Source organism: Cavia porcellus, unplaced genomic scaffold, assembly GCF_034190915.1.
Source record: "Cavia porcellus strain 051 isolate PalLab524CR breed Dunkin Hartley unplaced genomic scaffold, mCavPor4.1 scaffold_27, whole genome shotgun sequence".
In the NCBI taxonomy this organism is placed as follows: Eukaryota; Metazoa; Chordata; class Mammalia; order Rodentia; family Caviidae; genus Cavia; species Cavia porcellus.
In genome coordinates, this window is record NW_026947510.1 from 3631009 (window position 1) to 4784441 (window position 1153433).

The 1153433-nt window shown below is 43.5% G+C and overlaps 11 protein-coding genes, 4 long non-coding RNA genes, 2 other non-coding genes and 3 pseudogenes across 44 annotated transcripts in view; 7 read left to right on the forward strand and 13 right to left on the reverse strand.

Annotated features, from left to right (window-relative positions):
- Positions 1 to 39726: 39726 nt before the first annotated feature.
- Positions 39727 to 384813, reverse strand: Ano2 (anoctamin 2). Of its 5 annotated transcripts, none has more exons than XM_063237730.1 (25): positions 384682 to 384813; positions 366794 to 366888; positions 365156 to 365482; positions 304525 to 304623; positions 289077 to 289228; positions 286632 to 286686; positions 284303 to 284354; positions 272962 to 273017; positions 271960 to 272001; positions 265559 to 265623; positions 214736 to 214870; positions 206506 to 206666; positions 201670 to 201752; positions 195393 to 195503; positions 111054 to 111131; positions 103765 to 103960; positions 86740 to 86851; positions 84457 to 84514; positions 84189 to 84289; positions 75286 to 75431; positions 55971 to 56123; positions 55557 to 55609; positions 53476 to 53657; positions 42998 to 43103; positions 39727 to 40710 (listed from the first exon to the last, which is right to left on the reverse strand). In XM_063237730.1, the coding sequence occupies exons 1-25, from the start codon at positions 384701 to 384703 to the stop codon at positions 40438 to 40440; spliced, it is 2913 nt and encodes a 970-aa protein (XP_063093800.1). In that variant the 5' UTR covers positions 384704 to 384813; the 3' UTR covers positions 39727 to 40437. The 5 variants fall into 5 exon arrangements, with proteins under 5 accessions (XP_063093800.1, XP_063093799.1, XP_063093801.1 ...); XM_063237729.1 differs by having other exon boundaries at positions 366704 to 366888; XM_063237731.1 differs by lacking the exons at positions 366794 to 366888; positions 384682 to 384813 and adding an exon at positions 366013 to 366331.
- A 3444-nt stretch (positions 384814 to 388257) lies between these two features.
- On the reverse strand, positions 388258 to 520894 carry Vwf (von Willebrand factor). Its single transcript, NM_001278774.1, has 52 exons — positions 520666 to 520894; positions 519927 to 519981; positions 517412 to 517576; positions 509881 to 509983; positions 509395 to 509603; positions 502729 to 502853; positions 489145 to 489361; positions 487853 to 487975; positions 486931 to 487042; positions 486259 to 486305; positions 481872 to 482008; positions 481143 to 481281; positions 479959 to 480059; positions 475754 to 475949; positions 475025 to 475240; positions 470668 to 470908; positions 467096 to 467187; positions 465187 to 465347; positions 458975 to 459078; positions 457859 to 457997; positions 455029 to 455163; positions 452610 to 452756; positions 451824 to 451964; positions 451509 to 451622; positions 450301 to 450457; positions 449605 to 449763; positions 448665 to 448800; positions 445205 to 446583; positions 443418 to 443534; positions 443196 to 443336; positions 442755 to 442898; positions 440896 to 441060; positions 439455 to 439498; positions 438951 to 439128; positions 423911 to 424131; positions 422540 to 422732; positions 422007 to 422348; positions 419220 to 419422; positions 411728 to 411830; positions 411271 to 411345; positions 409991 to 410095; positions 408211 to 408419; positions 406663 to 406812; positions 400870 to 400980; positions 398688 to 398868; positions 397957 to 397997; positions 397450 to 397566; positions 392104 to 392202; positions 391364 to 391492; positions 390829 to 390868; positions 388969 to 389066; positions 388258 to 388537 (listed from the first exon to the last, which is right to left on the reverse strand). Exons 2-52 carry the CDS (start codon positions 519979 to 519981, stop codon positions 388349 to 388351), a joined length of 8445 nt encoding a protein of 2814 aa, NP_001265703.1. The 5' UTR covers positions 520666 to 520894; the 3' UTR covers positions 388258 to 388348.
- Positions 520895 to 566196: 45302 nt separating this feature from the next.
- On the reverse strand, positions 566197 to 599097 carry LOC134473465 (uncharacterized). Its single transcript, XR_010043682.1, has 4 exons — positions 593073 to 599097; positions 584759 to 584908; positions 567593 to 567671; positions 566197 to 566854 (listed from the first exon to the last, which is right to left on the reverse strand). It is a non-coding gene; the product is annotated as an uncharacterized LOC134473465 (long non-coding RNA).
- A 140-nt stretch (positions 599098 to 599237) lies between these two features.
- Cd9 (CD9 molecule) lies at positions 599238 to 630333 on the forward strand. The gene is made up of 8 exons (XM_003463274.5): positions 599238 to 599448; positions 618915 to 619020; positions 625364 to 625461; positions 626131 to 626205; positions 627659 to 627757; positions 627882 to 627971; positions 628660 to 628743; positions 629815 to 630333. Exons 1-8 carry the CDS (start codon positions 599383 to 599385, stop codon positions 629878 to 629880), a joined length of 684 nt encoding a protein of 227 aa, XP_003463322.1. The 5' UTR covers positions 599238 to 599382; the 3' UTR covers positions 629881 to 630333.
- A 62349-nt stretch (positions 630334 to 692682) lies between these two features.
- Positions 692683 to 706604, reverse strand: LOC106026099 (uncharacterized). Of its 3 annotated transcripts, XR_010043684.1 has the most exons (5): positions 704669 to 706604; positions 703270 to 703531; positions 696908 to 700962; positions 694788 to 696047; positions 692683 to 693469 (listed from the first exon to the last, which is right to left on the reverse strand). It is a non-coding gene; the product is annotated as an uncharacterized LOC106026099 (long non-coding RNA). The 3 variants fall into 3 exon arrangements; XR_001199747.2 differs by lacking the exons at positions 703270 to 703531; positions 704669 to 706604 and having other exon boundaries at positions 692686 to 693469; positions 694788 to 695136; positions 695958 to 696047; positions 696908 to 701713; XR_010043683.1 differs by lacking the exons at positions 703270 to 703531; positions 704669 to 706604 and having other exon boundaries at positions 692684 to 693469; positions 696908 to 701713.
- Positions 706605 to 707913: 1309 nt separating this feature from the next.
- Positions 707914 to 714670, reverse strand: LOC101787680 (sperm motility kinase 2B-like). 2 transcript variants are annotated; one of them, XR_010043685.1, is made up of 3 exons: positions 711105 to 714670; positions 710751 to 710822; positions 707914 to 708473 (listed from the first exon to the last, which is right to left on the reverse strand). XR_010043685.1 is itself a non-coding variant. In XM_004999091.4 (2 exons), the coding sequence occupies exons 1-2, from the start codon at positions 712895 to 712897 to the stop codon at positions 710810 to 710812; spliced, it is 1806 nt and encodes a 601-aa protein (XP_004999148.3). In that variant the 5' UTR covers positions 712898 to 714670; the 3' UTR covers positions 710582 to 710809. The 2 variants fall into 2 exon arrangements, 1 of the variants encoding a protein (XP_004999148.3); XM_004999091.4 differs by lacking the exon at positions 707914 to 708473 and having other exon boundaries at positions 710582 to 710822.
- Positions 714671 to 766034: 51364 nt separating this feature from the next.
- On the forward strand, positions 766035 to 793420 carry LOC101788337 (sperm motility kinase 2B-like). 14 transcript variants are annotated; one of them, XR_001199753.3, is made up of 5 exons: positions 766035 to 766773; positions 769368 to 769529; positions 773077 to 773105; positions 775196 to 775498; positions 779614 to 780588. XR_001199753.3 is itself a non-coding variant. In XM_063237735.1 (2 exons), the coding sequence occupies exons 1-2, from the start codon at positions 787160 to 787162 to the stop codon at positions 789311 to 789313; spliced, it is 1872 nt and encodes a 623-aa protein (XP_063093805.1). In that variant the 5' UTR covers positions 785392 to 787159; the 3' UTR covers positions 789314 to 789708. The 14 variants fall into 14 exon arrangements, 1 of the variants encoding a protein (XP_063093805.1); XR_010043693.1 differs by having other exon boundaries at positions 775440 to 775498; positions 779614 to 780587; XR_010043689.1 differs by lacking the exons at positions 773077 to 773105; positions 779614 to 780588 and adding an exon at positions 792494 to 793420.
- A 2328-nt stretch (positions 793421 to 795748) lies between these two features.
- On the forward strand, positions 795749 to 808285 carry LOC106026065 (uncharacterized). Its single transcript, XR_010043697.1, has 5 exons — positions 795749 to 796294; positions 797432 to 804054; positions 804915 to 805004; positions 805826 to 806174; positions 807508 to 808285. It is a non-coding gene; the product is annotated as an uncharacterized LOC106026065 (long non-coding RNA).
- Positions 808286 to 813268: 4983 nt separating this feature from the next.
- LOC134473439 (voltage-dependent L-type calcium channel subunit beta-2-like) lies at positions 813269 to 815888 on the forward strand (annotated as a pseudogene).
- Positions 815889 to 820874: 4986 nt separating this feature from the next.
- LOC134470341 (tRNA (cytosine(72)-C(5))-methyltransferase NSUN6-like) lies at positions 820875 to 867891 on the reverse strand (annotated as a pseudogene).
- Positions 867892 to 906033: 38142 nt separating this feature from the next.
- On the reverse strand, positions 906034 to 911890 carry LOC134473466 (sperm motility kinase 2B-like). Its single transcript, XM_063237736.1, has 2 exons — positions 906804 to 911890; positions 906034 to 906517 (listed from the first exon to the last, which is right to left on the reverse strand). Exons 1-2 carry the CDS (start codon positions 908594 to 908596, stop codon positions 906505 to 906507), a joined length of 1806 nt encoding a protein of 601 aa, XP_063093806.1. The 5' UTR covers positions 908597 to 911890; the 3' UTR covers positions 906034 to 906504.
- Positions 911891 to 923416: 11526 nt separating this feature from the next.
- Positions 923417 to 939252, reverse strand: Itfg2 (integrin alpha FG-GAP repeat containing 2). Of its 6 annotated transcripts, none has more exons than XR_010043698.1 (13): positions 939035 to 939251; positions 930612 to 930707; positions 929900 to 929941; positions 929564 to 929735; positions 928590 to 928729; positions 928004 to 928152; positions 927506 to 927603; positions 927282 to 927335; positions 927094 to 927185; positions 926515 to 926632; positions 924985 to 925158; positions 923790 to 924910; positions 923417 to 923618 (listed from the first exon to the last, which is right to left on the reverse strand). XR_010043698.1 is itself a non-coding variant. In XM_013145023.3 (13 exons), exons 3-13 carry the CDS (start codon positions 930612 to 930614, stop codon positions 924807 to 924809), a joined length of 1146 nt encoding a protein of 381 aa, XP_013000477.1. In that variant the 5' UTR covers positions 930615 to 930707; positions 938563 to 938670; positions 939035 to 939207; the 3' UTR covers positions 923417 to 924806. The 6 variants fall into 6 exon arrangements, 5 of the variants coding, with proteins under 5 accessions (XP_013000477.1, XP_005000647.1, XP_003463227.1 ...); XM_013145023.3 differs by adding an exon at positions 938563 to 938670 and having other exon boundaries at positions 923417 to 924910; positions 939035 to 939207; XM_005000590.4 differs by having other exon boundaries at positions 923417 to 924910; positions 925017 to 925158; positions 939035 to 939252.
- An 18950-nt stretch (positions 939253 to 958202) lies between these two features.
- Positions 958203 to 967174, reverse strand: Fkbp4 (FKBP prolyl isomerase 4). Its single transcript, XM_003463183.5, has 10 exons — positions 966895 to 967174; positions 964891 to 965035; positions 964477 to 964619; positions 963635 to 963755; positions 963106 to 963262; positions 962099 to 962189; positions 961918 to 962001; positions 961525 to 961710; positions 960783 to 961022; positions 958203 to 958979 (listed from the first exon to the last, which is right to left on the reverse strand). The coding sequence occupies exons 1-10, from the start codon at positions 966997 to 966999 to the stop codon at positions 958872 to 958874; spliced, it is 1380 nt and encodes a 459-aa protein (XP_003463231.2). The 5' UTR covers positions 967000 to 967174; the 3' UTR covers positions 958203 to 958871.
- Positions 967175 to 984108: 16934 nt separating this feature from the next.
- Positions 984109 to 986437, reverse strand: LOC100713430 (transcription intermediary factor 1-beta-like; annotated as a pseudogene).
- Positions 986438 to 1000390: 13953 nt separating this feature from the next.
- Positions 1000391 to 1000528, forward strand: LOC111754952 (small nucleolar RNA SNORA2/SNORA34 family). Its single transcript, XR_002789622.1, has one exon. It is a non-coding gene; the product is annotated as a small nucleolar RNA SNORA2/SNORA34 family (small nucleolar RNA).
- A 20146-nt stretch (positions 1000529 to 1020674) lies between these two features.
- LOC100713712 (zinc finger protein 14-like) lies at positions 1020675 to 1037287 on the forward strand. Of its 3 annotated transcripts, none has more exons than XM_003463171.5 (4): positions 1020675 to 1020823; positions 1031878 to 1032004; positions 1032200 to 1032260; positions 1033759 to 1037287. In XM_003463171.5, exons 1-4 carry the CDS (start codon positions 1020821 to 1020823, stop codon positions 1035722 to 1035724), a joined length of 2157 nt encoding a protein of 718 aa, XP_003463219.3. In that variant the 5' UTR covers positions 1020675 to 1020820; the 3' UTR covers positions 1035725 to 1037287. The 3 variants fall into 3 exon arrangements, with proteins under 3 accessions (XP_003463219.3, XP_063093810.1, XP_063093809.1); XM_063237739.1 differs by lacking the exon at positions 1020675 to 1020823 and adding an exon at positions 1029503 to 1030375; XM_063237740.1 differs by lacking the exon at positions 1031878 to 1032004.
- A 29263-nt stretch (positions 1037288 to 1066550) lies between these two features.
- Positions 1066551 to 1066687, reverse strand: LOC111754950 (small nucleolar RNA SNORA2/SNORA34 family). Its single transcript, XR_002789620.1, has one exon. It is a non-coding gene; the product is annotated as a small nucleolar RNA SNORA2/SNORA34 family (small nucleolar RNA).
- A 13760-nt stretch (positions 1066688 to 1080447) lies between these two features.
- LOC100713989 (complex I assembly factor ACAD9, mitochondrial) lies at positions 1080448 to 1102186 on the reverse strand. Its single transcript, XM_005000591.4, has 18 exons — positions 1101958 to 1102186; positions 1098830 to 1098923; positions 1096937 to 1097038; positions 1094811 to 1094917; positions 1093776 to 1093876; positions 1092902 to 1092980; positions 1092637 to 1092811; positions 1090616 to 1090689; positions 1087716 to 1087791; positions 1086507 to 1086577; positions 1086134 to 1086253; positions 1085904 to 1086032; positions 1085311 to 1085390; positions 1084565 to 1084691; positions 1084273 to 1084350; positions 1083808 to 1083936; positions 1083147 to 1083219; positions 1080448 to 1082380 (listed from the first exon to the last, which is right to left on the reverse strand). Exons 1-18 carry the CDS (start codon positions 1102105 to 1102107, stop codon positions 1082280 to 1082282), a joined length of 1866 nt encoding a protein of 621 aa, XP_005000648.1. The 5' UTR covers positions 1102108 to 1102186; the 3' UTR covers positions 1080448 to 1082279.
- Positions 1102187 to 1102188: 2 nt separating this feature from the next.
- On the forward strand, positions 1102189 to 1110780 carry LOC134473467 (uncharacterized). The gene is made up of 2 exons (XR_010043699.1): positions 1102189 to 1102474; positions 1105550 to 1110780. It is a non-coding gene; the product is annotated as an uncharacterized LOC134473467 (long non-coding RNA).
- Positions 1110781 to 1152448: 41668 nt separating this feature from the next.
- Positions 1152449 to 1153433, reverse strand: part of Mkrn2os (MKRN2 opposite strand) — a 7829-nt gene continuing 6844 nt past the window's right edge. Inside the window, exon 4 of the mRNA XM_003463173.3 lies at positions 1152449 to 1153113. Within this exon, the coding sequence (XP_003463221.1) occupies positions 1152891 to 1153113 (223 nt within the window). The 3' untranslated portion in view covers positions 1152449 to 1152890. The remainder of the gene's footprint in view (positions 1153114 to 1153433) is intronic.

A 1153433-nucleotide genomic window follows, 5' to 3' on the forward strand; every position in this document is an offset into this window, starting at 1 on the left:
CTCCCAACTTTTCACTGGATTTCACAAGGAAAAAATTAAGTTAAGTGTGCAAAATGACAGCTCTCCAGTAGAGCGGCTGATGTTTGTCAAGCTGTCACTAGGCACTCTGCGCACAAGGAAGCTGCAGAGTTTGGTCTCTGAGGCATGAGAGCTTCGTGTGGCACTCAGCAGGATGTTGGGATGCCTGCACTTGTGTGAGGTTGTGCTGGGCAGGACCCCAGGGCTGAGTGGGCAGGCAGGAAGTGCTGATGGGCCACACCCATAGTTTTCCTCTCTGACCCTGAGAGGATTTTCCTGTCATTAAACAAGCAAGCAGACAGCTCCCCCAGGCAGCTGTATGCAGGGGGCCAAGCAGCTGAGCAGTGGGGTTCTCAGGAGGGCAAGGTGTCCAGAAGGTGCTTTTGGGAGGCCTGTGACATGAATGACCTCCTTATGCAGGGTCCTTCCAGGCACTGCATGTGCACGGCTTTGTCATCTACCAGCATATTCTGTGCAGTTGCACTGTAGTTCCCAAGACTTTGGGACAGGCTGTGGGACATGTGGGTGTCTGAGCCATCGAGCCTGGGAATTGGGGAGGGGGTGTCTGGGCTAGCAAGCCACCCACCCCAGTCATAAATGCCATGCTCCTAGGAACATGCAGGAGTATTTTATTGTTTCATTGAAAGCTGATTCCCTGGTGCAGCTGTTCTGCCCATGAATTCCAGGGGGCAGGGTTAGGCGAGTGGGGGAGGAGGAGAGCCAGAGGGAAGTGGGGAGCAAGCAGCACTGCTCATCCAGGCTGTGAGATCTTGTTACTAGGGTTTTGGGGAAATTGGATGCGGCTCCAGGGTTCAAGTCTTTCTTGCCCCACACACCAGGGCGCTGGCTCCACTAAAGGCCATTGAGACACAAGGGCCTGAATGTTTATTTCCCCAATAGCCGTGACAGTGTCTTCCAAGCTGACCCCAACAGAATCTATTTTCCAAAATGAAAAAAAGAATAAATGTTTCTTTAAAAAGTTTTATTTGGAGAGCAGGATCTGTGATGTGTTAGAACTGACAGGTTGGACCCTGCCTCTGCATCCCCATGGGCTTTGAGTGAGTTTTCCTGCCTGCTGGTCTCTCTGTCCAGTGGGATCTTTCTTTCAGGTAACATATAGGTCACCTGCTCTGGATCTTTCCTGACCAGCTGCATGAGTGATCAACCAGGCAGTCTGCCCTGTCTTTGGCCTGCTAACCTCTGTCTTAAGCTTCTCCTAGGACTCATTGGGATTATATTTTGCACACATAGCTACTAGGACCTAGAAATTTATTCAGCTCATATCACAAATGTATTTTATTATGTTGAGTAAATATCCCAGCTACATAGAAGGCTGAGGCAGGAGGACACAATTTCAAGGCCAAGCCTGGACAAATTAGAGACTTTGTTGATTACTTTTTCTCACTGCTGAGACAAAATACCTAATACCCAGCATTAAGGAAGGAAAAGTTTATTTAGCTTACAGTGTGTGGAGGTTTTAGTCTGTACTCAACTGGTTCCAAGGCAGGATGGTATGCTTAAGGGGCAGCCATGCATGGTGGCTGCAGCAGATACCAAAAGTAACAAGAACAAAAAGGCAAAGAAAGGAAACAAGTCTTTTTCCCTTCTATTGTACACAAGCTACCCATGCCAGGGCAGGTGCAGCACTTGACACCAATCCCAGCACTAGACAATGAACCAATCACAAACTTTAGATTCAGCTGCCTTGAATATTGTGCTATATTGTGAAGCAAAGGGAAAATTGAAGAGACGAATCTGAATCATCAAAAAAAAGTAATACAGCATTTTTTCCCTCAAGCATAGTTGTTCATGGATAACTAATAATATCTCATCAGGAGCCAGATCTGGTGACATGTGCCTGTAGTCCCAGCAACTAAGGAGGCTGGGAGGATGATTATTTGAGCCTACAAATTCAACACCAGCTTGGGCAACTCAGGGAGACCCAGTCTCAAGGGATTTAAGGGAAAAACCCCATTGTTTCTTCTGGGAATCTTGTAGACACTGCAACAGTCTTCCAACATCTTCAACTTCAGTGTTTTACTCTTTTGTAATTACATCCTTCCTCCATCCACTCCTGAAATCCCTTTATCATCTAAAATGTTTTCCTACAGCCTAATAAATGTGGCTTTCTGTTCTCTGGAAAAAGCTGGCAGTTTACACTGTAAAAGTAAAAAAGAAAACTGCTCTTGTCTCTTCCAAGAGTTCTAGAGTCTCCTGTAGCTGAGATTAAGTAGGTGATCTTGATGAGTCTTTTCTCTTATTTGGGCTTCAGCTTCCTGTAAAGGATAGAGATGATGCTGAGGAGTATCCATGCCCATGTCAGCTCTGGGATCTGTGAGTCTGAGATGCTCCACCAGGAGGAAATGCAATTTTAAAAGTGTAATATACGCTCTACAATCATATAGGTGGGCTACATCCCACCTCCTGTTCCAGTAATATGTTATCAGTTGAAGTGATGGGATACAGGAATGATCCTCTCATGGGATACAGGAATGATTCTATCATGGAATACAGGAATGATCCTATCATGGTTTGAAGAGAGCTTCTCTGCAGATATCAGCCTGGCAGGGAGCTCCAGTAGAAGTCTCCATGTGGTCACAGTAACCAAGCAGGCAACAAAAGCAAAATCCCTAGTCCATGTTCCACCCACACGCTTAGAGTTTTACTGAGGGCTAACCCCACTTGCTTGTGCAAGTCTTCCATTTCTCTCTAATAAATTAACATTCAGAAATCTGTCGTGAATCAGGCAGGCACTGGGGCACACACGATGATGATAAAGATGAATAGTAAGACCCTGCCCTTAAGGAACCTCCTATTTCATATGCTCACCGTGCAGAAAATCACTAAGAGAATAAGCAAATAAGCCATTTGATTCAGATTTAGTTATTTCTTCTAAAAGCATGAACTAAAAGCAGACTTATCAATGATCCACAATTAAAATATCTTTATGTTGACTTTGTAGTCATTACTCAAATTATATTTCTCTTTTAAATACTAGTAATACTCAAAGCTAAACTGTCGATTGCTAGCCCTCTCCTCCATCTTGTAATTTCACAGCTTTTACATATTTCTAGAAATGATACCTTCTGATGTAGTTTAAGCTAGTAATTTCCCCCAAGGGACTATGAATTTAAATAAAGGCTTGGTCTTCAGCTTGTGGTGCTTTAGGGAGCTGGTGAAACATTAAAGAGACAGGGCCTCACTGGAAGAAGTTAGGTCACTGCAGAATTCCCTTGAAAAGGATACAGGAATCACTACCCTTCCCTCTCTTAATTGCTTCCTGGTCACCAGGAGGTGAGTGGCCCTCTACTTTCCTGTGCTTTCCACCATGATATACTGGTAAATCACAGGCCCAAGGCAAAAGAACCAAGTTACTGTGGACTAGAACCTCTGAAGCCATGAGCCAAAATAGACTCTTCTTCCTTTTAATTTGATTATCTCAGATAATTTGTCATAGTATCAGAAAACTATTTAGCACACCTCCATTCACCTAGATTTACACCATATCTTACCAATTATAAATCTTGTAACTCTGCTCTCCTAATATACATGCCCCTACCCAAGTGCAAGACCTCAGCACCTCTGATTTGTTCTCTTGTGAAAGTGTGATGAATGAACTTCTTTCTTCCATTCTTTTTTCTCCTCTATATTCAGTTGTAACCAGCAGGCAGAAATGTCCTGTTCAAATATCCGTAAGATTATGTTAATCTTCAACTCAAAACTTTCCAGTGGCTTCCCATCACATTTAAAATAAAGTTCACATTTTTTTATTAGGTACTCCCAGGCCCAGATGACTTGGCCCCGTCTACCTCTCTCACCCTACTTGAGTCCTAGTAGTAGCGTGCCTTTCCCTTGAATTCAACAAACATTTCTACCATAGGGATTTTGCACTTCTTCTGCACTGCCTAGTTTATTTATTCCTTTACAACTTCCCTCCAGTAAGTTCATCCTCATGAGTAAAGGCACACAGATAATTGTGTACATGTCAGTTTATTATTCGGGTATAAGAATTAAAATAGCATCATGCAGGCCCAGCCTCTGCCTGTGACCTCCTCATTCAGATCGTCTCATGAATAATCCAGTCTCTGCTCAAATTCTATCTCTTTAGAAAGAACTTCCTTGACTTCCAGAGCTGAGATAGCCACCACCACTATTCCATCCTCGCCTTGTCCAATTTTCTCCTCCACAGGGTGTTTTACTCTCTAACCCTTTATCTAGTCCTCTTTCCTTCAATGTGCCCACCATTTGTTTATGCACTGATATGTAGCAGATTATGAGCTGCCAACGTGCAGAACTCTTGGCTGTTTTGTGGGAACCACACACCACGTATTCTGAATGATGTCTTGCTTTGAGCATCTGCATACTAAATATTTGTAGCACGAATGCCTATGTTTCTACTAATTCTCCTAATAAGTTTAAATATCTTACTTCATAAACTAGTCATTAGATAAATGGGCAAATCTATAGTACAGGTCCAATATCATTACTTGGGCTCAGAAAATGTAAATTAAATCCATTGCATCCTTAATAACAGTAAAACGAATTGACTTTGAGAAATCCACTTACCTTATTTTCATATTAGTTTTTCTTCTTCAAAATGGGTAAGACCATTTCTTTTTGTCTCTCAGTCTAAGAGGTAGGTCTGTAAGCCAATAAGAAAACCTAGGGCTAGAAAATGCAAATTAGCCAATTCTGTCTTACTGAGAATGTTACTCTCAAGTACGTCAATTCTGCCCAAGAATTACTGCCAAATATAGTTATTTTGCTGATGACTTTTGAAGCCAAGTCCCTACATTTGGTATATTCAGGTCCTGTAAGATAAGACAAGAGCCCCTTCTGTACTCTGTTCAGCACTCTCCAAGAAGTACAGCATAGGATTTATTTGTGGTGGAAACAAACTGAGCATGTATGTTTCTGGCTTCCAGCAAGAACTCCCAACTCACACTCCCCATAACCTTCTTGTCCGGCACAAATAAATGGGTGTTATTGTCTGGCTGGGTTGAAGTGTTTTGAGATCACCACAACAAGGACTTCAGCCAGGGTGTGGACACCTAAAGTCTCCAGGCTGACAGCTGTGTGGAGTCCTTTACAATTAGAAGATGACTTGGAAAAGAAAGAAAACCAAACCAACATCAAAGCCCATCTTGAAGACTGCTTGCCCAAAATCTGAGGACTCCCAGGAGGAATCAGTCCCTCTTCTGTTTGCAAGAAGAATAGCCAGCAGTGTGCCCATTCAGGAGTCAGCTCATACAGTCTTACTTGGGATCCAGAGCCACCTCTTGACCAATAGAGAAGAACAGACAGATGCCTCTAGCTGGCTCTCAGACAAGGTCATCATCAACAGGTTTGGTTTCAAAGATTTCTGACGCATATCAGCCTCTGGACAAGCCAGGTATATGGCTTTGGACAACCCCCTCACGCATCGTATTAGGACTCCATCAAAAAGAAGAGGCACAGTCAGATTAGGTGATTTGAAAAATGTATTTAGGTACACTCATCTGTGAAGGGTACAGTCCAAGACCCCCAAGAGGTGACTGAAATGGTAAATGAATCCTAATCCTAAATATGCTGTGCTTTTTCCTGTGTACACATACCTATGATAAAATATAACTTATAATTTATGCACTGTAAGAGATGCACAATAACTAATAATAAAATAGTAAAATTATAATAGTATACAGTAATAAAAATAATTTAAAACATAATTTCTGGAATTTTCCATTTATTATTTTTGGAACATGGCTGACCATGGCTGACCTGAAACTATGGAAAACAAGCCATGGATAGGAGGACTGATGTAATATTTTTAAAAAGAAAGCCAGAGGCAGTGCTATACCCCAGGACTAGAACACTAGGGTCCCATTATGGTAGCCTAAGACCTGGGAGGCAGTGAGTGACCACTCCTTCTGGGTGTAGGATTTAAAGGAATGCCAAACAACTCAACAGTTAGATGAATAATACCCTAATGCAATATATTTTTCAAATTAAAATTCATGTAAAAATCCATTTTGAACAATATATCAAAATGTTAAATAAAAGAAGGATCTAAAAAATGCTCTATCAGGGCCAGAGATTTCACTCAAAGGCACAAGTGCCTGTCTGACAAGTATAAGGTCATGAATTTGGTCCCTGGTACCAAAAAAACAAAAACAAAAAAATGTCATGCTGAATCATATTGGAAAATGAAGCAAAGGAAAAAAATACGTGCATGTATTTGTGCACATTTAATAGTTAATTTTCCTTCAGAACATTCAAGAGTTTTAGATGCATTAAAAAGTGAGTATATAAAACTTACTACATTATTTTACATTTAAATATCCTATTTATATCAAAACCAGAATGTATTATAATTCTACTTGCTTGGTTTAAAATGGAAGCAAACTAATTAAGACTATTTTCAGGCTCTACTTATTCAATTCATATTCAGTTAAAAGAATTGCTATGTTTGACAATTTTTCCTGACCAAATGACTATATTAAATAATTGTTAATTGACTGCAGCTCACCAAAGATTTTTGGCAGGATGATATTGTAACTGGCTCTGTTACAAAAATAATTTTCATAGCTACTTCCAAATTTGGAAAAGAATAAACAAATTTCATGAATTCATTTTCTTTCTTTCTTTCTTTCTTTCTTTCTTTCTTTCTTTCTTTCTTTCTTTCCTTCTTTGGCCTTTCTTTCTTTCTTTCTTTCTTTCTTTCTTTCTTTCTTTCTTTCTCTCTTCTTTCTTTTCTTCTTTCCTTCTTTCTTTTTTTTGGAGACCAGATCTCTGTGTAGTTCAAACTGGCCTTGGTCTCACAGGCTTTGAATTCTTGGTGATCCTGTGTTAGCCTTCATAGTGTTAGGATTATAGGGGCATGCACCACCACACCTGGCTCATGAATTTATTTTAGAAGATGAAAATACAATATTGAGTTTAAAAATATTGATACTGCATGCTAGTTGAAACCATTTCAGATAAAATTGCAATAGAATCTAAAAGGTCAGGCTATTTAAAAAGTGATAATTTTTTGTTTTTGTTTTGTTTTAAAACTACTATTAATTTCCTGCTATTTTTTGAAATTCTGTATTGGTTTAATATTAAAAACAAAAATAAAAAGGATAGAAACAATACAGAATTTCAAAAATAGCAGGAAATTAATAGTAGTTAATATATTGCACATTATATATTGTTATCTTAGAAGTAATTGTTCAGATTAAGGTTTAGGCATGAAAAAATGATCAAACAATCAAGCAATGAATCACGTGCCTTCATGGAAACTTTTCTGCAGTCAAACTTCAAAATTTTAGCATAATTTAATTTTCTTATCATTTAAATATTAAATTAAGATATTTTAAATCTTCATTTCTTTTTGGTATATACTGGTCTCATTGTAACTGAAACTCCTGGCTGTGATCTTTATATTTCCAGTTATCATAATTTTTCCTTTATCTATTTCCAAATTAAGAAAGCCTATTTAAATCTTTACAGTCATCAAACATATCTTTTTAAAGTTATATGCTTTCATTTATTGTAACTCAAAACTTCAATGGTACCTTGGTTCACAAACCTGATTTTCTAAAATTCTGGTCAGAAACTGGGCTGGATGGGAAACGATCAAATTCAACGATTGAGCCCAACATTTGACTTTCAAGGGAAATTTGATTCCACTCTCGTGCAATTCAGTTTGTGGTCAGAATCATGAGGAGAATTGAGCTTGTGAACTGAGGTACCACTTTAGTTGAAAAAAGTTAAAGAAGTAGATATTCACAGTATTGCTGATGAATTTGTTTCTATTAAAGTGAAAACTTTTATAATACATTGTTTGATGTATAATGAAATATCAACACTTCAAATGATGTGACTATTACTCTGCCTACTTTCCAGATCTGCAATGTCTTTTTAGTTACTGTTCTGTAGGGAAAACAACCTGTTGGGAGCCCCTGAAGCTGGAAATTGACCACATGTGCAGGAGTGCTGCATGGAGACATGACCATACCCAAAATAAAGAGTGCTGGGGTCAGCCAGAGTGAAGAAGTTGCTACAGTCCATAACAACACCAATCCCCTGGACTATCCAAAAAATGGGTTGCTAGGCAGCAGGGTTGAAATTGACATCATCCTTCCCAGTATAAAAATAAACATGCTACATTAGTTAAGTAGTACCTTTCCTCCCATGAGGAGGATAAGGACTCCACTTGACCCCAGCTTTGTGCTCTTTCTTTTCTTATCCTCTCACAGACCTTCACCCCAAGAACCTCAAGGGCCATGTGGATCATGGCAAGAACTGTCTTAGGAACAGGAATTGTAGGAGCATTTGGTGTTCTCTTTGCCATGCACTCCAGTATTGCTAGGCAAGACCCTTTAGCTCAAGGGGTAGAGAGGAGGAGCAGACTGGGAGGAAGCAGGGTGGCTGTATGGTTGACACAGGCATGGGACCCCAACAGGAAGGGAGGAGCTGAAGCTTATCTGACCCTCTTCCACTGTCCTTTACTTTCCTGCTGCTGCTTGTAGGCATGGATCTTGGTCCTGAGGTCTGGCTGGACCAGCACAGAGCAGGTGAAGAGTAGATCTGAGGAGCTGTACAGGACACTCTTGATCGCAGTGCATGCTCTTAAAATTGCAAAACACTAACTATATTTTTCAGTCTTCACATGAGAGAAATAGGAGAAAGAGTCTGGTATCTGTAAAACTGGAGCACATTACAGCTGAAATGGAAGGAAGTCACTCTTGTGGTGGTGAAGGGAAAGCAAAGGACTTCTGATTAGAGAGGGAGCAGGGATGAAACAGTCCTGCGACCACCTGAAACCAGCTGGGCAGTTCCTTTTACAAACACCTGTAAAAGAAGGAGTCTTTGCCTGCAGAGAAACAGAGTGGTGGGATGGAAGAAAATTGAACTCCCTGACCCTCAGTTTCCTCATCTGCAGAAAGAGTGTGATGGCCGCAGAACAGTGCCTATCTTATATATCATGAGTGCTCGGAGCGATAAAGCATGTGAAAGTATTTTGTAGACTATGAAACATGTTAATTTTGTACTTAGAGTAGGAGGGCTGGTGCTTGTTTCATCCTCAAAACAGAAAACCACATAAAAGCTATGGAGACATATTGTCTTCTTTACTATGAAATCAGATGCAGAAAATACTTCCCTTACTTTAGGATGCCATGTGGATTGTCCTAGTTTGACAGAATATTAAACATGCAGAAGTAAGGAATTAAGAAGTCCTAATACCAGCTCTATCCCTGTTCCCACTGAGATACTTTTCTTTGTCTCTCAAATTCTTTGGACTCAATATAAGGACTACAATACTCAATAGACTGCTTTCTGTCTTGGAAAAGATGAAAAATATCATCTTGGCAATTCAAGGTTTTGTTAGCCTGAGTGACCTGTCCCCAGGAGGAACATGTGGCCAATGGTAGAGAGTTCTTGAGAAATACAGAAGAATGCAGACACATCTAAAACATTTCAGAAACTGGAATGGCACATGGAATTATTTTCCAGAGCTTGTTCTCCTGGGGGTAAAATTAGTTGGGAAGATCTCATACTTGGAGTCCACTGGCAGAGCCCAGCACCAGGCCCCCCGGGTAGAACCAGAAGAAAACAGAAACTGCATGGCCACCCACAGTCTATACATGAAAGATGGAACTCACAGCTGCTGTGAGATTTTGAAGCCCCACCACCAATGGCCACAGGCACACCTGTGTGCAGAGATGGGCCAGTGTGCTGCAGGGCAATGGAGACAGGCACATGGGCATCAAGAAGTGGGGGAATCAGACCCAGTCCCCTGAACTTGAGTTTGACCCTGAGCCCATCAGCTCACTTCTTGGCCACCATAACTCACTTGGTTGATGGTTAGGGTAGGGGTACCCTAGACTAGGTGTTCAAGAGAATGACCTGAGAGTTTCAAAAATACTCAGTTTCCTGGGTTCATTTTCCCAAGATCTAGAGTCCATGGACTTAGAGCACAACCTGGGAATGTATGTTTCTTTTACAAGTACCTGTAATGATTATAGAGAATGACCAAGCTTGAGTGTATAGCTCAGGTAGTCTCCAAGGTCCTTCTGGCCCTGGCACTGCACCCTTTTATCCTGTGGGCAGGGACTCCTGTAGATAATGGAGCAGAAGTCTGATGGAAGGGTAGGAGAGAGACCGAGTTTCTAGGGCCAGTGTTCATTTGATCTTTTTAGCTTCTTCTCTGAGTCCTGAGAGTTTTTATTGCTAAGACTCTTCAGGGTTTATTACAGTGTCTTCACTCTTTCTGTGCTTCTGATATCATCATTTCTCACCCCTCCCCAGTAAAATCCAACCTTCATTGATTGTATCAACACTCAAAATCCCGTACACACCACCAGGGTATGTCAGAGCTAGAGTCTGAAAACAACTTATGACATCCTCATGTCAATCTGTCTAAGCTTTTTCACAAATGAATGGGGTCCCCAGAGGCTGTTGTTTACATAGGTAGTGGTCCAGTGAGGAGATTGCAAGACAGCTGGGGGGCATTGGGAGAAGACAGGATTGATAAAGCAGAACACAGGGAAGGTGACAGCATTGCAAGGGGCTGAAGATACCAGGAGTGGATTTGGATGCTGGCAGTGTCACTGGAAGATAAGGGTGGACTGAGGCTGCAGACAGGAGCCCTGCAGTGGCATTTGGATGAATTAAATACAATCCACACAGTCATCAGGCTCTGTCTTGGATTCAAGGGTAGGGGGAATCAGGGCTTCTAGGCAGCAGACAGCATGCAGTCCATGGCCATTAGGCACTGGGCCCCAGATCTGGGCAAAAGGATGGGTTTATCTTAGCCTCTGTGGCCTTCTGAGGAGACTGGGTAGGAAACTGGCATGAAGAGCTCCCCTTACCAGTCTAACCCTTTGCCAACCACTGTGCCATGCTCCTTTATCCTATATAGCAACACTCTGAAGTGACATGATCCCCATTTGATGGTGGATAAAACAGAAGTTTTGACAGAGTTTGTGTTTGAATCTAAGTCTATGTAACTATGATACCTATGCTCTTTTCTAGGAGGCTAATCAGAAGCTAGGGGGATGGGAACTGACCAGAGATCAGTACATGAGATGTACCTCTAAGACTAGAGTTGGTGATGTGAGGTGAGGACTAGGCATTGTTGGACACATAGAGAATGTGGTACTGGGTAGGGGCAGTTCACTATTCACTCTCTTGCAGAATGTGCTCAGTGTCATAGGGCTTTGTTGGTAGCCAGACAGGACTGGACAAAGTTGGGACAGTGAGAAGGAAAAAGGAACAGAAGTGTCTCCCCAGTCTACAGATAAAACTAAAGCCTAGGACTCACACAGGGATCCACTTGGCACCAGTCAGCAGTAACCCAGCATCTGCAGGGAAATTTCACATTGAAGACAAGTGCAGTCTGGTAGGAAGCAAGGAACAAGTCTGCTGGAAAAGGCTTGTTCCACTTTTGCTGGGATAATGATGCTGATGAGAGTTGATCAAGGTTTGAAGTGTGTAGAGGGACATCCTTGGCAGAGACAACGGGAGATGTTTTGGGTTGGGGCAAGAAAAGCACGTGGAATGTTTTGGGGACAGAGGCGAGGAAAGGGCTGGCCTGGAGCTGAGCCAGCTCAGTTCCACATCCCGAGCTGCTCCCCAGGTTGCTGGGTGACTACAGCCCCATCCATGATCTGTCTGAGGCTCTGTTTCTGTGCCTGTACAAACCACTCTGGGCTGTGGTTTTGAGCCATAAGATAGACTGTGTGTGAAGCATCTGGCATGGGGCTCTGCATGCTCTAGAGCTCAAGAAACAGAGCTCTTATTGAATAGTTGCTGATGGTAGTAAGTTTCGTGGTAGCCAAGAAAAGAGGAGCAGGGATGCTGAGGGAGAGTTGACAGGAGGTTGCTGCACAGTCCAGGGAGACCATAAACAGCGTCATAAAGGAGGGGCTGCCCCACACAGAGCAAGAGGGGAGCCTAGCACAAGGTTCACAGCCAACATGCAGAGGTGGGCTTCACACTCCAAGGGGACAGGGCTGACAGCACGGCCTGGGGCTGTGCTTCTTCCATGCCAGGCCAGGGCCTTGGGATATCCACCTGCCTGGGCTCCTTGGACAGTCTCCAGAATGCCAGGCAGCCAGACATGAGCTCACATATTTACTGTAAGAAGTCGTGCAGCTGGAATGGAGGGGAGGGGGCCCCAGGGCAAGAACTCAGCCCACTTCCCCCAGAGCAGTTCAGAGGGACTTGACTGGAGCCTCTAAAGGACAGTGTGCCAGGCCTTCGGAGAGGACCTTGCTCCTTCCATTGCCCTCTCTACTTCCTTTCTCTGGTCCAGACAAGCAGGACTCCCCAAGAAAGGGCCCCAGCATGGACAGGAGAATAAACACCCAACCCCAGACACAAACTCCAGGCCTGAGAAGAGACCAGGACCAGGGATCAACTGTGCTAAAGCATTGGGTATGAGGTGAAGTAAACCAAGTCACAGCTGGCAACTTTGAAGGGTTCAGAAGTCATTTAACCCAGGTGTTTCCTGTCACAAATGGGGAATGTGAGGACCAGAGAAAAGTAAGTTTCTCAAACAATGGGAGAAGTGAGTAGTTGTAGAAGGCTGAAAAGTGGTCTCCCAAAAAGATATCCATATCCTGATGCCTTGAGTCTGTCATTGTTACCTTAGTGTGTATGTGTGTGTCAGGGCATCTTTGCAGATGTGAACTAATAAAGGGTCTGGACATGGGGAGATGATTCAAAAGGGCACTGAGTGCAATCCACTGCAATCCACTAAATGCAACAACACGGAAGGAAGTGATATGAAGACATAGAGAAAATTGGAGCACATCATCACTCTCCATAGTTCAGCCAACCCCTTGACTTCATCCCCATGAAACTGGCTGCAGACTTCCGGCTGCACTGGGAGAGAATACATTCCTGCTATTTCAAGCTCCAAAGGTTGTAGTGATTTCCCACCTCATCCCAGGGGAAGCACATATAGCATCTGAGTAGGCTCAGGTGCTAGCTGGAGCAGTGATTTTTCTATCTTACCCACTGGGCTGCTAGGAGGGAGGGATGCAGTAGCCTGAAAGACAGTATCTCATTTTTTTTTGCCACAAGCTTTGCCAAGAATAATAGTAGACACTATCTAGGAGAATTGGAGCATCTGTGAGGGAGAAGCCACAGGAAATTAATAGGAAGCATGCAGTCTGTCCGGTATGGGCAAAGAGAGGGCCAGCATAGAGATAGAGCCCTTACGCCCACCTCCTGCTCTTCACTGTGTAACTGATGTCCAAGTACAATTTGGAGTTTTCACAGTTGGTATGACTGCTATGTAATGCATAGCATTTGGGGTGTGCCTTTTAGCATCTCTGCAGCCTCAGAGGAGCTCCTGGGACTAATCAGGATGACAGCACTGTGGGGAAACAGTTAGCTTTGTCTTCCTCCTGGCTGAGGTGCTGTGCAGGCAGCCGGCTTCTGTGGAGCTGGACAAGTCAAGACCTGGGTCAGAAGATCTGGTGAAGGAGCTCATAGCAGTGAGTCAGCCTCGCCGCAGCCTGGAGAGAATCAGAAGTGGGAAATCCTCCTGACTCTGCAGCTATGGGGTAAGATGCTTGGCTCCAGGAGGCTGTGACAGTTCAAAGGCAAAGTACACGAGATAGAGAGAAAGTACTCTGCAGCATCCCAGGTCAACTCCCATGTTAGCTGCACAGGTTTTCCAAACCACTTCCTGCTGCAGGCTGGTCCAGTCTGGGGAGTGAGAGGTGAGAGAGTCCTGACAGGAAGGTATGGCTGTCCCTGCATCAGTGTTGCTCATTGATGAAAAGATCAGCACAAACATTCTCCTAGGGCACACGTTTTACACACACACACACACACACACACACACACACACACACACACACACACCACTCATGGCCCAACGCAAACATATTTCCAAGGAATAGGGGGTGGGACAGCTCAGTCTCTGGAGAACTATCCATCTAGCCATGGACATAACTGTGTTCATAGGGAATGACCTTATTAGAAAGCAACACATTCAGAAGTGCCAAGTGACACAGGCCAGGCTGAACATGGGAAAGCTGGGGGCCCACACAGCTGGAGTGCAGGCACAGGGCAGAGACACCCTGCCAAAAAGCACTCCAGACTTTCCTGACTGCAAGGTCCAAAACTAGCCTGTGGGGACAGGAGCAGAGAGTGGTGTCTGGAAGATTTGTCACTCATCTTGATGAACACCAAGAGCAAGAAATGCATCTTCAAGGGGCAGAAAAAGAATGTGTCCACCAGGGAAAGTCAAGCAATTAGGGGTCTCCACTGAATTTAACCCTTCGTAGGTGGGTAGGCCCTTAGGGAAGAGGATCCTCATTCCCCTAGAGTTCTGCCCTAGGGCCACCAAGATCTACATCAGCTCCAGACTCCTTGGGTCAGAAGCTCAACCTCAGAACAGGTCTTGGCCATGACCAAGGACCCACATAGCACAGGGAAGCCCTGGCCTCACAAAAGTATGGCTTAGATGCAGCCACAGCAGCCAGCAAAGTACAACAGAACCAGCCTTCAATGGGAAGGTGGCCCCTGAAGCTTCCCTTGCTGTTCCAACAGTGGGGAGTTGAATATGAGGTATGGAAGTTATAGTTAATCATGCTCCTCAGATCCTGGCAAACTGAGCCCGTGGTAAAGCACTCATCAGATTTATTTTGTTAATCTGTGTCTATGGTATCCCTGACTCCAAGTTCTCTCCCCCTCTCTTAATATGTTTGATATAAATCTTTCAATAGGAAGGTATTTTCTAAAATACTTTGGGAGTAGGTGTGTATGTATGTGGCATGTATTCATATTTAACCTACACAAATGACATTGTATTGTAGGATTTGTTTCACTTTCTCTTCATCCTCCTCTCTCTCTTTCCCTTTCCTCTTTTTTCTGCCCTTTTCTTCTTCCTCTTCTCCTTTTCCTTTTCCTTCTTCTCCTCCTCCTTTTATTTGGGGTTATTTTGTATCACCCACCCATGATATCATATCTTTATAAGTCTTAGGTTTGTTTTTGCTTTTTTTTTTTTTTTTGTCAGTACTGGGGATCAAACTCATGACCACGCACTTGCAAGGCAGGCACTTATGCTGCTGAACTAAATCCCCAGCCCAATAGTTTTAGTTTTCACTACCTCTTCCTACCATTGCATGGGCCATCTGTCCCCTTGTCATTTATCCATGCCACCGGGGTACGCACACATCTAGTCTGCACCGAAGTCCTGCTCACTGATGACTGGGTTTTGAGTGATAGCTTCCAACACAGTTATACCAAATTCCCAGCTTCACCTCCAGAACATCTGCACCTGTGACACAGGCCAGGCTGAACATGGGAAAGCCGAGGGTCCACACAGGTCTACAAACCTGTCAGCTATGTACACAGCATTCTGCCTCCTGATCCTTACCAACATCCTTGATGGATTTAAAGGGTTGGGTTTTTATGGACATTACCAAGGTGAATTCACATCTCCATCACCTACCAGCTTAGTGACCAGAGATAAGCAGATAAATCACATATCTGTGACTCAGTTTTTGTCTCTAACTTATAGTAGTAATATACTTACCTTATGGTTAAATCAATAGATAAGAAATGTGGTGTACATTTAAGTGTGTAGTCATTACTAGTAGTTGTAGTAATGGTACCTACTGCTGCAACCACTTGTCCCTCCTCAGTTAGTGAGGGGCACTGTCTCCTTGGAGACTTGCTGCTCAGTTGGGTTTTGTCTATGGTGGATCCTTCAAGGCATGTTTTTTCCCATCATTCCACTGGATTTTCATGATTTTGTTGCTGATTTGTGTTTTTAATCATTCTAGATAAGAATCTCGTCCTTATTTTTTCTTACTGCAGTATCTTCTTGCAATCTGTTCCTTGTTTTTTAAATATTGACAATGGTATCTTCCATTGAACACAATTTCCAATTTCCTTGTGGCTAATGCTTCTGGAACATTATTTAATAAATGTTTTTTCAACACAAAGTTACAAATGTGTTAACTTTTTATTAATAGTATCGTTTGCTTTTCATATATAGATCATTAAGCTGTCAAGTTTCTGATTAATTTTGGTAGGACAGCCATGAAGCTTTATTTTTCTCAGCATAATTCTTTACTACATGATTTTGCAGTGATGCACACAGGCACATCTAGGGAAAGGAAATACAATACGACCATTAATTTTGTTTATTTAGTATTTAATTCTATTGCATTTGTATCTTTGTCTATCACAAGCTTTAATTACTATATGGTTTGAATATGGCTTAGATGTGCCCCTGTGTTGGCATGGTCCCAGAATGGTGCTGGAAGATGGTGCAGAATATGTAAAGATGAGACACAGTGAAGGGTCCTTCCCTCGCCAAGGGTCCTGCCCTGGGAGAGAAATTCTAATCCCTGTGTTCTCACAAAGTGAATGAGTCTGGTCTTGCCTCTCACCTACCCTTGTGATCCTTCCTCCCAAAGAGACCACCAGCAGCCATGAGATCCTTACCAAGGCCAGCTGACAGTGCTAATGTGCCGTTGAATCTCCAGAACTGTCAGCTAAGCAGACCTCTTGTTTTCGTAAGTAGCTTGCACAGGTATTTTGTTATAGTAACTAATAGATATTATGGGTTTGCAGCATTTTCATATTTTCTTAAGTTTTTTTCCTATTATATAGCTATATGTAGAGCTATATACTTTGATTCACATTTTGCAATATGTTTGTGATGTTTCTCAAAATATCTTTACAAGTTCTAAGTTGTGATTGTAAAGAATCTATAGATTACTAAGGGGAGAATGGACATCTTTGTAATACAGGGTTATCCATTCATGAACAAGATAACATTTTTGTTTATTTTAATTCTTTCTTAGTTTGAATTTTTAACAGAAGATCTTAACTCATCTTTAAAACAGCTAATGCTATTTTTACTGTGTTTGAATAGTGCCTTGTTTGTTGATATATTTTTAATTGGGCTTTTGGAGAAATAATTTTAGACAGATTTTTATAAGTTGACTTAATATGTACATGGGTAAGTGAACTCTCTTGTTAGTTTCAATAGTCTGACTTCTGGTTCTATTAGTTTCTCTATGTGCTGGGAGATGGTACAGAATGTGTAAAGATTCTACCATCTACCAATCATATAGTTTTTCTCTCATCTCTTTATATTGTTATTTTCACACAAAGTAAGTTTTCTTGCCTTAATGCATTGACCATTAATTGTGGTACAAGATGAGCATCCTAATTCTAAAATCCAAAATCTACAACATTCCCAAATTTTAAACTTTCTGAGTGCCAATATGATGGTACAAATTTAATGGTTCAATGTATGCAAATTTTTCATGGAAAATTATTTTAAATTTTATATAAGATTACTTTTACACTATATATGGCATATATGAAACATAACTAATTTTGTGTTTATACTAAGGTACATCACTCAAGATAGCTCATTATACATATGGAAATATTCCAAAATCTGAAACACTTTGGTCTTATGGATTTTAAATAAGAGATACTTATCCTGTAGAGATATTCCTCATTTAACAACCTACCTATTTAACCACTGTTCAGAGTTACTATGTGTATTTGAACATATGATGCAAGAATGCAATCTGCAGTGTGGCCTTATAGCGGCTTCTACAGTACTGTACTGTAATTTTCGCTAGTTATACTGTATAGTACAGTACTATGGTTTTATGGGCTGTTATACATTACAGTACTGCATGTAAGAGTTATGCAAATAAAATCAAAGTCATCAAGTTGGAGCTTCCTTTGACCATTTCTTTGTTCTGAATATAATATGTACTATACATGTCTTAGTCACCTTTCTTGTTGCTGAAAAAAAAAAACCTGACATTCAAAGTTAAAGGAGGAAAGGTTTATTTTGGCTCACAATTTGTAGAGGTTTTAGTCCATAGTCAGCTCTCTCTAAAGCAGGAAGGAACGGCAGATGTGCATTGCAGAGGAGAAACAGCCCATAACATGACAGGCAGAAGGCAGCAAGCAAGCCTGCTTTCTGTATGTCCCTTTATATTCCATCCAGGCTAAAGCCTATCGATTGTTGGCACTCACGTTGGAGCTTCCATTATTCACACCACCCTTAAATCTCAGCATTACACACTCTAATCCAGCATCTCACTGCCTAGATCTAGTCACTTCTCAAAAGTCACAACCATAAGCACATGTGGCTTTGAGGGGGTGGTGGCATCTAGACACAAGCCATAACAGCATACAATTCCTTATTTAGCAACCAGTTCATTTAATGACCCAATCTCAGAGACAGAACTCAGTTGTCAAACAAGGAATATCTATAGTATGTTGAAGAGTAGTGTGAATTATGAGCATGCATTGCATTGACCATTAAACAAAGAATATCTAAAGTGCCTCTTGAAAATAATGTTTGCTGTGTGATTTCAGTAAAATATTCTTAACTAAATAAAGAGCTTTCTATCATTAGTTTTGTGGGAAGCATCACTGTTTGCAAAATTCGTTGAGACTTTTAAGTGCCTTTTCTGTATCTATCAAGATAATTCTATTTTTCCCATTTGGTCCATAAATTTAATGAGTACTTTAAAAGTGTTTTTATATTGTTAGTCTTTCCTAGAATTACTCGCTCTGATGATATATTTTATTGGCTTGTTTGCCTGCTTACTTGGTTATTTACTTATGTTGGGGATTAAACCTAAGACTTCCTTCATACTAAACCTGCAGTACACCATAAGGATATAGCTCAATCATGATGTGTTTTTTAAATACATATTAAGATTCCTTAACAGATATTTTCTGTGGAAAGTCAGGGTAGGGATAATCATATATGTGTTCGGAAATGAAAGAAGTGTTGTAAGCTATAGTTTGCTCATTTCTGAATCATGGTTATCATAGCTGCATAAAAAGTGTGGAAGTTCACCCCAGAGACCTCAAGAGCCAGTTTGTAATAGCTAAATCTTGGACACAACCAAAACTCCCATGAGCAGAAGAATGGATAATAAAGATGTGGTATTTTTATACAATGGAATATTACTCAGCTAGAAAAATGATAATCTTAAGGCTTTTATAGGTAAGTGGAGACAACTTGACACTATACTCATAAGTGAAATAAATCAAACTCATTTATAAATATCATAGTCTCCTTAGTGTAATAATAATAAAACTGAAAGAGTAATAAGATCCAAGATGTACAATAGACATTGTAACAATGAAAAAGAAAATGCTCAAAAGGAAAAAAAGAACAAGCATAGGGGAAAGGAGAAAAAGAAGAAAGGAAAAGATTATATGTATGTAGGTATACATCTATAACTGTATGTATATGTGTGCAAGATAGATAGCTATCCTACTACCCTCTGTTAGTTCATCAAAAAGAGCAGTTTGTGCTGTCATTGTTTGATGGTTTGATCATTTTTTTATGCCTAAAACTTATAACCTGAGCAACTACTGCTAAGATAACAATATGCGATATATTAACTAGTGTTGATATCTTGCTGTTGTTTAAAATTCTATATTATTACTATCCTTTTTTTGTTTTACTTTTTAAAATAAAAAGATAAAAAAAAAACAAATACTTTCCCAAAAGTGTGGCAGTTTTCTCTGTGTTTTTTCCTGAAACACTTTGCATAAGATCAATTCTTTATATGTTGCTTGAAGTTCAATAGCACTCTTCTATAATGTTTTGTTTTGTTTTGTGCTTTGTTGGGATATGTGAATTTGGGAAAGAACTAATATTGTAATTCTTGAAATAATGGTTGCTGAATTTTTCTTCTACTAGTTTTGCTTTATCAGACTCTTGGTAATCATTTTCAAATATTTTCCTATTCTAGTCCTTGATAGTGATATTATTGTTAATATTAATATTGATATAATATTTTTTTAAAGCTCTGTTGTGTCTCTACTTTTTTTGCTTATTATACTTTCCTTTTTCATTGGCATCTGTCTTAGTTACTCTTTACTCGTTGCTGAGACAAAATACCTGATGCCCAAAGCTGGAAAGGAAAGGTTTATTTCTTACAGTTTTTAGAGGTTTCGGTCCATAGTCAGTTGGCTCCAAGGCAGGGTGGCAGGGTAGGCCGCAGTTCATGGATGCTGCAAACAGCAAGGCAAAAACCCACAAGAGACAGAGACACACCTTCTTCCTACCATTACATTGTATGCTGGCTCCACCCCTATGTGGGTGGAGCACTGACACCATCAATGCAAGCTAGACAATCACAAATGCACAATGCAAACGCATGCGCCCTGGGGCCACAGACATAAACCATGACAGCATCTTTTCTCCTTCCCCTAAAAGTTGAAGATTTTGCCAGTGATTTATCAAATACATAAATTTTTCACACAACTTTTAGTCTTGCTATTTTTTCTACACTTTTTTAATGATGATGTTTTTCTCCTCATTTCAATTGTATCTTTTCCTCTTAGTTCTCTGGGTTTATTCAACTGTGACTGCTCCTTTTCTAACTTTGTAAGGTCAGGCTTAGCTCATTTGTTTTTGTTCTTTCTTGCTTTTTGATAAATGTATATAAAGCAATAAATTTCTCTCAAATAAGTTAATTATGTCTCACAAATTTTGACTTATGGTGCTTGCATTTTGTTCATTTCTAAGTATTTCACACTTTTCCCTGTGATTGCCTCTTTAACCAAAATGTTACTCATTAACTTTTTTTTAGTTTCCAAGCATAAAAGGGACTTTTGAAAGCCATCCTTTTGTTATCAGCTCCTGCTTTTACAGCACTGTGGTCAGAGAGTGAACTCTGTGTGGTGATGTTGGTTCTTTGGAATTTAGTGAAGCTTCCTTTGTCACCCAAATTCGCTGTTGACTTTTGGGAATGTTCCATGTGTTCCTTTAAAGAATATACATTCTATATTTATTAGGTGTGAAATATGTGTGTTCAGGCTTATTAATTGTGTAATACAAATCTACCATATCTTTCCTTTTCTTTTTTGTTGCTTTAATTGATTAGTTTCATAGAGAAGTATGTTAAAATTACCAGTTACACAAATTGATTTATCTACTTATTCCAAGATTTGTGTTTCAGCTTTTTAATTTATAGATTTCCAGACTTTCTTATTAGGTGCATATATATTAGTAATCATTGTTCTGTCTGGCTAGTGTTCATTTTACTGCTATATAGTACGAATCTTTTCTTCTGCTGATGTTTACCTTAAAATCCATTTTCCGAGTGAAACTGACACACTTGCTATGTTCTTTGGTGTGTATTTTCTTCATAAATATTTTTTCTCACTGTTTATTTTTGTATCCTGAATATGCACAAGAGAATTTCTAACATAATGAGAAGGATGTTAAAAAATCAATCCAATATACAGAAAACAACCTCCACTTGGTTCGAACAGTAGGACCTCAAGTCCCTGTATGTTTCTGCCTGAACCTTCCGTAGGCTCCAAAGGTTGCCTGAATTTTTGTCCTACCTTTTATTTACTTTTGCTTATATTTCTTACATAGTCATATACCCCTAAGCAATCAACAATTCACTTTTGATACTATGTGTATCTCTCTGTGACTTGTTGGTTTTGATGTTCAATATTTTAATGACTCATTTCTATGTACAATAGTAATTCTTTAATTTTCCCTGTGGCTATTTTTCTACAATCACAATAAGATTCATGTGTACTATATACACAGTACAATATATTTATCTATGTTACTGCTTATTTCTAGCTTTTGCTGAATCACTATTTCTTTTTAGCTAATTTGCTGTTTAATCTACTCACTGAATTTATTTTTCATTACTATATCTTTCAATTTGTAGACATCTCATTTGATTCATTGGTAAAATCCAGTTGTCCTAGTATAGAATCTTTAGTCTTATTACTTTTTTCAAGTCTTGTTTTTTGTTTAAATATAGAAACTTTTCTTTATGCTCTATATATAATTATTCCAATATCTAATGCATTTTAAGGTATCAATGTTTTTTCTGCTGTGGCTGGAGATTAATAAAGACAAAAGAAGCAGATGGCTGCACAAGACTGTATCAATGAAATGGAATTATTTCTAGCATGAAATTGTAGCCATTGAGCTGGAGGGATAAGTGCCAGGAAATAGGCTTGAGAAGGACCTCAAAATCCAAGCCAGTGTTTTCTGCTCTCTTATTTTCTTCTCTGAGGTGTATAAGGAAAAGCACAAAGCGAGGATCTCATTTATGTCTCACCCTCTGAGAAACAATCACCCTCCTGAACCTGAAAATGCTCCCGAAGTTTTTAACATTGCTAAAGAACCCAGAAAGACGTGGGGCTTGTACCGCCTGAGTTTCTTCTCGTTTTTCTGTTTGCGGAGTCACACATGGAAGAGGCTTCCTATCTTTGTGCTGGCTTCATCTTGCAAGTGCTTGTGGAGTTGTAATAGAGGAACATCACATGCCTTCCACTGCTAAGGAGGTAGCAGAAAGACTCAGGCTGGAGAGAAGGGAGGATGCTTTAGAGGCAGCTAAGTAGGAATGGAAATTGTAAATAAATCTTGTTTATTACCTATCCAACAACATTCCTCCCTTTTCCTTCTTAAAAGGGCACTGACATTGTCCAGTTTTCCAATGTTTATTCAGGAGAGATCATGAGGGTTTCTTCATTCTTTACCAGAAAAGTGATACAAGAAAAAATTTAGCTCTGTCCTATCACTGGATACGATTGTGTCTGGAGGGGATGGCTGGAAATGCTGCAGCCAATGTGTGACCACGAGAGAAATAAGGTTGAAGAAGCCAACCCGTGGAAGGGAAGACAGAGTTCTGACATACCAAGCTGACTGCAGGCTATCATTTCTTGTGCCATAAAATATATCCTGTTACTTTTCAAAAATCTTTAGTTAGAGATACCTGTAAGTTGCAATCAAAACAACCTAAATGATTCAGAGGTAGAAGAAAAAACTTTAGAGTTAGAGAGCCACAGAATGGAAGACAGTTAAGAAGAATACATAAGATTTCCAGAATTTCCAGGTAAGAAAACTGAGTCTGGGATCATGACTTATTCCTCTTACTGTCACTGATGGCCATGTGACTATTTTGGCCAAGGTAAACCTATATATATATATATATATATATATATATATATATATTTCCCCATAAGCAGAACCTTGAAGAAATAATGCATGCATTTACAGATGATTTATTCCACAAGAGAAAGCTGCTTTCTCAATCTAGTCCAAAAAAAAAGACTGAAAATATACTAAAATAATTATTATCTTTTACAAAATGAAAACTGGTATAGCAAAACAGAACCTCTTTTTAGCTTATAAAAGGGTAGGAAATATGGCTGAGAAATACATTTTTGAAAATGCAAGAGACTGATCTGGAAAAGGGGCAATTCTTAATACAGATATGGTTTCAGCACTGTAAAGACTGATGCATACGTGAAATGTAATTAACAAATCATTGAGTTATTTATTCCTACAACTAGTTTAGGTTTCTACAACCTCTCTTACATTATCCTCTTTTCATTTGTTAATGTTTCACCTCCCTGTTCAGAAAGGAAGGATAAACATTCTGATTATTATTTATCGCAAGAGCCACGATTGGCGTGTGCTCACTCCATGTCTGTATGCTCATGACTGGATCTTGCCTCTATAGTCGAGCCACTCAGCAGGAAAGCAGAGGCTGTAGCTTCCCGGTCCTCAGTTGTTCCACATTAGTTCCACACTGGTCAATTCTGAAAACTCTATAGTGCCACGTTTGCATTTTCTTCCTACTGACCTGACCTATCCGATTAAAATAAATAAACAAAATTCATGTTTTCTCAAGTAATTTCGGATCAAAGAGTTCTGCCAATGTTACCAGAGATGTAAGAAAGACAACTTGCAGACAGATCTCAGCCAAACTTCCTGGACCTTTCTGAAACCACCAGCCTCTGTATAAGAGGACCTGACAATTTACTAATTGTCAGTTGAGAGTGCTGTGTTGTGTTTTTCCAAGAGAAGTAAAGTTTTGGAGCTGAGGAACCTCAAACCTTCTGTGAATAACAGATAGGGAAAGATGAGAAAGAGATGCATTATGACAGGGCTCAAGAGAGTCAGGCCCAGGAGGAAAGTCCATGTTGGCCCAAACAATCACCTGGGGCAAGAGCTGACCCGGTGACCGAATCATAGACTAGAAGCACCAGAGCACAGCAGGTAGCAGGGCCATACTCTAGGAATGCCAATTTCAGGCAAGCTTTGGAAGGAGGAAATATTAAAATTTGACCTTGGGAGAGTGTCCCTGAACTTACAGTGATGGTTTGTTTCTGTAGCTGGAACATAAATATGTATGTTCACATGCATATATACATGTGTGTTTGTTCACATACATGTACATATCATGGCTTATATTTCCTTTTTCAGGATTGTTCAGAGAAAAAAAGTTTAGCCAAAACCACTCTGGCTCTCTACTGAAGCCCATAACACCTTTCTCAGAAAAAATGATTTTAAAATACACAGAGGGTAGCGGATGTGGTTCAGTGGTAGAGCACTTTCCTAATGTGCAAAGCCCTGAATTTAACCTCCAGTGTCACAAAAATAGGGACACTAATTAATTTAAAAGAAATAAATGTGGGCTGGGGATTTAGCTCAGAGGCATAGGTGCCTGTCTTGCAAGCATGCAGTTGGAATCCCTGGTACTGATGAAAGGAAGGAAGGAAGGAAGGAAGGAAGGAAGGAAGGAAGGAAGGAAGGAAGGAAGAACGAAAGAAAGAAAGAAAGAAAGAAAGAAAGAAAGAAAGAAAGACAAAATGTAAAATATAATAAAAAACATGAGTATTGATATTGAACAATGATATTGAAGCCCAATTATTAAATATGACAAAATTCCTCTAGTAAAGCACTACACCCCATGATACTGCGTTAATTCTAAAACTAGCCATTATTTCAAGGGAAGAATGAGTATGAACAATATTTTGAGATATTAGCAATGACTGGACTGTGATCAAATAAACCATCTGTGAGTTCTAGTGGCAACAAAGTCACCTGAGTCAACAATCATAATGTGATTTGTTGCTTCTTTCCAAACTGGAAAGACAAGCTACAATTCAGTTAGAGGTTAATAAACATAAAGATGTATTTTCCTCCTTCCACATTCTACCCACTGGATTCTACCCTACGATGCATAAGGATACATTAATTTTTAGATAATGATTCTGGTTTTAGAGGTTATCCACCTGCACTCAAATGAAAATGCATCATATTTTTGTAGGTTCCTGGACTTCCATATAGACCCAGCCCAAGATGACCACGTTACTCAGAGTTTGGCTGAAGGAGGCAGGCTGGTACCTGCTTTGTTTTTCTGGCTGTTTTGCCAGGGAACCAGACCAGACTTTGAATATGCATGATCTGGGTTAGTACTTGTCACTGCTCCCAGAGCATCAGAGAAGGCCTGGTGGCACAGATGGGCCTGCTCCATGCCCTCCAACTCAACAGGCCCAGGAGTCGTCCCAGTAATGGTACCGACCTCTGTGCCCACTCTTCTCCTTTCAGTGCCTGCACCTTCCCTCGGTCCTTGGTGTCCATCACCAGACTTCTACAGAGATGAGAAAAGTACAGAGAGAGAACTCACAGAGAACTTCTGTGGCAGCCTTGAGCAGAGCTTGGGTGGCTCCTAAGGATTTCTGGCCACTCTGGTAGCGAAGTGGAGGATGCCAAAAAGAGACTGAGCAGAGGACTCGGTGAGCTGCTACTAATCCTGCAGAAAACCTGAGGCTTAGGAACAATGACACTGGTGAGAAGTGACTGGATTCTGGATCCAGTTGGAAAGTGAGGCTGAGAGTGTTTGCTGATGGCACAAATGTGGGACATAAGACAAAAATAAAAAGGAAAGATGATGCCAAAGTCTTTGATTGGAGCAACTGGAAGAAGGGGATCTCTAGCAGAGATGAGGAAAGCTATAGGCGGTCTTTCAGCCTTTGGTCAACTGGCATTTGGATGAAAGATGGCGCTAGAAGGTTGAGACAATAAAAGATTGTTCACCTAAGCAATTGTAAAACAGAGTTGCTGTTTACCATGGTGGGAATCCCACAGGGGGAATCTGGCTGGAACATACTACATTTGAGATAAAATTAGATATTCATAGACTGTTCAACAGGGAGTTGGACATTTAAGTCTGGAGTTTTTGCTTAAAATCCTGAGACTAGAAAACAAATAACAGAGGGAAAGTAGGGAGAGAAAAAAATCTAAGGAATAAGATCTGGGGCAGACTAGGGCAAGAAATAGAGTAGTAGCAGTCAGAGATAAAGGAGGAGAATCCAGAGAGGAGGCATCCTGTTAGCCAGGTGAAGAAAGGCTACTAACTTAGATGAAGACAACGAGTTGGTCACCACATGGAACAACTCAGAGATGCTTAGGTGAAGAAGTAAAAAATCCAGTGGGTGAGAGTCTAAGAGAACATGGCAGAACATTCTCCCCAGTGCAGCAGTACAGAAAATTTTTGAAGATTTTCTGAAAATTTTCAAAAGATTTGAAACTGTTTGGTGGCACTTCACTCTAAAGAATAAATAAATAGGGCAATACTTGGTGGGAGAAGGTTTTCATAAATGTATATTAAAATGAGATGGTATTCTTGCTTGTTCATATGCTTGTGGGAATGACTACAGGGAGAAGAAACTGGTGATGCAGGAGAAGAGGGGCCTGCTGTCTACCTAAGAAGCAGCAAGAGGGTCCCTTGGGTGTGAGGGAGTGGTCCAGATGGGGGATGTGGTAACCACACACACTCAGGGACCAGCGTGTTGAGGGTGGGGACCCAGAGAGAGAGGAGAGTAGCCTCCATGGCTCCTGCCTCTCAAGGAAAACGTTAGGCGGAGAGCTGAGGCCCTAAAGGAGGTGGGAACAAGAGACACCTTGATCTGGCTGCCTAGGAGTGTGAAAAGTGAAAGAATTAGGGAATCATTGTGTGAGCAGCACAGACACCTCTGCAGAGCCAGAACCCTGTGTCATTCACATTTCTGGGGAGCAGAATTTCGCATCTCCTCCTTCAGAGAGGCCAGTCTGTTTCCATATAGGAGAAATGGAAGGTACCTCAGAGAGTAACCTATGTGGATTCGAGTTGAGACAGCTGTCTTGTCCTGCCCTTAGACGTTGAAGTGCTCCTGGTTCTCCAGGTTTTTGTACTCAGACAGGACTGGCACCAAGGGCTGCCTGCCATTTGTATCAGTGTGGGGGGTTTTGTGCTCTTGGGTTTGCAGTCAGAATCTATGGTACTTCTCAGCTTTTACAGTGACATGGGCCAATTGCTCAGAATAAATAAACTTCTCTATGTCAAAATGTCCTTTTGGCTCTGTTTCCCTGTAAATGCCAACTCATACAGAAGCATTCACATGGCCACTTGGCCCAGGCTTTACCAGGGGAAGGAGCTGGATCTTCCTAGTCCCTGTCACCCACTTCTGGGATCCCCAGAAATCTTTTGGGATCTGATTGAGGGGAGAGGGAAGCTCCCTATTGTGGCTCTTAGGCTCCACCAATAGCTGCTCATGGAAGGGGCCAAAGAAAAGTGAAGATCGAGGAAAGAAAGGGAAAGGAAAATGGTAAAACCGTCAAGGACCAAGGAGAGGACTGCAGCATCTGGGAGCCAGCCCTGGGTCACCTGCTTATCACACAATTGGCAGAGGCTGTGGGATAATGGACAGAGGTCTACACAGTTGGAATTAGGACAGGCTGCACTGCTTAGAAGCTTGGACAAGACACTAGACAGACTTGATTTGGTCACCTGTGAAGTGGGAGCCATACAACTTGCCTGGTGGCATTGTTAAGGGAATGAAGTGAAAAGCTCTGGACGCCAGCTCAGAGGATAGGACGTCTTCACCCATCTGGGGCTTTAGGAACCCAGTCTGACACATTTCTGTCACACTTGGTGTGGCATTCAAGCCTTGCTGTTATCTGGACCCTCTTGGATTTCCACCTCCTGCTAGCACTTCATACCTTCAGCTTCAGGTTCAGCTTTTGTCTCCTTTATTTAAAGTCTAGGAGAAATGTGAGGTGGGAAGGGGTGAAGGCTGCTCATGGTCTCTGCAAACCCATCTTCCTTTCTCCACCACTAACTGAATTCTGGCTTTGTGGGGGATGAGGTGATGTAACCATCAAGGGACCTTCCTGAGCTCCCTTTCAGATGATTGACATGTCCCTCAATCTTGGGCAACAATATGTAATTGAAAATTATAGAATGGGGCTTCCAGAAAGTTCTAAGTAAAGGAGGCTAATTTAGCTTTAGTGTCTATCATTATTATTATTATTATTATTATTATTATTATTATTATTATTTTACTTTCCTGTGTCTCTTTTCCCTAGGATAAAGTGATGTCTCTCCCACTTGGCACCTGTGGTGTGGTCTGGGAAAGCCTACCCTCATTCTGCCTCTTGCTCCCTGGAGAATGATCCATGAGTTCTTCCCACCTGTCCCACCTTCCCACTGACCTGTCGCTCAGTCATACCTGCCCTCACAGTGAGATGATGATGATATAGCCTTTTCTAGACCACGTGGAATAAGCTCAAGACCCCAGAACCTTGACTATTAAACCCTATGCCCATTTCCAAGGCTATCTTTTCTTCTTCTGTGGTTGGACATGTCCCAAGGATGGGCATGTCTTTATTGTGAGTACCGCAAATACTCAATACTTCCTGGGGTGTACCCTAGGAAGATGGTCAGGGAAAGCAACACTGAAATAGAAAGTGTTGAGCAGACACTCAAGTGTGGGGAAAGAACAGGTTTCTTGTGACTGTCACACGCAGGACCTGTAGGCATGAGGCCTCCTATGGAAGACACTGGCATTTGAGGCTGTTGTGACATTGGCCTAACAGAGGTGGCACTGGCATTCTCAGCCTAGAGCCAACCCTCCTGATTCCTCTGCATGGTAATCCCGACCCTAGACCCAAGTGTTTCCATGGAGAAGCCAACCTGAAAGACATCCAGAGTTTTCCCATGTAGGATCTCACTTAGGTTCCACAATCAAGGCAAAGGTAGGCAGCAAGTCTGCTTATTTCCTTTGGAATGAATTCAAATAAATTTCTCCTGGTTTATTTATGTTGGCTGCCTACAATGACTTCAGAACCTGGAGGTGAGAGGAGCAGCTCTCCTATGATTCTAAATTTGTTGGAACAGAGTTTCTATATGAGATACAGTGGGGCAGAGGGCAAGTGGGAATCAATGGGACTTCTGTGATTAGATATCCAGGAACTGGAACACTTTTAGGCAACCTTTTTTAAAAAAATATTTTGCACTTGGTACTGGGTGGATGCCAACTGATAGCAGAGTCCCCAGGTCCTCTGCTGTGACAGGAGTTCCCTTCTTCACTTATTTTCAAGATCCTAGGAAGAACTATAGAACCTTGGGAGAGGAGTTGATATAGACCGTGGGTGACACTCGGAGAAACTGTGGTACTAAAGTTATTTATAATCTAGTACAATCTAGCATTTCAGTATTTTAGTCTCCAGGATGGCCTGGCTGGTGTATTGTCAGAAAAATGTCAGCTCTGACTCTGCTATGTGGCAAAGAAGAACAAGGCATTCAGGCCATGGACAAAGGAGAGCTGGTCACTGCTACTTCCTAAAGAAAGCTTTATCTCTGATCCACTTCTCAAACAACCCAGCCCGCATTTTTTCCTACCTTCCTGCCTCTGCTGCTGCCTTCTTCCCTGGGAGGAACCAATCTTTACTGAGAAGCAACTCCAGGCTATGTTCCAGGCTGAGCAACTGTGTGTCTCAGTTCCCTTCTTTAAGGGAAGTCATACAAGTCATTGAGTGGTGTGCATCTGTCCCAGGTGAGAGCTCTCATCTGAAGCCGTTCTGTGCCCAAGCATCACTGCAGAGGTTTGGTGAGACAAGAGTGAGATGCTGGGAATAAGATAGAGGATCTGGCTGAGTCTATGAAGTACAGGACTAAGGAGAGAGCCCTTTCCCTGGTGTGTGGAAACCAAAGGTCAAAGTAAAGCTGGGGGCTAGACTTCAGCAGCCAATCAGAAGAGGTCATTGCTGATGGACCCAAGACAAGAGAAGGAATAAGGGAGTGCAGAGGATAACAAACGATAGGTTCAGCCACAAAGGAGGGCTCATACCACTAAGGCACAGAAAACAGGGCAGGGCAGAAAAACCGATGCCAGGCTGGCCTCCGGGAAATAGGCTGGGCTATGAGACACACTGAGGCTTCACTTCTGGATTTTGAATGTGTTATCTACCTGCCCTTGAGTGCATTGCAGGACGTCTTAGAACTCATGTTTTTACCCCTAAATAAGGTTAATGTTTAAATTACGTGTTGTTGTAAGGATTACAAATAATATATATGTTGTGCTGGGTGTCAAACAAGTCTCCATGAATGACTGCAACATATGAACATCCATCTCTTACATATACATCCCTTCCAAGCCCAAACCCACAGATTTTATGTGCAATTATGCACTGTTTAACAAAAGGATGTGCTCTGAGGATTGCACATGTCTCTGTTACATGAACTGCATAATGAACTTCTACACATGTAGGTGGTCCAGCCTGCTTCACTACTAGGTTACCCGAAATGATCAGTCTATTGCTCCTAGGCTATAAACTTGCATAGTGTGTTATGTACTAAATACAGAAGGTAACTGTAACATTATGGTATTTGTGCATCTAAACATAGAAAATGTACAGTAAACATGGTGATAAGAGTAGGTACTGTAATAATGAAAGGGAAAGAAAGTGTTAAAAAGGAAAGAATAATTTGTAGGTATACACATATAATAATATGTGTGTTTAAGTGTGCAAGATAGATAACCATACTACTAAGTTTTTGACAGTCCATCAAACAGTTTGTGCTGTCATTGTTTGATTGTCTGTTCATTTTTTATGCTTTGTGTTTGTAACTTGAACAACTATTTCTAAGAATAGTGAAATGATGTGGGTGAAGAGAGAGGTGGGCCAGGGCTGGGTGTCACCCAGAGGCCTGGGCAGAGGGAAAGGCTGGGCAGCGTGGAGCCTCAGCCAGCCTGGAGCTGCGCTCCTCTTCCTCAGCAGTGAGCACATACTCAGTGGGTCTACTGAAATATTCAGTGAAGCCCTGTAGCCTCTGTGTCATTAGTGAGCTCCATAAACTGATAATCTCATTGTCACTTACCTGGAATATTCTATTTATAATCTCCGGTCTCACTCTCCCAATCTTGTTCATTAGAATAGTAACTTCAAATCCTTGTTAAAGTACATAGGATATAAAGAAAGCTTTGTTTTTAAAAAATGTAATTTAATGCTCTCTAATTCACATACTACTGCCCTTGTTTCCCACCAATGATGAACAGCAAAATGCCAATTATCTTTCCAAATGCAGAAGTTGGTGCCCCTCAGAGTGCCTCTGACTCTTCACTTTACACTCCTGGGAATAGATCTGAGGGATGACCCTTTGTCAGAAAAGCCAATCCCCTAAAAGTTCTTTGGTATTTTCTTACTTAGGGATCGTGGAATATAATTGTATCCATGTGGCGTCTCTAACAAGCGGTGTTATGCCTAAAGTCACCATCTTGGATTCTAGATATGCTGGGATGTTACAAAGGCAGCTTCCAAAGATCAAGAGAAAAGCCAGCTTTCTGCTGGGGGGATTTACATCTTGATGAAGAAAGATTTCAATCCAGAAGTCTACTCCCTCCTACAATAAACTTTCTTTTCTTTGGTTAATATGGGTAAGCAGCCACACAAGGAAACCACAAAACCATGAAAAATTAGTTTACATTAGTGCATTTTCTGAAAATCATGGCCTAGGACTGAAACTTATACTTGGCTATCACTTGATATATTTCTAATGAAGTCAGTACAATGCTTTTTTTAAAACCATGGCATATTATTCAGCATCAAGGCAAGACCTTTTTATTTTTGTAAAGCTAGGGCATGTTAACAGACCCAGGGGCAGGGAGTTGTTTCCTCAATGAGCCCAGGATTGCAGCATTACATTGGAGGTCTTCTTCGGTCCTTTCCAGCCCTTCAGTCCCAAATGGAGTTCAGCAAATGCAAACCCAGGCAGTGTTCCATTTTCCAGCAGAAAGGCCACCCTTGTAGAACAGCCCTGTGGGTTTACCACAACAGTCTCTATTCATGGATGTTAAACTAGATATAACTTACTTTAATCGTGGAGGATGTTCTTCTTTGTAATATTTATGTGGTAGTTATAATACTCATCATGGTACTGGTCGTCTAGTACTGTTGGGCTTTCCCAGGACAAGCATGTGGAGAAAACAGGGAAATAATCCAACTTCCAAAGGGGAAAAGTGACAGAGCTTGCCTCAGTGGGAGACAGAGACTAGAACCCACATCTGACTCTAAGACAGAGTGCACCTTCTACCAGAGTCAGCTCATCAGCACCATGTGATCAACTCTCCCCATCAAGGCTCTATAATGTGATTTCTTTCCTTTTCTCCAGCAAGTGTCCGGGAATATCAATTCCAGAGTGGCCCAGACTGCAGTTTGATGTCCAGCTCTGCCTCTTACTTAACGCTGGAAGTGGAAGCAGAAGCAGAGTTTCTGTGATCCTTAGTTCTCACTCATGTGTGCGGTGTTAGAATTCCCGTCCCCCACCACACAGAGCTTCTCTGCCTTCTCATATGAAAGGCTTTATGGAGGCTTTTACAGGCGGTATCTCTGTTTGTAAATTGAATAAACTCTGCCCTGGGTGATCCAGAGGGAAACTAGCCCTCAGATTCAACTTGGCTTAGAGGTTCTTTGCTGAGAAGAGAACAGGCTGATTGTTCTCTGCACTCTGAGCCCCAACTCCTAACCCCAAGTCAATCTTTATCAGAGAAGATCCCTTTCAGAAGGGCTATCTTAGCATGGAAGCAGTGTCCAGTCAGGCAAGCCCGATTTACCATGAAATGTGGGGAGTCTCAGAAAAAGGCTGAGTGTAGTCCAGGTGATGAGGTCATGAGCTCCCCAAAATCTGAGTCTCCCCCCACAATGGGGATGATGACTGTGTAACACAGGTGTGGGTCATGATCTCATTGTGAACAGCATTGTACGAGGCATTGAGATGGACAGGGCAAATGGCTCCCAGAGCTCCCTGCAGGGATCTGCCGATGAGGACTGAGAATGCTCCCAGAATCTCTCTAATGTCTCTAGAAGCCTCCCTCTGGAAGGAGCATGTAAGTCCTGGGAAAGTGGAGACATTTAATGCAGGAGACCGCTTGACTATGCTCTATTTAAAACTTCGGGTAAAGAAAGGAACTAATAAGAGAAAAGAAGGATTTGCCATCCAAAAGAGTGGATCATACTGGGAAAATGGGGAGTAAAACGCTTCCTAGAAGCTTGTGAAGATTGAACAAGCAGTGAATGAGTAACTGTTAGCCCGCAAGTGGGTCCAGTGAGTGCTTCAGGGTTGTGACTGTCACTGACATTTTTCCATGTCTGAGCGCATGGGGCAGGGAGTGTCAAATCCAAGGGAGGCAACATTTTCCCAAAAGACACAGGCTAGGACCTGAGCCCCAGAGTAGAAGCCCCTTAGCTGTGCGAAGTGGGCAAGTTACTTAGCCTCTGCAGTCTTCAGCTTAGTGACTGTGAGAACAACGTCAGGGACAGCAAATACAATGCCAAAAAGTGAGTACAGTTCAGCTTCCAGGACCTTCCCCAGCTTCCCAGTACTATGAGGCTTTGCAAAGCATGGAAGAGAAACAACTTTCAAAGTGGAAGGAAAATTCATTCAAATCTTAGAGGTTATATAGGGAAAATAAACTTGCTAGAGGTTTCCCCAATTTTGACTACACTCAAGCTTCATATAAAATGATTGAGCTGCAAGAAACTTTTCTACATTTATATTTCCTATCAAATAGAAAGGCCATTATATATCAATTTTCAATCAGCTTCTCTTCCCCCTATTGAAAATTTTGTTGAAAACGGCACCCAAAGAGCATGTGGCCAAATAACTGAAGGAAAGATTAAAATACTAAAAGCTGTGGCAGTCAACAAGTGAAAAATCAAGTTATTACTTGAGGGAATTGTGTTGCTTGTGATATTAGCCCAGATGTATATTTTCTTGTGGTTTTTATTTTCATACTAAATAAATATTCCCCTTTGCATGTATTTGTATTCCACAAAGCAGGTTTTTTTAAAAGGTCCTTAAAATTGTGGGAGCTTCCGTCCCCACAAAATCAGTAACTGCTCACATTATTAAGATGACTTGCTTTTGACTGTGTGTATGGAGAGGTGAGGTCCAAGGGCTGCCCATGGGCATGAAGGCACTTAGTAAGAGTCTCTGAGAGGAAACAGAGGCCATTGAGATGTCAGACCAAGGGAAAAAACCCTGGCATTGTGAAAAGACAGCAGGCAATAAATCCAGCAAGGAGAGAGGAATCAAAAGAGACAGGTGGATACAGTGAAGCTGGAGCTGGATGTTAAGGAAACCAAGTCTGAAGTCACCACTGGTGGGAATGAGGAACGTTTCCAAAGGTAGTAGAAGAAATAAAGGCCCTGGAAAGAAGCCTACTTTAGGGGCTTCTATTTCAAGCAGATGTGGTTCCTGATAGAAGTTGACACATGCTTTTTGCAGAATTTGATGCAGGCCAAGCAGAGTACATCATGCTGGGAGCAAAGCAGGAGCAGGTTAGGAAGTGGGGTCCGTGTCAGTGAGATGCTGCTTTCCCTTAGGGCCTGAGGCTTCATTCCCCTAATTGAGGAAGACATCCTGACTTGGAAACCTCCATCCTCCGCTCTTTCTGTGAGCCTGACAGGAAGCGAGAGGAAGGTGGAGTGATCAAGCAGAAGGTTCCTGAACTCATATGGAGAGCTGTCTGTTTGAATTCCCATTTGAGTTTGCTTGTACTACTTCCTTTCTGGAGATAAAGCTGCAGTAAACCACAGGGAGGTCAGAAGCATAAGCAGGTTCCATTGTATCTTCTAGCCTGGTTCCAAAGGGACATGTCCCTGAGGGCACTACCATTCACTGTTGTGGAGGAGAACAAGAAAGAAGGGGAGGGCAGGAGGGCCAGATGTGCAAACAGGGCTGCCTTCTGAGGAAACATCTGCACTGTTGTCAACCTGTGGCTAAGCCTGAAGGGTGGGTTCTGCTCTCTGGCGCCCTCTGCTGTAGCTGAGCAGATTAGATACCGTATTGCCATGGGCTGGGGCAAGAGTGGAAACTGGAGTGGAAATTGGAGTGGAAATTTCCCTGACTAACTGAGGTCTAGATATCTGATAGACAGATATCCACGACCTGTGCCACAAAAGATGAGCAGAATGGGAAGAACACTGAAGATAAGATTGAGTCATCGGCTAGTCTGTGTTCTAGCAAACCTAGGATTGTACCTGTCAGAACAGGATGAGAATTAATGCTTAGCCAGTCTAACTCCTTGGTTTACTGGCCAAGGAATCTGTTTTGGAAAACATACACAGTCAGGAAAGGTAAGAGCTTAGCTGGCACGGGGTGTGCAGGGGAGGAGAGCCACAGGTGGTTCGCAGAAATCATCCTGGCCTTTCACATTATCCATAAAGTTTGCACATAAGAGTTTAGGAGCTGCCTGGATAATATCTTGGAGAATATATGTGGATTATTTCAGGAGAAAGGAACAGAGAAAAGTGTGACATGGCATTCTGGGAAGAGCACACTCCTGAAGTATACAGCATACAGCAAAGCAGCTGTGCTGACAAAGAAGGTGGTAGGTATAAAATTGGGAAACTGGAGAGACACGCTTGGACTTCGGTGTTTTCCTGATGTCACCAAAACAGATGCAATGCATTCACTGGAGTCCATTCCCACAATGGGAGTCACTTTTCAGAGGAGTGACTATGTGAGTTGGAAGATGTTTACGTGTCAGGCACATTCAATAAAAGAAATGAGATACATCACAGAGAAATTTTCAGTGACAAGAATAAATTTTAAAATCTTGTTAGCGACCAAAGAGTAGAACAATTAAAACAACTTACAAAGGAATACCCATCAGCCTTCCTCCAGAGCTCTTCCTCTACAACCTGGAAGAGCGTGGATTAATTGCCATAGCCACAATGTTTTGAAGGAAAGGATGACGATCTGAGAATGATGACTCCAGCCAAGCCATCATTGCAACATGAAAGCAGTTTCCGAAATGCACAAGCTCAGAGAATATACATTCAAGGAGCCCGTGTGTGAGGTCAGCTGGAAAACCGCCTCAGGACAAGACCCGCATAGCTTCCTTATGGGAGGCTGGGGAGGGGGTGCCGCAGAGCAGCAGATGTGGGAAGGAGGAAGCACAGTGGGGCAGAGGGAGAAATCAAGCTGCGGTGAGCTGTCTGAGAGACCCCAGCCAATCACAGGGAGCTCTGCGATGGGTCAGGGTGTGGTGAAGGGTTTCGGAGTGAGCCTGAACAGAGGCAAGCTCGTCCCTTTCGCCTTTGCTCCCTGTTTTCCTCTGCACTAAGTCCCTGAATGCAGCAGGCCCAAGACAGCGTCATAACCTTAGTCTAGGAAGCTCGCTTACATTACAGGCAGTAGCTAGAAGAAAGCATCTGTGTCCCGAAAAGACTTTGATGGCCTCTTTAACTCCACTGCAGTTGTTTTTAAATGTGAAGGTGTACTTTGGTTAACAAAGGGATGAATGTGACAATATAAAAATACCAAAGAATTTTGTTAATTCATTCTTAACCCAAAATCCAGCTTAGTTATAATTTCAAAAAAGGCATGGTGCAAAACCATGGGTCCTTTCATTCTCTTTCCTTCTTGCTCCCAGACATGCTTTCCACCCAGTGGAACATACTATGGTTTACGACCATAGTGTTTGCAAACTATATGTTTGCTATTTTCTTTTTTATAACAGTGGCTGATTTATGTGCAAGGTCAGAAATTGGTGCTGGAAAGATCAGCAAAATAAGACCACTCTCTTACAGAACAGAAAAATTATATATATAGCAAATCATGACTAATGTGTTGGGCAGAAATTTAATGATTATTTTTTTCATTTTTAAGGGCTGAGGATGTAGCTCAGTGGTTGAGCACTTGACTAGCATTCATGAAGCCCTGCAATCTTCAGAACCAGAAAAAAGAAAAAGGAAAAAAAAAAAAGACTCACTGAAAACAGTGTGATTCCACTTTTATGAATAAGATTATTGTGGACAGTGCCAATCTGGAAAGTGACAAGGGAAAGCATAAAAGACTCTCACTTTGTATTTATTTTTTAAACACACCCATAAGATTACTTCAATCAACCATCAAGTTGATTTCATTCATTTCTGTCTTCATAAGGGAAGATTGGAGAACAATCCAGTTGTAGGTACTGCTTATCAAGAAGCCCTTGTTCATCATAACTTTACCCAGGGCATGTGGAACTTTCTCTGTTAAATAAGTAAAAAACTTAGTCTGTGTGAAGTAATCTCAATTGTATGTAAAAAGGAAAATAAAAAGTGAATTGAAAATTTTCTCTTGCAGGTGAAAATTTGAATGATTTAAACGTTTTAATTACATTTTATTTTTCCACATTTTCTAAGTCATCAATAAATATGTATCACTTTTAAAATTAAACAAAATAACTGCTATTTCTAATCAGTGTATGTGACTGCATGTACAATATAAGAACATAAACTTAAGATATTAACTATTATTGCTTCTGGAAAAAGGGCACAGGATAATAAGTGATTCCTTTTGCTTTTTCAGTTTTTGTCCACAATATTCTTTCATGTTAGAATAGAAAGTTTTATAACTTCCTTATACAACTCACACAACTTTTATTTGTAAGATTGTACCTACCATCTCTCCACTCAGATCAACAGGTGATTTAAAATGCTTTCTTTCTTAGCCTAAACCCCTACTCCTGCTGGGAGGAAGTAGGCACCTCTAGTGGTCTTGCTGGTAACATACATATACACCAATGCCATATACACCATCCAGGATCTGGAGCAAATCATAGGATTCTTAATGTGTTTTTCATGGGAGTGGGGGAGAAAATTGAGCCTTCTCAGTGTGGAAATCTGTCCATGGTCAGATTAAATCTCCCTTCTCTATGCCATGCACACCTGAGTTGGCTCCATCTGACCTAGTGCCCCTTGGGATCACAGGGTTATATTCCCAAATGGTTATCAGAATGGGATGAGGCAAGAAAAAATGATAGCAAAAAGGTTCACTTTTATAATAGAAATAATGTGTGGCCGCTGTCTCCACCTGTAATTCTTGCCTTGGTCCATGTAATTTTTTTTTACCCTAAATTCTTTTTTATTTACTTTCATCATTTATCTGTCTTTTATACACACATACACACACACACACACACACACAGAGAGAGAGAGAGAGAGAGAGAGAGAGAGAGAGAGAGAGAGGAAGAGAGAGAGAACATGAGCTCCATGACAGTAAGAATACTTATTTTGTTGGGCGATATATCCCAAGGGCCTGACACATAATAGTTCAGGACATACTTTGGACATATTTTGGAAGGAACAGATCCATATTTATTGGGATGTAAGGACTGATGAAATACATGAAGTGAAAAAAAGGTAACAAGATAGTCCATATAGACTAATTAAAACAATGCACCCATTAAAACAATAAAAGTTCATGACAGGGAATGAGATTCTGGGGGACACAGCAGTTGCCAATGTCGATTACAGATTTGGGGATGACAGGTCGTTCTGGCTTCAGTTCCTGTTTGCTTGTGTTTGTTTCAGACTATCTGAATCTTTCTTGGTATGGAAGTTTTGCCTTTATCATGTATAAAAATGTGATCAAAACAAAGTGAGGCCCTAACCAGCACAGGCATCCGTGCACACACGCAATGAGGGGTTCAGTGGGTGCCATAATGGAGGTAATGATTGACCACGGACCATCATTGCTTCCTGGGAAGATCAATTCTGGCCACGCTGGCAGGAGTACCAGGGGCATCCTCTTAGTATGGGCCCAGAATCCTCATGACATGATTATTTATTGAAGTAGAGTGTTCCTCCATTACCCACTCATTCTCAAAATGAACAAAATATGTTGTAAGATAATGCAACATTTTCATGCCACTGTAGCTCAAACCCATGGCAAATGAGTATTAAAATGTAATATGATTATGATTGATTACAGAAGTGCTTGGATATGATTAGAGTTGTATCTGTGCCTTGTCATCCCCATTAAGGGGATGACACTTTCCAGAGCCACTTTCCAGAGCAAGGACTGGGGCAAGTGCGATCCTGCACGCACCCAGGAGGAAACAAGAAACAATGGTGGCCAGCACTGAGGACAAGCCCACACGGGAGGTCTTTCTTCACTGGGTACCCGAATCATCAGAACAACAGCCTCATTTCTGCGAACTTGGTCCTCCATTCAGATATTACCTTGAACTCCAGTCAGATTGGCTGGCAAGGAACTGGAGACAGGTCTAGATGGAGTTACCATGAAGCTGGTTTCTGGAGATCAAGAGAGGGTAAGGTTGTTTTGAAAATCTTCTCATACAGAGTTCATCAGAGCTGCTACAACTGACTATGTTATTTAGCAGTATAAGATCTTCACCAGCTGGGCTTTTTCATTAAAATATATAGAAAATGGTAGAACCCTTCAATCCTTGTGTTCCCCTGCACACACACACACACACACACACACACACACACACACACACGTCTATTTTGTCCTTTCTAGTATTTTCCCTACTGCACTTATTGTGATTTACACACTTACGAACTTACAGTGGATCCCTCTCCAGAATGCAAGCTCCATGAGGCAGAGACTTCATTTCTTATTCTCCACTGTACTTTAATTCTTGTTCTCTGCTGTACCTCTAGCCTGAGAACAATGCCTGGTGCCTAATAGGAGCTCAATAGATATTTAGAGGATGGAAGGAAGGAGGAGAGAAAAGAGGGAAAAAGTAATGGAAGGAGGGAGAAAGGAAGAAAGAGAGAAGTTAGTGTAGGGGAGGAGCGGCAAGAAGAGACACAAGGCACCAAAGACAACGATGCATCTTTAAAAAGTATGTTTCCATTTATTTTGAATCTGCTGTGAAATGACAGGTGGTTGTACTGAAGCTCAGACATCCCTGTGACATGAACTGGAGACAAGCCCAGATGGACCTCAGGGCCTCACCACCGTGTCCAGTGACTGCACAGTCAGCTCTGAAACTTAGCATCCACCAAGACCTCTGGTGTCCCCAGCTGCCAGTGGCTCAGAGGAGGTGTCAGGGGGTGATATGGAAGGACATGGTAGTCACTTACAGTGGGGCAGGGATCTGCCTGTACTTCTCTCTTGCAGCCTATGGTCATCTGGAACCATGGTGAAGAGAAAGAACATGGGAAGAAGGCATCTGATGCCTGAGGACTCCGGGATGCAGAGACCCCAGAGAAGGTACCAATCTCCAGAAGAACACAACTCACAAGGGGCTAAAAGAATCTTAAGCTTGAGTTTTAGAGAAGCAACATCACTTCTCTTCTAGCACTCACTCTTGCTCTCTTTTCCTTTATTTTCACAGACAATTTCTTTCTGAGCCAGCCCCAAGCTGGATCCAAGTGGAGTGCACTTGGCTCGCAGTGATGGCAAACCTTTTAGAGCTGTCAGTGATAATAAACAGCCCGCTGTGTGCCATAGGTTCACCATCCGTGGTTGGGGATTTGCGACTTAGTGTGCGCAAGCGCTTAGCTACTGCAGCGCCCCCTCTGGCACAGGGCGGGACTGCTCACACGTTGGTGTGTTGGGAGCCTGAAGAGGCTCTGCTGCCTGCTGGGCTCAGGCTGGAAGGAGCTGAGCTGGCTGCCCGGCTCCTCCTGCTACGGTCCCCACCTCCCTGGCTCCTCTGGGCAGGCTCGTCAGCAAGCTTGAGCTTCTCATGCTCCTCTTTCAGGAAGAAGTCCACCAACAAGCTCTTCTCTTTCTTGATCTGGTCGCTGATGTCTGTGGGGATGTCTGGGATCATCCAATCCACAAGGACACTCAGGAACATCACGAGGTTCTGCAGAAAGCAAGGGAGAGGGGCTGAGTGGAAGGACCTGGGTGGTGCCATGGTGCGGTGAGACTTCGGTAGACATTAGCAGGCTACTGTGCACTCCTGCTCTGTCAGAATGACTGTTCCCACCATGGTGCAGGTGGTAGTGAGGAGCACAGAGTCATGGGTTCTATACTAATTCTGGTTCTGTGACTCACTGGCTGAGTGACCTCCACCAATGAAGATAACAGCATCTCAGCATCCTCAATAATAAATAGTGTCTTACTGAGAAAATGAGAATACTCCAACCAGCCCTAGTGTTATAAGGATTAGTGGGTTAATACAAGTCAGACATCTTCAAGGGTGCTTGGCACATGGTAAGGCTCCTCCAGTGACAGCTGTCATTCCGCCCTTCAGTGGGACATGTAGTTCTCCCCCACCCTCCTCCTCAGCATGTCCTCAGATGTTCTGTTCTTGCTGCTTGGCTGTGAAGCCTTTTGGCATTTCACGGTCCAGAGCCTCTTAGAAAGTGGCCTCTGGGGTCTGTGGCTGTGACAGTTACTCATCTCATTCTTCGACCAGCTCTCTGTCTTCTACAACAAAGACATGACTTTGCCATTTGCTCTGACCTCTGGTCTCAGTCAAACCTGACTACTATTCCCAGCTTCTTCTCCCTCTACTCATTAAAGCCATTCTCACCACATTGACAGTCTGGGACACCCTGCAAGTAGCTCCTTGAGCAGTTCTAAGTTTTTCTGCATGCTTGCACTGGGCTCCTTTCCTCTGGCTGCTGCACTATATTCCTCCCTGTGTATACAGAGGAAGGCAAAGATGTCCTTCTCCTAGGAACAGTTTCTGTTTGCACAAATGTGACAGTACCTGGCATGGACCAATACATGTTTACTCTGTTTATAATTTGATTCTTATTCATTTCCCTTTTAGAAACATCAACCCAGCACACTGCTCCAGTCATTCTCTGGATGTTGGTTACACATTTGTTTGTTCTCTGATGTCTGAGATACCATGCAGTGTTCAAGCCCTTGAACCTTACATGCTCCTGGAAGAAGATTCCTCAGCTGCTGCTTCCAGAGGCACCCAGGAACCTTAGGTGCTGGAGATCCACCTCATCATGTTTTTCCTCTACCCCCTACAGAGTGAGTGAGTGACTTGTGATATGTGACATATGGAAAAGTGAGGAGGTTCTTGCAGGTGGGGCCACCGGGGGATGTCTGAGTGAGTTTTCAAGTGTATCTCCCCATCTCTGCAGAGGAAGAATGGCTGTCTTCTTTAGGTGAAAGACTAGCCGATGGACTTCTCCACTTCCTGGGCTGGGGTCTGAGGGGCAGGATACTTTAGAGCCCCCCAGGGATCTGCCTTCAGGGAATACAAAAGCCTGAGGGAGATGAAGAGAAAAGGATCTGGGCTTGTGCTCTGTCCCTGCTCGAAGACTGGCAGGACCCCGAGTGGGAATTGAGGGCCCTGGACCTCAAAAAATCTCAGCGATGCAATTGGAGCTGTACCTATTGTCAAAGATAGGAATCACTGGGCTCGAGTTTACTATTCATTCCGAGATGGCTAGGTGGCTTGGAGGCCCTTCCCACCAGATGTCTCAGTGGCTGAACAACACTAACAAAGGAGGGTCCTGAGAGCTCAAGAAGAAAGGTTCAGAATTTGAGCCCCATCTCAGGCTGCAGAGATGAGATGGGCTGTTTATCTGCACAAGGGCTGAGACTCTGGTTTCAACTGCCCTTCCCATTTCCCTTTCTTCATCTTATATTTGAATAGAAAATTGTCTCTATCTTGCAACTTACTCCACATCTGTCCAGTAACCTTACTCTATGTTTTATTCTGTTTTGCTAAAGTCCATCCATTAAAAGAAGCCCTCTCCGGGGTTTTCCTGCTACATAAAGGGAATGAAACATGCACCTCGTGTCACAGAGTACAGTTGGCCCTCCATATCTGTAAGTTCCACATCCTCAGATTCAGCAATAAGTGGATCAAATATACTAGGAAACAAAGTGACATCTGTACTGAACATGTGCAGGCTTCTCTCTTGCTATTATTCCCTAATTAATATAGAATTTATACTCTATTGGATATTACCAGTAATCTAGATACATTATAAAGTATACAGGAAGATGTGCATAGATTATTTGCAAATACTACATCACTGAATATAAGAGATTTGCACATCCTTGGATTGTGGTATCTGAGGGACTTACAACTATTACTCTGGATACCAAGAGAAGAATGCACTATGAAAACCTACAGCAGCCCAGATCCTAACTAGTCACCCTTTGTCTGAACAACTTACCTGGAAGATTATGACAAAAGCCAGTCGGGCAGATAGAACAGACCAGTACTGTTTAGAAAACTCGTATGGGTTTGGTGCCCATGGTGGCTCTCGGTAATCCTTGAATCTGCCCCAAAAGAAATGTGATGTTAAGATCAGGTGGAGAAAGAGGAATCAGTGGAACTTCTCTGGATTTCTCAGCGGTTCAAACAGCAGGAAACCTCTTGGCTCTCGGACTCAAGAAGTAGGGGAAGAATGGAAATCTATGGCTCAACCAATAAATAGTCCACAGAATAAAATTATCAAAATCCAAAAACAGTAAGGTCTGCCTGGAAATGTCTCTTCCTTGTCTCTCTCCCTAACATCACCCCAAAACTTTCTCTGATGTCAGGAATCCAGAGATCATGAGAGTAACCCATTCCAGGAGGACCATCTTTGTTCTCTATTAGTCTGCAGACTCTCAAAGGGTAGGGAAAACCCCAACCTCCCATCTACTTCGATGCAGCAGCCTGTGAGTTCCATAAAGCTGTAGTCACTGAAAGTTATCTTGGGCTTCTCCAGAGCCAGATGCTTTGGGATTCCAGCCATTGGGTGCTGGCCTGGCTTCCTGGCTGCATCGCTGAACCTAAAGAATGACTGATCCAGACCAAGCCAAAGGCTGGGCAAATCGGGGATGAAAGCAGTATTCTGACTTATTAACCATCTTCATGATCGATCATGTGATTTAAAAAGCGAAGTGTCAGTGCCTCACATGAGCTTCTGCCTCCTCCAGATCCACACAGAAGCCTTGGGATTTTCCTCACACTGAGCAGCTTACTCCTCTTCTGGAATGATTCGTGTTAAAACTAGTTCCTTTTCTCAGACTCACATTTTTCTAAGCCTGGAAAACTGTGATAAGGGTTGGTATCAGAGCTATGCCTCTTCATAAAAATTATCTCCTCCATGGAGTTCAACAAATCTTTGATGCTCAATAAAAGCAAAACAAGCCCGAGGCTGGAGGAAGATCTAGGGTGACATGAGGCCATTAAAACATGTGTGTGCTTCTGTTGATGAAGGCAGGCAGGGACACAGTCCAGGCAGGGCCAGAGGAGGGAAACTACCATGCTGGAAACATGGACTATGTGGCCGATCCCCACCCCAAGGGCTGTTTTGGATATTTCTCCTTTTATTCTTCAGGGTCACACACTCAAGTAGGCACTGTTATCCCCACAAAACACAGGAAGAGCTGGAGGCTCAGATATCTAGGTTCTTGGCCACAGTCTCACGGCCCGAAAGAAGATTAGGCAAAGTAAGAAGCCACTCAGGTGGCTGAATTCACAAAGCACCTTGCCAACAGCAGTTTGGGAGCTTCTCTGCACTGAGTGAACCTGTTTCCCTAAAATTTTATATAAAAGTATGGCGGTTTCCACCTCCCCAAGGAGAGATGAGAGAAGAAGAAAAAATAAGAAAGAGTCACAATGATAGAAAATGGCACAGCAATAGACTGAGCAAGAGAAAGAGTCAAACTGAATGGTAGACACTCATCCTTCAACGAGCCCTTGGCAAGAAGCCAGGGTCTTCCTACTCTGGGCCCAACTCCCTCTCTTCCAACAGCTGATCACAGCTGTTGCAGGCTTGGTTTGACATCCGGGTGAAAAGCGAAGCTGACTGCAGCCCAGCAGAGCACCATGAGATTAATCATATCCATCCGTGGCTGGGGACAGAAACACCGCCAGCTCCAGATTATCTTCGCTGAGGGCGGGGGAAAGGGGCTGTGGCCAAATGAGTAAGGACATCCCTGGGTGGAAAAACACTCAGACTCACCTATTCTCTTGTTGTGTCTCCAGAAAGGATGCCGTGGCAAGAGATCATTGATTGCACTCCTTTGGAAACTTCCAGTCACACTCACACACACACACACACACACACACACACACACACACACACACACACTCCTCCTTACCACGGGGACATCCCTTCCCAGGTTTAGCCCAATCCCTCTGGCTGCAGTCAAAGTCCATTTCTCTCCTTCTCTAGCTCCATATATGAAGGAACAGCTGCTCACTGACCTTGCTATGAGAGCCATTGCTTATCCTGCTTTTTTCCAGTCTGAAAAGAATCCATAAATAATCTAATTCTGGTTCCACCTCTGCTACTCACTTACCACAGCTTTTGGAAATGTCACTTTGCCCTCCCTAAGTGTCCAAAACATGTTTTGAATCTAACAGGCACATCCATCTAATCAATGCTCTGGGGGAAGATTAACACAAAGGTCTGTCCAGGAAGTTCTCCTTGAAAATACCTCTATGCAGATAAGCCAGGGATGACTCTGATAGGTATAAAGGGAAAACTGTACTGCAGAAAAGAATAGTGAGCTATTTAATGAATTTTGCATCTGTTCACATTTTTCTTTCCAAAACTAGCTTTTAAAAAACTATGACATATAGTAAGAAATATATTTTGCTGTGCATGTATATTATTGAAATAAAAATTACACAAAACACTTATACTTGCTGCACTCAAGGCACTAATACTTCAGGCTATGCTGTCCTATCCTATCCTATCCCATCCCACCACTCCCCATCCTTATCTGTTGTTTGTGATCCATTAAAATGATTTCATAATCCACTAATGAACCATGATTCATCACTTGAAAGGCACCGATTCCAGTTAGCATTCACCAATCAAGTGAATATCTGGTTGTTTACATATCAACCAAAGTTCAGATTTCATTTTCAAAAATTTCATGTTAACAATAGGTTAATCAAATGTTTTAAGTAACTAGAAAACACTAAACAGAGATGATTAGCTTCAAGAATAGAAACATTTACAGAAGACAGGCAGCTAATGAACTTTACTGTTTCCCCTGCTTTGATAATGGTCTGTGTTGTCTGTTTTGTTTCTAAGCCTAGCATGTATGTGTGTCATTTTGAGTCAGTAGATAAAGGTATGCATGGTACTTCCAAGGCGTCAGTTGTGTGTTCTTGCTATAGGTGGCAGTTTGATTGACACCCAAGTATTAAAAGCCTGGTCCCCGGGGTGATGTTGTTAGGAGGTGATGCCTGGTTAGAAGTCTCTAGGTCCTGAGAGATGGGTCCTTGAAGGCGACCATAGAGCCCCAGTCTTTCCTTTCTCTTCTGTCTTGTCCCTGGCACTGAGTGAGCAGTTTTGCTGTATCACACCCTCCTGCCATGATGCACTGCCTCAACAAAGCTCTAAAACAGTGAGGCCAGGCAATCATGGACAAAATACATATTTTCTTTTCATCAGCTAATTATCTCAGGTATTTGCGGCAATGATAGAAAAAGGTAACACAGTCCTCTTTTAACTAATGTTCATCACACCCAATGTTCTTTTCTATAAAACGAGCCCAAACTTTCTAACTCAGAACTGTTATGAAACAGTGTCAGTGTAACAAATTCAGAACACTGTTGGGTACATCTGGAGAACTCAATCTATAAAGGCTGAATGTTTCATATCTGACATGAGCAGGACTAGAAGTATTTCAGATCTCTGATTTTTGGTATATATATATATATATATATATATATATATATATATATGAGATATCTTGGGGATGAAACAAAAGTTTAAACACAGCATTTATTCACACACATCTTATTCCTCATACAAATAGTATGAAGATAACTTTATGCCAATTGTTTAATAATTTTGAGTATAAAAAGGTTTCATGGTGTGGAATTTTCTATTTGTGACATCATGTCAGCACTAAAATAGAGTTCAGAGCATTTCAGATTTTGGATTAGGAATGCTAATCTGTAACAGCTATTCTCTCATTGTTTTACTAAAGATAACTCATGAGACACATTTTTGTTAAAAGAGGACAGACATATAGATCATCATTCCCAGTTCCCACTGGCTTCCCAGGAGAATTTCTGAGCACTCAAGCACTAGACATGCCCAGTGGATGTGGGTCCAGAGGACTCTGTCACCCACACAGCTGCCGAGGGCTTCTCTCAGAATACACCCTGGTAAATGGCAATACTGACACTGATGGAGGAGGCCCTGAGACCTGGGAAGCAGAACTTCTCTGTGGTTCATTCCAATCAGCAAGTTAAAGGCCCTCCAACGTCAGACTTGCTTGCCTGGCCGGGGTGCCTTGGACCTCACAAAGCCCCAGTGAATCCCCTCATCAGATCAGCTTCTTCTATTTCTGGCTATGACCCCAAAGCGACAGAGATTCAACCTTAGGAATATAATTTTGGGGATATTCCTGGATAATTACAGCCCTTTATTTTCTTTGAGCTTTAACATAATTCTGAGAGTTCTCCCTGTGGCTTCTACGAGAAACTTTCATTATGAGACTAGTAGAGGGTCTGAAGCCCAAGTGTAAACTAGAGTGGCTGTATGTCTTATTAATTGATAGACCCTGAGGAAGTAATTCCACATCTCAGACTCTTTACTTTCTAATCCATACAATGGAACCAACATAACAGACATCACAGTGCTTACGACATACAAGGTACATGACTGGGACCTCTCACCCTCATGAATAAAGAAACACATATGTGGTAGTGGGGGGCTGAATGATAAAGAAAAACACAGGGAGAATTTAATACATGCATGGGCCCTCTCACCCCCATGAAAAAGGAATATAAAGCAATCTGTATATGTGTGTGTGAGTGTGTTCACTGAATGTTAAAGGAAAATTATTTAATGAGGCAATATGTGTGAATGCGATTTCTGAAGTCTTTCATGGAAAATGATATGCTGATTTCTCCTGGAAGATAGCAACAGGGTGTGCATACAACAAAAATGGTCATAAATTTAAAAGATTAGCAACAATACTCAGTTGACCCAAAAAATTTTTGTACTGAGTTTCTAAGAGCAAAATTGTAGTGTTAACTAGGACAGACTCCCAGATAAGAAGCAAACCTGGTACAAAAACCAGTAGTATATTGTAGATTTAAAACGTTGTTAATAATATTTTAACTTTATTGATATGAAAAATCATATCAATTGAGTTGAATTTAGAGATTACCTAAGTAAATAAGGTTCCCGTTAATTCAAAGAACATTTCATCATTATAAAACAAGCCCAAAGGGCAGGCAGGAGATTTAGCTCAGCAGCATAAGCATCTGCTTGGCAAATGCAAGGTTGTGAGTTCGATCGCCAGTACCAAAAAAAGACAAGCCCAAGAAAAATACTTTAAAGACCCTACAAAGCTCATATTATGTTAATGCATGAAAACATTGGGGAAAACTTCACACATATGCATCACCCTAGTTACTACTGGGAAGATGCCTAGCTATGACCAGGGCTCAGTATGGAGGAAGGATAGCGTTAGAGTGGCTTCTTGTAATGTTTAGAATTGTTTTAGATAGACATTAATATATTACATGGCTTTTAAACATTTTTAAGTAGGAAAAAAATCTCTGGAGATTCATTATTTCAAAGTCCTTATTTGTACAGATGAGGAAACTGAGGTACAGAGAGAAACGAGAGACTCATACCGGAGATGCTCTTTCCTCTCCGAACACTCACCTGCAGTGTGATAAGGACTGTGACATCTGTCACAGTTCATTAAAATATAAAATCACCATGAGGAAGGAGGACACTATGCAACACTATGGAGCTGGTCAGTCAACCATCAGCACAGCTGGCCTTTTTAAATGATATAGTTGTATAATGAATCAGTTACTCCATTCTCAACTCCAAACAGTGGTGTGTAGGAAAGTTTTTAAATAGCCCCGAGTGAAATGAATGCCATATACATGCTAAATACAACAACGTACAATATTTTTACACCATTTGAGCTACTCTAAACTGCCTCTTGAAACTGACCTTCAGCAAAAGAAAACAGTGCAGGGAATTAGAAGCTAATGAGACCCACTTTGATTCAGTGGTTAGTAAAGGTGAGGAAAGTCAGCACCTAGAAAAGCTAACTTTTCTGGGGTCAATCTGGAACAGGTGGGAAGAAGCTGTGGGCTGGAAGAGAAGTGGCCTCTTCAAAGCCTTTTCACATCATCCTGGGGCAGGGAAGAACTTAGGCTCTCTGGAAAATCTGGTAGGAACCAACGGGATGCTCAACTCCTCCAAACAGCTTGACTATGACCATGCATGCTCCTGGAGCTAGCTCTGGGACCAGCCCTGCACTGGTGAGCTCTCTGGTTGCTTCCTGCTAAGCCAAGAGGCCAGCCACTATCTGTCCTCCAGGAAGTGGTGGCTTTTTGACCCTGCCTAATGGTCACTAACCATGCCCATACTTGACGTCATGAGACTGCTGCTGAAGTAGTTCTGCTAGAGCAGTCTGATAGCTGAGACAAATATTGTTCCAAAAATGCTGAAAATGCAACTCAAAATCTCAAGTTGGCAGCTGGAGACTTGCTCTAACTTTCTATTTTTAAGATACCTCTATCCTGGCAAGGCTTGGGTTGGAGCACGAGACCTCAGTTTTATTTGGCTGCATTCATCTCCAAAGGTCACTAAGAGCTAAGAGTAAGAAGGGTCATTGAGTTCCCAACACTATTTGCCAGAAAATCAGGAGAAATTTCATTTCCCACCATGGAAGCAATTATAAAAAACACTGGCTCTGAGGCTAGCTATGGGGTTGTCACTGATTCTCATAGTATTGCTCTGTTACAGTTCACTTTCCATTTCTTCTCCCTCTCCCTCTCCTTCTCTTGTCAGTAGGAACCACATGAGATAGAGCTTTCTACCAACAAATCTTATTGATCAAGAAATGCCTCAAAATGCCCACATCTATTTGATATATTATCTCTGGATTATATGCCAATCACATCCTTCAGACATCTAATTCAACTTTAAGAGTAATGCATCTCCCTAATTTCAGTGTAAGCTAATAGTCTTTACATGCTAGTCACATGAAAAGCATGCATGATTTCATCACTGTTTTCTTAAATCTTCTCATTGGGAGCTCATTCTCCAAGAGACTCTATGCACCTCAAATGTGAACAACACATTCTCTTTGATCCGACTTCCATTCTTCCCTCCTAAGGCAGTGCTCTCTCCCTGGACCTCATTTGCCACCAAACACCCTTTATCCCCCTCATCCACCATCCCTACTCCCAGCCAGTCATCCATATGACTTGGCCATATAGATGCAGGTCCAACAAGAGGACCCCTGTGGTTATTTGTCAACTCTTTTTTTTTTTTTTTTTTTTTTTTTTGTATCAGGAACTGAACTCGTGACCTTGTTTTTGCCAGGCAGGAGCTTAGGCTGCTGAACTATATCCTCAAGTCCTCATTCTTCAAGGTTTTGCCCCTTGAATTTCCCCTGAATACATACATCTGAGGTTTGTACAATGGCCTCCTGCTCCAGATCTTCATAGCTTTCTGATGATATCCAATTGCCAATTATTAAAGCCATATTTTAACTTCCTGTTCACCTATTCATCTCCTTCCTATAGATTTTTGGAGGAGGGAATTTATCTTGTTCACTATGATATAACCAATGCTGAACCTACAGTGGGGTCTCAACAACATTTGCGTAATGAACCTGTAATTCTGACCAGTAATAAGAGTCAAGGAAATGATGAATGCTCCAAAAATAGCTTTAGTCTGATCATAGAGTGTTTTAAATTCTGCTGATAATATTCTCAGCAAAAACCTAAAATTAAAGTACATTTCCTATCTATATACCCACTGATAATGTGGCATTCAATACAGATTTTTTTATGAGTAGTAGACAAACCATAATCCCATGCATGGAAACAATGGAGATAAGATTATCAGAACTTCACAGGTAGCTGGAAAGTCCAGTGGGAGAAGCAAGAAAACTCAACCTCATCCATATTTATTAATACTCTCTGGAGTTCTGGGCATTTGTTTTAGCTAGGTAGCATTCACATACCTTTGATTCTCACCATAACTGGTAGTTGTCATAATAAGCTTGAAAATGCAATCAATATGGAATGAGTGACAATTGGATAATAGAGAAAGATTGGATTTGGATGGACCAAGTTAACTGAATAAATCTTTGCCTAAAACTACACCTACACTCAACAGGCCACTGAAGTTCCATTCTGTCCAACCCAATTTAACCCACTGATCTGGTAAACATACTTAGAAGTGCTACTGGGAGATCTGATGGCCAGGGGCAAGGTGAGAGACTAGTGCTATCTACAACAGACATGTGCTTCTAGACCAATTAAAGAAACCACTAGAGTCAGCCCTGCTTCTGTGCACAAGCCATGCTGGCATTGTGTCTGCTACTCATGGGAGTAGAAGCCTTGTTCTTGGAGAGATGTGAAACTTCTGTAATCTTAAAGAACTCTCCAGCTTTCTAAGCCTCAGCTTATTTGCTTGTTTCTTTTTTTAGAATAAGGAGTAGCAACATGATGATTTCTATGATCATTTCTGCTTATAAAAATGTCTTATTAGGAAATAAGGGGGAAAGGGAGTAAGAAAAGGTCCTGGGGAGGATGGATATAAGCAAGATAATTATACAGACTGAAACTCTCCAAAATATGAAACTGGGAGGGCCCAGGGAGTGAAGGAGGTGGTGGTGAAAATGGTCAAACTACGTTAAATGCATATATTAATCTGCTAAAATAAAATTCATGAATAAAAAAAGAAAAATGTAACTCATCTTTCAAGATGTTGTTGTTAAGAAAAAATCTATTTAGTAGCCTCATGGTCCCCACTGGAGCAGACCCAGGCACTCTTGGGAAGGCAGAGCACTGGCACAGACCCTTTGTGCTATGGGCCGATGCCTTTGGATCTCCAGATCCAAATCAGCACCATGGCCAATCAGACAGGAGGGCTCCCCAGCAGTTCACAGTCTACCTACAATAGGACTGGATGTCAAAAAAAATCTGAAACATCTAGATTGCTATAAATTGCTGGATAAATTTATTCACCTATTTTTGTTCTGGTCCCTGAGTTTTTATCTTCTTTTGGTCATCTAGAGTCAAACCCTGAAGTTACTACTCTTAAGACCACGATATCCTCCTAGCTTTGGACACTCATAAATTTGCACATCATGGATTGGTGACACCTGGGTTGCCAAGACAACATCATTTTCTCTTGCTCACAGCCTCAGGTTATTGAATCTGAGCCTAGATCAGTGCCTTATAGTAGGTGACCTGGGTACCAAGCTGATCCAGGTGCAAATGCATGACAGATGAACACACCAGGTTATCAATGCTATAAACCCAAAGAAAATCCCACTTCTCTGATGGCAGCACTGACAGATTTTACATAAGATACTATCAGGGATGGTCTGAGAAAATCTTATATTGTTCCTGTGTTTTTTTTTATTATTATGGTTATACTTTTTTTCAATACAGAGCATAAGACCTTTGACCAAGGCCCTTAGGGACTATCACTTAACCATTGTACAAAAGAGTTAAATAAGCCCCAATCCCCATCTTTATTAATAATTAAAAGTTTTCTGTTTCTTGGTTTCAGAGATCCTCATGTGATCATATTGCCTACCTCTCCCTACATTTACAGTTTAGCATATCTAGGAGTTAGAGTGTCTCTTAGATTTTTCTGCTATTACTTTAATGCAATGTGATTTAAATCAAATTCATCATCCATCATATGTTACATACGATTAGATTCTCTTAGCATCCCCATCATCCCTCTAAATGAAACTACAATTTCCCAGTTGTCAACTTCAACCCAGATTCTAGAGTTTCCCTTCTCTCACAGCCTCTGGACTGTATCTCCTGTCTCCAACTTTGCATTATGTTATATTACCTATCTCATTCCTCTCTTTCTCTTAATTCTTCCCATTACCCTGGTCTGTGCCCAGAACTGTTCATGTCTTATACAACAGCTCAGCTTCTTTCCTTGTGTTCTTCCAACTCCAGTCCACCTTCCTCTCTGAGATCAGAGATCAGACCAGTTTTCCTATAGCACCCTTTATCCTTCCATTCTCTGATGCTAAAAGGGCCAATATCTTACTACTGCAACACAGTGAAATTCCTATCAAATTTTGAAGCTTCTCATTCTGTACTGCATCCTAACCAAAGTCAACAACATGTAGCCCTATACTATTCTAGGATTTTGTACATATATTCTGTTTCCTATATTCTTCTCCATTATTAACTCTAAGCATCCTCTGCACTAGCCACATGGCCATAGGTTTTGGGCTCTACATGTTTATCTAACACCTCAAATCCCTCCTCAGTCTCATATCTTGGCCCATGCTGGATTGTTCTTCCTTTCTGTCCTGCAAGTCCTGGCAGCCCCTCCAGGAAGCATCCCCTTTCCATTTTCAGCCCCAGTAATCATCCCCTTCACTGAACATCCGCAGTGCTCATATGCATATTACATAAGGTTTCACGTGCTTGCTACTAACCTGATATTTCTTACTCTTTTTAATGAGGGCAAAGCTACATAGTTCATGGTCTGTTCCATAGGGTCCACCATAAGGCACTCAATAAATATTTGTTGACTCAAAATTATTTGTAACAACTGATGGAGAGGAGCAGGAGAAGGAGGGAAAGGAGAATGACATAATTCCCAGTCATCTACATAATTATTCTATTCTACTGCTCCTGGTCCTCTACTGCTCCAGATTACTTTACCTGCAGAACTGGACCTCCTGGTCAAACTGTGAGTTTTCTGGCTGCGTCCCCTCCTTCAACTGGCTGACATTGAAGAAGGAGAGGGTGTGGTTCACAAAGCCATGCAGAGTCCCGTTGTGGCTATAGGAGTACTGGTACACCAGGCGGGGGATAAAGTCAGAGGTGACAGCAATGACGAAAGCCTAAAGGATAGAATCACAAGCACTGAGGAGGAACAGTCAAGATGGACCGGACCACTGACTGGTGGTCTGCCCACTCTTGGGCTTTCTAGCAAGAGGTGCTGCTGTGGTTCACAGAAGCAGATGCAGCACAGCTGCCTGGCCTTTCCACCGGTGGTCTGTGTGAATAAATCCACCAGATGGTGCCTGCCAAAATAAGGAATTGCAACGAGTACAGCAAGGGATGCTAATCCAACTTGGGCCACTAGGTACTGGAAGGACCACTCTACCTTTAAGCTTTTTGAATGGACACTGAGGTTGGTCAAATCAAATCAGAGTGCAAGGTATTCTGGGAGAATCACCTGTTGTGATAATGTCATACAGTGCAGCAGGCAAGGAAATTAAACAACTATGATGTACATTTGCCCTGAGGGACACCAGAAGGCCAGGAGTATGAGTTCATAGTTCCCTCAACTTGATCGTTATTTCTCAACACATTATAGCACGTCACATAATGGAAGTTGTTCTTTTATCCATTTTACTTAGGAAAAGTGAGACCCAAAGGACAAAGGAAGAAATCCTGCTAGATGGAGCCATACATATTCCATACAGCATCTGGCATACCTAAGTGCTCTATAAATGTCTATGGAGCAAACAAAACAGCCAGTGAGTGATTGCATGTTTGAATGTGAAGGTGCTTTCTACAAAGAAAATCTTAAATCTTTTTGGCAGGTGTTTATACTGTAGTCTGCACCAACAATTAAAGACCCTTAAAAATGTAGCTTAGATATTGTTTTCTAAATGTATACATGAGTGTGGCTAGCCATGACCATATTTGAGAATGAATAACATATGTATAATAATCGTGGCTACAACTTGCTGAGCACTTGTTTATGTCCTTTACATCCCTTTTAATTTCCAGAATGATTCTGTTTGCTGGGTTCTATTCTTATGTCCCATTTTACAGATAAGTAAACAAATTTCAAAGGACCGTGTCATTCTCTACTCTAGATAGAAAGTAGCTAGTATAGAGGGCCTCTTGTCTAATGAACATGAATGAGAGTAATAATCAATATGTGTGCCAAATTTCACTTTCTTTCCATGCTTAAGATGTGTGCTTCCTATGCCAAAACCTTCCAAACACAGTGGACTGATTTTCTCTGCTTCTCCTCAGACCTCTCCAATCAGTTTCTGTGTTCTTATCAAGGAACCAGGCCAGATCAATGCTTTTCCTTGCAAAGGAACCCGGGCTACGACTTTCTTGATGTCCACCAAGCTGACTGACATTTTCTTGAGAGGTAGGACAGGAGGCCTTGGCTGGCCACCTTCTGTCCAGAGTACAAAAACAAAAGGGCTGTTGGCTGGGGCCCAGTAGATTTCCTCTGAAATGCAGCCATGTCTGGCAGGCAAGTAAAGTCACACAAGGTGAGACAGCTATCCTTTCATGTCCTGTCCTAACGTACACCATGCCACACACCATGGGGATAATTAAGACTTTGCATTGACAACTGGAGGAACAGTAATTAGGAACTGCAGCCTGGGCAATTTTCCAGGTATTATTTAACTCAGGAGTAGAGAAAGAAAGGAAAGAGATGGACAGATATGTAGCATTCCTTCCTCATTATTCTTGGCTCTGAAGAAAGATCTGATTTTGACTATTAAGACTAAGGTATGCATTCTGATGAATAATTACTTTCTTTCACTTAATGCTTAGTGAAATTAAAAATACAATTTGCAGAGCCCCAGAGACCACATGATGAGTTACAAGGCAGGCTTGCACCATTAACCAGGGGAAGATCTTGAATAAAGTTGCAAATGGAAAAGGCTAAGAGGTAACAAGGGCTGGTTTCCTGCTTTGAAGAGCTCAACTCCAAGGAAAGCACCTCCCACAGAGCCAGAGTTTCCCCGAATGGAAGCACTTACATTGATAATAACAGAGAACTTGCCGATTCCGGAGAGAATGTCAAACCAAATTCCTGTAAGACAGAAAAAAAAGAATGTCTGGCTCACTCCTGCCCTTGGGCCAGGGATGACAAGGCTGTAGCTTGGGGTGACATACTGCAGACAAATTACCAGGGCAGGTTGCCTGGGCCCCCCAGAAGTGGGTTTGTCTGGGAAAGCTTTGTTCCCCTGTGTCTGCAAATTAGGGGCACAACTGGGAATCGATAAGGTGGCCTCCAAAGATTCCAGCATCGGAGGATGTGAGGATGAAAAACTCTAAGGAGCAAAGAGATCAGGGCTTTCCAAGCCCTCTGGACTCCTGACCAGGTCAAGGATGGTGGGAGGACCACCTATAGGGTAGGTTGTGGGCTGGTGGCCTCCAGAGGGGTGACCTACCAATATCTTTGGTTCTCACAGCATCTGGACGTCTCAGCTCCGTGACAAACTTTTTAGCATCTAGTCGCACTTCGATGACATTGTTGAGGAGGGCAAACACAGGTGCCAGAGGAAAGGAGGCCACAAAGAGAGTGACAAAACCGAACTGAATGACTAGGAGAAAAAACAACAGAAGACGTGTCCAGGGGGAAGCAGGTGTTCAGTTCAGTCTGCCTTGTGCAGTGGCCCTCAGTCTCTCTTACCCGGGTCCCATCTCCCTCCTGCACCACATTCATAGGCTTTTCCTTCTCATTACCGTTGGCCATCAGCCCAGGCTGTCACTTGGGAGCAAAGCTCTAGATTGGGCACAGTAAGGATCCATGTGAGAAGGATAGATCTTGACTCTTTCCTTTCCAGCATCCTTTATTTCTAGTCATTAATACTATTCATTTACTAAGAGATCGACAGACTTACTCAGCAAAGGGCCAGTGTATGGGTGTTCTAGGATTTGTGGACTGCAGACAATCGCAACGACTCACTTCTGCCATGGTAGAGGAAAAGCAACCCGAGACAACATATAAACAGGTGGGCTTGGCTGTGTTCCAATAAAACTTTATTTACAAAAGCAATAAACAAAGCAGGCAGGATTTGACCCTCAGGCCACAGTCTGCCAAGTCTTGATGAAACTTTAAAAAAAAAAACACCTCACAAACTTGGACTCTTCTTTCCATAACCATAGTCACTGCCTTTGTTTAGAAAGTGTATTCATTCATCACAAATTTATTGGGCATTCACTAAATGGCAGGCAGTGTGCCAAGTATTTAAAGAGGCAAAGGTCTGATCCTGTCTTCCAGGAGCTGGTTTAGAGGAGACAGATAAATATGCACAGAGATGTACAAATGGATTTTCTCTTTTTTCTTTTAAAAGTGTTCTGAGAGACAGAAAATGTGCCAGACACAGAGAATCAATGCCTCCTTTTGGGGACTGAGGAAAGCTTTGGGAGTTACCTAAGTACTGTCTGCAAAGACTGGCCTGTGGCATCCAGGAAGACTGAACTTCGGACAGCACGCCAGGTTGCAGAAGCAATATGAGCCAAGGTATGTACAGCCTGAGGTGGTCAGATGGCTGGAAGAGACAAGCTCCTCTCTCAATCCAGGCCATTACCACAATGTCCCTGTGACCAGTTTTCCTAGGCGTCCAGCAAGCAGCCCCAGCTATCTCACTGTGCTACCCATCTACTATTCAAGGTTGGGCTGGCCAAAAGGGATGGAAGCGGCAAAGAAGTCTTCAAAAACAAGATCTGGGAGCCAGTTCCAAATGCAGAGTTTACTACATCTTTTAAATGATGCTTTGCGGAGGAATTCACTTTGGAGACTGGGGTAGGGATAAGGGCAGAGTGGATGGAGGGGGATAGAATAAACAAAGAAAACAAAACAGATGTTGGATCAGTTTTGTAAAACCTATCAAATGCATGTCTGTATTTAAGTACATATATGGGTGTACTGTTATTTATGGAGTTCAAAGTTGGTTTTCTTGATGCTAATAAGCTCAACAGAGCAGATGTTCATATCATAGGTGGCTTCCTCCACCACAACTGTGTAAGCACCGTAGAGCACCAGGAAGGGCTTGGCGAGGAGGTTGGAGGGGAGGGAAAGGGGCAGTTACTTCTGAGTGGTCACAAATGCACACAGCATGCCCTTGCCACATTCGCGCACATGGCACTCCATCCTCCATGGATTATAGTGGAAATGGGATTTCCACTCTCTCTTCTTTCTTTCATACAGAGGCAGAGAGGAAACACAGCCCTGTAGGGGTGATCTCACTGTTTGCTTTTTTACCTTCACAAACTCTCCATACACTTCTCTATCTCTCTTTTATCAAGAAGTCATCTTCTGGTGATGGCTTGATGCTCTCTAAATAGTGCCCATCAATTGTTCCAATCCTATAACCAAAGGTTAAATCTCTTTTCCTTGCCATTGAGTCCATACAGTCAGCACTGGACAACTTTGGAGAAGTGGATACAGCCAAAGCATGTGACGCCAGGCCTCCAGTGACAGACACTCCTGTCCCCTCATCTGCTGTTCTTTCAGGGCATCCTGGCTTGAGAAAAGCTACTGTCTGCGGACCTTGCTATAAGGTATCCTAAGTATTCACAGGGCTTAGTTCAAAGAAGCAGAAACAAATAGCAAGCTTTGTTTTAATCTAGGGGAGGAAAAAGTATGCATAAAACCAGAACCCTCTAGCATACAAATGCCAAATCCAAGACTTGTTCTTTCTAATCAAAGGTCTGAAATGCTGTATGTCAGATGTGAGACCCTCTGGGGTCACTGCCGAGGACACAGTGATACTGGCCTTCACCAACACTCAGGTTTGTTTCTAAAAACAGCAAACCTCCCTTAGGATAAGAGCAAAACCGGAAATCCTTAGTGCGCTGCCTAATGGAAGCCAGCTTGGCCTGACCAAGAATAGATTAAACCTGGTCAAGCCAATTAGGGAGGAATCCATAAGTTGATTTTCAACTAAATCTTTACAAAGCCTCTATAAAGTACTCCAGAAATGCTGAGTTGGAAGCACAAATCCTGGAAATAATTCTGGGCAAGCACTCCATTGATTTTTCTCTCCTCACATGCTAGCAGCCAAGGGTCTTCTTAAAAAATCACTGGTCCTACACTTCCTGGAGACAGCCAAAATCATGAGTGACTACCTGGGTTTAGGTTAAAATAACAAGGAGGAGTGGGATAAACAAAACAAGAGAGCATGCAGCGAGGACATTCCAGGACAATCTGCTCCAAAAAGTAAAACAGTGGAGCAGACAGAACAGAGTGGGCGGTCCAGGACTGGCAGAAAAGAGCTCAGTGGAACAAATCTCTGACTTTCTACTCATTTATTTAGAATTCGTCAGTGAAAATACCCACTCTCTTGTTACACACACACACACACACACACACACACACACACACACACAATCTCAAAGCCCCTAGGCCTGGCGTTTGAAGCCCTTTATGATATGACCATAACTTACTTCCCGAGACCCACTTCCGGCCTCTATTCTGTGCATGCTCAGGGCTAATGTTTAGCTGGAATGCTGAAGGCCAACTCTGCCTGTTTCCCAGCTTCACATTTCAAACCATCTTCACATTCCTAAGCCTTTGGACTCACCACTATTCTCTGTAACCTTCTATATGTGTTCTGCTAAGTGAATTGTTACTCATCTTTTAGGTTCAAGCCAAATGTAACCTTCCCTGTGAGACTCACCTCTACCCCCCCCCCCAGCTCACTCAGGTGGAATTGGGGGCAGTAGGCAGCTTCCTTTCCTTATCTTCCTTCCCATGATGCCTTGCACACATCACTCTTTATTTGACCCAGTGGTGTATCTAGAGAGTAAATCCCTTGATATCAGGAAACATTCTTGACTCTTATTCTGATCTTCTGTGACACCGGGCACATCACAGTTTGCTTATGATATAATATTGTTTACTATGAACTTATTTTCACCAGCTGTGAAACACATAGATATACAGAGAGAAAAGGGGAAAGAGAGACAGAGAGAGAGAGAGAGAGAGAGAGAGAGAGAGAGAGAGAGAGAGAGAAATAGAATAAGTTAACTGAACACATTGTACCTAGTCCAGGTGCAGAGGGATAGAGACGCAGAGTTTACCACCTGCACACAATGGTTTTCATTCCTGTGACCTCTACAGAACACTTGACAGAAATTTGAAGCAAAAACATTCCATTTCTAATGCAAATGCTTATAGTACAGCTTTTAAAAAAAATTCTACTGTTTAGTAAGAACAACACAGTCTCCTGACAGGTATTGAAAGCTAGGAATTCAGAACCCTCTCTTCTGTGAGTCACCCATGAGCAAGGCCAGGGAATCACCAGGCCCCACACTAGTCATTCAAGGATAGTTCTGAAGGAATCTGCTAAGAGCAGCCCACTTATAGAAACCTAATGGAGGGTCAAGCGCTGTCAGCTTCATCAGCCCATACTTCAGAGCCATGCCCTGTGATCCTCTTCTTCCGGGGGAGAGGAAAGGCAGCTGTGCTCTGTTCTGAGAGCATCTGGTGTCAAAAGAAGTGCAATTCTGAAGGACCATGTAGGCAGGGATAGTGAAAAGGCCAGCCTGTGCTCCTTAGGAAAACAGCAGAAGGTTTAACAAAAATACGAGTTCTCAATATCCACCACCCACTACTGATTCGTTCATTTATTCATCATCATTCAGCAAGCATCGAGCCCATCCTGCACAACGATGAGTGGTGCTCTGTTTGAATCTGTCCCTCGGAGTTCATGTGCTGGAACCATAACTCCTTGGGCAACAGTGTCGAGGGACCTGTAAGAGGTCCCTGGGTCTGGAGGACCTCTCCCTCCTGAATGAGATAACGCTCTGGTCACAGAGCAGCTTAGCTGCTGTGAGACAGCACTGGTTGGAAATGCAAGTTTGGCCCCTTCCTCCTGCACTTTCTTGCTGCTGCACCTTCCACCATGGATGACGCAGCACAAACTCCCAGAGCCAAATAAACTTTCATTGTTTATAAATTACCCAATCTCAGGTACTCTGTTATAGCAACATAAAACAGACTAAGACAAATAGACTCCTGTGTTACCCTTCCAAGAGGATGGAGTGTGCACTGGGGCAGACAGACATGTAAACAAACCCTGACATTATCCTGCTTGCAGTCAGAACAACAGTGGCAGCACTAACGGGATGCTACAGAGTGCTGGGCAGGAAGGACCTGCTCTTACAACAGATGCCTGGAGACTCTGCAGGATTCATAATCACTCACTGGTCTTGACATGAAGAACACATAAAGGAGATACATGAGCATGTGCTGTGTGGTTGGTAGTTAAGATCCCTCCTGCAGCACTAATTCAAATTCACAAACTACTTAACAAATAAGATCAGCAAGGAGAATTCTTTGTTACTGGTCCTGGAGTTACCTGGTGCTTATACATTGGGATGGGCTCCATTTAGAAATCCTGAGAACTCAGCTTCAGAGTGAAGTGTGTACAGTATAAAAATTAAATCAATCCCAGAACCCATCAGCAAGGTGCATTTAGCTCTGACCCTTCTGTATTTCTTTGTAAGTAAAGGAGACACAGGCGTCACTTCTTCTCCAGCCCTACAGTGAAGCCAGGGAGCACTGAGTGGGTAAGAAGCACTATTTACTGCCCTTCCTACAGACATCCTGGTGAGATTCCACCAGTGTTTATTGTATGAACAAGGAATGAACTGCTGTTCTCACTTTGCTTACTTTGTCCACTTGCAGGACACCATTGGAAGGTCAACTGAGCATTCACCCTTCTTAATACCTACACAGCCCCTGGGGGACTGTGGGAAGCAACCATCGAGGCAGAAGGGTGGTGAAACCCAACATGACTGGGAGGGAGGCTTCCCTGCAACAAAACACCTCTAGGGACTTTCTTCTGCTCTGTGCTCCCCATCCCCACCTCTCCATAAAAGGCTATGAAAAAAGTCAACAAAATAAAAATCTAAGCAGGCTTATCAAGTTTTATCTAAATAAAAAATAGCAAAGACAAGAAAGCAAAACATGCGCAAACTCTGGAGATCTACTTTGGAGCTATAGTGGAGGGACAAAGTTTACTCTAAGCTTCCTGGTGGTTACAGCAAGAAGAGACATGGAAAAGGGGTACAGTTCTCTCTAAGTTTTAAACTGAAGATGTTCATTCCTCCATCTGCTCATTGCTCCAGCACTGAGAGGCACCTTTTTCTGTACATCAGGAGCCTTCCCTAGTATTCCAAGGTCGGTAGTATCCAGAGACAGTGAGTGCCTTGCTCTTAGGTATGAATGCGCAGAGGGATCTGAGCACAGATCGTGCTGTGAAATGAGACAAGGACTCACCCTACTTCCTGGAGTGTTTGCCCATTGTGAGAAGGTGAACCTAATTACTAGGGAAAGGGGGACACAGATAGGGACTACACAATGGCTCAGAGAGAATAAACAAGGGTGACTCTGGGAAAGGCATTTCCTCCTTCTCTGAGTCACACACTAGAGTTCTGCGAGGACTTCAAAGCTAGCGGCTTGTAGATGTTCTAGATTGTCTCATCACTTCCATTCAGCTTCTGTGGGAAATCTGGAAATCACCTAGCATAGTCTCCTCCACTCTTGGCCAAGGAATAGCAGAGTGGAAAGGAACTTGAGCGCCACCTCAGGAACAATAGTCCCTTCTGATTTTTTTTCTTTTGTTTGTTTGTGTGAGGGTTTTTTTGTGATACTGGGGATTGAACCCAGAACCTTTGCACTGGGCTACATTCCCAGCCCTTTTTACTTGGAGACAAGATCTTGCTAAATTGCAATGTAATCCTGGCAGCACTTAGACTTGTAATTTTCCTGCCTTTGTCTCCCAGACTGCTGGGATTGTATTCTGCTCCTTCTTAACAAGTGGCCACTTTCAACTGCTCATTTCCAGGGGAGAATGTGGGGGATCATCTGTACAACTCTCCTTGAATAAAGAGCAATTATTTCTATTTTGGCTAAAACTGGCCCTAGCTGCATGAACTAATATGAACAGAGCTGGCTAAGCCATTTCTTTATCCCTTCAATTGGCTTTAAGCAATGTAAATAGAGTCGGCTGAGGGGCTGATGTGTCATCTGTGAAGCAAGTCAACAGTCAGTGTTTCCCTGACCCGTGACTCCCAAAAGACATGGTTGAGCTGGGCGGGATAAAAAGCCACTGCTCCACACTGTCAACTGTGATCCAGCTGTGAAATAAGAGGCTATGATTTCCTAGGGCAGAAGAGTTTACACATCAGAACTGAAGCACTACCCCAAACACCAGATGCTATCTCAATAGTGTTATACAGATCACTCTTTATGCATATCCTTCCCTCTGCGCATTGTAGAGGTGACCTCAGGCCACCTAACCAGCCCAGCTCATAGCACTCACATACTTCCCACCTTTCTCACAGTCACTCATCCTTGAGCCACTTCCTTTCTTATGAGTTAATAAAATCCAAGTTGGGCCCTGGGTCAGGGCCCTTGTTTTGATGAACCACTATCTTGGCTGGACTTAGAACCTCCTTGGCTCTCCATATCTATAAGTATGTCTTAGTATCTTTATTTTTGCTGTGGTTGCACTGGAAGTGGGTAGATTGGAATTAACTCACTAGAATCCCAGTAACTTTTCCATAGGATTACAACGTAAACATCTCAAACTGTGACAGAGACCAGGAAGAGCTCTCTATATTGGGGCACTAAGTCATCCCCCACTAGCTCTTTCATTGTCCTTTATTCTCTCTCTCTCTCATTTCTAAGTCACTGATACTTGGGATACTTGTTATAAAGCAGAAACTGTTGACTATTTCTTGAGATGTTTTACTTGAACCTCCTAGAAAGTTTCACAAGTTCTATTACCATAGGGCATTTGCTCTTAGCAGGAGAGTGTTTTCTGGTACTCAGACTCCAGAATAAGGAAGCCTTGCACATTGAGGGGTAGAGTAGCCTGTCCCAACTAGATTAGAACAGCAAGGGGATCAGGACAGCTTTGATGAAAGGTAACATTAGTGGAGTCTCCCTGTCATTCATTTTGCCCTCAAAATCACTTTTTCATTTTTTAAAAAAAGTCATCTTTCTCAGCTTTTTTCAGGTATAGTCAATATCATTGACGATTATACACATTTACCTTTTGATGAGTATGATGAGTTGGGAGAGGGTAAGGCAGGATCTCACTATGTAGCTCAGGGTGGACTTGAACTCACTATGTAACCCCGGCTGGCTTCAAAATTGAAGTGATCCTCCTGCCTCAGCCTTCCTTGTGTTGGTTTACAGGCCTGTACCACCATACCTGACAACATTTTGATGATTTTAAACAGCCATATATATTATGATACCCTCACTATGATCAAGACACTAAACTTCCCCTCTCTATAAATTTCTGAATGGACTTTGTGTTTTATTTTGATTTTATGGTGAGAATACTTAGCATGAAGCTTATACTTTAAACATATTTTAAAGTGCACAAGCCAGGGGTGGTGGAATATGCCTGTAATTCCAGAACTCAGGAACCTGAGGCACAAGGATCACCATGAGTTCAAGGACAGCCTGAACTACATAGAGATCCTGTCTCAAAACAAAACAAAACAAACTCAAAATAAAAAATAAGCTGCACAACCCTATATTGTTACCATAAGTACTATACTTCAGAACTCATTTTATGATTGAGATTCAATGAATATTTTTCTTTGATTTCTACTCTGGTTAAGATAGTTACTAATTTTTGTACATCAGTCTTGCTTTTCTATTTTATTCTTAGTATATGTTTGTAATATATAACTGTAGTCATCTCAGTGAATTAGTACATACAGTATCACATTTCTGTATGCCTTATCCTTCTTCAGCAAACATTTATGAAGTACTTATTGTATACCAGATCCTATGGCTAGATGTTGTGAAGAGAGATGTGAATCTTTTTTGGGGCATGGTTTCCTCTTAGTTTAGTGAATATTAAAAGCATAGGACAATTTCTCAACAAGTAGCTTGGAAGGCCATGTGAGGGTAGAGAGCTTAAGAAACAATCAAGGGAATTAGAGTTGCGTTAGTAGCTTAGAAACATCTCCTTAGGTAAATTCTCTTCCCTGCCCTTCCCTGCTTACCTGAAATTTCAAGACACAGAGGGGACAATTGGAAGACGCGTTTCCTGTGCATGGTGGTCTCTAAAACCCAAGGACATTTGGCAATCATAGATGGGCAGCACAAAGAAAATAGGCAACTCTATCACAGGGACAGCTCCGGTGAGTGGATTACCAGGAGTGGTGGATTATCACGACCAAGATATGTTCTTCAGGTATGAAAAACTGACAGTTGTATCACTTACTTATTTAGATAAAATGGTGATAAAATTATCAAGAGATTCACTTGACCTTATCTCTAAACTCGTCTTACAAGATTAAATTTGACCCTATATTTTTCTGCCAAATTCTTCTCTGAGAAAAGTGGAACTGCTACACTCTTGTAGCAGAGAGGTTAGTCCACAGCTCTTAAAGCAACTGAGGTGTCTCTTCTTTGAACTCTGAAGAAAATCCCACTACTGGGTGGCAAGGGGCCTGAGCATGGAGCTTTGAAGCGCCATTTTGGCTCGGAACAGTAATGACTGATGTGGAGCCTGCTCCTATGTTGGCTTCTTCCACAGCCTCAGAGTGGGGGGATGGTAGGCCTCCCTTGAAATTCTCCTCCAAAGCTCTTCAGGAAAAGGGTTTGATATTGAAGATTCCCTCGAAAGCTCTACTGCTCCCCTCACAGGTTTTTCTAGCCTAATCCCTCACTCTCAGGTTTCTCTTTGTCTGGAGCCAGCCACTGGGGCCCAGAGTGGCTGCTACCCTGGACCCCCTCAGCCTCCTTTCCAGCCTGCTACCCGAGGTTTCCTTCACCTCCTGCCCTCCCCCAGGCTGGCCTGAGCCTGGGCCCTGATTCCAGCTCAATTTAGAAAAATGTAAATACAATACATCTCGCCTGCTGCCTCCCTCTGCCGATGACCTGCCCACCACTAGGACTGACAGGCTCAGAATGGGCTCAGCACACTTCCTGCCTGCATGGGTGGTCCCCAGGATCAGGGGAAGGAAGCTGACAGCTGAGAGCAGGGCAGGGATCACCGTGTCAGGCACACCAGAGGGAGTGGGCAGTTTCAGTTTCACTCCTTTCATTTTTTGTTCAAATCTAAGACAAGGGCCCTGGGGAGCTGGAAAACCGGGGAGGCAGAACCCTCACTCCTCACGGTCCCTTCACCAGGCCCATGTTTGTAAGGTTCCGATCAAATTCTCTCCTGGAACAACGCAGATAGGGCCTCCAGCCTCCGTTCTGCTAGCTGACTTACTGGGAAGACCCTGCAGCCCATCTTAGCCCTAGGTCTTCAAGGTGTGTCATTTAGCTGCTGTGCATGAGCTAGGATGCCGTAAGAATCTTTGGGTTCCATGGCCCCCACAGGCTGACTTGTTATTTTTATCAATGCAGAATGATCATATGCACTTTGCACCAGGCTGTGCATTTGGGAGCCTCCTTTGCTCTGTCCCTCAGAAATCTAGGAACCTGGGAAAGCAAGGCAATACCGACTCTGTTTTAGGTCTTGGGGCACACCGCACAATCAGCTTTGCATGCAGACTAGGGAGGTTTCCTTAGTGTCAAGCAAGAGCCCAGTGAGAGGACCTGGCTGAGGCAGTGCTGCTAGCCAGATGCAGAGCTGATTGCCACTCAAGTTTCAGCTGACACTCTGAGAGCCTGGCCAGGAAAGACACTGTTCACTCTGCTCCACAAGTAGTCACGTGGAAAGATAGTGTCATGTGGAGCAACAGGTGCAGAAGAACGTTTACTTTAAGGACAAGAGAAATCAGAAGTAGTGGAAAAGTGACTATTGTCAAGACTTATCCACTACCCACAGGGAGAGCAGAAACTGTCACATCCCACGAGGTTATGACGTCTGAGTCTTCCTTCTCACAGAGCTGTTTCCCAGAGCTGCCATCTAGAAGCAGCATGGATGGGTTCATGTTACACCTTCTCTTATTTCCCTGGCTTACTGGGGGTGAGGGGCAGACAGGGAGGAGAGCAGAATGGCCTGATGTGGGGGAGGGGTGGGAGGAGGAAGGGAAGAAAGGAGGCATAGGAGAAGGAGGAGGAGGCAGAGGAAGAGAAATTAGGATAACCACCACTCTCTCGATGATCCACTCACTGGATTATCAGCCCATAAATAAGTGAGAAGCCATGCAGCATTGCTACAAAGAGAAATTCTTTCTGCCTAGATAAAAAAGGCCAGAGACAGATGAGCTGATGCCTCATTTACTCCACCAACCCTCCACAGCTTTATCTGGTATGCTCATGGTGTCCGTGCCACAGGACCACTGGGCAAGAGCATGCAATTCCGGGAACCTGGAATGCCAGGAGCCCTCAGGAATTAATTACCAATGGTACCCTGTTTCAGGAGGCAACTTGTTTGAAATTCTGTAGGGCAGGAGTTAAAACAATGCTTTCTGGAGCAGATGACACAAGAGCTTCCCTGTACATGAGCATAAAAAGGCACAGAGATTTCCAGGGCCAAGTGGACCCCACAGGTCAGGCATGGAAGGGGTGAGATGCAGGGTGAGTTGTGAGACAATAGAGCTGTATGACCAGTGGGACACCTCATGGGGAAAGAGAGACGGTGATGGCAAGTGGCTGGGTGGAGGATGTAGGAGAAAGAAGACCAGCGACCATAGAAAGGAAGGAAAGATGCTACCAAAGTTGCCCAGAGGGAAGATCATGGACTCTAAACCCACCAGACTGGAGGAGGGGCAGTGTAAAAAAGCAGTGATGTGAAGATTTCTCAGTGAAGGGGTCTAGAAGACAGGGTGGGGCTATTCGTGGGGTAAACAACCCAGGATACAGAGAGCAGAACTCAGTTTCCATGCAGAATAGCTTAGAAATGGTTCTGAGCCTTTATCTAAAGTCTCAAAACACACCTGAGATGCTAATCAGGAGACAAGCCGCCTGTGTTTGGTATTGTCTCTAAAACCCGGGGATGTTTGGTGAAGGCCGAAAGCAAGAAGAGAATGGGCAACTCCCCATAACACATTTTCACATGGTCATCTGGAAGCAAAGGAGCCCCAGCCCCTCAAAATGAAGCAAGAGGTCTACAAATCCCAAAACCTGACAGGCATGGGCCACATCTGGGTCCCTGTGTCCCTTGTGCCTGATACCACAGCCTTGACCTCAGGATCATGAGGAGAGGATGGTACAGAGGAAGGATGAGGAATGGGAATTGAGGTTTAGCTGAATCTTCAAAGTTAAGTCTTTAATTCAAGCCAAGTCAGCCTTAAAGTCACAGGATTCTACTCTGTCCACTTCCACAAAGGACTTGATGACTGAAAAGAAAGGGGTAAAACCATGGGTGGCTTTTCTTTAAAGGAAATCTTAAAAATACACATGGCTTGGGAGATGAAAATTACTACATGTATACAAATATTTGGATATGTCCGTGGTAAAGAGGGCAACAACTAAAAAGTAAATGTTATGGTTGTCACCTAAAGTGTCTTTCAAAGTGCATTGTGTGGAAGGGTTGCTTGCCAGCTAAAGAGCTTCTGAAATGATTGGATCATGAGGGCTTTAACCTCAGCAATGGATTAATCCACTGATAAGGTCATAATTTGATGGAAATAATAGGAGGAAGGGCCTAGTTGCAGGGAGTAGCAGATCATGAAGCATGACCTTAGGGGCTGGCTATATCTGGTGGTTAACCTTTCTTCTTTGGTTCTGTCCTTCTCTTCTGCTTCCTGGCTGCCAAGAGGTCAGCAGCTTTCCCACCATCCCCTTCCACCAGGATGTCTTGCTTCACTTCAGGCCCACAGCAATGGAGCCACCTGGCCATGGCCTGACTTCTCTGAAACTGTGACCCATGGAAACCTTCTCCCCTCTCTAAGATTTTTTCCCAGGTGTTTGGTCACAGTAATGAAAAGGTGACTAACAAAACAAAGTATGGTTTCCATTTCTCTGGCACTGAAGAAAGAAGTTTACAGGTATTTATTGAGGAAAAAGTTCACTGAATTTTCACTGTGTTCCAGAAACTGTACTGAGCACTGTGACTAAAGAGGACTAAGACACAGTCTCTGCCTCCAAAAGTGACCATATTTTCTAAAAGGCACAAGTACAGAAGAGAAGAGAGGAAATGAGAATTGAAGAATCAAAACATGCCTCCAAGAGCAGTTCTCAACAAGACTTATGGGCACATGGAACAAACAGGGACAGAAAATGCAAGTGTGATAGGAGAGCCACCCACACACACACACTTGTGGCCCTGTGAAGGGAATAAAACAAGCACCAACTTGTGGGTGCCCCTGTGTGCTGTGCCAGAGGAGGTGAACTTTGTCCTGAGAGAAGTCAGTCACACTGAATGACGAGATGTAGAAAAAGCCACATTCTCTGGTGTGCGTTTTGAAAAGCCATTCTAAAGGTTGAAACCACATGAAAGAGGGAGTGGAAAGGGAGCAGAGAGAGGAGTTACCGTGAATTTGCAATACTTCAAAGGAGAAAGGGTGAGGTTTCAAAGAGGAATTCGAAAGTATTGCTAAAGGCAAAGTTAGTGGTTGAAGGATCCCTCTGCTAGAGTCATGCCCAGTTGAAAGGATGTCCTAGAGAATTAAACGACTCGGATGTGGCTTCTAGCTTTTGATGCCCTGCTCTCCTCTGAGGTGGATGGGTCTACTCCATTTCCCCTCTGTGGGGTGATTCTTACCAGCCTTGGTAGACATTTCCAGAGAGCCAGAGAGACTCGGGCCCTTCCAAATTCAGTATTTGACTTTCATTTTAAATGAAGTGTAAATAATAAGCAATCAAGATGCACTTCCCTTTCTTTTAGAGCTTAACAATATTTAAGTGTACAGCTAAGAAAAATAAGATTTCCCTCAATGGCAGTGTGACTGACAGAAGGAATTCATCTCACTACCCAGAGAAATGGCCTAAGGGCCTCAACATTTTGGGTTGCATTTAAGAATCTGAGGTTGGTTTTAAGGAGGATAACTGAATTCCTGAGCTAGGAACGCAATAGCAATTATGCTTTGGATGACTGCAGGAGCAAAATCTTGTGGGTTTTAGATAAACAGATGACAAAAAGAGCCCATTGGAAACTCCAGACTTGTCATGTGTAACCCTAAGGGCTTAGAATTTTCTGAAAGAACAAAGTTCTCAGAGTGTTTGGGGCTCTGGCTTCTGATTCCCACAAGTGCATTAGAGTCCAGCACCCTAATTCTTTAAGCATTCCTTCACAATTCCAATGCTGATGGAACAGGAATAACCTGCAGTGCTCATTACATCCAGAGGCTTCAAATTATTTTTAGTCAAATGCTTGCTGGATTCCAGAGAAGCTGAACTCTTGATGGGGACAATGGTGGTGACTATTCCCTGAGAATCCATGGCTACAAGCACTGTTTAGCTGCTTTGTACTAGCTGTCTGATGCTCAGAACAGTCCTGTGAGGTAGGTGCTGTTATCATCAAAGCCATTGTGTAGATGGGAAAATTGAACTTGAATGACTTTAAGCAGCAAGCCCAGAGTCACAAGGCTACTCACATGCAGCAAGTAAGGTGTAGATCCCAGTAGGCTGACTCCATACCGTCCCCTAGTAACCCTGTACAACATGATGAATTTGATTGAGTCTGTTCATCCCAGGCTTTGATTGTGCATGAAAACACATACTCCACTGAAGGATGAAGAGGACTGTACAGGGATAAAAGTAAGGAGGGGGACCTAACCAGAAAATTCTGTCTTCATACTTACATAAAATGAAGTAGCAAATTCATACCAAAAAACCCTAAAGAATTTCTGTGAGTCTCAGAATGGAAAACTCATGTATGACCCAAGGTTTATTTTTCTTCTAGACAAGACTATATCAAGATCAATTGAATTGTTCACTAAATCAGTATCAGTGCAAACCTGAAGTGATGCCAGTGTTCTGGAATCCAAAATTGTTCTTTTTTCTAGGTGCTAATAAATATTTGATGAGTGAGTGAATGAATGAATGAGTCTGCCTATGCTTAGCCGTTCCTTCCTTGGTCATAGGACACTTTCTGCACTAGCAACTCAATTCCCCATGAGAAACAGAGAATTCAGGGTTTACAATTACTCCATCCTAGTGTTCCAGGAAACTGAGTTAGGTAGAAATACTATAGGCAGGGATAGGGCCCTAGAAGAACACAGTGCAGAAGACCAACTGCAGGGGAAACAGACACCTCCCACTGTGGGCCAGACCTCACTTCCTAAGCATAAGCAACAGAATTGATATTTTAAATAGGTCTTTATCACCCCGAGGAAGCCAGGAGTCACCATCCCAACCCTCTACAGGAAGAATCATTGCTCTTTAAGTATGCCGGCTTATAGTGTGACTTACTTCCCCATTTCATCCCCATTTAGTCAATTTTGCTTGAACAATTACACTTGTAACCTTACTGTTTGACCATAGTTCTGTCCCCTCTCGTGCTCATCTTGTGACCTCCATGTTTTCCCTACCTCAGACCTGCCTCATTTTGTGATTCTGCTCTATAAAAGTCTAGAAAATACAGAGTATTTGGCAACCCACTCAGGACACTTTCTGTTTGTCTCTCAGACAGAAGCTTTCTTTCTCTCAAAAAATATATTCTGCTCTTAATCTCCATTGTTTCTAAAATTCATTCTTCAATTTTAGAGAACAGAAACTAGTACTAGACATCTTCTAGGTTGGGAGTTTCATTCCCCTATATCACTAGCTTGAAATGGAAATTTGACTGATCTTTCTCATGTCTGCATCTGAACTTTCCCTATCCAAAAGCTACAATTTGCTTTTCATGGTCAACAGTGCCTTGTAGTCATGAGACATTGCACTTGCCAGTCCTCTTCCTTGGAATGATCTTCTTTACTCTTATCACTAATAAATAGATTCTTTGCACCAGAGAAGACCATAGGGTCATTAAGTCAACTTCCTACCTATACTGGAAACTTCAGAATATCTCAGATCTACTATGCACCAAGCCTTGGTTTGAAAATGATCCATTTGGCCAGGGATTTAGCTCAGCGGTGTAAGTGCCTGCCTGGCAAGCACGGGGTCGTGAGTTAGATCCCAGGAACAAAAAAAAAAAAAATCCATTTAACTCTTAAAATAATTATTACAAATTTATCTCCATTAGGAAATATTCTCCCCTAAGAAACTTTCATTCTCTCATACAGTAAGCTTTGTTTATTGGACATACTGCCCGTTTCATGTGCCAGGAAACGTGCTGGTTTCTGAAGGGTACAGAGATGAATAATCCATGGTACCTTTTCACTGCACTTTTGAACCTCATGGACTAGGCCTTTGAAGAAGAGATATGTGGCTAATAGTACCATAATTCAGTATGATCCTATCTGTTATGCATGAGATCAAAAGCGTCCCCCCAAAGTTGGTGTGTTCATAGGTGAAGAGTTTGGAATGTCATTAAATCATGTGATGCTAACCTCATTCATGGGCTAACTCACTGATAAATTCATAAGTGAATGTGATTTTAGCAAACAAAGGATTATAGAAACAAATCTCTGTTTTTGAAGGATGTAACTTATCTCCTTCCTCTCTAGCTCTCTTCCTGTTTACTGCTTCCTGTCTGCCATAATGTGAGTAGTTGTCATCTGTCAAGATATTTCTGCCTGAGTGTCAGCCAACCAAGGACTGAAACCTGAAATTGTGAGCCAAAACTACTTCTTCTTCTTTAAGCTATGTCTATTAGGTATTTCGTCCCATCAATAGAAAAGCGGCCAATATACAATGAATCAGTGTGTGCACCAAACACGATGCTAGGACACAAAGGCAAATAAAAATCATGATCCCACTCAGGAAGAAATGGGGCTTGACTTGAAAATTTTCACAGAGGAAGCACCATGGATAGCTACACTATAGATGAGCCTGAAAGGTCTAGATCACTGAGGAGGAAAGAAAAGTGAATAGGGGGCTGGGAATATCCAGCTTAATGTACACTGATAATTCTTCCAAATTACAAGACTTCAGGATGTGGAATAATTAAAGTTATGCACTGGAACTGCATTTTCACGCATTACCTGTGGCTAGGTGAGTTGGTCTAGTTTTTTTGTGTTTGAAGTGATTTAGAAAAATAAATCAAGCACCATGTAATGAACCCATGTTAGATTAATCATACTTGTGCAAATCCATGTTAATGAAATATTAATGTGAAATACTAAATACTACACAAAGATAATGTGTGTTGTGTTATAGGATTAAAACCTGGAAAATTGGAAAATGACCCTATATGCCCTTCACTGGAAGACAGGTACGGTGGTACCCCAGTTCACAAACTTAATTTTTTCCATGATTCAATTTGCAATTGTGGAACTAACTCTGCAATGAGAATCATGGAAATAATTAAATTAGTCAATTGAGATACTACTGAAAATATATTACACTATCATTTACTAAAGGAACTACAATGCAGTATAGGTTTTAATATTAGGTGAAAACTTGGGAACATTTATTATAATAGTAAGTGAAAAAATAAATTAATATAAATGATCACAACTTTATTTTTGAAATCTTATACATAACAAAAGAGATCTAAAATATGGCATTTTGAAAGGCATTTATCATCATCATCATCATCATTATTATTATTATTATTATGATTATTATTATTATTATTTGGTATTGGGGATCAAACCTACAACCTCACACTTGTCAGCAGGCACTTATGCCACTGAGCTAAACTCCTGGCCCCCCCCCTTTTTTTTTTACAATCAAAAATTTTTGCTACACATATGATTGCTGTTTTCACCTATACCCATGTAGTTTTGGTTTTTTGTTTGTTTGTTTGTGTTTGTGTTTTTAGTTTGTAGTAGAAAATTTATTCTCTAGAAACATTGGTATGAATTTCCTTCCAAAGTTATCAAGTCTTCCAGTTCTTTTCGTTCTTCCCTCTTCTCTTTGTAAGTACCCAGGTTTTAACACACAATAGTTTTATATTTAACCGCACAGCAGCTGACAAAATAGAGTATATTTCCCTCTTCTCTACTTTCCTAGGTCCTCAAGCCCTTTAATAGAAACAACTGTGACACTGTACATAGCTTTTAAGGTCTTCAAAGCTATTAATCAATAAATGGAGCCATCCATGAGGTAGATATTATTGTTGTTGTTATTGTCATTATCATTATTATTGCTAAACAAATTGAGGTACGTAAAGATTAACCACTTACCTAAAGTAATCCAGCTACTCCATCAGGGAGGTGGAATTTGAATCCAGGGACTATGGCTCTCAATCACTCAGAAAAAGTAAGCTACCAAATAGCTGGCTAATAGGGCAGACACGCAGGCAGGAATGGCAAATTGCACAGATAATGAGGGCGAGAAGAGACTGGGGCCGGGAGCTGGAGGTAGAGAGACAGAGCTCCTGGCCTAATGGAAGCCCTTCCCAGTGGGAGCCTCAATTGTTGGCAGTGGCATCTTTCTTTCTGGAAGAGGGGACAGGAAGTGTAGAGGGAAATCTGGAAGACGAGTAGTCACCTCTGTGTAAGTGTCTAGCCCACCACTGGTGAGGGGGAAAGGAAGCACTTAGCTAAACATAAAAAGTGTGAGGAACTCAGGAACTGTTTCCATAAACCAGGTCTTAATGTTTTTTTGCCAGGTGCCCATAAATCACACATCATGGTTGTTCCTTTTCTGGTGGGGTGATTTAGGTTACAAAAACAGCTCAGATTTTGACACAGATTTTAGATGCCTCAGGACTTTAACAGATCTTTCATGGCCATCAAATCGAGACCCTGCCATCCTTGAACCCTTAACATACATACACACATGCCTAAAACCAAACAGGACAAATATTCTCTAGAAATAAAGGACACAGAGAAGCATTTTTAGCCTCATATTAAAAGTATATAGTCAGAGGTGATATCAGGACCAATTGTAGGAATACAGTGGCAGATGCAGTATTGAATGAAATATTTGATTCTTTTGTTGGCTGATATTGATTTTTCTCCATAATTTCTTGATTGAGTAATGTTTGGATGCTATATATGAGTTACTTATTTATTTATTTATTTTTTTTTTTTTCGGTACTGGGGATCGAACTCACGACCTCACACTTGCCAGGCAGGTGCTTATGCCCCTGAGCTAAATCCCCAGCCCCCTGAGTTATTTATTTGGTATTTTATACTTTTTATTTGTTAGTTCTAAGACTCAAGGCTTTTCAAATACCCATCACAGGAGATCAGGGCCTAAAGGCAGCTGATGTAAACTGGAACACATCTGATAATGGAGAACTCTTGGCTTCTAAGCCACATCAGTAAAGCTTACTTTCCCTTATGGGCACTCTGCCCAAGCAAAACAACCAGAAGCTCTGCCACTGGGCACTGACCTGGGTACTCAGGGCAAAACTTAAACTTTTTGTTGAAAGTTTGTCATCTTGTCCTGTCTTTACCCGATCGGATTCAAAGAACTTCCTTTATCACTCATCAAAGGTTTCTTTGACAAGGGTCTATTTTACTCTTTCTTTATGGAACCTGAATTCTGAAATTCCAAATAGCACTGTTTCCCTTTCATCTTTGTCAATAATAGAAACCACAAGAATGGCCTCCAGAGACCAAATTTTTCACTTTATAGATGAGCAGAAAAGGTCTAGGAGGACGTGAACCTGGCAGCATCTGTCAAATTGGTGATAGAGCTGCTGCTGGCTCTCATTCCAGATTGCTTCTCAATTTTCACATGGCATTTATGGAGACCTGAGTGGCTGCATTGCTCAGGAAGGAGCAGAGGCTGCCACACCCACAACTACAGGCTCCTGAAGGGGCCCACACCCCTTGTGGGGCCCACTCATCTGAACCCGCCCCAGTGCAGGAAGGACCAGGGGTTCTTACTCATTTCCATGTACTCTGGAGTCAGCCCCGTGTATGGCTCTAGGCTATAGTCCAGGTCCCACTGCTCTGGATGCTTTGAATGCTGGGGGTCAGCTTCTCCGGGTTCTGTCTCATCTTTCAGCTTCCGAAACAGTTTCTTTAGTTTCCTGGGAAAGAAATAGAACAGTTATCAAAAGTCTCTTGAGAACAGGGTTATTTCTGTAGACAGAAAGGAGCAAACAACTAAATTGGAATGTTCAAGTCATCTCTTACCTAATGTTAGATAGACACTAAGTAGACAACTTCTCTCCTAAAGACAATCTTCTTTATAAAGATAATGAAAGACCCCCGCTCTTTGGGTTTCTTTAAACCCAAAGAAATGTTTAATTCCTCTTGCAACAAGAGTTGACCCTTCCTGTCAAATATAAAGCCTTTTCTGCTGACTAGCAGGAGATCTTCCACTCTTCATTCAGAACGGAGGGTCCAGAAAGTAAAAGAAAGATGCTTTTCTCAGAAAAGGCATTTTTAGGGTCTCAATAACAGCATCTCCCCTTTAAAGTCGAGCTACACATTTCCCACCACTAGTATGGGCTGAACTTTTGTCCTCTCTAAAATTCAGCTGTTGAAGCTCTATCCAATATGAGTGGTTTTGGAGACGGAGCATCCAGGAGGTGACTAACATTAAATGAGTTGATAAGAGCAGAATCTTAATATAGCAGGATTGGTGTATCAAGAAGAGGAAGAGAATTCTATCTCTTTGTCTCTGTCTCTCTCTCCTTTGTGTCAGAGTACGGACAGAAGGCAGCATCTGTAAGTCAGAAAGAGCCTTCTCTAGGAACACAACACTGCTTGGTCTTGGCTCTAGCACTATGAGAAAATATATGTCTGTTGATTAAATTACCTGATCTCTGGTATTTTATTATGGAAGCCTGAGCATTCAAAGACAACCATATTCAGGTTTGTTTTGGTCTCGATTGGTAACAAGATAATAAAGCTCCACCTTCTCAGTGTTGGCAAGAGAGCTGAATGAAATCATGTTTATGCAGTTCTCCAGACAATATTTGGGCATTGTAAACACTAATAGATGGTAAGTATTATTATTTTCAATATTAAATGCTGAAACATGCCTGAGAATATAGTTTTTCACATTTCTTATTGATGCACAATACTAGATAATAAAAACAGGGGAAGGAGTTAGGTACCAGTTCTGCTAATCAAAGAAGAGATTTCTAGGAGATAGAAGTAACAGCATAACAGTCAGAATCATAAGCTTGAAATCTAAAAGAATTGTATTGAGGTCCAAGCTTCCCCCAGTATAGAAGTCACACTTACCTAGCCTCCAACTTTTCTCATCCAAACCCTTATACATAATGCTTGGTCTGATTAGTCCCCTCATCCTGCTGTTACAAAGTGTTTCTGACAGTAAGTGGGAATTTAATAGTTCAAAATAATGCTCCAGTCGGGGTCTTATCTAATGTCATTTGCCACCAAATTAGTAAAAACTCTTAGATGCCAGAAAATAATTATGTATAAGTAAGATTCACAACTCACCCACTATATTTTCTTGGGAAATGTTACTCAAACTCTGTAAACTTTAGTTTTCTATCCTCAAAATGAAAAAAAATAGTAAACACTAATACTCCCCTGGGGTCAGTGAAGGAAGATAGTCCACATGACATGCTTAGATTGATGTGTGCAGTAAGTGTACCTTCTGTCATTGTCCCTAGCTTCATCTTCACCATGGCAACAGCAGCATGCCCATCACAGAAGAATGCAAAGAATGGCTTAAGATCTATTAGAAGCTGCAGTGGAAAGTTTTTTTCTAATAAAATAGGAAATTATAAATCTAAAATAATTAAGAAACCAAGAAAACTAGATGGAACATAATGATTCTGAAGCCACGTAGTGTAGCCTGGTTCAGACCCTATCTGTGAATCAGCATAGGAGTGGGCAAAGGAAAAACACAACAGAGAAAAAGAGAGAGTGGGAAGGAGGGAAGAAGAGAAGAAGAGGGTGAGGAGAGGGAGAGAGAGAGGAGGAGGAGAAGGAGGGATAGATGGAAGGAAGGAGGAGAGACCCGGAACCAGCCTCAAATTACAAATTTCCTTCCAGGTCCCAGTGATCAGAAAATTTGGCCAAATGTTTAGTAAAGAATAGTTAGTAGGTTTGATTACACATGGACAACTGAACAAAAGTGCATACTCCTTATCCACTTCAGAAAAGCCACTAAAATAATGAATGAGTAAAATATATAAGAGTATAGATTAATGAAAATAGTCATGGACACAGTAGCAAGGAAGAGACTGAATGACTCTCTTGGAAGATGGTTGGCAAAGCTGTGAGAGCTGAATGGCAAGTGTCTAGAGTGGAAGACGGCAAGAACATCAAGCTGACCCATCTGTAAAAGCTCAGAGAGGTGCAGAAACTGGGGACACCAGGTGTCCACAGGCAGGGGACAGTGACTGCACACAGCTCTGTCTACGAAACAGTGATCCAAATGTCTCTGCCCTCAGGTTGCCCAGGGGAATAGCACTTCCTAATACCACAAGAACAAGAAATGTTTGTGAAGAGAAAAGGAACTAGGGAGTGTGGATCCCAAGTGATTCCAATAGGATCAAGTAGAGGGACCCCGGAGACAACAAGTGGCAGATATTGATCAGTCCCCTGAGCACAGAGGACAGGAGTAGGTTGGAGATGGAGACCTGAGAATCACCACGGCAATGAACACAGGTTGTGGGTGGAACAGAGGATCTCAGGGAGGTCTGAGGAATATCAGCAGGTAAAGCTGACATGGGAGGGACAGGAGCCGTCCACACACAGAAAGGAGAAGTGGAGGCCAACTGTACATCTAGGTGGCCAAAGCAGCCAGGGAATAAAAGGAACGGGCCTCAGAGTCCTTTCAAGCATAGGCAGGTCTAAAAGGCGAAGGGAAACTCTGTCCACAAATAAGTCTATGAGCCTGTCATTCCCAGACGTTTCCCTCCTGGATAGCCCAGTAACCACTGAAACAAATAATCAGGAATGTCTCTACAGAGCAGGATTTAAGAGGAATCCCGTGACTCATATAGCATGCAGATGGGCCATTTGGAAAATTTCAGATTCTGATTCCGACTGTATGAGGCACCCACTTGTTAAAAGGACTCTTTTGAAGTTACCCCTTGTCCTTTTCAACTGCTGTTTCTTCTGTTCCTCTTTAATGACAAATCTTAGAAACTCCCTGGAAGACTCCAAGCTTTTCTTCTGCCTGTGCCCATGGGATTACACCCAGACCCTAGGATTGTAACCCCTTGAGCCTTCTTATTACAAAAATCTGGGCTCATGATCATGGATGCAGACCTGGTTTTGTGGGCCCTCGGCCTCACAGGATCTCTATGGCCAAAAGACAGAAAGCCATTCGCCACTGGCCTCCTCCTTTCCCAACACCCAGCGAGCTTCCAATATATCCTCTAAATACTGCCTCAAAGTCGGATTCTGCTGTATTTGAGAACATAGGCCTCTTGTAACATCTTTAAAGACAGACTGTTTCATTTCTTAAATTTTTATATGCGTCATATTTAGAAAACAATTACAAAATCATACTAGCTAGCTGTGTCCAGGAATCTAGCACAGCTCTCTACAGTTGCTAAGAATAGGGACAGAGAGACATTTTGCCAGCAGAAGTATGGATCTATCTGCTTGCCCTGTCCATCTCAAAGGTTAGCCATGAAAGAAGTGAGCACATGAAAAAGATAATGTTTACCCATTCACAAAAATTCCAGCTCTCTGGGTGATAAGAGGTTTATTTCTAGCTTTGCTTCACTGGGTACAGACGCTAAATTTGAGATAAAATTACAGCAAAGATGTGGTTCATGGCTTTGGGGAATTATTCAGTTTAGATTCAAAGTCTATTTGGCACAGATCCACATGGAAAAAGTGAGATTCAGGAGGTAGGGAGACTTCTATCTTTGGCTATAGGTAATAAACAGCACAAAACCAGAATGTCACACCACTCACCTTGGGGAGGTCATCTCAGAAAGAGCTGCCGGTGAGCATTATCCTGGGCCACTAATGATTAAAACTGTTCGGCTCCGCTCTGGAAAGCATCTGCCATGACGGTGTTAGGCACCAGGAGCCTGGCATTGCGTGAGTGAGGAGAGTCTGAGACCAGACCGTGCAACCAAGTTTTATCTATTATCATAATATTAGTCACAGAGCTGACTTTAAAGTTTTACTGCTTCCCTTTGAAGCATCTCATTTTTGCATCTCCAGTGTCTCTGAACCAGACATAGTGAAGAGATGGGGTCCTGCTGCCTGGTGGACATGGACACACGGTAGTCTGAGGGATCTGCCATATGTAGGGTAGAGTTCCTGGGACACCTTTGGAAAATTTGTACCTTGTACCTCATTTGAGTGCTTGGGGGGAAGGCACTTCCTTTTCTGCTCGCATTCAGCCTCTCTGATGAGAGGCAAGGGTGAGACTCCAGACTGCTACTGGCATATGTTTAACACCTCCCCAATGATGGGACAGCATCCTTTAGACACACAGAATGCATAGCTGAGCTTAAGAGGCTTGGTAGGAAACAATGCCATTGGTTGTTTAGTCACATTTTAGTTTTATTATTTTCTTTTTTCCTACTGTTACACCTTTATTTGCTGTTCATAGTAGTGGATAGTGTTGATTTTTCATCTTCAAAATGTTATAGATTAAAATGAAAGATATGTTGCTTTAGAAAAATCTAAAACACAAAAAGCTGTGTATGTAGATATGGGGGAAACTTTTCAAGTTGATTTACAAATGACTAAAGATTGGGAAACAGTATTCTTTTATTTTTTATTTTTTTTTATTTTTGGTACCAAAGATCAAACTCATGACATTGCACTTGCCAGGCAGGCACTTGTGCCACTGAGCTAAACCCCTGGCCCTAACTGTACAATTCCTAAGGCCGTAAAATTGTTATTTTGGCAACACAAACACTCACATATACCCAAACAGAGCCTGATGGGAATGTTGCAATCTCAAAGAGAGAGGTAATAATTGTAGGTGACTTCCTGGACAGTTTATAAAGGTCAATTAAATAGACTTAAATTTATCTTTAAGAATCTTAGAAAATTGACTTCAGAAGGAGATGTTGAACTAAAATGACTGATCTTATAACTATATCTTTATCATATTTTTGTGATCCCAGATATTCTTAATGAGCACAATCATCTGTTTAATTTCTCAGGCTTGCTTTGCTTCAATTCTTTTTTGAGGGGTATTTGTTTGCTGTTTTGTTTGTTTATTTTTCTCGTACTATGGATTGAACCAAGGGGCACTCTATCACTGAGCCACATCCTTAGCTCTTTGATTTTCTATTTTGATACAGGGGCTGAATAAATATTCCAGGGTGGCCTCAAATTTACCATCTTCTTGTCTCGCCTTCTCTAGTACCTGGATTACCACCCAGCCTGCTTCTATTTTTAAAAGTATAAATTTTAAAAAGTCAAATCTAACCCACCAGATTAATATTTATCTCCCTTCTACTCTGAAAAGACCCTAGAGTGGAATATTATGAATCAAAAGCCACTGGGTCCAGAACAAAAGCTAAAACAGTGTTCCTCAGTTGGGTCTTCACAGTCTCACTCTCTGAACTTGAAACATTCATGAAACAACTATAAATGTAAATGCTCCCAATGTACAGCAAATTGTTGGCTACTTGGAATATCTGTGAATAGTTCTTATTTTCTATATTTTTTGCATAGCTGAGCATTTTCCCCAGCCATTTTCTTTACATAATCGTGTTAAAGGCAAATCTTCCAAGAATAGATTTCTGATGTCACACAGTGAATATATTGCACAGGCTGGGTTTCAACTCTCGTCTGTTTGGTCACTAAACCTCTGTACTACAGATTTCTCTTAATGACCACTAGGTATAGTTTTTATGATATGCATGACTTCTTCCTCATTCGCACTTAGATTTTTACTTTTTTGCTTTGTCTCACAAAGACTCTTTTAAAATGATTACTTTGTGGCTTTTAACTCTGCCAAAAAGATATGAGCAGGTATTTCAATTCTGGATTGGAGGAGTCTAATTAAGAATGTACTCTGAGTCCATAGCAAAAGATGTAATAATCATAATCACAATGATTTCCCGTGACCAAGCTCAAAATGTAACATGCAGGTTTACAAAGAACTTGGACTCAGTTGTCTAGTCTTTGCTCCACTGTCCTTACGACGCTTGTGTTGATCTGAAATGAGGAAGCATTGGGAAACTGGGACTTGTACTAGGAGTCAGCAGAGACCACCCTCACTTAGCAAAGGAGAGATTCGTTGGGTGCTAGATCTATAAAGCACCTTAAAGATGCTTATGTTGCCACTCTGTTTATCAAAGATATGGATAGTAGACTTTGTGAAGTACTGTGCGACTGCCATGGATTAAAGTGTGGCACACTTTTAAAGACATATCAAGCATAAACAAGAAAATGTGGCCTTTCAGGCAAACCACTGTGTGTTATTTTCTTCTGCCATGGAGTGGATGGAGTATATGGATGGAGAACATGCCAACACACTGTCCAAATATGTCCGAGGTTTTGCTTCTCTTTCACTCTACAAAAGTCTTCTAGATCCAAAGAAAATGGGCAAAATGGTAAAGCAGATGTCTAGGGTTGCAAAAAGGAGTATCTTGTGCCCATAAACTATCTAAAATTCTATCCAGCAGAGAATAGCAATGCAATGAGAGGGAAGGTGACAACGTCAGCTGTTGGAAGGGGAATGAAGACTTTTGCAACAGTGGTGGAGGGGTTTTCTGCATAGCTTCAAAGGGGCCAGATGTGATTTTGGTACCATCTGTGTATTTTTTGGCTATTAGTCCATAAGAAATACTGTCTCTCCAAGATGCTAAGTTCCCAGAGAACAAGAATCATCTGTTTCACTAGCTTTGCTTGACTATCACTCAATGACTTTAGTCAAAAAGCAGGGAACAAGGAAAAGTTTCAAAAGCTGGAGCTTCTGGTTGATAACTAAAGACTGAGTAAGCAGGGAAATGGAATGATATTCACACCAGTCCACCTCAGTGTTACCTGGAGCAGTGCTCAGTAAGCACCATAAGGGTTCAACCTAATTAATGGAATATGATGGTGAGATCCCTCCCAGAGGGTTGGGATGACACAGGGTTATGAGAAAATTTTGAAGACTCTCATTTATTCAGGTAGAGCTCTCACATAAAAGAGTTTTCTTCACTGGTAAAGTAAAGTTTCTTGATTAGAATTTTATTTCTGTAAATGTTTTTCTGAAGAAGACCAAAGAATAGCTTCCTCAGGGTTCTATCTGAGAGTGAGACCCACCCCAAAGCAGGTGGCTCTGACAGAAGAGGTTGGGCCATAAACCTCTTCATGGCTCCTTTCTGCCCAAGGAATCTAGGACTCAGTGATCTTCAACAAAATTCTGGTTCTTTCTTTTGTCATGTCCCTGCCATGTTTCAAGACTTGGCAGAAAAATTCCATCTCTATGAGGCTCTCCTTCTCTGTTGTAGCATTCCTCAGTCATGAGGTTTTCGTGATGAGACTGGAGTCAGCCTGCTGTGTGTTTAGAAAAGGTATCCCATATCCAAGGAAATGGTTTCTCTAAAGAAAACAATGGCAGACCATCTTGTAACAGAGGATGGTGGCGGCTTGCTTTCGAGACACCCTGGAAGAAGCCCCTCTGCTTCTGAAGGCTTTGTGCACTGCCTCCAAATCTTGACCTTGACTTCCTCTGACTTTGAATGGAATTTGTGTTACATAGGGAGTGCTCAGGTATGTACCCACTCTTTTGTCTCCCGAACTAAAAATTCAGAGTCTGGGAAGACAAGGGCCATTTCATGTGATTCTTGTCCATGTCTGAGTCACATAGGCCAAGAGGAAAAGACAATGACCTTTCCTGCAAGGTCCTTCCAGTGTGGACTGTGCTATTTTAGGCCTTGTGGTTCTGAACCTGGTTCTCTGACTCCTAAAGAATATTCCAGTAGCCGTCTTTTGCTACTTAAATTAGCCAGAGTGAATTCCAATGACTTCAGGGGAAAAAAAAAAACCCTGAGTAATTACATGAGAAAATGTAGTTGGAAAGACAGGGATTAATCAAATTTCCTTACCGGGCGCCTTCTCAGAACCACTAGTATGGTATGCATAATAAATCTCTAGTGAGGAGATAGACTGTGTCCCAGAATCCTCAATTAACCCTAGGGGGACTGACTGACAGCTGCACCCCAGAACGGTCAGTTTTGTGAGTGGTTTGCAAGAGAACTGGCCCTGACTGTCTCTCTCATTCTTCATGGAAATATTAAAAAGGAAAAGCATAGGAGGTTACATTTTTCTTGGATCTGTAGGTAGATTTTAACTTATTTCATCATCTTTTCCTTTAGGATCTGTGATCGGTGTTTATTTTCCTGACTTTCTCAATGCAAAACCTGATTGAAAGAAGTCCTTCTGTAAAATGTGCATAAAACCATAGGAGAAGGAGAGAGAATCCACATGAAAACAACCCAGTCAGCCTTTCCCTCCTAACATGATGTATTCCATTCTGTCTTTTCAGACCTTTTCCTAAATGATGCCATTATATTTCTAATTTTCATATTCATTTTTCCACTGTATTGAATATTCTCCATTTACTTCCTAGGAGGAAAAATAGCATGAAAAATATTATGTACTTTGGTGTCTGAGATATTTAAATTCTACCTCTGCCACTTACTAGTCATATGTATTTAAGCAAGAGGTAAATTCTTCTGAACCACAAACATCCCAGATCAGATTGGCAGACAAGGTCAATGGGAGGGGAACTGCCTCATGGGGAAAGTTATTGCCCAGTAGACAGAAGAACAAGTAACCAAGTTATATGAAAAGAAGAGAAGCCTTGAAAAACTCGTTGAAACCCCTGGCACTCCTGGGTTAGCCCCAGGCAGCTAAAAGAGGTGAGAAGACTGATTACGTACGGGACTCCAATCTCAAAGATGTTGTTCTGGATCAACTGCTTTCCCAACATGATGATGCTGAGCTGAATGCAGAGCTCCATGAGGCAGCCCCCTGGAGCACACTGCAAGAGAGAGAGATAAAGAAAGTGCCAGTCAGACTGTGATGCTCATGGGAGCAGACATGAATAATGCCGTGATGGGACAAGGACAGGTGTGACACCAAGTGTGTAAAACTGCATCTATGCAATGCTCACCAGGCATGAGACACCCCCCCCCCAGCTATACTTGCCTCTTCCATGCGGTAGCCATCAAACACATAGACATAGCTTCCAGGCCTGCCCACAAACCTGGAATCAAAAAATGTGTGGAGAATTAGAGGAAAATGAAGTCTATCAGGGTTGACAGAGGACGTGCCTTCTGTGTACAGTGCCCTCTCCCAGTGTCCTCCCAAAGAGTACTGGTCACTCAGAGCCCCGTGTTCAGATCCTGTTACCAGATAGGCTATACTTATAACCCAGTCCCTGGGGACAGGAGCAGAGCTGGGCAGGGCTGAGGCTGATGGTACTGTGGGGTTGGGAGGAGTATGGTTGCAGGGGGAGGATTGGAGTGTGGTTTGTATCTCTATAGGAGGACTGGCTGGGCACTTTCTTCCTTCTGCTACTGTCAAGAACTGAATTTTCATGACAACTCCTTGGTGAGAGCTATGGTTTTCCAGGAAATTAAGCATGAGGTTGACTAAAATTGTAAGTAGAGATCCTTGTAGTCGTAAAAGAATTCTAACCTTTTATTGAAAATAGTCAAAGGAAAGGATGAAGCCTGCCCCATGCCCCTTTTAAATAAAGTTGATTTTATTGGGGTTAAGAAGATTGGGCAGCGGGGAAATTAGAGAGGTAAGAGTCATGGATTCAGACCGGTAAATAGAAGAGCTCTACTTCCCTGAATTGTCATCACCCCACCATCTGTTGAAATCCTCATTCATTTCAGGATGTGTCTAGATCTTTCCTTCTCTGAGGTCTTGTTGCTTCTGTTTCTAACTAAGCCTTCTCCCTGCACTACAAATGATTGTTTAACTGTGGTGCTGAGGTGTGAGCAAGAGCCTCACACATGCAAGCCAAGCAAGCGCTGTGCCACTGGGTGCTACCCCCAGTACCCCAACACTTTCTCTGTCCTGCATATTATGGCACATAGCATGGATTTCAGTGCTGCTATTGCCATGCTTAGCTCCTTCAACATAACACAGGTTTATCTAAGAGCCTACACTTGTTGCTCTGAAATATTATGTGTGCAATTTGTCATTGCTATTAAATTGATACGGAAAGTTTCAATGAAGTACATATTCCTTAATATGGATAGCTTTTCTGCTACTTAAATTTCATGATAGCCAAGGACAGTCATGGGATGTCCTGGGAAGAGGGCTATGTTTTGGGTCACAAACACATGTATAAGAAATTATGAAATCTATATACTGACAGTGTTTGGTTTGCATGTTTGATGATCTTTTAGCTCTAGGGAAGCTTGCTTGACACAACTCATTGACGTTTGATAGAAAATACCATTGTAGGTTTCCAACTGGCCTGATCACCAATTACTTATCAGGTGTGATTTCATATTCATACTTCCAACATAATAAAAATGATACTTGCTCTTGTCCTTGGTCCTCAGAAGGGCCCCTAAATCCTTGTAGTTTCCAGAGTGATAGCAGTGTCTTTGTTATTCATAGTGAACCCCTAGGACTATACCTAAATTTATGTTAATGAGATTACTCAGAATGAAGGCAAGGAATGCCAGACAGACCCATCATGCAGGTTGAGGCTTTGGGCCAAATGACAGCAGTCTGGCCTGGGAAGGGGAGGTGGATGCTACAGACTGAGGTAACTCACATGGTAAATGATTCAGTCAGTTATGTCTGGGTAATGAAATCCAGCAACCCTGGACATTAAAGCTCAGGTGAGCTTCCTGGTTCCTGATACACACAGATGTGCCAAGAGGATGATGAATCCTGAGGACAAGCAAGCTTCATGACTAAGACTCTCCTAGGTCGCACCTATGTATCTTATTTCTTTGATTGATTTCTATCTCTTTACCAAAATAAAACTGTAACTGTAAGTATGACATTTACACTTACAGTTGGAGTTTTTGAGTCAACCTAGTATATTACTGAACCTGAGGGGATAGTGGGAACCCTGAATTTGCATCAGTGGATAAGAACTGCAATTGTCCTGGGAACATCAGAGCTTGTGGCTGTCTGAACTAGGGACAGTCTTGAGAAGCACAGTGTTCTTACCCTGTGAAGCCTGTGGTAACTCCTGGTAGTTAGCACAAGAATCACATCGAAAACCCTAAAAACCATTGGCTAGCAAGGAAATTTCCTTTGTTTCATTCTCAAAATTGCCCTAATTATTAGAATCTGAAGAGAACAGCCAAGTAGATGGCATTTCATCCCAGACAGTAAGTGGAGAACAGGACTGAGGAAATGAGTTGACAGAAGGGATGGGCTGCCCTGTTGGTCCCAGTGGTAGAGGACCATCTTAGTGACAAATTAGTTTTCTATCTGTGCCATTGTTACACTCACCTCCCCTTGAAAAAGGCCACGTAGAAGATGGGAGAGTAGGCATTGACAAACTTTAGCAAGAAAGCTTTGAGTATCAAGCGCTCTTCAAAAGTCTGTTCTGTTTTTGGAACCTCTGCAAAACAAGAGCAAAGTTGGAGACAACGGTAATTCAGAGTCCTGACCTTAACATAAGCCATCACTTCTCAAGCTACTCCTTCAGAGAGAACCACCCTTCCTTCATCAAGCTTTCTTCATCAGATTTTATCTGTGCACTTTCCATTTCCATAAGATTTTACTGGTGCAACAATCTTTGACTAAAAAGACTTCTCAAACACAGAACCAGAGTTGTTTCTGGTTTTTTTCTCCACCATTCCTAATAGGAAAATACTCACCTGTCTGTCTTTGGGATAAGATGAGACATCTCACTCCAATGACAAAAGCTCATCAGGTAAGTGAGACAAACACAAGCTGAACCATATGTCTCTAGTTCTCAGGTCACAGCCCCAGTGTGCCACAGTCTCAAAGTGAGGTCAGCTGACCTTAAGAAGTACTAGGCAGAACTCTTAGAAGTGTCTTCAGAGGACTCACATCATCTGGGAAGCTACAGTGGACATGGGTGTGGGATATGTTACACAGGCCCCATGGACCGTGATAAATGGTGTTTAAAGATAAGAAGCTATAGGGAATTCTTAAACCATTTGGACTCAGATAGCAAAATTCCATAAAGTAAGTAGTTTATGGGAAGCATAAATCTATTTCTTACAGTTCTGGAAGCCTGGTAGTCAAGACTAAGGCAGATTCAGTGTCCAGCAAAGGCCACTCTCTGGTTCATAGCACTTCATTGCTCATGTGGTGGAAGAGCTAAGCATTTCTTTGTGGCCTTTTTACATAAAGTTTCTCTCTTCCTCCATGAAGTCTCTGCCCTCATGACCTGAGGTCACTTTTCAAATGTCAATGCTTAATACTATGACCTTGGAGATTAGGACTTCAACATACAAATTGAGTACAGAGCACAAACTTGAAGATATTCTAAAAGGCCACTTTCAGGGGCAGAGGAAAAATATTATGTTATACCTTGTGTACTGATTATTATAACCGGAATGCATGCTGCATACAGGGCCACAGTTCAGGGCCACCCACCCCAGGGAGTGTTGTGTCTAGTTGGTAGTAGAGTATAGGCCCACCTGGACTTTCCTGCCTACCTGATACACACACAGGTTACATAGAAATCCTTAAAGAAATAAATATAAGATCTTGTTCTGTCCCCTAGAATGCTCTCCCCTGACTCATGGTATCAGGGACAAATCTTTTACACTTTTAACATCCAAACTAAATGTTATCATAATCTTCTTCTGGAAGTTTTCTTAGATGCCATTAGCTGGTAGTAATATTCTCCTGTTTCCTTTTATAGTATCTGTACTATATAAGAGAACTCTCTGTATTAATTATTTACACCATATCCTTTGAAAATTAACATAATACAGCTATTGCTGATGGCCTATGTACATTGTTTGGATTCCTGTAAGTCAAAAATTTAGGAGTAGATAATTTATATGGGAAGTTTTCTTTGCAAAACTGATGTTATGGTTCACATCTAAAATGTCCCCACACCATCTCATATGTTTGGAAGTGCAGCTTTTAAAATGTGAGTAGATAATGAGGGTGTAATATTTATTAATGAATTAATCTAGTGATGAGTTTATGGCTGAAGTGCTGTTAGGCCCTGGTTGGAAGAGGTGCTTTCCGGAGGGCATGTATCTGAGGAGTCTCTCTGTCTATCTGTCTGTCTCTGTCTCTCTGTCTCTTTCTCTGTGTGTGTGTGTCTCTTTCTCTCTCTCTCTATCTCTTATCTATCTATCTATCTATCTATCTGTCCTTCCTTGTTGGCTGCCATGGGTTGAATAGCTTTCTCCTGCCACGCCCCTCTACTATGCTGTTTCTGCTTCTGAGTCAGATAACCATGAACTAAAACCTCCGAAACTGTGAGCTAAAATAAACCTCTCCTCCTTCAATCTGTAGGTGTCAGGTATTTTGACCCACTGACAGGAAAATGACTAATACACTTGGAGAAGAAATGAATAATGAGATAGAGAAGTGAGGGAGGAAACATATATGGTCACAAACAGCTTAATACTATACTTGAGGCAATAGGGGCTCAGTTCCACTAGCAACCTTGTACAGAACCAAGTGAAGCACACTGCAGAAGATTCCACTGATGCGTAAACAAGTGCAAGTCCCTCACTGGTTTAAGATCACTGTTGGAATCAATCCAAGCCTCTTGGGTGAGTCTGCGAGGCAGATGTTGCCCAGATGCATAGCAAACTCCTCCCCTCTCCTGGATACACACTGAGGGCTTTCTACATGAACTGTGGCCCAGAAGCTATGCATGGAAGTGAAGGTGGCCACTCCCAAGCTTGCTCTCAACGACTGTCCATAAAGTCGTCTACTCTCCCTGTCTTTCTTCCCTCACCTCCTAGGAAGATTCCAGCCACTGGACCAGAGCTACACCAGAACAAAGTGGAATTCTTGGTATGTGAATCACCAACACAGGGCTGCCCTCCAAACATCTGGGCAAACTGCAGCAGGAGCAAGGAATCACTCTTAACAGTTTATAGCGTTTCTACAACCTGTGCTTTGGCTGCTAGATATGCTCCAGTGCACCAGTGCATTAATGCAGGTGGAACCTTGGGAGACAAACCCTGAAACACTAGTTGCACATTACTGAACAAAGGGAAAGGCCCCTAGATAGTAGGGGTAGTGTTTCTGAGCAAGACAAGGGGTCACTGAGGTCAGCAGGGGCCTGAAGCCCAAGCCTGTGCACTGTGGAGTCTATGCATGGTACATGAGAAAAACTCTGAGAGATAAAGTGTGTGAATGTGACATTCATTGCCTTTAGCAGAAACCACTGGCAATTTATTCTAAAATCCTCTAAATAGCACATCATCCAAAACAGACACAAACTATCTTCTGGAGGCCTAAGAAAGAGTTTCAATAATAAACCATGGAGGAACCTTCTGAGCTGTATGTGCAATAGTAAAGCATAGTATTAGCAGAGGACAGTGACAAAGCAAGTGTAGGGTCTCTACCAAGAACTTGGTCGGCACAATGGTGGTCCAAACATAACCACAAGACCATAAAGGAGACTGCAGAACAGAGACCAGTCCTATGAGTTGGGAGGGGCTCTAAGAATGGGAAAGCATGGTGTCCCAGAGTGCTACTTTTGCAATAGCACTGCCTGTTCTGTATTCTAGGGACACCACTGCAATCCCATAGGGGCTACAGTAAATTGGAAAGGTCTACCGTCCTACCCCTCAACTGGCAGCATTGTGATTTTTCTCCTTCCTAACATGTGAGGAAGGACACAGTCCCACAGAGAAAAGATCTGAGCAATATCACACTATTTCACCAAATTTGAATAATGACTTTTACTATCTACAGTTAACGCAGCCATTTCTAATAGCCCTTCTTTGGTTCATGTGTGCTAACAACACTGCTAGACCTCTAATGTGTAAGACCTTCCTTCTCTCTGCTACTACCCTATCCCAACTAAGAGACCCATTCTCCCTGTTCGATTTACACACATCAGGTCTTCACAGAACCAAAGATTCTACATTCCTTTTTCAGGTTGACTTTTGAAGCCTTTGGCTGAAAGAAACAGTTCCAAAGCATGGGTTAAAACATGAGCCAGTGATCTCCACGGCCACTGTCAGTTTAAGATCCATAATCATAAACCTTCCTGTGGCTCTCAATCCTGTCACCTCCTCACACTCCTGCCCTGCTCCTGCCACACACAGCTTTAATTTTACCCTGAGTGAGATCAAAGAGACCCACCTGGGTGGACCACAGCTGTTGCCAGAAGCACTTACCAGGTACCTTTATTGAATGAATGAATGAATTAACGACAGGAAATATTACTTGGAAGAGTGAGAAAATATCTGTCACCTTCCTACAGTGTTGCCTGTCTTTGATGAATAAAATGACAGACGTAAAGATACATGAGACAAGCAGCAGAAAGAGAGAAACAGCCTGTGTGTGGTGAGAAAGGGGTGCTGGAGTTCAGTGCAGGCCTCGGAAGATACTAGCGACTGTGAGGTGGAACAGAAGGGCACAGAGGGACAGCACAGAAGAAATGGGCAGAGACACTCAGGGGAAATTTCGTTAACTTTTGCTGAATAGTTTGTAGTACAACAACAACTTGATTTGCTTCCTCAGTGAAGATTTATAAAAGAATCCTGACCCCGTTTCCTTGGGAGATGTGCTAAAGCTCTGAGTGCTATTTCACCACAAGGCACAGGGCTCCCACAAGCACTGGCATCTGCATCACCAATGAGAGAGACTGGAAGAGAGAGAGACAGAAATGATCATGGGTAGGTGAAGGAAGAAGAGGAGAAACAGGGAAGTGAAGGAAAAGGAAGAAAGGGATGGAGGGAAAAAAGAAAGGGTAGGAAGGAGGAGAAAAAAGACAGAAAGGAAAAACCTTTTACGAGTATATTTGTTTGCCTTATTCTCATAGGAATTTGAATGTCTGTTCAGTGTGCCTGAGGCATTCAATTCAAAAGTAATGTAACCGCAACTCATCTCTCTTAAAATATTTTTTGGGGAGTGAGAAAATTAAAACCTATGTCATCTAAAAATAAATAATCAGGTCTTAGGGTCTGAAAATTGGAAAAACTTATCTTGCAGATCTGTCCAGAAAGGGATTAGGATGAGGTATAGGGTGGCACGTGTCTTTAATTTCCTTTTATAATCCCCTTTGAACTGTCTGTACTCAGATCTCCCCATCCCTACAGGAATTTCCTCCACATCCTCTGAAGAGGGAATCTGCTGCTTTCAGACCTCTTTGCCGCAACTGGAACTGAGCAGCTCCCTTCCTCCATGCTGATAAATCATGGCCAGGCTATTATTTATTAGTTTTATTCCTAAAAGCAGCCTGTGCCTGTGCTTTCAGGGCCATGAGCTATCATAAATAACGAGCATTTCCAATAAACAATCTGAATCCACTTGATCAGCCACTAAATCACCCAGGTGCCCCACCTGGGTCAAAACTCCAAGGCCAGGGTGCGAGCCTCGCTGAGCCCCTGGGGAGGGAAAGCCTCAGAGGGTGCTACACCGCACGGAGAGAATAGAGTGCTGCGGACTAAGGCAACCCACAGTCAGAAGCGCTGGCTGGACTTGGGGGTCTCTTTCACAGCCAACACAGGGAACTTGGCCTGCCCATGACACAGGTGACAATCATTCGTAGGGTCACCGGCACTGGGATAATATCTATAGGCCACGAAGGGCTCTCTGTCACTGAGCAGGCTCCTGAAGCAGTCAGAATTCTAGGACAAAAATGATTTGTCACTGTGTTTCTTACAACTTCATATAAAATGTCTTTAGATTGCATTGCTGTAGGAATTTAAAGCAAGGCCCAGCCGTGACAGCATAAATAGGTAAGCAAGCAAGCCTTCCCCATCATTTAGGTTCTCCTGAAACCCAACCTCCCCAGCAAACCTCTACAGCTGATCAGAGGTCATCTGAGAGTCCCACCTGCTCTCAACCCATGGAAGCAGATCTCCAACAGGAGCCCACAGAGAGCCAGATAGGGTTCTCACACAGGGTCATTACTTACCCAGTCCCTTGAAGTATGAAACCTCTGTTGCATTGTGTCATGAAAAAATATGAGTGCAAATGACACAGCTGTAAGTGGCCTTGGAAAATAATTAGTGTGAAAGCCTAAGTTAGTCCCAGGGGAGCCAGCTTAGGAATCAAAGTCCCCAGTGCTCCCTCCTAATCATATGGAAACTGTACAATCAGCTAGAGGGTGCCAGCTGGAGAGTCTGACTCTTAGAAAAAACAACTCCTCCTTACTAGCTTCCCCAGCAGCCCAACTAGCAGATACATAATTATGACAACGAGACAAAACAGGGAGAGGTCTGAGGGTGTATATCAACTCTGCCAGCCCTGACACTGCTGGGGCCAAAGCAAGGAGAATCTGAGACTGTGTGGCTGAGCACGTAAGAAAGGTGCCTGCTCGTCAAACTTCCTTTCCCCTCAAGGTGATGTGCAAGCCACAAAGTTTTCTGATGCTCCAACCAGCTGGTCGGCCCCCTCTGTGTGTGTGTGTGTATGTGTGTGTGTGTGTGTGTGTGTGTGTGTGTGTGTGTGTACGGGCCACAGTATAGGATGCTGTTGCCTGGTTTGTGCTATGGGACTGGAATCAACCTAGGAGAAGCCAGTCAGCTGGGTAATTAGGCAGCCAGTAGGACACCTGAGGGAGCTGAGAGCAACTCAGACTGGAAAGTCCTTCCTGATGCTGTTCCTGAGATACTCCTGCCACCCTGGGGAGCTTCTTAGCGTGAATACTCCCCCTTTAGAGTCAGCAAGATGGTTTTTACCCTCAGAGAGATGAATGCAGACCTACTGTGCAGGCTAGTAACCTGGCCCTTGGTGATAGTGTCCTGGTGCATGCATCCCCTTTTAAGGAAAAGAAATAGAACTAAGAAGAAAACACTGGAGAGACAGAAAGTGACAGCAAGAGTGAAATACAGACACATGGAGGGAGAGAAGGAAAGAGGCAAGGAGGCAGAGGGAGAAGGAGGGAGACAAGTGCAGGGTCAGTCATGTGACCTACACACCCAGCACCCACCACGTTCCAGGTACTACCCAGGCATGCAGCATGGGTTCCCCACTTGAATATCACAACTGCCCTCTGAAGATTCCTTCCTGTTATAAGGATAGGGACAGGAAGAGGACAGGTGGTGTTATAGTCAGGACACTCCCAAGATACCGGTCATCTCACAAATGTACTGACCTGGAAACCAAGACCCCAGTGAAAAACAATGACCATTCTGACCCCGGTCAGTCTCTCCCTTCTTCCTAGGAATGATAGCCCTAAGAGAGTGCTTTCATCTTCTCATGATTGTCCTGTTTCCTTCAACAACTCTGTATTAAATGACAATTCTGTGGAGGCACCGGGCCCTGGAAGGACAGTGGTAAACAGACCAACGAGCTCCCTGTCTAGTAGAGTTAACACTCAAGGAAGATTTGTCACTGGCTGCCTTCTCTCTCCCCTGCCCTTTCCTGCCTGCCATAGGTTAAGTAGCTTTCTTGCATCATTTTACAGAGAAATATGCATTAAAGGAACTTGGAAGGAGATGAGAAGGAGAAGAAAAGGGAGACGTGAAAACTATTGTAGGTGGAGGAATCAAGAAGGGCCCCTGAGGAGGTGACCGGGAGCTGAGGCCTGATGCGCTGGCAGTACTCCAAGTAGTGATGACAGGAAGGACAAAGGCCTGGGCGAAAGGTTCAAGGCTGAACAGGAAGGGACAGGTTCCAGCGGCTGGTGTAATCTGGGGTGGAAGGAAGTGTTAAGGGTGAAACTGGAGAGGAAGGACAGTGAGTCCCTGCGGGCTTTGCAGAGTGCCCAGTGGGAAGTCACGTGAGGCTTCTGAGCATGCCAGGGACATGGTTGTTATGGTTCACATCTAAAATGTCCCCAAAAGTCTCATGTGTTCAGAGGTGTGGGTTTTGGAAGGTGAATGGTTTATGGGGTGCTATACTCATAGCTGTATGTGCTGTTAGGCGGTGGAGCCTGGGTGGAGGAGGTCACTGGGTATAACCTGAAGAGAATGTTCTGCATTTGTATATCTGCATCGTTTTCCCTCTTTTCCTCCACTTCCTGGCAGCCATGGGTAAGCTTTTTTACTATGTCCTTCCACCATGCCCTTTCTGCCATAGTTGGCAAATCATGGACTGAACAATCAGAAACCATGAGCCAAATAAACCTCTTATGACAAAGTTAAATTTAAAATAACACAGATGAGCTGTGATGGGAGATGGGAAGAAAGACAAAATCAGAAGCAGAGAGCAGAGTAGGATGGATTGATCAGTATTAGGGTGGAACTTGGGTAAGGTGATGAGACCTGGGATATGTTTGAAAATGGAATGGACAATATATACCATCAGAATGGATTTTGGGGATACAAAACAGGGAGAGATCCAGGGTGACACTTGAGTTTTAATAGGAGCATTTGAGTAGTTAATAGTGACACCTTTTGAGATGAAAACATTAAGTAAAAAGTGATGGGTTTGAAGGAAAACTTAAGAGCTCAAAATTGGACACATTGAGTCCCTCTGTTTTTGTTCCCCTTAATCACCACCCAAGGGTGTGAAATAGTATCTGAATGGAGACCTCTCCTTTGAAGTACTTGGCTATCTCTGAGGAGTGAGGGCTTCCATGGCTATGATGGAGAATAAAGAAGAGCAAAGGGGTGGACACCACGAGACCTTTCCACCAAGCATCTCTGATAAGTAAATTGATCTTCCCAAGCCTGGGCAGCCTGATCCCTGGAACAATCCCTTTCCCAAGTGAAATAAAGCTGAGAAGCACTTAACATAGCACAAGGCTCAGAAATTTGCTTCCACTTCTACACTGCAGGAAGATGATCCATGAGAGACACAGTGGAGCGGTGCCAGTGGACTACTGAGGGTCTCAGCAGAGCTCTCTTAGAAAGCTGGGCAGGCACTGTGGCATGGCTTTCCACAGGAGGGATGGCATGGTGCCTCACAGGACCGAGTTCATTTTGTGTGTGCTCCTTGGTCCTGGGTCTCCGTGTTGGAGTCTTCCCAGAGATGGGTAGAAGTGCATGTGTGTCCTGAAAACAGGAACAATGACAGAAGCAGCTCCTTGATGGAGCCCCAGAAGGAGATCATCTTTCCTTGAAAGCTCAGCAGCCTGTCCAGGATTGCAATAGGAACAGTCACCTAGCAGTAGTCCAGCCCTTTTTTCCTGGACAGGACAGACCAGTATGCAACAGCAGTATGCTACAGAATGTGATATAGAGGAACAAGGCTGGATACACACCTGGATACAAGGTGGCTTCTTGTTCATATGCAGATGTTGATCTGACCCTTCCATTACCCTATAGCAGCAAGATCCAGCTCAGAAGTGTCAAAGGGCATGATTCCATTGCAGTGAACAGAAAAGAGAGAAAACTGCACCACTGGATCCCAAGGAGGACTAGGAAAGAAAACTATAATGATGAGGGGATGCTATTCTGCCAGAAATGTTAGATACTCAGAGAAGCAAGAAGCAACACCATCTATTCCGAGTGAAGAAACATTTGAGGAGAAGAAGAAACAAAGATTGGTCACCATGACCCTTAAGTTTCTGAGTTCTTAGAAAAGGAGAGGAATATATAAGATTTCCTGCTGATAAGAGTGAGTATTTCAGTGATTGGGAAAATGAGAGCTGTGTTCAAGGTGACCGCTCATGTTTGGGAAGAATGTCTTGATGGTTGCACTAAACTACTGAGAGTAGCAGTGTGCCTTCTAATGCCTTCACACTGGTGGTATGAACAACTGCGCAAACTTGGGCTCAAACCATGATCGCACATTGTTTTTATTAATAGTATCAGTCCCCTCCCCAGACAACACTTACAACAGGGCATGCCAACCTCACTGAGGGGCTGGCAGGCAATGGCAGAATGCTTTCTGGCCACACCCTTCCAGGGCCTCCCCAGATGGGACAGACTGGGCTCCTCCTGCCCAGTCACCAGAGGCCACCCAGCAAGGCAGGAGCTCATAGCAAAAAAGGAAGGGAAGAGAATACAGCCCGTAAGCTGAATCAAAGGCCAGATTTCAAATTCCCAGGACACTGTGAAGCCCTCAGGAAAGCTAGGACCCCCCGCCCTCCAACAAACACGGACCCATACACATCCTTCCCCTGGGCACCTGCTCCTCAGGAGGCTCTCTGCAGACATGAGACCCCCCCCTCCCGGGACTCTGAATCCAATCAATACGGCACTTTCACCCTGTCCTCCAAGAGCGTACTTCCTCCACATGTGATGGAAAATTAGATCCATCCATACAAACCCAAGATGTTCTCTTTAAAGAGCTTTTGTTGCCCTGAAGGCATCTCTCTCTCTCTCTCTCTCTCTCTCTCTCTCTCTCTCTCTCTCTCTCTCATTAGTACTAATACATTACCTTTTGTTGAGGGCATCTTAGAATAGAAAGAAAACATTTAGACTGCTGGCATTTCAATTTTTAAAAGTTTCTTCCTCTTTTTAAAATTGAGTGTAGCATACAGGACGCCAGGCAAAGTCGGTGGCCCTCCACTACCTCGTCATATGCAGGGCTATGGGAAGGATGGATGGACTCAAATAGAGCAGGGTTCCCAAAGCAGGGCTCCCTGCATGAGGCACCTGGTCCACCTGTTTGTCCCTGTCTCAGAGCCTCCTGAACACTTGCCAGTCACATGCACAGATATACTGTATTTTATACCTTCTATAACTCATGTTGTGTTTTACTTTTCCAGAAATTTAAGCTATCCTGAGACACAATGGTAACATGTTTCAAGGTAATCAAGCATCACAGGGCCAGCCTGTGGGTGTATAGCCAGATGCACTACTAACTGTCTCTGTGAACCAGCACGTGTTACTTACCTTTCTCTGCCTCAGTCTTCTTACCTCTAAAATGGGGATGTTAAGAACACCTTTTCATTGTGCCTGTTTTGAAGATTAAGTATACAGATAGTGCCCAGTTTTATGATGGCTCAACTGATATTATTTCAGCCTCATGGCTGTGGGAAAGCAATACTCATCTAGGGGAAACTGATGAATTGTGATCTTTTCCAGGGCTAGGGCTATGCAGCAAGAAACTCCTGTGACACTGGGCAGCAACAGTGAGTCAGCCACAAAGATCCCAAGAGGAAGAGTGGGTGCACTGTGCAGTGTACTGTGTTGCTAAGTGACTATGCTCAGTAGATTAGCTAAAGTAAGTGTATTTGAGCATTGTCAAAACACGATGGGTTTATTAGGACACAAGCCCACCACATATCAAACTTGGAGACCATCTGTACTGATTTAGGGAAAGTGCTTAGAACAGTGCTGGGGTAGATAAGTTTCCTGTGAATGTTTGTCCGTGTGTGACTGTGAAAGCGATGTGGACAAAGTACCCACAATGCCTCCGAGTGTCTGGTACTCCAAGATGACATCCTATAACCCTCAATTCTTTGTCCTATCCCTCCTTTTCTTCCCATTCTTTTTCCAATTCTCAGCCAGAAACATCTAGGGCAGAGACACTCTGGAGTGGGCCACAGCAATGTTTAAACAACCCACAAACACAGTCATTTTCATGGGACTTGGAGACTTTGATTTGACTCAGTAATCTGTCCTTCAAGCACCTACAATAAACTCAGCCCTGTAACTTGAAGAGATCCACTGGAGGGGGAAGGATGAATTTCAGTATCGCTCATACCACCAGCACTTTGCAGGCCATTTTGAAACGAAGGTGGCAGAGGGAGGGAAGATGGGGCAGGAGAGGAGTGGGGAGCATGGAGGAAGTGGAAGAAGGGGAAGAGGAGGAAAAGTTCAAGCTAGAGAATGATATTGATAACAATGAGCCCATGGCACCTTGATTATTCAGCCTTAAAGCTGTCTCCTCTGTCTCCTCCACAATCCCTGCCCAGCAGAATTCCTAGCTAGAGTGAGCTCCAGACACCTCCTCCAGGCCAAGCCTGGCCCATGCTTGTTGATTCTAACAGACTACAGTTTTTGGGAGCCTGAGACATCACCTTCTAAAATGTGGGGGCTCAGCTGTTCCTTGCCTAAAAGACATGGGATGCCCTGGATCCTGACACAAGGAGGAAGCAAGCCTTGTGCTGGTGAGCTTGTTTTCCCTGATTTTCCTGCCTCATGCACTAGCTGCCCACCACACATACCTGAGTCCTATCCTGTTTGCCCCAGCTGGGGTCCTGACCTCCTGCCCAGCACTTGCTTACTTCCTCCCATAAGACCTGGGTCTTTTCTCTATGTCTGGCACCCATCACTGCTCCATTCGAGGAATGAAAAGATCACTGACAGATCCCCAGGTACTAAGACATGGATACCTCCTGCTGTTGAAATCTTTACCCCATTTGCCCACAAATTTCAGCCACTCACGCTTCCTGAACGTGCATGCTGAGAACTCCCAGCCATACTGGCCAGGTTCTCTCTCAGACAAAGATCCAATGCATTGTCTACTTCTGTAGACACCAAAGTTTCAGCTCAGGACCCAGTACTATGCTGTCTCCATATTATGGCCTTGTTTGTACCCAAGTCCACTGTCACTGTTACAGGGCAAGCCAGGAAGACCATTATAGTTTCTAACTACCACTGCTGAGTTGAGCACTTTCAAGGCACTTAATAAATTTTGTCATTTGTCCTAAATATTTTGGGCAATAATGCACCTCAAAAAGCCCTGATACAGGAACTTGTTGAGAAATGTGCCTAGAAAATTGGTCTCCCACCACCCAGCCTTGCAGGGAACACTTGGGAACTTGACGGGGCTGTGCCACCAGCTGTTTGCACCTGGCAAGCAATGCACCGAGTCACAGCCTCCTCAGCTATCAGGAGACCCAGGGCAGGAAGCCAGATGGGTATTAAACCCAGCGTGAGAATGGCAAAGCGAGCTCCTAAGCCTGGAAGACTTCTCCCTCCATTAGGTGGGTTTTATCCCCAGTCTTATGTCTCCAAGTGGGCCTGGAACTGTGTCTGTGCCTGCTAGTACTCTGGTCACCTGCTGTGTATGACCATCTTTTTAGGTGAGCATGCCTCACCATCAAGGAGACTTCCAGTCCTCTGACATCCTGGCTGCTTCCAGCAGCACAACCCACACTTGCCTTTTTGCCTCAGTGTTTCCTTGAATCATTGAGTAGACAGGCAGCATTGAAGGAATGGGTACACGACTGCTTCCAGCAGCCTCTGCTGAGGCCTACAGGACACTTAGCTGTGGGCATCATTCTAAAACTTTTGAATGTATGAAGACAGGAATGTGTTTTACCAATAATGGTCCCCAGAGACATATGAGGATCTCCCAGGAGTCTGGTACTGTGTAGGAGGGAAAGATAAATGAAAGGCAGGGTCACTGCTCTCAAGGGCTTGACAGTCTGGCTGCAGTAAGTGGGTAAAGCGGCCATGCATGCGTAAACCTGACCCCACACTTCAGGCCTGGGATGGTGCTCAGCAGTGAGCTGTGAGCAGGAAAGACAAGGAAACTCCCAGATGAAGCATCTGACAGCCTCTGTGGACCCTCCCGTTCTCGTTCCCTGATGTGGTGTCCTCAGAGTCCTTGAGAAACTACATCAGCACAGTGCTCTGCCCAGCTACACGGACATGCAGTGTGAACAAGCGACCTCTGCTATGCTATGCAGGCAAGGTGTGAGATGACTTCATTGCCCTAGCACAGCCCAGTCTATTCCAATGTAAACAGGTGCAGTACTGTAAGACAGTGTATGACCAACGCTCAAGGAGCAGTGTGGACAACACCTTCTAGGCAGCTTCCTACCTGCAGCCCTTGTCTTTGATGTTTCTCAGCCTGTGCCTTTCCCTTGTGTGTAAAGCTCCTTCCTGCCCTTCAGGTCTCACCCACAAGTTTACCAACTCAGTAGGCCCTTTCTCAACCACCTGGCCGGAAGTGATCCACCTCAAATCACTTTAGGAATCATTCTTGTTTGTGGTCTACCTTTCCCTTACATAACATGAGCATAACAGCCACAGGAAATGGAGTTTTATTTATTGCTGTGGTCCTAGAAATGTGCCTGACACAATCAGGGGTCGTAGTGCACACATGTGGTTCCTGAAGTCTGAGAGGTACAGGCAGGAGGATCATGTGTTCAAATTCAGCCCGGAAAGCTTAGTGACTTATTGAAATCCTGCCTCAAAATAAAAAATTAAAAAAGATCTGGTGATGTAGCTCAGAATGAAGGTGATAGGTTCAATCCACAGTACTGTAAAGACTTGTGCCAGGCACAAAATGGGCACCCTATAAACACCAGTAGAGGAGCAAATGAGTGAGGCATCTGTGCCAGGAGAGATCAGAGGTGCAGGAAGTCACTGAGCACTGGGTTTCAAGACCAGGGTTCACAGAGGAGCCAGTTTCAAGAAGCCTTTTGTAGTAGGGGCACTGATGGTCATCACAACAGCTTCTGCAGCAGGAGCCGACACTGGGGTGGGAACACCCGAGTTGGCCTGGATGGCCGACAGTTGAGTGAGTTGGCTGGGGAGAAGGAGTACAGTGGGAAGGAGGTTGAGAGCCTTATACATTGGTCTTTATCTGTCATAAGAGCAATGGGAAGCTCTCGAGAGAACTCTCTGAGGGACCTGAGTTGAGTGATGCCTGCAAATCTGCAGTTTGAGAAAGGGTAAGTTGGTTCCTAACTACACAGCAGTAGGGAACCTTCTGAGAGCATCCAGCCTGGGACCAATAAGAGCAACAGCCCAGGACAATGTCCCCAAGATCCCTGAGCAGAGACCACATCAATACAGCCAGTAACAAACTCACATCAAAGTAGCTTAACAGGTGTCTGTGTTTGAGAAGAAAATTCTGAGTTTCAAACTTAGTAAAACGATACTTGAATACTTTCTGTCCCAGCCACACGAAGCTTTTGTGAAGAAATGAGAAAAACTCTGGAGTTTAAGAACACTTTATAAGTACTGTAATCACAAAGAACAGAATGTAGACTTCTGTCTCCTTCTGGGAAACTTCCTATGAAGTACCTGACACTGGCTTCACAAGCTGGAGTTGCCTGAGCTTTCTGGGGAGGAGGGAGACTGAGGAATAGCCTGTAGAGCTTTAGTGTGGAAATTAGGGGTAAGATACACTTTGTTCCTGGCCTTAAAAGAGTTAGGATCCAGCTTTGCAGGTAGGAATTGCTCTCTAAGTATTTGTAAGTGAATTTTTGATTGCTGACCTTGTTGGCCACTCTATCTTCTACTCTTTACCGTCACCTGGAGTTGTGTAAGAAAAGCACAAGTAGACAACAAAAAGAAATCTCTACAGCATCCCTGACTTCCTGTTCTTCTTCTCCCTGCTTCCTGTCCCACAATCTTCTTTACACTAGATCCTCCTGCCCCTCCCTGATTGACTTTGCAAGAATATACCTCCAATATGTCACACACTTCCTCAGTGACGTTGGATCAGGACCAGGTGGTCAATGGAGACATCTTTTTCCCATTCTCCATGTCTCATCCAGAGGGAAGGGGCACAGTCAGTTGCAATGTCCTAGCTCAGCGGTGGCAAATCTATGGCATGTGTCCCACAGCAGGCTGTTTGCCATCACTGAAAGCTCTAAAAGGCTCACCTTCACTGTCTTTGTTTGTCTCCCTACACCTGCTCTTGGACAGTACAAGGAGAGCAGCCTGACTCATGGGTCACTCTGGAAAGTGACACGGCATTCCTCGACTCCTGCTGTCCCTACCCTTCTTTTAAGCGCAGAGGTCTTTCACGAAGCAGGTGTTCTGTGCCCTCGCATGACCTAATCCCTGCAGGACTGTACAGCTGCCACTGAGAGAGTAATCTGTGAGGCATTCAGTATTAAGAAGTTTGTTTGGCTTTTCCACTAATCTGCTCCCTCCGTTGTGACCTTTTTCAGTTGTAGGGCTTACATGTTGACTTTTGTCCATTTCTGTCACCTTATTTCTCTCCTGGTTCGGGGACAGGCCAGGAGGATGGCAAAGTTGACCAGATTCCCCTCTGAGCTGCAGCAACACCATTCAGTTATATATGAGAATAACCACAGGGTCCTTGGCCCGATTTTTAAAATCTTCCACCAAAATATAAAGGCAGCTATCTGTCAATTCCTGGGCCTGATTCCCATTGCACTGTGGCCTGGACACTCCATGGTCCCCACAACAGCCACCTCCCTGGTATCCTGTTCTTCCAGGACACACATCACAATTTCCTTCTCCCATATGTTGAGCTTGACTCTTTGTTCCACTGGTATTTACATCCAGAAAAAAGTAGGAAACAAACAAGTGGAAAACTCCCCAACAGGCCCAGTGGCCACGTGTCACTTCTCCCTTGGGGACACATTTCTTGGTTTGTTTCCTTTGCCAGGAAATTGCCGTCCCCCTGCCTGCTCCTCCCTCCTCCACACATGCCCACCATTTACTTCTGAGGTCCCAGTTAGGGGCCTCAGCCTCCAAACCTCCCTGAGTCCCCTGCAGTCAAATGCATTGCCTAGGGGCTCCCACAGCACCAAGTACACTGACTGAAACCTCTCTGATTGCTCTCAAGGACCTTAGGAAGGAACACAGCCAACCCTTATATGTGTTGAAGACATCAGAGTTGCTCTTCTGGTGACAATCTGCCTCAGTCACCAGGGAACTCAAAAGCAGGTGCCACTATGTGCAGTCTCAGAGAAGAGGCCGTACTGCAGAAAGGCATTGACCAAGCAGCACTGTGGAATGCTCCAGTCCTCCAGAAAAGGCTGCCCTGAGTAGGCTGGCACCCTACCAAGTCAGCTTCTAGCTGGTCAGTAAATTAAAGACATCACACCTTTAACTCAGCTTCCCTATGAAGTTAGAAGCTGCTGGGTCACATAGTTCTGCAGTCAAGAGGGAAATTCCTGAAATCAAAGAGGAAAAGGGTGAACCCTGGCCACCTAGAGTAAGAACAGTGAGGAAAGGGTCCTCCCTCTCAGCCTCCCCCATCTCCCCATCTCATGTGTGGAATGAGGAGCTCAGGCAACAGCCGACTGTGGCTCAGATGACACAGCGGAGTGCAGGGGCCACTGCAATTTCTCACTGGCTTGAAGCTGGGAAGTTTGATATGCTGCTTTGAAGTCTTCTCAGGGCCTGGGAAATGTGGGGATTTTCTGGGATAGATAAGACCCTCCTGGTCTCAAGTATCAAGAGGCTTTCCTCCACTTTGTAAATGCTGCTGGGAAAATAAGGAGAGCTCAAACTCAAGTCATTTTTAACAGGAAGTGTTGAATCTGCCTTGCTGGTAAGTGATGCTAAAATGAACAGATACCGTGGATTATCCTTAGGGGATAGTGAGCTCCCTGTCACATGAGGCACTCAACATGAACTGAAGGACAACTGACTGTTACACGGAAGATTCTTGCCTTTAGGGGAAGCCTTTAAGGTTCAAGTACAAAGGCCTTGTACTTTCTCATTTTTTCCACTATGATGCACTCTGCAAAGCACTCTATTCCCATGTATTTTTCACCTGGGATCATAGTTGCAAGCACCTTACATACAGTCAAGGAGCGCCAAGACAAAGACAGGGTTTGCGGCACAGTACCTATTTTGGTGAGCCACTTGGCCACGGCTCCATAGATCTCGTCCAGAATGAGGATGACTACGAGGTTGATGATGACCGCCGTGGCTGTTACTGTCACACGGACATTGGAGCGTGTGGCCTTGTTGAGAGACAGAGCAGCCGCAGTTGTGATCCGATACACAATGACCCCAAAAACGATCGAGAACGTCAAGGCAATCTGTTCAGGGTAAACAGCGAGAGGCACAGCTTAGCAGGAAGTAACTGAGCACTATTCTTCGCCCAGCCAAAAGCACTGCTTGCTTTGCCAGGTATTACTAAGCTGCAGCACCGAGGGAATCTCAATTCCCTGCCCCCCGGAATTCTCACACAGAATTCTGGAGTAGGTACATTTTCCAGGGGAGAGTAGCTTTAGTCTTTAACAGAATTCAAATGGCCTGGAACATGCATATACACACACATGCATGCACACACAAAGGATTAAAACTCTGAGCACTGTGGGGTATACAACACAACCTTTGATTTCTTTCCTTAGAGGGTTTTCCACCTATTATGGAGATAAGAGAACACCTTTAAATCACAGAAAAGGACACAGTATTAAGTACTGTCTTAATTAATGTGTTATCACTGAGACATAGTACCCTATACTCAAGGTAGAGGCTTCAGTCCATAGATGGCTGGCTCCATGGTAGGGTAGCATGGCAGAGCAGTATTGAGGGGAGAAACAGTCCATAGAAGAACAGGCAGGAAGCAGCAAGCAGCAAGCTTCCTTCTCTCTTTTATCTCATCTAGACTATAAACTTCACTGGTAATGCCACCCATACCTATGGTGGGCCTTCCCACACCCACACACAGAACTTGCTAAACCAATTAATGGCCTAATCGAACACCATAAACCCTTAATCTCACCATCACACCCTTAATCCACATTCACATACCCTAGATCCAGTCGTCTTTGAAAAGCCCCGCTTATGACCACATGATGGCATGAGGCGGGGGACATCTAGATGCAAATCATAACAATTACTAAATAAGGAAATTATCGGCTACAGGAACTCATAAAACAGGGAAGCAGACAGAGCTGATTGGTCCAATCACATGGAAGAAGTGGGACCATCCATGAGAAGAAAGGAGACACGAAGGGCTGAAAAGACATGAGGTACATCTTGGTGGGAGGGACTGTTAAGTAAGGTTGCTCAAAGGAGAAAAGGGAGAGGTAATTAAGGATGGTATTTTCAGACTGAGAGTAAACAAAAATTGCAGTAAAGTTTCTCTAGCATTGGCTCCAAATGGAGGGTGCAGAGTTCTCATTTGAAGTCCAAATCTCTTGGTGACACGTTCCTAAAGGAAATGTATCAGTCTACCCAACTCTTAAGTTCTCCCATTGCCTATTTCTAGGACCTTAGACTAAGAGGCTCTCCTAGACCTACACTGAACCAACAGCTCCACCCCTTTCCTCCATTTCCCCATCACAGCCAAGAGTAGACAACTTCCAGAAAGCACGGGGGGGGGGGGTTGGGGGGGAAAGCCCCAACTAAGCAACTGCTGGAGTGCACACCCTGCTCAGAGAAAATCTGAACTTGCTACAAGCAGGTGAAATCTTAAAAACAACAACAACAACAAAAAAAAAACCTTGTAGCACTCTCTTCAAATGAGACATGCAGGTCCTATTTCTCTAGAGGATAGAGGACAGGGGTGCTGGCTATGGAGGGTGAAATGGAAAATGTGAGGAAGGACAGGGAAGTAGGGGGTGCCACTGACAGAAGAAACTGTGCCAGATTTCATATTCTGGAGGGGAGGGACAGTACAGGGTAGAGGGGAATTGCAGGCAGTGTGACACTCCGGAGGGCTGGGAATGGGTTGCAGATGTGAGAAGACATAGATGTCTTTAGACTTCTGGGGATGCTGGGATGCTGACACATGGAGCACTGGTGGCAGACGCAGCTGCCTACTCTGATGTGCTTGACAAATGTTCCTCCTTGTCCTGTGTGTCATGATGTGAAGAAGAGTCTTAGTAAGAAAGGCAGGAAGGTAGTATTCTCCAGGTAAAGAATGTGCGTGCGTGTGTGTGTGTGTGTGTGTGTGTGTGTGTGTGAGAGAGAGAGAGAGAGAGAGAGAGAGAGAGAGAGAGAGAGAGAATGTGTCTGTATGCTGTGTGCAGAGGAGACAGATGGGAAAAACACTCTGTGGGAGGCCCCTCTTCGCCCGCGGACATGTGGAGGGATGACGGCCACATGAGCGAGAAACCTGGACATGACATCACCCACTCCAACAATGTACATTCACTTCCTGCTCCTCTGGGATTGTCACCACCAGACAGTAAGGGCCTGGAAAATGTGGTGTGAGATTCTTTCCCCACAAAATCACTTTTGCAGTGAAGACCAGTGATGGGAGTATTGATGTGGCAGAGGAAGCCAGGCAATGAGACAGACAGACAGACAGACAGAGACAAAGAGAGAAAGAGATAGAGAGAGAGAGTCTGTGTGTGTCTATATGTGAATTTGGGGTTGGAGTTTCAAGAAAGAAAACAATGGCAAAAACATTCTTTACTTTAGAGTCTTAGGGAGGGGTATGGGAGAAGAAGCTAAAGAGAGGAGATCTGTTCTACTGCTTCTCTAAGAGACCTGGCTACAAAGATAGGGAAGGATGAACACTTTTCCTTGCTACTTGAAGTGTGTAGCTCATGAACCTGACTCTGCACCAGCTACCTGACCCCTAGATACACATCCAAAAGAAACTAAGTCAACATTCAAAAGAGATCTCTGCATGCCCACATTTATCGTGGCACTATTCAAAAAAGCTGAGATAAGGAATCAGCCTAGGTTCCCATCAACAGACGGGATGAAAAAAAATATGATACATGTACACAGTGGAGTATTACTCAGCCATAATAAAGAATTGAATCCTATCATTTGCAGCAGAATGGATGGAACTACAGGACATGATGTTAAGTAAACTAAGATGCAGAAAGCCGAGGATCACATGCTCTCTCACATAAGTGGAGGCTAAAATAAACTGAACTGAAAGTAGAACAGTGATTTCAAAGAACCAGAAAGGGAGCCATCATGGAGTGAGAGAGGGGTGTAAGAACAGTGGTCAGATGTGATCAGTGCACGCTGTGCGGATGATGAAAATATCCCACGAAATCCCATCAATGTGTATTTAACATTTTTCATAAAAACAATTAATTGCCTTTGTAAAGGCAATTGATCTTCTAGTGGGGAAGGATTAAATTTAGACCTGCAAATAGATAACACAAACAGTATCTGATGGGACAGAATACTTGGGGACAAATGAGGCAAAACAGGGACATACGGACAGGTCAGGGAAGGCCAGATAGTGTTTTTTCAGCAAGGACCTAAAGGAGGGAAGGGAGGGAATAGACGGAAGGTGTCAGGCAGGCAACTGCTGCACAGTGAACAAGGAGAGAGTTGGGGCAGGAGGTGGGTGGGCACAGGGCACCAGGCTCAGCCCTGAGTGTTCATTTCTGCACCTCAGGAGGTGGGAAGACATTAAGCAGTCTGAGGCAGAGATGTGACATGATTTCACTGATCTTTTTTAAAAAGTCAGTGCACTGCTGAGGTGTATGGGACAAAGCTGGTGACAATCTGCAGGGAGCTGTGCAAAACCAGAGCGATCAGCCAAAGGCCACTGCAGTCACCAGGCCAGGGAGGAGGATTCCAAGGTGGGCTTCCAGTATTCAAGTGGTCAGTGCATGTACTCTGTGCGTGGAAGGAGAGTTCAGGTTCTGAGCACTAGAGGAAGAGACTAAGCCTCTGATGAAAGGAAAAAAATCAAAAAGAGTTAATGCTGAAAGAAAAAAAATAATAATAGCAAAACAAAATGAAAAAAAAAATAGTCCTTGGCACAACAGGATTGAAACAAAGAAAATTCATCTTTGTCACTGCTGGCTTCTAACAGGACAAATCAAGAGAACAACAAGGTACATTTCTCTACTCTCGTTGTCCCATGAAAATTGTGCCAGGTTGTCTGGCAGAGAGACATCACTAAGATGGTCTTGTAAGCTGTAGTCCTGACACTTCTTGCCAAGGATCAGCCACACAGAGTAGAGGACGAAGAGATGAGCATTTATTTGTTCTTGCAAGTCATGCCCCTACTTACCCTAATTTTATGACAAAAATTATTCTTTACTAACCACACATCCTCCTTCATCCTTAAGCAACATACAGCGTTCTCAGGTAACAGAAAATCCTTTTCTTTAGAGGACTAGATTTTCAAAAACATCAAGAATGAGGAAAATTTAGTATCACACAAGGACATCTTAGAAACCAACAGTTAAGGGACTGTGTAATTTATTGTCCAACCTGGAATCCTTCTGAGAGTAAAAAGAGGTTCTATTAAAATGACCCCAGGACAGGAAGTTTAGACCAGGACCAGGCTGGGGCTCTTGAGTTTAAAGGGCTTAGCATCCCAGGGAGCTCATCCCATGCCTCCTCCTACTGCATTCCTGCTCCTAGACTCCAGCCTCAGCACTTGCTGGTGCAGATGGGGGACCCCGGAGAGAGTGAGATTATCACCCAGTTTTTGGTTCTCATACAGACTTTGTGTTTATATCAAGATTTGGATTTAACTAGGTTGGAAAAAGGAAGAGCAAAATAGGATAATTTCTACACAACAATTCCCACCCTCCAGTCTAGTGTTATGAGTTCTCTAGGAACAAGGGAAGGAAGAAAGGAAGGAAGGAAGAAAGGAAGGAAGGAAGGAAGGAAGGAAGGAAGGGAGGGAGGGAGGGAGGGAGGAGGCAAAGGGGAAGGGGGGGAGGGGAAGGAGGAGAGAAAAGAGGGAGAAGAAGGGAGGGAGAGAGATGAATACAGTAGAACTTTGGCAGGATGATTCATTATTGACCTAGTTCCTACTATTCGTTAAATACCCACGTAACTGACCCCTTCACCTTCTCCAGAACCTTGCTAAAATCTTCCCACTGAGGACTTCTCTGCCCAGTGTATTAAATGCATAGATTTGATGTATTTTTAATTTCACTGTGAACATTCATTCCACAGAACCATTCATTTCACACCCAAGCACACACTCAGGTGAATGAGTGAAGCACTGTCTAGCACAACCCAGGCTCATGCGGGCAGCTCCTCTGCACATCCACCTATCGCACATCACCTCTCATCCAGCTCCTCCTTTAATGCAAAGCACAAGTCTGGAATCTATAACAGTCACTTCCTGTTTATGTTTATGGTGCTAAAACCTAGGTGTGCATCCTTAATACAGTTTAGGGTTGGTCTCTTCTGAACTTCGCATGAATAGAAACAAACCATATATATTTTTTGCCCTAGTTTTTCACCCACTATATTGTGAGTTGCTGTTATATCAGTTTGCTCATTTTCATGACTATGTAGTACTTAATTGCATAACTATATATCAGTTTATTTAGCCATTCTCTTGGAGGTAGGCATTTGGATTCTTTCCAATCTGAAGCTATGACAAATAGTGATTTTTTTACATGCATTTGCTGTGCATGCACATGAGTTTTTCTTGTTATTGACTTTTTTAAAAATTGGAGTGCCATTGGCACTCCATGGTGGTTTAAATTAGAATTTCACGATTGTTAATGAGATTGGATACTCTTTCACAGGTTTGTTGATCATTTGAATTTTTTCTTTCATCAAGTAACTACTCAGGTTTTCTCTATTATTTTGGTATTTTCTTTTTTCCATTGGTTTATAATTCTTTATATATTTTGAGGCTATTCCTTTGTAAGTATTTTATCTCACTCTGAGCCAGGCATAGGCCCTTATTTTTGTCCTCCTAGTTCCCACAACACCTGCAAAACCAAATTTGCCTACATGGAAAAATATCCCCAAGGTAAAAGTAGCATTAATGCTACAGTATTTGTTTCCTCGGCTTTTAGCTGTCTTTACATTTCCAACCTAGTATTATTACCATCCTGCCATCCTTTTAAAGCTTTAAGAAAATCAAAAAATATGTTTATCCAATTTTTAAATTAATTTCATCAAAATAGGCTGTTACAAATATCCTAATCCACCACTACTACAGATGGAAGTCTATTTAACTTGTGTATTTACTGATTTTTTGTCTGTAAACTCTTAAAGCAAAGGATTGTTTTGTTTTGTTTTGTTTTGGTTTGGTTTGCGCTCTACCCAGTGCCTAAGAATAGTAGTACCAAGCGCACAGTTCCACCCATTAACTATTTTTTGAATGAATGAATAAATTCTTTGACAACAATATACATATTGTGGGAGGCTTTGAAGTGCTAAATTAAACTTCATATCATTCCAGCTTAACCCACTACAACTCGCCACACATTCTTGAATAAATTCTACATGCCTCACACTTGTCAGGCAATGTGAAGAAAACAATTTAGACCGCTAAGCTTTGACAACTCTCACTTCATCTGCAGAATAAGTAGTTAAGTTAGACATTGTCTAAGTTTCTTTTACTTTTTAGGTTTCAGAGGCTGGGACATGGTTCGTGTCCTCAGTAGCCAACATGACATTAATACTGGCAATAATAACTTCATTCCAGGGTCAGAGTCACCCTCTGACTTGTAGGCCTAAAAATCACTCTGATTTTTGAGCCATAAATTTTGGAATAAACAATCCCTCTTCCACCCTGCTTAGAAATGCTGTGAGCTGTCTCTACACACTCTCCTTTGTAAAATTGAACATCTGCTCCTGAGTACAAACCTCCCAGTAAAGAAGGACTGGTGGGTGAGTGGCCTTAACTCAGTCCATTCATGTTCACTTTCCCTGACGTCTTCTAGTCTGCGTCACTGTTGTCTTACCCAGCCTGGCTCCCAAGAATGAGCTGCTACTACTGATCTGACTCAGTATGAATCACAGGCTCCTCCCTCTGCATCCTAACACAGCTGAAACCATCTGGGTTTTGCAAAAAAAAGCTCCACCAAACTGTATGGGAGAACACAGGGAAATAAACACAGCAACTACTGTACAGGAACACTACAGAATCAGACTTATAGCCCCAGCTGGTTATCCCCTGTGATATCCATTCCATAAACCATTGAAGAGAGCCACTCACAGCCCAAACAAGATGCCATAATTCTGCAGCCCTCTTTCCTGCGTTTCTCCTCCAGGTTCTAGGTTTGACAAGGTCAAGGGCACCATCTTCTTTGGAAGCTCCAACTTCAGACATGTGAGGCCCGTGGTCTCACTATTGAGTGCCTTCTTGCCTCTGAAGAACCATGATTCCACCTTTATTAGCCCCTCATTATTTCCATAGAACAAAGAATAAACACCCACACCACTTCCAAAATGAGATCTACAAGCACATGGTCACAAGCAGGAGGTCTCTTGAGAAATTACCATGAACAAGATGGAGGCAAAGTTCATCAAGTAACCTGGGCACCGATCTTTCCAGTTAAGTTTATCTTCATCATCATCCTGGGGGAGAAACAGAAGACCAGAGACAATCAGAAGTCAAAAAGAACAGAAACGAGTTTGCTGTCAATTTTGCATATATTTACATAGCATTAATCATTTGCCATTCTACATTCTTTCTTAGTTATTGATAACTTACCTTCCATATCAACACAGCACTTCTAATTCCATAGTTTCTAGGTGAGCTGTGATAGCTAAGAAAAACTATAGTGAAGAGGAGACATGGTTTGACTACTGCCCCACCCTGGGCTAAAGCTCTATTTCAACCACTTCTCAACTGTGCAACCCTGCCTCTTCATATTTTGCATCCTCTATTCCTCCATCTGTAAAGTGACCACAGTAGTGACATCTGGCCTGCCCACTTTATAGGGTTTATTTAGTTGTCAAAACCTACGAACATGGCAAAGTGATAGATGAGTGGCAGATAGGATGCAAATACAAGAAAAAAGCCTAAAAACAGACCATCATTGAATAACATTGACTACTGACCTTGGATCTTAATAACTACACAAACTACCACAAGTCTTACTCTCCAAAGAACCCACACATAGCATCATTTGTTTTCTCAAGAGTGACTATATTCACCTTCTTCAAAATGCAGAATTCTGAAGTGTGGATTAAGCTGGCCCATTCAGTCGAATGGACTGAGAGTTTCTCTTTTCCCCTCAGATGGGATACAGTGCACTCAGGCCATGCTCCTGGGAAAAACACACCACTGACCACAATCCGCTGTCAGCTCTGAAGACCTCCTCTTGTAGGAGAAAGCCAACAGGCATAAATGGTAAAAATCCCTGCAGTATATTTCCTATACAAATTTGCTTTGGGCACTTGAATGCTTTGAGTTACTATTTTATAAAGCTAGGATTGAGACAATTGTCCTGCCTACCACGTGAGATGCTTTGGCATACGTCCTGAAGCCACATTTGCAAAGGCTCTGAGCAAATGGCAAAGCACACTGTGCTGGTCAGGAAGGAGTCTGCTCACGGTGCCTGCAAAGAGTTTCAATCACTCCAGCAAAGGATGGTTACAGGCTCTTTCCTCTTTCCTCTCCCTCTTCAGGAAGGCAAAATGCACCTTATTTGAGTCTAGCAACAGTGCCATCTAGCCTTTGAAAGCTTGTACTGTAAGAGGAGGCCCTTTTTGGCCTAAGAGCTTTCTTTCTAAAATCTTTTGTCCAGCTACTATGTGTAGATTTTAGTGCCAGGCACAGAGTAAGAACACAAAAGAAAGTTTTCATGATCACTGCCCCTGCACGGTTCCCAGACTGATGACACAAATATGACAGCCATACACCAAAAGGCTGAAGAACCACTTATCAGCTTGGAAGTGAGGGTCATTTTGGGAGAGGACACTCCTACTGCACGTGCAGGACTGAGCACAGGGTTGAGCTCACTTGAGGGCTGAGGCTGAAGTCATGCAGTAATTAACACTTTCATGTGAACATGAGGTAAGCAAGTCATCTACTCAGGTTTTCACAGTTTAGTAATGAGATCAGACTTCTGGACTACTAGTCCAACAGACTTTTCATCACATGGTAAGAACAAGGTGACAATTGGAGGTTACCATTCTGAATAGATGGGAGCACACATATCTATTTCTCATGGGATTGGAACAAGACCTACGCATATTCTTCTATATTAGGTCATATACCAAAAAGGAGTGAAATTTTTCATTTTCCTTCTGTACTTCCAGTTTCACTCAACCACTAGTGTTTTCCTTTAAAGTATTATGAAAGTATTTGCATTCTGAATGTCAATAAGGAAGCTGGGGGGGCTGGGGGCATATACCTGGAATCTCAGCTACTGGTAAAGCTAAAGCAGGGGACAGTGGATTTGGGGACTTACTGAGACACTGTCAATAACAGGGGGTATAATCCAGTGGTAGAATGCTTCCTTAGTACAAGTAATATCCTGGTTCCATCCCCAGAATTGTAACAAAGACAAACAAGAAGAATGGGTGATGGGGTGGTAAAAAGCGACACTCAACAGCACCTCCAGAAAGAAATAGCAACCGTGCACACAGGGACCCTTTCTGAGGCCTCCCTAGTCACAGTTAAGGTCGAGATGAATGAGTCTGCATTCAGTTCTACTCAATAAACATCATCTGAGCACCAAGATCATGGCTGGAACAGGTTCTGGGCTAGATTCTGAGGACCTAGTGAGAAGGTCCAGTCTGCCTATGAGCTCAGAGATCATCAAAGTTATAAGAAAAAGAATTTCAAAGCTAACTCTGACTAGGAAGTGGGACTACTACTTTGCATGAAAAGGAGACATTAAAAAGCAATTAAATTGGATGGTCTCGCAGAGCTAGTCTCTTGGAAAAAACTCATTTCTATGTAAACATTCTAGTATTTGTTGAAAAATCTTTCTTATGTTTACAGTGATGAGCCTTTTTTTTCTGGGAGTCATAGCTTCCAACATACACAGTTTTCATGCATTCGGATACTATCCAAACATAAGAAGCCAAGAGAAACAGAGAGATTACACTGTGTATTCTAAGTTCCCAAAGTTTCATTAAAGATGACAATAAAGAAAGCAGGTTTTACTTACAAAAATCTGGATCTAATAGTGGAAGCGAGTTACAATTGTCCATTCATTAGTACATTAACAGTATGAAGAGTCACAGCAAAATACTATGAATTGAAGTGTAGACTTCCTACAAGTCCTGACATCACACCCCTGGTACCAAAGAAAGGAAAGTAGACTTGGAGCCAGAACATATTCTAAACTCTTGGTTCTGATATTTAATAGGCCAGTGACCTTGGGAGATACTCAGAACCTCTGTTTCATTTTCTATAAAATAATTATATTCTTTATTTGTAAAACTGTTGTATCTGTCTCACTAAATTACCATGACTTTTAGAAATAGCAAACCTATAAAGAGGGCTACAACAATGCAGGCATCTCCTCTTCCTTTTAAAGGGGCAAGGATGACATTTGTCTCTCACCTGAGTGGCACTGGGCGGATCACATGAGAATATATATGAGAAAGAGCTCTGTGAAGGTGCACATCAGAGTAGGAGTTAATCAGCTCTTGATTATATCAGAAACAGGTGGTTATGAAGCGCTTAGCTAACATCATCATTGTTTAGACATGAGCCAATCTGTGCTTAGTTCTTTGTCTCTGATGTCTGCATCTATTTCCCCAGACCATAACTCCCACGGATGAATCTCTACACAGCAAGTGGCATGGTAATATTCACAGGCAGTCACACAAGTGCCCTTCTTGCAAACTGAGCATTTGGAAATGAAGCAAGTACAAAGGAAATATATGACAATGCTATTTAAACAAATCTCTCAGAGAAAAGAGATTTTGAAAAGAGACAATCATCCCTGGGGGTTTCCCCCTTTATTTTTAAATAAAAATTATAATTTATACATATGAACTGAAGTACACCTTTGTCAATGTTCAGCCCTACAAGTTTCAATACATATTAGTCATGTAATCAAAACCATAATCAAGATACAGCACCATTCCATCACTTTCTAATATTCTTTTTTTTTTTTTTTTTTTTTTGTCTATCTCATGCTCCTAATCCCAGAAACTGGCAAGATCTGTTTTACGTAAGATCTGTTTTATGTCCATGTCATTTAAGTATGTCCACACAGTTCATAGTATTTTAGGATTTGACTTCTTTGACTTAGCCCAGTGTATCTGAGATGCTTCCATGCTGTTTTTTGTTCCCTTTTATTGAATAATATTTTACCATATTAGTGTGTCAAAGTTCATTTATTTCTAATTTATTCTCTAATTGAGAGATGACTGGGTTGTTTCCAATTTTTAATAATTGCGAGTAAACCTATACTAAGTATTCATGCACCAGTTTTGTTACAAAAACAGCTTTTCATTTTGCTTAGGCAAACTGTAACTAATGTAATGGCTAGATTGTACAGTAAGTATGTTTAACTTTATAAGAAACTGCTAGATTGCTTCACAAAGTGACTGTGCAATTTTGCATTTTTCACCAATAACATACGATAGCTCCTTACTCTACTTTCTTTCTTTAAATAAATTTCATTTTAGAATTGTCTCATATTTGCAGAAAAGCACCAGATAATACAGAGAGACTCTCTATACCCTGCACTCAATTTTCTTTTATGTATGCACATTTTCACAACCAATGAAACAATACTGTATATTATCATTAAATGAAGCTCATGCATCATTTATATTATGTAGAAACATTTATATAGTTTTTACCTAATGTCCATTTTCTGTCACAGGGCCTGTTGAAGACAGTACATTACATTTGTCATTCTGTCTCCTTAGGCTCCTCTAGACTATGAAAGTTTTTCAGATTTCCCCTGTTGCTGATGATTCTCTGTGGTGGTTACTTTATCCTTTCATTGCTGAGACAAAATACCCAACACTCAAAATTAAGGAAAGAAGGATTAATTTAGCTCACAGCTTGTGGAGGTTTCCGTCCATAATCAGCTCGATCCAAGGCAAGGTGGTGTGGCAGAGAGGCAACCAGTCATGGCAGTGGAAAACAGCCAAAGCAACAAGAGCAAAAAGGAAGAAGCATGCAGAGAAGACTCTTTCTGTCCTTAACATTGTAGGCTGCCTAGCCTAGGTTAGGTGTAGCACTCACGCCCATAATCCCAGCATTGAACCTTGAATCAGTCCCAAATTCTAGAAGCCTACCCGCATGACTGCATGAGGCTTTGAGGGAACATCTAAACACAAACCATAACACCATATCAGTTTTGAGGAGCACTGGTCAAGTATTCATTGAATGACTCTCTATTGGGGATATTGAAGTTTCTCAAAACTAAAGTTATAACTCTGAGGGAAAGAAATACAGAAGTTAGGGATCATTTTCATCACATCATATCATGGAGACAGCTACAGTATGACCCATCCCTGATGGTACCAACCTTGACATTCTGGAGAATGTAGGGTTTTTTGTATTTTCTGTATCTATCATAAAATTTATTTTTCTCCTTTATATACTTTTTAGAAGGAAGTCACTAGGTACCCACACTTAAACACTAGGGAATTATACTCCACCTCTTTGAGAGTAGTCACAGATACTTCTAGGCTGTTCATACAGACTTTTGTATCTTGAATGAACTTAAAGAGCTGTAGAGAAAAGGTGCTCAATCATTATAATGTGAACAGTACACATTTCTTTAAGCCCTAAAAAAAAGTAATGAAAATGATAAATATCGAAAGCATCATGCTTGGCAAGGAACAAGGTTTAGGATTCAAAGGAAACAGGTTGTAACCCTCCTTCTTCTGGACAGTGTGCAGAGGGCAGCGGTCCAAACATCATCACCATGCATCCCTCAGCATCTGCCTGAACAATTCCAGCTAAGTAAAAGAGGGCTGGGAATAAGGACTTATCAGTTTTTATTAGAATGTCATGTATCAAATCCATGTTCCTGCACCCATGTTCTGTCAGTGTCAAAGAGGAAAAAACAATAGCTTTAGAAATACAATACCTAAGCTTCATTCTTTGTCTCTACCTCCTCATAATCTGAGAAATCTTGGGATTCTTATTTCCCTGTGCCTTCACAGTTTCATCTCTAAGGGGACATCTGTTGAACATGTTCTCCTGATTGTTCGATGATTATCTCACATGTGAGTTTCTACAAAATGAAAAGTTCTATGTATAGAGACTCTGAATTGTATAACTTCTGGTTCTATACAGGAAGCATTCATTGGACAACCCACATGGGGTTATAAGCAGAGAAGCTCACACCCTTTGTCCTTAAAGAACACCCTAAATAGTAGAAGAAATGAGAAAGATGGATACAAATTATGGCATGGTATGACACATGCAAAATGTCAGAGTAACTGGCAGCCTAAGGCAGTATATAATTTCAGGATGAGGACATATTTTATTTCTGATTAAAGAATTATAAAAATTTTTAAAAATAGATGAGGGCCTTCCTGACAAAGTACTATATCATGTGCAGAAGCACTGAGATGTCATAATGCATAACAACATCAGATGATTCACTATAACAGGAGGGGAGGATGTGTAGACAGAAGCAGAGTTTCAGGTAGGTAAGGTTAACTCGTGCCCTAGTAACCTGGGAATACAGATCATGTTCACCAATATGTAAAGAAGCAAAATTCAAACAATTCTTTTAACAGAAGATAAAGGGTTGTCTGACACCAGGCTGGAAAGAATCTTACAGAACATACAATTTAATCCTTCATTCTTCAGATTGGTACACAGGTTTAAAGGGAGATAGCCAACGACTTAGTTCCAGAAAGAACTACAACATTAACCCTGGTCTTTCTGCTCAGCTATCAAGAAGGCTGTTACTAGATGATTCTTTCATAATGAAAGGCTGCTTCAAGATTTTTAATTCTAAATCATATTTAAAAGTCTTCAAATAGGAGTTATGTTTTAACATCACAATGGATTTTATTTCTGATGGTAGTAAGTATTGCTGAAAGAAGTTGCTTTTTACAGTGACTTCATGTGATGTCTGAAGAAAGGAATGGACATACTGTGTAACCTTTTACTCGTCTATAAAAATCTCCTCATTTAGGTGTTTGCTTTGCAGTCATTGAACCCCTGTTGTGATTATCATCTTCATTACATCTTTCCTGCCATAATTCTGATGCCATCACAGGCAACTTGGACACGGACACTTGAGAATCTACCTATAATGTCCTTAATGTGAGTCCTACTTCTCCTTGGCCAGCAGGTCCTGCACACTGGGCTAGGCAGGTGACATATTACCTGAAAGTCTTCTGTCCCTACTCTTTACCACCTTCAGGCTTCCACTTCCAGTCACTCAGCACACTGTTTTCACTGAAACAGTCAGCTTTTCTCCACTTGTTTCCTGCTCTCCTGAGTTACTCCAATCATGTATGTGCTTTGGTGCCTCATTCTTGCAAATGACCATGCACTAGTGCTTTGCATCACATCAGAACCTTCATCTCACTCTCTGAAAACAGATTTGGGATTAAAAGCACCACCGGAACAATTATACTGCATGGATTGGTGCTACCAAATTTTGTAACTGGAAGCATCAGCTACGCCACACTACTGCCTACCATTTTTATTTCTGTTTTCTTCCATGCCCCATCAGTTGTTTACAAATTGTGCCCTCTGCTATTTTCCCTTGTGGTCACTGTGTAGCCTCACCTTCTGTCTTAGTCACTTTCTTCACTTACTGGGACAAAATACCTGACACCCACAACTTAAAGATGGAGAGGTTTATTTTGGCTGGCTCCAAGGTCATGCAGATGGCAAAGGGCACAGCAAGGGAATAGCTGATCATGATAGGGTGGGTAGGAAGCAGAGAGGAAGGGTGCCCCTGAGGAGGAAGAATGGAGACATACCCTGCCAGACCACACCCCCAGAGACCTACCTCTTCCCCGTACACCCCAGGTCCTAAGCACAAGTCATCTGTAAGCCCCCATAATCTAATAACCTTTCAAAAGCCCTGTCAATGAGTGCATGAGGGCCTTGGGGGACATGTAGATAGAACCCATAATGCCTTCTTCACTGAGCAAGAACCAGGAGCATCATATGAGGACGTCACTTTCTCTCACTGACCTCAGTTTTTCTCCTGACCTTCCAGTCTCACTTGAAGAGATGCTTCTCTCCCCACAGGTTGCTGGTAATTCCAATCTTGGATTTGAATCCTATCCTTTCCTCTACCTTATCTTACACTATTGTTTTTAGATTGAGCATACATTTTTAAAAATACCTGCAACATGTGTTAAAATATACCTACATGTCCCATTCACCAAGAGTGTAACTCAGTGGCTCTGGAATGGGGTCTGAGAATGTGCATTATCATACATTTTCAAGTAGGGTTAGTGTTGGTAATGATGCTGCTGGTCAGGGAACCACATTTTGATGATCACTTTCCCAAACTATTTTCTTTCTGCTGGGTATTGCCATTTGTACTACAAATACATATTAGCTGCCACTTTTAAATTGCTCAGGACTTGACTGACTCTTGGCTGAATGCCTTAGACATAGCCCATTTAATTTTTTCCACATTCCTTGAAGTAGAAATTTTGATTCCCACACCATAGCTGGCAGAACTACTTACAAGATAGTAAGTTATGGCTCTGAATCTAATATGTCCAATTTTGGGGCCTCCAATTTCTTATTTCTCCTACATGATGATACCTCTGCAGTCCTAAAGAGAATACATCAACCAAGGAAACCTGAAGACAGGAGCACAACCAAGACCCAAGAAGGAAGGTTTGAGGAAGAAAACTAAAACTTTCTTGATGACAAGCTTAAGTTAGTTTAGAAACAGCAAAGCATTAGTTAGGGTTTGCCTATAAGTGCCCATCAATGGATGAACATATAAAGAAAAAAAATTATACACACACACACACACACACACACACACACACACACAATGGAATGATATTCAGTCATAAAAAAGAATCAAATCCTGTTGCTTCCAGAAACAAGGATGAATCTGGAAAATACCATGTTAGGGGAAATAATCCAGGCACAGAAAGATAAATACTACATGATCTCATATGTGGAATCTAAAAAAGCTGGTTTTATAGAAACAAAGAGCAAAGTAGTAGAGCCTGGGAAAGAAGGGGAGCAGAAGGCCCAGGGAGAGGTTGGTCAGTGGGTAGAATGCTACAGTTAGATAAATGGAATTAACTTAATTCTTCAGTCATATTAGTCACTAATAATACAGTGAATATCTTTTGAAAGTTAGAAAAAACTTTTATCATTCTCATCACAAAGAAACGGTGAATGTTTAAGTTATAGATTAGCCTGGCTTAATAATTATGCAATTTATTCTTGTATCAGAATAGCATATAATGCCCTACATATATCTATAATTATTACATGCCAATAAAAGAATCTTTTCAAAATTTCCATTAAGGTCATATGCAACCTATGTGAAGTTTCAAGGGAATGGTAGGAGTGACTGCAGTTGGTGAGGAAGCAGAAGGAAGAAGAAAGAGACGCTATTGCTTGCTTTCTTAAGAAGATGGATGAAACACGCTGTTAAAACCAAGTTTAGGAACTTCTGGGAGAACATGGCAGACAAATAACAGCAGCCACGGAGGCTCTCTGAGATTACCAGCTTAGAATCCAGGAGCGGTGCCGTGTGAGGAGTCCTAAGCGAGGGGAGATGTACTCTGCCAACCCAGAAATGAACTAAACTGAGAGAAACCAACTGGAAATGCAACCCTGATGCTATAACAGGAACAGATAAAATCTTAGCATGGAAGCTGGATCCCGCGCCATTGGAAGCCGAGATTTGAATTTCCTGCTGCCAATACTGCGTCCCAATCGGCACGGCAGGGAGAGAGACACGGGAAAGCTCTGAGAGCGGGAATCAGCCAACCAAACGGCGTTGAGAGCAGGACTGGCAGGGAGCCCTGCATCGACCTGCGGTGAGTGAGAGAAATGGGGACCCTTTCATAGACTAGGAGGCTCCAACAGAGGACATTCTGGGACTGGGCAGACTAGCCAGAACAGGGCCCTGCATATTATACTTTAGTAGCATATTCCCCTCTCAAGTGGGAGTGGTGAGGAGTGCTTGGCCTGGTGACGCCGCAGACTAAGATCCAGTAGGCTAGCCCAAATCAGGTCCCTGCACCTGGAGGTGCACCCTAGCAGTGAAGCACTCAGTAGGTTGACCTGGAGGGGCGGGCCCAGCAGAGGCTGCCCAGGTCTGTGTCTCCCTAGTACACTTCAGTGGGCGGGAACACCTAGCCAGCAGAGTCAAACAAACTGTAACAGATAAAGAGAAAAAAAAAAAAAACTCCTACATACGCTTGTATGGAAGGAACAAAAAGTATAGGAAAAGGGAGCAACAAGAAAGGGTCCTCAGTTCCCAATCCTGAGAACACTGATCCAGGAAAGGTAAATGCAAAAGAGAATGAAGACAGAAAACATGCAATATCAGACATGGCACCTATAGACATAAAGCAGTATCTCTGGATCCTCGTAGATGAGTTCAAAAATGAAGTATGAAATGAAATAAAGCAAGAAATAAGTTAGAGAAATGCTAAGCACCGCCCAAGAAAAAACAGATGGTGGAATGGAAGAACAGAAAAAAAGGGGAGAATTGTTTGATGGAGAAAATAGAGAAAGCATAGAATACGTGAAGCAGGTTCAAAGAGATTACCAGGAAACTAAAAACTCTATTGAAAGCTGGCATAACAGCTTGAAAGAAACTAAGGATAGATTATCAGAACTGGAGGACAGATTTGTAAGGTGGGAGCATGAAATGAAAGACTTCTTAAAAATAATAAGAAAACAAACAGCAATAATACAAAGACTAGAAGATGATAAGAGGATCTATAACTTAAGAATTAAGAACATAAAAGAAGAAGTAGGGACACAAACAAATAAACTACAAAAGCTATTCACAGAAATAATCCAGGAGAATTTCCCTAATTTAGCAAAAGGTAAAGATACTCAGATGTATGAGGCATACAGGACCCCAGCCACCTACAACCCAAACAGAGCTACACCTAGGCATATAATAATCAAAATTCCAGAAATCCAACATAAGAACAGAATATTAAAAGCCATCAAAGACAAGAAACAGATCACTTACAAGGGAACACCCATCAGAATTACTGCAGACTTCTCGGCACAAACCATCAAATCACGGGGGGAAATAATTCAAGCTTTGAAAGATAATAACCTCCAACCAAGATTGATATATCCTGCACAACTGTCCCTAGAAATTGATGGAAAAACAAGGTGCTTCCAGGATAAAGAGGAACTAGGGGAATTTGCAACCACCAATTCAACTCTACAGAGATTACTGCAGGATATTCTAAAAATGAAAAATACCAAGACTCCAGAAACAGTGGCAGAGAGGCCACAATGAATGGAGCAGAAAGCGAAATGAAGAGGACAAACTGATAACTAATGACACAAAAAGAGCTCAACAGAAATGAGGCAGAGAAGGTTGGATGGTAGAACAGCCATTTTGGAGAAAATAAGACATCACAATAGGTAGTGCTGATTTAATATCCTCTTGTTTTGAGGTCCCATCAAGCTTTTGTTCTTCTGTCTCCATCGGTTTTAACGTGTTGTATCTTATTGGATTTTATTATATGTGATAATATAAACAAAAACTTTTATAGATAAGGAGATTATACAGAGACCATTGTTCATTTTCTGTTAGTTGATTCTAAATACCCTGTAATACTGTCATTCTCTTGAATGGTTTTACATTGTCTTGATATGTTTGATGCTACAGTATACAAAGTTATATCCAAAGATTTTAAGGGAAGAGACACTATGGTAACTACTATTATGTCAAGATTATCTTGTGGTGAAACACTATTTTGCTTAAATGGCTATGTTTTGACCTGTGCTGTTTTGTTGTTATGCCCTCTTTTTAATCTCAATATCCTTTTTATTATCTAATTTTTCATTTTTATCCTTTTAATTAAGGGAAAAATAAATAAAAAATAGCAGGATATATTATAGTAACCCACTTTGATTTCCTATTAACTTGATTTGAAACCCTGTATTGCTCTCACCATCTTGTTTTGACTGATTTTCCTCTATTCTGTTATGCTTGATAGTACCAAATTTGAAAGTATAGGCAACGACTATGAAGACAATAAGATTCATTGTGATGCCCATTCTGGTTGACTATTATCTTCTTTTGAAGTCCTCTAATGTCGCCAATGTTTTGGTTTTATTGGTCTTATTCTTTACTGTTTTGTTCAATTTTATTATAACTGATGATATAGGCAATTCTTTTTAAGATAACAAGAGGCATTATGTTATCCATTGTTGATCACCTTGTATTTTGTTTTTACATTATGTATTATGTCCATCCTTTTGATTTGACTGACTCTGTCCTGGTATGTCACATTTGGTTTTACTTTCTTCAAAAAAAAAGTAATAAGAACTGTGGGAACAATAAAACCCAAAATGTGTAATTGTCATTATACAAAAGAAAAGAAAAGAAAGTTCTCTAAAATATATAACTGCATATATATTTAAGTGTGTAAGATAGACAACCATATTACTGAGTTTTGTTGGATCATTGAACAAAACTGTTTGCAGTCTCACTGTTTGAAAGTCCCCTCTATATGCTTTAATTTTGTAACTTTAACAACTGTTTCTAAGATGACAATATGTAATTAACTAGTGATTTCCTACTGTTTATTTTTTCTGAAATTCTGTATACTTGTACCCTTTTTCTGTATTTTTTTCTTTTTTCTCCTTAAATAAATTTTTTTAAAAAACCAAGTTTAACTCTAGTACTTCCTTTGCTATATATTCTTCCTGGATAAATTCAGTGTTTGATGGCTTTACCATAGATTGAGAATTTTCAAATTCTTATCATTCATCCATTTCTCTGAACCTTCAAATTCATGTGTTCAACCACATAGTAAATATCTTCAGTGGAATCTGCTAAGCTCAAATGTCCCAAAATTAATAAATTATCTTGTTCCTAATTCAATAAACTGAGCCTTTCCTTTGAGCAGGTAAATATGAAAACAGAGACACTTAGGTTATTTCCTCCCCAACACTCACCTACAATCAGCCCCAAGTCCCACAACTTCTACCTCTTTAAATGCTGTCTTGGCCTTCCCCTCCTCTCCAAGTAATTCATTACTCTCCATTACAAGACATAACTGCCTTAGTTAGGGTTTATAAGGTAAAAGATTTAATATAGGATACATAATTTTAGGATTATTTTATAATACTCACCCAGAGTCAAATACAAAAGTACAGAACTCTCCACATACTAGAGGCCCAAAGAATCCAGGTGAGAGCCTGCATTCCATTATAATGTCCTGCACAAGTCCATCTGAAGACCTGGAGCACATGGCAATGGTCTCCACAAGTCCAACTGGAGACCTAGAACCTGTGGCGATGTCTCATGCAAGTCTGTATCAAGGATCTGACCTGGGGAGCCCCAAAACTCAGCGATAGAAGCTAGAAAGTCTGTGATAGTGGGATGGAGGCTCTGCATTGGAGCCAGGAAGTGACACTCAAAGTAAGGACCACAGCTCCCTGAAAAATAACTGCAGCCATCCTCAGCTACAGTGAGGACCCAAGCTCCTCCAACAATGAGAATAGCTGAGTCCATATCAGGAAAATCAGTGTCACAAGCTTCTCCAGGAGAATCCATATCACACCATCTTCCCCTCCAGTTCTCTTTTTGTGCTGTTGGCAGCAATCCTCAGGTGGACCACCCATATTCAGCGCCATGCTGATTCAGTTCAGCAGGCTGTTACAAGTTGATCATTAGTTAATCCACCATACTAACAGTGGGTTTTCCTGTCCTTTTCCCTGGACTGTCAATTCCAGAGAGTACAGGGCCACATCTTACTCAACTTCTGTTATGAATGACATACATTGTCAGCTTTAGAAGTCTAGCACTTAACCACCAATTTTACATCCTAGCACGTAGAGGACATGGCCTTACCACACACACCTCCAGGAAGTTGTTCATTGTATCAACTTTAGAAGTTTAGCTAAGTGGCTCAGCATGGGGCTAGGGTCCTCACTTTGTAAACATCTCAGCCTGTGCAAGAGAAGGGTGCAGAGATGGTGTGCTACCCCTACCTGAGGATGGACAGTCTGCATACAGTATAAGGGAGGGAAAGAGGCTTACTCTCCCTTCCTTTTATCTCCTGTTACTTTTGCTGTCTTTTGTTCCCTAGAACTGTTTCCTTTCACCTCACCATGCCACCTTACCTTGGAGCCAGCTGACTATGGACTGAAACCTTCATAAACTATAAGCTAAATAAACCTTTTTTTCCTTAATTTCGGGCATTGGGTATTTTGTGTCAGCTATGGGAGAAAAGTAACCAACACACCATCATAACTTGGTGTCTAAACAGTGTCGGACACATCATAAACACAATAAATATCTGTTCAGTCAATGCATTTCCAGTCACATTAATGGATCTTGAATCTGAAAACAATCGTAGGGACAATTAACCAACTCGCCTATATCCCTTTTCATGCAAGAAGGCAAACAGGGTGTTGTCTAGGCACTATCAGAATTCACTGAGGATATTAGGTATATGACTGACAGTGCCTCAGCCTTATCTTCCAGGACACCTCCCTTCCTGATTTCCTAGGACAGGCCATCCAATCACTGCCACAGGAAGAGGTTTTCTATCAGCTGGAGGTAATTAATCCTTCACCCTCTGATCAGGGACAGCGTCATGGGGAACTGGGGATGGGAAGGACAAATAGCCTCTATGGGATTTCTGAGGGGATTCACTTGAGGGAGGTACTTGTCTCCAGGAATCACACTGGTGAATGAGGCAGGTTAAGGTGCATGACACATAAGAGGTGGTCTCAGACAAAAGGTCCCATGGGGGAGTGGAATTGGGAGACTAAGTGTAAATGAGTATCAGGTAGAAGATTAAATACTAGTCTTATCCTGGTTCAACTGGGTCAGAGAAAAGGTCAAGGAGTAGTCATTTGTTTCAAAGTCATTGTCAAGCATACAAGCTCCCAATGTTCACCAAGCACCTGTGGCTCCCCAGTGTATATCATGATTTTACAGCTCTAGGTCAGAAAAAACCTGAATACATGGGCCACTTGAAAGGAGGGAAGGTTGAGAAGGGGTGCTGTACTTGAAAGAGAGGGACAATGTGGAAAAGTACAAAATCCTTTTCCATTTGAAGCTTGGTGGGACTCTGTCAGAGAAGAAAGTGGTCCTGGGCCCTGGGAGCAAAAAGGGGTGACTGGTTTAATGTCTAATGAGGGGTGAAGGTCTCAGAGTTCAATGAGCTTTATATGCATCTTTATGAGCTGACTCATTGTGTGTATCAACTACCCATGGAATGGGGACACCACATACAGTAATTACAGATGGAAAAAATAATTCAGGCAACCAGCATCATAAATTCAGCCACTCACAAGATGGTACATGTCAGAGGGAAGAGATGAAATTTAGACTGCTTTCAGTAAATCAAGGAAAATCATAAACTGATCAGGACTATGCTGTGCACTCCTGGCCTCTGACTTCAAGCCACTTGCTCTCTCGTGCTCTCTCTCTCTCTCTCTCTCTCTCTCTCTATATATATATATATATATATATATATATATATATACACACACACACATAAACAAGGGATAAAATGAATCAGAGCTGAGGCTATGGACTGGTTGATACATTGTGCTAACTTGAGAAATTTAGAAGTTTAACTAAGTGACTCCATAGGGACCAGGGTCCTCCCTTTATAAACATCCTCAGCCTGTGCAAGACGAGGGAATGGAGGTGGTGTGAGTGATACACCTGTCCTGGGGGTGGTAGCCTGCATACTCTATAAGGGAGGAAAAGAGACTTGCTCTCCCTTCTTTTTGCTCTTGTTGCTTTGCTGTCTTCCGCAGCCTTGAACTGTTGCCCCTATGCCATGCCACCATGACTTGGAGCCAGCTCACTATGGGCTGAAACCTCCTCAAACTGTAAGCTAAATAAACCTTTCCTTCCTTCATTTTAGGTGTCAGGTATTTCGTCTCAGCAATGAGATAAAAATAAATAAAAGAAGCTAGAATCTGTGAAACTTGACCATAAAAATTACATTTGGGAAAAAAATGTTCTTTGATCATTTATCTTCCTTTCTCCTCCTTATCACTTTTCTCCTTCTCTTCTAGAGCTGGACATTTCATCAGCTTGTTCGGAAGGGCCAGTGATACCCTGGAAACACTGCAGAGTAGTCGAGCGTGGCAGAAGCTTATCTGGTTTCAATTTTTAGTTCGATACTTATGGACTGTGTGATCTCTGGTACACTACAAACTGCTCAGCACCTCCATTTTATTGTCTTGGAAACAGACTGAGAATGGTGCAAGACTGCTGCTGTGAAGATTAAATGAGCTAATGTGTGAAATATGTATGGAGCATGTGGAGCTGCACCTGCCACATACTATCTCAAACTCATTGTCTAATTTCCTCCTCCCCTGCATCACCATCACCATCACTTGTACTGTACCCAGGTCCTAACTGGGATGCTGTAGGTAACACTGAACCCCAAGTTGAGGGTGGTCAGTGCTTCCTATTGTGCAGACCCAGGGGCTACTTTTCTTGTTCCAAAGCCACACAACCATCCTGCATGACCTCATCCTGCTACCCAGTACTACTTTCCCTTGGACCCAGCTGCTCCATACTCTCTGTCTCTCCTAGATGAGCTTCAAGACCTTTGAGACTTATCATTACTATCACTGGCTCTAGCAGCAGAGGTCCTCATCAATGAGATCTGTCTCCTAAAATACCTCCTCCTCCAGGAAGCCATCATGGCCTGACCAGAAGAATAAGGCCAGCATTTAGCCACACATTCCCCATTCACTGAGCATGTACCTCTCATAGTTCCTGCAGCCATGACATCAGTCCACAGGTGAACTAATTCCTACAACTCAAGCATGCATTACCTCACTGGGGCTGAGCTTCCATATCCAGGCCCTCAGCCCATGGGCGTGGCCCAAACTGACCCTAAATGCCTTTTAGACATAGAGATATTCAGGGACAAAATCTTGGCAAAGGAATGGGAAATGGTCACATGGCCCACTTATCATGTGGTCCACTTAGTCACTTAGCACCTACGTCTCTAGGCATGCCTAAAGCCCAGGACAAAAGGCAGTAATTTGTGGCTAAGATGGAAAACATTGTTTATTCTGTCCACTGCTTGGTTTTCCCAGCAGCCACAGGAAAAAAACCCTCCGGCTCCTTGAAGTCCAGCTCATTTATCCTGCTCCCTTTTGCTCCCCAGAGAGCTACTGCTTCACAGCCTCTGCCTCCCACCTGGCTGCCCTGTCCTCCCTGAATTCCACCTCTGGGTTGATTTTCTCTCCCATCACCTCCTGCTTCCCACCTAGATTCAAAGTGGAGACTACCTCTTCCTACTTGGTCTCTCAAGGGGAGATGCTTGTACATTGTAAAAGTAGCAGCACCAGCCTTGACCTTGCCTGTAAAAGCAGGAACTTAGGCTGAGGGCTTCAGCACCTTCTAACACAATATCTCTGAATCTGTGACATATAACCTTATCTAAGACATCACACAAACACACTAGGTGTATTCTAGACTAGTCTCGACTAAGTCTAGAATACATCTACACTCCATGCTGTGACCCCCACAGTTTAATGTGATCTGGGCTCTGGATCCTTTGAAATTCCATCTCCTACCATGAAGTCCTTTGCTTAATTTGATGTATCCAGGCTGCTTCCTTGTGGTTCTTTGAACACACTGAGCTCCTTCCTATTTATCCAGCTGGGTCCTCTACATACCCTCCAAAGAGGATTTCCCTTATCCCTAATCTATCCTGGCCCTTATTCTTCACCTTGATGTTTATCATTAGCTAAAGTTACCTAGTTTAACTGTTTGTCTTCCATCTACCTCCTCTAGGGAAATAAAAAACTGTCAAAAACATAGGCTTCCAAGTGTAGTCACCCTGAATCGCCAGTATTTAGATCATGATGATTGGAATTCATTTGAATGAATGAATCATTGAGTGGATATAAGTTTGGAAGCAATAGTTTCGCTAACTTTGGTACTGCTCAATGCTTATAAGGTCGGGAGTAAGTATTCAATTGCTGTGTGGTTGTGTTAGCTTTCATCAGAGAAGATACCTGAGGAAAATCAGTGTAAAAGTGGAAAGATTTTTCTTTTAGTTGACAAGTTCAGAAATCTCAAAGCATGGTTAACTGCCTCTGTTGTTTCTGGGCTTGACTGTTATAGAATATCACTGCAGGAGGACATGGCAGGGAAGGCTGCTCGATCTCATGCTGTCCAGGAAGTGCAGAGAGAAAGAGACAGACAGAGACAGAGAGAAAGAGAGAGAGACAGAGACAGAGAGAGAGAGACAGAGAGAGAGAGAGACAGACAGACACAGAGAGAGAGAGAGAGAGAGAGAGAGAGAGAGAGAGAGAGAGAGAGAGAGAGAGAGAAACAGGTAACGCAGTCTGGCCCAGGGATAAGATACAGGGCTCAGAGTCACCCCTCCGTGTCTGCTTATCCGCATAAGTTTCAGCTTCTCTTTCCATCATGTTCCAGTAATGCCATCAAATTAAAAATCCATCAATAGATTAACTCATGGATGATACAATCACCTTTCAAAAACCCATCACCTGGCAAAAACTCCACCACCATACATGGCCTTGGGGGTACTTGCCAGATCCAAACCACAGCAGTGGATCAAATCTCTCACACGGAAAGAGCTCACAAAGTACTTTGTGCAACTGCTGCTGGGACATACAGTGCTAATCTTTCAGTTATGAGAAATGGAATGTAAAATAGTCTTGGAGATCTTTCAGCACTCTCAGAGAAATTGTCCACTGCGTGACCCACAGGCCAGGGCCACCACAGACAGTTTTTCTCAAGAGGAGTACAGCGAAGAGCTTCAGCTTTGAGTGTTACCTGGCTCTGCTCTGATTCACCCTCTGATCTCTAAGAAAGTAGACTATAAGCCATCCTGTGTTAACTGTGGCTATGGACTTAGACCTGCAACAGTGACCCTGCCACACAGTCAACCCCTCTTTCTACTGTTCCTTGTCACTTTAGCTTACACGGTATTCCTCAATCTAACCTTTTGCTCCATGTGGGTCCCTTTCCTTATCTCCTAGCCACCTAGCCCACAGGATGGAGAACTTACAAAAAGACCATTTATTCACAGACTTAAAATTCTTCATGAATCTCACTTATTTTTTTTTTCTTCATGCTCTACACTCCTACTTCTTATCATGAATTTTTCTACTATGTAAGTTTGGAAGAAAATCAGTGCCTTTGCATTTCTGGCTGCACCAATTTCCCTTTGTCCCATGCTGATTCTCTCAGGGCACATCCAGCACCCAACCAGGTTCCCAAGCCTGGAAAAGCAGATCATGAGCCTTGGAGAATGGAGAGAAGAGTATAAGAGGCTTTGTATCCAGTAGATCTTCAGGCAGCAGAGGCTAAGTGGCTACCATAGGAGACTAAGGTCAGACACCCAGGGCAATGTCACTGAATCCCCATCAACCTGTCATTAGAATCACTCAGAGGGCTTTCAAAAATATACCAACTCGTGGACAGGTCAAGCTCTACTATCTCAGAATTTAAGGGATGTAAGAATCTATTTGTGAAAATGCTTTACAAGCGATGCTAAAGTTTAGCCCACTTTGGGAAATCCTGTTCTTCGAGACATAACCCTGCCTTGCTGGTTTGGCTCTAGGGCCTATATTCCTGTGGCTTGTCCCTGTGTGAACATATCTCCAAGAGGAACTCAGAATGGAAACAAGTTTGGAGAGAATTCCCTCATGCACAGAGTGTCAACACGGAATCCGTCATGTCAGCTGCACCGCAGGCCCAGCTATCTTGCCAACTGGCTCACATCCACCCAAGGCCCCATTCCCTTCACTCCAGCTGATTCCACAGCTAGAGGACACTTATTAAGCTCAAGTCTAATAGTACATTACAGGCCCGCTTCACTACCGTGGTACTCACGGAGTAAGAAAAGCAAGAGCTACCTGGAAAGCCTGCATGGTCATCAGCCACGCTAAGAGGTACCAATAAAGTAGGGTTCCATTTTATATCCTTTTTTTACCCTTGTCTTTTTGTTGGTTTGGGTTGTTTGTTTGTTTGTTTGTTTTCTGAGACAAGATCTTAATGTGTAGCTCAGGCTGATTTTAAATTCACTATGTGATAGCACAGGCAGGGATCCTGCCACAGTCCTGGGATTACAGGCGTGTGTCACCCTGTCAATGGGCTCCACTTTCAAACCATTTGCTTCACATGCTGGAGAAGGCACAAACAATACCTAATGTGTTATTTAATCTACACAGCTACCTGTGTTCTATGAATGTAAGGATTGTAAGACACCCTCTCTGCACAGAGCATAATCACGAGCACCTTCAGATGCTATTTTTTATGTGATGATCACAGTCTTTCATTCAAAAGAGGATGGCAGGTTTCTCTGTGTGAAAAAAGTCATATTTTAAACAGTGTTGGTAATTTCTATATAAAGGTTGTGCCCTTTGAAATCAATTCCACATGCCAGTGAATAAATCATGAGTTCTCAGAACCATGTGTTCTGGTCAGAAGAGTAAGGAACATTGTTCATTGTTTTGCTAACACTATCAATCAGTTTAGCCTGAACCCACAGATAGAGTTGTCACTGTTAGGCCAGGGTGTAGACAGCAATCATCGAAAACAGTGTTTGTTTCTAACTGGAATTACACAAGAAACTGTTTTCAGCAATGTGCAACAATAGTGCACCAGCACAAGAGACACTACAATTAGCCTTCTTCATGGTATCTGCTAACAGTGAACCAGGGTGCAATGCTTCTTAACCCATTTGCTTTCAGACTCTGTTAACTTATACAGTGGGTAGCTATTTCTCTACACTAAAAACAAGGCCCAAAATAAATAAGATGAAACTCCAAGAAGGAAAGTAATAACAGAGAAACAGCTCTTAGATCTTCCCCAACCCTGGAAACACCAGTCAATAGAGAAGCCCTTCACTTTTTTCAGGAGAATGGAATAATTTTCCAAGCTGGACCTGACCATGCCTATAGACACTCTTAGAGCTACTGTAACATCTACCACTTAATAACCAATTCTGAAATTAATAAAGGCAATAATCCATAAAAGGTGTCCCTCCATTCTGAATGAACTGCAGGCAAGATAAGATCATTGCCCAGCTGTTCATGCCTTTTCTTTGGGTTTGGTGTGCTCTGTGACTAAGAGTCTTCTCCATCCTGCTGCACAGAGGGCATCCTGGCTATTGCTATGGGGCAGGGGCAAAGATCATGTCCTGGGCATAGGTTTCAATTCACCGAGTCCTCATACAAAGAGGATAGTGGAGCCAAAAGAAGAGAAATCCACAAAAGGGAAAAAATGGAGAAGGAGAGGATGGTTGCTGGGTAGATGGATGCACAGGTAGGGCCTCTGCTCAGCTTTCTCCTTGTTCACTGTCACACACAAGGCCCAGAATGAAGCAATGCATGCAGAGGACTACTGACCATCATAGCAGTGCAGGGTCCAGCATGGGAGCGTGGGTAGGCTGGGCTCCACTAATCCAACAGACATGCAGCAGCTTCTGGATGTGGCAACCAGCCTTGCATATGATGAGAAAGAGAAAGACCTGTTGCCCGAGCCCAGGGGTCAAAATTCCTAACCAGCATGGCTGATTAACCTGCAGTCCTAACCTACAGACTCTAGGGCACTGCAGTGATCTCTAGAACTCATTTGTCTCTTCTACACACCAGTCTCATCACCAGCTCCCTGCAGCTCACCTGGCAGTATGGAGTTCAAAGGAATTAGTTCAGATCAAGAAGAATTAGCACACATTGTTAGGGTGAGTGATCAGGCCTGGCCTTCTCACTGGTGCAGTAGCTCTACCTGCTCAGCTGATTGAGACAGGTGTTGACAAGTCAATTTACAGTGGTTTCATAACCATCTGCTATGTTTCAGGGACTGTGCATGGCCCTTGTGCCCAGAGGTTTATGTCATGAGAGGCAGATGTGCTATTAGACAGAATGCATATGAGCTGTTGCTATGACACAAATGTGGCCAGGATGTCATGGAAGCACATTGTAAGAGCTCCTAAATTTTATATCTTTGATAAAAAAAAGTGGTAAAATCTAAATGTGAGTCCTCGTGTGCAGTGTGTGTGTGTGTGTTTGTGTGTGTGTGTGTGTGTGTGTGTGTGTGTGTGTGTGTGTGTGTGTGGTGTATTCACACACAAACCCATGCTGGGTAGTCTGGGTATGGCCCAGAACAATGATCCTGCCTACCTAAGGCAGTGACCTGAGATTGCTTGTTCCATGATCCAGCCATTGCACCTATCCATGTATCCATCCATCATTTATTGCGTGCTTCCTGTGTTACAGGCACTCTTCAGAATTCCTTACGTATCTGATCTCATGTGTTTCTCACAACAACTTCATGAGTAAGAATCATTGGTCTCATATTATACATAAGGAAATTAAAATACAAGAAGCTTAGTCACTTGACCAGTATACCAGTGAACAATTGAGCTGAGATTTTAATCCAAATCTGTATAATTCTACTTCTATGTTCTTTTTAAATCTCCTTTGCATTTCTCATACTGTGTTCTACAGCAAAGTAAATTTTCCAGATACTACTAGATGTCCTTTACACATAATATCTTATAGGAAAGTGACACTCCAATTCAGATTAAAGGACCTATTTGTCCTGTAGTAGTCTCAGTTTCATTCAGCACTTTTTTTAACTATGGAATTTCCTTTGGTAGAAAATTATACATTTCCATGGCAGTATAAGAAAAGTTGCTTTGCCCTCTTACATGACGTAGGAGAAGAACCTAGCGGTTCTGCCCCTCAGAAAAATGTTTTTGTTTTTAGTCAGCAAAAAATGATTTGACCCTAAACCATCAACAATCCACCCCATCATCTCAGTGATGTTCCCTGCTGTTCTTTCTTTCCTGAGTGGCAGCAGATCTCTGAAGCACAGAAGGCACAGGGGTTGGCAGCGCTCTGAGAAGTTATGGGCTTGGTCCACAAGTTATCCTCAAAGAGGTGGTCTCTACCCTCCACTGGCACCATACACAGGCTTCCTCATCCTTTCTCAGCTCTGCGTATTAAACTATGATCGGCCCAGGGCAAGAAGCCATTGGTTGCAGTTACTCTGGTTTCATGCCATCCACCTCCCACTGTGTTTCTGGGCTACCAGATCAATGCCTCTGCTTTTTTTCCCCTTCTTTTTTTAAAATAAAGTCTCACTATGTTACCCCAGCTGATCTTAGGTCCTGGACTCAAGTGATCTTCCTGCCCCTACCTCCCAAGTAGCTGAGATTATGGTGCATATCAATGTGGCCACTGAAAGCTTTGCTTCCCATACTCTGTCTCTCTGTTCTCAGCTTCTACATCAGGGAGGATATCCCTCTGCATTTAGTTCTTTACTGTCTCCCTGTCATAATCTTCTTCCTGAAAAAAGATGGACTGGCAGAGACATGCACCTAGAACAAATTTACTTGCTGCCTTTGAAGGAGAAATGGGTCTCTGGCTCTCCCTACCTGCATCCAGGAGCCAACAGAGTGGCATGTTTGCCTGAAGGAACCCCTACACTCCTGCTATGCCCACCCCACTTCCTGTCCCACCACCCAGGCAGAATGCAAGCATCATCCCTTACACTCCAGCCTGACTCACTGCATTGCTGAGGAGTGATGACCAGGGAATCTGCAGCCTCAGCTGCTCCAACCAGGGCCACTGCTCTGTACCACAGAGTACACAGCAACCTCCCTGTGCCCCTGGCTGGGGGATTTTTTCCAGTGATCTCAAATTCATCACAAATATTCAACACCCAGGGAGCAGCACGGCATAGGGCAAGTCTTTGGTTGCTAAACAAATAGCATAGCTGAAGCTAAGCACTCACCTCTCCTCAGTCTGGTCAGCAGTTACTCACTGCTAGGGCCTGGGCACAGGGCAGCCAGGGCTCCCTGAGATGCTACACAAGCTGGACTTTAATTTATAGATAACAGTTACGCTTTGATCATCTTCAGATACAGAACAAAACAGAAATGATGAGGCTCAGCAGAAGGGACATTTATTTCACCAAAATAGTAGGCAATCAAACAGAAGTTCCTGGGGTAACAAATGCCCATTAGAAAGGAGGAAATGCCTTCTTCTCTTGCCTCTTTGTTCATCATGCAGTCAATACATATAAATGAGAGAGAGGAGGACAGACAGTTGAAAGAAAGAGCCTCAAGTACTGCTGTCTCTAAAGGGGCCCTCCCTGCTGTTTTCTCCCTTCACTCTTTGACTCAACTCAACTTCCAATCCTCCTGTCTCAGCTTCCCAAATGCTAGGATAACAGGTGTACACAGGCTGTGGAAGCACACTTAAATGAAGGGTTAGCCTAAGCTCTCCTATCCATTTGCTAGTATAGTATAGACATGGTGTAAGTGTGCTCCCCAGAGGTTCAGGTCTAGAAATTTCAACCTCACTGTGAGATATTAAAAGAATGGAAACTTAATCTAACTGTGATGGCTTGAAGTGAGCCCTTGGAGGGTAGCTAGATAAGTTCATCAAGGTAGAGCTGCCATGACTGACTACCAGTGACTTCAAAAGAAAAGAGAGAGATGACTTGAACACATGGCCCTTATATCCCACCATATGAATTTCTTCAGATCCCTGCCAGCAAGAAGCCTACCGCTAGACATGAGCTCTTTAACCTCCAGAACTGTGAGTTAATAATCTTCTTCACAAAGTTCTCTAGCTTCAGAATTCCATTATAGTCACACACACACACACACACACACACACACACACACACACACACACGTTAATAAACTTGCTGCGTGACTTCCAAGAGCCAGAAGGAAACAACTTGTTTAAACTCTTCATTTATAAATTTGACCTTGAAAGAGTAAAATGACTTTCAGAACTGTGCTCATTTAAATATCTCTCTCTTTCCTTTCCTGTGGTTGCTAAAAGCTAACCCCCACCTGCTTTCAAGTGACGACTGTTTAGTGGTCAGTTGGTGAAGAGTGGACATCAACCCCACAGAGACCTGGACTTTGCCTTAGTATTTCGAAGGGACCTTCAAGGCTCTTAAGTCAACTGAGTGATGGGGGTGTCTGTTTTCTTGAGAGCTTGGGGCATCAAAGAGCCTGGCCCAAGAGTTTATGACAGGGTTTCTGAGTCATAATGTATCATTTCTACCCCCAGAAGAGTAATGACTAGAACCCAACCCTCCAGGCAATATTGATCATCCTGCAGCAAAAACTGCAAGTGTAGGTGAATCTCCCTCCTGATGATACTGTCACATACTGATACTGGAAAGTAGCTCTGTCCCAGCTCCACAGGGATTAGAAAACAGGAAATCCACATTTGGTACTCTTTTAGACTCTTATCTCATGTACTTCTTCCTTCATAGGTTTCAACCTGCATCCCTTCCCTGCAAAAAACCACAAATGTGACCATAACAACTTTCAGCAAGCTCTATTAATTCTCTTAGCTGAATACCAGGACTCCAGGACTTGAAATTAGTGTCAGAAGTAAGGGAAGTCTTGAGTGGACCAAGAAAGGCCAGAAAACTTTAATGTTTAGCTAATTCTTCATGCTTGGCCTAAGTTTTTAATGTTTCATATTAATAGATTAGTAGGTAATACCTCCTCCATTGGTGTGGCCATTCCTAATCTAGGTATCTTTCTAAATTGATCTAATGAGGACTTTTAGTTTATAAAAAAGATTACAGATACCCTTAAGTCTGGTAAACAGTTTTGAGTTATAAGCTCAAGTTGCCACACTGTCCAGGTAGTTGTTTTGGGGGAGTAATCAACAGAGTAGCTAGAAGTTGCTCCTCCTCAACACACCTTCCTCCAGAACTTGGTTCCTGGTGTGAGCATTCCCTCTTCATTGTCCACACTGTAGTACTTGTGTTTCTCAGGTCCCTGAGAGCATCACCTGGATCCACACACACCCTGCCTTCTGACATTCAGGAGATAAAGGAACACATGAGTGTCTGATAAACTGAAATGGATTTGCTGATCCTTCTAAGACACATACACACAAAACTGTGTTCATGAATACATGATCATCACAGCTTTGTGAACATGGTTCTTTAAGCTGTGAACCTGCCTAAAGTTTTATAAGTCTCTGTTTCTCCAAAAAGAAAAAGCAACACAGATACAAAACTACATAAAGCCAAGAACACACATGGGAATTGAGAAATCCAGTTCTAGTAATGGCTCCATGTTATTCAGTGGCTGCATGATTTTAGGCAAATCACTTGAGCTGAGACTAGGTCTTCTCATCACAGGACGAAGAGAAATAAAGTGGCTCCATTCACTCCACACATGTGCCAGGAGGTAAACTTTATGTTATTACAAATATGGATTCCACCAAAATTTCCTAAGCATGTCCTGTAAGCACTGTGCATGAGATTACCACACCACTGATCATTCCATAGTCTTCAACATATTCCGGTGTTGGAGGATAAATGACAAGGAGGAGCCATGCGTGGGAATACAGATGATATAAAATTGACCATGATGTCATAATTACGAAAGTTGTGCGGGTTCAGTACAGAATTTTCCTTACTTCTGAGAATGTTTCAATGCTCCATAATAAAACTTGTATTTAAAACAATCATTGTGGCAACCTTGTAAAGCAAGTCTCACTGTTCCCATTTACCCATGGGAAATGAGACTGCTACAGAAACCAGCAGCTAGCCCAGGACATCAAAGGTAGAGTCAGATCTAGGATACAGAATTCCTATCCCCTTTTGATCTCCTTCACCTTGCAGTCCCCCAGCCCTGGAAAAATGGGTATCATCTTTGGCTGGCACATACCCACTCATACCCACATTTGCCTTCACCAAGAGGATATTTCAAGGTCTGCATTTGTGTCCACAAGTGATGGCTCACTGCAAGGAAATAAAGTAATGAGAGAAAACACTCACCACCTCCATTCCCTGGGCCAGGGACCCCTTTTTTTACCCTTTTCATTTAAAAAAAATATTCAGAGAATAGACAGGCTATTCAACTCACTATCATCATCTACAAACTTCTCCAGAGTCCCCAAGAGCAGGCAGCGCTACAGGATATGTAAGTATCTAAACCACACAGAGCTGCCCCTCAGGCAACTTCCTCAGTAATAATTCACTAGCAAACTTTACAGAGAGACAGTGAACTCAAAAAGAATTGTTCAACAGTGGAGGGAGAAGGGTTTGTACCCTTTCAAAGGATGTGTGTGTGTGCGTCTTGGGACAGAGTGGGGAGATCTAGCTGAGAAAAGAGAGGTTATATTTCTCCAAGGGCACACATGAACCCCAAGGGTTCCTGCAGCTTGTGTGTTTGGAAGTTCAACCTCAAGATGTATACAACTTTCTCCAAATAGCTCCTTGAAAGGAACAAATAACACAGTGCCAGTGACACCAGTAATATTCAAAAACCCAGATGTATATTCAACAATTTTCTTTATTATTATTATATTTTGCCAAAGCCCATTTCTTGGAAATCTCTGCCCATCCATTAAGGGAAAGTCAGCAAATGAACTGATTTCTCAACCTATGTGTTAATGTTTTCTTGAGGTTTTGCAGCAACATGTTGGTTAGCCCAAACAGAACACACCAGAGACCCTGGAAAACATTGCCTAGACACCTCTCCAATCCCAAAAGTATCACTATAGCCAGTGATGTGGCATGCCACATCTAGTCATCACTGTGCAAGGGGCTGTGAAGGTCTCATCCTGGCTGGGGCTGGGGACAAATCCCTAAAGGTTTTGTCCAAGATCCCCCTTTCTATTCTGTCCTGATCTCCAAGTCAATTAACTCTCCTCGCCATGCCTACGCTCCTCACCACAGCAAATTCCCCACAGCATTTTCAGGTTTTTCAGAGTCAAGAGCCAAGCAGCATAGCAAAAGCTAAACCCAAAACAATGCCTTCTGATCCGAGGAAACATTAAAATATATTAGCTTTAAGACACTGAGAAAAAAAAACTCAAAACAATTACATTCCATTTACAAGGCATATTACATTGGGGGTGGCAGGTTCAAGGTTGTTCATGTGTTCCCAGTAGGTAGGGGATAAGTCAATGGTGACAGAAGCCTTGTAATAGTCTACAGTCTGAACCCTTTTGAACACTCTGGATTTGAAAAGCAGGGTCCCTGGATTAAAGAACCATGTTCATAAATGTTTCCTCAGGTTCCTTGCCTTTCAATCAAATTTGGGCCCAGTGTGATTTATCCCTAAAAGTCCACTATATGTTTTAAGGGAGTTAGCGAATCTACATCTGGCAGAAGGCAAAGTGGAGACATGTACAAGTGTGTGTCCATTACACATGAACATAAACCCATTCAGGTGTTTTCAAAGGTGCTTTCTCAAGCACAGAGAAAGCCATGCGTGATGGTGCATGCTTATGCTTACAATCCCAACACTTTGGAGGCTGAGGCAGGAGAATTGCTGTGAGTTCAAGGACAGCCTGAGATATATAATGAGTTCAAGGCCAGTCCGAGCTACATAGAAAGACCCATTTCAAAAGAAAAAGAAAAAGACAGAGAGCAGAACAGAGCCAAAACACTGAAAATCTCTGCCCAATAATCAGCACTGAGGAATATTATCCCTCAGCCAAGAGTGTAGTCATGAACAAATTAAAAAAGAGTTTGGGTTGGGTATTCTGTGTTTTTGGCTATTATGAATTATGCTGCAATAAACATGGAGATGTGGTCTGGAGGACTGAATGTCTCTGCAAGCAGGGAGGGATCGCAGGTTCCTGAGACACCTCGGCCTGTGGTGAGTGCTCAGCACAGTCTGCCCAAATCTCAAACTGTTCCGGACCCCCCAGGCTTCCGGGTGCAGTGAAGTGGAGCAGTGGGTTAGAGGCCACTACATCCACCTCCCCATCCCGGCTACACTTGGAGGTCTGCTGAACTCCCAACGGGTGGGCGGGCCTACACTATCCCCCGAGCCCAGCCGCGCCTAGCCATCGGTGTGCAGAGGAGGAGCTGGGCGGATCTGGAGTGCCTGCAGAAGCCCCTTCCTTTGTCTGGAGGACTGAATATCTCTGCAAGCAGGGAGGGATCGCAGGTTCCTGAGGCACCTCGGCCTGTAGTGAGTGCTCAGCACACTCTGCCCAAATCTCAGACTGTTCCGGACCCCCCAGGCTTCCGGGTGCAGTGAAGTGGAGCAGTGGGTTAGAGGCCACTACATCCGCCTCCCCATCCCGGCTACACTTGAAGGTCTGCTGAGCTTCCGACGGGTGGGCGGGCCCACACTATCCCCCGAGCCCAGCCTGTTTTGCTGCCACGCCTTCCTTTGTCTGGAGGACTGTGGATATCTCTGCAAGCAGGGAGGGATCACAGGCTCCTGAGGCACCGCGGCCTGTGGTGAGTACCCTAACCCGGCTGCGATTGAAGAGCTATGGAGCTTCCAAGGGGCAGGTGGGCGCACAGTGTCCCTGAGGCCCAGCTTGTCTGCAACTGCGGAGTTCTGAACAAGCAGAGGAGGGCCATTGGTTCTGTAGGCCCAATGGCTTGGGGTAGCGTGGTGCCAGAGTCTCAGTAGCTGCAAACATAGAAGGGGATTTTCAACAGATCCTGAGGAAGCTTTCAAATAACACTTGAAACACAGAAATATAGGAAAATGACAAAACGAAAGACCAAATTACAACCTCAAACCTCCAGCCCATCTCAGGAAACCCTAGGAGGAATGTATTTAGAAGAAAATATATCCCATCCACCTCATATATCAGACACAATAGCTACTGAAATTAACAAGCAACTCCAGGAAGCTTTAAAGAAATTCAAACAAGAAATAATCTCCCAGATAAAAGAAGAAATGATAAAAGAAATGAAAGAGATTCTAAATATATCTAAAGAAAACACAGATAAAAAATTGGAGGAACTAAACAAAAAGATAGAATCCCTAGACGAGCAATATAAGAAACAAACAGAATACATAATGCAGATGCACAGAGATATACAGGAAATAAAAAACTTCACTGAAAGTTGTAAAAACCGCCTTAATGAAAGTGAAGATAGAATTTCAGACCTTGAAGACAGGATTGCAGCTAGTGAACAGGAAAGGAAAGATCTTTTAAAAATAACAAGGAATCAGGAAACAACAATTCAACAACTGAAAGACGATGCAAAGAAGAATAACATAAGAATGATAGGGATTAATGAAAAAGAAGGAGACAACATAAAGGATATCAAGAGGATATTTAGAGAAGTAATAGCTGAAAATTTCCCAAGCATGAGATCAGAAACTGACACCAGGATCAGTGAAGCATATAGAACTCCAAATAGTCATAACAAAATAAAACTACACCCAGACATATAATAATCACCATCCCAGAAATCCAACATAAGAATAGATTATTAAAAGCTGTCAGACAGAAAAGACAGATCACTTATAAAGTAAAACCTATCAGAATCACAGCAGACTTCTCATCACAAACAATAAAGTCAAGAAGAGCATGGAGTGAAGTATTCCAGATCCTAAAGCAAAATGATTTCCAACCTAGACTGATGTATCCTGCAAAACTATCATTCAAAATTGATGGTGAAATACGAAAATTCCATGACAAAGAACAGCTGAAGAACTTCATGAACACCAAACCAACCCTGCAAAAAAATATTGAAAGACAGTTTAGGTACACAAAGGAAAAAACCACTAAGCAAAGCAGATAAATAAACAGAACAGAAAGATAAAGATGCAACAGCAGAGAGATAACATGTCAACAATAAACCAGCATTTAACAGTAATAACCATTAATGTAAATGGTCTCAATGCACCAATCAAAAGAAACAGACTAGCAGAATGGATCAAAAAACAAAATCCAACCAATATGTTGTTTACAGGAAACCCATCTAACCCAAAAGGATACTCACAGACTGAAAGTCAAAGGATGGAAAACAATACTTCATGCAGCAGGAATCCAAAAAAAAAAGGCAGGAGTAGCCATTCTGTTTGCAGACAACGTGAACTTTAAACCAACAATGACCATAAAGGACAAAGAAGGTCACTACATACTCGTAAGGGGAAAACCCCAAGAGGAAGAGATAACTATCTTAAATATATATGCACCAAACTCCAGAGCACCCAGTTATATAAAACAACTATTAACAGAAATGAAAAACTCAAATTATCAGTAACACAATTGTAACAGGAGACATTTATAAGCCATTGACATCAAGGGACAGATCAACCAGACAGAAAATGAGCAAAGAAATAACAGAACTGAATCACACCTGCAAACAAATGGATTTGATAGACATATACAGAATGTTCCACCCAACAACATCAGAATACACATTCTTCTCAGCAGTACATGGATCATTCTCTAAAATAGACCATATATTAGCTCAAAGAACATATTTAAACAAATGCAAAAGAGTTGAAATTGTCCCATGCATGTTATCGGATCATAGCGCTCTGAAATTAGAAATTAATGATAAAAGATACTGCAAAAATCCCGCAAACACATGGAAACTGAATAACACACTCTTGAGTAATCAGTGGGTCACAGAAGAAATTAAAGAAGAAATTAAACAATACCTAAAAGAAAATGAAAATGCAGATACAACTTACCGGAATTTGTGGGATGCAATGAAAGCCGTCCTGAGAGGAAAATTTATTGCACTGAGTTCCCACATCAGGAAAACAGAACGAATACAAATAAATAACTTGATGCTACACCTCAAACAGCTAGAAAAAGAAGAGCAAGTCAAGCCCAAAGCCAAAAGAAGAGAGGAAATTATAAAAATCAGAGCAGAAATCAATGCAATAGAGACTAAGGAAACAATCCAAAGAATCAATGAATCAAAGAGTTGGCTCTTTGAAAGCATAAATAAAATCGATAAGCCCCTAGCCAACATTATTTAAAAAAGGGAAGAAAAAGCTCAAATTCATGCAATAAGAAATGAAAAAGGTGAAATCACTAGAGACCCAATAGAAATACAGAAGATCATCAACACCTATTTCGAAAACCTCTACTCTCAAAAGTTTGATAACACAGAAGAAATAGACAGATTTTTAGAAACATATGAAGTACCAAAGCTATATCAAGAGGATGTAAAACTGTTGAATAACCCAATCTCTGTTAATGAAATTCAAAATGTAATTAAGTCCTTACCTACAAAGAAGAGCCCAGGCCCAGGTGGATTCACTGCAGAATTCTACAAGAAATACAAAGAAGATCTAATGCCGACACTCCTCTAACTATTCAATGAAATTGAAAGGGAAGCAATCCTTCCTAAGTCATTCCTGGAAGCAAATATTACTCTAGTACCAAAACCTGAGAAAGACCCAACTAAAAAAGAGAACTATAGACCGATCTCCCTAATGAACACAGATGCAAAAATCCTCAATAAAATATTGGCAAATAGGAACCAGCAAATCATCAAGAAGATTATACACCATGACCAAGTGGGATTCATCCCAGGAATGCAAGGATGGTTCAACATACGCAAATCAATAAATGTAATCCACCATATCAATAAAGCCAAAAATAAGAATCACATGATCATTTCTATAGATGCAGAAAAAGCCTTCGATAAGGTCCAACATTTATTCATGATGAAAACTTTACAGAAAATTGGAATAGATGGTCTTTACCTCAATATAATAAAGGCCATTTATGACAAACCAACATCCAGCATCATACTAAATGGCCAAAAATTGAAAGCCTTTACTTTAAAATCAGGCACAAGACAAGGATGTACTTTATCACCACTCCTATTTAATATAGTACTGGAAGTACTAGCCAGAGCAATTAGGCAAGAAAGAGAAATAAAAGGGGTAAAGATAGGAAAAGAAGAAGTTAAGTTATCATTGTTTGCAGATGACATGATACTCTACCTAGAAGACCCCCTAAACTCCATTGAAAGACTCTTAGATACAATAAATAAATTCAGTAATGTGGCTGGATACAAAATCAATACTCAGAAATCAATAGCATTCCTATACACAAACAACAAAATCACAGAGAGGGAAATAAGAGAAACTGGACTGTTCACATTAGCAAGCAAAAAAATGAAATATTTAGGAATTACTCTCACAAAAGAAGTGAAAGACTTATACAGTGAAAACTATAATACACTGAAAAAGGAAATTGAAGATGATCTCAGAAAATGGAAAGACATCCCTTGCTCATGGATAGGAAGAACAAACATTGTGAAGATGGCCATTCTCCCAAAACTGTTATACAGATTCAATGCAATCCCAATAGAAATACCATCAACATACCTTATAGATCTAGAGAACTCACTCCTAAATTTCATCTGGAACCAGAAGAGACCTAGAATCGCAAAGGCAATTCTAAGCAGCAAAGACAAAGCAGGAGGCATCACAATCCCTGACTTGAAATTATACTACAAAGCAACAGTAGTAAAATCAACATGGTATTGGAATCAAAACAGAGCTGAAGATCAATGGAATAGATTAGAAGATACAACCACAACTACAAACACACTCAACCACCTTATCTTTGATAAAGGAGCCAAGCAGGTTCACTGGAAGAACGACAGTCTCTTTAATAAATGGTGCTGGAAAAACTGGCTCTCCATTTGCCGAAAACTAAAGCTAGACCCATGTCTATCACCATGTAATAAATTAAAATCTAAATGGGTCAAAGATCTGAATATTAAAACAGAAACACTAAATCTATTGGAAGACAAATTGGGTAGAAACCTTGGAGACATAGGAGTAGGTAGAGAATTCATGAACAGGACTCAAACCACACGGGAAATACTTCCCAGAATCAATAACTGGGACCACTTCTTATTAAAAAGTTTCTGCATGTCAAAAGAAATCTCCAGCATAGTGAAAAGAAAACCCACAAACTGGGAAAAGATTTTAGTGAACTCTCTCTCAGACAAGGGCCTCTTGTCTAAAACATATAAAGAATTAAAAAAACCTCAGACCTCCAAAATTTAAAGATCCAATCCAAAAATGGGCATCTGAGATGAATACGCAATTCTCAGATGAAGAAATGCAAATGGCAAATAAATACATGAAAAAATGCTCATCATCATTGGTCATTAGAGAGATGCAAATTAAAACCACACTGAGATACCATCTCACTCCTGAAAGAATGGCCAGGATCAAGCAAACCAACAACAAATGCTGGAGAGGCTGTGGAGAAAAAGGAACTCTCCTGCACTGTTGGTGGGAGTGTAGACTGGTACAGCCTTTGTGGAGGTCTGTCTGGAGATTTCTCAAAAAGTTGGGATTGGAAATCCCATTTATTCCAGCTATTCCACTTCTAGGCATATTCCCAGAAGAACTGAAAGCATCATACCACAGTGATATATGTGCACCTATGTTTATAGCAGCACAATTTGTAATTGCCAGATCTTGGAAACAACCCAAGTGTCCATCAACTGAGGAATGGATAAAAAAGTTGTGGTATTTCTTATACAATGGAGTATTATTCAGCTATAAAGAAGGATCACATTGAGATATTTATCAATAAATGGGCGCAGCTTGAGACCATACTCATTAGTGAAATAAATCAATCTCGCATGTGTGAATACCGAATAGTTTCCCTAATGTAAGTAATGATTCAAATATATAAAAATATGTGGTAATCATGATTCCCCATTATGTGGCCTTGAAGCCTTATAAAATTTTCACTTATTAATTAGAAAGGCTTTATTCTGGGCTTCTTGATATGGAAATATGTGAAGCTATAGTATATGAAGTTCTATCCAAATATTTCAAGGAAAAAGACAGACACTATGGTAACTACTATTAAATCGGGTTATTTGGTGATGAAGCACGAGGTTGCTGAAACAGTCATGCTTTGACCTCTATTGTTATATTGTTATGTCCTGTTTTAACTCAATCTCTCCCTTATTCTTTAAAAAAATTATTTAGTTATTTCTTATGTTTATTTTAATTAAGGGGAAAAATTTAAAAAATTAGGATATATAATAGTAACTCTTTTTGATTTCCTATTAACTTGTTTTGAAGTCCTGTAATACTCCCACGATCTTGTTTTGACTGATTAGACTCTGTTCCATTCTGTGCGATAGTATCAAGTTTGAGGGTATAGGCAACTACTTTGAAGGCAATACGATTCACTAAGATGCCCATTCTGGTTTGACTATTGTCTCCTTTGGAAGTCCTGTAATGTTTACAATGCCTCAGTTTTATTGGTCTTGTTCTCTACTGTTTTGTCCAACTTTATAATATCTAATGAGATAGACAAGTCTTTTTAAGGAAACAAGAGACAACGTTGATAACCATTGTTGATAACCTTGTACTCTGTTCTACATCATGTGCTATGTCTATCCTTGGTTTTGACTGACAGCTTTGTTTTGCCATATTTGACTTTATTATCTCCCCCCCAAAAAAGTAATAAGAACTAAGGAGTAATAAAATCCAAAATGTGTAAATTTTGTTGTAAAAAAGAGAGGGAGGAAAAAAAAAAGAGCTCTAACGGATATAACAGCAAGTATGTTTAGGGGTGTTAAATAGCTGACTATATTAATGTTTTTGGATCATTGAACACAGCTGTTTGCAGTCTCTCTGTTTGAATGTCCACTTTGTATTCTTTGATACTGTGATTTGAGCAACTATTTCCAAGATGATAATATGTAATCTATTAACAGGTAATTTCTTACTGTTATGTTTTTTTTTTTTTTTGTAGTTGTGTTTTATGTGTAATCTTACACTGCTTTGTTTTGTTTTGTGTTTTTCTCTTTTTCCTCTTAAATAAAATTTAAAAAAAACATGGAGATGTAAGTGGATGAATGAATTAAAAAATACACATATGTTCAATAGAATACTTGTCAGCCATAAAAAAAGAATAAAATCTTGTCTTTTGCAGCAACGTGGACAGAACCAAAGAATATGAACCAGACAGAAAAACAAACACCTACATGCCCCTACACATATATGGAAAATAGTAAGTCAACCTTACAGAAGTATAGAATGGAAAACTAGATGCTAGAAATGAGAAATGTAAAGAGGCGGATGGACAGAAAGAAATTAAGGGGCTCTTCAACGGATTGTGAAGGATGCTAGGCTGGAGCAAGGAGACTCCTGGGCAGAGAAAAGTGGGTAGATACTATTTATCAGTGTACAATGGATGTAGGTATGGAAATATCACATCAAATCCCAACTTGTATAATTAAAATGTGTTATAAAAATTTAAAAAGATAATTTCAGAGCACCTTGTAAGAGAAATCATGATCTGTCTATTCTTATGTTTATAATTGTTTATTTGTATTTTTAGATATGCATAATGGTCATATTAATCATAGGGATTTGTACCTGTATGTGATGTATCTTAGATCCTTTCCCCCCATTTCCCTCTCCTCTCTTCAACCCCACTTCCCATATTTACAGTTTTGCTTCCATTTCGTCCTTTGTTTTTTTTCTCATTTTTTTCTTTTCCCTTTCAGTCCCCATCTTCCTTGCTCTTTGAACTATTTCTTCCTATTTCACACAAACAGATCTTGAGCATATTCTTAAGAAAAACTGAAACAGAAATCAAGATCTGAAAGGACCAACACTAATATACGTCAACATAGATTTCCTTCTGTTTGGAGGTTCCACGTGTTATGGTGTCTGAATTTCAGGAAGCCTTTTTCATAAACTTAATTTTTAAATAAGCAATGTATGGTTAAAAAATAGTGATTCAAGGAGAAGACTCTTTCTCCCATCAGGCCCCATCTATTCAGTTCTCACCCTTTCCCCAGGTAGCCACTAGTACTAATTTCTTGAATAAGTTTACAGAAAGTCTTCATGAATGTAGAAACAAGTGCAAATGCGTGTGCACATTTATTCTTATTTTCTTCATTTTTGCACAAAACAGGGCAGGCTCTGAACCCTCATTGGCTTGTGCTATCCCTGCACATGAGTTGGCAAAATGCAGACTGGCGTTCACTTCAGTGATAGGACAAGGTTAAGTTCCGTGCCTGACCAGATATAAACCTGGTTCAGCTGGCTTTTGCCATGAGTCTTTCCTGCTGCATGGCCTCATCTCCTGGGTACCCGGATTGCTCTCATAGAAGGACTTTGGAAGCACTGGCAGGCTTCTGGAGAGCAGCTTGTTCTCTGAAGTAGTTTAAAACCTCTCCTGGCAATCTTGCACACACCACTCATCTGCTTAGCAAACCTTTCCCTCATAGATCACACAAAGGTAAACTGTGAGTCTTTCACTCTGTCAATGAATAATGGACCTTCTGACATAAAAGCCCTTGCCCAGTGCTTGGCTCATAGTAGCCACTTCATAAAATAAATACCAGTTGACTCCGAATGATCACTGAATTTCTGTTGAAGGTAATTGGTTGAAGAAATTTATGTCAAAGAGACAGAGAAATGGCACACTGAAGAGGCAGCCCGGTGATGGTTTACTTTAGTAGCATGAGCCTTTCTAAGCCAGTGGTTACTTCCTACTCTCCTGCCAGAGAAGCAAAAGTTATAGATTTCCTTGTACTTGACATTTAGCTTGTGGATCACAAGGGTCAGAATGATTACCTACTTGGCTAGAACCACTGATACAGCTGAGCAGCACCTGTTAGCTCAAGTTGACACTAAGGTTTGGGAAGGAGGGAGGAGTCTGCCTGTCCTTCCTACTTCCGCTTCTCCTGAGACAGCTTCCTCCCCCTTAAGCCCCAAGATGGAGGTGTCCTCATCAACGGAGCTCTTCTTGTCTGTGACAAGGGTCCAGGGGAGCCATACTCAAGGTTGCTCCAGTCACATGCAAAAGAAGGTGATTCCGTAGAGCAAAAATATTCCCCTAAATTCAAAATATGAAGAACTCCCTGGGAACTTGTTGTTGTAAATGTTGAACATTTCTACTCTCATCTCCGTAGTTATAGATCATTTTAAAGTTGCAGTAGCTTAATGAGTAAAGTACAAAAGAATAAAGCAAACTTGCATAGGATGATCATTTTCTAAATTAGTATGCAAGGTATACATCTTTTCCTGGCCCCCTGAGGTCTTGACTCAAGTCTTCAAACAGTAAACTGGGCTTTCATCCTGATCTTTTCTTAAGGAGCCAACACAGTCATTACCTCCACATAAACATGTCATCCCTCTCCACATACAACCCTGGGAAATCTCTACAGCCAGCCACAGTTGATGCAATTCAACAGCTCTGGCAAACACAGAAAACGCCTGGCAGCAGGCTCCCTCCCAGGTCACAGCCTTCAATTAGCACTGGGGACCACCTCTTCTTAAATGATGCTCCTCCTTGGAAAGGTGCAAGGCTCTGTAGGACATGGAGCATCCCCAACTTCCAGTTGCCAGCCATGCCCATCACACTTCAGATAGGCCACATATGAATGCTGGGTTTGAACTCTGATTCTATCATTTGATTCTGGGTCATTATTTCAATACTATATGCCTCAGTTGCCTTTCTCTATAAATCCCTGTCACCTGGCAGGGAAGTTATGAACAGTAAATTAAATTATCTGCAAAATGCTTAGCAGAGTCCCTAGTAGGTTCTTGGTGTTAGATAAATACAATTAGTCATATGAAGGTATGCTCAACTATTTCAAAAAAGGAAACATTATGGTAGCTACAGGTTGTCTTGAGGTGAAATACTGTGTTGCTCAAATTTTTCTGTTCTGGTCTGCTTTGTTTGCACTCTTTTGTCTTAATCTCTTTAAAATAAAAAACAAATAAATAAATACAATAAGTCCCTAATGCATGAATGAGTTCCATTCTGGAAGAATTGTTTGTTAAGTCAGATTTGTTCGTAAGCTGACTGTGTGTCTTGTATTATACATCTGTGAAAGTTTGCAACAATACTATATTGTGTCTCATCATCACTGTCACGGTTCTTTGGAACTCATAGCCTGTGATCAGTACTTGAAAATCAAAGGATAGATGACTGAGTTGCCCAAGTCCTCTCTTCAGTCTTACTATGAGAGCAAGGGCTTCTCTGTTGTATCTGTCATGTTCCTGTACCCAGAATATTTCCTGGCCCTCAATTAATTGAATATTAATTGAATAATTGGATGAGTGGATGGATGGATGGATGGATAGATGGATGGAGTTAAGAGGCTGGAATCAGAGCCCACAAATGGTGACCCCTTGGCCAATATTATATTCTTTCTGCTACCTTCACATATACAGTCAGCCCTCCATATTCCATTGGCTCTGTATGCATACACCATACCAATTATGGTTCAAAAATATTTGAAGAAACTCATCTGTATTATACATGTACAGACAGACTCTTCTTGTGTTGTTATTTTCAAGCACTGTACAGTATAAAGACTATTTACATGCAGTTTACATTTTGGTGGCTATTGTAAATAACCAGAGGTGATTTTGGTGGCTATTGTAAATAACTAGAGGTGATTTAAAGTATTCAAGAGGATGTGTATAGGTTATATGCAATTACCATGACATTTTATAGAAACAGACTCGAGCATCTGTAGGTTTTGATATTAGCAGGAAGTTCTGGTTCCAGTCCCAGGTCAAGGTATCATATCTACCTTTTTCCATTATGATTTCATAACTTGAAAAGTCTCTGCCACATGATATAGCAATTTATTAAGTATTAAATTCTTTTAAGGATAGGAACAACTTCTTAGCCACTGGAATTCTTAGTCTCAGTCTAAGATTAAATCAAGTACTTGAGAGATACTATTTAGGTGAGTGATTTCTTTTGGAAAAAGGGACAGTAGTTATTATCTCCAGGGTACCATATTCTTAGGCCTCAGAAAGTGGACTGAACTTTATTCTTGACATTCTCCAAGAAAGATCTCCACTTGCCTTTGACCCTCAGTGAGTAAACTTGCCCTAAGTTTGGACTGAAGAAATAATTCCATCCTGGGAATCAGTAGACGCAGTTCTAATGACAGTTCCAAGACCCAACCCTGTCATTACTTGCTATAAGAATGTTCCCATTCTGGGACTCAATTTTCCCATCTGTAAAATAAAGATCTTGGGGACCTCCACACTCTCATCAGCCTTAGCTATTTATATAGCTCATATGTGTAGCCCAATTCCAGGGCCTTGGAGAGCAGCCCACCTCTACTTGAAAATGAACTTTTCTTCTAAGGCTGGGACGTTTATCTACTTCTGCCTCCTCTTTTCCTTGATTACCTCATTAATTCTGATCAGACTTCTTCCCCTGAGTAGCAGCCACATCACTTCCTCCAGGACGGGACCTCTGTGTTCTGTTTTATTCCCCTTCCTGTCTATGTCTCTGCTGCTCACCAGGGATGAAACATGAAGATCTTTCTGGTCACAGGATCGAGGAGATGATCATAGGGAGACAGGACTGTAATCAAGGGTGACCATGATCTCGGCTGGATGATGAGGTGATCACTGAGCATCTAGACACCACAGTAAAGAACAATATGCTTTTGAGCTGCAGAAAGAAGAACTCATGGACATAAGGAAGGAACAGAAAAGAACACTCAATCATGGCTTAGCTAGGAGACAGTATGTGGGTTATCATCCGGGACTGACAGAGAGTAAATGTACAAGGACACTGCTCTGGTTTTAGAAACATCGTGCCAAGCAATGAGCTAAACATGGCTCTCTGCTGACAGTAATTCCTGGTGAAAAACTCAGGTCATAAACTGTACAGCACATCTCATTTTATTTGCACCCACAGTCACACAAATGCATGCAAATATTAGAAGAAACCATACTGAATTGTTAGCAGTACTCCAATTACTGATGGTTGTTCTTTGCCTTTTTTTCCCTAAAAAACTTATCTAGAGCTTCAAATTTTTCTAAGTGAAGGGTTCTGTTATAATGAGAAAAAATGTAGTAAATTGTTCTTAAATGCCCTTCATTGTAAGACTTTACAAGCAAACACTAAAAATAAAAGGTTTTCCCTTTAAATTTTTTCTACAAAGATGATACCAACAGAAGGGAAACCTATGAGTACTGGACACAGAAGAAGGGGTGGAGGGTCCTCAGGATTGAGGGGTGGTACGAAAGAGGAAAATGCTCCATGGGATAACAGGAGGAAGTGGGATAGCTCTGAAAGAGCCCTTGGCGCCCAGTGGTAAGGAAATGGCAAAGCACAAAGAAGAGACAAATGGGAAATGCAAATCAATATTCCATCTCCTCACTGTTTCAGATTTTGATCAAAGGAGCATCATTCTATCCCCAGGATCTGGGAACTCAAAAAGATAAGAGGTGTCACCCTGAAAAAGACAAAGGCTCGGAGCTTCTGTGATCCTTTTCTGTATTTCTTTTTCTCCTTCTACTTTATTTTTTCTTCCCCATACAGGAAACCACTGTTATGTCTTTCCAAAATCCAAAGATTGTACTGCACATTTCTCTCTTGTGAACTTGCAACATTTTTTGAGTACTCTCCACTTTGTTCTTGGGATTAGTTCCTGTGTTGGTCCACACGTGTTCTTATATGGTTTATTGCTGCACAAATAAAGACCTGGTGGCTGAGTCCCAAGACAAATTTCTAAAATCAAGGTGTAAAATGTCTTCACCAGACATATATATTTATATGTATGATAGGCAATTTTGTAGGAAACAAAATCTCTTGAATGTCACTGTTGTTCTAAAAATCTCAATGCCATGCCATATCTGCCACTTCTCCATAAATCTTTTAAATTCTGACAGAATGATGAAGTACTACTATTAAAGGTTTTAGTTCAGATAGTGAGATAAATATATTCTTGAGTATTAGCACTGATACATATAGAATGTTTCCTAATATTTCATTATTATTGCATTTCAAAACAGCTTGTAGAATATCATCCATTCTAAACAATTTCCAACACTGAATTACAGTGTTGGAATTCCGTCCAATAGGTTTCACCCCTAGAAAGTAACATTTTCTGACCTAATTCTAACATTGGGTTGTTCAGGTATGCATGACCACTTTGCAGCATTTTGACTAGTCAAATATTTGTTTACATTACAGTTTTCTTCCTCTTCTGAATCAAAGTCTTCATTCTGTATTCGTCTGTCTGTCATATCTGTCATTTAGTTCTACCTTCCTTGGCTTACATGATCCAAGTCATCATCTGTTGCCAAGTCACCTGCTGACTCACTTTCAACCTCCTCCTTAAATTGTAAAAGTCGGTTTTCATGAGACATTGCATTGCATTGGGGTAATTCTATAAGAAAAATCTAAACAAAACATTTAATTATAAATGCACAAAAATGGGTAGGACTCACCCATTTACACTTTGACATACATATGTGCACCCTGCCATTTGTTTGTCAATTGAGTGAACACAAAGATTGCTTCCTGCATTTCCCCAGTATACTACTGAGACACACAGCCAGCTACCATTATGCTTATGTGCATGCTTTCATTAGAAAAGTATGGTATGGACATCTGTGACCCAGTAAGAGGAACTGAGGGATTAACAAGCATGCCGCATGGCAGCAATATTCTTAGATGGCTGCTGAGCCTGACACCCAGAGAGTCTTGTGGAGGGGTGAGCAGGGTAGCAAGTAGAAGAGCCAATGATAGAAAATTTTCTTAGCATGCACAAGGTCCTGGATTCTAGTCCCAGCACCAAAAAGAAAAGTGAAAATGAAAAAAAAAAACAGAAAAGAAAGTAGAACACACAGGTTTCAGAAACTGCAAATACAGGACCATCAGGAGAGATCAGAGAAGGAAGGCAGAAAACTCTCCCCTCCTCTAAGCTACCAGTCCCTTTTGTCCTGAGGTGGGCCTGGGCTCTTTTTTGAGAAGCTCTACTTTTCAGTCTTGGTTCAAAGGTAGTGGTACCCAGATAATTGAAACTGGCAGATTTTGACAAGTAGTTTCCTGGGATGACCTTGAAGACATGCTGATGCCAATTTAGACAGACTCAGTTTCGAACATGGACTGCATAAATTGATCACTATAAATCCACCCTCCACCAGATGTGACAGGATCATTTATTTAGAAACTCAGATGGGCTGCCCAACCAGAGCTCTGGACTGGTGCCTGGAAGTTGGCTCCCAGCCTGCCCATGCTTCAGCTGGAATCCTCAGGGCACCAAATGGATTGCACCAAGTGGGGTTTGGGTTAGGAGACCAAATTATCAGCCCTCTCTCAGTCAGAGGAAAGAATGACACAAAAAGAACCATGATTTTTGTATAAAAAGATATATAAAGGCATATTTGGGACTGAGGTTTATGTTTTCCATATTTACCACAATACATTGCTAATGGTATTTACCACCTACAAGATGGGTATTTTCTGTGCTGTGTGGAATTAGACTTACAGTAACTAATATATCTTAGATTTATCTAAGAAGTATCAATTAATGAAATAATGAAGGAAGATTCTTAATAGAGTTCCAGTCTATTAAGACTGGTTCCTATTATCAATGATTCAATAATGATAATGCAAGCTTCTATTTACAGATATCACAAGTTGAGAGACAGAGAGAACATGTGAAACACTGATTGGCAGAATCCATGAAGATCTCAGGTGCCAGCTGAAATTGACATAACAGTCTGAACTGGACAACAGTGAGGGGAAGTTAGGTTTAGAAAAGCATGGAGAAAATAACAGAAAAAAGAAACATGTGGGGATGAGTAAACCCCATAACAATGATGGGCGTGTGAATAAGGTCTAAGGGTTCTTTTGGATTTGAGCTCAACATGAACCAAAACCACAGTATGGTCTCTAAAACTTAGCTAGAATTGGCAGGTGTGCGATAGTTGGAACAAATACAAAGAAAATTCACCTGTGATGACTTCTGGAGTTTTGATCTGAGACTTTCTTATTATGAAGCATTAAGATATATAGAAGAGGGTGGCCAGAATAGGAGGGGATTTAAAACATGGTCAGGGAAGGATTGTCTAAAATAGTGGAAATGCCTTGGTAGAAGTGCAAGTCACCCAGAGGAAGCATGACAGCTACCTTCAAACATCTGCCTACTAAAGATGGCTCTTCCTTCTGTGTGTGGGTGCAGAGAGCAGAGTTAGCATCGACTGGTAGAAATCACAATATTCCTTACAAAAGAGGGAAGCAGTGAAATCACCGTCCCTGACAGAGCACCTGTGAGAGATATGATACAACACTACCATCACCCCTAAATTGTCCCTTCCAACCTGGGACTCTCATGATGGAAGGAAAGATGCAAGAAATGATCAGAAGTAGATAGGAAGGAAGCAGAAACTGGTCACCTGCTGGAAATCTAGCCTGGTCATTGGTGGGTTGCAGGAAGATACTCACAGGTGGTCTTGGGAAGAACACAAGGTTAGAGTCTTCTGAGCATTAGCCTCTGAATGGTAGACATGCCTTGCAGGGAAAAGCAAAGAGCTCTTTGCCCCAGGCTCAAGTTCAGACATACTTAGAAAGGAGAGGGCATGCATCACTTGTATAAGACCCACTAGCCTCTTGTCCCTTACCAGTGGTACTTGCCATGGAATCAACACCCCAAGGTCTCGGCACTGACCAACTGCATCATATTCTATGTGAAAAAGTGACTACTATGCTGTAAAGATAAATCAGGAACAAAAGGCAGCAGCCTAACTAAAAGACATAGGATGGACTGAGATTGTCAGTCATCTGATGTCAAGGAGACCACTCTGTCCTATCCATCTCTTCTGCAAAAGGAAGGGAAGATTGGAAATACCTTAGTTTAGACCTTTCCAACTCCAACATTCTCTACCTACTTTGTGAATCTCAGGACATTTGTTTTAGTGACATCAAGGCCACTGGAGAGAACCTGAGGGAGGAAGAGAGCCTAATATATAGTCAATTTTCTACCCGGAGAAGGACACAGCATGCTATCTCTGTAGAAAATCTCCTTAAGGAGATTTTGCAGTTGAACTGGAACCCTGACCCCATTTGTTTTCCCATACATATTAATGGGACTAATGCTAAAAGAGTAAGTCCCAATAAGAGTTAATGAACGAATGTTCTGCTGCTCTCTGGTTTACTTCTGCCCAGGAAATCTACTCTCTTTTTTTTCCTGAACTTTGCCTTGCTTAGTCAGCTTCATATGCTCCCCTTCTCCCTGGGGCCCATTACTATCGTAGATCTGTATTTTTGCTTTTTTTGAGGGGGGAAGTCAGGTTCTTCTCTCTCTTATTAGCTCTTCTGCTCTTCCTTGATAACTATACTCTCCTCTCACTTTCCTGTTCAACCTACACAGTTATGGACTTCTCTTTGATTAAATCTCAGGAAAGTAAAAAGGTCTTCCCTGGAAGTTGTCTTCACAGATCCAAACAATAAGAGTAGACGATACTGAAAAATACACAAGTGGATGGCATAACCAGAAAATATTATGGAAAAAGAGATCTGTGCTTTCCTTAGTGGCTTATCTTTTAAGTGATGCCGATTCCTTCTCATTGATCAAGTTTCCTTTTAGCAAAGGAGGCAGTAGATACACAAAAATATATTTATAATCAGTTATTCCTGAATATTTTAAGATCTGTTCTAAGACAGTTTCTAAGACCTGTGCCTGTTATTCTAGGATTCTTATCCCATAGTTTGAGATACTAAACTTTTTCAACCCCTATATTCATAAAAACAAAGAGTGAGCTGGTGTTCTGATCAGTTGGGATTTTATGGGGTAAATGAATATTTCTAACTAGATGGGGCTACAGGGCTTTTAGTTATAGACTATGTTCTTCCCTTCCCTGCCCTGCCCTGCCCTGCCCTGCCCTGCCCTTTCCTGCCCTTTCATATCTTCCCTCCTCTTCCCCGTTCTCCTCTCCTCTCCTCTCCCCTCCCCTTTTCTCAGGGGGGATAAGGAAAGGGAGCAATGTGGCAGGGTAACAATGGTCTGAAGGTCTGGCACATGACCAGTCTGGAACAAAGAGAGCAAAAATAATGGCTGTCCCAGGCACAGGCAGGGCACAACCCTAAATGTTCCTACACTTTAGTCTGTTCAGTCCCAACGTCCTGAGAACTTTCTGTCTCCAGCTAGGGTCACGTCCTCCAAGCCAAGAAACATTATGAAAGGCACTGAAAGATCCCTGTGTTTATACAGGCAAGAGGAAGCATCGACAGGACCAGGAGAAGGAAAAGGACACAACCATGTCTTTCCCTATGGACTCAGAATTTATTGAATTTCTGCTGTATGTCTATGGACAAGTGAATTTAAACTGGGAAATTAAAGGATAAATTACAATTCTCCACCTCTGAGGAGCTTTCCAGCAGGTTGGTATCATCCTTGACTACTCAAGAAAGCTATTCATCTGAGTGGAATGGTGAAGTTTGGTTTTATTTGGAGACAGATAGGAAAACAAGAAGACACCAAATTGTTGTTTTCCACAGAGAGAAGCCGAAAGAGATGGAGATGTATAGGCACAAAGGCACTGAGAACTTCGATTATCGCTCAGAACAGAGCCATCTTGCCTCAGCTACAGCCTTGGACCTGGACTCTCCCTGTGCATTCTGAAGGGAATCTCTACTCTAGATTGTGAGATGTCCTGTTTCAGCTCTATGCTCTGTTATCACCAAAAGCCTTCTCATTTCCTTCTCTCTACTCAATCCCACAGTTAAAGATGGAAAACAAAGTTTGGGTAAGATCCTGAAATAATTTTTGGAGGAAAAAAATTCAAAACTTAGAGAAAAGATTCATTGTTTCTCACTCCCCATCAGCCTTATGAATAAAATGGTGCAGATCTTTCTGAGATTGAAAAATACAGAGTAAATGCAATGTATATGTTCCTTCCCCTCGAGGAACTTTAATGCTATTAATGATACAAGGCTTAGACAACTGAAGACTCTAAAAAGTTAATAAATCAAAAACTACAGACTTAACTAGACCAGTCAGATATCGGGGAGGGCACAGAGTCATTTCTGAGTTGGCCATAAATACTGGATTTTCCTGGATACTTTCAATTTTAACATTCAGTGTCCTTATCAGGTCATATGCCCTAATTCTCAGTTTAGAAAAACTGCCATACTTTTATGCCAAAGAGTCAAACAGAGGATATGCACAGAAGAACTTCAGAGAAGGAAGAAGGCAGGACTCAGGACAAAAAGGCCCCAGAGGGCTTTGTGGATGAGGCCAGGGCAGGGCATGGGGGATGGAGACAATGACCACACTAGCCTGACCAGCCTGTCTGGCTCTTCTGAGCTCAGACTCCACTGTTACTGTCATCTCTGTCACCTCTGCTCCACCGGGTTCCTCCTGCTGCCCGATGTGGCACAGTGTCCCAACATCTCTAATGCACCATGGCAGATGTGTGCCGGGACAGGAAGGAGACTGTAAATGCCTCCCTTCCCATCAACATCCCAGTCATCCCCAACACACAGGCAAGCCCAGCACTTACCCCAGGGCCTTCTGGACAGGTGTCCTTCCCACACCTCCATCAATCCTGGGGCTCCCTGGCCCACAATATGGTACAAGATCTGCAGCAAGCAGCCCCACCTGAAACACCAGCTGCTCTTTAGTTTTTAGCAGCATAGGTCACAGCCACAATAACAGGATTTCTATTCTCAGAGGGATCAGAACACAAACTCAACAAATATTTACTGGGTTCCTGCCCTAAGTTAGAGATCCAAGTAATCTGGTAATAAACCAGAGAAGGCCTTTGCCACAGGGTATATGATAATCCAGTAGAGGGTGCAGAGGAGTGACAGATAATCTATAAAGCCTAGCTGCCTCTTGGGGGCCATGAGAAAGCTGGTGGGCTTGAAGGTGAGCTATGTGCCCACCTGGAAATATCGCTCTGCCAGAACTTCTACCCAACAACTCTACTTGTCTTGAGTCAACCTTAAAAGTCTTTCTCATACATATCACTTACATCACCAGGAAGTCCACACCAACCAAGCACACTCCATGTCAAGCCTCGTTTCCTCTCTGAAAATGGGGGCTATTGCATGCCACCCCTATTCTCCTTTATATATGCCATATTGGCTCTCTTTCTGTCAACAGCTCACTGGGAATAAGGCCTATATTATTTGCTAATGTTCATTTTCCCTCTGCAGATCCCAGAAAGCCTGGTGCTGAGACAGTAGTTCAGAGCATGGGCTGTAGAGCCAAGGGTCCTGTGTGTAAATGTTGGCTCTACAACTTGTTAGCCTGGGAGATTCAGCAAAGACTACAATGGTAAGCTATCATTTCCCCTCTCTCCATGCATGTAATTAACATAGTACCAAAGATGATGCAGGGCAGAAAATGAGATAATATAGGTGAAAGTCCTTGCTTCAGTCAGGCACATAGTAGGTTCTTAAGCAGGGCCCTCTTGTTGCCTGCCCTAAAGAAGGGTCTGGTTCTTAGTGTGGGCAAACTCAGAGGGTTGCCTCTAAACATGGCCACTAAAGAGAGGACTAGAAAGAGTGACAGAAGAGCTGGGTCATAACATGACCTTTGGCCTGGACCCAAGAGTCTCCACGGATGTAGGGAAGGATGGAAAGAACAAGACTGGGATGACAGACTACTCTTCCCAGCTGATTCAGTCCTCTTCCTCCCTCCCAGATCCTCCGTCACCATGCCAACCCATTGGGCACACAGGAAAAAGAGGCCATAGGAAGAGCTCAGTGGCAATGACAGTTTATCTCACTGGCCTGGCTTCTGGCAACAGTTTCTCTGCCCATAGAAGAGTTGGCCAAGTCCTCGGTTGTTTGGCTGGAGCGGTGCTACCCTCAAGTGGCAGAAGAGATAACTTTGTTGAAACTGGCTTCTTCTTATCCAATGAAGGGACAGTTTCTGTCAGGCAGCAGAGACAGGCCACCCTCCAGACAAGGGGGGACGACTTCTATAGAGCAAGCAGGTATGTATGTCCTATAGGAGAGGTCCCAGAAAGCTCTCAGGAATGATGGGGCTCCACTTCCCCACTCCCTTCAGAGCTCATCACAGCCATCCCCTCTCTGTCTCCAAGAAATGACTAGCATACTTGTGCTTTCAGAGGCCATCAGAGGCTGACAGCCCCTACAGGACTATTAACTACATTATCTCAAAGAAACATCTTTCTTCAGCCCAGTTTTCTTGTAGTGCTAACTAGGAACCCTGGCAGAAATTCTTAGAGCTCCCCTTATATGATTTTCACACACACAGAATTCCTAATTTTCTGTTTGTTTTCTCAAACATGGTATGTAATGAATTAATAGAGACACAAAGACAAATTAGACATGGTTCCTTCCTTTAAAGAAAGAAAGCAAACTCATCCCTTTAAACAGTGCCACAAGTTATAGTCAATAGTCAGTAGTCATGAAATAGAAGCACATTTAAGCATCACAGAAGCTCAGAGAAGGGCAAACCAGAGACATTTTAATGGGAAGCTGAGGGCCTTTACATTAGTGTCTATTCATCCCTATCCTGGGCCCTGTGGGAAGTCAGCCTGGGCAACCAAAGCCAGGTGGCACAATCCATCTGATCTTTGAGCAAACAAGGTGGCTGTCAGTGGGGGGAGTGATGTTTGATGAGGATTTATATCACCGATTCCATAAAGACCTTTTGGCCCTCCCTTGTGCAAACAGTGGAAATATACTTCTACTTCGTTGCAACCATTACGTCTACTTTGTACTTCCCAAAACCTGGGAGTTTTGCAAAAATATTCTTGAGAGCAGAGGTGAAAGATCCAAATCCTAGCAGAGAAGGAATAAGAGACAATGTGCGTGCGTGCGTGTGTGTGTGTGTGTGTGTGTGTGTGTACTCTAATGTGGACAAAGCAATGAACCCACACTGCCTGGAACAGCCTTCAGAGAAAGATAATGGCCACCTAGAAAAATATACAAAACACGTTTACTAACCAAATGAAGCACTTAGCATGTCTTACACTGAGAATAGTTGAGAAAAATTATTTTAACCAACTTAGTTAATCCAGATAATCAAATGACTAGACAAGCACTGTCTCCACCTATTAACAAGAAGCATTTCCTGTCATGTGGCCTTTAATTAACTTCATTTTTCACTTAATCTTCAGCCTGTTTCCTGTTCTTCACAGTATTCTGTAGTTATGGAATATATGATCTTCAGTTCTTTTACCCCACTGAGTACAGAACAAAAGGAACGGAAAGTAGATCCCATACTAGGAAGACGGGTCTAAAGTGAGGATTTCTGAGACCTTCGACACACTTCCAGTGAAGCGTGTGCAATTTCCTTTCTTAAAAACTCTATGGATGGGGTTGGCATCTGGCAGTGTGCGCTGCTCAGGTGGGGTCCAACATGAGGGCCAGGGACATCCAGTCCCCCTGAGTTTTGTGGATGCTGTGGCCCCAGGCCAAATACTAGCAGCATGCAAGGTGTCCTTTGCATGAGGCCATTTCCCAGGAACTTGGAGTGCTGCTCAAATACCCAACAGCTGTGAATTTCCACAGCACCTTTCTCCAAGGAATTCCACACACTTGCAGACATGATCTCATTCATCCTCTCATTCCCTTGGAGGCAGGGAGGGGACCAGCATGATTACCTCTGTGAAACACATGGAGGAACAAGGCACAGAGATGGAGAAAGACTTTCTTAAGGATACCCAGCAAACACAGGACTTCGGAAAGGAAAGCAGAAGATCTGGCCCAGGGTCCCACCACAATTATTTCTCCTGGCTTGGCCTTGACATTCTATTGAAAGTTAAAAATACTAAAGAAAGGTACATATTATAAGAACCATTGTGATATCATGATAGCTAATGAAATTCAACAAGACTCATAAAAGATCTGTATTAATCATTACTACAAATGCTCTTCTTTTTCCAAGTTCCTGCTCCAATGATTAGGACTTTGTGAGTTAACAAAAATTAAGAATAAAATGAAATCCAGAAACAACAACGGAAGGGAAGATACAGTAGTCTACTTTTAATGATACGCTGAGCAATAGGGCTGGACCATTAATTTTCTTGGGGAGTGGGGATGGCTTTGGGAGGTGCAATGCCTTGGAAACTGGCTTGGATGGGAGCTGATGGTCAAAGATCAGTGCATTTGAGGATCAAGGACAACCTCACCAGGACAATATCGCCCTTCTCTGCTCTAATCAGAGCAGAGAATGCAAAGCTGTGGCTATGACCATCATGAGACATTTTCTCCCAGTCAATCCTAAACAACCCAGATGTCTCCAAACAACAACTTGACTCCCTTTCAAGTGAAGCTTAAAGTATTGATTAATCCAATTTGCTTCTATTCAAACCCTTGGAGACAAAGGCCTGAGTCCTCAAAGGTAAAAATCTCAACTGGGCATGCTGCTTTACCCTAACCTAAGCACAACTGATTCCAGATTTGCCCATTACACTGCAAACAGGTCAAAGTGAGATGCAGTTTGGCTAGCATCTAGTTATTCCAAGTCTGCCATGTCTCTCATTCACTCCCTTTTTCTTCACTAAGGAGACCCATGAGTAGTCCTCCATTGTTACAGATTTTCAAATAGCAAAGAAAATTTTGTGTCTCCCGCTCAGCACATTCCAGGACGATCCACACAACAATCTCTCAGGTCCTCTGTTCTATTCAAGTATAAATATCCCCTTGCCAAGGTCTTGGACAAGGCAATCTGGACTCTAGAGATGTGAGATGAAGATCTGAGGAAGAATAGGGATGAGAAAATGAGTTGCCAAACACTCCCTACAGAGATTAGCTCCAAAAGATTTGGGGAGGGGAACAAATTCCAAGGCTATCAAGGGGCAAATGAGAAGGAAGGAAGTCCAGTGGGTCATGTCAAGAAGAATGGTAGTAAAGAAAAACACTGGTACCAAAGGCAAGAAGATTCAAGGCAACTACATATCTAAAGGAGAGTTTTGTTAGCACAGTCTTTGACCAAATTATGGGGAGAGAATACGATATGAAGAGTCTACAAACACAAAAGAAAAGTGACTATTTTGGGTAAAAGCCCGTGAGTAAAAAGGACAGGTGAGACATGAGATGGACTTTTTTTTGTGGGAAGTAGTTGGTGCAACCAGGTACCTACTGTTCCACCCACAATGACCAAGGTCCTGCTTCTAAGCACTCACTACTCCTGCTGGCCCCCTTCCATGACTGGATCTTACTTTTCCTTCCAAAGTCATCTGGTGACCTGGAGGATCTGCTCCACTTTGATTCTGTGTAACACATAAGCAAGGAGATTTAGACTCCTGTAGTTCTATCCATGGCAAAGGGAAGACTGCAGGAGCCACACCCAACCTGCCATGTGGTCTTCTGTGTTCTTTATGTCTAGCTTATGATGTAACCTTTTAGTATCTCCAGATCGATGTCCAGTATACATAAAGCACTCAAATATTTGTCATTGAACTTAAGAGTATTTGGTATTATTTTTCCTATTTTCTAATGAAAAATAAGTTTTTCAAAATCAAGGCTACTAAAATGTTTCTTATGCAAGATGTTGGCCCAAAACATACTTCTATAGGGACAATGCATTACTGAGTTAAGCTGAGACACATAAGTCTCAGGCCTCTTACAGAAATTAGCTTGTTACAGACCCTGCACAACCAGATATAGCCAGGCAAAGCCAATATTAAAGTAAGTCAAGAAGGTTTGTGCTTAGAAGATCAATAGACTGACTGGACTTAAGGACAAAGTCACTTCTCAACACAAGCAATCTCAACAGAACTGAGGAGATTGGTGGAGACACCAACCTGCTGTAGGAAAAGCAATGGGGATCTCAAAAATCACTCTAAATCATTTCCTGAAGTCAGTATGAAAACTCATGACTCTGGGATTTCCCATCTCTCAACCTCAGTACTCATTCACTCCAGATATTCCTGACACAGCAGACTCATAATGAAACCAAGTCAAAAAAGACCAGGCATCCTTAATTGCTATGGGTTTTGGGTCTTTAGGAGGACAATGAGGTAGCCAAAGGTCTCAGTGAGTTTTGTGCTAACATACTGGGCCAACTCTGTAAATCCTAGAAAGTCTACTTCCTTAGCAGGATAAAACTTGCCTCTGCTCTGTACCTGACCCTGCTAGCATAGGCTGGAGCATCTGCTAAGTCACCCTGCAGTGTGAGTGTGTTTATCCAAGGTTCCCTCCTGTCACAGGGAGACTTTACAGATCCTGAGTGTCACCTGGCCTTATGGAGCTACTCCACAGGACAGGGAGTAAAGTGCACCCTAACACTCCTAGCTTTATTCTAGGTCTGGACTGACTGACAGGCTCAGGAAGAATCATCCCTTTTTACTTACTACAGTTGGAATACATCGTCCAGTGTTGGGCATAAAAATTAACACCAATGAAAATAAAAAACCTAATAAAGTCAGAAATAGATCTAAAATAATGTTCTAAGTTGCGATGCTGGTCATTCAACAGGCATTTATTGAACACCTACTAAATGCTATGTACTGCTCCAGACAGGGAGCACAGGGCAGTACCGACTCTGACAGCATTCCAATCTTACAGGGGCTTATATATTAGAGGACAGTCAGTAAGGAAGTAAGCAGACCAGAAAGACCATCCCGAGCCCTGGAGGTGTGGTGGGCAAACTGGACAAGCTACACTAAGAACATCCCTCCAAGGAAGGCTCAGCAGGACTTCCCGTGCTGACAGCATGCGGAGCTGAAAGCAGAGTGGGCAGCAGGCAGCCCAAAGGAACACTGGGAAAGAATGTGCCCAGAGAAGGGAAAGCAAACCCACACCCTGGCACTGATATGAACCAGTGCATCTGAGGGCCAGGAAGAAAAGTGACTGTGTCTCAAAAGTAGTGAGGAGAGAATACAGCAGGAGGGAAAGACAGCAGTTGATCATAGAAGACCCACTGAGTTCTGACAGGAGGAGCCTTTGGCTGTGTTAAGTGGATGAATGGTAGGATCTGGTTTGTGCTTCAGAAAGCTCATTGAGCCAATGTGTGAAACCCAGCTGCAAGGGAAAGAGGCTGCCAGACAGAGCAGGCAGCTGGTTCTTGCTGTAATCCATGTAAGAAGTGATGCAGATTTAGACTAGACTTACAAGAACAGTCTATCTGAAAGGTGTTCAGCCTTAGAGGCATATTTTAGAAGTGAGAAGTAGATTTACTATGGTTTTGGGAAATAAAAACAATCCATGATGATGATGCCTAGGTGTTCATCCTTATTTTCTTTGTGCAAGGGATTCAAGGAAGGTATATGTTTAAGCTAGAGATTTTAATACAAAGCAATAAACATGTGTTTTAAGCTATTAACTTGTTAGTTGATTGATGTCAGGTTGGCAGTAAGTGCTAAATTCAAGGATATGTAGAGATCTTGAAGTTTATGTTGCCACAAAGTCTTGATTTCAGTTGAGCATCTTTCTATTATATGGGATCAAAGTTTCCTCTTCCAAAACTGGGCTTGGGCCACATTCAAGCACAGATGATTGTAAGAATCCAAGTTCAGGGGCTGGAGGTTTAGCTCAGCCGCATAAGCGCCTGCCTTGCAAGCAGGCAGTCGTGAGTTCGATCCCCGGTACCGATAAAAAGGAAAAAGACAAAAAAAAAAAAGAATCCAAGTTCAGGTCCTGGAAGCAGGTCCAGTGTGAGGACCATGTTCCTATTGGTCAGTTTTGCTGTGAGTTTCCAGCATCAAGAGTTGGCACATGTTGTAATGGGAAGCCATAGCCTTGGAGGTCCGTGAGTGATGGAGGGAGGCAAGCCCTGTGCCCTGCTCCCAGGCCACAAAGTCAGAAACAGATTGTGAGGAAGCAACTCAGTCAAGCAAAAGAGAAGATAGAGAGAAGGAGCAGGACATTTGAAATTTCTGAGCATGAATCAGTGTGAAACCTTTGTCTGTCAGCAACAGAGGGAGCTGTTAATAAACATTTCCTGGGGTCTTTCCACATCTGACTCCTAGGAGCTCCATTTTTTCCTAATCATCTTCGTATCTCACTAGCCATTTCCCAATAACTTCAGTGAGCTCATTGTCTCTGCCTATAACTTGAGACAGATCCAGGCTTATTTGTGGGGAATTTATCTCTTCTACATTTATCCATTTGGTGATTTCAAAGAATCTGATGGTTGAGAAGTCATTAATGCCAGTGACTGCCCCGACCAGATATTCCCCAAGTGTCTACCTCTTATCTTCATGTGAATATGTAAAGAGGTCACAGATATTCATTTGATTTCTTCTTCCCTTTACTAACTTTTTTTTAACATTTAGAACAAAATCTTGAAGTCATGCTTGATTTTCTGTCATTCATATCTCATACTCACTCCATCAACAACTATTGAGGGATTTGTCTGTGAAATGTAATCTGAGCATTTCTTGCTGCCCCGATGGCTACTACCCTAGCTCAGGACACTGTCATCTCCCCTCAGACCACTGTAACTACTGCCTACTAGTGCCCACTCTGCTGTTGCTCTGCCATGATTGAATCTCCACTAAAGCAGGGCAAACATTCATGTGGGGTCTCAAAATGCCAACCTCTGCTCAGAGCTCCCGACATCTCACCTCCTGTGTATAGCCAGACTCTCCTCTGACCTCTCCAGCTTCCTTTTTTTTCTGTCTTTGACTCCAGTCACTTCTTCTCCCAGCTCTAGCCCAGCCACATTGGCCTCTATGTTATTCCCTCTCCAACAAGTTATCCCACATCAGGGCCTTTGAACTCACAGCTCCCTCCACCCACAGCCTTTTCTCCTTGCCACTGTCTGCCTTGCTCCTCCACTTGCATTCAGTTTCTGTTCAGAGAGCCACACTGATTCCCCTACCAGCTCCTCCATCGCTCCTCCTTTACTTGACCTTGTCTTCTGCATGGAAACATAAATCACTGGTGAATATAGTCTACCTGTATCAGTTTACCCATATGTGGTCTGCCTCCCTCCCAGACTGCAAACTCCTTAAGTGCAGGAATGAGATCTGCCCCTGGAGTAGAGCAGGAGCTCAGTCAGTGCGTGTTGTTGTTGCCATGTACTAAGCACCTTAGAAATATGCTTTCAGCTAATTCTCCTACTAATACCAAAAGGTAGGTATCATTAAGCATCTTTTATAAAAGATAAGAAAAATGGGAAGGAATAAGTTATAGCCTAAAATGACCAAGCAAGAAGACAGTAGATCCAACATTCTATTTAATTCTAAAACTTTCTTTATCACTTATAAATGGATGCCACCAGCCCACAACAATCCTGCAAAGCTTCCAGGATCCCACCTTTGATTCCTTAGATCATTTTCCAAGATAAACACTAAGACAGAAGTCACAGACACAAGGATAGAAGGAAAAGGTTAGAGAGAGGCAGAATGATTGATAGATACAGGATCTACAAAGACTATATCCGAGAACAGGTGAGCTGCTCAGATGCCAGCTTCCCAAGGCAATGCAAGGCTCTCTAGACTCCCTGGAGCTCCCATGCAGAGAGGACAGAGGCTACATTTCAGGGAAGCAGACTTTCCCTTCATATGCCATTAACTTTTCCCTTTCTGGCCTCAGTTTCCCAATTATAACATGACAAAGTACAACCTGATAGCTGTTCAAAAAGCTGGCTATATATCAGAAATGATATGCAATGTGTAAAGAATTCAGATTTTTAAAATGCTTCTGGAGAGGCTTTGATACTGAGAGGCTTCAGTAGGCTGAAGGAACATGTTTTTGGTTTTTTTGTTTGTTTGTTTGTTTTGTTTTTTTGTCTTTTTTCCTTTTTATCGGTACCGGGGATCAAACTCACGACTGCCTGCTTGCAAGGAAGGCGCTTATGCTGCTGAGCTAAATCCCCAGCCCCAGAACATGTATTTTTAACAGTAGTTAAGTCCCAAATGTAAGGCAGTATCGTAGAAGAGTTGAAAACTGGGCCCCGGGGTCAGAGACTGCCTGGATTCAACCCTAATTATTTGTGAGATTATGACCTCATCTATCTGTGGCCCAGTGTTCTCATCAGAGAATCGAAGATAGTTACTCTTTCAAGGACCAGTGTGAAGATTAAGTGAATTGGCATTTGCAAACACACAGAGAACAGTTCCCAGTACACATTTAAGTTCTACGTAAATATCTGCTGAATAACTGCTCAAACAGCGAAGTTGCTACTGGCCGTGGATGACTGTGAACAGATTATTATTTTTCTTTATTCCACAATTCTTGGCCCCACAGCTCTTCAGAGGAAAAAGGGAACGATCCTCGTTAAACTCTCTCGTTAGAGCAGAAAGCGTTCCAAACGCCACTCCTGACTGACTATTGAATCAGCTTCCATATGAATTAGACCCTTTTAACTACAACTTCAAACAACATGCCTGATCACGCAGGGTTATTTGACACTGAAATGGAACCACGGAATTGCCAAATTGAAAACAACTTAAGATCATTGGTCAGCATTCTTGTCAAGCACACATAGAACTTTTACACAAAAAGCAATGATAGCAACCACATTCTAGGTCACAAAGAAAAGCCCAAAAGCACCCCTTCAATCAGTATCAGACATGCCTCATTGTCTAAACAAAATGCAAGTAAATTAGAAATTGCCAAGAAACAAACATCCCTACCCCCACAGTAATGTCAATATAAAATAAACTTTTAAATAAGTCATGGAAGACAGAATTTATAATAAAAATGTTACAATACATGAGCATGTTTCTTTGATTGCTTTGCTCATCCAGAACAGTACCTGGCACCTGAATGTTACATTTAAGGGAGAAAACAGGCAAAAGAACAAAATAAATGAGAATATGTTTGCATACTCTGATTAGAAAAGAAATTAGGCTGGCAACTGATGAATTAAACATCTAAAAACAATGAACAACAGAAAGAAAGGAGAGAGAAGTAATAAACAGAAGAGATAGAATAAATGACATATAAGACAAACAATAGAAAGTATAAATAAAACCAAAGTCTGTGTTTTCTTTTGGAAACGACTAATATGATACATAAACATCTGAAATACTGATTAGATTTTGGGCAAGACAAAAAACACAATATTTGGAATCACAAAGCAATATCATTGCAACTGCACCAGGGATTAAAAACTTCAAAGGGAAATTCTATGAATAGTTTCATACCAATCAATTAAAGATACACACAGAATGAACAATTTCCTAGAAAATTTTAACTTAATAATATGGAATCAAAAGGAAAATAAAAACCCAAAGAGCACAAAACCACAAAAGTATCTGAAATTAAAAATCTACCCACAAAACCCAGAAGTTGGCTCAGATATTTTAAAAAATGAGTTTTATCAAACTCTTGAGAAACAATCGTGCCCTTCTATAATGTATTCCAGAGAACACAAAAAGAAAGAACATTTCAAACTCATTCCGTGCAGCTACAGCCTTGGCACCAAAACCAGACACACAGCACAAGAAAAGAAAACTCTAGGTCAACTTCACTAACAAAATGTAAACACAAAATCTTCCCCAAAATAGAGGCAAAATAAACACAGGGATGTACTAAAATAAGTACCTGAAGACAAGTTGAATTTTTTTGTCATGAAGACATATATAGTTCATTAGTGAAGTTCTTTCAGTACAATCACAGGTTAAAGGAGAAAAGCCACATGATTATTTGAATTGATGCAGAGAAAGCATTTGGCAACTTAATTTAAATTATCCTGACAAAATAGGAACAGATGGGAACTTCTTTTTATCTGATAAATGGCATTAACAAAGAAAACACAGCAAATATCCTATTTTTGGATAAAATATTCAAATCACTCCATTTAAAACCAGAAATAAAATAAGAATGTTTACTACCCACAATTCTATTCAGCACTGTACTGAAGACAGTGGCTATATAGTGGGAAAAAAAAGATAAATGCAAGAGTCATAAAGGAAAAAAAATCAAAATCACCATTGTTTACAAAGAAATGTCTACCTAGAAAATGTAAGAGGCACTTCCATTTCTGGCAGTACGGTAAACTAGGTGTAAACGGAACCTCTTGATAGCACAGAAAACATACTAATGCTTATAAAATGTATTAAACAATGCTTTGCTTAAGTATGTCTGAACTAGTTTTACAGTAAGGACAAAACCAATTCCAAATGAACATTCTTGACCCACTGCTTCTCGATGAATAATAATAATTAAAAATTGAACTACTGGAGAAACTGACAAATTCAATATTTGACTATAATCATAAAGTAAAAATTGTTCCCCATTTCTTACTTGAAACATGAGTTTTTGGAAGACTTTTCTTTCCATTTTTTTATTAGTATGTTTGTGACACAAAATGATTACTTTCATTGTGGATACTGGTATATGTCTGTATCATGTCTTAATTTTTTTACATCAATTTGAAGCACAGGCATACAAGAGTAGTTTTGTTAAAAAGTATTTCTACAATGATTGCTTCATGATCAGAAAATATGATTTTGGTAATACAAATTCAGTAAAATACATTCAGATAGGCCAATTGGTTTGGTATTTGATGATTTTAATAAATGCTTACTCATATGCAATATTTCAGTACAACACACTTGGTAATTGAGCATGCAGGTATGCAGAAGATTTGAGAATCACAGCTTAGCAGAGTTGATCCAATAAATTAACAAAGAACACTATTTAAATTGCTTGTACACATTGTACAAGTAAATTCTATCAAACAACCAAAACAATCAACACAATACCATTGACCACCATAATAATCACAGTAAAAAACAAACTACAGTCTGAAAGAAGGTATTTATAATGTATGTGACCAACAATAGATAGTATCCTTAATATAAAGAACTCTTATAAACCAACAGATAAAAATGCAACAGAAAAATGAGAAAATTGGAAGACAAACAATACATATAGCAAAAAGTAGGCAAAGATAACCATTCCCACTAAAAACTCAGAAAATGCAAAATAAAAACACCAATGAATATAGTAACCAATGAACACTGATTCTTACTGCATTCCTACCCAAGTGAATTCCATATAGTCCCAGAATCTACATGGAAAAGAAATCCTTTTATAGTTTTCAGGAAGAAAACAAAGAAGAAGAATATCTTTATGATCTCTTGAAACAGAGGGAGATTTCTTAAACAAGAAACAAAGATGCACAAATAAAAAAGTAAAGGTCTACATTTGACTATATTTAAACTAAAAAAATGATGAAATACCATTTCACATTTGTTGACTGGCAAATATTAAAATCTGTTGGCATTTTTCTGTGGAAAAATAGGAATTTTCATACATTGTTGGCAGAAGTACTAGCCCAATCACTTTAAAAAACAATCTGATTATACTTTACAAAGATGTATATACTTTGAGTTATTCCATTCTCAGGCAAATTCTTGAACACTCCCAAATACATATGCAAAAACTCATAGCTGTCTTGTTGGTAGTAGAAAACAAGGAAGAAAATTGATAAACAATGGCATGTTCATATAACAAATTTGGCAATTTAGCTGAAATGAATGCACCAGAGCTACATAGATCAAAATATATATATTTCAAAAGAAAACAAATTGCAAAATAACATGTAAAGGATTACACCATTTGGATAACTTGTAAACACCACATAGGATCTATGTGCACAAAAACGCCATGAAAACAGTAACCACAGATTCAGAACACTATCATCTTCAGAATGGGAAGGGGCAGCATGAGAAAGTAAGGACCACACAAATGCTCCAGCGATATATATATAATGATAAAAGTGATCTGATGTAGTTATGATAAACTATTCTTAATGCAAAGCTGTGCTCTGGTTACATGGGTATTCATCAGCTTACTCTTTAGACATTTTAGGGCATACAAAATACTGCCCACCTTTAGAACTTTTTGTCAGTTTTCTCTAACCATCCACCACAGAAATTTCTCACTTAATGTCTATGCAACAATTAGGGGTCTATTTCACCTCTTCCAGCTCTGAGCAGTTCCCTTCAGTGGAGGGTAACTTGTGTCAAATGCTCAAGATCTGACTTGAAAAGAGAGAATGCTATTTTGGGGGTTTTCTTACTCTTAAATTCCCAAAAGCAAAGAGAAGATGGGAAAGAAGGGGGAACTCTTTAGCATGTAATACATCTTCAGAATTGCAATTAAATATTTGAAAGAATTAACTACTTATCAAAGTATATAAATAGCTGAGACCCTCTCAACTCCTGCAATATCAAGACTGCCACTGTCATGGCTCACAATCTGTGCCTTCCCCATCCATGTGGCTTCTGGGACATCACCCAGTCATTCACAGCTCAGCAGGTCACACTTTTCCCCATGTGCAAGAGCAACTTGTTCTTTACTTTTTATAATAGCATGGTTTTGAAGTGGGCGGGCATCAAAGAATGCTTTTTTTTTTTTTTAGAACAATCCTGTCACTTGAAGCTTCTGGTATTTACAAAGTCCTAGAAAAAACCAACCTTTTACTGAACTTTATGATACAGCCAATTCTGTTGGTGGACAGATTTGACAGCAAAAAAAAAGTTCTTCCTCAAGGAATCTGAAATCTGTCATCCCTGAAATTTCCACTACTTGGCCCTGATTCTGCCCTTGGAACCCTACTGGATGAGTTTTTCTAGCAAGAGTAACTGAAGTGTGTGTGTGTGTGTGTGTGTGTGTGTGTGTGTGTGTGTGTGTGTTTGACATCTATTATCTCCAATGTGTACTTCCAATTGTGCCCTATATGTTCTATGCTTCTAGAGAAAAACCAATTTTTCAATCTGTCAAGATTCCAATAAGGAAGAACTGCAAATAAAGAAACTTTAAATTATAACAAGAATTATTTGAAAAAAAAATCACAGACCAAAAGGTGGTTATGTTTTTAAAACCTGTCTACTTCAAGTAATTAAAATCAGAACATCAATTGTCTGTGTCATGAGCAGATTGTTCATCATTATGGTTTTTCTACAGCTGGGAATCTAAAATCATTTCATTGAAATAAGTAGACATTTTATTTCCTTAAGAGATGATGATTTATGAAGACAGCTTAGTAGCCACATTAGATATATTGTATTAGGAATAGAGATTTTGTGATGATGTTTTTCTCAGAAAAGGTACTCTGGGTTTGTGATATGCGAGTAGTAATCTTATGGGCAATGATAAATCTAGTAGAGAGCACATCAAATGTTAGTTAATATCTTCATGATCACGGCAAGAGAGAAGAAAGGGGGAGAAAAAGTCAGAAGAAAAAAAAAGCAAGGATGAAGTTAGAGAAAAAGGAAGACAATGAACATGGCCCATTTTAGACTCTGCCCCAGGATTGCAGAGCAAGGAGCACAGAGCAATTCCGCTCTGTCCCCACTGGAATCGCTTGATGCTGTCCAGGCCCAGCTCTGGGTCAGAGGCAGTCACCTATGGGAGCTGGTATTCTAGAGAGCTTTGTGATCAAGGTCACGTCTAGGTACCCTGATCCATCCACTGTTAGCCTCATTCTAGATCTAACTTTATGTAAAGGACTCTGAATTTAAAATTCTAACTCTATTGTTCTTGGCCATACTACAGCTTCTTGACTAGGAATTGGTGGAGTTCTCCAAAACCTATTCAACTGTTGGTTTTTCCTCCCAGTTCCTGATAGTTTAGCTTCTCTACAGCAGCCCCAAGCAGAGACAGTCTGTGTCTAATTTATGATGATATCTACTGCCCAGGTTCAGACTATCTCACACTGTTCCAGCTGCCTTCTCTCCACAATCTGAGATCACAAGGTCCTGTGGCTCCTTCCAAAACACAAATGCTGCCAAGACCATGAGTTTCACCTTAGTCCTTGGGAAGGAAGGGATGTCTTCGACCTTGCTCAAGGGTCATTCTGCTTTCAGATTGACACCATAGCCTTTTGGGGAATATTCAGGATGCCTCTGCAACAAAAAGAGGGCGGTGTGGGGCTTAGGGCCAGTGTCTCCTATTCTGGCTTTCTGGTTACCTAGCCAATGAATGACACAACCCTTAACCTAACTTCCTGGTTCATAAGGCAATTTTATTTACATTGGCTCATTTGCTCCACACTCAAAACCCTACCCATGGAACAAACATAATCTCTCTCTATTTAAAACCCTGGAGAGTAAAATCCAAATTCATGGCTGTGGCTGATGACACCCTACAAGATCCTGTCTCCAACCGCCTCTCAGCCATCATCTGCTTCTCCCTTCTCTTTTTGGGTCTCTGCTCTTGTCCCTCAAATGCAAGATAACTATCACAGGGCCTTTGCATTTACTGTCCTCTCTTTTCCTATGCTTGTTCTCCAGATAGCTGTACCATTTGCTTTATCTTAGTTCATGAGGGTGTCTAGCAAATGTTGCCTTATCAGGGGGGGTCTTCCCTGATTCAGCCTGCTCTTCATGACACTTAGCACCCTCTGGTACATTAGGTATTTATTTGCTTGCCTCTCCACTCTCTATCCTCCTCCTACCAAGACATCAATCAAGTCTTTGAGAATAGATACTTGGCTTCATTCACTGCCATGATACCATGGCCTAGCACAGCAGCTACTCGAAGTAAACATCCAAGAAATATTTGGCATTTGATTAATGGTGTTCTCGCCTTAGTTATGAACAAGAACCTGATAGTTAAGTAATTACCAAGGAGCCAGCAATTCACAGGCATGCTCATTCTTTCACTGAAAGTTTTCTTTTCCTTTTTTTTATTTGTTTTCTTTTTCATTCGTTTTGTTGCTTGAGAAAGGGTCTTGCTATTAGCCCACACTGTCCTCCTGCCTCAGCCTCTTGAGTGCTTCAGATTATAGGCACACCCAGCTTACCTGAAGCTCTAACACCAGGGTCAATGCACCAAATTATGCAGCCAGATAACCTTGGAATAAGACTTGTCCGCTATGGATCTTGAATTTTATTTAACAATATAGCTTTCTGCCAGGCATGGTGGTACACACTTGTAATCCCAGCACTAGGGAGGTTGAGGCAGGAGAAAGGCCACAAGTTCAAGGCCAGGCTGGGTTACATAGTGAGTCAAAGGCCAGTCTGAACTGAACTAAATAATGAAACCCTGTCTCAAAAAAAAAAAAAAAAAAGCAAGAAAGAAATCAGTATTAAGTAATTAGGAAAATAAAAGTTACACACACACACATACAGCTTTTCCACCACTCTGTCAGTTGGCATGGGTACCAAGAGCATCTTTTATGGAGATAAGAAGTCACCTCAACTTGCTTAAGCAGCGGCAGCCACAGCCTCTGACCAAGTCCCTACTGAGCTCCGGAGTCCCCTGCAGATCTGTTTTTCTTCCCAGAGGACAGATGCTCCACCAACTTTCTAGAACATTAATCCAAATATCCAAGTGCCAGGTTTTAGAACATCAATCCAATTATTTAAATTTCAAATACCTACAGGACTTATCTTGGAAACATTTCCTAGCTCCCTACTGGTCTCTTCCTCTTCTGTACACATGGTCTTTGTAGAATTTACATCACTTTAGTTGATGCTCGTAAACTGCCTGATGTTTATTTTATTCTGAATGATGTATTCTAAATAATAAAATATTTGTTGAATGACAAGACATCCCTAATGTTGTCCACTCCTGTGTTTCAAGTACATCTAAATGCCAAATTTATACCTCTGGCCCAGACTTATGATCTTTGGGCCCAAATGCCTAAATGACTTTTCCATGTGGGTATTTTATAAACACCCCATTCAATATGTCTAAAGGTGAACTCGTGATCTTTCCCCCAAGCTGTTTCTTTTCCAGTTCTCCAGCTTTGTAAATAAAATCACCATCTACCAGCTGCTCAAGGAAGACACACATGGTTCTTTTCCCTTCCCATAGCCAGACCCAGGAAACACTATTGCTAAGCATTTTGCTACTTCTTTCTCCTAGAAGATGCCGTTATTATCTACTGAAGGGCTCCCTGTTAACATCATGGCATTACTCCCTTGACACCCTCCATGGAACATTTTAAATGACAACCTGATCACATGGTGTCCTGTTTTTTTCAGATCCTCTAGTAATTTCCATTGGTATTGAGAAAAGGTCAAATTCTTAGCCATGCCTGCAGAGCTCTGCAGGATCTGGTTCTGCACAGACCTTCAGGTACATCTAAAGCCACTCACCTAACCACACACTCTGCCACGGAAGCACCTGTTCACCTGCCTGCCCTGCCAAGCACACTCCCTACTTATGGTGTGACCTAGCAATGTGACTCAGGGGACAGACATGCCCAGAGTCAGACTGCTCAGGTGTCAAGCCAGGTTGACTGCCTAGGTGTCAATGTCCTGAAACTTTGAATAATATCACTTAATTTCCTTGTATGTAAGAAGGGATAGTAAAGGAGCCTACCTTGCCTGTCCCACGTTGGAAAAATTAAAAGTGATTCAAACAGGGCTCAAGCTCATCTCAGCCTCACTTTTTCACTTGGCCTCACTTGTACTCAGCCTTCAAGTCCTTGTTTAATGTCAACCCACCAGCAATGCCTTCCCCAACTAGAGGAGGCTCCTTTTTCCTGTTATGCCACCCGTGTCCCTGAACAAAATGATGATAAGATAATCATGTCCTCATTTGATGACTGCCTTTTCTCACAGATTGTAAGCTTCATGAAGGCAGAGTACAAAGTCATTTTATTCATTTATTAACTCATGCATCCTTGTAATATCTGGCACATATCAGATGCTCACAAAATATTCATTAAATAAATCATTCAATAAAATAGCACTTAGGACCATTTGCAAATCCCCTTCAGTTTGACTTTTCCGAAACTCTCCACTTAGGTACTATACTTAGTACATGATCAGCCAAATGAATTGCCCCTGCAAAGGCTTCTGGGTATCTATTACCTAATCTCATGGTTTTATAGATCCTGGTTTTACCTGGTTCCTTGTTGACTAGCATAAAAATTTTTCTCTCCAGTCTCTTTTTCTGTTAGAAGTAACCATTGCCTAAATTCTGACTTGTAGAACCTGAGTATAAGGTACATGTGCAAATTCTATCTCCTCAACGTATTTTTTCAAAATATTTTTAATTTCAACTCCTTCTAAGCACTTAACCACCCCACTATGACTACAACCAAAAGGGATCGAATACTGGCTCAGACTCAGGCTCCATTTGTTCCAGGGTCTGAAAACAAGCTAAAGGTCTTCCAGGTAAGTAAGTTGTAGAGGTCAAGAAGGTTCTCTCGGCTTCCTCACCCACTGGAAATATCCCTACTTTTTTATTTACTATACATTGCTCTGAATTTCTTCACAATCTGGCCAACCCTTTTGAGACTCCATTTAGATTTTCTGCAAGAACCACTTTAGGGGCAAATAAGCCAGTCCATTATCATCATCTTTACCTTCCTTTCTTATCATTCTCATGCTAACAGTGTGATCTGACAGTGAGAAATTCTGGAGCTTCCTAATCAGCTGTAGAGATGTGGAGGTATGTTTTATTGGGAGTCTGAACTCATGCTGCAGCCCAAATGTTCTATGAGAACAGATAACATCTTGGGCCAGAAGGTCATAGGACTATAAATGAAACTTCAAAAGAAAATGGATGGATCAGAGTATCAGGATCCAGGACAGTGGCAAAAGTGGAAAACATTGTAAGAACATGGTGAGACTGGAGGGAAAGTCTTTGTGTTGAGTTCTCTGAGGTCAGAAGCTGGATATAAAGAGACTCCTAGTGAGAGGGAAAATTATGAGCTTAAGGGAGCCAGAGCAATAGGAAACAGGTGACTTCCACAGAGAGAGTGAAAGGACATGCCTTACCTTCTGCATCTGAGACACGAATGATGTGGTTATCTTTCCAAAGAATGATGTAACTTCTACGGAATCTTTTTTGTCCATGACACATTGCAGAGACGATCAAGAACACTTAGGTCTTTCATAAATAGTTTACCCAGTATTAAGGATTAGTTTGCATCTACCCTTTTCCAAAAGAATAGTTTGCTATCCTACATTGTTCACATAAACAGAATTCCAGAGAGTGGAAGCAGTGGTTATACATAAGGTATGGGTCTCCTGCCTTTCCCATTTGCCTTCTGTGATCAAGGATAAAAGCTCTCTCCTAACAATGTAAGCTTTATAGTCTAACATACTGTGAGATCTTCAAAGGGCGGCTTTATTTACCCAGTTCTATGGAAAAGTACACATTGTTGGGTACCTTCATTTGTACACTGACTGATATATGGGAGTTCTGACTCCTGGGAAAAACTCCTACTTGTCTACAAGTAGACCAAGAAAATCAGAAAGTTGGGGTCATGTTCTTATCAATTATTTTTATAAGAAAAGTAATAAGCTAAGACCCAGAATGTAAGAATTACAGGCCTCATACCTACAGGACCCCATGATTTACTGACCAGTTCCCTCAACATAGTCTTCTGTTGAAAGTTGAACTCTTTTTGAAATAAGAGAAATCCAGGCGATGCCTGCCTTTATATGCAAAAAATATTAAACTGCCACTTTCAACCATTTGGTAACTTCTTTAAATGTGCATATAATTATCATACATTAGACAATAAACATTAGGCTGTAAATTGACTAGTTTGGGTTCTTACCTACAATTTGTAATATTTCAAGGTCTTTTTTGGGAGCTATTCCTTGAAATTAATTTTTTCTAAAGATTCATCTCTGAACCAATCAAAACAGCAGATGCAAGTTCTCTGACAGGATAGGATTTCTAGAGTCCCTACCATCCAAATCTTGCCTCTAAGCATGTCTGTATCAAACCACACTAAGGATAAAACCCTGACAACAGCTTTTAGGTTGTTGTTTAGTAAACTTAATGGAACTGTCATGTTGAGATGCAGCAAGACCATGTGCTAAAAACCAGAGGTAAAAACCAAACAAAACATCTGTCCTCAAAGAAATTTTTATCTTAAGGAAGAAACAAAAATATCAATTAATGCTTTAAATACCTATGGAAAATTTCCTCCTGGAAAGGAAAATACAAGTTGCTACAATATTGTGATGGGTTGAACTGTGGCTCCCAGATTGGTACATCCAACCCTTAACCCCAGGAATCCCTTAACCCCAGTAATGTTACTTGGGACAATAAAGTCTTTCCAGATGTAACTCAGTTCAAAATTTCAAGATAAGATCACTGTGGACTTATGGCAAGTCCTAAATCCAATGACAAGTGTCCAGATAACAGGCAAAGAAGAGAAAAGACAAATACGAGGGAGAAGCCCATTTGAATATGGAAACAGAGATGAGACTGCTGTGGGCACAAACCAGGGAATGCCTCGAACCAGGAGCTGGAAAATGCGAGGAAAGATTCTCTCCAAGAGCCTTCAGAAAGGGTGTGGCCCTGCCAAAACCTTTACTATGGACATCTGGGTGAGCCACCAAGTTTGTGATCATTCATTGCAACAGTTCTAAGAAATGCACGCAAAGGTCATGGCTCCATCTGAGGAATGACTCCAAGAGGAAATGTCAACCCAAAGTTTTATAGGATAGAAAGCAGAAAGCATCTTCCAACCAAAGAGGCCTACACATACAATAAAGCCACTGAGGTATGATAGCCAGATGCACTCAGAGCTGCAAGAAGTTCAGAAACGCTTGGCAGAGATGGCTCACAGTGGGGAGCGGACGGGGAAACTGGAGAGGTGGTCCTGTAGGCCCTGTCTCATAGGGCTGTGGTGTCTGAAAATATCCCCCAAATCTCTGAAGATATTAGAGAATTTTAATCAAGAGAACCAATCAGACTTGGCTTGGGGATTGATCTAACTCATTGTAAAGGATGAGTTGGTAGAGCCCTGCCACAGACTAGAGAAACCATTTAAGAGTCATGAAAGCAACCTAGACAAGAGAAAGGAATAAATACAGAAGATCTCAAGTAGACAGAGTCTAATAGGCATTGGACACATTAAGTATGGGGCACAGGGGGAAAGGAGCAATTCACAATGACCCCCCTCAAAGTTTCTGGCTTAGACAACAGACTCTCCGAGAGTTGCATCATCTAACAAGAGTGAAGCACATGCATGTCTTCTGGTTTACTTGTTACATATATTTTTAACCCAGGAATATGAGTAGGAGACAAATTTTCATGTTTTAAGATGTCTCTGCCTCTCAGTATTTTAAACATTTCTTCCTAGAAAGCCAAAGGTTGAAACATGGTTCCTATTTGGGGAAAATTCGGCAAGTGACTAGGGTGCATGCTAAATCTCTTCTTCCCTGTGTGCCAAAATTATCAGTATTGGGGCAACACATGAATTAAATGGCCAAGAGAGGTCAGGACAAAGAGGGAGGGTTTATGGATCTCTCTGGAAGAAAGAAGGAGAGATGGAGGGAGGTTAGAGAGAGGCCAGGGAAAGGGGATGAGAGAGGAATTAAGATGTGTTATGTACAAGTACCAACTCCACACAGGGAATGTAACTCATGCACTGTAAACAATAGTAATAAAACTCAACAAACAAATACTGCAAACATATGCTAATGAAACAAAAAATTAAAAATAAGAAAAGAAAAACTGCAAGATGACACACGGCAGGCTCTGAGGAATTGGGAACTCTCAGTTTGTTCACAGTATAGTTGCTTCCAAGTCCCTTTACGGAGTGTCTCAAACTGGCAACCAAACTAGATTCAAGTCACCAAACTTTTCTGCTAGATTGCAACAAGGAAAACTCAAGCTAAATCTCGAATCCTTCCACTATCCAAGACAATAGACTGAAAGAGACTAAGTAGGTGGGATGTTTCCAGCTCCACCCATCCCCTCTGGGCTCAGCTGGTCCAAAGACACTAATCTCATTTTCTTGGTGACCCATCTCTAGCACTCTCTCTATCTGCCAGTTCCCCAGTTCTGCCAGAGAAAGGAGACAGAAGGAGAGATTTTTAAATTAGAAGAAGCAAGAGCCAATGTCAGGATCTGGCATAGGGCCTGGGATTTGGAGTACCCACCCTGCTTCTCTTAGGCTTTCCTATATTGGCTTAATAGAGCCCTGCCCCAATTATTTAAAGATCTTGGTTCATTCTTCTTACTTTCTCACGAATAGATTTTCTGTCATTCTACCAGATCACTCTGGAGTCACCTTCCTTTGGCAAAGGACACAAAACTCTTTTAGCCAAATTCATATTAGTCCCTAATCTCTGTTTCTGTGTCTAAGTCTCTGAATCTAAAAGGAGTTCAGAAAGGAACCGGGGTTAATGATACATTCTCCCTTCTGTCCTCCAAACTTACACTGAATAGTAGAGAAAGCAGGGCCCTCGCTCCAGGACCTCTAACTGAAGCTAAGAACATGGTCGATTACACAGCAATCCTAATAAAGTTGAGCCAATTACCAAGGCTGACAAACATGGTACTATTGCCAACATTGTTCCCTGCCTGGATCGCCAGAAAGCTGGCTGATTCTGGAACACTCCACTATAGAGTAAAAGTTGAAAAAGATTAACACTTGATTTTAATACAGTGCTCATTATTATCCATTACCCATATTATTAAATATTATGCAGTTATTGAAATGATGATGTTTGTGAATGGAATTTCTTATGAGACAAAGTCAAATAATCACAATCCAAAATTAAGTATACATCATGAAAGGGGGTTCACGATAGTTTTAGGGAGAGATACAATAAGGACGATTTACTTTTCTTCTTTATACTTTATTTTGTAGATTTTTTACACTTAACACATCATTCCTTCTGCTCTTCTTACTCTTATTTTTCTTCCTCATTCTTCTTCTTCTCTTTCATCTTCCTTTAAAATGAAGTCTATTGTAGTTATTGGAGCTCTAATTAACAATTCACATTTTCAGAATTGCAGAGGTATTATGAATCACAGCATGAAATAGTTAAGAACCACTATCCTAAACTACATATGATTGAAAAAAGAAAGGAGGAGAAAAGTACAAAATGCATCTCAAAACCGAAGAACTCTTACATCAATTTAGTTTAATATTATATTTTCATGATTCATCAAGAGGATTGGAGGATACATCCAAGGTACTGTGGGAAGATAAGAGACTATCAATGATGAATTCACTGTCAAATAAAAAATTCTACCAAAGCAAAGATCATTTTAGAGCATTTACCAAGTGCTCTTCTGTGGATAATACTTTCCATAGGTCAACACTGCTTGTGTGCACATGTTGTGAAGATGAAAAATATCAAATCCCAACAAGAAGAAAACTTAGTTTTCTGGGAAGTCATAATGACCCTACTTGTCCTCTAAATTGTTTCCAGAAGTTAAAGTTATCAAAATGAGTTTTGTTTTTTTGGATGACCTTTTACCAATCAAGACATATTTCCTTGGAGCGAAAACCACAGCTCACGATTTGTCCCATTGATTCTTCTGCCAAAGCCTGGCCACAGTTCAACTGATGAAATATCTTCAATGGGAAAGCAGTCATGATCTATCCATTGCCCTCAAATCATTTTTCCACATTAGTGATGGGATCGGAAGATGTGGAAAGTTCCAGGATTTCATACAAGTGACCCACCCATTCCCAGGATGAGAGAAATGGTTCTCTGGCCAGAAATGGAACCCAATGCCTAAGACAATGACTGACCTAGGCTCTCTGACATAGAACATCTGCTTTCTCCAATATATGTACAAGCGGAACCAAGGATCCTCAGGATGAGCACCTGAGTCAGGGGACAAGTTCTAGGATGTGGATAAATTGATCCTATAGTTCACAACTGAATGACAGCAAATGACAGCTACCTTAGAGCTATCCCTAAATACTTGTCATATGACAAGGGTCATAGCTATTGCAGTTCCTTCACTCCAAGCCACAAAGCATAGGAAATCAGAAGCCTAATAACTACATAAAAGATTGAGCTCCCAGTAATCTATCCTACCAGCATAATCCTCCTGAGATAGCCAAAAATCCAGAAAAGAGATCCAACCACAAATATCTTCATCATATATTTAACTATATGGTAAGAGCTAAGAAAAATCTAGATTACCCATATTATTAAATATTATGCAGTTATTGAAATGATGATGTTTGTGAATGGAATTTCTTATGAGACAGAGTCAAATAATCACAATCCAAAATTAAGTATACATCATGAAAGGAGGTTCACGATAGTTTTAGGGAGAGATACAATAAGGATGATTTACTTTTCTTCTTTATACTTTATTTTGTAGATTTTTTACACTTAACACATACTACTTTTGTAACTAAAAATTAAATTATTTAATCCACTGAATTAAATACACTACTGGGCCAGGTGGCCAGCTCCCCAGAGTTATTGTGTTAATTGTTGATCCCATCCTGATGCTGGAGCACTGGAGTGGACTCCACCTCCATCCCTCCTGGAGTCCAGTCTATCTGATGGTGAGCACGCTCTGTGATGACTCACTATAGGCCCTAGACTGGTCACTTCCCTTAAAAGAATCCAGCTGGCAAAGAGCAAGCAGTAGTGTTAGGAGGATTAATTCATTCATGTTTATAGACAAGCTCACTGAGATTCTTGGATGGGAATCATTCCATGCTAAGGAGTGCAAGTATTCGGCTGAGTACATTTCCAGGGCAAACTTCCTGCACAAATTTTCTAAACTCAATACAGATGCCCAATTTCTGGATAAAATTTATGTAAGTTGGCAGGCAGACCATGCAACATTATAATAAAAATGAATTGGATGTCAAATCTCTACAGCAAACCTAGCACCACCATTGGACTTCCTGAGAAACCATGAGCTGGGTCCAACAGGCTTAGGGTGGACAAACTCCCGGCCACTGATGAGCAGGATTTCTTGGCCCTGGGTGGGTACTAACTTTTCCAAGGTTTTGTATATGTCCCACCACGATCATTTAAATGGCCCTAAGGTGCCATGAAAATCAATACAAGTCCGAGGCCCTAGACAAAGCATAAAAAAATCATACTACAGAGAACTATGGATATAGTAACAGATGAGGAACCAACTCTTAAAAATCTATGGATAAAGAAAACTGTCCCTTTGCAAAGTCCAGCACTTAGTTTAGCCAGTTTCTGACAGTAGTAAACAACAACCAGGAGGAATAAGTAGGGACTGTGTAGAGGCCTCAGGCACTGCTCAAAGCCGGAGATACTACACCTTCTCATTCCTGCCAGTTGGAGGACAAGCCAGTGCTCCTTTGTCAGAGAAAAGGGAACGTCTACATTATCCCAGAGGATATGTAATTACATTTCAAAGGGTCTCAGCTTAACCATACCTCAAGAATTTCAGCCAGAAGTCAAGATAACATAAATAAAAAAGACCCCAAGGAAGTTGGTTTTGGACACTGTCTTTTCAAAGTTTCAAAGAGATTACAGACACAGAAGCCTAGTTAAGTTATGAATGGCCTCCTTCCTCTACCACTGTGGTCCAGTCCCTAAAATTTAAAGACAGTAACATCCTCTGCTTATCTGCCCCTTAGGGACCTACTGCTTTCCTCTAGAGTTAGTACGCCTAGTCATCCATGTCAAATGCTGGTATTTGGGTTTATGGAAAAATGTGAAAGCCAACATACCTAAAGGAAAAAACTCAGAAACAGAAAGAACACGTGTGTGCTCCAGATTATAAAACATGTTCTTCCAAGTACAAGTATACCTACCTCACTCAAACAGAAAGATGATCAGCATATGTGTTTCTTTGTCTGAGGCTTTTTTATGGCTTGAGCCTTCTCTGCCCCCACATATGATCAAGGTAGACCAGAAATATAAAGAACACACACACACACACACACACACACACACACACACACACACAGAGAGAGAGAGAGAGAGAGAGAGAGAGAGAGAGAGAGAGCTGGGAGTTGCTTTAACAGTAACAGGAGCTGGCTGTATACATCAGTTCTCTCATTGCCATGGTTTGATTGTGTGGGTCCCTCCAAAATTCAAGCTGAAACTTCAACCTCTACAGATAGTAGCAAGAAATGAAGCCTTTGGAGAACTGATTAAGTCATAGAGGTTCTACCCTCAAGAAAGGATTATGGTTCTCATGAGGTTGAAGGAAACCCTCAAGTGCCCCTTTGCCCTTCTGTTTTGCACTAAGGAAACAAAGTGTAAGGCTTGAAATGGGAATGTTTTTCCCAGCTCCCAACCTGTTTGCCAGTAAAGGCATTGTTCTCAGCAGAACCGTACAGATAAGACTGGGCATGGAATCTTGCAGATCCCAAATGCCATAAGGAATATGCCCACTGAGAAGCAAGACAGCCAGAGAATTTTAATCACTGATGTTTATTAACATCTTCTCACCTAATGTTCCTTGCCTTCTCCCAATCCTTATTTTAAAAAAGGCCCACTTCTCTTTGCTCCCTGCAAACAGCCTTATCGCCCTCTGTCTGGCTGCACCCAAGCATTAAATCACTTGCCTTGTTGCTTTCACAAAAGCCTGTTGAGCTGTCTCTGCCTTTCCTGGTCCATTTGTTTGTTCATTTCTTACCGCACCTCTTAGAAGTGGAGAACAGTTTCTCAGTATTACCAAATCCAAAGTGCAACCCTGAGGCAATAAAGTCCCTACAGTACATGCTCCTTTTCTGCTCCCAGAATTATCAGTGAAACTAAGGTCTAGTTGCCAACAGTGGAGCACAGCACTCTTCCTATTCCCCTCACGCTGCCTCATCCCACTATTAAAGTTTTACCTTCCAAATAGATTTTGTACTTGAATCAGAGCCTTGGGATCTGCATCTAAAGAATTCTAAAGTAAAGATCTTTCTGTTGTTGTTGTTGTTTTAAACTTTTCTTCCTAGTTCTTTATTTTTCATAAAACCAAGTTAAATCTCAGCATGGGGCTGCAGTTACTTTGGTAATAACCACTTTCAACCACCTGTGCAGGGCTAATCAGGCCACAACAGTGGATAGAGAGGGACACCTACAACCTCTTCTAGCCTGGGACTTCATCTCAAGGCCCTGTTTCCTCATGGTTATTAGAAAATCATATTTTCAAGACCACTGCTTCCCCATCCACGAAATGGCCATCCCAGTAGTTTTCTTTGAAAGCTATTTTGACAATAAAATCAAAAGAAGTGTAGGTATTCCAAATACCTTTGAACTCCAAAGGACTTTTTTCCAGCTAGCTCTTCAGAGTTTGGAACAATAAAGGAGAGAGAAAGCTAAGGAACCTGAAGGCTTCTGTGTGCTTCCAACGAATTCTAGGGAAGTGGAATAACAATCTCAGCTCTGATAGCAAAAGAAAAATTTAATTTACATGCTTCAGGCCGTATATGGAAAAATCATTTAAAGTGCAACAAGAAAAGGCCAAACTACAAGTCAATCATGGCTAACATCACACATCCTGATGGTATGCGTTGGCCTCTATTAGCAACTATGCTCTTCCAACATTCCCCATCAGTGAGCATATTTGGGTCTCGCTTATTCCCAGAAGCTTGGTGATCTGATCTAAAATACCATTCTGCATGTGCCCAGCCTCAGATTTAGAGTTGAACTAGCTGCTTCTCTTTCCCCTCTGCATCTCTCTCTAGCTTCTCTTCAGTAACCCAAGCCTTAGAGCTCTCCTTATTTGTAACTTCTTAATTTAGCAATGTATACAGTGAGCAGAGGAGAAGCTCTTATTTTAGCCAGAACTTCTGATGCTAAGAATGGGCTGTCAGCTGAAGAGGGCCAGAGCCCCCATCTGATGGCCTGGGCCACCCTAGCAGTCTCCACTTGGAAGGAGTAGCTCACATACTCCACACAGGGAAATGTTTATGGTTATGCTTCTCTGGCATACTTCTCCAGGAAACGCAAGCCACTCTAGAGATCATGAGTAAACGAATGTCCCAAGGATTTAAAAAGGCCCAACACCAAAAACTGCCAGTGTCCTCCTATCGCATCACAATCACACATACATACACACACACTCACACACACACACACACACACACACACACATGCATATACACAAGAAGAGACGCAGTGAATTACAGAGATAGAGACAGAGAGAGACAGACAGACAGAGACACAGACAGAGAAACAGAGGGACATGTAAGTAAAAAGAAAAAAGAATGACTTTCGAGCATGAGACAAGTCAGAGAAAGCCCAAAGAGAAGCAGCCAGCCCATCCAGCACTTCTCATAAAGTGTTGCAACCCCCAAATCAATTTCTGCAACTTTAAAATTCACTATTTATTGCTGTCAGCATTCTGCTCCTGGAAGTATGCTTTTCTCTTAAATCTCTGTCAGCATAGGAAGTTATATAGTTATTCCTAAACTTTCTCATTGTACTGTGTTTTAATGTTTCAATAATTTTTACACAGTTCCCATAGGCTAAAAAAATACTGTTCCATTTATAAAGTAGTTAAGTATAAATAACTTAATAAGTATTTATGTCCTAACAACTTCATTGCCATTGGGGAAAATACACATAAAGGGAAATAAATTCTATTTTCTTCCTTTTTTATTCCCCCTTAGTAACAGGATGTGTGTCCCCACTGGACACTCCCAGGTTCTCCAATCATGCAGTCAGTTTGGAAATCACCCATGTTTCCTATTCCACAGTGATTTTGCTCAGGTCTTGTGCTGTAAGCGCCTAAATCCCAACTGCACTATGGTATGACAGCAGTGAGAGACAGGCAGCACTGTCTAACACTGGCACTGCTGAGGTGATTTTCCTCACAGATGCTTAAAAGTTAATAACACTTCTGTGAATTCTTTACGGAACCCTGTGATGCACCGGGACATAATCTGGAAGCTACAGTTTGACGACACCACTTGATTATCATTTTTTCCCATGTGTGTATGTGTAAATAACCAACCTAAAGCCAAAGCACCTATGAATTTACACATGATTCAAACATATTTTTTAAAGAACTTAAAGAACCTAATAAAGGATAGATGATAAGAAATAGGGAGATCTTTTCAAGTGGGAAAGGAAACATGACATAGGGGAGGGAAGGAAGGGGAAAAAGATAAGAAAAGAGAAAATCAAAGCAAAAATGGAAATAGAGCTTTTCAAATAGGAAAGGGTTCAAGAGTTGGAGGGAACAAGGAAGAACAGGAAGAAAAGGGGACAAAAAGAGATCTAAGATGTGCCACATACATGCACAAATTCCCCACAATAAACGCAATCATTAGGTCCTATAAACATGTACTAATAAAGACTACTTAAGAAAAATAAATAAATAAACATTTTAAAATTCTGGAAGGATCCAAACCAACCTATAACTGATTACTTTTAAGGAAACAGTTAACTTGGGAGGAGAAGAGGTCTAGGGAGGTTTTCAGTTACCTCTTTTGTCAAAATTTTTTTCAGGAAGAATGTTTTTTGTGCATTATTCGTGTAATTAATGTACGGGTAGCAGCCACACAAAACAATGTGATGTTGCCAAACACAGAAACTCTACCTACAAGGCCATGTGTGACAGTGCTGACTTTCACTCAGAGAAGCTCAGCCCCAGCTCTAGCAGAGGAGACATGTGCTGAAGTAGCTGGCAGGGCCCCTGTGGGGATCATCATGGATGAATGCTTCTCACTCACACGAAAATTCCTGACAGCATTTCCCTTTCAAGAACGTTCCTTCCTTTCTCATTTCCTACCATAGCAATTCTCAGGAGGTGGTGGTTGGTCATAATCACCAATAGCCTCTTCCAGAGTAAACTCTTCCCTCTGCCTCACAGATTCACACTGCTCACATTGTCTGGGGATCCTGCTTTCGGGCACGGCAGAGTGTCCCTTTGGTGGTTTGGGGCTGTTGTGTGAAGGCTGCTCGCTAAGGACTGTATCTCCTGCCTTCATTTTATCACGGTGGAACCACATACCTGGATCCTGCCAACGGGGATAAAGGACGCAGAATCCAATTCCAAATGCAAGTCTAACACTACTCTTACGAAGACATGTACACCCCACAATCAACAGGACTAAGAACCCCTCCCCACCCAGTCACCTGGCTTCATTCATTTCTCTTTCCCCAACACATCCATTTCTCTTGCTCAAATGCCTAAGTGGTGACTGACTACACATAGGTAAGGAAAGGAAGCCTTCCATGAGAGATGGATGTCAGAGAGAGAGTGAGAGTGAGAGAGGAGCTAGAAAAAGTAATCTTAAAATGAAAGAGCAATTTTAAAAATCAGTGTATAAAATTACTGGAGGGACAGCCTTCAGTAACAGTTCTACTTTGTGAGCTGTCTTTCCTCCTGCAGGCTAGTTTCTTATAGTAAGGACATTATAGTAATGTCCTTATTACTATACATGAGAAACTCAAGGGCTTAGAACCACGAGACTTCAGAGCTGAAATGCAAAGGCTTTCCGTATTAACAGACAGGCTCAAGAACTGGTCTGCAGCCCAAGGAAGCCAACTGTTTCCCCAGGGTCCTTGGCAATGGGCTAGACTCCAGGCCTCTCTCCAGCCAGTTATTCCTCAGCACTGTCATAATGTAAAAGGAAAAAAGGTCCAGAATGTCCCCAAAGATTTAGAACTCAGCCCTAAGTAAGGATGAGCCATGAAACACTAAGATCTGAAAGATGATTACAGATTTTAGGCACATGTACAGAGAGGAAGATTTCATAAATGGAGCCAGGATCAACTCTCACCTGCACTTCTCACTATGGGACTGGTTGGAGGATTGAGTTCCTTTCTGTGCCCTACTGTTTTCCTTTGCCAGTGAGAAACCTTCTTCACTCCTGAAAAGCATCTGAGAGAATTAGATTCTTTATCTTTTTTGACCCTCAAATAGTTCAGTCATCTCACTGCCTTCAAAACAGGGCCCACGGGAACACTGCTCGCAGAACATTCTGATAAACCACAGGAGGCCTTTGTGCCAAGCTTGGCCCAACTTGCCCTGGCCCAGGTGGGGAGCCTCTGACAGGACTCTCCACCCTGTGCCCTGGGCTCCCTTCTGCTGCACACACCCTGACAACCTCCCAGCTTCCGGATGTGTCACCCCAGCCTTGACAAAGGCCATATATTTATGCATAATTTATTCCACATGTTTGTTTGTTGCGCCTGCCAGAGGCATCTGTCGTAAATGTTTCAATGCCTTAACTTTAGATGAGTTTTCTTTTGAAGTAACTGTCCCTGAGGTGGTGCACTGAGCAGTAAATTAGCACCCGTCCATCCACAGGCCTCCTCTTGGCACAGGTCCCCTCGGCTCCAGCGCTCACCATAAAACATTCATTAACGGGAGCATCGCAAGCCGTGCCAGCCTTGGGTGGGAGGACCAGCGCCCGCATCCACACCGGGCACATACTTGGGTGACAAGTTCCATGAGGTAACTCCTGGGACTAGTTAAATAGGATTTTGTTTGAAGTCCTTTTAGTGTAATGTTTTGTAGGAAAAATCTTTTACGGATCCAAATTTTCCATTCCTGCAGCTTGCTCCATGCTTCTTGAATCTAAACACAAAAATACGATTTCTCTGTCTTTGAAGCTTTGCTGTTCCGTCTCACCTGTGCCATTCCAGTGTCTTCGCCTCCCCCTCTCCTCCCACACACTCTTCACAGCTCAACAGTTTAGAAATGGTCTGAACAAGTGATCATAGATGTGTTAAAAGATTATGTCAGTGCTGAGTGTTTTTATGCTTTTCCCCCACAGTTTATCTCTATTCCCCAAAAGGTTCTCATCTCTCCAACCAAGCACCCAGTTTATCTGAGATCTGTGGCTGTTAGGTTCTATAGTCAGACTGATGTATGGACTTTGGGGCAGTACTTGAAAACCCAGTTTTCTTGGGTCTCCTCTCCACCCTTCTTCCCCTCCTCTGTGTTGCAGAGTGTTGACTCCCAAAAGATACATTTCCCAGCTGCCTGTTGGTACATTTAACCATGAGAGGGCCTAATGGGTCCCTGGAGAGCAGGAGGGGGGAATTTAGCTTATCTCTCCTCATTTTCTAGCTGCTTCTGGTGGCATCTCCAGGAATAACATCTCCTCAAGAATTCCAAGCCCCAGAGGGAGGGGTCCTGACTCCCAGGTTCTGTCACTGCCACGTCCACTGTGGGGGAGTCCCTCAGGTTCTGTCCCTTGACAGGACCACTCTGTCCTTTCTTATCTTTCCAGTCCTAAAGGTGGTCTCCACTGTTGCTAATCTCTTTGTTGCCTCAATGCTCTTTCTTCTGACAGCTTTGTAGTTAGTACCTCGGATTATCTGCCTCTCTACTCCTCTACATAGAATAAGCTCTTTTCTTCTGGCTATACTTTAATTAATGCAAAGCTTATGGAAGAAACGGAGACATGGGCTGAAATCAGAAAGGACTGAGTGAAAGGTCAGAGTGATGCATGAATTTAGACCCCTTTACTAAGTCACACACAAAAATTAAATTGAAGCACAGCGCAGCTTCTCAGTCCTGCCAGCCCTAGCATCTTGCCTCATCTTAGTTCTGTGGTCTTATGCGAACAGCAAAAAAGTTTGACCTGGAAGGAAACTTTGAAATATCTCCAAATCGATCTAGGATAGAGTTCCCCAAGAAAGATTCCATCTGATCCAAGGCAGGAAAAAAAATAAGCCTGGCCTTTTATTAAAAGTTGCAGACTCTATATTCTTCCTGAAAACACAATATATATCCGTGTTTGTATGCCTGGATTCCCTCAGTCTCTGTTGACCCTCTAAGCTAATTCCACCTGCCAGTATCCTCAAGAGGAGCAGAGCATCACCCCACCAAAATTTACACAAAACCACTTGTGTAGGGGAGCAAGTTTGTCATTTACTCATCTTTCCAACAAATACCTTAGGGAAATACCTTTCTGGCCTTAGGGAAAAAGAATCAAACATGACTTTTTAGGGATAGGTGAGAATCTGTTTAAGAAACATTGGTAAGGAACTCAGGATTAAAAGCATTGCTTTTGAGTCAAACCTGTCTGCTGCTTACTCTGGCTGACTGTGCCACATATTTGATTAGCAAGTATAGTGGATCCTTAAAAGATTTTTCCTACAAAACATTACATTAAAACATTACACTTCTGACTCTAAACTTCAGCTCTCTTGTGTGAGATCTAGGAATAAAAATGATTTTGAAACGTAAATATCCGTGAATCCTTATCCACACTGAGCACTCTACAAATGTTATTTATGTTATCATCATAAATAATCTTCTGTAACCACACATTTGAAATTCAAAAGAACTGGCATAAAATTGGCACATTCTTCTTGCATATGACACATAAGTGACAAAGCAACACCATAAGTATTAAACTGATGACCAACATCATCTCTGCAAATCAGGAAGGAAAGTCACCAACTCTCAGCACTGCAGCGGGTATAAAACCCAGTCTCCCCATGTGACAGCAGAGACCCAGAAAAGGGTTTGGCTCCTGGCAAATGGGCTCTGTCTGCCAACTTGGGAGCCTTCTCACATTGCACCTCCCCAGTGGACATGTCACTGTTACCTCACCATCTCAGATCAGGATCATGCTGATCTTAGCAATAATAATTCTCGATGAATCTTGGCCTCAGGGAAACCTTATAGGAAGATTTTTAAAAAAGAATTAACTACTTCTAACATTATACTTACTTGTGAAACACTAAAAAATGTTTTTCTCCTAAGGTCATATCTGAATAATAGTAATTTGAACATAGTAATTTAGACATTTCACAAAAGTATAAGTAACAAAAGGACAACTAGATAAAAGGAACCATTTCAAAATATAAACTTTTTTGCAAAAATAAAGAAGTCTATTCTCACCATTTCTATTCAACAATGTACAAGATATTCTCATCAGAGGAATTAGGAGACAGACACTGAGAAAGAGAAATAAAATACTTGAAGAGATTGGGAAGAAAGAAATAAACGATCTCTATTCACAGATGTCATGAGCTTATAAACAGAAAATGCTAAATAATCCTTTAAAATGATTAGAGGTCATAAAGTAGTTTTAAAATTTATGGAATGAATACCAATATACAAAATAAATTTTATTTCTATATATTACCAATCCAAAAGTAAAATTTTGAAAATAATTACATTTGCAATAGCATCAAAGAGTAAAACAATTATCAGTAAGCTTTAAGAAACTGAAAACGACAAAACAAAATAAAGATCTAAATAAATGGGAAAATATATCATGTTAGTAGATAATAAAAAGGCAATATTGCTAAGATGGAAAGAAGCACAAAGTCGGATGACTCACATTTCCCAGTTTCAAAGTTTACTACACAGGTACAGTAGTCAGAGCAGTGTGGTATTGGCACAGAAATAAACTTGCATATATAAGTCAAGTGGCTTTTTATAAGGATATCAAGATAATTTAAAAGGAAAAGCAATCGATTCAATAAATAATGCTTGGATAACTATCTGAATATCAAAAAGAAGAAGCAAGAGGAGAAGGAGGAGAATTTGGATTCTTTCCCTACCTTACACACAAAAATTAATTCAAAATGGATCACAGACTGATCTATAAAATTATTGAAAGAAAAACCTAAGAGTATATCTCAAGAGCTTTGGGTTAGTGGATAATTTCTTAAACTTGAGACAGCACAAGGACAAATAAGTAGATTAGCAGAAATATTCCAAAATTTAAAACTTTTGTGCATTAAGCGATATCAATAAACTGCAGAATTAGAGAAAATATTTGTAGATTATATTGTATTATAAAGGCCTAGTATCCAGAATATATAAAAATACAGCAATTTGTAATTTTTAAAATAGGCAAAGGATTTGAATAAACATTTTCCCAGAAAAGATGTACAAATGACCAGTAAGCACGTGAACAGATGGTCAACATCGTTAGTCATTAAGGAAATGTAAATCATCACCACAGTAATTAAGATGAGTTTCACGTGATTAAGATGAATAAAATTCAAAAGAGAGGTAAGAAAAGTTCACGAGAATGTGAGCGTACTAGGATCCCCACTAGGATACATCCTTTTTTGCAATGTGAAACAATGCTGTCACTTTGGAAGGTAGTCTGACAGTTCTTCAAACTTATAAATATACACTTAACACATTATCCAGCAATTTATTCCTGCGGATATACCCAAGAGAAATTAAAATATATATCCAAACAAAAATCATATACAAATGCTCATACCATCATTATTTATGAGCCCAAAAAAAGCCTACTCAAATATTCATTGAGTAACAAATAAATAATTAAAATGAAAGAAATAAAAAATGGATTTTGACTTAGCAATAAAAAGAATGATGTACTGTACTGATGTGTATGATGACATGGATAAACCTTTAGAAACTTTCCTAAGTAAAAGAAGCCAAAGATCACATATCAAATGATTTTATCCACATGAAATCCCAAATAGGCAAATTTATAGAAGACACAAAGGAGTTTAATAACTTGATCAGGACTTGGCAACAACTGGGTACAAGATTTCTTTTTGGAGTAATAAAAAGATTTCAGATTTAGATTGTGAGGACAACTGCACAAATACCATGATTATACCAAAAACCCCTGAATTATGTACGTTAAATTGGTGAATTGTAGAGTATGAAAAGTAAAATCTCCATAAAAATGTTAAATAAATGGACTTAATATCTTAAAATTAAAAAAATAAAAGAAACAAGGCAATAGGCACAGCCAGGTTTCGTCACCACCTCCAACCCCAACTATGTGGTCTCTGGGAAGATTCAGCCTCACTCTGGGCCTGCACAGATGGAAGCTTACTATCATGCAACAAGAGGACACTGAGAGAGGAGGAAATGGGCAGCCTCAGGGGTACAAGGAAGGTGGAATCAAGGTGATACTGTAGGGGAAAAGAAGCACGACCCAGGACACCAGGCCACTGTAGCCAGACTGATTCTTAGTCCCTGTCTGCTTCCCAGGAGAGCCTTTCTTAAATAGCAGAGGCACCATTGTTCCTGGAGCCATGCTGTGAGTAGGTACTGACCAGGAGCAGCTTCAGCAGCAGGGGTCTCCCATCAAGGACTACATTTGCAGCAAAACAGAGCATTTAGAACATTCACAGAACCAAAAGAACATAAGAAGGACCGTACAATTAAATTCTAGGCTGTATTTTATCTTATGCTATTCATCGGGAGGGTCATTTCCTTCCCGTGCCTACCAGGCATTAGATGCTTTGAGCCTCGTTTTTTCAAGTGTGTAATGAAAATAGATGTTGAGCACTAAAACATAAACATATGTATCATTCATAATGCATTCAGATGTTTTTTAATTATTCATAGTTCCTGAAAGTTATTTGACCTATCATGCATATATATCCAAGCAATGTTTATATTAGAACCACAGCCTCAGTGTCCACAGTTCCAGCTCCTTGGCATTCCCGTCTACAGAATTAAAATTAAATGAGTCAGTGGTCAATAAAAGTTACATGTTATTTCCATAAAATTACCCATTGTACATTGCTAGGGATGGAAAAAGAAGGTTGTGTGAAGTTGTCAAAGCTCACAGACCACAGAGGGCTTGCTCTCTGATTAGGGTGCCTACCATAATTACCCTGTCCTCAATATAATTCACTATTTCCTTAAATAATTGGCGGTCTTGGGGTTGCTCCTCATCTAAGAAAAAATAACTGAGAGGGTCACCCTGTCTTCTGTTTAAGTTCTGTTTTCCTTTTTTCTTTCTTTTTTTTTTTTTTTTTAAAGGTAGTATTCTGGGCTCCAAAATACCACATTCTTATGTTTTGGTGTTTGCATAAATTTGCAAGTTAACATAAATGGTTCCAACTTAAAGAATGTGAAACAAAATAAAATTTGAATTCAAATCCAGAATGGAGAAGAGACACGTGCAGAAATAACAGATTTTTAATCTTGCTGATTTTTTTCAGAAATGAGATTTAGGAAAGTCATAACACACACTCTTTTGATTTCAAAGAAAAGTGACACTCAGAGACTGGTACAAAGAGGACCCCCTCCCCCTGACACACACACATTATGAGCATTTACGGATTACATCAAAATCTGAAGCTCAGAAATATGACTCAGGCTAAGGTAACCACCACGTTCCTACTTTTGGAAACCCATCCAGAAAAACAAAATGTAAAGAACATTATGTGAGTAGCTCAAGCAAATACAGGCACAGATTCACCTCTGCTGCTTGTAAAAACTCTTGCTTATTTATCTTTTCATTTCTACTTCATTTGGGCAGCAGTATGGCTTGATGGTTAGACCTCGTTTTGTATCCCTGATCCATTCACCATTTAGTTTTTGTGTGACCTCTGAAAAATGATTTAATCCAAAAGCACTTTTTTCATGATTTTTCCCTAATATAACAATAGCACCAGGCTTAGACTTATTGTGAGAATGAAATGAGATTATGTTGTTCACTTAGAATAGTTGTGGCCAGCATAAAGCAAGCATTCAGTAAGGGTTAGCTGTTGTGGGCTTGATGTGGTGGTATTAGTATTTAATACTTAGAATCTGGTAGCCAGAAGAACCAGGTCTGAGGCTGTTTCTTTTTCCTCCAGTCTATCCTCTGAGTCTGTCTAGATAGAAGAAGCACTCAGGAAAGAGATGGCTTAAGTCATGGTGACAGCTTGTTGCCAGGAGCTCTGGCTCAGGACACAGGAGATATGGCTCTTCATTGCACCCTGTCACACATCAGCTCCTCTCACAGCCCAATCTCCCTTTGCTAAGGTACTCCAATAGCATAACTATAAGACCTTAACACAAAATAAGCAACAGGCATAGCATCTTACCTCATCATCTTTTTCAGCTGCATTTATTTCCAATTTTTGGACCACCGACTTGTCATTCTCCTTTAACATTTTCTCTCGAACTTTGGTTTCATATTCAGGCCGGGAATGCTCCTAAACCAAAGAGTCAGGGAGCAGTTAGTAAACAGGAAGAAGAATGACCTGGACCTTTGGGTTATAATCAGACACCACAAGTACATTAAAGTCGGGGTTGGGACTGGATTCTATCAGACATGAACTGCCACACCATACAGGATACAAGTAGTCTAGACCAAGGACACAGCATAAAGGAGAGACGAGACAAACAACACGGGTTACCACACTGAAAGCCAAACCTGGGCACGTTCCTGAGGATGGCACCGGTGTTGAGAAAGGAGAGAGGAGATGTTAACTTTGCTGATGCAAAGAGAAGCAAGGTGCTCTTCAGAGCAGTTTGACAAAGGCAGAGCATAGAACTGGTCACACCAGTGGCCTTAGACCTCAACTCACTTTCAAGAAACCAAATCCCAGCTGAAGAAACAGATGTGCCCAACATCAGAAGTCAGGGCAACAGCAAAACTTCCCTGACTCATTGTTCTGCAAGCTAAAATGGCAACCAATAAACCTAAAGTTAACAGTGGCCATAGGGAATCTTAAAACGCACTTGCCTGAACCTGTTTCCAGCAGAGCATAGGTAAGCAACTCACTGACAAACATGCCAATGCTCCCAAGACATCGCTGGGCCATTCTGCCATACAAACCTGAACTGTGAGTCATAAGTTTCAAAAAAGAAGGCCTAACTGATCAAGCGGACCATGGTTATCAAGTCAGTGCAGATACCGGGACAGGAAGATGCAAGATTCGCTTCAAAGGGAGCTTAACAGTGCACCCCTGGGCTCACCAGCAGGTCTTCCTGCAGCTCCCAGCTCCAGTACAGATATCTACAGATGTGAGGAAAGCGTGTTTCTACATTGTTTACTGATATCACCCAGGCATGGATTCAAGTGCTAGTTCTGTGATTTAGAGAACACACATTTTCTTACCACTGCCCATGTATCAGAGATTCCACAGAGAGGCTCCTAATTTGTCTCTGGATTTCTCAAAAGAAGCCATGATATTGGAGAGACCACAGACATGACTAACAAGTTTAATACACAACAGCAGCTAACACGATTCTGGTGTTTATTAAGGTCTTCTATTGTCACTTCCAGGAATCTTATCTGTTAATCAGTCATACTTACTGGATGGGGCCCCTCCTCTCTGAGTTACTAGAGTTTGTTTGTTTGTTGTTTTAGCTTACACCACAACCATTGCTCTTGGTTGCTTAGTTTTCTGTTAGCTTATCTCCTAGCTGTTTTGCACAAGAGTCTTCTTCTCCTAACACAAGGATCAGCTCCCTGTTTGGCATTATTTTTTTTCTTGCAGTAACTGGCACCATGAATGAAGAACACACAGGAATATTGAAATACTGGTGAGGGGCTGGGGATTTAGCTCAGCGGCATAAGCGCCTGCCTTGCAAGCAGGCAGCCGTGAGTTCGATCCCTGGTACCGATAAAAACGAAAAAGACAAAAAAAAAAAAAAAAAAAAAAAAAAAGAAATACTGGTGAAGTTCACTCAATTTTGTCTCTCAACTTCCTCAACCTGCAACACAGCATTTCTTAAGGTGCGTGTGTTCCAAGAGAGTTTTAGCTAAAAAAGGATTCCAGGTTGTAAAAAAGTAAAAAACGCCACTCAATGCATCACCTTTCTGGAGTCACAATGAACATATTAAAAACTCTGGAAGGTACTACTGTAAAGACACCTGCTTAATTTCCATACGCTCCCAATTTCCCAAAGAACAGCTTTTGCCTATAGCAATTAACATTCTGCAGGAATACTCTGAAAAATGTGGTTTGAAGTTTTCTTCTATGGCCCCTGAAATTTGATTACACTTTTCTACATTGTTCCAATAGAAAAGTTTAATAAAAACCTGCAGCCTTGTCTTATGGCATTATAATATGGGTTCCGAACCTCTTCAGGCCAGAGTAGCTTCTGTCCTCTCATACCCTGCAGATTCTCTGCATGGCAGGTTGTTTCTGGCTGTCTATGACATCACACACGGGCATTTCCTTGCATACCCTAACTGTGGCTGTGACCCACCATATCCCACAGGACCTCAGTTCAAATACCTCCAGTTGGGATAAGCCAGCTTTTTTTGGCACATAAACGAGTGTCAGAAATTCAAAGCAGAAATAGCTTGCAGATTTGGTGAGGTTACAGAATCCCCCAAAGGCTGGACAAGGCAAGTTTGCTAATCCTAGGACTCTGGAAAACCAAAGCAGAAGGATTGCAACTTTGAGTTCAATCCTGGACAATTTAGAAACTTAACAACTGAAATTTAACCTGTTTCAATTTTTTTAAAAAGCCAGGACAAAGGAGCTCGAGGCCACAGCAGAATCGTCTCATGAAGGCTGCTCAACCCCAACCCTAGGCACAACAACCTGAAATTCCCCAAACAGAGCCTCCCTAGTTGCATAATCTGATGCCAAATTACTCCAAATACTCCTATCTGGAATACTCCTTGGGAGGAAGAACTCAAGCGAGGTGGGAACCAGGTGATCTAAAGAAGTCAAGTCAGAGATTCATCCAACAAAGTCATTCACTGAGGAGTTAGCAAACCTCTGCTACGCTCTGACCTCTCTTCTACAAACTGAAGATACAGCGCGGGTCCTACGGCAGGGCCCCTCCCCCACAGAGGAAGAGGAAGGTAACAGGAAGTCACCTGCGACACACATGAGAAACTAGCACATGAGGAGGAGGACAACAGAGGAACAAAGCAGACTGGGGTTTAGCGGAGGCTGATCAGAGGAGGCTCACATTTCACTAAGACCAAAAATGCAACCAAGGACAGATACAAGGAGACTGCAGGAAAAGGGTTCTAGCAGAAGAAACAGCCGGCGCAAAGCCTGGAATAAATTTGAGACAGAAGGAAGGCCTCCATGCCTAGAAGGTCTCAGCAAGGAGGACGACAGCAGAGCCAGGGGCAGGAAGCTGGCAGGGCCTTTAATTTCCTCTGAGAAGGGGAAGCTGTTGAGGATACCTGAAGCTTGATGTGCCAAGTGAGTGGTGGGAAAGATACTGACACGCTCAGCGGTGCCAGGGGCACCTGGGGCCTGCTGCCACAGAAACTAATCGGACAGTAGAGACTCACTGCACTGAGTACTCTACTTCAGAGCAGACTGGCTGGCCTTCCCACAACAGGGACACTCAGAGCCCAAAGGATGTCCCTTGACAGTGTCTACAAGGACACCCATTGGCAGGGGGCACACTGGTCCAGTGGTTTGGCTCTGGCATTTGACTGCTCACCTCATCCATCACAGCTCTGATCTTTTCTGTTACATCCCACATTTACAAACCAGATTTAAGCCACCCTACTTGTTCCATTCCTTGGGAGGCTACATGTTGGGGTACTTCAGCTGGGAGGAAGAGAGGGTGAATGGGCTTTGGTCTATGTCTGCAGTCACACCTCCTTCCCCCTAAGCAGCTGTCTCCTGGCAAAGAGCTCAGGGAAGCAATGTCTCCAAGTTACAGGCAGCTAGACTGGGGGACCTCTGATAATGAAGAAGGTGCCTGGTTAAAACAGAGAAGGCTGCCAATTATGGCCTCCCAGGACAACTGCATCCCTCTTCCCAACTCCCAGTAATATCTGCCTCCTTTGCAGGCCTCATTTGAGTGTAAGATGAACTTTTTTCAACACACACGGCAGTACCTCCTGTGCACCCTAGGGCTCCTGTTCAAGTCCCTCATGCCTTACTTGTCTTCCCTCCATGCTTTCTGTGTCCACGGAAATACATAATGAGCAATCAGTGCCCGCCCTGACCTTGCCATCAGACTAAGTTTTTTTCTCTATCCCTTTTGATCCTGCCTCTGTGTGCTGCAATCAACAAGACTTTCTGGGCATCTTGCTGTTTACCCCAAGCTTTCCCAGATACAGGCCTCTGCTTCCACTTTCTCCTTGTGCATGCCCTGTCTACCCTCAGCTGCCCATTAAAATCCAACTAGCTTTCAAAATACTGATATTTTCAAAAGAAAAAACTTTCCATACCCTATTCTGACCAAAAAGAATCTCTCTCACATCTGCCCCATCAACTCAACATATTTACAGACCAGACAGCATCCTGCTGAATGTAACCCTCGGGCAGTCAGGGGCTAGGCTTCAGGAAGGTCAACACTGCAAACCAAACCCCGGTGCATAACAGGTGCTGATGTGTATGTTCACAACTGAACTGAATTTAAGGATGTGTTTGAGAGTCTAGTTCAAAATAGAAATGCATTAAAGGAAAAGATGAGGCTGGGGTCCTTTGCTCTCACCCATGCTGGCCCTCAGATGTGGGGTGGAGGGTGGCACTATTGTGTCACAAAACCATCCATGCCTGCAGGAACCTCACACAGAGATCCCATCCGGAGCACTTCCTTCTGCCATGAGCAAACCCAGGCTTGGCCAGGCGCCTCTCAGCCTGCATGCAAGTTCCTCAATCGTGTACCTGCCAGGAATTTACCATGGCTCATTGGGTTAAACAAAGACGTAGGAAATCTGACTATAGAAAGGCAAATGGGCCATAATACCACTCCTGCCAGGGGCCTGTTACAGAGATGTCAAGGGCATCGAGTCATGACTGGTGCTGTTCTCTGTGTATGTTTATACTTCCTTTCTAACAGAAAGACTTACTGGCTTCCTCAGCAGTACTGAGCAGACACACTTAGCTTGGCTCTGGCCTCCACAGATAAAAATGTCAGAGTTTCTTTGCTTCTTTGAAGACATCCTAGCCTCTAGCATTACGACATTAAGAAGAAAGCAAGGACTGCTCCCATCCAACCACTGCAACCATGTTTATATTCATTCATTCTTTCTTTCATTCATTTGTTCATTTTCTTTCTCTTTCCCACCCCCAGATAGATAAATACATAGGTAGACAAATGTAGACGTATGCATATGTCTATAGCATATGTAAACAAACACATGCATTTGTATATATGATTACCCACAAGAAATGCAATTGTCTTTATTATTCTCTCTTATTTATCTTCCTTACTAGTTTATCTTCTATAAAGGCAGAATCCACACATGTGTTCTCTAACTTACCATCAAAACCATGATGGCATTAGTCTCGGGGTCTATGCTTCACCCATAGGACTGTGGCATTCAAAACTGACAGAATGGGGAAGGATGGGGTGGAATCCACTGATAACCTATTGTTTTGGGGAAAGCCTATTATTCTCCTACTTCTCCTCTTAGAATAGAAGTTTCAGTTGACACAACTTGACTGGTAGATTCTACTCCATTCCTTGCAATTCCTGCCATTTTTCATCTCATCTGCTTGAAGACACATTGACAACAGAGCATTAAACACAAGAAATGATAACACAATAGACCTGAGAACACACAGATTTAAAAATAAGACTAATATAGGAATTTCAATAATCTGTTCACAAAACATCAAAGGCACAAAGCCCAAGGTCGCTTTCCAATATTTCCATTTACTCTTCAGTTCACGATGGCATGTGAGTCAGCAGCTTTGAAAAGTTGTAATGGTCCACACACAGTGGAGTAAAAGAAGTGGCAATGTGGGGGTGACTGGGGCTGCACCATGAGGTGGGGAGATCACCGTGAAAATATAACTGTGAATAACCCCAACATCAGCCACTGATAACCCACCAGAATCAAAACAAGGACTCTAGTTCTCAAAAGAGAACTAGATTTAGTTCTTGAACTAAGAACTCTTGATTTAGTCACATATTTTAAATATCATCTTTCCAGAATACTATATTACAGAAGAATCTACCTTTTTTCCTCAGCTCACCCTCCAGATTCATATACAATGTACTGAACTGGACCATAAAGGCTTGTTTTTCCTTCCCCAGGCACTACAGTCAGCCTGCATCTGATCCCCATGCCTCTGCCATGAATTTCATAGTCAGAGGTGCTCTGGCATACCCTGCTATGGTGCACACGCCTCCTGCTATCCAGTGTACATCTTGCCTCTTATGCTATCTCTTTATCAGAGGAGGTACTGGGATGTCTTCTTACCCTTCAGCTCCACGTCTTACAGCTCAAAAGAAGAGGGAGCATATGAGTTCTTGGCCTCAGTGCACATCAACCATGGTTTTTCTCATGGAGTCAAGATGATACAAAAGCAGTCATTGTACCACCCACCCAGCGACTGGATGATAACCCAGAAAATGTGATTGCCTCTCTCCAGAGAGTCCATTTTCAGGGTCAAAGCAAAGCAAGGCCCCAGGGAAGTATGCAAGAGAACTCACTTCTTCCTCTTCAATACCAGTCAGGTCCCAGAAGTAGCCCAGTCGCATTTGTAGTCTTTTCCAGTTTTCCAAAAACATGGTAGCTAAAGGAGAAGAGAGGATTCACTTAGTTTTGAAGATTCCAAATAGCATTTGAGTGCAACAGTGAGGTGGAGGGTGCACTTTAGATTTCACCTTTAGGAGCTGTGTCTAAAGCATTTAGTCTCTGTCTCCTACTTCTAGCTGGAGCTGCTAGAAGTAGGAGACATATTCCCCATCCTTGGAAGCTAACAGACATGTGTCTCTTAACAGTGGGGCTCTGTCCTGAAAAATGTATCACTGTATGATTACAGAGTATACTTACACAAATCCCCTGCCATGTCACTGGATGATACAATTTTACTGGACTGTCACTGCATATGTGGCCCTTAGCTGACCAAAACATCGTTACACAGTGTATGAATATATTGAAGGGACACACAAACACACCTTAGCCTACTTCTAGGTTATGAGACCAAGACAGTCCCAAGAAAGAAAGGACATATGGATGAAGGAGAAAAAAATGGAGGAATCTCTAGTCATTTTGACAAGCCTCATCTTGCTTATGCATACATTCTTTCTCTGGCTCCTTGATCAACATGCTCATTTTTCCCTCGCCTGTTTCTTTCTGTCCTTAGCCCCACTTCCTTTTCCTAGCCATTGATCCTGTCACTCTGAGATTATGCAACTGTCTCCTAACAGTTCTATCTGACTCCAGACTCCCAGCTTTCCAACTTCTCCTGCATGTGGCTGGTAGAATAATCACTGTAAATAGAATTTATGTATCATTCTATTTCTCTAGAAAATTTTTGGAGGATTCCTACCATTCCTGCACACCAGTCAGTATGCCTTCCCTCTGATACTTCCTCAAAAAGCCAATGCAACGTGCTGTAGGAAAGACCTGACAGCCACTGTGGCCATGGCTTGTCACCCTGGGAAGTGACACCTGCTCCAGGCCTTGCTGATCAACCAATCAGACTCTCTCTTTGGAAAGCTGAACTAAGCTGCACAAGGAGAAGCAGCGAAGGGAAATACGTAGCACCTGGGGAAAGGAGAGAAGCCTGTGGTTTCTGATAGCTTCCTCAGCTCCCATCCCCAGAAGGCCTGGCTATATTTCATTTCCTACATCCAAGAGCTTGCCTTTTGCTTTCTTACAGTAAATCTCCTGCACTTTGAGTGAGCTGAGTGAATTTCTAATCCTGCAAAAATGAGAACCCCAATAAGGCATCTGCCCCAATAAGGCATCACAATGTTCTAGACATTGTGAGGAGGATTATACGAATCTGATGTGGCTTTCGCTCTCAGGTCATCAGCAGTCTATAAGCAAAGATTGTAAATAACTACAGTACAAGGTATCAACCGGCCCTAGCTGTAAGAACAACACAGATAACAAGCAGTGTGCACACAGAAGAGGAAGGCCGGCTGCCAGAGAAGACATCTGAGATGGGTTTCAACAAACAACAGGGTTCAAACAGTGAAAAAGAGGTGAGCACAGAGACAGCGCCCACACTCCCCTGTCTGGCTTTCAATGAGTTCTTATGGTGTAAATTCTGTCTGGATGCCAAGACCATACATGCATGGCCTGAGCCTTCTGTCTGAATCTCTTACACCACTCATCAACACACACCGCACAACTGTACTCAGCGCTGCTGGGTTCAGCTCCTCACTGTTCTTTCCCTCAACAGACTGCACATTCTCGGCCTTTCCTATGCTACCCTCCGGGTCCCTCCCTTATCCCCTGCTGACCCAGCCCAGGTGCTCTCTTCCTCTACACTCCTGCTGCTCTGAAGGTCACAGCACCCTGGAAAGGGAAGAGATGCCCCCCGAGGCTATTCCTCCAGCTGCACAGCTGGTAAGGGCCAAGGGCACCCCAGTGCATGCACACGTGACTACTGCTTGCTTTTGCCAGCCTGCAGGATTATGTCAGAGCTGCATCTGGACTCACAGCCGCCTATGTGTAACTTAAGACCAACATACAATTGAGCGGATCATAAGTACCTTGGCTGAATGTGCAGCTTCTTAAAGCTGAATTATGGGTGCACTAATACATACGGTGTCCCCCTTGGATTTAAAGGTTTCTTTATGAGTACATCCTGTCCTCCTGATGTCAACGGTGACAACTCATGGTACCTGAAGAGGCTGTGCATACAACAGAGCTCAGAGACTGACCAACCTGGGTCTTCCAGAAAGAAGAAAGCCACACTGTGACACAGACGAGAGAGCAAGGGAGCAACAAGAAGAGGTGTCACAAGGGCCAAGGAAGGTCCTTATGCAAGAAGAACAGCTCACAGCTCCTGGGTACACACAAAGGTAACTGTTCTGCACACAAACTTCATTCCCTTGTCTTGAGAGGACAATAGCATAGGCATAGGCATTAGGTCACCCAGCTCAAAGATTAGGCCAAGGATGCTCAAAGATGAAGTAACATGCCCACGGTAACAGGGCTCCAGGGTTGAGAGCACTGATGTCAGTGACACATAGCTGGTCAGCATTTACTTGCTATGGGTTTCACAGTTGTCAAGGAGCAGACCAGAGACATATATTGAGTACAATCTGACCCCAGCTCGTGTCCCTCACCTCTCATCAAAAAAGAGTTCAGAAACTCCATCTCTTTACTTCCCTTTTCAATAGAGCTTCCATCTCCCAAAGGTTCTTGGTGTAGCCAGAACTGCAATAAAGCTGGGCCTGAAGATTTCAGCCGACTCAGGTCCTGCTGACGAGTACCCTCATGACCCCCAGTGTCCCCATACAACCCTTTCTCACTGCTACCCAGAGCCCAAGTCGCTGCACAGAACCACTTCTTCACAGCCTTCTGGCAGGCCTAGGTCTTGGCCCAGGCCCACCAAGCACAACACCACTAATCATAATAATTATGGTAATGAGAGGCATTACTGTAATTTTTAATTGTAATTTGTAGGCAATCATGCCTAGGGCTCTTGGCTGCTGTAACCAAATACATAATCACATAAAACACAGCAAGGCTGTTAAAAAAAAAAAAAAAAGTCTACCCTACTCTAGTAAGCTCTGACACAATCCCATCCTTTTGTACTTTCGAGGGGTGGGGACAGTAAATTATTGAGGCTCTCAGAGGGAAGGAGAATCTGCTCATCACAGTTATTGCGGAAAGACAAGAGATAGTTGTTGGGGCTTGAAATTGCAAAGTACAAGTGAAAACCACATTTCTGTATAACAATTATGTACCCCCAGAAAAGTCTTTGAGGGATCATGGCCCAGCATCATTAAGATTTACTTACTCAGTGGTGGTGATGTACACTAGACAAGTTCACGGAAATTAAAGTCATAATATATCAAAAACCAAATGTGTATACCAGGTTCCAAATCAGCTCAAGTGGATTTCAGGGTAATTACAAGATACCCTCCTCGACGGGGAGACATGGAGATGCCCACACCTTACCACGCAATAAGCACTTCTGTTTGTCATATTGACCCTTCCTGCCCACATTCCAGACCTCTCAGGACCCGAATTTCATTTCTTCCTATTTGCTGCTCCCAGTTTAAATGGGCTGGGCTGGCTCCATAATGCTCTGAGGAGCAGCTGTTTTCCTTGAGACCTAGAGCGCCCCCTTCAGGTCTTCCTTGATTGCCTGTCAATACTACAGGAATTTTTCAGGCTAGTTCTACCTCTATCCAAGGAAAGTCCCCACAGGAAATGAGGAAGTGTGTGTTCCTGTTTCCCCAGACCTTCCCCTCTCCGCTCCTGTTCACACTCTCAGGGATGTGTGACTCAGGCCCCATCCTGTCGGATCCTGCAGGCCCCACAAAGGCAGTGACAGATCAAGCACACCCTTGTCCTGCTGGCCTGCAATCCAATGGGCATGCCAAGGGTGTGCACCCACCCCCCTAAAAAAGAGGTGGATGCTCCAATGGACTGAGACATGGTGACTTGGTCTCTTTTCAAATACACCTGGACATAATGCTTTAAAAATGTTAGCTACCACAGGATGGTTGTTCCAGGTTATTCCAGTTTTCTAAGAGCGCGAGCATGCATGCATGCTTTGGTGAGAAAACTGAAAACACCACCTTGGCGTGGTATCTCTACAGCAGCTGTGTCTAGCATTATGGATGACTTTTGTGGAACACAGTTTTTCTGTGAATCAGGGTGTAGGAGAGGGGGGTGGTTTCAGCATTAGATTCTCATGAGGAGTACATAATTTAGATCCGTCTACTGCCATCACTGATCTGACCAGAAGCAGAGCTCAGATAATGTGAGCAATGGAGGAGGGTCTGTGAACATAGGCTCAGCTTTACCTACTCACCTGCTGCTCACCTCCTGCTGTGCAAACAGGCTCCTCACAGGCTACAGACTGGGACAGGTATGTGGTCCAGGGCTTGGGGACCCTTGACCTATCATCTACACCCACCATGTCCTGAAACCAGCACTGAGCCTAGAGTCAGAAGGCCAGCTTTCAGCCCACAATGACCACCCATTTGCTCTCTGACCACAGTGGCCATGTTACCACTCTGTGTCTTAGAGTGCATGACATCCACGACTTTATACCACTAAGGGAGTGTGAACAGGGTGGCTTATGAGTATGCTGGGGATATTCAAAGCATGGATTGGTTTAAATTTTGAATAAACCATACATGAGCACAGCATGGAGTTCACATTATTGTATCTAAGAGATATTTCTATTCACATGTGACTAGAAGGGCAAGGTATTGCCCTAAAAAATACTTATTCTGAAACAAAGCAAACAGACCAAGGAAAGTCAAATGAAGATTATGAGCCTTAGAACCTGGTCCCGTGCTCACTTCAGGGTGGCCCCCACATAATCAAGGCTCATGATGACCACTTACCCCACAGAGCCATGAAGATGGAGAAGAAGACAGTGGCAGGGTTGTCAAACAAGTGGCTGGCCCGCGCGGTCCCACAGGCTGAGCTGAGATTCCAGTAGTCACAGGACTTGTCACAAAGGGGACACATGGTGAAGGCGTTCTGCTGGTCACACATCTCTTTGCTGAAGTACACAGAGGAAGCTAGGTTAGGGGGAGCTTGAGCAGGGCCCGCTCCAGAAAAATCACCCCCAACCAGCTCCTATTTCCAATTACATGGTTAGGTTTATCAACTCCATAAATAAGGAATGTCAGAGAGGTTGGGTTTGAATTCCACACTTTGAAACTATTAAAGATGAATGGACCTTGATCTGAGGTATAAAGCGTCCCCAAAAGTCCATCACCATGTACCAGACACTGTGCATAAAACATACCTTAGAAAGTTCCCTTGAAGTGTTTCATCTGTGAGACTGGTGAAAAGTACCAACAACTGTGAATAAATAACCAGCCATAGGATTCTATCATCTATTCTTCAACCACAACTGTCTTTTCAAACACTACTTACTGGCTGTGTCACAAATGCGTGACACTAGTCACAAGTAGAAACGAACATGAGTGCATGGCTGGATCAGCACACTAGCAGGAGAAGCTGTTGGAGGAGGGATGCAATAGTCTGGTTGTTTTTCTAAGAACATGAGTTGGATGGCCATTTGTTGAGTGGACATTAATAACTTCAATCTAATAAGAATTACCATGACCATGAAATGAGATTAGGGAGAATGGAAGAATAGGGTAAGTTTTTCCAAGGTCTAGATTTTCTGATGTTTGGACAGAGAACATGAGTCAAATAATTCCAATGGTTTATATTCTAACTGTCCCTTGTATATTTTATTTAATTGACTCATGGGTATATTTGAAATTCCATTCATTCATTAAATGATTTGCTTGGTCCAATAAATTCCAGCTTCTACAAACGCTTATATGGAAGACTTAAAGAATTATCAGCCCTGATTGGCTTCTCCTATTCTCCATATCATACACACAATGGTTGAAAACAGTGAATTCATCGCTCTGTGAACCTTTCCCCATGGAAGTAGGTGAAGGGTTGAGGGCTGGGGCGGAGAACTCAAGATTTCACGCAAACCAGGCACTGGTAGCTCTCACAGAGCAGCCGGAGGTTGCAGGCTGGAGAGAAAGGGCTTCTTGTGCCCAGAACAACAGGCGCGTTTCCTGCAGGGCTGGGCAGCAGAGGGCGCTGCAGAGCGTGGCGAAGAGTGGGAGGCCACTGTGGGTTAAGGGCGGCCCACCCTGAGCTGGAGACCCCGCAATACCTGCCCGCAGCGCCTGCATCTACTTCCGCCTCATTATGGAGCTGAAGAGTGGGAGACTTACTGAGGGCTGTCACTTTTTGTCAAGTCCCAGCTTCTAGACTTCTGTTTTTAATGAGCTATTAAGTCCCTGGCAGCGAGAGGCCTTCTGTGTGAGAGAATGGAAACTGTAGCTCTCGCAGGCTAGCTGCTTAGTTCCTCACTGACAGGCTGCTAAGCTCCCCTGGTAAATGTCAATAAAAATGACTCATTCCCATCGCAAATACTAACTGTGATAGCGTGGTTTACACTCAGCTGTGCAGTTTTACCTGGTCATGGTCTTGCTGCTAACTGGAGAGTGAGGCTTAGTTTAAATCTTCTGAGGCAGACAAGTGTCTGCTCCATGGGTAAGAGATTTCCTTGCATTCAGAGAGTGTCCTCCCAAAAAACAGATTTCACAGAAAACTGCTCGTGTAAATCCCACGAAAGAACCTTGCCTTTATACCACAGCTCAGAATACGTGAATTTCTCAGTGCTGCCCTTCAAGTAACTGTGTTGAGAGTTTTGTGTTGTTTTGTTTTGTTTTGTTTTGCTTTGTTTTTAAAAGCATAGACTGTGGGAAAGAAAGAATCCTAATTAATGAATTTAGTCAGTGCAAAAAAAGTCAGGCATGAAAAAAGTAATAGCGAATAACCTGACCTGATACAAAGCACTTTAAGAATTCATGCTGGGTAAATTGCTGAGATTTTTATGTTAGAACACAAGCATCTATCAATGATTTCCACCAAACAGCAGTCATGAGCATGGATTTTTCCTTCATTCTGTTTAATTTAAAGTCAATGCTTGCAATGTTTTGGAGAGTTTTGAGGTAAGCAATTTTAACAGCATTCTAGAGAAATTCTATCTCAGAATGGCATAAAATTAATCTTTGATTCTAGGAGAGGCCAACTCTGTGCAAGCTCAAAAACAGAGGAAGTTGACCTAGAACTGAAATCATGTTTCAATTGCTCACCAGATTTCTAGTTAGAAATAACTGTGGCTATAAACTGAATGATATAGTTTTCTTCAATTATCCCCTCTAGAAAGCATAAGAAGGTTGACAGTAATTTGACAATTAGTTGAGTCAAGATCCAAAATCAAGTAGAGTTCTTTTATTGCAGGACTGAGGATTGGGCCCAGCTCCATCTCTAATTCTTTGTTATGTTTTACTTTGAGGCAAGGTCTCACTAAATCTCTAAATTTCCCAGATTGGGTTCCAACTTGCAATCCTCCTGCCTCAGCCTCCCATTGTGCTGGCATTACAAGTGTGTGCCACCATGTTCAACACCAAGTAGAGTTCTTAAGATTAAACCACAGCTCATAAATTGAATGAGACAGAGCTAGGCGCGGCACAAAGGGGGAAGACACAGAGAGACAATTATTCAGGAAATTCAGACAAAACATCTGGTATTAAGGTCTCAGACTTACAACCAACTTTTTTTCCAGTATGGTTTAGATTAATCAGTGTTTTCTTAAAATGTTACATTGTTCCCTACCCACATGAGTAAGTGTTTCACACATGAAACCAATTCTTGATAACTAAAATTCTATAGGTGTGTCCTGCATGCAAAATTATTTATAAGCTTATGCATACATCTCTTATATCCAAGCTACTGGGGAAGAAATGATACCATTTAACATTTTGCATAACAAATGCAATTTTTCTGGTTTTGAAACTACTTATGGAAGATATAAGCACTAGAGAAGGGATACACAGAGTCCCTCTGCCCCTCTGTATTTTGCAACTTCTATGAATCTATCATTTTTCAAAATAAAAAAGTTTCAAACCTGCATGATGGTACACATTTATATAAACCCAGTACTCGGGAGACTGAGGCAGGAGGATCTCAGAGAGTTCAAGGCCAGCATGGGCTACAAAGTAAGTTCAAGGCCAGCCTGAATCCCATAGCCAAAACCTGTCTCAAAAAGGCCAAAAAAAGTTTTAAAAAGTGATCCATAGATTATAAATTCTGAGCTTAATGACAAAATTAGCAACCTCTAAAATAATTCCAAAAATAATGTAAGTTTTTAATCACATGTAAGAACAGAGAGGCAGAGACCCTTACAGAGTATGAATCTCTTTAGATTCAAGACTGAGATTTAAAGAAGAGTCCTCTGTTGATGAGAAGTGATATATTTTGTATTTCTTTAGGCCCCTAAAACTTGGACTTTTAATGGATATATTAAAGAGCAGTTTATTTTTTAAAAATTATCTACATAACATGTTTTATTTTTGCTATTACTTACTACCTGATTCACCAGACTGTAATACTCTGAAAACCAACAATAAAAATTTCAAATTTGTATCAATCAGTTTCAAATTTGTTTTACTAAGATTCACAATTCAAAATTTTTGTGTCAGTACCTCTTTAATAAACAGTGCTGGAAATACTGGATCTTTACATGATGAAGACTGAAACTAGACCCATATCTTTTACCATGCGCTAAACTAAAGTCAAAATGGATCGAAAATCAAAACATTAAAACAGAAACAATGAATCTGAAGAGAAAGTAGGTAGAAATCTTGAAGACATAGGTGTAGGCAGAGAGTTCATGAACAAAACCTAAACTTCATAGGAAATACTTCAAACAACCAACAACAGGGATCACATCTTATTTAAAAGCTTTTGAAAATCAAGAGAAATTACTAACAGAGTGAAAAGACAACCCACAGAGTAGGAGAAATTTTTAGCCAGTCTTACCTCAGACAAAGGACTTACATCTAGAACATACAAAGAACTGAAAGAACTCATATCTCAAAATTCAAAAACCCTCTCCAAAAATGGGCATCTGAGGTGAACACAACACAGTTCTCAGGTAAAGAAATACAAATGGCAAATAAATACATGAAAAAATGTTCAACATCACTGGTCATCAAGAGATGTAAATTAAAACAATACTGTGATTCCATCTCACTCCAGAAAGAATGCCTTTCATCAAGAAATCAACCAATAGGGCCGGCGATTTAGCTCAGCCAGTAAGCACCTGCCTGACAAGCACGAGGTCATGAGTTCGATCCCTGGTACAAAAAAAAAAAAAAAAAAAAAAAAAAAAAACAGAAGGAAAGAAAGGAAGGAAGGTAGAAAAGAAAAGAAAAGATATCAATCAATAACTAATGCTGGAGGGGCTGTAGGGAAAAAGGAACCCTTCTCCACTGTTGGTGGGAGTACAGACTGGTGCAAGCACTGCAGAAATCAGTATGGAGAATCCTCAAAAAGCTAGGACTGGAAGTTCATTCAATCCAGCTATTCCCCTCCTGGGTATCTTCGCAGAAGAATTGAAAACATCAAACCACAGCAATATATGTGTACCCATGTTAATAGCAACACAATTTGTAATAGCTAAATCTTGAAAGGAACCCAAATACCCATCAGCCAAAGCATAATAAGAAAGATATAGTACCTTTATATAATGAAATACTATTCCGCCATAAAAAAGGATATACTTGAGACTTTTATAACTAAATAAATGTAACTGGAGACCATAATCATAAGAGAAATAAATCAGACTCACATGTGTAAACATCATATTGTCTCCCTGATGTGAGAAATTTTCTGAAGGAATAAAATAAGGTCTAAAATGTACAACAGATTTTGTGAAGTGGGAAGCAATTGTTTAAAAGGAAAAAGGAACTAGGAGAGGAAAGGGGAAAGGAAATAAAGAAAAAGGGAGAAAAATACAAGGCAGCTATCAAATAGTGTCTCACGGTTCACTGAAAAGGAAGGTCTGTGCTAATACCGATTGGAGAATTTTTTATGGCCATTATCTTGCTCTCTGAGTAACTACTTTGAAGATGACAATGTGTAATGCATTAACTATTGTTATTCTCCTATTATTTTGTTATGAAATTCTGTTTTATCTTTTTTCCATAAAATTTGTAACAATTTTGCATCAGATTTCAGCTTGTGAATCCATAGATACCCTCACCTCACAAACATACCATAATACCTCCCATCAAACATTCCTCCTTCCTCCTTTTAATGATTTCTGATGTTTCATTTCCTCTACTATAACATACTCTAGTTCATCAAAAAAATTATTGAACTGATCCCCCAACCTGCCAGCGGGTTTTTTTCCATAGGTGGAGAATGCACCCTTCTCTAACACTGTGACATATCCGTGAGGGTGACAATTGCCCCTTCAGTCTGTGTATCCCTCCACACATCTGAGTGTGGGGAATGCGTGGTGTGCGTGCCTCTGTATAGACTGACACCTGGGCAGCATGTGCAAACCATGGCCATTTGCAGGCACAGCGGTTGCTGCCACATGTACCCCCACATTGACAGCAGTTCACAGTCCTCTTGATGTGGACTCGCACATGAACATCTCCATCCCAGGAGCTCTAGGAAGGAACTCAGGACCTCCACGCTTAGCTACACCCCCAAACTCCTTTTATTTGTTTTGAGACAAGGTTTCTCTAAATTGCACAAATTGGACTCAAACTTTTAATCCTCATGCCTCAGCCTCCTAGGACCCTAGGTGATGGTGTACACCACTCTGGCCAGCTGAGTTTTCCTGTTTTGATCAAGCTGAAGTCAGATTGCTAGGGATCACAACTAAGGAGGGAAAACACACGAGTCATGTTTCCTGAGAATGTACCCAGACAAGCCCAGGCCAAAGTACTAGATGGCCAGCAAGAATTTGTACATCTGAAAAACCTCATTGCCATTTGGAAAAGGCAAAGGCTTCAGAGCACGAGGCAGTAGAGCTCACTTACCTCTCAGCCCTAACAAATGTAAGCTATTGGACATGGTCACGAGTCCATGTCTAAGCGGAAATAATAATATTTATCCTATAGAGTTTACAATGTTGATCTCTTGTAAGATCAAAGAAACCAATACATAAAAGCCAGCTAGCACCATGCCTGGCTTAGGTAGGCATTTCCTAAGTAGTATTTCCTAAGTAACATTTCTTCTGCCCTCGTGCTAGATGGGCAGAAGGCAGAACCCTAGCACTGAATCCCCTGTGCCTAAACTCCAGAATTTCCAATCCAGAACAGATGATGAGATACATTGAAGTATCCATGCTCTTGTCTCTTACAGCAAGTTACTAAGCTTTATGCTACATATTAACAGGGTCATCTCCAGCTTATCTGCTTCACAAGACCATTTCTGTAAACTTGGCAAGATACACTACCTCCCTCCTGCTCACTGAAGGATACCTTTTCCTCAAAAAGTACAGCTCTTGGCCATTTCTTCAGGAGGGCCATTGCATCACCACTATACTCTTCCATCCATAGTGGACACACACCCTCTCACAACTATCCTCCTCTGTCCATAGTGGACACCCCCAGTCTCTCTGATATCCTCATCTACCTGGTCACTGAAGCACTAGCATGCTGTGACAGACTGATTGTGTCCCTCTGTCATCATTGTTCTAAGACATCGATCTATGCCATACTGAGCTAATGGGACACTTCTCTTTTGAGCTGAAAACTCTCGGACATCCCACGCACAAGCTATCAAGCACACTGTTTACATTCAAATGGAGAAGAGCTGAGACAAGAGACCAGAGGTTAAAGAAAAGCCCCTATTCTAGTGTTTACTAAGACAACCATGTGCCTGCACTGAGCATGCTGGGAAACTCTTCCAATGAATTCTTCTTCACTCCATCTAGTTAAAGTTACATTTCTATATCTTGTAACCAAAAGAGTATTAAAATACATTAAGCACCAATAGTTAGCAAGGACAGTTTGGAAGATAGCAAGAGATTTCAACTCTAAATTTTAGCCAAGCATCTTTTTGGCCCTTGTACTCTGTCCATATATTTTGATTCATGCAGAAATCATTTATTAATCCTCTGTTATATGCCAGATGCTGCCTCCTTTAATCCCCAGAACACCATGAGGTAGGCATTATGATTCCCACTTTGTAGCCAGGAAACTAAGACTCAGGGAGTGAACTGTCCAGTGCACAGCTAATGTGTAATGTCATCTGTACAAAAGGATACTATTTTTAAGAGTTTATTTTCTTTGCAGCCTCTCTCTTCCATAAAGGCTGGCCTTTGTTCTGTCTCTGGGCTTGCCAAGAACCCCACCAGGAGACCTACCACTTTCCACATTTTCTGATTTCTGCAGCCACAGACTGAACCCTTCTCAATTCAGAACCACCTGCTTCTCACAGCATCTAATTGTAACAGTGTTTGACCACCTAGACATTTGACTTCTACCTGAAGCCATTCTGTATACCATACCTTGGTTTTCATTTTTTTAAAAATTCATGAAATAAAGGAAAAAATCATTTGTCTGGCTTGATGTTTTTCTAACAGGTTTTACCTCCTGCCCCCATCAGACACTGGCTCTGAAAAAAGTCCAGCTAAGAAAGGAAGCAAACCACACCCAGTAGAGCTGTAAAGCCATTCCTAGAATCTGTAGTTCCCAGATCTATCTCTGGAGGGAAGTCATGCATTGCCCATCAACCGATGGTAGTGAAAACATGGTAGTTATGCACAATAGAGCACTACTCTTCCATAAACAAAGATAAACTTGAGCTATTTGTAGGAAAAATGGATGCACTTTGACACTGTAATATTTAGTGGAAGAAATGACACATGAGCTTTAATATCACAAGGTCTTTTTCATACAAGAAACCCAAAGTATGTCATTTTAATAGCCCAATAATAGATACATCATAGAAAACAAGGAGACAGAACTTTGCAAGTTGGAAGGAGACCAAGAGATGGGTAGGATGGAAGTAAAAACATTAAGATGTGTTGCGTGCATGTATCAATTCCCCAGTATCAGTGTGACTACTATGTACCATAACCATGTACTAAAAACATCTTTTTAAAAAAAGGAGGAGATAGAGCCAGGACTTTAGAAGGAGACATGTAAGATGGACTTGTAACTGGCACAAAACTCAAAACATGAGCATACAGGAACCTAGGCTTTTGCTTTAAAACTGACTTACCTGGGGATATCTTCTTCAATTGTTGCACAACCATACAGAAACACGATGACCCCAATTACAGAAGATGGGATGAGAAATGATGTATACAATCCCAGCCAGGCAAAGTAGAGTCCAATTTTTTCTCCAAAATACTTTCTGAAGAAGAAAAATCAAACATATATTAAGAACATTACATCTTGTCCTTACTTCTGATTGCCCCATGACTAAAAAGGGGTGAGGACCTTCATCCTTTCTTGAAGTTAGTACAAAGGATGGAAGTTTCGTGGGGGAGAAGGGCTCCACACAAAGAACCAACAAATGGTGTTTTCTTAAGTAAAGTGCATTGCACTGGAAGCACATATGCACACCTGTCTGGTGTTCATGTGAGACAGGAATACAGCCCTAAGAGCAAACTAAAAATATAACACAAGTGTTGGCATCTTTACCAAACATGAATAATGCATTACTATTTCATGGACACCACAGAACTCAACCTCCAGAAAAGTAAGCTGATTTACTGAGGTCGACTTACATATAAAATGCTGACCTTAGTTAGCTTCTAGGACTTGATGAGATTGGGAGAAATATAGACCCACAAGAACATCACCCCCAATCAGTCCAGAAACATATCCATTGCTTTCAAGTTTTCTTCTGCCCAGCTCCTTTTTAAAAAAAAAATTTTGTTTTGCATCTTAAGATCTGCCTTCTTGGCAATTTTAGTTATATAATACAGTACTGTTAGCTATAGGATCTATGTTGTGCAATAGAACTCTAGTTCTTGAACATTTAAACTTTACATTCTTAGACTGACAACTCCTCATTTCCCTCTCCTTGAAAGCCATGATAACCATGATTCTGCTCTCTGGCCCTATGTACTTGATAAATTTTAATTCCTCATAAAAGTAGTATCATGTTGGGTTTGTCCCCTGTGCCTGGCATATTTCACCTAGTGAAACACTACAAATGGCAAGACTTCCTTTTCTTGTAAGGCTGAATATTATCTCACTGTATGCAGGTACCATGTTTTGCTTATCTGTGTATCGTTTGGATGCTTGGGTTACTTCCAGACTTTTGCCAGTGTGAATAATGAGGCCATACACATGGGAGAGCACAGATCTCTTCAGTATTCTGACTTCATTTTCTCTATATATGTATCCAGAAGTGGGATTGTTGAATCAAAGAGCAATAATGCTTGTTTTCCTTTGGTTTTAGATAACAGCTCTTTCAACAAATGTGAAATGACATCTCACTGTGGTTTTGCTTGGTGTATTTCTGATGACTGGTGATGTTAAACACCTTTTCATAGACTTGTTGGCCTGTTGTACGTCTTCTTTGATGACACGTCTGATGAAGACCACTACACAGTGACTCTGAGCAGGATTCAAAATTAATCAATTGACTTTCTGTATTTACTTTTGGGTCTGTCGCAGGCCTAGGCAACTTGCTCAAAGCATGCAGTAAGTGCAACTCTCCATGCCAATTGTCACAGTAAACCCCTGTATTGGTCCATGACACTGTGACATCTCAGAGGGCAAGATAAACCCACATCTGAGGACACCGGCTCTCACTCCAATTTTTAAAATAAAACTGAAACTGCAGCCATTTGGGTCCTGCTGTAAATGTCAACCTGAGAAATAGGACAGTTCTCTAAACTGACAAACATTACTGCTGGGGGAAGTCTTTATCTAGACCTCTCAAGATTCTGCTTAAGTTTCCAACCTTATCTCAGCCATCCCTTTTCTTCATTTGAAAACCCAATAAGTATTGAAAGTATTTCTCTTAGTTCCTAAAGAGTTTTGACCTTCCTGGACTTCCCCTAAAACATATTACATTGACTTCTTTATTTAAGCCTTCACCATAACTCATTTTAGGAGATTAGGAATTAGGCTAGTCCTTGATTCATGTCTTTTCAGGTCCTTTGCCAATTTTCAATCAGGTAGATTGTGGGAGGTTTTGTTGTTCTTGTTGGTTTTACAATTGGGTTGCAGGAGTTTCTTCTATTTTTGAATATGAATCTTGTAGTCAGGAGTTTCAAGGAAAACAATTACATACATGGCACAGAATTTATAATATTATCTTATGATGGTCACCCAGAGTTGCATTTAAACAAAAGAGTATAGGAAATCTGTCCACAACACTAAAGATCTGGAAAACCCAGCTGAGGGCCTGGATCCCATAGCAGTGTCCTGCATGAGTCCAGCTGAAGACCTAGAGTCCGTGACAATGCCTCCCATGAGCCCAACTGGAGGCCTAGAGCTCACGACAATGACTCATGAAAGTCTGTTTCATAGATCTGTGCTGGGAAAGCCCAAAGGTCAGTGTGGTGGAAGCTATAAAGTCTGCGCCAGTGAGGTGAAGGATCTGTGCTAGCAGGCTGAGGGTTCTGTACTGGAGCCAAGAAGTGATACTCAAAATAAGAACCAGAGCTCCCCTGAAAAGTACCCCAGTGACAATGAGCTCCTGAGCTCCTCTGATGATGAGAACAGTTGAGTACATGTCAGGAAGCCAGCATAACAAGCTTTTCCTGGAGATTAAACAGCACACATCTTCCCCTCCAGATCCAGGAAGTGATATTCAACATAAGGACCAGCCCTCTCCCAAAGTAAACCACAGCCGTTCTCAACAACAAGGTCTCAGGCTCCTCCAATGATAATGGCTGAGTTCATATCTGGGAACCTAGCCATGACAAGCTTCTCCAGGAAAACCAGTGACTCCAAACAACAGCAACACTGAGGAGAACTCGCTACACCTCACTCTTCCTCTCCACATCACCTTTTATGCTGGCAACTTTCCTCAAGCAGGCCATCTACACTTAGCACCATGCCGATTTAGTTCAGGTAAGGTTAAGTTGACTACCAGTTTTTAATCCATAATAAATCTTTTGCTAGATACATGGTTTACATGTATTTTCTTTCATTTGTTAGGTTGCGTTTCATTTAGTTTTCTTTACTGTGTAGAATGTAGCTTTTCAGTATGATATAATCCCACTTGTCTATTTTTGCTTTTGTTCTCTATGCATATCACGTCACATCCAAGAAATCACTGCAGGCTGATAAGCCATGCAAGCCATGTGGCCTCCAGGAAGAGAAAAGTCAGCACCTCCCGTGGGCATAGGGGCTGAGAATCAAGCCTTGCCCACCCCCACGCCCCACACTTCCACCAAGCAACCAGTTGGTCCAAGGGCAGCAACTAAGGTACCTAAAGCAACAAACTGGATATATTGTTTGGTCGATTTTGCAGGCCTGGGGCCAGAAGTCTGAGCATCTCTTGGGAGGATAACAGTGTGCAGTATAGCAAATGTGGGGCATTTCCTTCTATCTTGTCTTTCAACATTGTTCTGTTTTGCTTTGTTCTGATTGTTTTGTTCTATTCAATATTCTGTTTTGATTGGTTTTATTCTGTTTTGCTTTTGCTTTGATTTTGCGACGTCTGATGGAATGGACAACTACTGTGAAGATAACAAAATATACTATGGTAGCTATTGTTATTTTCCTAGTGTCCTGCTGTGAAGTTCTGTACCAATTTTGCTGCTTTCTTTTGATGGACTTTGTTCTGTTTTGTTTTGATGGATTTTACTATCTTTAAAATAAAATAAAATGAATCACTATGGAATCCAATATCAGTTCAGTACATGTCAGGAAGCCAGCATGACAAGCTTTTCCTCTAAGTTTTATTCTAAGGATGCCATTCTCAATTTCATTTATTTCTTTCCTTCTCAGGTTTTACATTTAAGTCTTTAATCCACTTGGAAGTCATTTTTTTCTATGGTGTAAGATTAGGGTTCAATATTATTCCCAAGTTCTGGGACTATATGCATGCATCACTATATCTGTTAGAAATTTAATTAATTTATTTTTTTCCAATTTGGATGTATGCACTTTCCCATTATTACTTATGGAACAGTAAGTAGTACAGACATTTAAACAATATTAATTCTTCTAACCCATAAATACAAGATGTCCTCCCACTTATTTGGTCTATTTTCATTAAAATTTTACAGTTACCATGCATCTTTCACTTCTTTGGTTTAAGTTTATTTCTAGACACTTTATTCCTTTTGCTTTTATTACAAATGAGACTTTTAAAATTAATTTTATTTTCATATATGTCATTGTTGATACAAAAAGTACAACTAATTTTTTATTTTGATAACTTAAAACTACTAAAATTGCATAGTAGTTATAACGGGATTTCTTGGTGGAATACTAAGGATTTTCAATGCTTGAGATCATGTCATCTGAAAAAAATTTTTTTTTATCTTTTTGAGACAGGGCCCCACTATGCAATTCAGGCTGGCCTTAAACTCACTTTGTAGCCCAGGCTTACCTCGAACTCACAGTGATCCTCTTGCCTCAGCCTCCCAAGTTCTGGGACTATAGGCATGCATCACTATATCTGCTAGAAATTTAATTAATTTATTTTTTTCCAATTTGGATGCCAACTAATTCTTTTTTTCTAATTATACTAACTAGGATTTCTAGTGCAATGTTGATTAGGAGATGCAAAAGTGAATATATTTATCTTATTTTAGAACTTAGAAAATTTTTAGGTTTTCACTATTGAATGTGCTGCTGTCCTCTGAATTTCATGAATAGTTTTTATTGTGCTGTGATAAGTTCTTTCTATATCTAGTTTGTTGATTTTTTTTATCATGAAATAGTGTTAAAATTTGTTAGAAGTTTTTCTGCTTCTGTTGAGATGATAGTATATTTTTTATCTTTATTCTTTTAATGTGGTGCATCACATGGATTGATCCATATATGTTGAACTATCCTCATGATGTAGAATAAAATCCTACCTGATCATAGTGTACAATCACTTTAGTACTGTTTTGAACTTGGCGTATTTTGTTAAAGGCTTTTGCAACTATGTTCCCCAAGAACATTGTCCTTTATATTTCTTTCTTTAAGATATCTCGGTTGGACTTTGCTAACAGAACAATGCTGGCCTTCAGAAGAGTTTGAAAGTTTGCTCTTTTTCTATTTTTTAAAAGAGTTTTAAAAGGATTGATATTAATTCTTCTCTGAATGTTTGAAATAATTGATCCGTGAAACTATCTGCTGTGGGTTTTTCTTTCCTAGGAGATTTTTACTACTCCTTCAATCTCCTTCTTGTTATTGCTCTGCTCAGATTTCACATTTCTTCTTCATTCACTCTTTTGATATTGTATGTTTCTAGGCTATTGCCTATTTTTTCTAGATTTTCAATTTATTTGTGGGTATTTGTTCATTAGAGTAACTTACAGTCCTTTTGATTACTGTGACATCAGTTGTTTTGTTTATGACTTTGAATCTTCTTTTTTTATTAACTGATATAAAGATTTATTGTTATTCATCTTGAAAATAATCTCAATTTTTTGATACTTCATACTATTTTTCTAATGAATGATATCATTTATTTCTGCCCTAGTTTTTATCATGTCCCTTCTTCTGCTAAATTTGTAATTACTTCTCTTCTGCATCTAGTTCCTTGTGATGTTCAGGTATGTTGTCAACTTGAAATTTTTCTTTTCAAATGTAGGTGCTTATCATTATAAAGTTCTCTTCTAGCATGGTTTTTATTGTATCTTATAAATTTTAATATGTTGTGCTTTTACTTTCAATAGTCTTGAGATATTTCCAAATTTCCCTCTGATTTATTCTTTGAAGCAGAGAGAGTTATTATTGGTTGGTAGTTCTGTAATACTTCAAATATTCCATCCTGCCTTTTCCTGGATTCCAAGGAGAAAGCCACCTTGTAAGTGTTCCTTACACAGAGTCCATCAGTAAAATGCATACACACTTCTGGACAGAAAAACTTGCATAAGTATTTTAATATTAAATTTGAGACATCATGAGATTAATACAAGTTACTTCTGGCCTCTACAGGTACAAGAGGTCCTCAAGATGGGGGCCATTCACTTCCAGACATGTATTAGTATGGTGAACTGCTGTCTGGTGATCGAGATCACTACATATGCATTTTCAATTTCTTCTCCAAGGGCTGGCAGTATAGTGGGTTTTCCGTGATATATGACATCCTCTAGGATCCCCCATACGAAGATAAGACTACCCGTTGAAAAAACATCATGCTATTTTTCTTTTCCTGAAGTGCATATATATATGTTTTTTGGTGGACTCTATATGACAGAAAAGTCATACTTTTTCTGCTACTTTTGAAATTCTTTCCTTGATTTTAAAAAATTTAGTTGTAAGGTGACTTGGTGTTAACTTATTTGGGGTCAATTTCTTTGGGTCTCCTGGGGTTAATGAATCAAGATATACATGTCCCTCCTATAATTTTGGAATTTTTCAGCCATTATTTCTTTAAATAAGCCTATTTATTCTGCCTCTTCCTTCTAAAATTCTTATGATGCATACATTAGTGTACTTAGTGATGCTCCGTAAATCCCTTAGGCCACTCCCTACTCTTTTCTTCCTTCCATATTTCCTTTATGCTTGTTTTCTTTTTTAGTTTTTATTTTGTTTTGTATGTTTGTTTTTGTTCCTCTGACTAGGCAATTTCACATGACTTGTCTTTAAATTCATTAATTCTTCTGCTTGTCTGATCTAAAGCTCTCTATTGAATATTTTGTTAGCTCTATCAATATACTCCAAGACTTCAGTTTAGTTCTTTTTTATGACTTCTATTTCCCTGCTGAATTTCTCACTTTACCTGTTAGACTCCTGGTTTTGATTTCAATTTTAAATTATCCATCTGTGTTTCGTACTAAGCTCACAGAGACTCTTTAGGATTATTGTTTTTAATTATCTATAAGCAGATTGTGGATCTCAATTTCTTTAGAGTCAGTTACTGGTTCCTTTGGTAACATTATGTTTGTATGTTTCCTGCTAGCCTTGAGTTGCAGTCCACGCATATGAGGAAATGTCACTTCTTCCACTTCGTACTGACTAGTTACATCTGTTAAAGATCACCATAAGTAGGCCGGTAAGAGATTTGGGTTGGCTGCCACAGTCTCTAGATGAGCCAGGCAGCAGTCTATTGCCAGACATAAGACAGGGATCCAAAGATGAAGCTACTGTCCTGGACTGAGGGCAGGCCTAGAGTGAGAATTTATGGGCAGGTGGGCCTGCTGCCATGATCCTGGAGTGGATTGGGCTACTATTCTACGTATGAGCAGGCCTGATGTTGGGATCCCAGTGCAGGTGAGACTGCTTATGGGTTCTAAGAACAGATGGGATTGCTTGTAGGTCTGTAGGTCAGCAGTTGAAACTGTGATCAGATCCCCCAGTCTATGGCAATGGGTATTTCACCAGCACCGAAAGTGATGAGGCCCCTGTAGGGTAAATGCACACTTCCCGTAAGTAGGGCTACTCTGCATCTGTGAGTGGAAAGAAAACTATGCCTGAATCCATAGGTGTGTGAGGCTGCTTCTAGGCCCGATCGATCAGTCTTCTAACAGGGGCACAGACCTGTGAGTTACACTGAGGGACATGAGCCTGCCTTTCCAAGGCAAGGGGTTCAAACTTGGGTTCAAACTTTACCAACTTGCTGCAGCCTATTACCTGTACAAAGATACATTTTTGGTGGATGGTTATTATACCAGTGCTTTATGAAAAAGAGGGTATCTTTTACTCCGCCATCTTGTTGAGGTCACTTTGTGTATTTCTATCTACATTTTAAAATTCTTTATTTTGTTTATAAATTATAAGATAAAGGGATTTATTTTTAAAAGAAAATTTGCCTATATATATCTTTTCATCCTGTTTATAGTTAAAAAAATACATAAGTCCCTAAGAAACAATTTCCCTTTATATAATATTTATTATAGTTCTCTAATACATTTCATTTCTCAGGGGCCTGTAACAAAACTCGGTGAAAAATGGGAAGGAAGAAGTATACAATAAGAACAACAACAAACAGAATTTACTAACCCACTCTTGGGGCTTGGCTTCCACTCAAGACTTAGACAATTGCAAGAGAGTACAATTGCGTCACAACAAAAATCTAAATGACCTGAAATCATTACTTTTCTTGAGCCCATTAGCTGGAGTTGAAAGCAATGAGTTTTTTAAAAAGTACCACCTAGGCCAAGGGTTTGCTTAGTGGCACAAGCACCTGCCTGGCAAGCACAAGGTCATGAGTTTGATCCCCAGTACCAAAAAAAAAAACGAGTTAAAGAACATAACTACAACCTATTCAATAAAATATGAGACCTGTGAAGAGTTTTACATTTGAAAGAGCTTGAGAAAACACAACATAACCAGAACAGTTTTTTTTAAAGCCATTTAAAAAATTTAGAAAGAGGGAGCACAAATTAGCATGACCAAAGCAGTTCACACCCACCCACAAGACTACTATTGCGGTGCTCTTGAAGAAGGTAACAGGAGAACAGGGAGGAGACCAAAGAGAAAGTCCCCTTAGCTACATACAGCCTGGGAAACTCATCCACTTCCCAGGCAAGGCCATCTCTCCTTCAAATCAGAAGTTTTCAACAATTAAGGCAAGGGACTTGACCTTAGGATATAGGTAAACATTCACTGCTTCAAATCCCAGGGGTTGGGGTGAGAGGAGTGGTTGCATTGGAAGCCAATTGTCTTTATGAAAGGCAGGATTCTAAATTATCTTGGGCACTGGGTCCTGCACAATTACAAGTCATTTACCACTGAGGAGGAGCAAGAAACTCCCCCAGCAAGAATCCTCACAAATAAAAGACAGAGTTGAGTATGAGGGTTAAGAGGAGGACAGAAATGTACACAAAGTCTGCTGAGGACTGAGAACAGGCTAGCGAGCCAGGCCCCCATTATCCCACCAGTGTGTTCCCATGCAGAAGTTACCCCTGAATAATAAGAGGTAACAGCGTGTAGAGCTTCCTGAAAGAACTGCTGAAAACTGTGTGCATAAAGGGATCATGGAGACCAAATTGTCAGAATGCCAGAGCTCATACAAAGCACCAAGTAGTAGTAGCCATTACAGAAAGAGACTCTGCACAGTGATAGAATTCAAAACCAGCCACTCTCCACTAGATTGACTCACCTCTCCTTGCTAGTGGCCTGATGAAAGATACATGGTTATTTCCTGGTATAAATGCTATTTATCTCAGTTTCCATTGTAACTTCCCTTCATACACAATGTCTGGTATCCAGTAAAAGCACTAAATGACACATTTTTTAAAATCCCATTGTTAAGATGTAAGGTACCAACAAAACCAAAGTTCATTTGCATGTTAAAACGACCGGAAAAGGAATCTAAAATAGCTATAATCAATATGTTCAAGAAGAATGTACTACAAAGGATTGAATCTACTACAGAAGAGAACAGAGTGAAGAATGAAAATCTAGCGATCAAGCCTGTATCAAAACGTCTGTCACACATGCAGTTTGCCCCAGAAAGATAAATGAGAGAAGAAAGCAGGACTATTTGAATGTATTATGGCTAAGAATTTTCTAAAAATAATGAAGCATGAAGTAGTAGCTGTCCTCACTGAAGGTATACACAAATCAAAGACGTTCAGGGAATTCCAGGTATCATAAGTGCAAAAACAAAAATAAAAATCCATTTACCGACACACATTATAGTCAAATTTATGAAAACCAGAGATAGCAAAAGAAAAATACTTAAACAAGCTGAGTAAGGAGCATATTAAATACCAAGGAACACAGATTTTCTAGGTAATTCTTTGGCAGAAACTATACAAGCTGGATGCTAACAAAGTTACAACCTTAAAGCATGGAAAGAAGAAAACACTATTAATCTACAATGCTATCCATAAAGAAAATATATTTCAAAAATGAATTAAAAATAAATATTAATTCCATCAAGTGAAAGCTAAAAGAATCCATTATCAGGAAATCTGGACTATAAGAAATAGTAAAAAAAAAAAATTCCTTCAGTTGAAAGGCAGGTAGAGGAATAGGGGAAATAAATCAAGTTGTATAATGTACAGGCAAAAATTCCTTGTGATGAACGTGATCATTATGTATACCTAAAATATACCAATAAATTTAATTTAAAAAGTTCCTTGGGCAAAAAAATATGATCCCAGTAGAAAATCTCAATTTATACAACTAGAAAGTGCTAGAATGCTAAAAAATAACATAAAAAAGATTTTTAAAAATATCTTTAAAAGATAATTCAGAATATGAAACACAATTTCTCAGTTGGGGACATTTTTACCACTAAACGAGTTAAAATTGGCCCTTGGAAAGCCCAAAAAACTTGATTATTATAGCCTTCTAAAAGGTACAAAACAGATATACAGTATATCTACAGCATTTGAATTTCATAATAAAAAAGGGAATGTTAGGAAAAACGTCTATAAGTAGTGCTTGAGGGAAGCATGGATGCAAAATAATCTGAGAAATACTAGTTAAAGTAAATATAGAAACTTATTAAGGTATGTATAATATATGTAGAAATCAAACATGAAAATATAAAAAGAAGGGAGGAAATTAAACTCAGGGTGCTCATCTTATATATGAAATGATATAATATTTATAAGTACAATGTGAAATATTAAAGTCATATTTTGTAAAGCCTAGAGCAACAACTAAAATAACTTAAAACAATGTATAAATAGGTAAATATTAGCAATAAAGTGGAATAAAAATGTAATCTATCCAAAAGAAGAGCCAAAGTAAGAAAAACCTGACAATGGAAGAATTAGAAAACAAACAGAAACATGATAGATTCAAATACAAATATATTAATAATTATATTAAGTGTAAATGGTCTAACTATCCAATTAAAAAGCAGAGAATATGGCACTGAAAAAGAACCTAAAACTGAGCCAGATGTTTTTTACAAGAAACTCAGTTTAACTATGAAGACTTACTTAAAATATAAGTTAAAGACTGAAAAGTGATATACTGTGCGAACAATAATCAAAAGAAAGCTGGGGCAAAAAGAATAAAAGACATTACCAGGGATGTAGACGGACATTACATAATGATAAAGAGGACAATTCATTAAGAAGACCTAATAAGCATAAAGTATGTATGCATTTTCAAAATATATACAATCTAAGCTGGTAGAATGAGAAGGAAAACTAGACAAATCTTGAAGTACAAATAGTGGGTACTCCTTGATTATTACAGGTTCATATCCAAATAAATCCATCATAAATTGAAAATGTTATAAGTGAAAATGTATTCAAAATGCCTAGCCTACTGAATACCACAATTTTGCAACACATTGAACTGTAGAATATTCCTCCTGTACCCTGTGATTGTAGGTCTGCCTGGAGCTATGTTAGCCACAGTCTCGCATTGCAAGAGGTATATTAGTGCGTACCACAAGCCAGGGAGAAAAACAAAATTTAAAGTATGGTTTCTTTCTTTTTTTTTTTTTAAAGGAAAAAGAGAAAAAAACAAAACAAAGCAAAACAGTATAAGGGTACAAATAATACAGAACTACAAAAAAAAAAAAACAGTAAGAAATCCCCATTTAATAGATTACATGTTCAAGTCACAGGATTAAAGCATATAAAGTGGACATTCAAACAGTGAGACTGCAAACATTTGTGTTCAACGATCCAATCAAAAACATTAATATGGTCATCTCTTTAACACCCCTAAACACACTTGCAATTGTATCCTTTAGAGCACTTTCTTTCCCTCACTTTTTTTTTATTTAAAGAGAGAAAAAGAAAAAAAAGGACATAAAAAATGCAGTAAAAGGGTACAAATAATACAGTATTTCTAGAAAAAAATATATACAGTACGAAATCACCAGTTAACAGGCTACACATTATCTTCCTAGAAACAGTTGTCCATATCACTAAATTAAAGAATATAAAGTGAACATTCATACAGTGGAATTGGAGACAGTTCCGTTCAATGATCCAACAAGAGCTCAGTTATATGGTTTTCCGTCCTACACTCTCGAACATACCTGCGATTATATCCCTTAGTCCACCTTACTTTCCGTCCTACACTCTCGAACATACCTGCGATTATATCCCTTAGTCCACCTTACTTTCCTCTCTTTTTTACAGTAACAATTAGACTTTTAGGGTATGGTTTCTACAAGTCAAATGATTATAAATTGGGAACCACCAGTGGAGACATCAATATTCCTCTGTTAGTAAAAAACAAGCAGACATAGAATCAGCAAGCATATATAATGCACTACATATCATCTGAACCTAATCAATATTTACAGAGTACTCTTACCAAGCAACAAAAGAAAACATTCTTTTCAACACACATTCACCAGGATAAACCATATTCTGAGCTATAAAATCAACAAATTGTAAAGAATTAATAATGAACATTTTGTTTCCTGACCACAACTAAATTAAACTAAAAACTGAGAAAGACATCTGGAGAAAGTCCCCTAAATATTTGGAAATCAAGTAATACCTTACTTACCCATGGATCAAATAATAAATCACAAAGGAAATTAGAAAATAGTTTTGATTAAGTGAAAATTAAAACAACATTAAATTTGTGAGATGCTGCTGAAGTCATGCTCAGAGGGAAATTTATAGCAACACTTGTTTCAAAAGAACAAAGTTTTGAATTAGTAATCTAAGCTTGTATTTTTATTAGAAAACTAAAAGCAAATTCAACCAAAGCAAGAAGGGAGGAAGCAATAAATATGAAAGCATAAATCAATAATTTTTTAAAAGCGAGCAACTGATTCAATTGAAACAAAACTGTCCAAATCAAACAAAAGAAAACATGTGAGAATTAAGGACTGCTCTAGGATATCCATTGGTACCTTCTAGGGTGCAACAGAGACCACAGATCACAGGCCATGAAGCAGGAAGGAAATGAAGCTTGCCTTTCCTGTTCTCTAACTTGGAAAATTCTCCCAACTTCTCTAAGCATTATTTTTCCAACCTTGAGCTATGTTCGTGTGCAAATTAAGTGAGTCAATTGAGGACACAGTAAACAACCAATGAATGTTATAATATTATTCTGAAAATCCATTAACAGAAAGAACATCTGTTCATCAAATATCACCATACAAGTGAATGAAGAGGAAAGATAGTTGCCTACAGATGTTCAATAAAAGGATTGTGTACAGAATACATGAAGAATTTCTACCTATAAGAGATAGATAATCCAATAGAAAAGTGGGTAAAAGGCTTGAATACTTCATAAAAAAGAACATCCAGTGGACTTCTCTGGCAAGTCCAGACATGCACATGAAAGCTGACCCCCAACCACAGCACCTCAGGATCCAGACACTTTTCCCCTGCTCCCCAACCTGCCTCTGTTCCTTACCTTCTTGTTTTGACCTATCGATCAAGGACTGAACCTACCCTTGAGTTGTCATCTTGCATTGACAGTTTATTATGACCCCTTACAAAAGCTGATGGTGGGAAGCAGGCTGTCTCCCCGCCGGTAGGTACAGGCCCATAGACACAGTAGCCTCCTCTGCAGACCAACAACAGGAGGGCCAGGAGACAAGGCCTCTGCATTTTTGGTCTGCCATGGAGACTAGAAAGCCTCCTTCTCAAAGAACATCTTGCAGGTAGATCAGAAAGTACAGTGAGGTCAAAGCCTAGCTCTGGGTGGCTGGGCTATGAAAAACAGGCTCTGCTCAAGTCCCTGGCAGCAGGCGATATCAGCGATGCCAGCAGACAGGATGGCAACAGTTCAAAAGTTGCAGAGAGGGGAAAAAAACCATACGGGCCACCAGTTGACCGGCGCAGCTCCCCAATGAGACAGGAAACGCTTCAGGTGGGTAACAGGAACTGCCAACTTTATTGCTGTGGGTTCTGGCTTATATATCTGACTGTAGCCAATCAGGCTGCCACGAGGGCTGCCACGAGGAGGAAGGGCTGGAATGAGACGCGGGCTCTGGCTAATATACTCAGCTGTGGTGAATATGAAGTGAGTACAGGGTGACTAATTTGGAGAGGGACGTAGCGCATTGCGGAAGCTGGCGTGGTCCTTAGTCCCGGGTGGGATATGGTATGTTGAGCACCTGCGCCCAACAGCTCCCTCCAAACTAGACTACTCAACTTAAATATTTTTCTACTGCTATATAAAATCAAACCTCAAGACATCACATCACTCACACAGCTACAAAGTTCCACATCTGAGGCTCCTTCTTCAAAGCTATTCACAGGCAGTGAGAACCAGAGCTCCCTAACCATTTCTTCATTGCAACATGGGAGCATAGTACCTACCTCAGTCAGTTAAATGAAAAGGAAACACTGCCCTGTCCCTGTTGCCACCGACACTGTCCTACTGCTCTATCTCCTGTGGTTGTATATGGATACATTTCAGGCTCACTCGCCTCATGTTCAGATCTGTGGTTAAAATGCTTTGTACGGTACCATAAGAGATGTTCAGATCCTCAGAAATTTTCCTAATCGTCAATCGTTTGTTTAATCGAATCATTTCGCTTACTCTTTCAACGTTCTCTTGGGTTTTGGATGTTGAAGGACGTCCAGATCTCTCCTCGTCGTTAACAGATTCACAACCCTTGCGAAACCGCTCAAACCACTTGTTAACTGTCTTTCTGGTCACTGCGGCATCTCCATATACTAATTTTAACATTTCATGTGTTTCTTTAGCACTTTTTTGCAGTTTGAAACAAAACTTCATGTTAATGCGTTGTTCATGATCCATCATTTATGCTACTTTAAAAACACTGCTTCTCTCAACCAGTGCTCAGATTGATTGCCCCAAGCAAGTTGAAACTTGTTACATACTGTTACTAGGGCTGATGTGCTCTTCTATTGAAGATCCCTGCCTTTCTGTTGGATGGCCAAATGCCATCCAACATTCACTGTTTTCTTTTTTTTTTTTTTAACCACACCAGGTACACTTATGGGTATCTCACCTCATTAGAGGCACTTTCCTGTTGTACTATAATGACAATTAGTATTAGATGAAATAACAGGACAGCACCCCAGCTTCAACGGCTTGTATTGGCTGTGTTCAACCTGCACTTGGAATTCCAGGCTGCTGACCTCCATGTGTGCTGGAGACAAACTCCCGGGGCCAAGGTCGGCTCTGGCCTGGGTTCTTGCACCCGCTGGCAAGGCCCGCCCGTAACCCTCTAAAAGGTAGCAGCGGATCCTCTCGTCAACCTCCCGGGACAAAAAAGGGTCAGAGAGCCCTAAGTCTAATATGCCACTGTCCTGAGCCACTTCTTGCAACTGGTTCCCTTTTCCCAGCCAAACCTCTATTTTAAGATTCCCTAATAAAGAATGGAGCAAAGAACTGCAAAACTAAGGCAATGGGCTGCAGTGTCCAGGAGCCAGAATGCACCAGCCTGATGTGATTCGCCCCGCCCAGGCCTGACTGGGGCAGGAGTGTACAGAGATGCATACAGGACTGAAGACCAGGAGGCCTAGGGACCAGAGGAGCTAGATACAGAGTTCAAGGTCGACCAGAGAAGAAGGGACAGGCATGCATGTGTAGATAAGTGAAGCACACAGGCAGTCAGAGCTGGGGACATAAGTTAAACAAAGAAAAATAAGGCAGAAAAGAAACAGGTTCTCGGAAGTCAGAAAAATGGCAGAATGCTCATAAGCATGGAGAAGAAATGCTGGAGATGAGCCCTGATCATAGGTCTTTCTACCTACTGGGATAGGGCAAGTGCACTGCTATTAACAGTCGTGCACCCCAGTCAGAAAGAGAGGCAGGTATAAGATAAGATAGAATCAATAATATAAAATCTAGGTGCCCACTTCATTCTAGTACTCTGCTGAGTGATTCATATGCATTTTCTCTGGTGATCCTTGCAAGAAGACATAGGTGTTGACGCACAGGCTTGAAGAATCGAGTGTGGTCTGGATTTCAGCTGTTGTCTACCCTTCTCACCAAGTATGGGCGCAGAATAAAATTCTCAAGCCTGCATGGTAGCCCAATAGTAGCAATTATATCCCCACTTAGAAGGTGAGAGAATCGATACTTAAGGTCAAGTATCTTGCCCAAGCTTCTGAAGGACTTGGGTTGCAAAACCAGTATTCAGAGTCAATTCCTGAGGATCAAAAGATGTTCCTCTGCCCTACTATCCCACCGCATGGATGCAGACAGCAGTATCTTTCATGATGTTACAGGAACAACAGTAATGCTACAGATTCCCAATGACCTGAAATCATTGGGAAGCTTCATTTCCCAATTATGTGATTTGGTTCCCAAACCCTGTTCCTGGGAGGTAACTGATCAAAAGGCAAAGTAATTCATATTTTTTTCAGCTTCTTGATTTCCAGAATCACAATCCTGCCAGTCTACCTGACATTTCCCCATGGACAGCTGTTGGGGTCTCAATATTAACAAGACATAAGGTAACGCTTAGTTTTTCTGCCATCCTCCACACTTAATCTCCTTCCTCTCCATCTTCCATATTTTGATTTACAGAACTACAATCCAGTTTCTCAAGACAAAAACATGGAAGTAACAATCCTTGACCCTTACTATCAAATTCCACTTCCAATCCATCACCAAATGCTATAGACTAGACTTTGAAAAATACACCAAATCCCACCTCACCATCTCCATCCCAAGCCCCCAGACCAACTGTTGTCCTGTCTCTCCTGGCTCACTGCAAATGCTAGTGGTTCTTCTGGCTTCTACTCTTGCTCTAAAATCTTATCACCACCCAACAGCCAGAAGAATATTTTAAATTTTTGTCAAATTCATTATTCCTTTGCTCCAGATGATTTTCTGACTGTCACATAAGAATAAAATCTAAAATTGGTTTTGTGACCCATAGGGTCTTATTTTATCTAGTCCATATCTTTGACTCACCTTAGGCCCCTTCATTTTGCTCAAACACTATGTCTGCTCCCACCAGGAGTCTTTTGCCAGAACAAGGACCACACCCTGGCACACTCCACCTGAGACCTTATGCTGACTTCCCCACTTCCACCAGCTGCTCCAACCTCATCTCCGCAGAGCAGCCTGCTGTGATCACCCCACCTCTACTGTCGCAACTGACCTCTCACCCTGCCTCATTGTCATGACTTTGACCTAACACTGCCTTCTACATCTGTGCTTTGTCTATCTCTATGGTCATAACACAAGCCCATGAGAGCCAAGACTTTCCCAACCCTGTTCACTTTTGTGTTCTTGGTGCCTAGAAGGTGCCTGGCACATTGAAGCAGAATAATAACCATTTACTTAGGAGATGACTAAATCCTCACCAAGACACCCATACAAGAATGATCCCTGCTCCATGCCTTAGGTGAGTGCATCTCAGAGAAGATGAGAAGCCTGCACAAAGCCACACAAATCAACAGATAAATCCAGATAGCCTGGATAGCCTGATTTCTACCTGTATCTTACCCATGACATGCGTCTTTTAGATTGCAATGTAGATGACTGATAAAGTAGATTTGAGCCTCTGAGCTTAAAAATCATTATCATCTATTTTAATTTTCATAAAAATTTTAAAGGAACCCAAGGATCATTTGAAACAAAATTCTCCATGCAGTAATTAAGAAAAAACAGTGATAGTAACTGCTCCAAACTGTGTTTCTTAAAAAAAAAAAATCAATGTTCAGTGGTGTGAGCCAAAGGCCTGCACAGTGAACCCCATCCAGCCATGCAACCCTGGCACCTCGCCTAAAACCTGGTAAGGCCCCACCCAATGTCTCAAATCAGCCATGGACCATTGGGTAGGTCCTTCGGGGTCTGGTAAGGCCCCGCCCAACAACCAAGTGGTGGGGGAAATTGCCTGCACAGTGATCCCCATTCAGCCATGCAACCTCAACACATCACTTGGAACCTGGGAAGGCCCTGTGACCCCAAGCAGCTGTGGAGCTTTGGTACACTGTGTGGCATGAGCTGAAGGCCTGCATGGCATAATTCAAATAGCTGTTCATCCTTGGTATGTCACTCAGAACCTGGTAGAGTCCCACCCAGCAATACCAAGCAGCCAGGAAGCTTTACATAACATGGGGGGGTATGCTTAAGACCTTCCCAGCATACGCCCCACATTTGAGGGGACTTTGAGTGCCACTGGAGACCTGGTAAGGCCTGACTAATGACTTCCATTCAACTGGGGAAACTCGCTGCAGTACTGAAAGACATCCTCAACCTAGGAAGCAACTGAGACCTTGCATTAAGCTTCTCCAAGGGAATACAGGAAAATGACAAAATGAAAGAGCAAATGCAATCTTAAAACTTCAACCTATCCCAAACAAGCGTAGGAAACATGGATATAGAAGAAAATGTAAGCCATACATCTGAAATGATAGCAGTTGAAGTAAAGAAACAACTCTATAAAGCTGTAAAGGAACTCAGATCAGAAATAATCTCCCAGGTAAAAGAAGAAATGATAAACATAATAAATGAAATGCTGAACACATCTAAAGAAGACATAGTTAAAAAAAATTGAGGCGCACGGAAAAAAAAGATGGAAATCTTGAATGAACAATATAAGAAACAATGCATGAAACAGATTCAAAGAAATATCCAGGAAATCAAAAATTCCATCAAAAGCTGACAAAACTGTCTCAATGAAAGTGAAGAGAGACTTTCAGACCTTGAAGACAAGTTTGCAGCTAGTGAACAGGGAAGGAAAGATCTTTTTAAAATAACAAGGAGCCAGGAGATAACAATTCAACAGTTACAAGATGATGCAAAGTAAAACAATATAAGATTGATACTTATAAATAAAAAAGAAGGTGACAACACAAATGATATCAGAAGAGTATTTACAGAGGTAATAGCTGAAAATCTCCCAAACATGGGAAAGGAAACTGACATACAGATAAGTAAAGCCTATAGAACTCCAGTTAGCCATAACCAAAGTAAATATATGCCCAGATATAATAATCAACATCCCAGAAATTCAACACAAGAACAGAATATGAAAAGCTGTTAGAGAGAAGAAATAGATCACCTATAAAAAAAAGCCCATCAGGATTACAGCAGACTTCTCAACACAAACAATGAAGCCAAGAAGAGCATGGCATGAAATATTTTAAATCCTATAAGGATGACGACTTCCAACCCAGATTTATGTACCCTGCAAAACTGTCCTTCAAAATGGATGGAAAAATAAGATATTTCCATGACAAAGAACAGCTGAAGAACTTCATGACCACAAAACCAATTCTGCAAAGAATACTGAAAGATATTCTAGATAGACATAAAAACAACTACAACTTCAAGAACATCAATAGAAAAAAATCAGTAAGCAAGGAAAACAACTAAACAGAGGGTACAGGTAAAGAACCAATAGCAGAAAGATAACATGACAAAAATAAACCAAAATATGTCAGTTATAATCATTAATGTAAATGGCCTCAATTCACCAATTAAAAGAAACACACTGGCAGAATGGATCAAGAAACAACATCCAACCATATGCTGCACACAAGAAACCCATATAACCCAAAAAGAAATTCATAGACTGAAAGTCAAAAGGTGAAAAACAATACTTCATGCAACAGGAAACGCCCCCCCCAAAGGAGAGATAGCTATTCTGTTTGCAGACAATATGAACTTCAAACCAAGAATGATCCAAAGAGATAAAGAAGTATGTAGTGACATACTAGTTAGGGGAAAACTTCAAGAGAAAGGGTAAACGTCAATCTTAGATATATATGCATCAAATATGGGAGCGCCCAGCTATATAAAACACATATTAATAGAAATGAAAACTCAAATAAGCAATAACACAATTATAATGGGAAACCTTACCACCCCATTGACACAGAGTCAGATCAACCAGACAGAAAATCAGCAAAGAAATAACAGAAATGAATCAAATTTGTGAACAAATGGACTTAGTAGATGGGTACAGAATGTTCTACCCAACAACATCAGAATATATATTCTTCTCAACTGCACATGGGACATTCTCTAAAATAGACCATATACTAGCCCATAGAACATGCTTAAGTAAATGCAAAAAATTGAAATTATCCCATGTATATTATCTGATCATAGTGCCATGAAACTAGAAATTAATCACAAAAGAAACTGCAAAAACTCCATAAACCCATGGAAATTAAATAGTACACTCCTGAACAATCAATGGGTCACAGAGGAAATTAAAGAAAAAATTAAACAACATCTATGAGCAAATGAAAATACAAATACAATTTACCAGAACCCATAGGATGAAGGAAAGCAGTGCTCTGGGGGAAACTTATTGCAGTGAATTCCCACACCAGGAAAATAAAACAAAAACAAATGAACAACCTAATGCTACATCTCAAACATCTAGAAAAAGAAGAGCAAGTCAAGCTCAAAACCAAAACAAGAGAGGAAATTATCAAGATCAGAGTGGAAATCAACACAGTAGAGACTAAGAAAACAATGCAAAGAATTAACGAATGAAAGAGTTGGTTCTTTGAAAAAATAAATAAAATTGATAAGCCCCTAGCCAACCTTATTTTAAAAAGGAAATAAAAACTCAAATTCAAGCAATAAGGAATGAAAAGGCAAAAATCACAACAGATTCTGTGGAAATACAGAAGATCAGTAATACTTTCTTTGAAAATCTTTACTCTCATAGGTTTGATAACACAGAAGAAATGGACAGATTCCTAGGAATATATGAAATACCAAAGCTGCATCAAGAAGATACACAACTGCTGATTAACCCAAAGAAAAGCCTAGGTTCTAATGGAGTCACTGCTGAATTCTACAAGAAATTCAAGGAAGACCTAATTCCAACACTCCTTAAACTCCTCAGTGAAATTGAAAAGAAATCAAGTCTCCCTAACTCATTCCTGGAAGCAAGTATTACCCTTATACTAAAACCAAAGGTCCAACCAAAAAAGAGAACCATAGGCCAATCTCCCTAATGAACATAGATGCAAAAATTCTCAATAAAATACTGGCAAACAAAATGCAGCAAAATGTAATCCACCATATCAATAGAATCAAAGATAAGAATCACATGATCATTTCAATAGATGCAGAAAAAGCTTTTGATAAGGTCCAACACTTATTCATAAGAACGCTACAAAAAATTGGAATAAAAGGTCTTTACCTCAATCTGATAAAAACCATCTATGACAAACCAACATCCAGCATCATGTTAAATGGTCAAAAATTGAAAGCTTTACTCTAAAATTAGGAACAAGACAAAGATGACCATTACCACTAGTGCTATTCAATATAGTGTCGGAAATATTAGCCAGAGCAAGGAGACCAGAAAGAGAATAAGGATAAGAAAAGAAGAATTAAACTATCTTTATTTGCAGATGACATGATACTCTACATAGAAGACCCACAAATTCCACTAAGAGATTTCTTGGGTGTAATAAGCAAATTCAGTAATGTAGCTGGACACAAAGTCAACACTCAAAAATCAATAGCATTCCTCTACACAAACAACAAACCCACTGAGAGAGCAGTAAGAGAAACCACACCCTTCACAATAGCATCCAAAAGAATGAAATACTTAGGAACCAATCTAACAAAGGAAGTAAATCTATTCATTGAAAATTATAATATAATTGAAAAAAAAGAAGGAAATCTCAGAAAATGAGAAGACATTCCTTGTTCATGGATAGGAAGAATAAACATTGTGAAAATGGCCATTCCCCCAAAATTGTTATACAGATTTAATGGAATTGCAATAAAAATACCATTAGCATACCTCGCAGATCTAGAGAAATCACTCCTAAAATTCATCTGGAACCAGAATGACATAGAATAGCAAAGGCAGTTCTGGCCAACAAAGGCAAGGCAGGAGGCATCACAATCCCTGACTTGAAGTTATACTACAAAGCTACTGTGATAAAATCAGCATGATACTGGAATAAAAGCAGACCTGAAGATCAATGGAATAGATTAGAAGCTACAACCACGACTACAAACACACTCAGCCACCTTATCTTTGACACAGAGGCCAAACATGTTCACTGAAATAAAAATAATCTCTTTAATAAGTGATGATAGAAAAACTGGCTTTCCATATGCCAAAAACTAAAACTAGACCTATGCCTATCACCATGCATTAAACTCAAAATCAAAATGGACCAAAGATCTAAATATTTAAACAGAAACACTAAATCTGCTAGAATATCAAGTAGGTAGAAATCTTAAGGATATAGGGGTAGACAGACAATTCTTGAACAAAAATCAAACTGCATGGGAAATACTTCCCAGGATCAGCAATGGGGATCTCGTCTTATTAAAAAGTTTTTGCATGTCAAAAATATCTCCAACAGAATAAAAAGAAAACCCACAAATTGAGAAAAAATCTTAGTCGACTTCCCCTCAGGCAAAGAACTTCTATCTAGAATATAATAAAGAATTTTTAAAAATCAGACCCCCAAAATTCAAAGATGCAATCCAAAAATGGGCATCTGAGATGAATACACACTCCTCAGATGAAGAAATACAAATGAAAAATTAATACATGAAAAAATGTTCAGCATCACTGGTCATTAGAGAAATGTAAGTTAAAATAACATTGAGATTTCATCTCACTCCAGAAAGAATGGCCAGGATGAAGAAAACCACTGATAACAAATGCTGGAGAAACTGTGGAGGAAAAGGAACTCTCCTGCACTGTTGGTGGGAGTGTAGACTGGTGCAACCACCGTGGAGGTCAGTCTGAAGGTTCCTTAAAAATCTGGGATTGGAAGTCTCATTTGGCCAGCTATTCCACTTCTGGGTATATTCCCAGAAGAACTGAAAAATCATACCACAGTGATATATGTGCACCCATGTTTATAACAGAACAATTAGTAATAATCAAATCTTAGAAACAATCAAGTTAATCTAATATGTATCTTCTAATCTATGCCCATCATCTGAGGAATGAATAAAAAATAAATGGTATTTTTATACAATGGAGTAGTACTTGGCTATAAAGAAGGATCACATTAGGCTTCTATAGGTAAATGGCGACTTGAGACCATACTCATAAGTGAAATAAATCAAACTCACATTGTAAATATCATATTGTCTCCCTAGTATAAGAAACTGAAAGAATAAATAAGATACAAAATCTTCAATAAATATTGTGAAAGGGTAAGAAACTGTTCAAAGGGAAAAAATAACAGGAAAAGGAGAAAAGAAGGAAAGGAAAGGAAGAAAGTTATAAATTTGTACATACACATTTAAGATAGCTAAGATAATTGTGCTACTAATTCTATTAGTTGTTGAAACAAAAACAGTTAACATGCACAGGATTAGATCCAAGTTTGCATGTTTAGATCTGGTAATCTGAGTAACCCTTTTGAAGATAACTATGGAAAATAACAACCTTAGTGAGATTTCTATCACCCTGTTTTGAAAGCCAATATGGTTATTGTTTTGGGCTCATTGTTATTGTTGTTTATTTGACTCTTTTGTTTCTTGTTCTCCTTGTAATTTGTTAGTTTTGTTTTGTTCCCCCTCTAATACATAAAAGATAGATGTACATGTAGAGGTTTATACATGCTTAGAACTTCTCCTAAAGAGTTTATAAGAACTGATTTTATTACATGTGATGGTATGAACAGCTACTTTGAAGAAAATGAGCTATTGTAGTAGCCATTGCTGATTTCTTGTCACCTTGATGTGAAGTCCAGTAATGCTTTTATTCTCTGTTGTAGTTGGTTTTAATCTGTTTTGTATTATTTAATTTCAATATATGTGAAGGTATGGACAGTAATTTTGAAGAGAACAAGAGACATTATGGCAGCTATTGTTGATTTTCCTATTGTCTGGTTTTAAGGCCTGTAATGCTTTCACTCTTTTGCTTTGGACAGTTTTATACTATTTTTGTCTTGCTTGCATTTATTGTATATGAAGATATGGACAACTATTTTGAAAAAAACAAGAGAAATTATGGTAACCACTGTTGATTTCCTGTTCTTTCTTTGAAATTCTGTGTTGTTTACATTGTTTTGTTCTGATCTGCTTTTTTCTGTTTTGCTTTGTTCTCTTTAAAATAAATAAATTTTCTCCCATTGCTGGGACAAAATACCTGACACCCAAAATGAAGGATGGAAAGGTTTATTTATCTTGCAGTTTCTGGAGGTTTCAGTCCATAATCAGCTGGTTCCAAGTCGGGGTGGCATGACACTGGGGCAACACTTGAAGGCAGCAGCCAGAGCAAAAGGAAGAAAACAAAGACTCTTCTCCTCCCTTACAGTGGATGCAAGGCATCCCCCACCCTCCAAGGAAGATGTAGTGCTGTCAAAATCTGGCCCTCCTTTGCACAGAACAAAGATATTTACAAAGAACCCTGGCTCCCTTCCAGTCTCTTAGTTAAATTTCTAAACTCAAGTTGACACAATGTATAACTCATAACAATTAGTAAAAAGTAGGATTTTCCAAGTCTATGTCAAGTGGTGATCCTAGACACATGCGTCCTCATCTCACAATCACTTATGCCCTGGTGATTTGGGCCATTTTACATTGTTTTCATTCTCATTCTTCACTGTTGCTTACTTTCTATCCATCATGGATCTTTAAATAGAGACAGAAATGTAAGAAATACTTGTAGTGCAATATAGCATAATAATGCATATCCAAAATGATAAGAAAGCCACATATTTTTCTCTAGATTACATTCACACAGGTCATATTGTAATGCTACAGTTTGGATCCTTAGTGACTCCCAAAATCTGTATGCTAAAGCCTTGGTTTCCAGCCCATAGCATTGCATGGAGGTGGAGGAACTTCTTAAGAAATGTGTGCAGTGGGAGGACTCTGGGTCCTTGGTGGCAGCCCTTGAACAGGAGTGTGGATTCTGGTATCTTCCTTTTCTCCTTTTAAGCTAATTATCTCAAGTTTAATGGAAAGCTAGAACATGCATCTAAATGATCAAAACCATTATATGACATAAAAAGGTGCTCCCATTATCCAAAACCAGTGCTAAATGAGAAGGGAGATATTACATCAGCTGTATCCAGTTGGTTTTTCATTTATCAAGAGTTAAAGATTGATCTCAATTACCAAGTGTAATCTAGAGAGAATTCCTTGCAGTAGTCTAAAACGTTCTCTCTTAGCTCATCATTTGGAAATGAAATGTTAGGTATAAATCAGTTAAATGTTTAACTCAAAAGGCAAACATGGCAAATTCCAGGTTACAAAAGTGTGGGGTATTTTCTGTAATTGAAGTTGTAATAAGATGCTAAATTTTCATTTATATTTTACCTGCATTATTCACCAAACCAAGATGACTTACTCTGCTATTTTAAAATGTCTGTTTAGAACATTTTAGTTTTTCTCTTAAATAAGATAGCATGATAACACAAAAAGTATGTGCCACTACTTTGAGGACAAAGGCAAACTTGTCTTTATGTAGAATCATTATAAAAGATTGTATGTAGCTGAAATTTATAGCATAGTTACCTAAACATATAGATGTATACAAAATAGAATGTGTCTACTTAAAATCATGTCTTCATAATATCCACATATTAACTTAAACATGATTCATTTCAGGGAGCTTGGCAGGTTCAATTGCACAACTAGTCTGTGAAGAGCTGCAGATCCATTCTCTACCCTGACCCACCTACTCTGCGCCCCGGGGGCTGACCTCTGCAGATTGTGCATCAACCAGGCTCCTTGACTGTTCGGCTTCTGGATTGGCCAATAGGAGGCACAAGCAGAAACTGGAAGGTGTGAGGCACCGATTTCTCCATGTTTGTGGCTGCACGGCCCTGAGTTATAATGCTCCTTACATGATGTCATTGGCCACAGCTTTTCTAGGTCCCAGGTTCACACCTCCTTCCTGTCCCTGTACTAGCAAGTCCCCCACAGTTGCTAACATCTGGGGTGCTTCCCACCTTCTGTTGACTTCCACAGTCTCCAATTTACTCATAGGAATGTGACACTGCTTTCTTAATAGGGCCCTAATAACCCAAGGTCCAAAAGTTCAAAGCAGGGTGAGAAGGTCTAGAAGTTACTGGTTTATTCTGAGCTTCTCACTTTACGTATTAGGGAGCTGACACAAAGTGGAGTACAAGACTTTTCAAAACCACTGCTAGCAACAGGCAGAGCCTCATAAGAAAGCAGGTCTTTGATATACATTAAGTGCTCAGAATAGCCCTTGGCAGATGGTAAATAGCCAGAAATGCTAGCACTGTCATTATCACCACCACCATCACCATCGTCACCATCATATGATAATTTCTATTCTAGTTTTAAAAAACTGGGAAAAGCCTCCTTGTGTGCAAGAGGAGCCCGGTCGGCTAGGGAGGACCAGCAAGGAAGCCATCTCTGCCTCCACCCCATACACACACCTGTGAGCAACCGGACAAGACACAGGCTGAGATAAAAATAACTGAAGTAGGGAAACAATCTGACATTTACTTTGTTTGATTGACTTTACAAGCCAGGGTTGGTGGTCTGAACAACTATTTAGAGGATAATAATATGTAACTAGTAATGACTGGATTTTCCACTGTTCTATCACTGTTTTTATTTTTGTTTTGTTTTACTTTTCTGTTTTATTCCCTTTAAAATAAAAAAAGAAAAAGTGGGGAAAAATTAAGAATTCAGAATCCTTCTAGTCTAAGGTTTCAAACATTAATTTTATTTGATAGATGGTAAATGAAAGCCCAGAAGGATTGTGTCTAAGGCAGAGCCACAGCTCTCTATGTATGCTTGAGAAAGAGGCACCAAGGCTTACAACTCAGGGAGGCAGCGTAGATGAATTCCAGATCCCTCAGATCCCTTGCCAGGTGTCTTGCTCAGTGAGCAACCTGGACAACTGTCACACTGGCCCTAGTTCAGGGCCCCCAACAAATTGGTGTCACCATTAAATGAAAATGATTTTATCTTCTTGAATTGCTGTGACTGAGATACTGTATGAAAGTGCTTTATAAACTCTAAAGCAGAGGATTCCAGCATGAATTCACACGGCCTGCTCACTGCACATTCTTGCCAGGAGAAAAGCGGCCAAGGAGGACAGTAAGATGTTAAAGAACTGTTCTGACTTTGCTCTTAGTGTGTGGAATGGCAGAGGGGAGAAATAAACCTGCTCCCTCTTATGACAAAAGTCCTTCTTCTCCGTTCTCTATGGGAAAGCAAGCCCAATATGGTAATGTCTAACCATCGGGCCACAGAAAGAGATGCTCTTGCAGTTGAGAAACCATTAAGGAAGGGCCTTAGGTGAGAACACAGATTTTACCGAAAACTTGAGCCATGCTGGTAATGTTCTCAAAGAACCCTTGAGGTTAGTCTCGCTGGAACCTCTGGGTCTGAATAAGTACTTGCCCACCCAGGAGAGGGCCACCTTTTATCTAGACATGGGTTGTCCTCACCCTGCGCTCTGTGGGCTCGGTGCCTACCCCAGGGTTTGTCTATGTGAAATCTCAATTGAACTTTTTCTTTGGAATTTGAGGTACATGCCTCACTTCAAAATAACCCTGCCAGTTTTCTCTCTTGGCACCAAACTTGAGGATTTTCCTTTTCCCAAATTTGTTCCTCCCTGCTCCATCAAGCAAGAGAAAGAGAGTGCTTACCGATCACCTACCTCACTTCTTATATAGACAATTGGTTTAATTCCCACACTAGCTTTTCAAAGCTAAGCCCTCTGCCAAAGGTTACACATTCAGTCAGCTACACATCTGGATTTCAATCCAAGCCTATCTATTTTCAGAGTCTTTGATCGCTACCACCACCTGCTGTTCTGCCAATTCTAAACATGTTCTTTCCACTGGTAATTTTGCCTTCTTTCTCTACCACTGGAATATTGTTAATGGATAAGAGAATAGGAATAACTGTACACAGACATACACACACACACAGAAAAACAAACCCTACAAAACAGGAACAATCTTTGTTGTCTCAACCCAAAAGGTCACATATGCTCATATGAGTCATTTTAAAAATTATGGGAGAACAAAGATGAAATATTTCCAAACTATCTTTCCAAATACTAAGATGTACAATGCTGAGCACCATAAATCTTTTCTCTAAGAATGTTTCTAAATAGTTTTCTCCTTCTGATCCATTTATAATGGATTCATTTGCCTTTGAGAGTGTGTATCCCTTACTCAGAAACTTAGCCTATCCAATGTTCTCCCAGAACCTTCCACAATCTTTGGTGTGGTAAACAAAAACGATGAACACAACAACATGGATTCAACTCTTTGACATACAAGCGGCTTTAAAATCTGTCAAAAATGACACCTAATAACCCCAATCCTTGAATATCCTTACCTTGGCAAAAGACACTTAGCCACGCCAAGGCTCCAGAGGAGTCGCTGTAAACAATCCTTCCCCAAGCCGACCCCACAGCTCCAACCCAATCAGCCTTGCTCAGACGGCATGCCCATCATGGGTACTGTTAGTGAGCAAATATCCATCTTCCTACTGATCTGTCACATTCTGGAATCTACTTCCTCCACATTTTATATCCATTTACAAGGACTGGCGTGAAGCAAAGATGCACAGCACTTTACAATTATAAAATACCCTCATATACGTTAGCACACGCAAACTTCCCAACCTCTCTTTGGAAAAGAAAATGAAGGTTACAGGTATAGATGAAGGTGACCCTGAGTGACACAGGGTGGGCAACCAAACACTGGGGTTTGCACTTTGCCTTCTTGCAACCCTATCACTCTCTTTGTCATTTCACTGGTTATATCTCGTCTCACAGGCTGACTGCATCTACATCAAGGGCCTGTCTGTATTTTTTTTCCACTGGCGTTTCTGCTGAACACAGGAATAGGAAGACTTGGCAGACTCACACCTCAGGCACTTAGGAATAAAGTCTTTTGGGAGCAGCACCAGCTCTGTCACCAGGCTTCTGCCTCCATACGTGGAGGCCCTTTGATCTTAGACACAATCAAGGTCCCTCAGCCACTGCTACCTTGTCACAGGTAGAATTTCTTCAGTCTTTGAGGCTTAAGTCAAAGATCATGTGCTTTTGGATTTTCCACAAAGCTCCCAAGGGGCTGGCGAGCACCACACCTGGAGTTTCTGAGTTGGTAGAAGGCCCCATAGCTTGGCTTCCAGATCTTAGGGAAAGGCCATGAATTCTTCATTCCAGCTCCTTTCAGACCAGAGACACGTGACACAGATATGTGCACAGATATGAAGATGACATCTCCCTTTGAATGTATATGAAAAACTGAGGGAAAAGAAATGCAATGGACTTCAAAATGACCAAACACAGAAGATGGCATGAGCTTGGAAAAAAATGAAAATGCCAATGTTTCGACAGTTGAGGTGTTTCCAGAGGCCAATTAGCTGTTTCTTGGGACACCAGCACTAACCAAGAGCCCCTAGCATTGCAGAGGATAAAAACAATGGTCTTTAGATGAGGATGTGAGGTAACAGGGTAGCAATAATCAGCAATAGACTCACTGATACTCCAGAGGCAAGTGAGACCATAATCACTTATCTTTCACTTCATGTTGAGGAGAAGGAGGAGGAAACAAAGTTTTTGGAGACAAAGGCAGCAAGAAACTGGATAAAAGAGGACAGCAGTTGTCCCCACATGAATCAAATCCTGAAACCCTGTGGAGTGGCAGCACCAGTTGAGGAGATGAAGAGGCTGATCTGGGGTTTGTAAAAGTGGCTACAAAGACACCCAAAGGCTCCTTCCCAAAAAGGCCTTATTAGTTCAGGACAAATGCATCCCTAACACATGGATTTGATTCCACCTCCCCACCCACTTATGCCAGAAAAACACATACAGATTTCAAAATGAAAAGGAAAAAAACAAAAGAACAGCCAGGGACTAAAATATGTAGTTATGGTTTCAAGCAAACTTGGAACACTCTGGGAAAATAACTGTAGCTGGTCAATAAATTCGAATGGCAGGGGCACCCAGCCCTGTCATTAGAGTTCACAGCCAAAAACCAAAGCAATTAGGTGGCAGCAAGCATTTGGCTTGCTGAAGGGGACTGAAAAGAAATGGCCTCAAATGTCAAGTACTCCGAGGGGTCAGGTGACACATCAGGTCCCTACACTTTCAAGATGATTGTGTAAAAGTGACTTCACCCCTGTCCTTAGACTTTATCAAAGGATGGCATCCAGCTGTTCTCCATCTCCACTGGAAATGGAGCAATAGAGCTTCCAGTAGACCCAAGGGAACGCACGTCAGACCTTAAAAGGAATGCCCAGTTGTAATGTTCTCTTATTTAAAAAGCACTATCAATTGTGTTTCTATACACAAATTCACTAATATTTGTTGAATTCCTACTCAACCAAGATGGGCAGCGTGTACCAGATACTAAGCTAGATAATTTTCAAATATTACCCTAGTCTTTACAACAGCATGACAAGGTAGATATCGCCAACCACATCTTACAATTAGGATTCAGCAATAAAGAAGTTAAATGAGTTTCATAAAGTCAAGAAACAGTGGAACTAGCATTCAAACTCAAGCTCACAGCCAAGATATCCAATTCTAGCTTTTTAGTTTCCTTCAATTTCAGCTAAGTGCTAAGGGAGATATTTTATAGCTCCCCTATAATGATTATATTGATTTTCACTTAATAACTATTGAATGAATGAGTGAATGAATGAACTAACATAAATGAGAGATTTCTCTGCTGATATTCATATAGCCTTATACCATATTTCATCAATTTAAATGTGCACTTTTTCACATCTTTACATCTCTAAGATCTGAATGCTATTACAAAAAATGGACTGGCATAATGGAATTGGCAGATTGTCTTTTTAAATATTACATGAAATAAATGTGCATCTCACAGAGTTTATGAATATGCTCATATCAAACCAAGACCAATTCTGCATGAAAATGCAATGAATCACACAGGATAGTGGAAGTTAAATATGAAATAAGAGTCATAGAAGATCCACTAAGAGGAAAAATATTTAAATACCAGCAAAGTTCCAAAGTAGTGGGATCAATGTTAGATTTAAACGATGAAAATTTTTTGATGCAAGTGGGAGTGGTTATTTGAGGCACTGTTTTCAGAAAGTATAGCTTTATTAAAGGTAGGAACTGCATCTGATTTTTTCTCTTTGGCCCTAAATTTCCAGTTCTGTATCATTTGGCAAGGAATGGTAGTTCCTTCCCTTAGGGAGTATCAAAAGAAAAGTGCGAGTCATCTGACATTTCTAGTGATTCCTGTGTAAGAGTAAAGAACTGAATCAGATGGCCTCTGGAGAATCCTTTTAGGTCCAGGACTGTATCTGAAATTTGAACTCTGATTGGGTTCATCTCTGATCAACATGGAAACTTCCTATGCTTTGATAGTGTTAAATCAAGAGCTTCTTAGAAGATTTTTCTTGTTCCCTTCTCTCTAGTCAAGATCCTTTCACCTATTTTCACATTTTTAATTACTTCAACTCTCTCCATAGCACAAAAAACATGGTCACTTACAGATCAATTAATCTCTCTCCTCTATTTACAATCTAATTATCTAAAAAGTCTGCTTTTCCATGATTTGAGCATACAAGACTGTGATCAGCAGTTCCTCCAATCTCTCATCCTTCAAGATGCTACTCCAACAGGTACAGCAATCGAAAGAAAACTGTTTGTGCAAAAAGTAATGGGTGAAAATCTGAGAAGAAACAGGCTACTTATCATATAGTCTCAAAGACTCTCTTCAAAAATTACTTAATAATTTACAAGAAAAAGCAGTAATCTCACAGTAGAGGAAGCTGGCAGGTATCCGCATAATCCAGTGATCAGAAGTAACAGAGAAAAGGGACAGCCCAGGGACAAGATGGCCTCTTTTCATGGTCAGTGGGAAGGTACAGGTCACTTGTATGAGAAACCTGCTAAAAGTAGTTATTCAGGTACTTCTAAGGTAACTATGCAATCCAGTGTTGATTTCTTACTGGTTTTTTAAAATTCTGTATTATTTCTTTTTTCCGTTTTGCTTTTTAAAATTAAAAAATATTAAAAGATCAGATACACACACACAAAAAGAAACTTACTAAAAACAGGTAATCTAAACCCACTTATCAGACAAATCCAAATTAGAGGAAACATATGTAAAATGATTCTTGTTCTTCAAAAATGTTAGCATCGTGAAAAGCAAAGAAAGGATTCCAGATTTTAAAAAACTGAAGTGATAGACCAGCTAAATACAGTATGTGATCCAAGGTTGCATCTTGGATAACAAAAAAAGTAAATTTTAACACACAATTTTATTGGGGCAATTGAAATTTCAATATGGATTGTAGAATAATGATATTGAACCAATGTTAACTTTTCTGTGGGAAAAAATCCCAGTTTTCAGAAATTACACACAAGTATTTAGAGCTTGAAAGGCATGATGGCTGTTACATACTCCTAAATAGTACAATAATAATAATATGTCTGTGTTGGAAGCTGTTGAAGCTACAGATTGATCACATGTGTGGGACTCAAGCAAGACCCAAAAAAACAGAGAGACCAAAACATGTAAACAAGTTGTTCTAGCACCAAGAAGATAAGAGGCCCAGGCCTGCCAGGCAAACAAGTTGCTAGGCAGCCGGTTGGAATTGCCATTCCTCTTTGGAAGATGTAAATAAATGTGCCGCATTGGTTGAGCCGTGCTTTCCTCCCATCAGGAGATTAAGGGCTCCACCTGACCCCAGCTTTGTCTCTTCTTTATTCTTCTCATCCTCTCACAGTCCTTAACAACAAGAACCTCAGGAGTGCATAGGTCGTAGCATGTCTGTATTACTTGCCTATTATTATTCATATACATATATTTATGTCTTCTAATAGATTTCCATGTAATATGCATTTATTCGTAATGGCACATATGAAAACTGATGAATCTGAGAGCTGGCAGTAGGAGTTATTTTGAAATACCTCTGTGAGTTTGAAATTGTTGCAAAATGGAAAGTAAAAAATGGGAAGAACCACTCTGCAGAAGTCCTGTATCCAATGCCCTGGTCCCAAGTAGCAGTGTCTGAGTTCTTAGGCTCCAAAATCCATCACAGCACAAAAGAGAAATTTCCACCTACCTGGGCACGGCCTGAGCATGTTCCACCCACCTCTGATTTTGGTCAAGATTACAAATAAACCAAATGATAGTTGGAAATAGTTATCTGAGCATGAAATGATTAGTACAATAACCACAGAGAGAAAGTGAGCAGCCATGTCCATGGCTGCAGGACAATCCTGTGCTCATAAACACACAACTGGGAAACTGGGCCAAGCCCAGTCCGCGCCCTCAGGAATTGCAAGCCTTCAATCAAAGTTACAAGGGAAAGCAGGCAGCAGGCTCTGGACATTTTGAAGGAGGTTCTGCAAACAACAATAAATCTGTTCCTGGAAACAGTTCTGGAAGAGAATAAAAGGAAACCCTGATGACTGTGTGAGATACTGGAACAGGCTGCAAGGCAAGGCCAGCGGGCGCCCTTCCCTGGACATCTTTAAAAGAGGAGAACACCGTCTAGGAAAATGTTACAATGTGTAGAATTTCTTTTCAGATACTTCATCATATAAAACATGAGAGGATTGTCTCTCTTGACTGAGGCTATGGGTAGGGTGGAAATCAAGAAGGACCAGGGCCTAGGATTCTACTGGTTCTTATCCAGAAAGCCCATACTTTGCGGCTACTTCCACAAGACTGTCTTGCTGCTAACATGCACAAGACCTTCAAAAATAAACTAAATTTAAAAACTATTGAACCGTGATTCATCCACATGCTGAGTGGACTTTCATTGGCAAAAACATTCACTGGCCTGTTTACTAGCATAATGAATTCTAGCAAAGGGCTCTTGTTTGGTGATATTACTTTTTCAAATAATATATATCATCTAGCTACTCTCCACCCTTGCTTATAAACACCTGTGGAGCCTGAACCATTTGTCCTTGGGCATGATGCCTTAGATTAAACTCCTCAGTGGTCCTATACCACTGGTTCTGTTTTTCTGACATTAGTTATAAGAAAAACAAAATATTATCTCTAAATATTTTCCAGGAGAAACCCGTAAGAAGATAGTTGGAGAGCATAAAAGAACAGTAAGTTGGGATGTCCTGAGCAGGCTTACATGACCAATGTCTTCACAACTGCTAATAAATGTTTATTTAGTAACTGTCACTTATTTTAAAACTTCATCAAGAGCCTCTGTTATCTGTTACAAAAGAGTTGTGCATGACTGGGTTGACTTAGGCTCATTGCAACAGATGAGTGGAGTGATGTCCAGCACAAACGTAAGGACAGTAGACAAGATGACCTCTGGAGGTAAACCTTTTTATTAAGGAATTCTAGTTTAACTTCACTGCGGCCTAATGATACATGCTGCATGATCCCAGTTCTTTGAAATTACCAGAGCTTGTTCTATGGGCTATAATATAGTTGGCCTTGTTAAACCAAAATCCATTTGCAAATGAGATGAATGTGCTCACTACAGTTTACAGTTTCTATAAATACTGCTAAGTTCATCCACAATGTTGTTCAACTCACCCTTATCCTTATGGACTGTCTACTTTTTATATCAGTAAGAAAGCAGAAATCACTAAATATAAGTCAACAGTCTATTTCTCCTGCTTGGTCAACTTTTTCCCGATAAATTTTGACCATATGTTAAAACTGCAATGTCTCCTTCTTAAACAAACATTTTATCACTATTAACCTTATCTGTATATCTAATAATAGTCTTATCCTGAAACTTTCTTTGTTTGCTATCAGTATAACCACTATGGCTGTGTTTTAACTAGGATTTGCATATATAATTTTTATCCTTTGACTTTAACATTTCTGTGCCTTTATATTTAAGGCATTTTTCTAGTAGATAGCACATAATTGGATATTACATTTTTATTACATCTGATGCTTTTTACTCTTAATTTTTATACTTAGGCCATGTATATTTAATGTTAATTATCAACTTGGTTGTGTTTTTGTGGACTGTCTTGCTATTTTATTTTCTGATTGTCTAGAGATGTGTCTCCAGGACAAAATTTTTTTTTTAAAAACTTGTTCTTTCAAGATTACTTGCCTGTCTTCTAAGTCTGAAAGCAATTATGTATATTTTAAATTAGTTTCTAATTGTTTATGGCGGAAAAGCTGGTCATTAGCAGTTATTCATAGTAGCCAGATTTGAAAATGCAGTGTCTGTATTTTAAAGATTTTGACATGACCCTGGGTGCTGCTGGAGTTGCAAACCATTACTGTCACCCAAAGGTCACATGTTTAGGTGGAACAGTAGAAGTCTTGGTACAGGCAATAACAATGTTAGAAGCTATACAGGACCACAGAACCTGAGCGCCAACTGAAAATATTCAGATTTAATGTTTTTTAAATATATGCTGAACCAATTTTTTAAGAAAAAAAATCTATTCACTCGAATCCCTCCTTTTTCCAACATCTGTGAAAGTTCTCTATGTCAGCCCACAACCTAAACTACGGTACCAAGAACTGAGTACCATCTTTCATGGGAGACAACAATTCAACATAGCAACACCTTAACTAACTACAATCTGTTCCTTACATCCATGTCCTCACAACAGTCAGTTATGTTTAGCTGGCTATGCTCACAGCTGCCCACTTCATGTCTCTCACCTCATCACCCAACCTGTCCTCTCTGCCCTACGTGATATCAACGGACTTTACATCTGTCACTACCAAATTTCACCTGTGGTTTTTGCTCAGGATTTTGTCTTATCAAGAACATTTTGAATCTTGATTCTGTTATCTTTAACGGTAACCATTCTACCCAGATGTACACTGACTGAAAATTTGGTAAGTTTGCCTCCCATTTTCAAGGAGCCAGAGCTACTAAGAATACTCCATGACAATGATCAAGCAATTTTGTCTTTATTCTTTATAATCCCCTCCAGGGGACAGAGAATAAAAGGAGATTATTTTAAAAAAAAAGTAGCAAAGCCAGCTGGTGGAAAACATCATGGTCAAATATATGGTGGTAGGGACTTGTAGTATGTGGATTATGTGTATTCCTGTGAACACTCTTGCCACACATTTTCACAGGTAACAGGTAGTGTTGAAAATGGAGATTTCAGACTCTTGAACACTCTTGAATAAATCTCTGTTCAGCTTTTACTCAGATCTGACATTAATTCATTATGTGGCCTTGGACTACTGTGTTTTCTTCCATGAACCTCAGTTTCCTCATTGATTTGCACAGTTGGTTTATGTCACTGGAAGTACAGGCAAGAACCTCGATTACATGCAAGCAATATCCCATGGCAACAAACCAGAAAGGTTCTTCTAGTCAGTTCCCTCAAAACATTGTCCTCTCTCCCATAGGACTCCAGCCTGCACCATCCTCTACAAGGCCTCACTTTTGCACCAACAACCACATAGTTTGGAGAAAAATAGTTAGGAGGAAATCTTTCTAATTCGCTAATTCCTAAAGCTTATCTTTTTAGTTTCTTACTCAAAGTTCTCCCACACCACTTTAGCTCTGTGGCTAAGGCTGGCTTCCTAGTCTGATTCCTGTCTCACATTCCACCCACTCTCACACATGTGCTTCATTCCAGCCACACTCAACATCGTTAGTGAATGTGCTTTTCAACACCTTTATGCCTTAATTCATGTGCCTCCATCCCTGCCTGCAGTATTCATTCCTGTGATTGTTAATTATGATATGTCAACTTGATTTGAGTCAGAACTGCCTAGCAGATTAGCAAAGGTCTGTGGATCACTGACATGCAAGCCAGTCGACTGATGAAGAAGACCAACTCTGGACATAAACAGCACCAACCAATATGCTTTGAGCCTGAACAGAATGCATATGTTTTATGTTGTTGCTCCTCCTCCAGACAACCTTAGTTAAGATAAACTCTTTCTTCTATACTCAGCTTACATCAACTCATTAGCCAAATCTCAGCTAAGTCACTGCATCTTCCAGGAGGCTTCCTCTGACAGACTCAGAGGCCCCCGTTTGATTCCTCCTGGGGCTCACTGTACATGCTTAGTGAAACATTTACTATGCATCACATGGATTGGCTGTCTTGTCTTTTCTCTATGTGAGAAAAGACTTTTTCTTATAAGCTACATGAGATTATAAGCTCCATGAGAGTCAGGACTTTTCATTACCACTGTCTGGGCCAGTTCCTGTCACTGTACAGCTGCTAGGTCAACCAGTGAGTAGACTGAATGCCAAGGGAATCAATGAGTAAGGCAATCACACCACACAGGTGGCTGCCCACTCCCTCACCAGAGGGGCCAGGTCTGGCAAGCCTGTGCCCTCATCACAGCGTCCCGAACTTGGGCTCAGCCTTGTGCACTCTGCCTCAAAACAGAAACCTACACATCAGAGGCTTCCCTCACGGGACTTACTCAGCTCTGCACCCTCTCCCTAAATCTCTTCCCTAAGCAGGACAAATTAAATGGAAGAAAGAGAGCTCTTCCTTCTACTCTTCGCTCACCACCTCACAGCCAAGGAAGAGCCACATTCCCAGATGTGCTGCCCATGAGAGATACTGCACTCCCTGGAATCCAAGAAATCAGAAAAGCCTCCTGGAAAGACATCAATTGGAAAAGTCCATTGCTGGCCAACCCTTCACCCAGCCATCTCCCCTGCTGAGTTTGCTCATTCCTTGAAGTCTACAACCCACCAGCTGTTTATGTTCCTCATACCAAGTTCAGGGGCATCTGCGATTTAATTTGAGCCATGGGTAGAAAGAGCTATTCTCTGCTGGAGTTGTAAAATGTAAACAACCTTCAAGGCTGAACTCTGCTTGGCATCTCCCAGTCCCACCTCTACCACTTTCTAGGATAAAATCAGTGAGGCCCAGACAGTGGTGATTTGTCCCTAAGACTGGAAGATGTCGCTCAGAGTGAAAGGAAACAGTTTGAGATGGATTGATAAGGACAATATGGAGGTTTAAAAATAGGTTATTGGAGGAAAGAGGGACCAGGAAGAGACAAAGGAGGCTGTAGATAAATTCTGCAGGCACTGGAAACATTGGCAGGGCTGAGAGCCCCAGAGGTCTTGTAGAGCTCTGAAAAAACCATGCTGAGATCAGGGTTGAGTTGTGTGTCTGCCAGAGTTCACTTCTATCACTCTCCCACCCATGGAAAGAAGAAATAACAGAAATGATACAGCAAATGTCACCTCAGTATTGTAGTCACAGAACTTGTCTGTATGTATCACCCCCATCCTTCCTGCCAAACGCCTCGTCATCGTCTAGAACTCCTCAGACTCCATCCTATCCATCCCTGCAGATGAACAACAAAGGCTGAGAAGGGCAAAGTGACACACAACAAAGAGCACTCCTGTTAGAGAATGTCGGATTAACACTGTCCCAGCACATCCCCTGTGGAAAACCAACTCACTGCTGTTGGTCCTGGTGGCCACAGTGAAGATCATTGTCTCCTTCACAGAGTAATCATGCAATGTTTATCACCCACTGTCTACCTGTTGGTGACACATTGTTGGTTTCTATCACTGGATGTACAGATAGTAATGCTGGTTTCCATGAAGAGAAGTACGTCATGGCAACAAGGCAGAGGAGCCCCTCTAGTCAGTCCACTCTCACCTACATACATACAGCCACCACCACCACCACTACCCCCTGAACAGCTCAAAGCCATTTGGAGAAACAGTCTTCAGGCTGAGCCTTGAGCTTCCCAAAAAGTCAGCCAGCTGGCCCTCACACCAGATCCCTGCCATGCAGCAGCCACCTGTTCTCCAGGCCAGCAGCCCCTGAGATACCATGCAGACTTTTCCACTCGTCCAGAGTTTCTTAAGTGCCTCTGATATATACCATGTGTCCCAATAGGAAAACATACACTCATCAACTCCACAAAATGCTCCAGATGTGATCAAAGCCATAGAGGCTAAAGAAAACAGAGATGGGAGTGTTTGGGTAGGGAAGAGATTGGGGAGAAAAGAGAGAAATTCAGGGACCTGCGTGTAGGAGGGGCCTTGGGTGGGATGAGTCCAGTAGATTCCTATCCCTTTGTTATAGATTAAAAACTGGTGGCCAACCTAACATCAGCAAAATTAAATCAGCATGGTGCTGAGCATAGATGTTCCACCTGAGGAAAGTGGCCAGCATAAATAGAGACATGGAGAAGAAGAAGCTAGGCACTGAGGTGTTGTGGGTTCTCCTATGTGTTGCTGTTTGAACCATTGGTTCTCCTGAAGGAGCTCATCATGACCAGCTTCCCAGTGTGAGTTCAACCATTGTCATCAGAAGAGCTCAGGATATTGTTGGTAAGAGTGGCTGTGGTTCACTTTGGGGGAGCTCTGGTCCTTACATTGAGCATCGCTTCCTGGCTCCAGATGGGAATATGAGTGCCTTTTAGTCTCCAGGACAAACTCCTCATGCTGGCTTCCTGACATGTAATCCACTGTGCTTATCATTGGAGAAGGTCTGGACCTCCATGTCACTGAGGATGGCTGTGATACTTTTCAAGGCAGCCCTGGTCTTTGTTTTGACCACAGAACCCTCAACCTATCAGCATAGCTCCTTCACCCTGCTGGCATAGACTTTCTAGCTTTCACCATTGACCTTTGGGCCTTCCCAGTACAGATCCATAAAAGAGACTTGTTTCAGTCCTTCTCATGGGCTGTAGATCTCCAGCTGGACTTGTGGGAGGCATTGTCATGATCTCTGGGTCTTCATCTGGACTTATGTAGGACATTGCTGTGGGATTCAGGCCCTTGGCTGAATATTCCATGTCTTAGTGTTGTCTCTCAGCCACTGACTACAACATCCTTCCTACTTGGCCTTCCTGTGAGATGTTGGGCCTTGCTCCAAGATCAGTTTGAGGACTGAGTTTCTACTTTTCATCCTGCTATGGAAGGATAAGCCTAGTAGGGATCCTATAGAGTTCCTGGCCTACACTTATTTTTAAGATGAAGAAGGTAATATGCAAGTCTCTCTACCAGGAGCACCACCCACTACCTCTAATATCACACATCCTCTGCCTCCTGTGTCACCCTTGTCTGTATTAAGCTTGAGCAGACATAGGGCCACAAATGAAAGATTTCTCATTTGGAAGTAGCCTCAGGCATGACACCCCTATCCTCGTTCCTCCTTAGTTCTTATTAGAGGCCTTTTAGTTTCTCCTATACAAAGTAAGGGAGCTTTCAAAATTGCTCGCAGAGATAAGATTCCTAATCTCCATTATGTATGGAAACCAAATCTGTTTAGTTCTAAAAGCTCCTAGAATCCTTCACTGTCTCATCTGAAGGTCTGGCCACATTTGCCCCCACTCCCTACCAGCTGCCTCTGGGCCTCTCCTGGGCATTATCTGTGCATCTCTCCAGCACACTGTCCTCTGCGAAAGAATAGCAAAACAAGGAGACAATGGGCTCTGGTGCCACACTGCATGACTCTGGAGCAAGTGTCTCATCTACTCTGTGCTGCTGTATCCTCGTCTTTAAAACAAGGTCACTGACCATGCTGAGTCTCTAGGGTTACATGAGTCTCTAGGGTTGGATGCTGTATACAGTGGGATGGTGAAACTGACCCAGAGAGGCTGCAGAGTCAGCAATAAGACAGTGATGGTTATGGACATTCCCACTCACAAGCACCACTGGTGAACAGAGGACACAGTTCCCAGAACTGGATCACAACCAAGTAGAATCATCATTCCTTAGGATATGGAAGGGTGACAACGAGAAGAGAAAAGAAGCTCTGAGCTCAGAATCATAGTCTCCAGACTTTCTTCTCCCCAGATCTTGCACCACACCTCTCTATCCTGTTGCACTCACAAAAATACAATCCCAAACGTGAAAATTAAATCTTTTAAAAGTAAAGGCCAACTTGTTCATGATTATACACATGAACCCACACAAGCTGAACTCTTCAAGGGTATATTCTTTTCATTGGGGTAAAGTCTGAAACGGTTTTGATGTGGAATGTCCTCCAAAAGGCTCATGTGTTCAGAAGCCCAGCTTCTGGAAGGCGATTGGTTCTTGGGGGTGTTATAGATGACTTGTTGTGAAGAGGTGAGGCTGGGTGCAGACGGATCATTGTTGCTGTGAACTAGAAGGAAGTGTTCTCATCCCAGGCTCCACTGGTTTTTCTCTGCTTCCTGGCTGCCATGTGATAATCAGTGGTCCTCCATCCAGGCCCTTCCATCATTCCATTTCTGCCTTGAAGCCAGTCCATTATAAACTGAAAAACTTAAGCCAAAATAAATCTTTCCTCCTCTAAATTGTGGGTGCAGGGTATTTTGTCCCCAGCGACTAGGCCAAATGTATTGGATTCTTAGTATTATGCTTCAAAGAGAGTTTCTTTCCAGCTCCACAAATTCTGCTTAGAGGAGCACACCCCAGGTAACCATCGACCTAAGGAAAATGAGCAGGTTTTTAAAGAACTAAACACAATCTGGAGTCTGCCCCTCACCTAACTAACTCTCAACCTGCAGCGGAGCTTGCCCACTCAGTATGAATAAACAGGAATAGAAAGTAATAAATGACTGTCCTTTCAACTTGCTGGCATAGAGATGGTTTGTTATGCAGTATTAATGTGGCAACAGTTGACAGGTACGCTCAGGGTTGTTAATAACAGCCTCACTGGCACTCACAAAAAAACTGAGTCTTCTTTCAGCTGGGTCCTGTGAGATCTAAGTTGGAGCTCTGCCTTCTTTTCTTTCATAGTATTCCCCACAAAAATGCTCCTGTGCTTCAGGCTGGCTGCTGGATAATTCTAGAAATGACATCCTCCAAGGAGACTTAGTTTATCCAAAGCAAACGTGGGCTTGTGGTATCCACAAAAGGAGGAAGAAGATCCCAATAAGCTGAATACTCCACAGAAGACTGAGCAAAAGTAATAGAAACACACACACACACACACACACACACACACACACACACACACACACACGGTGAGAGACTTCTACCTGAGGCACCATGTAGAATTAAAAACAGAAAACTCCAGCATTTTTTGGGTCTGGAAGTCACAGACATCGAAAAGAAGAAGAAATCGAGACTTCCACCTGGGAGACTCCCGTCCTCTACTATCTTCCTGGAATTATCTCTAGGAGACTCAGGATCCCCAGAGAGGAGCAGAGACCCCTTTGGATATGACTGATTCATTTTTCCACAAGTCAACTTATCTTCCTACCCCAAGGCTGAGAATCAGCAGATTATAAACTTAAAAAATCACCACTATTTTGTTGAAATGTATGATAACTAGAAATTATGTCATTATTTTTGCCTTCCTCCAGATTAAAATGTTCAAATGAAAAGCTCAGAAGTCCAATTGTTCAGTCCTTTCCCCTGACTATTTTTAGCTCAATATGGGTCCCATGAAAAATCAATAAGGCCAAACCAATAACTCTGACTGTCTTCAAGGTTTTCTGAGTCTCTTCTTCCAGCTGAGGGACTAAGGCTGAGTTCCACAACCTTATGTCACCTGCACCAACCAGTGTGCCAAGGTCAGTCTGCTATCTCTAGCAGTCACTCAGCTGTCAACACCTTTGAGTTCCCTGAGATAATTCCAAGAAGATACTAGACAACAGGAGTCTCCCAGGCAAGAGTCTCAATTTCTTCTTCTTTTTGATGTCTGTGACTTCCAGACCCAAAAAATGTTGTGGTTTTCTGGTTTTAAAGCAGAGGCATGTGCCCATGCAGAAAGCCTGGGCATGCCAAGCTAATTAAATTTAGCTATCTTGTGGTTGTTGTTCTAATGTGTTTTATGCTGATATTATTCGATGTGTGAAGACATTTTCTGCTTATGTTAGTTACATATGCATGTGGTGTGGGTGGAGAACATCACTCCAAAGAATATCATTAACAGAAGTGAGGGGCCAGGGGTTCCACTTATACATGGAGAAATAGTAGTTCACAGGATCAAACAACTGGGCCATATTTATGGTAACACATCCTGGTGCCAACCCCACAGTCCTTCCAAAGAAAAGTCAGTTGCTCAGCTCTATCTGAGGTCCCTTGAATCCTGCAGATGAAACCGCACCTGCCAGAAGTTATGTAGGACGGGAGATACAATCCTAAGTCAGAGGAACTCAGGCCCACCAAAGACCTACCCTAGAGTCCCCCGGAGAGAGTGAATGGAGAACCAAATTTCAGTGGCCTGCCCTCTCTTACCTGGATGGCCAGAGGTACAATGCTCCCAAAATTATTCCAGGAGTCTTCTGCTCTGCTACCTGCCAAACTCCAGAGAAGCTCTTCAAAAGCCTGTCCCCTATTCCCCATCATTATGGTGTCTTTGTCCAACCTTCCTCCACCACAGTATCAAGTATCACCTCCTGCCACTTGGACTCAGGGCTTTGTCCTCAGCCCTTCTGCCTCTGCCTGCTTCTTCAACATCTCCTAGCCCAGTAATCTTTAAGTCTTTCAAATCTCCCAAGTGTATTTCTTCTCCTCTTCAAATCTCTGCTTTCTACTTAAAATTCACCTGTGTTATATTTCCTTAATCAGTCACACAAGAGTCAGCCACCATGCTCTTCAAACTTGTCACCCCTTGCCGCAGCACTACTGAGTACAGCTCTATCTATGCATCTCTGACCTGTGGAATGTGAATTTGCAGCTTTGTGACCAACAGAACATTGCACCTCATTATTATACCTCAATATCTTTGTTTTCCTTCTTCTTTGAGGCCTCAACACCCAGCACAAAACTCTACTTTCACAGACCCTTCATGCAAGGACTGCCATGTGCCTTGGTAGCAGATTCTGAGTGCTATTTTAATACAAATCTTTCACGAGCCTCCCAAACAAGCAAGGAGGGCAAGTAGAGCTTCACACAGCAAAGGCACTGCATGGTCCACATTTACTCTATCCTGTGGAAGCACATGACACTCTCACTGAGAGACAGAAGAAAATATTTCCAAGATAGAGGCAGATCCCACCCCCCAACTCCCATACTTAGCAGGAGCCAGCTCTGGCACATATGTGGCATCAGGGAACAGTTTTCTTTGTACACAGTGCTAAGTGCTTTGGCTGTCTTGTTACTAAAGCAGCGACCAAGACAAAGCATAAAATTAGGATGAAGAAGAGAAGCAATTGCTTTGAAAAGCAGGAAGTAAAAGCTAAACCTAAATCGTGGAATGGTGCAAAAAAATGGCCATAAAAGGTATAAATGAAACATCAAAAGCATGATACTATGTCTTAGCTACTTTTCTCTCATTACTGAGACAAAAGACACAATGCCCAAAATTAAGGAAGAAAAGGTTTGTTTAGCTCACTGTTTGTAGAGGTTTCGGTCCATACTCAGCTGGCTCCAAAGCAGGGTGGCACATGCCAGAATGCAATAATTCATGGTGTTGGAAGACAGCAAAAGACAAGAGCCAAAAGGGAGGAGCATGAGAGAAGACTCTTTCTGTCCCTTGCATGTAGGCTAGCCACCCAGGGTGAGTGAAGCACTTGCACCCATAATTGCAAAATTGGCCATAAATCAATCATGAACTCTAGAAGCCTGCCACTATGACTGCATGTGGCTTTGAGGGGACATCCAGACACAAACCATAACATCATGAGAGTGTCATGTTACTACTGCTATGCACAAACAGGAAGATAAGAAGAAAGCTCAGGACCAGTATGGTCAGCACTCTGTTAAGAAACACACCACACCATGATTCTCCCAAAGAGGCAGGGAACCAACAGAATTAACCTCAGATAGCTGGAAACCCACCAGCCTGCCATCAGCTGCATGGAGCCTGTAACAGCTTCCGCCACATGGTACTAAGGAACAAAGTAGTTCCTGGAGCCACAGAGACCTGGATTTGAATCTCAGATGAGCATTCTCTATGGCTCTGCCAAGTCTTTACCTCCTCAGCTGAGCATGCTCATTGACACAATGGACACAGCAATGCCTGTATCTCAGGCCTGCGGTGGGGCATGGGAATCATACACATAAATAATGCTAAAATATTTTGCTTGTTCTGAGAATCTTCTAATATCCCTCTTAGAAAACAAAAATAAATGTATTTAACCAGACCTACAGTCACCATCACAGTATTTGTGCAACATGCCATCTGACTCCTCACAGTAATACTGTAGGAGGCAGGACAGATGCTAGGGTCCTCATTTTACAGCTGATGAAACTGAGGCTCAAGAGAGAATGGCTCACTCAAATACTCCATCAACTGGAAACAAAGCAGGATCAAAGCTGAGTTCTTTTCATTCTACATATCGAGCCTGGTGTAAAGGAATATCCTCAGGCTCTCCATGGTTTGATGACACACATAGTCACTCTACCCAACTTCTAATTTAGGAAATGTCGGCTTCATGCTTTCCGTATGGATTCTTCTCTAAGTCTTTGGCCATATTACTTTTCCTCTGGTGAAGTGTATATAACTAGAAACCTGAAGATTTCCCTTTGAATTTAAAAACTCCTTAAGAGTAAGCCTATGCATGCTTAATTTCCAGCACAGTGTCTAATAGTATAGAACATGTGTTGGTTATACCACACTCGGGGAGAATGTACAGGGCTCTTCACCTGGGGTCCCCAAGCCACTAAGTACCAAGGGGAACAGAGAGGATACCAAGGCTGTTAGAGGGGTCAGTGTCACGTGAGGAAATGTGGAAAGGCTAGGGAAGTTTCAGGTGGAGGAAAGAAACCTTAAGTATATGAGAACTGTTAGGGACACAACAGCAAGTTTCAAATATTTAAAGAGTTGACCTACACAATAGGATTGATTTAGCCTTTTGTCACTGTGGTGAAATATCTAAGAAAGAAAACTGTATTTTAGTCCATAGTTTAGATATTTTAGTCCATAATTGCTTAACTCTGTTGCTTTTGGGCCAGAAGCAAGGCAGAACACCATGGCAGGAGAATATGGTAAATAGAACTACTTACCTCATGGCAAGCAGGAAACAAAGAGAGGAGAAAAGGCTCAGTAACCTCTTTAAGGAGACACACAAATGACCCAACTTCCTCCAACCAGGCCATAGCTCTTGAGGGATACACTACCTGCCTACAGTGCCATGGCAATGAACAGACTAAATACATTTTGCATTGTGAGGTTCACATGAGCCTTTGGAGGAGACAAGGACAGAATGCCACAGCTTGAATATCAAATGCCTCCCAACAGCCCATATGTGAGAAAGCTTGGTCACCAGGCTGTGGCAATATTGGGAGACAGTAGAACTCTTAAGATATAGGACTTAGCTCAAAGAAGATAAGTCTCTGGGGCCTGTGTCCTCAGATAGTATATGGAAACCCAATCCCTTCCTGTCTCTGCACTTTGGCTGCCACTAGGTGAAAGTAATTCCTCTGCCACATGTTCCTACCGTAACGTACAGGGCACCATGTGCCCACAGAAAGGGAGCCAAGGGACAATGGACTGAAACCTCTGAAACCCTGAGCCAAAATATAACTGACTTCCCTTTAAGTTAACTGCCTCAGATTTAAAGTGGACTGTCACAGAATAACTTTGTTTTATGCAGGTCCAGGAAGCAGAATGGAATCAAAGGGGTGGAGATCCACAGAGTTCTCATTCATGCTCCATGTCCTCCAAATGGCTGAGACATCCACTAGAGAAACAAGCTTTGCCTCAGATTACATGCTCCCTATCTAAAAACAAAAGAAAACAAAACAAAAGCAATCAAGCAAACACAGGGCATCTATTAGATAAACATGCAGTGAAAATAATTCTTCACTTCTTCATTCCAGAGCCAGTGTTTTAGTCACCTTCTTTGCCTGTGAGACACAATACCCAATATCCACAATGTAAACAAGGAGAAGTTTATTTTGGCTCATAGTGACAGTCTCTCATCAGCTGACTCCAAGCCAGAAGAGCATGGTGGAAGGGCCTAGAAGGAGGAAAGTTGTTCATGTCATGGTGATCAGGAAGCAGAGAGGAACTGGGGTGAGAGATATACCCTTCCAGGTCATGCCTATAGTGACCTGCCTCTTCTGACCAGATCCCACCTCCAGAAAGCATGTGAGCATTATTAACCCAGTGCTTCAATCACCTTCCAAAAGTCCTACCTCTGGGTACATGGGACCTTTGGGGACATTATTGGTCTAAACCATAACATCCAGGTACTAAGCTGTCTGAGCTTTAAACCTGCAATACCATGGTTTGTCCTCAAGGCCTCTGGATAATCAAGAGTTAGTTGCATACAAAATCCAGGAGGGGAAAAGATATAAATCATTATATTTTTTTCAGACTAACATCAGTTTTTCTCTCCCTAAAAAGCAGGACATGAAAAAGAAAGTCAAGCGGTGCGAGTGTTGGTAAGCCAGATATCTCCTTCTTACCCAGCTTTGCTCACAGAATTCTGAGAGGCTGTAGGAAATATACATAGCCTGTTGATGCCTTGGAACCCAACGTCTGTACCATACCGGTAATGCTACAGAAAGGCAGATTAAAAGTTTGATCTAAATCAGGAGCCACTCCCAGGGATGTGTGGCAATATTGAGATGGTCCTTCCATTGGTTTCACACTGAGATTATTGAGGAAGCTGTGCCATATGCCAGAGTTTCAAACTGAGCCATGTATAAGAGAACTCCAGAAATGTCACGGGGCAGGCTCTACGCCAGACCCTGATTTTCAGTGCATGGAGCCTCATTCAGGAATCAAGTATCCCAGAAGGGGAAACCACTTTCCTTTCTAGACTGTAATCTTGGCTAGGTACAGCAGTGCACCCCTTGCACCATTCCCCCAAGTCAACAGGATGCAGTTCCCTGAGATTAGCAGACTTCCAGAACCCTCTATTTCTCAGGCTGTCACAGGCCAGCAGCAGCAGATGCTTAAAAATTAAAAGAAAAAAAAACTTTATGCATTAGTTTCAGCAGAATATAGTCAGAAGCAAAATCAAACTGAGAAAAACAATAACTGTAGAAGTTATTGTTTTGAAACTGGGTGTGGTGGCACATACCCATGTCCCAGCAAGACAGGTTGAGGCAGGAGGATTGCTGAGAGGTTGAGGCCAGCCTGGGCTACATAGGGAGTTTAAGGTCAACCTGAACTATATAGCAAGACTCTATCTCAAAAAACCAAAACAAACAAACAAATAAATAAATAAATAATAGCCATTTTTGGCTCATCTGTGTGAAAACTTCTAAGTTAAGAACTCAAGCTGAGAAAAGACATTAATTTTAGTAAAGAGACAGATCATCATCCTGATTAGCATGGATCAGGCCTGTACCAACTCAAAATCCCTCAGATCTCCTGAGTCCCCCAGAAAATCAAGGCTTATTTCCTTCTTGGGTCCTTGAGGCCTTGACTAAGAGCCACCCAGTCAGAAACCTGCTCCTCTGGCTATGAAAATTTCTGTCAGTTCTCTGGGGAGGACAAGAGCCATTGACTCCATTTTGGGCTTCATTTCCCCATCATTCTGGGCCACAAACTGTGCCTCTGCCAGGCAACGGTGCTGCTGGCTGAAAATTCCCAGGGGCATCTTCTGGGGCTGGGTGGCACACTGACACCTGGGTTCCTGCTTGCTGGATCCTCCCTAAGAAACATGCTGTCTCTACCTCTCTATCTCTCCATCTTTCCCCCTCCCAAGGTTTCCAGAGGGAAGGTGGGATCCAGGGTACAGAGTCCTGTTAGGCTGGGCAGGAGCAATCAGCAGTCTCACAGTGCAGCCTGCTGGGCATGAATGATGGTGCGCTTGGGGGAATGTGGGCAGGAGTTGCAGAGAAGGCATTTGCCTCTGCACTTGGTTGACTTGCAGCTTCCAGGAAGTGAGCCCCAGGCCTCAAGACAAAAGATTAGAAGGGTAATAATCCTAGGCTTTGAATATGCAATCAAATCTCCCACCCACTGAGCTCTTAACTGCTCACACAAGTGTTTTCATACCAAACATGACAAGCAATTGTCACAGGGCAAGAGCAGTAGGGTTCCATAGGAGGGGCAAAACATTGGAACTAAAATGAGGAGTAGAATGACCCAGGAAATAGGCAGGAAATACTTTGGCCATGCATTGCATGAATCACCTCCTTCCATCCATCTTTCTAGACAGACCACAGGAGTGCAATGTCTGTGTGTGGTGTAGAGAGGTACAATGCACATTCTTATGCAGAGTGAACTGTCAGAGTGAGGAACCCAGGATGATTCCCAGAGAAGAGCCCCAGCCTGCACTGTGGGTCAGGTGGGTTCTCACAGGAGGAGGCAGGAAAGATGGAGGAGAAAAGGCAGGAAAGAGAAATGGTGCTAAGGAATCATTCACAGATGAGAAGAGAGAGAAAAACATCAGGATCCTGAGGCTCCACGGTTAGGTGACGATGAAAAGAAAGGAGAGGCCTTTCACAAAATCAAAACAAGCAAGCCAGGGCCACTTGGGAAGAGAATGCAAAATGTAAAAGTGAGTTCAGTGTGGAGCTTGTAGATTGCCGGGAGCTGTTTCCCACCTGTTGCACCCCACTTGTCTTTTATGAGCTTTCCATGCACCTATGCAGTGTCCCTATCTATCTCTCCTTGCTCACGTAGGTCCAGCACCCATTCTAGTGTCCTTACTTCTCTTTTCAGCAGGTCCTTATGCCACTGAATGGATGACAATCTACCCCACTCCCCGACATGCTCTCCAGGATCCAGCCCACCTCCCCTGCCCCTCTGAGCTCAGCCTTCTCTCTCTTTGCCAGCATACCACCACTGGCCTTGCCCAGGGTCTGTGGGAGCACCCTGAGCTGTGTGCCCTGGGAGGTGCTGTGGAAGACCTCCAGGTCCACTCCAGCTCCTGTGCTCTGCCTAGACAAATCTGAGCTCTCCACATCCACCAGGCCCCAGAATAGAGGTCTGCTCAAAAGCAATTCTCCTCCTGTAGGTTGGCGGCTCTGGTGACTAAAACCCACTGCATATTGGAGCCACTTCTCACTTAGCTGGCAGGCAAGTTACCTGAAGTCTTTGGGGAAAATACAGGAATCCTCTCTGGTAGGGAAGATCTTCATTTTTTATTCATGCTTTAGAAAAACAAATGGGCAGTTGGACAAAACAGGCGACAGAGGTGGGTGGCCACTTGAGATCCAGAGAGAGAGATCAAAGCCCACAAGAATGGAGGAAGCAGACTTGGTGTGATCTCAAGAACAGTGTTGGTGGCCCAAAATTGCAAAAAGGCAACCAGACAACAGAGCTCCTGGGTAAAGATTTTGGGTCACAGCCACCCCACACCCCTGCTCCCATGCCCAAGGTCCTCAGCTGGAACCAACACCTGCTTTTCACAGCTCCCTGGGAGGCCTGTCACATCTCAGCATAGGAGGTAAACCTGCCCAAACTCTGGCCAAATGCTGTGCTCTTTTTCCAAGAAGAAACTGGAACTCCTCCCTGTAGACTCAACCCTTTAAACAGCTACCCTCCTTCAGAATCCCAGCCCAGGAAAACCAGCCAGGAATACTCTCTGCATTTGTAGGCTGACTAACTGACTCAAGAAGGCCATCCTGTCAGTCATAGTCTCCACCACAGTTCCTCACCTTTTCCAAATGACCATGCTCTACCAAGTTATTGCATAGATTCCCAATGTATGACAATCAGGACCATGAAGGCCAAAGAACAAATGTAGCTGGCCCAAAGAATCAGTAGCGCTTAGTGCCCTGCTCTAGACTAGAACCCAGGTCTCCAGATTCTCAATCCAACATCTTCCTCCTTCTCAGTGTTCCCTACCAACAATCCAGGAAAGTAGTAGAACCCTAAAAGCATATTGGATTTCTAGAGCCTGACCCATTTTAAACTAACTAGACCTATTACATTCTTTTAAATTCCTTCAAAGGACTTTCATCCGTGAGAAGCTGAGGAAAGTTCTAAGGTACCAGCAACAGGATTCACTCTGGGTGCAGAAGCAAAGAAAATCCAGGACCCATTCTAACCTCCCTTCTAGAAAAACTACAAAAAAATTACTTCTCAGCCTTTTGACTAAGATCAAGTGTAGAAAGGCTATAAGGAGCCCACATTCCCCATCAGGCCAGACAGCTTACTCCTTACGCTATCTGCCAAAACTTCTTTCCACTCGGTCCACACTGTGGCCATCTGGATATCACTCTAGACAGGTTACGGAAAAGAATAAGAGGCAATTATCGCACTTTCAAAGCCCAGGCAAGGAAAGAGAGCCATGTTGTTGAGGACCTCTGGATGGAAGTCAAAGGATATCAGTTTCCCATCCCATCTCTCTGCTGCCTCATCACACACAAGACATAGAACGTGAGATCACACACCTGAGGCAAACAGATCCTTCTGCTAGGACAACAGGCAGCAGAAGCTGAGGGGGTTAGCAGTGTATCTTTCAGGATTTGACTTTGGAGCATCTCCCAAAACAGCACACCTATAGCTTACCTGATGAGGTCAATGGGTTGAAACTTATAAAACACTCCATAGCGTGCCCACTCTTGATACAGCAGCTAAGCAAGAAAAATAGGGAGACAGATGAAAGATGATGGTGAGTAACTGTTTATATTATTTTGTCCATTTTAGCAAGTCATAACTGTATCCCCAGCTTAGCCCAGCTTCTAAGAAAAGTTTCAGGAGGCATCTACAAAGGAGATGCTCAAAGCAAGAAGCTGGAGCAACTGCCTTCTCCTTCTCCCAAACAAAGGTAGTGTTTGTCACACTCAGAGGCCGTCCTACACCTAATAAGCTGAACTTTTCCTTTTTGATTCCCTTGTTTTGCCTATTCCTGGCATTATTATTCACTCATTTAACAAGCATTCATTGCACATCTTCTATCTGCAAATCATTGTCCCAACCCTGATTACAGCAGTAAACAAAGAAGAGTTCTTGCTGTCATGGAGCTTACACCTGGTATGGGAAACAAACATAAGCACATAAGATTTAAATAAATGTTATAAAAATAAATCAAGGTAAGGATGTAAGAGAGAGTAAGGTAAGAGAGAGTGGCATAGGGTGGTGTTTTAGATAGGATGGGCAGAAAGGTTCTGTCTGAGGAAGTGACACGACCTGAAACCAGAATGAAATGGGCAAATGCTTCAGAGAGAAAAATCTTCCTGTACAAAGGCCCTGGAGCCTATGGTATGTCCTAGGAAGATCAAAGAAAGTGTGTACCTGGGACAGAATGGCCATGGAAATAACAGTGGGAAGTAACAGCAGAAGGTACCAGTAGTGTGCATATCATCAGGGTTTTGAACTTTGAGGGAGATTCACAGCCTATAGGAGAAATGATCTTATTTAACCATAGAAGGTTCACTTTGCAAAAGACATTGTTGAAATGGTCCAGGTGAGAGTTAATGACTGTAACAATGATATGGTAAGAGACATAGTGGGAAGTAGCTGATACTACTTATTAATTTACTGTTGGACTGAATGCAAGAAAATAAGAACTCTGCCTCAGTAATGAGTAACAGTGACACCATCTACTGAAGTAAAGAAGACTATAGAAAGACCAAGTTGTGATATGCAGAACCAAGAACTCACTTTAAGGTGTACTAATTTGAGATGCTCTTTAGAAAACCAGTGGAGATACTAAGGGGTATCCAGAGTGGAGATGCGGATTTGGGGATTACTAGAAAAGAAATTATTTGTAAAGCCATTGTACTATGGATATAACCACCAAAGAAGAAATGGTAAGTAGAGAAAGGACCTAAAGCATTCTAATGAGCAGTGGATCCCAACCTTTTGGGCACCACAGATGGATTTTGTGGAAGGCTATTTTTCCCTGGAAAAACTGGGCAGGGGTTGAAGCATGATGATTCAGAAGGGCATGCAACCTAGGTCCCTGGTATGCACAGTTCACATTAGAGTTCACACTCCTATGAAAATCTAACGTCACCGCAGATCTCACAGAAGGCAGACCGCAGGCAGCAAACTGAGCAATAAAGAGTACAAAAGTGGTGATCAAGCAGAGAGGTGGAAGGAGCAGTCAGTGGTATAGGGAAAGAGCCAAAGTACATGGGGTTCCAAAGTCTAAAAGAAGAAAGAGTTTCCAAGAGGAGAAAATAAGCTGGGTCAAATACTACTGGTGGGTCAGGTCACATAGCAATGGAAAATTGCCGTTAAACTCAATAAGCTGAAAAATCACTGAGTTTGACAAAAGAGCATCTGGGAAAGGAAAAGGCAAAATCTGACTGCATCAAATTCAAGAGGCTGGGGGTAGACAGTATGATTCATTGTACCAAACACTTCACGCCATGTGATTTGTGAGAATTTTGTAGCAAATTTGGCAAAACTAACACATGAATGAAATCTGTACAGGTAGGCAAACCACACCCCCCAATATTTTAATGTCAAACCCCTGGACAGCAAGCTTCACAAATCATCCACCAGCAAACAAAGAAATTCGGCAATGGACCACTATTAGACCTCACCTAGAAATCCATGCTGCCCAGAAATCGGCGCTTACTCGAATAATATGCCTAGAATAGACAGATTTTCAATACAGCTGCTATTTTGCTATGCTCTTCATGCTCCTTACACATCACACCTTTTTTACATCACACACAACTCACAAGGAAATCCATCCAGGAAAACCTGCTCTACTGAGGTATTTGGGATATTAACTGAGCATGGGCCCTCAGGAAGTCATTGTGTTACAACAGTCTTGAAGACATGATACTAAAACTAAAATGAGAACTGCTTTTGCAAAGGAGAAAAAGTGAGATACAAGAGGAGGCTACACTGGGCATGATCTGAAATCATGAACATTGATTCTGTTCATTCCAAGGAGGAGCCTTGTAATATATTATTACTGTGCTCCCTCCTTTCCTCCATCTTAGGTTTTTCTGCTGCCCTTAGTTTTGATTTCTTTCTCCCAAGTTCAAACCTTGGGCTCTCTAGTACCTGGTTGTCACAGTGCCATCATTTGTGGCCCAAAGGGAGACCTGTTTGCGTCAAGAGATATAGGCAGGGCCCTCCTTGAGGACCATGGGACGTCACTGCCTGCTTCACAGGCAGGCTCTGACCTTGAAAGCAAATTCCTCCCTAGGTCACATGTTCAACTAAATCCTGAGCCTGAGAAGACCTGTTTGTCACTGCTCTAGAGGGGAAAAAATTAAAAATACTCCAAGCAAAGATGCTCCAATTAGCTACAACCCAAGCTAAAAGGCAACCTCAGAAGCCTTAATCCAGTTGAATTCTGGACTCTGAAAGACATGTTCAATCCCTATTTCAGTATGGAATCCTCTAAGTACAATGTTATATCTGCTGCTGTGAGTATAGGCAAGGATGGGCAAAGAAAGCTGCTTGAGCTTGATATAGAAGAGCTGTATGGGTACAGAGGACAGAATCACTAGGCAGCCACTGAGAAAGCAGTGGGAGCTATGAAGAACCACGCTGGGAAGGTGGGGCAGCATCCATGCAGTTGTTCACATGGATCTTACCAGGAAGCCCACACTCTGCTGTCATCTGCAGGCAGGAGGAAGTATAACAGACTCTTCCCCACCTCTAAGAATGTTCCATCACCCATGATCAAGAACAAGTGGGTCATGACAGACTCCAGGTCCCAGGTCCCAGAAGCAGCTAGCAGTCAGGGTGAAGGGAGGCACATGCAGGAATTTCTGCCCCAGGAGGAGCAGCACAGCACAGGTAAGGTACAGGGGCTTAGACATGAGAACACCTAAAAGTCTCTTCCAACTTGTAGAGTCTAGAATCTTCGACTGCAGCCCTTAGCAAATCCACTTTGTCCTTATGCCCTGTCTTCTCTTCATCAACTGGCCAGACCTGCAATTAAATGAGAGGTGGTGGCTCCTTCTAAATGGACAGCACCCCAAAACTCTACAATAGGAAACAATGCATAGGGTCTGCCCCATCAGACAGATCCAAGCATACAAGCAGCGAGGTCAGCTCCCTGGAGGACTACGCTTGACAGCAGATTACTGATTCAAGTTCTTTGTACAATTGTCAAGGAAGTCAGGTCCTAAAACCATAAGAACACTTTGCTTGCTATTCCAGGGGAAGGCAAGGTATGTGGGATCATGGTCCATTCTGAGGCCATAAGCTTTTGAGAGAGCAGTTTTAAAGTGCCAGTATATAGGCACCAGCAGAAGGCACCTCAGAGGCATTCATGGGTTGAGGGTTGGCCTGAATGGAAGAGATGGGTTCTACTCCTGGGTCCTGCAGTAGGATTAACTGGCAAGGTTTCAACTTCTCCACATAGTCATATTAAAGTCGGCAACCTGGCAAACTAATCCTCGAGAACTCCAAGTCACAATTTCCTCCCTTATCTGAAAAACAGGATCTTAAAATGCAGGACTAACTCACACACGTGTGAGGGAGTGGATCACTAGAGAAGATAGCCTCCAGCCAGGAGAAACCCATCTGCCCTCAGACCACCCCCTCTTCCTGCGCCCTGGCTTCTAGGAAAGCAAGAAACCCCTGTTCTCCAGAGAGAATAAACCTCTTCTTAATTGCCTCCAGGAGGGGAGAGGGAAACTTCCATCCCCTACCTGGACTAAGTCATCGAGTCTGTAGCACTGCTCTAGGCAAGCTAGAGGGGAAGCAGGTTGCCATCCTCTGAAGCCTGTGGGCTTGCTTGGTGTCTGCCTGAGCTAGCTGGAAACTTGGAGAGAGCAGAGGAACCACTATAAAATGCAAGGAAAGAATGAAAGGAAACATCCACAGAGAGGGTGGGCACCTGGGATGCCACTGAAGCCAGCCTTGTAAGTCCAAGGCTGCCCTGCAGTTCTCAAGACTTCTCCACACCCTCTAGCTCCAAATGCAGGAGTCCTCCCCTGTATCTAACTAAAACATTCCTGCAGCGAACAACTGACCATCACAGTATGTAATACAGATAAACTGGGCTGCACATATTCAGGGGATTTTCCTCCTTCTCGGTAAAGATACTATGTAGGTACCATCTACATTCACTGAAATGAATCAATCCCACAAAAAGGAACTCACCACCAAAGTACAAACGCCTCTTTCTGCAGACATTTGGATGTCAACATTTTAGTCCTGACTTCACATCATTTATTAACATCCCAACCTGTCCCCTGTCCCCTGTCCTGGGTGGGTTTCAGTTTTCCTGCCCAGTTGAGCAGAAAAAAGCTCTTACTCTCCCTCTTGGCTTCTTTCATCCCCTATCACGACAAAACACATCTCTCCACCCATCCCCCAGGCAGAGAAAAGTAAGGACCCAGAACTGGCCCAAGACCAAGCCACAAGAAGGGGTCCTGTTGTCTCCAAAAGACACTTGTTGACCTTCACTGAGCAACCAACCAACAGCAGCTCTCCCTGCCTCCCAGTTCCCACCTACTCTGCCAACTGGTCACTGACCAGTGCCATTCCACTGGCCTAAGCAAAAGGTTTCCTAGGAGAAAAACTTGTCATTAAAATGTATTATTGTCATTGCTAATAATAAGCATAATTTAATTCTAAAGACAAATACACGCATATTTTTGGAGTATTTACAGTTTTTCTGTCTACTAGTGCTTATAACACAGGGCAGTCTTGATTTCTCCCGTGAGTTACTGTGCATTCTGCAACATCGCTGGACAGGCTGGGTCACCACCACCCAGCAGGAGGTTCCTAGGGCAGGCCGAGGATGGTGATCAGCATTTAAAGGGGAGGAACACAAAATGAGAATGTAGGAGGACAGAAAATGGTTGTGTGAGAGAGGTGAGATGTGGGGAGAAACGCTTCCTCTTTTTCCTTTAAATCTGATGTGGGACTTTTCAGGAAATTAAACACCGAGACTATTAGATCAGATAGAAAACAGATGAGGTTAAGACATCGAAATGCTACAGCAGATTCCCTGAGCGGCCAGAGAGGGGACATGTGTAAGCAATCACAGCAGTATTTCTGGAAAAGACCTTTTATGTTTTTAATACTTAACACTTCATAACAGGGACTAATAGGCGGGATAAAAAGAAGCCTGCTCAAAAAGCAACTTGGGAGATGAATGGTTTTCCAGACAACAGAGTTGGGGGAAGGAAACTTCTTGAGCTTCAACCCCTCATCCCTCCCACCCTCACCCACCCTCATCTGTGTAGAGAGCTACTGATGACTGGTCAAGAAGGTGGACGATGATGGCATGAGGAGTTACAGCTGCATCCCACGAAAGAGGCTGGACCATGCTGTAGGAGCTGGGTCATGGCGGGGGATGAAAACACACCACAACCCCATTGTATCACAATCAAAATGAAGAGATGAAGGCAGAGGCCTGACAGAGCATTCTGCAGTCAGGACCCAAAGGACCCTGCCCCTTTCCTCTCTGTAAACTGATTGTAGCTTCTTGAAATACACAACATGACAGAGCATCCTTCTCCCTCAGCTTTCGTATCTGTAATTTGGAAGTGACAACATTCCACGTGCCTGCCTAGAGGACAGGAAAACATAACTTTAAAATGACTGTAAAAGAAGCCACAGTGGCATGGATAAGCGCGCATTTTTTGTAGGGACATTGGGATTGGGAGGCAAGGTCATTCTGAGCACCTATCCTTGTGTGATCCTGGGCAAGGTGCTCAGCTTTTCTGTCTTGGTTTCTACATCTGTACACTAAGGAATTTAGACCCTGCAAGTTTCTTAATTGAGACTCTCTGGCCGTGGAGGTGGGATGGGCACAGGAATGCTGGGTATGCTTCAGAATGGTTAGCATTGCTGGTCCCCTAGGTACTAACTGCCAGGAGCACTTCCACAGCACACACAGCCATGGTCAAGCCCACATTTCTGAATGTTGAGAGTAAGACGACTATAGAAAAACAATCACTGGAAACAGACAGAGATAAATACTTGTAGCCAGTTCCACACCCATCCATAGTGTTCCACACAGCACAAAGCAGGCTTACCTTTCTGTCATTCATGTCATCCCCTGGACTGTCATATTCACCCTGCAGAAGAAAAGGATGAGATGCCAGATAAGGCCAATGAAAGTATAAAAAGCTGATGGCACATGAGAGGAATTTTCTTTTTTTATTTTCTAGTTTCATGGTTTTTTTTAATTTCCATTTAAGGAAGGTCAAAAGCTTGGCATGGTAAGGGCCCATATTCCATTTTCTTAGTCATCACTGCTTGTGATGTTTACTGGGATAGCTTCTCACACGAAGATGTTCTCCCTCCAATGTTTTAGACAAAAGCCTGTGCCCACGCAAGGCAAACGCAAAGGCAAAGCCCGTGTGCAGACATACACTGGCACAGCACAGGAAATCATCCCATGCGATAGCATGATCACTCCCATTCACAACTGGCCCAGCTGGACCTTTCATATGCCACAACAGACATATCATGACAGGAGACTCCCACCTGAGCTATCCCTTTTGGACAGTCTCACATGGCACCACTGCATGACAGATGCTAAAGATGTGACCCATTCAATGAAGGGTGAAAACAGGAAGCACACAGTTCGAGAGCCAGCTAAGTGCTTCATGAATTATCTTGACAAATATCACTGCATTGCATCATGGGACGTTCATAACATTACTCCCAGACAAGGAATGCCTCCAATGCACTGTGCAATCCCTAAGACTCTGAGTTTCTTTCCATGGCCATTCACCAGCCTTCACCAATGTCTCTTCCCTCCTACATGCTATATCTTTATACTCATACTTTGACTAGGAACAAAGGCAGAGAGTAAAGGAAAGCTCAAACAAAATCCAGTTCCTTTTGCCAAGAGAGACAGTTTGAGATCACTGGCAAAATCAAATTGAGCATTATTGTCAGCACCAAGTAGGCCAAAGTCTGCCGAAGTATTTTAATGTCATGATTCCCTCTGCCTTGCCTTATATGGTGAGAACTGTGTTGTTCAACTTCTGGAAGACTCAAGCAAGTATGCTGATGACAACAGTACTTACGTCATGAAGCGGGTAGGCAGCCTCATAGATATTATTTGCTATCAGCGAGTTAATACCTACAGAGGAAAGGAAGGTGCAATTAATAACCCAAGGGGTGCTGAGGAGGGTTTTTTTAAAAATAAATGTTAAACTCTCACCCAACTCCTAGCTGGGAGTTACTGCACTCTCCACTATATCCTTCTGGTCTAGAATCTTTTCTCAAGCCTTAGTTCATAGTAGAACAGTAGCCCCCATTTCCCAAATACAAAGTCAAGCTTTCAACTCAAATATGCTCTCTCAAATTTCACATTCCTTGAAAGTTCAGATATCTCCAGTCCAAAAACTCTCTATCCCCACCAGATTGAAAGGCCACCTTCACAGGGAGGAGGCTCTGTATAATGACAGCACAGGCGTGGCTGCATGAACAACTGTGATTCTGATAATAAAAGCATGAATGAGAGACCTCACTGCCTCCACAGGAGCTCAGATTCCTGCTCTCTCCTGCTCCTTCCCATGGCAGTGCCTAGCCCACCCTCTGTACCCTAACTTCTATGAGGTCTGCAGCAGTGTAATAGCAGTTTTCAAAATATAGTCTGGGCGACCCTGGGAGTCTCTAGGACTTTTAGGGGCTCATGAAGTCAAAACTATTTTTATAATGGTACTGAGACATTTGCATTTTCATTCTTATACTCTCACAAGTACACAGTGGGGTTTTACTCTATGTAATAACACTATCCTCTGGTGGTTAATGGAAAGTGTATTTGTGGTTGGTTGATTGGTTGGTTGGTTGGCTGGCTGGCTTGTTTATTTGTTTACTTGAGACAAGATCTTGCTATGTAGCTCAAGCTGCCCTTGAAGTCACTATGCATCCCTGGCTGGCCTCAGATGCATAGCAATCTTCCTGCGTCAGCCTCCCAAGTGCTGGGATTACAGGTATATGCCACTAAGCCTGAATAGCTTGCATATTCTTGTGAGTTGGATGGACATGACAGCTGCACAATGCATGTATCTATGGAACTATCAGAGTGATTGATTCTCATCAATTGTGCAATCAATGTGTGTTAATAATTATAAAAAAAGGAATATTTTCAGCTGAGACATTTTCCTAGTTCCAAAAGAATAAATGCTGAGCAAGAGAACCCACTTAAAATTTTTCTGATAATTTTTAAAAAGGTAAAAGTACCCTGAAACAAAAAAAAAAAAAAGTTTGCAAACTATACATCAAAGAATTCATTTTGAAATACCTTACCCCATTTGCATATAACAGATCATACGGAATAAATGTTAAATGACCCAATGCTCCTGTCTCTAGCTTCAACATACAACAGAGAACTTCTGTTCATAAAATATTTGTTAGTTAATTGTCTCATTCTTGGATTTATTCAGAGGCTATAAGGCAGTCTTTATGTTCTGTCTGAGTCAGGACAGGCTCCTTGGCTCAATGGTTTATAGCTCACCAACACAGGACCAAGGATCTTGCCATAGAAGGATCCACATTTAATTGAAAAGAAAGGGAGATGGAGAAGAAAGTTTCAGGTACACAACAATTTCGGTCATCTTACATACACTTGTATGCCTGAACTATTCTTTCCAGAGGAGTTAGATAGTAGTGAGATAAGGAGATCCTGATTTAGGGGGAAAAATGTATAGTGTTCAAAAGCTAAGCAGTCTGTGTTTTCATATCTTTGCATAAACAATGAGGTTGGCTCACAAATTAGGCAACATTTCCCCTCTAAAGTTCATTGCTATCCATCTCCTGTTCCCACTCAATATCTCATACACAATTTCAGAGACTGGAAAAGACCTTAGACAGCCCTCTCTCCTCCATCAGTACTCTTTTCCTCAAATTATGCCCAATATCACCACAGTTCTTGGACGGAGGATGCCACAGAGACCATGCTGTGGGCCCGTTAGGAAGCAGAGGCTAGAGGGATGCTGCAGGGGTGGCAGTGGACAGCCACTCTTCCAATGAGCCGAGAGCTGAGTGTTTTAGGGTTGATACTTTACCAGAGCCAGAAATAATTTCCTGATTTTAAGTTTCCTCCTTGGCACGAACTAAAACGTGAGAGACAACTTTGGGGGAGTGAGAGGAACATGGGCGGGTAAAGGGGGTGCAGACAGGGGAGGGGTGCCTGGGAGGTCGAATGAGCTGCAGATTTGTTTTATTCACAAGACTACAGTTTCACTGAGAGCATCATTAATCAGTTCAAGATCCCTAACCACAGCCATGTGAAGCTACCCTACAATAATCAAAGGGAGGAGCCTCAAGCTGGGAGGGGGATTGAGGAAGGGCTAAGTTCAAAGCTACAAAACTTCTTTCGACATGGATAGAGGCTGCAGCACCACAGTCAAATAGAGCCCCAACCATACCATACCCCAGGAATTACCCCTCAGTCCTTGCCATGACATCCCATGCTTGCCATGCGATGTAAATACCCTAAAGATAGTCCCAAAACTGTACTGAAAAGACTAAACAAGTGTTTCACGTCTCTTAACCCTTTTGCTAATTCTTAACTTCTCTTAGCACAGTAGCTGAGCATCTAGAAGGATTGAGCTCACAGCCTGAACTCCTGGGTCCACCTGCCAGAGGCTCAAAGAGATCTTGGATAATGGAGGCATGAAACTGGGCAGCTTGCCTCCGCTCCATCTCAGAGCTACACATTAACCCTAACCCTAACCCTAGCCCTAACCCCAATCAGGTAGCCTATGTACTTTCCAGGACATTGTCGGCTTGATGTTTTGTGTATCCCAAAGGCCTGCAAGACAGCTGAGCCAGAAAGCACTCTTCTCTTTCACCTGTATCCCTCAACTCACTCAGTCTGAGCACACAGAGAGATAACAGTCATGAGAGTAACCAACCCAGTGGCTACAGTTACTCAGTATTTCTGCTTGTTTGTCATGGGCACCCGCCTTTCTCATATGTTTTTCTGGCACCACATACTGAGGAGGAAATTTTAGATTCTAGTTGATTATTCTGCTTTCTAAGACAGGAAGTCTAGGCTAATGCCTCTTTCCCTTCAGCAAGGATTCAGGTTCTGAAACCTGAGTTGTTCTAACCTCAGAAAAGCTAGGATCTGCCAATTATGTAACTGAATGTTTCTCAGTCACCCATGGCTGGGTACCTTCTGCGTGATACCATGATAGTATCACATGGATGATTCTCATCAGTGTCTGCAGGGGAAGAAAGGGAGAGAGCACAAAAAAAGGAAAGACAGGGGAGGGGAGCTGAAAGTTACTTGTCCACAACTTGATCCAAGACTAGGCATATGCTGGCCTCTTAGTTTATCCTCAGACTTCAGAATCCAAGATTCTATCCCCAAACTAGCATGGAAATTAGTTTGAAAGTGCAATAAAATAATCAAGCACTTTTTTGAAAAAAGTTTCTGCTTTGAAAATTGAAATTCTGATTTTTCCCTTTCTTTTCAGTAAAACTAGGCTAATTGGTTCCATCATATACCATCCATCTAGTAAAATAGTAAAGCTTTCTTTTTCAGGATCACATCTATAGTCTGTCTATACTGCTATAGACTTGGGTGGGAACCTCCAAACTTTTGTTCTATTACTTCCAGAGTAGGGACTGGGGACAAGAAAGCTCCAAAGATGTTTTCCTTTTCCTATATTCCCCCAAAGAGCAGCAATGTCTTCATTCAACCAAAGCGTAACCTCTTTGGGCTTCTCACTGATCAAATCTCCTCCAAATCGCCAGGCAATTCATATCTGTTGCTTAGAACTCTGAGCCCCAAAGGAAAAGTTTTACTTTCTCACCACTCACTCTATATCCTGGTCCAGCCTGCCCTGGCATTACTGCTCCTGCATGTCCAAAAGCACTAGAACCAAGAAACACAACTAGAACAGGCTCAGACCCTGGCACTGGTACCTGAAAACACACACTCATCATCCAAAACCTCACATTCAGCTCCAGAGACATCTGTTTCCTGGACACAAAGGCACAACCAAAGTGCAGAGTTTACAGTCTGCCTCCCAAAGAGAGGCTCATTAAATCTACAAATGCTTCTGGGTGACAGGGACCACACTCTACTCCCCGCAGGCCAAACTCAAAGGAAACTTTCATCCACTGGGACAGGTACTTGGAAGAATGGTGCCATACTCCTGAAAGCCCATTTGGTTTTGATTCCCCCCAGAACAAGGCCCAGTCGGCCCCGCATTCCGCTTTCATCCCTACGCTCCAGCCGGACATAAATCGAAACCAGAGCCCCCAGACGGTGCATTTAACAGAGACTATATTTACCCATCACCAAATTGTCTTGACGTGTGCTTAATTACTTAAATGCCTTTAATCCCAAGCCTTTTCTTCTAACAAAATATAAACCAGTTCAGCTGGATGAATGATAAACCAGATGTTTACAACACACAACATGCTCTGGCTTCAGTCAAAATAATTAAGACATCGTCTCCTGAGTAGGAGATGCCCAAAGCATACATTTGTTTAAATGCTCTGACACCAAAATGTCCAAGAAAATGGAGCTCCATCAATTTGTAACTCTCTGTCCTTGAAGAGGCCATAATGACTTCCATATGAAGGGGCAAAAAAGGTGTTTGTACTCCTCTGATAGGTCAAGGAGGTTTAGGTTTCCTTCTCTGGTAAAGCTTCCTTGAAAGTCAACCAGTGATGGAGTAGATTTCCAGGGCCCCTACTGCTGACCTCAGAAAACATGATATTGATTAAGGAGGCATCACAGGGCTGGACCAAGTTTACAGTCACTCACATGCTTCCACCACCAGACAGAACCTAAGTTGCAAGTATTTTTAGTCTCCAAACATTGTGTACATTAGCCCAGGGCCCCTCCCTTCCAGAACTGAATGTTAGGGAGAACTTGTGCAGTCCCTTTGGAGAGTTACAAAACAAACTGAGATGTTAACAGGTATATCATCACCAAATGGTAACCCACCCTGCTTCCTCAGGGTCAGCAATTTTTGCTTTGTCCTTTATATAAATTGTAGCACCTACACACCAAAGGTATGAAAGTAGGAAGGAAGGAAGGAGAGAAAGAAGAAAGGGAAGAGAGAAAGAAGGAAGTGTTTATGAGTCCTAGTTGGTAACTAAAACAAAAAAAAGGTGGGGGGGACTGAATACTGCATATTCACATAACACATTTCACAAAAATGACAACAAAAAACAGTAGTCCTTTTGCAGGACTGACATAGAAAACCAGTGGCTAAGTCTCCAAGGGCAGAGCACTTTGCCTTCCCAAAGGTAATTAGCTGAGGAAGCCTGCAGCATCCCACCCTATCTGCACTTTATCTTCATTTATTTTTCTTTTTGTGTTGTTTCTGTTTTATCCTTAGCTAACTTTAATGCCCCTATGGGCACCTGTGCGGATGGTTAAACATGCATACCTTGGTCCCTGCAGGTTCAGATTCAGCATGCCTATCATGAGATCTGGGCAGATAAGATCTAACCAGTGACCCAGGTGAGTGTTGCATCCCCTGAGGTCACCTGAACCTGAATAATGTCACATAGACCTATGACACAGGAAAAATGACAAAGGAGTCCAAACTACGCATCTGTCCATTCTCCACAGCTCATTAGAATCCTCTTGGCTCATCTTTCTTCTTTCATTCTAATTGTCTATCCTTCTCCCTGAGGTCCACAGAATCATGCATCCCAGGCACTGCCCATCTCTCTGCAGCTGCTCCCTATGATTTCTCATAGGGCTCTGGCCTCATGGACTCATATGTACAAGGAGGCCACATGGCTTCTTGGAATCTCAGAATCAAGAAAGGGTAAAACTTTCTAAGGGCTTCAAGAGCAAAATACCTGATGCCCAAAATTAGGGAAGGAAAGGTTTATTTATCTTATAATTCTTGGCGGTTTTGCTCCCAACAGCCTATTGCCCAAGCAGTCATCTGCAGAGCCTGCTCCTCTACCCACCTGTGTACAATCCAGGGACCTCTTGTTCCTCATGGATCTGAGGGAATTGAGAGCTCTGCCCCTATCACCATCAATGGGAGTACCCACTCCCAGCTTGGATCTGTGTAAATGGTCTCTCTACCCACCTCCCTTGAATCTTCCCAATTTGAATGTGCCATTAATTCCTATCATAGTCCTGACTCATCCTCTGGAACTACTATCATCCTGTCTTTTGTTTCACTTGCTCTCTTTGTATATATTTCTCTCCCAGAACAGTTGTGAGACTCAATCCCCTTCTCAAGCATTATCTCATCACCAAGGCCTTCCCTGACTGTCCCATCTGAAACCTCCTCCATTCCTGCTCCATTTCTACACCTTTCTTGCTTTATTTTCTTCCTTCTTACACAGATCCCTCATGACACACTATCTCACTAATATTGGTTTATTTTCAGTCTACCATCACTAAAATATATGCCCCATCAGAACAGGGATTGTGTTTAAATCTTTATTACTCAATTCTAATATGAACGACACTCGGTATTTGCTGAATGAATGAATGAATGTTACATTTCCACCTTTCCCCAGCAACTTGCACTTATCTTTTGATTGACTTAAGGAGCCCAGAAAAGGAGTCAAGAAACCTAGGTCTACATTTGGCTCTAAATCTCCCATTATGGCCTTGTTAACTAATCCCTCTGTTGTGCAATCAGTTGACATCTGTTATACCTAATTTGCATGGTGGTTTCAAAAGCTTAGATAATTAATATGAAAATGCTTTGAAATTCATAGAACTATACAGGTATGTTCTTTATTTGTAGAGCAGTTTCTCACCTAGCTATCTCAGCTCTCATCACAGAATACCCAAAACAAGCAAACAATATCTATAAACAGTTACTGTATATCTCATACAATCATTCTCCTTAATTATATGTATCTTATCCACAGAAGAATCCTCCCAGAAGACTCCCTTCAATTTCACTTTATGCAAATTAACAAGCTTGTTTTTCTTTCTCCCAAATTGCAAACCACACTCAAGTAGCCAAACTCAAGGAAGATGGTAGAATCCCAAAGTCAAGAAATCAGAGTACTGTGTAATAATCCTAATAATACTTTGTACTCCTTAAGAAACCATTCAAAATTACATTCTTAATGATGATCCTGAGTCATCCAGAAAACTTTACACATGAATTACACAGAGAACACATGTATATTTATTTGATATAAGAAAACAGAGATTTGGGTCATAGATTTTGGAAAGATTTCAATTTTTAAAAAAAGATGCTGGAGGCAAGAAAAGCTAGCATCCTTCGATATTTCTCTTTCTCCTTAGATCAGGGTTAAATTTTCAGCTCAACTGCAGAAACACAAGGGACTTCTGGTTTGAATATTGTATTCTATTTTTTTCCCTCCTTATTTTGACATTCTATTTTAATTTGTGTTTTTCCTGGTTCTTGTTTTATAATTTATTATTTATATTAGAGCCATTTTACTGTTTGCCTTATAAACTACCTCAGAAATTTTATGGAACATGACAGAAATATAAATAAATCACTACAACTTGCAATATACATTAGTGTGATGCAAAAGTAGGCATTTAGTAAAAATGTATTCTCCACAGAGAAAAAAGTGATGATATTAATCAGGAATATTGCTGAATTATTATTATCTTTCCCACTTTCTAATTTTTGGATAGGTGCAATGAAAAAGAAAATAAAGCTCTGTAAAAGAGCCACAAAAGTTAACCATATGAGAAGAAATTCCAAGGAAGAAGGATGAATGGAAAAACCAATATTTTCAAACACAGTCCTTTTTCCCTTTTTCTCCTCTTTTTGTAAAACAACTGTGCTCTAGAGCAACAGAAGCCAATTTAAGCTTCCCTTCTGTCTCTTCTAAAACCAGAGGAAAGGCTAACAAAATCAAAACTGACCCCCTGGCTCAAAGGCCCATATTACCAGGAAACCTCAGAGTGATATCACATTTTTTTCTGGTCCTCCACAGAAGACTGGTAAAGTTGCCAAAGAGGTCACAGGCAGAAATCAAACCACTTGAAAACTGGTCTTCAGGTTATATTCTGCTAAGGAGAAGAGTTTAATCACAAGTCCTTTGTTACAAAGCTAGTAAGTCATCACTGGTTACTCTGGAATTAACAGACTGTAAAGACTCCACTTAGTTCCATTCCTAGTTCATAGCATCCCAAACAACAACATAAGCCAATTAAGCTTCCCTTCTGGATTGGTGTAAGGACATCCAAGTTCTAGAACCACTACCACCAAATCCAACTCGATATATGACACCAGACAAGTGCGTGGTCCTCCTTGTGCCCATTTGTAAATGGAGATGATAATTTCTGACATGCCTATTTTCCCTAGGAGCTACAAGACTGACATTAGGTATTTTCTGTTAATAGTCAGAAGCACACACTGAAGCTAATTGCTTCCTGCTGTTTATTCCCATTAAGCTCTGGGAGTATTATAGCCATCACATTGTCTCATGATTATCTATTTGCATGTCTGTGTCCTTGGCTACACGTAGAGACCCTCAAGGGTAGAAAAGAGGTCAAATTCATCCTGACATCCCTCACCTTCCATCACATCATTTGACACATAGCAGGTGCTCAATAATACCTTTCCAATGTCAAAAAAAGAAAGACAACACCCAACCACAAAACCCTAATGATGACTTACTTTGAGACATCACAGAAATAAATCTCAGATCCTCAAATGAAAAACAAAATAAAAGTAAGTATCTAATGACTTTCCAACAATCTAGAACTTGTCCCCCAAAGTAAACTTCAGGTTTTGGTTGTTGTTTTAGTTTTGTGTGGGATTTTTTTGTTTCGATTTTGTTGTTGTTTATATTTTTGAGGGGTTTTTTGTTTTGTTTTGTTTTGTTTTTTGTTACTAGGGACTGAGCCAAGGACCTTCACACTGAGTTACATTTCCAGTTTATTTATTTACTATCATTTAGACAAGACGTTGCTAAACCACTGAGTTAAGCTCAAACTTTCAATTTTTCTGTTTCAGCATCCCAGAGTTCTGGAATTTCAGGCATATCACACCACATTTGACATAATCATTAGTTTTTAAGAACTTTCTGATTTAGAACACAAACTAACTAAACTGTTAGTTTGTAAAGATTGCCTATTCAGTCTTTACAAAACTCTGCAAGATAGACACATTGTTATCTCCACTTACGTAAAAGGAAATTGAGTTACAAAGAAGTTAATTCATTTGTCCATTACGACATATAAGAGCCAGGCAAGGTGACTCAGGCCTGTAACACCAGCACTCAGGAGGCTGAAACAAAGGATCATGAGTTGAAGGCCAGCCTGAACTACATAATAAGACCCTGTCTCAAAAAATCAAAGATAAAAAATTTAAAAACATTTTTAAAAAACCATTGAAATTTACCAGTAACTGCCATGGGACCAGGAGGCTTGGCACTTTTTAATTAATTCACTAATTCAAATCAGCTAAATAGAATATAGCAGGCAGCCAGGTTGGTGCACTGGGGCATAAAAGATGAATCAGACACACCTCCAGGGCTCACCGTCTTGAGAATCATAGCCAGGAGTGTAGATAACAAGCAAGAAAGAGACAGAGTCTGATAGGGGCTCCGAGGAGAGAACACTAAGGGAGAATCTGTGGGTCAGTGATTTGGTCTGGAGTGAGCATTGGTGAGATTGGGAGAAACACAGCTGGGACATTAGCACAAAGGGAACAACAAGAGAAATGTCAGGGAAGATAGAGATCATATAGACAAGAAGAAAAATTGGAGAGAGAGCAAATATGAGATAGAAATGCATATATAGTAAAGATCTGTGAGGAACTGTGCATTTAACAGTTGGATATGGAAGTGCTGGGCTGGAAGTGGTGAGAGAATCAGGAATAAAAATACTCTCAAGTGATCTGTATACAGGCATTCAGAGAGATGGAGACAGAAAGATGGAGAGAGAAAAGGAAAAAGAAGAAAGAAGATGATAGAGAGGAGAGGAAAGAAGGAAAGAGAGAGGGAGAAGGAATTTGGAGAAGACAACATCTAAAATGTAAGAGGAGTCAAATAAAGTCCTGGATGTCAGCTATCAGAAGATAGAAGTTCAAAGGAAACTTGGAAAAGATACGGGAGATGGAAGATGAAGATGAAGACTTCATGCCTTTTTTAGGACATAAAATGTGGGAAGTAGGGAGTCACTAATAATATCTGAAATACCTACTTGAGCCAGCCTGGGGAGGCTGTGAAGGATGAAAAGTCATGGAATTGACTGGGTTGGTAAGAAGTGAAGATAAACTCAAGAGATTTGAAAGGGGATCTGAGGAGATGGGAGATTTGTTTGGTCCTTGGGCAAAATGGAGACTCAGGACCGCGGTGTCTACTCACACTGTGGAACCATCACAGGTTGGAGCCGTCACCTCAGCACCTGCTCTTCTTTGCCTTATCAGCACTGTGTTCCAGTCAACTAATCTGACATGGAAACTCCATTTTTATTGGAGCACTGTTTGGAATTTTGTAGCTAGATGAAGACATCAAAGCAACACAAGCACACCCAATGGCCCCGCTGAGGTGTCATTTTTCTAAAATCCTCTCCTATAGGACACGTGTTCTATTCCTTCTTTAGTACTATTCTTTATCCTGAGGCAGCTTAGGAGCCCTCAGTAAGCTCTTGAGCCATGAGCCATGAGCCATCATTAATGCTCCTCAACTTGACATCCTCTTGCACTCACTAGATGTGATGCTAAGCAATTTTGTACTCTTTTCAACCAAGCATATTCAAAAGGTGGTTCTCACTAAGGATTCAGAAGCTGCTTTGAGATGGCAGCTTCCTAAGAACAAGAATTCAGCCTTCTGAAGCAGCCCCTGAGAATAGGACACTTATGTGTACAACTGCAGTGTTTGTTTCCAAAGAGTAGCCTTTAAGGGACCGTGGTCTAGGCTTTACCCTTGTCACCCCATCTGTCTTCTCCACAGTCTGTCAGAGGCCTTACACTGCCAAGGTCCCAAACACTAAGGGTCCTGCTGCAAAAATATTTCTTAAACATCCTCATATTTGCAAAACCACAAGGCAAAATGATTATGCTGTATACAGAGGAAAAGGCGCTTACAAGAGGCACATTCCAACCCTACCATCCTTCTTCCTGTGTGGCCTTGGACAAGTCACGCTCTGCCTCCCCTCGGTCTCTTTATACAGACAGGGAGCAGTTTAGGTAAACCGATCTCTGAGATGCTAATCATCCTCAAAATAAAAACTGGCTATGTTTGGGCAAACTATTAAAAACTATTAGAGCAAGGGTCTTTGAATGATGAGGCTAAAACAAAAGGTTTTGGAGGTACAGAGAAAAGAAAAAAGGCACAGAGACCAAAGATGCACTGGGAAAGATGTTCCCACAGCCTAGGGAGCAACTTCTGCCCCACTAAGAAATGGGGCACTCTGCTCATCCCGCGATGGTGCCCGGGGTGGGAGGGACAGTGCTGTGAACCATGGAGACTCCTTACCCATAGTGTTGTTAGCTCGAGAACAGACGGTGCGCTTCAGAATCTCATGCACCTAAAAGAGAATCACAGAGAGCAGTCAGCGTCATGGCCACCGTGTCACCTTACACTCAAGGATCCCCATCAACCCCGCTCACGCTGGAATGCTTAGCCCCACACACACCAAGAGAGATGAAACTGAGGCTCTGTCTCCTGCAGTTACAGGAAGTGAAGGACAAGGGAAGCACAGGGCCCCCTGGAGGGCTGGGGAGAAGACACCCAGGTCATGATCCACCTCCCTCTGTGAGGGCCCTGTCACAGCCTCCTGGGGAAAGCTGGGGGCCCCCAAGATGGGGAGTCCTTGCAGAGGGGCTCTGAGCTCATCCTCCCTTTAGAGCTTCCCAGGAAGAGCCCAGGAGACAGTGCATGTAGAAGTGTTTGCAGACTGTGAAAGGGCTGTGTATATAGTGGCCAGTGGTTTGCTCATTCTCCAGGCTGCTCTTGAGTCTCTGTCCTGCCTCCCCATCAGAGTATATCTATAGGCCCTCAGAGACCTGTCTTAAAGTTACCTCCTGCTCTGACACTGCCTGTGGAAGGCCTCTGCACGTATCAGTGTGCAGAACTCCCTGACTGTGCCTGATAGGAAACAGGACCTCTCTAGAGAGGGAAAGGATGCTCCCTGATGAGGAACCTGGGACAGAGGTCGGTAGGCCATGCCTGCAGGTCACTAGGGACTCCCAAGGACGCTGAGCCTGTGCTGAACTGAAGCAGGTGCCAGGCAAGGGTGTCTGCTCTGGAACAAACAACAGACCAGATCAGGGGGCAAGAAAGAGAGGGAACAGGAAGACATTTACATCTGCAGGTGACTCCTGCAGTCAAAATCCACAGTGGAAGAGATCTCAGTACAAAACTGAAAGCTCTTGTCATCTTCTTCGGTATGGAATAGACTGAGGAAAGGACAGAGAAGTAGGAAAAGGTTTCCAGAGAGATGCATAAGAGAAGATGTGTGTCCCATTATTATTCACACCCCTATACTCGGGCCACAGACTGAGAAGGAGTGGTAAATAAATCACTTCCAGCAGAAGGGGGCCCGACAGTGTTTGATTCTGCTTCTACTACGGTGCAGTAATTCAACAGCAATAATAATTAGGAACAGCATGTATATGCATTATATTATTTTACAAGCACTTTGTAATTATCGGGTAAGCTGCACGACACTCTGCAACTTCCCCCATAGTCGTGGTAGTCGTGGGACCCAAGCCACAGTGAGATTTAATTGCATTGTAATAATAGCATCAAAGAAAATGAGAAGTTCACACCTTTTTCCATAGAAAGAAAAAAGAAATCATATGTTCATCGTTAACCCTTCCTAAAACACACGGCTGAGGAGCCTGAAACATTTTCTAGCACAGCCTAAAAACTGTAGGTGTGATCATGTTTTTTTCTGTGCTTTGGAAATGCTCTCAGTAGATCCTCAGTCACCTGTTCCTTCTTATCCTTCTTGGCTTGGGCTATAACTCTTATTCTCCAGTGGAGATTTAAGATCTTTATCAGGGATCAGGGGAATAAAAGAGCAAAGGAAACTCTTTCCTGGAGGTCCATGTTTCCCATGTGAGTGTAAGGAAGTTCTAGCATTCCCTGCAGCCCTCTTCTCACCTCTGCATATAGGCTGACTCCAGGAGCGTAGAGAATGAACTGATCAGTATACAGAAATAGGACATGTGTCAGGATAAGTACAACCACATACTGGTTTTTATTAGAATAAAACCATCTCAAACAAAAACTTCATGTAAACAGCAGAAAGACTGGAAGAACTTTAAGCACAAATGTTATCTTTCTACTGATTTGGCTGGTGGGCACTTGACTGACTCTAGCATTTTTTAATGCAAATTTGCATAATTCCTTGATACAGAGATACAGAGAAAAAATGCACAGTGGCCCAGCAATCAAAAGGACTGCTTCTGCTCTTGGTTCTGATACTAACAACCTATTCAAACTTTTCAGCACATTGCTTCTCAGACTCTCAGTGTCTTCAACTATACACCAAAGGGTCACATATCTAACGGGTAGGCAGCCTGCATCATCCCTAGCATTTTGTTTTGTGATTCTAAGAAGGACTTCAGTGGAGAATCCATAGAACAGAGAGGTTCCTCTCAAACCTGGGTAAGGGAAGTTGGCTGCTATTCTTGATTGCTAGAGGCGTGAGGAAGCTCTTGGATACGCCTGTTAGTTGCTGGGCAACCTCATGCAAGTAGTGATGAAAGGTAGCAAGGAGGGCAAGAGAGTCCCCTGCCAACCAGCTGCTCAGCCTTTGCCAAACACCTTTCCTAACTCAGCACATCTATTTACTTACAATGCGGCTTCGGGTGGCGTTGTCAAAGAAGGTATCCTTCTCCTGGATGTTGTACCTGGAGACACCAAGAAAGCAAATAAGAGATAAACTCATGCCATTACCCCCGAGCCAGGCCCACTCCCATCCCCAGCCCAGGCAAATCCTTTAGAAAAAAACATGGAAACACATATAAAGTACACACACTCACACTCCACAGTGCTTACGCTTTTTTTGTTCTTTGTTTTTTTGTTTTGTTTTGTTTTGTTTTGGTGCTGGAGAACAAAGGCCTCGTGCATGCTAAGCACGTGAGCTACATTCCCAACCCTTTGTACTTTTTTCATCTTATAAAGCTGAAAAATTATAGGTCTATCATAAGTCTACCACCTCAAATGTACCTGATCTCATCTAAAAACTAATCATAGGAATTTTGTGATAAATAATAAACTGAACAGAGGAAAACTTTACATAAGAAATTCATTGTAATAGTATTTATCATACAAATTGTGGAGATAGGCAAATTCCCCCACTGATATCATATATTAACATTAGGTCCTTGATAATTACAATCAGGAACAATTTGTAACTAGAAAAATTTAGAGCACAATAGAAAAATATTACAATAAGTTTTCAAAATGCAGCTATGTAGGAAACACACGTGTGTATAGACAGAAAGAGTAAGAGTATAAAATACAAATCCGTCTAGTCAGGGTATTGAGATTATATCTCTTTCTGTTTTTCAAAATTTCTCGAATCAATTAGATCAGTGATGTTGAACCTTTTAGCGATGAGGGCCCAACTGTAACCTGAAACCCATTTACTTATCACAAAGTTCCCACACTGCAATTAAACCTGAATACTGAGATCTTAATTTAGAAAAAACAACTGTACGTGAACATTTCTTGTCTTCAAAGAAAAACAAATAACACACATGCCATAGGTTCATCACCACTAAATTAGATACTAAACTCCTGCTTGTTCAGTACTTTATATATTGAATTTATCACTCAAAAATTTATGCATGGAGGGTTCTTCATGCCTAAGGCATCATCCTAGAGGACACACAGGTCCTCTAGGTGAATGCAGTACTCCCAGCCCCCAGGAGCCACCAGCCACTGGGGTACACATCTACAAGTGATGTGAACTAGAATGTGGCATCTGAGAGTCCAGAGAATGGACTTCTGTTTGGGAAAAATAGAATTTCCCCAAAAAGAAGACGTTCATGACTGGCCTTTTAATGAAGCAGAAGGAAGAGAATTATATGTGTGGGAGGGAAGGCCAGGGAATAAGAAATGAGATATGGAAAAAGCCAGAATGCAAAAAGAATAGCAGGAGCCAGGGATGGCAGTGCATGGATATAATCCAGTACTTTGGGAGGCTGAAACAGGAGGATCACAAATTCAAGCCCATCCCAGATTACAATCCCAAAATAAATGAATAAATAAATAAAGGCTAGAAATGTGGTTCAGTGTGAAGGGCCTGGGTTCAAACCTCATGATCAGACACACACACACACACACACACACACACACACACACACACACACCCCAGAGCAGCAAGCAAGGTGTCACCATGTCAGTCATAGTTTAGTCACTTATGGCTGCATCACCGTGGACCAACGTTAGACCTCATTTTCCTGTCTATCATAGAGCAATGGTTATATCTGGTAAGTCACCTCATAAAAAAGGTGTGAGAACTTGCTGAGATGTAGCATATCCATGTGCACAGAATCACTGTCTTACACAGCCAAGACAGGCAGCAGATGCTGTCCCAGAACCCAGAAATACTGCTCTATGATTGCCACCTCCAGAGGAGGATGAATCCTCCCATTTTCTCCACCTTTCCAGAGCCCTCCTTGCCTCTCTTGCTCAGTTCCCTGGATATCCCTGATACCATGCCTTTCCCATTAGCTCCTGCAATAGAGTGCCTGGCCTCTGTACCTCTCACTTCCCAGCCATGGCCTCTGCTTCCATCTTGTTCCTGGGGTCAGTCCTGTACAGGGGTTTGATGCACTCTCCCTGGGTGGAAATGAGTGTGCTCTTTGGAGACAGCAAGTGCATGAATGTGTAGTGAGAGTACTAAAATCCAGAAACTTCAGCCCCCTTTGCTCCAGTTTATCTCATCATGTCCAAACCCCATTAAATTGGGAACTGGGCAAAGGAGTTTCCCCGCAGAAGGTGGACAGGGGTCTATCGCTGTCTTTCACAATGCTCTGCAGATCATAGCTAGCTCCACCTTTGTTCTCCATCCACATGCATGGTGGCCAAATGGCAGGTGTCCCTCTTGGACAAATGCTCAGGGCTGTTTGAGACAATCTCATATGGAAAGAGAGAGTCATAGGCACAGGAAGTATTTCACTGTAAGAGCACACACCCTCCCCTGGTTCCTAGACATCTGGGCACTCACTGTGTGGTTCCACTTCCTCCTCCCCACTCCCTCCCCACACCTGTCCCAGCAGCCCATACTCACAGGTACATTTTCTCCCTAGAGAATGGGTAGGAAAGGTTCTTCATCCTGTTGTTGCTGTGGTCTGGAACTCTGGGCTGCAGTGATGAGCTCAGCTTCTGCAGAACTGCGTTGAACTTCTTCGCAATACTGCCTCCTGCTTTGATCTCGTACATCTATGAAAAGCAAAGCCAGGGGTCTGAAAAGGGGGTCACAGACAACACTCAGTGGTGGGGATTGGACTTCACAACCAGAACTGCACAGTGCCCAAGCCATGGGAGGGATGGTGGATAAAGAAGTAGTCTGGGAAAACTAAGAAGCAAGACCTTTTCTTTGCTGTCAAAGGACACCCTGTGTTAAATGGGCGGCTGGAAGTGACAGAGCAGGAAACAACCAGAGTCTAGACCTTCTCAATGTGACCTGATATCATCACAAGAGAAACTGCAAGTCTACTAAGTGACAGCCATCATATCCTACTGGGCAGTATGAAATTATTGTACAAGCAACATCTGGTGCCTCACACAAAGTGGGCTCCAATGCTCATAGCAGCCCAGCAAGGTGAGTAATATGTCTGTACCATGCTAAGGAAATTAGGGCTGTGACAGGTGAGGCAGGTCAGCAAAGTTCACATGAGCCACAGAAGCTGCCAGAGCTTAGCTTGAACTCAAGTCAACCTAATCCAAATCTGTGCTGCAACTATGCCACATCCTGTGACCAACCAGAATCACTTTGTTTCTCTAGGAAACATCTGTTAACTAGTTAGATAAATTTGCTTTCAAAATATCAAACTCTTTCAATATATCAAATATGTAAAGGCATCATCCCTGAACAAGGCAGAGATGGACCACCTCAATTATTAATAACCATAGTACATACCATTTCTAAAACAATGCACAGAATGTTTCTACCTACATTATAGTTTTGCATCTTTCTAATTTGCAAATGTAGTTACTGAGCCACAGAAGTTATACTTCTGATAGGAAACCTATAATAAATTACTTATGCCCCCAAAATGCTCACATAGATTTTCCTTTTGGGCTTGGAGAACAATGCCAAAACCCCAAAGCTTCTGGTAGACTGAAGAGCCTCCCTTTCAGTCTCCTCTTGGCATCAAGGCACTCAGGAGCCTGAGGGGGGCTCCTGAGAGGGGTCCAGGAAGGCCTGCATTTAGCTGGTGCAAATTCATAGCTCACCAATGTCTCAGGGCCTATTCTGGGAGAAAATGCAGCTGAGAACTTCCAATCAGTTCCTGGGTCTTCTCTTGGCCTTAGAGGAACAGGCTGAAGAGCTTAGGCTTTCATGCTACAACATTCATATCACCAGGAGTGGGGTCTGCGTAAATTTTGAAGTTTTTGTAGTTTTTGTTTTGTTTTGTTTTGTTTTACTTTTGGCAGAACTTGGAATTAAACTCAGGGTCTCACATATCCTAGGCAAGCACTGTACCACTGAGATGCATCAGATATAGTAGGATCATTCTGCAAATTTTATTTTGAGACAGGGTCTCACTAAGTTACCCAGGTTGGCCTTAAACTTGTGATCTTTCTGTTAGCTGGGAGTAGGTATGCACACCATGCCTGGCTATTTTGACTGTTGATAGAGGATACTTCAAGCCTCTAAAAGTAATGCTATCATCTGCTGTCAGGAAAATGGTCAAAGGTGTGGAAGGACAAACTTTCACCAGAAACTTCAGAGTAACATCTATTCCACAGCCCTGAACAAGTCTCACAAATGCTCCCAGGGTGAAGCACCACAACAGACTTAGGGTGGACCAAGGTTTTTCGGGAACACTGTGGGGAATAGATCCAGAAACATATGAACAGCAGGCCACATGAGGTACACCATGCCACTGGCGTTGGGGACAAGGACCTCCATGCTTTGGTGTATGTTGTGACTATTCTTGAACTTTCTTGCTCCTTTTGTCTGGATAACTCCAACCTCTCCTTCAGCACCAAGATCCAAATGTCAACTTTCCCACTCACTTCCTCTCATGCTTCTCAACTTTTCTACTTCTCATGCTTCCTTGGCTCCCTATGAAGGATCATCAGTACTATAAAATTTACCATGGTTTGCTCTTCATTGTTTACTTATCTGTCTCCAGTTCTTGTTTACTTGTCTGTCTCCCCAACAGAATGTGGACTTCCAGAGAGCAGAGAGTCCTCTCCTTGTGCCTGGCACATAATGAGAACACAGTAATACTTCTTGATTCAATCACCTAGGTCCTAGTCCTTGCTGGCATCAGGTTCATAACCTGGAGTAAGGCATTCTTCCTCACTGTTCTGTCACCTCTAGGAAGAGCATCAGGAAACTTCTATTTCTCATTATGATACAGTACCAGAGGCCAGGTTTACTTTCCCACAAGAAAACCAAAAACATCCAAAGGAAGGACATAAGGTAATAGTTTCCAAGTTCCTGGACAACAGGTGAAAAGTGGCAGAGATCTTTGAGGGACCAGAAGTAGACAGGAGAAAGTGGAAGGGCAAACAGGAGGAGCCCAGAAAATCCCCACAGTTGAGATAGTTACAAGTCTGGGGAGACTCAGGAAACTAAAATTCACCATACAGAGCACCTGAGAGGACTGAGCACCCCAAGAACCCCAGAGGCATGCAGAAGGCCCTTCTTGCATCTTTAATAGTACAAATGTGAGGAAATTTCCCCAGACTAGAGAAAGAACTAACTGGAAACATCTATTACCACTTAGTAGAGGGGAAAATCCCATAATTCATGGGGAATTGAGTAATCTCAGATTTACTCACTAGTGGTGGATAATTAGCCTTAGACTGAGTGCTGCTTCAGACCCACTTAACAAATCATAAAAGAGGAAAATGCCTTTTAAAGCATTGCCCAAGTCTAATGTTCTATGACATTAAAGATGTAATGAAGGAGAGACACTCATTCATGCACAAATACTTTCAGGCACTTCCTGGAATTCAAGTCCTTAGCTTGGTGTTAGCCTGTTAGCCTGGAGAAGTTCAGGGTTCACAGTAAACTGCTACATGCAGAAGAATGCTTTCCAGGGTGTCCAGCACCTCCAAAGGCAGGATCTCACTGCCCTCTCTCTGGCAGGCTTGAGGCATGTCTGTCTTAGAGGTGACAGAGAACCCAGGAAGGGCAGAGGATTGCCACAGTCAATGGAAAAATCAGTCCTGGAATCCAGGTTTCTCAGCTTCCCCATCCAAGGGCTCTTCTCTGGCATCTAATGTCCTTTGGTCCTTTGCAGGTTCCTTTTCTGAGAAGGAAGCAGGCTGGAGCTCCCTTCTCAGCCCTATCAAAATCAGCAGCCCAGACTCTTCTTTTGCCTTCTGCAGAGTCCGAGAAAGACACCCCAAACCTCTCTAATATTATTAATACAATCAGCAGTGGCATCGTTATTACTGTTATTCTTGGACATCAGAGAATTATGAACATCCTCAGAAATGGCGAGACACATGTTAGCCAGCTGTTCCCCATTATGCCCTCCCTGGGTACATGATACGCCTTTCATGTGCTTAAAATCATAAATAATTTTTAAAGAATGTTGCTCTTATTTTTTATTCCTGGGCCCAAATGTGGTTCTCATAAAAGCTTGCTTTGGCCTCACTGTCACAGTCTAAAGAGTTTACCGAAATTTCTTTTTTTCTTTACTTCTTTCTTCCTTCTTGTCTCCCTCAGCCTTGCCCCTCCAGAGGAGTACAGCAGTGTGGTCTGAGGGCTGATTTGTTTCCTCTCTACATTAAACTCACGTTGCTTTCTTGGGATGCAGGAAACCAAGGCTGAAGTGATGTTTGATTTGGACAATGTACAAGTTACTATTCTCATTTTACAGTGAAAGAAATCAAGGTAGCACTGAAAGCTTCACCAATTTGCCAGTATCACACAAACATGAGGAAACCCAGTGACCCTGTAGACTCATCTTGGGAGACAAGGTCAATCTGAAAGCTGTCACACAGCCTTTTGCTTTGCTTCCATTTCAAAAGACTGAGACATCCAGAAGGCACCGCACAGGGCACCTGCTGGATAGTACAGGAGGCTCTGGAGCCAAAGAATGAAGAGCAAGAGCAGCCAGAATGCAGTAGAACTGGGTCTGCTACTCTCGTGCACAGGTGGTACCCAAAGGACACCCACACATGCACTTCGCTGCTCAGGGAGTTCCATGCTGCTGAACATATGCCCTCGCTCCTGCTCACAGTACAACTCCCCATGCAAGGGAGCGTTCAGCCATTCATCAGCCAAAACGGAAACAGTACCAGGAGCTGCCAAGAGCAGCTGGAACCTAGAGCCAAGAGGGAGCCTTTCTGAATTCACACCAAGAAAAGAGGCTAGCTAGGTCCCTCACTGATACCTGTTTGAACAGGTACGCTTCCCATACATTGCTGACTGTAGACAGGGGCTTCGTGGTAAAATGTGCATTCTCTGTTTTCTAATTCTGCATTCATTTATGGTTTTCATTTCTATTGTCAGCATGTCCTCTACACATGAATTAATGTTTACTGACTTTAAATTTGAGGATAAACTCTAAACTTTTCAAATTATATGACTGGCAAGGCCCCTTAGGAGCCCTGGTCCTACCTTCTTCCTCCACGTCAGCCCCTTCTGATGACCCCACACAGGCTCTTCTGTTCCAGGGTTTCCTTGCCTTGGAGCCCAAGGACATGCCATCCCCTCTCTGGGAAGATTTCATCTGCCATCACCACTTGCCAGACTCCCACCCAATTCTCGGGTCTCAGGTCTCAACTCCTGTGGTCTCTTCCCTCACCCATCCCCATCCCCATCTGAATGATTTTCTTCTGATTGGCTCTCTCAGCTTCTCCTTCTCTTGTTTTTCTGTGAGTTCCTCCTAATTCATAACTAGCCATATAATGTCTGCATTGCACCATACAGAAGTGACAAAGGGCCAAGGGACAGTCATAGTCACTATGGCAGCAGAGAGCACCTGGCACTTAGTGATAGCCAACAGAATGTTTATTTGGTGAGCTGATCCACCCCAAAGCAACCAAAGTCACCATGCATCCAAGACACCTGCATAGCCATGTTCACAGTGGCACTGTTCTCCACAGCTGAATCAGCCCAGGACCTAACAGCAGATGCGTGGGTAAAGAAGACATGGTACATATATACAGCTACTATTCAGCCATAAAGAAGAATGAAACCATGTCATTGGCAAGAAAATGGAACTGGAGATGATTATGTTAAGCAAAATAGTTCAAACTCATTAAGACAAGTATCACAGGTTTTCTCTCTGTAAGAAATCTAAGCAGGGAAGAGGGGGAGAAAAAGTAATATGAAAGCAGAAGGAAGATAGAGAAGAAGAGAAAGATCTGGTGAGGTAAAAAGGGAGAAAAGAGAAGGTCATGGAAGGAAGATACTGTCAAACTATGTTACACGAATGCAAGCATGAAAATGTCAGGGGAACCCATTGTTCTCTTTATTAATATGTGCAACTAAAAATAATTTATTGGATGGGAGGAGGATGATAAAGGATGGATTAGCAGAGGAAAAATGTAAATTTCCCAAGGGCTAAGACTTCTTAGATTCAACATGGCCCCATCCCAATTACAACTAGACTCCGCCTAAACGTTTACTGTAATAGAAGGTGCACTAATGCACAAGAATTACCATGTTGTGAGCTGGGCGTGGTGGGTCACGCCTGTAATCCCAGCACCTGGAGGCTGAGGCAGGAGGATCATTGCAAGTTTGAGACCAGCCTAGGCTACAAAGTGAGCTTAAGGCTAGCCTAAACTGCATAGCAAGACCCTGTCTCAAAAAAGATCAAAAAAAAAATGAAAAAGAATTACCATGTTGTGCCATATCGTACTCCTGGCAGACAGCCCTGAGGGGTCAGTCTTTTTTCCAACTGCCCTTGAATGGAATCTCACTACCAGTCTCAGAATTACACCCTTGAAAGCTGCCTCTCAAGATGCAATCTAATACCTTTGACTCGTGCTTCCATTACCAATATGTATTTAGTGCTCGCTTTTCCCAGTACTATTCTGGCAGTCACTGATACAACACAGCATAGTCCCTGCCCTCATGGAGTGCTCAGTACAGACACAGACCTTAAACAAGGTACCTGGTGATGCTGAGTCAGAGAAACAGTACAGGGAGGAGTGGAGAGATATGAAAGTCATTCAAGGTCCCTGTCGTAAATTTTGCAAACCCCAGCCCTTATCTAAGCAGTGACACCTTTATGCGTGGGGCAGCAGTGATATGATGATGTCAGCCCAGAGGCAAATGAAACTGTAGGTCCATCCTGACTGCACCCAGCCTCCACACTCAAGGCTCCCATTGATGGGTGCTGGTACCTGAACAGCCTCTTGGCGGTGAGGATACAGGTGCATGGGTCTTGCCGATGTGCAACAGTTGCTGATTTCTGTAGGGTAAACACTCCCACTCTAGCCAATTCCAACTGTGTTAATCAGCTTTCAAAATTCCTGACAGTTGAATAATTGGGTCTTGGAGCTGTTGTGAGCTAGTACTTTACTGTACAAGCTCTTACTGTGTAAAAAGTTCTGTCCAGGAGCCCAAATCCTTTGACAGCCCCTGCCTGCTCTTCTGTTCCGCCCTCTGCTAGCTCCTTCCCACAGAGCCACAGCAGCAGCCGTGGCCACCCTGGGCCACTGCTCTCACATCCCCCGTTGAAAGAGTGGCTGCATGGCCCAGTTTCTCAGCACAGTCCTAGTTTACTAGTGCACGCTAGTGAGATTATCATCAATGGCTCCTTCACCTTCAAACCTGCACCACTGACGATGAATGACTCAAAACTCAGCCTATCCATGCCCTCTACTCTCAGCCCACCAACCCCAACCCGGCGTTCCGGCTCCAGCCAGCCCCAGATACATGTGTTGCCCTAATTCAGACAGACACAGCCTCCGAGAAAAAAATCACCGACTTTTTTCCATATGAGTTTTTAAAATATCAAAGTTTAATTCACTTCCTCTGACTTTTTCATATTTTTAACTGCACTGTCCTGGAGTCCTGGGTCAGGCTTTGGGCTCACAGACCTGTGCTCCGTCTGCATGGCTACAACACAGCCATATGCCATCTCAGGTTCCACCCCAACCTCAGCACTTAGGTGCCACCGGCTTCTTTTCTCTGATTTTCAAAGATGAGAAGCATTATGGAAAACAATTAAGAAAAAAAAAGTCAAAGCATTCTGCAGTCTTTCCAGTCTGTTTAAGTGGTAATCAAAGAGCATGCACCAAAAGCACATAAAGATATGAAATGTAAACCCGACTCTTTGGGCTGTGCCTCTATTAAAAACAAATGTCTGAGAGCAGGCAATGACAAGAAGAGGAAGGCCCCCACCCACAGCTGGCCAGCCCTGTGTACACAGTCACAGTTCTAGTTCATTTCAAAACAATTGATGGCGACCATGAACAGAGGCATCCAGAAGGCTAAAGAAACAGTGATCTTGCTTCCCAAGACCAGGGATCTATGATCTCCACCATAATCAGTCTTATGGGGTTTCTTCTGATTTTTACTTTCTGCACTTACTGACGTGTAAAATAATTCTGGAGTAATTAAATCACTATGTGCCGAAGGAAGAAATCGATCAGGGTGAAAAGGTAACGTGGGTGAATTTTACACAGACTGTAGACAACTGCAAGCTGAAATGCCTGCTATTATGGTTAGGGACTCGACCAAGGACAATGAGCAAAACAGTCCTGGGCCAGAGGAGTAAGAGTTATTTATCACAATGGACCAATCAACCTAGCATTTACTGAACAACTATTATTTATGGAACTCCATACGAGAGTTTGTAAGGAATACCTAAGAAACACAAAATATACCTCTCTACTCCCTGGAAATTTATGATTCATTTGAAGACCCACAAGTAAGGCACCCAAAGCAGACAAAGGAAAACCAATGGGTAAGAGAACTCTTGGCTGTAATTGGAGTCAGAATCCAGAAATGGTGACATCAGCTCAGGCTGAAGGAATCAAAGACAGTCAGTGAAGGATATGAAAAGGTAAGCAGAGATGCAAAGAGTGAGGAGGGTTTGTTTCTCAGGGAGGCATAGGAGACCATCCTAGAATCAGGACAAACATCCAAAGTCCTTGGAAAAGAGCCATTCCATATAAAACAGAGAAAGTACTCTGCTCTTGCTAAAAGTCTACAGCAGACTCCACAGAAAGGCCTGGCTTGGAAGAGGGAATCCCAGAGCACGTAGGAGGTTCACAGAACTGCTAGCAACATTACCAGGAATATGGGGCAGCCAAGCCATGGAACTGGCAGCTGGAGCTAAGCACACTGCCTTACTCAGCACAGGTCAGACAGGTGGCAATGTGGACCATTTTCACACTTAGATATCTGCCCACAATCAGAATGTGAATGATCCCCAAGAAGTATCCATCCTCATGTGCCTCTGCTAACATTAGCAATGGGGAGAAGCAAACTCAAATTGTTGTATGGTTTGCACATGGGCTAGAATGTTTTGTCTACAGGTGAAAAGGCTATAACCCTGGAAGGATAAGTAAGTCACTGAGCTAGTCCTTAGCAAAAATTAGATGTGAGGTTGTCCCAGGCCTTGGCTAGTGAATCTCGGATGAGATTCCCCAGAGCATGCTCTGCACAACAGCACCTCCCCAGAATACCAATAGGTGCTCAGCAGGAAGAAGCAAAACAAAATGAACAAAACTGAGCCATGTTCCTTACTGTCAGGCTTCTCAGAGCCTTTCATAGATCTGGTAAAATTTCACACAGTAATTAGTGTTTCTGGAGTTTGTTAAACCATGGAAAACATGGGAGGGGGGTTCATTTGTTTTGGTTGATTTGTTTCTTTGTCTTGTGAAACCAAAGACTTGTGTTCTATAGAACACCTCGAAAAGTTTCATTCCAGGTGTTGACATTCAAGAAAGTGAGAGAGCAGGAGAGTGGCTTTGAAGATAAACAGACATGGTTTTGAGTTGCTTGAAGCTCTCAAAACCTTGCTGACCTTGGTAAGTTTCCTCATCGATGAAATGAAGCTAACATTTGCACCCACCTCTTACTATCATGAGAACAAAAACAAAATGATCCACATCCAAACACACAGGACACAATACCAGTATCTAAAGTTCAGTTAAATTTACACATTCATATATGGACTTATGGCTACACATTCTGATAATGTTATTATGTTCTGACTGGCCTAGTTTAGAGTGGTTTTATGAATCCTTCCCTCAAAGTCAAATGTGGAAATAATGAAATGTGAACAAAATGTAAAACACGCCAATACCTCATTAGCCTCTTATCAAATCAGAAGCTCATATGCAAGAAAACCAGTGTCTTTAGAAGTAAGAAATATAAAGGGAAAATAATCATTGCATATAAGAAGATATTGACAGTCCTACCATTCCTGCCAAGGTGAGCTCTCCCCGACCTTCCTGTCCCATCTAAACAGAACAAAACGGGAAAAAGTAGCCAAAGACATTGCAAGCTCAGGAATGAAGGCCCTGTGCAAAAATTCTTCTGCATGACCTCCAAACAATGAAACAAGGACAATCAGTGGAGAAGGCTGCTCCAAGCCATCTTAGAGTTGCCAAGTGAATTCCAGGGATGCAGAGCAAACCAACAAGCCTAGGACACCCACCAGGTCTTCAATTTTTTGCCTACTGTTTTCATTCCAGAGGAACAGTATTATTTGTGTCCTAGAGCTGTCGTAACAAATCGCCACAAATGGAGTGGCTTAAAACAACTGAAATTTATTCTCCCACAGCTCTGAAGGATGCAAGTCTAAAATGACAATGTCAGTGGCACTGCACCCCCAAGAAGGTTCTAGGGAAACATTCATCCTTGCCTCTTCCAGCCCCTATCTGTGTCATTCCTTGGCCCTGACTGCACTTCTCCAATCTCTGTCCCTTTCCTCCCACAGGCTTCTCCCATGTGTCTCAAATCTTTGCCTTTCTCTCTTAAACACATTGGTCATTGGATTTAGAGCCCAGCCTACAATCCAGGATGGCTTCATCTTGAGATCCTAAACTAATTACATCAACTAATTACTAATTACTACTAATTACAAAGGGTCATTTTTCCAAATAAGATCACATTCACTGGTTCCAAAGATTGAACATACACATGTCTTTTGAACATCAGTATTCATTCTATCAAAGAGGATCATTGGCTCTAAAAGTACAAGACTTAGGATGGCTCATTTTCTGTGATAACTGGACTGGGCCCTGATGAAACCACATAGTTAGTCAAACATTGTTCTAGGTGTAACTGTGATGAAGCAGGGGATGGGATAAAAATTTATTTTACTTTATTTATTTATTTTCAATGTTTGGTACCAGGACTCAAACTCACAACCTTGCTCTTGTGGGCCAGGTACCGTACCACTGAGCTATATCCCTGGCAAGATTAAAATCTGCATCAGCACACTGAATAAAGCAGTTTGCCCTTCTAAATATGGGGGGGGGGCTTGTCCTGTCAGGTGAAAGCCAGAATGAAACAAAAAAGGGTCCCCTACTTGAAGACCTTAAGCTGGTGTATTAATCTTTTCCTGCCTTTGAATTTGAATTAAAACATCTTAGGTCTTGAGGCTGCCAACTTTCAGAATGCAACTTATACTTCAGCTCTCCTGATTCTCGGGTCTTTGTAGTTGGACCAGAACTGTATCATCTGCTCTCTTGGCTCTCCAACTCACCAACTACAAGTCTCAGGCCTTCCTAGCCTACTGCCTAACACAGATACCAAATCTAGATAACTGAGAACCACAGGTGCTGTAGTCCTGGCTAAGCAGAGACTCTGAAGAAGGGTGAGTGCTGTAAACAGAGGGCCACCCTTTAGGACTTTTGGAAAAGCCGTGGCTACCAAACCAGTCCCTAGACAGCAGTAATAGGTATCTGAGAGCAATATCTAATCATTTATTTTCCTCCTACAGGGCCATTAAAGCTAATTAAATGTTGAGCTTCGTTGCTTTCCAGCCATAATTACTTCAATTCAGTGTGGAAACATCCATTTTTCTAATACTGATCAGAAATTGTTAATGCCTGTTATATATGTTCTCCATAAAGAAAAGGGAGAAGATGGAATATTCTTCAATAAATGTAGTTTCATAGATGTAAACATCTCCAAACATGAGCTCCATGGGGAAGAATTAAAATATCAATTTTATTTCTGCTCTAACCTTGATCTTTAAATCAAGATAGCTCATCAGAAATTTGCATACTTTACTTTGCAGTACAACCTGCTCTGAGCCACAGTTTAGTGTTACATCCTAGGATTTTATGTAGCTTCTAAGAAGTGACCATGCAAAGAACACTCCAGTTCTTCATATTGTTCATATCCATGATGGTTAATCGTGTCAACTTGATTGGACTGAGAAAGGCTGAGGAAATGAGGGATGCACATTTCTGGGAATGTATGTGAGGGTGTTACTAAAGATGACTGGGGTGTTGGACAGCCAACTAACCAATAGGTGGGAACCCTGATAGAACTAAAAATGAAACGAGGAACAATGAAACAAGGAAGAAGCCCATGGAGCCTCTCTCTCTCTCTCTCTCTCTCTCTCTCTCTCTCTCTCTCTGTCTCTCTGCTTCACCTCAGGCCTAAAAGCAACAGAACTTACTGACCATGGACTGAAACCTCTGCAACCATGAGCCAAAATAAACCTATCTTTCTTTAAGTTGTTACTGTCAGATATTTTTTTCACAGGGACAAAAAACTGGCTAATATAATGCCCTTTACATTAGAATTATACTTTATTAAGGTGTTCAGGTAAACACCTGTAGTGCCAGAAACGTGAGATGCTGAGGCAAGAGGATCACAGGTTTGAGCCAAGCCTGAACAACTTAGTGACTTAGTAAGACTCTGCATCAAAATACAAAATAAAAAAAGCCAGGGGTATACAGCTCAGTGCAAAGACTGTGGTTCCATCCCCAGTCTCAAAGAAAAAAGAAAAAAATCAGTTGTTTATTTCTGTAGATAGTATCAGCCAAGGTCCTTCATGCCCAGACTATCAAGAGGCTCAGAATGAAACCTTGTCTCCACTGTACCAAACACTGTTACATCAATTTCTATCATTTCCCAGCTCTTCCTGTTCCCCGTTATCTGATTCTTTTTTATCTTCCCTTTGTAAAAGTAATCCTTTGTATTCATTTTTTAATTGTAAATCCACCTCGTTTCGTTTTGAAAAATAGACTAAGGGGGTTGGGGATTTAGCTCAGCAGCATAAGCGCCTGACTTGAAAGCAGGCAGTTGTGAGTTCGATCCCTGGTACTGATAAAAAACAAAAAAGCTACAAAAAAAAGAAAAGAAAAATAGACTAAGATATAAAGCAAGTAAAGCCAGATTTATGAGGACAGAGACAATCATAGAACCCAAAGTCTCCACTAGCCAACTCAGGTGTCTTCCTGGACACAGGAACATTCAAGCTCTCCCTGTCATACATTGGACCAAGCACTCTGTCCACTGGCTTTCCCAGGGATTGTATTTCAGAACTCACACACAGGGCCCCAAGGACCTGCTCCTGAGGAAACAGAAATTCCCCAATACACACGCTAACAGCCACCTATGCCTGGCTCTCCACAGACTCTATGTCTGGGGTTGTGGCTACCTAGGAAAAGTAAAAGGACCAGGCCCATTTATCCCAGTGTGGCAGAAGGTAAAGAAAAGGGAAGAGTAAGAAGGAACAGTCAACCCCGTGCCGTCCATGCTGCCCTCTACACATTGCTAGGAACAGTAGTAGCAACAGTAATAACAGCAGTTAGCTGGCACTGTACCCACCTCTGCAGCAGGCATTCCACATGTACCACCACCACTGCCTACCACAGCCCCACAGTATCCATTCCTGTAATCTGGGAGGTTGGTAAGCTCAGAGCTAGCTTTCTTACAAAGACAGGATTTGCAGGAGGTTAAGAGCTCCTACTTAAACAAGCTGAATGAGCACAAGCTGAAGTCCTTACAGGCTCCCAGGGAAAGCAAACAAGACTTGCAGTATCACTCACTATTAATATTGGCTACAATGCTCTCCTAGACTGCACAAAAGTAATATTCACTCATCCAGGGCACATCACTTCTTCCAAATTTAATGGTCTCTGACTGGATTATCACGTTTTTGTTGACAAGAAAGTTTTCTTTAATAGCCTCAGATATCAGCCATTCCTGGCTCTGTCTCGTCTAAGGGATTGCGGAATGTGAAGGTTGGGTGGGGTGACCATTCACATACACAAATGCATGAGAAATGCATGGGACTGATCACCATCTAGAAGGGCCGTCTTGGGAACAAGCAGAGATGAGAAGGCATCTGCCCAACAGTACCCATTCCAAGCTTTCTGGGCTGCTCAGAGGCTTCCCAACCCCCACCCCCACCCCTTCAGCACGGATGTTGTGTGTTCTTCTCACACACTGGCTTTTCTGTTGTTGTTTTTGGAAAACAAATGCTTCCTTCCAAGATTCCTCTCCCAGTTAATATCTGTGCTCAGGACTCCACGTCCCTGGACGCATTACGATGGATTTGTCCAGATTTGAGATCTCGACTTCGTGACTTCCTCCCCATTTTCCCTGTCTCTCTGGACTCTACTGGGTTATGATCCAAGCCCACACTGGCCTGGAGGATGCTTACCTCATCTCGTGCCATGGCTCATTCTTCCTCCACATCCCCACCCCCCCTCGCCTGTAAACATGGCTTATTACCATTCAATGACTTCCCAACCCCATTAAAAAAAAGGATAAATGCCACTGGGCCCAACACTGGCCCTTCACAGTCTCATCCTCTTGCCTTACCCCTCTCGCAGTGTGAGACCAAGGGTTAACCCCCACGTCACCCATGGGATCAGACTCTCAGATTAATTTTAACAAACACATGCATCCAAACACAGCATAACAAGTAATATCCTCCTTGTCTGCTTATAACACCCCTGTGAGGTCAAGTACAAGCCACTGCATTCTGCAAATACAAAGAGGAGAGGGGCCATGTGGCTGAACCTAAGGACAGATGCCAGAATAGTCCACCTGTGTCAAATCTGGAACCCAGATTTCTGTTCTCTACTGCCTATAGGAGCACATGGCGCAGCCTCCCCTGGGCTCCCTAACCCACCACACTGAAAGGCAGGGATCAACGCAGGTGTCAACGCCTGCTCTGCAGCCTGGGTCTGTGCACTTTTCCTGTCGCCCTGTGACTTTCAACTCCCCAAGATACTGGGCTGCTCAGTAGCCCCCCATGTCTCTCAAAGACTGCACAGCAGGAGCTGTCAGTGCTGGCTGCCTCTGCAGTCAGGAAGGAAGTGGAGGGGAGGATTAGGAACTGCAAATACACATAATAATGCACAAGGAAACAGACACCATAACAAATGTCTCATTTCCACAGCAGTCGTTAGGAAGTAGATTCTAACAATCACCCTCTTTGAAAATACAGCAGGAATTAGTATGTCTAAGGAGGAAACTGAAGCTCTCAAATAGGAAACAGCATCCTCAAATCACAGTTAAACCATGCAGAACCAAGGCTAGAAGTCTATTCTAAGGCAGGAAACCCAGAGATGGGCACTTTGTAATATGACTTTGCCCAAGTCAATTGACTACAAATTCAAGATAAGTCCTGCCTATGCCACAGAAGGTAAATTACAAATGTCTAACATGTAGGGCCCCTGAGCCTTGCAGGCTCATTTGTCACTGATACAAAACTAAAATATGCTCTAAACGTCTGAGCTCATGAAAGGACAAAGCAGAGGCCAGAGGGACTAGAGTATAGAAAGTACCAGAATCAGAAGGTATCAGACAAACAAAAGGTGTGAAAGTCCAGTCGCATGTGCAAAGAACACAGAGGAAGCCTAGAGGAGGGAGGCACAAGGGAGAGAGAAAGCAAAAAGGAAAGAATTCACTGAAAATGGGTCATGTAGCCAGGAGCCTGGGAGACTGTCCATTGTTGAGGAGGAATAGAAGTCCAGAACAAAGATGGTGTCCACATTTGAGGGCAGTGGTATTAGAAATGAGAACCCTAAGACTAGGAGATGGAGAACATCACACTGCAACTGAAAGACAAAAGATTGGTGTGGTCCTTGTGGACACTTCTGGTGTGCAGCTCCCGCAAATTTATTGCTTTTTGTTAGCAACATGTTTGTGGCTAATATTCATATCTGGAAACACATTCATTTTGACCATCTTCATAAATCGATTAGAATAGAACCATCTCCCAATCATATTTGGTGCTGTTTTCTCTGTCCACTGCTGACCAAGTCAGCATGCTTGCTGTCAGTTCCTCTTGCTATATTCACTCTGATGTTGTTGGGACCCCAAGAAAAGTGGGAAAGAAAGTGTAACAGACAAATGGGAGGCTGGAACCTGGTAGTGTTTGGCTTTTCAGGAAGCCCATCACAGGCAAAGCTCTGAAGTGGAAGGCTCTCCTCCCACCCTGCTCCTCCCTGTCCCTCCCACCTCAGGGCCACATACTTTGGATCCCCTGGGAGGTGAATGTTATTATAATTCTGCAAAACCCACATCCCACTTGGCCCTATTCCCCAAAACTCTGCATCCGTCCCACCCTTGGGATGCCCAGAACCCAGGAGAAACATGGTCATACTTTCTTGGTGGGAACTTTGATCTTCAAAAATTCTGCCTCTCTGGCCAGCACCTGCCACGGGGCGTGTATCCGGACAAAGATGGATCCCTGGCTTTTACCCTGCAAGGTACAAAGAAAGAAGAAATTGAAACATTTGTAAGGACATCGTTTAAATTTCCAGTTCCCTGACTCTGAAAGCCCAGACTTGTTGCTTCAATTTCTGGCTCTTGTTCCCTTTCAGCTTCACTAAGAATCAGTTCCCACCCATACCCAATCTATTCGTTCCGTTCTAGAAGTTCTGTCATCTAAAACCATGATAAGTTAGTGCTCTCAAAATGTTTTCTCTGAAGTGGCTTCAGAAGAAAAAAATTTCATAGATTTGAAACTAAACAAATATAACGTTCATAAAATTTCATCATATTTTAGTAACCATTGGTCAGGTGAGCACTGCTACCACTGAGCAAAAAAATGTGTAACTTGTCATGTGTTTTTACTGCTCATTGTTCAAGTTTCTATTTTCATGCAACTGTCGTACTGTGTTGTAGTCCCAAATCACAACAGTGGCTTTTCTAAACCTGAGGAGTGATATAAATAATAATGCAAATAACACAACCCCAAATAACGTCAAAAACATAAATCATGACCAATGTCCAGTGTGAACACGGAACGTGAATCTTGTCCCAGGACAAGTGATTTTGCTGTATGTTGATGAAATGAAAAAATGAGAAAGGAAGGGAAGGGAAGGACATGCAGTAATAAGTAAATTACATTTTATTACTTTAGCACTCTATTTGGACTGAGTAGCGGGGTCTGTTATAAATATTTGGCAGATCACAATAGGGATTCATCCCCATTTTCAAGTAACACTTTGGTTAAACTCCCTAGAAAATTAATCACAACTACTGTGTTCAGTGAGAGGACAAAACTAGCTGATAATGTATTCTTTCACTGAGTGACACTTGGGAAGCACATAGAATCTGCACACTACAGCCTTTGGAGTAGGCTCGCACACTGGCCAAGTTGCCTTTGGCATTAAGATGAAGACACCAAGACAGAGTCCCACTTTGCTGCAGGTATTGTGCAGTACGAGAAACGAGGGGTCTCTGAACAGACGTGTGCTTTAAGTACAACGCATGGAGATTATTGCCAAAAAGGCATCGACTCTGTCTGCAGAATCAAGTGCTCCTTTTGAAAATCATTCCCTGGCTTCATTTATAGGCACCAACTTTTTTTCAGTCATCATAGTGCACTCTAGTTTTGGAGCAGTGTTGAAGGTGGCAGTGGAGACCATACTGAGCTCTGACTGTGCATTTCCAGGGTGCCTGGCAGAAAAACAGACAAGCAGGACTGTTTTCCCTCAAAGGACAAAGACTAGGCGTGGACCGACATTCCCATTATAGACTATTTCTCTTTTTAAGCGGTAGGTTCAAAATTGGTATTCAGTAATTTAAACATCTAGAATCTTGCCCCACTTCAGGGATGAAAGTTCATAATTAATAAAGTAGAATGAAGAAGAAGAAAGAAGTAATTCACAAAAAGGTCAAAATGTAGTAAGAAAGAGTCTATAATTTGCAAATTCCTAAAAATAATAATAGCTACCATGTCCTTCAGCAAGAAATCTCTTCACTTGCCATATACAGTTTTGTTTGGCATATTCAGTACTGATAGGCAAAGTCATCAGTCATGTGTCACTATTACTACACGTCATTTAAGCTTTTCTGATTTGGTTAAAATAAAGGATAAGAAAAGAAACCATCTATAAATCTGACCTGAAGCCCCAGCTCTCTACCACGGTCCCAGAAATGATGTTTTTGGTGAAAGATGGCAAGTGGTATCATCTCTCTCACTAAGATGAAATGAAGACATCATTAATTTTAATTTATTATGTTTGTCTTCATTTTTTAATCAGGACAAATGTCTTTTTAACTCTAGCTAGACTTGGTGGTTTGGGTGCATGCCAAATGTCTATTAAGTAGCTGCAGATGTTCCAAGTTTGAGGAAGGGATGGGATTGGGAAGGCAAGGGTCAAATTCCATGGCCTTGGTGGCAGGCTGCTAGCTGTCCTCTGATGGCTATTATGATTTTTTTATTTTAAATTCAGCACACAACCATTTAAAGTCAAGTGTTCATCTCCCTTGCAGTGATTTGGCCATGACAATAATTTCTGCCCAATGTGATGGCAACTAAGTGCCTTTTACCCTTCATCTCAGCCCCTGCCCAACCACCGTCTGGGACTTAGATACACACATTGTAGGCTTTGGGGTCAAAAAGACCCAACAGAGAAATGGGCAAGTGAAATGAATACATTCTTCACAGAAAAAGTAAAAATGCCAATAAATACATGAAGAATTGTTCAACATTTTTGGTCATCAGAGAAAACACGAATTAAAGCAACACTGACAATCTTAAACCAGAAAGAATGGCACCATCAAGAAATCAAATAATACAAATGCTGGCAAGGCTGCAGGGATAAAGGAATCCTTCTGTGTTGGTGGGAGTGTAAACTGTGGGAATCAATATGAACATTCCTCAAAAACCTTAAACTAGGACTGGGAATTTAGCCCAGTGGCACAAGCTCCTGCCTGACAAGTGTGAGGTTGTGAGTTCTATCTCTGGTACCAAAAGAAAAAAATTTTTTAAACTAGAAATTCTATTTGATCCACCCACTTTCCTTCTAGGTATCATCTCAAGAGAGTTAAAGACATCATATTATAGTGATCCACACATACCCATGTTTATAGCAGCACAACTCATAGTAACTGAATCTTGGGAGCAGCCTATATGCCTTTTAAAAGATGAATGGGTAGAAAATTGTAGTATTTAAACACCATGGTTTACTACTTTGCCATAAAGAAAGACAAACATAAGTCATTTGTAGGCAAATGAATGCATTTTGTGATCATAATGTTCAGTGAAACAAATCAGACACACAACTTTAAATATCACATGGTTTTTCTTATATGAGAAACCAAAGTTATAAGTAAAGAGCAAAATAAAAGATAGATAATAGGAACTAGGGCATAGATCTGCCTCAAATGGGAAAGAGATTAAGAGATGGGAGATAAAAGGAAGGGAATGGGATAAAAATGAATTAAGTTGTGTTATATACATGCATCAACTCCACACAAGGAATGCAAACATTATGTTCTGTAAATGGACAAATAAAAAAGACCTCAGATTTGAGATGGCAAAGTGTCAACAGGAAATCTGAGTTTGACTCCATGGAGCCCTGGGCTGCCTCCTTGTTATGTGCAAGATAACATTCTACCTTGTTTAGCCATTATGATTTTAGAGGCTATGTAAGTCTCACCTTACACTGAGGGATGTAAAATTGTTTCCTAATGTACAGATGTTGCTTTTCTCCAGCAAGACAAACTGCTTCTCCATTTTCCCCAAATAAAAAATAAAAGCTGGAATGCATTTTTGTGGAGCTAACATCTAGTCACCGTGTTCCTTTCATGTTGTGCAATATTGTTGCCTCTCATTTTAAAAAGGCATATGAGCTGATGTGAAATATTAGCTGGTGTAACTGACTACAACCCTTAAAGAAGAAAAGAGACACATGGAAGCCCTGAGAAGAACCATCATCAAATGGAGAGACTCCTTTTTCTAATCCAGAATTCTAAGATTAGAAGTTAATGTGTATTTGGTTAAAAAATATTTTTTCCTTCTTCTCTAAGCCCCAAGGATTTCCATTCTCCTGTGTTTCCAGATTTGGATTCTTTCAGGCATGGCAGGAAATGGAAAGACCTGGAGGCTTCCGATTCAGACAGATTAAGGTTTGAATCCTGGATTGCACAGCTGAGAATTTGAGCAAGTGACTTAACCCAAGGAGCCTCCATCTCTATACCTGAATAAGGACAAGGAGAAACATTACTAGACCATTATGGGGGTTAGAAATGCAGTGGGTAAAGGCATCTCTCGAGGCTGGGAATGTTCAATACACATCAGTCGTTACTAAGATGACTCTGCTTCTCAGCCACAGGGACAATATTTGGTTCTTTTTTTGTATCCCCAAGTGCTCAGCATAGGGCAACACCCACAGCAGATCTTCATTGTACAAAACCCATTCCCATTAAATTAAAACTGGTAATAAGTAATCCCAGTTCTTTTACTGCCTTGCATCTTTAAATTATCTACAAGATTTGCAAAATATCATTTGTGCGAGGAAGGAACTCAAGGGTTCAAAATGCTGTGCATCTCTAGAATTCAAGGGTGAGGTCAGAAAATATTATTTTCTGAAACCAGCATGAAATTTAACATAAATTGTCAGAGATTAGCCATCAGAGTAAACAATACATCCTTAAAGGAGATCTTATCAATAAATAATCGATTTGAGTGGAGGGCCTGCCAAATCTCATTAGGCAACAGAATTTTAGTCTGTGTAAAATGAGCTAAAAAATATAATGTTATTCTGTCCAGTATCAAAAGGATATCCTATGCACAGGTGTTTTTGGAGGAAAACCAAGCACATCTATGTGGGACATACAACTACTCAGGGGCAAGAATGTGATTTCCCAGGTTATGATATGTTATGAATTAAAAACTGATGGTCAACTTAACTCCAGCTGAATTAAATCAGCATGGTGCTGAGCTTAGATGTTCCACCTGAGGAAAGTCACCATCATAAATAGAGACATGGAGAAGGGGAAGCTAGGCATTGTGGGTTCTCCTATGTGTTGCTGTTTGAACCGTTGAAGGAGTTCATCATGACTAGTTTCACCAGTGTGAGTTCAACCATTGTCATCAGAGGATCTTGGGACCTTGTTGATGAGAGTGGCTGTGGTTCACTTTAGGGGAGCTCTGGTCCTTACATTGAGCATCACTTCCAGGCTCCGGAGGGAAGACATGTGCTATTTAATCTCCAAGAAAAGCTGACATGCTGGCTTTCTGGTATGTACTCAACTGTTCCTATCATTGGAGGAGCTTAGGGTCTCTGTGTCGCTGAAGATGGCTATGGTACTTTTCAGGACAGCCCTGGTGCTTGTTTTGAGCATGACTTCTCGGCTTCAGTGTAAGACCCTCAACCTATCAGCACAGCTCCTTCACCCTGCTGGCATAGATGTTCTAGCTTCCACTGCTGATCTTCAGACCTACCCAGCATGGATCCATAAAACAGACTGGTGCGAGTCCTTCGTGTGGGCTCCAGACCTCCAGTTGGACTCATGGGAGCCACTGTCATGGGCTCTAGGTTTTCATCTGGACTCATGCAGGACATTGCTGTGGGATTCAGGCCCTTGGTTGAATATTCTAGGTCTTTAGTGTCGCAGGCAGATTTCCTTCACTTTCTTGTGTTAAACTCTGGGTGACTATCATAAAACAATATTATAAATTCTGTGTCCTGATTCTAATTGTTCTCCTTGCAACCCTGACTACAACATGGTAGAACAGGAAAAAGTTTCAGCTCAATTCAAGAGTCCCACAGAACTATGCAACATCATTCACTGTGCTTCTGTTTTCAAACAGTTTACAAATTCTGTTTCTCCAGTTCTGGGTTTTGGGGAGAAGCACCTAAGAAGATTCTTGACAAAAGAAATGAATATTCCTCAGTCATAACCTGACTTTTGGGTTTATTGGTCTTTTTAAATTTATGTTGTTGTGTGGTCTCCTGAACCTATTTCCACTAAGCAAAATTAACAAATCAAGTTCACAGAATGACAAAGGCTGGTCCCCAGAATGAAGCTGGACTCTGGCCCACCAGCCAGTGTCTTATTCCAACCCACCTTCCCTTCATCTGTCACTGGCTCTCCAGCAAACCTGATGATACACACACTTTCTATGATGCCAGCACCTCTCCCTCCTCCCCAGACTCCAGCCAATTAGCTCTCCTCATGATGTCCAATTACTCTAACTAGATTCCCCACCTCAGAACCTCTTCACACTCTGTCTCTGCCATGGCAAAGGTCTCCCCTCCCCCAACAACTGCTGTGTGGATCTCAGTTTGAGCATTCCCTCCTTCCCTGACCCCAGATTACACTTAGTCTCCTGTCCTCGCCCCACAACTCCTTGCCTCCATCCTTCATCGAACACACTCATCACTCTCCTCACTGGCAAAGAACATGTCCTCAGTAGCCAGCACAGCACCTGGCAGGTAGTTAAATAGATAAATCTTAGTAAATATTCACTGTAACTTCAAGGCACGTATTCCTACTTGGTTCTGTTTGAGGGACCACTTTCTAAAACTTGGTAACCATAACCCAGAAAGTAATTGGTGGCCTTTGGGCCAAAAGAATTAAACTCAAATCAACTTTTAAGGAAATAATTTAATTATCCTCAAGTACTTTTCTGAACTTTTCTCCCACATTAACAACTAAAGTCATTAAAGTCTCTACTTGATTGTGAGCCTTATAAAGACCAAGGCACTCCTGTGGTAGCCCCAGGCCCTCCCTCCCTGGACAGAACCCTGCTCCTTATCCTGGAGGCATCGACACAAATCCAGTTGTCTTGTAAATACAGTCTGAACTAAACTGACACTGGATGTACCTAAAACACACTATCCTACAAGTTGCTAGGGGTACTGCAATAGTGAAGGAAAAGCCACGGAGGCATGCACCTGTAATCCCACCACTCTGGGAGGCTGAAGCAGGAGGTCAGCAACTTCAACAACAGCCTGAGAGGGGTCTGGGAAGACAGCAGAACAGTAAGCAGCAAACTAAAAAGTCTCTCTGAGAGAAACAGCCCAGATGCTGGAATACTGAAGCTGGTGGTGGGCAAGCCTGAAGGCCTTGGTGGGGAGATGTGAGGGCAGAAGAGATCAGTGAACCAGAGAACTACACTGGCTGGTGTGTCCAAACTCACGAAGCTGCAACTCAGCAAACTGAAGTGGTGGGTTCCCATCACTTTGACTTACCAGAGCCAGGGTCACACTGGGGTGCAGGTGCACTGAGGTCGGGGATTGGAGAGACCAATGGAGTGCAGAGCCAGTAGGGGACCTGCATTGATCTGCGGTGAGTGTTGGGAATAAAACCTTTCCACGGGAAAGGGGACAACATCGTGGAACTGGGCAGGACTGGCAGAAACAAGGTACTGCAGAGACTTCAGTCAGTTGTTCACTTCCCAGACAGGATTGGTCAGATGTGCTTGGCCTGGGGCACACCCCTGGCTGGGAACCAGTAGGGTGTCCAGACAAATTCCCTAAGTGCTGCTCACATTAAGGTGGGGTGAAGGCCTCCATGGGCTGGCTGACCCAGAGGGTCCAGCATACGCTGTCCCTATTTGCACCTCAATAGCACACTGGAGGAGGCAGGGTCACCCAGCCAGCATGCTTCAGAAGAACCAGAAACAACAACAAAAAAAAAATGGGCTGGGGCCTCCTTTATACACCTCTATGGAAGAAACAAAAATATGAGAAGAGCAAACAATAAGAAAAAGTCCCCAGCCCCAACCCTGAGAACATTGATCCAAGAAAGATAAATACAAAGAAGATTGAGGACAGCAAACTTGCAATATCAGACACGGCATCAGTGGACATAAAGAAATATCTTCAGGACATCATAGATGAGTTCAAAAGTGAAATATTTAACCAAGTAAAGCAAGATATAAATAGATTGATAAAATAAATGCTAAACACCTCTCAAGAAGACACAGATGGAAGAATGGAGGAACACAAATGAAGGAGAGAACCATTTGATGAAGAATATAAAGAAAATACAGGATACATGAAGCAGATTCAAAGAGATTACCAGGAAATTAAAAACCCCATTGAAATCTGGCAAAACTGCTTTAAAGAAACTAAGGATAGATTATCCAAACTGGAGGACAGGTCTGCAATGTGGGATTATGAAAGGAAAAACTTTTTTAAAATAACAAGGAAACAAGCAGTAACAATACAAAGGCTAGAAGATGACAAGAGAATCTATAACTTGAGAATAAAGAATGTGAATGAAGAAGCAGGGGTACAAACAAAGGAACTACAAAGACTATTCACAGAAATAATTAAGGAAAACTTCCCAAGCATTGGAAAAGGAAAAAGATGCTCAGATGTATGAGGCATGTGGAACTCCCACTAGCTACAACCAAAACAGAGCCACACCCAGGAATTAAATAATCAAGATCCCAGAAATTCAATATAAGAACATAATATTAAAAAGCTGTTAGAGATAAGAAACAAATCACCTATAAAGGAAGGCCCATCAGAGTAACAGCAGACTTCTCAACACAAACCATCAAGTCAAGAAGAGTCTGGAGTGAAATATTCCAAGCCCTGAAAGAAAATAACCTCCAGCCTAGATTGATATACCCTGACAAACTGTCTCTAGAAATTAATGGAGAAATAAGATCCTTCCAAGACAAAGAGGAACTGGGGAAATTCATGACCACCAATCCAACTCTACAGAGAATACTGCAGGGCATTCTAGAAAGAGAGAAAAGTACCAGGATTCCAGGAAAAGTGGCAGAGAGGCTTCAATGAATGGAGCAGAAAGGAGAATGAAGAAGACAAGCGAACAACTAATGGCAAACAGAGCATAACAGAAATGAGGCAGAGAAGGTTGGTTATAATCTCTAATATAGATGGCCTCGATACACTAAATTTAAAAAAAGAGAATCACAGGTAGAGTAGATCAGGAGGTAGGATCCACTGAGATGCTCTTTATAGGAAATATAATTAACCTGAAAAAGGGTATATGTACTGAAAATCAAATATGGGAAAATAATGCTCTATGGGACAGGGAGCCAGAGAGTAATAGGGGCAACTAGATCAGTATTTATGGATAGGTTGGAAAGACAGACTTTAATAGATAAAGGAATATAATTAGAGACCAGGTCTAGGAGGGAGAAGGTTTGGAACCACTTAGGTAAATATCAGCTTGTCTCCCCAAATTTAAAACCAAGGGTCTAAGTAAGACCCAAAAATACACAGTGCACCCTGGAGAAGCGAAAGGCAAGCAATTGTCTTTAAAAATACATCAGAAGATATTGTCAATAGTGTATCAAGAATTAAAACCCATATTACTCACACCACTCTGCTTAGATAGATTTTATTCTGTTCCAGTTTGTCTACTTGCATTAGATTTGAGGGCACAGACAGCTATCCCCAAAACACCAGGATATAGCACAATAATCATCTTTAATTTCCTGCTAACTTAATTTGGAGCCCTGTATGACTTATACTGCTTTATCATGGCTGATCTTAGCTAAATCTGGTTTGTTTGATTGCTGTTTGGTACCGACAGATTTTATTCAAAACTGATAATGATTGATAGTATCAAGTCTGAGCGTTTAGGCAATTACACTGAAGATGATAAGACTCACTGTGATACCCATTCTGGCTTGATTACTATCTGTTTTTGAAGTTTTATACTACATACAAAATTGTGTCTTTATTAATATTGTTATGTACTGATATATTCAATTATACTGTGTCTGATGATATAGCCAATTCTATTGAAGATAACAAGAGACAACACAGTAACCATGGTGAAACCCCTTGTACAGTGGTCTTACATGTCTTTTTTGTTTCATGTGTTTATAGGAGTATGTTTTGTTTTGTCTTGCTTTGTTTTGTTCCTCCCTTTAATATAGAAAGGATAGAAATACATGTTAAGACTCATGCATGTGTAGAACCTATAAACAGTTTATGAGAACTGATCTTATGACACATGATGAAATGAACAAATACTTTGAAGAAAAAGAGACACTAAAATACGCAGTGCTGATCCTGGAGTGTAATAATGTGAAACCCAGAAATACTATTATTCTTTGCTCAAAGTGATTTTTAGCCTGCTTGGGTTTGTTCAATCTCAACATAAATGAAGATATGGATAATTTCATGTATAAGTGTATAGTACTGATAACCATATTACTAAGTTTTTGTTGAAAAGAACTAATTGCAGTCTTGCTGTTTGAATCCCCACTTTATATCTTGAATAACTATTTGTAAGAGAACAATATGTAAGTATCAACTAGTGATTTCTTACTGTTTATTCTTTCTTTGAAAGTATGGATTATTTCTACCCATTTTCTATTTTGTTTAGTATTTCTTTAAATAAAAAATATTTTAAAGGCCAAAAAAAAAGAACCAGCCTGAGCAATATAACAATTTAGTAAGATCTTGTCTCAAAATAAAAATAAAAAAGGCTGGGATTATAACTCAATTTGAAGGTCTTGGATTCAATCCTCACTAGCATAAAAAAAATAAAACAAATGAACAAACAAAACAAAATATTAAGGGAAGGAAAGGGGCACTCTGGAAAATAAGAGAGACTCCCAGTACAAGGGTTTCTGGTGTCTACTTCTCAAGCATCAGAATGTCATGGTGCCATTCCATGTCACCTTACTGAAAACTCAAAGCTGAATGAGTTTATGGACACAAGGGAACTGCAAAGAACTGAATTGCTTTGGCCAAGGCCTCTTGAGTTGGAGAGACTGCCAAGGATACCTAATACTCCTTCAATAACAAATGAAGACCTAGACTTTACAGCTAAGCAGTAGCAGAGCCAAGGACAGAATCCAGGTCTCCTGGCACCCAGGAGGGCACCAGGGCCCATTCACACTACCCAAGGAGGAAGGCCCTCCCTTCTCCAGAGATTAGACAGCTGGAGGATGGAGCAGTGGGACAGGAAAGTAGGTAGGCCTGCACCCCTGGCCACCTCTCTCCAGAGCTCTGGCTGCTGTTCCAGGCTCCTGGTGAGACTGTGCTGATTGTTTATGTTTTGTTGTTGTTGTCCAAAGATTGCATATGGATGCACAAGACCACGTTCTCCCTCTAGAGAGACAAGAGTGAACAGGAGGCAGCCACAGCCAAACAAGGGAAACCGATACTCCACAAGCCTCCTTCCCACAGTCCTGCCAAGCCACCTCAATGTGACCCTAGAGGCCTCAGTGTACTCTGGTCCCTGGCCTTGCTGTACACTGAGAACATCAGCTTTAGCACATCGTGGCCCAAGCACAAGACTGTTGGAGGAAGGGTGGGAAGATGAATGCATAGGCGATGGAAAGACAGAGGAGAGACAGGCTTCTGTAGACTACTTTTACTTATCACATACTAGGTCACCTGAAATCAGGTGACCTAGCAAGCACAATGGCACATGATCCCACAGTGAGCATGAGACAGCCCCCAGGGAGCCTCAAACTCTGGAATTACCATGGTTGGTTGACTCACACACAATGGAGGAACTCTAGCAGGCAGCAATGAGTCTGGCTAGAGAGCCATCACCACAGACTAAGTCCCCTGGGGCCAGAGATGTCCAAACTGAGGGCAAGGACTCATCTGAGACCAGCCTCCAGCCGCTCCACTTGAGGAACACTGCCATCTATCAGTGCCATTGCCTTAACTTCCAAAGTCTCAATTTCATTGCAGCAATCAGGGCCTTTCAGCCTATGATTGGGGTCCTCTGATGGCCCATGGGCATTAAGCAGAGAGAACTCCCCATCAAAGGGACAAGAAATGACAAATTGCTCTCTTGGAGCTCCTTTGTGAGAGCAAAGGCACTGCCGCTCCAACCTCAGACTCTACAGGCCAAAGTGATGGTAGTCAATGATCAGTCCTGTCCCAGACCCATTCAAGATCAGCCACATGACCCTTCCTATGAAAAACACTTCACCTCGTCCCTAGCCAAAGACTGGGGACAGCCCAGCTAGGGTCCTTGGAAATGAAAAGCTAGCCACTCTTGCCATTTCTCTGTCACTATCCAAAGATAATAAGTGATATCTCGGTCTGTCACTATGGTGTCCACTCTGTTTATGGACTGTCCCTGCACTCCAGACAAGAGCAGCCAGGAATCACTGCTAGAAGTACAGCAGAAGATAAGAACTTGAGTGAAAGACCAGAGCAGGAATCAGACCGTCTACCATACCAAGGGCCAAGAGAACACTCTCCTCTATCCTTAAGCTACAGGGGCCCCAAGGGTTGCACAGCACCTCAAAAGGATGCACATGAACAGTCAACAATAGAGAGCAGCAAAGTGTCCCTGGGTTTCATTGTACTTTAGAAAGCCCACGGCTGGAAGAAATGGGAAACATTCTTCACCATTTAAGTCATGGAAAGGTCGTGAGTTCTAGGACCTGAAAACATGGACTTGGGGCTCAATTTGGTCACTTATCAGCTGTACTATTTTTGGTAAGCTGCCATAGCTCTCTAAAGTTAGGAAGCAGAATTAAAATAACTGAGTGATTGGTACTAACACCACTTGGAAGAGAGAAGAGTAGACTATTCAAAAATACATATGAAGATGTTAGGTACAGTCAATATGCTTATTATCTTAACTGCAGAGGTTTCACAGTTGTGTACATCTGTCAAAACACAACATGTTAGATATTTAAATATGTGCAGTTGTCTATACACTAATTCCACCTCAGTTAAGCTATTCAGGGGGAAAAGATGCACAAGAAATGTGAAATAATACCACAACTTCCACACTTCTTTTTGTTTCAAAATATATTGTGTTAAAACACATTGTGAATTTTAAATATATTTACTTTGACACCTCATATAAGTTTTAATAAATAATCAGAAATAAATATTGACTCTGTGGTACGTCAGAATCAGTTATGCACAAGGTATGGAGGAAAAAATACACTGAATGTTTAAATTAGTAAAAATTTGTAAAAGACATATTGCCATTAGTAGGACTTGAAATATTCCCCCCCACTTCAAACACACATCACATCCTTCTGGCTTTCTGAAGCAGTTCTGGAAGTGCTCTTCCATGAGCATCCTTGGTGGCGCTGTTGTGGGCTCTCTCCATGTCCTGAACCAATTCAACACATTTACCTTTCATGGTCATTTTGATTTGGGGGAAGAGCCAGAAGTCACATATTGCCAGACCCAGTGAATACAGCGGATGAGAACATACTGTCATGTTTTTACTTGACAGAAATTTTTTTATAAACTGTAAACTGCTTCAGAAAGTGGCAAAAACAATGCAATAAGTGTACAGATGCATGGAGGAGTGCTCTGAGGGAGAACAGTGGCAATTTGTCTTTTACTATAATAAATGTTATTGCACTGTATTTTTAATCACACATTTAAGTATTTTATAAACTATAAATACCATAACACCGAACGGTTAAGAGCACCACATCTCTTCCTTGGTATCCAAAGTGTGGAGCCACCCCAGGTTCCTCAGGCCACAGAACGCCTGCCGTCAACCTTGATGGGAATCCTACCAGGGGAAATCAGAGCTGAGCCTGTTGAGGCAAAAGTCCTCAGCATGGAACTGAGTAACACCAAGTGAGGTTGGAAATAAAAGAGAAAGTTTCTCGAGGGAGTTTCCAATGCTGAAATAATAGGCTGGTCAGGTCCAGTTGCCAAAAAAGAAGATGAGAGTCCATACATAGTCACTCGTGAGGCGGACAGGAAGATAGGGCTTCTCCCAGTAAAGACGGCCAGCTGGCTGACAACTGGGCTTCAGGCACACAAGGATGAGCCCCAAACAGAGAGAAGGTCATAGATAGACCATGAGGGAAAAACCATAGGAAACGTTGCCCTTTCCTATTCATCACAATGAAACTATTTTGGACACTTGACATCCTGCAAATGGAATCAGATGCTGCAGTCTCAGACGCTCAGGCCTATACACTCCTCCCATCGGCCCCACCAGGAGAGTGCTTCCCCGCCAGAGAATGGACAGCAGATGGGGAGTCTGGCTGTGCCCCTGCGCTGCTGGTTAAAAGAAACTCGGTCCTGGATGGAAAGGGGCAGTCCCAGTTTGTTTCTCTTGCTTATCATCCCCTCTAGATAACACATTAGCTTTCTCAAAAATGTCTCAGGTTGGAAAATAAAACATGGGGTCACCCTGTGTATCAAAAATGAGCACCAAAGTCAGCAGCCACCAATCCTAAGGGCAGGAAAGCCCAGGATCTCTTTCCCAATCTTCATTTCTTTGCCTGATATAAAAAATTCCCCCCTTAGAAAGAATCATTTCTGAGTTTTTAAAAACCCATCTTATTACCTCTGTAAGTACCCCTCCCTCTAATGTTCACGCCAATTCAAAATTTACATGATTCTTTGATGCTGTTGTTTTTCCTCTCCTTAGATTACTTCTATCAAACTTTCCTGTTATAAGTAACCAACTCACTCATGAAAATGTGTCCAGTCTCTTCTCAGCCAGGACTCGCCTCTTCCTTGAGGAATATCTTCACCATTTTCCTATGATTAATCACCCCAACAAATGTCAGTTCAGCATGTGTTATCAGGCAGTAACTGTGTGCTCAGAAATGGGCTAAGGGTTAAAGGTCTACAGAAGACACACAGGCCGCCACTCCATCGTACAGTCCTCAGTCTCTTTGAAACCAGATACATGATATTTAACATTTGAAGCAGAAAAATAACATCATGAGAGGGTTAGTTAATATCCAGAAAGAAAAAGACAGAATAACTAGTGATTGAGCATCCGTTTGTTATCTTCTGTTGTGCCTATCAATACTTGCCAGATTTTTCTCCAAGAGAGACATCCTCCTGGATCTCGGCCATACATTTTTTTAGTAGAACTGATCCACCACCACCAAAGTAGGCTCAATTCACTTGAAAAACCACCATGTCCATCCCCCTGACCACAGTGACTAGTTCTAGAGTATGCTAGTCTCAAAACCAATGAGACTCAAGGAAATTCTGGCCATTTTTTCTAGGGAAATTCAGCTTGCTTCTTCTGTCAGAGTCTGAGGAGAATAGTAACAATTCACTCCATAAAGGGAAGTGGCTCAACCAGTGGCTCACTGAGTACATAGCGGATGAAGTGGATCCTACAGAATTTGAGTAGAAAGATAGAGAAATAGGAATTCTTTGAAGGTCTCACTTGAGCTGCTGAATTAGGCTTCACCAGATCTGCTTCTGGGCTTCCTGATTTCATGAGCTTATAAATTCCTTTTGTTGTTTAAGCTAGTTTGAGTTGGTTTTTGGCCCACGCAACTAAGAAGTCTGGATAGCGGAGCCAGAGACAATGGCAGGGAAGAGAGGAAACTTTAGTTATACTCTGAATACTTGATGATGGGATTTGTAGATGCCAGCAGGTTGTGGGTAGCATCGAAGAGAAAAAATAGAATGAGTGCGAAGGCAGTGAGGAATGGGTACAGCAGCCTTCCTGAGGCAGAGGGGGCCGAGGGATCCCGAGGACTGACGTGACAGTCACAGCCCACTATGTCTCTGCTGCCTGAGAACCTCACAATAGTGATCTCGATGTGTCAATGCATGTTTTCACCCAGATGTAAAACACTGTCGACAAGATGCCGAACGATGAATCACCTATTCGAGAGGCCCTTGAGGAAACACCTTCCTCCAAGGGTCTCAAAGCAGAAACTGCTGCCGGCTACAATGAGACCCACACATGCACTAGTGGGCAGTGACGAGCTGGGCTGCATGCAAACAACAAAGGAAAGAACTTGCCACATTCTACAGAGTCAGGCTGTGTCTGTGTCCTGTGCAGAAGAGGCAGGCTTCTGAGGACAATGTCCTGGGCTTCCTGTTAAAACCCATTAATTCTCCATAACAGGGATCTTACACAAGGAGGCAGGATAGACTGCAAACGTCCACAAAGAAGTTATAAAACCTTCAGCAAAACTGGTTACAAGCTTTCTTCAACTGGATAACTCTCTCTCTCTCTTCAAACCAAAGTTTTCAAGAAGATTCCTGCTTGAGCTTTGGAGGGACAAGGTCCCTGCTGCCCAGTCCCCCTGGGACCCTGAGATGCTTCTGTGGCACTTTTCTACAAACCCTGGGAGCTGTACCACTCCCCTAAGAAATGGGTGGGGCCTGTAGATTGTCAGCACCCAGGAACAGCATTAACACTTAGCGAGTGAAAGAAGGGACTACAGACATGCTCTGAGCAAACATGCGTTGGTTTACTGAAAAGAACTGTGTAAGGAAAAATCATCCTCCCTAAATATATACTGTCTCACTGAGTCGTAGTGGTCCCAGACTCAGCGAGTGGATGTTGAAAAGCACAATGCTGCCCTGCAGGTCTATCAGACCTGACATAAATGCTGCTGTTCACAATCATCACAGCAGTCCACTGCCCGCATCCCACCAGACTCAGATGTGAGCAACATTACATAGCCTTTATGAATAAAGGCCATTGAAGACCTGGACTGCAGACCTGCTATTGATGAACTGAACAGGCACACTCAGAAAAAGACCTATCATTATGATAAAAATGCTAGCAGAATCACTTTATGGGCTTCCAAAAAAATATTCAGCTTAGTCCATCTTCCAACAGTGCTGTGAAAATAACCCATTAGCTCAGAGCATCTTGGACTCCAAAGGAGGCGAAGGTGGCATCTTGAAGAAGCAGGTGCAGTAAAGAAGAGCTCAGAGGGATCCTGCTGCAAATCCCATCCACCCTGTTACTTCCTCAGTGGTGCATAGAAAGGCAGCATAACTCTCCTGAACCTCAATTTCTCTTTTGGTAAAATACAGAGTTACTCACTCAGAAGTAGCAGCAACCTTGCAGAGTGTTTATAAAGATCAGCGGTAATATAAGAAAGTTACCTGGCACAGGATAGGTGCTAAAAGCGAATAACAATTAGATTCGGCAGATGCTGTCCTCTGGCCAGAGGAATTCGAATCAAGGGGGCTTGAGCAATCCAGTTCCCAGCATCCTCCCTTTTTTCCCAGAAAAACCTGGCTCCTGGGGCATTTTTCCCCTATATGAAGTGAAAGCCCAGTTTGGAACACATTCCATCTGCACAGCCAAGACAAGCTCTTCCACAGTAACGACACTGCTCACATGCACGCTGCAGCGCTGGCCCTGCCTGAGGCCACCTGTGCCTCCCTGAAGCCCCTGGTCTGGAAGAAAGAGGTGCATAACCGTGCTAATTAAATCTGCAGAAGATAACAGACTGGGAAGTCCTGCAAACAGCACCAGAGAGGATGAGGAAATAAATGAGAAGGGACCTGGGGAGTTTAGAAAATACGGGACAGGAAATAACAAAATGAGACTCAGTGTGGAAGAATGTAAGTCACTCCAACTGGGGGAAATAATCAGAAACATGGACCAGCGAGGGAGGCTGGGAAAAGGTTACAGAGCTGAGGGTGTGGAGGCAGTGAGTGGCAGACAGGTGGCATAGGAGACAAAAGTGACAGGTGAGCTGAAAGGGGAGCCCAGAAGGCTGCAGGTAAGGCAGCTAGAAGATGTTCAGGCCATGGCTGGGGCTCCTAGGTCACCCACAGCAGGGTCCATCAGTGTTCTCCAGGCCTCGATTCCCTCCCACAAGCCATGCTGCCTTCAGCCTGGAGCTCAGGTCACACCTGCGAGAAGCTTTTCTGCACGCTACAAGCTCTGCTGGTCTCCCTGTTGGCCAGCCACCACGGTGTTGGGTTTCTCTGTCTGTCTCTTCACTCTGCTTCACAGGACAGTAACCCAGTCCTGGAGTTGGGTCACTGCTAACATCCAACCCAATGCTAAACCCGTAACAGGTTTTCAATCAAAATGAGGGCTGGCAGCCTCTCAACTAACACATCCGGAAGAGTCTGTCTCTCCACCTCCTAGAAGACTTCCATCATGCTCTCTAGGCCCCAGATTCTGGCCTAGGCCACAATGTTTCATGTACAGTATTCCTCAATCAAAAGCATGCTGTGTGTTTAACCTAGACACAAAGCCAGAGGTCATTAGGGTCCAGGAAAAGAAGGACAAATAACAACCATGGCAAAAGGAGGGGACAGATGGTGGCCTCACCAGAGGGTCACTCTGCCAACCTGGCTGTGCTGCAGATGGTAGCTTCTCTTGGGCCACAATAGTTTCATCGAGGTGTCTGCCCTCCCTCAGCCAAAATCTGCAGGCTCAGTAATCATAAAAGACATAATCAGGAGGCTAAGGTGCAACCTGCATTCAGGAGATGTGGGTAGCAGCTCCCTGGCCCTGGAGAGACATCTATGTGCTATCTGGAGCCACTGTTACCTTGAGTTCCTAAGAAGACAGGTAGAAGAACCCCTTGCCCCGCAATATATATTCTGCAGTTCCCAGTAGTTGTGTGGGCTTTGAGGAATGAGGAAAGCAAATCCCAAAACATACTGCGAAGTTTCGCCTACGTTTTGGTACCAGGAACAAGAAGAAGTGAATGTAAGGAGCTAATAAATCTCAGAAAAGCCTGAGTGGTGGAGGGGGTTTTAGAGTGATTTTGCTGTAGGGCAGGATCATTTTGACCCAAGCCAACAGGACACTGGAAGAAGCCCACACCTTTCCTGCCTCTCTGAAGTCACACCATTTCAGCAATGCTGACCTCTTCAAAGAAGCGAGAAGATCAGAGGTAAGTTGGTAAGCCACAGACCAGCACTCGGGGAGGCTGAGGCAGGAAGATCTCAAGTTCAAGCCCAGCCTGAGAAACTTAATGATGTACATACAGAGATCCTACTTCTAAATGGAAAAGAAAATTTTAGTTCAAAAAAGGACTAGGAGTATCACTCAATGTGAAAGCCTTGGCTTAAATCCCAAGTACAAAGAAAGAGAAGGAGGAGGAAAGAGAGGAAGAGGAAGAGGAATAAAGACACTTCAAGTTCACAAGGACGTGAGTTTTCCCAGCACCTCAGCCTGAAAGTCTTGCTCTTCCATCATCTTGTTGTAAATACATAAGGGCTGGAAGCCTCCAGTCTCCTGGGAGGATCCAGGAGCAATCCAGCACACAGAGTCAGAGATTCCAGACCTAACTAAACTGGACTTCTTGCTATCTTTTCCTCACAATGATCCTTTGCCTACTCTCAGGTTCTAAAACTTGAAAAGATCTAAGATCCTACCAGGAGGCATCTCTCTGCTGAATGAAAAATGCATCAAATACCAGTATTTACTTGTTATTCTAACCAACATGGCCATGTCCAGTTATACAGGTCATGCACTGCACAAAAACATATATTCAAGGACACCACCTACAGAGAAGGTATATTTACTTAGTAGTATATTTACTAGGAGAACGCTCTGCAGATGATAGCAAAATACCTTGACTTAAAACAGGATCAACCTTTTAAGACAATTCTCCAAAAACGGATACAAAAGAAAGAAAGAAAGACTACAGAACCAAAAAAAATAGTAGCTTGGTAAAAGGAGTTCTTTTTATAAATGGCACAAAAATACCCTTTACCCTTTGAATCCTCTTGCCCCAGCCTTCCAAGTACAGATAAATAGCCCCATCTTGATCCTGAATGCTGACATACAAGCAGAGAGAAATGATAGGAGGATTTCGTGACTTTCTATGGCTCTAAAGAATCTTAAAAAGTGGCCTATCAGATTTTAAGCTCAAGAAGGCCAAAACTGAACTCTTCCTGGGAATATTTATGTGTCCGAAACAACCCAATAAAATAATAACTTCCTAAAGACTGAATGTTCATCTTGCTCATTGCTAAGTCTCCAGCACCTAGACACCCAGCATTGTGCCTAAAGCATAGTAAGCACTCTAAGAAGTTCACTGGAGCAGACAGAGTCAATGGAACAAGTACAGAAACAGACCCCTGGACAGCGGAAGAACCCAGGTCCTCTCCACCTTCCAGATGGAACCCTGCTGTGGCCCTGGCCAGAAGCCTCATCCTCCTCCTGAGTCTTTTGCGAGTCTCCCAGACAGCTGCAGAAATTTCTCTGAGACCAGAGAAGCTGGAATTGTACAATCTTCAGAGCTCTTTCAATTCAATCTACAATGAAGGAAATTAAAACACACACACACACACACACACACACACAAAACCCAGAAAGTACTAGGATGTCGGCCAGCTCTTACAGGTCTAGGTATAAGAGACAAGACAAAAAAGTTCTTATTACCCAGCTGCCCCCTCTCTTTGTACCCAGCTCCTTCCAGAGGTCTCCACTGGCATCTACCCATCCTCTAGCCAGGGTCTGTGTTCTGTGCCTTCTTTCTTCTGGCATGCCTGCCATTCAACCCACACCCTCACCAGGAAAGGAAGGTGTTGAATGGCCACAAGTAGCTCCCAGGGCAGCCCAGGTTTTTCTTCCCAGGAGCTACCAAATGACTGGTTTTTTTAGCGTGTGATTTTTAGCATGTGATGAGATTCATTGTTGCTACAGTATCTCACTGTGTAGCCTAAGCTGGCCTCAAATTTGAATCCTCTTGCCCCAGCCTCCCAAGTACAGATAAATGATACCATGCTCAGTTCAACCATACTGTGATAGGGCCTCCAAAGGCTCATCCCAAGTAATGACTCAAGGAAGACAGCAGGGTCCATTCAGAGATTGGCAGGAAAAGGACACAGGTCTAGGGGTTTCTCTGAAAAGACCCAAATTGCACTCCCATTGGGGGTTACACAACATTGTGAACACACCAACTTGGGTTGTATACTTCTGGAGGGAAGTTACTAGAATTAAAATACCCTGAGTTGATCATTATATGAGATCACTAAGAAGATTCAAGGTGCTGAGGTATGGGAAACACCATCCACAGGTCCCCAGAGGTATGCATGCAGCAGGCACATAGATATTTTAGTCTCCTTCAGAGACAGGACACTGTTTTCACTGAGGATTTGATTTTTCCAACATTTGGTGACCTGGGCTGGAGAGCACTCCATGCTTACATGCAAGCTGTTACCAATTACAGATGTCTATACTGCTGTCAAAATGATGAGATGCAAGAGATGCAAGAGAAGGGGTAAAAGGAGTTGGGAGACCATGCCAGCATCCAAATAGGGTTACTTTCACCTAAAAGTGACTAATGAAGCTTTTTTGCTTTCTCAATATACCTGGTGTGCCAGGCTCTTCAATTTTGGCTTCATGCAATTCTCTGGCTCTATTGCCAGGCCAATAGCAAGGGGCAACTGTTAGGCTGCTGCACAGACAATGAGTGAAGCCAAGACTCTGTGGGCAAAGAGCGTCCAACTCACTTTGCACTGTACATCCCTCTGCTTCCTTCGTCCCTGCCTTGCTGGAGAGATTTGGGCTGGAACCCATCCAGCATGTTGGGAGAAGCCAAGGAGAGTCTATGCAAAGCGTATAGGAGCCCAGGAGGAACACGTCCTGTAGATTAGGGATGGGCTGAGCTATGGAGTCTTCTCTGGCTGCTCTTCTAGACTTTCCATCAACACATCAGGACAAATGAGGTGTTTCTGTCAATCACCGAAGATGCATGGCATCCCAGCTGACTACTCCCTGCGCTAACAGGACTGCTTGGGAGACATCGTGCACATAAAGACACTCTTTGTTCAAGGCCCATGAAGAGTTTTGGAGGGAAGGCTCTGCAGGTGGCCATGAAGTATGTGACCTACTGCACAGCAAGCTGCAATGATGGTCCAGGGCTCATCAGCAGCCTCACAGTCCTACTGTAGGGCCTCTCTGTCCTAGTGACCACAGCCAGAGCTGTAGGGTAATAACATCTCCATACCCTGCTCCACCAAGAGAGGCTCACAGAAGGCCCCATCTTCCACTTGTGCTTAGCAGGATCCAGGCAAAGGCCTTCATGCTCTTACACACATCTGAGAAGCCCCCTGTGAACAAGGAGAAACTTAGAGAAAGGACCAGACACAGAGCCTTCCCCAGTAGCTTACAAACAGGGACCCACTAAAAGGCTAGGCAAAGGAAGACTAAAAGGCTGAAGAAAATGTAAAAGAAAGGGAATTGGAGAAATGTGCTTGCACTAAAGAGCTAGGGCACAGGTCAATGTCCAAGGAATCAATTCCCAACTGGAGAAAGAACCCTGGACCAGGTCAGGATGGGACTCAGGTCCAACGTGTCCAATTCCTAGTTGGTGAGCTATGTCCCTCCCTTCCCTCATTCCTCTTCACTTGTCCAATGAAGAAGTTGGATGTGAGGGTCTCAGAAGAACTTTCCAACTCCAGGTTGGATGCTTCTTTGATACTCCATGTTAAGCCATCTGCTATCACTGGTTTCCATCCTTTGCTTCACCCCCTACCCCAAGGTTTCATCATCCCAGCTCTTCAGTGCACTGGGAAGGTAACCTTCTCACAGCTTCCTCCACTCTCCTCATGCTTTGGGCCCGCTCACCATGCACTCTGATATTCCACTTCCTAGTTGGAAATCTCACACACATTTGCAACCTCTCCCTCACTGATTTATCTTCTTGAAGCTCTGTGTGTTAGGTGCACATACAGAAATCCAGACATCCCCTGAGGATAAGAACAGAGGGCTGGAGGAGCTCAGTGGCAGAGCTCTAGACACTGAGTTCAATCCCAGGACTGATCAAACAAAGGATAAGAATAGTCCCTATTTTTCACTTGGAACTCTCACTTGCTCTGCCATTATCTAAGACAGAGGTTTAAAGAAAACTCTCCTGTAAAAGTACAGACAATAATTTAGACTTTGCAGGCAACTTGAGTTTTTAGTGACTACTCAATTATGCCACTGAACCATGGAAGCAGTCATAAGCAAGTCATAAGTAAGTGATGGGGGCTGAGTTCCAATAAAAATTTATGAAAATAGGTGATAGCCTTAATTTAGCCTTCAGGCCATAATTTGCTACCGCTTAACCTAATACCAGCCACTTCTGACTGGCCCTTCCCCATTACTGTGGTTGTTTGTTGGTTTCTTTGTTACGCTAGACTATTCATCTCTGTGCCCACCAACTTTCAACCTGCTACATCTACTACTGAGTCTTATGTATAATACTGAAGGTGCCAAATAAATATTTGTCCTAGTAACAGTCTGCTCCGATGGTACATTTTGTACATTCCCTGACCTACCAAGGTCACCATTAAGACAGAAGAGAAACTATCAAGAGCCCCAGTGGGATGGTGGCCCAGGGACAAAACTCAGCCACATCAGTGTGGGCCACACCTGCCAGAGCACACGGGGGCAGGCAAGCCGGTCTGCTGGCCTCCACACTGTTCTTGGAGGGAGCGCTGTCTGCTACATCAAAGAGTGACTCTCCTGATCAAAAGTGTCTGAACCAGACACTCCACCTCCTGAACCCATTCCTATCCCCTCCCACGCCAGCAATCTCTGACTGATAGCTCTCCAGAGACTGGGACGAACCCAGGGAGACAGACATCTGCGGGAGCTTCCAGTCCCTTTAATCTGAAGCTATAACAGACACCTGAATATCTGCCTCTAACACATTCATAATGTTGGGCAGGTAACAGAGAACACATCGGGCTCCTTGACACCGGCTGTTCTTGAGATTAAGTGCAGTGACAGGCTGTGCCTGGCTCAAAATCCCTGCTCTGAACACCAAATGTGGCCACTAGTAAAAGCCAATGTGGTCCCCCGATATCTAAAATGACAGAGAGGAGCCCTCCTACATATACCTCATCCCTGCTGGTTCACTTCAAGAAATCCATAAAATAAAATCCTATTCATTCAGAGGTCAGAGATGAGGCAGGAGCAGAACTCAAAGCCACATCCTATGAGAAATGGACCAAAGATTTTGAGTTGCCTGCCTGATAAAGGAAAGTCCAGGGGTTGGGGGTCAAGATTGATAACATCTGGCTCTAACAACCTAGAGTATATACAGTGATTCAGGAAGGAGCAAGGCCAGCTGCAGAAGAAGTAAGTATCTCCTTGGTCCGCTATCATGACCATAGCCCAAACATGTTCTAAAATATGATTAAATTCTTAAAGCACTATTCCCACACTTGTTTATTTAGAATAAGTCAATAAAGAAATAATCCTTCAATTCCTACTTTAAAGTTAGTAGCAAATAGTGATTTTAGTTCACTGGATAACATACCCTCAAAAATTCATGTTGACTCAAAAATTCAAGATGAAATCTTAGTTGGAGAAGTCTCAGAAATATAATCAGTTGAGATGGAATTATGCAGCATTGGAGTGGCCCTAAATCAAATAACTGTCATCCTTTTCAGTAGAGGAGAGGACATAACACACAATAGAAAATGCCATGTGAAGGCAGAGGCAGAGACTAGAGTGATGTTGCCACAAGCCAAAGAATGCCAAAGATTGTCAGCAACCATCAGAAACTGAGAGAAAGTCATGGATAATTCAACATCTGAACCCCCAAAAAGTACCAACCTTGACTCTGGACTTCTGGCCGCAAGAACTGTGAAAAATGTTAGTAGTTTTAAACCAACACATCTATGATAATTTGTCATGAAGGACTTAGGAAACTAATGCAGTTTCCTAACAGAAATCTTATGAGACAGCACTTTATGAAGAGGCAGTGTAACATGGCAGTTAAGAAGACATAACATGAAGGACCACCACCTGGATTCAAAGCTGCAGCAAACCACTCACCCATTGTGTGACCTTAGACAAGTTATTTAACCTGTCTATGCTTAAGTTTCCCTCCTTATAAAATGAAAAAAGATCCAATTCCTAAGATTGTTTTTCAAAGCATTAACACATGTAAAACACTAAGACTAGGGAAGTCATCGCTATAAATTTTAGCTATTGCTATAAGTGAAATATCAGGGAAATCGTCACTATAAATTTTAGCTATTGCTATAAGCTGAAACAGACCAAAGAGTTTTGGCTCTGTACTGTGACAGTATTATGGCTTCTATTTATATGTCCCTCCACCAAGACTCATGCACTCATAAGGAAGACTTTTCAGAGATGGCTGAATGCTAGGGTGTGTGGATATGGATGAAGGAAGGGTGCAATAACTAAATGGGTTCATTACAGTTCTGGGTATAGAAAGTCTCACCTTGGGTGTGGGTGGCACCAACCAATAGGCTTTTAGCTTGGATGAAATATAAAGGAAAAGATGAAAGTCTCATTGCTGGCCATGGACTGGTTCTGTTCTTCCAATCCCCTCTGCCATACTATCCTGCCTTAGAGCCAGCTGACTAAGGAAAGAAACTTCTACAAACTGAGGTAAAACAAACCTTTCCCCCTTCAACTTGTGGATGTCAAGTACTTTGTCCCAGCAATGAGAAAAGTAACTAAAACACAGTAAATAATGCCTCTGTCTCTTTGTCCAGTAAATATGGGGTGGTATACCAACCTCTTGGATTTACAATAGTGTGAGAAAAATACAAATAATAAACTGAGAAATTTATTTTAATAAATTTCTTTTATTGCTTAATAAACTTAATAAACTCAGTACTTAATAAACTGAGAAATTAAAAAGAAATAAACTGAAAAGAGTAAAGAGGAGTAGAGCCAAAATTTGACTCAGATCTGTCTGACTTAACATCTTTCCATAACCTCACACTGACCCTTGAGTACAGATAGATCTTGTTCCTCAACATATTTCTAACTCTACTTCATTGCTCTGGTCAGTGAATCAATTAATGGGTTCACTAATTGTAATGGTAATATTATCATTACTGACTTTCTTATAAGCTGAACACAATGGTACAGAAATGGGAAACCAACATCAACAAGTGAGCCAGTGGATGAATGAAAGTATCTCTGTACTAACTTGCTGGAAACCAAACAAGCCAGGAAAAGAGCTCTGAGACTATCCCTTGAGCCACACTGTCCAGCAGCTTCATGAAGAGTTCAGTTTTCTACAGGAAATGCACCAGGGAGCAAAGGCATTCCTTCTACAATTGCATTGTGAAGCAGATTTCTAACCATATTCTGCTCAGGTTTAATGTTTGGTTGAAGAAAGGAAATCCTTCAAATGTCATCAGCAACATTTGAAGTGGAGTGACCAGTACGTGCACCAGTGCAAGAACTCTACAGCATTTCTCCATCCTGCTCCATTTAAAACATAAGATGAGGCCATGTTAACAATTATTTCTTCAAATAATCAAACAGTAGGTAAAGCTGCAGTCAGGTAAGTAAAAGTGGACTCTTCCCAAACACAAGAAGTTCAGAAGTTCTCTTGCTTTCTGTGAGTTTCTGACATGTGAAGATCAAAGAAAGGTCTAAATAGTCAGGGTGCTATGGCCCAAATATAACTCACAAGAGTTATAGTCCTAGGGGGATGCACAGTCAGAAACAGGTACCGAGCCTTCTCTAATACAAGACCTGTATGTATGAAGATAAAACACAGCCCCACCCTTAAAGATCTCATTGTTTAGTAAGTCAACAGACATGAAAACCAATTATTATACATTTCCAGGGTGCAATAAAGGCAGAGAAGAAGAAATCTAAGGCATCAGGGAAGACTTTATACAAAAGTCCATGCTGAAACTAGCACGTTAAGAGAGGAAAGAACAATCCAGGTGGAGAGCAGAGCACTGACCGGTAGGCAAGAGCTTAATTATGAGCACCTGGTACAACAGGTTCAAGGAATATGAATTTGCTTATAGGTGCTCAGAAGTCATTGGATGACTTTACATAAGGGCAACTTGCTCAGATTTACATTTAGGATGATCGCTCTGGTACAACATAAAGAGAGTTTGCAAGGGCAAATCAATGACCAGTTAAGAGATGTTGCAAGAATACAGGGGCAGAGAAGCAGTGCTGGGATCAGAAGCACAGCAGTAAGGGAAGTGAGGAGGAGACAGATAAGGGAAATGGACCTGACGTGATTTGGGGTGCAAATGGATTCTGGTGCACACACAGGGAGAACAGTCAGGACAGCCACAAAGACAAAGAGCAAAGAAGACACAGATGACACTGATGTTCAGTTTGAAATTTTCAGATCAACCAAGTGTACCCTACAGGGTAAGCTGACGTTGTGTTATAGCATTTTAAAACCAATAAATGTGGGTAGATAGTAACCTAAACCATAAAAGTGGGTGAAATTTCCTGGGAAAAAAAGTGGGTACAGAATAAAGGGAAGGGGAAGGCAGAGAAGAAAGCAGAACATAGAATTTTGAGAACTTATTGTAGATAAGGCGTGAAGAACACATGGAAGAGAATAAGAAGAGCACCCAAAGAGGCAGAGAAAATTCAGGGGAGAACCAAGGAGGAGAAAGAGGAAGAGAAAATAACAAGTTGGAAGGAGTCAGCTACAGTGGCTCCTCAGCTCACAAACTTAATTTGCTCTAAAATTTTGGAAAAAAGGGCCATGTTTGTGTTTGTGTGAAAATGATGCCTGCAGTCATGTTTGTCACTCAATGCAGAGTTTATGATCAAAAATAAAATTTTGCCAAATGCTTCTGTTTGTAAACCATATTGTGTGCAAACAAAAGTGTTCGTGAACTGAGGAGACACTGCATGCCATATACAATAGAAAGATTAAGTAAAGGAAAGATTGAAATTGTTATCTATTCTCAATGAAATGAAATGAAAAAATTAAGAGAGAGAAGATTAACACAGTTCCTAGAATTGAGTACTTGGTAATGATGGATGGATGGATGGATGGATGGATGGATGGATGGATGGATTTACACATCAACTGTCCCCAGTTGAACCCACTATCTGCATCATAAATCAGGTTTGTACGGTTCTACCCAGACCCAGAGATCTCAGAGCAACTCTTTCAGACTAAGTTATGTTGTATTCTACATCTATCTACAGAAAAAAAAAATACACAGTCCACAAAAACACAAGAAAAAAACCATAACTATTCTACCAAGAAGGATCTTCCAAAGGTCATTCCATCTATCCCCCGTCTCTGGCAGAATGTCAAGAGCAATTTTTAACATGTATCATCTAATCTAAAGAAACTCACGTACTCACACATCCAAATCAGACTTTCCAGAAGGAAGGGAGGAGTAAGTGTGTGTCTATGCTACCACCTCCTGCCTTCTGGCGGGGGGAATGGAAAAACTCATCGTGAGCAGAGCTGCTGCCCCTAGAGCCAATAGCACAGCACGGAGCCAAATCTCTGCAAAATGCATCATATCAAACTCAATGATCAATAATAAAATCAACAGTCCTCTCAAAGCCAAAGGAATTGAAATTCAGAAAGGGCAATCCTATAATTTCTCCCAGCATTGTATAGCACACTCATTTGGGGGACATTTACAGTCTTCACTATTCCCCTGTTTGCAGGCACAGTGTCACAGAAGTCAAACATGCTGACTAGTTAAGAGGTCAGGGTCATAGGAGTTATGATATAAAAATTAAAGGAATCTGTGAACCCCTACACCCCTAGCTCCATTCAACTCTAACAGAAGAAGCCCAAACCCCTTATGAGGATTAACCGATCAAACCAGAAATCCAACAGCCATACAGCTCAGCTGGAAGAATGTTCTTTCGTTAAACAAACAATGTGTCTGGAACACTTTTGTTCCTGTCATTCCTTCCCAGGCTGGAAACTAAAGCTATAGAAATAAATTAGCAATTTCAATAATGCTCATCCTGAACAGACACTACTGGCAGATAGAAACTTCCCAGCTGGGGTGGGAGAATTGAGTTAACTCTTCAGGCTCTGGATGGAGATGAGAGGTGAGGTAAGGAGCATAGCTACGGGAGGCAGAGAAAAAAACTCAAAATGTAAATAATTTAAAGAAACATGGGAAGGCTGGACAGCATTGAAAATGAATTGGAAATCTCCTTTTTCAGGATCTCTAAAAATGTGAGAGTGGAAGGGGCAAAACAATTAAGTTATTTGAGGTTTATCTGACCTACATCAGTGCAGTCACTGAGATCCATAATCTCCTGTGATCTGACAGAATAATGCCTCTCCCTTGTCAAGGCCCCAGGTAAGCCAAGCTGAGGTGGATCCAAGGAATTAGGTGTGTGCTCTCCATGCTACAAATGAGGAAGCCAAGTTAGAAGTGATTTCCTGGCATGAGTCTCCCTTCCTCTAGACTTGAGAAGCCTCTACTCTGATCTATTGTCTCCTTGCTTGAGAGCCATGGGCTTTAATGCTGCCTTCAAGCAGAAAGGCTGTGATCTGCATTTCTGCTCAGAAAGATGGAGTAAGGACAGTGCCAGTTTCAGGTCCTGACCTGCTAGTTGAACAGAGGGCATTCACAGTTTGGTCAGACATCAGAGGGACTAGTGGCTGATGGGCTATACTCATGTGACAATCCTTCTTTTCCAAAGTTTGGAGAAACCAACTTCAAAGAATGGAGAGGCATTAGCTGGGTGGTCTGAGAGAGCAATTAGGGAGGAGCAAAGGAAAGAGAAAAAGGACACAGCCGAGTCGCCCACATCTCAAAACAGGGCTGTCTTTGTTTTCCTGACCCTAAGTCCACACAGCAGTAGACTGAGGCCCTGAGAGAAAAGGCAGAGATCTTGGTCAAACTGGAGCCAGGAGGCATTGCCTGGGCCTCTCTGGAGTCTGCAGCACCACACAGGGCTGTCCAGGAGAAAAATATAGGGCAAGAGAAGACAAAAGAGAAATGCTACAGTGGGTAGGCAGATAGGAGAGTAGAGACATCTTCCTGTGACTTCCCTGTTGGGGCGCCACATGAGCCCCCTACCACTGAGCAGCAGTGGAAGAACAGGGATCCGCCACCAGCCCTGTTAGAAATTCCCTAATGCCATTAACACACATAGCTTGTGTCAGCCTAAAGCCTCATCCGGAGCAACTTTTTCCCTTTCCCATCTGAGGTCTGGACACCTGGGATACCAAAGTCTGAGATCAGTAAAATGTCTGAGTTTCAGAAACAGAGGTTTATACCCATTCTGTTGGAATTGAAGTTCACCAGGTAGAAGACATGCATTCCCTAGAGGCAGGTTCACTAACTATCATTAAACCAGACCCAGTGATGCCTTCTGCCCCAACATTTACTCAAATTTATAACCACTCTGTGTCAAGACATGTGGAAATATCACTTTGCTGTCTAATACGTAACATTCTCTTACTAAATCATTTATGCTATCAATTTGAAATAGCAGGAACACTTGGGTGGGTTTGTATGTGTCTATGTATTTGATATCTCCTTAACCGTCCAGGAGTCTGGATGTCTTACATGATTCTCCTTGGACAGACAGGCACCATGCTGACCAGTGTGTAGAAGGAGCCAGATATTGGGAATTCCAGTCTTCACTTCAAATCTCTGTTCTTCCACTGTGTGGAACCAAAGTTTGGCAAATGTCCCTCAAAGATCCACATGCTAACAGGTTGGTCCCCATGCTGCTGGTACAGGGAAATGCTGTGGATGTGTCGGAGGCAGGGCCTTACTAGAGGTCCTTAAGTCTCCAGAGGACATAGTCTCAAAAGGGATGATGGGACTCTGGCTCCTTCCTCTCTCTCTTTGCTTGTGGGTTTGTGAAGTGAGCACTTTTGTTCTGCCATACACTCCTGCTGTAATGTGCTGCCTCACACAGACCCACACCTAACAGGGCCACTTGATCACAGACTAGGAGCTACAAAACTATGAGCCAACACTAACCTTTTCTATATTAATTGTATCTGATATTTCATTAAAATAATGGGAAGCTGATAAATGCAACAAGACATATTGCCTTTCTAGGCTCTGATTTCTCTATGAAGTGAGGAGTCTAGATGAGATAACTCATCTCAGGTCATTTCTAATTCTGATATGTCCTAATTTTACTTAATCCACTTTAAACAAGGTCTTGTGTTAACAGTCAATCATTACGATGGCTAACACTGATGGACTGCATCCTGGGAGGCAGATACTTCTCCGGATTCTTTTCATGCATAATGTAACTGAATATTAACACAGCCTTGTTAAGCATATATTAAAATCCTCATTTTATAGACAAAGCCATCAAAGGCACAAAGAAGTTAAACATATGGCCTGAGGTCACACAGCAGTAAACAGTGGAGCTGGGAAGCCCAGATTGTCCACCTCCAGACTCTGTATGTTTCACTCTGACATGACACGGCCTCTCCAGCAGTAAATAAAGAGAAGGACATTGTGAATCTGGGCCTCTCACCAGTCGAGGATGAGAGAGTCCTAGATAACAGCCAATGTGGGCAGTGATTCTAGCTGCTGCCACAGAGATGTTGTAAAATTCATGAGAGAACAGGATGAAATTACAAGCCTCCATTGAGGGCACAAAGGCAGTTCAATTTCAGAGGTGTCACTCTCTCCATGTCCACCTGACCAGCCTCATATGCAGACTGATGTGAAGGCCAAGTATAAACCTGAAAGCTTGTCCCTTTGCCCTGTTTCCCACTACCTCTTCCTGCTGCTGCTGCTGCTGCTGCTGAAGGAAAGGTCAGGGTATGGAGTCAATGACTCATCTCTGTGCTGGCCCAGAGCAGCTGCACTTTCTGCACCGTTCTAGGGGTGGTAAGCAGGTAATGGCAACTCAAGCACCAGGAAGCAAGGAAAGGCTGGTACCCAGCATGCTTTAGTCTGCATAGTGTGCACTCGTAGGAAATAGTGCCTGCTTACGCCCTCTCCAAGCCGTGACCCAGGGCAACATGCCAGGCCTTCAGATGATTTTAGATCATCTGGACAAAAGGCAAAGGAAGCCAGCAGGCAGATCCACAGACCCGTTCTCTTCCCACAGCATGGTGAAGAGGGACAAGCAGAATGGGTCTGCAGATGTAGACCACAGGGTTCTAAGGTGCAAACACCACTTCCCATCCAGTCCCATCAGAGCCATGTTCAACAATCTGCTTCCGATTTACTACAGCCAACCATAGCCTGAGTCTACCAGAAAGCACTACATTCTTGCTCTAATATTTCATCTCCCTCTGGTCTAGCTTGCTTTGGCTTCATGTCAGATTAATATTTCTATTCCATGGGAGCCGGACGAAATTTCCTTTGGTGAGTTTGACCTCTCCAGTTGGCCCCCCTTTGTATGGAGGCATACAAAGCCAGGGGTGGCTACCACGCCTTCCCCACCCCTGGGGTCCGGAAGCGTAAACACTCAGGGTGGCCCTGACTCATATAGAAAGTTATTAGTAAGGAGTGAGGCTTTACAAAGTGTCAGAGCTTTCACCAAGCTTTTGAGATAGGAGCTGACCCCAGAGTTTTGCAGAAAGAGAGCAACTCAATGGAAAATGCAACAAAGACACCACTGAGGATACATCTAAGGTTCCTGCTTACTAATCACCGAGGCTTGGGCAAAGGGAGGTGCCTGTAAGGATAAAAGCTGGTGATAATAATAGCAGCTGATATTTAATGAGCAACTTACCATATGTTAGACCTTGTACTAAAAGTTTTTAAGGCATGATCCCATTTAATTCTTTCAGTGAACTCAGAAAGTACACACTATTCTTTTTCCCATTTTACATATGAAAAAGTAAACATAAGAAAGATTTGCTGACTATCCCAGAATATCAATCAGTAAGTAACAGAGCCAGAATCTGAACCTAGGCAGTCTTGACCCAGAGTCTAAGGCCTTAAACACTAAGGCCGCAACATCCATCAGCATGTCCTGAGTTCTGTAAAGGCCCCTTAGCATTGTAAAGTCCTTAATGAGCCACGGTGGGGATGGATTTGAGGATCATCCATAGCTAATTAGTAGTTCTGAGCTGGTATGCTCCATTCTTCCATCTGGATAGAGAGCCTGGCCATAAATCACACTGTTCAAGAAATGGTTCACCAAAGGTAACCACATTGAAAATCAAAGCCAACTTTCCCTCATCTATCTTTCTGAAGGTCTGTGCCCTGCTTTGTTTGAAGAGAAAATGACCACAACAAACCACAGATCCTATTATTATTGAAGGCCTGGAAGTTTCTAGAGTAAATCAAGGAGAATCTAAATACAGTTTTGATCCAAAACTGAGCACCTTGCAGTAGGAAGAGAGATGCTGGGCAGTTTCTCTCAAGCCCTGCCCAAGGGTCTAAGCTCCCTAACCTCTTAAGCCCACTTAAAAAACAGAGAATAAAAGTAGGCATGCAAACAGATATTTACACACACATGTTCACAATTGCGTTATTCACAATAGCCAAGAATATAATAGCAAAGCAAGTGTCCACGGATGAGTCAATGGATAAACAGAAAAAGGTGCAGTCATACAGTAGAATACTATCCAGCCTGAGAAAGGAATGAAACCCTGGTATTTGTGACATCAATAAGCCTACAAGACGTTATGCAAAGTAAAACAAGCCAATTGCAGAAAGATAAATGCTGCATGATTCACTGCATGAGGGATCTATAATAGTCAACCTCATAGAAGCAGAAAATACAAGAGTGGTGCCAATCCCTGGGGTTGGGGGAAGGATGGGGAGTTGGAACTTAATGGGTATGAGATTCCAATGGAAGAAGATGAGAACATTCTGGAAATGGGTGATAGTGATGGTTACACAATACTACAAATGCACTCAATGCCACTGAACTGTACATTTTTAAATAGCAAAAATGGAGTGGAACATGATGACAAACAACTGTGACCCCAGCAATCTGTGACCCAGGAGGATCACAAGTTCAGCCCAGTCTGGGCTACTTAATGACCTGGCAAGAACTTGTCTCAGAACAAAACTAGAAAGGATAAGGATGCAGCTCAGCATGAAGGCTCTGGGTGAAACCCCCACTACCTAAAATAAATAAATAGATGAATAAGATAAAAATGGAAAAATGATAAACTTATACCATGTCTCTTTAACTGTAATTTTTTTTAAAAAATCTTTACAGCAAGTGTTGTCTCTTGGATGTAAAAATAATTAAAAGTTATGCTTTGCTCTCTTTAAAATAAATCAAGAGACAAATAAAAATTAATAAAACTATAGACGGAAATGAGCTGCATTCAGTAGTCTCATACCTCAATGTGGTGTGATGACAGATTCACTGAAACATGGGGAAGTGAGTGTTAGATCTTCCAGTACTAAATTATTGAAGGAAGTAATTCTACCTGCTATGGCAGTGCCCTCAGTAAAAATGTATGACCAAGGTCACTCACAGAGGGCTTCTACCACAGGGAGTCCATCCCTGGGGCTGTCCCTCCCTGCCCCACAGCAGGGCTGAGCCAACCAGGCCAAGCACATGAGACCCACTGTCCCTGGCAGGCTCAACCTGCCATGTGTCTGGGTCATAGTTTGTTTCCTTTCTTCATTCTTTTTTTTAATCTACTGTGCCAGTGCTTTTCACATGAGTTGTTTTGAGCCCTGGAAATGAAAAAGGAGGAAGAGGAAGAATAGAGGCACTCAGTAAAGAGATAAAAGAGAGGCACAGTGAGTGCCATGCCAGACTCAGCACTAAGCTTCTTAAAAGTATAGCATTCACTTTTGCTCTGAGAGCCATATGCTATTGGTCTGCCTTTTTAAAAACAGAAATGTAGGCTGGGTGTGGTGGTGCACACCTGTAATCCCAGCCCTTGGGAGGCTGAGGCAGAAGGATGACTTTGAGTTGAAGGCAGTTTGGGCTACAAAGAGAGTTCAAGGCCAGCCTGAACTGCATAATGAAACCTTGTCTCAAAAAGATTTTTTAAAAATTTAAAAGAATAATAGAAATGCAAAGTCTCATGAGAGAGATCAGGAAGCTTTTGGTAGTTACACAGGAATTTGGATCATGATTGGAGGTAGGTCCTGGGGTCCTGACCTGGCCACCAAGCAGGAGTGCTCAGTCACAGTTCTACACACTGTCACACAGACGTGCAGAGACTGCACCTACATGATCCTGCCCTCAAGGAGCTTACAGGCTACTAAGCAACAGGGAGACAAATCAGTGAGACTGAGGAAAAATCTAAATAAACCCCCTAACTTGATTTGCTTTTTCTATTTACTTACTTTCACTACTAATTTTAAAAGTTGATTAGTTAAAGCAGAGTATCAGTCCAGGTGTGGTGGTGTGTGTCTCTAATCTCAGTCCTTGGGAGGCTGAGGCAGGAGGATGAGTTTGAGGCCAGCCTGGGCTACACAGATCATGCCAGAAAGAAGGAAGGAAGGAAGGAAGGAAGGAAGGAAGGAAGGAAGGAAGGAAGGAAGGAAGGAAGGAAGGAAGGAAGGAAAGAAGGAGAGAAAGGGAGATAAAGCAGGAGAAAACAAAGAAAGAACGAACAAAAGAAAGAAAGAAAGAAATCAGCCCCTTTCTAGCTTTGTCATAGCTAGTATCTCTAACACATGGCCACCACTGTTAAGTGTTGTTCCCATTTATCTTCAGGAATTTGGAGATAGCATGATCTAGATCAAACCATTTGAAGTTACTGACCCCTTCTCTTGAGTCTGCCACATGTCCAGTGGGTGGTTTTTTTATGTCGAGGGCCAAAACACCCACAAATTATATGAATGCCACCATTTTATGAACATGCATCCAGTGTGGAGGCAGGAAGCTTGATTCTGCAGACTGTAACTACTTCATTCCTTCTAATCATTCTCCTCATCCCAGGCTCTGCTCTTTCTTCATTCCATAAATGCCCCTGCCATGGTTTAGATCTAAAATGTTCCTCTCAATTCTCATGTACTGTACTAGGAGTTTAAAAAGGAAATACAGGGGGCTGGGGGTTTAGCTCAGCGGCGTAAGCACCTGCCTTGCAAGCAGGCAGTCGTGAGTTCAAACCCCGGTACCGATAAAAAGGAAAAAAGACCAAAAAAATAAAGGAAATACAATCAGAGAGAATGTGACTGTAGATAGGCAAAGGCAAGTACACAGGTGGAAAATAGCACTCATCAGATTGTCTCTGGTCTGTGACTCCTGGGACTTAAAATTCCACTTTTTTTCTTTACTCCCCAGACCGGCATCTTGGGGACACTAATTCTGCCCAGACATGATAATTCCCACCAGCACTGAATCCTTGTCAGTATGGAAAATTTCCCTCAGGAGACTGAGGATGGTGGCAAGGCCTCTTGTGGCCACGAAGCTCATTCCTTTACTATGACAGCCACTCTGAGATGCCAGCAGCCTTAATGCCAATCCAGCGACCAAAGCAGAGCATGCTTTCAAGCAGTCACACTGGGACAGCAGTGACTATGGAACAAGGCCCTTTGGGACTCATCTGAGAGGCCCTTCCACCCAGTGCTAGGGACAGATGTGTACACATACAAAAGATCAAGAAACTCCTTTGCCTTTACAAATATCCTACTCTGAAGTTGATTATTCTGAGACAGCCCTGTCTCCTAGAATTTTTCTAGAGTCAACATACCAAATGTGGAATATAAAGAAATCAACTCAACAATTACTTATCAAATTCTGTGTTAGGGGTCAGGGACTAGGGACCACTATTGAGAAAGCTGTCCAAAGTCTCAGGGTAGAGATGAACATGTGATTACTGTGCAATTAAGTGAAGCATGCAATAAATGTGTACAGAGGAAACAGAGGAGCCCCTCAGAAGGGTGATGATCCACAGAAACACAAGGCCTGAACTGGTCCACACTGACTGTTGGACAGGTGTCTTTCATGGCCTCACACACACAGCGGAACTCTCATCCCTTTACACCACTGACCATCTTCCTCTCCAGCATGAACCATCACTACTCACCCCCAGGTTTGGTCATTTGCTGCCTCCTTCACTATGTTCCCCAAGCTCATACAGAACTTGAGTATCCCAAATCCACTTTCTTGCACTTGCCTTTTGCTTTGCATTCAGACATCATCATATCCTTTCCATCTTTTGTGTGTCCCCGTTTAAAATCCTGATAAGCTGTGCAATGCTCATACGTTTTTCCCTAAATACCTTCTCTTTCCATGTCACCTAAGGATGCTTACCACTGAATGCCTATTTTTCTAGAATTCTAACTCTTATAAGACACATTCAGATAATATCTACCTTGTTCTGGATTTTTGAAAGTCTACACACAGTCTATTACATCTGTCTGACCTGATACCATGTTGTGTACTTAAAGCATTGCCAAGATGCTATAGAGAATGAGGGTTTTTCTTTTGCCAGCCAACTTTTCCTTGTTATTCAGAATTAAGACCAAGATGTAGTTCCCCTTACTGTCTCCTCTATAGCTATGAACATAGGGGTGATAATTCAAACAAAATGGTTCAGGAGTTACTATACATTCATATGGCAGAATATCTTGATCAGGGAAATCTCCCATGGTAACAATACCTTTCAGTTTTGAGTTCTGTATTAGTAAATTGTTAACCACAGTTTGTATTGACCTAGTAATCCATTTCTGCTCTACAATATCAGTTTCACTGAATCACATCTGGCCAACCAAAGGATTTATTTCTGCCCATTTTCCCTCAGCTTACTTTTAAGGAGCAGGTCATTGAACACTTAATGCTATTTAAATGAATGAACTTGACTTATATTTTACCTTTCATGGAAAGCTTTCCCATTTCCAAAAATAGGATAGACCAGTGGTTCTCAAATTATGGTTCTGTGACAAGAAGCATCAGCATCACTTGGGAGCTTGCTCAAATTAAAATTCTTAGTTCCAGCCTGAATCAGAAACTTTCTGGGTGGGGACTAGAAAGCTATGCTTTAACAAGCCCCCAGGTGTTCTAGTTCCAGATAAGAGATGTAAACACTTTTACTGTGTCCTTGATCTGAATGCAACTACAAAAACAGAACAGATAAGTCATATTAGGCAAATTAGAGAAGAAAATGGAAATCAAATTAACACTAAACTCACAATAAGCCTGGCACTCTTTTCCTCCAGTATCACCCATCTTGGACTCAAAGCAGTCCAAAACCCAGAAGCAGGAATCAGAACAGACAAGAGATAGCTGCAAGAGAAACCCTCTCACTCTGGCTTAAGAATTTAAAAAAGAGTGCTCAGACAAATAGAGTGTGGAAGAAAGCTTCTGTTTTGCTCTCCACTCCTTTTCACTGTTGTCTATTGACTCAATACTTCAGAGGAAGGGCAATCTTGCTCTGGGCTCCCAAAAGCAGGCAACAAACCCCTTTGCCTTTTTCTTGGTAGATCCTCCCCCATCTGGTTCTCAGACACAGGTGCAGATGTGAGAATTATGTGATAGAGGCAGGTAAGAAGATTCTAAGTTTCCTGACTAGAAGGCGACACAGGGTATTCAAGAAATTGGGAAGACCATGGAGACAGGAAAATCCATCAATGTAATCCCACAAGCTGTTCGTGAATTTCTGAGTATAATTCTAAACTCACACATGGCTCTAACCATAAATTATAAATTATTCTTTAAACTGAATAATAAGTAGTATCTGAAATGTACAGAAGATATTGTGAATCGGGAAGAAATTTTCAAAAGAAAAAAACTGTGATGGGAAAACAGGAAAGAAAAAAAGGGAAAAATGAAAAAAAATATGTATATACAAGATGGTTAAGACAAATGTACAGCTAGCTTCTCTTAGTTCCTTGAAAAGAAAGCTTTGTGCTAATATTGTTGGGACAAGTTAGCATGCCTATGTCTTGTACTCTGAATAACTACTATGAAGACAACAATACATAATGTATCAACTATTGTAACTGTCCTACTAACCTGTTTTGAAACTTGGTTTCACTATTATGTTTGTCTTTTTTTCTTTAAAATTTAAAAAAAAAAAAAACCGAGTGTGATATACTACTACTCAATTCCCAAACTGGTCACTTGGTAGCATCTGAAGGACAAATCAAAATAACATAAGACTTTTATGATGAAACTGATATTGAAGCCACAATGCACAGAAGCTTGGTCAGAATTTACAGCTTGAACCTAACTAGAGTAACTGTTAACACACAAACCGAATTTAAATAAAACCAAAAATTTCACAATATTAAAAATGAGAGGATACAATTTAAATCATTGAGCATACAAAGAACCAGGAAATGTTTTATAGGAAAAGATAATCAATAGATATCAATTCTAAAATGGCAAAAATATTAGAATTGCTTTATAATTGCTTTAAAGTGGCTGTTATAAGCCCCCCAAAGGAAAAACACTCTTAAAGTAAGTAGAAAGATATTTTCAGAAAGAAATGAAAGACATAACAATGAACCAAATGGAAATTTTAGAAGTGAAAAATACAATAACTGACATAAAAAGCTTATTAGATGGGCTCAAAAACAGAATGGAGATGACAGAAGAGCAAGTATAATTAAAGAAATCAATAGAAATTAACCGTTCTAAACAGCAGAGGGAGAAAAAGATTGAAAACAACAGAAACTCAGAGACTGTGAAACAATGCCAAAGTATGTAATGTTAATGCCACTGAAGTTGCAGAAGAATTAAAACTTTCCAAATTTAATGAAAAAATAAACTTACAGATTCAAGATGTTCAACAAACTCTAAAAAGCTAAATTAAAGAAACTCATTCCAGGACACATGACAACCAAATTATTGAAAACTAAAGACAAAAAATCAAATTTGAAACTAACTAGAGATAAATAATGTGCTATAAGGAAACAATTTTTTAAAGACTGCAGATTTCTCATCAACAACAATGGAGACCAAAAGACAGTGGAACAATACTTTGAAAAAACTAAAAGAATTGTCATTTCCAAATTATACATCTTCTGGAAATATTATTCATAAATGAAAGTGAAATATTTTTGAGGGTAAATAAAGGTAAGCTAATTACTATCGACAAGTTTATTATAAAAGAATTGCTAAAGGAAAATGTACCAAAAGGAAACCTAGAGCATCAGAAATAAAAGAATCAGAAAAGTGATAATTACCTTAGGAAATAAAATGTACTATTCTCTTTTCTATTTCTCTAAAAATATGTTTGGCAATTAAAATCAAAAAGTACAATAAATTCTAATAGTTTTCAATTTATATAACTATTATACATGAGATAACTACAATACAAAGTGGGAAGGTAAAAGGACTTATACGATGGTAAGGCTTCTACATCCTCCCTAAGTAGACTATGAACATAAACATCAATTTTGTACCCCTGGGGCAACAACTACAAAACCATACCCATATAGTCATAAAAAATTCTCTGGGTGATTCTGATAATGGTCAAAGTTGAGAGCCAATGAACTACAGGAATGTAAAGTCTTAAATCTAATTGCAATACTGATTTATATTCACTAGTGGCATTGAAACTCCAGCTTTAAAAGATATGAGAGATAATTTCAGCCTAAAAAAGGCCAAAATTGGTCATGATAAGGACCAGGGGAATCACAGGACCCAAACAATGAGCAAGTAAGCGGAACTGCCCCGCCTTCCCTGAACACATTCCACAGCTCCTTCATTCCCCTTTTCACAAGCCAGACAGCTAAGCAGAGCTGGAGAGTGGACATTTGCACCTCTGGATTTCTGGGGACCACCAAAGTTCTTGATAAAGGAACCTTGATAGAAAAATTAGGAGTTTATTGTCTACGCCTAAGCACCTGTCAGTGTGGGATGAATTCCTTTGGTATTTCTGTGCCTTTGTTTTGCCTTATTTTTAAGCCTCACCAGTCTAGTTGGTCAGAATAAGGATGAAAGAAGTAACACTAAAGATGACAGATGGTTAACAGGAATTTAATTAATATGGCAATTAACATTTCTGTGTGGATACTACCTGTCTCTAAAGACAATAAAGAAGTGTATAGCAATAACTCAGACAATTCCTTCAAATTCCTGTGAAGAAGAGAAATAATTTCCCATATTTATAGTATTTCCATATTTATAGTTTTTATAAATGAATCTAAATAAACTAAATTCTTTGTCTGTAGGCTCCAGGTACATAAAGGGAAAGGAAAGTTTAAAAATGTTTGTATAAAAAATAACTCAATTTCAGACCACTAAAGAAAAATTCTGACTAAGGTAATCATGGTTTAGAGCTCTGAATAAAATCTGCACCAGAAATATAAATGTGGGGTCTTTCGTAACATAAAGAGGGGCAACAGAGATATTGAAAATTAAAATCATTTCAAGAAAAACTACAAAGTAAGAAAATAAGAGTTTGAGAATAAGCTTTGAAGAAGTCCAACATTTAGAAGTGAGAGGAAAATGATCCAGAACAAATGATTAGGAGGACTCAGCCAAAGAACAGGAGGAATACAAAGGAAATATGTCATCAGAGAAGGCAGTGTTTCAAGGGAGAAGGAACGGCTGAAAAATGCTAAAACTTTCAGAGACAGAACTCAAAGTTTCTGTGTGGTTTAGAACCTACTAGAGGATCCCAGCCATCTGTGCAAGAACATCTGGGACAGAATGCGGAGAACAGAAGGCAAATTGGAAGAGGCTGAGTGAGAGGAGAAGAAACAGGAACAGTCAAAGTCTGTGAGACACGAATACAAAAGGTAGTAATTAACATAATGTGGTGTTGGCAAAAGGATAGTCAGACAGACCAATGGAATCGAGTCCAGAAGCAGACCCACATGTATGTAGACACCTGATTCATGACATAGGAAACAGCATTGGGAAACAGCAGAGCACTGGAGCAAAGTAATCCTCTCAATAAGTATTGTTGGGACAGTTAAATACCCCAGAAGGAAAAAAAGTAACACAGATTCATAGCTCATGCCACACCAGAACCCAAAACAATCAATTTTATGTGGATTGTAGAAAAATATAAAAGGTTAACCAATGGAGATTCTGGAAATAACATTAAATAATCTCTGTGTGACTTCGGTAGGTGATGATTCCTCAAACCACGTACACAAAGCACTAATCATAAAGCAAAAGATTAATAAATTGGACCAAAATAAAATTAAGAACCTCTGCCCACCAAAAGACAAACAAAAACACAAAGTAAACCACAGATTGGAAAGAAAATATTTACAAAAAAAATCGAATCACAAACATGGGGGAAACTTCTTCAAATCAATAAGGAAAAGGAGGGCAGCCCAGTTTTTTAAATGGTCAAAAATTCAAAACGTGCTTCAAAAAAAAAGACTCTAAATGGTAGAAAACACAAACACAGTTTTCACATCACTAGTCCTCAGAGATACTACTATACATGGGTCAGAATGGCTAAAATTAAAATAATTGACAACATTAAGTGTGTATGGGCTGTGGAAAAACCGGAACTCTCATACATTACTGCCAGGGAATGTAAACTGGTCTGAACACTCTGGAAACTGTTGAGCATTGTGCATTGAAGCTGAGCCAACTTGCTGTGTACCCAGAAATCTACTTCTATATATAACATTCAAAACTATGTCCACCCAAAGGCATGCAGAAGAATAGCTGTTGCAACATTACTCATAGTAGCCTAAAACAGGGAATAACTCTAATGTTCATCAGCAGTAAAATGGGTAAATCAAATGTGGTGCATTCAAGCAAAATACTATGTAAAAGTGAATAAACCACTACTACACTCAATGGTATAGATGAATGTCTCTTAATGTTGAGTGTATAAAAGCCAGATGCAAAATACACATTGTATATGCAAAGTTCGAAACAGGCAAAATTGATGGCAGGAGTTAGAGAGCCCTGAGTGGAAAGAGGCTCAGGCGGACCTCCTAGAAAACTACAAATGCTCAGTTCCTTCTTCAGCGTGGCAAACTCTCATGCATCCGCCTGGTGCTAAATCCCCAAGTTGTGTATCTGCAATTTGTACACTCTGCTGAAATACATCATACTTCAACAAAAAGTTTGAGTTTCTTTTCTTTTTTTGAGGCCTTTTTTTTTTGAGGCCTAGTGTAGCTATGAAAGAGAGGAAAGTAAGCAGGGCACAGCTAGAGAGAGGAAAAACGTTGGGAAGAGCGTTTCTAAAGAGAAGGTGTGTGTGTTAAACCAAGCTGCCGCCCGAGCGAGAGAGGCCTTGCCGTCTGCCCAGGCTGAAACTCTGCAATGAGACCAACACAGTGCCGTGCCTAGTAAGCAAAGTCATCCACCTCTGGGTACCGCTTCCCTTTTAGTGGGCTGGCAATTTGCTTTTCAACAGTCATCTCTGATCATAACCAGAAGGACTAGAGACCTCATTAAAAATTCTAACACCCAAATATCCAGTTTTCGTGACTTCCATTATCAGACTGAAAATAAAGCAAATAGAAACACTTGGCTGTTAGCAGCCTCCCCACCTGACTCACCCACACACACTCATCACATGGACCCTCAGAGACCACGGATCTCAGGTCTTAAATCAGGTAGGTCCACATACTGGGGGAATACGAAGGCAGCCCAGGGTTGTGAAAGTGCACGGCTCTGAAGTGGAGCCCCAGTTAAACTCCAAAATCCTCAATGTCTATAAAATGGGAATCATCATTGAATAGTAATTGCTACTTTCCAAAATTTTGTTAAGAAAATTTAAGTCTGGCATGTACTCAGGTGACCAACAAATGTTTATTCTCTTTTTCCTCCCACTTCCCTGGGGAAGGAAGTAGAAGGAGCCAGAAGCAGCTCTGTTTTTGCAAAGGAGAGACACACAGGTTCCTCAGATTCCAGACAAGTGTCGTGAAAACCACACACTCTCCTGGCGCAGTCCTTGCCAGCTTGCAGGACAGCTAATCCCTCTTCCTTTGTAAGCAGTGGTTCAGGTCATTCACATGGGCCTCTGCAGTGCTCCAAAGGCTGGGCGTATGCGCTCTTTCCCGCTCAGGGAGGGGGGCAGTGCAGGGGCCGGACAGAGCAACACCAGTGCCTGTGTCAGTGTTTCAGGCTGCAGCTGTTTATTTTCCCATATGAATTTGAAAATCACTGCAAATTAATCAGAATCTTCTGAAGAACCCTCTTAAGGAGCACCATGTTCAATACTGAGATGCTGTGGCAGGCAGGAAGAAGGAAAATTGCAAAGAGACACAGGATGGGTGATTTCAGTTTCTAAGGCGGGTCTCACTGCCACCCCGTTTTCTGATGTCTCTGGGGGAAGCACCCAGCTCTTTCCATGTCACAGTCTGGGTCTCAATGTACTCATGGTCAATCAAGAGCATTGAAGTCTGGAGCAGAACCATTGCAACAAGTTCACCTTCTCACTCTGAGTCAGGATCAAGATTGAGGAAAGACTGATAAGCTGATGATTCTTCCCACAAATACAGGATGGTCTGGCCCAGGACTCCTCTCTGGATCCCTCTTTCTCACAAGCGTATGTATTTTCTGGGTGTAAATACCCAGCACCCACCCAGAGAAATGATGTAAAATACTTTTGTGAACTTGAGCAAGTTACTCAACTTTAGCAGATTTCCATCTGCAAGGTGAGACATGGAGTAAAGATTCACAAAGGTCCTTTGCAACTCTGGCTTTCTGGGTCATTAAGGACTTACAGTAAAATAAAATGAAATTTAAAAGAACTAAAATAAATCTCCCTGCTGAAAGGAAACGAGGGAGGTATGGCCATGCCTCTACACTGGACTGGTGGCTCCCACCATCCTGGCACCGCCTTGCAGTCCCCTTCCCAGTGACAAGGCCTGGACAGGAAGTGGCCAAGAGCAGAACAGTCCCCACTCCCTCGTCTGGAGCTCGGTAACTTCATCTGCTGAGTATTTAATTAGAACTGGTGATGGCTGTTTGGAAGGATCCCAGGCCAAGAGGGCAGGAAGGCGTCTCCTTGTTCTCAGCTCAAGAGAGCCAGAGAAAGCCAAGCAGCTGGGACAGGTCTCTTCTAGGTCATTCCACTGCTGGAAGCACTTTGATGACTTTGTGCACTCATCAATTCAGATGTGCTCCTGGGGAAGGCCTGGACTTCACATGGGGTGGGGCTCTCTCAGCAGGGTAACAGGCTCTCCCCATCCAGCCCAATGTGGCTTGCTCTCTAAAGGCTGGAAATCCACATTTCCACGCCAAGAAGACTGAACCAGTGGTTGCAGAAAGGACCTGGAGATGTTAGCAAACCCAGGCAGGAAGTAACAATGAGCAGATTCAACCTGGAAAAATGTGGCCATTGCATCTGGGGATAAATAATCAGAAACACAAATACTCAGGTGGGAGGGAGATGCCTGGAACAGGAAGCAGCCAGACAGCATTTGGACAGGAGCTTGCAATGTGATCTAGTGACAAAGAAATTGCTGGGGGATTCATGAGCTGGATGCTTGGAGGTGATACCCCAGTGAGCACAGGGAAGGAACAGGGGCGGGGCCAAGCAGCTGTTCTGGGCCTCCCTGGAGACCAGGGTTATGTGGACCAAGCAGCTGAGATGGCAGCAGGAGAGACTCAGATCAGACTCCAGAAAGAGTAAGCGATATTATCTGAAGCAATGAGGAAGACATTTCAAGGACTGGCACCCAGGCAGCCTGTTTCAGAGGCGAAGCATAACAAGATGACTCTCAGACAAGTCACACCTTGTGCTGAACCGTGGAGCTGATCCTGGAGGAGACCAGAGGTGGAGAAACCCTCACCAGAAGAAAACACTGAAATTCAAGATGTGGAGAAAACTGCATGACTTGTCCTGACTCTGAGACAAAGCTGGGAAAAGAGTTCCAATGCACAGACAGCCAGACTTCCTTCCTCAGGCCCACAAGGACCATATTTTCCAATTCTCCCATTGCTCAACTGCCAGGGACATAGGCACGTCAAAATGAGGCTCCAGAGGCAAATCCCCAGGTCCATTGGACCCAGTGGGGCCAATCAACTGCATGAGACCTGACCAGCTTCTTCACCATCATACAGTTGCTCTGGAGGGATTTAAGTTAGACTTCCAGAAGAACTTCCTTCCTGAGTTTTGAAATGCTGCGTAAGCAAAAGAAGCAGTTTATTATTTCCCTTCCTAGAGGAGATACACAGTCCAAACTGTGCTTAGATTGCATAAAGAGGCACCTTCTTCATCCCATTTACAGGTGAAACTCACTTCAAACAAATTTGAGACTTGAAACTCCAAGTTGAAAAGACAGATAAATTAGGCTGACTGATCACTGAAAAAGAGTCCACTATAAAAAATTATATTAGTAAACTTAAATTTGGGTGTGAATTTTTAAGGAAGGCATTCAGTGAGGCAAGCTAAACTTCTAGCTCAAACCAGGAGAAAAAGCTAGATAACTTATTCACAAGCCCAGGGATACAATGTTCTCTGTGACATCAGGGGAAACTTCCTGAGGATCATCCAGACTCCGGGTGCTCAGGGGATTCTGGCTTGAGGTCATAGTCTTAGGAGAGCTTTCCAGAGACTCTAGAAAGCAGAAAGGAAAAAGCAGGTGTCTTGCTAAAGGGTGGCTCTGCACAACATCCCAACAGACAGGCCAGAGAGGAATGAGGAAGAATTAGAACAGGAGAGCACATCTAATGCACAGGTAGGACCTAATACGCAGGCAGGTCATCTCCAAAGCCCCAAAAGCCAAAGTATTTGAAAGATCTTTGGATCTCCAATTAAGGAACTAGAAGGGCACCTAACACCAACTTTCTCACATGTGCCAGGCACCACATAAGGCCCCTGGACAAACCTTAGCTCATCGCTTATTTCCTCGACAATGTGATGTGTCTGTTGGTCTTCCAAATAAGTCCTAAGAATGATGAGATACCATGTGACTTGTCCAAGATTAGATTGCACTCAGTTGCTGAGCCCCCGGCTCAGAGTCAAGCTGGCATATGTATTAGGCTTTCCACCAGAACTTTCTTTCTGCAAACCTCCCCGCCCACTACTCTTGGCTCTAGTCATGATAATGAAATTGTTAAGATGCGTGTAGACATAAATCTATATGCACAGACAGTGAGGGGAGTGCAGACAAGTTAGAATTACCCAAGATGGTCAAGACGGCAGTACAGATGCAGTCTGAGGGGAATCACTGTGCTGTGTGGGGGAGGGAGGCCCAGCATATCTGTGTAATTCCACCTGGCTTAGGCTCGGATTAATGACTGAATTAGCTTCCATTTCCTGAGCACCCTAGCAGCAGGAGGGAATGACCCAGAATGCAAGAGTCAGTGAACAGATTAAGTGCTCACCCTCTATAATTGGCTCTCACATGGCACCATCCTGCATGCTTACCTGGGTCATCTTGCATGACCTTGGGCAACTGTCTGCTTTCCTTTCCCTCATTAAACACCAACCTCCCCAAATATACCTGCCATGGGATCATCCTCCTTCATCTCGGGCCAGTGTAGGCTTCTGCTCCATCCCAAATGCTGCCTGGCAGAGACAGCATTAGGCTTTAATGTAAGCAGCTTATGAAAACCATAGTGGGGGGGGGCGCATTCTGTCTGTGGCCATGGCCCTTGAAAAAGGAGTGAGCTAATGCAGTGTGGCCCACAGGCTTTGCTCCACCTTCAGTGCCAGATACACCTGCCCTAGCCCAAAGCTGTGACCACTAGGAGGATACAGCTGCAACATGGCAGGGCCATGGCCTGCAGGATCTGATGGGAGATCAGGAATGCATGGGAAGGAGGAGGGGAACTACAGAGGAGCAAATATGTGCATGTGATGGACATACACACTTTCCAGTCCCACCATGGTCTCTTCTGATGCCCTCATGCAGGAGCAAGCAAGATACACACTTAAGGATCCTCTCAGCCTTGCTCCCCAGAGTGGCTGACATTCCACAACTCTGTCCCACTACTAGAGCCTCAAGGAGCTCCAGACCCTACAGAGTCCTGACACTCCTCAACACCCAGTGGTCTCTCCAGCTCTTGTCCCAGCCCCACACTCTGGGAACCTTTGTTGTCTCTCACCTATCTTGACGACTCCAGATTCAACCAACCATCTCAGGGTCATCCCCTGTGCAAACTGGGTTGCCCCACAAGTGTAGCCCATGGATAATCCGGAGGCATCTGCAGGAAACCAGTTGCCTTCAATCCCTCTAAGCTGATGTGGTGAGGTCAACATCAGCAGAACAGAGTGAACAGGGAACAAAGTAACAAACACTCCCAAGTTCAGAGCTTCTTTCCCCCACTCTAGAACTTTCTTAAGCAGCAGCCAGGACTTTCCTTCTCCATCCCAAGCTCAAATGCAGAAGCATCATCCCTGGACAAGCAGAGATTGAGAGTTCAGGCTGGGGACCCAGGTAGTCTACTGGTACTGGTTGTTTGATCTTGAACAAGTACCTGGTTTTCTTATCTAACAGTAGTGATAAATCTTGTATGAGGTTGTTATAAAGATTAAATGAGTTACTTGACATGCCTAGCACAGGCAATGTGCTGGTTATCATTGCTAATAGCTTTAAAACCAGCAGTAAGGTGATCAGGGAGGGAGGAATCCAAAAATCCTGAGATCCAACAGGCAGGTATCCCCAACAACAGGGAAAAGGACATTTGTAGAGACTGAATGAAAGTCACATCCCATTGACACAGCAGCCATAAGGACAAGTCATGGGTCATAGAGATCCATGGATTCGTGACCTAAGTCCATGGAAAGTAGTGTCTATGCTCTTTGCTGAAGGGTTTATTAGGTTGTGGAGACCAGGCATAAACACAGATGTGTTCAAGGCCATGACAACAGTAACCACCATGGCCATGGAATCTGCTCAACAGTATAGATCTGGAGGGTGCTGTGAGGAACAGAGGGAGGGAGACAGAGACAGAAAGACACTGAGAAAGAGAGACAGAGAGGATAAAAGAAAAAACTGCTAACAATAACAACACCTAGGGCTCAACTTCTGACCCCAGCAGGTCACCAAACCCCTGCAGCACTGGACCACAGGTCAGCCAGTTCAGGGCTCAGTTTACCCTACAGGGTCTCTAAAGGGCTGAAGACTATTGTATATTTTCTCCCCTGTTTTGAGGAAGAGGAAGAAAGGCAAAGACAGTGCTTCCACTGAAGAAGTTGGAGCTAGAGAGAGCTCAAGTAAAGAGGTGATGGGGAACCACTCAGCCAAGATTCTGGGGTGTTGTAAGTGGGAGCAGGGCCAAGAGAAGCCAAGAAGAAGGGTTCCCTCTCCTTTGGAAAGCTTTCCTTGCCACTTCCACGCCTGGAACCACTCCCTCCTTCAACAGTTCTATGACACAGCCTTTGCTGAGGTTTATGCTCTCAGTCAACGCAACACACACCATTGTCTATTACGTGCCAGAGGTTGTTTCCTCCCCAAAATGTATATGACACTATTGCTATACACAAGGCCTCCACTCTGTCTTAGGACCAGGGAGTATGGTAGGTGTTTTGGGAGATGTTGCCCTGTACAAAGCAAAAGGCATCAAATAGATGCAACAGAGCATCAAATGACAGTTTTTTAAATAAGGAGAAAGTCCCTTTGCATTTAACCTGCAAAGATGAAGTCACAGTTTGATACCAAAACTTCAAACTCTCTGACACTAGCTAATACTTCTTAACTGAGTGAACAGGCTCCAGCCTCAGATGCTCTGCAGCCCCTGATCCACCTAGAAGGCAGTAGCATTCCTGCTGTGTGTATTTTTATAGATATTACCTATTTCTTGGCCAGTGATATTGGTTCTGCATTTTTGATAATGACACAACATTTCCCTTTTAAAATAAATTTAAATTCCTCCTACTACATCACCCTGCTAAACATGTACAGGTACAGAAGGCTGAAAAAAATTCCAAAAGAACCACTGCTTGTTCTTTTCTAGTCCTTCAGGAGGTAGATTCAGGGCAGTCAGACTCTGCTGCCAGGCCAAGGCCAGGTATTCTGAACATGTCCTTCCAACTCCAGGGTGTAGTGACAACCATACACAGCAACACACACAAAACACGGTAACCACGAATGGGCAGTACATGCAGGGAACCTCGACAAACCCATGCAAATTCCAAGGCTCTGAGGTTTCTTCTCGGACGTCTTTAGGGGTTCCTGATTGCCCCTGACTAACAGCACACCCAAGGTTCATCCCTTCTTGACTCCCTGTTCCTGAAAAGGTGTTAAAACCTATAGGCCCTCTCTGAGGCATGAGAAGGCCAGGGTCTCCAGTGGCTGTAAGAACTCAGAAAACACAGTTTTGGCCAAAATATCAATAGCCAGAAAGACCTCAACCCTCAATATCAGAGAATAAACGGTTCCTAGGCGGAAACTCAACCAAGCATTTGTAAGAATACCAACAGTTGCCCAGTCCAGGTCCAGCATTCAAACTTTAGACTGCTTTCTTTCCTCCCTCTCTCATTTCCCACCTAGCCAGGAAACTCTCAGCATCTCCTCCCTTTAAAGAAGCCTACTCTCAAATTCAGCAGTTTTATTCAGTTAGATAATTGGAGGGAAATATAACTCTGCTGATACCGTGGGGGAGGGGTAGAAAATTACAGTGCAACAGTAATCAGTGGACAGTGTAACAGAATCAACCTGGGACTATTTTGTGATATTTTACAATTTATGAAGTATATGGCTGCTGGCCAGGCAGAGTGGAGCAGAGCAGATGAGATGCCCAAGGACTGGTGTTCACACTTAATGAGCTATCAGACTGGCCTCTGGGTCCTCTAAGAGCCACTGGGCCATTGATGGCCATTTCCATGAACCTTGTTGGAGACTGTCAAGACCTCTCTGTATTTAGCTGAGCTCTAGAGCCAGTCAAGAGAGATGAGGAAGGTGGAGTCTCCCTAGTCTAACTGTCCTGCTGGCAGACAGGTGCACAAAGAATGGCCCTGCCAGCCATTCTTCCTTTTAACCTTACTGTAACTGCTAGTTTGTCCTCCCTTATGGCCGCAGTCCACAGACCAGAAAAGACTGAGAATATGTTAGCTGGGCTGTTGCTTTTGTTAGTGGTCTGAATTTAAACAGGAGCATCATCTGCTGTGGAGAAAGGCCATCATGCCACATAAACACACTACATTCGTCACTTTTCTGTCACTGGGATAAAATACCCGCAATTTAAATGAGGGTTTTTTTGGCTCGTGGTTTCAGAGGATTCTGTCTATGGCTGGCTAGCTCCAAAGCAGAAGTGGCACAGAGGAAAGGCAAGACAGAGGAAAGCGGCTCACCCACAGCAGACAACAGCGTGTGTGTGTGTGTGTGTGTGTGTGTGTGTGTGTGTGTGTGTGTGAGAGACAGAGACAGAGACAGAGACAGAGAGAGGAAGGAGGAGATGGAGGATGAGGTGGAAAAGGAGAAGGAGAGGAAAGGAAGTGGAGAGGAGGGAGAGGAGGAGAAGAGGGGAGACAGAAAGGAGGGCAACTGGACACAAGAATACACCATCCATAGGGGCTGGGGATTTAGCTCAGCGGCATAAGCGCCTGCCTTGCAAGCAGGGAGTCGTGAGTTCGATCCCTGGTACCGATAAAAACGAAAAAGACAAAAAAAAAAAGAATACACCATCCGTATCACGCCCCAGTGACCCACCTCCTCCAGTCCTCCAGCCAGGGCCCACTCCCTAACAAAATATATTCAGCTATGAACTCATAAATGGATTCATCTACTGATGAATATAGTGTCCCCATGATCCAATCACTTTTCAAAAGCTCCACCTCTGATGAGACTTTCAGGGGACATTTTAAATCTAACTCATAACACCCGCCAATCCACCCATGTGTTCACCCAGAACAAGAGTCAGCCTTTGAGCAGAGGGCCTCTTTTCATCCTGTGGGTTCAGGGGATCAAAAGGAGCAGGAGGCTGCCTTGCAGATCTGTGAAGCTAATGGAACATTAATAGCTGCTCACTGCAAAACTCTTTACCCAAGATCCTTAATACCCAATGCTTAATTCCTACAGTCAAGTCAGGACTGACTTTACAGAAGAACTATAATGATATGCAATTGAAAATCAAAAATCAAAATTGTAAAAGTAAGAGAGATTGGCCAATTTCACTTCTTCCCATGAATACTCTTGCACTTCTCTGTACTCCCTTTGCCCTCTTCAGGTACTTGCTGGCAAACAAGGAGTAATGGTTTCCAAAGGAAAAATATGTGAGAGAACAAACTTCAACTGAGGAAGTTAACTTTCTTAATGTAATTGTTTCATAAAGTGAGAAAACAACCTTAATTTTTAATTTCATTCCAAGTCACAGGAAAACAGTACTGCCAGATACACAACTTGAGAATCTCTGATTCTACGCCCAACTTCTCCCTTTCCAAATGGGAAGTCAAGATCCAGAAAAAAGCCAGCAGGTGGCAGAACAGCACCCAGAACCCAGGTCAGCTCACTTCCTTCTGGGGTTCAGGCATTTCATGAGCCACACCACCTGCTTCCAAAGAGCCACAGGCTACACAGTCTCTGAGAAGCAGCCATAGCATGAGGGACTCAGGTGATGGCACACACTAAGCTCCCGCCACAAGACAACTCAGGAGTCCTCTATCAGCCCCCAGACAGCAGCCAGAGGGTCCCCATCTGGTCTCTCTTCTCACACAGCTTGATGGATGCCTGAGGCTGTGGCTTCTTAGGTTTGGAGAGGAGCGGGTGTTGAGGGTTTGAAACCTTAGGGCAGACAGATGAAATACATGGACTTCCTCTCAGATTGATTTTACTTATTTGCTTTTTAAAATTTACTGAATTTAGTGCTAGAGATAGAATCCAGGTCCTTGAACATGCTAGGCAAGTGCTCTATCACTGAGCTATATCTTCTACCCGCTGTTTGCTCAATTTTTTTGACTGATTGGTTGGTTGGTTGGTTGGTTGGTTGGTTGGTTGAGACAAGGTCTCCCTAAATTATTCAGGCTAAGCTCCAACTTGCAATCCTCCTGCCTCATTCTCCAGAGTAGCAGGGATTACAGGCATGTACCACCACATCCAGCTTCTCAGAATCTTTTTAAATGTATAACAATTATATAGGACACTAAGCTTAAGTTCACCTAAACAGTTATCAAAACTTTCAAACAAAACTGTGACAGAACAATCTATTTCTCTATCACCACACTGAATAGCAAGTCTTAGCAACTTCTAAACAGTGTCATAAGTTCAAAGTAGAGATGAATATAAATGCTTTCGTGGGTACAAATCTATGTGTCATTTCTACTGGTGACAAAGCCACAAGAACTCATGATGTAGGGCTTTCTCTATATTCTTATTTGCAGTAAGTTCTAAGTTTTAGTGTTGGTGAAAATAAAGACATTTCTACATTCAAATTTATCATCCCTTCTACCCCTGATTATTCTACACAAAATCCACAAGATTTAAGAATCCCTGTTGCTGCCATGTGGCCCCAACGATAATCAGATATTAGCTGACCAAGGCAGCAGGAAGATCCTGTCTGCAGTGAAACAACAGGTCAAAGTGGCTCCAAGAACCATCTTCACCCTCTATCAAGCATCCAATACAGCCTTTCTGTGTATCTTCAGACCCCCAGTGGCCTAAAGCCTCTGCCAGGTACAACATTCACTTTGGCTCAACTCCTTAATATGCAAGGCCACACTGCACCTCAGCAGGCAGGGGATGAGTCCCCCTGGAGATCTGACAGGGGTGAGGAATGGAGCCCACACACTTCTGCTGGACCCCAGCACCCAGGGGGTAAGAAGGAAAGTGGTTTCACCAAGAACTTCAAGGCAGGTTTGAGACTTCCCAACTCATCCTTCTCAAGACTCTGTCCATACCTGTTGAGGAGGCTCTCAAGTCAGCCTGCTTCCTCTTTAAGGCAGAGATCATGCATTTTTCTCCACTGTATCATCAGCTCCAAGCCCAGAACCTGGACCCTTAGGGAGCTCCATAAATGTCACTAAATGAGAAGCAGGAGACAGGGGCTAGAGACTGTGCCTGGCAGGTCCTGCCTAGCAACTGTTTCCCTTTCAAATAACTTTGTAGTTACAGTGACTGTCTACTGTAATCAGATCATACAACAGAGTAGATTTAATACAGGACACATAATTTATGGGACTATTTTATAATATTCACACAAAAAGTCAAATGCAGAAGAACTCAAAATATCTGATGCACTGGAGACCCAAAGAACGCAGGTGAGGGCCTGGATCCATGGTAATGTCCTGTACAAGGCCAGTTAGAGGCCCAGAGCCCATGACAATGTCTCATCAAGTCTGTATCAAGGAACTATCCTGGGAAAGCCCAAAGGTCAGCAGTGGAAGCTAGAAAGTCTGCACCAGTGGGATGAAGGATCTGTGCCAGCAGGCTGAGACATCTGCTCTGGAGCCTAGAAGTGATATACAAGGTAAAGACCAGAGCTCCCCAAGAGAGAACCACAGCCATCCTCAGTGACAGCAAGGACCTGAGCTTCTCCAAGGATGGGAACAGTTGGAGTTTATACCAGTAAAACCAGCCTGACAACCTTCTCCAAGAGAATCAGCAGTACACTATCTTCTCCTCTAATTCTCCTTTTTATGCTTGGCAATAATTCTCAGGTTCTTTCACACCCAGTTCAGCAGGGTGTTACACGTTGATCATTAGTTAATCCACCACACCACCCAAGATGCCTTGGGCTGACAGAGACCTTGAACTTCCAAAGGACAAGTGGAAAAGGAACTTCCTTCTCAACGTGTGTTTCAGAGCCCAACGAAACCCATAACACAATGAAGAGGAGCGATTAGCAAGATGGAGACCAGCTGTTCCCCAGCTCTCTCTTCACCAAATACAGAGATGGATATAACCAAATATAGGAGACAGGAGTGATATTAGAACACTTGACAGCCAGCTCACATATTGCTAAGTCAAAATAGACTCCAGCCACAAACCCCAAAACAGTCATACAGCAACTCCAGCAGAATACAGCACCATAGGAAAACAATAACTCAGTTATAAGCAAGGCAGACCTTTCAACTCCCTTGACTTGTTTTTTCATTCCTTTTTTGTTTGTTTGTTTGTTTGTTTGGTTTCCTCAGTTATTTACTAGTACGTGTTTGTATGTGTTACATTTATTGTGTAGTATTAGTACACACACATCACGCCTTGACCCTTTCTACTTCCCCTAGACTTAAGCGCTTACAGAGACTGTATAACAGCAATCAGTTAGACTTTTAGGCATTCCTAGCATGTGACCTTGCACAAGTCACATCTCTGGATTCCCATTCTCTGTCTGATGGGCTTAAGAGAAATTTTCACAACCCTAATGTCCGATGGTCCTATTTTCTTTTTTATACCATCTGTGTTATCAGATGGCACTCAGCCACAGAGAAAACATTTGCTGGCCTGTGCCCTCCGGGACTAGAGGATGGGTCCTGCCAATCCAAGCATCTATGGACAGAGGAACAGTGCCAGGTGTGAAGGGCAAAGAAAATGACCCCGCCCAAGCTCCCTTCACCGCTTTGCTCTAGGCCCAGGGCCCAATTTCATTCCAGTTCTGGTCCATGCCTATTTATCTTTATGCCTGGGCCACAGCACAAGGAAAACACCACCCCTAAGTCATTTTAAGAGACTTAGAAGTGCAGGGGTTCCTTAGAGGACCTAGTTCCAAGGTCCAGCCCCTGCAGCTTTCTGGCTGAACAGGGCACTTCCAGTCTACTAGCACAGGGGAGGGGACAATAGCTGCTCTGCATAGCCCAGCAAGGCTATTAGAGAAAACTGAAAAGATTGAATATTGGTTTCTTCATTATAAATTCTTTGGAAAAGGCACCACTTACTCATCAGGGTTTGTGGGCTTGGGCCCACTGCCTGCTTTCTCTGCATCCCCTTATCCAGCCTGCCCCCCCTGCTCCCTGAAATCCCACCAGCCCACCCCACTGTGGCTCTGCTCTCAGCAGGTTCCTGGGATGAGGATGCTGGGCTGGCTTTGTTGTGTTCCCTGCAGTTCCCTTGAGGTAGGAGAGAGGCAAGTGAGCTGCCCAAAGCCCCACATGCTGCTTCCGGGTGGAGCAGGTAGGACAGGGACACATCTAGACCAGAGACACCGTTCCATTTTGCCCAGTCACTAGCATGAGCAGTGTCAGAGTTATCACCAAGGGAAAGTGTGGTCAAGGGCATGGTTAAAACTCACAGCAGGGCTCTTTCTGCATTCACAGTGGCCCTTCCTAGGAATGCACACTCCTGTGTCTTCTAAGGAAACAGACTAACTTTTTATGCAAAACCCCCTTTTCCATAAAGGACCCCGTCTGAACCTGAAAACCCCCTTTGCATAAAAATATACCACGAGTGGTCTGGAATGCCCAAGGCAGAGCTATGGATAGGAACATGCCTGGGGAAACTGTGAACCTAAGAAATCAAAAAGTAAGGTTCTCCTAAGCATGCAAAACTCTAATGTTCCCCCAGCAAAGTGAAGCCAAAGCAAAACTCAGGTATTCTAAAAAGAGAAGCTGGTTCAAATGAACTCGTAAGAGAAGGGCAAACAGCAGCAGGTTCAAGGGGCTCATTTGAGAGGCTGAAGGTGAGACTGTGTGAGGAAACACATGATGCTTCAGACAGGCTGCAGTAAGTCTTCAGTGACACTACACTAACCCCTGGAAAGGAACACAGGGTCTCCCCTGTCTCACCCCCACCCCTTCAGAAAACAGCCTCTGCCCTACAGAGAACCTCTGTGATTCTAAAAAGACAATAATAGGAAACACTTGTCAAGGGGTTGGCATTCTCATTGGGGTGACAAAAGCCCCAGCTGGTCTGCAGCTCAGCAGGATTCAAACTCTGGCTGGATCACTTAGGAGCAGTATTACCTCTGCCAAGTCACTCAGTTCACTAAGGCCCACTGGAAAGGTAGCCACAGACTATGAGGGAGACCAAAGAAAAGCACAAGTGTACATGTATGAGGCACAGAGAAGGCACTCAGAAAAATTAGTTTCCTTACTTAGGTCCTCAGATTACTTCTGTAAGATTAATATACTAGCCTATGAGATTGAACTGTTAACTCTAGAGACAGGAATTTCCCAAAGCCACCCTCAGCTCCTTCCAGAGGCCCTGGAGGACAGAGAGTCCAATCAGGGATTCCTGAAAAGAGGGAGGTGCGAAAGGGGATGATGAGGTCAAGATGCAGTGAGCACAGGCTTTATGAAATGGGGACACATGATTTTCAGACCTTCAATGGGCCATACTGGGAGGTCGTGATGTCACATGCTCCAAGTGCCCCCTATGCCTTCAACACAGAGTTGTACTTGGGCTGAGACTTTAGGTGCTCAGGCTCTGCCAGGCTACAGGGTCAGGAGTCAGGTGTCAGAACAGGGAAAGGGAAAGGGGACTGCTTTCTGGGGAGAAGGAAGGATCACCCCTGCGTTCCCACCTGACTCCAAGTGAGAGGACAGCGCCGCCTCCTGGACAGAGCAGTGACTTCTGGGGCCTACCCCTGCATACCGCCTTCTCTATCCGGCTCTTCTGAGAACAGAGCCTGCTGAGGGGCCAGACTGTGCTGAGAAAAGTTGGACTCCACTATCTCCTGACCCTAACCCCAGGAGTGTTAACCTCAAGCAGGGGGCAACTGGCCTCCCTGTCAATGTTCCCTCCTCCATTTCTAGTTTCGAAGGTCTGACACTCCACACAGATGAAATTGTGGGCCTTGCCTGCTGGAATTTCAGGGCCTTCAGAGGAGATGGTCTTGCTTCAAAGGATTCAAACATGCCCTCCATCTGCCTGCCTGTGCTGTGTGGCCCCTGGCTCTGCAACCTCCCTCCTACAGATGTCTTTGGTGATATCTATGCATCTAAATTTCTGCCTATGCTCTTCTGACCCTCTAGATGAAAACTGCAGGTTTGGGAGAATAGGAATAAGGGGGCATGCCAGCCCTCCTAGGGCTGTTGTGAGAGGCCATGTGCGGCTCACCACTCTACAGCCTCGTCAGAGCTACAGCAAACCTGTTCAAGCCTGGCCCTCAATTTGAAGAATTGGCAGTGAGAGCATTAAATGTCTTTTCCATCCATATGCATCTCCAGGGGAATCTCTAAGTGACTTTCTAATTAAGTGGCCAAACGTAAGAAAACACACAGGTAAACTGTAGTGCAGTTCTCTGATGAAATGCTGATCTGTCTTTAGAATATGACCAGAGACAATGCCATACATGGAAATATGCATGCAAAACAAAAAAATGAAACACCAGATGGAATATATCAGTTATCATGCTGCCCAAAGCACATGCAGATATCAAATAGGGTCAAATATGAGCTCTATGATATTTTACTTAGAATTTGGTGGCAACAAAGCTCTTCTGATCAGCAAGGCTAAGTGAATAATGTTTAATGGGTCCATTAGGAACCCATTTCCTCCCTGTTTGTCTTAAAGTCAAAGTAAAATCAGAGTCTAAAAATCAGCTCAGCCCAGAAGGCAGGAGCTGCCTGTGAGCAGGTGGGAAAGGCTGAGCAGGTGGGATCACTGCACCTGCTCTCCACACTGCCCCTGGGGCAGGGAGGTGAGGTCCCCTCCAGTGAGACACCCACCCCAGGATGCTGCTCAAAGCCAGGGTCCAGCACTTCAACATGGACAGGAGGTACTCAAAGCCTCACAGGCTGCAGCTGGGGAATGTCCCAAATGCCAACATGGCAGAGGAGACGGAAGGGAGACCAACATGATGGAGGCCAAGATGATTGCCAATTGCTGACCCTGAACAAAACGACAATTCATCCTTAACCTTGTTTGGGTGACACATAGTGGGAAATAACCTGAGTGTCCCTTCCTGTTGGAGGAATGGCTAGGTAAACCGTGGGCGCTGCAGCACAGCTGCCCCTTTAGAAATAGCAGGTGCCATGTACGTACAGAACATAAATGGTCTGAAAATTATAGTGCTAAGAAGAAAAAAAGCCAGAAACACAAAGAACTATAAAATAGAGTGCCTTTATGTAAATTTAAAACGCATACAGTTCTGAGAAGCTGTCACCAGCAAGAAGTGCCTAAGGAGACACAGGACAGCTAGATGTAATATGGTGTCCTGGCTGGGATCCAGGAATAAAGGGCAGCAAAGATAAAGGTTCATTAATTGTAACAAATGTACCATACCAATTAAGATCTTAGGACCATGGGAACTGGGTATGGGGCAGGTATATGGGAACACTCTGTACTAGTCCCAATTTTTCTGCAAATATAAAGCTGCTCTAAACAATAAAATGTCTATTTTTAAAATAAAAAAGCAAAATTGCATAGAGCAAAAAGAACACTATATATTTTCCAGAGCCACGATGTACTAGAATGATTGCCTGCGGAGGGAGTAGGCAGCTGAGAGGAAGGGGAATATTTACCAAAATAACATGTGCCGTGGTCAGGAAGAGCAGTTAACTCTTTACATGAAAGGTAACAAATCATAGTAATCACTTTTCAGAAAAGAGAGGGTGGGTCCTGCAAGATGGCAGTCAAAATGGCCCCATGGTAGGGGAGACTATGAGGGCAGAGGGGGGGCAACCTGGAGTCCTCATGATGGGGAAGCACCAAAGGGGCCTTGAACCCAGGTGGGGGCTGGGAGCAGGCGACCACGCAGCAGTAACGATAACCCGAGATGCAGCCCACACCCCTGTCGAATGCCAGCAGTTCCAAGAGCAGACGTATTCCTGTGCCCTTCTGATTCCCAGCCAAGGCCGGGAACATTCAAGAGCACCCGAAGATGGGCTACAAAGATGGAAGAGTCCCTGGGAATAGTGGATAAAAGGGGCCAGGACAATTATACTTGACTTTCAGATCAAAAGCAAACAATTTTTTCTTCCTTCCTTTTCTTTTATTCTGGTATTGGGAACCAAACTCAGGTCCTTGCTTTTGTGAGGCAGGCACTCACACCAATGAGCAATATCCCCAGCAGCAAACAATTTTTAATATAACTTGACCACAATATTTCATGGAGCATGTTATGGCTAAAAATTTATTCACTGTTGATCTAAAACTCAAATTTAACTAGGCATCCTGCATTTTTATTGCCTAACAACTCTAAATAATAATGATAAGCGTAGAAGCTCTTATTCTGTTCTAAATGCTTAGTTGTCTTGTTTAAGCCTCCTAACAACCCAATGTCAAGAATATATTATTTCCCTTCCAAAGACAGGGAAACTTCGACTCAGACCCATCCAGGAACCTACCCAAGGTCCTGAGGCTGTAGAACCCAGGCTCGGGATGTGAACACTCCAGTCAGCCTTCTGCATCTGCCCCTGTGTTTCCTATTTGAACCCTGAGCAAAGTTCAAAGTTCTGGAGACCCGGGGACAAGTATGCAAACAGTGACTTCCACAATAGTAAGTCCCAAAAGCTCCTTGCATGACTTTCAATGTGTCACTGCCTCAGAAAGAGCTTCAGAGCAGACTCCAAATGGAGGCCCCCAAGTGAGTTTTGGACTCCAGAAAGTGAGAACCAGCATTACACCAAAGGACCCCAAAACAGCCTTCAAGAAAGACACTCACCTTTTGGGTGGGAAGACTAACCCTGCCTTACCTGGATGAGCAACACAGGCATTCAAGTCAAAACACATGACATTCCACCCAGAGCCAAAAGAAGGGACAGGTAACATCAGGGCCCTTTCAGTATGTTAGTGAGAATCTTACAATAGATATCAATAAAAACTCTATACCCTTCAACATGAGTATTTTAAAATCACGATGAGTATTTATTGATCACTTGCTACATCCCAGACATTGTGCTGTACACTTTCTTTGTGCATCTAATGGTGGGACCCTTAAAACCACACTGCAGTAAGGAATCTATTAATGTAAAGATATGGGGTATGACATTCAGGGGGGCCATGAAAGTCACTCAACTGATGCTTAGGAAGGACCTGCTATGTACCAGACTCTGCCCTAAAAGACTGAAACACAAGAATGTCACCTTCATAGAGCTAGAAGGACACAGATTAAAATACAAATAAATCAATCACATTGCTTTAGGAAGCTGAGCTTCCTTTACAAAAGAAAAGAAAGAAAGAAAAGTAAACAGGGTTGAGGCCCTGAGAATGACAGAGAGGATGCTTTAGTGAGATAGATGGTCAGGGAAGGTATCTAGAAGAAGGTAAGGTGGTAGTGAGACCTGAAGAGAGAAAACGAACACACAGGTCTGGGGAAGAGGACCTGGGCAGAGACTACATCACAAAGATGAGGGTGATTGGTCCCCAGCAGAGAAGGCTGGCGGGCTAGAATAAGACTATGGAAAGGCAGGGAAATAGACTTGGAGAAAATGTAAGGATGGGTGTGTTGTTGTTATTGTTGTTGTTGTTGTTGTTGTTGTTGTTGTTGTAGCCAGGGATCGAACTCATGACCACATGCTTGCAAGACAAGTGCTTATGCCGCTGAGCTAAATCCCTGGCCAGGATGGGTCATTTTTAAAGGATCTGTGTGGTGCAGGGATGGATGGATAGACAGATGTGTGGAAGAAAGAATCCCCATAGATTCCCTGGGTTGTCTGCTAACTAAAGGTGAGACTACACTAGCTTACAAGTTATAAACTATTTCTAGTGTATGCCCCCGCTTAGCTCCTCAAAAGGTCTCCTGCCAGTCCTTTAAGGGGCCTCTAGCAAGTGCATTCCTTAGGAGAATATCCCTATATCCATGGAGAAGAATTTAGAAACAAATCAGGTAAAGTAGGTTGTCATCACAAGGAAATCACTATGCAGAGATTCAGGAAGTAATGTCTTGCTGACACCCTCTTCGACAAACACCAGGGAGCAGGCTGGCACACCATGGCCATCCCACTGCCACCCAGCACTGCCCACCTAAACAGAGCACCAACAATACTAAGACTCTCCCTCAACATCCTGGGCAAGAAAATCTGGTTTTCCAGGCAAAAGAAAGAAGTGCCACTTGCCAGAACAAAGCCAAAACTCCTGCAAGATGGCACGGGCCACCAGGGGCCCATCTTGTCCTGAGACCCTTGCCACTGGCCTTACCTCCAAGTCCTTTTCCAGTTCCAGGCCAGCTGCCACCAGGTTATTCTCAAACTCCTCTCGTTGCTCCCTCCTCTCCTCCTCCAGAGCATCAAGTGGGCCCAGCTCAATGTCACTGGGTCCCCCAGCATGGCGCTCCTTGCCTGTCTCCCCATTGGAGATGACAGCCAGTGAGTGACCAGGGGAGCCGTGGCCCAGGTGTGACCCACGCTTTCGGTAGTGGTAGGCGAGCACGTAGTCAACCTTCCTTTGGTTGTCGTGGAAGTGCATGCGGCTCAGGGGGGCCTCTGAGGACACAGCCTCGCTGGCATCCAAGTAGTTATTGATGACCTGGCCAGAGAGATAAGGAGAGGCATAGTAAGGTCAGATGAGCAGGGGGTAAGAGTCAGAGAGGACTTCCCCAGCTCTGTGTCCAGGGAGTAGGCTAATAAGCAAGTCCCTCAGCCCAGAGACCCAGGGCAAGGACATCACCACCCACGTTCATTCACAGCAGCCCCCACAGCCCTCTACTCAGGTGTGCCCTGTCAGCATCAGTGCCTTCACATGTGCTCTGCCGTCCAGACATGCCCAGGTACTCACATGCACCATGTGCACAGCCACACTTCTTGCCACACGAAGGGTCACACACCCACCCCTGCACATGCACACACAAGCTCCTGCAAATGCGTACACACTCACGTCTCCCTGCACCAACACTACTGTACACAGGTGACAGAGTGTGCACACACGCCCATCTGCCTGAGTGCACAGAGACACGTACAAACCTCCACGTGTTCTGTGACCCACCCACACATGCTCACCTCCTTGCAGATCTGCACGGCAGCCTGAACACACTCTCTATTTACACACAGAATACTCACGGGCAGGTTCTCCAGATCCATTGGAACAAAGGCCACTTTCTGGTCGACTGGCCCTCCTACAGAAATTCACTCAGCACTGTGCCCCCCACAGCCCACATCCTCCTCCCCTTCCTCTCTCTCTGCCACTGGTGAGGCCCCTGCTAATGCTGCAGCCGGGGAACTGGCTCCTGCTCTCCTCCACTCCACACTGAGGAGGTGGGAAGAAGAGGAGGAGAGAACAGGCGGAGCAGGGCAAGGACCTGCTCCCTCCCTTTGGGTGTTTCCCTGTTTATTACTGGTTTGATACCCAGCTGCCTCTGCAGCCACCTGAGAGGTCACCTGGGCAACCAGATGAAGTGCCAGGCACAGAGGAGAGACTCAGGGCTGCCACAGTGAGGCGACAGGGCTCTTAGGGAATGGGAGAGCAGGGACTCTGCAACCAACAGGTAGGATCACCTGAAGCTCACACTGGCTCCTTTCTAGACCCTTTCTAGCCAAGACCTGTGCTGCTGGGAAACTGAGCCTCACTCAGATAACAGAAAAAAGAATCCTAACAAAAATCAGCCTTCTCACATGTGCAACATGCAACATGCACACACACACACACACACACACACACACACACACACACACTCACATCTCAGCTTAAGGGTTGCCAGCTGAGAGGCATCCTAAGGGCTATATCATGACTGATCCATCCCCCAGTACTCACAGAGCTGTTCTGGGGACTCTGTCCACACAGAGCCTGGCCAGAGTCTCTACTGGAGCTGCCCCACAGAGCTGGGGCCCAGGGACCCTGTACCTTGAGGTATTGCTGTCCATGTCCAGCGTCCTGGACCCTCCTGGGTACTGTCCTAGGGCTCAGCCGCCGTGGAGATCCAGGAAGCAGGGGGATATCTGTGAGAGGAAAGTACAGGGATGCAAGACAACTTCAGATGAAGGGAATACAGAGAAACTGAGATGGTAAGGGGGCTATGCCTATGGTGCTAAAATAATGGCTCCTATTTCCCTACAGCCTTAGTTGTCAAGTTCATATTGGCTGCAGGAGAGTAAAAGGAAGCAGAAACCCTCACACACACACACACACACACACACACACACACACACACACATACACACACAGAGATGGGAATCTAGAGTTACCCTTAGAACCTCCTTTCAAACACAAATGCCATGATCACTCTCTGCTGGGGATAGGTGGTCTGCAGCATGCTAGGCAAGTGTTCTATCCCTGAGCCACTGCTGGTCTGGCCTAGCTTTCTTCCTGAGGGCTGGAGCTGCCCAGGTTGGCCACTGTCTGGGACAAGAAAAAGGATGAAAGTACTGAGAAATGCAGAGAGATGTCTCAAATTCATGACCAAGGTTTCCAGGGATATAACTCAGTGGCACAGCACCTCCCTGAAAAGCGCAAGGTCTTGATTTCAATTCCTAGTCCAAAAAAAAAAAAAAAAATCGTGACAAAGGCTAGGGCTTTAGGGTCTCTCTAGGGGCAGTCAAGCCAGTAGGCACGTGGGCACCTGCACATCTCCAAACAGAAAGTAAGGAAAGACCAGTGGCAGGCCCACAGGAGGTGGCCACAAGATGCTACTGCCCAGGGCCTGAGGGGTCCTCCTGCAACTGCTGCCTGCACCAAGTGCTAAGTAAAACCTCTGGTGCTGCCCCTAGAGGGGAAGAAACCTTGTCAGTGGTGGAGACTCCGAATATTAGAACTGGAAGGGACAGGAGACGAGAGACTCCACCCCTCTGTGCACAGAGGAGGCCACTGAACCCCAGACAGGAGCTATAAGCTACCGTGGCCTCCAGCTGGCCTCACCTCTGAAGAACCAGCGAAGCAGCTCAGCCACAGCACCTGGGCTTAACCCTCAGCCCGGTCACCTGCTAGCACAGTGACCACTTTAAGCCTCTTTCTTCAGCTGTAAAATGAGAAGCGTCCCACACTCTCAGAATGAAAGTGAAAATGAGAACAAAAGAATGCATGCAAAGCACCTGGAGCAGAGGTCAGCCCCTGGGTGTGCACCAAAAGTGGTGATCAGGGTAATTATAATTTTCTTCTTTTGTGTGGTGTGCGGTACTGGCCATTTAATCCAGGGCCTTTACACTGAGTTACTGAACATCCCCAGCCTGCTTTATGCTCAGACATTGCTCAGAGTGGGCTCAATCTTCCCGCCTCATCGTCCCAGAGTACTGGATTATAGGGTGCATCAACACGCCCTGCTTCTCCATATTTTCATCTTGAGTTCCCTGTAAGTAGACATACTGCCTTGTACATCCAGTTTATCCCTTAAGCTTTGCAGAATGGATGAATGGGAAAAGGCAGCTCTTCTGGGTCTCTTGAAATAACTTTGGATCAACTACCAACCCGTGGGTGCAACCCACTTCACACTCATTGCTGATGGCCACTTCCAGAGAGCCTAGGACAATTGGTCCCTGCTCTAGAGAAAAATCAGCTCCTTATGAAGCTAGAGATGAATGCAAGAAACATGACAGTGACCAGTAGGGAAAGCTTCCATTGCTCATTTCCATTGTGTGGGCTCTAATGTATATAGTGGGAGACTGGGGAGACTAAGGAGGGGGAACTGAGCCTGCATCTGGGCTATAAACAGTGGGTATTTTCTGACAAGGACAGGAAAAAGAGAACTACCCTCTTTACCCAGGAAGATACAGGGGTGACTGAGATCTTCCAGGTCAGGACGCTAAGTGAGATGCCTCCTCCCTGGGTCCCACCTTACTTCATTTCTGTTCCTTTGTGCCTTCCTGCAAAGCTGCCCCCAAAGTGGTCTGGTGCAGAACTTGGAATAGAAGTACTCTATCCCCATGGAAAGCCTCAAAACTTCCAGTCTGAAAAGTCCAAGACCACCCAGACTCATAATGGGCAGGTGATAAAGATGGTAGCTACTCTAACATTGGCCTTTCTGCCCAGCTGCTTTCAGATCCACAGCCACAATAAGAGCAGTACAGAATCAGAGACAGCCCAAAGCAATGGTGAAACCTCTGTGCAGAAGCCACCATCCCCTAACAGGGCCCCAAGGACTTGAGTCTGGCCATCCTGGTTGCTCCCTCTGCTATGGGCCAATCTCTTTGCTGCCTAGGGGTTAAAGTACAGCATACGGCTCAGCCATTCCTGCTTCAGAAAGGCACACCAGGTAACAGTGATACCAGAGAGATGGCATGTGCTGTGAGGGAGAAGCTGTGGGAGTGAGTGATACCCAATCCTCAGGAAGGGCAGAGCATGCAATGTACTCTAGTGAACTCCCTAAGGAGCTTAGGAGAGGTGAACTGGGGGCAAGGAGAAACCAAGGCCACACTCACAGCCTACAGAATGTACCCTCTCCTTTGCTCACCATTCTCTTGGCTCCTGGCACACACTGCTGTGAGCAAAAGATCCCTGGACATCATAGTTGTGAGGGCAAACAGTGTGACTTCCCATCTCTGCCTCAATTGGATGGGCTTTCCCCAGGCTTGGGCCCAGAGCCATTCACCACACTGTAACACTGACTGGACACTCTTCTCCACTACCTGTTGCTGATGACCCTCAAATCATCTTGTGTCAGCCTGCTTGTCTCACTGCCCTTCAAAGCCAACTGCCAGAAACTAAACTGATCATCTTCCCCCAGTGGGACTCTTCTCAGTGCCCACCCACCCACACTCCACCCAACACAGTTCCCAAACCAGAAATCTAGGAGCAGTCTTGCAAGCCTCTTCCCTTGAATCCCATAGCTAATCTATCGCCAATCCTATGACTTTTAGCCCTAAAACATCTGCCAAACCTATCTACTTTTCACCTCCATGATTCCTGCCTTAATGCTAACTGGCCTGCATGAGGGTGTTGCCCTCCTCTTGGAGTTCCCATTTCTGCTGGGTATTTCTGCCACTCTGCTCCCTGAGCAGTTGGCTCTCTGGTCCCAGTCACATGCCTCTGTGTCCATGCACCAGGCTCCCTCTGGCTTGGACCTTGCATAAGTCCGTCCCTCTGGCCAGTACACAGTTCCCACAACAGACTCATGAATCATCTACTATGTTGGGCGTTAGGGCCCTAGAACGTCGAAAGTAGCATATTTTTGTTTCAAAAATTGCCAGTCTCCTCAAGCTGGGACAGTGCAGGTTTAGGAGGTAAGGGGCCACATAGTCACAGGTGGAGTTCTCAGTGGAGGACCTGGTATCAGGGAAGAAAACCATTGGCCATCCAGTCAAAAGGATGCCTGTGCTCTCAGCCTTTGCCCAGCTCCCCAAGTGAGCCACCCAGCTGATCACCCCATATGTGACTGACCCCTCTTTCAACTGTCCTGGGCCTCCTTGAGACCCCCTGGAGCATTAGGTTGACAGGAAAAGAAAGATTCTGTGTAGTAAAGAAAGAAACAGATGGAATGACCAGAAACCTTCTCTGAGCACCGACAGAATGCCCCCACAGCTGCAGCATCTCCCTCCATTCATATCTGCCCCAGTCCATTCCCTCATCCACCCTCACAGGAATCTTTCAAGACTATACAACTTCTAACCGATTCCTCCCCCAATAATAAAGTACGATGTTTTTACCATGAACTAAGAGATGGTCTACACACAGTCCTCCCTCTGCAGTCATGTATTCACAGGCTCCGAATCCTCAAATTTGACCAAACACAGATTAAAAAACAAAATTACAGTGCGTGTGTGTTTAAGTTGCTTAAACAATTATTACAGTAAAAGAAACACTGCCATAAATTCCCCCTCAAAACAACCTCCCTTGCTTCCAATGCACTGATCCCATCATTCTTGTCACTTCCCGTAACAGCTCTACACATTCTCCCTGATAATGTGTGACACTGATGTGGCTGTCTCAATGTCTGAATTAATTGAAAACGTTTACCTCTAATGGTCATTTTGAATTTAGGGAAGAGCCAAAAGTTGCATGGTGTCAGATCCAGTAAATAAGGGGGATGAGGACCTGCCATTCGTGTTTCCCAAGCCTGCTTCTTCATTGGATGGCACTCAGCAGGAGTTACCTTATTTTTAATCACAGCACAAAAAGACACTCTCAGAAGAGAACGTCCAGAACTGCTTCAGAAAGGGGCAAGAGAGCACTGGGTGCCTACCTCACCCAATAGTGCAAGAGAACTGATTTCCTTCCCAGACCGAGGCTGACACAGTAGAGCTGCCAGCTTCTGAGACTGACCTACGGGGACAGGTGAAAGGGAGCAAGCTGGAGATTCAGAGGGGAACGAACACAGACTGAGGCAGGGAGAGACCCAAATCCAAATGAAAAAGCAGACAGAGCCGGTTCAGAGTCCTCTCATCACCTATTCTTTCCTGGTCTCCTCCCCTGAGGGTACCTGGGCCTTTCCTCAGTTTCCTCTCACCTCCCAATCCCCTGTCAGAATCTTCCCACACCCATGCCATCATTTAACTGCTGCTATGTGGGTTGATAAGCTAATTTCCACCAATGCAAAAATATTCCACGTTTTCATCATCAGATAATGTAAGTGAAAGTAGCTTGAAAATGTCCACCGTTGGGACCCTGCTCAAAGTGACAGGTGAAAGAAGAGCAGTTAGGAGGGAGCTCCATGCCACACCCCTTAGGTGGCTCAGCAGGAGTCCCCAGAGTCACCACATACGATGAGAGGAGAAGAGGGTCTCTAAACTGCAAGACCAGTGGGAGCAGAAGCTAGAGGACTAGGGGGAGTAAGAAACGCTTGAGCCTGCATCTGAATTAATTCATTTAACATTATGGAGTCAAAGGGCAGCCATCTAAATAAATAAATAGTAACAGAAAGCAAGACAAGCTCTAGCCACAACTATGGTAGAGAAGCTGAAGCAAGAGACTACAGACAGTCAGGAGGAAGACAGCGCAATGCAGGAAGAGGGTTCACCTGGTCCACTCAGGAGGTGTAAGGCAAGGTGAGGCAGCAAGGCCTGGGAGCTGCCCAGAGTCCCCAGAGAGAAACAAAGCAGTTGGCTGCTGAGAGAGCTGGACTTCCAGGCCGTAGGGCTTTTCCTCATCCCTTCCTTCTTGGCATCATTACTGTCTCAGTACAAACCATGGACAAGTAACTTGCAAAGGGCTCTGGGAAAAAGGACCACCTCTATCGCCAGCACCTCAAGCCACCTTGCTTCTGGCAAGGCCAGACAGCTCAAGAATTCCCGGAGGAGACACAGCATCTACACTCTTCTAGGCCAAGCACAAGGCTCTGAGCAGTGACACTCTGTTGACAAGCAGCCTCGATGGGAACCCAGAGTGACCTGGACCCTTAAAGATGTGAAGACTCCCCCTGAAGCCCTCCTGAAGGACAGAGGGTCCCCAGCTTACCACAGTTCCACTTACCAATTGTTCAGTGGTGCAACAGTTACCCATGCTGAGTGTTTTATTTTCATTTTCCATACAATATTCAAAAACTACATGAGATACCCAGTATTCACCATGAATAAGTTTTGTGTTGGATGATTTTGCCCAACTGGAGGTGAATGCAAATTTTCTGAACAGGTTTCAGGTAGAGGAGGCTGACTAAGCGTATTGATTGCATTCTTGACTTAATGATATTTTTAGTACAGTCCCAGGCAGGGAAGTTGAGGGAACCACTTTCTTCCCTTCATTCAACTATATACACAACTCCACCCTAATGATTACCCATATTTAGGGAGGTCACAATGCCAGAAGTGGCAGATCTTCCATACCAGTGAGAAACAAAATTGGAGGCACCTGGGTTGGAGACACCTGACCACAGTTGGAGGCACCTGGACTTAGGAGTATCAGATCCTTTCAACACGGTAAGCCTGGAGTTATCAAGGTTCCTCTTCCTCTCTTTTTCCCATCATCCTCTGCCTGTTCTGCTGCTACCAACCCATGTGGTCTTCAGTAAACATAGCTACTTACTACTTACTATGAGATATACCCTTGGCAATTCTTTCCTTGTGGTGCACAAGAATCTGCACTATTTTGTCCCATTCGACTGTAATACTTTCACTTTAAGATGGGTCTGTTAGGCTGCAATCTCGTCACAAGTTTAGGAATATCTATATCCTGGAGTGTCTGGATTTTACTTCATTTAGAATCACATTTTTGCTGAAGTCTTACACTGTTTTCCTGCAATAATTTGACCTAAATCAGACAAAATTGGAGATTATTGCACTTACAACTTGGGCCCAAAAGCACTACTGATCACCCCACTCCTTGCTCTACAGCAGCATCTTCCTCAGACTCAATACTCAGTCTAATTAACCAGAACACGGTCTTCCAGTTTCTGCCACACCCAAAGAACCATTTGAAAATTTGTTTCCTTAGCCCTGCCTATGTTACAGTCTCAGCTCAAAAACAGCCCTCTTTCCCCTGACACATGAACATTCCTTTCCTGATGATGACATTCCCATCGTCCATTTCCATTCTTGCCTTAAACCTAGACAGGAACTAACCAGCCTCCCCACCACTGATCTTGCTTCCCTCCCATCCTCGGCTTACAACGGAGCTCAAGTTACTGTTTCAAAACAATCTGGCCAAGTTACTCCCATTTGATGGCTTTCCACAATTCTTAGGATGCAGATCATATCCTCTACTAGAGCAATCAGAGTCTTTCATGCCTGCCTGCCTATTTGAACTGCCCCATCTGTCAACACTCACTCACCCTCTGCTTTATTCCTCTACCCGCTCCCACACTGCACACACCAGCACACCACATCCTGAGCACACCTGGCTATTCCCATGGAGGCTAGGGTGTTATATGCAAACTTTCACACCTCTGCTCATTCACTCCAGAACCATTTAAATTGCCAGATATGTATAAAACATTGGGAACATAAGACTAAACAAAATACGCTCCTTTCCACCAAGCCCTAGATGCTCACAAGGAAAACAGACAAATCAGAAAATAATTTCAGGAATGGGAGAACAGCTGAGGTTGGAGCATGAACAAGGACCTGCGGGAACTAAAGCCCTCAGCTCTGCCTAGAACTGTCAGGAAAGATTCTCCACCGACATGACCACTTAGGCTCATCTAGAAGAGAACTGGGATCGACTGATGGGCAAAGGGGAAGAGAAAGATTCCAGGGAGGAAGGAAATCATCTGGTCCTGGGCAATGAGCCTCTGAGCTTATTTCAGATCATCGAGCTTCTGAGAGTGAGAACTGAGAACTAAAGCCCTCCTTGGTCTCTCTTGCCCCCCAGAGTACCAAGAGGTGGCCAGCTGTGTGGAAGACTGGAGTCACAGAGGAGACCCTTCCAGTTTACAGTGCGCACTTTTTAACACAGCCTACAGTGCGCTTTACCATATTCTTTGACAACTTTCCCAGTACCTTCCCAGTATCTTCTGCTGATCATTTCACCCTCTCCCCACACACAGAAATGCACTTGCAGGTACACACACACACACACACACACACACACACTCCAGATAAAATGTGCTTCCTGCAGCTCTCAGAAGGTGGCCTTTTTTTTCTTATCTTTTGTCTTTCATATTATTATTTATGCCTCTAAACATCTTTCCCCAACTCTATAACTATCTAAATTGCACCTTGTAAAACATTCAGGTTTCAAATTTTATAACATTAATATTTATGAACAGTATTTTAAGCATGGGAGTAGTATTATTAGAATTACATTACAAAGATCACCCTGGGATTTTTCTCAGCAGTGTAAGCATCTGCCTGGCAAGCATGAAGCCATGAATTCACCCCCCAGTACAAAAAAAAAAAAAGATCACCCTGGTTAAAGTCAGGATAAACAGGGTGTCGGGGAAGGATGGGTGGGTAGATGGATATATGGATGGATGTGATGGATGCATGGATAAATGGATGGGCAGACAGATGGACAGATGGATGGTTCCTTCACTGTTTTGTTGGTATAGATGTCCTTACACAATTCATCACAATTTTATTTCATTGGCTACACAGATAGTTAAAAATCTCTGTTTTCTACAAGCTTACAGAGCAAAGAGTTTCATGTGTGTTTTTATATACCTTCACTGCCTAACCCCTCCATCAGATAAGAACACTTCTCTTTAGCTAAATCTATCCCCAGACTCATGCTCATTTTGTGTCTTTACTCTTGCTTGGAATATTCTCCCCACTTACCTAAGTCCCACGCAGCTGAAGTCCTACTCCTATACCAAGTCTTCCCCAGGCACTGACGTTCCAAAAATTTGCTTTTTCTATCTTTATATTCCTAGTACACGATCTGGGTCCAAAAAGGAGCTCAATAAACTTTTAGAGGTAGAGGATTAGGGAGCCCTTCCTTCTCAGTCAACTTTGAAACAGGATACGTTTCTCTGTCCTTTACTGAGCACAGACCTGCCCTAAACACAAAACAACAGTATTAGCTAAGACCCTACATGTGTTGGGCACTGTTCTAAGGAGTGTATATGTGTCGTCAATACATTTAATCTCCATAACAAATCCTTGAGGTTTATTGTCACTGTTTTACTGATGAGAAAACCAAGGAATAAAGAAATTCTATAAGTTGCCCAAGGTCTAGTGAGACTCACAATCCACACTTTAAACCAGCAAACTACACTGTGCAAAAGGAAGGGGACAGCCAAAACAACCTGAAAAGTGCCCCTAGGACTGGGACCTGTTAGCGTAGCTCACCCCTTTAAAAGGTCTTTTGATAAATAATATTTAGAGTTCATGCTCAGACCCAAAATCCAAAGGTGTAAGGATAAGAGATTCATTTCAGAAAGTGCTTCACTAAATGACAAAATCTTCACATTGGGACTTGGCAAATTTGTCCACATGAAGCCTACTACTCTTGAGAGTATGACTGATGAAATTAAAGTGTGTGTCCCTCCTGTGTGTCAAGAGGAAGTAGCTCCCTACACACTATTGGTCAAATTTGTTCTGTTATTTTATTAATTATAACCTGTCTTGCGAGACATTTGTTCTGCTTTTTCTTTCATTGACATAAGAGAGTGTGATGATGGGCTGACCTGATAAGCAAATGTAATCCTTCCTCCAACCCTTATGTGCACGCGTGTGTGCGCGCGCGCGTGCACACACACACACACACATACACACACCAATTTAATGATGCTAATTGGCTCCTCTTCAGGGTATTCTGGGTGGATTCTCTCAATGTCTCTCATCTCTCTCCACCACCCACAAACAGCGCTATCTCTCACTTTCTCTTCCTCCAGAATATAACCAAGACTGATGGTCTCTTTCTGATTCCCATCTCCTGCAAGGTGGAACAGGTTTCTGTTTACCAAAATGGACTAAGTCTAAGATTAAAATCAAAGACAGAATTCACACAGCTACTACCCTCAGGTTACTGAGGCTTTTGGATCTGGGCAAGGTATGCTAGGGGATGGTCACAGGAGTCTGAAGATATCAGTAACATGAATAGCCAGAAGATTTTTTTTAAAATATTGCAGATTCCAGTATCCCTATTGTGTCTGTATAAAACTGCTCAGAAAATTTCTCTACATTATGGCATTATTGAGTGGCATGAATAAATTCATATCATATAGACACAGTCTGTCCTATAGATCTGCTGAACTATACCTTTATTGAGGACAGAACTCATCACTGAAGCCTCAGCTCTGAGCATGGGGCCTAGCATTATAACCTTCACAGAGAGAAGGTCTCCTTTTCCTGTTTACAGCTTGGGAAAGGGAAAATCTCAAAGCAAGAACTAACTAAGCTGGAAGAATTACTTGTGGATAAGCTGGGGATACCCTAGGGACTCCCACAATTACTGAACATTAAGAGGGACTGGAGATCCCAGAACAACTAGTAGAGGAAAATCTTGAGAGGTATGTTTTGTTGGCTTGTTTGTTTTGTACTAGGGATGGGACACTGGGCCTCACACATGTTAAACAAGTTGTCTACCAATCAGCTGCATTCCTAACTCAAGAAACACATTCTTTAGTCTCTCATAACTCCAGCCTTTTTAGGCAGTTATTGTCCTTAAAATGTGTCCCCAGTTTGAGCCTCGGTGCAGTTATGACCACCACATCCTAAAGCACAGAACTAGGAAAAGCAGCTCTAGAGGAGAAATGGGGATATACATGAAAACTATCCTGTGAGGAGACTGCCATGAGCAGCCAGCCTTAAAGTACTATAATTCTGCAATTGGTAAAGGACAAATGAGGACAACAGTGATTCTCAACCTTGTGTGTACCTAGGAATCAACTTGGGAAGATCAATACACTGACTTCTGTTCCACTTCCAGAAACTTGTATTAATTTTTAGGATTCTATAGTACAGCCAGAGTTCAGACCACTGTTCTGTAGAATCAACAACAGAACCAAAGTGATAAGCCTAGATATAATCAAATGATCTTAAATATTAGAAGGGGAATATGTCCTCTAGAACATGAACAAGGAAGCATAGGATCTTGAAATAATATGTCACTCAGAGAGAAAAAGATAAATATTTAGAACTGGAGAAATACCTTGGCCTGGATGTGAAAAATTTGGGTGGATTTGCATTTTACTGATGACTTATGCCAAACATCTCTTCGTGGGCCTATGGGTCCCTTGTATATTTTCATGGGAGAAATATCTGCTCAGACCCATTACTCATTTTAAAATTATGTGTCCTTTTATTGCTGAGGTGTAAGAGTTCTTTATATACTCTGAATGCAAATCCTTTATCGAATACATGAATTAAAGATGTTTTCTCCTATTCTATGTGTTGTCTTTTCATTTCCTTAATGGCATATTTGGAAGCCTTTTTCATTTTGATGAAAAACAATTTGTCTAATTTGTCTTCCATGCATGGCTTGAAGAGTCTAACTATATTAAGAGGCAGAGCCTTCTGAGATGCAAATGTGAGGTTCTGCCCTCACAAATGGAATCGTAACGTTATGAAAGGCACAAGTGAACTAGCTTTTTTGTTTGTTTCTTTTTGGCCTTTCTGGGAACCTTCCACAATTCCACGAGATGAGGATTCATTAACAAGGCATCAGCTATCCAAGTATGGAGTGGTGCTCACCAAACACCAAGTGCCAACATTTTAATCTTGGACTTCCTTGTTCCAGAACTGAATTTCTACTCCCTGTAAACTATCTAGTCTCTAGTATTTTGTTATAGTAAATGGACTAAAATGGTGCTTTGGGTGCAAGAAACTGTTGTCTGAACAAAGGCAATGAAGATTTACTCTGATAATGTCTTATAATAATTTTATAGCTTTATTTGCATTTGTGATTTACTTTAAATTAATTTGTGTGTATGATATGAGGGGAGGTTCAACTTCAGTCCTTTGCATATGGCAAAGTTGTCCCAGTGCCATTTGCCCATTTCTTTGTTCATCCCTTAGCATCCTTGTTAAAATTCAAGAGTTAGCTTCTAGAATCTCAATTCTATTGATTGACCTAAATGACTATCTTTATGCTAGAACTGTAAAAGCTTTGTACATATTATTTATTAAGGAGGCTACCAATGGCAAAATTTTATTTTTAAAACTGAATAATATTCTGATATGTGTCTATGTATGTGCATGTATATGTGTCACAGCTTCTTTATCTATTCACCAATCAGTGGACATATAGGTTATCTCAATAACTTAGCTACTGTGAAGAACACTGCAGTGAACATGATACTCGCAGATTTTTTAATGAGATAGTGGTTTTATTCCCCTGAGTGTATTTCCAGAAGAAGCATTGCTAGATCAGTTCTATTTTCATTTTCTGATCCACCCTCCATGTTACACAGTTGATACCCAATGGCTACACAGCCTACATTTCTATCAACAGTGTACTTTCCACACCCTCACCAACACTGGTTAGCTCATCTTTTTTTTTTTTTTAGTACCCATCCTGAGAGGTGTGAAATGGTATCTCATGGGTTTGATTTGCATTTTCCTGATATTAGCTATGTCAAATATATTTTCACATACCTGTTGGCCATTTTTGTCTCATCTTTGGAGCAATGTCTGTTCAAGTCATTTTCCCATTTTTGATTGAGAAATTTGGAAAAGGTTTAATTTTTTGGATCTGTTTGTTTTTTTGTTTGCTATGGAGTTACATGAGTTCTTCATGTATTTGGAGATTAATGCCTTATTTCATGTATCCAGTTCATAAATATTTTCTCTTTCTTTGTCGGTTGGCTTTTCATTCTCTCATTGCCTTTGTTAATTTTTTTAGTACTCATTTATTCCTATTTCTTTGCATGTCTACTAAATGTTATGGTCGGTTAGACATTGTGAGTGACATAATATTGTTTTCTTATTAAGGTGATTAATTTTTAAATTTCTAGCAGGAAGTTCTGCTACTGGATAATTGCTTGAGCTTACATGGTATTTTCTGGAAAATCCAAGATATTTCCTAAGACTCTATATTTTGCTAGAATTCAATCTCTAAATCCTCTTTGTTAGTGACTTTTTAGGGCTTAGTCTTATTGTTTTTTAGAATTAGTCTAGAGTAAGTTTTTAGTACATGGTTTTAGTTCCTTAAATAATGCCCTGGGAGTCTCAGCTGAGGGCCTGGAGTGTTAGGGCACACCAACAAAACCTTGCTGCTGTGGCCTAGATGGACCTTCTACATGTCCCAGGATAGTGCAACCTTTAGCATCTCTTTTGTGCCTTCAGTCTTACAACACCTCTCTCCAGAAAACCCACAAAGCTCATTTTATGTATATGAAATCTCACACTTAGCTCAGGACTCATGAAGGATCCCCACAGAATTCTTCAGGAACATTCATCAGGGACCTGTTGTCTTGTGCCCAGTCCATTGTTTCTGGCCATTTTAGCTGCCTCCAATTTAGATCTCTACATCCTCAGTTCAGTGGGATCTTCTTCCTTTACTTGGACCCCAGACTCCTGAGCCTCAGTCAATGACTGATCTTTATGGGGCTAAATTTGTGCATCTCTGTTTTCTCAGGATTAAACACCTGTGCTGGTGGTTCTTCCATGCCTGGAAATGACAGGCTCATGCACTTTACCTCTATAGCTTATGACAGAATGCCTAGCCCAGTACCAGCCACTCCATCATTACAAGAAGCAAGCCTTTCCAGTCAGCTTTCTAATCACAGGGTCTCTTGTGAGCAAAGGGTGTCAAAAGAAGTATGCTACTGACAAGAACCAGAGAGGACAAGAGTATTAATTGAAAATGGATCCTCCCACCTCAGAAAAGAATGAAACCATCTTATTATTTATTTGTTTAAAAAAAGTTAGGATCTCTACCTCAATTGTAGTCCTGAGGGAGAGTTATACAATGGGAGTATCTGCACACAAGACCAACACTTTTCTTTAAAAACCATGCTATGTTTGTTCAAGAATATGAGACCTCGACATAATCACAGCTCCAGAGTTCTGTACCACAAAACACAGAAGGAAAGATCTTGTCCAGAAATTTCTCTGCTGATCTTTTCACTTTTTTGATTTTTCATCTATCCATCACTGGATACCTACTATGTGCCAGTAAGTAATAAGACTCAAAGATAAGGATATTCAGTCCCTGTCTTTAAGCATCTCTCCCTAACTGCAGTGTGCAAAAATATAAAGGAGTTTTCAATTTCTCGTGCTGAGAAACACCTATGAAGGTGCTATTCTTGGTTGTTACCTTGGGGGACTAAATTACTGCACTTGTAGTTCAGGTTATTTATCATTACCTGCACTGCTAGTAAAAGATACTATATAAGGTAGAATAATACACAAGTAGCTGATATAACAAATGGACTAAAAAATAAGTAGCAAAACATTACACTGTTCACTTCAGTAATTTTGAGATGATAAAGAACTTTGTTAGGCCAGGGATTTAGCTCAATGGTATAAGCACCTGCCTGGCGAGTGCAAGGTCATAAATTCGATCCCTGGTACAAAAAAAAAAAAAAAGAACCTTGTTTGGTGACTTTTTTGCTTCTTTTTGTTGTTGTTGTTGTTGTTGTTGTTTTTGTAATTTTTTTTTGTTTTTACCGGTACCGGGGATTGAACTCACGACTGCCTGCTTGCAAGGCAGGCACTTATGCCACTGAGCTAAATCCCCAGCCCTGACTTTTTTGCTTCTTCATGTGCTGCTTCAGTCCCAAAGCAATGAGACCAACTCATCATGGGCTGGGACCCCCAAAACTGGGAACCAAAGTAAAACTTTTATAAATTGGTGGTTGCTGGTATTTTTTACAGCAACAGAAAGCTGACTGATACAAATGGTGAGCTTGTGAGGCCACAGCCAGCCAGCAGATTTAGCAGCTTCTTGTGACTCCTTCTGAAATATTGCATATCTATAATGTCAATTTAGAAGAAGGTGTTTACCTTTCTGGTTTTTTTTTACAGCAGGTCAACATGTTTTCAGGACATTTATAAACTCTATCAAATCATTTATACACAAGTCAAATACATTTTACAACATTTAGCATTTGAATTTACATGGATTATGTAGAACCTACTTCCTCTGATTCTTAAGCTGGCACTGTGATCAAGGCTGTAAGGCATGTTTTAGAAGCTGGGAAAACAAATGGAAACTTTGCTAGTGGAAGGTCCTCATCTCTGTTGAGGTATGCACCAATCTAAAACCAGAGAACCAGGCCTAGCTAGTAGGTTGCCAGGTGTGACAATGTCCCTTTTTCTCTATTGACAGATTTCAGACTTCACTTGATCCTGGGTTTATGCAAAACCACAATTACATGCTACTTCACCCAAAGTTTGATAAAACACAGTAAGTTCTAGGTTCACAAAGTTCAAACTCAAATTTAAAAAAAGAAAGAAAAATCACACCTAGATACAAAATAGTCAAAATCCCCAAAAGACAAAAAAGAAAATTAAAGCTTGAAGAGTAACAGGTTAAAAGAGATGACACACAAATAAAATAATGAATAAGATCAAAATACAAATTCAGGCTAACTCCTCATCAGGGTAATGGCAATCAACTGAGTGACTCCTGGAGTGCTAAAAGAAAGACAAAAACCACTTCCAGGCTATTAATGCATATCCAAGAAAAATACCTATCAAAATGATGGTGAGCCAGGTGTAGTGACACACACTCATAATCCCAGCTACACAAGTTTAAGAATAACCTGGGTAACATAGTGAGATCCAGTCTCCAAAATTAAAACAACAACAAAGACTTCTAAAAAGTGCTGGTGATATAGTCTACTGTGAAGGTCTTGGCTTCAATCCTCAGTGTCATACACACAAAAAATGAATGCATGAAACAAAATTTTGAAAAGGAGGGCTGGGAATGTAACTCAGTGGTAGAACACTTGGCTAATATACACAAGGCCCTGGTATCAGTCTCCACTAGCACCAGAAAAAAAAGGTGAAATGAAGATATATTTCATTAAAAATAAGTTGCCAGAATTTCTCACCAGCAGAACTGCACCTAAGGAAATTCTACAGGCTACTCTTCAGGTTGAAGGGAAATGGTAACAGATGAAGACTTGGATGACCATCTCATGATGGAAGTTTCATGACAAGGAAATAGAGCTGTTAGTCTAGATGGATACCGAATGGCAGTTAATTCATTAATTTGTTATGGTATGAATCTAATGGTTTGCAAAAAAGCATTTAAAAAAAATATAACAGGGTAGATTGGACCAAAACAAATAAAACTGAAATGTCCCTTTTTTAAAATAAGAAACAAATAATAAATCCCGTGGATAAAACTCTTTAAATTCCTATTAATACATCCTATACCACTTTATGTTGAGCAAAGTCATTTAAATGTCATTAGAGCATCCTTCTTAAAGTTTACATTGATTAATTAGTCTCCTCTCAAAAACTGGACAATGACCACATAACTTACTATGTCTTTTCTGATCTGGTTGTCAGGAACTCATAAATAAGTTTCTGCTCAATCACAATAACTATTGTTAGAGTAGGTTTTATGATATAATCATATGTTCCCAAGCCTGCTTGGCTTAATCCCACTAAGTAAACACACCTGATGAGTAGAGGTTGGAAACAGTGAGAAAGCATAGGCTGACCTGGAACATGACAACAGCATTTAACTAACAGTCATGCAAAATCAACACCTATCTGAAGGCCCCAGGTCCACCCATGTGCCCCACTCTCAATGACTGAGCTCTCTACTTCCTCCTAATAACTTCTTATGAATAGAACAAAAGCAACAAGGTGAGTTGATGAGGGAAAGATGAGGTCTGGAGCCAGATCTGCTTTTGAATTCAGCTTCACCCTTTGGCAACAATTCAGTGCTTATTATATAATAACAGGTGTATTCCTTGGTGCCTTGGACAGGTTCTTCACCTATGAAATGTGTTAATCTTGACTCCGAATGTCACTGCGAGGCAAAGCAGCCATCAGTGTCTGGTATATGGTAGACACTTGGTCAAGAACCCTCTTCCCTTCACTTTGAATGCCAAGAACATGAGGCCTGAGCCACAAAACCAAGCGTGGTCTGCCTCGCTCCTACCAAGCTCCCTCTATCCCTGTGCCAGGCTTCCTTACTACTCCTGGGACAATCCAAGCCCTCGCATCCCATAGGATCCTCCACCACCGCTTCCTCTGCTGTACCATTCCTCAGACATATCCATGGCTCATTCCTTCACTCAGCGCAGTGTCTGTTTGATCTCATTATCTGTGCCGCTGAAGTGAGCACAAATCTGTGTTCAAACTGCCCTCCTTAAACAGAACTTTCTTAGAATCTGATCACAAAGAGAGTGATTCTATTCTGGGCCAAAAGCAAGAATCCCATACACTCTAGGACAGTCATGCCAAGGAATGGACAGGCTTCTCGGCCACAGGATAAATAGATTTCCAGAAGATCAGGCCTTTATTTTTAAACGGATAGACATGTTCTACCTTAGGCCCAAATGCTCTGTAACTATTGCAACAATGGAAGACAGAAAACAGGCACACACAGAAAGTGGACTGGAACCTACTTGGAACCTACCCCTATACATTCTCTACAATCAAGACAGCTGAATGGCCCCAGGCCACATAGGGGCAACTGAGGCAGCAGAAGTTGTGGCTGCAAAGGACCCTAACAGGTCCCTAGCTTCCCAACAGCGTCACAGTGCTCAGGGAAAGAGCCACCCTTTCTTTGAGACCCTTCTGCCCCCTGCCACTTGCCTTTGGGCTGAGAGCTGACCCAGCTCATTGGAACCTCTTGCCCGGTGAGCATTACAGTGGCTCACAAAGCATCAGGATTGTGACTCACTCCTACCTTCCAGTCCCTTCTGCTCTTTGTCCAGGCCAAAGAAGTAGGCACCTCCTACCTCCTGCCTCCCTCCAGAACTACCCAAGAGAACCCCACTACAAAGGGGGCCAAGCCTGCCCAAAAGCAGCTGTTTGCTCAGCATAGTTTGGGAGGTGCGTAGAAGGACATCTTTCTCCCCCAGTATCCACTTCCACTTGCTTTTCTATTAAGAAGCGCCCTTCTCTCATAAGGCACCCCTATTTTCCTGTGCCCCAGGTGAAATGACTGATGTCAGAGCTCTCCTGAAGGAGGACTGAGTAGGGGCTGGGAGGGCCTTTCTGAAACGGTGAAATCCCTCCAAGGAAGTGGTCCTCAGCAGACTGCTATGGAATTAGCTCTGGTTGGCTGTTTACTTATCCTCTGATACAGTTCAAGGCCTGGTCGCAAGAAGAGGCAAAATAACTGAGATAGGAATCCGTACCAACCACTGAGAAGCCGCTGCACCAATTCTTGGCTATTTCTCTCCTTGATTATTAATAATAACAACCACAAGGGTCCCAGGCTTGTCCAGCTTCTCGTTCATCCTGTCCAGGTTCGCTTGGGGTCACCAGCGCCCCAGGACAGGTGTTAGAATGCAGCTCCTTCACCGCTCCTACAACCCAATAAGTGCTCAGAACTAGGTCCCGGCAGGGAGAACTTACCGCATAGACCAGGGGTGGCCATGGTGCGAGTTCACCGGGTACAAACCCCAGGCGGCCCGCGACCGCGCTGGCTTCTGAACAGGCTTATCCCGCAGCGCGGCTAATTCCATCGCAAGGCTCAGCTCGGTGGAGATTCCCGCCCCTTGCCTGCCGCCTCCTCCCCTTCCAACCCTCCCGGCCACTGGGCTGCCCCACAGAGCCCTCGCTGTCCCGTTGCGCCCTGGGCGCACAGCACAGGGACCCCGGCGGCGTCGAGCAGGGACCTTAGTGCTGCGCTCAGCGAGCCCCGACACGCTCCAAGGAGCTGGGGGGCGACGCGGTGGTGAAGGCTGCCTGCGGGCCTCTCCTCCACTCCTCCGCTCTGGCAGGCACCTTGCAACCTTGTCCGCTTGTGAAAATTCATCCGGATTATCTCATGAACCGTCTGGCTGATTAGTTTCCAATCCTGCCAACAAAACCGCCTTCCTGTGGCTCTAAAAAGTCACCCAGGATCCAAGAGATAGCCCTGGGCGAAAGCCAGGGCTGTGCTCTACACAGGGCGCCCCCATCCTACCTATCTTTACACTCCCTGGCCACTAGAACCCTTCTAGATCAAAGTCAGAGGGAGCAGGAGCCAAAGCATAGGTGTATGTGGGACCCAGGAAGGGCAGGAAGAGGGCATACAAGAGGGAGGAGGAGAGATGGGCTTTATAAGCTTCCCTTGACAGCTAGGATGGGCTACGGAGAGTGAATAGAAGGTCCTTAGATGCCCAAAGGACAGATCCAGATCATGGACTCTGCAAAATGCTCTGGAGCAAAGAATGTTTGTTAATACCACAGCGCAGAAGATACAAAGGTAGTATGTGCTGTCGCTTGGGCTACTTGCAATCACTGACCTTGTGCTTGAGGGATTTACTCTCCAATCTTGGTAAGGTTGGCTAGTGATGGCTGCTGCCCATTCTACACCCAAGAGCCAGAGACAGTAAAGAGGACCAAGCGAACAGGGCAGACCCCAGGCAGCCAGAGTGTTGTGTCCTGACTCAGGGCTTTATTCCTTCCATTCCGAGTCATAATGGCTGGTGTTTATGTCTCATCCCCAAGCTCCCTGCTCAAAGCTCTCCCCTAAATGGGTTATTTTGATCCTGACAACAACTCTGAGCTAATTGCTACAGTATGCCCATTTTACAGATGAGACTAATGTGTCAAAGATGAAGCCACTCCCTCTGAGGGGTATCCCATGTCCCCAAGCAGGCAGACGGCCCCAGCACCTGTGTTCATCACATGACATGTTGTTGTTCAGCTTCTCTCTCCTTAACAAAGCCTTTCTCTCTGTTTACCTCCTCAGATTCTTCCTCTATCTTTTCAATCTCAAAGGATTAGGGAATTTCCCACTACTGTTCTTCATCCATTCCCTTTCTTCTTTCTGCTAGACACTACAGACCTCTGCCTTAAGACTCTCAAAAAACACGCACTTTGGGGGACTCTGGGCTAAGGGTGAACATTACAGAGGGTCCCTGAAACCAGGTGCAGACCCTACTCTCAGAATATCTGTAAATAAAGGTAAGCACTTTCAAACACACACTCATATACACACACTACCTCCACCTGTCCCTCCTGCTGTACCTTTCAATCCAGCTCCCTCCCATCTTGATTTTAATCAAAATATGCAGTTTTCTTGATCCAGCTTTTTCATGGAATGTCAGTACCTATAAGGAGAGCTTCACACCATGAAAGCCTTTGAAAAAGTGGTAATCTGTGATGGAGAAGCTACCTCCCAATCCAGCTTCTCAGTGGCTGATGCCTTTATTAACTCCCTGTCCCCAGGCAGAGTGTTAGATGATCAGTCAGAAGAGTGACAGTTAATTCCTTGTCCCTGGATCTGGTTTCCACCAAAGAGACCTCAAAGTTGGGAAGGGGGTGGGGTGGATGGAGAGAGGACAACTTTTAAATTATTGAGTAGTTGTACAAAACTTCTATCTATTCTTCCTTCCCTCTGACCACTAAACTCCCCTTCAAGCCTACTGAGGGCAGTCTATGCCATTTCCCCACAACAGAGCTTCTGTGAGTTTAGTCCAAGGCAGAAACTCCATAGTTGCTGGTTCCCACGATAGCAACGAATCTATAAGCAACAGGGATCATGTGGCTCTGGCAGGGTCACCCAGGAGTTCTTGTCTAGGCATCAGGACACAAGAATTCTGCATGTTTCTCGGTCACCTGAGGTCTGTGAAGTCCTTTCATTAGCCCTACAGGGTGGCAGAGGAACTACGGGTTGATGTCTAAATCCTTTCCAGCTCTTTGGAATGAAAATCTTTCTCCATCAAATAGCTACAGTACATCTAGGATGCCCACTTGGTTCTTACAGTGCTCTCCCCCCCCAACAAGATATGGCGTACATATAAACTTTTTCATATATTTTCAGGAAAGACAATCTCTAGCTGAGCTTGACAGTACCAGATGTGAGTGGGAATAAGGTGACTTGTGCTCTCTGTACCTCTCCCCACCTAAGGACATCTCAAGTAGGCAGGGCTGTGGTATCTAGCAGAAGACCCCAAAGAACTTGACATCAAGCCTCTTCCCCAAAGACCAGTATTTTCAGCCTTTACAATGAAGGAAATACCTAATCCTCAGCCACTGACCTTAGAGTCACAGATACCTGCCTTTCACACTTGGTTTCTTCTTTTTTATTCTTACCATTTCTCACATTAAAACAATTTACAGTTACCAAAGGACTTTCAGGTGTCATTTTAGGCAGACGTCATTTATATTTGCAACCATGAGTCAAACAACCACTCCAGTTTTCCAGATGAGGTAACCAAGCTGGAGGCCATTAAGGGGCTTTCTAAGGCCAGCAGTTGAGCCAGGCCTCATACAGAAACAGCCAGTTCCTGCAGCTGCCACCCCGCCTGCAGGTACCCTCTGCCTTCACAGCTCCCCCTTCCTCAGGGCCACCAAGGCTCCAGGATCATTGTCAGACCAGTACGAACACCTTCTCCGCAACGTCACCTGTGTGGCGGGTGCCTGGATGGGATGGAGGACCCTCTTCTCCACTGTCCACAGAAGTGCTCCAGTGGGACTCTGGAGAACTCAGGCTCCCTCAGGCAGTGCGTGTCACCACAGGCCACCAGGTTGAGCTTCTAAAGAGGCCCACCACATCCTCCACACTGTGCCCCGTCTGCACATTCTGCTCTTTCCTCCCCACCAAGCCTTCTCCTGTATTATCTCTCCCATCGGTGCCCTCTCTGTGCCCTTCACTCATGGCACCCCCCACACTGTGCTCCCCTCCACCCCAGTCTGTCCCCTCCCATGCTCTCCCTCCATGACTTCCCCTCCCCTAACTCTGCCTCTGCTATCACACACACACACACACACACACACACACACACACACACACACACACACTTTCTTCTCCCTCAACCTTCTCATGCCTCACTGTGACCTCTCCCCCTAACTTTCCCCCACCCTAGACTACATCTCCCAACCACACAGTGATGAGGGTGGTGAGCGGGAAGACCCTTTAGGGTTCATAGGTAGAGCCAGTGCATTTTCCCTCAGAACCAGTCTAGGAACTAGCCCCAGTCTAAGCAGCCACCAGCCTTTTGCAGCGTGAGACATTGGCCTTTATTGTGGTCATGGGTGGGCACAGGAGGAGGACATATGAGGACCAAGCCGCAGTCAGGTGAGCCAGGCCTCACTTGCCACACTTCCGGGGACTGCACTGGCATTGCCTGGCATTGAGGACCTGGTGGTGCACCACTGAGCCGTTGGTGCAGTGCAGGGGCACCCACATGGGCTCCTTCAGCGCAGGCGAGCAGCAAGAGCACTGGTCCTGCACATCCTCGATGTCGATGGAGTACATAGCTTTGCTGGTGCATTTGCCCTGCAGTGCAGAGGAGAGAGGTGGGACATGTCCAGGCTGGAAGAGCCCGGTGGCAGGACCCTGGTGCACCCTGCATCCTCTCTGCTGGTTCCCAGAGACAGCTAAGACAGCCAGGCAGGTCCTGTAGGAAAGCCCAGAATCCCTCTAGCCCAAATCCCTCTAGCTGCATCTGCTCCCCGTGTCAGGTGAACCTTCAGGAACTGTAGTCCCATCTTCCACAAGTGACTCTTCATTCTCTTCAAAGGACTTCCTTGGTCTTTCCTCAGGGGTTAAAAGTTTCTAGCGCCTCAGTAAAACAGTTATTTTTAACAATGTTTCCCTCCCCTCCTTGCGAATTCTCAGAATCATTCTCTAAAGATACTGAAGTGTCATTTCCAACCCAGGAGACTCAGCCCTTCCCACTCAGCCCAGGTGAAACCACAGAGCCTTACCTCGCAGTAGTGAATGTCCACTTTCTCTTGGGATGTACAGTTGCCCACTTTGATGTACTGCAGTTTGGCAGTGACGTCTTTGCAGTCAGGCGCCTCACCTACAGGATAAGGGAAAGACAGAACTTGGGGAGAGGGTGGGGTTCTGTACAGCTCTCTTAAGCCCTGGTTCTCCCCACTGAGCTGGAAATAGGCACATCTCGCAGCCAGCAAATAACCAAAACCAGCTGTAGGGACAGGAATGATGCTGTCCTGCTTTACCTCAACTGCTCCTGGCCCTTCAAATTCAGAAATTAGTTATTGCTGGGTTTAACTCACTTAGCGGTATAAATTTAATTGGAGAAGGAGCTTAGATGCACTGTGCTTTGGTGGTGTACATGAATGGGACTGACTTTTATACACTGCAGACTCCAGAAAACACAATGGCTGGAACACAATAGACAAGCCCCTCGCCCTATAGCTATACACAGAAGCCAATGGACAGTGAAGTAACCAATAGCCAAAATGATTTTAATTGATGGGCTGATCTTAAATCCATATCTGTCTTTGAGTAAAAGGAAAGGCAAAAGTCACTGACTCTGTGGAGTCAAGAAAACTCTAGGAGCCTGCATAGGCAGCGTTCTCTCTTTGGGATATTACTACCTTAATGCTGCCAACATGGACTTTCTTACATACAGGGAGCAGCTTGAAGTTCTGGTTGGCTCAGCAATGCCAACTCGCTATCCATCCCCAGCCAAAAGTGAGAGTTTTCCACTGTGGAACAGCTCCAGATCTAAACCAACCCTAACCACAGGTTAGCCTGCCTCCCATTCCTGAATAATTTCATTCTAAATGAAAAGTATGCCAACTACCTTAAGAAGATAGTGAAGGAAAACATTTTTAGACCAACACGGGATGTTCTTTTGCTGTAGATGTAAATCCCTGAGCCTAGTTTGTTTTCCTTACAGAAGGTCTCAAAGCCCCCAAACACACTATTCAACAAAGGCCTCTTGTCTCTGGATTTGTAGATAACAGTCTCTGAACCAAGTTCCATACACAGTCCTAGAGAGAATTCATCTTCTTTGATCGTTTCCTGACTCCCCATTCTCAAACCATGCAGAAGATAACTATAAAAAGAAATGCTTTTGGAATGTCTTCTCCCAGTCTTCAATGTGGCTACACCAATTATAGGAACTGTCAAGGCAACCCATCAAGAAAAGAAGAAATGGTTGAATATGTAAGGTATTCGTGTCTAAACTCTTCTCTTCCTGAAAATAGGTATGGGCCCATGAATCCAAAACAAGCTAATCTAAAAACAGAAAAAAGTAGGTAGTCCAGGTAAGTCGCTCTAAGTTGCTTGTGAACAAAGAATGCGTAAGAAGAATATTTGCTGATGTGTATCTCCAAAACCACTTCTTGTGATTGATAAGAGCCAGTTAATGTGACTTCAAGGCCAAGGGACCCAGGATGGAGAAAGGGAGATGATAAACTTAAGCTGCCAATAGCCCACCAGCTGCTTGCCTTTCTTTCCAAGAGTCTACAAGATAGGGTCACAGGAAATGAGCAGGTACATAGGAAGTGTCTACTCTGCCAAGGTCATGGACCTAATGTGCCTGTCTTCAGGTTAGAGGGAGAAGATCTTCTCTCAGGATAAGCCTGTGAACAACCAAAGACTGTTTAAGGAGAATGGGAGAAGATCAGAGGCACTGAAAGGGGATTTGAGCAGCGTTAGCCTAGTGACACTCAGAGAAGAAGGTGATTCCCTGCTGTGCTGAACATAGTGGCTGGCCAGTAACCAAAAACTACCTTCCTTCCTAAACCTTACTCCAAAGGACAGTGCCTGGACTGGGTCAAATGGTTTTCAAGGGACAAGCTTTTACTCACATGTGTCACAGCAGGTGCCTGGAATTTTCATGATTTTCCCCTAAGAAAACAGCAAAGTCCCAGATTAGACCCAAACAGTTCATAGTGGATATAATTTTCAAGTCATTCTGGATCCACTCCTAGCTCTGGACTCACAGCCATGAGCTTAAGACTCCAGATGTAAAATGCACTGAGCATCCTACCTGACCCGGTGGAAACAACCATGATTATTTTTAATTCACTTCTGACTGAGTCATCTGGATTCTCCTTCCCAAGGAAACCAAAATCAGCTTGATCTCTCACTTTTCTATTGAAGGATCAAGATTCCTTCTCTGAATGGCTTTTTTGCACACCATCTTATACTGCACAGAATTTTTTCTCTCCATCAGTCTTTGGTTTTGTAATTTCATCAATTCTTCAACTAGGCCAGAAGTCTGCCTTGGACACTGGGAAACCATTGAGAATCTGGATTCTGTGAGGTTCAGAATCCTACTCCAGGAGTCACAATTTGAGACAGTCTAGACAAAAGCAGGGTCCAGAGGGTACTGTCACTCACCCCCTCAGCCATACATCTGTGCTCATCAAAGGGAGGACATCCTGTCACCCTCTTCTCCCAGATGTACTCTCCCATCTCGTTGACTTTGCAAAAGTGACTATCACAGCCGTCCTGGAGCATCTCATCACGCTAAAAGTAAAGATAGGGATTGAGCAGAGTGAATGAAAAAACAGATTTAAATTCCAAGGCATGGCCCTGACTTTTTGGAGTTACTGAAACAACCTGGAGAAGCTTGGGACAAGAAGGAGATAATGTACATAAAATCTCCTCACTCAAAATATGAAGTAGAAGTGGACCCCCATTTTACAACTTACTGGGCAGCATACCTGCAGAGAATCCTCAGATAATGGTGACCACATAGTGCTTAAAGGATGAGTAAACGGCTGGTAACCAATTACTGACTGAGAGATGAGCCAGGAGCAGCAGCTCTCAGCTCCACCAGAAAATTCTGGCGTTTGCGGATCGCAATCTCTTTCATCAGGATGCCTGCCTAGTCTCAAGCCACAGAAAATCTTAAAGATTAACACCTTCATATCATGAGGCTGTACACCAGCTGTTTTCTTGCATCACGAGCAATGAAACAACTAAATCAAAAAGAAAGCCTTCTACCGTCCTTGATCTTTCCTTTATATAATGATTAAGAAGTGGGAAAGGATGCCAAAGTTTCTCTTTCTTGAAGACCCCAAAATAGGGATCCAGATGGTAATGTCAGGGCGCTCTTGAGCCCAGCTTGCTCCCACCTTCAGCGTCATGGTCTGTCCTCCTCTCAGCTCAATAGTGCACGTAGTAGGCAAACATCTCCCACAGCATTCACCGTGGTTCCTCTCTTCGCGGTAACCCTGTGCCCAAGACAGATAGCCGTCATGGTGAAGCCCCCCTTCCGCAGCAAACCCCAGTTACAAGTCGGCTTACCATGCTGTCCTCTCTTCTCTCCTACCTAGAAGGTGCACCTGGGGTTCAGAAATTCACCACCCAGCTCCAACTGACTTCTGTCAGGGCTCAGCCCACAGACAGCACGTCGCCCCTCCCTTACACACAGATCACGCTCAGGTTGCAGCAGTCCGACCTATTATACACCTACCCTGAGTTCCTGGCTCATAATTTCAATCTGCTGAACAATTACACATGTTATTATATACATTATACATACACACACAAAGTGATACCTCATTTTTGCTCCAGATATTATCCTTTCCTTTCTCCCTCATCTTGCTAGAAGGTGAGATAACCTACTTGCTCAAACTGGAAATCTGGAAATCATCCCTGACGCCTCCACTTATCTCTTTCCTCATTCCCAATCAACGCCAAATCTTTCCCAAAATGCATTTCAAACTCACCCACTGCTTGTCATAACCAGTATCCTCTATCGTCATCTGGTCTAAGCATTCAGAACTTGGATAATAGCCCTATTTCATCTTCCTGCTTTTATTCTTTCCCCTTCACTAGAAGTCACCAGACACCTGCTAGAATAACATTAAGGTGTATCTATTTATGTCACTCTTCTGCTTAAAAACCTTTAGATGAAGTTCTGGTTCTTGTAATGGCACAATAACTTTTATTGGACTGACCCTTCTGCAGGAATAATTACAAACTATTGATAAAATGTTTAAACAATTGATTAAAGCACTAAAGGATGAGTGAAATCAGGAATAAATTGTGAGCTTTTTGATACTTGAAAGTGGGACTCATGAAGAACAAGATTCTTGTTTAACTGGATTTTTACCTCAGGGAATACCACAGGGCTGGAACTCAAGCAGAAAATTACAATCATACTCGCCTGAAGACTTAAAGCTGTAAGTGTTGGAATTGCTAAAAACTGAAGAGGAAATCTCTAAAGAGAAAGTCAGGAAGACAAAGCCCCCAACTGTCCATATGGAATCTCTATGATGGACCCCTTAATTACATATGTCCATAGGCATCTCCAAGAAGACAGCTGAAAGACCTATTCAGAAATCTTGGTTTTATTCACCACAGAGGAGACAGAGTTTAAAGTCTGAAGCCTGCACAATTGGAAACCTAGGTAAACTCTGAAGGTTTCCACTGACATTCCATAAAGGTCAAATCTAGGAGTAAAATCTATGCCTCAGAACTGAAATTTTCATCCCCAAGGTCTAAACGAAACCAAGCATACATGTTGTAATCTGCAGAGAAACCACTAAAAATGCTAAAAGAAGGGATAAAATATGCTGACAAGCCAAAATTCATTTGAAGCAAAAGAAGACAACAAATTATTAGGACAAATAATAAGGAAGACACCAGATAAAATGAAAAGCAAGATGGTAGATTTAAATACAACCATGTCCATGATTACATTGAATGTAAATGAGCAAAACAAAATCTCAATTGAAAATGAATGCAGTTGAGATCAGTATATTAAGTGAAATAAACCAAACACAGCATGACAAATATCACATGTTCACTCTTACATGTTTAAGCTAAAATAAATCCCACTAGAATTCAGAATAATGATACTAGACTTTGGGAAGGGTCGGGGGGGAGTGAGTAAAGATAAGTGATTAATATGTACCAAAATATAATCAGATAGATAAGTTCTGGCATTTCTCAGCACAGTGGGGGGTGATAGCTCACAATAAATTAGTATATATTTTATGATGATCTGGAAGCGAGGAGCTCTAAGGCTCCAAACATAAAGGAATGACAATTAGAGAGAAATGCTAGTTGCCTTGATTTGATCAACATGTACAATTAATGTACACCAGTTATTTTTTTTAATTTTTAAAAGAATGCTGGTATAGGCATATTAATATCCAAATAGACTTTAAGGTGAAGCATATTATCAAAATTAAAGGAAGTTATTTCACAGTGATGAATGTGTTCATCAAGAAGATAAAAGAATGCATCTAAGAACAGACCTTCATAATATATAAAGCAAAAAAATAAAGAACTAAAAAGGTACTAGGTTATACACAGTCTTAGTTGGTGGTTTTAATGTTCTCTCAGTAAAATAGAACAAGCAGGGTTCTAGCCATGGGATAGAATTCATGGAGCTTGAGTGAGCATTTTCAGTGAGTTTTAGAAGAGACTCAGAAACACCCCTCCTCCAACCCTCAGGAGAGGAGCATGGACAGAATCACTAAGCAGCAGGGAGGTGGAAGCCAAGGGAGGAGGGGCACGGGGGCAGTGGGGCAAATGCTCATACCAGGGACACAGTGGGCAGCGCTGGGCCTGATACAAGAATGGTAGAAGGGGTGAGGGAGAAGGCAGAACAGGACAGTAAGCACAAGGGCAGCTGACCCTCTGCCAGGTCTGCCGGCCTGTGTGGCACACAGCAGGCCTTGCCAGGGAAGACGAGGACTCGGCTGAGCACTGCTGGACACACAGTTGCTGCTGACAGTGGTATGAGTGCCACCTGCCACCATCCTCGAGAGAGACCCTGCTCCTGAGTCCTTTCAGGAGGAAGCCTCCTCTTCATACCTACAGTGCCAAGCTCCCAGCCAGCCACAGAGCTCACTTAGCCAGTTACCCCTGATTAGCAGCCAGCTAGGCTGACCTGCCCCGCCCCATCTGCTGTCCCCTCTTCACGTGGCCCCAGTTGTTCAAGGTCCCTCAGTCCCTGCTCTCTCTGCTTCTCCTTTCTGAGCTTCACTTCTGTCTGCCACTTGCCCCCCATCCCCTTTCCTGGAAGGCCCACTATTCCACACCAGCCCAGCGTTGAGGTCAGACGGGGCGGGCCAGGCTCTGCCTCCTGAGTGGCCCACGGGAGGGCGGCCTGTCTTCCTCCTCACGCTTTTCCTCAGGTGTCCACGATAGCTCCACCTCCCCCGCTGCACTCCAGGGAAGGCGGTTCAGCAGACCTACCCACCCGCGCACAAGTAGCTGTGGCTCCCCAGGGCCTTCCCTGAAGCCCGTCATGGCAGAAGGGCACAGTGAGACCAGGGAGGGTGAGGAGCTAGAACCAGGCCAGCTAAGGCAGGGTTCAGCAAGTCTGAGAGATGCAAGGAAAGAAGGCTAAGCTAGGAGTCCTCAAGAGGGAGGAAAGGCATACGCTGCGGGGAGAAGAATGCCCAAACCACGGAAAGGCCATGGGTTTTAAATATTTTGAAACCTGCATCTAGATTGATTCTAAAGCTGAGGATCTCCAGGGGCCTAGGAGAGGATCGACCATGCCACTTTGTGAACACCAGAGGGCGCTAGGGAGAGGGTGCCGGACACCCTTGGGGAAGCTGGCTAAAGCCTTCTGTGTCTCCGGAGAGAATCTGTGTGGACTTTGCACTGTATCTGTCACTGCCTTAATCCTAATCTAGTGGACAACCAAGGTGAAAGGGATATCATGGAATTCCAGACACCGTTACTTCATTCCAAACACACACATATTGAGCCCCAAATCCTAAAACACCAATTGAGATTTTAAAAAGAAAAAACAAAAGAACGGACTTAATTCGCTCCTTTCTAATCTTTCTGAACCATGTTGTCAAACATAGCTGTGCCTCCCATGACTACCTGGATTAGTCTCACTTCAGGCATGAGCTGTGCATCTCTACAGGGAACACAGATGTAAAACACTTGCCCTTGTCCTCAGAAGGATAGGAGGCACCCACATGACCTTCCAGCCCCGAGCACGCTCCTCATTCTGTCTTCATCCTCTCCTGCTGTCCCTTCTCCCTCTGGCCACTGAGCTTGTAAGTGTCCTCTGAGCTGGGCACAGTGGTGCAGGCCTATAATCCCAGCACTCTGGGAAGCTGAGGCAGGAGAAGCACAAGCCTGAGATCAACCCGGGCAATTTAGCAGCTTAGCAAAACCCTGTCTCCAAAGGAAACATTTTTAAAAGGGCTAGGGATGTAGCTCAGTGCTCAGACCCTGAGTTCAAGTCACAGTCCTGAGAGGGAGGGAACCTTCCCCCCTGCCTAGTGCATCACAAAGCTAGGAAAAAGAAGGCCCCATTTCACGCCATCTTGGTTATTGCTATAGTTTATACATGCGGGTCACAGAAGTGCTTCCTAAAACAGCAGAAGCTTAGAGTAGGGCTTGAGGGAGAAGTTATGGTCTCCTGGTAAGTTTAGGTTCTGTCTGCCTACAAGGGGCTCATGACATCCTATAGAGGTAGGGCTAGAATCATAATTAAAATAGTGTCAGGAAATGATGGCTCACACCTGTAATCCCAACATTTGGGAGGCTGAGGTGGGAGGATTGCTTTGAGTTTGAGGCCAATCTGAGCCTCATAGTGAGACCCTGTCTCAAATAAATAAATAAAGTGGTAACATCATATGGCACCCTATAAATATGTACAGTTTTATATGCCAATAAAATTATTTTTAAATTTAAAAATAGAAGCCAAAGCACACTTTAAAAAGAAGTGAAACACACAGTTTCATCTACAAAACTAGAAATGATGGAATTCATCTGGAGGAGCATTTGAAAAACAAAGTCTTCATAACTCAGAAAAGAAAACCAGAAATATTTTAAACCACTTAATCCAGTAATCAAAGATGGGTGTCCATGTCAAGAGACATCCATTCAAAAGCAATGCTTGTGTATATCCAGTATTTGATAAGTATTGGACTAAGTTTTAATGTTTTCAAAGAACCATAGTGATGGGCAACAAGGGAGGGGCTGGGGTGAAAGAAAGAATGGACCGGAAAATAGAAGGATAAAATGGACAGAAGGCTTTTGTAAAGAAGGAGGGGAAGAGGAGTTGGAGAGGAGAGGAACGGGAAAAAGACAAGAAGCAAAATAAGTCATGGTACAAATTCCCTATGATGAATGTGACCATTATGTATAACTAAAATGTACCAATAAAATTTTTAAACACACTCAAAAAAGAAACATTATAATTTTTAATGTTAAAAAAGAATGATAGTGATGTTTCTTTCAATGTGTTCAGAAGATAAAATGCTATAAACATAGCATCATAAGCCTTGCAAGTATTGTGATTAAGAAAACTCAGGAAGAAAATGCTTAAAATTTATGACCTAATTGTAATTATTCCCCAGAGATGAGTTTGGACAGCTGACCTTTAGTCTCTTGTTGACAGTTGTCATCTGGATTTCATAATTAGAAAATAAGGCAAAAGGTATGTGAAGACCCCTGCGAGGTCCCATTGCATGTGCCACTCCCACGTCCCTTACCAGGGGGCAAGCCTGGCAGGTGGTCTTCCTGCACTCCAGCTCGAATTCAGAGACAGCTCCGGCCCGCATCTTGCAGTGGCAGGTGGTACAGACGTCGACCATCACTCTCTTCCCGAGCTGCAAGCAGAACCCCTGGGTCAGGCTCCTGTCACCCGTAACGTGGACCTTCTGAGCCCTGAGCCACCTCCCACCCACCCAGGGGGCAACGGCGATCACCACAATCCTCCTCCCAGGTCTGGTGGCTTCTCCCTGCCCTTCTGCCCCCAGATGGACAGGATAGGAGTGAAAGCTTTCATGTGATGGTCACCCAGGGTAGAGGGAGGGGGACAGAGTGCAGTGGAGCAGGGTCATTGCCTAGTTCCAGGATGCTTGGAACCCCAACAGCAATGGAAAGTGCACCAGAAGGAGGTCTCCCCAGTTCCTCTCAGGCTCGACTTGGAACCATCCTGCCCTCCCCACAGAGCCCCTGTCCCTACCACTCCCTCCAAGCAGAGGGCAGTAGCTCACCCCGATGATGGTGCCATTAATCAAACAGGCCTCCATGGGCTCTGCAGGGAAGAGAAGGAGACAGGGGGAGCAGAGTCAGCTCCCCATACCAAGCACAAGGCTACTCCACCAAAACTTTCTCCTCCATCTCCATTCAGCCCTTCCTTACATGGCGCCCCACTCCCTGGGTGCTGTGAACCCTCCATAGAAGAAACCAGGCCTGCCTGACTCTGACCATCCAGCCAGGGCCAGAGGAGCGGTTGGTACTTGTTTATCAGAATTTATATTTAAGGAATGAATAGATTTTTGAAGGAATGAAATTCTGCTCTTAAAATTTTCAGTCCCAAAAGAAACTTTCACAAAGCATTCAGAGCAGAGTTGGCCTCTGTTACTCTTGCTGGCTGTCTGTCTGCCTGCCAGCAGAGTGGAAAGTGGCGGTTGGAGTGCCTTTCCCTGCAGAGCAGCACGGCGTGGTGGAAAAGGTGATCCCCAGAGCCAGTGCTCAGGGTAGAAACCCAGTCCTACCACTCAAGCAGGCTGTGAGACAGCAGTCAAACCATCAAATCATCAGCATAGGGCTGGGCCCATGGTGCCTTAACAGAAATTGTTATATTTTACTCTGTGTCTGCTTGCTTAGACATGCAGTTGATCCTGTCCATCTTCCTTGACTTGCTAAAAAAGCAAAGCATTCAGGAGCCAGGAAAGGAAAGAGAAGCTTGGAGGTGTGTCCAGCCCAGCTTAGAAGGTCTCACCACAGTGACAGCTAGGGCAACACTGCACGGTCCTGCAGCTTGGCTGGAAGCCAGGGGGGCAGGTGGGCACGCTCAGCTGGGGGCAAGAGACATTCCTCTGCTGCACGAAGACCTCCTCCTTCACTCGGACGCACTCATTGATGAGGCAGGGATCCTCCGGGGAGGCCCACTGGGAGCCGACCTGCAGAACACCAGGGACAAAAGTGCCAGGCACAGCTGGGGCCAGCACCCGAGGCAGTATGCTGTTCTCAGGGGGCTGCACAGGCCCTGGGTGTGAGCCCCTGGCCCAGCATCCCAGGCACACTCACAGAGAGATTGACCAGGCTTATTTCAGTGAGCTCCACAGCAAGTACGAGTCAAAGTCAGCCTGAGCAAGACCCTGGCTCAGAGGCATGGATCCGTCTATTGTGCCATCATCTTCAGCCACTGAGTGTGCACCTTAAGGAAGCCAGGGGACACACCCTGTGGCCCTAGGCTGAGCTCAGAGTTTCAAGCAGCAGTGTGAACTGGCAGAGAGGGGATGCAGGGTAAGCTCAGCCATTTCCACCAGGTGCTACTGCCCACCTATATGAGAGATGGGAGGTAGCCAGAGCCTGAGTGGCTTTCCATTCTGTCACTGGGGCATCTGGGCTTGCAGTAGGTATCCTGTCCTCAAAGACTGGCTGCATGGCAGAGAACGAAAGGGCCCAGGACCATGGACCTGGAGAACATGTTAGAGGAGGACTATCCATGCAGATAGCATTCAGACACATCAAAAGCTGCTCGCTGCCCTTCTTGGCCCCAGTCTATTCTCTCACTTCCTGGTCACTTCCTTCCCATTTCAGATGAGCAGCAGAAGACATCTAGACCCTGTGACCATTCTCTGTCCCTCCCACACCAACTTGCTAGGACGCAGCCTTCCTGCCACAGGCCACTGGCTGAGCCCTGGCCATGGGATCTGTTATTAAGACCTTTCGCATCACCCTGCTGGTTTCTGACATGTTTCCAGCACAGGAGCCACTGCTGACACCCAGACCCTGCAGGTAAGATGAAGATGTGTGATGGAGGAGAAAAACTCAGGTAGCCTGGTGTTCTGCAGAAACCAAGGTGGGCAAGGCAGTATGAGCCCGGAGAGTGCTGAGAGATGGGGCAGGGCAGGATGCTGAGCCTCAGTGACCCAGCACACCCTCACCAGGACAGCACAGGCTCTGACCTCCAGGTCTGACCTAGCTTTTGACTTGGGCTCAGAGGGAGAAAATCTGCCTCAGTTCAAATAAACAGGTAACTGGGACTCCATAAGAGGAGGTGGAAACACATATGAAAACTCCTGAGTCATTCAGTCACCTCTGCCTTGGAGAAAGTTACAGGGCCTGGGCAGCAGACGAGGCTGCCTGTTAAGTCTCTGCCTTCCTCTGTGTAAAGCCAAGTGTGCTCATCTTCCTGAAGGAGACAGAGGCGTAGCACTGCCCCCAAGGCTGCCAGGACTTTGCACTTTAGCCTTCTGATCAGAGAACTTCTCTTATCAAGGCACAGGGACTGAAATTCCCCAGGAGGGAATCTTCTGTGTTTAGAAAATGGTTTCATAAGCATCCAGAGTCAAAGTGAGCACCCGTGGGCAAAGCAGAGGCAGCTGAGATGCTGCACTAGAAAAAGGAGGTAAGACCAGGGGCCAGTAACATGGCCCAGGGCTGCAGCTGGACCTACCCAGATTCTTAAAGTACTTCAGGAACAGAACCATTGTTTGTTTCTCTAGGTTACACATTTCTCCACCTCCCCAAACCATCAGAGGGGCAGTGATGGAAATCAGTGCTAAGGTCTGAGCCCCAGGTTGATGTGGTAGCCAGGGGAGCTTCCCAGAGGTGCCAGGCACATAGTACATGCAGGGTGGCGATGGCCACCCACAAGCCAAGCACACATGGATGTGTGACCTCAGATTCCTGAGTGAACAGGAGACCACAGATCCCTGCGGAGTTCACGTGTCTCTCAAGGAGGGTATTGGGGTTCCACCAAAGGGGAGGTCTGAGGCAGCCTTAACTAGTTCCTAGGGGGTACAGCGTCCCAGCTGGAATGTGAATACCAGCTCCCTGTAAGGGAGCAAAAGGCAGGGAGTAAAATGAAAGCAAAGCAAACACTGAGCCCAGAACAGACTGCAGGCTGGTAAGTCACCATCCTTCTCCCCACCCTCTCCCGGGCCGAGACCTACACTCTTCCACAAAGACCCTGAATCGCCCCGTGGCGACCCAGCTCGCAGCTCACAGGCAGACGGCAGGCACCTTCCACAGCACTCGCCTTCGTGGAGGACATAGGTAAAGCCCTGGAACACAAAAGAAACCGTAAGGAGGGAAGCAGCAAAGGCACAGGTGTTCTCATCTGTTCTTCACGTGCACTGCACCCTGGCACAGCTGAGATGGCTGGGCTGGACAGGCTCATCTTTGTTGTGCACTGGCCTCACAACCATGCCAAGAAGTGGTTCAGGAGCATCAGCCATTGAGACACCAAGCCCGGCCTCCTCCCCTGGAAGAGACTAAGCCTGCCTGTGACAGGTTCTGCCTAAAGACCAAGATCCAGTCCTAAGAGTACTGAAGATATCCAGGGCTCACACGCAGCAGCTAACTGACCCGACCTCTGCTGTGGCCAAATGTAGGGCTCCTCACTGACTGATGGTGCCTGGGGTCTCATCTTCTGAGCCCTCACCAGATAAGCACCCTGAGCCCAGCCTCTTACCCTGGTTATGGCTGGATCTTAGACATCCCCAAAGGCTGCAGAAGCAGGTCCTAGTGAGAGGAAGTTAGGTCACAGGGCTGTGCCCTTGAAGGCAGTGTAGGGACTCCAGCCCACCTCTCTCTCTCTCTCTCTCTCTCTCTCTCTCTGCCTCTCTCTCTCTCTCTCTCTCTCTCTCTCTCTCTCTCTCTCTCTCTCTCTCTCTCTCTCCCTCCTTCTCAGCTGCCATGAGGGAAACTGCTTGGCTCCACTACATCTTCTATGTCTCATCAGAGAACCAAAAGCAACAGCAACAGGGCCAACTGACCACGGACAGAAGTCTCTGAAACCCTGAGCCCAAACCTTTAACCTTATTGTCTCAGATGTTCGGTCGCAGCAACAGAGGGCTCCCACACCACTCTGCACAGGCAGGCTTCTCCTGCGAGTTACTTGAAATCGGTCTAACAGTATAGTGGGTACAGCACTCTTTACAAAGGAAAACGGAGACAAGTGAGGAACAGAGAGATGGACAGGGACCCTCACATCCTAGAATTTGTCAGCCCATCTTGCCTCTTAAAGGTTCTCAAATCTGGTCAAAGAATTAGAAAGCTGAATTGAAACTCTCCACTGAAAACTATGTATGAAGAATATATAGTCAAAAAAGACAAAGACAGCATGTTTGTCCCAAGAGCCAAGGGTAAAGAACCCAGGCCAAGGCTTCAACTCAGAGCCCTGTCCTGAGAAGCTAAGGAATAACCATGGCTACTTAGGGTGGTGCGGATGCCGAGCCTACAGGGCTCCCCAAGCACACTCCCAAGCAGGGGGCCCCATCAGGAGAGGCATGCAACACTGCCTTCCCTCTGGAGAGGCACAGCCCCTCTGGGGACTCGGCTCAAGTTCACAGCGTCTCTGTGGGACCTATTGACAACTCTACCCACGTCACAGCAGTGCGCAGTGAGCTGTCCCCAGCCTTCTATCAACGGAGATTGTAGTCACTTATTGTGCACCAGTGAGGTGCTAGGCAGCACAAGGAACCAACAAATTAGGATGATACAATCTGCACAGCTTCTACTCCACACCGAGGCAGAATGCATAAAATGTCAAACAAGACTCAAAGAGTCCAGGGAGGCCTGAGGAGGACATTAACACCTTCAGAGCTTCAGTGTCACTTCCGCAAGCCTCACTGCAAGTGCTGAGTGAGCTGGACGCGTTCTTCTTGTCTCCTGGCGCATCGCAGCACGATGTCAGTATCAAGAGCCAACACCTTGACCACAGAGACCACATTAACTTCTCATGCTCCGATGCTCCTTCCATGTCACCAAATCTCCTCCTCAGCTCCCCTCCACACCCCCAGTAGCTCCATGTATCTGCTGCATGACCAGGACTCACACATGCTTTCTCACACCTTCCAGCTTAGGGGTGTACTTGCTACACTGTATCACAATACACATCTCCTTCTCCTCACTGTCTTCATCTGTTTTCACTGGTTTCCCAATTAAGCAAAACTAATATCTACTAATATCTATCAGTTTATGTCACTGAAAAATAAATCCCTAATTTATTTATGAGTGCAATCCTCGAAGTCCAATTGCTGAAGCTGACAGGGAAGTGGAAAATGTGAACCTCAGATGTCTTCCCTACATCACACTGGCCCTAGCATCCCTGGGACCACCAGTAGCACAAACCTAAAAGAACAGGCCCTGGGCCCGGAGTTAGCATAGCTCAGTCATGACTGGCTTCGGAGGATCTGAAGAGCTGCAGTCCACTCTGCTCCCTGTCTTATTTCTTCACCTCCCAACTGATAAGTGAAAAGAACAGCCCTCCCTCTTCTTCCTTCTGAGGACTATCAGGAGGATGAGAAAAGTAACACCGTGCAGCACATAATGACATTCTGGGCAATAAGAGCCTCCATATATGACTGTGGTCCCATTAGGTTATCAATGACTTGAAAGTTTCCTATGGCCTGGCTCTCTGACCTCACAGCACAACACATCACTGTCACATTTGGACAAATGCTTGTGTAACAAATTCACCTCATAGCCATTCATTTAAAAAGTGTAGCAGAGCACCTCTCCTCCCTGGTAAGCGGTGGCGGTCTGGCAGACTGCAGCCCTTCCAGGGGGAGTACCAGCAGCAGCTCCTGAGATTTGCGCCATGTTGGAACTTAGGATGCTGTGAAACCAAACAACCAGCCTGCCTCCCTGCTAAGCAATACTGAACCTACTGATGCACGGCCTAGAGTCAAACATCCCACTTCACATACCCGCCTTCTCCTGTCCCCTCCCTCCCCCATTAGCAAATGGGAACCAGAAATCTGAGCATCTCCTGGGAGGTTGACCATAGCAAGCAAAGGGGACTTCCTTCTATTATTTCTTTGAAGGCAAATATTTTTATTACTGTTTTGCTCTGTTCTGATTAATGGTACTGCTCTATTCAATATTCTGTTTTGATAAGTTCTATAATGTTCTGTATTTCATCTCATTTTGATATATATGATTGAAAGAACAACTATTGTAAAGATAATGAAATATACTATGATACCCTATTACTGTTATCCAGGTAACCTGCTGTGAAGTTCTATACCAATTTCACTGTATGATCTTAGTTGGTTTTATTCTGTCTTGTTCTGTTGTATTTTACCACTTTCAAAATAAAATTGTTTTTAAAAGTGTAGCACATACAACCATGTACAGAACATAACACTTGGTAACAAATGACTATGCTATAATTTTTATCAGCATTTTAGAGGATGCTCTTTCTACTTATTGAAAAAGAAAGAGGATGGTGGACAACACATGTCATGCCACAGCAGCCTCACACCTCCCCTGTTCACATGTCTCCTGATCACATCTAAAGGCCATGGCCAGTGACCTAACCTATGCCATCTAGGGGAGAAAAAGCACACTGTTAGAGTCATACAACCAGTAACTGATCTCTCAGGATGCATGCTTATTGTTAAGTGATGTGTGGCCCTATGATAGTGTACATTCAGCATCACAGCACAGTTCCTAAGGCCATGATTTAGTCTGATTCTGAGGTATAAGCATGAGGAGTGAGGTCCTTTAAGGAAAACCCTTCAACAGCTTATACAAACGTATAAGAACTCCTATTGCAAGTGAAGCCATGGGCTCATGGGCATAAGTATCAGATTCTCTGGAAAGTCAGATACAGCAATCATCTTTCCCCTGCTAGGAAAAAATACCTGACCACTCGCTTCAAGGAACAAAGACTTATTTTGTTTCACAGTTTTAGAGGTCTTGGTTTATAGTTGACTGGCTCCAAGGCAGGAGAAGGTGGCAAAAGAAATCTGTTCACCTCATGGAAGGCAGAGAACAAAACAGAGAGAAAGGCAGCAATCCAGAAAGAAAAAGAGAGTGGAGACAGGATGCACCCTCCATGGCAAGTCTGCCAGTGACCCACTTCCTCCAGCTGGCCCCACCTCCTAATAATTCATTTAGTGATGAATCTTGGATGGATTGATTCACTGGTGGGATTTCTTATGATCCTGTCTCCTCTCTGGGTGTCACCTCAGCTACGTCGGTAATAAAGTCCTCGACACAAGAGTTATGGGGATGCTTTAAATACTAGAAATGCTCCTTACTTCTTCAATATCATTTTTCTGACACAAAGAGAGGAGATCTATAGAAAATCTTGTGGAAAGTGTGTTTCCTAGAGTAATCTCAGAACCAAGAGTTGTAGATGTATGTGTCCCTCTACTCATACCCTGACCTCCATACCCATCTTATTTTTGAAGCTGTTAAAAACAGCCACAGCCTCAGGATGTGGACTACATGGGCTCATGTCAGGTGACCCACACCCTCCCCATACTTGGCTGGGCCAGAGCAGACCCAGGACAGGGTATCCTGCTCCCTGGGCTCAGCTGAGTCCATCAGTTCTCCTCTTGAGAAGTTAATCTGTGAAACCCAAAGAATACGTCAGATTGCACAGCGACAAGTCCTGGATCTTAAAAGCTGTGAAAAGCTAGAGCTGGATTCTGTAAAACTGTGTGTAAATGAAGTTGGTAAGAAAGTATGAAGTGTTCCCAGCAGATTCTGTGAGGGGCTGCAGTGTACAGACAGAGAGAAGAAAAGGTGACTGGCATGGACAAATGGAGAGAAATGTCATACAGCCCTACTGTCCACCGATATTTCCTTCTCTTCCTTTCTGGGAGATTCCTCTGTCTTTTCCTTACATCTCCTTTTTATTTTATCCAGCATGAGAGGGTTCTGCTCTTTGCAATCAAATTTTTCTCCTGATACAGAACACCTTGCATGTCAATTTCATTTAAATGACCCCTCTTTATTTGATAGCAAGCTATTGTCATAACTTCCTGTGACCTATGGAAGACGGCAGAGGTCAAGGGGTTTCAGTGATGTCTTCCCAAAAGGTACACACGGATTGCCTGGCGTCCTCTCCTCCCAGTAGTGCCCAGCAATTTCGCCCACTTACAGCACCAGCAATGCAGGTCGAAGAGCAGCAGATAGGCTAAATAGCTCCGCCATTCTCGAATTTTCTGCCAGAACCTCCCTCCCTTTTGCCATTGCCCTGTACACCTCTACAGCAGCACAAGCATGGCCTCTACAAGCATGGCCTCCGCTGCCAGCATTTCAAAAGCAACCACAAGGTGTGCATCCTTGACTGCCCTGGTAACTCATCTTTCACCATGACGGTGATAAAAATGTTGTAATATGTCAGCATTAAGCCAACAGTGGAACCTGATCCAAAATTCTTCCTGAACACTGTTCTTTCTCCTAGGGACTGAGCTGTGTCTTCATTGTGCAAGCATTGAGAACCTTAAAGTCAAACCACTACAAACAGAATTTGGGGGACACTGATTATGTTTTCTGGGCTTCAAATTTTAAACATAGTCAGAAAATCGCCAGTCTATGCAGAAATACTATCATGCATTGAAACTGGAACAGTCATAGAAAGTTGAGAGCAAGCGAGGTTTGCAGAGTTAGGCTAAGGTGGTGTCTGGAGGGTGACCAAGAGGGAAAAGCTCAAGTCTTCTCTCAACCTTTAATCCTCTCTGTGTCTGCTGAAACCAGCTCTGCCAGCTCTGTGGACCTACAGCCTACAGTGGGCATAGCCATTAGCCATGGCTTGACCCGCAGGGGTGTCACTCAATCCTTTCCTCACCCTTCCTTCTTTTTACCCAGCCCTACCTTCCTCTTTCCTGTGTCCCTTTAGAGGACTTTGAACCAGGCATTACTAAAGCACCTTTCTGGCGACCTCTTCCCCTACTTTCCAACCACAGTGGTTCCCACATAAGCCCCCTACGCCTTGCCCCACTCACCGAACGACAGCTGTCTTCACAGGGCTTCTGAGAGCACTGGGCCACGCGCAGGCCCATCACCACATCCTCCGTGTCCGTGCAAGTGCACACATCACAGCCTTCCTCCCAGAACTGGCCCACGGGGTAGACAGTGCCGTGGTGGACACACACCTGTGGACACGAGGTTTCCGTGAGTGAGTTTATTCTGCTCCCTGAGGCACTTCACTATGGAAGTTTGGCTGGTGCTGGGAGCATAACAGTAATAAACCCCAATGTGGCCTTTGCCTACCTGGAAGGATGCGCATGAAGTGACTCTGTCCTCTCCCCATCCTTGCCCCAGTCCACCCTGCAGATGGCCCCTCATGTGTCCATCACATCCACGGGCCCAGATACAACACCCTGGCTGCCTTGGCCCAGTTTTGTCTCTGCCTTAACACATTTGACTCCTCCCATGTTCCACGGAAGCTGCACCCACGTTCACAGACACAGCTCTGTCCTCGGACTTGGAAGCCACGCCTATCCAGCCCTCAAGAGTAGACCAAGAGCAGAGGAGGAATGAGCAGATGCCACGCATGTGTGTACCCTTGAGGCCCACAGATGGCAAGGATGGGGACACCTGAAGCAACGTGACAAGCAATCTGCGAGTAATATTCTCAAGGACAAATGACCCAGCCTCTCCAATACTCAAAGGCCCAAAATATGGGAATGAGGTTGCTCTACAATAAAATCACAGTAAGTAAGAGAACAGAAATGTGAGAAGGAGCATCAACTGCTGCCTCCTGATCCTGACCCTGCTTCTCCACAACCTGTGCGCTGGAGGAGCATCCGGATGGAACAGGGTCTGCGGCAAATGAGTTCCTGGCCTCACCTGGTGGGCTCCAGGGAAAGATCACTATGGCCACTCTGCCAGTCACCCTCAGCCCAGCAGCTGTAGCTGTGCTCGGGTCTTCCTGCTTTGACTTCAACCTCACTTCAAGATCTACTCACTAGTATTTTCCTGCTCCTTCCTAAACCCTGTCCCCTCCCCCATCCCACCAACTCAACCTTTCATGACAACTCATCTTGGTGACTCTCCCTACTAGACACTGTCATTTACACTTTATTATACTCTGTAGACTCGTGTCATACACACTAATGAAAGTTGTAAGCAGTGACTACATCTTACATCTCTCCCACAGCACCTAATCCAGTCAGTACCCTTCTGTTTGAACATAGTAGTTCCTCAGTGAACATTATTGGATGAGTAGATGAATTGATAGCAATTAATAAATGAGAGAACTACTAACAGATCTCTTAATAATTCATGTAATCATATCATGTCTTTAGCCAACTAAAAATATAATAGATATGTGCGGCGATTGCAATCTGAGCACCCAGTAATGATTCCATAGTAGATTCACCATAAATGCCTTTGAGTTAACTGTAGCTCCAATGGGAGGATGGGATGCTGACTGCCCACCCCTGCCCGTGGAGCACGGTGGGTCAGGGAACAGGGAGGCTGGGGAGGCGCAGATCCTCTGGGAGGGGCAGTATCTGGACATCACGCAGCCAGACCCAAGCAGTCCCTACCTTGTCAGGGAGGCAGGTGGTCGTGGTGCAGCCACAGTCGTTGGTGACCTTCGAGGTCAGGTACCCAAGAGGGCAGCTCACAGTGGAGTTGACACACTCGTTGCAGACACACTCGTACTCGTCACAGCATTGGCTCTTGCGCAATGCTGGCGTCCGGTGTGGAGGACAGGCAGGCGGGGACACTCTTCTGCACTCCTCCTTCCTGCAGGCTGAAGGGTGGCATGGACTGAAGCCCTCGGTGGTGCCACTTTAGGCACCGCTCTCAGCCATGGCATGTGAGTATTCAGCTGTGACACTGGGGTCCAGGGAACCTCCAGACACGCACCCCATCAGCTCGGGGCTGGCAGGATATTCAACTACAGCAGAAAGCAGTTAGTCCACAAAGAAGTGAGACACGGGTGGAAAGAACGGATGTGGAGCCAGGAGTTCTTCCGAAAGGGACAGGAAGGCTGCACATGGTCCCTGCCAGTCACCTTGCCATGGGCTCCTGGAGGAGACAGGCTGCTTCCTGCTGCAAACTCAGAGCCACATGGCATGGAGAGCGGTGAAACCCAGATGGGTCCAGGCATGCCGTATGCAAATGCCACCCTTTAGCAAGCCGGCAGCTTGTGTGATCTTGTCCCCACCTCTGGGCCGAGAACAAGACCTTACAGTTTTAGGGCCTCCCACGTGGATAGAAGACTGGCAGCAATCTTGTCAATTTCACAATGTCATTTTACCAATGCCAAACCAACCCTATGCCCTTTACCTATTATTTCCAGCTTCCTTCAATTACAGTATTCTCCACTCCTCCCCTTAAAGTTCTGTGCTGAGGAGCTCAAGTGAGATTCTAAATCAACAGGACAAGAAGTACACTTGACTTAAAAGGATCCCACACTCTCAGTAGCTAAATACAGAATCCTGCCTCTTGTCATGTCCTACTGTAAGTCAATCCTATGCTCAAAATTATAGTATTTAGTAGTTAATATACAACACTAAAGAAGGAAAAACCCATATTGTTTGGACATAAGATCCATTGATGAAGAGAAGCTAAGGGTACATGTTTTCCCTTGATGACAGAGGAAGCACAGAAGTAAACACAGACAGTGTTATGGTTTAGAGCTAGAATGTCCCCCAAAGCCTCATGCTCCTAAGTGGGGCTCTTGAGTGATTGGATCACAGAGGAGCAAACTCACTGTGGATTTATCCACTCACAAGTCTGCAGCTGAATGTGCTATGAGGAGGTGGGCCCTGGTCAGAAGAGAGGAATCACTGGGGACAAGACTTGTAAGAGTGTATTATTGACCCCCCCTCCTCTTTTTCCCCTCCCTCTCTCCCATTTTTTGTCTCTCTCCCTGTCTTCTTTCAGCTGACAGGAAGTAAGCAACTCTTCTCTACCATGCCCTTGCACCACGCCATTCAACCAAGGACTGTACCCACTGAAACCGTGAGAGAAAATATACCCCTCCTCCTTTAGGTTGTGGGTGTTGGGAATTTTGTTCCAGTAATGGAAAACTGACTAATACAGATGAAGTCATAGAGCTTTCCTCTCCAAACCCAAGTGCTTGTTACTGCTTTCAGGTGTGCCCACATCTGTCACACCTGCAGTTGTGTGCAGCTGGGAGGGGTTAATTTGTGTGTGACTTTAACCCTTCTGTTCCAAATGTAACCCAAAGTCAGATTCAGCTGACTGGGAAATACAATGAAATGATCTTTGACTAGGTCCATAAAAAAAAGAAGACAGCTTCCCTAGGCCAAAAGAGCATAGACAACCCCACCCTTGCACCCACAGAGGCCTTACCACAGGTGAAAATGGGTCTGCACTCTCCAGGATTGGTCAGGGTAGGCTGGAGCCCTCCTTCACAGGGAGGCACTGGGGGGAGGTCACAGCTCAGCAGGTCACACACTGAGGGCCAGGAAAGAGAGGAACCACACAGAGCTCAGTGAGGTCATTCTTCATTACCTTTGAGAAGGACCCTGATTCCTATTCATGTTAATGTCGACTGTTTTAGGCAGATGGTGGTGACCAATAGAGAGAAGAGATAGAATAAGAATGGAAGTAATAGGATGGATGGATGGGTGGAAGGGTGGAAGGGATATAGATAGATGGATAGATAGATAGATAGATAGATAGATAGATAGATAGATAGATAGAGATGTGTCATATGTTATGATCATACTGATTATTCTTATCATCTGCTGGGACTCCAGATCTCAGCCAAACTAGATTTCAGTTATTTCTTCTTTAGGGCAGGAAATCTACCTTATTGGGTTAATCTGAGGATTTCATAAAACACTTTATATGAATATCAGCTATAAAATGAGGGGCTTCAGTTAAAGTGCCCCTCTAGTTTTCACTACTGCTGACCTGCTAAGACCAACTTCATCAAATTGTTCTCAGATCAGATCTCCTCCCCTGTAAGAGTTCTGTTGATTTTTGATAAATTCTATCAGCTTAAATAAATTTCATAGATTACTGAATACTTCTCTAGGTCTCTGGACTTACCCTTGATCTCCTGCCTCTTTCTTGAAGATCAGCATCACTGAAAAGCTTATAAACCTATGCTTTGAATCTTCTTCCAAACAATTAATGAATCCATTTGACAGGACAGGGATTAATGTGCTGAACCCACTGAATTACACCATTAGTCACCCCACTGTGGACTTAGTAGTTGGAAAACCTGTCATGTAACTCTCTGAAATCAAGATAACTTTTGTATGGACTCCTCTACCTCTAGTATCCTAGAAATCTTATTAGAAAGCAAAATAGGTTACTTGAATTGACTTTTTTCATCTGTAAATCTCTGCAGCATCCAGTAACCACCACCTGCTTTTTATTATTTATGTACTTACTTACTCCTGGAGCCAGACAGTCCTCATCATCAAGCTCTGTCTTCAGATCTTACTAAAGCTCTTAAACTTTGCATGTAATACTCTACTCTAGAATTTTTCTGGGAAGATGACCCCACTTGATAGAGATTTGTTTTCAGTTTGCCAGCCCTTGCCCACCTCCTTTCCCACCATTTGTGCCAGGAGCTGGCCTGGGCGTGGCCCCTGGGATAGCAGGTGCTCAACACCTACCGCACTCATACTCTGGACAGCACTGGTCTCCACTCTGGCGAAGCCGGGCCACTTCGCACTGGCCACACGTGGGAGCTGCAAGGAAAACACGGCCCCAAAAGTCAGAAAATAAATAATAATGCAGTCTAGAGAAAGCTTTCATATGTTCTTATTCACTGAAAACCAGCATGGGCCCTGTGTGGGGCACCACACAGATGTCCTGGCCTTGGGACCAGGACAAAATGAGTCTTCCTAGTGTGTCCTACTTGACACCTTCAAATTTCCCCTCTGGGGACTCTCAGGCTGGTGTAAGGTGGGGACAGGGAGACAGACTTAGATCTCAGATTGTCTACCCCAGGTGTAGGATGGGACCCTGACTCCAGTGAGGGAAAACACAGGCTGGTCCCTATACCCCATGGGGACCCAGTCTACCACATGGGAAATGGGGCTGGGGACACCAGGCAGCAGACTCGCTCACCTCGGGCTGTGGGGCAGGGCTGGGATGTGCAGTTGATCTTCCGCCCGCTGAGGCACGTGCAGATCTGGCAGGGCTGGTGATCTGGGACCCAGGATTCCAGGAACTGAGGGAGAAAGGGACTTAGTGAGAGCACAGACACTCAAGGTGCAGAGCTCTGGAGCTCCTGGGAGCCAGTGCCCCACCCCAGCTTGGTTTCATTTCCTGGGGCAGTCCTGAGTCTCCCCTACTGGTGCCGCACAGGTGGGCTGGAGCCAGAATGGAGGGGGCAGTGAGGCCCAGGAGGGCAGAGCATCCTCAGAAAGTCCATCACCAGGCTGGTTTGCAAACTAGACTCTGAACGTCATTCTAAAATGACAGACTATAGACTTAAGAAAACCCTGGTTGCACAGGAAATATTACCAAGAATCAACAAATGGGATCACATCAAATTAAAGAGTTTCTATACAGCAAAGGAAACCACCAAGAGAGTGAAGAGACAACCCATGGAATGAGAAAACCTTTGCCAGCTACTCCCCAGATAGAGAACTAGTATCTACAATATATAAAGATCTCAAAACAATTAGATTCCCCAAATTCAAAAACCCAAAAATGGGCGTCTGAAATGAACAGGTACTTCTCAGATGAAGAAGCGCACACAGCCAGTAAATGCATGAAAAAATATTCAACACCATTCCTATTCAAAAAATGTGAATTAAAACATTGAGATTTCTTCTCACTCCAGCAACAGTGGCTATCATCAAGAAACCAACCGATAACAAATGCTGCTGAGGCTGAGGGGAAAACAGAACCCTTTCCATTGTTGGTGGGAGTGTAGATTGGGGCAGCCACTGTGGGAATCAGTGTGGAGATTCCTCACAGACCAAAACTAGAGGTTCCATTTGACCCAGCTAGTCCCCTTTTAGGGACCTTCCTGAAAGAGTTAAAGTCATCCACCATAGTGATATATGCACACCCACATTTATATCAGCACCATTTATAATACCTAGATCTTAGAAACAAATTGGTTCTAAAAGCTGGGCAGCCTGGGATGAGTGTCCCTGCACCATGCCCCGAGACCAGCTAGTTTGGGACCCTCACTCGGCCAGGACAGGGGCCTTCGTGGCTTCCTGTTGTACTGGACCAGCTCAGCGGGTCTTGAGCCAGCCTGTTCCACCCCCAGTGACCCTGCCAGAGTCCCAGGAGCTGAGGGCATAGAAGAGGATTTCCAACAGACCCTGGGGAAGCCTTGGAAAAACACTTGAAACACAGAAATAGGAAAATCACAAAACGAAAGAGCAAATTACAACCTCAAATCCTAGAAACAGCCCATATGTCCATAAACAGATGAATGGATAAAGAAAATGTTGTCTTTATACACAGTGGAATAATAATCTGCCACCAAGAAGCATAACCTTGAGATAAGTTCAGGTAAGTGGATGTACCTCAAGATCATAATCTTAAGTGAAATAAATCAGACACACAAGTTTAAATATCACAGTGTATGAGAAACAAATGGAAGATAGATATTAGGAAGTAGGAGGAACTTGTTCAAACAGGAAGGGGAATAAGAAATGTGGGAGGGAAGGAAGAGAGAATAGATTTAAAGAAAAAAAGAATTGAGAGGAAAATGGAAATAGCTTTTGCTAATGAGGAAGTAAAAAAGGTTGCAGGGAGGGGATGGAAAAGGGGACTATTATGGTTTGCATCCAGATGTCCTCCTAAAACCTCATGTGGTCATAGGTGGGCTTTTTCAGAGGTGGCTGGATGTGTGATTCTGAGATCGCTCCATGGCGCAGTGCTAGGTCGAGGGCACGAGGATTCAGGGTGTGCGTGCCACCTGCCCTGATAGCCTGGATGAGATATAAGGGACAGAAAGAGCTGTGGTCACCCCCTTGTTGCTTTGCTACCTTTTCCCATCATGCACTCTTTCTCCTCTTCAATGCCACCTGCCTTGGAGCCAGTCGATCATGGACTAAAATTTCTTCAAACTGTGAGCTGAAGAAACCTTTCTTCCTTTAACTTTGGGTGCCAGTTATTCTGTCTCAGAAATGAGAAAAGTAACTAATGAGGAATCAAAAGCAGAATGAGGAAGTGTTATGAACATTGCACATGCCCCATGATGAATGTGTTCGCTGTCAGCTGCAAACATGCACTGGATGAAAAAAGAAAGAACTGCACACAACCAGTGGTGCCATATTGGTGTGTGACTTGACTTTACTGACACCTGAGGTTGTGCAAATTAGCACGGTAAATATGTGACATTTCCTTTTATTGGTGTAATGATGGCTTCTGGAATAGCTTGAATATTTAAAATAGGTTCCCATAAGTGGAATTACATATTGAAGGAAAAAAAGAAAGGAAATAAAAACTTCTCACCAGCCTGCTCTGATGGTGGCGCTGAAACCAAGGTAAGCAAGAAGAGAGTCCTTGTGCCTTCTGCCAAGCCAAGACCAACCCAGAAACGGGGAAACTGCGCCTTTGCCTGCAACTGACTTAATTAAAACAATGGGCTGGGAGAGCTGAGGGAGGGCAGCAAAACTCTTAAAACCAGCACAGTGTCAGAGCCGAGGGAGTCAGAAGCCCCAGGGCAGGAAGCTCTCCCTGACACCACGATAGCACACATAGCCACACACACACACACACACACACTATGGGAATACCAGGAGTCCAGTCTGGCTCATTCCTCCATGCCTCAGTTTCCTTACTTGTGAGATGAGGGTGCTCTGGCACAGAGTGATGAGCTCCATGAATAGGGGGCGCAGAGCTAGGACTTGGTCTCCTGCTACACTCGTCACCAGGTTAAATTTAAACTTAAAATGAAAGGCAAGCTAAGTTACTCTTGAAAAAACACATTATCATCTATAACCCTAAGGCTCCTAACACATCCCCAAGCTAAGGAACCAGGAGTGTACTTCAGCGGCAGAGCATTTGCTTGGGTGTCCAGGGCCCCAGGGTCCACAACAGCCCCCAAAAGGACCCGGCATTAGTCTGCAGATCACGATAGTCTTGCTTACTCCTTTTGCTGGTGAGCTTAGAAACAAATTGTTTCTAATTGCTTACTCCTCCACGGCGAGCTGAGAGGAAGGAAATCGCAGCTCTCCTGGTGAGACACCCTTGCCCAGGCTGCTGTGTCACGCTTCAGCATGAGACCTTCTGAAACCCTCTGAGTTGCCTCTGACATCCACTTATTCAACAGATAGTGACAGCTAGCATTTGAGTAGCGCCTGCTGTGTGCTGTTTTGTTAACCACCATTCTGCCACTCACTAACAATTAACATGTTCCAGGTGTTTCTCTAAGGTCTGCATATTAACTACTTTATTTCTCTTGTGATGATTCTGTCAGGTAAGTACTATAATTATCTGTGTTTACAAATGAAATTGAGGCATAGAGGGGTTAAATAACTTGCCTGGATAAGACAACTAGGGTCTGAACCCAGCATTCTGGCCCCACACACACGGCCTGGCTGCTGTACTATGTCTGTCTCTAGTACACAGCACAGCCACTGCAGGTCTGAACAGTGTCACAGCCTGCAGACAGCTGATGGTCAAGTTGAGGAAAGGAGGTTTATCTTCAAAAACTGAAATAATGGAATACTATCAGGAATGAAACCTGGAATACTACTCAGAAATGAAAAGAAGCACAAGCCCCACTGCATGGATGAATCTCAGAAGGCCTTATGCTAAGTGAAGGAAGCCAGGCAAAGAAGAAATACATCCTGCCTGATTCTATCTATATAAAATTCCAGGAAACGTAAATGAATCTATAATGACAGGAAGTAGACTTGTAGTTATCTGGGTTTGGCAATAAAACAATAAGCCTTCGGGAGCGGTGTAAATTCATTACCTTGATTACAATGGTGGTTTTGTGGGTGTAATCACATGTCAAAATGCATCAGGTTGTATGTGCTGTACGGACATTATACGTCAAGAAAGCTGTGTTTCAAATAAAAAATAAAAGAGCTACAGAAGTGTAAAAGATTGCACAAGGTCCGGACACGCCCCATCTCACAAAGGTGAATCTATGAAACACGGGAAAGACATGACAAAGAAGAGGAGGGGCGGATTGCCAGTGGGGCAGGGGGCAGTCAAGGTACTGAAGAAGGATCCGGGCAAGTGGAGCGGCGCTGGGATAGCCGGGCAGAGCGGTGGGCAGTTGGGCCAACCAGTGAAGACCCAGGCGGTGACGGCAAGCAGGGCGGAACCGAGAGCCAGACAGCGGGCAGCATCTGTTACTCCCCAGGGCCACCGGGAGGCCTAAGCAGGAAGTCGAAATGGTACAGTGAGAAGAGTCCTGGGTTGCACGTCTTGGTTTTCTTTTCCTCTCTTATTAAATATGGACATCAGATATCTTAATTCAAGAATAAGTAACCGCTATGGCTGGGGCTGCAGCCCCTGCCTAGCATACATCAGGTCTTGGATTCAATCTTCAGTTCCACAAAAAATTTTTTTTTAATTTTTTTCCAAATATTTTGAGAATGTGCAATTCCACAAGAGATGACCAAAGGCAGTCACCCCACTTCCTCTTTAGGGATTTTCTTCTTTCCAGGAAGTCCACCCGAGGCAAGGCTTAGAACCCATAGCCTCTGCAAAGCCACCTACAATCCAAACTAACTGAAAGCTCCAGAGCCCTACAGAGCCCTGGTCAGGCTATGCGGGGAAGCGGCCAGCAGAGGGCACTCCTACACCAGCCCAGGGCCGCAGCCTGCGGACCTGTCTCCCCCGGGTTCCAGGTGGAGGCGCCACCAGAACAGGTAGTGGAACCTGCTGAACTTCAAGATTAAACAGCAGTCCCAAAGAATGACCTGAGGAGAATATAGGAGAGGAAAACTGATGTCTTCAGAGACCAAGGAAGAAAATCATCAGACATCACCCACCACCGGGCAGAGGATTAGACGGAAGATGCAAAGGAGATGTCGGCGCCGAGTCAGCCCGTGCGCGGCTGGGACCAGGAGCGGGAAGACCGGTGCAGCCATCGGCTTCCGATGCAGCCCGCCCCACAGCACCCCACCACCAGCAGCCCCTCCGCCGGGAGAGGGACAACCTGTGTGGCTCTGGGTCCCTTCTGAGCCAGCTGGGAACTCTCACGTCGTCAGGGTGCACTCTGGGACATAAACAAGAGCTATGGAAACCGGTAAATATTTTGCCCCTCCAAAGGAACGACAATAGATTTATACCCTGGTTTATTTCCCCGAAGGAAGATCTTTCTGGGCTTGATTTTTCCAGTTTTAAAAAATGCATTTAATGGAAATGTTCTTTATATTAGGTTTTTGTTCTTTCTGCACTTTGAAAGGAGAAGTTGAAATTGCAGGTGGCTGGATATTTATTTTCAACCACTTAAACTATGTTTTCTGAATAACTAAAACTGGCTGTGCTCACTACAAACTTTTTGATTAATTTCATGTTACTTGATTTTTAAAATATATTTATAAGAAAGAATGTTTCAGCACCCACAGTATTGCACTACTTGGAGAGATGCCTTGTAGGACTCGAATGCCTATTCTAATGTGTTGGATTGAAGGTGAGGAGAGCAGCTCAAGGAGCAACAGACTCACAGAGCAGTAGGGGGCACTGGACACAGGATGACATTAAAGTAAAATTCACAAGCTCCCTGCTTTCTGGACACTGCAGACAGCTGACATTCTTGGAGTCAGAAACTCTCGGCAACCAAGCTACCATCTCCTCACCAATGCCAAGAAACAGGGTAGAGACCATTTCTGAAAGTGTTGTTCTGAGAGCAAGCACTTCACCACCAGCAGCAAAATCCGTTTGGAATTACCCCTGGGTGCCAGCACCATATGTAAATGCTACACATCATTTGAGCCCTGCAGGAGCCCCGGAGCTATACAAATGAGGGAAAGGAAAGTAAGGTTCCATCTACTCATTTGGGGAATATTATGGTACAGGCTATTATTTAATTTGGCAACTTGAAATATGGCAGTAGAATATGACTGGGCTTCCCTCCTGGCTCATCTATTCCACAGTGAGAACAGACGGGGTCTGCCAGGATGATTCCCAACAGCTAAAGTAGAGCAGACATGACCCCTCCAACAGATGCCTGCAAACATCTAGTTCGCTTGGGGTTTAGACTTTGATTCCACTGAGGTCCCTGGCAGGGCTGGTACCCATCTGCGGTGACCTGGTGCTGACTGCCAGCCTTATCACCTCACATCAAATGCCAGCTTTATTACGTCTGCTCCTCAGTCTTCTCCTCGTGGGATGTGTATACAAAGAACGTGGGGGAGACGCAAACAAAATGACACATATCCTGGCTTACACGGCCAGGGACAGCACAGTGTAGTAACTGGAGTCATCGTTTTCATCATTTTCCAGCCTGGTCAGTTAGTTTTCTAGTCATCATTAAATACAAGAATAAACCACTCAACCTGGTACAGTAAGGCATCGAGGTCCCCCATGGTGATGTTGGAAATGTCAGGTTTTGAATGCAGCCCACAATCATCAAACTTCTCCTTTCCTAGAAGCCAAATAGGCTCCTGCATCTACCATGCTTGGTCTTTATCACTGGCAGGATGCAGCACAGGACCACCATACCCATCCATGCACATACAGAAATACAAGGCCCGAGATCCTACAGTGTACATGGCATCGATGTAGGAGAGAAAAGACTGCCATGTAACCTGATGTGGGACTTTGATAAATATCCTTCCACAGTGTATACTCATTAACTCTAAAAAGCTTACAGGATTGATGGCCCAATGAATCCCAAGCAAATCCACCCAAAAGAGATGTATCAGAGGGCAATGGTGTATATGAGAAAGAGCAAGATCTTTGGGGTCAAGAGAACATCCAATTCTCAGTCCAACTTCCAACTCCATCCTTTACAAACTGTGTCCATGGCCAAATTACTAAGCACTTTAGGTCTTAGTTCTTCATAGGGCTTTTGTATTATAAGAATGTAGCACATCCTAGCACAGTCTGTAGCATCCTAGCCGACAGGAATAACACACACATATGTGCCACGGGTCAAGTAAGTTGCAAAAGCAAAACTCTCCGTAAATATCCAGGATGTGCATTAGTACAGTAAAACTACTAAAACATGATGAAATAAAGAAGTTTGCTTCACTGTGTTTAGCTAGTGTTTTTAAGCTTGCTGGGCCACAAGTAACTGTTAGTACTCTGCAAAATACACCTTTGAAAAACAGGGAGAATAAAACTATATAGTGGCTAGCATAATCAGGACCCACAATACACCTGATTACTGGCAGGGGCCACCACTTAACACATTATTCCCTTTTCTGCTTGTATCATTCTGTGTACATAAATATAGTAATACAAATAATACTAATATGTGACCATAACACTTTGTTGTTTGTTCTCACAGCTAACATGTGATAGACCCAAAATTTCACCCAAGATTTACAGACTCCAAAGCCATGATGCAATAGCACTTCCCTGCCTCCAGTGGCTTCCTGATGGGTCAATCCTGCTGCAGGAGTTGGGAGAGGCTGAGCCAAAGGAAAGTCATCATGTGGGCAGTGAGAGGCCAGGCCCTTACCTGGTGCCGGGCTCCATCCTTCCCAACACATTCCGTGCAGGCTTCCTCGGGAACACAGCTGCCCTCCAACAGGACACGGTGTGGGGGGCAGAAGCAGCCTTCAGAGGGATGCTCCCCACAGGAGGTTGTGTTGCCACCGTCACACTGCTGGGGACAGCCACGCTCACAGTGGTTATACATCAGAGACGGTGGGCACGCCATCGCTGCAGACAGAGGAGGAGGTCTCTCAGTGGCAGCCAGAGGAAAACAGAGGCACAGCTGACACAAGACGGTGGATCATTGGACAGACTTGCTAGATCAGGGATGACCAGCTCTCCAATGTCATTCTCTCCATCTTCCTCAGGAATAGAACCCTCCGCTGGCACACAACTGCCAGAATAAAGGCCACGTTTCCAACCTCTTTTGCAACTATGGTCACATAACTAAGTTCTAGTCAATGAACTGGGAAAGGAAGTGTAATATCCTTTAACAGCCTCCAGAGATCTTGTAAAAGACATGCCCTTTGTCCCCTTTCCCTCTTCTTCAAATGCTCATTGGAATGTGCATTTGATATCTAAACGTCTATTTTAAACCATGAGGAAAAAGATTACAGCTAAGTGAAGCCAGAATCAGCTAATCTCACTTCCTTCTGGTCATCCACCCAACAGAGAATTGTAGTCATCACTAGTTATATGAATTTGTGGGTCCTTATCAATTGTTTCTTTCATGTCTTTGGAACACAGATGTATTTGAAGCTTTTAAAATCATCTAAAATTAAGTATTTAAGAATCCACAGTGAGGAAGACTTATCCCAAGAGAGAAGCTACGAAGAGATTCACTTCTCCCATTTAGACTCTGTTTGGCAACTCCCTCATATGCTCCGAATGGTAAAGAAAGTTTCCAAGGATTTAAAGCACAGGGGGGTTTCTCTGTTGGCACAGCAAATAACCAGAATATACAGAGATCAAGGGGCAGAGATAGTACTGTCAGTGACTTAGAAACTGACATTTGATCACTTAGAAACTGACACTGATCTCCAGGCAGGTTGAAAGGAGGAAGCAGCAGTCCAGTGTTCTTGTTCTACAGTACAGAATCTGGGGGTACAAGGATTAAGAGCACAGCCAGTCTCAGCCAACTGAGCTGAGACTAGGATGCCCAAGTTGGCAGCCTTAACTTCAGCTGCTAAAACTCTGTGATAATGACTCCAGCATACCTGGACATACCAATGCCCCTTGTCATGGTTTATGTCAGTGGCCCCCAAGCCTCAAGCCTTTGCATTATGCATTTGTGATTGGTTCACTGTCTAGCGCTTGGATTGGGGGTGTGAGTACTACACTGGCCTAGGGGTGGAGCCAGGATGTAATATAACGGCAGGAAGAAGGCGTGTCTCTTGCTGATTTCCACCCTGCTGTTTGCAGCCACCATGAACTGCGGCCCCGCCATGCCACCCTGCCTGGGAACCAACTGAGTATGGACTGAAGCCTCCAAAAACTAAGAAATAAACCTTTCCTTTCCCAAATTTGGGCATCGGGTATTTTGTCTAAGTAACAAGTAAAAAGTAACTAAGACACCCCTCAAAAGCAGTCAGCAGTTAAGTGGGCATGATGGCACACACGTATAACCTCCATACTTTAGGATGGTGAGACAGGAAGATCACAAGCTCAAGCCCGCCCTGAGATTCTTAGCAAGACCCGTCTCAAAATACAGAATTTTATTTAAAAGTTTAAAAAGGGTGAATGGCCTGGGATGGCAGCTCAGTGTGAAAGTCCTGGGTTCAATCCTCAGTACCACAAAAAAAGTCAACAATTATTCACTGTAGAATGAAGCTGCTCAAGGTTTTGTCACTCATATTCCTTTGAAGGCAGGACCCAAATGTGATTCAGTTTGATAGTCCCCACATTTTAAATAATAAATAAATGTCACCTCTAAGTAAAAAAGTTTACTTTAAGCAAGTAATAGCCACACCAGCAATTCTATGGTATTTATAATTCAGGAGTGTAATGGTTTAGATCCAAAATGTCCCTCAGAAGTCTCATGTATTCAGAGATGGGCATTTGGAAGGTGACTGGACCATGGGGGTGCTGTGCTCATCAGTGGATTAATCCACTGGCGAATTCATAGCTGAATGTGCAATTAGGAAGTAGGGCTTGGTCAAAAGAAGGGGGTCATTGTGGGTGACCCAGAAGGGTGTGTTGTTCCAAGCTCCTGCCTTCTATTTCTGCTTCCTGACTCCATGGATTTAGCAGCTTCCTCCACCAGGCCCTCCCACCATGCTGTTTTTGCTTTGGAGCCCGCCAACTGTGGGCTGGACCCAGTGAAACTATGAGCCTATACATCTCTCCTCCTTTAAATTGTGGGTGTTGGATATTTTGTCTCAACAATCGGAAAGTGACAAACACAGATTCTTAGTAACCTAATGGTAAAATTCTACTCACACTTGAAAATTCTGCTCAGGTAGAGCCTACTGTGAGAGTGTTTCCTACAGCTTGGCAGAATTGCAAATTCAGTGCGACTGGCTATACAATACTTTGCTGATGTCTAATATATTAAATTAATATTTATATTTATTAAATTTATATAAATATATATTTATATTATTACATTTATATTTGTACTGAAATAGGCCATGCTTGGATTTATATAGAAATACATTCAAAGTGCATGTATATCTACACTCTTATTTAGGCCTAACAGAAATCCTATAGTATAGAAAATATAGGGATTTTAATCTTCACTAGGCAGGTAAAGAATATGTAGTTGGGTGAGCCCACGGTTAGCTGATCTGCAGGAACACATATGGGGACTCACCACAGAATTCAGGTGTCCTCCAGTCAACACAAACACCATTGGTCCGACAAAGGTGAGCATAGGAGGAAATCACCTCACACACTCGCTCCTGGTGACAACCATCCTGCTGGCAGATGGTGTAAAATGTGGTAGGCGAAAGCACTTTGTGGCACTCAGCAAACACTGCTGAGAGGAGCACCTGGCAGTGGGAGCTGCCAGAGACAGGACACAGCTCTTCGGGAACCGGCAGGCACGTCTGTCCCGGCTGCTGCACAGTCCACTCCTGGATGAGTGGTTTCCAGTCCGTGGTGACTGAGCCATTCCTCAGCACGAAGTCATTGGTCCCCTTCTCATCACAGATCCCTAGAGATACAAGGAAAAGCTCAGCTGGCAGCTTAGGTACCAACCCACTGATGCCAAGTACTGGCTGCTCTTCATCCCCATCCAGATCTGCACCTTGCTACTAGACCCCAAAATATACCACCCAAGACCCCTGAGACTCCACAGCAAGATTTACAAGGGGGGGGTGGGAAGAGCAGAGAGCGTGTTCTTACCACAGAGCCCGTACATCTTTGAACCAAAGGTCTTGGGGCTGAGCTGCAGTTGGAATTCATTGTTTTGTGGTGTGAATGTGAAGATGTGGCCAAGATGGTTGAACCTGACCTCGTACATGATGGTGCCATAGACACTGACTTCCATGGTGTTGCCTATGTATGGGACAGGAACAAGTCTCCCATTCACTGTCACCTGTGCAAGGAAGAAAATCAGTCAGTCCTAGCAATGAAGAGCTCTGGTCCTTCACTCTCGGCTTCTTTCTGAAGTTCTGAGTGTCTGCAGATTCATCAGCCTCAACCACAGTCTTGGCCACAAACCCAGATGCTTGTCAGCAGCTCTTCTAAAAATAAAAGGACTTCACTGAGTTTGACAGGAGAACAGATTGGAAGAAGACTGTACAGACAGCCATGCACCAGGAGCCCGACAGCCCAGGGGTTACAGGAAACCCAGAGTCCACGCAACTCAAAAGGGAAGGGTGACCCCCTCATGACAGGCTGGGGAAGTTGCCATTCTGCCAGCTCATCAGGGAAGAGCCCCCGAGAGCATCTAACAGGACTCCTTCAGTTCTTTTTGCTTACGTGTGTGTCCCCCCAGAAACTCTTTCTTTGGAGGCCCCACCATGTATCATACTGAGCATATTTAAATATATTCATATACTGCGATGAATATAACTTTTGCTATACAAATTTTGGAAGGGTTTTTTATCACTTCGATTTTAATATTTTGGCAACGAGTTACTCATTTAATATATGACTAGCTATGATTTTCTCAGCAATTATTGTTCATATTCAGAAATTCTTGCAAAGTGAGAAAATCTAGCCTACATGTTGTTTTCACACAATGAAACATTTATGATGTCTAAGTGAACAAGTAAAGAAGTTGGCACAATGTAACCTTTTGTAAACATTTAATCAAACATTTATTTATATCACTTTGGCAGTTTCCTTTTCAAACTTTGGAGCCATACATTTTTTTTGAGGCCCTAAATATTTTCAAAGGCCCTGATTTAGGCCCTAAATATTTCCCTTTGGAAAGCTCACAGGCCTTAGGCACTGGGCTCATAATGCCTACCAGGAAGCAGCCCTGGTGCCAACCCCAATTCTCTACCAATGCCAGAAACTGGCACTAAATTCATAATTTAATGCTATCTAAAATTGACTCACTCTTCCAAATCTGGGCCCAGAACACCAGGAAACCATGCCAAGACAAGGGAAAAGCAATAAACCCTTCAAAAGAATGTAGTGCTCAATTAACCAGGCAGAAGGCTGTGTCCCTTACAACAGGACCAGCTGAAACCAGCAGCCACCAGCTCCGTGCGGCTTCCCTGAAATGCTGGGGCCTGCCAGGGGACCATGGGAAGCACCTCTCACCTCCATGTTGCTGTGCAGCTCAACCGAGAGGCCCTCATGCTTCACTTCAATGGACTTCATGCAGGTTGGTCCAGACACAGGGCTGCAGGCACCATTATGCAGAATCACCTGTAGGTCTTGCTCTTTGTTTTGAAACAAGACGTAGGAACAGTTGCCGGTCAGCTTGAAGTTCTTCCCATCGAAGGTCACAATGTGCCGAGTAGAGCTGCCCATGCACACACCTGGATGGGGAACAGCAGAGGGCGGATGTGACATTATCCAAGACTCCATCCTGCAACATGCAGAGGGACAGTGTGACAAACCTGCACACAGGCCAATACAGCTTGGCCTGCACTGGCCCCTGGAGGTCCTAGTGCCTAATTCCTTCCTTTTTACAGATTAGGAACCAAGACTGCGAGGTAGAGAGAGCTAAGTCAGTAACACATGGTCATTAAATATTTTCCTGGAGGAGGTTAGAAGGATAACTATTTCATAAAAATGTGGCAAGTTGTAGTAGCACATTTCCAAAAAATGTACATGTGCAGCATGAATGACCTGCTCTGTAGGGATGCTTTGGCCTGGGAAACAAAGTTAAATTCCAGGGGTGTTATGACTTGCGGAAATCGTGAGGGGCTAAGCAAGTTACGAATTAATGATCTCATTGTGAAGAAAACTCACCTAACGGCACATGTGTCCATTCAGCAGCCAAGTGACTAATGGTGCAAGAGGCTGTATTGACTTAATCTCTTAAGAGATTGCACAAGAGAAATATTTCCTGTGCCAAAACAAATGGTTGTGTCTCAGAGCTCCCTCATTTGACTCTCATTCATTCATCTGATCAGCAAATTCTCAAAGTTCCTCTAAAAGCACCACTTGTGAAAAATCACTTTGTATCTACATGAGATGATCAGGTAAAATTTCCCACTTTAAAGGTACCACTGCCACCAATATCCTGCAAGTTAATCTTGGACCTCTTAGAGATGAGCTTTCCAGACAAACCACAGTGACATCTACAGTGGCAGGAAAACAAAAGCCTTGGAGCCAAGCTGCAGACTCAGTGAGGCAGAGAGGCCACACTAGTGTCCTTCCTAGCCAGGCCCAGGGCAGCTCCACCTACACGGTGACTGTCCAGGTAGCATAGCCACCAACAAGACACAGATATGGATGCACCATTTCTCACAGAACAGTGGCCTCCCCAGAAGTTCTGCCATTCCAAAGCCCCCAGTTCCTTGAGCATTTTGGTCATTTCTAAGTGACAGGTCTGGCCTGCTGGCATCTGTGCTGCACGTGACCCCATCAATGATATGTGTCTCCCAAAGGCCATCTATTGAAAGCTTGGTCACCAGTCTGCTATTGAGAGTTGGTAGAACCTGTAATAGGCGAGACCTAGTGGGAGGAAATTGATCATTCAGGGCACAGCCTTGAAGAGATATTGAGACACTGGCCATGAAACAAATAGCCTCTTCTGTCATGCATTCCAGCCATGATATTCTGCTTCACCACAGGCCCAAAACCAATAAGGTCAATCAACTATCAAATGAAATCTGGGGGAGCCAAAATCCTTGTTTAAACTGATCATCTCAGATTTTTGTTAGAGACATATGACCCACACAATTCTCAATACTTCAGCTGCTAATATTTTCAAGTTAGTGAATGAATCAGCCCCAACTGCCATGAGAATGTAATCCGTTGCAAGCTAGAGAAATGGTTTACACTCACACTGAGCAAGCTAATGAAAACGGTTCTGCCCACCATCAGGTCAACTATGAGCACGGAATGTGTACTTCAGAGCCACGGCTCAGATTTCAATCCTGTTCTGCCATTTGCTTGCCCTTTTAACTCAGATAAATTACCAACTGTGAGGGCCTCCCCTTCGTCTTCTTCTCTGGGATGATAACAGCTACCTTTTAGGATTACTGTGAGAATTAGCTGTAGTGAAAAGTAAATGCCTTCTTAATAGTGCATTGCATACGTGGGTATGCTTAATAAATAGATCTGTAAATCTTAAGAATAAGCCAAAGCCACAGAAGATAGTTTGTAGTAATAAAATTTCTGTTTCAGGTGTATTAGAACCTGAGTTTCCTTCATGTCTGTAATACCAAGTTACCTCCCAACAAATCATCACATTATAGTCTAGTTTATCGTTCAGTTTTAATGAGCTGCATCTATAGTAACACATTCTTGTGTTCAAGACATGGAAAAAATCAGCCGAACCAACTTTAAAATTTATGCACAAGAATCATATAGTAAAATATCATCACAGAGTAAAGTATGCCACTCATAAGTATCTCCTGACATCATTTCATCTTATCTCTTTCCTTGTCTTCAACATCTTTGAACTCACTATCTTTCTAAATGACAATAGAAATACCTGTGACAGAATCATATATCAAAACTTTTGGCTCAATGTCAAAATGTGATGGATACAAACACTGAAGAAAACTAATAGACCACCATTCAAATACTCAAAAAAAAACATCCAGGAGCTGGGGATATAGCATAGTCTACTTTTTTTCCTACAATGTGTGAAGCTCTAGATTTGACCCTCACCACTGGAAGGAAAAAAAATGAAAGAGATACAGAAAGAAAAGAACTGTTTAGGTCAACATCTCTCTACACATCCTCCAAATACAACCCAGAGTGACAAGGATAAATTGCACCATGGTGCAAAAAACAGACCTTCTGCTTAACAGAAAACAAAGACTATCCAAACTTTAAAATAACTGCAAATAAAATATGAAGAGAAAAAACACCAAATCCCAGAAAGTAATCACATCTTCTTTACCTGCCTTTGTCTTGAGCAAGGACACAGAGTTATAAATCCACAAAAAAAAAAAAAAAAAAAAAAAAAATTAGCAAAAGAGAAGAGAGGAAACCTAGAATTTCTCTAAAACTGGCATCAAAGAGGTAACTGTTATCTAAGTGTAAAAATGTTTTTAATGTGATTTTTGCACAGCAAAGAAACAATAAAAAAAATGAAGAGACAGACTAAAGAGTGGAAGGCCTTCCCAGCTACTCTCTGGCAGAGGATTAGTATATAGATTATATAAAGAATTCAAAAAAACAGAACACCAAAGGAATCACTCAGTAAATGGGCAGCTGAATCAAACAGACATTTTTCAAAAGAAGAATGACCAATAAAATGTTCACTATCTTTAGTGGTACAGCTTGTGCCTAGATGTCTTCCCTGGGCCTCAAGTGGTCAGAGGTAGGGCTTTTTAGAGGTGGCTGGATTTAGGGTGTGTGCCGCTGGGCTCAAGGACACGATGCTGGGATTGATTCATGGTGTGACGCTAGAATTAAGGTTGTAAGTGCTACAGCAGGCAGCCTGGGCAAGATACAGAGACAGAAAGCGCTGTGCTCAGGGCTTGTTGCTCGTCATTTGCTGGTGCTTTGCTGACTTTTGCTTGCTGTCTGCCATGAACTATTTCTCCTGTGTGATGCCCCTCTGCAATTCCCCCCTGCCTTGGAGCCAGTCAGCTGTGGAGTGAAGCCTCTACAAACTGTGAGCTGCAATAGATCCTTCCTCCTTTAATTTGGGGTATCAGGTATTTTATCTCAACAATGAGACAAGTAGCTAAGAAATTTAGCTATTTGAGAAATGCAAATCAAAACTACAAAGATTTCCACTCAGCCAGAATGGCTCTCATCAAGAGCACAAAAACATAAACAATAAATGCTGTTGAGAATGTAGGGAGAGGGGCCAGGGATTTAGCTCAGTGGTTCAAGGGCTGTCCTGGTAAGTACAAATCATGAGTTTGATCCCTGGTACCAAAAACAAACAAACAAACAAAAAAAGAACACAGGGAGAAAAGGAACACTTCTACACTATTCTACACTATTTATGGGAATATAAATAGTACAATCACTATAAAAATCAGTACAAAAGTTCTTCAAAAGACTATAAATAGAGATATTAGTTGATCCAACTATACCACTCCTGGGTATAATCCCAAAAGAAAGTAAAGACAGCATACTATAGGGATAGTTGCACAACCATATTTATTGCAGCATAATTCACAGAAATTAAGGAGTGGAAACAGTTTCAGTGTCCATCAACAGATGAATGGATAAAAAATATGACACTGAAAAAATATGACATGGAGTATCATAAGGAAGAACAGAACCACGTCATTTGCAGGAAAATGGACAGAACTGGAGACCGTTATGTTAAGCAAATACGCCAAAGGGAGAAAGTTAAATATTGTGTTTTCTCTTACATGAGGAACAGAAGAAGAAGAGAAGGGAACAGGAGGAGGAGGAAGAGGAGAGGAAGAAGTAGTGGGAGCAGAAAAGCAGAAGGCAGAACATTAGAGATGAGGAAGTAGATGGGGGGAGGAGAAAAAGGAAGAAGAGAGTAATGGGTGAGGGGAAAGATCAAAGAATGCCATACACCTAAACCAGAATGACAGCGGGAAACTAGCATCCTGTATAAGCACTAACTAAAAAAATAGAGAGAGAAGCAAGAAGTTAAAAATGATGGGAGAAAATTAGAATAATCGTAAGTTCAAACACATAATATATACAAGTTGTTTTAGAAAATGTAAGGGCTTACCTACTAAATTTATTTTTAACTAAAATAAAGAATTAAAACACAAAAAAACAAACTATCAGTGCTTATTACCATGAATTTTTTAATAATAAAACCACATATAACCTCTGGAAATAAAAGCATAACCGTTGGAATTCGAATTGTCTGGATATTTCAGGAAGAGTGAATAATTTCCAAGATGACAAAATACCTCTGAAGCAAACTGTTGTGAATAATCTGAACAAGGTGGATTTTGCAGGAAAATTCTTATGTGTACTCAACCCCTAAGAGTACAGCTCAATAAACAATGTTTGTAACTATGTAAAAATATCCATATATATATATACACGAATTGCTGCTTATTAAACAAGACCGGAAACACAAAAAGATAACCTAGCCCAGTGTCTCCTCTGATCCAACAGAATTCTCATTGTGTGCAGCCCTTGTACTCCTCACCTTCTCTTCATTTCCATTTTTACCCAAAAATTAGACTAAAATAACCTGTCACTTTAAATTAGATGTTCACCACATGAAGATGATGTTGAACAAAATAAACATAAATCAGAAAAAGATACTTTTTAAACATATCCTCAGAGGTCTGAGCAGATGCCTAAAATACACAAAATGTGGCATCTGAAAAGCGCACCTTCTGAGGTGGGGAGCAGAAAGGGATGGCAGGGCTGGGTGGGGGTGATTCGGATGTAGAGCATTGTCCCCCACCAGGCATGTGTGAGGCCCTAGTTTCATCTCTAGCACCTCAAAAAAAAGAAAGAAAGAAAAAGCGATTGGCAGTTGAGTGATGATATGAAAAACAAACAAAAAGAAGAGTATTTAGGACCCAGAAAGACAGAAGAAATCAGAAGACATCTGCACATCCACATGCACACGCGCATGCACATGCACACATGCACGCACACGCACACCACTGAGGAAATGACTTTCTACAGTAAGAGAGCATCATTGAGTTAGAAACTTTATGAAGCCCATAAAAATAAAAGAATAAAAATTTGAGAACATCTACAAAACTTACTTTAGAAACCACAAAATGAGAGTAAACACTTTTGCAGAAGGGAAACATCACAAAAAAAAAAAAAAGACACAGAATAAAACTGTAAGACATTTAAACTAATTTAAACATATTCAAACATTTCCAAAAATGAAAACCACCTTGAATCAGAATTTCAAAAACTAAAAAAATAAATGAACAAAAATAGGAGTAAATTTAAATAGAACTGATTAAATTCAGAGGGAAAAATGAAAGAAAGGGATAAAATCCACACAGAAATGAAGACTAACTGTAAGAACCCAAGGGTTAATAAACTAAATTTAAATGCAATAAAAAGCACTGAAAAAAAGCAACAAATCAATGAAGAGAATGAAAATGAGCTAATGGAAAAAGGACAGCTGCCTCAGCGAAAGTAAATGTAAAACCCATAAAAAATGGAGTCTTTAAAAAGAAAAACAAGACAGTGAAACAAATATTTAAAGATTATAACCCATTAAAAGATCCTGTAAGCAAAAGAACCAAATCTTATACAGGAAGCATCTGATCAATGTCTGGAAAAATTAACCCACAACAGTCCACTCTGAGACATACGACAGTAAAACTGTTAGAATTCAAAGATAAAGAATTCATCCAGGCAAAAACATCAAATAGTTCACAAAGGCAAAACAATTAGCTTGGTATCAGAATTCTCAAAAACACCTTATGAAGCTAGACAATAATAGAGTAGAATTTTCTAGAAACTCAGTGAAAGACCAAATCAAGAACTTTGTATCTAACCAAGATACTCTCCAATCATCAAGACTATAGGAAAACTGTTTTAAATGTACAAGAATTTATGGAATTATGGGCCCATAAGCACTTCTCAAAATATCCACTGGGAACCAAGTTTCTTCCAACTAAGAGATGACTCGGAAAACGTTATCCAAATAACTGAAAGTGAGCATTTTTATTTACATAGTCATCAATCTAGAAGAACTAAAATAAATGAAGAATGGGAAATGTACAAATATCATAAGCTTTAAAATGGAATAATTACAGAAATACAAAATAGAAGGTAAGGAAGAAGAATGAGAAATACAATGTAAAATACATGAAAGTATGGTCAGCTATTTTGAAGAGAATGAGAGACTCTATGACAGCCATTGGTGACTTCCCCATTGTCTGGTTTTGAAGACCTAAAATGCCTTCCTCATTCTCTTTAGATCAGTTTTATACTATGTTGTTTTGTATGAATTCTCTGTATGCAAAGACATGGACAACTATTTGGAAGAAAACAAGAGACAAATGATAGTGAAGATCTCAGATCATCTAGCTTTGAAATGTACATCTCTTACATTGCTTTCTTCTGTCCTGTTTTGTTCAGGTTTGTTGTGTTTGGTTTTACCCCCTTTAAAATAAAAATTTTTTAAAAAAAAAGATTCAAGGCAGCAACACAAAGTATGTGACAGTCTAAGGCTATTGATAAAGAAATTATTATATAGAGTACTTAGAGAAGCCCAGACCACTGAATATTGTAACAGCAGTACAACAGTAACTTGAACCATAATTCAAAGTGTAACTTTGAATGCTAGTATAAAATTTCAAAAAGTATTTTTTCAAAACTCAAAACTAAGTTCATTAGCTAAAATACATCTCTCCTCTTTTGAAAAAATCATTTCATGAATACACAACATAAAAGCAGGTTGGGTGCTTAGTGCTTAGCGGCACTTGCCTGGCAAGCACGGGTCGTGAGTTCAATCCACAGTACCAAAAAAATATTTTTTTAAAAAGATGTGATCTGTAACAACCCTAACAGAGTTGGGACTAAGAAGTAAAAGAGAGGAAGTTTTGTATATAATTGAAATTAACTTTTTTATCAGATTAAAATAAATTGTTTTAACTATAGAAAACCTGATACCAAAAAACAATGGGAAAGAAATCAAAGCACCTCACTACAGGAAAAAAAATACATCAATGAAATAGAAAGACAGCAAGAGAAGAGAGGAAGGGGAGAAAAACCTACAAGACAGCAAAAAGTAACAAAATGGCAATGGAAGGCCATTTCCTATCAGTAATTACTATAAGTGTAGATGAAACAAACCTTCCAATCAAAAGAGGTAGAGAGACTGAATAAATTTTTTTAAAAAAAACAAGATCCTGCTGTATGTTGCTCCTCCAGGCTCACTTTAAATTTAAAGACACACATAAGCTGAAAATGAAAATGCAGAAAAAGATGATTCCATGCCAGTGATAACCAAAAGATAGCCAGGTATCCATATTATATCAGATAAATATACACTGTAAGTAAAAAATGATCACAAGAGAAAAGAACACTATAACAGACAATTCACCAAGAAGATGTAACAAATATATGTGCACACAAAAAGGGGAGGTAACTGACAACACAGAGATAGTAAGAGATTTCAGTGCCTCTCTTTCAGTGATGGATAGAACACCAAGAAAGAAGATCTATAAGGAAAGAGGCCTTGAACAACACTATAGATCAATGGTGGTGAATCTTCTAGAGTTTTCAACAACACAAAGAGCCCACTGCTGCCCGTAAGCCATAGGTTCACCACCACTGCTGCAGACCAAGTGGACCTAATGGGCATGTATAGACACAGAGCAGAGTACGGGTTCTTCTAAGACACACAGAGTACACTGTTTAGAGGAGAGCACGTGCTAATTCAAAAGACAAGAATGACAAATTTAAGGCAGAAGTCATACCAAGTATCTTCTGACCACAATAAAATAAAAGTTAATAGTAGGAATTACAGAAAATATGTGGAATATATATATATGGAAATTAAGCAACAAATATATGGAAATTAAACAGCATACTTGCACAACAAATGAGTCAATCAAAATTAGAAATGTTTTGGAGATAGTGAAAATTTAAAAACATAACATAGCAAAACTTACGGGATACAACAGAAGTAGTAATAAGAGGAAAGTTATATACCAGTAAATGCCTACATTTAAAAAGAATGAGTATCTCAGACAAGATACTTTTACAACTTAAGGAAGTAGAAAAAATTACTGAGGTCAGAGTTAGTAGAAAGAAGGAACAGTACATTTTGAGTAGATATAAATGAAATGTGGAATAGAAAAATAGCTATAAAATTCAACAAAATTAAGAGTTGCTTTTTCAAGAGTTCAAAAAAATTGTCAAGCCCTTAGCCAAAGGAAAAAAGGAGTAAATTTAGAAAAATAGAATCATAAATGAAAGAGGAAGCTATAGCACGGAAGTAAAATGAATTGCAAGAGACTACTGTGCATATACACCAACAAACTGGGTAACCTAAAGAAATGAATAAATGTTTGAAACATACAACTTATCAAGACTGAACAATGAACTGATTAAAACTAGTAACTGAAACCTCCCAACAAAGAAAATCCCAGATGGTATCACTGGAGAATTCTACCAGATTTTAAGAATCCATGCCAATCCTTCTCAAGCTTTTCAAAAAAAATTAAAGGAAATAGTCTCAAACCTGTTTTATTAAGCCAGAATTACACTGATATCCAAAGGCACTGTATGGAAAAGAAACTACAGACTAACATTCCTGAGAATAGATGCAGACATCCTCGACAAACTGCGAGCAAACTAGATTCGCCTGCACAGTGAAAGGATCATGCATCATGTCTAACTAGAATTTATCCCTGGGAAGCAGGATGTGCTCATCATTCAAGAATCAATCAATGTGCTGCACCATACTAACAGGATCAAAGAGTAAAAAAATTACACTATCATCTCAATAGATGTGGAAAAGGCATTTGTCAAAATGTAATACCATTGCAAGACTAAAATATTCAGCTAACTAAAAAGAGAAGGGAATTGCCTCCACAAAATAAAGGCTACTTATTAAATATCCACAACTAGCATATCTATGATGAATTAATGGTGAGAAACGAAAAGCTTATCTCTGAAGATCAGGAACAAAGCAAATATTTCCATTCTCATCACTTCTATAAATTCAACATAGTACTGGAACTCTTAGCTCAAACTATGAGGTAAGAAAAACAGTGTAAATCATAAAAGAAGCAGTAAGATGATGTCTGTTAACAGATGACATAACTTTGATGCAGAAAGCTCTAAAGATCACACACACACACACACACACACACACACACACACACACACACACTGTTAAAAGTAATGAAAAAAAATCTGGGAGTGGCAGCACACTCAGGAGGCTGAGACAAAAGGATCACCAAGAGTTTGAGGCCAGCCTGGGCTCCACAGTGGGTTCAAGCCCAGCCTGAACTACACACAAAGACCCTGCCTCAAAAAACAAAACCAAAATAATACAGAAGTAATAAAAAAAATCCAGTAAAGTTGCAGGATACAAAATCAAGGTACAAAAATCAGATGTATTTCCATAAAACTAACAACCTATCCACATGCCAAAGAATCAAACAAAACCCTTATGTCAGATATCAAAATCAAACTCAAACATAAGACTTGAAACTATAAAAACTGTAAAAGAAAACATAGGCAGAACTCTCCATGAGCTTGGTATGGCTGATGAGTTCTTGGACATGACACCAAAAGAAGAGATGATGAGACCAAAAAAAGGGGAACATGAGGCTGCATAAGACAAAGAGACTTTTACACTGCAAAATAAACAATTACCAGAACTAAATATAACCAATGGAAATGAAGGAAGTATTTGCAAACTGTCTTACTTTTTTTATCATCGAAATACAACACCTGCAACTTAGAAGCAGAGGTTTATCTGGGCTCGTGGAGGTTTCAGTCCATAGTCGGCCAGCTCCAAGGCAGGACTGCTTGTAGAAGGCCCTGGATGGAAGTCAGCTTCTCAGGTCATAGCGGCCAGGAGGCAGAGAGAAGGGGAAGCATGGGAAGCTGCACACACACACACACACACACACACACACACACACACACATCCCGTGACCTGCCTCTGACCAGTCTCCACCTCCTAACAGCAAGTCCGCCATGGCCCAGTAACCCAGTCACTCCCACAAGCTCTGGCTCTGAGGATGTGAGGCTTTGGGAGAATATCCCACATGCAAATACAGCACAAACCTGTATTTGATAAGGAGTTGGTATACAAAATACATAAGAATTCCTAAACACAATGAGGTATAACTTCCTACATGTTAGGATGACCATTTAAAACAATAAGAAATAACAAGTGACAGAGAGAAAGTGAAGAAACCAGAAGCATTGTGCAGTGTTGGTGGGAATATAAAATCATGCAGCCACAGTGAAAAGCTGTCAAGAAGCTTCTCAAATTTTTAAAAGTAGTGATGCCATATAATCCAGCAATTACAGTTCTGAGTATTCATCCAAAAGCATTCAGCTCAGGACCTCAGATAGGTATCTTACATGTTCATGTTCATCACAGCATTATTCATCAGAGCCAGTGGAGCCAGGCATGGGCCACAGCAAGACCCTATCTCAAAAAATTAAATGCCAACAGACAGAAATAACCAACTAGAGCACCAACAGATAAGTAGATAAAGCAATGGGATACATATATATACCACAGCTGTTATGGTTATAGTAAGAATGTCCCCCAGAAGTCTCACGTGTTTGGAAGGTGACTGCACCACATCTTTCCATGAGTTCATCGTTAACGAACTCGGTAACTGAATGTGCTACTAGGAGTTGGGGTGTGGTTGAAGGCGGTCTGTGTGGGGGGTGCCAGGAACAGTGCATTCTTGTCCTTGGCTCCTCCCTTCTCTCGTCCCTGAATTCCATGAGTTGAGCAGCTTTCCTCCGCTGGCCCCTCTGCCATCCTGTGTCTGCCTTGGAGCCAGCAGATGGTGGAATTAAGCAGTGAGCCAAAACAAACCTTTTTAAATTGTGGGTGTTGGGTTATTTTGTCAGTGACAGGAAAGTAACTAAGATGATGATGTACTATTCGGGCTTCCAAAAGAAGATAATTCTTCTTTCATTTGCTACAACATGGATGAACTGTCAGGGCACCGTGCAAAGGGAAATAGGCAGGCATGGAAGAACAAAAGCCGCACACATCCACTCACATGAGGATTCTAGGGCACCGAAGCAAAAAGGAGAGCAGGGCCTTCAGAAGCTGCTCAATGACAGAGTCACGGTCATGCAGGATGAGAGGGCTCCAGAGATTTGCTTGTACAGCAGTGTGCAACAGCGGTCAGCACTGCCACACGCTTGGATTTACTGAGGTTAGATTCCCTGCTACAGGTTCTACTGCAGGCTTTAAAACTGGAAAAAATGTGCTTACTCATTTAGAAAGATATAAAATGGCACAAGCATATGAAAAGATGTTCAACCTCACTCATCATTAGAAAAATGAATCTCTAGTACACTGACGTACCATTTCCTACATAAGAAGCAAGAAACTTGCAGAGTAAAAATGATAATAACACCATCTGATGGCAAGGCTGGGAGGAAACATACTCCTGTACGTTGCTAATGGAAAGGAAGACTGAGCGAAATTCCACTTTGGCACACGTAAGTCTCGCATTGTGGAGGAGAATCTAGCAGCATCTAATATAACTATGCACACATCCACGTTGGAACCCCAAATCTCCCCTCTCAGAAATGACCTTGAAGATACACCTGCAGCTACAGGAAAGTTCATATATATTCGTGGTTACTTCTGAAGCATGGTTTGTAATTGCAAAATACTGGAAACTACCTCAATCCACATGCATAGAAGAGATGAATAGCTGTGCTATGAAACAAGGGACTAAGAAGCATTCTTTGAATTCGCATGGAATGATTTGGAGACTATGCTTTTAAAAGGGGAAAGACAGAGCTAATTTTATAGGAAGAACTGCAGGAGGGATAAACCAGATATGAATGGGGTTAGTGATTGCTAGATTCTGAGTGGGAATGGATGAGAAGACAGGAAAAGAGAGTAAGAGATATACTCCAGAGCATGCTGAGGAAGTTCTGACATTTACTCCATACCAATGCTTCACGTATCAAAAACAAACAACTAGACAAAGAAGGGGCTAAGGGAGCCCCAAATGGGATAGAAACAAAACAAATGAAGTTAATGGTAATAATATAACCACACTGAAAGAGCGGGGTGGTGGTGGGGACTAACCTGAATAACTTTAGGAAACAAAATTTTACTCTAACCTTAAAGACAGAATTGTACACAAATAAGATCCTCTAGTTAGCATATTTGCTTTTCATTTAGAGAAAGGTAAGTAATTCTGAAACTGGTTTATGTGTACTCCTAAATAAGCAGATAGCGTGAATGGTGACAGTCAAGCTGCCCACTTGGAGGAAACAATGAAAATAAATCAAAAGAACACAGGAGCCGAACTGTGAGACTCCCAGTAGCCAGGTCTCCGGCCATAGGCATAAGAAAATAATTAATGCTAGTAACTGATCATACATACCACATGATAAAATAAGAATCCATGTGTCCACACTGATACAATAATTAATTTAGTTAATTAATTATGGAGAAGGGAAATTTCTTTCTTTCAATACAATTTCAACTAAGCAACATGCAGGGGATGATGGGAATTGAAATTTTCTATTTGGCAAACAGTACAGTAAAAAAATTTTCAACCAAGAATCATTAGTCAATGCCAAAGTTGGTAAGTAAAGGTATACTGGTGTCATTTTTAAGTATCTCTCCATACAATGATTATTGAATGCAAAGAGGAAAACCTTAATTTTACAGTGCAGAAGTCTGGCAAGCCCTGCCCACCCCAGGGCTCATGTGTGGCATCGCCAGCAACGGGCAAACTGACCGCAAAGCCTGTGCACCGGCGCAGCAAGTCTGCTGTGGAGTTCTCAGAAGAATGACGACCTGGATTTCACCCAAATTGAAGCACATTCTCAAAACTACTGTTCAGTATTCTTCAAAAGCACCAACAGCATAAAAAGAAAAGGCTAAGACACTGTTCCAAATTAAGGAGATCAAGAAAACATGACAGTGGAAGGATCCCCTTCCACGTGATTCTGAACTGACTGCTGACCCAGAAACAAAGGGCATTAGCAGAACAATTGGTGAAATGTGAGTCAGATAGTAGTGTTTCTGTCTATGTTAATTTCCAGTTTTGATTATTGTACTGTGATTATATAACAATCTGGGTAAAGGCATGTAAGAAATCCTTGCAATATTTGTACAACTTTTTAAGCCCTGAACATACTCATACTTCAAATATCTTTAAGTTAATTTTTTGCAAATTTTCAACACCTGGTTTTACCAGCCCTAAAGGTTTTCACTCACTTTATGTTAAAGGGGTATTGACGGGCAGGAGTTAAGAAAGGGTTTGTGTGCAGGAAGGAGCTCCTGTGTTGTACGTCCCCCAAGAGGGACAAGAAAGAAGCCCAGATCAGGTGAGCAGGCCTTGCTGGAGGTCACTCCAGGAGACAGGACTGTGCTCCACACCAGAGACAACACCTCTTGAACAGAGGCAGTGGGGTAGCAAAAGGGAGAGTCCCTGCTATCTGTGGAAGCAAAATAGTTGCTTGCTTTGTCTCAGTGGTTTGACAGAAGAATAGAATGCTGGGGGCGAGATATAGAACCCATAAAAGGGATGTATCAGTAGTGATGCTACCTAGAGAGCTTCTGCCAGAGAGTGAGTTGTTTGATGCCAGAAGAAAAGAATCTCTTAGAGACTGAATGCCCAAGAGCCAGAGGTTTCATGGGAGAAAAGCAGCAGCCAGCCAAGGTACAGAGACTACATCGTGAAGCCCTGAGGAACATGGCAAGGGAATTTGGGGAAAATTTTAAAGACGGCTGGCAAGAGAACGTGACTGCTGCCAGCACCCGCCAGGCCAGAGTGCAGAGCACTCACACAGCCTCAGAACCTTCTGGCCCCATCTGGCTCTGTGTCTGCCTCCCTGCACTGAGCCATGAGAGAAGCAGCCCTAACTGGGTCTGGGGAGGTGTTTTAACTCTAATCAAGTTCCAAGTTTTGATTATTACATGATAATGGGCATTTAGTAATCAACTTTGCTGATTTCCTGAGTCAACAGATATAGGATGAGATCTGCAATGATTTCATCCAGAATGGAAGAAAATCTGTCCCCCTAAATAAAGTCCAAAGAGAGCATGAGATATAAAATGCCTCCCACAGTTATGCCTATTGGTCACAACGGCTAGGAGCCACCCACTGCTGAGTACAGGTCATGGCAAGCAGCCATTCTTTCCAACCATGGGGCAGGGGGAACCCTCGCTGACTTGAATACATCCTTCTCTTACATCAGGCCATCTTGATGATGCCTGTTGCACCCCATACCTATGGGGTACAGCTATGGGTGCAGTTTGAGCGCTTTCTGGAGTCATCTCTCGCACTACTGTACATCCACTGCTAAACCTCAAACTCACAGATTCCAGGCTTGACGGACCACAGATTCTTCCTTCTGGCTAGGTGTTGCCTGGGGAAGCGTCTCCCAAAGACAGAGGAAGAGAGCAGTGATCCCAGAAAACATGGAAGCGTGGGTGAAGGGAGAGGGTGCACATGCTAAGGAAGAAAAGGAACCTTCCAGGCTGGCTTCTGCATTAGCTTTCTACACAGCCCAACTACTCTGAGAACCGAGGCAGGAATAGCAAAGGACTCACAAGGGCAGGTCCAGCGGCAGCCACACGTCTCTTCCACTCGAATAGGGGACTGGTTGTTGGGGCATAAAGGCCTGGGCACCTGGTCACAGTTGACCCGGTGACTCTGCAGCAAGGTCTGGCCATCTGGCAGGCAAGTCACTGTATGGCACTGATCCGGCAAAGTCCAGACATCTCCAGGCTGCAAAAGAAAAACCAGATTCAGGAGGGCACAGGATGAAGCACTCCAGTGCCAAGCTAATCTACCCCCAACCAATCACCTCCACAGACACAGAGATGAGTGTTGGACACCAGCCTAAATGACAAGAAAGCTGTCCACAAGATAGGAAGCAGAATACAGAAGCTATATGTGGATTTCCCAGAACAGAATGGCAGTAGGCAGGTAAACTGGGCAAAGGCAATAGCAGGACTGAGACCAAAGGAGGAAAAATTATTCCCAAAAAAGTAATGAGGTCCTCAAACCCACATTTCTGAACTTTCTTTCAAAGTCAACAAAGAGGAACTTACCTTCTTCTCATTCCCAAGCTCATCCATGCAAATTCTAACAAACCCTGAAAGAGACACAAATAAGACCTCAATTCCTTCCCATCACTCAGAAACTCTGAACCATTCGTAATATCTGTTGGCCACCTGGTCTAGTCCTTGAAGTCACCTCAACTCTAAAAAAGAATCTGAGTGAGTTTCACAGTGGAGGCAAGGGGATCTATGGTTCACACACTATAACTCTTCAAACACAATTTGTGGCAACAGTAACTAACAATTATGATGACAACAGTGCACTTACGGGAACACATCTTTTCAGTCATACAGTCACTATCTCCTTTTATAGACAGGTCACTTTTAGAAAGATGTATGAAGCAAGATGCTGAAAACCTGGGATTATACCAGGATGGTGACCGCTAGGAAGGAAACGCAATGACTCTGGATGAGGTTTTAACTTAAGCTAATCATGTGAAGAAAATATAAGGTGTGGTTGAAAAAAAATGGTAAATGTTTAAATTTACATTGCCATTCATCCTCAAAACCTCCCTGTCACTCCCTCATTCTTGCCACTTTCTGAAGCAGTTCTAGAAGTTCTTTTTCATGTCTTTAGCTGTGCTCTCCTGCTGCCTTGGTGTCCTGAGTCAATTCAAAAAAACATGTATTTTTCATGGTCATTTCGAGTTTGGCAAAGAGTCAGAAGCTGAATGGTGCCATAGCTGGTGGATAAGGTGGTGAGGACACACTGCAATGTTTCACAAGCTTTTACTGTTGGATGGCACACAGCAGCACATTCGCCATGCCGTCCATCTAACCTCATAAAAACACTCACAAAAGAAGTGTTCCAGAACAGCTTCAGAAAGCAGCAAAAGGATGGGTCGAGTGTGTTTGATGTGAGGGGGAGTATTTTTGGGGGGAGATTAATACCAATATGCCTTTGGCTGTAATAAAATTTTTAACTTAAATATTTGCCGTATATTTTGGTCACCCTTATATAAAAAACCAGGCCAAACTAAATTATCTATTTTTTAAAGTTTTTAACCTAAAATCAAATTAACGTATGGTCCTGCGATGATAGATTTTCTCGTCATATTTCTAAAACCCCTATGGTCATGTCAAGAATGAGTATAGGACCATGCTTTCTGGAATGTTGGGGTTGCCTGCTATGTCTTCTGAGTCTTTTATCCAAGTCCTTTCTGCTGAAGTAGATAGTTCAAATGGAAGGAGGACTGTGAGCAGAGACTTCCTAGTAGATCTGGAGGTTTCTAGTATCTGGCTTCCACAGGCAGAAACCTAAAGGTCCTGATCTAAATGATTATTTTCAAGGTCCAACGTTATGCATGGGCAACATAGACTCTCTAGAATGGAATTTGTGTTTTTATAAAATTTTTTGGTTTGTTTTATGATTTTAGGATTTGCTTTGGCTTTACGGACTTTTGAGGGAGTGAAGAAATGTTAAAAGATTTACCTGAGCACACTTTGTGGAGAAAGGAGTTTCCCAGGCTGACCACAGTGGGGAGCTCTTGCACGCGCTGCAGCTTCACCACATTGGAGCTGGCCTCCGGACCCACCAAGGTCCTCAGCTGGCCTGGGTCATACCGATCCCCAATTCCAATGGGGATCACTGTCACTCCTAGAGTTAGCCAAGGAACAAGAGACAGTATGTGTTCAAGTCTGTCTGCAATGGGCTGACCTGACTGGCGCCCAAACTGGGCACACAGACCAACCCTCTGAGGCAGTCTTCAAATGGTAAAGAGCTCATACTGGGTGTCAGGCACCATTCCAAGCAATGGGCATAGAGCAGTGAACCAAGCAGAGAAAGTCCCTGTGCCCCATTCTCGTGCAGCTTACACTAGGGAGAGAAAGATAAGAAACAAAAAAGTTAGTAAGAATATTTCAGATGTGGTTAGGTGTTGGGGAAAACAAAAAGGAATAAGGAAAACTGGCTTTCCCAGGACTAGGGAATGGGTGATTGTTTCATTTGGTAGTTAGAGCAGTGTACAGTGAAAAGTTGGCATCTGGATAGAGACACGAAATGAGGACAAAAGAAGCCAAGAGGCCATCTGAGGTAGCGTCATTGCACACCTAGAGGACAATGAGTGTGAAGGCCCAGGACATGGACAGAAATGCATGCCCCAAGATACTAGAGCGGGGTGAGCCCAGAACAACCAAAGAAGGGGGAATTGATTGTGTATAGACTTGTAGGCCACAGTAAGGGCAGTCACTGTGACCTCTGAAGGAAACAGACTGGCACAGAGGAGTGACAGGGATAACTTTGATTTGTAAAGGGTCCCTCCAGCTTCTGTGTTGACAATGAACTGCAAGAGACAGGAATGGAAGCCAAGGTTCCAGTTAGACAGCTGTCATCAGAGATGAGATGGTGGGGGCTGGGAAGCGTATGATGGTGGTGGAGGGACATTCGGTGTGGTGGTCACTGGCTAGTGTGGGTCCTTGCTTCAGTGATAACAGAAATTAAAGGCAACCGCACAAATGGATAGCTCAAAGTTTAACTGGAATTTTTATTATAGAAAAGAATCAAAGTTGTCCATACTGCAGGCATCCTCTAGAAAGAAAAGTAGGCTGCTCCACCGAGGACCTCTAACAAAGGATGCATTTCATTTTTATAGGATCTTAAAGGCATATCATTAATTACTCATGGATTTTTTTTTAAAAGATCAGGGATCTTTGGGCAACTTGGAGTTTAGTTATTGCACATGCCTATGTTTGCATATAACCCAAAATGGGCTTTGAAAAGAATTATGCCCCTTCTCTGAGTAGAGATTTTATTATAGAAATGCACTGTTATGAAAGTATAATAAAGATTAGGTTCAGTTCTCAGTCAGGTCTGTCACCATAATTGCTTGTACCAATTCCACCCTGTTTGCTACACATTCAGCTTTCTTATCTCAAGGAAAAAGCAACTTTCTCATTTTATTGACAACCTGACTTTCTTTCCCCCCTCCTAGCAGCAGAAGTCACAGTTGCCTTCTTGCTTTTTCTTAGTTGCTATTTCAAAGTCATGCCAAGCCACTCCTATCTCACAAGCACACCACCTTAAAAAGGAGAGATGTAGAGGTGTGATTGCCCTGGACACAGAGGAAAATCACCAGTCAAATAAAGTTATCATCTATGGAATGAGGACAAGTATAGACATATATTTCTTATTGTTTGGTTTCCAAATTGTACAATGCTTGGACAACTAGCTGGTAATTGAAACCAGGCCTTATGAAAATGTATTTAAAATCAGGTGGAACACAAAAATAAGCCCTGCCACTTTATCCTGCTAGTATTCTAGAGGAGTCTTGGGCCTGCACACTGTACACTTACGATTGGATCTGGCAGCCTGAGCTGCAGCGTCCACCGAATCCACAGAGACATCCATGACTAGAATAACCACCACCTTAGAGGCTGCAGGCCTGGCACCATGGACTTCAGAGGTGATGTATCGCACAGCAAAGGCCAAAGCATCCCCTGAAAAAGAACAGGCCAAGTCAGTACTGACTTCAAGAATAGGTGTTTCTGAAGCAGCTGATCAATCCAGAATATAGCCAATCCTTGGGTCATTCAAAAGCTGAAAGATTCAGCTGAAAGACTCAGAAGAAAACAGTGGAATCTGGAAGAGACCAAAAAGGAACATCCAGCCCATTGTTTCACAGGAGCAGAAACTCAGGCAAAGAAGCAAAGTGACTGGTGAGGACATTCGGTCACTTTTCCCAAGAATCAGGGTTAAACGCAGGTCCCACATTCAGCCTGAGGCTTCAACATTACCCAGCTGGCTGGGGCCTCCCTCCTGCTGCATGAGGCCCACAAGATTCAATAAATGCTCCTTCTGCTGGGCTACGTTCCATGGCACATCGATGGTGGTGATGCTCCCATACTGGAGCACAGACACCTGCATGAGATGAGGGCCTAACAAGAAAGAAAAAATAGAAATTACTCACAGCCAAGTGGATCCCTTCCTTTGCAGGCTTCTCCAAGGGCTCTGCTCACCTATATTGGCCTTTGAAATGAAAGTCTTGGCAAAATTCTTCATTTCCTCAAAGTAAGAGGCCGGAATGCTGGAGGAGCCATCCAGGAGGAGAATCACATCCAGGGGTTGGCTGCAGTCTGCAAAGAGGATCAAGGTGTGCATACAGGTGCCTGCAGCTGGCTGGTCACCACCCCCAGCAGCTGCACACCAGGTATCAAGAGCACCACTGATGGCATGGCACCACAAGAGGAAGGGGTCATCATTGTCAAGATGGTACATGGGCCAGGGAAAAGGGAGGGGGAAATGTTCCCGAGTGAATAAGTATCCCAGGTTTGGAGGCATTGGAAAGCTCCACCCAAAATGAATTTAAATGCCTACAGATAAAAGCAGGAGTTACCCACTCCCTCAGCAACAGGAAGCTGCCATCCTTCCAGAAGTGACTGAAGTACTAGAGCACCAAAGTAAGATGTCAAAAAGAAATGGAACAGCAGCATCTCCCTGGAAACTGAGCTTGTTCTTTCTCAAGTATTCCAAGGTGGGTGAAGGCAACATGAGCAATTCCAAACACAAATGTGCCATGGCAGTGCCCATGTTAATGTTTGGTCACAGTCAAGATCACAGAGGAAGCAAGCTCTGACCTGAACACATTTTGAGTTTAGGCAGATGGTGCTATTACTATGTAACAGGGATTTAAATAAAATCTATGGATCTGATTTAAAGCTTAACAAAAAAGAATGTTAAGTGTGAGGGTCAAGATACATTAAAGGGAAGCAAGTTAATTCTGGGATGGTCCTAACTACACCACATAAGGGTATTCAAGAGCTAGGAATTGACTAGACACTAGTATCGATTAAGAAGACAATATGAATGGCAAGAAAAATAACAAAAATTTTTGAACATGTGTCCTATGCTGGAGTGGTATTAAGCATTTTGCTTAATACTATCCTGCATCCTACAGATGAGGAGTCTGATATACAAAGAGGTTAGGGACTTGCTTCAAATTATCCAGCTAGCAAGTGGCAGAGGTGAGAAAGCAAACTCCCTCCTGAGCTGGGTCACCTGACTTCCTGGCCTGACCCCAAAGACTGTCAGTTATATAAGTAAGTCTACTCCCTCAGTGTAGTCAAAAGGGAGCTAACAGTCACCAAAATTAGTTTCAAGATGGAAAGAGGGATTGGTTAGTATGAGCGTTCATCCTGATATGTCTACTTTTTTGGATTAAGAAATGCCTAGCAGATTAGGAGAGCTACTGGGTGTGCCAGGGTGGGACACATAGTCCTTGTGTATTATACATGACCATTCACCCCTTCCTCTCTGGAACTCTCCCCCTGCTCTGCTTCATGCCAACACTAAGTAAGCAACTTTGCTCTGCAGCACTCTTCCACCATGAGGTCTCTGGGCCTACTGACCAAGGACTGAGTCTCCCACTGACCATGGACTGTGAGTCAAATGAAACCTTTTCTCCTTTAAGTGTCACAGCAACAAGAAGGCTCACTAAAGCAGGTGGAGAAGGGATGGGTGATAAAGTAATCATTGCACTTTTCACTCCTTCATATTGTTTAGATTTTAACAATAGAATTACATTAGTTGTAAACTTACAAGAATAAATAAAAGACCCTCCACTAAAAAGGGTCATGATGAAGCTCCCTGCTTGGGAGGTAAGGAAACACAGGCACGCTGAGACAGGGGCTTAGCCAAGTGACAGAGTAGTAAAACTGGGATTAGAATCCAAGGTCACATCATGGATAGATGCAGGCAGCACCAAGGGTGCCCTGACCCCTCCCTCCCGTACATGGGTCCTTCATACCTGGGGCAGGGTGGAGGGTAGGGAGCTGCACTGTGTTTCCTGAGCAGCACCTCTGCAGCACCAGGTCAGGAGCCTCTCGCGGGAGCATCTCAAAGTCCTTGATGAAGATGGGGGTGCTGGGCCAGCTGATAGTCTGCAGCTCCTGCACATTGGCACCAGGGCCCACTCCAATGGGCACCACCTGGATATCTCCAGGCAATCGCTTGATCTCATCGGAAGCAGGATTTCCTGTGACCATGTAAACCAGATTTGGCGCCTGCTCCCGATCACCCTGGCCTACAGAGAAGCTGTGCTCAGACACGTACTGCAGGGCCAGCCCAGTGTTGGTCTGGTTGCCACCCCGGAACTGGATTTCTCGCACATGCTGCAGCACATCCCCCTTGGACTGGGCCTCACGGAAGGTATACTCCACGGTCACCGTGTATGAGTATTGCAGGACCGTGACGTGAATGCCGTCCTGGCTCACATCCATGCGCTGGATCACTTCTGCCATGAACTCCTTGCTCCTGTTGAAGTTGGCTTCTCCAACTTTGTCTGAGCCCTCCAGGACAAATACCACATCCAGAACCATGGACTTTCTCTCTGGTCCTGGGGTCAAAACCTCTGAGACCCCTGGACCCACAGTGACCTGTGCCACCTGGGTGTGCTGAGTCGGGGGAGGGGCCTCAGGTGCATGGTCACAGAGGTAGTTGATAATCTCATCCCTCCGCTGCTCCAGCTCATCCACGCCACTAAGCAAGAAGGCCTTGTTTTGTCGGGCCTGCTTCTCAATGAGACGGATCTGTTGGAGGTTGACATGTGGCCCAATGCCCACTGGCATCAGGATAACCTTTTTCTTCTTCAGGTTCTGAACAATGCGGAACAAATTCCGGGCCATCTCTTTGGGCTCTGAACTGGCAGTCAGGAGTAGCACAATGCGGGAGGCTTCAGGGCGATCAATTTTGCCAAAAATCTGGAAGAGCGTGTACTTCAAGACCTCACTGGTGGATGCCACCTGGCTGCCCACGTACTTCACCTGGCCTGCAATGCGCCGCAGCTCTGAGGGCCGCTTCCGGGCTTTGAGCTCAAGGTAAGCATGGGAGCCATCGTGGTACTCCACCACGGCCACCCGGATCCGCTTCTGGGAGATGTGCAGCCGCTCCATCACGCTTACCACAAAGGTCTTCAGCACCTCAAAATCTGCCTCCGACAGCTTGGAGGAGCCGTCCAGCAGGAAGACCAGATCTAGCAGTTTGCTGCAATATAAGTCATGCATGGGCAGCTCCGTAATGTCTTCCAGGTACGGCGTGGTCGCACTAAGTGGGGCCTCTGTAGGGGGCACCACCAAGCCTCCAGGCTGCTGGCAGGTTTCACAGGTAAGGTTGGCACCATCACAGTGACTATGGCAGAGGGAGAAAATACCAAAGTGATTCAGGAAAAAGCTATGTGCCCTTCACAACCCACAATGAAAACATTGCCATAAAACTGCCTGCTGACCACCGGAAAATTCCCCACTGGAGCGAGCGAGATGTTATTTTTAGCCCCCATACACACACACACACACACACACACACACACACACACACACACACACAGGTTTCTCTCAATTCTGGATGCCAAAACTTTGACCCATCGGAAGATCTCAACAAAGAATCTTTGCTGTTCTAGAATCTTTGTGCATCCACACAACCATTCAACTCTGATTTCTTTCCAACCTACACCTCTAGCCATGCTAATATTTAATTAAAATGTAAATCCTCCAAGTGTCTCCAAGGACAAATACTGCTCTACATGCTGATCTTGATCAGGATTTGTTAAGTGTCCTATTATTGAAGATAAATGGTTGACAGTATTAATTTAACAGAATTTGATAGGCTGGGCCTCAAGGAAAAGAACAAAAACATTTTGGAGTGATGAATAAAAAACTCAAGGTCCTAGGTTTATTTGGTAGAAGACAATATTTAGGAAGAATCAACTAGTCTCTCAGATGTCAAGCCCAGGAAAGGACAGCAGCTCATCTGTTCACTCCTCCTATAGGCAGGTGGAGGGGTCTGGTAGTGCAAGGCCCACACATCTGTGTAAAAGCCACCGCCTCATTCACAAACTGCTACACTACCAGGAAAATTGGCAGCTTCTTCTGGTCACCTCACCCTTTTCCCAGGGTCTTGAAGGTGGCCAGGCATGTCAGGCCACTGGTAAAATCAAGTATCCCTGTGCCAGGGACTCATGCCTGCTGGAATCGTCTCCTTTCTACATGCTTAGCCTCCAAGCAACTTTCCTTCAACTCTCGCATCAAAGCTGTGGAGCCAGCAGTGTCCCATGCACCAAGAAGTGTCCCTCTGTGGCATGACCATTAGGCAATGTCCCCCACCTGCTGCAGAACTGATATCCACCTTGTCTGATTCCACAGCATGTACTGTGTAGCTGCCCTTCCCGGTGCTGATAGGCAGTGAGAAGAGGGTTCTAAGCTCTGAGCTCCCAGCCAGCACTGACCTCAGCCCTCGCTTGAGCCTTCCTCCTTACATCTCAGTGTCAGCACAGGGAGGGAGGGTGGGCAGGCATGGTCCTACTGGGAAGTTAATGCTTACTTCCTCATGCTCCCCACAATTTATTGCCTCAATCCTTAGTTAACAGTGTGTGAGTGACATACTTTCTAGTTTCCTGTATTTGCTAGAAAATTCCCCTGGGCAGCTTTAGCTCTTGTTTGTACAGATGGTGGTGGCAGGATCTGATTCTGGCAGCTGTGGCCATAGCCCCCTCCCCAGTGAGCTGAAGTTCTCAAGTTTAAGCTCCCCTAAGGCTTGATCGGTGTCAGGGAGTGGTGTTGAACATATCAGCATGTTAATAAATGTTCCCCACTTCTGGGCAAGACTTCAAAGGCACAGTGCTTGCCTGAAAAGGCTCCTGCCCACCTCACCAAAGGCCAGTTTCTTGGGGTCAATTCCAGTGAGAGCCCTGAGTGACAGCAGTGAATGTCTTCCCTCCCAGTCACAGAAGCTGTGCCCTGTGACCTGGACTATGGTCCTGAGATGTCCATGTCATACCAAGGGGTCAGGGATTCCATCTCAATTTCCTCCCCATCCCTCACCTCCTTAAAAAAAAAAAAAAAAAAAAAAAAAAAACAGCTTTTATAAATTTCCATCCTCAGACTAGACAAATGGAAATGCTAATTCCCCTGCCCCTGACTTGATTCGATGTGTTAAGATACTACAAAAAGTATTGAGAGAGAAATACTCTGTCTTCCACCAAAAAAGGTAAAAACTTTTTAGAGGAAAACATTTTTTTCAAAATATTTCAATATTTTGAGGGGAACCAATCTAGTTTGCTCTCTGAAGAATAGAAGAAACTAGAAACATGCTAAGCAATAAACTGATCTAACAAAGTGTCTGCTCACCCAGCTAAGAGGTTTCATCCCAAACTTGTGAGCTGTTCTCAGGAATATGGTAACACTCACCAGTGCAGACAGCCGGCAACTACTTACCAAGTCTGGCAGAGTGCAGGGTCATCGGGGTTCAAGGTGACCTTCCTTCCGGGGGCAAGGCGCCGGCCAGCCACCTCACACACAGAGCAATCGTGGGGGTCAACGCAGGTCTGCAGAAGTTCATCCAGGATTTTTCCTGCACAACGCACCTCTCATTAGGACAGAATGTCCACCGTCCCCATCAGGAAGGCTCCTTTGTCACTAATGTGAACAGTACCATCCCTAAAGCCTAAAGCCACCTCCTGGGTGGTCAGCTCACTATCCTTCCTCTTTCACACCTTGATTTATCCCTCTGCAAAGCTGGCTGGGGGGTTCCTTCTCTGTGTCTGAGTTCCTCCAAGCTTTACAGAATGGTTTCAATAACTTTTGAGTTTTGCCGTCCAGTCTGACAGCCACTAACAAAACACACTCATGAATAAAAAAAATTTTTTTGTCTTTTTTGAGATGGGGTCTCGCTATGCAGTTCAGGCTGGCCTTGAGCTCACTTTGTAGCCCAGGCTGGTCTCAAATTTGCAACGATCCTCCCACCTCAGCCTCCTGAGTGCTGGGATTACAGGCGTGAGCCACCATGCCCAGCTACTAAAATTTAAATTAAGAAAAACTCAGTTCTTTAGGCATACTAGCCACCCCCAGTTAGCACATTTCCCCCACTGCAGAAAGTACTGCTCTGTGTGATAAACTCATGCACAGGCCCACAAAAGCATGGCAGAGGAAGCAGTAAGCGTGCAGCTCAGTGGCTGAGCTCATGCTGAGCATGTGCAACAGCCTGGGTTTTACACATACACACACACACACACACACACAGAGTAGTATCTGTTAGGAACTTCTCTTGGTAAAACTCAGAGCTGGCCCAGTTTTGATGAAGTGACTCAAGGAAGCAGAGGACTAGGAACAGGGAGCAGGAGCCAGAGGTGCCCAGGCCACCAGGGACGGGCCTCACCTGGTGGGCAGTGTGCGTGGCAGCCCTCCACGCACCGCACAGGGCAGGCCAGTGGCTCCGGGTGCTGGCACGTGATAGGACAGGCAGGTGCACAGCTATTATAGCGCCACTCACACTCATGCTCGCTGTCCTGAAGATTCCTCTCCTCGCAGCTCTGGGCTGTGCAAACAGAAGAAAAGGCCATGACTCCAAAAGCAACAGGCAACCACAGGAGTGGGTACAGAGAGAGGTGGCAATCATATTGGGGAACTAAGGGGTCACCCATATAATCATGACTTCTGGATTTGTTAAGCATCCAAGCCAGGAACATCATGGTCTAGATTTGTTTTCTACATAAAAACATGAAGTCACAGGTACCCAAGAAAGCAAGACTCCATATAAATGTACACATTTGTACCAGCAATTATGGTCATGTCTAGGACATACATTACTTGCTCACTTCATGAGTGAGACCCCTTTTCTTCTTCCAGAACTCTCCAGAAGCAAAGTCCCACAGGCCATCCTGAAGCCAGGTTCCTCCTCACCCAGAGTGTGAACTCCTCACTCGGTGTCCCAGTCCTCTCTGGCCCTCAGGGCAGCCATTCACATGCTAGAGCCCTGCCTCCTCATGCAGGTGCCCAGCACCCATGGGTCTCCAGGTCTGAATGGGCACAGGGTGAGGAGGCTGTCTGAGGCCTCAGGGGCACCAGGACTCACGGCACAGTGTGGCTGTCCTCCAGCTCACCACCTTGCCCTGTTGGGCACATGCATGGGCGTAGGCAGCGATGGTGTCACAGAAGCAGGCACAGTCCCCAATGGACTCACAGGAGCAGGTGTCGTAAATGCACATGTCCAGATAAGGCTCAGGGTCCACCTGTAAAGGAGCCTCAGGTTACCTGGGCCTTGGGGGGTCTGTTCTGGGGGTCAGTAGAAGGACAAGGGCTCTTCAGGTTGGAGATGGGTACAGTGCCCTCAAAAGGAAATGGATAAAAGGGCAAGACTCCTAGTTTCTTACCTAGAGTGCAGCAAGAAATGTTGACTAAAACAAAGTTGCCAGCCTGTCATAGCACGTGATGTGCCTGAGAATTCCAGAAAAGCATTCCCTGTGTCCATCTTCTACCAGCCTACCAGTCACCTGTACGTGACCCATGGCTGTTAGGGTTTTCACAAAAGCTGGTCACTCTCTTCTGGCCTCAGTGTAGCAAAATCAGTGGGAAAACATCAGGACCCACTCAAGTCGTCTCACCAGGCAGCTATAGGGCAAGCGTGTTGGGAGGTCGGACCCAAGGGGACTTTCCAAGCTCTGACCCCAGCTCTACTAAACACCCTGGGCTCTTTGAGGGCAGCTGTGATGGAAATTAATTCACTCTTTAAGCAGATCATTGTCCTTAATAATTCCCGAGGCCCCACTTGCCCTGGCCCTCTTTCAACTCAGATGCCACCAGGCCAGAGAATCCTAACTGCCCTTTAAAAACCTAAACACCACTGAAGGTAAGGCCAGAAAAGTTTCTGTGAGAAGAGAAGGAGGCACTAATGGGATTGTTTTTGTTTGTTTATTAGTTCATCGATGAGGGATGATTGGAGGATTCTTAGGTCTGGAGACCCAGAGCAATAACAGGCAAAGCAGGTCCTTGTCTCTAGTGTGAGACAAGAAAATGCAACAACTCTAAGATCGAGGTCAAAGGAGAAGTGTGGGCAGATGCCACTTCCCGTACAGAAGGAGCGCTCTCCCTCAGAAGAAGCGCTCTCCCTCAGAAGGTGCTGACTTTCTCTCTGCTTCCCAGCCACAGGAAGGACCGCAGCATCATCTGAATGGGGGTCCTGTCAGGGCTCCAGAGTCAGTCGTGTGCACAGGAGAACCTCAGAACCCAGCTGTCATGGGCCAGCCCTTCCACCCACCCTCCCTCCTTCCACAAGGCTCTTACCAGCTTGTTGCAGTCCTGGAAAATGTCACTGGTGAGGATCCTGCAGGAGGAATCCACCATGGTCTGCTTCACGATGTTGTTATGGCAGGTGGCAGGGGACACATCCAGCACCACCTGGGGACAGAGAAGAGTGCACAGATACATCAACATCAGGCTGGGAAACTAGGGGGACATAGAAGGGTACCAGAGACGCTGTTCCCAGGTTGCCACCACCTGCAGTTCCCGCTGCCCACTTCCCACCTTCCAACTTTGGGAGATGGGGAATATTCTGAGAGACAGCCTCTTGGGCTCCATCTGCACAGACCCCAGAAGTACCTTGCTGGTGTCAGCGCACTGCGGGCTCACTTTCCAGGAGTTCCCAAAGTCCACAGGGTTCTCCTCCACTTGGAGGTTGCTGCTGGTGAGGTCGTTGTTCTGGATGCCATCAAAATTCCCACAGAGGCCACACACTTGCTCCTGGATCAGCACATTGAGAGCACACACACACACAATACTTGACATATGCCCAGAACCAAGTAAGGTATCACTAGAAGTAACTGAGTATTGCTCATCAGTGGGGTGAACCATCACAGGAAGCAAACACCGTGCAGGCTCCCCAACCCATACGAGCTAACAATATGTAGCATCCTCAGAGACACTACGAAGACTAATCCTACCAAGCCTAATCAGCCACCAGAGTCACATGCACACAATGTAGAGAAACTAACAAACCCTCAACAAACTGTCAGACCCTGGGTAAATGCTATCCCCTGTCCCTGTAGACTTATAAATAGCTGTCAAGAAATCCTGGTCTATGGCTATATGGTCAGGCAACACTACTTTGTAGTATTATAATCACACTGTTCATGATCAATTTGCCTTAAAGAAGGCAATATTGCCTAATCTTCTGCTTCTTTCCTCTATGCAGATAAACTTTGTGCCAGGCAAGAACACCAAGAGGGCAGCCTTGTTCCTGTCCACATGCAGCAGCCCTGGGGCAGCCATGATCACCCTGACTTTGTAGTTCATGGTGAGGGAGGGGGTGGCCAGGAGCAGCACCTCGCCCCAAGACAGAGGAGCCGGTGAAGGTCCAGACAAGACAAAGCTACAGAGGCCACAGACCTGGAACGTCTGCTTCAGCACCACGGAGATGACCAGGCGTCGGTCCCAGACCACAGAGAGGGCTCTGCCCAGCAGCAGGATGAAGAACCGGCCTGACTCCACCACCTCGAAGTGCGTCTCATCCTTCATGGGCTTCTTCACATTCACCTGAGGGAAGACACGGCATGAAAATGGGGGAGGAGGCTCCAGATCACCCCTCTTGCCACACCCACCTGTCTCCACTGCACAGGTGCACACACGCAGCATGCCACCCGCCCAGAATCTGCACAGCCCTTGCCGGGTGCAGTCAGAGCTCTGTCCTTCTAGCCTGCACCACACTGGACATTTCTGTGTCCATCTCACCTACTGCTCTCCAAAAGCTGAAGGGGAAGAATAGAGGTCATAGCAAAAGCATAATTACAAGATTAAAAACACAACGAAGCCAACATCAGGTCACCATCACTTCACAGAAAGCAGGACCTTTTCTTCCCAGTTCTCAGGATGGAACCCAGAGGCCCTTGTTCACCAAGCTATTATTCCTCAGCCCCTTTCTCTTTATTTTCCTTCAAATATTGAAACAAGGTCTTCCTAAGGTGCCCAACTAGGACTCAAACTTGTGACCCTCCTGCCTCGGATTCCCTCAGTGCTGAATTGAGGGCTGTTTTGAACCTTGATCACCAACTGCAGTGGTCCCTAGGTAGGTTTTTGATGTGGCACTGGTTTTATGAACCTCTCATTAACATATTTTAAAATTTATCCCAATAAGCACTAGACACTCAGCTTCCTGCATCCCTGTACCTCCTTCTTTCCAAAGCCTCTGTCATCAGGAGTCAGGGTTAAAGGAAGAGGTGCCGGAGCTCAATGCTATTTGCAGTGGTTGCCGATTCATTTCAGACTCCAGCCAAGCCCTTGACCTTCAGATCATCGATAGAGCTAAACCCTCAAGACCTCTGACCTGCATGAGCAAGGCTCACACACAGAGCCATCTCCCGCTGCAGAGCTCCCTCCTGGGCAGCACTGTGTGCAAGCTGTTCACATGTACACATGTGCTCCTCACACATCTGCACATCACCTATCCATGTCACCACTGTCATTCATCCTAAATGAAGTGGCCTTTGAAAGGTGCCCACCCACAGTCAATCTTGCTTGCTAAACAGCTTTCTTCTGTGACGGCAGAGATGTCTCTGCACATACTCTTTGTCAGCAGGGGGTGTTTACAAGAAATCAGGTGCAGGCTGAGGCCACAAAACAAAATGAAGGTTCTGGACCCCAAAGCTTTGCAACTCCCTAGTACCACATGTGGCCAGACCAGCTGGACCAAAGCTGCACCCTGGGGGCAACTACCACTCTTAAATGCAGATTCCAGCCCCCACCCAGACCCACTGAGCCACCATCTCGGGGTGAAGCACCTCCTGTGCAACCTTCTGAGGACCATTTCTTAAGCTCTCAGTACACAGGATGAAATCTGATTTATTTCACTTCTGAGCTCTTAAAGATATTTATCTGAAAGATTGAGAATGCAGCTCAGTGGTAGAGTGTGTGTCTAGCTCTGTCATTATCCCCAGTACCACCAAAAATAAAGTGCGTCTGGGAAGAGCTGAAAAGATAAAGTAAACCAAAAATATATAAATATGCAATAATCCCCACTTATCTGTGGTTTCATTTGCTGCAGTTAACTGTGGCTAAACTAAGGTCTGAAAATATTAAATGGAAATTTCCATGGATAAATGATTTGTAAGTTTTATTACATAAAGTTTTACATCAATAAATGTTATAACCCAAGCACTCTGGGAGGCTGGAGCAGGACGGTCACAAATTGTAGCTCAGCTTAGGCAACTGAGCAACTTAGCAAGACCTTGTCTCAAAATAAAAAAGGACTGAGGATGTAGTTCAGTGCAAAGGCCCTAAATTCAATGCCCATACTACAAAAATATATACATAATCAGTTATATATGGTATTATATTATGTATTATATATCCCACTTTTTATTACATTATATTGTTACAATTCTATTTTTATTAATTATTATTATTATTCATAAGCAATAATCCATCAACTAAACTTTATCATAGATGTGTATGTATAGGAGCAATGGTAGAGGTAGGGTCTGGTACTATCTGCAGTGTTAGGTGTTCAACTTGGGGCCACGCCCCCGCATGAGAGGGACACCCTTATGCTCACCCAGCTCTTCCCACACCTGTGCAGACACAGTCACACACCTGCTGACAAGCATATCCACACTTTAACCAAAATGGGATGCTGCTGTCCATATTGACTGGTTGCTTGTTCTGCTCTCAGAATTATCATCAAGGCCAAGTGGTCAGCCCGGCTGCACCACTCCACTCACACGGTGCTCCATGAATGCCTAAGGAGTGCTCCCAGCAAGCCAAGTGCAGAACAGAGGGATGCAAGCATGGAGGCCACGAAGCTGCCTCTTACCTCCCCGTCAAACAGTTCGATCTCTCCTCCTTCCACCAGGATGGTGACACGCTTCTTGCATTCAGTGGAAGGATAGCTGCACCCCTCGTTCCCCACCAGGATCCGGAAGGTCCCAGGGTTCCCACCACAGTAGTCCTGGGGAGAGAGGGGCACCAAGAGAGGAGTATTACCCCTGCCTGCCTTTTCCACACCAGAAGATGGCACCTTGAACTCTCAGGTCCTGGGACACAGATTACAGGACACTGCCACATCTGCCTATGTGCACATCTGAATGTGTGAGTGTGTGTGTGTGTGTGTGTGAGTGTGTGTGTGTGTGTGTGTGTGTGTGTGCGTGCGTGCGTGTGTGTGTGTGTCTGTCTGTCTGTCTGTCTGTCTGTCTGTGAGTGAGTGTGTGTTGGGAGGGGTCCCATGTGAACTCCCACACTGTCCAAACTCAGCCAGGATGGAGGAGCCAGGCACCCAGGGTGTAGGGCACCACAGACAGTCAGGGACGGGAGGGAGATGCAGCGGTGGGTGGAGAGCAGCCCCATCTAGATCCCATTATGGAGCCGGTCAGGCAGCTCTAACATCTGGTTGACCCCTTATGGGTGACTGGCTCAGAAATATAACCAGAGAGGCTTGGACACAGCTCCTGGCCTTGAGCACCCCCTCTCCTAGGTACAGAAGACAAGGAACACTGGCCCTTGTTGGTCAAGGGCCTAAAAAATTAGGCAAAATGAGACACATTGCTGGCAAATAGTTCAGCTGTGGTGGCTACAGCTGTGGAACAAGGGAAGACAAATGGCTCAACCTGAAGCACTAGAGGACTCCTGGTGTTCATGTAAGGTAATGTTGGACACATCACTTGCCTCCATATCTCTCTCTCTCTCTCTCTCTCTCTCTCTCTCTCTCTCTCTCTCTTCTCTCTCTCTCACTCTCTCTGTCTCTCATACACACACACACATATACATACATATATACCATACACACACACACACATTTGTTTGTGTTTCTATCTAGCTGTCCCCCTAAAGCCTCATGCACTCCAGGTGAGGCTCTGGGGACGGGACTAGATCTTGAGTGTGCTGTACTCAGCGCAGACTGGTTATAGCCAGGTGTAACATTGGGCTGTGAAGCCTGGTGGGAAGAGGTGGGTCACTGTGGGTGTGGTGGGAGGGTGTACATATTCCTCCTCCTCCCTTGGTCCTGCTCTGCTTTCTGTCCATCATGCCCATTTCTCCTCTGCCATGTCCTGATCATCTACAAACTGTGAGCCAAAATGAACTTTAATTTGTGGGTGTCTGGTATTTTGTCCCAGCAACAAAGATATAACTAAGATACCCACACACCTATTACGCATCTACATATACACATACAAGTATAGATGCACATTTACACACACCCTGCACTTACATACAGGTGCACTTACACACACACACACACAATCCGCCCCTCACAGGCTCACTCAGTGAAATGGGTGTGGGCTGTCAGAGGCCATGGAGGTCAGCAGGAACAAGGGCACACGTGCTTTCCTTGTTCCGGTCTCCAGCAGGAAGGGAAAGAGCTAAGCCAGATGACACCCCCCAAAGGAAGGGGGCACAGGGAAGGGGCCCAGGAAAAGGCACCAGAAAAGGACAGTAACCCCGGTTGTAGGTAAGGACAACGAACAACCCACAAAGGGCATAGTTGGGTTGGTACCTGTGAAAAGAGACCACTGGGGGAAGTTTCTCGGGCCTGGGAAGAGGTAGAGAGCAGCTAAGCAAATGCTTCTTACTGCCTGAGAGCAGTGTTTCCAGGTTTGAACGGTTTGGTAGCTGTATATCTTGCTGCTGAGGCTGGGAGGCAGCCGGGTAGCCAGAGAGAAAGCAGCTTCCATGCACAACCTGGGAACTCTTTCTGAGCCACACGCTGTGGGCCTGCCAGTGCCCATGAAGCTGCCCCAAGGCTTTCCCAAAGCTCCTGCACCCTAGAGCTGGTGGGCTGTGGGTGTGGGCATAAACTCTGCATGCGAAGACCTCAGTCCCCGTGGGTCCCGCGGTTCCCTCTGTGGGCCTGGGCTCCTCTCTTCACACCACACCAGCTGCCCCCGTCCTGCCCCAGGGGCCTGGAGACAGAGACACCACATTGTCTAGTGTCTCGCCTCTCTTGCTGATCCATTTGCTGTCAAGCAGCAAGAGAAATTTACAAGAACCCAAAAGTGGGGAGTCAGAAGCCTAGTGCCCGCCCCTCGCTCACTAGCTGGGGTTTCCTGAGCAATTTCTCATCCTGTGTTGGGCAGAATGACTTTTCTGTGACCCCATCCTCTCCTCCTCCTCCTCATTCAGAGTCAGATCAGCTAAAAATGAGAATCCTGGAGAACGTGATGGGATCCCAGGGCCGGCCCCAAACTCCAGGAGTCCTCTTCACCGTCCTGGGGGCTGCATGTGGCCATTCCCCACAGGAGGTGCCGGGAGGGAGGATGTGGGGGCCACAACCTAGCCAGCTGCACACCCGAACTCTGCCTCTCGGTTAAGGTCATGTCTATGAAAGGAACAGAGTCTTTTTCTAACCCACATTAGAGCTGTTGTGGACTGAGGGTGGCCTTACACATACACAGATCCAAGTCAACAAAAGAGTTTCTGTCCTGTTCACAGAAGTCTGCAGGTGGACAGCAGGGAAATAGAGAGCCGCGCTGAGTTTCCAACTTCCTACCTCTCTGGACACCTCTTTCGGGGACTAGAAAATTACTCCAGTTAAACCAGACCCCAGAGTTTGTTCTACAGACAGAACCCGACCTGGAAACCCCCAAGTGAGGTCAGCAGCTCCCGTCTCCCCTTAGGCACAGACGGAGGGTCCCTGCACTCCTCCTCACCTGCGCCAGCACGTACTGGCACTCCCCGGGGAACATGTACTTGAGCCCGTCAAAGGTGAGGTAGTGGCTCATGCCGATAGCGGAGCACGTGGCGTCACACACGTGGTCGGTGCAGTTCCACTTCCGGTCCCCACAGACACTAGGAGGGAAATGTACGGAGAGCTAATCAGGCACGCTGGGCAGGGAAGGATCTAGAATGTTCCCAGGTGCCACCCAGGCCTCCAGATGCCTCAGGAACCCACAGCCCAGCCCAAAACTCAGTAGGAAAGACAAAAGCTATGCTGCTGCCCTCAGTTCTAAGAGGGAAACTGAGGCAAAGAAGGGAAAGAGGTGTCCAAGGTGATCTGGGCAGTTAGGGAAGAGGCCTGGACGCTCACTCGGTCACCTGCCATGGATCAGCCTCACCCTGGAAGCCACAAGTCTGCCTAGAACTGAGGGAAGAACTCCACGAGACCAACACAAATCTCTCCAGGCTAACAGAGAAACAAGACAGAGAAGCAGGAAAAGTCTGAGTCTGAAAAACAGCAATGAGCCACAAGCTTGTGCCGGGCTGGTCTGTGTGCGTAGCTATATATTTAAATCTATGGTGATTCACCGGTGGCCCAGGGCCTCTCCCCACCACACTGTCACTACAGCTGCCTTTGGAGGCCCACTCATGCATCAGAGGCAGGAAGCCCAGGCCTCAGGCGGCTCTTCCCCTGTCCATATGGGCATCTTCCAAAGGCTGCACACAGTTCAGAGGTCACAGGTGAGGAATGAGAGGCAACTTTGCCACATCCATCCTCATGCCGTGCCATGATGTGTACCCTGAGAACACCCCACAGGGATGGGTCCCCCTAGCCCTCTGTCCCCGCAGCAGCTTGGTCACCTATGCAATGGCCAACATGGGTCTGAGTCCTCTTGTTCCCCTTCTGTCTCCCTGAACAGAAATGCTAATTCATATAGCAGCATGTACACAGGGTGAGCACAGACATTACTAAAGATTCTCCCATTCCACAGATAGAGAAACAGAGGCATGGAGAAAAGGCACAAGCACCCAGTTTCCAGCAGATAGTCTGCCCCTCCACCAACTCCTCCCCCTCTTCCCTCTGCCCCCGCAGGGACCCCAGGCCTCACCAGGTGTTGCAGCCGACTTTCACTGTTTCTCCGGGGGCAAACTCCCTGCCCTGATGGAAGCAAGGACACCTTTCCAGGGCCACACACCTGTTTTCATGCCGGACCTGAGGGAAAGACCATAGGAACAGATCTGAAGCCCAGCACCAGAAACAGGACTGAGCTAAGGGACAACCTCAGCCACAGACTGGCCAGGACAGGGGCCACACCCAGGCTGGGGTTTGGCAAGCAGGGGCACTGTCTACACTGCCTCTGTCCCCCTGTACCCTGCCAGGCAGTGTAACCTGTGACAGATGTGTAAAGACACTTCTGAAAGCCACGTCAGGACACATGGAAGTGTGCAAATCCACAGATCCCACCTCCACACACAAAGCACGTCTGCAAAGGAAGCGGGGTAATGACATGCCTCGGGGAGGATTACTGCTGAGCAAAAAAATGGAAATGATCAAGTGTTCAGTGACGGGGAAATGATTAAGTCATCAAGGAATCCCCAGAGCTGGTGTCCTGTGGAGCTGTCAGAGCGGCCACTTGGAAAACTGCATGGCTCAAGAAATACTTACACCATTCATTTTTAAGACAGGGAGAAAACTGTATGGACATATGGTCCCGATTTTATACAAACGTACACAAATCCCAAAGACCAGAAGTTGCCTCTGGGTGATTGGCTGGGCTAAGGAAGTGTGGACATTTCACTTTCTTCTTCTTCTTTTTTTTTTAATTCTTTAAATATTCTCCAATAAGAGTATATCAAGCTTTTAATTAAAGGAAATGAACTCAATTTAATGACTGCACTTAACAACCAGGGGGTAAGACCAGAACACTGGTCAGAACTGGCTGAATTCTGTGGACAATCATTGAAACCTTGGGCTTGAAATGGAACCTGTGTCTCTGCCCTGGAGCAGGGCCTCTGGGACAGCAGAGAGCCACTAAGATAAAATTCACAGACATCATTTGGAGACTCCACAAGAAAACATCAGAAACACTCGACCCACTACCCATCACCTGGGGATTTCCTGAGCAAAGCTGAGAGCCCGAACCTCCGTCTAGGTCAGCTCCAGGAAGAATCAGAAAGTGGGCAAAAGCTGATTTTGTTACTGCCCTCCAAAATGGCACCATCCTCCCCACCATATATGAGCACCATCAGGACCTGGGCTCTGGTTCTGTTCTTTTCCTGGTGGTTGTTTTTTGTTTTTTCTAGCCTAATAGTTCTAGTCTTTCTAGAATTATCTAGGTTCAACCTCTAGAAACATCAAAAACAAACCAAAAAGCCTCAAAACTTTATGAATCCTTATAGAAAAATCACACTCTAATGTGAGGTGTCTAACCAGGTCACTTAAAAAATTACATCTCATGAGATTTCTAACGCCCCGTGTGAGGCCCACTCTGGATGGACCCCTGGGTCCAAGCTCTATAGTACCACTAGCTTCAAAGGGCAGGTGGGCACCACCAGACTGGCACAAGTACCCAGAGGCCTGAGTTACCACCCAGTGGCTGCCCCCAGGCTGAAGAGACTTGGAAGGCTAAAAGATGAGCGGTCTGGGAGCAGGAGTCCAGCACGTGCTTGACCTAGTTGTTCTCTTTTTCCCCTCTCTGTCTCTTCTGTGTGATGGGGGGTTGAAATGCTGGGTCCTGTGGCTTCCTCCCAGCTCTGCCACTGAGAGGACCCTAGAAAATGCAAGTTTAGGCAAGCGAGATGGGAGCAGGGTGGTGGGTTGTGTTTTGCTGCCACCTAGTGATATGAGATAGTACTGTCCTAGCTTGAAGGAATGGATGCTTCAGGCCAGATTTTTTAAACTAAAGAAAGTGACTTGGGGTGTGTATCTTGGTTGGCACCATCCCCTCTTTTTATTGACCCAATAGATGTCATAATGTGAACCCAAGTAAAACTTACTCCCAGTGTGGATAGCTAATTTCCTCCAGCATCTCTGTTCATATTATGCCTCACGAAATTTCCTTCCACAAGCTTATGGTGACAGTGGCCATAAAATCACCACCTTCCACCTTCCACCTGTCTGCCACGCTGTCATCCGCAGTCACCAAACCTTTCTAGTCCAATTTTTCAGGTGAGGAAATTAAGAGTCAGAGTTTAAGTGATTTGCCGTTCAGTTCAGTGTATGTCAGGAACCATGGCATTCCACACAAAATCTTTCCTCATGGCTCCTTCTGCAGCCATTTTTCATAGTGTTGCCACCTACTAAAAACATCCTACCCACCATTTCCAGGCAAGGAGACCTGTACAGCACTGGCAGGAGCAGAGGCAGCTTGCAGGGTGGACCAAAAAACCTCTGCTCTGTGCAGGTGCCAGGCCTGAAATAAATCAGAAAGAAAAGGTCCCCCTCCTTGCCCCAAATATTTTGAAACACATGCTTCTGGGCCTTGAAGGAGGAAAGGCCATCACTGGTCCAGGGCACTGCGACTGAAAGGGTGGGCTCTGGGCCTGGGCTGACCTGTGACGGTGTAACAGCCGAGGTATGCCAACTGGACAGATCAGTCTACTGGACAATCCCATCTAATGTACATGATAGAAATTGGAAGGCGCCTGTGCTTTGTATGTCACATTTTTTGTTTTACTTTTCTGATAATCCACTTTTGTTGTACTGGCACAAGTATTACATGGTTAGAAATTCAAGCAAAATGGCTTCTACTCAAATCTTGCTGGGGACAGCAGGAGGAGATGATCCGTGCAGCCTCTAAGTTTGAGCTTGGTTACAGTTAAATGTGTTGCACTGCTGTGATTCTGTAGCACCTTCTGGTTTGAAAAATGTTTTCAAAGGCATGCTTTTGGGATCTAAGCCAATGTTGGAGGGGAGAGGCACAGAGCAGGAGCCCTGTGCCTGGGTTACAGAGGAGGCAGCTGAGCTTCAGATGAAGAATCAAAGCTTGCACAGGAGCATGAACCAGACAGTGGTCAAGTTGGCCTGAATCTCGGCCACCAGGTCTGTCCTCCTCACTGTCTCGGTGCTTTCCAGAGAGCTGCCCCCAGGAGAAAGCAGCTTCCCTCCCACCTGCAAGTTCTCAAAACACAGAGTCCCTGTTCCTTTTCCAAACCCTTGGTAGCGTGCCACACCCCACTGAGGCAGGATTTAAAAAGGAAAAGAAGTTTCTCAAATTTCTCTCCCTCCCTACAGATGTTGTTCTTTGTTCTTATACAGACAAAAGCAGGAACTTTTGACCCTGTAAGACTTTATAAAGGCTGGGGATTTAGCTCAGCGGCATAAGTGCCTGCCTTGCAAGCATGCAGTCTTGAGTTTGATCTCCAATACAAAAGAAAAAAAAAACAACTTTATAATCTCCTGTTCCCATGATATTCTGTTATTCCCAAGTAGGAACACCAACATACAAAACTGCCACAGCCTGACAAACTGCTTTCTTTTTCTCCTTCAGCCCATCACAAGTTCTGCACTGAAAACCAATCCCCTTAGCAACATGTATAATATGGGAGTCCTTCCTTTGTTCAGTGCTCAGTTCTTTGGACACAAGTCCGAGTCAGGTGCACATTCAACAAATCCTCCTGATTCATCCACGTTCTCTCCAGTCTCTTGAAGTCTGCAACACTACCACCTCACACAGGGGACAGAGAAGCTCTCCTAGGGATAAGATCTGCACCATCAGATAGGTTCAAACAAGGTGCTTCCAGCTCCACTTTCTTTGTGTTCTGACCAGAAACATAGGTCTGTGCTACAGCCAGAACACTGCATGCATTTAATAAATTACACGGTCTTTTCTGCTCTGCCATGTCTGGCCTCAACAATTTGCACATGACTCAGTGAAACAGTTGTGAAAATAACCCATTGTCTTGAAAAATGAGCTTTCACATTTGCAAACCCCTGAAGTGGAGATGAAAACCCCTCATCGTGGGACAGGTGTGCCCCCAGAATGCAGGCCAGAGGTTCCAGGAAGCCAAAGGAGTGCTTGGTACACAACCGTACCCTGGTCTCCACTTGGGATTTGAGATCATAATGCAATTACTGTGGTTATTAATATGGATTGCTTCCTCCATGACAAAAAGAATTCATTTGAAGAGACTGTACTGACACAATCCCCTGCAAGAAGTCCCTTTTCTTGTGTGCATTGTCTGTGGTAGGGGATGCCACCACCACCACCACCCCCCGGTATAATGAAGGAACAAGGATCTAGGTCCTGTCAAAACTCTGAGACATTCATAGTAAGAGCCCTCTGGGATAAAAGAACAAAAAGCATACCTGCCCTATTTCTTGCCCCACCCAGGTCTGAGTTTCTTGTTCCAGTAGACCCTTTGTGGACAAAACTTTCTTCAAAGGTAAGAACTACCCCTTCCAGTCTGGGGTGCTCACTGGCTGATCCAGCTCCCCCACTAGAAAAGACAGCTCCAGAGCCCTCCAAGCCTAAGACAGAGGGATCACATAGAGGAGAAATGGTAAAGGCTGGTGTCTGTGTTTGGGAGAAGAAAGAGAGAGAGGAAGAATAAACAGACTATTTGGTCCCTATCCAATCCCCTCCCCAGCCCTCCTGAGGGACCCTGCCAACAATTCCAAGTCCCCTCTACAGAATGTTGACAGCTCCTGGGCCCCTCAAGCTGAGTCTCTGGTGTCATTAATTCCTCCCAAAGCCACATGAGAGCAGCCCTTCCCCTCCCACGCCACCTCTACAGCACTGATGCTTACCATCACTCTGGGTATCAAGGATTAGAATCAGAGAAATCAAGAAGATGCATTTTCAAGAAAAAAGTCAAAAGTTGCGTTCTTCAGGGTGATGACAATAATATCTGTATAATATATCTCCTACAAAACTGGCCTGAGATTATACTTGAGAGGGAGGCTGAGAGGCTTGGACACACTTGGGTCATGGCCACCAGCAGCAATTCTAAAAAAGGCACACAGGATCTGTGTCATTGCAAACCAGCATGACTTGGACATGGGCAGCTGTAACTGGACCTACAGGCTGGACCTGCAGGTGCTCAGTGGGTAGCTAAATGCAGGATGAAGCCTGGCATCTCTGCCTTCATTTTCCATGTCTCCCTTATTTCTTAAAACTCTGGGTCACTCTCTCCTCAGCTCTGCATGTACACATTAAACTCTCACAAAGTATCTGTATTACAAGGTTTGTCAAGTGCAGATCACTTTCCCTTGCTCGTGCCTGTTCCACACTGAGAGCACTAAGAGTGACTAAATCTTCAGGATTTGCAGGTCACCTAATTGCCTGCTTTCACAACATTCGGCTCCTAACCTGGGGAAAGGATGCCTAGAGTTGTCCTAAACCCATAATTACCTCGGTCCCAGGAAAAGCAGAGCCTCAAAGACCACCCCATGAGGAGGTCACCTCCCCCAAGCAGAAGCAACTGGCCCATAACAGAGCCAAGAGTGCCACTTCTTAAGCAAAAACAAACACTCATGGAAACCAAACTGCCCCTCAAGCCCTAGGGAGTCTCAGGAGCCCCCAAACCAGGACTGAAATGACCGCAGACCCCAGCCCACTACAATGTCCCATAAAACTGGTCCCACTCTTTGTGAATGGACCGATCTGAGCCTCTTCAGCAGAGTGTGCCCCCCCAGCCCCCACTTCTTTTTCTATTCCACCCAATAAATCACCTATGTCTCTCACTGATGTATCTTGAAATTCTTTTCTGGAACAAGAGTTGACAAACCTACTCCATGGGAGCAGGGGTGAGTTGAGGTCCCTGTCTTCTCCTTAGGGGACCTGCTTGGACCCTGTTGAATGATGTGACCTCCAGGCACATTTGCAGTTACAGCCCCAAAACATAAGACACAGACAGCTGGCCAAGACTTTGCACTTTACAGAGGAGTGAAACAAGGCTCCATGTGGGAAAGATTCTTAATATTTCACTAGTGGCACAGGAGAGACTCAATGCCTTCTCTTGAAATACAAAGTTATACATATATATGCAAATCATATGCAAATATGTATGTGTCCTATCTTCATATCCTCGAATGCAGCCTTCAGGAAGAGCCTAGTGGAAATGCTTGTTTTTACTTGTATTTTCTAGAAATACTTTCTGTACTTTCCATGGCTTTCTTGGGAGCCAAGAACTCATATTTTTGTCAGATCCCATGGGGATCAGCCCCAAACAGTTTTCTACCATCACCCTCTCTGACTTTGGGACTGACTGGGCTACTGAAGACTCGGACCACCACCCCAGTCTCATTTCTTCCTCTGGCTGGCCCCCCTAGAAGGAAAAGGAAAGGAGGTCCCCACGCGTAGGGGGAGGGGTAACTCACCATGCCCGGGGGGCAGAGGCAGCCAGAGACACAGCCAGTGCTCATGCAGTCCAGGTCATAGTTCTGGCATGTCTTGGCACACTCCACCCCTTCTGCCCTCGGGTTGTCAGCAGGACACACCAACTTGACCATGGGGGCCCGACAGAACAGGCTCCTTTTGCCTAGAAATTAGGAAAACCAAAGGGTGATTAACAACAGAGTGGCGGGGTCTCCCACCCTGGGAGTGGGTGTGTCCCGGCCTTCAGTGGGAGCAGGGTGGCAGCCTCATCTGCCCATGTGAGCTTCATCCTACATGCGGCAGCTGTCCCAACCCCAGCATTTGATGGACCCAGTTCTCATCCTTCTACTGCAGCAGCCTGCACCAAGCCAGAGTGCACTGCAAAACCTCCAGACAGCGCTTAAGAGATCTGGGTTTGGGTGCAGAAAAAAAGCGCCTTGGTGGAACGCAACAAAACCATTCCTATAATGACTACAACTTCCAAAGGAAGACAGGCCACGAAACCACAAAGACTTTCACCTGTCTCTGCTCCGCATCAGCCTCTGCCTGGCCGCACTGTTCACACTTGTAGCCTCTGTCGCATGACTCTGCAGTCTCCTCCCCTTCCATCTAAAACACTGCACATGCTCTTCCCACCATCTGTCACACAACTCGTCTCATCCACTTTATGTCCACTCTACCCCACACGACCCATGACAATGTGGCTCTGTGAGGGCAGGAGGTTTGTCCCCTGTGTCCTTTATAGGTTCTCTCTCCCAGCAATTAACAGGTATCAACAGCTGACTGGAACATGATGAGAGCAGGCAGCTGGCCAAAGCCTTTCTTCTTTCTGATGTACTTAATAGCATTTGTAGCATTCACCATCTCCTCCAGGCAAGGAAACCAGGCCTTCCTTGTCTCATTTTATATAGAAACTCCAAAAAAGATAAATGGCTTCCCCTCCTCCCCATGCAGAATTCCAGGAACTTCCTGATTTTGCAAAAGAGAAGATACCTTCCAATGCCCAGACTAGGAGACGTCATGCAAGGGGCACATTAAAGGCAGGTCAAACAGGAAGTAAAGGACAAGAGGCTGGAGTTGGAGACATCGTGAGAGTTAGGGAAGAGAGACAGAGGACCTCATGGCCTTTAGGTCACATGCAATGATTTGCCTTATGCTTAGGATCTTGCCCAGCTCTTGAGATGCTCCCCAGGGGGTTATGCAGGAAGCCAGGAAGACCCAACCTCATCAGGGCGGCTGTGACACACAGCACTGAGCTCAGCCATCTGGGCACAGAGGATGCCCAGATGTAAACAAGGAAAGTAATGGAAATAGCCCACCAAGTTCCTCCGGCTGAAACATTCCTCTCTGAACAAGAGTGACCCTTCTGAAAACAACTGTAGCCCCTGCGGGAGAAATGGACATGGTCCCACTGCCCCGAGGCCAGTCCCTCTCCTCCATGCCTGTCCTTAACAGCATAGCAACCATCAGGACCTCCAACTGGGAGAAAATTGGCCGAGAGGGTTCTTTCAAATCCATCTAAGAAATGTTCAAATAGATGTCCTCATCCAGTGTCCACAGGAAACAAGAAGGAACCAAAGAACAATAATTATCTCAATCATGGCAAGCAATTCACTCCCAGCTGTTCACTGCACTAAGCCACTGTCTGCAAAACAGAGGGCTCACTGAACCAACCTTGTAGGTAAGTTGATCTTCCCCCTTCCATGATAGAAAATACCTCTTGTTTCAATCATCTGGATTCGCTATGCAAAGACATGCCCAGCCCTGAAAATCAGCCCAGAAACCCAGAAGTCCCGACGAGCCAGGACAAAGCCAGACCTGTCCCTGAACACACAGGAGCTCCCTCCCCTGCTCTGCACCAGGAGTCTGGACTGAACGGAGGGATGGAGGGTGCTGGGGCACAGTACTCACTGCGGTGAGACAGAGGGCTGCTGAGGGCCACTTCCAGCAGGCTCCCCGGGGCTCCACCCATGGTGCAGTGCATGAAGCCATCCTCACAGTAGCTACAGAGGAGAGCAGAGACTTGTCCACCCTGCTGTCTTGGGTCCTCATCCTCCACTCTTTTTCCTTCCAACCAGGCTCCCAGGCCCACCAGTCCCTGAAGCATGGCTTCCCAGGGCCACCAAAACCTCCATGTCGTTAAATCTCACTGAATCGTTTTACCAATTCTTTTCTTCCCTGGTCCCTTCAACATTACTCACTTCAACCCCTCGTGACTCCTCCACTTTTTTAGAAAATAAAAAACTCCCTTCCTGTTTTCCTCCAACCTCCCTGGTTGCTTTCTCATCCTCAACCTCCACCTTTTAAGGTCCGTGTCCCCAGGCTCCATCCAAGGGCCTTGAGTCTCCTCACACTATGGAGCAGCCTATCCCAAGCTCCAGTGACAAAGGTGACTCATTTCCACCCAGGAACCACACCTACAGATACCTCCAGAGTAGCTTCCCTCAGGTTCTCAAAGACACCTCCGACTCCTTGTATCAAACAGAGCCCACGGTCCTCCACCAAGACCGGGCCTCTTCCAGAGCTGCTTCAGGGACTGTCCCATCATCCACTTGGTCTAATTCTACAGCTAGAAACCCAGGCTGATCCCTGACACTGCCCTGCTGCTCACTGTCTACATCAGATCCACCACCACACCCCCAAGCTCTGTCTCCTCCATACCCACATCTCTGTCTCCACTGCCACTATCACTTTCTTCCCAACCAATGCAAAAGTCTCCTAACTGATGTTTTTGCACCTGTTCCTGCTCCTCTGGAAAATGCTCCTCTTGCAACCATGTATCTTTGCAGATATAAATCCAATTATGCCACATTCCTGATTGAAGCCCTCCACAGCCTTCCCTCCAAAGGTCTTCAGGTAGAGAGCAAACCTCCGGTGACCTGACGGCCCCTCCTCCTTCTCCAGCCCACCAGCTGTCTTTGAATCTTGAATCCGTTAGCTTTAGCATAAGCTTTGACCATAAGCTTCCGTACACTCTTTTCTTTGACCTATGCCAAAGCTGCTGCTTCTCCTTAACACACAAACGCACACACACATGCATGCACATGCACACACGCACATACACATAGAGTCTTCTTTGCCCCACTTCATCTCGAGTTCTCACAGACCAGCTATTTTCTTTCGCGAACTGATCACCTTTAACACCTGCCTCTTGCTGGACTGAAGATTCAAGAGGGCAAAAGTCACAAGTGTTATTGTTCACCACTAAATCCCTCACATCCAGCATAAGGCTTTGCATAAAGTTCTCAGTATTCTTTCATTTTTAACTGCCATACAAGAAATGCACAATTTCATGAGCCACCTGGTGAGATTTGAACACACATGCACCATGTGCAATGATCCGATCAGGGTAATGGGTGTATTCATCACCTCTAAGATCTCTTGGTCCTTTGTTTGGGGACACTCAAAATTCTCTATTCCAAAACACACAGTCGATAACTGTTAATGGTCGTCATTTATTGTTCTATAGGACACTGAGGTTTTAGCCAGCTCCTGGCCTCAGGCTTGCTCTATGACTGTGAGGGCTGCTGGAATGAGCACAGACATGCTCAAAAGAACCTCTGGGTACATGTGTGTACCTTCCTGTCACCTCTCCATGGACATCACTAGCATTGGCTCCAACAAGGTTCACCCTTCAGTGTGCAGACTCAGGAACAAAAAGGAATAGCCATAAACAAGCCTGGAATTCTTTAGGGCACATGTGCTCCATGAGATTCAGTTCTCCAAGTAAAGTGGTGAGAGACAGTAGTCAGTAGGACCCAACCCTCGTGCAGAAGGGGATACAGCCCTCTCCTAGCAAGAGGACAGAGCCCTGCTCATCTAGGGCCACTGCATACCAGCTGCCACTTTTTCCGCTATGAAGAAACAGCTGGTGGTAGCTGCTGTCCCCCAAGTCATCCTCACTTCCTAAGGGACTTCTTTCCTCTTCATGAAAGCGGGGACCACCCTAGCCCACTGGTCAACGACCTCAACTGTCTGCCCTCGGTACAATATGCAAAGCAATCCTTAGGGTTCTATTCACTTTCTGGATGACTTGGGAGCATCATCATGTCTCTCTGCCTCAAATTATTTACTAAAAAACAAACTCTGCCTGCCTTACAGTGCTTTGTTAGGGTCCCAAAGAGAAACACCTCAGAAACTATAGCCAGACAAAGGTAATGAGCTGACCACTGAGCTAAAGCCAAAAGATTGAGCGAGTATTGTATGTGATCACAGTCGACCTTCACCAGTTGTGGATTCCGCCTCTGCAGACTCAGCCACCCAGGTCAAAAGTGTTCATAAAATTGCATCTGTACTCAACACATACATTCTTCCTTGTAGTGATTTCCTAAACAGTACACTATAACAACTATTCACATGGTATATACATTCATTGTACATTCATTGTACTATAAGCAATCCAGAGATGGTTTAAACTATAGGGGAGGACTGCACAGTATATATACAAATTCTACCTCATTTCATGTAAGGACTTGAGCATCCAATATCTTCCAGGGTTCACAAACCAGTCCATTAGTATCAATGGGCTTCCTTCCCTCCTGAGTCTCCCTAGAAGGGCATCACCCTAGTTATACCCTTTCACTGCCCTCTCTCAAAGGATCCCCTTTCCTCCTCTAATCCTCTAAAATTCTCAAGTTCTGAACCTGCCTCTCCTATTTGACCCATTAGTTACCAGCTCTTCTTTCAAGGGTATGGTGTGCAATTCCTATCATTTAGATAGGCTGTGGTCTCAAAGGTTTGTGTGCTAGAAGCTTGATCTCCAAAGGAACAGTGTACCAAGGTGGTGGGACCTTGAAGACCTGAGACCTACTAGGAAGTAGTTAGGTCACGGAAGCAGTACCCGTGGAGGGGACTAATGCCTGTCTCACAGGAGGGAGCGAGGTCTCAACAGACTGGATTCATTTTCCAAAACACGAGTGGTTAAAAAGTGAGCCCACCACATGTTCACAGTCTTATACACCCTGCTCTCAAATGCAGCTGCCCAACCTCAGACCTGTCAGCCTCCAAAACTGCAAGCTGAAATAAAACTTTTTTCCCTACCAAGTACCCAGTCTCAGGTATTCTTATAACAATTAAAACCCATCCCAGAGCAGCATGCTTGGAGCCACTGCTACTATGGTGTATTTTCTTCTGGTTCAAATCCTTCCGCCTGAGAACACTGCAAGGAGGCTAACAGAAAGGGGTCCTGGGAGCTCTCCTACTTCCTGTTCTAGGAAAAGGAAACAGACCCAGAACAGGGAAACAGGGCCCAGAACATAACGGTTGACAAGAATGTTCAAGAACCCTTGCTGCCAGCCCAGAGAGCTACTTCCCTGCCTTTAAGGAAATCAGAAGACCAGGGTGACTTCTCTGCCATGCTTCTGACCTACTGCACTAGCATGGAAGTCACTGCCTTCCTGGGCCTCAGTTTACTCACCCACAAAATGAAGGACATTCTCCTATCTAGTTCTGCCCTTGGCAGATTCCCTCAGCTGGGCACTTACCACATGGTATGATGGTCTGAGAAGATGTCCGCGGGCTGGAAGATCTCACCATCGTAGTAACAAGGGCACCGGGCCTTGGGCACACAGTCCCCCCTCTCATCCTGGTAGAGCCCTGGGGGACAAAAGCAGCCCTCCAGACAGACCTCATTGCATTCTTCATCCGGGTAAGAGAGGGAGCGGCAGGTCAGGTTGCAGGGGGTCCCACACTGCAGGTACACCTGGCCCTGTGGGCAGCTCAGGGCTGGAGGAGGGAGAGGAAGGCGGGTGTCAGCAGCCATGGCCAAGAGCAAGGACAAGACAGGCACCCCTTGCATCTTTGCCCCCAGTTGTGTCTGCACGGTCACCCCCTCATCAGCAAGTGTATTTTCAGACACACAAATGCACTTACACCTATGGACACTCACACTACATCTCTTTTTTAACAAGAGGAAGGTGTTTTAAGCACCTCTGAATTCCCCCAGTGTAGGACACAGTAGAAATTCTGGTGCCTCTGAACATTAAAGGAACTGCGAGTGACGGCCACGGCATCTCCATGACAGCGTGACGATAACAGCTGCCACTTTTGAGCACCTACTGTGTGCCCTACAAGCCACATAGGTTTTGTGCCCATTTGCTAATTAGCTCTCATCACAGCCTTTCTATGGGTAAGGAAACCAAAGTGTGAGCTGAGGGGGTCGTCGGAGTCAGGCCCCTCAGGAAAAGCAGGGGCAAGATTCAAAGCCCGCTCGCTGTAGCCCTAATGATCAGGTTCCTAATCACTGTACTCTAAAAAGGAAATACTCTGATAGGTCAGACAACAGCAAATAATAACCATTTTCCCCACCTGTCTGTCTATCTGCCTGTCTATCCATCTGTCTATCTACCTACCCAACTATCCATCTACCCATCTACCTACCTAGCTGTCCATCTATCTATCTACTCATCTACATATCTACCTACAAGTTTATCTTCCTCCTGTCTGCCATGGCACTAGGGACCATATCCAGCGTCTCATGCTGACACTGAACTATGTCACCAGCCCCCACTGTGTCTGCCTCTCAGAGTTTTGCTGCTCTTTATAGGAAAGGGCCTTATGAACTCATTCAAATTGAACTTTTAAAATGACAGATAAAACTTCATGTACCCTTTATCCCAAACTGTACATTTCCAAATTTTAAATAAACTAAATAATAAAAAAAAAAATAGTCTCTATGGGCTGGGGATATAGTTCAGCAGCTCAAGCATCTGCCTAGCAAGCACAGGGTCCTGAGTTCAATTCCTGAAATAGTCCATCTGAGGACACTCGAGTCCCTAACAGCAGGGACACATGTACCTTCCCCAGGGAACTGGGCAGCCCCATCTGCCCGCAGCCCTCACCTCCCTGTCCTTCCACACAGGAATGCAGAAAAGCTGCAGGAGACAAATCCAGGAGGAAAAGGAACACAGTGCTAAAACAGCTAAGAGAATGGGCCCTGTGCCCAAAAACTCAGATGCAGGCCCCAGTCCCACCACTAGTAAGCAGGTGACCTTAACCAGCATCCTGGCTAGACTTTAATAACAGTCTCTGCCCGAGCCTTCATGAGGTTCAGTGCACCAGCAGGCTTAGTGGAAATCCTGAGTGTGGTGAAGGTTCCCAGCTGCTTCTGTCATCGATACTGCCAAGGCCACACAGTCCCAGCTCAGCAGGCTCAAGGTGGGAAGAGTCTTCCCAGAAAGACCTGGCAACTTTGCATCATGGCCATCCCATACTAGCACCTAATGAGCACCCTGATGGTGACACCTCTATTGAGAGGACACAAAAAAGAGAGGCGAGTTGAGGGATGCATTTGCCCTTCCAAAGTGCTTTCTAGTTGCTGATCTGTTGTTAAGAAACTCAAGCCTCCGTCTGGGCACACTCTTCCTGGGACCATGAGAATCCTTCTCTCTTTATCAGAATCCATTTCTGCGGTGGGGACTCACAGTTCGAGCCCCTCACAGATGCTATACAATTCAGCCCTAGAGAGGCTCTGCACCTGCCATTCCAAAGACCACCTTGGACTTGGTGTTTGATGGTAGCCAGGAAGGAAATGGCTCTCAAACCATCAAGGACACTGGCTTTCCTAAAAGAATGGAGAGTCTGGGCCATCAGCTGCATGGGTAGGGGGGTGGGGTAAGATGGGAGCTGCCAAGGGTGGTGCCTGCTTCCAACCCTTCAGTGCACAGTGACAAGAGCGTACATCATCCACTAAAGAGTAACTATGGTTGACAGTTTTATTGCCCCTAGTGCTGGCCTGAAGCCATATTTAATTTCTCCATCAGTCTTGTTCCACAGAAAAAGCATGTGCACCTCCTTTTAGAAAGCATTTACTATATGCCCATCACATGCCAGGGGCTGGGCTAGGTTCAGGCACACAGAGAAGTTAAGACTCGGCCCTTGGCTTCAATGAGGCCTGAGTCTTCTCCCCATTGCACAAGGAAGGGAAAATGTGTGCTCCTCCTGAGCCTCCTCGCCGCATGCACCAGGTCACCACCTGGTTAAATCTTGTCTCAAGTGTCCTTGGTCTGTGTGACCTTGCCTACAGATGAGCTCAGTGGTTTGGGGAGCTCTGTCCAGAGTGCAGAAAGGGAAAATGAGGTCTGTCAGTGGCCCTGGGCTCCTCTGGGGGAGGAGAAAGGCAGGAAAAAAGAACCCAGGAGTCCAATTCCCTTCCTTGGGCTCAGAAGAATAACCTACAACCATCTGCCACACGAGCCTGTGGAGACAGAGCTCTCTCATCCTTAAACGTCTGCAGGGAAGCTTCCTTCCCACCAGCCAAGACTTTTTCTGTATCACAAAGCCTCTGTCACTACAGTGTCCCATGGGGGAAAAAAAAAAAACAAAGCCTCTGGATTCAGGAAATCCTTTCCCCAAATCTCAGTCCCTGGTACCAGCCATACCAACCCCCTTCTCATTCTGCTCCATGGAGGTCCTGGCCAGCCACTGGAGAGAGCTCAGTGAAAGTTTCTGAGAGCCCTGAGTGTTGTAGGACAATGTCCCACATCAGGGAAGCCTTGGGCTGCTGCTGCTGCTGCTGCATACGGCTGTGCACAACCTCTGTTGGGGTGATGATGACCAAAGCACGCTCAGCAATACCACTTCCCTGACTCACAACTACTTTTTCCAATTTCTAGACTACAGACTGGGAAAACAGAAGTGCAGAAGGCTGCACTGAGGGGTGGAAGGGTACAGCAAGCTACCCACAACGCTTTAGCTGGAGTTTCTCAATGGCCAACTTGTGATTACTCATGACACCCACGGCTGGAGAGGCGGAGACAGCACAGCGTGTGGAGTCATAAACTTGCTTTCTTTTGTCCCTGTTTCTGCTCCTTTTCTTTAAGGAAATGGCTTAAGCTCCAATGTTGAGTTGGCTCACCTGACCCTAAATGTTGACCCTTATAGAGTCCCCTCACACCTCAACTTCTCTTCAAATGCATACATTTCTTTACAACCTCTTCTAGCCCCTATTTTCTGTGCTTCTGCTGAGACCAACTACATTTTAGTCTCCTGACATATCTACTTTTCCCTAAAAATCAAAATATCCACTAACCTTTACCGTCTAGAATGTTCACCTCCTATGCAACCAGCTCTCCTCTGCCAAGAAAGCACCTTTTCAAAACCATGTTCAAGGACACCTGCTCCAGAAAGCCTCCGGCGGTCCCAGCCCTTGAACCTGAAACCCTGTCTTCTTCGTCTGTCCTTGTCCTTCATCTCTGCATCCCTGCCCTCAGTGAAACCGCACTTCCTGTAGAGGCGCCAATTTTCACTTGTGCCTTGGAAAGGAAGTTTCAAGTTCCACACTGTACCCTCAACCTGACCACACTGGGCACTCAGCAAGCGTCCTCAGAGCCATGCCAACAGCAAAAGATGAGCATACTCTGGTTACCGCAGGCCACTGCATAGGAGCAGAGACCAAGCCTAGTGCCAGGAATCTACCAGAGCAGAGGAGGGTGTAGAGAACACGCCTCCCGTTTAGACTTTAAAGTCTAAAGAGAAGACTTTACCAGTGCAGAGTTGCGGGCCTGGAGTCTGAAGGTCAGCCTGAAGTCCCCAGCTGGGGATTCCTGCTACTTTGTGACAAGCATGGGTGCCCAATAGCCTGGCCTCACACATGCAGGACACCAGGTGGGAGCAGACACAAGACACCTTCGGGTCTGAAACCCACAGAACAGGCACCTGTCCTTGGAAGAACCAGCTCCCCCACCACCACATCTTGCTTGGAGATGAACCTGCAGCTATCGCCACCGCCCAGCTTGTCAAAGTATTCCTGGGTGCAGTTCCGAATGGAATGACGCCGAGAAAGCACTTGGGAAAGAACGTGGATGGACAGGGCAGGCAGGAGACAGAGGAAGGGATACTCACCACAGAGGCCAGGCTCACGCCACCCAATGTGCACGCCCCTCCCGGCACAGGCTGCAGCATAGCTGGCCACAGCGCTGCACAGGCAGTCCCTGCCATCAGAGCAGGCACAAACGTCGTAGCGGCAATTCTGCAGGTAGGGCAGGGGGCTCACAGCATGGTGGCAGGCCTCGAACTTGGAAGACGTCAGCAGGGCGCAGGCCTCCTCTGCGAACCTGGCTGGAGGGCGAGGAGGACATGTCCAGGATGGATAGGGACCAGCCACAGGGGACTCTGACATCCCAGACTCCAGAGAGGAGCAACAGCTCCTCCTCTGGGTCCCCCAGCTAATAAAAAAGCAGCTCTGGCTCCAGGAACCATCACAATTTATCCTCAGCAGCTGATTTCCTTCCCTAAATACAAGTGTCTCAAAATGTACCTTAAACTGCATCCCTGAAAAAACATCCACAAACAAAAGGGACAAAGTGACCAGTGGTGGCTTGGATACGATGGGATGTTACAGTAAGACTGGAATGCTGCTGCAGATAAATCTGCATGTACCACTCTGATCTACTTAGCTCACAACAATTCCCTCTGAGTTCATGCCTACACTGCTCCTGTAGACCCAGGGACATGCAGGAATGGGAGCTGCTACATTCTGTCCTGTTCTTTCTCGCATTTGAAAGACTGAACAAGCCAGCTGCAGGTAACCAGACCCTTCTCCTGTGTGCAGAGATCCCAGGCTGCACGCACCCAAGCGCGGGTTGAGGGCACAGGGGTCGCTGGACTGCATCTGCAGGTCAGGGCAGTCGCCATGCAGCTTCCAGGCATTCCCGAAGTCCGCCACCAGGGCCTCCACCAGGCCCGTGGGGGTGAGGAAGTCATCACCCTTGTTGCCGTTGTAATTCCCACACAAGCCGCACGTCTTCCCAGCGTAGACAGGGGACAGCTGCAGGGAGAGGACACAACACCTCGGAACAGCTACAGCCAAAGTGTGACAGCTGCTTCATTTTGTTCAATGGAAAAAGCTCCCCGGGCAGGGAAAAATAAGTATGTATGGCAGCTTGTGCCCTGGGCTGCAGAGCTGGGGCTGCGGCAGGTACTGCAGCACACACCCATCAGTCAGCTGGGTCCCTGCTCTAGGAGGAGCCAGCTAGGGCTGGGGATATGGCTCAGTGACACAGCATCTGACTGGCAAAGCCGAGGCCCTGAGTTCTATTCCTGGTACCAAAAAAAAAGAAAAGTACAACCTAGAAGGAGTCAGGCTCCTTGTCCGATCTCAGGACTGAGGAAAGCTCTAATCCCAAGTGCATATCCAGAGATGCAAGTGAGTGGAGCTGCCTTCTCCGGGGGACAGCTGGAGGCACCCGCTGGTTTCTGTTTAGAAGCTCCTGATGAAGCCGGGTCCAGTCTGTTGGACTGGCCCGGGCTCTGTGTATAATTAACAAGGCTGGCGCCTTCCTTGTGTTCCCAGGCTTCGTGGGGGAGGCTGAGGCCTACTGAGTCATCCCTGGGAGCTCCAGCCAGCTTCCAGCTCCAATTTGCAAGGTGCATGACGCACTGACTGGAGGAAGTTTCCAGCCCCAAATAAAATGTGCCCAAGTAAACATCCTTACTAAGCAAAGAACCCAAGACGCTTTCACGCTTGCTTTACAAAACCCAGTACTGTTACATCAAGCATGGAGACCTTTCCTGACCTCAGCACTTAGAATTTAAATCTTCAAATCCTGGCACTTCCTGCCCCGTCTCTGCTTTATGTATCTCCCCGAGATCTATTCTAATATAGGATATAATCTGCCTTTTCAGAGTTTCTTTTCTATCTCAACAGGACCAGGATGTGTGCCTGTTCTGTCTCACCACGTAACCTCAGCATTTGGAACGCTGTCTTAATCTGTTCAGGCTGCTGTAACAAAACAGCACTGGGTGTGGCTTATAAACCAACCAACCACAAAATCCTCTTTCTCAGAGCAGGGAGGCCAAGATCCAGGCCCAGACAGATTCTGGTGAGGGCCCCACTTCCTGGTTCCTCTTTGGCGCCTTCCGGCTGTCTCACAAGGGGAAGGGCTGGCTGGTTGTCTGAGGCCTCTTTTAAAAGAGCACCGATTCTGATCCCACTCACAAGGGCAGAGCCCTTGTTACTTAATCCCCTCCCCAAAACTTCCTAACGCCATCACCTTGAAGGGTTAGGATTTCAACCTATGAATCTGGAGGAGCACAGTAGGCCTAGTGGCCACTCTAATGAATGCTAAGCCAGTGAATGTGGAACAAATGAATAAATACGTTAGTGCAAACACAGGCCCCTCCAGACACAGGTTGAACTGCAAGGCCAACAGTCAAGGTCAGCCTGAGCCAAGTGACAAAACAGTGATGTGTCTGTCTTTCCCTCTCCCCGCTTCATACCACCTCCCCTCTCCTCCTTCTCAGATACTGGGTGCCCTCAGGCTCCCCAGAATCCCCCATGTTCACTCCCACCAGCGGGCCATCACTATGATTTCCCATTCTCCCACCTTAGTCATGCCTGTAATCCCAGCACTCTGGGAGGCTGAGGCAGGAGGATGGCAGGTTAGAACTCAGCCTGAGCAATTTACTGGCTTAGTCTCAAAAAATAGTATGCAAATAGTATACCAAGACTGGGGTTGCTCAGTATGAAGGCCCTGGATTCAAATCCCTCGCACCAAAACAAAAGCAAAAACATTTCTCTCTCCACCCCTTCGGCTGGTCTCAGAGGTCAGTATGACCAGAGGTGAGAAACACCGATGTATCCAGGACACCAAGCTATGGCTGCCCCACAGCCCTGCCACATCCCAGCTCTGGACATGTGGAGAAGACACTTGTTACCTAAAACAGACCTCTGCTTGGTGACAGTTCTGATGAAGTAAAGATAATCACAGGGTGGAGCTGTGCCCCACATGCAGCTGGCTGAGCCAGAAATCGGAAAAGAGAAAGCACAGCTTTCCCTGACCCAAGCCTGGCTGCCTGGATGGCTGCCGTGGGACAGGGTGTGCATCCTGTACTGGGCAGGACAGACAGCAGATTCCCTGCAGCGCCGTCCTGAGCTCCTGTGAGTTTATGCAGTGTCCGCCTAAAGCCCCAAGACCAGCTCACTACCTCTGGCCCCTGCAAAGGATCCTTCCTGCTCTGTACTCAACTACAGGAAGCCCCATAGGCTCCCCAGGCTTGGTCCTGACTCATGACCAGTCCAAACCATACATTCTATTCCCACAGAAAGCAGTCGCTCTTTCTTCTCAGAGGAGAGACCGAGAGCAGAAGGCCCTAGGACACCAGGTAGTTGACTGAGCCGGAAAGTGAGGCGCCAGGACGCCCTGGACCAGGGAGGTGGCATGGAGAGTGGGCACCGGCATGGGGCTTTCCCTGGAAGCCTGGGATGAGGCTCAGTAACCAGAGAATCCTGAGACCAAGGCAAGTCGCTCTGCCTGCAGAAATGAGGGACCTTTATTTAGAGGCACTCCAGCCCCGCCTGCTCTGTGCTCTGTGGCCGCAAGTTTACTTTTTATAAAAGGAAAAAGCAAGAGTCCGTTTCAAACTCTCTTGGGAGCTCTAGGGAAGATCCCAAGAGAACAGTGGACGTGGGTTTCATCAGGGACCTTCAACACTCATCTCTCGATACACCAGGGACTCCAGGGAGCAGGGACACCAGGACAAAGTCATCTCCCCAGGGAACCTTGGCACACCCTGGGCAGTGCAGCCCAGAGGAGTGGCTGTGCAAGGCCAAAACCACTTTCCTACAAACATGAAATCACTCCTGCTTTTTGCCTTCTCATTCCCTTACAAGGACATGGTGGAATTTTCCAGAGGCTACAGAACATGCAGTACTGCAGACTGACGGCAGAAGTAGACGTGATGGTCCAGCTGCCTCCTATTAAGCCGAGCATTAAGAAGATTTGCAGAAATATGTGACAACAGTATCCTTCTCAGGACTGAGTTGTTTTGGAAAACATAGGGTTTTTTTCCCAAAAAAAGAAAAAGTTGTTTGCATTTATACTATATTAGGCTTAAGACTGCCTTTTTAAATAAGTTAATAAACACGTGTTTTTGTTTCATTTCCATTCTGGTAAATGTCGATGGATAAAACCGTTATTACATATCCTGAAGTCCTCAGCAATTTTAACAAAGTCCTGAGACCAAAGAGCAAGAGATGTAACAGGAAGCGCAGGTCAGAGAGCTGATCCTGGCTCAGCCATGACCACGCATTGAATATTGAAGACTCAACTTCCACATGCTTTAGTTGTCTCCCTTATAAAATAGATAGTAAGCCTGTAACCCCAGCACTCAGGAGACTGAGACAGGAGGATCACCCAGAGTGCAAGGCCAGCTGGGACTACAAGGGACCCTGTCTCAGAAAAAAAAAAAAAAAAATAGAGAATAAGAAGGATGCAGTAATAATACCTGCATGGCCACCTGCCAGGGACATTTTGAGAGAAAGAGTGCAAATGCAATCCCAGTAAAATGTTATGGGGAGCTCTCTAAGAGAATTCGAAGGCCTCCCTGAGAACAGGAGGATGTGGCTCTGAGGCGGGAAGGCCCAGTGGAGAAGTAAGGACTGGCAGGACTCACGGGAACTTTCACACATGGAAGAGGACCGTTTCCTCCCAGGACACGGCGTCTTGGCTGTGTGCTCCCGCCTGGCCCCTCCTTGCTGCCCACGGTGGCACCCAGGTCTTGCTGCAGTCCGGAGATTGGTTGGCAAATCTGCCCCCAGTTCATGGTACCCAAATGCTACACGCAATGATCCCCAGGCCGACATGGACATCCAGAAAACAAGCAGCAACTTCCAGCAAACAAGAAAGGCCTGTTTCTGCCTCTGGGGGTGTTGAGCACCCGAGCACCCGAAAAGAAAGGAATTCTTCTCCCACCACACAAAGCCTTTCTGCCCAGAGCACAAGGAGTGCCTTATGAGGCCTAGGCCCCGGGAGCTGGGGACTAGGGAGGGGACCCACCTTCAGCAGTAGCCTCCCGCGGCCGTCCCAGTCCATCTGCAGGTCCTCCCCGTAGCTGAGGCGCACAGAGGCCCTCACGGTGTGCTGGATGCGGAGGTCCCCTGCAGCCAGCAGGACAGATTTAGGCTGGGGTGAGGGGGCAAGGTGGTGGCAGGCAGAGGGATTGTGGGTACAGGTTATGGGGTATTTCAAAATGACTATAGAAATGGCCAACAGCAAGTCAGAGGCAGAGAGGATATCCGTGAAATTTAAGGGGTCTCAGGAGAAAGAGGGGTCAGAGGGGACAGAAACAGTCCACTCCTCAAAAAAGGAGGTGGGGGAGCACCTCTGGCGCCTGTGTGAACTGTCGTTCCTTTAGTTTCCACAAGAGGGCAGAAGAGCTCCTGCATCTCTATCGGAGCTGAGGACTCTGACTCCGGGTACATGAGCCCTTTGCTTTGCACACTGCTTCCCAAACTATGTTTCTCAGTCCCAGCGGGTGATGCTGGGTGCAAAGCTGAATACAGAAATGCGCACTGATGTGATGAGGTGGCGATCATGTAGCAGCATGTGCCCTGCCCTGGTGGGGTGGAGACATGCACAGCCCTGCACACATGGCATGCTCACTATCCAAGGTCACCCACTGTGCGCAGAGCCATGGGTGGCCAGGAGTTAGGAGGAGGAAGGTGACACTGGGGAGTGACGCTGCACAGATGCAGCTCTGCATCAGCAGGCTCTGTGCAAGCTGGGGGAAGATGCTAAGCAGGGAGGATTTTCCCAGTAGGCAAAGGGGAGGTGGCCTTGCTCAGAGTGGCCTCCTTTGGTAGCAGCCACCCAGACCTCACAGTGTGCAGGCCTCCACAGCTCTCTCACCCCAAAGCATAACAGAACCACCACCCTGGGTCAGACTCAGCACCATTCTCTGACTCAAGTCAAGGCAAACCCTCTTGATTCCACTCCCCTCTACACTCCCAGGTCCAGAGCAGCCCTCTGCTCCGTCGATGCTCTACCAGCTTCCTCCTGAGAGTCTCCTCCAGGAAGCCTTCCTTTCCTATGGGGATCTGTGCAGAGGAGACCCACACTGCCCTCCAGAGAAATGCCCCATCCTGTGCCCAGGGAAGGGAAGAGGGGGGATGGAGACTCACGTGAAGAAGGCGGGTTCTCTGGGGGAAACCAGGGCCCCAGAGGAAGGAGGAGGGGCTCACCTTGCAAGAGAGGGACTTGGACGTCCTGGCCGTCCACTGCGACTCCTCCCCCGTGCTTCAGCTTCACGAGGCTGTTGTGCAGGGCGGCTAGCCGCAAGGTGACCGAGCGAGTGCAGACAGCATCAGGATCATCGGCACACTGCCAAGGGGACAAAGGGTGATCTCATCAAAGCCCCTTCCACCCGGCCACCCAGCCCAGGACCTATGAGACCAGAGAAAAGCTTGGACCTTCTCACACAGCACACCATCGTCCCACAGAACACATGACGATGGGAGCTCAGAGTTGTGCAAGAAACGTGTGCACCCCACGCTCACCCACTCCCTCCCATCCGGGCCTGGCCATTTGTGGAGAATCTCCGGCCTGTGGCCCATCTTCTTCCTGGAGCCTGTGACCCTGAGACAAGGAGTGCTTTGACCCCAGTGAGGCCCTGTGACTCTACTTGTTCTTACCTTAGCTTTGGTCCCCAGAGAAGGGCACACAGGACACAGAGGGCTCAGGAAAGGAGAGAGGTCCTCCTAGCCCACCCAGGTGTCCCCGGTTCTACACATGGGACCCATCCTGAAGTGGGAGACACCCATGGGCCAGTGCTGGGTGGGTGTAGCAGGGTAAACACTTTGTCACAATATCGAGAGAGAGGGGGACAGGCTGGGTTTCCGTGAAGTCCAGAGAGGGGGGAGGGGCTCGCTGTGCTGCCTTCTCCCCACCTGCACTCAGGTGACCCAGCTCACCTGCACGGTGTCTATGACGATGGAGAAGGTGTGGTCCTGGCAGTCCTGGGCCAGCAGGTACTGGCAGATCCCACTGAAGGTGAAGTGTCTGTCATCAAAGCTCTTGAAGTGGGCCTGGCCGGTGACGAGACACTCCCCTGAAGGGACACAGATGGGGAGGAGGGACAAGTGGAAGCCTCCTGGTGACAAGGTGACATGCTTATGCAAGCAGGGAGCCCTGTCTCCGAGATGCCCTAGGTGCCCTCTCCCCACACCAGTCCAAACCCAAGTTCTAGGCAAGGACTGTAAGTTGGCCCCAGTTCGATGCATGTTTTACAGATGGGGTGACCAACAGAGGTGATAAAGCCACATCACAGTCTGTGACAGACCCCTGGACATAATCCAAGGCTCCTTGTTTTCCATTCCCTCTGCAGCCTACTGCCTCAGATCCTGAGTCTGTCTGGTCCATGCCATGACAGCCACAGCACCATCTTGGAGCCTGGCTGTGCTCTTCCAGGAGCCTGGCATGTGGAGGGTGTCAGGGACCCTGCCTCATCCTACAACACAGAGCTCTAGATACACCACACGCCCCCTCCCACCCAACTGCTGCACAGGAGGAGCCTCTGCCAAAGCCCAGCTTGGGCCAGTTCCATCTTCAGGGCCCACAATGATCCCACTGAGCCTGCACCAGACATCTGGAGCCCTGACCAACCTTGCTGTATGTGCTTCCTCCAACTGCTCATCCTTGCCATCTAAACTGAACCTACACAGGAACTCCTGGGCCTCTCCGTCACAAGGGGCCTCCTCCCTCGCTGCCCCTGACCTCCAGGCAGCAGAGGCTGGCTCTCCTCTGCCCAGCCCAGGAGGGCCCCACCGCAACCCCACAGGAAGCTGATATTCAGGAGGACCCCAAGGGCCACAAAGAGAGCCCAGTTATCCATCTGTCAAGAACATTAGAAGATCCCACCAGCTACCACTTCCACACAGGCTTTCTGTGGTTACACGCCAGCTAGATTACATGGCTCGAGATCCTGCTGCAGCTCAGCTATAGGCACAGGTTTGGAGCCTAGGTGACTGGCAAGTATCCCACCACCGACCACCTTTCCAGGATGGAAGCTTAGACAAAATCAAGAGACACAGGGAGTCTCTGGATAGTTCTACTCACATCCGCTCCCACTCCACTGCTCCCTACAAAAGGGCAAGTGAGAGGTGGGTGACTGTTCATGGAAATCAGAGCAGAACAGGCAACAACACAGGGCCAAGGGTCACCCAGCTCATTGTGCAGGTCCTGGAATTCCAGGTCCAGCCCTGTCACAGGAAAGCCTTTTCAGAGGGCTGTTTCTCAGAAATCACAGCCCCAGGACAAGCAGAACAACCTGGCCACTGCTGTCAAAGTCTTGACCTCGCTGAGGTAAAAGGGGTGGAAATTCTCCGCCCGGCCTTTCTCTGTTTTCTCAAGCTCATTCTAATCTGAATGTCTAATCTGACAGTGCCCAGGAAGAGAGGTTAGCAAGAAAATGTGGGAAAATTCGAAAACAAAATGTCAAGGCTGAAATCTGATCTCTGATCTGATTTCCTCTAAGTCTCATGGATTTGTTTCTCAGGAATCAAAAGTCTGATATTATTTTCACCTTATCTCCTGGATACAACCAAGAGACAGAGCAAACACAGGAAACCCAGGAAAACGGATGGGAGAAAAAAAAGGTGGGGGGATAAAATGGATGGGCATCCTGCAGGGTAGCAGGTGGCCATGGAAAGGGGACATCCACCCCCACCATGGGCCACATGGCTGCGCTCACCCTCCTTTCCCCAGAACAGGATCCCTCAGGTATGGGCAGGGTTTTAAGTAACCCCTTAAAACAGTCAGCCACCACCAGGTACAGAGCTGGGCTCCCCAAGTTTGGCAACGAATGAAAGCAGGAAATTCTTACACTGCACCCAGAGAACAGAACCCAGAAGCTAAAGCAGATCCACTCCCATGTGAATTAAGACAAACACTTTTCTGACAGAACCTCATCTCTACAAAGAGAATACGAGCTCCTGATGGGCCACTCTACAACTTTCCCGGCAAAAATGTCAGCACACAGGCCTTTAGCAAAGCAGCTCACACCTGTCCAGATGTCAGCCTTCACCCAAGCCTGCCCCTAAATCGCACGTGATCACCAAAAGTGCAAGCCCTACTGGCATGGAGTGTGAGATGTGTGTCCCCTTGCACCAGGCCTTTCCAGAGTCTGCACATCACCTGCCCCACCTCACCCTCACCTCAGTCCCTCTCATGCTACGCAGCCTTTCTTTGCTCCAACCAGTGCTGTGGAAAGAAGGTCCCACTCACACTGACAGTGAATACCGAGTACTAACAGGCTCAACAGCCACGGAGCAAAGCTGCTGGCACCACTCGTTTTGCAGTTTCGGGAACTGAGGCTGTGAATCCTTAGCTGGCCCAAAGTCATCCAGATAGTTGGTGGTGGGGTGGACTTCCAACCGTGAACTATCTGAGTCCAAACTTTGCACTCCAAGTCCCTCATTCTGGACCTCCTTTTATGTGAGATTTTGGGCACAAATGTAAAGTCTTTTGCTTCCTCATGCCTTGCCCTGAAAAGTATCTGCCACACTCTTCCATTAGGAGTTTATACCTTTATTTATTTTATTCATTTATGTGGCCTTTGTTGCCATTGGGTTTTTGACACTGCAGGTGCAACCAAAACCTTGAACACGCTTGGCAAGGACTGTGCTGCTGAGCTACACCTGTAGCCCCTCTGGTGACGATTTCCAGGATGAGAGTTGTATTCACTTGAGGAACAGCCTTTGTCATAGGCATGCTCCTCATTGTCTCTGACCACACTTTCCTAGCTCAGTAGGAGCTACCCAAGCAGAGCTTCCCTGGCACTGAGCTTCCCTGGGTGAGGAGGGAAGAGAGCTCAGGACATCTGCAGGCTGTGGGGAAGCCACATGCTACAGCCTGCACCTAGTCTGTCCCCAAAGGCTTCATTTCTGTTAAAGGACTGGTCCCCACGCTGGTGCTGTTAGGGAGTAAAGGAGACTAGGGAGGCTGGACTGTCACAGGACTGTGCTCTTGAAGGACACTGCAAAAATCCATCCTTTTGGTCTCTGTCTCTGTTTCCTGGCTGAAGATGTGATCCCTGGCTGTGACACATACATACTCCAGCACCATATGCTACCATCCTCAGAGGACCAAACAAATGGGGCCACCCAGTCTTGAACTTGAACCTCCAATATCACAAACCCAAAAAACTTCTTTACCTCACAAGTAGCTGGTCAGGGCTGCAATGTGGCGCTCACAGATGTATCAGAGCTCTACTTACAGCTGCCCAAAACTCTCATCCCCAAGTAGAAGTGTGTGGGGGAGCGAGTCCTAGGAAGCCCCCATGACTCCCCAGCACAGACAGGTAGTCCCTAGCACACTCTCCTCCAATACCACAGCCAACATTCAGCAATGGGGAGCCTCAGAGCTGCCCCCATGGTCCACATCTCTGAAATACTGGTCTCTTTGTGACTGGATAATCTCCTGTGTGACCCCAAGCCCTGTAATCCACAGTCTTCCAAAATGGCCCCAAGTATCCAAACTCACCCTCAGGCCACCAAAGTCTAAAACCCAGAAAGGAAAAGTCACATAGAAGTCTGGCAGTTGTGAGTTTGCTTGAGTCCTGCCTCTGCCCTTCAGCAGCTATGTAACTAGGCAGGTTGCTTTCTCTGGATATGTTTCCTCTTTTTCAAGATGAGAACAAACTGTGCCAAGCTCATAGGTGTTAACAGTGGTGTGAGTGTCCAGCACCTCATAAACATCACAAGAGTGCACACAGTGCAGAAGGTCTGGGACCGTAGGCATTGACGGTGGGAGATTTGAATGGGTGGGGTTTGCAGTAAACAGAACAGAGGGAGACAGGAAAAAGCAAAGGGTGTAGGTTACAAAACCATTTTTTCCTACACTGATTTTCTAGAACAAGGAGGGTGGGGTAATCACTTGGCAGCCTGGTCCTCCTAACTCTTAAATCATGCTATAATCTGCATATCAAGCATTCCAGAAAATTCCACTGAAACTCTCACTTCAATCCGGAAGAATCAGCAGCACCTTCTTCCTCTGAAGTTTCCCAAGAATGTTTGTTTAGTGGGTGGTGACTCTACAGGCCACCCAGCTCAGGAGCCTCAAGCCTTTGAGTGAGCAGGTGACAGGAAGGGCAGGAACACCCGAACAGGTACGAGCCCTCCTTCCAGCAAAGGTAGGGCACCCTCCCTGGGACACCAGCATGTTAGTGTGGCTGGCATGTGAAACCGAGCCAGGCTCCATTCTCTGCGAAAGCACCACCCTCTGCCTGGCCTTCCCTGGGTCTCGTGGTAAGAGAGCACAGGCCTGTCCATCAAGGGATGGAAAAGACCAAGGGCCACCCACCTGGGCACCCTTCATTGCTGCAGATCCACAGGCTGTTCCGGCAAATGCTGTCAGGGAGAGAAGCACTGGTCATTGGTAGCTCTGGGAAAATAAGGGCACACAGGTGAATTACAGTGACCCAGACACCACAGCCTCCAGAGTCAGAAAGAAGAGGGGAGCCATTGCCACAGTGGTCTTTCAGGTGTCAGAAGCTGCACAGAAGCTAACCAGAGGCGAGGTCCAGAGGAGCTCTTGGGCTCAGCAGGGGCAGGTGCCCAGGCTGGACCTGGGACTGCAGGAACCATGGAGAGCAGACCTCAGAGTCTCCCCTGGGCCACTTCCCACCTCCAGAAGAGAAGAGATTTCAAGGGAGGAAGAGCTGTGTGCTGTTCATGGTTGGCATGCAGCTCTCTTTGTCGAGAGAAGGTCATTTATAAAAGTGATTCGGAGAGACAGCAAGTGACGTTGCTTGCGCGCAGAAAGCAGCCTTCCCTCCAACCTCCCCAGCATCTAGCTATGTGCATCTGCAATGTAATTCTGCAATGTAATTCCATCAGTGCCCTGTGTGCCTGTCCCAAAACCACACCCATCCCTGGGTCATCCCAGGCAACTTCTGACTGGTCTACCTCAGTTTCCCCTCCCAAACCCTCAAGCAGCTCCCCGACCACCACCACCACCACACTGCCCAATTACCAGGTGTTGCAGTCTTGAGAGAGGGCGGCACCTGGCGGGTACCTCTTCCCGGCATGCACACAGGAACACTCAGCATTCTCCACACAGTGGCCTGCATCAAGGAGCTGTCCCTCTAGGTGCAAAGGCATCAAGACAAAGATCTCTATGTTGTCACTATTATTACTTATTTAACAACTACGGAAGCCCCAGGGGCGACCATCCAATTAGGGCTTCCAGGAAGCTCTAAGAACCAGTTCTGAGATGTTTATCCTTCGTATCAATGCAATATGAGGGAGCAAGACTGTGACTCGCCATGAAAAGGTTGTGAATTTCCCTACAGGTTGTCTTCTGGGAAGCCAGGAGTCTAGGCTCAGGACTCCTTCCAGGAAGCTTAAAGACCTTGTTTCGTGGCACAGAGTAAGAAAGGGGAAAGATTATTCATCCCTGTTCCCCAGGGGAAGAAACAGAATCAAGAGTTGTGCTCTAAGTAATCCTGTAGGGGAACACTGAGTCAAAGCACACAGAGCCTCCTCGCTGTCATTAAGCAGGACATGGGACCCATGTTCACACTTGCTCCGTGTGAAGTCTTTTCTCAGTGAGCTCACAAGGCTGCATGTGAACTCACCAGAAATGCTTCCTAATCCTGATTCCCTGACCCCTAACTGAGAAAATGGAGCTGTGGCTTACCTGGGGCCAGGCACTCACCAAAGCCATCGCCACAACTCAGTCCACCCTCCTGGTTCCCAGGCTCTCACAGATACAGCACCACAGAAATAAAGACCAGCTCGGTCCTGATCCTTCTCTACAAAGACTTTTAAAAACGGAATAAAAGCCTTCTGATTTCAGCGAGGAGAAACAAACACAAGTGGCCTTCATCTCCCTTCCCAAAGCCAAGGGCACTGGCAGGGTCTCGGGTTTGTAAATAAAATGGGAAGTTTATTACCAGGGCAGCTGCACCCATCCACACACTGCTCCCGACACACTGCATTGACGTGCAGACTCTGGCAGGTCCTGGCGCAAGGAGACACACACTCCTTATACTCCATGCCAGCGGGACAGGCAGGGCCTGAAAGAGAAAGCAAAGGAGTCTCTCCAGCGCGGTCCCCACCAGCACAGCATCTCCCCAACCATGCTGCAGTCACAGCCTCCTTTGTCTCCAAGGCTCCACGGGCCACCTCTGCCCCACTGTGTCCCCATGGGGCCACCTCTCCCCTGGAGTGGAGTCTCCTACCTCCTGAGGCTCCAGCTTAGACTGATTAGGGTTGCTGAGACCCCAACCCCTCCCCTTGACCCTCCATTCTCCACTGACACTTTGGCATTCCTCTGCCCCTCTGTGCTCCATTGCTTTCACCTAAAACTTTCTAGGCTGGCACCCAGTCCTCCGGGCTAAAAAGCATGGGCCTCTGGGGACCAGCAAGGAGCTGGTGGGGGCTTCCATCACTTCTTCCTCCATGAACACCTGCTCCTGATAAACTGGTCCCAATCAAATGTCCCCTCCCGAGCACAGGGGACGCTCAGTTCACATCCACTTGGCCTGTGTAATGACACTCTTTCTGTATTTATTCCCATTTTGCTGCAGGGCCTAAGCATCCCACTGGACCAGCTCCCCATTAACCAGCTCTCCCCAGACACTGCTCCAAGCTTTCCTCCAAGGTTCTGGAGGTCTTCTTCACCCTGCCTTCAAAGACCAGCTCCTCCCCAAACAGAGAAGCCAGCTGCTAGCCTGCACTTCTCATGCCACCACAGCACAGGTGACAAGCTCTAATTTCAAACGTGCTGGCTATACTCTGAAACCCACATGAGTGTTGGGTTGCTATCTATGGCTCCTCTGCCTCCCTCAACTGACAGTATCTGCATAATTACTACAGAGCGATTGTCCATCTGCACAGCTTTTGATCAGACTAGGGAAGAAGGAGGTTTCTTGCCAGGTAACCAAGGAAGCCCGTGCTTGATCATGATAATTCAGGGTGGTGACAACAACTAAGAGCTGGATAACACTAAAAGATAACGAACAGGTATCAGGTGAAAGGAATGATGGGCAGGCTGTGTTAATAAAAGGGAGGACTTAATGATGGCCTTCCTGTCTCAGAGATGGCCACGTGGACAGCTCAGCCAACTCCCTGCTCCTCCTTCAATCACAGGTCCTGAAACTGCAACTGCTGAGATTTCCAGCAGAGGCCACCAGCACAGAAATGGCATGGCCCACGCCTGGCGAGGAGAAGAGCAGTGACTCACGGCAGGTGCTGTGGTCCATCCAGCCGTAGAGCACTATCCCTTCCTGGGCGCAGGTCCGGGCATACTCCAACAGGGCAGGGCACACGCACGCCAGCCCCTGAGTGCAACTGCACAGACTCATCTCACACAGGGCCACGAAGGGCTCAGGGTTCACCAATGGATGGCAGCGGGCAAACACGGAGGCGCTCTTCAGCAACTGGCACTGCTCCCACAGGGCCTGCAGGGAGAGGGCACTTCAGTGAGGCCCACAGAGGGCCCTGGCCGCTGCCCCGCATTCACTCACTGCCTCCCTAAAGAAGTCGTCTGGGAGACTTAGTCCTGCTAGAAAAACCAAATGTGTCCTTTCAGAACCAGAGACAGTGTCTGACCCCCGGTGGGTACTTATCAAATGTGTGTCAAACCAGTCAGTCCATCAGTGCCCAAAAAAGCAGGCACATGTGCTGGGTGAGGTAGACCAAGTATAAGGTGGCATCCCAGACTCCCATACTGATGTGCGGAGTCTGAGGCTCCTGGGCTGCTATTGCAGGGCAATCCCTATTTGAGAGTAAAGGAGAGAAAAGAAGACAGAAACAGAGAGTTAAGTAACACTGGTCAGCATCTGTTCTGCACTGACCTGGCTTTGACCTTGACCTTGACCTTCTTCACTGTAAATGAGGGATGGCACAGGGGGCTTGGTACAACAGAGATTCCTGGGCCACACCCCTAGAGATCTGAAGTCAGTGGGGTAGGGATGGGGTTCAGGAATCTGTTTTCTCAAACACTCCCCAGGTGGTTGCTGGGACCAGACAGGGCCGGTTCCCATCAGCAGCAACGCGCTGGGATTCTATGAAATGTCCCCAGTGCACCATGCTAAGCAAGGGCTATTCTGGGATTTTTCCTTTTGTTGACACCTTCAACGAATAACACAAGGCAGGTTTGGAATCATCAGCCACTTCTTCTGTAGTTCATTTGTATAAACACTCTTACATGTTTTCTTATAAACATCTCAACAGTGTATGTTTTAGTTACTCCGAATGCCCTTTCTTTTAACACAGTCCAGCATCCTGAAGTTGAAGTACGTCTTACCGTGGTAGCATGTGTTACTTAACAGGTAGTGTGTCTCTCTTTCCTAGTGATGCATGGTTCAACAATGTGCATTAGAATCAGTGATGTCTTACATTTGACACATCACAAAATTATCCATATAAATGATCACATAATTTCAAGTACCAATATCATTTCTGTCACACATACACATGCTCCTGCCAGAAAGCAGCAGTTAGTGAAAGAACTCACTACCTACGGCTGAAAAATAAAGTACAAGTGTCTAAGTGAAAGCACGAGCCCAGAAGGTTAAAACTCAGCCAATCAGTGTTAGTAAAACAGATAAGAAAATGAGGGATAAGGGGTCCCACTTTGGAAACTAGGGGTAGAGCTTAATCATAGAGCACTCCCCTGGACAGTTGAAGGGCCTACGTTTCATCCCCAGTACCAGAAACAAAAAATATCAGTTTTGAGGAAAGGGAAATCTAGTCTGTTTAAATATACCAAGGACCACAAGAGCAAGCCATGTAAGCCAGGAGCCAGGAGCCAGACCTACGGGCCTCTTCATATGGCACTTGAGGAGCCAGGAGAAACGGGAATTTGACCTGGCCTGCTCACGCTCCTCAGGATCCACCTGAGCCACACTGGAGATATTCGGTGACCCTAGCAAAATCCATGTCCTTCCCACAGCATCCCTGCCAAGGTCCTGATCCTCAGCTGGCCTGCAGACAGTCTGCATCAGGACAGGCAAGCAGGGAAGAATGTCACCACTGCAGGCTGACCACATCAAGCTCTGGGCCACCCAGTGGAGAGGTGCAGGGTGCATCTCTGGTTCTCTCTGTCCCTAGAGAGCCTGCACTGCAAACCTGCAGTAGGCAGACTCCAGGGAGCATGACAGACAGCCTCACTCACCCCTACCACCTTTCTAACTTCCTCCAATTGGGTCTGCGTCTGTGGCTGTCAAAGAGCATAAGCTGAGAGCCCAGCTCTGCCACTCACTGGAGGTGGGGACTTGAGCTACTTAGTTCCCCTCCTGGAGAGGGGTGTCTTCAAGCAAAAAGGGAGGCACAGCCATACTGATACCATTCCCAGATTTGCGTGAAGATGACACAGTGCCTGGCACTAAGTAGGCCATCAATGAATGAAAGTCACTTAGGTCTCCAAAGGTCACATGTCCTTCTGTTTGTTACCATTAGGTTTTTCCTCCAAAATGGTGAGCAGCTCCTTAGAAGAGCAGAAGGACACCTTGGCCCCTTTTCCCCATCTGCATTTCCCTGGGCTGTACTGAGAAGGATGGTTGCCATGGTGATATTAGCACTGTGCTAGGATCTTGGGTTCTCCATGATGAGTAAGTAGCAGACCTGCTTTAGTTCATTATTTATTTAAGATATTCATGTCCCTCTAAGACAAAGCAGCAGGGAGAGAACTTCTCTTTGGTGTAGTAGGAAGATGCAAGAGTTTCTGTCCTCCCCAGCAAGTGGAGACTCAGGGAAGGAGGCTGAGACCTGGCTGTTTCCGTCCAGTCTTCCATATTGCCAGGCTACCACCATGCCACCTAGGAAATGAGGTCACTAGACTCTCAAAAAGCAGCTGAGGGTGTCCCAGAGGAGGCCAGCTGCTCAGCCCCTTGCCTGTCTCTTTTTCCACTCAAGAGTTAGGACTCCAGAAAAACTCAAAAAAGGCATGCTGTTTTTCTTGGAGTTGTCGCCATTTCCAGAGCTATAAGACAGTGACTCAGGACAGTACCTGAATCACAGGACCAGCTCCGGCCAGCATGGGGACTGGGAACTAGAGGTTCTTCTTTCAAACTACCCCAAAAACCAGGCCCCCTCCTTGCCCACAGCCCACACCAGGCAGAAGAACCTTGGCCCATCTCCAGCTGGCCCAGAGTAGTCTTTTTCCAGCTCAGAGAGACAACAGGAACAACACATTTCCCGGGAGTCCTCTGAGCTATTAAATGGTTTGTAGAAAAATTTTAACAAGAAGGGTGTTTTCTGAGTATTTGCCTGCAGGATGGAAGTGATTTCTGCAAAAACAGCCACCTCCCTTCTTAGAATAATCCCTTTGTCTCTGGCACACAAGCCTGAAATCTGCTAGGATTTCTCTCTCAACAGAAACAAGCAGAAGTCTGCCCTTACTTTGTCTTCCAGACTTCCTGTGGTCAGTCCCGGCCTGAACTTGGTCCACAGGAGTGACCACAGTGTGAGAGCAGAGCAAGCATTTCAGGTATCTGCAGCTGCACCACAGTGACAAACAACTTGCTGCCTCTGCCATTCCTGGGCTTCTCTGCCCCTGGTATCTCTACTTTTGTACTAAAATCACCTATTTTTGCTGCCATTTCCCTGTAAGTTTTTCAAAGATGAGAGCTGTATCCCCAAGGCACATATAGCGGTCAATAAGGAAGCAATGGGTCCGACCTCAAAGTAATGAACACAACCATCTGCTGTATTCTCCAGCCCAGAAGGGGTTTTAGTTCCCTGAACTAGATGTTTCCATAGCACTATTTACACACAGCCTGAAGATTTGATTCCAGTTTAGGAATCTTCCCAGTGGTACAGTCCACCACAGCCAGCTGCCGCCTACCTCCAAGATGCCAGGAAGGTTTCCCCAAAAGGAGGCCTGGGGTGGGATCTAGGACTTAGACACAGAAGGGAGAGAAGGTCAGGGAAAGCCAATGTCACAGCTTCAGGTGCGCAGAGAAGCAGACAGATTATGGCTAAACCCTGAGAATCCAGGCCAGGGCTGCCAAAGTCTTCCTTCTGAACATTGATCTGCTAAGCTAATGGCCTCAGCTTCTCTCAGCACAGAGTTACAGTAGCCAGCTTACTCCAAATCTAACCAAGCTCACTGTGAATAAGTGCATATCCTCTGCCTGTGCCCAACCCCGCAGACCCTCCCAGGAGTCCCTGGTGAAAAATTCATAACTGCCTTTCCCATTCATTCGAGTTACTTGCTCCTCTTGAGAACTTGCTGAGCACTAAGTTGGTCACTTTATGCAGGCTATCCATGACTTAGTGCTGTGGTCTGGACAAGATATGAGAACCTCAGCCCTTTTCTATCTCTGTTTTTGGCCACCTTGAGGTGAACAGGCCCTGTCTGTCACCTGCTCCTGCTAGGGTGCACTGTGCTGCCACAGACTCAAATTGACAAGTCAAGCTAAAAACAGCCTCATTCTTCTACCTAGAACGTTTTGGTTCTGGAATATAGAGTTATTTTATTAAGATATGTTATTTGTGAGCTACATGTGGTGTACGCATATAATCCCCGCACATGGGAGGTTAGGATAGTCCTGAGTTCAAGGTCAGCCTGGAATACATAGAGACCCTGTCTAAAAAGGAAAGAAAGAAAGAAAGAAAGAAAGAAAGAAAGAAAGAAAGAAAGAAGAAAGTAGTTTGTGTTAAATATAATGGGTTTATTATCTTTAAAAATAAATGAATTCATAACTATATAGTACAGTAAATACCAAGACTAAATACCAAGAGATGTAACTAAATAAACAAAATCTCTTTGGAGTCTTTAATAATTTTTAAGAATAAGAAAGGGTCCTGAGACTGCGCAGTTTGAGAACCATGGCAGCAGTAAAGGGTTGATCAAGCTGAGGCCTGATCTCACTCCATGACCTTGTTGTTACCAAATTACCAAGTAGAGTCAGCCCTGTGTCACCAAAGTTTGCAACTCAAGATTCAACCAACTGAAGACTAAAAGTATTGAGGGGAAAACTGGCTCTGTACTGAATATGTGCAGGTCCTTTATTCTATAATTGTTCCCTAAACAATGCAGTATAATAATTACCTACAGAGCTTTCACTTTCCATTATTTATCCTAAGTAATCCAGAGATGATTTAAATTGTGTAAGAGAAAGTAGCTGTCATTCTATATGAGACTGAGCGTCCGTGGATTTGGGTATTAGCAGGGCCCAGAAGCCACCTCAACAGATACTGACGGACAGCTGCACCGGGGTTTCCACCCACTCACATCCCATTTCCCAGGAATCACATTAGAAAACTACACTGCACACTCCGTACAGGTCAGGCTGTAGAAGCACAGTTACACTAGATCCCAACCCCATCACCTCTCCAGGGTGTGACTTTAAGAAAATCATCTTGCTCTTCCTCACCTGTAAAAGAGCTATGGTGTATGGAAGTGATAAAAGTCTTCTCTCCTTCCTTAGTCACAGGGCTTTCAGTTTTCAACATATACTTGGACATAGACCATGGAAAGAAAGATCCCATTTCTCAGCCAAGAACTGCCATGCAGCCAAAGTCATGCCCTGTGGGCAATAAGCCCCAGAGTCTTCCTGTCCACTTTCCAGCAATGTGCTCCAAAGAAGGGGCTGCTTCTTTCTTGCATCTTCTCTCCCAAGGGCTGGGATGTGGCCACAGTGCCTGATGCTTGAGCTGGCAACTTGAACCAGGAGACAGAAGCCCCATGGTGAGGACAGTAGACCCGTAAGATGGTAGGACCCTGGATCCTAACTGAAATCCTACCCTGAGTTTGTTTATGTGGGAGAAATAAACTAGATTGTATAAACCACTGTTATTTTAGGCACCCTGCCATTGGCAGCTGAACCTACTCCTAAGAACAGATACTAATATTTACCTCATATGGTTGCTACAAAATAAAATTAAAAAGATTATGGCAGATCAGCAACCGAGTGCTTATTCCAATCATTAGCATCTGCCTCCTGTCTAGAGTGGCTTCTCTTCAGCTCTCTGCTAAACATTCTGGCAGGGACACAAAGCAAGGGTCAGCTAATTGGCATTTCCAGCATCTTCCTGGCTCCAGTGCCCAGCATCAGCTACTTCTGTCTTCCTTTATCTCCCGTCAGTGGTGCCAGAAGCTGGTGAGGGAGCCCAAGCCCAGCTCCTTCAGTCCATGACCTCACCCTGTCTGGGCGGGTGTGCAGACCCAATTGTGGCCCATCTTAATCATATCTTCAGTTCATCGAAGAACACCAGACCCCCTCCCCAGAGACATTAGGTCTGTTTAAAGGAGGGGGAAAGAAATGCACAACTCCCTGGGGGCAAGCAGGAGAGGCTAAGAAGCAACAGCCAGACATCCAAAGCCTGGTCATTGTCTGTTCCCAAACAGCTGACCAAGAAAGTCTTTCCTACGTAGGGGGCATTCCTACGACCCAAGTGAACAAGGAGAGGCGAGTTTAATGTATGAAGTGCAAGATTGTTCAGCAGGCCCTGGTCTTTCCAGCTCTGGCTAAGTGCCCCTGGAGGAGGTATGGAGGCGCCAGGAGGAGCCTGAACTGGTTGAAAGCAGTGGATTCAGGAATTCATCTTGTGCAAGAGGCCACCTGTCATTGGTCACCCAGCAGAGAGGGCTGGGGGTGGGTGCTGCTTCTATTTATAGCTTTTGGCTAGCCTGAGAGTCCCATCCACATTCCAAGATTCTGATTCATGGTTAAGATTCCAACCAAACAATTAGTAGATAGTTTTCCACCAAATGGATATTTTTCAGGAATCAGTCTTTCCTCTCTAAAAATAGTTGTGGTGTGGTCCTCACAAGAAGCAGGGTACCTAGGCAGGTCACAGTAGAGACAGCTCCTCCCCGCCCTCTTCCCTGGCCTCATGGGAGGCAGCTGAGTGGTTCTCTGTATCCAGACAGGCAAGAGGAAGATCAGGCACCATTCCCTGGTTTTCAGTTGAGGTCCGCCCAGCAAAGGATACAGGAAACAGCACAATCAAAACCAGTCCATCCATCCTGCTCCCAGCAAGGAAAGGCACTCAGCTCTGTGACCACAGCTGATTCCCACATCATTTACCATTTAATTGCTAATGTGCCACCTACGGTTGATTAATTCCTCTTATGTGTCTTTTCCTTTGATGGGCCTTACACATAGTGTCCCACAAACCATGCCAAACATCTCCTAACTATGTGCTTATATGCATGATCCAGTGTTTGCCATTCTGGTCCTTACCAGGGAAAGGAAACCACCTAAGAAATACAGGCATCCCTTAATATCCTTGGGGGACTGGTCCTAGACCCCTCTTCAGACACAAAATCCAGGACTGCACAAGTCTCTGTGTCAAACAGCATAGTATTTGCATATAATCCACACACACCCCTCACACACTTTAAAACACATCTAGGTTGTTTATGCTACCTAATACAATGTCAATGCTGCATAAATGGTTGTCATACTGCATTGTTTGAGAAGTAACAACTAGAAAACAATTCGTGCATGTTCGGTGCAGATGTGATCTTTTTCCACAGTTGGGTGAATTCATAGATATGCAGCCTGGAGACAGAGAAATGACTGTATTTTTCACAGGGTTTTGAGGCTGCTATGCTGGGAGGCATTTGAACTGAGAGCCTGGATGCTAGTGACATAGTCCTGACAGAGAGTCTGCCCTAGGGAAAAAGGGCAAACAAACTCCTGGGCCTCTAACATGTTGGTCATCTAAAGCATAGTTTATGTTTTCTTCTGAGCCAATTGGAGACTTGAAAGTGATTTTACTAAAAATCATGACTCTTCACTTGGGCCTACAGACCCCTAATAGCTAAATGTTGAGTAAAGCTCAGTCTTCACTTTGTGAAACTATGGGTCAAATTCTTCTCAGCACTGGATATAAGCGTTTTAATCACTTAAAGACTGTCTGTCTGCCTAAAAGTTGGCAAAACAAGTTGTATCCGCCCTAAATTTACATAGCCTATTGCTTTACCCATCAATATCAGTGACACTGAAATAACAGATTCCAGCAAAGCCTCACAGGACTACCATTGCTTCCAGGCCATAAGGACCCCTTCCATGGGGATCAGACGCCCCCTTAAGTCCCAAAGACTCAACCAAAGCCACAAAACCAGAACCTGAGCAGACCCTGGCCCACTTTGCTAACCCTGAAAAACTGGCCTCCTGTTTCGGTGGGTGCACCTATCTGAAACCCTGTGTTGAAGTAGGCCCTCTCCAGCTGCTCATTGTCCTATTTTTCTCTTACTCTCCTTTACTAAGGACCAGCTTCATCTTTGTCAGTTCCTCAAGCTAAAATCCTTCACCATTTTCTCTTGCTTTTGATTAAAGCTTTTTCCTGCAAATTCTTGCTTTGTTTCTAATTTCCACTACCACTAAAGCAAGGACCCTTGCTAACTGGTGACAGTGGGACCTTATCCAACTTCCCTAAAGGGTTCTTCAAACAAGTAACCTAAAAGATAAATTCTGGGTGACCCAAGGGAAATCTTTGAAACCCCAGGCAGCTGTTAAGCCAATGCTGGAAGGGTAGACCCCAAAGGGACTGTCACCACTGTCCCACCAAACCACTCAGTGCATTCGGCCCTCCCACACTGCATTCAGGTGAGAAAATTCACTATAAAGGTACTGGTTCCCTGAGGTGGTTAGGAGAGCTGTTCCCTCAGAGAAAAAAGTATGAGACACAGAGCAGGGAAGTGACTTGCACAAGGACACCGAGAACTGAATGAATCCAAGGACTGCACCCTGGATTTCATTTCTTGGTAAACCACACGAAATGAGTCCTCATTTCTTAGTCTACCAATAACTCAGAGAGACTAGAGCATACTCACTTTGCAACAGGAGAAAGGCAGGCTTGTGCTTGTGTCCAAACCCCAGTGCCAGGCTAAGTACCACTGGACCAAGTGGGTGGGCACCTGGCTATCAAACAAGACCATGGTGTTGTCATGAAAACTAACTCCTCAGGGATCCTGAGTTCCAAGGAGCTTTGACTGAGAGTCACTGACTCCCGTAGGCCAGGCTCTTCCCCCACCACTATCTCCCTGAATCACAACTATTCTACCAAGCAAAGGAATATAACAAAATCCTCCCCAATTGCTGAGACATCTGTATCAGACCAATGAAATGAATGGAAGAGACAGAGATGCTTGGGTTGCACCTAAACAGCCAAGTCACTGGGCTGAAATTGTCTCCTCACTGCCTGTGAGCCCTCTTCTCACTCCACTCTAAGCACAAATATTAGGAAGTACTGGCTCCATCCTTTGCAAACATCACTTAATGAGGACATGCAGAGTGAAATGCTTTGTCCCCAACAGAGTGGGTATTTTATGTGCCTCTTTAGGCTGTTGAGGAAATATGTTATGGTTATTCAAAGTCAGCAGCAGTGTCACAAATATTAGCTCATGGGACAGGTGGTTTCCTGGAACAAGAAAAGTAGCAGATGAACAGCACGCTGTCTCACACAAGAGGGGAAGGGGAAGGGATGAGGGGAGCACTGCAATGTAAAAGCGTAAAAAGTAAAAGAAAGTAGTAACTGTTCACCTAACAGGCACCAAATTCAGAGATCAGAAGAAAACAGGAAATCTGGGGTTGTCTGGAGTACAGATGGATGAGGCTCGGACCTACAGCAACCAGACAGAAAGAACCTCGCTGTTTGAGTATAAGAGGGACAGACAGGGCTTCTGCTTCAAATGGGCCCAAAATGAAAGGACGGGGAGGACACCTAAGGCTGAGCCCCACAAGCTGCTGGAAAGGTCCTACCAAGGGTGTTTCAAGCACTTGACAAAGCCAAGATCACAGCATAGCCTGTCTATCTGGGTGTGATTTGCTGGAAGTGTTCATGAAGTGGAGAGGAAGAGAAGCTACATATCTTCTGGGAGCACATCCACCTCTGAGTTTTCGTGAGCCTAAGACTCCTAACATTAATGAAAGATAGTTTCTTCTGTGGATGCATCACTGGTATCCCAAATAATAACCAGAGGACTCAGTCTTCTTTAAAAGACAGGTTATCTCGAGGACCAACTCCTAGGAAGTATATGGAAAGAACTTGTGGGTCTAAAGGCAAAAATGTCTTTATGTTCACTTTGACAGCAACAGAGAAGGGGCAGGAAATAGATTTGTGTCCTGGTGGCAAACAACGAAGCAACTATGGTTCATGCCCATTAGGGGAGGACACTGTAAACACATCAGTATGCTGTATGTGAGGTTATGTTTGCTGTGCTGGTTTCCCAGCAAGTGGTAGCAAAACCTTCTTAAAGAAGGGCGCTTTTGGTCAACAATAAGAACACAGCTGGCCTAAAGCACCTTGGGCTTTACCACTGCAGACAGAACCACAAAACAAAACCACAATCTTTTCATGAGTTTTACCCTCCGCTGACATATCTGGGACCAAAAATTTTTTAAAAAGAGAAAAAACAGCTTAAAGATCTTTCTTTCTAAAATATGCATTGTGTGGCAGAGTCATCAACAAATCAATATGAATGATTTGCGACTTGGATTCTCCAGGAATCCTGCCCTTAGTTAGAAAAGCTGAAAAAACTACAAGTTTGCTTGCAATAAATGGGCCATGACCAGTCCCAGTAGGGAGAGGCACTGGGCCTTATTGGCACAACAAGGAAACACTCGTTCCCTAGGTGTACATAATCCCTAGGTGTAGGCTGGCTGTCAGGATGAGATGCATCCCCACTAGGTCTCGGAACATGGGGAACACTAGAGAAAAGGAGGACATGAAAAAGTTTGGTGCAGTTTCCTCCCTGCCCCTTGAGCCCCACCCTGGGACACTTAGAGCCAAGATGACAAAGCTGGTAAAAGATGCCGCGTTTACCAGCCCAGACTTCTGAATTTGGGGTCCAGTGGGGAAACAGTAAACCATTCAAAAGACCACCCTAATCATCTCCCAGGAGACGACTATTGTGCCTCCCAGCCAATGACAGAGCCCCAGTGGTGTGCAAACACAATACGATCAGCTAAGGATGAAGCAATCTTATTTTCTTAGATTAACAACCCGAGAGTTCTGAACTTGAAGAACCTTATGCCTGTGGGAGGTCAGGTGTATCTGTCGCCTCAACCCAGCATGAGAACTAGGTTCCCAATTTCTTAAGCAGCTCCCAGGACACTGGTTAAGAAGGATTTTAATGTACCCAAGAGACAAAGTGAGTAGCAGGGATTCAGCTGGAGACTCAAAAGGTGCCCCTGGGAGGCTACCAAGGCTCCTCCCTCCTTCTTATTTGTCTCCAGGAAAGAACCGAGTCACTTTCCTCATGCCCCCTAAAGTCAGGTTCCACTTGAGGATAGGTCTTCTGAGGATATGCCTTCACCTCCCACTTCCTGCAGTAAAAGCAATTAGTGCTTTGTACTCAGAGGGCTGGAGAGCTTCTGCCAAGCACCTACTCCACACTGCCTGTGTGCAAAACACAGAGACAAATGGATCAGTTCTCCAAGCCCTGTTCATCTCACGCCTGCCTGCAGAACACTGAAGTGGGAGACTCACCAGTCAACAACAGAACTGTAAACTTAGACACAAAAGAAAGAAATTATAACAACTTCCCTCTTCCTCACTACATACAATAATACCCTGAACATGCTCAATTTGAAATCCATTTGGATGACAAAACAGCTCTAAAGGACAAACCGGGCTCTGTCACTTACCTGTCTGGCTGTTTGGTTCTGCAGGCACCTCCTAGGCACCTTCCTTCTGACCTCAGGCTATGTATGCTTAATTCCAAAAGGAATTTGTTAACTTGGAAGAGAGGACAAGAATGAATTCCAGAGCTTACAACTTGTGTGTTCTGGGACTGCTGCTCCCATCCCCTCCCAAAGCTTGAGCACTCCAGGAGACACATAGGACAAGGAAACACCAAGAGTCACCTCATCATCATCATCATAGCAATAATGGCGCATACATGGAGACCTCTGTATGGACACTGCACAGGTTCCCTCTTTCCTTTCCTCTCAGTGGCCCTGGCACCTGCTATTCCTCAGTCTGTTTATACACATGGAATCCAGGACTTGGAGAAGGGATGCGTCTTATCCAGAGTTACCAAGTCGGTACCTGGCCTGACCCAAACCCAATGCCAAGTCCAGGGGCAAGTCGGTACCTGGCATGACCCAAACCCAATGCCAAGTCCAGGGGCAAGAGAAGCTCAAGGCACTCTTGAGGGTAAGCTTCAGACATTTCCAACTGGAAAAAAGAATTATCTCTCCATTCCACACAACAGCACCCTCCTCTTGGTGCTGGAACTCAGTCGGCCTTGTTAGTACTGGGCTGTGTTCCCGGAGACACAGGCTTTTAGGACTCGCCAGGGAACCCAGTACCATTGAATTACTGGAAACCAAGGAAAAATACCTCTTGGAATGTGTTGTTTACAAGTTGGAAATCCTGTGTTAATAATTTAGGCCCTGGATTTAGCAGCAAGCCAGGATATCTTTTGGACCTGACGTACTCTGGGTCCAGAGTTCAAACTGTTTCATGAAAATGGAGAAGACTCTTGGATGCGGGAACAGCTAATAATGAGGGCTCCTTATGCGAAGGTCTGAGTGTGTCACTTTGTGTCTGGAGTAGGAGAAGACTGGGTTTCTCTACTTAGGTGCAGGTTTAAGTTCACAATTAAAGGATTGAATTCTTACTGAGGAGGTCACAGCAATCCCTGGGTAACAACGAGATAGTACAGAAGAAATAAAAGATGAATAAAAAGAGAAAAAAAATGACCATCACTAAAAAATTGTATTTTTAAGATTGCAATTTCCAGGACCCGGTCAAAGCTATCCAAGACATTGCACTTCAGTGTCCCTTTGATTAAATTTAGACTCCTTCCCTACCAGAACTATCAAATCCAAATTCCTCAGGAATATTAAAAGTTTATAAATTGGCTTGAGAAAGTAAAATGAAGGCATCAAATACCAAAATAAGGGAGCAGGTTGCAAACCCAAAGAATGTTCAAATTATTTTTTTTAAAGCCCATATTTGCGTATCTGTAGAAAGGGCAAATACCCTTCTAGAATGGGAATGGGCCATGTTTTCTCAGGCTTTTCCACTTTTATAAGAGAGATATAAATGTTCTCCTTTCCAAACTGTAATACAATTCATCTTGAAGAGTCACACTCTGCTCTGACGTGCATCCTACATCTCTAAGAAGCCCTTCTCACACCTCTTACTGAGGTATCCTGAAAATTCTTTTTCTGCAGCAGGCATCAGTGAACCTGCTGCAGGAGGATGACTTAAATTCTAAATTTCAGTTCCATATTTTATCCTAAGACCCAGCCTGGTGACACCACTTAACTGGGCTTCATTATTCCCCTATTTCCCAAGACCTAATACATATGGATTCTTTATGTAATCCACAGAAACATGCATCAAGGAGTTGTTCATAACTGAAAGGAATCTTAAGCAGCATGTGGAGCCCAACTCCTGCAGAGAAAGACCCACAGCTGGGCAACTCTAGCAGACTTTTATTGCCCTCCACCACATAAGAAGTGGGAGGAAAACCCTTGCCAGACACTGATACTGGCACCTTGGCCTTGGACTTCCCAGGTTACAGGGCTATAATAAATGAATTTCAACTAGCCAGTTCTAGATGTTTTCTCACAGCAGCATAAACAGGGTGAGACACTCATAATATCTATTCGTTATCCCAGACCCAATTTTAGAGTTCCAGGCAGAGGCAAGTATTGAGTTGGAGTTGGATGGATTCTAGTCACAGTTGGTTTCAGAGAATAAGAGTCTGTGAGAACCCCACACTGAGTAGCCAGTGGGACCCAAAGAAGATTCAACTCCTGCCCTAGAGGAAGGGCTTGAAGCCAAGTCCACCTGCCACTTACCCTTAGAAGTTACACACCACTCCAGCCATGTCCAGCCAGACTGTACTCACCTTCTGCATGTCCTCTGAGGAGTTGTTGCAGGAGATGCTGGGAGGGGATGCCCGTTGGCACCGTTGTTTCCCACTGCTCAGGGCCCAGGAATTGGCAAAGTCATAGGGGTCTGAGGTCAACATCCCTGAGGAACAGTGTCAGAAAAATGATGCTTTAGCTATGTGGAGTGAAAGGTCTAGAGGCGCTGCTACCTGAAGAAAACTTCTGCTAAATTAGACCACAGGCGTTTGGAGTGGGGAAGACCTTTTACACAATGCTCAGCATAGCTCAACAGGGCATGGGCATTAGAGCTCAGTAAAGGAGAGGGATGGATGAGTGGGTGGGTGGATGCATGCATAGATGGATGGATGGACAGATAGATGCAATGAGAGGCAACATGAAGCTTGATTAGGAAGATGCATCTGATCTCATTTATGCCTCTACAAAGCATTCTCTCTCTGTGTGAGCCATCCTCCTTCCTTCTATTGCCTTGACTAGCTTCATTCATACTTTGGGATGCAGCTCAAGATGCAACCACTTCCTCCCAGGAGCATCTCTGCACTGGTTCTTCTCCCTTCTTCACCCCACCCTGGCTGAGGGTACCCCCTCTCTGTGCCCCCTCATACCTGTAGGTGTCCCTATGCCATAACTCTCACTTTCCTTTGTTTTAGTATCCTTTTTAATTATATTCATCTTCTATTCAACAGTGGCTTCTTAATGAAGGGTGTGGGCTGTATCTCATCTCTATATTCTTATACAATGCATTATAAATGCTCAAAACTTTTTTTGGCGTGAAAGTAGGCTGTGACATAGGACTTAAATCCTCAGTCACAGCATCCTCCAGACTCTCACAGCATCTGTGCTTTGATGCTTGTAGCATTTATGCTGCTGTCAGCTACCCACAGTAGACTGTGAGGGCTCTCTGAGCCTAAACGGTCCACTGCAGAGCAACTACCTGCTAGCCCTGTGAATCTTTATTACACAGGTAGTAGTGTGGGACTGCTGCCTTGGCAGTATTGACATGAGCAGTCCTTTGCAGAGCCAGGTCCGGAAGAATGAAGCATGTTTTAAGGTTGAATAATGCTCTTGGGAATAGGAAATAAATTACATTGGGAAAAAAAGAAAACTCAAGTATTAGAACTATAGTCAGTTAATTTCTGGGATTTGACAGGAAAAAACAATTCCCTTTCACAGATGTATTTACTTCTTAGTATCCTGTAAATATTATCTTATGTAACTGATGATGTCATTAAGTTAAGGAGCTTTGGAGGAGGCGCTTCTTTTGGGCTATTTGGATGGGCCCTAAATACAAGCACACATGTTTAACGTGACAGGTAGAGGAGATTGCATCAACAGATAAGATACTGTGGAGACTGAGAGTGGAACGAAGCGCTCACGGGTCAAAGGTCACCTTCAGAAGCTAGAAGAGGAAGGAGTGGATCTTCCCTAGAGTCCACAGAAGCAGTGAAGCTCTGCCAGTGCCTTAGTTCTGAGCTCTGGCATTCAGAATTGTTAGAGAGTAACTTTGTGTCATTTAAGCCACTAGCATCATGGTGATTTTTGGCAGCTACAAAAACCTAATAATATAAGAGAAGCCAAATGGACAAGAACTGGAATCTGTGGGGTATCCTTCATGCGTCAAACCCACTTGGCCACTCCATAGCACGAGCTTGGATGTTTCCTAATAAACTATCTTAAGGAAGTGGTGGTAACCTAGGCTGAACCCATCACCCCATGAAGCCCATTCATGAGAGGAAGGAGCTAAGCCAGATGACCTTGAAGATCCTTCCCAGTCCTGAGCTCGCATGAGTAAAACTTTATGTCCTGAACTCCATGGGCATAAGGCTGCTTAACAGGTAGAATTGTAAATATTCACGTTTAGAGAAAACTTTCCAAGAGCTAAAGTTAAAGTCAAGCTGGACAGATTCCTGAAATCAGAAAGCACAGTTAATGGTTTGGAAACAAACAGTTGAGTTTTTACTAACCAAAGAAAATTAAACTAAACTAAATACTCCTCTGGAGATGATTTCCCAGATACCACCAGAGCCTTGTGTGGTGTTTGTTTGTTTGATTTGTTTTGGGTTTTTTTGTGTTTTGTTTTGGGTTTTTTTGTGTTTTGTTTTGGTTTGTTTTGTTTTGTTTTACTGCCAACAAATACCATCTTCTACTTCCTCTTCTAGGTCCTATATTTGTTTTTTTAAATCTTAAAGTCCATATTAAGAAAAATGTTTCAGAATTAAGACCCCCATTTCTAGAAATATAATAGATTAGTAAAATCCAAAAACTATTCTATTACAATGGACAAATATACTCTTCAATCCATTGATAACCTCATAAAAAAAAGTATAGGAAAGTCCAAGACAGAAATATAAAAATAACAATAATGATAATAATAATAATAAAGAGGAGGAGAAAAAGATGGATGAGAAGAAGGAAAAAAGAAAAAATTGGAGAAAAACACAAACTAGAAGTGCCCTGACTTGGGGGTGTTAGAGGATGTCATCTTTCCAATCCGGGTGTCTGGGACTGAATCAGCCCTGATGAGACAGAAGTAGATGCGGGAGCCTCAGGATGAAGCCGTGGCCTTTGAGGGAAGACACTCCACACAAAGTTAACAACAGAAAATCCACTCTGAGAAAAGAGACGCAAAAAAAGTTTGTTTCTTTGATCTGGGTGAGCTCTATTAAGAGGGGAGAAGAATCTCCCCTGAGACAAATCTCCCCAAATGATAGGACAGCCCTTAGGGATCTTTGAGCTTCTCATTTATACTTATAATATTCAGTAACTCTTAATTAAAAATTTCACATATGACCCTTCTAAAAATGAGCTTGCTGGGCGTGCTGGCTCATGCCCGTAAATCTCGGAAGGTTGAGGCAGGAGGATGGTTGCGAGTTTGAGCCCAACCTGGGCTACAAAGTGAGCTCAAGGCCAGCCTGCACTGCATAGGGAGACCCTGTCTCAAAAAGACAAAAAAAAAAAAAAGATGAGCTGACAATCTCATACTATGGAACACTGAAAATAATTAAAAGCAAGGGTTAGCAAACCCCCAAATTAGCAGAATTAGAGCTCCACAAACTTCAGATAATTACATTTTTATAGTTTATAAAATACGTATTAAATTATTGTTATACATAAGAAATTTAAACTCAATAGAACAAAAAAATAAGAAAGTAATACAGTAGAAAAGTAGCCAGATTTACCTCTTAAAGTTACAAATATAGTCAATGAAATAAAAAGAAATTTCAATCATTGGAGGAATCATCATCTGTAAATTAAAGTTGAGAGAAATAGGTGAATTAGAAAATATAGCTAAAGACTCTGGGGAAAAGAGAGTCTTGATCCATAGCATTTGCCAATTGGAGTGATGTAAATGTGCCTAACATGCCCAATTTCAAGGCAGCAACATGGCATTACTAATGTGGACCTGGGAAGAGGTGCACACAAATGATTTTGCATGAGTACAGCCCTGGACCTACACAAATCACCTGAAAAGCAACACAGAAGAATAAAAGATGGGGAGGAGGGAAGTAAGGTAAAGAGAAAAAAAATGAAATAAAGATATCCAATATATGCGTAATAGTTCACAAAGGAGAAAAACTGAATGCAGTTTTTCCAAATCTAAGGAAAAATAAAAATTATCAGATTTGGAGATCACAATAAGCCTTAAGCAAGATAATAAAAATAAAATCCATATATAGATACAATCAAGTAAAATTTCAGACTATCAAAAATCAAAAGATAACGTACACAAGGTAAAAGGTTGTATTATTGCTGGGCCTAGTGGCACACACACGTAATCCCAGTTACACAGGAGATTGAGGTAAGAGGATTGTAAATTTGAGGTCAGTCTGAGCAATGTAGTAAAGCCCAGTCCAAAATAAAAATTTGAGTGGCTGGGCATGGTAATGCATTCCTGTAATTCTGGCATTTGAGAAGATAAGGCAGGAGGATGACCATGAATTCAAGGTCAGCCTGCACTACATGATGAGACCTTATCTCAAAAAAAATTAAATTTTGGGAATGTAGCTCAGTAGTAGAGCACAGGACATGTATTCAATCCTCAACATCAAAAATACATAAATAAAGGCATATTATCTGCAAGGAAATAACAATTGGACTAACAGCATCTCAACAGTAAAAAGCAAATAACACCTTTAAAGTACTGTGAGAAACAACCATCATCCTACAAAACTAAGTACCTTGAATGAATGAAGGAGTAGTGTTTCCATTATTGCTGCTGTGTTAAATAATGAAACTGCAGGACTATATTCTTAGGTAACAGACACTGATCCCAGAAGCAAGGAGAAAGTATGATCAAAAAATATGTTCAACATAAAGGCATAGCTAAACAGGCACTGATTCTTGCCAAACTAAAATAACAATGTTAAATTTAGTGGTTACTCAGTCAAGGTAGGAGAGGCAAAGTGAATAGCTGAGAAAGAAGTTGCACAGGAAAAATAACAATAGTAGAAGGCACAGAGTAAGATGGTAAATATAAACCCAAAGTCAACACAATTAATAGAAAATGAATGAAAAGAAGCAAAGCCTGACAATGAGAAAACAAGGTAACAGTCACAGTTCAATAATAAAAATGAGATACGATTCACTATTCATCTATAAAAATTGCTAGAATAAAAAAGTAAGCTGACAATACCATGCTGTCAAGGATTTTGAGCAATAGGAATCATGCATCATTGTTAGAAAGGCAACTGGTAGAGCCACTATGGAAAACAAGGCGCTAGCTTCTTATAAAATTAGACATACATTGGTCCTACCACCCAGAAATCCCACTTCAAGATATGTCTACTCACGAACCTTGTCCATGCATAGTATCTCATACTACTTCATGCCTATTAATATGACAACTATTAATCTATTTGTCAAGCACTGGCAAGGATGTAAAGAAATTGAAACTCTTTCATAGGGTTGATAGGATTGCACAAAAGCAAGTCACTAGAGAAAGCCATACAATGACCCTTTAAAAAATTAAAAACAAAATTGCCATAGGGGTATAATTTATGTACAATAAAATAAAAATTCTAGGTATAGTCCCAACAAGAATTAAAATCAGGGTCTTGAAGAGACATGTGCATAGCTGTGCTCATGACAGCATTATTTACTATAGCTAAAATATAGAAGAGCACAAGTGTCAGTCAGTGGATGAATGGATAAACAGAGTGCAGTGTACATACACAATGGAATACTGCATCTTGAAAAAGGAGAAATTCTGACATTGGTGGTAACATGGATGAACCTTGAAGATATCACGCAAAGTGAAATAAGCCAGTTATAAGAAGCCAAATTCTGTATGATCCCACTTATGTAAGATACTTAGAGTAGTCAAAATCATAGAGACCAAAATGGAATGATGGTTTCCAGAGGCCAGTAGAGAAGAATGGGAAGCTATTGCTTAAGTAAGCAGAGCTTCAGTTTTGCAAAATGAAACAAGTTCCTGAGATGGATGGAAGTGATGGCCGCTTAATAATATGACTGTAATTTAATGTTAAATATGGTTAATTCCACAAGCATATGTAGAATCTGTACCAAACTGAGGAAAAAAAAAATATATATATATGCAGTACCAGAAATCAAATTCATGACCTCATGCTTTCCAGGCAGGTACTATAAGAATATGTTCTTTCTGAGCAGAGAAAAATTGCAATATTTTTTGTATTAGGCTACAAAAATGTCTCTACAAATTTTCTAATTTTATTTTGAAATCAATACAATTACAAAAAGTTTACCTTAAATATTCTAAACATTTGGATATTTTAAACATAATATAGGTTTTTTTGGGTTTTTTTGTTTTTTGTTTTGTTTTTGTCTTTTTCTTTCTTTATCGATACCAGGGATCGAACCTACAACTGCCTGCTTGCAAGGCAGGCGCTTATGCCGCTGAGCTAAATCCCCAACCAACATACTATAGTTTTAAAAATAACTCAAAATGGAAGCTAGAAAATTCACGGAATCAAATAAAAGTGAAAATAGATTGCATATTAAAATTGAAAGCTATTGCAGTAATTAGAGGAAAATCTATAGCTTCAAGTGCTCATATTGAACAATAAAAGACATAATTGCTAGGAAAGAAAAGCACGTATGATCTTACTGTTTTTCAATATGGCATAGTACAGCAAAAGAAATAGTGAACTAGTTCTCTAATCAGAGGGATGATAACATATATATAAATCTTCAGCTTTTACAAAGGAACATAACAATCAAATGTTTAGGAGATTCAGATTATCAAAAAGAAGATTAATAGTTGTGTTCACATCCATATTTTCTCTATTGCTCATGAACAAACATAAGCTGGCCTTTTCAGATAGTGTGGGGAGCCACTCTATAGACGTTAGCATTCAACTGCAAGTGGACTTGGGAGGCACTACTGGAGCCATCCAGTATTTACCCATTATCTGTTCAAATCATCCAGCATTTATGAACTATGTACCATGAAGAAATTGCTATAGGGGATTAAAAGTTGAGGAAAGTCAAGTCTGAGGAACTCCAGGGCATGGGCTGGGCAGAGGTCTAAGCCTTAAGATAAAAGACTAAGAGATAAGGCTGCTGAGATAAGTTGAAGCCAGGTCATGATAAAACTCAAATGCTAGAGAAGGAGGATTAGTGAAGGACTGTGAAATGGAAATAGAAAGTAATAATCTTTAGGGAAATGGTATCCCCCAAAATCTTACCTTCTTGCGTCCTAAAATCATCTTCAGAAAAAATGTTAAAATCACCACACAGCCCACAGGTCTTGTTGAAGAATCTGTCTGACAGCAGGACTTCAAAGTTGCCAATGCTGTCAATCCTGACTGCAAAGCCATAGGCCTTACTGGATAGCTTGTAGAACCCCGCCTCGGTTTCCAGATATAGCCCTTTGGAGGCATAGGGCACAGAGATTCTGGAAGGCAAAGGAAAGCTCAGAATTGGGCTTCTTGTATATTTCCAGGACATTTCTCCCATCTTCCAAACCCAAACCCATGTTACAGGGTTCAGACTCTAACCCAAAGTGATAGATATTCTAGACCCAGTCACTAGGAGACCTGGTTCCCATGCCACCCTGCTTCTTCTGGGCACATTTATTTTCCCTCCCTGAGCCCCAGCTTCTTCATCTGAAATCTAGTGGAAGAGGACCCCCAGAGTCCTTTCTAATTTGGCATTCTGGGCTTCTGACTTACCTCTGGTCCCCCTGCACCACCGTACCATTGACAAACAAATGGATATCAAAAAATTCTCCAAGATACACAGAGAGACCAACTCTCTCACCATTTTGGAAGTTCCCTGAAACAAAAAAAGAGTAGATAGTGTTGATACTCAGGAAAAAATGTTAAATGTATTAATCTTATTATTTCTAAAAACCTTATCTCAGTGGAAAACTCCCACAAAAGACTCAAGCACACATCAGAACTCTAAGTAGTTCCCTTGCTCATCCATCTTCTTGTTCATCTCAAAATCCTTATTTGAGTGCCTTCTGGATATCCAGCTTTCCGTGGGCTCTTACATCTCACAAAAGAAAAATCTAAAAACACAATCACTTCCTTTTGAGAGTTTAAAATATAGGTATAAATGTTAGACAAGTACACAGCAACTGAATACATTGCAAAGCGGCAAACAGAAGCAACAACAGAAGTAACTCCTAGAAGGTACTTGAGGATAGAATTACTGAAAATATTATCTTAGGGGCTGGAGGTGCAGCTGGGGGACAGAACCCTTGACTGGCATGGACAGGGCCCTAGATTCAATCCATGGCACCACAAAATAGATGATAGATAGATAGATAGATAGATAGATAGATAGATAGAGATAGAGGTATAGATAATCTTTGGACAATGTAAGCCCAAATCAAAGAGCAAGAAAGGTAGAGTCTGAGTCTCAAGCCTTGAAGATTTGGAAATTGATGAAGAAAGGGAGGGTGGGGGACAGCCAGTGAGGGCCAAGGCTAAGTGTGGGATTGCAGTACCTTAGGGGTCCTGAAAGAATAGGCAGGGCACAGGATGCAGATGAAAGGTAGCCTTGAACATGAGGAAATACATCTCCTCCTAGAAGGTATGGGAGAGCATGGGCTCCTCAGGAAAGAGAAAGGGTGTCTGTGGAATCAATCTGGAAGACTTGGGAAGGCCGTGGGCTTGGTATTCCCACCATGGCCAGGAACTCTGATGACCCAAGCTAGGGAAGGGCCTCCTCACTTCCACAAACCACTTTCTACAGGGCTCCCCAACTGTGCTGCCAGGGAAATGGGAGATGGCAAACAAGGTGAAGGAACATCGTTCTCGGGGTAGAAAAAAACACCTTACAGGAGTTCAACTAGATTAGGCTGAGTTCCTATACTAAGCTCCAACAGGCCAAACCAAAATGGAGTCACTTATGCTAACGTTCCACGTGACCAAGCCAAAACAAGGATGGTTATTTGAATGAGAGGAATAAGAGACGCCAAATCCCCAAATGGGCCAATTTGAAACTTTATTTCTTTACCAGGAAAGTAACTTTGAAAGAACTGAATCTAAAGTTGGTGTTTTCCTGGGAATGGAACCAAGGCCTAGTGTGTGCTACTCAGGTACTCTACCACTGAGCTAGACCTCCAGCCCCTGCCTGCTTTTTGTTCTTTTATTCTGTTTCTGCTCTACTTATCCGTTCTCTGTAAAACCAACCTTCTCTGTTCAACCCATCGGAACATTCTTTCTACAGAGTGAAGAATGAAGTGTTACCTAATTCTTGAATAGAAAATAGTCTACTGAGATCTTGTAACTAGATCTATTGTAATTCTGTCCTTTTACCTCAGTCTAACCTGGGGAGTCTGACGTGATATTCATTGTCTCTGCCAAGTTTTTGCAGCAAGCAAAATCTTCAGAAGTAGAACAAACTTTCCAACACCAAGAAATTAGCTATAGGTTAATGGCTTAGATCTAGAATGTCCCCCAAATTTCCAGTGTCTACAGAAGGTGATTGGATTGAGGGGTGCTGCACTCCTCACTGGGTTCATCCATGGATGAGTTCATAGCTGAATGTGCTGGTAGGAGCTGGGCCCTGTTGGAGGTAGGCCCCCAGCTGTGTCCTAGAAGGGTGCATTCTTGTCCCCCAGCCTCCACCTTCTCCCTCTGCTTCCTGTCCACTATGGGTTGAGCACTTTTTGTCTGCCAGGTCCCTATACTGTCTTATTTCTGCCTTGGAGCCAGCTGTCCACAGACTGAAACTGTGAACCAAAACAATCTCTCCTTTTTAAACTGTGAGTGTTGAGTATTGAGCCCCAGCTGACAAAATGACAAAGATGCTAAAGAAAACCAAACAACTGGAAATAAAAATGGTAGGGTAAATAAAGAGAAGCGCATGAATGTTGAATGTCATATTTGGATTCTTTCTATTTTCCCTATGTTTGAAATTTTCCATAATAAAATAGTAATACAAGGAATAGCCAGGCAACATTCCCTCCCCAGACTCTTCCTAGTTCCCAGGCATTTGCAGTGTGCCAAGATCAAATCCCATCTTAGGCTTTGTCTAAGCTGATGCTCAAAACACAACATGCCAGCCTGAGTGACCAGCAACCAGTGATCCAGGGCAAGGATCCAGGCACATTCGCCTCTCCACAGACCCGCTAGGCAGGAGGAGGCCTGCCTACCAGAAAACAGTACAAAACTGCTGGGAGGTCTGCAAGGCCTTGCCCCACACAACTACCAACCCTGGCTCCTCGTCAGCATGACCCTCTCACAGGGCAGACAGATGGGGCTTCACTGGGTGATCCATCACAGAGCTGGTAAGTGATGGCAGAGCTGGGACTCAGGCCTGGGTGAGTTTTCAATATTTGAAGGATTTGCTCGGAATGGCCTCAGGAGGGACCAGCATTAGCAAATACAGGAGGCACCAGTGAGCAGCACCCAGAGCTAAGACCAAATAAGCCTATGGGAGAGGGAGGCTACCCCTATCTTCACCCGCTTCAGGAAGTTAAGACTCTAAAATGGATGACTTAGGCCATGGCAACCATCCCCTACCTACCTACCCACCCAAAAGTAAACAATCAGCCCAGCATAGTGGCACATCCCAGCACTCAGAAAGCTGAGGCAGGAGGAGTTTAAAACCATCCTGGACTACATAGTGAAAGCCTGTCTCAAAAAGAAAAAAAATACAAATAGCAATCTAGGGGCAGAGATACCTCTGTGATCTACAGAACTGCATGGAGCCCGTGGGGCCCCTGTCCATGGGGTAAGGGGGCTTCGAGGGCCATCAACCCACACCAAAGGCAGCCCATGACAAGGGAAGTTTGAAAGTCAACAGTTCAGAGAAACAGGCCAGTAGCAGCAAGCGGAAGGATCTTGGAGACCATTTAAACAGATCGCTCTTGAGCTGTTTGTGTCCAGAAATCACAGTAAAAATACAACTTATTTCCTGATCCAATCATTATAAACACACATGTGCACGCACACATACACACATACACACTTCTCCCATATTTACCCTTACCATGTCCCGTGTCCTCAAGTACTCTGAAATTTTCTGATGTTTTGTGTTTTATTTACAACCAAAGTATAGATTGAATTTTACATTTTAAAATTTATTACAGTAAAGAACACCTTGCCATTAACGCCTCTCAGAATTCTTCCCTCACACTGAACACACTTGCTCCAGCTATGCAGTTCTGGAAGTCTTCTTCGTGTCTTTACAAGATGTCATCAAGACTACAGTGAATGCCACTGCCGAGTGCCCCACAATGGAAAAACCAGGCATACAGAATCATGGCCGCGAGCCCCACCCCCACCCTGCTCTGCCTTATTCAGTGGGTCTGGCACCACCCAACTTCTGGTTCTTCCCTGAAGTCGAGCTGGCCGTAAAAGGTAAACATTTTGAATCCACTCAGGACATCCAGGAGCCACCACAGTGCAGCTACTCTCATGAGACACGACTGGGAGATTTGCTTCAGAAACTGGCAAGAACAATGGGACAAATGTATTGAGAGCCAGAGGGAGGACTTTTGGGGGGGATCAATACCAATGCACTCTTCACTGTCATCATTTTTACCTTAAACACCCACTGTATTTTCCAATTGTACCTTTATTTAATCTTTGTAAAAGCGGGTTAGGATCCAGGACAGGTGGCTCAGGGGGGAAAATGCTAGCTAAGAATGACTCCATTTTACAAATAGAGACGCCAAGGGCTAGGTTTACAGTAGGTCTCATCATCTCGCCACTGCTGACATCTGAGGGCAGATGCTTCCTGGTTGAGGAACCAACTGTCCTGTACATGGTGGGATAATTAGTGGCATCCTGGCCCCTGCCCACTAGATGCCAGTAGCATTCACCCCCCCAACACACACACACACACACACACACACACACACACACACACACACACACCTGTGACTGCCAAATGAGGGCAGTGTCGTTCACTCTGCCTAAGAACTGCTGATTCACACAGGGACACCTAGGTTTTCTGGTTCTGAGCCCAGATTTCCTTTTGCAGCACACAGCTGCCCAACAGGCCGACCTAGGACTGTAGGTTCACAAACCACAAATGAGGGGAAACCTGCAAATCAGCCTTCTGTGTCACTCCCCTAGCACGTTCTTGCTGTAGATAACATGTGGTCATTAGAGATATAAGCCAGGGATTACAGGGATCCCGTACCCCAGAGACCTCCAGGGGTTAGCACTTCCTATAACTGCATGCTGTCACCCAAGGGAAGGGATGAACCAGCCAAGCTGACCCAGGCTTTGCCTGACCTCAAGCTCCATGATAAAGCACTGGGTACGTGGTCAGTCCCGGTCCCAGTGACAGAGTCAGAGGCATCCTGCAGCTTCAGAAGTAGGCAGGCAGCTGGAAGCAAGATCAGAACTAAAGGCCTTCTCTGGCATTAGTGAGGCGCTTACTGATCTTCACTTCTAACAAACACTCTGGCCTCCATCGGAACTCAGAGGAGCCCAGAGGAGCAACAGTCTGCCTTGACACACCACCTTGCTAACCACTCCAGAGTAGAGACTCACCAGCCACTGGCACAGTGCAGCAGCGACTTAGCAGGCCTCAATTGGTCCTGGCTCTCCCAGAATGTACCTGTGAGCCAGTGCCTGCAGCCCTGGCTTAGGAAAAAAGGGCTCCACAAAGCAAGAGTATCCAGGACTCTGTGGGTCTCTCTCTGGACCTGTGCTTACTGAAAGACATTTAGTCGAGGCCTGGGCCCTGGAGCTGCCTAACCAGAGGCTGGGATCAAGGAAGGCCACCCCCTTTGTACCAGGTGGCCTTCAAGGACAGACATAAACACCTTCCCCTGGATATGAGCAAGACCCACTACCGCTGGCAGGGAGAGGAATGCGAATTATTTGCACGATAGGATGGAGGAAACAGGATGTCATTGTTCACATCGTCCTGTGAACCAAAACCAAAGGGTCCACACTCTGGGTTCCTTCCTCTGACCCCAGGACTCTGGCTCCCCCACCCTCAGCCCACCAGAACACCACCCCACCCTCTATGGATTGTTCCTCCTGTAATGCCAATCCCCCTCACACCTCCTACATCAGCACCAATCCCCAACACAGCTGCCCGGTCTTTCTGATACTAACAGCACAATGCTTGGTGGAAATGAAACCAATTCACACTAAAGTGCATTTGATCTGGAGCCTGGTACAGGTCAATAACTTCCCAGAAAATGACTACAAGTCAGTGTGGAACACACTGAGCTGTTTGCTGGGACCCCTAGAGGAGGTGGCAGAGACCAGGGCTCTGTTGCAGACCTGTGAAAATGGGGAAAGGGTGTGTGTCATGACTCACACTTCAGCTTGCCCTATGGCCCCACCGTGTAATGCACTAAGTCCCAGCCACATGCTTCTCAAAGGTTGGGCCCCTGACCAGCTGCACCAATAGCAGCAGCTGGGAAATTGTTAGAGATGATTAAACTCTCAGGCTGCAGCCCAGATCTACCAAGTCAGACCTCTGGGAGCTGGGAGCAGAGCCTAGCACCCTGGCACACACTCATACAACGTGCATCCAGCTCCTGTAAGAAGAACACACTTCTAGCCTTATGTCCTTGCACACACTGTCCTCAATGCCTCTCCACCTAACCAAAACCCTCGGCTCCTTGACTGTTATCCATCGTGTAAATATCTTTCTTTAACAGAGGCCTGAGTGAGCTACAGGAGCACTCTCTTTTTGACCAGCCCTGCAGGCAGCTTCTGTGAGTCCTCTTTTCCATTAGGTCTCAACCTTGGGCTCTGTCCTTGGCCTACTTAGTTGAGCTTTAGCAAGAATTCCATTGGGTCAGTTTAGAAAAATAGAAGAAACCCACCTGCAGTATATGATTCAATTCCTCCTCCTCTCACCAGGATCTCTAAGGTCAGTGCCTGACTTCAGCAGGATTCCCCTTGTCCTGATGAATCTTCTTGTAGTTTTCCCTTTCTGATTTCTACCTTTCTCTGGCTCTAAATTCCACTTTCCCCTGTATCTGGAGCTGAGCTCCACCACCAAAGCCCCATTGCAGCAGTCCCTCTTGAATACAAGGTCTTTCCTACCAGTTTTAACAGGTGCCATGGAATTTTGCTTTCACAACATAGACCTGGCCATTGCCACCTCAGCTCCCAAAGCGGAGGACCACCACTTCACTGGGTTTTGTGCCATCCTTCTCACACATCACAGCTGACTGACACTTAGAGTGTGACATTCACTGAACCATAACTCTCCATCTGTGGTCCAGCCCCTTGTCTGACCTGGGGAAGTACCCTTTCTCCTTAGTACAAAGGAAATGTCCTCCAACCTGAAAAATTGGGAACTAAACTCCGGACAGACCTTTTATTACCTGCCAGGTCTTGGGGGAATTCTACAACCTCTTTGGGCCTTATTTCTTCTTCTTCTTTAAAACAAGGATGACAATATGACCCAGAGCTGTTGTGGGGGTGTGGGAACAACATCCATACAGTACCAGCACTTTTTCTGGTAATGTGAGATTTGCTCAGTGTAAGCTGGATATTGGGAATTACACAAACCACCAAGAAAATGATCCTTGGGGCTGGGGATGTGGCTCAGTGGTAGAGTTCTTGTCTTGCATGCACAAGGCCTGGGGTTCAATGTCCAGCACCACAAAAAAAAAAAAGAAGAAGAAGAAGAAAGGAAGGAAGGAAGGAAGAAAGAAAGAAAGAAGAAAGAGAAAGAAAGAAACAAAGAAAGAAAGGGACCCTTTCCTGTTACATGGAGCTTTATGTGTTCCAAAGGTGCTTATAGATGTTTTGCTGTTGTTTATTTATTTTGACTTTGATCTGGGCTTATTTTGTTTTTGCTGATACTGGAGATTGACCCCAGGGCCTGGCATATGCTAGGTTAAGTGCTTGAGATATATCTCCAGCAGCATTTTTCTATTTTATTTTGAGACAGAGTCTTGCTAAGTCACCCAGGCTGGGCTTGAACTTGCGACCCTCCTGCCTTAACCTCCTCCTGAGTGACTAGGATCGTAGATATGGTATACACCACCAGGCTTAATGAGATCACAATTTTTCTTGATGCTTTGGAGCCCCCAGAATATAGCCCACACCCAGAGCAATGAATGAAACCACTGGAGAAGCAGAAATCTACTAGGCTCTGATAGAAGAGAGATCCTGGAGAAGCCAAGGGAAGCCAGATATCATGGAAAGGCCATCGCCCTCCACCTTCTCAAGAGCGACCTCTGAGCTAAGCTGTGCAGTGGGAACTGGGCCCTCCCCCAACACCAGGGCTGCAAGCAGCTCCCTCGGGGGCAGGACTCACCCAGGACGGAGAAGGAGTGCTTCTGGCAGTCCCCTGCCAGGAGGTAACTGCAGTCGCCTGCAAAACTGTACATGTTCTCGTCAAAGGTGTTTATGAAGTCTCTTCCAAAGAGGCTGCACCGGGCGGTTGAGGGTCTGTCTAGAGTCCTTTCAGTGCAGAAGGTCCCTGGAGGGAGAAAGGCTGGGTGAGCACAGCTGGGACCATCAGCCAAAGCTCTCTGACCTGCAGCAAGCCACTTTCCAGCCTACACAAGACTACAGCTGCTGTTTCCAGCCTCAGGCCAGGACTCACGGCAATCATGGACCAAGCTCTCAGGCTCTGGAAATCTATTCATTTTAATGGCATTCCTTATCAACTTAAAATGTTAGTAATGTCCAGTAACATTATGGTAGCCATTGTTGATTTCCTGTTAATCTTCTTTTGAAGTCCTGCATTGCTTTGTATTGTTCTGTTCTGATTAGCTTTATTCTGGTTTTTTTTTTTTTTTTGGTTTGACTTTATTCTCTTTAAAATAATAAACAAAATAAACAATGGAGCCAGAACTATAAATACACGGCACAGTGCCTGCTTGGCAAGCGTGAGATCATGAGTTCAATTCCTGGTAGCAAAAAAATTTAAAGAAAAGAAAAGAAAAAATGGAGAACATAGAAGAAAATACAAGTAGAAACCATCCATAACTCAACATTTGGCATTAAAACTAGAGTTAACATTGTAATGCTTATCTTTTTGTTCTACTTCAGGGTCTTTACACAGTTACAGATTTTTACAAACTGCTGATCATCCTGGGCAAACCATGGATGACTTCTATTTACTTCTCAATAGGTTGTAAATGATTTGTCATGTCTTTGTATATTTATTTATGTATACATGTATGTATACATATTAACCTGATTTTTGGTGACTGTATCATATCTTTTTTTTTTTTATTTAAAGAGAAAGACAAAACTAAACGAAGCAAAACAGTGAAAGGCTAGAAGCAACACAGAATTTCAAGAGAAAAAACATACAGTAAGAGTTCACCAGTTAATAGATCACACATTGTCAACTTACAAACAGCTGTCTGGATTACAAAATTAAAGCATACAAAGTGGAGATTAATACAGTGAGATTGCAGTCAGTTCTGTTCAATGATCCAAGAAAAACTCAGCAATATGGTTCTCTTTCCTACACATTTAAGTAAACTTGCAGTTATATCCTTTAGATCACTTTCTTTCCTCTCTTTTTTACACTAACAATCAGCGCATTTTAGTTTCCATTACTTCCACAGTTTTTTTAACTTTTTCTTTGAAGAGGAAAAGAAAAAAGATTGAAAAAAAGACCAAAAAACAAAAAACAAAACAAGACGGACCAAAGAAAAACCCAATGTGACAAAGCAAAACAGAGTCATTTAGATCAGGAGGATGGACATAGCATAAAATGAAAAAAAAAAATAATAAAGGGGGGGATTACTAGGTGATCAACAATGGTTACCATGACTGTATCATATCTTATAGCTGTATATAGTATCCCTTCCCATTGCTAGGTTCTTTTTTCAAGGTACATTGTCTCAGTTTTTACTATTATAGATTTCAATGAGCATATTTGTACGTAAATCTACTAGTGTAGCTTAAGAAGATTAAATTTTAGATAGATCAGACAGTATGTGTATCACTGTGATCATGAAATACTAACTACTACCAGGTGCTAGCTCCTTACTTGTGCATGTGTGTGTGTGTGGATGTGTGTGTGTGTGTGTACAGGTAGACAACTACAGCATTAAATGTCCTCTGGCACAACCCCCCCCCTTCCAGTAGAGAGCATGCAGAGTGTGGTCATCTGTGTGATCACAGAAGAGTGTGAAACTCTTCTCCCCACGCTACTCTAAACAGCAGGCCATACGCTGCTGACGTGCAGGGTTTACACAGAGGCAGGCTCAGGTGTGAAGTCCTTGCTACCATTCACAAAAACAGAACTGCAGAGAATGATGGAAGGCATCCAGTGCAGTAGAATGGGAAGAGAGCTGGCCTGCAGCCCAGGAGAACTGACCTTTGACTTGGGCTCCGTGTCACTTAGAGCCATCATTTCTCCTCTCTGAACCTCAGTCTCTTTACTGTACCATGGGAACTTTGACTGGGTGATCTCTTCAACCCCTTCTAAAACTAATAACCTACCCAAGTTAAATTCCATCTTGCCCACCTCATGCCCCCATCACCTCAGTCAGTTGTGTGCCCCCTTTATCTCTTCTACCCTTAGTAAGAGAAGGCATTGCAGACACCCGATCTCTGGGGAACATGAGTCAGAGGACAGGAACCCTTTACAGGAGACAATCAATAACTTGCAAAGAGGCTGGGGATTTAGCTCAGTGGCATAAGCGCCTGCCTGGAAAGTGTGAAGTCGTGAGTTCAATCCCCAGTACCAATAATAATAATAACTTGAAAGACCCCTTATGGTGAGCCCCAGACACACTGCTGATTCTTGGAAAGGGCTGCTCTAGTGGCCCTGGAGCAGGTATGAGGAACAGTACCTTGATACCTACCTGGCAAGGTGAGGACCAAAGCAAGCAGCACCCCAGCAAGCCTGACAGAAGCCATCTACAAGGAGCAAGAGAAAACCAAGTTGTTTGTTTCTGCCCAGATAGGCCCTGCTGGTATATACTGTTGCCAAGGCATAAAGCAGGGGGAAAAGAAAAAAATTTCCATAAAGCAAAAGAAAAGATTGTTAATACATGGGCTCCAATTTCTGACTTGAACATGGGTTGCTAATCCCCAAAAATGCCCCTGGCCAATTCCAGGCAAGAAAGTAACAACCCCTGTAAGCCACCCCTCCACACACACCTTTCCCCAGACAACGGTCCCCAGGCCAAGACAAGGGGAAGCTCCGTGGCTCCCTCCATTCCTCCCAGTCAGCCTGACTTCTCACATCCCCGCATGACTGCAGTAGCCAGGAGCAGAGGTCCCCTAGATCTGTCCACCTTGGTAGCAACCCGGGGAGCAGGAACTGAGCAGGACTTTTGCTTCTCCCAGTAAGACCCAAGAAGTGAGGGGAGACCTCCTGCCAGTCTCATTTGCATGAAGCATTGCCATGAGGGAAAACCACTATGAAGCAGAACAGGGTCCCCAGAGGGAGGAAGAGAAAGAGGGGGTATTAGGATTTCCCTGACTTGATACCTCCAGCCCCAGCAAACCCCTTCTAGTCCAGGGATGAAGACCCAGCCCACAGTCCAGGGATAGGTAGGGCTTAGCCCAGACCCTCCTCCCTCTTTCCAAACACCGCACCTTCCTTGCAGATGGAGGCTTCTGGTATCTCCAAAGTCCCTTGGGAAGCCCAGCCATGCCTAATGGTGTCACCACCCCTAGGCCATGTTCCCAGCAGCTGCTGAGGCTGGCTGGACTGTCTGGCTGTGAAGCAGTCCAGGAACCCTAGAGTCCCCACAGAGGGGGAGATAAACCTCAAGTTGTGACGTTGACCAACCACCCCACTTCTCTACCACAATAGCCATGCACTGCCACAACAGAGCGCTGGCCTCCCTTAATTATCAGAGGAACAATGGCAGGAAATCATATTAGAAACACCTCCAGGCTGATAAGGCTTTGAACAGCTTGGAGGGAGACCTCCTAGCAGGGGCTTTAATAAGCTGCTTCAACCACCCCAAAGAAAACACTGCCAACTCCTGCATCTCCAGGTGAGGTCCTCGGCTTTGGGACTCCCCAGATAACAGACAGATTACAGGAGACTGTGACTGGGAACCTTCCGTTACCAGAGAGGCTAGTGAGGACAGGGAGGGACCAGGCTAGATAAACATGGCTTCTGGATCCGGCTTCCAAGGCTCAACTCCAGGAAATTTTGAAAAACACTACAACTTGAGCCAATTTAGTTGCCAAGAAGAGGAAAAGAGTGAATTAACACTTCTTGTCCACATTAGGTATGGATGATCAGGCCCTCTCAGTGCATCTGTGCTGTGGCCAACATTTCAGGGGCAGGATAAAGACGAAGGCCCTGAAACATGTTCACTGGAAGAATGACAGTCTCTTTAATAAATGGTGCTGGAAAAACTGGCTCTCCATATGCTGAAAACTAAAACTAGACCCATGCCTATTACCATGTACTAAATTAAAATCTAAATGGATCAAAGATCTGAATATTAAAACAGAAACACTAAATCTATTGAAAGACAAATTGGGTAGAAACCTTGAAGACATATGGGTAGGTAGAGAATTCATGAACAGGAATCAAACCTCATGGGAAATACTTTCCAGAATCAATAACTGGGATCACATCTTATTAAAAAAGTTTCTGCACATCAAAAGAAATCTCCAGCATAGTTAAAAGAAAATCCACAAACTGGGAAAAAATCCTAGTGAACTGTCCCTCAGACAAAGGACTTCTGTCTAAAACATATAAAGAATTTAAAAAATCAGACCCCCAAAATTCAAAGATCCAATCCATAAATGGGCATCTGAGATGAATTCACAATTCTCAGATGAAGAAATACAAATGGCAAGTAAATACATGAAAAAATGTTCATCTTCATTACTCATGAGAGAAATGCAAATTAAAGTCTCACTGAGATTCCATGTCACTCCTGAAAGAATGGTCAGGATCAAGAAAACTACCAACAACAAATGCTGGAGAGGCTGTGGGGTAAAAGGAACTCTCCTGCACTGTTGGTGGAAGTGTAGACTGGTACAACCATTGTGGAGGTCAGTCTGGAGATTTCTCAAAAAGCTGGGATTGGAAATCCCATTTGTTCCAGCTATTCCACTTCTAGGCATATTCCCAGAAGAACTGAAAGCATCATACCACAGTGATATATGTGCACCCATTTTATAGCAGCACAATTTGTAATATCCAGATCTTGGAAACAACCTAAGTGTCCATCAACTGAGGAATGGGTAAAAAAGCTGTGGTATTTTTATACAATGGAGTACTACTCAGCTATAAAGAATGATCACATTGAGATATTTATAAATAAATGGATGCAGCTTGAGACCATACTCATAAGTGAAATAAATCAAACTCACATGTATAAATACTGAATAGTTTCCCTAATGTAAGAAATGGTAAGAATACATAAATCATGATTTATGTATTCTTACATAATGTATTCTTACATTCTTACATTATGTATTCTTACATAAATTCTTACATCATGATTCTCCATTATATTGCTTTGAAGACTTATAATGTTTTCATTCATTAGTTTGAATGGTTTTATTCTGGGTTGTTTGATTTTATTGTCTGTGGTGGTATGAACAGCTATTTTGAAGAAAACAAGACATTATAATAGCTGGTGCTGATTTAATATCATCTTGTTTTGAAGTCCTATCAAGCTCTTGTTCTTCTGTCTCCATCAGTTTTATCATGTTGTATCTTATTATATGTGATAGTATTAACAAAAATTTTTGTGGACAAGGAGATAATATAGTAAGCATTGTTCATTTTCTGTTAGTTGGTTCTGAATACCCTGTAATACTTTCATTCTCTTGAATGGTTTTACACTGTCTTGTTATGTTTGATGCTATAGTATACGAAGTTATACTCAAATATTTCAAAGAAAGAGACACTATGATAGCTACTATTATGTCCGGTTATCTTATAGTGAAACACTATGTTGCTTAAATTCTTAAATTGTTCTGTTCTGACCTGTTGTTATGTACTCTTTTATCTTAATCTTTTTTTAAATTAAAAAAAAAAAAAGACGAAGGCCCTGGTCATGAGATCAGAGATCAGGTCTTTGTAAAATGGTGGGATGGAAGTGACAATGTGATTCTAATATTCCTCTCAATCCTCTCTCTCTCTCTCTCTCTCTCTCTCTCTCTCTCTCTCTCTCTCTCTCAGAGCTTTGCACATACTAGGCAAATGAGCCACTGAGCTGTATTCTCAATCCCCCATGACTCTTTCACCCCATCTGCCCCTGATTCCTGTGTATCAGACACACACACATTGCACACATGCATGTACACACAGATGCCTACATAGACATGCATGTACTATACATATATATACTCACACACTTCAACCTCCCATATCTCAAAACTTAATTTTCAACATCATCTGCCAAACTAATTCCTGCTAAAGAGAGATCACTGGCAAAATTAGAGAGAGGAAAGAAGGCAGGAAGTGACTGGCTCAAGTTGGGGACTGAGTCAGAGTTAACATTGGCAGAGTTAGACACATATCGTGAGGAAATGAGGCCCACTTGACTGTTTCTCACAGGATGCCCTTGCTGTGAGACTCTGAGGAACCATAGGTCTTCACTCTTCCCTTCCACACACACATTGTCAAGGAAGAGTGGGGGCAGAAGTGGCAGTTAGCACAAGGTAGAAAAAAGGCACCCGAGGGTGTTTACCTCCATCATTCAAAAAGAAATTACAAACCTGGAAATTTTTCGCATTCAAAATATACCTAGAAATGCTACACTAAATATAATGTGTTTTCTTTGTAATGCACAGCTGAGCTTGGAGCAAAGTAAGGAGCACTGTATCTCCAAAGGTCCATAAAGAAAAAGGACCTGACAGAGCATGGGCCGTGCAGGACTCCAGGGCTTAGCCCGACCCTCCCAGCTGATGGCTGGATGTGTTGAGGACAGGAAATGAGGCTTAGGACCTGACCAGACAGAAAACTGGCACTGAGAACCCTGTGCAGAGCTGAAATTCTTAAAGGGAAACACTAGACCAAGAAAAGGAATCCATCTACAACACAGCTGATGAGAAGTCTTATGCATCTTCATCAGTTGTGAGGGTAAGAAAATTAAGTCTTTCTATAATGCATGTAGCTCTGGTTACATGTCAGTTTGATGGTCAAAATGAAGTTACTACACACTCAGGAACCTCCAGGCTGAGCGAGTGGTACTGTTACAGACAGCTGAGTTAGATAAAAATATTATAGGCAGTCAGAAGAAAACAGTGCAGAAGACCAGCTGTGGGGGAGACCTCAAGACAAATGCACCCACATCCTAAGGATAAAACATCAAAGACTGATATTCTACATAGGTCTCTATTACCCTGAAGAAGCCAAAAGGAGCCACTAACCTAACCCCTACAACCAAAGAGCCCCTGCTCCATATGCATGCCACCTGCTGTGTGACTGGCTTCCCCATTTGTCCCTGATTTAATCAATTTTATCTGAGCAATCATACTCATAATCTTATTGGTTGGCCATAGTTCTGCCCACCTTGTGAGTTCCTATTTTTCTCTACTGTAGACCTGCCTCATCTTGTAGTTTTGCTCCATAAAATCCCTAAAAAAGCTGGGGTCCTTGGCAACCTATTCAGGGACCCCTTCTATCTCTCTCTCAGACAGACAGAAGCTTTCTTTCTCTCAATAAGTATATTCTGCTCTTAACCTCTGTTGTTCCTAAAATTTCATTCTTCAGTTTTAGAGAACAGGAACTCATACCGGATATCCAGTAGGTTGGGAGTTTCTTTCCCCTATATCAAAGCAAGCTTTAGTCTTAGTCTTGGTATCCAAAGTTTCTGACAGAAATAAACACAAATTTAACTAAAAAAGGTAAACTTTCTTCTCAGATCACACACGATACCCTCAGAAAAAAACTGTCTTGAGGTGGGTGGATTCAACTGCAAATTTTAAACCATTTGAGAAAAAACGATTCACCATGAACAAAAATAAGCAGTCACAGCAAAAGACAACTGAGAATTCAAATAATATCATGATGAAAGAAAAAATAAGTGCTGAAAACTGCAATGGACTAAAAAACAAGAACTGGAAATAAGAACAAGAAGACTTTAAAAAGAACTTTTAGAAATGAAAATTTATAGTAAATTCATTGAAAAAAGTTGGATTTTAAAAAGATGTTTCTGGAGAAAATTTTGTCGAAAATACATTCAAAGAAATTACTCAAAGAAATAAGATTTTTAAAAAAGGAGGGGCAAATTCAGAAAGATGGCAGAATGAGGAGTGCTGAGGGAAAGCCTCCATCACCACAGAATCCACCCGCCTCGCCGAGTGCCCCAGACACAGACCCTGAGTGCTTTCGTGCAGATAATTACTCGGGAGGGCAGGAAGCAGAGCAAGGAGGGGGAAATGTGATACGGGAAAGGAAAGCCGCCAACAGATGCTTATTAAGCCTGCCACTAGCCAGGCAAGTGACACTTAACCCTGGGGAAGAGTGGGAAGAAGTTAGGACACAGGCCCCAGAATGGCCCCAGGCACAAGTCAAGGGGGCCAGGGAATTTCTACACATCGTATGGGGGGCAGGTACTGGTGGACTAGAAGAAAAACCAAAGACTCAAGATCAGGGGTAGCTTCTGGTCTATGTAGTATTCATCATTCAGAGTTAGGAAGGTAGAGCCTTTTTCTTTCCTTGATTTCTTTCTTTTTTTCTTTTCTCTGTTTTTTTTTTTTTTTTTTTTTTTTTTTTTTTTTCAGAAAACCAAAGGGTTTACCATTAGCAGTCCTTCCTGGAAGAGCTACTTAAAAAGGGAATTTCAGGAAGAGGGAAATGAAACTCAAAGATGCTATAAAAATGTTAACAAAGAAACTGGTGGCGGTAGTGTGGCCCACTGCAGCCCTTCCAGGGGGACAACAGCAGTGTCTCCTGAGATCCACGCCATGTTGGAGCTTAGGACTCTGGGAAGCCAAGCCAGCACCTCCAAAAAAAAAAAAATCAATGTATATTATATGCAAGTTGCAGTACACCAAAATGTAATCCACTATTCTGTGCAATTTACATGAGCCTATAAAATCATTTTCAGATTCTATAAAATAAAAAAAAATAAAAAAAGCAAAAAGACAAAAAAAATTATAGATAATGTGGGAGCAGGGGGAAGCATTACAGATGGGCGGAAGTTAATGATGTGCCCTATATAATCCTTGCTATGTGACTTCTTTCCTTCTTGGATTCATATTAGCTAAGTGACTATCCTTGTAACCCTACAGTTAGGCTGTAGTTTGACTCACATTGTACCCACATGTGATTTTGCTGTACAAAATATTCTATTTTTTTTTTTTTCGTCTTTTTCCTTTTTATCGGTACCGGGGATCGAACTCACGACTGCCTGCTTGCAAGGCAGGTGCTTATGCCACTGAGCTAAATCCCCAGCCCCTACAAAACATTCTTGACAAAGAATCTCAGTCACCACCCATTCAGGACCCCTCCTGCAAATCCAGAACCTATTCTTCCTCTCCTTATATCCAATAAAACTCTCCAACTTCCAAAAAAAAAAGAAAGAAAGAAAGAAACTGGTAAATACGGTGTAATTATGAACAGGTAGAAAACAATGGTAGAACAATAAGGGTGACAAATTAGAGTTAAAAGACTAAGATGGAACCAAAATACCAGGCAGCAGTAGCCCACCGGATAAGGAGGCAGTAATGGATGTAAAAGTGTACATATTAATGTCCTTACTCCTCAAAAGAAATAAAAAGGCGATAACCATAGTCTTTTTAAGGCAAGACTGTATAGCAAAACTTTAAGAAAAAATATTTAAATAAGTGTAAGTTTTGGTGAAGGGACAGGAATTAAAGATAACTACATAAATCTAGGAGAAAAGTAGAGAGGGGAACAGGACACATAGTGTAAAATAAGCTAAGAGATCAATAAAAAAATCAGAAAAGATTACCTAATACTCTAATAATATTCAAGTCATTGTGGTTAATGTAATCAATGTTAAAATAACGGAGCTGTGTTCAAGAGACAAGTCTAAAATATAAAGACACAAAGACTATAGGGAAAAGACACATTTACTGTACTACTATTAGACAGTTCAGACTTTAATATAAACATCAATATGAACAATAAAGCAGATTAAGTGATAAAAGTTTCAGTGCATCCAGAAGACAAAACTCTAGATAATAAGTTTATAGGTTTTGGTTTTTGTTTTGGGGTCTCACAATGAAGTTCAGGCTGCCCTGGAAATCACTATTGTAATCCACACTGGCCTCAAACTCACAGCAAGCCTTCTGCCTCAGCCTCCTGACTGCTGGGATTACAGAGGTGCACCACCTTGCCTGGACACTTATAGTTAATTTTTTTAAGGATGACTGATGCAAGGCTGGATGTGAAACTCAGTCTAGGGCTAGGGCCTGGTTCCATCCCCAGCACTGCAAATAAATAAACACATAAATTTTTTTAATGCTTGAATTGTAACACAAAGAAGAAAAGGCTTTGGATAAAAGCCACAGCATCCATTTATCTTTTAAAAAGCAAACAAAAACAATTTGGTAGTATACAAAGAGAAAAGAATAGCCTTGGCCTGAAAAATAGTGCCAACTTTAAACAGGATAAAAAGCAAAGCACTCTTTAAGAACAGAACAAGACCGGGATGTTCAGTATCATCCCGGTCGATCCACATTGGATCGAATGCCCAGAACTCAGTAAGAAAGAAAGAAGAAATACGGCACCGAAAACTTTATTTTCCAGGATGAACCCCAGCCTCACACATGCTGGTCAAGAGTGCTTTACCACTGAGCTACAATCCCAGCCCAGAAATTCAATCTTTAAAATGATCCTATTGGTAAAAGAACAATTACTGAGGAGGAGAATAAATAGTCTGAAATGTATACAATAGCATTATGCAGAAAATTATAAATTTTGCTGCAAAACACAAAAGAAAACCCAATGAAGAAACACACTGTGTTCCTGCTAAGTCACAATATTGTACAGAGGCCAGGTATCTTCAAATTCAACTGTAAATTAAATGCAAATACTGATCAATATCTAACAGAGCTTTCACCAAACTAGACAAGCTGTTCCTAAAATCCGTATGGAAAGAAATTTAATTCATAAATAAATAAGGACTGGGGATTTAGCTCAGCGGAAGTGCCTGCTTTGCAAGCGCGTGGTCGTGAGTTCAATCCCTAGTATTGATAGATCAATAAGTAAATAAATAAATAAATCCATATGGAAATCTTGATATCAAGAATAGTTCAAACAACTCCAAATGTTAAGTTGCTAATAAAATGTTGGCCTCAATCCAGTGACAATAGATAATGATATGAAAAAGTCATTCTCAGGGAAAAAAAATGATTTGGTCAGCAAGCATATGAAAACCTCACTGGTCACCAGGCAAGTCAAAAACAACATCGTTAGTTCTCCATTCAGCAAAAGGAGAAGGATGTGGAACAGTTGGGATTCCTGTATTCTGCTGTTAGAAGGACACATGGACAATCATTTGGGGGAAAATGTACACGTACCTATAAAGCATGATAGTCTTGCCCATAGCCCTGTCGCTGCACCCCTAGGTGCAGCCCCTCCTGAGCACATGGCCCCCTAGGTTTGTGCCCTCCCAAAACTTTCACCCAAGTGCAAAGCCCATCAAGCGCAAAACATTGGGCTACAACAGAGGCTGCACTCACAAAAATACGTAAACAGCCAAGCTAAAGGCCCTTCCTCAGAAGACGTGAGTTGTGCTACACTTACCCTGTGAAGTACAGTACCAAACATCAGGCTTAAAAACATCTAGGCTATCTGATCTAACATGGCTAGATCCCCACTATAATGGTAAGGAAAAATAAGAGGAACTATCAGAGGATGTGTACAGTGTGGTACTATTTATGTAAAATTAAAGACCATGTAAAATAAATGCTAGGATATCTTGTGGTGAAACACTATTTTGTTTAAATCGTTATGCTTTGACCTGTGCTGTTTTGTTGTTATGCCCTCTTTTATCTCAATCTCCTTTTTTTTAATTATTTACCTTTTTATTTTTTCTTTTTAATTAAGGGAAAAATAAATTAAAAATAGCAGGATACATTATAGCAACCCACTTTGATTTCCTATTAACTTGATTTGAAACCCTGTATTGCCCTCACCATCTTGTTTTGACTGATTCTCCCCTATTCTGCTTTGATAGTACCAAGTTTGAAAGTATAGGCAACAACTGTGAAGACAGTAAGATTCATTATGACGCCCATTCCGGTTGACTATTATCTTCTTTTAAAGTCCTGTAATGTCCCCAATGTTTTGGTTTTATTCTTTACTGTTTTGCTCAACTTTATTATGACTGATGATATAGGCAATTCTTTTTAAGATAGCAAGAGGCAGTATGGTAACCATTGTGATCACCTTGTATTTTGTTTTTACATTATCTATTATGTCCATCCTTTTGATTTGACTGACTCGGTTCTGTTATGTCACGTTTGGATTTACTCTCTTCAAAAAAAGTAGTAAGAACTGTGGGAGTAATAAAACCTAAAATGTGTAATTGTCATTGTACAAAAGAAAAGAAAGTGCTCTAAAGGACATAACTGCATGTATATTTAGGTGTATTAGATAGATAACCATATTACTGAGTTTTGTTGGATCATTGAACAAAACTGTTTCCAGTCTCACTGTTTGAAAGTCCACTTTATATGCTTTAATTTTGTAACTTGAACAACTATTTCTAAGATAACAATATGTAATCTATTAAGTAGTGATTTCCTACTGTTTATTCTTTCTGAAATTCTGTATAACTTGTACCCTTTTTCTGTTTTTTCTCTTTTTCTCCTTAAATCAAATTTTTAAAAAGTATGTATTATTGCTTAAAATTTGTTTAATTGCAGGAAAACTTGAGTATGTACAATGTGTGAATCACTACACTTGAGCTAGTGGTTACCTCTGGCAAGGAAGAGAAAAGACAGGCTCCAGGCACAGCATACAGGGATCACACCTCTCTGTATACGTTTTATTTATTTAATCATTCAAAAATATGAAGCAAACGAGGCAGTGTTACAATGGGACTCAGCTGGCTGCAACGGGAGTATTGTTATTTCATCCTTTCCAGGTTTCTATAGGATTGCAATTTTTACTTAAAAGACAAACCCTGAAGCCAATGACTTGGCAGTATCAGCTTTGGCCTTACAATTAGCACAGTGACCAGCATCCTGTACATAAAGCTCCATCCACACAACCTATTTCCTTCAAACAAGAAATTCCTAGAACAGAAAGAAAATGCTGTATCAAAGGTCACCAAGATTGTTAAGATTTATACATCCTGCCAAGAAGTGTACAAATCTGCCCTCTCATTGTTTTTAATTTGGTGATATAACTGGCAAAAACTGTTGTAAGGTTATTGTTTTAATAGTCATTCTTTTGCTAACTGCTCGAGTCTTCTCCTGCAAATTTCTTACTCGATATGATGTCTTTTGTTCAGCCGAGACGCTTGTCTCTTCTGTTGACTCGTAAAAACTCGAACAATTTTTATTATCTTTTTCTAACACTAATAAGTGAATATTCTTCCTCATTCCTCACTTACCTTTAATATTTACTTATTTATTTACAGTGGTGTTGGTTTGGGCCTGTTTTGGCAGTGTCCAGGAATTTGGGGACATTTTTGTGTTGTTTTTAGGGGGATGGATGACAGGTACAAAGCACAGCAAACCCTACAGCATACAGAGACCCACAGTGAAGAGGTAACTGTAAGGAGGAGGTAGGTGTTTAGCCACTCCTCTTTTGCCTGGACCTGGGGGAGTTTTTTTACCTAAACTTGAACAGTTTTCAGCCAACTGGAAAAGTTGATCTCCCAAATACCACTCACTTCCCTTCCCAAGGAAACTCTGTAACATTTCTTGGACAAACTTCTAAAGGTATTTTTCTTAAAGTATTAACATGAGTCCTAGGAGACAAACATTTTTGTTTTCTTGCCATCAAAGTAAAAACAATCTTCTTAGACAGTAGTGTTCCAGGGTGCTTGGTACCCAAGATGGAGAATCGCATCTCCTTTCCAACCCCACCCCACAGGGCTCAGGTGAAGACCTGCAGTCCAACAACTTCCACGCTTCCAGGAATGACATCTGGTCAAGCACAAGCTACCTCTAGAGCCCCAGCTTCAGTGTCCCCTGACCACCAAGGAGGTGGAAACTGAGCAGATGTGGGGCCATGCAGGGCCACCAGGGGAAGGCAGCAGGACAAAACCAAGCCACTCCCCTGCCTCTCTCTCACCCTGGCTTGGGGCCTCCTCTTCTGGCCGCCAGCCCAGGAGTCAGTGGGTCTGACTTGCTCCTCCTGATCCCTCACCATGTGCCCAGGATGTCTGCCCAGCGCCCCTAGATGTTGTCCCACAGGTCCCTGCTGTGCTCAGTTCAGATGCACCCCCCCTACCCAGTCTAAAGTGTTCCACCTCCCCTGCCCAATCCCTCTCCCCTACAGAAAGAATTGGTCATTTGGTGAGCATGTGACTAAGACCAGGGACTCTGGCAGAGATGGGACTGGGGGAGTGACTGGACCATGAGAGTGACAGGTCCCAAACATCAGAGCCCACCAGCCATGGACTGAAACCTCTGCAACTGTGAGCCAAAGTACTTTTCCTTCTTAAAATAGCAGTTTGTCGAGGTATTGGTCAGGTGACGCAGGCTGACACGCACACCCTCCTGGCTTCTTCCAGGGTAATTACTGGCATTGCCTGGCCTGTGGCTGAGTCACACCAGTCCCTGCCTCCATCTTCACTGGACTTCTGTCTTCCCTATGCATGTCTGTGCTCAGTGTGTCACGGATAAGGACATTTGCCATTGACTCTAACTAGTCTAGGATGATCACATAATCTAGTATCTAAAATGATCTCTTCTTGTGATCCTTAATTACATCTGCAAAAACCCTTTTTTCCAAATGAAATTTAAATCCACAGTTTCCAGGGATCAGGGGGCCCACATATACTTTGATTCACTATATATTCTAACAACCTTTTGAGGCACATATGAGAGTACCCTATGCCATGATTTTAAGGTATCCCCCCAAAATCATGACTTGGACACCTGAGCCAATGCAAGAATGTTATTCAGAGTTGAAAATTCTAAGAGGTGACTGGGTTATGAGGGCTTTGGCCAATGGGTGGATCAATATCATTGCTGCAGGACTGGTTAGATATCACAGGGGTTCCTGATAAAAACACAAATTTGGCCCACTTGCCCCTCACCCCACTCAATCTTCTTCCCTCTTCACGGCCTGATGCAGGAAAAGGCTCTCACCAGATGCAAGTTCCTCAACCTTGGAATTCCCAACCCTGAGAACTATAAGAAATAAATCTTTCCTTAATACATCTCCAAGTCTGTGATGTCCTATGAATGCAACACAAAAACTAAAATACCCTCATTTTACAGATCCAGATGCTGAGGCCCAGACTGAGTCTCTTGCCCAGGACCACACTGTCATGGAAAACAACCAGAGTCCGAACCACTTTCTTCTGATTCCAAAATCTGTGGTATGTTCCACGTCCCCATGACTGTGGAAGCCCTTCCTCCTCTTCACCCCCATCCACTTCTCACTGCCCGGCTTCAGCCTCCTCTGGATGTGCTGCCTGGAGCTCTCATCTTTTCACACCGTCTCCCATTAGGTCTTATCTCCTCTGGTCTGAGAGCTTGCAGGACAAGGATGATGGCTCAGTCATCTATGTATCTTCTGACGTGCTTAACATATGCATGGCGAGTAAGTGCTCCACACCCGCTGGCTGAACTTCCTGCTAATATACCAACAGTGTCCAATCATCAGTGTTTGGTAATGAAGTGTAGTATAGGCTGAAACTGCAAAGAATGAATTGTTCAACCCCAGAGTAACCTGTCAGCTGCTCTTCAGTTCATCAGTAAACCGTAGAGATCAGCAGTCACTGTGGCTGGGAAATTGCAAAAGAGAAGTCACAGAGGGCAATGCTAGAAAGCAGAGTCATCAAGCTGGAGTCATGTCCCTTTTGACATCTGAGTACAACGTTGGCTGGAATATTGAGACTATTTGGGGAGCAGGAGGTGTACCTCTGTGGTAGGCCATTTGTCTAGCCCCACAAAGCCCCGGGTTCCCTCCTCAACACCACTCTAAATGCGGGTGAATACAGGTAGAATCCTCAGCTCTCTTGATCCACCAAGAAGGGAGCTGTGTGGACCAATCACAGCAGCAGAATGGGCTGCAGACGGCAGTGCAGGCTACAGAGCAGTTCGCTTCTAGCCCTCACGGCTCCCTTAGAGTCAGGCGTCACCACAGGCGCCATTTTCCAGAGCAAACCCAAGTCAGATGCCAAACTATCAACTTTCACACTTGACTGTTTAAGCCCAGTGATTTGAACAGATATTTCCTATATTAGGCAATTGATCAATTAATAAAAAAAAAAAGAACTGCCCAGGGTGACCCCAGAGGTTATCAGTTTCCTTTGAGTCTATGAAATTTTCATAGTTAAAGCATGCCGTTGAAATGAAAGGCAGAGCCGTTAAGTCACATTGCTGAGTTAGGTAACAATTTTTGAGCAACATCTGTGCCCCATCGTGGCCTGGTCTCCAAGGGGCCAGAGCATATCAACTCTTCTGCTACCTGTGGTGCCCTGTTCCCTGCCTGACCCATACCACTATTTGGCAAGGACTCAGAAGATTTTCTCCTTTTTAAAAACACAGTGGATGCCTTATCTCCCTCAGTAGAGCACCAGTTCCATGAGAACAGGAATGGAATTTTGAAAACACACTGCCTTCCCAGACTACACCCCACCTCCAGACCCAGGGCAAGGCTCTTAGCCAAATGGACCCTCTGTGGAACCCAGGATGCTAGGCAAGCAGCCTACCACTGAGCTACATCCCCATCCTCATAACAAAAGTTTCAAATAAGAACCCCCAACATTGTTTTATCTTTTTATTTTTTTCTTTTGAGTAGATCATGAACATCTTTCAATTTATTAATATTTCTGTATCTTGTTTCTTTGGTCATTTACTATTATACCACAGTTTATGTGACTAGACTGATATTTTTGTATGAGAATCTCTCTCTACTGACTCCTTGCTGTCCAGGACATTTATATTTGTAATCCCGTGGAAATGTTATTGGAATCCCAACAAATTAATTCCAATCTACCCCTTCTGGTGCAACCCATGGTGAGAATAGACACTAAGACACATTTACAGTTCCAGGTGGCCCAGGAGTCCTGAGTTTGGTCCAGGGGAGGGTCCATGGAACAAAGGTCTAAGCCCAGGACCTAACCCAGGATTTATTAACTCCTGAAGAAAGGAGTGGCTCTAGGATGAGCGACAGTGAGAATGGAGGCAGTTATATGAGCATTATGAGCTGAGCTAGGTAGGTGGCCAGAAAGCACCTCTGCAATACATAAAGAGAAGGGTATGCAGGAAGGCTAATCTGCATAACACAACTGAGGTAGCATTTAACCTTTGGGGGGCAGGTATTTCATTTCCGATGTGCAAACTTTTTCTGCCTTGACTATTTTGAGTCTCAAATCCAACTGACATTCCTGAAGCATTTGCTCTGCCATCCAGCTGTGCTCAATCTTTTACAGTAAGATACTGGCAAGGAAACAGGGCTGTTGCTTTGCTTCAAAGTTTACGCATCAGTACCTCAGCCAGCCCTATTTACATTGCTTAGAGCCAATTGAGGGGAAAAACAAACAGCTTAGTCAGTTCCATACGTATCAGTACATGGAGATAAGGCCAGGTTTAGCTAAGGTGGAGGTAATTGCTCTTTATTCAAGGAGAGCCATTCTGGTGTTCTACATTTTTGGGTACTTTTCTTTTGTTGACAATGCTGCAATGAGCATCTTTGGAGGTACATCTAGGGTGCTTTTCTAAGAAAACAGAAAGTATGGAAACTGTCTATTTAGACTTTAGAGATTTAGACATTTTAAAACCCTTGATGTAAGGCCCAAAAGCCACTCTGAAAAAGCATAATGTTTTACACTTTTACTACTCATTGGCTGGGTAAGGAGTTTACAGGAGGGCAAAGGATGTTTCAGATGCACAGAAAGAAAAAAAGAATAGGAAAGAGTAGGAAAGTTCCAGGAATGTTAGGTAAATAAGTTAAAGAGTGTAACAGAGACTTGTAGGAGACTGGATGGGAGAGAAGGCTAAGAAGCCATTCCTCATGGATCTTCAGCAAGAGGAGGGATTTGTGTCTTGCCTGCAAACCCTGGGTTAACCATGGATTGTAGAGAGAGCAGACAGAGAAAGGTAGCTGCTCAGGTGGCTGACGTTTTCTTCCAGGCTCTTGTGTACAAGCAACGAATTTCAAGTGTCCCCTGCACGGTGAGCAGAAAGCAGCTACATTTATTGAAGACCACAAAAAGCTGAGCTCAGGGCAAGTCTGTACTGACAAAAGATAAGATGCGAACAGAGAAGAGGTGCAGGGGCGACAGGAAGGCAAAAGCACAGCACACAGAGCACTCAGCAGCTCCCAGAGAAATCAGGCTTGGAACTTTAAAGGTCTGCACCTGTGCCCAGAGTCCTCCCTGAGTCTCTAGGTGTGAGACAGGAATGACTCACAAGGCGCTGTGTCATCTCTAGGGCTCTCTCCATACGTGCCCGTCCCAGAATCCACTCTGATCTTAATTGCATGAATGAGACTTGGTGTTTACTCACCAACTGTCCGTAACACGGTTGGAGGAGGGTGAAGGTGACCCAATGCACATGTGCTCTCTCCTAGAGCATCAGAGATTACCTGGGGTTTTGTTATGTGATTCTCTACCTCAGGACAGTGGAAGGAGTAATGGTGCCAGGGTGCCCTTTAAGCTACACAGGTGGCCAGGGTGATTAATAACCACAAACCCAGGACTCAGAGGCTGAGACAGGAGGATCACCTTGATTTTGAGACCAGCTTTGGCTGTATAGCAAGACCCTGTCTCCAAAAGAAAAATCCTAAATAAAAGTATCAGAGTGTGGCCAGGGATATAGCTCAACAGCACTAGCTCCTGTCCAGCAAGCACAAGATCCTGAGTTCAATGCCCAGCACCAAAGAAAAAAGTATACAGGTAAAAGAGAACGACTTCCTCAGCACCATTGTTTCTAACCATTCTAAATCCTCTGGGAGGGTCTTTGACTGTATTCCTCAAAGATAAAGGAGAAGTGACTGTAGCATCAACTCTGAGTGCTGGGTACCAATGACAGTGAACGACCATCCCTGATAACTGCGTGGGCAAATCTCACAAACACAGTGTTGACCCCAGTGAAAGGAAGGGTAGGGCTGGAGATGCAGAGGAGATCTGTCAAATGCAAGGCCCCCGGGTGGAGCCAAATGGTTCTCAGCACCCTCTGTAGAACTCTCGGGCTCCCATGAGACGTGGACAGCATAAAGGAGCCCACTGGCGTGAGTCCCCATGGAGCCCACTCTGTATATTCTGGAGGCAGACGCACTTTTATTTTTGCTTTTATCCTTTCTTTTGTTTGGCAACAAATTTGTTGAGTGTTTATTTACTCAACAGAGGTAATTCTTCCCATAACCCTTAATTTCTCATTTTTCAAATAAACTTTTAGCACTGTTTTTGGTTGTCTCATCCAGTTCTTCGTTTGAGGCAAGAAGGACCAGAAACACTTTTAACTGGTGAGTCCTTTTTTTTTTTTTTTTTTTTTAGTTTCAATATTAAAGGTTTTTTTTCTTTCAGAATGAGGTTAAGTAACAATTTAAATAATTATCAGGATGTATAAATGAATATCCACTCAGATAAAACATGCCTGCTTACAAATGGCTAAGAAATACCTTGCATGTAATAAACAAATTCTAAGTTAAATTGAGCAGGTACCATCTTGGGAGAATAAAAGTTTTTGTAACCAACAAATAAATTACATTCAGCAATACAAGGTGTCTACATCTGAAGTATAACATATCTTTAAGTATTTTTCTCCATATACCACCCGAACTTCCAAACTGTTTAGAAAGCATCTCTAAACAGATAACTCATACCTCACGTCATAAAAATGGCCAAGGGGAAAAAACCAATCAAGGACAAAATTTACAGCTTCTATTCTTAATTTCCCACTCAATAAAATATCAATTGACAGTTTCTTAAAGGCAAATAAACTGTATATATATATATATATATATGTATATATATATATATGTATATATGTATGTATGTATGTATAAAATTTATTAGTTCTGAAAGCCTGACATTATGTATGTATTTAAACATCACCCTTAGCTGGGCGTTGTGGCCCACGCCTGTAATGCCAGCATCAGCAGGCTGAGGCAAGAGGATCACTGCAAATTCGAGACCAGCCTGAGCTACAAAGTGAGCTCAAGGCCAGCCAGAACTGCATAGCTAAACCTCAAAAAGGCAAAAGCAAACCAACAAATAAACATCACTCTTTCTGATAGTATTTAACATATTGCTTCTCAGTGACAGCTCTGAAAACTATCCAGCGTCTCATCCCCTAGCTCTCATACTCCACTCCTGCTCCTACTCCTTTTTATCTTTAACCATCCACCCAGCATTTGGTTTGGTTTGGTTTTGTAAATACCCCTCCTTATATCCCAACACAAAACACTGACCATAGTCCTTGATAAACAATGAAATTCTATACAGCTTTGCTCCCAAAGTGTGGCACAGGGTAAATGATAAATAAAAAACAATTAGGCACCCTTTTTGATGCTGTCAGAATGTTCCCAAGGATCCATCAGTTTGAGAATTTGCTGTAATCCTGAAGGGAGTTTCAACAGATTCTTCAGACAAGGACCAGAGAGTGAGTCTTTGATAATTTTGCTATTTGTTTCTGCCAAGGTGACTGGAAACACCAAAGCTTTTCCATCGGAGAGATTAGCATTGATGTCAGTTTTCTTTTCCTGGTTCTCTGTAGAAGATGGTGATTTCTCTGAGTGTCTCACATTTAAGTTTTCTATAGATAAATATGTGACCACAGGGACACAGTTCACATGCAGCGGGGATCTGGGGCCTGCACACGGGGCAGGACTTGGTGGCCATCTTCACTTTCTTTTCTTTTTTTTTTCCACAAGAAACAGTATTTTTTAATTAATTAAATTTATTGGTACATTTTAAATATACATAATGATCACAGTTCTTCATAGGGAACTTGTACCTGTAAATGATGAAACTTGATTCTTCTTTATTTCCCATTCTCCTCCCTTCAACTCTTCTGCTTATTTACAAAAGCTCTGTTTTTTGGTTTTTTGTTTGTGTGGTTGGTTTCTGTCTTTTTGAGACAGGGTCTCGCTATGTGGTTTACACTGGCCTTGGACTCACTTTGTAGCCCATGCTGGTCTCGAACTCACAAGGATCCTCTTGCCTCGGCCTCCCAAGCACTGGGATTATAGGCATGCACCACCATGCCCGGCTTTGTTTCCATTTTTTCCTTCATTTCTCTTTTTTTTTTTTCTTTTCCCTTCCTTCCTCTCCCAGTTCCTCTTCCCATTTAAACATTTCCTCCCTATTTCACAACATCTATTACACATTTGGATCCTCATTTACACTTCTGGTTTCTCACGTTATTTCCCTGGAGTGAGAAAACATCTTCACTCTCCTGGCTCCGGGCACACACATGCTCCTCTCCTTGGGCACCACAGCCGTTTCCTCCCCAGCCCGTCCTCATCCCTGTCCCACTCCCTCCCTGCCAATCTGTTTTTAAAGGCACTAGCTGGCAACACAACTACTCCGGAGGCTGAGGCAGGATTGCCATGAGTTTGAGACATGCTTGAGCTACATAGTGAGTTCGAGGCCAGCCTGAACTCCATAGGGAGACTGTGTCTCAAAACACAAACAAAAATAAAAAGCAAAGCCGCAACAGCATTGAGTGGAAGAACAAGCCAGACTCAAGAGGGCATCGTCCCATTCATACGGAATACCTGCACTGAGGACTGGTCCCGCTGGCGGAAGTCAGGAGAGCCGCCCATCTGGGGAGGGGGCCAGAAGCCAGTGAGCAGGAGGGCAGCTGCGGGTGCTGGCCTGTTCCACTCCTAATCCGGGGGAGGGGGGACGCGTCAGTCTGTGAAAATGTACCAAACTGCGTGCTTTGGATCTGTGCACTCTCTATGAATAGTGTATACCAATACAAAGTTTTCAAAATGAAAATAATAATGGTGTTTAAAAGCACACTTGGAATTTATTTTTCCTTAATTGGATGAAGGTTCTTGAAACAACACTGGGCTTCCTAGCATTTTTATTAATAATTCAGTTCTGCCAAGCTGACTTTCAGACAGAAGAGCATCTACTAAATGCAGCTTGGGCTCCTCGCGGGAAACCTCGCTTTCCAGCTGACTGTTGCTCTCCCGCCAGAGCTGTGGGCCTCGCCTGGCAGATAGAGAGGCAGCCACTGCCTACCCCTAATAACCAGTCGCCACAATTTGGCCCATGTAACGTATAAAGACATGGACAGGACGTCACAGTGCAGAGATGGACTTAGCAGGAGGGCAAAAGAATATGCAAACGCTGGGATGGTTCAGAGACTTACTGAAGGCACCAAAATGCAGATTCCCTGCTCCCTACATCCCAGGACCTGCAGTGCAATCAGTAATATCTATGAGGCCTGGGCCATTCATAGCTGAGCAAAAACACCGCTTTCTCCCCACGTATGATATGTTGACAAGGACGGTCACAGATGCATGCAAATGTTAGTGCATAGATGGGAGTAAAATACACAATGTGGTGGTAGTGTGCATGTAATAGAGAAGGTAGCTTTTGCTGAGGGAAGGGGGGTGTGGCAGAAAAGACTTCCCAAAGAGACATCAAAATTGCCACATAATGAACGGGACTAAAATCAAGTAAAGCAAGGAAAAGAAATTCAGGCCATGGAAATAGCATGTGCAAAGGTCCAGCAGCAGACACAAAATGTTGGTCTTTGTAGTTAGAAGAGAGAACACAGGAGAAGTATAGTGGGCAATGGAGCTAAAAAGGAGAAAGGTGCCGGGTGAAATGTCTATCCTCCTTGCCATGTCTTTCTGTTTGTGGGGCACTTTCCCAGACATGACCTCAGCAAGGCCTGATAGTACATTATGAGTTAGCATGAGTAGGTGTTTTGATTCCTACTGGTAGAGGAAGAAACAAATTCTCAGGAAAGTGACTTATCAGAGGCCACACAGCTAAGGAGTTGGAAAGCCCGTGTTGCCCGTGTTCACTCTTTGTCCTCTGACTCTGGCCCAGGGCTCAGTGCCCTGGGGTACCATCAACTTCCTCCATATGTAATGCAAGCTCTCTTCCCTGCAGCTAGGCCCATAAACCCAAAGCGCAGACATCAGCCATCACCCTGGAAGGGACTGTAGCAACAGCCCCTCCTCTAGGACACTCCCAGTGTGCATCTAGACAGCACTGAAGGCCCCAAATCTGCCTGAACCTTTCCTGGTTCACTATCTGAAACCAGAAGGGAAACCTGGCAGCTCAGACTTCCTCAGAGGGGGAGGGCGGGGCTTCGGGTCAGTGTGAGTTGAACCAAACCATTGTCAGTCCCGCTCTTGACTCAGATGGTCCACACTTCCAGGAATCTGCTCAGAGACAGGAAGTGCCTCTCTGCAGCCAGCCCACTTCAAAAAGGAGGCTCTGGCCCTCACACTCAGGACCCCAGCCACTTCCCCTAATCCCATGCCTCCCTGAAACACAGAGATCATCATGTTATTTTAATAGTCTTTCTTGTACTACAAATTGTTAATTGACTTAGAAAATATCACTTACAGAAAATTCACAAATACTCTAGGACAAATTCTCCTGTTGTCCTAAGCTTGTTCCCCCTATAAAAGCAATTACTGGCTAGAATTCCCATAGAAAACTTGATGCACATCCATGGGTGGCCTCAAGCAAGCTGCCACCCCCAAGTCACCCACCAAGGGCAGAGTTTCTCATTCAGCCAAGACACTGGCCTTGCAGCAGGCAGTGGGCTGGAATTCCTGGAAAGGAATTCGTAGCTGTGTGTGATGCATCTTAGAGTCACAGAAAAAGGGAGGACTCAGAAACAGAGCCCTGGGGTCAGAACCTCCACCTATGACCTTCTCGACCTGGAGAAGGTGACTGAACTTCTCTGGTGCAATATACCAGGATGGTGATGCCCATGTCTATAATCCCAGCACTCAGGAGGCTGAAGCAGGGGGATCACTGTGAAGCTGAGGCCAGCCTGGGCTACATAAGCCAGTTTAAAGCCAATTACACTACACAGTGAGACCTTGTCTAAAAACAAAAACAATGTCAACTCTCCCTAATTAGAAATATAGACCCACTATAATTCTAATCAAAATCCAATTAAAAACTCAAATTTTAAGGACCTCAATAAGCCCATCAACTGAGCCAAATGTTAGAGTTTTCTGGTGCAACAGAGATGTAAAAAGTAAAACAAAAGAAAAAGAACAGGTTTACTGAGGATATGGAAAGGAGCCCAACCCATGGTGGTTGGGCGTCTCCTTGGACCAGATAGAGAGGCAGAGGGTTATACGACCTCTGATCGGAAGTGGTGCATGGGGTGGACATTGATGACACATGAGGAGCCGATTGGAATTTTCTTCGTGCACAAATAGGAAAGAGAGCTGCAATTAGGGCTAGAAAAGAAGCATGAAGTGGCCAGAATTCCCTCTTTGGCTTTCCGCTGCGTTAGACCACCGCCACAACTGTACAGTAATTTATACTGGAGCAAGAACCTTTCACCAAAAATATCTAATGTACTTCAGAAAAAGATTGAGATAAACGACTTAACCGAAAAGGCATCAAGACTTATGAATCTGGGCATTTTAGACCACGTAGTATTGGTGAAGATAAAGACAGACTAATCAGTAGAATTACACGGAGAACCAAGAAGCAGACCCAAAGGTAAACACAAATCTTGTATATGATGGGTGTCATTGTAGGTCAACTGAAAAGGTTGGGCTGTACAGTGATGTTGGGGTAATCCAATCTGCACACAGGAGAAAATGAAATTAGATTCTTACCCAACTCAAAAATCAATTCCCACTGGATTAAGGAATTAAACAGGAAAGTAAAACCTCAAAACTTTTAAAAGAACGTATCTTTATTACCTCAAAGAAGATGTATAAAACAGCTCTATAAAAATCCTAAGTTGATCAATGTATTAAGCTATATTAAAATTTAAAACTTTCCTCAAAAATTAAGGCAGAACCTGAGAGAAGATATCTGGAAAATATATAACCAATGTAGAGCTGGCATCAAGAATATATAAACAATTCCTACAAATCAGCAAGAATTAAGACAAACAATCCAACTGAAAAGTAGCCAGGAGATAAGTGTTTCGGAGAAAAGAAAACACACATGAAATCCACATCCCACTGTCCATGAATAAGCACATGGATAGAGACGTGGCCTCATTAAGAGCCGGGAAAACCCACCAGCTCCCATGCGCGGCCATCTTCCATTAGTTGGTTGGCAACAACTCAAAGTCTGCAGTCTCTAAGTGTTTGTCAGGCTGTGTACTAACACAAACTCACACTGCAGTGGGAATTAGAAGCGGCACAGCGACTCTGTTCACCTTTGCGCTTGAACATTTTTGTTCTGTAACTCGTCACGTTCCACCTCTCCCTAGTATAAACGTAGGCGCCAAGAGACATATACATGAACACACGCGGGAATATTGTACATACTTTTAAAAAAGCCTTTTTAAAAACATGATACCGTTGTGCCACTGCTTTTTTTTTTTTTTTTTTTTTTTTTGGTTAAACTAATTAATGGGTTTCATGTTGGCAGATTCATACGTACACATAGCATATTTTGATCTTTTGCGGGGGAATACCAGGAACTGAACTTAGGATCTTACATTTGCTGGGCAGACTGTGTACTGGTGGGCTATATCCCCAGCTTCTTTTTTTTTTTTTTTTTTTTTTAATTTTTGAGACAGGGTCTCACTACACAGTTCAGGCTGGCCTAGAACTCACAGCAGCCTCTCCAGGGCTGGGATTATTTACAGACATGCGCTACCATGCACCCGGGTTTGATCATTTTGTCTCCCAGCCCTCTCCTTCTTTTGTCCTCCCTCTAGTTTCACATAGAGGGGGGTTCAGGATGTATATTTTGCTCATATTCATCCCCACTATTACCCGCCCTCACCGCCACTCCATTCCCTTCCTCATGACAATGCACTGTTTTCACAAAACTCAAACACAAGCAAAAGCAGGTCCTAGAGGACCTAAAAGGATGAAGATGTGTTACGTACATGTACCAAGTCCTTCCCATGATGAATGTAAGCAATACGTACTGCAAACATGCACTAATAAAAGTAAAAAGTCAACAAATGTGCACAAGTGCATAAGAATTAAAGTTCCTAGATATAAATATATGCAACGAATCAGATTTTTTTTTTGAAGCAAAGAAGTAATATTGTACATGCATCATTCAGGGCCACGGCCATCTTGTAGGGGAGGTGAGCACGCAAGACCAGAAGGGATACAGGCAGATGCAATGGTCCTGCTAATGTCTTCATTCTTAGGTGGGCAGTGTGTTCACAAATGTTCATTTTGTTAGCATGTTTTTTTTAAAATTTTATTTAAAAGGAAAAAGAGAAAAACACAAAACAAAACAAAGTGGTGTAAGGGTACAAGTAATACAGAACTACAAAAAAAAAAAAAAAAAAAAAAAACCAGTAAGAAATCACCAGTTAATAGACTACATATTATCATCCTAGAGATAGTTGCTCAAGTCACAGTATCAAAGCATACAAAGTGAGACCGCAAACAGCCGTGTTCAATGATCCAACCAAAAACATTAATATGGTCAGCTATTTAACACCCCTAAACACACTTGCTGTTGTTTCCTTTAGAGCTCTTTTTTTCCCTCTCTTTTTTACAACAAAATTTACACATTTTGGGTTTTATTACTCCTTAGTTCTTATTACTTTTTTGGGGGAGAGAATAAAGTCAAATATGGCAAAACAAAGCTGTAGTCAAAACCAAGGATAGACATAGCACATGATGTAAAACAGAGTACAAGGTTATCAACAATGTTTGTTAGCATGCTTTACAGCACATGTTTTGTATTCATTATTTCATGCATAAATTTTTAAAAGGAAAGTAAAACTCCCCCCAAAGAGAATAGCCCCCGGTTAACAATGCTTAGGGAATATGGTGGGTTAACTAGTGGTCAGCTTGTAACACCAGCTGGACTGCAGGGTAGAGAAGGCCCATTTGAGGATTGTTGCCAACAACATAAAAGGAGAATTATAAGGGAAGACGGAGTACTGTTGATCCTCCTGGAGAAGCTTATCCTGCTGGATTTCCTGATATGAACTCAGCTGTTCTCATCATCTCATCATTAGAGGAGCTCGGGTCTTGCTGTAGCTGACGATGGCTGCAGTATTTTCGGGTGAGCTCTGTCCTACGTTACGCACCACTTCCTGGCTCCAGTGCAGAGCCCTCAGCCTGCTGGCACAGACCCTTCATCCCGCTGGCAGACTTCTAGCTTCCACCACTGACTTTTGGGCTTTCCCAGTGCAGATCTTGATATAGACTTGTGTGTAAGGCATTGTCATGGGCTCTAGGCCTCCAGCTAACTTGAGAAGGATATTGTCATGAGCTCTAGGGCTTCAGCTGGACTCATGTAGGACTTTGTTATGGGATCCAGGCCCTCAGCTGGATTCTTTGGGACTCTAGTGTGTGGATAGACGTCCTGCATTCTTTGGCATTTGACTTTGGGTGAATATTATAAAATAATCCTATAAATTATGTGTCCTGTATTAAATCTTTTCCTTTATGAACCCTAACTACAGCAAGAGGTAAACACTGAGTTACAGCAGGTGAAAGATTTAGCTCTCCAAGTGGCCAATCTCCAGCCAAGTCTGACTCGGGCTACCAGATTCAACGGGAAGCCTGGCCAGCAAGATGTGAGGGTGAACACAGCCAAAGGGTGGAAGGTCCTCCTGTCTCTGGGAAGCGGAGCAGGGAAGTGGCCTGCCCGGATCACACATTCCAGTGACAGAGATTTAAGATCAGTGCCTGGTGACAAGGGGTGCTAACAAGGAAGACGTGCGGGAGGCCGTGCAGCCAGGCAGCTGGCCAGGCAAGGCTGAGGCCGGGGCCAGCTCTGGAAACTGTCCCAGTGCTGATCGCAATCCGGAGCAGAGGAGCAGGGACAGCTGGGCCTGCAGCAGGAGCCAAGTAGGGCTGCTGTCATCTTCGGGGACCAAGTTCCTGGAAATGAAGGAGCCACAGACCAGCTGAGGATAACAAAAGGGCAAAGTGGTGGGAGGGATCTCACTCTTGGATGGTTAAAAAGAAAAGAGTTTCTGCTCCACCTGGAAAAATATTTCTTTTTTTTTTTTTCTTTTTCTTTTTTTAGTACTAGAGATTGAACCAGGGCTTTTGTATTGAACTACATCCCTAGTGCTATTTTTATTTTGTTTTGTTTCATTTAGTTTCATTATTTTATTCTGAGGCAAGATCTAAATTGTTAGTGTCCAGAATTTGTTATAGACCCTGTTGCCTCAGCCTCCTGAAGTGCTGAAATTACAAACATTCACCATACCCAGCTCCTTCAGGTAGGATAAAAGAAAAACTACAGTAGAAAGGAAATAAAGAATTCAAGATTTTAAAATTGTACTTAACTGCAGGCACAAAAGTTACTCAACCTATTTCTTCCTTCCAGGAAACTCACTCAAAAAAAAAAATTCCTAAAGAATATTAAAGACAATAATCCCGTGAATCTAGAGTCTAGGCCTGTGCTTTACACCTGTAAATTATGTTTCCTCCACTTCCAAGGAAGCAGCAATACTGGTGGAGAGTGGAATCAATCACACACATAACAAACCCCTACATGCAGTTTCCAGCAACACCTATAATATTTTAGCCTACAGCCAGGAGAGGATCCAAGTTTCACTAGCCCTTCCAAAAAATGCATCCTTTGGCCTCTTAGGATCTTCCATTATGTTATTTTAATGACTTTCAAGTACTCCTCAGGTAAAGATTTGGCTTCTCACACTGACATGGCTTTAGAATTAATACAAATACTCTATCTACTGATTTTTGTTACCCTTGCGATATGAATTAACTTTGTGTTATGTACTTCCACTTGTATGTTTGCATATCTGGAGCTGGTCTATATGAAAGGTTTACAGAATAGAGACCAGATTCAGGTTCTGAGCCCTAGAGTAAAAATTTTAATGACCCAATGATCATAAAAGATAGATATCTTTATTTAGTGTATTCCTTGGCCATTGTTATAATTAAAATAAAACATTGCATTTCTCATTGACAAAACAGGGCGAAGTCTGTGGGCTCTTAAACTTTACCTGTTGTAGTTGAGTAACACCTCTGAACAAACAGAGGTCAATAGTAAGGATAAAAAGGTTTATGCCAAGTTTTTCTAACTTCTACAACTTTGTGGAACTACTATTCGTCAAAATTCACCCAATTTAGTTTTTGGCCCTTGCTTATTTAACATGGTTATCAAATGAATCTCTTTGCTTGTATGTTTGATCTTTTTGAGACAGGGTTTCACTGTGCAATTTAGGCTGGCCTTGAACTCACTTTGAGACCCAGGTTGGCCTCCAGTTTGCACTGATCCTCCTGCTTCAGCCTCCAGAGTGCTGGGATTATAAGCGTGTACCACCATGCCCAATCTTATCAAATGAATTTTAATTATCAATGACTTGCTACTCTCCTTGTCTTCTTTTCCACTATCAAAAAATGATAATTCACCAAACAACAAAATCCATCTTCCTTATTTCTTTTATCCCAATCAGCGTCCCTCTCCCTCCCTGAAACAGATGTAAGAAGCTGGACCTTGGCCCTCTGTGTCCCTGAGGAGTAAAGGATGAAAGGCTGGGGATGCAAGGCGGAGGCAGCAATGAGGTAGGATAGAAGACAGAAAGACAGGCAGGAAGTGTTAGAGTTTTCTGGAACAATAGAGAAGCAAAAAGTACAAAACACAATGAACAGGTTTACTGAGGACATGGAAAGGAGCACGCAACCCGTGGTGGTTGGGCTATCTTCTTGGACCAGATACAGAGAGGCAGAGAGTTCTATGACCTCCGATCGGAAGTGGCACTGATGACGTGTGAGAAACTGATTGGAATTTTCTTTAAACACAAACAGGAAGGGGAGTTGCAATTAAAACTGAAGAAGGAGGAAGTCGTAAGCATTCCCACTTTGGCCTTCAGTCACGTTAGACCACCGCCATAATTGTACAGTAATTTATACTAGCACAAGAACCTTTCATTTCCATCTTTGTATTGTTAGGAAAAGGGCGAAGACTGTCTCTTATTATTTCCTGCTGGATGGGGGTGTCGTGTTGGGGTCTAGCAGGTTGACAGGATGACAGTGATGCCCATGTAGAAGCTGGTACCAGGTGTTTCAGCCAGGACAAGGAATTTTTTGGTGGTGAATGCTTGCATCCTCGACTGGAGAAATAAAAAGACAAGGTGCCATAAGGAAGCCGATCATTATCATAATTAAAGGACCCAGGAGAGGTAGAAAGAAAAGTGCCCTTGATCTGAATGTGTTGTTCCATCAGGGCCATGGTGAGGAAGAATCTGAAAAATAAGCATAGAGTTGGGAAAGGTGGAGTTATGAGAGGTAATTATTTTTCTATCTGAAAAGGTTAAAGTGTAAGTAGGACTTGCCCTTGATTCAGAGGTTGAGCTGGAGAGAATGAGAAGCATGAGAAATGTAAGGCCTGACAGTTAAATTATGTTTGGGAAATTGTAAACTAAGGGAGGGAGGGCTGTGGCTGCATCTCTATAAGTGAGACAAGATCCTAGACCTACATGGGTCTCATGTTTAACTAAACAGCTGAGGGCAGAGAGAACTAAGGTAGTTATCCTGTAGAACAACATGAAGACAATTTTACATATAATGTGGGAATCTTTAGAAAAGACTGCCAATAATCCTATAGTGAAAAAATTAACTAATAGAACATAAGGGATCAGGAAACAAATAGGATAACAAAACATGACCTAGCCTGAAAACTGTGGCTGTGAGGCCTTGGTGAGATGATCACTCAGGATGTTTAGAGTCAGGGGAGTTAGGGTTAGGAGGGCACCACTTAGCTAGTGTGATGTGGAACCAGGTTGGCAGTCCAGCAACCTTGACCACCGTTGAAGTTCCAAGGAAGACCAGGTAGGGGCCACTCCACTTTGGTTGTAGTCCTGTTGAGGGATCTGAGAAATAAAGGCTGGACCATTATCTGACTGGAGATTCTAAGGTAGATCAAACCTTGGAATGATTTCTTATAACTATATCAGCAGTTTTCCTGATTGTGGGAAAAACTTTCATCCATCCTGGAAAAGTACAGACAAAGATAAGAAAGAAGACATTTGAAAGTTTTGTGGTGGGGCATGAGTATAAAATCTATCTGCCAGTTCTGACCAGGGGTGTGTCTGTGAAACTGATGAGTAGGAAAGGAAGGGTGTGTTATGAGTCCCTGAGGAGAGGTTCTAATGCAGATATGTGACAGATGTGAGTAAGTTGTTGAAACCTGAGAGTTCTGGGTCAGTCTACATAAACACAAAGGAATCTTGACAATCAGACTGTAGGGAGATGGTTTTTTAAAAAAAGGCATCTTTAAGGTGCAGGACTATGAAGTGAGTGGTGAAGGGAGGAATATGAGAGAACATAGTACAAGGGTTTGGTACAACTGGGTGAATTGGGGTAACAACATCATTGATCACCCTAAGGTTTCATACCAGGTGACAGGACCCCTTAGGCTTAATCCTACTTAATCAGGAGGATAGGAGTATTGTAGGATGAATGGGTAGGTTTAAGAAAACTATTGTCTAAAAGATGCTTCATTATAGGCTTAAGTTCCTATAAATTTTTGGGAGCTATAGGATATTGGGGAACATGAAGAAAAACTGAAGGATCCTTGAGATGAGTTAAAACAGGCATAGCATGGATAGTGCACGTGGGGTTGGAGGTGTCTCAAACTATGAGATCAACAGGGGAAGAAGGAAGAGGAGGGGATAGCTTTGTAGTGCACTGTGATGGTGTTTTCAGGATGAGAGATGTCGGGAAGGAGAAGATAATGGAGAAGTTAAGCTTTTGGAGAAGATCGCTACCTAAAAGGGATGTGGGACATGTTGGAATCACCAGAAAGCTATATAGGTGAAGAAGAGAGTTTGGAACCTGTATGGAATGGGCCCTGTTTGAAGAGGCTATGTAGGTTAGCTGTCAACACCCACTACAGAGACTGAGGATTTAGTATAATGGCCTGAAAACTCAGGAAGAACACTATATGTGGCCTCCATGTCTACAAGTACAGAGAGTGCTTTACCTGAGACCTCCAGTGAGACTTGAGGCTCTGAGAAGGATACCTTAATGGGAGTTGTGGGCCTTGAGCCCCATCAGTCTTCAGCAGCAAGTCCAAGTAAATCAGCCAACAATGAATCTGGTGGTGATGAGACCTCCTATGAGGGCAAGGAGTTACAGGATGGCTTATCCACTCTCTAGTTTGGCCAGGACAGTCACTCTTCCAGTGACCCTTGAGACTGCAGAGGGGGCATTCTCTCAGCCAGTGTTTTCCTTGTCACACTTGAAGCATGGTCCAAGAGGGGCTCAGGCAGCTCTGCCTTGCTTTGCCTTACCTGTCTTGGAGCCCCAAGTGCCACTGATAAAAGATCAGATTGTTCTTTTTCCTCCTTTCCAATTTTATCTCTGTTGTTGAAAACATGAAAAGCCATATTAAGAAGGTCTCCCTGTGGGATTGGAGGGCCAAATTTAGCCTTTTGTCTTGGGATCTGGCCCACAGGGGAAGGTATCTGTCTCCTCCCAGGTTACAAAACATCTGGTCCTCTGTGCTGGCTCCTTTGAGGCACTAGTGCTGTCTGACTGCCTATAATATTTTAACCACCTGTACCATTTTTCCTCTAAAGAAGTAACCTAAACTGCCATGAGGAGTAATGGGCAGTGACCGATCTGGCTTATTCAGGCTCAAGGGGGTTGAAGTATTCGAATGGGGGTCAAGGAGACTCTGCAGAGTTTTTAACTACTGACCCTCAATAGACAGCAAGCATTTTCATCTTGGGTAGGTGTACAACTTTAAGTCTAGAGGAGACAAAGGCAAAGAATCAATTAAGTATGCAGAGGCCAAATAATAGACTCAACAGGATATTTATGAGTACAATTTTAGTAATGGCTTCCCATAAGGAGATAAGGATAAGGTCCAGGGAATTTTAGAAACTGGCATTTCATTGATTTGTCATACACACATTTAGGTTTTACAATTATATGAGTACCTCCTGTACTGTTAGAATGTCTAATGCCATCTGATTTGGAGGATAGCCTGTTTTATTAATTTTACTCTTTTATTTAAGAGAGAGATCAGCTGCAGTGTCATTTAATGCCAGTTGAATATAGTTAATTATGGCCTCAATATGTGTCACACAACTTTTTTCTGGAAAGATCTGGTGGATCCCAGTAAATGGAATCTAAAAGGAATTTATAATTATCTCTAAATTGTAGTTGTCCAGAAAAAAAGATTGATAACAGTACAGTGCAGTAGAGGCAGTAAGCTTAACATAGAACATTAAGTGAACCATTATTTTTTATTAACTATGGGTGTTTTAATATTTGAGCACTGAAGAAATTTGTGACATTGTTTGGCCTGCTCAATATTTAAGCTTCTCTGATGTAACATATACATTGCATAAATTTTTGTATAAAATTATCATTTGACTGGTGACCTCATGCTGTTTTGACTTTAATCTCCTGGCTGGAGCACAAAAAAAGGCAGATGTCTGGATCTGAAAGAAAATATTTATCATCATAAGCAATCCCAATATTTGAAGGCATGAATATACCATAAGATCAGCAACAATGAATTGTCTTACTCATATGAACTTTAGTTGGGGTCGCTCCCATAAGGCTATGAAGATTATTGAGGCCTCAGATTAATTAATAAGAGCTGGTTAAAGTTACCAGGTGGCCACTTTTTTTATTTATCAATTAAAGTCTTGTCCAATCTCTCCTCACCCCAAGAGATTTTAACCAGTTTTCACATCATTTTGATCAGCTGCAACCTAGGTGGAGGTATGCTTTTTAAATCTATAACCCAAATAAAACTTAATTAAATGATCTGAAAATACAAAAGAAAAAGGGAAAAAGATTGTTGAGCTCAATAAAAAGGAACAGCTGTTTACAAAGCAGACAAATGGACAAACATGGACAGACGATCTGTACAGTATAAACAGACTAGACAAGCAGACAACAGATATACAGACTGACAAACATCTTACAAAATCAGAGTGCATTCAAATATATTTGGCCAATTTGAACTATAATAAATAGACTAATGTGAACTTTTTTGTGAGTTAATTAATAAAGATCTCTTGAAATAAGAATATCAGAAAAGGTATCTAATTTGTGGTTACTCTGAGATAGGTCAGCAAAGGGGAAGGGAACATGAATATGAACTAGGCCCTCAAGACCAGCCTGTTCATGATGAGGGAATAGGGATTGAAGCTGAGAAGGCTGTGGAGTGGGAAGTGTAGATGGCCACTGAGCAGCCAGCCACCAGGAGGCATTTAAGGGCAGTTACTGGGTGATCAACCACAAGATGACCACTCATCACCATGTGACAGGGAAGCACAAAATGGCGACTGGTTATCATGAGACCCACAACAAGGTGGCTGCTGCTGGTTACATGGTGAGGCAGCATAAAATGGCAACTGATCATCATGTGACCTGCAACAAGATGGTTGCTGCTGGTCCCATGATGAGGGACCACAAGATGGTGGTCATTTACCCTGTGACCTGTTATAAGATGGCAGTGCACGGTCACTAGCAGAGTACCACAAGATGGCAGTTGTCTTACATGTTAGCTGTAGCAAGATAGCTACTGAAGACCATGTGGTATGGGATTGCAAGGCGGCAGTCAAATCCCATGTGGCCTGCAGGGTAGTTGAAATGCATGAGCCCGAGTATGTTGAGCCAGCAGGGAAAATAGTGACACAGGAACAGGGGACAAAGAAAAAGAGCCATCCGACAGAATAAATGGCTCAGGTAGAGGGGATTGAGAAATCTGAGATGGGGAGAGAAACTAAGGGAAGGATTAGAGGCCACAGCGGGTGAGGAAGGGCAGAGACTGAAACAGGGGCTCAGAAACCTGTAGCTGAAAAGGCTAAAGGATTTGCACTTGGGGATATAAGGGAGGAGCCATAAAGACAGGAGGCACATCATCTAAGGGATCTGGTGGGGAGGAAGGGAGAGTTCCTGGTGGAACAGAGTGAACCAGAAATATTTGGGCCATCATACAAGACAGAATGAGAGAAGGACACGTCCTCAAAGTGAAAAAGGCCTAAAAATGAGGGGTTTCTACCAACTTGTCACTATTATGACAAAAGTATAAATAAAAGGTCAGCTTTTTGGTTTTATGGCCTTCTTGAGGCCAAGAACACCAAGGTTATGAACCAGGCACCTGAGAGGTGTGTTTTTCAGGGGACAGGAAATGGTCCCCGTGACCGAATCATAAGTGAGCTGAGAGAACAACTTTGCCTTGGGATGTGAGAGCTTTAGCTCCCCCACTCCAAGGAACATGGAAGCTGTCCTGAAATCACATCTATCAAAAGAAGTTGTCATCTGTTTTGAAAGTGCAACAGGAAAGATCCCAACACCTGTTCTCATTGGCCATTACCAAGAGTGTGGATCAGTGTCTCAGAGAATAAGATGACAGTTTTGCCTCAGGCTGTCCTGCCCAAGGAATGTGAAAACTGCTATCTCCTAGGAATGGTAACTGATAGGTATCCTGACACAAGCTTGGGAAATTTAGGAATGGAAACAGAAAACCTTGGATAGCAGCTCACCTGTGATGAATGAGGAGGGTTGGTGTTGCATGCAGATTAACGGTGGCAAATGAGCAGGTCCTGGAGGAAGGAAAGGTGCTTCATAGGCAGGGCAGCTCGAACTGGGAGTGACTCCCAGGAGCTAACTTGCTGTACCATCCGAGTCCCAAGGCACCAAGATGTTTGCGTTTTCTGGCACCATAGAGAAGCAAAAGTACAAAATGAAAAGAACAGGTTTATTGAGGACAGGAAAAGGAGCACACAACCCATGGCAGCTGGGCTGTCTCCTTCAGTCAGACACAGAGAGGCAGAGGGTTGACTTCTGATCAGAAGTGGCACTTGTGGCAGGCATTGATGATGTGTGAGGAACTGATTGGAATTTTCTTTGTGCACAGACAGAAAGGGGAGCTGCAATTAGGGCTGAAGAAGAAGCAGGAAATGGTAAGTGTTCCCACTTTGACCTTTCGCCATATTAGACCACCACCATAATTATACAGTAATTTATACTAAGGCAAGAACCTTGCAGGAAGAAGACCAGAAAAATGTAATTTAAAATTTGTACCTTTAAGAAGATTGTAGGGGCTGGGGATTTAGCTCAAGCGGCATAAGCACCTGCCTTGCAAGCGCGTGGTCCTGACTTCAATCTCTGGTGCCGATTAAGAAAAGAAAGAAAATATTAGTCAAGTAGCAAAAAGATATTATCTAAAGAAGAAGACTGTAGCTTCAGAACATAATCAGAGTTACCCAAGACTCTTCTTCCAGCTGGTTTAAACTGTTTTTCTTCCAGGCCCACCATACCCAACGGGCAGAAACTTCCTTTATCTTAAAATAAAGAAACAGATTCAGAAAATTCAAAGAATGTTTTTAGGCAAAATCTCTTAGATGATCCATGATTACAAAAAACCACAATGGACTGGGCCTAGCCTTTCTCCTGTAAAATGAGCAATGCTTTCATCACTAAAGTGAGCCTTTGTCTTCCTATATGTGGGTGAGGCATTGCTTTTCTCCTGCAAATCATGCCCCATTTTAAACTCCATAAGAGTTCCACCATCAAAAATACATAAATATCCCCAGCTCCAGCACATAGCATGCCTCTCTCGAGAGCCCTTGTTCTGTTTACCTTGAGTGTGTACTTTAAATTTTGCTTATTAAACTTTTGGCCTCTTTTATAAAAAGGTAGATTTTCATAAGGAAATTGCAAGAAAGTTTAGAAATTTCATTTTAATTATGAGGTTTCTTGAAACAAAAAGAGAACAATAGGTGGCCTTTCAGAGAGAGATTTTTTTTTAAAAATAAATCATGATTTACTCATGCCCTGAAGCACTACGGAGACATTAAACCTGGGTAGGCTTCTGAAGATTGATATAGAAATATATCACACATATTATTAAGTTAAAACAAAATAAAGCAAGCTCTTGCAAAACCTTTACAGCATGACCTTATTTTTGTTAAAAATAACAGCAGTAAAATACATGTGTCTTTGTTATTCCAAAGATCTAAAAAGATATAAACAAAACCATAAATGGTAATTATCCCGTAGGACCATGCTTTGAGAATGTAAAGCCTTGCTAGTTTTTGTACTTTGAGAAGCACATCCCTAGAGGTAACAAGATATATGAATTCCTAAGAGTATCGTTTAAGATGTCAAAATGCATTTTCCTGGTCAGCAGGCTGGAGTGGAACTCAAAACTGCATTCTTGGCAAGCTACACAGCAGAGACAGGGCAGAGCTAGCATGTCATAGCTTGCAAACACACATCTTCAGGAAGTCTGTGAATTCTCTATTGAATATAGTCATCACTGACTACTAAAATATATATCCATAGTTAAATAAATTATATTTAAAGGTGATAAATATTCAAAACTCACTACTTCCTAGCTATCCTTAATCTATATTCTTAATCTATACTGTCTATATTCTTCAGATTATACATGTAAACTACTGAACCTGTGTGTTAGAAATAATATATAATAGTATATTGCCATGTGATTTTTCCCAGTCTTTTTTTTTCTTTTCTTTTTTTTTGTTTTTTTGTCTTTTTCTTTTTTTTTTTTATCGGTACCAGGGATCGAACTCATGACCACCTGCTTGCAAGGCAGGCGCTTATGCCACTGAACTAAATCCCCAGCCCGATTTTTCCCAGTCTTGTCTTCAGTGCCATCATACGAGCAGCAGAAAATGTGTGATGATGGGAATATTTACACAAGGGAAATTGGTAGACCCTATAGACCAGGACTTTTCTTCCCAGAGAACCTCTCGTGAAGGCTCCTGCTCCCAGCACATGGCATCAGTCCAGGCCATGGGACTGGCACAGGGAGCAGTTATCAGCATGTAAGTCTTTGTATAGCTCCAAGACCATGGGTGTGTGGAGGCATTTTATAAGGAATACTTTTGGTCCACCTTCGTACTGAGGTAGGAGATTCGGGCATGGAAAACTTGCTGGGGAATGTGGGCGTGACCTATTGATTACAAAATTCCGTGGGCAGAACAGTTCTCAAAACCCTGTACTTAGAACCAATCAGAGTTTGCTGTTTTTGATTATTCCTGCCAGAGCTCCAGAAGATTTTCCATAGGACAACTTTGACCTGTCACCAACCTGAGGAGTGAGAGATTAAAAAAAAAAAAAAAAACCACTGAGTATGGTAACACACACCTGTAATCTCAGCACTTGGGAGGCTGAGGCAAGAGGATGAGTGTAAGCCTGAGCTACATAGTGAGTTCAAGGCCAGCTCTAACTATAGAGTGAGGCTTTGTCTCTAAGTATATAAATAAATTAATAAGTAAAACAAAACAAAAGACAGCCACCAGTGAGCTCGGGGTCCTCTGTGCTCTCTTTTTTGTGGTGATTTGCCCTCACTCTGTAAGAGTGCACTTCTTTTCCTAGTTTTAATTGGTTCATGCACACTCTATAGAACTTGTTTCAGCCTTGTTTCCTTTGTGCTTGTCTTGACTAATTCTTCGTTCAGGGCAGAAAGAACCTAGAAACCACCTTTAAAATGAGACTCCAGCACCCCAGAACATGGAGTCTGGAACCAAAGCTGGAAATGTATGTTTTTTAATCCTTTCTGAAAATATAGTGAAGTTGATAAACAGGCTTATTTCTTCTCTACTGGTAGGCATCAGGAAGCCATAAACATTGAACACCAGCTTTCATCACTGTAAGATTTCTTGTATTACTGGCTCACTGGTAACATATAGCCCCTGACAGGTGTTCGCCAACATAGCAAAGCAAAAAATGTTGGAGAAGCCAAGAAGACAGCTCACTTCACTTCCCACAGGAGCTGAGAATGAATGGAAGAGCTGGGTGGGTATGTGCTCCAGGGATCCCTGGCTCCTTCCACCTCCACATTTCCTGTTGTTTTTGGTTCCTTTATCTGCAGCCAGGATCCATTCATCTCCTCCTTTGTCCTGGCTGAGTAAACAAACAGTCAGGGCTGGATGTGGGCTGGAACCAAGTCTGGAGCTCCTCTCCCAGCTTCCAGCTTCCAGCCCTACCCCACTACTAGAAGCTCCTGATTGCATTGCTCTCTCTGATCTATCTGACCCCTCTGACTACTCTGAGTAAAGTCTCATGGTTTATGAACGCTTCCATCCATCCAGCTCCTGTCTCCCAGCTTCCTTGTCACCAACCCAAACCCTCTGAAGTCAAAGTCAGAGCCATGGCCTGGCTGGCCTGGTGGGCTGTCTGAGCAGACTCATTCCTGCACATCCCCCATGTTTTAGACTCAGCCTCTTTCCCTTCACTCTGACAGAAAAGTTGTGCTCTATGCCTGGCTGAAGCAGGTCACCCAGCACCACTCCCCATCCTGCCCATAACTGACTATGCATGTGCTGGCATTGTAGGCACCCATCCAGAGAGTTAGCCCTGAGCAGAGACAGAGGTCAACGTACCAGGAAACAAAATGCAACAGCAAACAGAAACACCAAAACAATATCCAGGATATGGAGATAGGTTTATTTACATCGACAGAAACATCAGGCCCTGATCTCTGGTGGTCTAGGGCTTATATGGAATAAGCAAGCAGGAAGTACAGAGGCAGAATGGTTTGTCAGTTGGGAATTAATTCTTATAATATGCATCACAGTGACCAGCCGTTTTTAAGTAACAGGAACTGTAACCGAAACTGTTACTTGGGCAACTAACAAACTATAGTATACAGGAGGAAGCATCTTCTGCTACAATAATTCAGATAGTAACAAGCACTAGGAAGAGAATAATGTCAGGTATGGGAGACAATATGTAAGGGAGCAGGTGACATCAGCTTGATATGAGGAAAGGTTTGTTACACAGGCCTGTGGGGGCCATTTTCTGTAATCAGGTGACACTGGAAAAGATGCCTGACAGGAGAGACAAGCCATAGAACTCTCTACGGAGTAACATTCGAGGCAAAGAGAGCTGTACCCTAGTGCCTTCTATACATGGGACATCCCCCCAAGTGAGGTGAGCAGGAGCTAAAGCCAGAGAGGAGGAGGGGGAGGAAAACAGTGCAGGGCCTGTGGGCTGGTGAAAGGAAGGTGGAATCTGGACTCTATTCTGAGAGAGAGCCACTGGAGAGATTCTGCAGAGAAGCAACATGGTCTGATTTACACTTGAAGCAGTCATCTGAGAGTTCTTGTTGAGAACAGGCTATGGGTTCAGGAATGATGTAGGAAGAAACACGGCCAACAAAGGTAAAAGCAAATGCTTAAGAAAGAGGTGGTAGTGATATACACCAGGATTAAGGTCTTGTCCATGTTCTTGGCTCCCTGAACAAAGAATTGAGCAGACCACCCAAAAGAGAAAGCAAGATTGAAGATTTATGGAAAGTGAAAGTAAACTCCACAGGGCAAGGGTAGGATTAGGAAGTGTTCACAGCCCCCAAGGGACTTGGTGTTGAGAGTGTCCAGCATAAAGGTCTGGGGTAGTATTGAGGGTTCACTCGACTCATGCCAAAGAGCAGTTTGACTCTGCCCCTCTGTTAGATGGAAGTGATTTTCACCTTTCATGGCTCTCGGAGAAGCTGTCCTGACATCCAAATCCCACAAGATTGGGGGGGGGGGGTGTAAATCAGTGATAGGTTTTTCCTCATGTACAGGCTCCCTTTGGTGCTGGACAGTGACTCCACTGTGTTCTTTTTACAAACTCACAAGTCAAACCTCCCACTTTTCAAACATGTACAAAAGCTCCTCCTATCAGGTGTCAATACAATCATTCTGCCACCTATTTAGCTCCATCTCTATCAAGTTCCAAATAAAAAGTCTGCAGTTTTTCCCAAAGCTTCCAGAGGATGCCTGCCTCTCTTCAGCAGCCTTGCTGTGCCCTCAATAAAGGCCTGTTTCCTTTGCTCCTATTATCTCTCTTTTCTTTCTCATCACAGAAGACCAAACAATCAGCATAGTCAATGCCATGGTGACTAAGATGGCTAAAAACCACCAAGTGCATTCCTCAGAGACTTACTGTGCATTGTATTTAGATCTGCATACAATCAAATTCAATGGTTAGAGTCAGTGTTGACCTTATGGGAAAATTTGATTTGGTTCTCAGCCAATTCAGTTTCCAGAATTATGGAAAGAATTAAGCTCCCAAACCATGGTATCATTGTATCCTGGTCCTGGGCTAACGTTTAATTCAAAAAGTGCATCTAGCCCAGAAAGCGAGCTCCAAGATGAGCCCATACTTCTCTCTGGCCATTTCTTAGCTACTTCCTGCCTTGGCAGGAGTGAGGGCCCTGATTATAGTTTGAAAAGTATCTGACAATATCCTGATGAGTTCTTTCTTTCTTCTTCTTTTCTTTTTCTTTTGTAAAGCTAGACCTTGCAAGAGTTATGGCACTGAGTTGCACATCCAACTCTAAACCCTCACACAATCCTCCTGATTCAGTTTCCTGAGTAGCCAACACTCCAGGCATGCAACACCATTTCCGATTCTCAGTTGGATTCTTTATGGAGCATGAGGGAAAGAGAAAGGTCAAGAATGACTCCAAGACTTAGGCAAGCCTTCAGGGCAGGAACTGAGTCTTGTTCTTCCGCCCTGTATTTCCAGGAATGAAGGGTAGGTACAGTGCCTGGTCCTGATTGAGAGGAAAAAAGAGAGCAAAGGAGATGGGGAGTTATAGTACAGGTGGGTGGAAGAAATATTTAGACATTGGAAATCTTTAAATCTTGCCTCCCCCATGAAGTCTTGAGGATGGACCCAAGGAAGTCTGACAACTTGCCTGATCCTTCCCAAGGGCATACTCTTACCGACCTACCCTCCCCATTGCCCATCTCCTACTTACCTCTCCTGAAAAAAATGTAACGTGTTAGTAATTAGCTGGTTGAGAAGCAGTTTACCATTTTACTTCGCCACTGGAGCTGTGTATTTGTCTCCAGTTTCCACTGCTAATGCCAAATATCCAAGGCTGGTTACTTTATAGAACTCATAGTTTTGGAAAATGAAGTCTAAGACTGGGGACCTCTGGTAAAGATCTCATTGACTGTGTCACATCACAGCAGATGATACTGCATGCAGGAGGAAGAGATCACAAGGAGAGACAGAAAGCCAGAGACAACAGGGAGGCCAGACACCACACGTCTATTTTCACTTTGCCCTCCAGGGGAAATTCTAGCATGGCATGGTATCTGATCACCATATCTGTGATCTCAGTAGCCTGAAAGAGAAAGGAAGGAGGGGAGAGGCACATGGTTAAAGGTTGGGGTCAAGGGACTGGGAAAAAGAGCTTCTGCCCTCCAGGACCCACCCAGAAGTTACACCCACCACTTCTGCTCATATCCCATTGGACAGAACATAATTGCATGGTCACCCTGGCTGCAGAGGAGTCTGAGAAATAGACTTCTCAGTCTATGTCCACGCTGCCAACTAAAATACAGTGATTGTAAAAGATGAACAAGAAAACTTGGTCCAGGTGTGGTAGTACAAGCTTATAATCCCAGCACTCAGGAGGCTGAGGCAAAAAGATAGCCTTAAGTTTGAGTCTAGCCTGGGATACACAAGTAGTTCAAGGCCAGCCTGCCTTACATACTGAGACCCTGAGTCTCAAAAAAAAAAAAGAGAGAGAGGGAGGGAGGGAGAATTTAGGGGGACAACTGGCAGCTCTGCCACATGGATACTCAAGACAGGGCGATATGCCTTCCAAACCACTTTCCTTCTGTCTGTGAGAATCATCACTCAGGATCTGGCCCAGCCTAACCCCTTCTATTTTATGTATAGAATTTTTCAATACATAAACCATAACCACCCTAATTATGCCTCACCTTACCCACCATGAGCCAGGCAGTGTGATCAGATTTCACCCACAAGAAAATGGGCTCAGAAAAGTGGGAGAATTTGTACAAGTTCACAAGCTGACCAACACCTAGGCTTTGAACTGAGGCCAAATCTCCAGATATCCAGCTCCCCCCACCCACCTGTTAGCAGGGCATATAATGGGTGATGAGCTTGGTGGAAGGGAGATGCCCTTCCCTGTGATGCGAAGGAGAGGTGCTCAATCCATTAACATTGTTTGATCTGAATCCACCAACATATATGTTTCTCTGTTTTTCTTCAGGGCCAATTTGACTTCATCTTCAAATTCAAGTTCAGCAAAAGCCCCACCATTCTGTCTACCTTCTCTGGTGTAAAGGAAATGAATGTTTTGAGCCCCATGTTGAATTTTGCAGTAAGAGAAGAATCACTGCACCTCATCAGCTGAGCAAGACCAGGGTGCATCTCACACTTTTCCACGAATCCCTCTTTACCATTGGTGCCCAATATCATCATCTCGTTGAGGATCCTAGTGCCAAAACAGCCTGTGCACAAAAGTTTGGCATGGATGAGAAGAAAAAACTTGTTCCCATTTTATAGATGATGTCATGGTTACCTTTCTTGTTGCTGAGAAAAAAATACCTAACATGTAAAGTTAAAAGAGGAGAAGTTTAATTTGGCTTTCAGTTTGTAGAAGTTTCAGGCCACAGTTGGCTTGTTCCAAGGCAAAGCGGTATGTGGCAGAGGGACATGGCACAGGAGAAGCAGCCCATGGCAGGGGAGGCAGAAGGCAGAAAAGCAGTAAGCCTCCCTTTTCCTTTTGTCCCAACCAGGCTACAAGCTTTTCGAGTGGCGCCACCCACAGCCAGGTTGGGCCTTCCCATGACCCATACCCAGAACTGTAATAAACCAATCAGTGGACTAATTTGGTACCACACATCCTTAGTCTCAGTATCATACATCCTAAAAGCTGCCTTCAAAAAGCCCCATTTATGAGTGAATGAAGCTTTGGGCAGACATCTAGATATAAACCATAACAGATGAGAAAAGTAAGTGCCCCAGAGGTCAAACACCTGGGCTCAGCCACATGGTTGATCAGTGGCAATGTCTAGACTTGAAACCAGGTTTCAGCTGGCTTGGCTGTTGTTTACATTGCTATGGACAGGGACCCCTGCTCTTTCCATGCTGCCTCCCCTGGTGTCCTGGTGCTGGTCTTAAGTGATAAGTGACAATGTACAGGCACCCCTGCCCTATTCCATACATAGAGCCCCCTGTATTTATACAAAATGCCTCACTTCCCAGGCCTCCTCATTCCAAGGCACCTGGGGACAAAGCAGTTTGCTTTCTGCTTGGGGTGTGGAAATCTTGCCTCCAGCCTTTCTCTCCTCTCAGCATCTCTCACCCACACTGGCCACCAGAGAAGACAGGCACAGAGGGCCAGGCACAAGGAGGGCATGAGGACTCTTGGCTAACTCCACTGTTTATCAAGGGGAGGTTGAAGCTGGACCCACTCAACATCACAAACAGAAGTCCCACGAAAAAGGATGGAGACTTCAGTGGTGAGAAGTAGAGAAACCAGGACCCCAGAGAGCCCCCAGAAGAAGGCTGGTCGACAGAGGGGTGGGCATGAGCGACAGTGGCTGTGCATCTGAACAGCACAGTGAGAGGCTGTCGTGCTCACATTCCAGGTTCAAGGTCCACCATAAAACCAGCGCCCACCTGAACCACAAGGCTAGCACAGCCGTCCTCCTAGCCCGGGTTCCTGGAGTAGAATTTAAATTCTTTCTGAAGTCTGGGAATGCAGGTTCCCCCGGGGAATTTTCCGTTTCCTTTCACCTGTTATCAGAGACCACTAAACTGTGGCTTATAGGTCTAATTCAGCCAGCAGCCTCTTTGGGAATAGCACACCAGCTAAAAGCATTTGTTTGCATGTTTTATTTTGGGGTTTTTTGTTTGTTTCATTTCATTTCACTTTGATTTTAGTACTGAAGATGGAACCCAGGACCTCTGCACTGGGATATGTTCCAAGCTCTTTTTATTTTTTATTTTTTATTTTTATTTCTTACTAAGTAGCTCACTTACCCAAGCGGGGCTCAGATTTGTGATCTTCCTGCCTCAACCTCCCAGAGTGCTGAGATTACATGTTTGTACCATTATACCTGGATTGGCTTTTACATCTTTCAAAGGCTGAAGATAAAGAGGAGGACAAGAAAGAAAGGCCATATGTGACCCACAAAGCCTAGAATGTTTACCTTTTGAGGGAGAAGTTGCCAACGCTGACCTAGACTCCTCTAGCAGCAGGAGCACTGGCCAGCCAAACAGAAGGCGCAGCAGGCAGGACACAAGCCTTGCACCTATGCCCACTCAACCATGGGATAGGTCACCAGGAATGGTATCTAACCTCTGGGAGTTTCCATCTCCCACTCTGCAATGTGGAAACAGTAACAGGACACAGCTCTCGGTGCCATGGGAGTTGAACCAAGTATAATCCCTGCCAAAGCTTTAGACAGCGCATTCTGGGCAACCACAGTGGGCAGCCCACATGGCTGATGGCAGCAGTGTCCATAACAGGAAAATGACGGAAAGGGCCCATCCTGACTGCTGGCTATTTCCACATCACAATGGAGGGGGAACTGGCACATGGGCAATTCCTCTGAGGTCACCTGGCTAGAAATAGGATGTCATGAAGACAGCTTTCAGCAACTCATGAAGGTCCAACCCAGGATCAGGTCCCTGGTGCTGTCCCCTCACTGCTCCCTTCTGTCACCCCTCCCTTCTCTGGATTTCCGCCCTTGGCTCCCTCCCAAGGACTTGGCTCTTTTACAAGCAGATTGGTCACACACACACACACACACACAATGTTGTGTTGTTGCCAACAGCTAAAGTTATTTCCTATTCCCGGAGTATTTTCATTTTAACAGATGATTCCTAGACCCCAAATATTCACAGTATTTACCTGCAGTTGTGTGTCAGACAGCTCAAACAAGTGTCCATGTATTTATTTGTTTAGTCTTGGTGGGGGGATACCGGGGATCAAATTCACAACCTTGAACTTGCCAGGCAGGTACTTATGCCACTGACCTAAATCCCTGGCCCTAGGCATTCATTTTTCCCAACACTAGAACCAAAGTTGATATCTGGCCACAGCCTCTGCTAAAGGTCAGCTATCCAAGCCCTGCGTCTCACATGTTGAGTCGCACTCTGGGACAGACAGGTAAGCACGTGATGTGGCCACATGAGTCTGTCCAGCTCTGCTGTTACCAAAGCCTCCACAGCCCCCAGACCCTCACATCACACCCTCATTAGCCTCTTGGTGCCCGAGAGGGCAGAGTCTGACAGGGCACATACAGGGTGCCAGGTCACACTACCATTGAGATTACCAAGACACACAATTTATAAACATGAAGAAGCGGGGCCTGGGATTTAGCTCTGCGACACAAGGACCCACCTGGCAAGTACAGGGTCATGAGTTCAGTTCCCGGTACCAAAAAAGAAAAAATGAAGAAGTGTCTGCCTGAACAGGATCACAGAACTTGTGCTCTGTTTAAATAATTACATTGTGAAACTAAACTCTTAACCTCAACTTGTGGTACCAATCCACAAAACCATTTAAGGATTGATCTCAAATGTTGGTTTATCCTGGAGAAGCAGGCAAAATGGTCTAACAGTTAGCCAGCGAGGTGGCGAGCTGAACAGCGTGAGACTCCTTCTGCTCTGGCAATGCGGCTATGTGTCTGCTCACAGCATCACTTCACTGGGAGGTGACATCCTTGGAAATAAGACCCAGGTCCAGAGATGCCACTGGTCTGGCACAGCGCTCCAGTGAATTCCTAGACAGCTCTCGGCACCTGAGGCGCACTGAGCTCACCGCTTCTGCCAGAGGCCTGGGACCGGATTCTTCTCATGCATGAAGCGCCACCACAGCCACAAGCTGCTAACTCACTCTCAGTGCCAGGACACCAGCTGTCAGCCTTCTCTGCCCTGACCCCCTCCCTGCTGCTAGCAGAACTGCCCCATTCCTGTTCTCCCAGGGCTCAAATGATCCTTGCAGACAGCGTGGAAAGGGGGATAGGAGGGACCCAACAGACAGGGCCTCAGCCAGAGACCAAAGTCAATGTGAAGTGTCACAAATCATGGTGCTTGTATGTAATATGTGATGAGCATGGCATTTTGTTTGTGTGGCCTTTCCTAGAAAGAAAGAAAGAAAGAAAGAAAGAAAGAAAGAAAGAAAGAAAGAAGAGAGAGAGAGAGAGAGAGAGAGAGAGAAGAGAGAGAGAGAGAGAGAAAGAGAGAAAGAAAAGAAGGAAGGAAGAATCCCAGTCTACCCAGGACACACAAGCCAGGCCAATGCCTGTAATCCCAGCTCCCTGTGAGGCTAAGGCCGAGGGCTTGAAATCTCAAGGCCATTCTGATCCTGACCCAAAATAAGTCTGAGGCCCTTGGTTCAATCCCCAGTACCATTGGAGAAGGAGGAGGAGGAGAAAGGGAAAGGGAGAAGATGAAGAGGAAAAAGAGGAAGAAAGGAGGAGGAAAAGGAGAAGGAGGAAGAAGAGAAAGAGGAAAAAGAGGACGAGAAAGGAAAGAAGGAGAAGGGGAAGGGGAGGGGAGCAACAAGACAGAAGACCAAGATTCCTGACCAATATTCCTCAAAATTGTCAAGGTCACCAGAAACAGGAAAAGTCTAGAAACTATCACAGCCAAGAAAAACCTAAGAAGACACGATGCTTACATTTAATGTAGTGTCCTGGATAGGATTCTGGAACAGAACGGCGACAGTAAGTAAAAAATAAAGACAGACTGGCAGATGTGTATCACACGCCTGAAATCCCAGCATTTAGGAAGCTGAGGAAGGAGGATCAACATGAGTTCAAGGCCAGGCTGGGCTACATAGTGAGTTCAAAGCCAGCCTAAACCATAAAATGATACCCTGTCTCAAAAAATAAAATAAGGAAAGAAATCTGATGAAGTACGATCTTTAGTTAACAAAATTGAATCAAAATTGTTTAATGCATACCAAGAGAGTAACAGAGGAAATGGGTATGGGATACACAGGTTTTTGTACTATCTCTGTACATTAATTCAATACATCCAACACTGATCTAAAATAAGAAGGTTTGTTTTTGTCTTGTTCTAATTTACCTCACTGTGTGGTCCAAGCTGGCCTTCAACTCACTATGTACCCAGGCTGGTCTTGAATTCACAGTCTTTTTGCCTCAGCCTCCTCAGTGCTAGGATTATAAGTATCACACCAGGAAACAAGGTACTTACTTTTAAAAGACCCAAGTGAAAGATTGCTTCCTCCTTACCTACTTCCTCCAACACAGGGCGCATGACCCGGCTCTGCCTATTCCTGTAGAAAGCTCTTAGGTGAGCTGTGGGTCCCTTCAGCTTCCAATTCCTCAGCATCAGTGGGGAGGGGGTAATGATGATAGTATCCACTGACTATAGGGGAAATTAGGGCCAAGAACTGATTGAAAAGTACCATGAATGTCTACAACAACAACAACAAAAAAAGACAATGCTAAGAACTAGAGGACCTCTACAATGGGTCCCTAATCTCCTGCATGGAGTTACAGCACACAGCAGGAGGAAAGATCAAGAGAAAAATAGGGGTACAGCAGGCATGTGGAATAATCAGTTGTTCATGGGGAGCAAACAGCCACCACGAAGCACCCAGAACTGTGGTATTTATTGGTTACATCTGGTGGAGGACAATGGGCAAGAGACCAACAGTGTTTCCAGGATCAGTAACTGCAACTATGATGGGCTACACGCTTGCAAAGTCAAGGTCAAGACAGGGAGGTGTCATCATCTTCAGCAGGTCTGGTCCTGCCCTTGGAGTGTCACAGCAGTCACTGGCCCTAGGGCTTCTGGCCATGACCAGAAAAGAGCAAGGAGTTTCTGTGTTCCCATCTGGCTCAAAAGGCAGGATGGGGACAGCCTGGGAGGCCCCTAAGACTCAGTTTATAACTGGTGGTCCCCAACAAGGAATGATAGGAGAAGTGTATTCAAAGTGCATATTTGGAGGGGGTTTAATAGCAAGGTATCAGGCCAGGGATGTAGCTCACTGGCACAGCGCCTGCCTGGAGAGCATGGTGCTAGGAGTTTGATTCCTGGGACCAAAAAAAAAATAATAATAATAATAATAATAGTAAGTATCTCTAACTGTAATAATTTTTTTTACTTATACATTAATCTAATTTTTGAACATCTCTCAATGATCAAACATTTATAGTAAATTCTGTTTATGGTTTGGGCTTTTTGTTTTTGTTGTTGTCATTCTTTTTTTGTTTTGTTTCTTTTTCATTTTTGAGAGAGGGGAGTTGAGACAGGGTCTCTCTGTATAGCCCAGGCTGGCCTTGACCTCACAGTGATTATTCTGCTTCAGCCTCCTGAGTGCTGGGATGACAGATGTATTCCATTACACCAGGTATTTATGGTAATTTCTGCCACATAAAAATTATGGTGTGTCCTCAGTCACTGAATCTGGGACCATAATTTCCGGCTCTTCCTCAAAGTTAAAATGACTGTGAACAGTACGTGTTCGGACTCAGCCCAAAACACTGAGGCAGTCACAACAGCACTCATGAAGAACTTCCAGAACTGCTTCAGAAAGTAGCAAGAACAAGGAGATAAGCACATTTGAGTGAGTAATGTGACAAGGATTAATGGCAGTGTAAGTTTTTACTGTAATGATTTTTATTTAAACATTCACCATGTTTTTGATCTCCCCACGTACAAAGTTCACAGTTCCTCCGTCAGGAAATGCTAGGTGTGAGCTGATCCAGGGAGAGGTCCAGCTCTGTGGTCCAGGCTCACACCTCAGGCCACACAGGGTGGTCTCCCCCTCAGAGGAGAGCAGCGGGGTAGGAGAGACATGGCCCTCAAAGTGCCCGGACTCAGGAGCCCCTGTGGAATGCAGGAGGAAGTACAGGGTGTTGTTGTGTCACTACAAAGGCATCCTGCCCCTATGTTTATGACCGAGTCACCCTGGGAGCACAATGCCCGGAAGGCTACTCATAGCCCAGAAGGACAGACAGCAAGTCTGCAGCTTCCACTCACTGCCCCCCCAACAGGGCTGGTCACATTGTGCCGAAGCAACCCCACCTCCACCAGGAACACAGGATATACCACTACTCCCCTAGAAAAAGTGCTGGGTACCCTGGGCCTCCAGCGCCCCCAGCAGCTAGGCTGTGGCAAGGCCATCACAGGCTGGACAGGGCAGCCAGGCCTGGGGACAGCAGGGCCTGTCCCTCAGCACTTCATTGGTGAGCCAGTCCCTGGGTGGTGCTGGCTTCTTGACAGGGCAGCTGAGGCCTTGCCATTGACCTGAAGTAGACATCATAAAGCATGGATGTGCAACCTGTCCAGTTGCTACTGGACAGATGCCCCTCAGCAAGTTGCCCAACTTCTCCATATCACAGTCTCCTCCTCTGTCACCAGAGAAACAGCATCTTCCCAAAGCCTCTCACAGCTGGAAACATCAAGCAACTCAGGAGGATGCAGGTGCCTGGGGTGCCCTAAAGTCCATAGTCCATGACTCACTGCACAGGGCGTGCAGGCCTGCCTTAAATCTGGCCGCATCTGCAAGGCATCCTGTACCTTCAGAGTACTTGTGTACGACCTGGTAGCCATGGGAGTGCATACCTGTAATCCCAACTATTCAGGAGGCTGAAGCAGGAGCAGGCAAATTTGAGGTCCGTCTTGACAATATAGTAAAACTGTCCTGAAATAAAAACAAAAAGGGCTAGGGGTGTAGTTCAGTGGTAAAGCACGTACCTAGCATGTGTGAGACCCTGAGCTCCACCTCTAGTACTAAAAATGAATGACTTATATATGGAACCACTGATACTTATAAGGTGTAGATTGACCTACATGAATGACAAGGAAACTGAGATCTCAGGCCTAGAGGGCTGACTTGATTTTCCCAAAAGACCCAGCAGGTTAGTAACAAAGCTGGCCCTAGATTTTCTCTGTCTCTGTCTCTGTCTCTGTCTCTCTCTCTGTGTCTCTGTCTGTCCGTCCATCTCTCTCTCTCTCTCTCTCTCTCTCTCTCTCTCTCTCTTTTCCTCTTTCTTTCTCTCTGTCCACCTGTCTGTCTCTCTCTCTCTGTTTTTTTGAAGTGGGGTCTTACTATGCAGTTGAGGCTGGCCTTGAACTCATGGTAAACCTCCTGCCTCAGGCTCCTGAGTACTAGAATTGTAGGCATGCACCACCACCTTGCCCAGCTTTCCCTCCAGTTTCTTACCATCTCAGAGGAATGGAGTTTGATTATTAGATTCAGTGTGAGATGGACAGAATGCCCATGGTCCTGGCGGTGGCCTGACCCTTCTTCTCCCTGAGTCCCCTGTCCTCACCATACTGTGAACAGTGTGCATAAGAGAACAGAATTTGCGTGAGAGGCATCCTGCAGTGCCCGTGTTTTACCAAGCACCGCTCTGTGTGAGGAACCTTAGCAATCTCCATGGTACATTTAAGTAGAAGCAAAACCACACAGCCCCCGCCCTTGAGGAGTGTGCAGGATGACAACAGTGACTCAAATGTGTCACCACCGTTACCCTTCCTTCCTCACTTTTGCTTGGTGGACACGTTCGTACTGTTTTACACATGACACGGAGGGAGCCAGCCAAAGCTCCAGAGCTGTCATGTCTGGAGGACCACCTGGACGACTCTCCTTGAAAGAAGAGCAATCAGCTCCATTTCGTCTAAACCTGGCCCTATCTCCGTGTATTCATATGAACAGAGCTGGCTAGGCCATTTCCTTAGCCCTTCAATTGGCTTTAAGCAATGAAAACAGCCTGGTGTAGCCGAGATGCTGATGTGTAGGCTTTGAAGCAGAGTGACAGGTCAGTGCTACCCTGCCCCTTAACTCCCAAAATACATGTGTGAGCCGCGTGGGAGAGAGACCACGCTCCACACTGGCTGCCGCTGTCAGCTGGGATGGAGCCTCCAGATAAAAAGCTATGACTTTCCAAGGCACAAACGATTACACACCAGAGCTGAAGCACCAACCGCTAAACACTAGCTACTACCTCACATTGCGTTATACAGATTACATTTCCTGCATACCCTTCTGTCTGCATACTGCAGGGTGCTTTCTGGCCTCCTCCCTAGCCCAGCTCACAGCACTCACGCACTTCCCACCACTCTCACGGTCACTCATCCTCAAGCCACTCCCTTCTTCACAAGTGAACAAAACTCAGGTTTGGCCTTGGGTGGAAGCCTCTGTTCAGCTAACCATCACCCTAGCTGGATTTAGGACCCCCTTGACTCCCCACAACTATAAATAAGCCTTCTTGTCTATTTTCACCATGGGGTGCACTGGAAGTGGTAGATTGGAACTGACTCGCTAGAATTCCAATAACTGCTCCATGGGATCACAAATACAAACTTCCCAGACTGCAACGCGGTCCAAGAAGGGCTCTGTATAGTGTTCTGAAAATAGAACAGGGGGCAGCGCATGTGCACCTGCTGCCCCTCGGTCTGCACAGCAGCAGCCTAGGGCCTGGCGGGGTCCCTGCTCTGCACCCACAGATAAGCGAATCAGCACAGCCTCTGCTTGGCATCTGGAGAGCATGCTGGAAGGAGCATGTGTCACCAGACCCAGAAAAGTCAAAATTCAAAATGTCCAGTGTGCTTTCTCCCAAGTGCCTGTCACTTTGGCTCCATGGAGAAGTTGAGAATTTGTAACTCAAAGCAGCATGGAGGGACACATCCTGTGCTTACATCCTAATTTTATCATCCCTAGTCTGGTGTGCTTTAGAACTGAAACTCCTAGTGTGGAAGAAAGAGGCCACAAACGTACATAGAAAAGATTAGGGGAAATGTCATGGCCCTGAATTTGAACCAGAAGCACCAGGCTCGAAGGGATGTGTGCAGTGACTACGGATGGTTCCAGCCTCCAGGCACAGGCCTGGAGCCCACCCTTTCCTCTGCCACCTCCTGGTTCCACCCTGCCAGTCTCGGCAGTCAGGCAGCTGTAGCTTAGGGAGACCTCTCCACACCACACCTTCATCCCTCACTGGGACTTACAGTGCTCACCCTCACCCCTTCCTGTGAGCCCCCCACTCCGCACCTTCACCAGGAGCCTCTTCCCCAGCCTGAGCTGACCAAGCACACTCTCAGCACTGGACACAGCCCCTGCCAAAGACTGTGACGCGGGACAGCTACCCGCAAGCTGGTGCAGTGGCACCACAGCTGGAAGCTTTTCCCATCTAGGCAAGTAGTGGGTGGAGCAGAGCTTGTGAGAGCTGGAGCCACAGTGGGACCACCGGGAGGGAGCCTTGGCCAGAGGGGCCCGGAGGCTGCCAGCAAGGTAACAAAGCACTGAGGAAGTCCTGGCCCAGCTTCTCCGCTCCTGCCCTCCACTGCGGGCCAGGGAGTCAGCTGAGGGTCTGCACCACAGGAGGGGAGAGGGATCAGCAGGAGGAGAGCGGTGAATAAAAAGCAGCATAGGAGCAAGCCAGTGCTGGTTCCTCTGTTTCCATTATGCTTTCCCCGTTCTCTTATTTCCTCCCTTTCTTTTGTCAAACTCCTATTCATCCTTCAAGGCTTTTCTCTGACCTCCCCTCACCACACACACACACACACACACACACACACACACACACTGCCTCATGTCGCCTTCACTAAATCCCATCCTCCCTTGGAGCATCACCTCTGCTCCCACAGGTGTCTCAAGGTCACAGCACCCATGACCTTGCTCTGGGACTATTTCCCATGTATTCCTCTCTGTCTGGACTGTGAGCATCCAGACATCTGGAAATGGCTCTACCGCATGTCCCAGGACAAGGGTGATCAAAAAAACACAGTTAATGCTTAATTTTTATAAAAGCCTATTACAGTTACAGGCACATTGCCATGAATGGGATGAATGTGATCAAAGCAAAGGAGAATATTCTGAATATTTCAACAGGGATTAAAGGCAATGTTTTTCACTGTAATAGATTGTTAAAACTGAAATATCTACTATAGTAACTGATTACACCACATACCCATGCTACCATCTCACGTAATATGGGAGCCTTTTTGTATCATGGGACAAGAGCCAGGCTTGAATCCAGGTGCTCAAGGGAAAGTATTGAACTGGAATTCACGGGAGGCAGCCCCAGCCAGACTTTCTACAGCAGAGTTCACCTCACCAAAGAGGCCACACTGCTGTGCCCTGACCCGAGGCACCATCACACGGGGAGGTTGCTGCTGCTCCTCCTAGCTGAGTACCTCTGGCCAAGGCATCTCTGATCATCAGGGCATGATCTCAATACACTGAGGCAGGAGGATCACAGGTTCAAATCCAGCCTGGGTAACTTAGCAAGACCCTGTGTCAAAATAAAATAAAAATAAAAAAGGGCAAGGGATGTAGCTCAGTGCAAAGGTCCCTAAGTTCATCTCTAATACTGAACAACAGAATTGTACCAGATGTCCCAAGTGCCCAGGCTGAATAACAAGGGAGGGAGACCCTGGTGTCCTGGACATCCAGTCTGATGGAAGAGCCAAGACTCAAAACAAGAACATCAGAGTGACAGACAGTAGCAGGGAGAGAAAAGGGAAAGAGGGCTTACCCTTATCTACACCTTATAAGTATCAGTGGTTCCAGCAAAGAAACCCAAAGCAGATCTGGTTGACAAGCTCCTCCTCCTCACCCCAGCCCAAAGACCAGAAAGCAGGGGCCCTGCCAAGAAGCTTTAGCAAACCACAGACAGCCACAGACAGGCACTGAGTTCCTTTTCTGGGGCCATGGCAACAAAACACCACAAGCTGGTAGTTTCCACAGAAATGGATTGTTCAAAGTTCTGAGGACTGGAAATCAGACAGTGAGGTGTGGCAGGGTCGGGTCTGTCCAAAGGCTGCAAGGAGAATGTATTCCTGGCCTCTCCCCAGCTGCTGAAGGCTGGCAGGCAGGGTCCCTGAGCCATCCCATCATCTCCCCTCAGCAGGCTCTTTGCCTTCTCCCAGCATTTGTGTGTGTACGAGTAAGTGGTATGCATGTTTGTATTTTAAAATATAGGTAGAAAAAAAAGCAAGAGGATTACAAGTTTAAGCCCAGCCCAGGCAACTTACATCCTGCCTCAAAATAAAAAATCAAAAGATGCCAAGTGTAGGGACACACAGCTGTTACCTCAGCACTCTGGGAGGCTGAGGCAGGAGGATCACCATGAGTTTAAGGTCAGCCGGGGCTACATAGTGAGACACTGGCTCGAAAAACAGGACTTCAAGTTGGAGCCCAATATGGACAATTTAATGATCTAGCGAGACTCTGTCTCAGATTTTAAAAAAGGCTAGGGATGTACCTCAATGTGAAAGTCCTGGATTCAATCTCCAGAAGTGCAAATAGATAAACAGACAGACAGACAGACAGATAGATAGACATATAGATATGAAAGTAAGGAAGAAAGAAAAACAAACTAGAGATGTAGCTCAGTGCAAAGGCCCTAGGTCCAATCCTTAGTACTTCCAAAAAGAAAAAGAAAGAAAAAGCTTAGCATTTAATCATTTTTAATTACACAGTCCATCAGCTTGAAGTATACTTCCAATGGTGTTCAACTCTAAGTATGAGCTTTTCCAATATCCCAGACTGAAACTATTGGTTATCTCTCACTACCCCCACTCCTAGCTGAGGGCCCACTCTCATTTTTTTTTTTTTTTTGTTTTTATGAATATATCCATTCTAGGTCCCTCAGAAGTAGACATATATAATCTACATTCTTCTGGTATCCAAGTTGTTCCGCTTAGCCTGATCTTTTCCATTTCCACCCCTGTCATTTGGCTTCTGTTTCATAAGAACAGCAATCACATGGGACTGTGGCCATCCCTGCTCCCATACAATCTCACTGTACTGTAACAAATTACACCTACAAAGAAAACTATGCTCAGCTGAGTTCCTAGTCTACAGCACAGGGGTAGCATCCTGATATGAACTGGGGGGGCACACAGCTCTCCCCGTGCAAGGCACCCTAGTGGGCTTCCTGGGAAGGGCACAGGAGCAAGTTCTTGTCCTGTCGACCCTTAGCCCCCTGCAGTCCTGACAGGAACTGGGTCCCGGAGATGTTTCCTACACCATGACTCACTGCACAGGAAGGTAGGGACAGGAACCACAGGCAGAGAAGCCCGAGACCCTTCAACCCAGAGCAGACCCCTCATAGATCCCATGCAGTCCTGACCCCTTGTCTTCCGGGACCTCAGTGTACCCGGCCCTGTAATGAGGCAGCCATTCTGCCCTCAGAGGGCCCTTCCTGTCCACACCTACTTCACCCAGGGCAGCCGCTGGGCCCAGGGCTTCCCTGGGAGGAGTCACTCTTCCATCCACACTTCCTGTCCACACAGCCCTGGAGGCAAGGAGCATCTCCTCCACTTGGGGCTTCCATCCAACGGGAAGGGGACACACAAACAGGAAGAAAATCAAATGGTGTGTTGGAAGGTGATAAACAGAGACCAAGTCAGGGGAAGAGGTAAAGACTGCCTGGCGGGGACGCTGGTGTTACATGGAAATGGAGAGGATGCCTCTGATAAGGGCACTTGGAGCAAAAGCCCCAGAAAGGGAAAGGAACTGGCCATGTAAATGGCAGTGAGAGACCACAGGGAGGGAACCGCAGGTAGCCAGGCCAATGGGGTATTGCAAGTTCTGGGCAGGCCAGTGTTGGGGTGGGAGAAGCAGATGAAACACATGAGGAGGAGCTGGCACTGCAGGCCCTAAGGAATCTGGGTTTTATTCTGGAAAACTGGAGATCAAAAGATAATGAGTAGCTAGGGCATAGCTCAGTGGTAGAGCGCTGGCCTACAATGGGTGAGGCTCTAGGTTCCATCCCCAGCAGGGGGCAGGGAGGTGAACTATACACCCCATGCCTCAGGGAACATCAAATCTAGGATTAGGAGTGGAACAATGTCCAGAAGGCTGTCTGTGTACAGTGGAATTCACTCTGATGACTCTTGGAACCAAGCAGGCCTAGAGAGAGACACACACGCCTTACCAGGCCTGTGGAAACAAGCCCAGCTTTCTCTACCAGGCTTGGTTTAGGACAATGTTTGGTTTATTGCTCTGTCAGGTTAAATTCAAAAGGAAACTCTGCTAATCTCTAGGTTACCCACTATTTTTACCTCGGAAAGAATGCAAAGGATCCCATAGCTAACCCTGGCCACAAAAGGCAGGACAGTCTGTGTGTGTGTGTGTGTGTGTGTGTGTACTCAAGCCCAGAAGCAAACACTGTCTCCGCCTCACTGCCATCTTGCCCTGTCCCCTCTAGCCTGCCTTCCTGGAACAGCCTCTCTCTGCTAGAACAAGCGCAGAGTGCATACATGAGGTAGAGTGGATACAAAAGCGTACACTTTGGAGAGTTTTTGTGGCAGAAACAGATGTGTACAGGCTGCTCGTATGAGTCACCCTTGCAGACAGAGTGACTGGGGAAGAGAAACTTGGGCAGAGCCCATGTAAATGTTGTAGATTGAGCACATTCCTGTGGCACTGAGGATTGGGGAAAACAACTCACAGATCTGGCCAGGTTCACACTGAGAAGGGTGCTACATGATGGACCAGGGCCAGAGCTAAAAATAAGGCAGTATTTCTGCACCCAGCAAGAGCATTAATGTCCGTGGGGTGTGTGTGGTAGGAAGAGGAAGATGTGAGCTGCCAGGCACTGGGAGGGGAGACCTCTGTGGAAGGGAGGCCCATGGTTGGGAAGGAAGGACCCATGGCCAAGGCTTGGCCCTTGCAGTTAAGGCTGGCCAACCCCAGAGGCTGGGCTGAGTCTGCATCCACAACTATGGAGGGATGAGACAGCCTCCAAAATCCTCTCTGAGGAGCCTACAGAATCCAGGGAGTGGCCAGGGAGGGATGCAGCTTTCATGGAGCACTTGTTTTGTGAAACAGCAACTATAGAGAATAAGTAGGTAAGGAATAAGTTAAATAAAGAACCAGATTTTCTCTATTCCCAGAGGACTGTGTTTTGACACTCTCAGCACACACTGTTTTGCTTCAGGAGTGCTGGGTTACCAGCGTTCCGCCTGTAGCTGGGGGATGCAGCCTTCCACAAGCTTTCTGTCCCTGTGGCAAGATCCCACCGACCTGACACTGTGAAATCTGAATTGCACCACCTAGGCCCCACCAGTTCCTCCTTTTCATTTTTGTAATTGTAGTAGCTGAAACATCATGACTTGAGGCTGAGTGGCATCTAGGCACTGTCGGTTCAGCTTCTCCTGCAATAGACTATAAGTAAAGATATAAGAGAGAAACACATTAATATAATAAAGCCAGCATAAAATCTAAAATGGGCTTTAAGATAGTTTCATGGATTCAGCTGACCAAGAGTATCAGCAAATGTATCTCAGTCTTGAATTTGTTTAATAAAACTTTGAATCTGTTATGACATAGATAATACCTCATTTTACTATGCCTCCAAATCAGTCTTATATTACTGTGTCTAGCACCCTGTCTGTGCCTCTTTATATGTTCTAAGGATGGGTAGACTAGTTATATATGAGAGCAGTTACACAATACCGAGCAATATTAAAATGATACTGGAGGCCTTGTTGTAATTGCCGGCTTTCCATTTGAGCTCTTCATCCACATAAGTTTCTTTAAAACACTGATTTGTGACTATAATTTGTATCAATAGAATGTTATATAGTTCAGTCCTTGTCTGAGTTCTGGTCCAGTTGTCTACAAAATGAGCAATCTCTGTAGAATGAATGAGAGCTACAGAAGACACAGCAACAGTAGAAATTAATAATATCAAAAAGGCAATTCCTGTACTAACCAATAATATCCTTTTCATTCAGTGAGCAAATGAACAGTCAATGACTGCAATAGGAAAACAGCAGGAGTACTGGATTCTATAAGACTCACAGGCATCTAGCCAGGCATAGTGGTGCTCTCCTGGAATCCCAGCACTCAGGAGGCTTAGGCAGGAGGATTGTTTGCAAGATCGAAACCATTCTGGGCTACAAAGGGAGCCTAAGGCCAGCCTGAAGCACATAGTGAGACCTTGTCTCAAAAAAGACGGAAAAAAAAAAAAGATTCACAGGCATCCAGACCCTGGGAATACACCCCAAGACCAGAAAGTCTTGTTTACTACACTGTTAGTTGATATACAATGGCTCAATGTACATTCTTTACAAGTAAATGATAAGATTTTACTCAACAGTTTCATGTAAGAAAATCTAGAGTATGTACATATGGAAAACCACGTTGTTTGTTTTTCTAGCTTAGATAATAGAGATATTATCAGTAAATCTGTATAAACATCCCTTCCATTTTTCACCAACACAAAAAGGAAGGGCCAGTTTCCAAAATGTCTCTGAAAGGGTCCAGGTTTGCCATTACTGATGGCCTGAAGCAATGGGGGCTACAACCAGGCTCAAGCCATTTGCTATGATTTGTGTCTAACATCCTTCTGAAGCCTCATGCAGTCATACGGGGCGGCTGAATCTAGTTTGTGATTGATTTGTGGTTCAATGCTGGGATTAAGGGCGTGAGTGCTACTGTATGCATACTAAATAAGGGACAGAAAGAGGCTTGCTCTCCCCTCTCTGTTGTCGCTTTTGCCGTCTTCCATCTCCATGACTGCTGCCCCTCTGCCATGTGCCAGCCTGCCTTGGAGCCAGCCAATGATGAACTGAAACCTCTGCAAACTGTGAGCCAAATAAACCTTTCCTCTTTTAACTCTGAGCATCAGATATTTTGTTTTAACAATGAAAAAAATAACTAAGACTCTACTCAAGCTATTCAGCATCAGAATATAGAACAGAGGCATTTCTCCCATAATAGTCAGTATACCAATGCCATTTGACTATATTCCAGGATGAATGATTATCATCTCTCCTTACTAATTTTGCTTGAGGGACTGGGGATTTAGCTCAGCGGCATAAGCGCCTGCCTTGCAAGCGCGTGGTTGTGAGTTCCATCCCCGGTACCAGTAAAAAAATAAAAATAAAAATAAATTAAAAAATAAATTGGGGCTGGGGATTTAGCTCAGCAGCATAAATACCTGCCTTGCAAGCAGATGGTTGTGAGTTTGATCCCCGGTACTGATTTAAAAAAAAAAAACAAAAAACTAATTTTGCTTGGGACCTCAATCTATAAACTCAAACTGATGTAGGTGCATTTTTCACGCCATCTCCTTTACAGGAGGTCCAGGGCAGGGAGCACACTCGTCTGTGACAGCCCAAGATGTATGGTGTATACATAGGGGGAACATTGGGTACAGAGGCATTAATCCATTTCCCTGAGATATTAACAGATGCCATTCCTAAATTATCGATTATTTTTCCTGGTGATCCACCCAGATTTGTAGCTGAGCAGAGAGGCAGTAGTTAAATTACAAAGACCTGGGCTTAATACATAAGGGTAGATATAAGAATTATGATGTGTACTTTATAGTAATATTGGAGTTTATAAGCCCTGGGCCACAAAAGGCCCTGACATAAAATCTAACTGATCAGGATAAATTTCTGGGAGGAAAATCTGCCCATGTAAGATGTCATAACAAAGGAGGACTGGGCACATAAGCCCAATATTCTTTCCCTGACCCTGGTCTTAAACATGTGGTATAGGCAATGAGCCAACATGACAATGAACATATATATTCTCAGTGGTATGCAGGAGGCCATGTCTCATCCCCAGACTTTCAACCTCCTGGGTCATTTTTTTATTTGCTCCCACATCATCAGCCTTGTCACTTGCATGGTCATCAGCAACTGAGGTGTCTCCTCCAGAGTCATCTTAGGCTCACACTGGTGGGCCCAGAGACAACTGACTCAATCTCCAGGGTCACACATTCTGGAATGACATCCACCATGGTGTTCCATTGTTTGTTGATACAGAAGTATACCCTTATCCCCATGCTATTAACTGTACTGGGTCATTCCACTTTCCTGTTTGGATGTCTTTCCACAGGACTTCAGCCCTAGGCATGCTCATCAATTCATCCTTTTGCCAAAAAAGTCCTGATGGAGTGTGTTTATTTTCTGCAAACGGGTTTAAAAAGCTAAAGGTAAAGGTAGCAGGTTTAGTTGTGTATGTGGAGGTAGGCATACTCCCTCTTTTTTGTTTTTGTAATTGTTTTTAAAGGAAGGTATGTATGCTGTACTATGGCTTGGCCCTGAAGATTACAAGGGATGTCCATAAGAAGTTTAATATGCCAAAGTTGCAAGAAAGAGGATGAAGCCTCTCTGACAGATGAGGGTCTATTATCAGTTTTTATTGTATGAGAGACTCCCATAGCAGCAGCAAAGTCAGATAAACAATGCTATTGAATGAGTCCCATCTTCTTGTCCCCATGGCATGAATCGCGTGAGAATAAGTATCTATAGAAACATGAGCACATTGTAACCGCTCAAAGGATGGGATGTGAGTAACATCTATTTGCCAAATTTAAGCCTCCAGTGAATCACTTTGTTGGTTACCATAGGCTGAAGGTCCTGGTAAATTAGAATGGAACCTAATATGTTGTTGTAGGCAAGATTTACAAGGGAAAAGATTTACTACAGGACATAAAATGTAAAGAATTACTTTATAATATTCACCCAAAGAGTCAAATTCACCCAAAGAATCCAGCTGAGGGCCTCAAGCCCACACCAATATCCTGCATGAGTCCAGCTAAAGATCTCAAGCTTCTGGCAATGCCCTCCACAAATCTAGCTAGAGGCCTAGAGCCCATAACATCTCATGCAAGTCTGTATCAAGGATCTGCGCTGGGAAGGCCCAAAGGTCAGTGGTAGAAGTTAAAAAGTCTACACTTTTGGGATGAAGGATCTGTGCCAGTAGGCTGAGGGATCTGCACTGGAGACAGGAAGTGATGTTCAAGGTAAGGACCAGAGCTCCCTTGAAAAGAGTCACAGCCATCCTCAGCTTCAGCATGGACTCAAGCTCCTCTGACAATGGAAACAGCTGAGTTTGTATCAGGAAAGACAGTGTAACAAAGCTTCTCCAAGAGAATCAACAGCACACCAACTCCTATGCTGTTGGCAACAATCCTCAGGTGGGCCTTTCACACCCAGTACCACACTGATTCAGTTCAGCTAGGTGTGACAATCTGGCCATTAGTAAATCCACCACAATCCACCCCTACTCAGTTTGATAACCAGACACATTTCCTTAAACCATAGTCTCCAGAGGCAGATTTGTAAAAAGTTAACATATCTTGGTCAATTTAGGTATACATTAATATAATAATTACACACGTACTATTCTTATTACACTCATTTCTGCACCAAAAGCAAAATATTCAAAGGGTGCTCAAAAGGCAAGGTTAAGGGCCAGGAATTTAGCTCAGTGGCATAAGTGTCTGCTTGGCAAGTGTGAGGTCATGAGTTCAATCCCCAGTACAAAAAAAAAAAAAAAATTCACTGTTAAAACCCATACTTTGACTAACCTGTATCTAAAAACATTACAAATATGTATCAAAAAATTACATTAAAATCATATTAAGAGAGCTATTACAATCACAATCTTTGCTTCCCATTTACTTTTAACAACAGGGTGTGGCAACACCAAGAGATGCTCCAAGGGATCTCCTGCATTTCTCTCTCTCTCTCTCTCTCTCTCTCTCTCTCTCTCTCTCTCTCGCTCTCTCTCTCTGTATGTGTGTGTGTGTATGTGTGAGACAGGGTCTCTTTGTGCAGTTCAGACTGGCCTTGAACTCACTTTGTAGCCCAGGCTAGTCTTGAACTCACAACTATCCTCCTGCTTCAGCCTCCAAAGTGCTGATATTACAAGCATGCACCACTACATCAGGCTTTTCCTGCATTTCAAAACCACTCTTCCCTACTGGTGAAAGGCCTTAGGTCATTGTTCATTGTCCTGTTCCTTCTCAAAACGCTCTCCTCTGTTTCATCCTTGCAATACACAGTTCCACTCTGGTCAAATGCTTTGAATCACTCTACTGGCTGTCCCCTCTTAATTTTTTAATGTAGAGCTGAGCAAAAGCCTTCAACAGTAACCCTGCCACCGACCCAACAGTAGATTGCATTTCAAGTTTTTTGCCACTCTGGTAACATCTCTAAACAGAAGCAAAATGCAAATCAACTTCCTGCCAAAGCACAATGTACACCACCTAGGATCCAGCAGCCAATATAGTCCTCAGTAGAAGCCTCTTGAACCCATCTTAACTGGTAGCATTTCTATCAGTACTCTGATTTTCCAGGCTCTGACCAGAGTCTCCAGTACAGTTTACACCATACAAGGAATGCCTCCTTGGCCAGTCTCTCAATATCTTTACAAATTAATTCCCAAAGTTCTTAAGCCACATGGCCAGGCCATGTCACAGCAATGACTCCACTTTCTGTTCCGAATTCTGTTAGTTATTTTTCCTTGTTGCTAAGACAAAATACCTGAAAACCCAAAGTTAAGGGGGAAAGGTTTATTTAGCTCACAATTTGTAGAAGTTTCAGTCCATAATTGGCTGGCTCCACAGCAGGATGGCTCATGGCAGAGAGGCAACAGTTCATGATGTCAGAAAACAGCAAAATCAACCACCAAACCTTAACAGCATCTTTGCCCATTTTATACCCTATGCAAGCTACTGGGAGTAGGGCAGTGCAAATCTAAACAGATACAACAATCATCCACCCTTTATCCCAGCATTGCACCACTAATCAATCACACACTCTAGATTCAGCCACCTCTGAAAAAACTCCATGACCACATAAGGCTTTTGGGGGACATTTAGACACAAACCCTAAAATTTGTCCAATATAAAAGGCAACAGAATGCCTTTGAATCACCTTTGCAACCTGAGAAACAGTATTACAGCATGAGAAGTGAGTTCAACTATGATACTTTTATCTGGATATCAAGTACCTTAAAATATAAAGTGTAGTTAGAGGACAGTTATTTTTCTAACAAATATGCTTGCTTTAGTAATTGTATTCCTGTAGAATGTTAACAGATAATAGTTATACAGTTAACAGAAAAAACTTGAGATCATATAGTATTTTAGTATGACAATCATGATGACATTCTGTTTGTAACACACTTAAATGCCCATCTTTGTATAGAATAACCTTTTTAGTCAATTATGTCTATCTAGTACATAAAGCAGCTCTTACTTAATTTGTTATTTTTTAACAGGATGTCATTGAAGAAGTTTGTGATGCTGAGTGCCTGAGCATCTTTCAGTGTAGTGACACATATATAACATCACATAATAAGTGTCTTTTTTTCAACTGTCATCTGACTGGTGGTCTTGTGCTGGTTTGATATATACCTCTTATCACTAGTATCTACAGCACAAGACAAAGATAGATATCTAAGACTAGAAAAAGGGTACCACCATAAATAATCCTAGTTTTACGTCTTAAAAGACCTGTATAATTAAAAGACATGACTACATTTAGCATACCATGAGATTAGCAATCATGAATGTCATAGCTATAAAGGAAACTGGCTCTTAATTTAGTTTTGTATGAAGAGCATCTTTAATGGAACCTTATTGTTTTACCCATAGAAAACTTACCCTTTTGACCATGATATGTAAACAGATCACAATAATATGTTTAACTACATTTATTGGGGTGTGCCTCCCATAAGGCTATGGGGATTATTGGGGTTCCATTAGGAAACAAAAACTGGAAGATAATATTTCCAGGCAGCCGCTCTTTTATTCATCAAGGGGAGTCCTGTCCAACCGTTTCACTAAGCCTAAGAGATCCCCATTTAATTATTTTAACAAATTTTTATGACCTATGAGAAACAGATCATGATAATTAACATATTATTTTTGAACAAAGAAAGATTCTCAAGTTTTTGTGCACAAACAACAATATGCATTGCCTTTGTAAAACCAGTATTTGCATCATTTTGATCAGCTGACAACCCAGGTGGAAGCATGTCCTTAACTCTAATGACATTTATCTATAATCTAATTTAGGTTATAGACAGATATTTTAAATATCCAAAAAGGCAAAAGAAATAAAACAATTCACTGAACTCAAATGTAATAGCTATAAGCATGATAACCAGGTACAAATTGAACAGACAGACAGATGGACAAACACACACAAAACAATTTGTTTACAAAACAAGAGGGCATCCATCTGGCCAAGTTGAATTACAATAACTCTTCTACAGTTTTTAAGTTTGTAACTATAAATAGACTAGTCAGAACTTTTGTAGGTCAATTAACAGAGATTTCTTATAATAAGAATCAGAAGGAATAAAAACCTTTTACTCATAACCAATATTTTATTTTGTCTTAAGTGTTTTGGCAACTCCATGCCGTCTTCTTTAATTCAGCCTCTGGGTCAGTCACCTTATACTTTCTGTCATTTATCTAGACCTTCTTTTTCTTTTAACAGGGTTTGTGGGATCCCCCTCTATAAGACTTAATGTAATTTGGGCCAGCATTGAACATTCCTAAGATTCAGTACCTATATCTTTTTTTTTTTTTGCTATTATTACATTTATTCAATGATTTAGGGTAACTGAAGCAGTATTTTTCCACTGTGTTTACCTTGACAGAAAATTTGACAATAGTAATGACAGAATAATATGGGACAAGAATTAGATCCTGTTCCTTGTCCTCCTTTTAAAATAACAGGAAAAATCATGGACAAAAATAGAAGTTGGCAAAAATTTCTAAATTTAATTGAGCACAGGTTGGGACATGCTTTTAAAAACTTCAGCAATGGAACTTAAGCTCCCTGATAAGCAGCTGTGGTGTGGCAGGCTGTGGCCCTTCCAGGGGGAGAACCACCAGCAGCTCCTGAGATCCACGCCATGTTGGAACTTAGGACACTGGGAAACCAAGCAACCAGCTCGCCTCCCTGCTAAGCAATAGTGAACCCACTGGTGCACGGCCTAGAGTCAGACATCCCACTTCCCCTACCCCCCTTCCCCTATCCCGCCCCCCCCCCATTAGCAAATGGGAACCAGAAATCTGAGCATCTCTTGGGAGGTTGACCATAGCAAATAAGGAGGATTTCCTTCCACCATCTCTTTGAAAGCAAATAATTTTATTACTGTTTTGCTTATTGTGATTAATGCAGTACCTATATCTTGACAAGCTTTTAAATAATTTCCAAGATTCTTTGTAGTCCTAAGAGCCCCAAAGCCATGTTTATAGTACTTATTTGCACACTCAAAGGCCAATTGTAACACTACAACCTCAGATACTTGTGAATGAAGAATTTGTCTGTGGACTATCTCCTGTAAACCTAACAAGGAAATGACCATAAGACTCTTGGGAGCCCTGTAAAATATGTAAAAAGGACTGAACTGGAGTGCCCTCTTTGTGAACTGTAGCCCATGCCCATATCATCATCAAATTTATTTGCTCATATGCTTCATTAGAGTAAGTCAATTGTCATATAAGATCTGTATAAAGTTCTGTCCGTAGCAGCTTATCTTCCATAATACCTGGCCTTCCAGTTGCCCTGTTTCTAACTGTGTATTCCATGGCAAGCTCCTCTAGCTGCACATTGACTGAATATTTTTGGCACTCAATCTAAAGTGGCAAAGGAGAGATAAGAAGCAGACAAAGTAGGAAGCGGCCTTTAAAGAAGGCACAGGAGAGCTTTCTGGGGGTACAATAGCCCTTAGCAAGAACAAAGAAGTAGAACTACTTTTATCAGTTTTGACTGGGGGAGGAGTTTGGGAGGTGGGAAAAACTAACAGCTGCTTTGAAGGAGCATCTGCCTGTGTAAAACAGGACACAGAAAGATTTACTGGGGGCTGGGGGTGGAGGCTTGGGTGGTTGTGGAGTCTTAGGATTGGAGAGGGCTGGGTGCACTTGCAAAAAGGGAGTGGGAGGGGGGCTGGGGATTTAGCTCAGCGGCATAAGTGCCTGCCTTGCATGCAGGCAGTCGTGAGTTCAATCCCCAGTAACGATAAAAAGGAAAAAGACAAAAAAAAAAAAAAAAAAAAAAAAGGAAGTGGGATGTTTACCTCTGAATGAGAAGGGGAACATAGAAATTACTCTTGGAGAGATAAGTTGTTTCTCTGGGTCCAGTACCAAGTTGAACAGATGTCATGTTGTAGATAGCTAAGCCCCAGGCTAGCAGAACCTGTCACATGTTAAAATGAAGCTATTGACCTGACAATAGACAGAAATGGGCAACAATTAATATCTTGTGGGACCACACGCAGAGCTCCCAAAATGGACTCCAAGAGTCTCAGTGTAAAGGCTCCCTATACCTTCAGAGAGACCTATAGAGGATGGAATCTCACTTCAGCCTCCCAGGTAGCTGGGACAACAGGAACATGCCACCACATTTGGCATGGCCAAGGGAAGCCGAAGAGGGAAGTCACTTCTCTGCTACGTGGCCCTGCAACTGGCCTGTACAGCTGCCTCATTCTCCTGGCCGAGGTCCCCTGCCGCCACCACCATTGCTATCTCCTCTGTCACCCACCTCCTTTAACAAGTGCACCGCCATCTTGATTGTGCTGTGTCAGCTCCTAAAACTTCTGGAGTTGTGGGCCAAGAAAGAATCTCTTTTCTTTCTTCCTGATCTTCCCCTTTTCTCTGATCAGGGGGAGCAGTAGCAGTTGTAGCAATTGCAGCATACAAGGGTTTCAATACAGATTTTATCAAACTCTATGCTGAAAGAGCATCTGGGCAATCTGTCCTCCCCCACCTGCCCCACCATGAGTCCTTCTCAAATTTTTGCCCATTCTACCCCAGTTCTCCACATCCAAGGTTTCCACCACTGGGAACCATAGGTTATACTTGGAAATATCTTACCGAGTTTTTGAAAAAGAATGGGTACTGGCCCCCTGCCTGTTTCAACAACATACACAGCAACTGCACATACCTTTGTTTCCCTGCTAACAAACTCTGCCCCATTATCCCTGTTAGAGAGTTTTTCCATGGCACCATGACTTACTTCCATTTTTTTGAATAGATGCATTCGCCCCACAGAGTTCACTGATAACTATTTCTTCTCCTTTCTCACTCCAGTGGGTAATTCCCTCCTAGATCTCAGTGTCCCTTTTCCAAGCATCAGTTACTGAGGGTTGATCAGACCCCCAAAGACCTATAAGGGGGATGACAAGGAATAAAGAAAAACAAAAGACAAAAATTAAGGGCGACAAAGGAGGAACTTGTCTCTAGCAGACAAGCACAACAATCTCATGGCTGACCCACTTGTATTTGCAAGCAAAAACCACAGGGGAGAGGTAGCACTTGTTTCATGGAACAGCAGCTATAGAGCAATCACAGAGAATAGGTAGTTAAGGAATAAGTTAAATGAAAAACCCGATTTTCTCTATATCCAGATGACTGTATTTTGACAACTGAGTTAGCCGCATTCCACCTATAGCCAGAGGAATGCAGCCTTCCACAAGCTTTCTGTTCCTGAGGCAAGATACCACTGACCTGACACTGTGAGATCTGAACTGCACAGTCTAATCCCCAACATGAAGGCCTTGATTTCTATCCCCGGTACTGGAAAGAGAAAGAGAGAGAAAGAGTGAGAGAGAGAGAGAGAGAGAGAGAGAGAGAGAGAGAGACAGAGACAGAGACAGAGACAGAGACAAAGACAGACAGAGAGACAGAGAGAGAGAGAAGAAGAAGAGGAGGAGGAGGAGGAGGAAGAGAAGGAGAGGGGGAGAGGAGAGGAGAGGAGAGGAGAGGAGAAGAGAAGAGAAGAGAAGAGAAGAGAAGAGAAGAGAAGAGAAGAGAAGAGAAGAGAAGAGAAGCAAAGCGAAGCGAAGCGAAGCATGTAACCTGGGGCTGCTCAGCAAGGAAATGGTGTGCTGGACTGGCCCCCACATGTTTGTTTCCCATACAGTGATGAATTTTATGTGTGGTTCCCGAGGGCAGAACATAAATAGGGCTCCAGAGAGGGAGAGCAACTTTCTATGAGCCAGCACTACCAATTGTAAAAAGGCCTTTCAGAAGGGCCAAGCAGAAGCTGCCTGTTAAGCTGTCAGGAGGAACCCCAGGTTTCCCACCACTCTCAGAGTCCAACTGTACCCCTGACGTGCCCTGGCGTGACGCAGAGGGAAGCTTCTTTTCAGAAATAACAAGGGATAGCAGGACCCAGCCTTTCACTGGAAGCTGCCCATTCCCAGAGCAATCACTGGCAGGCTATCATTCTAATCACTAACCTGACATGGAGGACTGGCCTCATGTTGCTGGCCACTGCATAGAGAAATGGGGTCATATGCAAAGGGAATCAAGCAATCAAGACAAGAGCAGGTACTTATGAGAGACCTTCTGGGTCTACATGGAATCAGAAGAGAGAGTGCTGAGACCTGGAACTCCCAGAAAGCGTTTGGTTGAAATAATTATAAAATCACTCATAATAGTATTCATAACCATCTTTCCTTTCCTGAACATTTACTGTGCCAGGCACTGTGCTGAATATTTGGTGTGCGTTATGTGATTTAACCTCAGCAGCCTTATGAAACAGGTGTGTTATTTGTATTATTATTATTTTGCAGTTGAGGAGACTTGGGAGGGTGACATAAATTGCCCAAAATCACACTAGTATGTGACCAGGTCTGGACCCCAGCCCAGATTTGCCAGACTCCAGCTCTCGTGCATAACCATGAAGAACTACAACCTCTGCAGTCCCACAGGAGTACGGAAATATCTCTGAGATAACATGTGGTAGGTGCCGGTTGGTGCTGTGATGAATTATCAGAGATCTGGCTCTCACATTTACTATGCATTTCACACTTTGATAGGCTGGAAATCTGTCATGTAGGTCTCAGGGGAGCTAAGATCAGACATGGACGCTGTAGAGAGGATCCATTTCCTCGACTTCTCCAGCTCCTAAAGGTGGCAGCTCCTTCACCTCTGGTCCCTTCTTCTGTCCTCAAAGCCACTATTGCCTCATCCCTCCAACCCTTTGTCACAGTTTCCTCTGATGCAACTGGCACAGAGCTTCTGATTTTAAAGGTTAGATTGGGCTCCTTGGATGATACACGCAATCTCCTTGTCTCAGAGTCCTTAATCGAATCTGCAGAGTCCCTTTTGCCATTATGGTAAGAATCCTCAGGCAGGAGGATTGCTGTGAGTTTGAAGCCACCCTGGGCTACTGAGTTCAAGGCCAGCCGGAACTGCATAGTGAAACCCTGCCTCAAAAAGACAAAAAAAGGAACAATTCTCCAATTCCAGGGATTAGGATACAGACACATTTAGAGGCCATTATTCTGCTGACTTTATAGAATATACATATAAGGAATGATTGAAAACCAGTGTGTTTAAATTTAAACAGTTTTTTAATATAATGAAAGACACATTCCCATTAATCCTCTCTTCCCATACACTTACCCTCGTTACCTTCTGAAGCAGTTCAGGAAGTCCCCTCATGAGAGTCTACATTCACTGTCCTGCCTACCTAAATGTTCTGAACCAACTCAAAATATTTTTCTCTCGTGGTCAGTTTGACTTTGGAGAAAACCACAAGTCACACGGTACCAGATCCGTGAATAAGGCAGATGCTGATACACCATAATGTTTTCAGGAGCTGCCTTTTTGTTGCATGGGCTGCTCAGCAGCAACACACATTGTTTTGTTTGGGTTTTTTTTTAATCATACCTTATAAAGACACTTATGAAAGAGGAATTCCAGAACTGCTTCAGGAAGTGCAAGAACAGCTGGGCATGATGGCACACACCTGTAATCCCAGCACTGGAGAGGCTGAGGCAGGAGTTGCTGTGAGTTTGAGACCAGCTTGGGCTACAAAGTGAGGCCAGCCTGAATTGCATAGCCATAGCAAGACCCTGTCTCAAAAAGACACACACACACACAATAAATAAATAAATAAAAGAGAAAATAGAAAGAAAAAGAAATTGGCAAATAATGGGATAATTGGGGCCTGGGGATTTAGCTCAGCGGCATAAGCGCCTGCCTTGCGAGCAGGCAGTTGTGAGTTCGATCCCTGGTACCGATAAAAACGAAAAAGACCAAAAAAAAAAATAAATAATAATGGGATAATTATGCTTGAAGAGAGAGACAGGTTTTTGAGGGTGATTCATGGCAATGTGGCTTTTACTGTAATAAACTGTTTAATTTAAACATTCATCATATTTTTATCATATATATTTGCATAAAGAAGGATACATAAAAACACTGTTATTGGGGCAGGGCTAGACTGATAAGGTTCACTGACTGTTAAGGTTAGATTGAGTTTTTTTAATGGAAGTGTTTACACACAAAAGTATTAGCACAGTGGATCCCATGTGTTCATCACCCAGCACTGACAATTTGCCCTTCTTATTTCGTTTTCTCTCACTACTCTTTGGAAAGGGGCTGAAAATTAAAAGCAATTTCAATCATCATATCTTTCTATCCCCAGAAACTTCAGTTTGTCTAAGACAGAGTTTTCCTCTAAAACATGACCACAATGTCATCCTCAAAAATCATAAAGTTGGGCCGGGGAATTTAGCTCAGTGGTGAAAGCACCTGCCTGGCAAGTGCAAGGTCACGAGTTTGATCCTCAGTACCAATAAATAACTAAATAAATAAAGTTGTCAATATTCCTGAATATCAACTAATGTTACTCCATAGGTAAATTTCCCCTAATTGCCTGCAAAAGTTTTGTTTGTTTGTAAGTCTGTCTGTTTTGTTTTGCAGTACTGGAGTGCAGGCTAGGCTCCAACTTGCAATCCTCTTGCCTTAGTTCTCTAAGTAGTTGTGACTACAGGTATGAGCCATTATGCTTAGCAAACTTCTGTTCTAGTAATTGGTCTGTCTGGATCAGGATTCAAATAAAGCCTACACATTTGCGTCTGGTTAATATGATTCCTGATCTGTCTTACAGATTAAGTTTCCAAGAGGGACCCATTACCCTCTCTACTCTTCTAGTATCTTTATTTTCTAATTATGCAAATGAGTGAACTATTTAAAAATTAAATTTAGAAGCAAATTCAAATCTAATGTTGAATAGAGAGAGAGTTGGCCTCCCAAAGGGAAGACCTCCAGTAGTTGAAACTCGGGATGGAAAGGGGTGGTGTCGAGGGTCCTCAGGGACCTCACTGAAACCACAGGTGGTAGTGGAGTCCTGGAGTCCAGTGCCTGGCCTTCTGTTTTCCTAGCCTGCTCAGCAGCAGGGCCATGGAGGTGGCGGGGATGCCAGCAACCTCTTGTTACACAGAACAGCAGAGTAAAGGGCCAAGGCAAAGGGCGCTGTAGTCAGCATGGGGTGGAGAGAAACCACAGAAAGCCAAGCCCTAGCCAAATTGAGTGGTGCTATGCTCCCAGACCAGGCATGAGAATAACACATACCTGGACTGGACAATAAAGAACACCAGAGACCAGCCCAGTCCTACTTGTGGCTTTGCCACCAGTCCTCATGGCAGCCACTGAAAGCCTCTTGCAAACCTATTCGCTGAGTAACGGGCAGGGGGGAGCGGGGGAGATACCTAATGATACAGAGGTATTTGCTATGGTTAGGGTTGAGGGGGTGGTGGTTCCAGGTTTCTAACCTAGGGGCACTTTACCACTGAGCGACATCCCCACGCTATGTATGTGTTTAAATTCTGAGACAGGGTCTCACTAAATTGCCCAGGTAGAAGTTGAAACTGTAATCCTGTTGTCTTAGCCTCCTTGAGTGCTAGAATTATAGGCATGTGCTATCTCACCCAACTTGTTTTCTTGTTTTGCTTTTTTGTGGGTTTTTTTGTTTTGTTTTGCTTTATTTTGTCTTTTGTCTTTTGTTTTTTGTTTTTCCTAAAGATTCACCAGTTAATAGTCTGGCCCCAGGGTGGCAATGGTCCTGGGAAGCACTAGAGAACCTTCAAGAGCCGAGGCCAAGAAGAACAGAAGTCCTCAGGTTATGCTCTCAAAAGGGATCAAGGAATTTCTTGCAGGACCCTGGTTAGTTTTCACAAGAGCATTGCTATCAAAGCTGATATGAAACCTGGCCCCACCGGCTTCTCTCTGCTTTCTGCCTCCCGGGGGATTCCCTCCTTCACACACATTCTCCACTCAATACTGGGTGCTCATTGGAGCCTGTGCTGTGTCATCTAAATCATCAACCTCCAATATCATAAACTAAATGTAACTCATCTCCTTGCAGAGTTAACTGCCCTGGGTATTTCATTATAGTGATAACAAGCTGATTAATGCAGTATTCACTCACATTTGCACACAGAGAGGTTTATAATAGCCCAATGGGAAAGCCAAGTGGGAACATCAATTAATACCCCAAACCCAATCTTACCAAGTTCCCAAAATGACCCTTGACCCAAGAAAGGGACCACTTAGGAGAAATGGGAGTTTTCTGCTCAGATGCAGATTTGAAGTCCAGTCTCTAAGTGCCCTTCCAGTTAGGAGCACTTCTACAACTAGGGTTTCATTTGAGTCACTCCCAACAATGACATAAGAATTTCTACTTATCCCATTACATGGATAAAGAAATAGAGTCTCAGAAAAGCAGAGAGACTGTTGTCATGGCACCCAGGAAGATGCACTTGGGCTTAGACCCATTACTTCTAATTTCAAGTTCATGATATTTTCTTGTAGTTCTCTGGAAACTCCTATGCAAGGAACAGCATACACACAGACACACACACAGACACACACACACACAGACACACACACACACACACCAGAGCCCTTCTTCCTCCTAAATGCAGAAGAACCACCCAGAATCAGCAGCATTATATGAGGAGAAGTGCAGATGCAGCCCAAACTGCCAACGCCTATCACTGAGCAAAGAACAGTCTCCGCCCAGGCAATAGCCCTACCTGTCCCCACCCTGTGTGGTGCCCAGATAGCAATGTCACCTCCAATGCTATGAAAAGCAAGGCTCAGAAGAGACAAGTACCAATAGAAGTAACACCAAAGTGCAAAAAATGGTAGCCCCGAAGATCCAGAGTGCCAGCTTGCTGGTGGGGCACCTTCAGAGTGGCATGACCAGCTCCAGGAGTGGGGAGTGTCACCTGCAGTCCCAATCACCCACCTCAACAATTAAAGGGGAAAAAAGGCAAAGTGAGGCAGGGGCAGTGCTACTCAGGAGGCTGAGGCAGAAGCATCGCTTGAGCCCACAGGTGGGGCCCAGCTGGGGAAACATAACATGACTTTGTTTCAAAAAAAAGGGAGAAACTAGTGTTACCAGTAACACATCCTCTCACCCCACATACAAGCACTCTACACCTAGGATCTGGAGCCAGACCACCAATCCTCTTTTGCTGCTCCCAAGTCCATAAACTTCCCTGTGACTTGTTTTCCCTGCCTGTAAAACAGAGATAACAATACATTGACCTCACAGGGCCTTTTTCAGATTTGTGGATTTATACACAATTGCTAGAATCACATCTGGCACATAACTGATGCCTGTCCAAGTGTGAGTTCTAGGGGCTTATTTTTTCGTTAAGCATTTGAAAGTACCTACTGTGAATAGAAGGGGAAGTGGTCATCAAACTGGAAAAATTAAAATAAAAAAGAAACATGAAACCATCAGCCAGGACAAATCTAGACTTTTTAACAGGATTTTTCTGGAAGAAGTGGTTACAGGAGCAAGCTGAGGAGGAACAGAGCAGCCTGAGCAGATGGTGGAGAATGTTGCGGACAGCAGGAGGACCCTGGGATGCATGTGATTTCCCAAAAGAGTGAACAGAAATGTAAACAGAGGTGAAGCCGAGAACAGAGCACAGGGATCACTAGACACGCATCCACTCAGCATTCAGCACGTACCTGCTACACGTGGGGCACTGTGCAAAGCAGATAGACGCGGAGAATAAACAGTGGATCTCACATTCACAGTAGAAGAAGCAGATAAATAACAAATCGCATTCTGAGAAAACTCCATCCTAAGGGAAGGTGGCAAGTGCTGTGGAAATTGTTCAGAAGTGGAACTGGATCAGGAGTATCGGGAGGTTTTTGCAGCAGGAAAAAATGAACACGAAAGAGTAAAAAACAAAGCTCCAGGAGCCTGGAGACAAAGTGATAGTAAGTAAGAGTTGCTTACAACTCTTTCCTTCCCTTTCCTTCCATGGAGGGCAGGTCTTGAGAAATACTGTTTTCTGAGCAGAGGAAAGAAAGGGAATGAAAAACTGGAAATGTCCAGCTAGAGCTAAAGTGTTCCACAAGGACTTCTACAGGATAGGACAGGACAGGTGAGGGACAGAAACTGGCAGAGGCAGGGCTGGGGAGCAGGGAACAAGGATGGCTGCCACAGAATGGAAGCCTGAGGATAAGAGATCCAAAAGAGACTTTCAGAACGGTGTTCTCTTGTTACAGTTTTGAAATCCTTCCAGAGGTGCTTTCCAGATCCTTTGTTCTGAGCAAAGAATTGGTCAAGACAAGCACAAAACAAACAGGCTCTGCAGAGCAAGTTTGGGCCAAGTAAAAATAGGGGGGAAAGTTCACCCTGCAGGGTGAGGGTGGGTCACTGTGAAAAGGCACAGTAGCAAGAGGTTAGTGGTGGCTGTCCTTTTGTGTAGCTCCCACTCCCAAGGCTGACATCAGGTCTAGGCCATCCTATGAAAAACCTGTTTCAGTTCTCATAAGAGGAACTGAAGCCAGCACTCTCTGACTGGGAGCACATGCAGGGCTTTGGGACCTGTTCTGCACGTGTGTCCTGGGATTTTATAATCAACAGGCTTCACCCCTCACCCTCGCTGGTCTTCCCTGTATTAATCTCTTGCCTCATTTTGTTATGTGACCTGTAACCTTTCATCTGCCCACAGAATCTTGGGCAAATCCACGCTATACATAAGATGTTTCCATGATGACTGTGTGTGTGCTTAGGGTGACAAAAACAAATAATGGATTTGCAGACTGTGGAGAGAGAGAGGGCCAGGACTCACCAGGAGGTGACCCCTGCCTGGAAACCAGTGCCATGCACAGGCTGTTGCTGGAGTGGGGACAGCCAAACCCAAGCCTCTCTCCATGAGTCAGCGTCATTCTCCGACTGTGTAGGGAAAGAACAAGGCCTCATTAGGAAGCAGTTCCCACCTGGAAATGATATCATTTTCATTGTTTTGTTGGGTTGGGTTTTGTTGTAGTCAGGGGTTGTACACAGAACAACTAGGATTAGGACATGGAGTTTATAATAGTTTTATAACGGTCACCGGAAGTTAACACAGGAAAATCCAGGAAATCTATCCGCAACACCAAAGACATAGATTATTTAGTCAAGAGCCTAACCCCACGGCAGTGTCCCACATGAGTCCAGATAAAAACCCAGAGCTCAAGACAATGCCTCCCACTGGAGGTCCAGCGCCCACAAGAAGGACTCATACCAGTCTCTTTTACAGATCCGTGCCGGGAAGACCCAAGGGTCAGCGGTGAAAGCCAGAAAGTCTATGCCAGCAGGATGCAGGAGCTGTGCTAGTGGGATGAGGGTTCTACGCTGGAGCTGAGAAGTCACACTCACAACAAAGAGCAGGGCTGTCCTGGAAGGCCCCAAGCTCCTCCGACCACAAGCACAGTCAGGTACGTGCCAGGAAGCAGCATGACGAGTTCATCCTGGAGACCAAGCAGCACATGTCTTCCCCTCCGGAGCCAGGAAGCAATGCTTGATGTGAGGACCAGAGCTTCTCCAGGAGAACCAGCAGCTCAGACAGCAACTCGTAGGAGAACCCACAATGCCTCAACCCCTCCACACCTCCCTTCTACACTTATTTATCCTGGCAACTTTCCTCAGGTGCAGCATCTTCACCCAATGCCATGCTAATGTAATCCAGTTGGCGTTAAGTTGATCACCAGTTCTTAAACCATAACAGGTTTTATTCTCTTTTGTTTGATTACACTAAATCTGATGGCATGAGCAGCTATTTGAAAGATAGGAAGACATTATGGTAGCCATTTTGGATTTACTACTAGCTTGTTTTGAAGTTCTTTATTGCATTCATTGTATTGTTTTTATTCGATTTTTTAGTATGTCGAAAGGTATCTGCAGCTTTTTTTTTTTTTTTTTGGTACCAGGGATCAAACTCACAACCTTGCGTTTGCCAGGCAGGAGCTCAGGTCACTGAGCTAAATCCCCGGCTTCTACAGCTATTTTGAAGACAACAAAAGGCATTATGATAACTATTATTGATTTTGTAAGGTTTTGAAGTCCTGTATCACTTATACTGGTTTATTTTGATTGGTTTTGTTTTATTTTCTTTGGTTTTATCCTCTTTAAAATAAATTTTTAAAAATTAAAATAAAGAAACAATGGTTTACTATATGTGCATAGTAAAGCACATCTATAATCTCAGCACTCAAGACGTTGAGGCAGAAGGATTGTGAGTTCAAGGCCAGGCTAGGCAACTTAGCCAGACCTTGTCTCAAAGGAAAAAAACAGAAAAGAAAAAGGAAAGAACTTATGAGTGTGAGCAGAGCAGACCACAGTGTTCTAACTTTGAGTCACTTAGGACTTGGGTGAGTATGCAATAGTCAGTTCCTCAGAGGTGGAATTTGCCTCCACAAAAGCATACAAAGCAAGGCCACTTGGCCAGACAAGAGAGGGTGGGGGCACAGCCAGCTCTCTGCCTTGGCCTGTCACAGCTCTGGCTCCAACAGGAGTACATATGCATTTTCCTATAAAACCATGTCTCAAAAGAACAAAATAAAGATATCCAAACCTAAAAAAATAAATAAATAGAGCATGAGTGACGCTGCAGGACAATCCACCCAACAAATTGCAGACTGGACAGGTAGATGGCAGATAGAAAGGAGAGTGGGAGAGTTGCCATTGTATTGGCTCGGCAGGTGTGAGGCTAGGGAAGGAGGAAGAGTCCCGGGTGTGGGAGGCTTGGGAGGCTGAGAGGGCTACGGAGGAGGCCCTCAGAGATGACAGAGATGACGATCGCCGATCCTAATGTTTATTATTTTTATAACTGTGTGGATTTTTTATTGCTCCTATAACAAATCACTACAAGTTTAGTGGCTTAAAATAACGCCAGATGTTTATTTCATAGTTCCAGAGGTCAGAAGTCTAAAACAAGTTAGCAGAGCTGCAGCTGTGCCTCACAGCAGCCCAGGGGAACAATTCATTCTTCCCCTTTTCCACCTTGCAGGAGTGGTCCGCCTCCCTCGGCCTCTGCTTAGGTCTCATTCTCACTTCTTTCCTGAAAGAACCTTTGTGATTACCCTGTCATCACCAGACAGGGTCTAAAAAGGCCCCCAAAGCACAGATGGGGAACCTTGACTCACCCCATCTAGCAGGCAGGTTGCAGGTTTGCTGACTTCCGTTGCAGAAAGAGAATCTTCAGGATGCATCAGTAGGCAGCGTAAAGAGAAATACTAGCCAGAATTTTAACAAGAAAAAAAAAAAGCAGTGCAAGCCCTCAAGAAACAGGCTACTACAGTCAAGACTTCCAGCTATTTAGGGAGTAGAAATCTGTGGAATCTGTGAATCTATAGAAAGTTCGGGCTTTGTTTGTAGGAGAAATGCCAAGACCCACCCACAGGTAGGAAGACAATGGGCTACTTCACAGGACAAAGGCATGACACAGTCTATAGTACTTTTCAAGGTCAGATTTCTGTTCTTTACCTCAGCAAGTAAATTAAGGCAAAGTTTAAGAGACTTGGGGTGGGATGGGCCTGGAAAAGAAGTACACTATAAAAAGCCTAGAGAGTAACGATATGAAATACCTTGGGTAACTGATTTGTCCTGAAGTTGGAGTTTTCTTAAAAGTACCATTTAAAAATTGATTCCCCTTTTCTCCTTTCTATGTTTATTTTTCTATCCTACCCCATCCCATCTCAGGATCCTTTAATTTAATCCCATCTACACCATCCTCTGTGTCATGTAAAGTGGCACACACATTTTGGGGATGGGGGGCGGGGGGCAGTAATTGAACAGATATCAAGACTTGAATTTACAGAGAGGGAGCTCACAAGGGAAACATGGGAGGAGCCATAAGCCCAAGGCAAGAGCTGAGAAGGAAGCAGAAGGTGATATATATCCTGCAGTTATTCCACAAATGTTTACTGAGGGCCTGTTATGGGCCAGCCAGAGACATGAGATTCAGAGCAGAGAAATTAAACAAAGCAAGTGTACTTTGGAGTATACCACTGAACTGTGCCCACAAACAGGAAGCTGATGGAAGACAATGAGTCACACACAAGACACTCAGATGAGGTGACCCAGGGAAAAAAGACACTGAGGTACTAACAGAGATCTCATGAGGCAGTGCCACTGGGATTTAGTATGAGGAGCAGCAAAAAAGATCTAGAAGATTAACGAAGATGGCCAAGGCCATGGTGGCTGAGAAGACCTTGGGGTGATCCTGCCTGCTGCCCACAGTGGACAAATAAACCATCCCAGGAAGGGTGTGGACTGATCTCCAGTTGGCCTAGGAACCCAGTGTTCCAACGTTATCAGCAGGGGGCGCAAAAGAACCAAAGTGAACCTGGGGATTTTCCGCAGAAACTGGACCCCACCCGAGCATGGATGGAAGGGGGGCTGTTTCCTCCATACAGCTCCACAAAGCCTGGAAGGCCTGGCTGCCTCCATGTGATCTCTGACTCAGGGCTTACCAAGATTTTCCTCCTCCAGTTAAACCAAATCATATTTCTTTCCATTTCCCCCTTCCTGATTGCCTGTAGCAAACACATTTTGGCCCAGAGGCTTATTGCGCCATCCTGCTATTACCAGAATGGAGGAGACTTTTGTGCATTTTTATCTACATGCTCAATTTGAGGGAAGGTGGCTGAGGTCAGCGAGGAACTGTACAATCTAAAGCAGATGTGGAATCAAATCTGGAACTTGGATCTCCACCCTGAATCCCAAGATAAAGACCCTGGAATATATTCGAAATCATTCAGACCTCATTGTCCCTTGGGGGCAAATAATGCTTGTCATAGTAACAATGGCAACGCGCCTTGAGTTCTTCTGTGGATTACTTTCTTCAGGACTCAGTTGAGTACTACAGAGCAGTAGTTTCCAGCATGATCTGGAATATTTACTGAGCTCCTCCTGCCAGTGCTGAGTGCAGGTTTGGGGGTTACAGAAAGCCCTTCTCCTTACACCTGTTCTCCCAAGACAGAGGACTCTGGAGAAAGCAGCACAATGAGACCAGTTTTGAACAATGAGATAGAACCATCTTCATGGATGCCGATCAAGGCACTGCTTTGATTTCTCCGCTTGGTCCCACGTGGCACTGGGCTCAAGGCAAGCCCTGCTTCTCCGTCCTGCTCCTCCATTCTCTTCCCAGATCAGGCCCTACCTATAGTTTCCTGACATAGCCACCAGCCCGTGGCTTCAGGTTTCTACACCTTCTGAAAACAGTTGTTTGTGCCTGAGATTTTCTCCTCCACCTGTCCACTGACCTCATCTCCCAAAGGCAGCCAGGACAGTGTCCCCCACCCTGAGAAACCTTGGGCTGATCTGCAGACAGGCTCTGCACTCCTTGTTTTTCACAGACTACGTCTCTACTTGAGTGAAGATTCCAAGGCTGTACCTAGCTGTCTGTTCCTGGGTTCCTCAGTTCTCTTTGTGACCTTCCAAGGATAGAGCTGGTTGGTCTCCTCTCATCTCCTACCCTCCAGATGCTGCACCCTACGTGACACAGAGCAATCTCTCACCAACTGTCCGAGGAATGAATGAATGCAGACCTCCAATTTGGCTGCTGCTGACTTCTCCTCCTTCCTGTTACCACCACCAGGTACCCTTTGTACCCCAATGTGTCCCCCTCCTCTGAACTTTCCCACTGCCTCCTAACGGTCTCCACCCGCGCTTAGCTCACCTGCTCCCAATACATTACCCAAACTCACCTCCCCAACTTCAGGATCTCAGTCTTCCCTCCAACTCCCCAAAGCTCTGAGAGGACTGGAAATAACGATCCCTGTCCTGCAGGAGCTAATTGTCGGCTCCTCCTGCCACTCCATCCCCCCATCCTCAACCCACCCCACTCCCCCACCTCACAACTCCTAAGTAAAATCCAAGTAGCGACCCATCTAAAACCCGTTCCACAGCTCCCCAGCGCTAACCCTTCGGCGGCCCCTCCCACTTCCGGAATGAGGTCCGCAACGTGCAGGTCCTCAGAGCTTGCCCTCACCTCCCCACACTGCCTAAGAGCCCGAGCTGCAGCCTGTGCCCAGGATGTCCTCTGATGGCAACGTCCCCGTGGGGTAGCTGGGTGGAGTGGTTGGATCAACCGAGGTCTCCTATGGGGTCCTCAGTGCCCAGCGAGTCTCCAGGGCCCACACACCACCTCATCCGACGGTTTGAAGTCTGCCTCTCTTCCCAGCAGACCTTTGAGCTCCTGCGGGAGCCAATCCAGGACCTAATCCATTACTTTCCGCTCTTGTTCCTAACGAAATAAACCAGCTATGCAAAAAAAAAAAAAAAAAAAAAAAAAGTTTTTTAGCGAATCGATGGATGAGACAAGTCTAATAATAAGTAGCTTAATGAGAGCTACAAGGCGCTGTTTCTTGATGTTTCCTCTAGGTTTTGTAACGAGTATGTTTGGCCTTCCTAATAATAAAGAACACTTTTAAAGGAAACTTCATTTGGGGGAAAAAATGCACAGGGGTTACAAGTTCGCTCCCCACCCAGGCCTGGGAATCAGGAAGGCGTTATCTGAAGAGCCAGACTCTGCCCACAGTGGGGGTGGGCCGGCCCTCTAATGTCCGCACCACCTGCGGTGCTGCCCAGGTGAGCGAGGCGGGGGTGGGGCCTGGACGGCTGAAAGCCCCACGACAAAGTTTTCTGCGCTCGGCTTTCAGTGCTCGATGAGAAACTGCGAGTTATGTCCTCATCGAATGTAGGGAGCTACAGAAAGTTTCGGAACAGTTAAGAACCGCTCCGCGTCGGCAGGCACCTGGAGCGCGGCAGAGCGCACAATCCAGGTTACAAACCGTCTCTTCCCTCCCGTGCCTTGCGACCGCTTCAGGGCGGCCCAGACCTTGACCACAGAACTATCAAGTGATTGGTATCTAATAAGGACTCCTGGAGCTCCGGTGGCTTCACCTTCCCCGCCGGCTCCTAATTCCTTCTTTCCGCACCCTGAACCAACGCGCCCAGCCAGCGAGGATCTGCAGGGAGGCGCCGGCGACGGAAGCCAGGCTGGGCAGCTTCCCTGCAGGTGGAGGTCAAGGCAGCAACCCACGCGCTGCCGGCTAATCCGGAGAAAGGTCTTGGGGTTTCCAGAACCTGAGCAGGAGTTCCCCAAGCCCAGGGCCGGGGCGGGGTGCGCAGAATCCACTGGGGGAACCGGAAAGGAGGGGCCTCTCGAGGACCCCCTCGAAGACAGCAGCGATCTGGAAAGACCCTAGGACGGCTGGGAGGAAAACAGGAGGCGCCAAGAAGACTGCGGAGAAGGGGGGTCGGGATCTCGCCGCGGGAGGGGAACCCAGGCCTGAGAGACTCCCGACTCCCGCTGCCGGAGCCGGGCACGTGGGCGGGGCAGGTGGGCGGGAGGCGGGGTCGCGGGGCGGATTCCACGCACATGCGCAGCGCGCCGGCCCGCGCCGTAAGGAGTGGCACTTTTTAAAAGTGCAGCCCCAGGCCAGCGGGTAGCCGCCAGCCCCTCAGTACCGGACGCCAGGTCCTCTTTGCCTCCACTGCGCACTTCTCAGGTCCCACCAGTCCGGCTACAGGCCCGTCCAGCCTGCACCATGCCCGTCAAAGGAGGTTCCAAGTGCATCAAATACCTGCTTTTCGGGTTTAACTTCATCTTCTGGGTGAGTGTGCGCCAGCGGCCCGCGCTCCCCTCCGGGACTTCCCGTACCGGCCCCGCGTCCGCGCCCGCACCCGAGACCGCGTCGCGGCTGCCAGCGGGCTGGAGACGCTCGGGATTGGCTCGCTCGTGGGGGGCTCTGCCGAAGCCGAGGGAGCCAGGGTCGCGCACACCGAGTCGGCTCCCTCCTTCCTTCAACAAAGCCGCACTGGACCTCTCGAGTGTAAAAAGGGAAGGCGACGGGGAGAAGCGGGGCACCCCTGGCCTAGGAAGCCAAGGCCCTGACCAGGGAGGACTGGAGCGCGTAGAGCGCTTAGTGAGCCGAGCGGACTCCCACGGGTGGGGCTCGGGGCTCGGTCCCCTCTCCACCTGGACGAACTCGCAGCCCTCTTCCAGGGGCTCAGGACTTGGGTTCTGAGCCACCCAGAGAGTGACGCGCTCTCTACTCGAAAAACTAGCTTATCCTGATTTTCTTTTTTCCAAGGGCGATAACTATCTTGGCTTTAGGGAACTCCGGAGAGTTAGCAGAGTAGTGGGTAGATGTCTACCGACACCTGGTGGGATAAGTCTTGAGTTTCCGGAAAGACCAGGTGCCTGCGCAATGGAGGCTCAGCCTCGCCCCCTCCCTGAGAGCCCACCTAGCAGCCAGGTGGGGCTGCACAGATTAGCCTTCCCCTAAAAGGCCCCCCGGGGACACACTGGGCCTCCTTGAGGCTGGGAAACCTGGGAGAAGCAACAGCCGGGCAGTGTCTACTCCAAACCTTCTTCCTTCATCTGGGACTTGGGGGCCACCCAGCGACAGGAGCCTTCTGTAAGCAGGAAAGGGTTTGGCAATGCCACCCCTGTTGCAACCTTAAGAGAGGTAGCCTACGTGGAGGCTTGTAACCAGAACGCTTATTCGGCCTGAGCTGATCATTGGAGTCCCTACAATCCTCCAGGCAAATCTAAGGTTTAATTCTCTCCCCAGGACTGAAGGGGAGAGGTATGGGACAGTTTTGCAGCCTATACAGACTGAGCCACCCTTCCAGGAGCACCACACCCAACACACTCTTGATGGTGCTGGCACAGGGCTGTGCGGGGTGCCCTGCCCAGTCTTTGATCTGCTGTAGGAAGACCCTGCCCAGGGTGGGCCCCCCACCCTGGTGTTCCTTGCAGCCAGCCCACTGCCAGTCTTGGCTTCCCACACTCAGCAATTCCTGGGCACCACAAAAGAATGTCTGAAGGCGGCTCCTGCCTTCCCTGGCTCCACCCCACTACACCCTTCTTCCCTTCCCTGGCAGTCTTCTCTACCAAGTGTGTAGCTTAGTCCCTGCTGTCTGCCTGGAGTATACCAAGAGGAAGAGCTGGGAGGACCCATGGACTGCCATAGTGTGCCTGTGTACCCCCATCTGCCCCCACATCCTGTGAAGCAGGTTAAGGGGAGACCTCCACAGCCACCCCATGTCTATATTTAGTCGGTTGCCTGCTGGTTTGCAATCCCTCAGTGCTGTCCCCCACCCGCCACACCACTCATCAGTGTGCCCCTGCCTGGGCACAGTGCTGCTGGGTAGCTAGCTGGTGATTGCTGTCTGAAACAGAAATGGCTGCTTCCAGAAGCGTTTGGATTTAGAGGAGGAAGTGACTTTGGAAGTTGTACCCTCTTGTTTTTTGTGAGGAATCAGAAAGAGAGAGGGGTGGCTTACTTACTCAAGATCATGAGGCTAAACCAATTCTGCAATTCCTGGCTTGCTTACTGTCCTATCCTGTTCTTTCCTGTCTCCATCACAGGAAGGGAAGTGAGCAGTTTGAGGCAGAGCCCTCATCCTCTAGGAGATGATAGAGCAGTATTATGATCTCCTTGTACAGTGTTTTTTGCAGTGCACAGAGAGAGCCTCCCCTGCTTCCCCAGTTCTCCTGATAAGGACCAGAACAAGAAATATTATGTCTGTTACACATACTGCTAACAAGGGTGGTCCATCAGAGGTTAAATGACTTATCAGGATCATATAGCAGACTAGTATTACTGGGTAAATTACTTTACCCAGTAGGGTTGCCAGCTGAGTGGGAATAGAAAGCTGGCATGAACTTGCAAAAAAAAAAAAAAAAAAAAAAAAAGACAAGATTTTACTGTGTATTCCAGGTTGGCCTTGTACTCACTAGGTAGCCCAGACTGGGCTAGAATTTTCAGCCATCTTCCTGCCTCAGCCTCCCTAGTGCTGGGAGTACAGACTTACATCGCCATCCATATCTGGCCCTTATAATTATCTTTTAGGACAACTATGATCTAAGGGAACTGTTGGGATTATTCTGATGTCATCATATGTTTCTCCCTTGAGACCAGCAGTTTATAAACTTGGCACTTGGAGCCTGATGTGACCCTTGAAAATCGGAGGTTGAGAGGCAGGGACCCACACCTGTGGAGGGGTGTGAGAGACTGAAGAGAAGACAAGCCAGCCCCGGGGCAGGGGTGTGGCGGGGACTAGGCCCCTTCCCTGGTGCTGCTCTGGTTCATCTCTGTGCTGGCCGGGCCTGTGCACCCTGCCCTTCCCACACGGGGCGTCCAGTGCCCACAGCCAAACCAGCAATCAGTGTGTTTTTCCAACATCCCCAGAGCAGAACGACTCAGCTCTATTCTGGTTTGTTTCTGTGTTTGCTTCAGCTCTCTCTGCCTCTCCCCTGACCTCAAATAAAAAGGTTGAGAGGGAAAACATCTTACTGATGGCAAAGTGACAGATGTGAGTATTGTGTGCTGTGAAGTGGGAAGCCAGGCATAGGCTGGGCTGGGACACTGCCTGGCCAGTTGTGTTCCCCCAAATCCTAAACCTGCTGGCTGTTTTGAGGGAGCAGCTTCCCACTCACACTGCCCTCTGCTCTTCTCTCACCCCTCACACACTGTCACTCACAGTGGGGGTCTCTTTCCCAAGACATGGTGTTGGGTGGGCTGAATGGGCTGCTTGGAAATGGACAGAGACCTGCATCGAGAGTTCGGGCCTGATCGCTCATCCAGCTTTGTCCATCTCGGCTCACTGAGAAACCTTGGGAAGGTCACTTTTCTGCTTCAGACCTCAGTTTCTTCATCTGTAAGCAAATGCACTCTGAAGTTCCCTTTAAGCTCAGTCTGCAACACTAATCTCACCCCAGCACCTATAACAATACCCCAAAATGGAGTCAGGAAGTGGAAAGTGTGTAGCTACCTGGCTTGTTTGCTCCCCCTTGCTGTCTTTGACCTTTACCCTGGAGCAAGAGCCTGGCTTTCAAATCTCTTTGCATTCATCCTGGGTGGGGCTTTCGGGGGGGGGGGTTCCCCTCTGTTTATTACCTTTATGCCTTAACCATTTGTGGTGGTAGAGTTTAATGGCCAAAGCTCTGGATAGAGTCCCCATCTCTGAGAGATCACAGAGAAAAACTTCTAGGACACACAGCGGGCAGTCACATAGCAGTGGATGTGAGGTTGGCATCCACCAGCAGCTTCTGTTACTAGTGGGAAGTGGCTTGAACTATGGGGGAGAGCATAAGCAACTCACTGAGAAGTGTATACATTTCAATCACAGAGGCAGCTAGAAGCACACTCCCAGGCCATCCAGCCTCCCTTTCCCACCTCTTTCTGCACTTGGGCCAGTTTCCCTCCCCAGAGCAAAACACAGCTCCATTTCACATGGCACTACACGTGTGACTGCAGAGGGGGTGGGAGCACTTTGGAACAGAAGCCCACGTGACAGAGAACCTGAGACGTGAGGATTCAGGGTCTAGACAGGGCATGGACAAAGCTCTTCTGCCCCAACCCAGCCCACTGACTGCCTCCCCTAGAAGCTGTTTGGCTTGGAAGTTGGGCTGAGCAAGTAGCTGGCCTGTTGCATGAAACAGCTTCCCAGGCCTGTGCTCGCCTGGGTGCCGAGCCCCGTGAGGAAACTGTTGTTTGTGCTAGAGCTGGCAGGTATGGGCAGAGGTGAGCTGAGGCCAGTGAGACTGGGAAAAATAGGACTTCTCTGCCTACATTATTGGTTTCTCCCCACCTCTGTGATGGTTGTCAGCAACAGAGATCTGGGCTCCTGATTGTTGGTGGTAGTGACAACGTGGATTCCTGTACACACAGGTGCATGCACACACACACACGCACATACTTGGACTCTAATGCTGTTTTCAAAGTGGCCCACAGCACCTTCTAGACCTTGCTTTCTGAGGCTCAGAGGGAATGGCTGCTGGTTCAGACCAAGTTTGGAGGGGCCAGGACACTTGCTCCCCTAAACACTGTGGCTTCTGGACATTCTCATTTGGTCCTTCTTTCTGCTGGGGCTTTTGTGTGTGACCCTTCCCTCCTGTACACACAGCTGTGTCCTGAGTTCTGTTTGCTTTCCTGGTTCAGTTTAGTTTTCTAAAGAGGTGCGGCTTCTGGGATCAGTTGCAAGTTTGAAACTTAATAATATCTTAGATTTTCTTCTAGAGAGCATAAACTTGATGGGTTTTGCCTGGGCACGTCAGGCAGTGAGCAGAGACCTGAGGTCACAGGTCTGTGTGGCTCTGCCACCCTAATGCCACCTGTGGTGCACACTGTATATGGATCTGAGTGGAGTTGGTTCTGAAAAGAACAGGCTGCGTGTTCTGGTGCTGTGGTCCTCCTTGCCCCAGTTTGGGTCATTGAGACTTTCTCTAGACCTACCCCAGGTTTTGTTCTGTTTTTTTTAACAGACCTTCCAGACCTCACCTAACATCCAGAACAGCAATTTCATTGTTAACACAACTTAGGCCCTGGACTACAAGGAGAGATCGTTTGCAACTGAGAAAATTCCAGCAACAAAAAAGGCTAATTGTAATACATTTTTGTAAATTTATATTTTAGATTGCAGATCCCTTGCCTGCTTCATCCCATGGAAAAACTCAGGCTGGTCCAGGGACATTTCCATCTTCCATCAAGTGATGGCATGCAGCTGTGGAAAGCAACATCCTGTCCCCAGATGAGATAATTCTATCATAGTTACCTCCATCCAGTGATTTCCTCCCCCACTACACAACAAAAACCATTTAGTTGTGAATAGTTGTTAAGTATTGTGTGCTGTCATTGTAGATTCCTTTAACCTTTTTAGGGAATCTCGTGAAATCAATGGAATCTGCCTCCAGAAAAATGTTATGCCTTTTTGCCTTTTTTTTCTTCTTTGTTCCTGGAGTTCTGTGGACTCTCTATACTGGTTTTTCTCCTTCATTTTCCTGGTAACCCCTGCTGTGTCCTAAATCCCACATTCTGCCTTAAGAAACAGGTTACCTTATTACTGCCTGAAGTGACAGCCAATGGGGACTTTAGGAAAGGCTTTGGAAACTTTAGAAGCCCCCAGTTCCTGTAATTTGTAAGCTCTGCCCAGACTGGAACCCAGCCTCCTCACCCATCCCCACTGGGTAGAGGCTTAATCATTGCCCAGGGAGTGGCTTTGACTTAATTTAATGAGTGTTCTGTGTTTCTAGTCTATACAAAGAATCCAGCTTTATGAGCTTCTGGCGAAGTTTTGCATGTTGGCTTTGGTTCTCCTTAGATCAGTGACTTGTCTCTGTTTAGGAAGAGCAGAGCTCTCTCCTTCTTCCCACCAGATGGACCTAGAAAGTTCAACCTGGCCTTCTCTCTCCCCTTCTTTCCTCTGAGGACTCTGGGAGAGGGGAGGGTCTTGTGGCACCTGATTGGGAATCTAGACTCCTGAGGCGATGACAGGCTGTGGTTAAGTGACAGGGACAGACAGCAGTCTGACTCAGAGTGGCCCAGGTTGGTGTGATTCCAAGGAAGATCCCTCTGGCTGAGGTGTAGCTCAGTGGGAGAGTGCTTGCTTGGCATTCTCAGGCTCTGGATTCTACTCTCAGTGCTACAAAAAGAGACAGAAAAGCTCTCTGGATGGAGAGGTTGGGGACTTAGAAGAGAAGGTCAGAGATACTAAGTTGCTCTTACTCAATCCTCCTGCCACATAGTGCATCAGGGAGCTGTTAGGACAGTGATTGGCCCTTCTCAGTCTATGCTGTGCACAGCCAGGGTTCCAGGGAACAGTTGAGACCTGGGGCCACTACTCCTCCCAAGCTCCCATGTCCAAACAGCATGTGAGCATCAAGAGGCCTTCCTCCCTATACCTCTGATCCCAGCATGCACATGTCCAGCTGGAGAAGCAGTGTAATTCTGTGTAGCTTCCACAAGCAGGTCCTTGACTTGAGAGTTAAAAATATCACGAAGTATACTACACTGCTTTATTAAATCCAGAACAGATTTCTGTAGCATTCTAGTTTTCATTTCTTTTCCAACTGCATGGATTGGAGCTACAGCATGGTAAATCACAATACGGCTCTTAGGTGACTCCCAGTGCTGCCTACTCTTAGTGAGTAATGTGCCTCGAGGGACCCCCCCACCCCAGCCTACCCGCAGAGGTACTTTGGCATCTTCCTGCTCATGATGGTTTCACCGAACAGGAACACTGTTTCTGCACTTTGCTTTTCTGTACTCCAAAGTGTAGCTGTTGCTCCAGAAGTAAGCAACCTCATAAAGTCCCTTAGATACCCAGAAAACACGTTGGAAGTGTAAATGAGATTCTCTTCCAGAGCCAGGAGGAACCTTTGAAACAGGTAGCTGGCATCCTCATACTGTGGGAGCCTGGAGGACCCCAGGATAGATCTCAGGAGCTGTGTCCAGGGCTGCTACATGAGCCTGTGTGATGCCATCTGTGTCCTTTGCTGGCAGCAGGATGCCGAGGGAGAGGGCAGAGTCTGGGTCCCACTCTGGGGCTGTTCGCAGAGGGGATGAGAGGATGCTGACCCTGGAGAGGCTCCTTCCTGTCTGTAGTGCAGTGGCCAGTGAACAGCTGCAGCAGTAGATGAGGAGGAAAATGGACCAGGCTTTACAGGATCTGCTTTTCCCAGAAGTCTGCTCTGGTCATTGGAGAAGAGCAGGGAGGAGGCACTCGTCCCCAAGGCAGGGAGAGAGGCAGTGGCCCTTTCTTAGGTCTGTCCATTGTTCAGGGGCACCTCAAAGCACAGGTGCCCGCCTTCCCCCACACATAATATTCTGAGGCCAGTAGGGATAAAAATGCCATTTTGAAATGGAATCATGTGGTTAGGGAGGAAAAGGAAACAATTCTGGCTTGGGAATTTAAAAAGAGATACCAAAAAGATAGGGTTGGGGATGTAGCTCAGAAGCTGGCGGAGGGGGGTAGAGTTTAACATGATTGAGAATTTGGGGTCAGCATTTAAAGTTCTGAGTTCACGTTCAACTCTGCTATTTATTTGAGGTGTGATCCCAGGCAAACAACTTCACTTCTGGCACACCCTCCCCCCATTTTCTCACCTAAGAAAATGGAAGATAATATATGACCTACTCATGCCCTATTATGAAAATGAAATAGTTCAGGTGAAAAGCTTACAGTGAGGTGTGGACGCAGGTTTTTGAGTGCCTGCTATCTGATAATTAAGAGACCTGGAATGAAGGTAGTGACAGTGACAGAGGGCCAGGGCAGGTGGTGGGTAACACCCAGACCCTCTTGCTGGCGTGGAGCTTCAGAAGCCCCACAAGGGGGAAGGAGGGCATTCTGCCAGCACTTCCAGTCCACATACCACAGGCATTGCCTCAAAGCTGTGAAAGAAGGGCCATCTCCCACTTCCGGGGCTGTGCAGCACATCATGGCAGCCCGTTCCACCAAATGAGGGCTGGTAGTCCGCGTGGCAAGGTGTGTAAGCAAGAGTGTGTGTCCGGTCACCAGGCATCTCAGGGAGGCACACCCGTTGGAAAACAAATGTGTGGTGTTCTGGAACTTAGAGCAAAACATCTCCAAACAATCGCCTGCATCAGATGATTTGGGTTAAGACCAGCATGCCTGCTTTCAGCAGAAAAGAGATTTATTTATGGGTTGGCCAGTGCACTGTGCATCTGGCAAACAAGCAGTGGAAACTTGAAATGAGTTTTCTTGTTTAGAAACTTGGGCCCCCCATCCTCGCCAGGACTCCTCGACCACGTGCCACCTCCAGCCAAAGAGTTCTGGTTCATAACGGTGCTGACTTTGTTTTTGGAAGGGGAGGATTTCCCAACTCTTGAACTTGTTCAGTCCAGGCATCTACCTCCTTTCCATGAAGAGAGGAGAAGCCGTGGAGGCCTGGAGAGGGGACCAAGCCACTCCTCTTCTACCAGGGATGAGATAGCATTTGAGTAACAAATCTCTGCAGGGCCCATGCCATGCATGTGACTCCACATCCAGTCACCCCGTATTTGCTGTGTAACCATGGGCAAGTCATTTCCCTTCTCTATTGGCAGTTTCTTCATCTCTGATATTCGTGGCCACATCTCGGGTATGAGGCAGACCACAGGGAATGAATAGTGGAGCCAGAGCTTACTAAAGCTCTGCCCTCACAGTGGCCTCCTCTCCCAGGACACCTCTGGTGCCTTTTGTTCCCAAGGCCAGGATCAGGATATTTAAGCACAGTTGCCCCGAAGCCTGGCACAGTGAGATGTGCCACCACTGTGCAACCAAGACTCCTTTGCCTGACCACGCAGAGGTCTCCGAGGATATCTGTATCTCTGGAAGGGAAGGCTCCCAGGCCAGCAGGCAGGCTTAGCAGGCACTGGCAGAGCAGCTACGCCCAGGGAATCAGAGAAATAGCAATGTCTCCAGCTTCTTCATATTTATTTTTACAGTGTGTGAGGGAGGGCTGTTACTCCACTGGGAATTAAACTCCAGCCCTCACACACCCTAGGCAAATACTTTACTGCTAAACTGCATCTCCAGCCTTTTTTACTTGACTTTGAGACAGGCTCTTGCTTAAATGTCCTTGGCTGGCCTCAGATTTGCAATCGTTCTGCTTAAGCTTCCCAAGTAGCTAGGATTACCAGTGTGCCTCACCCTGCCCAGCCATTGTGGTTTTTGTGTTTGTTTGTTTGTTTGTTTTTATGTCAAATTATCCGAGTGATGGGATGGGTACTATAAACCTCAGAGCTTAAAGCACTAACTAAACAGCACAAGAGAAGAAGCTGCTTCCCCCCAAAGACCTGGCTTTATTTATCATGACTGATGGGGATTATTTTGTTGTTGTGGGCTCCTCACTGCCCCTAATGCTGTAAAACAGAAAGAGTCAGAAGTGGGGGAGATTTCTTTGGGGAGGAACCAAATTAGTGACTTCTCTTCAGCTTTGATTTCATTATGAAAGGTGATGGAAGGTGATAAGTGGCTCAGGGTTGCTGTGAGAAATAATGGGGCTTTCCAGCTTCCTCTGCAAAGCAGTTGTCAGGCCCGGTTTCTAGGGGAGAACCATTGTCTGCTGTGGCTAGGATACTGCTACTTCTCCTCGTCGGTGTCTTCCTACCTCAGTTCTGTGAAGCCCCATCACCAAGGTTGCTCAGAGTTGAAACAGTACCTGCAGTGTCCCTTTCAGACTCAAATCTGAGGGTTTACTTTTCTATCTGCAGAAATGCAGTTCCTGGTGGGGAAGAGAGGTCCCAGCTCTGCATTTTGCTGGCCACACCCCAAGAGACACCAGTAGGCAGAGGCCTGGCCTCCTGATCTGTGCTTAGAATCCATTCAGTATCAAAATTGAGAGAAGCAATTTTTGTGTGCAAACCAAGAAAGGGTAGCCTTAGCGCCTCCCCTTCAGTTCACTCCTTGTACCTCCCAAAGGGGGGCTGCTCCCTGACATCTTGGACATCCAGAGAAACCAGGTCCCAGGAGAGGGACTGAATCAAAGTCACTACTGCTTCTGTGTGGACATAGGAAATAACAGCTGACCCTGAAGCATTCATTTTCCTCCTTAACAGAGGGTGAGAGCAAACCCTCTGTTTGGATGGATGAGTGAGCCAGCCCCTTCCCCTCCCTCACCTTGACCCTTGGCGAATCCAGCCTGAACTGGAATCATCCAGTCAACAAGCTGGGCAAGGAGATATCCTTGTCAGAGCATGAGGTCAGAGCATTTTGCCAAATTCAGCATGCCCAGGCCGCCTTCCTCCCTGGGGGTTTCTGTTCTCACCTAGGCAGTGAGGGCGCTGAGCTCATGGGCAGGAGCATAGCTGTGAGTCATCTGCACAGAGCGGCTTCATGTTTGAGACCTGCTTCTTACGAGCTGTGCTGCGAGATTTGCTTAACACCTCTCTGATCCTGAATCTTCTATAGACTGAGGACAATAAGACGATAACAGATATGTGTGGGACATGGGACCTCACAAATAGTCACTGTTACTATTACTACCAAGTCACTCTTGTGGCCATTATTTATTTCCTTTCGTGCTTCTGGGGAGATGGTTATAGGCAGAAAAATCTGCCAGAAGTTGAATCAGCACTGATGCTGGATAACCTACAACCTGCCCACCAGCCTCTGTGTGGTGTTTGTGATGCTGGGGATTAAACCCGGTAGCACTGAGCTTCACTGCTAGCTTTATTTTATTTTATTTTGTTCTTATTTTGAGACAGCTTCTCACCACCTGGTCCTGCCTCAGTCTCCAGGTGTGCTGGAATTATAAACATGTGCTACCACACCCATCTACTTGTTTAAAAGGAAATTTATCTTTTTTAGCTCAGGCACTGTGAAGTTAGAGTACATAGTAACACCAACCTGTGAAATAGGGAGAGATTTTCCCAAGCTTCACCAGTGCTGACCACACAGGTGGTGGGAGCCTCTTGTGTGGCTAGGGCTCCCATGGAATCAGGGTGCTCATGAACTGCATGGACAGCAAACGTTTATGAGCCAAGTGCAGGATCCGACATGAACCCTCTCCTGCAGCTTCCAAGCTCAGTGGGTTCCATCAGGAGTCACCCAGCCTGTGTTTTTCATACCTGTCCCTTCTTGCCTGCATCTTTGCTTGTCAGTGCCCCCAAATGGTGGTCCCCAGGGCCCTGGACACAGTCCTTGAGGCCATGGAGTGCTGGTCAGGGCACTGCGAATCCCTCGCCAGGTGTCCTAACATGAGCAAAGTCCACCCAGTGCAATCATCAGCCTGAAGCCATAAGCAGTCCTTTCATAGACAAAGGGGCATGGCTCCAGGAAGTGTACCTCCCTTTCAGGCTTCCTGACTATCTGCTGTCTGCTGTCCCTCTGCCTTATGCAGGGGTTAAGCGAAGGCCTGATGCTTTTTAGATTCCTCAAGCTTCAGTGTGCTTACACTTCCCTGGAGATGTTTGTTCAAACACAGATGGCCAGATCAGTGGCCACCTTGGAGGGTCCGCTCAGCCTAGGATGCAGAAGCTGGTTCACTTGTCTGCCAAGTTCCAGGGCTCACTGTCAGAGCTACTGGCCTGAGCTGCCTTTGAAGATACAGATTTGAGCATCGCCATTTGACAGTAGCAGCTCGGTAAAGGCTCAGACAGTTGTCTAGAGAGAAGAGGAAGTGGTAGGCCTGTTCACAGGCCCTGGGATGATCCAGTCCATGGTGTGATCACTGGGGCTTTTACCTCATCTCTAGTAAAGAGTGTTAGTGCCCTTGGTGATGCCTGTACATTCTTTCCTGAGCTAATAGCATACTTGTGATTCCTAAAGGCAGCAAGCTGAGGTGATTCGGTTGCTGATTGGAGGGCAGCTAGGTTTGGTAGCTGTTGAACCGCATGGTAAGACAGGCGCTTACCATGCCACTCACCCGTGCCTCTGTCTCCCCACAGTTCCAACCTCCATTCGCACTGGGGGAGGAAGATGCAAGCAGGGCAGGGAGGCTCCCACTGGGATCTTGCTTGTTCTAGCTAGTACTGCCTGGCCCAGCCTCCTGCCCAGTGGCCCCTCCCAAGCTTGGCCTTCCCCGTGAGCCAAGTTGTCATGGAGATGGGTGAGGCCCAGAGCCACAGGTCTGAGCTGCCTGACTTGTTTTTAAATGTCAAAGCCTGTGGGGACACAGAGGGCCTTATCTCTACTTCTGTGGTTTTCTTAAAATATTTGGGGGCCCATGTCTTCCGTTGTTTGGTCTGTGACCTCTACCAATAGTTATACAAGCCCAGGGCATTCGGAACCAAAACCAAACCTGGGCAATGTGCAGGGAACTAAAGAGAGGAAGTTTACCCAGCTATCGTAGAATACACTTGTAATTGAGTGTACTTGGGAAGTTGAGGCAGGAGAATCACAAGTTCCTGGCCATCCTAGGCAATGCAGGCGGACCCCGCCTCAAAAGGGCTCGGGATGGGAGGGAGAGGGAGAAGTAGCTCAGTGGCAGAGTTGCCTGGTATGAGTAAGGCCCTGGGTTCCATCCCCATTAAAAAAGAGAGTGCCTCTAATCCCAGCGCTTTGGGAGGCTGAGACAGAAAGACAGCAAGTTAGAGGCCAACCTGCAGTGGCATCGCAAGCCCTCATTTGCAAATAAAAAATCAGTCTACCTGAGGATGTAGCTCAGTGCAAAGGCCATGGGTTCAGTTACCAGTACTGCAAAAGAGGGAGCACGCACATGAGATTTGTTTCCGGCACAGCCCAGGAAAAGCCCCTTCCTTCCTGACCCTGCCTCAGCAGACTCAGTCTGGGACCCCAGGAAGGACAGAGGCCGGAGTCCCTGCCATCTGCCCGCCTTTCCCTGCTCACTTGGCCTTGGCTGTTCTCCCCGACCAAAAGGAGGTTTGTGGGTGCAAAGTAGGTAAATTTATCCTTCTTCCGCAGCCGGCACTCAGAGACTTTCACAGAAGCCAGGAAACAGAACCCCAGTGTCCCAGGCCAGCCTGAGCCTGCCCTGCTACCTTTTTGGATCGTAGGAGGACGTCCCCAGAATACCTGTGAATTACCTGGTGTCCTCTCCTGCCCTTCTCAGGGTTTGTTAACTATTATTGTCATTGCAGTTTTCAGTGTTTTATATGCATTTAGTCCTTGTCTTCACCTTAGGCAACAGGTAGAACAGGGAGGGATCTTTTTTTTTTGGTTGGGGAGTTGTTTTATGATACTGGGGATTAAACCCAGGGCCTCCTCACACCTGCTCAGCAGGGACACTGTGACTGAAGTGTGGCTTTGTTTGTTTGTTTGTTTTGAGACAGGATCTCACAAAGTTGTCCAGGCTGGCCTTGAACTTGGGATCCTCCTGCCTCAACCTCCCTAATAACTGGGATTATATTCAGTCACCAATACATGGAGCTTTTTTTTTTTTTTTTTTTTTTAAACAAATAGTACTCTAAGGTTCAGAAGAGCTGAGGAAAATATTTGGGGCCTTAAGAGTTACTGGTGGCAGTGCCAGAAGTATCTGGCTCATCTGCCGCACAGCCACTCTCCACACAGGTTCACAGTAGAACCCCACGGGAACACTCAGAATCTCGGATGACTGATGCCCACCTCACACAGAGCAGCTGTGCGGGTGACAGGTGGCAGCCCCATGGGCCCCTGCCTCTGGCCCAATACCTTTTTGTTGTGCCACTTGATCTTCCGGAAATGGCTGTTACTCTTCCAGGAGGACAATGGAAAGGAGGGTGGAAGACCCTTTATTCCCAGTCACTGGCCACTCTACAGTGCCTATCTCACCCCTCCTATTGTAGCAGCTGTGGCCACATCACAGCAGCCCTTGGACAGAACCACCATGGAGAGTGATCTCCTGTCAGCTTTCTGAGCTTTTACTTTGGTCTTCTGGTTTTTTGAGTTTGGATCTCACTATGTAGCCCAAGCTGGATTTGCACTCACAACCCTCCTGTCTCAGCTTCCTGAGTGCTGGGATTATAGGCATGTGCCACCTCTCCTGACAAACTGCTGTCTGGACTTTTCAAGACAGCCGGCTAAGGAAAGAGAGATAAGTATTTTGGCCTTTAAGAGGTGCCAGTGGTGGTGACTAATTGGGCCATGTGACAGAGGGATCTGAGCCAGGACCACCCAGGTTGTTTGTAGGGAGAGGGTTTTGCCACTGGCTAGTCACAGTGTCCTTCTCCCACTCGAAACCTCCTCCTTCTCTCTCTCACCTCCTCTTCTTTCCGCATACCTGCATCAAGAGTTTCTGTCCATCCACTCACCTGTGCCTACAGCACTCGCTGGGTTCTGACCCCATGTCATTTTCCAAGCTCTGCTACCTTCTGATTTTTTTTTTTTTTCTTCTTTGTCAGTTTGAATTAGAGATGATTCCCTTAGCTCCAGGAGTGTGTTTCAGGGTAGGATTTCGGGACCTGTCCCTGTAATGAGATCTGCAGTATGACTCCCTGACATCCAGGCCTCCACCGGAAGCCTGGGTGAGGTGCACATTCTGCTTCCTGTGGGTCCAGGTTGGGGCAGGACTAGGTTTTTATGCCTGTGAGGTGGTCAGCACCTCCTAGGGCCCAGTTTTCTGCATGTTCATCCAGAATTGGAGGGCTGCAGGCATGGCTCCAGCAGAGTGCTTACCTGACATAAGCAAAAGCCCGTGTTCCTCCCCCAGCACCACACACACACCTCCACCTACCTCTACCTGGGATTCTTGCATTGCTGGAGGTGCAGTTAGAATGAGGACAGTGGTGATGGACTTTTCAGAATGTTTCTCACAAGGCTTTGCCCTGTGTGTTACTGTGGTGTTCATCACATAGAGAGAGAGAGAGTCCGCATATTCCCAAGGCAGCCCTCGTGGGTCATTCTCGCTGTTTTCTCTGGGCAAGTCATTGTTCTTTGTTGTTTCTGACTCTTGTGAGATATGAGATGATGGAATGGATGCACATCCAGGTGGGAAAAAAATTTTTGTGTAAGGGGAGAGGACTCAAAAGAAGACCTCCAGGTGGACCTCAGAGGTCTCTGTCATTGGACTCATAGTTCACTTACTGAGTAATTATTTTTTTAGAGATGCTTCTGTCTAAGGTATGATAGGGCAGGCAAGACAGGACTAAGAAGTCACCTGACTTCAAGGAATGTGTACTGTGAGATGCAGGGCAAGTGTCCAGACCTAGGAAGGCAGGGTTTGAAGGAGCTGAGCGGCACAAGTGCTCCCACACTGCGCTCCTGGGAGGAGCCTGGGGAGTCCTGGGTGTGAAGTGCACAGGCCTAGGCTGCCGGAGTGACATTTCAGGAGGAGGGACTTGGGGAAACAGAGGCCACTGGAATGCAGGAGGCTGATTTGGGGACCCTTACAGCACTGAGAGAGGAAGAAATAGAATGCAGTGGTGTCCGCTGTTGGGGACTAATGGGGAGGGGGAATGGTGACAGGTTAGTGAGGACAGCAGGTGTGTAGGGACAGTGCAGAAGAGCAGGGCTGGATGGGGGGGGGGGCTGTGTCTGTCTTTTCAGGCAGGGAAAGCTATCCTTGCACTGTCAGCAGGGGCAGGAAAGGGGGTAAGGAAAAGGGCAGGGCCCAGCAGGAGACAGGAAGCTTTGAGGGAGAGAGATGCAAGGGCCCAGCTGTTGTGGCTACTTTTTTAAACATTGAGAGTAGAGTTAGGCCTGCATGAAAGTGGCAGAAACAGTGCAGAGTCTGCCTGGGCCCCTTCCTGGGTCACCCCATCGTTCTGCCTCGTGTTAGCCTGGCTCATTCCGCACTCACAGCTAGCAACAAGTATTGGTCCACGGCTGTCAACTGAACAGGCCACAGGGCTGTCACTAGTGTTCCCACACCTGTCCTTGTTTTTTTTGGTTTTTTGTTTTTTTGTTGTTTTTTTTTTAAACCGGGAATCGAACTCATGACCTGGTGCTTGCCAGGCAGATGCTGTGCCCCTGAGCTATATTCCTAGCCCCTGTCCTCTTTCTGCCTGTCACATGCCAGCTGGATATTCCCCGAACCTCCTCTGCTTGATGACAGTTTCTGTCTTTCCTTGTTATCCATGACCGTGACAGTTTTGACGAGTACTGACCCGAGTGTTTTATAGGCTGACCTTGATTGAGGTTGTTTTATGTTTTCCTCTTTTTTTTTTTTTTTTTCCGTAGCAGAGATTGAACTCACGACTGCACACTTGCAAGGCTGAGCTAAATCCCAGCCCTCATGTTTTCCTCTTTAAAAAAAAAAAAGGCAGCATGAGTGAGAAAACAGAAATTTTCCGATAAAACAATGGGAAACGAGCTATTTTTTTTCTTCCTGCACTGTTGAGTGGTTGGAACCATTTTGGAGCCAGATGGCAGAAGCGCTTTTACCAGCAAAACCAGACTGTTTCCATTTGGCTTTTGTTGGAAACAAACAAGGTCACCAGGCAGACTGGGCAGGCCCAGCCCATGAGTGATGGTGCCAAACTTTTCTCCCTGAAGCCTTACCAGCTGGTGGTCGCAGGTTGCCACCCTCTTTGAAGGGCCCCAAGAGCAACAGCTTATTCAACACAGCACAGGCGTCAACCCTGCTCAAGTCCTGTGCTGAGGGACAAGAGCAGCAGCCACAGCAATTGTGTGACCCCGTGACCGCCACACATCAGTTAGTTAACCTCAGAGGCAACCGTTGACTCCTGGGCCTCCTGGACATCCATACAGGTGTGTTTCTGTGGCCACAGGAAATGGGTTCCAGAATCTCCCTGCCACAGATCCCAAAACCGAGGATAATCAGTCCCCTTATGGAAAATGATGGCATTTGCATATACGATGTGGTACAGTGTAAAGGCTGTGTGTAGCCTTTACTGCATTATTTAGGGAACTACAACTCAGAGATCTGTACGTGTTAAGTACAGATGCAACCAGCATAGACCCAACCCATTTTCTCTTGATATAGAGGGGCAGCTATATGAGGGATGATCTAAAAATACGGCAACTGTTTAATTTTTAAGACCGCATTATAGTAAAAGATACATTGCCATGAACCCTCACTGTGAACACATTAACCCCGTCCTTCTTGCTGCTTTAGGAAGCAGCTCTAGAAGTCTTCTGGTGAATGTATTTAACTGTGCTGTCATGGCTACTTCAATGTCCTGAATCGATTTAAAACATTTACCTTTCGTAGGTCATTTTGACTTTAGAAAAGAGGCAGAAGTTGCTCGGAATCACAGCTGGCACATGCAGTGGATGAGGGAACATGTAGTGTCTTTGCAAGCCACCTTTCGTGGGATGCACTCGTGGGATTCACTGTGTTTTTGATCGTACCTCATATGACACTCACAGAAGAGATGTTTCAGAGCTGCTTCAGGAAGTGGCAAGAAGGATGAGATAAGGTGTCTGAGCAAGGGAGGAAATATTTCAAAGAGTAATTGACAGCAGTGTGCCTTTAAAATAATAAATTTTAAAAACTTAAGCACCCTGCATACATTTCAATCACACCTTAAGCTTATATTCTGAAATCCCTTAATGGACTCCGTACCCTTTCTTAAAAGTCAAAGCTGTCTAATTGCTGGTTATTAGTTCTTTTTTTTTATTTAGTTTCTCTACTGTGAAAGTAGCTGGAGGTGATAGGCCCTATGCCATCCCAAAAAGCAAGTTCCCCTGAGAAATACAGTACTTGGGGCTCCGGGCACTGCTGTGGAACAGCTATGAGCCATTCAGGTTTGTGGCACTGCCACCGTACCTGGGTAACCCAGCTAACTGCAGCAGTCTCTCCGGTCACGTTACCGGGCAGCTGGTAGCTTGCAGTGTCCCCTTGGGCTAGTCAGCTCCCAGGCTCTGTCCTAAACAGCAGCAACTTAACTCACCTGTGATTTGGGTGACCCAGTCCCACACCCCAGCTGTCCCTTCTCTCTGGGTTTCTGGAATCCTTTTCTGATGGTGACTTTTAGGCGTAAAGACTGAGATCCATTGGCGCTTCCCCCATTTTCCTCAAGCCTGCTGCTTCTCCATCCTTGTTATCCCACAGTGTTGTGACTTGGACAGCCCAGCAGCATGAGGTTGGGCTGGGAGGAATCCGGACACCCGAGACCCCAAGTCCTGCACTTGGCCTTGCTAAGGGAAGACTTGAACGCTTCCTTTTCCTTCTGGTCCAGCTCTACAAGCTAGTGTCCTTACCACCTAGGCATGTAGACCAGGAAGTGTAAGTAAACTAGAGAGACCCACAGGGGCTTCCCCTTGGACACCTTATTGCCTCGCCTCCAGTCTGGGCTGATTCCCAGGAGACCTGGCCCCGCCGTGGGATGCTGCTTGCTGTACAGCGCACAGCTTTATGGTACCTTCCACAGCTCAGCCCCTGAGGGTGGCAATGCTTTCCTTCTTGGTGACTTGAGTTTCCCTAGAAGACTATGGGTTGTGAGTAATTTCACTTGATGAGGGGACAGGTGACTTGGGGATGGTTCTCTAGTAAGTATAAGCTAGCACAGTTACTCCCAGGTGGGCCAGGATGGGAGAGGCTGGGACCCCTCCCTTGTCTGTGTGCCTTACCAACAGGAAGGCAAATTTCCTCTGTGTCTTGGAACCAAACATTCTCAAATTCATTCCAGCCCTAGAATCTACACCACCAGTATCCAGCCATTGGCACTTGGCCTTGTATAGTTCTAATGGAGCTTTGCCATTGCCTTACCCCAGGTGGGGACCTAGGCATGCAGGGTGCTTTGTGGCTCCCCTAGAATTGAGGGTACTGTTCCAGTTGACCTCTTTGCTGAGGCCAGGTTCTCTCAACGGCATTCAGTGCCTCCCCTTCAGAAGTGCTGCTTCTCTAATCTTTCTGCTTCACCCATCCCTGAAACACAAGGCAGGGCCATATCCTTCTTGCTGCTGTACAGATGGGGAAACTGAGGCGACAGCTGGCTGGCAGGAACTCGCCTTAAGTGGGACCAGATCAGCTCACAGCACACGGGTGTGGCTGGGTTGTGTTCATCGCAGGCTGAGGTCTCTGGCACCACAGTTCCAGGCTCTACCCAACATGTCTGAATCATTGCCACATGGTAGAGGAGAGGAGGGAAAGGGAGGGGCTGTGACAGTTGTTGGGGCACAGACCACGGTCTTGGAGAACAGTGCTCCAACATAACGTGCCTCTGTGGAGGGGTCAGCGCAACACCTGGTCCCAGCCTCACATGCAGGCGACACTGCACACAGGCTATGAGTGCCCGCCCGTGAGCCCTGGTACAGGCGACAACAGGGAGCTCAGCTGGCACTGGGGGAAAGTTGGCAGGAGGCCATGCCAGGACCACATGTGAAGAGGGTAGGGACAGAACTCAGTAGTACAGCCCAAGGCCTACGTGCGATCCTCAATTCCAGAAAAGGGGCGGGCACAGGGAGAATGTTGCCACCCCTAGACATCTGCTCACCCACTATTGTCCTTCCCCAAGTATCCCTCCCTCCACCTGAGGTCACCATTCACTTTGGGAATGTTGCTTTTTTGTTCCTTTATCATTTATGTGCACATGGACATATGATTACATGTGTGTCCCATATAGTATAGTGATTTTTAGCTATGTGGAATCATTGCATGAGTGCTCATGGCTCTTGCTTTTGTCTTGCACTATGACATGTACCCATAATATTGCAGGCAGCTAGCATCGTTCTTCTTCACTGTTATGTAGTATTCCATGGCCTCTAGTGCCTGTCTCTTGCCTGTGTACCCATTTGCTAGATAATTATCTCCAGATTGCTGATATTTTTTGGCACATAGATTGATCACGCACATACACCACTATCTTCAGATATTACCATGTGCATGTGAAAGAAAAGACAGGGTAGTCCCAAAGTGTCAAGTTGCAAGTGTCAGGTCTCACACTTCACTTGGGGACTGCTTTGCCCGTGGCAATCAGCATTAATCAACATCCCGTGTGTCTTGCAGCTTGCCGGGATTGCTGTTCTTGCTGTTGGACTATGGCTCCGCTTCGACACCCAGACCAAGAGCATCTTCGAGCAGGATTCTAACAGTAACTCGAGCTTCTACACAGGTGACTTTCGGCTTGCTCTAAGTCTAAAGACTTCCGGCTGATCAGGGGCTGGGCCCTGGGAAGGACTCTGGCCACAGGAGGTACCCATGTGCCTCTCAAGTTGGGCAGCTTTGTTGTGTGGTTGAACCTGTGAAGCCGCGTCTGACTGATGTGGTCTCTTTTCATGCTAGCTGAGCTCCGAAGTTTGACTGTTCTCTGATGTGAACTTGGCTGTGGTGAAGCTTGTCCTAATGAGGGCTTCTGAGGCGTCGTCCTCCTCCTAATACAGAAACCTTTGTCCAGAGACTGTGCCATGCCATTAAGAAATAGGTGGCTGTCCTCCCCAGTATTTGAACAAGGACTCAGAGCCAGAGGAAGACCAGCCTCCTGGATAGTGAGTCAGGGGTGTTGTGGGTGTGGCTCAGTGGCAGAGCTCGTACCTATCATGCACACAGCCCTGGGTTCAATCCCTAGCACCTCCAAAGGAAGTCAGTAGGGAAGAGAGGAGCCTCCCCCCAGTCCTTGGGACCCTGGTGCAGGGGTCACTGCTGTGGGCTTTGGTTTAATTTGTTTTCCACCCTTTTTCAGCAGAAAAGTTTCCAACTTGCACACAGCTGGGATGCCCGGAGCACGACCAGACTTAGCAGGTTTCTTTGTACACAAAGCCTCTTTGTCAGCTTCTCCAGCATCCATCTGTCCCCTTTGCCGCCAGATCGGCTTCTCTAAGGGGAGAGTGCAGCAAGCTTGTTGGAGGCATCTCCCAGGCTTCTCAGCAAACTCCAGCTTTGTGATTCTACTTTATGTCTGCTTTTGGAGGCAGGAACCATTTCATTTGTGGGAAGCAAAAGAAGTCCCCTATTTTTAGCATGAGCCTGTCATGTCACCAAGCTCCAAATGTAAGTTTGGTCACTTCCTTCCCACCCACCGCAGTTATTTTTACAGAAGATGGAAAGAGCGGTCTGACGAGGTTTATCTGCTAGGCTTGGGGTCAAGGTGGTGGCAGCTGGCCAGCCGTGCGGCCTTCCCTTTCCCACCTCCCGGGACAAGGAAGGAGGAGGCTCTGTAAAAACAGTTAGGCTGTGTAGCACCTGAGCCCTGTGGATAGTTTTTCCGGTTTTCCTACTTTTTGTTGGTTGGGGTTTTTTGGGGGTGTGGCTCCCTATTGTCCTAATACGAAGAAAAGAAAAGCACAGTGTGGTTTTTTTGTTTTTGTTTTTTTTTTAATCTATGCACACAGTTTTTAGGGAGCATGTACCCATAGTGCCCTGGCTTGTTTTAGCCACAGAGCATTTTGTGTGTTTGCTGTGGCCACCCTGTAGAGCAGGAGGCAGGGGACAGAAGGGGACACTGCACAGAAGAGTGGGACAGCAAGCCAAGGGGACGCCCTGTTCCACCCCCAGTCATGCACATCTATGAGCTTGCTCTCTGGGGCCAGCAGACCTGCCCGCAGGAATGGACACCAATCCAGGCTGCACTCCTGAGCAAGAGCCCGTGTGCCTGTCTCTCAGAAGGGCTCCTCAGCCTTCCTGTCTTTCTGGCAGCTCTTCATCACCCAGTTTGGGTTTTTTGTTTTGTTTTTGTGGTGCTGGAGATAGAACCCGGGATCTCACACATGCTAGGCAAGCATGCGAGAACTAAGCTACTCCCTACCCCTATTCTACAGATTATTCTTCTGTAATGTGCTTTACGTGTCATGGTATTGGAAGCTGAATCCAGGGCCTGGCATTGAGTTACATCCCCAGCCCTGTTTATAATTGCATTTTGAGATATGTTCTACTGATTCTCTAAATTGTTCGGGCTGGGGTTAAACGTACCACTCCCTGCCGCCTCCTCTGGCCCAGCTGAGAGTATAGCCATGTATCACCATGCCCAGCTCCTGTGTTTTGTTATCCAGAGCTCTTTGGCTAATTCTGGATGTTTTCAGATGTGAGAGGTAAAAGTCTCATTGGTAAGGAGATGGAGTGGGAGGTGCTAGCCTTTCTAGCCCCTGTCTATTGAATTCACACACTTTCCATTGTAGAGTTCAATCCTCAGGATTCTGCGCAGAGTGAATCCTATGTCAGAGACAAAGAAAGAAAAGCCTAGAGGCTAAATAGTGAAGATCCCTATGTGAGAATTTTTAAAATCTGCACAGATCCAGTGTTTCCCACTAGTAGAAGCAAGGTGAGGGTTTGGGGGCACAAATTGTGGTGGGGGAGAAAAGCCCCCATGCCTTGGGCCTGTCCCACAGATGACAGGGGGAAAGCTGTATAAGGCTACAGCAAGATGACAGGCATACAGGTAAAGAGGGCTTCAGGGTTCAGATCCTACAGGTCATCACGGGGTCCGCTCAGTAGTGAGTATCTTCCTGAAGTGATGGGGTGGGGGGCACAGTCCAGAGAGAGGGCAGTCTAGGTGAGGCGAGGAGCCTTGCAAATACTTTGCAGCTGGAACTCCTCCTAGGCCAGAGGACTCAGCTATGTAGTTGTTTTGTTTTTGTCTTTTCAAGACAGTCTCACTATGCAGTTCAGGCTGGCCTTGGGCTCACTATGTAGCCCTGGCTGGCCTCAAACTTGCAATGATCCTCCTGCCTCAGCCTCCCGAGTGCTGGGATTACAGGAGTGCACTACCACACCCGGCTTCAGCTTTGTAGTGTCTTCTGCTTACAGCATCCTGGAGACTGGGGGTGGGTGGGTGGGGTGATGCTGGTGACCCTAAGATGTAAGCAAGCTAAGTAGCCACCGGGTTCTGCCTGGACCCTGCCCGAGAAACTGAGTGGTTGTTGTCCTTGGGCGAAGTGCCAATGAGGCGTCACTGTCTGCATCCTAGTGCCCACAGGGCTGAGACCAGGCTTTTGTGTGACCCCATAGCCATTCTCCCAGCTGAGGAGCCAGGCGTGCCAGTTACCCGCTGGCTGCTGGCCTGACATCATGGGGTTCGCCGTCCCTTGCACAGGGATATAATGTCTGCGGAGAAGCACAGAGAAAACCTCTCCAATATTTAGAAGAGTTCACAGCAAGCCCAGGACAGCCTACACCCTTTTATGGGCCCTCTCCCAAGTGTAGGCCGGGGAGATTCAGCCTGTCAGCAATATCTATAATCCGGGGTGGTTTGGTGAACTTTGTTTTCTTGGTTACAAGCCATCAGCTCTTCTTAACTCCTTGATAGCCTTGCAAGACCAAAGCCACTGAGGGAACCTAAGGAGCTCCAGCCAGAGGCTCTGGCTGTCCACCCCTTCCTGAGGCCAGCCCCGTGTACAAATGGGTGCCCGGTGATTTCCCAGACCCATAGCACTTCCCCTCAGGAAACCTCTCCACCTCAATTGTGACTTGAAGCAGTTGGTTTGGTTTCCTGTGCCCTTTGGTTTTCTGTGTTCACCTGATGTGGGCATAGCTGACATGTGGCCGCCCCTCTGCAAAAGACTCTGTGCCTAGCAAGTGGGATTGCCCTGCACTGCTTAGTATTCAGAACAAGGAGCCCAGGGAACAATTGTGGGGCAGAGTTCAGGTTCCTGCGAACCTCTGATTGGCCCACTTAGAGGAGGTAAGTAGCCTCCAAGAGCCTGGAGGCACAGCCAGAGTTTGTCGCACTCCCCACAGTTCCGTTCTTGAGGTGGCGTTGGGTCACTGCAGGAAGCTGCTGTGTGCTCCTCAGCCTGCGCTGAGGGCCCTGATACGGGGTGGGCTCAAGGCTCCCTTTCTGTGTACAGGGTACTCAGGAGTATGCTACGGCAACTTAGTCTTGTTTTTTATTTCGTTCTGTTTTCTTTTTTTTTTTTTTTTTTTACCAGACCCATAATGTCAGGCTGGAAAAAAGCAGGATAAACAGCCCTTAAACCATTGAACGTGATAATCTAGAAAAGGCCTGGGAGGAGTAACTTTTTTCCATGAGTCAGACAGAAAGTTAACATTCACTTGTTTTATAGAGGGGAAGGAACACTTTGTCATTTAGCACCACCAGCCTTTGCTAAGCAGCCTGGGGCACAGCCGAAAGCAGCTTTCCCAAAGGGAAATGAGCGAACTAAGACTGGGGTGTGGCTCAGGGGGAGGGGGGGGAGAACCTGACTTGCACAGAGCCCTGGGTCCCTTCCCAGCAAAACAAGGAAACAAGCCAAGCCACCACCAGGTAGGCCCTGCAGTGTCTGACTGCTTGTGAACGGAGGCCTGGCTTCCAGACGACCACCCACCCTGCAGCTTGTTGGCTCCTGGGTGCTGCTCACCCTCACCCTTCCCTGGGGAGGACTAAGTTAGTCCTAAAGCCAGTGAGCCCTTTTATTCTAAAGTCTTCCTCTGCAGAGCCCTAGAATGAATATTTTCATACGAACCAGAGGCCTGTTAAGAGAAGGTTCGCTCGCTGCATGGGAAATGCTCCTTCCTGCTGTAGCTCGCTTGCTGCTGACCCTATTAGCTGGCTCCTGCCTGGCTCACCAGCCTTCCATGCTGGGATGTGGATGCAGAGAAAACACATCTGAGTTCTTTCCCAGCTGTACTTGGTGTGCTTGAAAATCGTTTTGATTTCTTAGCACCCCTCAGTTATTCAGCGCCTGCTCTGGTGCTCACAGAGGTGTCTTGTCCCTATGAGATGGGGAGAGATGGAGCTGTCCCACTGCCTTGCTGGCTGGCATCCTCATGTTAGGACTGAGCGCAAGGAGGTGGCCCCTCCAGGGCCCAATGCATGGGGCTGTGCTGCCAAAAGAAACAATCCCCATGTTCAGCCTGTGGCCCCACTGCACTTGACTGTCCCAAGGGATGACTCGAGGCCAAGCTGTGTTTGTCCCCTTGCCCAGTCTGGGCTGGGTGTGCACAGGAACAATACCCATATTCATTCAACTTGGGGTTTGCCAGGAGCCTCACGTGACTTGACATCACAGCAGATGTGGGGGAGAAGGGAGAGGCACAAACGCTGCCTGTGTACTCTGCTCAGTGCTGCCCCTGCGGCTCAGCTGCAGGTGGGTGGACCGTGAGGTCTGTCCCCGCACAGCCTCAGCCCCACACTGAGGTCACTGTAAGGTGAGGTCCCTGGGTCACCTGCTGAGAAGTCCAATCACGTATCTTGCTGTGTCTCACGGAAGAGACAGCGCATCTTCCCCTCATTTCCAGCCCTGGAAGGGAGTTTCTCTGGCCCCAGTTAAAAGACAATATGGAAAGAACATTAAGTATAAAATCCATTGCTGTGGTTATTAATAATTTGTTACCTATCTCTTGGATTATTGAAATTAGTAAATGCTAGCACTGATCATGAATGTGGATCATGTCATTTAACACTCTCAGCAGTCCTTGAACTTGGCACTGTTAACCCTTCCTTATTTGTGTAAGAGTGTGTGTATGTGTGTACACATGCATGTGGGTCAAAGCCAGGGTCTTTCACATGTTAAGTTGGTGCTTTCTAATGAAGCTATACCTCCAGCCCAACTGTTTTGCAGGTTAAAACAAGAAAGAAAAGAAAAAAAGAAGGAAGGAAGGAAGGAAACCTTGCACAGAGAGATGTGCACAGAGCTTTCAAACCTAGATATTCTGAGCTCTCGATATTTCAGGAGCCCTCCCAACATTGTACTGATTGTGCCTACAAGACAGGGATGCTGGGGCTTCTGCTGTGGTTCACACAGGGCCTTTAGGAGGGGGGGACATTGTTCAGGTGTTGTCACTGCACAGGGGTAGTCCCTGCAGGACAGCTGTGGTTTCCCAATATGACCAGAGAGAAGCCCCTCTGGGCATTCCCTTGGCATAGTATGGAATGAATGAGGCCAGGGTTGTTCCTCTGGGCCCCCTGTCCTGGGAATTTGCATTGTGTTGGGAACAGAAGAGTTGCAGAAGTCGTTGCCCTTCCACTGCCTCTCCCTCATCCTCTCCACTTGAAGGCCTAGTGTTGGTGTTTCTCATCCTTCTCTTAGCAAAAAAGATCCTTTTCAACCTTTATCTAGAGTAACTGCCTTGCAGCTGTCAGCTCTCCTTAGTACTATAGGGATGTCTTGAAATTTTCTAATAGTCAACCTTCTTAATTTTACTAGGAAGGACGAAGAAAATAAGGATTTTCTGATACCCAGATAAGTGTCCTTTGCACTAGAGCAAGGTAGTTCCCTTTGCCAGCATGTGCCCTGGGTGTTCTAGCCACACATGCTCAACAGCTGGGCACAGGGGTGGCCTGAGGAGAGTCAGGCAGAGCTGGCCTCCCAGAGCATGGACATCTGGGTGTCCACGGCCTTTCTGCGTGCTCTGACAGCACTCTGTTTGGGAACAGGAGCAGAAGCAGAGGAGACTGTTTGTGAAGGAAAGGAATTTCTTCCCTAAGGTAACATGAAGTCACACAGAGGAAAAGGGAGAAACTGGAGAAACCTGGGCCTGCAGACTAATGGCTTCATTATGTGCTCTTTTCTTTCTTCTCCCAGGAGTTTACATTCTGATTGGAGCCGGGGTCCTCATGGTGGTGGTGGGTTTCTTGGGCTGCTGTGGTGCGATCCAGGAGTCGCAGTGCATGCTGGGATTGGTGAGTACCCTTTCCTTGTTCGCTATGGCTAGTCTGACTCCTAGCCCCACTCCCTTCCTCCCTCCCAGCCGATCCCATCGTTAGAATAGGCACAATGAGGCAGGATAAAGAAGATGCCTCCGTAGCAAAAGTTTCCTCATCCTCTCGTGTACCTCCCTCAGGCCCTAGACAGCTGCCATCTTACTGTGATCCTAGCCAGCCGTCATCTTTGGGTGGCCCAAGCCTCTCTCCATGGAAGGCATCACTCCTGTGCCTTTCTGGAGCCATTCTTATCATTCTTTTAGACAGCTAAATGTCAAGACCTTGTTTATCCCTTTCTTGAGAACCATTTTGCTTTTTTTCCTTGAATCCACAGGTACTTTCACTTTCTTTCCTTATTGTTTTAAAATTTGTTACTGTCTTCCTCAAACCCCACAGTGTGTGTTGACTGCCTTTGTTTCCCCAAATCTCAGTGGGTTTTGTGAGTGCTAACTAACACCCTTAAGTGTCCATGCTGGGGCCTCACTCCGCTCTGGGAGGGGTGCCCTTCCCATGTGTGACTCCGTTTGCTCTTGTAGGCTCCCCCTATGGGTACCCAGATAGCTTCATTCTTCCTTCTCCCAAACACCCCTTCTTTTTTCTGACAGGTTGAGTGGGATCACTCCTCACGCCTTCTTCTTTGCTTTCTAGTTCTTTTGCTTCCTCTTGGTGATATTCGGTATTGAAGTAGCTGCAGCCGCCTGGGGCTTCACCCACAAGGATGAGGTAAGTATTTCCCCCATGAACTCTTGGGTCCTGCAGTGATCAGGATGTGAAAGTTGGGGGGCAGAGAGTGATGAGAGTGCTGGCTGGTCCCTTTGGTTGGCTTTCAGCCACTGAACATAGCTGTCCATTCAGCCATGCACATGCAGTCCACCAAGGCAGTGTGTGACATCATGCCCCCTGCTGATGTGCCAACCTCGAGGCTGGCACATCATGCACATTTCAGGACTCTCCACTGGGGAGATTTTGTGTGTCTGTCTCACAACTCAGCACCCCTAACCCTTTGGAAGATTCCAGAAACTATGGCTTTCTGCTGATGGAAGCACCCTCGCTTCTTCTAATCTATATATATGTGTTCAGGTGCCACCACAAGCCAACTGCACTATCATGGAGAGTCCACAGAGCCCCAAGCTGTGGTCCCCCCTCTCTGAACTTTGTCATTAAGTATGGGAAAAGGATGCTTTTGACAAGCGTCATAGAAGTGATTTATATCTGAAAGTGCTATAGGATTTGGAAAGAGGTTGAGGGAAAGGGGACTCTCTGGCGGCTTCATGAAGAAGAGAGTGCTGGCCTAGACCCTCAATTCATGAAGAGATCACTGGAAGAACGTGGGTGGCGGCAGAGACTTCCTGGCAGAGGAAGGGTCTGAGCCCAGCAGAGCTCATACTTTGCAGGGAGCTGTGGAGAGCTCAGAGCCAGGAAGGGCCATCTTGTCTGGTTCATCAGTGAAGGGACAGGAAAAGAGATCCCAGAGACAAGAACCCTGCTTTAAAAGGAAAATAAATTAACCAAGCAACGAAAGCCGCAGCCATAGGAAAAGGAAGGGATAATTATGAAAGAAAAATGCCAGAGCGTGTCTGTTCACTGGGTTAGGTGAAGGTCAAGGAGACAGATGTGCCGTATTTTAACCTCTATGGTTTAATATCCCAGCTAACACTGCTTCCACATTTGCTCTGCACCGGGCTCGACGCTAGCAGTAGAACATGCAAAGTCTCGCCTAAGTCTTCCCAATAATCTGTGAGCTCTGCGACTGTTACCGTCCCCTACCATACAGATGCAGAGTCAGATGTGCAGAATGATTTTCATAATTTGCCCAAAGTCATGTTGAAGAAAACCAGAGAAGCCTGAAGAATGAGTCAGGTCAGGAGTAGGAAAAATCTTTTCAAAAATTTTTTGATGGAAGAAATTCCATTTCATTAACAGGCAAAAGGGAAAGAATTGAGTAGAGGTAAAGGGACCATCATAGGTGCAAAAGAAAAACACAGTGACCAGAGGGAGTGGAAGGCCACGGTGGCCCTGAGAAAGGCAGTATTAGTGCTTTGATCTACGGTGGCATCTTCCGGGTACAGGAATTCGTTGGCTGAGGATTTGAAGACTGTGGATGGGAAGAGCTGGTGAAAGGTGAAGACGTAGGAGAAAAAGCCATCTCTGTCTCTTGTTCATCTGTCCCCTGTAGGTGATTAAGCGCCTCCAAGACTTTTACATTGACACCTATACCAAGCTGAGAAACAAGGACGAGCTCCAGCGGGAAACACTGAAAGTCATCCACAAAGCGGTAGGCGGCCTTCCTGTGGACCGCGGCCCTCCTGGGGGTGGCAGAGGGGTCGGAGGCAGGTTGCTAGCTGCACCCAGCCAAGACACCTCTTCCAGTCAACTCTCCATCCCTGCTTTCTCTGCAGTTGGACTGCTGTGGTGTAGCTGGGGGCATAGAACAGTTTATCTCGGACATCTGCCCCAGTGATGGCATCCTCAACAACCTCAAATACAAGGTAAACTGAGGATGAGCTTCTGGTGCCCTTCTCTTGTGTCTCGGCCAGATTCTGAAAGGATGGGCATCTGAGTGCTTCTTGAGGATCCCTTCCAGCCAAAAGGGCCCCGGGAGACCACCCCATTTCTCCTCTGCTCTGGGCCCTCTTTTCTCAAAGGGCAGCAAAACAAAAGCCAAACCAGATTGGCAACAGTGCCCTAATACCCTATGGGCACTGGGCACAGAGAGCTGCCCTGGCCCCTGGCCCTCTGCCTATCAGCACAAGGCACCAGAGTGTTGGACTCTTGTGTTTTAGACTTGGGAACAGTTCCTGAGCGTATGCTGTTCTCCAGCCTCCAGAGTAATAGAATGGATCTTCAAGCCATAGCAGATCTAGGCCCCATTGGGCTCAGAATGTCACCCCATGGGGACAGCACTTACCCAGCATGCACAAGGCCCTGGGTTCCATCCCCAGCAATGAGGGCAGGTGAGTCTGGAGGTAAACCTTTATCTCCGGTCTCACCCAGAGATTAGGGACCCACCTGCCATATCTCTTGGGTCCCATCCCATCCAGCAGCCAGGACATCTCTTTTCCCTGAACACACCCAGTCTCCAACCATGAGGGTTTCCTGTGTGAGACTGGAGCATGGGGGCAAGGTACCCACAGAATGGGGATTGTGGGTAACCTAGGTCTCCTTTGCCTCCCCTAGCCCTGCCCTCAGGCCATCAAAGAGGTCTTTGACAACAAATTCCACATCATTGGTGCAGTGGGCATTGCCATTGCTGTGGTGATGGTGAGTACTGGGGCGTCTTTGGTCTTTGGTCTTCATTGTTGGTAATGCTTACTGAGCACAAGTTCTGGCCGGGCACTCCCTACAAGGTGGGAGCTTTTAGTATTTCCCTTTTACTTCTAGGTAGTAGGGGTTGGGGTGTGGCTTCGTGCTAGCACAGTGACCCAGCACCCACACAAAGGAAAGGGACAGGTCGAGTATATCGATCAAAGCCTCTCAGCTGTGTCAACTCAGGGTGTTTCCAGAGCCCATTCTCTTCACACTGAGGGTCAAAGGCGAATGTAAGGGCTGCCACTGCAGCTGCTCCTCAAGCCTGTCCCCCATGCACCCCGAGAAAGCATTTTCCTAGAGTTTTCGTTTTCTCCCATATTTGAAGAGCACCCAGAGGTAATACAGCCAGCAGGAAGACTGGGTGTCTCCGATATACCACTCTGCTGCCCATCAGACCCCAGAAACCACCAAGGGCCAGCCAGACTCCTTGGGGTCACCCTGCTCTTTCCCAGTGGAGGCATGCGGGGAGCTCCACTGGGACAGTCCTTTTCACTGAAACCCCAGTCTTGCGTTGTTCTCTGTCCTCTGTCCCTTTCAGGCCAGTCCCAAAAGAGACTGACATTCTTTCTTAGTGGTGACTCACATTGCTCCTCTGCAGCTAATAAAGGCTTGAAGCAGCTTTATAGAAAGCAACACACTAATACCTTTTAAAGTAAACTTTTAGACACACATACATCACCAAGATGAAAGCAGAGGTACTAACCTTCAGCTGAGGGTGTGGCTCAGTGGCAGAGGGCTTGCCTAGCATGTAAGAGGCCCCAAGTTCGATCCCCAGCATGCCCTCCTACTGAAATACCGGGAATCCAAACTTGAATCAACCTCTGTATTTATCAGTCTCACTGTGAAAGATCTGCAGACAAGGTTCCCAGGCAGCTTGCTAACAGCTGAGTGTCGACTGGGAATTGATACTTCCCACTATCCAGCCTCCCTGTCCCTTCACGACCTCAAGGAACCCATCTCAGACCAAACAGCTGGTGTTTCGCTTTCCTTCCCAGAGGCCAAATGCCCTGTTCTGTCTTGCAGATATTTGGCATGATCTTCAGTATGATCTTGTGCTGTGCGATCCGCAGAGACCGAGGGATAGTCTAGAGTCTGCCTATTTCCCAAACAGGAAAATTGACTCCTGAAGACTGTTGAGTGTTTTGTTTTGTTTTATTTTGTTTTGTTTTGTTTTTTGTATTGGGGGTTGTTTGTTTTTGCCACTAATTTTAGTATTCATTTTGCATTTCTAAACAAAAGTTCTATGTTTGTCTTTTTAATGCTTTATTCACTATTGACATTTGTAGTTGGGGACTTGGGGGTTTTGGTTTGCTTTCGTTTTTTGTTGTTGCTGTTGTTGTTTCCCAGTTCTTTATTTTTGCTTATTAAACATAAACCCTGCAATGAAAGGTACTATATTTGCTAGACTCTAGACAAAAAGATATTGTACATAAAGAGAACTTTTTTGTCTTTAAGTGGATAAAAATGTCTATCAAACTTAATCAGGTTGTAACTTATATTGAAGACAATTTGATACATAATAAAAGATGATGATAATATTCAGGACTGGCTTTTGGCTTTTGCTTCCTTAATTTTTTGTAGAGTGATACTGTTTTCAAATGTTTTCGGTTACTCTTTACTCTGTGTTTGTGCACCATTCCTAATGAAGAAATCAAGGCATGGAGAGATGAGAAATTTCGATCCAAGATTACACCATAATCCTGACTCACTGGTAGTGGGCTTTGTCTTGGGGACACAAAAGTACATTGAGTCCCAGGATGACAGGGACTTCCTTTCACTTACCAAGGAAGCCCCCAGCACAGGCTCTGTTCTTATCCATGAAGATGTGCTCTTTGAATGACTTGAATGACTGTGTACCCACCAGGGTTCAGTCAGTGTGTGGGCACTTGTCCCCAGATGTAGACCCTCCACAATCACTGGAGCTTGTTAAGTCATCTCTGTAGGAAGGTTGAAAGGATAGATGAGAATGCCCATTAAGGCAAGACTAGGAACAAGCTGGAGCCCCATGCACAAGTTAGTCCTCATGGCAATAAAAAAATGCGGCTCCTTGTCTTCTCTGGTGCTGACAGTATGAGACCTACAGGGACAGAGCCCGTGATCAAGGAGCTAAACACACACTCTCCTGGGAGCCAACTGCCTTGTGATTTTTTTTCCCTCCAAACCTCCCACAAAGCTCTCCTTGCCCACCCTCAAAGGGGGATGCCCAGCAAGGGGGATTCTGGGAAATGTAGTTCAGATGCCTGCAATGAAATGCAGTGGACACTCGAGCCAGGCAGGAGGCTACCAGAGAGAGGGAAGAGCAGGGCACAGGAAGCCTATTTTTATTTAGCACTCCTTGATTTCATTTTAAACTTTCTTAATGTTAAAAAAGGAGAAAAGAGGGCTAAGGATATAGCTCAGAGGCACTGTGCCTGCCTGGCAAGTGTGAAGTCATGAGTTTGATTCCTGGTTGTCTTGGTTACCTTTTTCTCATTACTTAGACAGAATACCTGATGCCCAAAATTAGGGAAGGGAAGGTTTATTTCTTACAGTTCTTGGAGGTTTCAGTCTGTATTTAGTTGTCTCCAAGACAAAATGGCAATGGCTGAAGCAGCCATTCATGGCCACCACAAACAGCAAAGCGTGAACTGGGAAAGAGAACAAGACACAGCTCCTTCCTGCCCTTATACTGTATGCTGGCTCCACTCCTGGGCAAATGCAGCACCCACACCATCAATCCCAGCACCAGGCAACAAACCAATCACCAACACCAGATTCAGCCCCGTCCACAATTGCATAAGACTTGAGGGGGAACCATCTGACAAACCATGACACGTACCACAAAAAAAAAAAAAAAAAAAAAAAAAAAAAAAAAGATAAAAGAAAAATCAAAATGTCCCTGAATGACTTGTTGGAACGGCAGAGGGGAAGAGGAGGTGTGGGGAGTAAGTAAAAGGATCAAGTTGTGTTATATGCATGGACCATTTCCTCAGATAGCTGTTCTGCATTTTGCAAATAAAGCCTCATTTTTTTCAGTGTCCCTGAATGGTCAGGCATGGTGGTATTCACATCTGTAATCCCAGTACTCTGGGAGGCCAAGGCAAGAGAATCACAAATTAAGCACAATCTGGACAACTGAGCCATTTAATGTGACTGCCTCAAAATAAATTTTAAAGAGACTGGAAATATATCCCAGTTTAATCCCCAGTGCTTGGGGGAAAAAGTTCCTCATACCATTATATTCAGAAACCAAAACAGCCACATTTACAACCTGAGTCAATAGTTAAGAGGTAGCGGCCCCCTAAGGACCCAATGGATTAATACAATGAAACATTATTTGGCCTGGAAACAACAGCCTTCTGAACATCAGGATGAATCTTACAGTTCAGCCAAGTGAAATAGACAAAAAAGAACAAGCATCCTCTAGTTCCAGTCAAATTTACAGACAAAAAGTAGATTCAAGGCAACCAGGAGATGGAGAGAAGGGAGAAAAACTGTTTAATGAGTACAGAATTTCTGTTTGGAATAATGAAGCTATAGAACCAGATAGGTTGTGCAACTGTGCAAATATACTTAGTGCCACTGAACAGTGAACCAGGTATGGTGGTGAATACCTGTAATCCCAGCACTGTAGGAGGCTGAGGCAGTAGGATTGCAAACTCAGTCCCAGTCTTGAAAGCTTAGAGACTTAGACCCTATCTCTAAATAAAGGGCAGGATATAGTTGGGCAGGAAGACCCTGAGTTCAGTCCCCAGTACTGAAAAAAGAAAGAAAGAAAAAAGGTAAACTCTGTGTATGGTGTGTTTTACTTCATATGCAAAAAAATCAGCTGGGCTAGCATCCTTGAATCATGTTACTGCTGTGCCCCTACATCCCTTCTCCATTTGAGTATTTAAAGCTACCTATTGTTCCAGTTATGGAAATACAAGATCAACCTTTGGTTTTATGCAGATTGCAGAGAGCATCGAGAAATGTGAGCAGTCAGAAAGCAGAGTCAGCCACAGCCCGTGGGTCCCCACCAGGGATCATCAGGAGTCTAAGGGCTTCATTCCACCAAGCTAAGTCCTTTCTTGCTCCTCAGCTGTGAGTTGAGCCCACCCAGGGATATGTGACCAGGTACCTCCTACCCCACCCAACCTGTCTTCCTGCTGGCCTGGTGAGGCCCGAGCAGCTAATGTAATTGTCTCCACTCAAGTCTTGGCCACCAGGCCCCTGGAAAGCTAATTCAATTTCTTTCTTCTAAAATTGGATTTCCCCAAACCATCTGTTTCCCTTGTGGCAATGCAGGCACGATCAGATCTTATCCTGGTATGGAATCACCACTGTTCTGCAAGGTCCCCAGAGCCAGACCTGAAATTCTGGCCAGCGAAGCTCTCCCAACAGCTCCTGCAGAGATAGTGACCAACCCCTGTGGACCTCACTGTGATTTGGGCTGTCCACCTGACCTTCAGCACCACTCTTAGGAGCTGAGAGACATGGATTGTTCTCCATTCTTCACATATGGAGAAACTGGGGTCAAAGAACAGTCACTCCCTTGCTTGGCACCTCTAGAAAAAAAGCACCCGATAGCAGAGAACAGAGACACAAGCAATAGCTCAACATTCAGTGTACATCACTGAATAGCACAATCTTGAGCTTCAGTGCCTTTGTAAGTTGGAGCTGGTGGAACATGCATGACAGAATTTATTTTAAAATCACCTATGAAATATCATCAAAACATATGTTTAAATTTTTTAAAGTGTATCACAGTAAAGACACATTGCCATTAATTCTCATCAAAATACTACCCCTCACTTCAAACACGCTTCAAAACCCATCATTCTTGCCACTTTCTGAAGCAGCTCTGGAAACCCACTTTTGTGAGTGTCTTTCGCTATGCTATCTTGGCTGCCTGGATGTCCTGAATTGATTCAAAAAGTTTACCTTTCGTGGTCATTTGACTCTAGGGAAGAGCTAGAAGTCACAATAATCTGGGGAATAAGGTGGAGGAGGATACAGTGGAATGTCTTTACAAGCCTGCATTTCCATTGGATGGCACATGTCAGCAACATCCACTGTAATTTGTATCACTTTGTAAACACAATAGTGAAAGAGAACTTCCAGAACTGCTTAGGAAACAATGGAATAGATGTGTCAGAAGCAAGAATAATGGGCCTGTAATGGTTGATACATTGTGTCCACTTAAGAAGTTTAGAAGTTTAACTAAAGGACTGAGCAGGGAGCCAGGGTTCTTTGTAAACATTCTCATCCTGTGCAAGAGGGCAAGGCGATTTTGTGAGTGCTACACCACCCTGGAAGGGAGCCACCTATGTACTACATAAAGGAGTAAAAGAGGCTTACTCTCCTCCCTGCCACCAACACCCCCACCCCATTTTGCTCTTGTTGCTTTTGCTGTCTTCTGTCCTGGAAGTATTGCCCCTGTGTGCCATGGCCACCCTGTCTTGGAGCCAGCTGAGTATAGACTGAAACCTTCACAAACTGTGAGCTAAATAAACTTCCTTACTTAATTTTAGGTGTCAGGTGTTTTGTCTCAGCAACAATAGAAAAGTAATCAACACCACCTCATAGTGTAATTTTTTAATTTAAGCATTCACCATAGTTTTCAATCATCCCTTGCAAACGTCTCTGTGTATGATAATTACCTGTTACGGGATAGCAATGCACAGTCTTAACAGATTCCAGTGTGGTGCCCAGATTCGGCTGAAGACTAGGTCAATGTGGGTTGCAGCAGCTTCTCTGAACTTGTACTCAGAGCTGGGTGCAGGCTGGAGGCACGGTCCTGACATGTGGATAGTACAGCTTTGTTTCAGGTCATGGTGAAGTTCTAGCTTCATCTCAGAGTGCACTGAAAATGATGAAACTCCAGCAGCTTCTGAACACAAATGCAGAATGCACAAAGAGAAGTCTGTTGAGTGTTTTAGAAGCCAGACGCGTGGGGCATGCCTGGGGTCCCAGCACTCAGGAGGCTGAGGCAAGAGGATCACAAGTTTGGGGTCAGCCAGGGCTACACACTGACTTCAAAACCAGCTTGAATTATATAATGAGACCCTATCTTTACATACAAAAAACAAAAGGAGAAAAAAGAGGGAAAGAAGAGAAGAAAGACAATGAAGAAGACAAGAATTAGAGAAATAAGGAGGAGAAAGAAGAAAGGAAGAAGGACCATAGAACTGCACCGAAACAATGGAGGCACAAGGGATGCTTGTTCTTTTTTTTAGAATTTAAAATGAAAAAAAGACGATACAGAATTTCAACACAGAATGATAGGGAATTAACAACAGTTATGTTGCATATTATTGTTTTCCATGTAGTTGTTCAGATTATCAAACATATGCATGAAAAAATGATCCAGCAGTGAAAGCACAAACTGTTCCTTTCGTTGGACTAACAGAAATTAGTAGTATAACTATCTTGTGTGTGTGTGTGTGTGTGTGTGTGTGTGTGTGTGTGTGTGTGTATAATCTTTTCCCTTCTTTCTTTTCTCCTTTCCTCCATCCCAATTGTTCCTTCCCTTTTTAGCCATTTCCTCCCCTTTCATTTCACAGTATCTATTGTAAATTTTGGATCCTACTAAGTCCTCTAGTTTTTGGTACTAGGAAGACAACCCAGTGTTCACCCATGCAAGTCTGAGCCCATGAGCACGATCTCAAGATGCATCCATTTACCTTCAAAGGCTTGAAGCTTACCCTTCTTTATAGATGAGTAGCTTTCCATTGTATAAAAATACAGTATCTTTCTTTCCATTCTGCAGTTAATGGGCAACCTCTCCCTGCTTTTTTCTGGGTTCCTGTTGCAATCGAGTATTGTTTTCTCCCCTTGACTTTGAGTGTATGAATTTCCTTTTGAGTAAATGTGTTTTTTGTAGTAGGCATATTGATGGATTTTGCTTCTAGATCCACTCTACCTGTGTTTCTTTTCATTGGTGAATTAATGGTTATGGCTGATATGTATTGGCTTGTCTGTCATATTATTTTTCTGCTGTTGGTTCCCACCTTTTCCCCTCTGTTTAGTTGCTTGCCCTGCTTGGTGATTTCTTTCTGTTGTTGTTCTTGGAATTGTGGTTATGTCTTTTCAGAATATTTTTCAGTATTCTTTGTAAGGTTGGTTTGGTGTTTTTCTTCAATTGTTCTTTTTCATATAAGTATTTTATTTTTCCCTTAATTTTGAAAGATAGTCTTGCAAGGTACATCAATCTGGGATGGAAAAAATTAAATAATTTAAATCTGGATTGGGAGTTATTTTCTTTCAGGACTTGAAATGCTTCACTCCAAGCTCTTCTCTTTTTTTAAGATAATAAAACCCAGCTGGGGATTTAGTTCAGCAGCATAAGTGCCTGCCTGGCAAGCGAGAGGTCATGAGCTCAATTCCCAGTACCAAAAAAAAGATAATAAAACCCAACAAAACAAAACAGAATAAATTGAATCAAAACAAAGCAGTTAAATTGGTACGGAACAACAATGGCTACCATAGTATATCTTGTCCATTCCATCAGATACAGCAAAAATCAAACCACGACAAAACAGAATAAAACCAATCCAAACAGAATACTGAATAAGCAAAACAGTTAACTGGAACAAAACAAAACAATGAGAACAATACTGGATTTCAAAAACAAGATAGAAAGAAATCCCTCAGAACTGCTATATTGCATACTGCTATCCTCCCTATAGATGCTCAGATCACCAGCCCGAGGACTGCAGAGTCAGACAATATAAATGTTCAATTGCTTTTTGTACCTCAGTTGCTATCAAAACTCAGCCTGTCCTCCAAACCGCGGTTGTTTATAGGGGAATAGGAGCGGTGGTTAATTTTCAGCCTGTGTGCTGGCTTACCACCCCACATGGCCTGCAGGTCTTTCCAGAAAGGCTGGCTAGTTGGTTTGGTCAGGCTCAGCATGGCTGATTCCTGGGAGGTGCTGCCTGACTGTTCTCTCCCTGGTGCCTGCATGGACTGCAACTCCAAACTCTTCTTGCCTTGATGGCTTGCATTGTTGTTGTTTTGGGGTTTTGTTTGTTGTTTTGTTGTTATGGCTAGTTGTTCTACATGCCTCACTTATTTGTATGTCAGGTCCTTTTCCCATGCTTGGGAAGAAGTTTTCTGCTATTACTTCTGTAAATAGTCTTCTTACATCATTTGTGTTGACTCCTGCTTTTTTACTGACACCTATCAATATTACATTATTTTTCTTTGTGTCATCTTGCAGCTGTTGAATTGTTTTGGTTCCTTCTTATTTTTAAGAGACCTTTCTTGCTGGGAGTGGTGGTGCACACCTGTAATCCTCGCACTTGGGAGGCAGAGGCAGCAAGATTGTTGCAAGTTTGAGACCAGCCTGGGCTACAAAGTGAGCTCAAGGCCAACCTGAACTGCATAGCGAGACCCTCAAAGAGACAAAAAAAGAAAAAGCGAGAGAGAGACCTTTCCTTTCACAATTGCTAGCTGCAATCCCGTCTTCAAGGTCTGAAACTCTATCTTCAGTTTCATTCAAGCGGTTTTGTGAGCTTTCAATGGAATTTTTTAATCTCCTGGATATCTCTTTGAATCTGTTTCATGTATTCTAATTCTTTCCTATACTGTTCATTCAAGGTTTCCACCATTTTCCTATGCTCCCCTTCTTAAAAAATCTGTCTTCTTTATATATGCTCAACAATTCTTTCATTATGGTTGTCATTTCTTCTTTTATCTGTGATATTATTTCTGATCTGATTTCTTTTACAGTCCCATGAAGTTGTTTCTTTACTTTAGTTACTATCATTTCAAAAGTTTTAGGTATGTGTCTTCCAGTTTATTTTATATCTATGTCTCCTGGTCTTGTTCTATGTGGGCTAGAGGTCTAAAATTACGTTTTCTCTTTCATCTTGACATTTTCCCCTGGATGAGCCAGTTGTGCGGTCTCAGATGCTTCCTGCATCGCGATGCTGCCCATACTCAGTGTAGGGGAATGGGCCTGGCATCTGAGTTTCTCCAAACCTAGATTCTCAGGGAGGTAGTGGGGCATAGGGCGAGCTTCTCCAGACCCACATGGTTACACCAAGACTGCCCCAAAGGCAGTGGATGAGGGTGTGACTGGCTGCTTCTCCCAGCCTGCATGCTACACTGAGATGCTCCTGATGGTGGCTGGACACTTGTTCTGTCTTTGGGCAAAGGCACCAGCATTGATGCAGCTACTTTTGTTTTGGATTGAAAATAAAGAGGAGAAAATTGTCTGATTCACTTTTCATAATCCATGAGGGAATTATCAATGGCAAAAAAAGATGAACAGGAGAATGGAGATGCAATGCAAGACTGGTATTCAGTAAGTTAAAAAGTTAGGGATCCTCTGAGTCTTGAAAGCACACTCAGTTCCATAGGATGAAAAGAGACTCAGAAGCCAAATGTGGTGGCACAGCCCTGTAATCCCTACATGCAGGAGGCTGAGGCAGGATGATCTGAATATGGAGCCAACCTGAATTACATATTGAGCCTTTGTCTCAAGAAACAGAGAGAAAGAGAGACAGAGAGAGATGATACAGACAGACAGACAGACAGACATGGACTCAGGGAAACTGCTATCTCTTCCATCAATCTCCCTGCTCCAACTAGACCTAGAGAAACCTAAACCCAAATTCAGAGGTCACCATTCTTCAAATCATCAGTCCTCTTATTTCCTTCAGGACCAGCATGCAGTGCCCCGTCACCTCCTCCTGCCCCCATCCCTCCTGCGATGCCTGAACATCAGAAGGTACCACAGGAGAGAGATCCATGAGTGGCTTGTTAGTCACTCTGGGTTTAGAGCCAAGCAGAAGAAGCCAAGTGCCCTTCCACGCAGTGCCAGTCTCCCTGTCCCAGAGTCCTGTTCCATGAGGCTCTGGATGATACGAGCCAATGCTTCATCATTTTCTCCATAAACAGTTGACTCTTGTGCATGGTATAATTTATATCTCCTTTCAATTGCAGTAGATTGGAAATTGTTAAATAACCAATGTATAATCAGAGTCTAGCCAGGAAAACAGAACCCAAAATAGGTAATTCATCACAGAGAATTTAATATAGGCAGCTGGCTAAGCCAGTGTTGGCAGGCTGAAGAGTCACTCAGAGAACAACAGAACTAAAGCAGAGGAAGCAGCCACCGGACTGAGGCCTGGGAGCAGGGGAAGAGGCTGCTTATCAGATCCGGGAGCCCTGAGGGGTCCTGCAGAGCTGGGGCTTACAACCAGGGTAGGGGCTGTGTCGCAGATGCTGTGGTCCCTTTGGAGACACAGAGAGGTTGATTCTGGAGTCCCGGATTCCACCTTCTGAACCCTCCACCTGAGGTTTCTAAAATCTCTCAAGAGTGAAGGAACTGGGGTCTCAGCCCTACAGCTGACCTCAAAAAGAAGAGCCATGAATGACCAAGAAATATATAGGTAAATGTTCAGTATCATTAGCCACTGGGGAAATACAAATCAAAGCTATAATGAGATCTCATCTCACCCCAGTACAGCTGCTATCAACCCCTGCAAAATTAATAAATGCTGGTGAAAATATGGAGAAAAGGGAATCTTTATTCACTGCTGTGGGAATGTAAATTAGTACGACCACCTCCGGCAACAGTATAGCAATTCCTCAAAAAACTATCAACAGACCTACCATGTGGACCAGCTATCCCACTCCTGGGCATGCATCCAAAGGAAATGGCCCAGGCTGGAGAAACTCAGTGGGCCCCAGATGCAGGCCCCACTCTGCGGCTGTGTCCTTTGGCTCTGCTCTTCACCTCCACACATCTGTGCCCACCACCACCCACTGAAGTCTCCCTTCCTTTCTCATAAGGTCTCCCTTCCCTTCAAGGCCCAGCTCAGACCCCATCACGATCACAGAGCTGGTGTCAGAAACTCCTCCATGGTGGGCACAGTTGGTGCTGGAAGTGGCTGCCCAGCCAGGGAGCAGTCTGCTGCCATGTGTGAGGGACCAGGTGACCACTTCCTGCAAGTGGAGTGAGGAGCACAGCAGAGGGCTTGGGGAGTGAGATGGTTAAGGGACATTCTCCAGCTCAGTGTAGAGGATTCAAAGACGGAAAGGAGGCTCTCGGGTCCTGGAATGATCACATAGTAAGGAACAGAAACTTAGAGTGGTCCATTTCCAAGATAAAGTTTTAGCTAGGTGTGGTGGCGCATGTCTATAATCCCAGCACTCAGGAGGCTGAGGCAGGAAGATTACTATGAGTTCAAGCTAGCCTCGGCTACAACATGAGTTCACGGCCAGCCTCAACTGCATAGCAAAACTTTGTCTCCAAAAAAGTCAAGATAACGTTTTAATTCTAAATGGAAATCTACCAACCTGTGGATGTGACTCAGATCGTGCATCTATAAGGTTCCCTAAACAAAAGGAAGGGAAAGTCAGTCAATAAATTATGGCTTTGCTACGTTAATTCTCATTAGAAATGTACTGGCTAGTAGAAGTGACGCAAGTGGCTCATTCATTTGCCTTTAAACCCACAAAATATTTGCAGAGAGAAAAGGCCTTGTCTAGGCATCATCCAGGGAGTTTGTACCCCTAAAGTACTCAGCCTGAGAGAAACTGGTGGAAGGTCTGCATGCTAGGTCTGCACCCACTATGCCTGCCTACCTGCTAGGCTGCCACCTGCTCCTGCAAAATCAAAAAGTAAAGCCTTGCTTTCACTGCACCTCGCATCCTCAATCTGATCTGTGCATTGTGTATGATCAAAGTGAGGGGGCTTGTCCTTACATACAATAGGCCGGCTGGACGGGATTGACTGCACTAGCAGGAAACAGCAAGAATTATTCTGTGTTGCATTAAATGCTGAGTTTCTCCAGCCTGGTACCACAGCTGGACTCCAGCTCCTTCAGTCTCTACAGCGCTTACTAGCAGAGACCCAGTGCCACTCTTTACCCTCCCTGAGGGGGATGATTTCAAAAATCAGAGATTCTTAAGAAATCAGGAACTTGGGCCAGGGATATAGCTTAATGGCATAAGCACCTGCCTGGCAGGCACAAGGTCCTAAATTTGATTCCCAGAACAAAAAAAGAAAGAAAGAAAAGACTGAGCTTCGACCACACCCAGGAAGTCTGGAGGCTGGGGAATTCCATGGCTAGTCCTGATTAGCATCACTGGCCTAGAATTTTTCCTTTCTCACAGACCCATCTCATTGTACAATGTCCTCAGTTGTGCTAAATGCTGGAAGAGAAAGTTTCCCCTCATTGTGTCTCTTTTTTTAACTTTGGCTTGTTGCATTATGTTGTCTCGCGCCCCGGCTAGCCTTGTACTTACAATCCTATTTCGGCCTCTCAAGTGCTGAGATTATAGATGTGTACCACCATGCCCACTTATTCCTCTTTTTTAAAATATGAAAATCTAACCCCCAAATCAGGCGTGGTGGCACACACCTGTAACAACACTTGGGAGGTTGAGACAGGAAGGATGCTACGAGTTCAGGGCCAGATGGACTACACGATGAGACCCTGTCTCAAAAACACTGACAAACATTAAATCAATCTCAATTTTTCAGCAATTGAATGTAGATGTCTTGAGCTCTGGGTGAATGATTTGGGGATGACAAGGCACAATGGATGTACCATTGTACAAGGGCCAGATGACAGGAATGATCTGGGAGTATATAAATGATTATAGCAAAGATCCTGACTCCTTGCTTCCAGTCTTGTCATTTATTCCTTCCTTGTGACACTAACTCAATTTTGTTGCTTGACAATTGTGGATAAACTGAGTGATCTCTAAGGTCTCAAGTGCTCTGGCCATAATCTCCTAAAGCCAAGAACCAGGGCTTCACCTCTCCTACGTCCCCAACACAGACCTGGGGAGAGGAGTCACTCAAAAATTTTAACACATCAGTCGATAGGAGAACATCATATCCATGACATGGAGTGACACGTGACTTTCACGATCCTATGAAATGGTGGTCTGGATGAGTGAGTGACTTCATGAGCTGATAAGGGAGTCCAGGGATGCAGAGCCAGACTTGAATTTGGATCCCACCTCTGTGCTTCCTCAGTGACTCTGGCCAAGTTCCTCACCTTCTGAAGTCCTGGCTTCCACACTGCAGGGTGCCAACGAGCCAAAGCTGAGATAGCAGCTGTGTACACGGTAATGAGCTGGGGACTGTGTGTCAGCGACAGCAGCCTTGGGAACAGCAAGAGGCAGGAGTGAGGAAACCCAGCCCTGGGACCCTGGGACCCAAGCCAGCAGGTTGGAGGCAGGTTGCCAGGGCTTCTGCCATAGACTGGTGAGCAAAGAGCCAGGTGTAGGGCCAGGTGTAGGGAAGAAAGAGGAGGTGTCAGAAATCTCAAAACAAGAAGTAAAGGCCACTTGAAACAATCATCTACGGACTCCAGGTTGTTGTTTGGAAGATTGGTAAAATAGCTCTCTCTCCAACATTATCCCTATATAGTCTGTATGAGTTCGGGATTCAGGATAAAATTCCCCCTGTGGGGGCTGGGGGTGTTGCTCAGTGGGAGACCATAAACTCAGCATGCACAAAGCCCTGGTTTCAGTCTCCAGCACACACACAGAATTCTTCCAATAACCTGGCCTTTCCATTCTTTGACCTCCTCACTGTCTCTCACAGCCAGTAGCAATCAAATTTATTTGTCTATAACCCAATCTGACATGTGATTGAGTATACACACACACACACACACACACCCCACATGCAAATTCGCATGGCTACACATTCGTGCACGGAGTGAAGCTCAACTGCTGAGTTACCCCCGCTGCACACAGTGCTCCCTGCACCTCTGTTCTATTTCATGTTTCCAGATGAAGGCTCTAACTTAATTGTCTGGTCTACTAATGAGCTGTGTCACTCACTGGAAAAACACTGCCCCAGACATTTTCATTGCTTCACTCCAGGTTTAGAGATAAATAAGTTGAAGGGGAAGCAGCAATAGAGACTGAGATAAACAGCGAAGAGGAAGAACAGAGATCTTCCTGTTAGCTCAGTCAAAGCGTCACACACACTTATCTCTTCCTGCCAATCAAATGTGACCTCTAGCAGACAGGCCAGTCTCTCCACCTCACCCAGAGCCTCCAGTCCTCACCATCTGCCTCTGGTGATGTCACTTCCTCTTTATCTGGTTCAGATTACAGATTGTTAGGTAAAAATTGTACAAGGATATTGTCTTGGACAAAGCTCCAGCACTCAGCCCCTATGCGGACCAGACTGAAAATCAAAATGGAATCATCAACCCCTAAATCCTGGTGACAGCTAGGGCTAAGCTGTTTAGCTAATCTTCCCAGATATCAAGATTAGAGTGATAACAGCCAAACTTCTCAAACAGGACAGTTTCAATACCGGTGACAGTGACGTTCTCACTGCCTTAATATATGCAGGCACACCCTAAAGTAAACTGATGCTAATCAGTTACTTTTTTTATCATTCTATCTCCCTGTACCAACTTTACAAAGAATGTAACTTTGAAATAACCAATCCACTTTTTGTCTTTGCTTCTGCTTTTTTCCAGGGTTTGTTTTTTTTTGTTTTTTGTTTTTTGTTTTTTTTTTGTCTATAAAGCTGACCTCTTTTGCTAGGCCCATCTGAACACTCATTCTCTTTTGAATGAGTATGGCAATGAATGTAATTTTGTCCTTTGACAGTAGCCATAATAATGACCCAATCAGGCTCGTTTGACAAGTAGTTGCCCAGGGCCCCACTGTTGCGGGCCTGGAGATGTGACAGTGAATGAAACACAGGGCTTGTTAGTAAAGAGGATTCTACAGTGGGGAGGCAGACAATGAGAATAAACCAAATAAAAGAGATTGTTGGTGAGCTCCTGTAGCTCCAGCTACGCTAGAGGCTGAGACAGGAAAAACACCTGGTCCAGGAGTTCTAGACCAAGCTTGGCAATGTAGTAAGACCCTAACTCAAGAAAAGGAGGGAGGCCAGCCATGACGGCACACGCCTATAATCCCAGCACTCCAGAGGCTGAGGCGGGGATTTTGAGGTCAACCTGGGCTACACAGTGAGTTCAAGGCCAGCCCAAACTGCATAGCAAGACCCTGCCTCAAAAAAGAAAGAAAGAAGAAAAGAAAAGACAAAGAAGAAAAAGGGAAAGAAAGGAGGGGAAAGCTAGGCAAAGGGCCCTGGGTTTCATCCCCAGTACCACAAAAACATTTGTGTGTGGATATGTGCGCGTGTGTGCGTGTATGAAAGAGTTTTGGCCCAGACAGGACACTGTAGCCGGTGAAGCCTTAGAGGTGGAACCAAGGAGCTCCTATCGCCCCCACCCCTAGGAATTTACCTATGGTGCCAAACAAAGACCAATGGGCTACCTGTGCATCCCTAATGCCCCCTCAGGCTCCACCCCAAACCTAGGCTACTTATATGGAACACTCCACCTGTTCCACAGGCGAGATCACCGACCCCTGGGGGAGATTCCATGCCCCAGGGGATCAAGGGTGTCTCTCCCCGAATTCTCAAAATAAAGGTCATTTATATACTTCTTATCTTTTCAGCCACTGGTCCCCCACAGTTCTATCAGTGTACACAATGCCAAAGGACAGAATTCAACAAACTGTACTTAGTGTTCTCAAATTGGCTTTCCTTGCAATCCTAGACTCCACGAACTAGAATGCATCTTTAGATGGGCTGCACAGAAGCATCTGGGTCCGCAGACAGACAAGGGCTTAGAACGGAAGAAAATAGCAAAACGCAGATCAGTCATTGCAAAGTCACTTCCAGTGAAGGCAGAGCCAGTGAGCAGAACAGGAAAATAACTATGGGTTATCACCAGGTTATCTAGTGCTACTTTTCCTTAAAGATTCGGGCAAAGGGAACTTCATTTTCATGTCTATGGAAACTGACCTGTCTGGGAACTTGGCTATTATCTGTGCTGATTTCTCTTGAGGTCAGATAGCAACTTAATTTCAGTCAAGTGACATGACACTTTAACATAAGTAACTCCAGTTTGTTTTAAGTCTGGTCCAGCAGAAGCTTCCTCCAAAATGATGGCCTCCTATGATTTTAGTTTTTTTTCTTTGTATTTATTTTTATTAAAACATGTTTGTAATACAGTCATCATGACAGTCGGCACATGACACAGAATCCTAATCCTTTTTATTTCCCTCTCCTCCTTGCCCTCCAGCTTTCTTCCATCTCTGAGTCCCTTGCCATCTGTGAGGTCACCTGCTGTTGTTTTAATGGAGCACAGAGAAATCAGGACTGAAGCCCTTTAGCTCAGAGCACCAGCCTGGGGCCCAGGCCGCTCTGCACAGCTTCCTCAGCCTGGGAATCTGCACTCTGGCCCTCAATACCTGTCGTTTTTCCCACCTCAGAGGCATGGAGGGGGTGCCTGAAAGACAAGAGCCCACAGTATCCCTAGAAAGCTCCCATGCACTTCACACTGGCTGTCAGAGGACACAAGCCCTGGCATACTGGATCAAGTACAGACCCACAACAGGCTCAGGCTCCTTGAGGGAAAAGCCACAGAGGAGGATGAATGGCAAATCTTTTGGGGAACAGAGCCTGGAGTTGCCAGCTCAGGTGACTGAGGAGCTGTCCCCTGCCACAGGCATCAGGGAGGGCAGCGCCCTAGGTGGCCTGGGACACCATCTCACTCCAGCTTTTGAGGGAGCAGGCAGACCCTACCCTCCAAGGATTCCTGGTAGGACAAGATCATGCCCTCTCACAGAGCACTTGCCTGCTCCCAGGACACCCGGAGGAGAGCCCCAGGGCAGGAAGGTGGGATCTTCAGGGCAAGAGGAAATGGGAGGGTTTTTAATCAGGTGTGGTAGCACACACCTGTGATCTCAGCTCTGAGGCAGGAAGATCACCAAGAGTTTGAGGCCAGCCTGGACTACACTGAGTTCAAGACCAGCCTGAACCTAACAGTAAGACCCTGTCTCATGACAAATAAGCAACAAAACACAGAAATGGAAGGATTTCTCCCCCGTCCTGGGGATAGAACCCAGGGCACTTAACCACTGACCTACACCCCAGCCCTTTTTATTTTTATTTTGAGACAGGGTCTCACTAACTTCCCCAGGATGGGTTTAAACTTGCTGTTTTCCCACGTCAGCCTCCCAGCAGCTGGGATCACAGGTGCGTGCCACCATGCCCAGCTGGAAGGAATTTGATTTTCTTTTGAATTCTGAGAGGAATAAGGTAGTGATGAGAAAGCACATTAGAAAGGAATCAGGAAGAAAGACAAGGAGACATCCAGTAACAGGGAGCTGGAGCTGCAGCTGCCAAAATGCCAGGGACATTTGTGTTGTAAGCACACCTGGTCTAACGGCCTACTTGAAGGCTTTCCTGCTGCCATGAAGTCCCTGCATCCAGCTAGAGCGTCAGCAAAGCTTGCCAGCAACACACAGGCCTTGTGGTGGATGGGGACGATTTTGAAATCAGAGGAGAGGGTTGACAAACAAGAATGACAGAGGTGAATGTGACAACATGGCTGGATAGACGAAACAAGAACTCAGATTGACCAAGACCCTGGGAAATCTTTGACATGGTAGGGAAGACACTGAGCTTTGCATAATGGTGGTGGTAAGGGTGAAGATTGGAGCCAGTCTTGTCCGGATCTCGGAGAGAGGAGCTGCCCTCCAGCCTGCTATGTAAAGTGTATTCTAGCAGGTGACATCACAGTGCGCCTCTTTCTGTCCAGCTGGATGTTGGTTTGCAAGCGTAATACCCAGTCAGCGTCATGGGGTCCCCTCAATGACTGCATGCCACCGTGGTGCTGTAGCCCTCAGCAGCCCTTCACTCTTCTGCACCTCAGTTTCCTCGCTGTGAATAAGGACCACAGCACCTTCCTCACAGCTGCTGGAGACGTCAAAGACAACTCCTACGGTTGCTAATTTCATGTGTCATCTTGGTCTGAGCAACAGAGTGCAGAGATCAAACATTTTGTCAGATGTTCTTATGGTGATCTTCTCATATGAGATCTATGTTTTACAAGGAAGACTTTGAGAAAGCAGGATGGCCTCCTTAACATGCTAGCCTCATCCACTCAGTTGAAAGTCTAAAGGTCACCAAAGACCAATCTCCCCCAAGCAAAGACGAATAACGGCATCAGTTCTTTCCTGGGTCTCCAGCCTGACAGTCAATCTGGCAGCCTCAATCTGATTCCAAGCAGCTTTTTTGGTTTGGTCAGGCTTAGTCTGGTCTGGCCTGACCTGTCTGGTTTTGTTTTGGTTTGGTTTTTGAGGTGCTAGGGATGGAATCCAGGACCTAGCGCATGCTAGGCAAGTTCTCTACCACTGAGCTCACCTCCGGTCTGCAAGGAGCATATGAGGGGCAGCAGTGGACCCTGATGGGGCTGCTGTTTGGTCTGCATTCACAGCTGCTCTACCTCCTCTTCCACTTGTCAGGGGTGCCATCAAACCATCACCATCTTCTTCCTCGAGAGACACAGTCCCCGCTATAACCAGGTATTCCCAGGCAGGACGTCTGAGAAATAACGTGGCTTACACATGGCCGGGCCCTGAAAAACGCTCTGCCTGAGGATCTCATTCTGCACCTGAGCAGCAGAGGCGCAGAAGGCAGGCCACGGGAACAGCACAGCTGGTGCTGGAGCAGGAGCAGTCCTGGTCCATTGGCGGCTGCCAAGCATTGCAGTAACTTATGTTGAGGAGACAGCATGCGATGCAGCGGAGCTTGCACCAGGTCCGCACGCCTGGAAACCTGTGCTCTGCTCTCTTCCCCAGCCTTGGTGGGGAGGTAAGAGACACACAGAGTTTGCACCCCGCACGGCTGTCTCAGTTCCGTAATTCTATGTCCTTGCTTCTGCCTTCGACTTCTCTGGAACCAAACCATCCCCTGCCATTCTTTTCCCTCCCAGAACTCCAGACAGATGTGCGTCATTTGAGGGTCACTCTGCATGTGTTTACAGAAGGACCCCTGTGTGTGAGGCACAGCAGCAGGCATATTGGATCTAAATAGAAACAAGCTCCCCCAAACTCATGGAACTGTCATCTCAGCTCTGAGGGGGTGAAGAGGTCAGGCAGAAAGGAGATTCCAGCACAGAATGAGGCACAGTTCAGGAGACACAGAAGGCACCAGGACTACAGAGCACAGGCACAGAGGCAGACAGACAGTTCTGAGAAAATCTAATTGTAGCCTCGGTACCTAAAGGGAAGGGTTCCAAGATCTCATGGAATACCAAGCTCCAAAGATGCTCAAGTCCTTGGTGGAAAATGATTCAGTATTTGCAACTAACCTACACACATTATCTCATATATTTTAAATTATCAGGTCAGGCATGGTGGTGCACACCTGTAATCCCAGCACTGGGGGAGGCTGAGACAGGAGGATTGCCATGATGTCAAGGCCAGCCTGGGCTACATAGCAAAAAATTAAACTAAGTAAATAAATAAATAACTTATTTATTTATTCAAAAAATTAAAATAAGTAAATAATTGCTGGATTACTTATAATGCCTAATGTAACATAAGCACTATGTAAGTAGTTGTCCTACTGGATTGTTTGGGACTACTGAGTGTGCAACACAGATGCAAACATCCTAGGTATAACTATGTCATGTACTTCAGCAACCATGGGCCACTCTCCCTGCATGTGTCTGATACCCTGCCTATCAAACCCACAGATGCATTAAGCTGACTACACTTCTCTGAGACAGTGCCCATTTACTCTGACACCAAGGTACCACCAGCAAGGGTCACCTAAAACAGGAGCGGCAGAGGAAGCAGGACCTGCACACAGCCGCAGGGCAGCTGCTTGGGTTAGAATCATTACCATTTACTCCACGTGTGACTGTATAGCTCTCACCTGCCTCAGTTTCCTCACCTGTAAAACAGTGCCTAACTCTCTGAGGGTCTTTTGTTTGTTTTCGTTTGTTTTTTTTAGTTCTAGGGATCAAACTCACGACTGAGTGCTTGCAAGGCAGACACTTATGCCACTGAGCTAAATCCCCAGCCCATAATTCTCTGGGTTAATATGAGGATTAAGTGAGTTAATTCATGCAAATTCTTACAATGGTTCTGATATGTCAAATCCAACAAATGTTCAACTGAGCTGAGGGGTGGAGGTGGAGGTACTGTGTGTAAACTAATCCCAAAAGAACTGTCTAGCATGATGGTACCTACCTGTAATCCCAGAACTCAGGAGGCTGAGGCAGGAGGCTTATAGAATTCAGATCAGCATGGCAACTTAGTGAGAACTTGTCTCAAAAAAAAGAAAAGAAGGCTGCAGCTTCCCCAGAGAGAGAACCACCAGCATCTCCTAAGATCCGTGCCATGTTGGAACTTAGGACTCTGGCAAACCAAGCAACCAGCTCGCCTCCCTGGTAAGCGGCTGTGGTGTGGCAGGCTGCAGCTGCTCCAGGGGGATAACCAGAAGTGTCTCCTGAGATCTACACTATATTGGAACTTAGGACACTGGGAAACCAAGCAACCAGCTCACCAACCTGGTAAGTAGCTGTGGTGTGGCAGGCTGTGGCCCCTCCAGGAGGAGAACCACCAGCTTCTCCTGAGATCCACGCCAGGTTGGAACTTAGGACACTGGGAAACCAAGCAACCAGTCTGCCTCCCTGTTAAACAATAGTGAGCCTACCAATGCACGGGCTGAGAGTCAAACATCCCACTTCCCCTGCCCCCTGTTAGCAGATGGGAACCAGAGATCTGAGCATCTCTTGGGAGGTCGACCATATGCAATACAGCAAATAAGGGGGATTTCCTTCTACCATCTTTCTGAAGGCAAATATTTTTACTACTGTTTTGCTTTATTCTGATTGATACTGTTCTATTCAATATTCTGTTTTGATAAGTTCTATAATGTTCTGTACTTCATTTTATTTTGCTATACGTGATTGAAAGAATAACTACTGTTGTGAAGATAATGAGATATACTGTGATATCTATTACTGTTATCCCAATAACAGTATTAGGATTAACAGTGAAGTTCTGTACCAATTTCACTACACTGTCTCAATTGGCTTTGTTCTGGCTTGTTCTGTTGTATTTTACTACCTTCAAAATAATAAAAAAAGAAAAGGAAAGGAAAGGTGTCGTTCTATAACAGAAAGAAAACCAGCAGCTAAAGGTGAACAGGAACAGGAAAGGTCTTTTTGGGGTATCAAGAGTAGTACTTAGAATTGAACCCCAAGGCCTTCACACTGAGCTACATCATTCCCCAGCTCCTCCCCATCTCTTCCTCTTTTCTTCTTTCGGGACACACTCTTGCTAAGTTACCAAGTTGTCCAGACTGAGCCTGAATTTGTAAACCCTCTGCCTCTGCCTCCCATAATGCTAGGATTACAGGCACATACCATCACAGCCAGTTTAAGATCTACTTCTTAAGAAAAATCTGAGCAGTTTTAAATGCTGCCTGAAAGGAGCCAGTAAAGAGAGAAGCTGTAGATCTGGAGGAGGAGAAGGACTGAATGAACCCAGAGCAGGGCCCCTGTGGAGGCCTCAGACACCCTCGCAGGGAGACAGGGTGCAGGTGAGGTGGAGCAGAGGCTGGTAAATGGGTGGTCAGTGTGTGGGGACAGTGGGGCAAACCTCCTTTCACTCCATGATTGTCCCTGTCATAAAGAGAAGAATGCTTCCCTGGACAGTGCCTCGTTGCCTAGACACGACAGTTCACAAGACCGCCTCTCAGTTCTATCCTCCTCACAGCTCACAAGAAGATTCTTGTCATTCCTCTTTACCAGGAGGAAGCTGAGCCAAGAGAGGACTAAAGCAGGACCCAGATGGAGAGCCAGGCCTTCCAATGGAGGTCACACTCTTATGTCCTAGTCACTTTCCTCATCACTGGGGCAAATCACCAGAAGCTCACAGTTTAAAGACGAGGCTGATTTGGACTCATGTTTCAGTCATGGTCAACCAGCATCCAGTAGGAAGGGATGGTGGAAGGGGCTGGCAGGGGAAAGCTGCTCACCTCATGGCAGCCAGGGAGCAGGAGGAAAAGAAAAGGGAGATGCACCCTTCCGGGTCGCCCTACAGTGACCAGCCTCTTCCAGCCAGGCCCCACCTTCTAACAGAAGTCAGCTGTAGGCCCAGTGATCCAAACACCTTCCAGCACGTGCCACTTTGGGAGCCATTTTGGGTCTAAACCATAACAATTATTAACTCTAGCCAGCATTTCCTTACTTCACCTCATTTCTCTTATTATCCACAAATGATGCATAGGGAAAATTTACCAGTTTTGCTTTCCAAATATTTACAAATTCTGTTCCTCTCTTCAGTACCGGGACTTGAACCCAGGACCTCAGACAAGCTAGACTAAAGCTTTAACACTGACCTACATCCTCAAGTTTGGCCTTTTTTCCTTTTAATAAAAAAATCTGAATTACCATTGTCTTAAGTCAGGCCACCATCCTTCCAGGGCCGCTGCCCAGCCCCATAGTCATGTCTTCATGTTAGTTTGGGTCATAAAGGACTTCCAGTGGCCAAATGTTGAAGGCTTGGTCACCAGCAACTGGGAAGTGGCAGCACCTTTAGGAGGCAAGGCCTGCTGGGAGGAAGTGGGTTGTTGGAGGTGTGGCCTCAAATTGGGATATCAGGACCCCACATCTCCTCTTCCTGTTTCTCTGCTTTGCTTTATAATTCCCACATGCTCCTGTCATGATGTACTAGATCACTACAGGCCCACAACTACAGGTCCAAGTAGCGATGAACTGAAATCTCTGAAACCATGAGCCAAAATAAACCTTTCCTTCTTTAAGCTGATTATCTCATGTATTTTGTCACAGCAACAGAAACACAGACCTCTACACCACAGTTCTCCTGCAGGTCTTCCTAGAAACCCAAGCTCACACACACATGCACACATTAGTACACACACATGCATACATGCCCATATGTTCCCAAAGAGTCCAGGGCTCTCCCTCAAAGAAAGGAGCAAAGGCATGTAAGCTAGGAGAGGTGGCACACTCTTGTAATTCCAGCACTCAGGAGGCTGAGGAAACAGGATCGTTGCATATTTGAAATCAGCCTGCTCTACAAAGTAAGCCCAAGGCTAGCCTGAACTGCATAGCAAGACCCTGTCTCAAAAAGACAAAAAAAAATTGATTGCAACTCTGCTATCACTAACAAAAAAGTTAGGGAACTGTTTACAACTGAAATTTTAGAAAATAAGTTTCATGACAGTGAGAAAAATCCGGATCCATAACTAGCTGCTCACAAAGGGCTCGTGGAGGCCCTGCCGCCTTGGCCACCACGCTCGATTCCAGGGTCTTCATTCATTCACCAAACGTTTCTTGAGCACCCACTGTGTGCCAGGTTCCACACCAGGCCCTTGGGATATATTAATAAACAAAACAGGCAAGCTCCTTATAGTCTAATAGTGAGAGATGAAATAACAATAATAGAAAGCTCTGTGCCTAGTATGTGTGAGACCCTGGGTTTTATCTCATACCATTACTATTACTACTACTAATGATGATTATGATGATGATGTCTTAGTCACTTTCTCATCACTGGGTCACCCCATACCCACAAACGAAAGGAGAAGAGGTTTATTTTGACTCACAGTTTGTAGAGGTTTCAGTCCATAGTTGGCTGCTCCGAGGAAGGGTGGCATGGCAGGGGGCACCCCAGAGTAGCTGCTCATGGTGTGGCAGCAGGAAGCAAAGGGAGGGAACAGGGGTGGCGGACCCCCAGGCTGTGGCCCAGTGGCTGCCTCCTCTGGCTAGGCATCACCTCCCAGCATCCCATTTAGCTATAAACCCGTCAGTGAACTCATCTTCCCATGAATAGCATGCCCCACCTGTGGGTATATGAGGATTAGGGGGATCCAGATAGAAACCCTAACAGTAAATAGGGAGGAGAGGAAGAGGAAAGAGGAGGAGCAGGAGAAGTGGAGGGAGGTGGAAATGAGGAGGAAGAAGCGGAGAAGGAAAAGGAAGAGGAGGAGATGGAAGAGGAGAGTGTATGGGGGAGGAGAAAGGAGGAGGAGGGAAGCGGGGAAGAGAAAAGGAAGATTATTGTTACACAGCATTGGAGAAGGCCATGAGGGCCATCACAAAACAGAGCCAGTAAGGGGGGAGATCAAGGGTCCATCTCAGTGACCACGGAGTGTGCATCCATGTAAAATGGTTCAAACAGGCCTCCTCCCTGAGGAGGGAAGAGATTCGCCTAGCAGATACATGGTGGAGGAGTGTTCCAAGCAGAGGAGGCAACAGGCACAACGCTTTGGTCTTGTTGTTCCAACCAAAGGGCAGAACAGAACAGAACCATCTACGTGGCTTGGACACAATGCTCCCATCCAGGACCCATGTCTTACAGGCTTGATACCCAGATGCCGCTCCTGGTGGGTGGTGAAGCCTCTAGGAGGCGACCTAGTAGAAGGACTTCGGGTCGTTGAGGTACTGCTCTGGAAGCCGGTGGTGAGACAGAGGTTAGCAGGACTGTAAAGGAGCAGTCATTTGCAACTTTTGGCAATAGACAGGGAAATAAATCAGGCTCTTGATAAAGTGAGCAAGCCAGTGTAGTCCTTGACAGCGGAAGGTAGGATTCTTAGGCAAACTGGATGAGACGGTGTCAGCAAAGAATGGTAGCAGACCTGACAGAGAGAAGACCCCATCAGAGTGGAACGTCCCTTTGTTCAGGGTTGCTCTGTCCATGAAGCGGTCATCTGTTGTCCTTCCCAGCACTCTGTGGAGCAGCCAACTTTGCTGCTATATTCTCCAGGGTTCCTATCAGTGGAACAACCAGCTGTTTTTCCTTTCTATAATATATTTCTAGCCACACATGATTTCCATCCTATGTGCAGCAAGAACCCACAAATGCTGGTGGCAGGGGGACCTCAGCAGCTCCCTCTCTGCTCCCTGACCATGGGTGAGATTTTGCTCTTTACAGCCCCAAACCAATGAAGCCCCAAAACAATGAGGCCAACCAACCACTGGCTGAAACCTCTGAAACCGTGAGCCAAAATAAACCTGCGCTCCTTCCAAGTCAGTTATTTCAGGAGTCGCTGGCTAGCACATCACCTTTGCTTGTGCCTGTCTCCCAGCCAGAAATGCATTTTCTGCTTCCCCTCCTCCTCCTACAAAGCTCACTGGAGCTCTCTGCTCCACAAAGAGTTTCCTGGCCCATATCCAGTCAAAATGATGCTCTCCTTGCTCTACACTCCCAAGCCCATTGGTCCTGCCCCATGGATTCTTCCTGGTCAGTCATCTATAGACGCCAGCCATTACTGAACTAGGCTAAAAAGAAATGAAAACAAGGACATTCAAGGGGAAGGTGGAGGAGACCCTCCAAGGACTAACTATCCAGCATCCAGCCCCTTCTCCTCTCGGCATCCTCCCCTCCCTCTGGGGAATTCCCTCCCGATGTGCAGCTCATAAGCAAAACCACTCCCTGTGTTTCCCCACAGCAGCCAAAGCCTGCATCCTCTCCTCCCACTCTGGCCTCCTGCAGATTCTGTGAGAACCCTGTGTCCCCAGTAAGTGTCCTCTGCCTATGTTGGCCAGAACCTGCTTGTGTTGGCTGCAGCCCAGACTGCTGGCTGACAGAGCCTGGGACCCACTCCACTCCCCACCACAGACCTGACTTGGCTCCACCATGGTGGACCTTGGCGTATTTTCTTGTTGTTTAACACCTCTAAATACCCTTTTTATGCCTGGGAAAATTCCTGTCAATGAGACTTACTTTTCCAAGGTAGTAGACAGAAATTTTATTTTTCTAGACTCCTTTACATCTAAAAAGCAGGTATATGATGTGGCTCCCCCAACAAGAAACAACAAAAATTATATTTAAAACTGAAAGCCACCAATCTTCAGGGTGCATGCCGGTAATTGCAACACTTGAGGCTGAGGCAGGAGGATCACTGTTTCAGGCCAGCCTAAACTACACAGTGAGACCTCATCACAAAGTAGTAACAAAATAGTTGGGAATGTAAGTCAATGCAGGCAGATTCAGCTCCGAATGGAGGAGAGGCACTGGCAGTCAAGGCCATTTGGAAAGGAGGTCTGAGCAGTGCGGGAGGACGGGACACACAGCCCACAGCAGGGATGGTGTTGCTCTCCCTGGCCTCATCAGGGAGCCCTCCAGCAAGGCTCTCACCTGTCCTGCAATTCCTCCCTCCTGTGACTCAACTAGCAGGGTTGAGCTCTGCCCTTCACAAGTAAGAGCACTGCCCCTCAGCGTGCAGGGAAAAACCTGAATGACTGAGCCTCAGTTCCAGCTACTGTTACCAAACTGAGTGCCCGTCTCAGGTGGCCTCCAGGCTCTTTATCCTGAGCGTGGAGTGGAGCAGGACTCTCAGAAGCAGTAAGCAGGCAGGCATCAAAGGAAATGCACTCCGCAGAGAGTAGGTAAGAAAGCTGGAAACAAGTTGGACTCAGAGCAGCTTCTGCATTCGGTTTTGAGGTATTTATTGGGACCTTTCCCAGGTCTCAGTGGGATGCTAGGACCACACCTAAGGGCTCTGTCCAATTCACAGGAAGTCTCCACTCTCGTGTTGGAAGGGAAGGTCTTTGACTTTCTGTGGACCGAGGCAGAGCTGCCACACCTGTGAAGCTATGACGCTCACCAGCGGGGCCAGAACTGCAGCACGAAGGAAGTTACAGAGACCCTGACACTGTTACTCTGAATTGATTGCAGCACATGCACCTCAGCTCACACTGCAGATCAAGAAGTGGAATCAGAATAGGAGCATGGCTTTCGTGGGAGCCGGATGATCTATCCTGCCTCCAGGCAGTCTCCTGCAGGGTCTGTCTCCTGCCTCAGCATCACACACACACAAAGCAGAATATTTCCTCGACTCCAGAATGTGTGGGGACCCCTCACCCAGAGGAAGCAATCAAATCTGCAGCAAGTGCCAGCCAGGGGTCCTCTCTCTAATTCAATTCGATTCGGACACCATCTACATGGAGATAGCATGACCCCCCACAACTTGAGGCTCAGACCCCAGTACTGCTTCCTCTGCAGATGCCATCACAAGCCCTGAGTTGTCTGCCCTGGGCTTCCAAGAAACAGGCTATGATCAGGGTTCCCTCAGCCCCTTCATTGGGGTTCAGAGGCCACAGACCTCTGGGAGACAGTTAGAAGCTCATTATGAAGGACATTGCAGAGGTTTCAGACACAGATGAGGCTGCCAAGAGGCTTCCGAGCCCTCTGTGCTCTATGTGCACCCTCCAATCCTGCCCTCTGGGGTTGGTTTACTTTCGTTTGGTTTTTAGACAATATCTCACTTTGTAGTCCAGTTTGGCCTGAACTCATGATCTTCCTGCCTCGGCCTTCTGAGTGCTGGGATCCCAGGGATGTGCATTACCTCAACCCCTTGGGAGTTTTTATGGAGGCTTTATTAGGTAGACTCATTAAATCCCCAGCCCATTGATGATCAATTTAATCTCCTGTCTCCCCAGCCCAGAGATTGGGAGTGGGCCAAAGTCCCAATCGTTGGTCCTACCTGGGGCTTCCTGGTGACCAGCGCCCATCCTGAAGCTGCCAGGGGCCACCAGCCATCATCAACTCAGCAGCGGACAGAAAAACCCCCTAGCTTCAGACAGTTCAAGGATTTCAGGAGTTGCATAGCTGACAGAGAACCAGGAAAAAGACCCAATGTACATTACACGCTGGGACACAGCACCTGATTCTTTTTAACCCAGTTTGTCCCACTGTATTTAACCCTACCAACTGTTAAAACTCCAAGGAGTGGAGTGCAGTAGCCCATCCCAGTACTTAGGAAGCTCACCGAAAATTTGAGGCCAGTCTAGGCAACACCATGAGCTCAGCGCTGCCTCCTCACCTCTCCCAGGCTGCTCAAAGACTGCCTTCTCAGCAAGTCCCATCTGCCACCCTCCCAGAACTCCTGCCCCCTCCTTTTATCCCTCAGAGCACCCACCAGCCTCCAGTGTTATATGCACGGACACTCTGCTGTCTGCCTCTCTACCTGAGACGGTTCTTGTTTCTGCTATTCACAAATATACACCAAGCACCTAGCACAGTGCTTTCAAGAAATGTCTGTTGAGTGACAAACGCATTTATTCAAGACAGATCTTTAAACCTGCCCTGCACAGGGCCCCATGCTACATGGCATTATACAACACACATCCCAGAGCCAGGGCTCTTATCTGACACAGCTAAGGCAGAGGGAAATGAGAGACAGATCAGATGTCCAGCTTCCTGGGGATGGAATATCTTTACAGAGAAAATGTTACAGTCCCGAGAAATGGCTCTCTAGTCTCAAGGTTTGGAATGAGGATTTCTGGGCAAGGCAGCCTCTAGGGTAAACAGTGGATTATACTGGAGAGGACATGAGTGCGCACGCACACACGCACGCACACACACACACACACACACACACACACACACACATGCCCCGCCTACCAGAACCCTACCCACAAAACCCTGGGACACTGGCCTTCCTTCCTCCCTTCCTCACAATGAGACATTCTCCACGCAGGGCAGACCTGACAGCGAGCAGGGAAGACAAAGCTGAAAGAGGCACAGTGTGCTGGGGTGCAGCTTGGGAGCAGCGCACTCGCCTACCAGGCATAAGCCCCGGGTTCAGCCCGGCACGGCGCACAGAACAGGGAGAGGCTGGGAGCAGCCGGGACAGAGGCCACCTGCTGGGTGCAGGACAGGAGGAGAAGGGCACAGTGGACCTGCAGGGACAATCAGGAAACCTCCTAGCAACCTCCTTTGCATCATCTGGTCCAGCTGGGAAACTGAGACAGAAGCTGCTAACCTGAGACCCTCTGCTCCACAAGAGGCCAGGACTACAGGGATTGTGTAGGGAGGAACAGACCGGACACTGACTCACCATTTGGGGCCAGAGGAAGCAATGTGCTTTTCTGGTCATTACCGTAAACTCCTCTCTGAGGTACCACCCAGGTCCAAGGCCAGAGCCAGAAGTCACCTTTTCCATCACCCGCCCATGCCATTCTCACCCTGTTTCCTTCCTTCTTGGGCCCAGATAAAGGGACTTCGCTTGTTGTGTCCATTCCCAAGGAGAACTTCAGTGAGAACAACAGATGGAGCCTTGGGGTGGGGACTCTTGGCAGCTATGTCTAAAACTGAGGAAGGAGGGGCAGAGGAAGAAGTCAGAGGGGCCAGCTGAAGGACAGAAGAAGAGAGGGAGGGGAGGTGTGGCGTCTGGCACAGTCAGACCACTATCAACAGCAGCTTTGCTGGCAGTGGCCACACGAGGACATCAGACCATCACCACCCCCCTCCGGTCCTGCCAATCAGACCACAGCCAAGGCCAGGATGGAGGAGACTCTTGTGTACCTTTCCTTGTAAAGGCACAAAAAATGGTTGCCAGGAACCTAAGGGGGTGTTAGGCAGCTTTCCCAGTTGCTGGTACAAAATACCCAACACTACAACTTAAAGGAGGAGAAGTTTCTTTGGCTCACGGTTTTAGATGACTCAGTCCACGGTAGCAGACCCCAAGGTAGAAACACAATAGCAAAGGGACATGGTGGCACAAAGCTGCTCAATTCCCAACGTAACTGAGAATCAGAGAAGGGGAACAGTGCCAAAGAGCAAGAGCCAAGGCACTTGACACAGACCCAGAGGCTGTGCCTCCATAACCCACAGGGACACACACAGAACTGGGCTTTCGTATCCCTCCCAAGCCAATCAAGTTGTCAGCTAAGCATAACCATAACTGTAGAGGGGATGTTGGGGGCACAAGTGAGCACCAGGTCTCCCTTCAGGGGGAACCAATGGGAGAAGGAAGCTCCTGGCTGCCCAGGAAAGCAAAGATCAGGGAGTGAAAAGGGGCCATGACTTCACCCTGGGCTCAAATTCATAATCCTCCTGCCTCAGCCTGTCAGAGTGATGGGATCACAGGCATACACCACTATGGAACTTTAATAGCAGTTGCTGACTTCTTGGGGTTCCCTAAGAAAGGAAATTACCTCCTTGTTCCAAGGAGAAAAGAGAATGCTCCATTTACTCTTCAATGAATTAAGATTAACATTGATATTGTGATTTGAAGTCATTGAAGTACATTTTTGCACTCTTATTTGAACCACACAGCAATTCTGTAAGGCACTTATTTACCTCAGGTACCTGAGAACAACACAGGTTCTTCAATGCTTAGCTTAGTACATGCTATCCAGAATAACACCCAATATCCAAAAGGAAGTGAAAAAGTCATCAAATGGGGAGAGAACTAGGCACAATCTAACCCAAGATGGAAGGCAACCCCAAAAGATAGGTGTTACAGTTTAGGCATAAATGTCCCACAAAAGCCTCATGCACAGAGGAGGAACTTTGGGAAGATGGTTGTATCACAGGGGTGCTGTACTTATCAGTGAGTTAATCTATTAATGAGTTCATAGACGACAGTGCTATTGGGATGTAGGATGTGGGTAGAGGCAGCAGCTCACTAAAGCCTGATCCAGAAGGGTGTGTCTTCATCCCTGGCTCCTCCCTTCTTCCTCCACTTCCTGATCTCCATGGGATGAGCAGCATTTGCCCTTGCAGCCATGGAGTCTGCCCATCATGGACTTAACCCACTGAAACTGAGCCAGAATAAACCTCTCCTCCTGTAGATTGTGGTAGTCGAGTATTCTGTGCCAGTGACAGGAAAGCTGACTGATACAAAAGTGAGATAAAGGATTTGCCACAGCAAGACACATATGTTGTGATAATACTGCCTCCCAAATAACTGGGGAAAACAGACAGGCCAGATGTGGGAGCTCATAAAGGTTGGGGCCTCTAGCCCCAGATGGAGAGCTCAGAGTTTAGATCCCACCTGAAGCAAACCCCACTAGTGATAGAGAGGCGCAGGGCCAGGAGAGGCTGAGTAGGGACAGGACCCTTTCAGAAGCAGCTCTTGCTGGTGACCCTGGTGCTCCCAAGGAAGAAACTGCATTCCCAGCTCCCTGGGTTAGTGGGTGGGGCCCTAAACCCCAGAGGTCTGCAAACACAGCTGTTCAGGACAATAGCCTAGCAGATTCTTCTAAACAAGGCTCCACCTCAGCCTGCCCTCCAGTCTCCAGAGCAACAGTTCTGGTCAGCTGCTCCCGCTGTAGCCAAAATACTGGGAAGTGCTGATGCCAGACTAAGCCCCAGATCCATTCACCCAGACTCTCAGGGCATGGGGTGAAGGCATCAGCATTTGCTTCCCTTCTTTGAGGCACAGTCTGAGTAAACTGTCAAGGATGACCTTGAATTCATTAGCTTCCTGCCTCACACTCCTGATTAGGTGGAATTACAGGCACCGCCACACCCGGGACCATTTTCTTCAGTGCCCTCTGAATGCATTCGCCAAGTTGAGAACCACTGATCCCAAATGAATGGGGGATGGATCTGTGCGTTCATCATGTCTCCAGAAGAGTCTAGTGAAACTCAGGTTACCTCCACTGGGCTGACATATTTGGGGAGCCTTGCTAAGGGGAATGTCGCCAAACAGCAAGTGTGGGTCAAAAAAGCATCCGGGGAAAGATAGACCAGACCAGATCACTGGGTGACAGGCCTCACGCACAAGGTTCCTGTGCTTTCCGCCTCTTACGGAAGGAAGAGGTGACAACACCCTAACCCTCCTCTCCCCCGCTCCTGCCGCCCACTCCCGGTCCCCCAAGGGGAATCGACCCGGCCGGCCCAAAGCTCCGTGGTGGTGGTGGTTGGGGGGGGGGGGGGGACGCGGCCTTCCCCTAGCACAGCGCGAGGCCCAGCGTGCAGCTGGCTCCAGGGCGGGGGCGGCGCGGGAGCCCCAGGCGGCTGAGTCACTACCTCCACCCCGAGTCTGAGTCACCCGCCGCCTCCAGGACCAGCCACCAGGTGGGTTCGGGTCCGCAGCGCACACTGCCGGCCACACCGGGACGTGCAGCCGTGGATCTTGGGGAGCCGGGGTGCCTCCAGGTCTCTGACACCCGCCCCTGAGCCATCTCTCACCAGGATCTGAGCCCTGGTGACACCTGACAGATGGGGAATGTAAGCACAGAGTGAGTGGGGGATCGTCGTGGTCTTCTTCCTGTTCTCTTCTGGATGGGAACATTTTCAGAATGAAAGTTGAAGACAGCCCTCCCACTCTCGGGATGAGGAACTTTGGGGAAAGAAGCTGCAGAAAGACCCTCGTGGTGGGGGTGCTGCGTCCTCCCCTTCAGCCCCACGGATCTGTACCCCGGCCTGGGACAGAGCCCCATTTCCCCTCACCTGAGACAGCTGAGAATTCCCTGGAGATGACAAGGAACGTAAGGACTGCTGCCACCACTGACCCAACACCCACGACCGCCCTGCACTCAGCTCCGCTGGAGGACGCCGGTGCTCTGCAGGTGCCGGTTCTCAGAGGGGAGAGGCCATGGCGTCCTGGGCAAGGAGCTCGGTTAGGCAACATTTTCTCTCTCTCTCTCTCTCTCTCTCTCTCTCTCTCTCTCTCTCTCTCTCCAATTCTTGCTTTAATTTTTTTTTTTTGGTACCAGGGATTGAACTCATGACCTTGTGCTTCTCAGGCAGATGTTTATGCCACTGAACTAAATCTCCAGCCCTCTTTGCTTTAATTTCTGTAATGATTGTATTATGTAACCTGCCAAATCCCTCATATTGCTCTGCAGTTTCACTGCTTTCGGGCTGCCCTGGACAGACTTGGGCCCCTGTCTGATCCCAAAGTTTGATGCAGTCTGAACCTTGGGACGACGTCCTTTAACAGCACAGTGTTACTTCCAGTGATTTCTCTGTTGGTGTGGGGAAGGCTTTACCCACCTAAGAGAAAGTGCAAACTAGCACTAAGCACATATCGACACCCCGCTCCACTCAGGCAGTTCAGCAAAGTCCACAAGCAGGTTTTCACACAGGGAAGCACCACATCTTGGAGACCCAAGGGCCTAGTTGGTCCTTGCCTACAGTTGTTCAGTGTACAGGTCAGGCACTGTTTGCAAATGGCTCAAGTGATGGCAGTGAGCCGTGGCACATGGAAATGACCACTTAGTAACATCTCTAGGGCCATTGTTCCCATGGGAAACCCTTGATGGATTTAGGCAACACTTGTATTGAACTTCATAGCAGTTTGGGAAGAGGGCATCGGTCCTTGATGCACAGCTACCAGGAAAAGCAAATGATTTTCTTAAGATTTCATGGCCCCCAGGGGCTGGGGATTTAGCTCAGTGGGATAAGCATCTGCCTTGCAAGCAGGCAGTCATGAGTTCGATCCCTGGTACCGATAAAGAAAAAGACTAAAAAAATAAAAAGATTTCATGGCCCCGGCCCTCAGACCCCAAGAAGTCCTGGATTCTTTCCTCATCACCTTCAGCCATCACCCATGACTCCCTCTTAAGTAACAAGTGACTGACTCTCCTCCAGATCTGCTTCCTCCACTCTGCTGACAGCATCCTTGGAAACCGCGGTTTGGATTTCCCGCCGTTCGTCGGCTGACTGCCTCCACAGCGGCTCGGCAAGGAGAGACGCGCAGAAGCTCTGGGAACGGGAGCCTGCGAACGGAGTCAAAAACAGGACGGACAAGGAGGCGTACACTGACTGGTGGCGAGGTGAGTGAGAGAAACTGACACTCCACCACAGTTTCACTCCAGCGGAGGACTTTCTGGGCCCGGGCAGTCCTGCGGGAGCAGGGCGCGGTGGCGACTCCAGCCACACATTCCCCTCTCGGACGGGATTGGTGAAAAGTGCCTGGCCTGCGTGACGCTGCTGGCGGACTAGGTAGGCTGGCCTAACCCAGATCCCAGAGCCTGACGGTGGCCCGGAGGGGTGACTCCCGCGTAGGCTGCCTAGTCCGTAACTCCCTGGTGCGCAGTGGTGGGCGGGAACACCTAGCCAGCGCAATTTGATCAGGCTGTGGCTGACAGGCAGGGAAGCTGGGCCTCCTATGTAAGCTTGCATTTTATAAGGAACGGAGAAAATGGGGAAGGGAAGCAACAAGAAAGGCTCCTCGGCCCCCAATTCTGAGAAACAGGCAATAGCGGACACTGCACCAATAGCACTGCACCAAAAGCGTCATATAGAGAGCCTCATAGACCAATTCAGGAATGAAGTTATCAATGACCTGAAGCTAGAAGTATGCAGAATAGTTAGAGAAATGCTAAGCACCACCCAGGAAAAAACAGATGGTGGAATGGAAGAACAGAAAAAGAGGGGAGAGTTGTTTGATGGAGAAAACAGAGAAAGCATAGAGTACATGAAGCAGGTTCAAAGGGACTATCAAGAAATTAAGAAGTCTATCCAAGACTGGCATAACAGCTTGAAAGAAACTAAGGACAAACTATGTGAGCTGGAGGGCAGACTTGTAATATGGGAGAATGAAATGAAAAACTTCTTAAAAATAACAAAGAAACAAACAGCAATAATACAAAGACAAGAAGATGATAAGACGAGCCATAATTTAAGGATTAAGAACATAAAAGAAGAAGTAGGGACACAAACAAGTGAACTACAAAAGCTACTCACAGAAATAATCCAGGACAATTTTCCTAATTTAGCAAAAGGTAAAGATACTCAGATGTATGAGGCATACAGGACCCCAGCTACCTACAACCCTAACAGAGAAACACCCAGGCATATAATAATAAAAATTCCAGAAATTCAATACAAGAACAGAATATTAAAAGCTGTAAGAGACAAGAAACAGACCACTTACAAGGGAACACCCATCAGAATTACAGCACATTTCTCTGCACAAACCATCAAATCACGAAGAGCATGGGGGGAAATAATTCAAGCTTTGAAAGATAATAATCTCCAGCCAAGATTGAGATATCCTGCACAACTGTCCCTGGAAATTGATGGAAAAACAAGGTGCTTTCAGGATAAAGAGGAACTGGGGGAATTTGCAACCACCAATTCAACCCTACAGAAAGTATTGCAGGATATTCTAAAAAAAGAAAAATACAAAGAACCCAGAGATGGTGGCGGGGAGGCCACAACGAATGGAGCAGAGAACAAAATGAAGAAGAAAAACTGACAGCGACTGACAGAAAAAGAGCTCAACAGTAATGAGACAGAGAAGATTGGATGATAGGAACAGCTATTTTAGAGAAAATGACATCTTAATAGGTAATACTGATTTAGTATCATCTTGTTTTGAAGTCTCATCTAGCTTTTGTTCTTCTGTCTCCAATGGTCTGAACAGGCTGTATTTTATTGGATTTTATTATGTATGATAGTATAAGCAAAAACCTTTTAAAGACAAGGAGATTATACAGAAACCATTGTTCATTTTCTGTTAGTCAATTCTAAATACTCTGTAATGCTGTCATTCTCTTAAATGGTTTTACATTGTTTTGATATACTTAATGCTACAGTATATGAAGTTGTACTCAAGGACTTCAAGGAAAGAGTCAATATGGTAACTACTTTTAAGTCGGAATTATCTGGTGGTGAAACACTATTCTGCTTAAATGGTTATGTTTTGATCTGCGCTGTTTTGCTGTTATGCCCTCTTTTTTCTCAATCTCCACTCCATTATTTACTTTTTTATTTTTATCCGTTTAATTAAAGGGAAAAAATAGCAGGATATAATATAGTAACCCACTTTGACTTTCTATTATCTCAATTTGAAGCCCTGTATTACTCTCACCATCTTGTTTTTGACTGATGTTCCCCTATTCTGTTTTGATGGATAGTATCAGGTTCGAAAGTTTAGGCATCAGCTGAGAAGATAATGAGATTCATTATGACGCCCATTCTCGTTGACTTTTATATACTTTTGAAGACCTACAATGTCTCCAATGTTTTGGTTTTGTCGGTTTTGTTCTTTACTATTTTGTTCAATTGTATTATAACTAATGATATAGGCAATTCTATTAGAGATAGCGGGAGGCTTTATGGTAACCATTGATGATCACCTTGTATTATGTTTTTATATTATCTATTATGTCCACCCTTTTGACTTGACCAATTCTGTCCTGTTATGTCTCATTTGGTTTTACTCTCTTCCAAAAAAGCAATAAGAACCGTGGGAGCAATGAAACCCAAAATGTGTAATAGTCATTGTACAAAAGAGAGGAAAAGAAAGTGCTCTAAGCTATATAACTGCATGTATATTTAAGTGTATAAGATAGAAAATGATATCACAGAGTTTTATTGGATCATTGAACAGAACTGTTTGCAGTATCATTGTTGGAATGTCCACTCTACAAGCTTTAATTTTGTGACTTGAACAATTATTTTTAAGATGGCAATATGTAATCCATTAACTAGTGATTTCCTACTGTTCATTTTTTTCTTCTGTAAATCTGTATAACTTGTACCCTTTCACTTTTTTTTCTTTTCTCCTTAAATAAAAAAAAAAAAAGAATTGTCAAACTGTTCTGGACTTAAGATTTCACAGTGTTGTCAGTGTAATCTGGTCGCAGGTCTGCCCCCCACACCCAGCCTCAGCATTTTTGCATTTTTGGAAAATTCTCCTTAATTACTTTTGAGTTTTTCTAATAAAGTTTTTTTTATTTTGAGTATTGGGGAACTTTATAAAATACATCCTAGAGATTTCTACCTTCACAGACCATTATAACATATATTTTGTTCAGTTTATGGCACTGGTGCGCCCGGAGCTCCAATGGAGAGGAGCCGCTGCCTACAGTAGTTTTCCCAGGTCTCCATCAGGAACTGGATGGTGCTGATTTGAAGCCCAGAGGAGGAAGCAAGGTTCCTCAGGATTTGGTGCTCCTAGGAAAGAAGGACTCTGTGAGAAACATTGAAGCTCTAAACTCTACATGAGGTCCCTGTCCTGATCACACAGACCTTCTTGGAGCCCCCAGTGGGGACACTCGGGAAGCCAGGTATAAGAGAGCCCAGGACCACATCTACAGCCTAGGAAAGAGTGGCAGGATGAAGGACTGGGACACAGGAGTGCAGACCAGAGCAATCCTAGGAATGAGAGACCTGAGGTCTATGCAGGGTCTCAGAGCTTAGAGCCCATAAAAATGGAGTCCCAAGCCCCTCCTGAAGCTGATCCGGGACCCCTGGAGATTCAGTGTTCTACAACCTGAGTATGCTCCGAGGCTTCCATGAGGCGATGCCTGAGGACAGTGCTGATGACACACTGGGCCACACTTGAGAGCTGAAGGAAAGTGGTGCAGATGGCAGCAGCATGGTGCTCCTTGGCTTTTTTATCCTGCTGCATCAGGTTAAAATCCTGGAAAGGGAAGAGTACAATGTTTTTAAACAGCTCCTGAAGAGAGATGGTATTACTGGGCCCTGCCACAGGCCACAAGATCCCAAGCAAAGATGGAGACTACTGATCAGGTCTGCAGCTCAGCAAGTCAGGACTGTGGCTCCCACTTCATGGCGAATTCCGGGTTCTGTTTGCCTGCCACCAACAACCTCTCACATAAGAGTGACCCTGTTGTGTGCAAGAATGGAGCTGGGATTTGGGCTCTGGACTAGGGGACAACAGGCCTTTATAACAGATGCCTGAAAGGAGTCCATGCTTGCCTTTCCTTCTGAGCCCAGCCACGCCCCATGTCTCTCAGCATGACCCCATGACCAGGTCAAGGGGGAACACAATCATGTGGGGCTTTTCCATACTCACTCTCCTCTTCATGATCATCGGTGAGGGCCAGCATGGCACCATGGGTAGAAGTGGCCCTGCCCTGATTGGCTCCAGCTCCAGAGTCACAGATACAGTCTGCTTCTTCTTTGCACCAAAAGCTCGAGGTGGCTTTAGAGGCACAAGTCGCAGTGGAGCTGGTACTGTAGTTGACTCTGGCTCCAGAATGGCTGATGGATCTGCTTCTGGTTTACAGGCTGCTGCTGCAGCTGATTCTCCCTCTCCAGTAGGACCTGGCACTGGGGCTGGTGCCATAGCTGCAGGAAAAAGGTGCTCATCACTGCCTTGTTCTGAACCATTCCCTGCCTGCCAGAAAAATCTTCCATGCCTGATTCCTAAACATGATCTTCTCAGAATGTGGTCCACCAACTCAGGGTCCTGAGGCTCATGTATGGGCCTGGCCTGACCCAGCCAGAAGCCTCATCCTCATGTGCTTGGATGGACCCATCCCAGCCCTCCTCACCCTCAGTCTTGGCTCTCATGGTCTCCGTGTCTTCCAGCTCTGCCAGTAGAAGGAACGCACAGTGCTCCAGGTCTGAGCCAGGCATGTGCAGCTGTATATACTCCACCAGCTTCTTAAGGCACACAAACTCCGGAGGCTGATTGAACTGGTCTGAGTACTTTTCAAGCCATGTGCCCAAGATGGTAGAGATGGCACTGAGGGCAGATGGGTTTGCAGTGTCACAAAACCCAGCAAAAATGACAGAGAACCTCCCCTGGTGGGACTCCAGATTGGCTACTCCCCTTCTTCAGACAAGACCATAAACTGCTGCGTGGAACTTGAGGGGACCCTGTTCATGGTAAAGTAAACTGGTCAACAGTGTTTGCTCCAACCCAAACTCTGCTGACATCTCAACCTGCAGCCCATGTTACTAGGTTGTGTCTATCTCTGAGACACCTATGAAGTGGTCTTGTCTTCCCATCCACACTTCTATTGAGAGGTGCGGCTACCCCTTACAGTCACCAAGTCCCATAAAAACTACTAGCAAAGTAGCAAGGCTGTGACAAGCATGCTGCTTCCCAAACAGCCAGTGTGTCCCAGTGAGGGATGGGGTGGACACACACAGCTGGAATGGGCTCTGGTGGGCAAGGAGCTTCACAGGGCGTGGCTCAAATCTCTGGGCTCCCTCATGTTCCCTGGTCTAGGACCCCACCCACAGCTCTCATTTCCTGCTCCTGCAAGGGGAGCCTCTGAGCTCCATCCACCAGCAGGAAACACAAGTAAGGGAGGTGGTGTTTATTCCCCTCCCTATCACAGCTCCCAAATTCCCTACTCTGGACACAGACACTTTCCCTCTTGAGTCAAAGCCCACTCACTTTTTCAGTTGATCCGGAGTCCTGCCATTCTTACTGGAGCAATGGAGGCTTTGGCTGTATGTAGAGGCCATGAGACTATCACACCTGTAACCAGTATGATAAAATGGTACTTTAAATGTGAGGTACTCCTTAGGGACAAATGGCTTCTCCAAATTTCTACAAGCTGAAGACTTAACCTCAACTCCCTCTTTTCCTTAGTCCAGGCAAAAAGAGAGACTATGCAGATGCAAGAAGTCAAGAAGGTCAAGTCCCATTCATGTCCAGAAGGGAGGGAGGGATTAGAAGGTGTCCAGAAGCCATGGAGCAAGCCTAAAAGGGTGTCTTCTTTCTTTTTCATGCCTTCTCCCTTCTCTACCTTGCTATGAAAGACTCTGCGCACTTGGACACTGTGAGTTGGTGATCTCAGATCAAGATAGCACCTCTGTCTCCTTGGAGGAAGGTTAAGGTAAATCTTTCTCTTTACCCAGAATAAACGGCTTCCTTTGATTTTTTTCAGGAATGAGTCAATGAACCTGAGCAGATGGACCTGGGAGGCTGGTAATGTACCTGCCACAACTTCTTATGGCTTCTTGGGTTACTGGCTACTCTGACATAGAAATAAAGCCTAGGAGACAAGGTATTTTCCTTAGGCTTGAATTGGGCTAAATACCCAGAAACATGCCTATGTACAATTACTGCTTCATATCTATGTGTGCCATGAATGAACCCAAATATCTCCTTCCCAAATAGCTCCATTGGGTCCAAGACCCAGTCTCCCCACAGCACCACCTCCCCCAGATTTTTCTCTGTCTGCATCAAACAGAAGAATCTCCCAGATGGAGTCCAGAGTCTCCCATACAGATGGGAAACTTACTCTGGTCTTTCAAGTAAGTGAGGACCAAGATTGAGAGCTTCTCCATGTGGACGAAAGGAGAATGTCACACACAGGTAGACTGTGGCACTGGATAACCTGTGTGTACAACCAAGCCTCGGACAGACATTTGCAGGCTCCTTTGGTCCTGATCACACCTATTAGCATCCCAATTTCCACATAGCAAACTGAGTCGCTTAATAATGCAAGGTATTCCCAAGACCCACCCAAATGGTGCTGAGCCCCCCTGGCCTGTAAGATGATGCACAAACCTTTTCAATAGCTGATCTAACACCTGATCCATGGTGCCAAATGCTTGGTAGTTTTGCAAAAACTTTTGTAGGAACAAGGGGTTCCCTTGAAGCAGGGATGACACAAGATGGTTGACCATCGTCTCCCTTATATCTGTCTTCAGAAATTCCAGGCAAGCTGGGATATCCACACTCTGACCTGACTTTTTTTCACCCTGTAGTGCGGTTAACATGGAGACAATAGTTGTATTAATCACTGTCTATCTCTAGGACTAATACGCAACACAATTTAAGAGGCAAAGAGGCTTATTTGGGCTCATGGTTTCAGATAATTTAGTTCATGGTTGACTCCAAGGCAGAAACACTATGATCCAAACAAATGGCAGAGGAAAGCTGCTCAATTCTTACAGCCAAAAGAGAGAGGCAGAGAGAAAGGAAGAGGCTGGGACAAAAATACGTCCTCCAGAGTCACACCCTTAGTGACCCACCTCCTCAAATCAGGCCCCAACTCCTAGCAACATATTCAGCTATGGAGTCATCAGTTCATTAGTCCACTGATGAGTATGTCACCCACACAGTCAAATCACATCTGAAAGCCCCACTGCTAGATACATGAGACATCTGGGAATATTATACACCTAAGCCACAACCTTAGAAAACTGCCAAATGACAAGAGACATTATGGTAGACATTGGTATCTCCCTATTGTCTGGTCTTGAAGACCTAAAATGCTTTCATCATCCTGTTCTGATTAGTTTAGTTCAGTATGTATTCACTGTGTGAGAAGCTGTGGGCAACTATTTGGAAGAAAACAAGAGACAATATGACAGACAGTGAAGATCTCCAGGGGTCTTGCTTTGAATTCTGTGTTTCTTAAAATTATTTCCTTAAGATCTGTTTTTTTTTTTCTGTTTCATTTTAACCTCTTTAAAATAAAAAAAGGAAAAAGGAAAACTATCAAATGACTCTGCCATAAAATAATGTGAGAAAACCCCAGACTACGGATATACACACATACATGTACATGTACACGTACACTTACACACACAGGGAGGGCCTGGATACACACAAAACAGATTAGAGCAGTGCTCTGGCCTTTGCTGACCTGTCCTTGGCTACTGTGTGCCCCACTTTGTCCCTTCTGAGAAAATGGCCACAGGCGTCGAATGAGACGGGGAACCCAGTTTCTCCAGACATGGCTGAGTCGTCCCCTGTGAGATCTCCTGGGGCCGAAGCCTTGGGAAGTCGGGAAGCAGCAAGAAAACATCCTCACGTGTCCTATGTCTCCAGACAAGTGAGCAAGCTTCAGTTAGTTAAGTTACCTGGCGCATGGCAACAGGGTTCCGAGTTTGATCATCAAGGAAGTGAGGTCATCTCCTGGGGTCTCCTTAACTGAACTTTTCATTTTACTGGACTTCAAACAGTCCCTGGGCTGCTGACTGCCCCAAACCTACACCAGATACACAACCAGACACATGCAGTGACACAACATCATCTGACCCACCCTCCCCAGGCAGACCAAGGGTTACCTGTCAACCCAAGAAACTGGTGGACCCTGCCACTCTTAACTCATGGTTAGGTTAAGTAAGACATGGTTTAGGGCTAGAAGTTAGGGTTAAGTTTTGTTGTGAGGATCAGAGTTTGTTTCAGGGTTAGGATTTAGAATTAGGGTTCAGGGGTAAATAAAGGGCTATGATTTAAGGGGTAGGGTTGGTTCCTGCTTTAAGCTAATTTTTAAGCTTTAAGTTAGGTTTGGAGTTAGAGTTAGATTTTTGTTTTATTGTTTGAGTAATTGGAAAGATTACATAATGATTTAGTGCTAAGGCTTTGGCTAGGATATAGTTGCATTTAGAAGTTAAATGTTAAGCTGACAGTTTTGTTTGGATATTTGTAGATGTGAGAGTTAGGGGTTAGGATTAGAATTACCTTTATAGCTAGCTAAATTGATAACAAAATTAGAAGTCTAACTAAATTTGAAAACATTTAAGATATTTGGCTTTCAACAGTTCTTTGTGATTTCTAATATTTCAGTATCGCACGTACACCTTGAACCATAAAAATGTCTTAAAGCACTCATATGCACACCACCATTTTTCTGTTTTCACAGTTTCTGCCAAACATCCTCTTAGAAACTCATTTTGAAGATTCATTTAACCCTTTCCATTTTAGATAGCATCTTTATTAAATATTGAATTGTTATAGCTATAAATTATGTTAACAGTTTACTATTCTTTGAATGCATTTTTGTGCTTAAACTTTGACAGTGCTTATTACAGCTGAAGAGTATGTAGAGGAAGTAAGTATGCAAGAAACAGAAACTTAAGGTGGTCAGTTTTCAAGACAAAGTAGTTAACTTTGAATGGAAAATTTCTAGTAGTTCAAATTGCCTGATCTAGGGGCCTAAGAAAAGTCAGCACCTCCTGAGAATGGGCCATGCTGGGACTGGGAGTAGCTGACCAACACACCAACTAGCCAGCCTTTCTGGTGAGCTGCACAAGCCATGTAAGACCCAGGAAGAGAAAAGTCAGATAGCACCGCCCATGAGCCTACCAGCACATAAATGAGGCTCACCAACTCCTTCTTTCCCGCTCTAGCAATTGGCTGGTTCGTGGGTAGGCTGAGTTGATAGCAGCTGAGATACAAAAAGCAACTGAATGCTTGTATTGTTTGACTTTTCAGGCGAGGGGCCAGCGGACTGAGCAACTATAGGGAGGACAGCAGCATGCAGTAGAGCAAATATGGGGGATTTTGTACTATCATATTTTTGAAGTCAAATATTGTTCTCACTGTTTTGTTTTGTTCTCATTCATTGTTTTGCTTTGTTCTATATACTGTTTTGATTGCTTTTACTCTGTTTTGTTTTGGTTTGATTTTTCTATATCTGATAGAATAGACAACTATTGTAAAGATAAGCTATACTGTAGTAACCATTGTTATTGTCCTATTATTTGATTTGAATTTATGTATCATTTCACTGATTTGTTTGGATAGGATTTAACCTATTTTGTTTTGTTGGCTTTTATTATCTTTAAAATAAAAATTTTAAAAATTGCCCAATCTGAAAAGTCTCTACGCAAATGGGACCTGAAGGGAGAGAGAAACTAGTGAGAAAGCCTTTATTAAGAAACATAGATGTGAGTGGAAAAGGGAAAAGAAAGGCATAGAATGATCCATTTTCACACCAAGATATCTAGGACTAAGTGGAAACATAATAACCACAAGATCACATTAAAAGCTCTAAACAGGACCACCTACTCCTGGGAAACACCCATAGTAAGGAACAGATGGTATTATGAAGAAATCCAATTTTAGGGGGACCAGGAAACTGCCTTATCAGGAGATAATGAAACATAAGTGATGTCCAGAAAAGGCTGCACCCCTCATGGTACTCAGGCATGAACGGGAATGAGGGGAAGGGACCTGAGGCTGCGGACAGACTGCTTGCTGTAACTTGCATAGCAGAGACCCCGCCTTGGCAGGCTGAATTAAAGCCTCACGTTCACTGCTCTTCATGCTTCTGAGTCCTTCCTTAAGGCTGAGCAAGCAAATGCATTTCTCACAAGTAGAGACCAGATTTTCTGGGTCAGAATCAAGGAGTTAAATCAGGCAACGAAACCTAATTACACTACGTAATTCTTTAAAAGTTGTTCAGTTACGAGCTGAAATAGGGTCTGTGTAACATGAATTTTTATTTTCTGTATAGTGAGCAGTTTTTCAGAGAATAAACCCAGGACATGGCTACCGCATGAGAACAAAATATATAGTGACGTTTACATGTACATGTTATTACTTCAATAGAAATATGTTAAAGTAGCTCTTATCTTGACTTATATATTACTTTGAATCATTTAGTTTTGCCAAAATGCTCTTACTTAAAATCAGGGTTCAGGGCTGGGTATTTAGCTCAGTAGCTTCAGCACTTACTTGGTAAACACAAGATTGTGAGTTCAATCCCCGGTACCAAAAAAGAAAAAGCAGGATGAATGAAGAGGATCAAATACAACCACCTAACTGTTTGAGTAAATGAATAAGCACGTGTTTGAAATTCTGTCACCCTGTCCTAAAGTAAAGCTTTATTTTAGAGTCGTTTTGTATGTCTTTAAAAACTGAACAAAGTACAGAGGTTTCTCCTGTAGTCGCAAGCGAGTTTCCTGTTTTGTTAACATCTAGCCCTAAACCTAATGCTAAGCCAAGGTGCTTTAGTAGCAGGAAAGAGAAAACTAGCTTAACTGGATGTGATACTTATTTATGTATTTTGAACAATAACACAGAACAGCGTGAGCTGTAGTGCAAAACGCCCAAACACTCCTGTGCAAGTCAAGCAATGAAGCACAGTAAATTGTGAGCTCCAGAAACAAATGCAATTGCATTCCCCCAGCCGTGCTGAGACAGCTGCTTATCAGGATGTAGGGATGGTGCAGGCTTCTTTGCACACCCCGATACAGAAGAGAAGCCACAGCACACTGAGAAGCAGAGCCCCTCAAGCCTCCTGCTCCAATCCAACTAGGACCTACTCAATGGGCAAGATGTTTGCATGTTTATCACATTTGGCACATATTCTGTTAAACCTGTTTTCTAGGAAAATCTATTTCCTCTTAAAACCACACATGACTTACAAGGGAAAGAAATGTGTTTTAAAGTAATTTAATTCAGCAACTTCTGTATTAAGAAGTGCAGATAAAATAGTGATCTATGTAAATACGTGCTTCATTGCCTTTGGGTATAACAAAATGCTACAGCAATATTGTAACATGCTATTGTTATTCCCAGTTTAACAGAGAAACTGAGGTTTACAGAGGCAAAGTAATCTCATTTGAAGTATTTAATACACATCTTACTTGAGAGACAGTGCACTGGACCTAAAGAATGTCAGTGACTATGATACAGAATATTACTTATGAATTCCAAAGATACATAAATCATGCAGGAAGATACACTAGGTTATCTCATTGAAGCATTGCAACACCCACCTTATCCATCTGTATTTTTTCGCTGTTGGTTCAAGGTTAGTAAAGTCCCCTTTCCCAAGGCCTACTCCGCTCAGGGCAAGAAAACAAAAGGCCATAAGTTGCCTCAGGACAAAGGACTCCTGTTCCACCAGTGCAGGCTCCAACCAGGAACATCTCCCAGAGATCTAGCAACTTTCTAGGTCTCATTCATTTATCTACAAGCCCAGTGCATAGGTCCAGACACAGGACCAGATCAAGTCTACATACACAAGACAAGCAATACTAGAGAGAATGCGTGTCAACCTTTAAAACGAACTGTAGCAGGAAGAATGTCAAAAACTCTAAAGTCATTTGGCTTATCAAGGTACATGCCATATAAGAAAATATGGCACCTTATAAATAGTGACAAAAGACAAGAATAAGTCATGGCAAGATGAAAAAGCAACAGTATAAAAATTAAAATCATGAGACAGTCATATTTTCAAGGAAATGAAGTGGAAAAGTGAGTCACATGTGGTGGTGCACACCAGTAATCCTGGCACTCTAGGATGAGGCAGGAGGATCAGTGGTTCATGCTAAGCTTGGGCAAGTTAGCAAGATCTTATCTCAAAATGAAAAATTAAATTAAATTTAAAATAAAATAAAAGGTTGTAACTTGGTAAAAAGGCTCTGGGCCCAATATCCAGCAGAGAAGAAAGAAAAAGAAAAGAAAGAGAGAGAGAAATAGCGAGAGAGAGAGAGAGACAGAGAGAGAGAGAGAGAAGAAGGAAAGAGGGAAGCAAGGAAAGAGAAAAGGGAAAATTTCAGTTCCATTTGTCCTCTGGTTCCTACATTTTCTCATCTCTGGTGATGAGCATGCCCTTTATTACAAAAAAGAGCTTAATTCAGCCTACGAGATGCACTCAGTGGCACCCAGACAGCCATGTGTCTGTCTTGAAGGTAATTCACTCTGAAAACATATGGGGAATGAGAGTGAATGATTTTCCCGTGACCTTTCCCTCTAGCAGGAAGAATAGATCTTGTTAATCCAAACACTAAGGAAAGTAACAGTATGAAACCTCAGCTATGAGAAAGCAAAAAACCAGAAAAATATATAGAAGGCCCAGAAAGGAACGCTAGGCTCCCATCTAAGTAGGTTCCTGTAGATGCAAAGACAACCTTGTAGCAATCATCACTGGCATTCTCCATCTTCTGGATTTCACAGGTGCCATGATCAAGCATAAGAAGCCTGTATTCTTTCTGGCAATGAAGTGCTTGTATGGATTTCCAAATACCATGAGGCAGAATGACTGATGAGGCTTTGCCATACAGCTTTTCCAAAATTGGTAAACTATAGTACAGTAACAAGGTATCAGGTGCGGTTATCAGGTGTGGTATTTACCGAAAGTGTATCCAGAGCAGCTTTGACCAGAAAAAGCCCAATGTTGGGCCCATTTGGAATCCGTATCCTGACATTATGGCCCTCTGTGCCTGTATTGTTTGACTGACTTTGCAGGCTGCCTAAAGCCAGTAGTCTGAGCATCTATTTAAAGGATAACAATATGCAATATAGCAAGTATGGGGGATTTCCTTCTGCCTTCTTCTTGAAATCCAGTATTATTCTCACTATTTTGCTACATTTTATTGTTTTTATTCCCTTCAAAATAGAAATAAACTCCTCAAGTAACAAGGGTTTGAAAATTACATTTCTCTCTAATGCTATCAGCAAGAAATTGTGGTATTATTTTCTTTTTGTTAGTCTGATCATTATGAAGTAATACCACATTGTTAGATCCTATTTGCATTCTCCTGACATAGTGATGAATTTGAGCATTTTAAATGAACATTTTGATATAAAACATTTAACAAATCAGGCCCCGAAATTCAAAGACCCCATTCAAAACTGGGCATCTGAGATGACAGTTCTCAGAGGAAGAAATACAAATGCCAAATAAATACATGAAAAAGCATTCATCGTCATTACACATTAGAGAGATGCAAATTAAAACCACACTGAGATTCCATTTCACTCCTGAAAGAATGCCCAGGATCAAGAAAACTACCAACAACAAATGCTGGAGAGGCTGCGGGGAAAAAGGGTCTCTCTTTCACTGTTGGTGAGAGTGTAGACTGGTGCAGCCATTGTGGAGGTCAGTCTGGAGATTTCTCAGAAAGCTGGGATTGGGAGTCACATTTATCCCAGGTATTCCACTTCTAGGCATATTCCCAGAAGAACTGAAAACATCATACCACAGTGATACATGTGCACCCATGTTTATAGCAGCACAATTCGTAATAGCTCTTGGAAACAACCCAAGTGTCCATCAGCTGAGGAATGGATAAAAATGCTGTGGTGTTTTTATACAATGGAGTACTACTCAGCTATAAAGAATGATCACATTGAGATATTTATAAATACATGAATGCAGCTTGAGACCATACTCATTAGCGAAATAAATCAAACTCACATGTATAAATACCAAATAGTCTTCCTAGTGTAAGAAATGGTAAGAGTACATAAGAGTTTATAATAATCATGATTTCCCATTACATTGTTCTGAAGCCTTATAATGTCTGCCTTCATTAGTTGGAATGGTTTTATCGTAGTTTGTTTAATTTGATTATCTGTGACAGTATAAATAGCTCTTTTAAAGAAAAGAAGACATTAGAATAGTTCAGAGCTGATTTAGTATCATCTTTCTCTGAAGTCCTAGTATGCTTTTGTTTTTCTGATGCCTTTGGTTGTATCCCGTTATATCTTGTTGGATATTATTGTGTGATAGTATAAACCAATTTTCTATGGAAAATGAGATAATATAGTAGCCATTGTTCATTCCCTGCTATTTGGTTCTGAAAGAACTCTAATGCTTTAATTTTCTTGAATGGTTTTATTCTGTTTTGTTCTGCTTGATACTATTGTATATGAAGCTATGCTCAACTATTTCAAAGAAAGGGACCCTATGATAGTTACTGTTAATTATGGGTTGTCTTGTGGTGAAATGCTGTGTTGATTGCATTGTTCTGATCTGATCTGTTTGTTATGTCCTCTTTTGTCTTAATCTCCTTAAAATTAAAAAAAATTTTAAATTAATAAAAATAAATGAACATTTTGTCACTTGGCTTTATTTTGTGCAAATTGTCTTTTAATGATTTGTTCAGTTATGCTTTAGATATTGTACTTGTTTAGGAAAATTTATATAAAATGATCCTTTTCATGACACATTCAAGAATAAGAATGTCATACATGTATGTGTGTATATATGATGAACACTTTACCAGATAGATACCAGTATAGACATTTTATTTTAGGTCTCTTGGTAATCATAGTGGTTTTCCTCTTTGTTTTACTGTTAATTATCAAATCCGGGCCTTGAGCATGCTATGCCAGAGCTCTACCACTAGGGACACCCCTAGCCAACACGTCATACATTTTCCTTAACTGTTCCAATTTTACCCTTTGTCTCAATCTATATTTATTTTTCTTACAAAATATTTTACCAAAAAAGAAAACCTACTTTTTCTAAATGTCACTTCTATTCATATACTTCTTCCCTAAGTAATACTTTCTTGAAAAGGAAATGTATTCACTAACTCACCAACTTTTGCTTTGGGTGTGTAGCTTAAATTTTCCCACCATTAACACTTTTTAACTTTTTAATGCTTTCCTCCTGAAAGAAAATTATACGGTGAAAGTCAGCTGAGGTCTTGCCTTATTGCTTTGTCTTAAATAAGAAACACCTGTGTTTCCACGATGCAATCTCCGCAAGGTTTTATAAAGGAGTACAAGGATACCCAAAGGTATTTTGCTGCTGGGAGCCAGCTGAGCCTCAGCCCTGTCAGGCCCCACTGCAGGCTCAGGAGGAGGGACAGGAGATCCTCTACCTGCCTGCTCTGTGCTAAGATCTAAGAAGCCATCCCAGTCTTCCGCAGCTGAAAGGAAGACTTCTCAGATCTCAAACCATGAAGATAACTTGGTGCCTAGTTATCTGGAGATCCCGCCCCACACCCACCACTTCCTACTTTTCCACAGCTCCCTGACCTGCTCCCTGACCTGGTCACACTGTGAGGAGCCAGCCTTGAGCCTGGGGCTCAACAGCCTAACACAGGAGATGACAGGCCTGGAGCTGCACCTGTGCTGAGATCAGCAGCATCTGAACCCAGCCCCAGCAGCACCTCCTGGATCTGGAAGCCAGAGCCCTGCACAGAGCCCCAGACAGCACGGAGTCCTGCGAGGACAATGACCCCACACCTGCAGCTGAGGGCGGTACCAGTGCCAGCTCCCGCGAGGTTCCCACAGTTCTAAGAGCTCCTGGCCAGTGGCACAGGCCGAAAGGGGCGGAGTTTAGGGTCACACAGTCTCCTGAGCAGCGACTGGAGATGTCTTCTCTGCAGAGCTGAAAAGGCAAGGAGTGTGGGTTGCAAACTGTTAACTTTCCAGTAGACTGTGGGCTGCTCCCTGCGTGAAAGTGAGTGAGGGACTGCTTCTGTGCACCTTCCCCACAGAGGCTCTCTGGGGCTCTTAAACTGAATGCATCTTGGTGTGGCTCGCTCCAGCCTATGCTTGTGCGGAAGCCTTGACCGGGTAAGGCACGCCTGGTTCAGCAGACCTTGGCCTGCACAGGTCGCCTTCACTCACCCTGGTAGGCTCAGACCTTGAGGGAACTGACCCCGCTGGAAACTCGCCTGAAGCTGAACTCTGGCGCCCCCTTCTGGGTGTGCCCACAAGTGAGACGCGCTGTCCTTGGCACAGGCCACTTGGAGAGGTGACAGGGGTCAGTGGAGGGGAATCTACTGAAGCCCAGTCCCAGCACTCTGCACAGGGGCAGACCTGCATCGTCTTTCTAGGAAAAGAACTTAGGCTTCTGTGACTGCCTTTCCAGGGGATTCGCATTTGCAGCTGTGTGAGTTTGGGGGAGGAGGGTTCAATGAGGGTCTCACATTAAGAGAACTGGGTGTGACCTGGTCCACAGGTCATAGCACTTGCCAAAAACAGCCTCGTCTCACACCTAACATACGGAAGACTAAAACAGGTCTTTTACTAGGAACACAAAAAGGAACTCTCGCCAACCCATGCAACTAGGCTGGGAAATCTAGGAACTCAGGGAGGCCCTGATTCAAAAATATAAAATAAAACAGGCTAGGGTTATAATCAGTGCAAAGGCCCTAGGCTCAGTACCAGCAATGAAAGGGACAAGGAGAAACAAAAAGTAATACAAAGATCTTGCAAACCATGTTAAAAATTTATTTTATCTTAATTATAGTGCTAATCTGGAGAGAAATTTCCATTTGATCCTGTTGTTATATTCTCCCTGGGCAATGTATAAAGCGGCAGACAGAGAGAATGTAATGGTGATATGAATTCCCAGTATTTCAGGACAAACACTTTAAAGCTCCAGTTCTCTACCAATTTCCCATCCAAGTCTGGCTCTGAGCTGTCCCCAATTCTACATATGCACTGCAAAGGCACCCTCCTCTGCTGCTATTGGATGGCATTTATATAAGTGGCCACTCTGTGCAGGAATTAAAAGTATTGTGGAACTCTTCACCTATGAATGCCCCCGGTCTATCTTTCTTTATAGCAGCATAGTACTCTGTTGTATGTAAATACATTGTTCTTATCCATTTACCCATCAATAAACATTGAGACTGTTTCTAACATCTAGCTATTATAAATTGGGCTGTTACAAATACGGGTGCATGTGTCTTAGTTTTTGGTAAAGAAAGATTTATATTATCTGGGTTTTGTAAGAATTTTTTGGTTTGCATTTTGTATTCTGTGTAACTACTTTGATGATGATAGTGTAATACCTATTAACATTCTCCTGTTAAATTTCAAATAAACTTTTTCATAAAACAAACATATAAACAAAAACTTATTGTGAAGATTCATTTTCCCTGCGGGAGGACTGTTTCTTGAATGTTTCCATTACTAAATCAGAGATGTTAAAACACGACATCCAAATGTGGTTTTCTCTATATTTCTCCCTTTAAATCTTAGTTTCATGAATTTTCATGTTTTACCAAATTTTACATGAGAATGGTTGTTTTGCCTTCCTGAAAACTTTCTTCTTTTCTTATTATGCAATGTCTTTTATAGTATACTGCGATATCCTTTACTTTGGAGGCTGCCTTTTCTGATATTAATACACTTTGACCAGTGTTCTTATGATTAATGTTTGTATATTATTTCTTACACTCTCAATTTCTACAGATACTTCAAATGTGTACCTTCTAGAAATCAGATAAAGTTATTGCTTTTGGAAACTCATTTTGTTGAGCTGTGGGTCAGGAGGAAAACCAAGAAGCCAACCATGAGCCATGAGCCAACCAGTACATGGGCTGGAAGAGAAGAAGAACCACACCTGCCCCCATAAGCAACCAACATCCCGGGGAAACACTGGCTAAGCTGGTAGCTACTTAAGTGCACAAAATCTTAATGCTTGTACTGTTTGATTGACTTTTCAGGGCAAAAGCCAGTGATCTGAGCATCTATTGAGAGGATAACTCTATGCAATATAGGAACTATGAGGGATTTCCTTCAGTCTTGTATTTGAAATCCAAAATTGTTTCACTGTGTCATTTGATTCTATTTTATTTTTTGTTTTATTCCCTTTAAATAAAAAAAGAAAATCATTTTGTTTTGAAATGAGTATAAACTCACAGGGAGATAAAAAATAAGATGTTCTAAGACTTCTTTACCCATTTTCAATCAATGGTTAACAGTTTGTAGAGATAATAGGGTGGTATCAAAACTAGGCAATGTTCTTCTTCACAAGAAATGTATCACAGATCTGATTTATCACCCATGCTTACATTAGGTAACTATTGGTTTCATGAGAGCAACTCAAGTAGGTATGGGCGATATAGCATCATGGTTTTTAATGTTATTTCTTTAATGGGTTTTAGTTGTATTTCTTTAATGGATAATTATGGTAAATTTCATGTTTTTTTAAGCCTTTTGCTAGGTCACTAATTTTCCAAATAGGGAGCCAACCTGGCCTCCACCCCTGCATGCATGCAGGCCGCCATCAAGCCTGCCATGGTTAACCAGCACAAGCAGGAAAAAGACTGGCAGGTTTGTATGGATGGGGCCCACCAGTCTCCTTTGCCTTCCAGGACTTGCAGCCAAGCACTGATCAGGAGAACCACTCAAGCACACCTTGGAGAAGCTGTGAGTATCTGAAGAAGCTTGCACTGCACCCTACGACTTCCCCAGGAACATGGGTTAAGAGAAACCCAGGTGCCTAACTCATTTCCCTATACTGTGGATGGATAGCCAATGTGGGAAGTGCCTAGGACTCCAAAACACGTTGGCCCTAAAGATCCTAGTGAAATATCAAGATGGAGGAGCAAAAGGCAATCTCTGGCCTCCAGCTCAAACAGAAAAAGTCCAGGAGAAGTAGACATGGAATAAGTGGAAGTCATACACCTGAAACTGATGGGATGATGGCAACTGAAGTGAAGAAACTACTTCATGAGCCTGTAAAAGGAATCAGATAAAACATATCACAGATAGAAGAAGAAATGACAAACATAATAAAAGAGTTGCTGAGTATACCTAAAGAAGACACAGGTTTAAAAGAAAAAGTGGAGCATAGGAAAATGAGGAAAATCTTGAATAATACAAAGGAGAACTGGAGACATAAAATAGACTCAAAGAAATATCCAGGAGATTAAAAACCTCATTGAAATTTGGCAATATTGCTTGAAACTGAAGATAGACTTTCAAACCTTGAAGTCAGGATGACATTCAATGATCATGAGAGGAAAGATCTCTTAAAAATAAGGAACCAGGAAATAGCAATGCAGTAGTGGCAAGACAACACAAAGAAAAATAATTTAAGAGTAATAAGTGTCAGCAAAAAAGTATTCAACACAGATGACATAAAGAGACTATTTATAGAAGTAATAGCAGAGAACATCCCAAGCATGGGAAAAGGAGCTGACATACCAATAAATGAGGCACATACAATTCCAACTAGCCATAACAAAGATTAATCTACTCCCAAACAAATAATAATCAAGATCCCAGAAATTCATCATAAGAACAGAATGTTAAAGGCTATTAGAGAAAAGAAACAGATCACCTATAAAGAAAAACTCATCATACTCATGATCGGTTTCTCAATCAAAACTATCAACTCAAGTAGAGCTTTGAGTAAAGTATTTCAAATTGTGAAACCAAACAGCTTCCAACTCAGACTGATGTACCCTGCAGAACTATATTTCAAAATTAATGGAGAAATTGGATACTTCCCCGATAAAGAACAACTGAAAGAATTCATGAACACCAAGCCAAGCCTACAAGGAGTACTGAAGGACATTCTAGAGAAACATAAAAATGACCACAGATCCAGGAACAGTAGCAGAGTGGGGTCACCGAGAGGAGCAGACAATTGAATGGAGGGGAAAATAGGGAGCTTCAGGCTAGCAAAGAGCATGGCAGAGATGAACCAGTGCATGCTGGCCACAACCATTCATGTAGATGGCCTCAACTCATCAATAAAAAGAAACACAGACAGAGCAGATCAAAAACAAAGTGCACCAATATGCGGTGTACAAGAAACACACTAACTTGGAAGGAAATTCATGGACTGAAAGTCAGAGGAGAAAAAACAGTGCTCCATGTGACAGGGAACCAGAAAAAAACAGAAGTAGCTTGCCCGTCTATTGCAGAATAGGTAAGAATGATTTGGCATTTTATACGATGGAAAGTTACTCAGGTATAAAGAAAGATAATCATGAGGCTCTTGGTAAATGGGTGCAACTTGTGATTGTGCACTTGGGTGAAATGGTTCAGAAACATTTAGCTGAACATCATGTTGTCTCCTTAGAATAAAAAAAAACTAAAGGAATTAGGGGGATCTAAAATGCATAATAATGAAAGGGAAAGAGAAGGTGGTAGCCAATGTTAATTCCCTATTATCTTGTTTTCACGTTTTGTATCATTTTCATTTGGTTTTGTTTTAATTGGTGTCATTCTATCCTGTTTTGTGTCATTAGGCCTGATGGTATGACAGCTATTTTGAAGATAACAAGAGGCACTGTGGTAGTCATTTTTGATTTGCTATTATCTTCTTTTTGAAGTCCTGTATCACTGTTACAATTTTGTTTTAATTGGCTTTATTCTGTTTTATTTTGTTTAGTTTTATTCTCTTAAAAAGAAAACAATTGTCAAACTGTTCTGGACTTAAGATTTCACAGTGTCGTCAGTGTAATCCGGTCACAGGTCTGCCCCCCACACCCAGCCTCAGCATTTTTGCATTTTTGGAAAATTCTCCTTAATTTCTGTTGCCTTTTTCTAATAAAGTTTTTTATTTTGAGTATTGGGGAAAATTATAAAATACATCCTAGACATTTCTACCTTCACAGACCATTATAACACATATTTTGTTCAGTTTATGGCACTGGTGCGCCCCGAGCTCCAATGGAGAGGAGCCGCTGCCTACAGTAGTTTTCCCAGGTCTCCATCAGGCACTGGATGGCACTGATGCGCAGCCCAGAGGAGGAAGCACGGTTCCTCAGGATTTGGCGCTCCTAGGAAAGAAGGACTCTGTGAGAAACATTGAAGCTCTAAACTCTACATGAGGTCCCAGTCCTGATCACACAGACCTTCCTGGAGCCCCCAGTGGGGACACTCGGGAAGCAGGTTATAACAGAGCCCAGGACCATATCTCCTGCCTAAGAAAGAGTGACAGGATGAAGGACTGGGACATAGGAGTTCAGACCACCGCAATCCTAGGAATGAGAGACCTGAGGTCTATGCAGGGTCTCAGAGCTTAGAGCCCATAAAAATGGAGTCCCAACCCCTCCTGAAGCTGATCCGGGACCCCTGGAGATTCAGTGTTCCACAACCTGAGTATGCTCTGAGGCTTCCATGAGGCGATGCCTGAGGACAGTGCTGATGACACACTGGGCCACACTTGAGAGCTGAAGGAAAGTGGTGCAGATGGCAGCAGCATGGTGCGCCTTGGCTTTTTTATCCTGCTGCATCAGGTTAAAATCCTGGAAAGGGAAGAGTACAATGTTTTTAAACAGCTCCTGAAGAGAGATGGTATTACTGGGCCCTGCCACAGGCCACAAGATCCCAAGCAAAGATGGAGCCTACTGATCAGGTCTGCAGCTCAGCAAGTCAGGACTGTGGCTCCCACTTCATGGCGAATTCCGGGTTCTGTTTCCCTGCCACCAACAACCTCTCACATAAGAGTGACCCTGTTGTGTGCAAGAATGGAGCTGGGATTTGGGCTCTGGACTAGGGGACAACAGGCCTTTATAACAGATGCCTGAAAGGAGTCCATGCTTGCCTTTCCTTCTGAGCCCAGCCACGCCCCATGTCTCTCAGCATGACCCCATGACCAGGTCAAGGGGGAACACAATCATGTGGGGCTTTTCCATACTCACTCTCCTCTTCATGATCATCGGTGAGGGCCAGCATGGCACCATGGGTAGAAGTGGCCCTGCCCTGATTGGCTCCAGCTCCAGAGTCACAGATACAGTCTGCTTCTTCTTTGCACCAAAAGCTCGAGGTGGCTTTAGAGGCACAAGTTGCAGAGGAGCTGGTACTGCAGTTGACTCTGGCTCCAGAATGGCTGATGGATCTGCTTCTGGTTTACAGGCTGCTGCTGCAGCTGATTCTCCCTCTCCAGTAGGACCTGGCACTGGGGCTGGTGCCATAGCTGCAGGAAAAAGGTGCTCAACATCACTCCCTTGTTCTGAACCATTCCCTGCCTGCCAGAAAAATCTTCCATCCCTGATTCCAAAACATGATCTTCTCAGACTGTGCTCCACCAACTCAGGGGCCTGTGGCTCAGGTATGGGCCTGGCCTGACCCAGCCAGAAACCTCTTCCTCATTTGCTTTGATGGACCCATCCCAGCCCTCCTCACCCTCAGTCTTGGCTCTCATGGTCTCCGTGTCTTCCAGCTCTGCCAGTAGAAGGAAGGCACGGTGCTCCAGGTCTGAGCCAGGCATGTGCAGCTGTACATACTCCACCAGCTTCTTAAGGCACACAAACTCCGGAGGCTGATTGAACTGTTCTGAGTACTTTTCAAGCCATGTGCCCAAGATGTTAGAGATGGCACTGAGGGCAGATGGGTGTGCAGTGTCAGAAACACAGCAAAGATGACAGAGAACCTCCCCTGGAGGGACTCCAGATTGGCTACTCCCCTTCTTCAGACAAGACCATAAACTGCTGCGTGGAACTTGAGGGGACCCTGCTCATGGTAAAGTAAACTGGTCAACAGTGTTTGCTCAAACCCATGATTCAGGTGACATCTCAACCTGCAGTCCATGTTACTAGGTTGTGTCTATCTCTGAGACACCTATGAAGTGGTCTTGTCTTCCCATCCACACTTCTATTGAGAGGTGCGGCTACCCCTTACAGTCACCAAGTCCCATAAAAACTACTAGCAAAGTAGCAAGGCTGTGACAAGCATGCTGCTTCCCAAACAGCCAGTGTGTCCCAGTGAGGGATGGGGTGGACACACACAGCTGGAATGGGCTCTGGTGGGCAAGGAGCTTCACAGGGCGTGGCTCAAATCTCTGGGCTCCTTCATGTTCCCTGGTCTAGGACCCCACCCACAGCTCTCATTTCCTGCTCCTGCAAGGGGAGCCTCTGAGCTCCACCCACCAGCAGGAAACACAAGTAAGGGAGGTGGTGTTTATTCCCCTCCCTATCACAGCTCCCAAATTCCCTACTCTGGACACAGGCCCCTTCCCTCTTGAGTCAAAGCCCACTCACTTTTTCAGTTGATCCGGAGTCCTGCCATTCTTCCTGGAGCAATGGAGGCTTTGGCTGTATGTAGAGGCCATAAGACTATCACATCTGTAACCAGTATGATAAAACGGTACTTTAAATGTGAGAGTTACTCCTTAGGGACAAATGGCTTCTCCAAATTTCCACAAGCTGAAGACTTAACCTCAACTCCCTCTTTTCCTTAGTGCAGGCAAAAAGAGAGACTATGCAGATGCAAGAAGTCAAGAAGGTCAAGTCCCATTCATGTCCAGAAGGGAGGGAGGGATTAGAAGGTGTCCAGAAGCCATGGAGCAAGCCTAAAGGGGTGTCTTCTTTCTTTTTCATGCCTTCTCCCTTCTCTACCTTGCTATGAAAGACTCTGCGCACTTGGACACTGTCAGTTGGTGATCTCAGGTCAAGATAGCACCTCTGTCTCCTGGGAGGAAGGTTAAGGTAAATGTTTCTCTTTACCCAGAATAAATGGCTTCCTTTGATTTTTTTCAGGAATGAGTCAATGAACTTGAGCACATGGACCTGGGAGGCTGGTAATGCACCTGCCACAACTTCTTATGGCTTCTTGGGTTACTGGCTACTCTGATGTAGAAATAAAGCCTAGGAGAGAAGGTATTTCCCTTAGGCTTGAATTGGGCTAAATACCCAGAAACATGCCTATTTAAAATTACTGCTTCATATCTATGTGTGCCATGAATGAACCCAACCATCTCCTTCCCAAATAGCTCCATTGGGTCCAAGACCCAGTCTCCCCACAGCACCACCTCCCCCAGATTTTTCTCTGTCTGCATCAAACAGAAGAATCTCCCAGATGGAGTCCAGAGTCTCCCATACAGATGGGAAACTTACTCTGCTCTTTCAAGTAAGTGAGGACCAAGATTGAGAGCTTCTCCATGTGGACGAAAGGAGAATGTCACACAGAGGTAGACTGTGGCACTGGATAACCTGTGTGTACAACCAAGCCTCGGACGGACATTTGCAGGCTCCTTTGGTCCTGATCACACCTATTAGCATCCCAATTTCCACATAGCAAACTGGGTCACTGTGTAATGCAAGGTATTCCCAAGACCCACCCAAATGGTGCTGAGCTCCCCTGGCCTGTAAGATGATGCACACACCTTTTCAATAGCTGATCTAGCACCTGATCCATGGTGCCAAATGCTTGGTAGTTTTGCAAAAACTTTTGTAGGAACAAGAGGTTCCCTTGAAGCAGGGATGACACAAGATGGTTGACCATCGTCTCCCTTATATCTGTCTTCAGAAATTCCAGGCAAGCTCGGGTATCCACTGTCTGACCTGACTTCTTTTCACCCTGGAGAGGGGGGAGGGTGGGTGGCCTTCCAGTAGGCCTCCAGTTAGTTGGCCAGGTGCTCACAAGTGTCCTTAAGCTGCTTCTCATCCAAAATCACATCAAACAACTCCTATGCTGGGAAACACTGCAGAGGCACACTTAAGGCCAGGACCTGCCCCCTTACCTCATAAAAGAGGGAGAGGGTCAAGGGGTCATGAGCTATCTTTGTTTTTACTTGCCCATGCTTATGTGTCCCACTTAATCCTTTTCTGTTATCAGACTGTCTTGGGCAGCTTTTAAGTGTGTGTTACCACATGTAATCATTTTGAGCGCTGAATGCTTAACAAGAAAGTGAACAGGTGTCAAAATTAACAGGTGTCAACCAGAAAGTGAACCGGTATCACTAAGGGCTTGGCAGTGCAAAAAAGAATTTCAGGGCTGAAAAGCATTGATGGTATGGTAGAAGAGATGTAAAAAGGGATAAAAATCTGTACAGTACAGGAAGAAGCCTGTTCTCAAAAGTTAATGAGGCACAGTTGGGACATGAAATTTGGCAGAGACGTCTGAAACTTCTGACAATTTGACATGGTCCAAGCTTCACAGTAGTTCATTAGGAAGTGACTCACTTTCAAGACTTTTTGTAAAAAGCTTATGATAGATTTTAACATACTTCAAGACAATCAGATTGATAGAATCACAACTTTTATGAGATGGTGAGATGACTGTGCTTGAAAAAAAGTAATATAGGTTAGAAGTACAAGTGTGTTCAGAGGTAAGGATTTGAGTAACTTACAGTTCAGAATTGTTTTTACATGGCCCTCGAGTCAATTTCTTAGATAGTTAATATAGGATGGGCAACTTGCTCCCTGAGATTAGAAGTGAATATAGGTCAGCTTCAAGGAGATTCATCTTATAGATCAAACAAATTCCATGGTCAGGTGTTAAAGTGAGGACAGCACAGGGTACATGCGGAAGTCAACACTCTCTGTGGCCCACTCGTGCTCAAAAACACAGGACCACAGAAGCAAGCAGGATGATTTACTTGTCTGAAACTAATTCCTCTTTAAGTGATGAAGATTCTGACCCCTCACTAGCACTTGAATTCTTCTTATATGTTGGTATTCAGGCCAGAGAGTTCTAAAATTGATTTTAACTAGGATGTTGTTCTAGAAAGACAGGTCACTGATTGCCTTCTCACAGCCTGCCATGACTAGGGTCCTTTTATTTACCTGGATATGTTTAAGAAGTCAGGGGCCCAAGTATGAATGTTCTATTCACAGTCAACATAATCTTAATCATTTATTAATTTTTCTTTCTTAGTCCTCGGGTCTGCCAGTAGACTTTTAGTTCTCTGAGAGAAGACATTTCTATTTTACTCCTTTTCCATGCCTATCATGAATTATGGCACTGCGGCTAAGGGCATACATGTGTATTTATAGCTCTACCTATATACTGATATCTCTAGATAGATATTTATTTAGATACATAGAGGTAAACATTGAATACTTTCACTTTGTCACCATGGATGGTTCCAAGCAGAGTTTTCAGTCTATCACAAGGATGCGAATGGAAGAAGTAAAAGGAATCAAGAGCATTATTCTTTCATACACTGCAAGGAATTTCCAAAGGTGCATTCTAAACAAATTCAAGGAAAGCCTTTGCAAAGTACATGCTGACATACATGGATAGATACACTGTATGTTGTGTTAATTCAGTAATCTGCTTTCATCGCTGCTCTAGCTGCTGTGATCTTAGGTAAGTTCAGAGTTCTAGTGATGAAAAGTTATTCAAGTTTTAATGTGTTTCTATTACCAGTTTTTTCACAATGTTTTGTTTTTAGAGCAGAGTAACAAAGTGTTTTGCAAGGATCAGTGAGAGCAGAGAGTGGTGGGTGAAAACTTTCAAACCAACAATCAGGGTTAACCATCACATTGATTTAATCACCTGTGGCCAACGATTAAACCAGTCATGGCAGTAAGATCACCTCTTTAAAAATCACAAAAAGTAAAGTTCAGAGATCTTCCAAGTGTTGAACACTTTGAGGTGGTGCCCCCAAGAGGGAGAAGAAGGAAGTGTCACATTCTTCCACTTGGTGTTCTGGAGTGGTTACCCTTTACAAAAACTGGTGACCTAGGCAGTAAACTGTGTTCTTTGAGCCATCCTACAAATTATCAGATCTGAGGAAGGAGTTGTAGGAACCTCTGATTTACAGTCAAGTCAGACAGAATTTGTGGGAAACCTAGAAACCCACCAGACAGGACTGGTGTCTGAAGCAGAGTCAGTCTTTTGATCCTGAGCTTTTCAACTGGAAAGTCTGTATTATCTCTAGGTAGGTAGCATCAGACTTGAATTAAATTGTAGGACACAGTCCTGTTACCTATAGGAAACTATAGAATTGTTTAGTGTGCAGAAAATCAAAATCTGGTGCCAAAGTAGCTAACATATTAGGACAGTAAGAGTTAACAAGAGTTTTTCTTCTAGCTCTGAGCTAATGAAGCCAATCCTCAGTTTGATTTTTTAAGACAAGTTGGATACTTGTCACAGTTTAGATCTCAGGTGTCTCCCAAAAAATTCACCCAGAAGTGGGGGTTTGAGAAGTAACTGACCAGGTGATCTCTAACCTAATCATTGCATTAATCTATTGATGAGATCATAATTTAATGGCAATGCTGGGAAGTGGTGGAAACGGGAGATGAGGATGACTTGAAGGGAGCGGACACTACAGGCATGACAGTGGCATGGTATCTGGTTCCTGCCTCTCCTCTGGCTTTTCCATCTCTCTCTTCTGAGCTGCCATGGTGTGAGCAGCTTTCCTCTTCAATGTCCTTCTGCCAAGGTGCTTCTGCCTCCCTGCATCCCTAGAAGCAATGGAGCCATGTGACGTGGACTGAGACCTCTGGGACCAGGAACCAAGATAAATCTTTGAGTTGTTTATGTCAGGTATTTTGTCAAAACAAGAAAAGGCTGACTAACCACAGTACTACTACATTGTGTTTCATAGCTACAAGATGATCCACTCCAGCCTTCTGTCCTATAAGCCATTGTAAGATACATGAAGGAGGTATTCCAGAAAAACAATTCCTCACCTCTGCACAGCCTAAAAACTCACACTGACTAATGGCATCTGGTTTTATGAACCCAAGGAAGCATTGGGCTTGCTGCCAAGAGCGAGACGACCATGGAACCAGAGTCTGCAGTCCCAGAGATGCCTTTCCTCTCAGGCTTCTGGCTTCCTTGTATGTTAGATAAGGAATCCACAGAGTGCCCTTCCATTCTAACTGGTCATCTCACAGGTTGCATTCATGTTCACATTTGCAATAATCCCCTACCCCACCATGAGCGCTTCTTATCTAAAAACATAACTATATCTTCCCAGAAGGCCCTTTCTCTATGTGAGCAATTTCAATGAAATATCTTGAAACATCGTTTCATCTTCTTGACTATTGGAACTACAAAAATCTTTGGCAAGAAAATCCAGCCCTTTCATTTGAAAAATGAAACACTGAAGCTTAGTAATTTTGTGCCTTGCTTGAGGTCACAGCAGCAGTTCAACAAGGAGCTGTGCCCGGGGCTCCCAGCTCCTTGTCCAGTGCGTTCTCCAGTTACACCTGACCCTGGCTTCACACATGAAAGCCCAAGTGAAAGCTCTGCAAATCACTTTTAACTTTAGATGGCAGCTCTTAATTGATATGCCACAGCCAGAAAAAGATAAGCATTTTTAAGAAGTCAGAACAACTGTAACAGCAGTCCCCTTCCCCACTTTAGCTATTTAAGGCAAATTACGTCAGTTGGCTGTGTGCCTGATAGGAAAAGGTACCCATTTCCGGCATCAGCTGAGAATTGCCTGTTGGGCTGAGACACTTATAAGCCCATAGTCTTTCCCTAGGAAAATGCATTGTGTGTGTCATTAAGGCTATTTTTAGCCTTGCTGCCTTGAATTGAATGTAAACCAGCACTGGTGATACTGAATTTAAGTGTGATTTCAGGGAAGGACGGAGAAAGCATAGCATTTTTAGGATTTAGATCATGGCAACATGCTTTCAAAGGCAGTGATAAATCCATAGACTTTTTTGAGACTTTCTAGAAGTCCTTTGAATAATAAATGAAATATTACCTTTCCACTCATCAGTTGATGTTATGTTAAGGAGAAATAATACTGCTGGAAACATGCACTGATTGTCATTTCACATACCATGCAATACTGCTGGGTATATGTCTGTCCAAAAACCTGTGGCCCTCTTGGAAGGTGGTGGGAGGTGTAAGAGGTGGGGAGGGAGGGCGGTCATGGCACCAGCACTGAATTCTCAAGGCTGTTACCCAACTGTGCTCAGCACTTTTTGTTTAAGGATTCAGGAGAGCATTATGTATGTTTCCACGGAATTTTTTTTTTTTTGAGACACTCTCTACACTATGAGTTCAAGCTGACCGTGAGCTGAATTTGTAGCCCAGGTTGGCCTGGAACTGGCAACGATTCTCTCACCTCAACTACCCAAGTGCAGAAATTACAGATGTGCACCACCATGCCTGGCCCACCAAAACACAAAATGTATTTGTTAACAGCAGTCAAGACCAATTATCTATAAATCTCATTTCCAAAGCACCTAAATGAAATCTTGTCTACCTCAAGCTTGGCTATACACTATCTTTAGAACTTGCATTATTATTTTATTTTATTGGCACAAAGAATTGAAGCCAGTGTCTTCACACTGAGATACATCCCTAGCCTTTTTTATTTTTTATTTTCTTGAGACAGGGTATTGCTAAATTGCCCAGGCTAGGTTCAGACTTAGAATCTTCTTGGCTCTGCCTTGCAGAGCACTGAGATTACAGGTGTGCACACCATGCCTTGCTTTTTCTTTTCTTTTTGTTTCTTCTGAGTTCTGGGGATCAAACCCACAGCCTTGCATTCTACCAACAAATTACACCCCAACCCCAAAAATCTGATGCTCAGTCCTCTTGCCTACAGATTGATTTAGTGTTTGAGGTGAGTTCATATTAAAGGTATCTTGCTTGCTGATTTATCCGTTCCACATCCAGAACCTGCTTTCAGGGCTCATACCTTGTGAATTCATTCACTCCTTTCATTACTCAAAAAAAAAAAAAAAAAAGAAAACATGCTGGTGGGCATTAACAGTAGGGAATTATACAGTAGGCAGAGATTCAAAGATAAACATGTAGCCAAGAATGGCAATGCAGTCCTGTAACCCCAGCAACTTGGAGACTTGGGTGGGAGAATCACAAGTTGAAGGCCAGCATGGGCAAATTAGTGAGACCCCATCTCAAAGTAAATGATGATGATGATGATAGCTAGGGTTGTACCTCAGTGATACAGTGCCCCTGGGTCCAATTCCCAGGACAGCCAAAAAGAAACAGAAGACAAGAACATATAAAACTTTGCATCTCAAGAAAAAGACAGTCTTGCAGCAGAGAGAGATATACAAACAACTGCAATGCACTCTAAGTACTGTAGTTCTTAACTACAGAACTAAGAACTAATGGAAAAGCTACAAGGAAGGGACTAATCCACAGTGCCTATAGAAGGATTGCGAGACCTCAGCAGCAGAAGGGAGCAATGGCCACCTGTAAAGAAGCCACACTGACTCCATTTTGTCCTGCACACATCTGGTTGATGGCGTTTTGGTAGAAGGTGCAGACCTTCAAACATTCCCCCACCAAGGTAAAAACAGGAGGTCCTGTAAGGACAAGCAGCAAACAAATTACTTAACCTAAGTATGCGCAATATGTTTCTTTGTTCTTTATTTCAATAACGGCTGCTGGTTTACACTGGCATGACCATCCCTTCCCTCAATCCAAAGGATCTCAGCAGCTGGCTGGAGCATATAAGCTACTGCTCTCCACACTTACAGTACCTCAGTGGGCTGCCATCAACTACCTTTAGAAGCCATTTTAGGGACAGCTCAACTGATCTGAGACTCTGAGCAGCTGCAGGTTGGCTTCATCTCAGTCCTCGTAGTGTTGAAATCCCACAGTGGCTGGGTGAGGGACAAATGCAGGAGGTGTCCAGGGTCAGGGAGCCGAAGTCAGCCTGGTGAGACACATCCAGTGTGTCCTGGGCTGAACAGTTCAGTCAGCTCCACAGCCAGAGGCCGGGATCAGCCTAACCTTCTGTGGAGTTGAAAACACCAGAATCAGCACTCAGCCCTGATCCTATTGATATAGGGAATGAAATTCCCAGCCCACTATGTCCAGTGTGAGTTCATGTCCTCTAAAATCAAAGAATGCATTTTAGGAACCACAGAGGTTAAGAGTAGAATACATTTATTGAGAGAAAACAAGCTTCTGTCTGAGAGAGAGACAAAAGCGGGTTGCCAGGGACTCTATATTTTCAGGACGGTTCGAGGAAATCATGGCATACAAAGGGTTTAACATGGGGAAACTGGGTACTCACAAGGCAGATGGGCATAAGGTGGTACAAAACTAAGGCTAACCAATAAGATTAATAGTTCAGGTAAAATTGATTAAACTGGGGACAAAACGGGAAGGGAATCACTTAGAATGCAGGAATTCTTAGAGAGCAGTGAATCTTCCCTAAAGGTTTGGAATGTCACTCCTTACTTCCTCAGCGTGCTGGGGAACTCTTTAGAACTTCACTCCTTAGGATATGGATGTATTTGTATGGTCTTTTATCTTGAGGCTTGGCCCACAGCAGCAGGTGCTTGTCTTCCCCTTAGTTGCAAGGTATCTGAGCTTCTGCACTGGCTCCTTTGAGGACCTAGCCCTGTCTCACTTCCTGTAGTATTTCTAACTAACTCAGCTGCTTATAACAGTCCCCTCTCTGAAGAAGTAACAAGAACTGCCATGAGGGCGTCATGGGTGATGACCGATCTGGCTTCTTCAGGCTGAAGAGGGTTGTAGTGGTGACCAGCAGTCAGAGATACTTCTGCAGAGATCCTGTCTAGAGGCCCTCAATAGATACCAGGCATTTTCATCATGGGTAAGCATACAGCTCTAAGTCTGGAGGAGACAAAGACAAAGAAACAGTTGAGTATGTATGGGCCAAAGAATAAAACCAGTAGAACAATTATGAGTATAGGTAACAAAGATTTCCACCAATAGGAACTAGTAATAGATTTCCATAAGAAGGAGAAAGACAAGGTCCAGGAGTCTTAAGAACCTTACATATTGTTAACTTGGTATCTAATGTCTTGAATAGCTACTGAGATATTAGCAGAAGAGTCAGGAGTATATATACACAGCATTCAGTTTTTACAATGGCACAAATGCTGTTAGAATGTCTAATGTCATCTGAGTTTGAAGGACAGCCTGCCTCATTATTTTTTTTTCCTTATTTAAGAGGGACCAGCAGCAGTGTCATTTAAGGCCCACTCGGTATAGTTAGTCAAGGCCTCAGTACATTGCATGATGTCTTCTAATCCTAGGGAAGGGATAAACACAGAGGCCAAATGATCATACCAGTGGAACACACTTCTGTACCTTCGATGTTGTACGTGGGTAAATTTGCCGGTTTTTCGACATTTTTGATACTCCTGCCTTGTAACCATGCAAATCCTAGTGTGCATCTGCCTATCCATCTAGAGCCCAGGCAGGGCCACAGATAGGCTCCACAAGACCAATGAGTGCCATTCGGGGCTCCCCATTTGATTCCAGGGCCATTAAACCAGTCTGTTGCAAACCAGTCATTAGCCTGAAAAGTTACTTGTGTGTCCACATTGTTCAAGGGCTGTCCACCCCAGGTGGGTAGTGGCATTAGGCCAACCAGAATAAAAGTGGTGTTTTTGTTCCCAACATAAGGGGGATTTTCTACTGAGATATCCTATGGTGGGAGTTAATCATAGATACTCATCCCATATTTGAAAATAGCCATATTGATATGTATGGTTGTTGGCCCTTAGGATAGGACCTTTCTTTTTATCTACCAGGGGCCTTACAGGCCTGTAGAGAGGCTCCAGTGGCATTATAAGAAAAAAATCTGATTATGTCCAGGATCATTAGCAATGTAATTTACAGGATCATTAAGAATATAATATTCAGAGGCCATTTTATTACTATGCAATTGTGGGCTGAACTATGAATACTGAACTTCTTTGTTATCTCATTACTATAGTCCTGTAATTTATTCCAATCACATCCTTGAAGTGGAGACACCCACCAAGGAAGTCCTGATGTACTGGACAAGGGCAGTGAGCCACATATCCTGCAAGAGGTGTGTTGTAATGATTTTGCATATGCTTGTGCCCACATTAAAAAGGAGTTGCATCCTCCTTTCAGTGGTGAAGGGAACAGTAAAAGGGCTAATAGTAGCCTTACTTACCTGAAGTCTTTGTTTTCTCCTTGAAGAGGAATCTTAGGTCTTCTGTGCGTTCACAGGAGTATGTGGGTGGTTGTTCACATCCAGTGATAGTCTCAGGTTTCCAGGGTTTGTGTCAGGTGTGATGCATCCGAGTGTCCAGGCCTCTTGTCTTCAGCATGGAAGAAGTCGACAGGATCACAGTGTAAGGTCCTTCCCAATGGCTGATGAGGGAGGGGATTTTACCAGCACTAAATCTCCAGGGTGGAAGATAGGTTTTCCTTTCTCTGTAGGCTGAGCTTCTGTAAGCTCTTGAAGAGTTTGCTGGAATTTAGCCAATGAGGTGATGTCTTTTTTTAAGGCATCTGTTTCTCTGACAAAGAGAAAATCATCAGTGAGGAAAGGGCATCCATAAGGCATTTCAAGCGGACTGAGGCCTAGGTTTTGAGGTGTATTTGTTATTTTGCTAAGAGGTAAAGGTAGGATGAATCTGAACCCTGGTGGGGCCTTGGGCTGAGAGGGCAGTCTGACATCCAGTGGTCACCTCTGCAGTCAGGGCATGGCCCAGGGGGCTTTTGAGTGCAGTCCCTCTTAAGGTCACCTGGCTTGTGGCAGTGATGGCAGGTGAATGTCATTGTTGAGCTCTTCTTGGAGACCTGAGAATCAGACTTAGGGTCTGTTTCTCTTAATGCTGCGCAAAAGCAGCTGCTTTTTCTCAGTCTCTTTGTTTTCTCTCTTTGACCTCCCTCTCATCACAGTTATAAAATACTGAGGAGGCAACTTTTACTAAAGTATCAAGTGAGCTGGGGGTTTAGCTCAGTAGCAAAATCACTTGCCTGTCAAATGTGTGTTGTGTTTGATCCACAAACTCCAACACACACAAAATGAATGAATAAATAAAGTATCAAGTGGACTATCTGGAGGAAAAGCCATCTTTTGTAGCTTTTTTCTAATAGCTGAGGCTGACTGTGTAATAAACTTATCTTTAAGGATAATTTGTCCCTCTATTGAATCAGAATCTAAAGAAGTATGCTTTATCAATGCCTCTCATAATCCATCTAAGGAGGCAGAAAATTGTTCCTTCTTTTCTTATTGAATAACTGATAACTTAAAATAATTGAATGGTTTAGTTTTCACTCTTCTTCAGCCTTCAAGAACACATGTCTGGAAATGATTTCTAATCCAATCACTCACCTGGTTGTGGGCCCAGTAAGAGTCTTGCATAGGGACTGTTTGTGATCCAGTGGGAACACAGCTTTTGCAAACTCCAACTGCACTGTGTCGCTGGTCCAGAACAAAATAAATCAGTGCTGCTTTTTTAAAATAAAAACATGTCTTGCCCATTTTTGAACTCAAGTTTGGGCTTTGGGGGCTCGTTTGTGGATTACAAGATTTAATGGCATATTTTTATTATTTTATTCTTGCACAAGTTAAATTTAAACTAGTTGCTAAAGTTATTTCCCTTTATCTTCTGGCCTTCTAAAATTGACCATATGGTATTCATATCCAAAGGCAATAGCAGCCTGTAATGCTGCGTGTCTCTCACTAGAAATGAATGTCTGATTTAAGAGTAACACTACATCTTTCCAATCTACTTAATATGCCTGAGTAAGTCCTCTAAGGACCTGAATGTACTTGGCAGGCTCATCTGAAAATTTCCCAAGATCTAATTTTATTTGTTTTAGGTCACCAAGAGAGAAAGGTACATGAATTCTGGAAGTTCCAGATCATCCATGTACTCCCTGCAAAGGATACTGCCCTTGAGGAGCTTGCTTAAACTCAGCTAAGGATGGGTATAGTCCTGGAAAGGCCTGGATTACAGCTGGCCTAGACGCTTTATCCTTAAGGCTGGAAGGGCAGGTGGGGGAAACCTTAGGTTCAGTAAAAGTGGGGGAGGATTTGATTAAGGCTATTTTGTCCTCAGGTTCTAAAGGTTCAGGAGGTGCAATTTTTGGCTCTTGGGTAGAAGATGCCTTAAGAGCCCAAGGTGCTGAGTTTTCCTGTTACTCACATTTACATTTAGAATATAAATAAGAAATATTTCCCAATGCATAGAAAGTCTGAATGTAGGACAGCACTGACCTTTTCCCCTCCTTTTCGTTGTATGTCTCTAGTTGTAAAAGAGGATCATAATTAATACTTACCTCTGTATTCCACTAAGGCTCTTGGGGGTAGGTAGGCCACACACTCATGCAGAGAAATACCAATTGGATCTTTTTCAACATGGAAGGCTCGAACATCTAGTGCCTAAGAATGTGTTCCAAAGGAGAATGGGCTTTGACATTTTGTTGTCCATGTCTATAATGTAAAAGCAAGGCATAAGTATGAAACCTTTTCTGTACCCAGGCATTGAACTAAGGACCATTTGATGAGCTATGAGAGATATTGAGCTATCTAGTTATACATAAAATGAGTTAAAATAAGGTGTCCTTTTTTTTCCCTGTTTGATAGATGTTCCCCACGTGTCTCTTGGGTTGAAACTGCTCCAGGGCAGGTGAATGCCTTCTGGAGAGAATGGACCATAGTTTCTGTCAGCCTATCCACCCTGGAACTGGCACATAATCCTATATTCCCAGATAGCTCATGAGCTTTGTTTCCATAAAGAATGTTTAGCGAAGGAAGCATGACTTTGTAAACATGTATTATAAGGGAGCATACATTAAAAGGTGAATTGGTGGTAGAGTACTTTTCAGGTTTTTTAGAGTAACTCTCCTCTAGAGATAGATAGAACAACTGACTGGAGGAGCATTACTCCTTAATCTGGGCAAAAGAGTCTCCAGACATTTGTCTCTCACTTAATTATCTAGGTAACTTTTCTTAGTAACAGGACAAGGCTATACTTCATTTAAATTTCTGTATCTTTGAAGCTCACAGGTTAAATTTATAAATTATCATCTAGCAGTCACATTTTAAGTTAGAAAGAGGCACATCAGTCTTCTAGTCACACAGAAAATCCTAGTTACTTTTTTTTAAAATTTTATTTAAGGAGAAAAGAGAAAAAAACAGTGAAAGGGTACAAGTTATACAGATTTACAGAAAAAAATGAACAGTAGGAAATCACTAGTTAATGGATTACATATTGCCATCTTAGAAATAATTGTTCAAGTCACAAAATTAAAGCTTGTAGAGTGGACATTCCAACAATGATACTGCAAACAGTTCTGTTCAATGATTTAAAACTCTGTGATATCATTTTCTAACTTATACACTTAAATATACATGCAGTTATATAGTTTAGAGCACTTTCTTTTCCTCTCTTTTGTACAATGACTATTACACATTTTGGGTTTCATTGCTCCCACGGTTCTTATTGCTTTTTTGGAAGAGAGTAAAACCAAATGTGACATAACAGAACAGAATCGGTCAAGTCAAAAGGGTGGACATAATAGATAATGTAAAAACATAATACACGGTGATCAACAGTGGTTACCATAATGCCTCCAGCTATCTCTAATTGAATTGCCTATATCATTAGTTATAATACAATTGAACAAAACAGTAAAGAACAAAACTGACAAAAGCAAACCATTGGAGACTTTGTAGGTCTTCAAAAGTAGATAAAAGTCAACGAGAATGGGCGTCATAATGAATCTCATTATCTTCACAGCTGATGCCTAAACTTTCGAACCTGATACTATCCAGCAAAACAGAATAGGGGAACATCAGTCAAAAACAAGATGGTGAGAGTAATACAAGGCTTCAAATCGAGATAATAGAAAGTCAAAGTGGGTTACTATAATATATCCTGCTATTTTTTCCCTTTAATTAAATGGATAAAAATAAAAGAGTAAATAATGGAGTGGAGATTGGGATAAAAAAGGGCATAACAGCAAAACAGCGCAGATCAAAACATAAACATTTAAGCAGAATAGTGTTTCACCACCAGATAATTCCAACCCAAAAGTAATTACCATATTGAATCTTTCCTTTAAGTCCTTGAGTACAACTTCGTATACGGTAGCATTAAGTTTATCAAAACAATGTAAAACCGGGGCTGGGGATTTAGCTCAGCGGCATAAGCACCTGCCTTGTAAGCAGGCAGTCGTGAGTTCGATCCCTGGTACCGATAAAAAGGAAAAAGTCAAAAAAAAAATGTAAAACCATTTAAGAGAATGACAGCATTACAGAATATTTAGAATCGACTAACAGAAAATGAACAATGGTTTCTGTATAATCTTCTTGTCTTTAAAAGGTTTTTGCTTATACTATCGTACATAATAAACTCCAATAAGATACAACATATTTAGACCATTGGAGACAGAAGAACAAAAGCTAGATGAGACTTCAAAACAAGATGATACTAAATCAGTATTACCTATTAAGATGTCATTTTCTCCAAAATAGCTGTTCCTATCATCCAATCTTCTCTGTCTCATTTCTGTTGAGCTCTTTTGCTGTCAGTAGCTGTCAGTTTTTCTTCTTCATTTTGTTCTCTGCTCCATTCGTTGTGGCCTCCCCACCACTATTTCTGGGTTCTTTGTATTTTTTTTTTTTTTAGAATATCCTGCAATACTTTCTATAGAGTTGAATTGGTGGTTGCAAATTCCCCCAGTTCCTCTTTATCCTGGAAGCACCTTGTTTTTCCATCAATTTCCAGGGACAGTTGTGCAGGATATCTCAATATCTTGGCTGGAGATTATTATCTTTCAAAGTTTGAATTGTTTCCCCCCACGCTCTTCATGATTTGATGGTTTGTGCAGAGAAATGTGCTGTAATTCTGATGGGTGTTCCCTTGTAAGTGGTCTGTTTCTTGTCTCTGACAGGTTTTAATATTCTGTTCTTGTATTGAATTTCTGGAATTTTTATTATATGCCTGGTGTTGCTCTGTTTGGGTTGTAGGTAGCTGGGGTCCTGTATGCCTCATACATCTGAGTATCTTTACCTTTTGCTAAATTAGGAAAATTCTCCTGGATTATTTCTGTGAGTAGCTTTTGTAGTTCACTTGTTTGTGTCCCTACTTCTTCTTTTATGTTCTTAATCCTTAAGTTATGGATCCTCTTATCGTCTTCTTGTCTTTGTATTATTGCTGTTTGTTTCTTTGTTATTTTTAAGAAGTTTTTCATTTCATTCTCTCATATTACAAGCATGCCCTCAGATAGTCTGTCCTTAGTTTCCTTCAAGCTGTTATGCCAGTCTTGGATAGACTTCTTAGTTTCTTGATAGTCCCTTTGAACCTGCTTCACATACTCTATGCTCTGTTTTCTCCATCAAGCAATTCTCCCCTCTTTTTCTGTTCTTCCATTCCACCATCTGTTTTTTCCAGGGTGGTGCTTAGCATTTCTCTAACTATTCTGCATACTTCTAGCTTCAGGTCATTGATAACTTCATTCCTGAATTGGTCTATGAGGCTCTCTATATGGCGCTTTATGTCTATTGGTGCGGTGTCCGCTATTGCCTGTTTCTCAGAATTGGGGGCCAAGGAGCCTTTCTTGTTGCTGCCTTTTCCCATATTCTCTGTTCCTTATATATGCAAGTTTACACAGGAGGCCCAGCTTCCCTCCCTGTCAGCCACAGCCTGATGGAATTGCGCTGACTAGGTGTTCCCGCCCACCGCAGCGCACCAGGGAGTTACGGACTAGGCAGCCTACGTGGGAGTCGCCCCTCCGGGCCACCGTCAGGCTCTGGGATCTGGGTTGGGCCAGCCTACCTAGTCCACCAGCAGCGTCACGCAGGCCAGGCACTTTTCACCAATCCCGTCCGAGAGGGGAATGTGTGGCTGGAGTCGCCACCGCGCCCTGCTCCCGCAGGACTGCCCGGGCCCAGAAAGTCCTCCACTGGAGTCAAACTGTGGTAGAGTGTCAGTTTCTCTCACTCACCTCACCACAAGTCAGTGTACGCCTCCCTGGCCATCCTGTTTTCGACTCCGTTCACAGACTCCCGTTCTCAGAGCTTCTGAGCGTCTCTCTCCTTGCCGAGCCGATGTAGAGGCAGCCAGCCGCAGCGCGCCAGGAAACCCAAATCATGGCTTCCTTTGGCGCGGGGTCTAGACTCCACACCGAGGCTTTTCTGTTCCTGTTTTAGCACCAGGACTGCATTCCAAGTTGGTTTCTCTCAGCCCAGTACGTTCCTGAGTCAGCAGAGCATATCTCTACCGGCTTATGTCTCCTTAGTCCGCACCATTCCTGACTTCTGAACCAAGCCTTTCAGAGAGCCTCCGTAGTATCTGCTATCTGTCCACCATGTTGTCCCGGAAGTCCTACTTTTTAAAAAATTTTATTTAAAGACAAAAGAAAAAACTTTTATTTAAAGAGAAAAGAAAAAACAGAAAAAGAGTACAAGTAATACAGAATTTCAAAAAAATAGAAATCACTAGTTAATAGATTACATATTGTCATCTTAGAAATAATTGTTCAAGTCTATTTAGTTTTAATTAACATAGGTAAATCATTTCCCTACTAGCTGCTATGGAATGTAAGCAATCATTGCAAGCTACCTCAGTATAATCTCTGAAGGGATGGGTAGTCTAAGTGATCTAAAGATCTCTTGAAAAGTTTAGAATGTTTTTAGTCTACTAGCAGAGAAATAAGGATAATAGAAAAGGGGAGATTTTAAGTGGTCATGAGCAAATGTCCTTTGAGGAAATGTTGGGTGCCAACCAGGGTGTTGCTCTGGCCAGGAACCCTCAGTTCTCAGTTTCTATTGCCTCAGATAACCAGAAATCAGTCTCCAAAAAGGAATCCAGCTGCCTGTCTGGTCAACATTCTGTTGAATCCATTGGCCACTGGCTTCAATGGGGATTCACCTAACAGATGCTGGGGAAAGCTAGCCTCTGATTTTGAGGGTGGCAGTTGCTGTAAGGATGATTAGCTGGCACAGTGACCACTGTGTGTCAAAATTCTATAAGCGATAATTAACAGACTGCAAGATCATTACCTACACATTTATCAATTTATAATAAAGGTTTTTAAGTCCATAATTTGAGAGGTTGGAAAGCCTCCTTATTCTAAATAGGTTTAGGTCCCCTATGTGTGCTGCTTTTAAGGATAGCTGCTTCCATTGCCACATGGAAACTGGTTCTCCCCACTGTGTCTCGGGTTTAATTTCCAAAGGAGATTTGCCCAGAACACTGAGCTGGGACACGGCTCTCATGTGTATTCTCCTGAATAGGCACAATTCTGATGTCTCATCTGACCCAGAGATGGGGTATGTGTCCCTCATCTAAGATGACTTCCCTGTTCTTGGCATTAGCAAATGCTCATTTTCTATGGGCTTAACTCAAAAGGAAAAGGTTGGAATAATCTAGAGTTTTTCCCACTTTTATATGCCTTTATTAGGAAAATGTAAAGTGGCAAGAGAGTAAGAGATAAAGTGAAACAAAGGAAACAGAACAGGCTTGACATTCCTCTGGAGTATAAAGGAGGAGCAGAGCCAGTCTCTCTCAATGAAACCTGCGCTCCAAATCCAGAAGCATGGCCACCAGCCTAGTGCTTCTTAAATGGTGGAACGAGTCCCATGTTTTATTGCAGGCATGTATGTTTTCTAAGTCTGAACTAGATTTCATTTAAGAAAACCATTTAATAGAAATTTATATTAAAGACTATTCAGGGTGTTCTATTATTATCTGTGGTGCTATTGTCTAAATATAGTTAAGCAAGGAATACCAGTAACTTTAGCAACTAATATAACATGTGAAAGAATAAAATAATAAAAATATGCCATTAAATCTTGTAATCCACAAACAAGCCCCCCAAAGCCTAAACTCGAGTTCAAAAATGGGCAAGACATGTTTTTATTTTCAAAAAGCAGCGCTGATTTATTTTATCCTGGGCCCTGTAACACAGTGCAGTTGGAATTTGCAAAAGCTGTGTGTCCTCCTTAAAGCTTTCTAGCCTCTTGTAGAGAGCAGAGTTTACAAAGTAAAGGGGTTATGGGGGTGGATCAGGAAATCTGCTAAGGAAATGTTTTCCTTAGCAGAGGACAGAGTAGTCTAGCATTAGTTAATTCTTTGTCAGCTGATTTTAGCACCACATCTGTTATTAGTAGAGGGCAACGATGTTTAACATATCAATTAGGTTAGGTTCCCCGGGATTTACAATTTTTTACAGACGGGAGCATTGATTAACATATCAGTTAGGTCACCCAGAGGGGGGAAAATGCATACAAAACAGTAGGTGGCGTTACAGGTACTTTGGCATAATACAAACGTAACAGAGCTCTTTTTCCTAGTGTACAGCATTCCCCACTGATTTTAGTCAGTGCACCAAATCATTGGCTCATGAGGTTTTCAGACATAAGTATCTGTTTATAACCTTGCATCTTTAAAATCGTAAGCTGTATAGTTTGAACCTGATCTTTGACATACTTTTCCAATCTGAGTATAATACAAGGCCCAATAGGAAGATTAACAAATTTCTTGCAGCTGTCATTATTAAAGCTGTTAACCAAAAGGAGAAAGAAAACCAACATTTAAATTCACTGTTTTGTCACATAATTAACAATTTTTTAAAAAGCCAGATAGAGGTTTCCTTGGGGTTTCTATAAGGGAGAACACAAGATTATTAGTTACATTTGGCAGTCTTGAGCTTTAAAGAGTCCTTGGAGGGAATGACAGTCCACTTATCTCTAGGTTGATCGCCTTTGGAAGCCAGGACCTGCTTGAAGTGGGAATGATGCATCGAGGCAGGCTTTCTGGCTACTTTGATAGCAGTTGGAGTGCTGAGGACTACAATGTAGGGACCTTTTCAATGGCTCAAGAGATCCATGGTGAAGCCTCTTGATGAGCACAGGTGACCCAGGCTCTACAGCAGGGTGTTTGTTCTCTCAGTGGGCTGCAGGTGGAGGATGTTGTTGTCAAAATAACCAGTGGGTGGAAGTCAGAACTGGCTAAAGAGTTTGGGGAGACTTAATAAGATCTTGATTAGCTAAATCAGCAAATTTTTCCTCAAAAATCTTAGGTATAAGAGGAGTTCTCTCATATAAAGCCTCAAAAGGGGAAATACCAGTAACATAGAGGGTACACTGTGCATACAAGAGGTCAAAAAAGGAAGGAGACTCCCCAGTTCTCACCAGTTTCTAAGGCCACTAGTAATTACCATCTTTAATGTCTGGTTTATCTTTTCTACTTGTCTTCAACTTTGGAGGCAGTAAGCACAATGGAGTTTCCAATTGATCTGCAAGACTTTGGTTAGTTTTTGAGTTATCTGGGCCATAAAAACCGGCCCATTGTAAGGCCCCATTGATAAGGGGAGGCCAAATTGTGGGACAACCTCATATAAGAGTTTTTTGACTACTATCAGAGCTGACTCAGATTTTGTAGAAAAAGCTTTTACCCATCCAGTGAAAGTATCAACCATTATAAGTGAATACTCATATCATTGAAGTCCAGGCTTCCCCACTTCTGTAAAGTCTACCTTCCAGTGTTCTCTAGGAATAGTCCCACTTAGTGAGTGGCTGCTTTGGGTTCACCAAATGGCACTGAGGGCATCTGAGACTCACAGACTGGGCAAGCTTTGATATTAGCCCCCAAATGCAAGTCTTTTCAAGTGCAAATAGGCTCTGACAAAGTAGGTGGGAATGCAGTGATGTCAGGGCTATCTCAAATCCCCACTGATTCTACAGCTGCCTTTTGGGTGGTGGCATCTGCCAAATTATTTCCTCATATAACAAGGCCATCTCCTGCTCAATGGGCTCTATAGTGGATAATAGCCACTCTTCCTGGCATCCAGATGGCAGCCAACAAGTCCAAAATTTGGGAAACATTTTTAATCTTTTGGCCCCAGAAGCCAATAAGCACCATTCTTGATAAATGGTCCCACGAACATGGGCAGTAACAAATGCATACTGACAACTTGAGGTCTCAGTGAGGGCAATGAGTTCAGCCTGTTGGGCCAATGTTTTTGGCTCCAGGCTTGGTTCCCATAGAATCTGAGAGTCTGTAGTAATGGCAGCTCCCACAACCCACTTACCTGGATAAATGTAATTGCTTCCATCGGAGAAATACAAAGGAACTCTGAATAGTGGCTCATCTGTCAAGTCTGGTCCCCAATACAGATGTGGAAGGGCAAGGAGGGGCATCATCAGGCAGCAGAGTGGCAGGGTTTGAAGCCGCTGTCCCCTTGAAACTGATGGTAGTCAGATCTAGAAGTAATGCTTGATAATGCATGACTTGGGAGTTGGGCAGCCATTGGTCCGGCGGAGCTTTGATGAGAGTCTCCAGCGAATAGGAGGAGACAAAATAAGAGTTTTGGTCCACAAGTCAGTTTTTGTGTCTCCTCTATCAGGATGACTACCGAGGAAAACACCCACAGACAAGGTGGCCATCTGGCTGCCACATAATCAAGTCTCTTGGAAAGATAGGCAACAGGCCTCTGCCAGGGTCCCAAACTCTGCGTCAGTCCTATGGCTCCTAGAAATTTTTCCACCCAGTTTTTAGTCACAGGGACTGGAATCTGTTGGATGGCTTGCATCTGCTGGGAGGAAAGAGTCATTTATTTTTATTTTTTTATGGAAAGTCCAACAACCAATGCAGTTTTTCTGCCCAGCAGAAACCTCTTAAGCCTGGTCTTTAGGGTCCTCCCGGTTGTCAAATATCTTTTAAGCAACCTCTGATAACTGACTGAAGGGCATTTCCTCAAATCTCTCAAACTTTTGCAATTTTTGCTTAATATCAGTGGCCGACTGGGTTACAAAGGCAATATTAATGGCCCTTGCATTTTTAGGCACTACTGGTGTATAAATGTGATAGGCCTTTTGCACTCTTTTCAGAAAACCCCGAGGGAGACTAATAAGTCTCTGTTGAGCCAATTGCCTCACCTCTGCTCTCTTGGGCAAAAGGTAGGTTTTCTGGGGTGCCCTAATGGCTACTGAGAACAACTGGCAATACCCATAAGGAACCTCCTCACCTCTGGTTGTCCAATTGGGGTGGGACAAAAGGAAAACATGGTTTTGGCATTCTGGATCACAGGCAGGTTTTATCTGGATGGCACACTGTTTTTTTTGTTTTTGTTTTTGTTTTTTTGTCCCAGGGTGGGCCATTGCCCACATGGCAGGCCACTGTTTTACTGAAATTACATACTTAACAAAAAAAGGCTTTTTCATAGGTAACAAAAGTAATTGTGCCGCATAATCTCCCAGATATCCACAGCACATGCAAGAACTTGTATTTTATCTCTATAATCACCAGTCACATTAGGCATAATAGTTATTTCTTTTAAATTTAGATCAGCTTATTGTAGTAGAAGACGAATTTTTTTCCTCTGTTTTTTGCAAGCAATCAAAATCTCAACTTTGTCTTTATAATGTATAGCATTCCTGGAAATTCCCCTCCCCCAAACTCACAATATTGCAAATCATCCTGTTGAGCTCTTTGCTCTTGATAGCCATAGCACAAAAAGCATTTTCTCTTTTACATTTTTATTTTAAGACAAAACCACTTTTTAAAATTTATTATCAGTCAATTACTTTTTCTCTTGATTTTTAGGTTTTGTTAAAACCTTTAACAAAATGCTTGAAATGACTTTCTTTTAGTAGTCTAAAACTTATGTAATCATTTTATTTCTTTTCACCACATTAAAATGCTACATTTTAAAAACTAACTTTTTTAACTGGCTCAATTATAGTATGACCTGGTTTTTACTTGCAAAAGTTAATATGATTTTTAAAAACCATAAATATACATATATATGCGCACATATATTCACATTTTAACCGTAAAGAAAAATACCATAAAAAACCATAAAAAAAAACCATAAAAAAAAAAAAAACCAAAAAAAACCATTAAAAAAAAAAAAAAGAAAAAAAGGCATGCAGAGGTTGCAAGTAATCAGTTGAGGATAAAAACATTAAACAAGGTGCCACAAAAGATAATACCAACATTAAAGACATAAATGAAGGTTTTTCTGCCCCCAGTTTGGCAAGCTAAAGGAAATAATTTTTGTTATGAACCTTGAGTCCAATAAGCCACATTGATCCTGCAACAGAAATGGACAACAAGCCCCTAAGTTAGTAAAAAAAAAATTTTATCAGTACCAGGGATTGCTGGGTGAAAACGGGCCCTAAAACACAAACAGGCCCCAACACCCCACATGGGCGTAGGTCCCCCACATAGGCCTATGCCATACCCACAGCCCCAGGTCCCCCACACGGGTCTAGGCCATACACATGGGCCTAGGTCCCCCACACGGGCATAGGCCACACACATTACAAGTAGGCGAGAGCCCCCAGAATCCGGTGCAGAAAAAGCGCGAGCTTGTCTGCAGTCACTGTGCACATTCAAATTACAAATGGGCAAAAACCCCTACACGGGCCGAAGCCCAAAGTTACCAATGGGCCCCAAAAGCCCTAAATTACAAAATGGGCAAAAAGGCCCCTGGAAGTTGTCTCATTTTATCTGCAGTTACAAATGTGCACACTCAGATTACAAACAGGCAAAAAACCAAATACTTACAGATGTTAAGCCAATCGATCGGTGAAAAAATAATTTGGAGGGGTCCCCCAGTACTCCCAGGTGAGCCCCTTAATCTTGTAATCCACAAACAAGCCCTCCAAAGCCCAAACTCGAATTCAAAAATGGGCATACATATTTTTATTTTAAAAAAACAGCGCTGATTTATTTTATCCTAGGCCCACTGACACAGTGCAGGTGGAGCTTGCAAAAGCTGTGTGTCCCCCTTAAAGCTTTCTAGCTCTTTTGTAGAGAGCACAGTTTATAAAAGGGTTATGGGGGTGGATCAGGAAATCTGCTAAGGAAATGTTTTCCTTAGCAGAGGACAGAGTAGCCTAGCAGTAGTTAATAAACCTTTGTCAGGTTATTTTAGTACTACATCTGTTATTTGTAGAGGGCAACAATGGTTAACATATCAATTAGGTTAGGTTCCCAGGGATTTACAATTTTTTACAGAAGGGAGTATTGATTAACATATGAGGTCACCCAGAGGGGGGCGGGGGGGGGTCGCATACAGAACAGTAGGTAGCATTACAGGTACTTTGGCATTATACAAACATAAGGAAGCTCTTTTTGCTAGTATATAGCATTAAAGAAATATCATGACCTTTTAATTTTCCTGTGTTTAAACTTGGATTTATATTACATTTTTGTTTGTTTGTTTGTTTGTTTTTTTGTTTGAGACAGGGTCTCCCTATGCAGTTCAGGCTGGCCTTGAGCTCACTTTGTAGCCCAGGCTGGTCTGGAACTCACAAGGATCCTCCTGCCCTAGCCTCCTGAGTGCTGGGATTCCAGATATGAGCCACCATGCCCAGCTGATTTACATTATTTTAATAAAACTATATGAGACAAAGCACTTTAAAACAACGGGCAAATAGCAAGCAATTATCAAAAGTAACTGGCAAATATAAAAGCAAAGTTGGAGGCATAAAAATTTGTTACCTAAATAAGTCCCACTTGAGAGTCTATGAAGCAAAAGCAAATTCTCACCTCTTTCCAATGATCTCAGTGGAAGACCTCCAAATGATATAGGGGAGTGAAACTCCTGACCTACTATGTCAGGAGGAGCAAAACACAGTTGACAAAGAATGCCCTAAAGGGGCGATACCAGTTTCCCCAGCACTTCTCCAAAGAGGTGCAAAGCTTAATCAAGGGGCTTCTCAACCCTGACCCAAGCATGCGCCCTACCTTAGAGCAAGTAAGGCAGCATCCATGGCTTCAGCTTGAATCTGTCCCTTGTCGTCCTCCTCAACTGCTCCCCAAAGCCACAGAAAGGGCACATTATGGCTGGGAAGGGGTACAACCGGCTGAAGGTGAATTCATGTTCTCTAAAATCAAAGAGTCAATTTTAGGAACAATAGAGGTAAAGAGTAAAATATATTTATTGAGAGAAAGCAAGCTTCTGTCTGAGAGAGACAGAAGGAGTCCCAAGCAGTGGGACTCTGTCTTTCCCAGGGACTTTTATAGAGGAAAATCATGGGATGAGATGGACTTGTGGGCAAAACTGGGAACTCACAAGGCAGATGGGCATAAGGTAGGGCAGAACTATGGTTAACCAATAAGATTAATAGTTCAGGTAAATTCATTAAATTGGGGACAAATGGGGAAGTGAGCCACTTAGAAAGCAGGCATTCTTAGAGAGCAGTGAATCTTCCCTAGGGGGTTGGAATGGTGACTCCTGACTTCCGCGGGGTGCTAAGAAGCTATTTAGAACATCAGTCCTTATGGATGTATTTGTTTGATCTTTTGTCTTGAGGTTTGGCCCACAGCAGGAGGTGCCTGTCTCCCCTTAGCTGCAAGGTATCTGAGCTCCTGCACTGGCTCCTTCCAGGACCTAGCCCTGTCTCCCTGCTATAGTATTTCTAGCTAACTCAAGGGCCCAAAACACTACTGCAGGCTTGCTGGGATCTGACAGCACGCAGCTGGGCTCGGAGTGCCTCCACTGTCTTCTCTGCACTGGACACTGCAATAAGACCACAGACCGCAGAGGCCTGCCACAGGTTTAAAGTCAGAGAACATTTTGTCTTTGTGTTTTGTTTTTCCTGCCTGTGTACATTGTTCTCAGCTTTTGTATTTTTCTCTCTTTTTTGGTCCTGCTTTTTGCTCCTGTTTTATCACTCGTTTTCTAAGACTTGGTGATCTCCCTTTGTACTTCAGTCTTCTTATCTCTATTTTTCTATATTTTCTTGGTATCCCTAATAAATTTTCTCCCTTTAGGGTAAATTGCTCTATTGAGTATATATATTTACTGTATATAATATTCTGCTTTGCCTTAGATTTGGCTGTGTAACTATAAATCTCATACCTGTGGTTAAAGCAGGCATGTTCTTGGTCAAAACAGCTTATCATTTCCTGGCCTGTGCTGGATGCAGTTGTTATTGCAGACTGTACTATTTTAGCCAAAGTGACAGAGTTATTGGCATCAATTGATCTTCTTTGAACAACACCACCTCGGTTGTCTGAGGGGCACAAACAATCCTGTAGTTCTGGACTACAGAACTATAAGAACTGGGTGCTGGGCCAAACAGGCAGCAGCCCTTCATTCCTACCGAACTGAAGAGGCAGAGCTGGGGATGGAGCTCAGTGGCACAGCTCCTGCCTGGCAACCACAAGACCCTGAGTTTGATTCCCAGTACCAAAAAAGAAATTCCATAGTTTCTGGTTTTGAAAAAAGAAAAGGCAAAATCTTGGGAAAATAGACTCCAAAGCCAGCTACCCATATAGAACATCTCTGAAAAAGTAGTCATTTCCTAAAGAGGTCCCAATGCTGGCAATAAGCTACTGACTATAAGCAATTTACAAGCCTCAAGGCACAAAGCAAGTACGAAAATAGAAAGTGAAAGAAAATACAGAAGCAAGATGCATGATGACATGTGTTATGTGCATGTTCCAACTTGCCCTGAACACTCTGGTTCAGATCCTGCCCCAGATGCTGCAAACACAGACCACAGTTTGGAAGTCATCAATGTGTTCTCTTTACCAAATGTCACTGTTCCCACGGTGGCAAGCAACACCCCCATGTGTGGAGATTTCTCTTGCTCCAAACTCTGTCCCCACAACACGCATGCCTGTGTGCCCTCGAGGCTGGATGTTAGTCTCTGTTCAGTGACACAAGACTTGGCAATGTGCTCCTTTCAAAGGCTTGCAGACACAGACTTGGGGACAGCATTCAGAAGGCCAGGGTTTGGGTCCATGTCTCTTCATGGGGATGTGTGGGGGTGATGGTAGATGACCCCTTGCTCTTCCCAGAACACACCCTACTGCCAGGCACAATAAGAATCAAAACCATGAAGTCAGAGAAACAGTGTGAAGTTAGAGGTGTGGAACAGGCCAGAGCGGTTGAGCACTGCTTATGTAGGCAGGGTTTGATCTACTCAGGCTGTTCCTTTGTGCCCCTCCCTCAGACAGCAGGATACAAGCCAGGTGACTCTCCCCCCTGCTCCTCCTGTCTTCCTCTCACTGGCTCTCAGCTCCTGGTGTCTGTGCAGCCTTCCCATGCTGTGCACCAACCCCTCCCTCTGCTTCTCGCCCACAGGATGCACTAGTGATCTTGACTCCTCCTCTCCCCTCCAGCTCCCTACACAAAGGGCTGCAAGGCAACTCACTGTGGCTTCCACTTGTGTGGCTGACCTCGCTGTCAGGATGACCACGTCCATAGGAGGGATCATGGATCTGCACTACAAAGGCAAGGAGACATGTGTAATGCACGCTCACTGGGAAACACAGCAGACAGTGGTGGCTGTGGTCACTCCAGCCTCCTCGGCAGCAGACCCCACTGCAACTCCTCCTACCCACACCTGGCCTCTGCCCACACCTGCCCTTCTCCCTCCCCTCCTCTCCTCCCTACAGTTCTTCCCTGACAGTTGAAAATGATATCGAGACACAGCACATTCTGAGGAAGCAGCCGGACCACTCAGACTCCTTGAGTGACCTCTGGTTCTCTACTGTGCAGTACTTACACTGGGACCACCTTGTGTTTGTGACACTTGCATGTCGATACGGGGCAGCAGCACAGGGCCTGCAGGCAGTCTCTCATGGTTCTCTTGACAGTTTTCCAGCCCCACCTCCTACTGCTGACAGGGGCTGGGGCAGCAGTGACGGCAGCATTTGGAGTCCCAGGGCTGTGCTGGAAGGACTCACCGGGAGAGGCAGGGTTGGGCTGCCAGCATGGCCTAGTAGAGGCACGGAAGATTTTCTTGATGGGAGAAGCAGGGCTTGGTTGATGGGATGCTTTAGGGGTAGCAGGTCCTGGATGGTAGGACTTGATGGGAGAAGCAGGGCTTGGTTGACGGGATGCTTTGGGAGTAGAAGGGCCTGGCTGGCAGGACTTGATGGTAGTAGTATGGCTGGGCTGGCAGGCCTTGGTAGTAGCAGCAGCACAACTTGGTTTGTGGGATGCTATGAGATTAGCAGGGCCTGGCTGGCCAGAGGTACCAACTAAGTTTGGACCGCGCTGGCAGGATGTGCGAGCAGGGGGAGTCCTGCTGATGTCAATTGGCAGGGAGACTGTCTTCCTTTGCTGGCTGAGAGGCTTCACCTCGGGGAGGAAGTGGCCAGTGAAGAGGCAGGGCTCACTCTCCCTCCTAGCTGGTGGGGCAGCTACAGGGGGAGGAGATGAAGATAGCCGATTTTCATCTTTGTTTGTGGGCTGTTCAAACAGATCTTCAGCCTTATGTTTGTGTGTGGGCTTCGCCTCAGATCTGAAGTGGAATTTCCGGTGTGCCATGCCCCGTAGTAGCAGGAAGGGCGCCATGTAAGGGTCGTATTTTCTGCACTTCACTGCATCGATCACCTTCAGCGGGTTGTACCCCTTCCCATCCATAATGTGCAGTATTGCCCTTTCTGTGGCTTTGGGGAGCAGTTTAGGAGGATGACGAGGGACAGATTCCAGCCGAAGCCATGGATGCTGCCTTACTTGCTCGATGGTAGGGCGCATGCTTGGGTCAGGGTTGAGAAGACCCTTTATTAAACTTTGTAGTTCTTTGGAGAAGTGCTGGGGAAACTGGTATCGCCCCTTCAGGGCATTCTCTATCCCTTGTCCTTGGCTCCCATTAAATGGGTTTACCCCAGCGATCATTTCATATAAAATTACGCCTAAAGACCAAATGTCCAGTGGTGGGCCTTGGTACTTCTCTTTTAAGAATACCTCAGGGGCGGAATAGTATAGGGTACCTCCACACGCGGTCACCTCCTGGCCAGGATGGAACCTGAAAGCCAAGCCAAAATCGCTGAGCTTGGGGTGGCCTTCACGGTCCATTAATATGTTTGCTGGTTTCAAGTCCCCATGGACAATCCCCCTGTCATGGCAGTACCGCACAGCCTCCAGGAGTTCTCGGAATATCAGCCGGGCCCTCTCTTCCTCCAGCTTCTGTGTCTCAGCAAACTTGATAAAGCGCTGCAGGTCTTTTCCGCGCGCATACTCCAACACCAGGAACATACAGGTACTATTTTCTGACACTTCCAGCAACTGAATGATATTGGGGTGCTGAAGGTCCTTTAGAATGCTGACCTCCTGTTTAACAGCAGTAGACCCCAACTTGTTCTTGTGAAGTACCTTCACAACTACCAGCATCCCTGTGCTCACATGTTCAGTGAGTACTACTGTGGCAAAGTTACCCTCACTAAGGGGCAACAGCATGTCATAGTCTTCCCAGAAGATTTCTGTGGACGATGACATTTCTGTGGACGATGACATGATGTCCAGCAAAGATGTTTTACATGCCACAAAGGATGCCTTGATGGAACTAGACATTATAAAATCAATTATCAAAATTTCGAATCTCCAACCACCAACTACTCTCCAAACACCACTCCACTTCACCCACAAAGGGTCTCTGGGCTGAAAACCCTACCTTATACAGCTATCTGCTGTGACCTCACAGGGGATCTTGTGAAGTCATGGTGCCAGTGGGCCCAGGCAGAGCTGGTCACCTCCACTTCACCCCTCACACTCTTGGCCATGAGGGTCTTTTGTTTCTAACAGAAAAATGTTACAAAATGTCTTACTAATGTGAGTTATGGAGATTGACACTTGAGTTTTTGAAATTCAAACCTGTAGGATGCTTCAATATCCCTTTTGTTTCTGTTCTGAGAATCTGTTCTCAGCATCTGTAATACCTCTTACATTTAGAGATCCCATGATGTCTACACTCAGCATCTCCAGTTCCTTTTGCTCTTAATTCTTACTGGTGTCAAAGTGATGCTGCAACTTTACTTACATTAGAATAATGTAACGGTCAGTGTATAAAATATGACAAATAAATTAATGCCTGTGCAGCTGACAGCAATTCCCCAAAAACATAGTCATTAGACTTATCCTCAAAATCCTTGGAGAGCAGCGGCAAGCACAGTCACAGAAAGGACACCCAAGAGTTGGAGACACATTTATTTACACCAACGGGCACTGATTGGTACATTCCCAGAATATCAGGCCCTGATTTCTGATGGTCTGAGGCCTGTATAGGATAAGCAAGTGGGGAGTACAGGGGCAAAATGACTTGTTGATTGGGGCTGGTTTATGCAGTGTGCATCACAGTGACCAGCTAGGCATCACAGTGACCAGCCATTTCTTAGAGACAGAACTGTTACCTGGACAACTAAGAAACTGCAGTATGCTGACTGGGGTGCGGGATATTCTGTTACAGGAGGACAGAAGGAAACAGGTGGACATGTGCTGTGTGAATGAAACAGTGAAACAAAACAAAAAGCTCTCTCAACTAAGCATTTTACATCCAGCAAAACTGTCCTTAAAATGAGGGGGAAAGCTCAGACATTCCTAGATGCAAGCACTGAAGAATGTCCGTCCTTCCTACTAGGCCTGCCTTGGGTAGAGGAGTCCCTTAGGTTGAAATGGAAGAACCAGCTCTGGTCCCACATGCCTGTGATCCAGCACTCAGGAGGCTGAGGCAAGATGATCACTGTGAGTTCAAGGCCAGCCTGGGCTACAGAGCAAGACCCTGGCTCACAAAGGAGAATTTTTTTTGCAGGAACTCAAGTCTGAAGAAAAGTCTGTTAAAGCTGAATACGTGGACCTTTATGAAAATCAGGACTGGTTTTGTATTCTACATGTTAGAGGCTCACATATTGAAAAGAAAACAAGGCACCCTGTAGTACTGTATTTCCTGAGACACAGTGTGGCATACGTGGAGGAAACTACAAACTCACTCCCCAGATGTGGGGCAGCATCCTATATATGGCTATGTTTAACTGCCATGGATTCATACCACCCTGGGGTGGCCTTGGGATTTTCAAAGTTATATCCACGGCATCCTCAAAGAAAACATAAGTAGCTTTTACACAGGTGACGAGCCCATTGACTCCAAAATGAATGACTCCTGCAGAAGAGCAGGACAGCTGCTGCTGGAGTGGGGACAGCCACGCCCAAGCCTCTCTCCCAGTCAGCAGCATTCGCAGACTGTGGAGCGAGAACCAGGCCTCACAAGGGGGTGGGCCCTGCCTGGAAACCATGTCATTTTCATTGCTTTGTTGGTTGGGTTTTATTCTTTCATTTTGTTTGATTATATTAAATCTGAAGCCATGAACAACTGTTCCAAAGATAGCAAGACGTGTTATGGTAGCCATTCTGGACTTACTGTGAGCTTGTTTTGAAGTCCTTTACTGCAGTCATTGTTTTGTGTTTGTTGTTTCTGCTCTATTCTGTTGATTTTTACCAAGTCCAAAGGTATCTGCAGCTATTTTGAAGATGATAGAAGCATTATGGTAACTAGCTGATTTTCTAAGTTTTAAAGACCTATATCACTTATACTGGTTTATCTTGATCGGTTTTGTTCTGTTTTATTTTCCTTGGTTTTATCCTCTTTTTAGGCCAGGGATTTAACTCAGCATCATAAGATCTGTCTGGCAAGTGTGAGGTCCTGAGTTTGATCCCTGATACGAAAAACATAAAATAAAATAAAATTTTAAAAAATAAAGAAGAAGAAGACGAAAAAGAGCAAGGACAAGATGCTGCAAGGCTCATGAAACAGCCACCTGACAGAGGCAAACTCTTGCAAGCTCTAATTCCCTTCTAATGAAGGGGCAGTGTCTTCCCAATCAAAAGCAGAGACTGGGAGACGAGATGGGAAACCTCACCCAATTAGATGCAAAGCAAGAAGGTAGAAAAAGTACAAAGTAAAAGTCCTCTGTGCCAAATACAGAAGAGTTGGCCACTCTACTGTTGGAGTGGGTCTTTGGTTAAGAAAAGATTTCAGGAGACACAGGGACATATTAGAGTGTAGGTAGCAACATAACTACATGCAGCAGGCCTATCCTGTACCAGTAAATTTTACTTTAGTGCAACAGCCAGCTGGGCATGTCACTACCTTCCCCTGAGGGACACTGGAATGCAGTTTATGTGATTATCCACTTGCTGTGTCAAACAATGAGGTGTGTGAGCAAGTGCAAAAGTCTCAAAATGGGATTTTCACCCACGTTGTGCTCCATCTAACTGCTTTTGTGTGTTTATTCAAGCATCAAAGAGGGTTCAATAATCCCCCATTACTCCAGGATTTATCTTTTTAAAAGCTTTCTTTTGATTTTTCTGGTGGAAATAGCCAGTTCTGTACAATGGCATGTGAAAACTATATCTTGGAGGAGGTCACAAGTGAATGAATCATCAGATTACTCATGCATGAGTGATGAAGATGATCCATTATGACAAAACACTTTCATAACAGAAGAGTGTTGTGGATGGATGGATGTCGATGAAGAGGAGGAAGGGGACTTTGAAATTGGCCATGTGAGTCAAACTTCCTGGGACAGTGAAGTGGAGCAAAGATCAACTGATACTGATACCGACCTCCTTTGTTAAGATGACAAAACAATGTGAATACATATTTGACTAGTGAAAATGTTGCAAAATGGCCACATAACCAAATGAAATGATCTAATGTTAATACTAAGTCCAAAATATAGTGAGGGACTTGGCAAGAGTGAAATGTATTGGACAAATGCTGATACTGCTATTCAAAGTTGGAAATTTTAACACATGAAATGTTACAAGATTCTGTGAAATATACAGAGGTTAAAATTCAAGTAAAGTGTTCTCTATGCACCATTAGCCATATTCAAAAATGTTTTATGACATGGTGCTGAACTGAAAGCATTTATGGATCTGTGTGCTTAGGAGGGATTTCTCATAGTGATTGCAGGAATGTAAAGGCCTCATGGAAAATGATGGGTCAACTATGGCATAATGCATGCCCTTGTGCATGTGAGGACTTTTTATGCTTTCAATTTAGACATTTAGCCTTGAACTTAGCCATAAGGTGTTTATTCATAGAATAATAAACCAGATGATGTTATGAACAGAAATGTTCTTATGGTTTGGGACTACAGTTCGTATGAGATTATTTACAGCAGAGAAAAATCCAGCTTTTCTTGTCAGTGAATTATGTGAAGTACTGTGGAGTGCACTGGTGAGCTGACAGGTGAATAGGCACACACAGCTTCCTAGATCCACGATGATAAGAGGAAAACAAAAAGATCTCAACTGTGTCCTATAAGAAAATACAGGAAAACAAAACATGCTATCAGTGGAAGTGTCCCTCGTGTATGGAACATGCAAGACTGCCTTGGGTATGACAAGTGCAAAGACTGCTTTGGATATGACAGTTGAAGCAAAGCTTATTTATGTGGTAGATTTTTGTTTCTGTTTACATTGCAGTTCACATAGGTTTCTATTTTTGATGTTATCTTTGGGTTTTATAAAGAAATACACAGCTGATGTGAAAAGATATCGATGTGTATTCTTTTTTTTTTTTTTTTTTTTTTTTTTTTGTCTTTTTCACTTTTTTATCGGTACCAGGGATTGAACTCATGACCGCCTGCTTGCAAGGCAGGTGCTTATGGTGCTGAGCTAAACCCCCAGCCCCATTGATGTGTATTCTAAACGCACAACACACAGTAAGAATTTAAGAACTTCTTTTGATATTTTATGTTCCTGTTGGCTGCACACTCTGTAACACAATAACCTTGACAAAACAGCAAAACTACTGAGATATCAAGTATATCCTACAAAAAGAGTAGGACAGCAAAACGTGTGCTCCCAGTGTGAGTATTATGTGTCTATGGAATACGCTGTGGTCATGTGCACAGACTGATTTAGATGTGATAATTGAAGTGAAGATTACTTTTTTGTAAATTGCTGTTGGTATTTTCAGTGTAATTTGTATAGTAATATTTTTGTTATTTTTTGTAGACTTTATGCCAAAAAATTGTTGATGTTTTAAATTTTGATGCTTTATTATAAACACTCAATAAATATTAAAAATTGAATACTTTATATTTTTTTGTTTTTTTTTCCTGGTAAGCCACTGTGTAATATAACAACACTTATAAAAGTAAAGTTAATAACTCATCAATAGAAATATTCTAAAGAATGAGTGTGTGTCTGGTAAACCTATGTTTCTGCACCTTTATGACAAAGTTAGTGTTATGCTCCTGAAATAGTCAAGACCAGGAGAGTTTGCAGGGATGCTGTTCACAGTGTCATCATCTAACCTTGAAGACTTCTCTGGAGGTTTCACCTACATCCTGCCATGCAGACAAGCTCTCTATCTACAGTTGCCAAATCCTGGGAGGCAACACACCTCCTGCAACTGGAGTTCAGTATTCTGTCTCTGAGGTGAACATCAAGACGGTCATACATGTGCCAGGCCCTGGGAGAACTCCTGCTCGTCCTCTGAGAGTTCAGAGAAATCCCTGGGCACTGAGATCACTGCCCCTCTAAGCCAGGGGCTCCCAGTCACTTCTCCTGTTTCTACACTAACAGTGTCCAACAATCTGACAGTTTCAAGGCCAGGGAAGCTAGAGAGGCCTTGCAGCCAGGCCATCCACAGTGTGTTTCAGACAGAACTGGCTGGGCTCCAGCGAGGGAAGTGGTTGCCCTGAAGTCCTGCAGAGCGGTTTTGAAAGAGAGTTTTGTAGGATATATCACCCGGGTTGGAAGTTGCTTTCTTTTATGTGTTGAAATACCTCACTCCAAGCTCTCCTGGTCTTAACGGTTTGTGTTGAGAAGTGTGCTGTATTTCTATTGGTTTTACATTTATAAGTGATTCCTTGCTTTTCTTTATGAGGTTATAAGATTCTGTTCTCACCTTGGACTTCCCAGGTATTGACTGTCATATGTCATGGGGAGATCCTTTTCTGATTGTGGCTACTTGGGGTTTCATCTGTCTTTCTTATCTGCATGTCAAGTTACTTCCCCATATTCAGAAAGTTTTCTGCTATTGTTTCTGTCACAGATTTTATGCCATATGTGCTGTCTTGTGATTTTTCACTTATTCTAGTTAGTTGTCTGTGCACCATCTAATAGCTGTTGGATCTACTGTCCATGTTCCAGTTTTGTAAGGTGTCCCTGAGTATTTGGGCACTGACACCAGCCTTGTCTTCTAACTCCAGGGCTCTGTCCTTGTGGTCATTTCTGTTGCCCACACTTTGGATACAAATTTAATTCTCTTGGATTTCTGTTTGGTACCATTTGTGGACTCAAATTCCTTGCTAAGTCACTCATCTACATTGTGTATCATGTCTTTTTTAAGCTCAGGTAATTTTGTAGTAGTGTATTTTGTAAATGTACTGATCATTCTGTTGAATTTAAGCTTTTATCACCTTGAATAATTCAGATGATAATTCACTGTCACTACTGTGGAAATCTCTTTAGTTAGTGTTTTTCAGTGATGCTCTAAGAGGTGTGGTGAACCACAAGCCTTTCTTTCCATTGTTTAAGTTTTAAGAACATTGTTGTCTGTTCTTTTCAAGGGTATTGATGTATAGATTATCTCTGTGATACTTGTGTCCGTTCTGAATAATCACAACAGTGACCTCATAAATTGAGAAATTTTTCTATTCAAATTCTTATGACAATGTGTAAAACTGATACTACTTCTACCTTCAGTGCTGGTTAAAATTCAGCAGTGAAGCTATTCAAGCCTGCAATTACTGGGAAGGTTCTAACCAATTCAGTGTCTTCCATGCAAATGAGGCTCAGGTCCAGAGACTTGGATCCTTCTTGTCTTTCAAAAAGTTTGTTCCCTGCATCAGCGCTTTCAAATATATCTGCTAATATTCTCCCCTGAACCGTTTTTGTTTTAGGTTGTATTTTTGGCCCTGGGAATTGAACTCAGGGCCTTGTCCTTGCCGGGCAGGCACTTTGTCCCTGAGCTCCATCCCCATGCTTCCTCTTAACTGTTTACTCTTTCAGGTTCTAGGTAAATAGTGCTGTCCCTAGTGTTAATTTCTAAATGTACTTCATCATAGTGAGACAAAATTCTCTGCATAATTGAAATTCTTTTAAATTGATTGTGGTTTATTTTGTGACTGTGTTGGAAACATTTCCTCCATGTATAGCAGTGAATACTGCACTGCTGTTTGGATGGGATGCTTCTGTCAGTGGCAGTTGGTATAAGTTTGTCCATAATATACATCCCTTCCTCCTTGCAACCAGAAGGTGGCCCAGAAGCCACCAGGACACTTAGACTGTTGAAACAGGAGACCCTTCTCTGAACACTCCACTAAACACCCCAGGGCTCAAGGAATGGACCCTATGCAGGATGAGCCCCTAAAGCTTAGGCACTGAAGTCCACAACAATTTATTCTGCCTTTTGAGCCTGTTTCCTCAACTGTGATGTTTTATATTTCCTGTTTACGTTAATCTTTACAATTTTTGTATTCCAGATTTCTTTGGGCTTAAGGTCATTCATGTTCTCTTCTTGAATTTTGAGAGTTGGCTTATCCACTGTTTCTTTTTTTCTAGCAAATGTATTGAAAGCTATAAATTTGCCTCTGTATAAAGCCTTAGCTACATCCCACACTTTTCTAACGTTGTTATTTACTTTTTGATGACTTGGCCTCCTTTAAGGCTGGCACTGCCCTGGTTCCCCTGGCACTTGACACTTCAGAACCGCCTTGGTGCATGTCACTAATCTCTGACAGAGAGAGCCTGCGGAAGGACTTTATGCTATGTCCCTCTCCCTGCCCGAGACCCGAGTGCCCCTGATAAGCATGTGCACTGGGTGTGCCCAGCTACAGGCAGTCATAAGGCACAACTTGACTCTACAGAAAAACGACTTGTGACCAAGGGGTCTGCAAAACAAAGGTTAGCTTGGGCAAGGCCAAACTGGTTTCAGCTGGTTTGTATGCCATCTTAGCCAGTGTTTGTTCTTCAGCCTCATTCCCATCTCATTGTACTGCATTTCCATAGTAAAGTTCCTTCACACTGGCACCATGACGGTTTACAGTTTCTTTGGCAACCCAGACACAAACTGAATATGGTCAGATGTTGTTGGGGAGGGGCGTGGCCACAAAATGGGATGCTTCTGGAAGAATCATAATATTCTGCTCATTCACCTGTCTGCTGGTTCCTGCACTCTCCCTGTAGTCTACCTGATCTTCCTTCCTTCGCTCATTGGGGCAGGAGGGGGCTCAATTTAAAGGTTAGACTCCAGCTTCCTACTTTCACTGGCCACTGAGTAGACACATGTCAATCTAATTGTTCTCTATTGTCCTAATTGGCTCTTTCTGGGGAAAAAGAATCCAAGTTTTGGGGAAATTCTCAGTAACATTCGGCTCTCCTTGAGTGCCCCCTGGTAAAGCCAGGGGTACAGAGAGAATGATGGGGACCTGTTCACTGGGGTCCTCAGTATCACCAAAGGCTTGTTTCAGGATGATGTTATAAACACATCCTTCTGGATAAAAATTTACAACTGGAAACTGGTCCCTTGTTACTAGGGACTTGACATGCTGTAGAAATTAGTATTATCTGTATAGATCCTGTGACTACCTTATGAAAGCACCATCATATTGTATCCCATTTGTATATGTAAAAAGTATCATTTTGCTTTAAACATTTAAAACAGACCGCCAATTTTGCAGCCAACTCTACTATTCCCATTTTATAATCCACCTGATGCTTTCTTCTCCCAAAGATGTATGTGGCCCAGACTTCACTCGCTATGCAAGCCCTGGCTGTAGCCTCAATCATGGTCTCTGCCAGGGTTTGAGGGTGGAGCTAATTCAACTGAAATCCTGGAACACATCTAGGGAGATCAGAGTCGATGGATGGAGAGGGGAAGTTGGTTCCTGCTCATGCCCAGGACCTATTTGGTGCCCCTTTCCTTGCCCCTGCCAGCAGATTGGAGCTGACCTGCATTTCCTTCTCCACACTGCCTCCTTCCTTTCTGTACTCACCACCTTGTCCTGCAGCACACAGACTACCCAGTTGGTGCCAGGCCACCTTTGGCACTGAGACCTGGGGTAGAAGGAGAGAGATGCAGTCCTGCCTCTCAGGAACTTCCCAGCACGGTCAGCGTAGGAGAGAGCGACCACAGACAAGGGGACAAGATGCCATGGTGAGGGTGCTTTGGGACTTCCTCCCATCTTAGAACCATGAACCATGCACGACACTGCCTGGGATCTGCTGATTCCTGGGACCTTGAGCAAAGGAGAAAGTCACAGTGCCAGTGATCCCAGAGTGTGGCGGGTATGACCTGTTTCTCTGCTCTTGTCAGCCCTGTCCCTGTGCTTCTGTGCCACAGGCACCAGGAGACACTGAGTGAAGGGACGACCTCAGTCTTGCCATCTGTCTTGATTTACTGGTTTTCCTTGACATTCCTGCATGCTGGGTTGTTGCAGTTCCAGCGAAACTGGAGCTGAAGGTCACAAGATTCTGCCATCAGCTGAGAAGCCACAAAAACTAGTCCTCCTGCTCATTGGTGTTGGTGAAGCTGGGGACAGTTGGCCCCACCAGACTTGGGAGGCCTCTTACTCAACAACCATGGACGGCTCATTGATGGGCATCGACTGTGGCCAGTCCCTGGAGACACCAGAACAATAGACTGGCCTCTACCTACTTAGAATTCTGCTGGGGAGACCAAAGTGGATAAGTGAGTGGACCAGCAGGCACATGATACAGAAGTCTCACAAGGCCCATGCTCAGAAGGATCCATACTCGGGTCAAGGCTCTGCTGTCTGTCTTGACAGTCTCAATTTCTGAACAAGAGACATGGTGTTTTTATTTTACACTAGGTCTGCCAGGTCGTGAGACCAATCCTGGAGAACAATAGGGTGCTGGTGAGTATATAACAGCAAGGAAAGCCTGGCACAGTCATGCCTACCTGTTAATCCCAGCATTCTGGGAGGCTGAGGCAGAAGAATGGCAAGTTCTACCCAAGTCTGGAACCTTTAGCCATTTGGCAAGACTTTGTCTCAAGATAAAAAAACACTTGAGTAGGGGGATGTATTTCAGTGTGAAAGCTCTGGGTTCCACTCCCAGTACCACAAAAATAACAACAAAACAGCAGAAATTAAGCACTACTGTCAAACCGTTTGCATGGCGTAGGTGTGCTCCACCATGCCCAGGTTTCCAGCTGTGGTGTGACTTCAGGGACTACGGGTGGTGGCCATCAGAGCCTATGCAAGCAGACTCCAGACCCCAGTGATGTGGGCAGAAAGCAAGCAGTGGGTCCGTTTGAGATTCAGACAAAACCTGACAGGGACAGTAATGCATAAGCAAAAACATTTCCCTTGAGTAAATAAGAGGAAGGGGCAGGAAGCAAAGGTTCCAGCTGCACGCACCTCCCTGCTCTAGGTCAGGGTGTGTACATTCCAGCACCCTCCATCAGAAGCAAGGAAGTGTCTCCTTCCCCACATGCAACACCTTGCTGGCTTGGCCTGACCCACCATCCACCTGGTTCTGTGAGCTCTGTTGCCACATCCTCTGGCATCCCTGGTTTTCATCCCCACCATCGGCCCCCAGATGTGCTGAGTTCTTGAACCTTCCTCCCAGACTCTGACTCTTAGCCACTCAGCATCTCTCAAAGTCCCCTATATGGAGCCTTTGATTAGGCACATGATGATCAGATTGGGCAGGCGGAGGCAGGAGGGGGTGCTTTGGTCACACAAAGGAGTCAGAGAAAACCGAGGCTGTGTACCTCAGACGCTGTCCCTGTCTAAACTCCACAGTGCCTGATGAAAGAACTCGAGCCTCTGGGTTCTCACCAACACTCTGGGGATGTTGTGAGATGGACCATGTCTCCTCATGCCCCTGCTGGTGCCAGGCCAAGAACATACCACCGGGGACCCCTGTATACCAACCTCAATCTCTAACTGTCCCTGAGAAGGGACCTAGGACACCCCCTTTCCTCTGCTCTTCCATCCCTGTCTTCACCCCATTTCCTTTTTACCTTCTTTTATTGGATACGCATTCTATTCTGTGAGTGTAGTTAAGATCTCCCTATGTTACGTACAAAGAGATTCTAAAATCCAGGAGATCCATTAACTGCTTTTCCAATATTGTATTTACCCACATTTAAGACCAAGTACTTTAAATTTAATTGCAGGGGGAAAAGATATAAAAGAAGATCTTTGTACCTCAAAGGAAATAAAGGTAACAAAAACTTCAAGAGGGAACAAAGGAAAAAACAATATTACATATAAATTAATTTATTCAGGGTCTTAGTAAGAGCACCATCTTTTCACTATTACAGTCTATTGTAGGAAATTCATTTCTTCCTCCTTACAAACGTTCTCCCGAGAGCTCTTGCACTTGCTGTTGTAATCTGGGCTGGCTGCTTCCTGAGCCTGCTTCTCCGCTAGCACCAGGGATTTCTTGGCATCGCACTTGCGGACCAGGTCCACTATTCCTTGGACCTGTGAGCTCTTGTTTGAGTCCATTTTCTATTTTGTAGAGCACCTCCTCAAGCAATTCTCCCAGTGACAGGCGGGGAGAAAGCCTTTGAGTCCTTATGTGTCTGAAAGTATGTATTTTGCCTACATACTTCATTGATACTTTGGTTGGGTATAGAATTCCAGGTTAAAAATCACTTTCCTCAGAGCTTGGAAAGGTTTTCTTGTTTCTCCTCTCTCTCTTAGTGCTGCTGATGCTAGCTCATGTCTTGTCCCTTTGAGGAAGAGATTCTCTTGTGGGTAGAGTAGTGTCCCTGATGGTGGATATTTTTGGTCATCCCAGTGACCAGGGAGACTGTAGTATTCAATGGGCAGATCCGAAGATCTTAGGCTACAACACGCAGGGAGTCCCATCCAGGAAAAATTTTCCTACCCAATTTGTATAATATTACCTTATGGGAAGATTATGATATGCAAGACTAATAGAGACAAGGCAGAACCATGAAAACATAGATGCACAAATTAAGAGCAAGGGAGAGTCTAGAAATGGACTCCCACTTCTCTGGCCACGGAATTTTTGACAAAGATCCTAAGCCAACTCAGTAAAGGAAAAGATAATATTTCAGTGTTAGTTTTGAACTTATATATCCATGTACAGAGGAATGACCCTTGACCCAGACTGCACAAAATCTATAAAAGTAAACTTGGACAAGATTGGAGACCTAAGAACTAATATATAGAACTAAATATATAGAATTCTATGATAAAATAAGGAAAGTCTTAATAATCTTGAATCTAACAAAGGTATCTTAAACACTTCAACAAAAGCGTTAACTTTAAAAGAAAAAATCAATAAATTAGACTTCATCAAAATAAAAAAAAACTTGCTTTTCAAATGATGCTCTTGAGAAAAAGAAAACACAAGCTGCAGCTAGACAGAAAATATTTGCAGACTGTACACCTGACAAAGGACTTACAAATATCCACAGAACCCTTATGAATTAATAATAAATCAACTAAATTAAAATGAGTAGGAAATTGTGACATATTTCACCAAAGAATATATACAAATGGCAATTCGGAACATAAACACACCATTAGTCATTCAGAAGATGCAAATTAAAACCACACTGATCTATGTAGGGTATCAAAAGCGCAAGCAACAAAAGAACAATTTAATAAATTGGACATTATCAATCTTAAATAAAACGTTTGTGCTTTAAAGGACAAAATCAAGAAAAAAATGCTAAGACAACCCACAGAATGGGGGAAAAAATTTTGGCAATCATCTGATTACAGACTTGCATCTAAAATATAAAAGAATGGTTGCAACTCAATAACAAAAAAGACAAATAACCCAATTAAAAAATGGGCAATGGATCTGAATATACCCTTCCTAAAAGAAGATATATAGTAAGCACTAGAAAGATGCTTACTATCATTAACCATCAGGAAAATGCCAGTGAAAACCACTTGCATCCACTAGGTTGGCAAGAATAAAAACTGCAGACAGTAACAGGTATTGATAAGCATACGGAAAAACTGGAACCTGCACCGCTGCTGGTGGGATGGAATAACGGAACAGCTGCAACAATCTGGCAGCTCTTCAAACATTTAAACATTTCAACCATATGACCCAGAAATCCCACTCCTGGTTACAAATGTACAAGAACTGAACACATCATGAATCTTGAAGACATGTTGTGTAGAAGAAACCACTCCCAAAGAGCTACATATTGTGTGGTTCCATTTATATGCCATGTTCACAATAGATGAAATGGTACAGACAGAGGAAATGAGTGTCGTCAAGGCGTGGAGAGATGGTCGTACTGGAAGATAATGATTTCTCTCTGGGGTGATGAAAATGTTCTGAAATTGATCATGTGGTGATGGCCTCATATATCCAGAGATATTAAAAGTCATTGAATTGCACATTTTTAAAAAGTGGTGAATTTTATGTCATGTTAACTGCATCCCAGTAAAGCTGTTGAATAGCAAAATTCACGAGACACCACTGCCTGCCAACTAGAATGGCTTAAATTAAGAATATCTGTGATCTCAGCACTCTGGGAAACTGAAGCAGGAAGACTGCAAGTTTGAACCCAGCCTGGGCAATCTAGTGACTTAGAAAGATCCCCTCTCAAGAAAAATGTAAGGAGCTGGGGATCTAGTTCAGTGTGAAGACCCTGGATTCAACCTCCACCGCATGTGCGTACACACACGCACACACGCACATGCACATGCACACGCACACACACTGAGCTGCTTCTCCAAACTTCTTCAGGCTAAGAGTCTAAGCCACTGCTCCTCCTTTCCTTGCTCAGATAGGATGGGAAATGGAGCTGGCTTTGAACAGAGCCAGTTTCCCAAGACTGTCTCCAGCAGGCAGTACGAACCTGAGTGATGTGCAATAGTAGAGGGATGGTGAGTGAGGAACCAGGCCTCCCAGGCATCCTGGGCTGGACGGGAACCCTGGTCACAACTGCCACTGGCTTCTCACTTGGCCACCTCCAGCCAAGGGCCTGGCCCAGAGAAGCCACAGCACATGGGTTTCTTGCTGAAGGGACCAAATGCGTAATCCACTGCAATGGAGACAGTTGAGACTGGATTCTCGGTCCTTATCACTGAACTGGACCCCGGACAGAAGTTACAGAGAGGAGTGGCTCTCTGTCCCAGCACAAGATGGGAAGTGTTTTAAAATAATGAGTGTCAGCTGTCAACTTTTTTATTTTTAACCAGGGACCAAATACACCAAATGCCTCATGTTTGGCAGGTAGGTGCTGTGCCCCTGAGCTAAATCCCATGCCTCAGTTGCAACATTTTAAAGGCAGATTTCACATTTCAAGAACAGAAAAAGAAAAACTACATTTGGATGGTGGTGCATGCCTGTGATGCCAGCAGTCAAGGAGGCTGCAGCAGATGGAGCTTCTCTCAGCACAACCGAGGTAACCTTATGAGACTCTGTGTCACAAAATAAAATAAAGCTGAGGTGTAGCTCAGCTGATCCTTTCGAGCCTTCACATCCTTGGTCTGATGGGAGTTTCTCAATTTTCCACCCTAGATGCCTGTGAGCCTCCAGACCCTGGAGCTGGAGGCTCCAGCACAGTCCTGACCCTCGCACGTGGACGCTGAGCCACACCTGTAGTGTGGGTTGGGACGGGCAGGATGGAGAGTTGAGGCCACTTTACTGCTCATGTTATAAGGGCAGAACTGTGCCCTGCAGCTGGCCCCACCCCAGGCTGATTAGAAGCCAGGAAGATGAGGCAGGAGGGCAAGTCCTCCACAGAACACCCGAGTGTGGGACTGCAGGATATGCTTGGGGACCCTAAACATCTCCTGAGAGACATGGGTTTGGGACTTGGTGGTGAAACCTTTAGCAGGTGAGGGCAAGTGGGTAGAAGTTAGGTTATTGAGGGTTGCCTTTCAAGGGGACATTGGGACCTTGGCTCCTACTTTTTCTCTGCTTCCCAGCAACAATGAGGTGAGCACCTTCTGCCATGCTCCCTGCCATGACATGTTATCTCACCATAGGCTCAAAAGCAACAAACCTTTCTTCTATTTAATTGATCATCTCAGACATTTTGTTATAGTAATGGAACACTGATTCCCGCACTGTACAAATGAAGAACTGAGACCAAAGAGGGTTGCTCAGAGCTTTAGGGACAAGAGGGGATCATGACCTTGATTCCTGGCCCTGGTTGAGTTGCTCCCAGTGGGTTAGTGAATGCCTGCCTTGTCATGAGAAGTTCTCACATGCTGTCATCCAGAAAGGGGTACAGGGAATGTCTGGCAATGCCCTTCCCTGGGCACTCACAATCCCTCCTCTCCATAACCTACATTTTCTTGTCTTGGACACCTCCTGTGTTCCCACATCTTTACATTTTCATACATGCTAGAGGTGGGTGGGAAGGTGACTAACTCCATAGCCTTGTATAAGGTTTTATATTTTGTTTCATACCTATGGGTGATCTTGCAGACTATAACCATAATAATAATAAGTGGACAGGCAGCAACCAATCTTGGGCTCTTTTCTTTCTTTCTTTCTTTTTCTTTCATGTTTTCTTTTCTTCTTCCTCTTCCTCTTTTCCCTTTTCCTCTGCATTTTCTTCCTCCTCCTCCTCCTCCTATTCCCTCTATTCTTCCTCCTTCTTCTCTTCCTTTTCGTCCCACTAACCCCCTCTCCCTTGACCCTCTCCCTGGAACCTTAAGGCTGAGACCATGATTGTTTATTCTCTGCAGCCTCAGCTCCCACTCAGGCCCACCAAGAAGAGCTCAGCATAAAATGAGTGAATGTGGCAACAGATGGCTGAGAAACCCATGATGTTACCAAGCTGGAATGTTCCTTACTTCCTGGTACAGACCTGAGTCAGCAAAGCTATCCTTTCTTCCCGGAGCCTGTGGGCAGGCAGATACCTGCTCAGAGCTCCCAAGGATCTCAGCACTCTGAGCACACAGGGTGGAAGCCCAGATCAAGGATGACAGAGGACTCACCTCTTCTCTCATACCCTCCGTGCTGCCTCTGGTGGTCCTCTCTTCAATTTTCCTGAATTTGTCAAGAAGGCATGGACAGCTCTTATCTCTGAGCTTCAGGTTTGCTTCCTGTAAACAGGAAGTTGAATTCTCTTTGCTAGATTGCTCTGAAGATAAAGTGAAGTTACCCACAGGCACACAGAGGCAGTACCTGGCACATGGTAGGTGCCTGGCCTCTGAAGTGGGATATATCAGTGTCCACCCCGCCGAGAAAGAAGACATGCTTAAACAACACAAGGAGGAAACTGAGATTACCTGTTCAAAAATGTGGAGGGTACAATAGAAAAACAGAAAAAGAAAATACCATTTCCAAATCACTAGGGGCAACACACACACATGGACAATTTGATCAATTATTATTATTGTTATTATTCTGAGAATCATGCCTACAACCTCAAGCTTCCCAGGCAGGTACAGAGTCTGCTGAGCTATATCCCCAGCCCAATTTGATCAACTTTAAAAGGACACAAAAAGAAACATGATTAATGGATAAGGAAAAGTAAGATTGCTTAGTATGTCCAAACAGAGCAAAAACTACAATAAATGTAAACTTTTCCAACTTGCCTATGAAAAGGCAGAGACTCTCAGATAGCAGGTGATTTCTTTTTTAAGTTTTTTAATTTCCTGCGGGGCTGAAGATTAAACCCCAAGGCCTTGATATCTAGTCCTTTTTATATTTTTTATTTTAAACCAGAGTCTCGCTGAGTTGCCCATTTGCCTAGCTGGGCTTGAATTTGCCATCCTTCTGTCTCAGCCTCATAAATTACTGGAATTATGACTGAATTTCCTTTAATAGGAGGGGAAGAGGTTCATAAAAGAAGTCATCAGAGTTAGAACAATAGCTGGAGAAATCTGGGCCTACATTCCCCCTTGGTATAAATGAGTAATTTAATGCCCAGAGTTAATGTCCAGAGGTTTGGCTAAGGACACATGGCATGTTACTGGCCAGTTTCCCCATTGGAAGTTTGTTTGTGGCCATGTAAATACTGACTCCATGAATTTTGCTATGACTGTATACACAAAATGTGTGTTTGATTTATTTACTTAGTTTTATTAAGAATTTTTGGCTTTAATGGGATTGAATCCAGAGCTTCCCATTGAGCTACATCTTCAGCTTTCTTTCTTTCTTTTTTAATTTAGGGCAGCATTCTGTTAAGTTCCCCAGTCTGGGCTGGAGCTTGTGATCCTTCTGCCTCAGTCTCTCAAGTGCTGGAATTAGAAGTGTGCACTACTGTGCCTGACTACCATGTACAATTTTTTAATCATATCCCTTAAATTAATTATATTAATAATGCTACTAAAATTTTTCTTCTAAAATGCCTTTAGTTTATATTGAAATTTTAAGTCACTCTCTATAAATTGATAGTAAGCCATAAAATGAAATAAAAAGAAAAATACTTCCAGTTGAAAATTTGTCAGTCTAAACGATGGGTCTGATGTCTGCTCTTTCTCCATGAAAAGTGGAGACTTTAAAGAGCTAAAATGAAAGACCTGTGGGCCCCTAAGACCTTTCCTTCCTCTAATCAGAAGGACAGAAGACCGAGAAGGGCGACCCAGCCTCTTCCTGTGCCCTGTGTCCTTTAATGTGAGTGGTCCAAGCGCCAGGAAAGTTTCAGACCTGTGTCTCAGGGTTCCAGGCCCCATGAGGCTTGTTCTGATAGAGCCTCATATCAAGTCTGTCTACTGTGAAGGCACGGGATCCATGGAATTAAAGAGAGGTAACTTGTAAGTCACTGAGCACAGCATCCTCCAGTGAGACATTAATGACCCTCAAGTGGGATAGCTTTAATTAGCTCCTCCCCCAAATGCCATCCAGGCAGCCTGCGGCCCAGGAGTAACTCCTAACTGTTCTGCGTATGCCCAGCTAGGTAGGTGAACCCCGCAGAGATGCTGCCCAGGTGGAGGGCGCCCCTCCACTGGGCTTGCAGGCTGCTGCTGCCTCCTCCAGACTCCTGGTCTCCTGCTGCTGTGACCAATTGACTTGGGCTGGGCTTGCAAACTGAGTGTGTTGCTCACAGTTCTGGAGGCTGCCAAGGTCAAGGCATAGCAAGGTTCAGGGCCTGGAAAAGGATCATTCTTATTTCAAGGTGGCATCTTGTGATTGCGACTTCACACAACCAAAGGCAGAAGGGACAGACACTGTGCTCTCAGATTGGCAGAAAAAAAAGGCTAGGCAGCTCTCTGAAGATTTCTTTAATTTTAATTTTAATATTTGTGGTACTGGGGATTGAATTGAGAGTCTTTGGACCAACCTATAGCCCAGTCTTTTTTTAATCTTTCAATCTTTTCAAGTCTTTCCAATACTTATTTTTGTTTGCAGTTCTGGGAATTGAATCCAACTCACAAACTTCCTGTCTCAGCCTCCCAGAGTTCTGGATTGCAGGTGTGTACCAGGATATCCAGCTCTCTGAAGAGTTTTACAGGAATGCTAATCTCACTTGAGACTGGGGGCTGTCATTGCCTAACCCCTACCACAGGCTCTCCCTCTGCACACCATCACATGGGCTTTCTATCCAGCCTTTTGTATTTGAGCCACAGCAGAGAGGTTACTGGGGGGCTGCCCTGCCGGCCCATCTGGCCCACAGCAGTGCTTGGCTCCCAGGAGCAGACACTGGGGATGCTACCCACAAATCCACACTGGAAAAGTCCTGAGGCTCATCTCACCCAAGCTCTCACTTCACAGATGAGGGGAGACTGAGACCAGAAAGCCCCTGGAGCACAGGGTCTTAGCTGGGAGCCCCACACCTATCCGTGAAGTCATCCGAGTTGGGGATGTGGTAAGGGAAAGACTAAACCCACACTGACACGTCAAAATGAATAAATGTTTAATTAAACATCCCCAGAACAGAACATTACTCAACTAGTCAGTTGCATCTCAACTCAACTCTTATATAGCTACAATAAATTTTATTTAATGAGGCATGTGGGTGCCTTTTAATATATTTGATGTGACGCAGTATGGAAATGCCAAGCAAGGACCTAGCAGAGGTCCTAAAATAGCCATACCCTCCAAAAGGAAGGGGTTTGCCAAAGATCTTTCATTCATTCATACTTTCATTCATTCAGTCAGTCATTCATATAAGGCAGCAGTGGACACACGAGGGGCTCCTAATTCTGCCAAGAGGCAGCTCATTGTCACCTTGTCCCTTTGGCCTCATCTCTGTGGCCTGTCCTGGACTTGATGTCTCCATCCATCTCTTTGTGGGCAGGGTCCTCAGTGTGCACAGGGAAATTGAGCTCTATAGAGGGTGAGATGAGCCTAAAGGCCATACAGCGACTGGCCAGGTTTTGCACCCCCAGGGACTCTCCCAGGCCTGCATGAATATTCACAGGCCTGACCCTGCGCTCCCCCTTCCAGAAGTCTGTGAGGAAGCCCATTACAGATTCATGCAGCACCTACTGCATTTCTAATTAAGAGAACACAGTTATTCTAATTTTAACATCACTCTCGTACTACCTCCAACCACCTCCTTCCACTTCATTTATGTGAGGGATGTTTTTGCCTTGCAAGATCAGGAGACACCCCCGGCTTTCTTGCCTATTGCTTAGTATGAGTCATCTTCGGAGGGTCCTCTGTAATGTGGGTGACTCTAGCTTCCTGTCTGGGGGTACCTGACAGATGTTTCCCCCATTAAGCAAATAACACCCACCCAGGAGTTTCCAGACTGGGCTGCAGGCTGGAGGGTTCAGCCTCTGGATGAATGAATTCCCACTGCCTCCCAGGCCTGGCAAGCCCTGCTATACTGAGGCATCTTCCTCCTCCTCCCCCTCTTCCTGCTTCAGTTGAGGGCTGTCGGATAAAACACAGGGCATCCAGCTACAGTGAAATTTCAGGTAAACAATGAATGATTTTTTTCTCCCTTCTCCCAACTTTTTTTTTTAAGTGCAAAAATGTCGTAGAAGTTGCACGGAAAACATTGCAAATTTTTATCTAAATCCTGGCTTAACTGCATACCCTCTGCCTTGATTTACTTTGGCCCCCACTCCAGCCACACTGCCCCTTATTTGAACATAGTCACACCTACAGCTTGCTGTGGCAGTCCTGTCCCTGAATCCTACAGTTGTCCCTTGGTGCTAACTTCTTTGACATTGAGATCTCAACTCCAGTGGTGGCTATGGAGGAGGCTTCCTGAGCCCCAAACAGAAGCGGGGGACCCCGACCACCATCATCCTCTCCTGCACCTAGCTTTATGTTTCTCACGGCATTTAGCAATGCGTCTGAGACAGATGTCTTCTGTCTCCCCTGTTTGAATGTCAGCTTGGGGAGAGAGCTGAATCTTTCAGGCAGAGAGCGGGCACAGGGTAAGTACTTGACATGTTCGTCTGTGCACAAGAGGTTTCAGTCTGCCTACACTGTGGCTGGGGAAACTAAGGCTCAGAAAGAGGATGGGGACTGGCCCGAGGTCCTGACTGGCCTTTTCTGCACAGTCCCTTGTGACGCACGAGTAAGGAGCTTTCCTATGAAGCATGAGGAGAGAGAACAAGGTGCAGAATCAGGTGTGGGCAAGTGAGAGGGCTGGTTGGGCTGCAGAAAGAGGAGAGAAAAGCTCGCAGGAAGGAGCTATGTTTCCTTATTGGTGGTTCACCTGTGATGACACAGGTACAACTAGGTCCTCAATGGCACATGGACATCACTTTTTGTAATTTTAAATTATTGTGCGTTTAGTTTGATACGCATCAGAGAAAAATATGTAGTGGATCACTAAGTTTGTGATTTCTGGGATATACTTGCTTAGGACAAGGCTAAGTTGAAAATAAATCAATTGTCAAGAAAACATTAAGAAGAACAGAGAGGGGCTGCTCAGCGGCATAAGTGCCTGTCTTGTAAGCACGCAGTTGTGAGTTTGATCCCCGGTACCGATAAAAAGAAAAAAAAAAGGAACAGAGAATCTCAATGAATGTAACAGATATTGTAGAGATAAAAATAATCATGGTGCTGATATTAGTAGTGATAAAAGTTATAAAAACATGAGCTCTTGTGTCAGTCAGGTTTCTGTTGCTGTGACAAAATATCTGAGATCATGAACTTCCAAAGAGGAAAGGTTCATTTTGGCTCATGGTTTCAGGCTTCAGTCCATGGTTGCTTGGTTCTGTGGCAAGCAGCACATCATGGTGTTTGTGTGTGGAAGGGGAAGGTGCTTACCTCATGGGGTCCCATATCCAACTCCCTCCCACTAAGTCCCATCCCCTTGGAATTTTCCCAACCATGCCACAGGCTGATGACAAAACTATGAACATGTAGCTCTTTTAGGAACATTTGTCCAAAGATAGCAGGTCTCCTTTATTCTGTGCCAGCCCTGTTCTGAGCACTTTCCATGAATTTATTCATATGTTCCCAAACTCATCCATGAAAGGTGTCCTTACTGACTCCATTTCCCAGGTAAGGAAATAAACACAGAGAGGCCAGGTGACCCACTCACAGTCGGTCATGTGACCTATGAGAAGTGGAACTGAGACTGGAACCTGGTGTTCAGGCCCCAACACTTTAAGACAGAAAATGATGGCCAAGGAATGGACGGGTAAAATGTAGTCCACACACAATGGAAAAGGGGTCAGTGATAAGACAGATGAAATCCCAGCCCAGCAGGGTGTCATCTGCCCATCGTCCCAGCTACTTAAGAGGATGGGGCAGGAAGGAGGACTGTCTGAGCCCAGGGGTTTGAGATCAGCCTGGGCAGCATAGCAAGATCCTGTCTCAATAAATAAAGAGAGAAACAGATGATAGCTAGCCAGCTGGATACCCTGTCATATGTGACAACACAGGCGAAGGTAGAGAATATTGTGTGAAATGAAATAAACAGGAGGAGAGAGGAAACTAACGTCATCTCACTCATTCATGGGAGCGGAAATACCTGCTCTCACAGAAGTTGGGAGGAGAAAGGCAGCTACGAGAGACTGGGGAGAGGACAGAGAGATGTTGGTTAAAGGGGACAATGGGACAAGTAGGTACGGATACCTTCTGGGCCCTGTGACCCATAGAGTGACCATGTTGAATATAATGTGTGTTTCAAACATCTGGGGATATGTGGGGATTCTGAATGGTCCCCATGCACAGCGAGGAGAAATCTCACAGGTGATGGGTATGCTAGTCACCCTGGGCTCGTTATTGTGCAGAGCGTGCACACACTGGGACAGCACATCATGCCACGTACATGTGTCAGTTGAGAACTTCACAGAAAAACTGAACCTGGAGTTAGCCACTGCAAGGGCCGCCACTGACGTGGTTTCTTCTCCCTTCCACATGTTTTCTGTTTCGAGGAGCTCAGATCAACCTGGCTAGAAAAGTATGTGGACGTGTGGACACTTGGCTTGTGATGTGCAGGTCCTGGTGTGGTCTGGGCACATGCATTTCCTAAGGACTCCCCAGAGCACTGGTGACTATGTCTCAGTTTAAGGAGAGGTTCTGTGGGGTGCAGCATGGAGAAGGAGGCGGAGGAGAGCTGGTGTAGAAAGAAGGGAAAACGGGAACTTCCCAGAGCAGCGAGACATCTGCCGAGCTCCTCAGATGGAAGGGTCAGGCATGGAGAAGGGAGGAGACGGACAGCACATGCGGGCAGCACAGGGACAGACTGACCCTGGGCACAGGGCCATGGTGATGGGAGGTGGTGCCCAGGTGTGGAAAGTCTCAGTGACAGGTGGCCAGAGTGGGCAGAACTGTCTGGTTGCCAGCCAGGAGCAGGCAGGTATCCTGCCTCAGGAGTCCCTCCTACTGATGTTCCCTAGTGGCTGCACCCTCCCTCTGTGTCCCTCAGGGTCCTGAGTCAGGAAGGGAAGAGGTGGCAGTCGGGTGTGTCCTTTGGACCCCGACAGCATGTCTGCCGGTGTGCAGAGGCCTGGCCCGCTGTCCCACACAGCCCGCCTGGCTGGCAGGGGCCTCTGAGTGGCCAAGGACAGAGGGGGCCATGGTGGACAGTCTAGGGCCATGGCTCTAGTCTGCTTCTTGACTGGACCTGGGCACCCTGTGTCTGAGCTTTCAAGGAGGCAGGATAGTTAGGACGTTGTTATCAATTAAACCCTGGTGGTCAAATTAACACCAGCTGAATTAAATCAGCATGGTGCTGAGTGCAGATGGCCCACCTGAGGAAAGCTGCCAGCATAAAAGGAGACATGGAGAGGAAAAGTGGGGTGTTGTGGGTTCTCCTAAGTGGTGTGGTTTGGAGCTATTGGTTGTCTTGGAGGAGCTTCTCATGGCTAGGTTCCCTGATAGGAATTTGGCCATTATCATCGGAGCAGCTCGGGACCTTGTCGCCAAGAATGGCTGTGGTTCACTTTGGGGGAGCTCTAGTCCTTATGTTGAGCAGTTTCCTGGCTTTGGAGGGGAAGGTGTGTGCCGTTTAATCTCCAGGAGAAGTTATCACGCTGGCTTCCTGACATGCACTCAACTGTTCTCATCATCAGAGATGCTCAGGACCTCGTCACTGTGGATGTCTGTGGTACTTTTCAAGGGAGCCCTGGTCCCTATTTTGAGCGTTGCTTCTTGGCTCCAGTGTGGAATGCTCAACCTACTGGTACAGACCCTTCATCCCACTGGCACAGACCTTCTAGTTTCCACCGCTGACCTCTGGGCCTGCCAGTGAAGATTCATGAATCAGACTTGCATACGGCAATGTCATGGGCTCTAAGCCTCCAGCTGGACTTGTGGGAGACATTGTTATGGGCTCGAGGCCTCAGCTGGACTCATGTACGACATTGCTTTGGGATCCAGGCCCTCAGCTGGCCTTCCCAAGTCTTTAGTGTTGTGGACAGATTTCCTACTTTCTTGTATGTAACTCTGGGTGACCGTCATAAAATAAAACTCTGAATTCTGTGTCCTGTTTGTAGTTGTTCTCTTGCAGCCCCTCACTACAACAGATGCTGAGCAGAACCTGGGTCTTCCTCAACTGGCCCTAGAGCCCCAGAAGGAGCCTGGTTAAGGGACAGTGAGGCAAAGGTGAGACACCAGCACGTACCAAACACAGTCCCATCCCTTCCCTCCTCAGGAAGGGCCTGCCAGCCACCACTGCGGGGCTTCATTCATAGCCACTTACCCTGGAATAACCGTCCTGCCTGTTTCTAAGCACACAGCGCCCTTGCTCCAGCACCAGCTGTGGTCGCCATTGCTCACGGGAGCTGTTTTACAATCTGTTGTTGGCTTCCTGAAAGAACCTGAACAAAGCTTCACCCTCCACCACTTTTCTTAGGTGACATCTATCGTTTTCACCTCATTTTCACACATACTTTTATTAGTAAGAAACAGAAACTATGAAGCCCTAAAGGGGAGGAAATACAAGGAAGATTAAGTGGAATGTCTGATGACATAACTTGATAAAATAAGTTTTTATCATCAAGTTAAAGCTCCCAGAGTCTTCAATTTATCAATTTTTATCACTTTTGTAAAAATGAGAGAAGCGTAAGAAAAGAGTCTAGGGACACTGAGAAGATGGACTTTGCTGACCTCCATGGCTGGGTGTCTTGAATTCAGAACTCCTGGGGCCTGTGAGCTCCCCCTGCAGGGAACACGAGGCAGGAAGGGCAGCAAACTGTAGGCTGAGTGCGATCACCCAGTGTCCCACCCAGTCACTGCTCGCCCCCGTGGGAAGCTGCCAGCACAAGCTTGGGCTCATAAACATTAGTAGAATAAATGCACATGCAAGCAGGGCATGCCAACATCCTCTGGGAAGTGATAACAGCCACTCGGCTTTCCTGGCTGGGGCTGGCATTATCCACTGTATCCAATTCTGGTGCCCGGAACACAGCCCTTTACTTTAGACCACAACGCCCCGCACCCTGCTCCCCTTCATCATGCCATTTCAGGAGTTGCTGGACTGTGTTTAATGAAATGATCCCAGCTACAGACAGCACCCCTCTGCTTGTGCCCACAGAGAACAGGTGGGTGGCACCCCCATACCCTGATCACTGGTCACCTGAAACCAGTCTCCTCCCCTAACAGGTGGGGCTGCAAGTTGAGAGTGCTGATCTTGGGGCTCTGCTCCCTGCTTGATGATGCCCCCCAGAATGCTGGAAGGAATTCCAGGGCACAGTCCTGATTGGGCACAAGACAATGCAGGGAGCAACTAGCAGTGACAACCACGGCCACAGATGCAGACACTGCTACCCTCTTACCACTCAGCAAGAAATTCAGATGTTACTCCGGTGGCCTGAGATCAGCTTTGGATATTTTTGTAAAACTTGAGTTGTATTGCCATTGCTTAAAAAGTAGATTTTACTCCAAAAAAAAAAAAAAAAAAAAAGGTTGGATTTGGGAAGTCTCTAGCACAGCAGAGTCTGCCCCCCTGGGCTTCCTTCGCACTTGCCCAGGAGTCACCAGCAGCTCCTCGGCCCTGCTCACCTGGCTGCATCTGCCTGGCTCTTCACATCCACATTCACAGCCTCTGCACTGATGACTGATTGGCTTCTGTCAGTTTGGCAAGTGACAGCCCTGAAATGCTTCCAGGAGAGCATAAGTCATAGCTCCCAAGAACCTGGGAATGGCTGCCCCAGACACCCAGGGAGAGGGAGAAAGAAAATTCACATTTATTGAGCACCAAATATTTGTTCACCACCATGCAGGGGAGGTCAGCACAGGAGCTCTGGCAGCCAAGTTAAGAAGTTTTCCACCACAGTAATGAATACCCAGGATCAGCCCCTACATGGGGGAAAGGCTCATTTTAACTGACAATTTCAGAGGTTTCAGCCCCAAATGCTTGGCCCTGTTGCTTTGGGTCTGTGCAAGGCAGCATGCAGAAGAGAAGCTCCAGAGACACAGAGATGGGCTGGGGTCCCAACAGCCTCCAAAGTTACCCTGGCCTTTTTCTATTAGGCCACCCTCCTAAAGATGCACTATAGGCCGGCTACCCATAGCTCCACAGCCTGGGTACCAAGCACAGGAACTTTTCAATGTCTAAGATCCAAACCCTGACATCCATGCAGTAAACCTATGAAAGAGGTTGTATTATAATCATCATTCTGCAGACAGGGAAAGATTCCGAAGTGAACTGCCCAAAGTCACCTTGGTGTCAACCCTGGGGCCAGTCCACCAGGCTCACCAGCTGCAGCCCATAGCTTCCTGCCTGGCCCTCCTCCCCTGAGATGCCCACCCTTCCCCCGGGGCAAGTCCTCTTTAAGGTGGAAGCAGCAAGTCCCTGAGAGTCCATTTTCCTGGCTCTGATAAATCACCTTTACTTGCCTTCAGTGAAGACTGAAATCTTTGTCTCAGCAAAGGAGTGTGGTCACCTGAGGAGGCTGCTAATGAAATCCTCCACAGAATTTTATTCGCTAATTACATACAACATAAAACTTAACAAAGTAATAGACAATCCCCAAACCCACGGTCTCGGGTTTTGTTTTATTTTCTTTCTTCTTCAGTCTTTAACTGAAATTTCTTACTTTATCTGATGTTAAACTTGCAGCCTTAAACTGGCTCCTTGAGAATTAATCGCAGGGAACAATGCTCAGGGCGATTTGCTGAGACTTCCCGTGAGCAATCTCACGTCTGCGGCCATCGAGCACCAGTGCAGATCTTCTTCAGTGACAGAAGCAGGTCATGGCATCTCATCAGGGTGTGAGCCTAGACAGGGTCCTTTCTGTCTCTGAGCCTCAGTCCCCTCATCTGTACAACGGAAGGAGTTGAATTGAGCAGTAGGTTTTATTTTGGGGATGCCAGGGATGCTGGAGGTTTCAGCCGGTGGCAGAACACAAAGCCTTGGGTTGAATTCTCAGCATTCTACTTTTTAAAATTTTGGCAACTGCTACTTAACAGAAAATATCAATATATAAAATATTAAATATTAATGAGTTTCTGTATTGGTTCCCCCAGCACCTTGGTACAAACATTTGGTGCTCAATAAAAGGCAAGTTTCCTTCCTTCCTCTCCCTCAGTGTCCAGGGCGGACCACAGATGAACACAATCAAGAAGAAAAGATGACCTGTGTGTGAGACAGCAGTGACCCTGCCTCTCCACCTCTCCTCACACCATTTGCCTGTGACACTGCACTCCCCTATAAAAGAAGAGTCTGTCTCATCCTTTGGGTCTAGATTCAGACATGTGACTGACTCTGTCCAAAAAAGGAAATATTCTAATGCAGACAAGAATTTGCCCATCACAGCCTTGCCTTCAAGAGCTGGCAGCAGGTTCCAGCTGGTCTCTTGCAGCTAAATTGTCTCCACTGGAGGAGGAGAAGAAGGAAGAGGAAGAGGAGAAGGAAGAGGAGGAGGAGGAGGAGGAAGAGGAAGAGGAAGAGGAGGAGGAGAGATAGATGGAGCAAGCACTCCCTGCTGAGCTCACCCTAGATTAGGTGACCTCAGCCACAGAAGAAATAATAACTGTTAGCTGATTTAAGTCACTGAGACTTGTGAGTTGTTATATAGCAATAGCTAAGTGAGACACTTAGTACAAAAGAGGTATATGAATAAGTATTTTAAGGTATTTTGTTTTTGGGGAGACAAATAACTAAAAATAAAAATAAGTGGATAGAGAACAGACATTTCACAGGAGAAACACAAATGATCAATAAACAAACCATAAACTAACCCTTTCTATCAATCAAGGCATCCAAATCACTCATAAAATGCTGTTTTCACCTGCTGAACAGCAGAGATATATAGATACATATGGTTGTATCATGCATTGGGAAGAATGGAGGAAACAGAGACTCACATCCAGTTGGTGGGTGTAAAAAGTGGTAGAACATTTTGGAAGTTTATTAGCATTAGAGAAATTCATAATGGGTGTATCCTTTGACCCAGGAATTCTACCTTTGGATCTCTAACCCAGAGACACTCCAGCTTCTGTGCCTCTATTCCTCAGCTTCACCTTAGTGCCATAAAATAACTGAAATTATTCGTTTTTACAGAAAAAAAGGTTTGTTTTGGCTCACAATTCTGAAGGTTCTGGTGCAAGTTCAGGAACCTCATTGCTTTGGGCCTCTGGCAAGAGCAGAACCTCATCATGGGGATGGGCAGTGCTTGGTGGAGCTTTTGTCATGAATCAGCAAAGGGGGATAGGTGGGTCTGGATCTTTTCTGGGGCACCTTGTCCCCAGTAACCTATGGGACTCCCGAAAGGCTCCACCTCCCAAAGGGTTCCGTTTCTCCCAACAGCCCCACCCTGTGGACCATGTCTCCAGCACACGACCTTCCCGGAAACATTCAACATCCAACCACAGCGATTCGCGTGGTGTCTGGTGCAGACATCATTCACTGCAGACAAATGTGAGACAGTCCATGATCTATGTGTACAATAATAAGAGAGTAAAATTACATCGAAGGGCAGCTAGTGATGGAACAGTATTCACAGCAACTGGGCAGGAAAGCTAGAGGCTGAGTGGTACCAGGTAGGACCAGAGATATGCAGAATTTTAAAAGAACCCACAAAATCGTAATGTTTTATTTATTGATGCTTAGAAGAAGATAGCTGTCTTGGAAAGATATGCTCTGAATCACTAGAGTGGTTGCCTCAGAGAATGGCAAGGGGAAGGCATGGAAGGCAGATGACAAATGAGATTGAAGTCAGACTTTTTTGTCTGGTTTTAGGAAAGCATAAAAAATAAAAAGTAACAAATCGTAGAAGCCCGTAAGACTAAACTATTGACTGCCAATTCTTAGTGGTATGTAGTAGGGTCTATTGTAGTTTTATTTGTATCTTAATATTTTTTTCTTATGAAAATAATTTTACATAAATTTTTTCTGCTGAAAATTATGAATGAAAATGTTTCTGTTAAAATTTTTCTCCTCATAATTTGTGTGTGCGGTACTGGGGACTGAACTGAGTTTCTGCATTGAACTACATTCCTAGCCCTGTACAATTTTAACAGGTCGCTCTACATTGCTAAGTTGCCTAGGTTGGGCTTTGACTTGCAATCTTAGTACCTCAGCTTTCCGAGTAGCTCGGACCACAGACAGCTAGGATTACGGAGCACCCAGGAGATAGCCAAAGGCTGAGCTGCTCTAATGGAGGTGGAGCCCTGGCTCCTTCCTCACCCTTGGCTGATGCCCGGCCCCAGCAGAGGACAAACTCTGACATGGTCTGTGGATTTGATTCCTGGGTGGCCCTGTTGCACTGGAAAGGGGCTTCACCCTGCATGCCTGAGTTTCCTCCTCTGTAAGCACAGTGCCTGGGCTGTGGAAAGGACAGAGTGGACAGGTGAATCATTCAACAACCACCTAGACAGCATCCTTCTCTGCATGGGTCCCACAAGGAAGGACACAGTGGCCAACCTGTGCCTTTTGTCCTTAGAGCCTCCTGCCTGGAACCTGGGATCCCCAGGAAACCCTATCCTGCCAGGACAGGCCTTAGGGACTGCATCAGAATGAGACTAGAAAATAATGGAGCTGAAGAGAACCAGTGACAGAAAATGTACCCTAACTGGGTTCAGGTGTATCTGCCACCTCCTGCTGTGATAAGGCTGCTTAACAAACAGTCCTCGAAGTCAGGGCGTCTAAACAATGATCCCTGTTACGGGTCTGTAGGTCAACTGATCTGGGATGGGCAGATATGTTTTCTTTTCAGACTTGGGTCCTTTCTAGGTCTCTTTCTTTTGGCCAAGGAACATCTCATGGTCAATGCAACTTCTGTGGGCTGGAGGAGCTGTAGAGCCTCCTGGAGAGGCTGTGAGGAGCTGGGAACAGGGAAGCAGCCTGCCACCTGCCCCCTGCAGGAAGGCACTCTGGGTTGTGGGCAGGACAGATGGCAGGAAGGCCTCTTTAGTGGCAAGAGAACTCCTATCGCCCAGAGAGGTAAGACACTTTCTCTGTGGCCCCAGGACATGGTGGGCCATATTTACATCCCCTGACCTCTAAGTTCCAGGTCACCAGTCTAGAACTGTGCTGCTCAGACCCAATTCTGTGCTCTTTCTGAGTCAGTGTGTCAGACTTGCAGGTGGAAGGCTTCCAAGGTGCTCAAGGTGGCAGGACACACATGTGTGATGATGGAGCGGAGAGACAAACATGAGGCCAGGGACAGGGAGAGAGGGAAAGGCAGGGAGAGAGAAAAGGAAGCAAGGAGGAGTCAGTTAAATTTTTATCAAACTTGGGGATCCTAAACTCTCCACTCAGTACTGTATTTTTAGCGCTAAATGGTGCTAAAAGCGTTTGCTGGCACCCTTTAGAGCAGGAGAGCTGCTTCACTAGGGAGCAGAAGCTAAGCTCTGCTGTGTCACTGGATTCTCACTGCGCCTCGCTGAGTGAGTGCACTTGCTGGAAAGATCCACCACTTTCCCCAGCAAATGCATTTGTCCCCAAGTCACTTTAAAAGGATGCTTGCCCCTGGGGAGAGCACCACAGCCTATGACCTGCCAGGCTGGCTAGGCTGTAGCATCCGAGATGGGGAAGGAAGGACGCTGAGCCATTTCTATTTCATCCACAAGGAGCCAGGTCACTCAGCTCCTGGGAGTCCAGGGGACCTTGAAGGTTTCTGGTGCACAGGACTGAGATGTCCTTATTCCTAAGCAGGATATAGGAGAGCTTGTCTCTACACCTCCTTGTGATTCTGAGGGGCCTTGCCTAGGGCGATGCTGAGATCTAAGGAGTATACTGTGTGCCAGGTGGCTGTGTGGAGCATCTGGCATTGGCTGAGGGTGGTGTGGGTGGTCTGGGAACAGTTACAATCAGGCCTGTTTTACCAGCCAGAGAGGGAGGTGGAGTTAGAGGATGGTGACACTGGATGGGAAGTAGTACAAAATCAGGGACCTGTGGGGCTGGAGGAACCCCACTGGAGCTCTCGCTGCACCCCCAGAGCCTTCCTCTTGGGGACAGGCCCCCTCATCTTCCTCTTCATCTGTGACAGTCTGGCTGGCCACTTCCTCCCCAGCCAGTGGTGACACAGTGGGATTCCTGAGGTGGGTTACCAGGGCAGGTCTGGGAGACCTCAGAGCCTGGGGTGTGGGAGGGCTGAAGGGATCTGGGACGAGTACCAGCTGGCAGAAGGGACAGAGCCCAAGAGAGAGGACTGATGTGGCACCAGGGCAGGGCCCTGCTGCCACCTAGGATTGAGCTCTTGGAGGTGAGAGGGGAAACTCAGGAGCCAAAGATGAAGGAAGACTGTGCTACCCCAAGAGGTCCATCTGGCAATGACCACACTCCTCCTAAGAAATTATACAGAACCTTATTAAATAAAACAAGGAGAAAGGATCTTATGGACATCCAGGTTGTCAGTGTGAGCTCAAATAGTAAGCAAGGCACAAGTCATCTGCCCTCCAGATTCCAGACATCTTTACTGCCTGGCCGGAGGCGGAGGTGGTTCACATTTGACTCTGAGAGGCACATGGGCCCTGTGGAGTCAGTATCACAGTGGTCCATGTGGCCAGCTCTGTGCAGCCTCCAGGTCTCCCTGGGAGTGGCATGGCTTTCTGGCTCAGAGAAGGAGCTCTATATTCCCTGGAGCTGACAGGAGCTGGCCAGAGGAGGGCTCCCGACTGTCACCTCCTCAGGGTGTCCTTCCTGGAGGGCAGGCTGAATCCAGGGCCTGCTGGGAAGTTGCCTGGTGCCTGGGCTGATCAGGAGGTGGCAAAGGCTCAGATCTGCTAAGGTACTGCAGCGTCCCATCTATCCAGGGATGGGTGACTCTGGGTCTTTGGAGGCTCTGCATCCTTTCTCCTGGGTTTGGGTGGCAGAAGAAGCCAGCCTTGGTCTGGCTCAGGAAGGCTGACCACTCCTCATGCCCTGAGGGCCCACTGAGGCCAGGGTCAGGGGCAAATTCTGAGCTGGATTCCTGACAACCTCCACCTGTTGGACAAATAGCCACCATGAGCCCAGAGACCTCAGATGGACACTAGACAGAAGTACATAGAAAGAAGTACCTCCAGATCCCTGCAGGTTTACCTAGAGCAGTGTCAAAGCCTGGTTGGACGGCAAAGATGTCCCCTGCCAGGAAACTGAAGATGTCGTGCTTGAACAGGAACTGGCAGCTGATAATCAATTTGGGGTGCAAGGTCTCAATGACTTCCCTCTGCACGGCAGAGCACTCACCTGAGGAGGGGGGGTGGTGAGGAGGGTCCCCTGAGGGCTGGCAGGGCCGCAGATGGCACATGCACCCATATTCCTTCCATGGATTTTCACAGATGCCAGGGCTTTTCATAGATACTGAGGGTAAGTTATGCAGAAGGTCAGCCAGAACATGGGCAATTTCAGCTCAGAATTCTGCATGGGCTCTGAGCTGGCACTGAGGGCCACAGCTGATGGCCGGGTATGCTCTTGTCACCTGGGGGAATGAGCGATTATTTCCAGACACTAGGAGGGCAATAATTCTCCAGTAACACCCTGAGAACCACTTTGGTAGCAGCAGAGTACTGCCCACTAGCACCGAAGGCAGGGAAGGAGTCAGTGACCACCATGTAACAAGCCTGAACCATTAATCACGATAAGAATGGTGTTTAATCCTATCAGTCAAGTGACTTAAAAAAAGAAAAAACTAACCGGCAGCCTCTACTGAGTATTTTATCTGTAACAGCTGCCGGCCAGGGCTGTCACGAGGTAGAATGCATGGTTTGGGAGTGGTAAGTACAAAAATTAAACACAGCAACCGTTCTCGCTAAGTCATTAGTTCCTCCTATTAATGATGGCAAACTGCAGCTTTCTCTGCTCTGGTGCCCTAGGGCTGATGCCATTTCTGACTCAGAAAGAGGCCACTGCTGGGAGCTGGCTGTAGAAGACTACTTTCAAGGGCCTGGCCTGTGGAGGTCTCAAATTGCTAAGAAGTTGCAAGGAGCAGATGAGCTGGAGCTAAAGGCTCTTTCTGGGGTCAGGGTGGCAGGAAAGCAGGGTGGCAGATGGAGTTTGGTGGCAGAGTGCTTGTCTAGCATGGGTGACACCCAGACTTCCATCCCCAGCACTGACAAAAGCAGATACAATCCTTTCCAAAGCCTACAGGGAGCCACTTTCAGCTCCCCCTGTCGGTAGGGCCCTCCCCAGACCTCCTGAGCCCCCACTGCACTCCAGACCTCTTAGGTTTGAACTTCTGTCTCCCACGGTAACAGTCACTCGGGAGGCTGTGGCATCTTGAAAAGTGGTCTGGGCAGAGTGGATGCGATGGGCCACAATCCTCTGTGGAACACTGACCATGACCTAGGGAGAGAGCAAGGAAGCCTGGTGGGCACAGACTGCGTGCCAGCTGGGCTGGGCATTTCTATGGGTTCTTACTCCCCCGGAAGGCCCTACAGCTCCCAGGGCTGCATCAGGTGTAGGGCTGCAGGTGGGCTCACCAGGAGCTCCTGCTGCCCAGAACTACCTCTTCCGGGAGTCCCACATGTCCCTGCAGGACTGGCTGAAGCTGCCCACTGCTGCCCTGGCCTTGACTCCCATCACCCTGTCTTCTCGTCTACTCCTCACTGCCATGCTGGTTTTCTCTCCACTTCTCCCAACTCCTTGGCCATCACTAGAACCTTCTGCCTAGGCTGCTGTTCCTGACACACCCCATCTTTGCTGAGGGACTGGGTCATCTCCAGTGTTCTGCACAGGGCTCCAGATGCGCCACCCAGCTGTCCCTGAGGTTCATGTGAGGTGTGGTGACACCCACCCAAAGCCACTGTGCCGTCCATCGTCTCCCTACCACCCTCTGGGCTCCTCTCTCAGAACAAAGACCATCATCAATCGGATTACCCATACTGGACACGGGAGGCACCACAAGCCCTCCTTTGCTCATCCCTACTTCCATAGTGCCACGCTGGGGTGACCCCCTGCCCAAACCCACTTGGTTTCTGCCTCAACCGCCAGTCCTGGCTCAGCCTCACCCTCGGTACTGGAGCAGTTGCCCTTCAGGTAACCCTTCAAGACACACCCTGTCTGTATCATTCTGACTAAAACAACCCACCAAACCCACGGGGTGGGGGGTCTCATCTCTGTGTCCTGGAAAGGCAGTGGTGGCAGCTCACAGTCAAGGTGCAGCTATAGACACTGAGCCCACACTAAGTGCATCCCAGTGTGCTGGCATGTTTCAGCTTCCTAGGGAAACTGAGGCACGGGAATAACTTGCTCCAGGTCACATAGCTGTGCAGTGGCCAGGACTGGCTCTGAACCCAGATACTGTGCACCTGGGTCTCAGATCTTTTAGGGGGGATGAATCATGCTGTGTTGCCCAGGATGGTGTCAGCCTCCCAGGCTTGTGTTCATCCTGCATCCATCCCATGTAGCTGAAGATGCCAGGTACACTCAGCTGGCCATGTTCACCACTGCGGCCAACTACACACTGTCACCTGCCCACAAAGCCAGACCCACGTTTCTGCTTTCAAACCTCACTCACCTAGTCGCAGGTGGCCCCCTACCTTGACCACTCCAATGGCCTCCTCTGGGAAAGCAACCCATCATTAATCATAAAGTGTCTGTATCTGCAACCCACCTGCCAAACCACACGGTCGCAGTGTTAAATGTGCAAACTACTAGGTTAAACTGCTGGATTCGAGAAAGCACATGCTGGCTCACAAAATGAGATGCGTTTGGAACTCGGGCAGACCAGGCTCATTGATTCATTCTTGGCTGGAGATAAATGCAAGAGAGAATGGTTTTTGTTTGCCTTCAGAGAGACTCCAAAGGTGACTTGCTCGGGGAGGTTTAACTGCTGGTGACACCAAATGTCTCGGCTGTCCTGCCCACAGCCAGTGCTTCCTTGGGGAAGTGCCCACCCTGGTGTCTGCCTGGTCACACTGGCCTGGGCCCCCAGGGTGGGAAGTGGAATCATCACACCAATTTGATGCATGTACTGGAGGCCTATGGTGAACAGGGAACTTGTGCCCTGCTCAGAGTGAACGAGTGGGCGATTCTAATGGCTTTGGACAGCTCCTGGTGGTTCAAGATTCGTGCAGAAAAGGGAATCCTAACATATGAATAGGTGCCGGTCCTGTGCCCATGGATTTTATCAATGGAGGAATCAAAAATATTCTGGGGAAAAGCTGTGTCTGCCTAGAAGACACAGAGCTTGTCTTCCTTAATCATAACTCCCTTAACAATATGATCTGACAACCATAGCATTTTCATCCTATTAGGGTTTCCAGCAATCTAGAGATGGTTTAAGGTGTCCTGAGGGTCAGATGCACCTATGGCAACCTGTACACCAGGGACCTGTGCGGCTGCAGATCCTGGCATCCAAGGGGACCCTGCCACCAAGTCCCTGAGAACAAGACCAGTGTCTCTGACCACCCTTAAGCCCCTCCTCCTTGTAGGTCCTCAGATGCCCTGCGATCTCATAGTAGACTGTCACAGGTCCCACGTCCTGAGCCATCGTCACCCCTGTCTTGGAGTCCACGTGGAGGATGTTGCTGGCTGAGGAGCTCCAGGTTCCGGAGATGCCTGAGAGAGGAAGCCCTGGGGTCACCCATAGATCACACCTCTGGCTACAGCTAAGGCCCAGCTGACTGGAGGACTGTGCCAGCCTCAGTGGGGAGCCCCAGGCCACTGCTCTCACCCTTCTAGCCCCTGCACCTGCTCTGTCTGGGTGAGACGCTGGGTCCCAGGCCACTCTGGCACCTACTGACACCTCTCTGTCTATACAGGGCTCTCTCGGGCAGGAGTTGAAACCCTGCCATCAGGGTCACCTCCTTGCATGGGGAACCATTTGATGCCCTGTCCTGGGATGGTTAAGGGCTGTCCATAAAGTCCCCCGCCCTTAAACCCTCCACTCAGCACACTCCCACCTGGTTCCCCCTGTCAGGGCCTTTTAGTAAACAGAAAGCAGGTGTCAGGCCCAGCACTGTGTTCAAATTCAATCACATTATACCATAAACTCAATTAAAACTCTACAACCCTTTTCTATTTATGGCAAATTGTAGTTGTTTTTCTTTAAAGATAGTACTTAATTTACTCTTAATATGATTAATGAGGCAAAAATGGGAGTCCATTGGAAAATAAAAATTAAGCAAATAACAGAGCCTGAGTTTTCTGGCTGTTGGGTGGCACAGGAACGGCTGAAATTGGAAACCGTTAGCTACCTCCACAATCGTGTTTGCGTGTGTGTCCCAGAGCAATGCTATTCTACCCAGTAGCCACTGACCATGCAAGATACTAAAGTGACGAATTCAGTCCCCTAGGTGAGTTAACTGTATATGAGCATCCTGGAAAATACTGGATAAACAGCGAGAATTTGGGACAGTGCTACAAGCCCACAGGACTCTACTGGACAGTGCTGTTCTAAGGAGGGACTGGTGAACTCTCCACAAGAACCCGATGGCAATCATTGTGGGCCACGCAGAACACACAATCTCTGTCATCACAGAATCGGTGTAGCTGGGTTTCAATACAACTGGATTTGCAAAACACAGGCTGCAGGTGACCCTGGTAGCAGGCTCCAACCCCTACTCCGGAGCGCCCTCTACAGACTCTACCTGTGTGCCTCCCGTGACAGGGCTGGGCACCTCCCAGCAAGTGTTAGTAACTCTTACTCTCCAGGCCAATGATAACAGTGGCCAGGTAGAGGATGTCCCCCACCAGCACCGTGGCAGACAGCTCTGGGGAGATGGCCTGCAGGATAGGCAGCGGGACGTAGTCGGAGAGGCCTCAGTGTCCCACACACGAAGCAGTGTCAGGCCCGTGCTCACTGTGTGGACGATGCAGGTGTTATTGGTGGTGTCCTTGCCAATCTGCACAAAGTCATCTCTGAGTGTGGAGGAGAGAGGAGGCATGGGCTCAGACTCAGGAGAGACATAGTCCAAGTCCTCTGCTGAGTGCAGGTCTGGCAGCTGCCACAGAGAGGGCAGCACAGGTGGTCCATACCGGATCCCAGCCTCTGATATCTGGGCCCTGAGCTGGTCACTGCTCTGACCCTTGCTGGATACAAGTGTCAGAGTGACTTCTGTGGTGTAGCTCAGGGAGCAGGCAGCAGGGTCCCTTTTCTCTGGGGATGCTTATACTCAAGTCTGATCCAGAGCCAACAAGTAAACACAGAGCCCCATGACTCGAAGTCCTCATGGCCATGCCCTCCACGCACAGCCCTGGGTACCAGGTCACTTTTCTCACCCAGCAGGGGTAATGACAGATACTTGGGGAGGTGAACCAGTTTGTCCAAGCTCATAGGACCCACTGGATCTGAACCAGGCCTAACACCAAAGCCCAGTTCCTCCCACTGTGCAATGCCTCTAACACTGTCCCTCAATGTGCCCAACCACATGATGACACACTGCCTGCAGGTCCCCTGGGAAGGAATCACCCCACTCGTCAATATGTACCACGGGGACTCCCTCAAGCCCATCGAGCACGAGGTAGCTGAGTGTAGCTGCACTGTCCCTTTGGGAAACAAGACAGATCTGCTGTCACAGATGGCCCGGCTCACAAGCCTTGGGGTCCAGGCATCTGTGGCTCCTGACTGCTCCTGCAAGGCAGAGGCACATGAGCCACACGGGCTGCCGCTGTCTGCAGCCCCATCAGTCACCCAGAAACAAGCGAATCCAGAAACCCACAATGCCTGGGTCAAGGACAGCGAGCCTCGCCCTCTTCTGAGAGAGGCTTTGAGTCGGCCAGTGGGGAGCAAGTTGTGAGGGCTGTTGGTTTCACTGCTAACGTAACACATTTATGCCAGGGACTGTTTGTTTCTGCAGCCTATGGTTTCCCATAGACTGCAGCAGGATGGCCTGGCTTGGTCAGCAGAGCGTGAAGTTTGAGTCAATGGGACCCAGAGCTGGGCCTGAAGAAACTGCTAGTTTCTGTGTGTATGTGTGTGTCCCCCTTCTCTGCCTCAGTTTGCTCAACTGTGAAGAGGAGAGGCAGTCCTGCTCTGTCCTACTTTGTAAGGCTGGCAGCAGGACGAAACCAGTGTACCTGCCAAGAAAGGGGTTTTCAAACGAAGGACATTGTGTGTGCACTGTGCAGGAGACTAATTTTGCAGTATTCCATACTTTAGTAAAGAAGGAAAACAAAGAACAGGCCCTTGTTGACAGGCCCAGGTTCCTCTGAGTTTCAGCAAATATTATTTTTCTGCTCCCCAATTTCTTCCCCTACCAACTGTCTCCTGATAATCTAAAGAACTTTTATGCATCCTTTAAGGGCCCTGGGTCAAGCACCTCCCCTAATATGTTCATGCTCTGAGCTTTTTAATTGTAACACATCATTTCCTTACAGCCCTTTCCTACTGTCTCCCAACAGGGCACCTCACATCGCTCATCTTTGAGTTCCTGGTTCTTAGCACAGTGCTGGGTGAGTAGCTACTTCTTGGATGGCTGAACATTGTGCATGTGTTCCACTCACTCTGTAGCTGGTCCTGAGGTCCCCGGAGGATCCTCCTTGGTCACTGCACTTGGGTACAAGCATCTATAGTAAGAAAGGCAGCCTGTGGAACCCAGGTGAGAAATGCCTTTACACAGAGCCTCTGAACCAGCGCTGCATGTTTTCCTCATCAGGCAAACAGGAGCTGAGTCATGTACCTGTTTGTCTGGAGCTTTATAAATGAATTGGGAGACATTAATATTTGTTCTGCTTCTATTTCAGGCTTCAGGAGTTGAGGCTTTTCAGACACCTGGAAAAGAGGGTGAGCCATATTTCCTGTGACACCCAGAGTCTTGTCCAGCCCAGGTGACACTTGCGTTCTTGGCACATGGAGACCAAGGATGAGAAAAACTGTCCCCAGCGCCTGCTGTGTGGTGGAGGATGTCATGGGAGGGCTGGCTTTGAGAGGCCCAGGTGTGATGACAAAAAGCAGGTGAGTCACGTGTGTGCCGGGGGAGCTGGTCACAGGCACACCCTGTCACCAGTTAGAGTGCACTTCCTCCCAGCAGGGGTGCACAGGGAGGTGCTACAGAGCATCCTGCTAGCCAATGTCATCGTGTAAGGACAACCCCTTCCTCCTCTCTGGATCTCACTTTGTCTCTTTGAAGCCTCTTGCGGGATTATGGGGTCAGGGGTGTGGGGATTGATGAATTGAGTCTAGCAGGTAACAGGCCGGACAGTACAGAGCAGATCTGATCCAGCCACTCTCAGGTGCTCCACAGCCCTTGACAGCTCCTGGTGCCCACTGATGCAGCATGGATTGGGATCTCCGTCCCCTTCTTACCATGCTCTTACTATGGCCACTGCTGCCCAGCGTCCTGTGACAAAGGCCACTGGGTGCTGTGGGGCTCCCTAGCCTTCCAGCCTGATGCACAGGCCACTCCTTGATGGGCAGCGGATGCTATGTGCTGTGCTCCCCAACCAACTTCTGCTCAGACCCAAGGCCTGAGCACCTAGTAGTATCTGAGTTGAGCTGATGCCTAAGCTGATGGACAACTTTCCAAAGGATACTAGCCAGCTCTCTTAGCCCTCAGCTCCTCTGTGTGCTGACTACATACAGAAGGCTCTGTCTTCTGATCTGTAAAATGGGTCTGAAGTGAATCATCATGCCATGCCACTCACAGAGCAGTAGGACTCATGTGACCTGAGCCACTGGAGTGCTCAGGATGAATGAGAGAAGCCTTTGGAAGCTAGAAGGAGTTTTGTTTTGGCACAGAGGGCAGGTGCAGCAGAGGCCCCTTCTGCTGGGCAGGGGTCATGCAGAGTGGAGTGGCCTCACCAACTTTGCAAGGCAGGTGCTTATGCTGCTGAGCTACATTCCCTGCCCTCCTCACCCCGTTTGGCTTAGACACAGACTGCAGAGTAGTCACAGCCGTGAGCAGGCTGCCTCCCTTCCAGCTCAGGAAGGCAACAGCGCCAGCACCATGGGAGATGGCAAGTGACACACAACCTCGCGGTCAGGCAGACAAGGGAAGTGGGGGGCTGTTGCAAACAGCAGTGCAGGGCTCTGCCAAGGGCAGGCTCTGTCTCATCACTGGATGATTCTGCCACAGGGTGTAATGCCACACGTCCAAGGCATGCTGCCCACTGATTTTCACATGGGATCTTCCTGTTTTTAAATATTGGCAACTAATCCTAGTTGTTTCAATGGCTGGAGTGAGCCAGGTAGATCCCATCTGGGGCTGGACCAGCTTCCCACTTCCTGATTTCCTCCAGTTCCACCTGCTGTCCTGCAGTCAGGGACCCAGCTGAGACTGAAGAAACTGGAGGCTGCTGTCATTCTCAGACAGCTCCTGGAATTGACTGTTTTAATCTTAAGCAGGAGCAATGTGCGATTGTGCACGTGTGTGTCTATGCAGGACTGTTTCCCTGTGTCTCTCTGAGGATGCGCATGCCTGTGTGTGCCTGTGTCTGCATGGATAAATGTGAGCCTCTGGCCTCTGTGCATGTCTGTTTAGATGTCTCTGTGTAGCACACACAGGCACGCACAGACAGGCCAGAGTTGGCAGATACATGTTTCTGTCTTTGAAAATCTGCCTTCCTGGCCCTGGCTTGGTGTCGCTCATGTTGGAAACGGTTTATTTTGGCTGGGGTTGCTCAGTGGGATATGCACAAGGCCCTGGGTTCCATCTCTAGCATCACCACCAGAAGAAGAGAAGGAAGAGGAAAAGGAAGAAGAGTAAGGAGGAGGAAGAGGAGAAGGAGATGGAAGAAGAGAAGGAGGAAGAAGAGAGGAGAAGGAGGAGGAGAGGAGGAGAAATAATAAGCCCCCTCCTCCCTCCAGCCCTCCCTTCTTCTACTGGGGACGGAACTTGGTCCTTTTACTTTTTATTTTGAGACAGGGTCTTGCTAAATTGCCCAAGTTTGCCTCAAACTTGCAACTGCGCTGCTTCGGGCTCCCAGTAGCCTGCATTTTAGGCTGTGCCACTTTTCCCAGCTGTCTATTTCCTCTTAGCAGGGCACTCAAAGCCACTGTTCCTTCCTTGCCATGTTTCACAGATGCTCTCTTCTTTCGCAGTACAGTGTGACCCAGGGTTACCAGAGATTTCAGAGCCCCGTGAGCAGAAAGAAGTTCCAGGAGCTCAGACTGCTTTTCGGAACCAATTTACAACTCCTCTGCTTTAAAGAGGGCCTACAGGGCCGTGGTCTTGGAGGAGGACAGGATGGAGGGAGCTGCGGGGCCAACGGGCCCCTGCGGGGAGAACTGCCGGGCCCCAGCAAAGCCCCACCAGTGTATGGCACATAAGTGCAGGCTGTCACATGACTGGTACAAGTCGGGCACCATGAGCTTCTTCTCGCCATCAAGGCACAGCCCAGCACACAGGCGCAGACCAACGCCATTTCTAGAAGGTGGTGAGTCACTTCCGCCTATTGCCTGGCTAGCCAGCTGGCCCCGCCGGTCCTGGATCTTTCAGCCCACCTCTCAGTTCCCAGCACCACACGCACCTGTGCTTTCTGTCCACTCCTGTGCTCCCCACATTTGGTTGAATTCCTTGAGTCTCCCTAGCAGACCGGGCGGGAGAGTCCTCCTCTACATCATTGCCCAAGGCCTGAGCTTGGGGCCAGCAGAAGGACTGCTGGGAACCAGGAGCAGAGGGGCCCACCCTTGACAATCCCCGATAGACATAGACAGCTGCCGTTCTCTTGAATTTAGACTTGGTTTTTTAAATTGTGTTTTTGGGTTTTTTGGTACTGGGACTTAAAGTCATGGCCTCATGATTGCCAGGTAGGCATGACACCACTGAGCCCTATCCCTGGCTCTGTTTTTTGTTTTTGAGACAAGATTTCACTGTGCACTTGAGGCTGGCCTTGAACTCACTTTGTAGTTCAGGCTGGCTTTGAACTTGCAGTGGTCCTCTTGCCTTAGCCTCCCAAGTGCTAGGACTGCAGGCATGTGCCTCCGCACCTGGCTATTAGACCCATTTTTTTTTTTAACTTGGATTTGGATCTCACCTGACAGCTCTCTGGCAAGGCCATGCAACTGTCTAGCCCTGGGCTCCTGAGCCCTGACCACCACCCAAAGCCCGGTCCAGCCTTTTACCAGGCCATGCACAGCCATGGCAAAGTTGTACTGGAACTGGAGCCAGATGGATGCCTAGGGAAGACATCAGACATAGTTTCAGGAAACAGCCAGTACCCCCAAAGGGGCAGACAGATGGAGGCTGGCCTCAGATTTCAAGGTCCTGAGGCCTCTGTCCCTTGCCCACCCCCAGCTTCACACACGGCTGTCATCCCAGCATGGCATGCTGCCATTCCCTGAGGCACCGGGATGTGGAAGCCCCTACGATTACCCTCATGTAGCATCCTGACACCCTCAGAGGGCCTGGGGCAGAGTCTGCGGTCTTGAGGTATCTGTAGATGAATCACATGGCCAGTGTCCCATGGGAATATCTGGGAAGTCCCTAGTACTGAGGACAACACTGTGGCCCCACCAGTGGGAAGAAAATGAGATTATCCTGTGTGCTGCAAACTCTGGTTCACCTTCAGGAAATCCTGTCCCTGTGCTGGCCCTGTTCCCAGGATGGCAGCCCTATTGTCCATAGGCTGCTTCTAGCCTCACAGAGTGTGAAGTGAAACACAGAGGGTTTGCCTGCCTTCCAGCTCGAGACCTGAAGGGCCAGGAGCCCTGAACAGAGCTAGCAGCAGGGATCTTTGCCTGAATGATGGAACATGAGGAACAGTGATGCCTGCTCTCACACGTGCTCCCACCTGGGCCCACCTGCTGAGGCACCCTGAGGCTGGGGCCATCCTCCTGAGTCTCCAACATAGAGCTCAGAACCTTGTCTTCACAGGGCCCCTGCTCAGGTATTCTGTTATGGCAGTGCCACCCAGACTCCCTAGGCCTCCTCAGCCACCTGCAGTGCTTGGTGAGGGGAGAAGGCAGAAAGGTGCCAGTGGTGCCCAGGCACCAGAGTCCTGTGAGACAATGTGGCAGGAACGCTGCTGGCCTCAGGACACTGGCCTGGCAGAGAGGACGGAGGGGTCCTGATGGGCTGCTTACCTCATGATAGTGCCCTCAGAGGTCCAAGAGTCTCACTTGGTGATAGACCAGTGGAAGGTCAGGCCAGGCACAGCATTTCCAAAAGAGAATGGGCTCTGGCTGTTGGTGATCCCGGTGACATAGACAGGCATCTAAGGGAGAAGCCAGGCCTGGTAACCACTAGGGGGCCTGGAGCTGGGGATACCCTCTCCCCCAGGAAGCCTCCCGCTGCTTTATGCAGGGTGCAGGTGCGGAAACTTCTGATGAAACACCCCACAACCCAATCAGCAGCAGGCCCAGCCTTGGCCCACCCTACCCCTATCCTGTCATGGGGTTGGTGTGTGCTGAGGCCCAATTCTGAAAGGATCCCTTTTGGTTCTGGGTTGTCCTCAGTGACCAACAGCAGCACAGCCCATCTGTGCCATGTGCTCCCCTGGCATGGGAAGGTGGACTTGGGCAGTGGTTAGGAAGGGTTTGAAAATAGACTCAAAAGGATGAACACCAGGCCTTCAGGAGAAGCCTCGTGGGCACCCACCTGATGTGGGGTGGGGAGTAGGGCCTGAGTCAGGCTGGCAGACAATTAGAGCGGCTCCACAGATGAAGTGGGAGGAGAAACCTCTCACACCAGAAACCCTGGTGGCTCATTCCAAGCCAGGGTTGGGAGCCCAAGACCTCCAGAGCCCACAGCTCCTGTCTCACCTGAGTGCCTGTCCTCATGTGTGTGATGGGGACCTGGATCCTCAATGACTGGAGCTGCAGCACCTCCACCTCCACAAGGTCCTAGGACAACAGTCCCAGGGATCAGGCTGGCTGAGGGGGCTGGGGCCCCTATCACACAGGCTCTGTCACACAGACCTTCCCATGCTCATCTGCTCTAGGTGCGGCTTGTCCCAGGGAACTCCCTGCTGCTCTGTAACCTGTGGATGCATCTGACCCAGCTGCTCGAGGTCAGCACTGCAGACCTGACAGAGAGACCAGGCAACTCTTCCCAGGCTGGGCAGCACCCCGAGGCTGGGTCCCAGATCTTCCCACTACCCTCCCTCATCCCAACCGCTGACTCCTAGTCAGCAGAGGCCAACTTTCCTGGGGTTTCCACAGTGCTGTTGACACATGCTGAACTCAGGATACTAAAACCTTTTAGCCTTTTCAACATGTGTGTACACGGAACTCATCTCTGGGCCTCATAATGAGGCAAATGCCCAGCACTCAGCAGGCGCTCAGTGAGCATCCCTTCCCTTCCTGCCCTCTGCTCCTCTCAAGGCTTTGTCCCCTCCTGTCCTGTGGTCACTGCTGGTTCCGTGACCTGGCTGGATCCAAGGCACTGGAAACCTCAGAATCACATGCTCAGCTGGTGGCCCTGGAGTTGCCGATCACTCTCCTGGGCCGGACAAGGTCAGATGCAGAGAGCAGAGGACCACAGGAAGCTCAGGCTGGGCCCTCTGGCTGAATTTCTAGCTGCCTGCCCTTTTGGCCACCTGGGGAGGTGGAAGGCGAGCCAGTTCCTGGAGCCAAAACTGTTTGTTTGGGGTTTTGAAAGAATCAAGGTACGGCCTTCCAGGCTCCGGTGCTTTACTCTCCGGGCCACCTGTCTGCACGCTGCCACACCACCAGGACAGATTTATACACTCAGTGCCTTTTTGTCATCTTTGTGACACTGATACGCAGCAGTTGTGGCATCCAGCCCAACCACTTCAAAACCTTTGTGGTTTAACCGGGATACTTGGAGGCCAACGCTGGAACAGCTGGAAAAAAGAGTCAGTGAGTGAACTCCACGTGGAATCAAAGTCAGGTTGGGGACCCCTCGGGCCCCTGTAGGGCAGCACATTCACCCACACCTGCAGGTGCAAGGCTTAGATGCTTTGAGTGTGGAGACCATCTGGGTGGAGGAGGGCGAGGACGGACAGCTGAAAGGGCTCTTGTCAAAGATGGTTTGGGTTTGGGCAAGCAAAGCCAAGTTCTGGAGAAGGGCTTGGAGGGGAAAGCAGCTGTCAGGTGGCAGGGCGAGGAGGGGGCTTTGCGGCTTCCTTTCAGGAGCAAGACTCTGCATAACTCCTGGGAAGGCTCTTAATGAAAAGTGGGACAAATACAAACCGCCAGAGGGGAAACCTAAGTGTTGTGGTGGTGACAGTGCACAGCTTATCAGTGTCCCTGGAACCTCTCACCAGGGTTCTGGTGGCTCTCTTTCTGCCACCAGAGCCATCACTTTTTTGTGTGCCTGACAGAAGCTGAAGATAAATCTGACAAGGCAGTGTTGCACTGACACCAGCTGTTAGAATGTGGCTTACTTCTATATTGACAAGGTTTTACTTGTTCCCAGTTTTACTGAGTGTGAGGGACTCAGCACGCATTATCATGTAACACTCTAGTTTCTAGACGCTATGGCTGCTTCTCGCTGCCCTTACTTTCCCCCTCTCTCCTGCCCTCACCAGCAGGCTCACATCACTTTTGTCAAAAAGACTTGATTACTGCAGCTCTGAGCCATGGGAGCTGAGGCGGCAGCAGAAACACCACTAGAGGAAGAAATATGCTCCCACGCTGACAAAATCATTTTGTGCCCGTCTTCTGGTCTTCTGTCTAATCCTGATGAGGTGGTACTCCATGATTATAGGGCTTTGATGTGACAGCCAGAGATCCTGCTAAGGTGGGTGTCAATGTAGTGAGAACAGATTTAATTTTTCACTTTAAGCATTTTAAAGAAACCCTGTTTGACTTGGGTTTGGCCTTTGATCAGCTCACCTTTCCTACCTGGCCTGCCTTTCCTTCACCTCCCCTGGTGTTTGCTGAAGCTCTGCTGGGGTGTAGTGGTCTTTCTCTGCTTGCCCGTCTTGGCATGCTGGGAGGTGGAGCTGGTGGTGAGTGACAAGAGGAATTCTGGGTTTAGTCAGTAGCTGGAAGATCAAAGTTCCCCAGCTGAGCAGCACAGCTTGGCTGAAAAGTTAGGATAAAAGCTTCGAGGGTGGACTGTGGGTCTAAGAGGAGGGAGACCAGCAAGAGGGCAAGACCTGACGCAGAGAATGAGTTGGGAGAGGCAGGCACTGCACTCTGGTGGAGAACACTATACTCTAGGCCAGGGTCTGCTCAGAGGTGGGCCAGCTATCTTCGTCATAGTCCAGTTTTGCCTTGTTTTGGAACGGGAAGGTCTCCTACCACAGGAAGGTGCTTGCCTGGCACTGAGCTTCAGTTCCTTCAGGCCTCCCTGATGGGGAGTGCACATCACACCCCTCTGCCTGTGCTCTGCAGGGGTGGACCTGGAGCACTTCAGTCTCCAGGTCAGGAGATAGAATTGAACTTGCCCAGAGCACACTGATTGCTGCTGGCACAGGGAGTGTGTCTTCAGCAGGGACTGCTGAGGGTTCCCTTGGGCCTGTGGTTAAGTGGCCTGGATGGTGGAAAGGCAGGAATGGTAATCTGGAATGAAGGGCACAGTGTTAGAACCACGTGACTGGAGAGCACTGGGACAGGGGCAGTCCCGGGGTGGCGGGAGCTGGCTTAAAGATGGACCCGAGACATGCTGGCTGCAGGTCAGGACAGGTCCTCTTGTCATCATCCAGCAGCACTGACCACTTCATCTGGAAATAGTCCCTATCTTTATTTTGTGTCTTCTGATTCTCTGGCTTCTCCTTTGCAGTCACTTTTGCAGCTATCTCCTCTCTTACTTTTAAAAGTGTTGGTGTTTCTTAACTACTGTTGCTTTCGTCTCTGACTTGGTGTCGTTTCCTTTTATTCAATACACGCACACTTCTGGAGTAGTCTCATTTCTTGCCAAGGCTTTAACTGTCCTCTGTCTGCTCGGGTCTTCTAATCTTTTCCTCCAAGTGAGAAGTGAGAACTGAAAGGCAGAAGAGGTCCCACTCGAGAGATCGAGTCCAGCTGCCCCCGGAACTCCAAGCCTGCTTACCTGCTGCCTTCCCTGTGTCTTCACCTGGATGGCCCTCAGGAGGCCCTTGCAGCTGTCACCTTTCTCCCAGGAGCTGTTCATCCCTCCAGCTTTCCTTGCGATCATGACTGATGCTGGCTTCTCTGCCGTCCTGTCAGAAAACAGGGAATCATCCCTTTGTAGTCACAGATGGTGACTTTTCAAATCCTCTTGATGGTACCTCCCAGGAATTTCTTGAACTGATTCCCTTCTTTCCATTTCTACAGTGACTACCCTGGTTAAGATTGCTGGATTTTTCTTGGATCACAACGGAAGCCTTTCATCCCAGTCTCACTGTTTCTACTCCGTTCTTCCAGCTGGAGCCAAGTGCATCTCATTTCTGCTTAAGCCCTGCCCAGGTTCTCTCTTGCCTTCAGCTCGCATCCGCGCTGTTAAGACTTTCAAGGCCCCCTCCTACCTGCTAGTCTCACGCCTTAGCACTCTGTGTGCCCTGTCCACACCTCATTAGCTAGCGGCTCTAGCTGGCCGCTTCCTAACCCCCTTCTCCAATGCCTCCCTCTGTGCTCCTGGAGCCCATGTACCTTTCCATGAGTAAAACTGTGTTGTGGCTGTCTCCGCTTACCTGCCTCTTTCACCAAATTCTACACACTGTTACAATCCTGGGGCAAGGCTTAAAGTGTCCAGCTGCTTATTTACCTGCTTGTTTCGGTGCTAGAAACAGACACGTATGGCCTCAGGTGTACATTCTGCCAATGAGCTAAATCCCCAGCCCCAGGTTTGCTGAATAAAGGGTGGGGAAGCTGTGGAATGTCCCTGTGGAATCCCTGCTCAGAAGAATGACAAGACTGCTGGTACTATCAGGAGCATTAGTTGCCAGTCTACAGGGCAAATGGACAGAAGGGGAGACCTCGGGCTTTGTGGGCTCAACTTGATGTGAGGAGTTAGAGATCTGAGCTCTTAGGTGAGGGAGTCTCTCGGGTTTGTCACGCCAGTACCGATGGAGGCTGGGTGACATGGCCCAAGGCATAAACCAGCAGGGAGGAGCTTGGTCCTGGGCACAGTGTGAAGTGCTTTCTGTGAGAGACTGTGTCTCCAGAGCTAGAGGCTGGGACTCCTGTAGAACTGTGAAAGTCAGGAACAAAGATGGTGTTTACTGAGCATGTATGACATGTCAGGAGCCCTGCTGTGCTCCTTACACACACTCTGTTAGTTCTTTTTGTGGTTTTAGTCCTTCTCTTTTAACACTGCTTTAATAAATGGAGGAACTTAGACCCCAACAAATAAATAATTTGTCAAGGCAGATTTTACAATGTGTTTGTGGTGAGGTATGAATTTGAACCTAGGCAGTCTGACTCAGGAACCACAGTTTGAGCCACGGTGCTGTCCAGCCCTCTGTGTCTGTCCTTCATTGTCTGGGGCTTGCAATCTTGTAGGAACGCCCTTTCCCTCTCCTTTGTTGGCACTGAGCCTAGGGTGGTCTCTGGTACCATAAGCTGTTGAGTTTTGGCCTGGTGCTTCTGGTCTCCACTTTAATGTTCATTTTGGGATAGGGGCACGGCTGGCCAGGAGATGTGGCGTGGGATGAGTTGAGGTTGCCCATCTGAGATCTATCTTAAAGAAACCTTCAGTCAACATCACTTTGGACACCTCTAACCCGTACATGTATTTGAAAGCACAGGGGCACCACATCTCACCACTATGGGAACTGTGCCCCTTGCCCACGTGCCAGGGAGTCTCAGTACGGAGCTGTATCACTTTGATTAGTGGTCTGTGGGGGAAGGGGCTGGGGGAGAACTCCCTGCAGTCCTGACTCGTCTCATTTCCCCTTACTTTTATCTGTCACTGCAAACACTTTGCTCCCCTCCCGAACTAATTCAGTTTGCAAGTATTTAGACGCATTGCCAAACAGGGCTTCACAGAGCAGAACTGAGTCGCATCTCTTTCTGAGTAGGAAAGGAAGGGTATGTGAATGCACCTCTGCCTCCTCAGGAGCCAGGGAGCGGCATGGCTGACATCCAGTGAGTGTGGACCTCTCCTTGTCTCCTGCCTGCAAAGCAACCTTTTGATTGGCTGACAGACAGTGGAGGGCCCACCCTCCAGTGTGGTCAGTGATCTGGGCATCCAAAGGGGGTGAGAATGGAAGGAGGGGGTACTGAAGTGTGCTTTTTCCCCCCATTCACAGGCAAAATGGAAAGTCAGATTTGGTAGCCTCTGCATAAGGAGTGAGTAGGTCTGTGTGCTGTGTCTGCTGCCAGCCTGGCCCATAGTGCTTCTAGATCTGCAAGTGGCCAGCAGGTTGCTCGGCAGCCTTCTTGGGCCTGTGCCAAGTCCATGAGAACCCGGACTGCTGAGGGCTCACATTTTCTTTTTTGTCAGAAAGACCCTGTTTCCCTGCTCAGTCTCCTGTGACCCCTGTGAGATGGTGGCAGGGAGAGTGGCAGGAAGAGTGTTCCACTGGTGGTGGAATACAGCTCAGAGATCCCTCTGTGAGGTGATGCTGAGGGCATGTTTTTATGACAGCCTCCAGACTGCTTTTTCTCTTGCTTTGGCTGGCTTGGGATCTAAGGTGCCCTGTGGCAGAAAACACTTGGGTTCCATTCAGCAGCAGCTGCAGGCACAAGCCAGTCTGTGAACCCTTTCTCTGAGGTAGGGAGTGGGGGTGCTGCTTGCCACAGAAGGCAGAGGAGCCAGCTGAAGGCCATGGTCAGGGCCTCCGTCCTTTAGATGGGGGCCAGTGAGTCAGATGAGTGTCAGCCAGGCTACCAGTGCTCACACAGTCCGGAGGCTGGCAGGAGAGGATGTTGTGGAGGTTGTGTAAGAATTGTAGATGTTTCTTAGAGCTATAGTCTAAGCTCAGAGAGGGTGGGACCCAGACCTTGTGCCCTCCCTTCAGTTTCCCTGGAGCCCTCTGATCAGCAGAGGTACATTGGATTAGCCCAAGAAGGCAGCTTGCGTGGACGGGGTCACGCTTCAGCTGCAGCTAACCCTAGTCACTGGACACAAATCTCTCCCTGCTGCGTCTTCCTGCCTCCCATCCTCCAACCACAGACAGGGAAATGAATCCTGGCCCTCACCCTGAACACCTCATGGCAGGCTTGTCTCTATTGAGAGAGGGCCATTCCTCGTGGAGTGAAGCTTCCTGCAGAGCCTGGGATACTGTTAATTAAGGAAGAGCCTCTGCAGCCAGTGCAGCACAGCCATGCTCAGATGCAGTGGCAGTGTCCTTAACCTGACAGCCCCCGCCCCCCAGCTGAGAATTCTTAGGCTTGGCAGAGAGAAAGGTGTTCCCACTCCTTGCCTGAGAGCCCAGATGCTGCTGGGGCCTGTCTGCTGGAAAACATCAGGAAGCCCCTGCTGTGGGTCCTGGGGCCTAGAATTGGTAGTACAGGGGCTCCTGATTGGGGTCTTGGCTAGAGATTTTGAATGTCCTTATATACAGTCCCTAGGGCAGAAGCAGCTGCCCTAGTCTGCTGCCCAGTCTTTGTTCCTACAAACTCTAGATCAACAAACTCTCACGCGGTGACTTCCCTCTGAGCTTTTATTTGACTTTGTTCCTGGAGGAACAGCAGAGTCTCTTTGTGAGCATTTGTGGGCTGGAACCCAACTTCATCTCCTCACTCCTGCTAGGGGGCGGAGAGTTTAACTCATTGTGGTAACTACAGGAAACCTGGAGGGGAAAGTTTACCCTTTTAAAGCATCAATTACAATAAGGATGTTTGCTCAGTGATACATTGGGCTGTGAGGTGTTAAGGTGGTGATCACCTCATTCTTAGGCCCGAGACAGAGCTGGGGGCAAAATGGTTTGTTACTGCTTGATTCCCCATAAGTACTGCTGCTTAGAGTCTGGCACCCAGGTTTTGATGGACAGAGCTCCTCTTGGCCATCTGTGCGGGTCTCATCACCTCCTCTCTGCTGGCTGGAATGGCTGGATGTGCTGGGACTCTTGCCTTAGCCTAGATTTGGGCTGGCTCAGCCAGTCCCTGTCTGGCTTGTCAGGAAGACACATTGAATCCTGTGAATCCATTGAATGCTGTGGCTGTTCAGCAAGGTCCTTGGAAATCTGGTTCTATGCTTCATGGCAGAATCTGACAGCCAGACTCAGTCTCAGAAGCAGCTGGGATGGACTGTGTGATCCATGTCCACCTCCCTGGCGTTTCCCTGGCATGGAGCAGAGCTTCAGTGCAGCCTCGAACTAGGTACCACCCCTCTGATTGAAGACCTGGACTGAACTCCTTGGTACTTGGAACATCTTAGTTTTGTCCGGTCTTGGCCATTAGAGTGTGAAACTAGAGGGGTCTGTCTTCCCAGCTCCAAGAAGAAATCCCTGGTGCTCCTGGAAAGTATTTTCCTTTGTGTGACATATTTATGTATGTATGTGTGTATTTGAGACAAGGTCTTGCCATGCAGCCCATTCTGGCCTTGAGCTCACAGCAGTCGCCCTGCCTCAGCCTGCTGAGGGCTGGGATGACAGGTGTACACCAGCATGCCCAGTGAGATGTTTTTGTAAATCAGTTTTGGGGTTCTTTTTACTCTTTGTGTGAACCTCAGTGTTTTTGATATTGAGGTCTGAAATAGGTATGAGGGAGTATATATAACATACAAATGTGAAGTGTATAGTGTGATAAATTAAGGATATCCCTTTGTTACCACTGCCTAGCTCAAGATCCAGGACATCATTCAGAGAAGTTTTGTTCTGTTGAAGGGACAGTTTTGCCTGTTGCTGTCTTTCGTAGAAATGAACTCATACAAGATATACCCTTCTGTGTTTGACTTCTTTTGGACAAAATAATATATGGAAGATTAATCCACGTGTCTGTATGTATCAGTAGTTTAGCCTTTAAATTTCAGCACAATATTCCACTATGTTGTATTTTCCTTTATGCTTGTATGTTGTTGGAACATCTACCTTCCTTGCTAGTACATGTTTGTTGAATGAGTATGTGCATGTTCATTTTGAGGTGGGACTTCCTTAGGCTGCTGTAGCTTGCCCAAACTCATCCTTCAGTAAAACCAGATTCCAGTCTTTGGCCTTGTGGTCTTCCCTGTCTGTTCTGGAAGTCTAAGGTCCTGTGGTAGGAAGAGGCTGGCACTAGGTCTGTGGAAGTGGCCTTTGAGCCACAGTGGCTCATTTATTTCTTCTCCCAGCCAAGGTGTGTTGACTGTGTGCTGTGTACTCCCACTAGTCAAGGTTCTGAGGACACCGCAGTGAGCAAAGGAGAAAACCCTGCCTTCGTGGAGTTTGTGTTGCAGCGCACGCAGCTGGCACTGTCTTCAGCCTTTTGGACTCTGATCCTGGAGAAAATCTTGTCCTTGTCCAGGCTCTTCTGTTTGGTGGGTTCTGCGGAAGTTAGGTGGCAGTGGCCTGGCCACCTTGACGAGGCTTCTCCAGGGCTGGTGGGCTTTATCTTCCTTTTCTGCTCATAGTGATAGAGGCGGTGTTGGTGGTCACTGCTGCCGCTTGGCAGGGAAAGGTTCTCTCGGTGTCGGTGCTTCCCTCCCACTCTCCTGGAGTCTGATTGCCTCAGCGAGGGGAGAGAATTAATCTCCAACTTTCCATGCCTGCTGGGGGAAGGTGAGTGACCTCCGTTTTTCCAGTGCTTGCCAATCTGTCCTCCAATCCCCAGCCAGGCTAATGCAGACATTATCTTGTAGTAAAGCAAACCACTAGTTCTCCTGTGCAGACAGATGCTGTCCAGCTCCAGCTTGCGGAAGACAGGTCAGCTCCATGGGTCACTCCTCGCAGATGCATGGGCAGGTGGGGATAGCAGGGCTCTGGCACCTGAGCCACCGAGCTCTCGAGTGGAGGTCGGTGGATTCCAGAAGAGAGGATGCCCTGCCGTCATGTTCTCCCTTACCTCATCTGTGTCAAAGGGTGGCTCCTCCATGACAGTTTGGTCTGAAGTAGGTTTCATTTGCCAGGTTCCTAAGAGCACCCTGGAGACTGCCAACGCCCCACCGAAGAAAGCCAGAGAGTAAGGGCCTTGGGAGTTGAGGTCCAGGGAACTCAAGAGTCAGCTCGCCTGGTGGCCCATGCCTGAATGGTGTGTGGACTTAGCTTTGTAGGGCTTTAGGAAGGGCAGGTTGGAGTGGGCAGGAGCAATTCTAAGTGTTCCTGGCTAAAGGGTGCTATGACTCAGACTTGATAGTGCTGTCAGACTGTTTCTTCCAAAGCCTGGGAGGATGTTGGTTTGGGGAAGAAAGCCAGGCAGCCCAGAGAATCCTGAGAGCTGGACAGGCCATTTTCTCTGGATTCTTTCTCATAGGCAGCAATGCAACATCATGGAAATAATTACTAATAAATAACAGTGATGACTACAGACAGCTCTGTCTTCAGAGGTACGCCAGGGTGCATTAGGGAAGGACTGGAGAGCAGTGCCTGGTGGGCTGGGGGCAGCCTGTGCTCAGACACTCTTCTCTCCCCAATCCTGACCCCTTTTTGTGATGCCTGACTTTCTTGCTCTTGACCTTCCTCATTGAGTCAGCCAAGGCCAGCAAGTGGCATGTGGTTGGTCCACTTTCTTGGGGTGAGTAGCCGAGGCTCCCATCTCTGCTGTGCAGCACATGGGTAGTGACGAGATATGGAAGTTCTTCGTTGTGAGGCCCCAAAAGCTGGAAGTGCACTCCTTTCTCTGGTTTACACTCTGCAGTTGAGACAAGCTCCACCCATCAGTGCTTTGGGGTTTGAGGGTGACAGGATCGGCTTCAGCTGGACCCTGAGTCGGGGAAGCCCCGCATCTGTGTTGCTCAGCTCCATCCCCCACCAGCCCTGAGCTCTGCTTCAGTGGCCTAGTCAGTTTCAGATCAGCCTACTTTGTCCACTTCCTCTTAGTTAGCAGAGCAGACGCTCTGCCTGTCAGAGCTGTGAATAATGTCCTGGTGTGTGTGACTGGAGGCAGGGTGTGGGGGGCTCCCTCACCCTCCCCTCCCCTCCGCTCCAATATTTACCCAGGGATGGGAGTCAGATGCAGCGACCTCAGGGGTCACCCAGTTAAACAGCTTCTGCACCCCGCTGCATTCTAACTGTTGCCATTGTGCTGTGCTCCGGAGCCTGTTCTTCCCCACTGTCCGCTGAGGCCCATGCTAATGGCCGTCCTCTCTGGCCCTGCTGGGAGGCATGGTCTGGGGAGAGTCTCATGCTACCTTCTTTTCTCTAGAGATAAAGAAGTCTTGGGCCTATTATCAAGTGGCTTTAGCTATGAGGAGCACACTCTCCTGCCTCCTCCTTCCCCTGCCCCAAATCTGGCTGGTGAAAGAGGCCCAGGCAGTGGGCTTGATTGTTGAGACTGAGGGTCTTCATCCATCTTGAGCCCTATGACCAGAGTAGTGGGGCTTGTCCTTCTTCTATAGCTGCCCTATAGATTTCTGAGTACTCAGCCAGTGAGTGTCATACTGTGTTCCCTTAGTCCCACATTTAGGGCCTGGAAGCTTCCAATATATCCTGTTGGGTTATGCGTGTTTTACCCAAAGATTGGTCAAATGTGAAATCAGTTTGGTCCCCTGGAGATCAAGTGAGATAGGGTAGCAAGTGTGCTCCATTTGTTGATTTAAGAGTCACATGTGCCACTAGTCAGGTGCATGCCTGTCTTGTCATCCTGTACTGCCAGTGCTTGGCAGGCTGATGCAGGAGGATCACCATGAGTTCAAAGCAACCTGAGGTATATAACAAGACTCTGTCTCAAAGAAACAAATAACTGAGGGCAGCGATGTAACTCAGGGATAGAGTACCTGTACCATGCACAAGGTCCTTGGCTTAGTCCCAGTACTGAAAAAATTGTACATGTACATGTGTCTTCATGAAGCCCCTCTTATAAATGTTACTTACTTTCCCCTGCAGCCCTTCCCTCTTGAGGGACACTGCTGGAAACTGCTACTGATGGTGCTAACCACCTAGTGCATCTTGGAGGTGTTGGCATTCAGCAGCAGCCTAAAGTCAGTGCCTGTTGAGGGCTGCTCTTGGCCTGGTAAGTACTGTGCTGGTGACTGTAGTGACAACCAGGTGGTCAGAACAAAAAGATTAGGACGTGCATAACTAATTACATGGAAAGGTAGATATACAAACACTATAAAGAAGACACAAGACAAATGAGAACCTGAAAAACAACATAGAGAGACAAAATAGGTAGCATTTGATAGCATTAATATTTTTGAAAGAAAATATTAAAGTCAAGTGTTAAGTTGAGCTGTTCTACTTGGAACTGGTGTGAAACCCTGCCTACGTTTTCTCCCTAATTCATGAGACACCCTGTGTCTCTTCTGAGAGCCATGAGCTCTGTAGAGCACACTTTAAGAAGCATTGATCTATTTTGATTCTTGTAGGCCAGGAGTGTGGCCCCAAAGGGCCGAGTGCTTACGGGGCTTGAAAATCAGGGGAGCTGGGATCAGGGTACAAACCAGCCAGAGGGTAAGGGAAGCAGCTGTGTCCTGGAGTACTTGTGTCAGAGCAGATGTCAGGCTGCATCCCAAATCCTGAGTGCTAGGAGGATGCCTCTCTGCAGTGACTCCAGAGGATGTTGCAGGCTAGCCACAGGTCACAGCAGCCCCAGCCCGGCTAGAGACTGTGGTAGGGCAGCAAGGAATCTCAAGGACAGCTCAGATTCCAAGAGCTCCTCGTGTGCCTGACCAAAAAGGGAAGAACTCTCAGCAGAGGTAAGACGGAGTGTCCGGAAACCTCCTGTTACTTGCTCAGCTTCTCTCCTGCCCTGCTCCCTGCTGGGACTTCTGCCATTTCAGCCAGGAGAGAGCTCAGGTTAGGTCCTGGTGGTGGATACAGCAGTTTATACACAACCAAGTGGACACTGCCCCTCACTCCCACCTACAGGAAGAGCTGGCATGGGGGCATGGAAAGAACATAGAAGAGGTGTTTGTCTTCTTGTTTCCTTAGATAGAGACTGAGCAGTGTGGGCCATAAAGTTTATAGGGTCTCATGGTGCCAGGGCAATTCATGTTCTATTTTTCCAGTGGGTGTCTGTGGTACCTGCATGCTTCATGTCAGTCTATGGGGGAGACTGGGAGCAGAGAGAGCTGGCAGAGGGCTGAAAAGCTATGGGGCAGTCAGGCACTGTGGATGACAGACAGCATCTTTTGGAGACTTTGAGAACCTGCTTGAAACTAGAAGTCTGAGGTTGATTTTACCTGAGAGGACCAGCAACCTGACCTAAGGGGCATCCCTCTGCCCCACTGTGCTCTGGTCTCTGTCGGGAACTCTCCAGAACAGCATGAATGAGAACACTTCCAGCTGTGCTGCTAGGTCCAGATGCAGGTGACAGCTCTTCATCTATACCACAGGGAAATCAAGAGGAAATTACATGTCATTTGCCCCCTGCACAGAAGTAGTTGCCAACTCAGACACTGCTGATCAGACTTGTGCAGGGAGGACTCAAGGGAAGACTTATGCTGCATCCTTGTCCTCTGAGCTGTGGAGACTTCCAGATGATGGCCTGGGTACCCCCAAGGCTTTGTCCGCCTGGCTGGGTCTTGAGCCAGGCCTTGGCCTTGAGCCCAGCCCAGTGCGACATGGCAGCTGTGGCCCAGGCCAGGCCTCAGAGGCATGCGTATAACAGGCGGGAAGCAGTCAGCTGTGATGCACACTCAGCACCAATAATGAATTAAAGAGATGACGTTTAAACGGGAAGCCCATTCATTTGTAAGGAAGAAAAAGCAGAAACCAAAAAGCTGCACCATTTGAGGTAAGGGAAAGGGACGTCAAGATGGATTCCTCAGGTCTTTGTCCCCAGCTTCCCTTGATCAGTGAGAAGGCCCCTCCCTCCCAGGTCACTACCTGGAACTGGTCACCTCCTGATTGGCTCTCCGGACTTCACAGATGGACCCCAGGTCACAGCACCCTGCCCCTGCTCCAGTGCCTATGCGCATGCCCCTGGGTAGGCTTTGTGTTCTCACTGCCTGCTTGTCCTTGGCAGGCCTTGTGCCTGGGACTGATGGGTTGGTTAGGAGGAGCCTCACAGACAGACTTCCTGGAGCTAGTAATTAGGCAAGGGGATTTGTGTGTATCTAGTGCAGTCGTGTAGTGACCCTAAAGTGAGAACATTGTATGTTACATAGGAGTTTTAGGATAGATGCCCACTTTTGCCTCCTTTGCAGCTCATGGGAGGTTGTGAGGGACAGCTGCCTTGGTTTGAAGTCCCTGGCTCCCTTTGTGCTCTGTCAGCTCTTCTTCAAGTCTTTTGATGTCAGTTTCTTTTAACTGCTTCCAAGGAATTCCTCTAGGCCAGCTTTTTAACTCTTTCTATTTAGAGTTAGCCAGAGAGACTAGTGAGGCCCTTATTCTATTCTGCCTTGTCTATGGATCCTTTCCTCTGTGCAGTCAGGCGTTAAGGCTCAGCCTTGTCTGCTGGGAATCTCCACGGTCCTCTGACTGCATCCCAGTACCAGCTTCATGGAGGCTGATGCACTAGCACATTGTGAAGTTCTGTGTTCTCTCTCGGCCCAGTTTTGGAGGCAACGGTTTGCCTTAAGTCCTCAGATTTCTGACAGAGACAAGACTTGTGGATCTTCATTTCAGTTGTTTTGTTTTATTTTTGCTTTTGCTTTTGTTTAGGTGTTATGGGGACAGAACCCAGGATCTCATGCATGCTGGCAAGTTGCTACCACTGAGCTACAACCCCAGGCCTGTTGGCTTGTTCCATGTTGGTAGGACAGAAGAGCAGTGTTCAGGCTCTTCCAGACGAATAAAGAGGAGTCCTCCCATTTATTGTTCTTGGTGAGTATGTAAGAAAACCTAGATCTTGGTGTGCGCTGTTCCTGGGAGTAGTTGCTTCTAGGCTCTTAACAGGAATGTGTGTGTGCTTTCACAATCCTCTGTGTGCACATCTTTAAATAATTTTATATGTGTTCATGCCAGTTTTTACTAAGATAAATATGAATTTATACTGATTGCTCTAGCTCCATTCAAATTCCATATTGTGACATTACTTTTAAATTTCATTTTCTGAGTATTCCTTGCTGCTGGATAGGATTTCAGTTGATGTGGATCCTTATTTAACTTTCACAGTATTTTTTTTTAATTGGTTCTGGGGATTGAATGCCTGACCTCATGCTTCCCAGTGAGGCACCTACGCCGCTGAGCTAAATCCCCAGCTTTCATGGTATTTTTTGAAATTGAACAACATCTCATTGCATTTTCTTGATTCATGACCATGTAGTGCATGGTGAGGAATGATATATTTGTTTCCAATAACTGAATTTTATCTCTTTTTAATTGTTTATTGTTTTATACAGCAAAAACCATATAATCCTAAAGGAAAGTGACCTTGATAGGGCCCTGAGAGAAATCACTTCTCTGCCCTAACTCCCAGACACAGTTACCACCACCCACTGCTCAAACAAGAGCAGGGAGGATGAAAAACAGCAAAATGGTGATCATCTGTCAGGAGCATCAGTTTCATCGTAAGACTTGAGAGAAACAGCAGTCTATGAGGAACCATCTCCTCTACTCAGAAACATGGGAGAAAGAAAGCAGGTGCTGACCTCTCACCTCCCTGGTCAGCAAACACAGAGGGATAGTGGGTCTTTCATGCCCACAGAGTCCCCCAGAGTCAGCTGACCTGTGCAGGGCACAGCACACTCCGGGAACAAGTTCCAAATGCCTTGGCACATGGCCCTTTCCTGCACAAAATGGGCTCTCCTTCCGTGCTCAGGAATCCTGGCACCCCAGGCTGAGCAGAGCCCCAGGCATCCAGGATGAGGTGCAGCAGGTACAGGACTCAGGACAGAAAACACATTGGGCAGCGCCAGGGTCCTCTGGGGAGACTTCAGGGCAGAAAAGAAGGGTGAGAGTGGGCACAGCTCAGCATGGTGGGTGCTCTAGGTGCCATGGCCAGATGCTTCTTCTTAGGCAGACCCAGCCCTTCCCCTGGAGGAGGGTGCTGGGGATCATAGTTGACACTGGAGGAGCTCCCCCACAGCAGCCAAGGGCTTGGTGACAGTGGGGGAGGGCAGCCACTTGAGAGGGTCACTGGTGAGGCGGCTGCAGGGCAGGCTTTACCTGAGAGAGTGTCCCACCTCCCGGCATGGCAGCTGCTCCATAAACCCTGGGCACCAGGACCTTGTTGCAGAAGCAACTCAAAGGAAGCTGAGTGGAGAACGTGAGTGTGTTGGATTTCAAGGACTGTGGGAGGGGTGCTTTTCTTTTCCCCCAGTTCCTGAAAACTGCCATTGTTATATAAAAGAACATTTTAAAGGGAATATTCCCCAAGTGTATAAAGACTGCAGTCTCAGGCATCATGGCCAGGATGGGGTATAACCCATGGAAGGTCACTGACTCTGCAAGTCTCAAGAAAAATGATCACTGAATGACCACTGTCCTGCTGCTACAGCCCCACCTGCTCCAGGGGGGCGGGTTTCATATTCAAGGTAAAGCCTGCAGATATAGAGGAGGTGCCACCATTCTCCACAGATCCAAACCCCTCATCTCTCCCTCCAAGTGGTGGCCAGTGTGCCTGCTTCTTGCACTGAACTTTTCTCCCTGGGATGAAACCCCCAGGGAATCATGGTGGGAGAGGCTCCGTGTCCCCCAGTTCCCATCTGCAGTGTGTCGTGCCCACCTAGTCCTGCTACTTCCAGAGTGTCCTGCCAGCTTGGTCCTAGGGGCTCCCACTCCAGCTCCTGCACCACCCCAGCCCCTGTCAGCAGTAGGAGGTGGGGCTGGAAGGCTGTGAAGAGGAGGATCAGAGACTGCCTGCAGGCCATGTGCTGCCGCCGCCTGCTAGCCTGGGAGCCAACACAAGGTGGCCCCAGTGTAAGTGCTGCACAGCAGAGAAGCAGCCCACATTCAAGGAGGCTGAGTGCTCTGGGCACTTTCTCAAGTGCGCTGCTTGATGATATCATTTTCAATTGTCAGGGTGTGACTGTAGGGAGGAGATGAAGGAGGCAGGAAGGGCACGTGTGGGCAGAGGGAAGAGCCTCAGGTGGCAAGGAGGAGTTGCTGTGGGGTCTACTGCAGCCACCACCATCTGCCATGTTTCCTAGTGAGCGTCCATTACACATGTCTCCTTGCATTTGTGGACATGACAGTGAGGTCAGCCACACAGGTGGAAGCCATAGTGAGTCATCTTGCAGCCCTTCGTCTAGTGAGCTGCAGGAGAGAGGAGGGGGAGGCAAGACCACTAGTGCATCCTGTGGGAATGAGGGCGCACGCCCTGGGAAGGCTGTGCGGGAACCAGGAGCTGAGATCCTGTGGGAGGAAGACGGCAGAGGAGCAGGGCGGAGATTCACCTGCCGAACACTCTGCACCTGCCAGCAAGGCTCTCCCTCTCCTCGGCCTCCATGCACTGCCTATCTCCTGAAAGGGCTGGCCCTTGGCTAACCTTGCAGGAAGGGACAAAACCAGGACTCTGCTCCAAACTCAGGGCCTAGCCACACAGCCTCCTGTGTCCCAGCCTCAGTTTCCCACTTGTGGAAGCACTGGGGCTGAGGTTGGGGATCGAGATGTTGCTTATTGTGCCCTTTGGCACAGCTGAGAAGGTGGCACGCCCTCTTTCTGTCCCCTGAGGATCAGGGTGGCTAGTGCTGGGCCTGCTCCAGGTGGGGGATGCGGGGATGACACGGGCTGCTCTGTAGCTGCGTGGCTGCATGGGCTGTGGCTCCAGTGGGAACCAGGAAAGGCTTGCTCTTCTGATCTGGTTTTGAAACTGGAGACCGGAGGTGACCTGAGGGCTGTGGCCAAGTGGACCTACTGCCACTCACATGCCAGCCACCCAGATCCCCAGCTGCTGTCCCTGCCCAGGTGTGGACAATGGTGAGGACATTCCCCAGGAGACACTGATTGGGATCTATGAGCGAATCCAGCAGCAGGAGCGGAAGACAAATGAGGACCACATGTCCCAGCTGCCCCCAGAAGGTGAAGAAGCTGATCGTGGGGAAGAAGCCCATACATGCTTGGCCCTCAGGCATGGGGCCGCCTGCCCACCATTCTGGCCTCTGGCAGGCAGAGCTGGCGGGGGACTCCCAGGCACTCAAAGCAGTGCCTGCAGGCTTGAGGAATCCTGGCTGTTTGCTCTGGTTGCACTTGAGGCCCTCAGGTCCTTAGTGATGGCCCAACTCTGCTAACTCTAGGCTCTTTCCTTAGTGATCTGAGCCCCCTGTCCCTGACAGCGCACTACAGTGAGCTTTACACCTTGGCCACTCCCTGGTATCCAGGCTGGTGGAGCTGAGGACCTGGCGCCCTGGCTGGGCATTGCTGTGCACATCTCCAATGTCCCAAGGTGATTGTGGACGTTAACATCGGTCCCTGTGCTGTTTTGCCACAGATCAGATCACTGTATCACCGGCTTGGCTTGTGAGTACCTCTCTGCTTCTCCTTCTGGCCACTGACCACCCACCCTGGGGAGCCTCCATGTGTCCTGACGTGTCCCTAGCCAGTTCCCCGTGCTCTGGGAGCCAGACTTCTGGCTGCTGAGTTCATGAGTGACCAGCATTTTCTGCTTCGTGGTTCCCTGTACTGACCTCTGGCATCCCTGAGACCACAGCCACAAGGGTCAGGCTTGTGGTGGAGACACAGCTTTCAGCCCTTGGGGTGGCCTCTGTGGGCGTCCACACCATCGCAACAGCCTGCTCTTGGCCTTGCGACCCAGGGTCTATTTCTCCTAGCTCTGTCTCCATCATGCTACTTGTGACTGCTGCCTGCTCTGTGACCCCCACTAGCCTGGCAGATTGAGGCATGTCCCCATCTCTGTCCCCATCCGTGGTGCCCCAGCAAAACATCCAGATCCCCTCCAGTCCTCTTCCGTCCTACTTCTGCCTTCACACTTCCATTCTCAGGCACCAGGGTACACCAGTCCCCTTTGCCCTGTCTCCTAACAGTAGGTCTGTGTCCTTTGAGAGCCAAGGTGCTCCCCAAGGCAGGCCCAGGCCTTCCTGATGGGTCCCCTAGTGCAGGGCCCCCCATCTGGCAGGTTGGCTGCAGGTTTCAGGGCAGCACCACTGCAGTGACAGTAGGGTGCCTGAGCCTGGTGAGCTTCTCAGAAGGGGCCTGCTGCTCTCAGCCCCCAGCCAATTGCTGTGGCTCCTAGGGACAGTGTGTTCTGATTGGCTCACATGAGCCCTGCCCCCTGGACCAGAGGAGGACCAGAGATTTCTCTCCTGCAAACAAAACTGAGGTCTGTGAGGGTCTCGGGTGCAGGCATGGCAACTGTTCCCCAGCCCAGGGAAGGCTCATGCTGGGCCTGTGCGTGATCTGGCTTCTCTCCAGGGTTAGTTCTTTAAAGAGCAAGGGCCCTTACTGCCCGTCCAGGAGGACAGGCACTTCCTGCTTGACAGGGCCCTAAGGGGGCCATGCACAGCCATGGCAGCATCTCTTTGCTGTACCATGGGGCTGAGGTGCCAGCTGGAATGACACTGAGACTCAGATGGATAGGAAGCACTGCCCCCAGCATAGTGTCTGCCCAGATCAGCTGAGCCCAGACTGCTGGCCTCTGGGCCTGATCGAGGTTCCCGGGTGCCCTGCAATCCTTGGAGTGCTGAGACTTAGTGTGCCTCAGGTCACTAAGACCTCTCAGAAAAAGAACTTGATGACATACAGCTTCCAGCAGTCCTTGTACGGCCTACAGATCTTGCTCTTCCAAAACCATTGTGAATCTGTGCTGAGGGTACCTGTGTCCCCTGCCCTGAGGCATCTTCCTCCACTCTGTGCCCACCTCAGTACAGCAAGCAGCTGACAGTGTGACTGGCCATGGGTCCCAGGTTCCCAGGCACAACCCCAAATCCTGGAGCACGGTTGAGCCCATATTTAAATCTTCACATCAACATTTAAACATCTCGTACTTCAGTCGAAAAATCAGAAGGCTTGGTGTCCCTGGAGTCCCTTCCTATGTGGCAGCAGGAAAGCCGTGGTGCAAATGGACTGGTACACATATCCAGCACACCACAGTGGCTTGCAGGCCCACTGGGCCAAGACCTCCAACATATCCAGCAGGAGATGCTCAGCCAGGGGATTCCCATGACGAGAGCCAAAGTCCAGATGGCACTAGGAAGGCACCACGGGGTGTTCCAAGAGCTCAGGGAGAACACTCAGGGGAGAACAACTCCCAGCCTGTGGTCCAGCACTGCCTGAGTGATGGGATGATGTCCCACCCTCTCTGTCCTGCTCTGGTAGTCAGATCCTGGCAGTGGGCCAGGGTCCCAAGGTGAAGGCCATCTTCCTGACCCTCAGGCGGGCCTGGCCACTTTCCCTTGCACTGGGCTGTCACCCTCACTTGGTGTGCAGGCAGGGCCCAGGTCAGGGACGTGTGACCATCCATGCTCACCCTGATTCTGCTGCTGAGGCAGAGCTTAGAGCACTAGGCTCTAAGGCTACCATGCCCCAGGCCCTGTGACCAGCATGGCCACTTCATGGATGTACTGCACCCTGCCCACCCCTCTCCCTTACAGACTACCCCAATAGCATCTGGCTCACAACTGCCATGGCCGGGGAAGACCCCAGAGTGTGAATCACCTCCAACACCCCTACCTGCAAGCCAGAAGTTCACCAATGACCTGTGGGAGTCTGTGGAAGAAGTGTGGGAGATGGAGAAGCAATGGATAGAAGCACAGGGAGGAGATATCATCCCTCATGTCTCCTGGATTCCCCAGGCCACCTGGGCTCCTGACTTGGCCTTTCTGTCTCTGACCGCAGGAGAGGTGCCTCTTGTCCTTTCTGGCCTCCACAGCCACTTGGAGGGACAGCAATACCAGGTGAGGGGCTGGGAAGGGGAAAGGAGAACCCGCTTCCCTGGGGACACAGTCCTGCCTGTGTGAGCACAGCCCCTGCCTAGGGACACTTCCTTGCTGGTCAGTCACCCATGGACAAAAGCCAGCAGGAGGGGCTGGGGGTTTAGCTCAGCGGCATAAGCACCTGCCTTGCAAGCAGGCGGGCGTGAGTTCGATCCCCGGTACCGATAAAAAAAAAATGAAAAAGACAAAAAAAAAAAAAAAAAAGCCAGCAGGATCCGAGGTCAAGAACTTTGCCCTCACCATGATCCTTTGCCACTGGTCCTGAGGGTGCAGCCCAGATCACTCCCCAGAGACAAGTGCTGTCCCCACCTCTGTCCTCTCTGCAGAAACACCTGACTGAGCTCTGCTTCCCTGCCTGACCTTACCAGCCTTGACCTCTCTGCCTGCCCAAACTGAGCCTGCTCTGGATGCAGCCTGGCCTGCCCTGTGTCCTGCCCACGTCTCCATCTGGTAGATTGTGATGTAGGCCAGTATCAGCCCCGAGAGAAGGCCATGGTCATCTGTGTCTCCTGCCATGACTGCTCTCCCCAACAGTGACCCCCTCACTTGCCTGTCACCCTCTCTGTTCCAGCGCAGCTCAAGAAGCAGAAGGCTGTTTTGCAGGCCAGCATGTCCCAGTGCTCCAGCCTCAACAAGGAGCGCAGTGGGCCAGGGGTTTAGCTCTGTGGTTCAAGCTTCTGCCTGGAAAGTGTGAGGCTGTGAGTTCAATGACATTACCAAAAACAAAAACAAATAAACAAACAAAACCAAGCAGCCCCAACACAGGAAGCTAAGCCAGGCCTACCCGGATGACAGTTACATGGGTGGCAAGTGCAGTGTGCTCAGAATCTTTCTGTGCCACATCTTAGAAGCTGGTAGGAGCCTGGCCATAGCTGCCTCCTGCTGTAGCACTGGCAGTGGAGTACAAGATGAGGCCACGTGACCCAGCAGCCACATGGCTCTCACAAGGGTGTCTAGCCAGCCAGCTTCCACTGGGGGAAGAGCCTCTGGAGAGTTGTTGCAGGGAACTTTCCTTCCTGATGGCCTGTGAGACCGTCAAAGGCTGATATAGGCCTTGGCCACTGAGATACTCAAAGGCTGATACCCGCCCTCTTCCCTTCCTGGGGCTTTCTGCCACTCTGCCCTGGCCTTGGCCAATGTGGGACCCCCAGAGTCTGCTCAGGGTGCCATCCCATTCCCCACCCATGACCCTGCCTCCCACAGTTTACTCATTTCTCAGAAAGGTTTTATCCTTGTTTTTCAGTGGAAAGTTTTCTTTGCTTTTGTTATTTTTTCCCCCATAGCAAACCCCAAAATTCATTGCCAGCATGAGGTATAAGGCATGGCTTCTCAACTGGGTACTGTGGGCATTTTGGCTAAACCACCCTAGCTTTGCATGAGACTGTGCAGCACCCCTGGCCTGTCCTCACCATCCCTGGCATCTCCACAAGCAGCTGGGTGACCCTCAAGCCCGGGTTGAGAACCCCTGGCTATCCTGGTCATCTTGTTCAGCCAGCTACATGTTGTGGGACTGCTTGGGCCTCTGCTGGTGTGGCCTGGCTCTGTTTGAGTTTGCACAGTGTGGCAGGACCTGCTCCCATTCCTCAGGAGCTACTAGAAACTCCTGTGCTCCACCCAGGTGTCAGGGGCTCCGTGGCTAGCCACAGGCTCTCCACTTGATTCCCGCTGCGGAGGTCTGTATGCTGTCCTGGGCACTCCTGTGCCTGGAGAGCCTGGAGTACACCGAGGAGGGGTCTGAGCACAGCCAGCTTGGAGGCTACAGGACTCTTACTCTGAACCACCTGTGTGGTGAGCACCATGTGGGCAGTGTGATGCCCTGGCACCCTGTGATCCTCATCATGCAGACCCTGGGGAGTGATACCATGACAGTTGCTGCCTGTGACCTTCCTGGTCCACATCCTTCCAGGATATGACACACCAAGGACCCAGCTTTAGCCCACAAAAACTGGACCAGGGAGGGTCCCAGTCTGCTGATCCTGGGAGGAGCCACTCTCACTCCAAGCTGCAGATGGAAGGGTACTAGGCTCTGGCTTCAGCAGCTGCCTCTTATCCAGGGGCACAATAGCCAGCTTTGAGTAACAGTGGCTCCTCCTAGGGAGGCAGGAGGGAGAGGATTACAGGGAGCCATCATGGCCATGGTCACAGGGAAGGACTCATCAGATTTTGTATAAGAGCTGGTGTGTTTCACTTTGACACCCCGATGACCTGCACAGTGTGGACTGTCCTGGAAATGCTTGGTTCCCACTTCTGCCACAGGTGCTCCTGTCTTTCTGAGGTGATCCACTTCCTCCATTTCCTGTGATCTCACTTAGACCCCAGCCCACTGGACCTCATCCTCCCACAGCAGGCCACAGGATTGGAGTGGGGCAGTGCTCTGTCTGGTTGTGCTATAGTTAGTAAGGTTCTGGTCCCCGTGGGGGATCTCAGCCAGGCCTCCACGGGATGGCAGGATGGTTAGCAGCATCGTGGGCCTCCACCTGCAGGATGCTGAGCCCACTTCCCACCCCCTGGGTCTCCACAACGCAAACCAGAACTCCCCAGGCAAGGGGGTGAGATGGGGCCTCACTGGGAATTGTTGCTCCAGGGCCAGAGAAAGAAGGGTCAGAAAAGTCTCACAAAACCCAAGGCTCCTATATTTTCTTGCTATTACTTTTCCACCCCGACAGCAGCTCAGCGTCTGACCAGCACCCCCAGATAAACTCACACAGGCTGGGGAGTGGGGAAGCTCTCAGGGATGGTGAGGAAGGCCTGTCATTTAACAGCACGGACACTGCAAGGACACAGGCAAACACCCGACCCAGGCACCATGGAAGGAAGCCAGGCAGTGCTGATCTGTCCCAGCTCCCTCTTTCAGCCCAGGCCAGCTCTAGGCTGGGCACCAGTGGCCGAGCACTCACACAGGGATAGGGTTTTGACCCTGGAGCCAGCCCCTGGTTTTGAACAGTCAGCCCAGGCTCCCATGGGTCTATTCATAGTTAAATTGCTTTCCCTTTTGAGTCTCAGGAACATGGTTCACAGTGTGTGTGGTCTGTGTCTGGTCCCCTTCTCTCAGGGCAATGATTCTGACTCACACATGTGTCACACAGATATATATCTCCCAGGCCTGCCAGCTGCTGCTGTCAGCACAGAGGCCTCTTGTGATGGCCTCACACACATGGGTGGCCAGGGTGTCCCTCCTCAGCAGAGCTGCTCAGCAAGGGAGATGACAGGAAAGCTTCCCAGGAAGGCAGTGATATGAGTGTGAGGATCACCAGGAATGGAACAAGTGGTGGTCATAAAAACTCAAGTTTATCATTCTCCCAATTACTCATGAAGTCAAACCAACACTTCATAGAGGATAGCAGCCCTGTGGAGGTGCAGGCAGAGATGGTCACCCAGCACCCTGAGGTGCCCAATGCCAGGGGCTGTGCACTTGAGGGCAATGAGGGTGAGTTCATGTTAGGCACCTTCTGTCCCAATGGAAAGAAGAATAATGGCCAGGTACAGTGAGGTCCACGGTGAGCACAGAAATAAAATGTAGGAAACAGCAGCACACAGCCTGGGAAGGCAGAAATGTCGCACTGTTTCCCTGCACACACGTGGTCTGGTGGGTCGCTGCTGAAGGGAGGCCTGGCTGAGCAATGGCACACGCTGGAAGGCAGCAACATACATGCAACAGGATAGAGGCTCAGCAGGGTGAGAGGCGCGAATACTAATCCAAAGGGAGGAGGAAAATCAGGGAAGAGCAAACAAAGGGTGGGTAAAACAGAGCTGGAAGACAGGCTGGAACCCAGCTGAGTGAACACAGGGCAGTGATTTGCATTCATCACCAATTTCAAAGCACAGACTGTCAGGTGAGATTAACCATTGCACCTACAAAGAAGCTGCTTATTAGCTTTATTTTCCTTTTATGTAGAAATAGTTTCAGATTTTAAGAAGGTCATTGAGTTCCTATACACTGATCACCTGGCTTCTTCAGACAGGAGGAACGTAAGAGATCCGAAGGACGATGAGTGACATTAGGAAGTGGACGTTCCTGCAGTACTGCTAAGTACAGTGGACAGTTCACCTGGGCTTCTCCCATCTGTCTTTTACAGGACCTATCTAGGACTCCACATTGTGTGCAGTGGCGGGACACCGCTGTCTCCTCCCATCTGTGGCTGTCTGCTGTCTACCAGGAACGCTGTCCTTGTTCCTGTGCACAGGTCCCTTGACTGCCTGCCTGACATTCCCTCATGCTGAGACTATGGTGATGTGTTTCTATCAAGAGCACTGCAGAGGTGATAGTCCCACCCCAGGTGTCACACTAGGAGGGTCATGATGTCCCTAAGCCCAAGAACTGCTGATGTGATGCTGCATCTTCTTGATGGTAGTGTTTGCCAAGATTTGCACAGGAAATTATTTCCCAGCTCTGCTATGGATACCATGGGCTGTTACTTGGTAACTACCTATGTAGACTACCTCACTTCCAACTTCTGCTCAGTCAGGGCCCTGTGCTCTACTGGAATGTGCCTGTCACACTTCAGTCTCTACTGTGTGCCTAAGGGGAATTTTCTCCTTCCGTGTTGCTATCTCTACCTCAGTGGACCAGAAATCCCCTCTGAAGATAAGAGTACAATTTGGTCAAAAGAGGATACACAAAGCTCTGGCCAGTTCAATGCCCAAGGCAGTTGCAGTGACAACAGGAGCATAAGGGAATGTCAATTTCTGAGTGAAGACTGCATTCCCAAGAATAAAACAGGTTGTTTCAGGAGAAAGACACCAATTGACCACAAGTGTGTAAGAATTCAGAACACATGTGCACAGAGCTTCGAAATGTGCAAAAAACTGATAAAAGGACAACTGAATACAGAATTATAGTCAGACATTTCAACGTCCTCGCAATTTAATAGAAAAATTAAACACAATTTTTAGGGATCAAAAGATTGCATGTTATGGACAAACTTTTACCAACTGCCACTGACTGAAGCATCCCATCCAAACAACAGTGCAGTATTCACTGCTGTCAAGTGTACATGGAGGAAATGTTCCAACACAGTCACAAAATAAACCCCAATCAATTTAAAAGAATTTCAATTATGCAGAGAATTTTCTCTCACTATGATGAAATACTATGATGAATACTATGATGAACACTATGATGAACACTATGATGAAATACTATCACTATGATGAAATACTATGATGAAATTCACTATGATGAAATTTAGAAATTAACACTAGGGACAACACTATTTACCTAGAACCTGAAAGAATAAACAGTTAAGAGGAAGCATGGGAATGGAGCTCAGTGACAAAGTGCCTGCCCGGCAAGCGCAAGGCCCTGAGTTCAATTCCCAGGGCCAAAAATATAACCTAAAACAAAGGAGAGAATGTTAGCGGATATGTTTGAAAGCTTTGATGCAAGTAAAAAATTTCCTGAAAGACAAGAAGGGCCCAAGTCTATGGGCCTGTGCCTCATTTCCATGGAAGACACTGAATTCGTTAGACCTTTCTGAGTAACTTCAGGCTTGATTAGCTTCACTGCTGAATTTTACCAAACACTGAAGGTAGAAGAAGTATCAGTTTTATACACTGTCATAAGAATTTGAGGAGCAAAATTTCCCAGTTTATGAGGTCACTGTTATTGTGATTATTCAGAGCAGACACAAGTATCAGAGAGATAACTACACATCAATACCCTTGAAAAGAACAGACACAAGTGTTCTTAAAACTTAAACAATGGAGAGAAACACCTCTTAGAGCATCACTGAAAAGCACTAACTAAAGAGATTTCCACAGTAGTGACAGTGAATTGTCATCTGAATTATTCAAGGTGATAAAAGCTTAAATTCAACAGAATGATGAGTACATTTACAAAATACACTACTACAAAATTACCTGAGCTAAAAAAAAGACATGATACACAACATAAATGAGTGACTTAGCAATGAATTTGAGTCCATAAATGGTACCAAACAGAAATCCTAGAGAATTAAACTTGTATCCAAAGTGTGGGCAACAGAAATGACCACAAGGACAGAGCCCTGGAGTTAGAAGACAAGGCTGGTGTCAGTGCCCAAATACTCAGGGACACCTTACAAAACTGGAACATGGACAGTAGATCCAACAGCTATTAGATGGTACACAGACAACTAACTAGAATAAGTGAAAAACCACAAGACAGCACAGATGGCATAAAAATCTGTGACAGAAACAATAACAGAAAACTTTCTGAATATGGGGAAGTAACTTGACATGCAGATAAGAAAGACAGATGAAACCCCAAGTAGCCACAATCAGAAAAGGATCTCCCCATGACATATGACAGTCAATACCTGGGAAGTCCAAGGTGAGAACAGAATCTTATAACCTCATAAAGAAAAGCAAGGAATCACTTATAAATGTAAAACCAATAGAAATACAGCACACTTCTCAACACAAACCATTAAGACCAGGAGAGCTTGGAGTGAGGTATTTCAACACATAAAAGAAAGCAACATCCAACCCAGGTGATATATCCTACAAAACTCTCTTTCAAAACCACTCTCCCGGACTTCAGGGCAACCACTTCCCTCGCTGGAGCCCAGCCAGTCCTGTCTGAAACACACTGTGGATGGCCTGGCTGCAAGGCCTCTCTAGCTTCCCTGGCCTTGAAACTGTCAGATTGTTGGACACTGTTAGTGTAGAAACAGGAGAAGTGACTGGGAGCCCCTGGCTTAGAGGGGCAGTGATCTCAGTGCCCAGGGATTTCCCTGAACTCTCAGAGGACGAGCAGGAGTTCTCCCAGGGCCTGGCACATGTATGACCGTCTTGATGTTCACCTCAGAGACAGAATACTGAACTCCAGTTGCAGGAGGTGTGTTGCCTCCCAGGATTTGGCAACTGTAGATAGAGAGCTTGTCTGCATGGCAGGATGTAGGTGAAACCTCCAGAGGAGTCTTCAAGGTTAGATGATGACACTGTGAACAGCATCCCTGCAAACTTTCCTGGTCTTGACTATTTCAGGAGCATAACACTAACTTTGTCATAAAGGTGCAGAAACATAGGTTTACCAGACACACACTCATTCTTTAGAATATTTCTATTGATGAGTTATTAACTTTACTTTTATAAGTGTTGTTATATTACACAGTGGCTTACCAGGAAAAAAAACAAAAAAATGTAAAGTATTGAATTTTTAATATTTATTGAGTGTTTATAATAAAGCATCAAAATTTAAAACATCAACAATTTTTTGGCATAAAGTCTACAAAAAATAACAAAAATATTACTATACAAATTACACTGAAAATACCAACAGCAATTTACAAAAAAGTAATCTTCACTTCAATTATCACATCTAAATCAGTCTGTGCACATGGCCACAGCGTATTCCATAGACACATAATACTCACACTGGGAGCACACGTTTTGCTGTCCTACTCTTTTTGTAGGATGTACTTGATATCTCAATGGTTTTGCTGTTTTGTCAAGGTTATTGTGCTATAGAGTGTGTAGCCAACAGGAACATAAAATATCAAAAGAAGTTCTTAAATTCTTACTGTGTGTTGTGCCTTTAGAATACACATCAATGGGGCTGGGGGTTTAGCTCAGCACCATAAGCACCTGCCTTGCAAGTAGGCAGTCGTGAGTTCAATCCCCGGTACCGATAAAAAAATGAAAAAGACAAAAAAAAAAAAAAAAAAAAGAATACACATCAATATATTTTCACATCAAAGATAACATCAAAAATAGAAACCTATGTGAACTGCAATGTAAACAGAAACAAAAATCTACCACATAAATAAGCTTTGCTTCAACTGTCATATCCAAAGCAGTCTTTGCACTTGTCATACCCAAGGCAGTCTTGCATGTTCCATACACGAGGGACACTTCCACTGATAGCATGTTTTGTTTTCCTGTATTTTCTTGTAGGACACAGTTGAGATCTTTTTGTTTTCCTCTTATCATTGTGGATCTAGGAAGCTGTGTGTGCCTGTTCACCTGTCAGCTCACCAGTGCACTCCACAGTACTTCACATAATTCACTGACAAGAAAAGCTGGATTTTTCTCTGCTGTAAATAATCTCATATGAACTGTAGTCCCAAACCATAAGAACATTTCTGTTCATAACATCATCTGGTTTATTATTCTATGAATAAACACCTTGTGGCTAAGTTCAAGGCTAAATGTCTAAATTGAAAGCATAAAAAGTCCTCACATGCACAAGGGCATGCATTATGCCATAGTTGACCCATCATTTTCCATGAGGCCTTTACATTCCTGCAATCACTATGAGAAATCCCTCCTAAGCACACAGATCCATAAATGCTTTCAGTTCAGCACCATGTCATAAAATATTTTTGAATATGGCTAATGGTGCATAGAGAACACTTTACTTGAATTTTAACCTCTGTATATTTCACAGAATCTTGTAACATTTCATGTGTTAAAATTTCCAACTTTGAATAGCAGTATCAGCATTCGTCCAATACATTTCACTCTTGCCAAGTCCCTCACTATATTTTGGACTTAGTATTAACATTAGATCATTTCATTTGGTTATGTGGCCATTTTGCAACGTTTTCACTAGTCAAATATGTATTCACATTGTTTTGTCATCTTAACAAAGGAGGTCGCTATCAGTATCAGTTGATCTTTGCTCCACTTCACTGTCCCAGGAAGTTTGACTCACATGGCCAATTTCAAAGTCCTCTTCCTCCTCTTCATCGACATCCATCCATCCACAACACTCTTCTGTTATGAAAGTGTTTTGTCATAATGGATCATCTTCATCACTCATGCATGAGTAATCTGATGATTCATTCACTTGTGACCTCCTCCAAGATATAGTTTTCACATGCCATTGTACAGAACTGGGCTATTTCCACCAGAAAAATCAAAAGAAAGCTTTTAAAAAGACAAATCCTGGAGTAATGGGGGATTATTGAACCCTCTTTGATGCTTGAATAAACACACAAAAGCAGTTAGATGGAGCACAACGTGGGTGAAAATCCCATTTTGAGACTTTTGCACTTGCTCACACACCTCATTGTTTGACACAGCAAGTGGATAATCACATAAACTGCTTTCCAGTGTCCCTCAGGGGAAGGTAGTGACATGCCCAGCTGGCTATTGCACTAAAGTAAAATTTACTGGTACAGGATAGGCCTGCTGCATGTAGTTATGTTGCTACCTACACTCTAATATGTCCCTGTGTCTCCTGAAACCTTTTCTTAACCAAAGACCCACTCCAACAGTAGAGTGGCCAACTCTTCTGTATTTGGCACAGAGGACTTTTACTTTGTACTTTTTCTACCTTCTTGCTTTGCATCTAATTGGGTGAGGTTTCCCATCTCGTCTCCCAGTCTCTGCTTTTGATTGGGAAGACACTGCCCCTTCATTAGAAGGGAATTAGAGCTTGCAAGAGTTTGCCTCTGTCAGGTGGCTGTTTCATGAGCCTTGCAGCATCTTGTCCTTGCTCTTTTTCGTCTTCTTCTTCTTTATTTTTTAAAATTTTATTTTATTTTATGTTTTTTGTATCAGGGATCAAACTCAGGACCTCACACTTGCCAGACAGATCTTATAATGCTGAGTTAAATCCCTGGCCTAAAAAGAGGATAAAACCAAGGAAAATAAAACAGAACAAAACCGATCAAGATAAACCAGTATAAGTGATACAGGTCTTTAAAACTTAGAAAATCAGCAATAGTTACCATAATGCCTCTATCATCTTCAAAATAGCTGCAGATACCTTTGGACCTGGTAAAAATCAAACAACAGAATAGAGCAGAAACAACAAACACAAAACAATGACTGCAGTAAAGGACTTCAAAACAAGCTCACAGTAAGTCCAGAATGGCTACCATAACACATCTTGCTATCTTTGGAACAGTTGTTCATGGCTGCAGATTTAATATAATCAAACAAAATGAAAGAATAAAACCCAACCAACAAAGCAATGAAAATGACATGGTTTCCAGGCAGGGCCCACCCCCTTGTGAGGCCTGGTTCTCGCTCCACAGTCTGCGAATGCTGCTGACTGGGAGAGAGGCTTGGGCGTGGCTGTCCCCACTCCAGCAGCAGCTGTCCCGCTCTTCTGCAGGAGTCATTCGTTTTGGAGTCAATGGGCTCGTCACCTGTGTAAAAGCTACTTATGTTTTCTTTGAGGATGCCGTGGATATAACTTTGAAAATCCCAAGGCCACCCCAGGGTGGTATGAATCCATGGCAGTTAAACATAGCCATATATAGGATGCTGCCCCACATCTGGGGAGTGAGTTTGTAGTTTCCTCCACGTATGCCACACTGTGTCTCAGGAAATACAGTACTACAGGGTGCCTTGTTTTCTTTTCAATATGTGAGCCTCTAACATGTAGAATACAAAACCAGTCCTGATTTTCATAAAGGTCCACGTATTCAGCTTTAACAGACTTTTCTTCAGACTTGAGTTCCTGCAAAAAAATTCTCCTTTGTGAGCCAGGGTCTTGCTCTGTAGCCCAGGCTGGCCTTGAACTCACAGTGATCATCTTGCCTCAGCCTCCTGAGTGCTGGATCACAGGCATGTGGGACCACAGCTGGTTCTTCCATTTCAACCTAAGGGACTCCTCTACCCAAGGCAGGCCTAGTAGGAAGGACGGACATTCTTCAGTGCTTGCATCTAGGAATGTCTGAGCTTTCCCCCTCATTTTAAGGACAGTTTTGCTGGATGTAAAATGCTTAGTTGAGAGAGCTTTTTGTTTTGTTTCACTGTTTCATTCACACAGCACATGTCCACCTGTTTCCTTCTGTCCTCCTGTAACAGAATATCCCACACCCCAGTCAGTATACTGCAGTTTCTTAGTTGTCCAGGTAACAGTTCTGTCTCTAAGAAACGGCTGGTCACTGTGATGCCTAGCTGGTCACTGTGATGCACACTGCATAAACCAGCCCCAATCAACAAGCCATTTTGCCCCTGTACTCCCCACTTGCTTATCCTATACAGGCCTCAGACCATCAGAGATCAGGGCCTGATATTCTGGGAATGTACCAATCAGTGCCCGTTGGTGTAAATAAATGTGTCTCCAACTCTTGGGTGTCCTTTCTGTGACTGTGCTTGCCGCTGCTCTCCAAGGATTTTGAGGATAAGTCTAATGACTATGTTTTTGGGGAATTGCTGTCAGCTGCACAGGCATTAATTTGTCATATTTTATACACTGACCGTTACGTTATTCTAATGTAAGTGAAGTTGCAGCATCACTTTGACACCAGTAAGAATTAAGAGCAAAAGGAACTGGAGATGCTGAGTGTAGACATCATGGGATCTCTAAATGTAAGAGGTATTACAGATGCTGAGAACAGATTCTCAGAACAGAAACAAAAGGGATATTGAAGCATCCTACAGGTTTGAATTTCAAAAACTCAAGTGTCAATCTCCATAACTCACATTAGTAAGACATTTTGTAACATTTTTCTGTTAGAAACAAAAGACCCTCATGGCCAAGAGTGTGAGGGGTGAAGTGGAGGTGACCAGCTCTGCCTGGGCCCACTGGCACCATGACTTCACAAGATCCCCTGTGAGGTCACAGCAGATAGCTGTATAAGGTAGGGTTTTCAGCCCAGAGACCCTTTGTGGGTGAAGTGGAGTGGTGTTTGGAGAGTAGTTGGTGGTTGGAGATTCGAAATTTTGATAATTGATTTTATAATGTCTAGTTCCATCAAGGCATCCTTTGTGGCATGTAAAACATCTTTGCTGGACATCATGTCATCGTCCACAGAAATGTCATCGTCCACAGAAATCTTCTGGGAAGATTATGACATGCTGTTGCCCCTTAGTGAGGGTAACTTTGCCACAGTAGTACTCACTGAACATGTGAGCACAGGGATGCTGGTAGTTGTGAAGGTACTTCACAAGAACAAGTTGGGGCCTACTGCTGTTAAACAGGAGGTCAGCATTCTAAAGGACCTTCAGCACCCCAATATCATTCAGTTGCTGGAAGTGTCAGAAAATAGTACCTGTATGTTCCTGGTGTTGGAGTATGCGCGCGGAAAAGACCTGCAGCGCTTTATCAAGTTTGCTGAGACACAGAAGCTGGAGGAAGAGAGGGCCCGGCTGATATTCCGAGAACTCCTGGAGGCTGTGCGGTACTGCCATGACAGGGGGATTGTCCATGGGGACTTGAAACCAGCAAACATATTAATGGACCGTGAAGGCCACCCCAAGCTCAGCGATTTTGGCTTGGCTTTCAGGTTCCATCCTGGCCAGGAGGTGACCGCGTGTGGAGGTACCCTATACTATTCCGCCCCTGAGGTATTCTTAAAAGAGAACTACCAAGGCCCACCACTGGACATTTGGTCTTTAGGCGTAATTTTATATGAAATGATCGCTGGGGTAAACCCATTTAATGGGAGCCAAGGACAAGGGATAGAGAATGCCCTGAAGGGGCGATACCAGTTTCCCCAGCACTTCTCCAAAGAACTACAAAGTTTAATAAAGGGTCTTCTCAACCCTGACCCAAGCATGCGCCCTACCATCGAGCAAGTAAGGCAGCATCCATGGCTTCGGCTGGAATCTGTCCCTCGTCATCCTCCTAAACTGCTCCCCAAAGCCACAGAAAGGGCAATACTGCACATTATGGATGGGAAGGGGTACAACCCGCTGAAGGTGATCGATGCAGTGAAGTGCAGAAAATACGACCCTTACATGGCGCCCTTCCTGCTACTACGGGGCATGGCACTCCGGAAATTCCACTTCAGATCTGAGGCGAAGCCCACACACAAACATAAGGCTGAAGATCTGTTTGAACAGCCCACAAACAAAGATGAAAATCGGCTATCTTCATCTCCTCCCCCTGTAGCTGCCCCACCAGCTAGGAGGGAGAGTGAGCCCTGCCTCTTCACTGGCCACTTCCTCCCCGAGGTGAAGCCTCTCAGCCAGCAAAGGAAGACAGTCTCCCTGCCAATTGACATCAGCAGGACTCCCCCTGCTCGCACATCCTGCCAGCGCGGTCCAAACTTAGTTGGTACCTCTGGCCAGCCAGGCCCTGCTAATCTCATAGCATCCCACAAACCAAGTTGTGCTGCTGCTACTACCAAGGCCTGCCAGCCCAGCCATACTACTACCATCAAGTCCTGCCAGCCAGGCCCTTCTACTCCCAAAGCATCCCGTCAACCAAGCCCTGCTTCTCCCATCAAGTCCTACCATCCAGGACCTGCTACCCCTAAAGCATCCGGTCAACCAAGCCCTGCTTCTCCCATCAAGTCCTACCATCCAGGACCTGCTACCCCTAAAGCATCCCGTCAACCAAGCCCTGCTTCTCACATCAAGAAAATCTTCCATGCCTCTACTAGGCCATGCTGGCAGCCCAACCCTGCCCCTCTCGGTGAGTCCTTCCAGCACAGCCCTGGGACTCCAAATGCTGCCTTCACTGCTGCCCCAGCCCCTGTCAGCAGTAGGAGGTGGGGCTGGAAAACTGTCAAGAGAACCATGAGAGACTGCCTGCAGGCCCTGTGCTGCTGCCCCGTATCGACATGCAAGTGTCACAAACACAAGGTGGTCCCAGTGTAAGTACTGCACAGTAGAGAACCAGAGGTCACTCAAGGAGTCTGAGTGGTCCGGCTGCTTCCTCAGAATGTGCTGTGTCTCGATATCATTTTCAACTGTCAGGGAAGAACTGTAGGGAGGAGAGGAGGGGAGGGAGAAGGGCAGGTGTGGGCAGAGGCCAGGTGTGGGTAGGAGGAGTTGCAGTGGGGTCTGCTGCAGAGGAGGCTGGAGTGACCACAGCCACCACTGTCTGCTGTGTTTCCCAGTGAGCGTGCATTACACATGTCTCCTTGCCTTTGTAGTGCAGATCCATGATCCCTCCTATGGACGTGGTCATCCTGACAGCGAGGTCAGCCACACAAGTGGAAGCCACAGTGAGTTGCCTTGCAGCCCTTTGTGTAGGGAGCTGGAGGGGAGAGGAGGAGTCAAGATCACTAGTGCATCCTGTGGGCGAGAAGCAGAGGGAGGGGTTGGTGCACAGCATGGGAAGGCTGCACAGGCACCAGGAGCTGAGAGCCAGTGAGAGGAAGACAGGAGGAGCAGGGGGGAGAGTCACCTGGCTTGTATCCTGCTGTCTGAGGGAGGCTGCCCCAGGGACAGGGAGGGCTGGGCACCATGGACCTGACCACAACCTCCCATGAGGATGCAGGGAGACCTGGGTACCATGGACCTGACCACACCTGACCACAACCTCCCATGGGGATGCAAGGAGACCTGGGTCTGTGTCTGGGTGAAACTTTCTGAGTACAGCTTCAGCGTGATCCCAAAGACTTGGGCCTGGGCATCTCTGAGTCTTCTGTGCTCACCTCTCAGCAGGCCTGCGTGCAAGGCCTTTTGCCAAGAACACACCTAGTGTCACTTCGAGGATGGTGAGTCCAGGCAAAGAGAGGCAGTGCCATGTGTTCCATAGGCCAGAACCTTGTGGTCAGCCCTGGTCACCACACAGAAGCCTTGACTTGTGCATGTTGTGAGCAGCCAGGGGACATGCCAAGGCTATTCTGAGCCTCCATCCACCAAATTCATGATGGGAGCCACTGCAGCCCTGGTCCTAAGCAGGTGTGTGACATTGTCCCTAGATCCTAGGCCCAGCCATCAAGTACCCTCTTCACTCTACAAACCTTTGTGATCCCTGCAGCATTCTTTTGGGGTCCTCCCTGCCCCTAAAAAGGGTGCTGTGCTGTCCACTGCCACCGTGTGGTAGCAAGATGGAACAGCAGTGGCAAGGAAGGGCTGGGTTCCAAGGTCTTGGGAAAACTGTGCCCTCACCTTGGGGCTTCTGGGCCTCTTGAGAGTTTGAAGATGGGGAGAGGGGCAGGAACCCCAGAAAGCCTGACATTTCTAACAAGGTGAGTGTATGTGTGAAGGATGCAAAAGATCTGAGGCGTCTGAGCACTGCCCTGGTTTTATCCAGAGCCCTGCTCCTGGCACAAAGGAACAGCCTGAGTAGATCAAACCCTGCCTACATTAAGCAGTGCTCAACCGCTCTGGCCTGTTCCACACCTCTAACTTCACACTGTTTCTCTGACTTCATGGTTTTGATTCTTATTGTGCCTGGCAGTAGGGTGTGTTCTGGGAAGAGCAAGGGGTCATCTACCATCACCCCCACACATCCCCAATAAGAGACATGGACCCAAACCCTGGCCTTCTGAATGCTGTCCCCAAGTCTGTGTCTGCAAGCCTTTGAAAGGAGCACATTGCCAAGTCTTGTGTCACTGAACAGAGACTAACATCCAGCCTCAAGGGCACACAGGCATGCGTGTTGTGGGGACAGTTTGGAGCAAGAGAAATCTCCACACATGGGGGTGTTGCTTGCCACCGTGGGAACAGTGACATTTTGTAAAGAGAACACATTGATGACTTCCAAACTGTGGTCTGTGTTTGCAGCATCTGGGGCAGGATCTGAACCAGAGTGTTCAGGGCAAGTTGGAACATGCACATAACACATGTCATCATGCATCTTGCTTCTGTATTTTCTTTCACTTTCTATTTTTGTACTTGCTTTGTGCCTTGAGGCTTGTAAATTGCTTATAGTCAGTAGCTTATTGCCAGCATTGGGACCTCTTTAGGAAATGACTACTTTTTCAGAGATTTTCTATATGGGTAGCTGGCTTTGGAGTCTATTTTCCCAAGATTTTGCCTTTTCTTTTTTCTTTTTTCAAAACAAGAAACTATGGAATTTCTTTTTTGGTACTGGGAATCAAACTCAGGGTCTTGTGGTTGCCAGGCAGGAGCTGTGCCACTGAGCTCCATCCCCAGCTCTGCCTCTTCAGTTCGGTAGGAATGAAGGGCTGCTGCCTGTTTGGCCCAGCACCCAGTTCTTATAGTTCTGTAGTCCAGAACTACAGGATTGTTTGTGCCCCTCAGACAACCGAGGTGGTGGTGTTCAAAGAAGATCAATTGATGCCAATAACTCTGTCACTTTGGCTAAAATAGTACAGTCTGCAATAACAACTGCATCCAGCACAGGCCAGGAAATGATAAGCTGTTTTGACCAAGAACATGCCTGCTTTAACCACAGGTATGAGATTTATAGTTACACAGCCAAATCTAAGGCAAAGCAGAATATTATATACAGTAAATATATATACTCAATAGAGCAATTTACCCTAAAGGGAGAAAATTTATTAGGGATACCAAGAAAATATAGAAAAATAGAGATAAGAAGACTGAAGTACAAAGGGAGATCACCAAGTCTTAGAAAACGAGTGATAAAACAGGAGCAAAAAGCAGGACCAAAAAAGAGAGAAAAATACAAAAGCTGAGAACAATGTACACAGGCAGGAAAAACAAAACACAAAGACAAAATGTTCTCTGACTTTAAACCTGTGGCAGGCCTCTGCGGTCTGTGGTCTTATTGCAGTGTCCAGTGCAGAGAAGACAGTGGAGGCACTCCGAGCCCAGCTGCGTGCTGTCAGATCCCAGCAAGCCTGCAGTAGTGTTTTGGGCCCTTGAGTTAGCTAGAAATACTATAGCAGGGAGACAGGGCTAGGTCCTGGAAGGAGCCAGTGCAGGAGCTCAGATACCTTGCAGCTAAGGGGAGACAGGCACCTCCTGCTGTGGGCCAAACCTCAAGACAAAAGATCAAACAAATACATCCATAAGGACTGATGTTCTAAATAGCTTCTTAGCACCCCGCGGAAGTCAGGAGTCACCATTCCAACCCCCTAGGGAAGATTCACTGCTCTCTAAGAATGCCTGCTTTCTAAGTGGCTCACTTCCCCATTTGTCCCCAATTTAATGAATTTACCTGAACTATTAATCTTATTGGTTAACCATAGTTCTGCCCTACCTTATGCCCATCTGCCTTGTGAGTTCCCAGTTTTGCCCACAAGTCCATCTCATCCCATGATTTTCCTCTATAAACGTCCCTGGGAAAGACAGAGTCCCACTGCTTGGGACTCCTTCTGTCTCTCTCAGACAGAAGCTTGCTTTCTCTCAATAAATATATTTTACTCTTTACCTCTATTGTTCCTAAAATTGACTCTTTGATTTTAGAGAACATGAATTCACCTTCAGCCGGTTGTACCCCTTCCCAGCCATAATGTGCCCTTTCTGTGGCTTTGGGGAGCAGTTGAGGAGGACGACAAGGGACAGATTCAAGCTGAAGCCATGGATGCTGCCTTACTTGCTCTAAGGTAGGGCGCATGCTTGGGTCAGGGTTGAGAAGCCCCTTGATTAAGCTTTGCACCTCTTTGGAGAAGTGCTGGGGAAACTGGTATCGCCCCTTTAGGGCATTCTTTGTCAACTGTGTTTTGCTCCTCCTGACATAGTAGGTCAGGAGTTTCACTCCCCTATATCATTTGGAGGTCTTCCACTGAGATCATTGGAAAGAGGTGAGAATTTGCTTTTGCTTCATAGACTCTCAAGTGGGACTTATTTAGGTAACAAATTTTTATGCCTCCAACTTTGCTTTTATATTTGCCAGTTACTTTTGATAATTGCTTGCTATTTGCCCGTTGTTTTAAAGTGCTTTGTCTCATATAGTTTTATTAAAATAATGTAAATCAGCTGGGCATGGTGGCTCATATCTGGAATCCCAGCACTCAGGAGGCTAGGGCAGGAGGATCCTTGTGAGTTCCAGACCAGCCTGGGCTACAAAGTGAGCTCAAGGCCAGCCTGAACTGCATAGGGAGACCCTGTCTCAGACAAAAAAACAAACAAACAAACAAACAAAAATGTAATATAAATCCAAGTTTAAACACAGGAAAATTAAAAGGTCATGATATTTCTTTAATGCTATATACTAGCAAAAAGAGCTTCCTTATGTTTGTATAATGCCAAAGTACCTGTAATGCTACCTACTGTTCTGTATGCGACCCCCCCCCGCCCCCCTCTGGGTGACCTCATATGTTAATCAATACTCCCTTCTGTAAAAAATTGTAAATCCCTGGGAACCTAACCTAATTGATATGTTAACCATTGTTGCCCTCTACAAATAACAGATGTAGTACTAAAATAACCTGACAAAGGTTTATTAACTACTGCTAGGCTACTCTGTCCTCTGCTAAGGAAAACATTTCCTTAGCAGATTTCCTGATCCACCCCCATAACCCTTTTATAAACTGTGCTCTCTACAAAAGAGCTAGAAAGCTTTAAGGGGGACACACAGCTTTTGCAAGCTCCACCTGCACTGTGTCAGTGGGCCTAGGATAAAATAAATCAGCGCTGTTTTTTTAAAATAAAAATATGTATGCCCATTTTTGAATTCGAGTTTGGGCTTTGGAGGGCTTGTTTGTGGATTACAAGATTAAGGGGCTCACCTGGGAGTACTGGGGGACCCCTCCAAATTATTTTTTCACCGATCGATTGGCTTAACATCTGTAAGTATTTGGTTTTTTGCCTGTTTGTAATCTGAGTGTGCACATTTGTAACTGCAGATAAAATGAGACAACTTCCAGGGGCCTTTTTGCCCATTTTGTAATTTAGGGCTTTTGGGGCCCATTGGTAACTTTGGGCTTCGGCCCGTGTAGGGGTTTTTGCCCATTTGTAATTTGAATGTGCACAGTGACTGCAGACAAGCTCGCGCTTTTTCTGCACCGGATTCTGGGGGCTCTCGCCTACTTGTAATGTGTGTGGCCTATGCCCGTGTGGGGGACCTAGGCCCATGTGTATGGCCTAGACCCGTGTGGGGGACCTGGGGCTGTGGGTATGGCATAGGCCTATGTGGGGGACCTACGCCCATGTGGGGTGTTGGGGCCTGTTTGTGTTTTAGGGCCCGTTTTCACCCAGCAATCCCTGGTACTGATAAAATTTTTTTTTACTAACTTAGGGGCTTGTTGTCCATTTCTGTTGCAGGATCAATGTGGCTTATTGGACTCAAGGTTCATAACAAAAATTATTTCCTTTAGCTTGCCAAACTGGGGGCAGAAAAACCTTCATTTATGTCTTTAATGTTGGTATTATCTTTTGTGGCACCTTGTTTAATGTTTTTATCCTCAACTGATTACTTGCAACCTCTGCATGCCTTTTTTTCTTTTTTTTTTTTTTATGGTTTTTTTTGGTTTTTTTTTTTTATGGTTTTTTTTTATGGTTTTTTATGGTATTTTTCTTTACGGTTAAAATGTGAATATATGTGCGCATATATATGTATATTTATGGTTTTTAAAAATCATATTAACTTTTGCAAGTAAAAACCAGGTCATACTATAATTGAGCCAGTTAAAAAAGTTAGTTTTTAAAATGTAGCATTTTAATGTGGTGAAAAGAAATAAAATGATTACATAAGTTTTAGACTACTAAAAGAAAGTCATTTCAAGCATTTTGTTAAAGGTTTTAACAAAACCTAAAAATCAAGAGAAAAAGTAATTGACTGATAATAAATTTTAAAAAGTGGTTTTGTCTTAAAATAAAAATGTAAAAGAGAAAATGCTTTTTGTGCTATGGCTATCAAGAGCAAAGAGCTCAACAGGATGATTTGCAATATTGTGAGTTTGGGGGAGGGGAATTTCCAGGAATGCTATACATTATAAAGACAAAGTTGAGATTTTGATTGCTTGCAAAAAACAGAGGAAAAAAATTCGTCTTCTACTACAATAAGCTGATCTAAATTTAAAAGAAATAACTATTATGCCTAATGTGACTGGTGATTATAGAGATAAAATACAAGTTCTTGCATGTGCTGTGGATATCTGGGAGATTATGCGGCACAATTACTTTTGTTACCTATGAAAAAGCCTTTTTTTGTTAAGTATGTACTTTCAGTAAAACAGTGGCCTGCCATGTGGGCAATGGCCCACCCTGGGACAAAAAAACAAAAACAAAAACAAAAAAAACAGTGTGCCATCCAGATAAAACCTGCCTGTGATCCAGAATGCCAAAACCATGTTTTCCTTTTGTCCCACCCCAATTGGACAACCAGAGGTGAGGAGGTTCCTTATGGGTATTGCCAGTTGTTCTCAGTAGCCATTAGGGCACCCCAGAAAACCTACCTTTTGCCCAAGAGAGCAGAGGTGAGGCAATTGGCTCAACAGAGACTTATTAGTCTCCCTCGGGGTTTTCTGAAAAGAGTACAAAAGGCCTATCACATTTATACACCAGTAGTGCCTAAAAATGCAAGGGCCATTAATATTGCCTTTGTAACCCAGTCGGCCACTGATATTAAGCAAAAATTGCAAAAGTTTGAGAGATTTGAGGAAATGCCCTTCAGTCAGTTATCAGAGGTTGCTTAAAAGATATTTGACAACCGGGAGGACCCTAAAGACCAGGCTTAAGAGGTTTCTGCTGGGCAGAAAAACTGCATTGCTTGTTGGACTTTCCATAAAAAAATAAAAATAAATGACTCTTTCCTCCCAGCAGATGCAAGCCATCCAACAGATTCCAGTCCCTGTGACTAAAAACTGGGTGGAAAAATTTCTAGGAGCCATAGGACTGACGCAGAGTTTGGGACCCTGGCAGAGGCCTGTTGCCTATCTTTCCAAGAGACTTGATTATGTGGCAGCCAGATGGCCACCTTGTCTGTGGGTGTTTTCCTCGGTAGTCATCCTGATAGAGGAGACACAAAAACTGACTTGTGGACCAAAACTCTTATTTTGTCTCCTCCTATTCGCTGGAGACTCTCATCAAAGCTCCGCCGGACCAATGGCTGCCCAACTCCCAAGTCATGCATTATCAAGCATTACTTCTAGATCTGACTACCATCAGTTTCAAGGGGACAGCGGCTTCAAACCCTGCCACTCTGCTGCCTGATGATGCCCCTCCTTGCCCTTCCACATCTGTATTGGGGACCAGACTTGACAGATGAGCCACTATTCAGAGTTCCTTTGTATTTCTCCGATGGAAGCAATTACATTTATCCAGGTAAGTGGGTTGTGGGAGCTGCCATTACTACAGACTCTCAGATTCTATGGGAACCAAGCCTGGAGCCAAAAACATTGGCCCAACAGGCTGAACTCATTGCCCTCACTGAGACCTCAAGTTGTCAGTATGCATTTGTTACTGCCCATGTTCGTGGGACCATTTATCAAGAATGGTGCTTATTGGCTTCTGGGGCCAAAAGATTAAAAATGTTTCCCAAATTTTGGACTTGTTGGCTGCCATCTGGATGCCAGGAAGAGTGGCTATTATCCACTATAGAGCCCATTGAGCAGGAGATGGCCTTGTTATATGAGGAAATAATTTGGCAGATGCCACCACCCAAAAGGCAGCTGTAGAATCAGTGGGGATTTGAGATAGCCCTGACATCACTGCATTCCCACCTACTTTGTCAGAGCCTATTTGCACTTGAAAAGACTTGCATTTGGGGGCTAATATCAAAGCTTGCCCAGTCTGTGAGTCTCAGATGCCCTCAGTGCCATTTGGTGAACCCAAAGCAGCCACTCACTAAGTGGGACTATTCCTAGAGAACACTGGAAGGTAGACTTTACAGAAGTGGGGAAGCCTGGACTTCAATGATATGAGTATTCACTTATAATGGTTGATACTTTCACTGGATGGGTAAAAGCTTTTTCTACAAAATCTGAGTCAGCTCTGATAGTAGTCAAAAAACTCTTATATGAGGTTGTCCCACAATTTGGCCTCCCCTTATCAATGGGGCCTTACAATGGGCCGGTTTTTATGGCCCAGATAACTCAAAAACTAACCAAAGTCTTGCAGATCAATTGGAAACTCCATTGTGCTTACTGCCTCCAAAGATGAAGACAAGTAGAAAAGATAAACCAGACATTAAAGATGGTAATTACTAGTGGCCTTAGAAACTGGTGAGAACTGGGGAGTCTCCTTCCTTTTTTGACCTCTTGTATGCACAGTGTACCCTCTATGTTACTGGTATTTTCCCTTTTGAGGCTTTATATGAGAGAACTCCTCTTATACCTAAGATTTTTGAGGAAAAATTAGCTGATTTAGCTAATCAAGATCTTATTAAGTCTCCCCAAAGTCTTTAGCCAGTTCTGACTTCCACCCACTGGTTATTTTGACAACAACATCCTCCACCTGCAGCCCACTGAGAGAACAAACACCCTGCTGTAGAGCCTGGGTCACCTGTGCTCATCAAGAGGCTTCACCATGGATCTCTTGAGCCATTGAAAAGGTCCCTACATTGTAGTCCTCAGCACTCCAACTGCTATCAAAGTAGCCAGAAAGCCTGCCTCGATGCATCATTCCCACTTCAAGCAGGTCCTGGCTTCCAAAGGCGATCAACCTAGAGATAAGTGGACTGTCATTCCCTCCAAGGACTCTTTAAAGCTCAAGACTGCCAAATGTAACTAATAATCTTGTGTTCTCCCTTATAGAAACCCCAAGGAAACCTCTATCTGGCTTTTTAAAAAATTGTTAATTATGTGACAAAACAGTGAATTTAAATGTTGGTTTTCTTTCTCCTTTTGGTTAACAGCTTTAATAATGACAGCTGCAAGAAATTTGTTAATCTTCCTATTGGGCCTTGTATTATACTCAGATTGGAAAAGTATGTCAAAGATCAGGTTCAAACTATACAGCTTACGATTTTAAAGATGCAAGGTTATAAACAGATACTTATGTCTGAAAACCTCATGAGCCAATGATTTGGTGCACTGACTAAAATCAGTGGGGAATGCTGTACACTAGGAAAAAGAGCTCTGTTACGTTTGTATTATGCCAAAGTACCTGTAACGCCGCCTACTGTTTTGTATGCATTTTCCCCCATCTGGGTGACCTAACTGATATGTTAATCAATGCTCCCGTCTGTAAAAAATTGTAAATCCCGGGGAACCTAACCTAATTGATATGTTAAACATCGTTGCCCTCTACTAATAACAGATGTGGTGCTAAAATCAGCTGACAAAGAATTAACTAATGCTAGACTACTCTGTCCTCTGCTAAGGAAAACATTTCCTTAGCAGATTTCCTGATCCACCCCCATAACCCCTTTACTTTGTAAACTCTGCTCTCTACAAGAGGCTAGAAAGCTTTAAGGAGGACACACAGCTTTTGCAAATTCCAACTGCACTGTGTTACAGGGCCCAGGATAAAATAAATCAGCGCTGCTTTTTGAAAATAAAAACATGTCTTGCCCATTTTTGAACTTGAGTTTAGGCTTTGGGGGGCTTGTTTGTGGATTACAAGATTTAATGGCATATTTTTATTATTTTATTCTTTCACATGTTATATTAGTTGCTAAAGTTACTGGTATTCCTTGCTTAACTATATTTAGACAATAGCACCACAGATAATAATAGAACACCCTGAATAGTCTTTAATATAAATTTCTATTAAATGGTTTTCTTAAATGAAATCTAGTTCAGACTTAGAAAACATACATGCCTGCAATAAAACATGGGACTCGTTCCACCATTTAAGAAGCACTAGGCTGGTGGCCATGCTTCCAGATTTGGAGCACAGGTTTCACTGAGACAGACTGGCTCTGCTCCTCCTTTATACTCCAGAGGAATGTCAAGCCTGTTCTGTTTCCTTTGTTTCACTTTATCTCTTACTCTCTTGCCACTTTACATTTTCCTAATAAAGGCATATAAAAGTGGGAAAAACTCTAGATTATTCCAACCTTTTCCTTTTGAGTTAAGCCCATAGAAAATGAGCATTTGCTAATGCCAAGAACAGGGAAGTCATCTTAGATGAGGGACACATACTCCATCTCTGGGTCAGATGAGACATCAGAATTGTGCCCATTCAGGAGAATACACATGAAAGCTGTGTCCCAGCTCAGTGTTCTGGGCAAATCTCCTTTGGAAATTAAACCTGAGACACAGTGGGGAGAACCAGTTTCCATGTGGCAATGGAAGCAGATATCCTTAAAAGCAGCACACATAGGGGACGTAAACCTATTTAGAATAAGGAGGCTTTCCAACCTCTCAAATTATGGACTTAAAAACCTTTATTATAAATTGATAAATGTGTAGGTAATGATCTTGCAGTCTGTTAATTATCGCTTATAGAATTTTGACACACAGTGGTCACTGTGCCAGCTAATCATCCTTACAGCAACTGCCACCCTCAAAATCAGAGGCTAGCTTTCCCCAGCATCTGTTAGGTGAATCCCCATTGAAGCCAGTGGCCAATGGATTCAACAGAATGTTGACCAGACAGGCAGCTGGATTCCTTTTTGGAGACTGATTTCTGGTTATCTGAGGCAATAGAAACTGAGAACTGAGGGTTCCTGGCCAGAGCAACACCCTGGTTGGCACCCAACATTTCCTCAAAGGACATTTGCTCATGACCACTTAAAATCTCCCCTTTTCTATTATCCTTATTTCTCTGCTAGTAGACTAAAAACATTCTAAACTTTTCAAGAGATCTTTAGATCACTTAGACTACCCATCCCTTCAGAGATTATACTGAGGTAGCTTGCAATGATTGCTTACATTCCATAGCAGCTAGTAGGGAAATGATTTACCTATGTTAATTAAAACTAAATAGACTTGAACAATTATTTCTAAGATGACAATATGTAATCTATTAACTAGTGATTTCTATTTTTTTGAAATTCTGTATTACTTGTACTCTTTTTCTGTTTTTTCTTTTCTCTTTAAATAAAAGTTTTTTCTTTTGTCTTTAAATAAAATTTTTTAAAAAGTAGGACTTCTGGGACAACATGGTGGACAGATAGCAGATACTACGGAGGCTCTCTGAAAGGCTTGGTTCAGAAGTCAGGAATGGTGCGGACTAAGGAGACATAAGCCGGTAGAGATATGCTCTGCTGACTCAGGAACGTACTGGGCTGAGAGAAACCAACTTGGAATGCAGTCCTGGTGCTAAAACAGGAACAGAAAAGCCTCGGTGTGGAGTCTAGACCCCGCGCCAAAGGAAGCCATGATTTGGGTTTCCTGGCGCGCTGTGGCTGGCTGCCTCTACATCGGCTCGGCAAGGAGAGAGACGCTCAGAAGCTCTGAGAACGGGAGTCTGTGAACGGAGTCGAAAACAGGATGGCCAGGGAGGCGTACACTGACTTGTGGTGAGGTGAGTGAGAGAAACTGACACTCTACCACAGTTTGACTCCAGTGGAGGACTTTCTGGGCCCGGGCAGTCCTGCGGGAGCAGGGCGCGGTGGCGACTCCAGCCACACATTCCCCTCTCGGACGGGATTGGTGAAAAGTGCCTGGCCTGCGTGACGCTGCTGGTGGACTAGATAGGCTGGCCCAACCCAGATCCCAGAGCCTGACGGTGGCCCGGAGGGGCGACTCCCACGTAGGCTGCCTAGTCCGTAACTCCCTGGTGCGCTGCGGTGGGCGGGAACACCTAGTCAGCGCAATTCCATCAGGCTGTGGCTGACAGGGAGGGAAGCTGGGCCTCCTGTGTAAACTTGCATATATAAGGAACAGAGAATATGGGAAAAGGCAGCAACAAGAAAGGCTCCTTGGCCCCCAATTCTGAGAAACAGGCAATAGCGGACACCGCACCAATAGACATAAAGCGCCATATAGAGAGCCTCATAGACCAATTCAGGAATGAAGTTATCAATGACCTGAAGCTAGAAGTATGCAGAATAGTTAGAGAAATGCTAAGCACCACCCTGGAAAAAACAGATGGTGGAATGGAAGAACAGAAAAAGAGGGGAGAATTGCTTGATGGAGAAAACAGAGCATAGAGTATGTGAAGCAGGTTCAAAGGGACTATCAAGAAACTAAGAAGTCTATCCAAGACTGGCATAACAGCTTGAAGGAAACTAAGGACAGACTATCTGAGGGCATGCTTGTAATATGAGAGAATGAAATGAAAAACTTCTTAAAAATAACAAAGAAACAAACAGCAATAATACAAAGACAAGAAGACGATAAGAGGATCCATAACTTAAGGATTAAGAACATAAAAGAAGAAGTAGGGACACAAACAAGTGAACTACAAAAGCTACTCACAGAAATAATCCAGGAGAATTTTCCTAATTTAGCAAAAGGTAAAGATACTCAGATGTATGAGGCATACAGGACCCCAGCTACCTACAACCCAAACAGAGCAACACCCAGGCATATAATAAAAATTCCAGAAATTCAATACAAGAACAGAATATTAAAACCTGTCAGAGACAAGAAACAGACCACTTACAAGGGAACACCCATCAGAATTACAGCACATTTCTCTGCACAAACCATCAAATCATGAAGAGCGTGGGGGGAAACAATTCAAACTTTGAAAGATAATAATCTCCAGCCAAGATTGAGATATCCTGCACAACTGTCCCTGGAAATTGATGGAAAAACAAGGTGCTTCCAGGATAAAGAGGAACTGGGGGAATTTGCAACCACCAATTCAACTCTATAGAAAGTATTGCAGGATATTCTAAAAAAAAAAAAATACAAAGAACCCAGAAATAGTGGTGGGGAGGCCACAACGAATGGAGCAGAGAACAAAATGAAGAAGAAAAACTGACAGCTACTGACAGAAAAAGAGCTCAACAGAAATGAGACAGAGAAGATTGGATGATAGGAACAGCTATTTTGGAGAAAATGACATCTTAATAGGTAATACTGATTTAGTATCATCTTGTTTTGAAGTCTCATCTAGCTTTTGTTCTTCTGTCTCCAATGGTCTAAATACGTTGTATCTTATTGGAGTTTATTATGTACGATAGTATAAGTAAAAACCTTTTAAAGACAAGGAGATTATACAGAAACCATTGTTCATTTTCTGTTAGTCGATTCTAAATATTCTGTAATGCTGTCATTCTCTTAAATGGTTTTACATTTTTTTTTTTGACTTTTTCCTTTTTATCGGTACCAGGGATCAAACTCACGACTGCCTGCTTACAAGGCAGGTGCTTATGCCGCTGAGCTAAATCCCCAGCCCCGGTTTTACATTGTTTTGATAAACTTAATGCTACAGTATACGAAGTTGTACTCAAGGACTTAAAGGAAAGATTCAATATGGTAGTTACTTTTGGGTTGGAATTATCTGGTGGTGAAACACTATTCTGCTTAAATGTTTATGTTTTGATCTGCGCTGTTTCGCTGTTATGCCCTTTTTTATCCCAATCTCCACTCCATTATTTACTCTTTTATTTTTATCCATTTAATTAAAGGGAAAAAATAGCAGGATATATTATAGTAACCCACTTTGACTTTCTATTATCTCGATTTGAAGCCTTGTATTACTCTCACCATCTTGTTTTTGACTGATGTTCCCCTATTCTGTTTTGCTGGATAGTATCAGGTTCGAAAGTTTAGGCATCAGCTGTGAAGATAATGAGATTCATTATGACGCCCATTCTCGTTGACTTTTATCTACTTTTGAAGACCTACAAAGTCTCCAATGGTTTGCTTTTGTCGGTTTTGTTCTTTACTGTTTTGTTCAATTGTATTATAACTAATGATATAGGCAATTCAATTAGAGATAGCTGGAGGCATTATGGTAACCACTGTTGATCACCGTGTATTATGTTTTTACATTATCTATTATGTCCACCCTTTTGACTTGACCGATTCTGTTCTGTTATGTCACATTTGGTTTTACTCTCTTCCAAAAAAGCAATAAGAACCGTGGGAGCAATGAAACCCAAAATGTGTAATAGTCATTGTACAAAAGAGAGGAAAAGAAAGTGCTCTAAACTATATAACTGCATGTATATTTAAGTGTATAAGTTAGAAAATGATATCACAGAGTTTTAAATCATTGAACAGAACTGTTTGCAGTATCATTGTTGGAATGTCCACTCTACAAGCTTTAATTTTGTGACTTGAACAATTATTTCTAAGATGGCAATATGTAATCCATTAACTAGTGATTTCCTACTGTTCATTTTTTTCTGTAAATCTGTATAACTTGTACCCTTTCACTGTTTTTTTCTCTTTTCTCCTTAAATAAAATTTTAAAAAAAAGTAACTAGGATTTTCTGTGTGACTAGAAGACTGATGTGCCTCTTTCTAACTTAAAATGTGACTGCTAGATGATAATTTATAAATTTAACCTGTGAGCTTCAAAGATACAGAAATTTAAATGAAGTATAGCCTTGTCCTGTTACTAAGAAAAGTTACCTAGATAATTAAGTGAGAGACAAATGTCTGGAGACTCTTTTGCCCAGATTAAGGAGTAATGCTCCTCCAGTCAGTTGTTCTATCTATCTCTAGAGGAGAGTTACTCTAAAAAACCTGAAAAGTACTCTACCACCAATTCACCTTTTAATGTATGCTCCCTTATAATACATGTTTACAAAGTCATGCTTCCTTCGCTAAACATTCTTTATGGAAACAAAGCTCATGAGCTATCTGGGAATATAGGATTGTGTGCCAGTTCCAGGGTGGATAGGCTGACAGAAACTATGGTCCATTCTCTCCAGAAGGCATTCACCTGCCCTGGAGCAGTTTCAACCCAAGAGACACGTGGGGAACATCTATCAAACAGGGAAAAAAAAGGACACCTTATTTTAACTCATTTTATGTATAACTAGATAGCTCAATATCTCTCATAGCTCATCAAATGGTCCTTAGTTCAATGCCTGGGTACAGAAAAGGTTTCATACTTATGCCTTGCTTTTACATTATAGACATGGACAACAAAATGTCAAAGCCCATTCTCCTTTGGAACACATTCTTAGGCACTAGATGTTCGAGCCTTCCATGTTGAAAAAGATCCAATTGGTATTTCTCTGCATGAGTGTGTGGCCTACCTACCCCCAAGAGCCTTAGTGGAATACAGAGGTAAGTATTAATTATGATCCTCTTTTACAACTAGAGACATACAACGAAAAGGAGGGGAAAAGGTCAGTGCTGTCCTACATTCAGACTTTCTATGCATTGGGAAATATTTCTTATTTATATTCTAAATGTAAATGTGAGTAACAGGAAAACTCAGCACCTTGGGCTCTTAAGGCATCTTCTACCCAAGAGCCGAAAATTGCACCTCCTGAACCTTTAGAACCTGAGGACAAAATAGCCTTAATCAAATCCTCCCCCACTTTTACTGAACCTAAGGTTTCCCCCACCTGCCCTTCCAGCCTTAAGGATAAAGCGTCTAGGCCAGCTGTAATCCAGGCCTTTCCAGGACTATACCCATCCTTAGCTGAGTTTAAGCAAGCTCCTCAAGGGCAGTATCCTTTGCAGGGAGTACATGGATGATCTGGAACTTCCAGAATTCATGTACCTTTCTCTCTTGGTGACCTAAAACAAATAAAATTAGATCTTGGGAAATTTTCAGATGAGCCTGCCAAGTACATTCAGGTCCTTAGAGGACTTACTCAGGCATATTAAGTAGATTGGAAAGATGTAGTGTTACTCTTAAATCAGACATTCATTTCTAGTGAGAGACACGCAGCATTACAGGCTGCTATTGCCTTTGGATATGAATACCATATTGTCAATTTTAGAAGGCCAGAAGATAAAGGGAAATAACTTTAGCAACTAGTTTAAATTTAACTTGTGCAAGAATAAAATAATAAAAATATGCCATTAAATCTTGTAATCCACAAACGAGCCCCCAAAGCCCAAACTTGAGTTCAAAAATGGGCAAGACATGTTTTTATTTTAAAAAAGCAGCACTGATTTATTTTGTTCTGGACCAGCGACACAGTGCAGTTGGAGTTTGCAAAAGCTGTGTTCCCACTGGATCACAAACAGTCCCTATGCAAGACTCTTACTGGGCCCACAACCAGGTGAGTGATTGGATTAGAAATCATTTCCAGACATGTGTTCTTGAAGGCTGAAGAAGAGTGAGAACTAAACCATTCAATTATTTTAAGTTATCAGTTATTCAATAAGAAAAGAAGGAACAATTTTCTGCCTCCTTAGATGGATTATGAGAGGCATTGATAAAGCATACTTCTTTAGATTCTGATTCAATAGAGGGACAAATTATCCTTAAAGATAAGTTTATTACACAGTCAGCCTCAGCTATTAGAAAAAAGCTACAAAAGATGGCTTTTCCTCCAGATAGTCCACTTGATACTTTATTTATTCATTCATTTTGTGTGTGTTGGAGTTTGTGGATCAAACACAACACACATTTGACAGGCAAGTGATTTTGCTACTGAGCTAAACCCCCAGCTCACTTGATACTTTAGTAAAAGTTGCCTCCTCAGTATTTTATAACTGTGATGAGAGGGAGGTCAAAGAGAGAAAACAAAGAGACTGCGAAAAAGCAGCTGCTTTTGCGCAGCATTAAGAGAAACAGACCCTAAGTCTGATTCTCAGGTCTCTAAGAAGAGCTCAACAATGACATTCACCTGCCATCACTGCCACAAGCCAAGTGACCTTAAGAGGGACTGCACTCAAAAGCCCCCTGGGCCATGCCCTGACTGCAGAGGTGACCACTGGATGTCAGACTGCCCTCTCAGCCCAAGGCCCCACCAGGGTTCAGATTCATCCTACCTTTACCTCTTAGCAAAATAACAAATACACCTCAAAACCTAGGCCTCAGTCCGCTTGAAATGCCTTATGGATGCCCTTTCCTCACTGATGATTTTCTCTTTGTCAGAGAAACAGATGCCTTAAAAAAAGACATCACCTCATTGGCTAAATTCCAGCAAACTCTTCAAGAGCTTACAGAAGCTCAGCCTACAGAGAAAGGAAAACCTATCTTCCACCCTGGAGATTTAGTGCTGGTAAAATCCCCTCCCTCATCAGCCATTGGGAAGGACCTTACACTGTGATCCTGTCGACTTCTTCCATGCTGAAGACAAGAGGCCTGGACACTCGGATGCATCACACCTGACACAAACCCTGGAAACCTGAGACTATCACTGGATGTGAACAACCACCCACATACTCCTGCGAACGCACAGAAGACCTAAGATTCCTCTTCAAGGAGAAAACAAAGACTTCAGGTAAGTAAGGCTACTATTAGCCCTTTTACTGTTCCCTTCACCACTGAAAGGAGGATGCAACTCCTTTTTAATGTGGGCACAAGCATATGCAAAATCATTACAACACACCTCTTGCAGGATATGTGGCTCACTGCCCTTGTCCAGTACATCAGGACTTCCTTGGTGGGTGTCTCCACTTCAAGGATGTGATTGGAATAAATTACAGGACTATAGTAATGAGATAACAAAGAAGTTCAGTATTCATAGTTCAGCCCACAATTGCATAGTAATAAAATGGCCTCTGAATATTATATTCTTAATGATCCTGTAAATTACATTGCTAATGATCCTGGACATAATCAGATTTTTTTCTTATAATGCCACTGGAGCCTCTCTACAGGCCTGTAAGGCCCCTGGTACATAAAAAGAAAGGTCCTATCCTAAGGGCCAACAACCATACATATCAATATGGCTATTTTCAAATATGGGATGAGTATCTATGATTAACTCCCACCATAGGATATCTCAGTAGAAAATCCCCCTTATGTTGGGAACAAAAACACCACTTTTATTCTGGTTGGCCTAATGCCACTACCCACCTGGGGTGGACAGCCCTTGAACAATGTGGACACACAAGTAACTTTTCAGGCTAATGACTGGTTTGCAACAGACTGGTTTAATGGCCCTGGAATCAAATGGGGAGCCCCGAATGGCACTCATTGGTCTTGTGGAGCCTATCTGTGGCCCTGCCTGGGCTCTGGATGGATAGGCAGATGCACACTAGGATTTGCATGGTTACAAGGCAGGAGTATCAAAAATGTCGAAAAACCGGCAAATTTACCCACGTACAACATCGAAGGTACAGAAGTGTGTTCCACTGGTATGATCATTTGGCCTCTGTGTTTATCCCTTCCCTAGGATTAAAAGACATCATGCAATGTACTGAGGCCTTGACTAACTATACCGAGTGGGCCTTAAATGACACTGCTGCTGGTCCCTCTTAAATAAGGAAAAAAAAAAATAATGAGACAGGCTGTCCTTCAAACTCAGATGACATTAGACATTCTAACAGCAGCACACAGAGGCATTTGTGCCATTGTAAAAACTGAATGCTGTGTATATATACTCCTGACTCTTCTGCTAATATCTCAGTAGCTATTCAAGACATTAGATACCAAGTTAACAATATGTAAGGTTCTTAAGACTCCTGGACCTTGTCTTTCTCCTTCTTATGGAAATCTATTACTAGTTCCTATTGGTGGAAATCTTTGTTACCTATACTCATAATTGTTCTACTGGTTTTATTCTTTGGCCCATACATACTCAACTGTTTCTTTGTCTTTGTCTCCTCCAGACTTAGAGCTGTATGCTTACCCATGATGAAAATGCCTGGTATCTATTGAGGGCCTCTAGACAGGATCTCTGCAGAAGTATCTCTGACTGCTGGTCACCACTACAACCCTCTTCAGCCTGAAGAAGCCAGATCGGTCATCACCCATGACGCCCTCATGGCAGTTCTTGTTACTTCTTCAGAGAGGGGACTGTTATAAGCAGCTGAGTTAGTTAGAAATACTACAGGAAGTGAGACAGGGCTAGGTCCTCAAAGGAGCCAGTGCAGAAGCTCAGATACCTTGCAACTAAGGGGAAGACAAGCACCTGCTGCTGTGGGCCAAGCCTCAAGATAAAAGACCATACAAATACATCCATATCCTAAGGAGTGAAGTTCTAAATAGTTCCCCAGCACGCTGAGGAAGTAAGGAGTGACATTCCAAACCTTTAGGGAAGATTCACTGCTCTCTAAGAATTCCTGCATTCTAAGTGATTCCCTTCCCGTTTTGTCCCCAGTTTAATCAATTTTACCTGAACTATTAATCTTATTGGTTAGCCTTAGTTTTGTACCACCTTATGCCCATCTGCCTTGTGAGTACCCAGTTTCCCCATGTTAAACCCTTTGTATGCCATGATTTCCTCGAACCATCTGGAAAATATAGAGTCCCTGGCAACCCGCTTTTGTCTCTCTCTCAGACAGAAGCTTGTTTTCTCTCAATAAATGTATTCTACTCTTAACCTCTGTGGTTCCTAAAATGCATTCTTTGATTTTAGAGGACATGAACTCACACTGGACATAGTGGGCTGGGAATTTCATTCCCTATATCAATAGGATCAGGGCTGAGTGCTGATTCTGGTGTTTTCAACTCCACAGAAGGTTAGGCTGATCCCGGCCTCTGGCTGTGGAGCTGACTGAACTGTTCAGCCCAGGACACACTGGATGTGTCTCACCAGGCTGACTTCGGCTCCCTGACCCTGGACACCTCCTGCACTTGTCCCTCACCCAGCCACTGTGGGATTTCAACACTACGAGGACTGAGATGAAGCCAACCTGCAGCTGCTCAGAGTCTCAGATCAGTTGAGCTGTCCCTAAAATGGCTTCTAAAAGGTAGTTGATGGCAGCCCACTGAGGTACTGTAAGTGTGGAGAGCAGTAGCTTATATGCTCCAGCCAGCTGCTGAGATCCTTTGGATTGAGGGAAGGGATGGTCATGCCAGTGTAAACCAGCAGCCGTTATTGAAATAAAGAACAAAGAAACATATTGCGCATACTTAGGTTATGTAATTTGTTTGCTGCTTGTCCTTACAGGACCTCCTGTTTTTACCTTGGTGGGGGAATGTTTGAAGGTCTGCACCTTCTACCAAAACGCCATCAACCAGATGTGTGCAGGACAAAATGGAGTCAGTGTGGCTTCTTTACAGGTGGCCATTGCTCCCTTCTGCTGCTGAGGTCTCGCAATCCTTCTATAGGCACTGTGGATTAGTCCCTTCCTTGTAGCTTTTCCATTAGTTCTTAGTTCTGTAGTTAAGAACTACAGTACTTAGAGTGCATTGCAGTTGTTTGTATATCTCTCTCTGCTGCAAGACTGTCTTTTTCTTGAGATGCAAAGTTTTATATGTTCTTGTCTTCTGTTTCTTTTTGGCTGTCCTGGGAATTGGACCCAGGGGCACTGTATCACTGAGGTACAACCCTAGCTATCATCATCATCATCATTTACTTTGAGATGGGGTCTCACTAATTTGCCCATGCTGGCCTTCAACTTGTGATTCTCCCACCCAAGTCTCCAAGTTGCTGGGGTTACAGGACTGCATTACCATTCTTGGCTACATGTTTATCTTTGAATCTCTGCCTACTGTATAATTCCCTACTGTTAATGCCCACCAGCATGTTTTCTTTTTTTTTTTTTGAGTAATGAAAGGAGTGAATGAATTCACAAGGTATGAGCCCTGAAAGCAGGTTCTGGATGTGGAACGGATAAATCAGCAAGCAAGATACCTTTAATATGAACTCACCTCAAACACTAAATCAATCTGTAGGCAAGAGGACTGAGCATCAAATTTTTTGGGGTGGGGCGTAATTTGTTGGTAGAATGCAAGGCTGTGGGTTTGATCCCCAGAACTCAGAAGAAACAAAAAGAAAAGAAAAAGCAAGGTATGGTGTGCACACCTGTAATCTCAGTGCTCTGCAAGGCAGAGCCAAGAAGATTCTAAGTCTGAACCTAGCCTGGACAATTTAGCAATACCCTGTCTCAAGAAAATAAAAAATAAAAAAGGCTAGGGATGTATCTCAGTGTGAAGACACTGGCTTCAATTCTTTGTGCCAATAAAATAAAATAATAATGCAAGTTCTAAAGATAGTGTATAGCCAAGCTTGAGGTAGACAAGATTTCATTTAGGTGCTTTGGAAATGAGATTTATAGATAATTGGTCTTGACTGCTGTTAACAAATACATTTTGTGTTTTGGTGGGCCAGGCATGGTGGTGCACATCTGTAATTTCTGCACTTGGGTAGTTGAGGCAAGAGAATTGTTGCAAGTTCCAGGCCAATCTGGGCTACAAATTCAGCTCACGGTCAGCTTGAACTCATAGTGTAGAGAGTGTCTCAAAAAAAAAAATTCCATGGAAGCATACATAATGCTCTCCTGAATCCTTAAACAAAAAGTGCTGAGCACAGTTGGGTAACGGCCTTGAGAATTCAGTGCTGGTGCCATGACCGCCCTCCCTCCCTACCTCTTACACCTCCCACCACCTTCCAAGAGGGCCACAGGTTTTTGGACAGACATATACCCAGCAGTATTGCATGGTATGTGAAATGACAATCAGTGCATGTTTCCAGCAGAATTATTTCTCCTTAACATAACATCAACTGATGAGTGGAAAGGTAATATTTCATTTATTATTCAAAGGACTTCTAGAAAGTCTCAAAAAAGTCTATGGATTTATCACTGCCTTTGAAATCATGTTGCCATGATCCAAATCCTAAAAATGCTATGCTTTCTCCGTCCTTCCCTGAAATCACACTTAAATTCAGTATCACCAGTGCTGGTTTACATTCAATTCAAGGCAGCAAGGCTAAAAATAGCCTTAATGACACACACAATGCATTTTCCTAGGGAAAGACTATGGGCTTATAAGTGTCTCAGCCCAACAGGCAATTCTGAGCTGATGCCGGAAATGGGTACCTTTTCCTATCAGGCACACAGCCAACTGACGTAATTTGCCTTAAATAGCTAAAGTGGGGAAGGGGACTGCTGTTACAGTTGTTCTGACTTCTTAAAAATGCTTATCTTTTTCTGGCTGTGGCATATCAATTAAGAGCTGCCATCTAAAGTTAAAAGTGATTTGCAGAGCTTTCACTTGGGCTTTCATGTGTGAAGCCAGGGTCAGGTGTAACTGGAAAACGCACTGGACAAGGAGCTGGGAGCCCCGGGCACAGCTCCTTGCTGAACTGCTGCTGTGACCTCAAGCAAGGCACAAAATTACTAAGCTTCAGTGTTTCATTTTTCAAATGAAAGGGCTGGATTTTCTTGCCAAAGATTTTTGTAGTTCCAATAGTCAAGAAGATGAAACGATGTTTCAAGATATTTCATTGAAATTGCTCACATAGAGAAAGGGCCTTCTGGGAAGATATAGTTATATTTTTAGATAAGAAGCGCTCATGGTGGGGTAGGGGATTATTGCAAATGTGAACATGAATGCAACCTGTGAGATGACCAGTTAGAATGGAAGGGCACTCTGTGGATTCCTTATCTAACATACAAGGAAGCCAGAAGCCTGAGAGGAAAGGCATCTCTGGGACTGCAGACTCTGGTTCCATGGTCATCTCGCTCTTGGCAGCAAGCCCAATGCTTCCTTGGGTTCATAAAACCAGATGCCATTAGTCAGTGTGAGTTTTTAGGCTGTGCAGAGGTGAGGAATTGTTTTTCTGGAATACCTCCTTCATGTATCTTACAATGGCTTATAGGACAGAAGGCTGGAGTGGATCATCTTGTAGCTATGAAACACAATGTAGTAGTACTGTGGTTAGTCAGCTTTTTCTTGTTTTGACAAAATACCTGACATAAACAACTCAAAGATTTATCTTGGTTCCTGGTCCCAGAGGTCTCAGTCCACATCACATGGCTCCATTGCTTCTAGGGATGCAGGGAGGCAGAAGCACCTTGGCAGAAGGACATTGAAGAGGAAAGCTGCTCACACCATGGCAGCTCAGAAGAGAGAGATGGAAAAGCCAGAGGAGAGGCAGGAACCAGATACCATGCCACTGTCATGCCTGTAGTGTCCGCTCCCTTCAAGTCATCCTCATCTCCCGTTTCCACCACTTCCCAGCATTGCCATTAAATTATGATCTCATCAATAGATTAATGCAATGAGTAGGTTAGAGATCACCTGGTCAGTTACTTCTCAAAGCCCCACTTCTGGGTGAATTTTTGGGGGGACATCTGAGATCTAAACTGTGACAAGTATCCAACTTGTCTTGAAAAATCAAACTGAGGATTGGCTTCATTAGCTCAGAGCTAGAAGAAAAACTCTTGTTAACTCTTACTGTCCTAATACGTTAGCTACTTTGGCACCAGATTTTGATTTGCTGCACACTAAACAATTCTATAGTTTCCTATAGGTAACAGGACTGTGTCCTACAATTTAATTCAAGTCTGATGCTACCTACCTAGAGATAATACAGACTTTCCAGTTGAAAAGCTCAGGATCAAAAGACTGACTCTGCTTCAGACACCAGTGCTGTCTGGTGGGTTTCTAGGTTTCCCACAAATTCTGTCTGACTTGACTGTAAATCAGAGGTTCCTACAACTCCTTCCTCAGACCTGATAATTTGTAGGATGGCTCAAAGAACACAGTTTACTGCCTAGGTCACCAGTTTTTGTAAAGGGTAACCACTCCAGAACACCACGTGGAAGAATGTGACACTTCCTTCTTCTCCCTCTTGGGGGCACCACCTCAAGGTGTTCAACTCTTGGAAGATCTCTGAACTTTACTTTTTGGGATTTTTAAAGAGGTGATCTTACTGCCATGACTGGTTTAATCATTGGCCACAGGTGATTAAATCAATGTGATGGTTAACCCTGATTGTTAGTTTGAAAGTTTTCACCCACCACTCTCTGCTCTCACTGATCCTTGCAAAACACTTTGTTACTCTGCTCTCAAAACAAAACATTGTGAAAAAACTGGTAATAGAAACACATTAAAACTTGAATAACTTTTCATCACTAGAACTCTGAACTTACCTAAGATCACAGCAGCTAGAGCAGCGATGAAAGCAGATTACTGAATTAACACAACATACAGTGTATCTATCCATGTATGTCAGTATGTACTTTGCAAAGGCTTTCCTTGAATTTGTTTAGAATGCACCTTTGGAAATTCTTTGCAGTGTATGAAAGAATAATGCTCTTGATTCCTTTTACTTCTTCCATTCACATCCTTGTGATAGACTGAAAACTCTGCTTGGAACCATCCATGGTGACAAAGTGAAAGAATTCAATGTTTACCTCTATGTATCTAAATAAATATCTATCTAGAGATATCAGTATATAGGTAGAGCTATAAATACATATGTATGCCCTTAGCCGCAGTGCCATAATTCATGATAGGCATGGAAAAGGAGTAAAATAGAAATGTCTTCTCTCAGAGAAATAAAAGTCTACTGGCAGACCCGAGGACTAAGAAAGAAAAATTAATAAATGATTAAGATTATGTTGACTGTGAATAGAACATTCATACTTGGGCCCCTGACTTCTTAAACATATCCAGGTAAACAAAAGGACCCTAGTCATGGCAGGCTGTGAGAAGGCAATCAGTGACTTGCCTTTCTAGAACAACATCCTAGTTAAAATCAATTTTAGAACTCTCTGGCCTGAATACCAACATATAAGAAGAATTCAAGTGCTAGTGAGGGGACAGAATCTTCATCAGTTAAAGCGGAATTAGTTTCAGACAAGTAAATCATCCTGCTTGCTTCTGTGGTCTTGTGTTTTTGAGCACGAGTGGGCCACAGACAATGGTGACTTCCGCATGTACCCTGTGCTGTCCTCACTTTAACACCTAACCATTAAATTTGTTTGATCTATAAGATGAATCTCCTTGAAGCTGACCTATATTCACTTCTAATCTCAGGGAGCAAGTTGCCCATCCTATATTAACTATCTAAGAAATTGACTGAGGGCCATGTAAAAACAATTCTGAACTGTAAGTTACTCAAATCCTTACCTCTGAACACACTTGTACTTCTAACCTATATTACTTTTTTTCAAGCACAGTCATCTCACCATCTTATAAAAGTTGTGATTTTTATCAATCTGATTGTCTTGAAGTATGTTAAAATCTATCATAAGCTTTTTACAAAAAGTCTTGAAAAGTGAGTCACTTCCTAATGAACTACTGTGAAGCTTGGACCATGTCAAATTGTCAGAAGTTTCAGACGTCTCTGCCAAATTTCATGTCCCAACTGTGCCGCATTAACTTTTGAGAACAGGCTTCTTCCTGTACTGTACAGATTTTTATCCCTTTTTACATCTCTTCTACCATACCATCAATGCTTTTCAGCCCTGAAATTCTTTTTTGCACTGCCAAGCCCTTAGTGATACCGGTTCACTTTCTGGTTGACACCTGTTAATTTTGACACCTGTTCACTTTCTGGTTAAGCAATCAGCGCTCAAAACGATTACATGTGGTAACACACACTTAAAAGCTGCCCAAGACAGTCTGATAACAGAAAAGGGTAAAGTGGGACACATAAGCATGGGCAAGTAAAAACAAAGGTAGCTCATGACCCCTTGACCCTCTCCCTCTTTTATGAGGTAAGGGGGCAGGTCCTGGCCTTAAGTGTGCCTCTGCAGTGTTTCCCAGCATAGGAGTTGTTTGATGTGATTTTGGATGAGAAGCAGCTTGAGGACGCTTGTGAGCACCTGGCCAACTAACTGGAGGCCTACTGGAAGGCCACCCACCCTCCCAGCAGCATCCTCCCCAGTCCTTTCCTTAGCCATTTCAACTCTGCCCATCAGTGCCACCCTACTCTCTAATTCACAGGTAAGGGCAGTTCTTTCTTAATCTTCACAGAGAAGCTACAGGTGACACCACTGCGTTCCAAGCCCAGACAGCCAGCTTGGTGCATGCTCCAGTATCTTAACAGTATTGAAAGTATGGCTCACATCATGAGTCACTTAGTTAAAAATGTTCACAGTGTGTTGTACATCTAAGAAAGCACAATAAATACAACATATTATGGACCTTTTTTTTTCCCCCCAGGGATCAAACTCACAACTTGCAGTTGTCAAGCAGGCACTTATGCCACTGAGCTAAATCCCTAGCCCGATACTACAGACTTTTAAAACTAACTGTGTGGTCCTTGAGACAGTAAACTGTCTGCATTCAAGGCCTGGATCCACCTGAAACTCCATGTACAATTCAGGTGAACTTACTTCTTGGCTTGCTGGCCTTAAGAACAGTAAGGATACCCTAGCAATAATTAAAATCTGTTGTGACTGTCATATCTTTTGTCTTTTTTTTCCTTTAGATCACCTTATCTCCTAGGTTACTGAATTAAACAGTGTATGTAAAGGTCCTGGAGGAGTGATGTTCCATGTCAAGTGTCACACATGCATTTTATTTTAATTGTGGTTTTTGTTAATCTATGTTCAAGCAGAGGTAGGAAAGTTTATGTTCACGTATAGAAAAATCTCTTGCATGTGTATTTCAACAAAAGAATATGTAATAGAGCAGTAACCCTTCTTCACTTATTCTTAATAATAAAATAAACTGATTACTATGTGTACTGTTTCAGGCACTTAATAAAGCCCAATATAACACAATACAAACCATACTGATGCCACTGGATATTAAAGGAATTAAGCAACTGAGCTACACTAGACTTCATTTCAGCATTTTAGATCCTTTCAAAGGACTACACTTGAATGTCTTTGCACGATGACCACTTAGTTCTTTATACTCTGACCTTGGTTAAGCCCAGTTATGTTCCTTTTGTTACCAGGGTTCTCCAGGTGATCAGGTGACTGATTGCTCCACTCCTGATTGGTCAGCTTTCCCACCTGAAGAAGAATCTTGCTTGGAACCTGTCAAAAAATCCTACCTCCATTCCTCCTCCTCAGCCCCACATCACAAGCATCGCAGCAGTATGAGTCAAGGCCTCTCCAGGCAAGAGACATTGGACTCTGAAACTCAGGAGAGTGGAGACTCTGCCTACATGCAGCCAAAAGATTATTCCCGTGAACACATGGACCACTATGCCCCACATTGTGATCACAACCACCGAGATGAGACCCATGGGAGCAGTGACCACAGACACAGAGAATCTCGACACCGCTCCAGGGACATAGATCGAGAGCAGGACCACAATGAGTGCAACTAACTGCAGAGCCATCATAAATCCAAATAGGGATGTTTACGTCCGCCAATGACCTTCGCCTTTTTGTGCTTTTTCCTGAGTCCTGTATAATAGCACAAACAAAACTTTTCAAGTCTACCCTCAGTCATGTGACCCGTCTTGTATATTTTGTATTGCTGTTGCTTCAATAGCAATGGCATGAAATTAAGAGCATTAATTTCCATTTTGATTTTCCTAAGTGCTATACACATTTGCCTGGTGCAACTGCAGTCCTCTGGTTTTACACTAGACCCTTCAGAAACTGGTTTGGGTAGCTATTACTTGGGAAAAACCTGCCATCCCAACAATGTTAGTGTTTCAAGAAATATAGGTGTATCCAGCAATCGAGAAGTAACACAGATCAAAAGTGGAAATTGTTTCTCCAGATTTTTAATACTGAGATACCTGATGAGCATATTCATTTATTTATTCATGGACCACTGTTTCTTGCTTGTACCTCTGGCTGACTAAACTAGGAACAGATTCAGTCTTGCCTTACATAAATGGGATCATAAAGTTAGAATCTATTTTCTATGTCCTCATACGTGTACTGTACAGTTTGTAAATGTTATTTCTGCAAACCTATTTCAATATATCTTTGATCACACTATTTTAGTCTTAATGCCAAGTCAGCAGATTTACTTTATGAATTACAGGGACTAGAGATGCCCACATTCAGGAAATTTGCAATAACATTGCCTAGACATTCTTTCTGCTCCACTAGAAAGCCTGTACATATTGTAAATATGTGTGACTGCTTGATTTGAAAAGTTTCCATTTCTGAACATTGTACCATCCTTGTGTTTATAATTCTAACCATACATTATGTTAATATAACCAAACTCCTCAGATTGTTCTATTCCATGCATTTCACACTGATTGTGAGAAATGTGTTCTTAGTAGCTAGTGCCTGATAGTCACAGCACTGGCCCCACTGTATGCACATGCATGTGTGTCTGTGCATAAGTGTGTAAGTGGAATGCTGAAGATTAATGAAGAACTAAGAGACTGAAATCTAGAATTCCGCCCTCCTGGCTTTGGACGTAATTGTGCTGTGTGCTGTTTTGCCAACTTGTTGAGCAGTCAGAGAATGCAAGGGAGCCTTCTGCCACAGGTAACGAGGAAAGTTTATCTGCTGTCTCCTTGTTATTGTGTAACTACAGGTGATTTGTACCATGAGGGTCTCACTGGAAAGGTACAATCTTTGTGTTCAAGTATTTGTTTTAGTAAGAGACGTTTACATGCTTATGGAATTGTTTCCTAACTCCTCCCAGCCCCTTCTCTAACCTTGCCTACTGTTCCTGCTGCGCACCCCCCAGTTACCTGCTGTTCCTCCACATCACCAGCTTGACCAGCTTCCCTGTCTGTAAGAACACAGAAGTGCTTCTTCTAACCAACATTTCTGCTCTTCAGGCGGTACCAGGACAAAATGGGGAGACTTAGAGTGAGTCAAATAATATTTTCCAACATCACGCATCTACTCTGAAGGGAAACCTAGACACCATCTCCATTCCTCAACTAACTGCTTATGGTGTCACCATGTCTTGCTTACTCTGACCGCCCCAGGTTCTTGTCCAATATTCTTGGACTTTTAAAAGTTTCACATTTTTAATGATTTTTCCACACTGAGGACAGTAAAATTTAAAAAGCAAGTTATACATAGTGTTTTACAAGCTAATATATGAAAAATTTCTCTTAGAACCAGTTATCTCACTACTGTCTATACGACTACAGAGTATAAAAACAGTCATTAATTTCTGGCAAAATTTTACCTCATCAGAAAACTGTAACCACATTTCAACTAAAATTGCTTTTATATAACATTTTGCGTAAACTCTCACCATAAGATGTTGATCATCAGTCCAACCCTTCTCCTCATGTGTTATTTCCCATCTAAATACAACCAGTATTGATCCTCCTTGCTGCTACCATTAACCCCTTTCAAAGGGCCATGCTAAGAGCCAGGGATACAGCTCAGGGGCACAGCGGCTGCCCGGTAGTGCAAGGTCCTGAGTGTGAGTCCCCGTACCAAAAAACAGAACAAAGCAAAGCAGCCACAGACAGTGCTAATAAGAGTCCGTCTTCTTAATTTTGTGCCTGATTCTTAAGTTTCTCACATTACTGCAGACGTGTTAGTGCAAACCAGACTATTCACCAAATAACTCCATGAGGGATTTGATACAGAACATTTACGCCAGCATGTGAAGACTACCAGTGGGTCAGTGTGTAAACAGGACGTAGTGAACCCACAAAAGAAGAAGTGAACCCACAAAAGAAGAAATGACCCCAAGCATATGTGGAATGACACACAGTCTTCACAGGGCAAAGGCTTACTCTTCAGATACTCCTTTGTAGAAGTGTACTTAATCGTTTGTCAAAACCACTGCAGTTCTTCCTACGTTCTTTCTCTATTTCTCTTTTAACTTGATGTTAGAAAGAGGTGCTGCTAAATGTAGGATGCCTTAGTCATACTGTACTTGGGGACAACATTATGAGAGCCTGGTACGCATTCCTGCTAAACATTCACTGTCAGCTACAGTGAGCTGTTTAACAAACCTGGTTTCAAGTCACTCACGTAAAATGAATAAAGAGCCTTCTGCACTGTTTATTAGTAGTATTAATTCTCAAAGAGTGACCTTTAGATTCAGAATGTGACATATTTCCCAGCACCTACGACTGGTGGTTCATCTCACGTATAACCAGCTGATGTTCCTTCAGTAATCTTCTCATAGCTGACTTAAAAAAAAGGAACTCAAGGAAAACAAAAGATTTTTTAAAAATATGAGCTTCAGTAAGCGTGTTCCACCTTATCTGTGCAACAATTATTCATATTTTGAATTTTCATTTTTAAAATGAAGCCCATCCTAGTGACACATTCAGCTCATCCTCTCCCCTCTGTTCTGTGATGTACTGTTACTAGTTTGGGATGCATGATGCCATTAAAGTAGGAGCATACTATTAAACAAAACAGGCAACTACCATGGATTCTGGGCCAGCTTTAATTTCTGCCAAAGTATATTTTTATTTGTACTGCACTTTGCTATTTAAAACGTAACAAGCTGGGCATGGTGACCCACTGCTGCAATCCCAGCTCTTGGGAGGTGGAGACAGGAGGATCATACGCAAGTTTTGAGACCAACCTGGACTACAATGTGAGCCCAAGGCCAGCGTGAACTGCATAGCAAGACCTTGTCTCAAAAAGACAGAAAGAGAGAAAGGAAGGAAGGAAGGAAGGAAGGAAGGAAGGAAGGAAGGAAGGAAAAGAAAACTAAAATGTAACACAAGGAGTTGAATAAAATGTATTCACTGTTGAATTTAAATATTTTTGCTTTCTTACAAATATTAAAACAATGTAGAGACATACATTAATTCCTCGCATTTACTGGATTTTCCTCTTTAATGCACTTGTTTTTACATTTCTGTGTTCCATGAGTACATGTTTTATTTTCCAATTTGTTTACTTTTTGTCACCATTTCTGAGCAGGCAACAGATTGTATGGCAGAAAAACTATTTCTAGCTGTAAAAGATGCAAGTGACTACTTGGGTCTCTCACTCTGTCTCAGGCCTGCAAGTATCATTTGATCATAGAGAAGCAGTGTCTACTGTGGTTCTGCTGTTTTAAAAATGGCGATGAAACTCACTGAAAATTGAGCATGTTAAAGAAAAAATTTCAACAAGGTTCTTTTTCTTTTGTTTTAAATGTGCAAACTCTTTCTGTTCGCTATCACTGTTCATATCTTCACATTTGCTGGTACTTACCCAAAATAAACAACGCAAAGTTGCTGCCAGGCTGCTTTCCCACTGTTTTCATCCTCGCCCAGCACATAAAAGGAAAGAGATTCTGCAGTTTCTTTTAAGACATTTAAATCTGAGGAAGTAGGCTGAGCTCTGAAAACACAAGTGCCCACAGGTAGACAGTTTCTGCTTAGTCAAATGACACTTATTAAGATTTACAGGCAGGATGAAGGATGCAGAGAAACCGTCGGAATCTCATGAAGCTCGCAGGAACTTTTCTCTCATGCTATTAAAAATAGAAAACTAAAGCTCTCTGCGTCCAGGATGCTTTCGAAGCATGGTGGTGAGACTCCAGGAGCCTGACTGGTGAACAATGTCTTAAGGGGCATGATAGGAGAAGATACGGGTACCAAAGCTGTAAATAAAGCTCAGAGATTAGTGTACAAAAAAAGCTCTCAAAGGATCTTATGTCACGTACAAGACCTTTTGATCTTTTGGCAACAGTAAGTCATTTGAGAAGTTCTTAAAGAAAACCTATGAGGAAAAGAGGAAATTAAACTAGTATTAGGTAACTGAGTCTGACTTTCTACTTCATACATCCAAGGCCCAGTAACTTGGGTGACTTGAATGAAAACCAACAACGTAGTCTGAGGTGTTTATAGCCTTTAATCTTAGCTGCACTGGATATTTTAACAGATCTTACCTAAAAAGCAGGTAAAAGGAAAGAACAAGCATGAGGCTACAATTAAGTTTTAAAAACAGACACACTGGCCACCACGGAGGGATGTTTGGTCCCTTTATTGCTTGGATGATGTGCTTGGTTTGTCTGCACTTAGATTTTAATCTCTCATAGTCAGTCATCATAGCTGAGGTTGGCACTGTTGAGAAACGAACACCAAGCCCTGCTGTGAGAGTGCCGGGACAGTTGTGAGTGTCACAAGCTGGTTTTCTCATTCTCATTGAGTATTTTCTAGCAACTTGCCTCGGCATTCCAGCACAGGCTCAAAGTACCCAAACGTGGAAGATTTTCACTTTTATGTACAACTAAGGACAATATTCAATTTTCTGGTTTTAAGACTATCATTTAGAAGAGGTCCTGACTTCATTTAAAAGAGGGTTAATGTACAATAAAAAGTCAAGTAAAATACTTACCTCAAGTTATTGGCACATGGTAAATATTATATTATACTTTCCAAGCCTTAGTTCTTAAGGAAATAACTACTTAGAAACTTGAGAACACAAAATAATTTTTCATAACCATATTAAATACTAATTTTTAGTATTATTCTTTATTAATTAAAACAAGACCCCAAATGAAAATGTTACAGGCATCCACAAGTAGCTCCTTTGCTTTATACACTACTGAATCCTAGAAAACATTTTTTCAATCCAGAACATAATTTCACAACCCCCACCCATACACACAATTCTCTGTCTTGATGAAACCACTGGCAGTCCTGGTGAAACCACCGGCCATCTCCTGTTTCCTTGGCAACCATACTATCCTTAGGTGGCCTGATGTCACTCTGGTTTAAGAGATATGAGGGGAATAGAACAGAAAGCAAGGATGTGGAATTTTCATTTCTGAGGATCCTTCTCTGATATGCTTTTCCATTTTAGAAATTTTGCAATAAAAAAACCTATACAATCCTTATTTGCCAGCCGGATCATGTCTTCTGCTGTGGCATCTCTAAGAGCATCCTGGTCAGGGTCCTGTAATGGCACAGCAGATGGATCGAATCGCTGCAGCTGTCTCAACTGTTCAAGTGATAAGCCAGCTCCCATCATCCCTTCTTCTCCAATCCGTGGCTCCTATTAGGAGAAAACCAGGTGGATGAATGCTGTCCCTGCCACATGTTAACAATTAAATTAAAAGATTAACTAAAAGCTGGGGGTGGTGGTGCATGACTATAAGCCCAGCACTCTGGAGGCTGAAGCAGGAGAACTACTGTGAGTTCAAGGCCAGCCTGGGCTAGATTGTAAGACCTTGTCTCAAAAATACAAAACAAAAACAAAAAAAAGAGACAAACTGAGTTAAACCTATCACATTGTCCAAAACAGAGAACAGTAAATGCTTTTACTTTGCGGAACGTACATGATGCTTTTGAGTGGTAGAACAGAAAAGCGGTACTATGTGTTCACGCAACGAAAGGAAGACCATTTACGTCCTGCATGCTTACCAGGTACTGGGTGACACTGTAAAAGGCCTGAACTCCAGTTAGAAACCCTGAACTGAAACTGCAGCTCCGTCAAATTTTTGCTGTGTGATCTTAAGTAGGTAACTCTATCTAAACCCAATTTTTCAGATCTATAAAACAGATAAAATGCTAAGTTCTGAACTAAAATAGAGAGATGGCATCACGCCTGGGATACACTGAGAATGCAGTAAATGGAACATTATTATCCATAAAGTAACAGATAAAAGTCAGCTTTACTTAGTTCTTTTCACACTTCTGAAAAAAGTTCTTCAAATATCAAAAATGCGTTTCTCTGACCCATCCAATTGGTTTTACATGTCCTTGGAGAACACGTATTAGTGAAGGATCAATAAATTAAGGCTATATCCATTAGCTTTGAGTTATATGGAATCCAAACAAATTCAGTGGTCCTTGCAAAGCACAAGTACAAAAGATCCATAACTAACTTGAGTCATCACTCACAGCCACACGTTTATGTATTAATAAAGATAAGTTTTCAGATATGTACTTAAGAACACAGATTGACATTTCAGTATGAATTCTAAGTGAATTCTGAAGTCTTCCCTTCATCTAGGCCTTCTGAGTCTAGAAACCATTTCTGGATTACTTATTTCTATGGCTTAAAATTGAATCATAAGTAGTCTTCAGAATCATAAAATGATTAGTGCCAAGTACAAGAAAGCTTAAAGCTTAGATTTTTATATAACAAATTATAAAAAAGCAATAATCCTCAATATTCCCCTTCTCCACAGCCCTTTTTGGTCTTTGGATATTCCAGTTAGTGAAGTATGTTTGGGCTTAGATGTGACCTGAGACAAAAATACTTGATATATATTGTTAGGAGAAAAATATGTGATTAGAAACGAGGAAAAACAACTTTGAAACCCAAATGCCAAGTCCCATGAAAGACAGCTATTAGTAGAATAAACACGTAACAAAAATCACCAAAGTTTTGTGTCATTTCAGCATAATGGCAAAACATAAGGGGAAAACAGTCTGTCGCCAACATGCAAATTCCCTGTGGCCATCTAAAAGTGATCTAAAAGGAGAAATGTTCTTGTTTACTAAGGTATTTGTTTCATAAGTTTTACTTCACATATTTCAGCATGTAACACCCAGCGCCTATCACCACACTTCCACTTCTGTGATTTGTCACTCTGCACAGAGAAAAACTGAAACCACTCTTACCTGGGGCTGAAGCTGGAGGCAAGGAAATGTGCTGAGGGCCCAGGCAACCTGCTCTTCATTTTCTGCCAGGGTGATAGTGCACGTGCTATAAACGAGCATGCCTCCTGGCTTCAGCAGCTGGGCTGCCTAGAGAGAACTAAGTCAGTCCTGTACACCACAAGGCCACGTAAGTGAAGGGACTTTACAGCATAAAGGGTGACACCTACAAGTAGCTGAGAAATAAAACAAAGAACGACATTCTCCATGGTAAGTAAGCAGAGCACAATCCTTGCATCCCAGATCAGCTGCATTTCCCGCCTTAGCGCTCTCGTGCTTCACTTGGACCAGGATTCTCAAACACCAGAGTTTCATCCACTCAGACAGCAACCTTATTTCAAAAATTGGGAAGTTCACATTGCTAGGCCACGCCTTCTTTCTGAATTCCACACTCATATCCAGCTGCCTCCTCAACACTTCATGTCCCAAAATGAGCCGCTGTCTGAAGCGGCTTCCGAAACCTATCGTGGAAGTCTTCCCATCCTTCCGAGGTGGGCAGCGCCAGCCCAGATTCTACTTCATGCCTCTCACACTCGCCACGCGTCCCCAAATCCTGTAGGTTCTCTCCCAGCCTCCACCAGTACTCTGGTGCAGCCCTCCTCATTTCTTAGAGGACTCACACAGTCTCCTACTTAGTTTATTGCTTCCCTCCTGTCTTCTGACCACTTATTCTCAATCCAAAGCCAGAGTGCAGTGCAGCGTCCCACTGGTCACCTTTTAGCCTGACACCCTTCCAGTGCCCTTCCACTGCCACCCAGCGTCAAAGCCAAAAGTCTTTAGAGAGGCTGCAAGTCCTCCGGAGGCCTGCCCGCTGGCTTCCTCTACAGTACCTCGTGTCCTGCTTTAGAGCCACTGGCCTCCGGCTGTCTCTGGAACTCGGCAAGGCTTGCCCCACCTCGGGATCTTTCGCCCGGCTGGAACTCTGGGACACTCCTTCTCCACACTGCGTACTCCTTTTGCAGGTCACCTTTGCTCCATGTCCCCTTACAGCAGCCTTCCTCCTGACCACCCTGTGTGACATCCCAAATACTACAGTCCAGCACTGCTACCGCACTTACCTTGCTTTGGTTCTCTCTGCAGGTTCCTAGCTCAGGGCCTGTCATAATCTGAACAACTCACTCACTTGTTCACTGTCCCCGACAACCCGAGATGGAAAACTCAGAAAACAGGGGTATGAATCGTTTGTTGACTTTTTTACTTCTGTGTTATTGACACCGATCATAGCGTGATGTCTTGCATACAGCAGGCGCTCGGTGTCAAGCAAATAAATCAGCAAATAAAGTGCTAAACTAGCATGAATTTGTCTCAAATACCTATATTTTATTTTTTAAATTTAGCATAAATGTTTGTGGTTTCTTCACACTAGAGAAATTTAAACTTTGTTATTATTTATTTGTATAAATTTGTTTATTAAATACTTTTCATTGATAGTCTTGTAACAACCATGAGGTAAGATTACTATTTGCAGTGCAGTTCCTATTAGGTTGAGTCCTTATGCTCATTTCTCTGAATTTGAAATCAGCATAACTAAAGTCACTTAGGTGAAGAAGCCATGGCTCAAATCAAGATGTGTCCAACTAAATAATGCACATTCCATTTCAATTTGTATTCATCCAGTGGCACACCTGCTATAGTCACGTTGTTTCTCACAGGTCAGATATTCCTTTTTATTGAAATCATAAATCTATCTCTAGAATCTTTTAAAATTTCCTTCTCTGCTATACCCTAAAAAAGAACAAAACCCAAGTCCCTTAAACTGGGATCTTAATTTCACTCTTAAATCCAGGTGGCTTGCAGGTATATGTAAAACTTCCTGTTTGCTGCCTGCTGTTCTAACTCTATGTATTTTCTGACTACTACAGAAAAAATGTTACACAATCCATAAGGAGTGGCTACTTTTGTGAACTTGGAAAGGAGAGATGCATAGAAATGTACCCAAGGACAACTTAAGAGACAAAATAATTACAGTACACCCATTGTTGTGTTCGTCTACGTATTTATAATTGAATGGCTAAGAAGAAATAATGAATTCATCTTTGATCAAAGGGTGTCTATACTCAGTGAAATCACAGAAATAGAGTGTTTTATCTGGGTTTTTTCTAACACACACTGGAAATCAGTTAATTGTCAAAGTTTTTATGGCCCTTTTACTGGATGCTGCTATTCACTACTGTAATCTTTTGCATCTCATTGACTTTCTACATTTAATGTCATCAGCTGACTCAGGAGCTCAATAAAAAACAATTCATTTTGCATCAATTCTTTATGTCAATTACTAACTGTGTGAACCATTCACTTTTTAAAAAACACAGACCACAATGTTTGAAATTCATTACATAATTCAAGAAGAAATTTCACCATCGTCTTGTATTTGAAAGGATACACTACTGGGTTCCACATACCTATAAGCCCATCACTCTGGGAGGCTGAGTTAGGAGATATGCAAATGCAAACCCAGCCTGCACAACTTAAGTCACTTAATGAGATCCTGTCTCAAAGTTACAAATTTACACAGTGCTGGGATGGAGCTCAGTGCAAAGGCCCTAGGTTTAAGCCTTAGTACTAAAAAGTAAGTAAAATACAAAAAGGGTGAGTTGACACAAAGGAAAACTCTCTGTATTTAAATTAGGCATTCTCAGTCTTTTGTGTGAAATAAAATATACATAACATAAAACATCATGTTAACCATTTTAAGTGTGTAATTCAAAAGGCATTAAGTGCATTGTGCAGCTATCACTTCTACATGTCTCCAGAACTGTTCGTCATCTCTAACAGAAACTCACCTCAGACAGAAACTCTGTAACCACACCAGGAACCCCCTAATCTCCATTCCCCATCCCTTACTCGCTAGTGACCTCTAGCTTACTTCCTATGAATTTGTCATTCTAGGGGCCTTATATAAGTGGAATCATAAAACATTTTTCCTTTTATGTCTGGCTTATTTGATGCTTCAACGTTCATCCACATTAGAGCCTATGTCAGAATTTCACCTCTTTTTAAGGGTGAATAATCTTCCATGTATGGATATGTTTATTCATTTCTCTGTTAATGGATTTGCGGGTTGTTTCCACCTTTTGGCTACTGTGAATAACACTACTCTGAACACTGCCCCCAGTGGCTTAAACTTCAAACTACCCAAGGTCAACATCCTTCACTGCAAAAGATCATCACATACCACAGAAAAGAGTTTTTGCTGTAGTGGCTGATATGACATCACTTCCTTCAAAGTCCAAGTACAAGCCATGTTTGGTCTCTGTCCCATTCCACTGCAGGGTGCATCAAGGAGAATTCGGTCAAAAGATTCTGGTGAGAATGGAGGTCCTTCTATACAGCGAATATAAAAATATTTGCTAATTGTCATATTGGTCTAGAACAGAAAACTCCAGATATAAGCAACAACCAGGATCTTAATGCTGTGGTTTAGGAGACCGTGTCTCAAACTCCATAGTAATAAAAAGGCTGTGGCTCTAATTCAGTGTGAAGGTTCTGGGTTCAATTCCCAGTACTACCAAAAGCAAACAAAACAAAACAAAACAAAAAAAAAACCCAAAACAATAGATCAAAGTATTGCTTTGGATAAAAAATAATGATTCCCTTGAGGCAGCCAGTAAAGCTAAGATTGACTTATGTTTAATATAGATTTGAGTTTGAACAAAAGTTTAAAAATGTGGAATTTGCTTGTTTGTTTTGAGACAAGGTCTTGCTATATAGCTCTGACTGGCCTTGACTCACTATGTAGCCCAGGCTGGCCTTAAACTCACAGCAATCCTCAGGAGTCAACCTGCTGAGTGCTGGGGTTACAGGCATGTGCCACCATGCCATCCATAAAAGTATGGGTATTACTGTTGGGTTTTTCCTTAATATAGAATAAACGTAGATGCAATCAAATGAGATCCTACACTCCCTACTTTAGAAACCATAGTTCATCAGAGCTAAGACTCAGAATTAATTCTAGTTATTTTAGGAATTGATTTCTCTTGGTAACTCCTACTGGGGACAGCTCCAGAAAATGAGTCTGTCAGGTAGTGGCTCTCACTCTATTGTTCCTTGGTCTCCTTGTTGCTGTCAGTATCACCCTGGTTGTGGACCACAGTGAGCCTGGATTCAGTCCTCCACAGAGCACCCTGTGCATTCACTGGAATAATTTTTGCAATTATTCTAATTGCAAATTAGTCTAATTCCTGATCTGGAGAACTCATGAAACAAAATGGTCTGTACATATCTTTATATGATCCCTACAAGTAAGACATTTTTATTTAAAGTTACTTGTTCCTATAGAACCTACAGCATCATTTCAAATTTCACCCTAATGTCATCTGCTTTTTTCTGATTTCAAAGCTATTAGATAAAAGCAATTATCTACCTCATCTCCCTCTGTAACCATCTTTGCTCTCTTATCTATTATTTTTGAAGAAATTCCTAAGAAATTATTTTTTGGACATATACTGGTAAAACCCACTAGAAATGCTACATCAATCTACCCTTAAATTTTATGTATACTTGTTTCTCCCAGTCTTCATTAAACGTGGTTTTGATTTATTGGTCATTTGTATTTTTGTCTGTATTTGGGCATATCCTCTGTCTGCCCTATTTGAGACTTATTATAAGAAAAGACACATCAAAGAGGGTAGGAGAAACACTTTTACATCACTTACATCACTTCTCCTTCGACCCCAGGCAACACAGAATAGAGAAAAATCCTCTGCTTGGGGGAAGGAAAGCAAAGTCATCAAGAGCATATTCTATTACCAGCCCCATCCTCATCAAACCAAGTACCAGGCAGCCATAGCCCCACCTTCCAGGCCAGTCTAAGTAGCCCCAGACCCTCAGCTTGCTCCAGCAGAGCAACAGGAACATCCTGAGCATCCAGGTTCTAGGCTGGCTGCGTGCAGCCAGGACCTAAGTCAAACCTTATGGACCTAGCCACCAGGCCAGTACCTGACTCTAAGCCAGACTCTAAGCCAGACTTTGTGGGTATTTTTAGACCAGGAATATGTACCTAGACTCTAAGCCAGACTTTGTGGATTTTTTTAAAACCAGGAATCAAACAGACTTTGTGGATTCTGACTCCTGGTTAGTACCTTTAGCACCAGACTCTAGCTTAGTCACTATGGTTTCAGGTACAAGAGCAGCACTTATGATCGCAGATGTCAGACTGATCCCCACAAATCCAGAGTCTATGTCTGTTCCTGTTCCAAGTTCACTTTAGTGGGCCCAGGTTCCAGGCCTGTTCCAGTGGACAAAAAATCCAGTCCTGCCCTATTAACCTCTGATGCTAGGGAGGACCCCACACACTGAGGCTCTAGGATAGTGATGGTGAACCTTATAGAAATCAAGTGTCCAAGCTGCAACCCAAAAATCAAATATTTGTGGCAAAGTCCCAACACTGCAATTAAACCCAAACACTGATGTTTCAGTTTAGAAAAAACAACTTACACACTTGGGTCGCACACTGAGAGAGGGTTCTGCATGCCTGCCATGGAACGCATGCCATAAGTTCCCCGTCAGTACTCTAGGACCACCAATGTCACTTGCAACTTCAGGCCAACCGTAGGGACCTGCCCAATGCCCTGACTAAAGCTGCAGGCCCAACCTACTGACAGATTAGCCCCATGTGGACTCAGGAACCAAGACTATCTTAGCCCCAGGCAATAGCCTGTACTCAAGCTCAGTCATCTAGTTCTACATCGTCTTCAGGGAAGCTTGTGTTGTTGTAGGTTCTAGAACAACTGCTGCACGACTGACCTGAAGGTCCACCACCGTGGGTCCAGTTTTTACATGGGCTGACCCAAAGTATCAGATCACCCTGTCCAGTGACTCCAGCAGCAAAACAGCTCACAGACAGTGTGATTTGAGTTTCTCAAAATGGACAGATGAGCTGGAAGGCTCATGCCTACATAAAGCCAGTTTGCAAAGACTGTAAATCCCTGCTTCTTGAAATATGCAAACACGAATCCATAGCCAGAAGGATTAAGAACAAATGGAGAAACATGGCACCAACAAAGGAACAAAGCAAAAAGTACCAGGAACTCACAACTCAAGGAATGCCTATCTATGAATTACTAGACAAAAAATTCAAACGATACCACAGAAGCAAAAGATTATAAAAAACTACTATGAACAATTATACAACAATGGACTCGGTAACCCAGAAGAAACAGATTCCTAGACTGAATCGTGAAGAAACCAAGGATCTAAATAAATAGACTCAATCTATAAAGAAAAACCTATGACTTGATTCCTTCACTAGTAGATGCTACTAATCATTTATAGAGAAAAACTAATACCAGTCATTCTGAAACTCTTCCAGAAAGCCGAAGAAGGAATTCTTCCAAATTTATTTTATGAGGCCAGCATTACCCCAATACAAAAGCCAGAATAGAAGAAAATTACTTCAATATCCTTCATAAACACAAAATCCTCAACAAAATATTCAAAAATTGAAAATACTCAAATATTCAAAAATATTCAAAATCCTGCCAAAGTCCTCAACAAAATATTCAAAAATTGAATCTAGAACATGACCAAATGACATTTACTCCAGGGATGCAAGCACAGTTCTATATACATCAGCAAAATAAATGTGACGTACTGCATTAACAGAGCAAAGGGCAAAAACAATTTGATTATCTCAATAGGGGCAGGAAAAGCACTGGATAAAACTCAAAGCCTTTTCATGATAAAAGTTTAGCAAATAAGCTATACAAGAAATATATCTGAGCACAGGAAGGCTGTAACAAGCCCATAGCATTAATAATAACAAAATGAATGGTAAAAACTTCAAAGCTTCTCTCTGAGATAGAGGGTAAACCAAGATGTCTACTCTCACTGCTTTTCAACACAGTACTGTAAGTACTAGAATGTTTAGGTGAGAGAAAGAAATGAAACCATCTGTCTGTTACTGACATGATCTTGTGTACGAAAAAACTTAAAAATTCCATGGGAAAATTATTAGGCCTAATAAAAAATTTTAGTAAAGTTTCTAGATACAAAATTAACATACAAAAATCAGCAGTGTTTCCACACATTAATATTTTCCACAAATATTAAGAAAATAATCTCATCTACAACACCAACAAAAAGAACGGTGCTAGAAAAACTGAGTATCTGCCTGTGGAAAATGAAGCAATCATTATCTCATGCCTTATATAAAAATAAACTCAAAATGGATTAAAGACCTGGAAAATGTAAAATACAATAGTAAGGAAAAAACACAGAGAAGGTTCACAGCACTACTCTAGACAATTATTTTTTAATATGACCCTGAAATTACAGCCAACAAAAGTAAAACTGATTTTTTTTTTTGTGGTTTTTTCGTTTTTATTGGTACCAGGGATCGAACTCACGACTGCCTGCTTGCAAGGTAGGCGCTTATGGCGCTGAGCTAAATCCCCAGCCCCTAGTAAAACTGATATTATGTGAAACTAAAAAGCTTCTGCACAGCAAAGTTAAGACTGCACAGTGGGAAGAAGTATTTTCAAAGTATACATCCAACAGGAGGCTACTACTCAAAACACTTAAAAAAATCAAATAACTGGAAAATAAGAAGACAATCCAATTAAAACATGGGAAAAGGACAAGAATATTTCCTCAAAAGAAGACAGTGACAAGTACAGTACATCAAAAGATGCTCATCACTAATTATGGAAATGCTAATCAAAACCATCACAGGATAACATGTTATGCATGATAAGATGGCTAAAAAACAACATAATGGTGACAGCTCAAGTGTTACTAGGATGCAAATTAGTTATATCATCATGGAAAATGGTATGGTTCCCCAAAAAACTAATAATAAACTGACCATATAATCCACCAGTGGGAATATATGCACAGAAATTAAAATCAGTATGCCAAAGAAATACCTGCATCCCCATGGTCCTTACAGCATTATTCACAATAGCCAAGATATGAAGTCAACTCAACTATCCGGCATAGATGAATGGTGTACACACACACACACACACACACACACACACACACACACAAAGTAGCCTTTTCGAAAGGATATTATGTTATTTGTGACAATATGGATGAATCTGGAGTTCCTTATGCTGAGTAAAATAAAGCAGCAACCAAAAACAAACAAATAGATAAACACTGTATGATCCCAGTTATATGCAGAATCTAAAACAGTCAACCTGACAGAAGCAGAGAGCAGCACAGGGTTACTAGAGATGGGGAGAACAGGCCAGGCATAGGGAGGTGCTGTCCAAAAGGTAGAGGTTTCCTGCTAGACAGGAAAAAACAAATTGTTGAAATCTGCTACATAGCATGGCAACTTCAGTTAATGGGAATTATGTATCTGAAGACTGCTTGGCGAAAATTTCAAATACCACAAAAAACAAATAATGGATGTGTTAATCAGCTTGTTTTGATCATGCCATGTTTATACATACTGTGTATCAAAACACTGCAGGGTAGGGGCTGGGGATTTAGCTCAGTGGCATAAGCGCCTGCCTTGCAAGCAGGTAGTTGTGAGTTCAATCCCCGGTACCGGTAAAATGGAAAAAGACAAAATAATAAAAAAAAAAAAAAAAAAAAAAAAAAGAACCCTGGGGTTGGTTATATTAAAAAAAAACAACAACAAAAAACAAAACAAAACAAAAAAAAAACACTGCAGGGTAATCCACAAATACACACAATGATGATTTGTCAGTTACACTAAATAAAAAAATAAAATTTAATTTACCTTGTGTGTCCTCAGTCATATCATGTTTAAGTGCCTTTGTTCCATCAAAGCAAAATGCTTTGATGGAATTCAGTCCTAACAACAAAGCATTCTGCTTTATTTTTTCCACTTTGTTGGGTATTTTATCCAGTGCTATTACTTCTCCCTAAAGAAAATAAAATTCACAAAACAAAGCATAAATCCAAAGCAGCGATGAAAATACAAAATTAGCTTGTGAAAAAATATGGTCCCATTTGTACTTTTAACACTGTATTCTTTAACAAACACACGGCAAATTTACACCAAATACTGAGGTCTTTCTTTTAAAAAGATACTCTTATCGGATAACTAATCTTATAACTATCTACTTTGAAACAAGGAATCAAAACTTCAAAGTGCTTGCAACCTACTCAAACTTAAAAAGCACTTGTAGTAGAATAAAAACTGGTGGTCAGCATAAAAGGATGATATATGTACACATACATATGAGGAACAAAAGCAAGAAAAAAGGAATCAATCCACATCTTATTTCACAATATTGTATTGTTGTATGTTTAAAATATCACATGAATGTCAACAATGCATGCCTGTATGGTGGTGGTGCTTTGGATTTATGCTTTGTTTTGTAAATTTTATTTTCTTTAGGGAGAAGTAATAGCACTGGATAAAATACTCAACAAAATGGAAAAAATAAAAGTTGCCAGCATAAAAGGATGTGGAGACAAACACCATGGCACTGTGGGTTCTCCTAAGTGGTGTTGTTTGGAGCTATTGGTTGTCTTAGAGGAGCTTCTCATGGCCAGCTTCCCTGATACGAATTTGGCCATTACCATTGGAGGAGCTCAGGACCTTGTCGTTCAGAGTGGCTGCTGTTCACTTTGGGAGAACTCTGGTCCTTATGTTAACATCACTTCCTGACTACAGAGGGGAAGAAGAGCGCTGTTTAATCTCTAGAAGTTTATCACACTGGCATCCTGATATGAATTCAGACCTTACTGGGGCTGAGGATGGCTGTGGTACTTTTGGTGGGGGAGCGCTGGTCTGTAATTTGAGCGTTGCTTCTTGGCTCCAGTGTAGGAGCCAATCCACTGGCACAGATTCTTTACTCCACTGGCATAGATATTTTATCCTCTACCACTGACCTTTGGGCCTTACCAGTGCAGATCCATAAAACAGACTTACGGGAGTCACTGTTATGGACTCTATAGACCTCCGTGAGACTCGTGGGAGGCACTGCCATGGGCTCTAGGGCTTCAGCTGGACTCACACAGGGTACTGCTATAGGATTCAGGCCCACAGCTGGACTCCTTGGGTCTCAATGTGTGGACAGATTTCCTGCACTTCTTGTATTTGACTCTAGGTGACCATCATAAAATAATACTATCAGTGATGTGTACTCAGTGTCTTGTTCTCCCTGCGGCCCCTAACTACAACACTACCCACTGAAAGCAAATATTAAAATCACTTATTTGATGTGACTGTTCACCTATAGAAGTGCATGAACTAATGCTATGAGACATCTGAGCTAAAATGCCTTTATAGGTAAATGAATGAATGCCACTTACAAAATCAGCCCTCTATAATATTTTGAGCTATTCACATAAAATTTCTGTGAGTTCTAGCAATTAAAGCCAGAAAATCAGAAGCCAAAAAGCTCTGCATCACAGCAAAACAACCTGGAACAGTATTAAAAATATTTCAAAAATCCTCATATATGGTAACACATCAGTTAAGTCAAAGTCAATAAAAATGAGAGACCACCACCATATAGGCATGCATTGTTGACATTCACGTGATATTTTAAACATACAATGATACAATATTATGAAATAAGATGGTGGATTGATTCCTTTTTTCTTGCTTTTGTTGCTCGTATGTATGTGTACACATATATCATCCTTATATGATATGTACATCAAATTCTCTGCTTCACAAGAGAAAGAAATTTATAGTATAGACAACAATAAAGAATATTTGCTGATAATGCTCCCACACTGTGACAGACACTTACTGGGGCTCAGCCTTGTCATTTGCTTGGCCCTGGGGGCCATGGTAAATGTGGTGAAGCAGAGTGCTCAACTCTGCTCTCTGCCATCACCAGGCCCCAGCTACTACCCTTTGTGGGCTCACTCTCTTGTCCTTGCAGAAAAAGTACAGACCAGAAAGGCAGGGCAGCACCACAGCTGTCTCACCTGAAGTCACTTTAGAGAACTGAAAACCATACAAACTGAAAACCATACAAGTGAATGACTCAACCCTAAATTACCAGAACCACCTAACCAAGCTGGAGCTGACCAGGAGCCCCGAAGGTATCAGCTGAATCATGCAGACTCCTGAGCCCAACAATCACTTATGTGTATGCTACTAAGTTTATATTTTTTTACATTGCATTTTAAAGTCAACTAACTAGTTGAAAACACCTCTTACTAGAGAGAATAAAAGGACTTCAAGGAACTACACCATACGGGGCATTACTATCACTATCTCAAAGCATATCAATCTACATTTAAGCTTCCATATAGATTTAAAAAAGGATTTGTATTAAACACAACTCCATAAAATGAACCTTTGTATTTCATTTTAAGCACTACAAGCATTTAAGGCATTTTTCCATCAAGGTTTTCCTGCTACTAAATTCTTGAAGTATATTTTTTCTGTATTTCTCACTATGTAATATCATGCATATTGATTCCTCAAAATTTAAACAGGTATCTTTTTCTATTGGAGAGATTCCTTAAAACTGAAGCTACTTGTTGAGGTTGTATCAGGGACACCCCAAATTATATAGTACATATATACATAGTGAATGTGTGTGTAATGCAAAGATAGTACTCCTGGGCCTTCAATTTACTTACTTAAAATATGAATATATATATATATATATATATATATATATATATATAAAACATAATATATAGATATGTAAAAATACATAATGTATAGACATATAAATATATATAAATAATATATATATTTTTTATCCCCTTGGCTTATAATACTGTATTTTCAGAAATTCTAACAGAGTTAAAGTTACACACTAAAGTGTAATGGGAATTTTCATCAAAATTCTTTGGATAATTAATATACGAATGGAGTATAGCTCAGTGGCATGGCACCTGCGGGGAAAGTACAAGGTCTTGAGTTCAGTTCTTGGTTCAAAAAAAAATTAATACATTAATAAAAGGAAATATATAGCTTCAACCTAATGGTAGATATTTCTACTTTTTTCAATGAACTATTGCTTGCAAGTCCCTTGAGACTGTTAAGAATTATCAAATGTAGATGAAAAATGAGTTTATCACTTTGGAAAGTGAGAGTATCTTCTATCAAGTAAATCAGCTAGAGCAAAGGGGCTTTTGTAAGTCTGACGTAGGTAAGTTTTTTACGTCAGTTACATACTTTCTTATATATACACTAGTACTACAATCATAACATCTTTTTCGACCATTCCTCAGACAGTTTCCAGGTAATCAGACTCTTCTGTTTCCCTCCTACACTGCCAGCCATTCCTTATATCTCCAACTTATGAATGCTGGTATTCACTATTCACATGGCTCACTGTTCGGAACCTTTCTCTTCTCCATCAGCCTGTCCGTATGTTGATGGTTCCCAAATTTTTATGTGCAAAGCAGACCTCTCCCCTAGACTCTGGTCTCACAGTTTACTGCCTGCTCATCTCAGACTGAACCCAGAGCCAAGCACACGCTAGGTAAGTACACTACCACTGAGCCACACTCTCAACCCTCCAATGATTTCTGAACATAGATAAATCCAGCCTATAAAAAAAAAGGAAACAGCTTAGCAAATACACACGCAAACAAAGTAAAACTGAAATCAAAGTTATCAAAAGCCAGGCTTACTTAAATTCTGTGCTCATGAAACAGGCTTTAAAATTAAACCAGATCATACAGTTTATAAGATCCTTAAGACACACCTGTGTATATATTAGCTCCATATGTGTATAATTACCTAGGCTACCTATGGAGTTCAAAACCAGCCTGAACTACAGAAGATGCTGTATAAAAACAAACAAACAAACAAAAAAGAAGTGTCAGGACAGTCTTAATAAGTGACAATTATCTTTTCTTTTTTTTTTTTTTTGTAACAAGGTCTCACTGTGTAGGCTGGTTTAGCCTTTGAGTTTGTACCAGTCTGGCCTTGAATTCACAGTCATCCACTTGCTTCAGCCTCCTGAGTCTGCGATTACAGCAGTGTGCCACCATACCCAGGTATAAGTGGCAGCTGTCTACTGACCTTAAGCTACAGTGCCTGCCATAACCCAACAGTCCTCACTCCGGCTGAACAGGAAGTAAATTGGATTATGGTATCAGTGTGATCCCAAGTCACACACAGTCCCATCTTCACCACTGAAATCTGTAGCATGTTGACGACTTTTCTTGGTAGACAGACTCACCTGATCGTGCATCAGTGCTGCAATATGTGTTGCTTTACCTCCAGGTGCTGCACACAAATCTAGAACCCTCTCTCTGGGCTCAGGATGTAGAACATGAGCTACTACAGCAGTTGGTAAATTCTATAAGAAAAATGATGCAAGTACTGTTCAATGACTCTAATCAATTCTAATTTCAGAATTAGAGAGTGCAAAGGAAACTTTCAAGATAATTCAGCACAGTATCCTCAAATTTGGTAACAACAGTTTTTACAAACATACTAAGTCAAGAAAGTTGCAGTTTCCTAGAGTATACTATGATCTCATGAGAATTGCATAACATATCCATACAGGAAAACAGGGTCCAGGGGTTTAGCTCAGCTGCCTAAGTGCCTGCCTGGCAAGCACGAGATCCTGAGTTTGATGACCAATAACAAAAAGAAAAAAGAAAGAAAACACAGGACACATTTTCTACTCCATTCATTCAATTGTCAATTGATGGCAGTTTTCTACAAATAAATTGCTATCATCCTCTAAAGTAGTTCTCAATCCTGGATACACAATAAAGTCACTTGGTGAGCTTAGGAAAAAATCTGGTCCCCATACAGAAAAGTTAGATGAGGATTTCCAACGATGGGGTTGATAGTGGTGCTTCAAAAATCTTCCCCAGCGATTCTAACATGCATCTAGCTGTGCAGTAAGGCTAGCCAGTGCATCTCCAACTTAGCTATAAAACCACCCAGTGAAGCTTCTCAGTGTTCCAACTCAGGCCTGAACCAGGAATAACTGAAACACTTCAGATGCTAGGGCCCAGATAGCAGAATTTATTTACTGCTCCCTGGTGGTCCACCTTTCTCTGACCCTTTAATCAAATGTTTGCAAGAAAACAGGCAGTCAGAGTTCAGTTTGAGGCATTATTTTTCTTTCCTCCAGTTAAACTAGAATATGATGACAGAGTATGTGTTCAGCCAGAAATAACCTATACATCTGAGAAACTGGATTGTAAGAAAAAGTTCTAAGGACAGTCACGGTATAAATTTCTGGACTTTGTGGTCCCTGCACTTCTTGGAAGAGCAAATCATGCCCCTTGCAAATTACCCCTCTGACTCCTGTTACACCTGCTGTTCCCAGTCACATCCTTAGGGCACTGGGCCCTGGTAACGTTGTGGTGACCCTTTGACCAGGTGGTCTCATTTACTTGTATTTTCTATTGGGGCTTTTGACTGCACTGAGAGATTTAGGTTGCTGTGCTGGTTCCAACCAGGTGCACAAACTCCTCCTCCAGACAAGAGGGTGGAGATCCACAACTGATGGAAAGGAAGCTGCATTAATTACCACATTCTAGCCACTGCCCAAATTCTACACAGAACCAGAAAACCTGACCCGGCCTCACTGTCATCGACATATCTGGGCAGTGCCCATTCTCGGTCTTTGAGGGTGTATTTATTACCTGACCTGTAACACTGAGCCTGTAGAGTGCACTGTACTTGTGTCTGAGTAAACATGCTTGCTACAAACTACTCCCTTTTGACTGTGTCTCATTTTGTGCACTCCCTGCCCACCTCAGGGAGGACTCAAGAGCCCACCGACCACAGGACTGAAAGCACTCCAGAGTAATTTCAGTGACCAAACAAGAGCTATGAATTCTTCAAGGTGTAACTTCCTTTTCACAAGTTCACTGGTAACTGAACATTCAAGAAACTCATCAGTTTTCTGAAGCTATAGGCCAGTTCAGGCAGCCAGGGGAAAGGAAGAGATAGGGAGGGAGGAAAAGGAATTATCAGTGTTATGTAAGTGTACCAACTCCACACAAGGAATGTAAACACTACACACTGCAAACAGGTAGTAATGAAAAGTAAAGTATACATGCAAACACCAAATTTAAAAAACAATAGCACAGATTACTAGAGAATTTCATCTTGCATGAAGATGCAGTTTATGATTGAACTTTTTAAAATAAATTTTAAAAACACTTTGAAAACCCCAAGGACAGCTGAGCTTGCTAACACATGCTTGTAACCCCAACACTCTGGAAGCCTGAGGCAGGAGGATCTAAAAGTTCACGTCCCGCAGAGGCAAATGGTAACTTAGCAAGACCCTGTCTCAAAATATAAAAGGGAAGGCAGGTGTGTTTGCACACACCTGGAATCCAAGTACTTGAGAGGCTGAGGCAAGAGGATCAGCCAAGTTCAACAACAGCCTGGGTTCCATAGTGAATTCAAGGCCAGCATGAACTACAAAGCAAGACCTTGTCTCCAAAAACCAAGTAACAATAAAATAAAAACAATCGAGATAAAGGAAAGTAAAAAAGGGCTGGGGATATAGCTCCGTGCAAAGGTCCAGTGGTCCATCTCTGTTAGTTGGGTTGGGTGTGGTTAGATGGGACAGGGTGGAACAGAATCAAAGTAAAATAGCATCACAGATTTTCCTACTGGCCAGATTTTACACAGCAAACAGGAAAGAAAGCAGCAAACGAGAATATCACTTTGACTTCAGTTGCAACTTCTGTCCCAAGGAACCAAGTGTTTCAATGTATGCACAGCCCCACTTCCTCTCCAGCTCTTCAGTGAGCTGGGGTAGGGGTAATTTTCCTTCTTAATGACAAAATCCAGAAGCACAGGAGTTAAATGGCTGTTCCAGGAACATTATGAGCAAAACTACGAAAAGGAAACGGTCTCTAGTCTGGAGGTCTCTACCGTGCCAACAGCTGAGTTTTGAGGCCTAGGGTGAGGGAAGGCCTTATTGCTACTAGCAGCTGGATCAACAGCCCTAGTTTTCTTATTTGTATGGGAGATAAACCCATCAACTCTCTGGGGAATGTGGAGTGGTGAAAGCCAGGGAATCCTTCTTCACTGGCTCTGTTGGTAACACACATTTGCACAGCCTGGCAGTCCCCAGTGTTTACGTGTTTCCAGCGAAATCTGTTCTGTTAAAGACTACTGGATCATTTTAAAATCAGAGGGTACTGGAAAGTATATCAGTTAAGAATATTTTTATCTTGAAATTTGTCTTAAAAACTACCAATTATTTCGTATTGTTCCATCTCCAATAGGAAGCAGGTAAAAGTAGTAAGTCTAAGCTATGTACAGGGCTCATCAAGCTAGTATCATACTAATAAACACTCACTGCCAAAATACACCACCTCTATACAAATCCTACTGTTTTTAAAATTCAGAACCAGAAAGTAGACAGATGGTTTTATTCACTTACTCCTTTAATTTAAAGAATGCCTGCTATTGCACACACCAGACACCAGCCTGTGCACCACAGTTAAAAAGAGCTTGCCCCTTCCAGGAAGGAAGTAGAGATTTCATCTCCTGTCCTGCACTCCTGTCCTTTTTATTATAAAAACTGTAACATGATATCTTCTTGTACATACCATAAATTACAAGAAATTTAATCCCAAAAGTAGCACAAAGCCCTTACAACTTAAAAGCATCAGACCTTAATAATTGATAAGTGACACATGAGACAAAAATTCCTTAATTACAAAGCCATGATATGTAGCGTTTTTATACTTTAAGGATCTAAGTGTACATAATGTACATTTATACAAATTAGCAGTCTTAGATCATGTAACAGATGAATGAACATAACAGTTAAGTTTTTACTTTTTGCTCTGTAGAAATAGTGTTTACTTTTAAATACATTTCCACTGATTCAGTATTCAAAGTGGGGTCCGTAAACCAAGGAGATCCAAAATCCTGGGAACTTGTCAGAAATATAACATTTCACAATTCACCCAGACATACAGTCAGAATCTGCATTTTAACAAACTTTACTAGATTTGTATTACATTTTCACAAAACAGTTTAGGAATATTGTTGTATATGATATGGATTAAAACTAAATTGACAATAAGCCAAAGCTGAGACACTTTGAGCATTTAATAATTATAAAGACAATAATGAATTATAGACTATGTAAAAATAAAAATTTGTCAGTATATACTGTTAGTAAATAATAGGGTGTGAGGGACCTCATATTAAAATGTTGGCTGTTAAATATAGAGGTGCTATGGCTTATATCTAGATGTCTTCCTCAATCTCTTGTGAACATAGCAGAGAGCATTTTGGAGGCGGCTGAATGTAGGATGTGTGCTGCTGGGATCAAGAATGTGGTGTTGGGATTGATTCAGGTTGCAATGCTAGGATTGAGGTTGGGCAGCCTGGACAGGATATAAAAGACAGGACTGCTGTGGTCATTTGCCGCTTGCTGCTTCTGCCTGCCATGAACCGTTTTTCCTCTGCAATGTACCTCTGCAAAGTCACCCTGCCTTGGAGTTGGTCGATTATGAATTGAAACCTCTACAAACTGAGCTAAAATAAACCTTTCCTCCTTTAACTTTGGGTGTCAGGTATTTTGTCTCAGCAACAAGAAAACTAAGACAGAATTGTAGGCTGAAGTTGGAAAAGACATCTTGTAGTCATGACTAGCTCAGGCAATAATTATAGGTGGATGCTAAATCTCAGAGGAAATTTTAATGAGCAGTGTATTCAGATAATTTTTAGTCTCCCCACAGACTATTAGTTGCACAGGGAAAAAGTGATTTTATGTTTTTATGAAAAATGAGATGTTAAAAAGGTGACCAAAATGAACAAGGCCAATGAGAAACACACAGATGTGATGCAGACGTGATGCCCTCAGTCTGATACATCTGTGAACTTTTGTGCGACACATGACAGACATCCTACAGCATCAATAAGTAAGGGAAAGAAAAGCAAAATAAGAAAGCTAAGGATTCTGCCTCCTTCTTATATAATGGAATTCCAATTTTAAAAAAGCACAGTCTATTGCAATAGTGGAAGCACATCAGGGAAAATGTTATTTCCCAAAGTACAACAATTAGACAACTGAAGACAAACTGAAAACAGAAAAGCCAAATAAGAAATAAAAGTTGACTATAGACAAGTGAGAATTTGCTACAATTAAGGGAATAAATAAAGTTTAAATTGTATAAAGCTTGAAGTTTAGTGTAAATCCAATGCAATTGTTGGTTACTATTTGGGGAAATCTAAAGGTTATTTCCTTTTAGGGTGGTTCACAAACTTGGATTTAATCACATTACATTTATGAAGTTCAAAATATACAAACAAATGAAAAGCAGATTTCCAGCATTCATCTCAGACCTAGTGAAGCTCCTAAATTTCCAGGGAACCCCCCATTGCCCAGCTATGGCAAGGCACTTCATCTCCATGGCAGATCAGAGTCGTTCATGTCACCAGGGAATCTGCTCCTGTTTTGCAGCCCTTCCCAGGGTTATGTGTGGGGCACTGACATCAGTCAGGAACACATGCTCCAGGGCAGAAAGATCTAGGTTCACATTTTGACTTTGCTGATTTCTACGGATGTGGTATTCAATAAACCACTCGTTTATCACTTGAAAAATACTAACTGCCTACTGTGTGCTACGCACTTCATTTCTTTAAGCCCCAATTTCCTTATCGGTGAGAGTAGAAGTCTGTGGGAGTGCATGAAATAGTGAGTGTAAAACACACTAAGTAAGTGTTAGCTACTACTGCCATTATCATCTTTAGTAAGTTTCTTTTTTTTTTGTCTTTTTTTTTTTTCTTTTTTATTGGTACCGGGGATCGAACTCAGGACCACACACTTGCAAGGCAGGCACTTATGCCACTGAGCTAAATTCCCAGCCCTATCTTTAGTAAGTTTCACTGGTCAGCGACTGGACATCTGGATAGATTACATAAACAGTTCCTGCAAAAGAAGGGACAAAAGTTCAGCTCCACTCTCGAATACAAAAGTTTTACTCCAACGGTAAAGTCTTATGTCATTTTTATAGAATGGCAAAGAATACTACTATTATTATTAATTTTGGGGGCCTTTTTGTAAGGCAAGGTTTCACTACATAGTTCAGGCTGGCCTTGAACTCACTTTGTAGCCCAAGCTGGACTTGAATTTACGGCAATCCTCCTGCCACAGACTCCTAAGTGCTGGGATTATACGTATGCGCTGCCATGTTGCCTGGCTGCAAAGTACATTAGTATATTATTAGTCACAGTATGTCTCACACTGTGTACTTCATGAGGTCCTCATTAAGCTGATTTTAAAATGAAGAGCTGTGCTGATCTTACTATAGGTTGCAGGGTATCTAAAGAAAAAAATTGCACAGTACTATATTTTTTATTTTCCAAACTAAATATAGAATAAGCAGATATGTGGTCTTTTATTTTGCAACAGGGAAAAACAATATTGCAATCACTGTTGCTAGTGAGCAGTATAGATTTCGCTAACAATGATTCAGGCTATGTCATCAAATGATCACAAGTGCTTAAGAACAGATTATACAACAAGTAAAAAGCTAAAGCTAAGCAAACAACACACCAAAGATGAGTCCTAAGAAATTATGTATTTGGTTATATCACTAATTATACAATTAGGTGACAATACATAGAGTATTTTCCATTTTTCACCCCAGAAAGAATCGCTACTTGGTAAAATCTCTTTTGGTTTAATACTGGAAAAGAAAGTACATGCACCTGGTCTGTGCTGAGACTACCAATTCCTAGCAATATGCCTGAGGCAGGAGGTAAAAAGAAGTCAGGGCACAGAACATGAAGACTTAGTCAGGGCTTACGTGAGCTGATAACCCAAGGGCTCAAACTTACCTGAACTGGGAGGGCCTAATGCAATACAAAGGGCAGAGCAAATGTAACTAATCACACTACAAGGAGCCTTAGAAGGCTGAACAGACAACACAGCCTGCTTCCTGGGCATCAAAGGGCTGGCAACCACCAGCGGCATCCCTGCATCCTGTCACATTCACCTGAACCAAAAAGCTGTATAAAAGACCCTGCACTTAAGCACTTACAGTTTTTCTACCTTGATGAACCCCCTCCCGGACACTGGGGTGGGAGCTTTCTTCTAATTCTTCCCAACTAATAAATAAGCACTCAGTCATTCCCTGCTCCTTGCAGTTTTGTTGGCACCAATATTCTTTGCCCCAATACAAGGACAGAGAACATGGCACGGGGCAGGAAGTGGTTGTATGACCTTAGACAACAACCCACTAGATCTGATCTCAGTACTGTCAGCAAACAAGAAGGTGGATTTCTCTCAGAAGACAGATCTCTGGTTGTGAGGAAGTAGCGAAAGCTGAGGGAGCAACTGAGCAGCCCTGGCCAGGATGACGCCTTGGTGAGTACCCAAAGGCTCCTCCAGCGGCCCAACACAGACCCTGTAGAAAGATACCCACTTGCCCACTGTCCTGACCTGCACTCCTCAGTGCGGTGAGGTAAAGTTCTCTCAGTGATCTCCCAGAGCGACCTGACACTGGTAAGAGTCTTCTCTTAAGCCTCACTGGCTTGGCCCTCTCTTAAGCTAGTAGGATAGATCTCCTCTTGTGCTATGTCTTGATTGGATTTGCTAAAGTGGCCTATGCGTAGGCTTTCTTTGGATTGAGAGATGGTCCTAACTTCTGTGGGACTTGCTGTATAGATTCAGTCCTGCTACAAAAAGACAAAGCTTCAAATCTGGTTTTTAAAGAAGTGATAGTAAACAAATACCCCATCTCATAATCTATGGCTCTTTTTTGTGATAAGGTACATGCTATACAAAAATGAAAGTTTAGATATATAGTACTTGTTTAAAAAATAGCCCATGGTTCATAACTAATAGTATCAACACAATTGCTGTGCTAAAATGTATCTTCCTTGTGATTTCAAACTTCCTATAAACACATTATGCCAACTATCTACAACTATTTGATAAAATTTTGACTTCTAAGACAATCATGGTTGCTCTCACTTCAATACTGCTGCAACTGACTTCCTAGGTATTCAACAAAGGCTCTGAGACCAAAGCTAATTATGTAACTGCATTAAAAATAACCATTTTGGTTCTGGTCTTACAAGGTCAGCAAGGACATGAGACATGAGGGACCTCTTTGTAAGCGTTTGCCTGGCAAAAGCAAAGTGGTGAATTCAATCCCCAATACAAAAAAAAAAAAAAACCTCATGCTAGAGGGAGGATCATAAAGAGAAACATTCTTTCAAGGAGAGTCCTGTGGTCTAGCACAGGCCATAACTCATCCTGGCAGATGACACTGGCAGAGGAGCTAAGAGGCTCTGCATGTGATTCCAAAAGTAACTCCTGTCGTGTCTTAATTGACCTTTATATATGCCATAGGGTAATTCTAATTAATATGGGTATCACTTAAACGCAGTCTTAAACACACAGCCAGAAAATAGAACCAAACCATGTAAAAATATTAATAATAATTCAGGGTAAATATACAAGGGGTTCCAGGTCCTATATACTGGCCCCTGCTGACAGTTGTCCAACTATACCTATATCTTGTCACTATTATGGTTCAATAAGGCTAAGAATCCACAATAATAGCTCCACAAATTCAGTAAAAATCTTTTACCTACTTAGCTAAGCTAAGGGCCTTAGCTTAGCTAAGGGGCCTTCTATAGCCTTGCATCTAAAAACTTACATGCTTATATAAAACTTACTATCTTTAAATGAGCCACACCAAATAAAGAAGAAATGTTGCTTTTATGCCAGTCAGTTTGACACAACAAGAGATATAACATAAAAACTAGCCAACTGTGCTTGCAAAGATCCACCAATATTGTCTAAGTCATAGAGATCATGGTCAGGGATCTAAAATTTGACATTCTGACTCCCCTAACAGGACCAACATTAATGCTCCTTGTAGCCTTGACATTTAGACCATCTTTTCTCAACTGCTTAATCAAATTTGTTTCTTCTCCCTCAACAGCTTTAAAGATGCAAACAGTCTCTCCAACAAGCACTCTTCCTGGCTTGTATTCAGGACCTTTAGATAGGATTCATAGTAGTGGGCTCTTTGGCTCCCAGCCATAGCCCCTCTCAGCAGAAGTAGTTTGCAAGACCCTTCACTGGCCACTGTACCCTAACCACAGTCAGTGTCACTAATGTTGAGGGTGGAAGCAAGCCAGGAAGTAGAATTTAGAAAGAGAGGACACTGGTCCTGAACAGTTAAAGAAAGGGAAGTGGGGCTGGCAACAAATAAATTAGCATAACAAAATAGACTACTGGGATCTAATGAAGTGGAAGAGACAAAGAATGGGTCTTTACCAAATGAGCCAGACCTTGAAAGAAATAAAATGCAAATACAACAGCTTGCTTTTCAGACATGGAAGGTCTACCTACACCCAGTAACATCCTGCTTTCTGTCAGGTATACCAGTCCCCAAAACTGTATAAAAACCCAAAAGTCCTAAATACTTATGATGTCCAACTTAAGGACCATCTTTCTCCAATTAACAGAGATTTTTTTCTTTTATTGTTTCTAATACACATACATTTGGTCATTCCATATCACTTGCTGTTTTGTCAACTTCAATCTTATTTGCTCCAAAACCAGGATTCAAGGGCTAAATTCAATTATAGTATCTTCATCTTACACTGTAAATATTGCTAGTATCACTTAACTAGCAGATTGTTAAAAAACAATGTGAGTTATACGCATCAAAATAGTTTGTCACAATTCATAACTGCTGAAAAAAATATGGTAACAGTGAAGTATTTGAATCTTACACAGAATTACAAAAGGAACACTTAAATTAAGGTCAAATATGTGTATCAGTTAGTAGCAATTTAAAAGTTAGTCTGTAATCTCAGTGCTTGGGAGGCTGAAGCAGAGGATCCTTGTGAGTTTGATGCCACCCTGGGCTACAAGGTGAGTTCAAAGCCAGCCTCAACTGTACAGTGAAACCCTGCTTCAAAAAGACCAAATAAATAAATAAAGTTAATGTGAAAAAAAAAGAGTACTTGTAGTATTTTCTTTATTTAACCAAAGATAGATCATAATGTACATTATATATAAATAAACCACAAAATGCAGTAATATAAGGGGGGAAATTCTTTGAAGTAAGTTTCAATGTCCGTAAATATCTTACTTTAATACTTACCTGTAAAAATAAGTAACCGGGCAGTACATTGTCAAATGATGGGCTCAGATATATTGGTTCTGTCATTCTTATACCTATACCTCTGAAAAATAGGAAACCTAACATTAACCCGCATCAATTACACAGCATCATTTCTCAAACATGTCAAGTATAAAATGATTTGCCTTTTTATAACTTTTACCTAACATGTAAATAATTAGAACAGTGCTGTGAATCGGTTTTGAATGTTGACCTCAAGGAGAGGCCAGAATTAAAAAGGATAAAATGGCAAAACTTTGACTTGCACAAGAGTTTCTTTAGAATTCTGGATAAATTAAAAAGTAAAGAATATCTGATTGCAGAATTGTCCTAATCTTTCCAGTAACCAACATATAACCACTGTTAATAACTTTCCAGTCAACAAACATTTCTTGACTATTGAGTTTATGAGGTACTATTCTAGGTACTTGTATAAAAGCTGAAAAAATTCCTAGAGTCCTGCTGGTGCTAAGCAGTGACAAGCACAGTACTACTCTCATCTTTTTATAGAGTAACTGTCCAGGGCAGACTTAATTGGAAGATGATCTTTTCTACGTCTGTCCCACTTCATGAGTGGCAGTGTTGCTGATAAACAAGGGAAGGGCCAGGCCATGGGGAGGCAGTGACATGCACGGCAATCACAGAGGTGACCAGAGACCACTGAGGGCAGAGAGAGCATATACACATTGTTAGAGAAAGCCAACAACTTTATTTTTAAATGGCTGCTTTCTTCTCCCACCAACAAAGAAAACATTATTCACAGCCTGGCACCTCAGTGTAATTCCTATAAGCCCAGCGACTTGAGAAACTAATGCAGGAATGCAAGTTTGAGGTCAGCCTGGGAAACCAAAGAGAGATTTTGCTCATAGTAAAATGCAAAGTGGCTGGGGATACAGTTCCATGGTAAAGCTCCTGCCTACCAATATTTAGGCCCTGGTTATAATTCCCAGTACTGAGAAAGAGAAAGACGGGGAGGGAAGAGGAGGGCAATAGAAAGAAGGAAGGAAAGGGAAGGGAAGGGGAGGGAAGGGAAGGGGAGAAGACTACTCAGCAAAGTAACTGTAGCCAGGACATCAAGTAAGCAAATGAAAAGTATACCACTAATAATTACTAACACACGCAATCAAAATACCAGTTCTTATTACAGATCCACACACAGCCAACAGCTACATAATCTTTATAGTCACAAAGCCTTCTAAGAACAAAATCAGTTCTTGGCTGTTTATAAAGTATTACTGTCACTGGGCTGGGTCTGAGGGTTCCTGAGGCTGAAAATAAGGAACTTAACTCATTTACTTTTTAAAAGTGATTCTGTAGATTTGTTGACTCCTGTCATAGAAAAAGAATTTTCAGGACTCATCAATAAAAGAGGCCAGAGAAGGTTTGATTAGAGCTAAGAGAATGCTTTCAAGAATGGAGTGTGGAGGAGGCTGGGGATTTAGCTCAGCGGCATAAGTGCCTGCCTTGCAAGCGTGTGGTCGTGAGTTTGATCCCTGGTACGGGTAAACATACAAGAGTGGAATGCGGGTGCTCAGAAAAATGAGGCAGCTACCAGCTGGAGCAGGGCACATTTAAAGGCTGCCTTCAAGACGGTGATCCAGGGCATGTATTCCCAGTCTGCTGGGTTACAGGGCCCGCCATCCTCTGTGGCACATGAACTGAAGTGGAGATTTGCTGTTTGGAGTTAGGACATACTGTCTCCAAAGCAGCTGCTTTTTGGGTTGGAGGACAGGGCGATTTGCAGAAGTACCTAGTGTCTGGGGACAGGTTATTATAAAGGGCCTTTAGAAATTTAACATTAAATTAGGATGGAAGGAGGGTGACATAAACTAGAGTGGCCTCCAGAAGCAGGAAAACAGCTTGTCTGGAAGCCACAGTTTTTTTTAAAAGTAGAATTTTAAAATCTCAACTTCTCAGTCTCCTTTCTACTTAGTTTTATTTCTTCTATCCTAATCTCATTGCTCTCCATTCAATGTTCTGTTTCTTTAGAAGAATTAATTTGAAACATACAGAAAAACCTCTGCAACATGGGAAAGTGACCAGGGTTCTAGTCTAGTTCTGGACAGACAAATTGACACGGTTTTGTAGGTTGTTAACCTTGGAGCACTGGTGCTGTCTACAGCATTCCTAACACAAGTAAAATATGAACCTAGTTTATCTATGAATTTATTCAGAGCCACAAGTGGCTAGAGGTAATTTAGAAGTAATTGTATCTTTATTTTGGATTGAATAAATCCAAACATTATGAGTGTTGGTTTTATGGTACAAATATTTTTAATTTACATTAAAATTATAAATTTTTCTGACTAAAATGTTAAACAGATCTAGATGAGTCATCTAACTCACTTTCTATCAAGATAAGCTTCAATGTTCTTCAAAGACATAAAAATTTTCAAATCATTAAAATTCAAAAGGACAAGTAAAATCATTTAATAATTACATTATGACTAGTCTTAATTGGACTTTTAGTCTCATCTTTCACCCTTTTTAAAATAGTAAGATTTTTTCCAAAAATCATGGAACTATGGATAAAATATTTTCCTATTGAATTAACATTAAAGACGTATTCATACAATGCAACCAGATAAATTTACATTATTTTTAATAATCTTGATACATAGAAAGCATGTTTGTTTCTCCCATAACACCCAGTGACATACTTCAGTTCGCATAGGCCACTGAAGATTTCTTTGCGGCTTCGTGCAGAAATTCCATTTCCAAGAAACACTTTTGTTCCATCAAACTCTCTGGCTCCTTTCTTACATTTCCCTTTAATATCGGAGTACACAGAAATAACATCTCCAGCTTTCATAACTAAGGAAAGGAGAAAATCACGTTACAGTGATCTGCTCTTTGGCAGGATAGTAGTCTCTAAGTAGAATGGGAATCTCTAAGAACATCAATAGTGGATGAGCACGTCAGGCTTGCTCATTAATCTATGAGCAAAAACACATTACAGAAAACTTTACATGCATACCTAATTTGCTCATCCTTATCAGATAGTCCTTATTGGCGATATTAAATGCAAAGCTTGGAAAATACCTTTTCGAAAACTGAAAAGCATCTCAGTAAAATAAAATGAACTTCCCATTTAATAATGCACGAGAATTTTAGAGAACCATTTACCTTACAGTACTTACAGCTCGAAGCTGACACAATTCCTGGAACATACACGTGGGCTCCTCGCAACACTGCATTGCCACACTGCGCCCCCACAACAGCTTCACACTGCTGCTTTTTTATGTTCTTTCTAGTTAAGAAAAGAGAAATTATTTAACAAAGTAAGAGTCTTCCTTTGGCTATAAACTTTTTCAAAGTTTCAATATAAACTCTATAAAAATACTATTAGACTGAATTGTCATGAATAAATGAGGAAAAGAAAGCTGAAAAAAAAAAGGGGGGTGTAGAAGAATAGTTATCAAAGGGGAGGAAAGAAGGGAGAATGGGCACTTGAAAGAAGAAAACTTCCAAAGAGGTCCATCTGGGGGAAGGCAGGCGAGTGGCACAAGAAATTGGTTAATCACTGAACAAGCATTACTTGTCCTAGAATAGCATAGGAGGAAAATGACCTTCTGTTGCTTTCAAAGACTAAAAGAGTACAATACACAAGGTATTAAAAATATTGCTATAGTGATAAATTGTTACATGATAAATTATGAATCAACTGTGTTCCATTTTCTTTCACGATGTCCAATTATCAAATCTCAATCAACTTCACAACTTTATGATATGCAGGATGTTCCTGGGCCTATCCATTCACACTGCTGCTTTTCTGTCTTTCTTTTTTTTTTTTTTTAAGACAGTAGGGACCAGGACTTTGGCACTAAACCACACCCACAGCCATTTTAAATTTTTTATTCTGCTACAGGATCTCGCTCATTTGTGCAGGTGACCTTGTCTCAACCTCCATCAGGGCTGGGACTGTAAGCATGTACTGCTGTGGCTCTTTGCCTAGTTCTTCAAGATGCAAAATAGGCCATTGAAAATTTCTTTGTGGCTTAGTGCCTACAATCCTCCAAGTTCTAAAATACGTCACTGTCTTTCCTCCCTTTGTACTACTTTACATCTCAGCAAGACACGATTTCAATAACCATTTAAAATATAACTCATGGAGCTGGCATGTGCCACACGCCTCCCAGCTACTCTGGAGGATGAAGCAAGAGGATCACCTGAACCTGCAAGTTTGAGTAGCATTAAAAAAAAAAAAAAAGCACAAAGTCTATGTTTAGTCTTCTAAACTCTAGACTAGCATTTCTAGCTACTCGCAGGTAGCTACACATTGATGCTCCACCGCTACTTGACAAGTCTGAAACAGTATTCACTTTTTCTCTTTCAAATCCTTGGAATGACCCTAAAACTTTTCACTGTATATTTCCAATTGTTTTCCTTCCTTCCTTTCTTTCTTTCTTTCTTTCTTTTTGGTAGGAGGAATCGAACTTAGAATCTCACACTTGCCACACAAGCACTTGTGCTGCTGACCTATATCTCTGGCCTAATTCTTTTTTATTTTTATTTTTATTTTTATTTTATTTTAAAGAGATTAAGACAAAACAGGAAATAACAGAGCAGATCAGAACAGAACAATGTAAGCAAAACAGTATTTCATCAGAAGACAACCCGTAATTAACAGTAACTACCACGATGTTTCTTTGAAATAGTTGAGTAAAACTTCATATACAACAGTATCAAACATAACAATATAGTATAAAAACACTCAAGAGAATGAGAGTATTACAGGGTTTTCAGAACCAAATAACAGAAAACAAACAATGGCTACTATATTATCTCATTTTCCATAGGAAATTTGTTTATACTTTCACACGTAATATAATCCAATAAAGTGCAACATGATAGAGCCAATGGAAACCCAAGAGCAAGAGCATGATAGGACTTCAGAGTAAGATGATATTATATCAGTACTGGCTATTATAATGACTTGTTTCTCTCAAATTAGCTGTTCATACCATCGCAGATAATAAAATCAAAAACCAGGACAAATACACTACCAACTGCAATTATCATAAGGCTTCAAAACAATGCAATGGGGAATCATGATTACCCTAAATTCTTATGTACTCTTAGTATTTCTTACACTAAAGAGACTACAGTATTTATACATGAGTTTGACTTATTTCCCTTATGAGTATGGTCTCAAGTTGCCCCCATTTATAAGTAAATATCTCAATGTGATCATTCTTAATAGCTGAGTAGTACTCCATTGTACAGAAATACCACATCTTTTTTATCCATTCCTCAGTTGATGGATATTTAGGTTGTTTCTAAGATCTGGCTAATTACAAATTGTGCTGCTATAAACATGGGTGCACATATATTACTGTGGTATGATGCTTTTAGTTCTTCTGGGAATATGCCCAGAAGTGAAATAGCTGGGTCAAATGGGACTTCCAATCCCAGATTTATGAAGAATCTCCAGACTGACCTCCATAGTGGTTGCACCAGTCTGCACTCCCACCAACAGTGCAGGAGAGTTCCTTTTTCCCCACAGCCTCTACAGCATTTGTTGGTAGTTTTCTTGATCTTGGCCATTCTTTCAGAAGTAGATGGAATCTCAGTGTTGTTTAAATTTGCATTTCTCTAATGACTAACGATGAACATTTTTTCATGTATTTGCCATTTGTATTTCTTCATCTGAGAACTGTGTATTCATCTCAGATGCCCACTTTTGGATTGGGACCTTGAGTTTCGGGGATCTGATTTTTTTTTAATTTTTATGTGTTTTAGACAGAAGTGCTTTGTCTGAGGGACAGTTCACTAAGATTTTTTCCCAGTTTGTGGGTTTTCTTTTCACTATGCTGGAGATTTCTTTTGACATGCAGAAACTTTTTAATAAGATGTGATCCCAGTTACTGATTCTGGGAAGTAGTTCCTGTACGGTTTGATTCCTGTTCATGAATTCTCTACCTACCCCTATGTCTTCAAGATGTTTACCTACTTTGTCTTCCAAAAGATTTAGTGTTTCTGTTTTAATATTCAGATCTTTGACCCATTTAGATTTTAGTTCAGAATATGGTGATAGGCATGGGTCTAGTTTTAATTTTTGGCATATGGAGAGCCAGTTTTTCCAGCACCATTTATAAAAGAGACTGTTGTTTTTCCAGTGAACGTGTTTGGCCCCTTTATCAAAGATAAGGTGGTTGAATAGGTTGGTAGTTGTGGTTGTAACTTCAATTCCATTGATCTTCAGATCTATTTTGATTCCAGTACCATGTTGATTTTATTATAGTAGCTTTGTAGTATAATTTCAATTCAGGGATTTTGATGCCTCCTGCCTTGCCTTTGCTGCTTATAATGGCCTTCACTATTCTATGTCTCTTCTGGTGAAAGATGTATTTTAGGAATGATTTCTCTAGGTCTTTGAGGTATGTTGATGGTATTTTCACTGGGATTGCATTGAATCTGTGTAACTGTTTTGGGAGAATGGCCATTTTCACAATATTTATTCTCCCTGTCCATGAACAAGGGATGTCCTTCCATTTTCTGAGATTTTCTTTGATTTCTTTTTTTCAGGGTATTTTAGTTTTCCCTGTATAGATCTTTTATTTCTTTTGTGAGATTAATTCCTAAGTATTTCATTTTTTTGGATGCTAGTGTGAAGGGTGTGGCTTCTCTTATTTCTCTCTCCGTAATTTTGTTGTTAGTGTATAGAAACGCTGTTGACTTCTGAGCACTGATTTTGTATCCAGCTACACTGCTTAATTTATTATATCTAGGAGTCTTTCAATGGAGTTTTGGGGGTCTTCTATGTAGAGTATCATGTCATCTGCAAATAATGATAATTTAACTTCCTCTTTTCCTATTTTTACCCCTTTTATTTCTCTCTCTTGTCTAATTGCTCTGGCTAGTATTTCCAGTACTATATTGAATAGGAGCAGTGATAAGCAGTGTGCCTGATTTTAAGGTAAAGTCCGGCCTAATTCTTAATAAGGCAGTATTATCTACTGAGACAGCAAATAAGTCTTAGAGCTATGGTCTAACGGTATCTGCCAAAATGCATGGATTGGAAACTTAATCCCCCATGCAACAATAATGGGATGTTGCTTTTGGGAGGTATTTAGGGGAGAAAATTATTTTTACATTTTTAATCATTTAAGAAAACTGATTTATGGCCACTACCAGAGAGCTCACAATGAATTAATGCTGCTACAAAAAGGGCTTTCAGAAATGTGTGCCCTCCTTCTTGACTTTATATGCTCCACCACTGGAGGACACAGCAAGAAAGCTGTCACCAGTGCCTATACCTTGATGCTGGGCTTTTTCACCACCAAAACTATGCAGAATTTCTTCTTTATAAATTAGTCTCAGGGATACTTTTAGAGAAGCGAAAAGCGAGAATGATACCCAGCACAATCTTCAAGCCCTAATTCCTAAAAGTAGACACTCTATGAGTCACTAGGCCATGCTTTCCCCTTCTGACAGCCTCCTGGGCCCATTCTCTGACATCAGACTTGCATCATCTCTTAATCAATTACAAAGCACACTTTGTTCCTTTTACCTTGATTGGTTTCCAGATTTTCCTTCCACCTCTAGTGTTCTGCAGCTTCACTCTGAAGTATCACTATATGGATTGTTTTGCTTTGAGACCTGTAGTTCTAACAGTAATAGTTCTAACAATCCTGGAAAATACTTAATCATCACATTGTTTTACTACTGTTTTCCCTCCAATATTTCTATAAGTGGCACTCATTAGAAATGTGAAGAAACTTCTTTCCACTATGTGATTTTTATTTTTGTATTTTTTTCTCTGCTGCATTTTAAATAATTTCCTGGGTTATCAACAAATTCAGTAACTATAATTTGGGTCTAGTTTAACTTGTGGAATATTTTTAATTTTAATGCCTTTTTTATTTCCATAAATTCTGTATCAGTTCTACCTTTTCTCCTCTCAAGTCTTTAATCATTTAAGAAAACTGATGTATGGCTACTACCAGAGAGCTCTATTTGTTTATGTTTTGGGAGAAATCTACCTCTGTAATTTATTGTACATGCTGATTTTCACTCTTGGTGATTTGATTTCTCTTAACAAATGAGAAAGTGTGTAGCTTGGATTCAAAGTGCATAGTGACAAATGTTTGTACTTGGGAACCTGAAGCAAGTGGACTTCAAGTTCAAGGGCAACCTAGGCTGTGTATTCTGTCTCCAAAAAACAAGAAAAGAAAGAAAGAGGAAGTGAAAGAAGGAAGGGTGGAACAAGAGAGAGGAAAGAAAAGAGGGAAGAGAGGGGGAACTAAAAAGGGAAGGGGGAAGAGGGAGGAGGAAAGGAGAAGTTTACCACTCCAGGATGGTTTTGCTAGGCTTGTGCCAAGTACCTCAAGAATTTCATGGGACTAAATCTTTATGTCAGTTTCCTAGACTGTAAGTTTCAAGATCATTTGAGTAGCAAGAGTTTGGAATTAACACCTGTATGATGTACAGAATCACTGTTCTGAGTTCTTACAATTATTTTTTTTCAACCCCGAGAGAAACTTCCTCACCACACCTTTACATTGACAGACACTTCTCAACCCTTGTATAACACTTGTTATTAAAATCAAAGACTAGAAATTTAGAAAACCAACCAGCGACCTCCTTTCTAATACCCCACCCCCTAGTATCAATTCACATGCTTATTACTGTTTTTTGGTTATTCATTTCTAATGCCTAAATAATTCACTTACTTTTTAATCACTCAGCTATGCATTTTTATAGTTTATTTAGCATTCCTTAGTATACAAAATAGGAACATTTTCAGGTTATCTAGTTTAGTGGACTATATTGAAACCAAAAGAGAGAAAAAGCTTCATAACTTGCCTCTAGTTCTATAATTTATCTTCTGTAAAAAAGTTGAAATTTTGACTGTATCCTGATGTAACAAACTCATTTAATACCACGATCCACTATATGGACATGTGTGTGGACATACATCTATCTGTAACAAACATTCCCTGAAACAATACTTTCTCTACGTGAATTGTAATAACATAAAATATTTGACTTGCTTTAGAAAATGATCATTAAAGACCATTAAGTTAACTTTACAACCCACTAATGAGTAACTATTACCAATATATTTCTAAAATACAGGTCCAATCATCATTTAATAAAACTATGATTCATGTATTACCCAGGAGGGGGATTCCTTAGTTTTTAAAAGCCCTTTATTTTCCTTTATATCTCACAGTCTACCTCTCCCAACTTCCACAGTCTAAACTTTCACTCATCCTTCTGAAAACTAATTCAGCTGCTAAGTTTGATCACTTTGGTCATAACCACCACTTTTAAATTTTTGTTATTTTCACTTACACCTTCTCTCTACTTCACATAACTCTGCCCACCTTACCCTATTAGCTTAATTTCTATTCATCCTTCCATTCAACTAAGAGAATGTCTGCTTAGAAAAAATCTTTACGAATTTCTGTGTATTTGGTCCTTCTTATTCTATGCTCCACTGGTATTTAATTTATACTTCTGCTATGGCAATCATAACACTGTGACTTGTACCAAAAATCCCTGCCTTTAGGCTGATCAACTGTGTCTCATTTTCTTTTAAGACTCTTGCATCCTTTTTTTTTTCTTTTTTCTTTTGGTACCGGGGATTGAACTCAGGACCTCATGCTTGCCAGGCAGGTGCTTATACCACCCAAGCTAAATCCCTGGCCTAACTCTTGCATCTTATACACAGCATAAATTTAAAAATAGGTTTTGTGACATTTTAAGAAAGTTAGGAGAGGAGCCAGGGATATAGCTCAGTGGCATTGCACCTGCCTGGCAAATGCGAGGTCTTGAGTTTGATTCCCAGTGCCAGGGGGGAGAAAAGACAGCAAAGAATGAAATCTGGAATGGACAATTGTGCAGAAAAGAGATAATATACCAGGTTTTTCTAGGCCTGGTGGCATATGTCTGTAATCCTAGCACCCAGGGATAGCTGAGTCAGGAGAATCACCCTAAAGTATTTAATGAGACCGTGTCTCAAAAAATGACCAGAACAACAACAAAGAAGAAAACTCAACAACAACAAAAGAAAAGCGAGCCTCAATTGCTACCCTTTGAAAGATTGGCCCTTCATTAGTGTTGGGGAATTTAGATGACAGGAGGACACCCCCTAGATATTCCTCGTTTAATGATCTGCTTGTTTAATGAATATTGGGAGCTATGATCCATCTTTTTCGGTACAGTTCTGTACATCTTGTCTATAGAGCCTCAAATGTCTGTTTTGTACAGCACACCATATTTATACAATACTAATTTTGCTCCCTGTACCGTGTAGTACTATATATAGTTTTATGTTACACATCACAATGCTGCATGTCAAGAATTATGCAAATGAAAGCAAAGTCTTCAAGTTGGAGGTTCCTTTGACTGTTTTGTTGTTCTAAATATTGTAATATACGCACTATACACAATTCATCATTTAATAAACAATTTATTTAACAAGCTAGTAGCAGTACTAGCCCTCCCATTAAAGAATGTCTGTATTAACTGGAAGAGTGGTTCATGATACAATGTAGTGTAAACAAGAAACCTTCACCAAGATGTTCAATTTTATCACCTGTGCTCACCAGCACAGAAGGTATGCTACAGGAAAAGATCTACTAAAAGTACTCTGAGAAAACATGTATCATCAGCTGTAGAGGTGTGCTCTTTACCCAGCCCATTCTGTCTAGTTCTTGAGCAAACTGTGAATCAAGGTGCAAATATTTCCAGTAGTGAGTGAAAAGCACCAAGGATGTGTTCAACATTTAACAGGGACCCTATGTATACAGTACAAAAAATAAAATAAACCAAAGGCAGATAAAAAATGTACAAAATAGGAAAATTTTCAAATGTCTCATTGTATTTTCAAAGAAACTACAAGGCTTCCAAAAAGGGTATAAGAAGAAAAAAATTAAAAAGTGTGAACTTGTAGAGTTCAGAAAATAAAGGATAATGGAAAGCATTATCCAGAAGCAGGGAGAGGTATCAATTGCTGAGATTTACTGAGTATCTATAATGTGCCATTCACTATTCTAAACTCACAAAATCTTGAAACTAGGAAGTGTTTTTAAACTCCATCTTAGAGACAAGAAAAGCACAGAGAACACAGACAATGTAGGTATTACTGACAAATGAGCCACTTCTGAATGAGTCCATGACTAAAACAAGCACAGACTTTAAGCACGTTTCCCTGTTGTACTCATTTACTCTGCGAACATGCTTACACGAGACCACAGATATACACGTCAACAGTTTTGGCAATAATGAAAATGAGAGAAAGCAATGTGTGTATCAATACAGTTTTATACATTGAAACATCTCATTGATCAAATATACTATTTATGTAGCTAGAATGAAATAGTGTTATACAAACTATGAAAAATTATAGGCAACAAGCAAAGATCAACATGAACTATTCTTGATTTTTAAATTATTTTCTAAAAATGTGTACAAATGAATGCACACTTGAATGTGTGCAGGTAAAAACCCAAAGACTATGAGAATTCAAATTCAATGCTTACAGAAGCAGAACGAGGAAGACTGATAGGAAATACAATACTTTCATGCTTATGTAAAATTCTAATTTTTGAACAAATTTGTCTTCATTTTATAAAGAAGGAAAAAACCCAATTAACTGTGTAATTATACAAAAAAATCTGTATAAAAGTAAAGAATAAAAGAGATTTGAGAGACTGAGAAGAGGCCAAATTTTAAACTTCATCAACTACAACTATGCCTCCTCATCAGGTACATAACCTTAAAACACTTGTGATTGTGATCCTCTCTAGCCAGCTCATTGGTTCAAAAGACATGACAGAAACCAGAATATCAGTTTCCTGGGAAGGAAGCAGGGTACAAGAGAATTTTCTGAGCTGACATAAATGCTCTGTAATCTTAGGTTATAGCCCATGGTTAGCCAACATCATTTATTTGGCAAAACTCATCAAACTGTATATATTAGGAGGGGCTGGAGATTTAGCTCAGCGGCATAAGCACCTGCCTTGCAAGCAAGCGGTCGTGAGTTTGATCCCCAGTACCGATTAAAAAACAAAAAAAACTGTGTATTATGGAGGTTTTCATTTTACAGTGTGTACGCCATATGAAAACTAATAGAAAAAGCCTACAAGAGGTCCCGTTTGACCTAGCTATTCCACTTCTGGGCATATTCCAAGAAGAACTGAAAACACCGTATCACAGTGATGTTTATAGCAGCACAATCTGTAACAGCCAAATCTTGGAAACAACCCAAATGCCCATCAACTGAAGAATGGATAAAAAAGATGTGGTATTTTTATACAATGGATTACTACTCAGCTAAAAAGAAAGATCACATTGAGGCTTTTATAAGTAAATGGATGCAACTTGAGACCATCCTCGTAAGTGAAATAAACCTGACTCACTTGTGTATATCCTGTATTGTCTCCCTAGTATAAGAAACTGAAAGAGTAAATAAGATACAGAGTCTTTAATAAATATTGAAAAAGGGTAAGAAACTGCTCAAAGAGGTAAAAATAACATAGGGAAAAACAGAAAAGGAGGAACAGAAACAAAGTAAGCTAAATTCATATATATACTTACGATTACTAAGATATTGTACTACTAATTCTATTAGTTCTTGGAACAGATAACATCCATAGGATTAGATCAATTTTGCATGACTGTATCTGGTAATTCAAATAAAAGTTATGAAGATAACTATGCAAAACAACAAAAACTGTTGTGTTCCTACTAATTTGTTTTGAAAGCCTACATTATTATTGTTTTGGCCCTTAGATATAGTTATTCATTTGTTGTTTTGTTTTTTCCTCTAATATAGAAAAGATAGATGTGTATGTATATGCCTATAATTTCACCTAAAGGGTTTACAAGAATTGATTTTAGTATGTGTAATAGTATGAACAACTATGATAGAAAATGAGATGCCATGGTGGCCATTGATGACTTCCTATCATTTTTGATTCAAAAGCCAATAATGCCTTTTTCTTGGGTTTTGAATGGCTTTAATCTGTTTTCAATTATTTGATTCCAACATGTATGAAGGTATGGACGGCCATTTTGAAGAAAACAAGAGACATCATGGTAGCCACTGTTCATTTCCTGCTGTCTTTTTCTGAAATCCTGTGTTACCTGCATTGTTTTACTCTGCTCTACTTTGTTCTGTTTTGTTTTGGTTTGCTTTGTTGTGTTTTATTCTGTTTAAAGTAAAAAAAAGAAAAAACCTACAAAATCGATGATTACAAAAATAATACATGCTTACACTAAAAGACAAAAACAATAATGTTAGAATTGAATATTCCTTGTGATTTATCCCCTTTTGTTCAATTGAACCCCCTCACAGTTAACCACTGTTAATAGCTGGGTGTGTTGTAGTTTCCAAACTTTTTCCACATATAAATATAAACACGTAGTTGTATCTAATGAAAAGATTATAATTACCTTAAGTACAGTAATTTGCTTTGGGTACTTAACAGATCATAAACATCTTAATTGTATATATAATTCATTGTAAAGGTCATAAAATATTGCGTAATGGATAAATCATAATTTTTTAAATCATTTTGCTATTGCTGACTACAACTTTAACAAAATGTAAATGTTTATATTTATTATAATTCTTTTAAATTTAAAAAATCGTACAGCATAATTAGGAACTTTAAATTGCTCCTTAGATACAAAACTTCCATTAAAATATGAAAGTGTATTTTTTATTTTAAGTATATGCCTTACCAATATATAAATGAGTATAACAGTATCTGGTGCACAGTAATTTAACATAATCGATGTATTATAAACAAAAGCTTCGGAACACTTTACCTATGAAAGTAGAAAATATGTTCCTTCATAGTTTCGTTGCATCTCAAAAGTTTTAATTTAGAATTGAAATCTCATAAGAAATACAAGTAAACACGAAATAAAACTTTTCAGAAAGTGGAAAAAATACTAATCACTGCATTACTTAGGTCTAAAATGTACTATGCTCAAGGTACTGGAGCCCACTCCTTGTCTTCTAGAGTATTTTCCATAATAAAGTTTGAAGTCTGTATCATGAATCTGTCTATAAAAAGCTGCTAACAATAGATGAACTCAATACTATTACTAACATTAAAAAAAGATGCTAAAATAGTGTTTTTTACAAAGAAAAATATAATTTTCAAAGGAAACAATCACAAACCTAGGTCCAATCACAGGAATAAGTAAGACATCCTCAAGGTCCGGATGCTGAAGAACAGGAACACTTAATCCATTAAACTGCTGTTAAAAATAAATACACAGAATTATAAAGCATTCAGTATTTTTTTTTTTTTGTCTTTTTCATTTTTATCGGTACCAAGGATCGAACTCATGACCGCCTGCTTGCAAGGCAGGTGCTTATGCCGCTGAGCTAAATCCCCAGCCCCTAGCATTCAGTATTTTTGATAAATTTCAACTTACAGATCCTGATACTTGACAGATCTACCATGACAGGGAAGCCTGAGCTGAGCAATTTCATTTTATCGTATAGGAAATAAAAAAGCATCTCAAAACATTTTATCATTCTGAGGAGTTATGGTTTAAATCTAAAATGTCCCCCAACAGTCTCGTGTGCTCAGAAGTGGACGCCAGTCAGAAGAGACTAATTATGTAGGGGCACGAGCTGAAAGGGTATATTCTTGTCCCTTCTCCCTCTTCCTGTTGCTATGAGTTGAGCAGCATTCATTCACTTGATGTGTGAAGCTGTGAGAAGGCAAAGGTACAATAAAGACCCCAAGTAGGTGCACATGCCAGGTCATGGATTCTCTGCTCAGAAAAGCCACAGACAGCAAGCAGAGCCAGCCCAAGAGTGGACACGTGGTCTGTAACTAGCAAGGCCATAGTGGTCAGGCTGCCCAAGACCTTTGGAGGTCACTTCGGCCCACAACTTGCCCCAGGTGCTAGATACGGAGTTACAGCACTTAAATGTTTGCTCTAGTAGTTTTTGGTCTTGCTTTGGTGTGATTCATTTCTATACTGTCATTCCTTCCTGTAGGAACGGAAATGTCTACCTTATACTGTATGTTTTGATTTCTATAGGAGCGTACTGCTAAAAGTTTGCTTTGAGTTTCAGAGGTGACTTTGGACTTTTCAGCAATGCTGCAGTTAAGATTGTGCTTACTCCTAGTAATGGAGTAAGTACATTTTGTAATAAGGAGACAGACATACACGTTTTGGGGCCAAGGAGGGACTTTTATGATTTTCATCTAAAATGTCCTCCAAAAGTCTCATGTGTTTGCAGGTAGGCCCTGTTTGGAAGAGATGAGTCATTAGAGGCATGACCTGGAAGGATATATGCTGGTTTCTGTCTCCTCCCTTGTTTTTCCCCTTCTTGGCTTTTTCACAGACTGAACAGCTTTTCTCTGCCTTGTACCAGGCTAATTATGGGCTGGATTCACTGTGATGCAAATAAACCCCTCCTTAAAACTTTATTCAAGGGATACTGCATCCAGCAATGGAGAAGTTAATACATGAAGTATCTTGACTTCTAACACTCAATTTTGCCCACGGTTTGGCTTTACAAACACAAGCGATGTTTACCTTAAGTAACTTTCGTTGCAAACTATCCAAGGGCTGGACAGAGTGGCACACCCCTGTAAGCCCTACACTTGGAAGGCTGAGGCAAGAGGACTACAACCAGTTCAAGGCCAGTCTGGGCTACATAAGTGACTTCAAGGGTAGCCTGCACTATACAGCGAGACCCTGTCTCAAAAACAAAAACTATATAAATGCACTGTTCTGTAGACTAGAAAAATTTATCAACTTAAGATTCTGAAAAAAAATTTTTTTCCTTGTTTTAATGTACCTACATTTCTGTGAAGTCACCACCTTTCCTGACTTCTTCCAGAGGATATTTCAGAAGGTAACCATCCCTAATACACAGCTATGAAGTAATTTAAAGGGTACGCTCCTTCTCATTCGATCAAACCCTTCTTCCACTTTCCCACACTCCATTTTTGGGGGGTTTTGGTTTACTGTTGTTTTGTTTTGAAGACAATGTCTTATTATGCAGTGCAGGCTGACACCAGGCTTACAGCAATCCTCTTGCCTTAGCCTCCTGAGTGCTAGAACTACAAGCATGGTCCACAGCATCAGCCTCCCTCTCTGTTTTGCTAGCCTTACATTCACAACTATAGAAAACAGATCTTTTCTAGTTCCCCAGCTCCTTGATTTTTCAGATGATGTCTAACTATTTTGTCCAGACTGGCCTTGAATTTGTGATCCTCCTGCCTCAGCCACCCCAGTGGCTATGAAGTTGTACCTCCACACCCAGCTAGAAACATTTCATATGGAAATAAATTCTTCTCAATCTAAGGTCTTTCTCCTCCCCTTTCTATCAGGAGCATTTAGATGAAACAAAACTTTCATAAAATCGAACACATTATCATATTTTTTTCCCTATTTGTTTCTGCCCTCTGTTATTTTTAAAACAGCCTTACTGAGGTATAATTTACATACCAAAAACTTTGCCAATTTAAAATGTTTAATGATGTTTAGTAAATGCATACATTTATCAAAATCCAATTTGAGATCATTTCTATCACTCCAACTAAGATCTCTCCCATTTTAGGTCGATCCTTTTCCTTGTTCCCAGATAATCACTAATCTTTCTCCAAAAATTTATTTTCTGGATATTGTATATAAATGGACTGCTAAAGTATATGGTATATCTTATCTTGCTTCTTTCACTTAGTTTTTGAAGTTAATCCATGTTGTGGCATCTGAGTAATTATTTGTAACACATACATTCCTACTGTATGAATAGTCTGCATTTTATCTGTCACTGGTTGGTGGAGATTTGGATTGTAGCCCTTCTTTACTATCATAAATAATGCCACTGTAAACATTCACGTTTGAGATTTTGTAGGCATATGCTCTTGGACCCTTTCCCATTTGCAAGAGATTCCACCGTCTCTTTCTAGCCATCCTTTTTTGTGCTCTGTTTGTACTCTGCCTCAAATGAGAACTATCATGTTCTTTAAGCTTGCATGTTTGATTTCTCTAGCATTGTATCCAGGTGCACCCATTTTCCTACAAATCTTTCAAACGTGTCCTTTATAGTCATCATGTAAGACGTCACACTTTCCTTATGTAATCGTCTGTTGATGGATACACAGGCTGTTTCCAAGATTTAGCTATTAATTATGCTGTTATGAACACTGGTATGCAGGCATCACTGTAGTACAATCTTTATCACTAGTTGATATTCATGCCAACAGTGTAGGAAGTTTTTTATTTCACCACAACCATGCCAGAATTTGTTATTTTTGAATTCCCTAATGATCAACATTCTTTCTAGTTTAAGGTGGAATCTTAGTATTGTTTTAAGTAGCATTTCTCCATTGGTTAGGGATGTTGAACATGTTTTCATTTATTTGTTTAGTACTTGTACTTCTTTCTCTGTAAAGTGTCTGTTCATTTCACTTGCCCTTTCTTGATTGGGTCATTTATTTTAGCAATGGGTCAAAAGATTATCAGCAAGAGGGAGGGGGTCAGTAGAATAAATATTTAGGAAATCAAATAATCTAAATGAATGTAAACATTACACATGTCATAAACATGAGATTAAAATATCAACAACAAAAATGGGGAAGGGGATTCAGAAGGAGGGAGGGAAGAGTGAAAGGGAGGATTTAAAGAAAGAATGAAGCTCTATTATTTACATGTACCCACTTCCCAAAATGAATAAAAACTGCATGAATTGCAAAGATGCATTATTAAAAGCAAAAGAATTTGTCTGGATATATGTCTACTATTTTCTGGGTAGGTCTGTAAGAATGGAATTGCTGGGCTGCCGAGTTTTAATACTTTTTTAAAGGTTTCTTTTTTTTAATTTTTTTTTTTTACTGGTACCAGGGATCGAACTCACAACCACGTACTTGCAAGGCAGGCGCTTATGCCGCTGAGCTAAATCCCCAGCCCTTTGTTTAATATTTTAAGAAATTAACAAATTGCTTTTCAAAGAAGTCACACTATTTGACATTATAAACTGGAAGATACGAAGGTTCCAGTTCTCTTCTGTCCTTGCCAGCCAAATGAAATGTGTAATTTTTTAAATTTGTTTGCTGATATATAAAGAACTAAAAAAACCAGTCCTCCAAGATTTAAAGACACAATCCAAAAATGAGCATCTGAGATGAATGCATACTTCTCAGAAGAACAAATACAAAAAGCAAATAAATATGTGAAAAAATGTTCAACATCACTGGTCATTCAAGAGTTGCAAAGAGAGTCCACCTCACCCCAGAAGAATGGTTATCCTCAAGAAACCAAGCAATAACAAATACCGTAGAGCCTGTGGGGAAAAAGCGAACCCTTTTCCACTGTTGGTGGGAATGCAGACTGGTACAACCACTGTGAAAATGGGTTTGAAGTTTCTTCAAAAAATGAAGACTAGAGGTCCTATTCGACCCAGCCGGTAGAATTTCATCCTACTATAGCAATAGATACGCCCCATGTTTACAGCAGCACAATTTATAATAGTCAGATCTTGGAAATAACCTAAATGCCTACCCACTGAGAAATGGATAAAAATGATGGGGTTTCACTCAGCCATAAAGAAGGAAAACTGGAGACTTTTATAGGTAAACTGATGCAACTTGAGACCATACTCATTAGTGAAATAAATCACACACCTATGTGTAAATATTATGTTGTCTCAGCATGAGAAGCTGAAAAGAACAACATATGTATATGGAGATGAACATAAAAAATAGTTAAACTAGTTATACTACTGATTTCTCTGAGTTCACTGAAGAGAAAGATTTGTGCTGGTATTATTCAGGCAATTGTCTTGTGCTCTGGGTGAATGGTTTGGGGGTGACAATGTACAATATACCACTGTTGCTCCCTGATTGATGTGTTTTGAATTTTTTTAGTTTTTTTTTCTTCTTTTTCTGTCAAAATAAAATGGATTTGGAAAAATAAAAATAAGAAAAAAACTTGTTCAAACAACTTTGAGGAAAAAGCACTGAATATTACACTAGTCTAGATATCTCTATAGGACATATGTGGAATTTTGAATGGAATTTTGAATGGAGAAACAAAGATTTAATGTCTAATTCTCCCAAGTCTTCTTTCCAATTAGATTCAGAAACAGCTCTACCACAGTTTCTTGCCCCGTGCCTATCACCCAGGCTTTCCTATCCAATTTTAACTTTTGGACTAAGGAACTAAAAGCCTAGTGACTCGTCTGCTCCAACTCTGACCCCAGTTCATGAGATCTTATATCCCTGTCAAATTGGTATAGCAGAATGCCCAAGTTCTACACACAATTTATTAAATATGAAACTATGGACCTGCATACCCCCAATTGCTCTCTGCACAATTTTTAAATAGATTTTAAAATAGATTACTTATATTGTTTTATTTTCTGATTTTATTAAAGATAACAAGGTCCTTTAATATCTATCTCTTAATTCAATTAAAAAGTTAACCGTATGAGAGCTACCTAAGTATTCCCTTTACCAGACATTATATAATCGGCCCTACTCATTACTTTCTGATTATAAGATAACAGGTTCAGAATGATCCTTTTTGCATATATTTTAATGAAGAAGCAAGACTAAGAGGACTCGGGAATTTATCCTAAAATTTAATATATTCAAAATCAGAAGTTCATGGTTCAAATTCTAGTATTGTCACTATATATAGGCTCGATAAATAAAAAGTTCAAGACTCTCAATTTCCTCATTTATAAAATTAGAATATAGGGGGCTGGGGATTTAGCTCAGCGGCATAAGCGCCTGCCTTGCAAGCACATGGTCGTGAGTTCGATCCCTGGTACGGATAAAAAAAAAAAAAAAAAACATTAGAATATATCATTCTTCAACTTTTACTGAGGCACAACTAAGGATGTAGAAATCTAATTGAATACAACAAAAGATTTACACAAACCTTCTGAAATTCATCAAGCAACAGAGTTTCACATGCTGAACTGAGGTTAAATGTGTATTTACTCTAACAGTTGTGAATGAGGGAGGGTGTGACAGATGTTTCAACAGAGTTTCAAACTTCCTTTCTGCTGCTGCTTTGCCTAAAGTAGATACAACCTGAAATGAAAAGAACAAGTTAATGTTTTTCTTTCATCAAACAAACTGAAATAATCAGCAGAATGAGATTTGTTCCACCTAACGAAACAACTGTTCAGCTCCATTTCATGTTGGAGTTATCATTTTAGTGATAATTAACATTAAGGAAATAGTAACACTTCACAGGATTCTTGAATTGTGTTATGGTAATAAACAACATCATGTCTGACCATGACTGGTTTATAAAAAAAACACTGCCTCAACTGCAAAGCATTAACATTTTGAAAATATCAATATTTGCTGCATTTAGTCATATAAAAAAAACTGCCTCAACTGCAAAGAGTTTTGAAAATATCAGTATCTGCTACATTTATTCAAATAAATTCAAGATCTCATTCAATTATTTTTGTATGTCAACTAGTCAAAGCACTTCTGCAGAGCTGTTCACAAATATATTCAATAACAAACTACTTAGGAGCCATTTAAAATATTTGAAGTATAAACAATATTAATATATTCACTGTCATCCAAAGATTCCTCCAGGACATCAGTTTTTAATATTTTTTAAAAAATGTAACAAATACATATGGTCCATAAAAAAACTGGTTGACTAGCAAGCGTATCTGTCAGAAATGAAGGTATAAAGACCCAAACCACCAGCTTCCCTCACAACTAACTGAAGCTTTTCAAGCACGTATTTTTTGTTTTGTTTTTTTAAGACAAGGTCTTGCTTTGTAGTGCAGTGTTGGCCTCACACACGCAGATACCCTTGTAAGTTAGCCTCCCGAGTGCATTTAGAGAGGCACTCAACAAATTATTATTTTCACCCCAACGCTGGAGCATGCGATTTAAGAGAATGGGTGTGTTTCATATGCTGGATATTAGTTAAGAGCAGACATCTTTTCTTGTTCATTCTTGTAACTCCTTCACTGTTATACCCACTGACAGTTTTTCTTCTTTCCTACACCGTTTTTCTTCTTTCCTACACCGTATACCTTATTCACCTTGTTCTCAGCAGGCATTTGTTATCTGTGAGAAGACAATGGATTTTACTCACGTTTAGACAGACAACTGGTAAGAAACGAAGGCTGTAAAAAATTTCCCGTTAGACTTAATCTATTTCGCTAGGTCGTGTAATGTTTAAATTTTCGCAAATATTAAATATGTTAATCTGACCTACCTCCTTATTCATAAAGCCGTCTTTAAGATACTTCTCAACTTCAGGTCTTAAAGATATTTTAGGAAAAACAGGCATTTTTTTTTCTTGCTTAGTTCTTCGAGATGCTGAAAACGGTAGGTTTTCTTTCCAAATTGCAGACAGCAGTGTCTTCACAATGAGTAGCTACGCACAGTATAGGGACCACCAGGCATCCAGAGAAATCGCGCCGTTCAGGTCAAGCCGCGTAAGGAAACGCGTGGAGCCCTTCATGATTTCTCGAGTTTTGCCTAATTAGAAGCGGCCTCTTTGCCTCCAACACCCCAGGCTCCCGTCCTCGGCGGATGTTCAGGGAAATACCGCACTGGATGACAGTGACACGTTGCAGAAAGAATCAAACAAAATGCTGTGTGTGTGCCTTTTGGTTAACTGAACACAGTAGCGCATCATCAGCTCCGCCGCTCTGAGTATTACATCCTGGTTTCCGATCACGCCCCCCCCCTTTTGCCGACAGCGACTTTAAATCAGATATTAAGGTCTTTCCCTCTTTTTAAAGACCAGGGACGCAGCTGTCGATCTAGAAAGCCACGAGAGTCTCAAAACCTTTGTGAAGGGTGACTGTGGAGGGAGCGCTCACCAGCGGAAATTTCCCACTGCCCTATCTATCCTAGCATCTCCCAGGTGCTACCCGCCCACCGGAAGTGAGACCGGAGGAAACGCCACGTCAACGGGGTGGGTGGACTTAGTGCATTGACGTCACGCGTCGAATTTCCGGCGATGGGCGGTCTTCGGAGCCCAAGGAGGCGGGGCGGAGGCGGGGCTTGGCGCTGGTGGAGACTACTGTGGGTAGGTGGGTTGAGACCAGGGGACTACGGGTCGGCGTTGGGCACAGCGGACCCGAAACAAAGGACTCTCGGTCCACTCTCGGCGCGGCGTCTCGTCTGCTGTGGCTGAGCCGTTAGGTCGAGTGTGCGCGGCCGACCGGTGCCTTCGCCGCGGCATCTCGGTGGGCTCCTGCTCGGTCCCCACGGCCAGCGCCGCGGTGCGGGACCCGGCTCGGCGGCACCTGCTGCTTAGGGAGCCAGCGGCCCGGCCCCGTGCTCATGATGGGGCTGATTTTCGCTAAACTATGGAGCCTCTTCTGTAATCAAGGTGAGGAGAAGAGAGCTGACCCCGCAGGGACAGCGGAGGACGGTGCTCTGGGGACCAGGGCGCCCAGGACGCCGAGATGTGGCCCGGTGGAGGGGCAGCAGAAACTCGGTGTTTCAGACCGGAGGGCTGTGCCGGGGAGCCCTGGGGTGGGTAGAAGGGGGATCGGTGAGGAGTCTGCTGTCCCAGGATCCAGACTGGAGGCATTTTGGCCAAGCAAAGCAGGAAGCACCTAATGATGCCTCGAGGGCCTTTTCTGTCTCTTTCGAAGCTTCCTCGCCTTCTCTTTAGTTTTGGCTATAGTTTGCCTGCGAGAAACTTTCTTTTTCATTTGTTTTCTCTTTAATTTTTTTTACCGACTTGGTGTTGTTTTCCGGGCCGCTCTCTGGACCTTCACGTTCTTTCAGATGTTATCTGCTCTATAGGACGAGTTCTAGCGAGATACACGGTTTCTGGAATCATCATTGTACTTTTCCTGGTCCTATCGCCTTCTTTTCTTTTTATTGTTCTAGATGTTAAAAAAACTAAACGCTTTCGGTTTGTGTAAGGTGTTACGTAACGGTAATTAAGTTAGTCTAGACCAGGTTATGAGGCACCTGGCCGCTGCCAGTTCAAAGGGCCAAGAAGTTGTGCAACCTGTTCTGAGTCAGAATGAATTTGATGTGGGGTTTTCTACAGGGAGAAAACACCCAGATCAAAAAGGGCTGGCAGTCAAGTTTTAGGTGTTCTCTTAACAGAATAGTTTCTTAGTAGTTGAAACCAATTTTAAATTCAGCTAGCTTCTTGCCTGACACAGTGTATGAAGTATTTTTGTATGACGATACTAATTTGTTACTATGCATGTATACACACTTGTTCTGGACTTAAGAAGTGGTGAAGAGAATGTAATAGCTTTGTTCATTTTTTCTATAGATCGACAAAGACAATACAATAGTCCTCAGTTTTGTAAATAAAAATATTGTACATATATGGCAATAAAATAGATTCATATACATACACATATGTGTATACTCATGTGCAGTTTCTACAGGTAAATAGCACTTTTCAAGTGATTTCAAAGTGACCAGAGTTCAGCTTCTTGTGGCTATTTTTTTTATGAATTTAAATATATTATTTTCAACAATTTATATTTTGTAATCCTTGTAATATAAATTCTTGTAGCAGAGTATTTTAATACACCATTAAAAGTATCAGTGTAATAATCACATCAACGTAACAGTGATTAATAATCACCTGTTACTGTTTTCCTAATTTAAAAAATGAAAATCATCGAAGCGTTTGATTCTTTTGTGAGCCCCATCCCATTCTCCTTTCTCTTTTATCACTGCTGTGTATCTTTTCTGCTTTGATGCTTCCTTAATTAGACTTTGAAGGAAAGAAAGAGATAAAGGGAAGATACAGAAGATAATAAGATATTCACAGGCTACTTTTTATAGTCATGTCATTGTTCAGGTCACCTAAGTCCCCATTTCTTCCTGGAATTTAACTTCCCTTTTAAAAAGTTAGAACTAGTGGTTTTTCTACTATTTCTATTCTCCTGTTTTGTAACATTTACTAGTATTGTAGTTCATTATCTAGTCTTCAAATTCAATGTTTTGTTTTGTTTTGTTTGGTGGTACCGAGGATTGAACTCAGGACCTTGTGCTTGCCAGGCAGGCAGTTACGCTGCTGAGCTAAATCCCTGGCCCTTAACTAGTCTTCAAAATTAGGCATGGGAGGTACCAAGATTAAAAACAAAAAGTTAAAGGTGATTGCTCTCAGAGTACTCAAAGATTAGTAAATTAGACCTCAAAAAATGGAGTGAGGTAAATTATTTAACAGATGTTTGTAGAAATGCAGTGATGGCACAAGAAAGAAGTGAACCATTTTTCTCGGGTAGTTCTAGGGAGATTTTTACAGAGTAAGTCACACTTGGATTTAATAGGGCATAGGAGGCTAGAGGTACATTGAGGGGATGGTGTCAACTATTTTAGACAGGACTAATATGCAAAAGGAGTGGAAGGAAATAATTTGGTACATTTGAGGAAGCTGATAGTAGTTTAGTTTGCATAGTGTCTTAGTTTGGTTGTTGCAGTTAAATGAGATTTGGTAAGGATGGATCTGGGGACCAGATCGTAGAGGAGCTCAACTGTTGACCAGGGGATTAAGCTCTGTAGAGAAATTAAAGCCATTAAAGAGATTGGTCATTGGATGTTTTTTCCAAAACAGGAGAATCAGGTGATCAGCTTCATATCTTAGTTTGTATTTTTGTTTTCTGTATCAACAGAATCAACTACCAGTCTTAGCATTTTTGTTCACCACCAGACACATCTAATCCAAAGGTACTCAGTTTTGGTTGAATATTGGAATAATATGCCCAGGGTCCTGCTTTAAATTAGTGAAATGTGAATACCAACATGATTCTGGTGAGCAGCCAGTGTTAAGAACTGCTGATCTATCTTTTGGACTTCTTTCTCTTATCTTTTAATCTTTCATTATTATGCCTTTTTTGTTTTTTATTATATTATAGAGCCCCAAGCATCTACTCATAAGTTACCTTTCTAGAATAAGTGTATTATAACATGTGTTGCCTAAGTGAAGAATTTGTGTAATATTGTATTAATTTGAGGCGAGAGGGCTAATTACTTTGGCACAATTATCATTGAAGGAAATAATTTCAAAATCTAAATACCTTTCAAAACGTTCTTTTGTACGTAGGTGGTTATGTATGTATGTTTTTACAAAATGCATACTTGAGAATGTGTTGGTACTTTTAAACTCATCTCTCCGAAGTTTGGCTTTTTTAAAATTTCTTTTTAAGTCTCATGGGCATAGTCTTTCCTTTTCTGTGTTGTGACTGTAGTCAGTAGTCATCAGTTTCTTCTAATGTTATCCAGAAAGACTAACAAAATAGGTTTTAGTTGCAGTTCACTTTCATAGCCAAATAATAACATCTTCATATTATTATCTAATGATTTTTTTTCATTGGTTAATTTCATGTTCATCACCCTTGGCATTGATACCTGACTTTGTATGAAAGTGTTACCGTTTATTTCTTACTGCTCAAATACTGTCTTATGTTTTTCCTTTTAGCTTATTCTCTAACTGCTGAACTTTTTACTGGTTTCCAGCACATTAAACTTAAACTTACTATCTGTTATGGTTTGTGTCTAGATGTCCCCCAGAGCCTCATGGGGTTAGGCTTGTAGAGTCTGTGGCTGATTCATGATCCAATGCTGGGATTATGAGTGTGAGTGTTACATTCACTTGAGGGTGGGTAGCCTACATACAATATAAAGGACAGTCTTCTTTGTGCACTTCTTCCTTTTGCTCATCTCTTTTGCTGTCTGCCATCCTCATGAACTGTTACTACTATGCTATGAGCCATCCTGCCTTTGGCCCTAATGATTGTGGACTGCAACCTCCACAAACTGTGAGCTAAATAAACTTTTCCTTCCTTAATTTGGGGGCTCTGATATTTTGTCTCAGCAACAGCAGACAAGTAACAAGAGCACTGTCTGCTTTGTCTTCTAGAACATTATACTTTTGTAAGCCATGAGCTCATTAATTCATTTAGATTTCTTACACATCCTGTTCCTCAGAGGCTTTCTTGACTAGTTTTCCAAAAATAGCACCCTACCCACTCTAGCTTTACTGTGTTTCTGAGTAATGTTGGTCACTACCTATAATTGTATTTTACATTTATGTATTTTTTGTTTCTTTTAGTAGAAATAAACTCCCTAAGACATGATCTTTGTGTCATTCACTGTTGTATTCCCTGTGCCTTGATGCTTTCTGTCAATTTCTTAGTTTTTTTAAGTATAAAACTGTATATCAAAGTCATACATACAGATAAAACTAAAAGTGCTAAAGTCTTAAAATGCTGTATATCAGTTATATTTCTTTCAATGCTTAACTTTTCTCTCAGTGTCATGTACATATTTCTTGAATACTATGCCTATCTGGAAATTGTAAACACTTTGTCTTGTGATAGAAAAGAAAGTGCTTTTATGTCTGTTGCCCTTTTTTCATTATCCTAATATAAATTTGATTTGATTTGGACTCTGCCTTCCCATTATTGTGACAATATTGCTAGTGTGATATTTTCCTTTTCTTCTCTATTTCTCCCCAGAGAAATTATGACATTGTGTCAGTTTTCTTTGTACATTTGATTAAGAGATTTCACAATATCCCAAAGCCTTCCTGTAACAGTTTTCCCACCATACACCTAAGAGATTGTGTATCTTTCCTCTTTACATCCTGTGTCTTCCTTTCTGGTCCAAACTCAACATAGCTTTTTGTGCTCTGTACACAGCTATTCTCTGCTTGTCCTTGCTCTTATCCTAGGAATTTCCTGTGCCTTTCCTCTTTCATTAAACCATGTCTTCCGCCTTCTTTATATTTAACATTGGTGGAACACATCCTTTAGAATTTCCTGAGAGTGTATCCGTTAGTGGTAAATTTTATGGCAATTCCAAATGTCTGAAAATATATTGATTTATCCTTTTACGTGAGTTTGGGCTAGTTACACAATTATGAGTTGGAAAACACTGTCGGGGTCGCTCCCGGCCGGCAGGAAAGACACACGACAAAGTCTGGCAGTGTGCAACCTTGCCTTTATTTGTCTCCGCGTGGGCCCCGCGAGGCCTCCTCTCTGCCACCAGCCCTTTCTCGCCGGTGGACTTTCTCTATCTCTCTCTGTGCTTCCTCTCGTGGCGGGAGAGGCATTCACTTTTATAGGGCAACAGTAGCCAATCAGTTTAAAGCGCGCGATGCGGGCTGACTGGCTAACATCAGCTGTTGCTAGGCAGACTATCTTACAGAGCGGGTTGTTTAAGTCGCCAGCGCAATCAGGGGGCAGGAAGCAGGCGCCAACTTGACTCACTCGATGGGAGGGGCAATCTAGCTCAGGCTCCGCTCCCACCCACAGGCCCTACGTCCGCCAAGTAAGGCGACCGGTGTCGGCTGCGGCTCCCAACATCTCCCCCTATTTTATTTACTTTGAATGAATGTATGCATCGCAGCCCGCCCTGGATCGAGTGCAGAGGCTTATGCCCTGTGTTGAGGCCCACCGTAGGCCCTTGGCTTGGACCCTGGTCGGCCGCCCCCAGGTCCGCCAAGGCCTTGAGACCCTCGTCCTTTTTCCAGGGCCAGGAGTGAACTGGACGGAACCTGGATGCACATAGGCATGCACTCATGCCCCTCCGTGTGATCCCCTCGGAGAGGCATCTAGATCTGGGCAGATTCTAGTAATCCAGCGGCTTTCGTGCAGTATGGGGTAGGGCCTGGCTTAGGTCGAGTTGTACTGGGGAGGCACGCTCTTACCCGTCATTGACTCACCTACCCTGCTGTGTGGTGTCAATAGGGAAGGAGTGCGGAAGACCCGCCACATCTAGACCCGGTCGTAGGCCAGTCGAGCGAGCCATGCGTAGGCCTGGGGGTCATTGTGCCCATCACGGGCTGCTGCCAGGGCCACATGGGCAACCAGGCGTACTTGACGCCGGGCCGCCACAAGGCGCCCATTAATAAATGATGTGACCCATCGGAGCAAGCATGGTCCTATAAGCAGGAGCAAGAACAAGGAGCATAGAGGGCCTAACAAGGGTAGCACATAGGGGAGCAAGCCGTTCCAGGCCCCCAAAAAGGGATTGTCCTGCAGTTCTTTTAGGGCTCATCTTGTTGTTGGGTCTGCGGTTGGCCTCTGGTGGAACAGGCCTGATCTTCAGTCGAGGGACTTGTCGCGTCAACCTCTCTGGGACCCACAGTGGTTTTCGTCCTGGTTCCTGCGGAAAAACACAAACCGCGCCTCGGTTCCAGCTAACCACCGGATCCGGGCCCATCCATTGTCATGCCATAGATAACCGCGCCTTTGGAGGCAGGCCTTGGCTTACTCCCCCTTTTTATTTTTTATTTTTTATTTTTTTTATTTTTGGTCTTTTTCGTTTTTTTTTTTTTTTTTTTTTTATCGGTACCAGGGATCGAACTCGCGATTGCCTGCTTACAAGGCAGGCGCTTATGCCGCTGAGCTAAATCCCCAGCCCCCGTTTCCTCGACCGGCGTTTTTCTCAGCCTGCTCGGCAGAGTAGCCGCCCATGAAAATACCGTCCGCCCCGCGGCGCAACGTCATAGGACGGCGGTCGCGACAGAGTGGAACGGGGCGTCACTTCCTGTGCCGGCTGAGAGAAGGGAGGGTTCCCTGTAGCGGCCTCTCGGCGGGGAGCCGCTTCTGGAGAAGAGCTCCAGGGCGGAGCGGATGGCTCTCTATCTCCTCCCCGCCAGAGAGCGCTCGGGGGCCCTTTCTCCTCTCTCTGCTTTTCCCGGGCGGCGCACGCACACAATTCCAATTCACGGCGCAACTCGGCATAGGGGTTTTTGGCCTCTCGGCTTCCTGCCCCACCTTCTGGTTCCTCCTCGCTATCTAAGTCGGAGGACTCTAGAGCTTGGGTGTCCTCTATCTTTCCCTGGATTTTTTCCCCCTGGACAGATCCCTCCCGAGAGCATTCCGACTTTGCCTGCTCAAAAGCCTTGCGTGCGTCTATGATTTCCGCGTCTCTAACTGTCGACGGGAACCCCTTCCCCTCCCCTTCAAGGCACGCATGTATCATTTCCCACAGGGGGCGAATAGCCGGCGAAATATCCCCTTCCAATTCCGCCGAGGCGAGGTCCCCGCCTAACTTCTCCCATGACGGCAGGTTTAAATGCCCCGTGGGTAAAAACCAGGGAGCCACCCTATCTATCTCTGCTATGAATAGTTCCAGTGTTTTTTGACCTACCCTGAGGTCTCTAGCTTTTAAAAGCTTTCTAAGGGCCTTTACCAAGGGCCGCGCCTCCGTGCTCGGTAAATTGCCCATCTCTAACCTCTAAGGGCTGTAACTCACCGCGTGTGACTTAAAGAACCCGTCACCTACGCGTGAGCCTGAGGGGAGTCTAAAAGCCCTGTAGGTGCGCGCCACCCAGAGCCCAGGCTTATCCCCAACTCACCTGTCCGGCAGCACCACGCTGGAGCGTTGCACACCACCGCCGTGTCTCGGGGTTGATCAGTCCCCGTACGGGCCACCAAATGTCGGGGTCGCTCCCGGCCGGCAGGAAAGACACACGACAAAGTCTGGCGGTGTGCAACCTTGCCTTTATTTGTCTCCGCGTGGGCCCCGCGAGGCCTCCTCTCTGCCACCAGCCCTTTCTCGCCGGTGGACTTTCTCTATCTCTCTCTGTGCTTCCTCTCGTGGCGGGAGAGGCATTCACTTTTATAGGGCAACAGTAGCCAATCAGTTTAAAGCTCGCGATGCGGGCTGACTGGCTAACATCAGCTGTTGCTAGGCAGACTATCTTACAGAGCGGGTTGTTTAAGTCGCCAGCGCAATCAGGGGGCAGGAAGCAGGCGCCAACTTGACTCACTCGATGGGAGGGGCAATCTAGCTCAGGCTCCGCTCCCACCCACAGGCCCTACGTCCGCCAAGTAAGGCGACCGGTGTCGGCTGCGGCTCCCAACAAAACACTACTTTCTGAATTTTCAAGAGACTATTTTAACCTCCAACTTGCAGTGTTTGTGGTACAGACCTGTATCATTCTTGACTTCTTTCTACTATATTTTAGAATTTTCTATTTATACCCAGGAATTTTACAGGGCGTACCTTGTATTTCTTTTGATTTTTGTGAACACACTAGATCTTTTCAGCCTAAAGATGTACCTCATTTAGAAATTTTTAAAAAATTATCAGGAATTTTTTTCTACTTTTCTGAAAAATACTCTTGTGGTAAATTGTCTATTAAAGACTTTTTAAATATATTCTAATATATTGTCTTTTTTATTGTTACTACTGTCTTCCAATCTTCCCATTGGATATTATGGTTCAGCTACTGTATTTTTTACTTGCTATTATTTTATAAATGCTGTCTTCTCTTCCGTTTCCTTATAGTTTCCCTCTAATTTTGTTTTTGTAGCTCTTTAGGGTTTTCTTTCTTTTTTGTTTTTTGTTTTGTTTTGTTTTTTTTTTTTTGAGACAGGATCTTGCCATGTTCAAACTGGCCTTTGGGAGCGGCTTCAGTATGGCTAAACTGAGGAGGAGTTGCGCTGGAGAGACTCAGAGAAAATCAGCTAAAAACACAAATTGGCTTTGAAGTCAACTATGCCTCGAACTCCTGGTAATTTTTCTGCCTCAGCCTCCCAAGTGCTGAGATTACAGGCATTTGCCATTGCAGGAAGCTCTACTGTATCTCTTTGAATTAACCTTTCACATTAGAAGCTTTCTTCAGAGTCCACTTATAATTCCACTGCATGCATATACTGCTTTTTGTTTAGTCGTTCACATATTGCTAATCTTATAGATTTCCTTTTGACTTTTGTAGACTTGTTTTTCATTCTCTAAGAATGAGTATATTAGCAACACAAATTCTGGTGTAGTGTGTATTACTTTTTTTAACCCTAGGCCATTTTTTAATTGTGTTAGACTATCTTTATAAATAATCTCACTAGCAATTTTTTGAGTTCTGCTTGTGCCACATCCTTAGCAACAGATGTTGCCAGTCTTCCTAGTTTAGGCATTCTTTTGGATGCATATCTCATAATAGCTGTAATTTTTTTGATGACTATAGGATGTGCTGTTTTTCACCTTTTTTTTTCCTTTTCTTTTCTTTTTTTTTTTGGTACTGGGGAGCAAACTCATGACCTTGTGTTTTCCAGGCACTTACGCAGTAGAGCTAAATCTCCAGCCTGTTTTTCACATTCTTATTGACCATTTGTATATGTTTCTTTAAAGACAGTTCAAATTCCTTGCCTACTTAAAAAATTAGGTCTTTTTTTTTTTTGGTACCAGGGATTGAACTCATGACCTCACGCTTGCCAGGTAGGCACTTATGCCGCTGGGCTAAATCCCCAGCCCAATTAGATCTCTTTTATTGTATAATTTAAGAGATTATTAATATACAGCCCTCTGAAACCAGATTTGTCGGACACTTACTGTGTATTTTTCCCTTAGTCTGTGCCACCTCTCCATAGTGCACTCCAGTGCTAGGAACCATTGTGCTAGCCAAGTACACTCCCACTGAGTTAGGGGATTTTGCTAAGAAGAAACTTTTAATTTTGGTCTTATTTCTTCAAAAAAAAAATGCTTTCTGTCTCCTTTTTAAGGAAGCTACCCTTTAAGCTTTGGCTTGTATACTTTAGGTCTGTGATCACCTTGTATTATTTTTGGATTATGATATAACCAGGGATTGAGTTTCATTATTTTTTCATGAATATCTACTTGATTCAGCATAACTTTCTGAAGACTTTTTGCAGCAAAATGGATTGCATTGAAGCCTTTCTTCAAACTCAGTCATACAAATCTGAGTCTTATCTCTGTGTTTGCTATTCGCTTATATTGATCTATATGTCTATCTCTAGATCAGGTTGTACCATCTCAGTTACAATAGCTTGGTGCTAAATTTTGAAATCTAATAAATAGAGGCCTCCAACTTTATCTTTGGAAAAAGGCAAAAGATTTAATTTTGTCAGTTTTGTGTTTTCTGCTTAATGCTTATTATTTGTTTCCTTCCGTTTAGTTTTTTTTTTTTTTAATTTTATTTAAGGAGAAAAGAAAAAAAACAAAGGGTATGAGTTATACAGAATTTCAAAAAAAAAAACAAACAGGAAATCACTAGTTAAGTGATTACATATTATCATCTAAAAATAGTTGTTCAGGTTACAAAATTAAAGCATATAAAGTGGACATTCAGACAGTGAGACTGCAAACAGTTCTATTCAATGATCCAATAAAAACTTAGTAATATGATTATCTATCTTATACACTTAAATATACATGCAGTTATATCCTTTAGAGCACTTTCCTGGCTTTTCCTCTCTTTTTTTACAATGACGATTACACATTTTGGGTTTCATTACTCCCACAGTTCTTATTACTTTTTTTTTTGAAAAGAAAACCAAATGTGACATAACAAAACAAGTCAGTCAAATCAAAAGGATGGACAGAGTACATGATGTAAAACCAGAATGCAAGATGATCAACAATGGTTACCATAATGTCTCTTGCTATCTTAAAAAGAATGGCCTATATCATCAGTTATAATATAATTGAACAAAACAGTAAAGAACAAAACCAATAAAATTAAAACATTAGAGACATTACAGGACTTCAAAAGAAGATAATAGTCAAACCAGAATGGGCATCATATTGAATCTTACTGTCTTCACAGTTGTTGCCTATATTCTCAAACTTGGTACTATCAAGCAAAACAGAATAGATTAAAATCAGTCAAAACAAGATGGTGAGAGCAATACAGGGTCTCAAATCAAGTTAATAGGAAATCAAAGTGGGTTACTATAATATATCGTGCTATTTTTATGTATTTTTCCCTTGATTAAAAAGATAAAAATGAATAATAAAAGAGATTGAGATAAAGAGGACATAACAACAAAACAGCACAGGTCAGAACATAACCATTTAAGCAAAATAGTGTTTCACCACAAGATTATCCCGACATAAAAGTAGTTACCATATTGTCTCTTTTCTTGAAATCTTTGAGTATAACTTCATATACTGTAGCATCAAACATATCAAGACAATGTAAAACCATTCAGGAGAATGACAGTATTACAGGGTATTTAGAACCAACTAACAAAATGAACAATGGTTTCCGTATAATCTCCTTGTCTATAAAAGTTTTTGTTTATATTATCACATATAAAAAATCCAATAAGATACAACCTGTTAAGACCGATGGAGACAGAAGAACAAAAGCTTGATGGGACTTCAAAACAAGATGATATTAAATCAGCACTACCTAATATGATGTCTTGTTTTCTCCAAAATGGCTGTTCTTACCATCCAACCTTCTCTGCCTCATTTCTGTTGAGCTGTTTTTCTGTCATTAGTTGTCAATTTGTCTTCTTCACTTCACTTTCTGCTCCATTCATTGTGGCTTCTCTGCCACTGTTTCTGGAATCTTGGTATTTTTCTCTTTTAGAATATCCTGCAGAATTCTCTGTAGAGTTAAATTGGTGGTTGTAAATTCCCCTAGTTCCTCTTTATCCTGGAAGCACCTTGTTTCTCCATTAATTTCTAGGGACAGTTGTGCAGGATATGTCAATCTTTGCTGGAGGTTATTGTCTTTCAAAGCTTGAATTATTTCCCCCCATGCTCTTTGTGATTTGATGGTTTGTGCCGAGAAGTCTGCTGTAATTCTGATGGGTGTTCCCTTGTAAGTGATCTGTTTCTTGTCTCTGACAGCTTTTAATATTCTGTTCTTGTATTGGATTTATAGAATTTTGATTATTATATGCCTGGGTGTAGTTCTGTTTGGGTTATAGGTGACTGGGGTCCTCCTGTATGCCTCATAGATCTGAGTATCTTTACCTTTTCCCCTATTAGGGAAATTCTCTTTGATTATTTCTGTGAATAGCCTTTGTAGTTCATTTGTTTGTATCCCTGCTTCTTCCTTTACAGTCTTATTTCTTAAGTTATAGATCCTCTTATCATCTTCTAGCCTTTATATTGTTACTGCTTGTTTTCTTGTTATTTTTAAGAGGTTTTTCCTTTCATGCTTCCACATTACAAATCTGTCCTCCAGTTCAGATAATCTATCCTTAGTTTCTTTCAAGGTGTTATGCCAGCTTTCAATACAGTTTTTAGTTTTTTGGTAATCTCTTTGAACCTGCTTCACATACTCTGTGTTTTCTCTATCTTCTCCATCAAACAATTCTCCCCTTTTATTCTGTTCTTCCACCATCTAATTTTTCTTGGGCAGTGCTTAGCATTTCTCTAAGTATTCTACTTATATCTTGCTTTACTTGGTTAAATACTTCACTTTTGAACTCATCTATGAGGTCCCAGAGATAACGTTTTATGTCTATTGTTGCCGTGCCTGATATTGCATGTTTTCTGTCCTCATTCTCCTTTGCATTTATCTTTCCTGGATCAGTGTTCTCAGGAATGGGGACTGAGGACCCTTTCTTGTTGCTGCCTGTTCCCATACTTTTTGTTCTTTCCATACAAGCATATATAGGAGGCCCTGTTTCTTTCTTTGTCGGTTACAGTTTGTTTGAATTGCACCAGGTAGGTGTTTCCACCCACTGCAGTGTACTAGGGAGACACAGACCTGGGCAGCCTCTGCTGGGCCCACCCCTCCAGGCTAGTCAACATGCTGAAGGCTTCACTGCTTTAAAGTGCATTGCCAGGAGCAGGGACCTGGTTTGGGCTAGCCTACTGGGTCTTAGTCCACAGCATCACCCAGGTCAAGAGCTCCCTACCAATCCAGCTTGAGGGGGGAATATGTGACTGAAGTCACTGCAGCGTGCTGTTTGGGATAGTCTGCCCAGTCACAGAATGTCCTCTGTTGGAACCCTCTAGTCTATGGAAGGGTCCTCATTCCTCTCACTCCCCGCAGGTCGATGCAGGGTTCCTCGCCAACTCTGTTCTCAATTCGGTTCGCCGATTTCCACTCTCAGAGCTTTCACGTCTCTATCCCTGCTGTGCTGATTCAGATGCAGCAGCCGTGGCAGGAAATTCAAGCCATGGTTTCCAAGCAAAGGTTCCAGCCTCAGCACTGAGACTTTAGGTGTTCCCGTCGTAGCACCGGGATTGCATTTCCAGTTGGTTTCTCTCAGCTTAGTTGGTTCCTAGGTCAGCAGGGTATATCTTCCCCCACTTAGGACTCCCCACACCGCACCATTCCTGGAATCTAAGCTGGCTATATCTCCTTCCATTTACTTTGGACTTGTGTTTACTACCTAGCCTGTTAAGGATGGAACATTGTGTTATTCTTTTTTGTTTTCTTCTTACATATGACGTTAGTATATTAAATACCTTTTAATGTGCTTTATTTTAATAATTAAAACTTTTTAGTTTTTAATGTAATTTCTTTTATGACTTATGGTTTATGCAAATAACTGTTCATTATTTAAATAACTTAAGTTTAGTTCCTAATATAATTGTTTTGTAGTTGGAAATGTATGCTGTGGTTTTCTATTTTATTTTTTAATTAAAGCTTTTTTTTTTTTTAGTGTTTTGAGACAGTATCTTACCATGTAATTCAGGCCAGCCTTGAACTCATGTTGAGCCTTACAAGTGCTGGCATTATAGTCATGTGCCCACTCTTCCTGGCTTTGTCATTGAGACTTTTTAGTGGCCTGTCTAGATCTGTTTTATTGAAGAGTGTGTATTGTATACCTGTGAGTAATGTTTTATAAGTGTTGTATGATTAAGATGGTAGCAGTCTTATTCAGATTTTATGTGCTTTATTATCTTATAGAGAACATATTGTTAGATCTTGCTTTTTGCCTTTTTTTTTAATCCATTGTGAACTTCTCTCCCCTTTAATTGGAATGCTTGGTGGGGTTTATTGGTTTGGTTTATTGTGTGGAATGCCCCACTACCTTATCTCTTCTCTTTGTGCCATTTGCTTTTATTATTTGATTAGTGCTTTTCTAGTTTCTTTGGATTGTGATTTTTTTCCCCCACAAGTCGTTCAGGCAGATGTACTGTAACATTTTTGTAATGTAATTCTGATCATGATTAATTTTTGTCAAAAAATATTTTGCTTTTGTTCTTAAAGTACATTTTTGCTGAGTACAGCATCTTAGGTTGAATTTTCTTTCTTTTAGTGTATTAAAGTTTTCATTTATTTGCCTCCTTTTTTTTCCAGTTAACATTTGCATATTTATTTTTATGTAGTCTGGCATTTTCTCTTACTGCTGTTGTTTTTTCTTTGCTTTTCAAGAAATTAGCCATTGTGTACCTACCAGGTTTGTTTCCAATGTATTTTTCCTATTTGAAATTTATTGTCTTCCTGGATTAAAAATTGTTTTCATATTTTTGTACTCACCGAGTTTACTTTTTCTAACTTGTGTTTCTTTTTTTGTCTTTTTCGTTTTTTATCGGTACTAGGGTTCGAACTCACGACTGCCTGCTTGCAAGGCAGGCGCTTATTAACTTGTGTTTCTTAAACTAGACTTTTCCCCCTAAACTGTCCAGCATAAATCATTAATTAATTACAGTGTTAACTTTTTGTCTTTTTCGTTTTTATCGGTACCAGGGATACAATGTTAATTTTGTGAAGATTGGCATATAAAATAGGAATGAGCCTTCTAAAATAGAAACTATCTGAATGTACCTGAGTTCATAAAGGCATTGTTCTATGACACATTGGTTATACATATACTAGGTCATGATCTCAAATATTTTAAACTATGATCATAGTCAAATGAAATTAATAACCTAGATTGTTTCTACCTTTTAAAGCATAAGTTACAGATGATCAGCATTTGAATTTTCTAGATAACTAAATGCGTTGTGTTCTCTTGTTGAAGCATTGAAGAAATACAGCTTTGTTATTTCTTCAGGTGCTTCCCTTCAGCCTGGCCTATGACTTCACAGTGTATATTAAATATGACTTACTTAGACTCTTTGATCATCTTGTTTTATTTATCTGTAATCCTGTTGTTTACCAGGTTATTTCTCTATTACCTAATAAGCTATTTTTTAAATTTTTGTAACACTGTAAGATTCAGTTTTGTCCCAAAGGTGGAAAAGCATCACATTAAAAGATCATCCACCAAAATTAAAGTGAGATTTACTCATAAAGTATGCTTTTTCGTATATTTACTACTAACCTTTTTCTTTCTCTTCTCTCTCTCCTCCTCTCTCTCTCTCTCTCTCTCTCTCTTTTTCTTTTTTTTTTTTTTGTTTTTTGTTTTTGGTTTGAGACAGGGTCTTCCTATGTGACTCAGCCTAATCTTGAACTATGTGTCAGGCAACCCTCGAAATTATGGTAGTGTTTGTGCCTCAGCTTCCCAAGTATTTGGAATTACAGGGGTGTGTCACCACACCCCACATTTACTACTAAACTGAGAAGTGTAGATATTTCACGTGATTATTTTTTTTCCTGTAGGCTCTAAACTTCTTAAAAGACACCCATACAGATTCTATAGTCAAGTATTTTTAAACATTTAAAATAATTACTACAATCTGTTTAAATGTTTTACTTACAGCAAGCCTACCACAGATATATAAAGTAGTGTTAAAAGATGACCAGGAGAGCAACATGTTGTCTTAATAGTTCTGAGTTTTATCTTCAGAATTGAACACCTGGCCAGAATTGTCTTTACTTCCCAGCAGTGTAAACATTGGCAAGTTCTTCATCCTCACTTAGTTTTCTTCTAGTAGAATGAAGAATAATGGCTCTTTCTCATAGAATGATTATGAAGATTGAAGTACATTACGTATGTAAAAACACTTAGAGTGACAGTACAGAATAATGTTTTTTATTTGTATTTTTGACGGTGGTGGTACTGGAGATAGAATCCAGGTATTTCATACTGAGATACCCCCTCACCCCCCACAACCATATCTTTTATTTGTTTTTGTTTTTTGAATTGGGGTATTGCTGAGTGTTCAGGCTGCTCTTGAATTCAGTGTATCACCCAGGCTGGCCTCCTGCTGAGATTACAGGCTTGTGCTACCAAGTTGACACTTTTTTCTTTTTCTTTTTTTTTCATTTTTAGATAAGATCCCACTAAATTGCTGCTGAGGCTGGGCTGTGATCCTTTGGCTCCTGCCTCCCAGAGTGCTGGGATCATATTGTGGGCCACCAAATCCAGATCGTTGACAGTTGGATGCTGAATCTTACCTTTAAGAGTACTACCTTGCCATAGGAGTCTCCATTTGTTACTTTGTAGTAATGGTGCTATTTTGTGAGTGCTTGTTTACACGCCCCTAAGATTCTGGAGGGTAAAGTATAGCTTTGTTCATGTTAAGTCACAGACACCACCCAGGAAGGGATTTAGGTAACTCAGTAAATACTGAATTATTGAATCATCTCATTTACATTGCTGTTGCAAAAAAAAATTAGACATTCAGCATTGTGGCTACCACAGTAGGAATGGGGAAAGGTTAAAGAACTGGAGAGGAAAGTTAATATAGTGTGGCAGAAAGACCAGGGAGACAACATTTTGGCTTTCATTGTCATTATTGATCTACCCGTCTTTACTCAAGCAAACTTAACTTTATAAGGACCACAGTTTCCTTATTTATCAATTAAGCAAGGTGACCCAGGTCAGTGAGTTTGTGCTTTTCCTGGAATTCTAGGCCCTCAGAAGTACCTTTGGAGATGGAAGTGTGAGGGTATAAATGAGTCACAGGTTGTGCACTGTGTGCCACACTGTATCGTCTTAGCAGTGAGTGATAGTCTCCTGTCAGACAGAGATAAGAGTCTTGGGCTTACTGTTTCCAAGAGCCAAGCTACCTGGGATCTCATTGTTGCTGTCTAGGCCTTTGGGTCATTGATTGTAATATCACACATATTCTGTGGTCATTTATCCTGTAAATTATGCCAAATTTGCTAAGTCACCAAATTTGACATTTTTAAAAAAATCTCTTGGTTATATAGTTATTTGTATTCCTTGTAAATTCAAGCTTTGAACTAGTTGCATGATAATTTGAGCACATACTTATACATACGGTAGCAGTACCTGTTTTCTTATATCTTTCCTGTATATCAAAATTTGGTCATTTTTTAGCAATATTAGATTTTAATGTGATAAAACAAATTTTGACGTTTCCAATGATTTTTAACATTGTCACTAGGGCTTCTCTAATCCTTTTTTTTCTTATAGTGTTAGTCTGTTTGGCTTTATTTGATACTCAGTATTAAACTTCTTAGAGCCAGGAGTGATGGCGTACACCTGTAATATCAGCCATGGGGAGGCTGATTAAATAAAGGATTGCCATAAATTCAAGACCAGGCCCGACTACATAGTGAGTTTAGGGCCAGTCTGAACTACATAGTGAGACTGTGTTTAAAAAATACACACACAAAATAAAACTAGTTTCTTTATTCCATTATTGAAAACCAAATGGAGTAGAATGAATAAAATCTTTGAGGTTTTTTTTTAAATGATCCTGGGGATTGAAGTAGACATTTCACAGGGACCTAATATCTCCAGTGCTTTTTCATAATTTTTAAAATTGAGTTCTCATCTTAGTACTTACATACTTTTTTTTTAAGGCGAATATTATAAAGAAATTTAAAAAACTAACACTGTAGTCAAGACTGTAGATAAACTTCTGGATCAAAATTAAACTGACTTGGCCAGGGATTTAGCTTAGTGACACAGTGCCTGCCTGGAAAATACAAGGTCCTGAGTTCAATTCCTGGTACAATAAATAAATAAATAAATAAATAGAGATTGGTTTGTCTCTTCATTTAGCATGTTTTTAAAAATATTTATTTTCTCTTCATTTAGTATAAATAAACATGCCTTATTTTGGGCTCTGGAGATGCACGGCTAAAGGGTACTGGAAGAATTCGTCTCTGCTCTTTACTGGGAGAAGGTTTAGTGCTCGGTGTCCACAAAGTATTTCTAGTGCAATATGATTCCTGGATAACTCTCTCATGGTGTGAAGACTTAGCTTTGAAACATTCTAATTTACTGTAACCCTCCTGGTTATTATAATGTCTAAATCAACAATTGTTTGATTTTCCACAAAGGTTTTAAATTATACATAGCCCACTCCCAATATAAATATAAAGCATGAGAACACCTTGTTACCTGCCAGCAAGGCTCTCCCTCTTCTCGGCCTCCAATGCACTGCCTATCTCCTGAAAGGGCTTGCCCTTGGCTAACCTTGCGGGAAGGGACAAAACCAGGACTCTGTTCCAAACTCAGGGCCTAGCCACACAGCCTCCTGTGTCCCAGCCTCAGTTTCCCACTTGTGGAAGCACTGGGGCTGAGGTTGGGGATCGAGATGTTGCTTACAGCTGAGAAGGTGGCACGCCCTCTTTCTGTCCCCTGAGGATCAGGGTGGCTTGTGCTGGGCCTGCTCCAGGTGGGGGATGCGGGGATGACACGGGCTGCTCTGTAGCTGCGTGGCTGCATGGGCTGTGGCTCCAGTGGGAACCAGGAAAGGCTTGCTCTTCTGATCTGGTTTTGAAACTGGAGACCGGAGGTGACCTGAGGGCTGTGGCCAAGTGGACCTACTGCCACTCACATGCCAGCCACCCAGATCCCCAGCTGCTGTCTCTGCCCAGGTGTGGACAATGGTGAGGACATTCCCCAGGAGACGCTGATTGGGCTCTGTGAGCGAATCCAGCAGCAGGAGTGGAAGACAAATGAGGACCACATGTCCCAGCTGCCCCCAGAAGGTGAAGAAGCTGATCGTGGGGAAGAAGCCCATACATGCTTGGCCCTCAGGCATGGGGCCGCCTGCCCATCATTCTGGCCTCTGGCAGGCAGAGCTGACGGGGGACTCCCAGGCACTCAAAGCAGTGCCTGCAGGCTTGAGGAATCCTGGCTGTTTGCTCGGGTTGCACTTGAGGCCCTCAGGTCCTTAGTGATGGCCCAACTCTGCTAACTCTAGGCTCTTTCCTTAGTGATCTGAGCCCCCTGTCCCTGACAGGGCACTACAGTGAGCTTTACACCTTGGCCACTCCCTGGTATCCAGGCTGGTGGAGCTGAGGACCTGGCGCCCTGGCTGGGCATTGCTGTGCACATCCCCAATGTCCCAAGGTGATTGTGGACGTTAACATCGGTCCCTGTGCTGTTTTGCCACAGATCAGATCACTGTATCACCGGCTTGGCTTGTGAGTACCTCTCTGCTTCTCCTTCTGGCCACTGACCACCCACCCTGGGGAGCCTCCATGTGTCCTGACGTGTCCCTAGCCAGTTCCCCGTGCTCTGGGAGCCAGACTTCTGGCTGCTGAGTTCATGAGTGACCAGCATTTTCTGCTTCGTGGTTCCCTGTACTGACCTCTGGCATCCCTGAGACCACAGCCACAAGGGTCAGGCTTGTGGCGGAGACACAACTTTCAGCCCTTGGGGTGGCCTCTGTGGGCGTCCACACCATCGCAACAGCCTGCTCTTGGCCTTGCGACCCTGGGTCTATTTCTCCTAGCTCTGTCTCCATCATGCTACTTGTGACTGCTGCCTGCTATGTGACCCCCACTAGCCTGGCAGATTGAGGCATGTCCCCATCTCTGTCCCCATCCGTGGTGCCCCAGCAAAACATCCAGATCCCCTCCAGTCCTCTTCCGTCCTACTTCTGCCTTCACACTTCCATTCTCAGGCACCAGGGTACACCAGTCCCCTTTGCCCTGTCTCCTAACAGTAGGTCTGTGTCCTTTGAGAGCCAAGGTGCTCCCCAAGGCAGGCCCAGGCCTTCCTGATGGGTCCCCTAGTGCAGGGCCCCCCATCTGGCAGGTTGGCTGCAGGTTTCAGGTTTCAGACCACTGCAGTGACAGTAGGGTGCCTGAGCCTGGTGAGCTTCTCAGAAGGGGCCTGCTGCTCTCAGCCCCCAGCCAATTGCTGTGGCTCCTAGGGACAGTGTGTTCTGATTGGCTCACATGAGCCCTGCCCCCTGGACCAGAGGAGGACCAGAGATTTCTCTCCTGCAAACAAAACTGAGGGCTGTGAGGGTCTCAGGTGCAGGCATGGCAACTGTTCCCCAGCCCAGGGAAGGCTCATGCTGGGCCTGTGCGTGATCTGGCTTCTCTCCAGGGTTAGTTCTTTAAAGAGCAAGGGCCCTTACTGCCCGTCCAGGAGGACAGGCACTTCCTGCTTGACAGGGCCCTAAGGGGGCCATGCACAGCCATGGCAGCATCTCTTTGCTGTACCATGGGGCTGAGGTGCCAGCTGGAATGACACTGAGACTCAGATGGATAGGAAGCACTGTCCCGAGCGTAGTGTCTGCCCAGATCAGCTGAGCCCAGACTGCTGGCCTCTGGGCCTGATCGAGGTTCCCAACCCACTATGTCCAGTGTGAGTTCAAGTCCTCTAAAATCAAAGAATGCATTTTAGGAACAACAGAGGTTAAGAGTAGAATATATTTATTGAGAGAAAGCAAGCTTCTGTCTGAGAGAGAGAGACAAAAGGGGTCCCAAGAGGGTTGCCAGGGACTCTATTTTTTCTAAAGACTCTTCGAGTAAAATCATGGCATTAAAAAGAGTTTAACATGGGGAAACTGGGTACTCACAAGGCAGATGGGCATAAGGTGGTACAAAACTATGACTAACCAATAAGATGAATAGTTCAGGTAAAATTGATTAAACTGGGGACAAAAGGGGAAGGGAATCACTTAGAATGCAGGAATTCTTAGAAAGCAGTCAGTGAATCTTCCCTAAAGGTTTGGAATGTCACTCCTTACTTCCTCAGCGTGCTGGGGAACTCTTTAGGACTTCACTCCTTAGGATATGGATGTATTTGTATGGTCTTTTATCTTGAGGCTTGGCCCACAGCAGCAGGTGCTTGTCTTCCCCTTAGTTGCAAGGTATCTGAGCTTCTGCACTGGCTCCTTTGAGGACCTAGCCCTGTCTCACTTCCTGTAGTATTTCTAACTAACTCAGCTGCTTATAACAGTCCCCTCTCTGAAGAAGTAACCAGAACTGCCATGAGGGTGTCATGGGTGATGACGGATCTGGCTTCTTCAGGCTGAAGAGGGTTGTAGTGGTGACCAGCAGTCAGAGATACTTCTGCAGAGATCCTGTCTAGAGGCCCTCAGTAGATACCAGGCATTTTCATCTTGGGTAGGCATACAGCTCTAAGTCTGGAGGAGACAAAGACAAAGAAACAGCTAAGTATGTATGGGGCAAAGAATAAAACCAGTAGGACAATTATGAGTATAGGTAACAAAGATTTCCACCAAGAGGAACTAGTAATAGCTTTCCATAAGGAGGAGAAAGACAAGGTCCAGGAGTCTTAAGAATCTTACATATTGTTAATTTGGTATCTAATGTCTTGAATAGCTACTGAGATATTAGCAGAAGAGTCAGGAGTATATATACACAGCATTCAGTTTTTACGACGGCACAAATGCCTCTGTGTGCTGCTGTTAGAATGTCTAATGTCATCTGAGTTTGAAGGCAGCCTGTCTCATCAATTTTTTTCCTTATTTAATAGGGACCAGCAGCAGTGTCATTTAAGGCCCACTCAGTATAGTTAGTCAAGGCCTCAGTATGTTGCATGATGTCTTCTAATCCTAGGGAAGGGATAAAGACAGAGGCCGAATGATCATACCAGTGGAACACACTTCTGGACCATCCATGTTGTACGTGGGTAAGTTTGCCGGTTTTTCGATATTTTTGATACTCCTGCCTTGCAACCATGCAAATCCTAGTGTGCATCTGCCTATCCATCCAGGAAGCCGGCAGGGCCACAGATTGGCTCCACAAGACAAATGGGTGCCATTGGGAGCTCCCCATTTGATTCCAGGGCCATTAAACCAGTCTGTTGCAAACCAGTCATTAGCCTGAAAAGTTACTTGTGTGTCCACATTGTTCAAGGGCTGTCCACCCAAGGTGGGTAGTGGCATTAGGCCAACCAGAATAAAAGTGGTGTTTTTGTTCCCAACATAAGGGGGATTTTCTACTGAGATGTCCTATGGTGGGAGTTAATCATAGATACTCATCCCATATTTGAAAATAGCCATATTGATATCTATGGTTGTTGGCCCTTAGGATAGGACCTTTCTTTTTATCTACCAGGGGCCTTACAGGCCTGTAGAGAGGCTTCAGTGGCATTATAAGAAAAAAATCTGATTATGCCCAGGATCATTAACAATGTAATTTACAGGATCATTAAGAATATAATATTCAGAGGCCATTTTATTACTATGCAATTGTGGGCTGAACTATGAATACTGAACTTCTTTGTTATCTCATTACTATAGTCCTGTAATTTATTCCAATCACATCCTTGAAGTGGAGACACCCACCAAGGAAGTCCTGATGTACTGGACAAGGGCAGTGAGCCACATATCCTGCAAGAGTTGTGTTGTAATGATTTTGCATATGCTTGTGCCCACATTAAAAAGGAGTTGCATCCTCCTTTCAGTGGTGAAGGGAACAGTAAAAGGGCTAATAGTAGCCTTACTTACCTGAAGTCTTTGTTTTCTCCTTGAAGAGGAATCTTAGGTCTTCTGTGGGTTCACAGGAGTATGTGGGTGGTTGTTCACATCCAGTGATAGTCTCAAGTTTCCAGGGTTTGTGTCAGATGTGATGCATCCGAGTGTCCAGGCCTATTGTCTTCAGCATGGAAGAAGTCGACAGGACCACAGTGTAAGGTCCTTCCAACTGGCTGATGAGGGAGGGGATTTTACCAGTACTAAATCTCCAGGGTGGAAGATAGGTTTTCCTTTCTCTGTAGGCTGAGCTTCTGTAAGCTCTTGAAGAGTTTGTTGGAGTTTAGCCAATGAGGTGATGTCTTTTTATAAGGCATCTGTTTCTCTGACAAAGAGAAAATCATCAGTGAGGAAAGGGCATCCATAAGGCATTTCAGGCGGACTGAGGCCTAGGTTTTGAGGTGTATTTGTTATTTTGATAAGAGGTAAAGGTAGGATGAATCTGAACCCTGGTGGGGCCTTGGGCTGAGAGGGCAGTCTGACATCCAGTGGTCACCTCTGCAGTCAGGGCATGGCCCAGGGGGCTTTTGAGTGCAGTCCCTCTTAAGGTCACCTGGCTTGTGGCAGTGATGGCAGGTGAATGTCATTGTTGAGCTCTTCTTGGAGACCTGAGAATCAGACTTAGGGTCTGTTTCTCTTAATGCTGCGCAAAAGCAGCTGCTTTTTCTCAGTCTCTTTGTTTTCTCTCTTTGACCTCCCTCTCATCACAGTTATAAAATACTGAGGAGGCAACTTTTACTAAAGTATCAAGTGAGCTGGGGGTTTAGCTCAGTAGCAAAATCACTTGCCTCTCAAATGTGTGTTGTGTTTGATCCACAAACTCCAACACACACAAAATGAATGAATAAATAAAGTATCAAGTGGACTATCTGGAGGAAAAGCCATCTTTTGTAGCTTTTTTCTAATAGCTGAGGCTGACTGTGTAATAAACTTATCTTTAAGGATAATTTGTCCCTCTATTGAATCAGAATCTAAAGAAGTATGCTTTATCAATGCCTCTCATAATCCATCTAAGGAGGCAGAAAATTGTTCCTTCTTTTCTTGTTGAATAACTGATAACTTAAAATAATTGAATGGTTTAGTTCTCACTCTTCTTCAGCCTTCAAGAACACATGTCTGGAAATATTTTCTAATCCAATCACCCACCTGGTTGTGGGCCAAGTAAGAGTCTTGCATAGGGACTGTTTGTGATCCAGTGGGAACACAGCTTTTGCAAACTCCAACTGCACTGTGTCGCTGGGCCAAGACAAAATAAATCAGTGCTGCTTTTTTAAAATAAAAACATGTCTTGTCCATTTTTGAACTCGAGTTTGGGCTTTGGGGGCTCATTTGTGGATTACAAGATTTAATGGCATATTTTTATTATTTTATTCTTGCACAAGTTAAATTTAAACTAGTTGCTAAAGTTATTTCCCTTTATCTTCTGGCCTTCTAAAATTGACAATATGGTATTCATATCCAAAGGCAATAGCAGCCTGTAATGCTGCGTGTTTCTCACTAGAAGTGAATGTCTGATTTAAGAGTAACACTACATCTTTCCAATCTACTTCATATGCCTGAGTAAGTCCTCTAAGGACCTGAATGTACTTGTCAGGCTCATCTGAAAATTTCCCAAGATCTAATTTTATTTGTCTTGGGTCACCAAGAGAGAAAGGTACATGAACTCTGGAAGTTCCAGATCATCTATGTACTCCCTGCAAAGGATACTGCCCTTGAGGAGCTTGCTTAAACTCAGCTAAGGATGGGTATAGTCCTGGAGAGGCCTGGATTACAGCTGGCCTAGAAGCTTTATCCTTAAGGCTGGAAGGGCAGGTGGGGGAAACCTTAGGTTCAGTAAAAAAAGGGGGGAGGATTTGATTAAGGCTATTTTGTCCTCAGGTTCTAAAGGTTCAGGAGGTGCAATTTTCCGCTCTTGGGGAGAAGATGCCTTAAGGGCCTGAGGTGCTGAGTTTTCCTGTGGCTAACATTTACATTTAGAGTATAAATAAGAAATATTTCCCAATGCATAGAAAGTCTGAATGTAGGACAACACTGACCATTTTTCCTGCTTGTCATGGTATGTCTCTGTAAAAGAGGATCATAATTAATACTTACCTCTGTATTCCACTAAGGCTCTAGGGGGTAGGTAGTCCACACACTCATGCAGAGAAATACCAATTGGATCTTTTTCAACATGGAAGGCTTGAACATCTAGTGCCTAAGAATGTGTTCCAAAGGAGAAGGGGCTTTGGCATTTTGTTGTCCGTGTCTATAAAGTAAAAGCAAGGCATAAGTATGAAACCTTTTCTGTATCCAGGCATTGAACTAAGTACCGTTTGATGAGCTATGAGTGATATTGAGATATCTAGTTAATGCATAAAATGAGTTAAAATAAGATGTCCTTTTTTTTCCTATTTGATAGATGTTCCCCACGTGTCTCTTGGGTTGAAACTGCTCCAGGGCAGGGGAATGCCCTCTGGAGAGAATGGACGATAGATTCTGTCAGCTTACCACCCTGGACCTGGCACACAATCCTATATTGCTAGATAGCTCGTGAGTTTTGTTTCCATAAAGAATGTTTAATGAAGGAAGCATGACTTTGTAAGCATGTATTATAAGGGAGCAATCATTAAAAGGTGAATTGGTGGTAGAGTACTTTTCAGGTTTTTTAGAGTAACTCTCCTCTAGAGATAGATAGAACAACTGACTGGAGGAGCATTACTCCTTAATCTGGGCAAGAGTCTCCAGACATTTGTTTCTCACTTATCTAGGTAACCTTTCTTCATAACAGGACAAGGTTATACTTCATTTAGATTTCTGTATCTTTGAAGCTCACAGGTTAAATTTATAAATTATCATCTAGCAGTCACATTTTAGGTTAGAAAGAGGCACATCAGTCTTCTAGTCACACAAAAAATCCTAGTTACATTTTTAAAAATTTTATTTAAAGACAAAAGAAAAAACTTTTATTTAAAGAGAAAAGAAAAAACTGAAAAAGAGTCCAAGTAACACAGAATTTCAAAAAAATAGAAATCACTAGATAATAGATTACACATTGTCATCTTAGAAATAATTGCTCAAGTCTATTTACTTTTAATTAACATAGGTAAATCATTTCCCTACTAGCTGCTATGGAATGTAAGCAATCATTGCAAGCTACCTCAGTATAATCTCTGAAGGGACGGGTAGTTTAAGTGACCTGAAGATCTATTGAAAAGTTTAGAATGTTTTTAGTCTACTAGCAGAGAAATAAGAATGATAGAAAAGGGGAGATTTTAAATGGTCATGAGCAAATGTCCATTGAGGAAATGTTGGGTGACAACCAGGGTGTTACTCTGGCCAGGAACCCTCAGTTCTCAGTTTCTATTGCCTCAGATAACCAGACATCAGTCTCCAAAAAGGAATCCAGCTGCCTGTCTGGTCAACATTCTGTTGACTCCATTGGCCACTGGCTTCCATGGGGATTCACCAAACAGATGCTGGGGAAAGCTAGCCTCTGATTTTGAGGGTGGCAGTTGCTATAAGGATAATTAGCTGGCACAGTGACCACTGTGTGTCAAAATTCTATGAGGGATAATTAAAAGACTGAGCAAGATCATTACCTACTTCTTTATCAATTTATAATAAAGGTTTTTAAGTCCATAATTTGAGAGGTTGGAAAGTCTCCTTATTCTGAATAGGTTTAGGTCCCCTATGTGTGCTGCTTTTAAGGATAGCTGCTTCCATTGCCACATGGAAACTGGTTCTCCCCACTGTGTCTCAGGTTTAATTTCCAAAGGAGATTTGCCCAGAACACTGAGCTGGGACACAGCTTTCATGTGTATTCTCCTGAATGGGCACAATTCTGATGTCTCATCTGATTCAGAGATGGAGTATGTGTCCCTCATCTGAGATGACTTCCCTGTCCTTGGCATTAGCAAATGCTCATTTTCTATGGGCTTAACTCAGAAGGAAAAGGTTGGAATAATCTAGAGTTTTTCCCACTTTTATATGCCTTTATTAGGAAAATGTAAAGTGGGAAGAGAGTAAGAGGTAAAGTGAAACAAAGGAAATTGAAGCAGAACAGGCTTGACATTCCTCTGGAGGATAAAGGAGGATCAGAACCAGTCTGTCTCAGTGAAACCTGTCCTTCAAGTCCGGAAGCATGGCCACCAGCCTAGTGCATCTTAAATGGTGGAACGAGTCCCATGTTTTATTGTAGGCATGTAAGTTTTCTAAGTCTGAACTAGATTTCATTTAAAAAAAGCATTTAATAGAAATTTATATTAAAGACTGTTGAGGGTGTTCTATTATCATCTGTGGTGCTATTGTCTAAATATAGTTAAGCAAGGAATACCAGTAACTTTAGCAACTAATATAACATGTGAAAGAATAAAATAATAAAAATATGCCATTAAATCTTGTAGTCCACAAACAAGCCCCCCAAAGCCTAAACTCAAGTTCAAAAATGGGCAAGACATGTTTTTATTTTCAAAAAGCAGCGCTGATTTATTTTATCCTGGGCCCTGTAACACAGTGCAGTTGGAATTTGCAAAAGCTGAGTGTCCTCCTTAAGGCTTTCTAGCCTCTTGTAGAGAGCAGAGTTTACAAAGTAAAGGGGTTATGGGGGTGGATCAGGAAATCTGCTAAGGAAATGTTTTCCTTAGCAGAGGACAGAGTAGTCTAGCATTAGTTAATTCTTTGTCAGCTGATTTTAGCACCACATCTGTTATTAGTAGAGGGCAACAATGGTTAACATATCAATTAGGTTAGGTTCCCGGGATTTACAATTTTTTACAGAAGGGAGCATTGATTAACATATCAGTTAGGTCACCCAGAGGGGGGAAAATGCATACAAAACAGTAGGCGGCGTTACAGGTACTTTGGCTTAATACAAACATAACAAAGCTCTTTTAGCTAGTGTACAGCTTTCCCCACTGATTTTAGTCAGTGCACCAAATCATTGGCTCATGGGTTTTCAGACAAGGTACCTGTTTATAACCTTGCGTCTTTAAAATCATAAGCTGTATAATTTGAACCTTTGACATAGTTTACTAATCTGTGTATAATACAAGGCCCAATAGGAAGATTAACAAAGTTCTTGCAGCTACCATTATTAAAGCTGTTAAACCAAAAGGAGAAAGAAAACCAACATTTAAATTCACTGTTTTGTCACATAATTAACAATTTTTTAAAAGCCAGATAGAGGCCTCCTTGGGGTCTCCATAAGGGAGAACATAAGATTATTAGTTACATTTGGCAATCCTGAGCTTTAAAGAGTCCTTGTAGGGAATGGCAGTCCACTTATCTGTAGGTTGATCGCCTTTGGAAGCCAGGACCTGCTTGAAGTGGGAATGATGCATCGAGGTAGGCTTTCTGGCTACTTTGATAGCAGTTGGAGTGCTGAGGACTACAATGTAGGGACCTTTTCAATGGCTCAAGAGATCCATGGTGAAGCCTGTTGATGAGCACCGGCGACTCAGGCTCTACAGCAGGGTGTTTGTCCTCTCAGTGGGCTGCAGGTGGAGGATGTTGTTGTTAAAATAACAGGTGGATGGAAGTCAGAACTCCCTGAAGAGTTTGGGGAGACTTAATAAGATCTTGATTAGCTAAATCAGCTAATTTTTCCTCAGAAATCTTAGGTATAAGAGGAGTTCTCTCATATAAAGCCTCAAAAGGGGAAATATCAGTAACATAGAGGGTACATTGCGCATGCAAGAGGTCAAAAAAGGAAGGAGACTCCCCTGGTTCTCACCAGTTTCTAAGGCCATTAGTAATTACCATCTTTAATGTCTGGTTTATCTTTTCTACTTGTCTTGAACTTTGAAGGCAGTAAGCACAATGGAGTTTCCAATTGATCTGCAAGGCTTTGATTAGTTTTTGAGTTATCTGGGCCATAAAAACCAGGCCATTCTCAGACCTGATGGATAAGGGGAGGCCAAATTGTGGGACAACCTCACATAAGAGCTTTTTGACTATCACAGCTAACTCAGATTTTGTAGAAGAAGCTTTTATCCATCCAGTGAAACTATCAACCATTACAAGTAAATACTCATATCATTGAAGTCCAGGCTTCCCCATTTCTATAAAGTCAACCTTCCAGTGTTCTCTAGGCATAGTCCCACTTAGTGAGTGGTTGCTTTGGGTTCACCAAATGGCACTGAGGGCATCTGAGGCTCACAGGCTGGGCAAGCTTTGATATTAGTCCCCAAATGCAAGTCTTTTCAAGTGCAAATAGGCTCTGACAAAGTAGGTGGGAATGCAGTAATGTCAGGGCTATCTCAAATCCCCACTGATTCTACAGCTGCCTTGTGGGTGGTGGCATCTGCCAAATTATTTCCTCATATAACAAGGCCATCTCCTGTTCAACGGGCTCTACAGCGGATAATAGCCACTCTTCCTGGCATCCAGATGGCAGCCAACAAGTCCAAAATTTGGGAAATATTTTTAATCTTTTGGCCCCAGAAGACAATAAGCACCATTCTTTATAAATGGTCCCATGAACATGGGCAGTAACAAATGCATACTGACAACTTGAGGTCTCACTGAGGGCAATGAGTTCAGCCTTTTGGGCCAATGTTTTTGGCTCCAGACTTGGTTCCCATAGAATCTGCGAGTCTGTAGTAATGGCTGCTCCCACGACCCACTTACCTGGATAAATTTAACTGCTTCCATCGGAGAAATACAAAGGAACTCTGAATAGTGGCTCATCTGTCAAGTCTGGTCCCCAATACAGATGTGGAGGGGCAAGGAGGGGCATCATCAGGCAGCAGAGTAGCAGGGTTTGAAGCCGCTGTCCCCTTGAAACTGATGGTAGTCAGATCTAGAAGTAATGCCTGAAAATGCATGACTTGGGAGTTGGGCAGCCATTGGTCCGGTGGAGGCTTGATGAGAGTCTCCAGCGAATAGGAGGAGACAATTAAGAATTTTGGTCCACAAGTCAGTTTTTGTGTCTCCTCTATCAGGATGACTACCGAGGAAAACACCCACAGACAAGGTGGCCATCTGGCTGCCACATAATCAAGTCTCTTGAAAAGATAGGCAACAGGCCTCTGCCAGGGTCCCAAACTCTGCATCAGTCCTATGGCTCCTAGAAATTTTTGCACTTGGTTTTTAGTCACAGGCACTGGAATCTGTTGGATGGCTTGCATCTGCTGGGAGGAAAGAGTCATTTATTTTTATTTTTTTATGGAAAGTCCAACAACCAATGCAGTTTTTCTGCCCAGCAGAAACCTCTTAAGCCTGGTCTTTAGGGTCCTCCCGGTTGTCAAATATCTTTTAAGCAACCTCTGATAACTGATTGAAGGGCATTTCCTCAAATCTCTCAAACTTTTGCAATTTTTGCTTAATATCAGTGGCTGACTGGGTTACAAAGGCAATATTAATGGCCCTTGCATTTTTAGCCACTACTGGTGTGTAAATGTGATAGGGCTTTTGCACTCTTTTCAAAAAAACCCCAAGGGAGACTAATAAGTCTCTGTTGAGCCAATTGCCTCACCTCTGCTCTCTTGGGCAAATTGGTGGGTTTTCTGGGGTGCCCTAATGGCTACTGAGAAGAACTGGCGATACCGATAAGGAACCTCCTCATCTCTGGTTGTCCAATTAGGGTGGGACAAAAGGAAAACATGGTTTTGGCATTCTGGATCAGAGGCAGGTTTTATCCGGATGGCACAATGCTTTTTTTTTTGTCCCAGGGTGGGCCATTGCCCACATGGCAGGCCACTGTTTTACTGAAATTACATACTTAACAAAAAAAAAAAAAAAGGCTTTTTCATAGGTAACAAAAGTAATTGTGCGGCATAGTCTCCCAGATATCCACAGCACATGCAAGAACTTGTATTTTATCTCTATAATCACCAGTCACATTGGGCACAATAGTTATTTTTTTATTTTTATTTATTTATTTTTTAATTCTATTTAAGGAGAAAAGAAAAAAAAAGCAGAAAGGGGTCAAGTTATACACATTTGCAGAAAAAAAAATGAACAGTAGGAAATCACTAGTTAATGGATTACATATTGTCATCTTAGAAATAATTGTTCAAGTCACAAAATTAAAGCTTGTAAAGTGGACATTCCATCAATGATACTGCAAACAGTTCTGTTCAATGATCCAATAAAACTCTGATATCATTTTCTATCTTATACACTTAAATATACATGCAATTATATAGTTTAGAGCACTTTCTTTTCCTCTCTTTTGTACAATTTGGGTTTCCTTGCTCCCACGGTTCTTATTACTTTTTTGGAAGAGAGTAAAACCAAATGGGACATAACAGACCACAATCGGTCAAGTCAAAAGGGTGGACATAATAGGTAATGTGAAAACATAATACAAGGTGATCAACAATGGTTACCATAATGCCTCCCGCTATCTCTAATAGAATTGCCTATATCATTAGTTATAATACAATTGAACAAAACAGTAAAGAATAAAACCGACAAAACCAAAACATTGGAGACATTGTAGGTCTTCAAAAGTAGATAAAAGTCAATGAGAATGGGCATTATAATGAGTCTCATTATCTTCACAGCTGATGCCTAAATTTTCGAACCTGATACTATCCAGCAAAACAGAATAGGGGAACATCAGTTAAAAACCAGATGGTGAGAGTAATACAGGGCTTTAAATCGAGGTAATGGAAAGTCAAAGTGGGTTACTATAATATATCCTGCTATTTTTTCCTTTAATTAAAAGGATAAAAATAAAAAAGTAAATAATGGAGTGGAGATTGAGATAAAAGAGGGCATAACAACGAAACAGCGCAGATCAAAACATAAACATTTAAGCAGAATAGTGTTTCACCACCAGATAATCCTGACCTAAAAGTAGTTACCATATTGTCTCTTTCCTTGAAATCCTTGAGTACAACTTCGTATACTGTAGCATTAAGTATATCAAAACAATGTAAAACCATTTAAGAGAATGACAGCATTACAGAGTATTTAGAATCGACTAACAGAAAATGAACAATGGTTTCTGTATAATCTCCTTGTCTTTAAAAGGCTTTTGCTTATACTATCGTACATAATAAAATCCAGTAAGATACAACCTATTTAGACCATTGGAGACAGAAGGACAAAAGCTAGATGAGACTTCAAAACAAGATGATACTAAATCAGTATTACCTATTAAGATGTCATTTTCTCCAAAATAGCTGTTCCTATCATCCAATCTTCTCTGCCTCATTTCTGTTGAGCTCTTATTCTGTCAGTAGCTGTCAGTTTGTCTTCTTCACTTTGTTCTCTGCTCCATTCGTTGTGGCCTCCACTATTTCTGGATTCTTTGTATTTTTCTTTTTTTAGAATATCCTGTAATACTCTCTCTAGAGTTGAATTGGTGGTTGCAAATTTCCCCAGTTCCTCTTTATCCTGGAAGCACCTTGTTTTTCCATCAATTTCCAGGGACAGTTGTGCAGGATATCTCAATCTTGGCTGGAGATTATTATCTTTCAAAGCTTGAATTATTTCCCCCCAAGCTCTTCGTGATTTGATGGTTTGTGCAGAGAAATCTGCTGTAATTCTTATGGGTGCTCCCTTGTAAGTGGTCTGTTTCTTGTCTCTGACAGCTTTTAATATTCTGTTCTTGTATTGAATTTCTGGAATTTTTATTATTAAATGCCTGGGTGTTGCTCTATTTGGGTTGTAGGTAGCTGGGGTCCTGTATGCCTCATACATCTGAGTATCTTTACCTTTCACTAAATTAGGAAAATTCTCCTGGATTATTTCTGTGAGTAGCTTTTGTAGTTCATTTGTTTGTGTCCCTACTTCTTCTTTTATGTTCTTAATCCTTAAGTTATGGATCCTCTTATCATCTTCTTGTCTTTGTATTATTGCTGTTTGTTTCTTTATTATTTTCAAGAAGTTTTTCATTTCATTCTCCCATATTACAATTCTGCCCTCCAGTTCAGATAGTCTGTCCTTAGTTTCTTTCAAGCTGTTATGCCAGTCTTCGATAGACTTCTTAGTTTCTTGGTAGTCCCTTTGAACCTGCTTCACGTATTCTTTACTTTCCCTGTTATCTCCATCAAACAATTCTCCCCTCTTTTTCTGTTCTTCCATTCCACCATCTGTTTTTTCTTGGGTGGTGCTTAGCATTTCTCTAACAATTTTGCATACTTCTAGCTTCAGGTCATTGATAACTTCATTCCTGAATTGGTCTATGAGGCTCTCTATATGGCGCTTTATGTCTATTGGTGCGGTGTCTGCTATTGCCTGTTTCTCAGAGTTGGGGGCCGAGGAGCCTTTCTTGTTGCTGCCTCTTCCCATATTCCCTGTTCCTTATATATGCAAGCTTATATGAGAGGCCCAGCTTCTCTCCCTGTCAACCACAGGCTGATTGAATTGCGCCGGTTAGGTGTTCCCACTCACCTCTGCGCACCAGGCAGCCTACGCGGGGCCCGCCCCTCCCGGCCTCCATCGGGCTCTGGGATCTGGGTTGGCCCAGCCTACGGGGTCCGCCAGCAGCGTCACGCAGGCCAGGCACTTTTCACTAATCCCGTCGGAGAGGGGAATGTGTGGCTGGAGTCGCCACCGCGCCCTGCTCCCGCAGGACTGCTCGGGCCCAGAAAGTCCGCTGGACTCAAACTGTGGTGGAGTGTCAGTTTCTCTCACTGACCTCGCCACAAGTCAGAACATGCCTCCCTGCCCGTCCTGTTTTCGACTCCTTTCGCAGACTCCCGTTCTCAGAGTTTCCGTGTATCTCTCTCCTTGCTGAGCCGATATAGAGGCAGCCAGCCACCGCGCGGTGGGAAACCCAAATCGCGGCTTCCAATGGCGCGGGGTCCAGCAGAGGCTTTTCTGTTCCTGTTTTAGCACCAGGACTGCATTCCAAGTTGGTTTCTCTCAGCCGACTTCGTTCCTGAGTCAGCAGAGCATAACTCCACCTGCTTATGTCTCTTTAGTCCGCACCATACCTGGCTTCTGAGCCTAGTTTTTCAGAGAGCCTCCGGTAGTTGCTGTTATCTGTCCGCCATGTTCTCCCGGAAGAATAGTTATATTTTTTAAATTTAGATGGGCTTTTTCAAGTAGAAGACGAATTTTTTTTTTCTGTTTTTTGCAACAATCTTGCAAGACTGAATCTGTTCCTAGTTTAGTCAGCCAGAGGTACAAGCAAGAAACAGTGGTCCATGAATAAATAAATGAATATGCTCATCAGGTGTCTCAGTATTAAAAATCTGGAGAAACAATTTCCACTTTTGATCTGTGTTACTTCTCAATGGCTGGATACACCTATATTTCTTGAAACACTAACATTGTTGGGATGGCAGGTTTTTCCCAAGTAACAGCTACCCAAACCAGTTTCTGAAGGGTCTACTGTAAAACCAGAGGACTGCAGCTGCACCAGGCAAATGTGTATAGCACTTAGGAAAATCAAAATGGAAATTAATGCTCTTAATTTCATGCCATTACTATTGAAGCAACAGCAATACAAAATATACAAGACGGGTCACATGACTGAGGGTAGACTTGAAAAGTTTTGTTTGTGCTATTACACAAAACCATGGAAAAAGCAGAAAAAGGCGAAGGTTATTGGCGGACGTAAACATCCCTATTTGGATTTATGATGGCTCTGCAGTTGCACTCATTGTGGTCCTGCTCTCGATCTATGTCCCTGGAGCGGTGTCAAGATTCTCTGTGTCTGTGGTCACTGCTCCCATGGGTCTCATCTCGGTGGTTGTGATCACAATGTGGGGCATAGTGGTCCATGTGTTCACGGGAATAATCTTTTGGCTGCAAGTAGGCAGAGTCTCCACTCTCCTGAGTTTCAGAGTCAAATGTCTCTTGCCTGGAGAGGCCTTGACTCATACTGCTGCGATGCTTGTGATGTGGGGCTGAGGAGGAGGAATGGAGGTAGGAATTTTTGACAGGTTCCAAGCAAGATTCTTCTTCAGGTTGGGAAGCTGACCAATCAGGAGTGGAGCAATCAGTCACCTGATCACCTGGAGAACCCTGGTAACAAAAGGAACATAACTGGGCTGACCTTGGGCTTAACCAAGGTCAGAGTATAAAGAACTAAGTGGTCATCGTGCAAAGACATTCAAGTGTAGTCCTTTGAAAGGATCTAAAATGCTGAAATGAAGTCTAGTGTAGCTCAGTTGCTTAATTCCTTTAATATCCAGTGGCATCAGTACGGTTTGTATTGTGTTATATTGGGCTTTATTAAGTGCCTGAAACAGTACACATAGTAATCAGTTTATTTTATTATTAAGAATAAGTGAAGAAGGGTTACTGCTCTATTACATATTCTTTTGTTGAAATACACATGCAAGAGATTTTTCTATACGTGAACATAAACTTTCCTACCTCTGCTTGAACATAGATTAACAAAAACCACAATTAAAATAAAATACATGTGTGACACTTGATGGAACATCACTCCTCCAGGACCTTTACATACACTGTTTAATTCAGTAACCTAGGAGATAAGGTGATCTAAAGGAAAAAAAAAGACAAAAGATGTGACAGTCACAACAGATTTTAATTATTGCTAGGGTATCCTTACTGTTCTTAAGGCCAGCAAGCCAAGACGTAAGTTCACCTGAATTGTACATGCAGTTTCAGGTGGATCCAGGCCTTGAATGCAGACAGTTTACTGTCTCAAGGACCACACAGTTAGTTTTAAAAGTCTGTAGTATCGGGCTAGGGATTTAGCTCAGTGGCATAAGTGCCTGCTTGACAACTGCAAGTTGTGAGTTTAATCCCTGGGACAAAAAAAAAAGTCCATAATATGTTGTATTTATTGTGCTTTCTTAGATGTACAACATACTGTGAACATTTTTAACTAAGTGACTCATGATGTGAGCCATACTTTCAATACTGTTAAGATACTGGAGCGTGCATCAAGGTGGCTGATCTCAGTGGAAGACCTCCAAATGATATAGGGGAGTGAAACTCCTGACCTACTATGTCAGGAGGAGCAAAACACAGTTGACAAAGAATGCCCTAAAGGGGCGATACCAGTTTCCCCAGCACTTCTCCAAAGAGGTGCAAAGCTTAATCAAGGGGCTTGTCAACCCTGACCCAAGCATGCGCCCTACCTTGGAGCAAGTAAGGCAGCATCCATGGCTTCAGCTTGAATCTGTCCCTTGTCATCCTCCTCAACTGCTCCCCAAAGCCACAGAAAGGGCACATTATGGCTGGGAAGGGGTACAACCGGCTGAAGGTGAATTCATGTTCTCTAAAATCAAAGTGTAAATTTTAGGAACAATAGAGATAAAGAGTAAAATATATTTATTGAGAGAAAGCAAGCTTCTGTCTGAGAGAGACAGAAGGAGTCCCAAGCAGTGGGACTCTGTCTTTCCCAGGGACGTTTATAGAGGAAAATCATGGGATGAGATGGACTTGTGGGCAAAACTGGGAACTCACAAGGCAGATGGGCATAAGGTAGGGCAGAACTATGGTTAACCAATAAGATTAATAGTTCAGGTAAATTCATTAAATTGGGGACAAATGGGGAAGTGAGCCACTTAGAAAGCAGGCATTCTTAGAGAGCAGTGAATCTTCCCTAGGGGGTTGGAATGGTGACTCCTGACTTCCGCGGGGTGCTAAGAAGCTATTTAGAACATCAGTCCTTATGGATGTATTTGTTTGATCTTTTGTCTTGAGGTTTGGCCCACAGCAGGAGGTGCCTGTCTCCCCTTAGCTGCAAGGTATCTGAGCTCCTGCACTGGCTCCTTCAGGACCTAGCCCTGTTTCCCTGCTATAGTATTTCTAGCTAACTCAGGGGCCCAAAACACTACTGCAGGCTTGCTGGGATCTGACAGCACGCAGCTGGGCTTGGAGTGCCTCCACTGTCTTCTCTGCACTGGACACTGCAATAAGACCACAGACCGCAGAGGCCTGCCACAGGTTTAAAGTCAGAGAACTTTTTGTCTTTGTGTTTTGTTTTTCCTGCCTGTGTACATTGTTCTCAGCTTTTGTATTTTTCTCTGTTTTTTGGTCCTGCTTTTTGCCCCTGTTTTATCACTCGTTTTCTAAGACTTGGTAATCTCCCTTTGTACTTCAGTCTTCTTATCTCTATTTTTCTATATTTTCTTGGTATCCCTAATAAATTTTCTCCCTTTAGGGTAAATTGCTCTATTGAGTATATATATTTACTGTATATAATATTCTGCTTTGCCTTAGATTTGGCTGTGTAACTATAAATCTCATACCTGTGGTTAAAGCAGGCATGTTCTTGGTCAAAACAGCTTATCATTTCCTGGCCTGTGCTGGATGCAGTTGTTATTGCAGACTGTACTATTTTAGCCAAAGTGACAGAGTTATTGGCATCAATTGATCTTCTTTGAACACCACCACCTCGGTTGTCTACAATCCTGTAGTCCAAAACCAAAGAACTGGTTGCTGGGCCAAACAGGCAGCAGCCCTTCATTCCTACCGAACTGAAGAGGCAGAGCTGGGGATGGAGCTCAGTGGCACAGCTCCTGCCTGGCAACCACAAGACCCTGAGTTTGATTCCCAGTACCAAAAAAGAAATTCCATAGTTTCTGGTTTTGAAAAAAGAAAAAAGAAAAGGCAAAATCTTGGAAAAATAGACTCCAAAGCCAGCTACCCATACAGAACATCTCTGAAAAAGTAGTCATTTCCTAAAGAGGTCCCAATGCTGGCAATAAGCTACTGACTATAAGCAATTTACAAGCCTCAAGGCACAAAGCAAGTACGAAAATAGAAAGTGAGAAAATACAGAAGCAAGATGCATGATGACATGTGTTATGTGCATGTTCCAACTTGCCCTGAACACTCTGGTTCAGATCCTGCCCCAGATGCTGCAAACACAGACCACAGTTTGGAAGTCATCAATGGCTTCTCTTTACCAAATGTCACTGTTCCCACGGTGGCAAGCAACACCCCCATGTGTGGAGATTTCTCTTGTTCCAAACTCTGTCCCCACAACACGCATGCCTGTGTGCCCTCGAGGCTGGATGTTAGTCTCTGTTCAGTGACACAAGACTTGGCAATGTGCTCCTTTCAAAGGCTTGCAGACACAGACTTGGGGACAGCATTCAGAAGGCCAGGGTTTGGGTCCATGTCTCTTCATGGGGATGTGTGGGGGTGATGGTAGATGACCCCTTGCTCTTCCCAGAACACACCCTACTGCCAGGCACAATAAGAATCAAAACCATGAAGTCAGAGAAACAGTGTGAAGTTAGAGGTGTGGAACAGGCCAGAGCGGTTGAGCACTGCTTATGTAGGCAGGGTTTGATCTACTCAGGCTGTTCCTTTGTGCCAGGAGCAGGGCTCTGGATAAAACCAGGGCAGTGCTCAGACGCCTCAGATCTTTTGCATCCTTCACACATACACTCACCTTGTTAGAAATGTCAGGCTTTCTGGGGTTCCTGCCCCTCTCCCCATCTTCAAACTCTCAAGAGGCCCAGAAGCCCCAAGGTGAGGGCACAAAGTTTTCCCAAGACCTTGGAACCCAGCCCTTCCTTGCCACTGCTGTTCCATCTTGCTACCACACGGTGGCAGTGGACAGCACAGCACCCTTTTTAGGGGCAGGGAGGACCCCAAAAGAATGCTGCAGGGATCACAAAGGTTTGTAGAGTGAAGAGGGTACTTGATGGCTGGGCCTAGGATCTAGGGACAATGTCACACACCTGCTTAGGAGCAGGGCTGCAGCGGCTCCCATCATGAATTTGGTGGATGGAGGCTCAGAGTAGCCTTGGCATGTCCCCTGGCTGCTCACAACATGCACAAGTCAAGGCTTCTGTGTGGTGACCAGGGCTGACCACAAGGTTCTGGCCTATGGAACACATGGCACTGCCTCTCTTTGCCTGGACTCACCATCCTCGAAGTGACACTAGGTGTGTTCTTGGCAAAAGGCCTTGCATGTAGGCCTGCTGAGAGGTGAGCACAGAAGACTCAGAGATGCCCAGGCCCGAGTCTTTGGGATCACGCTGAAGCTGTACTCGGAAAGTTTCACCCAGACACAGACCCAGGTCTCCTTGCATCCCCATGGGAGGTTGTGGTCAGGTGTGGTCAGGTCCATGGTACCCAGGTCTCCCTGCATCCTCATGGGAGGTTGTGGTCAGGTCCATGGTGCCCAGCCCTCCCTGTCCCTGGGGCAGCCTCCCTCAGACAGCAGGATACAAGCCAGGTGACTCTCCCCCCTGCTCCTCCTGTCTTCCTCTCACTGGCTCTCAGCTCCTGGTGCCTGTGCAGCCTTCCCATGCTGTGCACCAACCCCTCCCTCTGCTTCTCGCCCACAGGATGCACTAGTGATCTTGACTCCTCCTCTCCCCTCCAGCTCCCTACACAAAGGGCTGCAAGGCAACTCACTGTGGCTTCCACTTGTGTGGCTGACCTCGCTGTCAGGATGACCATGTCCATAGGAGGGATCATGGATCTGCACTACAAAGGCAAGGAGACATGTGTAATGCACGCTCACTGGGAAACACAGCATACATACAGTGGTGGCTGTGGTCACTCCAGCCTCCTCTGCAGCAGACCCCACTGCAACTCCTCCTACCCACACCTGGCCTCTGCCCACACCTGCCCTTCTCCCTCCCCTCCTCTCCTCCCTACAGTTCTTCCCTGACAGTTGAAAATGATATCGAGACACAGCACATTCTGAGGAAGCAGCCGGACCACTCAGACTCCTTGAGTGACCTCTGGTTCTCTACTGTGCAGTACTTACACTGGGACCACCTTGTGTTTGTGACACTTGCATGTCGATACGGGGCAGCAGCACAGGGCCTGCAGGCAGTCTCTCATGGTTCTCTTGACAGTTTTCCAGCCCCACCTCCTACTGCTGACAGGGGCTGGGGCAGCAGTGAAGGCAGCATTTGGAGTCCCAGGGCTGTGCTGGAAGGACTCACCGGGAGAGGCAGGGTTGGGCTGCCAGCATGGCCTAGGAGAGGCACGGAAGATTTTCTTGATGGGAGAAGCAGGGCTTGGTTGACGGGATGCTTTAGGGGTAGCAGGTCCTGGATGGTAGGACTTGATGGGAGAAGCAGGGCTTGGTTGACGGGATGCTTTGGGAGTAGAAGGGCCTGGCTGGCAGGACTTGATGGTAGTAGTATGGCTGGGCTGGCAGGCCTTGGTAGTAGCAGCAGCACAACTTGGTTTGTGGGATGCTATGAGATTAGCGGGGCCTAGCTGGCCAGAGGTACCAACTAAGTTTGGACTGCGCTGGCAGGATGTGCGAGCAGGGGGAGTCCTGCTGATGTCAATTGGCAGGGAGACTGTCTTCCTTTGCTGGCCGAGAGGCTTCACCTCGGGGAGGAAGTGGCCAGTGAAGAGGCAGGGCTCACTCTCCCTCCTAGCTGGTGGGGCAGCTACAGGGGGAGGAGATGAAGATAGCCGATTTTCATCTTTGTTTGTGGGCTGTTCAAACAGATCTTCAGCCTTATGTTTGTGTGTGGGCTTCGCCTCAGATCTGAAGTGGAATTTCCGGAGTGCCATGCCCCGTAGTAGCAGGAAGGGCGCCATGTAAGGGTCGTATTTTCTGCACTTCACTGCATCGATCACCTTCAGCGGGTTGTACCCCTTCCCATCCATAATGTGCAGTATTGCCCTTTCTGTGGCTTTGGGGAGCAGTTTAGGAGGATGACGAGGGACAGATTCCAGCCGAAGCCATGGATGCTGCCTTACTTGCTCGATGGTAGGGCGCATGCTTGGGTCAGGGTTGAGAAGACCCTTTATTAAACTTTGTAGTTCTTTGGAGAAGTGCTGGGGAAACTGGTATCGCCCCTTCAGGGCATTCTCTATCCCTTGTCCTTGGCTCCCATTAAATGGGTTTACCCCAGCGATCATTTCATATAAAATTACGCCTAAAGACCAAATGTCCAGTGGTGGGCCTTGGTAGTTCTCTTTTAAGAATACCTCAGGGGCGGAATAGTATAGGGTACCTCCACACGCGGTCACCTCCTGGCCAGGATGGAACCTGAAAGCCAAGCCAAAATCGCTGAGCTTGGGGTGGCCTTCACGGTCCATTAATATGTTTGCTGGTTTCAAGTCCCCATGGACAATCCCCCTGTCATGGCAGTACCGCACAGCCTCCAGGAGTTCTCGGAATATCAGCCGGGCCCTCTCTTCCTCCAGCTTCTGTGTCTCAGCAAACTTGATAAAGCGCTGCAGGTCTTTTCCGCGCGCATACTCCAACACCAGGAACATACAGGTACTATTTTCTGACACTTCCAGCAACTGAATGATATTGGGGTGCTGAAGGTCCTTTAGAATGCTGACCTCCTGTTTAACAGCAGTAGGCCCCAACTTGTTCTTGTGAAGTACCTTCACAACTACCAGCATCCCTGTGCTCACATGTTCAGTGAGTACTACTGTGGCAAAGTTACCCTCACTAAGGGGCAACAGCATGTCATAATCTTCCCAGAAGATTTCTGTGGACGATGACATTTCTGTGGACGATGACATGATGTCCAGCAAAGATGTTTTACATGCCACAAAGGATGCCTTGATGGAACTAGACATTATAAAATCAATTATCAAAATTTCGAATCTCCAACCACCAACTACTCTCCAAACACCACTCCACTTCACCCACAAAGGGTCTCTGGGCTGAAAACCCTACCTTATACAGCTATCTGCTGTGACCTCACAGGGGATCTTGTGAAGTCATGGTGCCAGTGGGCCCAGGCAGAGCTGGTCACCTCCACTTCACCCCTCACACTCTTGGCCATGAGGGTCTTTTGTTTCTAACAGAAAAATGTTACAAAATGTCTTACTAATGTGAGTTATGGAGATTGACTCTTGAGTTTTTGAAATTCAAACCTGTAGGATGCTTCAATATCCCTTTTGTTTCTGTTCTGAGAATCTGTTCTCAGCATCTGTAATACCTCTTACATTTAGAGATCCCATGATGTCTACACTCAGCATCTCCAGTTCCTTTTGCTCTTAATTCTTACTGGTGTCAAAGTGATGCTGCAACTTCACTTACATTAGAATAATGTAACGGTCAGTGTATAAAATATGACAAATAAATTAATGCCTGTGCACCTGACAGCAATTCCCCAAAAACATAGTCATTAGACTTATCCTCAAAATCCTTGGAGAGCAGCGGCAAGCACAGTCACAGAAAGGACACCCAAGAGTTGGAGACACATTTATTTATACCAACGGGCACTGATTGGTACATTCCCAGAATATCAGGCCCTGATCTCTGATGGTCTGAGGCCTGTACAGGATAAGCAAGTGGGGAGTACAGGGGCAAAATGGCTTGTTGATTGGGGCTGGTTTATGCAGTGTGCATCACAGTGACCAGCTAGGCATCACAGTGACCAGCCGTTTCTTAGAGACAGAACTGTTACCTGGACAACTAAGAAACTGCAGTATACTGACTGGGGTGCGGGATATTCTGTTACAGGAGGACAGAAGGAAACAGGTGGACATGTGCTGTGTGAATGAAACAGTGAAACAAAACAAAAAGCTCTCTCAACTAAGCATTTTACATCCAGCAAAACTGTCCTTAAAATGAGGGGGAAAGCTCAGACATTCCTAGATGCAAGCACTGAAGAATGTCCGTCCTTCCTAGTAGGCCTGCCTTGGGTAGAGGAGTCCCTTAGGTTGAAATGGAAGAACCAGCTCTGGTCCCACATGCCTGTGATCCAGCACTCAGGAGGCTGAGGCAAGATGATCACTGTGAGTTCAAGGCCAGCCTGGGCTACAGAGCAAGACCCTGGCTCACAAAGGAGAATTTTTTTTGCAGGAACTCAAGTCTGAAGAAAAGTCTGTTAAAGCTGAATACGTGGACCTTTATGAAAATCAGGACTGGTTTTGTATTCTACATGTTAGAGGCTCACATATTGAAAAGAAAACAATGCACCCTGTAGTACTGTATTTCCTGAGACACAGTGTGGCATACGTGGAGGAAACTACAAACTCACTCCCCAGATGTGGGGCAGCATCCTGTATATGGCTATGTTTAACTGCCACGGATTCATACCACCCTGGGGTGGCCTTGGGATTTTCAAAGTTATATCCACGGCATCCTCAAAGAAAACATAAATAGCTTTTACACAGGTGATGAGCCCATTGACTCCAAAACGAATGACTCCTGCAGAAGAGCGGGACAGCTGCTGCTGGAGTGGGGACAGCCACGCCCAAGCCTCTCTCCCAGTCAGCAGCATTCGCAGACTGTGGAGCGAGAACCAAGCCTCACAAGGGGGTGGGCCCTGCCTGGAAACCATGTCATTTTCATTGCTTTGTTGGTTGGGTTTTATTCTTTCATTTTGTTTGATTATATTAAATCTGCAGCCATGAACAACTGTTCCAAAGATAGCAAGACGTGTTATGGTAGCCATTCTGGACTTACTGTGAGCTTGTTTTGAAGTCCTTTACTGCAGTCATTGTTTTGTGTTTGTTGTTTCTGCTCTATTCTGTTGTTTGATTTTTACCAGGCCCAAAGGTATCTGCAGCTATTTTGAAGATGATAGAGGCATTATGGTAACTATTGCTGATTTTCTAAGTTTTAAAGACCTGTATCACTTATACTGGTTTATCTTGATCGGTTTTGTTCTGTTTTGTTTTCCTTGGTTTTATCCTCTTTTTAGGCCAGGGATTTAACTCAGCATCATAAGATCTGTCTGGCAAGTGTGAGGTCCTGAGTTTGATCCCTGATACGAAAAACATAAAATAAAATAAATTTTTAAAAAATAAAGAAGAAGAAGACGAAAAAGAGCAAGGACAAGATGCTGCAAGGCTCATGAAACAGCCACCTGACAGAGGCAAACTCTTGCAAGCTCTAATTCCCTTCTAATGAAGGGGCAGTGTCTTCCCAATCAAAAGCAGAGACTGGGAGACGAGATGGGAAACTTCACCCAATTAGATGCAAAGCAAGAAGGTAGAAAAAGTACAAAGTAAAAGTCCTCTGTGCCAAATACAGAAGAGTTGGCCACTCTACTGTTGGAGTGGGTCTTTGGTTAAGAAAAGGTTTCAGGAGACACAGGGACATATTAGAGTGTAGGTAGCAACATAACTACATGCAGCAGGCCTATCCTGTACCAGTAAATTTTACTTTAGTGCAATAGCCAGCTGGGCATGTCACTACCTTCCCCTGAGGGACACTGGAAAGCAGTTTATGTGATTACCCACTTGCTGTGTCAAACAATGAGGTGTGTGAGCAAGTGCAAAAGTCTCAAAATGGGATTTTCACCCACGTTGTGCTCCATCTAACTGCTTTTGTGTGTTTATTCAAGCATCAAAGAGGGTTCAATAATCCCCCATTACTCCAGGATTTGTCTTTTTAAAAGCTTTCTTTTGATTTTTCTGGTGGAAATAGCCCAGTTCTGTACAATGGCATGTGAAAACTATATCTTGGAGGAGGTCACAAGTGAATGAATCATCAGATTACTCATGCATGAATGATGAAGATGATCCATTATGACAAAACACTTTCATAACAGAAGAGTGTTGTGGATGGATGGATGTCGATGAAGAGGAGGAAGAGGACTTTGAAATTGGCCATGTGAGTCAAACTTCCTGGGACAGTGAAGTGGAGCAAAGATCAACTGATACTGATACCGACCTCCTTTGTTAAGATGACAAAACAATGTGAATACATATTTGACTAGTGAAAATGTTGCAAAATGGCCACATAACCAAATGAAATGATCTAATGTTAATACTAAGTCCAAAATATAGTGAGGGACTTGGCAAGAGTGAAATGTATTGGACGAATGCTGATACTGCTATTCAAAGTTGGGAATTTTAACACATGAAATGTTACAAGATTCTGTGAAATATACAGAGGTTAAAATTCAAGTAAAGTGTTCTTTATGCACCATTAGCCATATTCAAAAATGTTTTATGACATTGTGCTGAACTGAAAGCATTTATGGATCTGTGTGCTTAGGAGGGATTTCTCATAGTGATTGCAGGAATGTAAAGGCCTCATGGAAAATGATGGGTCAACTCTGGCATAATGCATGCCCTTGTGCATGTGAGGACTTTTTATGCTTTCAATTTAGACATTTAGCCTTGAACTTAGCCACAAGGTGTTTATTCATAGAATAATAAACCAGATGATGTTATGAACAGAAATGTTCTTATGGTTTGGGACTACAGTTCATATGAGATTATTTACAGCAGAGAAAAATCCAGCTTTTCTTGTCAGTGAATTATGTGAAGTACTGTGGAGTGCACTGGTGAGCTGACAGGTGAATAGGCACACACAGCTTCCTAGATCCACAATGATAAGAGGAAAACAAAAAGATCTCAACAGTGTCCTACAAGAAAATACAGGAAAACAAAACATGCTATCAGTGGAAGTGTCCCTCGTGTATGGAACATGCAAGACTGCCTTGGGTATGACAAGTGCAAAGACTGCTTTGGATATGACAGTTGAAGCAAAGCTTATTTATGTGGTAGATTTTTGTTTCTGTTTACATTGCAGTTCACATAGGTTTCTATTTTTGATGTTATCTTTGATGTGAAAATATATTGATGTGTATTCTTTTTTTTTTTTTTTTTTTTTTTTTTGTCTTTTTCATTTTTTTATCGGTACCGGGGATTGAACTCACGACTGCCTACTTGCAAGGCAGGTGCTTATGGTGCTGAGCTAAACCCCCAGCCCCATTGATGTGTATTCTAAAGGCACAACACACAGTAAGAATTTAAGAACTTCTTTTGATATTTTATGTTCCTGTTGGCTACACACTCTATAGCACAATAACCTTGACAAAACAGCAAAACCATTGAGATATCAAGTACATCCTACAAAAAGAGTAGGACAGCAAAACATGTGCTCCCAGTGTGAGTATTATGTGTCTATGGAATACGCTGTGGTCATGTGCACAGACTGATTTAGATGTGATAATTGAAGTGAAGATTACTTTTTTGTAAATTGCTGTTGATATTTTCAGTGTAATTTGTATAGTAATATTTTTGTTATTTTTTGTAGACTTTATGCCAAAAAGTTGTTGATGTTTTAAATTTTGATGCTTTATTATAAACACTCAATAAATATTAAAAATTCAATACTTTACATTTTTTTGTTTTTTTTCCTGGTAAGCCACTGTGTAATATAACAACACTTATAAAAGTAAAGTTAATAACTCATCAATAGAAATATTCTAAAGAATGAGTGTGTGTCTGGTAAACCTATGTTTCTGCACCTTTATGACAAAGTTAGTGTTATGCTCCTGAAATAGTCAAGACCAGGAAAGTTTGCAGGGATGCTGTTCACAGTGTCATCATCTAACCTTGAAGACTCCTCTGGAGGTTTCACCTACATCCTGCCATGCAGACAAGCTCTCTATCTACAGTTGCCAAATCCTGGGAGGCAACACACCTCCTGCAACTGGAGTTCAGTATTCTGTCTCTGAGGTGAACATCAAGACGGTCATACATGTGCCAGGCCCTGGGAGAACTCCTGCTCGTCCTCTGAGAGTTCAGGGAAATCCCTGGGCACTGAGATCACTGCCCCTCTAAGCCAGGGCCTCCCAGTCACTTCTCCTGTTTCTACACTAACAGTGTCGCGTTCCATATCATCCTGACACTGGAGTTGATGGAGCTGTCCCATGGCAGCTCTCAGGTCACAAGTCATATAGCCCCTCTCCAAGATGGCTACCAATCAACTGCCCTCTTCTAGGGGACATTTGGACCCTAATAAGTCACCAGCCACTGCATTCTCCTGTGTCCACTACTCTGGTACATTTCTCTGTGGAAGCCTCTGGGGTTGCCAGTGGACCCTGCATCTACAGGCTCTAGCTGCCCCTCTCATCCAGTGAGTCAGGGCTCAGGAGAAAGCACCACTTGCCGCCTCCTGCTGCATTTACTTCTCTCTCTTTGCTATTCCTGTGGGCTTTAATTCTCATTTCAAATCCTTGCTGGGCCCTGGGGATCTGCTTCCCTCCTCCTCTTCCTCGAGTTGCTATATTCCAGCATCTGGACACCAAATCTTGGAGATGCTGTTTCTCTATGCTCACCACCCTTCCATCTTCCCGGAAGTCTTTCATTCAGGGTATCCTTCCTGGCCTTGGGACAGCTCTGGATGTGGAAGAAGGAACTAGAAACAGAGCTCCTTTCTGAATCCCCCTGTGTTTCGAAAACACCCAAACAAAACAAAATAAAAACTACCAAGCCTACCATTCCATGTTAAATCCTTTGCTTCCTGACTGCCAAAGTATGATGTTCTTTTGTGCCTGATCCCCTTCTCCTTGGTTTCCCAGGGCCATACAATAGAGCCCTTTATAGTGAAATAGGAGAAATATAACTCCTGACTTGTTAGATGTCAAATAGAGCCTATTGTCCCATAACATTGAGGAAAAAAGTTAGGAACCAAAGGAAGAAATTAGGAGAATTCTGCTGGAAATCAGGAGAGAAAAATAGCTCCTGGATTTCCAGCAGCAGTCCCAAATGAGTGTTCATTGAGGCCCTTTGTTAATGGTAATTTACTCAATAAAGTCACAACAACAATGTGGGTTACTGCAACCAGCATCCTTGTGCTGATTTTCTTGAGGGCATAATCCTCTGATTGCATATTAATTTCTATCCAACTTAGTTTTATATAATAATAGCAGTGGGCAAGTAGGTATATAGCACTGTCCATACTCCTACTGGATACAGACCATAGCCCTGCGGTTTCATGCCACCTGGATTGTCAACACTCCATTAGCCATAACAAGAACCTAGAAACGTAGAACACATCAAGGAGGGAAAGAATGGATTCCCTCATGGCTCAGAACCAACCAGCTAAAGGACCACTGCAGCGAAATACAGACAGAGAAGAAACACAGCCAGGCAAATGGCCATCTGAGTCAGCGGCAAAAGAAAAGGGAGTCAGGGGAAGGGTCTCCAGAGTCTCATCCCCAGTGCCTCCCATCACCTCACACATCCCTCACCCCCACACATCCCCGGGTTACTGTGAGGGGACTATAGGCTGGGGTGTAAGACAAGCAGAGCCAAACAAAATATGATAAGGACTTGTACCAGCCCCTCCCCCGCCAGCACAATATCTCACCCCTGTAGAAAGACATTGTGACTGCACAGTACTTGGGACCATTGATGTAGAGGCTCTGATTCCTCCACAGTGCAGCTGGCAGGGAAGCAGTGACTGCAGAAGCAAATGGTACTTTCCATTTCTTCTGGTGCACAGCCTGAACACAGGGAGGAAGGCGTTCCCTTGCTGGGCAAAGCTCATACCTCAGGAGCCTGGACTTGCCCATTGCACCTTCTCTATGGGATGGAGAACAGCCACTATAAACTAGGAAGAATAGAATTAAACCAGCCTGTGGGAAATAATGGTGAGTGGAGGCCAAGAGGAGAAGGCATGGGGGAGCCCTGTGTCCAGACTGAAAACAGAAAGACACAGCCACCCAGCCCGTCTGCAAGCCACAGACAGCCGCACTGGCACCCTTCTGGGTGCTCCACCTCACTTACCCTGCCCTCTCAGAATTGAAACTTGATTCTCTGATCTCCAAGGATCCAGCCTCAGAGATGTACAGAGAGCTGTGCTCTTGGTGGGTTTTGCCAGGGTCCTGTGAAGGGGAGAGAGATCAGATGGGGAGCAGCCCTGTCTTATGTCCTGGGCTGCCTGCAGGCAGGTTTCTGGTCGTCCTGTGGATGTCACATGTGGGAGGTTTCCAGGCTGCCTTGCCATCCCTGTGGTGGGGTGGTGGTTTGCTGGGCTCTCCCGCAAACCTCTGTCCCCAGGAGTGACCTGTTGGGAGCCACTGAGCTAGAGATTGCGCATACATGCACAAATGCCCAAATAAGAGCGTCCCAGGGTCACAGAGTGCCTGAGAAGCACCCTGAGGGTATGAAGTGCTGGACGAAAGTCAGCCCTAAGAATGTGAATAAGAAGCAAGCTAGTTAAGCAAAGGGGAATCATAGGACAAATATATAAATAAATCCTTTGCAGTGGTTGAGCAGTCTCTTCCTTCCCCTGGGAGGAAGGACTCCACCTGACCCCAGCTTTCTGTCTCTAGCTTTATTTTCTTCATCCTCTCGTTGTTCTCCACGGCCCTCTTCTCCTCCCTGGAACTTATCTCTCATGGCCGTGTCAGGGACCCTGAGTCATTATTTGTGTCTCTGTCCTGGGGCCTCCTGCGCCTTTTCTGATCCGTCCCAGGTACATCAGAAGGAACTGGTAGACAGAGTGGCCCCACTTCGCTCCAAAAAGTGTCTCACTGTGGGTGTGACTCAGAAGGCATATCTCCCCACTTCCTGTCTACCTTGAGGTGTGCAACTTCTCCACCATGATGTTGTCTCCTGTGATGGTGAAGTCTTTGCTACTGTGTCCCATCATAGCAACCTTCTCTCTCCTGTAGAACATTCTCATTTTCCCACCTTTATTTGGCCAAATCATCCAGGACTGGGGATCTAGCTCAGTGGTACTGGGCCTATCTGGCAAGTATAAGGTCCTGAGTTCAATTCCCAGTACCCAAACAAATAAGCAAACAACAACACCTCAAATCATTCAGAATGATTTAATCTTCCTAAATAGTGTTCACAGAATAGTTTCCCCTTAACAATAGAAATCAGTGCAGATATCCCTTGTTACTGAATTTTTCTTTGAGATGGTGTTTTTCCCACCTCAGCCTCTCAATTACGTTCTTTTGAACTCTATATCTGTGAAGTAAGAAAAAATGATAAGAGGGAACACTAAGGGGAATTATTTGTCTTTTTTTTTTTTTTTTTTTGTCTTTTTCAGTTTTTATCGGTACCGGGGATTGAACTCACGACTGCCTGCTTGCAAGGCAGGTGCTTATGCCGCTGAGCTAAATCCCCAGCCCCCAAAGGGGAATTATTTGGAAAGACTAAGATAACAAACCTAAAATTGCAAAGCAGCCTCAGAAATTCCTGCAGTTGTCCACCATCTCATCACAGAGACTTCTTCAGCCCCTAAGGAGGAAAACCCCAGACATTTGTAACACTAGACCATTTCTCTCCTTTTGCAGTTTGGAGGAAGGACCAAGACCATGTCAGAGTCTAGAACCCAGAGCCCAGAGTGAGTTAGCTGAAGACTGTGACACCTGTCAGCTGGCAGGGACAGTCTGCAGGGTGGGGAGGGGTAGTTCACTCTTCCTGCCCCTCCCTGTTCTGAATCCAGTTACTGCCCAGCACCCAGCCTGGCTGCAAGAACACTGGGTGGAGCCAACAGCTAAGCAGAGCAGAGAGAACCACTCTGAGCACACAGTCCACCTGCCACACATATCTTCCTTCTCTGGCAAGACCCCAAAAGGAGGTGGCACACCAGAGCCTGTCAGTCACAAGCCTTACCAATCTTCCTTCTCTTCTTGGACTGGTTTTGTCCAGCTGGAGCCACATTCCCTAAGCTTCAATCTTGGGAAATTGGTGTTTGATGGGATTGCTTTTGCCTTTTTTCTTTTCTTCTTTTTTGTTTTCTTTTTCTTCTCTTCTCTTCTCCTCTTTCCTCCTCCTCTTCCTCCACCTCCTCCTATTCTTCTTCTTCTTCCTCCTCTCTGTCTCTGTCTCTCTCCTCTCCCCTAGAGGCCTTCCTGTCAGAGGAGAGCTGCAGTCTGGCAGCCTCAACTGCCGCTAAATATATAAAAACAATTCATTTCCCAAGGAAATAGGGCAATCAACAGTGTGTGGCATCTGGGAGGATACATTTCTCAGCAAGAGGCACTTATTAGGATGCAGGCACTGGGATGTAAAGGTAAGTGAAATACTGACCTGACCACTTTTCCAAGCTGGTGGGAAAGTGATATCCAGAAATAACGCCCATGAAATGCAAGTGCAAAGGAGCTGAGAGAGGAGGAAGGAGCAGGAAGCAGACAGTGAGGGTATCCTGAAATTCAGTCCACACCAATTACAGGACTCAGATGGAATCCTAGATGTCCAACCAAAACCCATGTTCTGAATGAAAAGTGTGTGTGAAGCCAGTCACCAATTCTGGAGGATGCAGTGAGTTAGCAGAGTTTCAGGGACTAGTGATCAATAGCCAAAGCGTGGAGACAACTGAGCAGGACAAGCAGCATCTCTGGTGTAGATGGAGTGGAAGATGCCGACAACAGCCAGGTCATCTGGGCTTGGGGTCAGTTTCAGAAGATGGGCTGTCAGGTCAGCAGTAGTGGGGAGAGCCTTTGATGTGTCTGGGAATTAAGCTCAGGACCTTGCGCTTGCCAGGCAGGTGCTTGTGCCACTGAGTTATATCCCCAGAAGATTCTGCATTTTAAATGCTACTAAACCCTGAGGACCACACTTTGAGTAGCATGGTTTTAGATAGATCAGAACTGGACCAGAAAAGCAGCAGTCCTGGAGGCAGGCTCTTATGAACTGAAGGTTCCCAGTGACCTCAGAGAGCTGTGGGGAGACTGAAGTGAAGCAGTAACAGAAAAGAGGGATGGAACCCACACTGGACCCCCCGTGTGACTGGATGGGATGAGAGTGGACAAGGATGAGGGAGAGGACATCATCAATCTCAGGACCTGCATGCAGCTCAATGAAGGATGGGGAAAGACAAAAGAAGGTGGGGGTGGGGAAAGACAAAACTCCTGGTTCCCTCCCTACTACCAAATGTGTAACTTGCCACACAAGCGCATGGCACATGGAATCCCCTGTTCCAGTCAGTCTGACCTAGCATGGAAATGTTCTCTTCTTCCCATTTCCCCATTGCTGAGCACTTTTTGGGGCCCTAGAAAAATGACAGCACTTGATCCTGGGAGTCACTTTTCCTTATGTGCCTGACTGCTGGGATCCTTGGCTGGCTTGTGCCAGCCACATTTTTACTGAGACATGGGTCTAGGGTAAGGCTGGGGTGAGCGCTGTGGATATGTGAGGCAGAGGAACTGCCTGGCCCAGAACTTGGGCTAATACCTGTCTGCCTTACTGTCTTGTAAGAAGCCAGCAGTCACACAGTATGAGCCAAAGAGCCCTGGTGGAGGGAAGCAGAGCTAACTCATGGGGATCTCCTATGGTAGAGGCCCTGACTCATGGCCAGAACAGCAGGGAGGCTATTGGGACAGAAGTTCCAGCTCTCCAGTTGCAAGGGGAGGGGCCTCTTAGGGAGCCAACTTTCATGAAAGGTAGGATGGGAGAAAAGGCATTTCTCTCCTAACTTGGACCTAAGTGGGATCCCCTATCTTCCTTTCTGCCTCAACCCATCTTCTCTGGGCAGTTCCATCTCTCCATTTTTCTACTTCTTTCCCTACCACAGTGTAATGTTTAAATGTGAGAATGTGGTCCTTGTGGTGCTTTACATACCAGAAACGCGAGGACATGCATGGTGAAGACCCTCCCAGCTCTGGCACCGTGAACCACTACTCACTGTTGAGCCATTCCCTGTGTAAGTGTACCTGTTCTCCGCCTGCACTGCTGTACCTGTGACCACACACTTCAGTCTTCAGGGCCCCACTCAGAGGTCACTTCCTCCTTGAAAACTTTTCTCATTTCCCCAGTAGGGAATGGCCTGCCCTCCCTTTCCACTTCAAGGCACCACCCTTACAATACTGTCATAGACCTTAAAATGTCCTACCATACAGAGGAGTCACAGTTTACCTTTTTTGTGTTGTTTTTTTGAGACAGGATTTCCCTATTTAATTCTCAAACTCCTGGCAATTTTCTTGCCTCAGGCTCTTGAATGCTGGATGACAAGCATGTACCACTATGCCTAGGTACATTTTACTCCTTAAACTGCTGAAAAACATCATTCATCAAAGTACCTTCTAGTAACATGTCTTATGCACAGGAGATCCTCAACAAATGTTTGGAATGAGAAAACTGTTTTATCATGTGTATGTATCCCAGAGGGCACCAAAAGTGCCTAAAGTGAACTTGTTCATTCCAAATGGGCTCCTGCTTACCATGTCTGAGCTTCCAAACAAGAATTGGTGTGTGGTACACCCTGTAACCCTAGCATTATGAGAAGCTGAGGTAGGACTATCGCAAGTTTGAGTGCAGAGTAGGCAATTTAGTGAAATCTTGTTTCAAAATAACGAACAGGCCAGGATTATAGCTCACAGCAAAGGTTTAATCCCTAGTACTGCACTCACCAAATCAACACTCAAAACACAAAAATGTAAGTTCTGCCTTCTGATCCAGTGTTCTCTGACTAGGACCTCAGCCTTCCAAGAGTTCCTTGAAACATATCTCCACTTCTAACCAGAACTTTCTCTGCTTATATGTAGCTCCATTTTCTTTTGGGGGCTCCTTTACCTGAAAGTCTGTTTTGCCTCTATTATGATGCCCAAAGAAACCACTTTTGAAGATTTGGTTTATTTCTCCCACTCATTTTAAAAAGAGAATTATCAAAGGATTGGTAAAATTGAAGGCTCCCTCCCCAGTCCTTTCTCCTGGGCTGCACAGATCCACAAACCTTTTAGCTCTGGGATCAGTTGCTTAGTGGCTGTGCACAGGGGCCCATTGCAGTCAGCCCTCTGCTGACGCCTCAGGCATCTGGGGTAAAAGTGTGACTCAAATGAGTGTATGGGGGTGGGGTAACACAAGTGTTTTCCTATCAGAGCCTGGTGATAGTTTATAGCTCTGTGAATATACTAAAAACCACTGATTTGGGGCTAGGGATGTAGTTCAGTATAGAACACTGCCTAACATCGGTGAGGCTTGGGGTTCAGTCTTCAGCACTGAAAAAACATTACTGCATTGTATATTTTGAAAGAATTTTATGGTATACGAATCTCAATAAGGTTTTGTTGTTGTTAGCATTTAAGTGAAGAGTGGCTAGAAGGCCCTGGTAGTAAAGACAAGAGCTAGATGCTGTGTGGGCCAGGACTTAAGAGACACAGATCAGTACCAGCTAAGTCACCGGGGTGGGAAGGGAGTGGGGGAATGCGGTGGCCATAACCCTTGCCTCCCAGCCACAAGTTAGGGAAGATACCAGAAGCTCAGATTGGGATGTGATCCGTGGGGCCCAGCTCAGGTGCAACTGCTGGAACTAAGGCGAGAGCAGCAGTGACGTTCAAGGCCCAGGGGGTGGGTTAAGTCCTCTCATGATGGACAGTGTGATAGGATTTTCGGCGCAGTAAAAGTAAGAGAATATAAAGTAAAAGTGGCCTTTATTTTAAGGACGCGGAGAGAAACTCCATGACAGCCGGGGGGGCTTTCTCTGCCGGACACGTGGTGTGGGGCATACATATGGCTTTGGTCTGGGGTGGTGCCTAAAGGGGCAGGGCTGATGCGCAAGCAGCCGATTGGAATTCATTTGGTACCATAGGTAAATTGCCTGGGGCGGGGACAATGACCTCAAGGTAGGTGTCCCTTGGTCCTGCCTGTCACTGCTGTAGTGTCCTGTCTAGGGCAAAATCCTTTCACAGTGCTTCTCATTTCTTCTACATTTCCTTTCTGAGTGTAGATTCTGCCAGCAAGATGCATACCGGAAGATCTTGTGACTGCCCCCAGAGAGATGCTGACTCTCAGCTCTGGGGAACTGTGTGGGCAGGGAAGGGCTGAGCTGAGGAGGACAGCAGTGGCCACTGAGCCGCCTCTCCTGTTTTCTCGTGGTTCCTGCAGTCCCAAATTCCAGCTGGGACTATAGACTACTTTCCCTCACAGTAAGGAGCTATGCTTGGCGCCCAACCTGAAGTGCTGGCAAAGAGGTAGAAAGCACAGAGTGGAGAACAAGCTCTTTGAGAGGGTCTTGCTATGCAATTCAGGCTGGTTTTGAGTTTCTGTTACCACCAAATGGAAACCTAGATAGCTGGGTCCCTCCCTAACAGGGGTCCAGAAAAAATGGGAGCAGGAGCTTGAAGTTAGGAGCAGATGGGAGCTGTGGGAAGGACAAATGAGGGCACTGGCAGGTAAGAGACCTCATGTCCTGGCTCCCCACTCTGATGCACATCAATCTGGGCTCACTTCTACCCCAGGTAGCCTCCAGGGCTACCTTGTCACAGAGAAGTGGGGGGTGTGGCTCAAGTGGGGAACTCTGTCTTACCACCCTGGCTTCCACTGTCCCACTCCTCAGTGTCTACCTTGTCCCCTATTTTTTAAGCCGCTGTCCTCTGTCCTAGGAAGAGTTTCCTTTGCAGGGCCCATGATTCTGGAGTTCTCCCTTCACCCTTTCCCAAAAAGAAAGCCAGGTCGGGCCTGGAGAAGAGAACTAGAACATAACGGAGCTCTAGGCTTGGCTCTGGCCATTGAAGGCTGCAGTCAAACTGCTAGCATCACCTGAGCCTGCTGCACCCCACACTACTTACCTGCCCTTCCCCCATCTGTCACCTCACCTCTGGGGCTGTGTCTGCTACAACCAGACTGCCAAGCCTCCTCGGCCTGGGGCAGAGGCCGTATTGGCACCTGTGTTCCCTTTTAATTCTATACACATTCTCTCTAAGCCAAGCAGGGAAGGGCATGGCAAACACAGTAATTCATATAATAGGAAAAAGATACATGGGAAAGTCCGATTCCTAAGGCTAAGGGTTTTATTAGCTATCTTTTCTGGGTCACAAACCTCTAAAGCCCAGTTACTGATTGATGGCCTGGGGAAAGCCTTGGGCCAGCCTCTGACACTCTGCACACTTATCCTTGCTTATCCTTCTCCATTGCCCTCGAATCCTCTGCACCTGTGGGAGAGTGTGCAGAAGGGCCCTGTGGAGAAGCAACCCTGCACAGTGGACAGCACTCAGATTTAACTATCCAGCGTTCATTCTGACTTCTAGAGTTGTTGACCTCCTTAAGGCACTTGCTGCCTTCTCTCTGGTCATCTGAATTTCTGCTTGTCTTGATTCCCCTGTCAGGTCAAAGACAAAAAGACAGACAGGCTCTTTCAACCTCACTGTTAAGAGTTAAATCACTAAGGAGCCAGACCTGTTTTTCTGCTTAGTCTTAAACAATGATTAAGAACAGAGAAAAAAAGAGGTGCCTAACAGAAACATGCAACTGGGAGTCTTAGGCTGGAAACTATTTTTGAGCTTGGGATAGACTAGAAGCCACCCATGATGTCTAGTCTTGCTGTTCTCAAATGACTTTGCCCGCAGGAAGAGGGGTTTGTTTAGACATCCATCATAGTACCTGGTCTCAAGGTCCTGGAGGACCCCCCACCACACATACATACTCCTTTGCTCCAAGACTTTTGTCCCTTTCCCAGCTTCTGTAAAGACAGACCCCAGATCCAATGTAGGCTGATGCTTCAGTTGCTTCTCTAACTGAGTTAACACCTGTTTCTCCAGACAGTGTTCACTGGTCTTCCTTGCTGCCTACTGGGAACTGAACGGAAACTCTGCCTTTAATGTCTTATGGGAAGGAAATGTGGATGTAGGCCTTTCCCCAGGTTGATTACTTGCCTTGGGTTGGTACAACAGAGGGCAATGGCTTGTGGAATGTAGTTTATATTACACAAACAACAGTGACAAAACAATATTTACACTGTAAGCAACAGACTCTGATGTCTTCTAGTTTATTTTAAAAAATGCTGGCCACAGCCACTGAAGGATTACAACTCCAAAGCACTGATTTGGAGCACAGAATCAAGAGCAAAAAGCTCCAGGTGGTAGTGCACACCTGTAATCCTAGCACTCTGGAGGCTGAGGCAGGAGGATCCCAAGTCTGAGCCCAGCCTGGGCAATTTAGACTTAGCGAAACCCTGTTTCAAAATAAAAAAAGACCCTGAGTTTAATCTCCAAAATGGCAAACACACACACACACACACACACACACACACACACACACACACGACATAAATAGCCCATCATATAATTCTGATTATGATCTGGAAGATAAACCTGCATCAAATTGTAAATGACAATGGTCTTACCCAATAAGGTGTTCTGGGAAAGAGGAAGGCGGGAATGTGGGAGAAAGTCCTGCAGGCTGTGCAATACTTGAGAACATGGCAGGGCTGAGGCATAGCTCAGTGGTAGATGCTTGCCTAGCATGTGCAAGGCCCTGGGTTCTCTCCTTAGCACTGGAGCAAAACAGGACAGGGGGTGAGGAATATGGCAAAACATGAAAGCACTGATCATACTGCTTTAACCAATAAAAAAAAAATCATCTCAGTGTTGTCAGGCACTCAAGATCAAGCTGTAAAACATCCTGGAAGACCTTCTTAAACAAAAGGATTTGCTGATCTTGTGGCGATTACTACCGTCATTTATCTGGAGCAGTACCATGAAAGGTGAAGCTTAGGATGTGATGGAGGTTCTACCTCCACAGCTTTCTTGGGTCCAAAGACTGGTCTCCTTTTGGGTGTTACAGCTGTGCAAAACATTTGTTGTCCATTCTCAGACACAAGTCTGTTTTCTGCAGTGAGAGCAGGGAGCTTTGAGGGGAGGCAGGGGTATGCCAGGTGATTCAGAACAAGGCCAGCTGACTGAGTCCATGAGGAAATGGGCAGAAGGTTACCTTATCTCTTCTTCATCAGAAAGAGACAAGCTGGGCATGGTGGCAGATGCCTGTAATTCCAGCACTTGGGGAGCTGAAGCAGGAACATGAGTCTGGTGTAACCAGGTTCTAAGCCTGTGTGGACTACTCCAAGTGAGCCCCCACTTCCCCATAGGAGATCGTGGCTGCTTGGCAGGTAAGGGAGGCAGACAAAAAAATTTAAAATGATCAATATGCCACATGCATAATACCAATTCTCCAAAATGAATGTAGTCATTATGTATTTCATATATACACACTGTTTAAAAATATCAAGAGGCTTCTAGGTCACAGTCAGCCTAGCATCACTGCACCTTCCATGCAAATATCCACTTCTGTTCCTCTATAAGTGCATTCTGTCTCCTGCCAACACTGTGGACACCTTTGGGCTGAGGGTTCAGACCAAGTCCAGCTAGGTAGGGTCCTGGGCGTTGGAGGAGGGGCTCTGTAGTGGCTGGTCTGGATGGTAGAGGATCTGGTGAAGCAGGGTGCGAGCTGCACAGAGGTCATCAGGATCTGAGGACAGAAAGGGGACAGGTGAAAGGCTGTGGGTTCCTACATGCCTGGCCTCTGGCTTTCCCAGGACTCACCCACACCCAGCTCCTGCAGCAGGCTACGGTACTCGGGCTCAGCCTCTAGTAGCTTCAGCAGATTGCTAGATTCCATCCGCTCCAGCTGCACCTCCCAGTACACATAGATCTTCTGGTTGAAGGTGACATACACGAGGCAGGGGCTGTTGCGGCCCTCTTTGCAGGCATACAGGCCTGGGAGACAGGGACAACGAGACAGAGGTCAAGCTTGAGTTCCAGTGACTGGGGGAAGAACAAGACCCAGGTATCAGAGTCAAAATGCTGAGCAACAAACAATGGTATACTGTCTATTTCTTCTCTGTGGAAACTCAGTAAAATAGGTTAAAAACATGGAAAAATTGTAGAAAACTAGAACAGCATCCGAAAAGGTGCTACTTTTTTTTTTTTTTTCCACTCTAGAGAGATCTTTGGAGTCTTCAGGGGCAACCCTACCAGTCCAAAGGGCAGGCCAGCGAAATGTGACCAGGAAGAGAGGGTTCTCTTAGGTTCACACACTTTTTTCAAGGCAATGTATGTCAGCTTTTTCAGGTCATTGGTGTATGTCTTTCAAGGGCTATGGTGAACCATGCCTGTAATCCCAGTACTCAGGAGACTGAGGCAGGAGGATCAGCTGGAGTACTAGGGCAGCCTGGAATATATAAAGTGAGTTGAAGGCCAACTTGAACTACACTGAAACCCTGTCTCAGAAAAGCCTAAAACAAAACAAAACAAACAAACAAATGCAAAAAACTATCGAGACGGTCACAGGACATCTGCCCATCACTTGCTGATGAAGGAGCTTGTCATGGGTGACTGTGTTAACCTGAGAAGTTTACTTAAAAGAAGTGTAAATTGGCTCAGCAATTCTACACCCTAGGATATGGAAGATCCACCTTAGGGTGGCTCATTGCCTGGGTGCTATGAAGGGGAAAGGAGGAAGGATCGATCTGCTTTCTGATCTTTGGAGAAGCTCCAGTCTTCCCCTTCATCTTGGACATAATCTCCTGGTTTCCAGCACAGACTCTTTGGCTTCCATTGCGGATCCTTCAGCCTTCCAGCAAAGACCCTTCAGCCTTCCTACTGGCCTTCTGATATGGACTGACACAGGAAACTGCAGCGAGCGCTAGACTGAACACTGAATGCTTCAGTCTCCAGTGCAGACACCCTCTGCACGCTTCCTCATCTGATTATATGGGTGGCCATTGTAAGCTGAGCTGGTAACTTTGCATACATTTGTGTATCTTGTGTTATATCTATTTCTCTAGTAAAACACTGACTTGATACTGAATTAAAGAACTCATTTATCGGGGTTGGGGATTTAGCTCAGTGGCATAAGTGCCTGCCTTGAAAGTAGGCAGTCGTGAGTCCGATCCCTGGTACCGATAAAAACGAAAAAGACAAAATATATATATAAAAGAACTCATTTATCTATGAAGACTTCCATTTGTGGTTATGTCCACCGAGAATGGAAATGAGCACCTCTCATGTCACTGTCTAATGTAAGTGTGCCCAGAGAGGAGGCTGGGGTGGGGGTGGGGCGTGAGGTCCCACCTGCACAGAAGGCACGGATATTTTCATCCACTTGGAAGCGGACAACGGTACGGTTGTGATCAATAATATATGTCTGTCCATCCCAGGCACATGCGACCACCTCTTCATGTCCATTACCCTGAAAAAGGCCAGAGACAAGAAGGCAGGAGTGTCCTGCAGTCCTTTAGCAAGACATCTAATGGTGGAGGCTGGAAGAACAATAAAGAACAGTGAACTTGACTCTGGATAGCAGACGGTGAGCTGGGAAAGAACTGTGACCATCCAACAGAGTAGTCAAATGAGCCACCTTTCATAATGCCACGGAACAGGCAGCGTTGTTCACAACTTCATTCTGAGGCAATTCAGCTCCAAGCTTTCAGTTTATTGATAGCAAGTCAAGCCATTCATGGTGACTAGGATAGGGAAAGCAGGGTCCTGCCCCTGACACCCTGGACCCAATCCCTGCTCTCCATATCTCAGGCACCATGAATGACATGAGAGGTGCTACAGAAACGTTCAGAGGAACGTAAGTGGCTAAATACAGAATCATTTCTGTACAGAATGCACGAATGAATGCTTGGTCCACCCATCCCCACGTACCGTGACATCTAATTTCTCCAGGGCAAAGAGCTGGTGATCCACCTGCACTGACCACAACAGCTTGTCTGCTTCCTCCATAAGCTTCAGTGTCCCTGTGAGGGGACAGGTGGCCCAGTGTGGATGAGGTGGGTTGTGAGAAGACCCCCATGGGCAGAGCCCTCTGCTCTGCCCAATCTAGCTATGCTTACCATCCAGGGTGCAGAGGGCAAAGAGGCCAGAGTTACCTCTCTCAGGGTTGTGGCCTGCAGGTGGAATGGAACAATGTGAAGGGCAGAGAAGCAAGACCTGTTTCTAGAAGAAGGCAGCCACCCTCAGGGATGGAAGGACAATCTACTAGCAAGGTCAGAGCCCCGGATCTCTCTCCTTCAAACCACGCTTTCCCTCAGCTCACTCCCTCCCACCCCACTTTCACCTTGTTTGATGTTGCCTATCAGGTGAGTGGAGACGTTCTTGTTGTGGATACGGCCAGATGTCTGATGTAGCACTACGTCTCGCGCAGCTGAGGTCTCTCTGTGAAGAGGTGGGAGGTGGGCCAAGTGGGTCCATGTGAGCTGAGCTCTCTGGGCCCTTGTGGGCTGCTATACCCATTAAGAGCAAGGAAGATCGATCGACTTTCCAGACAAAAACCTTGAGCGTCTTTTAGATGCTGCAAAGTTAAAGCTCAGGATTCCCTGAGTCCCTGAATAATCTTGTGCAACAGGAGATGAAGGAGGTCCATCTTACTATTATGTGCCCTCCGGAAGCCTGCTTTGCTTCTTTGTGCCCCACACGCTATGTAGTCTTTTTTTTTTTTTTTTTCCTTTTTATCGGTACCGGGGATCGAACTCACGACTGCCTGCTTGCAAGGCAGGCGCTTATGCCGCTGAGCTAAATCCCCAGCCCCACGCTATGTAGTCTTGAACTCCCTTACCTACCGCCCTCCACGGCCTCCTCAGAGGCAGGGGAGGATTCAGTGTCCTTGTTCCAGGTGCACAGAAGAACTGCATATGCACAGCCTGGCTGAGATACCATCAGTTCAGGAACACCCAGCGGTCCCAGTGTCACTGAGAGACTGTCCACCTGCATTAGGGAACGGGGTTCGGTGTGGATAGAGTAAGAAGGAGGGGTGAGGGCCATCAGAAAGGGGATTTGGTGGGGCAGGGTTCCTGAGAATAGCTCTCCAGTTCTGGCGGTGCAGGAGTAAGGACTGTGGAGCCTGGAGAATCCTCCCCTCCCGCTCCCCACTATTAGTGTCCCACTGGGTCTTAATCCTCATCGGTCCATACTATACCTACTGTATACTCCTACTTCTCAGCCCAGTGCTCCTCCTTCTTTACCTGTTACTAGAATTTCTGTGAAGATCCTGACTGGCGATGAGTCTCTTTGGATCTTTCTCAGCAAGTGATTTTCCCTTCTTCCGCTCTGGACCCTGTCCCATGATTGTTCTCCACAAGCACCCTCCAGAAGGCCTTTCTCCCTGATCACTGGGCTCCTGGGTTGCCTCATCAGCCTCTCACCTGGCCCTCCAGCATCCATTTCTTGAGGGATACCAGCTGTCCGGTCAGGTGTCCAGTGCCCTCAGACAGCTCTTCCCAGCGGAAGGCACGTACCACACGGTCTGTGTGTCCTACCACCAGTTCATAACGCCCATCTCCATCTGTGGGAACAGAGAACAAACTGCATTTGGAGGCAAATCTGTGCTGGTCATCTTGCGGACCACAAGTATCTTCCTCGCCTCTGCCACTGTCATTGCTACTGGCACTTTTTACCCAGTACAACAGCATGTCCAGTCTTCATGGTACTCATCCTCTCCGTAGCTGCTGCCTGCCCCAACCTTTCCTTGTGCCCGTGCAGCTCACCATCCCCCTCTCCTACAGGCCTCACTGCTTGTACTCTCTTCCTTATTCGTACATGGTCCTGATTCATCCCATACATCTCCACCACATTCAGCCAGCTTCTGGTTAAAACAGCAGTCCTGTGTCTGCAAGCTCATTCTCTTGACTCTTTCTGCCAGACGTTACCTACTCAGCAAGGACATCCTTGACAAATCCACTTAAAATTGCTACTTCTACCTTGATAATGCCGGAGTACTTTCTATGACTTATTTTTCTCTGTAGCATTTATTACCTTCCAACTTAGTATTTATTTTCTGCTGTGCTGAAGATGTATTCCAGGGCTTCATGCATGCTAGAGAACTGTTCTACAACTGAGCTACAGCCCCAGCACAACTATTTAATTTTCTCACAAAATGGTTTTTTTCCTGTTTTTTGGTAGTCAAGTCTAAGAGGGACAGTTATTTTTGTTGATTTCATTCATTATTGTAATTCCAGTGCCTAGAACAATGCCTGGGTTACAATGAGAGCTCAGTAAACCCACAATAAATACATGACACATGTGCAAAAGAATACCAGACCCCCCCTCCCATCCTTGAGATCTGTCCTAATGCCCACTGAATGTGGCCCTGGTTCTCTGCAAAGGCAGCCATGCGCACCGATGTCGCTGATCAGCATGACCTTGGTGTTGGCTGGGATGTGCTGCTTGAAGACTGGACGCTGCTCCTCTCCCACTAGTGTCTCGTGGTGCCCCGAGGCATCCAGCACTTTAGCAGGAGTCAGGTCAAACAAATGAAACCAGCCTTCAGCGCTCACTGCTACCACCAGGTTCTAGGAAAAAGAGAGGTACAGGAGAGACAGACTGGGCAGGAAAGGGAGCTCGGGGTACAAGGCTGATAATTAGATCTCAGGGGTCAAGGCTGGCTCCCACTGGCAAATGGAGGGGAGAAGGCCAAGGAATTTTATCAAAGCCCAAGATTCCCTACAGTCCCTACCTTTCCTTTATTGCACACATCTCCAACCCCAACACAAGTCAACTGCAAGAGAGAAAGGGAGGCTCAGGGAAGCAGCAGGGAGCAAAGTCCTCTCTAATCTCTGCAAAGCAAGATGGAGTAGGTTTCCTAGTTAGCATGCTTTGCTGAAAACTTACGCCATGCGACCTACATTGATAGTCTTTACCAATTCATTGTGCTATGGATTTGGTTTACCCAGACAGCAATATGAAAACCTGAGGTAGGTGAGATAATTTGAGCTTAAAACAAAGTAAAACAAAACCTTTCATCTTACATAGCTAGACTTTCGTATTTCTAGACTTATCTAATTACTACTCCCATTTTTAACCATCCAATCATACATTCCGTAACAGTGCTTCATCAACAACAAACCACATGTATGATGGTACACCTGTTAGATTCCATCACCTAGTCCTTAGTAGTTATCTTAGTTTGTACATATACTCTATGATGTTTACACAGTGACGAAAGAGCCTAACTGTATTTCTCAGAACATAAAGCACACCCAGCCTTGTATGCAAAGCTAAGGCAGAGGAGATGTGAGCTTGGCTTGTCTCAAATAAATCCCAAGCAGGGCTGCTCTGAGCAGCTGGCAGGTCAGGATAAACTGGAGAGCTCCGCAGCTTCACAGCTCCTGCACCAAACGGTTCCTTTCCCCACCTTCCCCCCAAGACCCAGGGAGGTGAATACTAACCATCCCCTGGCAGGTGCAGGTGAGCCACGGCCGGCTGTCATCGTTCTTATACACAGACAGCTTTCCACTGGTGTCTCCCACAACCAGTTCATTTAACTTCAAAGGGAGAGAGATGAGTGTTAGTGAAACAGCTTATTTTATATAAACCTAAGCCATCTGTCTCATGTGGTTGAAGAATAAAACCATGGACAAATGGAAGTTAGAGGAGTGTTTATTAAAAGGCTCCAGAGGGCACAGAAGTCTTAAGTCTTGGCTTTATACGCATAAGCAGGGGATGGGGGACTTATTTTAAGCAGGTGGCTTTGTGGGTTTAGGGTTTAAAGGAAACTATTTATCTGGTATACAGGAAACTCAGTTCAAGGGAAACTGGTTATTCTGCATTTCTAAGATTTCCCAAATCCAGCCCAGAGATTAGGGAGGAGCTGTCAGCTAAATTAGCATATCTTCAGCTTGGAAAGAAAGGTCCTTATCTCCTTTTTTATTGTAACTTTTACTCTTGTTCTCTAATCTTTTATGTTTCTAAACTGGACCAGTTGCTTGATTAACTAGCTGCTTTAATTAGTTCTTTTTGCATTTCTAGGCTGTTCTCAATGCCTACTCAAGACAACTAAACTGTACTACATCAGGAGAGGGCTCACCCTTTCCTTGGGAAATGACATGATTTCGAACTGCATCTGCATTAACTTTTTTTTGGTACTGGGAATTAAACTCAGGACTTTGCGCTTGCTAGGCAGGCACTTGCGCTGCTGAGCTATATCCCTAGACCTTCATTAACTTTTTATTAAAAATCTTTGAGACTTGCTTGGCTTGAAGCTCAGTGGTACAATGGTTGCCTAGCATGCATAAGGCCCTGGTTCCACCCCAGCACCCTTCAATTATTTTGGGGGGGTGGTTGGGGGTCTATGTGAACAACACAGTTTCTCGGATTTTAAATTTTTAGAGGGGTGTGTGTGTGTGTGTGTGTGCTGGGGGCAGAAGAAGTTAGAGGACTAGATGATCTGATTCATCCCAGAAAATATGATCTGATGCATCCCAGTAAAGTCCAACTCCTAAACAGCTCTCTGCCCTAAATGCCTGACTTCAGCTCTTCTAATTTGTAGATTACCAATGGGATACATTTTGAAAGCAATCCAAAATACTGAAACATCTAATTTCAGACCTCCTGTTATCCAGGACCAAATAAAAAGACAAGGGCAGCTTCTGAGGCCCTGTCTCCTCTAGCAGGCCTGTAAAACCGCAGGTGTGTTTAACAATGAGGGATGGTGGTGCCTGAGGGATAAAGCCTTAAGGCATCCATGAGGTCAACATTGCTGCTTTGGGCCTGTGGTACCCTCAAGTGGTGGCCAGGCTCCGAGGAGGGCAATCGATATATGCTCTAAAAAGCCTCTCTACCACTGCTACCTGGAGAGTCACCTAGAGATTGAGCATGATAACCAAGTAGAACCAAACCCTATTATTACAAATAGTTTTTTCCTTGCTGGGGATTTAGCTCAGTGGAGTAAACACCCACCTGGCCAAGCACAGGGTTAAGAGCTTGATCCCTGGTACAAAAAAACAAACAAACAAAGAAACCCAAATAGTTTTTTCCTTTTACTTTTGTTCTTGTAAACTGCTGGCTCTTAAACATATAAAATGAGGGTTAGTAGGCTTAGATGAAACTTGCAAATAAAGCCTGCAAGTTTGGCAATGTAAAGGTTATATATGATACAGGCTAATATGTATGTTTCTACATGTTAACTTCCAGGTATATATTATTCTCCAGAAGTTCTACTTCAACTGGTTCATAGATAAGTAGATACTCACAGTTCAAATGCTTATGTTAACATGGCTTGACAGTGAGCTAATTCAAATTGGTAGATAATAAGTATAAAGATGCCCTTAAGGTTGGTGACACGTCTTTATTCCAATTGTTAGCCAATCAAGATAATATTTTTTTCAATCCATTTTTCTTTTATTTAAAGAAAAAGAAACAAACAAAAAAAAATACATGGAGATAAAAAAGGGTAGAAATAATACAGAATTACAGAAAAATAAATGGTAAGAAATCACCAGTTGATAAGTTACATATTGTCATCTTAGAAATAGCTGTTCAGGTTACAGTATTAAAGTATGTAAAATGACATTCAAATACTGACACTGCCAACACTTCTGCTCAATGATCTAACAAAAACTTAGTAATATGGTTATCAGTCCTACACACTTGTTTTATATCTTAAAGAGGGTAAGATTAAACATATCAAAACAGTTAAAAAAAAAAAAAAAAACAATTTAAAGGGGCTGGGGGTTTAGCTCAGCGGCATAAATGCCTGCCTTGAAAGCAGGCAGTCATGAGTTCGATCCCCGGTACTGACAAAAAGGAAAAAGACCAGAAAAAAAAAAAAAAAACAATTTAAAGACATACAGATTTTTTTTTTTTTTTTTTTTTTAGAAATACAGATTTCAAAGCGAGTCCACTGGAGATCTTCACTGTCTATCTAATTGTCTCTAGTTTCTTTCAAATAGTTGTCCCCCTCTTCACACACATTAAATACATACAGCATATTATAGAACTAATCAGATCATTACAGGATGATGAAGGCTTTTTAGGTCTTCAAGATCTGACACTGGGGAAGACAATAATAACTACCATCACATTTCCTCATTCTCTTGGTAGTAGCTGTCCTTATCTTTACATATGCTGATATTGAACTTAAGAGACTAGACTAATATCACTCTGATCAGTGAATAATAGTATTGCTGGATTTTATATCATAATACTACAAAATTAGCATTGGGTTTCTTAGTGTCTCTTCTTCTTTAGAGTATCTGTTCATTACATACTATATTATATAATCTGTGCCCGTAAATAGTTTTTTAAAAGAATCTTCTCATGCGTGAATTTCTACATGTATATCTATCCTCTCTGTATTATAGGGGAAAACAAATCGTAACAAGACAGCAAAACAAATTCCTAGAAAAACATGCAGTGAAAAAGACACATAAGACCACAATATTAGGTGATCTACCGTAGTTACTGTGCTTTCTCTTGGTATTTTGCATAGTCTTGTCCACATCATCGGACTTAATATAGTTGAACATAGTATTACCTAGCTATTTTTATAATAACACAACTTTGAAAACATTGTAGGACTTGAGAGCTGTTAATAATTAATACTGGTATGGGTATCTTTTACATCATGTCATCTTCAGAGTAGTTGCCTCTACTTTTAGGGTTGATACTATCAAGCATATCAAATTCAAATAAAATCAGCCAAGGCAAAACCACGGTCTTATGAATCAGATTCAAATAAGATCAGTCATAGTAAGACAATATAAGTAGTACAGGATTTCAGCTCAAGTTAATAGGAAATTAAGGATAGTTACCATGGTATAACCTGCTATGTTTGGGTCAGATCCAATATGAGTGGACAGACCAGAACAAATTAAATTCACACTAAACAGGGCGATAAGACTACTGTGACTTTTAAATCCTGATACACTATTAACAATGACCTCTGCCTTTTTTTGTAGTGTATCAAAGCTATCTATGCTAAAGTCTTTAGCTTACCGTCTCTGCCTCATGTCTGCTACTCCACATTACTGCTATAATTTGTCCACCTTACTCCCTCTTTCCACTGTCTGCCCCGTTCATTGAGGCCTCTCTGCCACTGTTGCTGGAATGCTGGTATCCCTTCTCCTCTTTCTCTGGAATGTCCTTCAGCACTCTCTGTAGGGTTGGGTTGGTGTCCACGAACTCCCACAGTTCCTCCTTGTCTTGGAAGCATCTTATTCTCCATTAATTTTCAGAGAGAGTTTTGATGGGTATATGAATCTTGGTTGCATAAGGATAATATTTTTTTAAAAAAAGTTTTATAGACTCGATTTCCAGGAAGATGGCAGAGTGCATCTTCCTGGCAGCAACAGATCAGCCTCTCCAAGATTTGGAATCCAGAAATTGGAAGATAACTCCTTGGGGAAGAAAAGAACATTGCGTCCTGCATTGCATCCTGGGACGCAATGATGGGAACACTGGAGCTTACTGAGAAACTGAAGAGTAAGATCACAACAATGCAGAAAAAGGAAGGGGAAATCTGCACTTTCTCCCTAGCTCCTGGCTTGCAGCTCATGAGAAAAGAAGATTAAATCTACAGAGACACAGTGGGTGACTCCAGAGGCCCTCAGGGAGTCAGGCACGGTGGTCTATACCTATAATCCCAGCACTGAGGCAGGAGGATCGCTGTGAGTTCAGGGCCAGCATGGGCTACATAATAAGACCCTGTCTCAAAAAGACAAAACCAAAACCAAACCAAAACAAAAACCTAGGTCTTCAGGGAAAAACACACACTGGAAAAGAGCAGTGAATGCTGTGTGCTACAGTAACTGGTGAGCCACTGACTCTAATTGGAATGAAAGAGAATGCCCAGCTAGTCCTGGAGGTTTCAGATAAACCCATACAACTGATGGGGAGTACAAAGATAAGTACCACAAACTTTCTGCTTAGAACCACCACCTAGATTTACAAGGCAGAGACACAGGAAGAAAATCACAACAGTGTAAGGAAACACGGGGTCTACGTAGGGAAAAATTAAAAACTAATAGGGAAAGCTGGGTGTGGTGGTACACACCTGTAATTCCAGCACTGGGAGGCTGAGGCAGGAGGATCAATGAAAGTTTCAGACCAGCCTGGGCTACAAAGTGAGGTCAAGGCCAGCCTCAACTACATAGTAAGACCCTGTTCAAAAAGACAAAACAAGCAAACAAACAAAACCCAAAAAGTAATAAAGAAACTTTCTAAAAGCAGATTCTGCCTTGCTTACAGGTAGATTCTCTAGAGTTAGAGCAACTGGACAAAAGAGAGAAACTAGACTGAGAGAGGTACCAGGTAGTACTATTACCATAGAATTTATCTACAAAAGTTAACAAAACATGAAATTAGAAACATAAAACTCAGGAAAACCGGCCTTCCTCACTTACCTGATAAATGCAGAGGAGATAAGGGGCAGCAATCTGAAAACTCTTTTTTAAAATTTTATTTATTTATTTATTTTTTATCAGTACCAGGGATCAAACTCATGACCGCCTGCTTGGAATGCAGGTGCTTATGCCACTGAGCTAAATCCCCAGCCCCAAAACTCTTAATTGATATGTAAGACATGCATGGTGCTTGCATGCACACACACAAAACCACACATACATATGTATGCATGCTCTGAACTTTAACATCACTTTATTATTGCACCAGATAAACATATTCCTTCTACTTAATCATTAAATCTAAGCTACCTTCCTATAAACTGCCTTCCACTCCCTTGTAATCCATCACAAAGGGACAGGAAGAAATCAAAAGGCTAGAAAGACAGTAGGCAGGCCCAGGTTAAGATCAAAGACAGCCAATCAGATGGCAACAACTTCCAGGTGACCATAGAAGGGCTAGGAAAATCATTAGTTCTAAATAAAAGAAGCCAGGGATAAGAGCTCAGGAGCATTCACTTTTAATGTCCTCTACTTTCCTAGGGTAGCTATCTTCTTTTTTGTCTTTTCCCAAATAATCTGTCTTCTTTTATTCTAAACTCTTCTTCTTGAGTTCATTACTGAAACTGAGAGCTTACAATTCTAGCAGCTGTGTGTTCCAGATGAGGAGCAGTGCAGATGAGGAGCAGTGGGTATATCCCACCTTCCCACAGTAAATGTGGCAGACAGATGAACTACAGGTAGTGCATCTCGGGCTGGGAGACCACTCCCCCTCTACCCACTTGAATCTGGGCAACACTCCCAGGCACAATCCTCCTTCCACTGCTCTGAGAGAAGCACAAAATAAAGTAACAAATACACAATAGCCTGGAATCTATCTGTCAGAGCTACCACATGGATGAGATGCAGTGAGCAAATAGATGTGATCCATCAGGCAAAATGCAGGAGGACATTTCTAGGGTAGCCATCTGCTAGAAACCTTCCTACCAGATTGGCTTCCATGTAGCTGAGCTTGGCTCTGACCTCAGGAGAGTACACCACTGAACAGCAATGCTAAAGGAAAAAGAAGGCAAGCTTTTTCTGTGTTCTGCTTGGGCCTTTAAAAGGCTTGCTGTCTCCACTGCAGCCAAGGCTTCCGTGGGCAGTCTTAAAACAAATAATGTGTTCCAAACATTTATAAGGGTTCCTTAAAACAAAATCTGTCTTACCTGCCCCAAATCTCCAAATGTTCCTTTTGGGGACTGCTAACAGAGTTTCTCTTTTCTCTTTAGTAGTGCTAGGGATTGAACACAGTGCCTCAAGCATACATTCTGTCACTGGACTACACTCTCAGTCCCCTAACAAAATTTCTGTCAGTACTCAAGTGGGGCAAGTGTGCTATGCTATATCACTCACCAACTTAATCTCAGCAACCTGACTTTGAGTTATACTTACTAGTAACAGGCAAAGCTCTTCCAGTGGTTTTTCTGTTTTGTTTTGTTTGTTTGTTTTTGCTTTTTGAGACTAGGTTTTGCTCTGCAGTTCAGGCTGGCCTTGGCCTTGAATGCAGCCTCCCGAATGCAGGGATGTGGACCACCATGCCCAATACTTCCAGTTACTTTCAAACACATAGTTTTTTGTTTTTGTTTTTGTGGTCCTTTTCACTGAGCTGTATCTCTAGTCCTTTTTCAGATTTTATTGTGAGTCAGGGTCTTGCTAAATTACTAAATTGTCCAATTGCTAAATTACTAATTGTCCAACTTAGGAGTCCTGCTGCCTCTGGATCTGAGTGCTAGAATTACAGGTGTGCTTCACAATGCCTGGTTTTTTTCTTTCTTTTCTTCTTTCTCCATTTCTTCCTCCACTCCCTCCTTCCCTTCCTTTTTTCTATTTTTGTGGTACTGGAGATTAAACCCAGTCATACCACCTAGCCAAATGATCTACCACTGAGCCACATCCTAGCCTAAAACTTTTTTTTCACATTTGCTTTTTAAAGTAATATTTAATAAAAATGTCTACTGAGTGCTAATTATGTGTCCAGGGACTGCTGCAAGTGTTGGAATTATAATAGTGAAAAAACAGGTTTGAAAAATTCTTGAACTGGGTGTGGTGGCACCAGCCTGTAACTCCAGCACTCTGGGAAGCTGAGGCAGGAGGATTTCAAGTTCAAGCCCAGTTTGGGTAATTTAGTGAGATCCGGTCTCAAAAATAAAAATAAAGGGACTGGAGAGATGTAGCTTAATATAAAGGCCTCAGTATAAAGGGTTCAATCTTCAGGGTTTGTTTTTTTTTTTTAAATAAAAGTAGTATAATTTGCAGATGTTGCCCTGTGTCTGTGGGAGATTGGTTCCAAGACCCCCATAAATTCCCAAATCCACCAATGCTCAAGTACCTTATATAAAATGGCATAGTAGGTTTTACACAAAACCTACACACATCTTCCCATAAACTTTACGTAACTGTTAAGAGTGCTCTGTAAATAGTCATGCACTGCACATAATTTGAACAATAGTGGACCACATATTAGGAAGTTATGCACCACCTAATCTAGTCTTGGTATAGTGTACTATGGCTTTCAGGTTTACTTAAGCAAACTATGCAACAACAAAACTACGTAACAACACACTGCTTATCTCCTTAAGTGATACATGCTGGTAGTTGTTAGGCTGTATTTTTAGGGAATGACAAGGAATTCTGTACATATTCAATACAGAACCGATACTTATTTTCTTTAAATCTGGTACCTGCACCTGAGTGGCTGACTTGAATCCCGGATGCAGAGCACTGGGGAAAGGGAGAGCAGAGGTAATAATCCCCGAGCACTAACGCGTTGCTCCACCTGCTTTGTCAACATTAATTAATTTTTTAAAAAATGTTGGTAACGAAGAATTGAACTCTCTTGCTAAGGAGGCGCTGCACCAGCTGAGCTGCATTCTCGGCAACATTAATTTATTTAAACATGAGAAAAGGAACAACACTCAAGGAAGGGAAAAATATACGGAGAGTTCTTTAAAATACCCACCAACGCACCCACTCTGGGCAGATACTGCGTGTATCAGCAGCGGTCACGTGGTAGAAGGCGCTTGGAGAAGTCTTCCCAGGAGTGCAGCCCTGGCAGCGCAGGGTTTTTCTAGTTTAGAAGCGAAACGCATTTTGTAGCTTTGAAAGGTAAACTGATTTGAAAAGTGATGCTACTGGGAGAAGCTGGTCAAAAGCCAGGAGCCAGTACACTGGCCTACCAAGGGTGTACAAGGCTTGTACTGTGCACAAACTACCAAACAAGGCAGAGGAGGGAATCGTCAATCCACCTTTAAAAACACTCCCGAGGAACAAAGCCAACCACACCCCTCAGCAATATACAGCACTGAAGCAAGAGACTGATTTCTTTCCAGTGTCACGCTGGCCGCAGCACGCACGCGCGCGGCGCATGCGCGCACCTGTGGGAGTGTTGCTCCGCGCAGGGTGGCCGCGGGTCTGACAGTGTAAACACTCACCGTGTCGTTATCCACGTCCCCGAGGCAGATTGCGTGTGGGAAGAGGCTCCCACTAAACTCCATCGCTGTGCGCTGAACATAGCTAACTGACCTCATGGCATTTCCAGGGTCGAGAAACAGATAAGTCCTGCGAAATGTCCCCAAAGCACTACCCGACCCCACGCCGGCGGAAGGAACCCGAAAGCGGAAAGTTACATCACAGCTTGACCCTCTAACCCCATCCTTGCTGCATCTATCCCCGCGGAGAGGCGGGACTTCCGGCTCTTGATGTGAGTGACCGGGCGACGGACCGCTCCTGTTGATCAGGGGTGTGGCGCGGGGCGAGCTAAGCCTGGTGCGGCGCTTCAGTGTCTTCGGCGCGGGTTGCTTAGTGCTTGGTCTCTTGTATGGCTTTGGCCATGAGGGCCTAAGTTTCAGATTCGTAATAACAGTAATCGTAATAACCAGCAACAATATGGTTTCTAGCGGTTGTTTTCTTTTTGGGGTAGTAGTGTTTAGAAACAGTGTCGCATGCGTACCTGAGGCCGGCTAGGAACTCTTGTGTAGACTAGACTGAGCTCGAATTTCTGCTTCAGCCTCGAGTATTGAGGTTAGTATACAGGCATGTGCCAGTATGTCAGAATCCAGCCGTGTTTTTAAATAAAACTAGCCACCCATTAGGACTTGTTAAAACAATGCGCATTGCAACTATCATTTAAAAAAGAAAAAAGAGGGGTACTGACGCTTTGGCTCAGCGGTCTGCCTGGCAAGTGCAATGTTATAAGTTCGATCTCTGGTACCAAAAAAAGAAAAACACAAAAAAACAGGAAAGTTCAAGTGACTCCTCTTGAAGAAGTATGGACTTTGTGGCGGTTTTATTTCATATATATATAGTCCCTGCCCCCGCAATGGTCAATAGTTTAAAACCATCTGCTACATTCCACCTATATTTCTTCACAAAATTAGCACAACAATGTCAAGTTGGATAGTTACCTGTGTCTGCAGATGAGGAAAACAGGTTCAGCAGGGTTAAGACATTTGGCCAAAGGTGTTGCAGGCGGGACTATTAAATTAGATCCAAACCCCCAGGACTAGTTTTTTGTTTTTGTTTTTGTTTTTTTAATCACTTATTTCCTGGTTCCTGGGAAAGTTCTTAGGCTGGAAATGAAGCTCACTGGGATTCTAGACCCACTTTGCTTTGCAGACAACCTCCATTTTAAAACAAATACAAAGCTTCTACCTCTCTTCCCCAGTCGGTTTACTCTGTAGTGTGCATGGGACCATTACTCTCACTTTGCCCGTTGAATCCTGCCCTCCCTTTCTTTGGGGTACCTGATAAATCAGGGCAGTAAGAGTATTTAAGAAACCCTACAGATGCTCAATATATATTTAAGTTTGTAAGCCTAGGTTGATTTAATAACTTGGTCTTTCAGCAAAAATAAAATTACCACACATGAAGAGGTTAGACCAGGGATAGCTCTACTTTTTGTCTGAATGTAGTGGGAGAAGGCTGAAGGAGTAGGACCTTTTTACCTGAGAGAGGGGGAGGAGGATGGCACATGTGGTCCTAGAAGTCTCAATGGATCTGTTACATAAGGTGAGAAGGAACATCAGGTCAGGACAGGAAGCAGTCTAGATTTACTGGGTCTAGACAGTAGATCTAAAGGCTACACCGTTATCAGTCCTTGCTTCTGGTGGTGTACTGTAGGCTGCCCAGGTCCACTCAAAGGCTTGGGTTACCCAGTTCTTCATAGTGTTTTTTAAATGTACTATCTCATTCATGATGGGTTTTATATGACTGCATCTAATAATCTTCATATCTCTTCTCTCATCCTAGCTTAAACTCTGGGTTTCCTGTTGTGGCAAAATAGTGAGACAAATTCATGGAGGCCAAAAATGGATACAAACAAACTTTATTGCCAGTGAGGAAGTCCCAGCAAAGTGAGGAGCTTCCACCCTGAGGAGAGGAAAATAGCAGCTTATATAAAGTTAGTCCAGTTTCTAAAAATAACAGGAACTTTCCAGGGAGATGGTACACAGATTTCATTCAATCATATGATCATATGACAAACCAAAGGGTGATTTTTTTTTTTTTTTGGTAATCGAGAACCAAACTCATGACCTCATGCTTGACAGGCATGTGCAGTGCCACTGAGTTAAATCCCGGCCCTATGTGATGATTTTGATTAGTTAGGCATTTCAACATTTACAAGAAAAAAACTCAAGGAAACAGAAACGTAAACCTAAAATGGTGCATGTTAACAAGATGGCATCGGGGCTGGGGATTTAACTCAGTGGCTTAAGTGCCTGCCTTGCAAGCGGGCAGTCATGAGTTCAATCCCTGGTACTGATAAAAAATAAAAAAGTTAAAAAAAATTTAAAATAAAAAAATTTTAAAAACAAGATGGCATCAGCTTTGCTGTTTTTTTCCTGCATCACTATTAGTTTTTGAGGAATATCAATATAAAAACATTAAACTATTTACCTCTAAATATAATATTCACTTGTTTTGTTGTATTGTTTCTCCACTTTTTTTAGTCCTCTAAATGAAATTGCAAAATAAAAATATTAATAAATAATCCTTAGGACATAAATAGATGAGGATCATTATGCTTCTGTCACTAAGTGCCCTGGCCTGACCCAACACTGAAATCATTCCCTGATCTTGCACTCCACCAAGTCTGTTTTCTCTTCTTCATTTAGATTTCTTGTTTTTAAGAACAGGAAGAAATCCAGTGCAGTTCCTTCTAAATTTGAGAGTGTTTAATCAGGAGCCATATTGGGAAGGGGTTAGAGATTGAGCTGCAGAAGCCAGGTGTGATGGCACATGCCTGTAATTCCTGCACTTAGTAGGCTCAAGCAGAATGCGCTCAAGTAGGCTCAAGCTCCAAATTATCCAAAACTTGAATTACATAAGGAAACCTTATTTTTAAAAAGGCTATTGAATACAGACCAATTATACTTCAGGGTTTCTGGGGTCACTACCAGTGATAGTGGGGAGAGTCCACAAAAGACAATCATTGAGATGTTGCAGGCTAGGTATAGGCCTCCTGAGAAGTTTAAGCTCAGGCTGGAAAAGGCATGAGGGTCCTGCCCATGTCCAACTTGAAAAACCAGCTCTTTGTATGTGGGTTTTAGAAGGGATTGGGTCTAAAAGGGCTGGCACTAAGTCCATTGAACTGCTTGATAGCCTCTAATCTGCTGTCTAGATCCAGAACAAAATGAAGTGGTGTATTTGCTCTCTCCAGCTGCCAACATGATCAGGGATATGCCTATGCTTGGATAGTTGACATAGTCTAAGATATATGTACAGCAGAGCCTCTGGAGCATGCAGGGGTTAGGAGGAATGCACCTCACACATTTGCAGGCTGTAAGCTAGTACTGGCTTTGAGTACACAGAGCAGGAGAATGGGAGTAGTTGGGTGAACATGGCCTAGGGAAGACACAACTGACCAGCCACACCCAACAGGAAAAGTGGGGCAGGACTCAGCATTCATGTGTGAAAACAAGAAAAACATTTTTTTTTGTTGTTGGTCTTAAAAATGAAGCCGAAGATAAAACTAAAGCTTGGTGGAGTGCAAGGTCAGGGAATGACTTCAGAGTTGGGTCAGGCCAGGGTACTTGGTGACAAAAACAAAGTGATCCTCATGTATTTTGGTAGAAATTAGTGACTATTCCCTTTTCCATATCTGGTGGATTCCAGTACTGCTGATCTTGGAAAGGAAGCACTCATTCAAAAACACCAAGGAATTTTTTGGACTCATTACTTCTTGTTTTGGATGGGAGTGGATTTTTTTAAATTTTTATTTTAAAGAATAAAATCAAGCAAATAAATCAGAAGGCAATCAAAACAAACCAGCATAAGTGACATGGACTTCAAAACAATAGGAAATCAGTGGTTACCATAATGCCTTTTACTGTCTTCAAAATAGCTGAAGATACCTTCAAACTTAGTAAAAATCAAACAAAACAGAGCAGAACCAATAAAAACAAAACAAGTCAATCAAAGCAAGATAAAAGTAAATCCAAAATGGCTACCATAATATATCTTATCTTTGAAATAGCTGTTCATGCCATCAGATATAATAAAATCAAACAAAACAAAACAGATTAAAACCCAGCCCAACAAAACAATGAAAATGATACAGGACTTCAAAACAAGATCATAGGGAATTAACAATGGCTATACCCTCTGGAGATTCCCCCATAGATGCTATACTGCATATTGTTATCCTCTGAATAGATGATCAGACTACTACTGGCTTTAGACCTGCAAAGTGAGTGAAATGCTCAACCCTACAAGCATGACATTGTATTTCACATCACTAGCTACCATCTCAGCCTGTGTTTCTCTTGATCAGTCAGTCACATATGGAAATGGTGATTGGCTCTTTGTTTCCCAGCCCGTGCGCCAAAAGGGGCTGGCAGCTGGCTGTCCCTTCAGCACCCCACCCATGGCACTGATTCACAGGGAAGGCTTGTTTCTCAGTGACTTATTCTCTTCTCCCACAGTGTGTGTATGGTGCTAACTCATGGGAAAAGACTAGTGTCTTGCTATCCCCCTAGTGGCCTGCACAAGGCGCTGATTCACAGAGAGAGCTTCCTTCTTGGTGACTTCTTGTTTGCTTTAGTTTTAGATTTTTTTTTTATTTCCTTTCTGTTAGTTTTATCTAATTCTATTTCTTTATTAATAGGATTCTTTATCTCACTTTTCTTGTTTCCCTTTAGTTTTCAAATTTCATTATTTTCCTTTTTCTCTCCTGTTTATTTATTTTTTTGAGACAAGATCTTACTATGTAGTACATACTGGCCTTAAACTTGTTTACTTTGCCCAGGCTGCCCTCCAACTCATAGGGATTCTCCTGCCTCAGTTTCCCAAATGCTGAGATTACAGGCATGTGCCACTATGCCCAGCCCAACCCATTTTTATTAGTATTACTAGAAAACTCTTATTAATCTTTAGGTATTTAGTTGACTCTGCTATCATTTTGAATTCTATTGCAAATGATGGCATAGTTGTTGTATTATTTTCTGTATATCAATAGTTGCTTTCTTCCTGTTTATATTATCATTGTAGATATATTTTTTTAATTTTTTTTTGTCTTTTTCATTTTTATCAGTACCAGGGATCGAACTCACAACTGCCTGCTTGCAAGGCAGGTACTTATGCCGCTGAGCTAAATCCCCAGCCCCAGATCTTTTTATTGTTAAGAGTGGTACAATGATAGCCTTTACTGGTTCTCATGGTATGTCAATCTCCAGTTTAGTTTTTTCTTTTTTGGTATGGGAATCGAACTCAGGACCTCATGCTTGCCAGGCAGGCTTCCTACTGCTGAGCTATATCCTTGGCCTTCAGTTTGTCTTTGATTCCATTATTATGATTATTATTTTATTACTATTTGCAACAGGGTTTCATTTCACTATGGACTTCAGGCTGGCTCACTTTGTAGTCCAAGCTGGTCTCGAACTCATGGTGATTCTCCTGCCTTGGCCTCATAGGTACTGGGGTTACATACATGCACCACCACACCCAGCTGGTTCTATTATTATTGCTAATTTCATTGCTATTAACAAGGTAGTATAGTTGTTGCTAGTAATTGGCTTTTACTATATGCTAATATCTGGGTTGTCTTTGTGTTATCAGTAATACCATAGTTCATGTCTAGAGGACTTCTTTTGGGCCAATTATTCTGCCTCTTCCCCACCCCAAATTTATGGAGGTGGTTGGATTTTGGAACAGAGGAAAATGCCCATAGTTGGTCACACCTGCAGTGCATCACTGCAAAGTAGTACTAAAAAGATCTTGACAGTAGTCACACTAGCAATAAAGTCCACTGTACTTGATCTGCAAATTTCAGCACAATAAAAAACCATGGCAGAGGGAGAGAATCATGAAAAAACAAGGCCGCCAAAAACTGATCCTTGGGGCATAGATGGAGAAGAAATCCAAAGTCAAACAGCTGAATTATATGGAGTGATAAAACAAAAACAAAAACAATAACAAGAAACCCCAAAATTAGATCAATAAGGTGCTGTTTAAAGATGCTATAACTAAGTAATGAACTTAAAATAATCAGTGACTTTACAGAAGTCACTAATAAAAAGCTAGCTGAAGGAGCTAAAGATGGCAGATAAATACGCAGCATAATACAGAGGCTCCCCACGACTGACAACTCAGATGCCCGAATAAAGCATCGTGGAGAGGTCTAGACAGAAGATAGATCCTCTCAATCCAGGAAGAAACTAAAGGGAAAAGAACTGGTCTAACATGCAGTCCTGGGGCTACCACTGGAGCAGCTAAGATTAACAGCCACAGTGACGGTGCTCTCACCAGAGTGCCTAAATTCACGCAGCCGCAACTCACCCAGCCACCTGAATTCCTGCCCCTGCCGAGCTGCCTGAACTCCTGCTGCTGTGACTCACTGGAACCGTGGGTGGTCACACTGAAGTCAGAGGTCAGTGAGCCCAATGGAGAACAGAGCCGGGAATGGACCTGCATTGACCCACAGTGAGTACTAGGAATAAAACCCTCCCATGGGAAAGGGGCGACCAACTGGACAATATGTTGGAATTGGGCAGGACTGGCAGGAACAAGGAACAGCAGTGATTTCAGTCAGTTGTTCCCTTTCCAGACCAGATTGGTGGTATATGCTTGGCCTTGGTCACGCCTCTGGCTGGGACCCAATAAGTTGTCCCAAATCAATTACATATGTGCAGCACACACTAACACAGTAAAGGGCCCCCACAGGTTGACTGACCTGGAGGAGAGGAACCAGTGTACGCCACCCCTGTTTGCACCTCAGTGACCAACAGCAAACTGGAAAGGGCAGAAGTCACTAGCCAGCACGCTTCAGAAGAACCATAACCAATAAGGAAAGGGGCTGGGACCTCCTCTATACATGTGTATGGAAGAAACCAAAAACATGACAAAAGAAACAAGAAAAAGTTCCTAGTCCCCTGCCCTGAGAACGTTGATCCAGGAGAGGTAAATACAAAAGAGATTGAGGGCAGCAAACATGCAATATCAGACACGGCATCAGTGGACATAAAAGAGATATCTTTGGGACCTCATACACAAGCTCAAAAGTGAAATATTTAATCAAGTAAAGCAAGATATAAGTAGATTAATAAAAGAAGTGCTCAGCACCTCTCGAAGACACAGATGGAAGGATGAAGAAACACACAAAAAAGGAAAGAAACATTCGATGAAGAATATAAAGAAAACCTAGAATACAGGAAGCAGGTTCAAAGAGATTACCAAGAAATTAAAAACTCCATTGAAAGATGGCAAAACTGCTTGAAAGAAACTAAAGATAGACTATCAAAACTTGAAGACAGGGTTGCAATGTGGGATCATGAAAGGAAAGATTTCTTAAAACTAACAAAGAAACAGGCAGTAACAATACAAAGGCTACAAGACGACATGAGGATCTATAACTTAAGAATAAAGAATGTAAATGAAGAAGCAGGAATAAAAACAAAGGAAATACAAAGGCTATTCACAGAAATAATTAAGGAAAACTTCCCAAGCACAGGAAAAAGAAATGATATTCAGATGTATAAGGCATACAGAACTCCAGCCACCTATAACCAAAACAGATCTACACCCAGACCTATAATAAGATCCCAGAAATTCAATATTAAAAGCCATCAGAGCAAAGAAACAGATCACCTATAAAGGAAAACTCATCAAAATCACAGCAGACTTGACACAGACCATCAAATCAAGAAGAGCTTGGAGTGAAGTATTCTAAGCCCTGAAAGAAAGTAACTTCCAGCCCAGATTGATGTGCCCTGAAACAGTCTCTAGAAATTAATGGAGAAACAAAATGCTTCCAAGACAAAGAAGAACTAGGGAAATTCGCGACCAATCCAATCATACAGAGAATACTGAAGGACATTCTAGAGAGAGAAAAAAAGTACCAGGATTTCAAAAACAGTGGCAGAGAGGCCTCAATGAATGGGGCAGAAGTGGAATGAAGGAGAAAAGCAGACAACTAATGGCAGAAAAATAGCACAGCAGAAATGAGGCAGAGAAGGTTGGCTATAATCTAATAGAGATGGCCTTGATACACTAAAAAAAAAAAAAAAACCAAAAAACAGGCAGAGTAGATCAGGAGATGCTCAATATAGGAAATATAATTAACCTGAAAAAGGATTTATGGACCGAAAATCAAATATGAGAAAACAATGCTGTATGTGACAGGAACCAGAGAGTAATCGGGGCAACTCTGCCAGCACCTGCAGATAGGTTGGAAAGACAGGTTTTTTGTTTTTGTTTTTGAAGCAAAGGGCATTTTTTTTTAAGGGGGATTAGTGGCAATGTGCTTTTATTGCTTAGGGATTGAACTCACAACCTTGTGCTTGCCTTGCAGGCGCTCATGCTGCTGAGCTAAATCCCTGGGTTTTATTATAATTTGTTAAAATTTAACCATTTACCTCATTTTTCAATCATACCTTTTTACATTATTGCAAAAAAATCAGAAAATAGTTGTTAAGTTGTTAAATCATGAGAGATGTGTGGAATCTATTGAGAAATTGTAGCTTAGTCTCTCTACTTTAGAGATTACATATAGGTTATATTATTTACCATGATACGAATAACACATATCACATATTCTACAACTCAGTGAATTTTTATATACTTTTGGAACTCCTACCTGATTAAGGCATTAACAGTTTCCCTCACTACAAAGGATCCCGTGTGTTCCTCTGATTAATAGTCCATTTTAATCCCTTTTATTCAATGTTTGGTTAAACCTTTAATACCTTGTTAGTAATTACTTTAGAATATGACTTCTAAAAACCCTATCTGTAACAACTTTTTCTACTTTAACAACTATTTCTTTTCTTTTCTTTTTAAAGCCAAGTGAGACAGTGTAGTGAAAGTGGCACAGAACTTCACAGCATGGCGTGGATCTCAGGAGGCACTGGTGGTTCTCCCTATGCAAGGGCCGCAGCCTGCCATACCACAGCTGCTTACCCGGGGTGGGGGGAGCTGCTTGCTTGGTTTCCCAGGGTCCTAAGTTCCAATATGGTGTGGATCTCAGGAGCCATTGGTGGTTCTTCCCCTGGAGGGCCGTAGACTGCCACACCACCGGAAAGACAGGTTTTGTGGGTAAAGGAATACAACTTGAGATCAAGTCCAGGAGTGAGAAGGTTTGGAACCACTTAAGGTAAATAGCAGGTTGCCCCTGAATCTAAAAACTGAGGGAGTTGTTGGGATCCAAAAATGCACAGTGCACCCTATGGGAGTGAAAGGGAAGGAATAGTCTAAAAAAGAAGGCAGAGGATATTGTTAATAGTGTATCAGGGTTTCAAACCCACATTACTCACACCACTCTGTTTAGACAGGATTATAGTCTGTCCCAGTTTGTCTACTTGCATTAGATCTGAGGGCACAGACAGCTATCCCAAAAATAGCAGGATATATGTATGGTAATCATCATTAATTTCCTGTTAACTTAATTGGAAGCCCTGTATAACTTATACTGTTTTACCATGACTGATCTTAGTTGAATCTGGTTTGTTAGATTGCTGTTTGGTATTAACAGATTTTTTTCAAATCTGTTATGATTGATAGTATCAAGTCTGAGAGTATAGACAACTACACTGAAGATGACAAGATTCACTAGGACACTCATTCTGGTTTGATTATTACCTGCTTTTGAACTTTTACACTATCTACAAAGTTGTGTTTTTATTAATATTGTTATGTACTGCTATATTCAATTATACTATGCCTGATGATATAGACAATTCTATTGAAGATAACAAGAGACAACACAGTAACCGTTGTAGAACACCTTGTAATGTGGTTTTATATGACTGTTACACTTCATGTATTTATAGGAATATGTTTTGTTTTGTCTTGCTTTGTTTTGTTTCTCCCTCTAATATAGAAAGAATAGAAATAAAAACTCATAAATGGAGAGAACCTATAAACAGTTTGAGAGCTGATCATATGATACATAATGAAATGAACTACTTTGAAGGAAAAGGAACACTATGGTACCCAGTGCTGATCCCGTAATGTCATGATGTGAAATCCAGCAATACTTTTATTCTCTGTTCAGAGTGATTTTAGCCTGTTTTGTTTTGTTTAATCTTAACATACATGAAGGTATGAAGAAACTGCATGCATGTTTAAGTGTATAGGGTTGATAAACATATTACTAAGTTTTTGTTGGATAGTTGAACAGAACTGTTTGCAGTCTCACTGTTTGAATGCTTCACTTTTGTAACTTGAACTACTATTTCTAAGAGGACAATATGTAATTATCAACTAGTGTTTTCTTACTGGCTTTTTTTGAAATTATGTATTATTTCTACCCTTTTTCTGTTTTGTTTTTTTTCTTTCTTTAAATTAAAAAAAACTACAAAATAAGCTAGCTGAACTAAATAAAATAAAACATGAATGGCCAATTAAGGGATTAAGAGTCCATGAGAATGCACAAAACATAAATCAAAGAAGATAAACTCTAGTGAAAGTGTGGGGAACAGAAGTGACTGGTATGACAAGAAAGTGACATCTAGAAGACAGGTCTGATACATGAGACCATATACTCAGAGACACATTAAAAACAAAGAGACTAATCAAACATCAATTAGAATTAGTGAAAAATTAGAAGACAGTATGAATGGCATAAAAAATCTATTTACAGAAATATTAGAAAACTATAGGGTAATAATTTAATTACAGAGAAGTGAGGCATATCACCAATATAAAAAATAGCCATGATCAGAAAATAATTTCTGCATGACACATGATAGTAAAAATCTCAGAAGTCAAGGAAAGAATCATAAAAGCTCTTAAACCATTTATAAAGATTAATACATCAGAGGCCGGGGATTTAGCTCAATGGTGTAAGTGCCTGCCTGGCAAGCGCTAGGTCAGCAGTTCAATGCCCTATACCAAAAAAAAAAAAAAAAAAAAAAAAAAAAAGATTAATACATCAGGATTATAGTAGACTTCTCAACACAACCCCTTAAAAGAAAACTTCAAATTTAACTAGTAAATCCTGCAAAACTGTCTTTCAAAACTGATGAAAAAATAAGGCCTTTCCATGAAAAAGAGTAAGTTTAGAAATTCATGACCACCAAACCAACATTCAAAAAAAAAAAAAAAAAATACTAGGATATCCCCAAAAGAGACAATGAATGCCAAAATGTCCAGTGGAATGAATACATCTGATTGGCTGAGCAGTTAAGTGGGGAGGCCATGCTGTGAGTAGTAACAAGGAGCCAATTTGCCCTTTCTGTGAGCTGCTACAAGCCATGTGGGATCCAGGAGGAGAAACAGGCCAATTTGTTCTTCCTGTGAGTTTGCGGAAGTTATTCCAGGCCTGACAGAAGTAACAAGAAGACAACTCACCCTTCTCATAAGCCACTGTAAGCTATGTGGAACCTGGTAGGAGAAACAAGCCAGTTTGGCCTTCCTGTAAGTTGGCAGAAGCCATGCTGGGCCTGGGAGGAGTAACAAGAAGCCAGTTCACCCTTTCTGGGGGCTGCCACAAGCCATGCAGTACCCAGGAGGAGGAGAAACAAGGCAATTTGCCCTTCCTGTGAGTTGGCAGAAGCCATGATCATGGGCCTGGGAGAAGTAACGAGAAGTCACTTTGCCCTTTCCTTAAGCCACTACAAACCATGTGGGTCCTGGGAGAGAAAGAATCTGATTTACCCTTCTTGTGAGTTGCCAGAAGCCATGCTGGGATTGGGAGGAGTAAAAAGAAATCAATTTGCCCTTCCTATGAGCTGCTGAAAGCAATGCAGGGACTGGGAAAAGAAACAAGCCAATTTGCCCTTCCTGTGAATTGTTGAAGCCATGCTGGGCCTCAGAGGAATATCAAGAAACTAATTCACCCTTCCCATGAGCCAGCACAAGCCATGTGGGGCTCAGGAGGAGAAACATGGAGTCAATTTGCCTTTCCTGTGAGCCAACCAGCATGTGGACTAGGAGACAACTACCCCCCTCCCCATAAGCAAGCAACCAGGTGATGCAGAGGACAGGCTGAATTGATAGCAATTGAGGTACAGAAACAACTTAATGCTTGTATTGCACTGCTTGATTGACTTTGCAGGGCTAAGGCCAGTAGTCTGAGCATCTATTATGATAACAATATGCAATATAGCAAATATGGGGAATTCGTTTTTTTTTTCTGTACCAGGGATTGAACTCACAACCTCAAGTACTTCAGCCACTGTGCTAAATCCCTGGCCTTCTGTCTTGTTTTTCAAAGCCAATATTGTTCTATTTTATTCTTTTTCTTTTTTTTTTTTTTTTTTTTTTTGTCTTTTTCCTTTTTATTGGTACCAGGGATTGAGCTCATGACTGCCTGCTTGCAAGGCAGGCACTTATGCTGCTGAGCTAAATCCCCAGCCCCTATTTTATTCTTTTTAATTCAATGTTCTATTTTGATTTTTTTTTTTTTTAACCAGGGATCAAACTCACAACCTTGTGCTTACCAGGCAGGTGCTTATGCCACTGAGCTAAATCCTTGACTCTTTGATTGGTTTTATTCTGTTTTCTTTGATTTTGTCTGATGGTATAAGCAATTTTGAAGTCAAGAGGTATACGGTAGCCATTGCTGATTTCTTATCCTGTTTTGAAATCTTGTATCATTTTCACTGTTTTGATTAGCTTGATTTTATTTTTTTTTTATTGGTACCTGGGATCCAACTCACGACCGCCTGCTTACAAGGCAGGTTCTTATGCCGCTGAGCTAAATCCCCAGGCCCTGGTTTTATTCTTTTTTTTTTTTGTCTTTTTCGTTTTTATCGGTACCAGGGATCGAACTAATGACTGCCTGCTTGCAAGGCAGGTGCTTATGCCGCTGAGCTAAATCCCCAGCCCCGGTTTTATTCTCTTTAAAATATCCTTTCACTTTGTTGTGATTGCCTTTATTATGTTTGGTTTTGTTTATTATGTCTGATGGTATGGACAACTATTTTGAAGAAAACAAGAGACATTATGGTAGCCATTGTTGATTTCCTATTATCTTGTTTTTTTTTTTTTTTTTTTTTTTTTGTCTTTTTTCATTTTTCATTTTTATCGGTACCAGGGATCGAACTCACGACCGCCTGCTTGCAAGGCAGGTGCTTATGCCGCTGAGCTAAATCCCCAGTCCCTTATTATCTTGTTTTGAAGTCTTGTGTCGCTTTCCTTGTTCTGTTCTAATTAGTTTATTCTGCTTTATTTTGGTTTTATTCTCTTTAAAATAATAAGAAAAGAGGCAAAAGTAATTAAATAGGATAATAATGTAAAGCAGACTAAGTCAGTACTTTTCAGTAATAACTCTCAATGTGAATGGTCTCAACTGCCTAATCAAAAGACAATGACAAACTAGAAGACTGGATGAAAAAATAAAAACCCAGATGGTATGCTCCATACAAGAAATTCAGTTACTTCCAAAAGAAATTCAAAGACTAAAATCAAAGTATGGAAAACAGTATCCATGCAGTGTGAGTCTGAAAACTACCTGGAATAGCTATCCTATTTTTTTTTTTTTTTCGTCTTTTTCCTTTTTATCGGTACCGGGGATCGAACTCACTACTGCCTGCTTGCAAGGCAGGCGCTTATGCTGCTGAGCTAAATCCCCAGCCCCCAATCCTATTTTTATACCAAGCCAAATCTGATCAGAAGAGACACAGAAAGTCACAAGATGGTTAAAACAATTCAATAGGAAGAGCTTAAAACTGTATACATGCACTGAACACCAGTGCACAGAACTTCTAAAAAATAGTGAACATAAAAGATCACTTAAACATCAACACAATTGATCTTGATACCTTCATAGGTAAATGGAGGCCATTTGAGACTACCCTCATAAGTGAAATAAGAATCATATTTATAAATGTGTCTCTAGTGTAAAAAGTAATAAGAACTGTAGGAGTAATAAAACCCAAAATGTGTAATTGCTATTATAAAAAAGAGAGGAAAAGAAAGTGCTGTAAAGGATATAACTCAATGTATAAGTGTGTAGGATTGATATTACTAAGTTTTTGTTGGATTGTTGAGCAGTAGTGTTTGCAGTCTCACTGGTTGAATGTCCACTTTGTATGCTTTAATTTTTCTTTCTCTTTAAATAAATTTTTTTAAAAAAATCAATGCAATTATAGCGGATGATCTTAATATGCCAGTCATCAATAGATCAATTCAATCAAACAAACAAAAAGTAAGTTAGTAAAAGCTATCACAGTTCAACAACTCTTTTGAACAGATGGACTTATCTATAAAATGTTCCACTCAATAACAGAATACACATTCTTCTCAGCAGCACATGGAACCTTCTCCAAAAGGAGCTATATCCTAGCTCATAAAACATGCTTAATACGAAAAAAACCCTGAAGTTATCCCATGCATGAGATCATAGTACACTGAAATTAGAAATCAGTGGCAAAAGAAACCAGACATTATACAAACACCTAGAGACTAAGCTGTACACTCTTGAATAGTCAATGGGTTGTAGAAATTAATAAAGTGAGATAGTACCTACAATCAAACAATGCAGAACAAGACACTAGAACCTATGAGACAATGAAAGTTTACTACCGTGAATGTCAACCTTGAAAAACAGACAGAGCCCAAATAAATACCCTAATGATGTATCTCAAGGCCCTAGAAAACAACAATCCAAACTTAAGGCTATACAAAGGAGGGAAATTAGATCAGAACAGATATTAATGACTAAATCTAAAAAAACAACACACACACAAAATCAATGAACTGAAAAGCTGGTTCTTCAAAAGAATAAGCAAAATATAATTATATAAAAAAGACCTATATGAATGCAATTACAAATTAAAAAGGTGAAATCACAAAGGAAACCACTTAAATCCAGAAGATGACTCAAAATCTGGAGGAACTTGAAGAAATGGATAAATTCCTAGACATAGGAATTACCAAAAAGGCGCAAAAAGATATAAAAACCTCAAACAGGCAATGAAATTGAAGCAATAATAATAAAAAAAAAAAGATGAAAAGCGCAGGACCCAATGTACACTGAATTCTATAAGAACTATAAGACCTAATACATATACTTCTCACTTTAATAAAATTGAAAGACAAGAGATACTTTGAAACTAATTCCTGGAAGCTAGCATAAAACCAAACTAGGACTCAACTGAAAAAACAAAACTATAGGCCAATCTCCTTAATGAACATAGACACAAATGTCCTCAACAAGATACAGGCAAACAGCAAATGACAAATCAAGATCATATATCATGACTAAGTCTTCCTTGTTACTGAGACAAAGTACCTAACACCGAAAGTCAAAGAAGGAAAGGTTTATTTACAGCACAGTTTGTAAAGGTTTCAGTCCATAGTTAACTCCATGGCAGGGTGGCATGGCAGATAGGCATTGCAGAGAAATAGTTCATGGCAGGCAGAAGATGGCCAAGTAAGCAAGAGAGAATCAATCACATATTTCAGATTCAGCCACCTCTAAAAAACTCTCACCATGAGGCTTTGGAGGGCTATCTAGACACTAGGCATAATACTGAGTAAGCTTTCTCCCAGGGATGCAAGGACAGTTCAACTTACGTAAAAGAATAAATGTTATATATTGTTTAAACGAAAACAAGGGGGGAAAATCATTTCAATAGATGCAAAAAAAAAAAAAAAGCCTGTGACAAAATCTGACATTTGTTCATTGTGAAAATCCCAAGGAAAATAGGTATATAGAAAGACTTTATTTCAACCTGATGACAGTGACTCATTACATATCTACTGCCAATGTCATTAAACGGGGAAAAATTGAGAGCTTTTCCTCTAAAACTATGAAATAGACAAGATGTCCACTATTGCCACTGCTATTCCATACAGTACTTGAAGTTTTAGCCAGAGCAATCAGGCAAGAAAAGTAAATAAAAACATGAGAAAAGTCAAACTATATTCTCAGATGAATGATCCTTTACATAGAAGATCCAAAAAAATTCCAGTGAAAGACTCCTAGAATAAAAGTTAAGCTATGTAACACAATATTGACACAAAAAGTGTGCTCATACACCAATAATGAATCCACCAAGAAGCAAATTAGGAAAATACCATTACAATAGCCTTTTTAAAAATTACATACTTAGTAATCAATCTAACAAAGTGAAAGAATTTTAGAATGAAAATTACATTACTTTGAAAAAAGAAATCAAAGATAGTTCCTGTTCCTGGATAGGCAGAATGGGCTTACCTCTGAAACTTTTTTTTTTTTTTTTTGTCTTTTTGAGACAGGGTCTCACTATGCAATTCAAGCTGACCTTGAACCTACTGTGTAGCCTAGACTGGTCTCAAACTTGCAATGATCCTCCTGCCTCAGCCTCCCGAGTGCTGGGATTTCAGGCATGCACTACCATACCTGGCTGAAACTAATAGATTTGATACAATATTAATTAAAATACCAACCATATTTCCCACAAAGCTAGAAAAAACAATCCTGAAATTCATATGGAACCAGAAAAGACCAGAATAGCAGAACTCTGGGCAAGAAGCAGAAGGCAGGGGCTGGGGATTTAGCTCAGTGGCATAAGCGCCTGCCTTGCAAGCAGGCAGTCGTGGGTTCGATCCCCGGTACCGATAAAAAGGAATAAGACAAAAAAAAAAAAAAAGTAGCAAAAGGCATCACAAAATGCCAATGTTTCATTCACTTTGACATAGTTGTTTCACCTAAGAATCACCTAAGAATGGCCAGGAGACAGTTAATGTTGGAAATATTGGTGAGGAGTAGGGTATGCGTGATCCTCTCCTAGCATGAGAACTCCTAGGCTCATGAAGGTAATGCTTTTCCTTGGTTGTCCCTCCTCACAATATGGGAACGTTTTATTGTACTTTCGCAAATTGGTATGATTTTACAGTTGGGAGCTATTTGGCACATTCATATAGCAAACAGCTATGAAAGCAGTCATGAATCATAACTACTTGTGTTCACTTTAACATGGACCTCGGCCCATCGTCATTTTAATCTAAGCTTTACAAAGTTCTGAGGTGTTCTGCATTGGGAGAAGAAAAGTCCCATGAGATAGAAGGAACAAAGCAGATGTTCCACTATTAACCTACCTTCTAGTAATGCTTTTCCCTTAAAAAAATTAGTTTTTACTTATCTAGTTTTCATTTTTTTCCCTCTAATTGAAATGGGATGCACAATTCAGTTTCAGATCTACCCACAGTGTAGTGTAGCTAGTAGGAAAATGTTAAGGGTGTTAGGTGCACTAAAGCTGGGAAAAGTAGGTGGGGCCATTCCTACAAGTCTTGCCAGTCACCACTAAGGATTCTGGGTCTTCAGCCTGCATGGGATGGGAAGGCATTGAAATGGTCGAGGGATGTGACTTTGATGCAGGGTGAAGTACAGGTGGGGAGAGAGAATGTAGAATAGAAGCCTTCTATGGAAGAACAGGTCAGAATTGCATGATGGAGAAGAGGTGGTGAGATATATGAAGATAAAATTTATAGGATAAAAATTACAAATTCTGATACAATCAATAGAATCTGATAGAAGCAGTAGGTCAAAGTAAGGCCTATTTTACCTATTTTTTCCCCAGAATGAGACCTCTTATAAATGTAGATTACAGGTAACAGCACTGGTTGCTACTAGTTTTCCTTAGTCAAACACATTCTCTGCTTAAAAAAAGATTTAAATGTTGGTTAGAAAGGTTCAATCAGACTAGGATTTAGCTCAGTGGCGTTAAGTGCCTGTGCCTGGGAAGTGCAAGATAATGAGTTCAATTCCCAGTACCCCCCCCCCCCAAAGTCCAACCATCTAGAAATAAACCTTAACAGTGATCCTTAACAGATGACTACGTGGTAGTACTGAATTTGTAGCCTTAAGATTTTTAATCATTTTAACAAGACATCTTAGGCATTTGTAGCGCTACTGTAACTAAAACATTTTATCTCATGTTCTACAAAAGTTCTGAATTTTTATGATCTTACAGCTTTCAGAGTTAAACAGGACCTTAGGGGTGCTTTCAATCCATTTTTTTTACAGATAAAGAATAGGCTCAAGAGCTGCTGAGTTATGAACCCCACTGCAATCTGACTAGTTCAAGCAACTCTCACCTTCTAGGCAGACCTTTTCATTGTAATTTCCGAGCTTGAATTCCTCCAGTAAAATGGAGATAACATCTCTCATAGAAAGGTTGTGGATTAACCCACAAAAACTATTGGTAAGTGCTCGGATTATATCACAAGTTACCTAACAAGGGTTAGCTACTATCACTGGTTGTAGGGACAAAAGCCCAATTTTGAAACACCAAAAAGATCCAGACACAAACTTCAAGCACAGGACTATAATTTAAACTCAGCAAAAAAGCAAGCAGGCCTCATAAGAACCCTAAAATTTCAGTTGCCGCTCCAGCTACATTGTGACTGAGACATTTTTCACACAGAAATCTATCTTATGCAATGTTAAATATGATGAAATTTCTTTTGGCACTGTACAGGTGTGGAGAGACCTGCAGCTACAAAGTTCTGGCCTGCAGTCAGGACTATACTATCTGGAGCTGGCTTGGTCTGACCAACCTGGGACCCCTGGCTTTTCTTAGGATCCCCATACTGCTCTGCTGCAGGAGTAAAGGATCAAAGCATGGTTAGAAAAGCAGCACAAGTGTTTTCTTAGCGCAGGCAAAAAGGTAGCAAGTGTGACTACTGCTCTTCACTTTAAATCATGTAAAAGCTGACACAAGGCAGTCAGCTGCACCAGTTTTTATACCTACTTAAGAAATCAAAGTCACATGTGGTGGCACATACCTATTTCAGCACACTAGGAGGCTGAGGCAGGATTATAAATTCTAGCCCAGCTTGGACGATTTAGTGAAACCATGCCTCAAAATAAAAAAGGTATAGCTCAGTGTCCTGGTTTGTCATTAGTTAAGAAAAGCAAAAAATGCCTCCACCAAGAGAGTGAGCCAGAGGTACAAATCTAACATCAGCATAAATGTTTAGTCCCAATCATCTAGCTGCTTACACTTTCTTCTTAGGTGTAGGCAAGTAAAAAAAGAGGCAGTAAGACCAGGAACTCATGCTAAGTGTACAGCATGATCCCAGCTGCAGCCTGCATATCCGTGTAGGTCTGCTTCCTGCCACATGCTGCACCTACATAAACTGGACTGGGAGGGTAACCATTTCATTATGTTCCTGCTCTGTGTACCCATCATACCCGCCCTCCAAAGCTGAACAGAGGGTTGCCTGACGCTTAGATAGGTTATGTTGTTTCCACTTTATTGCTCAAGCATGGGACTTGAGGAGCACCTGGACCTTCAGCAACGTGCAAAGAGGCTGGGGGGAGGAGGGGGGTCACTACCTAGGCAAGAAGAAAAACTGACAGGAAGGGAAAAACACTAGGGGTGGTAGTTGGAGAACAAAGGTGGCCATCAAGACACACAAGTTATGTCACCCACACCATCTAGGATGAGGAAGGGAACAGAAAGGTAATGGGCATAGCAGTGGTTTTCCCACACCCCTAGCACCACAGGAGGCCATGTATTTGCCAATGGACTGTAGAAAGGATGAGGACAATGGCTGCCTGGAACTCTCCTTTTCTGCCCTGGTCTCACATCAGATCCCATCCCTATCACTTACCTCTTCTATCATTTGAAAAGCTGACTTAATAGAGGGAACAAAATAAATTAACATTCTCATGACTATGTGTGGATGGACCTATGTTCATGTATAATGGGGGAACAGGTAATGATACCACCTAAGACTATCCCCCACTTCAACATCCCCCCCTTTCCCCCAAAGCCATCATCCAACAGGTAGAAAAATAAAGTCTAATTCACTCAAAATTCTTCAGTTTTTACAAAATTAACAGTAGAGTAGGGAAGGGAGCAGGGAGGCAGGCAGCTGCATGGAGTTGGGCTGTGAAGGCTATGCTTCTGCCTCCACCTGAGGCTGGCTTCCTGAAACATCATTCTTCTGCTCATCCTTCATTTCTGTGTCAATGTGATGGTCTCCTGTGGCTAGCTCTGCCTTGGCCTGTAAGGATGAGGGAGAGCAAGGTGCTGAATTCTCAAGTAAAAACCACACAGTCTCTAACAGAAATAAGTAAACTTAACAATTCTTTTAGAACTGTCATAAAGATGTACCTGTAAAAGTTCAAATCATGAATTTCCAAGGCCATTCATTTGCAATATGGTTTATAACTACGCTCATCCATCATGGCAGCATCTATTACATGTGACTGGTTCCAATCAATGTTTTGAGGTAGGGTCTCACTATCTAACACAGGTGATCTCAAATGCACTATTCAACCCAGACTGGCTTCAGAATGTATAATCCTTGTATTTTATCCTCCTGAATGCTGGAAATACAGGCACATTATCAACTTCAAATCAATCTGTTGTTAAGTGTAAGACATGCACTGGATTTTAAAGACTTACTCTAAAAATACACAAGTGGACTAGACTTACTGTAATAATATTAATTTTTTGGGTTGTACTGGGAATTGAACTCAAGGCCTTTATACTGAGGTAGATACATCTCCAGTCATTTAGCAATGGTCTTGCTAAATCATCTAGGCTAAGTTCAAACTTTGTGATCCTCCTGCCAGACTCCCACAGTACTGGGATTATTTATAGGTGTGCCACCACACCTTACTCATTGATCAAATTTTAAGAAATTATATACTGCAGCTGGGTGTAATGGTGGACACATGTACTCTCCATTACTGCTAAAAACGAAACACACATAAAATCACTAACGTTTTAGAGATATCAAACATACCTTTTTGTTAACTGAAATGTTATTAGTTCCACCTATTTATTCTTACCTTTTAAAACATGGTGACTACTAGAAAACTCTAATAAGTAGTTTACATTTTATTTCTGTTGGACTGTATTATTTAACCTACATAGAACTCTAAGAAGTAACAAACGGATTAAATAAGATCTGGTATTTCCATACAGTGGAATAGTACATATACATAAGGGAAAATGTAAAAGCTCTTTTAAACATTGATGTAAAGTAAGCATCTAGTCATTATGTGAAAAACACAGTATGGGAATTATGAGCATGTTGCCCTAGAAGCCTCATTAATGTGTGAATCTTATGTATGAAGGCATTAGAGTGGAATGACAGGTACCGGGGAAGAATCCTGTTTTAGAGAAAGGCAGATTTTTTTACATATACTCTTTCTAGCACTTTGTTTTTGTGTTAAACGGGAATGAACTCATTTCGCATTTTTAATTTTGAGATGGAGTATTATTAAGTAAGTTGCCCAGGCTGAGATCAAACTTCTGATCCTCCTGCAACACTTATACCTAACTATGTATTAATTATTCAACCCCTTCTCCCTTTGGCTGGGACGTATTTCAGTGGTACAGTGGAGGCTCAGCATGCTTGAGGCCCAGAGTTCAATCTCTGGATACTCCTCGCCAAGCATTTTTAGCTTTTCAGAATCTACAGGCAAAAAGCAAGACATGATGTTATACATCTGCAATCCCAGCACTCGAGAGGTTAAGGCAGGAAATTCGTCCATTTGAGACCAGCCTGGAATACACAGCACTCAGAAAAAAAGATCCCAGGCACTGAAGAGAAAACAGCAAGAGGAGCCAACTACTGACTCCTCAGGTGTGTGGATAGGTCCAACCCTGCTCACAAAAGTAAAATGGTTCCATCAGCAGGAGTCCTTACTGAGGGAACACACGTGTTCCTTCTTTTGAGAAGACAACAAGTCTAGTTTCCAGAACTGGCACAATCAGTTCATACCAGCTGGGCTGAGAAGCAGGATAAGAAACCCCTTTTTCTGTTCACTCCAGTCATGCCCCATCCAATCCTCACCTTGTTCTCCTCCTCAGCCAGTCTCTCAAACATGTTAGCATAGAGTTTCTTCTCTCGTGCAAGTTGCTTGCGGATCCGCTGCTGGCAAATAGCCAGCTGGGTCTTGGCTGCTTTATTGCTGGGGTAGAGTTGCAGGACCTTCTGGAAGTCAGCCCGTGCTAGGTCAAAGTCATTCACGGCCAGATGGGCCTCTCCTCGGCGGAAGAGGCCCTTCTCATTGTTGTTGTCCAGTTCCAGGGCCTGAGAATGCAGAAAGAAAGTGGCAGAGCAAGACTTCAGGTCCAATAGCTTACCTGGCCTCGAGGGTGAGGGTGGGTGGGTATGTTTCACAAGGACTGCTAAGTAAGATGAGAAATGGCTGGTAACACTCCAGAATAAAGCTTGGGGAATTACACGCAAAACATCCAGGGTAAGAGGAAACTCATTTAGTCTAAGAAGAATGGGAAGACACTGCATTTTGGATGAAAGGAGGACCTCTAAATTTCCATTATTTTTAGAGGAATGTAGATGAAAATGAGGAAGCAGTCAAGAACCGCAAAAGAAGAAAACTATTCCTATGCAGTGCTTTCTGCTTCTACTTCTGTGCCAACTGCTCCACACCACAAAGTCAAAGTGTTTGCTAGGGCTCCTACCAATATACCCCATATTCCCACCCTAGTCACTAGGGCAAGACTTAGGCACTGGCAAGCTCACCTAGTCCTGCTTGTGAATGTCATCTCTGTGCCCTCAAAAGATAACTCACCTTGTTACAGCTTTCGATGGCAGCAGAGAAGGCCTGCAGCTTCAGATGACACATGGCCAGATTCAGGTGGGAGGCCAGGCGAAGGGCCTGTGCCTTCTGTGCTTCCTCCTCAGAAAAACTTGACTCATATTCCAGCCAGGACACAATCTTCTTGTACTGCAGCGAAGCCTGTTTGTACTTGCCTTCCTAGAATGGAGGCAGATTTAGATGCCTAGTGATATTAGGTTGCTATACCCAGTAAACAGTGAATGACCTGTGGCCATGACTCCTCTCTTGACCCCTTCCTTTTCCTGTCAGTATCAGGGGGCTTAGAGATATAGTAGGTAAAGACTGCAGGGAAAGGGCTGACCCACCACAACCCTCACTGGGGGAGTCCTGTGACTGTTGGCTCACCTTAAAGTACACAGTGCCTTGCTCTTTCACTATGGTGCTCTGCTCCAGCTTTTCCTCGGAATTCATCTCCCAAGACTCCTTAGCCTGCCATATCCCAGGGGTGAGACAAAGTGATCAGTCTTCTACAGTAACAGGCAGGGCAGAACTTAATCCAGAGGAAGAAAGCCTTGACCAAACTTACCTTCTCAAAACCCTTGAGGTGTATCTCGTATTTCAGCTGAGCATTTGGTGGGATGTGGAACTTCTCCTTTCCAACATTGCCAAAACCATAGCTGCAGGAGTGAAGAAAACTTACGGGTCATCTTGGCAGCCCTTAACCTGACTCAGGCTGAAAAGGCTTCCTGTTCATTTCCAGAAAAGAACTTTCCTATCTCTTGATAACTGATTCAAATGTTTCCTGTTTGGCAAAATCTTCTCTAATCTCCTTACACAATTAGGTGGGTCCTATAGCATTTTGTATATTCTTTTCATAATTCTTGATCACATGATAATGTGGTTACTAGCTTAAATGGGTACTTCAATGAACTATGAGTTACTAGAAGACGAAAAAGATGTTCTGTTACTTTTGAACCTCTGGTGACTTGCAGCAGTGTGTCTGCCACATCGTGGAAACGTCTCAATAAAGGATGTCACTTGTCAAATCAGGGCCTTTCCTCAATATGTGAACTATGGCAAGGCATCTTTCCTTTCTGAGCTCTAGCGCACGATACTGTTTCCTTTCTTAACACCACAATTTTTCATCTCCTGACTTCAGTGAGAATGCCTCAACCCTTGAACCTACTTCCAGTCTGGAAGGATCATGGCCCTCTCCTCTAACCTGAAGCCTACATTACTGGCCACTTTCTGGTGGCAGCTAGAAATCTTAATGTTGGCATAAGACAGCAAGACTAGACTTTCATCCACAAAAATGTGCGGGCTAGGGATTTAATTCAGTGGCACAATGCCTGTCTGACAAGTGTGAGATGCTAAATTTGATTCCCAGTAACCCTCCCCCAAAATGTGGACAACTGTAGCCATACCTCTAATTAGAACAAAGGGGTAATAATGTTCTAAATCTGGTGCTCCAAGAATTGCAGCAAACATACAAAGGGGAATGAACATAAATGGCCAGTTACATAACTCACCAGGGACACTCAAGAACTCTGACCTTGGTCTGCCTACCTGGTTAGCAAACTGTCTGTGGCTCACCTGGGCTTGAGGTATACAATGGAACGTTCTCCTTTCTCCATGCGCTGAATGGCCTTCTCTATCCCACAGGGAATATCCAGACTCTCTGCAGCGCCAACCTCAAAGCGGAGCTCCCGCTGGTCAAAGAGCTGGTCCTTGTAGTACCCTTCCAGTGAGACTGGCATAAAGAGAGGCAATGTATCAGGAGTCTAAGAGGGCAGTACACTGAGAAAGGACGAGATCAGCCTACCTACATTTCCCCATCACTTCCTGTCCTCACAATATCCCTGTCATGTTTTCAGAACTGGAGGCATGTTAAGAGTTTGCTCCAATACCTTGGTTTATGGATAAAAAACAACAAACTCAGAAAAAGGAAATGACTTGCCTAAAGCCAAGTAGGATCTAAGTGTAAGAACCACAACTGCCTTGCAAGCAGGCAGTCGTGAGTTCGATCCCCAGTACCGATAAAAAGGAAAAAGACAAAAAAAAAAAAAAAAAAAAAGAAAAGAACCACAACTCAAAATGAAGACTTCTTTCCATACTATCTCACCTTCCACAATAGCGCCATCATTAGGCCTGGAGTAGCCTTCACCCCGTGTCCGTATTCTTCGGATGATTCCACCGTCTTCATCGTCAGTCAGGTCCTCTCCCTTAAACTCAAACAACTCCACCTGTGTGTGGGACAATCATAAGGTGACCAATGGCTTCCTGCACTAACTCAGCAATTTCCTAGAGCAGAGTCTCTAGTAACTGTCAGAACAGATCTTTCCATGGGACAGTTACACTAGGAGTTATGGTGGCACTTGACTCTGTCAAGTTCTTGGGAGCTAGACTTCCACTTTGGCATTGCATGCAGGTCATACAGACTTTGGGCCAGCTTCAGAATAATCTATGTGTAACACAGGAAATCCAATGTGGTAGGCCTCATAAAGGACCTAGCATTTCTCAGCAGTCTTTCTGAATATTCTCTTTACACCCACTGGCTTACCATTTCCAGACCCAATAGGATCAGTGCTATCTCCTCAGGGAAGTCTTTTTTCCATCTGTGACCTATGGGAAGGTATCTCCTTCCTGAGCCCTAAAAGCACCAATATTCAGTGTGTTCTTTAGAACAACACACATTCTCTCTCCTAGCTTCTTTAAGAAAAATGCCTCAACCTCTGTCTTTTATTCCATTTGGATGGACTTCACAGCCCCCTTTCAACTGAAGCTTCCATTACTGGCCACTTTCTGGTAGCAGCAGAGCCAGCTGCCCTCTCTAGGTCTTCTAGGGCCAGGCCCTCAGCCTTGGCAACATTGTCTCCAAGAGGCAGGAAGGGCTGGAGGGCAGCCAGCCACTAGGCTGAGATAAAGCCTGGCTCTCTGCCTGGGTCTTTATGGCTGGACACTCACCTCAAACACCAGTGTGGCATTGGGAGGTATGTTTGGAGGACTGCCTGCTGCACCATAGGCATACTCTGGTTTGCAGGTGATGCGGCACACCTCCCCCACCTTCATGGTAGCCACGGCAATATCCCAAGCCTTGATGACTTCCCCTGTAGGTAGAGGAAAACAGGACTCCCTTAGCAGGGGTCTAACTGACTCCAAACAATGTTCTTAAAGAGTTACTATAATGTACCCAACAGGAAGCTAAACACCTTTTAGAAATGGGACAAGAAGTTTTTATCAAATGCTATCAAGTCTCAGAATTCTATGTATTGTGATCCATCTTTCTTGGAACTCAGTGCTATTAGGCACACAATTTCTGCTTGTGGCAATTTCTATCCCCTTCAAAGCCTATCCCACCAGCCCAGTGACCATGCCTACCTTTTCCCAAGTCAAAGGAGAACTTTTCCTTGCGGTCCAGACTGGAGTCAAACTTTGTGCCATCTAATAGCCAGCCAGTGTAGTGGACAAAGACTCGGTCCCCAGTCATGGGTGTCTCTGTGCCTGTACCCTCTCTCTTGATGACCTGGGAAGGAGGATAAGATGAATACCCAAGCACCAACGCGGAAGGAAAGGTGCTGGAAACTGCCTGTAAGCTTCCTACAAGAACCTAATCGTTCCTGTCTGGTCTTCTGTGCCTCCCATATGCAGATTCAAGGGACCAATCACCAAGTCTTTCTGATATTACTAGTGTGGCTAAGGAATCACTTCCCCATTTTTTATGGTGCTGGGACTCGAACCCAGGGCCTCGTGCATGCTAGGCAAGCACTTATCACTAGAGCTATATCCTCAGCCTTTCTAAGTTGGGGAAATAGGGTTTCACTAATGCCCCAGCTGGTCTCAAATTTATGTCTCAGTATCCCAAATAGCTGGGATTACAGACATAAGCCACTACACTCCATCCCCTTATCTTTCTTAAAGTGCATCAAGACTCTGAAAAATTGGAGACAATCTGAATTCAAGTTTTTGCTTATGATTCAAGACAAACATTAACTCTTTGGACCTTCACTGTAAAGTAATGACGGGTAATCCCTATCTCCGTAAGTTTTTAAGACAAAACCAACAAAAAATTGAATGAAAACTTATGGTCACTAGTAGCAGTGGGGAAAGTCTTTATACATTTCTTCATTTCTCCTAAATGCCAGCGATCAGGTCTAACTAAGTCTATTTGGATAAAGTGAAAATGACAGCAATACAAACTAAAGAGAACAGAGCATTTCCAAACTGGGAAAAGGAAAAGCTCAGTTACGGATAAGCACAGCTCTTCATCAGGTCTCTGGATTCTGCTCAAGATATGAGTTTTCCTGCCTGGCAGGCTGAGTACTTTATTTCAGTGAAGCACACGCTCGATTTCTTTTCTTTATCACTTACAAAAAGTGACTGTATAGGAGTCCTGGTGAGCATGTGGTTACCCTCTAAGGGAATCTTCCAAGACTGAATATACAGGTACCACCAGGAGTTAAGTACTAAAAGACATGGGATGGAGAATCAAAGGAAAAATGATCCTTCTTGGAACCATAATCTTGGAGAAAACAGCAAGCTAGAGGGGGAAGCAGAAGCCACGTGCTCATGGGGCTCACAGGAGAGCAGCTGGGCAGGGGCCACAAGCACCTGAGGCAAAACCAAATGCATTCCCAAACCTCATAAATACGCCTGAGGTCTTCAGCTTTGCACAAGCCACCTTCGTGCAGTGGCAAACCACAGGGAGGAATAATGGATGCCAGAGCTTGCAATGCGGGATAGGATTTCATCGTGCTGAACTCCTGGCAGAACCTTCCTCGAACCACAGCCAGTAGTCCTGACCCGAATCCAGAAACATCCCTCCCCTGGCCCCCGAGGCTGTTGGTAGTTAGGCGGTTCCTGAGTAGAGTGCTCCAAAGCAAAGGGTTCCTTCCCGCCCTGCACCCTGAGGCCCCAACCCTGGAAAGCTGCGCGGGGAGGGGGGGGGACTACGGGGGTTGGGGGGGAGACTACAGGTCCCGGCATGCACTGCCGCAGCTCCCCGGGAATGAGGGGCACAGCATGGCGGAGCCGGCTACCTCCCTGGGTCCGGTTGTTGGGGAAGGGGGTCCGGGCGTTGGGGAAGGGGCCCTGGAGTGAAGTGGCCTTTTCTCTTGGCCAGGCCCTACGGCCCAGGAGCGCACAAGAGCTCCGGGCCTGAACTAGATCCCAGGAGCCGCTTCCCTTCCAGCCAATGTTCAAGTCCCAGGTGGGCGGCCCCGGGACTTCCTGGCGCAGCCCGATCGGGGCGGCGACGCGCAAGACAGGCCTGGCCCGGTGTGCGCCCGCCGTGGTCCTGGTGACCGTCCCTCTCCGCTCCAAACACGCCAGAGATTCGGTCCCGGGCTCCCGGAGCCTCGAGCCGGCCACGCCGCGAGCCCTCACCTTCAGCACGCCCTCGTCCTGTTTGGGGCTGATGTCCACTCCCTCCAGCGGCAGCGGCGCCGACTGCGCCCCGCTCTCGGTCGCCTTCATCTCCTCTGCGGTCATCGCCACTCGCCGCGCGGGAGTCTGTGGGCCTGAGCTGCCTCGACGCTAGGTCTCCGCAGGCTGAGGAGCTGAGCAGCAGCGTCCACACACAGCGGACCACGCTGGCGCACCTCGCGGCCGGTTCAGCCCGCGGAGAGTCCGGCGGCGCAGGGGCGGTCGGAGCGGCGGGCCGCGATTGGTCCCACCCTCGGAGGGGCGGGGCTGGCGGAGCCTCGAGGGGCCGGGGCGGGCGCAGAAGTTTCTAGAGCTGGTGACCCGGTTAGGGCCGGGGTGCTCAAGGCGGCCTCGAAACGCCCCCCCCCCCGCGGTGCGTCCCGCCCACCGGCTGCCCACTCCCAGACTCCCGGGATCCTGCCGGACCCTGGGCGCCGCCTCCCCCTCCCCCACGGCTCCTCCCTCGCCCGCTTTCGCTGGCCCAGACGCTTCTAGATCCTTCTGGATCGCAGACGCTCCCCGGGCACCCGCCGCCGTCCGCACTTCACCTGCACGGGAGCCGCAGCGCGCTGAGCTGCAGCGAGCCGGGCGGAGGTGAATGACTGCGCCCGCCGCGCACGGCGACGCAGGACTCGCGTGGCTGCTCTGTGAACGGGAGGCGGAGGAGGAGCCGGCGGGTGCGCGGAACTGGAACGAAGAACTGCGGTCTCCCATCAGTCAGGCCGACCAACCTGCTGCTGGACACTATATATACATATAAAACATGAGCCCGCTCGAACGACTCTAGGCGAGCACGTTTTAAAGAAACCTTCGCTGAGGTGGGCATGGTGGTGAGCCTGTAATCCCAGCACGTTGGGAGGCTGAGGCAGGACATTCGCAAATTATAGCCTAGTTTGGGTAGCTTAGTGACTTAGATGGCAAGTCTCAAAACAGGGCTTCGATTGTATCTCCGTGGAACCATCCTGGGTTCAGTCCCAACCTCTTCAGCTATAAAAGACTGAGTGGGCTAATATTAAAGCACAAAATGGTTCAATTTAAAAAAAAAAGTCATCCCATTTTACTAACGATTCATAGGAAGCACAATTAACAATGTCTGATTCCCAAGTGTTTTTGGGCTGTGGAGTTTGTTGTAGGTCGAAATTGTGGCACATAATTACCCAAGCAGTGGGGCTCCCCTGATCATATTTAGTGTTTCACTCCTGTTAACATAGTATTAAATAATTATTAGCTCCAAAATTTTTATTTTAAGCTAATACATTTTTGATGCTCTTGCTGTGTGCTTTTTCATTGTGGCAGTGCATGCAAAGGATCTCATCTAGATGAGCAATTCAGTTATTACTGTATAGATAAAATTTCAGTGTCTTAATTTGGTAATTTATTGATAGCTCTTGACTACAAGAGAATGCAGAAGAAATAAAACTGCTCTTCCAGCAGTGGACTTCGATCGAGTTTAGCCACAGCTAAGATGTGTCTGGTGACTGAAAGTACTGTTGGAGGACTTGGACGTGGGTTGCCTTTGTAGGGGACAGGTCTATTTTCTTTCTGCAGAAGTAACGGCTGAGACCTGCCAACTCTCTTGGAGACCATAATGGTGATAACTTACACGTACACTGTCAGTGAGAGTTTGCAGGGGTCACTGGGTATTATCTGGTGGAAAGAGTAGGGGCAGAAGAGTAATGCTTTCCTGAGTGTTGGCCGCTGCTGCCAACACCACCGCTGCTGCTTCCTCCTCCTCCTCTGGTTTTTCCTTCAACTCTTCCTCCTTCACGTTCTCCTGCCTCCTCCTGTTTTGAGATAGGGCCTTGTAGTTGGGGCTGTGTTGCCCAGGCTGTCCTCCAACTGGCAGTGATCATCTTGCCTTAGTCTTGCAAATGATAGGATTACAGGCATGTGCTACTATACCACTGTATCTTTTTTTTTCATCAAAAGTAGACAACATATGTTAAGCTCCTTCCATTCCACTGGACACTTAACTGAGCATGTAAGATGTACCCACCCTTGCCCAAATGCACCATGGTAGAAAGAGCATGTGGAATAAAGAAAGGGCTGGGTCACCTGGCTGCCAGCTGTTCAAACTGAAACAAATTACTGAAGGCCTCAATTTCTAATCAGTAAAGTGAGGACCAGTATCCTGTAAATAAGGGTGATTTGGTTGTTATAAGATAGGGAATGTAGGGCAGGGAATTTAGCTCAGCGGCATAGGTGCCTTGCCTAGCAAGCTCGAGGTCATCAGTTTGATTCCTGGTACCAAAGTAAAATAGGGAATGTAGATGATATGTTTTGGGAGGCAGAGGCAGAGGCAGGAGGATCACAAGTTTGAGTCCAGCTTGGACAATTTAGCAATTTAGGGAGACTTTGTCTCAAAATAAGTGATAAAAGGTCTGAGGATATAGCTCAGTATAAAGGCCCTAGTATGGGGTGGGGGGTGTGGAAATGATGCCTTGTACACTACTCACCTTCAAGGAGTGATTAATAATGGCCATTACTGTGATATATGTTGTGAAGGAGATGAGGGTAAAGTGCCAAGGAGACAGTAGTACAAGAGCACAGGACGGGGATTTGGTCTGGAAGGGTTTCTTCTGATGTACTGAATCCGCTGTGCTGCAGTACAAAAGCAGGTCAATAAAGCCTTGCCTGTTTAAAAAAGGCAGGACTGGAGACTTGGCTGGGTGGCACACATCAGCAGTCCAGCTATAGGGGAGGCTGAGGCAGAAGGCTCAATGGGGTACAGAAATTTGAAGCCAGTCTGAGTCACAGACTGAGATTGTGTGTTTAATAAGGAAGAGGAGGAAAAAAGAGAGGAGAAGGGCTTCAGAGGGCCTGGGTCAAAGGGGATGAGGTCAGCATTTCCAGTGAGAAAACTTTACTCCACGTATAAAGGAGTAAAGGAGGAACTCACAGGTATTATTATTTTAGTATTGTTATGTATGAGTATCCTGGAAATTGATTCAAGGCCTTGCATGCTGAGTATGTTCTCTACCACAGAGTTCCCCCAAACCTTCTCCGGGGTCTTGAATCCCAGAGCAACAAACCTATTGTTTCTACAGTGTTTCCTGGTTGTCTATATTTTTCTGATGTAAAGTCTGTATATTCTGATTGTGGGAAGCACAAGTATTTCATTTTCATTCTTCCTACTCCTAATCCTTCCTTCAGCTCACTCAAAATTTTTCTAAAAATTTCTGTTTCGGGGCTGGGGATTTAGCTCAGCGGCGTAAACGCCTGCCCTTGCAAGCAGGCTGTCGTGAGTTCGATCCCTGGTACCGATTAAAAAAAAAAACGGAAAAGACAAAAAAAAAAAAAAAAAATTTCTGTTTCTACCAGAGGAGGAGAAAAACCTTTTGTCATTTACCTTGCTCCACAGGTGACTGACTTTGGACTCAGCAGTTTTGTTGTTGTAAAATGAGTTTCTCTGACCTCTCTTGACTCATCTCCCTAACTTTGGACCTCTCCTTTTTTTATTTGTGTTTTTGAGACCGGGTCTTCCTCTGTAATTCAGGCTGGCCTCACTGCATAGCCCAGACTAACCTTGAATTTATGGTGATGCTTCCAGCTTAGCTGCCTGAGTGCCGGGTTTACAGGTATGTGCCACCACCCCCAGCCTGGGCCCATACTTTACACATGAAGTCCTCTTGTTTTTCACAGGTGACATTTTGACCTTCTTGGGTTGTAAATGAACTTAAATATTTTAAAATTATGTAAGTTTTTTTTGGAGATGGGATTGTGTTATGTAGTTCAGGCTGCTCTTGAATTCACTTAGCCTTGGACTCATGGCAGTCTTCCTGCCTGAGCCAAAGTGCTGAGGTTACAGGTGCATGCCCCTATACCTGCCTTAAACATTATATAATATTTGAATCATTTGAAAGAATTTAAGATAAATATATGTATATATATATATATATATATATCTATGCACACATATGTGTCAGGCCTGACCTGAGAAAGACCGTCGCAATAAAATATGCTGCCCTCTATGTTTAAAAAAGGACCATGCTGCCTTTAGCAAGCAGAACTGATGGCCATAAAGAAATTTAGGTCTGGGCATACAGTCCTCCTGGTGCCAAAATGTCTAGTAGTGTCTGTACACTTGCATTGACCGCCCTTGAAACTTTGATCCCATGCATTTCATCCACATTCCTTGAGATTATAAGCCTTGTCCCCAAACCCTCTTCCAGACTAGCTGCTGATACCACTCTGATTTCAGCCTGCCTGTACCTAAATGGAATTAAATCTGGCTTTTTCCCCATATGAACCCATCTCTGGGTGTTTCCTCATGCACCACTTTAACATATTGGTTCTTGAAACCCATGGTAAGAGAAGCTTTCTTCAGAGTCTTCTACCCCATCTTGAGCCTTTTCCCACTGCGGCCACCCGGAGACACTGGCTCTCCAGACATTACTCCAGTCTCACTATGCCATTGGTTTCCGATCTGGTAAGCTCACTCTCCTGTCTCTGAGCTTCTAACATTCTCTTTGCCTTTAAGCCCTGTCCCCACCCCAAGCTGCTGCCTGCTGTTGCTTAGTCCTGTACCTTTCTTTATCCCTTTCTGCACCTTTAAGACCCCTCACTCTCCATTGCTACTGCTGCTCCCTAGATCTGCTCTCTCCCCTAATCCCTCTTTGGACAAAGTGAGACTTGCCCTGTTTTCTGTGTCCATAAATCTAGAGTTAGACATGGAATCCTTCCCTCACAGGGAGACTGACTCCTCCTCCTCGGTAATAAATCAGTTGCAGTGATGGCTGCCTTGATCATTTACCCATGCTCCATTATGGTCTTGAGTGTCAACCAGAGGCATTCAGTTGAGCCGTGTTGCCATTATGCCCTTGAGTACTAACTGAAGGCAGCTGGTTGGGGACCCTCTTGCCACTCTTTTTGTCACACTGAGCATGATAGTTACCTCTCTCTAAGCTCCATGGAGAACCTTTCTTCTTCTATTTTCCTTTCCTCTCCCTTAGCTTTTCTCTTGCAAAACCTGAAACCTCTCCAGCTCTACACTTTTTGAAGCCCAAGCCCAATTCTCTTCTGCAGCACTGTATGGCCACAGCACAGTGGACAATGGCTCATATTGGCTAGAAAATGGCACTGTTGATTTCTCTAGATTTAGACAATTACTGCCAGAGGCAGAACAAATGGTCAGATTTCAAATTTTTTTTTTTTTTTTTTTGGACACAGACTGGCCTCAAAATTGTGATTGGTCATTCTGCCTCATCCTGAGTGCTGGGATTACAAGCGTGCATCACCAGGCCTGGCTATCCAGGCATTCTTTACATGCTGTAACATTCCCACTTTATGTAGCTTATTCTGTCCTTCTCAAATCCTCTTCCCTCCCATCTACACTCACTTCATGAGATGTAGACTTCTCTCTGACAACAGATCCAACTGATCTTGCTCTCCTCTGACAGCCGCCAAAATCTGCCACTGCGGCTCCTCTTCCTCCTCTGGAGTCTCCTGCTGCTGTGGCCCCCTCCCCCAGCTCCCTGCTGCTGCAGCCACTCCTCCCCTAGAGCTTCCTGCCAGTGCAGCTACTTCCCTTCTTCCTGTAAAGCCTCCTGCTGATCAGGTGTCTGTTCCCTCTATCCAGAACTTCCTCTTGACCATAACGCTCCATATGCTATACCCAACCCCACTCCATCCTATTCTTGATCTGATTTGCAGTTTGACCCCAAAACTCTGCCCCTTGCTCCCAGTTCCCACTCTGGGAGGTGACAGGAGCAGAAGGGATAAAATTTATGTTTCTTTCTCTTTGACAGACTTCTCCCAAATTAATGAGGACCTGGGCTTCTCCACAAATTTCATCCAATATATCCAAGAGTTTTGATACCTAACTCAGCCATATAATCTAACCTGGACTGATTTAAATGTGATCCTTGGCTTTACTCTTTCTTCAGAAGAGCAGGAACAAGTAATCTTAGTCCAGTCCTATGAAGATGAACCGCACCTCTTTCAGGCTGATCTTCCTATAGGTACTACAGTGATGCCCTGGGAAGACTCTAACTGGAATTACCAGGCAGAATCTGAGTACATAACAAACTGAGACTCCATGGTTTCTTACTTAGTAGAGGGATTTCACTGGGTGGCTCATAAGGCAATTAATTTTGATAAGCTAAAGGAAACCACTCAGAACAAGGATAAAAATCTAGCTCAGTTTATGGCTTGCCTGGCTGCTGCCCTTAAGCAATATATAGCATTAGACCCAGAAGGCCAGAGGGACAACTTACCCTAAAAATGCATTTTATTACCCTATCAATAGCAAACATATGTAAAAAGTTAGCAAAGTAGAGACTGGTCCTCAGATCCACAACAGGAGCTTATCAATTTGGCTTTTAAAGTCTTAAATAATAAGAGATGAAAGTGTTCAGAAACAGTGCATTTCTGAGCTACAGATGTTCTCACTGTAAGAAACCCTCAGGCTGGACCAGACTGCCAGCCAACAGCTAAAAGCATTTCCAAGGCTTTCTTGCCCAAAGGTCTCTTGAGGACTGTGTTTCAAATGCTGTCAGGGTTGTCATTGGACTAGGGTAGGCCCACAGCCTAAGGTTTCCCCTAAGCCATGTCCCTCTTGTGGACAGCCTCACTGAAAGTCAGAGTGCCCAACACTGACAGCCACCCCTGCCACCTGTGGGCTTCAGCCCCAGGGCCATGCTGACTAGCTCCTTCCCAGACCTTGGCTTAGCTACTGAACTAGGCCCAAAACCTCCAGAAGTTCCCTGGAACATCTCAAACGCCAAGCTCTGGATAACTGTTATAGTGCAAGTTAAGTCCATCCCATTTTTAATAAATATGGATGCTTGTCATTCTACTTTGATTTCTTTCCAGGGACCAACCCTCTTGACCCCAATTACTGTTGTAGGTAGACTTCAGACCCTTAAAAACTTCCCTGATCCAGTGTCAGTTGGGTCAAAACCTTTTCCCATATTCATTTTTATTCAACCCTACCTGTCCCAGTCTCCTTTTAGGGTGAGGTATATTAACCAACTTGTCAGGTACTCTGACCATACCAGGGACACAACCATCCATTTATAGCTACCCCTCCCCACCCCATTCCCATCATTTTCCATCTTAATCTCAGAGTCTGGGACATTTCCACCCCATCCATGGCTTCATTCCAACAACCAGTTAATACTCCTCTCAAGTCTAACTACCCTGCCACAAAACAATAAATAGCTCATTTCAGACCTAGATTATTGGGGAGCTTATTGTTTCTCACCTACTGCAATGCAGTCTTTTAGTTCCTGTTAACTCCCTTTTTAACATCCCTATTTTCCTGGCACAAAAGGCAGATGGCTCTTACGGGGTGGAACAAAATCTCTGTGCTGTCAATCAGATTATCTTCCCCATATACCTTGTGGTGCCTAATCCCTACACCCTCTTTTCCTCCATTCTTTCATTTACCATTCATTATGCTGTCCTAGATTTAGAAGATGCCTTTTTCACTATACCCTTGCACCATAACTCACAGCCTCTCTTTGCCTTCACCTGGACAGACCAAGACACTCTCCAGGCCCATCAGTTAACTCGGATTGTCTTGCCTCAGGGATTTTGGGACAGCCCCCATTACTTGGGTCAGACCCTTGGGCATGATTTTCTTTCTTTTCATGTCTTCTCCTCTCACCTTATACAGTGTGAAGATTACCTCATCTGAAGCTCCTCCTACAAGTCATCCCATAAAGATACTGTCTTACTATTGCAGCATCTGTATTATAAGGGGTATCTTGTCTCTCCTTCTAAAGCCCAAATGTCTTTCCTGGTCCATTACCTATTTGGGTATCATTCTCCACAAACGTTCCCAAGCCATACCTCCAGACCCTGGGTGCTTGAACTTCCAGATTCCAACTTCCACACCTAACTACAGGTCCTCTCCTTTCTCAGAATAATAGGGTACTTTTACCTCTGAGTTCCTGGCATTGCCCTTCTCACTATTCTCTATGAACTTGTAAAGGAACACCCTGCTAGCCCTTAGATCACAAGACTTTTCCTCACTTGTTCTTTCAGACCTTAAAAAAAGCCTTAAAAACAACCTCCTCCTTAGCCCTTCCAGACCCTGTCCAGCCCTTCAATCTTCATAAGCTGAACACAGGGGATGTACAGCAAGAGTTCTATCTCAGGGCACAAACCTATGTGTTCCTGTCCTAACGGCGTGAGCCCACTATCTTAGTCTGGTCCCCATGTTTGTATGCCGCCACTGCAGCAGCCCTGATTCTCTTAGAAGCAATTAAAATCACTAGCTATGCTCCCCTCCTTCCATAATCTGTACTCCTTGCATAATCTTCAGGGGCTCTTGTGTTCACCCACACTTTCTCACTGCTTTCTTTCGCTCTTTGCACTTTTCAGAGAAACTCCCATGGTTACTGTAGCCTGTTGTCCCAACTTTAATCCAACCTCTCACTTCATTAACCTGCCTCCCCTTGAAGGGTCAGAGACGCATGACTATGTTTCTGATTCACCTAGTAACCTCCCTTTTCCCGCATATCTTTACCCTCTCCCTTCCCAGCCTTGATCACACCTTGCTCATTGACAGAAGTTTGTATAAGCCCACCCCAACTCCCTTGCCAGGGCAGGATATGCTATTTCTCCCAGGATTGTATCATAGAAGCTATAGCCCTCCTTTTGTCTACCACTTCTCAGCAGGCTGAGCTAATCATGCTGCCCTGTGCCCTCACACTAGCTAAGGACTTACAAGTTAATATACAAACAGATTCAAGGTACGCATTCCATATATTGGGTAGTCACACTGCATCTGGACATAAGGCGGATTTCTTACCTCCTGGGGGGTCTTCAATCATTGTTTTGGATTAAGAACTTGTGGTCAACTTAGTGCCAGCTGGATTACATCAGCATGGCACTGAGCATAGATGCCCACCTGAGGAAAGTTGCCAGCAAAAATAAAGAGGTGGAGAAGGAGAAGGAGGGTGTTAATGCATTGTTGCGTTGAGGCATTGTGGGTTCTCCTACGAGTTGCTGTTTGAACCACTGGTACTCCTGGAGAAGCTTTGGTCCTCACATCGAGCATTGCTTCTGGAGGGGAAGATGTGTGCTGCTCCGTCTCCAGGATGAACTCGTCACGCTGGCTTCCTGGCATATACTCGACTGTGCTTGTCGTCTGAGGAGCTGGGGGCCTCAGTGTCGCTGATGGTTGTGGTGCTTTTCAGGACAGCCCTGGTCTTTGTTATGAGCATGACTTCTTAGCTCTAGTGTAAAACCCTCATCCCACCAGCACAGCTCCTTCCTTAAAAGGATCCTTAAAACAGACTGGCGTGAGTCCTTTTTGTGGGCTCTGGTCCTCCAGTTGAACTCATGGGAGGCATTGTCATGAGCTCTGGATTTTCATCCGGACTCATGTGGGACATTCCTGTGGGATTTAGGCCCTTGACTATTCTATATCTTTGGTGTTGCGATGGATTTCCTGCATTTTCTTGTGTTAACTCCCGGTGACCATTATAAAAATAATATTATAACTCTATGTCCTGATTCTAATTGTTCTCCACACGACCCCTAACTACAACAGTCATTAATACCCCACTCATTAAAGCCCTTAGGCCACCCTGTTGCCCACATGGGTGGGAGTCCTTCACTAAAGGAGACACCAGGGACTTTCAGATCCCATAGCTGCCAGATATCCCTTTGCAGGCAAAACTGTAAAAGAGCAGCTTGCCTCCCACCCATGCCCCCTAAGAGTCAGTATTTGGCCTTTTCTAGAGTATCTCTGACTTTTCCTCCTTCTGAATACCAACAATACCAAGACCTTCCCACAAAAGATGGCTGGTCCCTAAGTTGGGGAAATTTCCTTCCCCCTGATTCTCAGGCTTATGCTTTCTTCCTTTCATGACATTTTCTACACAGGTTACAGACCCCTGACTAGACTCCTTGACCCTCTTGCCTGCTTTCCTTTTGGGAAAATCTCCTTAATGCTATCGCTAATTAATCATCTACCTGCCACTTGATCACGCCTCTTTCCTTTCGCTTGTTCCCAACTCAGGACTGGAAAATTGATTTCACCAACATGCCACAAGTGCAAATGTTAAGATACTTCCTGGTATGGGTGAACAATGTCACTGGATGGGTAGAAGTGTTCCCCACCCCACAGGCTCTGAGAAGGCCTGAACTGTAACCTACTCTCTCTTGGCCAGTATTCCAAGTTTTGGTCTACGTACCTGTATTCAATCAGGTAACAGCCCAGTCTTTATTAGTCAAATTACCCAAGAGGTGTCTAAGTTATTTGGGGGTCCAATGGAGTCTACATACAGAATGTACATTCTGGGAAGGTAGAAAGAGCTAACGGCCTTCTTAATGCCTATCTCACTAATCTAACACTTTAGTTTCACAAAGACTGGGTTTCTATCCTTCCAATTGCTCTTCTTATAATCGGTGTCACCTCTCATGAGCCTAAGGGATAATGTACTTGTGAGATTTTATATGGCTGCATTTTTCTGCTCAGGCCAGACTTCTGCCCAGAGGCCAGCCTCCTAGGAAATTATCTTCCACATCTGAGTCTGAAAAGAAATACAGCACATAATTAATCTCCTGCCTTCTCCTGACACTTACCCTTATGAGGATAACCTGGCTAACAAGAAAAAAAAAAAACTTTTTTGGTATTTTTGAGACAGAGTCTCACTATGCAGTTCAGGCTGAACTTGAACTCACTGTGTCACTGAGGCTGGCATCATGGTGATCCTCCCACCTCAGCCTCCCAAATTCTGCGATTACAGACATGCACTACCATACCCACCTTAGATTATGAAACTTTACACTTAACTCATTTACTGCTAAACTGCTCCAATCCTACCTTAGCCAAAGATTTCTGGCACTGTATTTTTATGTTTACCGCAACCTATATTGCCATTACAGTCCCTCCCCAGGTCTGGGACTCTATCAACTTTACATACCATCCCCAATATTAAATGAAAGGCCCACTCTGACACCTCAACAAAATGTCCACAACCACCCTCCCTATTATTGGCAAGGCAAAAAGCCTCCAGGTAGTATGCATGGCTCAATCCTCCAACCTTATTTCACTAATGCTTCTGCATATGAGAGCCTAACTAAGCCCATAAATAGCCCCATAACCACCGATTCTCCTCTGATCTTCCAAGCCCCAGTTTGTATTCAATATAATTTGTTCTCAGGTTCATTCCTGTGACATCTGTTCCCTCATCAGCATAAACATATGCTACCGTTACTGACCTTCTATGATCATGCCAGTACCAGGTTATTCAGAATTGCCCCACTGACTCAACTTGTTTGCTTTCCAGTCCTCCCAAAGTTGTGATTGTGTCACTGTTCAACAGACAGAGTTCTACAACAGACATGTCCCATGTATGCCTTTTTCCCTATGGACTTAATGTTATCAATCTCCCACTTGCTCATTCTGTCTCTTGCTATCTTTGGTCATTCTTCATAATGATTCCTAATAGACGCCAAAAGATTTTTCCTACAATAGGAAAACAGAATAATAGGTGCTAGTGAGATCTCATGCCAGTGACCTCTCCAGTCCCTGACAGGTGCTACCCTAGCAGGCACCCTGGGCATCTGGGAAAAAGAAAATAAAAGAGTCACACACCTCTTTAACATTCACAGCCAATTCCATTTACCTAGTCAAGGTATTTTCTTCCTCTGTGGGACCTCCACCTACTTGTATTTCCTAATTGGAGTGGCACCTGAACTGACATACTTCACCCCAAAAATAGACCTTGCTCTGGGAGTCAAAGCCTGCCTGCTGCCATTAAAACACAGGTCTGACCATGTAGAGCCATGTATCTAGTAAATCTGCTTATCAGTTTGGGATCACTGCTGCTACAGTGATCCCAAACTGCTAGACAGGCAGAGCAGGTCTAACTACCTCCCTGACGTCCTAGCACTCTCTCCCAAGATCTTTCTGGCAACCTCAGACAAATAGCTGATTCCATTCTCACCTGGCCAGATAGTCTCCCTGGCAGCAGTGACCCTTCAAAATTGTAAAGGTTTAGATCTCCTTACTGCTGAGAAAGGTGGATTATACATCTTCCTTGGGGAAAAATGTTGCTTTTACATCAACAAGTTAGGCATTGTATGAGGTGCAGCTGAAAGACTGACAGAAAAGGCTTTAGAAATTATATAGCACTGGCAAACCATGTGGGGCCCAGGAAGAGAAACAAACCAATTTGCCCTTCCCATGACTTGGTGGAAGCCATGCTGGGCCTGGGAGGAGTATAACAAGCAGCCAATTTGCCCTTCCCGTGAGCTTCATAAACCATGCAGGACCCAAGAAGAGAAAAAAGCCAATTTTCCCTTCCCATGAGTTGGTAGAAGCCATACTGGGTCTGGGAGGGGTATAACAAGAAGCCATTTACCCTTCCTGTGAGCCAACCAGTACATGTGCTGAGAGACAAGAACACCTCCCCACCCCACAACTAACTGATTTAGAGGAAGGGCTGAGTTGATAACAACTGAGATACAAAAACAATTTAATGCTTGTATTGTATTGTTTGATTGACTTTGTAGGCCTAAAATCAATAGTCTGACCATCTATTAAGAGGATACCAGTATGCAGTATAGCAAATATGGGAGATTTCTTTCTGTCTTGTTTTTGAAATTCAATATAGTTCTCACTGTTTTGTTTTGTTCCATTTTATTGTTTTGTTTTATTTAATGTTCTGTTTTGATTGATTTTATTCTGTTCTGTTTTGTTTGACTTTACTGTGTCTGATGATATGGGAAGCAATTTTGAAAATAATTTGAAGAGGCATTATGGTAGACATTGTTGATTTCCTATTATCCTGTTTTGAAGTCTTGTATCACTTTCACTGTTTTGTTCTATTAGCTTTATTCTGTTTTATTCTCTAAATAAAATAAAATTACAAATTTAGACAGAACATGTCTGATTCTTGGATTAATGTTTGGGACTGGGCCTTGTGGCTTCTTCCACTAGCTGTACCTCCCCTTATCTGTGTTATTCTCTTCCTTCTCTTTGGGCCATGCCTCCTCAGACTTTTCTCACAGTTTTTATAGGATCATGTACAAGTGATAACCAACAGGCAGATGCTAGCTTTAACTACTCCTCGACACAGTACTATTCTCCAGACTTCTCCCAGTTAGGCTGCCCATGACACCCCATTTGTCATGCCTGAAGTAGAAAAAAGAAATTCAACCCATTGTCCTGCCCCTCTGTGTGTTAACAACAAAGAGACAGGAATGTCAGGCCTGACTTGAGAAAGATCTTCACAATAAAATATGCAGCTCTCTACCAAAACAAACAAACAAACAAACAAACAAAAAACAACCATGCTGCCTTCAGCAAATGGAACTGATGACCCTAAAGAAACTTAGGCCTGGACAGATATATTTCCAGGTGCCAGAATGTCCAGCAGTGTCCACACACCTGTGCTGGCTGCCCTAGAACTCTGACCCCACACATTCCATCCAGCTTCCTTGAGATTATAAACCCTGTCCCCAAACTCTATAGTAACTCAGTCCCTCCCCAGACTGGCAGCTGATCATTCTGATTTCAGCCTGCCTGTACCTTAACTGAATTAAATCCAGTCTTTGCCCCATTTGAGCCTGTCTCTGGGTGTTTCCTCACATGCCACCTTTAACAATATGTAGTTCACCACTACGGTAAAACTCGAGAGTCTACCACACTACCCCAGAGAACATTTCCAACTTGTCAAAAATATAATTATGAAAAATGTTAAATGGCTTACATCATTTCTTGGTACTTTTGGTTCTGTTGACTCAAAAAACACAAACTGCAGGCCAAAAGAGTTCCTGCAACATTTATCTGTCTACTTATCTGACTACAGGTCTATTTTAATACAGTTTTAAAATAGTAGGCATCTGGAGCTGGTGGTGTTGTTATAGACCATGTGCTTAGCATGCATAAGGCCCAGGATTCAATTGTCAGCATCGACCCAAAATAAATAAAAATCAAATAGTATGTGTCTAAGTGCGGTCTGCATGTACTGGAGACCTATGTAGTGTAAAGGATGAATGTGCAGGCTTTGTATTAGATTCACATGCTGTAGATTCTAGTGCAGGCTTGGGCCATTAGCTTAGCGCAAATCTCGGCCTCATAACTGGACAAACTAGGCAAATTGTCTCCATCCCTGGGGGTTTTTCTCTGAAGATTTGTTGTTTATTGTGTGTGAAGTACCTAAACAGTAAATGGCTTTCAATTGTATGTATGGTACATTTTATTCAGTTTATGGTATCTGGAGTGTGGAGTTGAGACCTGAATGTCTTTGGTCTTGAGAGCGAGAGTTCTTTTAGATATAGCTTTCTCCATCACCTCCAGAGGACTGGGTCTCTTTTCATGTTGAGCCATATCTATGCTTTTTGTTCTGTAATACTTGACTATGAATTTGACTATCTAATTTAATTCATGGTAACATTGTGAGCTGGTATTTTGACTTTTCAAAAAGACTGGTAAGTCCCTTGAGAGAAGCATGATGGAATGTTTGGTGGTTGTTTCGAAAGATTTTTCCTTTTTCAAAAATAAAATCTAATTTCCTAATTCAGATAAATATATTTTTTTTCAAAAGGAGATAAAAGTAACTAGTGTTCATCCTTCTGTATCTATATGGATACATTAAAATATGCCCTTGGCCTCTGTCTTTAGAGGATCAAGTCACCAAATACCTGTTCTAGTATAATTTCTAGCTTCCACAAACTCATATGTGACTAAGGACTATGGACTATGTGTTATCTAAGTTATTATAGTATATAATTAGCATAACTAGAACAAGTATTGTTATTTTGAAAATATGAAATCACTCCTCCATTGTTTTCAAATAAAAACGTGTTTAATATTATACATGTGCACTGTGGTAATCACAAGAAAAATCCAGCGCTTGTCATTTCTGTGGAATTAAGAGATTATTGTTCCTTCAGTGTGTCACACTTCTGTCATTGGTCTGCTGAAATTTTTTTTGTACCAGGATTTGAACTTACAACCTCGTGCTTGCCAAGCGGGTGCTTATGCCACTGAGCTAAACTCCTGGCCCTACTGCTAACATTTTAAAATGTTTGAGTTATAATACTAATAAAAATTAGATTTCAGATTTATATGTATATCCCAGAAGTTCATTCTGTGTTGGTGATAGCTTTAAGTCAAATTCTCTTTATCCTTTCAGATGTTAGCCAAAATGCATATTGAGAGCACTCTGAATCTAGCACTTTGCATAGACTCCACAGATGGGTTGGTGATTATTATTTTCCTTATAAGTAGCCTCCTCTGTGAGCATTACAGTATTCCTATATTTTATGAGGTTTAATTTCCCCATGAGAGAAAGATTTATGGAAGTCTTTTCTAGGAGTGGGGATAGTCACATAACTTGCGAGATAGGTTAAATCTTCTCCTTTTAAAACATTTTTGTTTTTCTGTTTATTTGTACATGTTTACTGTACGCAGTTGTCTCTATTACTTTCTTTGTTGCTAAGACAAAATACCCAATACACACAAGGCAAAAGAAGAGAAGTTTATTTTGGTTCATCTCAGAGAGATTTATTTGGTTTGTAGAGATTTCAGTCCGTAATTGACTGGTTCCAAGGCCAGCTGGAATGACAGAGAAGAAACATCCCATGATAGGGCAGGCAGGAAATAGCAGGATCAAGGGAGTAGGAAGGATCTACACCCTTCGAGCTACACCCCCAGTGACCCACCTGTTTCCATCAGGCTTTTCCTCCCAATATCACATCTGGCTGTAAACCCATCAGTGGACTAATCCAGTGATGAGTATCACATACTCATGGTCCAGTCACCTCCACAAAGCTCACCTATGAGTGCACAAAGCTTTGCGGGGGTGGGTGGGGGGGAACTCTACATTTAAACCATAACAATGGTGGTTACATTTATCGCGGAGAGTTGGAGTGGAGTTATGGTGGAGTTCTTTTTACTTCTTGTCTTAGTTACTTTTCTCATTGCTGGGACAAAATGCCGGACACCCTGAATTTAGGAGGAAAGATTTATTTTGGCTTATTGTTTATAGAGGTTTGTAGTCCATAGTTGGCTGGTTCCAAGGCAAGGCAGGATGGAAGAGGTGCATCACAGAGGAGAAACAGAACATGGCATGGCAAACCAAAGGCAATGAGCAGCAAATAGTAGCAGCAGCAAGAATAATAAGCCTGCCATGTTTCTGCCCCTTTATATTCTATTCAGGCTACAAGTCTTTTGATTGGTGGCACCTGTATCCAGGGTAGGGCTTCCATAATCCCAATATCGTGCCATTAATCCACATTCACATACCCTAACCTGGCCACCTTGGAAACTCACCACCTCTGACCTCTTGAGGGGTGGGGATGCTGGATACAGGCCATAATACTTTCTTTTGCCCTCCCCTCCCACACACTTCCTCCATCTCTGCTTTTCAATTTTATTTGCCTTTTTATTTATACTGTACTTCAGGTTACTTACATAAGAGAAACCATGAAATTTTATGCTTGAGTGTCATTTTATTTTACTCCACATTATGGTCTCAAGATGCCTCCATTTTCACATAAAAGACTCCAAATTATCTTTCTTTAGGGTTATATATATATATATATTCACATTTTCCTTATTCATTCATCTGTTGATGGACATGTAGGCTGCTTCCAAGATTAGCTATCATAACTTGTGTGCTAAAAATGTGGGTAACATATGTCCACTGTAAAGTGATGTCTTTAAATCTGTGGCAAATATACCTAGAAGAGAAATAGCTGAGTCAAATGGAATTTATGTATGTATGTATGTATTTATTTATTTATTTTGGTACTGGGGATTGAACATGCAACCTCAAGCTTGCCAGGAAGGCTCTTGTGCCACTGAGCTAAACCCCAAATCCCTATGTTTTAATTTTTTTGTCAAGTATTTTCATGCTGATTTCTGTGTTGATTGTACCAGTTTACATTTCTACCAATAATGTAGAAAGGTGTCATTTCCCATAGCCTCACCAGTATTTGTTATTGTTTGATTTGTTGGTGGTGACAGTCATTCTCTTTCAGGAATAAAATGGAATCTCGGTATTTTACTTTTTTAAAATAAATGGCTGAAATTTAAAATCCACAGGTGTAAAAACTATTTTAGGAGGGACTGGGGGATGGGGCTGCCAGGGAGTGGGAGTCAGGCCATTGCGGGGTCAGGATGAGGTGATAGGACATAGATGAGAGCTGGCCAGGCTGGCTACAGGGACCTCATCTTCAGGGACTATCACCAGGGCCACCAGACAGCTACCAGGATATAGAAAGCACTGGGCAAGCTGCTGGTGGAGGTTCCACCAGCACAGCAGAGAACTTGCTTTTCCTAGAAGCCTTGTTCATGCATGTCTTGAGGAAGTGCTGCAGGCTGATGGTGGACTGCACATCTGCCTTGTCCTCAGACAGCTTGTTAAAGTGCTTGAACGTGAAACCCACAACCTGGTGCCAACTTCCAGGGGAGATGTAAGGGGTTAAAACTTCCTGGAGACAGACACAGATCAGGATTAGGTCTAGGTTGATCATGGAGAAAGCTGGGTCAGTAGCCAGCTGATGCTTGGAATGGCAGGGTTCATGGCAGAATAGGGCCAGCAGGACACATTCATATTTTTGCTGATTAGTTGGTGAGAGCATGGCCACCATGCCAGCACTGTCAACACCATCCATGTTAAGGCGGCCATCTCCTTTTTCAGGTCAGGGAGCATATAGCAGAGTGAGTAGCTCCACTCCTCCCCTGACACATCCTGCAGGACAGTCAGTTGGCAGTCCAGGTGGCAGCAAGACTTATACTGGTTGCACATAATCAGGCCACCTGGCTTCTGGCAGACATGGCAGATGGTGGCACTATAATCCAGGTTTCCTGGGCTACCATCTGTGGCTAAGGTGTCCTTAGGAGCCACCACCTCCAGGCCTGAGCTATGGCTGCCAGGAGGAGAGGCCAGGGTCCTTGGCCAAAGCCATCAGCAAAGGCATATCTGAGGGCACTCAGCAGCAGCAGGAGGAGCCCCAATAATGGCCTGCCTCTCCTTGTCTTCAGAGGAGAGAGATGTGGGGCACCAGGCACCCTACTGCTGCTGGGGGCATAGTCCCAGGCTAATTAGCAGCTGTGGCAACAACTTCATGCTAACATGAAGTAACAATGAGATTGTAGTTTTTAGTGATGCTGGCTAGAAAGATCTTGAAGACATGTGACTGAGTACCTGCTGCAAGGTCCAGATCCAGGTATTTGACACTCACCCATGTCATCTTGCCCATAAGGCTGCTTACCTCATCCACAGCAGAGCAGAACCATTTGAGAGAGAGCTCTGTACTGGAGTAGGGGTCATCTGATCCAAAGCCGTAGCCTGCTGTGTCTTCATGGGCTGGCTATTGCTTGGAAGGGTGTAGAGCCTGTGGAATTGGTGCCAGGACACTCAACCATGATCTTTTTTTTTTGGTCTTTCTGAGACAGGGTCTCATTATGCAGTTCAGGTTGGCCTTGAACTCACTTTGTACCCAGTACTCACAACAATCCTCTTGCCTCAGCCTCCCAAGTGCTGGGATTATAGTCATGCACCACCATACCCAGTTTCAGCCACAATCTTCCCAAAAGCCTTGGCACTCTTGGTCAAGGCATTGAGTTCCCACTGAAGCTGCATGTTGCCATGCAGATCCTGAGGACTCAGTGCAGTTTAAAGTAGATCAACTTCTTAGAAAGGAGCAAGGCTGTGTTGTCACTCTCCGGAGCCCAAGAGGTAAAGTGCAGGCTGTGCTCCTGATGCTTCTGGATCTTGGTCAAAGCCCAAGGAACCTGCTGTTGTTCAAGGTGCTTCCTCTGACCTCCCCCAGCTACTGGGCATTGTTGACCAACCAGTACACAGATCCACTTGTTCAGCTCCTTCCTCATCTGCAAGTTGGCCATCTTGATGTCCACTCACACATGCTTCTGCATATCAGACACAGAGGATGGAGCTGTGAACCTTCTTGGTGTTCTTCTGCAGTATGGCATGTCTGGTCTGAAGGCATTTCATCATTGAGCCCAGGTTCCTCATTGCATCTTCCTGGAACTGGTACTTACCGTCCTTGTAGCTGTTGTACTGGCAGTCCTGACAAGTGAGTGTCACAGCTCTGCAGAGCAGAATGAGAGGCTTATGCTCCTTCACATTGCAGTAGACAGTGTGTTAACCATCCAGGACTTGGTTGGCTTAGCTAAGCCATTGGTGTGCTTTACCCACTGGTGGGCCATGCACGTCTTACACAGTGGCTCAGAATACTCCATGCAGTCGCTGGTGGCTGGCATTATCTTTGTAGTTGGCACAACACTGGTTCACATCCTAGAAATCTGAAGCAGCCTTGTGGCATAAAGTGGTTCTCCTCAGTGTCTTTGGTGAGAGCACTTCTCCTTGCACATGGGACACTGCACCACTGTGTCTTTGCCTATCATGCCACCACCCCCAGTGCTGTTGGCGTCATGTGGACTGGGACAGGTGCTGAAGGCCGAGTGCTGGCAGTGCAGCCACCTAGTGGCCCTCAGGCCTAGGAGTTCCCAGCACCTCAACAGTGCCTCATTAGGGTGACATGAACTGCCTGAAGCAGCTGAGGTCATTGCCTTCAGTGTCTCATTTTAATTTGCATTTGTCTCATAGCCAAATGCTTTCATGTGTTTATCGACCATTTGTACATTTTCTGTGATGTGTCTATTAATTTCAGTTGCCCATTTTTTTTAATCAAGACTTTTACTGTTTTGCTATTTATTTAAAAAATGTGTTTATATATTCTAAATGTTAGTCCTCTGTCTGAGGAATAGCTGATAAAAGTTTCTTCACCTTTTGCAACCTGTCTCTTCACTCTGTTGGTTGTTTCCTTTGCTGTGCAGAAGCTTTTTAATTTGATACAGTCTCATTTGTTGGTTTGTTGTTTGGGGTTTTTTTTGAGACAGGGTCTCACTATGCTGTTTAGGCTGGCTTTCAAATCACTATGTAGCCCAGGCTAGCCTTGAATTCACTATATAGCCCAGGATGGCCTTGACCTTGTGGCCAAGTTCCTGTTTCAGCCTCCCAAGTGCTAGGTTTACAGGCATGTACCACCACACCGCCTTTCATTTGTTGATTTGTTGATGTTATTTCTTTTCTTTCCTTTTTTGCTTCATTGAGGCAGGGTATTGCTATGGAGTTCAGCTGGTCTTGCACTAATTATGTACCTGAGGCTGTCCAGGAATTTATGGCAATCTCTCCTACCTTAGCCTCTCAAGTGCTAAGATTACAAGTATGTACTACCACATACAGTCTGATGTTATTTGTGCAATTTGAGTTGGGTTCAAAAAGTCTTTACCCCTCTCCGCAAAAAGTCCTTACTTATGCCTATGTCTCAAGTTTTACTTTCTAGCAAATCATGTTATTATTTTAATATCTAAGTCTTTGATTCATTTTGATTTTATTTTAGAACAAGTGATAGATTCAGTCTTCAGCATATGGATAGCCATTTTTTCTCAGCACCAGTTGTTGAAGGTGCTGTCTTTTCTCCAGTATGTGTTTTTGGTCCCTTTGTCAAAGTGCAGGTAATTGGCTGGGCATGGTGGTGCACACCTGTAATCTCAGTATTTAGGAGGCTGAGGCTGTAAGTTCAAAGCCAGCCTGAGTTACATAGTGAGTTTAAGCTCAGATCCTGTCTAAAAAAAAAAATCAAGTAATTAAAATATGCCTAGGTTTCTGCCTCTTATATTCTGTTCCATTGATCCAGATATCTGTCTTTTTGCTGGTACCATATTGTTTTTAATCACTGTAGCTTTGTAATAAAATTTGTAATATGGACTGTAACGCTCCAGTACAAACACTTTGTTTATATTGCTCAATTTTGCTTTTCTTATTCCAAATCCCTTCTTGTTCTATATGAATTTTAGAGTATTTTTTCTTGTTCTATGAGGGATGCTGTTGGTATATTGATCTATATATCAGTTTTGGTAGTATGGCTATTTTGAAAATGTTGATTCTGCTATTGAGGGACAGGGAATGTCTTCCCAATTACAGATGTTCTCTTTGATCTCCTTTTACAGAGTACTATATTTTTATTTATAGAATTCTTTCACTTTTTTGGTTAGGCTAATTCCTTTATTTTTATTTTAAAGATAGTAAAATACAACAAAACAAGACAGAACAAAACCAATCAAAACAATGCAGTGAACCTGGTACAGAACTTCAGAGCAAGATACAAGTATAACAGTAATAAGTACCATAGTATATCTCGTTATCTTCACAATAGTTGTCCATTCAATCAGGTATAGCAAAATCAAACCAAAAACAGAACACACTATAAAACCAATCAAAACAGAATATTGAATAGAGCAAAATAATTGATCAGAACAAAGAAAAACAGTGAAAACAATATTTGCCTTCAAAGACAAGATAGAAGGAAATCCCCCATTATTTGCTGTATTGCATACTGTCATTCTCCCAAGAGATGCTCAGACCTCTGGCCCCAGGTAGACACAATCAACCAAAGAACACAAGATTTAGTTGCTTTATGCACCTTAGTTGCTATCAACTAAGTTGCTATCAACTGGATGACTTCAAAACCATCCAGTTGCTAATGGGGATGGAGCATGGGATGTTTGGTTTTCAGCCATGTACCAGGTGGCGCACAGGAGGCACTGACACTCTCTACCTGGTGCGCCTGACACTTATCAGGAAGGATTATTCGTTGCTTTCTTGGTCTGTCCCCCAAGTCCCAGTATAGCTGATTCTTGGCAGATGCTGACTTGTTTTCTCCCTGAGTGCATCCGCAGCTCACCTGCACTGCTTACCGGGAAGGATGGCTTGTTTGTTAGGCTAATTCCTAAATTTATTTAAAAATTTTCTTGATGGTTTTGTGGATAGAATTATTTTTCTAATTTTCTTCTCTGTGGTTCATTATTGGTGTATAGAACACCATAGATTTTTGTGTGTTGATTTTGTACACTGATATATGGCTGAATTCGTTCTGGGAAGTTTTCGGGTCTTTTGTGTAAAAGATTGTGTCACTGACTAATAAAGATCATTTGACTTTTTAAATTTGTATCTCTTTAATTTTTTTCTTGCTTGATTGCTTTGACTAAAATTTCAAGTACTCTATTGAAAAGCAATGATGATAGTGGACATCTTTGTCTTGCTCTTGATTTTAGAGGAAAATTTTTCAATTTTTCCCATTTAATATGACGTTGGCAGTGTATTTGTTATGAAAGGCTTTTATTAGATTGAGATAAGATCCTTCTATGCCTATTTGCTTCAGAGTTTTTGTTATGAATGAATGTTGATTTTTATCAAAGGATTTTTCTGCATCTATTGAGTTGATCATGTGATTTTTACTCTACTTCTGTTTATGTAATATATTACATTTATTGATTTGAATAGGTAGAACCATCCTTCATTACTGAGAAGAAGCCTACATGGCCATTATGTTACCAAGTTTTGGGGTGCTGAAGTCTCTTTCTGGAGGTAGTTTCCAGTTTTTTTTTTCTTTTTGGTCTTTTCTTTTTTTAATTTTGAAGGTAGTAAGATACAACAGAACAATACAGAACAAAGGCAATTGAGACAGTGTAGTGAAATTGATACAGAACTTTACAGCAAGTTACCAAAATAACAGTAATAGGTATCATAGTATATCTCGTTCTCTTCACAATGGTTGTTCTTTCAATCATGGATACCAAAATAAAATGACATACAGAATCTTATAGAACTTATCAAAACAGAATATTGAATAGAGCTGTACCATTAATCAGAATAAAGCAAAACAGTAATAAAATATTTGCCTTCAAAGAGATGGTAGAAGGAAATCCCCCTTATTTGTTGTATTGCATATGGTCGACCTCCCAAGAGATGCTCAGATCTCTGGTTCCCATCTGCTAACGGGAGCCAGGGAAAGTGGGATGTTTGACTCTCAACCCATGCACCAGCAGGCTTGCTATCATTTAGCAGGGAGGTGGGCTGGTTTCTTGGTTTCCCAAGGCCCTAAGTTCCAACATAGCGCGGATCTCAGGAGACGCTGATGGTTCTCCCCCTGAAGGGGCTGCACCCTGCCACACCACAGCCGCTTACCAGGGAGGTGAGCTGGTTGCTTGGTTTCCCAGCATCCTAAGTTCCAACATGGCGCAGATCTCAGGAGCTGCTGGTGGTTCTCCCCCTGGAGGGGCCGCAGTCTTGTGGTCTTTTATTTAAAACAGAGTTTCACTATGCAGTTTAGGATGGCCTTGAACTCACTTTGTAACCTAGACTGGCTTTGAACCTGCAGCAATCCTCTTGCCTCAGCCTTCTGGGTGCTGGAATTACAGGCATGTGGCACCATACCCAATTTAGGTGATTTTCATCCAAAACAATTGAATAAAGCAAGCAGAAAGGGTGGCAACATTTCACATTTACTTGAGGTAGGAAAAATTAAAAGTGAAGGGTAAAGGAAAAACTGCCTCTGCAGATTGAGTAAAAAAGAGGAATATGGGCTGAGTAAAAGAGAGGGAAAAAAATAAAAGTCTATGTAAAAAAATACATACCCCTGGGCACAGGTGGGCTATCATGAGGAAAGCCACTGTAGCAAGTGCTTCATGGTGTTTTTGTTTGTTTATTAGTTTTGTTTGTTTGCTTGCTTTGGTCTTTTTGAGACAGAATTTCTCTATGTAGTTCAGGCTGGGCTTCCATTCAATTTGTATGCCTGGCTGACCTTGAACTTATAGTAATCCTCCTGCCTCAGCCTTCTGAGGGTTGGGATTATAGCTGTGTGCTACTACACCTGGCTGTGCTGTGTCTTGTCATTCCACACATCATATGCTTTCATGAGAAGTTCACATATAGAGTCCTGAGAATTATTTGGCACATGTGTCCTGGAATCTGGTCCTGCCTCCCTTCTTTTTTTAAATCGGTACCAGGGATTGAACTCATGACTGTCTGCTTGCAAGGCAGGTGCTTATGCCGCTGAGCTAAATCTCCAGCCCCTTCTGCCTCCCTTCTTGCCACCCTCACTGTCACTCATCCTCAAGCCACTTCCTTCTTTTACAAGATAATAAATTCTGGGGGAGGCCTTGAAACAAGGCCTTTGTTCCATGAATCCTGAACTGGACTGGACTCAGGACCCTTTGACTACCCATGACTGTGAATATGTCTTAGTGTCTTTATTCTTGCTGTGGGTTGCACTGGAGGTGGTAGATTGAAATTAATTCACTGGGATTCCAATAACGAATCCATAGGTTTACAAATATAATTTTTTAAGACTGTGAGGTGGATGGGAAAAGGGATTATAATATTATAAGGAATTACAATATTCATTTGGGATTATAATATTGAACCATTTTCATCTACTTATTGGCTATTTGCATTTCTTCATCTAAGACCTGTCTGTTCATTTCACACACTCATTTTTTAAAACTTGGGCCTTTGAATATGGGGGAGATCTAATTATTTGAGGTGTTTATGTTTTCTATATACTAGTCCTTTGTCTGAGGTATAGCTGTCAAATTTTTTCCTGTTCTGTAGGTTGTCCACTCTGTCATTTTGTTTTGGCATAGTTACAATATAAGGACACATTTATAGAATAAAAAACTTACACGTATTTCATAATAAAAGTTAAAAATCAATTAGTGGCCTGTGACTACCTGTCATATAGTTAACTTTGACTGTCACCATTCAGTGCTTCTCCCAGATAATTGTTGGAGTCTACGTGGCTGTGTTGCTTGCTTCAAGGACTTCAAGTCCAGAACAGACTGGCTCAGTCAAGAACACTTTTGGCTCTATTTCCTCCACACAAACCTCCTCTCCTCTTTCCCAGAATGTTCTTAAATTATGATAAACAATTCCCTTTTAACTAAATCTATTTAGAATGACCTGACTGTATGTAAACAATCATGTAATAACTTGCTATCAACTTTTGTTACTTTCTGCTTACAAAATGTGTATAAGTTTCTGTTTCATTCTCAGTCCACAGGCTAGTAGGTCTTGGTAGCATAATAAACAGTTGTCTTCTAACTCCTCAAGAGAATTGACTCAGGAAAGTCTTCCATTTGGTTTGAGATTGAGTTTCCTGTAACAGTTTCCTTTGCTGTGCAGAATCTTTTTAATTTGGTATGATTCCATTTGTTGATTTTGGTATTTTTCTGTGTGCAACAAGGGTTTTCTTCAAAAAGGTTTTGTCTTTAAGAGTTTTACCTATTTTATCTGCCAGTAGGTTAAGTGCTTCTGTTCTAATGTTTAAATATTTGAGCTATTTTTTTTTTGTCTTTTTGAGACAGAGTTTCACTATGCAGTTGAGGCTGTCCTTGAATTCCCTTTGTAGCCCAGGCTGGCCTTGAACTCACAGCAATCTTCCTACCTCAATCTTGTGAGTCCTGGGATTACAGGTATGTACTATCACACCAACCTAGGTTGAACCTGCAGCATATGGATAGCCAATTTCTCCAGCACCATTTGTTAAAGATGCTATCATTCCTCTAGTGAAGGAATTTGATCCCTTTGTCAAAAAATAAGTGAGTGCGATGGCACACATTTGTAATCCCGGCACTTGGAGAGCAAAGGCAGAAGGATCACTGTGAGTTGGAGACCAGGCTGGGCTACATACGTGAGTTTCTTTTAATTTTTCTGGTAGAAGAAACCCAATTCAGTACAATGTACATGAAAAATCAGATTTGCAAGTTATGGAGGAAGTCAAAAATGAATCATCAGATTACCTATGCACGGCTGGGGATTTAGCTCAGCGGCATAACTGCCTGTCTTGCAAATGCACAGGGGTTAGTTTGATCCCGGTACAAAAAAAAAATCACCTCCAGATTACTTATGCACGAATGATGAAGATGTTTCATTATGGTAATACACATGCTTTCATAACAGAAAGTGTGTGGTGGATGATGATGATGATGATGATGACCTTGACATTGGGCATGTGAGCCCAAGTTCCTGTGACAGTGAAATAGAGCAAGAATTGACTGTAACAGACACAGGGAATGTAAACCCCTTGATTCAGATGATGAAGAAAACATCAGTGTGAATACATATTTGACTACTTGAAATGTTGCAAAATGTCCATGCAACCAAGTGGAATGATCCATTGTTAGAACTAGATCTGAAAACGTAGTGAGGGTTTGACAGTGGTGAAATGTACTGGACAGAATGCCAGCAATGCCATTCAGTGCTGGAAATTAGTAACACAAAATGCTGCAAGATGCTGTGAAATACAGAAAGGGTGAAATGTAGGCAAAACATTCTGTGTGTACCAATAGTCATATTCAAAACTATATTTATTATGACACCTCACGAGCTGAACTGAAAGCATTCATAGGTCTTCTGTACCTAGCAGGGATTTCTCATGATTGTGCAAATGTAAAAGACTTACAAAAAAACATTGGGTCAAAATATGGCATAAAAATTTATGCCCTTGTAGGTGCAAAGACATTATGCTTTCAATCTAGACATTTTTTCTGTAATTCAGTCATCAGGTCCTTCTTCATATGGTAATAAACCAAATGCTAGCAGACTTGTTGCTCCCATCTCCCAAACTAATCAGAACGTGACATTTGGCAGTTGGTTTGCCAGCTTCTACTTGATGTTACATTTGCTAACAGAACACATATTGACCAGTGCAGGAACTGTACACAGATACAAAGTAGGAATTCCAAATGGAATGTAATTTCAAAACAGAATTTTATAGTAAAATCTCTGGATTTCAGAAAGATATAACATTGGCCTCATATATGGCAAAGAAAAATAAACTGGTACCACTAAGAATCACTTTTAACCATGATGGGGAAACCTCAAAAAAATGGAAGTCTGAGATGGAAATAGCCTATGGCAAAACCAAAGGGGGAGTAGATGTTGTTGATGAACTGTGCAGCAACGATGTGGTCACTTGAAACACAAACCATGGGCCAATGGTTATGTTTTACTCCATCCTAAATGTGTGCATAGTTTGATAGTTTACAAAGAAAATGAGCAAAATACCACAGAGAAATTTTCTTAGAGGATTGGGACCAGAACTCGTAAGAGTTCATCTATGGCAGAAAAAAACCCAAAATGCTTCTGCCCAAGGAACTATGTAAAAAAAAATTGTGGAGCACACTGGTAGGCTGACAAGTGAACAGGCAAGCACAGCATCACCAAGAAAACAAAAAAGATGTCAACTGTGACCTACCAGAAAGGACAGGAAAACAAAACATACGTGTTATCAGTGTAAGTGACACTTGATATGGAACACAGAATTGTCATATATGAAGAGTGCCTTGGGTATGACAATTGAAGCAATGCTAATTTTTATTGTAGAGTTCTGTTATTATTTTCATTGTAGTTTATATAAGAATTTATTTTTAAAATTTTTTTCCTTTTTTAAAAAATTTTATTTAAAGAAAACGAAACAAAACAGTAAAAGGGTACAAGTAATACAGAATTTTAAAAAAAAGTAAGAAATCACTAGTTAATAGATTACATATTGTCATTCCAGAAATAATTGTCCAAGTTACAAAATTAAAGCATACAAAGTGGACATTCAAACAGTGAGACTGCAAACAGTTGTGTTCAATGATCCAGAAGAAACTTAGTAATATGGTCATCTATCTTACACACCTAAATACACTTGTAGTTGTGTCTTTTAGAGCACTTTCTTTTCCTCTCTTTTTTACAATAGCATTTACACATTTTGGGTTTTATTACTCTGATAGTTCTTATTACTTTTTTTTGGAAGAGAATAAAACCAAATGTGACAAAACAAAGCATTCAGTCAAAACAAAGGATGGACATAGTACATGATGTAAAAACAGAATACAAGGTGATCAACAATGGTTACAACAATGCCTCTTGCTACCTTAAAAAGAATTGCCTATATCATCAGGTATAATAAAATTTAGCAAAACAGTACAGAACAAAACCAATAAAACCTAGACATTGGCGACATTACTGAACTTCAAAAGAAGATAATCAAACCAGAACGGGCATCATAGTAAATCTTATTGCCTTCAAAAGTAGTTGCCTATGCCCTCAAACTTGATACTATCAAACAGAACAGAATAGAATGAAATCAGTCAAAACAAGATGGTGAGAGCAATTTGGTCTTCAAATAGAATTAATAGGAAATCAAAAAACTTACTATAACATATCCTGCTAATTTTTAAAATTTTTTCCCTTAATTAAAATATAATAATAACATAAATAAATTTTTTTAAAAAGGGGAAGATTGAGATAAAAGAGGACTTAACAACATAACAATACAGAACAATTTAAGCAACATAGTGTTTCACCCACAATAACCCTACTTAATAGTAGTTACCATAGTGTCTCTGTTCTTGAAATATTTGAGTATAGCTTCGTATACTATAGCATCAAACATATCAAGACAGTGTGAAACGATTCAAGAGGATGAAAGTATTACAAGGTATTTAGAACCAGCTAACAGAAAATGAACAATAGTTTCTATATTATCTCTTTGCCTATAAAAATTTTTGTTTATACTACCACATATAATAAAATCCAATAAGATACAACATGATAAAAGCAATGGAGACAGAAGTACAACAGTTTGATGGGACTTCTCATATAAGAATTTATTTGTGTTTCTCTTTTTTAGACTTTGTACACCAAAAAATAGTCATTGTTGGAAATTTTGATGTGTTTTTATAAATGCTCAATAAATATTAAAAATTCAATACTTTAGTTTTGTGACTTTCTTCTGTTAAGTACTCATTAATATAATAAAACTTATAAAATTAAAACTAATAATCAATAGAAATATCCTAAAGAATAAACATGGGTCTGATTGCCCCATGTTTCTGTGACTTTATATTATATTCTGTGGGTTATAATTAAGACTCTTGGTACATTTTACATACATAAAATATTTATAAACTTCTTGGCACACACACACATGTTTGTGTACATCTACATATGTTTCTTGGGACAGGTTAGGTATATAGTATGGTCTATATATAATATACAATAATGACATTCATCATGGGGAATTTATATCTGTGCATAATATATTTTGATTCTTTTTTTCCCCACTCCCCTTCCTTTAGCCTTCCTCTCTTTTACAAAAGCTTTATTTCAATTTTTCCTAATATTCTCTCTTTTTAAAATCTTTTTTCCTCTGTTCCTTCCTGAAGTTTCCTCCCTTGATCCTTTCCCATTTGAACATTTTCTTTCCTCTTCCAAATATCTATCATATACTTTGTTATTTACCCGTTTGGTATCTCACACAAGAAAATAATGTGATATTTAAATATGTGTGTCTGACTTATTTTATTTAAAAATATGGTCCTAAGGTGTACCTATTTACTTAGAAATATCTCATGTATATCATTCTTTATGGCAAAGGATTATTTAATTGTATATAAAACCACACTTGTATCCATTCAACCTTGATGGACATGTGGACTGTTTTCAAGATTTATCTATTACAAATTATGGTGCTAAAAACACACGTGGCAATGTATCACACACATGTAACTTTGGGGAATATACCAAGAAAGGAAATAATTGGATCAAGTGGAACCTGTAGTTTTATGTTTTTGAGGAATCTCCATGCTGACTTCCATATTGCTTCCTCCAAAAGTGGAGATGTGTACCTTTTTTCCAACAACCTTGCCAGCATTTGCTGCTGGTTAATTTCTTGATAATAGCCATTGTTTCTGGAGTAGAGATTGAATCTCAGTGTTGTGTTAATTTGTATTTCTTAAATGACCAGTAATGTCAAACATTTTTTTCTGTATGTTTTTCCTCTTTGTACTACTTCATGAGAGATATCTATTCATTTCAGGTCCCTATTTTTGGACTGGGTCTTTTTTTAAAAGTTCCTTATGTAATCTAAATATTGGTCCTTAGTCTGAGGATAGCTGGTAATTTTTTTCTCATTTTGTGGGTTGTCTTTTCATTCTGTTGGTGATTTCTTTTGCTGTACAAAGGGTTTTTTAGTATGACAGTTGTGGTTTCTTTGTAATCTGTCCTGTGCAATTGGAGTTCTGTTCATAAAGTCTCTGCCTACCCCAATGTCTTCAAAAGTTTTACATATTTTATCTTCAAGCAGAGTTAGTGTTTCCATTTTAATATATAAATCTTTGATCCATATTGATTTTAGTTTAATACATGGTGAAAGCTATGGGTCTAGGTTTAATGTGTGGAATGTGGAAAGCCAGTTTTTTCAACACCATTTATTAAAGAATTTATGTTTCTTTTTTTTTTTTTTTTTTTTTTGTCTTTTTCATTTTTATCGGTACCGGGGATTGAACTCGCGACCGCCTGCTTGCAAGGCAGGTGCTTATGCCGCTAAGCTAAATCCCCAGCCCCGAATTTATGTTTCTTTCAATGAACGTGTTTGGCCCCTTTGTCAAACATAAGTTGTCTGATGTGTTAGGAGTGGTTTCTGCATCTTTTATTCTGTTTTATTGATCCTCAGGTCTGGTTTTTGCTAGTACTAAGCTGTTTTTTAGTTCTTAAATATAGTTTAGCACTCTTTTCCATTTCTGTACATCACAACACCAAGAATTTGCTGCTTAGGATCTCTCTGCAGAGCCTATAGAGAATGCAAAGGCTATAGTTTTCACCTCCTCTTATTTGTGTGTTTATATATGCAAATGTAATACATATCAGTATATAGTGATACACATATCAATATATAACACGATATTTATCACCGAAGAGAACACATTGATTAAAGAAATACAAAAATTTGGCGTCATTTCCAAACTTAAATAGTAAAAATAAAAACTACAGAAAGATCTGCATACCTTAAGTGTATTATGTGTAACAATAAGCATATTCAAAAATATAAATTTGCATCCAATTTCTCTGGTCTTTTCATATCACGTTAGGCCTATTTACAACGGCAAAACCCTAAGGTACTGCTGTGAAAAGAGCATATTTGTTTGCTCTTGGGTGTTCTGCAAACACATAGCAGACCCGAAAGCAAGGCTTGTTCTGGTGAAAACGTGCATGTTAGTAAACAGCAAAGAATCAACTCTTCTCATTGGGGTTGAGATGTCAGATTATACAATGACAAATAGTAATTTGGACCTCCGAGTACAGTGTAAGAAACAGAAGCTTTACAATTAAGACATACCCCCCTCATTCAAGTGAGACAGGGTTACTGGGACAATATGTAGGTCTGTAACCTAGGAACAAGGAGCTGGTTTAGATCAATAAAGCTATAAATGACTAAGTCAAGTTAGTGAAGAACAGCGGTCAGGCACTAAAGTGCTAAAAGTATCCAATTTGAAAACTTAACGCACCTATTACCCTGTGAGTGTGTGGGTGATACCAGTTGACTTTAAAAACTCTGACCCTTCAAAGTCCATTTGGTATATACTTTTCCATTGCTACTACCGGGCACATCCTACATGATTTGTTCACTCTCTCCACTTAAAACCTTTTAGTCAAGTGGTCTGATTTGTAGCAAATTTGTGAAGCATAAATTTCAAGTTTTGGGTCAACGTTTGGACCCAACATGGTTTTTTTTTTTTTTTTTTTTTTTTTTTTTTTTTTTTTTTGTCTTTTTCATTTTTATCAGTACCAGGGATGGAACTCACGACTGTCTACTTGCAAGGCAGGCGCTTATGCCGCTGGGCTAAATCCCCAGCGCCTAACATGGTTTTAATACATAGCGCCAAGAAGCTGTAACCCATCCCTTCCTGCTCTTGCCCTCCTCCTCCTCCTCTCATCATTTCTCATGTGAGAAATGTTTGTTATGATACTGTTTTTTATCACAGTAGGTTTGTAGTATAATTTGAAATCAAGGATTGCGATGCCTCCTGGCTTGCTTTTATTGCCCATAATTACTTTTGCTATTCTATATATAATCTGGTTCCAAGTGAATTATAGAATTATTTTCTCTAACTCTTTTATTTGAGTTTTTAAAATTTTAAAAACAAACAAACATGGTGCAACCACTGTGGAAATCAATGTGGCGATTCTTCAAAAAACTAGGACTGGAGGTCTCATTCAACGTAGTTATTTCCCTTATGAGTATCTTCCTAAGAATTAAAAACATCATACACAGTGATATATGCACATCCATGTTTATAGCAAAAAAGTTTGTAATAGCCAGGTATTTTTCTAGAAGCTTGAGTTGCTTATATATACTTGCTCTGTTTTCCTGATATGAGTATTTACTGCTATAAATTTTCCTCTTAACATTGCTTTCATTGTGTCCCACAAGTTCCACTGTGTTGTACTGACATTATCAATTCAACTATAAAAACTATCTGACTTCTTTAATTTCATCTGTGACCCACTTGTTGCTCAGTAGTGTACTATTTAATTTCCATGTATTTATGAAGTTTTTGTGGTTTCCTTTTGCATGGATTTCTAATTTCATTGCAATGTGGCCTGATAGTATGAATGGATAATTTCAATTCCTTTACATTTACTTATGCATGTTCTAAGAGCCAGTGTATGGACTATTTTGAATGCCCCATGTACAGCTGAGAAGAATGTGTACTCTGATATTGTGGGGTGGAACACTCTACAGGCATCTACTAAGTCCATTTGCTCAAAAGTTTGATTTAGTTCTAATATCTCATTATTGATTTGTCTAGTTGACCTGTCTTTTTCTGTGTGATGGTAGGGGATTGAGGTTTCCCAATACAATTGTGTTAGGGCTTATTTGATTTTTCATGTCCATTAGTAATTTTTTTTATATAGTTGGGTGCACTAGTATTTGTTGTATATATATTTATGATTGTTATGTCTTCCTTTTGGATTGTTTCCTTTACAAGGACATAGTGACCAATAATCTCTCTTAATCAATCTTGGCTTGAAATTCACCTTGTCTGCAAATACAATAGCTACTCTGCTTTTTTTTCTGGATTCTTATGGCAAGGAGTATTATTTTCCATCCTTTGATTTTCAGTCTATGAATTTCCTTTTTGAATTAAGTTCATTTCTTGTATGTAACATATTGTTGGGTATTGCTTCTTGATCCATTCTGTCAGTCTGTGGCTTTTGACTGGTGAATTAAGAGCATTAACACTGATGGTTAAAACTGATATATATTGACTTATTCTTGTCATACTATTATCCTGTTTTTGGCTCCTCCTCTCATTTTTTTCTTCCCTCTGTTTGTCTCTCCCAGTGGATTCTTTCTGTTAGAGTTCATGGAGGTGTAGTCCTTATTATCTCTTTCTAGAATGTCATTCAGAACATTTTGGAATGCTGGTTTAGTGGTCATGAATTTCCTCAGATGTTCTTTGTCATGGAAGTATCTTATTTCTCCATCAATTTTGAAGGACAGTTTTGTGGACTATATCAATCTGGGTTGAAAGTTGTTTTCTTTTAGAACTTGGAGTACTTCACTCCAAGCTCTACTTGACTTGAGAGTTTGTGCTGAGAAGTCAGCTGTAATTCTGATGGGCTTTCCTTTGTAGGCAATTTGTTTCTTTTCCCTAAAGCTTTTAAGATTCTATTCTTTTGTTGAGTTTTCTGAATTTGACCATGATATGCCTGGCTACAGATTTTTTTCTTTTTTTTTTGTACTGCGATAGAACTCACAACCTTGCACTTACCAGGCAGGTGTTTAGGCCACTGAACTAAATCCCTGGCTGCAGATTTTTTTTAAAATCATTGCTAATTGGCTGGATCTCAATCAAGGCCAGCAGCTTCCTGACACTGTTGGTTTCAAGCAGGAGCCTAAAAGAGATGTCTTTCTATGGTCTGTTGGCCATTTTAGAACTTGGTCAGTGAAATGGTCAATTCATTAGAAATCATTGCTAATTGGAATTCTATATGTCTCACTTATTTGTATGTCAAATTCTTTTTCTCTATCAGGAAAGTTTTCAGTCATGATGCCTGTGAATATGTTTTTAATATCATTTGTGGTATCTCCTGCTTGTTCATTGACTCCAATTAATCTTAAATTATTTTTCTTTGTGTCATCTAGCAGCTGCTGGATTGGTTTCTCATGGTCCCTTGCTAGTTTTGAGAAATATTTCTTTTCTGATCACTAATTGCAAACCTGTCTTCAATAGCTGAGGTACTGTCCTCACATTGGCTTAATCTGCTTCATACTTTCAATGGAGTTTTTATTCTCCTGAATTTCTGCTTGAAATTCCATTTGTTTCCTATGCTGTGCTCCCATACTTTGCTTAAATTTCTATTTTTTAAAATCTGTGACTGCTCTAATATTGCTAAGCATGATGTATATTTTGGTAATCTTAATAGTTATTTGAGAGGTTATTTCTGATTTCACCTTTTTCAGAGCCTCATTCAACTGCTTTGTTTTTACTACTTCAGAGAGACCTGGTTGGGGGCTTTCAGATTGCCCCACCTCATTGCCCTGTGGGTTTGCCTTTTGTGAACTGGATGTCTGGGTTTGCATCTTATTTAAGTGTCTTCTCATTTCTTTTCTTTTTTGAGTTTAATTCCTGGGGTGATGTTGTAAGTTGCTTTACTGGTGGTATTTAGGACATTTAGGTGATGATTATTTCTCTGAGTTATCTTCCAGGTGTAGCTGGTTTTTGAGTTTCGAGTCTATTGGGAGATCTTACCTCTTCAGTTTGTTGAAGATGAGAAGTTGTTGCTTGTTTGGCCTGGTCCCTGGTCCTTTGGCACCATGCCACCATATTTTCTTTGACCTTTAGTTAATCTTAGTCATGAATTATCAGAGCCAACAGTTGTTTAGAACAATTATATCAATTTTAGCTGTAGTGGTACCAATAGCATTGAACACAGCCTATAAAACAACAAACTGAACTAATCCTTATTTTGCAGTTTTTAACTGTATGAACTAGATTTATGATTATATAACAAAATGTAAAACCAATCCGATAATTATATGCAATATATACTTCTGTAATGGTGTGTCAATTTTTCCCTTGGAGTTAAAATTTAAAATGGATTAAAGAGAAAATAGAGAAGTGGAAAAAGAGGAGATTATAACTGGAGGACAAAGATGGGTCCTACCAATTTGGGGAAACTGGTGCACAAGATTGAAAGAAAAGAAACAAGAAGAAATAAAAGAATAAAAGAGAACCACATCCACATAGAGGTTAGGAACCACTCTCACATATAAAAAAACAATTAAAGAGAAAGAGAAATTAAAAAAAACAAACTGAACAAAACAAAACAAACAAGAAAAAAGAGAAAAAGAAACAAAAACAACAAAACAAAGCAAAACAAACTAACAAAAAAGAGTTCACTTCCAGGATTTTCTCTGGGTTCACTAGTGGATAGCCTGTGTAAATAGAGTTCCAGCAAGCCAGCTGTTGCTTTATGGTGGAGTTGTAGATGAACTTGGCATATCTCCTCCGAGACAGACTCACCGGGTTTGCCACAGTCCAAGCAATTTCCACGGGTCTGCAGCCAGCTAGGGGCTGCTGGAGGCTTCAGCAGCAGTTGGGGTTTTGGGCTTATCTGGCCTGACTCCAAAATGGTTCCCTGCCAATCACTCTCTCCCACGGGAGGACAGAGTCCTCTGCACTCACCTCACTGCCAGCCAGCACAGTCCTCCAGGACCACCACTCCTCTCCACTGCCATGTCTCTCTGCAAGAGCCTCTGGGGTGGCCAGCCACCACCGTCACTGTGACTGTGTCCCCAGCTTCCAACAGCTCCTGTCAAGCAGTTTGTTCAGCTCCAGGCAAAGGGGCAGCCAGCTGTCTTAGCCTTCTTCACGGAAGCTTTTCTTTTTACTCTCTCTGTGGGCTTCAATTCACACTTCAGATTCTTCCTGGGTCCAGGAACCTACTCCCTTCCTTCTTGTCTTCCTCACGATGCTGTATTCCAACGTCTGGATAGTGACCTCATAGAAGCTGTTTTCTCTGCTGCTTACTGCTCTGACATCTTCCCCAGGTCAGTTTTAGAGTTAGATTTAGGTTTAGGTTTAGGACTAGGAGTTAATGTTAAACTTATGTTTATGGTTATATTCCCATTGTTGTGAGGTTTATGGTTTGCTTTATAGCTAGGGTTAAGTTTAGGTTTAGTGTTTGGGTTAGGTTCAGGGTTAAGATTCAGTTTAGGGGCTGGGGATTTAGCTCAGAGGCATAAGCACCTGCCTGGCAAGCATGAGGACATGAGTTGCTGATATTAAAAAAAAAGAGAAATAAGAGAGAGATTCAGTTTAGGCTTTGGATTATGTTTAGGGTTAGATTTAGTGTTAGGGTTGGGGTTATGTTTAACATTAGAGTTTGTGTTCATTTTCATATTTAAGTTAAGATTAGAGTTAGTGTTAAAGTCTGGATTTAATTTTGGCATTAGTGTTTGGATTAGGTTTTAGGATTAAGGTTAGTTTAAGTATAGGAATTAAGATGAGATGTCCAGCATTAGGTTTAATGCTAGATTTAGAATTAGAGTTTTAGGGGTTGTGTTACAGTTAGGGTTCCAGTTAGTTTTGTTAAGGTTACTTTTCTGGTTAGGCTTAGAGTTTGAGTTAGAGTTAGTGTTAGTGTGAGGTTTAGATTTATGGTTCAGATACTATTTAGAGCCAGGTTAAATTTTAGATATAGGTTAAGTTTTTAAGGTAGTCTCAGTGTTGTGTTATAGGTAGGATTAGGTTTAGGGTATATGTTTAGGTTATATATTAGAGCTTGGTTTTGATTAGGTTAAGGCTAGGTTTATAGTTAGTTGGGTATTTGGTTAATTGTCAAGCCTAGTGTTAGCGTTAGTGTTAGTGTTAGTGTTAAACTGTAGGGGTCATGTTCAAGGTCAGGTTTAGAGTTGATGTTATCATTCTTGTTCTTGTTAGTTTTACTTTTTGGATTAGGGTTCAAATTAATGTTAGGGTTGGGAGGAAGCTTAGCATTCAGTTTAGTTTGTGTTTGGCATAAGAATATGTTGTGTCGTGTTTCAGTTAGCTTTGGGTTAGGGTTAGGGTTGTTTTGGTTTACATTATGGGTGCAGTGTAGAGTTCATATTTGAGTTAGGGTTAGGGGTTACTTCATGGTTAGGTTTACAGTTAGTATAATGATTAGGGGTAGTGTAAGGGCTAGTGTAATGTTTAGAGTTAAGGTTTGGTTTATGGTCAGGTTTTCAGGTTAGAACTGTTTAAATTTAACTTTATTGGTAAAATTTAGGCATACATAATTATAGCATTTATCATATGGAATTTGTAACTATATATGATATAGCTTTCTTTAGAAAGTTTATTGGCACAACTTAGAAATAATAATGATCAGAGTAATCACAGGGAATTTGTACCTGTCCACATTATATCTTAATTTTCCCCCCACCCCCCTGCTTGCTTTCAACCCCTCTCCCCTCCTTATATACAAAGCCTCATTTTCATTTTATTCTTCTTTTCCCATGTTTTCTTTTTTCCTCCTCTTTTTTCTCCCTTCCTACTTTCCCTTTTCTTTTGAGCAATTTCTTCATATTTCATAGCTATCATCCATTTTGGTTTTTATTTACATTTTTAGATTCACACCAGACAGCCAATGTGATATTTACGTGTCCAATTTATTTCACTTAAGAGTATGATCTTGGGCCAGGATATAGCTAAGTGGCACAGCTCCTGCCTGTCAAGTGCAAGATCAATTCCTGGTACAAAAGAAAAAGTATAATCTCAAGGCCTATCCATTTAGTTGCAAATGTCTCTAGTTTATTCTTCCTTAGGGCTGAGTAGTATTTCATTATATATTTTATTTTATTTATTTATTTTTCTTTTTTCCGGTACTGAGAATCGAACTCACGACCGCCTGCTTGCAAGGCAGGTGCTTATGCCGCTGAGCTAAATCCTCAGCCCCTATTATATATTTTAAATCCCATATATTTTTTATTTTTTCCTCAGTTGATGGTCATTTGAGTTGTTTCCAAGATTTAGCTACTACAAACTGCTGCTAAAAACATGGGGGCATATATATCGTTCTGATATGATGCTTTCAAATCTTTTGGAAGATTACAAGAAGGAGAATAGCTGGGTCAATGGGATCTCTAGTCCTAGATTTTTAAAGGAACCTCCAGATTGATTTCTACAGTGATTGCACCATCCTACACTCCCACCAGCAGTGGAAAATGGTTCCTTTGTCCCCACACCCCCACCAACTTTTGTCATTGGAGTGAAATGAAATCTCAGCATTGTTTTGATTTGCATCTCTCAGAAGACCAGTGATGTTAAACATTTTTCATATCTTATTTGCCATTTTTACTTTTTCATTTGAGAAGCATGTTTTTATTTCAGATGCCCATTTTTGGATTGGGTCTTTAAATTTGAGGTGTCTGATTTTTTCCACTCTATATGTTCTAAGTATTAGTCCTTTAAGGAAAAACTGATTGAAATTTTTTCCACTCTGTGGATTATCTTTTCACTAGGTTAGTGGTTAGTTTGCTGTGTATGAGCTTATTAGGGCCAGGGATTTAGCTCAGCAGCATAAGCATCTGCAAGTGCAAGGTCCTGAGTTTAATCCCTGGTACCAAAAAAAAAAAAAGCCTTTTAGTAAGATGAGAGCTCAGCTGATCCTTTGTAGCATTTCCTGTGCAACTGAGGTTTTGTTTATGAAGTCTGCCCATACATATATATTCAAGGCTTCCACTTATTTTCTCTTCCATGCAATGTAGAGCTTCTGGTTTAGTGTTTAAATGTTTGATCCCTTTTGAGTTTAGTATATGGTGACAGGTATGGGTCTAGTTTTAGCATTCAGGGTGTCAAAAGTCAGCACTATTTAGTAAAAAGGATATCTTTTTTCCAGTGAAGGTGTTTGACTCATTTTTCAAAGATAATGTGACTGAGTGTATTTGGAATTGTGCCTTCATCTTGTAATCTGTTTCATTGATCTTCAGGTATGTTGTTTTTTTCCAGTGCCATGCTGTTTGTATCACAGTAGCTCTGTAGTATAATTTTAAACTAGGGATTGTGATGCTTCCTGACTTATCTTTGTTGCCCAGAATTGCTTTTGCTAGTCTAGATCTTTTGTGGTAGCAAATTAATTTTAGGAACACTTTCTCTAATTCTGTGAAGTATGCTAATGATATTTTTTATTGGAATTGCATTAAATATGTATAACAACTTTGGGAGTATGGCCATTTCATTAATTACTTCTTCCTACCCAAGAGCAAGGAGTATTTTTCCATTTACGGTATTTTCTTTTTTTTTGAAGTACTGTAGTTTTCAGCGTAGGAATCTTTTACTTCCTTTGTTAGATTGATTCCTAAGTATTTCAGTTTTTTGATGCTATTGTGAAGTGTTGTTCCCATAATTTCTCTCTCAGTGAGTTTGTTATTTGTATACAGCAATGCTATTGATTTTTGTGTGACGACTTTGTATCCAGGTATGGTACTGAATTTGATTATTAAATCTAGAGATTGTTTTGTGGAGTTTGGGGGTCTTCTACATGGAGTATCATGTCATTTGAAAATAATGACCATTTAAATTCTTTATTTTTTAAAATTTTTTTCTTTTGCCTAATTACTCTGGCAAATTTTTCTAAAACTATAATTGAATAGGAGTGATGACAATGGAATCCTTTCTTAAATTTTTATTTTAAAGAGAATCAAATCAAGAAAATAAAATGGAATGAAGCAAATCAAGACAAAACAAAACAGTGTAAGTGATACAGGCCTTCAAAACAAGAAAGAAGACATCAACAATAGTCACCACAATGCCTCCAGTGTCTTCAAAACAGCTTCCCATACCTTTAGACATAGTAAAAATCAGAACAGAATAAAAACAAAACAACGAACACAATAAAGGACTTCAAAAGAAGATAACAGTGAGTCCAAAACGGCTACCATAATATATCTCATAGCTGCCCATGTCATTGGACATCATAAATCAAATAAGACAAAAGAGAATGAAACCCAACCAAACAAAACAATAAAAGTGATAAAGGACCTCAAAACAATATAATAGGGAATCGACAATGGCTACCACATTCAGAAGGAGTTCTCCCATAGATGCTACATTGCATATTGTTATCCTCTGAATAGATGATCAGGCTACCAGCTTTAGACCTGAAAGACAGTGAAACACTAAACAATGCAAGCATTAAATTGTTGTATGTTAAATACAACATTAAATTGTATTTTACCTCAGTTGCTCTCATTACAGCTTGTGTTTCTCTGGATCAACTGGTGGCTTATGATGGGATGGGGGGTTGGCTTTTCTTGTTTCCCAGCCCGCACACTGGAAGGGGCTGGCTTCTGGCTCTCCTCACAGTGGCCTGCCCATGGCATTGATTCACAGGGAAGGCTTGCTTCTTGTTCTTTTCCCCTGCAGTCCACAAATGGTGCTGACTCACAGGAAAAGGCTGGCATCTGGCTGTCCCTCCAGTGGCCCACACATGGAGCGGATTTTCAGGGAGGGCTTGCTTCGTGGTGATTTCATGTGCTCTTCCCCAACAGTCTGTAATTACTTTCTTGATCCCTGTAACCATAAGAGCATAACTGAACATGCAGAATGTCTGGTTGTACCAAGCTTCATGGTCATTTACCTAGTCTTGTAACTGATGATCATTAATCTAGCCTTGTAAATGATGATCTACCCCTGCTAGGTAATCCTCTGAACTGCCAGGCTGTCCTGTCTCACCTTGGTTCCTCCTGCTTATGCATTATATAAAAGTACTAGCTCACAAGCATGGGGCACTTGGCTTCATTGTGTCCTGCCCAGGACCATGGTATAAAATAAGGTTGTTTACTCCTGACTTCCTTGGGTGTAGTCAGTTTTGCCACAGCAAGCATTCTAAACTCTATGGGAAGGTTTCACTTAAGTGGTCTCTTTGTTAAGAGATGTCACCTAAATCAGAGGATAACTGTTTTTTCATTGTCATGTAGGTAACACAGGGGTCTACTGCATGCTTGATAAACACTCTACCAATGACTCACATGTCCAGCAATATTGAACACTTCTTTTGTCTTATCTTCCTCTGTTTTTAGAGTTATTATTACTTTTTGTCTTCTTGTTTGACTTGGAGTCTCATTTTGCAGCTCAGGCTGGCCTTGATCTCATTAGATAGCCCACGCTGGACTTCAACTCGCAGTGAATTTCTTGCCTCAGCCTCCCAAATGCTGGAACTGCACCTGTGCATGACCATACCTACTGATGCTTTCTTTCAGTTCTCAAGCATCATTTATCACTTATTCTGATTTTGACAATGTGCAGTCATATTGGAATTTTGGCAGTTTACTCTCATCATATAGCAGCATCAACCTGAGGAGCTAAGTAATGATGTGAGATAATGAGACCAGGGATCCTGTGCCTCCCCCGGCTTCATTTCCCACTGCCAAGACTCTCCTTACAATTCCCACTCTCCACGTACAGGTGGGCTGCTGCTGCCTGGGGCTGCACTCTAGGCTGGCAGGGGAGGGATGGCTGTGGAGAGATAGGACGTTGGCTATACATAATAGACCTGCCTGGGGCAGAGCGGAAGGAACAGGGTGTACTTGGCTCAGAGCCCAGGAGGAACTCTGACTCCAGAGCAGTGGAGATGCTCAGTCTGCCATTGTTGTTCCGACAGCTTCTACGGAGACCTCACCCTGTCTGGGCATGGCCTGCATCATGGCACCCATCCCACAATGTCACCATTGTCACTAGAGAGTCTTTCCCATGCTTTCTGTGAAACCTGCACCTGGTAGAAATCCTAAGGCCAGGAGGGCTACACAACTGGGTTGCCTCTTAATCTATGGTCAGGATCTCGGCTTTGGAGCCAGGTAACTGTCAGATCTGGTCTCATAGTACCTGAGAGAAAATTTCATTCTGTTACAAGTAGTAGACAGCCCAACTACTCATAATGGCTTGTCCTCTGCAAAAAAAAAAGAAGTAAGAGAAATAAAGACATTTAGGACTGGGCTCGAAATATTCCTGGTGCCAGTTCCTTCTGCCCCACCTGTACTGCTTGTCTATGTAGCTTTGACTTCAAACATTTTATCAGATCCTTTGATTCTGTAGCCCCAACTCTAAACTCTATACTTAGCCTCCCATCAAGCTAGCTGCTATCCCTTTGATGTTGGTCTGTCTATATGTAGGTGAATAAAATCTGATCTTTCCCACAGCCGCCATCTGCTGGTGTTGCCTCACACCTCTGTTGTCTAACAGATACAAAACCCTCCTTTCCTGGGCCACCTGATTGGATATATCATACAGCCCACCCTGAACAGTGATTGCATTTCTTGATTTACTCATTCTAAGCCATAAGTGCCTGCCTTGCAAGTGTGTGGTCGTGAGTTTGATCCCTGGTACTAGTAAAAAAAAGAGAGAGAGAGAGAGAGAGAGAGAGAGAGAGAGAGAGAGAGAGAGAGAGAATAGATGCCAAAGAAAAGCAAATGATTGCCAAATAAATACACTTTCTCGTGTTGAGAAAGGGAAGCCCAGGACTCCATGCTGGAAGCTCCCTGTGTCCTGCAATCCCCACCCCACCTACCAAAGTTGCAACTCTCTTTAAACAGATGAATATTGCTAGAAAAATATGACACCCTTGATTACTGTCTTTTTTCTCTTGACAGCTGTGTAGGATGTTAGTAAGGCACACTGCGGGTGTGGCTGGTTGAGACATGGAGGTGCAACATTAAAGACCTTGTCTTTTCCCTCTTCCTTCCTTTCTGGCACCTGTTTTGCTCTATGCTTACTGGTTCTCATGCACCAGTTATCTTACTTCATTTCCTCCACTGTGGGACTTCTCCACTAGGGTCAAATGACAAGCAATTTCAATCTCTGAAACTAGGGGCTAAAATAATACTTTGATTTTTAAGTTCCGTATGTCAGGTGTACCCTACGTCCTACAACAAAAACATTAGTAGAATTAACAGTAGGTGTCTGAATGAAATTAACTTCCACACGCATCACCTTTTTCTTAAGTCTATATAAATGAGTTATCTCTGTGAATGCTCTTCCATAGTGTTGACCTTTCCTAGTCATGGCTGAGGAAGCAGATCTTGTGTTGAACAAGCATCGACAGTGGTGACACTTCCGAGGAACAATTCTTACTGCCCACTTTTGACTCAAGGCCTATAACCAGGCTCAAATCACAGAAAGCTCCTAAGAGTGAGGTACATAATGTGACGCTTGAGGGAGTCCACTATTCTACCAAATAAGTTTTTGAGTCAAATGACAGCACTTAATCATCAAAGGCAGGATATACACACTTACTGTAATGGACAGTGGAAGCAGACCAGTGCTCACAAAATGTTTACTAGATTTGTGTGATCAAAAATATTTAAGGGAAAATGAGCAGACCTCCTCAAAAGGAAGTCATGGCCTCTCAACCAGTTTCCAGATTTGAGCCAGTATACAGACCCTGAACTTCTTCAATGAAGAGGGTGATGAGTTCCCTTGGGGAAGGTTCTTGATTAACCACCTAAAATTTATGTGATCAATCTTTCTCCTGTCCTTCCTCAAAGTACCCTGAGGCTTTTACCAGAGTAACTGTATTTTTGGGGAAGGGAAGTAATCACATATTTGGGAGACTACTGGACCCTGTTTTGAATTAACACTGGTTTCAAAATATCATTGCAACCCTCCAGTAAGTGTAGAGTCCCATGGAGGTCTGGTGGACAATGGGGTTTTCACAAAATTCTGTGTGACAGTGGGTACAGAAGATCCTTGAATCATTCCTGTAGTCATTCCCCTGTTCCAGAATGCATAATTGAGATAAATATACTTAGTATCTTTTTTTTTTTGGTCTTTTTCCTTTTTATCGGTACCGGGGATTGAACCCATGACTGCCTGCTTGCAAGGCAGGCACTTATGCTACTGAGCTAAATCCCAGCCCCAGATAAATATACTTAGTATTTGACAGAACCCTCACATTGGTTCCTTAACCTGATGTGTGAGGGCTATTCTGGTTGGAAAGGCCAAATGGAAGACATGAGAGTTGCCTTCTCCTGGTAAAATAGTAACTCCAAAACAACATCTGTTTCTCTGGAGAAACTTCAGGGATTAGTGCCACTATCAATAACTTGAAGGATTCAAGGGTGATAGGCCCCAAGAAATCTCCATTCAAACCTCCTGTTTAACTGGTGCAGAATGTGGATGGTCTTTGGCAAACTGTCATTAACTGAATCAAGTGGTGACACCAATTGCAATTTATTAGACATTGTTTCCTTATTTGAGCAGATTTATGCATCTTCTGGTACTTAGTAAGTAGCTATTAATTTGATGAATACCTTCTTTTCCATATAATAAGGCTCATCAGAAACAATTTATTTTCAGCTGACAAGGTCAGCAATACACCTACCTCAGAGTTATATTTTCTCTCCAGCCCTGTGTCACAACTTAATTCACAAGAATCTTGATCCCCTTTCTCTCCCACAAAGTATCAGACTGGCCCATTATAATAATAATATTATGCTGATTGGACCAAGTGGGCAGGAGGTAGCAAGCACTCTGTGTTTCTTAGTAAAGCATTTGAGAACCAGATGATGAGAATTAAATCCCACTAAAATTTAAAGTTCTTCTACCTCAGTGAAATATCTAAGAGTGCAGTGGTACAGGGGCATTGTAAGGGTTGATACACGGTCAATTTGAGAAGTTTAGAAGTCTGACTAAGGGACTCAACTGGAGACCAGCATCCTCCTTTATAAACATTCTCAGTCTGTGCAAGAGGAGGACACAGAGATTTTATGATTGCTGCACTTGCCCTGGGGTGGGAAGAGCCTGCCTTCAGTATAAGGGAGGAGAAGAGACTTGCATTTCCCGCTTTTGCTCTTGATGCTTTTTGTTGTCTTCTGCTGCGTTGAAGTGTTGCCTCTGTGCCATGCCACCCTGCCTTGCAGCTAGCTGATTACAGATTGAAACCTCTACAAACTGTGAGCTAAATAAACTTTTCCTTCCTTAGGCTGTTTTGGCTGTTGGGTATTTTGTCTCAGCAATGAGAGAAAAGTAACCAAGACAGAATTTAGTACCAGAAAAGTGAATTGCTGTGAATGTACCTGACCTTTTGATTCAACAGCCTTTGGGAATAGCTTGTGCAAAGAGTTTGGAAAGGTTCACAGATGTCACCTAAAAGAGTAGCACTGGAATGCCTTAGGTATTCTGATGGTAGATTCTGGTCAGAGTTCAAAAGACCAGAAGATTGACAGAAATCCTGAAGGAAAAGACCAGGCTCAAGAGGTTTCTACTGGGAAGCACTGCATTGGGTGCTAGACTGCAGATGTATGTTAAGGTTTGGCAAAAAGTTTGTCTGTATTTTGTGTATGTCCAAAGACTTTGTCTTAGGCTAAGACTAAGGGCAGTGGACTAATAAATCTAGAAGAAGAAATTTCAAGGTGGTCAAATGTTGAAGGAGTGGCATGGCTATTGTTGGGAATTTTAGCCACACAACGTTGAGAATTAAAAGCAAAAAGCTTAGCAGGACGATTTAAAACATTGTGAGTTTGGCTAGAAAGGAAGCTCCAATAAAGCTGTGGGCTGTAAAGATAGAGCTGAGGAAATCTTGATTGCTGAGAAGGAGGAGGAGGAGGAGAATAGAAAAGATGGCCTGAAGGCATCACACAAAGCAGCAAGTTTTCACACTTTGCAGCCTCAAAACTGCAAAAGTGAAAGCCTTTGCTTTGTGGAGATAGCTGCAGAGCACCATGTTCTAGAATGGCAGCAGCAAGAAAACTTTTTCCTGCAGAATTGAATTCAGAGTGCCCAAAGATCCAGGCACTTGACCCCTACGCCAAGGAGAGGAAAGCCTGGCTACTGCTCCAGGTGGTAATGGACCTTGGCAGCATTCAGATGGTACTGGTTTTAGGCATATATACAACACAGAAGTTATGGGCTTAAGGTGGCTTCCACCCCAATTTCAGAAGGCCTGGCAGGCCAGGCAGTGTGCCCCTGAGAAGGCACTTTGTGAAGCTGTGAGTGTGAAGCTAAAGGTTTGGTGGAGACCCCAGAAGATGGAAAAACCAGGATCATCTAAGGAACCTGCAAGTAGGGAGCAAAGCCAGCCCAAGAGAGAAGCTGTGGGAGTTATAACCACTGAAAGTGCCATAGAGGTGGAGCCATGCAAGCTCTTTAGAGCTAACAATGTGCCACAGATTGCCTCAGAGGCTGGACATAGCACTTAATATTTGTCCTGTTGGATTTTGAACTTGTTTTGGTCCCAATGCCTGTATTCCCCTGTTTGCATCTTTTGAAATGAAAATGTTTATCTTGTGCCATTGAATGTTGAAAGTGTTTAACTTTTCATTTGTACAGGGGCTTGCAGCTAAGAGTTTGCCTTACATCTTGGAGACTTGGGACTTGAACCTTACAGCAATGCTGAAATTGTTAGGAATTTGGCAACTCTTGCAGATGGACTAAATGTCTTTTACATAAGGTGATGTAAATGAGCCTTTGTGGGGGGTCAGGGGTGAAATGCTATGGTTCTAATGTAATATAATGTTGATAGCTTAATACTGGTTCTTAAGGATTGTTAAACCTGTGTTATAAAGTTCAAGTTGTGAAATGATTAGAATATGCATGTCTTTGTATCTGAAAACTGGTTTAAAGAAATGTGTCTGGTTGCCAAATTGACAAGGGGTAGATTGTAATGGTTTATACACAGTGTCCACTTGAGAAGTTTTGAAGTTTAACTAAGTGACTCAGCAGCAGGCCAGGATCCTCAGTTTGTAAACATCATCATCTTGTCCAAGAGGAGGGCACAGAGGTAGTGTGATTGCTACACTCACCTTGGCGTAGGGGGTTGTTTACAGTATAAGGGAGAAGAGGCTTTCTCTCCTCTTTTGCTCTTCTGCTTTTCCTGATTTGAAGTATTACCCCTGTGCCATGCCACCTTTCTTTTTTTTTTTTTTTTTTTAATTTTTATTTAAGGAGAAAAGAAAAGAAAGAAAAAAAAACAGTGAAGGGGTACAAGTTATACAGATTTACAGAATAAAAAAATGCGCAGTAGGAAATCACTAGTTAATGGATTACATATTGCCATCTTAGAAATAATTGTTCAAGTCACAAAATTAAAGCTTGTAGAGTGGACATTCCAACAATGATACTGCAGACAGTTCTGTTCAATGATCCAATAAAACTCTGTGATATCATTTTCTATCTTATACATTTAAATATACATGCAATTATATAGTTTAGAGCACTTTCTTTTCCTCTCTTTTGTACAGTGACTATTACACATTTTGGGTTTCATTGCTCCCACGGTTCTTGTTGCTTTTTTGGAAGAGAGTAAAACCAAATGTGACATAACAGAACAGAATCGGTCAAGTCAAAAGGGTGGACATAATAGATAATATAAAAACATAATACAAGGTGATCAACAATGGTTACCATAATGCCTCCCGCTATTTCTAATAGAATTGCCTATATCATTAGTTGTAATACAATTGAACAAAACCGTAAAGAATAAAACCGACAAAACCAAAACATTGGAGATATTGTAGGTCTTCAAAAGTAGATAAAAGTCAACGAGAATGGGCGTTATAATGAATCTCATTATCTTCTCAGCTGATGCCTAAACTTTCGAACCTGAACTATCCAGCAAAACAGAATAGAGGAACCTCAGTCAAAAACAAGATGGTGAGAGTAACACAGGGCTTCAAATCGAGATAATAGAAAGTCAAAGTGGGTTACTATATTATATCCTGCTATATTTTTCCCTTTAATTAAATGGATAAAAATAAAAAAGTAAATAATGGAGTGGAGATTGAGAAAAAAGAGGGCATAACAGCGAAACAGGGCAGATCAAAACATAACCATTTGAGCAGAATAGTGTTTCACCACCAGATAATCCTGACCCAAAAATAGTTACCATATTGACTCCCTCCCTGAAGTCCTTGAGTACAACTTCATATACTGTAGCATTAAGTATATCAAAACAATGTAAATCCATTTAAGAGAATGACAGCATTATAGAGTATTTAGAATCGACTAACAGAAAATGAACAATGGTCTCTGTATAATCTCCTTGTCTTTAAAAGGTTTTTTCTTATACTATCGTACTTAACAAAATCCAATAAGATACAACCTGTTTAGACCATTGGAGACAGAAGAACAAAAGCTTGATGAGACTTCAAAACAAGATGGTACTAAATCAGCATTACCTATTAAGATGTCATTTTCTCCAAAAAAAGCTGTTCCTATCATCCAATCTTCTCTGTCTCATTTCTGTTGAGCTCTTTTTCTGTCAGTAGCTGTCAGTTTGTCTTCTTCATTTTGTTCTCTGCTCCATTCGTTGTGGCCTCCCCGCCCCTATTTCTGGGTTCTTTGTATTTTTCTTTTTTTAGAATATCCTGCAATACTTTCTGTAGGGTTGAATTGGTGGTTGCAAATTCCCCCAGTTCCTCTTTATCCTGGAAGCACCTCGTTTTTCCATCAATTTCCAGGGACAGTTGTGCAGGATATCTCAATCTTGGCTGTAGATTATTATCTTTCAAAGCTTGAATTATTTCCCCCCATGCTCTTCGTGATTTGATGGTTTGTGAAGAGAAATCTGCTGTAATTCTGATGGGTCTTCCCTTGTAAGTGATCTGTTTCTTGTCTCTTACAGCTTTTAATATTCTGTTCTTGTATTGAATTTCTGGAATTTTTATTATTATATGCCTGGGTGTTTCTCTGTCAGGGTTGTAGGTAGCTGGGGTCCTGTATGCCTCATACATTTGAGTATCTTTACCTTTTGCTAAATTAGGAAAATTCTCCTGGATTATTTCTGTGAGTAGCTTTTGTAGTTCACTTGTTTGTGTCCCTACTTCTTCTTTTATGTTCTTAATCCTTAAGTTATGGCTCCTCTTATCATCTTCTTGTCTTTGTATTATTGCTGTGTGTTTCTTTGTTATTTTTAAGAAGTTTTTCATTTCATTCTCCCATGTTTCAAGTCTGCCCTCCAATTCAGATAGTCTGTCCTTAGTTTCTTTCAAGCTGTTATGCCAGTCTTGGGTAGACTTCTTAATTTCTTGATAGTCCCTTTGCACCTGCTTCACATACTCAATGCTTTCTCTGTTTTCTCCATCAAGCAATTCTCCCCTCTTTTTCTGTTCTTCCATTCCACCATCTGCTCTTTCCTGGGTGGTGCTTAGCATTTCTCTAACTATTCTGCATACTTCTAGCTTCAGGTCATTGATAACTTCATTCCTGAATTGGTCTATGAGGCTCTCTAAATGGCGCTTAATGTATATTGGTGCAGTGTCCACTATTGCCTGATTCTCAGGATTGGGGGTCGAGGAGCCTTTTTTGTTGCTTCCCTTCCCCATATTTTCTGTTCCTTATAAAATGTAATCTTACACAGGAGGCCCGGCTTCCTGCCTGTCAGCCACAGCTTGATCAAATTGCGCTGGCTAGTTGTTCCCGCTCACCGCTGCGCCCCAGGGAGTTGCAGAGGAGGCAGCCTACGCGGGAGTTGGTCGCTCCTCCGGGCCACCGTCAGGCTCTGGGATCTGGGTTAGGCCAGCCTAGGGAGTCCGCCAGCAACGTCCCTCCGGTCAGGCACCTTTCACCAATCCCGTCCGAGAGGGAAACGTGCGGCTGCAGTTGCCACCGCGCCCTGCTCTTACAGGACTGCCCGCGCCCAGAAAAACCTCCGCTGGAGTCAACCTGCGGTAGGGAGTCAGTTCCTCGCTCACCTCGCCACCAGTCAGCCTTCCTCCCTGTCCGTCGCGTTTCCGACTCCGTTCGCAGACTCCCGTTTCCAAGCCTCTGCGTGTCTCTCCTTGCCGAGCTGCTATGGAGGCAGCCGGCCGCCGGGCGGCGGGTAATCCAAACCGCGGTTTCCAATGGCGCGGAGTCGAGCCTCCACACTGAGATTTTTCTGTTCCTATTTTAGCGCCAGGACTGTATTCCAAGTTGGATTCTCTCAGCCCAGTTCGTTCCTGAGTCAGCAGAGCATATCTCTACTGGTTCGTATCTCCTTAGTCCGCATCATTCCTGGCCTCTGAGCCGAGCCTTTAGAGAGCGTTCAGTAGTTGCTGTTGTCTGTCCGCCATGTTCTCTTTGTCTCGCCATGCCACCTTTCCTTGGAGCCAGCTGATTACAGACTGAAATCTCCACACTGTGAACTAAATAAACTTTTCTTTCTTTAATTTTGGGTGCTGGGCATTTTGCCCCAGCAATAAGAGAAAAGTAAGTAAGACAGGCATGAATGATCCCTTCTAAGGCAAAAGATAAGTTGCATCTGGCTCCACTTATGATGAAAAAAAGAGATAAAGTGCCTGGTGGGCCTTTGAGTGTTTTACTCCAGCCCATTTACTGAGTGACCTTAGAAAACTGCTAGTTTTGAGTGAGGTGCAGAAAAAGAAAAGGCTCTGAAACACGTCCAGGATTCTGTGCAGTGTTCTGTGCTACTGGAGTCATATGGTCCAGCGACACCCTGTATTCCAAGTGTTGATAGCAGGCAGATATGCTGTTTGGAATCTCTGGCTGGTTCTCCTGGGTGAATTACAGCAGAGATCATTAGGATTTGAGAGAAAGCTTCTGCCACTAGGTTCAGACAATTATTCTCCCTTTTAAAAAACAGCTCTTGACCTGCTACTTGACCTTACTGAAAAATGAACACTTGACCATAGGACACCAGGCTACCATGTGACATGAGTTGCCTATCATGATGGGTATTATGAGAATCACATCATAAAGTTGGACATTCATGGGAACAGTCTATCATTAAATGGAAATGAAATACACATGATTGAGCCAGAGTAGGCCCACAGGGTACAGTAAATGACATGAAGAAGTTGTTCATTGTTTCTACTCCTGCCCTATTGCCTTCTGTTTCCCAGCATGCACCTATAGCCTTTTAGGGGTATACCATATGATCACCTATGAGTGAAAGAGAAGACTAATGTCTGTTTTATAGACATTTCTGCTCTTCATGCAGGCATCACCCTGAGGAAATGCAGGGTGCAACATTATAGTCTTTTTCCAGGACATCCCTAAAGCATAGTGTTGAAATCTTCACAGTAGCCAGAACTTTGGGCAGTGCACCTGATAGTATACTTTACCTGGAAGGAGAAATGGCAGATGTATGATTACATATGATTAATGGGCTGTAGACAATGGTCATGTCAGATGGTCAGGACCTTAGAAGGAACATGACTGGAAAATTTGAGACAAAGGGGATGAGGCCTCTCAGAAACAATTTATTTTCCACAAATCTTTTCTATATGAGAAAAGGATGTAGAAATATTTGTACCCCTCGTACACTCAGCAAAAAGTTACTTCAGCAGGAAAGGACTTTAACAATCAAGTGCATAAGGTGACCTATTTTGTAGGTAGTGATCAACCTTTTTCACCCTCTTGTTGTCCAATTAACTCATTGTCCAGTGGCCATGTTGGTAGGGATGAAGTTTATGCATAGGCTCAGCAACATGGACTCCCATTCACTAAGGCTGATCTGGGTATAGCCACTCCTGAATGCCCAAAGCTCCAGCAAAAGAAATCAACTCTGAGTTCCCAATATCCCACCATTCCCTGGGGTTGTCAATATGTGACCTGGTGCTAGATTGATTTTATTGGGCCACTTCCATCATGGAAAGAACAGTACTTTGCTCTTAATGGCATAGATACTTATTCTAGATATGGATTTGCCAGAGAATACCTTACCAACCATCTTGGAATTCCACATAACATTACCTCTGAGCAAGTTTCCTAGTTACGATTATCATTGCTGAGACAAAGTACCTGCCCCCTAAAATTAAGGGAAGAAAGATTTATTTATCTCACAGTTTGTGGAGGTTTTCATCCATAAATGGCTGGCTCCAAGTCAGAGTCCCTTATATTGTAAGCAGGCTCCCTGCCCTAGGTGGGTGTAATGCTCACACCCTTCATCCAAGCATTAGGCCATGAATCAATCACAAACTCTAGATTTATCTGTCTCTGAAAGGTCTATCCTTAGGAAAAAAATAATTCAGACAGTGTAAAGGAGAAAAGAAGGAAGGGAGAAGAAAAAAAGGTATAAATTTGTATATGTACTTAACATTACTAAGATGATTATACTACTAATTCTATTAGTTCTTAGAACAAAACAACATCCATAGGATTAGATCAACACTGCATGAATATACACGGTAATTCAAGTAAGACTTTCCAAGATAACTATGCAAAACAACAAAATTAGTTATGTTTCTACCACCTAGCTTTGAAAGCTACATTATTGTTTTGGGCCTTTTGTTACAGTTATCTATTTGACTCTTGCTTCTTATTTTTTTATACTTTCTTGTGTTTTGTTTTCCCCTCTAATACAGAAAGTATAGATGTACATTTTTAGACTTATATATGCCTAGAATTTCACCTAAAGAGTTTAAAAGAATTGATTTTAGTATAAGTGATGACATGAACAGCTACATTGAGGAAAGAAAGACATCATGGTAACCATTGCTGATTTCCTATCATGTTGACTTGAAGTCTAATAATGTTTTTATTCTTGATTTTGATTAGTTTTAGTCTGTTTTCAATTATTTGATTTCAATATGTGTGAAGATATGGACAGCTGTTTTGAAGAAAACAAGAGACAATATGGTAGTCATTATTGATTTTCTATTGTCTGGTTTTGAAGACTTGTAAGGCTCTCATTCTTTTGTTTTGATTGCTTTTATACTATTTTGTTTTGCATTAACTTATTTTGTGTGAAGGCATGGACAACTATTTCAAAGAAAACAAGAGAATTTATGGTAGCCACTGTTAATTTTCTGTTGTCTTAAAGTCCTGTGTTATTTGCATTGTTTTACTCCGATTTGTTTTGTCTTATTCTTTTTAAAATAAAGAAAATAAATGGCCAGGAAAAAAAGTCCACCCTCGACTGCATGAGGCTTTGGGGGTATATCTAAACACAAATCATAACAATACATAACACTGGACTCAAATTATATGAATTGAATGTATTTGAACAGAAGCTGTCTAACTGTAACAGATATAGGAAAACTTACACTGAATTTCAATCCTTGTGGAAATATGCAAAAACAAATCTTGAAGAAAATCCATATGAATACAAGCAATGTGGAAAATTCTACTCTGCACTGAAGAAAGTAATGAAGGAGAGAAATCTTTTGTATATGTGCAAGATGTGAGAGTCTTTAGTACACCCAACCATGTTCAAATTCAGGAAAAACTTAAGTAGGGTGGATACCTATATTTGTATACAATGTAGAAAAGATTTGAATTCTCATCATGATTTTGAGAAACATTAAAGAGCTCACACTGGGATAAAATTCTATGTCTATAAACACAGATTGAAATCCTTAAATAACACTTCATTTGGTAATCATGAAAGAACCCACAATGGAGGAAATCCCTATATATGTACCCAAAGTGGGAAAGCCTTCAGGAAAATACATGTAAGGATTCACACTGGGAAGAGGCCCTATGTATGTAAGCAATGTGGGAAGCTTTCAAGCATACACAGTGTATGTAAATTACATGAACAGGCTCTTATTGGGAGAAAGTACTGTGTATGTCAGCAATACGGGAAAGCTTTCAACACAGAGAGTCATCATCAAAGTCATGAACGAACTCACACTGGGGAGAAACTCTATGTATAGAACCAATTGGTAAAGCTTTCAGTATGCAGGAACATTGTCAAAGACATGAACAAACTTAAACTGGAGAGCAACCTTATGTATGTAACTGAAGTGGTAAGGCTTTCATTATACACAGTTATTGTCACATACATGAAAGGATGGAGAGAAATCTTAAATATATAATCAAATGTGAGAAGCTTTCCCCACACAGAGCTCTTGTAAAAGCCATGAAAGGATCCACACTGGGGGGAAACTGTATGTATGTAACCAGCCTGAGTTACACAGTAAATTCACAAACAAACTGAGTTACACAACAACTGTCTTCAAAACAAAAGGACAGACGCAGCTCTACAAAGTCAGGAGTAAACACTTCTTAAATGCGGCATGGACAGGTCAGCATCCAGAAAGACAAACTAGTCAAGAACTGTTTGGCTTACAATCTCCCATTTGAGCGGCAAGCACTCTGGCAGAAGTTGCCTCCTGTCGCCACTCTGAACTCAGAGGGCAGGGATTGGAGCAGGAGCCAATCAGTGTTGGAGGGCGGGCTGTATGAAGCGTCCAATCAGGTGGCCCAGCGGGGCACATTTTTCCCGAGCCAAAGCCGGGATTCTGAGCCCGGTGCTGAGAGCCACCCTAGCTGGCTACACCGTCGGGCTTTAAGATTTCTACTGACTGCAGGCTGTGGGGAAGCACCAGGAGACCCTCCAGCCACACAATGGTGACGTTGTGGGACGGGTGCCCTGATGCTGGACGGGCGGGTGGCTTGCGATCTGGGCGGAAGCCGCAGAAAGAGCAATGGCGGACCCTGCTGCTCCAGAGGCCGAATTCCTCCTGGACGTGGCGCCTTGTACATTCTGTGAATGTAAAATCACTGGGGCCGTGTCTCCAATCTAAAGCAGCTTGTGCAAGGCCCTGAATTCAGTCCAGTACTGATACATAAAGGAAGACGTGGTAACTGTTTGCACACTATATGTATAGTGTGTATACGCTGCGCTACTATACTTGCTCAAGGTTCTGGGCAGCAGCAGTGAGCTCCTGCGCTGTCAGCGCAGGACACCAAGTGAAGACATCCAATGATTTACAACACAGCACATTCAGTAAATTACGTGAGATATTATTTTATTATGGAATAAGCTGTGTGTTACATTTTATCAAATACACGTCAATATAAATGTATTTATCAATTTTAAAGAAGCCACAGCTTAGCAGTGTTTCTAGATATATTCAGTGCATTTTCAATACTTTATATTTCTAACTGCCGGTGGGTTGGTCAAGCTTCTTCTCCTTGGTAACTCATGCAGAATGTGCAGACTCATTCCTTTAAACTCTTTGTAAAGTGCTTCTCTGTACAATATGAAACTTAACAGGCAGTACCCTGTGATGAGTGCTGTATTAATCAGGTTCTCCCAAGCAAATGAACTCAGATACATTGCAAGTAATGTTTTGATAAAAGGGGAGGGACCTCGCGCTGTGGCTTTGGTTTTCTGATTTGGTTTGATTTTGTCATTTATTAACTTATTTTAGTACTATTTGAGTTGCACCACTTTGGTGATACTGTCTGGCTTGTTCCATGAGGACAAAGGGCTAGAGAGAAATTGCCAGTAATCAGACACAGGGTTTGACAACAGGACAACAAGCATGTGCAAAGCTGAAGTGAAAAGCATGTGCAAAGCTGCTGATTGTGGGAACCTTTCTTACTTCTCAGGCTTTAGAAAGTCTCATGGCTTTCTGCTCTCACTGCCTCTGTTTTCTCACTGCCTCTTCCTTACCTTAATGGGCTGAACTCATGCCTAGAACTGTCATCTCTCAGACTTGGAGTCTTTTTCCTTTACAGTGATTTAAATTTCTCTAGGGATTGAGAAATCAATGGGCATTTGTTCTGTGTGTGCCTGCGCTGTCCTGCATTTGCCACAAGTCTCTTGTGCTGGTATCCTGGGAATGACCTCTGCCTCTTCACCCCCAGTGTGTGTCATCATAGTACAGCAAGCTGTGGAGACCTCTGTGAGTCTTTGCCCTATAGAATCCGAAAGGCAGTGAGGAGGGGCGAAGAAGAGAAAAAGCACCCGGCATGGTGGTGCCTGCCTGTAATCTCCGCATTTTGAAGGCTGAATAGGATTGCCATGACTTCGAGGCTAGACTGGGTTACATAGTGAGACCTTGTCTCGAAACAAAACAAAACGATTCAAAGCAGAACAACAAAAGGAGAGAAAAAGTGTCCAAATGCAGACTGTGAGATTATTGTGTTGGTAATGCCGAGTTATAAAAATATCTTGTGGAGTTTTGGGCCCTGTCTGGGGGTCATGTCATCCAGGAGCTCACCTGTCTCCTACACCTGCTAAGTCAGAGGTTTTCAGCCATTGGTGATTCCATACTTAGAAAACACGTGAATGTAACAAAACAACTCATTTGTCTTTTCTACAGTTAAGGTAAAGCAGGCTTTTCTAGTTCTGTCAGTGATATAAATGCACTGGAAGCATTCCCTCTCTTGCTGCCCTAGAAACGGATTAAAAATTCCACACTGATGCTCAGGAGCATGTTTGCTAGTTTAGTTTGTGTCCATTTAAAATCTAATACACACTTTCCAAACTACCACCACCAGGGGGCAATAATTCCTGTAGCTCTTTCAGACAAACTCCTGATGTTTTAAAATTTGATGAATTTTACTGGATTGAATTGATACTCAAATTTTTTCCTGTCTTCTTTGACTTCTTTTTTTCCTTTTTCTGTGTAAGTTGCTCTTGGGCTCCTTTGTCAGCTGCTCTCCTTGGGAGTCCATGGCCTCTTCTTCAGCTCCTTGCTGTAGGCACTGCCAGAGAAAGAGCGAGGTTCCTTGAGGGTCCGCAGGGAGAAGACTGCTGTGAGGAAACATTACCACCCAGCAGCGGTGCGCGATCTTTTGGGTTTTTGAGACAGTGATTCCCTGGGTAGTTCAGTTGATTGAGAACTCAGTCTGTAGCTCAGGCTGAACAAGAACTTGTGTTTTTTGTTTTGTTTTTTTGGTACTGGGAATTGAACTCGCGATCTCATGCTGGCGAGGCAGGAGCTGTGTCTGTAGCTGGATGTGGTGGTGCATGCTATAATCCTAGCACTTGGGAGGCCCTGGTGGGAGGATCACCTTGAGCTGGAGGTACCTACTGAGTTCAACAGCAACCTGAATACATAGTGAGGCTCTTGTCTCAAGACACAAACACAAACCAAAAAAAGCCATAAAAATAAAAAGAACTGTGGTTTCCTTCTTCCTCAACCCTGGCGAACTGCCAGGTTTATAAGGCAGCACACCATGCCAGGCTGTCAGGTTGTATCTGTGCATTATTATTTTTCTCCATGACTATGTTGCAGATTTTTAAAGAATTTGTTGATAAGGCTTAATAAAGATAGATCTATAAATGCTTGGAAGTGTACAACTATTTCTCTTTGTTGATGAAGTCTTTCCTTTATTATGATATATGAGGAGGGTTTGTTGTATAAAATATTGGCACAGATTGAGACATGTAGCGGAATGGTCCATCTGTTAACTCCTTTTAAGGGTGATGTTAGTTTATGCAAATATTGATAAAAGTTCAACCTTCTAATAAAATGTGTTTTAAAAATATAGTTTCCCCAAAACGTTAATGATAATTCACATGTTGTAGGTACATTTTTCACTTTTGATTCTATTAATAACAAATCTTTTTTTTTTTTTTTTTGGTACTAGGGATTGAACTCATGACCTCACACTTACCCAGCAAGTACTTGAGCTGCTGAGCTAAATCCCTGGCCCTAAAAAATCTTTTTCTAACTTATAGTATGTCATGAACCATTGGTAAACAAGCCTAAACTTAGGACAACTTGTTTCTCTGTAGTTATGATGTGTATAGTAATCTTGATTTTAAAAAAAGATTTGGGAGCTATTCTTTCATACTATGTTTTCTGATTGGAAATTCTTTGGCTTTCTTGTTCATATTCACATAGTTTTGGCGAGCATTAAAACTATCAGAAAGACTGTAATATTTCCCAGTTGATCTCTGACAAAATAGATTTTGTTTTTTTCTAAGATGTTTCATCTTGATACTTTTATCATCTGTGGATAATGAGTTTGCCTCTTCCATTTCAATCCTTAGGTCACATTTCTCTTCCATGCATTATAACATGACACATGAATTTTGATCTCATGTGACAGAACAGTGGAAATAGTGAATATCCTTTACTCATTTCTGATCCTGAAAGAATTCATGTAGAGTGTCTCTATTTAGAGTCCCAACATTAGTTTTGTGCTATATATGCTTTGTCTAGTTGTTAATCACTTTTGACTTTATATTAGAGACCTTTACTAAATAGTTAATAGGAATTAAGATTTAGAAAACATGTTTATGCCAAAATTATCACATGGGGTTTTTATTTATCGATTTATGTTTCTGATCCTGAGCAATCCTTTTTTTTTTTTTTTTTTGTCTTTTTCCTTTTTATCGGTACCGGGGATCGAACTCACGACTGCCTGCTTGCAAAGCAGGTGCTTATGCCGCTGAGCTAAATCCCCAACCCCTATCCTGAGCAATCCTAATGTTTGATAAAATATAGAAACATTTAATTATAATATGATTGTGTGTGTTTGTGCATGTGTGTATGTGGCACTTCTTTGCACCTAGGGCATCACATATGCTAGAGACTGATGCTACCACTTATCTTCCTGCCAAAATGAGAAACTAGTTGCCAGTCTACCTTTATAATTTACTTTTCAGTATCTTATCCTGGTTTTGCAAATCTGCATGCATAGGAGTCACAGATTTTGCGTGTCATTTTTCTGTATTCTGGAACATAAAGTCTAAAACTATATACAACCCTAATTAGAGTAGAGATGTCTGTCTGTTTTTATCAAAAGCACTTTGAGTCAGTGTCTTCATTTTAATATCTAGAATGACTCATTGTTATACCCTTTGATAACTTCAAGATTATGACTGATAAAATGTCACATTTGGACTGGATTCTGCATTTCAGGCATTGTAGTAGAACTGTTCTCTGAATCTGTCAGAATTGTAATAAATCTAAATGGTGTATTAAATTTTCTTTTTTTTTTTTTTTTTTTTTTTTTTTGTCTTTTTCATTTTTATCGGTACCGGGGATCGAACTCACGACTGCCTGCTTGCAAGGCAGGTGCTTATGCCGCTGAGCTAAATCCCCAGCCCCAGTATTAAATTTTCTGCCTGTTTTTTTCTGATCCAGAATTTCTTGGTGTTCAAAAAGCAATACATATTTGAGTTTAGAAGGGAAAATGAACCTTCAAGCAACAGGGTACGTGTTGGTTTCCGCTTAAAATTCAACCTATGAAAAAGAGAAGTATTTTTCCTTGAAAGAATGATTCAGTAGAGTGTGCGAAAGACCACTTTAAAAATTCCTGGCTTTGTCAGGCATGATAGTCCATTCCTGTAATCCCAGCACCAGGAGGCTGAGGCAGGATTGCTGAGTTCGAGGCCAGCCTGGACTGCAAAATGAGTTGAATCAATACCTTTTTATTTACTTAAGCATGTTCTATGAGCTACTATATGATCTATTTTGCAGAAAGTTCAGTGGACATTGTAGATATACATTAAGTTGATTTGTTCAAAGGTTTGGTACAACTCATGTTTCTTTGTTGATTTTTGTCTACTTGATCTATTTGTGACAGTGGAGTATTGAGGTCCCGTACTACAATTGCATTAGTGCTTCTCTGATTTTTTGTATCTGTTAGTATTTGTTTTATATAATTGGAGTGCTAGGAGTCTTATATATGCATGATTGTTATCTGTTCCTCTCGGATTGTTCCTGTGACAAGTATGTACCTTTCTCTCTTCTGATCAGCCTTGGCTTGAAATCCACTTTGTCTGCAAATAGAAGAGCTACTCCTGCTCCCCCCACCCAGGTTCCTGTTGCATAGAGTAATATTTTCCATCCTTTAACTTTCAGTATGTGTATTTCTTTTTGAGTTATGTATGTTTCTTGTATGCAGCATATTATTACATGCTGTTTTATTATCCACCCTGCATATCTCTCTTTAGTGAATTGAGATCATTCACCTTGGTGGTTATATCTGACGTATATCGACTTATTGTTGTCATTATACCATACTCCTGTTGTTTTGTTTGTCTTGCGTGGCGGATTTATTCTATTAGAGTTCCTCATTTTCTTTCTCCTAGAATATCCTTCAGAATTATTTGGAATGCTGATCACGGTCATGAATTTTTTTAGATGTTTGTTGGCATCAGAGCATCTTATTTCTCTGTCAATTTTGATAGAAAATTTTGTGAGGTATCTGGGTTGGAGGTTTGTTTTCTTTTAGGGCTTGAAATACCTCATTACAAGCTCTCCTTGACTTTAGGGTTTGTGTTGAAAAGTCCTCTGTGATTCTGATGGAGTTTCTTTTATAGATGATTTGTTTCTTTTCTCTAGCAGCTTTCAGTATTCTGTTCTTGTGTTGAGTTTCCAGAATTTTGACTATTTGCATGGTATAGTTTTATTTCTCTAATTATGACTATTTGGAATGCTAAATGCCTCACTGATCTATATGTCAAATTTTTTTCTATGTATGGAAAGTTTTCTGTTATTTCTTCTGTGAAATGACTCTTAATGACCTTTGTGCTATATTGTGATTTTTCATTATTCCTTGAATTTATCTGCTTTGTTATTTCTGCTGCTACCATTTCAGAAAATTCAGGTGGAAGACTTTTGATTTCTTTCATCTCAATGCTTCCTGGATTTGATTTGTGGAAGTCTGAGGTTTGGGTTGCATCTTGCTTTCATGATTTCTCATTTTCTTTCCTTTTATTATGCATTAATTTTTTTCTGCATTGAAGCTTGTAAATTGCTTGTGTTGTATAGCTTTATTGCTAGTATCAAGTTCTCTTTAAGTAATGACTACTTTTCAGAGATGTCTTCTAGATATAGTTCACTTTTGGCCATTGATCTGTCTCAGTATCTTGCATCTCCTGTTTATTAGGGATCAGAGGTTGCAGCCTGTTTGGTCTAGTTTGGTTTTGGACTGTGGTATTGTTTATGATCCTCTGACAATCTAGGTGATGGCATACAATGAAGATCAATTGATCAAAATAACTATCATCATTGATAGAGTAATCAATAATAACAATAGCATAAAAACACAAAGTGGAAAATGACAGACTGTAATAACTAATCCTGTGGCCCTTTTAACCATACGTACAACATCTAAGACAGAGCAGAAAATTATACACAGTAAATATCCACTTGATAGAGCAATTTTACCATTTTTTACCACAAGGCACTATTCAACTGTAATGAGACATACTCTACCTAAGTACTTCCAGATTCATAATGATAAATGGTATATGTCTGGAAGCCTGAAGCAAAAAGAAAAAATAGATTATAATGTACTATACAGTTGATGATGTGAAAAATGTGGTAGGATTGATGTAAAAGGAAATTAATGGTATTAGGTAACAGTAACAGAGAAGACCAACTATGAAAAGTATAAATAATAGAGAGTATGAATTAAACTAGAAGAAAAGAAAATAAGAAAGCCAGGCATGGTGGTGCACACCTGTGATCCCAGTACTCAGGAGGCTGAGACAGGAGAATCACTGTGAGTTTGAGGCCAGTTTGGGCTACGAAATGAGTTCATGGGCAGCCTGAACTACATAATTAAATCCTGTCTCAAAAAGACAAGGAAAGGGGCTGGGGATTTAGCTCAGCGGCATAAGCACCTGCCTTGCAAGCAGGCAGTCGTGAGTTCAATCCCTGGTACCGATAAAAACGAAAAAAGACACACACACACACACACACACACACACACACAAAAGACAAGGAAAAGAAGAAGACAAAGGAAAAGAAAATACTGAGAGAAAAAGTTAAAAAATGAGAAAAGAAAGGAGGAGAATAATAGGAGGATCTATTCAAACATACAAAGCAAAGAAGAGACAGGTGAATGCATGGTACCAGAAGAAAAGAAGAGTAAAAAAGTTAAAAATGTTACAATAGAGAAGTAAAAACTGTTGGTTAGATGGATAGGGGGGAAGGAGGAGGGGAGAGGGATTCTGATGTATTTCCAGGAGAGTGTTTTACAGGCCCAATTGTCTGTCTTTAATCTTACAAGTCACATTCCTCTTTGTGACACTTTGTAGTCTGTTGAGTTTTTATGGAGATTACTCAGTTCAAGAAATCCTCTCCCCATAGTCTCCTGTGTGTGGCAGCTGTTCAAGTTGAGGTATCAAAACAGGGAATGTGCTGCCTTAGTTCTGAGACTCCTGTCAAGGATTCCTGCTGCCTGGGAACCAATGCTGTTCACCAGATGTACATTTCGGTGTGGAATTCTTGGTGTCTCCTGACACCAGCCAGAGGTTGTGTCAACTCAGGATCCCAGCAGTCCCAGATCTGCCCAAGATTAATGTGGAAAGATTCCTGCAAGCCCAGTGAGGTTGCAGGTGTCTCATGCATGTCAGAGTGCTGGGCAAAAGGGGCAGAACCTCAAGTCTTGCTGCTTAACCAGAAAGAGGACTGGCCTATGGTATTAGGCAGACTGTGCCCAGGACACTGGCATGATGCAGGGCAGGGAATCTGATGCATCCAGAGTGGAGGCAGTAGGCCTGGTGCCGAATGGGCACTGCCGCAGCCCAGGTGTACCAGGTGGAGATTCACATGGGCTTGGTACACAGGTTGCCCAGAGACTCTAGGAAGAATGGCTGTCATCAAGAAATTAAGCAATAACAAATGCTGGCAAGCTGTGACAAAAGAAGAACCCTTCTCCATTGTTGGTAAGAAGCATAGACTGGTGCAACCACTGTGGAAATCAGTGTGGAGATTCCATTTCTCCCAGGTATTCCCCACCTAGGTATCTTCCCAAAAGTGTGACAAGCATCATGCAATAATGATATATGCATTCTCATTTTTATAGCAGCACAAAGTATAACATCTAAATCTTAGAAACAACCCATACACTCAGATGAATGGAAAAGAAAATGTGACTATTACATACAATGGACTGCTATTCTGCCATGAAGCATAAACTTGAAACTTTTTTTAGGTAAATAGATGCATCTTGAGACCATAATGTTAAGTGAAATAAAATCAGACACACATGTTTAAATAGTGCATTGTTTCTCTTGTATGAGAAATCCAAAGGGTAAATAAGGATCAAAATGGAGGACAGAAATGGAGAGGTAGGAAAAACTTGTTCAAATGGAAAGAGGAGCCTGCTTGGCAAGCATAAGGTCATGAGTTTGATCTCTGGTACCAGAAAAAAAAAAAAAGAAAAGAAAAGAAAGAAAGAGGAACTAGGCGGGGGAATGGAGGGAATGCTAGGAAAAAGGGTTTAAAAAATAGAATGGAAGAAAAAAATGGAAACAAAGCATTTGTAAATACAAAATTACAATAGAAAGTATAGGAGAAAGTTAAAGGGAGGGGATGGGGTGGGCAAAAAGGAATTAAGATATATTATATCAAGGAACAAATTTCCCATGAGTAATGTGATCTTTTTGTATGGCAAACGTACTCATTAAAATACATAAATAAACATTGTAGTAGAACTAGTCACAATTTATGTATAATAAAATTTTGGACATTTCTCTTTATTTTGGAAAAAAATTAAAATTTCTGGCTTCTCGTATTCTGTTTGATCGCTACCTTGGAGTGAGTCACCCTGGACCACAGGGGCACTGTGAAAGTCATTTGTAATCTCAGCAAAGTGTTTAACCTTCTGAGACTGAGTTCCTTTGCAAACTGGTGAAGCTGGTTTATTCCCTGTCCTGCTTTCCTCTTGCTTCTTTTGCAGGAAGTTGTTTGTATAAAAAGAAAATTACCATAAGGATATATTTTCATGATTTAACCCCCAAAGATTATGATTTTCTTAGAAACTGAGCAGAGAGAATGGTTATATATAAAGAAGCAAAGGATAATTTAAAAGTAAAATGCTTATTTTACATTTAACATAAGTATGTATAAAGATCCAGAGAGTAATGGTGCAGGTTAGCAAATGAATGTTTGAAAATTCCAGTCCATTTTCCTGAAATAAGACACTGAAGCTCTGTCATATGTGCAGAACTGTAAGACAAGATGGGTCGTAAGTCTGAGTAATGGCTTATAATTTAGAAACAGCATGTCTCGGTTACAAATCCAGTCATAAACACAGGTGGGTCATTAAACAAGGAATATCTGTGTTGGCTTCAGTGTTTCTGCCTAGAATATTGTTGAGTATTTTCTGAAGTGCTGGTTGAGCATTCATATGTCTCTTGAGGTGGTCTTTTTCATAAATGTCCTTCTTTACCTGTCTGTTGCGAAGGAGCTTTACTAGGTAAGTTCAACTGGGTTGGAATTTACTCTTAGTGCTTGAAATACAACATTCCAAGCTCTTTTGTCCTATTTAAGGATTGTGTTAAGAAGTCTGTTGTAGAGGCAGGGGATTTAGCTCAGCGGCATAAGCACCTGCCTTGCAAGCAGGTGGTCGTGAGTTTGATTTCCGGTACCGATGAAAAAAGAAAAAGAGAAAAGAAGTCTGTTATAATTCTAATTGGTTTACCTCTATAGGTGACTTCATGTTTTCTCTGTTTTAAATTTTTGTTGCTGTGGTTTTTGGGTATATGGCAGTATGATAAGACATGCCTTGGTGAGCTGCTTTTTTCATCATACTTTTTAGTGTTCTCTATGCCTAATATCTGTGTTTAACTCTTTTCTCATCTTTTGGAATTTTCCTACTATGATCTCTGTGAACATATTAATAATTCCATCTATGTTATCTTCTAGTGTTTCCATAACTCCAGTTAACCCTAGGCTAGTGTCATTAGTGTTGTGTAGTAGCTGCTGGATGGTCTTTTCTTCTTTCTTTGGGGTCTCTGTAAGTACTTGTACATAATTTACCATTTGTCCTCAATTTCAGACCGATTGGTCTGTCCTGTTGCTCTTTCTGGGCTGGGCATATGGCCGACAGTGTGTGACTGGGAGTGGATACTCGGTCTCATTGTCTTCCTAGGCTGGGTGCAGAGCCCCAAACTGTGACTAGAGGCACGTTGCTCACTTGACTGGTCCATCCCCACATTTCCCTTTCCATTACATTGTAAACATTTTTATGTATCTGTGACAGGTCAGCATTTCATGTCATTTAACTGTAAGAGAATTCGTCTTCCTTAATCTAATTTTGTTAGACATTCTCCAATGAATACTGTAATTCTTGTAATTAGCATTTTAAATTACCATTCACGAATTTTACTTTGTGCCTAATCACAAGTTTGTCTGTGAAAGTAGTTTCAAGTTTCACAATGGTGTCTAAATACAAGCAGAGGAGGAAAGCATGTATTTCCTAAATAGTAACTTAAATATATATATATGTATAATTTCCTTTTTTTTTTTTTTTTTTTGGTACCAGGGATCAAACTCACGACCTAGAGCTTGCCAAGCAGGCACTTATGCCGCTGAGCTAAATCCTTAGCCCCATATTTCCTATTTTCCATCAGAGCAAGTCATTAGACACTCATCTACCCCATTAGATATTCATCTACCCCATTCTCTATGCTCCCATCTGATCCAGCAGGCCCTCACCTAAACCTGCTTTACAGACAGTTTAGAAATAAAATGGTTTAACCAATAAGAGAACTAGTATTCCCATTCTGGCATTTCTTTAGCAGTGATTTCCCATTTAGCATCAAAATTCCTGTGTGCTAAGCACATCTAGATAAAGAATAAGTGTTTGACAGCCAAGGCATGAAGTATTTGTGGGATTCAGCCTCATTTCAGTTTCTTATGATCTGAGATATTTCATGTTGTCTCATTCTTCCTGGAAATATATTTCTGATGATTTAGAAGGCAGTGACATTTGAGGATGTGGCTGTGAACTTCACCATGGAGGAGTGGATTTTGTTGGAAGCATACCAGAAGGAGCTCTACAGAGATGTGATGTGGGAAAACTTTAGGAATGTGACTGCTGTAGGTAAGGGAGATATTCTTTCTCACTTTTGCAATCAGAGAGCATTGGTTATTACTCAACACTGAAGTTTACTTTATTGGAATATACACATATTTTTATGAATCTTCCGGATATGATCACATTGGACCACCAATTCAACTAATAATAATTTTTATATAGTTTAGTAACTCATCATTACATTTTTTTTTTATACTTCAGGAGAAAACTGGGATGATCAGCAAATTGAAGATGAATACAAAAGTTTCAGGAAGAATCTAAGGTAATCTTCACTCACAAAAATGTTCTCAAAGGTCAGAGACATTAAAACCAAGGTACTATGCAAACAATGCCATGATCAAAAAGATACAGAGAGCCAAGCATGGTGACATGTTCCTGGAATTTCACCACTTGGGCAACTGAAGCAGGAGGATTGCCAGGAGTGCAAATTATAGTTCAAGATCAGACTGAACTATATAGGGAGACCTTGTCTCAAAAATCAAGAAACAAAATGAGGTCATGTTCAGATTTATTAATCACAAAATTTCTCCAAAGATGTATGTTTAATATCCAGAATCTGACACTTGAATATTTGAAATCTTTCCATATCTGAAATTTAAGGAGTAATGATATTATGCCATACATCACATTATGCAGTTGATAATACATGATTTTCAATACTCAAAATTATAAAGCTGTTGAATGAAATTGCATTTTGGCATTGACTTTAGGTATATATAAAAAATTGTGTTTAGTTGAGAGACAAGTGCAAGCTATCTCATTTTATATACACGTTTTCAAAATACTTTATCAAATTAAGTAAACAGTGGTATATGTATGTCAATATGGTGTACACATTCAGAATTTGCAACACTGATAACCCTGAAGAATTATTCAAAAGCCAAGTGAATACCCCTGTTTGGATAATAGCTATTTCCAAACAGTCCTCAAAAGCATTTAGTCTATTTATGTTTCAAACCCAGTATTAGAAGACACCTTCCCATAATGTTTTGGGAACATTATTGTAGTATAACATCTATGGAAATGTGTGTAGAGTTTCCTCAAAAAGTAAAAATAGAAATTCTGTTTTATCCAACTGTATTTCTACTGAGTGTATTCTCCAAAGTTAAAGTTATCATATTACAGTGACACATGCCTCTCCATGTTTATAGCTGTAGAACTTACAAAAACGAATCTCTGGAAACAGCCTAGATGCCCATTCACAGATGAGTAGAGATGGGGTAGCCCAGGCCAAATAGAACGTACTGGAAAGCTATGGCACATTCATGCTCAGCCTGGGCAACTTAATGATCGAGGAGACTCTGTATCAAAAGATAAATAACTCTGAGAATATAGTGCAGTGCTAGATCTTAGGTTCAGACGCTATCACTGAAAATGATGTTTTGCATATATATAATTGAATGGTATTTAACCATGAAGGAGAATGAAATGATGCCATTTGCCAAGATATGTATGGATCTGGAATCCATTCAGTAAGATAAACACAGTTCAATATCATGTGTTGTATTTTATTTAAGCAATGCAAACTATGAATTAAGAAATAAAAGGAGAGATGTTAAAAATGAAAGAGGCAGACATTTGGGACAGGGAGAAGAGGTTCAGTGGAAGGGTGGGGGGTAGAGTCATGGGGGAAAATGGTATGAAAAATAATCTCATGTAGTATGCATATGCAGCAGTTACTCAGAATGAAAGTAACTAGTGTGTATTGCAAACATCGCTTCTTCCCCACTCCCAAATGAATACTATTTTTTCTTTGACAGAAGTGTAGAAGTAGATAAATGCTCTCAAAATAAATTATGGCATCAACATGGAGAAATGGTTTTTATGACTCCAGATACAAATGTGCACATGAAATTGCTTGATACAAAGCCAGGAGAAAGTCTTGCAGGTGAAAAGTCTCTGATTGGTCATTCATCACCAACCGTGCCCATCTTACGTAACACTGGACTCAAATCATATGAGCTGCTTGAATTTGAACAGAAGCTGTGTAACTGTAACAAGCACGGGAAAACTTCCACTGACTTTCAGTCCTTGCAGAAACGTGCAAAGACAAATCCTGAAGAAAAACCATATGGATGTAAGCAATGTGAAGAATCCTACTCTGATTGCAATAAAGGAAGCAACAATGAAGAGAAAGTCTTTATGTACAAGCAGGATGACAGAGCCTTCAGTACACCCAAAGATGTTGAAATTCAGGAAAGAAATCACAGAAAGGTGACCTATATATGTATACAACATGCAAAAAGTTCAAATTCTTACGAATATATTCACAAACTTGAAAGAGCTCTCACTGGGGCAAAATCACACATATATAAACACAGTTGGAAATCATTAAAGAGTAGCACTTCGTTTGGTAAACATGAGAGAAGTGACACTGGAGGAAAACTCTATGTATGTAAACAATGTGGGAAATCTTTCAGAATACAGAAACACTGTCAAAGACATGAACAAACTCACACTGTGGAGAAGCCTTATGTATGCAAACAGTGTGGGAAAGCTTTCAGTACCCACAGTTACTGTCAAACACATGAAATGACTCACAGTGGGGAAAAACCTTATGTATGTGAGCAGTGTGGGAAAGCCTTCACCAGATACAGTGAATGTAAAAGGCATGAGAGGAGTCACACTGAGGAGAAACCTTATGTGTGCAAGCAGTGTGGGAAAGGTTTCATGACACCCAGTCATTGTAAAGCACACGAAATGATTCACACTGCGGAGAAACCCTATGTGTGTAAACAATGTGGGAAAGCTTTCAGCACACACAGTTATTGTCAAAAGCATGAAAGGACCCACACTGGGGAGAAACCTTATGTATGTAAGCAATGTGGGAAAGCTTTCAGAACACACAGTTACTGTCTAATACATGAAAGTACCCACACTGGGGAGAAACCCTATGTATGTAAGCAGTGTGGGAAAGCTTTCAGCAAACTCAGTATATATAAAAGCCATGAAAAGACTCACAGTGGGGAAAAGCCATATGCATGTAAGCAGTGTGGGAAAGCTTTTGCCAGAAACACTCATTGTCAAGAACATGAAAGGACTCATACTGGAGAGAAGCCCTATGTATGTAAATGTTGCAGGAAGAATTTCAGCACTCGCATCTATTGTCAGAGACATGAAAGGGCCCACGCTGGGGAGAAACCTTATGTATGCAAGCAGTGTGGGAAAGGTTTCATGACACACAGTTACTGTAAAACACATGAAATGACTCACACTGGGGAGAAACCCTATGTATGTAAGCAGTGTGGGAAAGCTTTCAGCAAACGCAGTATATGTAAAAGTCACGAAAGGATTCACAGTGGGGAAAAGCCATATGTATGTAAGCAGTGTGGGAAAGCTTTTGCCAGAAACACTCATTGTCAAGAACATGAAAGGACTCACACTGGGGAGAAGCCCTATGTATGTAAATGTTGTGGAAAGGGTTTTAGCACTCGCATCTATTGTCAGAGACATGAAAGGGCCCATGCTGGGGAGAAACCTTATGTGTGTAAGCAGTGTGGGAAAGCTTTCACTAGAAACAGTCATTGTCAAGAACATGAAAGGATTCACACTGGGGAGAAGCCCTATGTATGTAAATGGTGTGGGAAGAGTTTCAGCACTCGCATCTACTGTCAGAGACATGAAAAGGCCCACAGTGGGGAGCAGTGTGGGAAAGATTTCATGACACCCAGTCATTGTAAAACACATGAAATGACTCATACTGGGGAGAAACTCCTATGTATATAAGTAATGTTGGAAAGCTGTTAGTACACAACAATTTTCAGAATCATGAAAGGAATCACAGAGTGTTAAAATCCTGTGTAAACAATATGGAAAAGCCTTTATTTACTCTAGTAATAATCACAGACATTTAAAAACTTTAGAGAGAAAACCCTTGCATTTTTCCACTTACCTTGAAAATCATGAAAGAATTTTCACTGAAGAGAAATCCTGTGTAAATAATGTGTGAAAATTTTGTATGCTTGTCATGACAAAACGTGCATAAATTCAAATGTAAGAAAGCTAAGAATCAGAATAACAGAGACCAGTATAGTTGTGTTAGGAATGAGATACACTATGTCAGAGCACACATGCAGAAACAGTCTTCAAATATATTTATGGATTAATGCATTGATGACTTTGGTAACTGACAAATAATGTTAAGTTCAGAATAACAAAGCACATTTACATCCAAGTATTTAGCACATGGCCTTTAAGGGACATTTTACATGCAAACCATCACTTTAGTTTGCATGGGTAAAGTGAAATTTTTTATTCATACTAGGAAACTTTACTGAGTCATAAAAGAAAGGAAAGCATTTGTGACAATGTAGATTAACCAGGAGGTCATTATATAAAATAAGCTGCGAACAGACAAATGAAAGCTTGATTGTATTGTTTTTGGCATCTAAACTTGACAACTTCAAACTATCAAACAAACAGTTTAGTAATGGTTGCCACATATGTGGTGGGGAAGTTGAGAGATTTTAATGAGAAAGCACAGTGTTTCCCTTATAGAGCAGAAAATGGCATAAATCCCACAGTGACTATGGTGATTGATGCAGTGACACACCGCATCACAATATGCTAAAAATAGTTTGTAGGGTTTCCTGCATATGTGAGGAAAGTAATTGTGTTACATGATGTGAATGCTACCAAGGAAGAATGTGGTAACTTCACAATATAAACAGGAACAGACTGCACTGTACACTCGCAATATATGATTTGGTTATTTTTTTTGTTTGTTTAATGAATGAATACAATTAAAGTTAGCAAGTAACATGATGATAGTTTCATGATATGTCCAAGGAATCTCTCCTTTCTTCAATTTTTAGGAAATAGGAAAAAGGGGATATAAAAAGATATGGTGTCAGATACCAACTCCCTACAATGATTGCAAACTTTATGTCACAAACATGAACTAAATAATGATAATTATATGAATAATGATGAGATGAAATGGAAAAGGGAATCTGGAACTGAAGGGAAGATGGTGGGTGAGGAGGGGAAGGGAAATATAAAAATCAAAGTGTTAAATACATACATCTGCTCCCTAAATGAACATGCACTTCAAATATGTATTAATTTAAAAGATTAATACTTAAGTATTTAGAGATATTTCTTACTTTTTCTGCTTCCTAAGGATTTATCAGTAGATGTACTGAAAATATTATGTAAAGGTACTTTTGGGTATCTGGGAACCAACCTTCATGTTGCAGATTTCTTTGATTTTTTAATTCCCATGAGAACATTTTATCTTCATCATAGGCTCCAAATAAATGTATTGACACTGACTAATTTAAGCAGCAACCCCTTGCATGTACTTTCATTGATTACCAATGACAGTGATTATGTGAGGGATAGGAGGTAGGTATATACACATACTTTTGTAATCCACAAACAAGCCCCCAAACTCGAGTTCAAAAAATGAGGCAAAAACATATTTTAAAAAGCAGCGCTGATTTATTTTATCCTGGGCCCAGCAACAGTGCAGTTGGACATTGCAAAAGCTGTGTGTTGTTCCTCTATACTTGCTGCCTTTAAGTATATATCACAGTTTACAAAGTAAGGGGTATGGACGTGGATCAGGAAATCTGCTAATGAGGAACACCTTTGTTTTCCTTAGCAGAGGCTAGAAGTCTAGCAGTAATTAACAATCTTTGTTAGCTTATTTTAGCACCACATCTGTTATTTGTAAAGGGGCAACAATGGTTAACATATCAATTAGGCTAGGTTTTTAGGGATTTACAACTCTTTACAGAGGGGAGCACTGATTAACATATCAATTAGGTCACCCAGAGGAAAATAAAAATGCATACAGAACAGTAGGCCACATTACAGGTATTTTGGTATAATACAAATATAACGAAGCTCTTTTTGCTAGTGTACAACATTCCCCACTGATTTTAGTCTGTGAGCCAAATCATTGGCTTGTGAGGTTTCTGTTTATACCTTGTGTCTTTAAAATCATAAGCTTTAAGATTTTTGACATAGTTTATCAACTTGTTTACAATACAAGGCCCAATAGGAGGATTAACAAAGGTCTTGCAGCTGTCATTATTAAAGCTATTAACCAAAAAGAGAAAGAAAACCAACATTTAAATTTACTCTGTTCCACGCTGGGGATTTAGCTCAGCAGCATAAGCGCCTGCCTTGCAAGCATTCAGTCATGAGTTCAATCCCCGGTTCCAAAAAAAAAAAAACACCTCATTGTAATTTACTCTGTTCCATCATACAAGTAACAATTTTTTTAAAAAGCCAGACAGAGACTTCTTTGGGGTCTCCATAAGAGAGAACACAAGATTATCAGTTACATTTGGCAATCTTAAGCTTTAAAAAGTCCTTGGAGGGAAGGACAGTCCACTTATCTGTAGGCTGATCACTGTTGGAAGCTGGGACCTGCATCAAGTGGGAATGATGAATCTAGGCAGGCTTTCTGGCTACTTTGAGGTTTTTTTTTTTTTTTTTTTTGTCTTTTTCCTTTTTATCGGTACTAGGGATCGAACTCACGACTGCCTGCTTGCAAGGCATGTGCTTATGCCGCTGAGCTAAATCCCCAGCCCCTTTCTGGCTACTTTGATAATCCATTGTGGCTCAAGAGATATATGGAGACGTCTCTTGATAAGGACTGATGCCCAGGCTCCACAGCAGGGTGTTTGTCCTCACAGTGGGCAGCAGCAAAATAACGGGTGGATGGAAGTCAGAACTGGCTAAAAAGTCGGGGGGGGGGGCTTAATAAGATCTTGATTAGCTAAATCAGCTAATTTTCTTTTTAGAAATCTTAAGGATAAGAGGAAGAGGTCTCCCATACAAAGCCTCGAAAGAGGAAATACCTGCAACATAGGGGGTACATCGTGCATGCAAAAGAGCAAAAGGGAGGAGACTCACCCAGTTTTTGCCAGTTTTTAAGGCCATTAGTAATTATCGGCTTTAAAGTCTGGTTTATCTTTTTATTTGTCCTGAACTTTGAGGCCGGTAAGCACAATGGAGTTTCCAATTGATCTGCAAAGTTTAGGTTAGTTTTTAAGTTATCTGGGCTAAAAAAGCTGGGCCATTGGTGGACCCCATGGATAAGGGGAGGCCAAATCGGGGAAAATTGCTGTCAGGGCTGACTCAAACTTAGTAGGCAAAGCTTTAACCCATCTAGTGAAAAATATCTCATTATTAATAAGTACTTATTTTTTTGAAGTCCAGGCTTTTCTATTTTTGTAAAGTCTTTTTTAAAATGTTTTTTTAGGCATAGTCCCACATAGCGAGTGGTTTCTATTTGTTGCAGTTGTTTTGTGTTCACCAGTTGGCACTGAGGGTATCTGAGGCTCATAGACCGGGCTAGCTTTGATATTAGCCCCCAGGGATCGCTCAGAAGTTGAGCTGCCAGATGCAAGTCTTTTCAAGTACAAATAGGCTCCGACAAAGTAGGTGGGATCAGCAGTAATGTCAGGGCTATCTCAATCTCCACTGATTTTGTGGCTGTCTTTGGGCAGTGGCGTCTGCCAAATTATTTTTTGTATAACAAGGCCATCTCTTGCCCAGTGGCCTTGTTACTACAGTGGATAATAGCTATTCTCCTTGGCATCCAGATGGCAGCCAACAAGTCCAAAATTTGGGGAGCGTTTTTAATCTTTTGGCCCCAGAAGTCAATAAGCACCATTCTTGATAAATGGCCCCATGAACACGAGCAATAACAAATGCATACTTTGACAACTTGAGCCCTCAGTGAGGGCAATGAGTTCAGCCTGTTGGGCTGATGCTTCTGGCTCCAGGGCTGGTTCCCATACAATCTGAGAGTCTGTGGTAACGGTAGCTCCCGTGACCACTTACCTTGATAGATGTAACTGCTTCCATTGGAGAAATACAAAGGAACTCTGAATAGTGGCTCATCTGTCAAGTCTGGTCCCCAATATAGTCGTGGAGGGGCAAGGAGGGGCATCATCAGGCAGCAGAGTAGCAGGGTTTGAAGCTGCTGTTTTCTTAAAACTGATGGTAGTCAGATCTAGAAGTAATGCCTGATAATGCATGACTTGGGAGTTGGGCAGCCATTGGTCCGGTGGAGCCGTGATGAGAGTCTCCAGCGAATAGGAGGGGACAATTAAGAGTTTCTGTCTAAAAGTCAATTTTTAAGCCTCCTTTACCAGGAAGGCCACCAAGGAAATCACCTGCAGACAAGGTGGCCATCTGGCTGCCATATAATCAACTCTCTTGGAAAGAAAAGCAACAGGCCTCTGCCAGGGTCTCAAACTCTGGATCAGTTTTGTGGCTCCTAGAAATTTTTGCACTTGCCTTTAGTCACAGGGACTGGAATCTGTTGTATGACTTGCATCTGCTGGGAGGAAAGAGTCTTATTTTTCTTTATGGAGAGTCCAACAACCAATGTATTTTCTCTTCCCAGCAGGAACCTCTTAAGCCTGGTCCTTAGGGTCCTCTCGGTTGTCAAATCTTTTTTAAGCAACCTTTAATAACTGACTGAAGGGCATTTCCTCAAATCTCTCAAACTTTTGCAATTTTTGTCTAATGTCTGGGGCTGACTGAGTTACAAAGGCAATATTAATGGCTCTTGCATTTTTAGGTGCTACCGGTGTATAAATGTGATAGGCCTTTTGTAATCTTTTTAGAAAACCGCAAGGGAGACTTATTAGCCAGTTGTCTCATCTCTGTTGTCTTGGGCATATTAGTGGGTTTTCTGGAGTACCCTAATGACTACTGAGAACAACTGGCAATACTGGGGAACCTCTTTACCTCTGGTCCAATCGGGGTGGGACAAAAGGAAAACATGGTTCTGGCATTCTGGATCAGAGGGCAGGTTTTATCTGGATGGCACACTGTCCCAGGGTGCCACGTGGCAGGCCATTGTTTTACTGAAATTATATACTTAACAAAAAGGGCTTTTTCATAGGTCACAAAAGTAACTGTGTTGCATAATCTCCCAAATGTCCACAGCACATGCAAGAACTTGTATTTTATCTCTATAATCACCAATCACATTAGGCACAATAGTTATTTCTTTTAAATTTAGATAGTTTTTTTTCAGTACAAGACGAATTGGGTTTTTTATTTTCCTCTTTTTTGTTTAGCAATCAAAATCTCAACTCTGTCTTTACAATCTATAGCATTCCTGGAAATTCCCCTCCCCCAAACTCACAGTATGGTAAATTATTCTGTTGGGCTCTTTACTCTTGATAGACATGCCACAGAAAGAAAGCATTTTCTCTTTTACATTTTTACTTATAGACAAAACCATTTTTTTACTTATTACTAGTCAATTACTTCTTTTATTTTTAGACAACATTAAAATCTGTAACAAAATCCTTGAAATGATCTTTTTAGTAGTCTAAAACATATTTAATCATTTTATGTCTTTTTATCACATTAAAATGCTACATTTTAAAAACTAACTTTTTAATCTGGCTCAATTATAGTATGACCTGGTTTTACTTGGTAAAGTTAATACGATTTTTTAAAAAACCATAAATATACATATGTATGTGCACATATGTTCACATTTTAACCAGAAAGAAAGAATACTTTTTAAAGGCATGCCGAGGTTTCAAGTAATCAATTGAGGACTAAAACATTAAACAAGGCACCACAAAAGAAAAGACCAACATTAAAGACACAAACAAAGGTTGTTTGGTGCACAGTTTGGTGAGCTAAAGGAAATAATTTTCATTATGAACCTTGAGTCCAATGAGACACATGGATCCTGCAACAGAAATGAGCAAGGAGCCCCTAAGTTAGTAACAAATTCAACAAGTTCAAATGGGCAAAAAAAACCTCCAAAGTTAGTAACAGATTCAAACAGGCAGACAATTTCAAAGTATAAAAACACTGAACATACACATGGACAAAAAGCCCTAAATTTACAGATGGGCCGAAGCCCCACTTGGGCCGAAACCACACACATGGGCCTAAGTCCCCAAGAGCCCAAGCCCCAAATGGGCCAAAGACCCACACAGGCTGAAGCTCCAAATGGGCTGATGCCACACACGGGCCGAAGCCACATATTACAATGACTATTATACATTTTGGGTTTTATTACTCCCACAGTTCACTGATTCCCGTTCTCAGAGCTTTCACGCGTCTCTCTCCTTGCTGAGCCGATTCAGATGCTGCAGCTGTGGCAGGAAACCCAAATCGCAGCTTCCAATGGCGCAGGCTCCAGCTTCCACTCTGAGGCTTTATCTGTTCCTGTTACAGCACGAGAATTGCATTCCCAGTTGGTTTCTCTCAGCCCAGTTCGTTTTTGGGTCAACAGGGTATATCTCCTCTTTCTTAGGATTCCTCACTCCGTACCATTCCTGGATTGTAAGCTGGGTTTTTCAGAGAGCCTCCGTAGCTGCTGCTCTCTGTTCGCCATGTTCTCCCGGAAGAGCCCCCCAATTTTGTAATCCACAAATGAGCCCCCAAACTCAAGTTCAAAAAATAAGGCAAAAATATATATTAAAAAAAGCAGCGCTGATTTATTTTATCCTGGGCCCAGCAACAGTGCAGTTGGACATTGCAAAAGCTGTGTGTTGTTCCTCTATACTTGCTGCCTTTAAGTATATATCACAGTTTACAAAGTAAGGGGCATGGGCGTGGATCAGGAAATCTGCTAATGAGGAACAACTTTGTTTTCCTTAGCAGAGGCTAGAAGTCTAGCAGTAATTAACAATCTTTGTTAGCTTATTTTATCACCACATCCGTTATTTGTAGAGGGGCAACAATGGTTAACATATCAATTAGGCTAGGTTTTTAGGGATTTACAACTCTTTACAGAGGGGAGCATTGATTAACATTTCAATTAGGTCGCCCAGAGGAAAATAAAAATGCATACAGAACAGTAGGCCACATTACAGGTATTTTGGTATAATACAAATACAACGAAGCTCTTTTTGCTAGTGTACAATAGCACCAGGACATGTGCATCTATCAGGTTGCACTAGCAAATGGAAACATGAATTTTTTGCTGTCTGGATCCTAGCATGACTGTTGATATGCCATACCACTCACTGGATTATATTTATAGACCTTAATGCATTATAGCAGACCTAACCAAAATACCATAAAGTTGTTCACTCTATGAAATAACTATTATGATTGTGAAGCCTAGAAAATGTAGCATCAAAGCACTGGCAGGTTGAATTTCTCATGAAGACATGGTTTACGTAAGGTAACTTCTAGCCAAGGGTTCACAAGGCAGCCTGGTATACAATGTGTCTTTGGCCTCTTTTATATGTTTAAATGTCATTATAGAGGGTTCTTAACTCATGACAGAATAAGCCCCAGAGACCCCACCTCATACCACCAGCCTACGAAGTAGGTTCTAAAACATTCAGAACACAGAAACCATGATATGGGGTAAACTGTGTGTTGGGCAGTGTAATGAATTGCACAAGGCATTGTGCATCCTCCAGCAGTGATTATGCTGGTAAACAACACACACTTAGAAGCAGGTTGAGGGCTGAAATTTCATCAATCTTTTTCTGTTAGACTTTAGAAGAAATAATGCAATTGTAGACATCACAAACCAAATTAAGCACAAAGTATTCCTGAAGAAAAGGAGTTTGATTATCATGTATTTTGAGATCCTCAAAGTAAATATTAAAAGTAAATGACAAGGATTTTTGTCAGGCTCATAAAATAATTTCCATTTTGTCAGTGCCTGCTGCTGCTTCCTGAGAAGATTAAGCTCCTAGAGGCATAAAAAGTTGTTACAAAGGACAGAAAAAGAACATTGGAGACACAAAGTTTCTCAGGTCATCAGAGGATCAGCACAGAACCTGCAGTATGATGGCAAGTTTTAAGTTCACAAAGTCAGTATATTTCCAAAAGCAATTCATTTGCCCATTTGCCACTTCTTTTCCAAAAAGGACAGGAGTTTCAGCATGGGCACATCTCACTGCTTAGCTCACATACCCGACTTTAGCAAACCCAGCCCATTAACTTCTCCACCAATGAGTTCTACATTCTCCAAATAATAAAACCCTATTTGCCATTTTTCACCTTCCCCTACCACCTCATGGTTTAGTGTAATAATGTGTTCAGTGGCTTCTTCCTTTTTCAGAATGAAAACATTTCATTAGATTTTTAATGGTCACATTTCACATCTGTGGCCTTTTTCATTTTTCAGACCTAATCTGTAATATATGTGCTGAAGGCCAGAATTCTTTGTTTAGCAGGCATGTCAAAATTTCAAGTCTGCATTCAGTGTTCTGTAAAATACACTTAGAAAACGAGGGCAACCAATATGCAGATCTTTATCCATGCGTCCTATTTTGAATCTTTAAGGACCTTTAGTGTAGTTCTGATTGACTTGTTTTACTGACTTGGTCCATCTAGTCAGTTGTCTACACAAGCTTATGAGATTTAATTCTTTAATAAATTATCCCTCCAAAAAGGATTTCTGTGCACTCAACTTCAACCTGCTCTCAAGTTCCTACTCCCAAATGCTGCTTTCTTAATTTTCTGGAATGAGAATAATGAATTTCTTATCCAATCAAGAATATAAGTGCTTTTATATATTATCTGTTCCTATATCAGAGTGAAACATGTAAGTAACTAAAAAGAATGTAAATGATGTTTCTTACATAATTTTTGGGTTGAAAATTCAAAGAGCATGACATAAAAATCTGATGAGAGAGGGCTGGGGGTTTAGCTCAGTGGCATAATGCCTGCCTTGAAAGCAGGCAGTCGTGAGTTCGATCCCTGGTACCAATAAAAAGGAAAAAGACCAAAAAAAGAAAAAGAAAAAGACCAAAAAAAAAATGACGAGATCCTCTTCTATGCAATGCATTGTTGAAGGGTGGGTAAGAATGTATGAGATTAAAAAGAGCAAGGGGAAGCCATGCTTATGCTAATTATAAGCTATTCTCACACTGATAATATTCTATCACCAGGGCAAAGCACTCACATACTCATCATGTTTTAGTGGACCCTTAGCTCAAATGTCATCATTAGCTATTCAATTTGAAACAGGAATTTTAGGGAACATACTAAATCTTACAATGAGTTACTGTCTTGAAATCTCAGACTTGGGCCAGTTGGAAATCCATAGGTTAAGGATATCTACAGTGAACCTTGAATTTCCACATTAGTAGGAACTGAAATCTCAGTGGTGGTCAGTGTCCATTTATTACTGTATTCTCAGTAGATTGCATGACAGTGAGATCCTATTTTTGACATGCCTTACTTTCATTTACTTATAATAAATGTTCCTCATTATATTACACAAACATATCCAACATCCAAAACAAAACTGACATGGTGGAGTGAAAGCAACCTATTGTAGCCTGGGAATAGTGTTTGTCTAATGAGTTACTTTGCAGAGCCTTAAGGGATCGATGTTCATCTACATGGGAAGTGACTGCATTGCAGGCCATATCTTTCTGCTCTCTTTTTTCTTCTCAGCAATCAAGATCTCTGTTCTACCTTTGCAGTCTATAACTTTACTGAAGTCTTTCTTGCCCACCTCACAACATTTTACATCATTCTGCTGGGTTTTGTGTTCTTTATTCTCAAAATAAATCTGGCTAAAAGCTCTCAACTCTAGCCATGCCACTGCCTCAACACTAGAGTGCCTTGAAATTTCTTCCATCAGATTTATTGGTCTGCCACCCTTAATCTCAGTCTCAGACAAAGTTTCTGGATAGGAGCAAAATGCAGGCAAATTTTCTGTTAAGCCATAACAACTAACGCTGTCCTTCTCAGCAGAAACCTCCCAAGCCTGGTCTTTACCTGATGGATTTCTGTTAACTTTCTGGTCTCCTGAGATCTCACCAGAATCTCCCATACAGTACAGCCCAAGAGGTTCCAGTTCTGCATTTTCAGCTGACATCTCCAAACCTTTGCAAAATCTTCCCAGGAGCCATTTGCAAAGGCTCCTGAACGATGTGGTCAGGTACAGTCACAGCAATGACCCCACTTCTCTGGTACCAATTTTGTCTTAGTTACTTTTATCTCATTTCTGAGACAAAAATACCTAACACCCAAAGTTAAAGGAGTAAAGGTTTATCATGGTGTGTACATGTTTCAGTCCATATTTGACTGGCTCCAGGGCTGCACATGAAACAGAGGCAACAGTTCCTGATGCAAAGACAGCAAAAGCAACAAGTATAAAAGGGAGCTTTTTCAAGGTGGCCAGAAGGTAGCAAAGCAACAAAGAAGAGAGAGGAGACAAGCCTCTTTCTGTCCCTTATATTGTATGCAGGCTGCCCACCCTCAGGTGAGTGCAGCATTCACATCCCTAATCCCAGCATTGGACCAGGAATTAATCACAAACTACATTCAGCCACCTGTGGAAAAGCTCTGTCACCACATGAGGCCTTGGGGGGACATCTAGACAGAAACCACAACAGAAGATCAGTGTCAAGGAGAGGATAACCGCAGAGAAAATGGGTAGGGTTAATTGTGTGCACCTTGGTGTATTCCTCAGTGCTCTCTTTCACGGAGGCATTTGGGTAGAGCTCTTTCTACTATCTTCTGTCCCACTTTGTCTCCCTGTGGCCCATGTACCCATGACACTTGAATTATGCATCTGTTGTCTGCTATTACCTCTGTCTCCGTTATTCTGCAAAAGAGAATCTTTTGTGACTTCATCTTATCACATCCACAATGTATGTTATCATGGGTCCTATTATGAGATACCTTGTTCTATGCCCACCCAATGGTTGGGCATTGAAATATTACAAAATAAAGGAAAGGTTCTGGCACACCTCTGCCTCCTGTGAAAGCTCTCAGAGCTCCCTGCTTACTAAGAGTTGCAGAGTGAATATTTGACTGCTGTAGACAAGGTGATGGTAGTGGAGAATACATTACTGGGGAATGGCTTCCCTGAAAGACCAAAATTATGTAACATGTTACATGGCATATCCATAAACGTCTTTATATCTTCATATACTGAAGTTCACTGAAGTGAAAATTGAAGCATAGCAAAAATGTCACTTTCCAAATGTACAAAGCTGTCTCCATAATCATACTAATCATACATGCCCAGAGTTAAGGAAACTATTATATAAGGAAAGGAAAAAAGATCACGAAACTCAGCCCAGTCAGCGGCAGTGTCTAGGTGATGTTAATGACTATGAAACTAAGACACCTGTGCCTAATCACTTATGAGCCCCAGGTTTTTGTGCTTTAGAATAAATAAGGTTGGCCAGATGAGTGTTCTGAGATTTTAGCTGAGAGTGGAATCTCCTTGGGATCTTAAGTGACCAAAGAGCTACACTCTTACATTGGTGATACAAGGCCAGGTGTGCTATCCTTGAATCAAGGAAAAAGTCTATCTTCAGCTTACAATTCCTTGATTTTGATAACCATGTTTACATTCTCCACCGTGATCAAATAATTCTGCATTACATTCCCGAGAAGTTGGTGTGTTTGGAGACTCCAGGATCCACCCTCTTGCTCCATTTCACTCCTAAACAAAGCCTTCAATGGTATGTTGTCAGGCCTTCGTGTGACAGAACCATCAATAGGGGTTGAGCTGATAGAGGCAGTCATTTTTTTATTGACCAATAACTTGCAATTCTTGTAGGCTCTTTCCACATTTCTGCTTAGATGAAAATATGTACATGAGATATGTTATGTTCATCAAAAAAATAAGGCAACAGAGACCTTCCTGAAACTTAGAGATATCAAAGTATACTCCCTTTTCACCCCTAAAGTCTGGGTTCAACATACCTGGTGCAAAGCCTTTTACCTAGGTTTTTACAGGCACAAGAGTGATAATTCTCACAGCCTTCAAGGTCTACATGCAGACAGATTTTAGGAATGCAATTTCTCCTTGCTCAGCATGTCCTTATGCCTTTGCTTCAAACTACAGTCTCTGTTATCAGTGCCGATCCATCATTGCCTGGTAAACTGTGTAGTTCAACCCACTGCAGGTAAAATGCCACCTCTTCCATGATCTTAGTCAGTTTCAAACTCCATTCCTTTACATTCCATGGCATCATTCCCTCATTTATTTTCTGCTAGTGTCACAACAGAAATTTTTATTCTCATTGGCTATGAAAATATTAAAGATGTTGATGATCAGAGTCTTCACATACTGTGGTAATGATTCTTAATTCCCAGTGTTTGAGTGACTTTGGACTTGAGGGAGGCTCCAAATCACTCTGAAGGTGCTTACCACCTTCAAGGCCTATTATGATGTGGTAAGCAAAGCTTCTGTCCACCCAGTAAAGGTGTCAGTGCATACCAAGAGGTGGGTATAATCCTCACACATAGGCATATTGGTGAAGTCCATTTGCCTATCTTCTCCAGGAAAGGATCCATGCCTTTGGACTGGTTTAGGCAATGGGTAAGAATGCATTTGGGTATTATGCAGGGCAAAGACAGGACATGCCACTAACACAATTTTATAGAATCCAGGAAGTCCAAAGAGTCTATGTGCCATAGAGGTGGTGACATGCCACTCTATGTGGAAGGCATCATGTAGGAGCATGGTGATTTTCCATGCACTTGTCACAAGAACAGTCAGGGTCTTACATACCAGTATTGGCTCTTTTGAAATCCTCCCTCATTATGAATAGTTTAAAGCTCTTTTGGAGAGTATTCTGTCTCTAACCAAAGGCCTGAAATGAAACAGTGGGTAGGTGTATTGATGGGCCAGAATTATTTTGGAAGGTGGAAATTTAGGAGTAAAATCTGTCTTAAAGTTTCCCTGTCAAAGCCTGGTCCCTTAAATTGAGGCAGCTGGCACAATTCTGAGTGATGTGTTTTTCAGACTCATGTTCTATCTGGTTATTTGGGAGGAGGGTGGCTGGGCATAAAACAATACAAGACTGAAGACAGGTGTCTGGCTTTGCAATATGAATGACCTGGCATTTATTGAGCATTTCTCCAGTTATCCATAAATGTCTCTTGAGTTCTAACAGAGCCTTAACCTGGCATGGGGTTAGAACTAAGAGCATTTGTGCTTTTGTTATCTTAGAAGGTTCCTTTACTAAGAGTGCCAAAGTGGCTATTGCTTACAGACAGCTAGGCCAGCCCAGTGTCACCCCATTTAGCCAGTTGGAAAAGTAGGCAACTGGTCATTTTTCCAGGCTCAGATGCTCAATCCCACTCCCAAAACTAATCCTTTTTTTTTTTTTTTTTTTTTGTCTTTTTCATTTTCATCGGTACCGGGGATCGAACTCACGACTGCCTGCTTGCAAGGCAGGTGCTTATGCCGCTGAGCTAAATCCCCAGCCCCCACCAAAACTAATCCTTAAGTCTCGGCCATGAAGAGAGAAAAAGGCTTACACAGGTTTTGGATTCCTAATGCTGGGGCCTGTATCAGGGACCATTTTAAGGCCTTAAGGTGAAGTGGCTGATGTTCATTTTAAGGATTTAGTTTCTGGCCCTTGAGTTGCCTCATACAGGGGATTTTTCTATCACTCTGAAGCAGGGTATCCATATAAGGCAGTTGACTACTACTCTCAAGAAAGCCTTAGCTGCTGTTTAGACTCTAGAGGATCCTGACAACAAAGCACTCTGTCTTTTTGGGGACTCTTGTCTTTATCCTGGAATTAAAAGATATTCCATATATATCACCTTTTACTGAGAAATCTATACCTTATTTTGTGAAATCTTGTAACTCCTTTTTTCTGGAAAACTGAATTTTAATTTTGTTTTTATCAGTTAATTATCAGTTTAGTGGGGCTACAAATGAGATTATCGATGCACTATAATGAATCTCTCTTTTAGAAATTAAAATCTTTTAGGTCTTGAGCTAAAGCCTGTGTGGGCTATTGGAGAGGTATCTCTAAAACCCTGAGGCAAGACAGTTCAAGTGTACTGTGGTGAAAATTCTGTTTGAGGATATCCCTATTCAAAGGCAAACAAATAATTTGGCATTAGGACCCACAGGGATAAAAAGGAGGTATCTTTGAGATCAAGGACAGGGAGATTTTAGTATCTCCTGGGTTCTGTGCTAAAAGGGATCTGAATGGGTCTGTTACTAATGAGTGAATAGGTACAACTGTCTCATTGATGGATTATTATTAAAATGGGTGTGTTACACTGGCACTGGCATGGTACTAGTAATCTTGTAGCCAAAAACTTATTGATAGTGGGATTTGTCCCATTTTAGCCTTTTTCTTAATGTAATACTGTAATGTAATGTAATAATGTAATGTAATGTAATTCTGTTAGGACATGGTGTAGGTCCTATAGCTGAGTGATGACTAAAGTGGCATTGAAAGACCTTCCTGGGGCACCATCATAATATGCTTTGTGATCAATTCATGGCAGGGACATTGAACCCCATGGGGTTGGGTTACCTAAGTGCTTAGCAACTAGGATAAGGGTTGCCAGAGTTTTGAATGTCAGCGTGGCCCTGAGCAGGAACAGTGTATCTCTTCCAATTACTAGTAAGGGGAAGTCTGGTATCACTTAAGGTTGCCTAGAAAAGGAAAACTTCCAAAGCACAGGTCAGAGTGGGGAGAAAGAAAGCTGTCCAGTTAATTACTTCAAAGACTAGAACAAATTTAGAACAGGATGAACTTCCCCCAGTAAGAAAGAGTAATTTAATCAGTCAGCTCAGTGTTACAGAGAAAGATAATTTGTCCCATACTTCAAGTGTCATGTGAGTCTGCTGTAGGTGATGAAAATATCCTTTTATGGGAACTACACAGGCGACCTCACGCACCATTATTTGCTTTCTGAGCTTTCTTCCCTGGCACTGTAGCAATGGATGACTTCTTCCCTCTCTCAGAATGATGGGGTTCCTCTTCAAATGCCAAAGGTCAGAGGACCTTGTTCTCACAGGCACAATGGACCAAAAAAGCACTAAGTGGGTTTTAAGAGCATCCTCTCACCCAGTGTGCCAGTCATTTAACTTGAAGTTCTCTGATTTACTTCTATCACTCTTTAGTTTCCTCTCATGTCATAGGCTTTGTTGTTTAGGACAACGATGGCTTTGGCCAGCCTCTCTTACTTATTCAACTCTTCTTAAAATTTCTTATCTTTACTTTTTTATTAGTACAGCAGTTGGCTGGTTATCAGAGGGTGCAGCTCTGAAAGTAGCCTACTTTGCAACTGTACAAATCATCTCTCTCTCTACTGCTGCGCAACAAGAAGCCAGGGTGAATTTGTACATCTCACCAGGCTAGATCAGAAGTCACTGGTAAGACATGGAACCCGTCAGCAAACTTTCCAGGATTCTCAGAGACTCTTCCTAATTCATCTTGCACTGCTGAATATTCATAACACACAGCTAGACTTGTTCAGGAGGGATTTAAACAGTCAGATGGATTTTCTGGGCAGGAGTTGTAGGAAACCTAACAGGCCTTTTCCTAACTTAGTCCCTGACCCATTAGAGGGAACCTGATAGGGCATCTCCTCATAGTTTCTGAGCCTCTCAGCCCCAGGACTGTGATCTGGTAAAGCAGAATTACCTGGGACAAGGTCATAGAAGCTTTATCAGTTCCTTGAGTGAATTTTCACATGGGAACCTCACAGGTCAACCTCTAAATTATCTGTTATCCCTTCCACTTTTATCAGTGCATCTCTTGATTAAGTTAAAAGTTAAGTGCATGGGTACTAGGCATTATCAGCCCAGTACTGGGTGTGTGTGCGTGACACTTTCCTTTTCAAACTTTAGAATCTGTCTTATGTCTATAAAGAATCCAGATCTGTATTCCTTCTAGCCAATTTTGAAAGCCACCTAATACGCTGTACAGGGAGGGATAGCAATTCCCTATTCAATAGAACCCCAAGACCCTAACAATTTCCACATAGGTGTAGCTTTTAGTCTTTAGCAGAGCAGCAGGCACTAAAATAGATGATATTCCACTATGTGGCAGTCTAAGAACAGAGAATAAAAGATTTATACAAAAAAAAAATCTTCATTGGGGGCTGGGGATTTAGCTCAGCAGCATAAGCGCCTGCCTTGCAAGTGTGTGGTCCTGAGTTCGATCCCCAGTACAGATAAAAAAAGAAAAAGACAAAAAAAAAGTCTCCATCTCACTAGATGGCACAAAGCATACATATATGGTGACAAAATTCAAAATAAAAGTCAGGCACAATGTAAATTTAGTCTGCAAATACAGGTTACACATCCTTTTAGATAGGGGCATAAACTTGTGCCGTGTATCACAATAAAAGCAAAATGGAGTAGAAAGAAGAAAAGTGACCCCATAAACAGACAGGTACAGAAGGCCATTCTGACCTGGGAGTGAACCAGTTCCATCAGCCAGAACTGGCTCTGTTGGTGCCCTCTCACAGCCCTGGGCAGAAGTGGTACAAAATTTAAAAGAGAAAACTTTTTTTCCCTTTACCACTTCTTTTTCCAACTCTTTATCTCCATGAGTTGCTCAGCAATATAATTTGAAGAGCCTGGATACAGGTGGGAGAGAAGGAAATCAGAATTTCTATGAGGGGGAAAACAAGTGTAGCTTATGAAAAACACTCATTCAGTGTGAGCCTTTGACTCACAGCCCCCCTCTAAACACTTTTGGCACTAATCAAGTGGCTGCTCAAGTCTATGTGGTGTAGGGCACACGCTAGCTGTTCTCCATGAAGAAGAGAAACAGTAGAAGGTTGGCCAGGCTCAACACAAACTTCAAGGAAGTTGCCTGAAGGACTCTGTCCAGGGCAAAGTGTCTAACATGGGCTGTCATGCCCCCTCACAAACACACATTTTAGGCAGCTGTGTCAAATCCAATATCCTTCGTCTGCTAGTCAGATTGATTCAGCTCAGGGCCTCTCCCTCCGAGGTGCGGAGAGTCACAGCCACTGAAAGAGCCACAGATCTATACTCCGTGAAAATCACAAGTGAAACACAACTACAACCCAGCCACCGGAGCCTCCTACACCCTGCAGTGCCAAAAGCATTTGTTACACAGTCTGGTTATCATCAGACAACAATCAGAACAGCCACGGAACGGCCCTGAACAGCCATGCACAGAAGTATAGAGAGAGCACCTCCCCTAGTAAGTATGCTGTTACCTTTCTTTTTTGACTGGGCTGCTTTTGACTACTGCCTGTTGGTTGCTGATTTATGGTGAGGTTTGCTGGGATTTGGTGATTTCTGCTAGGGACTGCCGATTTCTCCTGGCTGGCTTGCCAAATGGTACCATGTGATAAATCTGCGGGTAAATGCCAGTCTTTTTTGTATGAGCAAAAAATAGCAAGCACGAGGTTCAAATGGCAAGTGAAAGCAGCTACACTTATTGAAAAACACAAGAAAATATGTTCTGGGAAAGCCTGTGCCAACAAAATATAGGGGACAAAAAAAAAAAAAAAAAAAAGCAATGCTGGGATGACAGGAAGACAAAAAGCACTGCGCCCAAAACAGCACACAGCCCACAGAATTAAGTGTTACACTCTTCCAACAAGATGCTTTGCACTGCATCTCGAGGTAAGAGTGACACGAATGATTGACTGGGTGCTGACTGATATTTGGGGCTCTTCACATGCATCCCGAGCCCAGAATTCACTTTCATCTTTATTACATTTATGAAATGTTGTGCATGTTTTTGATCCCTTAATGAGTTTTGAGTAAGGTGACTGTGACTGAAGGTCAAGCCAGGGAATCAAACATGCACAATGCTCTCTCCTAGGCCTCAGAGGTTATCTGGATTTTTGTTATGTTATTTGCTCCCTCTTTCAGGACAATGGAATGAGGAATGACCCTAGGGTTCTGTTTGAACTAAAACGGGTAAAGGGGAGTTATTTTCTTTTTTTTTTAATTTTTTTTTTGGATTACATATTGTCATCTTAGAAATAATTGTTCAAGTCACAAAATTAAAGCTTGTAAAGTGGACATGCCATCAATGATACTGCAAACAGTTCTGTTCATTGATCCAATAAAACTCTGTGATATCATTTTCTATCTTATACACTTAAATATACATGCAGTTATATAGTTTGGAGCACTTTCTTTTCCTCTCTTTTGTACCATGACTGTTACACATTTTGGGTTTCATTGCTCCCACGGTTCTTATTACTTTTTTGGAAGAGAGTAAAACCAAATGTGCCATCACAGAACAGAATCGGTCAAGTCAAAAGGGTGGACATAATAGATAATGTAAAAACATAATACAAGGTGATCAACAATGGTTACCATAATGCCTCCTGCTATCTCTAATAGAATTGCCTATATCGTTAGTTATAATACAATTGAACAAAACAGTAAAGAATAAAACCGACAAGACCAAAACATTGGAGACATTGTAGGTCTTCAAAAGTAGATAAAAGTCAACAAGAATGGGCGTCAATTATCTCATTATCTTCACAGCTGATGCCTAAACTTTCGAACCTGATACTATCCAGCAAAACAGAATAGGGGAACATCAGTTAAAAACCAGTTGGTGAGAGTAATACAGGGCTTTAAATCAAGGTAATGAAAAGTCAAAGTGGGTTACTATAATATATCCTGCTATTGTTTTTCCTTTAATTAAAAGGATAAAGATAAAAAAGTAAATAATGGAGTGGAGATTGAGATAAAAGAGGGCATAACAACGAAACAGCACAGATCAAAACATAACCATTTAAGCAGAATAGTGTTTCACCACCAGATAACCCTGACCTAAAAGTAGTTACCATATTGTCTCTTTCTTTGAAATCCTTTAGTACAACTTCGTATACTGTAGCATTAAGTATATCAAAACAATGTAAAACCATTCAAGAGAATGACAGCATTACAGAGTATTTAGAATCAACTAACAGAAAATGAACAATGGTTTCTGTATAATCTCCTTGTCTTTAAAAGGTTTTTGCTTATACTATCACACATAATAAAATCCAATAAGATACAGCCTATTTAGACCATTGGAGACAGGACAAAAGCTAGATGAGACTTCAAAACAAGATGATACTAAATCAGTGTTACCTATTAAGATGTCATTTTCTCCAAAATAGCTGTTCCTATCATCCAATCTTCTCTGCCACATTTCTGTTGAGCTCTTTTTCTGTCAGTAGCTGTCAGTTTGTCTTCTTCATTTTGTTCTCTGCTCCATTCGTTGTGGCCTCCCCGCCCCTATTTCTGGGTTCTTTGTATTTTTCTTTTTTTAGAATATCCTGCAATACTTTCTGTAGGGTTGAATTGGTGGTTGCAAATTCCCCCAGTTCCTCTTTATCTTGGAAGCACCTTGTTTTTCCATCAATTTCCAGGGGCAGTTGTGCAGGATATCTCAATCTTGGCTGGAGATTATTATCTTTCAAAGCTTGAATTATTTCCCCCCACGCTCTTCGTGATTTGATGGTTTGTGCCGAGAAATCTGCTGTAATTCTGATGGGTACTCCCTTGTAAGTGGTCTGTTTTTTGTCTCTGACAGCTTTTAATATTCTGTTCTTGTACTGAATTTCTGGAATTTTTATTATTATATGCCTGGGTGTTGCTCTGTTTGGGTTGTAGGTAGCTGGGGTCCTGTATGCCTCATACATCTGAGTATCTTTACCTTTTGCTAAATTAGGAAAATTCTCCTGGATTATTTCTGTGAGTAGCTTTTGTAGTTCACTTGTTTGTGTCCCTACTTCTTCTTTTATATTCTTAATCCTCAAGTTATGGATCCTCTTACCATCTTCTTGTCTTTGTATTATTGCTGTTTGTTTCTTTGTTATTTTTAAGAAGTTTTTCATTTCATTCTCCCATATTACAAGTCTGCCCTCCAGTTCAGATAGTCTGTCCTTAGTTTCTTTCAAGCTGTTATGCCAGTCTTGGATAGACTTCTTAGTATCTTGGTAGTCCCTTTGAACCTGCTCCACATATTCTATGCTTTCTCTGTTTTCTCCATCAAACAATTCTCCCCTTTTTTTCTGTTCTTCCATTCCACCACCTGTTTTTTCTTGGGTGGTACTTAGCATTTCTCTAACTATTCTGCATACTTCTAGCTTCAGGTCGTTGATAACTTCATTCCTGAATTGGTCTATGAGGCTCTCTATATGGTGCCTTATGTGTATTGGTGCGGTGTCTGCTATTGCCTGTTTCTCAGAATTGGGGGCCGAGGAGCCTTTCTTGTTGCTGCCTCTTCCCATGCTGCCTCTTCTTCTCTGTTCCTTATATATGCAAGCTTATATAAGAGGCCCAGCTTCTCTCCCAGTCAGCCACAGCCTGATCGAATTGCGCCAGTTAGGTGTTCCCGCTCACCGCTGCGCACCAGGGAGTTACGGACCAGGCAGCCTACGCGTCTCCCCTCCCGGCCACCATCAGGCTCTGGGATCTGGGTTGGGACAGCCTACCAGGTCCGCTGGCAGCATCACGCAGGCCCTATAGGCGCTTTTCACCAATCCCGTCCGAGAGGGGGATGTGTGGCTGGAGTCGCCCCTGCGCCCTGCTCCCGCAGGACTGCTCGCGCCCAGAAAGGCCTCTGCTGGAGTCAAACTGTGGTAGAGTGTCAGCTTCTCTCACTCACCTCACCACAAGTCAGTGCACGCCTCCCTGCCGTTCGCAGATTGCCGTTCTCAGAGCTTCTGCGCGTCTCTCTCCTTGCCGAGCTGATGTAGAGGCAGCCAGCCGCTGCGCGGCAGGAAACCCAAATCGCGGCTTACAATGGCGCGGGGTCCAGCCTCCACACCTAGGCTTTTCTGTTCCTGTTTTAGCACCAGGACTGCATTCGAAGTTGGTTTCTCTCAGCCCAGTTCGTTCCTGAGTCAGCAGAGCATATCTCCACCTGCTTATGTCTCCTTAGTCCGCACCATTCCTGGCTTCTGAGCCGAGTCTTTCAGAGAGCCTCCGGTAGTTGCTGTTATCTGTCCGCCATGTTCTTTTTCAAGGGGAGTTATTTTCTCATCTCCATTATTTAACTGCACTGTTTCCGTATTGTCTAGAAGCTCCTAGACATGTTGCATCAGGATTATGTGAAAGGGGAGCTACTGGAGCTGTCTTCACCATGTGAATGTAAAGTAGGAAAGGCCATTAATTTTTTTCTTTTTGGTACTGGGAATTGAACTCAGACCTCCTGCTTGCCAGGCAGGCACTTGGGCCACTGTTTATCCCCAGTGGCCATCAGTTTTAAAAGCTGACAGTGTGTTGCATAAAAGATAGAGTACAAAGAAGATCCTTGGCCAGGGAGCAGGTTTGTGGGGACTTGCATGGCAGGTTGTCTCCTGCCTTGTGGGCTATTGGTTCCAATGGCAACTAGCAGGCTCATGGGGCATGTGGCTTGTGTATACTTTCAATGGAGTTTTTAATCTCCTTAATTTCTGTTTGGATCTAATTCATTGATTCGATTTCTATTTTGAGCATTCATGCTTTCCATTGTTTTCCTGAGTTCCTCTATTTCTTTCTAATCTGCAACTGCTTTAATATCTTTCATTTTGCTCATCATTCTGTTTGCACCTTAGAGATTATTTTTTCTATGTCCTCTTCCATTTGTATCTTTACTTCTGCTGCTATCATTTCAGAGTTCCAGTGGTTGGCTTCTGATTTTCTCTCTTTGTGCTCTGAACTTCCTTCTGGATGGACTGGGCACTTAGGGTTGCATTTAGCTTCTTCATCTTGTTATTTTGCATTTTCTATTTTTATTTTACTTTGTTTTCTGTGTTGATGCTTGTAGATTTTTTATGTTAGATAGCTTTATCCTTGGTGTCAAGGCTTTCCTAGGAAATGTCTGTTCCTCAGAATGTCTTATAGATGTAGGTCATACTTGGTCTTTAAATCTATCCCAAGAGCCTACCTTCTCAATATATTAAGAATGTGAAATTGGTATGTATTTGACTCAACAAAGGCCCTGCCAGCAGCCAGGGAGAAACAGCAAGAAAGCAATGTGGCCCCCATTGCCTGGGTGCTGGTGGAGGCCCCTCGAGCCAGAGAGAAGCAACAAGGAAGCTGTGCAGCCTCCCTGTGTGCTGGAAGAGGTGCTACCAGCTGGGGAGAAGTAGCAAGAAAGCCAAGTGGCTTCTGTGCGTGCCAGTGGAAGTCCTGGTGGCTGAGGAGAAACAGCAAGGAAACCACCTCCACCTCCCATCACCCTTCCACCCCAGCGGTGGGCCACCTGACATGACATAGGCTGAGATGATAAGAACTGAAGTAACTGAAGTAGGGAAACAACATGACACTTACGTTGTTTGATTGACTGCAGGTGTGGGCCTGGTGGTTTGCATAACTACTTAGAGGATAACAATATGCAATATAATAATGATTGTTGATTTCCTACTGTCCTATTACTGTTCTGTTTTATTTTACTGTTCTATTTACTCACTTTAAAATAAAAAGAAAGAAATGTGAAAAAAAATCAAGATCCCAGAAATTCAGCACAAGAACAGAACATTAAAGTTTGTTAGAGAAAAGAAACAGATCACCTACAAAGGAAAACCCATCAGAATCATGGCAGACTTCTCAACACAAACCATCAAGTCAGGAAGAGCTTAGAATGAGAGTGTTTCAAGTCCTGAAAGAAAACAACTTCCAACCCAGATTGATCTACCCTGTAAAAACTATCTTTCAAAATTAGTGAAGAAATAAAGTACTTCCATGATAATTTCTGGAGACAGCGCAAAAGACCTTTTAAAAACCTCCTCACAGAAATAATGGAAGAAAAATTTCCAAATATGGATAAAGAATTTGACATACAAATAAACGAAGTAAATAACCAAATAACCAGGACCAAGAGAAATCCACACCAAGGCATATAATAATCAAGATTCCAGAAATTGATAAGATCAAAATATTAAAAGTAGTTGACAGAGAAAAGAAATAAATCACCTATAAAGGAAAGCCCATCAGAATCACAGCAGACTTCCCAACACAAACCCCCAAATCAAAGAGAGCTTAGAGTGAGGCATTTCAAACCCTTAACATAAAACGATCTTCAACCCAGATTAATTTATCCCACAAATCTGTCACTCAAAATCAGTGCAAAACACTTCCATGACAAAGAACAATTTAAGAAGTTTATAAACACCAAACAAACCCTACAGAATGCTCTGAAGGATGTGTTAGAAGGAGATAATAAAGACTACAAACACAAGAACACCAACAGAAAGAAGCTGCGAAGCAGGGCAGTCAAACAGAGGAGAAGACAGGGAACCAGAAACAGGAAAATTGTATGTACTTTTACAATACAAGCCCATACGTAACATTCATGACCATCAATGTAAATGGTCTCTACTCACCAATCAAAAGAATCAGACTGGCAGAATGGATCAAGAAACAAGATCCAAAAATATGCTGCATTTAAGAAACACATTTAACATAAAAAGAAATCCATAGACTAAAAGTCAAAGGATGGGAAAAAATTCTCCATGCCACAGGTATTCATAAAGAAACAGGGATAGCTATTCTATTTGTGGAGAATGTAAACTTTAAACCAAAACTGGTCAGAAGAAACAGAGAAGTCAAGAACAGTGTACCTTGTATAGTGATACTCTGTCTCAAAACAAACAAACAGAAATGAAGACGGTCACTACCTACATAGGAGAAAACTCCAAGAAGAAGAAGAGATAACAATTATGAATATATGTTCACCAAACTCCTATACCCAACTACATAAAACAAATATTAAGAGGCACAAAAAATCAAACAAGCACTAACATCATTGTAGTGGGGGTATTAAGGTCCCACTACACAAATAGATACATATATCCCACTTTCACAAATAGATACTTAATATCCCACTTAGATACATCAACTAGATAAAAAATCAACAAAGAAATATCAAAATTAAACCATGCCTGTGAACAAATGGACTTGGCAGATGTCTACAGAGGGTTCCACCCCAAAACATCAGGATACATACTCTTCTCAGCTTCATGTAGGGCCTTCTCCAAAACAGACAACATATTAATCCACAAAGCATGCTTCAGTAAATATGGAGGAGTTGAAATAATCCCATGCATATTATCTGACCATAGTGCAATGAAACTGGAATTCAATGACAAAAGAAAACAAAAAAAACCCTACATAAACACATGGAAATTAAACAACACCCTTCTGAATAACCAACAATTAACATCATACTAAGTGGTCAAAAACTGAAAACTGTCACTCTAAAATGAGGACTAAGACAAGAATGTCCACTATCACCACTCCCATTCAATATAGTTCTGGAAACATTAGCCAGAGCAATTGGACAAAAATAAATAAATAAAAGAAATAAGCATAGGAAAGGAAGAAATTATCATTATTTGCAGATGACATGATAGTCTACATAGAAGACCCCAAAAACTCCATCAAAAGACTTGTAGATTTTTTTTTTAATTTTTATTTAAGGAGAAAAGAAAAGAAAGGAAAAAAAAACAGTGAAGGGGTACAAGTTATACAGATTTACAGAATAAAAAAATGCGCAGTAGGAAATCACTAGTTAATGGATTACATATTGCCATCTTAGAAATAATTGTTTAAGTCACAAAATTAAAGCTTGTGGACATTCCAACAATGATACTGCAAACAGTTCTGTTCAATGATCCAATAAAACTCTGTGATATCATTTTCTATCTTATACATTTAAATATACATGCAGTTATATAGTTTAGAGCACTTTCTTTTCCTCTCTTTTGTACAGTGACTATTACACATTTTGGGTTTCATTGCTCCCACGGTTCTTGTTGCTTTTTTGGAAGAGAGTAAAACCAAATGTGACATAACAGAACAGAATCGGTCAAGTCAAAAGGGTGGACATAATAGATAATATAAGAACATAATACAAGGTGATCAACAATGGTTACCATAATGCCTCCCGCTATTTCTAATAGAATTGCCTATATCATTAGTTGTAATACAATTGAACAAAACCGTAAAGAATAAAACCGACAAAACCAAAACATTGGAGATATTGTAGGTCTTCAAAAGTAGATAAAAGTCAACGAGAATGGGCGTTATAATGAATCTCATTATCTTCTCAGCTGATGCCTAAACTTTCGAACCTGATACTATCCAGCAAAACAGAATATAGGAACCTCAGTCAAAAACAAGATGGTGAGAGTAATACAGGGCTTCAAATCGAGATAATAGAAAGTCAAAGTGGGTTACTATATTATATCCTGCTATATTTTTCCCTTTAATTAAATGGATAAAAATAAAAAAGTAAATAATGGAGTGGAGATTGAGAAAAAGGAGGGCATAACAGCGAAACAGGGCAGATCAAAACATAACCATTTAAGCAGAATAGTGTTTCACCACCAGCTATCCTGACCCAAAAATAGTTACCATATTGACTCCCTCCCTGAAGTCCTTGAGTACAACTTCATATACTGTAGCATTAAGTATATCAAAACAATGTAAATCCATTTAAGAGAATGACAGCATTATAGAGTATTTAGAATCGACTAACAGAAAATGAACAATGGTCTCTGTATAATCTCCTTGTCTTTAAAAGGTTTTTTCTTATACTATCGTACTTAACAAAATCCAATAAGATACAACCTGTTTAGACCATTGGAGACAGAAGAACAAAAGCTTGATGAGACTTCAAAACAAGATGGTACTAAATCAGCATTACCTATTAAGATGTCATTTTCTCCAAAAAAAGCTGTTCCTATCATCCAATCTTCTGTCTCATTTCTGTTGAGCTCTTTTTCTGTCAGTAGCTGTCAGTTTGTCTTCTTCATTTTGTTCTCTGCTCCATTCGTTGTGGCCTCCCCGCCCCTATTTCTGGGTTCTTTGTATTTTTCTTTTTTTAGAATATCCTGCAATACTTTCTGTAGGGTTGAATTGGTGGTTGCAAATTCCCCCAGTTCCTCTTTATCCTGGAAGCACCTCGTTTTTCCATCAATTTCCAGGGGCAGTTGTGCAGGATATCTCAATCTTGGCTGGAGATTATTATCTTTCAAAGCTTGAATTCTTTCTCCCCATGCTCTTCGTGATTTGATGGTTTGTGAAGAGAAATCTGCTGTAATTCTGATGGGTCTTCCCTTGTAAGTGATCTGTTTCTTGTCTCTTACAGCTTTTAATATTCTGTTCTTGTATTGAATTTCTGGAATTTTTATTATTATATGCCTGGGTGTTTCTCTGTTAGGGTTGTAGGTAGCTGGGGTCCTGTATGCCTCATACATTTGAGTATCTTTACCTTTTGCTAAATTAGGAAAATTCTCCTGGATTATTTCTGTGAGTAGCTTTTGTAGTTCACTTGTTTGTGTCCCTACTTCTTCTTTTATGTTCTTAATCCTTAAGTTATGGCTCCTCTTATCATCTTCTTGTCTTTGTATTATTGCTGTGTGTTTCTTTGTTATTTTTAAGAAGTTTTTCATTTCATTCTCCCATGTTTCAAGTCTGCCCTCCAATTCAGATAGTCTGTCCTTAGTTTCTTTCAAGCTGTTATGCCAGTCTTGGGTAGACTTCTTAATTTCTTGATAGTCCCTTTGCACCTGCTTCACATACTCAATGCTTTCTCTGTTTTCTCCATCAAGCACTTCTACCCTCTTTTTCTGTTCTTCCATTCCACCATCTGCTTTTTCCTGGGTGGTGCTTAGCATTTCTCTAACTATTCTGCATACTTCTAGCTTCAGGTCATTGATAACTTCATTCCTGAATTGGTCTATGAGGCTCTCTAAATGGCGCTTAATGTATATTGGTGCAGTGTCCACAATTGCCTGATTCTCAGGATTGGGGGTCGAGGAGCCTTTTTTGTTGCTTCCCTTCCCCATATTTTCTGTTCCTTATAAAATGTAATCTTACACAGGAGGCCCGGCTTCCCTGCCTGCCAGCCACAGCTTGATCAAATTGCGCTGGCTAGTTGTTCCCGCTCACCGCTGCGCCCCAGGGAGTTGCGGAGGAGGCAGCCTACGCGGGAGTCGGTCGCTCCTCCGGGCCACCGTCAGGCTCTGGGATCTGGGTTAGGCCAGCCTAGGGAGTCCAAGAGCAGCGTCCCTCCGGCCAGGGACCTTTCACCAATCCCGTCCGAGAGGGAAATGTGCGGCTGCAGTTGCCACCGCGCCCTGCTCTTACAGGACTGCCTGCGCCCAGAAAAACCTCCGCTGGAGTCAAACTGCGGTAGGGAATCAGTTCCTCGCTCACCTCGCCACCAGTCAGCCTTCCTCCCTGGCCGTCGCGTTTCCGACTCCGTTCGCAGATTCCCGTTCCCAAGCCTCTGCGTGTCTCTCCTTGCCGAGCCGCTATGGAGGTAGCCGGGCGCCTGGCGGCGGGAAATCTAAACCGCGGTTTCCGATGGCGTGGGGACTCCGTTCGGAGACTCCCGTTCCCAGAGCTCGGCGGTCGAGTCTCTCCTTGTTGAGCCGCTGTGGAGGTAGCCGGCCGCCAGGCAGCGGGAAATCCAAACCGCGGTTTCTAATGGCACGGAGTCGAGCCTCCACACCGAGATTTTTCTGTTCCTATTTTAGCGCCAGGACTGTATTCCAAGTTGGATTCTCTCAGCCCAGTTCGTTCCTGAGTCAGCAGAGCATATCTCTACTGGTTCGTATCTCCTTAGTCCGCATCATTCCTGGCCTCTGAGCCGAGCCTTTAGAGAGCGTTCAGAAGTTGCTGTTGTCTGTCCGCCATGTTCTCCAACTCAAGACTTGTAGATTTAATAATCAACTTTAGTACTTGTAGCTGGATACAAAGTCAACACTCAAAAATCAAAAGCATTCCTGTACACAAGCAGCAAACTCATTGAGAGAGAAATTAGCGAGATCACACCCTGTACAATAGCATCCAAAAAAATGAAGTACTTAACAATCAGTTTAACAAAGCACATATTCTATCTATACATTGAAAATTACAGTACTCTCTCCACCATGGGGCTCAGGAGAAGACACAGCAAGAAGATAAAGCATGCCTTCCCGTGAGCCAGACTCCACCAGGAGAACTGGGAGGAAATAGAGAAAGAAAGCAAAGCATGCCTTCCAATGAGTCAGGCTCCACCTGGGAGATTGGGAGGAGACACAGTAAGAAGACAAAGCACTCCTTCCCATGAGCCAGCTGGAGCACAGCTGGGAAACCAAAGGAGCATCACCCCACCCCCACCCTGCAATAAGCGAAGGGCTGATTAGAGGACTCAAGGTGACATGATAGCAACTGAGGTGAAAGGAACAGTTGGATGCTTGTGTTGTTTGATTGGCTTTGCAGGTCTGAGGCTGGTGGTCTGGGCATCTATTTGGAGGATGGCAGTGGACATTGTGGCAACTGTCAGGGATTTCCTTCTGTTTTGCTTTTGAAATCCAATATTTCTTTCCATTTTATGGTTTTGTTTTATTCTTGTATCTGGCAACCTGAGCAACTATTTTGAAGATAACGATAGGCAGTATAACAACCATTGTTAAATTCTTGTCATCATGTTTTGAAAACCTATATAACATTGTTTTTTTGTTGTTATTGTTTTGCTTTTGTTATTTTTTAGGCTTGTTTGCACTTTGATTTTTTCTGCTTTTTTCTTTTTTCTCTTTAAAATTAAAAAAAATGTAGATATTGAGAATTGGGAAGAAACTGTTCAAAAGAAAAGACCAACTGTGATGGGGAAAGGAAGAATGGGCAAAAGGAAAAAAATATATGGACATACAAGATAGTTAAGGTATTTATACAGCTAGCTTCTGTTTGTTCCTTGAAAAAAAATGTTTTGTACCAATATTGTTTAGACAAGATATTATGCCTGTGTGCTGTACTCTGAATTAACTACTACAAGATACAAGCACACAATGTACCAAGTGCTGTAACCGTCCTACTACTCTGTTCTGAAACTCATTTTCATTGTTCATTTGTCTGTCTTTCTTTATAAAATAAAAGTTTTTTAAAATTTTTTAAAAATAAAATTACAGTACTCTAAAAAGGAGATCAAAACAGATATAAGAAAGCGAAAAGATACCCCAAGGCATAGGAAGAACCAACATAGTGAAAATGGCTATATTCCCAAAATTGTTACACAGATTTAATGCAATCCCAATCAAAATACCATTAGCATATTTCACAGAACTAGAGGAAAATTCCTGTTTCGGAAGCAAAAGACTCCTAGAATACAAAAGCAATTCTGGGCAACAAAGGCAAAGCAGGGGACATCAGAATGCCTAACCTGAAATTATAGTACAAAGCTACTATGATAAAATCCCATGGTAATGGCAGAAAAAAAGACCTGAGGATAAGCGGAGCAGAATACAAGATGCAGATGCAACTCCAATCACACTCACCCACCTTGTCTTTGACAAAGGAGCCAAACATGTTCACTGGAATAAAAAAGGCTCTTTAATAAATTGGCTATCCACATGCCAAACACTAAAACTAGACCATGTCTATCATCATGTACTAACCTAAAGTCAAAATGGATCAAAGATCTAAATATTAAAATAGAAACTCTAAATCAACTGAAAGAGAAAATTGGTAGAAATCTTGAAGACATAGGTGTAGGCAGAGACTTGATGAACAAACCCAGACCACAGGGGAATACTACAAAGAATCAACAGATAAGATCTCTTTATCAGAAAGTTTCAAGCTCAGTCCAGGGAAGGTCACATAGCCTGCATTCTTCTCAGATGGGAAAGGAAATAGGGCCAGCATTCTGTGATGGGAGGACAGTCTTAGGATGTCTGCCTTGCAGAGACAGCTGGATCTGAAAGGTAAGGCGAAGCTTAGTGTACTGTTTGAGTCTCACCCCACAGCCTGTATCTAGAGGAGACCAGTGGTCTGATTGCTTCTCCATGTACCAAAGTGAGTGGGGATACGTCTTAGGTTGGATAGTTGCCTTAATTGGGGGTTTACAGATGAGAGACCCTTCAAACAGAGAGCTTATCACACAAGCCCATGAGCTATAAAGAAGAACAGAGAGGAATATGACTTAGAAGCTCTGGAAGAAAAACACTCATTTGGAAATATGTAGAAATTTTTCCCTCTTTACTTTTGAGCCAATATTGTTTCTTCTTTTTCTTTTTTAAAACTTGTCTGTATTTTTGAATTTTTATTTGATTGTTTAAATTTTTCCTGAAATTTGGAGTTTTATCACCCATTTCTTGTTCCAAATTTTAAAATATTACTTTGTTTTACTTATTTTATTAGGGTCCTCTCTCTCTCTCTCTCTCTCTCTCTCTCTCTCTCTCTCTCTCTCTTTGTCTCTCTCCTTCTCTCTCTCTCCCTCATTCTACTTCTCCTTCTCCTCCCCTTCCTTCTTTCTTCTTCTACTAGCTCTCTTTTCTTTCTTTAGTAGTTTTTCTTTCCTTTTTGTCCTCTAGTTAAATTTCTATTCCTTATTATTTATTCTTTTTCTACTTGATTTTTTTACTGCTACTGTTATCTAGTACTACTACTTTTCTTTTACTCCTTTTTTAAAAGTTATTTTTACTTTTATTTTAAAGGGGGTAAAATTTAACACAACAAAACAGAACAAAACATGACATAAGAAAGCAATGTAAGAGATATAAATTTCAAAGCTAGATGACCTGAGTTCTTCACTATCTATCATATGGTCTCTTGTTTTCTTCCAAACAGTTGTCCATGCTTTTGCATACTGAGGATTCATACAAAACAACCTAGTATAAAACTGATTTGAACAGAATGAGGAAGGCAATTTAGGTCTTCAAAACCAGACAATAGGGAAGTCACAATGGCTGTTGTACAGTCTCTTGTTCTCTTCAAAATAGCTGTCCATGAAGTTCAACAAAACAGAATAGGCAAGGGTGAAGGCTTGCTTGGTTTCCTCGTGCTCCAGGTCCCAGCATGCTATGGGTCCCAGTAAATGCCCGGTGGCTCCCATCCTGGACCACTGGAGCCTGCCACACTCACAGCCGCTCATGGTGGTGGTGGTGAGCTGTTTCAAGCTGTTTCTTTCTAACGAATTGACCATTTCATTGCCCAAATTCTGAAATGGCCAACAGATCATAGAAAGACATCTCTTTAGGCTCCTGCTTGAAACCAACAGCATCAGGAAGCTGCCAGCTTTGATTCAGGGCCAGTTCTTTTACTCATTAATGGGATTTTTTTTTTTTGTCTTTTTGAGACAAGATTTCACTATGCAGTTCATGCTGGCCTTGAGCTCACTTTGTAGCCCACACTGGTCTCAAACTTGCAGTGATCTCCTGCCTCAACCTCCCAAGTGCTGGAATTACAGGCATGCACCACCACACCCAGTTCTTAACAGGATCTTTTGTTTAATTTTACCACTGTTACGGTTTATGTTCAGATGCCTCCCTCCACCCCTCAAGCCTCATACAATCATAGACACAGCCAAATCTAGCATTTGTGATTAGTTCGTTGTCTGGCTATCAGATTAGTAATATGAGTGCTACACCCACCCTGGGGTGGAGCCAGCGCAGTGTAACGGCAGGGAAGAAGGTGTGTCTTCTCATTTACCTGATTTGCACTTTGCTGCAGAGGTGGCCATGAACAACTGTCCCTCAGCCATGTCATTTTGCCTTGGAGCCAATTGAATATAAACTAAAGCCTCCAGCCTGTAAGAAATAAACCTTTCCTTTACTTTGGGCATCATTTTGTCTCAACAGGAAAAAAATTAACTAAGACAACCACTTTCTTCCCATCTTCCATTACTTAATTTTTCAAGATTTTTTCTTTTGTTTCCCACTTCCATTTCCTGCATCCTCTGCCCTTACTAGTATAACAATTAACCCTTATAAGTCTGTAGATAGCTAACTATATCTTAATACCGTTGAACACTGTGCTATTTTTAATGGCGGTAAAGTTGCTGTATTGAGTACTTACTGTACATTGATATCTGATTTGTCTTAGAGCTTGAAATGTAACTATAGATCTTATTTCTGTGGCTAAAGGTGGCACAATGTTAGTTCCTAGGGTTTGTCATTTCCCAGTTTGTATTTGAGGTTATTGCTGTTGCTGATTTTACTACTTTAGCCAAACTGACATAATTGTTTCTATTAGTTTTCCCTGATTCTAGATTACCTGGGGGTGTTATAAACAATACTGCAACAGCTTCACAAAGGCCTGGAAACTGGGCCATATAAGTTACAATCTCCTTTTCCTAATGAATGCAGGTGGTTGAGTCCTGGGTCAAACCCAAAGGCCAGTAGCTGTTCCACTTAGATGACATCTCTAAAAAGTAGACATTACTTAAAAAGGTCTGGATACTAGCAACAAAGCTACCTATCATAGTACTCTGCAAGCCTCAGCACGGAAAACAAATAAAGAAAAAAATTTAAAATGAGGAAAACAAGAAGCAAAATACCTCCAAAAGCCCCCAACTCATCCATAGCAAATTCTGGGGGACCTAACCCTAATAAAACAAATGATCAGCAAGTCTAGAGAAGATATTTAAAAACCAGAGGAGATGCAAAGAAATATGTAAACTATGAATGACCAGCACAGAAAAGAGCTAAAATCTATAAAACTTGTTTATATATGTAATAGTGGAAAACTTTCCAAGAATGGAAAAAGAATTTGATATACAGAAAAGTGAGGCATGTAGAATACCAAATAGTAAGGATCAGAAAGAACCACACCAAGACACATCACAGTCAAGGTTCCAGCAATCCAACACAAGAACATAATTTTAAAAGCTATGGAGAACTACAGTAGACTTCTCAACACACAAACTCTAAAGTCAAGGCAAGAGTGAAGTGTTTCCAGTGTTAAAAGAAAATAGCTTCCAATTCAAATTGACATAGTTCACAAAATTATTTTTCTTTTCTTTTCTTTTCTTTTCTTTTCCTTTTTTTTTTTTTTTTTTTTTTGGTACCAGGGATCGAACTCACAACCTTGTACTCACCAGACAAGCACTTAAGCCACTGAGCTAAATCCCAGGCACAAAATTACTTTTCAATACTGATAGAGAAATAAGATACTATAACAGAACATCTAATTAAATTGATGACTATCAAACCAGCACTCTAAAAATGTTCTCAAAGGTAAGAAAGAGAGACAATGATGATGACAATACCAAAAGTCACAATAGGATGAACCTACCTGGCAGGGAGAACAATTAAATAGAAAGCGAACCCACAGCAGGAAAATAATATAATCACACGGATAAATCAATACTTATCCTTTATAAACACCACTATGAATGGCCTCAATTCACCAATCAAAAGACAAAGGTTAGTATAATAGATCAAGAAATAAGATCCAGCCACAAGGAGGAAGGAGAACAAGAAGCCAGCTGCTTCCCGTAAGTTGGCGCCATGCACACATGCTGTGGGGAGGACAATGAGGCGCCAGTCCCTTCCTGTTAGTTGGCACCATTTGCAGGCCACAAGGAAAGCAAAAAGCACCCTGGTACCTACCTCTCCTGGAGTAACACAGGCTGAGATGATAGCTATTGAAGTAAACTTCAATGTAATGCTTGTAGTGTTTAGTGTTTCATTGACTTTGCAGGCCTAAGCCAGTAAGCTGATCATCTGTTTAGAGGATAACAGTTATGTAGCCGGATCTTCTTCTCCCTCCCTCTTCCCAACTCATGACCTAGTGCTTGCCAGGCAGGCACTTATGCTGCTAAACTAAATCCCCAGCCCCTGGATCTTGTTTCTTGATCCGTTATGCTAACAGAGTTTTAAAAAAAGAATTTCTCTTGTAAGTTTTTTCTTTCAGTAGTATTATTTAAGTTTTAATGCAAAACACTAAATATTTGTATAGTACATTGAAATGAAGTTAAATATAGCATCTTAAAACATGTTGAAAGATTTTAAGTAGTGCAGTTTTCCTAAGAGCAACAATTTTTGAAATTACACACCAATGATCAATCTTTTTTAAAGTTCGTTTTTCTTAAAAGGTATATTTTATGTAACATATAATCAGTTAACTAGATTCTGCCTTATAAAGTAAGTGCTTTTGTATTTGAAGCTGACTTTTAAAAGCCAATGAGCAGTCCTCAAAATTTAGACTCTCAGGTGATTAATAGAATAGTGTTCAGTTATGGGATCTAGAATTAAAACACCTTGCATTGTCCGGTTTTAAAGTGTCCCAGAGTTTTAAAGCATAAAAAGTAACATTTTATCTTGTGCTAATGTCACACTTCCTGTGGGGAGTGGTTGAAGCTGGAGACTGATCACACAGGTGGGGCTGGACAAGACTGGTCCTGAGAATAAAGAAGGCCTAAAGTGAGCTACATAAACCAGCTGCTCCAGCTCCAAGAATTCGAGGCACCTCTAGTCTATCATGCAAATAGGTTGCTAGACAGAGCGGTGTCATGTGACATCAACCTGCCGAATGCATAAATAAATGAGCTGCAGTGGCTAAGCAGTTCCTCTCCTGCCATTCAGAGAGAGGGATCTGACCTCAGCTACCTGTATTCTGACTCTTACCTTTATTTCTTCATCCCTCTCCTTCCTTCTCCCCAGGAACTTCAAGAGCTTCACAGGATGTGGCATATGGCTGTCTGAACCCAGGACCATGGTATGAAGAAACAGCAGTTGAGAGGGCACCTCTCATTGTGTGCACAAAAGGGGAGAAGTGCATTGGTAGCATCAATATTGATCACAGAGGTATATTGAAACTGATATCATCAGGTGTAAAACATGGGGCAAACAGGTTCTCAAGAACCACAAATGTATACAGAAATGTTTGTTGTATTATTGATTTCCAAATTTACTTTCTTTTTGTAGACTTGGAATAGGGAGTGTCTTAACAGTCTTATGCCTGTTGAGATGATCATGGAAGATATGGCTCAGAGCACCGTTTTAAAATTAAGTCCCAAGTAGAAAAAAGACAGCAAAACAACAGTCCTCCCACCACCATAGAGTTTAAATCCTCTAACTTTACTCAATTAGAAAAAGAGTGGTGGGGGGAGAGGAGTGTTTCCCTGCAAATTCCATTTCACCATGCCCAATAACCTTAACTGTGCCACTAGTGGCTACTTCCCCCTTCTTAGTTCTGGGAAATTTTGCTGCATGAAAGGCTGAGATTTCCACCATTTATAAAATACATACTTTAAGCCAACTGTTCAACAAATGGCTTTTGGAAATGCAAATAAATGGTGTAAAGAGGCTTTATGAGCCCATAAAAAATGGACTATGCTGTCTGAGATGATTCAGATTTGCACAGACATTGGCCTGTTATATGTACAAGGGACTCCTTTGGCAACAACTATCACCCAGGTTGTTCATCACCAGCCTCAAGAAAGGGGAAAGAACATGGTTACTTGTTTCAGCTGTAGATTCAAGGGACATTTTACCTGTAACTGCTCTACTGCACCTCTAAGGGCAGCATAGCCATTATCTTGTCCCTTCAACAAAATCTTCTAGTATCTCTATGAAGTTTCAGTGAGGTAATTATTGGGCAAATGAGTATAAATCCAAAACTAAGGTGGAAGGCCAACCTATTCCAAGAAACTTCCAATGGGGCCTGCTCCAACCTCACTAAACAGTGAGGGTGCTGTGGCACGGAGAGCTTTCTTGAGAGGCATGGCTTGGCCGTGCTTGGCACAGCGGGTTGGACTCAATGCCACACACACCTCACAGAGCCTACAGTGTAGTACTGATGTCTCTACACCACTGTAGGTCATGATGGGAAAGTGGAGGGTAAAAGGCTGGCCAGCCCTGCCTCCGACATGCTGCAATGTGAAATTCACTGGATCCCAGTTAGCCTTTAAACTGCCAGCCCACCTGTGCTGCAGCTCTTGAGCCATGTTTGGATTAAGACCACAGGAGCTGCAGCAGCCCAAATCAGAAAGAAAAAAAATATTGGCTATGGCTGCAGAGGCACATTCCCTGCCACATTCCCTGAGGAGGTGTTTGCTGGAGATGGAGCCCATCCCTGGCAACAAGGCAGGAGCCAAAGCTGGAGGCAGGAGGAGCCAGCAGGAGCCTAGGCATCTGGATACAGGATATGGCTTTCTCTTCTACACAAAAAACTTAATTAGAAGCTATTATATGAGCCTTGCAGGATTATTCATTCACTTCATTTAACCTCTTTTCAGATGGCACTTGTGTAGTGCACCACATTGAAGCTGCCCCTATACACACTGGCCAGATGGACTTTTCTCTTTTTTTTTTTTTTTTTTTTTTTTTGTCTTTTTCGTTTTTATCGGTACCAGGGATCGAACTCACGACTGCTTGCTTGCAAGACAGGCGCAGTATGCCGCTGAGCTAAATCCCCAGCCCCTAACTTTTTTCACACTCTTCAATTTGCAGTTTGGTCCTGCCATGTTTGTTCTGTCAGTCATTTACATTCCCATTTCCAATTGCTGGGGCCTCTCACTGAGGGAAATGCTGCAGTACACAGACTTCTGGCTACTGTTACTATTGCTCCTTCAGATACTGTTCAACAGGCTTCTGCTTCTCATGCCACCTTCCATCAAAATGCTTTTGCCTTGTGTAAACAGCTCCTTTTAACCTGGGACAAGCTTGACAAATTGTTAACGTTCCTCATGTATAATACACCATCCCTCACTCCATGGGGTTTACTCCCCAAGGGTTATACCCTACTCATCTCTGGTAAATGGATGTCACTCACATTCCTGAGTGTGGCTCTCTATGCTAAATCCACATTTTAATGGATACTTCCTCAGGATTTATTTTTGCTTCTGCCCATACTAGTGAAATGGCTAACCATGTCACTGCTTATTGCTTAGATGCCTTTAGTACCCTTGGCTTCCCACAGGCACTAAAAATTGACAATGGCCCAGCTTATACAAGTGCTGCCTTCCAAACGCTTTGTAAAACTTTTCAGGTTTCCCTTACCATGGAAATTCCCGTGGGAATTCCTTGTAATCCTCATAGTCAAGGAACTGTTGAGCATGCTGACCATATGCTCAAAAATTTAACTACAAAACAAAAGGGAAAATGTTTCCCTACAAAATTTATACCTCATAATAGACTTCAGTTGGCAGTATATATGATTAACTTTTAAACTCCTGCTAAGGGTGGAACTACAGCAGGAGAAAGACAATTCAATCAGGTAAAGGAAAAGAAGCTAGGAAGGGGCCTTTGAAAAAATCTTCATACTGGACAATGGAAGGGACTCAGCACAGTGCTAACTTGGGTTGAGGGTATGCTTGTCTTTCTAGAGAAAGCTGAACAATCTATCTGGGTGCCAGAGCATGCTGTCCAGGTGTATCATGGACTCACACCCAGGGGTTTGATTCCTCTTTTCAAGAAGCTGAAGCTCAGTTCTGTGGCAATGATGCCTCAGAGACAGCATCACAAGCAATAGACAGAATGGGACTAGACCCAATCCAGGGCCATTTAAAGGAGTTGATCCAGGATGCCCAAAATGGGTAACCAAAAAAGGGAATCAAAGGTCTGACCAGGAGACAGAGTATAGAAATAACTGAGCTGAAAGCTATGTGAAAGGGACACAGAATTTACCAGTATCTTTAAGATAAAATATAAAAATATATATCAATTATAGATAAAAGATTTTATTTCTTCCAAATTCTTCTTATAAAAGATCTCTGCTAATAGACCTACAAATAATTCTGACTAGTCTATTTATAATTACAAACTTCCAAAATTTGAAAAGGTATTCAATTTGATAAAAAATAAATTTGAGTGCACTGATTTTGCAAGATGTTTGTCTGTTTGTCCAGTCTGTTAATCTGTGTCCATTTATCCAATCAGTTAACAGTTGTTTTTTTATTTGAGCTCAACAATTTTTTCTTTTGCATTTTTGGATCACTTGTTTATAATTTAATTTGGTTTATAGATTTAAAAAGCATATTTCCACCCAGGTTGCCAGCTGGTCAAAGTGATATCAAATTTGGTTTTCTCATACGTCATCAAAAAACTGTTTAGATAATTAAACAAAAATCCCTTAGGGTGGGGAGAAATTATTGGACATGACTCCAATTGATGAATAAGAAAGCAGTTACCTGGAGATAATTTGTTCAGTTTTTATTCATTAATAGGAAGCTCCAATTATCTCCATACCCCTATAAGGATGCCCCAAGTAAATGTTATTAAAAATATATTATGATAATTTACATTGGTCAAGTGTCAAAAGATTAAGTTTTCTAAGCCAGGAATGGTGGCTCACATCTGTAATCCTAGCACTTGCGAGGTGGAGGCAGGAGGATCATTGTGGGTTTGAGATCAGCCTCGGCTAAAGTGAGTCCAAGGCCAGCCTGAACTGCACAGCAAGAATGTCTCAAAAAGACCAAAAAAAAAAATTAAGTTTTCTAGACAATAAGGTTTTTTATTTAAACACGCTCTGGTACAGAAGTTTTCATTATGGCTGTGACAATTGTTATTATTCTTGTGGTGTATTAAATGTATTCATGTCTTCAGATGTTCAGGTCTTCCAAAACGTAAAACAGGGATTTTTTTTTTTATGGTGATACACTTTTCTTTCAGATTCAGACCTTTGCCTTACCAAAAACTTATGAGAGGTCCATCCGATTAAAGGTTAACAAGTTAGAGAAAAGCTTCTGTACTAGATAGGGATGATTGACTAAGATAGCTATTTTCTGTCAAAATGAAAATTCTGTGTTAGAAAAATGTCATGATTGTCATGCTATGATATTATACATGACTTTTGATTTCTAATTTTCAGTGTAAAATATGTAACTGTTGTCTATTAATTTTCTACAGGGATCGAACTACTTCCATGGTTGGTAGGAAGTAATGGTTCTATTTTGTGTAATATTAAACTCACTGCTCTTAATACAATGTAATGTTACTAACCTTCTATTCTGATGTTTAACAACTGACATTTGGAGACCAAAATCTAGAAAGCTAGGTTAGGAGGACAGTTAATATTTTGGCTCCAGCCTTCCAAGGTCATTGAGGACCCAGAACATAAGAGAACCTCTGTTGCACCATTCTATAACTCAATGAGTGCCCGGTCTTCTAAGGACATTATGGGACCACAGAGGAAAGTGATCACTAGTGTATAGTGTGCCTAAGGAGAATCACTGAGAGAAAAAGTCTTCCAAGCTTTCACAGGAAGCAACTTCATAAAGCAATGGTCGTGAACTATCAAGAGGGCTGACACTGACAGAAGTATTAAAAGGTGCTATTACATGGTTCCAAGGTAAATCCTGAGGAGACTTGACTGACCTTGATAGATAATAAGAGATTAACTGTAATTAACGTCTCACCTTAACTTCGCCTTGAACATCCTGCAGAGAAGTACAAGATGTATAAAACAATGTGATTGTAATGTTAGCTATTAAAGAAACTCACATCACTAACACCTGACAATTTCCAGTTACACTGGTAACTGATATTGTTATGGATTAATGGGCTGTATAGGATTAAATTGCTGAATGCAGGGACCTGAAATTCTTGGATTGGGAATCTAGCCTAAATGAGTAAGTTTACTTGGAATGAAACGGGTTCAAGGGTGAGTCTTCTACAGAGTCTTCCAAACACAGCTCTTCCAACTCCAACAGACCACCCATCACTGGCAACTATAGAACAGAGAAGGGTAAAATACAGGGAGCAGCTGAAGCCGGAGACCAATCACGTGCAGGGCTGTTCCCAAGAACAGAGCACTCAAGGTAAGCCACATGAACAAGCTGCTCCAGCTCCAAGAATTCAAGGTACCTCGAGGCTGCTATGCAAACAAGGTGCTAGGCAGAGGGATGTGATGTGACATTAACCTGCCAATTATATAAAGAGCCACAGTGGTTAAGGAATTCCTTTCCTCCCATCTACAGGGGGGCTCCACTTGACCTCAGCTTCCTGTAATCTGACTCTTACCCTTATCTCTCTATCCTCCCACTGTCCTTCTCTCTGGGAACTTTGAGAACTGTGCTGGATGTGGCAGTCTGCCATTTGTCGTATCCATATTTCACAAGGGATGTTTAACATTACCCTCCAGATCAGTTCGCTACATAACCATTTACTGAATACTGTTGATGTACTTTGTTAAAGGAAACATCCTGTGTTGTACTATGCTGCACTGTCATCTTAATGCCTGATAAATAGGTTTGTAAGGAATTAGAACTGTGCTAACAGTACCTTGGTATAACAAGATGCAAAATTAAAGATGAGGAATGTATACAAATGATCATTTGGTGTTTTTTTAATTAGCCAGTACTGTATCTAAAACTGTGGTTTGTATGTTTTAACCTCATGGCACAGAATTAAAATGAAAACAAAAAAAAAAAATAAGACAACATTAAGAACAAGACAAGGATGCCCACTATTGCCACCTCCTCCTCCTCTTCCTTCTCTTTTCCTCCTCCTTTGGTGGTTTCTTGAGACAGGGTCTCACTATGCAGTCTGGGCTGGGCTTGAGCTCACTTTGTAGTCAAGGCTGGTCTTGAACTCACAATGATTCTCCTGCCTCAGTCTCTCAAGTGCTGGGATTATAGGCATGAGCCACCATGCCCAGCTCACTAATGCCACTTGTCTCTGACATAATATCATGCTTGAAACATTAGCCAGAGCAACTAGGCAAGAGAAACAAATAAAAGAGACACATGTAGCAAAACAACTCACATTCATTGTTTGCAGATGACATGATACTCTACACAAGACCCAAAAATTCCACCCAAAACTCTTAGAATTAATAACCTACTTCAGCAATATAGCAGATTACAACACCAACAACATTTGTGCATAACCAATAATGAACTCAATAAGAAGGAAATTATGGGGGGGGGGGCACCATTCATGGTAACATCAAGAAAAATGAAATAGCCAGGAATTACCCTAACCGAAGAAGTGAAAGATCTCTACAAAGGACACAAGATAAATACACACTTCTCAGATGAATAAATATAAACAGCAAATAATATGTGAAAAAATGTTCAGCATCACTGATCATTTGAGAGACGCAAATTAAAACAACACTGAGATTCTACCTCACCCCAGAAAGAATGGCTATTATCAAGAAATCAAGCCATAACAAATGCTGGAGGGACTGTGAGGAAAAAGGAATCCTTCTCCACTGTTGGTGGGAATGCAGACTGGTGTAAGCACTGTGAAAGTCAGTGTGGAGATTCCTCAAATAACTAGGACTAGAGGTCATTCAACCCAGCTATTGTCCTTCTGGGAATCTTTCCAAAAGAATTAAAAACATCATACCACAGTGACATATGTGTACTATGTTTATAGCAACACAATTTATAATAGCTAGATCTTGGAAACAACCTAAATGCCCATTGACTGAGAAATACATAAAAAAGATGTGGTATCTTTATACAATGGTGTACTACTCATCCATAAAGAAGGAAAACTTGAGACTTTTATAAGGAAATAAATGCAACTTGAAACCATATTCATAAGTGAAATAAATCATACACACATGTGTAAACACCATTGTGTCACTAGTGAAAATCTGAAGCTATATGTATATAAAATATGCAACATATATACATTATAAATTAAAATTCATCTTTTAAAAGTTCTATAAAAATATTAAAAAATAAAATAAACAGGAGATAAAAGAGCATATCAGAAAATGGAAAGATGTCCCCTGGTCCTGGATAAGTAGAACCAATATTGTCAAAATGGCCACACGCCTAAAACTGTAATACAGAATCAGGAAAGCTAATCTAAATACCAACAGCATACTCACATAACTAGAGAAAACAATCCTAAAGTTCACATGGAACCAGAAGAAACCCAGGACAGCAAAAAGCAATCTTAGAAAAAAAGAGCAAAGCAGGAGGCATCACATTTCTTGATTTCAAGCTACACTAAAAGCAACAGTAACAAAAACAGGATGGTACTGGAACAAAAAGAGACATGTGGATGAATGGGACAGAAAAGAGGATACAGAAACATCCCCAGACACATTCACCTACTTGTTTTTTGACAAACAGACCAAAAGCTTATGTTGGAGGAGAGATACCTATTCAACAAATGGTGCTGGGAAAACTGAATATATTTGCAAAAGATTGAAACCGTACTTGTATCTCTCATTTTGTACTAAACTAAAACCAAAATTGATCAAAGATCTAAACATAAAAACAGAAACATTGGACCTACAGGAAGAAAAAAACAGGTAAAACGCAAAGTCTCAGGTATAGGAAAGGATTTCCCAAACAGAACACAAAAGCACAAGAAATAACTTCCAGAATCAACAAATTCAATTATCAGTCAACTCATCAAAATTACAGACCTGCACAGCAAAGAATAACTTAGCAGAGTGAAGATAAATCCACAGAAAAGAAAAAAAAATTTCCAGCTATCCTTCAGAAAACTGGTATCTGGAATACATAAAAAACTCAAGAAAATTAGACCACCTAAAATGAAAGACTCAGTCAAGAAATAGGCAAGTGAAATGATTAGGCACTTCTCAGTAGAAGTGCAAATGGCCCACAAACGTGAAAAAAAATGTTCACTGTGTCTGGTCATAAGTGTTGTGCTAAAAAAACCAAAAAAGCTAAAATGCAAAGTTAAAAAGATTGTTATCAGCACAAAGAGCTTTGTCATTCTGTGCTATGCTTATCTCCCTAGTAACCATGTACCTGGAACACTGACTACAGTTATAGATTAACTAATGCCTCGCCATACTGTTCTGTATGCATCATCACCTTAGTAACCTGTTCCCTTTGTGAAAGACAAATGATGCTGTGTCAACCTTTGTTTGCTTTGTGAGAAACAAATGTTCCTGAAATTAGCAGATCAAGGAAAAAAAGGGCTAACCACCAACTGCGAAATGTTTCTAACCTCAAGCAAAGGGGAACAAAGGCCTTCACCATTCTTGCTCAGTGGTTTAATCGCTGATCCCATCTTACATGAGAAGAATGGCAATCATTAAGCAGCAAAAAATAACAAATCCTGGTGAGGCTGTAGTGAAAAGGAATGATTCTAACATTGGTGGAAATGTAAACTACTACAAGCGTTATGGAAATCAGTATGGGGATTCCTCAAAGAACTAAAATTCACAATTTCATATGACCCAGCTATCCCCATCTAGGTGTCTTTCCTAAAGAGCTGAAGACATCAATTACAGTGATTCATGCATATCAATATTTATAGCAGCACAATTCATAACAGCTAAGCCCTGGAAGCAGTCCACGTACCTACCCATCAACAGACAAGTGGTTAAGAACACGTGGTACTACATGTAATGGAATACTTATTACTTGACTATAAAGGACAAACATGCCAGGAAAACAGATTAAGTAAAATGCAACACACATTTAAATTTGATATGGTATTTCTCATTTGAGTAAGGCAAAGTATAAACAAAGAACACAATAAAGGATGAGTAGGAGAGATTAAATCTCTTGCAAATGGAAAGGGGTCCAAGAGAATATGGGCAAGAGGGAGAGGGGCAGAAGGAAACCACTAGAATAAAGATACACCAGGCACAGGAACCTAGTTATCTAAGTGAATGTAAACATAACACCCTAACATGAGATACAATTAACAATATCAATAAGAACAAAAGTGGGGAAAGGGGACTTAGAGGAAGTGGGAGGGGGAAAAGAAAGGGTTTTAAAAAGGAATCAAGTTGTATTATACACAGGTACCCACTCCCCAAGATGACTGTTAACTTCATGCACTGTAAAATGTACTAATGAAATTATGTTATACATGTATATGAAATAAACTAGCAATTATATATTTAAAAATTAAAGCTCTTCCTACTTAAAAATAATTCATGATACACTGACTCATCAATTTAAAATAAAATCTGAGTTGGTATTAGGTTAATTGTGAATATTATTTAATTTGGATGAATGTAAAATTACATGTATTTGACCACTAAAGTATCACACAAAATAGTTTCTCTGCCCTGAAAAATACCATACACCAGGATTGTTAGGGGATGTCCCTGGTCCTTAGTATTTTCATTGGTGGGAAAATTAGAAATATTTTCTAGACTTTCTTCTTTGTCTTATGATGAATAGAAAGAAATTTTTCCACATAGACCCACATCCTCATAAGAACTCACATAATGGAAAAAGGTACCCAAGACTGGAGGTATAGAACTGGGTAATCAAACCATAGAATTAGCTTAAACAATTAATCAGTAGCACAGTAGCAAATATTTAAGCCACAGAAGTGAAAATATTTCTGAATTGATGTTAGGAACTTAACTTTTGGTTTCAGCACAATTATTGGCTCCCAAGGCACTGGGGACACCTGCTGCTCTGAGTCTATGCACACGTGACTACCACACAGGAGGGCGGACCACACAGGGGATGCCCTGTGGCTACTGAGCTGTGATGTGTGAGGACAGGGCTCCCTATCTCAGTCTTTAGAAGACATAACAAAATAGTCTTAAATTATGGGGGCCTTCCATACCATTTCAACAAACTCCAAAGACTGGATCTTCCAGAACAATCCATTAGCACCATTTCCAAAACTATCCTTAAAAATTAGCATATAAACATGGGTGCAGGGGCAAACCTGCCCAAAAGCAGATGGCCCCTGGGATGCTGTTCTCGGAGAACTGGTGCCTAGAAGTGAAAAGCATGATACTCACAGTTCAAATTTCCGTTTTTCACTACCACAGCAGACCTCAAATGCAGAGCCCAGGGAAAAATATAAGCCAATTCCTCTAGAAGCTCCAAGAAAAACAAGTGCAAAAGAATATCCACCCCAGCCCAAACCACCACACACACAAGCTATGCACTGACTGGTGACACTGCACAGGCTACTGTCACTCAGGCACATGTCTACTCATAGATTGGCGGGGGGGGGGGGGGGGGGGGCATGGCACCAGGGATCAAACTTAAAACCTCACACTTGCCAGGCAGGTGCTTACACCACTGAGCTAAACCCCCGGCCCACAGGCACATGTCTAAAACATCCTCTACGACCTTCCTTCTGCAACTCTCTTAGTGAGGTTGTAATAACAAAGCCTGTCTTTGGAGGAGTACCAGTATGCACAAAGACAGAGGTGTGATTGGTATTTTTTATTTTTGTTTGCATTTCACTTATATCTTTCAGCAAAATCCCAGGAAAAACTCCTTTCCTCTGCAGCGTGCTTTATTTATTCCTGTTCCTGATAATTAGGATGGATCATGTCTAGAGGCTGTGGATGAATGAAACAGTACTCTGTATTCCTATTCCATCCTTCGGACACACACCACAAAACTCTGCATAATTCATTTTGACTTTTTCTGTATCATTTTTGTTTTGAAAGGGAAAGATCAATTTGCCCCTTCCATCTTTCGCTCCCTTACTTCAGCAGTGCCAGCAAGAGGTTCTACTTTCCACCTATTTCTACTGCCCACTCCCTTCCTTCTACCTGACCCACTACCACACCTTAGGGGCTGTTCCTCAGGAACACACTCCAAGCACTGGGCTGAGCTCAATTCTTAGAAGCTGGAGCACATGATCACTTTTATAAATCCCAGGGGCTGTGAATGTATATTTGATTATGCATTAACTTCCTTAGGTTGCTACAAAGTGGCCACTGCTAAATATACCATTCCTGCTTGCACAGAATTCTCACTATAAACACTGAGTCACTCTTAGATCATCTGGATGTCTCTATGTCATGTCAGAATTGCTCTACACCTCCTCTATCTGCATGCAAGGCTAGGAATCCATGATCAGCCAACTGTGATACTTTGATCTTCTGAGTTTTTCTTCACTTAGACATTGTATATTTTGTTCTTAGTTATGATCACATCAATTTTTTGGTCAAAGGTACAATTAATAAATGAATTTGGTAAAATACCAAAGGATTCAAGCACATGGCTTGTGCTCTTGTAAGAAAATGAATGCTGGGGCTGGGGATTTAGCTCAGAGGCATAAGCGCCTGCCTTGCAAGCAGGCAGTCGGGAGTTCGATCCCTGGTACCGATAAAAACGAAAAAGACAAAAAAAAAAAAAAAAAAAAAAAAAAGGAAAATGAATGCTGTTAAAACAACTGTTTGTTTTAATCAGTTACAGTAGAACCTCAGTTCACAAACTTAATTCTTTCCACAATTCTAGTCACAAGTTGAACTGGATGAGAACTGAGTCTTATTTCTTCACAAGGTCAACACTGAAACTAACCACTGAATTTGTAGTTCTCATCCAATTCAGTTTGCAACAAGAATTGTGGAATTAAGTTTGTGAATCAAAGTACTACCGTACTGGAGCCCCAAGTGTTGTCTATGGTAGTTGCCTACACCTCAAAGCAGGTGAGTGCAACAATTACAGGCATGTGCTACTATGGTCAGCATGAGCCCCAACTAAATTCCCAGCCTCTTCTTACTTTGAGACTAGGTGTTGCTAAGTTACCTGGCTGGGATTGAATTTGTGATCCTCCTGCTTCAGCCTCTCAGAGTGCTGAGATCACAAGTGTGCACGACCAGCTGCTAAAGGCTGGTTCTGAGGACAGTGTGACTAGTATGGCAGGACTAGAAGAGGGGACAGAAAAATTGTGCAATTTTACATTTTTTGTTAACAATGCTGACACAGGCTGCAAGTTTCACAGTAATTCAACGCAGCTTCCAGTTTCTTGAACATATGATGGAGATGGATGCCCACACCTCAGACAGGGCCCTGAAGCTTCCTCCCCACAGGTGACAGTTGAGCCCTGTGGTGACCAGAACTCAACACAGCCACTCAAGGTCAGGCACCAGCACTGCCACCCTCTCGATGTCTGGGAGAAGCCATGACTAATGGGTGATCATGGGGAAAACCAGGCAGCAGAAAGCCCTTAGGTGCCCGCAGGACGACAGTTCAGCAGAGGCTGTTGGGGTGAGGTTGGTTCCTCAAGGCCCAGAGCTTGTCCTGCCTCAGGATGTCCTGTCCAGAGGGTGGGAACAGACATAGGTCCGCTTCTCCAGGATATACTTTGATGCTTTCTTAATATGCTCATCCAAGTTTCCGGGATCATCTGAGAAGGCAAAGAGAGGGAGTGGGGTTCCTCCTGTACCACTGTGAGGACATAAGGTGACTTTGACAAAGTCACCCTTGCTTTCAGGGCTCCCCCCCAAGAAGTGATTCTGGATGGCCACTCATGACAGAGACAGGAAAGGGTCCAGGGCTTCATCCTGAGTAAGGGTGCTTACACTCCTCTCCTCTGAACCCCAGGTCTCATGGGTAGGGGTGGGGAGAGGCCCTGCTCACCAAACAGTCCACAGGAGGAGAAGCCATCTGGTCACCCCACAGCAGGTCACAGTCCCACCTGCCACACTGGTGCCTAGATCAGCTCTGGGGCCATAGGAAACAAGAGGCCCACAATGGCCCTCTTCACTCTTGACTGGAAGGCTGGCTCGGCTGGGGACACTGATTAGAACCCAGCAGACTGAAAGGGTCACACAGAGACCATGAGCCACACATTCTATGAGCCCAAGCCTTTTGGGCAAAGATGGGCACAAAGCCCCACATTTTCCAGGTGTGGCCTAGGCTCTCCGCAGAAAATCTGAGCTTATTCTGGCTGGGGGGGAGGACTACAGAGGCAGGTAAAGGGCTGTCCCCTCCTTGGTAACCACACCTGGGCAGGTGTGAGGTCATGGCTGCATGCCTGCATAGCCCTGGGGCTGCATAGAGGCCTCCAGGCCAGGCCCAGAACTGCATTCCAGCAGACAAGGCCTAGAAAGTTCCTCATGCACAGAAGCCCCAAATGCACTCCCTTCCCTCCAACTAGCCACCCTGCTTACGCTTGTCCAGCTGTGACAGGCTGAAGAGATTCTGGAAATAAGCTTCTGCGCAGAATGTGCTGGCCAACAGAACCTACCGAAACCAGGGTGGGAACAGTCACTGAGTGCCCTGGAGCTGACTTCTGGCCTCCAAGGGCTCAATTGCCACCAAGCTGGGCAGCATTCTGCAATCAGGCTGGGCTCAGAAATAACCTTGGTGCTAAGTGCAGCCTGTAGCCACATTGGCCTGTCCCTAAAATAAAACTACTCATGGTCTGAGCCTCTGTTCCTCTCTCCCTCATATGGATATCACAATCCTAGTGTCCTCAGGCAAGTGGAGGACACCACACGTGGAAAGGTGGCAGCTCGTAGGTCCCCACAGGGTGAGACTCTATCCTGGGGGAGAGTGGTCTCTCCATAGCCACAGCACAGAAAGCCCACTCAGCCCCCCTGGGCAGCATCCTGAGACACCTCTATCTCAGTGACCACTGGGCAATACAGCCCACAACTCATCTAACCTCCTCCCAGCCACTGGCCTCATTAACACAGCCACATTAATGTGCAATAGGACACAGACTGGCTCGGAGGTCATAGCATGGCTCTTGTTCGAGCCCAGACCCAAATTTGAGTAGGTCACTCAGCATCCTCAAGACTTTCCTGGATGGGATTGGGAGGCGCTCACCTCATGGTCATGGTCCGGGAGTCCAATGCAGATGGAGCGGCTGGCCCGTGACAGCACAGCCGTCATGCCATACAGGTTGATGAGGACATTGGCCACTCGCTTCATCACCAGCTGCTCTTCCACAATGGTCTGGAAATACAGCAAGGCATAGAGCTCTGCTCCTGCCCCAAGGACCCACACAGGACACAGCTCTGGAGTCTCAGCCTCCTTGTGTGCTTCTGGCTGCAGGAGAGGCTCCCAGCTGCCCTGGATCTCCCTTCTCTTTGGACTGTCCTTCCTCAGGTAGACGTTAAGGCAAGACCATGGCCCAGCAACATGGCTAACACAAGAGGCTGGTGCTTAGTGTGCTCAATGTCACAGATCGTTCCCTGGCATTGTGCCCAGGTGATCAAGTCTTGCTCTAGGCCAGTCTCACAGCTACGCATGTGGGAGCTGGTTGTGCCCTGATCTGGCAGATCTGCTTACCTTTCCAAAGCGCAGCAGCAGCGTCTCCACAGTCCGGCCAAAGCAATGCACATTCTCCTCAAATTTGGCGGCACTGTCCTGGCAGGCCAGGAGACAGGACTAAGCTTGGCATCTCATCCACCCAGGAACCTTTTTGTTATATCCAACACCGTGTAGCCTGGGGCTCAGGGCCCAGATAGGGTGGGGCATCAGGGTGTCCTCCAAGTTCCCGTTGGGGCCAAGACCCTTGGTCATATCCCAGGACAGGGAGTTCTTATGGGGGGGGGGGGGTGACTTTGCTGAGCCTACTTACCTGAAGTCTAGGGTGCACAACTCCAGAGTTGCCTGTCAGCCCCAGGTCCACAGTTCCGCCCAAAGTGTCCCACAGCCTCTGGCTGATGGTCTCCATGACTACAGCCATGCTGTTCCCTTTAAGCTGCCTGCAGAAATTCCCCCAGTCCTGTGACTCTAGGGCCTATGAGCTCTGTACCTTTCCTTTGGCTGAGCACACTGGGCTCTAGGTTACTTTCCTAACCTGTTACAGAGCAACTAACTCCCAATCAAGGAGCCAGTAAAATGCTACCAGCAGCCTGTACTTGGACTCTGGCAGGGATCTTATGGCTCTACCCTGGGACAGTGAGGAGAGAGGAGGATAGGCAGAGCTGGGGGCAGGGCTGGTCTCAGGGCTGGGGAACCATGTGCAGACCAGTGGGAGAGGCAGAGGATGCTGGGAGAGGGGAAGACAGAGTTCCAGTAGGGATGGGAGACATGTGACAAGCTTGCGGTCTGGTTTTCCAGGACCTGTACGCCCCACCTGTAGGCATCACGCAGCATGGGCTCGTGGGGGAGGTCCCTCATGTAGCCTGAGCCCCCCAGGATCTGCAATGCCTGGCTCATGCACTGCCAGGCATTCTCAGACCTGTAGGTCCCAGTCTATGCAGCCAGGCTCCAAGGGAGTCCAAGGCCACATCTAGCCTACCATCTCATCCCAACTCAGAGCAGGCAGCCATTTCCCCTTATCTCTGAGAACAGTCCCTGAAAAGCATGAATAGCACCTACTTGATCCTTGGGGTCAGGACAAGCCCGGCATGCTGCAGGCCCGTGACGGCAATGAACATCCGGAGGATCTCGTTAGTCCCCTGTGGCCAGAAGTGCACAGGTCAAGGGCCACCCCTCTGTGCAGCCCCAGCAGTGCCAGGTGACAGTGTAAGCCACAGCCTGCTCATGGCAGAGGCTGCCACTTCAGAAGCACCCAGGTCAAGGCTGAGATTAGAGGTTAGAGAACACACAAAGGTGAAGAGGTGGCCAGATGGCCTGGCTTCCCACTGGGACCCATGTCTCATGGCTAGCCTTGCATGGGCCACACCTTTCTGTAAGCCCCTGACTCCTCCTTAAAATGGATAGGCAGAATCCCAGGAGGTGGCAGGCACACGGGAAAGGGTCCTCTGGAAAGCAGCCTGAGCCAGCTCCCTGCCATCTCCAGGCCAGGTTTCCCTGTGCAGAGCAGAGTATGTGGGTTAAGGGCGCCCAGCAAGGAAGCAACCCAAAATGGGGATTGGCCTCCATAGCACTCCCAAGCCAAGGAGGCAAGGAGGGAAGGTGGAGCATCAGCTTGGGACATGAGGACACACAAATGGGTGCAGGTCACTCACCTCCAGGAGGAGCAGTGCCCGGGCATCACGCAGCATGCGCTCGTGGGGGTGGTTCCTCATGTAGCCTAAGCCCCCCAGGATCTGCAATGCCTCGCTCACGCACTGCCAGGCACTCTCAGAGCTGAACACCTGCCAAGGCCAGGTGAGGTCAGCACAGGGGGTGCCATCCAGTCCCCTCTGCTCTCTGCTTGATTACCCTCTGCCATCAGCTCTGGTGGCACCGGGATTACCTTCACCACTGCTGTCTCAATGGAACAGTCAGGACACTCTGGGTGGTCCAGCATCCCTGCAGTGAGGTAAGACATGCTCTCCATTGCATACACCTTCTGAGCCATCAGCGCAAACTTCTCCTGGAATGTTTGAGAAAAACACAAGCAAGAAGCAATTTGCCTATGCTGAGACCCAAGTCTGCCATTCGGGACAGAAGCAACTGAGCCAGAAGTCTTGCTGGCCCAGGAGAATCAAACTCAGCCTTCATAAAAGGGGTCCCTGTCCAACTGAGCCTCATCCAGTCTTCTCCCCAAACAACTACACAGAAAGCTAGGAGAGACAATTGCCAAGCACACAATTCTTGACCACACAGGGAAAACACAGCCTTGGTACCTGAATTAACCCGAATTCACTGAGCGTCCTGTTGAACTGCTTCCTCTCGCAGGCATACTCAGCAGTCAGTTCTAAAGAAGAGCAGAGTTGTTGGCAACTTCCTGCCTATCCAAAAGGGATTTCCTAACTCCATTACCACTACCCTTTAAACACCCTGAGCATTGTGTCCTGGGACTGGATGCCTCAAAAGCCACACACGGATCTGAACCCAGCCTTGTTCTCCGCAGAGGCCCAGGCTAAAGAGCTCTACCTCCCTGACAATACTGCCCACCTCACAGGGTCATTCAAAGATGCCATCAGAGGGCACAAGGCATCTCAAAGGAAGCCAGGTACACAGAAGGTCCCAGACAGGGTTGGGACAGCTAATCCCATTGGTAGGTGCCCCTGGCTATTGCAGGACCTGCTGCAACACAGGTCTGGGCCTCAGGGCATATGGCTGTGCATGGGACTGAGTTATCAACACCCACATGACACAACAGCCTGCCTGACAGGCACTGATACCGCCAGCCACACCAGAAGTCCTAGTGTCCAAATGCTCCTACACTTGCAACCCAGTCCCATGTCCCCCGAATCTGCCCTTCTGGCCATGGGATCTCCTCCAGGGTTTTGCCTCCTGTGGTGGACAGGCTGGCCCTGTGCACTCCAGGGAGCTTGTGCACTAAGCAGCACAGCAAACAGAAGCACCCTGAGCTGGCGCTGGAGATGGGCACGAACTGAGGCTCTGGTGCATGGTCCAGGGTAAACCTCCTGGCCTCTCTGAGACTCAGTCTCCTCACCAACCAAACAGGGAAGAAAGTCAGCCAGATGCTTCCTTCCTGTGCCCACCTTATCCTGAATTGTGTGAAGCATGAAGTGTTCAGGGGAGTGCTCTCCCCAAGATCTCCTCTCCAAGGTCACCAAGGCAACAATGGTTACAGGACTGTTTAAGTCACAGATGGGAGAATCCTAGCTAGCAGTACTCTTGTTGGGTAAGAACAAAAGGGAGGTCTGGGGCTCAGCAGCCTAACCCATCTCCTCACCACAGTGCAACAGCCAGGAGATAAAGAGTCTTAAGGGCAGCAGAGCACCCCTTCCCTCCCTCTGCCAGCACCTGGCCTCCTCCTCCCTTCTCTGTGCCCACCCAAGGGAAAGGCCAAGTCTCCTGGCCATAGAGGGCATGCCAGGGGGTGGGACAGCACTGCAGAAGGATGTAGAGCCCAACTTACCTACCAATCAGTTTCCTGAGCATCCCTGCCATAATGCTGCCCAGGCTGAACCGCCCACTGTTGAGGATGTCCACAGCCACCTGCAGGGACAGCAGGAAAACCCAGAGACACTGCTGGGAGCAAGTACAACCCCATGCAAGCAGGTGGCACAGTCTTGCTGTGGCTCCAGCCACTGCAGGCCACTGACACCATCCCAAAGGCAGTGACCAGTACCCGTGTCACCCTCAGGGAAGGGAACAGAGAGATGGACTGACTGGTATGCACAGCCAAGCAAGCTATGTAGAGGTTCCCACAGGGCCCAGGGCTCAGGAGCTACTCAGGAAGAAGCCCAGGCTCAGTGGGGACAAAATTTCCCAAGGCTCCACTTCTGGTGTCAGCCCAACACCCAGGCCAGGTATCTGCGACAGCCTGACAGCTTTGTCAGCAACTTTTCTTTCCCTATCCATTCTTCTGACCTAATACAGACAGGGACAGACATACAGTCCCAGCCCTGTGGGGACTCTTGGCATGAGAAGAGGGGACGGGCAGACAAGCTTCCCCAGAGAAGACCCAGAGCTGGGGCCTCAGGCAGGCAGTGAGGAAGAGATCCCCAGGCAGACAGCACTTCTGAGCACTGGATCTGACACCCTCAAGCCCCAGAGGGAGGGCTGGGCCAGGGCAGGAAGGAAGATGGACAGAAAGCTCAGCCTCACAGAAAGCACTTTTGCCTCCTCCAGAAGGCCTGGCTGGACGTGATGTGGATTAATAAAACACACAGAACTGCAATCTGTGCTTACTGTGCACCCCTGTCTGGGGTGATGTAATCTCACCCCAGAACTGGACTCAAGACCACCCTCCCTGGGCCCACGCACTCCTACTCCCTGGCATGTTAGCTGGCACCGGCCCTTCAGTCTGCTGGGAAACTAGAGTCTTCCATTCTTCTGCCTCCCACACCTTCTTTCAAAAGCTAGCTCAGCTCCTTCAGAGTTAGTGTTAACCTCATTCCAAAGGAAAAAAGGCAGGAAAAATAGGTGACTCTGGGCCTCATTCCCTGGTACATCCCTGTATGCAGAAGGGCCCCAGTCCTACGCTCAGTGTTTCTCTGACTTTGGTGGCCCTTGCCAACCTTTTTAACATTTTAAGTATTAACACCTATTCATCTCACAGGCTGGTGGGCTCACTGACCTTCCACACGTGCACACACTGTGATTACACCCACCCACTCTTCTATCCACCGCATTTCCGTTTCCCCCAGTTGCCTTCTGAAGCCCTAGAGATATCTCTTTTGTGTCCAGGTCCTTTTTATTTATTTTTTAAAATTTCTACATATGAGGGAAAAAATATTATGATATTTGTCTTTCTGTCTAGCTGATTCCACTTAACCATTATCCTAAAATCAATAGCTGTCTCTTTTTTATGACTAAATACTTAATGGGATATATAGACACTTGCTTTACTTATCTGATGAAGGATACAGAGGAGGGTGGCATTTCTTGGTTATTGCTAATAAAGCTGCAAGAAACAGGAGTACGTAGGCACTGAAAGTGTGCTGGCTTCTCCTTTGGATAGACAGCCAAGCAGTAGCAAGACAGTTGGATCACATGGTAGTTCTATTCTTAGTCTTTTATTATTGTTATTACCTTTTTTGTTGTTATTGTTTTTGGTACCAGAAATCAAACTCACGATCTTGTGCTTGCCTGGAGGGCGCTGTGCCACTGAACTATTATATCCCTGGCCCTATTCTTAGTCTTCTGAGGACCCTCCATACTACTCCATGGTGCACTGGCCTTTTCAACACCTATAGTGGGTCCTCAGCTCCTCTGCCACAACAGTGCTCTCCATAATGTTCATATCCACATCTGAGATCTCAACTTCCCCAAAGCGAGATTCAGTAGCCCCTTCCTGTTATCTGCATTTGGACTCAGATTTTCTAAGTATACCAGAGAGAAAAACCCTCACTTTCACCTCACATTGGTTCACACAATTGTCAGCCAGTGTATTATTGGTTTATGATCTTGAGATTGAATCAAATGTATCATTCATTTTAGTATTTAGGCTAACTGACACCAATCTCACTGGGAACCACAAAGAATTTTAGAAATAAATTTCCCTTTGTTTATTAACAACAGTCATTTTTTATCAATCACAATAGCAACATTTGTAAGAATATAGTGTTGTAAGCTGGGCATGGTGGTGCACACCTATAATCCCAGCACCCCGGGAGACTGAAATAGGAGGATTTCTGTGATGCAAGGCCAGCCTGAGCTACATAGTAAGTCCAAAAACAACCTGAATTAAATAGTATGACCATGCCTCAAAAAAACAAGAAACAAAACATGTTGGGATAAACTCCATGGTAGAATACTTCCCTAGCATTCACAAGACACTTGGTTCAATTCTAGCACTTTTTTTTTCCCTGAGCTATTTCAACTCTTTTTTAATTTTTTTTTTTAAGGCAGTGTCTCCCGATGCAGTTCAGACTGGCCTTAAACACATTTCGTAGCCCAGGCTGGCCTTGAACTGCTGGCAATCCTACCACCCAGCCTCCCAAGTGCTGACATAGGCACGCGCTACCCATGAGCATGCCCAACTTATGTTTTGCTTTGAGACAGGGTCATGCTAAATGAACTCATGATCCTCTTGCCACAGCCTTCCAGAATGCTGGGATTACAAGTATGTACTACCAAGTCTGGCTACCCCAGTATCATGAGAATGGGCTTCTTTCCCTCCCTGCTGGAAAGAGCACATACCTGCAGTTTCCTGCAGACACTTGGCAACATGGCTCAAGAGTATAAAAATGGTGACTCCTCAGACCCAGCCATTTTATAGGTGGTGTCTAAACTCAGGAAAGGATTAGACAAGTGCGGGTAGGTACCCACTTGGAAAACCTCACAGTATTCACTTAGGGTTCAACAGGCAACTCACCTTAAAGCCACCTCCGACTTCTCCAAGCACATTTGCAACAGGCACCCTGGTGTTTTCAAAATGAACTTCGCAAACTGAAACACAGAAGATTTAAGACCTTACCAAATAATGCAAATCACTCTGCACTTGAACAGAGCACACAAGTCATTCATTCATCTGACATCAGGATGGATAATACAGAGAGGCACGAATGTCTGAGGAGCCCACACTTGGTCAAGGAGGGATGTTAGCAGTGTTATCTGTGCTACAGGTGAAATACACAAAGGACAGACATACAGCTAGGGGTTGACGGCTGGATAGTAGCTGTACTAAGGGCTGGGCCAAGCTGTTAGGGAACAAAAAGAATGGAGAAAGAACAGTCAAACTCATGCACAAATACTTCTGAAGGCCATCAGTGGATGGGATTCTTGGTCCCAGTTCCTAACCCTAATGAACACTTGCCCTACACTGTCTGCAGGGCAGCAGCATTGCCCCCACCCACACCCCACTGGGAAGGCAGACCTGCCTCTCCTGTCCCAATGCCAGGTGGGGTCAAAGAAGCAGCTGGTCCAGCAGGAGCATAGACCTTGGGGGTGTACGTGTCCCAGTGATAACACAAAACCATGACAACCTGAATCAATCTATAGCCTGTAGTAGATTGCCTGGCACTCAGTGACCATAAGGAAGAAAGCATCCTTGCCAAACCAGCTCTGGCTGCCATGCAGGCAGTAGTCCTAGTTAGATGTGCACTAAAGGTGGGGAGCAGTGGGGACAGGTTGAGGAGCATGCAGTAGCATCCACAGTATTTCCCAACACAAGGGGTGTTCACATGTTTGGTTACATAAACATGGCACCTGCTAACCATCTGCACCAGAGAAAAGAGGTTCAGGATAGGGAAGACTAAGGCTCAAGGGGAGCCAGCCAGGCATGGCAAGCTGCCAACCATTCAACCAAGTACTGCGACCACGTCAGAAGAGCTGGGTGAAATCCATCAAAACATTGCAGTCTCTGGCTCTGGGACCAGGGTCAAAGGCTGAGAAGTGAGTCCCCCTCTGGACTCACCTTGTGCCACCTGACCTTCTCTCACAGGACCCTGCATGGACCCAGGGCACCACCTGCCAGACTGCCCCAGAGGACCCAGCCCCTGGTCCCTGTACTGTCTCCTGACAGCATGCCAGGCTCCTCCTGAGTAGAGGGTCTCAGTGCTTCTCTTCTCTCAGCTGCCACACTGAGGAGATCTTAGGTCACAGTGGTCAGGGCAGCAACTGGTGCTGAGGTGCTGTCACAGGCACATCTTGCACTGCACACACCCTTCCTTTTCCTGCACCTGAGCAAACTACAGTGCAGAGGACCACACAAGCTTGTTCACAGGCACACAGGACAGAGCTCAGGGCCTCTATCCCTTTTACCTCCAGCCCAAGCTGGATGTGTGCTAAAACTCTACCCAGAAGGCAAAGTCCCTAAATACACAAGGCATGCAGAGGTCGTCCCAAAGGTGCCCAGGGCATATGTAGTGCCTTCCAGGACAGATACTCAAGACTGGAATAGGAGACCTAAGGGGCACAGCATTTGAAGACCCTAGGGCAGCACCAAGAGGACTGGTACAATACATCCTCATCCTACAAACCCAGAGCTCCAAGGGTCTCTGTAGCAGGGGCACATGATGAGCACAAAGGTTCCAGGCAGCAAAGATGGGAGGCCTAACCCAGGTCACCTGCTGTCCTGCCACCACAGGGTCTACTGCCAGCCCCAACTCTGAGGCATACAGCTTTACTGGCTTCAGTCCCATGGGAGTCCCAAAGTTCAACACCCTGAGTGGTGTGCAGACCACAGCTGCCCAATTCATGAGTTAATTTCCAGGAACTCATAGGCATCACCAGAGAAGTCCAGGTGGCACTGTCAACTGGATTTTGCCAAAATGCTAAACTAAAACCAGAGGATTGTAACCTCATTTTACCTTGGTAAATACCAAGAATCAATCCCTCTCTCTGTCCCACATGCAAGCATGCACATGCACACACACAAATGCACACGGCACTTACTGTTGGAGCCCCGAAGGCCTAACTTATCTCCGGATTTCCCATTAGTGACTCCACCAAAGTCTCTTTCTACTATGAATGCTGTGATTCTGTCCTTTACGGAGCCATCAGAGTCAACCACCTTGGTCTTTGCGAACACAGTGAAAATCTCAGCCAGTCCCCCATTGGTGATCCAAACCTGAACAGAGATAGCAGACAGGCCCTGGAGATGCTGCTCAATTCTATCTCTGTCCTGCCAGCTTTGGTCAGAGGGCCCCTGAGGCCATACCTTGGAGCCATTGAGGACATAATGCGTCTCATCTTCACTCAGTGTAGCTCTAGTCCGGATGGAGCCAGTATTGTTCCTGCTACAAAGGGAGAGATGCAGTGGAGATAGAACAATTTTGGGAATAAAGGACAGACCTGGAACCTGGAAACAGAGATGATTAGACAAGGAGCTGGCAAACTTTTGAAATACAGGGTTGACAGAGAGGTGTTCACCTTTCCCAGTCACAGGGCATTTGTTCTCAAATCTGTGGCTGCATAGACAGTTCATCACAAGAAGTTCACTTTCCAGTGAAATCTCATGACACAAACTAGGGACAGGCTGGATCTGGTCATCTCTGCTTTTAACACAGAGGCAGTAAAGGTGGAGGTTAAAATGACTCAGGTCTCAAATGCTGCAGAAGAACCTGGACTCCTCATGGGTTCATCTGAGCAGCTATGAGGAGACATTTGGATGTCTCAGAAGGTGACCACTATAGGTCACCATCTGAGTGGTCAGTGTGAAACATTTGCTGACTACAGCCATGTGCACCTCCAACCTTGCTCCATCCAACTACAAAACCTCTAGCTGATCACACAACCCAACTGAACCTCCATTCCTAACCTGGAAATGAGATCCAGCTCCCAGTTCAAATGCTCAGCAAATGCAGTCTGATGACATCTCCACATATCACAGGGTGGAAAGCCACAGACACTGGCTGATAGATGAACTTAGGTTGTTTTCACATTTGTAAGTCTCCCTGGGCAGACAGCTGGTGAGAAAGGTCTTAACACTGACTGGAAGCTTTTAGGCAGGGAAGAGACACAAGCCAGACACTCCACACAGACAAGACCTCTGTCCTGGAGACAGGCAGCAGATAATATTCTAAGAGACAGACCTGGCTGGCTCTGTGAGGCAGAAGGCTGCGATGTGCTCCCCAGAGGCCAGCCGCGGCAGGTATTTGGCCTTCTGTGCCTCTGTGCCGAACGAGATGATCCCCTAAATGAAACACACACAAACTAACATCTCATATATGCAGGGAGGCAAAGACAGTGAAGATGTACTCATGAGACACTGCCCTTCAGGGTCAACATTTACTTCAAGTGAAGACAGAGGGAGCCCCAGGCAGAGCACAGGGAATGAACCGCTGCAGGGGCCCAGCTGCACACCTTTCTGATCCAGTCTTGGTTAATCACGTTCATCCAACACCTCCCCAACCAGGTCAGGTACCCTTGGGCAAGGCCTGTCCCTGCTTTGATCCCTAAACCTGAGATCTACAAGCTAGGGACACTGCTCACAGGCAGGTGATCTGGAGGATGAATGTGCAGACACAGGAAAGCTGGAACCATACCCCGCATAAGGTGCCACTCTATAGCACAGCAGTCTTCACCTTGCCACCAAATGACTGTGGCGACAGCTGGTATCACTGGGGTGGGGAGCTGTGTGCAGAGTTCTTTTGGCTCTGAAATCTACACTGAGTAGGCGTAGCCCCAAGAAGAGGCCACCAAGAGCTTTGCACTGTGTTCTGATTCTGGGGAGAGGGTGATTTTTGTTCAGACAGCAGAGGAACAGCTCTGCCAGCCTGGAGTGAAGAGCTGCCTCACCACCTGGGCCTTGAAAGATTGGTCAAACCAGGGCTGAGGACTTAGCTCAGAGGCACAAGTGCCTGCCTAGCAAGCATGAGGTCGTGAGTTCGATCCCCAGTACCAAAAAAGAAAAGATTGGTCAAATACTGAGGAACAGAGGGGGATTCAGTGCCAAAGGACAGTGTGAGCCAAAGGCCACTGCACATGCAGGTCCAGTGGAGGGCAGGATGGCAAAAGCAGCTGGGCTTGCTCTCCTACAAGGCCCCGAGCTATTACTATAGCATGAACAAGACCCCTGTCTCCTGCCATCTTCAGACAGCTACCAACAGAGGCCCTGGACAACTGACCTTGAGGCCCAGCGCCTGGTGTGCCACCAGGGTCACAGCGATGGATCCATCCAGGCTGAGGATCTCCCCAAGTCGAATGCTCGTGGTGTTGGAGAGGCCCAGGCCACCTAGGAGAGATGGGGCAGCATCAGGCACACCAGCCCAACTCCTCCCAGAAAGCAAACAATGCACTGCTTTTCCTAATAATAAAGTGATACCATTTTAAAAAGCACAATAAAATAAAACATAAATTGCCTATAATCCTATACTCACAAAAAGCATTTTTATGTAGGGCCTCTCACATTTTACATGAACATATACAAGCATGCAGACACCCCTACAGACAACAAACCACTGCCTAAGATAAGGGTGCCCTCTGCCAGACCCTGAAGTGTCCTTGACCCAGTATCCAGTGGGCCCCAGGGCAGAGATATCTGTCCCCCACTGCAACATAAGGGACAGCTCATTCCTGTGTAATGTGGACTGTCGGCAGCACCTTGCTTCCATCCCACGAGATGTGAGATGCATACCTCCCCATTCCCACAATTCTGACAACCAAATATATTTGGATACCACCCAATGTTCCCTGAGGAAAAAACTGCCCTTCAAAGCCAGGTGTGGCTTGCACATCTATAATCCCTACACTCAGGAGGCTGAGGCAGGACCGTGAGTTCAAGGCCAGCCAAGGCTACATAGCAAATTCAAGGCAGAGCTATATTCCATAGCAAACAGTCTCAAAAAAACTCTTCCATGGGATATCATCTAAGAGTAAAAAGACAAAGAGATTAAAAAACAGCAAAACAAAAACTCTATAGAACTTAGATACTTTACATCTGATCTTCAACTTGTGGAGGGGACCGTGGGTAGCCTTGTGCCCTTTTTTCAAATGATAAATTGACCTCCAGTCTCAAGTTGAGGCCAACACACAAAACATAGAGCAGCTTGAACATCTACACTCAAGAACAGAGGCAGCATCCATGTGGGTGAAGGTCTGGCTGGCCCTATCATATCCTGAGTTTTCTCTGCAAAAACTTGGCTGCTTTTCCTTCGTGTGCATAGGTAGAATCCTGGGGGACATATCTCATAGGAACACAGACAAGGAAGAACCAAGAGCAGAAAGGAGACATGTGGTACCAGGGACTGAAGGACCCAAGCATTGCACACTCCAGCAGTGGCTTCCACCAGGTGTCAGAATCCTCTGCCCTAAAAAGCCTCCCAAAACTTGCAGATGTGAATCTGAGGCTCCTCCCATTGCCTTGTTATTATTTTTAAGCTGCTGACAGCAGAGCAGAGCTGTCCTAACTCTTGGTTCCCATTTTTTCTCATATTCAGCACTAGGCATAGCTACATGTGACAGCAACAGCAGTCCTGCAGCTCAGGAGTCCCCACCCTGGTGCCAGGTGGCCAGGACAGCTTGCATTGGGTTCCAAGAGGACACACAGGATGTCTGTAGCCACAGGAATGAAGATTGCACTGCCACCCTGGGGCCAGCAGCCTGGTGGGTCAGGTAAGGTCCTCTGCAGAGGCAGGACAAACTCACACACATTTGAGAGTGGGGCAGGATCTTACAGGACAACAAGAAAGACATGATACGAACACACACAAACACACTCCACCTGATTGATGCTCCATAGAAGGAAGCCAAGCATCTGCTCTTTGGTCTTCAGATATCCCCGTCTTGGCCTGGCCCAACTCTGGGCTATACCATCAAGGATTTGCTCTATAGACTTGTCCCCTACCTCACCCCAACATACACAGAGAGAGAGAAAGAGAGAGAGAGAGAGAAAGAGAGAGGACGAGAGAGAAAAGAAGCCCTACTTTATTTAGCCCCAGGAGACAGACAAGGTAGGGTAACAGAAGAGCAAGGAAAGCTCCCAACTGCTGTGCCCTGCTGGCCAAGACCAACATCAGGGTACAGCTGGGAACCATCCCAAACAGTCTGTCTTCCAAAAAGGACAAACAACTGCCCAAAGTACTTGCTGCCCGCAGCATGTCCCTACCTCGACCCTCAGCCAACCATGGCAGAGGAAGCCCCCTTGAGGGCTGGGTGGGCGAGCAGCAAAGACTGCAAAGCCCAGAGCCACACTTCTCTGAAGGCTGCAGAAATCCTGCATGGTGCCTCCTGAAGAGGGGTTTCCCTGACTTACCATATTCTTCCGGGACCTGCATCCCAAAAAGGCCCAGGCTCTTCAGCTTCTCCAAAGTATCATCTGGGATTTTCCCCTCCCGGTCAATTTTTCCAGAGTCCACTAACAAGAAGAAATATCTTGATCAGGCAAAAGAGAAGTAAGCTATGCTAAAACAAATACTGTAGAAGTACACACAATCACTTTTGGGTGCCAGACATTTTTCAAACTGGAAATTATCTGCATGTGTTTGATTTTACATAATTAGCCCAGTAAGAATTGTGGCTTTTTACTCTGGGTGGAGTTCTGTTTGCTTATCTGGCTGCTTTGGTTGAATAAAATGCCAACAGATAGCACATTGATGAGATGTAGATTACTGCAGTTATACTCAACTTGATTTTTACAAAATTACCAATATGTTCTACAAAATGAGACAGGAAGTTAGGCAGCTACAATGGTGCATGCTGACCACATGTCAGTCACCAGGTAGAAAAAGCATACTAAGAAATATTCTGCAGCACTATCAAGGAAGGAAAAACTGATACAGGCCACATGAAGGAAACCCAAAATTGTTCCAAAAGAAGCTAAATGAGATTACCTAACGTATGAATCTGTTTAAATAAAACTCCAAAAAATATAACAAAATCTAAGAAAAAGAAAATCAGTGGTTACTTGGGGACAGGGAGGGAATGAAGGCAAAGAGTTCTTCTAGGGGTAATGCATATGTTCGTCGCCTTGGGTGTGTTAATGGTTCCTGAGGGTACAACTCAAACATGTACACTGTACTGTAAATCACTTACATCTCAATAAAGCCTAAGGGGGCTGACAAATCAGATAGTACAGGAAAGGGGACTATGAAAATAAAAACAGACTAAAAATATGAAGATAAGCCAGTCATGGTAGTGCATGCCTATAATGCCAGCATTCCAGGAGGCTGAGACAAGAGGATCACAAGTTCAAGACCTGCCCAGCTTACTGACTTGGTGAGATCCTACCTCAGAGTAAAAAAATTTAAAAAGGGTTGGGGATGCAGCTTAGTGCAAACACCTGGGTTCAGTCCCAGTAGCAAAAAACAAACAAAAAAACTCCATACACGTGCATGAGTATGCACACACACATATTCATACTTTAACATGTAACAAGTTCATATCACTTTTAATTTAAAGTAATAATATTTTTGACTTCTCAGCAGATAAAAACCGCTAAACAAGTGACATTTGGAATCCTCAGTGTTGAGGACGGGATGCTGCTACTCTTGCATGCAAGCCCTCAAGAGACCCCTCAAAGGGACCTCAGCTCCTACTATGGTATGGCCTACTGCCTTGAGGCTCATCATAAAACCCTTAGGACAAGTCAGAAGTTGGACCATGCCTGTAATTCTAAGCACTTGGGAGGCTGAGGCAGGTGGACTGCCTAGGCTACACAATGAGTTAAAGCCTAGCATCAGTACATAACAAGGCATTTTCACAAAACAAATGAAATGAAACAAAACAAAACTCCTAGGACAGATACCCAGACTCTGCATTTTAGCACATCTGACGCATCCTATACACCACACTCACCAATACATGAGCCATGGGCTGGGACTGTGCAAACACCTTGGCTTCTGTCATCTATTATTCCAGTGACTCAATTTGGTTGTTGTATTTTACACATGTGCTTGTCTACAGCAGTTTGGAAATGTTTCAAACAGTCTTTCACCACAAACACACACAGATAATTGAACTAGATGACTTTTCATTAAGGAGCAACTGTAAGGACCCCCAACGCAAAATACTATGAGTGACAACTATTTTGGTCTCATTAATGACACTGAAGACGGCTTCCTCTATGTGTGCCCTGCCTGTTACACAAACTCCAATACAATCACTCTTACAACAGAAACGAGCAATGATACAGGAAAACTATACATACCCTCTTCAGTGAAGAATCTTTCCACAGGTCCCACAAACTGATTGATTTCATTAAGCTCATCTTGGTCCATCTCTGGAAATGGGAAAACTCCTTTCTAAAAGTGAGAAAAACATTTACTAAAAAAAAAAAAATTTTTTTTTTGTTTTTTGGTGTCTTCTTTTGAGACAGGGTCTCACTATGCAATTCAGGCTGGCCTTCAGTTTACTTTGTAGCCCAGGCTGGTCTGAAATTCACAACAATCCGCTCGCCTTAGCTGGGATTACAGGCATGTGCCACCATATGTACTCTCAAAAATCCTCTCTAGAAGGAAAAGAAAGTGGCCTAAAGGATATAACTGCATGTATATTTAAGTGTGTAGGATAGTTTTTGTTGGACCATTGAACAGAACTGTCTGCAATCTCACTGTATGAATGTCCACTTTGTATGCTTTAATTTTGTAATTTGGACAACTGTTTGTAAGACGACAATATCTATTAACTAGTGATTTCTTACAGTATATTTTTTTTTCTTGAAATTCTGTACTACTTTTACTTCTTTTTTTTTCTCTCTCTCTCTCTTTTTTCTCTTTAAATTAAAAAAAATCAGAGCAGAAATAAAAAAAAATCCTCTCTAGTGCTGGGATTACAGGCATGTGCCACCATAGTCTCAAAATTAAATTTTAACTAACCTACAACATGGTAATATTAGTCAAAGTCTAGAAAAAGGTGTGCTGGATTCCACAACTGGCTAGCAGAGCACAACAAAAAGCAGAAATATGTAAAGCAAATCTCACAAGGGACTTCAGATACAAAAATTGGTTGTTAAGACTCCCCTTCTTGCAGCCATCCTCTCCACACAGACATGTAGGTCCTGATTTTCATCAGTTTTCTTATCAATAGCAGTGATAAGGACTGTCCCACAAACAAGGAGCCTGGGACTCACATTAAGGTGCCCTGGGTTTAGCTTTGTGTCCTGCTTACTAATTGGGAGGCCACTGACAAACCCTTTTTGGAGCCTCTGTTTTTCCACCTATAATATGTACACTTGACTCAAGGTCATTGTGAGAATCATGGAAGAGGGAGGCCTAATTCAGGATAGTCACTGTGAAGGTACATAAATGTGACTGGACCCTGAATAGAACCTGAAGATAAAGAAAAAAGGATTCACTGTAGGGTTAGATGTGAACTAGGAGAATAAGGGGAATTGAAGGTCCCTCCAGGAGATTGAGCTAAGTCGGTAGACCTCCAGAATCACCATTCTCTATAATAAAGGTTGAGGAGACAAGCAAGACTGGTGGGAACTAGAGCAGTTTTTCAGATAAGCTATTTAGAGATGTCTTTCAGACATCTAAGGGGTGCTCCTGAAGAGAAAGGGAGAAATAAAAAGAATCTGGAGTTGACAGGGGAAAAATTCTCCACTGGAAGTATAAATTTCAGCCATCAGGATACAGATGGTATTTAAAGCCAGGACTGAACTAGGTAATCAAGGGGATGGTGTCAATTAAAAGCTAAGTCTATAGTCTAGCCTTGGAAAAATCCCACTCCAACTGGGCCTGTAGGAAACACTCACCAATGTCTAAAGGTCAAGGAGCCCAGAAGAAACCAGTAAAGGAGACTGAGAAGGTCAGTGATTTTTCAGGAGTCAGGTGACTGAAGTGTACATAAGACGGCAGAGTGATGCTCTGCGTCAGATGTCACTAATGTAGTAGGAGGAAGACCCTTAGATTTGACCATATGGAGCTCACCATTGACTTTCATGACTAGCAGAGATAAAGCAATTGATACAAATGAGAGAAGACACAGTTAACCTTAAGTAGGTGGGAAGACTGGGATCTAATGACCAGGTAAGCCTTCCCGAGGAAACAGTTCATTGGTAACAGAAGATTAGAAATGACACGGGCACAGAGCAAAGGACAGGTAACCAGGGGTGGGGAGGAGGGCATGGATATCCTCAGTGAAATGAAGCAAGGCCAACAGTGGCCAGTGAGCGGAGGGAAGGGAAGCTGCAGGCTCAAAGACTGGAAGTGGCACAAGAGATTTTAGTTTTTTCTTCACCACAATGCTGGGATGCCTGAAGTCCCAGAATGAGGCACCAACGAGCTGAAAAAAATGGTTTCCTGCATCTTAATGTCTTACTTCTATATTTCCTAGCATGAGAGCTGAAAAAAATGGTTTCCTGCATCTTAATGTCTTACTTCTATATTTCCTAGCATGACAAATCACTCTCAGTCTTAGTCCCAGCTTCTGCATCAGTAATTCTGCTTAAGGTTTTGGCCTGACAAGGTGAGAGGACTGTTGTAAACTGAATGCAGGAAGTAACTGCTTCCACTATCCAGGATTAGCCTTAATTTCAGGTTCAAAGCACTGTACTTCTAATGAGAGAGCAAGTCCTGTGCTTACTTCTATTTTACTGAAAAAAGCACTGAGGAAGCAAAGTAAAGGACTAACCCAAGGTCACAAAGCTAGTAAATGTTTCACTGTCTCTGGCTACACAACACAGAATTTCTACACACTATGCATCTCACTGGGCTTCTACAACACATCAGTGAGGCCAAACATAACTAGCTCCATTTAAAGCTGAAAGGACCGAAGTTCGAAGTCAGAGCCAAGGTGAAATCCAAGTCCCAGGACTCTAATAAAAGGATGAGGGCTTTACAACCACGCTGTGGCTACCAGCTGGATTCTGGGATCTCTAAAAGATGTCGTGGGAAAGGGCCCTTGGACACAAACTTGTGAGGTTCTCCCAAAAGCAGGATTAAGTGCTAGGTCTCTGCTGAGTCTGGAAAGCCGCGGGGCCCAGGAGGGTGCCAAAGCAGCGGGAAGGGGCTATGCTGTGTTTAGGGATCAGAGTGCAAGACCCACTCACTTCCGGGCCAGACAATGGTGGCGCTGTGACCCCCGCGTCTGGGTTTTCTCACATGTCGCCGAGCATAAAGAGTCGCTATACAGTCCATGCCACGTTTCCCTGGAAAAGTCCGCGCGTTCCCACTTCAGGGGCCAAAAGGACTCAGGAATCTACAGGGTCAGGACATCCAGCCCCTCGCATGTGTTTGACGGGCAGGTTTAGGGACTCTGACAAAGCTAGATCCCACTCTGCTGCTAAGCACAAAGGCGGACGCCGAAGAGCAAAGGCGGCTGGGCTCGCCTCACCTTCTCGATTTTGCCCAAGAAGAGCTCCTTGGCGAACGCTCGCCGCGGCGGACCGGTGCACAGCGGACGCCAGCTAGCCCTGGGGGTCACCAGAGACTGGCAGGCTCGCGCCGCCGCAACCCTGCGCAGGAAGAGCCAGCAGACAGCCATGCCCGCTACTGCCGCTCCACAGACCAGGTCAGCGAGGCCGGCACGCCGGGGTGAGAACCTGGCCCGCGCCGCTTGATGACGCCACTGGCTCGCGCGGCCGCCGCTGCTCTGGTGTTGCCGCTTCCTCGGGAAACCGGAAGTGCCTGCCACGGGGTGGGAGATGTGATCAGAAAACTGGAAAATGTCTGTGCGAGTTCCAAAATGTCTGTTGGACTCCTAGGTACCCGGGAACCCGAGGAGCAACCTGTCTCCACTTCTCTCCCTCATCCCGGTTCCAGGATGAGGTCGTGGAAAAAAAGAAAGAAAAGCAAGAGGAAATTTCACGACCTCACTGGCTATGGAGGGAAACCCATGTTTGAAGTGGGTGGTGAGTTTGCGGGAATCATTTTCTTTTGTTTCGTACCTTGCATGCATTATTATGTATATATGGAAGACAAACAGGATGTTCTGCCAGAGCAAGGTCTGCATGGAACTCTGAGACGTTGCTATGCCTGAAAGACACCCAGGTTAAAAATGCAGTCCTAGTGGTGCAGGCCTGTATGCTGGCATTTCGGAACACCGAGGCAGAATTGCTTGCTCGAACCTAACTGGCAACATAGCAGTTTAGTGAGATCCAGATTGAAATTTAAAAAAAAAAAAAATTAAAGGACTAGGAATGTAGCTCAGTGCAAAGGCCCTAGGTTCAGTTCCCAGCACTGATGAAGATAGGGAGCAGGGCAAGGAAGGAAGAAAAGCTAGGGACAGGACCCAGGAGTGAGACTGTTAGGTGGGGCATGTCGGGGCACATGCTGGAAATTGGTGAGAAACCCAGCATCTGGCACAGCACATTGTGACATCCCCTGGACGAAGTACATGGACAGCAGTCAGCCTGCCTCCTCCAAGAAGCACACTGCTCTCCTTCCTGGCCCTCCTTCCTGACTAGCATTAGCTGCAGTGTGGGAAATACTTCTTGCTTGTTCCCTGGACCACCCAAAGAGTAGGAGAAATCCTCTTCACCTGAGATTGCTGAGTCCAACCCCATGGAAAGTTGATTGCTGAAAAAGGAAAAAGAGCTGACAAAGTTTCTTGGTTGCAAAATATTTTCAGGTCTCCTTCCTAGCGTCCATGTTCTGTATCATCTTGTTTTTCCTATTAAAGATTTGTCCCTTGGTTTCCTAATCAGTAGTGAATTTTTGGCTGTTTCAGTATTCATCTTGAGGAAAAGATGCTTGGAAACAATTACTTTTGCAAACTGACCCCGTGGACAAAACAAAGAAAAAAGTATTTTGCAAAACCTTTGTGTCAAATCTGTGCCTGACCCCCTGTCTCCCTAGATCAAGCATATTAAGGAAATCTGGGGGCTCACATAAGAACAAAAGTAAGAAACATTTTGATGCATTGTTTTTAAGTGCTTCTAAGTAATACAGTGGTCTACAACTTCACCAGTTTCTAAATTCTGTTATCTCATCTGTAAAAAGGGAATATAATGCCATTCATCTTGTAAGATTTCTGTAAGAACTTAATAAACCATATAAAAATACATGTCTCAGTGAATGATCAGTGTTTTCATGTAACAATATAAAAATGACAAGTGATTACTCAGACTTTCATGTTGGACTTGAGTATTAACCTGTGAGAAACATGAATCTGTGTCAACTAGCTTGCTGTAAACATAGAATTTCTCGTGTTCACTATTTGGAATAATCTCATATTCTTCTCAGTCACATCTACACAGCTGACACCCCTACATGACTTAGCAAGAAATGAGTCATGTATACCTGGCCATAGTGTGTCAGGGTACTGGACTGGGGGTCTTGGGCACATTGGCTGAGTAGCAGACTATTTCCAAATCCCCCTACATTGTGTCTAAAACAGACAGATGATGTTCCTGTAAGTCAAGAAATGCAAAAGACTGCCAAGAGAGAAGGAGGGAAATTTAGGTTCTCTTTCACATCCTTCAGAAAGAACTGATACTGCTGACGGCTTAAAAAATTTTGAACTTCTAGCCTCCAGAACTCTGAGACAATAAGTTGTTTGAATTGTATAGTCTGCTCTAGTTTGTTACAGAGGTCCTAGCACACTCATATGCCAGGTGCTTTAACTCCTAGCACACCACGAGCAGCATAGAAATTACTAGGGCCTCATACTGACCACCAGATTACACTGATACCTTAGGACCCATGTGCCTAGTGCCCTGCTGTGGTTTTGCAATAATCTGTTAAATGATGAGATCTTGTTCAGTTAAACTTTCTGGTAAAACTCCGTAGAAGGGACAGTGTGCTCTGGGGCACAGTAGGAGGGACAAGACTGGGGCTAGGAGTCAGGAGAAGAGAGATCTGGTCCTAGTTCTACCACTTGTCACCTGTGACTCTGAACCAGGACCCTCACCTCTGAGCCTATGGGGAAGAAAATGAACAGAACCTCTCATTCTAAATAACTGTGTTATTGTGACCTGGAGGCAGTCCAAATCTCCATAGTGTGCCGTTGGTAGCACTAGGGACAGTCTTTCCTGCTGTCCATTCAGACATATTTAGCAATGGAATGTGAATGGACGTGAGACATGACTTGTGTATTTAAGTGAGCACTGTTCTTAGCTGCTCCTTTTCTGTGTGCTGGACACAGTGCACTCCAGCCCGTGGGGGATGGGGTGCAAGGGCAAAGGAGCCTAGGCCTTGGCATCAGCTTGACTCCCGGTCAAGCACCTGACACACTAACACTCCAGCCAAGTAAGTGTGACTCATTTCTTGCTAGGTCATGTAGGGATGTCAGCTGTGTAGATGTAACTGGAGAAAAGGCAGCTGCAGAATAGGGACACCCCACCTTGAATGGTTACATGAGCAAGAAATATCAAGTCACTGGCATTTTGAGGTTGGTTTGTTACTAAAGCAGCCAGTGATAACATTAGAATAAGGTGTGGTATAAATGTAGCCATCCTTGGGGCTGGGATTTAGCTCAGTGGCATAAGCACCTGCCTTGTAAGCAGGCAGTTGTGAGTTCAATCCCTGGTACTGATAAAAAAGAAAAAGACAAAAAAAAAAGTAGCCATCCTTGCTGTGGGTCAGCTTCATTCATTAAGCAGACTAATTGAGCACCAATCGCTCACATTTTTATTATAGAATCACATCCTGCTCAAATGGTGATGGTACTCTAAGGAATGTGATAGTGGTGATAATATTTAATGAGTATCTTCATGCCAGGCATTGCTTAATATACATTAATGTGTTATCTGATTTAATCTCCCAGACAGGCCAGTGAATTCCATGATGATGTTCAATGTCCATTTTCCTAGTGAGAAAAATAGGTAATGAGTAGCTGTGCTGTCACCAACGGCCAAGCCTAGACACCACCAGAGCCGTGTGTCCTCTCCTCACTATGCCACCTTCCTGAAAGTGGAGGACAACATTTAGGCAAATCAAGACTTAGACACTCAAGTCTTGTTTCTCTCTCATCTCCCTTCCTGCAGGACATGAAAATACAGTCAAAGGATTAATAAAATTAGGAGCCCTGCTTCCACCTGCTATCCTGCCAACTCCTTGTTGGCAACTTGTGAAAGTGTGAACCAAAATAAACCTCCCTCCTTTAAGTCATGACTGGGTGTTTTGCAACAGTGATGAAAAAATGACCAAGACAATTGCCGTAGGTGAAACGATAAGGAATCTCGTTAACTCACCAACCTGTTGTCTGTTTGCACAAAAGACAGGAAAGCTTGACCTGGTCTGCAGGATAGCCAGCTGACAGGTCAGCCTTGAAAAGTGTGAACTTGTGTGGCACAGAAAGAAGACTGCAGTCCATGCTAAAGGGATTTGCTGTAGGATGCTCCTCCTCACCTGGAACAGATCCTCACCAGGAAAGGTACTGGGGAAGCACAAATGTCCTCCTATTCCCTGCAGAAGCAGAATCCTGACAGGCAAAGAGATGGAGCTGAGTGATTATCAGGCCACACTGGGACAGACATACTGTGGGCTCTCGCAGTGGCCTTGGTGCTCAGCACCTGTGTTTCTGGGAAAGTGACGACAAAATTTTAGGCATTCTCCAAATCATGACTGTGGGGCTGCAAACCAAACAAGATGGGATGAGAGGATTCATTGCAGAGGTTCGAGAGCTGAGCAGCAGGGAAAACAAGTTGGGTTCCACCAGTCATCCCCTCGCCCAGCTCATCATGCTGCCTCAGCCTGAAGGAGGATGGAGCTTACTGACAGAAAGGCCAGTAAACACCATTCTCCTCATCCATTCCTACATTTGACCCTGGCCTGCCATGGTGGAAGCTTCCTAGTGAAGTGTGGGTTCAGAGCCCTTCAGAGAAAGGGGGTGTGTGAAAAGCTCCTTTCATCATTCCTGGCTGCTTTCACAATGAGTGCCAATTTGGGTGTCATTTACTAAGAAATGGTTCCTGGGATGGAGGTGGCTTCTTCTCAGTACCTAGTGAGTGTCAATGATTTAAGGTCCTCCATGACTTGAACACAGTATCTAGTTAAGTGTACTAGTGTACTTCAAAAATATGGGAAATGTAAACTTTAAAAAGCTTTTTATCATAAAAGTAACTTTGTCAATCTCCCTCAAAATACTGCCCCTTACTTTGAACACATTTTCTGGATTAGTTATGGAAGTCCTCTTTTGTGAGTGTCTTTAGATGCACTGTCATGGTTGCCTTGATGTCCTGATTCCATTTTTTTTTTTTTTGTTTTGTTTTTTGTCTTTTTTCCTTTTTATCGGTACCGGGGATCGAACTCACGACCACTTCCTCGCAAGGCAGGCACTTATGCCGCTGAGCTAAATCCCCAGACCCCTGATTCCATTTTAAACACATGTCATTGTATTTTGACTTTGAGGAAGAGCCAGAAGTTACATAGTGCCAGATCTGGTGAATAAAGTGCATGCAGACACACTGACATGTATTTATAAGCCCACATTTTTGTTGGATAGCACTTGGCAGAGATGTTCATTTTATTTTTGAACACAGCTTGTGAAGACACTCATGCAAGAGGACTCCCAGAACTGCTTCAGCGTGGCAAGAAGGGTGGGATAAGTATGATCAGAGCAAAAAGAAAGTATTTTGAGGGAAGTTATGGCAAAGTATCATTTATGGTAATAATTTTTTTAAAATACTGTATTTTTTATCACACCACGTATGTCTGTTCTTGCTCCTTTCCCACTAAAACTGTACCAGAAGAATGTTTAAAATGTACTAATACTTAATCTTCAAGAGAACAGAATAGAAAACACAGATGTCAGATGAGGGAGCAAATAGGGAAGATGTGACTGTTGGAACAGAGCTAAACCCTAAGCCTGCAGTGGAGAAAGCAGACACAAGCTGCTTCATGCTGCAGAATTCTCAGAAGGCCCAGAACTTCTGGAAATGATAGGCGGGGAGAGCTCAGCCAAGGGGTTTGAAAAGGTATCAGGTATTTGAAAAGTAGGTAAACGGGCCCCATTTCCAAGTCTATGCTCTTGGGCAACTGACCATCTTCTACCCCAGTGTTAATTCAAAGATTTATTCCCAGTAAAGAAGAAAAAAGAGATTCTTTAGGCAGATTCAGTGTCCTCTCAGTGACATGCTGAAATCAGGTAACTTGATTGTAGGTGAACTGAAACCTCAGGATCCACAGCTCCCTTTCCTCACTCCTCTCCTAGGAGGACAGAAGATTGGGAAACCCTGCTCCAAGGAAGGATCTCACTCTGGGAGAAAGACCTGAGATGCTATTGGAATTCCCAACTGAAGGCCCTGCCTAGCCACGATCAGTGTTGCTGAGTCAAATCCCAGCTGTGTCACTCACCAACTCTATAGACAATGACTGTCCTCTCTGAGTCTCAGTTCTTAGGGCTGGAAAATGTAGAGGAGAGAGCTGCGTCCAGCCCAAGTGGCTGCTGCAGGCACAAATGAGTCAAGACACTGAAGGTGTCACCTGCTCCTGTGCTGGGGAGCACAATTGGCCATTCTCTTAGCTGAAACCTGCCTCTCTCTAACCCACTCCCCACAGGAAGTGGTGGCTTCCCTCATCAGGGCCACACACCCATACCCTAGGCCTGAGATGAGACAACACTGTGTTCTCTGTGTCATCTCCTGTCACCGGCTGGATGTTCCAGCCTCTACTGAGCTCCCACAGAACACACCAGAAACAGGCAGGTGCTGCACAGCTAAGGAAGAGGAAACCCTTTCCCTACAGTTACTGGAAATGTTGCAGCCTTCTGAAAAGCATCCCAGACTCCACTCTGACAGTGCTGTGAGGTCCCAGGTTCATGAAAGGCCCATGATGTCCCCCATTCAAGGTCCCCCAAGTTAGCCAGGCCTTGTCCAGTTCCCTTCCTTACACAATGCATTATGGGAGTCTGAGAACCTATCCACCTCTAGGTCCCTCACAGTCATCTAGTCAAAGACCAGTCCTGTCAGGGTGCTGAAGGTGTTCCCTGAAAGAGCAGATGACACAGGAGAAATGCAACAAGCTAGTTCCCAGGGCCCAGGGAAGAAGACAGAGCTTCAGTCATACAGAGAAAGCACACTCAGTACCAACCCTGCAGAGCAGGTGCCCCGACCTCCATTACAGGAAAGGGGAAACCAAGGCTCGAAGGAAAGATGTCACTTCCTGCACGCGTGTGACCAGGATGAACTGGGCTGGGATTCAAACCAAGCCAGCCCAGTTGAAAGCTCACATTCTTCCTGCTGTACCGCCCAGCCTTTGGCTGTTCCTCACAGACTTGGTGTAGACAACACTATTGCCTTCTTGTCTGTGAGCACTTTAAAGTCTAGGAAGCAAAGGAGCAAGGAAGAAGGGCAGTGTCCTCAGCAGCTGCTTTCACACAACTGTTCTTGTCTCTTCACCTTGACTGTAACACTCCTAGGGTCCTGGGGTTGGGGGACACAGAGCCAGGCCTGGCCAGCCTGATCTCCGAAGGTCCTGCTCGGCCCATAAGTCTACTAAGCCACCATTCTGCCTAACCAATGCCGCATGCAATTCTAACTCCCACAATGGCCTGAAAAGCCCAACTCGGCCACCTGGATCACATCCTCTGCTGGCCAAGGACTGCCTCAGCTCTCCACAGAGGACCATGCTTTCAATTTTGCTACACTCTGTCAGCCAACCTACTCCACATCCCTCATCCACATTCTCTGGCAGGCCAGCTCTGAAACACACAGCTGGGGACCTCCAAAGGTGTTCCTGTTCTATGAAGGACACGTTGTCTAGAGTGGGACAGATCTACAATCTTACCTGTGCCTAGTCCCGTCCCCCCCCACCCCGCCCCAACCTCAAAGGTCAAATTAAAGCAGAACCTGTGGAAAACGCCATTACTTGTCAGGGCCTGATTAGAAAAGGCCTCTCCCTGTTGTGTCTTAGATGTCTACATGTTAGGCACATCCCTGCCTGACCTCTGTGTCTGAAGGCCAATCCCCATCAGGTTGACGTCTTCCCACACACTCCCCCAGGCACCTGAATTATCCTTGAACACAGGCTTAAAAGTGCTTAGGGGTCCTCCATCTACAGCAGGCTGTGGGAAGAACAGAGGCTCAACTCAGCTTTCCCAGAGCCCATCCCACTGGGGTCGGTGCCTTGGAATAAGTGGCCAGCAGCAGGCCAGCCTACGTTACCCAGGGTTGCAGTGCAGGGTTTCTAGGCTCCTCTGAGCATCTGTCCTCACCCTGCCTGAGCCCACACCTGAGGGAGTAGTCACTTAGTGAACTCTGAGAGGGGGAAGAGGAGACTGGCTTTTGGTTAACAAAAGTGAAACCACAGTACAGCCACTGACCATGACACTCTGACCTTCCAATGGGGAGGGCAAGCAAGAAAATTACCACTTGAGCCAGACCTGGAGAGACTTTGCAAAGGACCAGGAGAGGCCAGTGGAGAGCAGCCAGTGCCATCTAGGACAATCAGGGCCCTGGAGAAGGAACTACTTACGAGGAGGGCCCAGGGGCCCTGGCTTCTGAAAGCAGAGATTGGGAGGACAAGTGGCTCTGTCTTTGCAGAACATGCACCAGAAGGGAAGGTGAGGAGGGGTACCTGGTGACCGAATGCTGGTGCAGTTCTAGTACCACACAAGGTCGTGAGAGCTGGAAAGTAATTTCAGAAACACAGCTCAAAGCAGCTACTCTGAAAACAGCTGCAGCGTGGGCATCGAGATCTGTTGGCTGCTGCCGTAACAGAAGTTCTGAGACTTAGTACTTTATTCTTTTTATGAGACAGGGTCTGCTAGGTAGCCTTGAACTCACTATGTAGTTGTCTTATTTTTCTTGTTTCAGGGACAAAACACCTAACACCCACAAGTTAAAGGAGCAGTGATATTTTTTAGCTCACAGTTTGCAGAAGTTTTAGTCAGATGGTTCAAAGGCAGGATTGTGTGGCAGAGGAGCATCACAGAGGAGTGACAGACAGAAACAAGAGACTTCCTTCTTCGTTCTTATTTTATTTCACCCAGGCTACAAGCATATTAGTTGGTGCCACCCACACCCAGGGTGGATTTTCTGTCTTCAGGAAATACTTCATCCACCCCCATATCTATACTAAACCAATCAGTGAACTAATTCACTGTCACACCCGAGTCTGGCAATCTCTGTAACCAATGCATGGGCCCTTTTCTACATATTCATCTTTTCCTTCATACAGGTATGTCCAGCATGCAGGACATATTTCCTCTCTTTCTTCTTTTCCTGTCCTCTTCAATAACCATCACTCTTCAATCAGTATTAAACTATTATGTTCATTAGTTGTCTCCACTTAATTCTTTGAACAGGACAAGAGCCTGAAACCACTGGACACCACACTGTTCATCAAAAACGGTGTTTACTGGCATCCTGGGTGTAGCCTGTCAGTTGTTGCCATGCAAAGGGAGGATACTAAAGACCTCAAAAGTATTCATTTGGAGGGGCTCAAAGCACAACCAGATCTAACTTCTCTAGCACAGGTAGTTGAGGAATATAAACATATTAATTCCTTTAAACTAAGAAAAGCTATTATGTTATTTGCAAAATCACTGTGAGGACTATGAAGAAAAGCAAGAAAAATCAAGCAATCAAGATGGTAGAGTGATAAGCAACAGAGAAAAGAGCTTCTCTGACAGTTGCTGTCCAGACACTGGACTGTGCAAGGATGAGAAGGAAGAGGAAAGTGGGTTCCTTGGACCCAGGAAGGATCTGAAGCAAGAATTGAAGCCCACAGGAAGCACCAAGTGAGAAACATCAACAAAAAAGAAAAAGAGGCAGCCAATGGAAACTTTCCCTGGGTCAGGACTTACTGCGTGGGAGGTGCAGTTCAAACTTGCACATAGTGTCAGCTGGCAACACCAGAGGATTCCATGGAAAGATGTAGCAGTGGAAGGGAACAGTGGATATGGAGGACTGCACTCCTGATGGTGAGTACTGTGGGCTTGGACAACCCACCTGAGAGTGTGATTGGCCAGGAGCCATCTTAGAGAGGGCCAACTGAGCTCAGAACTCAGAACAACTGCTGGGTTCATTTAGCGGCTGCCAGCTGAGTTCAAGCCAACAGAAAGTGTACTGACTGCTGCAGACTGAATGGGTCTGGTCCCAGACTCATAGAAACCAGCCTAAGTTTCAGGAGAAATAAAAGTGCATGCTTACTGAGATTATCCACTACCCCACCATAAGGATATCGCCCACATGCTGGGATAAATAAACCCAGATCTGAACTTTGTCTCTACATGTTGTCTACCAATGACACAGAGACAGACATAGAAGTGGATATTTTTTTCGCTCTCTTTTCTTGTTTTTCTTCTCTTTCATTGTATGATTTTGTCTTTTTGTGGTTTCAAGTTTCTTTATGTTTATTCTGTTCTATTCTTCCTTTTATTTCTTCTTCCCTTATGTCTTCTGCACCAGTTTCTCAAAGTTTGTGTGATTCCCCTGTTTTTCAGCTTTGCTTTTAATCTTTTCATCATCTTATATGTCCCTAATATTTACCCTAACCTCTTTTTAAATTTTTTTCCCTGAAGGTAAAATTGGCATATGGAGGGCTTATTTCTTGCATACAATTTTCTGGTTTGTTTTAAATGTTGTTATCACAAATCTAGTTCAAACAATTAAAGATGGCAAATTAACAGTTACCTCAGTTTGTCATTTTCTAGGCTGTGTTTGATGCTACTATTATTGCTGATTATAACACTTTAGCCAAAGTGACATAATGGTTCTAACCAACTGTTCTTCCTGGAATACCAAGACCTAAAGGTCACAGAAAATACTATGAGCCAATGCCACTGAACTAGGGGCTGGGCCAAGCAGACAGCAACCTCTTATCCCCAACAAAATGAAGAGGCAGGATCTTAGAGTTCTAAATACTAATGATAAAGCAACTCATCATAGACTATCTACAAACATCAAATCAAGAATTAAATTTAAAAAAGAAAGAAAAGATGATAAGACACAACCAGAAACATCCATCTCATTAAAGGCAAACCCAGGGGGCAATGAGGTGGAACAATATGAAAGCCACCCACCTGGCCTTTCTGAAGTGGTAACAATAAAGCAAATGAATGAAGCCCTAGAAAATAATCAAATCAGAAATAATTAATGAGCTAACTGCAGAGATGGTCACTATAACAAAAAACATGCTTGATGACTCTAGAACAGATTCAGATTTTAAAAAATAGAGAGCTTAGGAAAATGATGGAAACCATGAAGGCCCAACATAGGAAAGAAATAGAATCCATAAAACAGATTCAAGTAGCTATATAAGAGCCTAAAAATTACACTGAAAGTATGCACAGCAAAATGAGCCCATGTGAGGTCAGAATCTGAGATACAGAAGACAGGCTTACAGTTATCTATCATGGAATGAAAGATTTCTTAAAAATAGCAAGCGACCAGGGCTAGGGATTTAGCTTAGCAGTGTAAGCACCTGTTTGGCAAGTGTGAGGCCAGGAGTTCGATCCCCAGTAACAAAAAAATAAAACAACAAAAAAAGGGACCACAAGAAATCTATCAGTAGCTACTAGATGATGCAAAGAATAAGGTTGATTTGGGTCAATGAAAAAGCTTGAGATAGCATAAATGATATTATTAAAAACCTGTTCACAGACATCACCGCAAAAATCTTCCCTGGTAGGGAAAAAGAATTTGACATACAGGTAAATGAGGCATGTAGAACTCCAATTAGCCATGATAAAAAAATCTACATCCAGGAATATCATAATCAGGATTCAAGAAATTCAACACAAGAAGAGAATATTAAAAAGCTGTTAAAGAAAAGAAACCAATTACCTATAAAGGAAAGCCCATCAGAATCACAGCTGACTTCTCAACACAAAGCCTAATGTCAAAAAGAGCTAAGAGTGAATTTATTTCAAGCCCTAAAAAAACGATGTACCCTACAACCCAGACAATGTACTCTACAAAACTATCTTTCAAAATTGATGGAGAAATAAAATACTTCCATGAAAAAGAACACCTAAAGAAATTCATGAACACCAATCTAGCACTCTAAAATGTTATGAAAGACATTCTAGAAAAAAATAACAAGGACCACAACGCCACGAACCCAACAGAAGGAAGCAAGGCAAACAATTAAATAGAGGAAGGAAAGGAAAGGGGGAGCCAACAACATGAAAATAACATGACAAAGATAAGTCAATACGTATCTGTTATAACCATCAGTGTTAATGGTCTCAATTTGCCAATCAAAAGAAACAGACTGGCAGAATGGATCAAGAAGCAAGATCCACAAGAAATACATTTTATTCAAAAAGAAAAGTCAAGCAATCCTAAAGATCCACCTCATTTTGAAGGAACAGAGATTGAGGAAATTGTCAGTTCTGACTTGTGATATTTTTTTGGAGACCAGGTCTTGCTATATAGTGCAGGTTGGCCTCAAACTCACAGTGATCCTCCTGCCTCAACCTCCTGAGTGCTGGGATTAGAGGCATGCAACATCAGGCCTGGCTCCTGCTGTGACATCCTTAAGGAAACTCAGCATTTTATGGAGAATAAGAATGATATGGTGCAAATAGTTTAAAAAAACTTAAAAACTGTCTGAATTCTTTTTTTTTAATGTAGTGAAAATTCAACAGAGCAAGACAGAACAAAGCCAATCGAGACAATGTAGTAACATTGGTACAGAACTTCAAAGCATAATACTGGGATAGTAGTAATAGGTACTATGGTATATCTCATTATCTTCACAACAGTTGTCCAGTCAATTACGTGTAGTGAAATCAAACCAATAACAAAACATTGTAAAACCAATTGAAGGAGAATATTGAATAGAGCATAACAATCATTACAAAACATAACAGTGAAAATGACCTTTGCCTTCAAACAGAACATAGAAGGAAATCCCCCATATTTTCTATATTGCATATGATCATCCTCCCAAGAGATGCTCAGAACTCTGTCCCCAGTTGCTGACAGGGGATAGGGGAGATGTTTGATTCTCAGGCCATGCAGGTAGGCTCATGGGAACAGCTGACTGGTTCTCCTCCAGGCCAGTACCAGGCCAGCACTTACCAAGAGGGCTGGCAAATTGCTTTCTTGTGTAGCCGCCTAAGTCCCAACATGGCCGGGTCTCAGGTAGCTGCTGATTCTCCCTGTGTGATTTCTTACTGAACCTATCCTTTTTTTTTTTAATTTAAGGAGAAAAAGAAAAAAAATAGAAAAAGGGTACAAGTTATACAGAATTTCAGAAAACATAAACAGTAGGAAATCACTAGTTAATAGATTACATATTGTTATCTTAGAAATAGTTGTTCAAGTTACAAAATTAAAGCATATAAAGTGGACTTTCAAACAGTGAGACTGGAACCAGTTTTGTTCAATGATCCAACAAAACTCAGTAATATGGTTATCTATCTTATACACTTAAATATATATGCAATTATATAGAGCACTTTCTTTTCCTTTCTTTTGTACAACGACAATTACACATTTTGGGTTTTATTACTCCCACAGTTCTTATTACTTTTTTTGAAGATAGTAAAACCAAATGTGACATAACAGAACAGAGTCAGTCAAATCAAAATGATGGGCATAATAGATAATGTAAAACAAAATACAAGGTGATCAACAATGGTTACCATACTGCCTCTTGCTATCTTAAAAAGAATTGCCTATTATCATCAGTTATAATAAAATTGAACAAAACAGTAAAGAATAAAACCAAAATATTACAGGACTTTAAAAGAAGATAATAGTCAACTGGGATGGGCATCATAATGAATCTTATTGTCTTCACAGTTTTGCCTATACTTTCAAACTTGGTACTATCAAGTAAGGCAGAATAGAGGAAAATCAGTCAAAGCAAGATGGTGAGGGCTATACAGGGTTTCAAGTCAAGTTAATAGGAAATCAAAGTGTGAACCTATCCTTTGACACAAGACCAAGGAAGAAGATGGTGCAAGTTGGACTTCTTCCCAAACCCACTGTACTCTTGGCCAATGAAAACTATAACCAAACAGCAATTACATACGCATGTGTAATTGATTTAAATCAGTGTTTATACACACTGACTCCCATAGTTAATGAAAATGCTCTTTGAATGTTCAGATGAAGAATTGCTCTGGAATTCATTTCTCTTTGCTTTAGTCTTTCTGCTAACTAAAGAATTGTGTTGCTTATCTGTGAAGAAAATGGGTTGAAGGTGCTCATGAGAGGGTCTCTGAAGTTTAAGGATCTATTGCTAGTGAAAATGATCAGAAACATTTCCCACCATGATGGGCCACCTAAAAATCTGTTTATTGTGTGGCAGAGCTTGCAGCCAGTTCTCTAAAGATGAAAAGAAGTTTGTGATGGAATGTTTGGGAACCTTGGCAAATCTGCCCATTGCAGATGTGGACTAGAAACCTGTTCTTAAGGAGCACAATTTTAAACCACACCTCAGTGATGGTGCAGATAATTGTTTTTACTAGTGGTTGTAACAATTGTGCAGTGATAAGGGGTCTATAGACAGGGAAAAAATACAGTGGGGTTTTTTTTTGGGGGGGTTGTTTTTTGTTTTGGTGCCGTGGATCAAATTCACGACCTCACACTTAGCAGTCACACACTTACGCCGCTGAGCTAAATCCCCAGCTCTAAAATAGTGTTTAACAGTTGAAGCAAAGATTATTTCTGTAGTTGATTTTTAGTTTTACATTGTAGTTCACATTGGTTTTTGTTTCTCATGTTATCTTTTAGGTTTTGCAAGCAAGTAAACACCTGATATGAAATGTGGATGTCTATTTTAAGCACTCATTACATATTTGTTATTTTATTGATATCTTACTTTCCTGATAAGCATACATCATACAACATAATAGGAAACTCCTAACAAAACAGGAAGAGAGGTGACAAGAATGGCCTGCCACACAGGAAAAGAAAGCTAAGCACATGTGTTGTCAGTGTAAGCAAGATATGCTCATGGAACATGTAAGTTGTCATGTGTGAAAATTGCCTTTGGTGTGATAATCGATTTTTTTGTCACAGAAGCCTATTGATATTTTCATTGTAGTTCATATAGAAATGTATTTCTGATGTTATTTGTTAGGTTTTGTAAGCATATACACAGTTGATACAAAATGTTATTCTAAACATGCAATAAAACATGTAATACATATTAAGAATTTTAACACTTTGTTTTATTGATATATTATCCTGTTAACTGCATATTGTATAATATAGCATGAGCCTCCTGACAAAACAGCAAGATGTTAAGCATGTCCTACAAAAAGGCCAGGAAAGCAAAACACATGTGTTGTCAGTGTAAGCCATACAGTGAATGCACTATTGTCATGTGTGAAGACTACCTAATAATTGAAGTAAAGATTATTTCTTCTAAAGTTCTATGGTATTTTATTGTAACTCATATAATTTATTTTGGTTATTTTTTAGATTTTGTACACCACAAAATATTCAATGTTGAAAATTTTGATGCTTCATTATACATATTCAATAAGTATTAAAAACTCAATACTTTATTTTTTGGATGTTTTTTCCTGTTAAGTGCTTATTGGTGAAATAATAACTCATAAAACTAATAATTTACCAGTAGAAATAGTCTAAAGAATAAACATAGGTATTATATACCCATAACAATGCACTTTATGACAAAATTGGCATGATGCTTTCTACATGCAATTGTTTTCTGGACAGATGTACTTGTCCATCTGTCTGTTCAGTCTGTGCGAGTAACCAGTTACAACACTGCAGCTGCTTGTTTCAGTTCAACAACTTTTATTTTCTTTGTTGTTTTGTTTTTTTACTCTTCTTTGAGATTTCCATGGAAAGCTCTTCATATAGGTTTTCAAGTAGCCAGAATTAGTAATGCCTGACTTTTGCTGCCTCTGGAGTCCAACTGAGTCTGGATAAGTAATTTCCTTTCTCACAACTGAGGGCTCACCGGGCAGACTCTACCCAGCAGACTAGGCATAATGGGGAGGGAGATATGTCCCACTGCATATCCCAGTGGCCCACTCTGCCTGAAATCAATTTATTCAGTTTTATTCACTGATGGGACTTCTAGTATTTTCCAAAAGTCTTATGGGGACACACCCCAATAAACATTGTTGAATATGGTATTGTGCTGCATTTATACCAACAATCTTAAAGGTTAAATTCTCTGTTGGTAAAATAAGGTTTCTTTATTAAAGAATGATCTTGGTTAAATTGACAAAGCTATATTGAAAGGAAATTTTTCTCTGTTCTGCTAGGATGATTTCTTGTGTTCTCCATTGTTAGAATCTTGGTTATTTAAACTGAGCTAGTTTTTCTGGGTATAGAGCACATATCTGTAATCCCAGCATTGAAAGAGTAAGACAGAAAGATTACCACAAGTCTGAGGCCAGCCTGGACTGTTTAGTAAGTTCAAGCCCAGTCTGAACTGCATAGCAAGATCCTGTTTCAAAAAAATAAAAAGAAAAAGAACGTTGAGGGCCAGGTATATTGGCCCACACTTGTAATCCCAGTACTTGGGAGGAAGAGGCAGGAAGATGAAGCAGAAAGATCACAAGGAGTTTGAGGCCAACCTAAACTACACAGTGAGACCCTGCATCAAAAAAAAAAAAAAAAAAAAAAAAAAAAAGACATTTTGTTATTGTGTGAATAAGTCATATTTGTGTGTCAGGTAATAAGTCTGTTTATGATCAGGCAATTTCAGGAGTCAAATATGTGGCTGAAATGGATCCTAGATGAGGATTAAATGCACAGTAAAGCAATTCAGGATATACAAGAAAGCTCCACTGTGGGGAGTACCTATGAAACTTCCATGGGAGAGTGTACAGGAAACCTCCATTAGAGGGGATTAAGGGAAACTCAGTCATGGAAACCAATTAATAGCGGGAAATAAGGGCTGGGGATTTAGCTCAGCAGCATAAGTGCCCGCCTGGCAAATCTGAAGTCATGAGTTTGATCCCCAGTACCAAAAAAAAAAAAAAAAAAAAAGAGAGAAATAAAATTCTAAGCCAGGGAAATAAAGAGAGAAGGAATCCTACTTGAGGCATTCCCCCAAATAGTCTACTGGACATAAATGCCATTTTCTGGATTTACAAGTGTTCTAAAGATGGCCTTTAATTCTTGTCAATACAGTTACACACCAAACACCAGTTTTTCTTAAGAGTAAAAACTAAGTAAATGTGCATAAATATTTCTATGTACTTATGACACTTCATTATTGTTGATTTCATGGTATATTAAAGGTATTTATGTTTCCCAAGTGTATAGGTCTTCAAAGATACAAAACCAGAAAATATCTTATTCTGGTAACTTTTGAGCTAAAGTTGTTTATAATAAAGTTTAGACTCAAACATCTGGCCTTCTCTTATGTTATGGCTGTGTCTAGATATTTCCACAAAACCTCATGTAGTCAGAGATGGCTACATTTTTAGATTGACTCAGGGTGTAATGCTAGGATCAAGGGAACTAGGATTAAAGGTTTGAGTGCTACCCATTTTGAGTAACCTGAATAATATATAAGGGACAGAAATAGCTGTGGTCATCCCTTGTTCCTTTACTACCTTCTATATACCATGAATTGTCTCTCTTCTGAAATGCGTGTCTACCCAGCCACCCTGCCTTGCAGCTAGCCAATTGTGGACTGAAATCTCTACAAATTGTGAGGTAAATAAGCCTTTTCTTCTTTAACTTTAGGTGTTGGGTGTTGTCTCAGTGATGAGAAAAGTAACACACCTTATTTATGTTCTAGCTACTTATGATAAAATATGCATGTCAATCCAGTATGAGACCACAGCCAGATGACGCAAATACTTAAGCTTATGTGATTCTTATGTGTATGTCATGTATCTTTTACAACACTTAGACATAGTCACACTCTGTGCAGTGCAGGCAATGTCACTCTAGAAATTAAAGGTTTAATGTCATCCTGGGCTACAAAGTAAGTTCAAGGCCAATCTGAAAGGCATAGTGAAATACTGTGTCCCAAAAAGACAGAAAAGAAAAATATTAAAGATTGGGCATTGATAACCAGTATGGGGCAGTACAATCTTCTTAAATGGTACTCTACTAAAGGATATGTCATTTAATATCTTGTAATTAGAGATGACTGGAAGATTGTTCTGTATTAAGACAAGCATTTAAATATGTTTCAGAGACAATAACAAAATTGTTCTAGACCGAAAAGCCCTTTCCTCTGTGTGCCTGGCACAGGCTGAGAGAACCAGGAAATCTGCCTCTGCCTGTCCGGTGCTGCCACTGGAAGGCCCCTTTCTGTGTGCCCATTGCAGATCTAGACAGAGAGATCCACCTCTGCCTGCTGTGCGCTACCACCAAAAGGCCACGCGTCCTGCAGGTGACCAGGTAGGCAGAGAGAACCAGCAGATCTGCCTTTACCCTCAGGAAGCTGCCACCAGAAGGCTTCTTCCTGCAGGCAGCCAGCAGGAGCAGGAACACACAGCCAGGTAAGCCCTGTGTATCCATAGGCCACCATTGGAGGCCCTTGGTTCCCTCAGGTAGCCATCACTTGTGGGAGACAACTCCAGTGACTCCCTTTCAATCCAAAACAATTGCTGTGACTTTGATTATTTGGAGACTCTTTCCTTATACTGATATGTAAAAATCTGGCTAAGATATTTTCTTCTCTCTTCAATTGGCTCTAAGTATTGCAAGTAAGGCTAGCCAAGGTGCTAATATACAATATCTATAGCCAACAGACAGTCCTGTTTCCTCCCATAGTGTTCTCCACAATACAGGATTGAGCACAAGAGATGTTAGAACAAATAGTTCCGGGAATGTCAACTGGGTATGAGCCTCAAGATGAGAGACTATGACTCCTCAGGGCACAACAGTTTGCATATCAGAAACTGAAGGGAGAATTCTACTGCTACCTTAATTGGATTATGTAAATATATCTTTGTGCATATCTTTATCTCTGCAATTTACAGAGATGCCTATCTTGCACCTGGCCAGCCAGCTCAAGTTACTCACCTAATTCCCACCATCCTCACTATCATTCATCCCTGAGCTACCCCCCTTCTTCACAAGACAGTAAATGCTGGGAGAGGCCTAAGATCAAGGCCTTGTCTACTTGTCCTCACAAGAATTTGACTTAGGATCCCATGACTGCCTGTAACTTGGAATGTGTCTTAGCATTTTTACTCTTGCCATGGGTTGCATTGGTGGTAGTAGATTGGAATTAACTTGCTGGGATTCCAATAATGTCTCAATGGGATTACAAATATAACTTTTTGGATTGTGAGGAAAACTAGAAAGAGGATTACAATTCTTGGATGACTGAACTTACTATTTGGGTTTACAATAATCACCCACTAGCAGAATCAGACAAACACTCCCTTATGTGTCTGCCACCATTGTGGGAGTCCCAGTGTAGACACAAGCTGAGAGAAATGGCCCCACCTCCATGCACCCCGATCATCAGCAAAGTCACAGTGTAGCTGCATAGATCTAGAGAAGCCTGTTCCATGCCCTAGTATCTCCCCATAAATCTAGAATTAGAGGAACTCAGGTGCCTGTCTCATCCCCCTACACTGCCTAGGGGAAGCCAACATGGGAAGTGCCTGGGACCCCACAACCAGCTTCGTGGGAGGAACCCAGGAGAATGTCAAGATGAAGGAGCAAAAGGCAAACTCAGCCTTCTAGCCCACAAAGAATAAATCTGGGAGATACAATTATGGAAGAAAACAGAAGTCACACACCTGAAATCTCTGAGAGGATAGCAACTGAAGGAAACAACTTCACGAGATTGTAAAAGCAGTCAGTTAGAAATAATGTCTGTCTCAGATAAAAGAAGAAATCACAAATGTACTGAAAGAATTGTTCAGCTGGTCTAAAGAAGACAGAGACAATAAAGAGGACCATAGGCATATGATAGAAACCTTGAATGAATGTAGAAAGGAATTACAGGGCATGAAACAGATTCAAAGAGAGATGCAAGAAATTAAAAATTTAATCAAAAGCTAGAAAACTGGCTTGAAAGAGACTGAAGATAGACTTTCAAACCTTGAAAACAGGATTTCAGCTAGTGATTGTGAAAGGAAAGATCAAATAACATGGAATCAGGAAATAACCCATTGGCTGCAAGATGATACAAAGAAACATAACTTAAGAGTAAAAGGTATAGGTAAGAAGCAGGGGTCAACACAAATGAAATTAAAAGGATATTTACAGAAGTAATGGAAGAAAACTTCCCAAACATGGGAGATATATTTGGCATGCAGATAAGTGAGGCATATAGGACTCCAGCTAGTCATAACCAAAGTAAATCTACACCTAGACATATAATAATCAAGATCCCAGAAATTCAGCACAACAATAAAATATTAAAAGATGTTAGAGAAAAGAGATAGGTCACCTATAAGGGAAAATCAATCAGAATCACAACAGACTTATCAACACAAACCATCAAGTCAAGAAGAGTTTTGAGTGAAGTGTTTCAAACCCTAAAAGAAAACTTCCAACCCAGATTGATATACCTTGCAAAACTATCTTTCAAAATTGATGGAAAAATAAGACTTCCATGATAAAGAACAACTGAAGGAATTCATGACTAACAAAACAACCCTACAGAGAGTGCTAAAGAGTATTCTAGAGAGACAAAGCTGACCATGGTTCCAGGAACAGCAGCAGAGGAGGATCACCAAACAAGACAGGCAGTTGAACTAAGGGAAAAAGTGGAGGGCCTACAACAGGAGGATAGCAGGGCAGAGACAAACCAATGTATGCTGGTTATAACCATTAATGTAGATGGCCTCAGGTCAGCAAGAAGAAGAAACACAGGGAGAGTGGATCAAGAAACAAGATCCATTGATACACTGTACACAAGAAACACACTTATCTGGAAAAGAAATTCATAGACTGAAAATCAAAGGAGATAAAACAATTGTTTCATGTGACAGGAGACAAAAAAAAAAGCAAGAAGCTCTCCCACTGAGCCCCCATGGCAGCTATGCAGCTCTCACACTCCAGCTGCCATAGGGGTCTGACCTGACGCTTATAGGGCCCAGCCCCGGTGCCACCTGGATCCCTGAGGAGCTGACTCCCTGCGTACCACCTCTCTGGGGCCACACACCAAACAGATATTTAGGTTGGCATATCCTGGGCCCTTAATGGGAGGACATTGCGCAGTGAGCAGTGGATCTAAGGGGAAGAGCTATGCTGGAAATTGGGACCTGGGGCCCCTCGAAGCAGCCAGAGCCACCTGGCCACACCGGAGAGTGCAAGAGGACCATACACCTGGGCTCTAAAGCCAAGCACCACACAGTTTTCTGACTGATCCGCACTGTGCTGGGAGTGCAGTGAAGACACATGGCACAGTGTGAGTGGACCCAAGAAGAAGAACTGCATTGATTCCCAGTGAGTGTTAGGGATTGGGTCCTGTGGCTGCTGTCGCTGGCTGGATCTTGGAATTGGGTAGAGCCCAGCACCACGTCAGCGTCAGTGACACAGAGAGGACTTGTGGAGGACATCTTGGAGTTGGGTAGAGTCCTGTGCCGCGGTAATGTCAGATAATCGCCCCTGGCGCAGAGAGGTCTGGTGGAAGACAGCTTGGAGTTGGGCAGAACCTGGTGCTGTGGTAATATAAGTCAGCCACCCCTGGTGGAGAGAGAACTGGCAGGGTCTGCTGGGGCTGAGCTACACCTTTGGCTGGGACCCAATAAGCAGGTACAAAATTGTCATGACTCTGTGACTTCCACAAGGTACAGCCTAACTTGCAGATTGACTGGCTGAGAGGCTCGAGGCTAGCCTGCACCATCCCTGCATCCCTACATGTACCTCAGGTAGCAGTATATTGAAGAGGGCAGTAAAACCCCAGTCAGCATGCTTCAAAAAGACCCTAAGCAATACAGACAGGGCCAGAGACCCCCAGGACATACCAGTCTGAAAGAAACCAGAAACATGACAAGAGATAGAAATTTTTAAAAAATCTCCAGCTGCCAAACCTGGGAAAATAAACCCAGGAGAAGTAAATACAGAAGAGAACCAGTGCAATAACCATCCAATACTAGACACAGCATCAGCGGACTAAAGAAATACCTTCATGACCTCATAGATGAATTTAAAACTGTACTTCTGATCCAAGTGAGGCAAAATATAAAAATATTAATTAAAGAAATGATAAGCCCTTCCCAAGAGAACACAGATGGAAGAATGGAGGAAATCAGAAAAGAGAAACTTCTGATGAAAAATTTAAACATAACATAGAATACATGAAACAGATCCAAAGAGATTACCAGGAAACTAAAAACTCCATTGAAAACTGGCAAAATGCCTTGACAGGAACTAAAGTTAGCCTTTTGAAACTTGAAGATTTATGATATATGATTGCGAAAGAAAAGACCTCTTAAAAATAATGAGGAACCAGAAAGAAACAATTCAAAGGCTAGAAAATGACAAAAGGATACATAACTTAAGAATAAAGCAGGTGACTGAAGAAGCAGAGTAACCAAAAATGAACTACAAAGAATATTCACAGATATAATAAAGGAAAACTTCCCAAGCATAGGAAAAACAGTATCTAGATAAATGAGGCATACAGAACTCCAGCCACCTACAACTAAAACAGATCTATACCCAGACATATAATAATCAAGATTCCAGAAATCCATCAAAAGAACAGAATACTAAAAGCAGCCAGGGAAAAGAAGCAGATTACCTACAATGGAAAAATTATCAAAATAACAACAGACTTATCAACACAAACTCTCAAATTGAAAAGAGCCTGGGGGGAAATAGTCCAAGCCCTGAAAGAAAATAATTTGCATCCAAGACTGATGTACCCAGAAAAACTCTCTCTCAAAATTAGTGGAGAATAAGATGTTTCCAAGACAAGGAGGAACTGTGGGAGTTCATGGCCACCAACCCAACCCTACAAAGAATGCTGAAGGATATTCCAGAGAGAGAGAGGAAGGGATACCAAGATTCCAGCATCAGTGGCAGAGAAGCCTCAATGAATGGGGCAGACAGTGGAATGAGGGCATAAGGTGGACAAAGTAAAGTGGAGTAGCAGACATGAGGCAGAAACACTAAGCTATAATCTTTAATATAGATAGCCTTGATACACTAAAATAAAAAAAAAACAAGCAGAGTAGATTAGGAGGCAGATTCCATCGAGATGCTCTGAATGGGAAATACGCTCAACCCGAAGGAGGGTTAATAAACTGAAAGTCAAAGTTGAGAAAGCAAAAGCTATATGTGACAGGAAACCAGAGAGAGAAATAGGGACAACTCATCCAGCAGCTGCAGATAGATTGGAAAACTATGACACTTTTGGGCAGTATAGAACTACACAGCTGGAAGGTAGGAAAACCCTATAACTTTAGTGAGTAAAGGAGTATAGCTCAATATCAAGCTCAGGGGTAAAAAGGTTCAGCAACACTCAGACAATGGGCTGGCTCCCTAATCTAAAAACTAAAGGGGATAGTGAGAACCAAAACATGCAAAGCATCCTTAGAAGGGGAAAGGTGAAAAATAGACTAAAAAAGGAAGGCAGAGGACATTGTTAATAGTGCATCAGGATTTAAAAGTCACAGTAGTCTTATTGCTCTGTTTAGTTTGATTTTATTTTGTTCCGGTCTGTCCACTCATATCAGATTGGAGGGCACAGACATCTAACCCCAAAATAGGTTATACCATGGTAACTATTCTTAATCTCCTATTAACTTAAACTGAAACCCTGTATTATTTACATTGTCTTACTATGACTGATCTTATTTGAATCTGGTTTGTTAGACCATGGTTTTGCCTTGGCTGATTTTATTCAAATTTGTATGCTTGATAGTATCAAATCTAAAAGTAGAGGCAACTACTCTGAAGATGACAAGATATAAAAGATATCCATACCAGTTTTGATTATTAACTGCTCTCAAGTCCTACAATGTTTTCAAAGTTGTGTTTTTATAAAAATAGCTATGTAATACTATGCTTAACTATATTAAGCCTGATGATGTGGACAAGTCTATTGAAAATAACAGAGAAAGCATAGTAACTACGGTAGATCACCTAATATTGTGGTCTTATGTGTCTTTTTCATTGCATGTTTTTCTAGGAATTTGTTTTTTTGTCTTGTTATGATCTGTTTTTACCTATAATACAGAGAGGATAGATTTATATGTAGAAATTCACACATGGGAAGAATTTTTAAAACTATTTACGGGAACAGATTATATAATGCAAGATGTAATGAACAGATACTCTATAGAAGAAGAGACACTAAGAAACCCAATGCTAATTCTGTAACATTATGATATAAAATCTAGCAATACTATTATTCACTGTTCAGAGTGATATTAGTCTAGTCTCAAGTTCGATTTCAGCATACGTAAAGATAAGGACAGCTACTACAAAGAGAATGAGAGACATTATGGTAGTCATTGACTTCCCCAATTTCAGATCTTGAAGACCTAAAAAGCTTTCATCATCCTGTAATGTTTTGATTAGTTTTATAATATGCAGTTTGTATACAATGTGTGCGAAGATGGGGACAATTATTTGGAAGAAACCTAGAGACAATAAGATACACAGTGAAGATCTCCAATGGACTTGCTTTGAAATCTGTATTTCTTTTGTGAACTGCTTTGTTCTGTTTTGATATGTTTAATCTTACCCACTTTAAGATAAAAAACAAGTGTGTAGGACTGATAACCATATTACTAAGTTTTTGTTGGATCACTGAAAAAAAAAAGCAAGAGTAACTTGCCCACCAACTGCAGAATGGATAAGAAAGATACGGTATTTTCATGCAGTGGAAAGCTACCCAGCTATAAAGTAGAATAATCTCAAGGCTCCTGTAGGTAAATGGATGCAATTGGAGATAATTTTCATGGCCAAAATAATTAGAACTCGTATGTGTGAAACAGGAGGAGTTAATGGGATCCAAAAGCAAAATAATTAATGTAAGAGCAAAAGGAGGAAATACCTGGGAGGGAAAAGTGGAAACTGTCAATTTCTTATTGTTTTATCTTGGACTCTTGCATTGTTTACACAATTTTGTTAGATTTGGCTTTGTTCTTTATTTTGTTAGATTCTATGCTGTCAGATGGTAGGGGCAGCTATTTTGAATATAACAAGATCTATTAAGGTAATCACAGCTTCCTATTATATTGCTTTGAAGTCTTATAATGCTTTTATTCTTTTGTTTGGTTTAATTATTTTGTTTGATTTTATTATGTGTAATGATATGAATAGCTATTTTAAAGAAAACAAGACATTATGGCAGCCATCGCTGATTTACTATCATCTTGTTTTGAAGTCTCATCATGTTTCTGTTCTTCTGTTTTGATTGGTTCTATCCTGTTGTGGTTTGATTTTATCATATGTGATGGTATAGATAAATTTTTTAAGGAAAATGAGATATTATAGTAGCCATTATTCATTTCCTGTTATTTAGTTTTGAAGTCTTGTAATGCTTTCATTCTTTTGGTTTTATACTATATAACATTTCATATTAATTTATGTGAAAGTATGCTCAACTATTTCGGAGAAAAGAGACATTATGGTAGCTATTGTTGATGTCTGATTATGAAGTGTTTTGATTGCATTGTTCTGTTCTGATTTGCTTTGTTCTGTTTTGTTTTATTCTCTTTAAAATTTTTTTAAAAACTTAATTGTTCTAATATAATAATGTCACCATGATTGCTATGTTAAAATGTTATGGTGCCATTGGTCTCAAGTCTTCTCTGTAAAATTTTATAATTGTTATCTGTTAACATTCTGTAGGGATTCATTTTCTAAGATTTCCATGATTGGTTAGTGTCTTGGTTGCTTTTCTCTTGTTGCTGAGACAACACACCCAACAGCCAAAATTAAGTAAGGAAAGGTTTATCTAGCTCACAGTTTGTGGAGGTTTCAATCCATAATCAGCTGGCTCCAAGGCAGAGTGGCATGGTACAGGGACAACACTTCCAGGGCAGAAGACAGCAAAACAACAAAAGCAAAGAAGGGGAGCAAGCCTCTTTTCCTCCCTTATATTCCACACAGGCCACCACCCCACTCCAGGATGGGTGTAGCACTCACAGAATCTCCTCTTGATGGGCCAGGGACTTAGCTCAGTTGCGTAAGCACCCACCTGAGAAGCGTGAGGTTGTGAGTTTGGTCCTCAGTACAAAAAAAAATCTCTCACACAAGCTCAGGATGTTTACAAAGGACGGACCCTGGCTCCCTACTGAGTTGTTAAGCTTCTAAACTTCTCAACTTGACACAGTGCCTTAACCATAACAGGAAATAATAGTCCCTTGATCATACTAAATATTTCTAGATAATACCATAAAATTAAACCTACCAATCCCACTGCAATACTGGGGTAAATGACCTCCTGGGTATTCAACAATTGAGGTTGAGGGACCCAAGCCAGGAAGATAATTTCCCTAAGAGGTCAGCCAATATATTTTGGCCTGGCCCTCCAAAGTCATTGAGGACCCAGGACATGAGGGTACCTTTTCTAGAATATCTCACAACTTTGGTATATCACCCAACCTCCTGAGCAGGGAGATCATTGGACTCCAGAGGACGGAACTCAACCAATATACTGTGTGCTAAAAAGAAGGGTCACCAGAGACAGCAGTGTCTCCATTGCTTTCACAGGAAGCCACGTGTTCAAGCAAGGCTGTGACCCATCCTGGTGGCTGACATTGACAGAGGAGCTAAGAAGCTCTGTAGATGGTTGCAAAAGTACTGCCTGGGGGACTTAAATCACCTTGAAATGTAGCAAGAGGTTAATTTGGGTCTCACTTTTTGTTCTTAATCACCCAGAAGAAAAGTATAACCAAAGACATTAAAAATAATAGTAATATAGACTAGGCTCCAATCACTGACCCCTGATGGCAGAGTCCAGCTACACCTGTAGGCAGGCCTAGGAGCCAGCTAGATAAATTGCTATTCCAGTCCCTTAAGAACACTTGTCTGTTGGGACTTGTTGCCCAGTCCACCTTTCCATACTAGTGTTGTGCTTTGATCATTCATGTTTTAATCTCTTGGTAAAGTTTGTTTATTCTTGCCTAGAAGCCACCAAACTCCTAGTTACCATACAGATGGAACCGATGACAAAGCTTCCTTGTATTGAGGCCCATCAGACACCTCTCTCTACTAAAGTCTTCCATCCACTGTTCCCTAACAATGACCCCACTCAGCTCAAAGAAGTCAGACCCATCGTTGTCTATTTTTACAACTGCAATTGGATGGATGTCTCGAAGAGGGGAAATGGGGAGAAGTGTCTGGAGGCAAGGAAAGAATAGAATAAGGGCCCAACTAGGATTTCTCTATAATTCTGACTAAAAAGAGTTAACACATTACAGGAGAAAGGAATTAAAATGACAAAGATAAAGAGATGAGGAAAACAGATCAATAAAGGTATCAAACTGCATTAGGACTTACATCAAAAGATCTGAGGAAGGACTGACAGAGCACAAAGGGAGCCAGGTGCTCAAAGCCAAGATAGCTGTTTTCCTCCAAGATAGCTGCATTTGAACAGAATGCAAAGGAGACAAAAGGGGAAGGGCTACTAACTTTAAGGAAAGCTATAGAAAAGTATCTATGTATTCCACTTTAGGGGTGCTCTATTACTGCATTGGATACACGCACATCCTCTTCCTGAATGAGTAACTTGACCTTGTCTGTAAGACTTCTAACTAACCCATAAATCCCAGAGATAAGGCCCTGACAAGGAAAAGCAGGCAGGAAGAAAACAAAGTCCACCTAAGAATTTGCACATAAAGACTGGTGCCTGGGTTAGGGTCCTGTGGCCTGGGATACATCTATGAATGTCCAGAGAGCCAATCAAGTTGTGACAAGTTCCAGATGCTAAGCTGGAAAGGAGGGTGTTTTCATGTGATAAAAAGAAGCTAGGGACAAAGACCAAGGGGGAATTCATCTGGATGCCCCCTGCCTCACCTGGGACAGCTTTCTGTCTTTTGCTTTTCTCCCTTATAAATTGTCATCCCTTTAAAAAAAAAAAAAAACTCCATCCCTATCCAGGTGGCACATGTTATAATCCCAGAACTCAGGAGGCTGAGGCAGGAGGAGCAGTATGAGCTCAAGGTCATTCTGGGATATATTGTGAGTAGGAGGTTAGTATAAACTACATAGCGAGACCTTGTTTCAGAAATACATATACTTTTATTTCATTAATGATTCTGAGTTCATGATCCAGTTTGGCAGCCCATGCCAGCAGACCAATGCTGCCTTCTGATGCAATAATTAGAACTGTGTCAAGCCCTGTGCTGAGAGGCAGAGATCATCTGGATTTCTTGACAGCCAGGTCATGGACCTAGCAGCTAGAACATGGGAGCAGAAAGGGTCTTAAAAGGCTGCACAGCTGGGCGCAGACTCAAGTTCTGAAAATATAAGGTATTTCTGGGCCAGGTGTCATGGGGGCTTCAGGGAAGAAGTGCATTCCCACTTGGGACAGTATCATGCAGACTGAAATATGCCCAACCACCAGGATGGGGCTGAAAATGTGAATGCAAGGGGCTGGAGATTTAGCTCAGCGGCATAAGCGCCTGCCTTGCAAACACACAGTCATGAGTTCAATCCCTGGTACCGATTTTAAAAAAATGAAAAAAAGAAAATGTGAGTGCAGAGTTTGCACAACTAACTGTCTAGGATACACTCCCAGGCCACCTCTGGGTGACAAAGGGGAATGTTTTCTCCACTCCACTAGGGCCTTCCCTGATGGAGAGAGTGAAAGAATAGTCCAAGGTAAGAGGTAAAGGAGAAGCCAGGTGTGTGCTGGTGTCATGGAAGTAAGGAGAGAAGGAGAACAACAACAAGATGACCAGAGGCAGCGAGAGTGAGGCTTTAATCCATACTCTTGCAAGAGTGGTAATGGTGCACACAGACCCCCTCCCATTGAGAAGCTGTGTGCTTTTATTCTTAACCTGCAGGAGTCCTTCCCCCATCTACCATGGCCAGAGATCCAGAGCTCAGTCTATCCCAAGCAATCCACCTTGGCTCACACGTGTTATGTCTCTCTCCACCCTTCTCTTTTTGTAGTTGTATGGCCTTTGGCATTCCAGAACCATAATTCAGGAAAACTCAGTTTAGCAGTTAGCCCTCACTGCAGAACCTTATCTCTGGTGTGAGTCTTACAGCCTGTGTGTCCTGTTCTGCTGATTGACACAGCTAATTCTGTGAATAAGGTCATATTAGAGTAGTTAATGAAATATAGACCAATTTAAAAAGTCTTTACCTCTTACACCTATGATCCCAGCTGGACTCTGTTCCATCCAGTGATTTACAAAACCTGTGAGTCCCAAGGTGGAACATCAAGGGTTCTGTTAGCAAAACATCCTCCCATTAGTACACCTACCCTAAGATATGAACTTTCACAAATATAATTAACATCATTTTTTGCTTTTGTAGCTTACCATACTTTTATAGACTTACAATAATATTGGAGCTCTATGTATGTCTATCAATAATGACAAAAAAGAGCTTGTGCAAAAAGAACTTTTGGTGAAAAAGATATCTCTTGGTGAAGACTCTGAAGACCTTTTCTAACAAATCTCTTGTTCTTTTTCAGAAATAATGCCCCACAAGTTACCCACAAAGGGCATGCTCCAGTGATGCAGGGACAGCCTGACTTCATTATGAGTCCAAAGTCTTTGCCATTGTTTCCACTTCATGGAATTGTAAGGAGCCTGTGAGGCCATGCTAGCTTGGTGACACAGAGCCTAGGGGTATTGCCTTTGAGATTTGGTAGCTGAATGGTCTCATCCCTCTGGTATCATTATGTACATGGGGGCACTGAGGCCCAAAGGAGGCAGGATGGGGCCAAAACTGAGTTGTGGTCCTTCTAGCCTTCAGGGACATGAAGGTCCACAGTCCTGGTGGCCCCATCCTCCCACCACCACACCAGGGAAAACAGAGGTGGAAAAGACACTGAGTTGTTGATGAAAAATGGAAAATATAGGGGAAAAAAAGAGCATATGGAATCACCCCTGTGCCAGGCCAGCTAGTCGGGGATGCTGTGGCTCAGCCCATTCCCTATGCTGAGCCTGAGACTTTGACACCATCCATGCACCATGGCACATGGGTGACTCCTAGGACCAGCTGCATCCTGTCATGGGCATTGGGACACTGAAAACTGTCTAGCCACATGTTCTAGTCAAAGACATGCCCTGATTTCCTACCTTCTGACCTCCCATCTAGCCCTTTGTTCCTGTCCACCCACCCCCAAGCTAGTCTCCAGTCCCTCCCTGCCACCTGGTGCTTGCATTCCCCACCCCACCCATCCAATGGCCTTTGCACCTCAGAGTATCCTCGGGGACACAGCTGGCTCTTCCAGTGGTGAAGTGTCCCCAGGGCTCAGGTAGACCAAACTTGCCTTTCTTCAGGCACCTGACCCCTTTTGTTTACTCTTCACCTATTGGTCACCTTTTTCTTTTTTTTTGAGCAAGACTGGGTCTGCCCTGCCCTAGTCCCTTCTGTGCCCCCAGTACTAGCCATGCTGTTTTAGGGTGACACTATATTGGGGTGAGGCATATCAGGGTAGTGCCATATTGGAGTGGCAGGATACGTGATTATATCTCTGCTTCCCTTCTCCCCAGCTGGTCACCATCAGCAGGGTCAGAAAGTGGGACTGTGGGGTGATGGAGACTACCAGGAAGTACCTCCGAGAAGGATTTAAAATTAATCATTTGGCTTTCTATGTTTATCTGTGAATCTGTACCAGGCGTAGGCCCCTTGTCAGAAGATGGGCAGTGGATTCATAGTAAGTGAACCTCTATGAGTCACTGGTCTTGAGACCTGTAGTGGCCTGTGATCCCAAGATGCCTCAGTGGACAAGGCCACAAATGAGGACCTCTGACTCCTGCCCCAATTAACTAGAGACTGTAGCTACAGGGTCCACACTCCTGCTATAAATGTCAACCTAGAGATAAGATAGTTCTCCTGATTGGTATAATTTACACTTGGAAAATTCTTCGAACTGACTGCCAAGGTCCTGCTCAGTTTCCCACAATTTGCACTCTAACCCCTTCTTTTGTTTGAAAACCAAATAAAAACAGGCCACCCAGAGAATTTTTTTGACTGAGCCCCAGAGAATCTCAAATTCTGCTAGAGGGTTTTGATCCTTCTGGAGCCCTAAAATCATACCACTTGTCTCTTTTATTTAAGCCTTCACTGTCCACTCGTTAGGGATATCATGGGCCTGATCAGTTCACCCTAGTGGGGAACTGGGCCAGGCACAGGGAGCCTGCAAGGCAGGAAAAAGCAGGGGTTCAACTGTCTCAAAACAATCAAATGAGTAAAAGGAATTTGTCCTTTATTCTTAGAGTGGTCTCTGCTGTCACAACCATGTCAGTTGCAAGAGCCCAAGGAAGCCTGGTGATTGTGACATTTCTTTAGTGTGTTGAGCTGTGCACTGCTTCCATGGTACAACATTTAACTTTCAGGTATGAGAACTATGCAGATATCAGGATTATTCCGACCTCATTAATCACTAACCCTAATTAGCCCATATACATTTGTTAAGTCTACTTAGAAAAATTTATTTTTGAGACAAGGTCTCACTGCATAGCTCAGGCTGATCTCAAACTCACAAGGCTGTAACTAAGGCTGGCTGTGAACTTGCAGTGATCCTCCTGCCTCAGCCTCTTGAACGCTGGTGTTACTGTATTCTGGGTGCTTAAGTCTCCTTCTGGAGGTGGTTTCTTTCTGTCCTCAGCAAAGAATTGGTCAAAACAAGCCAAGAGTAGCAAAGCATTACATTTATTAAAGACAGGAAAAGAAACAAGCTCTGCAAAGCAAGTTTTGGTCTAGGAAAATAAATATACTTAGCACAACCACAGGCTGCTGAGAAGGGACACAGCAGCCCTGAGCTCCTTTTTTCATTTCCCACCCTGAGGCTGAGCCACCCTATCAAAAAATCTGCTCCAGCTTTCACAAGAAGCACTGGTACTAGGCTTTGGGAGCTGTTCTGCACATGCATCCTAGTTAGCAAGTCATTCCCATTTCCTGGGCAGTCTTGCCAAGCCCTAATCTCCTGTGTGCCCACCACACCAGACAAGGAGACAAGTTTTTTCTCCTAGTTGAGGCAAGACTCTCTTGGTTTTTCTTGCACAGAGAATCATAAACTCTTAATTTTTCTGTCCCTTGATGGGGTGAGTTCATTTTACTACCTGGGGCACTGGCCTCTTCCCCCGCTGCCCTACACGCAAGGTACCCAGAAACCCCCTTGTGCCTGACTCAACCTATATCTTGCTTTTAAAAGCCTTTTGCTATCATCAGGCCATCTCCACAGGGATGGGAATCTGGGGGATCCTCCAGTGTCTCTGGGATTCTGGACAGAAGATACAGCCTCAAGGGAGATGAGAAGCCACCAGAAATAACCCAGCCTGGCAGAGGAGCTACATGGTGGGTGACAGAGGGTGATGACCACACCCTTACCCACAATTCCAAGACTCCTGTGCCCCACATGGGCTGTGTTGCCATATGTGAATGGGTACATGTTGGGGAGGTAAGGAGCACAGGCATCTGAAGGCCTGGGAGCCATGGAGGACTGAAAGGAGGAGGAGACAGATCAGGCCCCTTGCTGCCACCCTCAGTTGATTCAAGAAGAGGGCTCAAGCCTGCCTACAGGGCAATATTAGTCTCCCCAAGGCTTTGTGGAGTTCCTGAAATACCCAGTGGGTCAATCTGCTCAGGTTGACTGGGGACTCTGAAATCTGATAATTCCAAGGAGCCAGAACATCTTGAAGACATTTTGCCAGCTCCCACAGAGGCAGAGGTCACAGAGAAAACAAGGATGCTCCCACCCAGGCAATCAGATAAAAGTTAATTATTCATCCAAACTGTCACCTGCCTGGCTAACAAGCATCTGCACTCAGAGAACTTTATTGTCTTTGTTGTTCTTCAATAAACGTGGGGATTGGAGTCAGTTCAGAGTGTCACTCCATTCCAGTGAAGACTCCTGGCCCCCAACATGGATATTGTCTGTCTCCCATTGTCTTCACTCATTTCTCTAACAGAGTTCACTGGCTTGAATCTGCCAGACTTGAAGAGAGTGCTGCAGCCTGGCCCAAGTAGCTGAGGGCGGCCATTCCAGGACTGGATTCTGATGCTAGTGGACAGGAAGTAGGTTAAGCATGAGGAGACAGAAAAGCCCACGCCTTTAAAATGCAAATGCATTTAAAATGCAGCCTGCTAGGAACACTGGGGAGTTGCCCACTGTGGGCTCAGGCCCTGGTCTAAGCAGGGATCAAAGGGCCCGAGGTCTCCAGAGGTACCAGGTCCCACTTTGCCTCAGTGGACCTGTCTGCACTGTATTGTCTGCAGGTGTCTGGAACACACTGTGCCCTGCACTTTGATTTATTCTCCATGTCTAGGGAAGCTGCAGAGAGGTCCCTGCTGTGGCCATCTGTGTCTATCCTCTTACACATGTAGTGGCAGTACAACCGCCCAATGCAGCTTCTTCACAATGCAGACATGTTACCAGGCAGTTACTCCTTGGTAATTGATAATCAGGGTGCTGTGAGGGACCCTGATGTCATCCCTGGTGCTCACATCCCACCTAGAGTCTGTGCCCACCTCTGTCACTGCCACCACAACCACTGGCCTTCCATGTACTCTTGCAACTGACATAGTCGTGATGGCCAGAGGTCACCCTAGGGGTAAAGAACAAACTCTGGCCCCTTAACCTGCTACTTGTTTTGAGACAGGTTCTCACTTTGTAGTTCATGCTGCCCAGAACTCACTAGGCAGCCCAGGCTGACTTAACCTATCAAGTCATTAAATATTGCATCTTGTGTTTTCTTCTGAGCCCACCAGAGACCTAAAACAGTTTTTGGTAAAACTTGTGACTCTGCTTAGGCGTACAAATGCCGAAAAGGTAATTAAAAGTAGAACAAAGCTGAACTTTCATTTCATAAAATTCTGGGTCAAATTATTCTCAATTCTGCATATTAGACATGTATAGATATGTTAGGCATGTAAGGAATATGTATCTTAAAATTGGCATAACCAGGCCTGCTTGCCTATGCTTGTAATCCCAACACTCTGAGAGACTAAGGCAGGAGGACCACAACAAGCTCAAACCCACCTTGGATAGCTCAGTGACTGTCTCTCTTGGGATGTAGCTCAGTGGAAGCCCCTGGGTTTAATCCCCAGTACAGAAACAAAAAAAAAAAATTGGCTCTGCAAAATTTATTGGCCTTAAATTTGTCTAGCCTATCTCAAGATGCAGGATGTCAAGATAAGAGGAACTAAAGTAACTTTCAGGATTCAGAGGGACATCAGATCATCAGACTTCACAAAGTCCAGTTCCAGACCCTCGCCCTTAGAGTGATGTTGCTGTCCTGAACTGGGAGTCAACTGCATCCTAGGAAAAGCAGAGCCTCACAGGAGGATCCCTGAGATTGCACAGCTCATATATGCAGTGAATCCAAGGAATGTACCCCCTACTGAGCATAGCAGAATTCCACTAGGCCTTCAAATGTGGTGCCCTCCCCATGGTCTTTGTGGCTGCCATGCCTGGTGCCACAAGGGACCCATGAGACAGCACCTGGAGTTGGGTCCTGTGGGACTGGAACATGAGGCAAGAACAGAGGTACCCAGGCTGACTGCCAGTTTTAAATCCCATCTCATTCATTTAATATTTACTGATGGACTACTGTGTCCTGAGTATGGCAGAGAGAGACAGAAATTCCTTGCTCCAATGGAGTGACAGGCATAAAATAACTGTAGAAAGAGATGTGACACAGAAGCTAACACTGGACTGGGGCTAGAGGCAGGTGAGGGAGGCTGTGTGGTGGGTGGATCTGCATATGACTGTTACCATTTCTTGGCTGGTGTTTTTAGTGATGTTGCCCAGTCTCTCTCAAGGCTTAGTTTCCTCATCTAGAGAATGGAAGTGGACCCCATCTCCTGCTGCCAGCTCTGCTGTAGGGCCACTCTACTTCAGCCTCCCTCTCCCATTCTCCATGGCCTGCAGCCAAGGCAGGTTGCTTCCTGGAATTAACTGGCCAAATCCCTTGCCTGCAGGTGGACATAGGTGACAGCTCCACTGTCCAGTGACAGGTGTCATCCTTGTGCCTGGGACCCCTTCCATGGTGCCAGCTCCCCAGGGCCTGTGGTAGAGATGTCAGACTCTCCCAATGGTCAATAGCTGGAAATGGGGCCAGGCTCACCCCTCCCCCCAAGGATGCCAACCCTTCCTGAAGACAGAGGTAAGACTGGAGGGCAAGGACAGGGACCCTCAGGGGAGGCAGGAGAGCCTCATAGGGGTAGAAGGAGCAGTGAGGGGCCTGAGAGATCCTGGGCCCCAAAGTAAGGAGATGCCAAGCAGGCTGTAGGACAGAGACAGCCAGGCCAGCCTCCTCTCCACAGATCCTCTTCCACCGCCCCTTGCTCCTGAGCAAACCTTTATGGCTTTGTGGCTGACCCCAACCCCTGGCAACACAGGGAGGTCCAGCGGTGGCTACAGGATAAGCCACTAGGGAGCCTCCAGGTTCAAAGGCAAACCCCAGGGGGTTTAGGAAGGGCAGCCAGGCCTGAGACAGGAGGTTGGCATGGCTTCTGCTGAGAGATGGAAGTTAGAAAGGCAGATCACATGGATGTCTGAAGTCCCCAGAGCAGTTTTCCTATCTGTGGCTAGCACAGGCCCTTGTTTCAGTGATAATGGAAACCAGAACCAAAGCACAGTTTGGCAGGAAGAGCTGGGATTGGGAAATAAGGTGAAGACCTAACTGCCCCTTAGATGTAGCTGCCCCTTAGCAAGGGAGAGCAAGAGAAAATGGGGTGGTCCTGCTAGGGCAGTCCCAGGGGGCTGTGTGGAGTGGTGCAGACTGCCCCTGAAAGAGGGACCAGGTTGAGGGGTGGTGAGGTGCTTGGTAGAGGGGTGCTTGGTCATTGTCTCAGTACTGTTTTCCTGGCTCTGAAGGTATTGCAGGGCTGGAGGTGGGGATTTCGTCCTCAGGAGGTGCTGGAGGTGGCAGGGATAGACTAGCAGGACAAATTCAGATGGGAATGGGTGGCAGGGAGTCTCTGCCACCATGACATCCTGGGGGCTTCACCCCAGGGAAGAAGGGACCAATGCAGGGAGCAGACTTGTTGGCTCTCCTACTTGGGAGGAGACGTGAGGTCAGCTAGGGGAGGTGAGCCCCAGAGCAATCGATGCTGCAACATTTGGTTTACTGTTAGGCACACTGTTTAGGCAGTGCCACATGGCACCCCTAACTTTCAGGCCTCCTCCTCCAGCAGCCTGCAGTCCTCAGGCCTGCAGATACCTCACCGCAGATCTCTCGCCCTGCTATTCTAGAACCAAGGGTACAGTCTTTGGTTTCTAAGACTAATAACCAGTAAGCGTGTGATGTGGGTTGCTGAAGGTTCTTTAGGACTGAGGTTTCCTGGCTCTGGAGGCTTCGCAGGGCTGGAGATGGGGATTTCGTCCCCAGGAACTGCTTGTGTCTGTGTGGCAGTCTCAGTCCTGGGAGGCCCTGCTTTTCCTAGTCGACTACCAGTTCAGTACAGTGGTGTCTCTGAGTGGGAAGGATCTGGACTGGACCATATAAAGTCTGGTGATCTGATGTCCCTCTGAATCCTGAAAGTTACTTTAGTTCCTCTTATATTCACTACTGGAGCCCTTGCAGTTGCCCAAGCCCGGTCCACCCCGGTTTCCCTTGCGACGACTGGGCAGACACAGCTACGCCTTCATCTCTACGAGGCCCCACACGTCAGAGCTACAGGGGCGCAAAAATTAAAGCCAGGTGACATGGGCCTCATGAGGATCGCATCCCGCAGGCGCGGGCAGCGTGGCCGGGAACCCGAGCGGAGGAAGCGACTGTGGCCGGGCCAGAAAACGACCGGGGTGTCGCACAGAGAGGGCAGCGTGGCCTGGCCCGAGAGAACAAGGTCGCTCCCGAGGCCCCGGGGAAGCTCCTGGCCACCTGGAGCGGGGCCTTATGGATAAGAGCAGCATCAGGCCGGAGCCTCACCACCCGCGAAGCCGCACTGCCACGGAAGACTGAGGCGAGAGGGCGGCGCAGGTGGCCGTTAGGACCGTTGGGCCCCAGCGCCGGCCCCGCCCATCTGGCCCCGCCCCTAGTAGACGGCCCCGCCCCGCCCCTCGTCTCCATGGAGACTGCAGGCTTTTCTCCCAATGGCAGCCCGGACACGTGAGCGTGCATTTTCAACCCACCTCTGCTAGAAGCGCTGCCTAAGTTTATGGGTGTCCAGAGTCCCAAAGGGGGACCCCCCCCAAAAAAAATTATCTGCCAGGGTGGTGGCGTATGTGTATAATCTCAGCCCTCTCGGTGGGCGGGGCTAGATTGCAAGTTTCAGTGCAACCTGGGAACTGAGGGAGACCCTGTCTCAAGCAAAAAGGGCTGAAGCCAGATCAGCGTGGTGCACACCCGTAATCCCAGGATTTGGGAGCCTGAGGTGGGAGGATCAATCACCGCTAGCCTCAAACTATCCAGTGAGTTCAGGGATAGTCTGAACTACATAAAGAGACTGTCTCAAAAAAAAAAAAAGAAAGAAAGAAAGAAAAAAGAAAGAAAGAAAAGAAGGTTATAAGCCTGGGCAGGGGGTCCTTCCTGTCTGCATCCATGCCTCTGGGATGCTTTTCCACTTCAGTTCTGTCCTGGGCCAGGTGTGGGGATTCCAAGCAACATCAAATCTAAACAGTAAAAGCACTAAATAAATCTCTTCCAGGATGTGCAACGCCCTGCCTACGTAGATGATACAAAGGAATAAATGTTTCTTCCCTCTGAATACGGTGGGTGGAACCCAGTGCCTTGCTCACACTAGGGAAGTGCTCTCCACTTAACCGCACACCCCAGCCCTTTTTATTTTGAGACAGGGTCTCACTCACTTATCCAGATGAAACTCAAACTTGCAATCCTATTCAGCCTTCCAGAGTGCAGTGATCACAGGTATGTACCAGTACACCCAGCTTCAATCATTATTTTAGCTGAATTGTTTCATGGTGTATGTTTTACTTCCTTCCAGTTTTGAAAGCAAAGAAGTTTCTCCTTTATCTCTAATGGTGGTGAACTGTTGAAGCAGGTGCCTCATACCCTCGGCAGGGTGGGTCTACCTCAGTTTATCCAGGGACTGGATTCCATCAGTACAGTGTGGCTGCAGGGTAAATGCACAGACTTGTAGACAAACCTACTGGTGTGAACCCCAGCTTCCTCTGTGTGACTCTGGGCAGATCTGAATCGGGGTTGAGAGGTAGGGCCTGCAAGTGCCCAGTGGGTACTCAAAGAAGAGTGAAACTTGGGTTCTGCCTGTGTTTTAGCTTAGAACTTTAATCAGATCCCTGCTCTGCAGGTAGGTGTGTTTATCACATAAGGAGTGTGTTTCAGAGGGCTAATCAGCTCTGGGTTTACCTAGCCTGCCTCATCCACCTTGAACCCTGAGGACACCAAGATAAAAGTAACTATGGTACTTTTCAGGATGTGTGGGGGGACCCACTGCCAGCTTCACATGGCCTGACCCCTGCACTGATGCCTAGAAGTATTAGCATTCAAGGAAAAGCAGAACCTCATGGACAGATCACCCATGGTGAGGTTACACCCATGCAGTGAGTCCATGACACCAAGGCTGCCCCTAACCAGAAGCTGTCATTTTACAAAGGGGACTGAAATAAAGATGGCCCCTGAAATGGTGGCCAGTCAGCCCACACTTATCCAGAGTCACCTATCCTTGTGAGCCATGCAACACCCTCAACCACCCTCCATTCCCCTTTTCTATGAAACTCCAAGGCTTCTGTCAGAAACCTTGGGACATGGCCACACTGACTAAAGCTCTCTCCTGCCCTTCCCCTAGGCTCACTCCTGGGTTGGGGTGTCCTGGGGGGAGCATGGTCTCTTGGGACCCCTGGAACTCCAATGACATTCTTGTCTGCAAAGTGGACCTGTTGGTACCTGTCTCTGCATGCAGTCCTAAGGACTGAAAAAGAAGAATAAAGAGTATACGTCAGGTAGGGGCAGCCTTAGGAGGACTTGTTAAGCACACTGCTGTTGTTACTAATGACTGGGTAGAAGTACAGTAAGAAACTTGAGCCTCAAAATACAATGTTTAGAGTGTAGGTTCAAGGTAGAATACAGATGCCCCTCCATTTACAGTGGGTGAGATCCCAGTAAATTCATCATAAGTTTAAAATATTATAGGTCAAAAGTATTCGCATCCAGGCTTGACTATGCAGGGAGTGTTCACAGCAGTTTAGTGCTGGATGGTGTCTGCTGACACAGGCCTGCTTTATACCAAGGGCTGAGGTCTCCTGTCGTTGATTGAGCACTTGGACCTTGCACAATACCAGCAGCGCATCCTGGTTCTTCCAGGAAGTCATCACCAGAGGGGACCATGGGCATACAATAAGGGAAAAGTCAAAACTCACAGTGCATTCTCTACTTGGTGCATAACATTTTTACACCATCGCAATAGAGAAAAATTGTATGCCAAACCATTATTTACAATTTCATGATTTGTGCTAGATTGAACACAGGTTTTCATGTGCTGAAGCCAGGAGAGTCAGGCTATCATGGCTTTTTGAATATGGCATACAAGTCTGTGTGAGGGGTGGCTGGGTGGGCTGTTTGTTTTTCTTTGTAGATGAATGCTTGAACTTGTAAATACAAACATTTTGCATGTTGCATTTTTTGCTGCTTCACTTGCCTGTTTGAAAACAAGCTCTAGAGGTGTATAGCAGCTGAGTGAGATGCTACAGGCCATAGTCCCAACTATTCTAGAGGCTGAAGCAGGAGGATCCCTTGAACCCAGGAGTTCAAGGCCAGACTGGGCAACAGCAAAACCTCATCTCAAACACAACCTAAAAAAAAAAAAAAAAAAGACTCTGTAACAGGCTGTCCCACCATCTTTATTCCTAGTGGTAAAAGTGATAGACCACATACTCAGTTTGTGTGAAGCCCTAGTTCCCAGCACCCCCCAGAAAAGATAGCACCGCCACAGCCACAACATCATCACCTGCTTATCCCTCCCAAATACAATGAGAGAGCTGTGCACGGAACATTGAGCCCCCTACCCACTCCAAAAAGCGCCCTCCGGGGTTTCTGTGGGCAGGGTCGAAACACCAGCGGGTGCGGAATCAGCACCCGGGACAGCGACTCGGCCCAGTCCAAAACACCGCAGGTGCCTGGGAAACCCGGAAGCGGATTAAGAGGGAGCACAGAACTCCAAGGTTCAGACCTGCAATTCTCGGCCCACAGGAGAAATCTGCTGATTGAAACCAGGCAGGGGATCCAGTGTGGCGGGAGTAAACGATCTAGTTTAATGACTGTGAAGATTTTTGTTCTTAATTCTACTGTTAATTGCAGCTATTTTAACTTTGCCCTTGGTTGGATTTGAACCGTCCTGGGTTTTTCCTTCTCTTTCTAGCCTAGCCTGTTTTCATTTTTCTTACTTTTCTGTGTTTTGGCTCTGAGTATTAGTTACTTATAATAAGCAACTAGTTGGCGTGCTCCCTCTTTTAGATTGTCTTCCCTTCTCTATTTGAAGTCTGACCCTGCCTCTTAGTCCTTCTCCACATTATGTCACCTCCTTGCCTTCACCTATCTAGTGGCACAAATATAACAGAAGACAGTAGAAGTGCATTAGATAATAAGAATTAATCAGTGCTATAAATTAAACAGTACCCTTTAAGGATATGTGGGGGTGATCCTTAACAAAACTGGGCTTAGAGAAGCCAAACAAAATTACCCACCAACATATTAATAGGTACTGACAACCTCACAGCTTCCTCAGTCTCTACATCCACACACATCCTCTTACTTACGCAACTACTCACCCAACGGCCCTCAAAACCAGCCATTTTCTCTAGCTATAAAATAATTCCAACAGTCTGACTTCTTGTCTGTTTTCCTTTCACCTATTGACATTCTTCTTACCTTCGTGTCCTCCTACAACACACACAAACTTCCTTTAACCCTTCCTCTCCATGCCCACAACATCCCACATCCTGGGACAACATAGTCTGTAGGAGCATTGACAAAGTGTGAAATTACCACAGCAAGTTTTAATGTTTATGATTGATACATGTTTGGTAATTGTCTCCTTACAACACAGTGACAGGGCCCATCCCAATTAAATTGAATGACTTGAAGAACAGAACAATATGTCTGGACAAACAAAACCACAACATCACTGGACTATCAGAGACCTCTGCAGTGGATTTTAATCTCCTGTCAAGTGTTACAGCACTAGACAGGAAGAAAGAAGCAAGAGACAAAATAAGGAGTGTAGCAGGGATCTGGGATGACCAGTTGTTCATGGGGAACAAAAGACCACAAGCACCCAGAACCTATTTACTCATTGAGAAGAATGGTGAAGGAATTGTGGCTGGATGTGTTAGATGAGTGGCCAGGCTGGTAAGGCTTATAACAGAGGGAACAAAGCATTGTTGTACAAAGAACAGGAACAGCCAGATTTAGGGTACCTTTAATGAGTAACCTCTTTTGTAACTGATTTTGGGGAGGAATTTTCCTCTGGAGTCATGCATACCTCAGCAGTGACATCATCTTGTATCTTAGCTCTGTGGTATCACAACTCATTCACCTGAGCTCAACCATAGCCATTAATAATAGACAATGCTAGACCATCATCAAATGTCTGCTTTCATGAAGATACAGACATGGCCTTGGCCAGACTCACTAATTAAACTGAAAGCAAGTCACCTCTATACAGCCTTCACTGCTTGCAAGTGAATACAATCGCACTTAGGTATGGGAAAGATCGATGTGGTGCTCCTCCACATGGGACAACAATAAAGAGGTCCTCATACAATTAACACACTCCTCTCAATCTATCTGATCTCCAGCTTCAGCACCAAAAAAATTATATGTATACAAAATTATACATATAAATTATATATATAATTATATACATAGGATGTGTGTGATAATTACACAATGGAATGCTACTCCACCCTAAAAAAGGGATAAATTTGAATCATTTGCAGCGCTGGACAAACAGTTTATCATTTGAACAGTTTAATCCATAAATAGATGCAGCGCTGGGGATTTAGCGCAGTGGTATAAGTACCTGCCTGGCAAATGTGAGATTGTGAGTTCCATCCCTGGTACCAAAAAACAAACAAACAAACAAACAAACTGGAGACGAGACTTGAAAGTTGAAGAAAATAGATGCAGCTTGAGACCATAATATGAAGTGAAATAAATCAGACACAAGCTAATTAGCTCATAGTTTCTCTTATATGAGAAATTCAAAGTATACCTAAAGAGAAAAATAAATAATTGGTGGCAGGGAGTAAGATCTCTTGAAAATGGAAAGGGGACATAGAGGTGGAGCAGGGAGGGAGAGACAAAAAAAAAATGAAGGCATATCATGTACATTTACCAGCTCCCCATGATATATGTAATCATTGTGTACTGCAAACAAGTACTGATAATAATTTAAAAATATTTAAGCCGTGACCAAGTGTACTTAAGTGAAAAGACTGCAGCAGGTATTCATGATGGCTCCCCTCAGCTAAAATCATGGTGAAAGGCCAACGTACCCAGGTGGAATTCATTTCTAAGAACACCATTCTTTGTTCTAACAGATGCTCAGCTTTCAAACCCAAATGCTGTGAAAAACATTTTGTTATAACGCATATAATTTTTAAAACCCAGATGTCAGCCCACTCAGGGGCCCCATGATATATGGGAACGAAACTCAACCTACTATATATCCAGTACGAGTTTGTGTTCTCTAAAATTGAATGAATTTTAGGAACAATGGAGGGTAAGAGCAGAATATATTTATTGAGAGAAAGAAAGCTTCTGTCTGAGAGAGAGACAGAAGGGGTCCCAAGTGTGTTGCCAAAGACTCTGTATTTTCTAAAGACTTTTATAGAGTAAAACCACAAAGTGAGGTCTAAGGTAGGGAAAACATGAGAACTCTCGAGGAGGGCATAAAGTGGAACAGAACTAAGGTCAATCAATAAAAGTAATGGATCAGGTAAGATTGATTAAATCGGGGACAAATGGGGAAGCAAGTCACGTAGCAAGGGGGCATGCTTAAAAAGTAGTGACTCTTTCTAAAGGGGGTTGGGATGGTGACTCCTGGTTTCCTCAGGGTGATAGAAACCTATTTAGAATATCAATCCTTAGGATGTGGGTGCATTTGTTTGATCCTTTGTCTTAAGGCCTGACCCACAGCAGGAGGTATCTGTCTCCCCCACAGTTGTAAGGTATGTGGGCTTCTGCACTGGCTTCTTTGAAGCCCTAGCCCTGTCTGACTCCCTATAATATTTCTATCTAACTCAGTTGCCTGTAACACCAAGGGAGATTTTTGCAGGTAAGGCCCAAGGTTAAAGAATACACATTGTGCAAGACATCAGCAACAATAGCAGGCAGCATGGAGCAAGCATAGGGCCAGAGTAAGAGTACAAGACAATAAGAGAGTCTGTGTCTTTACTGTATAATTCCTATACAGATTGTTATCTCACATTTACATTCTTACACAGTGCCATACCCACTGCATGTGTGTTGATCTGTGCCATCATGTTTATATATCTGTATCCCACTATGCATCTGTGCTAGACAAGTGAGACCATGTCCTCAGGTGTCCTTAGATTCCCTGAACTTTGAAGCAGTCTGAGTAGTTCCCCACATCCCATTTCCTACATTTTATACGTAGCAGGGCATAAGTACCTGTAGTTAACAAATCAAGAACCACGTGGTTTTGTAAAACCATTTTTTTTCATTTGAACAGTTTAATCCATAACATCATCAAAGCCTGGTGCATAACATTTAAGGCATGGGCTATATGTAGATCAAGGCCTTCAACCTGGTAGGCTGAGGTTTTGATCCTTGGCCCTGGTCAGATGTAATCCCTGGCCAGACCCTAGCATAATCAGATGCTGTTCCTAGCAGGCAACCATTGCAATGCCTTATCAAGGCACCTGTTAGGTCATTTCCTGATGAGGGGAAGGGTTTATGTCCTGAACCATGATATCCTACATAGTCAGCTCTTTGGCTACCCTCCCATACATCTCACCATAGACTGGTACCCCACAGAGGATCCCTATATATCACTCCTGAGTGCCCAAGCCACCAACCAGAATGTCAGCCCCCTTAAGACAGCCCAACTATCCAGGTACAAATGTAAGGGGTCTTCTTCATGCATCACAAGCAATCACACTATCCACAACTCTGCCCATTGGCTTGATTTGCCTGTTCCAGATTCAAATCATACTGCTTCTATACTGGGCTGGACAGTGACCACTGTCCATTATGGGATTGCATCATGGCTAGACCCATTAGTATACCAGGTGTCAGCTGGATGTCCCTTTTTTCCTTTTGTACAGGGACTAGGGGTCATGTACTGAAGACCATCTTCCTGGACAGATTCCTGGGCCATGTATATTGCAGGTCCCAAACCATTGCCCAATTTGGCTGCCAATGGGCTAGATGTAGCTTTTGGAGGTATGTCCCCCAAAACGTGAATGGGAGGCTATCCCATGCCACTCCTGGCATGGGCCGTTCATGTCTGTACCCAGCCCTCTGTGTGTCCCCTGATCCCTCACAAGCATGCAGCACAGCATATAATGCTGCTGTTTCTCCATCAAGGAATGCCGGCTCTAAGTATTCTGACTTCTACAACTTTAACTGAATCCCAACAGGGTTCTTACACTTCCCCTGTTTTTGACATAGGCCCCAGCAAAATCCATCATCAATCACACTGACTTTTAAGATAAATGACAGAGTCATAGGACTTGCACCTGTCAACAACTCATAGGACTTGCACCTGTGCAAGAGCCCTCTCTGAGTCCTGAAAAGCAGCTTCCACTGCATCTATCCAGCAAGCTTCTACTACATTTGTGCAGTCTCATGTTGTGCCCTTTTGGTCAACTGGTATAGAGGGCACAGCAGGATAGGTAGGTGTGGTACGTCTGGCAAAAACCTAGCAAGCCTGCATGTACCTATAATTGGCACACTGTCGTGGGTCTTTGTCTTGCCTCACCATAAAACACCCAAGAATTTGAGACAAGCCAGTCCACCCCCATGCCAGCAAAGCTTCCTTCAGACTGTGCATGGTGGCTTTCAAATCTGCAAGACAATCAGGTTAACATGATATCATCAATATAAAGAGGTGACAAAGAGTGGCTTGGCCCAGATGGTCAATTTCTGGGCTACAAGGCCATGATACAAAGTTGGGCTATGCAAATAGCCTGTGGTGACATCTGGAAGGTCTATTGCCTGCCCTTCAGGCCAACATCAGGGACAGACTTCACATTCATTCACCATGACCCATCTGGCATCTGCACAGGCCATACTGAAAGGCTCTGTGCAGGGAGTATCTGATAGAACTGTGGGGGGCCAACAGCAGCTGAAAAGATAAGAAGTATGAAATATAAATGACCTTTATTTTGAGAATGTGGAGAGAGACCCCCCCCCAGCCCCGGGGTCGGCGATCTCTCTGTGGTGGTGCCTGAGGGGGCATTAGGGATGCACAGGTAGCCCATTGGCACTAGTTTGGCACCAGAGGTAGATTCCTAGGGGTGGGGGAGATAGAGCTCCTTGGCTTTACTGGCTACAGTGTCCTGTCTGGGCCAAAACCCTTTCATATCCCGTCTTATGATTATTATTATGAAAAGGGGCAAAGATTTCTCTCTTTAACTGCTTCCTGCTGGCAGAGGGCACTGTACTGGGGTCTAGGGGAGTCAACGGAATGACAGTTGATGCCCAGGTAGAAGCTGGTGCCAGGTGTTTTAGCCAGGACAACTTCACTGATGAATGCACATATGTTAAACTGGAAAAAACAAAGAGACATGATGTTATGAGGAGACATGGCACTGTCGTATTTAAGGACCCAGGTGAGGTAGAAGGAAAGGTGCATTTGATTTAGACATGTCATTATATCAGGACCATGTTGAGGTAGAAACATTTGCATGGTAAGGCAGAATTCTGAAAAATAAATGTGAGGTTAGGAGGAGTGAAGTTATGAGAGGTGCTTACTCCCCCATCTGAAAGGGTAAAAGTTAAAAGGGTAGGTGGGGTAAGGCTTGTCTCTGGTATGCATGATGTTGGAGTCTGTAGGAAATACTGTTAAGAGTCCTGCTGTAAAAATGATCATTAATAGTACGTAAGAAATTAGGAACCAAAGTGGGTAACAAAACATGACAACCTGTGAGTCGTGGCCGTGAGGCCTTGGTAAGGTAGAGATGAGTAAGAAAAGGATGGTCAGATCTAGGGCCTGAGCGATGCGAAACCAGAATCGCAGTCTAGCAAATTTGATTGCTGTTGAGGTTACCAAGAATATCGGTATGGCTCGCTGTAACCTGGTTGTAGTCCTTGGAATGATTTGCTGCAACAGAACTTTAGCAAGTATATCAGCAGTTTCCCTGGTTGTGGGAAAGGCTTTTATGTATCCTGAAAAAGTATAAACAAAGTGAGAAGACAAAATGTATCTGTCAGTCTTTACCAGGGTTACCTGAGAAATTGGTGAATAAGAAAGGAAGGGAGTGGTCTTATATCACTGAGGAGAGGTTTATTAGTGATAATAGGTAGAAGCTGTGAGGCCTCAGTGTATCTAAGTCAGCTTGTATAAAAGGCATTTTAAGATTTAGCACTGAGACCTGCACGAAATAGGCCCTGTTTATAAATGGCATAGGTTGACCATCAATACCCTATCATAGAGATTGAGGACTTAATATAGCTGCCTGAAAACTCAGGAAGAACTCTGTATATATGGCCTCTATGTCCACAAATGTAGAGAATTTCTTACTTGAAAGTTTTAGTGTGACTTGGACTCTGAGATGGACACCCACAAAGGGGGCTGCTGGCCCGGAGCCCCCTCAGTCTTCAGCAGCAATTTTCTGTCAGCAATGAATCTGGCAGTGTTGGCATTTTAGGATGGCTTACCCACTCTCTGGTGGCTAAGACAGTCTAGCAGCTCTGGAGTAAGTTCTCAAAGAACACCAGGATGGGGCAGTCTCTTGCCTAATGTCTTCTGCTGCATTTGAGCATGGTCCATGGGGTGGGGGGCAGGCAGCTCCACCTTGTGTAGGTTTGCCTGTCTCAGAACTCTAAGTGTCATAAGTGTTGAAAATATGAAAAACCATATTAAGGTCTCTGTGGAGTCTGAAGTCAAGTTTTGCCTTTTTGTTTGGCATTTGGACTACAGTAGAATTAAGTAAGTATGCAGGAGTTTAATATTGGCATTTTAGATCAGAGAGCAGGCTTTATCTGGATGGCACATTGCCTTTTTTTTATAGGGTGCCACGTGGAATTAACATAAAAGGCTTTAGTTTGCCCTCCCCCTTTTGGAGTATAATCTTATATTATTTAATGGAAACATTTTGCAGCAAAGGTTTACCAATCTTATGAATACTTCTATCAAAACTGATCTAATACTGTCAAATTCTGAACACATTTACTTTTTTTTTTAAACCTGTTATTTGCAGTATTATGATTGTCTTGGAACAGAGCTAGTGGTTCCCAGCAAAAGGAATTTATAACGTTAATTGTTAATTGGCGACAACAGTATAATACAGGCAATCTCTTAATTTTAGTTGTTAAAACAGGAGATTAGTGAAGGCTTTGATTGATAAACAAGGCTGGTAAAATTACCAAGTGGCCTAACCTTGATTAAATGGTTTGAGAATTGTAGTTAAAAAAAAAATAGCATTTCTTGAGCGGAGCCGAATTGTAAAAAAAGCATGTCTGAGCAGAGCTGCCAAGCTGCTGTTTGGTGGCGTGCTGGCAGAGCATGCCCAGCATGGGGGTGGGGCGAGCATCGGGACATAGTGTGCAGGGGCGAGCTGGGACTGCCCCCGGAAACGCATAAGGTGGCGGTGCTGGCAGGCTCGCAGTGGCAGCAGGGCTGGGAGGCACCCTGATGCAGCTCAAAGCCGGGGCCGCTTCTGAAGGCACTTGCCTAGTAGCTGATCTACCAAGAGCCGAATCACCACATGGAGGAGCCACTCGCAGGGCGCAGGGCTTGGGGCACTGTGTTAACGCTGAACCTGCAGGGCACGGCGTTAAAGCTGAACCGTGCATGGACCTGGCTGCATGAGAGCCGAGACATTGCGTGCGGAGTTGGGAGGTGGCGCAGAGCCCAAAACTGCCCAAAGCATCCCATGCATATCTCTGAACACTGTCCCGGCTCATTTTCCATCTCTGCGGGGAATGGGTTGGCATGCACGGGAAACAAAGTGACACTGGCAGCGTGGCGGGGGGGGGGGGGGGGAGCAGCGAGGAGACAAAGGGACGGGGACACTGGGGGGAAAGGACACATTCCCAAAACAAAAGCTTAAAGATAGAGAGTTTTGTAAGCTTGTCAGCAGTGTGATAAGCCAAGATAGCTATGGTGTCTGGGGGGGGGACAGGAAGTGGTCCCCGAGATAAAATCTGGTGTGGGGTCTAGCCCACGGGGTTAGAACCAGATGAGGCAACAGACCATGGTCTGTCAAGATTAAAGCCGTCACTTTGCACTTCAGGCGGATCAGTTGGTTATATGGCTCCAAAACTCCTAATAATTTGCCATCACCAATATTATGAGTGGACTTTGCATGGATTAAGTAGCAGCTCTGCCGTGAGAACTTAAAAAGCTCTGAGGAACGTGAGGGTCTCTCAGTGTGGGTGGTCCAGGGTGGACACAGTTTGCCCAGAAAGACCCTGCCTTGGGCCATCTTAAGGACGTGAGAGTGTCATGGGAACCCATGGAAAAGAGGAGAAAAGCCTCCTGGGGCCTGGCCCAGTGGCAATCTCCGGGAGTTGCTCACCTGTGGTAAATTGGGTCGGTGTTTGCAAACCGGCAGCGACAAGCTTACAGCTCCCAAGTGTAGAAATGAGGAATTAATGCAGGGTGCAGTCCAGTCCTGGTCCTGAATGGCATGGGACTCAAACTGGGAACCAGCCCCAGGAGTCTCTCTTCTGCCGTTCCTGGTCAGGCAACCATATGATAGAACTGTGGAGGACTGGTGGCGGCTGCAAAGATAAGAAGTATGAAATACAAATGACCTTTATTTTGAAAATGCGGGCAGAGACCCCCCCCCCCCGATCCCCTTGGCTTTACAGGCTACAGTGTCCTGTCTGGGCCAAAACCCTTTCAGTATCATTCCTGCTTTTTCCAGTTTTAATACAGTCTGTCCCATCTTCTCATGGTCTCCTAGTAGCCAGTACTGCTTCATGCACCCAACCCATGTGGCCTATGGGAAAATCAGCAGTGCATGTGGATGGCCTTGGACTATGGTTTTATCACACAAATTCACAACCAGAATTTTTCCTGCATGGTCTCGAGCTGAGTACCAGTCAGTGTGTCCACCTCCAGCATGTTTTCAGCAATCAGGGAAACATAAACATCATACAGATGTGGTGGTAATCACCTTCTAGCCAAAGCCACCTGGTATTCTGCACCATGTAGTGACCCCCATATCCTTTTGTGTATGTAGTAGGTCCTGTAAAATGGTCTGGGTTGCTGTATATTAGCAACCCAGTATTCACCCGTGCTAATACATGCTATCCATTCTTTAAGGACCACATGTGGCCTCCAGTCTCCTGAGACACCCCAAACCCATATACGTGGCCTGCCTCCTAGACAGAATAAGAGGAGACTAGTGTCACTTCTTTCCACTTCACTGGGGCAGCTTTGATCTTCTAGCCATTGGCCCATCGGTGGGTATTACTGCTCAGGGTGTAACTGCCTCCACGGAGTCAGCAACACATCTGCCCATCTAACTTACCTGTGGCTAGGCCGGAAGCCAACAGATCCATCCAGGTCTTTCATAAACAACCTTCAGAAGCCCTGTAGCCTGTTCTTGGAGGGCAGCCCTGCTCACCTGGGGCCCCCCTTCTCTTTTTTCTCCTTTGCTGGTACAGTTTTTACATATCTCACTTTACCTTGGCACTTTGCTCTCCCAAACTGGCCAAGGCATCCACAGCATCACGGACTGGGTGACCTGTAAGGGGAGCTAGAAGGGCTGCCACTGAGCTGATTGCCAGCTGGCCTGCTTGCCGGGCTTATGTCCTTTATGCATGCTGTCAGCAGTTCCTCTCTGGACTATAGTGCTGCAGTGTGAATATCATCTGCTGCAGGCACATTTCATGTAGCACAGTTATGAAGTCTAGATAGTGACTTGCTCCAGCAGGTCACCTGGTTTCTCCCAGGGAAGCCACTGTCATAACCAATTTATCACAGTCTAATTATTTGCTTCTGAAGCTGTCCTGTGGACATCTCGCAGAATCCATCTCATAGAGGAGACAGGTATTTGGGACACCTTCTGTGGGTTTAAGTGAATATTATCAGCCCCATCATTCCATAGCCATAGCAGCCACACAGGCACTGTTTCACTCACCTTTTACTTTAATTGTTTGGCCAGCTCCAGTAGCTCCATGGCTGTACAAGTTGTGCACATTATGTGCCTAGTAGAAGAAGGCGGCCCTCCCAGTGCTCCTCGCTGGGCTAGGGCTTCCTCTACCTCTATTTAATGGTGAATAACTGGCCTAGCATGCAGGGGATTTGCTAGGGTGTTTTCTTAGACACAAAGACTTATATTTCTGGAGACATTTCCCACGCCTTGCAACGTGAGCTCTGCAGCAGCCAACCATTGCTCAAGGGCCTCCTCTTTCTGTTGCAGCTGGTCTACTTGCCGTACAAGGCCATTCACCTCTTGATTTATACAGCAGAAGAGAGTGAAAAACAAAGTGACTCACCCTGATGTTTCACCATGAGGGGGAAGAATTTGTCTGTCTATTGCTTCCAAGGCTAACAAGCAGCCCTGGGCTCCAAACAGACTGATTCCTAGTCCTCCATGGCCTCCCAAGCTGCCAAGCAGGTGGCTACAGGTAACCATAGCAAGACCAGGGTCATTTATCAGCTATTCCCTGGAACTCTCCCTTATCTTTGGGTGCTATTTCCACAGCCTTCCTGGGACCACTCACCTCAGTGTCCTGCCGACTACACCAGTTGTCAGCCCACTCAGGGGGCCCATTTTCGAAGGTGAGATCCCAAGGTTAAAGAATCCACATGTGCAAGACATCAGCAACCACAGTAGGCAGCATGGAGCAGAGCACAGAGCCAGAGTGAGCGTGCAAGAGAGCAAGAGCCACCTGAGTCTTTATTGTATAATTCTTATACAGGATATTATCTTATACAGGATATTATCATGTTTACATTCTTACATTGTGCGGCAAAAGTGCATGCATGTTGATCTGTGCTTAGGGTTACATAACTGTATTCCACTGTGTACCTGTGCTACACAAATAAGGTCATGTCCCCAGGTATCCTTAGACCCACTGAGCTTTGAAGCAGTCTGAGTGGTTCCCTACACCAGGGGAATTTTTATTTTATGAATTTTTAGGCCATCGTAAGTTGAAATGTGCTTCAAGAAGCCTATGCATTTTTTCATTACCACAGTTAGATGCATTTAGGAATCCACAAGCATGGATTCAAAGTGTAGGTTTGAAGCAGGACCTGGAATGTCCTGCCACTTCTTCCATACCCCATGCTCAGCACAGTGGCTCCCCTAAGGAGGATGAGCCTCAGGGCTGGCATGGTCAGTCATGTAGAAGCCATGCTCTTCGATGGCCCGGTATAGCATGATGTACTTGGAGGCCAGCCTCGTCCTTGGGACCACATATTCCTCTGTGAACTCAGTCTTGTCCAGTTGCTTCTTTCCCTCAGTGGCTAGAATGCAGTTAATGAAAGCGAGGGAGTAGCTGTAGCAGTTGTGGTGGTCTTCTTTATACCTTGCAGAACAGGGCACAGAGAAGAAAAGGCTGAGATGATTTTATTGACTTATTTGAGAGAGGGGCCCAAGCTGGTCTTGAATTCCTGAGCCTAAGGAATCCTCCTGCCTCAGCCTCCCCAGTATCTGGGTCCTCAGATACATGCCACCACACTAGGATCCTGAGAAGCCTCAGGAACAGGACATGAAGCTACAAAGGGACTTTCCTAATGGAACTTGGTTCTCAGTTGTGGAGCTTGGAGAGATGCAGTTAAACTGGCATATTTAGCTACTTGCTGTGGGGGAACAGGTAGGAGACTCTCTCCGAGGGTTCAGGATGAA

Excerpts from the sequence above, each read along its gene's own strand:
- Ano2 (XM_063237729.1), bottom strand. The coding sequence starts at position 384,703 with ATGGCCACCCCTGGTCTATGCG. Across the intron at positions 289,229-304,524 it reads TCAAAGTTCCCACCAAGAAA|ATGTACGAGATCAAAGCAGG; the intron begins GTATGACCATGT and ends TGCTTTTCATAG. Across the intron at positions 56,124-75,285 it reads TCCAGAGTACATGGAAATGA|TCATTCAGTTCGGTTTTGTC; the intron begins GTAAGAACCCCT and ends TTTTTCTCCTAG.
- Vwf (NM_001278774.1), bottom strand. The coding sequence starts at position 519,981 with ATGGCTTCTGTCAGGCTTGCTGGGGTGCTGCTTGCTTTGGTCCTCACC. Across the intron at positions 481,282-481,871 it reads TCGTCATAGACACCGTGCAG|TGTGCCGATGATCCTGATGC; the intron begins GTGAGCTGGGTC and ends TCCCCTTGGCAG. Across the intron at positions 448,801-449,604 it reads CCACGCACACTGCCCACCAG|GAAAAATCCTGGATGAACTT; the intron begins GTGAGGCCCGTC and ends TGCGTTGTGCAG.
- Cd9 (XM_003463274.5), top strand. The coding sequence starts at position 599,383 with ATGCCCGTCAAAGGAGGTTCCAAGTGCATCAAATACCTGCTTTTCGGG. Across the intron at positions 599,449-618,914 it reads GGTTTAACTTCATCTTCTGG|CTTGCCGGGATTGCTGTTCT; the intron begins GTGAGTGTGCGC and ends TGTGTCTTGCAG. Across the intron at positions 619,021-625,363 it reads TAACTCGAGCTTCTACACAG|GAGTTTACATTCTGATTGGA; the intron begins GTGACTTTCGGC and ends TTCTTCTCCCAG.
- LOC101787680 (XM_004999091.4), bottom strand. The coding sequence starts at position 712,897 with ATGTCTAGTTCCATCAAGGCATCCTTTGTGGCATGTAAAACATCTTTG.
- LOC101788337 (XM_063237735.1), top strand. The coding sequence starts at position 787,160 with ATGTCTAGTTCCATCAAGGCATCCTTTGTGGCATGTAAAACATCTTTG.
- LOC134473466 (XM_063237736.1), bottom strand. The coding sequence starts at position 908,596 with ATGTCTAGTTCCATCAAGGCATCCTTTGTGGCATGTAAAACATCTTTG.
- Itfg2 (XM_003463179.5), bottom strand. The coding sequence starts at position 939,130 with ATGAGGTCAGTTAGCTATGTTCAGCGCACAGCGATGGAGTTTAGTGGG. Across the intron at positions 927,604-928,003 it reads GAGGCCGTGGAGGGCGGTAG|AGAGACCTCAGCTGCGCGAG; the intron begins GTAAGGGAGTTC and ends ACCTCTTCACAG. Across the intron at positions 926,633-927,093 it reads TGGAGAAATTAGATGTCACG|GGTAATGGACATGAAGAGGT; the intron begins GTACGTGGGGAT and ends GGCCTTTTTCAG.
- Fkbp4 (XM_003463183.5), bottom strand. The coding sequence starts at position 966,999 with ATGACCGCAGAGGAGATGAAGGCGACCGAGAGCGGGGCGCAGTCGGCG. Across the intron at positions 964,620-964,890 it reads CTCCTTTGACTTGGGAAAAG|GGGAAGTCATCAAGGCTTGG; the intron begins GTAGGCATGGTC and ends CTCTACCTACAG. Across the intron at positions 958,980-960,782 it reads TGGCTGAGGAGGAGAACAAG|GCCAAGGCAGAGCTAGCCAC; the intron begins GTGAGGATTGGA and ends TCATCCTTACAG.
- LOC100713712 (XM_003463171.5), top strand. Across the intron at positions 1,032,005-1,032,199 it reads TAGGAATGTGACTGCTGTAG|GAGAAAACTGGGATGATCAG; the intron begins GTAAGGGAGATA and ends TTTATACTTCAG. Across the intron at positions 1,032,261-1,033,758 it reads AGTTTCAGGAAGAATCTAAG|AAGTGTAGAAGTAGATAAAT; the intron begins GTAATCTTCACT and ends TTTCTTTGACAG.
- LOC100713989 (XM_005000591.4), bottom strand. The coding sequence starts at position 1,102,107 with ATGGCTGTCTGCTGGCTCTTCCTGCGCAGGGTTGCGGCGGCGCGAGCC. Across the intron at positions 1,086,254-1,086,506 it reads GTGAATTCGGGTTAATTCAG|GAGAAGTTTGCGCTGATGGC; the intron begins GTACCAAGGCTG and ends CAAACATTCCAG. Across the intron at positions 1,082,381-1,083,146 it reads CCTGTCACAGCTGGACAAGC|ATGATCCCGGAAACTTGGAT; the intron begins GTAAGCAGGGTG and ends TTGCCTTCTCAG.